The following is a 959649-nucleotide window of genomic DNA, read 5'->3' as shown; positions in this document are numbered from 1 at the left end:
AGACACTGGGAGAATGTTCAAACTTCACACAGAGAGTTGCCTGAGGCGGGAATTGAACCTAGGTCTCTGGCGCTGTGAGGCAGCAGTGCTAACCACTGTGCCACCCACCAATCAGCATTGATTTTCAGCCTTGCTCAGTGATGGTTTCTGTTTTGAGGCATTGACAATGTCACGGGTTGGGTTTCAAGACACACTATTGTGAGTATGTAAAATGGCTTTTACTGTTAACCTTTGAAATATTTGTATGCTGAAAAAGGTTTTCTATTCCCCTCCACTAAACCTCAACAACTTTTCCCAAGTTTCCCTTTAAACATTAAGCATGAGATCATTTTTTTTTTCCTTGTCTGTAACTAGAAATGTTTCTTAGCTTTGGTACATATTCCACAGGAGAAAGTGAGGTCTGCAGATGCTGGAGATCAGAGCTGGAAATGTGTTGCTGGAAACACGCAGCTGGTCAGGCAGCATCCAGGGAACAGGAGAATCGACGTTTCGGGCATAAGCCCGAAGAAGGACTTATGCCCGAAACGTCGATTCTCCTGTTCCCTGGATGCTGCCTGACCTGCTGCGCTTTTCCAGCAACACATTTCCAGCTACATATTCCACAATCTAGATTAGAGTGGTGCTGGAAAAGCACAGCAGGTCAAGCAGCATCCGAGGAATAAGAAATAGACGTTTCGGGCAAAAGCCCTTCATCTGGAATAGAGCCTCTATTCCTGATGAAGGGCTTTTGCCCGAAATGTCGATTTTCCTGTTTCTTTGATGCTGCCTGAACTGCTGTGCTTTTCCAGCACCACTCTAATCTAGACTCTGGTTTCCAGCATCTGCAGTCCTTGTTTTTACCTATATATTCCACAATGTTAAGCATTTGTTGAGCAAAGAGCCTAATGTTATAAATATTTTGAATAGGCTTTCTTTCATATTGTATAGACATAAAGATTCATGATGGGTATGTTTAAAAATTACTTCATGCAGATCATGTATGTTAGAAAATTTGGTGAAATTAGACTCAAGACCTCTCAGGCTCTGTGTCACATTTCATGTAACTTGATCCACTGGTTTTAGAAACCAGTCACAGAAGGATCACAACAGTAAGCACCCCACACATATGATATGAACACATTGCACAAGCTACTGAAACATTGCTGTGGAAGATATTCTAATTGAAACAAATCATAGGGTAAAGGTTGCAGAGGTTAAAGCAGGTCCAGAGTCCACAATCCAAGTTATTAGGATAGTACTAAAATTCTGAAAATATCAAACATCTTTCAAACTATTCATCAGACTGAGAGTCTGTAGCAAACCAGGGGGAAACAGATTTCTTGATAACTGTCTGATAAATAAATTGATAAATACACTAAAAAGATAAAAAGTTTTACTATTATAAACTGAAATTTCTGGAAGCACTCAGCAACTGTGATGAAAACAAATATGTTAGCTGGATTTTAAACTTTACAAGCTCCCTGCCTTCACACCTATTGCAAGCAAAGTCCAGGAGCTGTTTCATGGATGGGTAGGTAGGCTAGCGATAGGGAATGTTAGAGGCAATGGAGGCAGCTGGTGACCTGGCTGCACTTAGTCCAATTGAATTCCTTGATTGGACGAATTAAGAGTTACTCAATAACCACTTCCATATTATCCATGACAGGAGGCAGACTCTGCCAAATAGTAGGTGAGCAGCTTAGCTATACAGGCTGGTGTCAGGCAAGATCAGCAAGGAACTTCCTTTGCAATTCACTCTGCCCATCGAAGGCACAAAGCACCCCTTCATTTTATCCAGGAGATCATACTTACCCCACTTTCATCCCCCATCTCAGCTCTTAATTAAAGGGGAGGTTGATCCTACTGCCAGTATGGTGGCAGGTCTTGCCACCAGCATTTTGGCCAGGGGACCACTGATAAAATCCAGCCCAACATTTTAAGTATAGACCCATCATCAGAACTAGAAAATAATACCTGTTTGACAACACTTACAAAAGAACAAGGAAGAAACAAATTCACCTGTGAAGCACTTAATTGAGGATGATAAAATTGTGCAATAGTATAACATAATGAGAGAAATGTGTTTATTCCAGTTTCTGAATAGCTTAAAAAAGGTATTTCCAAGTGAAGGGTGTGAGGAACTATTTTATGGATGCAAACTTGGAGGTGGTTCAGATAAGGGTTGCTGGAATGAGTGAGTTTTTTTGAGGAAGAATTGTACTTGTTTTCACAAGAGTTTAGAAAAGTGAATGGTGATTGAAGAATGTGAAGAGTGATTGAAGTGCATAAGACCTTGAATGGCCTTTACAAGATGGATATGGGCAGGATGTTTACTTTCGTGCATTGCCCTTTTGGGGGGTGTGTGTTTTTATTTCTCAAAGTCTGGAACTATGGCTCAGAAGTGAGTGGCGTAGACTGTGAACACTAAGGTGTTCTTGTTAGGTAAGGAAATAAACATTCTTGGGGTAGATGCAGAAAATTGAATTCATGATCTTCTTGAGTAGGCTTACTAAACTGAATGGCTTTTTAAATCGGCAAAGCATTACAACCACTAATGGCTTTGGAACTTGGTGGAAAATAGTCAGTTGCATAAGTGCATCTTTGCCAGTGCCATAATTTCATACAGGGTCATCAATCTGTTCTCCCAGATTCCTATAAACTCTTCTCTTCACCATCCCTCCCCAAATCTTGTAAATATCAACATAGCCAAGAGAAACTCATGAACTATAGTTTGGGTTAATTTTAAATACCTGAGGGCTTGATAATGCATGAAAGAAAGTCTGTCATGCTCCTTTAATTTTACAATGAGATTCATTAGAATTGTCAGAACAAACACATCAGATTGTGTCTGAATTAATCTGGCAAGAAATAGGGACTACAGGGTTACACTTTCAGATAAGAGCAGTACCACTCAGGAAAGTAATCACTTTTTCTTTGCAAGTAGATTACACCATAAGTAGCAATTGTATACCAGGTCGAAATATGCTTACATAAGTTGCTGCAAGGCATGTAAAGGCTATTGTACCACAGTACGGGAAGTAAATGGATAGGCACTGCACCAGAAGTCTTCGTTTTAAATTCTATTTAATGTTTTATTTTAAGGATTCCTTCTTCCCGAAGGAATCTGCAGCTCCATGCATTGACTCGTTTTTGCCACTAGATGGTGCAGTCAGTCAATTAAAAAAATAATTTAATTGTTGCTGTCCATAAACACTTCAATCTGATGACTGCCTTTATTTCCAATTCTTCATTCTAGACAACTATGATTCATTAAAATTAAACAAAATCTACTTTCCATTACATTTTTAGCATACCAATATATACTTCCAATTATTTTAATTTTATGCCTTTGGTATATTTTTATTGCTCTTAAATGTGATGGAGTGTCACAGATGTAGTCTATTTCAGCTAGGTCTGTACGGTAATGTTTTTAATTTTCAGGGCAAAATAAAATGAAGGAATCTAACTTTGACTTTAGAACCTTTTGATTTACTTAAAAATGGACTTATTGGATTATATTTTGCTAGGGGCAAAGAGTATCTACTAGGTTTCTAGTCTATCAATCCTATCGAAGCAGAGAAGGGAAATATTTGGTCATGAACTGATGGTTGGTGCAATGGCAGATGAGGGGAAGGGGGGCATTTTTTGACAAAATAGTTTTAGGACTTGTTTTGAAAAATAATTTAATGATAAGCCATTTCACAACCACATAACCTTTCAATTTTGTTTTACATTTGCTTTCTTGTTTTAAAGACTTGAGGGCTCGAAGGCATTTCATGAAGGAACTGACAAGTCCTTTTCAAAAGTACCTTAATTGGACAGTTTTAACAGTATGGGTTTTTGTTTGATATGGAGGATCACCTTTGTACAGTAAGGGACTGCCTACTTAACACCAGTCTTGCAATATTAAACAGCATTTGCTAAAAAGGTTTGAAAGATGTTTTACACCTGACGTTATACTAAGAATAACGGTGACATCAATGAGCTTAGCTCTTAGACTACTTATATTATTCTAATATACAGACTGGATCCTACTTCTGATTTGTTGATGCAATCAGGATTTGGTGCAGAAACCTTTTATTGCTGCTTTTAATCTGAACTTGACGACATGCTGTGGAATTCTCCCAGCCAGTTTGTTACATTTCTATTTTTAAAACTAGAATTTGAAATCTTTGATAATGCAACATGCTCTCTTTAAAACAGATAAAAAGTCATGCCTAATTGACACAGTATGATCTTATGCTTTTTTACAAAAAATCTCAAATTCTAATGCTTCACATGGGATTTTTATTATGTGGTATGTGGGTTACAGTTGATGTGGATGAAATCATGCTGAGTACCAAGGGATTAGCCTCAGATGGAAAAAGGTAAGAGTGACTGAAATAAAGAAGTCAAAATTAAGGGTCAAACCCCCAAAAAGTGTAAAACATTTTTCACAAGGAATAGTGCCATATTATATGGCATAAATCAGCTATCACTGCATGGCTGTGTGCAAGAGAGGAAAAAAAAGTTAATGCTTCTACATTCCCCAACAAATCTTGATACATGTTTAACCATCTTACAAAATGACCTACATTTTAAAAGCACAAAGATCATTGTCCTAAGGATTCAGCCACAGAAACTCACGAACAAAATGTGAAAGCCAGATAATGTGTATACACATTAATACAGTGCACTGATCAGAATACGTAACTTTAGTACACAAGACTGAGCCTATGACCAAACTTGGGAAGTTAGCTGTTGATCATTGTCAACGACAACATCTCTATAAAGAGTTCATTATCAACTAGTGAGTACTTTCAGTATAATGTTACTTTCTGATTACATTGTTATTTTTTGCACATTATCCTGCTGAGTGCATGACAAAGCTTCAACAGAACATGTCTTTATTCAACATTACTGAAGTTTGATACCAGACCACAATTCCTTTAGGTGAAGTTTGGTGAAATTTACTCAATTTAGTGCAAAAACAGTTTTAAATTTGAACAGTTTGAAAATTTGTGCTCTTAATTTTCAAAACCAAAAGAATGGTTTATTCAAAAACTTTATATGTGCAACATGTACTATGGTACCTTGATTGTGTTGCTGCCACAAAATCAACTACCTCATTTAATTTATTAAAATCTAGATTCAGGTACCTCCAAATTACACCTGAAAATTTTGATATAGCTATAACTTCCATGAACAAGTGCAATTAAGAGGAAGCTACATTGCATTTGAACTATTCTTGAACACCCATTCAAATCAGAGTTCCATGGAAATATGTTTGACATTAGCACCGTAACTGATTTAAGGTGATTTTTCAAATAAACAGCTGGAATCCTAAAACAAATTTAAATTAGGGCAGGGATTTTTTTTTTTTTAAAAAAAAAGGATTTTTAGTACATAAAGTTTGAAAGGATAAAATAGTAAGAAAAACGGTCTGCTAATTTGGTGAAGGTCTGAGAAGAGCACTTACAATCTTAAAGTTATATATTTAAAATAATACACACAGCCCATAAAACAGTTCAAATATTTAATTTTCTAGATCATCTATTGTTTTAGGAATGTTAGCTACATAGCTTGTAACAAATTGGTTCTCACTCAGGTGCTCTTCAATCCTTCACTTGCATCCTAATACAATTTCACATTCAGTAAACCCTCAAGTTTACCAAGCATTTACAGCGTAGTACAATAAGTTATAGCAGAGGCAAACGTACATAAATTCTCAAGAGTTTTAAATGTCCCACTCTAATGCCTCTAATTGTAAGCTTTAGTTTAAATGGTTCCAAACAATATCTGTTTCTTTTATATAGTATATTCATCCAGGTATAAAAATTGTTATAAAAAGGTGATCATAAAACATTTAATTCAAAAGAAAAATGCATTAATTGGCAGGCTGTTCAATATATCCATGACTAGTTGAAATACTTGAGGCAAGATAATACTGCCTCTTTGCTTTCCTGGTCCCTTCCCTCCATGTCAAGTTTACCATGTTATTTCATAACTATGCTGCACTTCTAACCAGAACTTCATGATGAAAATGTGCAAATGCTGCAAAACAAAAAACTCCGGGGAAGCTCTAAAAAATACATATTTCCTATTATCCAAATTTTGAAATTGTTTTCTGCATATCAGGTTTGCACTTAACCAAAAAACTCACTTGGAATACACAACAAACATATTACATTCTGGGACAACAGTATTTACAGCTCAATGCAATTATAAGCAAATCCAAAAATGGTAGTTGTTACTAGTAAAACCCAGAAGTCATGCTTTAAGTTGTTCTAAGTAGCTACAGCTAACCATAAACATCCAAATTGTAATCGCTCTCCATCCCTCCCCATCCCACCCCACAAAACAACTACACAAATTACATCACTAAACTTGTTAAGCTGCAAAGAAAAAGATAAACTTTATAAACTGGACAAATTTGTTTTAGTGTATGGGCTCCATTCATTGGTTTCTGGATTGTACACTTCCACATTGTTCAGAAATACATTGCCATCGAAGCCTCCCACAGCATAAAGGAGCCCATTTACAGCAGCAACTCCAGCATTACTCCTTGCTGATGTCATGCTTCCCATCATCTTCCACTCATTTTTGGTTGGATCAAACATCTCAACGCAGCTGAGTGCATGGGTTCCATCAAATCCTCCCACAGCAAAGATTTTTCCTGTAAAATTAATTGCATTACTATAGTAGTCAATCGCTGAGACAAGACCTATTTACGCTTTAGAAACTGACAAAAAAAAAATTCTGATTCAATGTTGGCTGAAGAGTAAAGATCAACAGTTGGCAGTTGGCTCTCCTTTATAACTAGAGACACAGCAGAAAGGCAAAAGGTAATGGTAAAGTTCGTGGAATTGATTAGGGCACAATGTTAATTCTACTTATCATAAACAGGATAAAAGAATTAACAGTTTGCTTAGGTAGAAGCACGAGGAAGGGTTAATTTGTTGCAGATACAATTCAAGTGAAAATCCAAGTTGTTCAAATTAAGAATTGTGATGCTGTGCTAAATAAATTTATGTTTGCTGTTTAAAATTAAAGAGCTGTGCTTCTGTGGAGTTGGGGCATAAATCACAAGATCCAAGCATTAAACAGGGTACACTTTGCTAATGTTCCTAAGTACTACCATTAAAGCTTATTGTTCCTTCAAACTTTTGGCAATTTAAGTTGTAAGATTAGCAAGTCAACTTTGATTAGTCAAGACAATGCCATGGCAAATGTTTACACCCATCTCTGCTTGAAGTGGACAGATTTCTGCATTATAAATATCCAGCTTCCAGAAACTTAAGGTGTATTACAATAATGAATGAATCTTAAATTTGATTGTACCTGGTGTAGGATTAGAAGAGTTGGATTACAGAGGAAACTTGATTATCCGAATACCAATTATCTGAAAACCGGATTACCCGATGGAAACATATCAAAGACATGTTTCCAACAGTGATCGCATCTTTTTTATACAGTGATTAAACAGGCAGAGTCTCAAAATGTCTGTCTGCCCACCCTCTCTCTCTCCTCCTACACTTTCCCTGGAGCTTTACACAGGGGCGTACCCTAAACCAAACCTCCCAGATAATCTCTCCAACATTGTCCTGTACAGGGCAAAAGTGGAACCTGTCAAAAAGTTGTAGTAAAATGTGTGTGGGGCTGTGGCTGTGTGCATGCATATACGCTCTTTGGAGACTCACCCCACAAAGGCAGCAGCAATCTTGTTGGTGTCCAGTCCGACTGCCCCAGAGAGGGGGCAGGGATGTATTGGGGGGGGAAGCTCGCACGTGGTGTGCTGCTGCAGTCTCCGGGACGAGGAGCAGCCTTTAAAAGCTCCGAGCCCAGAGGAAAGGCATTTGATCAATTAACCAACTAAAATAGATTATCTGAACGAAATAGTGCCCGCCCATCACTTTCGGATAAATCAAGGTTCCCCTGTATGGACTAAATGAAACATGAAACTGAGTACATTAATGTACAGGTATTAATCTTTTTGTTCAACTGTAACTCAGATTTAAATATGTGAATTTTTTTAGCCTCAGTTGACAAAAACCCTGCACTGCGGGGTTTTCAACAGAATGAAGGTACACTAACTTAATGCAGGAAAAATGCTGAAAGTCTCCTTCCTGTCCACAGTTATTTATTTTTTGTTTTGTAGAGCTACACAGAACCTGAGCACTCATGATTGACAAAATCCTTATCAAAAAAGGACTTTGACAGTTTAACTGTAGGTGATAAGAAAACACTAACTATTCTACATCAGCTTTTTATTTGATTCAGAATAGAAGTAATTATTTAGTTAAATGTAATCTAACACCTACCAAAAAACAGATATTGATCCTATCAAAATCTGATGGTTGATACCCTGAACTCAATCTTTCTACCCTAATCAAGTAAGTCTGCCTCCTTACCTGTCTGACCTATCTGCGACTCCAAATTCAACTTAATGCTGTCTGAGCAATAAGGGCTGACCAAACCAATGATGCCCTCATTCCATGTAAGAATTTTTTTGGGCAAAGATGTGGCAAATGGAGTGAAAATTGTCCATTTTGGCAGAATGAATAAATAAGTATATTACCTAAAAAGATGAGAAGTTGCAGAGCTGAGAGATGTAGAGCAATTTGAATGTCTTTGTGTGAGAGTCACCAAAGGCTGTACATGCATACTAATAAGTAACATGAAAAATTATATGTTATGTTTTATTGAAAGGGGCAATGCTTGAGTTATACAGGGCATTGATGAAACAATATTTGGAGCCTGATGTAATTATTAGTCTCCATATTTCAGGAAGGGTGTAAATACATTGAAAGCAGTTCAGGGAAGGTTTGTAAGATTAATACCTAGAATTGACTTGTTGTTTTACGAGGTAACGTTGGATAGGCTGGTTGACTTGATTGAAATGTGTAAAATTCTGAAAGATCTTGACAGGGTAAATGTGGGAAGGATGTTTCCTTTTGTGGGAGAAGCCAGAATTTAGGGTCACTGTTTAAAATACAGGTATGCCCTGCCTTTTCAGCGGTCGCTTTATGTCACTTCGCTTTTATGAAAGACCTACGTTCGTACTGTTTTCACAAATCCAAAGAGGATTTTTGCTTTTGTGAATAATGGCGAAATTTCTCTCATAAATCATGAGTCTTCACTTTACGCCATTTTTAGCTTACGAAAGGTTTCTTGGGAACTCTCTACATTCAGATAGCATGGGATACCTGTAAGTGGTTACCCATTTAAGGAAGTGATGAGAAATTTATTTCTGAGGATTGTGAGCTAAAACTCTGTTCCTCAAGGTGGTAAAAGCAGTACTTTGAATATTTTAAAGGCAGAGGCAGACAGATATATTTGTTCAGCAAGGGAGGTGAAATGTTATTGGTGGTGCACAAGAATAGAGATTTGAATTTACAATCAGATCAGCCATGCACTTATTTAAAGAACTGGTTTGAAAGGTCAAGAACTTTTTAAAGCTGATTGGGTGCAGATGTTTGCAGGTAAAGGGACGGCTGGAAAATGGGAAGCCTTCAGAAATGAGATAACAAGAATCCAGAGAAAGTATATTCCTGTCAGGGTGAAAGGAAAGGCTGGTAAGTACAGGGATTGCTGGATGACTAAAGAAATTGAGGGGTTGGTTAAGAAAAAGAAGGAAGCATATATAAAGGTATAAACAGGATAGATCGAATCCTTAGAAGAGTATAAAGGAAGTAGGAGTATACTTAACAGGGAAATCAGGAGGGCAAAACGGGGACATGAGATATCTTTGGCAAATACAATTAAGGAGAATCCAAAAGGGTTTTTACAAATATATTAAGGACAAAGGGTAACTCGGGAGAGAATAGGGCCCCTCAAAGATCAGCAAGGCGGCCTTTGTGTGGAGCCACAGAAAATGGGTGAAATGCAAAATATCCATTTAGTATCAGTATTTACTGTGGAAAAGGATATGGAAGATATAGACTGTAGGGAAATAGATGGTGACATCTTGCACAATGTCCAAATTACAGAGGAGGAGGTGCTGGATGTCTTGAGTTGAAACTTTATTGCTGGAACAGCACAGCAGGTCAGGCAGCATCCAGGGAACAGGAGATACGACGTTTCAGGCACAGGCCCTTCTTCATTCCTGAAGAAGGGCCTGTGCCCGAAACGTCGAATCTCCTGTTCCCTGGATGCTGCCTGACCTGCTGTGCTGTTCCAGCAATAAAGTTTCAACTTTGATCTCCAGCATCTGCAGACCTCACTTTCTCCTGGATGTCTTGAAACTGGTAAAGGTGGATAAATCCCCAGGACCTGATCAGGTGTACCCAAGAACTCTGTGGGAAGCTAGAGAAGTGATTGCTGGGCCTCTTGCTGAGATATTTGTATCATCGATAGTCACGGGTGAGGTGCCAGAAGACTAGAGGTTGGCAAACATGGTGCCACTGTTTTAAGAAGGGTGGTAAGGACAAGCCAGGGAACTATAGACCAGTGAGCCTGACCTCAGTGGTGGGCAAGTTGTTGGAGGGAATCCTGAGGGACAGGATGTACATGTATTTGGAAAGGCAAGGACTGATTAGGGATAGTCAACATGGCTTTGTGCGTGGGAAATCATGTCTCTCAAACTTGACTGAGTTTTTTGATAAAGTAACAAAGAAGATTGATGAGGGCAGAGCAGTAGATGTGATCTATATGGACTTCAGTAAAGCGTTCGACAAGGTTCCCCATGGGAGACTGATTAGCAAGGTTAGATCTCATGGAATACAGGAAGAACGAGCCATTTGGATACAGAACTGGCTCAAAAGATAGAGAGCGGTGGTAGTGGAGGGTTGTTTTTCAGACTGGAGGCCTGTGACCAGTGGAGTGCCACAAGGATCTGGGCTAGGTCTTCTACTTTTTGTCATTTACATAAATGATTTGGATGCGAGCATAAGAGGTACAGTTAGTAAGTTTGCAGATGACACACAAATTGGAAGTGCAGTGGGCAGCAAAGAAGGTTACCTCTAAGGTTACCTCAGATTACAATAGGATCTTGACCAGATGGGCCAATGGGCTGAGAAGTGGCAGATGGAATTTAATTCAGATAAACGCAAGGTGCTGCATTTTGGGAAAGCAAATCTTAGCAGGTAATGGTAAGGTCCTAGGGAGTGTTGCTGAACAAAGAGACCTTGGAGTGCAGGTTCATAGCTCCTTGAAAGTGGAGTCGCAGGTAGATCGGATAGTGAAGGCGGCGTTTGGTATGCTTTCTTTTATTGGTCAGAGTATTGAGTACAGGAGTTGGGAGGTCATGTTGTGGCTGTACACTACATTGGTTAGGCCACTGTTGGAATATTGCATGCAATTCTGGTCTCCTTCCTATCAGAAAGATGTTGTGAAAGTTGAAAGGGTTCAGAAAAGATTTACAAGGATGTTGCCAAGGTTGAAGGATTTGAGCTATAGGGAGAGGCTGAACAGGCTGGAGCAGTTTTCCCTGGATCGTCGGAGGTGGAGAGGTGACCTTAGAGGTTTATAAAATTGAGGTGTATGGATAGGGTAAATAGGCAAAGTCTTTTCCCTGGGGTTGGGGAGTCCAGAACTAGAGGGCATAGGTTTAGGGTGAGGGGGAAAGATATAAAAGAGACCTAAGGGGCACCTTTTTCATACAGAGGGTAGTACGTGTATGGAATGAGCTACTAGAGGAAGTGGTGGAGGCTGGTACAAATGCAACATTTAAGAGGCATTTGGATAGGTATATGAATAGGAAGGGTTTGGAAGGATATGGGCCACTTGCTGGTAGGTGGGACTAGATTGGGTTGGGATATCTGGTCGGTGTGGACAGGTTGGACCGAAGGGTCTGTTTCCATGCTGTACATCTGACTCTAAGTGGGCAAAGAGGACATCAGAATATTTTTTATGTTAGGCTCTTTTAGTTAGAAATCATAATTTATGAGAAGAGTGCTCTTCCAAAACAAAACATGAATTGGTGGGAGGTGACATCAATGTCCAATCACATTCCTTAAACTGAGTTAGAAATGAATCTCACCTCACCAGGCTTATCTGTATGTAATAAAAATCATTGATCATGCTGCGAGTGGTGGCTTGGAAAGTCTAAGGTGTACAATTTGAAACTTAAGTTTGTGGAACAACTGTCCATTTGGAAGCAGAAAACTCCAGAGACAAAGGGTTAACCCTACACTCCAAGCTGAACTGGAAAATAAGAATCCAGTTTGTCCCCAAGATAAAGAATATTCTGATGTCCTCTTTGCCCATTTGTTTCCCAGAGTTGCATAAAATGGTTAAAGACTCAAAAGTGGAACTGGAGTTTAAAATTTTACTCAAAAAAAAACTTATATGTGGTACTAAATTTCATGTAATAATAAAGTTGTGCGCTGTTTGTGGTAAATATAACTTATGTAATGCAGAGTAGCTATGAAATGGCTGGTTTCACATAACTCAAACTATTTGGATACTTTATTGCAGCAGTTAAGACATAACCTGGGTGCTTTCAGCCTAGTGATGAAGCAGACTCAAGATCTGATAACACTCAATTTTCTTGTCTTCCCCCCCCCCCCATAACCCTCAATGCACTTGCCGATTAAAAATCTCTCAGCTTTGAATATACCCAATGACCCAGCCTTGACAGCCTTCTGTAGTAAAGAATTCCACAGATTCACTACCCTCAAGAAACTCCTCCTCATCTCAGTCATAAATAAAACAATCCCTTATGAGATTATGCCTATACACTCCCAAAAGAGGAAACAATCTTTACACATCTTTCCTGTGAAGTTCGAGAGAGAAAGGAAGAGGGAGAGAAAAACAGACACACACACACACACAAATCACTCAGGTCACTGCCCAGGCCCTGTCAGGATGGAACATGGGGATCAGTCAGAAAGCAACCACCGCTTGATCTCATGTGAACTGCGTTCCCATTCTCTGGGTTTTATGTCGGGGCAATGTCATCTCATTCTTTGGAATTCCAACAAGTACAGATCCAAACTATACACCCCTCCTCATAAAGAGAGAGTCCCTCCATACCTTGGTATTAACAGAGTGAAGCTTCTCTAGACAGCCTCCAATAGCAGTCCATCTTTTGTTTTAAAAAAACAAAAACTGTTCAGTATTCCAGCTGTGTCTTTAAGTTTTAGAAAAGCCCCATTTCTACTTTTATACCCCATTCAGAATAATACAACATGGAAAACAGACCCTTTGGTCCAAGTCAGCACCAACTATGTTCCCGAACTAAGCTCGTCCCACCTGCCTGTGCTTGGGCTGTATCCCTCCAAACCATTCCTATTCATGGACTTGTCCAAATGTCTTAAACATTTTAACCATACCTGCATCCACTACTTCCTCTGGCAGTTCATTCCACACACTAATCACTATAAACAAAGATGTCCTCTAAATCTACCCCCCCCCCACCCCACCTGGAAAAATATTTTCCCTAGTTTTGAACTTATCCACACTAGGGAAAAGAACCTGGTCAGTCACCTTATGTTCATTATGAGTCACCTTTCAACCTCAAATTCCAGTAAAAAAGTCAGTCTACCTCAAATTCTCCACTTTTGCCAACATCCTGGCCTAATCTTTTCTGAACCCTCTCCAGCTTAATATCCTTTCTATAACAGGGCAACCAGAAGTGGACAGTACTCCTGAAGAGGCCTCACCAACATCCTGTACAACCTCAACATGACATCCTAATTCCTATACTCAAAAGGTTTCAGCAAAGAATGCAAGTGTGCTAAACAGCCATCCTGTCTACCGGTGACGTAAATTTCAAAGAATTACGTACTTTAACCCATAGGTGTCTTTTCGACACTACTCAGGACCCTACCATTAATTGGTTAGTCCTGTCATTGTTTGCTTTACCAAACTGCAATATCTTATTTATCCAGATTAAACTCCATCTACCACTCCCTTGCCCACTGACCCAATTGATCAAGGTCCCTTTGTAATCTTAAGATAACCTCCTTCACTGTCTACTATATCACCAATTTTGGTATCATCTACAAACTTACTAACCAGGTTTCCTACGTAAGTGATTTGGATGAAAATAAGATGACAAACAAAATTGAACCCAGCACCAATCCGAAGGAACACCGCTGGTCACTGGCCTCCAGTCCAAAACAAAAAGCCCTCCACCACCATAAAGCCAATTTTGTATCCAATTTGCAAGCTCACCAAGCCCCACGTGATCTTTCTTTACTAATTAGTCTACCATGCAGAAACATGTCAAAGTCTTTACTGAAGTCCATTTAAACAACATCTACAACTCTGCCCTCAGTTGTCTTGGTCACTTCCTCAAAAATTCTCAAATCAAGTTTGTTTCCTAATCAATCCTTGCCTCTCCAAACGCATGCAAATCCTATCTTTAATTTACCTTCAATAAACTTACCCACCACTCAAGTTTAGTTTCCCAGACTTCTCTTGACAGTCTCAAACATTGAAGGATGGCTAGCATAGTGCCAGTCGTGTTTATAAGTGATAAAAATATTTGTTAGGGTCCCCTGCAATTTCATCCCTAAATTTTTCACAACGTTCTGGGATACACTTGATCAAGTCCTGGAGATTTATTATCTCAATTTCTTAAGACTTCCAGCACTTCCTCTTCTGTAATGTGATCGGTTTTCAAAACAAATCGATATTTCAGAGTTTCTAGCCTCCGTTCCAAACAGATTCAAAATATTCATTTAATGTCTCTCAACCTCAGGAGATGGGAACACAAAGACAACCTTGATTTTTAAAGGGGTCCAAATCTCTCTCGCTCTTAAATGTATTTGTCAAATATTTTGGATTATTCTAACCTTATCTGCTAAATGATATCTTATATCCCCTCTTTCCTTTGGAGGGAGAGGTCATTTCCCATTCCCTGCCAAACTCAGTTGCTAATTTTTTTTTGTGATTCATGGAGGATTCCCAAATTCCCTCTGTTGCACAGATTTCTGCAGTCTTTGTCAATTTAAATTTCCTGCCAGAAGTGCGTGACTTCACATTTTCCCCACATTATATTTCATCTGCCACATTTTTGCCCAATACAACCTGTCTAAATTCCTCTGCAGATCGTCAGCCTCAGCACTTTCCTTCCTATATGTGGCCAGCTGCACACTTGGATATAATATGTTCGCTTACCTCATCTAAGTCATTAATATATTCTCCCCATTTAATTTGTCCAGATGTTTCAGTTTTGAAAACTTATATCAAAGACCCTTGTAGCATTGCCCTTGGGGTAAAAATAATCCCAATTTAAACAAATCTTTCATAATTGAAGCTTCTAATTCCCGGCAATGACTCTTCTATACCACTTATCTGCGCTATATTGTTCTATACCACTTAAGTGTAATGCTCAAAACAGTATGTGGTACAGGTTATTCTAGTACAACATGCATTTCATTAATGCAAATTTGCTGTAACACAGTTAACAAATTGAGAACACTGTTTCCAAAACACGTTTTTCTATAATGTGGGGCTTCACAAGAATGCAGCCATTGCATTACAGAAGGAGAACTACCTGTACTGAAGTCTAATGTCTCATACAAGTTCAGCAAAACCTCTATTGATAAGGGTGCAGAGTACAAGAACAAAGCCTAGCATTTTGTATGTTTTATTAACTGCTCTCCACCTATCCTACCACCTACAATACACTTATGCAAATACATGCAGGTCTAATTCTACACACTGAAGCATAAGGGACAACAGATTTCAGGTATGTGCTCCATTAGAACATCTTATTCAATAAGAACTAATTTGGCTGACTGATCAATGCCTGTTTTTCATGCAATATAAAATGTGTTTCTCCCTTTGAGACTTGAGAATTCTTGCATTCCCACCTTTTATGCTCCACCTCAGAGGTACAAATTATGCACTTCAACCTGCTGATACAAAATTTTCAAGTGGCAAAATGTACTTGTTCTCACCATCATGCACAGCTACTCCAGCTCCACGGCGAGCCATATTCATGGATGAAACAAGAGTCCAGGTGTTATTTTCAGGATTATAGCGTTCTACAGTGTTCAGACAGTTCCAGGACTCTGCACCTCCTGCCACATATAGGTATCCATCCAGTTCACATACAGCAGCTTGATGTCTACCTAATGTTTAAACAGTAATTTGGAATTAATACTGCCTTTTACAGAAGTTTAGAAAAAACAGCAAAGGCGTAGAGTTTTAAAATAGTGACATCAAGATTTTATTCAATTGTGACTCTTATATACAAACTTGATTTACACATGTTGCAAGTCAACTTTAAGCAGCAACACCTTTTACAGATGACAGTTTATACAGAATTGACATACGTGTAATTAGAGGAGCACAATTTGTCCAGGTTTTTGAAAGTGGGTCAAAGGCATCGCAGTTTTTCAATCCTTTCTGTCCATACGGATCTGAACCACCAACGATATACAGCTTTCCATTTAAGGAACAGACACCTGCCAACCAACCAGAGATCAGTCATGAGCGACTTATCAAGAGGTCTGCCATCATTACATTACAACATTTGCCTACTTACCTGCATTACAACGATTGGTTCGGAGCTCTGGCACAGAGGTCCATTCATTGGTATTTGGATTATATGTCTCACCGCAGCAAAGCTCATCTGAGTGACCATTGGATCCACCAGTTACATACAGTTGACCCTACAGGATAAAACACCCCCACTAAGCAACACCAAAACAACAGGCAAGTCTTAAGCATTTGCAAAAAAGATTTAACCAAGCAGTAATGAGAGGATTACTAAACTGTAAATTCATTTCGACAGATGAAAATCAATACTAAAATGCCAGGTTATAAATCAAATATGCTCTAAAACAGCACGTTTAAAACACAGTATAATCAAACAAATGCTCAGCTATTATAAAAGATATGTTAATAAATGGTCATTTTTCTTCTACCCATTTACCATCAACACAGCCATCTGAAATCTTGCACGTGGAGTCTTCATTGGAGCAATGAAAATCCATCCATTAGTGGCAGGATCAAAACATTCTACTGTTCTTAAACACTCCTCGCGATTGTAGCCACCTAAACAAGCCACAAGAATCTTGATAAATTTCAGGCCTTAAAATATGTACAAGTATAAGATAAAAATGGCACAAAGCAACAATCTATGTGCAAGATTTTGCAATGTAGAAGAGGGTCTCAAAATAAAATTGGTTATAAAGTTTGTTCAAATTTATTTTATTCAAGTCCTAAAATCAATGAGGGAAAACAAAAATCAAAGAGAATGGGAAAAAAAAAAGATAGTACTTGTTTAATTATAAAACATGAACGAGAGAAGGGCTGCTGCCATAATCTAATGTTACTTCAAGATGATAGGAAACACTGTGGCAAGATACACCCAGAATAACGTTGCAATTAGAACTAATAGAAAAAGAGTAACAAAAAGGAGAGTCACCAACAAGGAGAGTACAAAAAAAGTCATTATTTGTTGGCGGATGAGAGAGAAAATGAGGAGTTAAGTTCTTTCCAAAGAGACGATGGAATATATTACCTCAATAATTGGTATTATTTCATTTATTGAAAAACAAAACAAAACTGGAAATGATATCTAGTGTCACTTGTTTATAGGGTAAGTGTCAGTTCTGGAGAACTTGTTTTATGAAGGCTGTGAAAGTAGTGTACCAAACAAATTCACAAGAATGGTTCCAGGGATGAGGAACTTCAGTAACTTAGGTGGATTGGAGGAAGTGAGACAGTTTTCCTCTGGAGAATAGTGGGAGGAAATTTTCCCAGAGACATTTAAAACCATTGAGGGGTCTAGACAGAATTTATACACCTGTCTCATTAACAGATTGCAAAACAGGTACAGATTTACACAAATTGCAAACAAAGCCACGGCAACAAGATTTTTACACAAACAGTAGATAGGATCTGAAATCACTATCTGGTGAAAGCAAATTAAGTAAAAAGCATTAGAAAGATAAAGAATGGGATTATTCTCAAAGTTGTTATCTGCAAGGCTATGAAAAGACGGGACTGAGTGTTGACAAAATTTCTTGCTGAGCCAGCACAGACAAATAGCTGAATGGACTTTCCCCATGCTGTAATCATTTTATAATCAAGAGATGTCTAGGTTTGTGCAGAGAAAGTAAAACTGCAATTGGTCAGCAGTGAGAGCACAACAGATAGCTTTAATGTTCCTAGGTAAAATACAAGAAACTGGCATTATTGTTGCTATTGCATTTCAAATTACCTGTGCCTTAACATGCAAGGGAAGATCAATTAGATTTAAAATTGATTCTAAATCAAGCTGTTTGATTTGCAATTTATTTGTAACCCATCAAAAAAAAACACCTGAAAATATATAGGCTCACCTATTGCTTTTGAATCTCTGCAGTTTGATTAGATTAGATTCCCTACAGTGTGAAAATAGGCCCTTCAGCCCAACAGGTCCACACCGACCCTCTGAAGAGTAACCCACCCAGACCCATTTCCCTCTGACTAACACACTTAACACTATGGGCAATTTAGCATAGCCAATTCACCCACACCTGCACATCTTTGAAATGTGGGAGGAAACCAGGAGTACCCGGTGGAAACCCAGGCAGAATGTGCAAACTCCACACAGACAGTTGCCCAAGGCTGGAATCGAATCTGGGACCCTCGCACTGTGAGGCAGCAGTGCTAACCACTGAGCCACCGTGCCAGCCACTTCAGATTCACTGGAAAAGCCAGTGCTGTTGTTTACAAGATTCCAGGTTTTTGACTCAATTACAGAAAATGGAAGAGCAATGCAGTTCCAAGTCTGATTTGTGTAGAGCTTAGAGGGAAAATTTGCAGGTAGGGCTACCAGCCCTTTGTTATCATCATAGATGGTAGCAGTGGCACACTGGAAGGTACTGGTAAAGCAGGATTAAAGTTGTTGCTGTTCATTTTTTAGATATGCAAATGGATGTCACTATGCGGTAGAGAGGTAGGAGATTAAAGTGGTGCTTCAGTGCTAATCAAGTGGGATACTGTTCAAACAAAAATGCTGCAGTTATACTCAACCAGGTAAAGTGAAAACAAAAGGAGTGAACATAAAAAAGTAAACTCTTCGGCTGTGAGCTACTCCACATTCATCAAGATCATAGGTTATCTATTGCAGCCTTAAGTCCATTTTCATATTTGCCCCTATAACCTCAGACTGCTTTGTAGATCAAAAATCAAATTCTGTTTTGAAGGTATTCAACGAAAGCCTTGACTCAACAACCTGCTGAAGAAATTCCTCTTCAGTCTTACATGGGAGATCTCTTATTTTTAAAAGCCAAATCCCATGAGTCTAAATCTAAAGAAATACCCTCTCAATAGAGTTTTACAGTGGTCAGAAGTAATATATTTTAGGATTTTGCATTAGCTATCTTAGTTTAGCTTGAAATTCTGCTGGCAAGAAAATTTAACAGTGAAGACAAAGAACTGGTCTTGTTTACTTAGACTGCCTCAAAAAGGAAAAAAGGTGTTGGCAACAGTCTAACTTCAAGCGATGGTGTCTTTGACTATACAGAGGAACCTCGATTATCCAAATGACAGGTGGAATTAATTTGTTCAGATAATCAAGTGCCGGATATCAGTTTAGCCAAGCATCGGACCTTGCAATCTTGCCAGATAATCCGAAATTCGGATAATCGAGGTTCTTCTGTACTAGATGCAATTCAAGGTTTGCTGGTCTGCTGTAAAAACAAAAAAAGTTTGAACTGAACAAGACATTTCATTAAAATAAAAACTATTAGATTGAGTTTACTAACTGCTTTGGACTAAGAAAGATTTGTGGAAAGCGTGTTGGAAGGATCATTATGTTCTACTGAGCAGTTATTTCTGCGTTAAATATTCATGGAAAAATTTGGGGGGAATGGGTTACAATAATTGGTATTATTGATGAGGATGCAAAACATTAGTAGTTTTTGTACAAACTTATATCCAAAAGAATACACAATTTGTTCACAATTGGACAGAGACAATTGATTAAGTTCAATATTATAATCAGGAATAGACAAACATTGCTGAGCACTTTCTCCAAGCATGAAGGGCCATTTAGAATATGAAGACTATTCCAAGTAAACTAACCTAAAAATGCAAGTTTGCAAAGCTGCATAACTTCCATAGCTTAGATTAAAAAGTATCAAGGTGATGAAAAGGAATCAAGTAGGAGACAGAATTAAGCTTATACTGATACAAAAAGATCAAAGAGTTAATGTGAATGTGAAAGGGACATCTACAGAACATGTACAGCACAGTTTATCAACAGGGATGTTAATTGAACTCATGCGAAGTGAACTGTAAAAACACATTTTAATAAAGTAAGAGAAAAAAACCTATAATTGTCATTGACTGTTTCATAAAGAATCTTCGTAAAATCCTGTCAGAGGGTCTGCCAGCTTGTCAGAATAAAGTCGATAACTGTACCAAATACCAAGTGAGTGTTTTAAGTGATCACGACATACAACATTAACTTCTGCAGCCTAGGAATAAACATTTGTATGAACATTTGTAATTTAGTCATAACAGGCCAAACAGAAGTATTATCTCACTTTTATAGTACTTTTTACCAGTCCACTTTAACCAATACTCTTGGCGGCATGGTGGCTCAGTGATCACCAGGGTGACCACAGCGCCAGGGACCTGGGTTCGAATCCAGCCTCGGGCAACTGTCTTTGCAGAGTTTGCACATTCTCCATGTCTGCATGGGTTTCCTCCCACAGTCCAAAGATGTGCAGGTAAATTGGCCACGCTATATTGCCCATGTTAAGTTCATTAGTCAGAAGGAAATGGATCTGGCTGGGTTACTCTTCAGAGAGTCGGTGTGGACTAGTTGGACTTCAGGGCCTGTTTCCACACCATAGGGAATCTAAGCTGATCTTTTAGTTTCCTTTTCAAGTTTACCAACACTAGTTATAGACCCATTATACTTCTAGAGTCATAGAGATGTGCAGCAGGGGAACAGACCCTTCGATCCAACTCATCCATGCCAACCAAATATCCTAACGTAATCCAGCCCCATTTGCCACCATTTGGCCCATATCCCTCTAAACCCTTCCTATTCATATACCCATCCAGCCTTTTAAATGCTGTAATTGTACCAGCCTCCACTACCTCCTCTGGCAACTCCTTCTATACACATACCACCTCCTGCATATAAAAGTTGTGACTTCTGCCCTGTAGGTGGCAGCTAGCAGGCAAGTTATTCGCTGCGCAGTTCCCAGTCTCGGACTTGTTCTTGTACCCACAGTACTTATACAACTGATCCAGTTCAGCTTCTGGTCAATGGCGATCCCCAGGATGTTGATGTGGATTCAGGGATGGTAAATCCATTAGCGGAGTTGGGGTTTTTTTTGGACATCTACTCAAGTGTTGAGTAGGATTTATTTATGAGCCCAAGCCTAAATTGTCTTGGTGTAGCCACTTATGGGCACAGATTTTCTTCAGTGGCTGCTAACAGTTCAAACAAAATAAAAACATTTCTCTTATCCACAGTTCTTACCTTAGTTGGTGGAAGATCATTAATGGAGCAACTAGATCTAGGTCACTTCGCTGAGTAGCTCCCACAGCAACTTCCTAGAACTAAGACACTTGGCCTCCAGCACCCACAACCTTCTCTCTGTGCTGGAAATTACTGTTTATGCTTATATACAAAGAATGACTGAGTAACAGGAACTGAAAACTGGAAAAAACTCTAGGGGATAAAAACAAAGACAAAAATGCCCTTCCACTTATTTCTATGGAAACTTGTTGGAACACTTTGAATTTGGACTCACCAGCAACAATGAGTTTGCCATTCAGCTCAGCTGTTCCTAGACCAGAGCGGGCATACTGCATGGGGGGCAAGAGCTTGCCATCTTCATCTTCAATTTCAACTTCAAAACTGATACTCTTGATTAGACATGGAGTGCTGATGGGTGAACTGTGGGGACTATTGCGGCCATGAATGAAAATGACACATAGTACACCATTTAAGACAGCCAAACAAAGATACGTAGTGCCTGAAGGACAAAGCAGAAGAAATGACTTGTCAGCAAGTAGGCAGAGGTCTACACACAAATGCAACCTAGCCATGCATCCAATGTGGTGAATAAAACCTTTCCAACATGCCTACATAGAATGGCAGGGCATATTCAAAATTTGACTCCCTCAGCAAGCTATCCAACCCATTGCAAGAAATTAAAGTAGAATTGCATACTTTCAGAGAAAAAGCTTCATGTAATTTCTTCTCCCTTAAAATTGATTAACAATGTTTCCAATAAGATTGCTATAGATAGGTAACTTACATGATGTTTTCTCCGATGCAATGATTTTCCACTCATCTTTGTTTGTTTGCACTTGAGTACTCTGAATTCCAGGAGAGATGCTATGCATCTGTCGGTGGCTGTTCTCCCGCGGAGATGTCTTCTGCAAAATCAAATGGGCAGCTAGAAAACCTAGCTAGGCTACACCTGCATTCATCTTCTACCTTCACACCCTATTCCTCCTTCATACCAAGGTTACTTAAATCATATGCAAGAAACTGTACTGCTATCAACTTCCAAAACAAATAACATCTATTCACTTCCCTCAAACAATATGCAATAAAATAGCCACCAAATTAATACCATTACTTACGTACATAATGCATGTAAAAAAATGGTGCTTAAAAAATCATTACAAGTACCAAAACTAAAGCACTCTAGATACAGGAGGCAGACTAAACACTGGACAGTTGATTCAACCATGTGGGTAAACAGCACTATACACACTTTATAGATTTGTCAAGTCTCCACAATGTCCCAGTAGGACCCTACAATTTGTGCTATTCAGGTTGGTGGCAACTGAATGTTTAGCATCTCCTCAAAAGCAGGAGGAAAATTACCCAATATGCACATCAGGCAATGCTAGAAACAACTTTAAGAATAGCTCCAGCCAAAGCTCAACAAGTTAGAAATCTCCTTCTATGCTAAGGAAGGATATGGTCAGCAAGGGAAAACACCTCAAAACAGGTTTACTGCATTACATTGGGTGGCACACCTGTGTAGTATCTCAAACCGACTTCTAAATCCTACATCCTTCCGCTTTACACTACGCAAGACAAACAGCTCAAAACCTGCATTACACTGACCATATAAGCAAAATGAAAGTTCTGTGCTAGCCTGATTAGTGGGAATTGAACATACCATCCCAACTAATATTCACATGTGCACCCCTTAGTATTCAGTACCTGTACAAACTGAATGTGGTCATCATCAATGCCAAACACTTCAGCCTGTCCATCTAGTACGCTCCCATCAAGCAGTTTGTGATCAGCAGAGTAGTACAAGGTTTGAACCTGCAAAACAGCAACAAATACCCATGTGGCTACTGTTCCATAGCAACAAGTTAGTTCACACAAGCTCTTGGTTACTTTTAGGTTCTTTAATCCTGGAAGGTCTCTGCTTTCTTGAAGAGGACTGCAGTTGGTTGACAGAAAATTTAAGTCATTGCACGATGGTAGAAACTTTAAGTAAACAGATGATGATCGATTCTTTGCACTCTCAGTTCCTTTCGATATCTGAAGTGTAGGAAATCCACTGACAAAATGAAACAGGAGTATTGTTTTGCACCGCATAAGTTTCTCTTATGCTGCTAGGGAGAACTGTGCAAGGTAAATACAGGAACTCCAGAAAACTATAACACAACTATTTCCTTATATAGAGATTACAAATATTTGGCCTTTGAAGGTGGAAAATTAATATTAACTGGGCAATTTTTAAGTCTGTCGTTTTCCTCCTTCCAAGAAGCCGATTTATAGCCTGGAGGTTATAAAAGACTATCTGGTGTTAAATTTCATATTTGCAATCTTTCTCCAAGTCACGTGAGAGTCAGTTGCTGCCACGATCTGCAGTCTAGGTGAATCTAGGATGCAAAGGACCACCTGATTTAACTCTGTACCTTCTAAGTAGTTAGACTGTCAACTTTCAGAATTTAATTGTTATGAAAGTCTACTCCACAAGATAAGCAAAGATTGGAAAATTGGCCTGGAAAAAGACAATCTCAAATCTTTAAATCTGGGTCAGGTTCTAAAGTAACATTTTACAATCGAGATATAAGGAGTAACTGGAAAACAGTAATGGTTCACCACTGGGACACTACTAGATGCGGAAATCTTGTCAGGTGTACTTGGAGACTAGAGGAACCTTGATTATCTGATTGTCAATTATCCGAATTTCAGATTATCCAAGGATTATGGGGTTGAGGAGGTTGGGAGGGGGCTCTCGCAGTGAGGTGCTGCCTAGTCTCCTGACCAGGGAGTGGACTTAGCAAGTGCACGCTATGACAATCCCATTGAGCTATATCTTTTGGGGGGGGTGGCTTCAGCAATGCTGCAAGTCCCTTAAACACAAGTGTGTGTCTACTCAGAAACAAAAACCTGAGACAGAGAGAGAGGGAGCAAGGCAAGCAGAGTGAGGAAAACAAAGAAAACTTCAGAAAACACAGCCCCAGCTGAATCAATTAACTGAATAATCAATCAATTATCCAAACGAAATAGTGCCCACCCATCTCGTTCAGATAATTGAGGTTCCTCTGTATTGTGCTGTGCTATTGTCAAACTGAAAAATACTACCTACCACAAATGTATTAATGTTCGAACCGGTACAGACTTGTTAGGTTCCACCTAACTTGGTTAGTAAAGTCACAAAAATAAGAAACATCCCCTTCAAATAAATTTTAGATTAGTGGTGCTGGAACAGCAGTTCAGGCAGCATCCGAGGAGCAGTAAAATCAATGTTTCGGGCAAAAGTCCTTCATCAGGAATAAAGGCAGAGAGCCTGAAGCGTGGAGAGATAAGCTAGAGGAGGGTGGGGGTGGGGAGAAAGTAGCATGGAGTACAATAGGTGAGTCGGGGAGGGGATGAAGGTGATAGGTCAGGGAGGAGGGTGGAGTGGATAGGTGGAAAAGAAGGTAGGCAGGTAGGACAAGTCATGGGGACAGTGCTAAGCTGGAAGTTCGGAACTAGGGTGAGGTGGGGGAAGGGGAAATGAGGAAACTGGTGAAGTCCACATTGATGCCCTGAGGTTGAAGTGTTCCGAGGCGGAAGAGGAGGCGTTCTTCCTCCAGGCGTCTGGTGGTGAGGGAGCGGCGGTGAAGGAGGCCCAGGACCTCCATGTCCTCGGCAGAGTGGGAGGGGGAGTTGAAATGTTGGGCCACAGGGTGGTGTGGTTTATTGGTGCGGGTGTCCCGCAGATGTTCCCTAAAGTGCTCTGCTAGGAGGCGTCCAGTCTCCCCAATGTAGAGGAGACCGCATCAGGAGCAACGGATACAATAAATGATATTGGTGGATGTGCAGGTAAAACTTTGATGGATGTGGAAGGTTCCTTTAGGGCTATGGATGGAGGTGAGGGAGGTGGTCTGGGCGCAGGTTTTGCAATTCCTGCGGTGGCAGGGGCAGGTGCCAGGATGGGTTGGGGGCGGGGGGGGCGTGGACCTGATCAGGTAGTCACGGAGGGAACAGTCTTTGCGGAAGGCAGAAAGGGGTGCGGAGGGAAATATATCCCTGGTGGTGGGGTCTTTTTGGAGGTGGCGGAAATGTCGGTGGATGATTTGGTTTATATGAAGGTTGGTAGGGTGGAATGTGAGCACCAGGGGCGTTCTGTCCTTGTTATAGTTGGAGGGATGGGGTCTGAGGGCGGAGGTGCAGGATGTGGACGAGATGCGTTGGAGGGCATCTTTAACCACGTGGGAAGGGAAATTGCAGTCTCTAAAAAAGGAGGCCATCTGGTGTGTCCTGTGGTGGAACTGGTCCTCCTGGGAGCAGATACGGTGGAGGCGGAGGAACTGGGAATACGGGTTGGCATTTTTGCAAGAGGTCAGGTGGGAAGAGGTGTAATCCAGGTAGCTGTGCGAGTCGGTGGGTTTGTAAAAAAAATGTCAGTGTCAAGTCCGTCGTCATTAATGGAGATGGAGAGGTCCAGGAAGGGGAGGGAGGTGTCAGGGATGGTTTACCCTTCAAATAAATGTCTAATAAAATCTCAAAATCTCCAAGTGGGTTTTGCTCAACTAGCTCTCTACTCTATTTAATTATGACTAGCAGTAATCACTGAACTAGTCCAAAATATCAATGCTATTTTGTACAGGTCACTGATGAAAAAAGATTTATTTTTGCATATCATATTGTTGTTTCTGTCAATACACAATACTATCAACAGCTTTGTCTAAAAAATACTAAAATCATAAAATTGCAAGAGATTTTGCTCAAATCTCTCTTCATTCAAGATTATAATCCCAATTCCAACTGGTCTTCAAATCATCAGTACCTAGTTATAGTGCAGCAATACCACTTGAGCAGACCATCAACCCAGAGACTGTCACAGAAATAGCAACTGCAACCACATTTTATTCAAAGATAGAGATCCACATGTTAATCCATTAGCAATATTTTGTTTTTCACTGTTAAGATATCAACTAGGAAGTTCACTTGTGATCTGCATTTAAAGGAAGTACAATATACAGATAACAAAAACTACAGAATGAGCCTGTGATGCATGCAGTGAACAGATGCACAATTGGAGCTCGTCTTAAAATTTCTAAGTTTTGTGCAATAACAAAATAAACTTGTTTGAACTGAATACTTCCATTTTTCCTCAAACATCATTCAATAATTTTTTCAGCCAGAAAAATACCTTAGAAACCCACTTTCTGAAAAAAGATAGTGAAAATCTGAAGTGTTGGAGTAGAAATAAAAAAAAAGGAAAATATAAAAGACGTAGTGTGCATATTATGCAAGCATTGGCACAAGTACATAAAGGGAGAAAAAGAACAAAGAAAAAGATAATATTGAGTGTGAGATGAAACAAGATAGGAGGCTCCTCACATGGAGCAAACACTATGTGCCAACGCGCCTGTTTACATGCTATGGAATTCCATACAACTGCCTGCCAACCAGATGCACAATATTTCTCCCAACAGAGTGCTGGTCCAATTAATCTCAAATTTATCATGACCCCTCCAAATAATGTAATGAATTGAATTCATGGCCTGTGCAACATTAAAATCGGAAGAACTGCAATTAGAAAACAACTTACCAGGTAAATATTCCCAGTTCTTACTTAAAAGTAAGCCTTTTTTTCTGCCCCTTTAGAGAATGTTAACATTTTCTAGAATTAAAATTTATTTCCAAAAACCACCCCAATAAGGCAATTTTAGTCAGATTCTGCTACAATGTTGTAACTTATAATGTAAGTAACCTTAATAATCCTGCAAAGGAGCAAACACCATTAAATCAACTCTTGCCCAAAGCAAAATTCTGCAGACTTTAGGGAAAGGCCGCTGCTTCCTTATGAGTCACTACCCTCGCAGCATCTTCCATTTTCTTCAGGCTTGTAGTATCCTACTTTTGTTAGATTAAACCTAAGGAAATAAAAATCAATTGGGAGGGACAGAAATTAGAATATTGTACTTACTCAAATGGATTAGCTGTGGAAGGAAGCAATTATACATAGAAAAGTACCTCGTCTCCCTTTGTCTAAAGCTTTTTCTCCCCCCTACACTGCAAGGCAGATATTCCAAAACAGATTTCCAAAAATAAAAAGCATCATAGCAGGGAAAAAAAAAAGACTAAACAATTTATACTGCTCACCTTCACACCCCACTTTCTCAGCTTAGGGGCACCTACAGCAAAATTTAAATTCTTTAGGATCATAGTTTATTAAATCATACTGTAATAGTGCAAACCTCCACATAACCATAAACATTCATTTTTGTTCATACTAACCTCTTCCATCAGTTCTTCCAGGTTTTTTCCGTTCTCCCAGACACTACGCTGCACCCAGTTGATTACCTTTGTGTAAACTTTACCATTGCTTGGCAAGGAGACATTTTTGTCCAATATCACCTCCAACTGAAAAAGAAATAAAAAAAGATTCAATGAAAAGTAGTATCTCAGTTTCAAGTATCCAAATGTAATAAGTATCTTTACAGCTAGGCTTAAAAAAAAAAGGTTAAAAGAAAATCCAAGCATTATAGCCAAAGAGTATTCTTCCATACAAGAAGAAATTTCAACAGGAAATAAAACAAACAGCAATTATGCTGCGCTTTGAAAATAGCAAGTTCAAACTATTCTAGATTTAAGAAAGGATGATGGCACGTTAGACCAAAGTGCTCAATTTCTCATTTGTTTACCTTTAGTCGTGGAAGTTTTAGAAATTCATCTTGCTCTGAAATCTCCAACAAGTTTTCCTGAATGCAACTGTCAATCTGGCCCAACAGCCGAGTATCTCCCATTTGGCTGGCAAAGTTTCGATAAGAAATGCAATTTTGGACATCCATCCTGGACAGTATATAATCACCACAAACCTAAATGTTACATTAGAACAAATTAGCAGTTTATTGAACAATTCAATGCAGTGAGGGGGTACTGGTACAGTAGGAATTAAACAAATACTAGCCACAATGAATGTAAACCAAAGGAATTTTAAAAACTCACTGAAAAGGCACACTACACGGTCACTTAGGGGTGCATAAAAGCACAGAGCCTGCTTTCGCCATTATATTCTCAATGTAAAAAAACATTCTAGTACACATTAAACAACTGCCAGAATAAGTGACATTCTACGTATGTAATTAAGTCAAAAAAATGAAAAGTTGTATGTTTGCATAAGTTTAACTTCTCAGCAAGTGCAGCATCGTTAACTAGGTGGAATAGTTAATATAACGTGTCATGGGAAAACAGTTTTATCTGCCCACCAATATCAATGTTATTACCCTGCAGAGTCTTACAAATACAAAGCAATATTCTTTGGTTTAAATGAAGTACACTTGCAGTAGCTTGTCTCACTACATAGTAATGTATATAATGAGTGCTATGACTGATTTCCGAATACCAGTTACATCCAGGTTTATCTAGTTTAGGGGAATAAAAAAAACCAAGATTTTGCACCGAAACAAAAATGGTTAAATAAGAGAAAGAAAAAAAAATAAAGCAAACTGGGAAATTGACAGGTGATAATGCCTTTCAACCACGTTCAGGGGGAAAAAAAAATCTGACTAAAGCTAAAATAAAAAGACTAGAGTTGACAATTTCATTTTAGTGAAGTCTCAAAACTCCTGTACCCAAATGCGAAGCATCTGGCCGATTACCACTTATACACAGACATACACACCTGTCTCACTCGATCCATCTTCAATTTTTTGGCTGCTGAATACACATCTGTTACCAGTTCTTTATCTGCTTTAAGCCTGCAAATTCAAATTTTAAAAAAGTCAAGTTCTAAAGTTCACTGAAGTCCACAAAGGAATTTTACAATTCTTTTGAAAAAGTATAAGAAATTCCTACTGAAGCAATTGGCCAAAATATTTTGACAAATCAAAGCAAGCAACTAATCCTGGCTATAAAAAAAAATTTACAACATTTGATTTACAAGTGGATCAATAAATACCAGCAAGAACAAACAACTTATTAAAGCTTATGTAGGTTAACAAGCAAACCAGATGGCTCAACTAAAAACAACTTGTCATTAACGAAGGTGAATAACTGTCAAAGGGGAAAAAAAAACAATTCTTGGATGCTTAGGTGAAATTTTTATTTTTTTTTCCCTCAAGGAACCTGTTCAGTGATGTTATTACATACCTCTGGAGGAGCATGGACTTGAATCCACACTTCCCAGTCCATGGGTAGGGGCACTACTACTACACCACAAAAAGGGCCCCCCGCCTCCTTGACTCTTAATAATTAGATGGAAAGGCCCGAAAACAGCTCCAATTTCCAAATTTCAAACAATTGTATCACTGAATACATGCTGTGCAGACTCAAGAGAATGTACCTTGCCAGATCAGGGTCTAGAGACAGCAAAGATTCAAATGTTGTTCTCACATTGCAGAAATATCCATTTATATTCCATCTGGTTTTATATTTGGATATAACTTGCCTTACAAACTGGAACTAAAGTTTTTACAGGTTATAATGTCAATGACAGTCATCTCAGTGCTTAACGCCAAAAAATAACTACATGTAATTTCATAAACACCACTTACTGTGCAGTGTAGGCATAATTCATCAGGATTTCAACTGCAGCTGGGTTTAAGTCATCAAACTTCACATGAGAAAACCCATGGGGATCACTATCATTGTTGAAAATTTCAAACAGGTAAGGACTGCAGCAAGCAAGAACAGCTCTATGAGCCAGCATTTCATGTCCACACACCTTAAACGAGAAAAATATTTCAAAGCGCGAGTTAAGAGTCACAGACGTGTATAGCACCAAAACAGACCCTTCGGTCCAATTCATCCATGCCGATCAAATATCCTAAATCAATTTAGTGCCAAGTGCTGGCATATGGACATATCCCTCTAAACCCTTCCGATTCATATATCCATCCAGATACAATTACATCAAAGGTATCAGCCTCCACCACTTCCTCTGGCAACTCATTCGATATACACACCACCCTCTGCATGGAAAAGCTGCCCCTTAGGTCCATCTTAAATCTTTCCCGTCACCCTAAACCTATGCCCTCTAGGTCTGGACTCCCCCATGTCAGGGAATAAACCTGGTCTATTTACTCTATCCATGCCCCTCATGATTTTATAAACTTCTATGGCGGTCACCCCTCAGCCTGACATTCTAGAGAAAAGAGCCCCAGCCTATTCAGCCTCTCCCCATAGCTCAAATCCTCCAACCCAAGCAACATCCTTGTAGATCCCTTTCAAACTTCACAACATCCTTCCAATAGGAGAGAGACCAGAATCGCTCACAATATTCCAAAAGTGGCCTAACCAATGTCCTATACAGCCGCACGTGACCTCCCAACTCTTATACTCAATGATTTGACCAATAAAAGGAAACCATACCACCTCTTCTTCACTATTTTATCTACCTGCAACTCCACTTTCAAGGAGCTTTGAACCTGCACTCCAAGGTCCCTTTGCTCAGCAACACTCCCCTGAACCTTACCATTAAGTGTGTAAGTGTTGCTCTGATTTGCCTTACCAAAAATGTAACTCCACACATCTATCTAAATTAAACTCTATCTGCCACTCCTCAGCTCACTGCCCATCTGAACAATATCACCAACATTCCATGAAATAGTATTCTGGAAAAAAAGTGCACAACTGGTTCCAAGATTGGCTGTATCAAAGTTAATGCTCATTTGATATTCAGAATTAGAGTCACAAACTGCCACAAGTCACTTCCCTAAACGGTAATCCCATTTCATTTGCAAACAGCTCAGAATGATCAATTTAAAATTTCAAAAAGAAAGTTGTCTTTTCCAATCTAAATCACGCAAGTCAGAAAGAATCGAAGTTATATCCCCAAATAACTAACTGCTAGGGCCAAACTATCCTGTTTGTATGAAGGGCAAATTTGAAAAAGAATTGGTTTCCAATCCGGGGCATGTTCAGACATTGGTTGGACAGATTCTGTTTCAACTTGCTAGACAGGTTGTAATTCAATGATCTGTATTCAAGACAAGAATGGTCACTTGAGATGCCAGAGGGTACCTGTGGAGTAACACTAAAATACAAGCCCCTTCTTTTAGAACAGTAAAAGAAAACAGAAAGGAAAAATGTAAAATGTAAATATAAACTAAACTAAACTAGAAAGAAACTCCTTTTTGTTAAATTGATTGTGTACCATTGTACATATTTTCCTTAAAACAGGAGGTTAAAGGAAGAGCAATTTGTAAATACCTGCAGTTTAACGTCACAGAACTGCCCACTTTTTCGCAGGGCATTGAGTTTGGCCACGGATGACTCAATGAAATTCTCATCTTCAAAAACTAAGTATCCGTTAGGAATCATTTTTCTTCCTTATGGGCAAAGAAGCCTGCTAAAATAAAATTTAACTTTCCAATAAATTGTAAAAATAGATTAAAGCATACCTAATCTGATCATATTTTGCACTGCTGTGTACCATGGGAAAGATCACAAAAGAACTGAACTGAGTGCAAAGAACTGGGTGCACGAAAAGAACAGAGCATAGCACAAAAAGTACTTAGATTTTCATGGCTCAAAAAGGAAACTCAGTTATGTAGTCACCCAATTATCTGAATTTGCAAGTTGCAAGGAGTACCATGGAATGCATCCGAATTGTTTAACAAACTGGTTTCTTGTTCAGCATTGAGAATGAAAAGGGGCAAGTAGTACAGTACTATAAGAAACACATTGTTTCAATTCAGGAGATTTTGCAAATTTTTTCCAAAAATCAAGCATTTGGGTCTAGCAATCGAAAGCAAAATTTCAGCTTTAATGAAGACAGATTAACCAATCACTAATACCAAAGATATATAGCAAAAGTACCAACTTTACACTGACTCAAATGGTTTTACTCACTCTAGAAATGTTATTTGAAACTGAAGAACCAAAGTTTAATACTTTCAATAATATCATATATAAACTAATATATTCAATTAGTTGGTATCAACACCCAAAAACGTTGAAAAGTGACAGACATTTCAATTGCCTAGCTTTCACCATCAACAAGCACATTCTATACAAAAGAAGAACATGATATATTGTATGTAACTGTTTTAAAACTTACGTAACACTGCTGTACTCCAAAAAAAATCTAAATAAACTTCAAAAACTGAAGGCACTTCGACAGGCTTTCGGCACTCTGGATCCAGCTTTTAAACAAATTGTGAAAAAGACAATTCCCGATGTTTCAATATAGGTAGATAGTGATGAGTCCAGTAATGATAAGCCTTAAAATGGTCCTGGTAGAAAGAGTCAGACTCGTAGCCAATGAAAAAGGAGTCCAAAAATACACCAAGGCTATAGACACGTATTTTGATTGTGATGTTCTTGCATATTATCCTGGAGGAAAAATACAGAATTGAGATTACATTTTTAAAAAATACACTAAGTTAATCATATCCACCAACCCTACCATTTTTTTGCCCACCATATCTCCAACCTTTCTTTTCACCACTGCACTACAATAACATGCTTGCCATATTTTTTTTTAAAAACTAAAAAACTCGAGTGGCTCTAGGATATGCTCCAAACCTCCATTCTGCACAATTAAACTCTATGTTCAGCCTATCTTCAGGTTATGGAGTTGAAACAAGGTGCTGGAAAATAGGCCACAGCTCCATTCCAATACAAACTGTTGCCTGAATCATCGAATGTGACTAAGTGACAAGTTCAAAAATAAATTAGTCTTACCTGTATAAGACGAAACAAGACATTTCAATGCAGTTGAATATTGCAATTGTGACCAAAGGGTTTATAATAGGGTGCTCATTTAGTGAGTTTCAGAAATGCATTAAAAAAAAACCAAGCCATTCTGCCCTTCAAACCTGCATAATGAAGACCTCCTGACCTGACTATGATCTCAACTACCCCATCTGACATGGCTCCCAACTCCTGTAAATTTGATGGTTTTTTTTTTAAAATATAAAGCCTATGATAATACCAAAGCACAAATGCCAAATGTCTTCAATTATTTCTTTCTTGAAAATATAAAGGGTGAGAAATTATGTAAAGGTTTATTTTCCTAGTTTAACACAGTGAAATTAAGGAACTTTGTATGACACTCCGCCACTAATTAAACAGTGATGAATCTTTCCCTTCTAATACTCAAGTATATTAAAAGAAAATTGCTACATGGTGCATGTACTTAAGGACACCACAAATGCAAATGACAAAATGAACAGATCCTGTGGCATCACTGTAGCACGGCCTGACCAAGAGATACTAATAAAAACCAACTTGTTTTTGACTGATCTATACAAAGCACTGGCATGCCACTACTATAATAATACACATGGTTGCGGTTATGCTAATGTGGGCAAGATTCTGCAGCATTAATTCACTTAAATACGAGGGCACCTTGATGGAGATCATCAACACACAAACCCCATCCACTAGAAAAGACAAGTCTAAAGATGTTGAAAGCAGAGTTCAACACCAGATCAATAATAAAATTTATTGCAAGAATAAGTGACTTTGATCATGTTGATGTGAATATAGCTTCAAAAACAGGTCCGATGGAGCAAGTGACCTGACTAAGAGGTTACTTGTTACTCCCTCCAGTGGAGGCAGATATGGGCTGGGAAAATGACACCTGGTAACACTCCACTAGGTAGTACATGGAGTCTGCATAAGTGGTATAAGGGCTGTCTTGTAGAAAAAGCCAAGATATGAAGGGAAACGCTAGATGAGATAGAAACAAGTTTAATACACAGGTACCAGTTTTTAAAAAGAGGGTTGGAGAATAGGATTTGCTGGATAGCTCTTTCGCGAACAACGACATACGTAACGGTTCAAATCGAAGGATAGGCCCTTCTGTACTGTAAATTTCTATGGATTCTAACAATTATTTTCACTTTCAAAAGAAGCTCAAATGCCGACAGCACCAAAACGCACACGACAGATTCTGGAGAGCCCATCAAGTGGACCTGTCATACAGTTGCACTGGCCACTATGGGTCGCTAAATGTATTCGATCTCAAGCGAGTTCTAGAATTCACCAAAAATACTACCCGACACCAGTTAATTTACAAATGTGGTTAGAGCTCCTCAACTGCAGTTCAAACGAATTTGATTTCTTAAACAAAACTGTGACACAGGAAACTTAATCCCTTCATTGAAGTAACAAAACAGTACTTTGATATTCCAGCTGTTAAATACCGACTGCAATTCTTCGAAGAATTTACAAGATATAGACAGATTAAAATTCTCAGACTAAACAGTGAATTACAAAATAGTTCGAGCAAGCAGGATGTGGCAAGACAAAACAAGATTTTTCTGACTCCTCCTCAAAGAAAGATGCTCAAATGCATAATCCGTCCTGAACGGCTATACAATAATTTTGGCAAGCACCGTCGCACTGCATTTTCCACCCCCAAAAAAAGTGTATTCGGGTGTTTACTAAAACACTGAGAATCAAATGGTAATTTTTCCATCTGTGTCAACTCCAACCACCGGGTTTACAGAATCTGCATCCTCCCTCATGCCAGCCCTTTGTGCCAAACCACAGCTCCGGAGAAAAAAAAAAGTCACTGAGCTGAAATGTTAACTTTGTCCATAAAATGCGGCCTGAACGACCAGCATGTTCTCTCTGGTTTCAGATTACCAGCACCCACATCAGGTCGTGCCTGTAAGCAGTTCACGGGCTCTTACTAAATCGGATCTTCACACTGGTCGGAATAGTCTTCCCTTCAGGCAGCCCCAACCCACCGCTCCTGCGAGCCCTTTTTTTTTCAGCGCACAAAAAAAAAACCCACCGGATCCGAGACTCGACTTTTCTCACGTTCTGCTGACCTGTCACTATCGCTTGGCTCCTTCGAGGACCCCCTCCCTCCCTTAACCCCCTCCGATCTCCAGTGTAAAAAAACAACCCCTAACGAAAGGCTGTGAAGGCCCACGGTTATTAAAGCCGAATGGCAGCGACTCCCACACGCGATCCCAAACAGACACAGGATGCCATGTGCGCGTTCCGCTCTCATACACCCCGTACCCATCAAAACGGAGTCAGGTCAGCGGCGGCGAACCAAGCGCACATGGAGGTCAGACTCCCTGGTGGACATAGCGCCCCGTTTCTTCCAGCAATCCCCCTCCCCACACACACACAGACAGACTGGGAAGTGGGGGGGTTTAAAAAAAACTAATTTTTTTTTTAAAAAGGTTGCGCTACGTGGCCATACCGCAGGTTGAATGGCTTTCAGGCTCATTTCTCTCGGATCGGCCGCTCTTCGGTCACTGGCGCCCGAGCCCGAGTCTCGCGGGACCCACACCGCGATCGTTAACGTCCAAAAAATATTACTCCCGCCCCCGGCAAAAAAAAATCGGTTCGTCTGTCCACAGCTCTACCAAACTTAATAGTCTTGGGAACGTGAGCCCATTTCTCCCCCACCCCCCTCCCTGATTGGCTATACTGCTCGCTCACAATGACCCCATTGATCAGTCGCCCTGTCAATCACTGTTGCCACGCAGCCGCAAAGTTAGGTTGTCATTGGAACCATGGTCTTCGCGCCTCAACAAAGAAAAGCCAGAATCAAAATACTGCAGGCGAGGAGATAAATTCTCCCATTCATTACCTTTCTAGGAAGAAAGCGGACGATGTGCACCATATTTGATGAAGTCAAATGTTCCCTTTGCACTGCTAAGTGTCCTCGCTGCGGTAAATAGCCGAGATAGTTTTGAATATCAACCTCACCCCACAGCTTCCAAGCCGCCTCTGTAAGCGCTAAAACTGCTCGCGCCCAGATAAAATAGTGACGTGATACTGGGTTGTTGCGTACACTGCGCATGCGTATGAGCTGAGCCTGCCCTCGCAGAACCGCACTTGAGCAATGGGGGCTACGCGCGGGGCGGGGGGAGGCGAGAGAGGTTTCCAGAAACACAGTCAACAGTAAGAACCCTGGTAACAGTGCAGTGATTGGAACATCGTCTTAACACGTGCCTGGCCACTCAGACTGGTTATCAAACAAAACCTTTGGGGCTCAAGGGGAAATCTTCGTGTACAGTCCTGTTTCTTGTTATCTCCGCAGTTATCCACACCCTTGTCCCGATGATGACCTTTGAATGTGGATGCCAGTGGACACTATATTTATGAGGTAAACGCAGAGAGTGCTAGAAACACTTGACAGGACAAGCATCCTCCGAAGGAAGCAGGCTTTACATTTCAGATCGACAACCTTCCTTCAGAACTGGAGAGGGATTGAGGACATCTGATTTTGCTGTTGACGCTGTGGAACAGTTTTTAAAAGTGCATTTGAAACCCATATTGCCTACAGTATAAACACGATTCCCACTCTGAAGCTTTAATCTAAAGCAAATACATTTATGTATCCACGAGTTCACAAACATTTCTAAACAACCAGCTCCAAAGAAAATCTCTTATTTCCTCTGAGGAAACTGATACGAGTAAAATATTGTCTCTTCACATGTTAAAACTTTCTTTGTAATATCACCTTACTTTCATCTTTAAACTCCATTTCTAATCTGTCTTTCACACTTCTCCCTGCTACGTGTGTTCTTGCTGATCTTTCATGTCAAGGCCACATTCATGCTGGAGTTGAAGACATAATTGATTAAATATTACTTGGCGTCTACAGTACAGAAATAGACCATTGGATCAACCGTGTAATACAAGTGTTTAAGCTACATACGAGTCTCATTCCACCCTTCTTCTAAATCCATTTAGCATACCTTTCTCATCCTTTCTTGCTTGTGTGTTTGTCTAGCTTTCTCTTATGTGTCTATGTGATTTGCCTCAATTACAAAGTTTCAGAATTAAAACCTCATTCTAACCTTTTATGGATAAGGAATTTTCGACAAATATATTAAATATAGTTCTCCTGAATTCACTGTTGGATTTAGATTTACCTGTCTTATATTTATCTAGGAGAAAGTGAGAACTGCAGATGCTTGAGATCAGAGTCAAAAGGTGTGGTGCTAGCAACTAGGAGAAAGTGAGGACTGCCATTGCTAGGGATCACTATCCTGATGAAGAGCTTATGCTTGAAACTTTGGCTCTCCTGCTCCTCGGATGCTGCCTGACCGGCTATGCTTTTCCAGCACCACACCTTTTTGACTCTTGTATTTATGGCTGCTATAGTAGCTTGTTCACATGAAACAACATTTTTTTGAAGTCTCAATCTTAAAAGACCTTTAATGAAGGTAATTTTCAGTCTTTTCTACATAAAAGAGCCCCAAACTATTAATACTATTAATACAGGTCGTCCAACTTCAACAGTACCTGAAATAGTTGAATTGGAAGCAGAATGCTTATTTCAATGATTTCAGCATTCAACCGGTGCTAAGTGTGCTCTTGCTGAGTTGAACCATCCGCAACAAACCATTTTAGCTAGTTTTGAGAAGATTTGTAGCTTGGGTTAAGGTTCTGGATGTAGGTTTGCTCACTGAGCTGGAAGGTTCATTTTCAGACGTTTCATCACCATACTAGGTAACCTCTTCAGTGAGCCTCTGGACGAAGCACTGCTGATGATTCCTGCTTTCTATTTAAATGTTAGGGTTTCTTTGGGACGTTTGTCACTAATGTCATTTACAAAATACCATGCAAGAACTGTAACAAACACTATGTTGGCAGAAAACTAGCCACCAGGATACATGAACATCAACTAGCCACAAAACAACATGACTCTCACGAGTATCCTTACATACAGATAAGGAAGGACACTTCTTCGACTGGGACAACACATCCATTCTAGGACAAGCCAAACAGAGATACACATGAGAATTCCTAGAAGCCTGGCATTTCAACCGGAACTCTATCAACCAACTCATTCCAAGTCAAAGAGAAAAATAACAGGAAATAACATCACCATAGGAAATGACATCATCGACCTAAAGAAACCCAAATATATAAATAGAAAGCAGGAATCTTCAACAGTGCTTCTTCCGGATGCTCACTGAAGATGTTACCTAGTATGGTGATGAAATGTCTGAAAATGAACCTTTCAACCACTTGCATGAATGGTTAGCATTACTCTTAAAAGGTAGTTGTATTGTGGGTGGAACTGGTGCTTGCAGTCAGAAGTATTGAAGAATGGTGCACTATGGAGGGACGTAGGCTCCAAGATTTAAAGATGTTGCCCTGCAGCCTTTGGCAGAAAGGAGGATGGTGTTCTAAATCCACAAGGCCCATGAGGATAAACGGGCCATCAAGATACATGCTCAGAGGCAGTATGGGCAGATCAAGAGAAAGTCAATGCTAGGACCTAGATACAGACCTGCAAGAAGGTTATTGAGCTGACACAAGTGATGCAGGTTAGTGATGCATATTCAGAAGCCATTTGTCACCAACTGCATTATAGCCTCTAATTCTGTTCAATTCAGTACCCTTTCATTTATCACCAACCAACAATTGGGACTCATAAGGAACACGCTCTAACTTGCATAGCTCATTGTGCTGCAAGTTTCACACTATTTCAGTTTGCCCGCACTGCCAGACAACCAACTATGACAACATGTCAGCAAAACAGATTATGTAATGCTTATTGAGACGCTTATTCTGTCACAGAAATGGAGGCAGCATACACCGGCTAGTGGGGAACTTGCTTACTTGCATATCCTAACCCTAAGGTGAAAATGCTGGACATTATTGAAATAGTAATTGCTGATGCTGAGAGCAAAGATGATCCACTAATCCCCCTCCTTACAATCCAACTTACTTTCCTCCCTTTTTTACAAGCTGAAGATGGTTTATGCATGGCCTCACCAATTTACTCTGGTGCCTTTCTCCTTTGCATGCCTAAGAAAGTTTTTCCCAGCCAGGAAAAAGGAACAGCAAGAAGGAACACAGAGCCAGTAAAGAAGCACATCACTTGATTTCATACTTACAGCGCAGCAGGTCAGGCAGCATCTAGGGAACAGGAGAATCGACGTTTCGGGCATTAGCCCTTCTTCAGGAATGAGGAAAGTTGGTCCAGCAGGCTAAGATAAAAGATAGGGAGGAGGGACTTGGGGAAGGGGTGTCGGAAATGTGATAGGTGGAAAGAGGTCAAGGTGAGGGTGATAGGTCAGACTGGGGTGGGGGCGGAGAGGTCGGGAAGAAGATTGCAGGTTAGGAAGGCGGTGCTGAATTTGATGGATTTGACTGAGACAGGCTGGGGGGAGGGGAAATGAGGAAACTGGTGAAATCCGAGTTCATCCCTTGTGGTTGGAGGGTTCCTAGCCGGAAGATGAGGCGTTCTTCCTCCAACCGTCGTTTCGCTGTGGTCTGACTATGGAGGAGTCCAAAGACCTGCATATCCTTGGTGGAGTGGGAGGGGGAATTGAAATGTTGAGCTACAGGGTGGTTGGGTTGGTTGGTCGACCAACCAACCCAACCACCCTGTAGCTCAACATTTCAATTCCCCCTCCCACTCCACCAAGGATATGCAGGTCTTTGGACTCCTCCATAGTCAGACCACAGCGAAACGACGGTTGGAGGAAGAACGCCTCATCTTCCGGCTAGGAACCCTCCAACCACAAGGGATGAACTCGGATTTCACCAGTTTCCTCATTTCCCCTCCCCCCAGCCTGTCTCAGTCAAATCCATCAAATTCAGCACCGCCTTCCTAACCTGCAATCTTCTTCCCGACCTCTCCGCCCCCACCCCAGTCTGACCTATCACCCTCACCTTGACCTCTTTCCACCTATCACATTTCCGACGCCCCTTCCCCAAGTCCCTCCTCCCTATCTTTTATCTTAGCCTGCTGGACCAACTTTCCTCATTCCTGAAGAAGGGCTAATGCCCGAAACGTCGATTCTCCTGTTCCCTAGATGCTGCCTGACCTGCTGCGCTTTTCCAGCAACACATTTCCATCTCTGATCTCCAGCATCTGCAGACCTCACTTTCTCTTCATACTTACAGCCTCCAGTTAAGATACTTGGAAGATAGCATACAGGTGAGACCTGCAGGAATGATTTGCAGCAAGAACAGAGGGCATGGAAATTCAGGTACTAGCTTGCTAGAGTGATGATGCACAGGAGTTCTACTGTAAGGACTCAGATGAACTGTAATGGGGCATTCTTCAGAAAACAATATATGGCATATATATGGGCCGGATGGGATTTATCCTAGGATCCTCTGGGAAGCCAGGGAGGAGATTGCCGAGTCTTTGGCATTGATCTTTAAATCATCATTGTCTACAGGAATAGTGCCAGAAGACTGGAGAATAGCAAATGTGGTTCCCCTGTTCAAGAAGGGGAGTAGAGATAATCCTGGTAATTATTGACCAGTGAGCCTCACTTCAGTTGTTGGTAAAGTGTTGGAAAAGGTTATAAGAGATAGGATTTATAATCATCTAGAAAAGAATAATTTGATTAGGGATAGTCAGCACGGTTTTGTGAAGGGTAGATCATGCCTCACAAACCTTATTGAGTTCTTTGAGAAGGTGACCAAACAGATGAGAGTAAACTGGTTGATGTGGTGTATATGGATTTCAGCAAGGCGTTCGATAAGGTTCCCCACAGTAGGCTATTGTACAAAATGCAGAGGAATGGGATTGTGGGAGATATAGCAGTTGGATCAGCAACTGGCTTGCTGAAAGAAGACAGAGGGTGGTGGTTGATGGGAAATGTTCATCCTGGAGTCCAGTTACCAGTGGTGTACCGCAAAGGTCGATGTTGGGTCCACTGCTGTTTGACATTTTTATAATCAACCTGGATGAGGGCGTAGAAGGGTGGGTTAGTAAATTTGCAGACGACACTAAGGTTGACGTAGAACTTTACATGAAGCTTGGAACCCCAACCTTTGCAAACAGAAGTCAATGCACAATTACAAGGGGGGAATGCGTGAATCTGTACCTGAAACGCCCCAAATTACTTGGGAAAATCCATGATGGGGTGATAAATCAGAAAGAAAATTCACTCCATGAATAAAATGAAAAGAAAAGATGAGTTGCTGTTTCAATCTAAGGCTGGTTTTCTCCCATGCTTGCTGTTTACAGGCTCACTGGAGAATCTATCATCAACAAATATGGGGGGAAGAAACAACCTGTGAATGGAGGACAATGAGCAGTTAGCTAAGTAAGTGAGAGCATTGAAAAAGTCACCAGGCACCACCTTTTGCCAATACCAGGATCGGGATCACATTTTGCTGAAGCCAAGATTGGAAGTCACCTTTTCCTGAGGTCAGGATTGGGAGCTGCCTTCAGCCAAGGCTAGGATCTGGGATTTCCTTTTGCCAGACACAGGAATTCTATTGCTGGTCTGCGATTGGGGCATCTACTATGAGTGGATGAGTATTGGGTGAGAGAAGGAACTGACTGCAAGAGGTTTGAGGGAGAGAAGGAGGCAAGATTGGTGTAGGGAGATGCAGGAAGAAGGGAGCTGGAAGAACATTATGGTCAGTGAGAAAAAGAGGCTGCAAGATGGGTGTGGTTGTGGATCCCACTGAAGTGAATGCTATGTCAATTGTTAAATTTAAATCTCAGATTATGTTCTGAGATGTAAAAAAAGCTTCCCTGCACGATGAAAATATTTCAATTTTATGCTTATGTGATGGAAATATATTAGTTATGACCTCATTACTTTATGGAAGGTATGTTTTAGGAGATGACTTTTTGTATCGAGAAGTATTTCTCAGCTACTTTGAAAGATTATTGTCGCTACTTTATGCCTGTTGACTTCTACCAATTTTAGATACTATGGTATCGAGGAAAATAATATGTTCCTTGTATGTTGATACTTTTAAATTTCATAGTGAGTGTATATTTATTGAGGATATTGATACTGTTTTGTAATTCTGGTTCTGAGTCCAAATATCCCATATATCAACACAAATGCAAAATGTATTGTTACTACATGACTGCATCACCTTGTAAAAGAGTTGGTGAGAATGATAAAGGAACCTTCAAAAACCAAAAGGTGACCCCTGAAAGTCAAAAACGAGCCCTCAAGAAAATCTCAGCAGAAGACTTTGAAAAAAAAGTTGACCCCGATAGAAATTATTTGGATTTCACATTTGTAAATTCAACCTTGATGCAGCATTTTATGGCTGTGTTTCAGCGTCCATGCAGTCCTAATAGAAGTCACTGAATGATACTGCTCTATGTTACAACTAGGCCCCAAGTGAGGTTCCCCAATTCATTACGGTTCCAATGGGATACCTCAAAATTATCAAACTCCCAGGTGAGAAGGGATGAACTTGCTCCTCTTCTTTATTCACCTGTCTCTTCAGTTGATAGTAACGAGGTTAATTAAAAAGGATCCATTCCCTTCTGGATGCCTTTCTCCCAGACCAAATGAATTTATGTTTTCAAAGGAGCCAATTTAATCAGGCCTTTTTGACGTAACAAAAGGAGGGGTTTTCTGGCCATTAAACTAGAGGAGAAAAATTATGCAGCAGACATGCACACAGACCATGAATAAGAATTGAGCACAAAAACAATTATAAAAGATATACAGACCAGTCTCAATTGTTTATGAATGGTAGATAGAAGAGATGATTTGGAGATGCCGGTGTTGGACTGGGGTGTACAAAGTTAAAAATCACACAACACCAGGTCATAGTCCAACAGGTTTAATTGTGTGCTTCCAATTAAACCTGTTGGACTATAACCTGGTGTGGTGTGATTTTTAACTAGATAGAAGAGAGTTTTGTTCATTACATGAGATGGTACTAGTGGTGTTGATATTGGGATTTGAGCAGTCAATTCTGAGATCCTTGGCGCTTTTCAAGTTTGTCTGACATTCTTTTGTCCTCGTTCTTTTCAATGGTGGCTGTCTGGTAATAATTAAAAAAAAAGAGTCTAATCCTTGTTTACCTTCAGTTCAGGGATGTTTAATGACTTCTTAAATTATAAATAAAGAAACACTAGAATGCACTAGTACATTAGGCTGCTAATACACAAAGTCCCAAGGTTGTAGTTGGTTTTAGAAGGGTCAAACACATGCCTACTGGAGATGGCTTTCTGATGAGTGGTAGGTAGAGTCATCAGCCTTTCATTATCTCTTTCTCTTTTGTCTTTCTATATTAAGTTTCCCTGACTCTGCACAGGTGTGACATTCTTTGGGTCCACATATGATCCTGTCAGATGGTCACTGAATTTACATCTGCAGTCATCTTTTGGCTGTAGCAGTACTCTTTTCAAATAAAAAACATAATTAAATGTTCAATTTGTCTAAAATTACCTCAGGATTCTAATCCACTGTCATGATACTATGGAATCTCAGATTGTTGTCATGCATGACTGTTTTGATGCCATACAAGCTATGATCACAACTGTGGATTACCATTTGCAAAACAGCTTGCAGAGTGTTACTTAGTTTACAAGGATTGCTGAAATTCTGCCTTGAGGGAGTGGCAGTGAAATCATGCAACAATCTTCTTTCAGGATTGTAGGGTCACTATTGCCACTCTACCATTGCACTTGCTATGGCCTGTCAGTTAAACTAGCCCAGATTGCTACCACTTATGCAGTTCTATGCAGTTACAGCCAGGACATCTAGGTCCAGAACCAAGAAAGATCATGTTCAAGGGCATATGCAGTCACTAAATCCCATGCTAACTTTGTGTCAATCCATGTTCTCCCCACTCATGACCATTTGAGTTTTATCCCTATATTAATTTAAGCAGAATCTAGATATAAGGAAACATACTGAGATTAAATAAAGTTCTGAGGTGTCTATTGATGAATTCAGTATTTTATAAAACTGTCTTTGATAAAGATCCATTCACAACATTTAACTTTATTTAATCCATTATGAAAACTGGAATTTGTGATCTCACTGCAAAAACTTTATAAACACTTGGAGCCAAGGCTGCCTCTGGTGATTGTTTTTGGTCTGCAGATCTCAGAGGTCCATGTAAGGTATCAACTTCCAAAACCAGACATCAATGCACCAAGTTGCCAGTCGTCCTAATCAGCATGCTCAGAACCTTAGTGGAGATGTGCAGAGATAATGTTGGGTAAAACTGTCAATCACACTGTGCTGATATGTTATTATGAAATCAGTCATGCAGCCCTGGTTGTACATTGATAACCCACAGGCTTATGTCACCAGACAAAGTGAAATAGAAGGTACTGTGTTTTTTTTAAAGAGACAACAGTTTTTTTTTCTCAAATACTTAAAGGACAAGAGATTTTTAAAACATTGACAGCTCATTTCACAGCTCCACTGAGCTTGATAATTCCCAGTGCGTTTTTCTACTTTTCGTGCATATTCATGTAAAGCTAAGGGCACCTTGGCTTCCGCCAGTGGGACTGTCCTGGGACAATCACCAAAAGGATATTTATCTCTTTGAAAAGGTACCTGTCTCTTAGAACTTGAGTAAATTTTGACCTTCTCCCATCAGGACTAAGATCCTGATATGAAAACAATGTTTCCTCTTATGGGAAAATCTAGAACTAGATAACCCATGCAAAATAGAAATTAGATGATTTCTTTTCTTTCAGAGGGTCACAAGTCTTTGGAATTCTCTTCCTGAAAATATGGTGGAAACAAAGTCTTTGAGTAGCTTTAAGCAGTATTTGATAAATTCTTGTTAAGAAAGGTGGTGATAGATTGTCAAGGGTAGGCAGGACTGCAGATTTGAGATTACAGTTAAGTGATTAAAAGGCAGAGCAAGCTTGAGAGGCTGAATTACCTATTTCAACTTCTAATTTGCCGGTTCATTGTATGTATTTCTAACTCTTTCCTTTCAAAACTCAGACAGACGGCAACTGCAGTTTTACATGAATGTTTTGATCTTTTACAATGATCAACCACAGATCTTTGAGGTGCGACCTGGCTCCAGATCTCCCCCACTCCCCTCCACCCATGTTTTGAAAATGTTGGCCAGGTTTAGGAGTGGGAATTCTGGATTTGGGCAGCTGATGCCATTTTTGCCAAGCTCAATAGCTGCTGCATCGGCACAAAAAAATTCAAGCTTTTAATTTTGAATGATGACAACCTATTTCACAATTTTGTTCTATATAGTTTCATTCTGTCCAAAGTTTCTGTTCTGTTGTCCTCTGTTGTAGCAGTAACTTCATTCCCTTTTATGAAAATTGATGAAATATACTCTTTGGGCCTTGGACATGCTGTCTGCTTCCACAAGACAACTTCATCATTCTCTTATCAACTCTTTTACTTTATATAAATTTATAATAGATTTTTATGGTTCCTGTTACTCTTTTTGCATACTCTCCCTTTGCCTTTTTCCACTCTTTTATAGTTTATCCTTCGATCATGTTGATTCCATTTGGTTTTATACTGTAATCTGTACTTGACATTAATCAAAAGTTTGTTTTCTGATTTTTATTTCTTTTTTGTGGTCCAAGGAATAATTCCCAAGCCTTTATCATATAAAATCACAGCAGGGAAAATAAACAATATTCTTGGACAGAAACAAAAAGAAACTTTTCAAATATGCTAATATAATATGATTGCAATAAGATGTCCACTCTGACGTATAGATCATTCAATTTAGCTAGATTTTGTTTTCATTGTTCAAGTTCTTTCTATGATTTCAAGCTTTCAGTTTAAACTGATTATCTTTTTTAGCCTTTTGTAATGCCATTTTCCATAAAAGGAAGCAATTGTCACCAATATTCTATTCAAGACAAGTATTCCCAAATAACATTGAAGAACTAACTAGTAAAGAGCATCTGCAGATGACTGAAAACTTCTTTGACCAGTGAACAATACAAAATATATAAAGTTATCATGTCTCATTTCAGGATATTCAATTGATATTTTATTAGTCTCTGTATTAGTTACAGTTGATCAATCCTTTCTTGTTATCTGTAGCATTACCACAGAATAGAATCCCCACAGTATGGAAACAGGCCATTTGGCCCAACAAGTCCACAATGAACCTCCGAAGAGAATCCCACCCAGACTCATACCCTATCCCTAAAACCCTGCATTTTCCCATGGTGAACTTACACATCCCTGAACATGATGAGCAATTTACCTTGGTCAATCCACCTAATTTGCATATCTTTGGACTGTGGGAGGAAACTGGGGCACCCAGCAGAAACCCATGCAGACCTGAGAGACCGTGCAAACTCCACACAGAGAATCGCCCAAGGCTGGAATCTAAGCTGCATCCCTATTGCTGTGAGGCAGTAGTACTATCCATTGAGCCACCGTGCCTTTTTCATTTTTCATGATGGCAGTCCCAGTCTTTGTTAGGAAAATTAAATCCCCTATATGACAACCCTATTGTTCCTGCAAATCTTCCCAGTGTCCCTGCATATTTGTTCCTCTGATTCCCATTGACTATTTGGGGTCTATAGTATAACCCTAAAAATGTTACCATCTCCTTTTTATTTCCACCCACAAAGCCTCATTGGACAATCATTCAGATATTTCATCTCTGATTACTGCTATGATAATCGCCTTAATCAAAAATGCAATTCCCCTTCCCCCCTTTCCACTACCTTTGTCCCATCTAAAGCACCTGCACCCTGGCACATTAAGTGTCAGTCCTGTCCTTCCCTTAGCCACATTTCTGAATTGGCTATAATATCCCACGTACTTATCCACAACCTGAGTTTACTGGTCTTACCATCAGCCCTCTTGCATTGAAATAGGTGCAATTTAATCAAATCATTTCTTAATGGAGAAACAGTGTTTTCTGCCCTGGCTTTTTCCAATGCATGAGTCATTGTTTAGTTTAAACAGACTCCTTAGAGTCATAGACATGTATTACATGGAAACAGACCGTTCGGTCCAACTCGTCCATGCCGATCAGGTATCCTAATCTAATCTAGTCCCATTTGCTAGCACTTGGCCCACATCCCTCTAAACCCTTCCTATTCATATACCCATCAGATGCCTTTTAAATGTTTTAATTGTGCCAGCCTCCACCACCTCCTTTGGGGGCTCATTCCGTACACCCTCTGTGTTAAAACGTTGCCCCTTAGTCCCCTTTTAAATTTTTCCCCTCTCACCTTAAATCTCATTCTGGACATCCCCCACCCCAGGGAAAAGATCTTGTGTATTTATCCTATCCATGCCCTTGATTTTACAACCCTCTATAGTGTCACCCCTCAGCCTCTGAAGCTCCAGGAAAACAGCCCCAACCAATTCAGCCTCCTCCCTATAGCTCAGATCCTCCAACCCCGGCAACATCCTTGTAAATCTTTTCCGAACCCTTTCAAGTTTCACAACATCCTTCCAATAGGAGGGAGACCAGAATTGCACACAATATTCCAAAAGTGGCCTAACCAATATCCTGTACAGCCGCAACATGACCTGTCAACTCCTACATTCAATGGACTGACCACTAAAGGAAAGCATAGGAAACACCTTCTTCACTATCCTATCCATCTGCAAGTTCACTTTCAATGAACTATGAACCTGCATTCCAAGGTCTTTTTGTTCTGCAACACTCCCCAGGACCTTACCGTTAAGTGTATTAGTCCTGCTAAGATTTGCCTTTCCAATATGCAGTACCTCACATTTATGTAAATTAAACTCTATCTGCCACTCCTCAGCCCATTGGCTCATCTGATCAAGATCCTATTTCTTACAATCCTTTTTTTATCCTCTAAAATTGCTCAGTACTGCACATTGTTTGAAAGTGAGATGCATACAGGTGCACAGATGAGTAACAATTAATTAAGAAATATGTGAAATAATGAGGCAGATAGAAAAGAATGAGTGCAGTGATGAGAAACATAATGACAGATAGATGACTGTAAGTCACTGAAATAACTGCACTATGGCCAGCTAGCTCAGACTCAGGCCCTGAAGTAAGGAGTTTCTGAGCTCCCTGTTTATATTTGTCAGCCAGGATACCCTGATTGACTCAGGTTAACAACCCCAATCAAGGATCTCATAAGTAAATAAGATCCAACTGGTTCCAATCACGACTTCCCTCCCCACTAAGTCTGGAGATGTGGGCCTGGTCTTTCTCAGGTAGCTTCTCCTACAAAGGTTTCACCTCAAGTCTTGTTCCTCTGACACAGTCTACATTTACCAGACTGTAGCCCACATCTTGTGTCCGGAGCGCCGAGGGAAAGTTTCCTCCTCCTCTTCTGGTGATAACAGTATTGAGGCTGCATCCATCTCACACTCTGAGGTTTGGATGGAGGGAGAGAACTCACTGTTTCTAACAGGTCTTCTGGCTGTTCTGAAGGGCTAGGTACATTTTGCTCCTGACCCTTTTGCCAAGGAACAGTTTTCAGGTGATCCACATTTGTTCAGGACTGCCTCACCAACCTGAACTCTGTAAGTCATTGGACCTGACTTCACCTCAGACCCATACAGGGCCGTTTCCCTGGTTCTGGTACCAATCTTGGTTCCTTGAAGTTAACTGTGTCATTCTCTTAAATGAAGCATGTGGCTGGCTTTCCTGCTGCCATTTCATCCCACCCCATATCCAGGAATATCTGGTTTAGCCTGCTGCGGAGTCTTCTTCCCATTAACAACTTTATTCCTGTAGTTGTTGGAGGGAGTGGTGGTTCTATAATTGAACAGGAACTGGGACAGTTTGGTATGGAGTGAAGCTGTAGGCTGTTTCTTTAAGCTTGCCATCAATGTTTGGACCACTCTTTCTGCCAGACCATTGGACAATGGATGGTATGGAGCTGTCTTTATATGCTAAATGCCATTCAACTTTAGAAAATTCTCAAATTCTCTGTAGGTAAATTATGTCCCATTGTCCTTGACCAATGCTTACAGGAGTCCATGTAGCACAAGGGATGTTCACAGCTTTTCAGTCATCATCACTGATGCATATCCAACCATTTTGAATGGGCATCCACAATGACCCCAGAAACATTGAGCCCATGAAAGGACCAGCACAATTCAGAAGTTATAGAGTCCAAGGTTTATCCAGCCATTCCCATGAATGCGGGGGCACCTCCAGCAACAATTTTAATCCCTTTTGGCACTCTGGTCACTGCCCTACCAATGCAGCTATGTCAGCATTCAATCCTGGCCACTAGACATAACTTCTCAAACAGTCAAATAAAACTGATAGCATCTTGGAATTAGAGGAGGTTTTCAAAAGCAGGAGCAAATGAGTCAAGCTTCCCAAATAAAGGGATGATGCCAGAAATGCTTACCCTACCTCAAAAGCAGTTCAGGCACATACTGTTTTCTCCCATAGCCACTGTAATAACTGCACAGAGGCTAGTATCCAGTCATCCATTATTTACATGTGCACAGGACCCTAGCTATGACCAGCAAACTCAGAGTCAATTCCTGAAGTAAGGAATTTCACTGAATCCCCTGTTTATTTTTTTTTCTTTTTTCTAATCCACGTTTTTTTATATTTTATTAAACAATTCACAGTTTACAAAACAATTAACATTTACAGCTGTATACAGAGAAACAACAATTTTACAAGGGAGAGGAATGGCAAAGCCAAGCCCCAAACCCTAACATTCAACCGGTTTTCAGGGAAATGAGGGCAAACCTCGAATCCCAATCCTCTGTTTATGTCTGTTAGCCAGGGCTCCCTGATTGGCCCAGGTTAACAACCCCAATCAAGGAACTCATAATCACAAGATCCACCTGGTTCCAATCACTGCAGTCACAATTCTCAAATGCCGAGAGTACATCTATTTAATGCAGGAGGAAGAGGAATGTTGTAATGAAGAAGTATAACTTGTGCCAGTCTGTTTCGGGATTGTTAACACTTTTTTTCAACATCTAAATATCTTGTTCAAAAAGTAGAACTACAAGGTTTCATTTTTGTTACATGAAACAAACTGATTGTATATTGTAGAATTAAGCTCACTAAATACTATTATTAATATGGCTTATAGTTGTATATTTTATGCGATGTTTTATTTCCCATTTCTCCAAGAATTCTGTTATAGTCACATCAATTTTTAAGGTTGGTTACTTATGTAGGAACCACTATAGTATGCCACCGTCCTCTGGAGAGATTTCCTCTGCTCCAGCTGTTCACATTGATAACATTTTAATTTATCATCTGCTGACTGTGGAGGCCTCACTCCCTTGTTCTGGTTACTTTTCCTAAACTTTCAAACTAATCTGTTGGTTATTTTCTTTCGCAATAAGAAACACTGAGACCTACTATTGAATCTCCTATTACCTTCAAACTATGTAGACTTGCAGCTTCTGTTCTGTTATTTTGACTAACTTTTTTTAGTGTTTAAAACCTCTCCTAACAAGTACTCTGCTGTATTGAGACCAGAGAGCCTTCCTAAGCTGCACCCATTTTCTACATTTGCATGGCTGGTTCTGGATTATCCTTCAAACAATCTTAAAGCTAATTATTTTTCATGGACAGTTTCCCTTGCTTTAAATCCACCTGCTGTTTTATAGCTTTTTTCAATTCTGGACATGTTAAACAAACATAGGCAACCTTCTGAATTTTGTTTTTAGATATTCTGGCAATCACCAAAGCCCAGCCTTATAATTATTTTGCTTTCAAAGCAATAATCTTCCTTGAGTAAAGTAGTAACTCTAAAATATTAATCTGAGTCATGAATTAGGTATTCACAAAGCTTTGGTCATTCTTTTCATTCTGAAGAAACCACAAATGATTTAACACCACAAACATGCTACCACCCAGTATTGGACAGACCAGAGAGAATATCAGGCTGATATGGCAATTATGGTTAGAGCACACCAAACGTGGGTTACCAAAGCATGAAAGTTGTTCAAGGATATACAGAAGCCTCAGCAAATAGCAGGATTCTGAAATCTTGGGAAATGATGAGTTGGTGTACAAAACTGCAATGACATTTTATTCTAATGTAGTGGTGAGATAAGGAGCAGGAAAGTTGTGGGGGATTCTTTTTGTTACCTGCAGATGCACGAAAGAAAGTTCAGAAGAGGGCAGACCCATAATATAAATAATACAGTACCATATATATGAAATAGGGAAAGGTTTAAACGTTGATTCTCCTGCTCCTCGGATGCTGCCTGACCTGCTGTACTTTTCCAGCACCACACTCTGGACTCTGATCTCCAGCATCTGCAGTCCTCACTTTCTCCAAGTTGATTTCAACCCTGCTGCGAAGCCTCTTCCAAGAATGCTTACCTTGAAGAAGTTCTCCTCCTCTCTCTGCAAGGACCCCACAAGCCTCATTCCTGATGAAGGGCTTATGCCCAAAACCTCTCTACCACATATCTGAAAGTTGCAATGGATTCCTCTGTACAGAACAAACCTTGCCTAGTGTTAGATTGTTCTTGGCTGCCTTAGAACTAGCGTGACTGCAGTCAAAGGTAATTTTACCCACCTTGAAGACAAGGAAAAGAAGCAAGTCAGGGATCAGTTGGAAACATGTTGTCACAAAATGGAGGAGGAGCATTTAGAGAGCATTTCTTTTCCCTTTGTACCATTGATTTTGCAGTACCAACAGTGATGTAGTACAAGGCCCCAAACCTCTCTACCACATATCTGAAAGTTGCAATGGATTCCCCTGCTCCTAGGATGCTGCCTGACCTGCTGTGCTTTTCCAGCACCACACTCTCGACTCTGACCTCCAGCACCTGCAGTCCTCACTTTCTCCAAAAGGCTTAAAACATGCATGATCAAGAAAAAACAGTGGCTATTCAGGATGAATAAAATTGCCTACTACATATTTTGCATACATGGTTTAGTGTCTGCATGTTAAATTAGTGGCCATAAATAGATGTTTTAAGAATGTTAGGAAATGTACATATAAACAAAATAGTAACATTATTAAGATCATGAAATATATCCTCCTAATGCAATTTGACATCTGAAAAAAAACATAAGTTTTAGAAAAAGTACTAAAATCATGCCTTTACATTTAAAACTATGAAATTTATATCATGACAATCTAATTGGAGTTAAATGAACAGAAATTTTTAGAATTATGTTATAAAAATTAGATAAATGTTAGCATTCTACATAAAAATACCATTATACATAAAATCATAGGATACAATTGTTATAATATTAAAATTATTTGAATTTACAATTATTCAATTTTCATTTGTAATTTTTGCCTTTCTTCCTCCTCCTTAATCTGAATATGCTAGACTTGCTGGAATTTAACAGGCACTGACATTATTGTGTTCAAGCCATCATAATTCACCTGTGTTGCTTGATATGTTGGACTTGTTTGGTGGTGTCAAGAGCAGATACCAGAAGAAATGAATAAGTTACTTTACTGAGGGTTCTGTGCAGGTCCTTTTTTTGTTGCAGTTTTTGTACTGCACAGCATCTGAATCAGTTGCTGAAATGAAATCACTCAGTGACACAGTGCTAACCAATAATGAGAATTCTTCACCTGCAATGTGTAAAACAATTGTGTACTACTTCTAAGTTTATCAATGCATAAAACTTCAAGCTTTTCATCTAACTCTGGATTTTTTTAATGAAGTTTGTTATTATGGGTGTTTCTTCATATATTTTATCACTCTGGAAAGTTCAATTTGCCTGTACAGAACAAACCTTGCCTAGTGTTAGATTGTTCTTGGCTGCCTTAGAACTAGCGTGACTGCAGTCAAAGGTAATTTTACCCACCTTGAAGACAAGGAAAAGAAGCAAGTCAGGGATCAGTTGGAAACATGTTGTCACAAAATGGAGGAGGAGCATTTAGAGAGCATTTCTTTTCCCTTTGTACCATTGATTTTGCAGTACCAACAGTGATGTAGTACAAGGCCCCAAACCTCTCTACCACATATCTGAAAGTTGCAATGGATTAAAAAGGTTTGCAACTTCAGAGAGAGAGTTGGGCCCCTTAAAGATGAATGAGGTCATCTTTGAACCTCAGGAGGTGGGAGAGATATTAAATTAATATTTTGTCAGTTTTTACTATGGCAAAATAAATAGAGGCTAGAGAATTCTGGGAGATAAATATTGATGTTTTGAAAATTGTTCACATTACAGAAGAAGTAGTGTTGGAGGTCCTAGAAAACATAAAGGTGGATAAATCTCTGATTAAACCTGATCAAGCGTGTCCTGGGACATTATGCGGAGTTAGAGAGGAGAATGCAGCACCCCTAGCAGTATATTTCTATATATAACTATGGGTGAAGTGCTGGAGGACTTGAGGGTGGTTAAAATCTGCGCCTTTATTTAAGAAAGGCTGTAAGGAGAGTCCTGGGAACTGTAGACCTGTGAATCTGCCATGAGTGGTGCCTAAGTTGTTGGAGGTGATTCTGAAAGACAGGATTTATATGTATTTGGAGAACCAAGGAATGATTAGAGATAGTCAGCATGGTTTTGTATGAGGGAACTCATGTCTGTCAAACTTGATTGAGGTTTTTGAGGAAGTAAAGTTCGATCACATGGGATTCAGGACGAGCTTGCCAAGTGGATAAAAAACTGGCTTTATGGTAGGAGACAGAGGATGATGGTGTTATTCAGATTGGAATCCTGTGAGCAGCGGTGTTCTATAAGGATTGGTGCTGGGTCCAGTTTTGTTTGTCATTTATATAAATGGTTTGGATGAGAATATAGGAGGCATGGTTCGTAAGTTTGTGGATGACACCAAAATTGGTGGTAAAGTTTTCAGTGAAGAAGGTTATCTAAGATTACAAAGAGACCTTGATCAGTTGGGTCAATCAGCTGAGGAGTGGTGGATGGAATTTAATTTGGATAAATGTAAGGTATTGCAAACAAGGGCAGGACATATCCAATTAATAATAAAGCCTTAGGTAGTGTTGTAAAACAGAGAGATACTTAATTCTTTGAAATCAGAGGTAGACAAAGTGGTGAAGAAGGCATTTAGCATGCTTGCCTTCATTGCTCAGACCTTTGAGTATAGGAGTTGGGACTTCATGTTGAGGTTCCACAGGACTTTGGTGAGGCCTCTTCTGGAGTACTGTGTCCAGTTCTGGTTGCCCTCTTATGATTAAATTGGAGAGGGTTCAGAAAAGATTATCAGGATATTGCCAGGACTGGAGGGCTAAGTTATAAAAATAAGCTGGAAAGGATGAGACTTCTTCCACTGGAGCAGAGGAGGTTGAGGGGTGACCTTACAGATGTTTATAAAATCATGAAGGGCATAGATAAGGTGAATAGCAAAGGTCTTTTTCTCAAGGTTGGGGAGTTCAGAACCAGGGGGAATATTTTTGAGGTGAGAGGAGAAAGATTTAAAAAGGACACAAGGGGCAACTTTTTGTTACACAAAGTGGCAGGTGTGTGGAATGAACTGCCACAGGAAAAGGTGGATGCAGGTACAATTTAAAACATTTTAGAGATGTTTGGATAAGTACATGAATCGGAAAGGTTTGAAGGGATATGGACCATACACAGGGAGGTGGGACTAGTTTAATTTGGGAACATGGGCAGCACAGACTTGTTGGACTGAAGGGTCTGTTTCAATGCTGTATTACTGTATGACAGTAAATGCCAAGTAAAGAACTAGATTGAATTTGGGCTGATTGTCCACTGATTACAGGTAAAATTTTATGCTCATATTTTCAAGTGTAAGTCACATACACTCAAATTGTAAGTGAGGAGGCCCATACCATTTTTAAAAGTTAAAATACGTTGATTTCTTCTCCACATTAAATCTTTTAAAAGTCAAATCAATCTTTTTCTAAAAGTAAAATCAACAACATTTTAATGTGATTTGTCAGATTTTATATGAGCTTGTGTGTGAGAGAGTGCGTGTGCGTGTGTGTGTATGCGCACGTGTGAGAAAGTGTATAGTGCAGTGGGGTCACCTGTGGGGTGACATGAACCAAAGGTCACGGTTGAGGCCATCCCCATGGGTACCGAACTTGGCTATCAGCCTCTGTTCGGCCACTTTGCATTGTTGCCTATCCCAAAGTTTTCCTTGGAGGACAGTCACCCGAAGTGTTGAGACTAAATGTCCCGGACCGCCGAAGTGTTCCCCAACTGGGAGGGAACACTCCTGCCTGGTGATCATTGCACAGTGTCCACTCACACTACAGGTGACCCCACTGCACTATACAGGGGAACCTCGATTATCCGAACGAGATGGGTGGACACTATTTCGTTCAGGTAATCAATTATTTGGTTAATTGATTAAATGCCTTTCCTCTAGGGCTCAGAGTTTTTAAAGTCTGGAGACTGCAGCAGCACACAGCGTGTGAGACCCAGTCCCCAACACCAGCCACTGCCCTGTCCAAACCCCTCCCCCCGTCCCCCAACCCCGTCCAACACCGCTGGCCCCTGCCCCCAAGCCTGTCCAATCCCTCCGCCCACCCCCAACCCCGTCCAACACCTCCCCTAAACCCGTCCAACCCCACACCCAACACCGTCGTCCGACCAACACTACCCCTCCTCCTGCCCCCCCCGTCCCCGCCCCCTCTCTGGGCCAGTCCAACTGGACACCAACAACAAGACTGCTGGTGCTGCAACTGCCTTTGTGGGGTAAGTCTCCAAACAGCACACACACACAGCCAAAGCCACAGCCACACACACAACTTTTTACTGCAACTTTTTGACAGGTTCCACCTCTGCCCTGTACAGTACAATGTTGGAGAGATTATCTGGGGATGCAGGGGGTGGGGAGAGTGGTTAGGGTACACCCCTCTGTAGATCTCCAGGGAAAGTGTGGGGAGAGAGAGAGGACGGGAGATCAGTCATTTGGAGACGGTGCCTGTTTAATCACTGTAAACAAAAGATACGATCACTGTTGGAAACACGTCATTGATGTAATGTTTCTATCGGGACCTTGGGATCTCCTTTGGATAATCCGATTTTCGGATAATTGGTATTCTGATAATCGAGGTTCCTCTGTACATCTGTCACACACAAGCTCTTTCGCATATGTTCATACATACACCCTCAACACTCACACTCACATATGCATCCTCTCACAGATCTCTACTCCATTACACTCTCACACACACACACTTGGTATCCCCTGCACGCACACTCACGTAAGTTTGTGGGGTGAATTTGTACTTGCAGAATTGCATTTTATTTTGATCAAAAACTGCATAAATCCATGTAAGATTCTGTAAATCCCACTTTAGAAATAGAATCAGTCTGACCTAACACAGGGACACAGACAGACTTTAACTAGACAAGGAAGGGTACCTGTTGGTTGCAGCATGTGTCTGTCTCCTGAGGAGGTCATTACGGTTCCTTGCTGTGGCACATCGAAACTGGCGGTCGATGAGTTGAGCATCGTACCCCATTCTTATGAGGGCATCCCTGAATACTTCCAGGTGCCCGTCACCTTCCTCATTATCTGAACATCCTTCGTTGTCCAGTACTTCCCAAGAGCTGAAAAAGTACGCCGTGTTCTTCGTGGCCTGCAACACATTTTCAGTGAGGATAAGCACCTCGTCAAGACCTTCCCCACACCTCCACTGCTCGTCTTTAAACAACCACCAAACCTCAAACAGATCATTGTTCGGAGCAAACTGCCCAGCTTTCAGGACAACTCCATACAACCTGGTCACGGTAGGCGCTGCAAGACGTGTTAGAGTGTGGACATGGATACCACCATTACACGTGGGAACACCTCCCACCATGTACGTGGTAGGTACTCATGTGTTGTTTATCTCATACGCTGTAGGCAAGAATACCCTGAGGCATGGTACATTGGTGAAATCGAGCAGAGGCTATGGCAACGGATGAATGGGCACCACACAACAATCAACAGACAGGAGAGTTCCCTCCCAGTTGGAGAACACTTCAGCTTTCCAGGACATTCAACCTCGGACCTTTGGGTGACCATTCTCCAAGGCGGACTTTGGGACAGGCAGCAGCGAAAAGTGGCTGAGCAGAAGCTGATAGCTAAGTTCGGTACCCATAGGGAGGGCCTCAACCGGGACCTTGGATTCATGTCACATTACAGATAACCACCATTGCACTATACACACACACACAGACACTCCTATACACACACACACACCCTCCCACAGACTTAGACCTCTTTACACACACACACACACACACACAAATACACTCTCTCTCACAGACACTCACAATGCCTCCCCCCCGCCCCCCACACACACACCCACACCCACATGCACACATACACATAAAGCTTCGTGGGGTGAATTTGTACTTGCAGAGTTACATTGTTCTTTGCTCAAAAACTGCATGAATCCATGAAAGATTCTGTTAATTATTTTTTTAGATGAGAATCAGTCTAAACATTATGGCACAGTCAGCAGCACACAGGGGGTTAACAACTTCAACACATTATCTGGACTGACACCAATTTTTAAAGTTAACCTGAAAATGTAATCTTTAAAACATGTTTTGTGATTTATATTAGAAATAAGTGAAATTAACATGGTCATTCTAACAGATGAGAGACTTAACAAACAACCAAGGTATTTTTCAATGTATAGTTTCAGTTACATCACACTGTAAAGTTTTGCTATAAACTCTGTGTCTTACAGTTGCATTCTCCACAACTACCTCATGAAGGAGCAGCGCTCTGAAAGCTATTGCTTCCAGTAAAACCTGTTGTACTATAACCTGGTGTGTGATTTTTAACTTTGTACACCCCAGTCCAACACCGGCATCCCCAAATCGAAACTAACATGATCATTCTGAAAGATGAAACACTTAAGCTAAATTTGTTTAATATTACATTCCATGACACTACAATCTTGTTGCCATAAATTCTGTGACTTATGATTCTGCTCCACAAACATCTGATGAAGAAGCAGTGCTTTGAAAGCTAGTGCTTCCGAATAAATATGTTGGACTATCACCGAGTGTTTTGTGATTTTCAAGTTTGTGGACATTATTGTTGATCCTTTAGATTGTTAATCCCCAACACTGATTACACTTTTGGAGACCTAAAATCTGTAGCTTGTCTCCTTATCAGAAGTATCTCCCCTGTTCCTTGTTACATTTGTTTTGAAAAAGCCTGTCTTTTGAAAAAGCCTGTCCTGCAATTTACTCCTTTACTTCAGGGCATAACTTCTGCAGGTAATCTTACCTCTGTCCCTGCTATAACTCCTTCTTCCCAGGGATGATTAATTAGCATGTTTCTTTTAATTCCTTTATAACACTTTTTCTCTATCCCTTTCATCTCAAGCAACAATTTATTCCAGAAAGAGTTATTTCTGATTCTTTCAATCCATGAAGTTGTTACAATTCTAAAGTTTACATTGTCAAAGCCTGCTGTTCTGATTTAAAACAAGGCAGAGAAAACATCCTGAAAGCACAGCTACAAGACATTCTTAAAAGAAATTACAGATTTAAAACGCCAATAAAGTTGTTTTCTACATTAATGTGTCTAGACCTCAGCCAGTTCCACCCCTTTCTTATTCTAAATTGACAAAAATAATTGGAAGCCATATTTGGCATCAATGCCAGCTATGGCAGAAACTGTAACTACACGCCTGCAATTTCCTGCAGGTCTTAAAGCAACAATTTTTAAAGTAGTAGAAGCAAGGGGGAGAAAAGGGAAATGGATGCGTCAAAGAAAAGATAAAAGGAGAGAGAAGAAAAGCCAATTAAATAAACAAATAAATAAGATGGTGTTATTTTCTGGGTCTGTAGATTGTGAAGGAGCAAAAGTGGCCTTTGCAGTGATATGTACTTCTTGTCAGATGTGGGAGTTTAAAGAGAGTTTAAGAGTCAATGCAGATTATATCTGCCATAAATGCTGTTGGATGCAAATCTTATCAGATCAAGTGGATCGGTTGGAGAGACAGATAGAAGCGATGAGGAATTTGCAACAGCAACAGTATGAGATGGATGGCAGTTATAGGAAGGGGGGGGAAGTCTCAGATACAGTAACATAGATGGGTTAACTCCAGGAAGGGTAAGGAGTTAACCCATCTATGGGCAGGAGTCTTTTGTGGATATACCCATTTCAAACAGGTATGCTGTTTTGGAAAATGTAGGGGGTGATGGATTCTCAGGGGAACGTAGCACGAACAGCCAAGTTTCTGGTATTGAGGCTGGCTCTAATGCAATGAGGGGTACGTCGGCTTCCAAGAGATCAATTGTCTTAGGGGACTCTCTAGTCTGAGGTACAGACAGACGTTTCTGTGGCCGGCAGAGAAAAAGCAGAATGGTGTGTTGTTTCCCTGGTTTTAGGATCAAGGATGTCTCAGAGAGGGTGCAGAATGTTCTCACGGGGGAGAGGGGCCTGCAAGAGGTCATTGTCCACATTGGAACCAACAATATAGGAAGGGAAAAGGTTGAGCTTCTGAAGGGAGATTACAGAGAGTTAGGCAGAAACTTAAAAAATAGGTCCTCAAGGGTAGTGATATTTGGATTACTCCCAGTGCTACGAGCTAGTGAGGGCAGGAATATAAGGATAGAGCAGATGAGTGCATGGCTGAGGAGCTGGGGTATGGGAGAAGGATTCACATTTTTGGATCACTGGAATCTCTTTTGGGGTAGAAGTGACCTGTAGAAGAAGGACGGATTGCACCTAAATTGGAAGGGGACTAATATACTGGCAGGGAAATTTGCAAGAACTGCTGGGGAGGATTTAAACTAGTAAGGTGGGGGGGGGTGGATGTGGGACCCAGGGAGATAGTGAGGAAAGAGATCAATCTGAGACTGGTACAGTTGAGAACAGCAGTGAATCAAACAGGCAGGGACAAGGTAGGACTAATAAATTAATCTGCATTTATTTCAATGCAAGGGGCCTAACAGGGAAGGCAGATGAACTCAGGGCATGGTTAGGAACATGGGACTGGGATATCATAGCAATTATAGAAACATGGCTCAGGGATAGGCAGGACTGGCAGCTTAATGTTCCAGGATACAAATGCTACAGGAAGGATAGAAAGGGAGGCAAGAGAGGAGTGGCATTTTTGATAAGGGATAGCAGATAAAGGGACGGCTGGAAAATGGGAAGCCTTCAGAAATGACATAACAAGAATCCAGAGAAAGTATATTCCTGTCAGGGTGAAAGGGAAGGCTGGTAGGTATAGGGAATGCTGGATTACTAAAGAAATTGAGGGGTTGGTTAAGAAAAAGAAGGAAGCATATGTCAAGTATAGACAGGATAGATCGAGTGAGTCCTTAGAAGAGTATAAAGGAAGTAGGAGTATACTTAAGAGGGAAATCAGGAGGGCAAAAAGGGGACATGAGATAGCATTGGCAAATAGAATTAAGGAGAATCCAAAGGGTTTTTACAAATATATTAAGGACAAAAGGGTAGCTAGGGAGAGAATAGGGTCCCTCAAAGATCAGCAAGGCAGCCTTTGTGTGGTACCACAGAAAATGGGGGAGATACTAAATGAATATTTTGCATCAGTATTTACTGTGGAAAAGGATATGGAAGATATAGACTGTAGTGAAATAGATGGTGACATCTTGCAAAATGTCCAGATTACAGAGGAGGAAGTGATGGATGTCTTGAAACGGTTAAAGGTGGAAAAATCCCTAGGACCTGATCAGGTGTACCCGAGAACTCTGTGGGAAGCTAGAGAAGTGATTGCTGGGAGCAGTAGATGTGATCTATGTGGACTTCAGTAAGGCATTCGACAAGGTTCCCCATGGGAGACTGATTAGCCAAGTTAGATCTCATGGAATACAGGGAGAACTAGCCATTTGGATACAGAACTGGCTCAAAGGTAGAAGACCGAGGTTGGTGGTGGAGGGTTGTTTTTCAGACTGGAGGCCTGTGACCAGTGGAGTGCCACAAGAATCGGTGCTGGGTCCTCTACTGGAGTGCCACAAGGATCGGTGCTGGCAGGTGGGACTAGATTGGGTTGGGATATCTGGTCGGCGTGGACAGGTTGGACTGAAGGGTCTGTTTCCATGCTGTACATCTCTATGACTCTATGATTCTAAACACAACACTACGCTTTACTTTGAGAAAAGCAAATAGCTTGCCATAAGAAATGGAACATGAACACCTAATTTGAATTGGGCATACAGATACAACTGGTCAAACAACTTTTGCGGTTCTACTTTACAGATCAAAGGGTAGATGATCATAAGAGAACCGCTGTGAAAATCTTGCCTGTCATTGGCAAGGAAGGGCTTTGCGAAATTTACAAATCCAGTCTTTCTATGGATTGTCTGAAAAATCCAGAAAAGAACTGGAAAGTTCTTGAAGACAAGCTTGAAGTCTGAATTAACTTCAGCATTAACAGACTCCAACTTAGGTCATAGCGACAACAAACTCAAGAGTCTACTGACCAATTTGTTGGAAGATGCTGCACTAAAAGGCTTTAATGTGGCATTCCCGAAGAGCTCAGTGAATTCGTAATAAGCTTGATGTCAATTAAAGCATTTTGGAAAGATCATCTGGTCAAGCAAAAGGGTTATACATGAGAGATCTCTCGGCCTGATGTAGTGATCTTTTGGTGGCCCAGCATGGTGGTCTCTGTGCCCTGCAGGGTGGTCATTTGAAGACATGTGGTGGTCTCTTGACCCAGCCTGACCTCAGTATGGACTTCCAGTCTTAAGCTGATTCATCAAAGTGCGATTCCACCATGGTAAGCACTTAAGACTGTAATGTTTGATTTTCAATTTATTCTTTATTTTCTACTTAAAACTTAAAAGGTCAGCAATGTATAACTTTTACCATAATGTTTAACTTTTGACTTTGTTCTTAAGATTCTGTACCTCAGTACTTGTACCTAAGATGGCACCTTGTGTGATGATATAATACACTTTTCACTGCAATCCTGTACTCTCGTACTTGAGTATTCATGACAATAACATCAGATCAAAACAATAACAGTTATGAAGCCATAGTGGCTGTACAATTACACGCTTTCAGTGTAGCCAACTCCCTGCTACAGTCAGCAAAGTGCATTAAAACCAACAATCTCTTTAACATATACAATTTCACACCAAACCAAAAGCTGTCCAGCATTTCTGGATATTTGCAAAGCATATGGCACCAAGGAAAATAAAAACAAAGTACTACGAATGCTGGAAATTAAAACAAAAAGTTCTGGCAGCATCTGTGGAATGAGAAACAGAGTTAACATTTCAAGTCCAGTGTGACTTTTCCTTATAACTGTTCATCTTTCCACAGATGCTGCCAGACGAGCTGAGTTTGTCCATCTATTATGGCACCAAGGAATATTTAACGAGCATATGTAGGAAGTAGAAAGTGAGGACTGCATATGCTGGAGATCAGAGCCAAGAGTATGGTGCTGAAAAAGCACAGCATGTCAGGCAGCATCCGAGAAGCAAAAGAATCGACGTTTTGAGCATAAGCCCTTCATCTTGATCACCTTTTCCAGCACTACACTTTCGACAAGCATGTGCAAGAAATCTGGTTAGAAAGATCAAACCAAACACCAAAACAAAATACAGGTGACCAACTAAATATTGTTAGACCGCAATACTGGCAGCAAGGAAAATGTTGGGAAGGTTCACAAATGCTAACACATCAATAACAATAGTCAACACATTCGGTATATAAATTATCATCATTTTAATGTGTCAGTAGAATCATGATGCAAGCTCATTCTGGCTTCCTGAAGTCTTCTGCCTGATAGATACCAATGGTCCAGCTGTGGCAGGACTACCAGCATGCACAGATATAAGTATAGTTATAATTCTTGTGATTTAAATGACATCATCAGTGGCAGAACAAATCCTGCATGATTCAATTGAATCAGCCAACAAACTCCAAGACTATGACGATGATGTGAGATCAGTATCAGTAAATCAGTATCAGAATAATTACATCTGACACATTAAACGGATTACCCAACCCACACCTAGACCATGATATTCCTCTTGATCTACAGATTGATGCTCTGATGCATGAAGTAGATGATGTTCTCCATATTAATCTGTTAGACCTTATGCAAGGGCCAGGGTGAACAGTAGTCATCAGCAAATACTGAAGATGAGAAACTACAAGAGTTGCAAAATATCATTACCCAAGGGATGATGATACAGCACCAAAGATATATCTTCGAAGATTTGTTCATTTATACTGAACAGAGATGAACTTGGAAAATGTGACAAGTCATTTTCAAGAGCAAATGAGTCTTAATAGTAAAAGCATTATGCCAAGATATCAAATCCATGTTATATCAGGGACAGGTGGGCACAGAATGCAGAAGACAGCTAGCATTTGAACCTATACTGACAAGTGATGTATCAAGATATTCAACAACTCGTGAAGGGAGACATGTTGAACGTATCACTGCTAATATTAAAGGGAACCCATATATCCACATGATATTTCAACAAATCCTTGAACAAAAGTAGCAACAGACCTATTCACAGTATCCAAAAAGATTACATCCTTGTGACAGATCACTTCTCCAAATTTTCCATTCTTCAACGACTTAGCAACACAATGAATGTTGACACAATGAGTGCTATTTTCAGATACTATTTTCACCAGATCAGGTCAAGTTGTCAAACCTCCACCGTATTACATTGAAGTTTGAAAGTTAGTCCTGTAAACTCTATCTTACTTGTTTATATAGTTATCAAATACACAACACATGCCTACATACAGCCATGTATATCTGTTTAGGATAATGTTTTATCTTTGGAAAAAGGGGAATGTTGTATATAGTCTTATAGACAATCTGCCAGTATATTTTTAAAAGATATACTCTGGCATCATTCATGTATCACTGTTTATGACATAAGGGTAGAAACACTATGCTTTTAGAAGTATGCTGTTCCTTGGGTTTAATAGTTTAATGTTAGCCCAGACACTGATGTGCCTGTCAATGTAATGTTTCTAGTAATTGTTAACTGTAATGCATGTTTGTTGGATTCTTTAATACCATTATATTCATGTCTAATTTCTTGTTATAGGGGATAAATTAAGCATTGCTGCATCAGATGAAATAACCTGCTAGCAAAAATCACATCAATAATGGGTTTATGCAGATGTTAATGCCAGTGGAAAGTACCACCACCATGCTGCTACTGTGAAATCCAGGCAGTTGTCTCAATTGCTTTCACTTCTCCCCAGGAGGTGTTCACTGAGCTAAGTCATTTGATGCAGCCATAGCTTACATCTTGCATCAGGACATCACAGCACTGTCTGTGTTGCTGAAGTCACTGAGGCCCTTAACTTATGTGACATGAGGTCTTTTTGTGTTGAAGTAGGTGACGTCAGCAACATATCAATTTTCAGTCCTTTGCTATTTTTGGGAGGTTGCGTTATGTTCAATATTACACTGATGTCTCCCTCTAACTAGTCTGGCAAATTTATGAAATGTAAGGAATTCCACTCCTCCCTGTATAACAGGCAGTATATCATGTAAGTGTCACACTGTCCTTGCAGAAACCACGATTCTTTCATCCTGCGCCAGTCCTTCGTACTGCTTGTATTTCAAACAATTGTCAACTTAAAGTTTCCTGCTTGACAATAGGGATGCCTCCAAATATGACCTAACATGCCTGTCAGGACTAAGGGCACATCTAGAGAGCAATTTCACCACAGGAAATATCATGCAGTCATGCTCAATCATTACTTCTATCACCTGGCCTCTGTGTTTTACCCAGAATGATTTTTCAAATTTGTAGTTACATTACATGCGTTGCATTGTTTCCATCCTGAGCAAGTGTCCAGGGGAAAAAGTCCAGCAGGAGGAAGAGCAGAGATAAATATTAACCGTCAGTGTTTCTAGATATCAAATCTGCTCATTGAAGAGTGCTTCATGCAACCTATTCCTCTAATTCTCAATATGAATTGCATGAACATTTTGATCACTTTCCCTACCATCACTAGTCATTCCTTTCCTTCATTTCATCCTTCTGTGTTTTGCAGTCACTTCATAAACAGTATCATCAAATTGTGAACAAAGATAAATTCAATCAAGCAACTTAATTACTTCTTGAGCTAACAGTTAACATAATTAAGAGTCTCCTTTGTCAGCTTTTAGTATCTACTATATTGTCTTATGTTGGCGCTCATGCAAAGTCTTTTCCCGGGTGACTACACCTTGTGAGGTAGAAAACTACTGTATTTCAATTGAGGACACATCAGACGGGTGTGGATCCAAAAGAGAAAATGTTGGAAAATCTCAGCAGGTTTGGCAGCATCTGTTAGGAGAGAAAAGAGCTGACATTTCGAGTCTAACTGACCCTTTGTCAAAGCTTTGACAAAGAGTCAGTTAGACTTGAAATGTCAGCTCTTTTCTCTCCTTACAGATGCTGCCAGACCTGCTGAGATTTTCCAGCATTTTCTCTTTTGGTTTCAGATTCCAGCATCCGCAATAATTTGCTTTTAGATGGGTGTGGATGATTACCTCAAGCAGCTCTGGATCAAGAGAGCCCATCGGCAGACTGTACCATTTCTTTATGGGTTCAGATAGTTTGTCCACCAGACATTGTTGCTCTGTTGCAGAAGTTTCAAATCATTGTTTCATATGGCCTAGCCATATGAAAGCCATGCAATATAAACTGCACAGTAACATCTTTCAGTGAGCTTGCAAGCAATAGTTCAGAACAGTGAAGAGCACAGCTCCAACTTGTGAGGGCTTTGTGCAGAACAGGAGACCATTCCAGCAGCTCCCATAATCGAAACAGTAGTTCCCTTCTTGATAGAGTTCACGCTGACAAGAATACTGACAAATTGGTTAGTAGCCAAGCAGGCTGCTGTTGTACTGGAAGGATAGGAGGGTCTTCAATGAAGCTCAGGTCAATTTCCTGTACATTCCTGTGGCTGTGCAGGAAAGCAGTATTCAGGGCTACTGTATCATCTGAAGGCACCTATCAATATTGGCCCTCAGAGTCTAAGCAGCAGCCAGCTGAGCTGTCACTTTGAAGCTGTCAGCGTGAACTCTATCAAGAAGGGAACTACTGTTTTGATTATGGGAGCTGCTGGAATGGTCTCCTGTTCTGCACAAAGCCCTCACAAGTTGGAGCTGTGCTCTTCACTGTTCTGAACTATTGCTTGCAAGCTCACTGAAAGATGTTACTGTGCAGTTTATATTGCATGGCTTTCATATGGCTAGGCCATATGAAACAATGATTTGAAACTTCTGCAACAGAGCAACAATGTGATCATATTGGTATAAGTATGTATCTGAGATATTCTATTCCATTGTTTAGCACATATGTCTCTACATATGATGATTCACTGCATGAAACCTTCCTAGCCTCAAAGTCATGCCTAGTTCCAAAATCTGAACTAATGCTTGCAAAAGTGTGATTTAATAACACTGCATCATCAGGAAGGCTGGTCTCATCTTCAATTCCTGAAAAGAATGAGAACAGCTGAGTGAGTTTAGATTAGATTACATTACAGTATGGAAACAGGCCCTTCGGCCCAACAAGTCCACACCGACCCGCCGAAGCGAAACCCACCCATACCCCTACATTTACCCCTTACCTAACACTACTGGCAATTTAGCATCGCCAATTCACCTGACCCTGCACATCTTTTGGACTGTGGGAGGAAACCGGAGCACCCGGAGGAAACCCACGCAGACACGGGGAGAACGTGCAAACTCCACACAGTCAGTCGCCTGAGGCGGGAATTGAACCCGGGTCTCAGGCGCTGTGAGGCAGCAGTGCTAACCACTGTGCCACCGTGCCGCCCACCAATTCTTTAATGTGAAACAAAAGGTACAAAAATAGAAATGGCTGCTGAAAACAGCTTTGAGAGTGTGGTGCTGGAAAAGCACAGCAGGTCAGGTAGCATCCAAGGAGCAGGAGAATCGATGTTTCAGGCTTAAGTCTTTCAGCAGCAATGAGAGGCTTCATTTTTGAAGAAGTGCTTATGCCCGAAATGTCGATTCTCCTGTTCCTCAGATGCTGCCTGACCTACCGTGCTTTTCCAGCACCACACTCTCAACTCTGATCTACTGCATCTCAGTACTCACTTTCTCCTTACTGAGAGTAGCTGCATTTGGTTGAGATGTTGGTATTACAAGAAAGAAAGGATAACTTGGTACAAAACCTTGCTTGATGCCTTCTCCAAGCTTTCTATTTCACTGTAACCCTGATTCTTCCCCAAACTATTTTGGCTGTTGCGTTTTATTTGTAGGGAAAAGAGCTGTAGATAGCCTCTGGACAAAGTCCAACCAGTCTCCTATCTCAAGTTTCATGTGACCTTTTGCAAGAAAGGAGTGAACATGTTAGTGAGTTTTGTAAGATGTTCCAAGAACTTGTCTATCATGTTAGAATGGCTGCTAAGACATGGGATATCAGATGGCGGGTTTGAAATAGTTGTGAATATAAAACGTGAGGAAAAAGAAGGATGTTGGAGTGATTGTAACAAGAGAGTAGTGAGCTTGTGGGTAATGTAGTGTAAGCAAGTAAGAAAAAAGAACTGCAACTTCTAATTATATAACCTTTTAATATTATGTAACATGCTAATGAATTTCATAGGAGTATTATCAAGCAAAATGTGATACCAAGATACATAAGCAGTTATTAGGGCAGATGACCTGAAACATGATTGATGGGCATCTTAAAGGAGGAAAGAAAGATAGAGTTGCAAGAAGATTGGAGGAGGGTTTTCAAGAGTCTAGGGCCTTAGCAGTCAATGGCACAATTAGTGGAGCAATTAAAGTAAATAATGTTCCAAAGGAATAGAATTGGAATGGTACAGATATCTCTGAAGGCTATGCCAATGCAGGGATAAAGAGAAAGGGAGCAGTGAAGTCCTAAAGAGATTTGAAGATAAGGAGTAGAAATATAAAATTGTATATTTCCCAATCGGGCCCAATTTATGTCAGCAAGGATGCTGCATGAATGGAATTTGCTACAAGTTAAGACAAGGTCAAATGGCTCAAGTATATGGAGTATACATGATGGAAGCCTAACCAGGTGTGCATTGGAATAGTGAAGTCTAGAGTTAACAAAAAAAAGTGTTTCTGCAGCAAAATTAGGGGAGTCAAAGTAGGTATGGAGCAGATATTGGTTCTGAAGCTTATCTCAAATCTGACACTAAGGTTATGAACAGTCTGGTTTAGCCTTAGACAGGAAGCTCAGACATTCAAGCATGCAGAGACTTGGCATTAATGTCACTGAAATATTAATCAAGGGGCCCAGGATAATGCTCTGGGGACTCATGTTCAAATGGTGAATAATAGGAAGTGAAATTTGAATTCAGTTAATATATCTAGAATTAAACACTGGTCTTGTGGGTGACTATAAAACTATAAAAACCCATCTGGTTCATAAGCGTTCTTTTGGGAAGGGAATTTCCTGACCTGATCTGGCTGCATATAACTCCAGGTCCATAGTAGTGTTGTTGACTTTTAAGTACTCTCTAAAATTGTCTAGCAAGCCACTCAAACCACTTTAAATCTGCTAAGAAAAGGAACCAAATCACAGAGATCATTTGGCATTGACCAAAACATTGGTAATGACAATGGCATACCAAGCCCTGTCAACCAATGCATGAACAGGATAGGAGAGAACAGAAAACCCTGTCTAACTATAGATTTGACTGGGAAGCCTTCTGATTGCACCCATTGATCAAAATTGGTGCTGCTGACTGCCTATCATGATGTTCTCTACCTCTCCATTCCTCTGCTGCTAACTGCCTATTTTGGGCTCTTCCTCTTATCCACTCCTCCAGGATCTATTGGCCTTGAGGTCTTCCATTTGCTTGCTGCTGGCAACCGGTCTAAAGGGCCTCTGATTGCTTGTGCCTATTACAGCCATGGTCTATCACAGTCCTCCTCCCAATTTCATAATCGGAATACACAGCAACTAACATTGAATGACTGTCTAAATATAGAAAGTCACATGAATACCAGTTAGGCACAGCTCTCTCCACTGATAAGCTCAAATGAATACAGGAACGTAATATTTTCTATGATTAGATTACCTGCTGACACTTGTCTGTCAAAATTCAATCACGTGCAGAAACACTGCATGGGTCATTTTGTGTGGAGTCAGGCAACATAATATTTGTGCTGTTTGCTGATTACCAACACCACCCTTGCCGACCAAGAATGGCATTCAGGAGCCCTAGCAAACTGCAGTAAATGAGAATCAGGGTGAATTGATTGGAGTAATACCTAGCACATAGCCAGATATTTGTGAGTTTTTGAGGTTAAACATCTTAGTTCTAGAATGTAACTGCAGAAATTCCTCTGTGTTAGACTCAATCATCTATAACTGCTGAATCATGATCTTTGCTCCATCCCAAGGTCAGAAAATGTTTGCTGATGATTGTACAATGTTCAGCACCATTCACAACTCTTCAAATACTAAATAAATCCATGTAAATATGCAGCAAGACCAAGGCAATGTGATAAATTAAGATGGAGTATTTTTATCTTAAAGTTTTGAAGGGCCACTAAACACTTTACAACATGACTGTTTTATCTTTTGCACTAATTTCCTGGCACTGTCCTTAAATTGCTTCAACCAGAACTTCTAAAACACAAATTAAATCTTCCAACCATTTTTCCTCTTCAGACCATTGCTTTGTTGTCTATAACCAGAATTCATCTTCCCTCTTTAAGAGGTGGTGATTTCCTGTAAGTGGCCTCAAATAGCCTTATATCTTGCTCTTAGAGAGATATGCAGTCAACGAATAGCAGTGCAGGTGATGCTGATTATGCTATTCGTGGTGTTGGTAATCAGCAAACAGCACAAATATTATGTTGCCTGACTCCACACAAAATGACCCATGCAGTGTTTCTGCACGTGATTGAATTTTGACAGACAAGTGTCAGCAGGTAATCTAATCATAGAAAATATTACGTTCCTGTATTCATTTGAGCTTATCAGTGGAGAGAGCTGTGCCTAACTGGTATTCATGTGACTTTCTATATTTAGACAGTCATTCAATGTTAGTTGCTGTGTATTCCGATTATGAAATTGGGAGGAGGACTCTTCTGGTTGTAGTGTGGCCTGCGGTTTAAGCCTCACTTGCAGAGGTGTATAATAACACCTCTGAACAGATTGATAAGAAAATATCAGTGAAATTGTGGACAGGGGAGGAGCTGATTTAATTCAGAGCATGTCCAAACATCCCGAATCATAATATTGCTATCATTGTGATGAATTACTGCAAGGATGGTAAATTTATTTTGCTGGCTGCTTCTCATATTTGCATTTGAAGTTTCTGCATTTTGACCTTACTCCTGATAATTGTGTGGTTGGTTCTTAAAAATATGATTATAAAATAACTTCCACACAATATAGTGTCTTTGATGCATTGGCCGAGCAAGCTTAAAAAGGAGGAAGGAGGAAAAAATGGATTCAATGGTACTAATACTTGTAGTGATTGGAACCAGGTGGACCTCTTTGATTATGAAGTGCTTGGCCCAGGTTAACCCCAATCAATCAGGAAAGTTTTAGCTGACCAATATTAACATGAGATTTACCAAGCCCTCGGTTCAGGGGACTAACTTTAAGTTGGTTGTCGCCAGTATATTATGAAGAAGTAAATGATGGGTGACTTGCTGCTGGTATGCGGACCTGGGACAGCAAAAACCTAATTTGACCTCTGTGCAGCTATTTCAGTGGTGATAGGAGAAAACAATATGTGCCTGAAGAATGTTTGCTTGTGATAGTTGTCTTGGAGTTGCAGTAAGCAGTTCTAGCATTATGCCTTCATTTGGGAAACTTGACTTGTTTGAACCTGCTATCAAAGACTAGGCCCAGTATGTGGAAAGAATGCAATACTTCTTCCAGGCTAATGACATTGGGGTAGATGAAAAGCAATGAGTAATCCTTTTGGACTGGTTGCAGACCTGCAGCATTTTTGGTTATAAGGGGCTTAACCTTCCCAGGGGCACCAGACACTAAAACCTTACAACAGTTGATGCAATTGGTTAAAGAATATTATGACCCCAAAAGTCCTCTAATTTTGAGATACTATCAGTTTTATTTGCTTTTAGAGAACTGGGGGAGTCTATATTGGGATTTTTTATGAGGTTAAGATGACTGGCAGAGGCATGTGATTTTGGAATAACTCTGAATGAGATACTTGTGTGACTGTTTGTTTGGTATGTGGGATTAACGATGTAACCATACAGAAGCAGCTACTAGCTGAAGCACAATTGGACTTCAAAGTGGCACTGTAATTGACTTTGTCATTAGAAAATGCAGCAAGTGGAGTATGGGAACTTCAGGGCATCCCAATGGAAGTGGGCATCCTCACCCGTCTGAGCTTGGGGAATACCACTTGAGTGGAGGCACTTGCAGACCCTCATGGAGGGCATATCCTGAGCAGAAGAACCTAGGCCAACCCATAACAGAACCCCATAACAAAGCTGAGTCTTGAACAAGTGTCTACAAAGTTCTTCAGGATTTGGGCTAGCAAGCCATTGTAGTTGCTGCTGGTATGTGGACCTGGGACAGCAAAAACCTAATTTGAATAAGAAAACTCATAGGCTGGTACCCAGGACAGTGCGCACCCTGCAAAGTCCCCTTACATGCAAGATTCAAATTGGTACTGGTTAAATGGTCACCCAGTTTCCACGGAGGTTGATACAGGTGTAGCTATATTCGTTGTTGCAGAACCTGTCTTTGATGAGATTTACTTGGGTCTCCAGCCCTTAAGTTTGCACAAGACCTCGGTCAGATCGAGAACATACACTGTGGAACTGTCGCAGATTAAGCGTACGACTTCGGATTCGGTCTCCTATAAGAACCAGTTACCGCTAATGGTAGTAAGAGGCTTAGGCCCAAGCCTTTTGGGGTGGAATTGCTGAGGAAAATTCATTTAGATTAGCTCAACATTTTTCAATTGGAAAATGGCTACCCCCATGAAGTCCTAGTGAATTATAGAAGCACTTCGACCTAACAAGTCCACACTGACCCTGTGATGAGTAACCCAGACAGTCACCCGAGGGTGGAACCAACCCTGGATCCCTGGCACTGATGCAGCAGTGATAACTACTGAGCCACCGTGCTACCCTATGAAGTACCTAGGAATTTTTCAAGAAGGGCTTAGGACTATCAAAGAGGTCAAAGCCACCTTGCATATTGACCAGGAAGCAATTTTGAGATTTTGCAAGGCCTACCCAGTGCCATTTGCCTTGCAGGCTAAAGTAGAGTGGTGGCTCAGTGGTTAGCACTGGTGCCTCACAACACCAGGAACCCAGGTTTGATTCCAGCCTGGGGTGACTGTCTCTGTGGAGAATGTGCAAACTCCCCATGTCTGCGTGGGTTTACTCCGGATGCTCCAGTTTGCTCCCACAATCTAAGGATGTGCAGGTTAGGTGAATTAGCCATGCTAAATTGCCCATAGTGTTCAGGGATGTGTAGGTTAGTTGCATTAGTCAGGGGTAAATGGAGAGCAACATGATAGGGTAGTGGGTTTGGGTGGGATACTCTTCGGAGGGTTGGTGCGGACTTGTTGGACCGAAGGGCCTGTTTCCACACTAGGGATTCTGTAATAGAAATGGAAATCAGGAGGCTGAAGAGCAAAGGAAACATCAAATGGTACAGTTTGCAGTTTGGGCAGCACTGCTCAATCAGATTGTGAAGTCTGATGGCTCAGTTTGCCTTTGTGGGGTTTTTAAACCTCATGGTAAACTGGTTTACCATTGATAAATACTCAATCTCTCACAGAGGACATGTACATGAAGTTGGTGGGGGAGCTGTCATTTACAAAGCTGGACATGAGCCATGTCCACCTGCAATTGGAATAACGTCAGCCTACACCCTTTTCGAGCAGGCCACGGAGAACATTTTACAAGGACTACCCCAGGTTGCCATTTATCTGGATGGCATACTAATAACAAGGAAGACCAAAAAAGAGCACTTGGAGAACTGTTATAGTTCTTAAACATTTCTTCCAGGTAGGTGTATGCCTTAGAAGGGAAGATAAATATTTTCCAGGCATCCTAAAACTGACAAAACTAGGTTACACCCATTGGAAGAGAAAGTGAGGGTGATCAAAGGAGCCCTGGCTCCCACATCTGTACTGGAGCTTACATCTTTCCTTGGGTTAGTAAATCATCACAGAAAATTCATACATAACCTGGCATCCATCTTGCCTCCTTATACCTGCTATTGAAAAAGGGTCAGCCTTGAAAATGGTCAGGAAGCCAAGAAATAGCCTTTAGAGAAGTGAAAAAGCAAATATTGTCATCTAAGCTGTTGGTCCAGTACACTCTGAAGCAAGAATACTGACATGCAATGCCTCCCCTTATGGTATTGGGGTAATATCAGCTCACCAGTGGCTAAGGGAAAGGAACACCTGATAACATATGCTTTCCAGACTTTGGCTGATGCCAAATGCAAATATCTCCAGATAGAGAAGGAAAGTTTGGTGGTCAGTTTTGGCATGAGGAAGTTCCACCAGTACCTTTACTAATGGGAATTTGTCTTAGTAACAGATCACAAATCCCTGCACCTTTACAAATGGACTGTGTCTTTGTGAATGGGCCAGGGCCTCTGTGGGTGGACCAGGTCTCTGTGGAGATGGAACACCTGCATGTGTACTGCAAAGTGCATGTTAGCTGCCTTTCAGGTGTGGACTCTGTTTTGGAAATGGATTCAGCCTTTTTGATGGTTGGTGGGTTTACTTGGACTGTCTCATGTGTCCCTGGGTCTGGCAGGCCTTCCCAGGAGCCAGATGGTGAGTAGATTGTTCCGAACACGTGAAGGTCATCCCAAAAACTGTCACCCCGTGAACCTAAGAGCCAGAGGACAAATGGGCAGACTGGAGAGCTGGAAACCAAGTAAGCCATCCTGAGTACTACTGTCCTGGGGAAGTATAGGGACAAGCTGTCCTAGAGATGGCTGTAAGGTGCATAGGGACGGGCTGAGAATGCCCATGGGGCAGGCTGCCTTTAGTGGCCGGAAGGTGGGTAGGGGTGAGCCATCTGCTGGTTTACCAGGGGTGTCTGGGTTGTATGCACTGCTTTTATTACTTGGGAGATTGGATTCGCTTCGTATGTATTTATGTCTAATGTTTTCTCTTGGGTAAATTATGATGGGATTTGGGGTTGAACCGCATTTCATTGTAAGGTGGCCATTTTGCCCACTTATTTGAAAATGAAGGGATATTTACAGCTGAACAAGATCTGCGCTACTTTCGTAATTTTATGGCCCAGTATCTCCTTCACTCAATCACTAGAATCAAGGCAACTCACCATTCTGGTTCCATGAAGCATGCAGAAGAACATGCTAGGAGCAATGTGAGGTGTACCTAAAAATGAGATGCCAACCTGAAGTTGCAATAGCATGCTATATGAAAAAAGCCATCAATTCCAAGACTAAACATTAAGATCAAACTTTTCAAGTACTATTGTAATTAGTCATGAATGGTGATTGGCAACTTAACAGGGAAAGGTGGCTTCACAAATATTCCCATTCCTGTTAGTGGAACCTAATGTGCTTGCACATGACAATATTAAAACAGTCTCAACTGGAATTTTTGGTGTGAGATTCCACTAAGCTTCCTCCTGAGTTTTGCACTCTCAGAAGCCAGTCTTCAGTCATTTTGATTCATTTCTAATGATATAAAAATTGGGCTCCTTGCACTGGATGTGTGTTTATAAAGGTTTTAAACCCAACAACATCCTGGTATGCCTTAAAGAATTATGGTCAAGTGCATATTGTTCCTCCTGCCAAGCACTTGCAACATTGAAATCTTCTGAAATAAATGAAAAATTGTTCAGATATATATGTATTTTCCAATCAACCTATCCAGGTTGCTATGACACATGTGGAGCTAGTGACAATTGAACCTACGCCTTATGGTCCAGAGTTAGGGACACTATCACTGCACTACAAGAGTCCAACTGTTCTCAAAAAGCAGGACAGTTACCACCCCATCAACTTATTCTCAATGAACAGCAAATTGATAGTATTTTCAATGATCAATTCTATCTAACAGCAATTAATTCCAGAGGTATCTGACCTGGACATCAAGGGAGCTATTATTCAAGAATTATAGCAGGAATCTTTAGTAATGTTAAACTCAATGGCAACAAGACTTCCATAGATGTAATCATACCTAACACCAAAAGAAAATGGTTGCAGTTGGTGGAGACAAATCATCCCAAACCCAGGACCTTCCTGTAGGAGTTTCCAAGAACTGTGTCCTGTGTTCAGTTATCTTCAGCTATTTAATCTATGACTTTACTTCCGATGCAAGGTCAGAATTGGAGATGCCTATTGATGACTGCACTGTGTTCTGCAGCATTTATAACTCTTCAGATAATGAAGGACTCAGTACCAGCATGCAGCACAACTTGAACAACATTTAGGCTTTGGCTGATAAATGACAAGGAAATATTTTCATCTCTCAATTGTCAGTCAACAACCAATGAATCTAAAGGGAGAAATAAATTACTGCAGAGGCTGGAATCTGATATGAAAGCAAAAATTACTGGAAATCAGAGCTCTGAAGAGCCATCTGGATTCAAAACATTAGCTTGCTGTCTCTCTACAGATGCTGCCTGACCTTTTTGTGATTTCCAGCTTTTTTTGTTTTTGGTTCACCAATGAATCTAATCTTTGTCTCTCTTTGCTCAACTCCTTTTGCCAAACTTAATTTCAGAAAGATGGTAAGAAAAGCCAGAGACCTATAAACCAGTGAACCTGATATCGGTGATGGGCAAGTTTTTAGAGGGAATCCTGAGGGACTGGACTTGCATGCGTTTGGAAAGGCAAGGACTGATTAGAGGTAGTCAACATGGCTTTGTGTGTGGGGGAAACCCTGTCTCATGACTTGATTGAGATTTTTGAGGAAGTAACGAAGAGGTTTGATGGGGGCAGAGCAGTGGATGGGATCTATATGGGCATCAGTAAGGTATCCAACAAGGTTCTTTTATGGTAGGCTGGTTAGTTCATGTGAAATACAGTGAGAACCAGCCATTTGGATACAGAACTGGCTCAAAGGTAGAAGACGGAGGGTGGTGGTGGAGGGATGCTTTTCAGTCTGGAGGTCTGTGACGAGCGGTGTGCCACAAGGATTGGTGCTGGGTCCACTGCTTTTAATCATTTATATAAATGATTTGGATGTGAACTTGGGAGGTATGGTTTAAGTTTTCAGATGACACCAAAATTAGTGAACAGCAAAGAGGTTTATCTGAGTACAATGGGATCTTGATCAGATGAGCCAATGGGCCTAAGAGTGGCAGATGGAGTTCAATTTAGATAAATGTGAGGTATGGCATTTTGGAAAGGCAAGACAGGGCAAGACTTCTCTACTTAACGGTAAGGTCCTGGGGAGTGTTGCTGAACAAAGGTCGTGGAGTGCAGGTTCATAGTTCCTTGAAAGTCGAGTCACAGGTAGATAGGATAGTAAGAAGGCATTTGCTATGCTTGCCTTTATCGGTCAATGCATGGAGTATAGGAATTGGGAGTTCATGTTGCAGCTGTACAGGACATTAGTTAGGCTACTATTGGAATATTGCATGCAGTTCTGGTCTCCTTGCTATTGGAAGGATGTTCTGAAACTTGCAAGGGTTCAGAAAAGATTTACAAGGATGTTGCCAGGGTTGGAGGATTTGAGCTATTGGGAGAAGCTGGATAGGCTGGCATTATTGTCCCTAGAACGTTGGAGGCTGAGGGGTGACCTTAGAGGTTTGAAAAATCATGAGGGGCACAGATGGGTGAATAGATAATAACTTTTCCCTGGGTGGGTGAGTCCGAAGCTAGAGGGCATAGGTTTAAGGTGAGGGGAAAGATTTAAAAGGAACCTAAAGGGGCAACCTTTTCAGTGTCGTGCATGTATGGAATGACTTGCCAGAGGAAGTGGTGGAGGCTGGTACAATGACAGCATTTAGAAGGCATTTGGATGGGTATATGAATGGGAAGCATTTAGAGGGGTATGGGCCAAATGCTGGCAAATGGTTCAAGATCAATTTAGGCTATCTGGTTTGGCATGGACAAGTTAGACCCAAAGGATCTGTTTTCATGCTCTGCAGCTCTATGACTCTGGGTTTGCGAGTCATGTCCATATCTTATGAATTGGGGGAAAAAAACTGAATAAAAGGAAAAAAAAGTGAAGAGAACTGAATGCTCAGCAGATCAGGCTGAATTGCATAAGCATCAATTTATTTCTGGGGAAAAAATGTTTATGCTGCCAAAGACTTCTGTGTACTCAAGACAGATGCAAGAATGTCAAATTTCAAAGGGAGAAATAAGTGATACTGCATGAACTAAAACTGCTGATTGGTTGCTAACTCGCACTTATTGTTCAAGGTATGAAGACTGCACCAGGGAACGACTTAATTCAAAGAAGGCTCAGTTCCTCGGCATGTTCTGTTTCTTTGCAGGGGCTAGCTTTACCTGTTGGCTAGTATAACCTTTTGTTTTATTCCTACAGCTCCATGCATTTAAGATTGACTTTATTAACAATCTCAGTCATTTGCATGAATTATACCAAAATAGGATGCATTAAAGCTATCTAGATCAGATTGCTTGCTGTATATGACGCAAATTCACTAATGCCACCACTCTTGCACCTGAAAAGTAGCCAGTCAAATTTCAAGTTATCCTGGAAGAATGAGATGTACAAATAGATGGAGCAACAAGAGTGTATTTTCTACAATCACTTTTGTCATCCAACCAAAATGACATTCTGCCTGACATACAAATGAGCGATGTATATGAATCTCAGTGCTGATGCAATACGAGATAGATGGATTGTGGTTCCCATGACTGGTGACTCAAAGAGAAAATCCCTACAACTCTCTGAATGGCATGGAGTGCTTACTGTACTTAAATAACCATGTTCTGCATTTTGCAAACAATATTTACTGGCAGATGTGATTCTGTAATTGGGCTGCTGAACAATCCCAAGTGTGCTATAATTGTACTAACAACCAATTTAAGATTACCTGTTGGGCTCATAATGTGGCTCACCTATGCCTGCTAGAAGCTATGTACATTCATTCATCGGGGCCTGTCTTCCACAAGCCAAAAAAGAACCTGTACAAACACTGGATCCTATTTTGAATTAGACAAATGAATGGGAACAGTTCCCCAGAATAATCTACTTGAAAATCTGCACCCTTTTCGCATGTAAAGTACACTATTATTCCATTTGAATTTTGCCATTCTTGCATTTATCCTGATGAGTGCATGCTAAAAAGCTTTGATCGCATTTTTTTAAGCAGTATTTAGGTACCGTACTATAAAATGTTATGATCACATGATTAGGGCTGATTATCTTTTTTGTAAGTTTCAAGAACTCTTGATTAAAAAGGTATATTGTGCTGCAGCAAGTTTTCAATTTTTCAAAAAAACTGAATAAAAGGAAAAAAAAGTGAAGAGAACTGAATGCTCAGCAGATCAGGCTGAATTGCATAAGCATCAATTTATTTCTGGGGAAAAAATGTTTATGATGCCAAAGACTTCTGTGTACTCAAGACAGATGCAAGAATGTCAAATTTCAAAGGGAGAAATAAGTGATACTGCATGAACTAAAACTGCTGATTGGTTGCTAACTCGCACTTATTGTTCAAGGTATGAAGACTGCACCAGGGAACGACTTAATTCAAAGAAGGCTCAGTTCCTCGGCATGTTCTGTTTCTTTGCAGGGGCTAGCTTTACCTGTTGGCTAGTATAACCTTTTGTTTTATTCCTACAGCTCCATGCATTTAAGATTGACTTTATTAACAATCTCAGTCATTTGCATGAATTATACCAAAATAGGATGCATTAAAGCTATCTAGATCAGATTGCTTGCTGTATATGACGCAAATTCACTAATGCCACCACTCTTGCACCTGAAGAGTAGCCAGTCAAATTTCAAGTTATCCTGGAAGAATGAGATGTACAAATAGATGGAGCAACAAGAGTGTATTTTCTACAATCACTTTTGTCATCCAACCAAAATGACATTCTGCCTGACATACAAATGAGCGATGTATATGAATCTCAGTGCTGATGCAATACGAGATAGATGGATTGTGGTTCCCATGACTGGTGACTCAAAGAGAAAATCCCTACAACTCTCTGAATGGCATGGAGTGCTTACTGTACTTAAATAACCATGTTCTGCATTTTGCAAACAATATTTACTGGCAGATGTGATTCTGTAATTGGGCTGCTGAACAATCCCAAGTGTGCTATAATTGTACTAACAACCAATTTAAGATTACCTGTTGGGCTCATAATGTGGCTCACCTATGCCTGCTAGAAGCTATGTACATTCATTCATCGGGGCCTGTCTTCCACAAGCCAAAAAAGAACCTGTACAAACACTGGATCCTATTTTGAATTAGACAAATGAATGGGAACAGTTCCCCAGAATAATCTACTTGAAAATCTGCACCCTTTTCGCATGTAAAGTACACTATTATTCCATTTGAATTTTGCCATTCTTGCATTTATCCTGATGAGTGCATGCTAAAAAGCTTTGATCGCATTTTTTTAAGCAGTATTTAGGTACCGTACTATAAAATGTTATGATCACATGATTAGGGCTGATTATCTTTTTTGTAAGTTTCAAGAACTCTTGATTAAAAAGGTATATTGTGCTGCAGCAAGTTTTCAATTTTCTATGTGGGTTGCCTGAGCTTGTCAAAAAATCAATTTTAGGTCAGTAGTTTCCTTTTTTTAAAAAAAACTCATTTTAATCCTTGAAAGTCTCAGGTATTGATACAAAATGATGGAAGTTGGATATTGATAGTCCATGTTTGTCATTATTATAACGAAGTACTATATATTGATCCCCTTAATAACCTGTTGCCTACACCTATTAATGGACACTTTGGTCAATCAAGAGATGAACGATAAAACTGCTGATTGCTGTTACCCAAACTCAATCCCTCTCTGTGCACTTGGTCACGAAACATCTGAAGCATGCAACTGAGCTGCAGCCTGAAACTGAGAAGAACTATTTCAAATAGTTAAAGATTGCATGCAGCTTCTCAAATTCCAAGTATACTCAAAATGCACACTCCAGGCCAGAACCACATTTCTCAGCATGTTTACATTTCCCATTTTGAATATGTCAGCAGCCCACTCAAATAGGAAACCATAGTAAAACACACAGACCTTTTTAGGAAGGGAGGAACATTTTTATCCAATAAATATGCAATCCCACAATGATATACTTGGAAAAACAATTCAAAAATATCTGTTTCAGAGCAGGACTCTACCTCCTTTTGCATAAAATTGTAGCATGTCTGATATTTAGGTGTATAACTGGAAAATTTATCTCCTTAACCTGATGAGCACTTCACTTAAAGAGTAAAGCAGATAGTGACATCTTCAAATAACTGGTATTGTTTAATTTTCAGTATTTTATATTCCATGTTGGACAATAGAGACAAACAATATTTTATCTCCTATGACTATCTTCCCCTTAAGGATCTGCCATTAACCTGAAAGATTATTTAGACATAATTGGCAAAATTTCTGAATTTGTGGGATTGTTACTGATGTGTATGGGAACAGCAGACACCTCCTGAGACAAGGTAGTTTGACAACACCTAGAAAGCCATATGGAGTGAATCTGCCAAAAACCATTAGGAAGTGTAGCTTTTAAAGAAAAATTAATCTGATCATATGTTGTTTCTATGGTAAATTTGCTTGTGAATATTCTTAAACAACAGATAACTTAGGCACTACTCTGATTAATCCATCAGATGAATAAAGTGTTTATGTAATTAACAGGGTTAGATAATTGGTTGGATAGTGAATGTGCATTTTGGAGTCTGGTTTCAATCAGGCCTATCAGGTCAACTGAAAATTCATATTTATTAGTGTCTAATATATTAGACTTCGGATAGTCGCAATCCACTTCTGAATGCTCATGGACCAACAACATAAAATTATCCATAATTCAATGCTAATTGTAACTAATTATTGACAATCAAACCTATTGACTTATACAGAAAATAAGAAACTTATTCATGCAGCAGAAGATTAAATATAAATATAGGATTAAGCAGGGCGTTAGTCCCATGAGCTCCTGAAGTGTAGGTCTCACTAGTTAGCTAGAGATAAAAAACAGTAAACCTAAACCCAATAAATTCAATAACAGCTTGAGTTTGGGGAAAGGAGCTTGGAGGCTTTGCTCTTATTGTACCTGATCCCTCCACTGATACTGAAAGCAGATTATCCAATCTGTTATTGCAGAACAAAAAAAGTTTTAGAAACTACACATTGGGTAGAATCTTCTCAGCACTGGAATGTCATGAGCATGAGCAAGAAAGGTAGAATGCCATGAGATTGGCAGTGAGGAGCTTTACATTGCTGACAGCAAAATTATGGCTCAAGCAGCACAAAGAAATATGGCACTCAGGTTTACGGCCACAGTTACCTTTGGTCTCTGTGCTGCCAGGGAAATATATGGAGCTGTATGTTGGAAATTAAGGTTGAAAAGCGGATTTACAAAATAACCAGTGACCCTCTACTTGTCACAATTGCCTCAATGTTACCAAAATGCAGTGATTTTCCATTTTGTTGCTTTAGTGTATATGATTTGCTGGTGTGATCCCTGCCTCTGAACCACAAATATTAATACATAAAGCTACATCACCAAATGATATATTGTTTGAATTGCCAATGTCTCAGTTGGGCACATGAATCAAAAAAGGGTTTAATTAAGGGATATAGAAGATTAAAACCTGTTGGAATAACCATTTTGAATCATTTCTTTTCTGCAGGCTTCGATAATTTTCTAGCAGCTTGGAGTTGTACATATTTCCTTCTTGCTACGTGAAGGTCTGAAGGAGCATCATAATATCACTATTCATTTGTTAATCACTGTTTAGTCCAGTATTTTCTCAACCACTGTAACCCTGACTACTGCTGCCCTTGATTTGTTAAATCTGTAGTGGATCCTTTACATGCATTTAGTGACTGCAGACGTGTCGTAGCAGTGTTTAATTCCCTTAATCCTCTTTACTGCATTTTTGTTAGGCTTCCAGGAGTGCTACCTGTACATTAGCTGTACAGACAAATAGCATATCTATGACAGCATTTGCTTCTTTCACATTGTGCTGAGTCACTCAGTGTGTACTATGATTTCAACAGAAACTGATCTTGCTTGAAAAGGCAAAACAGCACAGCACAGCACAATGACTAGCCTACTGCATTCTTATCTTTCCTACCAAATTTCTCTATTACATTTTTTTCAAATTGCTTTGGTGGGGATTTAGAACCCAACATTGGGGGTTCCAGGCCCACACATGCCAGGAGCAAATCAATTTCTGCAATCTTTCCAAAGAAGGCCTCTTGGTGAAGGTGACCACTGAAAGAAAATAGGTAGGATCCATATTTTGCTGGCCCAATCAGAGTTAGGTAGCACTGATGCCTTGGCAGCCTCACAAGGTGGGAGCTGTTGAGTCAGGAGGATTGGAATCCAGGAGGGAACCTCACCATGGAGATGCCTACTCTGCCCTGGGCAGCAGTAGTTAAATAAAAAAAGACTCCAGGTTTATTAGGGTGGAGGGGAAGCCTTTCAATTGAATTGGTCTAAGCTCCGATTTCTGTCTTTTGTTACTTCAGCCCCATTTTTTTTATGGCGTGGAGCCTTTCCTTCCAGCCTACCTCCATTCAGTTGGTGGAGTCTTAACATTCAGGGAGCTTGTGATTTCTCTGCTGCTGGCAAAACAGCAGAGAGTATATTGTGAGAATAGTATCATCTCAATTCTTCTTCTCCTAGTCACATTCTATGCTGACCTGTATAATCTTACAATTGCCTGCTTCATAATTCCAAAATTCCTTTCTCGCAGCTGCAGTTAGATAATGAGAAAACACTCAGTCTCAAAGTTTTTGGAGATGTCAGCTTTGGTTTGGTCAGGAGCACTCTTTGGCTATGAGTCAGGAGGTTGTGAGTTCAAGTTCCATTTCAGTTCTTGAGCTGAAAAGTTTAGTTTGACACAAAGGTACTAATGTTTAGCCATGGCCTCTGCCTTATGCAGTGTGCATGTACAAGATACCATTATGAAGACTAGTAGGGGAATCATCCCTGGTGTGTTGGCTAAAGCCATAGAGTCATAGATGTACAGCACAGAAAATCCAAGCCCTATAATCATTTCACTGGTCAGTGTTGGTGCCAGAGGAAAATTAGAAACTTGCAAATTTTATCTCTGACCAGGAGCCAACACAAGCTCCTTTGAGTCCCAGGATCTCCAAATACAAGTGGCGATCATGATCAGTTACCTCACCTGTGAGAGGACATTGACCTTTTTTTAAAAAAAAATTCTTAAGAATAACTTTTTTCACTTAGCACAATATTATGATTTAAGACTTCAACAAAGTGAAACATGCAGCTTCTTGAAAAATGCATGTTTTTATCTAACTTGGAATGAGGACAATTTTAGTACCTGCTTTGGAAACAAGAGGGGAGACTGCAGTGGGAACCATACTACCCAACACAAGCATTGTATCCAGCTGAGCTACCAGTTGCCTTTCAGCAGTTTACCACTTATCATTTTAACATTAATTAAAAACACCTTTATCATAAAACACCTTGGCATGCTTTATTAATTTTCGGTAAAGAAATTGATACTGAGCCAAAGTTGGAGATATTCGGACAAGTGAGGTCTAAGAGATTTTACTTTTTATCTTTAGAGGAGAAAGAGGTGGACAAGTTTAAGAAGAAAATTCCAGTGCTTCGGAGAATGTCTAGTACATTCAACCAAAGATGTTAGAAACAATCAAGGGATTTGGACATATGTCTTGCATTAAACTAAAGAGAGCTAGGGACTACAATTACCAAATCTAAATCCCTCTTGTAAGCCCTGTTACGTAGAGATTTCTTTTAAACCAATTGAAAATAAGCTTCAAGGTAAAAACAATGAACACAATTACCTATTGAGAATTGCATAGTGTTAAAACAAGTCTTGCTTGAATCAACTGCTGTCTACCAGCACTCAAACTGAAATGGACATAGCAATAGAAATAACACAAAACCATATTGATATCAAAATTGTTACTTCATTATAATACATTAGTGAAACTTGTGTCTGTTTCAAATTAGGGTGTTCATGGCTTTCCACAAGGCCCACTCGAATATCCAACTTACAGTTCAATAGATGGAAATTGAACAGAATTGATTTCCCCACAATTTTATCATTCTTGCTCCCCTAATCTCTCTGGTGTTAGTTGAAAATGAAACTTTTTTTGAAACTTTAGGCTTAACTTGATTGTTGTTCATTCATTCTTTTGTTGTCAAACTTAGAACTTTGTATGATTTTGAACAAAACTTGTACATTTTTATCCTATAAAACATTTTTGATTTAATTGCCTTTGGATATTTAAATATATCATTTCTATTATGTGCTTATTTGTATAATTTAAGTACAGTCAGTATCTAGTTTACTTTGGTATCTGTTAATTCATCTTCAAAATTAGAAGATCAATCCCTGTTAGATGTGATTGAAAGCCTCCACTAGTGGAATCTCCTACTGATACTTGGAAATAGATTTAAAAATGAGAATACAGTATACTGAGAACCAATTGTGGGGAAATGTAACTGAGTGTGAGTCATCCCTTCAGGAGAGAAGTCTAGAAAACAAATGTCAGGGGTTAATTTTTAAAGTTAAATAGAGATTATAGGATACTATTTGAGAATATGGGAAGATGAGCTGCTGTTTGATCTTTGACAGTTCTGCTGGACAACCTATCAATTGAAGATATTTGAAGATGTAGTCAAAGTGAGTCACTCTATTGTTCATGTGATGCCCTGGTCCCTAGTTTGCTCATCCTTTTTGTCTAAGGCCTATGACTCACCTTACATGTATTGTTGGCACAAGTCATCACGGCAAGGCACATAAGGAACTAAATTGGGTAACCTCAGAAAATAGGTACAGGGATTGCAATACATCATTAACCAATACACAGTCAACTTAATTCCAAGCACCAGGCCAACTTTGACCTGCCTTCTTATTTGCATGATTTCAACATGCAGATTATACTAACCACAATGTTCTTTGGCTCTATGCATGAACAAAAAAGCTGAAAATTGTAGTTTTGTAGTGCCACATGAAGCCTGTCTGGACTCCTTAGACTTGGCATGTGCCAAGTTGTCGTAGGAGTCAGTTCTGGCAGTTGTCGAGAAAGTGAATCACACCTGGAAAACTGAAGAATGACATAATTTTTTTTTCAAAAGCCAGCTTTCAAAATATTCCCTGGGGCTTTGTGGAGGAGGCAGAAAATAGGAGAAAGTTCCAATAACTCCAAGAGTCAAGGATTGGGAGTATATAGCCGTGGCGTTCAGTGCCAGGGGTCAAATTAACTACCCAAGTATTAACTGAGATAATTTGATTGTGCAAGGTGTGGATGGAGCAAAATTCTTAAATTGCATCCAGGAGAACTTTCTTAATCAGGACATCAGAAGTCCACCAAAGGAAGGGACGATTATCATAAATCAGTTATGAGCCTAAGAAGTGGAAGGTGTATTAGTAGGAGAGCATTTTGGAGATAGTAACAGTAACTCAGTTACATCTAGGATAGCCATGGATAAGGAACGGATGGAAATAAAAGGTCTAGACTGGGAAAGATGAATTTGACTAACATAAGATATAATTTGTCCCAAGTGGACTGGGACCAATGACTTGAAGGTAAAACTATGTCAGAGCAGTGGGTGGCATTCAATGAGAAAATAGCAAGAGTACAGGACAAATATGTTCCATACAGACAAATGGTGCAACCAAGACCACAGAACTCTGGATTTCAAGGGACCAAGATTTTGAATTTAGAAAATGTAAGAATCTTATGGCCGATACTTTGGGCTCAATAATGGCACAGTCTCTAGAAGGGCTGGGGAAATTAGGAGAGCTAAGGGAGTACACAAGAAAGCATTTGTGGGTAAAATAAAGGAAAATCCAAATTCCTACATATATATGACATAATCGGTCAAAACGTCATGGCCCTAACCTCATTAATCACCTTAGTCAGTTCCTCATAAAACTCAATCAAATTTATAAAAGCCATGCTAACTATCCCTAATAAGTTCATTCTTTTCCAAATATGAGTAAATCTCGTCCCTATGAATCTTCCCAAATAATGTCCTTACTGCTGATAATATTATTGTCATATAATCAGTCTTATTTTCATGGGCACAATGCACCCAGCCCTTGGACATCCTGGGTGAGTCAGTTGCTAAAATATGATAAGAAAAACAGTAGATCAAACAGTGGGGAAAAAAAAGACTGAATTTCCATTGAAACTTTTAACAGTGAGAATCTTACTACTAAGCAGTGAGAGGCCTATTTACGTTTATTCATATCTCATGATTACTTAATTTCACTTCATTTATATGCGGTTGGCTATTTTACTGGGCAATAAAGAGTAAAAATACAATAGCAACTTCTGAAATAAAAGCCTGAACAGTACCTGGTAGCTTCAGCATGCGCCTGCTCCCCTAGGCCTCAGTCTTGTTCAGCATTTCTCAACATCTCAGCAACCGTTTGCATCCTTCATCCAAGGAGGTTGCATTAGATATGCACCAGCCTCACCACATTATCATAGCGTATTGCTGACTCACTTATTATACAATTCAGTACTTCAATACTGCACTTCGGAATACACAAATACCATTTATTATAATGATGCTGCCAGGCCACTTTACATGCGGGGATGGTCTCTCATCTCAGGCCTCCCAGCATTCACTCTGTGCTAACTTGGATGCTTGCAACATCTCTGCCTTGCCTTACATTTTTGAACAATGCTATATTATTCAGAACTTGTGGACTCACAGTAGATTAGATTAGATTAGATTACAGTGTGGAAACAGGCCCTTCGGCCCAACAAGTCCACACCGACCCGCCGAAGCGCAACCCACCCATACCCCTACATTTACCCCTTACCTAACACTACGGGCAATTTAGCATGGCCAATTCACCTGACCTGCACATCTTTGGATTGTGGGAGGAAACCGGAGCACCTGGAGGAAACCCGCGCAGACACGGGGAGAATGTGCAAACTCCACACAGTCAGTCGCCTGAGGCGGGAATTGAACCCGGGTCTCCGGCGCTGTGAGGCAGCAGTGCTAACCACTGTGCCACCGTGCCGCCCACGTGCCGTCTCCTAGTACTTCTAGGAGAAAGTGAGGACTGCAGATGCTGGAGATCAGAGCTGAAAATGTGTTGCTGGAAAAGCGCAGCAGGTCAGGCAGCATCCAAGAAGCAGGAGAATCGACATTTCGGGCATAAGCCCTTCTTCAGGAATGAGGAAAGTGTGCCAAGCAGGCTAAGATAAAAGGTAGGGAGGAGGGACTTGGGGGAGGGGCGTTGGAAATGTGATAGGTGGAAGGAGGTTAAGGTGAGGGTTATAAGGTGAGGGTGATAGGCCAGAGTGGGGGTGGGGGCGGAGAGGTCAGGAAGAAGATTGCAGGTTAGAAATTTGGTGCTGAGTTCGAGGGTTGGGACTGAGACAAGGTGGGGGGAGCGGAAATGAGGAAACTGGAGAAATCTGAGTTCATCCCTTGTGGTTGGAGGGTTCCTAGGCGGAAGCATCCCTTGTGGTTGGAGGGTTCCTAGGCGGAAGCATCCCTTGTGGTTGGAGGGTTCCTAGGCGGAAGCATCCCTTGTGGTTGGAGGGTTCCGAGGCAGAAGCATCCCTTGTGGTTGGAGGGTTCCGAGGCAGAAGCATCCCTTGTGGTTGGAGGGTTCACCCTCCAACCACAAGGGATGAACTCAGATTTCTCCAGTTTCCTCCCCCCACCTTGTCTCAGTCCCAACCCTCGAACTCAGCACCACCTTCCTAATCTGCAATCTTCTTCCTGACCTCTCCGCCCCCACCCCCACTCCGGCCTATCACCCTCACCTTAACCTCCTTCCACCTATCACATTTCCAACGCCCCTCCCCCAAGTCCCTCCTCCCTATCTTTTACCTTAGCCTGCTTGGCACACTTCCCTCATTCCTGAAGAAGGGCTCATGCCCGAAACGTCGATTCTCCTGCTCCTTGGATGCTGCCTGACCTGCTGCGCTTTTCCAGCAACACATTTTCGACTCACACTACTTCTACATTTTAGTGTAATTACAAAGCCAGGAATGGATTTGTAATGAGTAAGATTGTCAGCTGGATATAGATCAGTTGGAAAGTTGGGTGGAAAAATGGCAGATCAAGTTTAATCTGGACATGTGAGGTGAAGCATTCTGGGGGGTCTAATGCAAGAGGAACGTATATAGTAAATGGCAGGACGCTTAGGAGCATTGATATACAAAGAAACCTTATGGTGCAAGTCGTATAGGCTTCTCACTGCTTAGTAGCAAGATTGTCACTTAAAAGCTTCAGTGGAAATTCAAGTCTTTTGTTTTCAATAGGTTTGCCAGCACTGATCAGTTAAGGGGACAGACATGTTGCAGCATGGCACTGCATTACGTCAATGTAACACCTGCAGTACATGCCAGTCGCATATGCAGCAAACATGCTGAACATACTTTAATCAAAAATCCATCAATCAAAATCCTCAGTCAGGTCAGGGGCATGCCAGCAATTGGGGGTATTGGCACAGTCAGTCAAGGACATCATCTGATCTTAGTCCAATGGCTTCAACATGATCAGTTGATCCCTTGCGGCATTCAGTATCAGGGGTTCTGTATCATGACAGTCTGAAGAGTGGGTTGTAGTCAGTTTGGAGATTAGCAATAAGTTAGGTAGCTACACAGGTATCAGTCATAGTTGTGGTCAGTTATTAATTGGGGATATACATCCAAGTCAATCGAGGAATAGGCCACAGTCAGTCCTGGGGGTAATCATTGACAAGTCACATCACTCTGGCTTTGGCAAGAGGACAGTGCATTGCAATTGTTGGCATTATTCAGCTATAGACCTAAGGCTCACTGGGTCAAGGCGGGAGATAAAAGTTTAATAGAGAGAATTATGTGGGGAAAATACTGATGGGGGTCAAAGAGAATGCAAGGAAGAACGAAGCATGAAGGTTGTTGGGATGGTGGTGAAAAGCTACCTGTGCTGGCTTCTATCCTCATTTGAATAGCAAATGTGCAATTGAAATGGAAAAACAGCTGTCACCGCACCCAGAGTGAATGGAAAAAGTGTTTGTTTTCTATCTGAGGAAATGGACTATACCGTGTATGATATGAGACCCTTCAAGGGGCAATTGCATTAAACAGACACTACCTAGTAGAGGTGTAAGATATCTGTATATCATAGAATTCTGCATGTTAAACACATGTAGTGACCAACAAGACTACAAATCCTGACAGAAAGCAATCTTGACCATGTCATTTGTCATTGTAAATTGATCATAATCCTCTCTGAAACGGAAGTAATCATACATGACCTTAAAAAATGTCACCCGTGGACACCATTTGCAAAAACAATACAAAGTTTCAGAGGTTAAACAAGGGGGTGGAGCTGATTTTCTCTCTCCTTGAACTGTAAGTATTTGACAACATGTTCTTACATGCCAAGCTGCATTTCTTTGGTGATATGGGGGTTTTGGCAAGGTTTCAGTAATTTCACCACATTTAGAATCTTCACAGTATTTACATGACATGACTTGATATACATCGGAATAAAATCTGCCATGTTAAAGGTCGATGTAGAGACACTCTACGACCCTTCTTATCAGGTCCTCCAATGTCCCACTGTACCAGGGACTATGCTAAACTGTCACTTGTGTGTGAGGTGAATGCTAACTGTTCACGTTACTAAGATCCTATTTTGATTCTGATATTCCTCACATAGGTTCTTTGGAGCCGTGACCAAAAGATCCACCCACAGGTGGGATTATTACTACTGTGGCTGCAGAACAATGAAGCTGCAGAGTAACTGAGGTGAGAACAAATGTGTCATCAAGACCAAGACCAGCAGCAACTTTCAGCAGCTGCCAAACAGCATCCACATGAAGCAGCCACAGCAGCAAGTCCCTCCAAGAATGTACAGGAGGCCCAGAGTCTATTATTCTCAATGTCATTTGCTCCAGATGAGTGAAATGCATTTTTACCAAGGACTGAGGATGTCCCAGCACACCTTTACAGAAATGTGTCATCTGTGGGAGCTGGAGTTGCAACTAAATGGATGGGTGGTCAGAAAATCCTAATGGTCAATGTGACAACTGCACTCCTTTGCTAAGGACCTGGCTGCTTCCAGGGATCACTGTGGGTCTGCATAGAACAAAGAACAAAGGAAATTTACAGTCCAGGAACAGGCCCTTCGGCCCTCCAAGCCTGAGCCGATCCAAATGTACTGTCTAAACCTGTTGGTCAATTCCTAAGCATCTGTATCCCTCTGCTCCCCACCTACTCCTGCATTTGTCCAGACGCATCTTAAATGAATCTACTGTGCCTGCCTCTACCACCTCTGCTGGCAACATGTTCCAAACGCCCACCACCCTCTGTCTGAAGTACTTACCATGTGTATCCCCCTTAAACCTTCCACCTCTCACCTTGAAAGCGTGACCTCTCGTTATTGAATTCTTTACCCTGGGAAAAAGCTTGTCTATACCCTTCATGATTTTGTAAACCTCAATCAGGTTCCCCCCTCAATCTCCTTTTTTCTACTGAAAATAAACCTAACCTACTCAGCCTTTCTTCATAGCTAGAACCTTCCATACCAGACAACATCCTCGTAAACCTTCTCTACACCGTCTCCAAAGCGTCCACATCCTTTTGGTAATGTGGCGACCAGAACTGTACACAGTATTCTAAATGCGGCCGAACCAATGTCTTGTACAATTTTAACATGACTTGCCAGCTCTTATACTCTACCCCGTCCAATGAAGACAAGCATACTATATGCCTTCTTGACCAGTCTATCCACCTGTGCAGCAACCTTCAGGGTACAATGGACCTGCACTCCCAGATCTCTCTGCCCATCAACTTTTCCTAAGGCTCTTCGTTCATTGTATAATTTGCTTTAAAATTAGTCTTGCCTAAATGCATCACCTCACATTTTTCTGGATTGAAAACCATCTGCCAATCCTCAATCCACAATTGTGTCAAGGCTGATGCAATTCATGTTGGTTCACACAATTTCATTTCATTTCCCTTTGAGATCAGATCTGCAGCTCAGCCGGTAGGCTTTGTCAACATAGCTGATTTTTCCCAGGTGCAGGGTACTATTGACAATATACACTTCACTTGGAAAGAGTCACATCATAATGCCAACTTCATCAATAGAAAAGAGCTCCATTCAGTCAATGTATAAGTCATTGGTAATCATTGGTACTACATTTTACAGATGTTCACAGGTACCTGGAACTGCCATGATGCCTGTATCCATTAGAATTCTAATGTTCCTGCTTCACTGCAAGGGCTGGATGCCTTACAAGTATAGCTGCTAAAAGACCAGAGCTACTGTCTGCAAATATGGCTGCTGACACTGTTTACTCAACTGAGGAAAAAACTTGAGTACAATACAGCCTATTCCGCTACCCGAAGAAGGGCTTATGCCCGAAACGTCGATTCTCCAGTTCCCTGGATGCTGCCTGGCCTGCTGTGCTTTTCCAGCAACACATTTTCAGCTCTGATCTCCAGCATCTGCAGACCTCACTTTCTCCTCAAAGATATTCCCCTACCAGGGCTATTGTGGAGTAGTCCTGCAGTCTGTGGATGATGGGCCTGCTAAAAATAAAATGATGCTTTTATTGAGTCTGGTGAGGCCTTGCAATACAGTCCAGGCAGAGTATGTTGCATTATTGTCAGGTGCGGTGGCTCGCACACTGCGTCATGGCTCACTAGGGTAGCACACTTTAAATTGAGCCCTGCAATTCTTGGAATTTTCTTTATGAGTAAATGATTTTATAGAAGTATACAAATGCCTCGGTTTATCAGTTTGACAGTAAACATAGACCAGGATTCTGTACTTAACAGGAATTATTATTTATTTCAAATAAATAGGTCTAGCTACAAATAAACAACTATGAACTGTCAATATCTAACCCTACTAATTAAAACTCTAACCCCCTTGTAAAAATCACCTTATAAACACATACAGAATGGACGCAGATAGACAAAAAAAATTGGTATTATGGTTGGAGGGAAAATCTGGGAAGGTCGTTCAATGGTTCTTATCCACAGGGTTTGTTGAAATGATCCTTTTGGCTTACCAGGATTTTTTGCTCTTTGATCTCTTCTCCAGTTACTTCCACTTGCTTGCACACAGTACAGAGTGACTGGTTCAGAACTTATAAAATAATTGGTTAAAAGCCAGTTTACAATAACTGCTGAGGCAAAATAAACCCTCTGTCTTCAGACCTTAGGTAGGTTTTGCTGCAGAGAAAAAGACACCGCTCCTCTTTCAGAGTTCCAAAGATTTCTGACTATATCATTCACACCCACAACTTGTTCAGCTACCAATCTCACAATTTTTCCCAGGCGGAAGACGATAGTCCTCACTCCATAGACCAATCAGCTACTTGTTGGTGGCTGAATCTCACCTTGTATGCACTTCCTAGTGCCATTTCATCTGTGACTAACTGCCCCCCACTGTTCAAACAAACAGCAGTGTAAATGGAATTTAAAGTAAGTGCTGGTAGCTTGCTTTTAAAAAGTGCAGCAATCCCCCTACTCAATCCTTGGTTTCCTAAACAGTCTTTTTCCCATTACAGTCCACAATCAAAAGTACAGAAAAATTAAAATGTAATTGGAGCAGGCATAGAAGGGATGTAATGGATAATGAAGCTGGGAGCAGTAGTCTTCCGAGGAGAAGATGACATATGGAGCGGAAGGAACATCACTTCCAGCATGATAGAGCGGTGCAGCATTGGGCACAACTAGCCAGACAGGACTAATTGACATCTAATTCTAATAGATATGAACTGAGTGCATTGATCATTCATTGACAGTACATTACGTGTTGTTCAAGAGGCAAGCAGCAAATGTAACTGCTTTGTTGTTTCTTTTATTTTCCTGTTGTTCAATAAAAGTTAACATGAACAACTGTTTGAAGGCTTTCCAACATGTGATGCTCCCATGTTTAACTAGGACAAATGGTATGATATGTTTGTCTTTAGCAAAAAAGTAACACTCTTTTAGACAGTTCTAACATGGTAAGATGCTCAGAACGGGTAATCTCTGTAGCTTCATCCTTTTAGCTGCAATTACTGTGATGTTCAACCAGACAGGTGATGATATAAAGTGGCATACATTTATGAATGCAAAATTCTATTTCCAATGACATTTCACGCTACCTATGTGCCCTCAAACCTTTGTTTCATTTCACTTCCAGTATGTGAATGATTAATCCTAGCTGTTGTTATTTGACCTTATGAACAACTGGTCTTTAAGAATTGCATCAGCTATGTGAATCCTGGAAGGTCCCAGCAACAGTGAGTACTTCTACAGCTAATGAGCAGAATGTTATAGGGGCATGTTGCTTATATAATGAGGTAAACAGTGGAGAATCACATTTAAATATCTCAGTAGATCTCAAGGAGAAAAACCCTCCATGAAATTTCCCAAAGTTTTTTTTTTGTAAAATTCAGTTCATGTCATCATTGCTGATTCTAGCTTTATATTCCAGATTTACTAATGGAATTTGAATTTCACCAACTAACATGGTGGGATTTAAACCATATCTTCAGACCTTTGTCTTTGGCCTAGAGTAAATCGGTTTAGTGACATTACCACTGCACCACCACTAAAGGTTTTTCTTCCGAGAGCCTTTCTATTCTCTTCTCTCTTGCTTGGATTAGGTTTTAGAAAACTGATGTGAATACCATCCATACTAGGTATACCACTATTATTTCGAAAGCATGGTGCAAACTTTGTTCCTCTGTCCCTGAATTGAACAAATTCTTTAAAGTCTAGATCTAAACCATATGGTTTTCCAACTTCAAATTGCTCCTTACCATAACCTGTTGGGTCAGGCAGTTCCTCAATGTAATGTTTTCTGCACACCTTGAACATATACTTATCAAATATTTCGCATGAGACTACAGGATCTTTTTTCACAAAGTTGTTATCTAAAATTTAACAATCAGGAAAATAGCTTAGTTTTCTTTACTGTAATTGTATAACCTTGTGGATAAACTCATTCCCCTGCCTCTTATTTATTTTAATGATGACCCCCCCAAACCCCACCTCTAAATGTCATAATGCAACACATCAGCTCTTGCAACAGCTCTTGGCAAGTCCAAAGAGGCTTTAACATACTTTGAAAGCCCCGTTAACCTTTAAAATTCTTATTTGCTTTGCAATTCACTTGATAAGACTCTAACACAACCAATCCTTATTGCTATACTTGCTTTATTTCAATCATGTCAATGGACTAGATTTGTGGAATTCTCAACAAGGAAGAATGCTCCAGTCAATGATAAAAACATTCCGATCTGGTAAGGTTCAAATGTAGGAGTCCTCAACTTGAATAACAGCAAGATGGAAATCTTCAATTTTAGCAGGAGAGGTGGCAACTTCCATGAGAAGGAGAAATAGCAACTCTGAAGCAGGGACCAGCTGCATCACCAATATATGGGAACATTCCCAATTCAATCAACAGAGTCTCCAAGAATAAAGCTTAAGATCCCTGGAGGGACAGGGTGGGATGCTTATCGGAGGTTTGGTGCAGACTCGATGGTTCAAATGACTGTATCTGCAGTGTAGGAATTCTATGATTCTATGAAGAGGTTAGTGAGGTAGAACAATCTCAAACAGAACAAAAACCTAATGTGTTCCTCAAGAAAATAGATACATTTGGTAAGCTGATATTTACACCAATGATCAGCTCACAAATCTCAGGTCAGAGACAATAAGACATAGGAGCAGAATTCAGGCCATTCAGCGCATCGAGATTGTTCCACCATTCTATCATGGCTGATAAGTTTCTCAACCCCATTCCTCCACTTTCTCTCTGTAACCTTTGATCCCGTTTATACTCAAGAACTTATCTACCTCAGTCTTAAATAGACTTAACTCTGCTCCAATGAATTCCGTAGATTCACCACTGTCTGGCTGAATAGTTTTCTCCTTATCTCTGTTCTAAAAGGCCTTCCCTTTAAGGCTGTGCCCTTGGGTCCTAGCCTCTCCCACTAATGAAAAAATCTTCCCAACATCCACTCTGTCCAGGCCATTCAATATTCTGTATGTTTCAATTAGATCATTCCTCATCCTTCTAAACTCTATCAAGTACAGACCCAGCGTCCTCAAGTGTTCCTCATATGTTAAGCTTTTCATTCCTGGGACCATTCTCGTGAACTTCCTCTAAACACGCTCCAGGACTAGTACATCCCTCCTGAGATATGGAGCCCAAAACTAGACACTATACTCCAAATGTGGTCTGATCAGTCTTATAGAGCCTCAGAAGTACATCTCTGCTTTTGTATTCAAGTCCTCTCGAAATAAATGCCATCATTGCATTTGACTTCCTAACTATTGATTCAACCTGCAAGTTTACCTTGAGAGAATCCTGGACTGGAACTCCCAAGTCTCTTTGCACTTCAGACTTCTGAATTTTCTCCCCATTTAGAAAATAGCGCATGCCTCTATTCTTCCTACCAAAGTGAATGACCTCACACTTTCCCACATTGTACACCATCTGCCACTTCTTTGCCCACTCTCCTAACCTGTCCAAATCCTTCTGCAGCCTCCCTGCCTTCTCAATGCTACCTGTCCCTCTATCTACTTTTGTCTGCAAACTTAGCCAGAATGCCCTCAGTTCCTTCATCTAAATCATTAATATACAAAGTGAAAACATTGAGCCTTGCGAAATGCTACTTGTCACCTCCTGAGAAGGGCTATTTTTTCTCCACTCTGCTTTCTGCCAGACAGTCAAGCTTCTATCTGTGCTAGTACTTTACCTTTAACACCATAGGCCCTTAGCTTACTCAGTAGCCTCCAATGCAGCACTTTGTCAAAGGCCTTCTTGAATTCCAGTTAGATAACATCCATTAGCTCGCCTTTGTCAAACCTGCTTGTTACTTCCTCAAAGAATTCTAGCAGATTTATCAGGCATGACCTCCCCTTGATGAAACCATGCTGACTTTGCCCAATTTTATCATACGCTTCCAAGTATTCATAAATCTCATCCTTCATGCTTACCCACAACTGAGGATAGGCCAATTGGTCTATAATTTTCCATCTTTTGCCTTACTGTCTTGTTAAACAGGGGTGTTATGTTAGCAATTTTCCAGTCTCTGAGATCCTTCCTGATTCTAGCAATTCCTGAAAAATCACCACTGATGCCTCCGCTATCTCTTCAGCTATCTCCCTTAGAACTCTGGGATGTGGTCCATCTGGTCCAAGTGATTTATCCACCTTCAGGCCATTCATATTTTCTAGCACCTTTTCCTTGGTGATGGCCACCATACTCAGCTCTGCCCCCTCACTCTCTTGAATTTTTAGTATATTAACCATGTCTTCTACTGTGAAGATTAATGCAAAGTAATTGTTCTGTTCCTCAGCCATTTCCTTTCTCCCCACGACTGTCTTTCCAGTGTCATTTTCCAGCAGCCCAATATCCATTTTTGTTTCTCTTATGCCCTTTATATATCTAAAGAAACTCTTACAGTCTTCCTTTATATTACTGGCTAGCTTACGCCCCTCATATTTAATCTTCTCCCTCCATTTATTTTTGCCCTCTGTTGGTCTTTGTAAACTTCCCGATACCCTGGTTTCCCACTGCCCTTTGCCACATTAAATGCTTTCTTTTTTACTTTAATGCTATTCCCGACTTCCCTCGTCAGCCATGGTTGCCTCATCCTCCCTGTACAATGCTGTTTTTTCCTCAGGATGAATCTCTGCTCTGTATCCTGAATTACTCCCGGAAGTTCCTGCTATTGCTGTTCCATAATCTTTCCTGCTATGCTCCTCTCCCAGTCAATTCTACCCAGTTCCCCTCTCATGCCTCTGCAGTTGCCTTTCCTCAGCTGTAATACCATTATCTGTAATTCTATTTTCTCCCTCAAGTGTCACTGTATTATCAAGTAGTGAGCCCTGAAGATTAAAGGTAAATTGCAGGCAACTTTCTAACACAGAGGACAAAAGAAATAGAAAACATATATGTACTTCACAATCAAGAATTCTCAGGCTCAAAGGGCTGAATGGCCTACTCCTGCACCTATTGTCTATTGTCTATTGTCTTTTGGAATGGGAAGGCATGTCTTGACCTCAATTTTCTTCAAATGGCAGAAGGATTTAAACTATGTAATGTGAAGGGACACTTGGTTGAGAAACGCTAGGTCAAAGGTTAGCTAGCAGGAAATTTCAATGGGCTTCCTAGACTCATAACAGTATGAAAATCCATTGTGAACTGGCAAAATAAATTTGTTTCATACAGTCAACTAGATGGGAATACGTGCTTGTATTGGAGTGGAATAAAAAAATTTCACTGCTATCAATACTGAAGAGTGTTAAGACTTCAAGAGCCAACCAGCACTAATATAACCAATGAATAGCATACACTACTTGAACCGACTGACAGATTTATAATTGAGATAACCCAGAGTGCAATTTCCTACCTAATTAATTCAGATGCCTTTTTATAAATAACCCATCATGGTCACTGTCACTGATATCATAACTTTTAATTCCAGATTTATCTAATGAACTAATTTAACCTCCCCATCTGCCCAAATGCAATTTAAACGCATGCCATTTTCACTCTTAATGAAAGCTTTACAGCCCATATCTGCAAACAGAGCAACACATTGGTTTATCTAGCTGGTGGGAAGGACTGTTCATTGGAACGTCAATGCATTGCTCTTTTTTGAATGAATAAATTATGATTGAAACAACTTACCAAAAAAAAGCACCAACTTCAAAATGCCTTCACCATATTATTTATGTAGTGTTAGTTTTACCTGCAATCTATATTATTGATGCAAACATAGAAAGGAAAGGAATATATTGCTATTGCCTTTGACTGGATGAAGCAATATCTTGGATTAGAAGATTAGTTTTCTTCATAGACGGACTTCTCACTGAGCATTACTCTCTTGTTAATGGTGTTTATATCAAAAGCAATCACACATAGTAAGAATCTAAGAAGTGAGTTTAGCCTAATCTATTGTCAGCTGCAATGTAATGCCTCTGCAGAAACATCACTCAAGGATTCAACCTGTGAACTACAAAGCTGAGCACCTTAAATAATTAGCAAGCTGTGATGTTAGCTGTAGATGTTGCAACATGTTCAATTTCTTCCATAGAACTATGTCCATTTCATCAGTTCCCTTCTATATTTTCTTAATGATAACATCACAATGAAGGAAACACATTATTATTTGAAAAGTGCATAAAATTTCAATCACTAAGCAAATATGAGTAGTCTTTGTATTTATATACAATGAAAAATTGAAATATCTTTGATCACCTTTCCCTGAACTTCCTCATGACTGAAGATTTATTGCTGCGATCATCAGCCTAGAAATCAGAAGCAAAGCTGGCAACAAAGCATCCAATATGGCAGACATAGTGTCATGTGAGTCTCAAGCGTACTATCTGCCACATTGATATAGGCATCAAAGGAGATGTCTAGAGCCCATGTTAGACACTTGCCTTAGGCAATGTGCATATGAAAATAAGGAGCTGGCATTTGTTTGATGTCATTTTTTAAAAATTGCATTTTCCTGAAGAGTCACACTTAAAGGGACAGCTGCAGTCTGTCAATAAAAAAGTAAATTTCTAAAAAAATGCTTAACTGAATTTTTGTTTTTAACGTATTCACTCTTGGCACTGATGAGAAGGACATCATGTCACCACATTATTGTATGATGTGATGCTTTGATTACTAACTACTTGTGGTTAGAATACAGTGCTGCCACCAGCCCATTTTCCTATGCAAGTTTTGGGACTTCCTAGTAATCTATGGTGAAGTATGAAACATGAGTAAGTCTCAGCAAAGAGGCTCTTGTCCTTGATAATAAGATGTAGTTTATTACAGTTCAGTAAGTATGCTTACAGGCATATTAAACATTACTTACAGTAGGTAGGTAAGAGGCATCAGTTTCCATGAAGAGACTGTGCCTGACCTGCTGTGTGCTTGAACTACCTCCAGTTGGACAATGCTTCACTCAGTGGCTGTGCTATATATTAAATTGAATAAAGAATCCTTTTAGCTCTTAGATTAACCTTTACATATCCACTACAGCAGAAATAACTTCCCATCCCTTCAAAATAGCACTGTGGACTTTTTTATTCCCACATTTGAGAGAAGTCAGGGCTTTGCTTTAACATCCAATTTGGTTAAAGATATTACCCCTGACATGGGACACTCCCACAGTGCAGCACTGAAATGTCAGCATTGATGTTTATACTGAGGTCCTGGAGTGCATCTTGAACCTGGAATCTTAAGATGCAGCGGTAAGAATATAACCAACTGAACTGCAGGGCAAAACTTTGCCAAGAACTCTGTGGCCTCGATGTTATGAGTAAATGGGGCTCCTAAGCCCATTCTTACTGGGTCTAGAGTTCACTGTTTTCCTAGAAATGGCATCTTAATTGGTCACCTTGGTGCTCAGTGTAATATTAAGGGTAGTTGCTGGGCTCTCATTGCTGTTAGGTCAATCACAGCTCTGTAGTTGTAGAACCTTGGCAGCCTGAGGCAGGCAGGATACATTGAGTATGCCTCAATATTGAAGTGCACTCAGACGCATAAATTTAAACTATTAATTTAGAGGGCTAAGCTGGTAAGCCTGTCGGAGTGGAAAGCAACCTTTTCAGTGGCAGCAATTGGGCCAGCCTTTGCTGCCAGCCTTTGCTGTCAGCAGTCTTCTCTTTAGAAGATGGAGTCTCTTGCTCTGATGGTCTCCCAATAGCCTCCAATACAACAGGGATTAAGTTGCTGCTATTTGGGGCTTTAATTATTTAATTTGGCTGTCTGCCTTAATCAAGTGAAACATCTCCAGTGGCTGATATGTGTTATGGATTCAACCAGGTCCACCACCCTGCCTCTAAGCCAACCATGCCAGGGTTGGGAAAATACTGTCCCCAGTGTTACTGCCTTAACCAAGATGTCACGAGAATTTTTAAATACACTTAGAACAGCATGTGACCCACTGATTTACATTTCTCATTAAACCAGGGTTGGTTGCCTGTCTTGATGATGATTCACATTGCCACATTAATGTTCAATTTTCAGTTGCTTGATGTCACTGGAATCTATCCTATTTTACACAGCAATGTGCTACAAAACATAATGGAGGAAATTAATGCTTGAAATCTCAGAATGTTTATAGCACAGAAGGAGGTCATTTGTCTGACTGTGACTGTGCTAAGCAACAAAAATCCAACTACACTAACTCTGTTTTCCAGCTTTTGGCCTATAGTCCCAGAGATGTTGGCAACACAAGTAAATATTTAATCACTGCTTAATGTTAAGAGAGTTTCTGACTCAATCACCCTTTCAGGCATTGAATTCCAAATTGCCACAACCTTCTGCATAAAATCAACATTCCCAATTCTCATCTTAGCCTTCTGCCTCTGATCTTAAGTCCATGCCTCCTGGTTATTGACCCATCTACTAATGGAAAAAGTGCCTTCCGATCCACCCTATCAATGCTATGCATTATCTTATATATTTCCATCAGGTACCCTCTTGACATTTGCTACTCCATGGAAAACAAAGATCCTCAGGCTGTGACAGCATCCTGATAAATCTCTTCTGCACCATCTCCAGTACATTTACATGCTTCCTATAATGTGATAACCAGAACTGCATGCAGTACTCCAGATGTGGCCTAACAATCATTTTATATAGCTCCAACATAACTTCCTTGTTCTTGTATTCTGTGCCTCAGCTAATAAAAACAAATATCCCATGTGCTTCTTAATCATCTTGTCTACTTTCAAACAAACAAATAACAATACAGCATACAACAGGTCCTTTGGCCCTCCAAGTCTGCACCCTTCCATACTAAAACTGTCTTCTCTTACAGGATCTGTATCCCTTTATTCCCTTTCTATTTATGTATTCGTCCAGGTACTTCTTGAATACCTATTGTGTCTGTTTCCACCACCTCTTCTGGCAGCACTTTTTAGACACTCATCACCCTTAATGTGGAAAAACACACCTTTCACACTCCCCCTGCCAAGCACCTTGAACCTGTGTCCCCTCGTAATTGCCTGTCCACCCTGGGAAAAATCTTCATACTTTCCACTCTATCCATGCCATTCACAATGTTATAAGCTTTTATCATGTCGCCCCTCAACCTCCTGTGCTCCAGTGAAAACAAACCCAATCTATCCACCCTTTTATCATAGCTAAAATCTCTCATACCAGGCAACATCCTGGTAAATCTTTTTTGTAGTCTCTCCAAAGCATTCACATCCTTCTGGTAGAGTGGTGACCAGAACTGTATGCAGTATTTCAAGTGTGGCCTAACGAAAGTTCTATAAAGCTGCAACATAACTTGTCTAGCCTTATACTCAATGCCCCTTCCAATGAAGGCAAGCATGTCATAGGTCTTTTTTACAACCATATCTACCTGCACTGCCACCTTCAGTTATCTGTGGACCTGCACACCCAGGTCCACTGCATATCAATACTCCTAAGAGTTTTGCCATTCACTATATAATTTCCACCTGTACTTGGTCTTCCAAAATGCATCACCTTGCATTTATCCGATTAAACTCCATCTGCCATTTTTCTGCCCATCCAACTGATCTATACCATGCTGTCTCCTCTGAAAATCCTCCTCACTATCTGTAATTCCATCAATCTTTGCATCATCTGCAAACTTATTAATTAGACCAGTCACATTTCCTTCCAAATCAGAGGTCCCAGCACTGATCCATGTGGAACATCACTAGTCACAACCGTCCATTCTGAAAAGCATCCTTCCACTGCTACCTTCTGTCTCCTATGACTAAGCCAGTTCTATATCCATTTTGCCAGCTCGCTCCTGGTACCATATGACTTCACCACTTTCCCTGCTACCTTCAAGGATCAGTGGATATGTACACCAAAATCCCTCTGATTCACAGTACTTTTCATAGTCCTACCTCTCACATTGCGGTACCTTGCCTTGTTATTCCTCATTAAGTGCATTACTTCACACTTTTCTGGATTGGATTTCATTTGACACTCTGCACACTTGACCAGTCCGTTGATATCTGCAGTTTATGGCTGTCTTCCTCACTATTTACCACCCTATCAATTTTTGTGTCATCCTCAAACTTCTTGACCATACACCCTCCATTTAAATCCAAATTATTAATATACACCGCAAAAGGCAAAGACCCCAGCACCGAGCTTTGCCAAACCCCACTAGAAATAGAAACATTTCTGCACCATCACCGTCTGTTTCCTGCCTCTCAGCCAATTTTGGATTTAATGTGCTTCTTTGCCTAAGATCCTACAGACTCCTACATTCTTACCCAGTCTATAAGAGACCATAACAAAAGCCTAATTAAATTTCATGTATACTACATCAAAAGTATTACCTTCAATAATAAGACTTCGTCTCATAAAAAATAAGGTAGTTTCTCCTGCCGAATACTCTCAAAGACTCATAGAAACTCATATACTTTCATATCTGAAACAGATGAATTGGTGTGGAAGTGGTCAAGAAGGTTTTCCCTCTAGTTGGTTCTTTCACTGCCTCATATAAGTCTTGTCAGACAGCTGTGACCTTCAGGGCCTGACTAGCTTAATGAGAAGTAAAACTATCAAACTAACCAGTGGAGTGCCACAAGGATCAGTGTTGGGTCCTCTACTTTTCATCATTTATATAAATGATTTGGATGTGAGCATAAGATGTATAGTTAGAAAGTTTGCTGATGATACCAAAATTGGAGGTGTAGTGGGCAGCAAAGAAGGTTACCTCAGATTACAATGGGATCTTGATCAGATGGGCCAATGGGCTGAGAGGAGTTTAATTTAGCTAAATGTGAGGTGCTGCATCTTGGGAAAGCAAATCTTAGCAGGACTTCTACACTTAATGGTTAAGTCCTAGGAAGTGTTGCTGAACAAAGAGACCTTGCAGTGCAGGTTCATAGCTCCTTGAAAGTGGAGTCGCAAGTAGATAGGATAGTGAAGAAGGTGTTTGGTATGCTTTCCTTTATTGGTCAGAGTATTGAGTACAGGAGTTGGGAGGTCATGTTGTGGCTGAACAGGATATTGGTTAGGCCACTGTTGGTATATTGCGTGCAATTCTGGTCTCCTTCCTATAGGAAAGATGTTGTGAAATTTGAAAGGGTTCAGAAAAGATTTACAAAGATGTTGCCAGGGTTGGAAGATTTGACCTATAGGGAGAGGCTGGACAGGCTGGGGCTGTTTTTCCTGGAGCGTCGGAGGGTGAGGGGTGACCTTATAGAGGTTTATAAACCCATGAGGGGCATGGATAGGATAAATAGACAAAGTCTTTTCCCTGGGGTGGTGAGTCCAGAATTAGAGGGCATAGGTTTAGGGTGAGAGGGGAAAGATATAAAAGAGACCTAAGGGACAACCTTTTCACACAGAGGATGGTATGTGTATGGAATGAGCTGCCAGAGGAAGTGGTGGACGCTGGTATAATCACAACATTTAAGAGGTATCTGGATGGGTATATGAATAGGAAGGGTTTGGAGGGATATGGGCCGGGTGCTGGCAGGTGGGACTAGATTGGGTTGGGATATCTGGTCGGCATGGACGGGTTGGACCGAAGGGTCTATTTCCATGTTCACATCTCTATGACTCTATGACTCTACTCTACTATAGGATGCATAATTACCCAACCCAAGTACATTCTATGTCCTTTCAATCTTCAGTGATAATTCCAAATGTTGTTCAACATGGAGAAGCACTGATTCTTCAGAAAGGGTAGAAATCTGCAGGAGATTTCCTTTCTCCTATTTGACCTGACGCCATGGGACTTAAATCTGGAATCAATGTTGAATCACTCATTACTCTGCTGACTGTGTGCTCCTGTACCACCATGCCCTGCTTGTGGAATAGGATATTCTTAGCAAAAGTGATGCAGTAGTCAGGAGTACTATGTAATGATACTAAATGTTCCTACATCCATTACATCCCCACCCACCCTCCACTCTCACTCATGGATCAACTGATCCTTCTTCAACATAGTTACCAGTTGGTTATTTACATAAGCTAGCCAATTTTTCTTCTTCTAAAAATGGTAATCTACAACAAGGTGCCACATCTGGTGTCCATTGTAAATGTAAACATGTAGGCACCATGGAAAAAGCACAAATTGTGCAAGCACTTTGAGCCAAAGTTAATAGTTACAACGATCAAACACAGTGCAATCGAGGCTAACTTCCACACAGTGTGAGACCACATTTATATGATTCATTTGGCTTCCTGTGAACTTGGCAAATTTATTATTCAATGGTTGTGATGTTAGGAGAAAATAGAAAATCTCACCAGCTCCCACTAACATTAAAAGCAAGCCACCAAGAAATAGAGCTCCTCTAATTTCTGCAAGCATAAATAAAAATAAATGTATTTATATAGCACCTTTAACATAATAAGATATGGCAAAACTTCACCATCTAGTGAATAATGGCATGACTAAATCTGTACCAAAGATTGGCTTCCCTGTTATTCAAGTATTTCTGAATGCTGTCATAAAATAAAGAAGAGTTTACCAGAGCAGAATGTAAATAAAGTGCTACAGAACAGTAGTTGAACAACGTTTTCTAATTTGTGCAATGCATGGCAGGATGCAGTTTAGCCTCAAAGCATATATTACAAATAAAATATCACCTACAACATATCCTGGAACTTTTTACCCCTTGGAATTCACTGTATTATTTTCATAGTAAATTCTGTCAAAAATCTCCTCTTTCTTTCCATAGTAATTTTGTTCTCTCTCCTTTCCTGACAGTGGGAATTTTCTGGTGTCCTCTCTATCTTTCTACCATAATGGCACTGAATCTTTAATCTCGTAGGCTCAGGTAATCTTTAGTGCCTTTCCCAGTATCTGAACCTTTACAAAAGTGTCAGTAAACTATTTAAGTGTGAAGGGTGTCAAAACAGAGTCCAATCCTACCCTCAAATATCTGCTAAACTCAACCAGGCAAAGAGTTTATGGCTAATTTCCACCACCATGATCTGAGACTAGTAAATCCATTCGATTTGAAACCAGTTTACTCAGCTCAGTCTAGGATTCAAACTTAGAGTTTTTCCAGGCTTTGTGAATTCTTTGAATTTCAGACAGTTTACCAAAGAGATTTGTAAGGGACAATTGGCTCAAGATTAATTTGCCCCCTATTTTCTGGGTGTTGCAATTCTTGATTTGCCGCTTCTCTTCAGGTTGAGGTGGACAACATGCAAATTTGCTGTGGCCACTCAATTTGAATGAATACATTGTTGGGCTGAGTGACTCTCTCATTGCTGTTCTTTCCTAAACACTGCCTAATGTCACTGTGGCAAGCAGGGTTACTGACAGTCTTTGGAAACTGTGTGGTGTATGCAGGCTTCCCTTCTTTTAGTTAGGATGCCTTCTTAAAAGTAAGGAAAATGTATGGAAGAAAATTGTTGCAATTTAAACATCAGAAAATTCATCACCAAGGTAGAGACAGGAATCCAGAGTGGCAGATGTGTTGCTGGAGGCATTAGTGGTGAAGATGGGTGGCTATGTTGTTGTCATGGTTCCAGAAGACCCTCAAGGACAATTCTCAGAAAAGAGCTTGAACAGGGAGATCAACTCTAGGACTCTGTACCACAAGAAATGATAACAATGCCACGAGAGATCTAACAATTCACACTGGTGATCAATGTTAGTGAATGGATCTTCACATAACATTTCCTTTTCACCACTACTCCAGTAACACACACTTTTCATAGTGCTACACTCCCTCACTCACTTATCAACAGTTCCTGACACTTGGGGCAGAATTTTACATCCACAACATCCTAACACATGTATCAATCATGCCAGCCTCACATTCATAATTTTTTGCTCTGTCCATAAGGGAAACTAATAATGTATAAATCCAGAAGTCCAGACTAACCTTCTAGGAACATTGTCTAGTCCTTCCTTAAACAAGTTAGACAGCTCAAACCAGAATGTTAGGAATTTGCACAGGTATCCCACAATACTGAAGCGGTCAAACCACTACAATACAAGCTGATACCAATGCAAACAGTCTCAATGTTATTAGGAAACAAGTTACATTAGCAAAACAACACTACCTTTCATCCTATTTGGCCCCTTAAGCTTACGATATTTCCCAACTCTCTTGTAGACTTACAGTTGCTTTTTCTCTCTGTCTGTTTCTGTCAGTGGGACTGTGAAGCTGCTTTCTCTTTCTCTCTTTCTTTCTTCTTTCTCTCTCCCGACGGTCAGCTGGTCTCTGTCTTTTACAATTCCGGTCTCCTCTGAAGGTCTCTTCCCAATCTACAGATATGTCTTATTTTTATATCTTTCCCAGAGCTTCTGGATCTTCCTATAGCTTTTGCTAGTCAAGAAATTCTGCTTAATTACTACTTATAGTTTGGATGGCTTTGTTAATTGCTAAATGTCCTTTTAATGTTTGTTCCATTGATTTGGGCTTGAGTGGTTGCTAACTGGTGGTGCTTGGTTGCTAATATGCGTCCCTTCTTTGTTTAGTCTGGAGTTAGAGAGTCATAGAGGTCTATAGCATGAAACTTGTCCATGCTGCCCAGTTTTCACAATTAAACTAGTCCCATTTGTTTGCATTTGATCTATATCCCTCCATACCTATCCCATCCATGCACCTATCTAGATATTTTTTAAATGACAAAACTGTACTCGTTTCCATCATTACCTCTGGCAGCCCATTCCAGATACTCTCTGCCTTCTGTGTGAAAAAATTGCCCTTCTGGAACCTTTTGTATCTCTCCCCTCTCATCTTAAATCTGCCCTCTAATTTTAAAACTTCCTGATCATGGGAAAAAGCTGTTGGCTATCTACCTTATCTATGCCTCTCATGATTTTATAGACATCAATAAGGTCACCCCTCAGTTTCCTGCACTGTAGAGAAAAAAAGTCCCAGTCTATCCAACCTTTCCTTATAACTCAAACCTACCAGTCCAGGTAGCATCCTAGTAAATCTTTTCTGCATTCTTTCTAGTTTAATAATATCCTTTCTATAGTACGGTGACCAACACTGCACACAGTACTCCAAAGGTCATCTACGTTTTGTACAGCTGTCACAAGATGTCCCAACTCCTATACTCAGTACTCTGACTGATGAAAGCAAGCATTCTGAAAACTTTCTTCATCACCCTGTCTATCTCTGACTCCACTTTCAAGGAGCTATGTGCCTGTACCCCTAGATCTCTTTATTCTATAACACTCCCCAGGGCTCTACCATTGACTGTGTAAGCCTTGCATTAATCTAAATTAAACTTCATCTGCTATTCCTCACCCTACTGGCCCAGTTAATCAAGATCCTGCTGCATTCCAATGTGGTCTCCTGTACTTGAGGAGACAGGACGCCAACTTGCAGAACATTTCAGAGAACATCTCTGGGACACACACACCAATCAACTCCACCGTCCCGTGGCTGAACACTTCAACTCCCCCACCCACACTGCCAGGGACACACAAGTCCTGGGCCGCCTCCACCACCAATTTCTAGCTACTCAATGCCTGAAGGAAGAACACCTCATCTTCTGCCTTGGGACCCTCCAATGACATGGGATCAATGTCGATTTCTCCAGTTTCCTAATCTCCCCTCCTCCTACCTTATCCCAGATCCAACCCTCCAACTCAGCACCACCCCCTTGAACTGCCCTACCTGTTCATCTTCCTCCCTATCTACTTCACCCTTTACTCCAACCTATCACCATCACCCCTCACATCCATCTACCAATTGCATTCCCAGCTACCTTGCCCCCAGCCCCACCCTGTCCCATTTATCTCTCCTCCCCCCACTCACATTCCCGATGAAAAGCTTATGTTCGAAATGTCGACCTGCCTGCTCCTCAGATGCTGCCTGACCGGCTGTGGTTTTCCCACCACAGTTTATGACTTTAACCTTCTTCACTGTTCACTATACAACTAACCTTGTTATTGTCTGCAAACTTGCTAATGATACATCCTAAATTCTTATCCAAATCATTTATAGAAATGATGAATAACAGTGGATCTAGCAGTGATCCCTGTGGCAGACTGCTAGTTAATGAGATATGTCTATCCAGGATGACTGTAGAAACGATAGACCTTTACACTATGCTAATATCTTTAGCACTTAGTTGCCATTTGTGTCTGGTGTCTGAGTTTTGTGACTTTTACTTGGCCAATGTACTCAGCATCTCTTGCTACTTTGCCAAGTTTAGTGAATTAGATTTTATTGTCATGTGTACTCAAGTACAGGGATATAGGAGCACAGTGATAAGTGTGCAAAGTCATCATTCCAAGCATCATCTTAGATACAAAGGTACCTAGGTACAAAATCTTAGAGATAAGATAGAAAAATAAAGAAATAAGTTAAAAGTTCAACATCATGGTCCTTCTAAAGTGCTTAGCCATGAACCTGGATCTAGGCTCTTCCAATACAAAGCAGAGACCAACACCAGCAGGATGCAGTCAGCCAACCTTGAGTTGATTTGCCACACCACCCTTGTCTACTCCTTCTGCTTTTACTTTTTTTTAGTCTTCTTTCGCTGCTTTTTTGTTCTTACTTATCTTCTGTGGAGAGCTCGGCGGCTTCAGGGTGTTCAGCAAGCCTGATGCAGATTTCTCCTCCACTTTGGTGGAAGGAGTTGAATTTGTGCTCTGGCAGCAGCAATGGAGTAGGTAGACAAGCCTGGGCCCAGTGCCTGGTATGGGACCCGACAGCTTCAGCAGTAGCTGATTGTTGAGATCAGCCCAGCTGGGACTCATGGCAGCAATGAATCTACCTGAAGACTGCTAAAATGGGATCAAATTCTATCATATCATCTCAATTAGTTCATTAAATTAGTAAAATAAGAAGCCAAAAATTATTCTCCATAATGGTGTCCACAAAAACATCATTGATTGTAGTAAAACCCATATGTTTCTCAATTCTCCGTGCTTACCTGGTCTGGTCTACATGTGGTTCAATGTAATGTTAAAAGATTAAATGGGAATATCTCCCTGGACATTAATGTAATATTAAAGAGTTAAACTGCACTGAGTGAACATTCTGGAAGTGGGAGGGGACAACGTTCATGCAGGAATGTGGATGACTTGCACTTCATTTGGGAGCCATTTACTGCTGTTCTACTGCTATTGTTAAGTGAAACTCTCATTCAATCTCTTCCATTCAGAAATGTTTTCTAGCCATGCCCTGAAACTAGGTATGTAGTGTCTGCATTATCTTTGGGAATTGTTGAGTCAGGCAATCGTCTGCATAATGATTCCCTAGGATTAGGGCATTAACATTTACATTATCTCTGAGGATGATCCCATTCTACCATTGTACTTGAGGTAACATGTGAGAGAGTGACTGAGGGTTGTCTTGAGTAGTATGTGACTATGGGGAAGTGGGCCAGAGTATCTGTAAGCATGGCCAACTGACCTGTATAAAGAATATGTGTTTTCTTTGTTCGGGTCCTCTTTGACTCGACTTCGCACGCCTGCAAAGGGGGTTAAAGGGGTCACCTAGCTTCTATAAGCTTGAATAAACTTTAACTGTATGCAGAAATTGGTGTGTGCAAATTGCATCTCGTGTGTGAAACCTCGGGAAAAGAACCTAATATCCAGGCCCTCAATAATGTGCTTAATTGCCCTCTGAAATGGCCTAGTAAGCCATTTAATTCAAGGGCAGTTAGAGACAGACAACAACCATTAGCCTTGCTAATGTTGCTCATACCTGTGTGAAATCTCCAGTTTTCAGCTAAGACAGAATCATCATCAAAACATAGTACTTCACAATCACTGCCATGCTCTTTCTTGAAGGACAATTTGGCACACAACAAAAAGGGGTAGAGAAGACCTTATGGGGGCTATTGGTATCTTCTAGATATTTCTGAAGAAAATGTCTCTCTATGCCATGGGGTTGGCTGCAAGAAGACCCTTGCATATGATGTCACTGAGAATATTCCTTCTCAACTCCTAGCACATCTTCATCCTCTTTGATATGATTATTAAATAGATACAGTCTGATCTGCCATAAGGATAGTTTCTTCAACACAAATTGGCTTTAATGCAATTGAAGAATTTCGACTGCTATTTGTAGAACATGAACTCTCCCTACCTGTATTGGCTATAATGTGATTCCAGCCCCATTGGTTTAAATGGTGTGGCTATTACATAATTTTCTTATACTGTGAGATTACACAAGAAGGGAACTATTGCATTAAAGCAGAACCAACTGTATTTGCTTTTACAACAGATTAACCACTTGGGGATGAAATAACTCTACAGAGGCTGGTACCTTGTCACCAAGTTATCCTTTATTTACATGTTGAACAGTCCTTGACTATAGTACCTCTTCATATACAGTCAGGCACCAGTGTGGCAGTATCCCTGACAACACAACCTTTTTATGTCAGTCAGGTTTTGCTGATTGGACCAGATTAATAGACCTAATTGAAGACACATTCTATGAGGTCCAACTGGATGATTTTATTACAATCAGTACAAGAGATTTAACCTTTTTTGGTATGACTTTTCTTGAGGGAGAGATTTTTTTCAGAATGGTTGGTTAGAATGAGATGGGATTATTCAAAGTTTATTTGTTTAAAGTAGGTTACAAATACACTCTGAGGTCTGTCTATATTGAATACAGAGTAAATGACGATGGAGGTTACATGGGAGACATGGGTGAAATGAAGGAGCGTGGAGGTATTAAGTGGTGTCACTAATTTCACGGAGTATGATGGGGCAGGGGGATAAGGTTGTATAAAGGGGTCATTTGAGAACTGAGGTGACATGAAGTCTATTGCAGTTGGGGAGTTCTTCTAAGAGAGATCAGTCTGCCAGGTCAGGAAGTTTCACAACTCAATGTTTCCCCTTAATGACAATCCAGCCTCGTCATTGGCTTTGCCACAGGAACCTCGAAACTGTTAGAAGTAAACAGTTGAAGCAAATAATCTAGAAGAGCATTTGCCAACTGATGTAGCCTTTAATAAAATGAATATAGAAGAGAGCAGTCAAACAAAGAGAAAAATGATTTTACTTTAAGCCTTTGTAATTGAATTGATCACTTAAAATTGGCACTGCTTATAAAAAAACTGATAATCTTTTATCGTGTTCAAAGAAGATGTATCTATATACTGCCTATATGTTCCAAAGTCAATATGGTATAAAGAATGGTTTGTGCTACATTGATATTTTGGATCTGAAATGGTAACAGAATGATTAACAGAGGCATGGGCCATACCTGATTTTTGTGGATTTTCATGCTGCTGCGAAATTCACCTGATCCATCTGTGGTGGAAACTTAAAAGAGGCATTAAGCTTCTCGCATATGTTAATGAGGGACCCATCTTTTGTTTAAAGATTGTGTCAGGAAATTGTTATCTGGTCTTCAGCAGTTACGATAACTTAACTTTTATTACAAAATATCTTTCAGAAACATTGCTATCATAGGCCAGGTGAAACAAGGTTACATTTGACCCTAAAATATTCCAGTCATACTTGGATTCGTTATTGTTTTTTCCCCTCTTCCTGGCCATACCTTTAGGCTGTTGCTATTGAAGCCAATAAATTAGTTATCTGTGGAGGTGCGACAAAGATCATCCAAATAATAGTAGTGATACCTGAGGTCTAATTTGGACTCTGTTGTTACATGCAATGCAGAGGAATCATGAGACCATAAAATGATAAAAAATAGGAACAGGATTGGACCATCTGGTCTCTTGAGCCTGCTCCGCCATTCAATAGGATCATGGCTGATGACATTCCTCACATCGACTTTCTTGTGTTTATGCTATAGCCCTTGATTTCTCTATTGATCAAGAATCTATCTATTGCAGCTTTTGTGCTCAAAATCAGTTATTGGTTCATTTCTGCCTTGCTTAACAGGTGTTGAAGTATAATCACTGAAGTTATTTAGGCAAATGTGGAAGTCAATTTGGTCAAGTCAGATGTCAAAAACAGAAATTGAGATAATAATCTCAGGTTTGAGGTTCTTTCAGATAGTCTGGATAACAATGAGAATTGCAATGTAGATGTGCTAGCTGACCATGGTACCATGGTACAGGAAACCCCACAAGATGGGAGATTAAGAAGTAACACAGCGGTAGAGAGGGGCAATATAGTGAATGTAGCTCTGAAAACAAAACAGAAGAACTGAAAGTGCAAATAGAAATGAATAAGTATGATTTGGTTGACACCACATAGACAGGGCTGTAGGATGAAGAGGCTTGAAACCTGAATCTTGAAGCTCACAGGACATTTTCAAATGATTAAAAAGTAGTCAAAAATGGAGGTGTTAACAAGAACCATACTGTAGGATTGGACATAAAAGAAGAAGTGATAAGGGCCTGTCAGAAAGGTGCAGCAATAATCCTGGGAGATATCAATCTACATTTTGACTGGAAACGTCAGATGGAGAGTTGATAGAATGTTTTCAGGATTGGTTCTAGAACATTTTAAAATTAGATTCTCCACAGTATGGAAACAGGCCCTTCAGCCCACCAAGTCCACACCGCCCCTCCGAAGAATAACCCATCCAGACCCAGTCCCCTACCCTATATTTACCCCTGATCAATGCACCTAACACTATGGGCAATTTAGCATGGTCAATTCACCTGACCTGCACATCTTTAGATTGTGGGAGGAAACTGGAGCACCCGGAGGAAACACACACAGACACAGGGAGAACGTGCAAACTCCATACAGACAGTCACCCGAGGCTGGAATCGAACCCAGGTCTCTGATACTGTAAGGCAGCAGTGCTAACCACTGAGCCACTGTGCCGCCCCAAAGATTTTGGTAAGAAACTATCAGAAAGCAGGCTATATTAGGCCTGATATTGTATAACAAGATAGGGTCATATAAACAAAGGAACAGGAGTAGACCATTCAATCTGCTAGACCTCTGCTGCCATTCAATATGATCATGGTTGATTGAACACTTCAATGCCTTTTACCCACCCCATCCCCATAACCTTATGTACAACTGAAGAGCTTTTGCCCAAAATGTCGATTTTCCTGCTCCTCGGATGCTGCCTGACCTGCTGTGCTTTTCCAGCACCACTCTAACCTAATCTAGAAATCTATCAATCTCTACCATAATTATACTCAAGGATTGAGCTTCCACAGCCCAAAGTGGTGGAGAATTCCAAAGGTCCACATCCCTTTGGGAGAAAAGAAAATTTCTTAATTTCAGACCTAAGTAACATGTCTCTTATTTTTAAATTATACTGCCTGATTCTAGACTCAATAATTGGGGGAGATCACCTTTCATACATTGAAACTCCAGAAGACACAGGCCCAGTTTGCCCCATCACAAAGATTGGTAGGAAGGCAAATTGGGAAGAGGACACAAGGAAGGTTCAAAGAGATGTGGATAGGTTAAGTGAGTGGGCAAATATCCGATAAAGGGAATATTATGTGGGAAACTGTGAAGTCCATTTTGGCAGTAAAAATTAAAAATGAAGCTTATTATCTAAGTGTTGAGAGATTGAGGAGATTTGAGATGCAGAAGGATCCAGTTGGCCTCATGCATGAGTCACAAAACATTAGTATGCAGGTACAGTAAGCAATTAGGGAAGCTAAGGCTATATGGAATAATGTGCACTATATTGGTCATTTTATTTAAGGAAGGATGTAAATGTGCGGAGGCAGTTCAGAGAATGTTTACTAGGTAATACCTGAATTGCGTGAGTTATCTTATTAAGAAAGGTTGGACAAGCTAATTTTATATCCACTGGAGTTTAGAAGAGTAAGAGGGAACTTGAATGAAATATAAAGGCCCTGAGGGGTCTTCACTGGTAGACATGAAGAAGATATTTCCTCATAATGGAGAATCTATAAATAGGGGTCACTATTTAAAAATCATTTATTGCCCATGTAAACAGATATTCGGACTTTTTTTTTCTCCTAGATGGTTGTGCTCTTTGGAACTCTCTTCCTGAAAAGGAGGAGGTAGCAAAGTCATTTAACATTTTAAGGCAGAGGTAGAAAGATTATTGTTAAGCAGCGTTACCAGTGATAGATGGGAGTGTGGAACTGAAGTTACAATCAGATCAGTTTTGACATTACTGAATGATGAAGCAACTTCGAGAGAATGAATGGCACTCCCATTCCTCATTCATCTGTTCATAATCACGTCATTTTTTTTTTAGCAGACACTGTTCTAAGGTCTTCAGGAAGATGGACAAACCATTCAATGGTGTCACAGAACTGTATATCATTGAAGATAAACAGGGCAGTGTTGGCAGAGTGAGTCCAAAGTATATCAAACCCAGTCTGCACAACTGCATACGGTGGAAGGCTCACATGAGCACAAGGACATAAATGCATGAAGAAGATAGTTTAGTTTTAATACTGTGACTATAAGATTACAGCCTTGTATGTCAATGAATACCATGTATAGCAGAATGTAATATTAATATGTATAAAACAATATAGCTTTTAAATTTGAGCTTGAAGGCAGCTCTTGAATTTACCTTTTGATTTTACCTTCTCATTGGCTAGTCTGTCTTGAATGCAAACTCATACTGTGACATCAAAGTAAAAAGTGACAGTTATGATAAAATCGGAGCAGTAGTGAAGATCAAGAAGCAACCCTGGGATTGTCTGGAGAAATTTTTAAAAAACTATGTTTTATTAAAATTTTGGTACTGCTTTTAGGCCTGTGAGCAGTTGGAAAAGTCACAGGTCTGATCAGCTGCTATGAAGGAAACACCTCTGAACAAGAGACTTCTCCAAAGTAACTACTGGAACATGATGAGTGTCAAAAAGCTTTTTTATAGCTGTAACAGGGGAAACAAGTTTTTTTTGAAGAGCAGTGAGAGCAGCAAAAGCCCACTAGCTGCTAAAGGAAGAAATCTGAATGAGTTCTTATGAGGAGAATTTGAGTACTAGCCATGCAGAGCAAACTTGATCCTTTAAGTCGGGGGAGAAAAAAGTTTAACTTCCATCTGACAAGATAGGCTGAGGAGCGCAATCAAGATTTCTAACAATAAGTTAAGAAATTTCTGAACTATTTACTTAATGCTAAAGTTAGCAACAAGATGTTAGGATAATTCTTCAGGTATGGGTTAAAAGAAATTTGATAAAGGAAGATAAGTATCAGGAATAATTGATCATTATTGCAGTTTGAAAAACCAGGGCCCTAATAGAGGTTAATTAAAACTATATTTTTTTGACAATTTTAACAGCAAATTAAAAGTTTTACATGGCAGTCAAGTCATTTTATTGTTTTTATTCATTTAAGTATAAAATAATTGGAAAAAGAGAAAGAAAATAAATTTGATTACAGTGTTAAATTCAGTGTGGAAATATCTCAAGCACAGAAAACCATTGGTGAAAGTGATGTCATAACAGGCATCTTTGATATAGTCAAAAAGTTAATGAATCTTAATTAAGTGAAGCCATTTTGACAAAAGCCTACCCACAGATCTTTGGGAAATTCTTCAGTGACCTTGGAAAATAAGTATATTTATCCATCCTGATGAAGATGCCATATTGGTAAAGGACAACAAAAGTCTATATTAAAATGAGTATTTAGAACAGCAGAAACTTAAACAACTTTCAGTCCTAGTTCTACAAAATCAATCTTTGCGACAACAATGATTCAACAATTTTAATCAACTAAGTGTACTGCAAGACAACAAAATAAGTGTGGTACAAAGAGGACAAAAGTCTAACTGCATTCTTAAAATGGTTCTTTACTTGAAATATCTATCAATTATCAAACAACATGATAAATTCACCAGTACCATTCTTTCTACCACAAAAATTGAAGCTTTCAGAACCATTTGATAGATCAACAAATTGGCAAACATGGTAAGTATATTCCTTACATTTTGAATAGCTACAGCATTGGACATGATATCAAATGAGATGGGAAGAACATCAGACCATGTATTAGATCCAGCCTAACAAGAAATAAATTGCATTTGACAACCTTATAACAGCTTTTGATCAATATTTCATTTCAAGTGCAAATAGGACACTGGCTAGATCATGTTTCAATAGCAGGTATCAACTTCCAGGAGAGTGTACATGTAGCTTCATTCATAAACTTTATGCAATATCCCTGAAGCTTGCAGCTATGAAAACTTACCACAAGAGCCCAATTGCAACTGATTTGTTGTTGGTCTCTTTGATAAATGAGTTAATGAATTTCTTAAATTAAAAGAGGATCTAACGTCAGAACAAACAATCCAGACAGAAGTGGATATACAGTCTCGAAAACTATCCAAGAAGCATTATACAACAAAATTTCCATTTAATGTTGAATATTCTAAACAGCATGTTGACTACTTAAAGCATAGTAAGAGGCAAATCTCCCATCTGGGAGGGATGCTGTTCAGAGGTTTGGTGCAGACAGATGGGTTGAATATCTTCTGTGCGCACTATAGGGATTCCGTGATTCTAAGTAACTGAACTAACCCATTTGGGAATGTTATAACAGTTAATCCATCTTTATGAAGAAGGTTAAATAGCTTGAGGAAGAATGTTTTGTAAGGGCTCCAGGAGCAAACTTGTGATAATGCCATGGATCTGGACAATATTAAGCATAAATATCAAATGATGTTCAGAGTGGGTGTAGTTAGACCAAACTAGACAACACTGTACTACAGGTGGAAGATTCACATGAGCATACAGTCATGAATGCATGAAGAAGAAAGTTTAGTTCTTAATAAGACCTGAACTATAGAATCAACAGCTGGTATTTCTACAATTACAACATCCTGCGATATTTAGTATTAGTGTGTATAATGAAGTGTGTTTTGGAATCCAAGCCCGAAGACAATTTACCTGTTCCTTGATCAGTCTGTCATGAACCCAACCTTATGCTGCAGCATCAAACCACAAGTGCTGCTTGTTCAAGGATGAAGCAGGGCACCAGTTGAACTCACTTCTCAGTAAGCAGTGACGTGTAATGTTTTGTACCTGCCTGCTTAGGAACCGAAAATTCATTTAATGCCTTTCTAAACTTCACAATCTCAAAAAATACGACACCTCCTCAGGCAGCAAGAAATGACAACCAAAATTATATGTTGAAATCCAAGATCATGACTTGATCTTGAACTGACACAGTTCTGATTCAGAGGCAGCTCTGATGTCAGCAAAGCAAACTGATGCATTGATAACTAAGCTAACACATTAGAAGGAGAAATTTGTGTAAAAGTAGAAGACACTATGTAATAGCCATAGCAATTAAAGTCTGCAGCCAAATAAATTTCCATAAAATTGTAGAATTGCAGATGCCAATTAGATATTGCAATACATTTTCCCAATCCAGACCTTAGAGGGTTCAGTCAGGAAAATGCAGGGCTGGCCAGCAAGTAAGTCTGGGGGTAGTGATGGTTGGAAGGGAAGTTGGGGAGAGTGGGCTTTTTTTATTATTTATTAAAACTACGTGGACTGCACTAGCTGAGCCAGGATCAATTTCCCATGTGAATGTAGTGGTAAGCTGCGTTTTTGAACTGCTGCAGTCCATTTGGTGTAGGTGCAACCATGATGCTGTTAGGGAGAGAGTTCTAGGACTTTTACCAAAGGAATGGCAATATATTTCCACATCAGAATGGTGAATGGGTTGGAGAAGAACTTGTAGTGGTGGCATTCCCATGTATCTGCTGCCCTTGTGTTTCTGGATGATAAGGCAGGGTACTAGGCTGGTAACAGCTAGTGATGTTTTTGTGCATTAAGGAAGATCAGCTATGAACCTGAAAAATCTGGTCATTCCATAAGCAATGAATGGAACACCAAACCAATGAATTTCAGCAAGGTCTTAAACAGTTGGCATGATAAATTAAGAATTTTTATTTAGTGCCGATGAAGGAATAATCATTGCATTGATAGGATGAATGAGCTGGAGGGGAATTTATATTTGAAGGTCATCAAATGGTCGCATTGGTTTGCTTCAGGTTGTGGGGCTGGAAAGTGTTGTTGAAATAAATAGAAAGCCTGAGGAAATTCAGGAAGTGAAGTTTACTTGGCTGCATTTGTGAAGCCAAGTAGCTTTGCAGTACAGGTGCTGTTAGTAAAATCTGAAATGAAAACAAATAAATGAGAGAAATACTAATTGGTGAGATAGTATCTGAGGAATACAGTTAAGATTTTAGGTTAATGTCCTTTGTTACTTATTTTTCAGCATTTTCCTTCGGGATATTAAAATCCATGGAAATTGTGTGATTAAAACAGATTGTATGGGTTCTTTGAAAGCAGCTGATTGGCCTATTGTAATTCCATGCTATCTCCTGCCACCAAGTCACCCTTTATTTACACGTGGAAAATCCTTGACTTTGGCACAATCTCATCAAAGACAGAATCTCTGACACTCCTCTTTTTATCTGTCAGCCAGGGCTCCCTGATTGGATCAGATTAAAAGCCCCAGTCAGGGAACTCCAGCTGATTGACCTCATTACAATCATTACATTCCTCCCCCCTGAGTCTGAAGACATAGGCCAGACATTTTCCTTGGATAGCCTCCTGGGGAATTCTGTTACTGGCTCATGTTCCTCCGATTTGACTTCCGATACAGGCGGTGTAATGTATGGGAGCTTGCCTATTGTGCTAGGAACGCCTTGGTAGAAATTCATTCATTCTTCCACTGGCAAAGGTGTTGATATGGCTACATTTGTCATATCCATCTCAGATTCAGGAGTCTTGTCAATGCTTGATGGAGTGGGTGAACCCATGGGAGCCAGGGCACCCTTAATCATCCTCATTTTATCTTCCAATGAGTGTAATCCATTCTTGTCAACTCAGTAGCCCAAGTAGGTCACTTGGGGGGCTTGGAACACACATTCTTCCCGTCTTAGGCATACACCCATTTCGGAAAAAACATTTAAGGACTATGTCCAACTTCTCGGTGCTCCTTATTGTTCTTCCCTGTTATTAGTATATCATCTAAATAAATGGCAACCTGATGTACACCTTGCAAAATTCTCTCCATCATCCAGTGGAAAATTGAACAGGCTGACAATACCCCAAATGGCAATCTTGTATATTAGTACAAACCGTTATGGGTATTAATTGAGAATCCTCAACAAAATGCAATGTAAATACAGCAAGCGTGGCTCATGTCCAGCTTTGTGAAGGACCTCCCCCCCGCCATCTTTGCATATAAATCCTCTATCCAAGGGATTGTGTACTTATCCAGCTGTGAAATGTGGTTTACTGTTTGTCTAAAATCCCCACAAAGGTGAACCGACCCACTGGGCTTCAAAATCAGTACAACCAGTGTGACCCAATCCCCAAATTGGATTGGTTTGATGATTTCTTCACTTTCCAGCCTTTTGATTTCTGCCTCTACTTTTGGAACTGGACAGGTCTTACAGAATTGTGGAATTGCTTCCTGGTCAACATGCAAGGTGGCCTTGGTTCCTCTGAAAGCCCTGAGACTTTTTTGGAAGACTTTTGGGTACTTCACTGAGGCAGCCATTTTATAATTGAAAAATGTTGAGCCAATCTAGGTGAACCGATTTCATTTCATCAAACTTGGACCTGACCCTTTTACGACAATCAGTGGTAACCAAATAAGCTGCTTTTCCTAAGGGATCAGAACCAAAGTTGTACCCTTAATCAGTAAAGGTTCTCCAGTATAGGTTATAATGCCTACCGAGGTCTTGCGTAAATCTAATGGTTGAAATCCAGAACGAATTTTGTTAAAAACTGGTTCTGTGCTGGTATTGACCTCCATTAGAACCGGATGACCATTTAAACAGATGTTTGTTTTGACTGGTTCTGATTTGGATGTTGCTAAGCAATTTAACTGTTCTAACCAAGATGCAGGTGGGCCCTCCATGGTATGCACTCTTGGATACCAGTTTGTGAGTTATCTTACTCAATTTAGGTCCAGTGGGACTCTTTCATCTCAAATCTGCATATTGGCAGCAACTATAATGACTAGCATGAGGAATTCAAACTAAGTGTATGGGGTTTGTCTACGCCAGGCCTACTTTTGGGCATAACGTATCTCTGTATTAAATTGTGTTTAGCTCAATGTGGAACAATATATGCTAAAGCCAAAGCAATGACTCATCCTGTGCTAAATAATGAGGCATTAGTGAGATGACAGGTACACATTAAAATGATTTATGTTAACTGAAATTTGGAAGAACATATGAAGAGAGGTGGGGAGTTTTGTATTGGTTAGAATCTTTTATTTTCAGAGTTGAGAATTTGCTTGTTTTTTTTGCCTGTTCCTTCATCACAAATGACACTGGCATCAATTTGTTCATTCAACCACATGTAGAAATGTAAAATAGAACATTGAATATTCTTGCATTCTCAATTATGCCATTGAACCAATAGAGTTTTGTCGAAGAACACCTGGAAAAAATATTAAAGAGAGTCTTAGGCTGTGTTAATTTAGCCAATCTACAATAGAACTTTGCACAGAACTGTACATGCATCAGAACTACAACAGAGAAGCAGACCACTTAACTTAACCACTTCATGTGGTCTGTATGCACTACACAAGTTTTTTTCCATTCCTCTTCATTTCATCCTATCAGGATATCCTTTTAATCCTCCACTTTCATGTACTCACCTATTGCATCCCCCGAAATGTATCTGATGTGGGGCCTAGATATTCCAATGGCCAGAGAATCATTGGAGAAGCGTTTAGATCAAATTGTCCAGGAAATTGAAATTTCCAATAAGCAATTCCCCGGGGTCTGGAACCCTTTGAAAGAGTCCATTATAGTCAGAGAAGTTTCAGGATTCTGAGTCCAATGTTTCCTCTACTACGCTGTGCTTCCATGCATGCCAACTGGTGTCCCAATTACTTCTGGTTTTGAAGGTTGATGCCAAGCACAGACCTCAGATGTCCACCTTCAGGAAAAGGTTTTAAGGGAGCGTTCATTCTGACTCACTTCACCTTAATGGTTCCAGGAAACATAGTTTAAGTCTTGGATAATTGAAAAACTGACTCCTCAACCCATCATCGACTTCCCCAATTCCTAGAGTACCCACTAAAGGGATATTCCTTTACCCAACTCCAGCCCCCTGCATGGCCCAACTGAAATTGAGATCCTTTTATTTCCCTGCTCGACCTGACCCAATTTGGTTCTGCATGAGACAATATCTCCCTGACGAACTTGACTGGCTCGACTGGATCAAGCATGCTATCACTCCTTTTGAGTCTTTCACCCTTGTCACAAACTGTCCTGAACATCAATGTTTACTGAGCAACTATACACACACTGCACCACTCACCCACCTGCCACCCTACCTTCTTAGAGTCATAGAGATGTATAGCATGGAAACAGACCCTTCGGTCCAACCTGTCCATACTGACCAGATATCCCAACCCAATCTAGTCCCACCGGCCAGCACCCGGCCCATATACTTCCAAACCCTTCCTATTCATTTACCCATCCAAATGCCTTTTAAATGTTGCAAATGTACCAGCCTCCACCACTTCCTCTCGCAGTTCATTCCATACATGTACCACCCTCTGCGTGAAAAAGTTGCCCCTTAGGTCTCTTTTATATCTTTTCCCTCTCACCCTAAACCTATGCCCTCTAGTTCTGGACTCCCCGACCCCAGGGAAAAGACTTTGCCTATTTATCCTATCCATGCCCCTCATAATTTGGTAAACCTCAATAAGGTCACTCCTCAGCCTCCGACACTCAAGGGAAAACAGCCCGAGTCTGTTCAGCCTCTCTCTGTAGCTCAAATCCTCCAACCCTGGCAACATCCTTGTAAATCTTTTCTGATCTCTTTCAAGTTTCACAACATCTTTCCGACAGAAAGGAGACCAGAATTGCATGCAATATTCCAACAGTGGCCTAACCAATGTCCTGTTGAGCTGCAACATGACCTCCCAACTCCTGTACTCAATATTCTGACCAATAAAGGAAAGCATACCAAACACCTTCTTCACTATCTTATCTACCTGCACTCCACTTTCAAGGCACAATGAACCTGCACTCCAAGGTCTCTTTGTTCAGCAACACTCCCTAGGACCTTACCATTAAGTGTGTAAGTCCTGCTAAGATTTGCTTTCCTAAAATGCAGCTCCTCATATTTATCTGAATTAAACTCCATCTGCCACTTCTCAGCCCATTGGCCCATCTGGTCAAGATCCTGTTGTAATCTGAGGTAACGCTCTTCACTGTCCACTACACCTCCAATTTTGGTGTCATCTGCAAACTTACTAACTGTACCTCTTATGCTCGCATCCAAATCATTTATGTAAATGACAAAAAGTAGAGGACCCAGCACCAATCCTTGTGGCACTCCACTGGTCACAAGCCTCCAGTCTGAAAAACAAACCTTCACCACCATCCTCTGTCTTCTACCTTTGAGCCAGTTCTGTATCCAAATGGCTAGTTCTCCCTGTATTCCGTGAGATCTAACCTTGCTAATCAGTCTCCCATGGGGAACCTTGTCAAACGCCTTACTGAAGTCCATATAGATCACATCTACTGCTCTGTCCTCATCAATCCTCTTTGAAACTTCTTCAAAAAACTCAATCAAGTTGGTGAGGCATGATTTCCCACACACAAAGCCATGGTGACTATCCCTAATCAGTCCTTGCCTTTCCAAATACATGTACATCCTGTCCCTCAGGATTCCCTCCAACAAATTGCCCACCACCGATGTCAGGCTCACTGGTCTATAGTTTCCTGGCTTGTCCTTACCACCCTTCTTAAACAGTGGCATCACGTTAGCCAACCTCCAGTCTTCCACCACCTCACCTGTGACTATCGATGCTACAAATATCTCAGCAAGAGGTCCAGCAATCACTTCTCTAGCTTCCCACAGAGTTCTCGGGTACACCTGATCAGGTCCTGGGGATTTATCCATCTTTACCCATTTCAAGACATCCAGCACTTCCTCCTCTGTAATCTGGACATTTTGCAAGATGTCACCATCTATTTCCCTACAGTCTATATCTTCCATATCCTTTTCCACAGTAAATACTGATGCAAAATACTCATTTAGTATCTCCCCCATTTTCTGCGTCTCCACACAAAGGCCGCCTTGCTGATCTTTGAGTGGCCCTATTCTTTCCCTAGTTAGCCTTTTTTCCTTAATGTATTTGTAAAAACACTTTGGATTCTCCTTAATTCTATTTGCCAACGCTATCTCATGTCCCCTTTTTGAACTCCTGATTTCCCTCTTAAGTATACTCCTACTTCCTTTATACTCTTCTAAGAATTCACTCGATCTATCCTGTTTATACCTTACATATGCTTCCTTCTTTTTCTTAATCAAACCCTCAATTTCTTCAGTCATCCAGCTTTCCCTATACCTACCAGCCTTTCCTTTCACCCTGACAGGAATATACTTTTTCTGGATTCTCGTTATCTCATTTCTGAAGGCTTCCCATTTTTCAGCTGTCCCTTTACCTGCGAACATCTGCCCCCAATCAGCTTTGCAAAGTTCTTGCCTAATTCCGTCAAAATTGGCCTTTCTCCAATTTAGAACTTCAACTTTTAGATCTGGTCTATCCTTTTCCATCACTATTTTAAAACGAATTATGGTTGCTGGCCCCAAAGTGCTCCCCCACTGACACCTCAGTCACCTGCCCTACCTTATTTCTCAAGAGTAGGTCAAGATTTGCACCTTCTCTCGTAGGTACATTCACATACTGAATCAGAAAATTGCCTTTATACTCTTAACAAATTCCTCTCCATCTAAACCCATAACACTATAGCAGTCCCAGTCTATGGTTGGAAAGTTAAAATCCTTTCCCATAACCACCCTTTAATTCTTACAGATAGCTGAGATCTCCTTACAAGTTTGTATCTCAAATTCCCACAGACTATTGGTGGGTCTATAATACAATCCCAATAAGTTGATCATCCCTTTCTTATTTCTCAGTTCCACCCAAATAACTTCCCTGGATGTATTTCTGGGAGTATCCTCCCTCAGCACAGCTGTACTTCTATCCCTTATCAAAAATGCCACTCCCACTCCTCTCTCGCCTCCCTTTCTATCCTTTCTGTACCATTTGTATCCTGGAACATTAAGCTGCCAGTCCTATCCATCTCTGAGCCTCGTTTCTGTAATTGCTATGATATCCCAGTCCCATGTTCCTTACCATGCCCTGAGTTCATCTGTCTTCCCCTTAGGGGTGCATAATAAATAAATGCAGTTTAATTTATTAGTCCTACCTTGTCCCTGCCTGCCCTGACTGTTTGACTTGCTTCTATTCTCAACTGTACCAGTCTAAGATTGACCTCTTTCCTCACTATCTCCCTGGATCCCACCACGCCCACCTTACTAGTTTAAATCTTCCTGAGCAGCTCTAGCACATTTCCCTGCCAGTATATTAGTCCCCTTCCAATTTAGGTGCAATCCGTCCTTCTTGTACAGGTCACTTCTACCCCAAAAGCGATTCCAATGATCCAAAGATGTGAATCCTTCCCCCATACATCAGCTCCTCAGCCATGCATTCATCTGTTCGATCCTGCTATTCCTACGCTCTCTAGCCCATAGCACCGGGAGTAATCCAAATATTACTACTCTCGAGGACGTCCTTTTTAAATTTATGCTTAACTCCCTGTAATCTCCCTTCAGAATCTCAACCTTTTCCCTTCCTATGTCATTGATTCCAATGTGGACAATGACCTCTTGCTGTCCCCTCTCCCCGGTGAGAACATTCTGCACCCTCTCTGAGACATCCTTGAACCTGGCACCAGGGAAGCAACACACCATTCTGCTTTTTCTCTGCTGGCCAGAGAAATGTCCATTTGTACCTTGGACTAGAGAATCCCCTAACGCAATTGATCTCTTGGAAGCCGACCTACCCCTCGTTGCATTAGAGCCAGTCTCGACAGCAGAAACTTCCCGGGAGAATCCATCACCCCCTACATTTTCCAAAACAGCATACCTGTTTGAAATGGGTATATCCACAAAAGACTCCTGCACCAGCTGCCTACCTCTCTTACCTTTCCCGGAGTTAATCCATCTATGTGACTGTATCTGAGACTTTCCCCCCTTCCTATAAGATCAGACCCAGTCTCAGTCCTGCCACATTCAGACATGAATGGCAATGAATGATTAAATAACTCTGTAGAGGAGAAGGCTGTTCAGTAACGGAGGAGCATAGCACATTAAAACAGAAGGTGAAGAATTTGGAACAACCTTTAGTCAGAGGTGCCGCATGGATGATCCATCTTGGCCTCCACTGGTGGTCCCCAGCACCATGGAAGTTAGTCTTCAGCCGATTTGATTCATCTACGTGAGATCAAGAAAAGGTTGGAGGCACAGGTACTTCCGATCTATGGACTTGATAACATTCCATCAATAATACTGAAGACTTCTACTCCAGAATTTGCCACAGCTGTTCCAGTACAGTTAGACCACTGGCATCTTCCCAATAATGTGCAAAATTGCACAGGTATATCCTGTACACAAAAAGCAGGACAAATCCAACCGCGCCAATTCATGGTCCATTTACTCTCAAAAATCAGTAAATAGATGGGAGATTTTGTCAACTGTTTTATATGCTGTTTCATGTTTTGGAACTTTGGGAAAAAAAAGTTCACAGCGCAGAATCGGATAAATTAATTGTTATTTTAAGTCTGTCGAAGAGAAAGGGTGCAGTAGTGAATATAGTGGATTCTTTCTTGATTATATGTTTTTGGAGATAAATCTCTTGATTAAACTTAAAATTAATCTAACCTGGGGCAGTGTTTGTAGAGGAATAAGACAGTGTTATTTTCTGGGTCTGTAGATTGTAAAGGAGCAAAAATGGCCTTTGCAGTGATATGTACTTCTTGTCAGATGTGGGAGTTTAAAGAGAATTTAACGGTTACTGCAGATTATATCTGCCATAAATGCTGTTGGATGCGAATCTTATCTGATCGAATGGATTGGTTGGAGACACAGATAGAAGCGATGAGGAATTTGCAACAGCAACAGTATGTGATGGATGGCAGTTATAGGAAGGGGGAAAGTCTCAGATACAGTCACATAGATGGGTTAACTCCAGGAAGGGTAAGAGAGGTAGTTGAAACTTTATTGCTGGAACAGCACAGCAGGTCAGGCAGCATCCAGGGAACAGGAGATTCGACGTTTCGGGCACAGGCCCTTCTTCAGGAATGAGCAGAGAGTGTTCAGCAGGAGAAGATAAAAGGTAGGGAGGAGGGACTTGGAGGAGGGGCGTTGGAAATGTGATAGGTGGAAAGAGGTCAAGGTGAGGGTGATAGGTCGGAGTAGGATGGAGGCGGAGAGGTCAAGAAGAAGACTGCAGGTCAGGAAGGCGGTGCCGGGCTGGAGGGATTCGGCTGAGACAAGGTGGGGGGAGGGGGGTGAAGAAACTGGTGAAGTCCAAGTTCATCCCCTGTGGTTGGAGGGTTCCCAGTCGGAAGATAAGACGCTCCTCCTCCGACCGTCGCGTTGTTGTGGTTTGGCGGTGGATGAGTCCAATGACCTGCATATCCTCGGTGGAGTGGGAGGGGGAGTTGAAATGCTGTGCTACAGGGTGGTTGGGTTGGTTCGTCCGGGTGGCCCAGAGGTGCTCTCTGAATCGCTCCGCAAGTAGGCGGCCTGTCTCCCCAATATAGAGGAGGCCACACCGGCTGCAGCGGATGCAGTAGATGATGTGGGTGGAGGAGCAGGTGAATCTGTGGCGGATATGGAAGTTTCCTTTGGGGCCTTGGAGAGAAGTGAGGGGGGAGGTGTGGGCGCAAGTGTTGCAAGTTCATCCCCTGCCTACCTCTCCCCTAAGAGAGGTAGGCAGCTAGTGCAGGCGACTTTTCTGGATATACCCATTTCAAACAGGTATGCTGTTTTGGAAAATGTAGAGAGTGATGGATTCTCAGGGGAAGTTTCTGGTATCGAGATTGGGCTCTAATGCAACGAGGGGTACGTCGGCTTCCAAGAGATCAATTGCATTAGAAGATTCTCTAGTCCAAGGTACAGACGGATGTTTCTCTGGCCAGCAGAGAAAAAGCAGAATGGTGTGTTGCTTCCCTGATGCCAGGTTCAAGGATGTCTCAGAGAGGGTGCAGAATATTCTCACGGGGGAGAGGGGACAGCAAGAGGTCATTGTCCACATTGGAACCAACGACATAGGAAGGGAAAAGGTTGAGATTCTGAAGGGAGATTACAGAGAGTTAGGCAGGAATTTAAAAAGGTCCTCGAGAGTAGTAATATTTGGATTACTCCCGGTGCTATGGGCTAGAGAGAGTAGGAATAGTAGGATCGAACAGATGAATGCATGGCTGAGGAGCTGATGTATGGGGGAAGGATTCACATCTTTGGATCATTGGAATCGCTTTTGGGGTAGAAGTGACCTGTACAAGAAGGACGGATTGCACCTAAATTGGAAGGGGACTAATATACTGGCAGGGAAATGTGCTAGAGCTGCTCGGGAGGATTTAAACTAGTAAGGTGGTGGAAGGGGGGGAGGGGTTTGGGAACCAGGGAGGTATTGAGGAAAGAGATCAATCTCAGACTAGTACAGTTGAAAATAGAAGCAAGGCAAACAGTCAGGGCAGGCAGGGACAAGGTAGGACTAATAAATTAAACTGCATTTATTTCAATGCAAGGGGCCTAAGAGGGAAGGCAGATGAACTCAGGGCATGGTTAGGAACATGGGACTGGGATATCATAGCAATTACAGAAACGAGGCTCAGGGATGGATAGGACTGGCAGCTTAATGTTCCAGGATACAAATGGTACAGAAAGGATAGAAAGGGAGGCGAGAGAGGAGAGGGAGTGGCATTTTTGATAAGGGATAGAAGTACAGCTGTGCTGAGGGAGGATACTCCCAGAAATACATCCAGGGAAGTTATTTGGTTGGAACTGAGAAATAAGAAAGGGATGATCACCTTATTGGAATTGTATTATAGACCCACCCAATAGTCTGTGGGAATTTTTGACACAAACTTGTAAGAAGATCTCAGCTATCTGTAAGAATAATAGGGTAGTTATGGGAGGGGATTTTAACTTTCCAAACATCGACTGGGACTGCCACAGTGTTAAAGGTTTAGATGGAGAGGAATTTCTGAAGTGTGTACAAGACTATTTTCTGATTCTGTATGTGAATGTACCTACGAGAGAAGGTGCAAAACTTGACCTACTCTTGGGAAATAAGCAGGGCAGGTGACTGAGATGTCAGTGGGGGAGCACTTTGGGCCCAGCGACAATAATTCTATTTGTTTTAAAATAGTGATGGAAAAGGATAGACCAGATCTAAAAGTTGAAGTTCTAAATTGGGGAAAGGCCAATTTTGACAGTATTAGGCAAGAATTTTCGAAAGCTGATTGGAGGCAGATGTTCGCAGGTAAAGGGATGGCTGGAAAATGGGAAGCCTTCAGAAATGAGATAACAAGAATCCAGAGAAAGTATATTCCTGTCAGGGTGAAAGGGAAGGCTGGTAGGTATAGGGAATGCTGGATGACTAAAGAAATTGAGGGTTTGATTAAGAGAAAAAAGGAAGCATATGTCAGGTACAGACAGGATAGAACGAGTGAATCCTTAGAAGAGTATAAAGGAAGTAGGAGTATATTTAAGAGGGAAATCAGGAGTACAAAACGGGGACATGAGAAAGCTTTGGCAAATAGAATTAAGGAGAATCCAAAGGGTTTTTACAAATATATTAAGGACAAAAGGGTAACTCAGGAAAGAATAGGGCCCCTCAAAGATCAGCAAGGCGGCCTTTGTGTGGAGCCACAGAAAATGGAGGAGATACTAAATGAATATTTTGCATCGGTATTTACTGTGGAAAAGGATATTGAAGATATAGACTATAGGGAAATAGATGGTGACATCTTGCAAAATGTCCAGATTACAGAGGAGGAAGTGCTGGATGTCTTGATAAATCCCCAGGACCTGAGAACTCTGTGGGGAGCTAGAGAAGTGATTGCTGGGCCTCTTGCTGAGATATTTGTATCATCGATAGTCACAGGTGAGGTGCCAGAAAACTGGAGATTGGCAAACGTGGTGCCACTGTTTAAGAAGGGCGGTAAGGACAAGCCAGGGACCTATAGACTAGTGAGCCTGACGTCTGTGGTGGGCAAGTTGTTGGGGGGAATCCTGAGGGACAGGATGTACATGTATTTGGAAAGGCAAGGACTGATTAGGGATAGTCAACATGGCTTTGTGTGTGGGAAATCATGTCTCACAAACTTGATTGAGTTTTTTGAAGAAGTAACAAAGAAGATTGATGAGGGCAGAGCAGTAGATGTGATCTATATGGACTTCAGTAAAGCGTTCGACAAGGTTCCCCATGGGAGACTGATTAGCAAGGTTAGATCTCATGGAATGCAGGGAGAACTAGCCATTTGGATACAGAACTGGCTCAAAGGTAGAAGACAAAGGGTGGTGGAGGAGGGTTGTTTTTCAGACTGGAGGCCTATGACCAGTGGAGTGCCACAAGGATTGGTGCTGGGTCCTCTACTTTTGTCATTTACATACATGATTTGGATGCGAGCACAAGAGGTACAGTTAGTAAGTTTGCAGATGACACCAAAATTGGAGGTTTAGTGGACAGTGAAGAGCGTTACCACAGATTACAATAGGATCTGGAACAGATGGGCCAATTGACTGAGAAGTGGCAGATAGAGTTTAATTCAGATAAATGTGAGGTGCTGCATTTGAGAAAGCAAATCCTAGCAGGACTTATACACTTAATGGTAAGGTCCTAGGGAGTGTTGCTGAACAAAGAGATCTTGGAGTGCAGGTTCATAGCTCCTTGAAAGTGGAGTCGCAGGTAGATAGGATAGTGAGGAAAGTGCTTGGTATGCTTTCCTTTATGGGTCAGTGAATTGAGTACAGCAGTTTGGAGGTCATGTTGCAGCTGTACAGGACATTGGTTAGGCCACTGTTGGAACATTGTGTGCAATTCTGGTCTCCCTCCTATCGGAAAGATGTTGTGAAACTTGAAAGGGTTCAGAAAAGATTTACAAGGATGTTGCCAGGGTTGGAGGATTTGAGCTAGAGGGCGAGGCTGAACAGGCTGGGGCTGTTTTCCCTGGAGCGTCGGAGGCGGAGGGGTGACCTTATAGAGGTTTACAAAATTATGAGGGGCATGGATAGGATAAATAGACATAGTCTTTTCCCGAGGGTCGGGGAGTCCAGAACTAGATAGCATAGGCTTAGGTTGAGATGAAAAAGATATAAAAGAGACCTAAGGGGCAACTTTTTCATGCAGAGGGTGGTACGTGTATGGAATGAGCTGCCAGATGATGTGGTGGAGGCTGGTACAATTGTAACAATTAAGAGGCATTTGGATGGGTATATGAATAGGAAGGGTTTGGAGGGATATGGGCCGGGTGCTGGCAGGTGGGACTAGATTGGGTTGGGATATCTAGTCGGCATGGACGGGTTGGACCGAAGGGTCTGTTTCCATGCTGTACATCTCTATGCACCTACGTAGCAACAACTTGTTCACTGATGCCAATTCGTGTTCTTTTTGGGCCATACAGCTCCTGATCTCATTACAGCCTTGGTTTAAAAATGGACAAAAGAGTTGAATTCCAGAGGTGAGGTGACAGCCCTTGACATCAAGCAGCATTTGATTGAATATAGCATCATGGGAATTAAGGGGCAAACTCTCTGCTGGTTGGAGTTATTCCTGGAACGTAGGAAGGTGGTTGTGGTTATTGGACGTCTGTCATCTCAGCTCCAGGATGGCTCTCCAGGAGTTCCTCAAAGTAGTGTTCTAAGCCCAACTATCTTCAGCTGCTTCATCAATGACTTTCCCTCCATCATATATCATAAATGGGGATGTTCGCTGATGTTTGTACATGCTCAGCAACATTCTTGACTCCTCAGAAACTGAAACAGTGCATGGTCAAACACGGAAAGACCTGTACAATATCCAGGCTTGGGCTGACAAGTGGCAAGTAACAAATGCCAGGTAATGACCATCTCTAATATGAGACAATCTAATCACCGCCCTTTGACATTCAATTATGTTACCATCACTGAATCCCCCATCCTTGGGGTTACCATTGATCAGAAACACAACTAGACTTGTCACGTAAACATAGTGGCTACAGAGCAGGTCAGAGGCTAGGAATACTGTAGTGGAAAACTCACTTCCAGACTCCTCAAAACCTCTCCACCAACAACAAGGCACAGGTTAAGAGCATGATGGATTACTCCCACTTACCTGGATGAGCACAGCTTCAAAAACACTGAAGAAACTTGATACCATCCAGAATAAAGCAACCTGCTTGACATCACATAGATGAACATCCACTACCTCCTCCACTGTCACTTGTAGATAGTACACCGCTGCTGCCTATAAGATACATTGCAGAAAATCACCAAAAATCCTCAGACATCACTTTCCAAACCCATAACCACTCACATCTAGAAGGCTAAAGGCAGCAGATCCATGGGAACACCACCACCTGCAAGTTCCCATCCAAGCCACTTACCATCCTGACTTGGAAATATATCACCGCTCCTTCACTGTCGCTGTGTCAAAATCCTAGAAATCCCTTCTTAAGGACACTATGGATCAACGTATAGCAGTACACGGACTGCAAGAGTTGAAGAAGGCAGCTCATCACCGAGGGGCGTTGCGGGTGTGCAATAAATTCTGGCCAGCCACTGACAATCATGTCCCATGAAAGAATAAACACGACTCAGGATTCTGGGGAAAAAACACCATCTTACCAAACAATTTATAAAAATTGTAAAATCCATTTTCTTAAGAAGAAATAAAAAGTAACAGTACATTTATTTTCATAAATTATAGTAATGTATAAATATCTTTACCTTTCATCTGTAATTTTATAGTTCTGTAAATTCATGGAAAACTGGTAAAACACTGACTGTGGGGAATTGGCTAACTGAAACCTCATTTGTATTATGCGTTCAGCTTGTATTAAAATTCGGATGTGCATTATTTTTAGCATATGATTAACATATCCAGGTCAAATTCCTGTATGAACTATTTTCATTAACTAAGTCATTAATCTGGTTTTCAAATATTGTATTAAATTCCCAAGTGCTCTGTCTTAACAAAATTATTGATAAAATAATGAAAATATATTTTGATTTTGGTGCATTGCTCATTACCCTGAATAATATCTTAATGAAAATGTTCAACTATTTGTGTGATCTTGGCTCACTGATAGCACCTCTTCCCTCAGTCAGAAATATACCAAGTTCAAACAAGATTCACACCAAAGCACATGATCTAGGCTATACATTGATGCAGTGCTGAAGGCGCAGATATTGCATTAATTGAGATATTGTCTTTTGCATGATGTTAAATCAAGGCTCCACCTGCCTGCTCAGCTGGATTTAAAATATGCCACAGTTTTTGTCAAACTTGGGAAAGAGGACAATCGTGATGGAGAGTGATGCCTGGATTCAGGCAATTAAACACATGCACTCAGGTGGTGAATCGAGGTCCATATTTGATGAAGTGAATCTTGAGACTACAGTGATGAGACAAAAAAAATGCTTGGTGCAGAAGGGTAAAGATTCTAATTTTGCTGATCATGGCTGTCAATGAGGTACACAGGATTGCTAATCCTCCCAGATGACTGAGAGACTCCCGGAGTTGGTAACAGTCTTCCAGTGTCAATTAATAGTATCCTAGGGATTTTTAATAGGATATGCAGAGTTAGAATGCCTACAGTGTGGAAACAGGCCAGTCTGAAGAGTAACCCACCCAGGCCCATTCCCCAATCCTATATTTACCCCTGACCAATGCACCAAACCTCCACATCCCTGAGCACTATGGGCAATTTAGCATGGCCAATTCACCTAACCTGCACATCTTTTGATTGTGGGAGGAAACCAGAGCACCCAGAGGAAACCCCATGAAGACACAGGGAGAATGTGCAAACTCCACACAGACAGTCACCCATGGCTGGAATTGAACCTGGGTCCCTGGCACTGTGAGGTAGCAGTGCTAACCATTGAACCACTACACCATCCCAAAACGTTAATGGATATAGAGTGAATGAGTGGATGGTTTTTGGCAGGCAATCATAAACTTTCAGACATTCAGAGTGCCAGTTCTATTTAGAGTTTAGATGGAAGGCCCCCAAAACTGGATTAAGGCGACCACACACTATGTGGAACTTGAAGACTATTTTGGATCTCCTTGCCAACCATAGCAAGGATGAAAAATGAAAGCCTAGTGCCTCTGTTCCTGATGATGACAGAGCCCTGCTGTGAGTGGATGATTGCTGAGGACCGGATCAAAGTTGGTTGTGATGTCTTGCACAGTTAGAAGCTGCCTGTCTTTGTCAAGTGACTTTCGGGGAGGAGTAATCAAAGGTCAAGTAGTCAGGATGAAATCATGGGCGAAAGACAGGCAAGTCAGGAAGAGGGAGAAAACAGAAAAAAGCTACAGAGCAAAGCTAATTTAAAAGATTAAAAAAAAATTCCCCAAAGGCAAATAATGGAATTTCCAAGCAGTCCCAAGCACCTTGGGAATAAATCATCATATTGATAAAAAAAATGCTACCTCTTCCTATCCAATCTACTCTATTTACATCTTCCATATTACTGAGCCATTCTGGCACTGTTCATTTCCTGGTCTGGATAAGAAACAGAGTGATTTATAATAAACCAAACAGAACCAAAGGTATCCTGTTAATGTTTATTTACATAGAGAAGGGTCCCTGATATTTACTTGCAGCCACTAGAGGAGAGGGTTCAAGGGGAGGTTTCTGGATTGGAAATATTGCTGTTAGGGCTTTCCAGAAATCTTACAAGATTTAATTACGGGATATCTTTTATCTTGTTCTCAGTAGATTTCCCACCTGACAGCCATGGCATTCTTTAGTGCAGGAAGCAACTGAGGAACTGATAACAGGTAACTTGTAGGGGGTGGTGGGAGATCCCAGGGAATTTGGAGGGCTAAAGTCACCATGATAGAATATTGTAGATCAGAATAATGTTGTAAATGCACTTATATTATGAACTGGACACTTCTTGCCTTCTTTAGCCTGGAATCATTTCTGAATACAGGAAATCCAGCTGACATTAGTTTAAAACAAAATGAAATCACACAGCTGCCTTAAAAGATTTCAGTGATGGACTCTCTTTTTGAATGTGGTCTGCCTGGCATCTCTCTATCAACCACACAAGAGGATGGAAGTGGGGTATGGCTGGGTTTGAAATTCAACTAAGTTTTACTTCCCAGCTGACCTGAACTCACCCATTTTTGATAATAAAATTAAATTAACATTACCCTCATGTACTACTAGAATCAAACACATGCACTGGGGGATTTCTGAACAAAGTGGATGTGCTGTTACAGGAAATTGGAAAAGGAAGTCTTACTCATAGCAAGCAAATTCAAATTTACTTTTTATTTTTCTGAGCTAATCTAGGGCGAATGTTCAGTGAAAATTTCAGTCCTGAAGCAAATTTAGCTAACTCGATGTTCTTATAACTGTTACAAGTTTTTTGAATCCTTTTTTCTTAACATTGCAGCTCTGGCCTCAGGAAAGAAAATGAATTTATTTATAATTCTTACTGTTGTCATCTCATCCCTCAGTCCTGATTTAATTCGAGTTCTCTATCTTGACAGCTTGCATCATTTGTGGTGATGTCACCACTGCTGAGATCTGTACTTAAACCAGGAAATGAAAGGAATAAAATATCATTTATGCAGTGTTTTGCAACTAAGACATTTAGTGGTAAAGGACTGAGATGTTTATTCTGCTAATTTGCTGCCAAGGAAAGAGAAATTGAGCAATATTTCTATTTGACTCCAGACATCATTATGGCCAAGGTAGGTTGCAAACCATGAAAAGGTTACAGTTCCATCCCTGTACAATAGTCTTGGTTGCTGGGATTTTTCTGGCACCCTGCCCCAGTGGTCAGGTGTGAACCTTAATTAGATGTGGTGCCCAGTCCTGACAGCTGAAAATCCTTCTTGTCTATGCCCAATATCTATACAAGCTCATTTTCAACAGGGATAGTTAAACAACAATTAGGAATGGGAATCCTCCATACTTGAAGATGTTTCTGAAGGCTTTATTTTATTAGTGCTACCATCAGACTGGCACAGTTAACCTATAGCAACTTAGGAATCGAGGTAGGCCCGTTGGACCCTTATGCTTCTTATTCTAGATTAGAATGGTGCTGGAAAAGTACAGCAGTTTAGGCAGCATCCGAGGAGCAGGAAAATCAACGTTTCGGGCAAAAGCCCTTCATCAGGTATTCCTGATGAAGGGCTTTTGCTCGAAACGTCAATTTTCCTGCTCCTCAGATGCTGCCTGGACTGCTGTGCTTTTCCAGCACCATTCTAATCTTGACTCTGATTTCCAGCAGCTGCAGTCCTTGTTTTTACCCTTATGCTTCTTACACCATTCATTATGGCTGATCTTAACACAAAATGGGGAACCAGAAGTTAGGGCTATAATTGCTTCTAGCAGGATCTGCAGGATCACTGATAACAGAGGTCTTCCCTAGAGTTAAGCCCTGAGAAACTGGATGCAGTGACATCAGATATTTAATGAGTGGACACGCTCACTGAATGCATCTTCAATACATGGGAAGAATCTTATGTCTTTTGGTTAAGTGCCAGTTGTGTCGAAGCTTTTGGAGGGTTTTTGCCACGGGGGTTTGCAAGATCTGTTACCAGGTCTTACCAAACTTGCCTCATTGATAACCTACCCACCACTATGGTGTTCTTTCTATCAGATCATACCACGTGCCTCTCCCAAAACAATTCAACCATTCAGTGGATATCCATCAAAAACACCATATTTAAAAGGGTGCTATGAATCCAGATGAGCACCGGCATTCCAAAGCTACCCAGCACACTAATAGACGATCAGTCAGTAGATGTCAGAGAAGGGGAAGTTAGTTCTTTTCCAACATAATTCTCCAATAGGTACCCAATAATAAGCATTACAGAGGGATCTGAATGTTCTTGTGCATGAAACACAAATTGTTATTATGCAACTGCAGCAAGTAATTACCCTCTTCTGGAGGGTAGTGAATGTCAAAAATTCTCCAACGTGTTGCGAGGGTTTAATCATTGAAATTATTTAAAGAGGATGTCAATACATAGAAGGTCTGGGAATTGTCGGCTCAGTGCTGGGTCTAATTTGTGAGAATAAAGTCAGAGAGGTGATCGAGGTAGCAGAAGGGGAGCATTTTATTGACAGTGACCACAGTACAGTATGATTTGTTTATTATGGAAAAGAGGTAGTTTGCACAAAAAGACTTTGAATTGAGGGAAGGCAGATTTTATTAAAATAAAGTAGGATATGACCAAAGTAGACTGGGAACGGTTACTCATGTGAAAACCTACAACAGAACAATGGTGGTGGTGGGTTGGGGGGTGGGTGGCATACAAAACACAAATGGGAACAATATACGCCTAATATGTTGCCTTGAAGGTGACATATAAGAGTAACAAGTCCAAGAGAACCCTAGATGTCTAGATTTTCAGGACTGAATAAGATGGAAAAGAAAGGCTCTTAGCAGGTACAAAGGGAACAAAGCTGAAAATGTGTTGCTGGAAAAGCGCAGCAGGTCAGGCAGCATCCAGGGAACAGGAGAATCGACGTTTCGGGCATAAGCCCTTCTTCAGGAATGAGGAAAGTGTGTCCAGCAGGCTAAGATAAAAGGTAGGGAGGAGGGACTTGGGGGAGGGGCGTCGGAAATGCAATAGGTGGAAAGAGGTCAAGGTGAGGGTGATAGGTCAGACTGGGGTGGGGGCGGAGAGGTCAGGAAGAAGATTGCAGGTTAGGAAGGCGGTGATGAACAAATCAATGGAAACCCCAGTGGAATATCAAAAGTATGGGTTGGGAGGTAGGGGGAGAGAAATCTTAAGAAAGCAATTAGGGGAGAAAAGAGAGGATATGAAAAGATACTGGCAGGCTTGAAGAATTCTTTTGAGAATCCCAAGAAATTCTGTAAATGTATTAAGGGGAAGAGCATAATCAGGGAAAGATAAAGGTCAATTAGGCACCAACGGGACAATATGTGTAAGGAGCCAGAGGATATTGTTCAGGTATTAAATAAGTGCTTCACTTCTGTCTTTATTTGGAGATGGAGGATGTAGTTACATAATTTGGGGAGAGATACTGTGGGGTTCTTGAGTAGAATGGCAGAGGGAGTGAGGACTTATGGAGGCTTTGGCAGGCTTAAAAGTGGACAGTTCTGAAGTGTGGATGAGTCATACCCAGGTTGTCACAAGAAGTGAGGGAGGAAATTACTGGAGCTCTGATTTTTAATATCTCTCTCATCATATGGGAGATGTCAGAGGACTGGAGGACAGTTATTGTGTTTTCACTTTTCAAGAAGAGTGGCAAGGATAAGCAAGGAATTATAGACCTGTGAGTCTCACATCAGTGGTAAGGAAGCTATTGGAGAAAATTCTGAAGGAAATAATTAATTTCCACTGGGAGAGGCAATGTTTGATTATGGATAATCAGCATATGTTTGTCAGAGGGAGGTCATCCCTAACAAATTTGATTGAATTTTTTGAGGAGATGATCAGATATGTAGATGAGGGTAGTGCTGATTATGGATTTCAGCGAAGCTTTAGATTTAGATTATTTACAGTATGGAAACAGGCCCTTCGGCCCAACAAGAGGAGGTCCCCACATTGAAGACTAATAGAGAAGTTAAATGAGATCCAGTGTAACTTGGCAAGATGGATTCAAAATTGGCTTAGTGATAGGAGGCAGAGGGTGGTGGTAATACACTGTTTGTGTGACTGGAGGCCGGTGTCTAGTAGTGTACCACAGAAATCAGAGCTGGGTCCCTTATTATTTGTGATAATATATATAAACTACATAGATGAGAATACTGGGGCGATGATAAGTAAATCTGCAGATGACATGAAGATTGACTCAGTGGCTGACAATGAGGAACATGTTTTAGGTTACAGGAAGATAAAGATGGATTGGTCAGAAAGACAGATCAGTGAAATATAAACCTGAAAAGTGCAAGGTGATGCACTTTGGAAAGAGCAATGAGACAAGCAAGAACTTAATGAATATCTGGACATTGGGAAATTCAGAGGAACAGAGGATCTCCAGGTGCTTGTCTGTAGATCACAGAGGGTGGCAGCATAGGTTTAGAGCATGGTTAAGGCATATGGAAGACTTGCCTTTACCAGTCATGGCTAAGATTATAACAGCAGCGAGGTCATAGAATCATAGAGAATCATAAAATTTTACAGTACAGAAGGAAGCCATTTGACCCATTGTGCCGGTACTGGCTCTCAAAAGAGTTACCCAGCCAGTGCCATTCTCCAGCCCTATCTCTGTAGCCCTCTAAATTAATCACTTTCAAATATATATCCGGCTCTCTTTTGAAATCCCGTATGGAATTTGCCTCCACCACTCTCCTAGGCAGTGCTTTGCACATCCTAAAAACTCTGAGAAAAGAAGTTTCTCCTCATTTTACTCCTAGCTCTTTTGCTGACAATCTTGAAATTGTGACGTCTAGTTACTGACATACCAACTTATGGAAACAAAATATTCTTTTTGACCCTGTCAAAATTGATCATAATCTTGGCACCTCAATAATGTCACCATTTAATCACTGTTCTAAGGAGAATAAGGCTAATTTCTCTCACCCTTCCTTGTATCTAAAATCCCTCATTCCTGGTATCATTCTAGTAAATTTCCTATGAACTCTCTTCAGAGCTTTAACATCCTTTCTTAAATAAGGTGCTCAGAAATGAACACAACACTCCAAATGTGGTCCGACCAATAATTTATAGAGGTGTAGCATCACTTCCTTGCTTTTATACTTTATGCCTCTAATTATAAACCCAAGGATCCTATAAGCCTTCTTAACAACTGTTCCAAATTGCCTGGCCACTTTCAGAGAATCATGCACATGAACCCCAAGGTCCCTCTATTCCTGTACTCTCTTTCCATATTTTTTACACTAAAATGCATTAGCTCACATTTCTCAACATTGCAATTCATCTACCGGGTGTCTGCCCATTTGGTCAACTGGTCAATGATCCTCTGAAGTCACTCTGAAACACCATGCTCACAATTCATTATTCTCCATAGCTTATTATCATCAGAAAGTTAAAAAAATTTAGAAACTTTTACCTCAACATCCATCTTTAAATTATTTAAATCAGAAAAAGCAAGGGTTCGAACATGGATCCTTGGGGAATACTACTTTCAACTTGCCTCCCATTTATATCGACCTTCTGTTTATTATCGTTTAGCTAACTGAAAATCCATGCTGCCAAGGATCAATTCCCAAACATTTCTGATTGGCTAACCAATGTGGCATATGGCATTATATCAAATGCTTTCTGAAAGTTCAATATGCAACATCCACAGCACTACTCTCATCCACTGCCAGTGTCACCGTTTCAAAGAACTCAATTAAATTTATTAAATATGACCAGCCCCTGACAAAGCCATGTTGATTGTCTAGTGTTTGTTTTCTCTGAGTGTATATTTACTTTATCCCATATTGTTGCCTCCATCAATTTTCTCACTATTGATGTCAAGCTGACCTGTCTGTAGTTTTCTGGTTTATCCTTTCTTAAACAACAATGTCACATTGCAATCCTCTTGTCCCCCCACACTAATCCTGTGTTCAGATAGGCCTAAAAATTCCTGCCAACAGCTCCGCAATTTTCTCTCTTACCCCCCTCAGCAAGCTGGGATACATTCCATCTGAGCCTGATTTCTCTGCCTGTGGTGCTGCCAGTCTTTTTTGCAGCTCTTCTTTGTCTCTTACTATACTGCTCAGTTGCTCAACATCCACGTTTTCAACTAGATCATTGGCACCAGCTTCTAATTAGGTAAAGACAGAAGCAAACTATTCAATTAGGATATCTGCCATACCCTTTGCTTCAGTGAGCAATTTACCCTGCCCAGTCCTTATGTGGCTCACATTATCTTTCACTAATCTTTGACTATTAATATGTTTGAAGAATATTTTACTATTTGTTTTAGTGTAGCCTGCCATCCTTTCCTCATGCTTCCTCTTAGCCTTCCTCATTCTAGCCTTAGCCTCCCTCCTGCATTTGAGATACTCTTCCTAATTTCTATTGCTATTATTGTTCCAGTATGCATCAAATGCCTCCTTTTTCTTCCTTATTTTCTCAGTAATATCCTTTCTTATCCAGAGTACTCAAGCTCTGGATGTTATATTTATTTCTCATGACTAATTAACTAGTTTGTACTCTATTCACCTCTCTTTTGAATGTCTCCCAATTTTCATTCACTGTTTTATCCCCATAATGTGTGTCCAATCAACATGCTCCAGTTAAAGTTTTAGATCCCTCAAATCTGCCCTTTTCCACTCTGGGATCTTAATCATTGACTGATTTTTATCCTTTTCCAACTTAATTTGAACTTTATTATATTATGATCACCATTTCCCAAATGCTGCCCCACTCTGATGTTCTATACTTGGTCTGTCTCATTTCCTCATTTCCTAGGATCAGATTAAGCACAGCCTCCTCCCTGGTAGGGCTGGAAGTGTACTGCTTCAGAGAGTTCTCCTGCACACGTTGCAGGAATTTCTCCCCTTCCATGCCCAACACTGTACCTTTTTCCCAGTCTACCTTACGGTAATTGAAACCACCAAATATCACATCTCTACTTGTCCTGCAGATTTCCATAATCTGTCCACAAATGCTCTCTTATACTTCTTTCACATTATTTGGAGGTCTGTAATGAATATCCAACACGTTTACCACTCCCTTCCTGTTTTGCACTTCCAACCATATAAATTCTAATTCAGGAACTGCATCTTGTTCAAGAGCAATAATACTATCTTTGACCAAGACTGCTACACCTCCTCCCTTTTCTCCTCCCTGGTCTACTAAAAGCCTTATGACCTTGGATGTAAGCACCCCGTCCTGTTTTGGCTTGAGCCACGTTTCTGTCAATGCTACTACATCATAGCCTACTTTCAGTTCCCCAATTTTGTCCACTATAATCTGTGCATTTGCATACGTACAATTTAACCCTGTCTCTTTCTTGTCCATGTAAATGACCATTGCTTTGTTTACTGTCAACACCTAAGCCTTCCCTCACTACTTTTTTCCTGTTCCCCATCTTCTCTCTATTGTTCTGTCTTGTACTTCCAAAATTGGGCCTTACATTCCTCTGCCTTATAATATATCCCTAAAACATTATCTACTTTCTCAGCCGGGAGATTAATTTCTTTTCTGCTCAGTTGAAGTCCTTCTCTTCTAACAGCTTACTCCTTTCCCAAAATGATATTAATGTGTCAAAAATCGAAACCACTCCCTTCTACATCATATGTAAAGCTATGCATTTACCTCCTTGATCTGCATTTGACCAAATGGTGAAGCTCGTGGTACAGGTAGTATTTCTGAGATTACTACCTTGGTAGTCTTATGTTTCAAATTAGTCCCTAGCTCCTGAAACTGATCCTGCAAGTCCGCCAAACTATCCCTCTCTGAGTTGTTGGTTCCCTCATGAACCACCATCACTGGCTGTTGACCCTCCCTTTTGAGAAGTTTATCCAGCTGTTTCATTACCTCCTGAATCCTTGCACCCAGGAGACAACAGACCACATGGAATTCATGATTTTGGCCGCAAGCTACAGTATCTCTTGCTCAAACTATGAAGTCACCTACTCGTACGACTTTACTAACTTGCCTATCAGTCTCTCTTTTCTCAGCATCACCTGGACACTGTAGTAGTGTGGTTTTCTCTTGAATCATCCACCCTAATTCAATCATGTCACTCACTAAATAGGCATCTAAAGTTTTGTACGGGTTAGTCAGATCTAAGCAGTCCTGGGTTTTCTGGACCCACTGTCTCTTTCCCTTTTGATGAATGGTCATCCACTCATCTGCTATTTTGACACTCCTCTTTGCGTGCTTATCACAATGTGGAGTAACCACTCTCGGGTATGACTGTTCCAGAAACTTCACTCTTTCTTGTATGGTGTGCAGTAAGGAGCGTTGCTGCTTTAAATCAGTCACATGTTGTTCAAAGTCTACTACTCTCTGGCATTTTATGCAGACGTGATCATTCTGGATATAGGCCCTCTCTCTCTCTCTCTCTCTCTCTCTCTGTCATGGTAACTGATTGGACTTGTCCAAGAATCCTCCATGATCACTTTTCATTATTGCCCTCTATCGTGCTGGACTGTACAAAACTTTGGTTAGCCACAGCTGGAGTACTGTGTACACCTGTTTGTTAGTTAATTGTTTCTGAAGTGTGGATGCAAGCTGCATTGGGATTCTGCAGAATCCTCATTATCGCACAATCTGAAGGAGCTGTCTAAGAAATCGACAATTCCCCTGAGCAATTATCCTACACAAATCCCCTACATTTAAATTGGATTATTTGGAAAATTCTCGCAGTTAAGTAAATAATTATTCAGAAAAGATTGGACTGTTAAATATCTGGTCTAGTTCCTGATTAACTGTTTAACTGACATCTCAACTCATCTTACATATCCTTTAATGGCACTTCCTCAAAAATTCTAACATGCTTTGGACCTGCCCTCTCCCCACAGGACCTGACGTGTCTCACCATCATCAGGACCTGACATCCCTGCCCCCTGGGGATATGATACCCTGTCCCTCCCACCCGCTGGGATTTGACACCTGTTGGCCTTTTCCTGGGAACTGATCACGCCTCCCATTCTGCTGGATCAATTCCCCCACCTTGCCTGTCCAGAACATGACCTCGTCTACTCTGGACCCCACCCCACTCTGGAAGTGAGAGCCCTACCTTCTCTGGAGCTAGAATATTTCTACCCCAACTTTGGGCCCAGCACCTTCTTCCCCTACTCTGAACTTGTTGCCATCTGCTTGCTCCAGACCTGATACTGCCAACATCCATTGCCCTAACACCCAACCCCGACCCCCACCCCCAACATCATAACCTCTGATCTTAAGGCCCCCGTTTCTCTGCACTGGAATTAGCACACCCTGCCCTTTTCAGGAGCCAACCACACCTTCTCCTGCCACAGGATCTGCCCATACTCCCCTCCCTCACCCGCCGCTGGACCTGATATTCGTTTCCTGCTCCTTCAGGATACTAACATTCCTCACTCTGGACCAAACACCTCAGCCAATGGACCTGAGCCCCACTTCCCCTGTCACTGGGCTTGACACGCCCTTCCAACACCCTGTCATCATTATCTGTTCAAGGTCCCAACATCACCCTATTAAATCCGGTAGCTCCCACCCAAATTGACCTACCCTAAATGGTCCATTGCTTATTTCACCCATTTGCCACCTTGCACCTTTACTGGCACCCTACCCCATAGCACTCTACATCCAGGCACCCTATTTGCTCGGCACATTACCCCTACCCACCTAGCTCTCTACCATCCTGGCATCCAAACCCCACACTTACCTCATGTACTTACCTTTCAGTTGTCACAGTGGCTGTCTTTAATGCTGGACACTTAAATTACAGAATATTACAGCTGATTGCTGAGACAAAAAAAGAGGTATGTGTGGTTTGCCTTTTCCCCCAGCTGTTCAATGCTGTTGGATCGTGCCAGAGGGGAAGTATAGAAACATGTTTTTGAAGAAGATCTGATCAGAACCTCCTGTCCTGTCAGAAATGTGGAGAGCTCTTTCACTTTCTAAAAAAGGAGCAAAATGGCAATCTATATGAAAATCCAGTGCATAAATTGTCAATTCTGTCCAAAACTGAATCTAAAGTCTCAAGAGCTGCTGATGTGGAAGTAATAGTTTTGAAGCCATAAGCAGCATATCTGGACATTAACATATGCAGCTATGATGAGAGACATGTACAGTCTGTTCTGCTGTAATGTGTGTTTCTTCAATTAAATTGGCTTTAACACAATTGAAGAATTTAGAATCTTATTTGTAGAATACCAATTTTTCCTTACCTGTATTGGCTATAACGTGATTCCAGCCACATTAGTTTAAATGGCATGGCTATTGCACAATTTTCTTATAGCATGAGATCAGATGAGAATGGAAGTATCGCGACTGTACCTAGTTAATTCCTTGCTCACATTAAGCCTATAGAAGAGGAAAGTTATTGTGATATAGTGGTAATGTCCCTACCTCTGAACCACAAGCCTGAATTCAGTTCTCAACTGTCCTAGGAGTATATATTAACATATTTGAACAGGTTGATTAAAAAACATCTACATCTACAGCCAGAGCTTCCAGCTTTATTTGTAGAAGGAACAAGGAAAGAGACATTTTCTCTTTGTTTTCCTTTTCTCTGTACTCTCATTGTGAGATATATTACTTGGTAAGTTGGATACTATGTTGGCAGGAATTGATAGAAAATGGGAAGGGGTGTCCTACTGCTATGCCCTTGCTTTTTTTTGTTACTGCCAGGGCCATCCAACTTCCTCCTCTCTGCCTCTTGATTATTTGTCTCTTGATTATCCAATGCACTTAATTCAAGTTTACAGGGTCAGGGAACTTGGCCCAAATTCCTGTCTTCCACTATTAATATTCAAACTCCAGCAACACTCAGGAGAGAGATGACAATACATACTCTAATCATCTAGGGACTGAATCTGTCAATAATTACCTTTCACTTTCATCAGTTTTATGTCCTGTACTCGTAGGTCTGTAGCTCACTCAGAGACATTTCACACTGTTTAATAACTCTTCACAGTGCTTTTCTTCTATTAATATCTCCATGTTCCTCCTGGAGATGCAGTACAGCTCCCGGAGTTTCCTCAATATGGTCAATATATTCCTCAGTACAGTCTTCCTTTGAGTTGTGTGGATGTCACTTATGACATAGTTAATGAACTCCCTGACCCAGAAAAAAGGGATCAAGTTCACTGCAGAATTTAACCAGCAGGCAGCAGTTCCAACTGTTCTGCCTCTGGTAGTAATCCTATGCTGGAGGAAAGGTCAGACTTCCTGCAGATATGTAAAATAAAAACCCACAAATTGCAATGCCTTGTGTAGTTAGTAGTTGCAGAATCTGTAGACAAGGTACACAATCTTAACAAAAAATTATCAGAAATATAATGAAGAGTTATGAACAAAAGCCAACTTTCTCTTTCAAATACTGATTGACCAGTTCTGTACTTTGAAAATTTTCTACTTTTGTTTTAGATTTCAAGTTTTTTTGACAGTTTCTGTTCTTTTAACATTATTGATATAAGTCACAAGAAAACTTTTCTCCATTAGTGGTCTGCTATAATTTATTCATATAATCCTGAATGCTCGCAATTAATTAGAGCCATAGAGCTATACAGCATGGAAACAGACCCTTCGGTCCAACTCATCCATACCAATCAAATATCCTAAATTAATCAAATCCCATTTGCCAGCATTTGGCTCATATCCCTCTTAACACTTCCTATTCATATAACCATCCAGATTTCTTTTAAATGTTACAATTGTACCAGCCTCCACCACTTCCTCAGGCAGCTCATTCCACACATACACCAGCCTGTGTGTGAAAACGTTGCCCCATCTATCCCTTTTAAATCTTTCCCCTCTCACCTTAAACCTATGACCTCTAATTTTGGACTCCCTCACGATGGGAAAAAGACGTTGGCTATTTACCCTATCTATGCCCCTCGTGATTTTATAAACTTCTACAATGAACTTCTATCGCTGAGCCTCTGACACTTCAGAGTGATTAGCCCCAGCATATATAGCCTCTCCCTATAGCTCAAGCCCTCCAACACTGGCAACATCATTGTAAACTTTTCTGAACCCTCTCAAATTTCATAATGTCCTTGTTGTAGCTGAGAGACCAGAATTGAATGCAGTATTCCAAAAGTGGCCTAACCAATATCCTATACAGCCACAACATGACCTCCCAATTCCTATACTCAGTGCACTGACCAATAAAGGCAAGCATACACCAAGCACCTTCTTCACTATCCTGTTTACCCGCGACTCTACTTTCAAGGAACTATGAACCAGAAATCCAAGCTCTCTTTGTTTAGCAACACACCCCAGGACCTTACCATTAAGTATATAAGCCTGGCCCTGATTGAAAAGAACATTTATTAATTACTTAAGTATCATTACTTAATAATATTGCAATAAGGAACTGCATGGTGTGCACACTTGCCTTGCTGTTAGCAAACTATTATCTCAGGGTTATATCTCTTGAATAGAAATGCTGTAACTACCTGAAGATCTCATAAATTTCTTGCAACTTGGAAGAGTATTTCATTTTGATATTTCTGACAGAGTAAGATAAAATCAAAACTAAAAGACCATTACATTTAATAACTGTAGTAGAGTTCTTTACTAATCTGGTTACACAGCTTAATTTATAGCAAAATAAGTCTGATATGGTCTTGTCAAGCATTAAACCCCCAATCCAGTTAATATATTCACATGTAAGTTTAATCCTTTGTTATGAGTTTCAATTTGGTGTAAAACCACGAGCAGACTATTAGTACAAGACAATCTATAAGTGTGATCTAACTTCAATACCTGAACAACTTTTTGAATTAATCAATTCTTCCTGGAGCAGCTGCCTGCAATGACCAAAACAAATATAACAGGTCAATGGGTCCTCTTGTGGTATAGTGGTCATTTCTGTACCCCTAGGCTGGGAGGCCAGGGTTCAAGTCCCACCTACTTCATCTGTGTATAATAATATCTCTGAACAGACTGGTGAGAAAAATAGGTTAAATTATTTTTTTAAATTAAAATTTTAATTGAACAATGGCTTCACTTGCAGTGCAGTGATAGTGTCCCTACTTCTGGACTGGCAGCCTGAGTTCAAGACCCACCTAGTCTGTAGGTGAATAATAACATCTCTGCAAAGGGTGATTAGAAAAATAGATTATTTTTTTTTAAAAAATCAAGTCAATAGGGGGCTCTTGTAGTGCAGTGGTAGTGTCCCAGTTTTGAAACCAGAAGACCTGGCTTTAAGTCTTACCTGCTCTAGAGCTGTGTTGTAACATCTTGGAACAGATTGATTTGGAAAAAAAGCTCAATGACAAAAAGAAGGACATTAATCGAATTGGCTTTCACTCCAAAGAGAACAGCAGGCACAGCCAATGTTAAATACTGGGTCTCACAAACAAACTGCTTGCAGCTAAGATGCAAGTTGAAAGCATCTGCCTTTCTTTTACAATCAGATGGCAAGACCCTGCCACTGGAATCTCAAAGAACAGACCCTGGCACAAGAGAAGTGGACGATCATGGCTTGACAACAGATGGAGTCTGGGTGTTGTGAAATACGTTACATAATTGGAAGCTTTTTCTTCACAATAATAAAATGCTTTACATTGGTACCTTGCATTTAATAACCTGCTTTACTGGCTGCAGCAGAAGCTTTCAGTTTAGAAAACTGTGATAAATAAATGGGTTCAAAGACATTTTCAGTCTTGTGCTTTGCTACATATAGATAGGATTCTTGCAGTTTTGCAATAGAATAATTTATGTGATAATTGAAACATTTTGTCACCATTCCATCGTGTAAATAGCTACCTAGCCTGGCAATGCTAATTAAGTTATCTGACTGCCACAGATTTGACACAGTTTTGACAATATGACTGTACTGGAATGAAAACGTTTGAGCATCATTGAGATCAGTGCCAAGCCTTACCTTGGGATATATCTTTGTTGCACTTTGAAGACTTTACATTTACACATATATTTTGTGCATCAAAAACACTTTTACTATACAATGGTTGTGCAAGTCATTTTTGCAGTGGTTCAGGTGTTTAGAATGGGCCTAAGTTGGTGTTAGAAAGTTCTTGGTTTCTTTGTGTTGCTAAAGAAATGGTGTAATAAGGAAAACATTACTTAAGAAAGATCCTCCTGTGGCTTTATCTTGCTGTAAGGCAGCAAGAGAGACAATATCATGAGACATTGCATCACTTCCTATTATGATATAAACTGTCTTGGTAGTGTCTTACACAGTCAGAAATAACATATATTGCAGGATCACGCAATTAGAAATAATATCTTATACTACAGATGGATAAAAATAATTGTTGCAAGTTGGAAACATTTAACTTATGGTGGCATTACATCAAATTAAAAATTCAATGAACATGTTGAAGCTGTTGCCAATTGTTAAGTCCTTGGTTCAGTTGGCTGACACCAATCCAATTTGTGCACTCTTAGTTCAAATTAGAATTAAAATGAAACAAGCTTGTAAGTACAGTACTTACATCTGCCAGTTGCTCTTCAGGGGGCCAAATCAGAGCTGGACTGCTGACTGTCTGCTGATCAACTATTGATAACAAAGAAAAGCTTTGCAAGGCCCCAAAACTGACAGTGCTGACTTTTCATGTTGAGCTTAGCTGCTGAGCTTTACCTAAAAACCAGCACTCATCACTTTTAAAGATTTAAGCATGCAAGTATTGCTAAGGGCTTAGCAGGCAATAATCATAGAAAAATTGCAGCATTACTGAATAGTTTATACATTTTTGTCCACCCAATGTTTGCGTATAATTAGCATAATATGAGCACATTATTTTCACATTAAATGTAAGTATATATAATAGATTTTATGTATACACATGTAATGTTTTGTGATGTTTATTTAATTTGATACCAATTTTGAAATATGGAAATGATAAAGTACCAAATGATTTTACAACCAAAATATTGATGTAAACATGAGGAAAATAATCACGGGTAGTTCTCCTACAACACGGTAGTTACGTTCCAGTGTGACACCGTGTTGTAGAAAATCGCACAATATAAATAACGAGGCCTATGAGAAAAAAAGGGTTGGGCCGAATCAACAAAATTATCAGTAAAAATCAAAGCAAAAATAGTAGTTAGTTTAAAACAAAAAATAACACAGTCTAAGTAAATCATTAAATCATATATTTTAATGAAATAATACAGTAAATTTAACACTTTAACACTAAAATTACTGACTACAACACTATACCTTTCACGAAGCTCTTCACCAGAAAGCGCACAAGCCAACTGACCACGTGATTCTGATGTGGAAGTCCAATCCTCCTCAGGTTTCTCCCCCAGTTTGAAATAATGTCCTTCTAAATGTAAACTACAATTTCCAGTTTCAAGATAAGTTCCAAGGTTCGCAGAGCTGATTACATTCCTGTTTTAGCTGAACAAACTGAATTTGCATTTTGCAGAAAGAGGATCCTGAGGCTGGGTTTTGCTGTTCAGCTGGTGCCTGGGATGGAATCTCATAACAGCGAACAAGAGTTTGCTTTATAAAAAAAAGTCTGCAATTCACCAATCACATTACAACCAAATCACATTTAATAAATGTGTGTTATAAGTGAACTACCTGAGTATCGGTGTCCAGGTGATTCAATGATGAAACATGCATATGTCAATGTTACTGCTATCTGCTTATATCGGCAATCGACTTTCAGTTCCTAAGACAGTTACTGTGAAAAGAATAAAACACCATTTTCATAAAAGTGACCTTGTGTTGAGAGATTCAATAATACTGCGATATAGGCGGCATTTTCCATTTCTTTTGAAACCTTTACATCAGTGTCAAATGTGGATCCTGACACCACACTGTGTCTGGAACAGTCACACAACAGTGATTTTGCCTGAATTGGTGAGTCAGTACCCGAGGGTATATCACATTCCAATGGAAATATTGCAAGGTCTTGAAGTACAGTGTCAATTGGAGGCCTTTCCAGAATTGAAAGTGCAGCATTCTGCCATTGTACATAAGAAAGAAGGAGAGTGCCTCTATTTTAGGAGGCTGTTGCCATGTCCCTGATGTCCCAGGAGCTGTACAAACTGACTGGAAAATTCCAGTAGCATTTGATAGTTATCCTTAATTGACTTTGAAATTATCATAACAAATAGCTGCTGCTTGAGGGCATTTCTACCCACTGGCAAAATAGCTCAGGGTAGAATGTCAGAGCACAAATCCTGTCCCAAATTGAGTGTCCTTCTGAGTGTTGTGACCAGCACTAAATGATTTTTACAGATCTCGTGATGTGATGACATCTGCAGTTTGAACCAATGTATAGAGTTCATAGAACATAGAACATAGAACATAGAACATAGAAGAATACAGCGCAGTACAGGCCCTTGGGCCCTCGATGTTGCGCCGATCCAAGCCCACCTAAACTACACTAACCCACTATCCTCCATATACCTATCCAATGCCCTCTTAAATGCCCATAAAGAGGGAGAGTCCACCACTGTTACTGGCAGGGCATTCCATGAACTAACGACTCGCTGAGTGAAGAACCTACCCCTAACATCAGTCCTATATCTACCCCCCCTTAATTTAAAGCTATGCCCCCTTGTAATACCCGACTCAATACGCGGGAAAAGGTTCATACTGTCGACCCTATCTAACCCCCTAATCATCTTGTACACCTCAATCAAGTCACCCCTAAACCTTCTTTTCTCTAGTGAAAACAGCCCCAAGTGCCTCAGTCTTTCCTCATACGATTTTCCTTCCATACCAGGCAACATCCTGGTAAACCTCCTCTGCACCCGTTCCAATGCCTCCACATCCTTCCTATAGTATGGCGACCAAAACTGCACACAATATTCCAGATGCGGCCGTACCAGAGTCTTATACAACTGCATCATGACCTCAGGACTCCGGAACTCAATTCCTCTACCAATAAAAGCCAGTACGCCATATGCCTTCCTCACCGCACTATTTACCTGGGTGGCAACTTTCAGAGATCTGTGTACATGGACACCAAGATCCCTCTGCTCATCCACACTACCAAGTATCCGACCATTAGCCCAGTACCCCATCTTTTTGTTATTCTTCCCAAAGTGAATCACCTCGCACTTAGCTACATTGAATTCCATCTGCCACCTTTCTGCCCAGCTCTGCAGCTTCTCTATATCCTGCTGTAACCTGCCACATGCTTCCTCACTGTCAACAACTCCTCCGACTTTCGTGTCATCCGCAAACTTGCTCACCCAACCTTCTAACCCCTCTTCCAGGTCATTTATAAAAATGACAAACAGCAATGGTCCCAAAACAGATCCTTGCGGAACACCGCTAGTGACGGCACTCCATGGAGAAACTTTGCCATCAACTACTACCCTCTGTCTTCTTCCATCCAGCCAATTCCTAATCCAAACCTCCAACTCACCCTCAATGCCATATCTCCGTATTTTCTGCAGTAGCCTACCATGGGGAACCTTATCAAACGCCTTACTAAAATCCATATATACCACATCTACCGCTTTCCCCTCATCAACCTCCTTCGTCACCTTTTCAAAGAATTCAATAAGGTTTGTGAGGCACGACTTGCCCTTCACAAAACCATGCTGACTATCCTTGATCACATTATTCCTATCTAGATGTGCATAAATCCTATCCCTTACAATTCTCTCTAAGACTTTGCCCACAACAGAAGTGAGACTCACCGGCCTATAGTTACTAGGGCTATCCCTACTCCCCTTTTTGAACAAGGGAACCACATTTGCTATCCTCCAGTCTTCTGGGACTACTCCTGTAGACAAAGAGGACATAAAAATCAAGGCCAATGGCTCTGCAATCTCCTCCCTTGCTTCCCAGAGAATCCTAGGATAAATGCCATCAGGCCCAGGGGACTTATCTATTTTCACCTTTTCCAGGATTTCCAACACCTCTTCTCTACATACCTCAAAGCCATCCATTCTACTTATTTGTGCCTCAGTATTCTCATCGACAACAATGCCCTGTTCCTGAGTGAATACTGAAGAAAAGTATTCATTCAGTGTCTCCCCAATCTCTTCCGCCTCCACACGCAACTTTCACTCTCCAGTTACTAAAATTGCGGAACAATCAACTTGAAAAACATGGAACTTGATTTCCTTCCTATGTGGAGTAAGCCTTAATTTGACATAGAAGAAAAAAAGGATATAAAACAGGAAAGCAGAGCATGGATTTTTGAGCACCAAACTCTGGGCCAACTTATGTTACAATAGGCAAACTGCACAACTAGCAGGTGCATATTCATATGACCTATTAGTGATTTAAATAAACCACAAACTCAATCTATGTTGGTTTCCGTCTGAAAAATACTCATGACTTTTTATTCCAAAATTTCAGTGAAATATCTTGTTTTTTTTTAAAAGTCACTTGCTGCTGAGGAGAGGGTGAGAAACATTTTGCAGAAGGGGATAAGAGGAGACCCTCAGGAGGAGGGATTGATTGGACCATCTCGAAGTGAATGATGAGAACCAGGGAGTCACAGTTTAAGGTTGAGGGATAGTTCACTGAGGGTTGAGATGGAGAGAAATGTCTTCACCCAGAGAGTGTGGGGAGCCTATCGAATTCTCTGCCACAGAAAGCGGCTGAAACATTGAGTGTTTGGAATGCTGCATTCAATTCCGATCTCCCTGCTATAGGAAAGTTTTCTGAAACTTGAAAGGGTTCAGAAAAGATCTACAAGAATGTTGCCAGGGTTGGAGGGTTTGAGCTACAGGGAGAGGCTGAACTTTTCCTTGGAGTTTTGGAGGGTGAGCAGTAACCTTATTGAGGTTTATGAAATCAAGAGGGGCATAAATAGGGTGAATAGACAAGCTCTTTTTTCCCCCAGGGTAGGGGAGTCCAAAACTAGAGGGCATAGGTTTACAGTGAAAGAAGAAAAAATTAAAAGGGATCTAAGGGGCAACATTTTCATGCAGAGGTGGTGCATGTATGGAATGAGCTGCCGGAGGAAGTGATGGAGATTGGTACAATTACAACATTTAAAAGCCACCTGAATGGGTATATAAATAGGAAGGGTTTAGAGGGATATGGGCCAAATGCTGGCAAATGGGACTAGATTAATTTAGAATATATGGTTGGCATGGATGAGTTGAACCAAAGGGTGTGTTTCTGTGCTGTCCATCTCTTTGACTCCATGACTCCATTTGTCTTTTGATTTATGAGACAGTGGGTTGGCCATAATGATTTGCAAAACCAATATGTTTTTAATTAAATGGTTTACAAATGAAAGTTGGATTGTAGCTCTGCCAATAGATTAAGTTAACTTTGGCTAGAAAAACATTAGTTAGGCCCAAATTTAACAGCAAACATGGCAGCAAATCTAATCCATATATTGATTTCCCAGTGTTTTAAGCAAATTCCTGATATATATAAATACAAGAAATCTGTTGCTTCAGAGTACACTAGCAAAGATCTGAGAGGAAAGATCTCCTAATAAATAAATAATTACTGAATCTTCCAGGTTTTTCCTTTGAAAAATGTGTAATTTAAAAGAAATATTTCAACTATGTCTGGAATTAAACTGTAAATTTAACAGTGGAAGGTGAAATACAAATGAGAGCTGTTTTTGTATTAACATAGGCCTTAAAATAGGATTTGCTCATGATGGAAATGATCTATATTTTAAGTCCAGTTTTCTCTTAATTAATTTTAGCTTTGTGGTGTAAGCGAGAGGAGGAGGTATAGATTTCAATTAGTTAGGTTTTGAAGAAAATTGTTTATGTGTAAAATGTTAACTTAATTATCTTTGCCTTTCTGTGAATTTCAATTAGTTAGGTTTTGAAGAAAATTGCTTATGTGTAAAATGTTAATTTAATTATCTTTGCCTCTCTGTGAATTGGCAACAACCTGAATGAATTTAGATAATACCTTTTTAATAAATGCCATATTTTAAAAAACACAGAACACTGTATCCCAGTGCCCTAATCAGAACCCTTTCTGATTTGATATTTTCCTAAACATGTGCACGTTCTGGAGATGTGAATGATTGTGACCAGCCTGTGTATTGTTAAATGTTTAAAACAGGAAGTAACACTGAGGACCTCTGGAACTATGAGTAAACAAAGCATTGAAAAGCAAGTGTGTGTAAAGTGTCCTTCATATTAATGCAAATTTATTTTTTTAAGAAGAACTTCAATTCTGCAGAAAGCATATTTATCAATTTCATGAAAAAAGAAGATAATCTTTAATGTAGCATGTTTAAAATTTGAAATTTCTTCCCTAATAAACATAGTAAAATTTATGGATGAATAATGTATGTTCTTCCATACGCAATTTTAATGGAAAGGGTAATGAATTTAAAGTAACCTGATTTGGCTAAAGTTTGCCTGGACCTTTGGATAAGTAAAGGGGTTTTCTCAATGTAGATGGTTAGAATTTACAGTGCAAATCAAATGCAGTAATTCCATATTTTTTCAAATATGAAAGTACAAAGAGTTCAAAATAGACAAGGCAAGCAAATGAGGACAGCATCTGATTATTCAAATATTGCTATTTAAGATATAATTGCATCTTCTTAAATAAAATTTGCAGAAAATACATGCTACTCATATGACTTCCCAAACCAGGTCTATAGTCTTTGATTTTCCATGAAATTTCTTTGTAATATAGGCTTTGATTAAAGCCATTTTTCACCAATATATGCTGGTACAAAAGGATTCTGTGCAGATGGCTTTCAGAAATTTCAGGCAGCAAAATCACGAGCTCTTAGCACGTTAAGCACTATGGAGATCTCTACATATGTTATTATGATCAAGGCAGCTTTGGGAGGAAGAGGAATGAGAGAACTAGCATAGATTAAGTTGCATTATAAGGGATGACCAGTCAGAAGGTAACTTTCCTTCAGAGACTACTGATACGCAACTTCATTGATGATGTATTATAAGGTGTCTGATTCCATTGACTTCATTGCTTCTTGTAGCAAAAACAACATCTAGATCCTGCTTCAGATACTCCAACAATAACCCTCCACCCTGTGTTCAACCTCTTCCAGTGGGAGAGGGGATCAGTTTAGCTCAGTTGGTTGGATGGTTGGTTTACAAAACAGTATGATGCCAATAGTGTGGGTTCAATCCCCACACTGGTTGAAGTTACCATGCAGGACTCTGCTTTTCAATCTCTCCTCTCACATAAGAAATGGTGACCCTCACTATGTAAATCACGACTGGTTATCTTTCTCTAATGAGAGAGCAGCCCTGTGGTCTGGTAAGACTATGGCAACTTGACTTGGCCAGTGGGAGAGGATATGGAACTATCCTCCTCACCGCAGCATAAGTTTGGCATTGTAACTAGATGTGAACAGCTTGCAGTTTCTTATTAAAAGTGCTGATTGTGGATATATGACAGGGTACCTTTGATTCTGCCAAATTGTGTTCAAATTACTACATTCCATATTTGTTATCTATTGAAATAACTGAGTAATCATTCTGTTCTAAATATTGTAATCCTCCAGAAAATGTTTTATTCCAAGGGGGCTGTTGCTTTTTCTAATAATCAGTTTCTCTTTTGATCTTTACTGAGGGACAATAAAACAGCCATCTCACTTGCATCCATGACTGTGAAAACTGCATACAACTGTCCAATTGTTGGTGAACATTAGGATATCAAACCATTCAAATTTTACAACACCAATGGAAGTGACTTTGTCGATTTTCTCTGTCCGGGTCTTCCTAGAGAAATCCAAAGAAACGTCCATTTCCCACATCTCTTTCTGAGTGGAATTTTTCCAGATCTTGAATGACATGGATAATGGGGAGTCAGGTGGGAAAATATGATGAGAATGGACAAATTAAAACAAATCAAGAAACAAAATCCGATTTTGCACACAAGGTTTTAATGGCTAGAATAGAATTTTGCTAGTGAGTGGCAAGGGGCCTATTTGCATGTCATAGAATCCTACAGTGTAGAAACAAGCCATTGGGTCCATCGAGTCCACACCACCCCTCCAAAGAGCATCCCACCCAGACCTGTCCTCTAACCCTGCACTTCCTATGGCCAATTAACGTAGCCTGCACATCCTGAACACAATAGCCAATTTAGCATGGCCAATCCACTTAATCTGCACATCTTTGGGCTGTGGAAGGAAACTGGAGCACCCCGGAGGAAACCTACACAGACATGGGGAGGATGTGCAAATTCCACACAGGCAGTCACCCAAGGGTGGAATTGAACCCGGGTCCCTGGCACTGAGAGCCTCTGTGCTACATGCATTAACAACTCATTGTGATTGTAATCTCTCCTAATTTATATGTAGTTTTCCATTTACACAGACAATGTTGAGAAACTAATGGTGACAATTTCCAACATGGAGGTCAGAAAAAGAAACTAACATACCTTGCCAGCCTCTTCTCTGGGTTTTCACGTTGTCTGGCATTCCCCAACTTCTCAGGTCTCACTCCACAGGCAATGACTGCCTGCATCCTTCATCCACAGACATTGGCATCAACAAGCACTAGCTTCATCACATCATCATTGCACATCTCTGACTCACTTATAACCAGTTCTATATTTCAGTATTGCTCTTTGGAGCATACAAACACATTTTGTTGCAATGTTGCTGCCAGATGATTTTGTGCACAGGAACAAGTATCCATCTCCTGCATCAGAACAGGATGCATCTCAGGCCCCTTTGCTTTTATGCTGAGCATTGGCTCACTTTGTGCCTATTTAAATACTCAATGCATCTCTGCCTTATCTTCTGTGCTATTTTGTTCATCGCCACTCTTTTAGAACTTAACAGGCTCACAGTATTTCTATCCTGTCTTACCTTTTAGGTGATCATCCCTTTCTTATTTCTCAGTTGCACTAGCAAACCTCACCCCACGCCCCCCAGGATACTGGTGACCCTCCAATTAACATGCAATCGATCTTTTTGTACAAGTTCCACTGCCTTGGAAGAGATGCTGATGATCCAAGAATCTGAAACTCTCTTCACTGCAGCAGCTGTTTAGCCACGTGATAAGAAGGGTTCTGTTGTGTCTGAACTTGGTTTCTCCTCCTACTCATTTGTACCCCCACCCTGTCCTCTTGTAAAGAAACTATACTTGGAGAGAGGTCAAAGTTTGTTCATCTCTCTGTCACCTTGGTGGAGAGCAGATCTGTTCAACAACTGTGGTGGACTTGGCTCTCCATAGCATCTGCCAACCTGTCCATGGAGACAGCAGCCATATACATATTAGTACCGTGGTGCAGATAGGTACATAGAACATAGAACATTACAGTGTAGTACAGCCCCTTCGGCCCTTAATGTTGCGTTGACCTGTGAAACCACAGGTGAACTCCTTCAACCTGTGATACAGTTTACTGATTGCCGACAACAAACTGCATGCTGCTCCTCTTCCAGCTTAGGCATTTTAATGAAGTTATTAATGGATAACATCATGGGATCCTCTCTTGCCTTCTGAGCATGTGATTAGTCTCCAGCTATCTTCGGAGTACTTGTGACTTGGAATGTTTCTTTCTCAGTCAGCTGAGGAGACATGGGAGCAATAGTGTGCTCACTAGAATGTGCTCCTTAGACTAATCTAGCTAAAATACCCACCAAGGTGTCATTATCTGAGCTGTTGGAGAGTGCAGGAGACAGTCTTGCTGGACCTCCTTCTGAGGGGTCTCTGTCTTCTTCCTCAGACAGAGAAGAGGAGAAGATGACTAAAAGAGCTACTATCATAATAAACAAAATAGTAAATGGTTGCTTCTAACATTTTTTGTGATTTACTTTGATCTGTGTTGCATACTGACAGTCTAACTTAATTCTGTGCTGAGGCTTTCCTGTCCTCTGATGCTAATTCAACCCGGACTCCTTTAGATTATCCCTTAACCTAACTCCTAGTCACTTTCAGCCTCTCCAACACCTGTCTACCCACTTCCTGTGATCACTGTGCTTTCAAGCCCATTGTACCATGTCATATGTAGAATTTTGAGCAGTACAGCAAGTTCTTGTATTTTCCCTTGAATTCGCGTCCTTTTGAATAATTTGCTTAAAGGGAAGAGAGCACTGCTACAGGATTTATTTACAAATTATCCTGAACCTTCCCGTCAGGTCATTTGTATTAATTTTTGCAGCTGAGCTATTTAATATGTATCAAAAGTAAAAAGAAAGAAGAAAATCTCACTCTTGCATTGCATGATGGGCTAAAGCACGATTTATAAGTACAGAACAATCTCGGTTATCTGATCATCAATTATCTGAATTTTGGATTATCTGAACAAGATCTCAAGGTCCTGTAAAAACGTTAACTGTTATCTGAATAATCAGTTACCCGAACAATCAGTTATCCAAACAAAATACTCCCCGCCTGTCTTGTTCAGATAATCGAGGTTGTTCTGCATTAGTAGTTGTCAAGGTCATTGCTGGTATGAAGAATCATGGCAACAGAAAACTGATTATGTTAAAGGAAAGTCAATTGTAAATGTGAAAACTATGTTGGATTTTAATAGCGGTCACAATATTTTGCACAGCAATTAATCCTTCTTGATTTGATATGCAGACTGTTACAGAGAGGCCACTTGAAGGACTACTTATCGCTTATGTATTCTGTGGTGACCTTTGTGTTTTTCCAGTAGTTTATTACAAGCTTAAAGCAGGTTCAGGAATTTTGCTCATAAACATGTTATAGCAGAGTTGCAACCAGCAATGGCATGATGAGGGTGAATTCATCAGTTCAGTGCAATTCATCTGGGTGCATACTCTTATCTGAGCATAGAGCTTTAATAAATCAATTTTCTTTTCTATCATTTTACAAATTGTCTTGCATCCTGTATGAAATGCAACAATTCTGACAATAAATCTGCATTGCAAACCCTTATGTTTAATCTTGCCAGAAGCACTGGGGTTCACAGGTCCAAGAACCAATTTCTAATGAATCAGAGTATGTCACTTTATTTAAGATGTAGTGGTGTCAGTTTGATAATTATTGCACAGGAAATTTGTTTATACTTGCAATCAAATGCTACTAAATTTTCAAGTCTTTAAAGAAGTTAAAATTAGTGTGATAAATTAATTTTCCATGCAGGATAAATACAAGATATTTACAGATTTCATTTTTAATTTAAATTTTTTTTTGTCTTTGCATGTGAAAACATGCAAGGCTAGGTATACAACATAAAATCATTTTGTATTTCATGTTGAAAATTTTGGGCTGTTTTCCCATTTTGACTTAAAGTGTATTGTTGAATGAGATTAATTGCGCCCTGTCTGCCATGGCTTTGAGCAACTTTTTTACACCATCTTCCACTCTACATCTCATTAATTTTGCAACTGGGCTTTTGGATGCCCTTCTTGGGGTATTATGTAGCCCAAGAGGTGGTAGTGTTGTACCTCAGCCAGAATCTTCCAGCCAAGAGTGTGGTGCTGGAAAAGCACAGCAGGTCAGGCAGCATCCGAGGAGCCGGAAAATTGACGTTTTGGGCATAAGGCAGAATCTTCCAGTGTTCATGCTGTTGATGCCTATGTTAAAGCTACACGACACTTCAGAAATTGAAAGACAGGCGCAGTCCCTCATACTATGGTGCTTCAGCTTCTACATTCACATTGTCCAGAGGAAAGGAAAGCTCACTCCCCACTTTCCCACTCCAGGAATCTGGAGGTCTTGGTGGATGGGATGATGGGGTGGAGACTGGACTTTTGTCCTGTGGTCCATCAATGGTTTACGCTCTACAAGGGTAAATTCCACCATTTTCTCCCTGCTACGTCACATTTACTGAGCCGCCGTTCACTCCAATTCTTCCTCTGCACATTCCTTTCACCAAGGTTCACTCTCACTATTGCATGCATCATTTACACTCAGCAGGTCACGCCCAATTCATCTTCCCAAACTATTAATCCTTCCTTCCCTCTGAGCTATAAAGCAATGCAAGGCACAGAGATTAGAGAAAGTGAGGACTGCAGAGACTGAACATAAACCCTGTTCATTAAGAAAGCAATATAAACCTCACAGAGATTGACAGCCTGTAGAACAGTGCTAAAGTCAATAGAATAAGCTAAAAAAGCAGTGTGAAGTGTACATAGCTTGGCAGCCTCCAAGACTGCTAAGAAAATAAGATTAATAAAATGGATCCTGTGTGTAGATGCTGAGTTGTGTATCAGTCTGTGCATAAAGTGAGCTGGCAGAAACTTGCAAGTCCTAGGTGTCATTGAGCTCTGAAGCAAATTGTTGAAGGGCTGAAGTGGTGTGTGACTTGGTCCAACAGCAGACATGATGTTGATGATATGAGGCTGGTGGTGTGACAATGCTAATTTGTGTGAAGGAAAGGTCAAGGAGAATTGGTGGCCATGGAGCATGCAGGGATTTGTTGTGAAGGAGCAATTGCATGGTGGCTGAACATAAAGCAAGCTGTCACCATCAGTTACCTGCTCTGATTTACATGTCAGGAATTTCAGCATTCTAGTTTCTCAGGAAGTAGGGAATTGGAAATAGCAAATAAATAAGGCTTTGATGATACACAGTTGCAAGGAGGTAAGGCAGATTTCAAGGCAGAGATTCTGAAATTGTCATTTATGGCTAGGAGAGAAAATCACAGAAATATGTCTAAACCTTAAGATTCTGATTTTTTTCATTCTATCCATATTTTAGCTACCTTTCTCACGATTGCTTATGCCGCACTAGGGCTAAGAAAATACCACTCTTTGTTTTAAAAGATGACTGCATTGCCTGTGGGTGTAATCATTGCTTTGTAACATGGACTCTCAAAATTACTACAATTAAGCCAGAGTAACTGTATAAACAAAATTAATATGCCAACTTGTAAGAACCAAGCCTGTATTGTGGATATTTTTAATTATTTGTTGTCTCAGATTCTTCATGGATTAGTCATTATTTATCATGTTCAAAATTTTTGAAAATGCCATTCCAACAAATTGATTTGTATTTCATGCTATTTTTAAGTAGTATCTTTTGAATCATTATTAAATGTGATTCTATAATCACGCTTAGTATTTTGTTTTCTTTCTCAGTCCCATAATATACAAAGTAAAATTGTCCTTTGTCATTCCAGTTTGATTGCTCTCCTTTCAAAGCCTTCTTATGTTGGACCTACCCTATATCTCCTATAGATACCAGTTTCTGCTCAAGTGAGCTTTAGATATTACTCATCTACTGGTACCTAGCCTCATGTTTGAGCATGGGCAATTAATGTAGGTGGGCTATTGGACCATACAGAGTCGAAGAGTTGGTGCTGTATAAGCACAGCCGGTCAGGTAGCATCTGAGGAGCAGGAGAATCAATGTTTTGAGCATAAGCTCTTCATCAAGAGTGAGGGAGTGGCCCAAGGCGGCTGAGAGATAAATGGGAAGGGGGTTGGGGTAGGGCTGGGGGAGAAGGTAGCTAAGAATGCAATGGGTAGATGAAGGTGGGGGTGAAGGTGACAGGTTGGAGAGGAGGGTGGAGCGGCTAGGTGGGAAGGAAGATGGACAGATAGGACAGGTCAAGAGGGCGGTGTCGAGTCGAAGGTTGGATCTGGGATAAGGTGGGAGAAGGGGAATTGAAGAAACTGGTGAAATACACATTGATCCCATGTAGTTGGAGGGTCCAAAGGCAGAAGATGAGGTGTTCTTCTTCCAGGCATCGGGTGGTAAGGGTTTGGCGGTGGAGGAGCTTAAGACCTGCATATCCTTGGCAGAGTCGGAGGGGGAGTTCAAGTGTTTGGCTATGGGGTGGTGGGATTGTTTTGTGCATGTGACCCAGAGAGGTCCTCTGAAGCGTTCTGCAAGTAGGCGTCCCATCTCCCCAGTGTAGAGGAGACCACATCAGGAGCAACAGATACAGTAGATGACGTGTGTGGAAGTGTAGGTAAATCTATAACAGATGTGGAAGGCTCCTTTTGGGTCTTGGATGGAAGTGAGAGTGAAGGTGTAGGCATAGGTTTTGCACTTCCTGCAGTAGCAGGGGAAGATGCTGAGAGTAGAGGGTGGGTTGGTTGGGGCGTGGACCTAACAAGGGAGTCATGGAGGGAATTGTCTTTATGGAACAAAGATAGGGGTGGGGAGGGGTGTATATCCCTGGTGGTGGGATCTGTTTGTAGGTGGCAGAAATGGCCGGGGATAGTGCGATGTATCTGGAGGTTGGTGGGGAGAAAGGTGCGGATCAGGGAGAATCTGTCCTTGTTGTGGTTGGAGGGATGGATTCGAGGACAATGGTGCGAGAAGTGGATGAGATGTACTGGAGGGCATTATAAACCATGTGGGAGGGGAAATTGCGATCTTTGAAGAAGGAGGACATCTGGTATGTTCTGTGGTGGAACTGGTCCTCCTGGGAGCAGATGCGGTGGAGACAGAGTAATTGGGAATATGGGATAGCGTTTTTACAGAATCATACAGTCAAGCCTCCTTCCAGATTTGTATACTGCTGTCCTCACCCAATATTCACACATTTCCTATGACCAGTTAATGAATCAGAGTCAGAAGTGTTTAATTCTGGCTGTTTTTATGTTCATTAATTATAATATGGAGGTGCTGGTGTGGGACTGTGGTGGACAAAGTTAAAAACCATGTTATAGTCCAACAAGTTTCATTGAAAGAACAAGCTTTCAGAGCGCTGCTCCTTCATCAGGTAGCTAGTGGGGCAGGATAGTAGGACAGGATCATAGACACAAAATTTATAGTAAAAGATCAAAGTGTCATATGACTGATGCAAAGTATTGAACAAACCTAGATTGCTGTTGAGTCTTTAGTCACATAGAATGGAGATGCAAGTTTTGATTCATTAATATGTAAGTACCAGAACTTCTTTCAAGTTACAGTCCTGAAGGTTTTATCAGTATAAAAAAAGGTGACAGCTCAGCTCAGGCAATGCATTAAAGGTGTGACTGTATCTCAACACTGAGTCAGACTGGTTCTATTTACCCAAAGTAGGAATTTATAAAATGTAACATTGACTGACTGCCTACAGATTATGTGCTTTTTGAACAAAATAGAATGTATCTGCAAATACAAATCTGCAAATGGAAATTCACTCCATAGACTTATACTTGTGTGTGTGGTGGGGTCACCTGTAATGTGATATGAATCCAATATCCCAGTTAAAGCCGTCCTCGTGGGTACTGAACTTGGCAATCAGCCTGTCCTCGGCAATTCTACATTGTTGCATATCCCGAAGTCTGCCTTGGAGGAGGGTCACCCAAAGGTCTAAGGCCGAACGTCCTTGACTGCTGATGTGTTTCCCCACTGGGGGCGAACATCCCTGTCTGGCAATTGTTGCGTGATGTCCAGTCAGCTGTTGTCGTAATGTCTGCTTGGTTTCACCAATATATCAAGCCTCATGGCATCCTTACCTGCAGCATATGAGATAGACAATGATGGCCATGTCACATGAGTACCTGCCACACACGTGTCCCCATGTGTAATGGTGGTATCCATGTTGACACTCTGACATGTGTTGCAGTGGTTGCCATGACAAGGTTGTATGGTGTTGTGGTTGATGTTGTCCTGCAGGCTTGACAATTTGCTGCAAACAATGGTCTGTTTAAGGTTTGATGGTGTTTAAAGGCAAGAAGTGGAAGTGTAGGAAAGATCATGATGAGGTTCTCATCCTCATCAATAATGTATTACAGGCTGCAAAGAATGTGGTGTAGCTTCTCTGTTCCCGGGAAGTACTAGACGACGAAGGGTATCCTATCGGTCATATCCTGTGTCTGTCTCCTTAGGAGGTCATTATGGCTTCTCCCTATGGCACATTGAAACTGGCGATTGATGAGTTGAGCATCGCATCCTGTTCTTTTGAGGATGTTCTTCAGCATCTTCAGGTGTCCGTCGGGTTCCTCCTCCTCTGAACAGATCCTGTGTATCCATAAGGCTTGTGCAGCATTGTGGGGATATCTGTGGGCTTGCAGTAGAGTGAGGTGCTGGGTGTCTGTCCTTGATAGAGATGCATGTGTCCAAGAATGGTACTGGTTCTAAAGAGTAGTCCATGCTAAGTCTGATGGTGGAATGAAACTTGTTGATATCACTGTGTAATTGTTTCAGTGACTCCTTGCCATGGTCCAGAGGAAGAAAATGTCGTCAATGTATCTGGTGTATAATATCGGTCTGAGAGTCTGCGCAACAAAGAAGACTTGTTTGAATTTGGGTATGAAAATGTTGGCATATTGGGGTACAAATTTGGCTGTTCTGTGTGTCTGAATGAAGAACTAGTTGTCACAGGTGAAGATGCTGGTGGGATGGTGCCTGGAGATTGGCAGTTGTTGGTACTGAGCACCGTGACTTGAAAGAAATTCTGGGATTTACATATTAATCAAACAAAACCTGCATTCCCATTCTGAGTGATCAAAGACTTAACAGCACTCTAGCTTTTTTCATTACATTGCACCAGCTGCATGACACTTTGATCTTTTACTATGAATTCTGTGTCCTAAGATCCTACCCCACGAGCTACCTAACAAAGGAGCAGCGCTCTGAAAGCTTGTTCTTTCAAATAAACCTGTTGGAATATAAACTGGTGTTGTGTGATTTTTAACATTGTCCACCCCAGTCCAATCAACACCTCTAAATCCTGATTAAAGGCAGCATTGTGGCAAATGTTTATTGTCCATACTAACTTATTCTGTGGAAGTTAATGGTAAACACTTTGTTGAACTGCTGCAGCTTACATGGTTGAAGACAATGATACAACTGGGAACTTGACTGAATCATGTTTGCTATTGGATAAATGTTTTGTATTGGTCAGACTGAGCAACTCTCACAAACATAAACAGAAATTGCTGGAGAATCTCAGCAGATCAGGCAGCATCTGTGTAGAGAAAGCAATATTGATGTTTCAGCTTTAGTGATACTTCTTTGGAACTGGACCTGAAATGTTAACTCTGCTTTCTGTTCACAGATGCTGCCAAATCTGCTGACTTTCTCTAACACTTCCTGTTTTTGTGTCAGATTTCCAGTATCTGTAGTTCTTTAGTTTTTCTGTTTAATGCAGCAACTTTCTTTCCACTTGTGTTAACTATGGCTGAGCATTAGCTTACTTGTTATGAACCATAAAATTTATGGGTTCAGATCCCTTTCCAGAGACTTGAGCAAAAATGAAATCTCAGTTCAGCAGTGAGGAAATATTATGATTTCAGATCACATGTGCCATCTAAATGTAAAGATCCTATTTTACTATTTGAAGAATAGCAGCCAAATCTTCCTTGGTTAGTAAATTTTTACCCCTCAAACAATATAATTGAAACAGAGTGTCTGATCAATGTAACATCACCATTTATAAGACCTAGTTGCTATGTTTCCTACATTTTAGCACTTGTTTAAAACTGCTTAAATATTCTACAATCATGAATGACACCATATACAGAAAATGTCAATTCTTTCTAAATGATGATTTGTAGATGTCAGTATTGGACTGGGGTGTACAAAGTTAAAAATCACACAACACCAGGTTATAGTCCAACAGGTTTATTTGGAAGCACTAGCTTTCGAAGCACTGCTCCTTCATCAGGTGTTTGTGGAGTGAGTTCTTTCTAAGTGAGTTAGGTGAATTTTAAGATGTCTTAAAAGTTCTTTATTATTCTAACATGATCTCATTGCCAGACTTTCTCCTTCTGCCCTGGTGGGACTTGTACTTATGAAATCTGGATTAGTCTAGTAAATGTAATCACTATACTATAGTGTCTACTGACACTTAAACTATGAGATAGCTCAGGACAGATCAGTTCAAACTTGGGACCTCCCTGATCTGTAAGTTTATGTTTTAAAAAGGGGAACAACCTGTAGTGATTGGAATGAGGTCAGCTAGGTAGACCTCATAGAATATGAGTTCATTGATTGGGGTTGTTAACCTGGCTGACAGATATAAACAGAAATGTCAGGGGTTCTGTTCATTCTAGGAGCCAGCTCAGAGCTAATTGGATCAGTGTCGTGCATGATGTACATGTAAATAAATGGTGATTTGGTGATAGGATGCCAGCTTCTTGGAGTTATTTCGCTACCTTGATGAAGTAGGGTTGCTTGTGTGCTCCGATGAATCTTTGAGTGGTCAGGATCATCTTGCCACCCCAGAGCAAGTAACATTCTCTCAAGGCTGCTTAGCTATTTGGCAGATTTACACATAGTGATCAGCTTGCTGATGCAATGCCTTGTGGTTTAGGAGGCTGCAAACAAAAATTACAGGGAATGTAGGCAACTAGACCAGGGGAATGTGCCAGATAAAGTGCGGTCCAAAAATTCCTCAATAGCACAACAGGCAGAAGAAGACTATTTGCCTCACTGGTTACAAAGGTGGAAGAAGATTGCAGTGGTAAAATGTCCCATTCTTCAAAGCTTAAAATCTGACCACTGACCTGTCTGGTCAGTCTCCCAAGTCCACCCATGTTAAGAGTAATATGCAAACTTCTACCAGAGTCCATAATCTAGTTGAGAATCTGCACACATATCACAGATGCATTAAGGTCATTGGACATGTGTATTGAGACACAGCTCTTGTTGGGCAGTGGCATCCTTAAATTAAGCAGTCCTCTTTAGGATTTCCTCTACTCACCCCAGTGGGACAAACATGAGTAAAAATCACTTGGGAATAGGCTCTCACAGTCTCTTTGCTCAAAAACCACAGCCTGCAGGCTCACCATCTTTGTGATCCATCAAGCTTCAGTTAGCTTTGAATATGACTGATGATAAATAAATAAGCCAAAGAACTGCAAATACTGGTGATCTGAAACAAACAAAAATAGAAATTGCTGGAGAAATTTAGCAAAGTTGGCAATATCGACGAAGAGAAGACAAACGTAATGTTTTGAGTTCAGTGACACTTCTTCAGAACTGATTTCACTGATGAGGCAGAGTAGCAGCAGGAGAAATGCAAAGAAAATGAAGACTAGAGAGCTGCGAATTCAGAATCACCCTATCAGTCCTATGAAGATCTAAGACAAAAGCTTATAACTCTGAACAGACATCATCCTTGAATCAAGGGATAGCCAAAACAACAAAGCAAACATTTAAATTATTAGTCCTGATGAAACTTTGTTGGACTAAGGCAGGCTATGCCTGAAGAAAACAGAAGAATCCAAAAGGCTAAGGGGAGAGTGTCGTTTCTGTAGCTGTAGGCCATGTTGGAGCACAATTTCAAAAGTTGATTGGGGACAGATATTTGCAGATAAAGGAATGGCTGGAAAATGGGAAGTTTTCAAAAATTATATAAAGAGAGTCCAAAGACAGTATGTTCCTGTTAGGATGAAAGGTATTAGGGTGAAGGGCAAGGCTGGTAGGTGTACAGAAAGCTGGATGACTAGAGAAATTGAGGTTTTGTTCAAGAAAGAAAAGGGAGCATATGTCAGGTATAGAGAGCAGAGATCGAGTGAATCGCCAGAAGAGTATAAAGGCAGCCAAAGTATACTTAAAAGGGAAATCAGGAGGTCATTAAGGGGACATAAGATAGATTTGATAAGTAGGATTAAGGAGAATCGAAAGGGATTCTATAAGTACATTAAGGACAAAAGAGTAACTAGAGAGACACCCTGGAGCTCTGTGGGCAGCTAGGGAAGTGATTTCTGGGCCCCATTCTGACATATTTATATCATCCATAGTCACAGGTGAAGTGCTGGAAGACTGGAGGTTGACTAACTATTTAAGAATGATGGTAAGGAAAAGCCAAGGAACTATAGATGGATGAGCCTGACATCAGTGGTGGGCAAGTTGTTGGAGAGGATCCTGTGGGACAGGATTTAGATGTACTTGGAAAGGCAAGGACTGATTAGGGATAGTCAACATGGCTTTGTGAAATGTTGTCTCACTAACCTGATTGAGTTTTTTGAAGAAGTAATGAATAATATTGATGAAGGCAGACTAGTGTACGTTGTCTATGTGGACTTCAGTAAGGCTATCGACAAGGTTCCACATAGTAGACTGGATAGATCACATTGAATGCAGGGAGAACTAGCCATTTGGATACAGAACTGGCTCAAAGGTGGTGGTGAAGGGTTGTTTTTAGACTGGAGCCCTGTGACCAGCAGTGTGCCACAAGGATCACTGCTGGCTCCGCTGCTTTTTGGTCATTTATGTAAATGATTTGTAAGTGAAGAAAGGAGATATAGTTAGTAAGTTTGCAGGTGACACCAAAATTAGTGATGAGGTGGACAACGAAGAAGGTTACCTCGGAGTACAACGAGACCTTGATCAGATGGGCTGAGGAATGGCAGATGGGGTTTAATTTAGAAAAATGTGAAGTGCTGCATTTTGGAAAGGCAAATCAGGGCAGAACTTACTGTCATCACATGGAAGTGTCAAATTGCTGGACAAACTGAACCTTTGCATTACTACAGTGCAGACAATTGAAAACAAGGGAATCAATATTATGGGTCTTGCGTCGGGCAAGAGGAAAGAACATTCATTCTCGAGACAAAAACAGAAGTTGCTGGAAAAGCTCAGCAGCATCTGTGAAGACAAATCAAAGTTAATGTTGTGGGTCTGGGGCACCTTCCTCAGAACTCCATTAACTCACCCTGGACAGCCTGATGTCACGAGTCGCCTTATTTCCACAGTATCCCTATACTGCTGGAGAATGTTAGGTTCCTGGACTATACCACTGTTATTGCTAAGCATCCCCAGCTCTTCCATGAATATAGATGCATAAATTCAAAAACTTCCATCTGTTCCCACTATAAAGAATGCTTTGCCTCCTGCATACACCAATATTGTATGGCCTGGAAATGGTGACCTAAGGAAATGATCTTTCCTTTTCACATCTGGCCCAGTAATATTTCACCATTATGGACACCACAAAAACAATTTAAATAAGTAATGTCACAATCCCAAGACCAGTGTCCTCGCTCTAATCTTTTGGATAAAGTCAATGCCCATGAGATAAATTTCTGGATCTTTGACTGCAATGCCCAAATACTGGGTCATGAGAACTACTTCAGGCTCACACATTGCTGATAATGTCAGACATGAAAAGGTGTCCTGATAGGACTTCAGCATCTCTTCTGATAAGGGAAGATGCTCTATTCCATAACTTGGTTAGAGACAAAGAAACTGTTGATTCTGGAATCCAAGGTAGACAAGCAGGACGGTGGAAGAACATAACAAGCTGTCTGGCCTGCTGTGTTCTTCCATTCCATAACCTAGCAACATAATGAAATTACAGCAAATGTTATGGTAATGAAATTAGTTATATATTTATAGAATTGCAGACAAAATATATGTAAGGAACAGCTGTGCCACCAATGTGCCCTGAAAATATCTTCTTCTTTCTTTCCATAACACTACATCTAGTACTGCCCTGAAACACTTCCCCAACTGAGATGGAGAGCCATGCTGAGTGATATGCCTAGTGACTGTGATGATGGCAGGTGTCATCTGGGGCTTGGGGCCTAGAATGTCATAACCTACTGAGTCACCTGTACAGGTACAGATGTATCTCTTTTGACCTGACCTGACCTGACTCAATAATGTGGTCATTGCCAGTGGAGAGGTACAGAGGCAGTGGACCACTGGTGTGTGAGGAATTGAAGCCCATTGTTTTCCTGGCTTTGTACTTCTCCACCTTTTGAGTACCTACTGGCATCTTCCAGTTTCCTTGAGATGAAGGGGCACCTGGAATTAGGTTGAGATGCTTCATTCTCTTCTCAATCCAGGCACCCACCACCCTCTGTGTGAAGAACTTTCCAAGTATATCATCCCTAAACTTTTCCCTTCTCACTTTGAACTCATGACCCCCTAGTAATTGAGTCCTCTACTCTGGAAAAAAATTTCTTGCTATCCACCTTGTCTACACCTCTCATGATTTTGTAGGTCTCAATCAAGTCCCCCCTCAACCTCTTTCTTTCCAATGAAAATAATCCTAATCTATTCAACCTCTCCTCATAGCTCACACCCTCCATACCAGGCAACACCCTGGTGAATTTCCTCTGCACCCTCTCAAAAGCATCCACATCCTTTTCGTAATGTGGCAACCAGAACTGTACACAGTATTCCAAATGTGGCCGAACCAAAGTTTTATACAATTGTAACATGACCTGCCAACTCTTATACTCAATAACCCATCCTATGAAGAAAAGCATGCTGTATGTCTTTTTGACCAGTTTAGGCAAAAGTAAAGACTGCAGATGCTGGAGATTAGAGTCAAGATTAGAGTGATGCTAGAAATGCACAGCAGGTCAGGCAGCATCAGAGGAGCAGGAAAATCAATGTTTCGGGCAGGAACCCTTCATCAGGAATGAGGCTGGAAGCTACAGGGGTGGAGAGATAAATGGGAGGGGGTGGGACTGGGCTTCAACCCCAGAGTATCAATGTGGACTTCACCAGTTTCCTCATTTCCCCTCCCCCCACCTTACCCCAGTTCCAAACTTCTAGCTCAGCACTGTCCTCATGACCTGTCCCACCTGTCAATCTTCCTTCCACCTATCCACTCAACTTTCCTTTCCAACCTATCACCTTTACCCCTTCCTCCCTCCATCTACTGCACTCCCAGCTACCTTCTCTCCAGCCCCACTCCATCTCATTTATCTCTCCACCCCCAAGGCTTCCAGCCTCATTCCTGTTGAAGGGCTACTGCCCGAAACATTGATTTTCCTGTTCCTCAGATGCTGCCTGACCTGCTGTGCATTTCCAGCACCACTCTAATTTTTGACCACTCTACTGACCTGCATTGTCACCTTTAGGGAACAATGGACCGAACACCCAGATCTCTCTGTAAATCAATTTTCTCTTGCTCTTGAATTGCATCTTCCAAAATGCATCACCTCACATTTGTCCAGATTTAACTCCATCTGCCACTTCTCTGCTCAGCTCTCCAAACTATCTATATTCTGCTGTATTCTCTGACAGTCCCCTTCACTATCTGCTACTCCACCAGTGAACTGAAGAGGAAGGGAGTATATCAATTTGGGGGTCGGAGAGGCATATCTCCATGGAGGGTTGAAACTAGTTCATTGATTGGATGCTGGAATGAGGTTTGAGAATAGGTAAGCAGCAGAGCTGAGTGCTAAAATGTCTGTGTTTATTTCCTGAATCACCCAACTAAGCAAAAGTGGAGTGCAGTAAATTGCTGAATACTCCTTAAAAGGAGTACAATCCTAGTGAACTCAGTGATTCCTACATCTGTGTGATATAAATGATATTTCTGGTATATGTGGATCATTACTTTGCAATAACCAAATAAAAGTCCACCATGAGAATTTACATGTGAGCCATAGAATGTAAGGCAACAATATTTCAGAGGATTCTACCTTCACTGTTCACCACCACCTGCAAGATCCATTCCAAACCACTAACTATCCTGACTTGGAAATATATTGCCATTCCCTCACTGGATTAGTGGTGCTGGAAAAGCACAGCAGTTCAGGCAGCATCCAAGGAGCTTTGAAATCGACGTTTCGGGCAAAAGCCCTTCATCAGGAATAAAGGCAGTGAACCTGAATTCCGTTACTATTAGCATTGTGGGTGTATCTGTACCGAATGGACTTCAGCAGTTCAAGAAGGCAGCTCACCACCATCTTCCCGAAAACAATTAAGTATGGCTATTAAACCCTGACTCAGCCAGCAAAGCATCATTGAATGAAGAAAAAGAAAGACATCCAAAGAAATGCATGTAGATACAGCAACACAGACTGCAAATGAACTGTAACATACTATCACACAGGCTCAAATGGGCAGAAGTGGGGAATTTTAATTTGCAGGGTGCATGCACTCAAACCCATAAACTTCCACTGGATAAACTTAATGTCGAAGATACCAAAGTGAAAATATACCTACATTAATATCTAAAGTTCTTTATATTGTGAAGCAATTTAAACATTTCACATTTATACAAAATAACTATTTTAGGTTATGTACAATATATGAAATCAAAATACTGCTGATTCTGGAAATCTGAAATAAGACAAAAATTTGTTGACATCAATCATGATAGCATGAATGGGCAGGGAGCAAAGGGATACAGATCCTTAGAAAATGGCAGCAGATTTAGATAGAGGATCTGGATCAGCACAGGCTTGGAGGGTGGAAGGGCCCGTTCCTGTGCTTTAAGATTCTTTGTTCTTTGTTCACCCATAGAATGTTAGATGAATTCCTGTAGGATACATGTACACAGTGCTGATTTAAATTCATGATTGTCAAGTTATGATAGGATTATTTTTCAGATTTTACCAGTGGTGTGATGGGCAAGTGCATTGCAAAACCAATCCAAACCCAGTCTCAAAGGTGCATTCCCATCACAACAATGTACATTGCAACTTGCCTAATGTCTAACAGTCTCGCTGTGTGTGTTTATCAGTGCAGTGTAAAGTACAAGTTGATCTAAGCAAATAGATCGAATCAGTGGTGGATATAGAGAAAATCAATTCAAAATAGCCAAAAAAGGCAATCTAAATATGTATCACCAATTAATAAGAACGTGAAGTCCATACCAATCTATATATGGAGCGCAAGTCAAATAATTCAATCTGAACGTGGTGCAAGTCAATATCAGTAGGAGAACATAGTAGAAATCCTATTACAATCATTCATATCAAAGAATATTGCTTTGTCTATGACCCAGAGGGCAAGGGACTACACCATGTATCTCTAAGTCATAAAGACCAGAAGGGTCAAGGTGAGATTACTCTGTGTTGAGTTAGTTGCCTCTTTCAAGGCAACATTGGGACACAAGTTGTGAAAGTTAAAGCTTGGCTTATATTTCTATTGCTTCTGAAATAAAATTACTGGAAAATGCACAAAATTGAGTCAAAACAGAATTATTTGAGTTTAAATGCTGCTCATAGACAAATAATTTCTGACATTTAATTTAAAGGATAATCTCATTCATATAGCACCTGCAAGAATCTCAGGACGTCCCAATGTATTTCACAATCAAAGGAATAGTTCTGAATGGTACTATCCATTATACTGTAGAGAAATATCGAGTGCACAGCATTCACTTCACAGAAAAATGTCAGTTCAGGTACATGTGCAAGAACTTAAGCTTATATACAACAAACAATTGTTTTAGTGAAGGTTGGCTTCAATCAGTTGGATATGACCGCTGGATCTTTTTATCCCAGTCCACCTAACTAGTATGTAGCAACTGTGGCAATAAAATTGGAAAGCTGCACTTACTACCCATTCGTATTCTAAATCTCCCTAAAGGGTGCCTTCAAAATCCCCACTTTCTTCCTCGACTAAGGGTTCCTCACCACCATGGTTGATAGGGCCCTCAGCCATGTCTGACACATTGCTCACACTTCGGCCCTCATCCCTCTCTTCCCTCACACAATAGTGATAAGGCCCCCCCTTGTCCTTACTTACCATCCCACCAGCATCCACATCCAAAGGATCATTAACCATAATTTCTGCCACTTCCAGCGAGATGCTACCACCAGACACATATTCCTCTCCCTTGTCAGGCTTCCGTACGGACCATTCCCTTAGGGACACCTTGGTCTACTTCTCCACTCTTAATACTTCCCCATATCCCCACGTCCTCTCGGCATCTTCCCATGCAATTACAGAAAGTTTAACACCTGTCCATTTTCTTCCTCCCTCCTTACTGGCCAATGCTCCAGACACACCTTCCAAATGTAGCAACAATTTACCTGCACTTCACTCAGTCCAGTCTACTGTATTTTCTGCTCACAATGTGGTCCCCTTTACATTGAGGAGAAAGTGAGGTCTGCAGATGCTGGAGATCAAAGTTGAAACTTTATTGCTGGAACAGCACAGCAGGTCAGGCAGCATCCAGGGAACAGGAGATTCGACGTTTCGGGCACAGGCCCTTCTTCAGGAAGAAGAAGGGCCTGTGCCCGAAACGTCGAATCTCCTGTTCCCTGGATGCTGCCTGACCTGCTGTGCTGTTCCAGCAATAAAGTTTCAACTCCCCTTTACATTGGGAAGATGAAGGTCAGACTACCATTTTTTCCCAAAGCAATTAAAGATGGGCAATAAATTCTGGCCCATTCGGCAAAACATCAATTGATTGAAGGAAAAGGCAAAACTGTTTCTAAAAAGTGCATGTGGCCACAGCAACTTAGACTGCAAGTGAACAATAATGCATGAGAATACAGACTCAAATAGATCGGGCTGGGGAATTGAAATTTGCATTTCCACGAGGTAAACTTGATGCTGAAGACACCAAAGATAAAATATAACTATATTATTAGCTAAAGTTTTTTGAGCCATGGAGCAATTTAAATATGTATATTTTTATTATTTATAATATATAAATAAAATACTGCTGATGACATCTGAAATAAAACAAAAATACCAGAAATACTCAGTAGCACTGGCAGCATCTGTACAGAGAAATAATGGGTGAGTTTTAATTGGAAGAAATTAAAATAAAAATGAAGAACTAATGGAATATAGTTGATGAATAACAGGAGTAAAAAGTAATTAAAATAAAATTTGAATGTAGAGAATAACAGCCAGAGATGTTCACAGCACAGAAAAAGACCATTTAGATAATCTTAACTAATAGATAATTTTTTTGGAAGTATTTAAATCTAATCTTAATGCTCAATTATCTTGCAATGTCTGTGCAATTTTTTTTCAAATACTTATTCAATTAGCCCTTAAAAGATGCTGTCATCTCCACCTCAACTGTTCTGTGCTCAGTAACAAGCTTCAAAAATAAAATGTTGCAACCTTTCTCCATATTCCTTTCATGACAGCTTCAATCAGCCAATTCTATTTCTCTGATGATATATTTCTGAAATCTAATGCAGTCAGCGACACTGTTTATCAAATCTCTTGTTATTGTATTGTCATTAAATATTATTCAAATTTTGCCCAAATCTGAAATATTTATATATAATGGAAATAACCGTTTCTTGGGCAAAATACAACCACTACAATGCTAACAACATCCATTAGCTTCACCATTTCTTCCAGTGTATTAATTAATTTTCTAGGTATTTCTGCATGTATCTACTGACATATTTTTATACATCAAAAATTTGAACATTTGTAACAATTCTTTTTGCAATACATCTTACTAAATATCTTCTGAAAAATTGAATATGCTATGTGTACTGTATTCCCTGTCTCAACTCAAGCAGCTGCTTTTTCAAACAAATGTCCGTTTAATTTGATGCAACTTGCCATTAACAATAATTCTAAATTTCTAAATGCTCACTAGCTTTACCTTGAGCTATAGATTTGATATGAGTATCCACAACTCAAATAATAATTTTATATAAAACTATAGGGGAGCTATTTTCCCTGAATATTTTATGTGTTGAAAAGATTCTAGAATGGACAAGAGATAGTTTTGACGTGGAATGCCTAGTTAGCCTGTCTTTAGCACAAGGAGGCAAGTGTGCACTAGAGACTGCCACACCACGATTGAGGCTCTAGTGACCATTAAATTTGGCTTTGAACACTCATTAAAGAGGCTGCACAATATATTTCTTACTAATATTGCAATTTTGGCCATTCTAGAATCCAAAATGTTTCCTGATCAAAGGTTTTCTTCAAACACTGAGCAGTCATTTAATTTACAGCAGCAAATGAACAATGAAAACTGGGTATACAATTTAAGTTGTGACCACAATTGCTATCAAGGATTTCCTATTATCCAGCTGACCTGGAATACATAAATCCTTGGTGGCAATTGTGGTCGCAACTTAAATTGTATACCGAGTTTTCATTGTTCACTTGCTGCTGTAAATTAACAGACTGCTCAGTATTTTAAGAAGACCTTTGATCAGAAAACATTTTTGAATGTTGTCCAGAATTCACCAAAACTCTATCAACATTTACTCTGCAAATTCACTAACCTAATAAAGTGTCTTTCTAATATAATAAGCCTTTGGAGACTATAAGATTTACCAGGAGAATGAGTGTGGTTGGTTACAGGATCTTTCTGCTCACCCCCTGACTCCTTGGTCTAGAGAAGCAGTGTGAAGAGGACAAGAGCCTAGCAGTTGAACAGGCGATGCTGTAATATAAATGTGTGGCTCTATTGAAACAAAAATCAATAGAGGTATTTACTGAGTAAACAAACCAGGATCACTTATTTAATTTATTGACCAAAGTCAAAATTACTTCCTAGATTTTTGGTTATAAAAATACATACTGTATAACGTAACCAAGGGACTGACGGTCTAATGGTACTATCAGGTAAATTTCCAGGAATTTGAATTATATTAGCAATTTTTGAGAAGATTTGTAGCTCAGGTTGAGGTTCTAGATGTATGTTTGCTCGCTGAGCTGGAAGGTTCATTTTCAGACATTTTGTCTCCATACTAGGTAACATCTTCAGTGAGCCTCTGGATGAAGCACTGCTGGTAAATTCTGCTTTCTATTTATATGTTTGGGCTTCCTTGGGTAGAAAGCAGGATATACCAGCAGTGTTTCATCTGGAGGCTCACTGAAGGTGTTACCTAGTATGGTGACGAAACGTCTGAAAATGAACCTTACAGCTCAGCGAGCAAACCTACATCCATTTGAATTCTATATGAATTTTAATTCCATAAAAATCTGCAATCACAAGTTGAAAGATGACCATGAAGCTATTGTTGATTGTTGGAAAAGCCCAAATGTCCTTTAGGTAATGAAACTGTTGTCCTTATTGAGTGTAGTCTAGTTTTGACTCCAGACCCACAGCAATGTGGATCACTCTGAACTGCTCTTTGAGTAATTAGGGATGGTCAATAAATACTGGCAAAGCTGTGACACCCACATTCCATGAATAATTTTTTTAAAAACCAAAAAGATCAACCAAGGGGAAGGCAATATCATAGTTGCAAAGTCACTAGGATAGTAATCTAGAACCCAAGGCTAATATTCTGGGAATAAGGGTTCAAATCCCACTATTGCAGATAGTGAAATTTAATTCATTAAAATAATAGACCAGCGTCAACAATGTAAACACTATTGATTGTTGTAAAACCCTATCTGGTTCATGAATGTCCTTTATCAGAGGGAATCTGCCATTCTTACCTGGTCCATATCCACAGCAAATGGTTGACGTTTAACTGCCCTTTGGGCTATTGGGAATGGTGAATAAACTCTGGCCTAGGCAGCAATGTATGCACCCTGCAAATGAACAATGAAAAGAAGATGGTTGTGCAAGTTGAAATTGTTATTGGCTTCTGAGTAGCTACTCATAAGATTGACAGTTTGACCAGTATTTAAATGTCAAACCAGCATTGTTCAAATCAAATCCCAACATACTCTGCACAAATATTAATATGATTTAGGCAGATTGAAACATTTGTCGATAACATGTTTTGTTTTGTTGTACTAAGACAGATCTTTGGATTGTTTCTTCAGATATGATATGGGTACTGTCAGAGAATGTGTATTCATTTTTTTTAAAGTAATCTTTGTGGTATAGAGGATGGTGAGAAGGTTATCTCAGAGTATTTTGGGACCTTGATCAGATGGGCCAATGGGCTGAGGAATGGCATATGGAGTTTTATTTCGATAACTGTAACCAGGACAGGACTAATTCAGTTGATGGTAGGGCCCTGGGGTGTGTTGCTGAACAAAGAGAGTGAGAGCTGCATAGTTCCTTGAAGTTGGAATTGCAGATAGACAGGGTGGTGAAGAAGGCATTTAGTACATTTGTCTTCATTGGTCACTGCAATGAGTGTTGGATTTGGGATTTCACGTTGCAGTTGTACATGGCATTGGTGAGGCCACTTTTAGAATACTGGAGTACAATTCTAGTCTCCCTGATATAGGAAAGATGATGTTAAACTTAAAAGGGTTCAGAGAAGATTTACAAGAATTCTGCTGGGTTTGGAGGATTTGAGCTTTAGGGAGAGGCTGAATAGGATGAGGTATTTTCTGCAGCTGAGGCTGAGGATTGACCTTGTAGGGTGAATAACCAAAGTCTTTTTTTTCCCAGAGTAGGGCAGTCCAAAACTAGAGAGGTTTAAGTTAAGAGGGGAAATATTTAAAAGGGATTTGAATTGCAACTTTTTCACAGAGAGGGTAGTGCATGTAATGGACGAACTGCAGAGGATGTCGTAGAGGTGGGACAATTACAACATTTAAAAGGCATCTGCATGAGTACATGAATAAGAAGGGTTTAGAGGGAAATGGAACTAGATAGTGTAGGTGTGGAAAGTTGGACCGAAGGGTTTGTTTACATGCTGTATAATTCTATGACTCTATGGTCACTGTTGGATTTCAAAACATTGCTTATTATGCTTTGGCTCAGGATGGAATATGAGTCTTCTGACATTTGATGAATATGAATGATTGCTCTTTATGCAATACAATTTACTGGCAAAATATAGATTAAAAACAACTGAAGTCATTTTTCATTTTGAATTTCTGCTGTAAAATATGTTAATTCCATCAGCATTAAGAGGCCTTAAAGAAAATGTTTTACAGGAAAGTGAGGTGTGATTGAGTTCAAACTTGTTATTCATTGCTTTTGTAGTGTGTAAACCATTTATAGGCAGTGATTACTTTGTTACTTGGCCCTTATGCCTGTCCTTGGAGTTAATAAATAAATGGTTATTGTACAATCCTGATAGTGCCAGTCTGTATCTGTGCAGCTAAATGGTCTGGTTGTGGCAGATTGCACGTTTCCCACACTGACCCTGGAAAAGAGCTTCAACCATGTTTGTGTGGGAATGCAGACTTGTGATCAAGAATGTTACATTTTTATCACTGAACCAGAAATACTAGATTTTTAAATTGCAGTTTAACAGTGGAAAATTGCTTAATATTTTGGACAGAGCCAACTTGATGAATACAAGATATACTGCAGTTCCCTATGAGTTCAAATTGTGTCACAGGACAAGAACAATTGGCTTTTAATGACTGGCTAATGACTGGCTATTTAATGAAGTGTTTATTATTTATATTGTACTGTTTTGTGCTACCTTGATTCTTCATCCTTTGTTTCACTTTCTGTTTTGTGCTATTATTCACTAGGTAGCACCTCCCCCGTGAGTTGAAAGGTTCTGGTTCAAGTTATTCTCTAGATTTCTATATAAAAATCAAGGTTGACACTTCAATACAGTAAGGGAGTGCTGTTCTGGTCAAAGTGTCACCTTTCAAAAGGGGGCATTAAGACTGATACTCTGTCTACCTTCTCTGATATATGCAATAGCTCACAGGCAACAGTCTGGAAAAGGAAAGATGAGTTATGCCAGATGCCCAAACAGTGGTTATTCCATGATCACCCTCTCGTATTAGCCACCTCTGGAGCAGGTGGACCTTGAACCAGGCCACCTCTCTCTGAGGTAAGGACTCTACCATTTCACGGCAAACGCCTTCACAATCTTTTATTTTGTTGCATAAATACTCCATAGGCTCTAAAGCACTTTGGAATGTCTAATGTTTTCAAAAGCATTACATAAAGTAAGTTTTTTTGTGTTTTAATTAGGTTATGAACATATGAGTTAGGAGCATGAACAAGGCAATGTCACTGCATGAGTGCAGTTGTTAGCCAAGATAGACTAAATTTTCATTTTGTCGGAATCTAATTTAGGTTGTAGTTTGTAGTTGGCATAAAACTGAAAGTTACAGTTTAAATTGTGTTGTCATCTCCATTAACCTGGGCTTTTTCAAGGGTTCCAGTGAAAGAACAACTAAATTAAGAACCAGCTGAAACTGGGTTTTTATTTAGTGAGTTGGAGCAATCTGTTGTTTTAGGAGCATGTAAAACTGGCCAACTGAGTGTGCTTTACAGAGTATGCTGAAGTTAAATGCTTCAGGGAGTTTTGCTTCTACCTAAAATTTTTAAGCTTGCTGGAATTGATTCTTTCTTTGCTACAGGAGAAGAAACTGGGTGAGTATCTGGGAAGTGATTAAGACTTTGTTTTCTTTTTTTAAGGCTCAAAATATGTAGGAGCTGGTGGTGAGATGAATAAAATATATAAAAACATGACCAAATATGAAATTAACTACAACAATTAAGTAGTTCCTTTGAAAACATTAACGATGGCAGAAGTGGTAATGTATCACTGTTGCATCATGTATATGTTTATGACACCATGGCTGAAATGATAGGTGAGAGGAAGTGCCAGTGAAAGAGAGGTGACAGAGTGAGAGGGAGGGGACGGTGTGCTGGGGATGGGTGGGAGTAAATGGGAGGTAAAGTTGAGTGAGAAAAGGAAGGACAGCAAGGTAGGAAATGGAGAAGGTTCTACACCATCAGTATCTGGAGCTAGGTGCCAAATTAAGGAACAGAATCTCAAAGGTTATAATCTCTGCCACATGTAAATTGGCATAGGGCAAATCAGATTAAAAAGATGAATGTGCATCTCAAAGACTGCTGTGGGAGAATTCGGATCCCATTTATGTTGTACTGGCGTCAGTAGCACATCAAAGATTATTGCTGAAAATAAAAGTTCATAGTGTAGGAGGCAGCATATTGGCATTGATAGTAGATTGATTAACAGTAAATAGAGACGAGGTGTAAATGGCCCTTTTTCAGGTTGGCAAGATGTACCAGGTGATGTGCCACAAGAATTTGTGCTGGGACCTCAACTATAAATGACTTAGAAGGGATGGATGGCATGTTTTTAACATTTGTTGACTACATAGATAGGTAGAATTGTAAGTTGTGAAGTGAACACAAGGAGTTACAAAATGAAATGGACAGGTTACGTAAACAGGCAAAGATCTGTCAAATTGAGCATAATGTGGGAAAGTGTGAAATTGTTCATTTTGGCGGAAACAATAACAAAGAAGCATATTATCTAAGTCGTAAGATTTCATAGAGCTCTGCCACGCAGAGTGATCTAGATGTCCTTGTGCATTAATTGTAAAACGTTAGTGTGCAGATACAACAAGTAATTATCAAAACTAATCGAATGTTATATTGTACTGAAGAGAATTGAATACAAAATGAGGGAGGTCATGCTTCAGTCATACAGGGCACTGGTGAGGCCACATGTAGTGTACTTACATAGAATTAATCATCTTAGTTAAGGAAGAATGTCAATGTGTCAGAAGCAGTCTAGGACCTTCCATTGCTCGTGGTCATTGAGTCAATTTTATATCCAAATGGCGAGTCCTCCCTGTATTCCATGTGCTCTAACCTCGCTAACCAGTCTTCTATGGGGAACTTTGTTGAACGCCTTACTGAAGTCCATATAGATCACGTCTACTGCTCTGCCCTCATCAATCCTCTTCTTAAAAAAACTCAGTCAAATTTGTGAGACATGATTTCCCATGGACAAAGCCATCTTGACTATCCCTAATCAGTCCTAGCCTTTCCAAATACATGTTCTTGAATATTTTTAAGGCAGTGATAGATAGGATCTTGTTGAAAAGTTATCAGGGATTGGTGGGAATGTGGATTTGAGGTTACAAACAGATCAACCATGCTCTTACTGAATGTCCTTCTTGTACTTTTGACTTGAATGTCTGTATTTGGCCTCTCAAACCCTCATGCCATTCAACAAGATCATGGTTGGTCCTGTTGTAGTCTCACCTCCATTTTCCTATCTATCCTCTTTGCCCTTTGACTCCCTTATCATTTCAGAATAATCTAACTGCCTCAGAAATATTCTATGATCCTGCCTCTACAGCTCTATGTGGAAGAGACTTTTTGGATTCGTGACCCTCTGAAAGAAAAGAATGTTTACTCTCCAATTAAAATAGAAGAAAAATAATTTTTAATCTCTGTTCCTTAGTTCTAGTTTCTCACACGGGGGAACATTCGCTTAGCATCTAACCTGTTAGATTTCTTTAGATCTTAATTGTGTCAAGAAGGTAATTTCTCATTCTTCCAAACTCTAATGGATTCAGGTCCAAATTGTAAAACTTTCTTCATAAGATAACCTCCGTATCCCATATATTAGCTGTGAGAATCTTCTCTTCACAGCTTCTAATGCAATTATCTCTTTTCTTAAACAAGTTGACCAAACCTGTACACAGTCCTGTAGGGCAACATCACCAACATCAAGAACACTGCAGAGTTCTGCAATTCCACTCTCACATGATATTCCATCTGCCAATTTTTGCCTACTCACTTAACCTGTCCATATAGCTAGATGGTTTCTTTCAGTCCTTTTCACAACTTACTGTCCTATCTATCTATGAGCCATCAACAAATTTAGCAAATCTAAACTCAATGTTCATCCAAGTCATTGATATAGATTGTAAAGAGTTAAGGCCCCATTGCTGCTTCCCATTTTAGTCCACCCATTACATCTTACTTAGTCTGTTTTCTATTAGTTAATCAATTCTGTATCCATGTGAATGTGTCATCTCTTATACTATGATCTCTTACTTTCTTTAATAACGTTTGACATGTCACCTCGTTAATTGCCTTCTGGAAATCCAAATCCACCACATCATTACTTCCGCAAAGAACTCTAATAAATTTGTCAAACATGATTTCTCTTTTACAAAGTGGAGGTAAGAATAACTGCCTTTAATATCAAGGCTATATTTGATAAAGTATGGCATCAATGAACTGGAGCAAAACAAGATTCAATTGGAATTAGAGGAAATCTCTGTACTTATTGGAGTTATACCAAATACAAAGGAGGATGATTGTGGTTATCAGAGGTCAGGCATCTCAGGTAAACGTTCCTCAGGGCAGTGGCCTAGACCCAACCATCTTCAGCTTACAAAATTACCAATGGGGATGTTCGCTGATGACTGCACAATATTCAGCACTGTTTGTGACTCCACTGACACTTAAGCAGTCCACATCCAAATGCAGCAAGGCCTGAACATTATCCAGACTTGGGTTGACAAATGTCAAATAACTTTTCATACCACACAAGTGCCAGGGAATGACCATTTCCAAAAGAGAGAATCTAACCATCGCACCTCAGAAACTGAATTGGTCTACCCATATAAATATGATGCCTACAAGAGCAGGTCAGAGGATTGGAATTCTGCAGTGAGTAACTCACCTTCTGAATCCTGATAACCTGTGTACTCTCAAAAGGCACAAGTCAGGAGTATAATGGAATACCTCCCACCTGCCTGAATGAGGGTAGCATCAACAACATTCAAGAAGGTTGATACCCTACAGAACAAAGCAGCCTGATTGATTTACATCATATCCACAAACATTTACTCCCTCCCAATCAATACACAGTACAGCATTGCGTACCAGCTAAAAGATACACTACAGAAATTCATCAAAGTTCCTTAGACAGTACCTTTCAACTCAATGACCACGAGCAATGGAAGGCCAAGGATAGAATGGAAACATCTCTACCTGCAAGCTCCCTTCCTAGCCACTCACCATCCTGACTTGGAAATATATCATTGTTCTTTAGTGTTGCTGAGCCAAATGCTAGCACTCCCTCCATAATAACATTGTAGGTGTGGGTATAGTTACACCACATAGAGGGCAGCCATTCAGCAAACCAGTATCACCTCAAGGGCAACTAGTGATGGGGCAATTAATTATGGTCCAGCCAGCGATGGCCAATCATTGGGTGATTATTTGGATAGCTATGGTGTTCAGGGATATGGGAAAAAAAGTAGGAGATTTGCACTAGGCAATAGAACTGGTGCAGGCACAATGAGCCGAATGGCCTCCCCTGCAGCATAAAAATCTGTAATTCCATGGATGAATAAAAAGGAGTTCTCTAAGTCTCTCATGGAGACTCTGGGAATTAAATTTTAATCTTTTGGACAGTACATGCAGCAACTTCAGAAAAATGTCAGAGGGGCATTAGCTTGCTGTTTTCCAATTGCTTGAATAGTTAAATTTGTTATAATTTTATTGAAATCAAGGAATTGAACAAGAACATTTAGACAGTCAAGGATCTTAAACTGAGTAAACAACTGATCTGGGAAGAAAATGTTACTTTTGGCTGGGAGTCTTGGGTGACGATGCCAAAAGGTCTCAATCTATTTAAATCACTTGTGTATTTTAACTCTAGATTTTTGATGAGATGACTTTTAAATTTAAATATGCATCACAGAAATGATGTGAAGATGGATGGTATTTTAACATGAATGAGTATGCACATTAGGTGCGGGTAGGGGGTTTAAATTTAGTGAAAATGTTTTCACATTCAGATGTCTGGGTTAAATTCAGCCACTTTTAGCTTCGTGCATGTAAAGTTTTCCAGTTGAAATATTAGACAATTGAATATTTAAGTCAGTGCATTTCAAGATTTATCTGGCATTTAAACATGTTTCCTGTGCTTCTTGAAACTCTATTGAAACTAGTGAAAGAATAGAACTCACAGGACTCGTTAAAAGTCAAGGAAACACAGCAATATGATCAATTTGACTGCACCCACTCAACCCAGGTCCTGTTATGAAATGGGTTACTTTCAGCAGAGCCAACCCGTTTTTAACTACTCATCATTTGTATTACAATCTATCCAGCTTCACTTCTTTCACAGCTTACTATCAACAATGACTTTGTATGCCTACACTTTTACTCTTTTTCTCTCTCTGGGCTGCATCTCCACCTATCTGCTTGGTCCTTCTCCCTCCACCTTCCTTCACCCTAACTGCTTCCAATTCTGAAGAGGGGTCATTGAACTCTGAATGTTAACTCAGTTTTCACAGGTGTTGCCAGATCTGCTGAGTGCAATTTTTCAATTGGTTTGTTACAAATCTTTACATCTGCAGTTTTTTGTTTCCAATTGCTTGAATAGTTAAATTTGTTACAATTTTATTGAAATCGAGGGAGTTAGCATACTGATATGAATAGAAGTTTAACTAGCAGTGAGAAAAGAATAGACATAAATAGGCCTTTTTCTGGTTGGCAATAATTAGCAAATTGTGTTCCACAAAGATCTGTGCTAGGGCCTGAACTATTTATGTTTTTTTATAAATGGTTTTGGTGAGACAAAAGGTATGGTTGCCAAGTTTGTGAATAACACAAAGCAAGTTGGAAAATAGGTTGTGAAGAGAAAATATGGAAGCTCCAAAAGGATTTAGATAGCTTAAGTTAGTGGGCTTATTTGTCAAATGGAACATAATGTGGGAAAGTGTGAAATTGTTCATTTGGAAGAAAGAGTCAAAAAAGAAATATATTATTCAAATGATGAGAGATTGCAGAACTCTGAGATCCAGAGGAATATGGATGAATTGCAAAATATTAGAATGCAGGCACAACAAATAATTGTAAGAGTTATAGAATTTTGCAATTTATCTCAAGCGGAATTTAATGCAAAGGTAAGGATGTTATGCTTCATTATACATGGCACTAGTGAGTACTGGAGTTACATCTGGCATACTCTGTACAATATCAGACACTTTATTTAAGGCATGATATAAAAGCATTGAAAGTAGTTCAAAGAAGGTTTATCAGACTAATAAGGAATGGGCAGGTTGATTTATAAGGAAAGATTGGATAGGCATTTTAAAAATTAATTCACAGGATGAGGGCATCACTGATTGGACCAGCATTTATTGCCCAAGTCTTATTATCGAGAGGGCAGTAAGAGTCAGCCACATTGCTGTGGGTCTGGAGTCATATGCAGGCCAGACTGGGTAAGGATGGCAGCTTCCTTCTCTAAATGACATGAGTGAGCTAGATGGGTTTTCTTGATGATTGACGATGGTTTCATGATCTTCATTAGACACTTAGTTCCAGATTTTATTGAATTCAAATTTCACCATTTATCATGGCTGGATTTGAACCTGTGTCCCCAGGACATCACGTGGAGTCTCTGGTTTAACAAGCCATTACTTCACCTGCAGGGATTATATTAACTGGAGTTTAAATGAGTAGGAGGTGACTGGATTGAAATATATAAGATCCTCGGGTATTCACAAGGTAAAAATAGAGAGAATGTTACCTCTTATGGAAGGACTTATAACTAATGATTGATGTTAAAAATATGAGGTCTCCCAGTGAAAACAGAGATAAGGTAAAGTCTTTCCTCACAAGAGGGTTGTGAGTCTTTGGAACTCTCTTCCCGAAAAGGCAGTGGAAGCAGAGTCCTTGAATATCTCTAAGGCGGGTTAAATAGATTCTTGGCAAAGAAGGGTTAAAAGTAACAATGTGGGTTTACAACCAAATCATCCATTATATTATTGAATAGAAGAGCAGTCTTGAGGAATCAAATGGTCACCTTCTGTTTCCTGTTCACATGTTTGTAACCAATGATTTGTGAAACGACTTGCTTTGATTCAGTAAATGATTAAGTTCTGGAATGCACCACCTGAGAATGAGGCAAGTTCACTTAAGAGGGAATTGGATTGTTACCAAAAGAAAAGAAACAATGTGCAGTGCTTTGGGAGAAGCCAAGGGATTGGCACTAAGTATTCTTATAGTGAGCCTAAGGTCAAATGATCTCCTCTGTACTGTAACCATGCCCTGATTCTCTAGGACAATTTAGTGTGGATTGGATACCAAATGTTGGAACTTTCTGGTCAGTGTAGTTCTGTGGTCATTACTTTATCTCATTGCTGCTGGGGATGCCCAAATATTTCCACTAACACAATGGCCATGAATCTGTTACTTGGGTGAGTTATTCTGTATACATGCAATACGTATAGATACACCATTGTATCACAAGTAAAGGTGAAATGTCTGTTTATATCTAAGTTACCTAAGCTACATTGAGTTAAACAAAAAAAAGATCATGTGTCCTCTCAAACCCTTTCTTTTATTTTGTTTAAAAGCTCTGTGGAAATGTTCTTACTAATTAGAAATCTAAGGTGCTTCCTTTGTTTAATTCTCTTGCTCATTCATAGCATTTTGTCAGTGAGGAGAGAGTAACGAGGAAGTAAATATAAGTAAACACTTAAGCAAACTCATAACTATAAATGAAGTGTAAATTTACCTCTCAAAAGTTGATAAATACCATACAAAGTTACAGAACACCTAATTTCTTTCCTATATTGCAAGTAACTGAGCTCGAAAATTAGACAATTTTTTTTTGCTTCAATAATGCTTTAAGGTTGGTTGCCAGATACAAGGTGATAATCTGTCAATAGCACGTTTGTGTTTACAATTCTTTGGTGCAGAAAGGAATCAAGATTTTATTTCTGGAGATCTGACAAGTGTAGGCTGAGAACATTCCCACTGAAAAACAATTTCCTGTTTAAGTTCTAAACTCCAGCTTAAGACATAATAATATTTGTAAACAGTATGCAAAGACTAATCTTTGCCAAGGCCTCCTTTCAAAATATTTCTGTAAGCCAACAGGGAAGGTTTATGAATTTTTTTAGGAGTGTGACTGAACTTTCATCACACTTTGTTTCCTTTCATCTCTGATGCTTCCTATGTCACATCTTTCATGGACACAGGAGAGACTATATGACAATAATGTATGGGGAAAGGAAGATCCCACTGGTCTAGCCAGCCTGTGCTATGTGTCTTTGATAGACAGATGGACAAATTGAAGACTTAGGAGTTGATTTGCAACATGATACTCTGGCATAAAACTAGCAGGGCAGAACAGTAGCCTGTTCTGCAAATCACCAAATTTTCATGTCCAATAATTTGATAAGAACCTGAACATAAGAACATAAGAAATAGGAGCAGGAGTAGATCTTCTGGCCTTTCGAGCCCACTCTGCAATTCAATAAGATGAGGTTTCTCCTTTCTTTGCCACAGCTTCATTCCATAACCCTTGTTCTTTTAGTGTTCAAAAAATCATCTATCTTAGCTTTAAAAACATTCAATGAGGAAGCCTCAATCACTCCACAGATTCACAACTCTTTGGGTGAAGAAGTTCCTTCTCAGTTCTGTTCTGAATTTGCTCCCTCTAATTTTGAGGCTATGTCCTCTTGTCCTAGTTTCACCTGCCAGTGGAAGCATCCTCTCTTCTTCTATCTTATCTCTTCCCTTCATAATTTTATGTCTCTATAAGATCCCTCATCATTCTTTTAAATTCCAATGAATATAATCCCAGTCTACTCAGTCTCTCCTCATAAGAATACAGATTCAAGTTTTCTCAGTGGGCAAGTTGGAAATGTATTCCTGACCTCTAATATCTACTCAATGAGATTTTAACTGACAGCTCTAAACAGTGTATATGAGACATTCCAACATAATGCTGAGCCAAAGTGGGCTACAATACATTTAACACTCCGGTTCATACCTGCAAATTTCATTCTCTCTCACACTGACTCACTGTGATGCTGCACTGCCATAATAAAGACAGGATAGCAATCAACCTATTTGGCCGCATTACAACAACATTTTCCATGACCATCAAGTCTTGGAGTGGGACTCAAATGGTGAGATTCTGACCATAATAATTCCCTTAATGACTAGAAATATAGGGAAGGTAATGTTTTTTTGGTCACTATGCAATAACAACATTGTAATTAGAATTTCTTCAGATTATCATTTCTTTGAGATCTTAAAAGATAGAACATTGTTAGAAGTTGTGTTTGTAAATATACCAACTAATTTCATCCAATGTTGTTGACAGAAATTATTTGATCCCACACTATTAAAGCACTCAAAGGGTTCTTATGATAGTCACAAATCCTCTCCTATGTGACTATAATCATGGTACACCATCTAATTTTGTTCTTTGCAATCAGTTGCAATCATTGACCAGTTAAACAGATAAACCACACTGTTTTCCGCTGATGTGTGTCTTCTCTTTTATGGTTTCGACACAAAACTTTACCCCCTGAAGTAAACTCTCTCTGTTGCTTAGAGGCACCTTGTATCCGGCATTGGCATTCCTAATGCTGTTCTACCGTCACCCCACTCAGGTCCAGGAAGTTCAGATTTAACCTGGTACGGAGTCCTCTCCCAATTAGTAACTCTGCTGGAGCTATCCCTGTCATTGCATGAGGAGTGGTCTGATAATCCAAAAAGAACTGGGACAGTTTTGTATCAAGTGAAACTGTAGCTATTTCTTTAAGACTGGACAGTTCTTTCTGCCACACCATTGGACAATGGATGGTAATGAGCTGTCCTTTTATGCCAAATGCCATTCAACTTTAGGAAGTACTAGAATTCTCTGCTGGTAAATGATGGTGAGCTGAATGTGACCAACACTTCCAGGAGCCTGTGTATTGCAAATGGTGCTCACAGCTTTTCTATTGCCATCCCCTTGTTTGATGAATGATCTCTATGAATGTCCAACCACTTTAGGTTGGTGTCCACAATAACTACGAACGTTGAACTTATTTAAAGATCCGACATTGTCAATGTGTAACCGAGACCCAGCCATTCCCACGAATGTAGGGGGGCTGCTGGCAGTTTTGCCAGGACCAGATCCTTTTGTGTTCACAGTCTGACATTGTCAATGGGGACTGGAATGGTGTCCAGAAAGTTTAAAACCAGAACGGATTCTTGTAGAGGCAGTGGTGTATCTGCCAGCGGGAAGTGGTTCAAGCCATCTGCATTTGCTACTTTGCTACCTGGATGGCATTCCAACTTGTAATTGTATGTACTTAGAATGAGAGTCCACTCTGAATTCAGCTTGAATCTATGGGCAGCACAGCATTGTCTTCCATCAGGTGTAACTTGATCTTGTCCCATCTGTAGCCCAAGTAAGCCACTTGGGGTGCCAGGGACACACATTTTTCCCATTTAAGGTGTATGCCCACCTTGAAATAACATCATAGATGATGTCAAAATTTTCTAAATGTTCTTTATTGGTCTTTCCTGTTATTAGCACATCATCAATTAAATGGTGACCTGGGGTAGACTTTGTAAAATGTTCTCCTTGTCCACTGAAAAATGGCACAGGCTGATGATACCCGAAATGGCAGTCTCATGCATTGGTACTACCTTTCATGGGTGTTAATTGTAGCATACTTCTGGGAATCCATATCTAAGTGCACTTGCAGATACGAGACTGGAACTGACGTTATACCCTTAATCTGTAAAGGTTCCCTGGTATAGGTTCTCAATCTAGAAAAGTCTTATGCAAATGTAAGGATTGGAGTCCAGTGTGAATTTTGTTTAAGACTTGTTCTGCAATCACTGATACAACTGCATCGGTATCAACCTCCATTTGAATTGGGTGAACCATTTAACCAGACATTTATTTTGATTGGTTCTGATTTTGATGTTGCTAAGTGATTTAACTGTTCCAAGCCTGGTGTAGGTAGGCTTTCCAGGGAATGCACTCTTCTGGATAGTGACCAAGGAGTTCTCCTACTCAATTCAAGCTTAGTGGGACCCTTTTGCTGTTTTTGAATCCGAATACCTAGAGCAACTATGATGGCCTGCTGGCCTGGATCCTGAAGAAAATGTTAACTGTTTGGCCAAGGCTTGGCTTTGGGGTTTTGCTGTGGGCTAACGTAGAGTCTTTTTGTTCATAATATGTCCTGAGTGAGGCTATACAATTTCCTTTATTCAAGTGATATTCCCCGCGCTCAGTCAGTCTGATGAGGGTGTCCACTTCCATTGGCATACCCTGTAACGCATATGATTTTCTATGATAAAGACAGTTGTAGTGCCTGCTTGAAATTAAGTTCGGCTTCAACTAGTAGATGCTTTGTATGGTTATATCATTAATCCCATTACCAAACTATCGCTCAGCATTTCATTAAGGGTTAAACTAAAGTCACATGCCTCTGCTAGTCGTCTTAATCTCATCAAAATCCCAATATTGATTCCCCTGGTTCTTGAATTGCCAGTAAAACCAACTGTATCTTAGAATTAGGCTTGGGGTCATAACATTCCTTAACTAAATCTGTCAACTCTTGAATGGCTTTAGTATTTGCCTCAGAAAATGTTAGGCTCCTAATAACCGAAGAAAGTGTGGGTCCACAAGCTGTCAGGAGAATTATTCGCTGCTTTTCATCCATGCCAATATCTTTTGTCCAGAAAGGTTGTGTATGGTGACCAACTCAACACGGACATCTTCCACAAACCCACTGACTCCCACAGCTACCTGGAGTACATCTCCTCCTACCCTGCCTCCTAGAAAAACGCTATCACTTATTCCCAATTCCTCCATCTCTGCTCCATCTGCTCCCAGGGGGATCTGTTCCACCACAGAACACACCAGATGGCCTCCTTCTTCAAAGACGGCAATTTCACTTCCCACATGGTTGATTATGTTCTCCAGCACATCTCATCGACTTCCTGCACCACCACCCTTGAACCCCACCCCTCCAACCGCAACAAGGACAGAACACCCCTGGTCCTCACCTTCCACCCCACCAACCTTTGGATACATTGCAACATCCTCTGCCATTTCTGCCACCTATAAATAGACCCCACCACCAAGGACATATTTCCCTCCCCACCCCCAGGAGGTTGACACTCTCCACTCGTTCCACCTCTGTGCTGTTAATGTGTAGTGAGGCATGAGTAATATCCCGCCGAAAGTCAATAATGAGTTCCTTGGTTTTGCCAGCATTGAGAGCTAGGTTGTTCTCAGTGCACCATTTTTCCAGATCTTCCACCTCCTGTCTGTAGTCTGTTTTGTCGCCATCAGAGATTCAACCGACTATGGTGGTGTCATCAGCGAACTTCTAAATGGCATTAGTCTGGTATTTGGTGATGCAGTCATGGGTATGTAGTGAGTACAGTAGGGGGCTGAGTATGCACCTCTGGTGGGCTCCAGTGTTGAGTGTTAGTGAGGATGAAATATTGTCCCGAATCTTCACTGGTTGTGGCCTGTGGGTCAGGAAACAGAGGATCCAGTTGCAGAGAGTGGGGCTTAGGCCAAGATCACTAAGTTTAATAATCAGTCTCAAGGGGATAATAGTGTTGATGGCTGAACTGTAGTCAATGAATAGGATTCCTACGTAGCTGTTCTTGGTATCAAGGTGTTCTAGAGAGGAGTGAAGGGCAAGTGAAGGGACCAACAGATCTGTTGGTCCCTTCACGTCTCATCCTAACATAAGCCTCCATTTTCCTCTGGACAAGAGATTCAACTTCTTTACTAAATCATAATTCCCTTGCTCGACTACTTCCTCCCTGCCTGACAGGTACATACTTATCAAGGACACGCAGTGTTGTGAATGAATTTCTTCAGAAGTGTTTTTTTTTTCTCTCATTGTCATAAAATAACTCCAGAGAGGCTGGTATCCCGTCAACAAGTTGCCTTTTATTTACACATGCATAGTAATTGGCACTGGTCCAGCTTCCTCAAAGCCAACCCTCAGAGTGAACAGAACCTCTGATATTCCTGTTTATATCTGTCAGCCAGGGCTTCCTAATTGGACTGTTAACAGCCTCACTTGGGGACCTCATATTCTATGGAGTCCACCTGGCTGACCTCATTATTATTACTACAGCTTCTGTTTTTATCTAAGTTGTGCAGCAAATAGTTGTCACCCATTTTATTGAGTTGAAGCAGGTGTACTGCTTGTACGTATTCTTTCTGCCTGCCACAAATAGGCCCTTTGTGTTATTATATGCAGCTTCCAGTACACACAAGTGCATCACATTGAGAGCCTAAATGACAATCCTAAATTGCTTGTTACTGTAATTCCTTGCACATTCAGAATTATCCAACAAAACTTGTGTTGAAAGTTTTTCATAAGCGGGCTAGTGGAGTACATTTTTTAATATATTCATTCATGGGATAAAGGCACTGCTGACAAGGCCAGCATTTACTGTACATGCCAAAAATCAAACACATTGCTGTGGATCTGGAGTCACAAGAATTCCAGACAAGTTAAAGATGGCAGTTTCCTTCCTTAAAGGATATTATTGAGCTAGATGTTTTATCCCTAACAATCAATTCATAGTCATCATTAGACTCTCAATACCAGATTTTAAACATTTATTGAATTCAAATTCTACCATCTGCCTTGGCGGGTTTCAAATCCAGGTCCTTGGAACTTTACCTGGGTGTCTGGATCAACAGTTCAGTGATAACACCACCAAGCCACCACCTCCTTGTACCTTTTTTGTTGCAAAAAGCCAAAATGACATTATCTTTGGTACAATTTACTGGTCTTTGATATGTACAGACTACATGCCTGTCATTATATTGGCATTGAAATTCATATACAATATCTCTGAATTTATGTGTTAGGCAGAACACTTTTTTTGATTACAGCAATCTCCTTCTTCAAAGGAGAATTTCACCTCCCGCATGGTTGATTATGTCCTCCAGCACATCTTATCGACTTCCTGCACCACCACCCTTGAACCCCACCCCTCCAACCGCAACAAGGACAGAACACCCCTGGTCCTCACCTTCCACCCCACCAACTTTGGATACATTGCAACATCCTCTGCCATTTCTGCCACCTATAAATAGACCCCACCACCAAGGACATATTTCCCTCCCCACCCCCAGGAGGTTGACACTCTCCACTCGTTCCACCTCTGTGCTGTTAATGTGTAGTGGGGCATGAGTAATATCCCGCCGAAAGTCAATAATGAGTTCCTTGGTTTTGCCAGCATTGAGAGCTAGGTTGTTCTCAGTGCACCATTTTTCCAGATCTTCCACCTCCTGTCTGTAGTCTGTTTTGTCGCCATCAGAGATTCGACCGACTATGGTGGCGTCATCAACGAACTTCTAAATGGCATTAGTCTGGTATTTGGTGATGTAGTCATGGGTATGTAGTGAGTACAGTAGGGGGCTGAGTATGGAACACCACCCATTTTGCTCCTGCATAGTAGTAGAGTGAAACAGCTTCACCTATTGCACAAACATTTAAATTACCTTAACTCTCCAAGGTAAACTGAGTTAGATTGAGTATTATTCAGGACAAAGAATGCAATCCTTAGGAACTTTCATCTGTCTGCCGTAATATACAGTGAGAAGTGATCAGGATAGACATTATATCCCACAGGATGGCTTTGATATGCCCAATACAGCAGTTAATCCTAATTTACCTATCATCCGTGATTAGCTAATCTGTTTACACTCGCTATTCAAATTTACACATGAAGAATAGTTAGTGCTGATGGAGTCACATACTTGTATTAGCCAATGCCTGCAGGATAGGAATATTACAGAAGAGTGGATGAGGAGAAAAAACATTTGTTTTTCTCCAGTTCACAAAGCCTACTGCAATGAGTAGACTGACTCAACTGATGCAATAAAATGTTCACCCTGGTTTGACATTTACGTATTGTTTGGTTCTATGAATGTGGAATCACAGCATTTTTATGGCTCTTTTATTGCGGCTCATTCATGCCTTAGTGATGAGCTACCAGTTAAACCCTGTTATATTTTCATGTGGTTTGACAAATTAAGTGCTTTTCAGGCCATAAGAGGAATAAAAGCACGCAGACATCAAAAGCACTCAATGCCACTGCTACCTTAGTTTTGATGTAAAGTGTTTACTATTCAACTCACAACAAAATGCCCACAAACCCTAGCATGCTGTTTAACCCACTGATATAGGATTTGTTAAACTCTATGATGCTGAGTTGTTCTAACACAATCATGTGTTTCACTTGTATTCAGTGAATGGAACTGTCACATCCTGTAATGAATGCTTGTATGGATCAGTTCAACTAAATTAAATAGAAATAGGGCATTTGGGATTGTGGCAAATTGCAGTTGGCAGACTGACAATCACAAAATCAACAACAAATTCTGAACCAAATTCAGCATGAAAGACATTTGATGTATGTATGTAGGATAGAGTGGGGGGAGTACTGGTCAAACTGATTGTACTAATTGATATACTACTGGATTCTAATGGAAGGACTATGCAGATTTAAAAATCAGTTGTTGATAAATATATTATAGACTATGTGGGTCTTTGTTTAAAATGATTCATTCTTTTTCATGGTGACCTGGGTATTGTTCCTCAACAACATCATTAAATGTATAGATTGGTGTTGTAGTACAACTGAAGCCCCAAGACTGGTAGCTGACAATCTCTGTACAATTGATAGATGAGAATTATACTGCAGACTGTATTAATGAATCTGGGACTAGCACAAGGCACAATTTAAAAAAAAAGCAGGCTGTTTAAGCCGCTAAATGTAAACGGCAAGGACACAGACTGAAAATAAATACTCCAATCAAGATCATAAAGGTTCCTGGAGGCTTCATAGATAGTTTGGGAAATTTTGAAGTAGTCTTTATATCACCTGGAGTTTTACAGCATTTAGTACTAACTCAAAGATTGAAATATTTGACTTCATAATGCAACTCCTGTAACTCCAATATTGTTGATCAAAGTGCTTCCTCCCTATTCCAGTACAAATAAAGCATTCCGATCTCAGTGTAAACATGGGCAGACAAAGTGGGCGTTTGTGATTCCAAACAATTTCTAACTCTGAACAAAAATTTTGAAAGAATTGCAGATGCTGGAAATCAGAAACAAAAACAAACAGAAATTGCTGGAAAACCTCACAGGTCTGCCAGCATCTGTGCACAGAAATCATAGTTGACACTTTGGGTCCAGTGATCTTTCTGAAAAAAAATTAACTCTGATTTCTCTCCACAGATACCAGAACAGCTGAGTTTTTCAGCAATTTCTGTTTTTGTTTTAATTTCTAACTCTGGCTTTCTACTGTCCTTTCAGGTCTTTTTTTTTAAACCCAATTTTCTAATCAACCTTTTCAGAGATGTTATTGCACACCGCTGGGAGCAAGTGGGACTTGAATCCATGTCTCTTGATCCAAGGATAGGGACACCTACCACCAAACCACAAGAGGGGCCCCGCTTACAGATTTTTAAAAAAATCTATTTTTCTTATCAACCTAGCGATGTTATTATATACCTTTGGAGCAGATAGATATTGAACCCAGGTCTCCCAGTCCAGTGGTAGGGACAATACCACCACAGTGCCACATAAGGGTCCTTACAGCATTGTAGATATTTTCTGATCAACTTGCTCAACAATGCTATTACACACCTCTGGAGCAAGTGGGACTTCGATCCAAGGCCTCCAGGTTCAGAGAAAAGGAAGCTACCATTGTAGCACAAGAGCTCACCATACAGGTCTTGTCAACATCCCAGCGGAGCATGAATTTAGCTGCACAAGGGGTGCTATTTGGCTCTAATGGGACTTCCAGATAAGGTGCTTTTGACATTCTTATGCTGCTCCAGTGTAACTGTAAGTATTGTGTTGACTGCTGTTGGAGGACTTAAGGGAATTTGTTGAGGAGTCCAGTGGAGTTGGAACACCTTTCACGAAAAAATATCCTTTCAGTGAAAGGATTTATAGTTGTAGTTCCCTTGAGCTGCAACATGACTTAAAGTTGTATCAGAGGCAGCAGAGTGGAAAAGCTATACAACAAGGAAGGAGAAGGAAGAACAAGGAAGAGGAGAAATCTGGAACTCTTTTGCTCCACGTATGTCATTCATGATTGACCACACAGACACTGGTTCACTTGAAGTTATCTCATAATCACTATTTCTTCAAAATTCCGACCTTTATTTTCCTCTGATGTAGATTTTCATAATATACATTTGACCAAAAAACTGAAATAAAAGATGACATAAAAAGATTGAAAACTTTGTTATGTAATGCTTCCAATAATGCATATAAATCTGAACTATTCACATTGCATGGTCCTTGTGTGTCTATCTTGCAGGTGCCATTGTTTACCTTTGTACTTCTAGTAATGCTACCACAATGGCTACAACATGGCAGGTGGACAGAAGTTGACATTGCTTGAAGAAAGTGGCATATAGTCTTGCAGCTCTTCAGAGCTGGCATAGCGGACTCTACTAATGTTGCACAGGTAGCAACAGCCATTATTGCTAGATAGGGGTGTAGCTTCATGCACCATGACACCATTGGCATTCCTCTAGGGCATGCATCAGCTATTTTCATAATCAATTTGAGGGCAGATTGTTGCGCTATCTAAGAATCTACAAGAACTGGTCTCCACAGCCACTGTTGGCTGGACAGTTGGTTTGTGATGCAGTTTGATGATTCAGTTTCCACATCAGCTGAGGTTACCATGAAGGGCTCTCCTTCTCAAGCTTTCCCTTCACTTGAGGCATGGTGACCCTGAGGTTAAACCACAACTGTTGTCTCTCTCTAATAGGAGAGCAGCCTATGGTTTGGTAGGTCTACGGCAACTTTACCTTTCCCCTGACACTCCAGTCTGGAAACAAATATATAGCCATGTCCACTGATATATTCTTCTCCTACAACATTCTACTTACTCATATATTTCAATGTATTCCTTTTATTTTAAAACATTGCATTCAACTTAAGCTGTATCTTAGAGGTAGTTCAGATATTGGCAGATGAACATTTTCATGATTTTACTGGCCACCATTACCTGATTTTGGTTAAAAACTCCATTAAAATAGTGGGTAAAACATGCAAAGTGGAAAGAATCAGGAGATTAAGTATATATGAAAATAAAAGTAGACTGGTGAATGGGTGCAAATGGCATGAGCAGTGTAGCAAAGAAAAATAATTTTTCTCTCTCTACACATTCTTTCAAACCTGCTGGGTTTCTCCAACACTTTCTGTTTTCAATATGTACACTAGCAGGGCTGTGATTCATTTGGCTGTAGCAAGTTTTTACATAGCCTGAATGAATAATGTTTCTAGAATTTGTGGGGGTGGTGCATCCAACCACATGATAAAAATAACAGAATAATAATAATAATGGTTTCCACAAGCGAATCATACCCTGGCAATTACTGCCTCAGTGGTTGTAAAGCCTGGTTCAGGAAACTGTGTACTGGTCCTTTTTAAAATCAAGCCATGTTCAGCCCACTCACAAACCAAAAACATCCTCACATTCATAAGGAAGTTTCCATATATTTATGCCAAATGCTTTTCCAGAACTTGCATTACTTTGCCAGCAGAAAAATAAGCTCGTTCCTTTGAAATTCAGTCAAGTTAAAAAAAATCAGAAACTTCTGAAACAGAGCTCTGGACTGCCAATGTAGAAGGTCAGCCATGATTACGATTGAATTTCTACGACCTGAAGGGGTTTCCCTGGACTGAATGCCAAGCAGAACCCTCCATGTTAGCAAAGGGACATCTGTCAAGATGGAGTCATTGAGATACACAGCACGGAAACAGACTCTTCAGTCTAACTCATTCCATGCTGACCAGAGATCCTAAATTAATCTAGTCCCATTTGCCAACATTTAGCCCATATCCCTTTAAACCCTTCCTATTCATGTACCTATCTAGATGCCTTTTAAATGTTGTCATCATACCAAACTCCACCATTTCCTCTCGGTCAAACCTTTTTGCAATGAAGGCCAATGTATCATTTGATCATAAAATGCGTTCCTAACTGCTTACTGCTCCTGTATGCTTGCTCTCAATGGCCAGTGTACAAAGACATAGAGGCCCCTTTGTACATCATTTCCAAATCTATCACTATTTAAATAAGCTGCCATTCTGTTTTTTTTGCCTGACTGAAAAAGGAAGGCTTCACAGTCATTCACAATACACTGCATCTGTAATGCTTTTGCCCATTTACTCATTCGACTAGTGTGTTAGTTGCCCAAATAATATTTCGTCTATATATGATCATATGCTGCAAAATTCATCCTGTAAGGCCATTGATGCTGACAACTTGGAAGTCCAAAACATGGTGATCAAAACACCTTTGGCATGCCCCATGCCGTACATCCTGAAGTCAGGGGTATTCATGGGTGTACTTTGTTTCCACTGGAATATTACAGAGAGGGTGGCATATTGTGGTATTAAACAGCTTCTAAGGTTAATTTGAGGAACATTCCATGATTTTGGACTGCAGTGGTCCTGATAACACCTATACATAACCATCCCCTAACTGAACGTACATTGATCTGAATGTCAGGAATTGTCTACTTTTGTTATTTATAGAGATAACCCTCCAACATTCAGTAAGTTACTTTCAATTTTCTTTTTCTAATGCTCATATACTACAAGAATTATGGTGAACGGTGATGGAGGAATTTTGTAAACCTTTAGGAATTCCAAGGAAGTGATGGTGAATTTTGTCAAGGTGGTATTCGAAGGCCTATCAGAGAAAGCCTGATTCAGTAATGTGATATATTTACACTCTCTACTGCACTTGAAATTGGAGCACAGTGCACAGAATATGGAAGCAATACTCAGGAAGGAGGTGGAGGGATTTCACTATCAGGCCCCATCATTAGCAGGGTGAAATAGGAGGAGCCACCTAATACTGCAGGATGACATCATCTGCATGCATCTTTGGGCTATCACCATAAACCAGAGACCAGCTACTGGATGAACAGAGATATCCATGTACATCTAACTTACGGCACACCTGTTCCACCTGAATCATCTACGCACATTGTGTTCAGAACAAGCAATCCATACGCCAGATATGACATGACATGGAGCAACCAATGTGATCTAACATAATAGTTTCACTATTTAGACTCCTCAAGTGGAGTCCTCCAATACGTGCTGGAGTTTGTCTCCCAGTTCTTGATGAACTATTGTTTGTTGTAGAGCAATTGCTATGATGAAGATGTAGCCCTTGCCCACTAAAAATCTGGAAACTTTTGGAAGAAGAGGAAGGATCCAAGATACTTTTGCTTAAGTCAGGCTGTTTTCAAATAGATCCTCTTGGCAGAATTTTCAGCTTCAAGATAGAGTATTAGGAGTTAGGAATTTTCCAGATTTCACAATCCTTTCTCTGTCGTGAAGGTGCCTGCCTTCTGTATTTTCATGCTTGGGAGGTGAGTTCATGATGGAGATGAGCCCACATTTTTGGAAATGAATGTTGGTGTGAACACAAGCAAGCAAGTAAAGTCTGCCTTAAGAATGATTGCCAAGAGGTGAATTTCTCTTTGCTAAAAGGATATGGGAATTTCTAATAATGCCATATGTATTGCCCATCTCTAATTGCCCTTAATACTGAGTGCCTTCTAGGCCATCTCACAAGCAGTTAAAAGTCACTCACATTGCTGTAGGTCTGGAGTTGCATGTAAGCCAGACCAAAGTTGAAACTTTATTGCTGGAACAGCACAGCAGGTCAGGCAGCATCTAGGGAACAGAAGATTCGACGTTTCGGGCACATGCCCTTCTTCAGGAATGAGCAGAGAGTGTTCAGCAGGAGAAGATAAAAGGTAGGGAGGAGGGACTTGGAGGAGGGGCGTTGGAAATGTGATAGGTGGAAAGAGGTCAAGGTGAGGGTGATAGGTCGGAGTAGGGTGGAGGCGGAGAGGTCAAGAAGAAGACTGCAGGTCAGGAGGGCGGTGCCGGGCTGGAGGGATTCGGCTGAGACAAGGTGGGGGGAGGGGGGATGAAGAAACTGGTGAAGTCCAAGTTCATCCCCTGTGGTTGGAGGGTTCCCAGTCGGAAGATAAGACGCTCCTCCTCCGACCGTCGCGTTGTTGTGGTTTGGCGGTGGATGAGTCCAATGACCTGCATATCCTCGGTGGAGTGGGAGGGGGAGTTGAAATGCTGTGCTACAGGGTGATTGGGTTGGTTCGTCCGGGTGGCCCAGAGGTGCTCTCTGAATCGCTCCGCAAGTAGGCGGCCTGTCTCCCCAATATAGAGGAGGCCACATCGGCTGCAGCGGATGCAGTAGATAATGTGGGTGGAGGTGCAGGTGAATCTGTGGCGGATATGGAAGTTTCCTTTGGGGCCTTGGAGAGAAGTGAGGGGGGAGGTGTGGGCGCAAGTGTTGCACCTCCTGCGGTTGCAAGGGAAGGTGTCGGGAGTGGAGGTTGGGTTGGTGGGGGGGATGGATCTGACAAGGGAGTCGCGGAGGGAGTGGTCTCTACGGAAAGCTGATAGAGGAGGGGAGGGAAATATATCCTTGGTGGTGGGGTCCGTTTGGAGGTGGCGGAAGTGACGGCGGATGATGCGCTGTACATGGAGATTGGTGGGGTGGTAGGTGAGGACCAGTGGGGTTCTGTCCTGGTGGCGGTTGGAGGGGCGGGGCTCAAGGGCGGAGGAGCGGGAAGTGGAGGAGATGCGGTGGAGGGCATCGTCGATCACGTCGGGGGGGAAATTGCGGTCCTTGAAGAAGGAGGCCGTCTGTGTTGTGCGTATTTTGAACTGGTCCTCCTGGGAGCAGATGCGGCGGAGACGAAGGAATTGGGAGAATGGGATGGCGTTTTTACAGGGGGCGGGGTGGGAGGAGGTGTAGTCCAGGTAGCTGTGGGAGTCGGTCGGTTTGTAGTAGATGTCCGTGTTGATTCGGTCGTCTGAGATAGAAACAGAAAGGTCTAGGAAGGGGAGGGAGGAGTCCGAGACTGTCCAGGTGAATTTGAGGTCAGGGTGGAAGGTGTTAGTGTAGTAGATGAACTGTTCAACCTCCTCGTGGGAGCACGAGGTAGCGCCGATACAGTCATCAATGTAGCGGAGGAAAAGATGGGGGGTGGGGCCAGTGTAGTTGCGGAAGATGGATTGTTCCACATACCCTACAAAGAGGCAGGCATAGCTGGGGCCCATGCGGGTGCCCATGGCTACTCCTTTTGTTTGGAGAAAGTGGGAGGATTGGAAAGAAAAGTTGTTCAGGGTGAGGACCAGTTCAGTCAGTCGAAGGAGGGTGTCGGTGGAAGGGTACTGGGTGGTACGGCGGGAAAGGAAGAAGCGGAGTGCTTTGAGTCCTTCGTGATGGGGGATGGAGGTGTACAGACCAGTTAAGCCAGACCAGTTAAGGACAGCAGCTATCCTTCCGTAAAGGACATTAGTGAAGCAAATGGATTTTTACAACAGTGGTTATATGGTCATTACTAGAATGGTTTTTAATTCTTGATTTTTATTGAAATCAAATATCATCATTTGCCATGGCAAGATTCAAACCCTTGTCCCCAGAATACTAGTCTGGGGTTCTGGATTTGTTTGGAATACTGTGAGCAGTTTTGAGCCCCATATCTAAGGAGGGGTCCAGAGGAACTCCACAAGAATGATCCAAAGAATGAAGGGCTTTGTCATATGAGGAGCAGTTGAGGACTCTGGGTTGTACTAGAAGAAGTTTAGAAGAATAAGGGCAGGGAATCTCATTGAAACTTACAGATATTGAGAGGCCTGGATGGGGTGGATGTGGAGAAAATGTTTCCACTCGTAGGAGACACTAGGATGCAAGGGCACAGCCTCAGAGTGAAGGGATGACCCTTTAGAACTGAGATGAAGAGGAATCTTTTCAGCCAAGCCATGGTGAATCTGTGGAACTGTGCCTAAGGATGATTTGGAGGCTAAGTAATTGAGTGTATTTAAGACCGAGACAGATGGATTCTTATTTATTAAGGGGATCAAGGGTTATGAGGGGATGACAGGAGATTGGGGGTACAGAAATATATCAGCTATAATCGAATGACAGAGCAGACCTGATGGGCGGAATTACCTCGTTCTGCTCCAATGTCTTATGGTCTAATAAAGAGTAGCTTCACACATCCTTCTGATTGTATGCTATGCCTGCACATTTTGTGACTTGTATTAGAACACCTAAATTCCTCTGCAGCTCAGATTTCCACAGTTGTTCTCTGTTTATGTAGTACTCTGCTTCTTCATTCTTCCTGCCAAAGTGAACAAATTTACAGTTTCCCATCTTATAGTCCAACCACCTTATTTTTGCTCACTGAATCAATCTATATTTTTCTGCAAACTCCATATGTTTTCTTCAGAACATGCTTTCCTACTGTCCACGTGTCATCTGAAAGTTTAGCTATGATGTCTTAGCTCCCTTCATCTATATCATTGATGTAAAAAGTTAAGGCTCCAACACAGACTCCACTATGATTCTACTCATCTTATCCTGCCAATCAAAGACGCATTTTTGTTTACTCTGTTTTTTGCGAACCAACCAATCTTCTATCCATAATGCATTATCTCCTACACCCCATCAGCTTCATGTTGCTTTAGAACCTTTTGTGGACCTTATCAAATGCCATTTGGAAATACAATTACAGTACATTTACTGACTCCCCTTTATTCACATGGTACTCCTTCAAAGATGTCTAATAAATTGGTTAAACATGATTTTCCTTTCACAAAATCTTGCTGACTTTAAGAAACTTTTTTAATGATCAATTCAAACACTTTCAAGATAACTGGTCCATAGTTTCCTGTTTTCTGCCTCTCTCCCTTCTTGAATAAAAGTGATTTATTAATTATGTCCAGGTTCACCTACTTTATGTCTGCAAGCTGCACAACACAAATCACTTAGTTTCCTGCAATGTCTGCTTTGTAACTTATGGTTTTACTGTTACAAGTAAACTAACCCACAGTGTTAATCAATCCCTGATAATTATCATTAGCATGACATTGTAAACAACAATGGAACGTACTGTGCTGATGAGGTCTATCAGGCCTGAACAATCAGTAAGCAAATTAATCTACAGATAGGACACATGGTCAACAATCTTAAATCGTGCTAAAGTGCTAAAGACAACACTGGGCGCCTTTGTTTGATACAATGAAAGAGTTGAAAAACACAACTTACTAGTGATCAAGTGTTGAGAGGTCAGTTTAGTTCACTTGAGAAAAGCAAGTGATCTGGTATTTGGCAGATTGATAGCAAACAAGGGAAGGTCAAAAGCATATTGGAAGAATGTCCACAAAATTCTGTAGTTTAACTTGGGAAATGGCAGATATCCTAATAGTATATAAAGTGTTTAAGCAGCATTCAAAGCTATGTTTTCTAAATTTGTTATTTGTTGGCCAGGATCTCTTTTAAGCTTACACAGACCATGTTACATGTGCTAGACCAGGATGAATCTATGTCATCAATGACATTTCTATGGTAAGAATAATAAAACAAGAAAATGACCACAGTTTGCACTTATTGAAAGAAGTGGTATGCAGTGGTGTTCTGAAGATGGAAATGTCACAATCAGCTTTTCCGGTTCTGTAAATTCCAGTGCAGGCACATCTCTTGATCCAAGTAAAATAAAAGACATCAAAGGGATGCCAACTCCTGAAGAGAAGGATGATCTTCAATTCTCTTGTTGCAATACATTTTCAATTTCACTTAAAAGTCATAGTACTGAGGAAATAATCAAGATTGGACCTTTCCTATGATAAAAGGACCACCAGTACCTCTTCAAAGCACTGAAATAGTGACTATCAGAACCATCAAACTTGCAATGTTACAACCCAAGGGTGACAATTACTCTGGAGATAAATGCCTCACAGAAAGGTGTGACAGCATGCATACTACAAAAGACAAACTGATTGCATTTGCTTCAAATGATCTGTCTATAGTGTAGTCCAATTACTCAAACATTAAGCAGACGATATTAGCTGAAAGATTTTCTAGTCATGCATTTTCCCGAAGAGGCACCTAAAAATGTGATGCAGGTCATCACATCAGAAGTGCTTCAACTTGATATTCTTCGACAACTTCATCACGCACGCATGGGCGTAAATCAGTTGAGACAACACACAAGAGAGTCAGCATATTTGTTGGGAATCAGCAGTCACTTCAAAATCCTTGTTAAGGGCTGCAAGGCATGTCAAGAGCACATGTTAAGTCTGTGCAAAGGTCCATTAATACTGCATGAATATCCTGCCCATCCTTGGTCCAAAATTCCAGCTGACCTTCCTCATGTGCCTGGAACTGACTGCATCATTATTGTTTTATCAAGTATCCTATCATTTGTCAATTGCATAATATTTCAAGTATAACCATTGCACACATTTTAAGCTATTTTTAATTTATTAGGCACTCCTACAGAGATAATTATTGATAATAGTCTGCAATAAATTGGTAAGCCATTCAAGGACATGTGTGAGAAATGGAGCATTGACTACTTCTCCATGTGCTTATCTAAGGTCCAATGGTCTATCTGAATGCTTGATTTGCACAGTCAAAAATCTAGTCCTTAAATGTAGACAGTTGATGCAAGATCCACGCAATACAATTTTATATTTGGGTGCATCACCTCTGAGTACAATCATTCCATCGCTGATGGAGCTTGTTTGCAGACTGCTGTTTATGAACTTACCCATTCATACCCAAATTATTCCTTGTAAACTGAGGTGCAGATTGTAAAATGGCAGGAGAACAACCTGCACAATAAAATAGAATGATCAAATTTATATAGAATTGTCAAAATTATAAATGGGACAATAAGTTCAGGTTTAGGATCCCCATAGAAGTAACGCAGCAACCAGCTGAGGTGGCAGAATATGGACCGAACCAAGTTCCTATGAGGTCCAAACACATGAAAGTGTAATTGTGTGATAACCGTTTGAACGTTTCAGATCTGTTCCACTTATCCAACTGCCTTTCATCCTGTTACATAAGTACAAGATCCGAAACATAAACAGGAGTAACAGACAATGTCATTGATGACTGTAGTCAATGAACACCACCAGACAATGTTGCCAACATGAGATCTGGACCATCAGCAAATTACCTATATAATTTAAAGAGACATAAGCTCACTTATTATTGTTAGTAGTTAAATTTTATTTTGGAAAGGAGGAGAACATTGCATGTGTAACTTGCCTTTAAAAGAGTTCACGTTTAAGGGTTGTATATGCTGTGGGTGTACAATGTTGGGACTTTGGCAATTATTCTGCTTTTTGACTTCAAGATAAACATACAGAGTTCAATTTATTTGTTGTAATGTCTACTTCATAACTTATGATATATTTTACTGTTTTTAAAAAAGAAACCTTACCCACTGAGTTAGTCAGTCCTTGATGAGTGGTTACTCATTAGACCATTGTCATTAATATGAGAGAGCCTACTCTACAAAGTTAGATGGTTATGTGTTTGAGTGATGCTACATGGCTTGAGCACAAATATTGAGGAAGACACTCCTTTATAGTACTGAGCGGGTTCTGCACTGTTGGAAATGTGTCTTTGAGATGAGTTATTAAACTTATGCACCTTCTGACTACATGGGTAAATATAAACGATCCGATGGCACTATTTCAGAAAAGCAGCAGAGTTATTTCTGTTGGCCTGGCCAATATTTAGCCCTCAGCAATATCCTAAACAGATTAACTGGTAAGTATCACATTGCTTATTGTGGAAGTTAGCTGGCCTATTTCCTATGTTACAACATTGACTACAGTACTCTTCAAAAGCACTTTATTGGCTGCAAAACACTTTGAGATTTCTGGTATGCATGACAAGTTTTGTGTAAATGCTTTTTTTTAGGCCCCACATTCCAACCTAATCTCCAGAGTTGAAAATGTCGGGCTTTACACTCTTCTCAATTAAAAGGGCTGGTCATTATTATTAAATTTTGTTTAAAAAATCAACCAGAACCAAGTTAATATGTTTCCATTATTAATTAGTGAAAAATGTAAAAAGTTAGCTGCTGCTGATTGGGTTTCTCTAACGCTACACACTGATACTACACTGACCTCTAGTGGAAAATTACAGTACACCTATTATTTATGGCACCAACTAGTGGTCTTTTGATTGACATTTAGCTGGCACTTTGAGCAGTGTCTATCCTTTTCTTGACCAAAACTAGTTGAACAGTTTAGAGTCCATTTGGATAGTGTTCAGTGGAGTAGGCCACAATTCTGTTTTACTGTGTCTTTTACATTTCAAGTGTTCTTTTTTAGCTTTTGAGCCCAACTGTTTATGAAAGAAATAACAGTCAAATTTCTTGTCAGAAAAACAAGAATTCTAGAGATGCAACTAAACACTGCATATTGGTGCTAGCAAGCTGGGTTTCACAGATTACTTCTCCTACATCTGCTGGCTGAGTGTTATCCTTTATCTGGTGTGAATTGAAATATGTAGCAATGTCAGGTGAGTGAGACTTCAGTGCAGATATTGAAGGTTCTAAGATTTTTTTTGTTTTCAGGCCCAACTAATTGCTTTTAAATTCATTCAGGAGATGTGAATTACCAACACCATATAGATTAATAATGCAAAAATATTAATTTTGTTCGTGTTGATATTTTTGACTAAATTACATAATAATGACCCGGCCTTTTGGGAGCACAATCCTGTTGCCCAAGTGGACCAGGGGAAAATGATCAGTCACTGGTTTTTACAATGTTCCCACTCTTACTGTCCACCAATTTTAACAGAAAGATAAATTTGGAAGAGTGTAAATATTGCTCATCAAAATTATTCTTGTTCAGTTGTGGGTGAGCTGTTGGTTAAAATTTACATGCTATCGGTACATCACAGTGCTACTATGGAAGGAACACCAGGATTTTGACTCAGCAATCTTGAAGGAACAATGATATATTTCCAAGTAAGGATAGAGTGTGACTTGGATTGGAAGTTACAGGTGTTGATACTCTCATGGACATGCTGTTCTTGTTTTCCCAGAGCTTGTGGGTTTGGCAGGAGATATAACAGTGAACTGAGTACATACTGCACAATAACCAACCATTGTCTAGTAGGTGGATGAGCAAGATGTCGGGCAAACTGCAGCTTCTGAAAGAAGCCTTTTATTTTCAATGGTGTATAGTGTAGTCCGGGTAGCAAGACTGCAACAATAACCTCTAGATTTTCTGATGCATCAGCGGACATGCTCATAGTGCATGCCAGCATCAAACACCAAGTTGTCCTTTCTCTCTAGGTTCATGGGCAAACCTTTCAGCAGTAATGCAGAGAGCCGACAGGGCAAATAAATACTACATATGTTGTTCCAGGATTTGATTTTTGTTTGAAGATCACAAGGAATACCAAGAGAAGACATCTATGTACAGCTGTTTAAACGTGGTACAAACCAATACACTCTATTGTAACCCCAATACTTTAGCTACATCCTCCTCAATCTAGAGGCTCTATGGAATTATTGCAAAAAATATGAGTAAAATGGATAGGGGAAATAGGTTTAGAGAGATGAATGTGTGGCTCAAAGATTAGTGAGGGAGAAATGGGATATGATTCCTGGAGCACTGAGATCAGCAGGGAAAATGAGCCAGTCTTTATCTGAACCACACTGGAATCAGTGTTCTGGTAAGTGAGAAAACCAGCACAGTGTAAAGGGCTTTGAACTAAATAGACGAGGCAAGGAATCAAGCTCATCACTTGTATCCAAATTAAGCAGAGAAGACAAGGCAAGACAGCAAGGTACCAGTAGGGAATTTGACCATGGCAGGAAGGGAAAATCTGAGATTGCACCTGCAGATAAGGCTAGAGGAGAGGTTACAAAAATGGTCAAAATAATACAGAATAAGACTATGTACCTGAATGCAATCAGTTTTTGTAACAAAATAAATTAGTACCTGTACACATAGAAATAGGTATATATGGTTTGGTAGCCATTTCAGAGATTTGGCCGCAAGGTGAAAATACTGCAACCTAAGCATTCAAAGGTACATACAGTGAACATACATATAAACATATGAATTAGGAGCAGACATAAGCTATTTAGCTTCTCAAGCTTGCCTTGCCACTCAGTAGGTCAGGGCTAATCTGATTGTAGCCTCAAATTTACATTTCTGTCTACCCCAAAAACCTTTCACCCCTCTGTATAATAAGAATCTACCTACCTATGCTTTAACAAGTAATCAAGGATCCTCCTTGTACCACCTTTTTTAGGAATAGTGTTCTGAAAACTCAAGACCTCTCGAGAAAATGTTTTGCCTTACCTCTGTGTTACCTAATTTTTAAACAGTGACCCATAGTTCTAGATTCTCCCATCAAAACAAACATCCACTCTGTGTCTATTCTGTTAGGACTCCTCAGGATATTATATGTTTCAATCTTACTCTTTTAAACTCCAGCCAATACAAGCTTAGCCTGTCCAATCTTTCCTTATAAGACAACACTCTTATTCCAGGTTATCAATGTTCACAATGTTTTCATAGAGCGTTTTCAGGATACTTTCACAGAGCAGCTCACTCTAATGCCAACCTGAGAGCAGACTTCACTAAATCTGATATTGTGTAATGAGATAGAACTAATTAATGACTTCATAATAAAGGTCCCCTAGTTTGCAGTGATCACATTCAGTCTGAGAGAAAGACGAAAAAGATTTTCTTTTCTGTCAGAGAGTTGTGGGTCCTTGGAACTTTCTTCCCCAGATACCAATGGAGAAGGAATCAGTGAATAATTGTACAGCAGAGATGGACAGATTCTGGGATTTCAGAGGTGATTGGGGTGGACGGAATGTTGAGTTGAGGCCACAATCAGATTAATCATGATATTATTCAATGGTGCAGTAGGCTGGAGAAGTCAAATGGCATATGTTTATGTGCATTATAGTGGGATACTTTGTTGCACTTCCTTCTGCTGTATTCATATCCACAAGACATCTCACTGCTCTCATAATTACATCTTCTGCTTGCCCAGGCTTTCTGCTTCTTTCCAGCATCATCCACACAATGCTGTAGGCTTATCAGAAAAGTCTCCAAGCTCTTACACCCCTATACTCATTCTACTTGCAGAAGTAGTTGGCATATACAATAAGGAAGAAAATAAAAATATAAAGCTGACCTGGCTTGACGCTGAGGAGATAATTAGTGGAGAGGCAGCCATCCACATAACAGACAGATAAAATTTACACAGCAATGATGAGAAGCTGGAATCCACATACAGCAGAACTGTTGGATATCTATCTTTCCTTCCTAACCTTAACTCTCTCACTCACTTATCCAACATGTCAATCTGGTGAAATCATTGATGTATTCAGGCAGTGGGCTATTTCATGGAGGATCTTGTCATTCACTTGATGAAGTTTTAGACAACCTGTGAATCTGATTGTGGTGTTGTTCAGCTGCTCGTGCGGGTTCCCTTGATGAACCATGAATCAAGTGTATAGGAAAGTAGCCTGTGATCCTAAGCTGTCAATCTCGTGTTCATTATGCAGGAAAAGATAGCGAGGGTATGGAGAATTGATGCAAACTAAAAGACATCATGGAAAATGCTAGAGATTGTCACACACCAGCTGCACAATAATGAGTCTTTGTTATTCACAAAAATAACATAATAAGCATCACAATAATAAAAGCTTTGGTATGAATCCTCAGCTTACTGCAAACATGAAATATAAGTTTTTTGCTGCTGCTGATAGACCCTGCTGCTTAATGCAAATACTTTCTGAGCTGCAGTGACCTTGACTACTTCCCAAGGGAGTGCAGTCTCCTTGGAATACAACTATGCTTCTCAGCAATTCAGCCTTCTTAATCTTTGTGATGGAATCTGTGGTTTCAAAGCTTATATTTTTTGAGAGAAACTCTAATTAAAAAGGGAGATGAAGGAGGGAAGCTGACCTTTCCAGTTTCTAAAGAAAATAAGGCTGAAACCGAGATGGGAAATCCAATCTCAAGGGAGACTTAACCATGTTGAAACCATCCAAAAGGATACAGAATTACCGCAACTCTGCTGGTGATTCCAGCAGCACATCTCAGACATGCTAAAAATGTCAAAGCTGGATCTAGAACTGAGAATAAGCGACCATATAGTTGTTGCAGCTGCTTTGTTACTTGATAGCAAATTTAGTATACAAATGACATCCAGATAATTTTAAACAGAGATAAGGTGGTTCTAATGATATATGCCATTTTTCATTAATTAATTAATCTATGAAACTCTGATTGGTTGTATGCTGCTGTTGACTGGAAATCAGGCTAAATCCTAAAAGAGGATTTTTATCTTGAAGAATGTCTTGACTGAGCTTGATCATATTTAGGCTGTGGACTAATGAACCAATTCATAAGATTGGACTTAGTTGTATTTGTCATTGCATAATTATAAGTATTTAAATGACCGCAATTTGCCTCTTAATTCATTTGTACTGATTTCTGAACTTTGGAATATGGGTGGTTACTGAATATAGTATTTAATGTTAACTTGTTTGATATATGTTTCGTAAAAATTCTTTTGGTTTATACCGTGGAATCTTGTGGCTTCATTTTTTTAGTAAATAATTGTAGCTACTTGAGTTACAAACATTTATTGCCGATGTGTTTGCCCTGAATCTCATTGGTATTAGGTAACGCAATTACAATCTGCTTAATTATTTTGTTCAATTATTTTTTAAAATATATATCCTATTCTCCTGTAGTATTTTAAATCTTAGTAATTGAACTGAACTTAACCATGTGGTTCAAAGTCCTATTCAGTTGATTAGATATTTAGGATTGTAAAGATGTTACTTTTTACAAATATCAGCTCCATAATTCTGAATGCACTTTACCAATGGAACTGAACTTAATTATAAAAATAAGATAAGATTATATTCAACAACCACTCACTTATTAATTTTTATAACTGCTTAATATTTTAATACTTATCCTGATTGAAATTCCCTACTTCAGGTCAGAGTGGGAAAAAAAATCCACCAAGTAAACACTTACCTTCTACTCTTTGATGTCACACCTCCAATTTTCTTCCTGATCACGTGCTCTGTAGTTGGAGATCTGTCTCTGCTATTGTGTCTGGCCTGCTCTCTGTTCAAATTGCTCTCTCCCAATGTGTTTCTGCCCTATATGTACATGTTTATACAGCATTCTTATCTTGAAGATACTTCAGTTTTATTTTATTCCATATTAATTTGCAAAAGTAAACACATTAGATTAGAACCCATAACATTTTTTTGAATGAAGTGCTACAGACAATGAGGTGAATCTTACCATTATTTTGCCAAAGTGTCATTTTTATCAATTTTCAGGAAGAGATACTCTCTACAATCTTCTCCTCTGTTGAAAGAAATTTATTTATTGGTTTTAATGATCAGCTTATTCAAGCTGTTCATATAAGTTGTTTCTTTGCAGCTTTTGTGTCCTCTAATCAACTGCATTATATTTACTCAGCATAGTGCAATCACAGTATGATCAACCATGCCTCATTTTGCTGACAAATGGTCAAACACACATTTGGTTTTTAACAGAACTCATCCTGACACAGTGGTGATGAGTTACAATACTTAATGTAAACACATATAACCCTTCAGAAACACATAAAACACTTAGGTCACCATACAGCTGATTAGCCTTTCAATAGGGCAAACTTTGGATGCTTTGTATCTCACTTTAGCTGTCCCAGCAAATTTAGGATTACTGTCCACATGTTGTTACTTTCATCTTGGTTTTCTGCCCTCTGCTGCCATCTATTCTTCACTCTGTGGGATATCAGTTAGATGACTTGAATGATAATGCACTGTTAAGAGAAATGACTAGTAGGTCTAATATTTCTATCGATTTGTACTACGTCTGGCTTGAAAGGTTAGAGCTATATTTGGTGTTAGACATGAAACCTGGAGTACTCTTGTTGAATAAAACAATGTGTAAGTGGTAGATCTGTGCAAGGTTGAAAACTCACTCTTAGAAATTTTTGCAGCTCTTTAAAATTAAGCCAGAGTTAGTTGTCGTCACATATTTAGCATTTCAGAATCTGAATCAGTTACAGTGTCAGGTACAGTTGCAACATTTAAAAGACATTTGGACACATACAGGAATGGAAAAGATTTAGAGGGATATGGGCCAAACGCAGGCAAATGGGATTAGTTTAGTTTGAGAAAATTGGTCGGCATGAGCAAGTTGGACCGAAGGGTCTGCTTCCGTGCTGTATGACTCATATGACTCTATGAATAGGCTTATACTCTATTGCCACTAATGCCAATCCCAACCAGTAGCAGGACTGGAGATGTTGCTGCAAGAGACAGACTTAAAATCATAACCAGACTTAATCAAAGCAGAATGATTAGAAGAGGCCAGTTGGTCCATCATGCACATGCTAGCTCTTTGTAGGATTTCAAAATTAATCCCACTTCCCTGCTTCTTTTCTGTAATTAAAGGTTGCAATGATGTCTGCTTTAAAATAACCCATGGCAAAGCATTTCATGCTCCAGCAAAACGATGTGTATTGTTTTGGTCTCCTTGTTTTAGGAGGGGGAAAGGAGCAGATTTTCTGTGACCACAAAGTCATTACGCCAGCAAAGTTAGGAATTGTTCATGAGGATCTTTTCAGAATCCCCATTGTAGCATGCATTGGAGGAATTGCCCAGGAAATTGACTGGGCAATTCCTATATGTTAAGATCCATTCAAGAGTTTTTATTTAAATTGAACACTTTGGATGATTGTGATGAAATTAAGTAACATAATTACTCAGGAAAGTTACGATTCGGAGATGCCGGTGTTGGACTGGGGTGTACAAAGTTAAAAATCACACAACACCAGGTTATAGTCCAACAGGTTTCATTGGAAGCACACTAGCTTCCAATTAGTGTGCTTCCAATTAAACCTGTTGGACTATAACCTGGTGTTGTGTGATTTTTAACTCAGGAAAGTTAGATTGTTAAGTACATCGTCTAACTTATGAATAACTATGAAACAGTCACAGTTCTTACCTCACACACCTGCACCTACTTCAGGCCAATTACATCTCTCAGACCCTGACAAACTCATTCCTCTCCCTATATCTCCATGACCCCACCAATCATTCCCCATCTTCTGATCCGTGCTGGACCTGACCTGTATCCCCAATCTCACCCCACCCTCCCCATTCCTCCAATGACCTAAACCGCCTTCCCCTGTCCCCAGATTCAATCCCCCTGCCACCAGACCTGACCACCCAGTCCTGTCCACTCAATAGACCTGACCCAAAATCCCACTGCTGGGAAAAAAAACCCTCCCAGACCTGGAACCCAACCTTTCCACCCCCAACCAGACTGAATTTCTGCTGCCCACTCCAACCTACTCTAAATCTATCTGCCTACTCCTTGCTACTTTGAACCTTGCACTTTATCCACTTGCCACCACTCCCCTTCCCACAGCACTCAGCTAGCATCATACCCTTACTCAGGAAACACACTATTAACTGGTACCTCCTCCCATTGCAACTGCCAGCCTCCCCAACTGGCACACTATTTGCACTCCCCATTGGCATCCTACCACCTAGGACTCTATCCCCTTCCCAGTTGCACTGTACTTCCCTAGCACCCTGCCCACTTGATACTCTACTTCCCTACCAATCTGGCACATTACACCTCCAGTACCCTAAGATCACTCTTACCAAATTGTTCCAACACAGGGATAGCAAGCAAAACCAAATCAGCCTCACTACCACTGGATTTGTATTGAGTAAACACAAACATTCAATGACTCCAAGTTGCTCAAATGTACCAGACCAGAGTTTGCAACTAAGAGATCTTGGACACCAAGTTTATAACGTCAAACAAAAATTAACAGTTTATTGTTAAGAATGTACTTTAACAGAATACAGATAATTAACTTGCCAGGTAATTTAACAACTATGATTTAAGCCCAATTTGCTTTGAATACAAACTCCCACTTACATACCAACAGAGTGAATGGATAAATTATAGGAAAGTAAAATAATTGTCATTTGCAAATGCAGTAACCATTTCAATAATGAATATCAGGCCTTCATGAAATCCTTGGACAATGTGTCGTAGAACAGGCATACAGAACTGTATATTTTGCTTGCAATCTGAAGTTACAGGTTAATGCAAACAGCTTCCATAGGCTTCTGGAGACGTTTTACTTATTTCTGAGACTGGGGTTCATTTCACAGTACTTTCAACATGTCAGTAATTTAAGAAAGCTAGACAGAGAGTGTAAACCTAAAACGAATGCTTACTCCAGCAATTTCCACAATAAAACCAAATCCTGCCCACAACCCAGTCTGAGCCAGTTCACTCTTTGTTTTCTCTTTCTTTATCAGCACTCTCTGTAGTTGGCTGGCCAGCATTAGTCCTTCCCGAATTGACCAATTCAACATCCAATCCCTGAGCATAACTGTAGCTTGGTATCGAATCATCTACAGTGTTCTTAGAGTAGTAATAAACCAGCATTATCTTCGACCAGTTCCCAATAGCAAACGTTTGTCTTTTGTTCTCATTTTTAAAAAATACTGCTACTGTTCAAAGAAAAAAATCTCAACTGCAACTCACAGTTTCAAACCAACAATGAGAAAAACAAAAGAAAAATAATGATGGTCTCAAAATTATGTACTTATGGCTTGATGGCTGTCAGGACTTCTAACTTTCAGACTATGGCAGTTGACCTGACTGGAAAAGGAATTTGGTTTTGTACTAAGCAAGAACTGGGAGACTGGAAGAACAGCTCCACATTTCTGAGGGATCACTGAGCGAAATTAGAAACATTGAGCCCTCTTCTTTCATAAAAGAGAAGAATCTGAGTGGAAATTTGTCACTTTGCAGAAAATCTGGACCATTATTTCCATTGAGCCAGCGTAACAAAGGCTCATCAGACTTATTTTCAGGATCACAGGATGGTAGAACTGGTCTATGAAGAGTGGTAGGAGAAAGTGAGGTCTGCAGATGCTGGAGATCAGAGCTGGAAATGTGTTGCTGGAAAAGCGCAGCAGGTCAGGCAGCATCCAGGGAACAGGAGAATCGACGTTTCGGGCATAAGCCCTGAAGAAGGGCTTATGCCCGAAATGTCGATTCTCCTGTTCCCTGGATGCTGCCTGACCTGCTGCGCTTTTCCAGCAACACATTTCCAGCTATGAAGAGTGGTAGGAGAATATGGTATAGATATGAGATACATAGATAGAGATATGAGCCTGAGGAATGTGAGGTGATCTCATTGAACCCTCCAAAATGCTGAAAGGGTCATACAGGATTGATGCAAGATAGCTGTTTCCTCTGCTTTAGGAGTCTGGAACCAGGGGACATAATTTCAAAATAAAGGATAATCCACTTAGTACTGAGATGACAAGAAGTATGTTTACTCAGAGGGTTGTGAATCTTTGCGATTCTCTATCCCAAAGAACTGTGGAAGTCCAGTCATTCAGTTTAAAATAGACATTGACAGATTTCTAAAGGACATAAAAAGATAATGTGGGAAAAAGGCATTGGAATGGATGACCAGCCAGGATTGTATTGAATAATGGAGCTGAATGGCCTAATCTGTCTCCTATGTTTCTATCTCTTTCTCTACTCCACTGAAAATAGTCCCAGAGTATCACTGTTCACCACGTAACTACTTTTCCCATTATACTGAGGGTGTGTACACTATCCTTCAGACATAAAACCAAAGCCTGATATGTCTGTGCAAGTGGATATAAAACATTCCATGACACTATTTCAAATTATCCCTTTATGACCTGGCAAACACATGTCCCTCAACCATCATCACAAAACCAGATTACCTGCTTAATATTACACTGTTGCTTGTGGGAGTTTTCTGTACACAAACTGCCTGTTATGTTTCCTACCCAACAGTGACTACACTTCAACAGAATTTACTTGATTGTAAGGCGGTTTGAGATGCCAATGGTCATAAAAGGCACTGTATAAATGCAAGCCTTTCAGTTCTTTACAATCTAGCATTATCACAGTGAATGTATGTAAGATACTCTTATGGCTTTAATGTTTGATAAATGGATTCCTAAAATTGTGGTGTAATGAATATATAGTATAACTTTATTAATGTTTGTTTACTCTTGCACTATATTTTCCTATTTATAAAGCAAAAAGTTCTGATTTTCCATATTTAATATGCACTATACCTCCAGAAATTAAGAACTAGAACAACCTGATCACACTGTATAATCACAATCTTCAATATTTTATGATTAAATATATGTTACCATCCTTTCTTTCTACTAAAATGCATTATCTCACACATTCACACTAAATTACAACAGGATCTTGACCAGCTGGGCCAATGGGCTGAGAAGTGGCAGATGGAGTTTAATTTAGATAAATGCGAGGTGCTGCATTTTGGGAAAGCAAATCTTAACAGGACTTATACACTTAATGGTAAGGTCCTAGGAAATGTTGCTGAACAAAGAGACCTTGGAGTGCAGGTTCATAGTTCCTTGAAAGTGGAGTTGCAGGTAGATGGGATGGTAAAGAAGGCGTTTGGTATGCTTTCCTTTATTGGTCAGAGTATTGAGTACAGGAGTTGGGAGGTCATGTTGTAACTGTATAGGACATTGGTTAGGCCACTTTTGGAATATTGCGTGCAATTCTGGTCTCCTTCCTATTGGAAAGATGTTGTGAAACTTGAAAGGGTTCAGAAAATATTTACAAGGATGTTGCCAGGGTTGGAAGATTTGAGCTATAGGGAGAGGCTGAATAGGCTGAGGCTGTTTTCCCTGAAGCGTCGGAGGCTGAGGGATGACCTTATAGAGGTTTATAAAATCATGAGGGGTATGGATAGGATAAATAGACAAAGTTTTTTCCCTGGGATCGGGGAGTCCAGAACTAGAGGGCATAGTTTTAGGGTGAGAGAGGAAAGATATAAAAGAGACCTAAGGGACAACTTTTTCACACAGAGAGTGGTACGTGTATGGAGTGAGCTGCTAGAGGAAGTGGTGGAGGCTGGTACAATTGCAACATTTGAAATGCATCTGGATGGGTATATGAATAGGAAGGGTTTGGAGGGATATGGGTCGGGTGCTGGCAGGTGGGACTAGATTGGGTTGGGATATCTGGTTGGCATGGACAGGTTGGACCAAAGTGTCTTTTTCTGTGCTGTACATCTCCATGACTCTGTGACTCTAAATTGCATCTGCCATCTGGTTTCCCATCCTGTTAACCTATTTTCTGTCCTCTATGGTTTTTTTACTGGCTTTCGCACAGTTTGTCAAGCTAGCACAACGAAAGCAATGGATAAAGGAATATCATGAAGAAAAACCTTGAAGCTTGAAACTTCAATTTTGTGTGTGTTATACTCAAATTCAATTAATTTGTACATACAAAGGTTAAAGATAGTCCAGGATTAGCCCTTGACCATTCCATTCTTTTGCTGTCACTGTGATATTCATTAATTCTAAAGTTCTTTTCTTTTGACCAGCTTTTGATCCAGGCTGCTGTATTTCTAATTATACAATACTCCTGACACTTTCTCATAAGCCCTTAGTGAGTTAGCTTATGCAGTGGCTTATGAAAATGCTATGGCCACAGTATTTCTTTTAAGCATCCAGTTTGGAACTTCTTAAAAAGAAACTTCATGAAATATGGCAAACAAGAGTTTGACAAATCTGTGTTGCCTGTCCTTGATTAAGGTGTGTGTTTCTAAAAACTGAATAAGAACATACTGATTTGTTGAAGTTAGTCATAGGAACTAAGAGAATTTTGCAATTTGTAAGTTAATATATGCTAAAACTACTGAGATACTATCACAGATTAAAGAGGCACTTGGACAAGCGAGGGATGTGCTGAGAAAGTGTGCAATTGGAGTTGGGGGTCAATGAGAACATGACATGTTGATTGGGTCATTGGACATTTCATTTATTCTAATGCAGCAATTGAAAGTGGAAAAGATGCTGACATGTTTTGATTTAAGTCTAATATGTTGGGGATCATTTTCAACTGCAGGAAGAAAGAAAAATGTAGATCAGTAGTCTATTACACATATTGCCTTTCTTTTGCAACTTTACTTTTGATTTCAATTTTGACACCTCCAGCACAACGAAAGCAATGGATAAAGGAATATCATGAAGAAAAACCTTGAAGCTGATTGTAACTGAGCTGTTTATTCTCATCAGTCACATTTCACTTAATTGAATGATTAAACTTCCAAAGCTGACAGCTATCGCAGATTACATTAGGAAACTGATTTTTTTTTTGCAAAGAAAATTAGTCATCATTTTGGATTCAGGATTATTGGATAGAATTTTAAGATTTTTGACCTGCAGCTCCACTTCATAGAATCATAGAATCCCTATAATGTGGAAACACGCCATTCGGCCCAACAAGTCCACATCGACCTTCCAAAGAGCATCCCACCTTATTCTTGCAACCCTACATCTCCCATGGCAAATTCGCCTAGCCTACACACCTCTGGACATTATGGGCAATTTAGCATGCTAATCCACCTAACCTCTCGGATGGTTTGTTGCCTCCCGGGTGCCAGGGTCTGAGACGTCTCGGACCGTGTCTTCAGAATCCTTAAGGGGGAGGGTGTGCAGCCAGAAGTCGTGGTGCACGTTGGCACCAACAACATAGGTAGGAAGAGAGGTGGGGAGGTCATTCAAGAGCTCAGGGAGTTAGGCTGGAAGCTGAAAGCTAGGACAGACAGAGTCGTCATCTCTGGGTTGTTGCCGGTGCCACGTGACAGTGAGGCAAGGAATAGGGAGAGAGTGCAGTTGAACACGTGGCTGCAAGGATGGTGTAGGAGGGAGGGCTTCAGGTATTTGGACAATTGGACTGCATTTTGGGGAAGGTGGGACCTGTACAAGCAGGACGGGGTTGCACCTGAACCAGAAGGGCACCAATATCCTGGGGGGTAGGTTTGCTAGCTATCTTCGGGGGGGTTTAAACTAATTTGGCAGGGGGATGGGATCCGGACTTGTAGTCCAGCAAGTAGGCTAGCTGTTTGTCAGGATGTCCAAGTGTGTGGGGAGGCTGTGAAGAAGGTAGCACTGACAGGGAATACTTGCGGACACAGAGATGGGTTCAAGTGCGTATACTTCAACGCAAGGAGTATCAGAAATAAGGTCGGTGAACTTAAGGCGTGGATATGTACCTGGGACTACGATGTTGTGGCCATCACGGAAACGTGGATAGAAGAGGGACAGGAATGATTGTTGGAGGTTCCTGGTTACAGATGTTTCAGCAGGATTAGGGAAGGTGGTAAAAAAGGAGGGGGGTGGCGTTGCTAATTAGAAATGATATAACAGCTGCAGAAAGGCAGTTCGAGGTAGTGCCTTTAGAGGTAGTATGGACTGAAGTCAGAAATAGGAAAGGTGCAGTCACCTTGTTGGGTGTTTACTATAGGCCCCCCAATAGCAGCAGAGATGTGGAGAAACAGATTAGGAAACAGATTTTGGAAAGGTGCAGAAGCCACAGGGTAGTAGTCATGGGCGATTTCAACTTCCCAAATATTGATTGGAAGCTCTTTAGATCTAGTAGATTGGATGGGGCGGTGTTTGTGCAGTGTGTCCAGGAAGCTTTTCTAACACAGTATGTAGATTGTCCGACCAGAGGGATTTGGTACTCGGTAATGAACCGGGACAAGTGATGGGCTTGTTAGTGGGTGAACATTTTGGTGATGGTGACCACAATTCTGTGACTTTCACCTTGGTTATGGAGAGAGATAGGTGCATGCAACAGGGTAGGTTTTACAATTGGGGGAAGGGTAATTACGATGCTGTAAGACAGGATCTGAGGAGCATAAGTTGGGAGCATAGGCTGTCGGGGAAGGATGTCGTGGAAATGTGGAACCTTTTCAAGGAACAGATAAGACGTGTCCTTGATATGTATGTACCGGTCAGGCAGGAAAGAAATGGTCGTGTGAGGGAACCTTGGTTGATGAGGGAGGTTGAATGTCTTGTAAAGAGGAAGAAGGAGGCTTACATAAGGTTGAGGAAACAGGGTTCAGACAGAGCAGTGGAGGGATACAGGATAGTCAGAAGGGACCTGAAGAAAGGGATTAGGAGAGCCAAGAGAGGGCATGAAAAATCTCTGGCGGATAGGATCAAGGATAACCCAAAGGCATTTTATGCGTATGTGAGAAACATGAGAATGACGAGAACAAGGGTAGGTCCGATCAAGGACAGTAGTGGGAGACTGTGTATTGAGTCGGAAGAGATAGGCGAGGTCTTGAATGAGTACTTTTCTTCAGTATTTACGAATGAGAGGAACCGTATTGTTGAAGAGGAGAGTGTGAAATGGACTGGTAAGCTAGAGGAGATACATGTCAGGAAGGAAGATGTGTTGGATATTTTGAACAACTTGAGGATAGACATGTCCCCCGGGCCTGATGGGATATATCCTAGGATTATGTGGGAAGCAAGAGAGGAAATTGCAGTACCGTTGGCAATGATCTTTTCATCTTCACTGTCAACGGGGGTGGTACCAGGGGACTGGAGAGTGGCGAATGTTGTGCCCCTGTTCAAAAAAGGGAATAGGGATAACCCCGGGAATTACAGGCCAGTTAGTCTTACTTCGGTGGTAGGTAAAGTAATGGGAAGGGTACTGAGGGATAGGATTTATGAGTATCTGGAAAGGCACTGCTTGATTAGGGACAGCCAGCACGGATTTGTGAAGGGTAGGTCTTGCCTTACAAGTCTGATTGAATTATTTGAGGAGGTGACCAAGCATGTGGATGAGGGTAGAGCAGTGGATGTAGTATACATGGATTATGCGGAAAGTCAGGAGGCATGGGATAGAGGGAAATTTGGCCAATTGGATAGAAAACTGGCTAACCGGTCGAAGTCAGAGAGTGGTGGTAGATGGTAAATATTCAGCCTGGAGCCCAGTTACAAGTGGAGTTCCGCAGGGATCAGTTCTGGGTCCTCTGCTTTTCGTAATTTTTATTAATGACTTGAATGAGGGAGTCGAAGGGTGGGTCAGTAAATTTGCAGATGATACGAAGATTGGTGGAGTTGTGGATAGTGAGGAGGGCTCTTGTCGGCTGCAAAGGGACTTGGATATGATGCAGAGCTGGGCTGAGGAGTGGCAGATGGAGTTCAACCCTGCCAAGTGTGAGGTTGTCCATTTTGGAAAGACAAATAAGAATGCTGAATACAGGGTTAACGGTAGGCTTCTTAGTGAGGTGGAGGAACAGAGGGATCTTGGGGTCTATGTTCATAGGTCTTTGAAAGTTGCCACTCAGGTGGTTAGAGCTTGTAAGAAGGCCTATGGTGTATTAGCGTTCATTAGCAGAGGGATTGAATTCAAGAGTCGTGAAGCGATGTTGCAACTGTACAGGACTTTGGTTAGGCCACATTTGGAGTACTGTGTGCAATTCTGGTCGCCTCACTTTAGGAAAGATGTGGAAGCTTTGGAGAGGGTGCAGAGAAGATTTACCAGGATGTTGCCTGGAATGGAGAATAGGTCGTACGAGAATAGGTTGAGAGTGCTAGGCCTTTTCTCGTTGGAACGGCGAAGGATGAGGGGTGACTTGATAGAGGTTTATAAGATGATCAGAGGAATAGATAGAGTAGACAGTCAGAAACTTTTTCCCCGGGTACAACAGAGTGTTACAAGGGGACATAAATTTAAGGTGAAGGGTGGAAGGTATAGGGGAGATGTCAGGGATGGGTTCTTTACCCAGAGAGTGGTGGGGGCATGGAATGCGCTGCCTGTGGGAGTGGTAGAGTCAGAATCTTTGGTGACCTTTAAGCGGCAATTGGATAGGTACATGGATGGGTGCTTAAGCTAGGACAAATGTTCGGCACAACATCATGGGCCGAAGGGCCTGTTCTGTGCTGTATTGTTCTATGTTCTATATTCTATGTTCTATGTTCTGCACACCTTTGGACTGTGAGAGGAAACCAGAGCACCCGGAGGAAACCCATGCAGACATGTGGAGAATGTGCAGACTCCACAGAGACAGCTGCCTGAGGATGGAATTGAAATCGGGTCCCAGAAACGACCATCTCCAACAATCGGAACTTTCACCATCATCCCTTGACATTCAGAGGCATTACCATCACTGAATCCCTCAGTACCAACATCCTGGGGATCAACATTGACTAGAAACTAAATTGGATCACTCATATAAATACTGTGGTCCAAAAAAGAAAATCATAGCAGTCTAAAGTGAGATGGAACATTCTCCACTTGCCTGGATGAATGCAACTCCAAAAACGTCAAAAGGTTTGACACCATCCAGGACAAAGCAATCCACTTCAAGTACATTCACTGATGCACAGTGGCAGCAGTCTGTACCATCTCGAGAAGCAAATCCAAATGCCCACTCATTTTGGTTATTGGCGCCACAGGAGAAGTTTATATTTCTCTCAGTCTTGGCAAGTAGTCCATCTGTCACCAGCTACGCACATTCATGCTGACTGGGAGATCCTTTTTGAGCTTCCATTAGTGCACCGAAAGGAACGAGAGAGGAAAGAAATTGAAGGTGGAATGGACTTTCCTAGTCACTGGATATTTGAGGCCATTTGGTCCAGCAGCACGCACTTCCTTCAGGAACTTGCAAGTGCCTATATTTACCTGGCTGACAACTTCAGCCTAGACTCTCCTATTAGTGGAAATATTTTCTCATGTCTGGTCTATCAGGCCTCTCAGTATTCTATAAATTTCAATCAGATTCGCCACATCCTTCTAAATTCCATCGAGTACAGACCAAGAGTCCTCAATCACTTCTCATATGACAATGTTTTCATTCCCAGGATCATTCTTGTAAACCTCCTCTGGACCCCTCCAATGCCAGCACATCCTTCCTTAGGGACCTAAAATTTTTCACAATATTCCAAATGTGATCTAACCAAAGCCTTATACAGCCTCAGTAGTATATTCCTGCTCCTTCATTTTAGCCCGCCTGAAATCAATGCTAACATTGCATTTGCCTTCCTAACTGTATGTTAACCTTAAGAGAATCCTGAGCTAGAACTCCCAAGCCCCTTTGTGCTTCAGTTTTCCTCATTTAGAAAATAGTTTATACCTCTATTTTACCTACCACAGTGCATAATCTTATACTTTTCCAGATTATATTCCATCTGCCATTTCTTTTCCCACTCTCCTAACCTGTCAAAGCCTCTCTGCTGTTTCTCTGCTTCCTCAACACTACCTGTCCATCCACCTACCATTGTGTCACATGCAAACTTAGCAAGAATAACCTAAGTTCCTTCGTCCAGATCGTTAATGTATAAAGTGAATAGTTGTGGTCCCAACATGCGGAACTCAATGAGGCATTGGCTGTCATCCTAAAAATGACCCCCTTATTCCTGCTGTATGTCTTCTGCCAGTCAACCAATTCTCCATTCATGCCAGTATCTGACCCCTTGCACCATGTTCTCTTCTCTTTAGTGGCATCCTTGTCATAGGCCTCTAGAAATCCAAATAGATCATGTCCACTGGCTGTCCTTTGTCTAACTTACTCATTAGCTCCTCAAAAAATTTGAACAGATTTGTCAGGCCTTATCTCCTCTTGACAAAGCCCTATTTTACCATGCACTTCCAAGTATTCTGCAATCTCATCCTTAGTGATGGATTCTAAAATCTTATCAACAATCGAGGTCAGGCTAATCAGCCTATAATTTCTTGTCTTCTGCCTCCTTCCCTTCTCAAACAGGGGTGTTACATTTGGCATCTTCCAGTCTTCTGGCACCCTCATTGACTCCAATGATTCCTGAAAGAACACCATTGGTGTCTCCACAATCTCCTGAGTTATCACCTTCAGAACTTTGGGATGTAGTCCACCCAGTCCATGTGATTTATCCACCTTCAGACATTTCAGATTTCCTAGCATCTTCTCCTTAGTGATGGTCACTACACTCAACTCTGACCCCTGACTCTCTTGAAGTTCTGGTATGCTACTCTGGTGTCTTCCACTGTGAAAACTGATGCAAAGTACTTAATCCGTTCCTCTGCTATTTCTTTGTTCATTATTATTACTTCTCCAGCCTCATTTTCCAGCAGTCCAATGTCCAACCTTGTCTCTCTCTTCCTTTTTACATATTTAATAACAGCTTGCAATCTTCTATTATATTATTATTAACTCGCTTACTCTCATAATTAATTTTCTTCCCCTTATTGCTTTTTCATTATTTTCAGCTGGTTTTCAAAGGCTTCTGAATCCTCTGGCTTTCCACTAATCTTCACCACATTCTATGCTTTCTGTTTTGTTTTTATGCTGTCCCTGAGTTCCCTTGTTAGCCACGATTGCCTCATTCTCTGCTTAGTATGTCTCTTCTTCCTTGTGATAAACTTCTGCTGTGCCTCCTGAATTACCTCCAGAAATTCCTGCCATTGCTGCTCGACTGTCTTGCTGCGGGGTTCCTTTCCTTCCAATCTACTCTGGCCAGCTTGTCTCTCATGTCTTTGTGGTTACCTTTATTCAATTATAATACTATGACATCTTGATTCCAGTGCCTCCTTCTCAAACTGGAGGGTGAATTCTATCATGTTATGGTCACTGCCCCCTCGAGGGGTTCCTTCACCTTAAGCTTCCTAATCAATCTGCCTCATTACTCATCACTAAATCCAGAATTGCCTGTTCCCTAGTGGGCTCTACCACAAGCTGCTCCAAAAAACCATCTTGTAAACATTCCACAAATTCCTTTTCTTGACATCTGTTACCAACCTGATTTTTCCCAGTCCACCTGCATATTGAATGATTATTGTAACAGTGCCTTTCTTACATGCCTTTTCTCTCTTCTGATTTATTTTCTTCCTCACATCCTGACTACTGCTAGGAGGCTTGTGCACAATTACAATCAGCTTCTTTTTACCTTTGCAGTTCCTCAACTCTACCCACTACATTACTTCTTGCTACTGGATAAGAACATAGCACAAAAAAGTGATTCCAAGGTAGACGATCATCTAAAACGTAAAATTTAGGGTTAGCAAAACATGCTAATGCATACATTGCCTTATTCTAATTTATTGTATTCTGTTCTCTTATATGAACTTCTCTTGTATTACTGTTCTCTTGTATGAACTCAAGATAGGATTCCTGAAGAAGGGCTTATGCCCGAAACATCGATTCTCCTGTTCCCTGGATGCTGCCTGACCTGCTGCGCTTTTCCAGCAACACATTTTCAGCTCTGAACTCAAGATAGTTCAGCCTAATAACGAATCTAAAATCAATGTCATGTTTTTTCTACAATTCATTTATTCTTTCACCACTTAACCATGTTTGGCACTGCTGTCTCACAGTGCCAAAGATCAAGGTTCAACGCCAGCCTTGGGTGACTGTGTGTGTGGCATTTGCACATTCTCCCAGTGTTTCCTGGATTTCCAACAAGTGGTCCCATTTTCTCCCACAGAAAGATGTGCTGGATGAGTGGGCTGGCCACGCTAAATTGCCCTATAGGGTGCTGGCTAGGTTGGTTAACTGCAGTAAATGTGAATTTACAGGGATAGGGTGGGATGCTCTTTGGAGGGTCGGTGCAGACTTGATAAGCCAAATGGCCTCTATTGTCACTGTGGGGATTCTATGATTATATAAATTAGTGAGTCTATTTGATAAAACTTTTCCAAGTCTGAAGTAATTTTATTCAAACCCCATTTAAAGGGAAGAAGGGTTTCCCTTGAAATGAATATGTCAAATAGTTAACTGAACACATTGTAAATATATTTACCCAACCAGGTAATTGAAAGCACCCTATAAGGGAAGGCACAGAGAGTAATGGCTAACATATGAATAATGATCATCATCTTGAACTTCACCCCAGTGTAGATTTTATTGTTTAGTGTTACAAGCAAACATCAAATGACACAAGGCTAAATCTATATTGCTTTGTCTAAGTGTGAGTGTGTTGAGTATTTTTGAAGGGTTTTCAATACAAGGCCAAGAACGTTTTCTTACTGAATCTTGTTAAGTGTGTTAACTACCTACCCAGCCACCAGCATTCCCCACCCCCCCCAAATCCCCCCATCATCTGATTCTAGCTCCACCTTACCATGGGCCATTCTGGAACCAAGAAGCACTAGGAGAAAGTGAGGACTGCAGTTGCTAGAGATCAGAGTTGAGAGTGTGACAGTTCCTCATTCCTGATGAAGGGGTTATGCCCAAAACATTGATTTTCCTGCTCCTCAAATGCTGCCTGACCTGCTGCGCTTTTCCAGCACCACACTCTCAAACCTGGATCAGTGTAGGCTCAGCCATTGAAGGAATACAGAGCATGACCGTCTCCACTCCACCAGTGAAATTGCCACCATCTTCTCTTCAATTCCTCACACTTAATCTTTCTCTGCTATTCTACTCACCACCCTTCCCCCTCCAAGGCTCATGGTTTACCACACTGAATATTGCTTGTAACATCTTCTCCACTTGCACTCATCTACCTCAAATCCCAACAGCACTAGCCCTGCCTGCTCTCTGTGCCCACTCACTTGCTTGGAACACCTCATATTATTATCTCCCATATTGTTTGCCTCGCTTTTATTCAAGGAGGAAGGCAGCCCACAATAAATCACAGAGTCAAGACAGGTGGTGGGCTGCATGACATTTGGTTCCTCACCTCTTATGTGGAAAGCATCTTCACTCTGACCACCCCAAGCAGCTAACTAACTGTGTCTAAGCTCCTGGACTTGTATTAGAGGCTGCCCTTGACTTCCAGTGTTGGCACCCTCTAAACGAAGGCTATCTCCGTTGACTTGACAGAAGTTTGCAGGCAATTAAGACAAGCTTTCTGGCTTTGTGTTTGTATTAAACAGCAAGGTAAGACAGATATAATATGAGCTTGGTAACTCTGGCTGCAGGGTAAAATACTAAAAAAATCAAAGATGCTGTAAGCATCCAAGTAAACTCAGAGTACATGAATACATGACAACAAGTGAAGAGACCAGAGATGCAGTCAGGTCCAGTTGGTGAGCTTGTTGCATATCCCTGAGCGCACAGTATCCTGCAGTAATATTACAGCCCAAGGTCCAGTGTTAAATTGCAGAATTGTCAAATGCCAATGATTGTGCATGTAACTGCTACAGGGAGCATGTCCTGCGATGCTGGTGCTCAGTGTCCAACAGTGAAGGTCCTTTGGAGCAATTGGCGAGCTGAAGTCACCAGATACCTACGATTATTCTCAACATCTAGCTTGTCCAATGCATTTCGTAAGATAGAAAGCTGAATATTAATGAAACAAGTTGTGCAATTAATAGGGTGTTTAACAGGCTATAATCCACATTAATTGGTGGATTATAATTTAACTGCTGCCTATTGAAAAACCTTTCTTGCTGCTTGGCAAACAATTTGAGTTATGACATTAAATAAAGAGCTTTCTAAAACTGGGCAGGCTCCTGTGTAGATGGATGTAAATTGAGATTGTGATGAGTCATGGATAATATCTGTACCTGGAGTTTGATTATTGCAGGATGCCAGATACTGATTTTCTGGATATTCATGACAAGGTCAGTAGTTTCTCTGTTTTTTACTACCTCCCAGAAGACAAATCTGCTAATGGATTAGTGGGAAGTGTGTAAAAGTATAATGGTAATTAGGTGGGAAAGGCTTCAGAATATTATTGGTCTTTACTTGCCCTTTTTATATATTCATGTGGGACGTAAGATGTATGATTTACATAAATATAGATATTATAATTATTTTTAAATTTGAACATATAGGTTTTCTATGTGTCTGAATGTTTTATCTGTAAGTATTTCTGTAGCTATGGAGATGTCTTTTAAAACATAGGTTGAGAGAGGTAGCTTTGGAGGCCATGATAAATTTCTTTACACTGGGAAAGTTACAAGTGAATAAAGTGCACTGTGAAGGCATTAAGCTCTCTGATAGAAGATTCTGAATTTTGGGGAGTTTAGGGGAAATAACTAGGACTTGGAAAATAGCTTTTTAGTTTCATTTTAAGGTTGTTCTGCAGGATACTTGGCTGAAGCTGAATGTGTAACAAAGTTGCAGCTGAAGAAGAGAGAGAAGATAATTTAGAATTGCTAAAAATAAATTACCTCAGCATAAGGCATTTAGTTTACATGTTCCAGACTGGAAGTCTTTCATTAAAACCTCAGAGGGTGTGGTTATTTGAAGTTGAGAAAGGCTAAGCCCATTGTAGGATGAATCAGGGTCAAGGTGATCAGATTTTCATGATTGGGAATTGAAGACACTGTGTGGGATAGAGAAGGATGATCTTTCTCTGTAATTCAACTTACAGGTATTTGAATTCTGTAATGGGAATGCTATTGGGATTAATGTGAATGAATTTTTACTGTCTACTATAAATTCTTTAAATATGTGTTATACATAAATAGTTTGGTTTATTCAATTTTATGTTAATTTCTTCTGCCAAGCAAACTTCTGTTCTTTTTCATGTGTTCATTTGGGATGTGGGTGTACAGAAGGCTTTCTCTTTGCCAGATTATCAAAACATTTATTGTCCATCCCTAATTGTCCAAAGGGCAGTTAAGAGTCACCCACATTGCTGTGCGGGTCTGGAGTCACATGTAAGCCAGACCAGGTAAGAATGGCAGTTGCTTTCCCTAAAAGACATCAGTAAACCAGATAAGTTTTTCTGGACAATCGATTCATGGTCTTCAATAGATTTTTATTTTGAGATTTTTATTGAATGCAAATTCCACCATCTGCCATGGCAGGATTCAAACTGGGTCCACTGAACATTACCGGGGTCTTTGGATTCACAGTCCAGCAATAATACCACTAGGCCATTGCCTCCCCTGAAGAACTCACCCACACAAAGGTTTGGCATGACAAGCCAGACCAGCACATGTGGATTCGAATCCACGTTCCCATAGACACTAGAGCCTAATCTAATGCCTTAGACCGCTCAGCTACCATGTTTATTATTAAACCTGTATCTGAAACACTGTGTATTAGTGTTTCAGTGAAAGACCACCTCATAAAAACTAAAGAAAAATCAAAATATGATCTATTAAGGCAGATTTCATTTTGGGATCTGAATCATCTAGTAATAATATCAGGTAGAATCCTGACATATAAAACATGGATCTTAAGGTTAGGAGTTTTGCACAGAAAGCGTTTTTTTTTTGCCAGGTCATCAAAGCTCTCTGAACTTGCAGATGAGACAGGTTGATGCTACATAGACTGAAAAACATTTCTAATCATGTATTATGTCAGCCTCCCAACTCCTACTCTAAGCAATCCCATTTGAAAGAGTTCCAGGAACACCAGTGAAAACATCTGGCCTTGAGAGTTATGAGAACTAGCTGAGAGATACTGGTTCATGGGCAGGTCTCTAACAAGTAAGAATAATTAAGCAATTTATTGTTGGAGGGAGGCTAATGTGGCAAGGCCTCTGATAAAAGATTCTGAATTTTGGGGAATGTAGGGGAAACAGCCAGTGCTTGGAAAATAGATTTTCAGTTTCAGTTTAAGGTAGTTCTGTAGGGTGTTTGGCTGAAACTGAATATATATTAAAGTTGCACCTGAAAAAGGGAGAAGATAATTTAGAATTGGTAAAAATAGGTTACCTTTGATTACAGATTCCAGGCCTGAAATCTTTCTGAGGGTGTTATTTGAAAGGTGGTAAGGAAAAGCCTGCAGACCGGTGAGCATGATGTCAGTGGTGGGTAAGTTATCATAGAATCCTTACAGTGTGAAAACAAGCCATTTGGCCCAACAAGTCCACACCGACCCTCTGAGGAGTAACCCATCCAGACCCATTCACCTACCCTACTACTCTACATTTCTCCTGACTAATGCACCTAACCTACACATCCTGGAACACTATGGGCAACTTAACATGGCTAATTCACCTAACCTGCACATTTTTGCATTGCGGGAGGAAATCGGAGCACCTGGAGGAAACCCAAGTTGTTGGAAAGGCAAACATTGATTGAGGATAGTCAACATGGCTTTGTACTTGGGAAATTGTGTATCACTAACTTGATTGAGTTTCATGAAGAAGTGACAAAGAAGATTAATAAAGGCAGTGTGGTAGAGGTTGTCTAAATGGACTTCAGTAAGGCATTTGACAAGGGTCCACAAGGTAGACTGGTTAGCAAGGTTAGATCATATGGAATCCAGGGAGAGCTAGCCAATTGGATACAAAATTGGCTTAAAGGTGGGAGTCAGAGGGTGGTGGGAGAGGATTGCTTTTAAGGCTGGAGGTCTCTGATCAGCAGTGTGCCACAAGGATTGGTGTTGGGTCCACTGCTTTTCATCATTTACATAAATGATTTACATGTTAGATGCATGAGGTATGGTTAGTAAGTTTGCAGATGACACCAAAACTGATGGTGTAGTGGACGGTGAAGAAGGCCATCTTAGAGTACAATGGGACCTCGATGAGATGAGCCAACTGACCAAGGTAGATGGGGTTTAATGTAGATAAATATGAAGTGTTGTCTTTTGGTAAAGCAACCATGGCAGGACTTATACAGTTAATGGTAGGACCCTAGCGAGTGTTGACAAAGAGACCTAGGGGTGCAGGTGCATAGTTCCTTGAAAGTGGAATCACAAGTAGATGAAGAAGGCATTTGGCATGCTTGTTTCAGTGGTCAGTGCATTGAGTGTAGGAGGTGGGACGTCATGTTGAGGCTGTACAGGACATTGAGGCCACTTTTAGAATACTGCATTTAATTCTGGACTCCCTGCTATAGGAAAGATGGTATTAAACTTGAAAGAGTTCAGATAAGACTTACAAGGATGTTGCTGGGATTGGAGGGTTTAAGCTCTAAGGAGAGGTTGAATAGGCTGGGGCATTTTCCCTGGAGTGCCAAAGGCTGAGAGGTAACGTCATAGAGGTTTATAAAATCATGATGGGCTTAGACAGGGTGAATAGTAAAAGTCTTTTTCCCAGAGTAGTCCAAAACTAGAGGACATATGTTCATGGTGAGAAGGGAATGATTTAAAAGGAACCTGATGGGTAACGTTTTCATACAGAGGGTGTTGCATGTATGGTACGAGCTGCCAGAGGAAGTATTGAAAGCGGATACAATTACAACATTCAAAAGGCATCTGGGTGGGTACATGATTAGGAATGGTTTAGGAGAATATGGGCCAAACGCTTGCAAATGGGACTAGATCAGTTTACAATATCTGGTTGGTGCAGATGAATTGAACCAAAGGGACTGTTTCCATGGTGTATAACTCTATGACTATGACTATGACTATGACTCTAACTCTAAGACTATGACTAACCCATTGAGATTTCAACCATTGTATAATTTCACAGGGAATTTCACTCACTTTCCTATTTTATTAGTATTGTTCTTTCAGAGCTATCTTCACAAAAAAAAATTTTGCACATGGAAACAAGCACAACTCAAAAGCACACTTGTGTGAAATCTCAAGGCTAAGCAAGGAGTGGAATAGTGGCTCTGTTAAGGGTGGATTCTCAAACCTGGGCTGCCTAAGCCTGTAATACTTTGCCTGAATTTGTTCTTTATTCAGTTTCAGTTTAGTCTGGGGCTCAACCACAAATTCCCAATGCTCTAATGGCTATAAACTTCAAAGCCCTTTGACTTTGTCAAATTAAAGACCTTAGATGCAGACATTGCAGAATCTGCTGAGTTTGCTTTTGCTGCTCTCCATTATTCTTAATTTGAGAACCAGGATTTGGAAATTATTCTGTCATATATTTTCAACAGAGCACAAGTTAAAAGCACAATGTGGGAACCAAAGCAGTCTTCTCCTTTTCTTGCTCATAAATTTATTCTGTCGACTTGCTTGAGGAATTTTCAATGTAGATTTTAGCAGCTGTTCTACTCCCTCAGGGGCATCACAGAGATCCTGTTGTGCACTTTACAACTTGCCAAATAGCTTTAACAGCTTTAAAGCCCTTTCCTCTATCCTGATCTTCTTTTCTGTTCAAATAAAATAATTTCTAATGCTAACTTGAAAACTAATTGAAATGGTAAATTGAAGATGTTTTTTCAGTGGAGCATGGGAGTTTGGGGGGTGACCTTTTAGAGGTTAATAGAATCATGAGGGGCATAGATAAAGTGAATAGCAAATGTCTTTTTCCTAAGGTGGGGAGTTCAAAACTAGGGGCATATTTTTAAGGTGAGAGGAGAAAGATTTAAACACTACATGTGGGCAACGTTTTTAACCAGTGTGTGGAATGAATGCCAGAGGAAGTGTTGAACGCAGATATAGTTACAATGTTTAAAAAGACATTTGGATAAATACGTGAATAGGAAAGATTTGGAGGGATATGGGCCAAACACAGGCATGTGGGATTAGTTTAGTTTGGGAACATGGTCAGTGTGGTTGTCTGTTTCCCTGCTGTATGACTGTATGTTTGGATCATGTAAGTATCATGTAAAGAGTCAATTCTTAAATTACTTCTCAATTTTTGTTTTGTTTTCAATTATTACTTCTCGATTTTGTAGTGTCAAATTCAAATTGGTAGCAGATCCAGCTGTTTGGGAATAGACAAAATATCCTAGAAAATCTTTGCAATTTCATAAAACTGAAAGATTGGATTGAGCAATTTCTTTTAGCAGCGTAATTTATTCTTATCTTTCCCATTGCCAAGTTTTTACTCTCGGTCCACTAATTGGTTCAGCCATCCTAATTGTTGTTTTGCTGGAATGATAGGCTCTCATTTGTTTCTATAAAAATTGCAATGGTCTAAATATATATATTCTTCACAGTATTCACAAAATGTTCAAATTCAAATATTATCCATTATTTTAAAAATCTTGCTGAGTAACATAAAGTTCCTAAATTTTTTGATTTGTTTAAACATTACACATCTTTATCAGTTTTGCAGGGACTTGTAATGTGTGTTGATAACTGGAAAGGCGCAACTGTTCAGTTCAGAATTTTGGATATTTAAGATCATAAGAAATAGGAGCAGAAGTGGCCATTTAGATTCATCCAATAAGATATTGACTAATCTGGTTGTGCATTCTCTCTACTTCTCCAGCTATTCTTGTAGATATTTTGTCTAGTTATGTAATGTAAAGAAAATAACACACTGAAGTGTATTTACAAAAGTATCCCAAAGCTGTTTCATACTGAAATTTCCCAATGCATACAAGAATCTCTACCGTTAAGTGAGCTCGAGCATGCATGTGCTGTGAGATAATTAGGATGCCCCCTAACAAGTCCCCTATTCAGTAGGATATGTAATGCCAATAATTGGATTATGTCAGAAGTAACACAATATCTGTTCTAATGAAGTTCAATGGAAGTTTGAGAAATAGCATCTTATCTTTTGATTAGGCACCTTTTGAATTCAGCATCAAATTCAATAAATTCAGATCATGACCAGTCCTCTCTCTTTATTTCGACTACACATTAATTATTTTGTCCATCACTTACAGTTCTGGTTAAATCTCTAATTTTTCTAGCTTCAATGAAATGTACATCTGAAATATTTCTGTTTCCCTCTCCACAGATGGGGTATGGCGTGCTGAGTATTTCCAGCATTTTCTGTTTTTAATTCAAATTATTAGCATCTGTAGTATTTTGATTTTATTACAGATTATATTGCCACTTGTGGACCATGCCGTGACAAATTGGCTACCTTGTTTCCTATGTTACAGCAGTGACTAAGCTTATAACACATTTCATCAGTTGAAAAAGTCCTTTAGTTTATCCTGAGGTTCTGAGAGATGCTACATAAATGCAAATTCTATCTTCCTTCATAAAAATAGAGCTGAACATCATTTTAGATGTTGATAGGTTACAGGATTGCATGTGGAAGGACTGATGCATTTTGAGTGTTGTGCTATTAGGGCTGGAATTTGTGCGGTTTTTGGGTGAGGGGAATCATGTTTTATGACTGCGCACATTGCCTTGGAGACAGACAGTACACAAACTTTGTGCTCAATCTTCTTTCCCCTGATTGTAATCTGGTCTAAATGGGGCTTGTATTGCTGGCTAGCTAAACACTCAACAGGGTGCAGAGCAATGTGTGCCGAAAGAACATTGTGCAGCTAGCCTGCTCTTATTAAAGACAGTACTGTATGTCCCTCTTAAAGGACGACTATACCGATTAATAGAATAATGCTACTGAATGTTAATGCTGCAATTCTGAATAAAGCAAAAGGAATGTAGGCCAATTACAGGAATCCCAGGTTCATGCACATTAGTTAAGGAGATGGACAGGAGGAGAAACACAAAAGTTTTCTTGGGGCCCAGGATGCCTTTAGATTCAGAGCAAATGATAAGGCAAGCTAATTCCTTGATGAGTGACTTCATGTTCAATGTCAACTAAGTCTTTTTACATGATTTCTCTAACCTGCTACAGGCTTTGCATATTTTGCCTGTCAATTTTGTCAAGTTGCATGGAGGATTTCTTTCTGCAGGTCCCAGTGACATTTCTTGCTATATCAGACCAAAATTGCCTCACTAACTAACTATCTTCTCCTGTCGTTCCTCTCTCATCCAATGCTAGCCCATTTCCATGAAGTGCAATACCTGTAAGAACTTCCCACTAGCTGTATATCCTGGGATTGATGCTGTATTGAAAAGCCTGGAAAAACGCTGGCATTCTGAAGCTGTCCTGCTCAGTAGCAGACTAATTTGAAGGATGTCTGGCAAAGGGAAATTCTCCAGTGGGGACTTGGAAGTCCTGGTAGATGGAATCATGCAGAGAGGAACTGTCTTCTTCCCACAACACTATATCTAGCCAGCCTGGGCTAAGCCCACCCCCCCCATTACGGTCACCTCTATAATCTAGATAGATACCCAGCAATGCAAGACGAAGGCAAATTACCTTTTTTGCACTGCCAAGTTAAATGTCACACTCTTCTCTCTGCTACCTGACACTCACTCTATCTCTGTTTCTGCAGTCACCTCGACCATTCCCACTGTTGCATGCAAGTGCTATGTTAGACAAAGGCCATTCACCACCTCTGAGGAGAAGAATTCTTAGGTCTCAGAGGTAACACCACAACTCAGCCTCCTGCAGCTGCCCCAGCTCAAATACAGGCACCTCAGTGGAAGCGTTAGCTAGAGTAGAATTGAGAGCACAGGCTGGTGAGTACATTCACAGCCACATCTCTGCAGCTAGTTGAGGATGAAATGCCCTAGGCTGCTGGCACTTGGAGGATGCCAGAGACAAGGCACCTGCTAATCTTCAGACAGGAGAGTACCCTATTGGACTGCCAATCAGGGACTTTGTGCATATGTACAAGGAGACGCAGGAGTACCAGGCAAGTATCCACAGGTATGTGGGAGACATTGGCCTTCATAGCCTAGAGACCGCATGACTGCTGGTATGTTATGTGGACTCAGTTGCCTCAAGCATGTAATCATCGAGCTACCTTCATAGACAGGTTTGCCGCTGGCATGGAGAACCACATCAAACCATCTCTGGATTTCCTGCGCTCCATTACCCTTACAATTGGTCCTCAGCAACAAACTGCAAATGAAGTTTCACTTGTGGTTTAAACTTGGTCAGAATGCCACTAACTCTGTTTCTATGTGTCTTTAGGTCACCCCTACTCTGACTGGCACTCGGTTGGGTCAGACATCAATTTACATGCAAAATGTTCCATGAAACAATGCCTGACTTGAGAAGCTGCTGCATCACTTTGGTGCAATGTGGACAGTCATTTGGGACAAACTCTGGCAACTAGGCATCATTGCTCCAGGTCCATTAATGTTGGTATGCTATCACTGATCCCAGTGCCAAAGGGTTAGTTTTGCATGAAATAGTCAGCAATATTTGGAACTGGAGGTGTACAGCATTGAGTGAGGCAATGCATAAGGGTCGCCAAGAGTTAAGGACTCACAGGTGTGTATCCTCTGCAGTAAATGGATCTATGTGTGTGTTGTTGACCCTTGAAGATCTTTATTTAGTTGGGTTCTGCAACCTCCCTTATAGTCAAGGAATTATCTTGTCTATTCCAGGTTGGTTGTGACCATTTTCTTTCCCATTTTGCAACTGCAATGTTCAGTAGCAAGCTGCTGAAGTCACCAGGTACCTGCTCTAACTTTCAATTCCAGAATTGTCAATGTTTACTGCAGGTGATCAGATGGGAAATGGCATAGTAATCAGGACATTAGCAAGCCATAATCTCCACTAACTGGCATCTCACTGCTGTCTAATAAGAATCTCATCCCAATGCATGAATTTTAATTGGAAAATGCAGTGAATTGCTTCCACTGTCAAGAAGGGTCCCAGGGAGTGTTGCTGAACAAAGAGACCTTGGAGTGCAGGTTCATAGCTCCTTGAGAGTGGAGTCGCAGGTAGATAGGATAGTGAAAAAGGCGTTTGGTATGCTTTCTTTTATTGGTCAGAGTATTGAATACAGGAGTTGGGAGGTCATGTTGCGGCTGTACAGGACATTGGTTAGGCCACGCATGCAATTCTGGTCTCCTTCCTGTCGGAAAGATGTTGTGAAACTTGAAAGGGTTCAGAAAAGATTTACAAGGATATTGTAAAGATTTGAGCTATAGGGAGAGGCTGAACAGACTGGGGCTGTTTTCCCTGGAGCGTCGGAGGCTGAGGGGTGACCTTATAGAGGTTTACAAAACTATGAGGGGCATGGATAGGGTAAATAGGGTCGGGGAGTCCAGAACTAGAGAGCATAGGCTTAGGTTGAGATGAGAAAGATATAAAAGAGACCTAAGGGGCAACTTTTTCATGCAGAGGATGGTACGTGTATGGAATGAGCTGCCAGAGGAAGTGGTGGAGGCTGGTACAATTGCAACATTTAAGAGGCATTTGGATGGGTATATGAATAGGAAGGGTTTGGAGGGATATAGGGCGGGTGCTGGCAGGTGGGACTAGATTGGGTTGGGATATCTGGTCGGCATGACCCGAAGGGTCTGTTTCCATGCTGTACATCTCTATAACTCTATAAATGTCTTGCCTGATTCCTCTCACAATTCTCCCTGATTTCTCACCATAGCCTATGACATTCAGGCACCTATTATATCCTGTTCTACATCACCAATGTCTCACCTTTGCTCAATGCACCACACCTTTATCAGCCACCTAGCAAAACTTCCTGGCATTTAGAACTCTAACTTAACATCTAAATACTTTATTTCCCATTATAGACATTCCAACAATATCAGCCTCGTTTCCTGATCCAATTATTCAAATGTGCAGTCAGGTAGTTCAAACATGGTGTATCAAAATACATTAACAATCCTGCCTGTCTCTTGCAGGCACACAATAGAAGGGAGCAGAATAGAACTGGAAGAATGAAGAAATCCTGCATCATCTGAGCCCTACAAAGAAAATGGTGCCAGTTACAACAGACACGGTGGCATCTAGTGTCACTAAAAATGTTGAGAATGATGGTATACTAGTGCCTTAAACCCCTCTCAATACCCAGTTGGTCTCATCCTGAGACCTGGTATAATAAAGTAATTGCTGGAAATGCCACCATAAATTTCTTGCTTTTATTCCATTGTATTTCCTCATTCCAACCTTTCCCTTCTAATTTCATGTTCTCAGACATCTGCTGCTGACCAGCCACATCCAAAAGGAGGACAGAAAGCAAAATTATGGCACTGATGATGAACTCCCATCAGTTGGTCATCAGTTCTCAAATTGTCAGTGCACATGAATCAGTAGGGACCGAGATGCTGAGTGTATTGGCTGGTTTGCCAGACAGCCTTCTGCTGCTGCCAAGAAGCATGGTGACTCCAATAATTCCAGCAGTCGGAATCTCTATTTCATAGAGCTTGCTGTTTCCTCAGTTTCTGTTCCATTTCTCAGACAAAGTTCTGACCCACAAACAGTGCAACTAGAGTTGAGCAACTGATTGCAGCCAAAGTGTGGAGAATCACAAAAATTCTGTTCTCACTGCTTGGATTCAGCAATAATCCCTGACAACAGTCCCTCCAAAAACATTCCAGACTCCTTTCAGATATTTAATGCAACAGAGGAACTTTCTCTAAATTACCAGTACTTGAAATGTGGAAGCCTGGCCTTTTAAAGAAAACTAGTACCGGGTCCATCTTGCAAATGAAAGCATACTTTTTGGTGAGTGACATGTGAATATGCCAAATGGACTTATGTTTACAAAGTTTGAAAATGGAACATCAAATCTACCAGTTAGCATTATGACAGCACCAGTTCTGAAGCTTGCAGTGCAACTGGGGTTGCTCAGTGTATTATGTGGCAACACACTGATCCTGCGGGAAGTAGCTGGATGTGCAGAATGTCCCTCTTAAAGGGTCTTCAGCTTCCATTGCTACAGATTCAGTAATGTTTATGTGAGCCTTTCATAAAAGTGCTTAAAAACTATCAGTCCTTCATAATATTTTATTGAGAATATCTGTTGTGTCTCAGCAATAATGAGTTCTAATAAACCTGGGAAATAGTAATTGTTTCTTCCAAGTGATCAGTGAAACGCTGCTCTGACAAACAGAACATAATTATAAAAGTAATTAGATGGTTTCCTGAAGAATATGTAGAAGAATATAAAAAATAATATGGATTATTTTTGAAGAGAAATTATTGCTTGAACAAGAGGAAAAAATCCATTAAAAGGTGCAAACAGTAAAGTGCAATTAGTTTAAGTGGTTTGTATGAAGAAAACTATCAGCACATATTTAATAATCTGTTGTGCTGTCACACTCTACAATTCTATTGATGTGAGGTTGGTCATGTACAATCTGCAGTTGACAAAATGGTTCAGCTGCAGTCCAAACTCTCTCTAATTGGCACCAATATATAGAAATACCAATGCTTTTCTCTGCATTTTTTCATGCATGTACATGCTGTACTCTTACTGAAGTTCCTTTGTAATGTTTCAAGCGTAGAGGTAAAAACACATTAGCTGAATTTAGAAGTTTCCATCTGGTTCAATAGGCTGAATAGGCACTTCTGAAGTCTGGCTTTCCACGGAACTGGAGACAGCCTCTTGGAGGGGGTCTCACATCATTTAACTTTACTGCATTTGCAAATGGCAATATAACTTTCCTATAAATCATGACATATTCAACTTCATAGCATTGTGATTTAGATAACTTATCCAAAGCAATATCTCTGATTGTGTCAATTGCAATTATTCTTTATTCAAATAATATTAATCAATACACATTTTTTAAAAAAACTACAGAACTACAGGCAAATCAATAGTTATTATAATAGTTTTTTTAATATATGGGCACATGTATTTTTCCCAGAAGAGAACCTCTATTTTGCATTCAAATGATAGAAATGGATTTCCAGTGTTTGAGTGCAGAGAGCAAGTGTGCACTTGTAATTATACTGGGCTATTTTAAAAAATACTTGAACTATGACTTGAATGATTTTGTTAGTTTGTGGAAAATAAGGGAAATCTTGTATTTAGCTAGCACATTTTCAGCAAGTGAAGTTTTTTGAATAATCACTGTTGTAATTTATTATAAGCAGCAGCCAATTTTGTGCATAGCAGTGATCTGCAAATGAAACATGGTAATGACCAGATAGTCAGTCAGTTTTTAATAATGTTAGTTGAGGAATATAAATTGGTCAGGACACCAAGGAAAACTCCTTTTCCCTTCTTCAGTTAGTGATTCAAGAATGTCCTACGCTCATTTGAAATGGCAGATGTGCCTTTGCTTTAGCATATCATCCAAAAGTATACTTTTTTAAAAGTAATATTCATTGCTTATATTTATGTAATATTCATTGGTTAATAATTATTTTATGTTCCTCAAATGCTTAACTTTGAAGACATGCTGCTAAATGTTCCTTCACCAACAAAACTTTATGTGTAGTAGTTCCTTGACCCAAATTTTGATGGAAAAAATAATGTAGACGTTATTTATGTATAATAGTATATATAATAACAGCCATTATTAATGTATAATCACCAAAGATACTTAGGCAACACTTTCCAAACCAAATACCACTTCCACCAAGGAGGACAATGGTAGCAGATACATATGAATACCACTACCTGCAAGTTCCCTTCCAAGCCACTCACCATCCTGATTTGGAAATATATTACCATTCTTTCAGTGTCACTAGGTCAAAATCCAGGAAGTTCCTCCCTAACGGCATTATGGGTCTACATATAGCACATGGACTGCAGTGGTTCAAGAAGACAACTCACCACTATCTTTCCAAGGGCAAATAGGTACAGGCAATGAATGCTGGGCAGGCAGCAATGCCCCTTAAATGAATTTTTAAACAAAGAGGTATCTTGTGAATTGTGAATAACCACAGTTAGTTCCAGTATTAGTTTTATGAAAATGGCATCTTATAAAGGGCCTTAGTGAAACCACACTTAAGCAATGTTTCTTCTAGTTACATGTATCTCTGAGATTCATGCATGGTAATGACTTCCAGAACGAATGCCAATTGCCATGCGTGGAACCTGGAGCAGCTACACTAATGTGCAGTTATGCAGCTTCAAGTGAACTTTGCACCTCAGTATTGTGTGCAATTTTGGTTTCCCCATTTGAGGAAAGATGTTCTGGCTATGGAGGGAGTGCAATGAAGGTTTACCAGTCTGATTCCTGGGGCTGCAGGACTGATGTATGAAAAGAGACAGGATTGATTAGGACAATATTCACTGGAGTTTAGAACAATAAGGAAAGATCTCACTGAAACCTATAAAATTCCAACAGGATGAGACAGACCCAATATAGGAAGGACTTCTAATGACCGAGGAGTCCAGAACTAGGGGTCACAATCTAAGATTGAGAGTAGGCCATTTAGGACTGAGATGAGAGAAAATTTCTTCACCCAGAGAAGTGAGCCTCTGGATTCTCTGCTACAGAAAGTGGTTGAGGCAAAAACATTGAATGTTTCAAGAAGGAGATAGGTATAGTTCTTAGGACTAAGGAGATTAAAGGGTATGGAGGAGAAAGTGGGAATAGGGTTCATTTGGATTATCAGCCATGATTGTATGAGAGCTACAGCATGCAGACTGGGGCAGTTGTGGGAGTGAGGTCGAGCCCGAAGTGAGGGAGGTCAAATCCTGTGAGGAGTGTGAGCCCAGCATGGCTAGGCACTTATGGATGGTGGTGTTGAACTGCTTACTGTGTTTTTTGATTTTTCCTAAGAAGGATTGTAATGTACCTAACACAGTGCCATAAATGGCAACTGGTAAACTTTTCACTACTCATTTGTGAACATGTGACAAGAAATCTAATTCCCTCCTTGTATGGAATGGTGGAGAAGACTTGAAAGGCTTACTCCTGTTCATATTTACTATGCACCTATATTAAGCTTCCTATGTTTTCCATGAAGTAATCGTATTTGCAAATTATTTCTCCATTAGTCTCTGAGAAAGGCAAGTCAAACAATTATCAGCATAATTACCATTTTTAATGTTCTGATAATTATTAATGATTTCACTCAAACTCTTTTGCTCATAAAGAAAACAATTATTAACATGGATTATTTAGGCTGTGAATTGGTTTTGGATATTTAAAAATGTTTTTTTAATTTGCCTTGCTGTCTCTTAGTTGTCTTCCTCTCTCTCCCTCTCCTAAACCAGTCTTTCTATCCCTCTCCTTATTTCTCTTCTTATACTCTGTTGGACATTGAATTCATGCACTCTAATTCACCCTGCTTCTCAATTATTTTTCAGTTAATTTTCCCAACGAATTGGTTAAAAAAAATACACAGGTTGTTTTGCATTTGGCACTACAGCATGTACTTTATGGTCAGAACATGTAAATACTAAAATGTGTAAACCCATGATATACAAAAAGAACAAAGAAAATTACAGGTCATTCAGCCCTCCAAGCCTGTGCCGATCCAGATCCTCTATCTAAAGCTGTCACCTATTTTCTAAGGATCTGTATCCCTCTGCTCCCTGCCCATTCATGTATCTGTCTGGATACATCTTAAATGACATTATCATGCCTGTCTCTACCACCTCTACTGACAATGTGTTCCAGGCACTCACAACCCTTTGTGTAAAGAACTTTTCACACATATCTCCCTTAAACTTTCCCCCTCTCACCTTGAACTCATGATGCCTAGTAATTGAGTCCCCCACTCTGGGAAAAAGCTTCTTGCTATCCACCCAGTCTATACTTCTCATGATTTTGTAGCCCTCAGTCTGGTCTCTCCTCAACCTCCATCCATGTTGTGATATGCCTCCTCTCCAGAAATAATCTGACTGTTTATCTTTACTGTACAATAATCCAAAGTTAACGGTATTTAACCTGGTGTATGTTACCACTAGATGGGGTTATATATCTTCAAATGCTTTTCATGGCACAGATACTTGAAAAATTCAATGTGCTCCATAATTTGAAATGATCAATCTCTGCCAGTACTTTACAGGGAAAACTAAAGACTCCAATCTTTATCAAAAGCATCAAACAATCCACAATTTTTCACTCTATACAATGCTTTCAGACTATTCCAGCAGCATAATCTTTACTTAAGAACTTCCTCTAAAAATAACACTCAAAATTCATGTGGATTGTCAACCTGCAGTAATCCAATATACCCAAGATTAAACATTTGTAGTGACATGGTTATGCTAATCTTTGGGTTGCTGTCCATATTATCATTGAATTTATATATATTTATATCTACGCAATGAAATCATTTGGAAAACACGCTAAAACATACAAAAATATTCTTTATATCAGGTTCAATGAAAATAACTCAGGCTGAATTTTGCAGTAGTTCCCTATGAAAACCATTGGTAACATCTAATGTCCATATTAATCCAGAGAATGAGTTGTTCAGGTTGCCCAGAATGTAATTAATTAGAATTTTATGAACTGACTCTTAGTCTATTAGACTTGATGTACAAACCCCTTAACAAGCTAAAGAGTAATTGGATTTTTAATGTCATCATAATTTCTCAATTAGTAATGAATATCCTCACTGGCCTTGTTTGTGGAATATCTAACTTTTCAATTATGATAAACAGATTCAAATATTTTTAATTTTTTTTCTTGTGTTTGTTTATCTGAACTATATCTTCTATCTTAATCCAATAATAATTTGCTATCTAAAATGCTGAATTTGAAATAAAGACATTCAGTGCTTCGAACATGACCTTTCCCACCTTTGCCAATACTCCTTTCTATGCAGTACACAAACAAGGCAGGAGATAGTGGGCAGCTCTGCCTGATTTCAGATCTTAATGGGAAACTTTATGATCACCACCCCTTGATTGAGACTGCATTAATAATGTCAGTGTAGAGCAATCTGACCCAATATGGATCCCCTTCACAAACTCCATTTTGGAGACCACATGCCTCATGTAGGTGTGTGAAATCCTGCCAAAGGCTTCTTATACAAGCTGATGAGACAGCTGTCTTGCGTGTATACAATCATTGAACTTCCTGACCGGTACAGTGCATGTTTGGTCTGGGCGAATCATTGATCCCAGAGCAGATCTAACCCAGTTTCTGATGACTTTTGATGGGATTTTATAATCCACATTCAACAGTGAAATTGGTCACCAATTTCTAATTTCCTCACTCTTCCTGTTCTGCTTGTAGATGAGGAGAAAGTGAGGACTGCAGATGCTGGAGATCAGAGTCGAGAGTGTAATGTTGGAAAAGCACAGCTGGTCAGGCAGCATCTAAGGAGCAGGAGAATCAAAGGGTTTTGGGCATAAACCCTTTCTGATGAAGGGCTTATGCCTGAAAAGTTGATTCTTCTGTTCCTCAGATGCTGCCTGACCAGCTGTGCTTTTCCAGCACCACACTCTCGACTCTGCTTGTAGATGAAGCTGATGATGCCCTTTCTCATGGATTCACAGATACTGTCACACACTTCCTGCAGGTCCCAGCCAATCAAATCCCACAGAGTTGATTACAACTTGGCCAGTAAGCCATCACTTCTGGGAGTTTAACTCTTCTCAAAGAACTGAAGGGCCTTGGCCAGCTCATTGAGGTTGTCCAGCCTCTCCCGTGTGCTGTTGACTAAAATCTCCATGATAGAGGACAGGAATGACTGGGAGGCTGTGCTGTCTGTGAGCTTCATGTCATACAGTTTGCCATAACAGTATTGGTTGATCCTCAAAATGTCATGATGAGATGACGTTACCAAGCCATCTTCTCCGTTCAGTCTGCTGCTCACATAGCTCTACCTGAAAGAAGAAATGCAAGCATGCCTCATCTTGCTCTAGAGTGGAAGATTATCTTGGAGGCTGCCTAAACAAAGAACAAGGCTTGCTGGCTCTTCATCTGTTGGAGACCCTTCTTGACATTGATCCCAAGTGTCTGCAACAGGAGTAGGTTCTTCATGCCTCTCTGGAACAGTTTTCCCCATCTCTCTCTTCACTCTGAACACTTTTGAGGATGAAAAACCTCTTGATGTACCCTTTGACTGTTTCCCACCAGTCCACTGGAGATTCAAAGGAAGCTTGGTTCTCCATGGTTCTCCAACCTGTGTAATCCCTTTTGAATTCCTCAATGTGTTCTGGGGTCAACATGTTCAGCTTCCATGTTCCCTTGTCATCCCACTGGTCATCCTGAAGATAAGAGTCAGCCATTAGGAGGCAGTGGTCAGAGAAGAACACTAGGAATCTATCTTTGAGTGGAGAGACCCGTCTGGCTGTAGAGATGCTGCAGCTGGGCACATTTTACCATTCCCATCACAACTTTACATGTGACATTCAATTTGCTGTCAGTCCCTCTGGATCTTCCAGCCGCATTGATAATGCAGTTTAAGCCACTGGCCAGAATGATTGGCCTGGTGGATAGCTGCATTCTTTATCATTGGGGCATATATGTTAATTAGTCTCAGGGGAGCTTTTCTGTACATAAAGTCTGCTATGAAGAGGCAACACCCATCCTCTCCTCAACTTCAGAGCTAGTGAAATTGCTTCCTTGCAGCAGAATACCCAGGCTGGCACAATGGCAGTCGTTACCCTCCTCCCCCCAATCACCAGACTGATGGCCCATGGACCCACAAGTTTGACCATTCCCTGTAGCTGCTGAGCTGTGGTATCCCACACTCCTGCAGAAACAGGAGGTCCGCTTTGATGTTGGCCAGGTAAGCCAAACTGGAGACACGTCATGTAGTGGCTTTTACGCTACACATGCTGGCAATTTCCAAATCCATTTTAAATACACCATCCTTAAAATGGTAGTCCAATAAATGTTCACGTGGTGAGCTCTTGCATCCCTCATAGGACTGAGCTGTCTGTCCTGTTTCTCCAACATTCCCTATATTTGTCACAGCTAATAAGTTGCTTTGAAGTCCAAAGGCGGACCTCGCAGCCAAGTTATACACTGGGTTGTGCTCACAGCAGTGAGATAAACGATAGTTCACACTATAATACAGGCAGTAGCGCTAATGCATTTAGAGGATCCCAGACAGGCAAATCAACAGATCCACACGTTGAATAGAAAACTGAAGTTTACGACTAAATTGTCAACACAATTTCCACCTTTTTCAGCATCTTTCAGATTAGATATATCCTGGTAAACGTTGGGTCTTGCTCTTTATACGAGTAAGATTTTAATGAGAATTTAATAATTACCATCTTAATTGCGCGTGTGTGAATCAATGTGTGGATTTCATACTCCAAATAGCACCGCATTGATTCGGTTGAATGGGATGAATTGCCGGAAAAGCTTTGTCTGAATATTACGTAGAATTGAAGCTCTGATTATAACTAACATATGCCACTAAGTTAATGATCCTCTTTTCACCATAGTTTACTATACTGAACGTACTTGAAAGTTAACAGGGAATATTTAAACCTATCAATTTACTGTACACAAGTAGTTTATGCATAATGGCTACTGAAGTAAAATGTCACTTCGTCCTTTATCTGACTGGCAGTAATTCTAAAACGACAGAAACGACTTTTGCTCAAAATCGAAGAAAATGCTAGGGAAACAAATCCCATTCCAAATGTTGAATTTGAATTTTCGATTTGTCTGATTTTAAAGGTGACTGTACATTAATAGTTTTCAGTTTCAAGAAAAAAAAGTGTCACTGGTCTTGAAAATGTTGTTATTCAACAAGATAACTGACTAACAAGCTAATTTCGAAAATTTCAACAGGCCAAGCAATGGTTGGCATCGCTCAGATTTCTGCAGTTGCATCATTGAATAAAAATCGTGGCTTTAACCCAGTTACTCCTATTTTCTCTGTATATCTCTAAGTAGAAGCTCTGTTTTTCTGTCTCATCAATTACCCAATGCTAATCTGTTTTCTTGTAATTACGTTGGTTCTGTAACTAGTGGTGTAATTAAATGTCGGCTTCTAGCACAACTCCATCAACTTTAATCACAAACATACTTGTAATTACCAAACTCCCTTTAGAAAAAATAAACTTTAAAAATGCTGAACTCGCGACGCATTTTCCATTGATCCCAAGAGTCAAAAAAGTAGTAAGAGCTGACCTTTAAACTTCTCACCCAAAAGGGGGCCCCTAAAATCCGAATGACTCTAGTGTAATGTGCTCCAATCGGCACACAGCACTCTCCAGGGTATCATCTTGCCTGCGTGAGGAGAGGGAAGAGCCTGACCGGAGCGGTGAAGCTGCAGTCTGAGTTAAATTCTCCAACAGCTAGGCTGCTTCAGAGAATTGGGGACATTAACCAGCCCAGCTGTTTAACAGAGGAAAGCGAAATCGAGCGAGGAGGAGACCTATTTGCAGTTCTAACTAACCCCATTCTGCTTTTGGAGGCCAGAACAGAAGAGATACAAATTTATTATTGATTCTCAGATCGAAGTTTTTTTTTGTTCTAAATGTATCGTTTACATTTGAACGTCTTTTGACTTTTGAAGCAGGTTTTTTTTAAAGTCTTGTTGTTATTTGAAATGACTGTGCCAATGAATTTTAAATGGTTATTTAAAATCTGCACAGCCTGCCTGGTCCTACTGTCCCAGTCGACAGCTCAAGATGCTCCTTCTCGTGCGAGCGAGGGGAGAGCGGAGGACATCCCAGAGGGAGCCTCGACCCTGGCCTTTGTGTTTGATGTGACTGGGTCCATGTACGATGATTTAGTTCAAGTTATTGAAGGAGCCTCGAAGATTTTAGAAACCTCTCTGAGTCGACCCAAGAAGCCTCTACACAATTTTGCTCTTGTGCCCTTTCATGATCCAGGTAAGAACATGAGCCGATTTCATTGCAATGTGGTAATGTTTTGGGCACTTTTTGTTTCGGTTATTCACGCGGCCCTTGTGTGAAACACGTCCACGTTGTAATCAAACTTCTTTGCATTGTCAGCTGTTTTCAATGTTGCATGAATCGGGAACCGTTTTCCCGATGTTTCGCCAGCTGTAGACGAAACATTTGTCCTTGTTCTTTGCAAACAATTAAAAGAACAAGGATGTGTCCTTTCCGGTGAGCACAAGAACCAGTTCTAGTTAGTTTGCTTGCACTTTTCCGGACACTGTTAGGAGTGAAGCTGAACTATCCCGCTGTTTTGAGAATCCCAATGATCTAATGGTGACTTTTCTGAAAAATAACCCGGTGATTCTATAGCGTTAACATATGTGAGAACTCTCAGACTGTTAGGGGCATAGGAACACAAGGCATAGACACTGGGGCAAATTAAATACTGCATCTCTCCAGGATGAAATCCAGTATGTGGTGAGCGCTAAGCAGAACCATCCAACTGCAGATGAAATCGGATCCACGCAATTCCCTATACACCAGGAAAAAATGGAATGGTAAATTATGCTTGGCAGAGAATAATACAGAGGTGGTCTGACTCTTGGCTGAATGAAACCATATTCGACAAGACCAGAATCCCATTTTAATTGAACGCGGGAGAGTGATTCTGCAATGAACGGCCTGCTGAGGAAGTCACATTTCTATCTCGCAAATTTGAAGCCACTCTCTTGTGGGAAAAGAGGGCGAGCCTCTCCCGTTTTATTGAAAAGATGAATTTTATTCCATTCGATAGAGGAACATGATCGTATCTATTTTGGACAGCAGTTGATTTCGGTAAATCGCCATGAATTGGAGAGCTTGGTGTATGACCATAGTCCCTGCCTATCAACAAAAAAAACCTCAAGGAAGCAAGCATGATGCAGGATGGAGATACCAAACTTCTAATATATTTAAATATAGATGTATGAGATTATGAGTGCAGGTACAGGACAGAAACATAGTCAACGGTAATAACTTGCACTTATGCAATCAAGCTGGCCATCTTCGTTAATACGTTTCAAGAGCCATCTCAGTCCACTTCCTGATGAAGGGTCTCGACCCGAGGCTCAACTTCTCCACTTCTTGGTGCTGCCTGGTTTGCCGTCTTCTTTCAGCCTCCTGCTTGTCTGCTTTGGATTCCAGCATCTGTTGGAACCTAACCTTAGTCCAGTTAACTGCATTGCGTGTAGCTAGTAGTCGTTACATACTTCTAAAGCTCCCAACACAACTCTTTACTAATGAGTTACTTTGAAGTCCAAAGGCAAACCCAGCAGCCAACAACTGTTACAGATTTTACTGAAGGATAGCAGTAAAACAGTATCCTGATTTAAATACAACTTTACTGATGAAATGGAACAACGGTTTTGGTTGATATATGAAGCCACAGTGTGGCTTTTGAATTTCTCTTGAGTACACTTGCACTGCTATTAGACACCACCACCAGAACAATCCTCCTGAAGCAGACAAAATGACAAAACAAATAGGATATGTCTCAACGTACAAATGTTGTGCCACAGTAAAGCATAAAAACCTTTTGATGCTGGAACATTTTAATGAATAAAATATACTATTATTTTGACATTGAAACAATTGTTTTGTGCAGAGGGATTTCATTCCTGCTGTTAGGCATTGCCTTGAGGTTGTTGCACTCAGCTGGGTTGCAACCTTGTGACTCCTTCGGGAAACTGTTCCATCAGTTTGACCATGAGGCATGAAAGCAGAAGGCTTAGGCCCATCAAGTATGTTCTGCCATTCAATGAGGTCATGGCTGGTCTGATAATTGTCAACTCTGTCTTACCTCAAACTCATTATTCCCATCATAATTAAAAATCTGTCTTACTCAGCCTTGAATATATATATTGAACCATCCTTGACAACCCTCTGTGGTAAAGAATTCCACAGATTCATTACCCTTTGAGAGAAGAAATTCCTCCTTACCTCCATCTTAACTGGGTGAGCCCTGATTCTGACATATGCCCTATGGTCCTAACTCTCTCGGAAGGGGAAACAAACTCTCTGCACATTCCCTGTCAAGTCCCTTAAAAATCTTTCATATTTCAATAAGATCGTGTCTCATTCTCCAAAACTCCATCGAGTACAAGTCCTATTCAACCTCTCCTCATAAGAAAATCCTTCCATACCCAGGATCAACATAGTGAACTTCTGTGAACTGTATCCAATGCCAGTCTCCCAACCTCTTGTGGTTAATTCAGATTGCAGACATTAACTGTTACCCCTTTTATTCAAACTATATTTGGAATGTCAGCACCACTAATTAGGCCAGCATTTGATGACCATGCAGAATTGCCCTTGGAAAAAGTGGTCGTGAGAACTGCTTCCTTCAACGAGATAGTGGTAGACCACTACCAGATAGATATCATCGAGAAGGGACACGACATTGAATTGAGTTACTTAACCCATGAACATAAAGAAGCATGGGAGACAGGCCATCTAGATTATCTTTTTGTAGGATGTGGGCATTGCTGGCTGGGCCATCATTGATTGCCCATTGTTAGTTGCTCTTAAGATGATGAGCTGCTTTCTTCAACTACTGCAGACCATTTGCCATAAGTAGACCTACAGGGAGGGAATTCAAGGAGGGAGGGAATTCAAGCATTTTGACCCAGTGACACTGATGGAACTGATACTTAGTCCAATCAAATGTTGTGTTAATACAAAGTTCAAAACTGTCAACACAAGCACTAGCATTAAAGGAGCTATCCCAATGAAGGGTTCAATGCAATGCCAGGCTGTAATTATTACAGCACTGTCAAGGTTGGGGAAAATTTGTATGTGGCATTCTGGTCTTTAAACTATCTCAGTGATTACATTTTCTCTCTTAACATGAAATACAAAAATGGACTCTGTCCTTCTGTTTGTCATTTTACAGTACCACAACATTTGAAAAGTAAATAAATTGGACAATCTAAGAGGAATGTCTAAAGTGGTGTCTTAAACCTGTCTTCAAAATAGTTAGTAGTCAGACTGAATGCTAAGGAAGGACTACTCTTGATTAAACTACAAAGAGAACATTATTCAACACTTATAGAAGATAAGTCAGTAAGACTGAGAGTCCAGTGATACGAACATACACCTGAATTTACAAATTAGGAACATAAATAGAACATTTGTTCCCTTGAGTCTGCTTCACCATCCAATAATTCATATTAGATTTGATTGTGAGCTCAACTCTTTATTGGTTTACCTCTGATAACCTTTGATCCCCTGGTTAGTCAATAATCTTCATCTTCGAAAATATTCAATAACTTGGAGGTAGTGAGAACTGCAGATATTGGAGAGCCAGAGTGGATAAAGAGTGAAGCTAGAAAAATCACAGCAGGTCAAGAAACAACAGAGGAGAAGTGGTGTCGATGTTTCAGGTTAAAATCTTTCATCAATAACTCCTGACTCCACTGCCCTTTGGGTAGATAATTCCCAAAGATTTTCAATCCTCTAAAAGGGGAAAAAATCTTTTTATTTTATCACTTCTGGTTGTTGATGGCTAGGTCACTATTTATTGCCAATTCCTAATTTCCATGGAGCAGTTAGTCAAAAGCAGTTGCATGGAATTGCTGCAGTTCTTGTGATGTAGAAATTCTCCTGGAGATGTTAGTAAGGGAGTTCCATGATTTTGATTCGGCAACAATAAAGGAGTGGTGATGTAGTTCCAAGTCAGGATTTAGAGGGGAAGTTTCAAGTAGTGGTGTTTCCCATGCATCAACTGCCATTTCATTCTAGTTGGTAGAATCATAGTTCTGGTAGATGGTGCTGGAGAAGCCTTGGTGTATTAATTCAGTGCACTTTGTAGATGATACTGTGTCATTGTGCATCAATGGGGAAGGATGGTAAAGTTGAAGGTCAATAAGGTGTCAGTTATGGATGGTGTCAAGCTTCTTGAATGTTGGAGCTGCCCCATCTAAGCGAGTGAAGAGAGTGCCACCTCACTCCTGGCTTGGGTCTTGTAGATGTGAACAGGCTTTGGGGAGACAGGAGGTGACTTGTCACAGAACACCCAGCCTCTGACCTGCTCTGTAGCCACTATCCTTGCTAGTGCAGTTCTGTTTCTGTGCATGGTGACCCACACGCACATACACACGTTACTAGTGTGGGGTTCAGAACTGGTAATGTAATTGAATATTGATGAGCAATGATTCTCTCCTGTTGGAGTTGATCATTGCCTGGCACTTGTGCAGCACAAACGTTACTTGCCACTTGACTACCCAAACCTGGATATTACCTTGCTGCATTTAAACGTGGACTGCTTCAGTATCTGAGGACTCACAATTGGTGCTGAACATTGTGCAATCATCAGCGAATATCCCCACTTCTGACCTTATGAAGGAGGAAAGGTCATTGATGAAGAAACTGAAAATGGTTTGGCTTAAGCTACTACCCTGAAGTACACCTGGAGTCATGTTCTGGAGTTGAGATGATTGATCTGCAACAACTGCAACCTTGTTCCTTTTGTGCTCAATCTACTGAGAGTTTCCTTTGATTGCATTCATTCTGTTTTTGCTAGGCTGCAAAGGTACATTATTCCTGGATGAGTAATCCAGAGATCTAGGTAACGCTGTGGTGATCTGAGTTCTGACTTGAGATTTGCCGGGACTTCTTGCAGCCACACTCAGTCAAATGTAATCTCTTTCACTTCACTTCTTGGGTCTTGGTCTGTTGTCTAAATTTTAGACCAAAGCTGTAATGAGGTCAGGAATTAAGTGGGCTGGGTGGAACCCAAACCTCACATCACTAAGTACATTATTATCACTTGCTAGGACTGTTGACCACACCCTCCCTTGCTGAAAATTAAGGGTAAATGGATGTGCAGTAATTGACTTGGTGGGATGTGTCCTGTTTTTTGTGGTCCTAGAGCCACATGCAGACCAAACCAAGAAAGCCTAGCAAATTTACTTCCCTAGAAGAGATTAATGAACCAGATGGATTTTTACATCAATTGACAGTTGTTGCCATGGTCACCATTGCTAAGGCTAGCTTTCAATTCCAGATTTTATTAATTTAAATGCCATCTGCTGCCATGTAGAATAGAATTCATATCCTCAAGGCATTTTCATAAGCCTCTGAATTATAAGTCTGGTGATATTATCACTATGCCACTGTCTCTTCCAACTGATTTTTCCTAGGTCTGACACATTAGAGGGTGGGTAAGTCTCCCAATTAATGAACAGAGCTAAGGCAGAATTAAAGCAATGGGGCAACTTGTAGTTCAACTCTTCACTCAACCCATTTCCCAAAACTGAAAGGTTCATGTTAAAAATGTTGGAAGGCTCAGAAATGGAAAGTAGACAAAAGGAGACATATTCCCATAGATAAAAATAAATCGTTACACCCTCCAGATCGTTACTTAAGATCATAAGTAACAGCTGTATTATTCATTTTATTCTTGAAAGCGTTCCTTTAATTTAGTCTGTGGAACAATATTAGATCTATCTTTAGGAATATAGCATGCAGTGGCAAATAACTAACAAAAAGAAACATCTGTCTGGAGTTTTACTATCAATTTTGGCATGTAGATCTTCGTAAATAACAGTGTCTGCAATATGTAACATTTAAACCTGTGATTTCTGATTAAAGGCTGCTGCCTTTTTTAGAAATTGTGAAGTACTCCAGAAATGTGTGTGTTTATGGGGATTAAATATTATTATTCCAGTGTATAGAATACTGATCACACTATGATGCACAGTATAAGTCATGGAAATATTTTAAATCAGTGGACCAAGGATATTACATTTTGGTACAACATAAAGACTGAATTTTATCAAAAGCCAGCTAAGTGTCAACTTGCCACTGTTGGCACTTTGCAGACATATTTAAAGCCCAGCTGTGCATCTGGTCAATCACTGTCAGCCACAAATAGCCTTTTAAGGTACATGAAATGGAATGGAAATGAAAAGGAAAAGCCTACATATAGGTGGCACAGATGACATTTCATTGAAGATAGAAGTTCACCTTTAAATATATGGCTACTTTACATTGTCATCTGTCTGCTCACTGTCGTAACTACATCTACGAGAATCAAGCTACACAGGCTACCTGTCTAAAGTGTCATACGGCTTTTAAACTGCTGCCTAAGAGACTGCTACTCTTTCCCTAATGCCCAGCAAAACATAACATCTTCTCATAGTTTAAGACTGACCATCACCTATTCCCTGAACAGAAGCTGCAAGACTGATTGCTTCAAGCGTCCTGCTGACCCTGTTCACAATTTTGGACTGATCCTTGGTGATGCCCTTTCACTATCTGTTCTGGTACTCCTTGATGACAGTTCCCCCTGACATGACTGAAGATTACTCCCATTAGACTCAGTAGTGGCCATTTTATGAGGCACATGTAGTGTTTCTTCCTTGTAACTTGCTGACACATGATGTAGTTGTGACATTGACATAGCACTGTGTGGTAAAACACTATATCTATTCCTTTGATCACAGCTGGCCAACATGATGAGCTTCTTGACTTTGCATTGTACTAAGAGGCAAAGTAAGACAGAAGTGCAGTGTGCCTGTAAGCTGTGGCAATGCATAAAAAGGCATGTTGGGGTACCATGAACATTTGAGTAGGTGCAGACTGAGTGAATGTTAAAAGAGCAAGCAAAGAGCCCTGAGTTGCAACAGGATGCCTGTCCCTCCATACAAAGCAGCACAGCAGGTCAGGCAGCATCCAGGGGAACAGGAGATTCGACGTTTCGGGCACAGGCCCCTCTTCATTCCTGAAGAGGGGCCTGTGCCCGAAACGTCGAATCTCCTGTTCCCTGGATGCTGCCTGACCTGCTGTGCTGTTCCAGCAATAAAGTTTCAACTTTGATCTCCAGCATCTGCAGACCTCACTTTCTCCTCCATACAAAGCAGCCTGGTGACAGCATTACAATGCAAAGTATAAGTTTGCTCCGAAGTACAGCTCTTGATGTGATGAGACAGGTGCATATCTGATGCCAGCCTCTCTTTCTGGGCATAGCAGGTGGTCATTAGGCATGAAATATGCCCTTGGGTTTTGGGGATTGGCCATGATGGAGGCTGGAGGCATCATTGGCAAGCTGCATCCGCCAGGCTTTCATGTTGTGAATTGTTACCATTGTGTGGGAAAATAGTAAGTTACATATAAATTTGGTGAGAATGGGTAATAATGAAATGTTAATAAATGCGAATAGATTTCTCGCCATTCCAGAGTGAGATTTCTCTCTTGCAGTTAAAACCTTGCCTGCAAACATGGACTCTTCCATAATGCTGTGAATCATATTTTTTCCAATCTCTCAATATTTACCCAACTGACTTGTTGCTCATAGCTTTCAGGGACGCTGAAAATTCAACCCCACGTTACCTGTCTAAAATTTGATGACATATAAGCAAAAACCATCTGCAGATTTTGAATTGTAGTTGGATTGTATCCAAATTGTGTTTAGCACTGAATAACTGTACGGAAATGTATACTTTTGTAAACACTTGTATGTGTGGTAATATTGGGTAGGTTAGTCAAAGTTGCTGTATAATGCTTTAAATGTCCTGGATCTTATTACTTCAAAATTGTCACTGTTCACTGTAAACATAGTTGAGGAGTTTGAGTAGAAAAGTAGGTTTGGAATACGAATTTAGAAACTGGAGAGTTGCTTTCGGCCGTTCAAATGCAGCTGTACAAATGTACAGAAACTGGAGTAGGCCAGTAAGTTCCACGAATCTGTTCTTGCATTCAAATAGATGATTTATTCCTCAACTCTTTCCCTTGATGCTCTGAAAAAATAGAAACCTCAGTTTTGAAAAAAAATTGAACTAATCCAGCAGGAAGTCCTAGATTTCTATGACAATAATCATGCTGGTAAAGTGCTTCCTGGTTTAGTTGAGATAGTGGGGGATATTCTTAACAAAGAGACATAAAATGGAGAGAAGAAATCATTTTCCTACATCAAACACCTTTATCATTTTATGTATCTTGGTTAGATCACTCCCAGATGTATAAACTCCAAGCTACAAAAGGGAAGTTTATGCAATCTTTTTCTTAAAGTTAATCTCTTAACTCAATATATCTTTTCTGAAGTCAGAGTCCATATGGGGTTTGACTAAGGCTCTGTACAACCAGATCATAACTCCCTCACCGTTTTGAACTCGCCTCTTTTGAGATAAAGGCCAATATTCTACTAGTCTTTTTGATTACTTTTGTTCTAGTTTTTATTGTTATTTTAATATGAATGCTTAAATCTCATGTATAGTTTGTGGTTTCTCACCTACTTGTCCCCATTGAACTCTATCTGCTATAGTTTCACTGTTTCACTTATCTGTCCATGGCACTTTGCAGCTTGCTTTGTTTCCTAATGTAGTGTCATCTACCATCTTGGATAAAGAAATCTTAATTTCTTATCCATATATTAATCTGTTTATGGATGTGCATATGTAACTTCCTATCAATACATTTTGTTGAGGTGCCAAAAACACCAATCTTCCATATTTCACAATGTGTTATAGTCTCATATCTGCTTGTCCTCATGAACAGTCAAAAACATTAGTAGTGTCCCTTCCAGCTCCTATCCCTTGGTGCCGTTGTTTTAAGTGGAATCAAATCTTGCTTTGGTTGGGAATCTTAATGATAATGCAACACCACGAATTACCATCTAATAAAGGTGGAGAAAGTGAGGACTGCAGATGCTGGAGATCAGAGTTGAAACTGGGGTGCTGGAAAAGCACAGCAGGTCAGGCAGCATCTGAGAGGCAGGAGAATAGACGTTTCCGGCAAGACCCCTTCATCAGGAATGAGGCTTGTGAGCCGGCGAGTGGAGAGATAAATGGGAGGGGGTGGGGCTGTGGGGAGTGTAGCTGAGCGTGCGATAGGTAGATGGTGGTGGGGGTAATGGTGATAGGTTGGAGAGGAGGGTGGAGCAAATAGATGGGAAGGAAGATGGACAGGTCATGAGGGCGGTGCTGAGTTAGAAGGTAGGAACTGGGATAAGGGGAGGGAGGGGAACTGAGGAAACTGGTGAAATCCACATTGATGCCGTGTGGTTGGAGCATCCCGAGGCAGACGATAAGGTGTTCTTCCTCCTGGTGGCGGCTGGTTAGGGTGAGGCAATGGAGGAGGCCCAGGACCTGCATGTCCTTGGCGGAGTGGGAGAAGGAGTTGAAGTGTTCGGCCATGGGGCGGTGGGGTTGGTTGGTGCGGGTGTCCTGGAAATGTTCTGCAAGTAGGTGTCCTGCCTGCCAATGTAGAGGAGACCACGTCGGGAGCAACGGATACAGTAACTGATGTGTGGAAGTGCAGGTGAAGCTTTAATGGACATGGAAGGCTCCTTTGGGGCCTTGGATGGAGGTGAGGGGGGGGTTGTGGGTGCAGGTTTTGCAATTCCTGCAGTGGCAGGGGAAGGTGACGGGGGGGAAGGGTAGGTTGGTGAGGGCCGTGAACCTGATGAGAGTCGCAGAGGGAACGGTCTTTACGGAAAGTGGATAGGGGAGGGGAGGGAAATATATCTCTGGTGACGGGGTCCATTTGTAGTTGGTGAAAAAGGCGGAGGATCATGAGATATATACAGAGTTTAGTGGGGTGAAAGGTGAGAAAGGTTCTGTCCATTTTGCAGTTGTAGGGGTGGGGTTCAAGGGCGGTGGTGCGGGAAGTGGATGAGTTGCGCTGGAGGGCATCATCAAACACATGGGAGGGGAAGTTGCAGACTTTGAAGAAGGGGGCCATCTGGTGTGTTCTGTGGTGGAACTGGTCCTCCTGGGAGCAGATGTGGCAAAGGTGGAGGAATTGGGAATAAGGGATAGCATTTTTACAGGAGGAGGTGTAGTCCAGTTAGCTGTGGAAGTTGGTGGGTTTGTAGAATATGTCTGTGTTGAGTCGGTCACCTTTGGAGATGGAGAGGTCCAGGAAAGGGAGGGACGTGTCTGAGATGGTCCAGGTGAATTTGAGGTCAGAGTGGAACGTGTTGGTGAAGTTGATGAACTGTTCAACCTCCTCATGGGAGCACGAGGTAGCACCAATACAATCATCAATGTAGTGGAGGAAAAGGTGGGGAATAGTGCCAGTGTAACTGTAGAAGATAGACTGTTCCACGTAACTGACAAGCAGACAAGCAAAGCTGAGGCCCATGCTATCCCTTTTGTCTGGAGGAAATGGAGGATTCAAATCAAAAATTATTGAGGGTGAGGACCAGTTCAGCCAATTGAATGAGTGTGTCAGTGGAGGGGTAACCACCCCGTGGCCCAACATTTCAACAGACCCTCCCACTCTGCCGAGGACATGGAGGTCCTGGGCCTCCTTCACCGCCGCTCCCTCACCACCAGATGCCTGGAGGAGGAATGCCTCATCTTCTGCCTCGGAACACTTCAACCCCAGGGTATCAATGTGGACTTCAACAGTTTCCTCATTTCCCCTTCCCTCACCTCACCCTAGTTCCAAACTTCCAGCTCAGCACTGTCCCCATGACTTGTCCGGACTTGTCCTACCTGCCTATCTCCTTTTCCACCTATCCATTCCACCCTCTCCTCCCTGACCTATCACCTTCATCCCCTCCCCCACTCACCCATTGTACTCTATGCTACTTTCTCCCCACCCCCGCCCTCCTCTAGCTTATCTCTCCACGCTTCAGGCTCACTGCCTTTATTCCTGATGAAGGGCTTTTGCTCGAAACATCGATTTCGCTGCTCCTTGGATGCTGCCTGAACTGCTGTGCTCTTCCAGCACCACTAATCCAGAATCTGGTTTCCAGCATCTGCAGTATTTGTTTTTACCTACCTAATGGTGGGGATGTCAGGAGAGGAAGAAACAGAGGGCTTGGAGGCCCTCATCATGGCGCACAGACGTGCCATAGTGATCTGGGAGAAGAGGACAATACCAACAATATAGTGGAAGGGAGGAGGAGAGCAACAGTTTGTTTGATCTGAGAAAGGAGCAAAATGAATGCTGCTCTTCAAGGGACTGTTGTAGGCTACTCAAAGCTAAGAGGCCAAAAAAAATTCAGCTAAATTATTCTGAGATTGAGAGAAAAGCATAAGTGTTAATTCTATACTAATGTACAAATTAAAATCTGGAGTGGACTATTCAACTGCTTAAACTTGGTCTGTCATCGAGTCATAGAGATGTACAGCATGGAAGTCTTTCAATCCAACTCGTCCAGGCCAACCAGGTATCCCAACCTAATCTCGTCCCACTTGCCAGCACCCGGCCCATATCTGTCTAAACCCTTCCTATTCATATACCCATCCAGATGCCTTTTAAATGTTGCAATTGTACTAGCCTTCACCATTTCCTCTGGCAGCTCATTCCATACAAGTACCATCCTCTGCATGAAAAAGTTGCCCCCTAGGTCTGTTTTATATCTTTCCCCTCTTATCCTAAATTATGCCCTCTAGTTCTGAACTCCCTGACCCCAGGGAAAAGACTTTGTCTATTTATCCTAATCATGCCGTTCATAATTTTATAAACCCCTCCGACGCTCCATAAAAAACAGCCTCAGCCTATTCAACCTCTCATTCAGCTAAACTGATTACTCCACATTTCTGACTATTCCCACAACCTTTCACCTCCTTGATTATCAAGAATCTATTCACCTCACCTCTGCCGTAAAAATATTCAAGAACTCTGTTTCTACCACCTTTCTCAGGAAGAGATTTCAAAGATTCTCTGAGAAACCCTCTGGGAAAACATTTCTCTTTATCTCTATTGTAAATGGATGGCCGTATACATTTCAACAGTGACCACTAGTGTTAGATTCTCCCATAAGAGAAAACATCCTCCCCATCTCCACTGTTAAGACCCTCAAGATTTTATTTATTTCAACCAAATCACCTTTTCTTCTTCTGAATTCAATCTTAACTTTCTCCTGTTCCTTGGATGCTGCCTGACCTGCTGCGCTTTTCCAGCAACACATTTTCAGCTCATAAGACAATCAACCCATTTCAGATATTAGTCTAGTAACTCTTCTCTGAACTGCTTCTAATGTATTTACATCCATCCTTAAATAAGGAGTCCAATACTGCAGACTGGTCTAGATGTGATCTCACCAATGTCCTGTGTAATGAAGCATTAAGTTCCTGGTTTTGTATTAAATTCCCCTCATGATCAATGATAATATTCTATTAGCTTTCCTAATTACTCAATCTTTCTATATACTAGCCTTTTGCAATTCATAAAATAGGTTACCCACACCGCCTATACAACTGAGTTCTGCAATCTCTCACCATTCAGATAAAAAAATTCTCCTACCAAAATGGATAATTTCACATTTTTCCACATTTGCTCCATTTGCCACATCCTTGCATTCTCACTTTTCAAACATAGTTATCATTGTAATATGGACAGTGATGACTAGGCCAGCATGTATTGAACATTTCTAATTGGCCTGCAAATGATGATGTGCTGCCTTCTAGAACAGTTTCAGTCCATGGGGATTAGTTATTTTGTTTTATAGCGTCTTTGTCCTCTTCAAAACTGACATTCTAACCTAACATTTTCTAGTAGGAATGTTTAATAATCAAACCTTGGTCCCTTCATCCAAGTCATTTTTAGAAATTGAAAATAGAAGTTGAGATCCCAGCACTGATTCCCTGTGACACACTACTCATTTCCATCTAAAAATGATTCATTTCTGCATACCCTCTGTCTCCAATGTTGTAATGTTACTAATATTCTAACCAAGCTAATATGTTACACCTTGAGCTCTCATTTTCAACAATAACCTTTGATGTAGCACCTTATCAAATGCCTTTTGGAAATCTACATACACTATATCAACCATCATGGTGACGCTCAGGTTGAACTCAACACCAGTTATCTCTCTCACTCCCTCATGAGAGAGCAGTCCTCTGGGATTGTAACAACTTTACTATTTCTCTCCACAGACTGTCATACTCACCTTTTTTTTTTAATATTTCCATCTATTTTTTGTTTTATTCACAGAATTGGCTATAGTCTATTCACTTTTCTCATCCAAATCATTAACACTTATTCTAAATAATTGTGGCCCCAGCACCATCCTTGTGGCACTCCATTATTTATAGATTGCCATCCTGAAAATGCCCCCCTTGTCCCAACTTTATCCATTCTAATATTACTACCTCCAACACCATGGACTCTTATCTTATTAAGTGGTTTAACATCCTAAGAACAGATGCTAACACTTTTTCATGCAGATGTTAAGCTAACTGGTCTATAGTTAACTTTTTTTTGTCTCCTTCCTTTTTTAAATACAAATGTTACACTAGCAGTTTTCCAAAATGAGGATTCTTGAAAGTTTACTACAATAGCATCCACTGTTTCACTTTAATACCCCAGAATGCATCTCAGGTCAAGGGACTTGGTGAGCATTACCCATAGGACCATTAAAAATAGGAACAAAAGTAGGCCATTCAATCCTCTGTGCTGACTTCTTTTGTAGAGAGCCCCATTAGATGCCCTTGTACTTATTCTCTGGTGATAGCTATTGTATTTATTTCCTTTCCTCTTTTTACCCCTTAATTATTTAGCATTTAAGGAATTATGATTAGATTAGATTACTTACAGTGTGGAAACAGGCCCAACAAGTCCACACCGACCCTCCGAAGCGCAACCCAACCAGATCCATTCCCCTACACCTAACACTACGAGCAATTTAGCATGGCCAATTCACCTAACCTGCACATTTTGGACTGTGGGAGGAAACCGAAACAGCCGGAGGAAACACCACGCAGACCCGGGGAGGATGTGCAAACTCCACACAGGCAGTTGCCTGAGGTGGGAATTGAACCTGGTCTCTGGTGCTGTGAGGCAGCAGTGCTAACCACTGTGCCACCGTGCTGCACCAATGTTAATGTCTTCTACCCTGAAGATTCATGCAAAATATTATTCAATTCCTCTGCCTTGTCCTAGTTCCCCATTTATTATTTCCCAGTCTCATTCTCCAAGGGACCTATGTTCCCTTTGGCCTCACTCTTTTTATATATTAAAAGAAGCTCTTGCGGTCTATTTTGGTATTATTTGCAAGTTTATCCTCAACATTTTTCCTTTTTTTGGGGGGGGGTCATCCTTTCCTGTTTTGTGAAACTTTCCCAATCCTGTGTACCACTAATCTTTTCCATGTTTGTATTTTTTTCTTTCAATTTGTTGTTGCCTCTAACTTCCCCAGTTAATAATGATAACTTCCTCTTCCTGAAATCCTTCTTCCTCACTGAACTATATCTTTGCATAAGAAGCATCATGAAAAGCAACAAGTTTTATGTTCCTGGTATCTTCCAATTATAGAAATTTCAAAACACCAGTGCTCCATTTTTAATTTTTTTCAGTGTTTTGTTTGCCTGTGATACGTTCCACATTGAGATTTTACATAGTTGTAATTGTAAGACCTCAACTGGCCTTTAAGGAGCCCAACCAGTTGAGCTATCCATTTAGATTTTGACATTCCTTCATTTCAGTTTTGGATCCCATTGCATATTTTGTGAGAACCTACTTTAACTAGGTTTACGTTTGCAATGGGGTTTACGTTTCCTAAATAATATTGTTGTTGCAAAGTAACGTTCAATCCATTCTGCCTGATTTCCTGTCCAATGAACTGAAAAGCCCCAGAAGCCTGACTTCCAAATTTTAAATCTGCTGTCTGCCCATTTATAAAAAAAATTTCAAATTCACTATTCTCACTGGACAAAAAAAGTCATTTACTTGCATCAGAAGGATGCATAAAGCTGTTTCCCACCGTGCCAGTAAAATATGACAGGGTCTGCTTTAAATTGGAGGGAGCCCAATTTTAATAATATGGACCTTACTAAGAAGTACCAAACCCTGCAGACACCATTTAGGCTACATACACATTAGTTACATGTGTGACCTGACTCTGTTTATTTGGTCCCTCTTTTCAGGAGCAAAGAAACTCTTCTGGTTAGAGCTGATTTCACATCCATTGATCTACATTATCAAACATCTGTTGCTAACAAAGTGAAGAATATCTTCAAAATTGCTTTTCTTCTCATAGCTGAAGACCATCTTGTAGCTTGGTTCCTCAGCTTTTCTTCAAAGCCTTGTGTGGCTACCTGACTTTAATTTTACAAGTCTCCTCAGGAGAGATCTTTTTCCATACATATCCTCATGTGACTGGGTTGGCTGCTCCGAATTGGCACCTCTATGTACACCCCAAGATCTCTCCAACTTTTTGGTATTTACTAACCTGACTTCTAATTTGTATGTGGCCACAAATACTTCCCAATGACATGGGTTTTTGTCCAGGAAGTGTTGCCCTTAGTACTATATTTATTGACATTATTAAACTGTGCCACTTTGACTTCTGTCTCCATCTGAATTATTACTGTTTGAACTCCTTCTGTTAAAAGGATCCCTTATAATGTATATGTGATCTCTTTCTGAGGACTTGTCCTCTCCCTGAGCTTCTGTCCAAGCTTAACCTTTTTTTTGACTTTTGTCTTCCAAATCTCTGGGTCTAATCTCTCACACTCATTTTGCATATTTACTCAGCTTTTATATTTTACAGTGCCTTCCCAGCTATTATATTTAATGATTGCAATTTTCCGTTAATTATTCTCTTCTGGAAAATATTTCACTTTAGTATTTTGATACTGATGGCCTCATTTTGATCATCAGAGTTGATCTGTCCTTAATTAGACAAACTATTGATTGTGGGTCAAAAAGTGTGGTGCTGGAAAAGCACAGCTGGTCAGGCAGCATCTAAGGAGCAGGCGAGTCAATGTTTCGAGCATAAGCTCTTCATCAGGAATGTGGTGGTGGTGGGGGGGGGGGGGGGGGGGCGGGAGCTGGGAGATAAATGGGAGAGGGGTGGAGTTGGGGGGAAGGTAGCTGGGAAAGTGAGAGGTAGATGAAGATGGGGGTGATGGTGATAGGGTGAAGTGGATAGGTGGGAAGAAAAATGGACAGGTAAGACAGTTCAAGAGAATGGTGTTGAATTGGAGGGTTGGATCTGGGATAAGGTTGGAAGAAGGGAGATGAGGAAACTAGTGAATTTGGTATTGATCTGTGTGGTTGGAGGGTCCCAAGGCGGAAGGTGAGGTGTTTTTCCTCCAGGCATCGGGTGGCTAGAATTTGGTGGTAAAGGAGTCCCAGGACTTGCATGTCTTTGGCGGAGTGGGAGGGGCAGTTGAAGTGTTCAGCCACAGGGTGGTGGGGTTGTTTAGTGCGTATCCCAGAGATGTTCTCCAAAATGTTCCGCAAGTTGGCATCCTGTGGGGGGGTGGCGGGGCACATGGTAGTTTGGCGCACCGACCTGGAAGTCGCTGAAGCCTGGTGCCAATTTGCGGACACCACCTTCTACTGCCCCCTCGACCATGACCTCACCTCCCCGCACTGAACTATCCAGACCATCCACAACCTGATCACCTCAGGGGATCTAGCATCCACAGCCTCTAACCTCATTGTCCGGGAACCCTGCACCATCCAGTCCTATCTCTTACCCAAAATTCACAAACCCGACTGCCCAGTTGACCTATTGTCTCCTCCTGCTCCTGCCTCACCAAACTTATCTCAGTATACCTTTACACCACCTGTCCCCTTTGGTCTGGATTTCCCAACATAGATTCGAGACACCATCCACGCCCTTCACCTTCTCCATGACTTGCAGTTCCCTTGTCCCCTACCACCTCATCTTCACCATGAACATCCAGTCCCTATACACATCCATCCGCCAAGACGAAGGCCTTCATGTCCTCAGTTTCTTCCTCTCCCGCCGACCTGACCAGAACCCTTCCACCGACACACACATTCAATTGGCTGATTAGCTCCTCACCCTCCATAGTTTCTCCTTCAAATCCTCCCACTTCCTCCAGACCAAAGGGGTACTATGAACACCTGCATGAGCCCCAGCTATGCCTGCCTCTTCCGGTACGTGGAACAGTTCATCTTACGTAGTTATACTGGAACCATTCCCCACCTTTCCCTCTGCTACATCGATGACTGACTGTATCGGCATCACATCATGCTCCCATGAGGAGGTTGAATAGTTCATTAACTTCACAAGCACCTTCCACCCTGACTTCAAGTACATCTGGACCATCTCGGACATCTCCCTCCCCTTCCTTGACCTCTCCATTTCCGGCAACTGAGTCAACACTAACATCTACTTCAAACCCATCGACTCCCACAGCGACATGGACTACACCTCTTCCCACCCTTCCTCCTGTAAAAATGCTATTCCTTATTCCCAAATCCTCTGCCTCTGCCATATCTATTCCCAGAAGGACTAATTCCACAGTAGAACATCCCAGATGGCCTCCTACTTCAAAGACTGAAATTTCCCCTCCCATGTGGTCACTGATGCCATCCAGCACATCTCCACTTTCCACACCTCTGCCTTTGAACCCCACCCCTACAATTACAACAAGGACAGAACGCCCCCGATCCTCACCTTCCAGCCCACCAACCTCTGTATATAAGGCGTCCTCCTCTGCCATTTCTGCCACCTACAAATAAACCCCACCATCAGAGATATATTTTCCTCCCCACCCATGGTTCTGCAGAGACCATTCGCTCCATGACTCCCTTGCTAGATCCATGCCCTTCCCCACCAACTTTCCCTCGACTCCCGGCATCTTCCCTTGCCACCGCAAGAGGTGTAAAACCTGTGCCCACACCTCCCTTCTCATCTCCATCTAAGGTCGCAAAGGATCCTTCCACATCTGACAGAGATTTTCCTGCACCTCCACACACGTCATCGACTGTGTCCATTGATCTTGATATGGTCTCGTCTGCATCAGGGAGACAGGACGCCAACTTGTGGAATGTTTCAGAGAACACCTCTGGGACACATGCATTAAACAACCCCACCGCCCCTTGACTGAACACTTCAATTCCCCCTCACACTCTGCCAAGGACATGCAAGTCCTGGGCCTCCTCCACCACAAAATTCTAGCTACCCGATGCCTGGAGGAAGAACGTCTCATCTTCTGGCTTGGGATGCTGCAACACACGGCATCAACATTGATCTCACCAGTTTCTTCATCTGCCCTACCCCCAAATTCATCCCAGATCCAACCCTCCAACTCAGCACTGCCCTCTTGAACTGTTCTACCTGTCCATCGTCCTTCCCACCTATTCGCTCCACCCTCTACTCTGACTAATCACCATCACCCCCCCCATCTTCTTCTACCTATTGCATTCCCAGCTCCCTTTCTCCACCCCCCTCACATTTATCTCTCAGCCCCCTTGCGTTCCCCCCCCCAACAATATTCCTGACAAAGAGCTTATTCTCAATGTCGACTCTCTCCTGCTCCTCGGATGCTGCCTGACTAGCTGTGCTTTTCCAGCACCACACCTATTGACACTGACCTTCACCATCTGCAGTCTTCACTTTCCCCAAAGTGTAAATTGTGACAGTCTGAACTTCATAGCTGTGTAAAAATATAGTTAAGAGAAGTACTTGTCTCCTCATTACTTGATACAACACCTTTTAGAATATGCAAATTTGTAATCTACAGCTAACAAACTTGAAGAGTGCACCTGAATGGTCTGGTTCCCATACTGTTCGATTTTATTTTGTCTTTACCAACAACATTTCCTGGTCTTATGATCTCTGCTGATGATGAAATTGGACAAATCAGATCCCAAACTGGTATGTGCTGGTATCTCTTCTTTCAAAGTGATCTCTCACTCGAACATTTCAGTTTAACAGTAAATAAAAGCTTTTTACACAAAACAAAATGTGAATAAAATAGAATAAACAAAACTATTTACAAGTAGTATAGAGAGTCATAGAGCTGTACAGCATGAAAACAGACTCTTGGGCCCATTTTGTCTCTGCTGACCAGATATCCTAAATTTATCTAGGCCCATTTGCCCGCATTTGGCCTATATCCCCCTAAACCCTTCCTATTCCTATATCCATCCAGATGCCTTTTAAATGTTGTAATTGTACCAGCCTTCACCACTTCCTCTGGTAGCTCATTCCATACATTCACCCTTTGCATAAAAATGCCCCTTAGGTCTCTTTGTAATGTGTCCCCTCTCACTTTAAACCTATACCCTCTAGTTTTGGACTCCCCTAAAGGATCTTGGCTACTTATCTTATCCATGCCGCTCATGATTTTATAAACCTCTATAAGGTCACCCCTCAGCCTCTGATACTCCAGGGAAAACAGCCCCAGCCTATTAAGCCTCTCCCTATAGCTCATACCCTCCAACGCTGGCAACATGTTTGTAAATCTCTTTTGAACCCGTTCAAGTTTCACAACATCCTTCCTCTAGCAGAGAGACCAGAATTGAATGCAGTATTCCAAAAGTGGCCTAGCTAACGTCCTGTACAGCTGCAACATGTCCGCCCAACTCCTAGACTCAATGCAATGACCAGTAAAGGCAAGCATACCAAATGCTGCCTTCATGTATACTCATTAGTCCACCTTGCCAAAGGTACACTGAAGACAGACTTGATCTTCCTTTGTAAACCATCATCCTTTCCACAACCCCAAAGACAAATCAAACTCCTTCCATTGAACATTAATTCAGCCCTTTCCCTTTACCTTCATAAAGATCAAATGCCCATCTTCAGATGAGCTTAAATTTGAACTGACCGTTGGATAAAAATGAGACCTTTATGCCCCATGAGCAGTAACTCATTCCATATCAAATAATTTAATGAACAAGCACATATTCTCGTGAATGCCTATACACGAAATGACGTTTCCAGCACTTCACCTGCATGGAGGTGGAATTGGTTCTTAGTGTAGCACAGCTGTCTCCTTTCACTAAAAGAAAGAAAGCCTTTCCCACTACCACTCAACCTTCCCTATTCCCTCTTTGCCATCCCCTGTATCTCTGTTCCTCCTTTTTATATATTTTTTCTCTATTTTGGAGCGGAGCTCCAACTAACCCTTGTCTCCTCTCAGAAGGAAGTGAACTTCAGCCCAATGTCATCCAACCTTTCAATGTCAGCTGTTATTCCAGCTACTGCTTAGACTGGCTATTCCTTGCCCTCCCCCACTCTGCCCTTTCTCATTCCCCTACTCTGCCCTTTTCTGGCCAATCCTTCCTTCGTACTGTCTTCTGCACGTGACCTTTCCATTGCCTTTTAATTCACTTATCCTGCATTCTTGATTACCCATGTGTTTATATTAATTAGTGTGTATTGGTATGCATTACATTAAAAATATTTACAATTCATGTTGTTCCTGTAGATGGAACAGTGATGAGTATTTTTCAATAGTAAGGGGACAGAGTGCAATTTCAATGTGAATGGACATTACTCTGCAATTGTACAGAACCCCATGAAATACTGAAATTTATTTGTAAAATATTTTTGTTTACTGCTTATTTTGCTTAGTCAGAAACAGTTCTAACATTCTAAATGAAGTTTTTATATATAATAATTGTATACCAACATTTTACAGTACTATAATTAACTACCCCATTAAATTGCCTTTTGAGTGCATCAGTGCTTTCATTAATGTTTTAATTTGAAGGTCTCAGATCTTCCAAGATGCCGAGCCATGGAGTAAATAACTTAGCTTTGGTGTGCTATTATAAACTGTAACTGTTCCTCAATCTGAGATTTACTGTACCTAATTTCCCAGGAGTATCAGTGCGTTTCCCTCAGCTTTATTGAGGAATATTTCCCTTTTCAAACCAACATTTATTCCAGTTTATCAAATGTGTTTGAAGAAATTTCTGAAACTTTACTAGTATGAGAATAACACTAAAAGTCTAAAATGAAACTCTGTGCATTTAATATAGCCTTTTTATATTTTAACCGTCAGGATTTTTAAAAAAAATGACTGGTGACAGGGAAAGTGAAGGGTTAAATGAGAGATGTGAGGAGAAATATAGGTTTATTTTGTCTGTATAGATGTTTTTTCAATCAAATCCTTCAGCAATGACATTGAGAGCAAGTGGGACCTGAAATCAGACCTCCTAGTTTCAAGTTAGAGAGTATCACTAAGCCCCCAGAATTCTTGATTCCTTCTGTCATTTTACTTCAGTTGTGAAAAGAAATCTGCAGTTAAGTATAAGTTTCCTAATGACCTCACCTGTGTATTATTGGTGATTAGCAAAGGCCAACTTCCCCCTGTGAACCAGAGCCTCCTGAGTTCCGGTATTTGTGTGGTAGTGAGGGGAGGGGGAAAGAGAAAGAAAATTGAACTTTTAAAATAAAGCTTCTTTGAGAAAAAAATGGGGAGACAGTAAATAGATTGAGAGTAAAGGGTTTTGTGGGGTTTTTTTTACCTCCTGTTCTTTGACAAGTGAATAGGGTTATATGAAGAAAACGATGATGAAATTAAGTAATAAGTCTAAAGAGGCAGTGGTAATTGTATTGGTGAGAATGAAGATGTGGTAGGAAGAGATGAAGGGGTTGCAGGAGGGAAAAAAATGTAGGGGTGATATGAGGGAGTGGACAGAAGAGATGAAGGAATAGTATTGGGAGTGCCAGGTTGGGTTTTATGGGTACTGATGGGAGTGAGGGGAAAGTAGGAAAATTCAGGCAGAAATCACAAATACTGAAAGCTGCTGGCCAGTCTGAAGCTGGAATTCTTCTGTATTCAACTGCACCATTCACTCCTCGTGGTTGTCAGTTACACCCACTAGAGGCTTTGGATCAAGGAGGCACAGGTGAGTGGTGACAGGAAAGGTTTACGGGGTTTGGGACAGGGTTGATGTCATGTGGAGCAGCGCTGAGTAATATTGGCAGCAAGAGGGGCGGTGGGCATCTCAGCAGGTGTCCCCTTTGAGGAACGTTGGATTCTCAATCAAATACTGTATATCCCATTTGTAAAAGGTACTCCACAGGCTTAAGAGTCCTGTTCTGGATGCTGACTTAATAACTGGTAGTAGAAAAAAGGTGCTTAATGTAGCCATTGTGTATTTTTGAAACATGAGATGAAAAAATAGAAGAGCAACAAGGGGAGAGGGAGCGAGGGAGAGAGAGAGAGAAGGGTTCAATGAGAGTTGTGAGGCAAAATAAAGTTTGATTTCTTTGTGTAACATTACTCCAATTGTTTAAAAAGAGTCTCCCAGTTCAGTATCAAGCCTTCTAATGACCTCACCTGTGTATTATTGGTGGTTAGCAAAGACCAACTTCCACCTGTGAACCAGAGCATCCTGAGTTCCAGCATTTGTGGTAACAAAGGGATGGGGGCAAGTAAAAGAAATGACTTCCATGTACTGTAAGGCTAGAAGCTTCACCATACCCCAGCCATAATTGAAGTGGAAGTGGGAAAGTGCCCATCTGCTAGATTAAATGCACCCTTTTTCACCAAATGAGCCAAGAAGAAAGAATACAGGTTTCTGGCTCATAATTACCACAACACCTGGAGCAATTCAACAACATAAAGGTAGCATTAATGAGGGCACCTGTTACTTTTTTGCAAGTGGTTCCATGTACAGTGTTTATATAAGGGGCCAATTACATTACCAGTGCCCAGTCAACCCTATTACAGCTGAGCTGAACTTAAATGAAGGAACCAGTTATCAGTTACAGAAAACAAGTCTTTTTTTTAATTCACAGTCAAGGTAGAGATGCTGCTTTTATTGAAAGAAAAAGGGGTAGCTGGTATGTCATTTTTGCATTCTGACCGTAATAATAGTAATGAACAATGGTGCAATGGGAATCCAGATGACTTGTAGCAAAAAGAAGTGATTAAAATTGATTTTCACAGAACAGAATGAGAAATGTTGCAAAGTATAAAATACCTCAATGCTTGAACTTACAAAGCAACATTGACTTGTCGTGCAGGATCTGAAATTCAAAGATGTTTGCAATGTAAATGCTTTCCACAATCATTTTTTCCTCTTGCTCTGCTGGTCATGAATGCAAGCACTAAAATAATTAACATAGCTAGTTAGCTCAGTACAGCTGTAGTGTTATTTTAAATGCTTTCGTGGATGTGGATATTGCTGGCACAATAAAGACATGAAGTGCTGGAGGAACAAAATGAGTCTGGCAACATCTATGGACAGAGCAAAGTTAACAATTTGTGTGCTATGATTTTTTTTCTTGGGAACCAGTTGAACACTTCTGAGGAAGTTAAATGAGAACTACAAAGTTAACTTTGTTTCCCTCTACACGGTTGCTACCAGATCTGCTGAATTTCTACTGCACTCTGTCATATTGCAGATCTCTGGGGGGATTCCTCTGCTTCTATTTGCCCACCTCTTATTCAACCTCATAGTCCCAGAGCCCCGCACTGCTTGGTTCTCCATCTTACCCAAAATTCACAGACCTGACTGCCCGGTTGTCCCATCGTCTGCGTCTGCTCCTGCCCCATCAAACATATCTCCACTTATCTTGACACTGTCCTGACCCCCTTGGTCCAAAAAATCCCCACATACATTCAGGACACCACCCACACTCTCCACCTCCTCCGTGACATATGTTTCCCTGGCCCCAACTACCGCATCTTCACCATGGGCATCCAGTCCCTGTACACGTCCATCCGCTATGGCAAAGGCCCCCAAGCCCTCCATTTCTTCTTCTCCCACCGACCCAACCAGTACCCCTCCATTGACACACTCATCTGCCTGGCTGAACTGGTTCTCACTGCTACTTCTACTTCGAATCCTCCCAGTTCCTTCAAACCAAAGGAGTAGCTATGGGCACCCACATGGGCCCCAGCTATGCCTGCCTGTTCATTAAATACATGGAACTATCCATCCTAATAGTTGCACTGGCACCGTTCACCACCTTTCCCTCTGCTACATCGATGACTGTATCGGCGCCACCTCGTGCTCCCATGAGGAGGCTGAACAGTTCGTCAACTTCAATGAGCGCCTTCCACCCTGGACTCAAGTTCACCTGGACCATCTCAGACACCTACCTCCCCTTCCTGGACTTCTCTGTTTTCATTTCCGGCAGCCAACTCAACCCAGACATCTACTTCAAACCCACTGACTCCCAAAGCTGCCTGGGACTACACCTCCTTCCACTCTGCCTCTTGTAAAAATGTTATCCCTTACTCCCAATTCTTCTGCTTCCACCACACCTGCTCCCAGGAAGATCAGTTCCACTCCAGAACATCCCAAATGGCCTCCTATTTCAAGGACCACAATTTCCCCTCCCATGCGGTCAACAATACCCTCCAGCGCATCTCCTCCACTTCCCACACCTCTGCCTTGAATCCCACCCCTCTAGTCACAGCAAAGCTAGACCCATCTGGTCCTCATCTTCCACCCTACCAATCTCCAGATACACTGTATCATCCTCCGCCGGTTCCACCACCTACAAATGGACCCCACCACCAGAGATATATTTCCATCCCCACCCCTTTCAGCATTCCACAGAGACCATTCCCTCCACAACTCCCTCATTAGGTCCACTCCCAGCACCTTCTCCTGCCACCAAAAGAGGTATAAAACCTGCGCCCACACTCCCGCAAGCCCCTGCCCCATCCACCACCTCCACTCAAGGTGCCAAAGGAGCTTTCCCTATCTGACAGAGATTTTCCTGCACATCCAAACACCTTGTCTACTGCATCCATTGCTCTTGATGTGGTCTCCTCTACACTGGAGAACCAGGGCGCCAACTTGTGGAATGTTTCAGAGAACATCTCTGGGACACACGCACTAAACCACCCCATCACCCTGTGGCCGATCACTTCAAATCTCCTCCCACTCTGCCAAGGACAGGCAAGTCCTGGGCTGCCTCCACTGCCACCTGATGCCTGGAGGAAAACACCTCATTTCCGCCTTGGGACCCTCCAACCACATGGCATCAACGCCGATTTCACCAGTTTCCTCACCTCCCCTCCTCCCCATCTCATCCCAGATCCAATCCTCCAACTCAGCACCGCCCTCTTGAACTGTCCTACCTGTCAATCTTCCTTTCCACCTCTCCACTCCACCCTCCACTCCAACCTATTACTGTCACCCCCCCCCCACCTGCACCTACCTATTGCCTTCCCACCTACCCCCCTCAGCCCCCATTTCTGATTAACTTGCTTATGCCTGAAATGTCGATACTCCTACACCTCGGATGCTGCCTAACCTGGTTTTCCAGTACCACATTTTTTGACAGCTCATCCCTCTCAATTGAGTGTGTTGCAAGGTAGAGCAAGAACAATGGTCAATTTCTGTCCCAATAGGACATCTGTGATTCAGAGTTTTTCCACATTCAATTGGGAGGTGCCAATGTTTGATTAGGGTGGACAAAGTCAAAAGTCACACAACACCAGGTTATAGTCCAACAGGTTTATTTGAAATCAGAGTTCGGAGTGCTGTAACATGGTGTCATGTGACTTCTGAATTTGTCCACATTGAATGACAGTTTCATAGCATCGTTACTAAGACCAGCTTTCAGTTCTAGAATAGTTAATTGAATATAATTCTAATTCTGCCTGCTGCTTTGTTAGGATTCAAATCAGTGTTATCTAGGATTGTTTCCTCGTGTTGAGGATTACAAATACAGCAATGTTACCACTGTCAGAATTTTCCCATATGTCCAAGGAGAATTTATTTTTGGGTGTGCTTAGTGTCTAGCAATGTTCACCTGTGAGCGTAAGCTATTGTGAAAATATCTTTTTGGCAAGATAGAAACTTTTTCACCCTTTGCTTGCTTGTGAAAAAGAAAACCAAAGGTTTCCAAAATTGATAACTCATTCAAGTCTTTAGGGGAAATATGGAAGGTGTTAAAATAAAACCAAGACAATTTTTAAACAAGACAGACAAGTTCAAAACAAGATACTTGTTGAGTAGCACTGACCACACTTGTTCCATGTAAAGGAAAGGTGTTGTACAGTTAGTCATGTAGCAAACTGCAACTTGCTCGAGTTTAAGCAAAGAGGAAGCTGTAAACCACATTTAACTCGTGTGGTGGGAGTCTAAGGCAAATGACTTCATTTTAAGTGAGGTGAAACTAAAAAGGGATGTGATTGGTCTATTGTTTTGCTAAGGATTGATAATCAATATGTAATTGGTCTATAAGAAGCAACTGATACATGATTGATGTGGGTTTGTATATAAAAATGTGACTGTAACCACCAAAAGCCAGACTCTCCGGAAATTCATTGAGGATAGTACTATTAAACATTGGGATGGATAAGATTCTTTCTTGTTGGAGATGGCCACTGCTTATCACTTGAACAGTGGAAATATTATTTGCTATTAACTATATTAAACAAGCCCCAGTAGTAATATGGTTAGTTGCAAGTCAGCACAAGTTGTTTCAGGGTCTGGGGAGTTTTGAATGTCATTGAACATTGTGCAATCATCAATGAAAATCCCTCTTTTAACCTTTATATGAGGGAGGGAAGGTCAGTTTGAAACAGCTGAGGACAGCTCTTCCTCGGTTTAGGGTCCTTGGCCTTCTGTTGGAAAAGGCATGGGACTGACATAATTTAATCTTTCTTTGTGCAAGGTATGATTTGAACCCAGTAAGAGTTATAACTTTTGATTCCTGTTTGCTTCAATCTTGTTAGGGTTCCCTAATGACATATTATTAGATTCTTGCTTGATGTCGATGATAGTCACTCTCACTTCATCACGGAATCCAACTTTTTTGTTCTTGTTCAGACCAGAGCAATAATAAGCATGAATTGGCTGACTGAAGTAGAACCATTTCTTCATCTCTTAAACCCAAATTCTGCAAGAATGCCAAGGACTCAAAATAGTTCTGTAAGGTTAGTTCTGTGAACTGATGCATTGGTCTTTATTGTTTTCAGTATTTTACATGTTTTATGGCAATATTATCAAAACTCCTTTATTGTCTATCATACATTCTAGACACTTGTGTCGACTGGGAATTAATGCTGCAGCTGCTGGAATATTTACAGTTGAACAGCACACAATTTTTATTAAAGACATCTGAAGAAAACTAATCAAATTCTGGCACACAGAATATTGACTAGACATTACTGGACTGAATTTTTTCCCACGTTTTATCTACATATTTATGGAAACTGCATCTGATCTGCAGCTTCAATGTTTTATATTGATTACAGTGAATGCAGTTTTGCATTAAAACAAAAGTAACATCAGTAAATACCTCTAATGAACAATAACTTTAGTCAGTTGGTGATTCTTTGATGTGAAAAGACCTCTCCAAGTGTTTTTCAGGGTGCTGTGGATAAACTAAAAGATAGAGAAGAACTTAAAAGAAAGTGGAAGAAACTTGGGGTATAAAAGCAAATCCAGTTTTAGAGAGCATCTTTTCCTTGAAGTAACAACAGGAATAATGACAAAGGAGATTGGGGAGGGAATCCCAGAAGGCTGTACACAGTGGCTGAAGAGACAATAATCAATGGAGGAATAAAAGGGCGACACGGAATGAACCAGTGTTGCGAGGATTATGAATTATGGAGGAGCACAGCCATTATTGGTTTGAAAGTGATTCTTAACTCAGTGTTTGCATTAGAAACAGTGAGGATTTTCATGTTAGATGAGAATTTGGAGGTGGGAGAAATTGTGATTCTGTCTCTTACTCAAGACTGAGAGGCTGGATCTTGTGGATTTGACGGGTGAATTTCCCCTAAAACTCTAAGTAAATGATCAAATTTCACTACTGCTATCTCAAATGATGTGTCTCAACTGAATACATTTAAACCAATGGGAAAAGGTCAAGCATTTATAAAATTATGTCCTGTTAGGTTGGTTGACCACTTGCAGAACTGTTTCCACTCCTTGGAAAACCTTTCTGCATTTACAAAGTTGATCTTTTACCTGGTTGACAGATTAACAAGCTGGCAAATACATAATTTCAGGGATAATTACATAATTAAATTGTAGCACTATCATAATTTGCTTTGCTGTGCACAAACGTACTGTGTGTTACAGCATTTGAGCATAACTGTGAAGACTGTGAAATCTTTAATTTTTAAAATTCTTCTTGCCTCTAATCCATGGTAACACCTCTATACTTCCACCCTGACCTCCAATTCACCTGGACAGTCTCAGATTCCTCCCTCCCCTTCCTCGACCTTTTCTATTTCTATCTCAGGCGACAGAATCAACACGGACATCTACTACAAACCGACCGACTCCCACAGCTACCTGGACTACACCTCCTCCCATCCTGTCCCCTGTAAAAACGCCATCCCATTCTCCCAATTCCTTCGACTCCGCCGCATCTGCTCCCAGGAGGACCAGTTCCAAAAATGCACAACCCAGATGGCCTCCTTCTTCAAGGACCGCAATTTCCCCCCCAACGTGGTCGACGATGCCCTCCACCGCATCTCTTCCACTTCCCGCTCCTCCACCCTTGAACCCCGCCCCTCCAACCGCCACCAGGACAGAACCCCACTGGTCCTCACCTACCACCCCACCAATCTCCATGTACAGCGCATCATCCGCCGTCATTTCCGCTACCTCCAAACGGACCCCACCACCAAGGATATATTTCCTTCCCCTCCCCTATCAGCATTCCGTAAAGACCACTCCCTCCGTGACTCCCTCGTCAGATCCACACCCCCCACCAACCCAACCTCCACTCCCGGCACCTTCCCCTGCAACCGCAGGAGGTGCAAGACTTGCGCCCACACCTCCCCCCTCACCTCCCTCCAAGGCCCCAAAGGAAACTTCCATATCCGCCACAGATTCACCTGCACCTCCACACATATCATCTATTGCATCCTCTGCACCCGATGTGGCCTCCTCTATATTGGGGAGACAGGCCGGCTACTTGCGGAGCGTTTCAGAGAACACCTCTGGGACACCCGGACCAACCAACCCAACCACCCTGTAGCTCAACATTTCAATTCCCCCTCCCACTCCACCAAGGATATGCAGGTCTTTGGACTCCTCCATCGTCAGACCACAACAAAACGACGGTTGGAGGAAGAACGCCTCATCTTCCGGCTAGGAACCCTCCAACCACAAGGGATGAACTCGGATTTCACCAGTTTCCTCATTTCCCCTCCCCCCACCCTGTCTCAGTCAAATCCATCAAATTCAGCACCGCCTTCCTAACCTGCAATCTTCTTCCCGACCTCTCCGCCCCCACTCCAGTCTGACCAATCACCCTCACCTTGACCTCTTTCCACCTATCACATTTCCGACGCCCCTCCCCCAAGTCCCTCCTCCCTACCTTTTATCTTAGCCTGCTGGACAAACTTTCCTCATTCCTGAAGAAGGGCTTATGCCCGAAACGTCGATTCTCCTGTTCCCTGGATGCTGCCTGACCTGCTGCGCTTTTCCAGCAATACATTTCCAGCTCTGATCTCCAGCATCTGCAGCCCTCACTTTCTCCTGGGGTAAAATACAACACTTGTTAAAATCCAACCAACTCCACGGACATTAAAAAAAACCTAACTCAAGTATCAGTTCACAATGCTGTCAGCTGCCTGAAGGACCAACCTCTTTCTCTGCCCATATGAAAATGACCAAGGAATGGAGCTGCAAATTCCACAGCCATTTTTCTTAATTTCACCTCATTTTGGGATCTCTCAGTTGAGATCATGAATATCCAACTTCACATCTGGATTTATCTCCCTTGTTCACTAGATGTCTAGGAATAAGGTATGTTCTTTCATTCAAATCAGATTGGGAAAGACGTAAAGCAGAAAAGGCTGGAAATATAAGTGGCATCTGTACGTAGAATTTCCTAATGGTGGATTGAGATGTAGAGAATGTCAGTAATGCATTTGTGACATGTTCGTGGTCTTGAGGCAGTTTTGTGTTTGTTGTACATTTTAATGCAAAACTTTGGGAGAAAAACAAATCCTCGTGTCCTATCTCCAATGTAAAGTCAGTGGCACATAAGATTCTTGAGACAATCAGTTCAAGTTTGTTTGAAAGCTGTTGTGCATCAGCCAGGTTTGTGCAGTTGACTGAGGTCAGTAATTTTCTTTTGTTTAAAAGCACACATTATGGTTCTTAAATGGCAAAAAAAATCTTTGAACTACTTGTGAAATTTATATAATGCTTATTGGAGAAATGATGTAAAAGTCTGAATCATTTCCTGTACCATAACAGTTCTGTGATTTAATCACTTTCTTAACCTGCCATCCATCTTCAACAATTTGGGCACTTATACCTTCAGGTCACTCTGTTCCTGCTTCCCCTTTTAGAATTGACATTTTTGTGTACTTCATGCTAAGGTGTATCACTTACAAGCGTCCCCCGCTATCCAAAAGTAGAGCGTTCCGATGAAACTGTTTGTAAGCTGAAATGGCATAAAGCAAAGAAGCAATTACCATTCATTTATATGGGAAAAGTTTTTGAGCATTCTCAGACCCCAAAAAAACCTACCAAATAACACACACAACCTAAACTATCATTAACATATAGTGAAGGCCGTCGGAGGTTGGGGTGGTAGGAGATATAGGATACCTTAGGACACCTATTGCTAGCGGATGCACAAAATAAATTGAGATAAAGATAATTCGAGATAAAGCACAGATGCTCACAGTCACAGTTCAAAGCTCTGGTGGCTTGATGCTGAGTGTAGTTCCCAGGGATGGCGCTTGGTGGCGCCACTCTCGCTGTGTGCACATTTTTGTAAAAGCGAAAATCCTCTTTCGGTTAGCGAAAACAGGTACTAAAGTAGGCCTTTCGTCAAAGAGAGTTGATGTAAAGCAAACATTCAAAAAATGGGGAATACCTGTATTTTTTGCATATTTAAATTGCATCAGTAATGTGCCATCCTTTCAACCACCTCTTGAATTCTTTCACTATCCTCGTCAATGTTCACAATACCTTTATGATATCTGCAAGTATTAAAATTGTTCTGTTTCCAGCCTTATGTCATTAATACATTTCAAGCAAAGCGATGATTTGCAACTGTCTCCATATAAACTCCACTGTATACCTTCCTCCATTCCCAAAAAAAAGCAACTATCACCACTATTTCTGTCATTCAGCTGACTTTGTATCAATTTTGCCACTGCCCCTTTTATTCCATGGGCTTCATTTTGCTGACAGACGATTATGCAACCCTTCATTGAATGATTTTTAGTAGTCTCCATACATGTCATCAACCACATTACCCTCCTCAACCCCTTCGATACATCCAAACCCTCAAGCACATTAGTTGAATATCCTTGGCTTTTCTTTAGTTTTCTTTCCTCGTCCTAGTAATTCTTGTGGTGTGTCATTTGCAATTCCTCTGGACTCCATTCTATTTTAAGGAGGATCAGAAAATTGTAGCTAGTATCTCTTGTATTTTTCAGCTTTACTTTCCTCAGTGTCCTTTATATGTATCTCACCATGATGAAATTAGCATCATATATTTATCAACCTTTCTTGAACATGCTTGATTACTGAATATGTGCAGCCTTTTGGATAGAAAATTCCAATCATTTGTCACCCTCTGAGTAAAGAAATTCTTCCTCATAGCTGGATTATTCCTTATTGTAAGACTGTGGCTGTCTCTTAGTTCCAGGCACCTCCATTAATGAAAATATTCTGTCTATCTCTTTTTAAAAATGTTATGCATTTAAATTTGATCACTTCTCATTTTTCTAATCTCTAGAGAATACAGACCCAATCTCCTCTATCATGCCTCATAGGGCAATCCTGTCATTGGAGGAATTGTTCTGGTGAACCTTTGTTGTACTTCACCATAGCAAGTATATGGAAGGCCTCTCCACTCCCTGAGCTTTTTTTTGTCTCACTGCTGACCCTCTGTCTTAAAGCCTCACCTGCTCACAAATCCATCATGCTAACTCTCTGACTTGAACCATCTGCTGCTCCCTATCTCTCTCTTTCACTGTTGACCCTCTGATTTGTGACTTTTCCTATTCCTTGACCCTCTCACCTTTCCTGCTAATCTTCCAAAATGGTTATAAACTTGTTGAACTGAAAAAAAGCTCAATTTTGTCAGATTACTTGGAGCAATGTTACTCAGTAGTTGATACTGTCGAAACTCATTTAACTGGAGGCACATACAGTCATGATCCTACTTGGTCTGATTACCATATAACAGTAGCAAAGCTTCAAATTCACAAATTAATCATTGAACATCAGCCAAAGAAAACATCAGAATGGGTAAACCAAGAATGTCTCATTTGTTAAAATAATAATGTAGTGCTTGCAATGAGATTAAAGTTGATTCAAATTGTGGAATTTGTGATACATTTGCAAAGTAACCAGAGTCCAGAGCTTAATTTTTGCTAGATATCTCCCTGTCAACTGTTAAGTTTTCCTTTTTGTATTAACTGTACGTCTGTTTGTTATTGAACAAATATTTTAACACATCAAGAAAAATGTGTGAAATGAGTCGCTGTTTAAACCCAAGAGAACTGATGAAGCATAGTACTATAAACAGATTGACCACATCATTCTTGTGGTAAATGTTTTTGAATTTTTTAACCATTAATGTAATTGCATATGATTTCTAAGTATTAATACACAAGGAGCTAATTACAGAATTGAGAACTGATTAGTTTGGCAACTTACAAAAATTTGCAGACAGTGAGGTGGGAAAAAGAACATCATAATAGTTTGCAAGATGAATCACATCAAAGTTTAACATCAATGGAAACGAGACAGTCCTGTAAAGCCATAAAATTGATTCCTTATTGTTTCTTACTCTTGAAATAAAACAATAATCTCCACTGCCAGAATGTATCTCTGAATCATATGTATTGAAAAGAAATTGAAGTATAATGGAACATAAGCTATTCCTCCTATATGAAGGGGATGGCCTCTTATATGAGTAGATAATGGAACTTGGTGGACAACCAAATCTGTGAAATCTCCACTCCGTTATTATGAACTTAAAAGCTGTTTGATTTCATTTTAAACTGAATAATTTCTAACTTTTTTTAAAATGAATTTTCAGTCCCACTCTGTGTAAGAGATCAGAATATAAATATTCTCTGGCACAATAGGCTGAGCTCAGGTAGGTGTTGAATGTGGATTGCTGTATTTTCCCAGATAACCATTGCTGGCACCTCATGGTATTTACACAACTATTAGAAACTGTTGGAAATGTGTTGCTGGAAAAGCGCAGCAGGTCAGGCAGCATCCAGGGAACAGGAGAATCGACGTTTCGGGCATAAGCCCTTCTTCAGGAATGGGGAAAGTTTGTCCAGCAGGCTAAGATAAAAGGTAGGGAGGAGGGACTTGGGGGAGGGGCGTCGGAAATGTGATAGGTGGAAAGAGGTCAAGGTGAGGGTGATAGGTCAGACTGGGGTGGGGGCGGAGAGGTCGGGAAGAAGATCTCAGGTTAGGAAGGCGGTGCTGAATTTGATGGATTTGACTGAGACAGGGTGGGGGGAGGGGAAATGAGGAAACTGGTGAAATCCGAGTTCATCCCTTGTGGTTGGAGGGTTCCTAGCCGGAAGATGAGGCGTACTTCCTCGTTTTGTTGTGGTCTGACGATGGAGGAGTCCAAAGACCTGCATATCCTTGGTGGAGTGGGAGGGAGAATTGAAATGTTGAGCTACAGGGTGGTTGGGTTGGTTGGTCCGGGTGTCCCAGAGGTGTTCTCTGAAACGCTCCGCAAGTAGCTGGCCTGTCTCCCCAATATAGAGGAGGCCACATCGGGTGCAGAGGATGCAATAGATGATATGTGTGGAGGTGCAGGTGAATCTGTGGCGGATATGGAAGTTTCCTTTGGGGCCTTGGAGGGAGGTGAGGGGGGAGGTGTGGGCGCAAGTCTTGCACCTCCTGCGGTTGCAGGGGAAGGTGCCGGGAGTGGAGGTTGGGTTGGTGGGGGGTGTGTATCTGACGAGGGAGTCACGGAGGGAGTGGTCTTTACGGAATGCTGATAGGGGAGGGGAGGGAAATATATCCTTGGTGGTGGGGTCCGTTTGGAGGTAGTGGAAATGACGGCAGATGATGCGCTGTACATGGAGATTTGTGGGGTGGTAGGTGAGGACCAGTGGGGTTCTGTCCTGGTGGCGGTTGGAGGGGTGGGGTTCAAGGGCGGAGGAGCGGGAAGTGGAAGAGATGCGGTGGAGGGTATCGTCGACCACGTCGGGGGGGAAATTGCGGTCCTTGAAGAAGGAGGCCATCTGGGTTGTGCGTTTTTGGAACTGGTCCTCCTGGGAGCAGATGCGGCGGAGTCGAAGGAATTGGGAGAATGGGATGGCGTTTTTACAGGGGGCAGGATGGGAGGAGGTGTAGTCCAGGTAGCTGTGGGAGTCGGTCGGTTTGTAGTAGATTATTAGAAACTGTTACTAGTTAAGGTTTGTTTGAGCTCCTTCACTGCCACCGATACCCCTTTTGGCTTTGCTTTGTCTTGCGTCTATCTAATGATGAGGTCAGATGATCCGCCACTGCAGAATATCTGCAAACAAAGGCACTTTTCTTTGATATCAAGAATGTTTATTGCATGATAACAATAAATATAAGTTTATTTGGAAGAAGCTGCATCTGTTCCCTGTATTTGGCTCCACTCATTCTACTGATGTCACACAGTCCCTGCATGGAGACAATGTAATGTGAATGTTAACCCCTGCAGAACCATTACATTAAAGTGTTTTTCATCACCCTGTTTTAGACAAGTTATGACACATGTCTGAAACAGGTTCTGACTGCACTGCTAGAGCCCTCCATTATGTTTTACAATGAGAACATTATAAACTAAACTATGATACTCAACCAGTGAATGTCAAACAGGCCATTTAAGGCTCTCTCAGTAAAGCACTGGAGCATACTAATGCCTGGGTAGGTCTACCAATAGTACGACAGCAAAAGAGGAGATTGGAGGACAATAAAGCTGAATGCGATTTTCCTGTTAAAAATTGTGAATAAACTTAGGAAGGAAATGTTTGCAATGAATAATAGGAAGGCAATAAAGGACATTTCCCCCTCTATGATCTTGCTGATGACCTTTTTTTGTTTTGGAAAAAGAAAAATAAATTTACAAATGCATTACTTGCCAACTGCAATTCTTTGACCAGTGCTTAGTCAGATTTATACATTGAATGACTTGAACATGTTCTGGTAAGGTAAACACAGTGTGCTGAGTTTATAGGTTTTGGTTTGGGCAGTAGAAAGCATGCCAGCACCTGAGTGTTAATATATTGAGCTAGTGAATAGAGACATGGTTCTTGAGGACACTGCGTGATGACCAAATTAGATTTAATTGTTATACCTTCCACACAGTGGTCCCTTTAAGTTTTCTGGGAGTTGTGCAGAACCCAGAGTGGTCTGTGTGGCAGATTGCATCCATTGAGTGAAAGTCATATTGCAAATTGCAATTTATTAACTGTTAAATGTGTGCATTTATTATTTTACAATTATATGCAATATACTTGCCACATTTTTTTCAGTGTTGACTGTTAATCATGTGCATTCATGTTAATTTACATACTATAGGTAGTCTATCTGCTCAAACAAACTTGTTTGCACAGAAGTCTCGGGACCAAATAGCAATCGTGCTATATATACTACATGACCAAAAGAGTATACAAGTAACTTATTCAAACTTTGCTAACTTTTCATACATATCTTTATTTGTGCTCAATGATTGTTAGCTATATTCAAGTTAATATCTTTTCCAGATGAAATGTACAGCTTAAATTCACATCAAGTTCACCAAGTGATTTGTATCTAACCTGTTTTTGGTTTTATGTTCAATCAAGATCGTGAGGCTAAATCCACATTTTCAGTCACTGTTTAATATCTGAAATGTTCCACAAATGTCCATAAGTATAGGCAATTCTTGAAACTGGTTTGAGCTATCAGGAGAGGCCAAATAGGCTAGGGCTATTTTCCCTAGGGTTGTCGGAGTCTGACCTGCTAGAAATTTATAAAACTGCAAAGGCCATAGATAGGGTGAACAGCCAAGATCTTTTTCCTAGGGTAGCAGAGTCCAAAACTAGAGGGCATAGGTTTACGATTAGAGGGGAAAGATTTAAAAGGGATGCAACGGACCACTTTATCACACAGAGGGTGGTGCATGTATGGAATGAGCTGCCAGAGGAGTGGTGGAGGCTTTATAAATACAACATTTAAAAGTTACTTGAATGGGTGTATGAATAGGAAAGGTTTAGAGGGATATGGGCTAAATACTGGCAAATGGACTAGACTAATTTAGGATATCTGGTCAGCATGGCCGAATTGGACCAAAGGGTCTGTGACTTTATGATCATCTTTTAGGCCACAATCCACCAAATCTCTCTCTGAATGGAATCTGTCTTTAAATTGACATTTGTAGAAAATGTTGGAATCTTAGTATTCACAAATCTGAGTGGATTGTTTGATATAGGTTCTCCTGTCAAGTTATGACCTGACTAAATGCATATCATTCTCATAATTCCTCTTCTGGAAATCTGCTCTCCAGGTGGTTACATCAAAGGTAAATAAGTCGAAGGATTGCAGCGGTGTCCGCATCACTGACAAGATCCGCTAGAGTTCATCACGCTGATAAAAATGTTCACCTAGACAATGAGTCTTCAGTTTATTGATCTTGGCCTTTGCAAATTACATAGCTTCAATTGTTGTCAAACAGCTTCTCTGCAAGAATTTGCAAACTGATGCCAGTTCACTGACAGCATTGTTTTAGAGCAGTCAATGCAACACATTATTGTGGCATTTTCAGGCGATATTTCATTATTAGATGGTTGCATTGTGCAGTAACCTATTTTTTATAAATATTTTTATTAAAAACTTTTTCAAATCTTTTACAAAACAACTATATATATAAAAAATACAAAAAGGTTGAGGTAGTACAACAATGTCATATCACAATACTATTAATGATGAACTACCTACTATTCTACCAGAACAAACATATCTACTTAAACTAAACTACAATCAAATTAAATAAAAATTAAACTAAGCTGAATTCAAATTATCTTAAATTCAATTATATCACATTACTTTATTCTATTTCACTCACCACACCTCCATGAAGCTCCCACCCCTGGAGCACCAGTCATTGTACCTGCATTTTTTTTCCCCAGCTTCCCCCTCCCAGGGCCCCATGGGTGCCCAAACTGATTCCCACGACTTTCTCATGGCCCTAATTAATATTCTTGATAAGTCTACGTCAATATAATTTAGAAAGGGCCGCCATGTCTTATAAAACTGCTCCGTTTAGTGGTGCACCATATTTGTGAAGTAGACTTGGGAGAGATGCTCCATCACCAGTCTGCACCATCCCATAAGACCTGGGGGTTTTTCCAACATCCAATTCCTTAAAATATTCTTCCCTGCACGGTGAGTAAGAATGTTACACAGTCTCTTCCTGTGTTACCCCAGAGAGGGCAAATTTGGCAACCCCAGAAGAAGAAATACCAGATCCACTTTAACTTCGATCTCCAGGATGTCCTTCAACTTCCTTATTCCAGCAGTATCTCCAGATCCTTATTCCAGTATCTCCAGATCTTGCAACACGAGAGTAGCAGTTTGTGAGAGTGCCTATATTAATTTTACATTTGGGACATCCTGGAGACGCTCCTCTCTTGAACGTGCTAGTTTGTCTGGCGCTATATGAGCCCTGTGTAAAATCTTCAATTGCATGGCCTGTACTTTGTTACATACTGAGATTTTCTTTACATTTTCCCATTTATCTTGCCACGTTTCCAGTGAAATATCCTCTCCTGGTTCCCGATTCCAAGTCCTACAGAGTCTCTCCACATCTCCAAAGGCACGTCCTTTCTGTAAATGATACAATGTACTAACTGAACGAGCGAGAAAGACATTAACTCTATGAAGTCTAAAAACTATTCCTATAAAAACTACTACAACTAAAAAAAAAACTAACTACTACAGTTAACTTAAACATGCACCCAAACAAACCCCAATTCACTGGAGATCTCCTCGCTTGTCCATAGGGGGCAATCCTTGCTACCATCCTGGCTTCATCCAGCTGAGGCTGCGCCCTAGTCGTAGGCAATGCAAAGATAAAGAAAACATGTTATTTACATTCTGAAAGTTAACAATGGACGCCCATCCTCCCCCCTCGACACCTCTTTTCTCCACACATCTTAGTCACAGGTATAGCCACACCCATACCAAAAAAAAAGACAGCAGTAAACAAGAATCCCCAGACAATAACCAACCAACCAACCAAAATGAAAAATAAATCCGATTTTACACCAAGGCAGTACAAAAGCTTTAAAACTGATAACCATAAAAAGGGGAGAGAGGAGAAAAAGAGGGGCAGAAAAAGTAAAGAAAAACTGTACCATTGTCTGTAACAGTGTCCCTTCCACTGCCCCCACTCCCACCCCCAACCCAAGTCAAAGAGTTCACAAAGTCCTTTGCCTTTTCTGCTGAATCAAAATTATATACCATCCCTCCATGAGTGAAATGCAACACCATCGGGTACCTCAAGGAATATTGAATGTTCAGATCCCTTAATTTTCTCTTAACTTCATCAGATGCTGTTCTGTTCTTAACTATGGCTCCTGAGAAGTCTTGAAGAAAACATTATTCTTGAACCTTTGTATGTTAAAGCCTGTGGATCTCTTCCCAGTCTTCTTGCTGATTCAATCACCAACTGTTTTTCTTTATAATGATGGAGCTGCACTAGAATGGGGCAGGGATGCGGATCCGGCCCAGACCTGCGCATTGAGATCCAGTGGGCCCGCTCCACACTCACCAGGCCCGACCTGAACTCCAGCCCAGGAACTTAGGGAACCACTTCTCCAGGAATCCAATGAGGTCCTTGCCTTCCTCGCGCTCCGAGACACCCACGAGCTCTCAGTTTTTTCTTCTACTTTTGTTTTCCAGGTCATCCACTTGTTCCTGAAGGACCTGAACCTGGTCTTCCAGTGTTTGGATCCTTCCTGCCGCGATCTCGGCCACAGTCTCCGATGCCGCAGTCCTCTCCTCCACTGCTTCTACTCTTTGGTCCAGAGTTTGAATCTCCTGCTCCTGCTTTTTCAACGTGGTAGATATCAGCTCCATCGCTGCTTCAATCTTTTCTCAGAGTTTGGCAAACTCCAAGATTAAATGTTGCTGCCCCATTAAATCCAAAGGGAGTTTGAGTAATGGCTATGGGCACCCTCGACACAGTAGGGGAGTGCCCTACCAGCTGTACTTCTTTCGTCCCTTTTATTTTATTCACCTTCATTCTTATCTTAGAGCTGTCAAACTACAATTTTAGCCGCTCCAGATGTTCAGTAGCTTTATATTATTGATCTTTCTCCTAGGGGTGGTTAAAAGTCCACCTTGCGAAGGGGTATGGCACAGAGCCCAGCACAGCAGACCACTCAGACCGCTGCTATCTTGGATCTCCCGTGTAGTACTCTATTTGGGCGTTGTAGGTTTTATTAGTGCACTCACTGAAAAGCATCTGGACAGCTAACCCACTCCAGAAGTCAAAAATGCCACTGTATCTCTGTGACTTTGGCTACGTCTTCAAATGATCCTTTCTTCAACATTTCACCTGCTGGACATTGCTTACACTGTTCTCAGTGGTATTTCAATATCCTACATTATTGACATCTGCTTCCAAGCATCTACTATTCCCAGATCTTTGTCAGCAACACAAGGTTGATCCAACAGATATTTGATTTGCACTGTAAGTTTGCGGCTACTCCATTCTTTCCCAGTATAACAGAAGCTCTGTCTGATGTAAACATTGCCATCATCATCTGTAAATCAAGGTCACTGTTAACATAATTGCTTGATTGCTTGTAACAGTGCCTTTTTGTCACAGCAGTCAGTTTCCAAATTCCTGCAGATGGTCTTGTAAGCAAATTCAAACTTGGTGTACAAAATCAACTTTTTTTGGATTCAAATGTCTGGACTTACATCCCCTATCAAATTTTGAAAATGCAATTTGTGCAATTCATCCAAGAACACTGTAGATGATGAAGCCAATAAACTATACAGATTCAAAGACAATTCTTGTTGCACTTGCTCTCAATGATTTCTGTGTACTTTGTACGCGATCATGAATGTCTTGCACTGAAAGCATGGATGGATGCATTCATCCTGATGAATGACGTTATCAATGAGGTTTTTCACCATAACGACATTGGTCTTTTTGAACTCTGTATGCTCCATCCTCATCTCTTGGTTTCCTGATGTTTCAGTGAGCATTTGGAAAATTCCATCTTTGCTTTGGTTTCGTAAACTAATAAAGACATCCACTACACTTATTGGCTCAAATGCCACTTTAAGTAATACCAATCTCCCCAAATGTTTCCAGTTCTGAAATTGCCTCCATTGTTTCCTTTAGAGCAAAGAATGTAAAGGACATCATGTTCAGTGAAATTGCCCTTCCATTCTGTTTCTGTATTGTAAATAGTATTTTGGTTTTGATGACCTCTCAAAGCTGTTCCTTTTCAAAACTTCTTTTTTAATGAGCTGGAAGATGTTTTTGCTTTCCTTTTGGACATAATTTAAGCTTATCAAGAAGTCAGAACTTCAACATATAAAAGGACTGCAACTTGCTACTTGTGTCGTGTGTAACTTATGGAATGTTTGCCTGATCTCCTAATTGCTGCTGAAAAAACCTGTGCATACTCCCAGGAGTCTCCGACCCTGCTGCAACAGACTCCAGTACCAGAGATGATGTGACCTGGTTTATTCTCCTTCTCAGAGCCTACTTTGATGATTATGTTTTTATAATTTGGAGCCATAGGCAGTTGTGTTGCTGAGTAGTGAGTTCAGATGGCCCTGCGCTTTGATCATGTGTAGAGGATCTGGAAACATGCTACATGATAATCTGGAACATGCTACATGAAAATCTGGAGAGAATTCTTCATTGCCCATCTCTGAACAGCTGTCCAGTGTGTGGACTATCATGGTGTGTGCAGGGGTTTTGATTTCCTGATGAGGAACAATGCACTTGAATAGTTTAGAGGAGGTGTTGCTTCTACAGTCTAATAGTCTACTGCCATTCACTGATGAGATTCTGAATATGCTGGAAAGAGGCTGAGTGCAGCTTATGAAATATATCTGTGAAATATTCTCAGGAGAGGGCCACATCCATGTTTACTGATGATATCAAGCTAGGTGGGAAAGTGAGGACGGTGCAAAGGGATATAGACAAATTAACTGCATGATTAAGAATGTGGCCGCTGGAATATAATATGAGGAAATGTGAAATTAAGGTTACCTAGAAATGTAGACGATTAAAAGCTGAAGGACTGGGGAAATATTGGTATTCAGAGGGATGTGGGCATGTTTGTATATGAATCCACTTAACATACATGTGTAACATGCATTTAAAAAAAATAGTATGTTGGCCATCATTACAAAGGGATTGAATTGGAGTAAAAGAGCAGACTCTGTAAAATCTTGGTGAGACCTGACTGAGAAAAAAAATCAATGTTTTGAAACATGTAATATTGAGACATATAAAATTCCTAATGAACTAGGGCACTCTCCATAGAATGAGCAGTCAACTATTTAGGACAGCAACTTTAGAGAAATTTCCTCACTCAGAGGTTTGTACATTTGATTCTCAGTCCCAGGTATGTGGGTGCTCAGTCATTGAGAATGTTCAAAATGGAGAATGCTGGATGTTTTGGATGCTGAGGAAATTCAAGAATTTGGAGCAAGGTAAAGTTGAAGTTTAAGCAGGCTCAGTGAGTTTGGAATGGCCTAAATATGCTGCAAATTTTTTTTAAATGCAAAACAGGGATCAAAAACTTGGCAGATGGTGAATACAACTTGTGTTTTATTACATAACATAGATTTCAGGTTAACACTAAAACACCAGATTACTGAGAGATTTAAGGCTACCATTTTGTGATAACATTCTTCTGCCAAACAGCTGTTTTCTATACAAATTCCTGCGAGCGTGATTTACACTCAGAAATGTAGCAATTTCCTCTGTATATCTTGTACAAACATATTAGTAATGTCTCGATTGTGTTTTTTTCCTATAAATGAGAAGATTTTGCTGACAATTGTTATTGAGGCTGTGCAAAACATATTTTATTGCAACAGTGCAGCAGACTGGCTGTCTGCCTGCCTGCCTGCCAACCACCCTCTTTGCAACAAGGACCTCCTGCCTTGAGTGTTGGTCAACAAAAAAATTATACTGTAGAAGCCAGGATCTCTTGTTACATAGTGATCTTTGGATGTGAGAATTTATTTAAACAGAGAGCACAGTATTCGCAGAGACTTGTCCACAATAAAACTCTGCTATATTGATTGCTGAGTGATCAGTCTCTCTCCTGTAGATTTAATGTTATTCCAAGTTTAGCAAAATGTTAGTTAATATACAACTTTATTTATTTCCTTCTCCCAAAGTATTATATTTGTGTTAGGAGCAAGAGTAGACCAATATTCTTATGTTCCACTCAGCCTACTCTGCCGTTCCCTTAAATCATGGCTGATCATCTACATCAATGCCACTTACTTGCATCACCTTTATACATTAGTATACGTAAATTTACTCCTGCAACTGAGCTTCCACAATGATCTCAGGTAGAAAATTTCAGGGGAGTAGATCCACAGATGATGGCATACTATGGACAAGTAGGTTGACTCGCCCAACTAAGTGGTGCTGGAAGCCACACTAGGTTAGGCAGTATCAGAGGAGCAGGAGAGTTGACGTTTTGGGCATAAGCCCTTCATTAGTAATGTGGGAGATCCCCATAGGTGATGAGGTTGTGGATGTTCTGGGAGCCGATGGGAGGTGAGTTTGTGGTCGAGGGGGCAGGAGGAGGAAGTGACCATAAATTGACACCTGGCTTCAGCGCTGTAGAGGTTGGTGTGGCAAACTACCCACTGCCACCATCCCCCCTCCCGTCTGCTGGTTTAATGGTGAGGTTGGGGTTGGAGTGGAGGGAGCGAAGGGCTGCACTGTGTGAGGGTGAGAGGTTGGAGTGAGATAAAGAGGATAAGGGTGAGTAACAGACTAGGACAGGGTGTCTAAGTGGATGGAGTATGTTGGAGGTGGGAGAAGGGTTCCTCTGAGGGTGTGTAGGAGTCGTGATTGGGAAAAAGTAAGCATGGAGGCAGTAGAAGAAAAGTTCAATGTCTAAAAGCTTATGGAATTCGTTGACCTGGGAGCGTAGTGGGATGAAAGTGAGACCTTTACTGAGGACTGATCATTCATCCTCAGTGAACCTACAAACTGCATTGCAGAAAATTACCGAAGGTGATTAGGCAGCACTTTCCAAACCCAAAACTGTATCCATCTAGAAGGACAAGGGCAGTAGATATGTGGGAACACCGCCATCTTCCAAGTTCCCCTCCAAGCCACTCCTCATCCTGACTTGGAAATATATTGTCGTTCCTTCACTGTCGCTATGTCAAAATCCTGGAAGTCCCTCCATAATGGCATTGTGGGTCATTTTGTAGATGACGTTGGTTTTGTCCATGGGTTGTCTTTTAGGTTTGTTAGTTTTTTTTGAGAGTGTTGGTGGGTTTGTGTGCTACTAGGATTCCGAGGGGTCATAGTAGTCTGGTTGTCATTTCTGAAACTTGTTTGATGTATGGTAAAGTGGTTAGGGTTTCTGGCTGTGTTTGGTCTGCTTGTCGTGGTTTGTTCTTGAGGAATCTGCGGACTGTAATTTTTTGAGTATCCGTTCTTCTTGAATACGTTGTATAGGTGGTTCTCCTCTGTTTTCCGAAGTTCGTCTGTGCTGCAGTGTGTGGTGGCTTGTAGGAATAGTGTTGGAAAAGATCCAGTACAATCCATGGACAAAACCAACGTCATCTACAAAATTCTATGCAAGGACTGCCACAAACACTACGTAGGACAAACAGGAAGAAAGTTAGCCTCCAGGGTACACGAACACCAGCTAGCCACAAAAAGACACGACCTCCTCTCCCTCGTAGCCCTACACACGGATGAAAAAAACACCAATTCGACTGGGCCAACACATCTATCCTGGGACAGGCTATGCAAAGACATGCCAGAGAATTCTTAGAGGCCTGACACTCCAACCACAATGCCATAAACAAACACATAGATTTAGATACCATCTATCAACCCCTCAGAAAACGAACAGGAAATGACATCACCACACACTCCAGGAACCCCATCCAGGACAAACATAGAAATAGAAAGCAGGAGACAACAGCTTTGCTTCACTTGGAGGGCGCCACTGATGATGTTACCTAGCCAGGTAATGAAACATCTGGATATTAAACCTACAGCTCAGCGAGCAAACCTACACCCTAAATCAGTTAAACTGTACATTATTGCCTATACTATTGTAGACTGTACATGCTAACATTTTGTTGCAGAATGTGGGAGGATATAGTCTATATCAACTAATCTTTGGTTTCAAAGAACATAGAACAATACAACACAGAACAGGCTCTCTGGTCCTCGATGTCGCGCTGACCTGTGAATTAATCTAAGCCCATCCCCCTAAACTATCCCATCGTCATCCATGTGCTTATCCAAGGACTGTTTAAATGCTCCTAATGTGGCTGCATTGACTACATTGGCAGGCAGGGCATTCTATGCCCTTACCATTCTGAGTAAAAGAACCTGCCTCTGACTTCTGTCTTAAATCTATCACCTCTCAATTTGTAGTTATGCCCCTCGTACAAGCCGATGTCATCATCCTCGGAAAAAGACTCTCACTGTCCACCCTATCTAATCCTCTGATAATTTTTTATGTCTCCATTAAATCCCCTCTTAGCCTTCTTCTCTCCAATGAGAACAGATCCAAGTCCTGCAGCCTTTCTTCATAAGACCTTTGCTCCAGACCAGGCAACATCCTGGAAAATCTCCTCTGCACCTTTTCCAATGCTTCCACATCCGTCCTGTAATGGGGTGACCAGAACTGTACACAATATTCCAAGTGTGGCCACATTAGCATATTCTACAGTTGCAGCATGACATCACAGCTCCAGATCTCAATCCCTCTACCAATAAAAATTAACACACTGTATGCCTTCTTAATAGCACTATCAACCTGGGTGGCAACTTTTAGGGATCTATGTACATAGACACCAAAATCCCTCAGCACATCCACACTACCAAGAATCTTTCCATTGACCCAGTATTCTGCCTTCTTCTTATTCCTCCCAAAGTGAATCACCTCAAGTTTATCTGCATTGAACTCCATTTGCCACCTCTCAGCCCAATTCTGCAGATTATCTAAGTCCCCCTGCAACATTCTTCCACACTGTCCACCATTCCGCCGACTTTCGTGTCATCTGCAAACTTACTAACTCATCCACCTATGCCTGCATCCAAGTCATTTATAAAAATGACAAACCGCAATGGTCCCAAAATAGATCACATCACTAATAACTGGACTCCAGGCTGAATATTTTCTATCAACCACCACTCACTATCCCCTTACAGAAAGTCAGTTCCTAATCTAAACTGCTAAATCACCCTCAAACCCACGCCTCCGCATTTTCTCCAAAAGCCTACCATGTGGAACCTTATCAAAGGCTTTACTGAAGTTCATGTACACCACGTCATCAGCTCTACCCTGATCCACATGCTTGGTCACCTTCTCAAAAACCTCAATGAGTTTTGTGAGACGTGACCTGCCCTTTACAAACCATGTTGACTATCTCCAATCAAATTGTTGCTTGCTAGATGATTATAAATCCGATCTCTTATAATCCTTTCCAAAATTTTTCCTGCAACAGATGTAAGGTTCACTGGTCTATAATTACCTGGGTCATCTCTACTGCCCTTCTTGAACAAGGGCACCACATTTGCAATCCTCCAGTGCTTTGGTACTAAACCTGGAGACAATGATGACTCAAAGATCAAGGCCAAAAGCTCCACCATCTCCCTAGCTTCCCAGAGAATCCTCAGATAAATCTCATCTGGCCCAGAGGACGAATCTACTTTCACACCTTCTGGAATTGATAACACCTCCTCCTTACTAACATCAATCCTTTCTCATCTAATAACCTGTTTCTCCATCTTCTCCTCTACAATATTCTCCTTTACCAGATGATAAATATTCATTTAGCACCTCTTCGATCTCCACAGGATCCACACACAATGTCCCACTTCTGTCTTTGCCAGGCCCTGTTCCTATATTAGTCATCCTTTTATTCCTCACATATCTGTAGAAAGCTTTTGGGTTTTCCTGCTAAAGACTGCTCATGTCCCCTCCTTGCTCTTCTTAACTCTCTCTTTAAAACCTTCCTAGCTAATCTGTAACTCTCCATTGCTTCATCTGAACCATCTCGTCTCAACGTCACATAAGTCTCCCTCTTCCGCTTAACAAGGGATACATTTTCTTTAGTAAACCACGGTTCCCTTACCTTATCACTTCCTCCCTGCCTGACAGGGACAGACCTATCAAGGACACGTAATATCTATTCTTTAAACCAGCTCCACATTTCAGTTGTCCCCATCCCCCTGTGTTTTGCTACCCCATTCTGTGCCTCCTAAGTGTTGCCTAATTGCATTATAATTGCCCTTCCCTCATTGATAACTCTTGATCTGTGGCATGCATCGCTAGACTAAATGTAACTAAATTATGGTCACTCTCTCCAAAGTGCTCACCTACCACTAAATCAAGCACCTGGCCTGGTTCATTACCAAGTACCAGATGCAGTGTAGCCTCCCCTCTTGTCAGCCCTTCGATATACTGTATCAGGAAACCCTCCTGCACATATTGGACAAAAACTGATCTATCCGACATACTAGAGTTCTAGCATTTCCAGTCAATGTTGGGGAAGTTAAAGTCTCCCATAATGACCACCTTGTTCCTTTCACTCCTGCCCAGAATTGATTTGCCAATCCTCACTTCCACATCCCTGGAACTTTGCAGAGGCCTATTAAAAAAACTCCCAGTAGTGTGATCTCTCCTCTCCTGTTTCTAACCTCAGCCCATACCACCTCAGTAGACGAGTCCTTGTCAAAAGTTCTTTCAGTCACTATTTCTTAAAGAAATCTTAAAGTTTCACTAGTAATGAGCCCCATTTTGGGAAGGGGCTACAATTGGATCTTCTACTTTAATTAATGTATGCTTGAAAAAAGGCTTACATTAAACCAATGTCTCTGAAAAAAAAATTGAGCATTAAGATATAAGGTGAAGCCATTGGAGACCAGTTTCAATCTGGAAGTTATGATCTACTGTAAGAGAGCGGATCTTATAAAATGGAAAGACCTGGGGGAAGATTATTGATAAAGATGGAAAATGAATAATGATGTAGCATGGAAACCAGACTGTTTGCATAATTTCTTAAAGGTTGCTTTCTATGGTTTTGAAAATTTCCAGATTATGAAGGAGTTACTTTAAAAAAGAATGAAGAGCAAGGTACTTCATGTACCCTCAAACCTGTTTCACCATTCAATGAGATCATGGCTGATAATGTGGCTTAACTCCATACACTTGTCTTTGGCCCATTTCCTATAGTATCTTTTTGCTTAACAAAGATTTATCTTTGTTATATTTAAAATTGACAACTGATCCTGCATCTGTTGTCCATTGTGGAAGAGAGTTCCAAACTTCTACCATTCTGTATAAAGTGCTTTTTCATATCTCTCTTGAATTGTCTGATCCTAATTCTCAGACTATTAGTCAGTTCATTTTAAATTCTTATATACTGAGAGAAGAGTTTCAGACAAACTCTTAATTATTTGTGTTAACATTTTAGTAAGACAGGAATCGGGTTTTCAAGATTGTATGTGCAGTAGTTGAGAGATGTGCGTTGCTGATCCCTCATTCAACCCCATTCTTTTTTCACTTTTTTTTTAAACTGGGATCAAAAGCACACTCAAAGATCCCACGTGCTACAAATGTCACAACCTGCTTCTCATTAAAGAAGTGAGTGTATTAGATTGTGTCTTAATCTGATTCTGTTATGAGAAAACAAAACTGAGTACACTATTCATCTGCTGTCAATTAGTGTTTTGGGGTGAGGGAAAGGAATTGCACAGCAGTGAATAAACATGCAGATTATCTCTAGGACTTGAAAGCTTTCAACTTTTTTTTAGCACATGTCATGTGCTGTGCCCAGTTCAAGCTTATTACCAATATTAACCGTCCAAAGGTACTGGGAATCTCCTGAAATCAATATTTGAGAAAATCAGACTGGCATAGAATGCACATTCTGATTATTCTTTATTTCAGTAAAAACAAGTTTGAAATCAAATTTATTTTTCTCAAAGTGTATGTTGGATTTGAACTGCTAAAGTTATTGAATATGATTTAACTGTTAAAGTAGGGAGGCAGCAACTTTGTGCAATACTTTTTTGCTGGCTATGAATAATAATAATTGTTCAACCTAAATATTTTTGAAATGTTCCTTGAAGTTTAAATGCTGTTAGCTGGGATCACTAGCCAACGTACCTGCATCCAGCCAAATAACACAAGTGTTGCAACAAATTTCAGAAAAAACCTATTGGGCCAGATTTTACTTGATGAGGCTAATGATGTCAATGTTATATGTGCACAAATAGTTCGGAAACTGTAATTGAGGAGTGATGCAATTATTTAAAAGTTTCTGTCTAACTGGTGCCATTACAGTGTTACATTGCAAATGTACCCCTTGCTCACCATCAGATCGTGTGAAACTCTGTATTTGTGTGGTCAGTACATTCCATATTTGCTACAAGTCTAGTCTTGGTGTTTTAAATCCAAGCCACCTTCATGGACAGTAAACAATAAAAAATTAAGAATTATGGGTGCTAGAAATTTGAAACTAAAACAGAAATTGCTGGAGAAAATCCGCAGATCTGGCAACAAGTGTGGAGAGAAAGCAGTTAATGTTTCAGGTCCAGTTACCCTTCTTCAGAACTTCACTTTCTTCATTCACAAGTGCTGCCAGACTTGTGTTTCTCCAACGGTTTCTGTTTTTTGTTTCATAAATAGTACCTCTGACTTGTCCGTTCTGGTGGGATATGAGGTGCCTTGTGTGTGTGTGATTGTGGACTCTGCTGCATGTTGGTAGGATGAAGGATTATTTGGAGGTTTATGTGCTTTCCTGATGCATTGACTTTGTGTTCCCAATGAAATCTTTTGATGACTTGCTGACTGAGCAGACCAGAGATTCCCTGGAGTTGATAGCGATGTTAGATGGTCTTCAGGAATGGTTTGTGGATATGCCTAAATCCATGTTGTTGTCCCCCTGAGATTCTCTTGCTGTTACTGAGTTCTGATGAACAGTTTCTTCTGGATTTTGGTGATTAGTACCTTTGATAGTGCTGTTTGATTGTGTCTTTCACAAGATTCTACACCAGATTTGGAAGATCTTGGGAAGGCATTGTCTTCGTGAAGTAGTGTGTAGTTCACGGCTGCTCAATAAACAATTACCTTAGTCTTGAGTTGAGTCCTCAAGTTTTTTCTCAGTGTGCACATTATAGGTAATGAATTTTGTTTTTGTTCTGCCCCTGGTTTGATATATGTTGTTCTGCTCCAACACTCATTTTGTTAATGTGAATTTGCTGTAATGAGATCGATGAATTGGGAACACTGTTTCAAAAGAATCATTACATCACCAACACTTTAAGTGCTGTTTCTAAAGACTGGTTTTTCTATAATGCGAGTATGCACAAGAATACAACCTTCGTATTATAGAAGAACTACCTGTTTTGAATTTTCAAATCCAAATCTGCACGTCCTTCTCAGTATTGCACTGTTAATGTCAAAGTCCTTCAGTCTGATTCGCTAAATTTTTTAAATGTTTGCCCTGTTTGCACAAGTCCCAGATGCCATGTTTGCTTCATTAAGATGCTAGAAATTGATATTTTCAGCAGGTTGCCACAGAAACATTATAAAACTGATAGGTGCCTCACTATGGCAAAGGTAGATGTTTCAATATGTAGCCTGATTGTTAGGATGACATTACGGATTCATCATGTCACCATTTGGCCATCGCCTGTATTGTTCTATGATTAGATAGCTATCCACTACAGAAGTGTTTGATTTTCATTGATTTTAATGGAAAATAATATTATGAGCAGCAAATCTACAATATTGATTCTGTGGCTCAACAGCAAGCGTAAACGTACACAATTCCTATTTTGTCAGACCAATATACAATCATAGAATCCCTACAGTGGAAGCAGGCCATTCAGTCCATCAAGTCCACACCAACATTCCACTTAGACCCACCTCCTACCCAATCCATGTAACACTGCATTTCCCATGGCCAGTTCACCTAACCTGCATGTCTTTGAACTGTGGGAGGAAGAAGCCAGAGAACCTGGAGGAAACCCACGCAGACCCTGAGAGAATGTGCAAACTCCACACAGACAATAACCTGAGGGTAGAACTGAACCTGGGTCCCTCGTGCTACGAGCCAGCAGTGCTAAGCACTGAAGTACCACCAATATAAACCTTATGGGTCAATTTTTCCTTTGCTATTAACTGATTAAAATGAATGAAAAACAATTCTCTTTTATAAACACACTGAGTCTGACCATTTTCTGCATTTTCAGGGACCTTGACCAAATTAATTAATTCTCCCGAATTAATGTAAAAGTGTAATGTTATACCCTTAAAACCTTAATGTGATTTACGATATCAAAGTTTATAACCCTGTTCTCTATTTCAAAGATGCAAGCTTGGCATTGTGCACAATCTATAGACAGATTTGATAGGTGACATGCTTCTCTTGTTTCAAGTTTTCTTGTGTGAATTTACATAGCTTCCTGACATGCAATAATAATAAAAAAGCTCAGCAGAATTGCATTCTGGCTTTCCACCTTAACATTAGATGCAAATTACTTGGTGCTTTCATAGGGGACTGATGATAATAACACCACTAAGTTGCTTGATGGCTGCAAACTTTACTGGAGAATTTCTTGATGTCTGTACACTTTTCCTTTTAAAAGCGTCTTTCCTTGTAGATGAGCATTGCTCATGGTTCAGCACTAACAGCTGCTGTGCAAAAAATTTGGTGAGGCCACCAGCAAATAGGAGATGAAGGTTAGGGAAGAGGAGAAACAAAACATAAGAAGGATTCACAGTGTAAAACATAGAACATAGAAAAGTACAGCACAGAACAGGCCCTTCGGTCCACGATGTTGTGCCGAGGGTTAATCCTATCGTAAAATAAAATAACTTAACCTACGCACCCCTCAACTCACTGCTATCCATGTGCATGTCCAGCAGTCACTTAAATGTCCCCAATGACTCTGCTTCCACCACCACAGCTGGCAACACATTCCATGCATTCACAACTCTCTGTGTAAAGAACCTTCCTCTGACGTCCCCTCTATACCTTTCTCCTAATATCTTAAAATTATGACCCCTCGTACTAGTCAATCCTGCCCTGGGGAAAAGTCTCTGGCTCTTGACTCTATCTATTCCTCTCATTATTTTGTACACCTCGATCAGGTCACCTCTCTTCCTCCTCTCCAAAGAGAAAAGTCCAAGCTTATTCAACCTCTCTTCATAAAGCTAGCCCTCCAGTCTAGGCAGCATCCTGGTAAACCTTCTTTGCACCCTCTCCAAAGCCTCTGTATCTTTCCTATGGTAGGGTGACCAGAACTGGACACAATATTCCAAGTGTGGTCTCACCAGGGACTTGTAGAGCTGCAGCAAAACCTCGCAGCTCTTAAACTCAATCTCCCTGTTAATGAAAGCCAAAACACCTATGCTTTTTTAACAACACTATCCACTTTGAGGAATCTGTGTACTTGCAAACCAAGATCCCTCTGTTCCTCCACACTGCCAAGAATCCTGTCTTTAATCCTATATTCAGCATTCGAGTTTGACCTTCCAAAATGCATCACTTCGCATTTATCCAGGTTGAACTCCATCTGCCATTTCTCAGCCCAGCTTTGCATCCTGTCTATGTCACGCTGCAGCCCTCGATACTACTGATGGCACGTCCAACCTTTGTGTCATCTACAAATTTACTAACCTACCCCATAACCTCCTCATCCAAGTCATTTATAAAAAACTATAAAGAGCAGAGGCCTAAGAACAGAGCCCTGTGGGACCCCACTCAACACTGACTTCCAGGCAGAATACTTTCCATCTACAATCACTCTCTGCCTTCTGTCAGCCAGCCAATTCTGAATCCAGATAGCCAAATCTCCCTGTATCCCATATTTCCTGACTTTATGAATGAGTCATAAAGTCATAGGTAAAACCAAAGTACAATCCAGGCTTTTAAAAGATGGCAAGGTTCAGGCTAAATTAATGATACTTTATTGTATAACAATAAAAAGACAATATGTGAGAAAGCCATTTTTGTCCTCAGTCCTTGTGCAGATGTTGACACTCTTTGCTACTTAGAATAGGACAGTAAAATATTTCCTTTACTCTCCTTTGGTAAATACTTGATACAGTTTGAAAGAAGTTGAAACTTTATTGCTGGAACAGCACAGCAGGTCAGGCAGCATCCAGGGAACAGGAGATTCGACGTTTCGGGCACAGGCCCTTCTTCAGTTTGAAAGAAAACATTGGCAGGAGGAGCACAAGACCTCGTGGCAATCCATGGACTGGCACCTAATAGGCTATGTCATGTGAGGGATGGCAAAGCTGTCTGCATCATTTTGACTACAGCCTGTAACTGCTGGACCAACGTGGCTCCAAACCAGCAGAGGCAGAAAAATGCTTTGCTGCAGTGATGGCACTTCACAGCCAACCTAGTGATGACCAACGTGCCAGAGCTGCAGACTGCCAACAGCACTTGGTCCACCCCAAAAGCTACCATTATCAGCACTTGTGTGGAGATGCTTGCCCTTTCAATCAGGAACCAAGGTTTGCCAAGATGTTCTGATCTGGCAATTTCACTAAAGTTCAAGCAAGAAGAAGCAAGTCTATAAGCAACTGGATCTGAGATGCAGTTAAAAAAAAACCTGTGACCTTAGGTGAGTGAAGAGAGTGCAAGTCAGCAACTTGCCAACAACCATGACATGCATAGCTTCTTCAGCTTAATCAAAGCCATCTATGTACAAGTATTCAGGACCTACTCCACTGAGAATCAAAAATGGAATTTCACTTGTCAAAGACAGAGAAGCAGTCAATGCCTGCACGAGAGAACACTTGGAGGACCTCCTCAACAGAGATGCAGCCTGTGACACACTGCTCTCACACTATCCTGCAAGATACAATGCATCACCATTTCAGCACACCTCTGTTCTACAATGAGCTCAATAGAGTCACCTGACAGCTGAGAAACAACATGGCTTCTGGCTCAGATGGAATCCCCTCTGAAGGTCTAAAATACGGTGGCAAGACACACTACATGATGCCATGAACATATAATCTTTGCCTGAAAGGGAGAGAGCATGCCAGGAGTTGTCAGAGATATCATAATTGTGAAACAAAATCATAAATTGCTGAAAAAATTCAACAGGTCTGGCAGCATCTGTGGAGAGAAAGCAGAGTTAATGTTTCGGGTCCAGTGACCCTTTCTCAGAACCAATTGTAGATTGGAAATTGTTTATAAATATGTGAGAGAATGGGTGGGGGGACAGGGAAGGAGTAAATAACAGGTGGAGGGAGAAAGGAATGGGGTAATGGTCAGCCTGGGGGAATGAGTAGCTGCTAATGGGGATCATTAGTGACTGAAAATGAATTGCTCATTGTACCTTTGTGTTTGGGGTAAGGACGTGGAAGAAGGTGCTCAGGCCTTAAAATTGTTGAACTCCATATTGAGTCCAGAAGGCTGCAGGATTCCCTAGTGGAAAATGAGGTTCTGTTTTTCCAGCTTTTGCTGAGCTTTGCTGGAGCACTGCAGCAAGCCCAAGACAAGTGTTGGTCAGGGAACATGGGTGTGTTGAAATGGCAGGCAACCAGAAGCTCCGGGTCACTTTTGTGGACAGAACATAGGTGTTCCGGAAAGTGGACTTCATCTCCCCAATGTAGAGGACACCACATTGTGAGCAGTGACTATGTTAGACTAGATTGATTGAAGTGCAGGTAAAGCACTGCTTCACCTGGAAGGAGTGTCTGGGGTCTTGAATCGTGAGGAGGGAGGAAATCATTGGGAAGTCAGTCATTGTGATTGCATGGGAAGGTGCCATGGGGGTGTGGGGAAATGTTGGGAATGGAGGAGGAGGGGACCAAAGAGTGCCGGAGGGAATGGTCCCTGTGGAAGGCTGACAAGGAATGGGAGGGGAATGTGTTTCTCTTGATGGAGGTGCTGGAAATGGTGGCTAATGATCTTTTGGATGTGAATGCTGGTAGAGTGTTAGGTAAGGATGAGGGGGACCCTGTTGCTGTTGGTGGTAGGGAAGAGGGTGAGGACTGTAACGTGGGAGAGGGATCATACATTGCTGAGAGCCCTGTCAACCACAGTGGTAGGGGAACCCTTTGTTGAGGATGAAGGTTGACATTTTGGAGGCCCCCTTGTGGAAGTTCGTGTCATTGGAACAGATGAGACAGAGAAACTTGGAGAATGGAAGAGAGTCTTTACAGGAAGCATGGTGTGAGGATTTATGGTCTAAGTAACTGTGGGAGTCAGTGGGTTTATTGTGGATATTGCTGGCCAGCCTATCCCCAGAAATGGAAACAGATGTTGAGGAAGGGAGAAGTAAGACGAACCGTGTGAAGGTGAGAGTGGGTGGAAATTGATTACTTTTTCTAATGCAAGAAGAGAGAGTAATGCAGCACCAATGATGTCCTTGATGTACCGGAGAAAGATGTACAGAGGAACCTTGATTATCCAAACGAGATGGGCGGGCACTATATCGTTCAGATAATTGACTATTCAGTTAATTAATTAAATGCCTTTCCTCTGGGCTCAGAGTTTGCTGTTAAGTCCACTCCCTGTTCAGGAGACGAGGCAGCAGCACACCGCAGACGAGCTTCCACCCCCTGCCCGCCCCCCCAACACTGTCCAACACTGCCGCCGGCCAACCCCATCCAACACCGCCCCCTGCCCGTCCCCCAACCATGTCCAACATCGCTTCCGCCACCTGCCCCCCAATGCTGTCCAACACTGTTCCCTTGTTACATCTTGTGTTCCTTAGTGACTGAAAGGAAAAGAAAAATGCTTGTTGTGAGAATGTCGAATGTTTATGGAGAGAAGTCAAGAATATGAATTTTGTAATACATGGAACTGAATGTGGATCGCAGAATGCGGCGAGAACAGCTGTACATCACTAATTGTGACTGCCTTCAGGAAAGGAGACCAGTCTGATTATGAAAATTAGAGACCTCCCTGCTGTGTATCATGAGAGAGGTCACTGCAAGAATCTTCCTCAACCACCACCTCCCAATAGCTAAGAGCTCTTCCCTGAGTCTCAGTGCTCCCATCAAGAGGCACATTTAGATCTGATTTTCAGTGTGTGACAAATCCAAGAAAAATGCATGGCCTTCCTCCATCACACAAAGGCCTACAAATCCCTCAACTGTGAGGATTTGTGGAATATATTCCTCAAACTTAGCTGCCTGCAGTAATTTGTCTCCATTCTCTATATGCTTCACAAAGACATGACCCTCACCACTGGATCCCCCACAGACCAAATATGAGTGTAAGCTAGGATCAAACTGGGCTGCACCAATGCTCTTTTCCATCTTCTCTGCTGTAATGCTGCATCTCATTTCCATGAAGCTCCATTTCAAAATAGAGGAAACCTACAGCATAAATGGGAAACTCTTCAAATTTTGACAGTTCCAGGCCAGAACTAAGACCACTCCAACTTCTGTCTTTGAACTGAGCTATCTAGACAATGCCTACATGTGTGCACACTCCGAGGCCAAGCTGCAAACCATCATTGATACAGAAACTGAAGCAAATAAGAGAATGAGTCTCAGTCTAAACATCTGAGAAAAAAATGATTCTCTACCAGCCTGTCCCTGCCACACAACTCTGCATCCCAAACAGCAAAATCCAGGAGAGCGCCCCTGGACAACATAGATCATTTCCCATATCTCTAATGCAAGCACACATTGATGAAATCCAACATCAACTCCAATGTGCCAGTGTAGCCTGAGGAACATGTTCAATGTTGGAGACCTCAAACCCAGCACCAAATTCGTGATCTACAGAATGATTGTGCTCCACACCCTCCTGTATGCATCAGAAAAATGGACTATGCACAATAGCCACCTCAGATCCCTGGGATTTATCATCAGTTCTCCCTCAGTTTACTCTCCCTCATGGGCATTTAAGCGGGCATTGGATAGGCATATGGAGGATAGTGGGCCAGTGTCGGTTTGGTGGGCTTGGATCGGCGCAACATTGAGGACCGAAGGACCTGTACTGCGCTGTATTCTTCTATGTTCTGGTTTCACAAAATTCTGCAAATCCACTGGCAGGATGGGAGTACCAATGTGGGTATCCTCTCCAGGCCTATCCCCAGTACTGCACAACCAGCTTTGATAAGTGGCCACATTATCCACATGCCTGACACAAGACTCCATAAACAAGTGCTTTACTCCAAGCTCCACAATGGTAAGCAATCACTAGAAGTGCAAAGAAAACACTACAAGGATACCCTGAAAGCCTTGCTAAACAAAATGCAACATTCCCACTGACACGTGGGAATTATTTGCTCTAGAATGCACAGACTGGAGAAGAAGCATTCACAAAAGCACCACCACTTTGAGCATCAGCAAGTGGAGCACATGGCGGCAAAGCACAAGCAGTAGAAAGAGCAGGTAGAATCCATGTCATCCCACCCTCTACCTCTGGTAGAGTCTGCAGCTCCAGCACTGGATTATGCAGCCACTGCAAAACAAATCAGAAACTATACTATGAGTGACCAATGTATTTGTACAACAAGTATATGAGTCCTTTCCTTTCTAGTATTGACAAATCATTGACCATCTAAGATAAAGAAGGATCAGAACAGTTGTGTGAAAGTAAGGTCAGCAATGAGTGCATAATGAATGCTGAAATTGCATGCATTACAGCAGCATACTGATGAAGAAAGGGAGTTGAAATCTGTTTCAAACCAAAGTACACAAATAACATGATTCAATTCATTAGATTGAGTACATCATGGCGAATCAGTGCAAGTTGGAAGAACAACATCTCCTTTTCAGATTAGGCAATTTACAACCTTCTGAACTTAATATTGAATTTAATACCTTCAGATTGTGAGCTCACTCCCATTTCTTCCCTTTTAGCTTTACTTGTTATATTCTCAGTCAACATTTCCTCTTTCCCCTGCCTCTTCCAGTGGGACCATCTGTTTTTTTCAGTTTGGCAGATAGACTCACTGTTATTCTGCCATGCTCCCATTCCGATCACTTAATCTGCACTATCAGCAGCCTTTCTTCCCCCACACTATTGCATAAATGCTATCTCCTTCGCATTTCACATCAAGTCTGAAGAGTTATCTAGACTCAATGTTAGCTTGCTCTCTCTCTCAACGAATGCTGCCTGACCCATTGTGATTTCCAGCATTTTTTATTTTCATTTCAAATTCCAGCTTTTGCAGTAATTTGCTTCTTCATAGTTCTTAGTTCACTCAGTACACCTACAGATAGTGTCATAATAAAAGAAAATAACGATTGAAATGTATAGTATCTGGAAGAGAAAGTTAGGTTAAATCTTCAGATGACGACATTTACCCAAGATATTAATTACCTTTCTCTTCTTAGATGTTGATGGGAGGTTTTACCATGGCTAATCACCATCTTGTGTATTTATTTCTATTCTTCATTAGAAAGTAGGTATTGTTAATTTTCCGGGAATATTAAAAAAAGGACAGTTCAAAAGAGAATTATCAGTTAATGTTTGGCAGGTGTCCCTCATTTATAACTGTTTATAGGCAACAGTTGAATTATTAATTTCAATCCTGGGTTCATTTTTTTCATCTCTAATACAAAGAACCAATGAATGTCATTTTTGTCAGTTTTTTGCATGAGGTCACAGAATCAGTACTAGCAGGATTTATCACCCAAATTAAAGTGAGTGTTTCCTGTGAGATAACCAATAGCCTACTGGAGGCACTATTAAGGAGTTGATGTCTATTACTGAGACCCAGGTAGTATGCCTTCAGCTAAATCCATGGATTTTCTTTTATGCTAGCTCTATTAGCAGCAGATTTTTAAGTTTTGTGTTTTTGAATATCATTTTACAATCTCCAATTATTTGTGGCATGAATAAATGAGGTTCCTTAAAAATTCTGCTGAAGCTATGAGAGAGCCTCTGGGGATTCCAAAAATGCTGCAATTTAAGTGTTTGCCACCTGGAGAAAACTTGATGGCTTGCTGATAATATAACAGGAGAATATGGGATATTTATGTAAAATGGAATGGGCAAAAACAGTCTCTGCAATTCAACAGTCTTACAACCCTCTCAGCAAAATTTTGTATTTCTTTCTCCTGTTTCTCTCCCCCCTTGAATGCATCTATGCCATTTGTCGTATACAAAACTGCTGCCATAGTGTTTGGTTATTGAAGTTTTTCTTGAATTCTTCACTGGTGTCATTTTTGGTTTATAGAATTACAATTATTCAAATGGCTGTTTGACCATCTCATAATGTAATTAGTAATGAATATAAATTATTTTTGTAATTTCGGGCTTTCATAGTTCTAGGTTGTTTTATAGAACTTCAGGCCTGTTTTTTTGTCATTTCTCTGAGTTAAATATTTAATCTTCACTTGAATTCCAACTTTAAATGATATTCAAATAACACTTGATGTTACTTTACATTGCAATTATAGGAAACTGCCTTGTTGGAATCAGATTTATTTACATCAGCACAGAGCTGAAAAAAACCATTGTTGAGAACTAGAGTAACCAACAACATAACAGAAAGAAACGTTGCTGGAAAAGCTTAGCAGATCTGGCAGCATCTGTGAACATAGAACATAGAACATTACAGCGCAGTACAGGCCCTTCGGCCCTCGATGTTGCGCCGCCCTGTCATACTAATCTGAAGCCCATCCCACCTACACTATTCCATGTATAGTTGGAATTCAAGTGAAGATTAAATATCCATTTGCCTGTCCGATGATGACTTAAATGCACTTAATCTTGGCGAATCTACTACCGATGCAGGCAAAGCATTCCATTAACCTTACTACTCTGAGTAAAGAAACTACCTCTGACATCTGTCTTATACCTATCTTCCCTCAGTTTAAAGTTGTGTCCCCTCATGTTTGCCGTCCCCATACTTGGAAAAAGGCTCTCCCTGTCCACCCTATCTAACCCTCTGATTATCTTGTATGTCTCTATTAGGTCACCTCTCAACCTTCTTCTCTCTAACGAGAACAGCTCAAGGCCCTCGGCCTTTCCTCGTAAGACCTTCCTTCCATACCAGGCAACATCCTAGTAAATCTCCTCTGCACCCTTTCCAAAGCTTCCACTTCCTTCTTATAATGCCGTGACCAGAACTGCAGACAATACTCCAAGAGTGGCCATACCAGAGCTTTGTACAGCTGCAGCATAACCTCCTGGTTCCGGAACTCAATCCCTCTATTAATAAAGGCCAAAACACTGTATGCCTTCTTAACAACCCTGTCAATCTGAGTGGCAACTTTCAGGTATCTGTGAAGAGAAATCAAAGTTAATGTTTCAGGTTCTGAGGCAGGTTTAGCAGACCTGAAATTTTAACTCTGATTTCTCTTCACAGATGTTACCAGACCTGCTGAGCTTTTCCAGCAACTTCTGTTTTTGTTTCTAATTTACAGCAATTGGTTTTTGTTAACCAACAATGTACACTGATTTATATCAGAACACAATCCAGTTAGCTGGCTTTAATTTTATATGAAGGGTAAGCGAGCATCTATCATGTTTCTTTCTATTTATAAGCTGTAAAAGACCCATTCTACAAATACAGTTGCAAACTGGTTCCATTCTTGAGTCCGTTCACAAGTCAGTTTATACACAAGTTGGAACACAATAAAATAGTCATTAGATTACTTACAGTGTGGAAACAGGCCCTTGGGCCCAACAAGTCCACACCAACCCTCCGAAGAGCAACCCATCCAGACCCATTCCCCTACATTTATCCCTTCATCTAACACTATGGGCAATTTAGTATGGCCAATTCACCTAACCTGCATATTTTTGGACTGTGGGAGGAAACCTGAGCAAACCCATACAGACACTGGGAGAACATGCAAACTCCACAAAGACAGTTGCCTGAGGCAGGAACTGAACCCAGGTCTCTGGTGCTGTGAGGCAGCACTGCTAACCACTGTGCCGCCCAAGGAAATGTTTGTATCGTCAGATCTGTATTGTTATTACACACCTGTATGAGATCACATTCAGATGGTGGATGTTTGTAAATTATGGACACATTGTGTAATGAACTGTATGTTATACAGGTAATAATCTTTCCAAAAACAAAATGTTGATTGGAATGGAATTAGGCCATTTGACCCACTGGATCTGCTCTGCCATTGAATCCTGCCTAATACGCTCCTCACCCCTATTTCCCTGCCTTCTCTCCATATCCCTTCAACCCATTACCAATTTAAAATCTGCCTAATTCCTCCTTCAATTTACTCACAATCCCAGCGTCCACTGCAGTTTGGGGTAGCGAATTCCACAGATTCGCAACCCTTTTGAGAGAAGTAGTTTCTCTTCAACTCTGTGTTACATTTGCTACCCCTTATCCTAAGAGTGTGACCTCTCATCATAGCATGTCCCACAAGAGGAACCATCCACTCCATGTCTATTTTATCCACACCTTTTATCATCTTGAATACCTCAATTTGACCTCCCCTCATTCTTCTACATTCCAGAGAGTATAGGCCTAAACTGTTCAATCACTTTTCATACGAGAAACTCCTCATCTCTGGGATCAATCTAGTGAACCTCCTCTGAACTGTCTCCAATGCCACTTCATCTTTCCTCAAATTAGGGGACCAAAACTGTGCACAGTACTTCAGGTACAGTCTCACCAATACCTTGTATAGTTTCAACAATACTGCCATAAATTTATATTCTGTTCCCTTAGTTAAAAAAAGCCAACATTCACTTTCTTTATCATTTGCTGTACCTGCATGCTAGTTTTCTGTGACTTGTGAACGAGTATACCTAGATCCCTCAGAACCAGAGCACCCTGAAGTCTCTCCCCATTAAGATAATAGGTCGCCTTCCCTTTTTTTTAAGACCCAAATGCATGACCTCGCACTTATCCATAATAAACTCCATTTGCCAGCTTTTGGCCCACTCTCCTGATGTTTCTATATCCATTTGTAAGGTCCTTAATTCCTCATTGCAATTTACCATCCCACCTATTTTTGTGTTGTCCACAAATTTGGCTATAGAGCCTTCTTGCCCTGTATCCAAGTTGTTAATGTTGAATGTAAATAGCTAGGGTCCAAGGACCAAATCCTGTGGCACCCCACTAGTTACATCTTATCATCCAGAAAAAAAGGTGATTTATCCTGACTCTTTGTTTTCTGTCCATCAGCCAGTCATCAATCCAGCCTAATAAATTACCCCAATCCAGTATGATCCAACCTTATGAATTAACCTTTTTTGCAGCACCTTATCAAACACCTTCTGGACGTCCAGATAAATTGCATCTGCAGCATCTCTATTATCTACTTTGCTTGTTAATGCTTCAAAGAACCTTAGCAAATTAATCTAACATGATTTGCCCTTCATAAAGCTATGTTGACTCTGATGGATTTCCAAATGTCCTTTATTCCTTCCTTGATAATTGATTCTAACACATGCCTAACAACAGATGCTAAACTAATTGGTCTGTAATTTCTCACATTTTGCCTCTCTCCCTTTTTGAATAAGGGCACCATATTAGCCATTTTCCAATCCACTGGAACCTTTTGCGTGTCCAGTAAACTTATTGCAACCAATGCATATACAATCTCTGCTGCCACTACCTTTAATACCCTAGAATGTATGCCATTAGGCCTAGGGGACATATTTGTCCCCATTCCTAATAGTTTGCTTTGTACCTTTTTCCTAAATTCTACCTTATCTAGTGCCTCTGACTTGCATGTTCCAGCAGGAAGGGTATTATTGTCCTCTGCTATGAAAATTAAAGCAAAGTGTTGATTCAGCATCTCTGCCATCCCAGTATTCCCCACTATTCATTCCCCAGTTGTATCTTCCAAGGGAGCAACATTCACATTAGCGTCTCTCTTTCCTTTTATATACCTATAAAAGCTCTTGCTATCCTTTTTGATATTTTGTATTAGTTTTTTATTGTAATTTACGTTTAGCTCTTTTTATTATTTTTAATAACCCTTTGTTATACTTGAAAGTTTCCTAATCTTCCATCCTGCCGCTGGCCTTTGCAATATGGTGTACCTTAGTTTTTGACTTCAAATTGTCCTTGACCACCTTGTTTGGCCATCCATTTCTTTTTAACCTCCTTTACCATCTTTCTTTCTCACTGGGATATATTTTAGTTGTGAGGAATTGAGGAGCTCCTTAAACACCTGCCACTGCTCATACCATTTTAGCCTTCCTACCCAATCTACTCAGGCTAAATCTGACCTCATGCCTATATAATTTCCTTTGTTTACTTCCAGAACACTCCTGTGGGACTCCACTTTCTTAACCCCAAACTGAGTTTTGAATTCTATCGTACTGTGGTCACTACTCCCTAGAAGATCCTTAACTATGATGTCATCAATTCATTTCTCCTCATTACACAATACCAAATCCAGTAGCCTGCCCTTTGGTTGGTTGCACAACGTACTGTTCCAAGAAACAATCTCTAATACATTCAATAATCTCTGCCTCCGGGCTACTTTTGCCAATTTGATTCTACGGAATGAGCTGCCAGAGGAAGTTATGAAGGCTGGTACCATTGCAACATTTGGAAAGCGTCTGGATGGGTATATGAATAGGAAGGGTTTAAAAGGAAATGAGCCAAGTGCTGGAAAATGGGACTAGATTATTTGGACGAATTGGACTGAAGGATCTGTTTCTCTATGACTCTGTATGTGCATGTTAAAATCACTTATGATTATTGCTGTACTTTTCTTGCAAGTCTCTAATATTTCCTTGTTGATACTGTGCAGAACTACTGTATGGGGACTTGTAGATTACTCCTACCTACTTTTCCTTCCCTTTGCTATTTCTAATTTATACTCAGACTGATTCCACATCTTGATCTCCCAAGCTTATGTCATTTCTCATTACAGCACTGATCCCTTCCTTCACCAGCAAGACCACACCACCTCCTTTTACTTTCAGTCTATCTTTGTGAAATGCTGAGTTACTCATAGATATTCAATTCTCAGACCTAGTCTCTTTGTAGCCATGTCACAGAAATTGCTACCAAATCATACCCTTTTGTTTCTATTTGCGCTATTAACTCATTTAATTTGTTTTGAATGTTTTGTGCATTTCTGTACAAAGCTTTTAAATTTGTTCCACTGTTAAATTTCCCTTTTTTGTAATTCTTTGCTGCATGAAGATTTCACCTATTCTGTCCCTCACCTTTACTGTCTAGTAACCATCCGCCACATTGCTAACATGCACTCTTACCTCCTCCTTTATGATGGGTTTTCTAATTTCCCCTGTAACCAAGCCCCTCCCGCCAAATTTAGTTTAGGCTCAGTCTACAGCCCTATTTATACAATTTACTAGGACTTTAGTACCAGCATGAGTCAGATGAAGACTGTCCTATTGGAACAGGTCCCTTCTTTTCCAGGAGAAAGTGAGGACTGGAGATGCTGGAGATCAGAGCTTAAAAATGTGTTGCTGGAAAAGCGCAGCAGTTCAGGCAGCATCAAAAGAGCAGGAGAATCGATGTTTCGGGCATAAGCACTTCAGGAATCCTGAAGAAGGGCTTATGCCCGAAACGTCGATTCTCCTGCTCCCTTCTTTTCCAGTACTGGTGCCAATGTCCCATGAATTCAAACCCATTTCTCCCACACCAGTCTTTGAGCCATGTGCAGTTACATATATTATCATTCTTTTTGCAAGTCTGATATGAATAATTGATTCTATCCCAAATTGTAGTGAGTAGCATTATTGTTGTTCAATCCCATTGTGTGATAAACAAGTCCACTTCCATTGCAACTGGTGTTGTTAGCTAAGATTTTACTCTGGCTTGCATGGATCTACATTTTCTGCAGATTCAATGTTCTTCCATCCATCATAAGGTCAGAACGGAATGCTTGCTGATAACTGCACAATGTTCAGCACCAATCTGACTACTCAAATACTGAAGCAGTCCATGTTCATATTCAGCAAGATCTGGATAATATCCAGACTTGGCCTGATGTGTGGCATGAACTTTACTTGCCAGTTAAGTGCAGTCAATGACTATCTCAAAACAAAGAAGTTCTAACTCTTGCTCCTTGACAATATTCAATGGCATTGCCATCGCTAAATCCCCTACTGTCAATATTCTGTGTGTTATTATTGACTAGAAATTGAAGTGCACTAGCCATATAAACTGTGGCTATGAGAGCAGGTCAGCACCTAGGAATTCTTATGATAGGTAACTGGCCTGTCTCCCCATTGCATGTTCACCATTTCAGGAGTATAATGGAATACTTTCCACTTGCCTGGCTGGGTGTAGCTCCAACAACACTCAAGAAGCTTAACACTATCCAGGTGGGCTACTCTTTGCCGAGTTCCCTTTATGAGCGTTCCAATCTGGATATGATGCTATTGTAACTCTCCCTGCCTCTTGATAATGCAGAATAATGTTCCCATCAAGAAAACACCTCCTTTCCTGAAGTTGATCCGAGTGAGAGTTCAATGGTGCTAGCTGTCAAAGCTGGTGGAGAAATAGGTGCTCCCTAAAAATTCTTTACTGGGGGAAAAGAGCAAAGTTCTGTAGAACACTGAAGTTCAGATGTACTCCAACCCATTCTGCCCTTTATTGCTCATAATAGTGGCCCTGATCTCTGGCTGAAGAGCAGGTGGTAACCCCTGACCATTCTAACCACAATTCTATTAGGTTTTGCGGTACTAGTCATTGTTAGGAGTATTCCTGTCTCTGAAAATATCTGGCCAGTTGGAAAGTGCAGCACTCTGCCAGTGCTACCTCAAGTGAACCCTTAAGAGCCATAGCTGATTTGTGACTGAGGTGATTGCCCTAATCCCTTCCACACCTGGTCTTCAATGAGGGAGTATTGGGAATTGGGGAAACACCTGCACTTTCCTGCCTGATTAGTTATATCACACTGTTTGGAGCAATAACTTCTGCCCCATTTGTCAGTCATTTATGAAATGTGAAGGAAGGAAGTTAGCAATGTTTGTCAGAAGCTTGAAATCTAAGATTCAGACTGGTGGCCAAGTAGCAGGACTGCGTGCGGGCTCCTGGCTGGGGCTCATCACTCCTCATGTTTACTTTCTTCTTTTTTCTTCCCTTTTACGTTTTGGAGCATTTTGAAGCAGGTTAGTTGGCAAAAGCAGCACGGCAGCTAGAGTGGCAGCTGCAGTGGCACGGAGGACGTGACTTCTCCCAGTGACTGGAGGTCGTGGCAGCAGTGGCAGGCATGTTCACCAGGTGTTGGGTGCTGGTAGTGGCAGCAGTGGCAAAGCTCCTCCAGCGATCGGAGGCAACAGCAGCTGCAAAGGATTTTAAAAAGATGGCTATGCTGGCAAGGCAACATCCTGGAGAAGGGCAGCTGGAGCGGGACTCTTGGAGTGAGACAACACAGTGGCCTGATCTAGTAGTGGAGCCAGGGACCTCTGGTTGCAGTAGGCCCAGAGCGGTGACTCCTGTCATTGGCAAGGCAGCTATACTGGCAACAGTGTCGGGGACTCCCATTTGCTGGGTGAGTGTGGGTTCAGCAAGGGACCTGGCAGCAGTGGGCCCAGCAGTGAAAAGATGGCATCTAAAGAGTCGTGACTCTTACGTTGGGGGGTTTGGTGCAGGTGATACAGGAGATTCCGTGGTGCAAGTGTTGTTGGTGAGCCGGGTCAGGGCACCTTTAAGTTATATCTTTTCACCTTTTTATTCTTAAACTGTTCAAAATGACGCTGAATTGTGGAGACAGTTGAAGCTTTTCACTGTATTTTACTTCTATTATTTACTGTAAAATGCAAGTGGCAATAAATAAATCACTCATAAATCATTCATCAAAATCAGTATGTCAGGTTGGCGCTTTCACTAACTCTTCATTTGTACTTTGTGAAGAGCTGAAGATAAAATTGGAGATCAATTGTTTTGTTTGGCCCTAAGGTTAAATGGATTGCAAGAATAGCTTTAACCAAATAAAATTGCTGTATTTAAACATAACATAATTAGCTGTAGTCCATGAAGGACTATGTGCATTTATCTATGTTAAATGGAATGAGAGAGATATGCAGTTCCATAACTTGAGGGAATCTGCGCTCTCTATCGAGCATTGAGAAAAACAAGGAGTCAGCCCTGAAGGAATTATGACCAGTACAGCGATCAAAATCAAATCACTGACATCATTTTGTACCACACTCTGGCCAGATAGCAATCTGAGTTCATTGTTGCCCCTCATTTAAGCAATGCAACATTGCAAATGACTTTGACAGACTCAAGATTTGCATTGTCAAGAAAGAGGAAATTTGTGCTTAGTCAAATTGCATTGTTTAGTGCAATGTACTCAAGTGCAAATTTCTTGGATCACTTCATTGCTATAATTATGTAACAACACAAATGTTGATGACAATGAAGAAACCAGGAACTAAATATTTATTGAATACTAATCACTAATTTCTTTTTTTAATGCTTTGATGAAGAATAACAGAAGAAACATCTTTTAACTCCTTTTTGCCAATCCTCAGAATTCCAAGGTTCAGCACCTCCCTGACTTCTGAGGTTCTATTCATGTTTATTGTGTAGTCAGTCCAAAGGGCAGAGACAATTCTTCCTCTTGAGAAGTGACACAACACTTTTTTTTTATTCCATTACTGGCAGTGGTGGAACTTTGGGATAAATGTTACTGCTCCACATGTTTTCTTCTTAACTGTATATTAAATATTTACGATTATCCATACAACTATCAAAGCTTCAACATCAAATCTTATGGGATGGAACCAGTTTAAAATTGAATGGAGAATTATGAACATATGCTTGATGTGTAGAAATTGAACTCAGATGTACATTAAAATTCTGTAAACTGTAATAGTGTGAACTATAATTGCAATAAGCTTAATGTAAAACATTTTAATTCCAAGCAGCTGTGATCATAATAGTAACCAAAGTACGACATCAGTGATTCATCTGAAAAGGAGACTCCAGAAATTAATGAGGGAGAGAGATACACACAACATAGATTGCAATTCCATCTATGAAGTAAAACAACACACTTGTAAACCTGATGTAAACTAATCTTGTTACTTTTTCAGTGTAAGCAGCATTGCTTAAATGCTTTTATGTGAACAGTAAATCCTCAAAAGATTTTCTTCAAGCAATTGAATTTGAGAGTAGTAAATATTGATCCATAGAATCCCTAAAATGTGGAAAGAGACCAATTATGCCTGTTGGCTCTGCAGCAACCCTGAAGACCCAGATGGATTTCCAGTCCTACATTATTCAACTTTATTTAGTCATATTTACTGAAATGAAAAGGTTCTTCTCTACTCAACTTTAATTCAAGGATAGAATGGTGACTCAGTGGTTAATACTAATGTACTACAGATCAATTGTAAGACATTTTGCCTGATGATTGGTCTTTTTGCTCCAATTTTCTGCCTTGGAAATAGGTGTTAGCAATATCAATTTCTATCCCATACAAAGTTTGCAAATTGCAGCAGCCATAGTATGTGACCATTTCTACCACTGAGTCTGATTTAATACACTAAAATTATCCACAAATTAATCCGAACCAAAAACATGAATTACTTAATTTTGCTGACAGGAACTTAGTGGGTAAACAACACATTCTTAATGATGCAATGTAATCTCCAGCACAATATCTTAGCTTTCAACAATGTTTAAAGGCTATCTAAATCTCATCCTTCACCTCATCCATCCACAAAACAAGCACATGGAACCTTGCATTGCTAAGCCTCTTCTATACCCTTCACTACTTGCCCATAATTTTCAGATTATATGCAGTATTAATGGAAAGTATGTAATGTTTCTGCAGTGGGAGGGAGGTGTGGAGGGGAAGTGAACCACTCTCTGTCTAATAAAAGTTTCCATTTCTTTGCAATTGAGAGAAAAAAACTGAAGTCTGGAGTGGGAAAACAAAAACCTTGTTTCAACACAAAAAAAATATCAAGTAAGTCATTAAACCAGAAATCACACGAAAGGCACAAATGTATGTTCCAGCTTCTTGAAACTGCCATTTATTCTCTGATGAAGGGAAACACTACTGTGCTGAAATGAAATAATTAGCTTAAATGTAAAGATGACTGTCAAAATAGCCATTTAAGCGTGCATGACCATGCTCTGATGTCAGTAAGTGACAACTGATATCCTTAAGCAGAATTCATCTGCATGGCTGATGTCACTATGTTTTATGTGCAAGTACATAAATGTTGACACATGTGCTGTCTGCCTGATCCTGCCCTTTTCCGGAACAGATTCAGCACAGTCTGAGAGATGAAGATTGTTAATATGGAATCCAGTTTATACCCATTTTTTCAGAGCTGAGGAAGCTTTCCATGCAGTTGTTGGTTGAAGTCTGATGCCCAGGCCCATTGAAACTATGACCAGTGAGTTAATTACTTCAACTTGAGTCCTGATTGGCAGATTTACTTTTTTTTATATAGATATTTTTATTAGAAATTTAACATTTTTACAAGTTTACAAAAATAAACAAAACTCTCAGATATAAACATTGATATACAATTAGCTCAAATATACAATAGCCAAAATTTGACAAAAAAAAACAAAACAAAACAAAAAAAAAAACCGAAAAAAAAAACAACAAAAAAGAACAAACAGACAAAACTCAACTATCTACTAATCTAACCTACAACTAACCAGGGTGTATATTTAAGTCTCTTACATGCTCAGGATGTGTTAACATCAGATATGATAAAACCCGTATTCGTGCGGGATTCCTCCCCCGAGGGGCCGCGGACCAGCCAGGTCTGTAGTCTCAATTAAATAAAAGCCCTTGTTAGGATAGCCGAAATATCTGTATTTATGTAATTCAAAAAGGGCTGCCATATTTTATAAAATAATTCGGTCTTTTGGTGCACCATGTTTGTAAGGAAGTCAAGGGGAATACATTCCATAATTAGTCTGTGCCAATTTGAAAGTCCAGGGGGGCCCTCCGCCACCCAGTTCATCAAAATATTTTTCCTTGCACAGAAAGAAAGAATAGAAAATAGTCTCTTCCCGTACGTGTCCAGGGAGGGAAAGTTCGAAAAGCCCAAGAGGAGAGATACAGGGTCCACTTTAATTTCCGTTCCTAAAATTTCTGTCAGGGTACTTGCTACTTTAGTCCAATATCTACGGATCTTATGACAGGTCCATAAGCAATGTACAAGAGTGCCCACCTCTATTTTGCATTTAGGACACATTGGAGATGCTCCTGCCTTAAATTTTGCCAATCGAACCGGTGCTATATGGGCCCTATGAAGTATCTTCAGCTGGATAGCCTGGGTTCTGTTACAAATAGTAATTCTTCTAGCATTTTCCCAGATATCATTCCACGTTTCTGTGGAGATTTCTAGTCCCAGATCCTGATCCCATGTTTTAAGCAGATTATCCATATCTCCCGATACTTCATCATGTAGCAAATGATAAATATTACTGACGGAAGATACCCCCACTGGTCGTAGGACACTACATTCTCTATCGGATTTATAAAGACTATCTAATAACGTAGTCTTCTTCTGTATAAAATCTCGAATTTGGAAGTATCGAAAGAGGTCTCCATTGGGTAATCCGAATTTCTGACGCAGCTGTCCGAAAGACATCAGGACCCCATCTTTAAATAAATCCCCGAGACATGAGATACCCCTGGCTCTCCAGAGTTTAAAAGTGGCATCTGTTAACCCCGGTTGGAATCCCCATGCTCCCACTATCGGTGCATAGGGGGATGTTTTATGTGAATTACCCTCATTTTGCCGCATTATATTCCAAGCCTTGATTGTATTCAGTATTATAGGGTTTTTACAGTGATCTGTAATGATTTTCCTCTTGTCTGAGAATAAAAGGTTAATAAGTGGGTATTTTACTTGAGAAGCCTCGATGTCCAACCAGATTGATTGTGGATCAGACAAGACCCAATCAGCTATATAACTTAATAGGGAACTTAATTGATATTTCCTAAAATCTGGGAAGTCCAATCCACCCCTTGCCTGTGGAAGCTGTAGCTTCTTCAGCTTAATGAGGGGCCGCCTATGGTTCCAGATAAAGGAACTCAGCCAGCCGTATAATTTACATAAAGCTGTCCTCGGCAGCATCACCGGAAGCATTCTCATAGGATATAGGAGACGGGGCAGGATATTCATTTTGATTAATGCTATTCTACCCAGCCAGGAAATTGGCAGGTCTCCCCATCGCTGGAGGTCCTGCCTTATCCTTTCCAATAAATTCACAAAATTAGCCTTATACAACTGACCAAATACTGGAGTAATAAAAATGCCTAAATATAAGAAACCCTCCAGGGACCAGCGAAAGGGAAAAAGGGAACCGTCCGCTAAGCGGGGTATCACAGCAAGGCCACCCATTGGCATAGCCTCCGATTTTGAAAAATTAATTTTATAGCCTGAGAATGCACTAAATGTATTAATAACTTGGATTAAGCGGGGTATGGACATCAAAGGGTTACTGAGGAATAGAAGAACATCATCTGCATAAAGGGTAATTTTATGTTTACCTGTACCAATCCTTGGGGCCACTATATTAGGATCAGCTCGTATAGCTTCTGCTAGTGGTTCAATTATTAGCGTGAATAACAATGGTGAGAGGGGACATCCCTGACGGCAGCCCCTACCCACACTGAAGCTATCCGAGCCTAATCCATTGGTAACCACAACTGCTTTGGGATCACTATACAATGTTGAGATCCATTTGGTAAACACCTGTCCAACACCAAACCTCTCCAATGTGTAAAACAAATATGACCATTCGACCCTATCAAATGCCTTTTCCGCGTCTAATGAAACCACTACTCCTGGTATCTTTCCCTGATGACAAGCTTGAATCATATTCAGAGCCCTTCTAACATTATTGGATGATCTACGGCCCTTAATAAACCCCATCTGATCCTCCTTTATAATATGTGGCAGTATCCTTTCTAATCTCAGTGCTAATGTTTTAGAGAGGATTTTAAAATCTACATTTAGCAAGGATATTGGTCTGTATGATGTACAATCTTCTGGGTCCTTTCCTTTTTTGAGGATAAGAGAGATATTTGCCTCTTTCAGCGAAGGCGGGAGACAGCCCTGACTATATGCATAGTTATACATGTCCATAAGTGGACCAACCAGTATTTCTGTAAATTCTTTATAGAATTCAGCTTGAAAGCCATCTGGGCCCGGCGTCTTACCATTTTGAAGGTGCCTAATTGCATCAACTATTTCTTGGGGTGTAAGAGGAGCATTTAGGACCGATACTTGTTCCGGAGTTAGGTCTGGAAAAGTCAAATTTTTAAAAAATGACTGCATCCTCTTCGCCCTATCTTCACAATCCTGTGATTTATATAACTCAGAATAGAATTTTCTAAAGGTCGCATTAATCTTTTTATGATCATGAGTCAAAATACCCGTACTTTCCTTGATAGACATAATAGTCTGAGGGGCCTTTTTTTTCTTTGCAAGAAATGCTAAGTATCTACCCGGTTTGTCGCCATATTCATATAATCTTTGCTTTGCAAATAATATTTCCCTCTTAGCCGTTTGAGTAAGTGTAGTATTTAGAGCTGTCCTAAGAGCTGTAATCCTTTGCAATTTAATAATAGAGGGTCTATCAATGTATGCTGTTTCAGCCGCTTTTAAGCGGGTTTCAAGCAAACGCTGTTGTTCTCCTTTTAATTTCTTCTGGGTCGCTGAGTAGGAGATGATCAAGCCTCGCGTGTAAGCTTTGATGGTCTCCCACATCATTGACGGGTTGCTAGCTGTACCTGAATTAATTTCTAAAAAAGTTTTAAATTCTTGAGAGAAGTACTTTACAAATTTACTATCTTTCATTAAGAAGGGGTCCATACGCCAATGCCGAGGGGATGTCCTACTGTTCTTCGCCTTAGTTTCCATATATACAGCAGCGTGGTCAGAAATTGCTATATTACCTATTTTACAGGATGATATGGAATTTAAAAAAATTGGGGGGGCAAAAAACATATCAATTCTGGTATGACATTTATGTGGATTAGAGTAGAAAGAAAAATCTCTACCCTGTGGATGAAGACATCTCCATACATCTACTAATCCTAATTTTTTGTTCAGATCCATCAATTGTCTAGATCTGGGAGATACTCCTGCAGTACTCTTGGGAATCCTGTCTATTTCCGGATCCATAATACAATTAAAGTCTCCCCCTATAATTATATGACGGGCATCAAAAGCCATCAATTTTGAGAAGGCTTCCGTTATAAATTTAAAGGGGTGTGCCGGGGGGCAGTACAAATTTAAAATCCCATATTCCTCTCCATTTATGAGAGCTTTAATCAAGATATATCGTCCAGATTCGTCTTTTATCTGCTTTAGGATTTTGAAAGGGAAATTCTTCCGAACAAGAATAACAACTCCCCTGCTTTTTGAGCTAAAAGAAGAAAAAAAGGCCTGATCAAATCCGCCCTGTCGTAATTTCAAGTGTTCTTTATCTGACAGATGCGTCTCCTGTAGGAGAGCTATATCAACTCTTTCCTTCTTAAGATTTGATAATATTTTCTTCCTTTTAAGTGGCGAATTACTCCCTTTGACATTCCAGGTGCACCACTTAACCGATTGATCAACCATAATCCTCTGGGCCAATTCGAGACCCCTCGGGAGGGGGAACCCCATCCAGAACATCCCGGGCATGGAACATGTAAAATTTACAAAAATAAACCCTCTTTAATACACCCACAACAATACAGTAAAAAACTATTTCTAAATAAAAAAAATATAAAACGTATCTAAGTGGAGACTTTCCCCCTTGTTCCCAGGGGGCATCACTTCCTCTCCAAAAATCCCTCATATCCTCTCCCAACCAATGCCCCACCCTTGACCCAGGCACTCCTCAATAAAGTGAGGAAAATTCAAATATAATACAAAGCTAGAGTTAACAGTGAACACCCCACCCCCACCCCTACCAACACCTGGGTATATTTGGTAATGTTAATACCACATATAAACATATAATTATAAAATTACCAGTTCAACAAATAATAATTAAATATGATAATACAAAATAACGAAGGGAAAAACAACCCCGCTCCTAAAGACAGAGGTAAAATCGAATAAGGTAACCACCTCCCCCCACCCACATTAACCAAATCCCCCAGCTTATATATACATATATATACATACACATACATATATATATATATATATACATACACACACATATATATATATATATATATATACATATATACACACATATACACATATACACATACATACACACACACACACATACATACACCCCTCATATATACATAAAATAATAACAGAAAACAACTCCGGGGGGGGGGGGAGAAAATCAAATCCCTCTCCCCACCCCCCATAATAATATTAAGCAATAAGGTAAGAAAAGAAAAAAAAAGGGAGGGGATATAAACCAAAACGGGGGGGGAAGGCAGACCAACATCCATTATGTCCTACAGTTTATCTAAGAGAGTCCAAGAATTCCTTAGCCTTTTCTGGTGATCCAAAGTTATATACAGATCCTTCATGGTTAAAGCGTAACATCGCTGGGTAGCGTAAGGAGTACTGTACATTTAAGTCCCTTAAACGCTTCTTCGCCTCGTCGAATGCCTTCCTCTTTCGAACCAGAGCCGGGGAAAAGTCCTGAAATAGCATGATCTTGGATCCTTTGTAGATCATAGCTTGGGGGTCTTTTCCGAGATTTCTAGAGGCTTCTAGGAGTATCTGCCTCTCCCTGTAGCTCTGCAGCCGGAACAGGACCGGGCGCGGGCGCTGGTTCGAGCCGGGCCCGCGTATTGCTACCCGGTAGGCCCATTCCACCCTTACCTGGCCTGATCCAGCTTGCAGATTTAAAAGTTGTGGCAGCCACTGCTCCAGGAATGCTGTAAGCTGGCCTTCCTCTTCCTGCTCGGGAAGGCCCAGCAAACGAATATTTTTTCGACGACCTCGATTATCGAGGTCGTCAATATGATTTTCCAAGGTCCGGACTCGCTGCTCGAGAGTCCGGACCTGATCCACGGCCGATTGAGCGGTTGTCTCCGAGGTCGCGGCCTTTAGCTCCGCCCCTCCGACTCGGCGTTGAATTTCATCAATTTCACGGTCGTGCTTCTTCAGCGCGGCCGAGAGCGACTCCCAACGGTTCCTGGATTCGACGATAAAGGCATCAATCTTCGAGTCAAGCTTGGAAAGCATTTCTGCAAGGCTTGTTACTGTAGGTAAGTCCCCCGGGGCGGCTGTGGACGCCTCTGCTGCAGCTGGAGAGTGTGAGGGAGGGGTTCCTGCTTGCTGAGAGCTGCGGGCTCCCTTCCTTTTAGTCATTTTAACTTAGGATAAAGTTGCTTAAATATAATATTACACCACTAATTCAGTTACTAAACTATTATAAATGATTTATAAATGATTTGGTAAGCTTGGTAGGGGGTAGGTGACCCACTGTGCCCAAGTCTTGGGAGGAGCACTATAGACTCAGTCTTACTGGGTCGCCGCCATCTTGGATCCCCCGGCAGATTTACTTTTAATTATCTATTTCATAAACACTGTCAATTTCTGTGCAGGAAATAGACTAATCTTCCAGTTGCAGAGCAGCTGCTTTTGTTTGGCAGTAATGTCACAGAGCCAGGTGAAGTTTCTGTGCCTGTGTGTTCCTTATGCAACCTAGTGTTACTTGCTATGATGCATAGCATGGCTGAAACCCAATAGCACTCCACTCAGTCATGTATTGATAATGTCCACAAGTGTCCAAAGACTAGTTCATTGTCTGCGAAGGAAATTGTTAAAGTACCTAATCGAGATGGCTCAGAGAATCCCTGATGGACTCGGCCTGTGACCCTCTCTTGGTTTGTCCCAGAGATCGTGCTCTGTGTTAGTCTGGAATATAAAACTCTTAGCGACAGTTTTTAGTTTAAATTATTACCATTATTTACCAATGGCATCAATGTTAAACTATAACATAGATACCAACAAGCCAGGCTTGAGCTAAGGTTCTAATACCATTAGCAGAGTAGTTCTTACCCCTAAGAGCTCTCTCAGGTTACTCTTCTTATTGATGCAAACAAGCTATCTTTATACAGAAATTGGTATTAAAATTATAAGAATGCTACATGTCCTTAATCAGATAAGCAGCAATAAAATGGCAAAAGTTTGCAGAGGAAGAGAAACTCATTGACAGGTCTGAATACGCTTTACTAATTAAGCTACTTGCACATCAAAGTGGGAAACCTTGATCCGGCCAGGACCGAAATGGCTGATTGTTTTGGCCAGATAACCTTCCCTTTTAACAGTACATCATAACAAGGGACGAGTCTAAACTATGTGAAAGGGTCATGAGGTAACCTTGCTCAGCTAACATGTTCAGTATCATTGTCCTACAAAATGGATTTTTCTTTTAATATCATCTTAGATTCCCAGAATGCAACTTAAATTCATAACATTCCCAGATCTTGAGCTCCAGGGAACAACACACAAACATTCAATTCATGACAAGCCAGTGCACACTCAAATCAGACCATAAAAGGTTAATTTTTCCACCAACTTCCATCCTATTTTTCTCTCTCTCTCTTCCACTCTCTCGTTCTGTGCGTGCGTGTGTCCCTTGAACCCTTCCGTCAGTGAATGTAATTTACAGAAGAATGTTTTCTCTCTCACTCAGCCATGAACATCTTCCAACTTTCAGCCTTCGTGTTTTCCTAGCCTGTAAGGGTCATGAGACATTCACTTTCCAGAACAGTCAAGATGAGAGAGCTGAGCTTCATAAATTCAAATTTGCTCGGTATGGTATACATGAAAATGTATCAGGATTGTTCTATTACCTGCAAATTCCACTCAGCTTATGAAATTACAAGTTCTTTTCCTATTGAGTATGAGTTTTGTTCAGAATCTTCAATACAACAGAATTTTTAGTTATCCAACATCCTAGTTTGAAATATGCATGCTTCCAGCCCCTGGCATGAGAAGGAAGTACTGCCACACATTCCACAAGTGAACAAATATTATCACCTTATTTCCACAGATCCATTGACACTAAGAACAGATATCCTTAATTCTTCTGAACAAATGGGCTTTCTCCCACCGTGGTCAAGTGCTTTCCCGCATTCTCTAACAGATGTGTCTCCTCTAAAACTACAAACTTTCTCAAAAGAATATGGGTTATTTCAGTTTCAAATCAGTACCTATCAATCAATGTAAGGAAATAGATCACTAGATTCTTTTTCCCCCAGGTGTCAAACTAATCTTTTTTAAAATATGTCATTTAAATCACAGAACAGGTGATGACACAGGCTGATGGGGCATTTAATTGCTGGATTATTATAGTGCAGGAAGAGACTGTTTGGCCTATTGTTTCTACACTGACTCTCCAAATGAGCAAACACTTAGTGCCATTCTCCTGCCTTATTATTCCAGTAAACTTACATATTCTTCCTTTTCAGACAAATGTTCCTTTCCCATTTCTAATATTTCAGTTGAACCTGCCTCCAACACGCTAACAGTGACATTATAGAACTTGCCCACTTGTGACATATAAAACTTTATCTTTACGTGACTTTTGTTTCTGTTACCAATTACAGAGGAACCTCAATTATTCAAACATTGATTATCCAAATTTTGGATTATCCGAACAAGATGGCAAGATCGTGCTGCTTGGCTAAACTGTGTTATTTAGACATTTGATTAACTGAACAAAACTCTCCCCGCCTGTGTCGTTTGGATAATCGAGGTTGCCTGACTAGACTACCAGCTATTTGTAGGCATTCCACCCACTCTTCTATCTGAGCAATATAGGCTGAAGATCAGAAACATGTTGCAAATTGGCACTTTGCTCTTTGCCAATTTTCTGGCCTCTCCATCTCCAACATAATTTGAAAAAACATTTTGTTTGTCATCTCTGCAGAACATAAAGAGAATTTAAAATTAATGTTGGTTAATAACATTTTCCTTTACTTTACTTATGATCAAGTGCAACAATTGAGAGAACAAGTTATTTATTCAGGATGGGTGCTTGGAACAGTGTTGATTTTTGACTTGGGTTGCCTGTATCAATAGACTCAAATATCTAAGTGACATGAGGTTGATGAGTATTGCCTCTTAAGAAAGGGTTGAGCTTTGAAGACTTAATCATAGGCCTTCAGAATAATTAATGCTTTGAATATGTAGGCTTTTGGATGGGCCAGAGCTAGAATGTTTGTTTTTTTGGGAAATGAGCAATCATTCAATCACCATGGCAACTTAAGAAATTAGATAAACGGTGGCCCTAAATGAAGAAAACAAAAACATTGACGAAACACATCAAAAGAATAAGCTTTCTGACGGTCTCTTAGAGTGCTAGAATTGAACAAATCTATTCTCAAATGGCTTTATGCAATTAATGAACAGACAAATTGGTTAAAAAATGTCTTTTTTGACATGCATTTATAGACTAAATAAAAATCCGAATATGGCCCCATTCAACATAATTTTGTTTGCTTTAATACTTCTCTTGTGTTTTCATCATACTGAAGGCTGACTCATGGACATTTCTAAAAGTTAAACTTAGCATCCTTTCAACTTGACTATTGATCTCATAGGCATTGGTTAATGAAGGTGTCAGTATTTGAAGGTGTTTTTCTGGAAGTGTCAGAGGTATTGTTGCTATTACCAGATGTGGTGAGGACAACATTTCTTCAAGGGATAGTGATAAGCCACATTTTAGAATTAGCAGTCAGTTAAATGGCTGGACTAGTAGCCGACCCTAACAGATCAATCAGGGGAATGATAGCCACTGGTGGAGCATGAACTGAAGGGAGAGAGCACAGCACCATTTCAAGAAGGTAAGTAGGATCGAGTGATACCAAAGCAAGTCAGAAATAAAGTGGAAGTTGTTGGTGGGGGAGGTCATTGAGAGCAGACAGCTCAATTATGCTCCAGGACCATGAGTGATCTGCCATATTTTCTGCAGTTGGCCAAATGGCATGGTGATGGAAGGAGTTGGGCATATACCGCCCCCCGCCCCCCCCAATCCATCTCCAAAGGATCCAAAAACGTCAGCCTGAAATAATGCACCTGAAATGTATGGGACCTGCTGGTATTTTGTAGGTAGAGTTTTTTAGATTAGATTACATTAGATTACATTACAGTGTGGAAACAGGCCCTTCGGCCCAACAAGTCCACACCGACCCGCCGAAGCGCAACCCACCCATACCCCTACATTTACCCCTTACCTGACACTACGGGCAATTTAGCATGGCCAATTCACCTAACATGCACATCTTTGGACTATGGGAGGAAACCAGAGCATCCGGAGGAAACCCACGCAGACACGGGGAGAATGTGCAAACTCCACACAGTCAGTCGCCTGAGGTGGGAATTGAACCCGGGTCTCTGGCGCTGTGAGGCAGCAGTGCTAACCACTGTGCCACCGTGCTGCCCACGGGTGGGGTAAGAAACTATATCCAGCAAAGAAAATTCCAGGAAACTGACTTCCCTTCAGTGACCTTAAATGGTATTTTGACTTATCATCTGGGCCCACTACCAATTTTACTTACCTTGACCTTGCGTGCCGAGTTTGATTTATACACAGAATTCACAAAGGTGTCCTGTTCAATAGAGCAATAAACAACCCATTAAAAAGACCCAGATGTGGTGATGATGAGCAGGATCTGAGTTGATAACTTATCTTTTCTCTGTTATTTGAACCGTGTGCCCATCTCCTTTCCACCAGTCAGCATAAATTTAAAATTCTCCTTAGTATATCAGAACCAGTCCAGCTGGCCAGATAAACAACGAAAGTTTTATTAATAAGTCTTTTCAGTCAGTAAGATTACTACTTTGGAAAGAATTTTGCAGTCAATGGTAGGAAGCTTAGTAGTGATTTACACTTTTATCCCTTGCTTAAATCCGGAGTGGAGTGGAAATCACATCGGATATGCAAGGTATAAAGTTGCCTTGTCTTTGACAGACTGACCCATGTGTGTGGAATTTTACACAAGGCTGAAGAATGCAGGCTGTGTGTTCTCTGCTAAGTACTGTAATTCAATCACTCTGACAAATTATCTCTTACAAAGCCCAGGGTGTCTTTGTTCAATAAATGTACCACATAAAATTGCAAACATGAACACTTCAATTTCCTGTCAAGTACATTGCCTGCTTAGTGTGAAACATGATGCACTTAGTCTCTGTTGGACAGAAGTGGGCTAAAGGGTCAGACAGCTCATTGATGTAGATGAATGTGCCTGTGGAAAAATGCTAACATTCGTTACTCCCTAATCCATACTTTTGTGCTGTGAAACAGCCAACATCAATTGGATTTAGAGAAAGGTGGTTTTCAAGAATTGAGCATTGGATGCCGTGGAGAGTTTGAGAACATCAGCAAATTTATTTTCTAGAGCTATTCCAGATTTCGTACATGGAAAATGTATCTGTAATGTCAGATGGTGGACTTGCATAAAATATATTAATGTTAAGTTTTTAGCACTGGCATTATAAAGTTTGCTGTTTAGGATTATGAAATAAAATGTGTGATTGATTGCCTTGCTCTTTTATTCATTCCTCATTACACAGTTAATTGCTTGCATAATGTACAGTCAGTTCTGCTGTAACGCATGTTTCTTCAACGTGAATTGGCTCTAATGCGATTGAAGAATTTAGACCGTTATTTGTACAGTGCAAACTTTCCTTATCTGTATTAGCTATAACATGATTCCAGCCCTATTAGTTTAAATGGTGCGGCTATTGTGCGATTTTCTTACGGTGCAACATCGTATAAGAATGGACCTATCGTGTTATATCAAAACTGACTATACAGGAATTTGTGTCTTTGAGAGCAGTGAAAATATTGATTATCGTTGGTATTAATCTATTTATGTGTAAATCTGAGTCCCTCTAAAAGAGAAACAAAAAGTAGTAATAATTTACAGTGTAGTATCTAATATTAAGTTCACCACAAGACATTGAAGCACAAAAACGCTCTTCAGTCCATCAAGTCTGCCATACTATTCATTGATCTGATAATATTCTGATAATATTCAACTCCACTTTCCTGAATTCTCCCATCAGCCTTGATCTCCTTACTGATGTAAAAATTGGTCTATTTCAGCATTGAATATACTTAGCAACTCCAAATTTTACAGCTCTCTGCAGTAAAGAATTCCAGATTCACTACCTGCTGAGAGAAAAATTCCTTTTTGTTTCTGTCTTAAAAATGGATGGTCCCTTACTTTGACATTTTACCCTCTGGTTGTATGCTGTCCCACCAGGAGAAATAAGCTCTCTATTTTTGCAAAGCCCCCTCAGTATTTCGCGTGTTTCGCAATGAAATATAAACGATTAGATTTCTTACAGTATGGAAACAGGCTCTTCGGCCCAACAAGTCCACACTGACCCTCCAAAGAGCAACTCACCCAGACCCATTCCCCTACATCTAACACTACGGGCAATTTAGCTAACCTGCACATCTTTGGACTGTGGGAGGAAACCAGAGCACCCGGAGGAAACCCACGCAGACACGGGGAGAATGTACAAACTCCACACAGACAGTTGCCTGAGGCGGGAATTGAACCCAGATCTCTGGTGCTGTGAGGCAATAGTGCTAACCATTGTGTCGCCCCCTATGAATTGGGGGTTTCATACAAGAGTAGAATGAATAATCTTTGTACACATGGATCACTATAGTTATCTCGGATTTTATTTAAATTTTAAAGCATTCTATTTTCTTTCCCTACAGAGGTTGGCCCAGTCACCATTACAACAGATCCAAAGAAATTTCAATATGAACTCAGGGAACTATATGTGCAGGTAAGGTAATAATTACAAAAACATGACAAAAACTAGACTTTGAATCTGATTTGCACTGCATCACTGTCTGTGCTGAAGTTTCAACAACTGAGCATTTTTTTCAATCAGAATCTTTTTGTAAATAGCTGTAGCACAGTGTGAAAATTGTTGCATGAAAGAAAAACTGTTTGGTAGATGTGTCCTCTGTTTGGCAACTTCTGCAACTCTATTCCATAGAAATAGAATTTCCACGTTGCAATAAAAATCTTGAGTTAGAGTTATCTAATGTGCTATATCTGGGCTAATTGTAACCTAAGAAAGAATCCAGCATTTCTGCTGCTGTTCACTGATTTGTAGCTTCTGATATAAAAACTATATCATTAGTTGAGGACTGGTCTGGTGTCGACTTATAATCCTTGTGAAATATTAATGCTGACTATCTGGTTCACAGATGAAGAATGGCCTCTCAAGCAAAATATTACAATGTGGTCTTCTGTAGAACTAAAACCTAATATGAAGTACAGCAAGAGCTGAAAAACTGGGAAAACATTTGCATCTAAAAGAATGACCAACAATTTATTTATATTCCAAAGGACTGTTTGTGATAGGACAAAGACAAAGGGTTTTTAATTTCAGGGCCTACATTCACTGGAGTACAAGAAACATTTCTTCCATATTTACTTGTTTTAAAATTACTGTATGGTGATTACACTAGTTACAACTTAGTTTATTCATGCTTTTGGAGGAAAATAATAGAAATACATTCCTAATTATTTGAAAGAATCATGAAAGTTAGATTTTATTTTCTTGTATATTTTCAGGATTTTTAGGCAGTGATGAGAGAAAACTATTTGACTCCTAAGCTTACTAAAATAAATTCAGAATTCTCTCTCTTATCCTTTTGAAAACGGGTTTAAATATCCTAATTGAGATAATTGTACTGATGGCACAGGTGCAATGTTCATGTGTCAAGAGATACAATTTTTGGCACAAAATATTATAATTCATATTTACTGCCTTTATATATGAAGTAATCGTCTTGGCAAAAGAAGTCTTTTCTGACACTATTTAATTTATGGTGCAATCTTGCACTGTGGTTTTATAAAGGGAGCTATACTAATTCTCTAAATATTAATAAAAAGCAATTTTTGGTCCCAAACTCTTTTCATTAATTACAATGAAATTTCAAATGAATGGCAATTTCAATTTTTTTTTCTTCAGATCACTTTTTCCTGTCTTCATTTTCAGGTTTGAAAAATAAAATGCTGTTGCAGTAAGCTATCCATTTTCACTTGTTAGGGCAAGGCACATCTCTTCCTATCAAAGATAAGTGTGTATGATCAGAGCTGGTGGTATTACTGGACAACTTGGATCCCAGATTGAAATCTGGCTTGATAGATTGTAGTTTGTTTCGTTCTGGGTAAAATGAGGTGATATCTCATTGAGGCAGAAGCATGCAGTGTTGCAGATTTTGTTTTAACAATTTGTTTTAAGCCAAAAAATGCAGATAAAATAGAATGAACTGATCTGTTTACTACCAGCACAAATATAAAGTATATTTGCATTTAATACTAAAATACTTTAACAAATTTCAAAACAAAAACATCTGTTCTACACCACTTAACAATCTGTGAAGTGTTCAGCTCTTGAAACAAAGCAGGAATGTGAAAGTTCTCAAGGATATGTAAGCATCTTTTACAGCTTCTAGGATATCTAGGGTAAATTTCCAAGAAGTGGTACTGTTATGATCCTAACTGATTTATTACTGGAAAAACCAGATCTCAGATTGATATCTGGCTTGATTGTTTTTTGATTTTAATGAGGCAGTGTCTCAGTGAATGATAATCACGCAATGTTGCAGATTTTGCTTTAAGAATAAACCAGATGTTTATTATGCAAAGAAACGATAAATAGAGTAAGCACACCTATTTACGCACAACACATTTACAGATTTCAAAATATTAATCTGAAAAATATTCCTTTTGCAGTACTTGTGCCAGAGATTCCCTTTTTCATCACCCTCATAGAGTTTAATTTATGTGTGGCTTCAAGTCCTGGTCTTTGGATTTTTATATCATCACCCGAGAGGATTTATAAAACTGAACCTAAACTTACTCCACTTCAAATAACTCCTTCAGAGTTTGAATCTTATAGTACTTCCAGTTCAAAACTTTTAAACTAAACCCTTTACAATGAAGTAACTTATTTTTAGCAATGCTAAAAGTAGCTCCTTTTAGGAGCATATACTTCACACCTTCTGCTTTAGCCAAGAACCCACCAAATCATCCCTCCCTCCAAAAAAATCCCTTACTTTCTAAATTAGATCTAACACACAACAATTTACTGTGTGCACTCGTTAACTCCTTGCAATGTAAGCAAAATCCCATTTCTCTCCAAGGAGACTTCCTTCCTGTGTTTGAAAATAAATCAACATGGCTGCAAAACTACTGAAAACTTAAAAATCACACAACACCAGGTTATAGTCCAACAGGTTTAATTGGAAGCACACTAGCTTTCGGAGCGACGCTCCTTCATCAGGTGATAGTGGAGGGCTCGATCGTAACAGAATTTTTAGCAAAAATTTGCAGTGTGATGTAACTGAAATTATACATTGAAAAATTGATTGTCTGTTAAGCCTTTCATATGTTAGAATACAGTGATAGTTTCACTTCTTTCATGTGTAAATCACAAAACCTTTTTTTTAAAGTTGCATTCTCGGGTTAGCTGTTAACAATGGTGATAGCTAGACAATATGTTGAAGGTGTTAGCCCCCTGTGTTTTCTGTCTATGCCATGATGTTTAGATTGATTCTAATCTAAAAAGTGAGATAACGGAGTTTTACATAAATTCATGCAGCTTTTGAGCTCAGAGTTCTACATGAATGCATGCAGCTTTTGAGCAAAGTACAATGTAACTCTGCAAGTACAAATTCACCCCACAAAATATATATGTGCACGTGGGTCTTTGTCTGTCTGTGTGTGTGTGTGTGTCTGTCTGGGGTGGGGGTTGTGAGTGTGAGAAAGTGTGTGTGTGTAGTGAGTGCAGAGTGTCTTAAGTCTGTGAGGGGGTGCATGTGGGAGTGTGTGTGTCTATAAGCGTGTGTATGGGTGTCTGTGTGCGCGTCTGTGTGTACCTGTGTCCGTGTGTATGTGAGAGTGTGTGTGTGTAGGACACAGGTGCACACAGACGCGCACACAGACACCCATACACACGCTTATAGACACACACACACTCCCACACTCACACATGCACCCCCTCACAGACTTAAGATACTCTGCACTCACTACACACACACACACACACACACACACACACACACACACACACACACACACACACACACACACACTTTCTCACACACACACACACACACACACACACTTTCTCACACTCACAACCCCCACCCCAGATAGACACACACACAGACAAAGTCCCACATGCACACATATATTTTGTGGGGTGAATTTGTACCTGCAGAGTTACATTGTACTTTGCTCAAAAACCCCAGTCCAACACCGGCATCTCCAAATCATGACTACTGAAAAATTGATCATTAAATACCTTCAGACGCAAATCACAAGCCACAAACTCAAATGGAAAATTGCAAACTCAAGTAATCCTAAGATATATACAGAAGAACCTCAATTATCCGAAGGACACAGGTGGGAGGAGTAGTTCGTTTGGTTAATCGAATTCCAGCCAATCATTGGGACCTTGCTATGTTGCCGGATAATCCGATATTCAGATAATTGAATGCCAGATAATCGAGGTTCCTCTGTATATGAATCCCATACATTGTTTCACAGTGCTTATGATCACAGATGACTTGCACATTATCAGAGTAGAGACTTTTCAGTTGAAGTCTGCTGGATATATGATATGGTGCTCTCAATGTAACGTGTATAAGAGGGGGAAGTCAGCTAACTTGGCAAAACCTACTACCAGCAGAACTGACCACCTCATTGGAAAATGAAATGAAGTGGTGTGATCTGGCACAAATTGCATCAGTAATAAGTTTAATATATCTGTGGGACATAGATTGAGAGGTCTTCTGCGTCCTTTGTGGTTCCTTGGAAGCAGCCGGTTACATAAAGGTTTTCAGCACAACTGTTAGCTTGACAGCTATCCCTTCATGTAGCAAGTCCTGTTACAGTGTAGGAAATGTTTGTATGATCCATCATGTCTGCAGTCTTTGGTGATAACTTTCCTCGTCTGGAGGACATGATGTCAATGATGATAGAGATTGGAAGGTGGGGTATGCGATGGCCTAGTGGTATTATACTAGACATTAATCCATAAACTCAGCTAATGTTCAGTGAACCTATGGCAGAATGTGGAATTAGAATTCAATCAAAAAGTTATAGAATTAAGAATCTTTTGAAGACCATGAAACCATATAGATGGTCATGGAAAATCCATCTAGCTCACTAATGTCCTTCAGGGAAGGAAATTTTGTTTGGCCTACATGTGTCTGCAGAGTCATAGTAATGTGGTTGACTCTCAACTTCATTCTGAATTGCCCCATCAAATCACTCAGTTATATAAATCACTATGAAGTCTCAATAAAGAAATGAAATGGATCTAGGCACCAGAAAAGATAAAGGCAGAAATAACTCTGTCAACAACTAAGTCCTCCTTACTACATCTGGGGGCCAATGCAAAAATTGGGCGAATTGTCTCACAGACTAGTCAAGCAAAAGTCTGACATAGTCATCTTTGTGGAATTGTACCTTCCAGGCCACTACCATCACCATCCCTGCGTATGTCCTGTCCCACCAGCAGGAAAGACTCAGTAGGGGTTGCGACACTGTGGTATATATTCGGGAGGGAGTTGCTTTCGGAGTCCTTAGTGTTGACTCCAGATGTCATGAGTCCCATGGCTTCTGGTTAAACATGGACAAGGAAGTTTCTGCTGATTATCATGCAATGTCCTCCCTAGGCCAATGAATCAGTACTCCTCCAAGTTGACCAACACTTAGGCAAGGGTGCAAAATGTACTCTGGGTGGGGATTTCAATGTTGTCAATGAAAATTAGCTCAGCAGCAGCACTATGGATCAATCTGGTTGGGTCCTAAAGGACATGTTGCTCGTCTGGGTCTTCACAGGTCATGAGGGAATCAACAAGAGGGGATAACATAATTGATCTCATCCTTACCAATCTGTCTGCCTCAAATGCATCTGTCCATGACAGTGTAGTAACAGTGTGGGCGGCACGGTGGCACAGTGGTTAGCACTGCTGCCTCACAGTGCCAGAGACCCGGGTTCAATTCCCACCTCAGGCGACTGACTGTGTGGAGTTTGCACGTTCTCCCCGTGTCTGCGTGGGTTTCCTCTGGGTGCTCCGGTTTCCTCCCACAGTCCAAAAATGTGCAGGTCAGGTGAATTGGCCATGCTAAATTGCCCGTAGTGTTAGGTTAGGGGTATGGGTGGGTTGCGCTTCGGCGGGTCGGTGTGGACTTGTTGGGCCGAAGGGCCTGTTTCCACACTGTAATGTAATGTAATCTAATCTAATCCATGTGAAGAAAATGTCCCGCCTTCACATTGAGAATAATCTCCATTACGTTGTGTGGCCCGAGCACCTTGCTTAATGCAACAGATTTCAAACAGGTCTAACAATGCAAGATTGGGCAGCCATGAGATGAATTGTACTCCAACACAATCTGCAACCATTACCCGCTTTATCCCCCACTGAACCATTACTGTAAAGCCAGGGGATTAGCCCTGGTTCAATGGAGAGCTCAGGAGGGCATGCCAGGAGCAGCAACTGACATGCCTAATAATGTGTCAACCTGGTGAAGCTACCAAATAGGACTATTTGTGTGCCAAACAGCATAAGCAGCAAGCGATAATTGGAGCTCAGCAATCCGACAACCAATAGATCAAATCTAAGCTCTGCAGTCCTGCCACATCCAGTCATGAAAAGTGGTGAACAATTAAGCAACTGGCCGGAGGAGGGGGCTCCACAAATATCCCCATCCTCGATGAAGAGCTCAGCATGTCAGTGCAAAAGATAAGACTGAATCTTCAACCAGAATTGCTGAGTCGATGATCCATATCTGCTTCCTCCAGGCGGTCTCAGCATCATCAATACCAGTTTTCAGCCAATTCGATTCACTGCACATGATATCAAGAAATGGTTGGAAGTATTAGATACTGAAAAGACAATGGGCTCTGACAGCATTCCAGCAATAGCACTCAAGACTTGTGCTCCAGAACATACCACTCTCCTAGCGAGAGTTCTTCCAATATAGTTACAACACTGGCATCTACCTGCAATGTGAAAAATTGACCAAGTATATATGTACATAAAAAGCAGGACAAACCCAAACCAGCAAAACACTGCCCCATCAGTCTACACTTGACTATCAGTAAAATGATGGAAAGTGTCATCAACAGTTCTATTAAATAGTACCTGCTTGGGAATAACTTGCTCGGTGATACCCACTTTAGGTTTCCATAGGCCCCACAATTTTCTGAAGTAGTCCACATTCAAATGCAACAAGTTCTGTATAGTTAGTATCCAGGTTTGAGCTAACAAGTGCCAATAACATTTGTACCACACAAATGCCAAGCAATGACCATCTTCAATAAGAGACAATCTGATTAGCACCCCTTGGACTTTGGGAGGAAACCGGAGTACCCAGAGCACCTACCAAACCCATGATCATTTCCATTAAGAATAGTAAGGGCAGTAGATAGATGGGGACACTATCGTCTGAAAGTTCCCCTCCAAGCTCCTAACCATCCTGACTTGGAAATATATCGCCATTCCTTGCTGGTCAGCCACTGATGCCTACATCACATGAGTGAATTTAAAAAAAAATTCTTGGCCTCCTACAGCACCTCTGTATCCTGAGGGAAACTTCAACTGTGGCCTCTTAGGGTAGAGGTTGTTCAGCAGCTGATGGCCCTGGGCTTGCTGACATATTTGCTACCCCTCTCTTTCTCCACACCTTCTCTATACTGATGATAACTCCTGCTTTTCCTGGATCAAGTGGTCATGGTTCGAGTGAACCTCTGTGGGGGATATTACAACAGGTTCTGAATGATGTGAGCAGTCTGCATTTACGTCATTGTAGATGACAGTTTATTGTTGTCCTTGATACAGTGGAATGTGGAGGATCTGACAATGAAGGCCATGGAGAGTCTGTACATGATCCTTTGTCATAGTGAATGTTATTCCAGTGTATACAGCACAAGCCATGCCATGCAAATACAGAAGGGCACTGCAGGTGTGGTAGGGTTACTGAAAGCACCTAAAGAAAGTAACACTACACTAAGAGCATGTTGGCAAATACGTAGTGAAGGTGAAAGGAAATGAGCTCCAAGCCTTTGTGCAGCCTATGAGATTTTGAATTATTTTTGTGAATGGTAACCTGCAGGTGAGTCATTTTAAGGTTGACTGTAACTATGTCTGCTTCACAGAGGTGACTGTGACCAAATTCTAATGATCGATGATGTGGTAAAATTGCTTGTGACTGATATTTACCTCTCACATTTGGATACTGTATGCACATTATATAAAGGACACTCTGTTTAGACTTGTCTTTAACTGTCAGTACCTGATTAATGCAATTTTTAAAAATTCATTTTTTGCACGTAGACATCACTGGCTGAGCAAGCATTTATTGCTGGCCACTAGTTATCCTTGAGAAGGTGATGGTGAGCTGCCACCTTGAGCTGCTGCAGTCCATATGTCAATTGTCCCTTGAAGGGTCTCATGTTACTCACAAGTCCAGCCTTCATGCTTAGATAGGAAGTAAAAGTTTCATCTCTGGATGTGGTGCCAGCCATTTTTGATTTCTATTGCATATTTGAGATTTGGATAAAGATGGAAGGTAACACAGGTCACACTTTGCAAAGTCACAGGCTCAGCTTCTTAATCTAGGTGACCTGCAATCCCCCCAAAATAATTTCATATTCCTTGCTTCCTTCTATTTCCTGTTTGACGCCATTAGTTCTGACTTTCCATACATTCCCATCTGACTTTTTTTAGTTTGTCATCATCTCCCAACATTAACCCCCTGACCCTGGCCCCATAGCTTAGCCCCACTGATACTCTATCCACTCATTAAAGCCAAGGCAGTTGTAAGCACTCTCTTCCCACAGTAATCTGTGTCCTCCAATGCACTATTGTCTCCCACTTTTGTATGCTCAGTTGCCTCAACACAATTCATGACCCTTCTGCATATCAGCATGTTACTTCTAATCCCCAAAATTGATTTCCTTGACTTGCCTACCTCTTTGGTCGGCCTACTAACCTACCTTAACTTTCTGTGAATAGACTCCCAGGACTTGCTGTGACCCAATGCCTGTTTAATTTGAAAAGACAGCCCTGACTGATCTTCGTGCAGTTCTGAACTGACTTATCACTGATGCTTAGATTGTTGCTTTCTGGACCTGCAGGATTGACTATGGCCCATTCTGTAAACATATAGTGCTATTGAACCCCTGACTCTGTCAGCCCCATGTGAAAAACTCACCATGTTCAAACCCTGGACTGAGATTGGATGCTACCCTTGACTGACTGTGGCAGAACCACGTGCCAGACGAATGACAGTCCCCCTTTATTTCACCAAGGATTGCTTCACTTGGATCTTGAGACGTGACTATTTAACTAAAGCACATATGGCATGTTTGCCATGAAAGCTGCTGGAACATGCTGTAACTGTGACATGGATGTAGGATGGTCTTGTACAGCAACATGTCCACCCCTTAGTTATTAACTCCTGGAAACTATGCGAAGCTACTTGGCTTTCTGTTGATGCCAAAAGGCCAAGCAATGTTGATCCACAGTGAGGCTGTAAATTCTAATGAGGTGGCAAAGCACAAAAAGAAAAGGCAATGCAAAGATGCTGTGAGCATGGTGTGAAATGTGATTGTTAAGAAACCAAGTGGAAAGCCCTGAGGTGCACCCTGGTCTGATACATGAAATAGATTCATGTGTACAAAACCGCTTGGTAGCAGCATTACAATGAATGGTGTTGGTGTGCTCCAACATGCAACGTTGAGGTGGATAACTCTATTCTGAGTGAGTTGGAGATGTGCCATAATGATGTGGTGAGGCTATTGTAATTCCAGTGCCAGCCTCTGTGGATAGGGTTTGCAGGCATTTGCTGCCCTGAGACACCGGGGACTGCTGGTCTAGATTGAGGAGCAAGAAGCAAGCTGGTATACATTCTGACTCTAATGGAATGAATTGGCACCATATAGTTTATCTCCACTGTGTAGGAGATTAGGAAACTGCATATAAATGAGACAAGATGAGGCATTGGAAATGGGCCTCTCAACACTTACTGGCAAAATTCTCTTTTTGCCTTTCAATCCTTGAGTATAATATCAGATGTTTCTTTTCCTCTGCATTAATTGTCCTATTTTCTCCAACTTCACTATATTTTTCCAACTATTCAATGGCTACAGTGATTCAGCCCATTGTTCATTCAATTTCCAAATCTAAACCTTGTTAAAACTACATATTCCTTTTTTTTTCAACTGTTGGGCCAGCTTTTGCTAATTCTCTAGGTTAATAAATATGGATGCTATCAGATGGACCAGGTTGGCCTGGAAGTAAAATGAAACCCTTGTCCCCTACACCATGGTTTTGATTTTCAGTTCTTGCAAAGATTGACTTCAAGCCTTCTAACATGTGATCTGTTTTATGGGTTAGTTCACTATGGAGGCAAGAGTGCAGTTTGGGATTGCTACTTCCTGTGGAGATCACAGAAGCTTATTCATTCTTGGAATAGTCCTTGTACTGGAAACAGCAAAGAAGACCTCAGCCTGTATCCTTGACAAGAGGAAGATTGATGGCAGTAAGCAGTTCAAAGTGGGAAGGAAAATGGAAAAATCCTTTTCTTAAAAAAAAATCAGTTTCCATTTTTTCTAACTAAACAGTTTTGGACTAGAACAGCGGGAACAAATTAATCAGTACAAGTAGGACTGATAGACCAGTATATGTGCACTGTTCTCTCTCTTCTCACCACCACAACCGCAACCCCCCCCCCCGCCCCCACCCTCGCCAATGATGTTTTTCTCTGCCAAGGATGAATGAGGACACAAGTGTATGTTTTCTATGTAATTGAAGTTACCTTCATAATTTTCTTTCTGTCTGCAGTCTGTTTTATATGCTCTTTCTGTGAAAGTCAAAGGCTGCATTTTTGTGTTGGCATCTGATTAAGGAGGGCAATCCAGCAACCCTCTAACTTTCACATGCTTAATGATTTCTGAACTGCCAGGAAACGTTACTTTTTAAAGAACTAGTAGACATTGGAATGATTTTCAAGTATTGCTTGAGGGCTTTTTTTTATTTTGTTCTTGCCAAATACTGTTGCTAATGGGGAAGAGGACAATTTGCAGCCAGCATTCCATTCATTTTGATATAACTATCTTGATTCCAGATGTGCTCTTCTGTTGAGCCTGAAAGCCATGTTGTGTGTCATTCATACATTATTACTGAAAATATATGTCTTATATTGACTCCAAAGCATTAATTGTCTCCTTCCTTGCATGTTACAGGAAATAATAAGGTATTCTCTATAATGTTATATATAAATTATTGTGTATTAATACATTAAAATTTAAATAAAACTTGTGTGAATGTGTTTTTTTTTAAGCAAACAGTAAAAGCACTCCTTCACCCAAAAAGTCATTAATGCCCTTGGGTAGAGTTGTGGAAGCAGGAAATTTGAAAAAAAATTGTAATTGTGTATCTCTCTCATTTGCATTTATCTTGCATTGGGGATCTTGAATAACATTAGTTAATATTAACTAAAGATAAATTTCACCATGTATAAAGCACCTCAAGGATGCTATCAGTAGCAAAATGTATATTCAATATTGTTTTAACAAAATAGTTTTCATATAGGTTTACCTTAACAAGGAGGCAAATTCTGTCTGAAATGTCTCCTATTCCAAGGTGCATTATTCAAGTTTAAAATATTAAGCAAAACAATGTTTATAGGTGTTAATGATATCGATAGAATCTGGACATGCATGACTGTGATAACAGTTTGGGACCACAAATTTGTGCTCATTTCAGTGGAAACCTAGTCAAACTTTGTCAATCTACCAGGCTGGTTAAAGTCTGGAGAAAGCATCTTTAAAATCTTCTTTGCCACTGATGTTGTTGGAAATGTGGCGCAGGAAAAGCACAGCAGGTCAGGTAGCATCTGAGAAGTAGCTGAATCAACGTTTTGGGCAGAAGCCCTTCATCAGCTCTTCATCCCCACTGTTGTTGTCTATTAAGGTTGCTGGCCACAGGATATATTCCTTCATTGCATTGAATTCTATTCAAAATAACTAGCAAGCTACCTTAAACCAGTTGTTTTAAAACAAGACTGACAGGAGCATATGCATCTGAGAATAATTGTAGCCTTACTAACTTTGTAACTTGACCTTTTTTCCAATTTATAAGAATATATTTTCTGTATAATTTACATTTAGTTATGTACGGGTTGCCAAGCAGGCAAAAGGAGGACAGACATTATTAGTAACTGCTCTGGTTCTGAAGGATGATTGCTTGTAGACCCTCAATTCTCAGCTGGGCTGGACACATGCTGTCTGTCTGTCTCTCTCACTCTCACACATTCTCACATGCACTTCTCTGTCTGCTTTCTTCTTCCCTTCCCTCTCTCTTTCCTTTACACTTGCTCTTGCTCACCCTCTGACTCTATCTGTAGTCTTTTCCACCCGTCTCATGCCCTTTCTTTTTATTACTTTAGTCCGGGCATTCTTGTCTGTACTGGATTCAGTGTTCTCTAATACTGAATTCTAATAGCAATTCTTAAACCTGTGATAATTCCTGATACTGGTTTCTTATGGAAACTCCTCATTACATAACAAACAACCATTGACTAGAAATATGTCCTGTGCAAATATAACTTTCCAGCAGCTGGCCTACTTTTAACTCACTCTCATGACCAATATCCTGCATCATGTCCTGTGGCAAATGCAAAGATCTTAGTAAAAGATCTCAGTAATCCACTTCTATTTTTTAAATCCTTTTTGCAGATAGTTTTGCAGCATGTAGCCCAAGTGTATGCATCTGTGTGAACACAACTAAGGGCTTCTAATAAAATATTCTCAACTCTTTACTAATGGGAAGAGCAGTCTTGGCCACCCCATAACAATGTAACCGTAATTTGTATCTCTTAATTGGAGATCCTCGGATCATTATTCTAACCCTTCAGCTTTGCAGTTTTGATTTCCCTTTGAATTAAATTTACGTTTTGACCAGAGATTCTTGAACATCTAACCTTCAGCCACCTTCCTGACCAGCGATTATTGTAGTTTTGACTTCTGTTTACTGCTAAGCTAGATTTGTTGGAGCCCAAATATGTTCTAGCTATAACTCCACTTTGCTCCATCTGTTCTTTCTTAAAACTATACTATCGTATTTGGTACTTAATGAGATGTGCACTTCAGAAATTTTCTTGACATCATATCCTAAAATTCATAAATCATCCCAATAATACATACAAATTAAGACTTCAGTACATATCAGTTTGATCATTTAAGACTCATTAATTGCCAAAAGGTGAAGTCTAACAAGAGGAAAGGGAGGTAGAGAGGAATAAGGTCTTAGGGAGGAAATTCCAGAACTTAAGGTTGAAGACGCAGCCATTAATGATGAAGCTATTAAAACTGTTGATGCTTGTGAGTGCAGAATTAGCAAATGCAGACATCTAAGTTGTGAAGAATGTGGAAGTTATAATAACAGGCAGAAGAAGCCAAAAGGATTAATTTGATTCTCATAGCTTTTGTAACAAATTAGGGATAATTTGGATCTCCATCTAATTGAAAAGGTTAGTGACATAGATGTTGGTCAAAATACTGTAATTCTGTTAGCAGTGAAATTAATGATTATTATACTAGCTGTTGTTTTGAACCATCCAGTTAACAGTGCATAGAATTTTCTGATTCTTTAATTGCTTTTAAATTATGATGTAAAGATGTATTGAATAGGACCAGCCTAAAGAATCCAATGAAATTCATTGTAATGAAATATTCAATGAATGTCACACATTCTTGTAAGGGATAATTTCTTGATGATACAATTTTAACAAAATTCTCTCTTTGGCAGTCCAAGTTACAAACTTGAAGAAAACGAAGAAGTAAAAAATACCTTACAAATATCTATTTTAATTTAATTATGATATCTGCTAATCTCATTCAAATATAACACTACTGGGATGTTTAATCAAGAGCTACATTATATTCTGAATGGCATAGTTAGCAGCTAGAGTGTGAAAATGAGCTTTATTGATTCAACATTTAGTCCCTGGTTTATGAGGATTTGGCTGAACTGAGATAGAGTGGCTTTTTTGGTGCCAGTTAAGTTATGGAAGGAAAAATCAATCAGGATTCCTTCATCTTGTCATTTGTAGTGAGCCTTTTCTGAAGGGCATGTGTTATATGCCTTGGGAGGGAACTGGCTCAAGCTCAGTTCTGATGCATTCTCTTCTGTTATAAAGGCAGCTGGCACATTGCCATGGCTCACAGTTCGAGTTACTCTTTCAGAAAAGTTGTCAGATGAGCTGGAGTGAGAATTGAGTAGGAAGAGATTTGGCATTGGACTTTAAGAAAAATATTTGTTGGAAATAGCTTCTGTGAAGAGTCATAGAGTCATACAGCATGGAACCAGACCCTTCAGCCCAACTCATCCATGCCAACCAAGTTTCCCCAAACTAAACTAGTCTCATTTGCCTCTGTTTGGCCCAAATTCCTCCAAAACTTTCCTAATCATATACCTTTCCAAATGTCTTTTAAATGTTGTAACTGTACCTGCCTCGACCACTTCCTCTAGCAGTTACATTTCATGTATGAACCACCCTCTGTGTGAAAACATTGCCTCTCAGGTCCTTTTTAAACCTTTCTCCTCTCACCTTAAAATTATGCTCTCCGGTCCCCCCCCCCCGGGGAAAAGACTTTTGCTATTCACCTTATCTATGTCCCTCATGACATTATACACCACTACAAGGTCACCCTCAACCTCCTATATTTCAATGAAAAAAGTCCGAGCTTGTCCAGCCTCTCCTTATAACTCAAACCCTCCAGTCCACTCAATATCCTGGTAAATCTTTTCTGAACCCTCTCCAGTTTAATAACATCCTCCTTGTAACAGGGTGATCAGAACAGCACACAGTACTTCAAAAATAGCTCACCAACAGCCTGTACAACTGCAACTTGAAGTACCAACTCCTATACTCAGGTTTGAGCAATAAAGGCAAGCGTGCTGAATGCCTTGTTTACCACTATCTACCTGTGATGTAACGTTCAAAGGTCTATGTACCTGACCCCCAGGTGTCTCTGTTTCACAACAGTTCCTAAGGCATTACAATTAATTATATAAATCCTGTCGTTGTTCGTCTTACCATAATGGAACATCTCGCTGTTATCTAAATTAAACTCCATTTGCCATTCCTTGGCCCATTGGCTCAATTGATCAAGATCCCTTTGTAAACTTAGAGAACCTTTCTCACTGTCTACTACACAACCACTTTTGGAGTCATCGACACAATAAATCTTTCATCAAAACTGGTAAAAGGTCATTCTCCTGAAAACTTGGCTCATTTTCTGTCTCACTGATGGAGCTTGACCTTCTGAGTATTTCTGGCATTTTCTGATTTTATTGCAGATTTCCAGCAGCTGCAGTATTTTATTTTCCAGAGATAATTAAGTCAGCTTCACTGATCCTTGTAGAAAGCTGGAGTCAATTTTGTTGATGTAACTTCTTTCTTGTTGATTCAAAACAGGGTGGTGGTGATTGCCCAGAAATGAGCATTGCTGCAATCAAGATTGCATTGGAAATTTCCCTTCCTGGATCGTTCATCTACGTCTTCACAGATGCACGGTCGAAGGACTACAGGCTCACTCATGATGTTCTGCAGCTTATCCAACAAAAGCAGTCTCAAGTGAGTCGTGAACACAATACACTACACTCTTGAGTTTTGTGGGAAATTTTGAGAACATTGAGGGATGATACAATATACAAATGATATACTTCCTATGGAACCACAGAACCTAGGAGCCGAATCAAACCATTCAGTCCATTGAGTCTGCTCCCCAATTCAATGAGATTTTGGTTATTCTAAATCCACAACTCAAATTGCCTGCTTTTTTCCTGAGAACTCTTGTTTATCTGACTGATTTAAAAAAAATCTGTCTGTCTCATTTCAATATGCTTAATGAATCAGACACTGTAGCCCACTGTGGGATAGAATTCCATAAATCAACTACATCTGAGAAGATTTTCCTCATCAACTCTCTTAAAAGAGTAACCCCTTGTTCTGTGATGATACCTTCTGGTCCTAGATGCTTCCATAAGGGGAAATAAACGTTTTTTGTATCTAACCCATCAAATCCAGAAAAAAATATTGAATGTTTCAATTAGCTTGTCTCTCATTCTTCTAAATTCCAATCAGTACAAGCTCAGCCTGCTCAACTTCTCGAAAGACAGTCCCTCCATACCCAGGATTAGCCTAATGATCCTTCTGTAGACTGTCTTCAATGTCAGCATTCCTTTCTAAGGGTCCCAAAAACTGTTCACAGTATTCTAACTTAGGTCTGTTGAATGCCTTGTATAGTTTTAGGAAAACCACCCCATTTTTATATTCTATTACCTTTGTCTTTGACCATCCTGAAAATTAATACTCCCCTACCTTAACCCAACTCTGTCCTGTATTGCTTTCCCAATCCTCTATCTCTGCTAATTTCCTACCTCCACCACCATGGGCTTTTATGGTACCTTATCAGTGCCCTCTGAAGAATCTTTTCTCTAAGTTGTTAATAAAAATTGAAAAGCACAGTTGTCCTACTCTCTTCTGTGTTTCACAACAACTGTTGTCCATTCTTATACATACGAACGACCATTGTCTGCCTTTCAATTGTGTATCAGTTTGGCCCTATTTATCCAACAAATGTATTTCATGAATCAACATACATGGAACAGTGGCAATGCATTTCTAAAATACATTGACTTAATGTAGAATGAGACAAGATGTGTACAAGAATATTTTCTGATTTAGTATGTGGATGTACCTACTAGAGAAGGAGCAAAACTTGACCTACTCTTGGAAAATAAGCCAGAGCAGGTGACTAAGGTGTCAATGGGGGGGGGCACTTTGGGGCTAGTGATCATATTCTATTAGTTTTAAAATAGTGATGGGAAAGGATAGATGGGATCAAAAAGTTAAAGTTCTAAATTGGAGGAAGGCCAATTTTGACAGATTGGGAGTGGATATTCACAGGTAAAGGGACAGCTGGAAAGTGCGAAGCCTTCAAAAATGAGATGAGAGTCCAGACATAGTATGTTCCTATTCAGTTGAAAAGCAAGGCTGTTAGGTGTAGGGAATGCGGGATGACTAGCGAAATTGAGGTTTTGGTCAAGAAAAAGAAGGAAGCATATGCCAGGTATAGACAACAGGGATTGGGTGAATCCCTAGAAGAATATAAAGACATTAGGAGCATACTTAAACGGGAAATCAGGAGGGCAAAAGGGGGCATGAGATAGCTTTAGCAAATAGGGTTAAGGAGAATCCAAAGGGACTTTATAAATACATTAAGGACAAAAGAGTAACTAGGGAGAGAATCGGGCCCCTCAAAGATCAGCAAGGTGGCCTTTGTGTGAAACTGCAGGAGATGGGTGAGATACTAAATGAGTATTTTGCATCAGTGATCATTGTGGAGAAAGGTATTGAAGCTTTGGAATATGGAAGATATTGAAGAAGTAACTTAGGGATATAAATAACAACATCTTGAAAAATGTCCATATCACAGAGGAGGAGGTGCTGGATGTCTTAAAAAGCATAAAGGTAGATCAGGTCCCAGGACTTGATCTTTGTGGGAAGCGAGGGAAGTGATTACTGGGCCCTTTGCTGAGATATTTATATAATCGATAGTCACAGGTGAGGTGCTGGAAGACTGGAGGTTGGCTAACGTGGTGCCACTATTTAGGGAAGGTGGTAAGGAAAAGCCAGGGAACTATAGACCAGTGAGCCTGATATCAGTGGTGAGCAAGTTGATTGAGCTTCTTGAAGAAGTAACAAAGAGGATTTATGAGGGCAGAGCAGTTGGTGTGATCTATATGGACTTCAGTAAGGTGTTTGACAAAGTTCTGCATTTCATACTGGTTAACAATGTTAGATCACATTGAGAACTAGCTATTTGGATAAAGAACTGCCTCGAAGGTAGGAGACAGAGGGTGGTGTTAGAGGATTGCTTTTAAGACTGGAGGTCTGTGACCAGCAGTGTGCCACAAGTCACAGGTGTTGGGTCCACTGCATTTAGTCTTTATGTAAATGATTTTGATGTGAACCTAAGAGATATGGTTAGTAAGTTTGCAGATGACACCAAAATTGGAGGTGTAGTGGACAGCAAAGAATGTTACCTCAGAGTACGATGGGATCATGATCAGATGGAGTTTAATTTAGACAATGTGAGGTGCTGCATTTTGGAAAGGCCAATCAGGGCAGGACTTAATGGTAAGGTCCTGGGGTGTGTTGCTGAACAAAGGGACCTTGGAGTGCAGGTTCATAGTTCCTTGAAAGTGGAGTTTCAGGTAGAAAGGACAGTGAATAAGACATTTGGTATGCTTGCCTTTATTGAGTGCATTGAGTATAGGAGTTGGGAGGTCATGCTGCTGCTGTACAGAACATTGATTAGGCCATTTTTAGAATACTGCGTGCAATTGTAGTTTCTGAGCTATCAGAAGGATGTTGTGAAACGCGAAAGGATTCAGAAAAGATTTACAAGGATGTTGCCAGGATTGGAGAGTTTGAGCTATAGAGAGAGGCTGTATAGGCTGGGGCTATTTTCCCTGGAGCGTTGGAGGGTGAGAGGTGACCTTATAAAGATTTATAAAATCATGAGGGGCATGGATAGAATGAATATCCAAGGTCCTTTCTCCAGGGTAGTGGAGACCAGAACGAGAGGGCATAGGTTTAGGACGAGAGGGAAAAGATTTAAAAGTGACCTAAGGGGCAATCTTTTCACATAAAGATATGGAATGAGGAAGTGGTGGAGTCATTCAGTTACAATACTTAAAAGGCATCTGGATGGGTATATGAATAGGAAGGGTTTAGATGGGCCAAATGCTGGCAAATAGGACTCAATTAATTTAGGATATCTTTTCAGCATAGACAAGTTGGAACAAAGGGTCTGTTTCCATGCTGTATATCTCTATGACCCTGTGCAGAAGGAGGAATACAGCGGTATTTTTTGTGAACAAGTAAGAAGTAGTGAAGGCTTTTATCACCCAATATTCTCAGATTTTGAATTGTACAATCCAAGTGTAGAATAAAACTGCCAGTGCATTGTCTAAAATGGTAAAAATTTGTTTCTTCACTAATATTGGTAAAAAGTGATGTGTAATGTGCCTTATTTTGATGAAGAGCCTGATCATACAAATATAAATATTCTCATTTTTTGTACAAAGCCTTTTAGAGATAAATTGTCCTTTTTGTGCCGGCAAGGCCAGTTTTGAGCTGTGGAAACTCTCCATCTAACAAGCAATCCAAGCTGTTGAAACTAATTTCAATTAGGATTTTTACAGTTAGGAGGAATAGGAAACTTTCATTCCATCAAATAGTCATCAGAATTTGAATCTTAATTTCTCATTAATTGAGTCATTTTTGTTTTAAGTTGCTTTACAATTATTTGTTTTTGGCTTATTCATAGCATTGCTGATACCCAAGAAACGTGATAATTTGGCAGCCATTGATTTTTTCCAATTGTCTGGATGAGTCAGTGCAGAGCTGTATTTGTTTACCCAGAAAGCCTCCAGTTAATCTGAGGAAGCAGGAGTGGTTAATGCAAAGACTGGGAACCTCTATTACTGAGGTACATCAGTTAAAACATTCAGATAGTGTTGAAATACAAAATTGTGTTGCAAACTTTGCACTTGGACCTAAATCAAGATTTCTGTGGATTATATTATATAAAAATTATTGGGCTATTGCTTCCTATACACCAAATACAAGATTTAGCTATTGTGCTGGGAGCAGAGGTCAGTAATAGACCTTGGGGGAATATATTTTGTTGTCACCTCATCTGAAGTTCAGACCCATGCAGATGGAAACAAAACATTTATATCAAAACTTGATTTGAAACAATTGTAATGTTGTAGTGGGACTGCTTTGGAAGTGATCTGCATGGGAGAATTCTGCTGAGCTAGTTTATATAATTTTCTGGAACTCTTTGAACAAATCAAATTCCCTAGCAATTTAAAAACAAAACATGTTTTCGGAAGTTGTCAGCCAGATAATTTGGTTGGTCATCTCGCCATGGAATAAATAATAACCGTGTATGTTTTCTCAGTGTCTCTTGTGCATTGTGCATTGGCAAACTAATCCAGAAAACGCAGAGTTGTCTAATGGCCCACACATTACTCAATCCGGAATAGCTTCACTGTTTCTGTATTAATTTATGGAGGCAAAAACAAAGGATCAGTTTGGTGCTCAAGTTTTGGCTTGTCAAGCATCATCTCTTATTTATACAGTCATATACAATCATATTGGCTCGTGGCTGCTAATAGTAGCATTCACCTTCAGTTAAAATGCAATTCAAGTATTAGGCATAGAAAATGCATGCGTAGTTTTCTTCTATATAATTTTCCTCTTCCAGTCTCTCTACTACATTATGCACCACTGCATTATCTCAGTATGGTTAGTGGTTGTGTGCTACATTTGCCTCTGTATCCTGTCCAAATGGAAGGTTAACCAAGGCTCTCCTTGTTGGTTTTAATCTAAGGACTTTGGTGGAAAATTTTCTAGCTTGATTCTGAGTTTTAATTTATCTATGGAGGTATACTATGATAATATTGCTTGTTAGAACTCATTGTTCACCCTTGCATAAAAAGGACTGTTGAACTGATCATGGCCGTTGAGAATTACTGGTGCCTACTAAACTATAACTTTGAAACTGAGTCATTGCTTTCAGTAAAGGAGAGTTAAAGGAAGAAAATGAAGAAACATTGGAAGGTGGAAGTAATTTCTATCCTTCAGAGGTAGATTCCATCACATTACAGATTCATTTTTAAGTATCAGAAGTATTATGAAAAATTTAATGTTGCTATTATATTTTAGTACCTAACGTCAGGTAGATAAAAATAAAAGAGAAGGATGCTTATAGGAAAGGGCCATAAAACTGATTTCTTCAAACACTCTTTTTACTTTAATACTAATTGAAGGATGAGATATATTCAGTCGTAATGGTGGAAAGGTCTGAAATTAATATAAACAACCCACTTGTATTCAGATTGTTTGTTTGTTTATTTTCCCTTTTCTACAGGTGGTATTTGTACTAACTGGGGACTGCGGTGATCGAAGCCATGTTGGTTACAAAGTATATGAGGAAATTGCTTCCACAAGTTCTGGTCAAGTATTTCATCTTGACAAGAAGCAAGTGAATGAGGTAAAGTAGGAAATAGAGATGCTTACAGTATGGGGGGATGTGTCACTTCAGTAAAGTAACACAGCTTTTGAGAAAACAGATTATCAATTAAACTTAAAAATTATCACCAGCATTTGTGTTTATTATATTATATTTGTGTTTATATTAAATAGATATTGTAACATTTATTTTGTCTTCTTTTTCCATCCTTGCTATGTTGAAACCAGACTCACCATACCATCTTCTAATCTAACTAATTTTTTTTCCATGTTCCTCAAAAGAGTTTCTCGGTGATTTTCCTAGCTATAAATTTGAAAATCTCAAGTTTGGATCATAGCATCATTATCTTGATTTTCCTTGCCTCTCTTTCAATTATTTCAATGCCGGTAGCATTGAGCACTATAGGCTCCTTGAGTAGCTTTCAAAACAAAAAAGAACATACTTCTGTGTCTTTTAGCAACGCATCAAAACCATCAGAATCTTTTCAGTTTTATCAGTCATTTTATGAAGTTTAGGTACCCAATTATATTATGTTCCAGTAATCAGTGTTGCAGTAACAATTAGGATGTACATGTTCCTAGTGCATAGGTTTGATTTGCCAGCTAATACAACTTGCTCATAGATGGTACTACGTCAGTGACCACAGAGCATGCTGGACATAAAAGTAGAAACGCTTTTGAGATTGACATTTAAAGCAGGAAGCCGACAGATCATATCATCAGATCAATGGAAGAATTGCAAGTGGTCTCCAGAAATGCACTGGAGTTTGAATAGGTCAAAATTCAAGGGGATCATGGTGACATACAGGTATGTCATGTAAGTCAGAGGCTCAAGAACTAACTTCCTTTTTGGGTTGTGATTCAAATAAGTTGTAGGTGCCATGCATGGAATGTATCTACCAGGTCTAACTAGTTTTATTTCTTGTACAAGGGTTCACAGTTATCTCGAGGAATTGAGATTTTGGTGTTTGGAGGTGAGATTTATAGTTAGGAGGGAAAAAAGCAATTGGGAACAGGATGAGATCAGATTAATCTGAGAAGTCACTAGTGGTCCTATGAACTTCATGTTAGGTACCCAATTAGGTACCCAAAAGATCTGGAAATACTTGTTGGAGTTTGCACTGAAGTAACTCCACAGAGGCCAGTAGCTATCACCAAGTCACCCTTTGTTTACACATGAACAGTCCATGACTGTATAGTCTCATTCAGAGTCGGCTCCCAGAGTGTTGTCACCTCTGACACTCTCTTTTCTTATATGTCAGCCAGGGCTCCCTAGTTATACCAGAATAACAGCCCCAATCAGGTAAGTCACACTCCAGCTGCCTGACCTTGTTGCAATCACTGCATCCCTGCCCCACTGAGTCTAAGGACATAGGGCATTTCTTTAACTTGGAGAACCTCCTGGGGCATTTTAGCACTAGATTAGGTCCCTCTGACTTTGCCTCCAATACAGGTGGTGTGTCATGCATGGGACCTTGTCCCTTGTGCCTGGAGCACTTTGGTAAAATTTCACACCCTTATGGCAGCAAAGGCGTTGAAGTGGCTACATCTGTCACGTCCATCTCTAATTCTGAGGATTCGTGTGGAATGAACTTCCGGAGGAAGTGGTGGATGTGGGTACAGGTAGAACGTTTAATAGATATTTAGATAACTACACAAATAGCAAATGTTTTGTGGGATATTGGCCAAGTGCAGGCAGGTGGGACTAGGTTATTTTGGGATTGTGATCATCATGGACTGTTTGGACTGAAGGGCCTGTTTCCATGATATATGACTCATCAACGCTTGACAGAGAAGGTGAACCCATGAGTTCTGGCAGCTTTTCTGACTGTTCCAAGGAGCAGGGCACATTTGCTCCAAACCGTTTGTGAATTCGCAGCCTTCATATGGCCCACCTCCTTGTTCAGGACTTCATAACTGCCCAAACTTTATATGTCACTAGTCCTGATTTCATGTTGGTCATGCAGGGCTATTTCTGTGATTGTTACACCAAATTTTGCCTCACTTGGTGGAGTCTTGTGTCTGGCACTGACATTCCTGATGCCGTATTACATTGCTCCCACCAGTCCAGGAAGTTCAGCCTTACCCTGGTGTGGAGCCTCCTTGGCGTCTAGCAAGGCCGTAGGCTGTTTCTTCAAGTCAGCCTTCAAAGTTTGGACTGCTCTTTCTGCCAGGCTGTTGGATGATGAGAGGCATGGAGCTGCCCTGGTGTGTTAAATACCATTCGAATTTAAGAAATAACCAAATTCCCTGCTGGTAAACCATGGCCTGTTTTCTGTGACCAACACTTCTGGGATTCCATGTATCAAAAAAGATGAGCGCAATTTTACTGTTGTTGTCCTTGTGTTTGACAAGCGCATGTCCAACCACTTTGGGTTGCATCTACAATGACCAAGAACAGTAAATCCATGAAAGCACCTGCATAATCGATGTGCAGCTGAGCCCAAGGTTTACTCTGCCATTCCCACGAAAGTGAAGGAGCTGCTGGTGATTATTTTTGCCTTGTTAGCACTTTGGGCGCTGCCCCACCAACACAGCTAACCCTGCATCCAATCTTGGCCACCAGAATTTGCTTCTCACCAACATTTTCATTTTAGACCCTGGTGGAGTTCAGTCAGTATTTGATGGTGACCTTTGCTCAGTACAATTACTCTAGCTCCCCATAACAGTGTGCCATCCTCTACTGTGAGTTTGTTTCTCCGGGTCCAAAAAGTTTTCAATTCTAGTTGTGACAGTTCTTTGTTTTCCCCCATCATCATCAGTTGTTTTGGGTTTTGAAAGGACTAGATCTTTGTGTCCAACTCTGATAAAGTCAGCTGTGACTGGGAATGTGTCCAGAAATTTAATACCATTACAGACTCTTCGATTGGGGGTGTCACCAGCGATGTATATGGTAATGGGAGGCAGCTCAATGCTTTTGCTTCTCGGCCTCCTGCGGTACTGAATATGAGAGCCCACTGCTGATGTTGGCCTGAAGCTATGGGTGGCATTGCCTTGTCCTTTTTCAACCGAACAAGTAAGGGTTTGTGGTCTGTGATTGTCACAAGTTTTTGTTCATAAAGGAATTGGTGGAACTTCCTGACTCCAAACCTGCCATTATATTTGAATTTTCTATAATAACTTACCAGCCCAAGAAATGACCTAAGGTATTGGACAGACATGGGAGCCAGGGCACCTTTGATTGCCTTCACTTTATCTTCCAGTGGGAGTAACCTCGTCTTGCCAGCTCTGTAGCCCAAGTAGGCTGCTTTGGGGGACTTAGTAAACACATTTTTCCTGTTTAGACATGTGCCTGGTTTGGAAAAATGCCGTAGGACTATATTCAAGTTCTCTAAGTGTTCTTTATTAGTTTTCCTTGTTATTACATCTGGATAAATGATGACCTAAGGTAGACCTTGCAAATTGTCTGCTGAAAAACTGAACAGGATGACGATATCCCAAATGGCAGTCTTATTTATTGGTAGAGCACCTATCAAACATCAGCCAATCTAAACAAACACAGGAGTGTGGATCTAAAATGAGCACATGAAATTCATTTCAGCAGGCACATTGATGTTGAATTTTAATTGCATAAAACCAGATTTAAATTATCTTCCAGTTTTGCTTGTTTTCTTTCTCTGAGGAATACAGTATATTATTCCACTTTTAAGGAAGACTGTGATTATTTTTCTTTGTCCACTGTAATCAAGCCGTCTAATCTTCCACACTGACATATATTTGTGTACAGAGAATTTAAAGATTTTGCATTATATTTTTGAGGTGAAGTCAAAGGCTGAGTTTTATCCGAATATTCAGGTTTTCATTTGCTGCCATAAATTATTGGGTTCTTGCACTGGAATTATTTTAAAGAAAAGTGACTGACACGATCAATGAAAGCAATATATCATTGGCAGCAGTGCTGAATCCAGATAAGTGGATTAAAGACTTGCCAAGTATTGTTTTCCTTAGTAATTATACATATCATGACCGAGCCAACTACTTCTTCAGCAATTGAGTATTCTGAAGATAACAACAGGCAAGCTTAAATTTAAGCTTCTTTTCATGCAATGAAAAACCTTGCGTGTTTGTTGTATGTCACACTTGAAATGTGAACAAAGTTATATTTTTTTAAGTGCCCCGACAGGATGTAGAAGCTTCCAATGGCCAAATTGCTTCTGCATTCAGCCTTTATGTTCCCCTGCAAATAATCCTTATAATGCAATAAACATAATCATGTGGAAAGGACATTGAAGGTTTGCCAGTACAATTGCCCATTTCATCCTATTCTGCACTGAACAGCCATCACCAAACTCAGCATTGTATCTCTGTCCAGCATTGTTTTGTGTCTGGAACTACTGTCTTCCTCAGCCTCACTCGATTGCTAACTCTCTCTGTGCTCCTTGCGAGTGCTGCGATAAATTTTGTGCTGCATAATTTTTCTTTATTACACATTCCCTTCCCCTCTAACAGTGTATTCTGATGCATGCCTTCACTATCACTAACTTGGAGATATTTTAATTTTTTCAAATGCAATTGTTTCGGTGATTTGTGCATATTCAGTGTGGACTGTACCTCTGGAAAGTACATCACATGGTTCCATTCTTAAATGTTGTACAGTTGCAGAATCCCACCATGTGTATTCCCAAAGTTACTGTCAAGATTAATGGAGAAATGTCAATGATGAGGGATGGTGAGCTCAGCTGATCAGAGCACAGAGCTTAAAAATGTCGATTGCATATGTTTCGTGTCATATTGGCTGAGGTAATGGTTTTTTTTGGCCTGCCTCTCCAATTTGACTTGTTGTAGTATCATGGCATAAATGAACCATAATCAGCAAGCCTTGAACAATAAGCGTGCTACATTGAGGGAGAGAGGAGAGCATGATGGTGAACAGAACTGACAGTTTTGCTGTCATTATTATATCAGTATTCAGCCTCATAAGCTAGAATTTGATGTGTAAGTGATGGTTAATCTGACAATATCCACTGTTACTTGTGTATTTTGTGGAAAATTCTAAATCCTCCTGTGGGAGATGTCCTGCTTCTCTGAGCTGTACCAAAATGGCATCTGCCTCACCAGAAATAATTTTTTTTTTCCTTTCTGCATGTGATTCACCATTAGCTTCGTTAATCTAATTGACATTTCCCGATTCAGGCTTTGCATTGCTCATGAAAATATTCATGTTGAAGAGATAATGGGTGAATTGTTTGTGGTTTCCAAAGCTCCTAGATTTAGAATTATTCCAATGAATTGGAAGTTAACAAAAGTATCACTACTAAGCAAGAAAGAAGGGAGAGAGCAAACCAGGAACTGGCAAGATAATGACTCAGAAGCAAAGAGATCAGTGACACACCTGTGTGGAGGTCAGGAGGATTAAAAGAATCAACAAGAGCAGAAAGGTCACATTTTCCTTGGATAATGGCAGGAATTATAGTTTTCTATGGAGCCAAGGCCACTGCAGTGTGGGAGGAAGAAATGTGGAAGCATAATAATGATTGGGGATTCATGGTATAGGGGACTAGACAAACATTCTGTGGCCATAGACATGACTGCCAGGGTCAAGGATGTCATAGAAGAGGCGCAGAATATTTTGAAGATGGGTGGGTGCTAGATGTCATGGTCCATGCTGGGACCAATGATGTAGGATGTCCTGCAAGCAGACTTCAAGGAATTAAGTCAGAAGTAGAAAAACACATCTTTCAAGGCAGTAATTTCTAGATTTCTCCAGATGTCATGCAGTAGTGACTATAGGAATAGAAGAATAGAACAGATGAAAATGTGGCTGGAGTGATGGTGAAGCAGGGAGGGATTTAGATTATGAGATCTACACAAGCTGGATGTATTATATTTGAATAGGAACAGAACTCCCAACATGCGTGCGGGGAGGTTTGATAATGCTATGGGGTTGGATTTAAAGTAGATTTGGAAGAATGATGTGATCCTGATAACAGTTTGGAACTGAGAAGCAGAGATAGAATTACAAGTTTAAATCCTACTAACAAAAAGGAAATACAAGTTACATGAGAAATGAGTTTAGCAAGGCTAAATGAAATGTATTTTACTACAAGGAGCATGACAAAACTGGAATTAAAAATCTACTGATGTCCATGAAATTATTGTTGATTGTTGGAAAAACTCATCTGGTTCACTTTCAGGGAAGGAAACAAAGCATCTCAACCTGGTCTGGCCTACGTGTGACTCCAGACCCACAGCAATGTGGTTGACTCTCAATTCCCCTCTGAAATGGCCTAGCAAACCACTCATTTGTATTAATTATTGCAAAGTTTCAAACAAATTAAACCTGGCATTGACCTAGGCTCTGGAAAAGCCTTGTGGACCCTGCAAAGTCCTCCTTGCTAACATCAGTGCATTGAGTATATGAGTGGGAAGTCATGTTGTAGCTGTACAGGATATTGGTTTGGCCACTATTGGAATATTGCATTCATTTCTAGTCTCCCTGTTATAGGAAGGACATTGTGAACCCTGAAAGGGTTCAGGAAAAAAAATGAAGATGTTGCCAAGGTTGGAGAGTTTAAGCTATAGGGAGAGGCTGAATAGGCTGGGGCTGTTTCCCTTGGAGTGTCAAAGGCTGAGGGGTGAACCTTAGAGGTTTATGAAATCATGAGGGCCATGGATAGGATAAATAGACAAGATCTTTTCCCTGGGGTGGGGGAGTCCAGAACTAGAGGGCATATGTTTAAGATAAGAGGGGAAAGATATAAAAGGGACCTAAGGGTCAACATTTTCATGCAGAGGTTAGTGCATTTATGGGATTAAGCTGCCAGACGAACAGATGGAGGCTGGTACAATTGCAACATTTAAAAGGCATCTGGATGGGTATATGAATAGGAAGGGTTTACAGGGATATGGGCCAAATGCTGGCAAATGGTGCTAGATTAATTTAGGATATCTGGTCAGCATGGACGAGTTGGACCAAAGGATCAGTTTCCATGCTGTATATGTCAATGATTCTATGACTCTATCTGGGGGCAAGTGCCAAAATGGGGAGAGCTGTCTCACAGACTAGCCAAGCAACAGCCTGACATAGTCAAACTCACGGAATCATATCTTACACACAATGTCCCAGGCACCACCATCATCATCCCTGGATATGCCCTGTGCCACTGGCAGGACGGCCCTGGCATCGGTAGCAGCACAGCGATATACAAAGGGGAGGGAGTTGTCCTGGGAGTCTTCAGCATTGACTCTGGATGCCAAACAGTTAAACATGGACAAGGAAACCTCCTGCTGATTACCATGTACCATTTACTCTCAGGTGATGAATCAGTACTCCTTCATGTTGAACAACACTTAGAGGAAGCATTGAGGATGGCAAGTGCAGAAGCTACACTCTGGGTGTGGGATTTAAATGAGAGTGGCTGTTAGACTGAGTCTGTGATAGATGGAAAGAGAAATCAAGGGGTAAAAACATACTTTACCTCATCCTTACCAATCTGCCAGCTGCATGACTGGTATCAGTAAGAGCAAGAGTACTTGTGGAGACAAAGTCTCATCTTCACAACAAGAATAACCTTTGTGTTGTGTGGTATGATTGCCACGCTAAACGGGACAGATTTTGAGCAGATCTAGCAATGCAAAACTAGGCATCCCTGAGGTTCTGTGGGCCATCAACAGCAGCAAAATTGTATTCCAGCACAATCCTGGAGTAAGCTCTTGGCCCAGCATATCCCCCACTCAACTATTATCATCAAGCCAAAGGACCAACCCTGGTTCAATGGAGAGTGCAGGAGGGCATGTTAGGAGCAGCACCTGAAGATGAGGTGTCAACCTAGTGAAGACACCAAACAGGACTCCTTGCATGCCAAAAAGCTTAAGCAGTAAGTGATAGACAGAGCTTAGTGATCGGATCTGATCTAAGCTGTGCAGTTCTGCCATATCCAGTCGTCAATGGTGGTGGATGATTAGACAACTCACTAGAGAAGGACACTCCACAATATCCCCATCCTCAATGATGGAAGAGCCCAGTGCATCAGTGCAAAAATTAAGGCTGAAGCATTCACAGTAATATTCATCCAGAAGTGCCAGGTGGATGATCCATCTCTGCCTACTCCAGTGGTCCTCAGCATGACAGATACCATTAGCCAATTCGATTCAGTCCACATGATATCAAGAAATGGTTGGAGACACTGAATACTACAAAGGCTACAGCCCTGTCAACAGTCTGGCAATAGTACTCCCGAACTTGCCCTTCCCCTCACCAAGCTGTTCTAGTAAAGTGACAACACTGGCATCTACCTGACAATGTGGAATATTGCACAGGTATGTCCTGTAAAAAAAAAGAAAAATACAGGACAAATCTAACCTGGCCAATTACCACCCCACAAGTCTACTCTTAATCATCAGTAAAATGATGAAAGGCATCATCAACAGTGCTATCAAGCAGCACCTACTCAGTGATGCCCAGTTTGGGTTCCGCCAAGATCCCTCAGCTCCTGACCTCATTACAACCTTGGTTCAAACACGGACAAAAGAGCTAAATTCCAGAGGGGAGGTGAGAGTGACAGCCTTTGACATCATGACTGCATTTGACAACATCAAGGAGCCCTAGCAAAACTGGAATCAATGGGTGCCGGGGGCAAGCTATCCAGGTAGCTGGATACAAAACTGACACAGATGAAGATGGTGGTTGTTGTTGGAGATCAGTTATCTCAGCATCAGGACAACTCTGCAGGCATTCCTCAGGGTAGTGTCCTGTGCCCAACCATCGTCAGCTGCTTCATCAATGATTGTCCCTCTGTCATAAGATCAGAAGTAGGGATATTCACTGATGATTGCACAATGTTCAGCACTATTTGCTACTCCTCACACTGAAGCAGTCTATGTACAAATGCAATAAAATTTGAACAATATTCAGGCTTGGGCTGACAAGTAGCAAGTAACATTTGTAATAGGCAAATGCCAGGCAATGGTAATCGCTAATAAGAGACCATCTAACCACCATTTTGACATTCAGTGGTGTTACTATCACTGAATCCCCCATTATCAACATCCTGGGGGGTTATCATTGACCAGAAACTCAACTGGACTCATCATATAAACTCAGTGGCTATAAGAGCAGGTCAGAGGCTAGGAATACTGTGATGAGTAACTCACCTGCTGTCTCCCTAAAGCCAGTCTTCTGTCTGCAGCACACAGTCAGGAGTGTGATTAAATATTCCCCACTTGCTTGGATGAGTGCACTCCCAACAACACTCAGGAAACTTGACACCATCTAAGACAAAGTAGCCTACCTGACTGGGACTACATTTACAAGCATCTACTCCCTCCACCACTGATGCTCAGTAGCAGCAGTGTGCACTATATACAATTTGCACTGCAGAAATTCGCCAAAGATCTTCAGACAGCATCTTCCACATTCACAACCACTTTAGAACATAGAACATAGAACAATACAGCACAGAATAGGCCCTTCGGCCCACGATGTTGTGCCGAACATTTGTCCTAGCTTAAGCACCCATCCATGTACCTATCCAATTGCCGCTTAAAGGTCACCAAAGACTTTATCTAGAAGTCAAAGGCAACAAATACGTGGGAAGGGCATCATCTTCAGGTTCCCCTCCCAGCCACTCACCATCCTGACTTGGAAATGTATTGCTGTTCCTTGAGTGTCGCTGGGTGAAAATCCTGGAATTCCTTCCCTAATGGCATTATGGTTCAATCCACAGCAGGTGCACTGCAGCAATTCAAGGCAGCTCACCGCCACCTTCTCAAAGGGCGGCATAGTAGCTCAGTAGTGAGTACTGCTGCCCCACAGCACCGGGGATTGAGGTTCGATTCCCATCTCTGGCGACTGTATGTGTGGAGTTTGCACATTCTCCCCAGGTGCTCCGGTTTCCTCCCACAGTCCAAAGATGTGCGGGCCAGGTGAATTGGCCATGCTAAATTGCCTATAGAGTTAGATGCATTAGTCAGGGGTAAATATAGGGGAATGGGTCTGGGTGGGTTACTCTTTGGAGGGTTGGTGTGTACTTGTTGGGCCAAATGGCTTGTTTCCACACTGTAGGGCATCTTAAACAAAAAGTAGGAGTAGGCAATAAGTACTGGCTAGCCAGCGATGCCCACGTCCCACAAATGAATAAATTTAAAAATAGAATAATACAGGCGTGTGGAAGTGTGATAGCATAGCCCAAGACATGACTGAAAGAGGGACAGGATTAACAGCTCAACATTCCTGATTATACGGTATTCCAAGATGATAGAAAGTGGATAGAAGAGGAGGTAGTGTTACAGTATTGATCAAGGAATCAACTATAACAGTGAGAAGAGATGATGTCCTCGAGGAATCATCAAATGGGACTATTGAAGTAAAAAATGCCACAGTGTGTGTAGGTCGCCAAACAGTTAAGAAGCAATAAAGGATTAAGTATATAATCAAAGAACTGTATGGATAATAAGGCAGTCAAGGGGGATTCTGTTTACGCAAATATTAACTAGGATAGTTTTAGTTTGCAAGATAAGGAGGGAGCAAGCTTCCTAAATTAGAAAGTTTCTCCTGAATTCAGCCAGTATGTAGAAAGTGCAACAAGGGAAGGGACAGTTTTGGACCTAATATTCTGAAGTAAGCCCAGGCAGTTGGAAGGCGAATCAGTAAGGGTAAACGTTTTGGTGATAGTAACTGTAACTCAGTTAGATTTAGGATAGATATGGAAAAAGATCAGGATGGGCCAGGAGTAAGAGTTATAAATTGAGGAAAGGTGAATTTTATTAAAATACAATTTGGCACAAGTGAGGTGCTTGGTCCAGATACATATCAAAGCAATGGGAGACTCTGAAGGAGAATACAGTGAAAATACATGGTAAGCATGTTCCTGTAAAGACAAAGGGTGGGGCCAAGACCAGAGAATCCTGATGTCAAGGAACTTAAAGGTTAGAATTAAGATAAAAGAGAAATTTATTGCAAATACTGAAGTCTCAATGTAACAGTAACCCAGAAGAGTTTAAAAACTACAGGGAGAATTTGGAAGGAAATCATGAAATCTAAGAGTGCCTGAAAATGCTTTGGCAAGTAAAGTAAATGAAAACTCAAAAATATTTTTAAAATATATAAAGGGCATGAGAATAACTAGGAGAAATGTACAGTCCATTAGGAACCATAGAGGAAATCCATGTGTGAACCCAGGGATGTCAATGAATACTTTGCATCAGTCTTTGGTCTGGAAAAAGATAGACATCAGGGTGGAGGACGGTGAAATATTAGAAAAAAATTGAGAGATAGAGAGAGAAGTACTAGCTGGGTTAGCAGGCTCCATAATGGTCAAATCCACAGACCTGGGTGAGATGTCTCCCAGGCTGATGAGGGAGGCAAGGAAGGGGTCATTAAATGGGTATAGATTTAAAGTAAGACATAGGAGGCTAAGAGGACAATTGAGAATTATTTTTACTCAGTATTTGGAGTCTAGAACTCATTGCCAAAAGGGTGGTTGCAGGAAGTCAGAAACTTCCATATCATTTGAGCAATATTGCCAATGCCAACAGCTGGTAAATAGGATTAGTATTGTCAGATCTTTGTCGAGATGGGCTGAATGGTCTCTTGTGCTTTAAAGTCTATGAAGTTACTGGAATACATTATACAATCACACATTCAAATTAGGAGCAAAATTAAACCATTCAGTCCTTCCAGAATGCTTTGCCATTTAACAAGACAATGACTGATCAGTTTATTTACCCAGTTCCATATTCCCATCTATGTCCGAATAACCTTTGATTCCCTTGACCAACAAGAATCTTTCTGACACTACTTTAAAAAAACTCAATAACTCTGTCTCCATTGCCTTCTCAGGCAGAATTCCAAAATTCTTCAACCCTGAGAGAAAAAGTTCCCTTATCTCAGTCCTAATAAGGCAACCTCTAATTTTAGAACTGTGTCCCTGAGTTTTGGACTTGTCCACAAGAGTAAGTGTCCTTTCTACACCCACCTTATCAAGACCATGTAAATGAGACTTTGCCAGATAGTGACTGAGATGGAGTAATGAAGAATTTGGTTCAATGTGGGAATTTAGGGTAGAGGGAGAAAGAATTATTGTAAGAGGTGAGTAGTAATAGAAAGAAGGTGCGGATCAGGTCTGCCTGTCCTGATTCGTGGCAACGAGACAATAGATATACATGGAAGGAAGCTGATTAAACAAAAAAGCCCCAAAAAACTACAGATGCTGGAAATCAGAAAAAACCTTCCTCTACTTCTGTTTCCATTTTCTGGGGATAGGCTGTCCACCAAATCCACTACAAATCCACTGGCTCCCACAGTTACTTTGACTATAAATCATCACATCCTGCTTTCTGTAAAGACTCTATTCCATTCACCCAATTCTTCTGTTTCCATCCCATCTGTTCTATGGCGCCAACGTCGACAAGGAGGCCTCCAAAACATTGTCCTCCTTCCTCAACTGAGGATTTCCCACACTGCGGTTGATAGGGCCTTCAGCCATGTCCTATTCATCTCCCGTACTTCAGCCCTCAACCCATCTCTTCTCTCCCTCAACAGTGATAAGCACCCCTATATCCCCACTTTCCATCCCACCAGCATCCACATCCAGAAGATTAGCCACTATTTCAGCCACCTCCAGTGAGATGCCACCACAAAACACACATTACCCTCCCCTACCTTGTCAGCTTTCCGTAGGGACCGCTCCCCCAGAGACACTTCATCCATTGCTCCTCCACGCAAACACCTCTCTACATCCCATAACACCCTCATGCAGTTGCAGAAGGCATAACACCTGCCCATTTACTTCTCCCCTCATCACTGTCCAATACCCCAGACACACTTTGCAGATGAAGCAGCAATTTACCTGCACTTCACTCAATCTAGTCTACTGTATTCACTGCACACAATGTTGTCTCCTCGGCATTGGAGAGATGAAGTACAGACTGGACAACTGCTTTGCAGGATCTCCATGTTCTGTCTGCAAAAATTACCCTGAGCTTCTGGTTGTCTGCCACTATATTCCTTGGCCAACATCTGTGTCGCAGGCTTGCTGCAGTGCTCCAGCTAAGCTCAGAACACAGCACTTCCTTTTCTACTTGGGTATGCTGTAGCCTTCAGGACTAAATAGCGAATTCAACAATTTTGGAGCTTGAGCACCATTTCCCATGTCCTTACTGCAATCCCCACATACCAGGCATGTGATCACATGAGCTGCTACAGCATACAATGCATTATCAGCTATTAATTGTCCCAATTAGCAGCTGTTCATTCTCCCAGGCTGGCTTTTACTCATTCCTTTGTTTGCCCAACTGTTTTTCCTCTCGAAGTTCCATTTCTGCCTATTGTTTACTCCTCACTGCTCTCCCCTTCCATACCCCATCTTTAACATATATACCAACCCTTTCCTTGCTACTATGCTGAAGAAGAGTCACCGGACCTGAAGCATTAACTTTACTTTCTCTTTACATGTGCTGACAGACCTGCTGAGTTTTTCCAGCATATGCCCATCCAGATGGCTTTTAAATATAGTAATTGTACCAGCCTCTTCCGCCTCCTCTGGCAGTTCATTCCATACGTGCACCATCCTCTGCATGAAAAAGTTGCCCCTTAGGTCCCTTTCATCCTTCACCCTAAACCTATGCCCTGTAATTTTGGACTACTCCACCTTGGGGAAAATATCTTGTCTATTTACCAAATCCATGCACCTCATAATTTTATAAATCTTTTATAAGGTCACCTCTCAGCCTGTTATGCTCCATGGAAAACAGCTCCAGCCTATTCAGCCTCTCCCTATAGCTCAAATCCCCCAAACCTGGCAACATCCTTGTAAATCTTTTCTGAACCCTTTCAAGGTTCACAACATCCTTCCTATAGCAGGGAGGCAGGAATTGCACAGCCTACACAATTATGAAAATTGGGATTGGTTAAAAGTCATTAAAGTACCTAATTAGCCATGATCATATTGAATGGCTGGGTAGGCTGAATAGGTTAATTGGCTTATTCCTGTTCCTATCTTATTAACTTGACTCATCTCTCATTCTTTCTAAACTCAAGAAAACAAGCCTAGCCTGTCCAATATTTCTTAAGTCATCTGCTCTGGCAAACCTTCTCTGAATCACCTCCAATACATTTCCTTCCTTAAATAATGAGACCAGAATTGCAGTTATTCAAGAACAAAAACAGAAATTGCTAGAAAAGCTCAGCAAGTCTGGCAGCATATGTGAAGAGAAAGTTAATGTTTTGTGTCAGCTCCATTTATACTTCTCCATTTATACTTTGCCAACATCATCAAAGACCTTGCCCATCCTGGTACTTCTCTCTTCCAACCTCTTCCATCAGAAGATACAGAAGCTTGGATGTGCACCACCAGGTTGGTGTCGTTCAAGAACAGCTTCTTTCCTGATGTTATTAGACTGGTAAATGAACTTCTCTAACTTCAAATAATGTTGACCTTGCTACTGTTGGTCCTGCTTTATGTACCTTCTGGAGAGCTATAACCTTGTATGCCTGTTTCTGTCCAAGCACTCTATGATCCATATTTTCTTGTTTGCTATGATCTGCCTGCATTGCTCACAAAACAAAGCTTTTCACTGTGCTTCGGTACATGTGACTATAATAAATCAAATCAGGAGAGACCCTTCCTCAGAACTGAGGTTATTCAAGACATGGTCTCAACAATGCCCTGCATATATGAAGCATAGCAAACCTACTGTTTGTTAAATCCATTTTGTAGTGAAGGATAGCTTTTCATTAACTTTAATCACTTGCTGTACCTACATACTTACTCTTTGTAAATCGTACACTTGAATACCCAGGATTCTCCAGTTTGTGCATACTGGTATGTTTACCTACTCTATCATGAATGCATACTTTGCAGAAAAGTCTTTTATGTGCCACCTTATCAAATGCCTTCTGAGAATTCCAAGTACGATTCTTTAACCAGCTCCCTTCTATCCAAAGCGTATATTACTACTTCAAAGAATTGCAATAATTTGGTTGAATGTGATTTCATTTCACAAATCCATACTGACTCTTCCTGATTACATTGAGTTTTTCCAAATGTCCATTTATATCTTCCTGAATGATCAATTCACTCCAGGGTGGGGTGGCACAGTGGCTCAGTGGTTAGCACTGCCGCCTCAAAGCACCGGGGACCCAGGTTCGATTCTGGCCTCGGGCCACAGTCTGTGTGGAGTTTGCACAGTCTCCCGATGTCTGCATGGGTTTCCTTGGGGTGTTCTGGTTTCCTCCCACAGTCCAAAGATATGCAGGTTAGGTGAATTGGCCAAGTTAAATTGCCCATAGTGTTAGGTGGATTAGTCAGGGGTAAATGTAGGGAAATAAGTCTGGGTGGGTTACTCTTCAGAGGGTTGGTGTGGACTTGTTGGGCTGAATGGCCTGTTTCCACACTGTAGGGAATCTAATCTAATTCTATACCTTCCCCACAATTAGCTAACTGGCCTGTAATTTCCTGTTTTCTGCCTCCCTCCTTTCTTGAATATATATTTGTTACTTCGCAATTTAAGGTAATGCTTCCAGATTTTGTAATAAAGTTTGGGAAATTAATGCCAATTCAACTGCAACCTCATTTAGTCACCTTTTTAAAGAATGTATGGTGAAATCTGTTAGGACTTGGTGACTTAACAGTTTGCAGATCCATCAGTTTGTAACTACTTTGTTCATGATTATAATCCCTTTGAAAGTGTACCACTGTGTTTCTACTGATCTCTCACTCTCTGTTTAATATTCTAGTTCACTTCAACTAGCTCAGTTTTCATGCTTGCTCTTTTTTAAGTTTAAAATAGTAGACTTAGATGCCCTCTCCTCTCTTTCAAACTGGATTCAACATTCAATTCTATTGGTGTTACTGCTACCTAGAGGTGCATTATACTGAGATCATTAATCCTGTCACGTTACACAGTACCAAGTTTAGTATAGTCTGCTCTGTAGTCAGTCCCAGAATGTGCTGCTGTAACAAAGTAACTGAAAAGCATTCTATGAGCTTCCCGGCAATGATATTATGAATCTGACTTTTGTTCAATTTTTGCTTTTGAAGATTAAAATCACATAAGGTTATTGCTGTCCATTTACCGAAGCATCCAATATGTCACCTTGCATACTTTCTACATTGTGGTGACTTCTTGGAACCTGTAGATGAAACTTAGTGTTTTCCACTACTACTCCAAATCTCCACCAAGATGATGCTGCCTTCTGAACTCTTGAATCAACATCATCTCTAACTATTGTACCAATGCCATCTTGATTAGGAGTCAACACATCTACCTGTATTTAGCTTCCTTTACTTAAAGAAAGTCTTACTCCTCTCAATAGTCAAATATAATCTTTGTCATCCTGCAGCCAGTCTCCACAATATTTATTCATTTTATGTGTGCTATCCATTCATGTTTACTTTTATTTAAAAAAAACCTAAATAATATATAATTCTTAATTGTGATTTGATCAGACAGAGTCATCATGTGTTTATAAAATGGCAATTGTGTATGATTTTGCTAGAGATTTTTGAGAATGAATCCAGGAGTTGGGTTGTAGATAAAATGGAACCAATATATGCAGTATGCTCAGACTTTCAAAAGATGTTCAATAAGATGCTACATAAAAAGTTGATACACAAAGTAAGGGCTCATGGAGTTGGTGGTAATAGTATAGAGGACTGATTAAAAGCCAGGAAGCAGGAACAGAATAAATATATTTTCAAGTTGGTAGGCTGTAACCATTAACTGTTGCAAGGATTATTGCTGGGACCTCAGCTGTTTATAATGCCTAGAATTGACTTTGAAGAAATTGAGGGGAATAAAATATCTAAATTACGTTATTTGCAGTTTCTTCTTTTATTTCATTGTGAGAAGAACACAAAGAGGTCATAAAGGGATTCTTAAGTGAGTGGGCAAAAGATGACAGATTGAATATAATGTGGAGAAGTGAGAGATCAGACATTTTGACAGAATCAAAAAATCTAATTGTTTAATAAATATTTTTAAATATAAATGTTGATCTTCAGAAAGACTTTAAGTATAAAGTTTTTATAAGTACAAAGTTTACATGCAGATACAACAATTTGGAAGCACAACAATAAGAAAGTCTTGTTGCAATTATATTAGATTTGATTGATACTACATCTGAAGCATTGTATACTGCATTGATCTCCAAATTTAAGGAGGGATATAGTTACCTTTGAAATGGTACAATGAAGGTTGACTAGGATGGTTCCTGTGATGATAGGATGACCTACAGTAAGAGGCTGAAGAAATTGGCTCTCAATATCCTGGAGTTTAGAAGAATGAGAGACAATCACATTCAAACAAACAAGGTTCTGGAGGAGCTTGAAGGTGTACACCCAAGTATTTTTCCTTTCTGGAGAATCTAGAACATGTGAAAGTCTTAGGATAGGGGGCTAATAATTTAGGATCAAGATGGAAGAACCTCTTTATTCAAATGGCTGTGAATGTTTGGAGTTGCCAAACTCAGGATTGTGAACACACCATCATTAAATGTATTAAGGTTGCATTTGATTGATTTTGTTTGAGCTTTCAGGGAATTGGGAAGATGGAGTGCAATTGAGGCAACCACTGAACCATGAATGCATTGAATGGCAAAGCAGGCTCAATAGAATGTGTGGCGTCCACCTGCTCCTACTTCTGTTTTACTACATTTGTTTGATTGGTTGGGGAGATGTAGAGTTTGCTTGCTCCATTCACACTAGCACTAGTTGAATTTCCAACTTCCAAAAACTTCCAGTGCAAAAGGTAATAGAAATTAAACATGCAAGGACAAGACCAACAAATGCTAGATACTTTTCTTTCGCCAGCATCAATATATTCTGGCCTGATCTCTTTATCCATTCGAACTAAGTTATAAAACTATAGATTGAAATGATTGTATCAAGAGTATTATAGGAAAAAACTTACAGTCAACTTGCATATGTTTTAACATTTTTCAGGTTGCTGCAGAAAGCAGACTTTTATTTTCTTTATTATTTAATTCGTTGCAGTTCTCTACCAGTAGATATTAAAATCTAACACTACATGGAATGTCTTGAATTATTGCACAGATGTGTATAATCTGCTGCAATGTTTGTAAGTTCAACATTTATTGACACATGAAGGCTTGCTGTTAAGGTTCTGTTTTAAAAAAAATACAAAGGTCCCTGAACAAAGCCTTTGAGAACACATGTTGGTATGCTTGATAGATATAATCTCTAATTGAAGAAATGTGTTGAATAAATGCAGAGAAAACATTATTCTTTCAGTGTTTGTGGTTTACTCGTTGTGACAAAGAATGCCACTTGGTTATATTGGCAGATGTATTCAGACTGAGGTATGTTACATACTTTATTGAAGAAATGTGAAGCATAAAAGTACTGCTTATCACGCAAAGCCACTTTATACTTTTTCAGTCTAAGTCATTTCTTCTGGCAAGTGAGTGAGGAAAAGTGAACATGATCAAGGACTTGGAACTAATTAACAATATCATATGAAAATATTCAGGTATTATTTCCAAAACATTAAGTTTTAGCAAGAGTCAACAATGTACAGGGCTATAATGATATATGAAACATGTCTGAGCCCCTAATTAGTTCACACCCCTGAAGTGATATTCTGCCATTTATTAAAGATGTTTTTGTTTGGCATAATTAATTTTTGTTTGTTCCACTTTTGTCCTATTTGTTCAATTTATGTGAGGTTTTAGATTTTTAAAGTACAGTAGCCACCAAATGATGTCCTTTGTTTCATCTTTATTTCAGATTTTCAGAGAAATAGTTTACTCTTGGTTGCAAGGCAATTTTATCTCCACCATATTATATTCATTAATTTCACAATAGTTCTCCTTAACTGTGAGGTTCAAAGTCCCAACTGGAGGAATTTGGATTTAGTTGGACATTCCCCAAGTTTCCACACTTCAGATCAATCTTGACTCTAAACACCACCACTGACCATTCTAGATAAACATATGATGAATTTTGTCAAATTTAAAAAGCTTACATTCCTTACAAATCTGATTAAAGCATTAATAGTTGCATATTTCTGAAAATGAGATTTAGATTTCTGGTTCAGATTTCCTTAAGTTCAATGTCTGTGACTGCAGGTCAGAAAGACCTTCTGGCTTTACCGCAGTCTGTACACATCATTTTCATGCAGCCATGTATGAAGAGTAGAAATGTCATGGGCATTTCCTAACTTAGTACTGTAGCAGAGAAGGGGGCCAAATACATACCAGACCAAAACATAATTTGCAGGGTGGGAAACATATTCCTCTCATTTGCCTTATGTGGTGTTAATACAATCATTTGGTACAGTCAGCAAGAATTGTTAAATGTGAAGTTTAAAAAATAGTTATTAGTCAGATGATCAATTGCTTTCAGTCTTGGGCAGGATATAATAATGACACAATCTTGATGTTGGTTTATCATATGCATGAACAGGACAGCATAACAATGAGCACTATCCTGTGCTTGTTAAGTTGGTTACATTTGCAATAGTGTAAATAGCAATGTGAGTTGTTGTAAATGGAGATCTGTGTGCAGGGCCTAATTTCAAAATTTGCACATGATAAAACTTGGATGTATTGTGAACTGTGAAGCGGTTAGTGATAGTGACAGTATTCAAGAGGACTAATTGAAGAGTACAATTCTAAAGGGAACACAAAACAGCATGGTAATTAAGTGCTTGCAAATCCAGTGCGGTCCCACACTGTAATCGACATAGCAGCCTTTTATCAACTTGGGGTAAAATGTGCACAGATCATTGACAAAGACAGGTTGCGAAAGTGAAACAATGACATTAGGGATTGTTGTCTTTATAAATTGAGGGATCATTTGTAGAAGCAAGAGAGTTATGGTGATTAAAATCATGAAGGGTCTAAACAGAATAGTTCGAGAGAAACTGTTCCTGTTGGTGGAAGAATCAAGAGTTTGAGCATACAGATTTAAGATGATTGGTTAAAGAATTAGAGGTGACATGAAAACTTATATTTCATACAGTAAGTGTCCAGGACTTGGAATGCACTTCCTATGTTTGTAGTGGAAGCAGACTTGTACTGCCTTTCAAAAGGGAACTGGATAAGCACCTGAAGATGGAGCCATTATGATAAGGTGGGGTCATGGAACGAGCTAAATTACATGGATATAGTGCATCTGTCTAACTGTTATTGAAATGATTTTGAGATTCTATATCTAAAATTGTAGAAATGCTGTTCAAATTGAGTAAAAGTTGATGAAAGATTGCTGTGAATTACTGTGTAGTAGAGTACCATTTCTCATTCATGTAATCTTACTGAAGAAATGTGAAGGAAGAGTTGGTATTTCTTAAAAGCTTTGGCCAGAATTGAATTGAACTGCTCAAGTAGGAATGATGATGGGGCCGCTCAGAGAAATTGATCAGGAGTACCACAACAGATTCCTGTTGTTAGGATAACTGTCTCTAGTTAGGCTGAATGGTCCTGGTGGAAGGAGATCAATTAGGCTCATTAATGAGCCAATTAATACCAATTCTCCCTGAACCCACCAGAATTAAATGGCTTAATAATTAACTGGAAGCTGAATGGCTCTCCCACAAATGAAGACTGCCAAGTAAACTTTATTGGGATTTGCCAACAGCATTCTTGGGTTGGGGTGTGGTAGTGGGGTGGTCTCTCATTGTTGGGCATTCAGTGCTTGGTCAAGGAACCTCGCACCAAGAAAGGGTGGCCGCTCAAAGTCATCACTGCCCTTCTGAACATCTTGCTCCCTTTCTACGATTGCCTTTCCAGACTCCCTCCCACCCTAGATCACCTTTTAGTGCTTGAGATCCTTCATTTGTTTGTGCCCTCTGTTCGATTCTTTCTTGTAGCTTCCTCTGCTTCAGGTTGCATTGTCAATATTGAGGAGCTGTCTGCCTCTATTGGCCAGCAGTTCTCTATGAATGGAATTTCTGTCTCTGAGGTGCTGAATCCTGGTCAAGGTCTGATGGTCGTGAATTAAGTTTCTGAGGAGCATTAATTTCCACAGGGGTTACCCTTACAGAACTGAGAGGGTTTTTTCCCCATACTACTTCAGTTGATGAGAAGGAACCCAGGTGAGCAGATTAAATCCTGCCCACTATCCTATTCCATGCATATCAGCTATAAAGTATGCTTTTGCCAATCAATTGTACTAATTCTGCAGTATAAAAGTGTATTATCTTTCTTATACACTGTATCATTGTTATCAGACAGGTATGAAACATATCTATCATATTAGAAAAAAAGACTTACATTTATATAGTGTATTTCATGACCTCAGTATGCCCCAAGTCTGGAATGCAGCACTGCATTCTGGATTTCTAATAAAGACCAACAGCTTGACCAGTTTGCCAACTTGAATGTGCGTGTTTTCTGTAATGATTTGGAATATTACCTCAACTTTAGGAATGTAAATGTTCTATTTACAAATATTTGTGGCTAAGTTATGGAACGTTGTGTCAGTTATATGAATGAAGTGAATTTGAGATTTTGCCAATTGTATTTAATTTTGTTCTTAGTTCTTCCAGAACACGACAATAGCACAAATGTACTTTTAGAAAGATTAGTTTTAAACTCTGTCCAATTATGGTTAGGATGCCATAGCAACTTAAGCTCAAGGTGATGAGAAGCAGCTTTTACCATGAATGTCATATGTTTTGTTTCATATTTTTCTTTAATTTTTGTGAAGTTCCACTTTTAAGAGCACATTGATAGAATCAAAATGATTTAGGGAGTGAAAAATCATAGAATCCCTACAATGTGGAAAGAAACCATTTGGCCCATTGAGCCTGCACCCACCCTCCAAAATGCATTCTATCCAGACACAGCCCCCCACCCTAACCCCATTATTCCACATTTCCCATGACCAACCCATCTAACCTGCACATTGTTGGACCGTGGGAGGAAACCGGAGCACCTGATGGAAACCCACATGGACACAGGGAGAACGTGCAGATTCCACACAAGGCTGGAATCGAAACCTGAACCCTGGTGCTATGAAGCAGCTATGATAACCACTGAGTCACCAGACCCGCCCATAGAGTTTCATTGTTTTGATGTCCTCTGAAAGAACAAGTTCCATTAGGTTCTAAAGCAATGAAATCTTCATGTTAAATGAACAAGGTATTGTTGTAAAAGATAATGACCCTGGAAGGGTTAATAGTAGAAACTTTAATCCCCATCCAATCTGATAATGAGGACTTTCATAAGGAAAGGCAGAACATTTAGGGTGTTATATAGTGAAGACCCATTGGGTTTCCCAGTAGACTAAGTAAGTGTCTAGCTTACTGTTGTAACTTTTATCTTATTACTTCCTGCAAAAAAAGGGAAATGGGTGAAATTGTCTCCTAAGTTCCTAAACTCACTGTTTTTAAAACAAAATCACTCTCAATCCAGCAATCTAAAGAAACATTGCTGTCCTATGTAGCAAAGGCAGAATATATGAGTAGCAAATAACTGCAGATTCTAGACTCTATACAGAAAACAACAAATACTGGAGATCACAGTGGGTCAGTTAGCATCCATGGAGACACAGCCAATTAATATTTCAAGTCTGGATGACTCTTCATCATGTTGAAGTGAAGTGTAGAGGGGGCAGCATTTATGCTATAGTTAGGGGTTGGGTGGAGTGTAGAATTCTGAGGGAGAAAGGATATTGATAGTGCAGATTAAGTAATTGAAATGTGAGAGTGGCAGAATAATGGTGTGTCTAACTGCCAGGCTGGAAAGTACAGTGCCACTAGGGTGGGGGAGTGGGGAGAGGACAGCGTGGCAGAGAATGTAATAAGTAAAGCTAAAGTAAATGGAAGGAATGAGAGTTGGTTCATAATTTGAAAGTGTTGCACTCAGTATTAAGTCCCGAAGGCTGTAAAGTGCCTAGTCTGAAGACGAGATGGTGTTCTACCAGTTTGCGCTGTGATTCACTGGAGCACTGTGGCATGCTGAGGTCAGACCAGTGGGCATGCGAGCAGGATGCTGTTTTCAAATGATTGGCTACAGGAAGGTCAGGGTCGTGCTTGCACACAGACTGGAGGTTACCCATCTGCATTTGGTTTTTCCAGTATAGAGTTTGCCATATTGGGTGCAGCAAATACAATGCACAGTATTGGAGGAGGTACAGGTGAAATGCTGCTTCACCTGGCAAGGCTGATTAGGCCCTTGGATGGTGAGCAGGGAGGAGGTGAACAGGCAGGTATTGGATCTTCTGCGGTTACATGGGAAGGTACTGTGGGAAGGAGTGGTGGTGTTAGTGGCTGATGAATGGATAGGGTGTCCCAGAGGGAACCTTCCCTGCGAAATGTGGACAGGAGGAGTAAGAGGAGGATGTGTTTGGTGGCATTCTGCTGGAGTTGTCTGAAATGGTGGAGAATGATCCTTTTGAATACAGAAGCTGTTGGGATGAAAAGTGAGAACAAGGGAGACCTGATCACACTGTTGTGAGTGATGGGAAGAGGCAAGGACAGAAGCATGTGTGATGGGTCAAATGTGCAGACATTGTCAACCACAGTGGGTGGGAAACCACGGTTATAGAAGAAGCTAGCCGTGTCAGTGCTGGTTTGGAAGGTGGCATCATCTGAATAGATACAACATAGGTGAAGGAACTGAAAGAATGGGATGGAATCCTTGCAGGACATGGGGCATGACGAGCTGTAGCGAAGCTAGCTGTGGGAGTCGGTGGCTTCGTAGTGAATGGCAGTGTACAGTTTATTCCCGAAATGGAGTCAGAGAGGTCAAGGAAAGGAAGGGAGGTGTAGAAACAGACAATATGAAAGATATAGAGGGGTGGCAAAGTAAAAATTGTTTTCATTGTACCAAGAAAAGAGTTGTGGGAAGTGGCCAGAATAGGACTGGAGCAAGGATTGTTCCACATAGCTCATAAAGAGGCAGGCATAACTGGGACCCATGTGGGTGCCCATAGCCACTCCTTTGACTTGACAGAAGTGAGATGAATTAAAGGAAAAATTGTTCAGTGAAAAAACAAGTTCAGCCAAACTGGGGAGAATGGTTGTGAATGGGAAGCATTCACACCTCTGGTCGAGGAAGAACCCAAGAGCTCTCAGACCATCCTGGTGAGGAATGGAGGTATAGAGGGATTGCCATGCATGGTTAATAGGAGGACTAGGCAGCTGGAAATTGTCAATATGGTGGAGGGCATTAGTGGAATCTTGGATCTGGCAGGCAGGGTCTGGACAAGTAGAGAGAGAATGGAGTCAAGTTCGGAGGAAATGAGCTTGGTTGCTCAGTAACAGGCTGATGCAATGGGCTTATTGGTTTTATTGGATTTTGGGGAGGAAGTAGATGCGGATTATCCTGGGTTGGGAGATTATAATGCTGGAGGTAGTGGGAGGAAGATATCGGTGACAGTCCTGGCAACAATGAGTTGATGTTTGGCTCTGCTGTCATGGTCCAGGGGAAAGTCAGAAGAAGAGTCCGAGAGTTGATGTTAAGCCTCCGCAAGATAAAGATCAGACTACAATGGCACTGCCTTGGTTGGCAGGTTTGATAACAAAGTTAGGGTTGGACCTGAGAGTGCAGAGTGCAGCAAATTTAGAGCTTATTATAGAGCTTAAAAACCATTAAGTTAAACAAAATAAAACTACATTGTTATATTGAAGAAATAACAAAAATAGTTAAAACAGCATTGTGATCCTGTAGAAATAAAAAAAAGTTTTCATATAAGAAGAAAAAATAAGTATATCAGGAAGAAGTTGCAGTTGAAATAACGCTGCTTAGCAGATTTAATTTCTCAGATGAACCAAATCAAGCACAGAATTAAATAGTTGGCAAACATAATTCTGAAGATAGAAAATTGCTTCCAAGCTGGGCAACAGATAACAAGATGAAAAATAAATACATTATTGTATTCAGTAGGATCTACAGTGGATGATATTATAGTTCATCAAGGCATTAAAGGAGGCACGGATAGTTTTAAAGCTGTACAAGTATTTGACAATTAGTTTAGTCTGAGAACAAATAAAATTGTTGAAAAAGCACAATTTAACAATTCAACATCCAGTGGAATCTGTAGATACGTTGATAAATAATCTCTGTAAATTAGTGGAAAACTGTGACTGTGGAAAACTGTGACAATGGAACTTTTGAAATCAGAATTCCTAAGAGACAAATCATTGTTGGAATTAATGATCTTTTTTGGATTTATTATAGTCCAAAGAAGATTTGACTTTGGAGTAATTAATTTATGTTATGCAGGAAAGATCCAAAAAATCCTCAGAGGAGAAGGACAGCTTTATCTTAAGGAAGAGAATCCATTCAACTAGTAAGCAGAAAAATCTGTAAAGACACACATGATGAGGAATATAAAGAATAGGTTAGACAACAGATACTAAAGATTCATGTCAATGCTGTGGAACAAGAAAATCTCAAGTACAAGCAGTTCTCAACTATTAAAAAAAACTGCTACATTGTTTTACTTTACTAGGGTATCATGCTGGTAATCAAGCTCACTAATCCTAGAATTGTTCAAAAAGTTAAAAAGATTTTTAAAAGTATGTAAAACTTACCCAGTCGATCCAGGTTGATAGAAAACATGGACTAGGATTTCTGTACTTGACAAGAATTATTATTTTATTACAAGTACATCAACTCTAGTTATAGGTAAACAATTATGAATAAATAGCATATAACTCAACTAATTAAAACTCTAATCCCCTTAACCTCTCTCACCCTCTCATACAAGACATGGATGTTATGGGCAGAGGGAAAAACAGACCAGTGGTTCCTGTTCACAGGGTCTGTGGAGCCTTTTGACTTGCAGGAGGCAAAGGAAGACTGGTTCACATTATAAAAGCTACCTCTGATTTTTGCTTATAGCTTCGTGGCTTTTATTGAAGAGGTCAGAGAGAGCTCCTGAGATAATGAAGATGGATGGCTTCTCCCATCTTGTTCACAGCCACAATCTGTTCAGCTGCCTGAGAACCAATCATGTAGTTGGCAGCTTGAATGCTTTTATCAATAACTCATCCAAGAACAAATGACCAATCAGCTTTTGCTGGCTGAATCTCTATTTTGTTCATACATATTGGCTCCAGCTTATCTGGAATCTGCACTTCAAATATTGCTTAATCAAGAAACTGTAAACAGTACTTGCAATGTGTGTCACATTACATTCTTTTTAAAAACTACCATAACCATTCAGCAATCCTTGGTTTTTGAAAGTATTTTCCCATTTCAGTCAAGTATCACAAAAACAAAGTCTTTATAATATGTATAAAACTACAGAACACTCCTAGAAAATGTGGAGAAGTAGGATGCTTACAGAGCAGAAATAAGCCCAATTGCTACTCATATAAAAACATGAATGCAATAGAGTCACTAGTATTATAAGATATACCTAGGTCATTCCTGGGGTCTTTGCTGATCCAAACACCTCGACTTTCATCTAATTAACTTTAAACTAACCCATGAGTGAGTATCCCTATCCTATCAGGTCATTTTCGGGGGTGAAGAAACAGCAGTTATAGCCTGCAGAGACAAAACTACATTGTCCAGGTGAAATTGCTCTCCAGATTGAAGATCTTCTACAAGCAACATTGGAACTCAAAATGGTGCAAAGATAATAGAGAATGTACATGTCATTCAAATCAAAGAACCTCACACCTGAGCATGCGGGCATACCTTGACCTCAACCTTCTTGATATGGCAGACAGAGATCAATTAGTTGCAATATACAGTGAAAAGGCCAAGAGACACCAAGTTATACCAAATCTGTCCAAAGACAAGCCCAATGGAGAACAAATAGTTGTTGAACAACCAGTCAAGTGGAAACCAGCAGACCCATGGAAGAACCCAAAAAGAACAAATCTGTTAAGCTGAGCAATGATGGTACATGAAATATTTTTCATATGGGCAAGCGTAACCTGTGGTCAGTGAACCAAAATACGCTCAAACATTTTGACAAGAATATAAAACTTACTGAGAAAGTGCTATCATTCATTGGTATTGTGTTGAAGGATAACCAGACCAAAAATATCGTGAGTCAAGATTAGAGTAGTGCTGGAAAAGTGAAGCAGGTCAGGCAGCATCCGAGGAGCAGGAAAATCGATGTTTTGGGGAAAAGCCCTTCATCACGTAGGAACTCCCAGAAGAGCCACTTCCGCCAAAAATACAGTGAGTTCACTGAGAACACACGTTGAGCACCAATACCATGGGCAGTCATAGGCAACTTACTACTATATGATACAAAACTAGTTATTCTGTCTTCCTTTTTACTGATCCAGGAGATTATGAGATTGTTTTTTCTGTAGCAGTTTGCCATCCCCCAGCTTTCTGACATCACTGGGCTGTAAGAGAAGCCCTTGATTTAGAATTGTCATTGTCAGGGAGCTGTAAAGACTTGAATGAGAATCTAGATTCAGGAAGGCTGGAGGAAAAAAAAACAACATTGTGAGAGTTCTTCTTATTCAGGGATATCCTCAGCCAGTATGATGTAAAAGGCACAAGTCATGAGTTTGACGAAGTGTTCTCTCCTTGCCTAAATGATTACAGCTTTAACAACAATCAAGAAACTCAAAATGGTGCAGCAGAGCAACTGACTTGATTGCTCCACCTCTACTATATTAAACACTCACTACCTCTGCAACTGATGTATAGGGGCAACACTCCAGAAACTTATTAAGCCTCCTTCAGCAGCACTTTTAAATCGATAATCTTTATCACCCTTGAAGGCCAAGAGCAGTAGCTACATGAGAATATGAAACCTATGAGTTCCTGTCTAAGTCACTCATCATCCTGATTGTAACTATATTGCAGCTCCTTCACCTTCACTGGATTGTAAATCCGTAACTTCCTTCCTAACAACAGTGTGGATAAATCTACACCCCACAATGTGCAGCAGTTCGAGATGACAGCTCCCTACCACCTTCAAGGACAGTTTGGGATGGGCAATAATTACAGGGCTTGCATCTGAGACTTCTATCTTAGGTGTATTTATTAAAAAGGTGATTTTGAAAAAGAACTAGCGGCCTCCTTGTTTCCCCAGGTTTGGAGTTTCCTCTTTATTCTCCTTTTCCCCTCTTCCACGTACATCAGTTTCCTTTCCCTTTGTTCATCCTGGTTTGAAGTATCTTGCTTTTTCTGAGGAATATATGTCAAAGGAGGGATGAGATACAGTCAAACTGAGAGAAATCTTATTGATCAAGGCACCATCATGTCACTGCCTATAAACGATACGGGACAGTCTCTCCAGAATGTGCAGAGGGTTATTTTAAGTCAGAAAGGCCAGCAAAAGAATTTATATTCACTCTTCACCTAACACATCAAGAACTCTGTGCTCCAGTGGCTGGGTAACTCAGTAATGTGATACAAGCAGCACATTGCTGTTGTTTCCATTTCATGTATTACTTCTTTGTACTTAATGCATCCCCAGCCATTTGATCCTTTTATCTATGTTTCAGGTACTGGATGATAACATGGAGCTTTGTGAAACTATTTCCTGTTGTTGTCAGGATTGGACTTTGTGAGGAAGCAAGCGTTTTGTATGCAAATGTTAATATTTCTTCCATTGTAATGGTCTGTAAGGTGCCTGGCTCTGCCAGTGTAACAGAATACTGAAACAAGAGCTCCTCAGGTGAGGGAAATGGAGCTGTGTGCAGATTGGTATGGTCCAGGTACTCATGAAGTTGGGGTAGGCTTGTTTTCGTTTAGGGATGTGGAATGAAGCCGATATTGCCTTGCTTTGTATAACTTGGAATTGAAAGGAGTACTGTAACATCTGGGAGATATTATTTAATTGCAGAAGAATAGGAAAATAAAATTCATAATCCAGAAGTTTATGATCGGGAGATGGATAGAGATAAACTTCAATTAACTTCAGATGTAACATTAACATACTAAGATATGATAGAAATAGAGTCATAGAGATGTACAGCATAGAAACCGACCCTTCGGTCCAACCCGTCCATGCCGACCAGATATCCCAACCCAATCTAGTCCCACCTGCCAGCGCCTGGCCCATATCCCTCCAAACCCTTCCTATTCATGTACCCATCCAAATGCCTCTTAAATGTTGCAATTGCGCCAGCCTTCACCACTTCATCTGGCAGCTCATTCCATACACGTACCACTCTCTGTGTGAAAATGTTGCCCCATAGGTCTCTTTTATATCTTTCCCCTCTCACCCTAAACTTATGCCCTCTAGTTCTGGAATCCCCCACCCCAGGGAAAAGACTTTGTCTATTTACCCTTTCCATGCCCCTCATAATTTTGTAAATCTCTATAAGGTCACCCCTCAGCCTCCGACACTTCAGGGAAAACAGCCCCAGCCTGTTCAGCCTCTCCCTGTAGCTCAAATCCTCCAACCTTGGCAACCTTCTTGTAAATCTTTTCTGAACCCTTTCAAGTTTCATAACATCTTTCCGATAGGAAGGAGACCAGAATTGCACGCAATATTCCAATAGTGGCTTAACCAATGTCCTGTACAGCTGCAACATGACCTCCCAGCTCCTGTACTCAATACTCTGACCAATAAAGGAAAGCATACCAAATGCCTTCTTCACTATTCTATCTACTTGCGACTCCATTTTCAAGGAGCTATGAACCTGCACTCCAAGGTCTCTGTTCAGCAACACTCCCTAGGACCTTACCATTAAGTGTACCCAAACCCCAGAGCCATGAATTCTCCAACACAAGTTCTGATTTTCAATTAAGCACAATAAATAGTAGATAAACTATAAATGGTTATTGAAATACTCTTATCCGTAATAATTCCCTTGTAAAAATGAATTAAAAATCTTCAATGACTCATGGAGGCTCAAGCTTGAAAGTTTCAAGAATTGTACTGATGAATATCTGACAATATCGTTATGCAAATATTCTGTGTACCTCAGTCTTCATGTGCACATTGTTATTAGCACCAGCGCAAGTGGAGTGGTGTCTTCTGAAGATGACATTGATCAGAAAAACTGCATTCACGGATAGTTGCAAAATGGTGTCTGCTCTTGCACAAATGTGTATGTGCATCGAATGACTTCCAATCTAGTTTCAGGAATTATAGTGGTTGTTAAAAAGACAACTGGACTTGAAATGTACAAAAATAAAGTAATTTTCTGTGGTGAGCTTAGTTTATAACTACTGTGTCAGCAATGTTGTGCCAGTCGATGCAATTCACTGATGAGCCATTTAGTAAAATGCCAATTTTGCAATATGAATAGTATACTGGATCACATCACAAAGCTACGTCTAGATTTCTGTTTTTAATTGTGTACGTGCCCCTTACCTGAGTTGTATCATTTGCACATAAGTAACAGCAAGCATCATTTGCCTCAACACTATTTTGACAGGAATGTCTGCTCCAGTAGTGTTTAATGTTTAATACTTGAGTTGGCACACTTTCTATCTGAGATAGAAAACTATCTTTTCATGCTATGCAAATAACCTGGACCAACTCGCCTATGGCAGTTTGAGATGCCATCTTTTGATTTCAAATATTAGATTGAGACCCTGTTTCATTGTTCAGATAACTATAAAATATATCGTGGCACTCATTAGAAATATTCAAGGAGTTCTCCTGGTGTCTTGATCAATATTTAGATCTAATCAATACACAATCAATAATTCAACCTTTAATCATTCATTCATATATGGGACCTTGCTGTGTGCATATTGTCTACAGTGTTGTTTACATAACAATGGTGACTGTAATAGATTACAAAGTGAAGGTGAGGCATTGTATAAAAACAAGATTTTTTTCTTTTTGTAAAATAACATGAAAACTTGATTTTTGACAGTAATTATTACTGCTGACTGTTGCATGAAATTTTATGTTTTTTGTTAAGGTGGAATACATCAGAGTTGCCTATTATCCAGTAAACGAACAGAACATTTTGAATGATGATGGGTCAGAGTAAGTTGAGGTCCAACCCTTCCAAAATTTGGTTTCATTTTATAGTTAGGGACCTATATATCACACAGCCAGTGTGTTGCCAAAGATTGTATTGACTTTACGTTTGGCCTAATTATTTGGTTCTGCCTAAACTTTGCCACGGATGCTAAATTCCTTTTAGATTTGACAAATGATTTAGTTTGCCGAAAATTATGGTCTAATTTACTGTTTTGTAAGGTCATTCAAGGCAATTTTCTCAAGGCTATAAGTAATTCATTGACACATTTGATGAATGTTTTCACAATGTTAGCAATTACGGCAATTTATCACTCTGAACCACCATTTGTGTTCTGGATTCCATGTTAATCACTGCAAGACGTTTTGCGATGAATGACATATCACCAAATTAAGAATACAGACATGAGGAAAACATATGTATAAATTTGACTTGCCCAGGCTAAATAATCAAAAGCAAACCAACAACTTATAAAAATAAGTTAGAAATTATGCATTTGATTTTCCTAATTATTTTAATAGCGCATGACATATTCTAAGAAGGAAAATATTTCAGCAGATTTTGTGAAACATCATTATACATAACCAAAACTAGGTGATTCTTTTAATAAAAACTAAATATGGTTTGGTAGATAATACTGCATTTATGAAAAATAATACCTGATATATTATCAAACTGATTGGTTTAATGGTTGTAGTTAATCACTTAAGTACCATTTACAACAGGACATATTTGATAAATTGATCTATGGCAATGATGTTCGATGTGAAAATAACCATAGATCACAGAACAGTACAGCACAGGAATAGACCCTTCAGCCCACTGTATCTGTACTGACCATGATGCCATTCTAAACTAATGCCATTCTAAACTAATCCCGTCTGCCTACGAATGGTCTGTATCCCTCTCTCTGTCTGTGTAAATGCCTTTTAAACACTGTTACCTATATCTACCATCTCTCCGGGCAACATGTTTCAAGCATCTATCACTCTCTATGTAAAGAAACTTCCCTTGCACATCTCTTTTAAACTTTTCCCCTCTTACCTTAAATCAATGCCCCCTAGTATTTGACATTTCCACCCTGGGAAAAGGTTCCTCTCTATCCATCCTGTCCACTCATTTCTCGTGAATTTATATACTTCTATCAGATTGCCCCTCAGCTTCCAATGCTGTGTTGAAAACATTCCAACCTCTCCTTTACAGCTAATGCACTCTAATCCAGGCAACATTCTGATTAAACCATTTAGAGAAAGTTTCTTTTTGTGGCTGTACTAAAATGGTTTGAATAAGAAGAACATTCATCAATTGGGATATTCCACACTTCATTTAAGAATGATAATAAATGGATAATCATCTTTTTTCTTTTGACCTTTGTCCAAATAAAAATTCATCCTCTGAATATCCTTGTAACCTCTAAATACTGTGTTAATTGTATATGGAGGAATTGCTATGATAGACAGTTTAAATGTTTATCTGTCTCATTATGAGATGAAACAGTAGGGCCTTCAATTAAGCATATAGTATCCCAGTGTATGCATCATGTATCCTACAAAAATGTGTTCTTTTGAACCTGCAATCTGCATCCTTATACTGGATCAAAAGCCATTTTAAAGACAGGAGAATTGAATATATTCAGGTAAGATACCAATTGTGGAGACAGATTAATCAATTATCCAGTTTACAGAATTCCTTTGCGTTCAGGCCTATAACAATTGCTTTGTTTCCACTGAGCACTTACTATCTCTGTGGCTATCCCTGATGGAATCACTTGGCTAAACTTTGCCAGCTGTGCAAAGCATCCAAAATGACTGGTCAAAGTGGAAAGGGATTTCCTCCAGTCTCGATTCTATGTATATCATGTGGCTAGTAAAACATTTAGCTCTTACTAAGGTTTCCTGCTTTCTTCTACTATCTAGTACTTCCACTGCCTGCTTAATGTTTCACATCAAACCTTACCTCCAATGAGTTTTTTTGAGGCTGCCTTCCACGGCCATAGATTAAGATAACCTGTATCTGATGCACCAGCCAAACTTTCCCACTGGCCTCTTCCAGCACCTCACAGGAATTTCTGTGGTCTGGAGGAGCGGTATGGGTTGAGGGAGGATGGAGAGCATACTATCAATTGGTCCAAAATTGGAATTAATGGTGACCAGTGAGATAAACACCAAGTCTGGAGGTGACAAGAAAATGCATAAGAGCTTCAGTGGCAGAGATAAACAAACTTGCTGACTTGATGGTGAATAGGTCCAAGGTTTGAAGCTCACCTGAAGTTTGAATAGTTTACAAGTGGTTGCCAATGTGCAGTTCGAGGAAGTTGTAATTCTTTCAAGATCTGATGTCAGATATAAATAGTCTGATAAAACAAAAATGTTTTAATCAATTGAGAGTTGTGATGAAAGGTTAAATTTGCTGTTGCTAGTTCTGCTGTAGGCACTTTCTGTGTGTCAACGTCACCACATTCATTTCATTCAGGTGCTTACCATTATTAACTAACATCTGGTCCTATAATAACGTAATCCTGGCATTGTAGCAGTAAAAGTTGCATATTACATGCCTGAATTCTGTAACCTCGTATAAGAAAGGCAGGCTGATAAACACTTTCGTGCGATGAAAATAAATGTGAATTATTTTGTTTTATAATTAGTAAACTTTTATGGTAAATTTCCCTTTGATTTGACTTGTGTTTAGTAAATCTCATTCACGTAGAAAACAAAGTATGTGTAGCTTAGGTGCATTAGTCTGGCGTAAATGTAGAGTAGTAGGGAAATGGGTCTGGGTGGGATACTCTTTAGAGAGTTAGTGTGGGCATATTGGGCTGATTGGCCTGTTTCCACACTGTAGGGATTCTATGATTAAATCTTGGTGCACATATAGTTCACTACTTATCATAATTTTCCTGAACAAACATTTTCTAGTTAGATATGATTTTCTTCCTAGGCTTTCTTGCCCTGATCCCAAGACCATATGAAAGGTTATGAAAAATATAAGAGCAAGAGGAGACCATTTAGCTTCTCGATTGTATTTCAACAATCAATGTGGCTAATCTGATCATAATATTAACTTTACTTTCCTGCCTCATTTCCTTTGAAAGTCCAAAATCTGTCTAGCTCAGTCCTGCGTATGTTCAGAGATGCAGTCTCCATTGCTGTCTGTAGAAGCAGCAATTGGATTGTAAAGACTAACAAGGCTCTTAGAGAAAAAAAAATCCCCCATTTCCATTTTAAAGGAAAGACCTCTTAGGAGGCCCATAGTTTTAAATTACTGTATTAGAAGGCATTCTCTTAGCATTTACCCTGACCAGGCCCCTCAGATTCTTGTACGTTTCAATAAGATCACCTCTCATTTTTTTAACCTACATGAATGTCAACCCAACCTGCTCAATCTTTCCTCATAATACATTCCCATCAGTCTAATGAACTTGAACTGCTTCAAATGTGAGTACAAGTTGTACCTACCTAATGGTGTAGACTTGTGGAATAAATTGCAGTTGTACTGAACATACTCTACCTCCCATAATTCAGCAAAGTTCAGTTCCCAAAAAACCTCATCTTGACTTTGTTAGAACCCTTGCTGATTTTGCTTTTTTCAAAATCATTTTTGGTTTGGAGCTGTGAACTGAACTAAGAGATGAAAGTGACCTTTGGATTGTGAGCAGCAACTTTTTTTTATAAAGAGACAAATATATTTACTTATAAAGCCAGGCCTGGATGTTAATTGCAGGTTGATTCTTGTCCTCAAATATCTGTCATCTGTTTGAATATACTGAATTTCGGTACTGAAAATGCATTCTGTTCAAACAGGTGACAGATATTTGAGAGTTAACAGGGGTCTCAGAGAGAGATATTGAGGCTAACATAGAGAAACCAAAATTTGAACTGGTGTTTGAATTGTGTTTAGGTCAGGAGGATTGTGGCTGCAAAAGCTACAAGACTAAGTTTTGATTGCTCACTGGCTATCCTTTCATTATCAATTATTGAAGAAAGTTCAAAGAATAACATCTCAGTGATATGAATTAAGTGAATATACCTTGAAGCCTGCTGGAAGCAAGTGCATGAATTGATGTTTTGAGAAACTAATAGATATAATCCCATCTCCCTGTGATGTTAAGGATCATGGACTCTGCATTAGTGAACTGGCCAGTTACATCTAACTCTCTTCTGATTTATCCCTTAACTGTGTCTGTTTCTGTCTGTCGTTGTGAGAGTGGGAACTAGAGTCAAAGGAGATTGGGCATAAATCATAGACATTATTGGATTATCTTAACTTTGCTAAAGCTACTGTATTATTAATAAATTGTTAATTGTTTTTTTTAAACTATAAACTTGGTGTCCAGTATTGATTATTCACGAAATCTGGTCCAGGTTATTCAAAATGTCTGGTTAGGAGTCATTGGGGTCAATTTTAACAGTCATTGGGGTCAGTTTTAAAAGTAATTGGATGTTTTACTGTGCTGGGAATACACGGTTAGGAGGGTGATTTGAGTTGGCTGTCTGTCTTTGTATCATAACTTATACCAATCATGATTCGGAGATGCCAGTGTTGGACTGGGGTGTACAAAGTTAAAAATCACACAACACCAGGTTATAGTCCAACAGGTTTAATTGGAAGCACACTAGCTTTCGGAGCGACGCTCCTTCACCTGACAATCACCTGATGAAGGAGCGTCGCTCCGAAAGCTAGTGTGCTTCCAATTAAACCTGTTGGACTATAACCTGGTGTTGTGTGATTTTTAACTTTGTACACCCCAGTCCAACACCGGCATCTCCGAATCATGACTACTATCGACACCACTAACTGCCGGCTTAAAGTGGAGAGGATCTCCAAGAAGATTGCACATATCGACACAGACATCAAATTTCTACAGGAATGCAGGCAAGCAGGAAAGATCCCGAAAGGATTACGGATCACGAACCCACTTAGGTCCACCAGACAATCACCTGATGAAGGAGTGTCGCTCCGAAAGCTAGTGTGCTTCCAATTAAACCTGTTGGACTATAACCTGGTGTTGTGTGATTTTTAACTTTATACCAATCATCACCTTGTTCTTGTATTCTATTGTTATTTGATAAAGCCTAGGATACAGTGTGCTTTAGCTGCTTAACCTGTCCTGCTACTATTAATGACTTATGTACATACACATGTTCCTCTGCTCCTGAAACTCCTTCAGAGTTCTACCCTTGATTTTATATTATCAACTCATCTTTTTACCAAAACAAATCACTTCTCATTGCTCTGTACTGAATTTCTTCTGCCCATTCTACCAACTTAACTTTTTTTTTGAAGTTCTCTACTCCTCTCCTAAGAACATAAGATGTAGAAGAAGTAATGCGCTATTCAGCCTCTCTGACCTGCCTCCCCATTTTATAAGATCACAGTTGAGCTGCCCCAGACCTCAACTACTTGACATTTCAAAAATCTAACTGCCTTCTCTTTAAATACTTGCAGAGATTTAGCCTCCACAACTCCAAGGTAGAGAATTCCAGGTATTCACTGTTCTCTTGGACTTGAGTTGCTCAAATGAGTAGGAGAAAGTGAGGTCTGCAGACGCTGGAGATCAAAGTTGAAACTTTATTGCTGGAACAGCACAGCAGGTCAGGCAGCATCTAGGGAACAGAAGATTCGACGTTTCGGGCACATGCCCTTCTTCAGGAATGAGCAGAGAGTGTTCAGCAGGAGAAGATAAAAGGTAGGGAGGAGGGACTTGGAGGAGGGGCGTTGGAAATGTGATAGGTGGAAAGAGGTCAAGGTGAGGGTGATAGGTCGGAGTAGGGCGGAGGCGGAGAGGTCAAGAAGAAGACTGCAGGTCAGGAAGGCAGTGCCGGGCTGGAGGGATTCGGCTGAGACAAGGTGGGGGGAGGGGGGATGAAGAAACTGGTGAAGTCCAAGTTCATCCCCTGTGGTTGGAGGGTTCCCAGTCGGAAGATAAGACGCTCCTCCTCCGACCGTCGCGTTGTTGTGGTTTGGCGGTGGATGAGTCCAATGACCTGCATATCCTCGGTGGAGTGGGAGGGGGAGTTGAAATGCTGTGCTACAGGGTGATTGGGTTGGTTCGTCCGGGTGGCCCAGAGGTGCTCTCTGAATCGCTCCGCAAGTAGGCGGTCTGTCTCCCCAATATAGAGGAGGCCACACCGGCTGCAGCGGATGCAGTAGATAATGTGGGTGGAGGTGCAGGTGAATCTGTGGTGGATATGGAAGTTTCCTTTGGGGCCTTGGAGAGAAGTGAGGGGGGAGGTGTGGGCGCAAGTGTTGCACCTCCTGCGGTTGCAAGGGAAGGTGCCGGGAGTGGAGGTTGGGTTGGTGGGGGGTATGGATCTGACAAGGGAGTCGCGGAGGGAGTGGTCTCTACGGAAAGCTGATAGAGGAGGGGAGGGAAATATATCCTTGGTGGTGGGGTCCGTTTGGAGGTGGCGGAAGTGACGGCGGATGATGCGCTGTACGTGGAGATTGGTGGGGTGGTAGGTGAGGACCAGTGGGGTTCTGTCCTGGTGGCGGTTGGAGGGGCGGGGCTCAAGGGCGGAGGAGCGGGAAGTGGAGGAGATGCGGTGGAGGGCATCGTCGATCACGTCGGGGGGGAAATTGAAGAAGGAGGTCCTTGAAGAACGGACCCCACCACCAAGGATATATTTCCCTCCCCTCCTCTATCAGCTTTCCGTAGAGACCACTCCCTCCGCGACTCCCTTATCAGATCCATACCCCCCACCAACCCAACCTCCACTCCCGGCACCTTCCCTTGCAACCGCAGGAGGTGCAACACTTGCGCCCACACCTCCCCCCTCACTTCTCTCCAAGGCCCCAAAGGAAACTTCCATATCCGCCACAGATTCACCTGCACCTCCACCCACATTATCTACTGCATCCGCTGCAGCCGGTGTGGCCTCCTCTATATTGGGGAGACAGGCCGCCTACTTGCGGAGCGATTCAGAGAGCACCTCTGGGCCACCCGGACGAACCAACCCAATCACCCTGTAGCACAGCATTTCAACTCCCCCTCCCACTCCACCGAGGATATGCAGGTCATTGGACTCATCCACCGCCAAACCACAACAACGCGACGGTCGGAGGAGGAGCGTCTTATCTTCCGACTGGGAACCCTCCAACCACAGGGGATGAACTTGGACTTCACCAGTTTCTTCATCCCCCCTCCCCCCACCTTGTCTCAGCCGAATCCCTCCAGCCCGGCACCGCCTTCCTGACCTGCAGTCTTCTTCTTGACCTCTCCGCCTCCACCCTACTCCGACCTATCACCCTCACCTTGACCTCTTTCCACCTATCACATTTCCAACGCCCCTCCTCCAAGTCCCTCCTCCCTACCTTTTATCTTCTCCTGCTGAACACTCTCTGCTCATTCCTGAAGAAGGGCATGAGCCCGAAACGTCGAATCTTCTGTTCCCTAGATGCTGCCTGACCTGCTGTGCTGTTCCAGCAATAAAGTTTCAACCTTGCTCAAATGAGTATCAATTTTTTTCTGTAACTGTGCCTGCTACTTGGCGATTTCCCCACTGGTGGAAACAACTGCTCAGCATCCATCCTGGCATGTCCCTGAGCATCTTGTATGTTTCAATAAGATCCCATCTCATTGTTCTAAACTCTAATGTATAAAGGCCTAACTTACTTTGCAGTTCTTGATAAGTCAACTCCTTCGTTCCAGGAATCAGCCTAGTGAATCTTTTCTGAACTGCCTCCAATGCCAGTTTATCCTTTGTTAAATATGGGGATCAATACTATACACAGTACTCCAGGTTATTTTTAGTTTACAACACATCCAAACTTTGCATTATATACAAATTTTGAAGTTGTACCCTGTACACCAAGGTCTTTGATGTTCAGGAAAAGTGAGGGTTTCCACACTGACCCTTGAGGAACTTCACACAACCTTCCCCCACTGACCAGAAACATCCAACAACTACTACTCTCTGTTCCATATCGTTCAGCTAACTTCTTCAATGTTGCTACTGTTCATTTTATTCCATGCTCACAATTGTGTGGGTTTTTTTATCAAGTAAGTTTTGGAAAAGAATATCAATGATCCAGAAATTATGAATCAATTATATGATAGTGAATTTTGAAGAAAGATTGGAAAATGACATACAAAAGAAAAACTAAATTACAACGCATTTTGATTTTTGTCATAACTTAAACCAATCACCTCCTCGTTCTTGTACTCTATTGCCATTTTAATAAAGCCTAGAATAGAAAATGCTTTATTAACTGCTTAACCTGTCTTGTCACTGTTAATGATTTATGTATTTGTACAGGTTCCTCTGCTTCTGAAACTTCTCTACAGTTCTACTCTTGATTTTGTATTGTCTTTGCATGTCCTTTCCACCAAAATAAATCACTTCACATGACTTTGTATTCAACTTAATTTGCTGTCCAGGCAACCATTAGGGAATGCTTCCTATTAGATGTCTTGACAGGTTTAATGGGAATTGGAAAAAACAATTACGTTGTTTAAGTAACTGAAGTATTTTGACCTGACTAAACCAATAGAAGTGAAACTGTGTGCCCTAAGGATTTTCCAGATTTTGCACACCAGAGCTTCACAAAGTAGGGATCAAGACCTCAAATGGATGCTGAACTAAAATTTTGGGTCATGAGTTCTGTGGCAGCCATAGCAGCTATGGAGCTCTGGTCAAGTTATATTAGTTGTGTTCCTACTGCAGCAGCTCTCTCAGCCTCCTACTCCCTGAGGCATTGTGATAATTTTCAAGCTCAAAAAGGAGTCACAGTGGAAAGATGTTTAAGAAACACTTATTTAGCAGATTTGAGTGGATAGCATGGGGAATGAAAAAATGCTGGCAAGGATATCCCCTCTCATATCCACTAAATGTACTCCCTGTCAAAATAACACAGAAAAATTGTGGAGGGATAAAGCTGAATGGTGAACTGCTCTGATTTAACATAGATGTAGACAGGTTGCAAATGCGAGAAAGAAATGGTTTTGGGGTGGCATGGTGGCTCAGTGATCAGCACTGCTGCTTCACAGTGCCAGGGACCTGGATTCAATTCCAGCTGTGGGTGACTGTGTGGAGTTTGCATGTTCTCCCCATGTCTGTGTGGGGGTTCTTCCGTGTGCTCCGGTTTCCTCTCGCAGTCCAATGATGTGCAAATTAGGTAGATTGGCCATCCTAAAATTGGCCATAGTGTCCAGAGGGTTGATTAGCCATGGTAATATGTGGAGTTGGAGATAGTGTGGGGAATTGGGGCAGGGTGGGATGCTATTTGGAGGGTTGGTGTGGACTCGATTGGCTGAACGACCCTTTTCCTCGCTGGGGATTCTATGATTCTAGACAGTTTGGTAACTCCTACTTAGACATTTTGTTAATAGAACCACAACCATGGGAGATTATTTATAAAGGCTCCATAATGTTTCACCCAGATGTTCAAATGTAAAGAGTATTTCTAGGATAGACTCTCATTAGCTGTACATAGATTTAAAAAAAAATGTCTAGAAACTGTAGAACCTTCAATGTGTGTACCATAAATTACCATTATTTAAAACCAGACTGAGCCACACGTGATGTGACAAAAAAAGACCATCACTTTGAGAGTCGGACTTAGACATTGCAACTTATGACAAATCTATACACAAACTTGTTTATTGTAGAATTTACAAGAGTAGTGCACCTATGGTGGTCCCGAAACGAATATCCATTGCTAATTAAGTTGATTATATCTCTGATTCAACACTAATATATAGTTCTACTATGCCATTAGCACAGTAAAACTTGTTAATGTGATTATCAGGCATATTGTAACATCGAATTTATCACTGAGCAACATAAAGTGATACTGAGGATGTTTGACTCAAGGTTTGGATGAAGTGTTAAGTTTGAATGAGTGCCTTAGATCAAGAAAGAAATAGAGAGGCATAGGGTTTAAATAAAATTCCAGAGCTCAGGGTCTTGATAATTCAAACCTGACCATCAATATTAGAACAATTAAAATCCAGGATGTTCAGGATGCCAGAATTATAGGGACACCAATAATGCCAAGAGTTGTGGAGCTGAGAGAGATTATAATGATAAAAAGTGACAGATTATGAAAGGAGGTGAAAACAAAGAAGATAATTTTAAGTTTTGCTGAACTGGGAGCCAATGTAATTCAGCCGGTATATGGCAGTCATGGGTGAATGGAATGTTTAAGGACCTAGGTACCAGAATATTACATTATTTTAAATTTACAGAGGAAGAGATTCTATTGTCTTCTACTGTCTAGTCTTCTGGTATGACTCTTTGTGCACCAGCTCAATTCTGAACCTGCCAAACCACTACCTCTCTGGGAGAAGCCATAACAACAATGGGTCTTGCTGCTGAAGAGGCATAAGTGAGAATGTTGAGTCTTAAATGATTGGCAGAATCATTGGATGTGGCACTTTCCTGCTCTCAATAAAACCACACGATGACTAAATTGATCCTGAGTTGGAATTACAACTTTACCTGAGCAAGGTTCATCAATTTTAAATCAATTTTGAGTTTTATCAATGGGGATTTTGGTTTGGAATGGTAAGGAAATTGAAATAACAACTCCCTTCAGACCTCCTGACTGATTCATATTGAGCATGAAGTTGTTTATAGTTAAATTTTCTACTTTGTAAAAGGCAGGAAGAAATCTCTCAATTGTCAACTGTATTATTTAAAGCAAATACCTGAGTGGATAATACTAGCCAGCTAATGAGGGATAATATTTAGCCCAAACAGACTGACTCAAAAATCTGACTTGCTAAATTGCCTCCAATCTCAGGTTCCTGTCTAAATAAATCAATTTGGACTTAAGGATGGAAATCCCTTAGTCAATTGCCATTTTGTCACTAGAACATGCCTTCAAGTCTATATGAGTAGCAAAACAAACTATCTGCACGGTGAGAATTTTAAACAGTGAGTTTGAGGAGCCTAAAATTAGTTCCCAATGCATATAGTTGTGGTACAATACTACCTATAATGTATGACTGTCACTGAGAGACCAGGCAGCTTGTATGAGATTTTGAGAGATGTTTTTATTTCTGAGGCTGGGTGTATCAGAAAAAAATTCACTTTTTACGTGGAGCTATGAAGTACCTGACCTGTGAGAACTTGATACAGATAAAGATGCACAAAGTGGAAAAGAATTCAGTTTTCCAGCATTATGATGGTTGCAGATTATATTCAGAAATGTTTGAATGCAGTCTGTACTGTCCAAAGTCAGGTGTTACTTCAGTTAGTAATAATATCCATATGAAATCAAAATGGCTCGTTGAAGACTATACTTTATCAATTCTGATAAAGATGCAAATAAAGTTGTTCCTGTAATTCCTGTGCCTTTTGGAAATTGGTGAATTTCAGAGACTCTTAGAAAACTCTGTTCTTGAAGGAGCTGTGTTTCAGTAGTTCAGCTCACTGGGTAATATGTACATATTAAACTTGTGATATCTGACTGAGATATGTTGCTCGAGGTAAACTTGAAGTGGGTGGTGTCCTGAATGTTGAAGTTCGCTAGCTGTGCGATTGAAAGTCACATCCACATCAAATCCATATCATGCAGAAAGAGGCCAGTTGGCCCATTGAATCTGCACTAACCCTCTATATAGTATCCCAACCCCAGTTGTATCCCCGTAACCCACTTTTGCCTTAGTTAACCAACCTAGCTTGCAGATCCCTGGACCCTATGCTGTAATTTAACTTGGCCAACCCAAGTAACCTGCACATTTTTGGATTGTGGAAGAAAACTGGAGCACCCGGTGGAAACCCACATATTCACTGAATGGATCAAAGGATATGGGGAAAATCAGGAACAAGCTATTGAAATGGATGATAAGCATGCTCATAATGAATCGCAGAATGGTAAGCTTAAAAGGCCGAATAGCCTGTTCTTATTTCCTATGTTTATATTTTTCTATTTTTTGAAACAGAAACAGTCTCAGTTCAAGTCCACAATAAATTGTTATTGTTTATATTTCATTTTCTAGTGCAAACTCCACACAGATAGTCACCCAAAGCTAAAATTAAACCTGGGTCCTGAGTGGTGTGAGGCAACAGTGCTAATTACTGAGCCACCATGCCGCCCATAATAAAAATAGTAATACCAAGCTTTAGCAGCTAAAATTCCTGCCCTCCATCTATCTCTCTCATATCAACATACAAACATCTAAAATTTGAACAGAAGTTAGCCATTCAACTCCTTAAGCATACGCTGCCATTCAAAAAGATCATCGCTGCTATGATTGTAACCTTAAATCCTGCATCATCATAATGTTCAGCAATAATCTATCTTTGTCTTAAAAATATTCAAGGACTCTGTTTCCATCACTTTTCCCAGACAGAGAGCTCCAAAGACTTCTGCCCCTCAATGAGTTTGAGTTTAATATCTATAAGGTGGCAAACTTCACAGACACAGAAATTAAATTTATATTAAATGATCCCTTTCTGATTTGACAGTGTTGCATTAATAATGAATTGATAATAAAAAATTTGTGGAATTGTTACTTTGGCATTCAAATTTCTAATGTGTTAAATCCTCCTAATAATAATTTTAGTGGAACAAGTTGTTAGAAGTATAGAAGAGGCTTAAAGAAACAGAAGGTCAATGATCTCAGGCATGAACCTTCTAACCATGGTTTGGAGCTGTAGGAGCAGCCATTTGCTGCCAGGTGGCTCCTCTGTGATGCATGGAACAGCTAGAAACCCCTCCTGCCAGAACCCATTCGGAGGACATCATCATTTATTTGGCCTCTTTCTGTAGTGGGGGTCATGCAGATGCTTTTAAAAATCCCAGTGTTGTAATAAATACCCATTAATTGATTATTTAATTGAATTAATTGGCTGTCTGGCTCCAACAGACATGTTGGCAAACCCACTGCCAATTCCTGTTTTTGAGAAATAGTCTATGATGGTCAGAGTAAAGCCTCTCAAGCCTTTTGGCACCAAGAACCCTCCCAGCTCCCAAGCTTTTGCCATAGAACTGGTAAAGTTCAGCCTAACATCTCTAATTTTGAGCACCAAGTTTCTTTATTTGTTTGTGAGATGGAAGTGTTTGAGGCATGTTTATGACCTTTTTCAGCCAAAGCAACTGGGAAAGGTGACTGTCAAAGTTACAGAATAGTTAGGTGGACAGGCAGGCTCCATTGACAGGCAGCACCTGAGATACATAGATGTGTGGGAGAATACTTGACCAGAGAATGTAATATGAACAATAACAATTTATTGTGGACTTAAACTGAGATTGTTTCTGTTTCAAAAAAATAGAAACATATAAACATAGGAAATAGGAGTAGGCCATTCAGACTTTCAAGCCGGCCCTTCTGCAATTCATTATGAGCATGCTTATCATCCATTTCAATAACTTGTTCCTGATTTTCCGCATATCCTTTGATCCATTTTGTCCCAAGTGCTATATTCAACTCCTCCATGAAATCATACAATAATTTGGCCTCGACTGTTTTCTGTAGTGGTAAACTCCATTGGCTCTATGTCTCTGGGCAAAGGCTCGTTTTCTCATTTCAGACCTAAATGGTTTACCCCATATCCTTAAGCTGTAACCTGTACTTCTGGACTCCCACATCATTGAGCACATCCTTCTGACATTACACCGACCATACCAGAAGAGAGCAGAACAGAGAAGACGATGAGGAAGGCAGAGAGGAGACAGGTGCAAGAGACCATGGGGGAAGTACCTGTTAGGAGCAAGTTGAATCTTTTGGAAACAGTAGAGACAGATGACACTGCCAGTCCCCAAGGCGGCCAGGTCTGTCAATCAAAAGTTGACATGGAGGCAGAGCCGAGGAGTCAGACATCACACAGAGCCGTGGTGATAGGGGACTCCATAGTGAGAGGAACTGAACGGGGTTTCTGTGGCAACAGGCGGGATTTAAGGATGGTGTGTTGCCTTCCTGGTGCCAGGATTAAGGACATCGTAGACAGAGTGCAGGAAATCCTCAAGGGCAAAGGTGAAGAGCCAGAGATGGTGGTACATGTCGGCACAAATGATGTCGGGAAGAAGAGGAGGAACATACTACAGCGGGACTTCGGAGATCTAGGAAGAAGGCTGAAAAGCAGGACGTCCAGAGTGGTTATCTCTGGTTTGCTTCCAGTTCCTCGGGCTGGAGAGGCCAGGAACAGGGAGATAATGGACTTGAATGTGTGGCTGGGGAACTGGTGCAGGAAGCAAGGATTTAAATTCTTGGATCACTGGGGTATGTTTTGTAGTAAGCATAAATTATACAAAAGAGACGGTTTGCATCTTAATAGGTTGGGGACCAGCATTCTGGCAGGCAGGTTTGCTACTGCAACACAGCTGCGTTTAAACTAAATAGCAGGGGGGAGGGGACAAAATAGAAGTTTAAGAAGGAAATTGAAGGGAAAGTTAGAACAAGGGAAGTCAAGAAAGACAACGGTATCAATGAAGCAGAAAACTCAAAAAGGGATCATACTGTGAGGTTGAGTGAAATAAGGGTTGATAGGAAGGGTGAGGGCAGTAACAAATTAAAAATACTGTATATGAATGCATGAAGTATTAGAAATAAGATGGATGAGTTTGAGGCTCTTTTGGAAATTGGCAGCTACGATATTGTGGGGATAACTGAGATGTGGCTTCAAGTGGACAGGGCCTGGGAAATGAATATTCAAGGCTATATGTGCTATCGTAAGGACAGACTGACGGGCACAGGGGGTGAGGTGGCCCTGTTGGTAAAGGATGATATTCAGTCCCTTGCGTGGGAGACCTAGAATCAGAGGATGTAGAGTCAGTATGGATAGAGCTGAGAAATTCTAAGGGTGGAAAGACCCTCTTGGCAGTTATCTATAGGCCCCCAAACAGTAGTGTGGATGTGGTGTGTAAGTTGAATAAGGAGCTGAAATTAGCCTGTCGCAAAGATGTTACTACAGTTGTTATGGGGGATTTTAACATGCAGGTAGACTGGGAGAATCAGGATGGTATTGGACCTCAAGAAAGAGACTTTGTGGAGTGCCTCCGAGATGGATTCTTAGAACAGCTGGTGCTGGAGTTTACCAGGGAGAAGGCAATTCTGGATCTGGTATTGTGCAATGAACCAGAATTGATCAGGGACCTCGAAGTGAAGGAGCCATTAGGAGGTAGTGACCATAATACAATAAGCTTCAATCTGCAATTTGAAAGGGAGAGGGTACAATTGGTAGTGACAATATTTCAGTTGAATAAAGGGAACTGTGGAGCTATGAGGGAGGAGCTGGCCAAAGATCAGTGGTGCAATACCTTAGCAGGAATGACAGTGGAGGAACAATGGCAGATATTTCTGTGTATAAAGCAGAAGATGCAGGATCAGTTCATTCCAAAAAGGAAGAAAGATCCTAGGAGAAGGCATGGGAGGCTGTGGCTGATGAGGCAAGTTAAGAAACATATAATGTCAAAAGAGAAAAAGTATAACATAGCAAAGATAAGTGGGAAAACGGAGGACTGGGAAGCTTTTAAAGAACAACAGAGGATTACTAAGAAGGAAATACGCAGAGAAAAAATGAGGTACAAAGGTAAACAGGCCAAAAATATAAAGGAGGATAGTAAAAGCGTTTTTAGGTATGTGAAAGGCAAAAAAATGGTTAAGACTAAAATTGGGCCCTTGAAGACAGAAACGGGAATATATTACGGGGAACAAAGAAATGAGAGAAGAGTTGAATTGGTACTTAAGATCTGTGTTCACTGGGGAAGACACAAGCAATCTCCCAGAGGTAACAGTGGCTGAAGGACCTGAACTGAAGGGAATTTATATTTGCCAGGAATTGGTGTTGGAGAGATTGTTAGGTCTGAAGACTGATAAGTCCCTGGGGCTTGATGGTCTACATCCCAGGGTACTAAAGGAGGTGGCTCTAGAAATTGTGGATGCGTTGGTGATTATTTTCCAGAGTTCGATAGATTCAGGATCAGTTCCTACAGATTGGAGGGTGGCTAATGCTGTACCACTTTTTAAGAAAGGAGCGAGAGAGAAAGCAGGAAATTATAGACCAGTTAGTCTGACCTCAGTGGTGGGAAAGATGCTGGAGTCAATTATAAAGGATGAAATTACGACACATCTGGATAGCAGTAACAGGATAGGTCAGAGTCGGCATGGATTTATGAAGGGGAAATCATGCTTGACTAATCTTCTGGAATTTTTTGAGGATGTAACTCTGAAGATGGACGAGGGAGATCCAGTAGATGTAGTGTACCTGGACTTTCAGAAAGCTTCTGATAAAGTACCACATAGGAAGTTAGTGAGCAAAATTAGGGTGCATGGTATTGGGGGAAAAGTACTGACTTGGATTGAAAATTGGTTGGCTGACAGGAAACAAAGAGTAGTGACAAACAGCTCCCTTTCGGAATGGCAGGCGGTGACCAGTGGGGTACCACAGGGATCAGTGCTGGGACCGCAGATTTTTACAATATATATTAATGATATAGAAGATGATATTAATAGTAACATTAGCAAATTTGCTGATGATACAAAACTGGGTGGCAGGGTGAAATGTGAGGAGGATGTTAGGAGATTACAGGGTGACCTGGACAGGTTAGGTGAGTGGACAGATGCATGGCAGATGTAGTTTAATGTGGATAAATGTATGGTTATCCACTTTGGTGGCAAGAACAGGAAGGCAGATTACTACCTAAATGGAGTCAAGTTAGGTAAAGGGACAGACAAAGTGATCTGGGTGTTCTTGTACACCAGTCAATGAAGGCAATCATGCAGGTACAGCAGGTGGTGAAGAAGGCTAATAGCATGCTGGCCTTCATAACAAGAGGGATTGAGTATAGAAGCAAAGAAGTTTTCTGCAGCTGTACAGAGCCCTGGTGAGACTGTACCTGGAATATTGTGTGCAGTTCTGGTTTCCAAATTTGAGGAAAGACACTCTGGCTATTGAGGGAGTGCAGCATAGGTTCACGAGGTCAATTCCTGGAATGGCGGGACTATCTTATGTTGAAAGATTGGAGCAACTGGGCATGTATACCCTTGAGTTTAAAAGACTGAGAGGGGATCTGATTGAGACGTATAAGATTATTAAAGGATTGGACACACTGGAGGCAGGAAACATGTTTCCGCTGAGGACACAGCTTAAAAATAAGGGGTAGGCCATTTAGGACAGCGATGAGGAGAAACATCTTCACCCAGAGAGTGGTGGGTGTGTTGAATGCTCTGCCCCAGAAGGCAGTGGAGGCCCAGTCTCTGGATTCGTTTAAGAAAGAGTTGGATAGAGCTCTCCAGGATAGTGGAATCAAGGGTTATGGAAATAAAGCAGGAAGAGGATACTGATTGAGGATGATCAGCCATGATCATAATGAATGGTGGTGCAGGCTCGAAGGCAGAATGGCCTACTCCTGCACCTATTGTCTATTGACATCTACCTTTTCTAGACCTGTTAGAATTTCTAGGTGACTGTGAGGTTCCTCCTCATTCCCCTGAACTCAAGCAAATATAATCCTAACTGATTCAACTTTCTCCATATGTCTGTTCTGCCATCACAGGAGCCAACTTGGTAAACCTTTGATGTACTGCCTGTATCGCAAGAACATCCTTCCTCAGATTAGAAGACCAAAACTGCACCCAGTATTCAAGTTGTGGTCTCACCAAGGCCTATATAATTGCAGCAAAACATGCCTGCTTCCTGTACTTCAATCCTCTTTCAATGAAGGCTGAATACCATTTGCCTGCTGCACACAAACACTTACCTTCAGTGATTGGTGTATGAGAACACTTGGTTTTGTTGCACACTGCTGCCCCAATTTAGATCAGTTCGATAATTCGTAATTTTATTTTTGCTCCTGAAGTGAAAACCTCCATTTATCTACGTTATACTTCATCTGCCATGCATTTGCCCACTCACCCAGCTTGTCCAATGATTTCCAGCAATGATCCCTAGCAGTAGTCCACTCATCACTTCTGCCATTTGGAAAAAGACCTTGTTTCCTGCCTGCCATCCAACTTTTAAAATCCATCTCAATATACTAGCCCCAGTGCCATTTGTTTTAATTTTACATGGTAATCTCTTATGTGGGACTTCACCATAAACCTTTTGAAAATCTATATAAACAACATCCACTGGCTCCCCTCTGACTCTACTGGTTACACCCTCATGAATTCTAGCAGATTTGTCAAGCATGATTTCCCTTTTGTAAATCCATGCTGACACTATCTGATCCTGCCATTGTTTTCCAAGTGTTCTGCTATCAAATCTTTTATATTAGATTCTAACATTTTCCCTACTATTGATGTCTGAATGACTGGTCTATGATTTCCAGTTCTCTCTTTACTTACCTTTTTATATGGAGGCATTACATTAGCAACTCTCTAATCTGTAGTAACTGTTCCAGAGACTGTAGAATCTTGGAAGATGACGACCAACACGTTTATTATTTCGAGGACCACTTCCTTAAGTACTCTAAGATGTAGACTATCACGCCTTAGGAATTTATTTGCCTTCAATCCCATCAATTTTCCCAACAGCTTTTTGTTACTAATGCTAATTTCCTTCTGTTCCTTCCTCTCACTTAAACCCTGTTTTCCTCAAGATTTCTGGTATGTTATTTCAGCCTTGCTTTGTGAACACAGATGCAAAGTATATATTTAGTTGATCAGCTTACTCTTCTTCCATGTTTATTCTCTATTATAACTTCACCTGTTTCTGACTGTATGGGATCTTTTGGAATTCACTTATCTGTAAAAATGGTTTATTTTCCTCAAGCTTACCCTTGGACTCATTTTGTTTGTTTATCAATGAACCCTTTGTCCTCCTTTGCTGAATTTCTAAACTGTTCCCACTTGTCAGGTCTCTTGTTTTTTTCTTGCAATTTGTAGTTGCTTGCATCTAACACTGTCTCTAATTTCCATCATAAGCCATGGTTTGGCCACCTTTCCTGTTTTGCTTTTGCACCAGGTAGAATAAGCGATTATTGTAGTTCACCCATGTGTTCTTTGAATGTTTGTCATTGCCTTTCCATTGTCACCCCTTTAAGAAATGTCCCCCAATCTATCATATCCAACTCGTACCTCATGCCACTGTAATTTCCTCTATTTAGACTCAGGACCCTAATCTCAATTGAGTCCAGTCTGAGGAATACAACAGTAATTCTCTACTAACCAAACAATAAGGTAACAACTACATCAGCTATTCCAACTCTTGTAACAGCACCAAGCTAAGCAAGTTTACGAGTGGTTTATCATACAAGATATCACAAATAGAACATGGATGATTCTTGGAGTAGACCTATTTATTCTTAGAGAAATGGATGATTTTTGTCACCATCAACTGCTATTCTGACTATTTAGAAGTTAGACCAGCAGACATTAGCAACTACCAGTGGGATGATATCATGCCTGAAAGTGCTCTTCAGTTATTATGCTTGGTATATGATGAGCTCTTTCTCAGTTGTAAGTGCCTTTTGTATGCAGTCTGTGACAGGTATGTTATACATCACTTGAAACATGCTGCATGACAGATGGGAATGTCTTCAATCTAAAAACATATATGCAAAACCATTTCTAACAAACATTGCTGTACAATGTGAAGTGGAAGTGAATATGTGATCATCAGATTTAAAAAAAAACATTATTTCAAATCAGAGAGTCATACAAAGAGACCTTAAGCCCACCATGTCTGTGCTGACCAACAAACACCAAACTACACTAATACCGTTTATTTGCATTTGGTCCACAGTCTACTGTGCCCTGACATTTTAAGTGCCCATCCAGATGCTTCTTAAATGTTGAAAGAATACCTGCCTCCACTATCCTCTCAGGCAATGTGTTTGATTTTTCTGTCATCTGGATGAAAAAACATTCCTCAGATCCCCTCTAAACCATTTACTCCTGACCTTAAACTTGTGCCCTCTGGTCTTAGACATAACTGCCATGAGGAAAAGATTCTCATGATCTATCCTATCTATGCTTCTTAGAATTTTGTATATATTAATCAGACCCCCCCCACCTCAACTTGCTCTGCTACAGGGAAGACAAACCCAGCTTATCCGGTCCCCTGTCATGACTGAGATTTTCCATCTTAGATAACATCTTAGTGAATCTTCTCTCCAGTGCAATCGTGTCTTTCTGATAGTGTAGCAACCAGAACTGAACACAGAACATAGAACAGTGCAGTACAGGCCCTTTGGCCCACGATATTGTGCCGACCTATGGAACCAATCTGAAGCCCATCTAACCTACACTATTCCATTTCATCCATATGTCTCTCCAATGACCCTTTCAATGCCCTTAAAGTTGGTGAGTTGCAGGCAGGGCCTTTCACGTCCCTTTTACTTTTTGAGTAAAGGAACTACCTATATCGATCAACCCTCAATTTAAAGCTATATCCCCTCATGCTAGCCATCACCATTCGAAGAGAAAAGCTCTCACTGTCCACCCTATCTAACCTTCCGTTTATCTTAAATGTCTCAATTAAGTCAGCCCTCAACTTGCTCCCTAACAAAAATAGTCTCAAGTCCCTCAGCCTTACCTCATAAGACCTTCTCTCCATACCAGGCAACATGCTAGTAAATCTCCTTTGAACTCTTTCCAAAATTTCCACATCCTTCCTATAATGCCGTGACCAGAACTGTATGCAATACTCCAAATGTGGCCGCTCCAGCTGCAACATGACTTCGTGGTTCCAAACCCAATCACGCTTCCAATAAAAGCTAACACATCATATGCCTTCTTACCAACCCTATCAACCTGGGTGGTAACTATTAGGGATCTATGTACATGGACACTGAGATCTCTCTGTTCATCTACACAGCCAAGAATCTTACCATTAGCCCAGTACTCTTTATTCCTGTTGCTCCTTCCAAAGTGAATGAACTCACATTTTTCTGTATTAAACTCCATTTGCTACCTCTCAGCCCAGCTCTGCAGCTTATCTATGTCCATCTGTAACCTGCAACATCCTTTGGCACGATCCACAACTCCATCGGCCTTTGTGTCATTCATAAATTTACCAACCCATCCTTCTACACCCTCATCTAGGTCATTTATAGAAATAACAAACAGCAGTGGATACAAAACAATGCTTGCGGTATCCCACTAGTAACTGAACTCCAGGGTGAACATTTCCCATCTGTCTTCTTTCAGCTAGCAAATTTCTGATCGAAACTGCTAAATCACTCTCAATTTCATGCCTCTGTATTTTGTGCAATTGCCTACCATGGAGAGCCTTATCAAATGTCTTATTGAAATCAATATACATGACTTCAACTGCTTTAACCTCATTCACCTGTTTGGTCACCTTCTCAAATAACTCAATAAGGTTTGTGAGGCATGACCTACTCTTCACAAAACCGTGTTGATTGTCCCTAATCAGCTTATTCCTCTCTAGATGATTATAAGTCCTATCTGTTATAAAATTTTCTAGCACTTTACCCACATCTGAAGTAAAAGTCACTCGTCTATAATTACCAAGGTTGTCTCTACTCCCCTTTTTGAACAAGGGAGCAACTTTTGCTATCCTCCAGTCTTCTGGCACTATTCCTATAGACAATGGCAACATAAAGATCAAAGCCAAAAGCTCTGTAATCTTCTCCCTGGCTTCACAGAGAATCCTATGATAAATCCCATCTGGCCCAGGGGACGTATCTATTTTCACACTTTTTCCAGAATTGCGAACATTTTCTCCTTGTGAACCTCGATCCCATCTTGTCTAGTAGCCTGTATTGCAGTATTTTCCTTGAAAAATTATCGTTTTCCAGTGTGAATACTGAGGAAAAATATTCATTTAGTGCTTCCCCTATCTCTTTTGATTCCACGCACAACTTCCTACTACTATCCTTGATTGGCCCTAATCTTTCTCTCATCATTCTTTTATTCCTGATATACCTATAGAAAGCCGTAGGGTTTTCCTTGATCCTACCGGCCAGTGACTTCTCATGTCCCCTCCTGGTACTTCTTATCTCACTCTTTAGATTTTTCCTGGCTTACTTGTAACTCTCAAGTACCGGAGGAGTTACAGGTTTGTTACAATATTCTAGCTGTGACCTAAACAATGCTTTATAAAGCTGTAACAGGAAAGGCAAGGACTGATTAGGGATAGGAGAAGGTGAGGTCTGCAGATGCTGGAGATCAGAGCTGAAAATGTGTTGCTAGTAAAGTGCAGCAGGTCAGGCAGCATCCAAGGAACAGGAGAATCGACGTTTCGGGCATAAGCTGAAACGTCGATTCCTGAAGAAGGGCTTATGCCCGAAACGTCGATTCTCCTGTTCCTTGGATGCTGCCTGACCTGCTGCGCTTTTCCAGCAACTGATTAGGGATAGTCAACATGGCTTGTTGCGTGGGAAATCATGTCTCACAAATTTGATTGAGTTTTTTGAAGAAGTAACAAAGAGGATTGATGAGGGCAGAGCCGTGGACAAGGCACTCCATGGGAGGCTGGTTATCAAGGTTAAATTTCATGGAATACAGAATGAACTAGCCATTTGGGTACAGAACTGGCTTGAAGGTAGAAGACAGAGGGTCGTGGAGGAGGGTTCTTTTTCAGACTGGAGGCCTGTGACCAGCGGAGTGCCACAAGGATTGGTGCTGGGTCCTCTACTTTTTGTCATTTACACAAATGATTTCGATGTGAGCATAAGAGGTACAGTTAGTAAGTTTGCAGATGTCTCCAAAATTGGAGGTGTAGTGACAACAAAGAAGGTTACCTCAGATTACAACAGGATCTTGATCAGATGGACTAATGGGCTGAGAAGTGGCAGATGGAGTTTAATTCAGATAAATGCAAAGTGCTGCATTTTAGGAAAGCACATCTTAGCAGGACTTAATGGTAAAGTTCTAGGGAGTGTTGCTGAACAAAAAGATCTTGGAGTGAAGTTTCATAGCTCCTTGAAAGTGGAGTCACAGGTAGATAGGATAGTGAAGAAGGCATTTGGTATGCTTTCCTTTATTGGTCAGAATATTGAGTTAAGGAGTTGAGAGGTCATGTTGTGGCCGTACAGGACATTGGTTAGGCCATTTTTGGAATATTGCGTGCAGTTCTGGTCTCCTTCCTACCGGAAAGAAGTTGTGAAACTTGAAAGGGTTCAGAAAAGATTTACAAGGATGTTGCCAGGATTGGAGGATTTGAGCTATAGGGAGAGGCTGAATAGTCTGGGGCTGTTTTCCCTGGAGAATCAGAGGCTGAGGGGTGACCTTACAGAAGTTTATAAAATCATGAGGGACGTGGATAAGATAAATAGATAAAGTCTTTTCCTTGGGGTGGGGGAGTCCAGAAGTGGAGGGCATAGGTTTAGGGTGAGAGGGGAAAGATATAAAAGAGACCTAAGGGGCAACATTTTCATGCAGATGGTGGTACGTGTATGGAATGAGCTGCGAGAGGAAGTGGTGGAGGCTAGAACAATTGCAACATTTAAAAGGCATCTGGATGGGTATATGAAAATGAAGGGTTTGGAGGAATATGAGCCAGGTGCTGACAGGTGGGACTAGATCGGGTTGGGGTATCTGATCAGCATGGACCGAAGGGTCTGTTTCTGTGCTGTACATCTCTATGACTATAACTTCCCTGCTCTTGTACTTTATGACCCAGCTAATGAAGGCAAGCATCCTGGCTGCTGGTTTCACCAGCCAACTTACATGTACTGAAATCTTCAGTGATCTATGGACTTGTGCATCAAGGTCCTTTTGTTCTTCAGTACTCCCTCTTTTACATCTTCCCTCATCATGCCTGAAATCTCTATAGCCTGGAATGTTAAGCTGCTAGTCTTACTCTTCCTTCAACCATATTTCAGTGATTGCAACAATACCTGATATCTACCTGCTAATCAGTGCTCTCAGTTCATCCACCTTAACAGTCAAGCTACTTGCATTAAAGTCGATACATTGTAGTTTTCTGGTTCTCCCATATGTCTTATGCCCGTGTCTTCTCTGTCTGCTGGACTGACCTAGCATTTCTTCTATATCTGATTGAATCTTTCTCCCGGCTTTACATCTACTCTGTGCCCCACTCCCCCTGCCAAATTAGTTTAAAACATCGCCAACAGCATGAGTAAACCATCCACCAAGGATTTTGGACCCATTCCAGTTCAGGTGCAGCCCATCTGGCTTGTACATATTCTGTCCACTCTGGAAACTGTCCCAGTGATCGTGGACATTCCATCGTGAGTCCACCCACAGCTCCATCTGCACCATGCAGCCACAGAATTCCAGCTTTCTGTGTAGGTGGTCAACATGGACACTAGAAGTGCCTCTGATTTCCCAGATATTGCAGGAGGAGCATTCCCCAGGGCCAAGTTATCCCTCACACCTACACTCTTGTGCACTTTCATTCTAACAAACTACTTGTGGGTGGCACGGTGGCCCAGTGGTTAGCACTGCTGCCTCACAGCGCCAGAGACGCAGGTTCAATTCGCGCCTCAGGCGACTGACTGTGTGGAGTTTGCACGTTCTCCCCGTGTCTGCGTGGGTTTCCTCCGGGTGCTCCGGTTTCCTCCCACAGTCCAAAGATGTGCGGGTCAGGTGAATTGGCCATGCTAAATTGCCCGTAGTGTTAGGTAAGGGGTAAATGTAGGGGTATGGGTGGGTTGCGCTTCGGCGGGTCGGTGTGGACTTGTTGGGCCGAAGGGCCTGTTTCCACACTTTAATGTAATCTAAAAAAAAATCACATAAATAAAGACTGTCCATTACTCTCTCTGTCCCTAACATTGGTTCCTCAGCATCCAAATGCCTCATTGCTTTCCTGTGACATCACCCTGATTTTTCTCCCTGTTCAGAATGAAGTTTTTTATTTTTTATCACTCACCACTCACTACAAGTTCCTCCCCGGCAGGCTCTGCTCCGAGACTCTGATTCCCAGTGAACGTCTCCACACTATGAAGTAATGACTTAACTAGACTCATCTAGATGAAAGAATTATCCCTGAACAGGAAACAAATTGTCAGCCTTGGAATCTTAAGATAAGCTAAGGATAAGAGAAAGCCATTCAGCTTGTCAAGGTTTGCTCCTCACTACACTGAGTTTCCCTTTACAGCAGTTTGATGCACTATACTTGGTGGAGTACCTGCTTGTAGAACTGCTGGATTTCTTCAACGACCAGTTATGAAAAACTCTAATAAACAGATCAATTACTAAAGTCAACAGTTGCTGATTCATTACTATTAGTTATGTATGTTACTGATGTCTCTTGTGCCTATATGATGTCTCTTGTGTTTAAATATGTTTTGCCCAAGTGCTGTACACTTTCTTACATTCCCTGGAGAGAATCAATTCTGACAGATAAACGATTTGGGAATAAATTTGTAAAAAAAAAGGTGAAAGGTGGTCATTCAGATCAGTTTATGTTGCCCTTACTGTCATGTACAAAATTGAGCTAATCTTCCCGTTGGATTATTTTTTTTTAAGTCAAAGGTCACAGCCAGTCCTTAGCGTTAATGTGTGTTCTGGTTTGTGTAAGGTTTATCTCCACAAAGTCAGTCCTGGGCTCATATATCATGCCAGCGAAGTTGAGTCGTATGGGAGTAATATGTTGTGAAAGCAGAACTATTTCATCTTGTCTGAGGCTTAATGAGAGGAATTGAGAAAATGCAACCACATTTATTTGGTAATTCAAGAGTTTGAGTAGTGGTTTTGCAGTTAATGAAGGTTACATGATGATGGATGACTTATGCTCATTTAGTGAGTGATGCTAGGTTACTGATGGGGATTTTAAATTCATAACAGAGGGTGAAGAGATATTAAGTTTCATATTCTAATCAGGATAAGTTGAAATGTTATAGAACATTGTTTAATGGACTGTTCAAAATTCTCATTTGGGGGTCGCATGCCATTCTTAACAAATCATTCTTACTACAGTGAGCTATTTTGTAAAGGAAGGCTTGTTCAATGTTGTTCAGTATAATTCGTAGCAGATGTAGTTCAAGCTTGATTTGAAGTATATTCATGGAATAACAGACATAAGTCAGACTACACCTGAAAGTGTTAAAAGTACGTGTCTGAGCTGAAATCAGTTTAGAATTTGCAAAAAGGAAATAAGTGTATTGATTTGTTAGCTGAAATTCCTTGTTGTGATCTTAACAGTTATGTAAGGATTACACCAACATGTATATTTCTATGCTTTATGTTAGAATTTTGGATTCAGTGAACGAACTGTCAATAAGCAAATGGGAGGCAAGCATACTGTTATTCAGTGCTATCCACTGGTAATGTGGCTTGGAGTGTGCAGGCTAATCCTGGCCATGCTTTCCTTGGCTCCTGATCAAACTGTCAACTTTAATTTTACAAAAAAAATCAAAAATTCCCACTAACCTCTGTTTTTGTTTTACATTTAATCCCATCTTTTCTTTTGTCTACCAATTCCAATAACATATCAGAATGATTGGTTTCTCTCTAACCAAACCCAATTACTTCTATAATAACATGTACAAATCCAGTGCCTGTCTCTCTTGTTAGTGAAACCCCCACTGACTAATTCAGGTTGGATTTAAAAATTCTAATTCAGTTTAATTCTTTAATTCATTTATGGGATGTACGCATCTCTGGCTCGGCCAGCATTCATTGCTTATTCCTAAATGCCCAGAGTCAACCACAGTGTTGTGGGCCTGGAGTGGCATGTAGGCCAGACCAGGTGAAGATGGCAGATTTCCTTCTCTGAAGGACATTAGTGAGCCAGATGGGGTTTTTCTGACAATCGACAGCTGGTTTGATGGCCAATTTTTATTGATTTCAAATTCCAGCATCTACCATGGTGTGATTCGAGCCCTTGTTCCCAGAATATTAGCTGAGTTTCTGGATAAATAATTTAGTGATAATACAACTAGGTATTGCCACCCCTTCACCCAAAAAAATCATCACACCAAAAACACTTTTCACAGATTAGAAAAGTCACAGCCGAATTGGTTGTATGTTATCTCTTGCAGTCACTGCATCTCAAGATTTAGTTTTTAATCAATTGAAATTCCACCATCTGCTGTGGCGGGATTTGAACCCAAGACCCCAGAACATTACCAGAGTCTCTGGATTAACAGTCCAGCAATAATAGCACTAGGCCAGTGCCTCCCCCAGTAGCATTAAAGTGGGAATGAATCTCATGAGGCAAAACAGATTAAATTTTTTTCCATTATAGTCAAACTTTGAATGAGATATAATTATCAACAGTCTTCAAGATGTCAACATTATGCGTGTCATTGACAAATAAGACTTTACATAACTTCTGTCCAATGTTGTGCTTATAGTACAGTTGCGTATTATGACCTTCCATGAATGAGCCACAGCTTTACCAAGTACTATATTTATTCTAATGTCACCAGTTTTCTGATGTCATTAAACTAAGGTTATATTTCTATGTAGTTGATGATCATGTTAAGTGCAAAGCTGTTCTGGAATTCAAAGGTTGTCCAAGTTTTAGAGATTATGCATTTTAATGATTGTGGCAAAAGCTAAGAAAATAATATTTGGATCACAGAACAAATGTTGTCTGAGTCCTTGAAATTCATTCAACCAGGTCACATTAGAAGTCATTAGAAATGAAAGCAGAAGTTTCATATCAGTTATGAGTAAGACAAGATAAAGTGTTAAATCTCAACATAAGTCCTGACAACTTCAAAATTTAAATGTCTATATAGGGTTGTGCAAATAAGCTGCTAAAATGGCAGTTATGAAATTGAATGAATCTCTAGAAACAATGAAGGCACTAGTTTCTGGGCAGAGCTGTATAACAAGTCACTTATACTTCTGTTCTACATTTGGTTAAAATGACTTAAAGTACTTTTTCTTCATATCTTTTGATTAATTGGTTAACAATGAACATTTTCACTGTCATTGAATTTTTATTTGCAAAATTTCATCTCTTTAAGAACAAGCTAGTACGGTAAATGAGTGATTTCACAGAATTGCTTGCGGAATATTGTATATTGCTTAAATTATTTGTTGTATTAATAGTGTAAAAGTACTTATACAGATTTATTTGTGATCTGTCTGTTTTATAACTTGTGAAGTACTTTTTAAGACTACACATTTTTGTAGAGCAAACCACTGCAGATAATTTGTACCCAAGGTTTCCTGGAGGGCAATGTTATAATGATGAGAAAATCTGTCTTAGACTCGTTTAGAGATTCCTATTGATAAAAGGTCCATTGCTGCTCTTCATATTTATCCATCTGAGAGGATGGGGATTATCCTAAAAACTGCAACTGTGATAGCACAGCACTCCCTTAGTGCTGCACCTGGCTGTCAGCCAAGATTTGATGCTTAAGTTTCTGCAATGGAGTTTGAGCTTATTGTCTTGTGATCCAGAAAGGAAAATCACAGATAATACTGCCGAGTGTTGCAATCTACTGAGCTGTGCACAGAGACTAACGATTGTGAATCCCTTTGATGAAATAGTCATCCTTAATATTTTGAAAATAGTCTTTGTATGTGCAGGAAGAAATGATCAATTTTGTTTAACATATACTGGTTCATTATCATGCAAATGACTTGACTAATGATGTCAATTATATCTATTTTTATTTTTATTGCTTTTCCTCTTTGTAGCATTTAATTGATTGACATAAACAGAGGGGCCAGTAAAGAATCTAATGTTGGAAAACATTGTTTTATTTCTTTCCCAGTAAATTTCATGTTGTCACTTCCTGTTGGAATGTCAATCTCACCATCTCATCCTTTCATTTGCAGGTCTTGAAATGGGTAAAAGAGGCAGTCCAGGCGTCCAAAGTCCACCTGCTTTCAACAGACCATGGTGCACAAGCTATAAACATCTGGAAAATCCCCTTTGATCCGAGTCTAAAAGAGGTCACAGTGTCTCTGAGTGGTCCTGCCCCTTCTATTGAAATTCGTGATCCTACAGGTATAGTTTTCAAGCATTATTGGTAATAATATGTAGTTACTGGTAAATCCTGGCAATTACTGGTAGTACTCCTCTTGTTAATGTTACAAGATCGTGGCATTCTTTTGTGAACATCATTGCACATCAGAAAGACTGCATAAATGCATTTGGGAAATGGACTAAAAAGCAGACCGTTGTCTGTTTGTTTTGCTCTTTTATTTTTCTATTTTACTTGAAAAGATAACTGTATTTAAACACATTGCAAGTCCATACAGTTATGAGTTTGATTGTCATTCACCACGTTCAATAAAACTCCTAATTTATAAATCCATTAGTTGATTTTTCATTTAGGTCTCACCTGCGATTGAGAGTTATAAGGTAGCCAGGAAGGACCTGAAGAGAGAGCTAAGAGCAGCAAGGAGGGGACATGAAAGGTCCTTAGTTGGTAGGATTAGGGAAAACCCTAAGGCTTTCTATAGGTATGTCAGGAATAAAAGAATGACTAGGGTAGGAATAGGTCCAGTCAAGGATAGTAGTGGGAAGTTGCGTGTGGAGGCTGAAGAGATTGGGGAGACACTGAATGAATACTTTTCGTCAGTATTCAATCAGGAACAGGACATTGTTGTCAATGTGAGTACTGAGTCACAATTAAGTAGAATGGATGGCTTTGAAGTATGTAGAGAAGAGGTGTTGGAAATTCTGGAAAGGGTGAAAATAGATAAGTCCCCTGGGCCTGATGGCATTTATCCTAGGATTCTCTGGGAAGCAAGGGAGGAGATTGCAGAGCCATTGGCCTTGATTTTTATGTCCTCGTTGTCTACAGGAGTAGTGCCAGAAGATTGGAGGCTAGCAAATGTGGTTCCCTTGTTCAAGAAGGGGAGTAGGGATAACCCTAGTAACTATAGGCCGGTGAGTCTCACTTCTGTTGTGGGCAAAATCTTAGAGAGAATTGTAAGGGATAGGATTTATGAACATCTGGATAGGAATAATGTGATCAAGGATAGTCAGCATGGTTTTGTGAAGGGCAGGTCGTGCCTCACAAACCTTATTGAATTCTTTGAGAAGGTGACTAAGGAGGTGGACGAGGGGAAAGCGGTAGATGTGGTGTATATGGATTTTAGTAAGGCGTTTGATAAGGTTCCCCATGGTAGACTACTGCAGAAAATACGGAGGTATGGCATTGAGGGTGAGTTGGAGGTTTGGATTAGGAGTTGGCTGGCTGGAAGAAGACAGTGGGTAGTAGTTGATGGCAAAGGTTTATCTTGGAGTGCCGTCACTAGCGGTGTTCCGCAAGGATCTGTTTTGGGACCATTGCTGTTTGTCATTTTTATAAATGACCTGGAGGAGGGGTTAGAAGGTTGGGTGAACAAGTTTGCGGATGATACGAAAGTCGGAGGAGTTGTAGACAGTGAGGAAGGATATGGCAGGTTACAGCGGGATATAGATAAGCTGCAGAACTGGGCAGAAAGGTGGCAAATGGAGTTCAATGTGGCTAAATGTGAGGTGATTCACTTTGGTAAGAGTAATAAAAAGATGGGGTACTGGGCTAATGGTTGGATACTTGGTAGTGTGGATGAGCAGAGGGATCTTGGTGTCCATGTACACAGATCTTTGAAAGTTGCCACCCAGGTAAATAGTGCGGTGAAGAAGGCATATGGCGTACTGGCTTTTATTGGTAGAGGAATTGAGTTCCGGAGTACTGAGGTCATGTTGCAGTTGTATAAGACTCTGGTGCGGCCGCATCTGGAGTATTGTGTGCAGTTTTGGTCGCCATATTATAGGAAGGATGTGGAGGCACTGGAACGGGTGCAGAGGTGGTTTACCAGGATGTTGCCTGGTATGGTAGAAAGATCGTATGAGGAAAGGCTGAGGCACTTGGGGTTGTTTTCATTGGAGAAAAGAAGGTTTAGGGGTGACTTGATAGAGGTGTACAAGATGATTAGGGGTTTAGATAGGGTCGACAGTGAGAATCTTTTTCCACGTATGGAGTCAGCTATTACAAGGGGGCATAGCTTTAAATTAAGGGGGGGTAGGTATAGGACAGATGTTAGGGGTAGGTTCTTTACTCAGCGTGTCGTGAGTTCATGGAATGCCCTGCCAGTAGCAGTGGTGGACTCTCCCTCATTATGGGCATTTAAGCGGGCATTGGATAGGCATATGGAGGATAGTGGGCTAGTGTAGGTTAGGTGGGCTTGGATCGGCGCAACATCGAGGGCCGAAGGGCCTGTACTGCACTGTATTCTTCTATGTTCTATGCTTTTTGGACCACAGTTCCATTAAGATAAGGAACTATCTTAGATAAGTCAATCTATAATTTAAAAAAAACTTATAAAATGACAACAGATTGTATTCCCAGGTTTTTTCTTTGCACATTGAAATATCCTTTTCCAGTAAGTCCAACAGTTCTGTAGAACTTGCTGCTTTCTTTGTAAGTAAATCACAGCTGGCTGCTGATATCCACCCTTTTCACTTGGGTATTTCTCTGTTTTAAAGCTGCAAATATGATTCTCAATATTTTTGAATTCACATTTCGATGAGTGTACATTATCTCATAATAACTTATTATCAATATAGCATTCAATGCTGAATCTGTTTTTAGAATTTCTTTCAACATTGTTACTAAGATCAACGCAGTATTTACTGTTACACCAAGAGTCTCTGCTCCTAAAGTAATTTTTATGACACTTCCAGTCATCTCAGCTTCCCAAGCTAAATGGCAATATTAATGTCCCTTTCCCACAAGAAAGAATGTATACTATCCTGCATTTGAGACCTCATCATATAAATTTGCATAAGACTATGAGATATCAGAGCAAAAACAGACCATCCAGTCTGTCAGGTCTGCTCCACTATGCAATGAGATCATGGCTGATCTGATAATCCTTAATTTCACTTTCCTGCCTTTTCCCCATTCCCTTGATTTCGTCACCGATTAAGTATTTGACTATCTCAGCCCTCAATGACCCAGCCTCTGCGGTAGTAAAAAACTCTACAAATTCACTACCCTGGAGAAAATAAATTCCTCCTCATGTCTGTCTTAAATGTGGACTCTTTACTCAGTGATTATGTTGTCTGGTTGTAGAATCTCCCAGAAAGTGAAACAATCTTTCTACATCTATCCAGTCGTCACCTAAAATCTTGCATATTTCAGTAAGGTGCCCTTTCATTCTTCTCCAAAGAGTACAAGCCCAATCTTTTTCCCCTCTCCTCATAAAAAGATCTCTCCATTTCAGCATTATAATAATCAACAAGTTTTTTTTGTAATTCATTTGTGGGAGGTGGGCGTCGCTGGCTGGCCAGCATTTATTGCGCATCCTTAGTTGCCCTTGAGCAAGTGGTGGTGAGCTGCCTTGAACCGCTGCAGTCCACCTGCTGTGGGTTGACCCACAATGCTATTAAGGAGGGAATTCCAGGATTTTGACCCAGCCACAGAGAATGGTAACATATTTCCAAGTCAGGATAGTGAATGGCTTGGGTGGGAACTTGCAGGTGGTGGTGTTCACATATATCGGCTGTTCTTGTCCTTCTAGATGGAAATGGTTGTGGATTTGCAAGGTGCTGTCTGAGGATCTTTGGTGAATTTCTGCAATGCAATTTGTAGATAGTACACACTGTTGCTACTTAGCATCAGTGGAGGAAGGAGTGGGTGCTTTTGGATGCAGTGCCAATCAAGCAAGCTGCTTTGTTCTGGATAGTGTCAAGCTTTTTGAGTGTTGTTGGGCCTGGACTCATCCAGGCAAGTGGGGAGTATTCCACTACACTTCTGACTTGTGCCCAGTAGGTTGTGGACAGACTTTGGGGAGTCAGGCAGTGAGTTAGTCACCACAGTATTCTTAGCCTCTGACCTGCTCTTGTAGCCACTGTGTTTATGTGGGAAGTCCAGTTACTTTTCTGACTGATGAAAACCCTAGGATGTTGACAGTGGAGGATTCGGTGATGATAACATCATTGAATGCCAAGGGGCGGTGGTTAGATTGTCTCTTATTGGTGATGGTCATAGCCTGGTATTTGTGTGGCATGAATGTGATATTGTCCAGATTTCATTGCATTTAAACATGGCCTGCTTTACTATTTGAGGAGTCATGAACAGTGCTTAACATTTTGCAATCATTGGCAAGCATCCCCACTTCTGACTTTAAAATGGAGGGAAGATCATTGATGAAGCAGTGGAAGATATTTGGGCCTAGGACATTACCCTGAGAAACGCCTGCAGAGATGTTCTGGAGCTGAGATGACTGACCTCCAACAAACACCTTCCTATGTGTCAGGTTTGACTGTGATCACTGGAGAGTTTGCCCCCCGGGTACGCACTGATTCCAGTTTTGCTAGGGCTCCTTGATGCCACACTTGGCCGACTACAGCCTTGATGAGAGGGGCTGCCACTTTCACCTCACCTCTGGAATTCAGCTCTTTTGTCCATGTTTGAATCAAGGCTATAGTGAGGTCAGGAGCTGAGTGGCCCTGACACAAGCCAAACTGGGCATCACTGAGCAAGTTATTGCTGAGCAGATGCTGCTTGATAGCACTGTTGATGACACTTTCCATCACTTTACTAATGATTGAGAGTAGACTGGGGCAATAATTAGCTATCTTGGATTTGTCCTGCTTTTTATGTAAAGGATATACACCATGGGCAATTTTCCACATTGTCATGTGGCTGTTAATGTTGTAACTGTACTAGAGCAGCTTGGGTAGGAGAGGGGAAAGTTCTGAGCACAAGTCTTAGTGCTATTGCAAGAATGTTGTCAGGGCCTGTAGCCTTTGCAGTATCCAGTGTCTCCAACTGTTTCTTGATATCACGTGGCGTGAATCAAACTGAAGACAAGTATCTGTCATGCTGAGGACTGCTGAAGAAGGCCAAGATGGATCTTCCACTTGGCATTTCTGGCTGAAGATTGCTGCAAAAGCTTCAGTCTTATCTTTTGCACTGATATGCTGAGCACTTCCATCATTGAGGATGGGGATATATGTGGAGCCTCCTCCTCCTCCAGTGAGTTGTCTAATTTTCCACCACTGCACTGCTTAGATCTGATCCGTTGATGGTGCAGTCATTTAGCTCGATCACTTGGTGCCTATGCTGTATGGCATGCAAGTAGTCTTGCTCGGTGGCTGCACCAGACTGACACCTTATCTTCAGGTATTCCTGGTTCTGCTCCTGACGTTCCATCCTGCACTCTCCATTGAACCACGGTTGATTCCTTGGCTTGATGGTAATAGTTGAATGCAGGATATGCTGGACCATGAAGTTACAAATTGTGCTGGAGTACAATTCTACTGCTGTTATTAGCCCACAGTGCCTCATGGATGTCCCTTCTTCAGTTGCTAGATCTGTTTGAAAATTGTCCCGTTTAGCACGGTGATAGTGCCACGCAACACGATGGATGTTATTCTGAATGAGAAGGCAATACTTCGTCTCCACAAGGATTGTGTGATGGTTGCTCTTATTAATACGATCATGGACAGATATATCTGCAGCTAGCAGTTTGGTAAGGTTGAAGGTTAGTTTGTTGACTCCCTCATCAACTGCCGTAGATCCAGTCTCGCAGCTACGTCCTTTAGGACCTGACCAGCTTGATCAGTAGTACTGCTCCCGAGCTACTCTTAATGGTGGACATTTAAATCCTCCACCCAGGATATATTTTGTGACCTTGCTATTCTCTGTGTTTCCTCTAAGTGTTGTTCAACTTGGAGGATTACCACCAAATCATCAGCTGAGGGAGCACGGTACATAGTACTCAGAAGGAGGTTTTCTTGCCCATGCTTAAACCAAAGCCAAGACACTTCATGTGGTACAAAGTCAATGAGCATTCCCAGGGTAATTCTTTCCTGACTGTATATCTCCATGCTGCCATCTCCTGCTGGGTCTGTCCTGCTGGTGGTTCATGACATGTCCAGGGGTGGTAATGGTAGTGTCTGGGACATTGTCTGTAAGATATGATTCTGTGAATATGACTATGTCAGGCTGTTGCTTGACTAATCTGTGTGTGAGATCTCCCAATTCAGGCACTTGCCCTCAGATGTTAGTGAGGAGAAATTTGCAGGGTTGACAGGGCTGTTTCTGCCATTGTCGATTCGGGTTCAGATGTCAATGCCTGGTGATCCGCCTGTTTTCATTTGTTTGAGACTTTGTAACGATTGGTACAATTGAATGGCTTGCTAGGCCATTTCAGAGGGCAACTGAGAGTCAACTACTTTGCTATGGATCTGGAGTCATACTTTGGCTAGACCAGGTTAGGATGTCATATTTCCTTCCCTGAAGAACATCAGTGAACCAGATGAGTTATTCCAATTTTCGACAATAATTTCATGGTCATCAGTAGATTTTTAACTCCAGTTTTGTCATGTCCGTTGCAGTAAAATACATTTCAGTTAGCCTTGTTAAACTCACTTCTTATGTAACTTATATTTCTTTTTCCTTAGTAGGATATTAACTTGTAATTCTATCTCTGCTTCTGTCAGTCCTGAACTGTTATCGGGATCACATCACTTTGCCAAATTTACTTTAAATCCACTCCACAGCATTGGTAAACCTCCCTGCATGTATGTTGGGAGCTGTGTTCCCATTGGGATGTAATACATCCAACTTGTGTAGGTCTTACCTCTCTCAGAGGTTGGGATACCCCAGCAATCTAAATCCCTCCCTACTTCACCATCTCTCCAGCCACACTTCCATCTGTTCTATCCGTCTACTGCATTACATTAGGCAAAATCCAGAAATTACTGCCTTGAAAGATGCGATTTTCAACTTCCTAATTAATTCCTTGAAGTCTGCTTGCAGGACTTTTTTTTTATTTCCTACATCATTCGTCCCAGCATGGACCATAACATCTAGGTATTCACTCATCCATCTTCAGAATGTCCTGCATCTCTTCCATGACATCCTTAACTCGGGCAGTCATAGCTATGGCTACATACATGACTGTCTATTCCTTAACCTATGAATCCCCAGTCATTAATACTCTTCCACACTTCTTCCTCCCGCAAAAGAAAATGGACCACCCAAACTGCAATGGCCTTGGCTCCACAGAAAAACTATAATTCCTGCTGTTTTCCAAGAAAAATGTGACCTTTCTGCTCTTGTTGATCCTTTTAATTCTCCTGGCCTCCACACAGGTGTGTCACTGATCTTTTTGCTTCTGAGTCATTATCCTGCCAACTCATTTCAGTGAGGCTGATTGCTTAATCTGGCATGGTCATCTTACCAGCTCTTCTGCAACAGTTTCATGACAAGTGATGCTCAGCAAACTGGACTATAGTTCCTGGTTTGCTCTTTTCCTTCTTTCTTGCGTAGTAGTGGTACATTTGCTAACTTCCAATTAATTGGAACAATTCTCGATCTAGGAAACCACAAACAATTCACCCATTATCTCTTCAACATGAATATTTTCATGAGCAATGCAAAGCCTGAATCAGGAAATGTCAATTAGATTAACGAAGCTAATGGTGAATCACATGCAGAAAGGAAAAAAAAATATTTCTGGTGAGGCAGATGCCATTTTGGTACAGCTCAGAGAAGCAGGACATCTCCCACAGGAGGATTTAGAATTTTCCACAAAATACACAAGTAACAGTGGATATTGTCAGATTAACCATCACTTACACATCAAATTCTAGCTTATGAGGCTGAATACTGATATAATAATGACAGCAAAACTGTCAGCTCTGTTCACCATCATGCTCTCCTCTCTCCCTCAGTGTAACACGCTTGTTGTTCAAGTCTTGTTGATTATGGTTAATTTATGCCATGATAATACAATAAGGTAAATCGGTGAGGAAGGCCAAAAGAAACTACCTCAGCCAATATGACATGAAACATGCAATCAGCATTTTTAAGTTCTGTGCTCTAATTGGCATTGACATTACTCTATTAAACCTGATAGTAACTTTGGGAGTACACGTGGTGGAATTCTGTAACTGTACAATATTTAAGAATGGAACCATGTGATGTACTTTCCCGAGGTAAAGTCCACACTGAATATGCACAAATCTTATTGAAATAATTGCATCTGAATAAATTAAAATATCTCCAGGTTGGTGATGGTAAGGTCATGCATCAGAACACACCATTAGATGGAGTCACATGTACGTAAAAGTCTCAAAAGCATAACTTGCAATTTCAATTTCAGCGCCAAACTCATAACTGTTTTTTAAATTCAGTGTTCCCATCACACCAAAAAATGTACATGCATTATAAATCTGCCTAAAAGCTACCCTTATGATGCCAGTAAAACAAGGCAGCCCAATTTTAACAAGACCGATCTTACTAAGAAGTACCAAACTATAGAGGCATCATTTTGACAACAAACACATTTATTTAACTCCCAGTATGCCCCCCCAGCCTCTGGAGCCTCCTTTGAAGGATGAAGAAACACTTCTGTCTGAAGCTGGTCTTGCTGCAAAAATACAGCTTCAATATCATTTGGCCTACACTCCCTCATTCAGTTTGTGATTGATACAACAGTAGCTTGCTAGGCCACTTCAGAGAGCAATTGACATTCAATACATTGCTGTGGCTCTCGAATCACAGACCAGTTGAAGATGGCAGAATTTCTTCTCCGAACAATAAGCTTCCACTATACAATTTTGGAACAGTATTACCACCTACAGTACTTGTAAAACTTGTATTTGAATTAAGATGTGGTAAATGTAGCTAATAAATTGTGATCAAACATGCTACTGTGCACATCAAATAGGAAATCCGATTAAGATAAATCCAAAGGATTTCTCAGTCATTCTCCCAAGACGTTAATGACATGTTGGTCATTGAACTTCACAAAGGTTACAGTTCTTTAGTTTTGCAGATCAGACAATCTGAGTTGTTTCTTCATGAACTGTGTCATAGACCCCTGATCAGAATCTGCTTTTAGAAATGCAGACCTCCCTCCCTTCATTAAGAAAAGACTGGAGTGGTTATTTGGCTGAGATTGCCACTCCTCAGAAAATCCAGGCCAAAGTGAATTCTGGCAGGTTCACAGAGGGTAAAGTTGCATCAATTCAGTGGACAGAAATTCCATTGGCTAATTCCCTAAGGCAGTGTGCATTGCATCTTTTCTAGTTTAGTAATAATCAAAGATAAATTCCTTAAAGGCAATTTTTAACTTCAGTGGGGTTAATTTGGTTGACAGGTGGAATGTATTCTGCATTTGCAAGGTTGTTCTTGGCAAGAAGCTTGGAATATAGTGGGGCCCAGACTTCATTTACATACCACTAGCAGATCGCAAATTGAGGTAGTCAACAAATTGGCACAGAGGGAGGAAGATGATTACTGGCTCGTTCTGGCACAGGTTTACATTGTGAGTTAGCATTCCATGGGTCCAAGTGAAGTATATTTTGTTTCTCATGGACAGTCAGCTGTTATGGTATACATTGGTGACACAAAAAAGGGTTTAGAAAAAAAGAAAGGAGGTTCTGCAACAGAACTTAGAGTGGTAGTAAATTGAAGAAGATGACAAAGGTTATAATCTCTGGATTACTTCCAGTGCCATGTGCTACTGAGTACGGGAACATGAAGGTAGGTCAGATGAATGCATGGCTAAAGGAATGGTGTATTAGATTTTTATTAGAGGATTAGAGGATATTAGATTTTTGGATCATTGGGACAGTTTCCAGGCTAGATGGAACCTGCACAAGCACCTGAACTGGAATGTGTCTAAGATCCTTTGTTCATGCTGTTGGTGAGGTTTTAAACTGATAGTGCTTGGATCGATGTAAAGCTGGGAGAAAGGTTCAGTCTGATATAGAATTAACACTAGGATAGTACAGCAGACAGAGAAGATATGGGCATGATAAGGCACGTGGGAGGTACAGAAAGCTAAATTGTATCTAATTTAATGCAAGTTGCTTGACTGCTAGGAAGGATGAACTGAGATCAGCAGATAGGAATGAGATATTGTTGCAATTACTGAGCCATGGTTGAAGGAAGGATGGGACTGGCAGCTCAACAATCCAGGGTATAGAAATGTTAGCTGCGACAGCTTGGAGTCTTGCATTATTGATAAAGAATAACATCAGTGCAGTAACGTAGGAGGATGTCTTAGAAGGATCTTCAAATGAGGCCATCTGGATGAAGCTTAGCAATAAAAAAGGAGTGATCCCTTTGCTGGGATTATACTACAGGCAGCCCAATAGTCAGAGGAACGTGGAGGAGCAGATATATAGGGAAATTGCGAGAGGTTTGAGAGGAATAGCATTATAGTAGTAGGCTACTTCATCTTTGCTGACATTAACTGGGATCACTAGTTGTGAAAGGATTAGGCAGGTCGGAATGTTTGAAGGTGAATCCATGAGAGCTTGCTGTGCTGGTACACAGTACTACCAAAGGTAGGGCCATGCTAGACCTAATCCTAAGGAATGAAACAAAATCAAATTTCTGGAAAAACTCAGCACATCTGGTAGCCCATCTAAGGAGCGAAAGCAGAATTAACTATTTGAGTCCAGTGACCCCTCTTCAAAACAGATGGGACAAGGATAGTGCAGATATTTAGTGTTTAAATTGGGGAGAAGGTCAAATTTTGAATATCATTAGCAACAACTTGCATTGAAGTCTACAAGCACACATTTGGAAACTGGGAGCCTTTTAAATGTAACGTGTTGAGAGTTCAGGGCCAGAGTGTTACCCGAAAAATGAAGGGCATGGGCAGCAAGTCCAGGGAACTCTGGAAGTCAAGGGAAATCAAGAGGTCGATAAACAAAAATAAGTATTTACTTATTTATCTGTTCACATTGGTATGTGGGCATCACTGGCTGGCCAGAATTCAATGCCCACATTAGTTCCCCTTGAGAAGGTAGTGGTGAGCTGGCACCTTGAACCGCTACAGTTCATGTTGTAGATTGACCTACAATGCCCCTATGGAGGGAATTATAGGATTTTGACCCAGTGAAGGAATAGCAATATATTTTCAAATCAGGATAATGAGTGGCGTGGAGGGAAACTTGCAGGTGGTGGTATCCATGTATCTGCTGCCCTTGGCCTTCTGAATGAAAGTGGTCGTAGTTTGAAAGAACCTGTCTGAAGATCTTTGGTGAATTTCTGCAATGCATCTTGCCAATTTTATGCTGTTGCTATCTAGTAAGTGAAGGGAATGTATGCTTATAGATGTAATGCCAATCAAAAGGTTGCTTTGTCCTGGATGGTGTCAATCTTCTTGAGTGTGTTGGAGGTGCACCCTTCCAGGCAGGTGGGTGGTATTCCATCACAATCCTGACTTGTGCCATTGTGAATAATGGATAGGCTTTGGAGTCAGGAGGTGAGTTACTCACAGCTTCTGACCTGCTCTTATAATCACCTGATTTATGTAGCATTTCCAGTTGAGTTTCTGGGCAATGTGAAACAACAGGATGTTGATAGTGGGGGAATTGGAGATAATAATGCCATTGAATCTAAAGGGGCAGTAATTAGATTGTCTGTCCCTGGGATGGATATTGCCTGGGTGTTATGTAGAGAGCATTAAAAAAGTCAGGCCCTTCAGGATTATAGGGAATATAGGAGAGTACTTAGAAAAGAAATTGGGAAGACAAATAGGGGCCATGAAATATCTTTAGTAGATAGGATTAAGGAAAACCCTAAGTATATTCAGTACAAAATGATTACAAGGGAAACATTAAATATGTGGGCCACTTTAGTTCACCATCAATGAAAGATGATCCAAAAAGACACGATCCTGAAAATGGATGTCACTGAAAATGTCTCTCTGTATATGAGAGACTAGAACTAATCAACACAGTTTAAAAATTAGGGGTCTTTTATTTAAGATAGAGGTGAGGAAAAGTTTTTTTTAATCTCATTGGGTCATAAATCTTTGGAATACTTTTCCTAAAGACTAATGGAGACAGGATCACTGAATATTTTTATGGTAAAGATTGATAGATTATTTACTTACAAGGGAGCTAAAAGTTAACAAGTGTAGGCAGAAATGTAGACTTGAGGCCACAATCTGATTAGCTGTGAACTTATTGATTGTCAGTTCAAGTGACCAAATGACCTACTCCTATTCCTGCTCTCAATTTGTACATACGTATGTTTGTATTCTCCTCCCTTCTTCCCAAACTCTTGATTGCCTCACACTTCTTCCCAAACTCCTGTTATAACATATTAGTCAATGTCTGAAGTCCTGGAACTTGTGTCTATAACAAGCTTGTGAGACTGGTCTCATTAGGAATGGGCAGCATGGCCGACTTTGAAATAATTTGGGTACAAATCAATGGATAGACTGTTGTATCTGAATACAATTTAAAGTCAATTGAAAATGTTTTAAATAAAAGAAACACAGTCTTAATTGAACTGAAAATTAATTAATTGCACATTTAATTTTGAATTTAAGATAAAACATGATCCTCCACCTTTATTTCCCTTGATGGCTTTCATCATTCTTTGATTGTTGCAATAATGCTACTCCATGTTTGGTAAATAAAATTTGTATGTCTGCTAAATGGAGTAGGTTTTAATTTTGAGCACAGAATCTGTGGGACCAGTCTAAGCTTTGTGAAGATCCAAAGAAGTGGCAGGGTAAAATCCCAGCCAGCAGACTCAAGAAATCATAATGACCTGATTGGCCTGGGGCTTTGTATGAATGTTGAGAGCTGGAATAATGTGAACTTGGCTTAACAATACGGCAACTGTCTGTGTTCGACATTATTAGGCCTGATTATAACACTATGCATTGGTTTTGTTTGAATAAAAATCTCCAGAATTTTTCCAGATTAGGAGTAAACATCCTGAATATGAAAAAAACATCTATTTTATTCACTTTTTTTAACATCTCGGCATTATCTTCAAAATTTTTAGTATAATTTTATTCATAATTTTAATTCAGTTTAACAGCAATGGTACATTATCAATGATTGAACATTTTTTATTTCCTCTTGACTTGTAGGAAAGTTGATTAAGAAAGGATCTGGTCTTAATGAGCTTTTACACATTACAAACTCTGCCAGGGTGGTTAATGTAAAGGATCCAGAACCAGGACTGTGGACCATTAAGGTAAAATTTTATGTCAATAATCTGTACAAATTTCTGTGAACGTGCACAAATTCTGTAGATTTGTACAAATCTCCAAGTCTAACATCAGTTATACACCAGTGAAATCTCCAAGGAAATAAGGGAGCACATATATCTTCTGGGTCTTTGTTGCTTCTGAGAATTTCCATATGGCCTCACAATGGATGAAAGTTCTAATAGCAAAGTCAGCTTTAGGTACACCCTCAGCTAGGAATTTCTATGTCTGACACTGGATGAGGATCCAATATATAAGAGAGAGACAATTTACCTCTTTTTTTTTTCTCTCAAAACTAAGTAATGGTGTTGCAGACCTCCCTTTTCCTAGATTGTCTCTGTTTTCCCAGGGTTAGTATTGGAGGGTACCAGCAGCTGCATTTTATTGCAATAGCCGTGCCCTCTGATTGAAATAATTTTACTCTTAAGGTAAAATATGGGATTTACAATTTAAAGATGCAACATCATCAAAGCTAATTTTAAGTACCAAACATAATATAACTTTGAAAAGGTCTAAATTAGTGGGAGAATTCAATGTTGATTACTGATTACACAAGTATTTATACCCTAGAGTGGGCTATATCAATTTTTCCAATTTATTGTTTAAATAAATGTTTCCTTGTACAGGTTCAATGTTTTTTATAAACATTTTAAGTTATGTGTTTCCTCTTCTATGACATAGTGATCAGGTGTGGGAACAGCATCCTGGGGATTACCAATTGACCAGAAACTGAACCAGGCTAGCAATTTAATATTGTGGCAACAAAAGCAGGTCAAAGGCTTGGAATCCTGCAATGGTTAACTCACCACCTAACTCCTCAAAGTTTGTCCATCATCTGCAAGGCACAGTCAGGAGTGTGTTGGAATACTCCCACTTGCTTGATGAGCACAGTTCCAACCACACTTTACAATCAGGATAAAGCGGCCTTCTTGATTTGGCACCATGCCCAAAAACATTCACTCTGTCCACTACTGACTGTAGCAGCAATTTGTACCATGTACAGACTTACTGCAGAATTTCACCAAGCCACCATCTTCCAAACCACAACCTCTTTAATCTAGAAGGACAAGAGCAGCTGATATGTGTAAGTGCCACCACCGCCAGATTCCCTTCCAAGCCTCTTGTCTCCTGACTCAGAAATCTATTGCCATTCCTTCAGTGTTGCTGCGTTGAAATCCTAGAATTCCTTCCCTAAAAGCAGTGTGGTTGTACTTATGCTAAATGGATCGCAGACATCCAATGAGGCAGTTTACCACCACCTTTTCAAGGGTAACAAAAGATGGGCAATAAGTGCTGGCTTAGGCAACAAAACTCCACATCCCCTGAATGAATAAAAGAAAAGATGTTCTGGGGCTGATTTTCTTGTAAACCTACTCTGATTCATGAGTTCAACTCCTGTAGGTGGAATGAAAGACTTTCTCTGCCAATCTCTCCCTCACCAAGGTGACATGGCATCTCCAATGTACCATTCAGCCCTGTAATATAGACTTTCATTTGCCATAACACTCTGTGATCCAAGGAATTCCATGAGCAGCGATGGTGCTCAACATTGGAAATTTCATGTACCATGACACTGTTGAGCCCTGGAAGTGATGCAAGATATATCATGTTGGATCCTTGCTGCAGCATTTATAATTGCAGCATTCAGTCCAAGAATACCATGCTATAACAACATTAGGCTCTAGGAATGTCAGAGGTTAATGACATAAGTTGTTACTATGCCAGGCAGAAAGCAACCAAGGTATTAAAATCAATTATTAGAGTTATATCTGTCCCAACCTATGAACAATTCTGCATGAATGATATGGTGCATGGAAAATACTTTGTTTGTATTTGTGCTCATTATTAGAATGTGCTACCAATCTAGTATGGTTGCCACTCATGCTGCTGGGCCATTAAGAAATTATTGTTGTATAAGGAAAAGATTCTATAACATACATGGACTATTATTTTTGAAAAAGTTATTACTTGCCTAAGAATTTATTGACTAGCCTCCTTTATTTGATTTGTTAGTAAACAGATAATACTGGTTACAGAATCACTCTAGAGAGTTGTCTTACTTGAGTCCTTGCTGCAATGAAAAATAGAACACAGTTGGAGCAAAATAACACACAGCGCGGTGCTGTTTCCTTACTTAAACCAAATGTTAAGCTCTTGTATTACTCTGAAGTCTTTGGCTTCTAATATATGAGTGTTGCACACACTGAAAGACTAAGCTAAGGTTACTTGTTAAGAAGAGTCATGTTTGACTCTGCTCCCAATACCAAACTTTGTCAGTTTGGCCAGTTTGCTTTTGTTTTGCTACCTCTGTGAGCAGGAATTGTATGCTAAGCGATACTGGAATTGTAATGCAATTTTATTTTAAAAAGAACAGACTTCATTTCGATAATCCTGCAGATCCTATTCTTTAACGTTTTGCTGAGCTGTCTGGATTTCCATAACTGGGTTACCCTGTGGAAGTTGGCTATTGAAGCTTAATGCTCTTATTCCTATTTTATAGCCTTGTAGTGATTTACCCAAGAATGCATCTCTGCCCAGTTCCCATACCTCTCAGTCCTTTGTCTGCTTCTTTACTTGTGGACAACATCATTCTATTTTCAACTTCAGTGAACAATGCACAATAAGTAGGGGAAAGAATACAAAAGATGATTAAGAAATACAGTTTCTGTAAGCAGCTGTTATCCCTTAAGGTTCTAGCTCACCACCACTGAAAATTTACTGGTTCCATTGATAACCATGGCTTACAACTGTGAGCACTGGAGCTTTACCTGTGCCTAAGACAACCTGTAAAATGGCAGGGGCAGCCATTTCCTGAAGTCTGAAATGATCCTACAATCTTACATTTTATAACCACAACAAATTAAAAGCTGCTGTAACTTGCTAGTTGAAATGTTGATGTCAGCATTTCATCAGAGGTCACCACCTGAACATGGAATTCAGACTCGTATCTCTTTGCAGTAAGAGATCAAATGGTACAGTAGATAAATTTGTTCATGATACAATGGTAGTAAGGAAAGTGAGTTCTGAAGGGGTCATACTGTGTACAGTACTGGTCACTGTATATACAGAAGGATGTTAATGTGTTGAAAGCAATTCAGAGATGCTTTACTAGACTAATACCCAGAATAAGTAAGTTGCCTTATGAACAATGGCTAGATGTTACGGCTGTATCCTCTGAAATTTAGAAAAGTAAAGAAGATAGAACAGTATAGCACAGGAACAGGGCCCTTGCCTATGATGTTGTGCTGAGCCTGATGCCACATTAAACTAATCCCTTCTGCTTGCCCTTGGTCCTCATCCCTCCATTTCTTGCATATTCGTGTACTTATCTAACAGCCCTTATAATGTCTCTATCATATCTGCCTCCACAACTACTCTTGGCAGCACATTCTACCTACCTACCACTCTCTGTGTAAATAAAAAACTTGCCCCAACATGTCTTTTGAACTACCCCCCCCCGCCCCCCCATCTTAAATGCATGCCCCTAGCATTTGACACTTCAACTCTGAGGAAAAAAGGTTGTGACTATCAATCCTATCTACACATTTCATAATTTTATAGACTTCTATCAAGTCTCCCCTCAGCATCTGCTGCTCCAGAGAAAACAATCATAGTTTTTCCAGCTTCTCCTTATAGCTCAGACCATCTAATCCAGGTGGCATCCTGGTAAACCTCTTCTGCACCCTCTCCAAAGCCTCCACATTCTTCCTATAATGTGGCGACCAGAATTGTACACAATACTCCAAGTGTGGTCTCACCAAAGTTATATAAAGCTGCAACATAACATCCTGACTCTTGTACTTAATTCCCCAACGAACAAAGGCAAGCATGCCATATGCTTTCTTTACCACCCTAGCTACTTGTGTGGTCACTTTCAGGGAGCTATGAACTTGAACCTTTGTACATCAATGCTGTTCTGGGTCCTGCCATTAATTGTGTACTTTTCGTTAATATTTAATCTCCCAAAGTGCAGACTTTACAGATGCCTGGATTAAACTCATTCCACTATTTCTCCACCCATATCTGCAAGGATCTATATCCTGCTGTATCCTTTGATAACCTTCTACTCGATTCACCGCTTCACCAACCTTTGTGTCATATGCAAACCCACCCATCTATATTTTCATCCAAATTATTTGAATATATCACAAACAGCAGAAGTTGCAGTACTGATCCCTGTGAAACACCATTAGGCATGGACCTCCAACCTGAAAAGCACTCTTTCACCACTACCCTCTGCAAATCCCACAGTTCAAAGATGTGCAGGTTAGGTGAATTGGCAATGCTAAATTGCCCATTTTGTTCATGGATGTGTTAGTCAAAGGAAATGTAGAGTAATAGGGATAGGGGAATGGGTCTGGGTGGGATACTCTTCAGAGGGTCGTTTTGGACTTGTTGGGCCAAATGGCCTGTTTGCACACTGTAGGGATTCTATGATTCTACTTCCTGAGCTTTTCCTTGCTCTCAATAGTGCCCCCTTTGCTAAAATCTTTTTATTTTAAGTGAAGCTGGCTTTTCTCTCTTTCGAGCTCATGCTTTTTTACCCCATGCTTCTCATCAGCCTCTTGCCTTTAAAATGCTAAGCCTGCCTTTTTGCTGCTTTCACAGCTAATGTTCTTGCTTTGTGAATGATTACATTTTACCTTGCTGACTGCCTCTAAGTTCTTATTGCAGTAATGCTGTTGTGGTAAAAACATTTGCCTGATATTTGTTTTCCTCTTTACTCTTGGTCTTCTGGGGGTATAGATGCATACAGTACTTAAAATAGAACGACAGTGTCCTATAGTAAAGACAACCAAGGCATTTGGTAGGGGAATTACTGATCACAAAAACATGGGATTCACAGAACTTGTTTATGCCATTCGATATTCTGTTGCATTTAAGCTTGATACAACTATCTAACAGACCTGTTACCATGGGTGAAGAACAAACAATTACAAACCACAGAGATGAGACAAGATGGCAAAGACAGAATGACTGTCAAGCACAGGAGTGTTACAGGTTGCTCTACAGCAGAAGGCGTGTAAAAAAGATGGTTAAAATGTTTGTCTGCAAAATTGAGCATTCTTCAGTTTTGAGCCAAAATGTATGTTTTGATCCTAACTTTCTTAAGAAGTCCAAAGGATGGTTGGTCTGAAAATAAACAATTGCTGAAACACTGGTCAAGAAACCAAATGTGGTTTACCAACCAATGGATTGGATTTCCTTGACTCGTGGCAAAACCCAAGAAGAAGACAGAATACTTTGAGATTACCTAAGATGCATAAAAGTAATGTTTTATATGGCCAAGAAGAAACAATGGCCAGCAAGCCAGAAGAGGCTCAACCAAATTTTACAAAGATAAAAGTGACCAAGTCTGTCTGACTGTTAAACAGTATTGAGTTGAAGGATTGCCAGGTCACAACTCCAGTGAGTTGGCCATGAATGCATACTTTGAGCGCTAGTTGCATTTCATAATCATGGGTGTGTGATGAAAGATTATTTAATCTGACATTCCTTTGGTAAGATGTATAGGAAGGTTATAATGGATAGTTGGTCATTACCAAGTGTACAACAAGTACTTAGTCAGTGGTGTGTTGGCCAAAAATGTCAAAAGAGATTGAACATTTGGCATCATTGTGAAAGTCTGCAATTATATAGGATTGTCAGATATGGAAAACACTTCTGTCATCATCTTGTTCAAAAAGGGGAGTAGGGATAGCCCTAGTAACTATAGGCCGGTGAGTCTCACTTCTGTTGTGGGCAAAGTCTTAGAGAGAATTGTAAGGGATAGGATTTATGCACATCTGGATAGGAATAATGTGATCAAGGATAGTCAGCATGGTTTTGTGAAGGGCAAGTCGTGCCTCACAAACCTTATTGAATTCTTTGAAAAGGTGACGAAGGAGGTTGATGAGGGGAAAGCGGTAGATGTGGTATATATGGATTTTAGTAAGGCGTTCGATAAGGTTCCCCATGGTAGGCTACTGCAGAAAATACGGAGATATGGCATTGAGGGTGAGTTGGAGGTTTGGATTAGGAATTGGCTGGATGGAAGAAGACAGAGGGTAGTAGTTGATGGCAAAGTTTCTTCATGGAGTGCCGTCACTAGCGGTGTTCCGCAAGGATCTGTTTTGGGACCATTGCTGTTTGTCATTTTTATAAATGACCTGGAAGAGGGGTTAGAAGGTTGGGTGAGCAAGTTTGCGGATGACACGAAAGTCGGAGGAGTTGTTGACAGTGAGGAAGCATGTGGCAGGTTACAGCAGGATATAGAGAAGCTGCAGAGCTGGGCAGAAAGGTGGCAGATGGAATTCAATGTAGCTAAGTGCGAGGTGATTCACTTTGGGAAGAATAACAAAAAGATGGGGTACTGGGCTAATGGTCGGATACTTGGTAGTGTGGATGAGCAGAGGGATCTTGGTGTCCATGTACACAGATCTCTGAAAGTTGCCACCCAGGTAAATAGTGCGGTGAGGAAGGCATATGGCGTACTGGCTTTTATTGGTAGAGGAATTGAGTTCCGGAGTCCTGAGGTCATGATGCAGTTGTATAAGACTCTGGTACGGCCGCATCTGGAATATTGTGTGCAGTTTTGGTCGCCATACTATAGGAAGGATGTGGAGGCATTGGAACGGGTGCAGAGGAGGTTTACCAGGATGTTGCCTGGTATGGAAGGAAAATCGTATGAGGAAAGACTGAGGCACTTGGGGCTGTTTTCACTAGAGAAAAGAAGGTTTAGGGGTGACTTGATTGAGGTGTACAAGATGATTAGGGGGTTAGATAGGGTCGACAGTATGAACCTTTTCCCGCGTATTGAGTCGGGTATTACAAGGGGGCATAGCTTTAGATTAAGGGGGGGTAGATATAGGACTGATGTTAGGGGTAGGTTCTTCACTCAGCGAGTCGTTAGTTCATGGAATGCCCTGCCAGTAACAGTGGTGGACTCTCCCTCTTTATGGGCATTTAAGAGGGCATTGGATAGGTATATGGAGGATAGTGGGTTAGTGTAGTTTAGGTGGGCTTGGATCGGCGCAACATCGAGGGCCCAAGGGCCTGTACTGCGCTGTATTCTTCTATGTTCTATGTTCTATGTTCTATCTCAGCCAGACCAAAAGCTACAAATCCACAAAACTTGCAATAATAAGAAAATTTAGAGAACAATAAAGCTGAGCAACAATCTGTCAGTACCACAATTGAGCACCTAAGGAAGTCAGCTTTACCAAATTATCATGGAGGAAACTGAAGATATCCAACCTCAAGGGAGATGAGCTACATACAACTCGATTGGAACCAGACTGTTGTCCATTGATCCATGCACAGTTAAGAAGAAGCAAACCTTCTGATACAAGCATTCAGAATATGGCAAAAGAGAGAGTGCTTCTTAAATTTGGAAGAAGCTTGCATGATCCAGAAACCCAGGATACTACAAAGAGGAAAGAATTTACCAGAACAGCTGGCTTCCAGGGAGGAAGTACAGGAGGTTAAGGTGTTTCCAGATAAGGTAATAGACTAATAACAGCATCTACAAAGTACAATGAAATGAAAGGTATACAAGAGATAAAAGATGCTGAGGCAATAAAAGGATTCAAGATCAAAACCAATGTCAATAGTCCACAAACAAGAGATCCAGCATTGTTTCAAATCTAAAGAGCGCGTTTTGAGAAAAATGTGAAATGTTCAGATGCTCCCACTCTGAATTTGTGATGTTAGAGACATGGTTGAGATGTAATAGTGATAAATGCTATTATTATATACTGGTTTGTACAAATGGTTGAGTCTAAGGAAAAGGATTGTAGGGGTGGGTGGTGGGGGATGTTGGGGAGAAGGGAGATGTGTAAGGTAATGGTTTTGAAGAGGGCTAATGTTCATAATATATTTTGCTCCATCTTTTCTACTGATGTTGCATATTCTATGGGTAGAGACAAGGTGTTCTACTCTTGCTTTTGGGGGGATTGGATGTGTCTGTACCAGCTTCCTATGTTACTATTAATTATGCCTGACCAAATGTCATTGTACCTTTTATCAGTTTTATTTTATCAATTTATGATCAATAATTTACACTTGCAAAATTATGAAATAATTAAGGGACCAAAAGGGGAGAGGAGATGAGGGGAATTATTTCTCTGAGGGTAGTGAATCTGTGTAATTATTTATTGAAGAGGTCTATTGAGGCTGTGTCATGAAGCATATACAAGGCTGAGATAGACAGGTTTTTAATCAGTAAGGGAATCAATAGTTGTGGGGAAAAGGTAGGAAAGTCACGTTCAGGATTAACAGATCAGCCATAATCACATTGAATGGTGCAGACTTGATGGACTGAATGGCGTATTTCTGCTCCTGTGACTCATCATAGTCCTGTCTCCAAAAAAAATGTTTGTGTTATGTAATAAAAGTACCTCTTCTGTAGATACTCCATGGTGGTTTATTTTCTCCCACTATGCATTAGGTAGGTTCAAGATAAAGCAAAGACAAAAGACAGTCGGTGGCAGTGAATTATCTTGAACAACCCTTGCCCGGATATCACATTCTAGAAGTAATGGCAAATATCACAAAGTGCCAGCAGTGGTCATCTGAGAAAATATGACCATATTCTGTTGACATGAAAATATTGCCAAAGTATTTACTTTCAAATCGTATAAAAGCAACAGGAAAACTAAGAAGCAATTCTTTTAAAAAACAGTTTGGTCTATTCTTCTATGAATTTTGGTGGACAGAAGATGGAGTGCAGAAAAATATTAGCTGCCACTCCACTACATTGCTTTGCGCTGGTCACAGACAAATTTCAGTCCTAATGTCTATGATATAGGAAACAACTCCAATTACAAGAAATTCTGTTTTGTTTGGATTTCAATGCTTTGTAATCAGTTGCCTACATTGTTGAGTAGGTGGTAGGATATGACACACAATGTTTGTTGTATAAAAATGGTGGTTTGGTCTTCTGGAATGTCCTCTCCTCCACCAAGATTAACAATTCCAATTTAAATGCCATGCTTACAAATTATAGCAACACACTTTGTAACTAAGTGTGGGAATAAGCAACATTTAATAAAGTTTCACTGAGACCATTTTGACATAACTTGACAAAGTTATAGAATAAGTATGATCTGCTTTTTATATTGAGACTGACATTTCTCATTCAGAATTAAGGGCAGAATCTTAGCAGCCTCTGCATAATGTGGCAGTAGTGAGTTTGTAAAATATGGCAAGATTGAAAAAATGCAATTCTCATTAGCAAGGAAAAATATGTCCAATTTTTCTAGTGACAGTTTTAACGGTGGGACGAGAATCCCACGGATGAAGCATGAGACCTATTTGCATGTGTTAGCATCTTGTTATTACCAAATCTCATCTGATTTATATCATATGGGCAATGGAGAGAAACTAGACAGTGACAATTCCTGACGTGCTTGTCTGATTGGGTACCTGGTGTCTCTAGTTTACAACTTGCTTCCATAGAACTCCATCTTGGCCAACATCCCTCAACATCCCAGAGCTCCATAAGTAGTGACTGCCTGAATCCTTTGTCAAAAATGCACCAGTCTGACCATGTCATCATGGCTCACCTCTGATTAACTTATAGTGGTTCACCACTTTGATACTGCATTTTGAAACACACTGATGTTTTTCATTTCTGCTGTCAGGCCGCTTTGCATGCAGGACCAGTTACCCATCTCATGCATTGGAACAGGATACATCTTCAGGCTCTTAGTTTGCTCCCCTAGCACTCACTGACTTTGTGCTCATTGGGTTCTCACAGTATCTCTGCTTTGCCTTGCCTTTTTGCATATTGCTGCCACGTTCAGAACTACCAGGTTCATAGTACCTCTGTTTCGCCTTGCCTTTTAATACAGACAAATAATGGATTATCTTGCCATAGTTGCCATTCGTGATCATCAAGGAAGTGGACATGTTGCAGTATTGCACCATGCTATGTCAGTGTCACATCAACAAAATGTGCAAGCAGCTTATGCGTCAAATGAGCTTCAACCAAATGTTTGTGTCTGAAAGTCTTAAGGTGAAGGATCATTTTGTCAGTCGGGGGTCTACGACATTCGGTTACAGCAATAGTCTAATTTCAGCATAGGGGCTTGGACACAGACAGTTGGTCACTTGAGGCATTCAGGATTAAAGGATCCATGTTGTTCATCTAGAGAGTGTACCACAGTCAGTCACGTAGGTTCACTGGAACCAGTCCAGGCATTAACAGCAAGTCAGTCACAAAGTTGTACAAAGAATAGTCAGGATTCTAATCACTCATCATATGGGGCTGCCATTTTAAGTTGTTTAATGGGTGGGCGACAGTCCAGCTTGGAGATTTGTTCACTGAAAGTCAAAGCATGTTATCAGGAGCTACTGCTGTGATGGCCTCATTTGAGAATTTTGGGGATTGGAGGTTACATGTGATGGGGCTGCGAAGTGGCAATTCATTGTAAACGTGTGGGAGAGGATAGTGTATAGGAGGATATGCATTACTGCAGCAAGTTGGGTCATGGACAATCACTGCCTTGGCGTGAATGGGATGGGGACAGTACACTATAAAAAGAGAATTTTGAGGGTAACCTGATAAAGGTCTTTAAAACTATGAAGACAATTAATAGGATAGACATGGAGAAAATACTTGTGTTGTTGAAGAATTCAAAACTAGGGATCATATATATAAGGAAGTTACTAATAAATCCAACAATGAATTTAGGAGGAACTTCTATATACAGACAATGCTTTGAATATGGACTTTGCTACTGCATGGACAAGTTTGGGCAAATAGCATAGATACATTTAAAGGTAAGTAAGCTGATTGGATAAGGGGATATAGAAATTAAAGGCTGTGTTGTTAGGGTAAAATGAGGCTCATTTGAAGCATAAATACAAGTCAGTTCAACTGAAGGTCTATTTATATGCATTACTTGCATTTAGAAATGGTTGATAAAGAAATATTTTGTGTACATCTTCTTACAAGCTTATTTTCCAAGTTGGATGGTTGTGAAATAAATAGTGGCTGTCAATTTTGATGGTCGCCTCATTACTAAAAATAGCTAACTTCTTTCTGTGACCATGCACCATGAAAAATATAAAAAGGACAAAAACTTTAAGAATTTAGTCATCTCAATTCTAGCCTTTTAAAATCAGAAGAAAATGGAATGTAATCATCTGTGGTAATGTCACATGTGTAAACACTTCCCTTAGATGACCTATAATTTGGGAGATTCTAGACATGCTTTTCTGAAAGACTTGGGAAAATTTGCATCCGGTACATTTAGGGACCAGTTTGCTATGACTATCTGTTAGTCTATCAAACACTGGTTTCAAAATATTATAATTACATACTGAAGTTCCCTAATTTTTTTTTGAACCAAGTTTTAATTGATAATTATTGGAGTTGGTGCAATGCTGATTTGTTCCGTTAGAATCTGTGGCTTGCAAATGACTAACCAGCTATCGTACATCTGTGAACCACATTTAATGTTTTTGCAATGTTGTAATGGGCAGTTTGGCAGAAATGCAACTCACACAGTTCATTTATTTTATTCCATCTAATTGTTTGGACTGTAGATGGTTATAATATAGAGGTAATCTCAAACAGCATGTGAAGTACTGTTTGAAACTTTATTTTAACAGTAATGAGGACTTTTCTGTACAGCTTTGGAAAATGATTTCATGCTGGCTTGACCTTCTATTGTGGCCTGGCATGTGCTGTAATATATGTTAGGTTGATTGATCTTCAGGTTTACAACACATTCCACCATTTCCCAGCCATTGTTCGCCAATCTATTTTGTATTTCCAACAACCATAAATAAGGTAGGATGTCATCCAGCTTTGCTTTTAAGCTTAGAAATTAACCAGCTTGATTTTTTTTTTAAGCTCTCAATTAATTATATTTCTCTTACAAGTCCTGTACCTGGCAAGACCCATTTGCATCACTGCTGTCTAAAGTGGATTTGGGCTTTAGAACTTTGAATGATAAATGTATTTGTGAAGGAATAAATAGAGACAAATGGCACATCTAAAGTATACCTAATTTTTGGTGAATCATTGGGTGGATTTTGAGTTTGTATTATCTGGAAAGAAGAGTTGTGTAGTTAACTATATTGTAAATTAAATTATATAGCTAAGTACCATGGTTGACATAAAATATCTCCTATTCCTATTAAAATGTTTGGATTTACAACATTTTAAAACAACAAATCTAGCTTAATAACATTTGTTGTAAGTTACCATTTCAGATGTGTTTTACCTTTTAAGGATTAAATCAATAATACTGCAAATTCAGGAAGAAGGTCGTCATTGGAATCATCATAAACACCCTACTGGCTGACAATTGAAGCAAGTGGGTACCTGGCTGTTCCATAATACCTTTTGACTGTATGATCTGAAAATGTTTATATGGGGTGAGAAAGAGGAGAAAGTTTATGTCCTCATTTTTAAGAGTTACTGTATTTGGAAGAGGTTGATGATACATCGAGAAACATAAGAGCAGTTTTTCCACATTTACGCCTGCTGATAATCTTCAATAAATTGGAGCTGAATTTTACTGAAATTGGCTAAAGCCCCAAAACTGCATTTACACCTAGGAATAAACAGGGGCTGCTTCCTTTTCGAGCACAAAAAAAATTGCAGTGAGAGTGATCACTGCACCCAGCTCACATCTATTGGAAGTGGGTGTCAAGTCCTATTTGGCTTATTACAGCTAAATCTGCATTGTTGTATCAGGCTGAAGGTGATATTCATCTTGTGCAATGTTCTCATCTTCCTTCTCAGAAGACTGCTAGCATTCTCCCAGCTGATCAGCATCTATCACATTCCCTTCTTTGTTGCTCTGGTTGTGTAGGGTACAGCAAACAGGAGTTATGTTCCACATTCTGTCTGGACCATACTAGAAGCCCATTGTCTGCCTCTCATTGGAACCTCATCATCAGGATACCTTTCTTCTTTCTGCAATGGCCCTGATAGAACGATTGACTGCATTCTGTCAATGCTTAGCCTCAATAAAGAGGTTGTATTTACAGAATCATCAGCCTTTCTCACCGAGTAGTCATCCTTGTGAGACATCCAGCCCTAAGAAAGAAGGCAGCACAGTAGAGTTCTCATGTAGGTCACTGGACCCAAAACATTAACTCTGATTTCTCTCCACAGATGCTGCCAGACCTGCTGAGCTTTCTAGAAATTTCTGTTTTTGTTTCTAAGTTATGGTCCTGATAGTTACAGATGACCCATACATTGATGGAGTGAAACACTGTTCTTACTGAAGTCAGCTTGATATGGTGATGATATGAAATGGTGCTCTTAAGGCAATGTCTGTAAAGTCTATAGTTCCCTGTCCCTGGGAGAAGCCAGCAATATTGGCAAAACTGTTTCATTCTGTTTCCCTCTGACAAATGTGATCTGGCACATATTGCATTGGTAACAGCCTTGATGAGTTTGATTGAGGATTGAGAGACTCACCACAGGTCCCCAGTGAATCCTTGGAAGTAGCCAGATTTAGTGATGCTCTCACCTTGATATCACTAGGATAGACTGGCTATCTGCCCCTTCAGTTCAGAAGACCTTCTGCAGAAATGACATCTGTTAAGGTTCTATTGCAATGTTCCAAGACATTCTCAGCTCATGACTTATCATTCATCTGGAGGAAAGGCCATTGAGTATGGTTGATTCTGGTCCTTCTGTATCTCATCGGCAGCTTCTTCATGTAGAAGCTCAACAGCAGCTTTTGGAGGTTGCAGTTAGCTCTGAGTTTGTTGACAAGTTTGTTCTCCTTCAATTTCTCTGAGCCTTCATATCTGCATGTCCACAGTGACAATAAACTCTACCATTAGAATGGGCCTATGTAGGGAATATCAGAAACAGAACAGTTTCTTCGTAATGTGAGCAGTATTCCCGCATTAGTTCCTAGGATATTTCTTAGTTATTTGTTTGCCACCATAAAGCTGATTTTCCCCATTTGAACAAAACTGAAACACAATGCAACAAGCTGACAAAGCTTGCCAACAGCATACACATTTCTCCCACCATGCAATTTCCAGAAATGCAAGTCATGCAATGGCATGACAATTGACGTGCGCGAGGTGAGGGAATGCCAGCTGGCAGTGAGATCAACCGTCAGAAATGGGCGTGGTGGGGGAAAGCAGGCAATCAGTGAGATCAACTGTCAGAGGCTCTGTGATCAACCAATCAATCTCAATTCTTGCATTGGAGATGGTTCTTAGTGACTTGGCATCACTGTGCAAATTCTTGCAGAGAAGTTGTTTGACAACAATTGAAGCTACGCAAATGGAAAAGTCCAAGATCAGTAACCTGAAGACTCCTTATCTAGGTAAAGGTCTTTATTGGAGTGATGAAGTTGAGAAGGTTCTCACTGCTCTAGACAGTGTTAGTGACATTGCTGCAATCCTTCAATTTATTCAACTGCTGTGTAACCATCTGGATAGCACACTTGCAGAAGAATAATTACTGAAGTGGCATGAATTTGTTCAGGCTGCAATCACCGAGACAACTAATTTGAATTTGGAAAAGACTGTCTGTCTGTGTGACTGATATCGAAATATTACACTCTTATACCTAATTATTGAAGAAAATCTGACCATAAATGTATGTGAAAATAATAAAACCACAAATTTATGGTTGTGAGACAAGTCAAGATGGGTTCTATTCAGACATTGTGACTTGGTGGATTATGCCCTGAAAGATGACCGGTTTTAAGACATAACCATACTTCTGGACACTTGCGCAACATTGCGCATCAAGTCCTGACTGCTAACATCGATCTAGTCAAATGAACTCAATTAAATCTAAATCTCAAAATAGATCACTTGGACAATTTGATATGAATTAAGTTGTGTTTTTCATCTGAACAAAATATCAACTTGGATGTGGCATACAATTATTGGACAGCAAATAAAGATAGTGACAAAAAGCTGTCAAAAAAGAGTAAAGAAATTATTAGTGTTGGCTTTTGATAGTGTACTGTACTTGGTCTATGTATTGACACCAGTAAAGGGATCTCAGGCATCTGAACTGAGCAAATAATGTTTGTCTTATGTAGAATACTTGTAACTGTAAAATAATAGAAATGTACACTTTTAATTGTTAGTAAACACTGCAAATAAATTGCTGCATGACTTCCACTCTGTGGTTCCCTGGTTTAATATACCACTCAGACTAATCAAAGCTATGCACCAGCACATGTGCAGTGGGATAATGAGCAGATAGTTCCTTGACTGTAATCATTACAGCATACTTATTCTTCCAAAACCCAGGATGTTTGGGATAGCTCACTGCATTAATCCTCCTTTCTCTTGTCTTGGGCCTTTTTTTTAAATAGAATCCCCACAGTGTGGAAACAGGCATTCAGCCCAACAAGTCCGTACCAACCCTCTGAAGAGGAGCATCCCACCCAAACCCATTTCCCTACCCCAATCCCTCCTGCATTTCCCATGGCTAACTCACCTAACCTAAAAATCCCTGTGAGCACTCTGGATAATTTAGCATGGCCAATCCACCTAACTTGCACATCTTTGAACTGTGGGAGGAAAACATAGCACCAGGTTAAAAACCCACGCTGACACGGAAAGAACATGCAAATTCTACACAGAGAGTCGCCCAAGGCTGGAATCAAAGCCGGATTCCTGGGCTGTGCGGCAGCAGTGCTAACCATCAAGCCACCGTGCCACCCTGCATTGATTAGTGCTGGAAGATACACTACAATAGAATATCTCCAGAAGAGAGAGTTTTCTTCGATAACAAGAAGATTTGTTGCATGAAAGCAGTAAGATTTGGTCAGGCATGATTACCAGGTCTTGAGAGCTGATACAGATATATCTGCTCCCTCTGACAGCTAGAGTCTAAACTCTGACTCCACCATTTGTTAGTGTGTGACATGAGAAGATTGGTGATTCCAATGGAACATGATCATTTATCCCTTAAGAACCATTACTGTATAAATTTAGCTGTTTATTCTACACTTGAGGAGTCTGTTGTAACAAATCAATTGTTTATCTGAAAAACACGTTTTTCAGGAATGAGCAAGAATTCACGGAAAAATCCTTTGTTTTTCTGAAGTGTGTTTTTATTTTGCATTTGTGGTGATCGAGGAATTTTGAATGTTTTAGGTCTGGTGGTTCTTATAATTAGCTTTTAATCTCTGGTATCATTTTGGCATATCTAATAACCTATCTGTAATTGGGTGATCTAAACTGCATACAATTGCCTAACTTTGGTCTAATTATTTAAAATGTATCAATTTATTGTAACCTCTTTGCTCATTATTTAGACTTGGTTTTTGAGACCTAAAATACGATCAGACATTTTATGACTTAATTGAGTTGCATTTAAAGTGAATCGTAAATAACTTCTGATCTCTGATGAAATGACCACTAAGAAGTTGGCCTTGTATTGGTTCAGCTTCTCTTGGTTCAGCAAAAATATTCTAATACACTCAAGCTTGCAGACATGCTTCTCTTAATAGTATGGTTAGCACAGTGTAAAGGCATTCAGTTGGCACTTGGTTAGGGATTTGTTTTAAATTTTAAGGAACCGTGAAATACATTTTCCAAGAGTCCTCTACTAACTAAATTATTTGTTGTTTCTCAAGTTCGTTCTTATAAGTAGGGACAACTAAGCAGAAACAGCTTCGAGAATGAAATCAAAGGAAACCTTGGGATTTTCTTTGGTCTGAGATCAGACAGAATCAGAACTGGTGCCGGTCAACCATAGCTCAATCCTAATAAATGCAAAACTGATTTATGAAGATATGTTCTGCTTTACCACACTTTTAATAGATTAAAAATAACTTTGAAAGATTTACCATAATCCATTCAACCATTCCTTTGGCAACGTGGTGTAAATAAACACAAAGCCACAAATTCATATCTAAAGGCCTGTAATACATTTTGTTTAATTAAAAATTGAATTAGAATATCACTGTCATAACAGGACTCCAGAATGAATACTGTACATTCACAAGGTTCATGACTACTAGGAGTGACATCACACCTGACTATAGAACCTATTGATTGTTCTGGAATGTACAGCAGCAGTGATAAAATATCAATGCACCAAGCAAAAAGTTCCTAAGTTTGGGATCTTTCACAGTTCAAATTGATCTGTGATGGTTAGAAATCCTTGGTCTAATGTATGTGTTGACAGCAGTGATAATGTAAAATAATTAAATTGGATTTTTTTTTGAAGAACACAATTGTCTGTAGGATCACTTTTTAAACTAACTGTCATGAACAGAGTTATGATGGTATTTGGGTAGGCACCTAAATTAATAAACAGGAAGAGAATAATGATACAAATAGGATATGACAGCATATTTCACACCATTTCCTGTACCAACGTGATACTTATATTGATGTTTGCACGCTGTGAATTATATACTGTAACTTTTTAACTTTCAACATGAAAAACAGCCAGTAGTTTCACAGTAAAAATACTGGAGCATTGTGAAATGGAAAAAATTAAATCTTAGTTTCCAACCTGTTTTACCAGCCATAAATTGTTATGCAGATTCGATGTGGTACAACTAAATGGCACATCACAGACAAAAATACATACAAAAGATGTTTAAAGATAACGGACGTGACAGTTGCTACTTGGAAGAAGACCAGGTGTTGGAAGGGAGGAAATTGGTGTAAGAACACAGTGAACTTACAACAAATTACTTGCCAACTATTGCAGGCACGGGGTGAAAAATACATTAGATGGGCTGCTTATGCTATTGCAACCACTTAGTATACGTAAATCCTGCAATTTATATGACATTCAAAATCTTTGTTGCTGTTTTGCAGCATTTCTGAAGTTGTCCTGATTGCCTAGGGTGTTAAATTAAATTGAAAATTTCCGTTGTGATTCAATTCAGAGCAAATTATAATTCATGCAGTGATCAATTCTAAGGAACTAAGAACATATATGTCCTGAAAGATATACATTAGAAGTGGATGTTTGTTCTGAGTCCTCTAATAAAGAAGCACAAGAGCCAGATAGGAGGAGTTGCATGATTGGTCGCAATGGTTATTTACCAAACCAGTTTCCTCTTGGCATCTTCCCCTCTGGTTGTATGGAACCAGAATCAAATAAGACTAAAAAGTAATTTATCCTTTTACATGGGAACAGTGCCTTTTGGAGTAATTTTAACCTAACCCACCCAGCGGGAAAGTGGCTGGATCAGATTGGCCACCTGCTTTACATTTGTTTTGGGATTCCAATTGGCTGAGATCAGGTACTGCGTATCTGAAATTGAGGGGACGTTGTCAATGTAACTTTAATCACTGCACCCCTCCCTCCAACTGTTTGGACTTCAGGAAGATGTTTGGGTACAGACTAATGTCTTCTAATTGTTGGAGTGCACTGCCTGGTTCTAACATATGACCTAGATATTTCTTTGCATTATTTTTTCTTCTAGACAACAAGTGGTGGAAGACACTCGGTGCGAGTCACAGGACTCAGTGCCATTGATTTTCGAGCTGGATTTGCCAGAAAACCAACAATGAATTTTAAAAAGATTGGTAACAGACCTGTTCAAGGTCAGTTTGTTACAAATCATTTTTAATTGTATGACAATGTGGACTAGTTTTAATGACTTTATCCAGAAAGGCTATAGGTATTGCAGATATCAAATATTATTTAATGATTTAAAATGTGGCCATGTAAATATTCAGATATTGAAGTATCAATCCATTGATATTGCTTTTTGTCAAAATCCATTTTTAAAATATGGGTCCCACCTCTTAATGAAAGAAGAAATGAGAGGCATTAGTGTTTGTGCTTTTTAAAATTTTATTTATTGTGTACTTCGTATAGTTTATTGTAATAAATTATTTAAAAATTGTACCTGACTGCTGAGGCATTGTATTACTGTTTTGATATAAGAGTGAATTGAAGACTGACAAATATAATTTGCACAAGAAATTTAGAATTTTCTGAGACATGTAATATATTTAATGCTAAACTAATTGCACTACAGATTCATTTTATCTAAAATTGTGACTTTTTGAACAGCAGTTTAACTCTGAAATATTTTATTTTTGGTTCCCCTTTGTATCCCATATTGCATGTACTTACAGGTATACCAACATATTTACTATTGAATACAACTGGACTTATTCCTCCTGCTAGAGTGGATCAAGTGGAACTTCTTGGCATCTCAGGCATTACATTGAAGACTATTCCCTTAAAGTATTATCCTGACCGCAAACCTTACAGCATCTTGAATGTAACTGAATTTATTCCACCAGATGAAGCATTCTTTTTGAAGATAACTGGTTATGACACAGAGGGTTACCTGTTCCAGAGGGTATCTGGTGTATCCTATTCCAACATTGTTCCAGGTCAGTTACCAAGAGGAGTTATACTGGACTTGAAGCATTAACCTTGGTTTTTCTCCCCACAGTTGATGCCAGACCCCCTGAGTTTCTCGAGCACTTTGATTTTATTTCAGATATCCGGTACCCGCTATTTTTAAAAATACTTTTATAGTTCCAAGTAAGATAAGGAGTCCTGCTGTAAAGAGCCTAAAATACATTAATTCTGTGGATTTTTTAAATCACTTTTTGCTGCATTGGGTATATTTGTATTGTGTAATCTTAGTAATAGACCAACTATTTGGATGCTGCTCCTTGGATGCTGCCTGAACTGCTGTGCTCTTCCAGCACCACTAATCCAGACAACTATTTATTATGATGTCTTAATAGACCATGTGAATACCCCCTCTGCTATTTAAATGAAGAATTATTCCTTAGGTAGAATATTGGAAAACTTTCACCCAAATGAGTTGAAATGTTTCACAGAAAGTAACTTCAATCCTCATTTACTATATGATTAGGGGTGATAGGATGGTGGCATAAATTCCCTCTCCTAAAGGTACCTTCCAGAAACTGGACCCAAACAGTAATTTTTACTTAATGTTCCATACAATAAGCATCAGCAGTCATGCGGACCATGGTCCTATCAATCATTTAATATCCAAGTACACCCACAATTTTCCAGTAGGGATCACCTGAAAGCAGTTAGGAGAAGGACACAGGCTGACCTTTCCTTTCCCTTTCCCCAGCCTGTGACATGGAGGTTACTTATGTGCCTTCCTATTCGTGATGTAACGTCTTCAAACAGAGCAGAATGAGAAAACGGTTTTACCTCTTTTTGGCACAATTTGCCAATGATTCTATCAACTGAATCTTCAGGGATCTACAGGTCACTTTGTTTTTAAATGAGTTACTTTAGATGTATCATTCAAACACTTTGAAGCTTGTTGCAAGTAATCTTTGCTGAAAGCATTAAATGCTAGATTGATTAAATGCTTCATGTCTAAACAAGTATTTCCAATTTACTTTCAGAGAATAGTTTGCACTCACATTTGTACTTGTTTAGGTAGAGGAAAGAAGTTCTGATTGAAGTAGCAAAGGAAATTCCAAGTGATTAATGTAGTGTAGTAATTATGGTCAATGATGGATCAATGTAAATAATTACTTTGTAACCAAACTGACATTCTAGTACACATCTGTGAGCACAGTGATACTTCACAATTCCAGCTGTATCAATAGAAAATGTTAATATCCATAAATTGTACTTTTCAATCAAAAAGACTGCTTTTCAATAAAAAGGACTGAATTTCTTTTGCGTTCTCAGGTTACCTGTAATTCTATAGGGACAATTTAACTCCCTCTGCCTGAGAGAAACAAGATGGTAGTGGAGTTAAAGGTTGAAATGATTGAATATCAATATATTAGATCTTTTATTCAATGAGAGTCTAAATCACTCGCAACTCATGCTATGTGTTGAAGTTTTATGTTTGCCCCCTTTCCCTACCCTGCCAGATTTGTGTTCCCAGCTAAATTGGGACTTAAGTTTCATGAAAGATGTCCTCCGCTTGTCTTCAGGAAAAAAAAGTGGTTTGTTCAATTGCCTGTTCTCATGATATTAAGATTGATAGTAACAAAGAGAAGCAGAAATCATAGTCCATGTAAAATGCAGACACAATTGTGAAACAAAAAGAAATGCAATAGGCCCATCAACATCTGAAAGGTAGAAGTTCTTTTTCCTTGTACATGCTTTCCATCAAGAATAACCATCTTTTCTGGATCAATTTAATTTTGGTTAAATACATTTTTGGATTTAGTTCAGAGTTGTTCTGACATAGAATTTGATTGAAAAGTTGTGTCATTTATGTATTTCTATTTTTTTCCATTTTTTTTCCACTTGTTTCATATTTAGAGTTTTTAAAACCTTTTTTACTTGTAAAAAATTAATAGTCATCCAACTTCTAGCATTTCTTATTAGAGAAAGATAGGAGCAGGATAATAGGACTAATAATTGCAACTGTTGTTAATATTGTTGCAATATTGCAGCATTAATTCTCCTGACCGTCCTAAGATCAGAAGTGGGGATATATGCTGGTGATTATACAATGTTTAGCACCATTCGCAACTCCTCAGATACAGGAGCAGAGCCCAAATGCAACAAAATCTAGACAATATTCAGGCTTGGGCTGACAAGTGACATGTAATGTACACATTAATCAGTTGCTGGATCATGACCATATCCCACAAGAGAGAGTCAAACCATTACCCCTTTGTGTGCAATGATTTGTTCAATGATAATGTCCAGGATGTTGATAGCAGGGATTTATGATATCATTGCATTATTATTGATGAAAATCTGAACTGGACAAGTTATGTTAATATACAAGAGCAAGTCAGCAGCAAGGAGTATTGCAGTGAGTAACTTACCCCCTGACTCCTCAAGGTCTGTCCATCAGCGACAAGGCACAAGTTAGGAGTTGATTTAAATAAAACCTCCCCACTTGCTTGGAGTATTGCAGCTCCAGCATTGAAGAAGTTTGACACCATCCAGCACAAGGCAGCACCTTGACTGGCATCTGATCAGAAAACATTCAGCCTCTCCACCATCAATATTCAATAGCAGTGTGCACCATCCACAAAATGTACAGAAAAACTTCACCAATGCTTCTTAGACAGTTCTTACCAAATCCATGATCACTCCCATCTAGAAGAACAAGGGCAAGAGATCACCACCTGTAAGATCCTCTCCAAGACATTCACCGAAATGTATCACTGTTCCTTCAATGTTGCTGAGTCAGAATTCTGGAACTACCTCCATAATGGGGTCAAGAAGGCAACTCGCCACCACTTTCCTGAGAGCAACTAGGAATAGGCAATGAATATTAGCCCAGCCAGTGACACCCAAATCCTATGAGTGAATTAAAAAATAAATAACTTTGCATAAATGTGGGCATTGCATATTTTCATTGATGTTAAATGGAGAGATACAGTTTTGCTTTCTATGGGCTTTTAATTCAATCAGAGCAGAGCTACAACACCAGATTCTGAGAAATATTATTGTCCATGCCTTGAAACTGACTCTTGTGCAATCAATGTTAGATCCAGACATTAACAGTAGCTTCTTGTTCCCCCAAATGTGTCCTACAAATCATATCAGTTTAGAACTCCTAGGTCATGTTGTGGCTGTACAGGCCACTGGTTAGGCCACTTTTGGAATACTGCATGCAATTCTGATGTCCTTCCTATTGGAAGGATGTTGTGAAACTTGAAAGGGTTCAGAAAAGATTTACAAGGACGTTGCCAGAGTTGGAGGATTTGAGATATAGGGAGAGATTGAATAGACTGGGGCTGTTTTCCCTGGAGTGTCAAAGGCTGAGGGGTGACCTTATAAAATCATGAGGGGCATGGATAGGATAAACAGACAAAGTATTTTCCCTGGGGTGGTGGGGGGAGGGGTGGGGGGGAAGGGGGGCTCCAGAACTAGAGGCCACAAGTTTTGGATGAGAGGGGAAAGATATAAAAGAGAGCTAAGGGGCAATGTTTTCACACAGCGGGTGGTATATGTCTGGAATGAACTGCCAGAGGACGTGGTGGAAGCTGGTACAATTGCAACATTTAAAAGGAATCTGAATGGGTGTATGAATAGGAAGGGTTTGGAGGGATATGGGCCGATTGCGGCAAGTTAGGTTGGGATATCTGGTTGGCATGGACGAATTAGACCGAAGGGTCTGTTTCTTTGCTGTACATCTCTATGACTTTGTGACACTGTGAATATTCTATCTGTTTATCTGATATGTTCCCCCCAATTTTAAAATATATCCATTCATGTTGTGCATCTACTTGTCGTAGTTCATGTTGGCTTTGTGTTCTGAATTTGCACTTTGCCAGAATGTTATCAGCAAAGTGTGCTTCATTGTGTGAATGCACATGCTTCAAGTCAGGTTTGCCAATTTTGCTCATAAGTTGCAGACCAGTCTTGGGTCTAGAGAAAGTATGGTTATTGGTTATTGACGAAATGGTATTTACTAGTTCATACCTAAAATACAGCAGTCATTTATATCTGCCAGTGATACCATTTTTCCCCTGAAGACAAAGTCAATGATTTGAAGTTGGTTTTAGCTGCCACCAGTGTCAAGTATGGTATATTCTTTCATTTTGCCCCAGACAATCTATTGTTGGAAGAAGCATTGAAACATTAAAAAGGGGTCTATACAGTTGGGAGATGCTGTATTATACATATTATCACTTTACAAGATTCTCCAAAAGTATGTCGCCAAGGTGGAGCAGCTGGGGATTAACAATTTGCTTTAATAAATGTAATGCAGTTGACAAGAAATCATTAAGAAAATATGTTGACTGCTTTTTGAAAAGTTACATTATAAAAGGCACAATATTTAACCTTTTTCATTAGGTCCACCAAAGGTCGTGATGCCGGCACAGACTCCAGGATACTATCTGCAGACAGGCTTTATCATATGTAATGTGGACAGCCTCATCCCCTTCACATTACGTTTCAGCAGAGCTGGTACAAAGCTAGGAACAGATCAGTTTTTCAAGTATGTATACTTGACCTGTTGTTGTCTTGTTGCATGCTGTGATCAGGATTATGACTTGTAACCATCCAAGCTTGTAGCGTGAAACATGACATATTATACAATATGCATTCTTTGTAATACATTTTGAGACTACCAGATGAACCTTATGTGGGAAAGTTATGTATTGAAGAATCCAAACGACATTTATTTTAACATTGCTATACACAAACATTGCATTCTTGCTTCATTGCCTGACAATTAATGATCATTGATGTGATTTCCAAGACTGTTTGTGGTTAGTGGGATGATGAAGTCATATGGGACATTCCTTTATAGCACACATGTCTGAAACAGTTTTTCTGAAACTACAGTCCATTGTAAGGCACTATCTGATCTGGGACACTGAGTAAACTGAAAATAATACTCATTGTGTTGTGTTCCTTGTGTTGCTAAGTTATTTAACAATGAAAAATTCAGATGTGATCCATCACAAGAATGTCATCTTTTCCATTTGCTGTGAATAGGTCTGTTCTTATTTTTGTTCAAGAAGTGAATCGAACATTTTGTGGATATTGAGATTCCCTTTCCTGCTGAGGTTGATGCATTTGACATGTCTCTAATGCATTCAAAGGTTGTTGAATATCCTGATTCAATGCTGGCCAGTACATTGACTCAAGCTCACCATCTTGAGTGCCCCTACTGTAATATAGACATGATACCTTGGCATAATGTCCTTGCTATTAGGAATTGTTTCCATTTTAAATGACTTGTGATATACTGAATTTATCCTTTCTAAATGGATTAATCTTCTCAGATTAATGCTATCAGACATCTTTGGATAATGATCATTTGCAACTTTTGTAGCTGAGCATCTTTGGCAGCTGCTGATTTGTAATTAATCTCACTGGCTCTGGCCAAAGTATAACTGGTCAACCTTAAGAATGTCTTCAACGTTTTAGTCTAGAACATCAATGTGTAGATCAAGAGGGATATTTTGCTCTTCATGTGGGTCGGGTAATCTGCTTAGCATATCAGACATAGTCACCCTGGTACCTAGCTTTTTCTAACTCAAAATTATGTCTTTGAAGATAATTGGCTGATGCATTATGTATACTCCGTTCGCTATTGGGGCTGTGATTTGAATCTCTCGAATTGTGACTGTAATAAGGTCTGTGCAAACAGTTAAATCTGCCATTGCTGGACCATTTGTATCTACCAGCTATAAGATTTTCAGAAGTCAGAATGAGCTTGCATAATGGCAGTCCAATGTGATTCTGTCAATGCGTGGAATTAATGATCTGTGATAAGTGATGATAAGTGGCATCTCATAAGCTGTAGAATAAGTTGTATGTAGAGGTACATGTGTTTCAGGATGCATGAGCTCCTGTGTCTATTTTTACGTTTAGTCTGTATTGTACTGACTTTTCAGGATATAAGATATTAATGATTCTGATCACCTTATACAATCAGTGTGGTGTGATAATATGAAATCCTGATCATCATCCAAATGTTCCTTATTCTTGATTGACACTGAATCTCACTGATGTGATTGTGCATCACCTTAACACTTTTTTTCCCCCCTTACTACCAGTGTTGCATCATCTCTTTGGTTTTTTTTGTTCTGGGGTCTGGTTTGATCTTTGAAACCAGATTTCCTGCATGTATGCCAATGTCCTTCATGCCACATGCTTTACAGATAGCTAAATAAAAAAGCTCAGCAAACGTTTGGTAGCTATGATGAACCACATCTGATTTGTTGGTTTGGTATGCTTCGCTGACCATAGCAATTGTGTTGGCTGTACCTAAGATATGTAATTGCTGTTGCCTGCCACTAAGGCTTTATACTTGGGTCCATCCTGAAATAATATTTTAATGGTATGGCCTATTTCCTGCCCAAAAGATCCTCCCAATTTATTTTTTTTAGTTAGTGTAAGGGCAACGACAAACTCAGTGGGCTGCTTTGACAGTTCCTCTATAAAAGTTACACTTGTGGCCTTTGCTACGCCATCTTCTGACAAACTCTTGGAGTTGCAGTCTGTATGGCATGAGTTGAAGTTTCTTATTTCTAAAGTTTATTCTTATCTTGGACTTCTGGCCACCTTCCAAATCTCTCTGGATCTTTCTAATCATCCACGGAAAGACCAGATCTAGATATCTTGTAAAGCCTCTTCTTGCCAATGACAAGCAAGATTTTGAGGTTTTTTTCTTGGGATAATCTACTGATTGATTTATAAAATAAAATCCTGATCATTGTTTAAAGAGTTGCAACTCAGTAAGGGTGTCAATGGATACCAAATTCATAATAAAGTTTTTGCTATCCATGATTCCTCTTTAAAATCTTTGCACTCTGACATGTTAATCCATTACCTGATTTTGTGACAGCGTAAAGTTAAAATTGTTCCTTTCTTCAAACCAAGAACTTTGTAGCTGTTAGTATGAGAAAATGTTACTTAAAGGGGGGACTTGAACCCAAACCTCTTGATCTAGCATTAAAGATGCTACCACTGCACTATAAGAAACTAAAAACTGTTACTTACATATCAACTTTAAAGAACAGAGTATTCTAGCTTCCCAATTCTGTATTGAAACTTAACTTGGTGTCAAATTATTTTACTTAGATTACTTACAGTGTGGAAACAGGCCCTTCAGCCCAACATATCCGCACCGACCGTCGAAGCACAACCCACCCAGACCCATTCCCCCCTTCACCTAACACTACGGGCAATTTACCATGGCCAATTCACCTAACCTGCACATTTTTGGATTGTGGGAGGAAACCGGAGCACCCGGAGAAAACCCACGCAGACACGGGGAGAATGTGCAAACTCCACACAGAGTCACCTGAGGCAGGAATTGAACCCGGGTCTCTGGCGCTGTGAGGCAGCAATGCTAACCACTGTGCCACCATGCTGCCCATACTTCATAATTTTCCTGAGAAACGACTTGAGACATTTTATTACCATTAATGGCATAAAATAAATACACATTATTGCAGTTAATTATTGAGATTCTATTAGGTTAACATTGTTTTCCTCTTTCAAGCAAGTTATTATGAGTATGATTGTGTACTTTATATTATAATTCACCGGATTTAACCTCCTGTGTTTCTCTTGAAGGGAGTCTGCCACTGCACATTTGGAGATCCCTCAAGTTTCTGCAGTGCATGAAGGGTTTTATGAATGCATTGCAGTTAGCAGTGCTGGCACCGGGCGTGCACAAACCTTCCTGGATGTGTCAGGTCAGAACCCTTTTTTATATACATGTCTCAGTTGTAACATGTGTAAGGGGCTCTATTTTAAATAAAAAATAAATGCAATATTATGTGGCTTTATGATCTAGAAGAGAATACAAAACTGCTTAATAGCTATTTTGGTTAACTCTGGAACCTGTGTTTGAACAGTAGGGAGTGACACAAAGAACCAACACTCCTGAGTTGTTTTACCAATGTATTTATCACTTTCAGCAAGTGACACTAAGCAGCATAAAATACCAACATAAAAAAACATAAAATAAAGAGTGTATTAACATCTTAAAACACATGGCTAAGCAAGAATGATACCAATGAAAGGCATTTTGGATACTTTGCTCCTAGTGCTCAGTATCAATCAGGAAACTAACCAAAAGTATGAGCACAGAGGTAGGATTTTTGGAGCATCTTAAAAGAGGATACAGAGGTTGAGAGGTTTAATTAGGGAACAGAGATCTTGGACATTTACACAAATTCCTTGTTGTGAAATGATGCAGCCATCCTAGTAAATCTGTAAAATAGTACTTTCACCACAGCTTTTGAAAGACATAAAATTAAAAGACACAGTCTTGCCAATAGTACAGGAAATAATTTTAATCTACATCATCCAGAGGGACTTGAAAATGGAGCATTCAAGATGGAACATATATTTTTCAATCTTGTTCACACTGGCCATCATTTTATGCACTGCAGTTTGATAATTGACTCAAAGAAATGCAAATCAGGAATATAAACAATAAGTGCTGGAAATGTTATGCAGGTCTGCCAACATCTGTAGAGAGACAAACAGGGTTGACCTTTTGAGTTGAAATGACTGTTTGTATTTAGAGTCATATTCAACTTGAGTCATTAACCATATTTCTCTCAGATGCTGGCAGACCTACTGATTACTTGCAGCACTTACTCATTATTTCACATTTCTAGCATTCGCAGTAGATATTTTTAATCAACCTGTTCAGCTATGTTATGACACGCCTGTGAAGTAGGTCGGACTCGAATCCAGGCTTTCTGTCTCTGAGGCAGGAACACTATCACTGTCACAAAACATCTGCAGTAATTTGCTTTTATTTAAATGCCATCAGGGTTGTAGTGATTGCAACAAGGACAGCCATGTGGACCTCATAGAATATTAGTTCCTTCACTGGACCAACTTAACAGCCCCAGCTGATAGAAATAAATATGAATGTCAGAGGTTCTGTTCATTTCTCAAAGCAGGTTGTGTCAAGTACTATGCATGTGTAAATAAAGGGTGGTTTGGTCATGGGATACCGGCCTCTGTGGAGTTATTTCAAGGGTCATGAGACCTTGATTGGATTTTAAACAAGGAAGCTGCAATGGTTTTTGTGTTGGCGAAGTCAGGAGGTCAAAAGTTTAAAATGTTCCTAAATTGCCATTTGGGGAATTTTAAAAAATTGTCTTCTTCTTGAATTGTCAGTAAATGAATGTTAAAAGAGCATTTTTGTTGTCCAGACACATTTATCGAAGTTTAGAATTATGCTTACAATTTTAAATCATCAACAGTGGCTGACTGAAGGGATCTGGAGGGAGAACTAACTTTAGATATAGATTTATAAACACAGAAGTGATCAGGGGAACAGACTACTTTCCCATCAGCTATTGCTTCCTCAAAGGGCATTTGCAGTCAACATAACAAATGAGATGGACCTTGTAGGACGTACCTTTGGGATGGCCCTTCACTATGTTTTCTGATTTGTTTGCCAAATCTGAGTTATGTAAACCCAATGAACAGTAAAATTGTGAGCACAAACATTTTTTATTATTTGTTTCCATGCTGAAACAATAGCATTTACTTTTAATAATCAAATTTGTGTCACTATGCTAGTTTTATCTGATCTTTAGGTGCAAATATTGGAGTAGTGCACTGTGATCAGGTTCGATAGTTAAATATAATAGGTAATCATATCTATTGATCAGGAATATCCATCACATCAGAACATTAAAATGTGAAGGTATAGGTATGTTGAACATTTCATCTTCATTTTTTGGCAAATTATGCTGATGCTTAATATCTGAGGAAAAATTAAAATTCAGGATGGTATTTAAAAACAGCTGCTTCAACTTTAGCTTTACTTAATTTATTAAAGCCCTGGAGTTATGCTCAATCATGCATTTCATATACCCATTTAAATGCCATTCTGCAAAATGTTAGACTGATCCATAGAAACATAAAATGATCCAAGTACGAAAGTTTCCAATTATGGTGGAAATGGCATTCATGATACCAGTTATCAATTTCATTGTCCCCAGTTTGTGATGGAACTTGAATTGTCCTAAAGTAATAAATCCAAGTTGAATAATGCAGAATGCGAGTGGAAACTGTAATGTTTAATTGTAAGTAAAACAGTATTGTAAACCTGATAACATTGCTGAAAGCAGAATTCAGGGAGCTAGGAGAGAAGTTAAAGAGGAGGACTCAAAGGTAGTCATCTCAGGATTGCTACCAGTGCCATGTGCTAGCCAGGGTAGAAATGAAAGAATAGGCAGAATGAACTAGGAGGGATGGTACAGGAGGGAGAGGTTCAGATTTGTGGGACATTGGGACTGGTTCTGGGGAAGGTGGGACTATTACAGATTGGATGGTCTACACCTGAGCCAGACTTGAGCTAATGTCCTTGGGAGAGGTTTTGCTACTGCTGTTGGGGAGGTTTTAAACTAATGTGGCAGGGGGCTGGGAACCAGAAGAGAAGACTAGTAGACAGTGAGGTGGAAACTAGAGACTGTAAAGATCATGAAGTTAGCATTACTAAGGCGAAGAGTAGGCAGAGAGCAAATTAACGCAAAAGAACTGGCAGCCTGAAGTGTGTATACTTTAATGCAAGAAGTGTCATGGGAATGACAGATGAACTTAGGGCTTGGATTGGTGCCTAAGAGTGTGATCTTATTGCAATCACAGAGACTTGGTTGAAGGAAGGGCATGATTGGCAACTAAATGTTCCAGGATATTGATGCTTCAAACAGGATAGGGAAGGAAGTAAAAGGGAGGGAGGAGTCGCATTGCTGGTCAGGGATGATATCACAGCTGTGCTAAAGGAGGACACAATGGAGGGCTTGAGCAGTGAGGCATTATGGGTAGAGCTGAGAAACAAGAAGGGTGCAATTACATTGCTGGGGCTGTATTACTGGCCTCCCAACAGTGAGCATGAGGTAGAAGAACAAATAGATAAACAGATTATGGAAAGATGTAGAGACAACAGGGTGGTGGTGATGGGAGATTTTAATTTTCCCAACATTGACTGGGATACACTTAGTGTCAGAGGTCTGGATGAGGCAGAATTTGTAAGGAGCATCCAGGAAAGTTTTCTAGAGCAGTATATGAATAGTCTGATGAGGGAAGGGGCCTTATTGGACCTGGTGTTGGGGAATAAGCCAGGCCAGGTGATAATAGTTGCAGCGGGGGATTTCTTTAGGAATAATGACCACAAGTCTGTAAGTTTTAGAATACTTGGAGACAAAAATGAGAGTGGTTCTAAGGGAAGTGTACTAAACTGGGCCAAGGCCAATTATGTCAACATTCCGCAGGAGCTGGGAAATGAGAGCAGCTATTTGAAGGGAAGTCCACATTTGATATGTGGGAGGCTTTCAAAGATAGATTGAAGACAGTGCAGGATAGGCATGTCCCTTTGAAAACAAGGGATAGGAAAGAAAGATTCGTGAACCAGGAGAAATCGTGTCACTAACCAAGAGGAAAAGGGAAGCGTACATAAGGTCCAGGCAGCTAAGAACAGAATGGGCCTTGGAGGAATATCGGGAGAGTAGAACCAATGTTAAGTGAGGAATCAAGCAGGCTAAAAGGGGTCATGAAATAACTTTAGCTAGCAGAATTAAGGAGAATACCAAGGCCTTTTATTCATATATAAGAAGCAAGAGGGTAACTAGAGAAAGGGTGTGTCCACTATAGGATAAGGAAGGAAGGTTGTATGTCGAACCTGAGAAAATGGGTGAAATTCTCAATGATTACTTTGCATCAGTGTTCACTGAGGAGAGGGACATGATGAATGTTGAGAATAGAGATAGATGTTCGTTTACTCTGCATCACGTTGACGTAAGGAGGGAAGATGTGTTGGGTAGGCTGAAGAATATTAAGGTGAACCAATTCCCCAGGACCGGATGGGATCTATCCCAGGTTGCTGAGTGAGGCGAGAGAGGAAATAGCTGGGGCCCTGACAGATATTTTTGTAGCATCCTTAAACACAGGTGAAGTGCCGGAGGACTGGAGGGTTGCTCATGTTGTCCCCCTGTACAAGAAGGGTGGTAGAATATTCCAGGTAGCTACAGACCAGTGAGCCTGACGTCAGTGGTGGGAAAGTTGCTGGAGAAGGGACTGACAGACAAAATATATTTATATTTGGAAAAGAATGGGCTTATCAGTGATAGGCAACATGGTTTTGTGTGGAGGAGATTGTGCTTTTCCAACTTAATAGAGTTCTTTGAGGAAGTGACCAAGTTGATTGATGAAGGAAGGGATGTAGATGCCATATACATTTGGCTTTAGTTAGGTGTTTGATAAGGTTCCCCATGGTAACCTAATGGAGAAAGTGAAGTCAAATGGTGTGCAGGATGTTCTGGCTAGGTGGATAAATAACTGGTTCGGCAACAGGAGACAGGGCGTAGTAGTTGAAGGGAGTTTCTCAAAATGGAGAAAGGTGACCAGGGTGTTCCACAGGGATTAGTGCTGGGGACACCATTGTTTGATCAGCAAGTTTGCAGATGACACAAAGATTGGTGGAGTAGCAGAAAGCATAGGGGACTGTCAAAGAATACAGGAGAATATAGATAGACTGGAGATTTGGGCGGAGAAGTAGCAGATGAAGTTCAATCCAGGCAAATGAGAGGTGATGCATTTTGGGAAGTCTAATTCTAGAACAAACTATACTTTAAATGGAAGAACCTTGGGAAAAGCTGATGAGCAGAGAGATCTGGGAGTTCAGGTCCATTGTACCCTGAAGGTGTCTGCACAGATAGATAGAATGGTCAAGAAGGCATATGGTTTGCTTGCCTTCATCGGACGGGGTATTGAGTATAAGAGCTAGCAGGTCATGCTAAAATTATACAAGACTTTGGTTTGGCCGCATTTAGAATACTGTGTATAATTCTGGTTGTCACATTACCAAAAGGATGTGGAATGCTTTGGAGAGGGTGCAGAGAAGACTTACAAGGGTGTTGCCTGGTATGGAAGGTGCTAGCTATAAAGAAAGGTTGAGTAGGTTAGGATTGTTTTCATTAGAAAAAAGGAGATTGAGGGAGGACCTGATTGAGGTATATAAAACCATAAAGGGTTCAGACAGGGTAGATAGAGATAAGGTTTTTCCCGGGTGAGGGATTCAATAACAAGAGACCTTGAGTTCAAGGTGAGAGGTGAAAAGTTTAAGGGGGATACACACAGAAAGTACTTTACAAAGAGGCTGGTAGGTGCCTGGAACGCATTGCCAGCAGAGGTAGTAGAGGCAGGCACGGTAGATTCATCTAAGGTGCATCTAGACAAATGCATGAGTAGGTGGGGAGCAGAGGGATACAGATGCTTAGGAATTGGACGAGAGGTTTAGACAGTGGATTTGGATCGGCTCAGGCATGGAGGGCTGTTCCTGAGCTGTAAATTTTCTTTGTTCTTTGTACTGTCTTCCCTAATATTCATCACTACTCGATGAGGCATTTTGACAACTAACATGTCGAATTAACTTAAAGGTTCAGAATAACTTTATAATTTTAGCTTTCAATTAGAAAAAAGCTTGAGTATCTGTATGGGCTTCTGGATTAAGGCCATCTAACTGCGTCGTTGTCAATTTCCATGCTGGACTAATCAACATATAAATGCCTAAAATTAAATTCACTAAATTGCCTCTTGTAAGCCACATGTGGTTTATGTTTTGTGATGAATGCGTCTCAATCTTCAGACACTCCGAAACACTGGCTACAGTTGCAAAAATGACCACTGCTCAAATTTGCTTTGGTTTTTAGATTGTGGCAGAAGTCTTGTTCTAAACAATTTAACTTCCTTTTGAGCAGAAAGTTGGCTGCAGGGAAACCGACATTTTCATCAGTGGGCTTATGACTGTGTCTCATTAGCTGGGGAGAGATGAGTCCCCATGAAAGCTGACCCCATTCTCTACTGTGGAATGCCAGTTACCTCAGTGACAGCAGATGACTGAATTTCCTTTTCTGAAAGTCTGTTCTGAGTAGGAAATGTTCCCATGACATGTTGGTAAGCCTGACAGTTAAAATTGCAGAATTCATATTGCTGTAAGTGGATGGGAATGTAACTGAAACCAGTGATGCTGAACCAGTTAATATTTCAGATGGTCTAATAACAAGAATTAAAAATACCCTAAGTAGTAAAATTAACCAGGCTGATTTCTTGGTTGAACAGAGTCGTACAGCATGGAAACAGACCCCTCTGTCCAACCAGTGCACGTTGACATGTTTCCATACTAAACTAGTCCCACCTGCCTGTGCTTAGCCCACATCCCTCCAAATCTTTCCTATTCATGGACTTGATGAGTGAGAGTGAGGCTTTAAAATTGACTTGACTATAGTCACTTGGATGAGTCCCTGCTAAATAAGCATCAGTCAGACAGAAATATAGCTCTCTAACTGTCCATGGAAACCTTTTAAACATTAATCAGTATGCACTATCATCGAAACACCACAACAGTTGGTAAATGTATTTTCAGATTTACACAGTAACCCCCTTACTGTCACTTTCTGTGTCATCTTTGATTTGTTCAGTCATTCTGCTTTGATTCATAATTGAAACATACTCAACTCTTATCATTTCTTTAGGTGAGGAAAAAACAGAACTTCCTTGACTGTGTAGATCTTACCAGCAATAACATAAATACACTTACAATCTTTACGACTCGCTGATTCTTTCAATTTATGTTGATTATCCATGGGCAACAGCATGTTTGATAGAAGTATATTCACTGCTGGCATTTATCAGTTGATTTAATAATGAGAAATAGACTTTCATTACAGTGCCAGGAACATTCCTGCTGGTCCAATAAATTTATGAGACAAAAGCTAAAATATTTAAGGCAAGCTGTTGGTTTCTGTTTTCATATGAGAAGTTGGCACAGACTACAGATAAAGGGCTTACTCATAAATAAATCTACCATAGAAATATTTCTTGGACGTTTGAAGAATATAGATGTACAACCTAAGTGTCAAAAGACTTTATGCAAATTACACAACAATCCCAAAACATAATAAATGACTGTGTATGTAAATTGATTGCTTTTTTCCTCCAGTGCACAAGACAATGGGGTAATGTTTAACTCCTTTTTACTCCCATCCTTTCCTGAGATAGGCCAAAGGATGTTTTGCAAACCCAAATTTTTGGATTCTGATTTTTGAACTTAATGCACAGCAACATTCTTTTAAGGTGATATCAAAAGAAGGGCTTATTAAAAATACATACAAAGTGTAGGGGAATTGCTTCACTACTTTATTCACACGCACAAGCATGCAAGGCAGAAAGAGGAGAAAGGGAGGGGAGCAAATTGCAACTTATGAATTTCTTTTCTAAGATAAAAAGCAAAAATATTGGTATTTGGTTCATGGGACATAAGAGTAAGTCACTTACCAATTGAAAGTCTCTTAGTTGCTAATCATGCAGCTATTAATTTCCTGGGAGCTAGGATGTAGATGGATGGCAAAGACACTGCAGTATTTTATTTACTTAGAGAATTTGAGAGACAAAATCTGAGATTCTTCTTGGGATGAGATTTTTGCAAGAGAGATGGAGAGAGAGTGCAGTTCTCATAATATTAAGACAATAACTAACTGAGAACACCAGAAATATATACTTAAGCAAATCAACAAGCTCAGATCTCAGTCATATGACAAAGACAGAAGTTTCAGGGATATTGGCCTATCTGTCAAGATAACGGAGAAGATTGTTAAGCTAACAGTATAGCTTTACCTCTCCCATCAGTTTCCATTGTGAAGGGACAGGTAAAATCATTAACAATGATTTTGGCATAACTAATCTTGATGTTTTCCTTTGTCCAATGCTGACTTGAAGTTGATTGCTTATCTCCAAGTCCTTTGTGTCAGCCTTAACTGGAATGCAGGGGGACTTGGAAGCCTCTTGAAATCTGATTGCGTGATTAACCTTGGCCATATTGAATACAACAAGCTTGTTCATTTTAAAAACAAAACAAAATTTAAACCCACAAATATAGAAAATAGTTTTCTTTGGGATTTTTTCTTCATGCCCCCGAGTCATGACATACCTTCATTTTTTGTGAAAAGGAGGAGGAATGAGTTTTGTTTAATGTTTTTTAAAACATGTTTGAGGAGAAGAGAAAAGAAATGTTGGAGGCATGCAGTCCTTCTGACAGTCCTTCCAAGGAACAGGATCAGGAAGAAAACAAACACACAGAATTGGAGAGTGCTGTACTTTGTTTCAAGGGTTTAGTGATATCATTCCAACTCCCCCCCCCCCCCCCCCCCCACCTCAGACTGAGCGTAATGAGCTCCTCGAGATTTTGATTTATTGATAGGGTTTCTTCATGTCCATGCCTTTGCATTGTCAGGTGCACATTTAATACTACTTAAATGTTGTGAGGGTTCCTCTCTTTACCACCCTTACAGGCAGATAGTTCCAGATTCTCACCACCCTCTGGGTGAAATAACTAAATATCCTCCTATCTTATCAAAACCACTTCTTGTACTCTTAGCTGTGAGAATTCTTTGTTTCTCAAATTGCATTCTCAGATTGGGGGTGTAAGCAATTTATAAATTCTTCCTGAAATGTCATCTTACAACATTCATTGTAGGTGGATTGTATTTTAACACAGTAGAACCACCAGGTTAAAGCGATTTGCTTTGCCTCTTGAACCCCAGATAGCTTTGCATGGGCCTCTTTAGCATGCTGTCAAATTTCAGGTGATATGCCTCTAGGACAATGTTTACCAAGGATGATGATAGCTTTTCTCTGCTCACAATCAAAAGACGTTTTTGGGGTCAGTATGCAATGAACTTTTTGAGCTTTACTCGGTTAATTGACTGAATCATGAGGGTCCACAGTTCTTGTGACCATCATAGCTTGTCTGGTTTTTGCTCTCCTGGTCGGCCTGCCACTCTCCCTGTTGGCCCCTCCCTCTGTCCTTGAGCTTGAACTGTATTCTCTGTTTTTGCTGCTGAAGCTGGGTGTCAAAGTGTTGCTTAATTTAGAGTTTTAACCCAACATTTGACTGTTTCAATTCAAGACTGAACTTAAGATGCTCAAAAAGCTTTGGCTTTGCTTGGAATTTTAACTGTTGCTTCCTAGTTACTGCTTTCAAATGATCTATGTGCAGGCATTAGTGTTTGACTAATTAAATTTCCTTATTTATACCTTCATGTATAAATTTGCCATTGCTCTAGTGTTAGATCAGAGAGGGTTTCCTGTCGCTTCTGTCTTCGTTTTACAAATACTTTCAGCCATTCATTTTTTCCTGTTACTTCCAATTGATTTCTTTGAACCTGGTTCAGGCTCATTTTTAAATTTTGGCCTATGGTTGAATTTTTGCACCTTAATCAATATTTTGACTCTTTTTAACGGAATGAAACCAGATGAACTCCTAGTTCTGTCATGGACAAATTGGGAATGGGATGAATTTAAATTGGGAATGGGGCAGCACAGTGGTTCAGTGGTTAACACTGCTGCCTTGCAGCGCCAGGGACCTGGGTTCAATTCCAGCTTTAGGTAACTGTGCAAACTCCACCCAGATGATGTGCAGGTTAGGTGGATTGGCCATGCTAAATTGCCTATAGTGTTTGGGGATGTGTAGGTTGGGTGCATTAGTCAGGGAAATGTAGAGCAATAGGGCAAGGGAATGGGTCTAGGTGGATTACTCTTTGGAGGGTGGGTGTGGACTTGGGCCAAATGGCATGTTTCCACGTTATAGGAATTCTATACATAAAAAATTATGATTGCTTTTCCCCACTTAAGCCCATAACTGTAAGACAGTTTGGTTAACTCATTTTTACCACCCTGTTCCTTATTGAGGTAGGCCAAAGAGTTTTTCCCCAAACTTTGATTTTCAGATTCCAATTTTTTAACTAAACACACAGCAAATCCTTTAAGATGATACCAAAGGCAGAGTAGATAAACAAATTATTCAAAATGTGGAAAAAAATTTCCATTTCTTCAATCACACAGAGATACAAGGTAGTAAGAGAAGGAAGCAAGTTGCAACTTATGAATTTCTACAAAACAATCAAACATATTCACATTAGGTTTTGGGACTTGGAGTTCAGTAAGATGATATTCAATTGGGAGTCTGTGAATGATAGCACTTCTTTCCCTGGGAGCTGGAATGCAGATGGATGGCATTCGAAGTTGCAACAATCTATGTTATAGTTGGAGAATTAATCTAGTTTGGTGACTGGAATGCGCAATTCATTCTGAAGGTGAGACTTTTGACTAGAGAGTATTCTATCCTAGATCTGGTATTGTGCAATGAGTTGGATTAATTTATTAATTACTTAATTACTTCAAGGTGACAGTGTGCCTAAATAACAGCAACCATAATATGATTGAATTTTATGTTCAGTTTGAGAGAGAACAGTGAGTCCAAGACTCTCTTTGAAATTTAAGTAACAAAATTTTTTGAGTTCTTGAAAGCCGAGCTGACTGAAGTGTATTGGCGCATTTTGTTAAAGCATAGATCACTAGAAAATGATGCCAGGTATTTAAGAAGATATTTCAGAACACATGCGTTCCAAAGAGTAAGAATAATTCCAAGGGACTTACTCGGCATCTGTGGCTAACTAGAAATGTTGAAGGTAGTATCAAAATAAAAGAAAAAAAAAGCAAAGACAGGAGGCATGACAGAAGCATTTGAGAAAATTAGTCAGCAATATAAAAATAGGCAGTAAGCATTTCCATAAATGTTTGAAGAAATGAGTTAACAAAATGAATGTTGGTCTGATAGATGGTGAGGCTGGAGAGTTAGTAACAGGAAACCAGGATTTAACAGATTATTTGAACAGGTATTTTGCATCAGTCTTCACTATAGAAAGAAGAAATATTTTCACAGAAGCTGGGTTTCAGGGGCCTCCCTGATAGCATCCCCTTTATTCAAAACAAGGAAGAGACAGCACATAATAAAAAAAAGCTAACAGAATTTTATAATTTGTCATAAAGGGAATAGAATACAATGTAAGGAGATCATGCCCTGGTTATAAAGGATATTGGTGGGATGATTTCTGGGTTACTGTGCATAATCTTGTTCAGCGTATTTAAGGGAGGTGGCAGTTCAGAGATAGTTTACCAGACTTAAAACTAGAATAGTTCATTTATCTTCTCAGAGAAAGTTGTGAAGGTTAGGTTTATACCAGCTGGACTGTAGAAGAGTAAGAAATTACTTAATTAAATAATATAAGATCTTGAGGGGTTTACATAGGGTAAACATAGAGTGGATGTTTCCTCTTACGGTAGAATCTAGAACACGAGGTTACTGTTTTACAATCGCTGTTTAAAATTGATGAGGCAGAAAAACTTATGGGGCGTAAGTCTTTGGAGCTCTCTGTCTGGGAAAAGTGGTGGAAGCAGAGTCCCTGAATGTTTTTAAGGCAAAGATAGATTCTTGTTAAGCAATATGGTGAAAGGTTATCAGGGATGCAGGATTTGAGGTTGCAATCACAACAGCCATGATCTTTTTGAATGGCAGAGTAGGCTTAAGGAGTTGAATGGCTGACTACTGTTCCTATTTTAGATGTGTGTATGCTGATATGAGAGAGATAGAAGGAGGGCAGGATTTTTAGCTGCTAAAGTCTGATATTACTATTTTTATTATGGATGGCACAGTGACTCAGTGGTTAGCACTGTTTCCCCTCAGTACTAGGGACCCAGCTTTGATTTTAGCCTTGGGTGACTATCTGTGTGGAGTTTTCAAGTTCACTCTGTGAATGTGTGGGTTTCCACTATACACTCCAGTTTCCTTCCATAATCCAAAAATGTGCAGGTTAGGTGGACTGGCCAAGTTAAATTGCCCCATAGGACGCCAGGGATCTGCAGGCGAGGTTGGTTAACTGAAGCAAATGTGGTTACGGGGATACAACTGGGGGTTGGGATACCCTTCAGAGTGTCGGTGCAGACACAATGAGCTAAATGGCCTTTTCTGCATGGTAGGGATTCTATGATCCTATGATGATATTAAGACCAGAACTGATTCGGAACCCCGAAGCCATATGCTTGAGGAATTCAATAAACTGATTTCAATCATGTGACAAAGACAGGCACCTAAGGTGCTGAGGGCTCATCTTGATGGGCAATGGGATTGTAGTCATGCTCGCAGTGTAGTTTTATTTCCCTCATCAGAATTTCTTTGCCAGATGGTGAGGTAATTGTAAAATCATGAGAGGCCATTTTAGCATAATTGTTGTTTTTCTTTGTTCAGAGCTGGCTGGAGACAGCTCATTTCCAAATCCTTTGTGCCAGCTTTACTAGAATGTCAACACAATGTTGGGGGGAGGGATGTTGGTGTTAAGAATCTAATGGACATAGGATCATATTATCAGCCTCAACCAAGGTTCAGCAAGATTGTCCATTTTTAAAAATAACAGAATTTAAACACAAAAATAAAGAGATTATAGTTTCCTTTGACATTTTTCTTCATGGCCTCTGGTGATGACAATAAGGTTTAAAAAAACATAAACTGAAAGAATTGCAGATGCTGGAAATCTGGAAATTTTATAAAAAACAATGTTTTATTAATATAATGTCTTCCAGTGTCCTCAATTCATAATACCTTAAACATGTGTTATGTGTTGTAGATTCACCACCTCTTATCTTGCTGAAGCATGTATCTGGTAGACTTACTGTCACTGTCCTCCTTACTGTTAGGGATCAACAGGGCCTGTAATGTGATAGGCTACAATGTGGTTTTACTCTAATGAGAGAGGCTCTTGTTTTAAATAAGATTAAGTTTTTGGCATGATGAGAATGAGGTACAAGTTGCACTATACAATAGACATATTACCAAGTTACAAGTTAGCAAGTCTGTAAGTGACACCTCAGTGTTTGATCTTATTCTTTTGATGTCGAAAGCTGATTTCCTGCCTTGCTCTGTATGAAGTCATTGTAATAGACTCTTGGTAAATGTGCAAGAAGAAACATAAATGGGGAGATAAGGAAAGCACAAAGGGAACATGCATGATACACTCTTGAGCATGAACTGGTTCAGACATTTGACCCTAATACAATAGTGTGAATGATTGGTACTGGTCTATAGGTAGGAGCAAATTACTGCACATGTTGGAAGCTGTACTAAAAACAACAAATAATGGAGATCACAGCGGGTCAGATGGCATCCAAGGAGAGAGAGTAAGCTAACGTTTCGAGTCTAGATTATTCTTTGTCAGCTCTGCAGAGTCATCTAAACTCTCTCTCCATGGATGCTATCTGACCTGCTGTGATCTATTTGTTGTTTTCAGTACTGATCCATCGGTACTGTTCAACAATCATCTTTTGCACTATTCCCCAGAATATCTATTTTTGGTGTGTTTGGATTCTACTGATGATATGCCAAGTAAATTCAAGTCACCAGATTATATATGTGATTAAATAAAAATTTGGAACCATGAGAGATTCTCTGTATGCGGCACTTCTTTGACTGGAATATTTCTATACAAAATGAAGTTGGACTGTTAGTGAAATGAACATACCACTGTAGAAGTTTCAAGTTACAATTCCTTCAAATGACATTAGAGTAGAAGTATTATCTATTGCGCAACTGCCTGTCTCTTTGCTGTTTGTGAAGTTGTCAGCACTTTACAAAAAAAGGTTTGTTTTCACTATTCCTAGTGCTTGTTCATATGTACCAATCCAATTATATGGGAAATTACTCAGAATTCAGAATCAGAACTGCACATTATGTCATTGTGAATTCCTTTAATCACTTTAACAGACTTCATCTTAGTAAATGATAGACATTGTGTGTCTCAATGGTTTGTTTCCAAATGTTTAAATAATTAACATGAGCATAACTTGAACATTCAACTTGACTAGGAACAAAAGTTATATATTCCTATCTTTTATTTATGTTAACAACACTCTCATATACAATGAAATGAAAGATTTACCCACACAACTGAAAAGTTTATTTCATAACATCATCTCTTATGCTTGGCAGACATTTTCTGTCACAAGTAGAATATCATTTAACATCAGGTAGTCTCATGTTTCTCATCTGAAATGTTGATGTTGGAGTTGGATTCAGTGCTTACAAATAATGTTTCTTGTACTTTGAAGAATTACATGTTTTAAGGGATAATTTGTGAACTGTATTTAGTGATAATTGATCCTTTTGTGTTGGTCACAACAAAAGGCTTGGTGTCAGAGGGGATTGTTTGCTTCCCAACATGACCACATGTCTTGCAGGCACTTGATCTTTCGCTTTAGCAGTATAGCTGTAAATTTCACTCTGCCTTTACTTTCATTTAATTCCTTTTTTTTCTTTGTCATACTTATGTACAAGATGAATATTAGCTCCATCAGAAGCTCAGAACAGCAAAAACATAAGATATGCAAAGATAATTATAGCAACAGACTTTCCATCAAATAAATGAGAAGTCACTCTGTAATTGTGAAGAAAGCAGTACAACTTTTCTTAATGCCAACAGTTGATACCTTTGTCTTTCTTGAGTGTTCTTTTGCTTAGGTTACTAAAGATAAACCTTTTGATGATTGGAATATCAAAATGCTAATAAATTTGTTCAACATCATTGAAGACACATTCGATTTGTTAGTTGTCTCAGTTGCATGTAATATGTAATAATGTCTTTTTTACTTGGTGCATAGAAGACAATGTTTTAAATATTATATTTTTCTTGCTATGAAATAAGTTTTTGGTACAGTTTATATGAGTTGTAGTCAATCTGTGCAGATGTAAATGTCTCAAAAATATCTTCCAGTTTTCCATTTCCATAGCGAGAAATAATACCTTTTCTCTTTTGTCATCTATGTTTTATATTTTTCATCATCATCATTGTCACTGGGGTATTATTGTAAATAAACATTAATATTCAGTATAATGAGATTCATGTAAATGATGATGTGACAGATGACATGACTCTGACACCAGTAAGAGGGAAGAAACCAATCTAGATTGATTAGTGAAGAAAGAGATTTTAGAATTACACGAGAGAACTATATCTGATAATGTCCCAGAGGAATATACCAGTAACATTGGCCCAACACAAGGCCAGTCTATTTGGTCTTGACAGAAGTAGCACTGGCCACCATATCAGTAGCATTGGTTATGGTGCAAGTCTGCAGCAGGAAGTGTTATTATGTCTGCTATGTTGTAGTTGCTGCCCTGACATATTCTCAGGGTGTTCTGCAAAGTTTACATGGTGAGTGCATGGCAATGGGTGTAACTGGCAATATTGATTGTGCCACTTATTTAAGAATCTATAAAGAATTTATACTTTACTGATAATGCATTATTATAGTATATTACCAAAGGAAACTGTACAGCCTAAAAAGACAATTAATGTAATAAATAAAGAAAACAACTACTGCTACTTCGTCTCCAACCCACATACCCACCACTAACATCGCTTGCAACTTGATTTTCTTTTTCTGGTTCAAGTACATTATTTTCTCAGAAATATAACTGTGTGAGCTGGGCTTGCTCCTTGCAGATCCCTTCATCTGGAGGGGTCCAGACCCCTGGAGTATAGGTGACTGACAAAGCAAACTACAGGAAGAAATAATTAGTGGCAGAGAGCATGACAAAGTCACAAGGTAGATGGAATATTCAGAGTTGAGATATTGTTCAAAGAATCCATTTAAAAAAATCAAAGGCTGGTGAATGCATTGTTTGAAATTATTGTCTGTGATTAACTCACCTTTGACAATAAACCCTCAGCTTAACTAGAGAAAGTACAGGTTTTGGCTTGAGAGGATTTTCCAATCTGGCAAAGAAGGTGCATAGGTTTCCGTGGATGGGCCTGTACTAAGTATCTAAGAGTTCTAAACGGCGACAGTCAAGTTCTTCACTAACATTGACTTGTCTTTGAAATAAAAACAGACTCCCATTGCTGCCCTGTTTTATGCATGCCATCCTTAAGTTGCACCTATTTTGGAAAAAAGACATCTGTTTTCTGCTCAGATCTGGAGATTATACAGACTGAATTTGTATAGTCAAATGCAATGGTTAAAAGGATGGCAGCTCCAGTAGAGACCTTGCTGTTACCTCAACCATTTGGTAACATGGAAAGTTCATAGTGGGGCCAGTTGCAGGAACTCTGGAAGCAGCAGTTACAGCACTTTAAAATGAATTCAGCCATACAAAGGAGTAATGCCATCAAATTAATACATCTTTATATGTCCAATAACTGATGTTCTAGTAAGTCGAAGCCTATTAGAAAGTGCTACGGAGTGTGACATTTATTCAATTATTCAACGCAGCCCCAAAAGAAATTGAGTGATTGAAGAGATAAGGTTTGATCAGTGATTTCAGCATTTGGAAAATAAATAGAAGCATTTTAATGGATTTGTATTATCTGGAGGAATATTAAGGATACAGAGCTTTTGAAGGATGAATTAATTAGAAAATCATAGATAGTATGAAGCATGAGATGCTACCAGACTTTCTTCAACCTAAGGATAATTTAATGTTGGAACAAATGCAGTTTGATACACAGACAGAAATCACAGCCCATAATTGGTCAGCATTGTGAAGGTACATCAGGAATTCTTCTGAAACAGTCATATCCCGATCTATCCCAGAATATTGAGGGAGGCAAGAGAACAGATTCATGGAGAATTAACAAACATTTTTGTATTCTCTTTGGCCACAGGTGAAGTCCCAAAGGACTGGAGAATGGCCAATGTTATCCATTGTTTAACAAGGGTAGTATGGGATACTCCTGGAAATTCACAGGCCTGTGAGTCCCTCATCAGTGGCAGAGAAGTTATTAGAAAAGAGTCTCAGGGACAAGATCTATACACGTTCAGAAGCAAATAGAACTATTAGTGATCGACAGCATAGCTTTGTGCTGGTCATACTTCACTAACTTGATCAAGTTTTTGAAGAGGTAACAAAATGATTGATGAGAGAACAGCAGTTGTAGATTTCTTCATGGTATTCAGTAAACCCTTTGACAAGGTCCCTTATGACAAACTGGTAAAAAAAAAGATGATGTCACATGGTATTGGGGTGAGCTGACAAGATGGATACAGAACTGGCTCAGTCATAGGAGATAGAGGGTAGTGGTGGTGTCACAAAGCTAGTCCTTTTTTCTCAAGGTAATAGATATTTTAGTAGGCATAAAGTAGTCATAGAGTCATATATAACCCCAGGACCTGATGAGATACATCTCTAGCTGCTGTGGGAGGCAAGGCAAGATATTTCTGGGGCTCTAGTGGATTTATTTAATTCTTTTCTCAAGGATACTGTGTCCTTGGTTTTTCTTCGTGGGGTCATAAACAGGCTGGGCTGTGACACAGCTGGTTTGTAACAGAGATGAAACGCCTTTTTGTTTATACGTAAACAGAAGTTTTTAGGCCAAAGCTTTTATGTTTTTAGAAGTAACCTGTATAAGTCAAGGGGGCGTGGCTATAAGTCTTTTTTACTACCTTATCTACCTACTCTGCCACCTTCAGTGATCTGTAGATCCCTCTGCTTATAAATGCTCCTAAAGGTTCTGCCATTCACTGCATAATTTCTACCTGTAGTTGACCTTCCAAAGTACATCACCTCTCATTTGTTTGAATTAGTCCAGAACTAGATTTTTTTGAGGGAGTTCAGTAGTGGACTGTGTGAAGAAAGGCTGCTAAACACTCTCTCCTTCTGCCCTTCTAACTTCGACCTGTAAGCCTTTGTTTCATTTTTAAGGGGTTTGCTTATTGGGACTGCTGTGTATATTTGGAACAGCATAATTAAGTCTAGTTTGGATAGACTGAGTTCTGTAGGGGTTCATTATTCCGTTCTTTGTGTTTCATTGTGTAATTTTGTGAAGAAATTTTTGTCTGTTTTAAAACCTGGTAGTCAACTTAGCTAACTTACTCTGGGTAATTTTCACTATACACTTACTGAAACAAATTGCAAAGTTATGTTTTGGGCTGCCTGTTTAAGAATGTTTTGAGTGGTCTGGCCTAGTCCAAATGAGAGGTGATGCATTTTGGAAGGTCAACTACAGGTGGAAATTATACAGTGAATGACAGAACCTTTAGGATTATTTATATGCAGAGGGATCTACAGATCACTGAAGGTGGCAGAGTAGGTAGATAATATAGTAAAAAAGACCTATGGCATGCTTGCCTTCATTGGAAGGGGCATTGAGTATGAAGATAGGCAAGTTATGCTGCAACTTTATAGAACTTTAGTTAGGCCATACTTGGAATACTGCATATAGTTCTGGTCACCACTCTACCAGAAGGATGTGGATGCTTTGGAGAGGGTACGGAAAAGATTTACCATGATGTTACCAGGCTTGGAGGATTTTAGCTATGATGTAAGGTTGGATAGACTGGGTTTGTTTTCACTAGAATACAGGAGATTGAGGGGTGACCTAATAGCAGTTTATCAAACTGTGAATGGCATGGATAGAATGGAAAATATGAGGCTTTTTCCTAGGATGGGAGGGGCCAATTACTAGGGGACACTGGTTCAAGGTGCGAGTGGGGAAGTTTAAAAGAGATGGTGAGTGTCTAGAACGCGTTGCCAGAGGAGGTGCTGGAAGTAGACATAATAGTATCATTCAAGAAGCATCTGGACGAATACATGAATAGGAAGTGAATCAAGGGATACAGATCCTGTAAGTGAAGACAGTTTTAGTATGGAAGGGCAAAATGTGTCGGTGCAGGCTTGGATGGCTGAAGGGCCTGTTCCTGTGCTGTGTTGTTCTTTGTTCTTTGTCAATAATAAATTGGCAAAATTGGCAACAAACAAGTTTTTCACCAAACTAATACCAATAATGGTGTCAAATCAGAGGTTAGAAATTCTTGGGTGAATTACTGTTCTCATGTTACCCAAAAACATATTAATTAACCACCAGCCTCGGGTCAGGAGTCTGATGTAATACCTTCTTGCTTGAGTGTAGCTCCAACAACAGTCAAAACGCTTGACACCATCAGGACAAAGTAGTCCACCTGGTAGGCAACAGATCCACAAAAACCCACTCCCTCCACCATCAACACTCTATAAGCACTGTGTACCACCTACAAAATACATTTCAAGAATTCACCAAGGTTCCTTAGAGTGCACCTACCAAATCTATGACCACTAGACTCTAGAAGGCAACAGATATGTTAAGAACACCAACACGTGCAAATTTCCATCCAAGCCACTCACCATCCTGACTCGAAAAGATATTGCCTTACCTTCAGTGTCGCTGCATCAAAATCTTAGAACGGCCTCCGTAATAGCATTGTGAGTGTATTTATACCAAACGGATTCCAATTGTTTAAGAAGACTTCTCACTGTCACCTTTTCAAGGGCAATTATGTATGGACATTAAGAGCTGTCCTAGCCTTTGCTCATGTCCCAAGAATGAATGAATACCTTTAGACCTAGGGGCAAGATTGCTGACTATATTTATTATACCATTTGGTTGCTCAACTGTGTCCCATTTGTGATCTCCTTTGTCCCAGAGACTTTCCAAAAGATAGTCCTGAAGGGAAATGGAGAACTATTCACTGTATGAGTTACATCCAAGGGTATGGTAAAATGAAGAAGGAACATGAGCAAAAGGTTAACGTTACATTAGATGTACAGTAGAAATCAGGTCATTAAATAAATTAGAAATGCCAGTGCTCCAGAATGATGATTACATTCCCAGGACATGTTGTCCAAGAACAGGGCTTCATGATAGGTCTAGGGGCAGGACAGAAATCACAGGACTATTTGCTACTGCTGGCTTGGGTCCCCAGCTCCTGACCTGGATAGGACCCTCGAGAGTCCTGGACCCCATATATTGTACCCACTCTGTCCCAGGAAGAGGAGACTCATCAGAGAATCTCCAGCACTAAAATGCACAAATGATGTACAGTGCTTCTTAGGGATAGTAAATCATCCAACTGAGGCAGTCTTTCTCAACTCATAGAGCCTTTTTCACAAGGCCAGTAATGATATTGGAGTCAGGAAGACTGCAGCTTTTGAAAATATTAAAGAAAAGCTGCTTTCTGCTGATGTTATAGCACGTTACAGTCCAGAGTCATTTACTATAGTACCCATGGAGGCATCATGCACCAGGAAAAGTTCTTATTCAAGCGCAAACTGACAGAACATGAAAGCCCATCTCTTTTATATTGAGAATTTTGACAGAGATTGAACTGTAGTTTGTGACCACGAAGAAGGAATCCATTACATGGGAATGTGAAAGATTTACAGATTATCCAATTAAGAAGGATCATAGCTTTTGATAACATTATTGGAACTGAAAGAAATTTCAAAAATACCTTTATACATACATAGATTCAAGATTGGGCTGACAAGATGTGATTGTGGAACAGTCTGTGTTCCAGACAAGGTGTAAGTAATGGCAGATACAGTCTTAAGGTCAGCAATAGATCAAGAAGAAAAAGAGTGCCTCATCCTTGTTGAAGTAGAGCCTTACTCGACACTATAACTAACATTTTATCACTAGTTGAGGGCAAACTCAGACAAATCTGTGCAGCTCAAATATCTGTCACGAAGTGCACAAATTCCAGCTAAATCTGTCGAAAAGAGTGGCCAAAATGTAGTGCAGAACAGCAAGTGCTAACGAGGTACTGTGAGCAAAAACAATACTTGACAACAGTGGAAGAGTTATTGGTGTCCATCAATAGAATGGTTATGCTAAAGTCAATACCAATAAATCCTACAGAAATCCAAAAGGAACATGTAGGTATAATGAAGTGCAGAGTGAAAGCATCATTGGTGTGGTGGCAGGTATTGCAAGGATTACATTTTGTAATTCTAGACGAGTGCCACACACATCCAAATGTTGAGCATATTATTTCATCAATATTTTTAGAAAGATCATAGGAAAGGCTAATAACAGATTTTTTGATTTGAGAGGGATGAGTTATTTAATCCTAGCTGACTATTATTCAAGATGATTGAAGTGGCAACACTTCATTCAAACATAGCTGACTCATTGATATAAGTATTGAAATGAAATGTAGTTTTCTGAAAAAAATTGTGCCAAACAATGGACCTCCCCTTGTGAAAAGGGATTTCAGGATTCCACTAGGGAGACCAGCATCAATCAGATGACAAATTCTCACTCTATCCTCAGTCAAGTGGAAAAGTAGACAGAACAGTCAAGTCTCATGAACTCACTATACTTAAGAATCCAGACTGAGAATTAACTGTACTCCATTATACTTGCTAGTAGAATTATTAATAGGGAGGAGGTTAAAAAACTGATATACCAGTTTTTAAATACAAAAACCAAAGCTATATTGAGCCCAACATAGCCTCTGAAGACCACAAGAAGATAAAACTGCAAGAGACAAGTCATCACAAAAAGCAGAGGTATTATGATTCTTGTCACAGACCGAAAACTACTGACATTTAAGCCAGAGATTGAAAGTCTGGTGAAGAAACAGGAAGTCAAAATCTATGCTCATCAGAAAAACTGGTCAACTGAGACCTTATATTGTCAGAATGCCTGAAGGCATGCACAGGAGGAACAAGAAGGTATTGACTAGGCTCGACCTAAGAAGTGAGATTGAGTATGACTATCACAGGAAGTAGGACAGTCTTACCTTTACTGCATCACAGATGGTACAACACCATCACTTTAGTGATGAAGAAAATTAGTTAGGATCATCTAGTCTAATTTCACTGAACTGTAAGATTCAAACTTCAATAGGGTAAGGGGAGCTGTTGATCATGTTAATAACAGCAGTAATGGTAATAATGATGCAAATGATTGCAAAGTGTAATTAAATAGTAGTAAATTGCTGGAATAATGTAGTCCAAGTAGAAAAATAACTGTGGGGGAATACGGTATAACAGGATTGATATAAATCATGGTTAAATTACCTGATGACATGACTCTGACAGAAAGACATCAGCCGAGAATGAGCATGTGAAATGAGTTTAGATGCAACACTAGTGTGCTGTATTTGATAACGTACCATCTAAAGATGCAGATAAGAGTGTTGCAGTATGTTAGGATTGAAGAGCCTTCTGTAGAGGTGTGGAGCAAGCAACCTCAGGGATAATGCAAGCGCAGGCATCCACAACCTGAGATTCTTCAGATCAGGATCTCAATATACAAATAGCTTACATATGAGATTAAATATGAATTATTTTAATCTATTTTCTACACTCTATGTGGGGGTACATATGTATACTAACCCTAATTGCCATAATGCACCATGTAATTTTCAATACACAATCACTCACCTACTCAGTTTCTGTTGAGTTGAGTGTCTTCTGTTAGAAAACTCGTGTACGTAGAGGGCAGATGAGAATAAGGTTAGGAGTGATTCTGATTCTTCCGTCGTGATGTGCTCACTAATTCCTATTGCCTGGTTTTAAACATTAAGAAGGGGCAACTAAGACAATGTGTTTGGAGGCCTGCCACGGAAATAACCCAAACGCTACTGGGTAGATAAAAGAATGAAAACTGAAGTTCTGTGTATGTGGCAGTGGAGTTATGCACCCATTTGGTTTGCTTTTCCACTATGACTAATCCACTGTCCCAATTTTCCACCCCTGCAGATACTGAATTTAAAATTCAGTACCTTAGTTTTGCAATATATTTCTAAAAAGAACGTTATCACGAGCTATAATTTAGACTGAATTGTTCAATCTTGGAGTATATCAGAAAATCTTATGTTTGATTTAATATTCTTTATGCATGTAAGTTAGCTTGCTGAGCTCGAGGGTTTGTTTTTCAGATGTTTTGTCACCATATTAGGTCACATCATCAGTGAGAGTTTCTGGTGAAGCGTTGGTCGTATGTCCTGCCTCTCTATTTATAGGTCTTGGTTTCTTAAGGTGGGTGAATTCGCACAAGAATTCTTAGAGGCATGGCATTCTAACCAGAACTCCATCAATAAACACATTGATTTCGACCAGATCTACCTTCCCTTGGAAAAAAACCTGGAAATGACATCACCAACCTTAAGAAACCAAGACCTATAAAAGGAGAGGCGGGACATACCACCAGCGCTTCACCGGAGACTCTCACTGAAGATATTACCTAGTATGGTGACGAAACATCTGAAAACAAACCTTCAAGCTCAGCAAGCTAACTTACATACTTATCATCAACCTGAGCTACAAATGTTCTCAAAAATCGCTAATAATCTTTGTTCTTTTGAAGTAGTTTAATTATGAGAAAACAATTACGCTGTTACTTCAAATGGAAACCTTCTGAACCATCTGGATTTGGAGTAAAGGTGTGAACATCAGTCACTCTTTCACCTGTCATATTTTACCATTTTTCTCTACAGAACCTCCTCCAACTATTCAAGTACCCAATAATGTCACGGTTATTCCCAGTGAGAGAGCCATATTGACGTGCTTGACACTGAGTACAGTCCGCTACAACCTCACTTGGCAGAAAAATGGTGCTGACCGAAGATTGGCAGAAAGGCACAGGGTCCAAGTAATGAGAAACCTGTCTCTGGAGATCAAGAATGTACGACCAAGTGATGCTGGGCAATACAACTGCATTGCTGCAAACGAAGGAGGTGCCACACTTGCTTCAGTGTTCCTGATAGTACAAGGTAAGCTTTACAGTTAATTGCAAGTTATAGATGTTCTGCCCGAGTTTGTATTGTGGGACTATTGACTCTTTGAAAAATAATCTGCCACTGAAATCCATTTCCAGTGTTTTAGTATGAAAATGCTAAGTAAAGTTTATAATTGAAACACACGCTTCAATTCACCAAACTTTGAATGATTGCTAAATAATGAACAACACGAAAAGATGCATGTGAGTGTGTAAAGCTGTGCAAACTGCTAATCCTGTAAAAATGGCCATATACTGTTAAAGCAAAGATTCATATCAAAATTGGATGTTGGACCCATTGTGACTGTACCCATTCGAGCTATCCAATTAGTTAACATCAAATGGAATGGGTAAAAGACCATTTAGCTCCAATTTTAGAGTTTATGCCTTGGCATAATTTGCTTTCAGCAAAATGGTTCATTTAATTACAGCAAAATGCTTTTGAAAGCCTTATGCCTGAAACATCAATTCTCCTGCCCCTTGGATGCTGCTGTGTTTTATAATGAGTTCCTGAGTGAAAACATCACAAGGCTAAATTATGATCATAGTGTTGAGAAGTGACTGAAGAGATTTTGAAAAGATTTTAAATCATTTTAAAAGCAAGGTGAAGTTCAAACTAAAGAGGTTTTCAAAAAAATGATTTGTCTAGGATTGGCTCGAGATGGTCAGCTGCTGTGTTATTAGTGATGGTTTGAAGAAATTGATCTGCATAGATCATAAAGATAAAAACTTAAGGATGATGTAAAGGTGGAATGAGATTGCAGAAGATTTTGAATTTAAACTCTTCACCTTTTTTAAGTGTTGGACACAAGGAGCTGGATTTTATGAGCTGTGGTCAATCTCTCATTCCACCCCCGCTAAAAGGTGAATGGGCAATCTGCCCAGTGGAAGAACAGCTGCCCTAGTAGAGTTGAGATTTCCACCCATTAGGAACCATAAGTCTGGCTTCAGAGAACTGTCACACAGCTGGATGGTATTTCTGTGGTCCCAGCAATATGTATTTGGGGGCAGTAACTACTGCTGGAACAATCCCCAATGGAAATTGGCGTTCTGCTCCAGTGACGATGTAAGTGAGGGGGATTTGGCTTGGGTCAGGCTGAGGCACTTTGGTGATGAATTTAAGTGGGTAGGAGACAGGGTTTGAGAGGTGAGGTTGTGGGATATGGTAGATAAACAGGGTAAGATCTTGGGACGATGGTACCTCTGAGGGATATAGGAGGCCTTTTATCTTCTTGTCTGAAGCCAGGCTGCAGAGCTTCCCACACCTTGTGGGCCCCTTGCCACAGTTAAAATATATAGCTGGAGTAGGACTCCTCCACCATCCCCTATAAAGCAGGCAGTGATGAAGCAGGAAGCTGGATTTTACAAGCCCCACCTCAAGCTGTCCACCAGCAGGAGAACCTAAATGCCAGCAAAGGAGCCAGAATAGCTCACCAACAATAATGGTTAGTTATAGGCAAATGTATCATGAGTGTTGAACAATGATATTTCTAGATTAATAAATTGCTTAATTGCCTTGTTCTGTACCATTGATTTTCTTTTAACCTCTTGCTTTGCCATTAAATGGTTCTGCAAGGTAGGGTATGTTTTTTGATTTTGCTGTTGTAAGACAATATATATATATTACACTTCAGAACAAAACCTCTGTCAGATCTTCTGATGCCTTCGGTTAAATAATATGAACTATTTTCAAAACAAATGTGCAACATTTTAATGTTGATGAAATAAATAAAGTTGAATGAAGGGTTATCGGTTCACTAGGATATTTAGCACCATACAAGATGGAGGAAAGTAAGCACAAATAAGTCCTGATTAGGTTTCTTACCCATTTCTTCGGCCAACAAAAAAAATTAAATGTTTTTACAGGACTGGCAGGTGATTTCAGTGTGAAGAACTAAAGACTACCATGTAGTTTAGTTTGGATTGACATCATTAAAATTTGAAAATGCTTCTTTTGTCACGTGTGATATTGAGTCCTCTTTATACAGTAAACCTTTGTTGTATTGCTTACCAGGTTACCCTGTTTTTGCAAACAGCTGTCAGGATGGCCTAAAGACAGTTAATTGCTACCTACTACAGGTTCAATCATAGTCATTAAATCTTCTTTGATGTGAGATCACTAAACAGGAAGCAGTAAAGTGCTTAAATTTGGGAGGTCATTGTAGTGCCAGAGTTAAATAGATGTAGTTTAATATTTTCACAAGGCTTAAAAGGAAACAAAAGATTTTTATTCCAAAAAAAAGAGACAATATCTATATTAAGAGAAAATACATTATAACCTTTTCTGTTTAACATAGCATTAGTTTCAACATATATATATAAAAGAAAATTACTTTTTAATTCTTTCCATTTCACCAGTTAGAAATACAGGGCTGTACGTGAATTTTTAAAATTTTGTGATCAAGTTGGCTTGCCCTTCTCGTAACTACTTAAATCCAGATTCAATCTCCTAAGCTTTTCTCTGTTTTTGATTACCAGTTTCTCTACCTTTTGAATTTAAATATCTCATCGACATTAAACACATCCATTTGCAAATGAGGAATGGAATGATGAGTTTGCAGGTGCCTTTATGATGTGATGTGATGTACTTCCTCATCTCTGCTGTCAGAAAACTCACTCAAATCTTAGTTGAAGAGAGATAGGGAGACAGAAAGGGAACAGTAATGTGGAAAAGTAGAGTTAGATTTTGCAATTTTCATATCTCCTGGAAAGTTCTGGATGAAGCAAAACAAAACAAGGCTTTTGTTTTTCAATCCCCAGAGGAACCTCGATTATCTGAACGACATGGATAATTAAATGTTTGGATAATCGAATGCCAGATAATCGAGGTTCCTTTGCATAAGGCTTGTCCTTTTTGCAGCCCTAGGAAATAGGGGCAGAAGTGGGCCATATTGACCTTTGAGCCTACATTCAAAGACAGAACATTTGTTTCAATCGATGTTATGATCCCAGCTGATGTTATTACCAAATAAGTCAGATTGCAGGCAGAAATCTGTCTTGATTGATTATATTTAGTCTTAGGTTTAACAATAAAAAAAGTTAATTACAGAGAGAAATAAAGATAAAATGGAATAAACCAAACTATTTACATATAATTTAAGGAACAGGAGAATTAATGTTTCGGGCATAAGCCAAACGTCGATTCTCCTGTTCCTTTGATGCTGCCTGACCTGCTGTGCTTTTTCAGCAACACATTTTTAAGCTCTGATCGCCAGCATCTGCAGTCCTCACTTTCTCCTATTTACATATAATGCAAATTTAAATGTTTTGAAACAGATGGTTAAATGTAATCCCATTTATCCCAATAAACACTCCTTCACATTACTAACACCAAAGATTATTTCCTTTTTCTTTCATTTCCATTGCACTTAATTTAACTGCAGCTTCAATTCACTATCTTAGAATCTGATAGCCTTTTCATAGAACTTTCATAAGACCATAGATCATAAGACATAGGAACAGAATTAGGCATTCAGCCCATTACATCCACTGTACCATTCAATGCGATCATAGCTGATTTGATAATCTTCAACTCCACTTCCCTGCTTTGTCCCTATAAATCCTGATTCCCATAGTGATTAGAAATCTGTCTATTGCAGGTTTTACACACAGCCTTGATAGCCCTCTGAAGTAATTCTATAGATTCATTGCCCTCTGAGAGAAAATTTCATCTTCTTCTCTGTCTCAGATAGGTGACTGCTTATTCTGAGAATATGCCCACTGGTCCTAGACTCTTCAACCAAGGAGAAACACCTCTCTGCATCTATTCAATCAAGCCACCTAAGAAGCTTTTATATTTCAATAAGGTTCCTCTCATTCTTTTGAAGTTCAATGAGTATGAGCCCAACTTACTCAATGTCGCCTCATAAGGAAATCTCTCTATGTGCAGGATTAACCCAGTGATGTTTTTTCTGTGTTTGACAAAGGGTCAGTTAGACTCGAAACATCAGCTCTTTTCTCTCCTTACAGATGCTGCCAGACCTGCTGAGATTTTCCAGCATTTTCTCTTTTGGTTTCAGATTCCAGCATCCGCAGTAATTTGCTTTTATCCTTTTTCTGGACTGCCTCTAATGCCAGTATTCTTTTCCTTGAGATAATGAAACTAAAACCGAGTTTGGACTTGTTCAATTCAAATAACCCCTTCAGGGTTTTATTAAAACACTTTTGGTTTGGAACTTCTAAATTAAATTCTTTAAATTGATGTAACCTTTTTCTTAACAGTCTTAAATTACTTCCCTTTCTCATGAACAAATGTTCTGCACATCTAGCTCCAGCCAACTACCAGCCTCTTGAACTTAGTTCAGTCATCAGTCTCTACACCAAAACCCATGCTTCAGGCACTGGGATATTGTGTTCTAATAGCTAGACTAACAGACTATTTATTTTATCACTGGACATCTCAATTTTTCATCAAATACACTTTGACTTGCAAATTCCTTCTCGCTTTGAAGCAACCTCATAAAAGTCCTCCTTTTTGACCCTCTCTTCGATCTACCCATACTGTGCCTTTTTCATGGATGCTTATCTTTTTCATCTCAAGTGTTCTGTGATGCTTCATCGCATGAGGAGTTCTAAGTAGAAGAAAATTGTTGTTCTTTTGGTCTTTAATAAATTTGTTATTCAATGTCATTGAGCTTAAAATTGTGCAGTTCGTTATGTTACCTTTTCATCCACTTTTAAAGTTCTCCAGAATTTTAGTGCTATTGTCTTTGTTTCAGTTTTCCCAACACTATTAGAATCATAGTCACGGTAAGCTTGTTCAGAAATTAAGGAGACATGGGATACAGGGAAATCTGGCTGTCTGGATACAGAATTGGCTGGCCCATAGAAGACAGACAATGGTGTTAGATGGAAAGTATTCAGCCTTGAGTTTGGTGACCAGTGGCATTCTGCAGGTATTGATTCTGGGACCTGTGCTCTATGTGGTTTTTACAAATGACTTGAACGAGGAAGTGGAAGGGTGGGTTAGTAAATTTGCTGATGACACAAAGGTTGGTGGAGTTGCAGACAGTGTGGAGGGCTGTTGTAGGTTGTAATGGGACATTGACAAGATGCAGAAATGGGCATTAAGTACAGCACATACACACTTACAGCACATACATTTGAAGTAATTCACTTTAGAAGGTCAAATTGGAATACAGAATACAGAGTTAAAGGCAGGATTTTTGGCAGTGTGGAGGAAAAGAGAGATCTTGGAGTCCATGTCCATAGATCCCTCAAAGTTGCCACCCAAGTTGATGGAGTTGTTAAGAAGGCTTATGGTGTGTTGGCTTTCATTAGCAGGGGGATTGAGTTCAAGAGTTGTGAGATTATGCTTCAGTTCTACAGAGCCCTGGTTAGATCACACTTTGAATATAGTGTTCAGTTCTGGTCACCTCATTATAGGAAAGAAGTGGAAACTTTAGAGAAGGTGCAGAGGAGATTTGCCAGGATGCTGCCTGAACTGGAGGGTATGTCTTCCGAAGAAAAGTTAAGAGAGGTAGGGCTTTTCTAATTGGAGCAAAGAAGGATGAGAGGTGACTTGATACAAGTGTACAAGATGATGAGAAGCATAAATAGGGTGGACAGTCTATGGTGGAAATGTCTATCACGAGGGGGCATAATTTTAAGGTAAATGGAGGAAGGTTTAGGGTAGATGTCAGAGGTAGGTTATTTACACAGAGAGTAGTAGGTGTGTGGAATCCACTGCCAGCAGTGGTAGTCGACTCTGATAAGTTAGGGACATGTAAGTGACTCTTGGATGGGCACCTGGAAGATAGTACAATGAAGGGTATGTTGGTTTGTCTGATCTTAGAGTGGAATAAAAGGCCAGCACAACATCAAGGACTGAAAATCCTGTGTACATGCTGTACTGTTCTATGTTCTATTTACGTGGCTACTTCGCCTTTCAATATGATCATAGCTGACCATCCAACTCAGTATCTCGTTCCCACTTACTCCCTTTATCCTTTGATCCCTCTAGTTCTAGGAACTATATCTAACTCCTTAAAAACATTGAATGTTTTAGCCTCAACCGCTTTTAGTGGCAGAGAATTCCACAGGCTCGCCACTCTCTGGGTGAAGAAATTTCTCCTCATCTCAGTGTTAAATGGCCAACTTTGACCTTAAATTTAGAAGCAAGATTAAACCATTTGGCCCATTGAGCCTGTTCCACGATTCAATATGAGTGTGGCTGATCTTATTCTGATCTTAACCTAGTTTTACTGCCTGATCCCTGTAACCCTTGACTCCCTTGTAGATCAAAACTCTCTCTAACTGAGCTTTGAATATACTCAATTCTCAATAAAGGAGACCCCTTATTTTTGAAATAGTCCCATAATTCTAGATTACCCCAGGAAGGGAAAACCTCTTCTCATAACCTAGCCTGCCGCGCCTGCTCATTACCTTGGTATATTTCACAAAGATCAGTTTTCATTATTCTAAAGTCCAGTGAGTGCAGACCCAACCTACTCAACCTTTTTGTTTTATAAAACAACCCCTTTATCACAGGAATCGGTCTCATGACCCTAGTCAGAACTGCTTTCAATGCAAATATATAAGTTCTTAAGTAAGGAGACCAAAATTGTGGAAAGTACTAAGTAGACTTCCCTATTTTTGTACTCTATCCACTTGCCATAAAAGTTAACAATCCAGTTACCTTGCTAAGAATTTGTTGTACCTGCATTTCACACAAATACACGGACACACATTTTTCTGTACTGCATTATTTTGCAGTCATTTTCCATTTAAATAATATTCTGTTTTCTATTCTTTCTGCCAAAGTGGAAAACCTCTTATTTTCCCACATTTTCTCTGCTATTTCTTTTCTCCACTAACTTAAACTATCCATATCATTTTTATAGTTTCTTTGTATCCTCATAATTTGCTTTCCTACTTACCGTTGTTATCAGCAAATCTGGTTACAATACAACAGTTCTTTCATTCAAGACCTTTACATAGAACATAAATAGTCGAGGCCCCAGCCCGGTTGCCATACTCATGACAATCAATACTTACAATATGCAACCTGACAATGGCATTTATCTCAGCTCTTCTCTTTCCTTTCTATCTAAGTTAATAATATATATATATATATACCTCCCACCACCCATCCCTATGCGTTCTTACTTGCAGAATACCCTTTTAGTTGGCAGCTTACCACATGCCTTTTGGGAATTCAAATATTCCACATCTGACATTCCTTTATCCACACTGTCTATAACATCCTCAAAGAACTCCTAATAAATTTGTCAAACACTGTTGTCCTTTTACAAAACTGTTTGACTTTGACTCCATATGATTTTCTAAATATCCTGTTAATTTTTCTTTAATTTTTCTATCATTTTCCTAATAGTCAAAGTTAGGATAATTGGCCTGTAGTTATTCATTCCTTTCTTGTTACATTTGTGGTCCACCAATCCACTGGGATATTCCCAGAATCTAGGTAATTTTAAGGAACATTCCCTATATAAAGAAAGCATTGTAGAATGATTAATTGCCAAGACATTGTTGTATGCACCAGGATTCCACAAGGCTACACTATTGAGATTGTAACTTTTTATAGATAAAGAGCAATTTACTGTAAAGTCCATATTTTAAATTTTTTCATTTTTGGATGGTGGACTTAAAACGGAAGATTCTCTTTCATACCAAGGAGACCGTGCAAAAAGATGGCTGCAGTTTTAGAAACATCTTTACTGGACCACATTGCAAACAATTCACGATGTTGCCTTTTTCCTGAAATGATGACAGCAAAAGCAGACACCATGGGTTGGGTTCGGAACTATGGAGGGAAGCTGCTTGAAAACAATTGATTGGCTTCTGACCAGGAGCGTATGCAGCAGAGAATCAACATTAAAGAGAGATATTTGGATAAAAGAGGAATAAAATGCCTTTAAAGTCAGTGAAAGGGTGAATTTCCAACCAATGAATGAAAGGCAGCATAGGGTGTGCAAACAGAAAATTAAAAAAGAATTGAAATGAAAAGAAAGGAAACAAATCATCAAATCCTATAGTCCAAACTGTATGTTACTGGCATTCTTTACTGCCCTTAATATTCATACCCTGTTTATCTTTGTGTATCTATCTGTTTATGAAGGGACAAATTTAAGAAAGATTGGAGTTTAAATTGTCGAGTTTGATTAAATTGCCTACAAAATGGAAACAGGCCCTTCGGCCCAAAAAGACCACATTGACCCTCCAAATAGTAATCCACTCACACCCATTCCCCTACCCTATATTTACCCCTGACTAATGCTCCTAACATTACGGGCAATTTATCGTGACCAATTCACCTGACCTGCACATCTCTGGATTGTGGGAGGAAACCGGAGCACCCGGAGGAAACCCAAGCAGACGCGGGGAGAATGTGCAAACTCTACACAGACAGCCGCCTGAGGTGGGAATCGCACCTGGGTCTCTGGCGCTGTGAAGCAGCAGTGCTAACCACTCAGCCACCATGCCACTTATAATTTGGCAATTAATATTTTCTAGTTATCAGTAACAAATACAATTTGTTTGCACAGAACAGTTATTTTCTAAAATACAGAAACACGGTGAATATGTTCTTTTAATTCAAGTTCATCAGTCAGGTAAATTGGTGAGTTTGTGAGCCTTTCAAATAGTTGCTTGGTTAGTAACATATGTTTTACAGTGGTTTGAAGTACAAGTGCATTCTGGTGTAATGCAACGGTTGCATTCTTCTGCAACCTCGCAATACAGAAAATTGCACTATGGAAAATCGCTATAGGAAATCACACAGTAGGAGATCGACATGGAAAATTGATATACCCGTTCACAAAGTTTGCGTTATCCAAACACTGATTTCATCAATTTGCGTCGATGAAATGCGCGTTATACCAGAATTACCTAGTAAGTCAAAAAGTGACGTTGGTGTGGTATTTGTCTGAATTTGTTGCACGAGCTTCATTTGTTATATTTCCCCTTCTCCAGCAATACCAAGGTATTGTTTACAGACACATCTTTGAAAATGGCCTTTATAAATATGTGCAGGTCAGGTGAATTGGCCATGCTAAATTGCCCATAGTGTTAGGTGCATTACGGAAATGGGTCTGGGTGGGTTACTCTTTGGACGGTTGGTGTGGACTGTTTGGGTCAAAGGGCCTGTTTCCACATTGTAGGGAATCTAATCTAATCTAAAGATAATTGATATTTTGGCTTGACAAACTTCTCAATTAAGCCCAAGGCTCAACATGTGAATGCACCACCTCATTTCGGTATTCAGTTGCAATTCTCAAATCGTCACCTTATATCCATTTTTCTGTCAAATCCTTGTACATCAAGTGATATAAGGGACATCTGGACCTGGATTTCAGCTCCCAAGTTTGGTAGCATGAATCATGTCTTGCCAGCTCACTGAATATGCTTTGGGGGAAAAGTGCCTGTGTGGCAGGATCTTCATTCAGATTGGGGGTCTTTTGTGTACGATTGAGTTTGGTCAGGCACCCCTTCAGCTGACTACGTTTCTGGCAAATACCAAGGTGAGCTGTTTAAAGGATTGCTTTGGTTCTCTGGCACTTTTCCCCAGTTACTTTCTTAAACATAAGAGGCCTTCTCGTCCTCGCTTGTCACACCCATTTCCCATACCATACATGGCGACTCATGCTAGCCTAAGAGCATTGTGGTTGTAGCTGCTCCCCCACGCTCCTCTCCACCAAACACTTCCCCTTGTACCCCCTCCCACCCCCAATGGATGGCAGCAGTTCAAGGAGACAGCTTACCATTATCTTCTCAAGAACATTGAGGGATGGGCAATAAAGGTTGACCCAGACTCCAAAACCCACATCACATGAATGAATAAGAAAAGGACAGGACATCGTGATCTGGATCCCTCTTGCCATCTGGAAGTCCCCAGAATATTTATGACTCCATGAAAACCTGATTTAATCTTTTTACATTTCCCAAATAAGGATTTACCTCCAGATATACAGTCAATTTTTAAAAATATATTTTTATTGAAAAATAGATTTTTAAATATTTCAACAAATACAAAACAATATAATTCAAAACAATACAAAGAAAGAACACCAAAAAAAATTTCAAATACCCAAACTGCCCTCATATACAAATGTATAAATATATATAAAATATATTTAAAAACCCCAACTAACTACTTAGCTAAATAAATAATAACGAACAACAAACTAATAAATAATAATTCAGCTCAGCAAAACAAAACACTAAGTCTCGAATGTCTCAAAGTAAAAAGGCAGGAGCAGAGTGTCAACCTGAACATGACTGACATATTCATACGTTCGCAGTTCCCCCTCTCTGGATATTAGACTCATAAAGGCAGTCAAATTTTTGATGGGCCCTTTAATAATAACCTCAGCATTTGGAACACTTGCACTGTTGAAGGCAAGCTGAAAACATAAATGTCTAAAATTTGTTAACGGTATTAATTTTGATTAATTAATATGTATACAAGATAATTCATAACTACAAATATTAGCCATGAAAGATTCCAAGAATTAATTAGAGTGATAGAGTCATAGAGATGTACAGCATGGAAAGAGACCCTTCGGTCCAACCTGTCCGTACCAACCAGATATCCCAACCCAACCTAATTCCACCTGCCAGCACCCGGCCCATATCCCACCAAACCCTTCCTCCTCATATACTCATCCAAATGCCTCTTAAATGTTGCAATTGTATCAGCTCCACCACTTCCTCTGGCAGCTCATTTCATACACATACCACCCTCTGCGTGAAAAGGTTGCCCCTTAGGTCTCTTTTATATCTTTCCCCTCTCACCCTAAACCTATGCCCTCTAGTTCTGGACTCCCCAGTCCCAGGGAAAAGACTTTGCCTATATATCCTACCCATGTCCCTCATAATTTTATAAACCTCTTAAAGGTCACCCCTCAGCCTCCGAAGCTCCAGGGAAAATAGCCCCAGCCTGTTCAGCCTCTCCCTATAGCTCAAATCCTCCAACCCTGGCAACATCCTTGTAAATCTTTTCTGAACCCTTTCAAGTTTCACAACATCTTTCCAATAGGAAGGAGACCAGAATTGCATGCAATATTACAACAGTGGCCTAACCAATATCCTTACAGCTGCAACATGACCTCCCAACACCTGTACTCAATATTCTGACCAATAAAATTAAGCATACCAAACGCCTTCTTCACTATCCTCTCTACCTGCGACCCCACTTTCAAGGAGCTATGAACCTGCACTCCAAGGTCTCTTTGTTCAGCAACACTACCTAGGACCTTACCATTAATTGATTATAATATTTCTGTAATTCTTCTGATATCAATGTACTGACTTGAATTAAAGGTTATTATTTGAGTGAAAGGTACAAGATGTATGAAGACAAGATAATATGACTGAAAATTATCACTTGATATATAATAGTTGAAATTAATCTAATTGTTTGGCATTGCTATCCAACTTGAATTACCAACAAAAACTTACACTTATTCAAAGCAAGAACTGTACAAGAACATTGCAAAGTCGATAATAAATTTAGTATGCACTGCTGAGTCCCAAGTGATAATTGTTAAGATATCACTTATGTTCACCTGAAGGTGATAGATTTGGCTGTGGTTGTTGCTCTTGATCTCATGGTAACATAAGTCCCATCTCTCCAAAAGATGAGAAGTAATTTACAAAAAAATGTATAAAACTAATTTACTCCTGCTTTCTCACTTCCAGGATGGCACTGTCATTTCACTTTAGCATTTAGCTGACATCTTAATTGCCTCATGACTCTACAAGAAGAAAGTTTTCCCCAAATCCAATATCCTCATCCCTGTCCCCAGATGCAAGGAGCATTTTACCCAACTGGAGTTCTAACCTCTCGTTCATGTAATTATCCTTTCACAGGATGTATGAACGATGCCTGTGATGCTGAACATTTAAATCACAGAATACAGTAACTGCTGCTGCGAAAAGGGAACAGGTTTTAAATTCCCTGCCTATCCTGCATTTCAATATATCTGTCACATTTAAAGTACATTCTGCATTTCTGAAGGAACCCCCATCAGAACATCTTTTCAGAAATACAGAACTCCTTAAAGTAAAAAGGCAGGAGCAGAGTGTCAACCTGAACATGACTGCCACTACTTTGAAAGTTCAGCCCGCTGTTTTTTGGGGACAGTGTATATTTGAATTGGTAAAATGGAGTATAGTTTCATGCAAAACGTTGGTCAGGATTTTACTTCTGGGATGGGAAACAGAGGTCAGGATTGTTTTCAGAGGTGGGGGTGGTGGGGTGGAGTAGGGTAACCTCAAAATCCAGCCCCTTGTTTTATGCATCAATGCAGTGTATCCTTTTGGGGTTTGGAGATCTGAAGCCTGCTGTATGGAGTAATAGTCAGTCACCTATAAGACCACAAGAAATAGAAGTGGGACCACTTGACTTTTTGAACCTATACTGCCATTTAATGAGATCATGATTGAACTGACTGTGGCTTGCACTCCATTTTTCTTGTCTGTTCTCTATAACTCTTGATTTTCTCTGAATTACTCAACTAGTGGTGAAGGGCAAGTTAACCATCTCTGGTAGGTAAATGACACTCTGGTAGGTAAATGACACTCCAGTTTCAAGTAATCTGAGAAACTCCATCTTGAAAATGTCTGCCACATTCCATGACAGAAGGTGCCCCATTTTCAAATGTAATGTTAATTAAGTCCTTAGCAATTAAGCCACCAATGTGGGATGGAGTTGCAAGAGGAGAAAGAGCAAATCCATTCACAGAGCAACCAAGTGCAGCAGCTGTACTCAGGATTTAGACCTGTCTTGCGTTCAGGCCCACTGATGTACTCCTGCGAGACAACCTCCAGGACAGCTATATTTTCCTGCTCAGTCTGAGGGAACAGCAAACAACTGGAAAATTCCAATCAGTTTCTGACCATGGACTCAACAGGCATTTAATTAGTTCAGTTTGTTGTTCTGGGCTGGTATCCCTGCTCCCAACCCAAAATCCCACAGATAAGAAATTGTCAGAGGGTCAGGGGGAGCCTGAGAGCTGGTATGCTGATTGGTGGCATTATTTTAATACATGCCTCAAAAGCTTTGAATTGTCACATCATCAGAAGGACCTATTATGTTGTCCATTGCTTAATTGACTCAACTCACCCACATTTTTACATCAGGGTTAAAAACAAGGACTGCAGATGCTGGAAATCAGAGTCTAGATCAGAGTGGTGCTGGAAAAGCACAGCAGGTCAGGCAGCATCCGAGGAGCAGGAAAATCAACGTTTCGGGCAAAAGCCCTTCATCAGGAATAGACATTTTTACATCAATCAAGAATGATATTCTTATCAAGGTTGTAATATTTTTAAGGAGTTGAATTTGATATTTATAGGATATGAGAGTATGGCGATTCTGTTCTGGACCAAAAATCCAAATGTCTAAACTGATAATCCAGAAAATATCCATAAATAGAACAATCCTTTTTTTCACAGACAAACTAGTGCTTGAGGTTATGTTTGACTACTTTCCTGAAAATTGATCTGTTTTGTTTGAATCATCAATTTCTGCGTGATTTGCTTTGGGAAACGAGAAATGCAATTGCTTCGCCACTTGCGAAGATCTTTGCATCCTCGCTCTCCTCTGGAGTCGTACCTGAGGACTACAGAGAGGCAAATGTAATTCCTCTCTTCAAGAAAGGAAATAGGGAAATCCCCGGCAATTACAGACCAGTAAGTCTCACATCTGTCATCTGCAAGGTGTTAGAAAGGATTCTGAGGGATAGGATTTATGACCATCTGGAAGACTTTGTGAGGGGCAGGTCATGCCTCACAAACCTTATCGAGTTCTTTGAGGATGTGACTAGAAAAGTTGATGAGGGTCGAGCTGTGGTGTATATGGACTTCAGCAAGGCATTTGATAAGGTTCCCCATGGTAGGCTTATTCAGAAGGTCAGGAGGAATGGGATACAGGGGAACTTAGCTGTCTGGATACAGAATTGGCTGGCCAACAGAAGACAGCGAGTGGTAGTAGAAGGAAAATATTCTGCCTAGAAGTCTGTGGTGAGTGGTGTTCCTTGGGCCTCAACTGTTTGTAATTTTTATTAATGACTTGGATGAGGGGATTGAAGGATGGGTCAGCAAGTTTGCAGACAACACAAAGGTTGGAGGTGTCGTTGACAGTATAGAGGGCTGTTGTAGGCTGCAGCGGGACATTGACAGGATGCAGAGATGGGCTGAGAGGTGGCAGATGGAGTTCAACCTGGATAAATGCGAGGTGATGCATTTTGGAAGGTCGAATTTGAAAGCTGAGTACAGGATTAAGGATAGGATTCTTGGCAGTGTGGAGGTACAGAGGGATCTTGGTGTGCAGGTACCTTAAAATGGCCACCCAAGTGGACAGGGTTGTTAAGAAAGCATTTGGTGTTTTGGCTTTCATTAACAGGAGGATTGAGTTTAAGAGTCATGAGATCTTGTTGCAGCTCTATAAAACTGGTTAGGCCGCACTTGGAATACTGCATCCAGTTCTGATCATCCTATTATAGGAAAGATGTGGATGCTTTGGAGAGGGTTCAGAGGAGGTTTACCAGGATGCTGCCTGGACTGGAGGGCTTATCTTATGAAGAGAGGTTGACTGAGTTCGGACTTTTTTCATGGGAGAAAAGGAGGAGGAGAGGGGACCTAATTGAGGTATACAAGATAATGAGAGGCACAGATAGAGTCAATAGCCAGAGACTATTTCCCAGGGCAGAAATGACTAACACGAGGGGTCATAGTTTTAAGCTGGTTGGAGGAAATAATAGAGGGGATGTCAGAGGCAGGTTCTTTACACAGAGAGTTGTGAGAGCATGGAATGCGTTGCCAACAGCAGTTGTGGAAGCAAGATCATTGGGGACATTTAAGAGACTACTGAACATGCATATGGTCACAGAAATTTGAGGATGCATACATGAGGATCAGTGGTCAGCACAACATCGTGGGCTGAAGGGCCTGTTCTGTGCTGTACTGTTCTATGTTCTATGTTCTATTTCATTTTAAGTGACTGCTGATATTATGTTTTAAAACAGAACCTCCAAAAGTGACAGTGTACCCCAAGAACCAGACCTTCACTGAAAGAAAAGAGGTGCGAATCAGTTGCTCCGTCACAGGCTACCCCCAACCACATGTAGTCTGGACTCACAATGATATGTTCATTATGGGAGCAAGCAGGTATACATTGTTGTTGCATATTTCATTTCATAATACTTCAAGATTTTGTTCTGCCTCAAATCAGTTCTTGAAATAATCTATGAATCAGCTCAGATGGTTCAGTAGTAAATATGCTACTCATTACACAGCTCAACCAGACTTCATCGTCATGATTACATCAAGTGTGTCTGCATAGTTGTAAATTTAGATAACTATATTTTAGTTTGTGTTTCAATTCAAATATAACCAGCAGCAAAACTTGTTGTCCTAGACAATGCAAAGACTATTGAAGGTTATGAAACTACTGCTGGAAGGTATTCAAATAAGTGATTTTTAAAAAGTTATCAACAAAGATAAAATGATTAAAAGTCGATACAATTAGAATATATTTATGAAGATGAATACTGTCCATTACCATTGCAGGCCGAGCTTGCTTCGAGTTTTCCCTTTCTAAAGTGTAGGGCTGAAAAGTTGATAGTAAAGGAGCTGTGATGACTTCGATTATCGGATAATTTCTCTCATGTGGTCTGAACAAAACAGATTCTGGGTGAGAATGAAGGCTCGTTTTAATTTTCTTTTATGACACTGCAGGTTAGACTGTAAGACAGTAAGTCATAGGAACAGAAGTAGGCCATTCGGTCCATTGATCAATGAGAGCAAGACTGATCTTATAATCTTCAACTCCATTTCCCTGCCTATTCCTTATAACATTTGATTAAAAATCTCTGTATCTCAGCCTTGAAAATATTTTACAACTCAGCCTTGAATATATTTTACAACTCCGCCTCAACAGCCCTGTTCAGTAGAGAATTCCACAGATTTATTACCCTTTGAGAAAAGAAATTCTTCCACATCTCTGTCTTTATGCGTGACCCTTGAGGTTATGCCGTCTGGTCCTAGATTCTTCCAAAAGTTGAAACAACCTTTCCACATTTACTCTGTCAAGTCTCCTAAGAATCTTGTATGTTTCAATAAAATCAGAAGTCAAATGACACCAGGTTATCGTCCAACAGGTTTATTTAAAATCAAAAGCTTTCAGAGCACTGATCCTTCGTCACTTCACCTGATGAAGGATCAGAGCTCCAAAAGCTTGAGAGTTGAAAGAAACCTGCTGGGCTCTAACCAGATGGCATGTGACTTCTGACTGTGTCCACCCCGGTCCAACACTGGCATCTCCACATTATGTTTCAATAAAGTCAACATTCATTTTTGTAAATTCCAACAGGAATAGGTCCAACTTACTCGACCTCCCCATATAAGATAGTTCCTCCATACCGAGGAGGAATGAATTCCTGATGAAGGGCTTTTGCCCAAAATGTTGATTATCCTACTCTTTGGATGCTGACTGACCTGCTGTGCTTTTCCAGCACCATTCTAATCTTGACTTTAATCTCCAACACCAACAGTACCCACTTCTGCCATACTGAGGATCAGCCGAGTGAATCCTCTCTGGACTACCTCCAATGACAGTATACCTGTCATTAGATAAGAGACCAAAGCTGTTCGCAGTATTCTAGTGGTGGTCTGATTCAAGGTGGCAGTGGAGAAGCAGGGCTGCATGTGGGCTGTTGCCCAGGGGCTCATCCAGTCCCACATGATTTCTTTGTTTTTTTTCTTTTTACTTCTGCTCTTTTTCTTTCGTTTTTCTTTACTTTGGAACCTTTTCTAGCAGGTTAGTTGGTGAAATCAGCTTGGAAGCTAGAGCAGGCTGTGTGGAGAATGGTGGCTCCCTATGGCAGTTGCAAGCAGCAGCAGATGCGGCTCCTCGCGGTGACTGAGGAGGTGGAGGCAGCAGCAACAAGGATATGCTCCCACCGTTCAGGGCTGATGGGAGCAGTGATGGCAAAGTTCCTCCAGCGATTGGAGGTGGCGGCAGTAGTGGACTTTTCAAGGTTGCGCCAAAGGCATGACAACATATCTGAGGAGGGCAGTCAGATAACATACTTGGCAAAACAGCAGCAATGGCCCGGTTTGTGGTGGAGCCAGGGACTCCTGGTTGCAGTGTGCATGGAGCTAAGACTGCTGACATGGCATGGTAGCAGCTACAGCAGCAGTTGCTTTGACACCAGGAGCCAGGACTCCTGGCATCATTGAGGTGGCAATGGAGCCGGGTACTCCTGGTAGTGGGGTGAGTATCGGTTCAGCACGGGACCCAGTATTGGCAGTGGTGTCAGCGAGGTGGCCCCAGTGGTGAAGAGATGGCACCTGAACAATGATGACATCTGCATTAGTGGGTGAGGTGGTGTGCAGTGCAGGAGTTACTGATGAGCTGGCTCAGGACACTCATAGAGTCATAGAGATGTACAGCATAGAAACAGACCCTTCGGTCCAACCTGTCCATGCCGACCAGATATCCCACTCCAATCTAGTCCCACCTGCCAGCACCCTGCCTATATCCCTCCAAACCCTTCCTATTCATATACCCATCCAAATGCCTCTTAAATGTTGCAATTGTACCAGCCTCCACCACTACCTCTGGCAGCTCATTCCATACACGTGGGAATGCAACTGCCGTGGGGAGCCACCATTCTCCACACAGCCTGCTCTCGCTTCCAGGCTGATTTCGCCGACTAACCTGCTAGAAAAGGCTCCGAAGAAAAGAAAAACGAAAGAAAAAGAGCAGAAGTAAAAAGAAAAAAAACAAAGAAATCATGTGGAACTGATGAGTCCCTGGGCAACAGCCCACATGCAGCCCTGCTTCTTCCACTGCCCTCTAGTCCCCAACCCCAAGGAAAATTCTTTGTCTATTTACCCTATCCATACCCCTCATAATTTTGTAAACCTCTATAAGGTACCCCTTAGCCTCCAACGCTTCAGGGAAAATAGCCCTAGCCTGTTCAACCTCTTTCTATAGCTCAAATCCTCCAACCCTGGCAACATCCTTGTAAATCTTTTCTGAACCCTTTCAAGTTTCACAATGTCTTTCCAAAAGGAAGGAGACCAGAATTGCACACAATATTCCAACAGTGGCCTAACCAAAGTCCTATACAGCCGCAACATGACCTCCCAACTCCTTTACTCAGTACTCTGACCGATAAAGGAAAGCATACCAAACGCCTTCTTCACTATCCTATCTACCTGCGACTCCACTTTCAAGAAGCTATGAACCTGCACTCCGAGGTCTTACCATTCCCTAGGACCTTACCATTAAGTGTATAACTCCTGCTAAGATTTGGTTTCCCAAAATGCAGCACCTCACATTTATCTGAATTAAAATCCATCTGTCACTTCACAACTCATTGGCCCATCTGGTCAAGATCCTGTTGTAATCTGAGGTAACCGTCTTCGCTGTCAACTTCACCTTCAATTTTGGTGTCATCTGCAAATTTACTAACTATACCTCTTATGTTTGCATCCAAATCATTTATGTAAATGACAAAAAGTAGAGGGCCCAGCACTGATCCTTGTGGCATTCCACTGGTCACAGGCCTCCAGTCTGAAAAACAACCCTCCACCACCACCCTCTATCTTCTACCTTTGAGCCAGTTCTGTATCCAAATGGCTAGTTCTCCCTGTATTCCGTGAGATCTAACCTTGCTAATCAGTCTACCATGGGGAACCTTGTTGAACGCCTTACTGAAGTCCATATAGATCACATCTACCACTCTGCCCTCATCAATCTTCTTTGTTATTTCTTAAAAAAACTCAATCAGGTTTGTGATACATGATTTCCCACACGCAAAGCCATGTTGACTATCCCAAATCAGTCCTTGCCTTTCCAAATACATGTACATCCTGTCCCTCAGGATTCCCTCCAACAACTTGCCCACCACTGAGGTCAGGCTCACTGGTCTATAGTTCCTGGCTTGTCCTTACCACCCTTCTTAAACAGTGGCACCACATTTGCACCTCACCTGTGACTATCGATGATACAAATATTTCAGCAAGAGGCCCAGCAATCACTTCTCTAGCTTCCCACAGAGTTCTCAGGTACACCTGATCAGGTCGTGGGATTTATCCACCTTTACCCATTTCAAGACATCCAGCACTTCCTCCACTGTAATCTGGACATTTTGCAAGATGTCACCATCAACTTCCCACAATCGATATCTTTCATATCCTATTCCACAGTAAATACTGATGCAAAATACTCATTTAGTATCTCCCCCATTTTCTGCGGCTCCACACAATGGCCTCCTTGCTGATCTTTCAAGGGCCGTATTCTTTCCCTCGTTACCCTTTTGTCCTGAATATATTGTAAAAACCCTTTGAATTCTCCCTAATTCTATTTGCCAAAGCTATCTCATGTCTACTTTTGGCCTCCTGATTACCCTCTGAAGTAGACTCTTACTGCCTTTATACTCTTCTAAGGATTCACTGTCTATACCTTACATATGCTTCCTTCTTTTTCTTAACCAAACCCTCAATTTCTTGAGTCATCCAGCATTCCCTATACCTACCAGCCTTTCCTTTCACCCTGATAGGAATACACTTTCTCTGGATTCTCGTTATCTCATTTCTGAAGGTCTCCCATTTTCCAGCCGTCCCTTTACCTGTGAACATCTGCCCCCAATCAGCTTTCAAAAGTTCTTGCCTAATACCATCAAAATTGGCCTTTCTCCAATTTAGAACTTCAACTTGTGGATCTGGCCTAACCTTTTCCATCACTGTTTTAAATCTAATAGAATTATGGTCGCTGGCCCCAAAGTGCTCCCCCACTGACACCTCAGTCACCTGCTTTGCCTTATTTCCCAAGAGTAGGTCAAGTTTTGCACCTTCTCTCGTAGGTACACCCACATACTGAATCAGAAAATTGTCTTGTATGCACTTAACAAATTTCTCTCCATCTAAGCCTTTAACATTATGGCAGTCCCAGTCTATGTTTGGAAAGTTAAAATCCCCTACCATTACCACCCTATTATTCTTACAGATTGCTGAGATCTCCTTACAAGTTTGTTTCTCAATTTCCATCTGACTATTGGAGGGTCTATAATACAATCCCAATAAGGTGATCATCCCTTTCTTATTTCTCAGTTCCACCCAAATAACTTCCCTGGATGTATTTCTGGGAATATACTCCCTCAGCTCAGCTGTAATGCTATCCCTTATCAAAAATGCCACTCCCCCTCCTCTCTTGCCTCTTTTTCTATCCTTCCTGCAACGTTTGTATCCTGGAACATTAAACTGCCAGTCCTGCCCATCCCTGAGCCATGTTTCTGTAATTGCTATGACATCCCAGTCCCATGTTCCTAACCATGCGCTGAGTTCATCTGTCTTCCCTGTTAGGCCCCTTGCATTGAAATAAATGCAGTTTAATTTATTAGTCCTACCTTGTCCCTGCTTGCCCTGATTGTTTGACTCGCTTCTGTTCTCAACTGTACCCGTCTCAGATCGATATCTTTCCTCACTATCTCCCTGGGTCCCATCTAAACCCCCCCCCCCCTCAACCTTACTAGTTTAAATCCTCCCGGGGAGCTGTAGCAAATTTCCCTGTAGCATATTAGTCCCCTTCCAATTTAGGTGCAATCCGTCCTTCTTGTACAGGTCATGTCTACCCCAAAAGAGATTCCAATGATCCCAAAAATGTGAATCCTTCTCTCATACACCAGCTCCTCAGCCATGCATTCATCTGCTCTATCCTCCTATTCCTGCCCTCACTAGCTCGTAGCACTGGGAGTAGTCCAGATATTACTACCCTCGAGGACTTCCTTTTTAAATTTCTGCCTAACTCTCTGTAATCTCCCTTCAGAATCTCAACCTTTTCCCTTCCAATGTCGTTGGTTCCAATGTGGACAATGACTTCTTGCTGGCCCCTACTCCCTGCCTCTTTCAGTTATATCTTTTATCCTTTTTATTCTTAAACTATTCAAAATGGTGTCAGATTGTGACGACAGTTGAACCTTTACACTGTGTTTACTGTGTTGAAACATAGAACAGTACAGCACAGTATAAGCCCTTCTGCCTTCAACGTTGTGCCAACCTTTTATCCTACTCTATCAGACTAATCTATCTTCTATGTGCCTATCCAAGAGTTGCTTAAATGTCCCTAATGTATCTGACTCTACTACCATTGCTGGCAGTGCATTCCACACACTTGCCACTCTGTGTAAAGGACCTACCTTTGGCATCTCCCCTCAACCTTCCACTAATCACCTTAAAATTATGTCCCCTATTGATAGCCATTTCCACCCTAGGAAAATGTCTCTGGCCATCAACTCTAGCTATGCCTCTCATCATCTTGTACATGTCTATCAAATCACCTCTCATCCTTCTTTGCTCCAATGAGAAAAGTCCAAGCTCCCTCAGACTTTGTTCGTAAGACATTCCCTCCAGTCCAGGCATGCTGGTAAATTTCCTCTGCACCCTCTCTAAAGCTTCTACATCCTTCCTTTCATGAGGCAACCACAACTGAAAACTATATTCCAGTGTAACCAGGGCTCTTCAGAACTGCACCTTAACCTCATGGCTCTTAAACTCAGTCCCCCGCTAATGAAAGCCGACACACCATATGCCTGCTTGACAACCCTATCAATTTGGGTGACAACTTTGAGAGATCTGTGGACCCCAAGATCCCTCTTTTCCTCCACACTGTCAAGAATCCTGCCTTTAACCTTCTATTTAAATTCAATCTTCCAAATTGAATCACTTCACACTTTTCCAGGTTGAACTCTATCAGCCACTTATCAGCCCAGTTCTGCATTCTGTCAGGCAGCATCCAAGGAGTAGGAGAATCAACATTTCAAGCATAAGTCATTCATCAGGAATGAGGCTTGTGGCCCAAGGGGGTTGAGAGATAAATGAGGAACCATGGGGAATCAAACATCTTGCTAAAATCCATGTATACCAAATCCATTGCTCTACCTTCATCAATGTTTTTTGTCAAATTATTCACTGTAAAATGTAAGTGGCAATAAATAAATCATTCATTCAAGTGCCTTGTATAGTTTTTGTGAAACCTCACTGTTTTCATACGCCATTTCTATCAAAAAAAAGGCCGACATACCATTTGTCCTCCCTATTACCCACTGAATTTGGATGCCAGGATTTTGTGATTCATGGACAAGGATTTTTGGTAAGGCAAATCAGGGCAGGACTGATACAATTAATGGTATGGGCTGGGGGAGTATTGCCAAACAAAGGCACCTTGGAGTTCAGGTTCATAGTTCCTTGAAAATGGAGTAGCAGGTAGTCAGGGTAGTGAAGAAAGTGTTTGGTACACTTTACTTTATTGGTCAGTGCATTGAGTTTGGGAATTGGGAGGTCATGTTACAGGACATTAGTTAGGCAACTTTTGGAATACTGCATGTAATTTTGATCTCCTTGCTATAGGAAGGATGTTGTTAAGCTTGAAAGAGTTCAGAAAAGATTCACAAGGATGTTTCAGGGTTGGAGGGTTTGAACTATGTGGAGAAGCTGAATAGGCTGGGGCTGTTTTTTCAGGAGTGTTGGAGGCTGAGGGGTGACCTTACAGAGGTCAAGCAGAAAGTGGTGCACGTATGGAATGAACTGTCAGAAGTTGTAGTGGAGGCTAGTACAATTGCAACATTTAGAAGGCATCTGGATGAGAATGTGAATAAGAACAGTTTGGACAGATATGGACCAAATGCTGGCCAATGGGACAATTTAGGATATCTGGTCGGCATGGACAAGTTGGATCGAAGGGTCTGTTTCTGTGAAGTACCTCTCTACACTCCCAAATCCCTCTGTTCTGTAGTTTTCTGGAATTGTTCTCAATTATAATATTCATGTCCTCTTCTTATTGTCAAGATGCATAACCTCTGAATTTCCACATTATACTCAAACCAGCAAACCTTTGCTATGAGGAGCTGGCATGAAAGAGAAGCTGAAGCCTGGGATAGACTAATCATTAGATAGTACTGGGGCTAACGGATGATAAGTCACCAGAATCAGTTGGCCTGCATCCATGGGTTTTAAATGATGTGGCTGCAGAGATAGTGGAAGCATTGGCCAAAATCTTCAAGAATTTACTACATTCTGGGTAGGTTCTAGTGGATTGAAAAACAGCTCATGTGACATACAAGGTATTACTGAGGCTGTGCCAAGAGTGCTGTGCACTCTGGCCACGTATTCCAGGCATTCACCATCCTTTGTGTGAAAAACATGCCTTGCACATCTCTTTTAAACTTCCTGCTTTCCAATGAAAACAAACCCAGTCTATCCAAGCTTTCTTCGTAGCTAAAATCCTCCATATGTGGCAACATCCTTGTCAGCCATTTCTGTACCTCTCCAAAGCATCCACATCCTTTTTGTAGTGTGGTGATCAGAACTGTATGCAATATTCCAAATATGGCCTAACTTAAGTTCTACAAAGCTGCAGCATAACTTGTCTATCCTTATACTCAATGCCCCTTCCAATGAAGGCAAGCATGTCATAGGTCTTTTTTATAACTATATCTACTTGCGTTGCTGCCTTTAGTGATCTGTGGATCTGCACATCAAGATCCTTTGCATATCAATACTCCTAAGGGTTCTGCGGTTCACTGTATAACTTACACCTGTACTTGACCTTCCAAAATGCATCACATCATATTTGTCTGGATTAAACTCCATCTGCCATATTTCTACTCATGCTTCCAACTGATTTATGTCCTGCTGTATCCTCTGAGAATCGGCTTCACTATCCGCAACTCTACCAATCTTTGCATCGTCTGCAAATTATTAATTAGACCAGCTATGTTTTCCTCCAAATCATTTATGTAGACCGCGAACAGCAGAGGTTCCAGCACTGATCCCTTTGTAATACTGTTAGTCACAACCCTCCATTCTGAAAAGCATCCTTCCACCACTACCCTCTGTTTCCTATGACTAAGATGTGGAGGTGCTGGTGTTGAACTGGGGTGGAGAAAGTTAAAAATCACAGAATACTAGGTTATAGTCAAACAGGAGCGCTGCTCCTTCAGGTAGCTGTGGAGCAAGATCATAAGACACAGAATTTGTAGCAAACGATTACAGTGTTATGCAACTGAAATGATATATTAGGTCTGTTCAATATATCGTTTTAGTTGCATGACATTGTAATCTTTTACTATAAATTTTGTGTCTTATGATCCTGCTCCACAGCTACCTGATGAAGGAGCAGTGCTCCAAAAGCTAGCAATTTCTTATCAATAAGCCAGTTCTGTGTTCATCTTGCCAACTCAATTCTGATACCATGTGATTTCACTTTTTTACCATTCTGTCATGTGGGACCTTGTCAAAGGTTTTACTGAAGTCCATGAAGACAATATCAACCACTTTTCCCTCATCAATCATCTTCGTTACCTCCTCAAAAAAACTCGATCAAGTTAGTGGATCTCCAGTACCTCCCCCAGATTTTATGAAATGCAATTGTATAGGTTATGTCATATTTATTAGATTTTTCAAGAATGATGGGTGATAATACTGAAACATAGAAAATGCAGGCACAAAAGAGGAGTTGAGACTTGGATCAAATTAGTCTTGATCTTTTTGAATGGTGGGATATGCTTGAGTTGCTAAATGGCCTATTTCAATATCATAACACACAAGATACCCAATCTCAGTTAAGGGATCTATTGAGATGTGTTATGGTGCAGGCGTATGGGGAAAAGGCAGGAGATCGACACTAGGTAATGGAACTGATGTGTGCCAAATGGCATTCTGCACATCCTGAGATTGAGATGTTATAGCAAGAATATTTTTCTTATAGTCTTATTTCCTATGATCCCTGCTGAAAAGTAATGGTGTGGATCGGATGATAAAATTTGTGGCCAGATGCCTTATAGCTTTTCACCAGATGGACTGCTGATTGGCTGAACGAACACAAAAGAAATGGACATTTGATGGGTCAGATCTGGAAGCTGAACCAGTGGAAAGTGGGGAAGATGATAAATAAACAATGGATTGTGGGTATAGATTTTATTATTTCTGACAGATGTGCACCCGAAAGGGAGCTTTACTCCAAGTGAGCCTTGCTAATTTACTACAATTGTTGCAACATGCATTCAGCCAAGGTCAATCTGTGGTTTGCGTTTTGGTACCCCAATAGTAATTCTCTAGTGGTCTACCAGGATCAGTTTCAAAACATGTTGATCTTGTTATAGTTGTCTTCAGCTTCACATATGTCACTTGTTAACAAAATGCTAAGTATTTATTCCGAAATGAATCCCAGATTTTAACTAATTATGCTATGTATATTAACATATGCCTACCTCTTGATTCATTAATCTTGGCTCCTAAATCTTGGAGTGGTTAGTCGGTGTTGACATCTCTCATTCAGGTTATCACACTGATGTCTCTGACGAGCAGATGTTCTCACTAAATCAGATAGGATACCAGTAAAACTGCTTCATCATTAGCAGCTCAGATGAATGAAGAGTGTATTTTGAATTTATTGGAATACAAAACTTTCCAAAATGACTGTAAAATGTAGGAGTAGAAGTAGGCCATTCAACCCACCAAGTCTGCTGCACCATAAAAGGAAGTCATAGCTAATCTGAGAATCCTTAACTCCACTTGCCTGTCTTATCCCATAACCCATGATTCTCTTACTGTTAACATTTATCTATCTCAGCTTTGAATACACTTAATGATCCAAGTCGAGAGCCGTCTGTGGTGAAGAATGCTATGAATGCAGTATCCATTGAGAGAAAGACATCCTTCTCATCTCACTCTTAGATTATGCCCTCTGGTCCTAGTCTCTCCCACAAGGGGAAACTACCTTTCGGTCAAACTCCCTTAAAATCCTGATGTATCAGGAAGACTTCCTTTCATTCATATAAATTTCAGCAGGTACAAGCCCAAACTAATCAACATCTATCTCCTCATAAGAAAATCCCTCCATGACCAGGGTCAACCTGGTGAACCTTCATTAGACTGCCGTCAATGTCAATATATCTATCTTTAGATAAGGTGATCAAAAATGTTCACCGTATTTGACATGTGGATTGTCTAGTGCTTTGGATATTTTCAGCTAGCCTTGCCTATTTTTGTACTCCATTTAAATACTATTCTGCTCCTCCATTCTACCTTCCAAAGTTCATAACCTCACATTCCCCCATTATATTCCATCTGCCAAAATTTAGTTTGTAAAACAGAAGTTAAATACATATTTTTTCTTAATGTTTTGAACTGAAATCATATTTCCTAAACAACTGTTATGTGTCCCCATGGTCCATTTATAAAGTTAGATGCCCTAAATGGAAATAAATCATAAAGAAGACAATATCCTACCTTCAATTCATGAAAATTCAACTAGTCTCAGCTGGGCATTTAATGTGTTACAACTCATGCTCATGGTTTTTGGACTTGAGAGGGAGGAAGTAAAATCTGTCAACATTCTTGGACCTGGCTGAATCAAGCAACTGCTTCTGGAAAGTCTGTGTGGATGTTGGGAAGAAAACAACAACATATTTAGATCCAAAAAGCAGCCAACTTTCAGTATCTAGGATTAATTGTAAAGAATGGACCCTTAGGAGAGCTTAAGAGTTCAACTGGTATCTGCAGAACTACTGTATCTTGAGACAAGGAGGAGTACATGGAAAGTGAAGCAATTTTTAATGAATGTATTCTGGCAAGCTGAGAGGAAACAGTTTCAGGCACCACGAATGTTAAGCTCTCCTACCAAAGGCTGTTGTTATTCACTGTGTGCTCTAGCAGCCTCTATTGGTCAAAGTCAGGGACTACAGTTCCGGTTGAGGTTGGATGTACAATCAAATTCTGTGTCTTTTAGATTTTCAATGTCTTCATATATTTTGCTTTTTATTGCTCGTCATTGAATAGACTAATGTAATGTGTCGAATTATAGATCTTTTAGGAATGGGTCTAAACTTTGTGGATTTATTCCATTGGCCTGGTTATCCATTTGAGAAGGATCGCAGGTGCCCTTGACAGAGAGGTCAGGTATCATTTGGGAAAGGTCAATTGTCATTTGAGACTGTTAAAACTTAGCATAAATGTGTGTTATAAATGTGCATGAATTCACTGAAACTGTGAAACACATTGGAACAGTCGAAGGGGAACTATCAGAAGTGTCAAGAGGACCCGCCAATAAACAATTGTCAAAACAATCAAAATAATGAAATCTTGCCCTTGATATTTCACTCTTTTTATATAAGCCTAAAGGCCAGCATTACCAGTTTTGTGCTGTATGTCTGACTTCCAAAATTATTACAGTAGGTTACCTGCCATTTTGCAGTTTAATTCATAGCTCTTACTGGTTATTCATTCTTAAAGTGCAATTTTCAAGCATATGAGCTTAGGTTTTTTTTGATCTACTAAGTTCTGACATTAAATGTATTATATTTGCACTATTTTTATGATTGTTTGTTAATACGATAATCTCTATATTATGGTTAAATATTCCACTCTTGATCAGTCAGTTGCACTTTTTTTGTACTCCTATTAGTGAATTGTATCTAATGCAATATGAAGAGAACTGAAAAAGATCATAAAAGATCCATCACTATTCCATTCGTACAGATTCTTTTGAGCTAGCCATTGGGAAACGTGGACAGACTGTTGGTTTGAGTTTGAGGAATACAAGAAAGGGGTGAAGAAAAAAAAACTCAATTTAAGGGACTCCTTGTGGTAGACAGATATAGAACACTAACTCAGTTGTGGGTCAGACAGAATGGTTCTGCCTGAAAAACTGACTAAGGAGGTAGGAGGAATTAATATTAGATATTTGAAGAATTATTGCCTTGGCAACAGAAATTTTAAACATTGTAAATCAAGGGGACCTGTTTTAAATGTTGTTTGCATTTATTTATACATGTTTAAAAACAAACTGTAATCCATGTGACTAGAACTGTCCATGTGAAAACTGAAATTATGCTGTAAAAACATCTAGTGACTAATTGTGAAAGTCAGAAAAACTGAATAATAGTTTTGCTTTCATAAGTGATAATATAAGAACAGAATAAAGGTGTTAGGACCCTTGAACCTGTTCTGTCATTCAGTATGATCACTGCAGATCCTTGATCTCAGTTCCACTTGCCCATCTGATCCCCATATGCCTTGATTCCCTTACATTGAAAATGCCATGAGGTCAGTTGATACCTTGAGTATCCAAACAACGGTTCATGAACTTGTCATTTGACCCTCAACACCAAGGAAACTTCATTCGACTTATGTACTATTTCTTTGTTGACTTTCCCTGTATGAGTTTTACAGACAGGCTGTTAAATAATAAATCTTTAAACAGGAAACCTGGATCTGTTAGTATTTGCAACTTGAAATAAAATAGAGTTTAGTAGGAGCATGAATCTTACTTGTTGAACCTCTTAGCTTCTGAAGTTTAATCTGATCAAATCATTAAAGTTAACATTTCTTTGCTAAATTCAGTTCGTGAACAGCACCTACTAAATGTAATATTAAGCCACACAGAAGGGAAGCCCCAAGTTCATTTTTAGTCTGCAATGAGGTAAACCATTCTATTTATGGCAGAAACACTGGTTCATCAACTAAACACAGCCTCCTTAAGGGTTTACGGGGGGGAAATGAGCCAGTGATGCTGTTCATGATTCATCACCACTCCGAAAAGCGCATATGTGAATGAAAATATCAGATAGCAACAGCATTGATCAGTTCTAATGATAAGACATCAAACCCCCTCAATCCCAAATGATTGAGCCACTGATGTTTAATAATTAAGAATATACCTGAATAGGACTGCTTGAATCACTTGTTAGCGACACAGCACCAATTGAACCATGCCAGATGTTGTGTTAGTCCTGTCAGAAGGTGAAAACAGAACTAAGAAAGGATCTTTCCATCTGTTCACTTGTTAATAAAATAATAATTTTGTTTTTGTAATTGGTCTATGTTTTTAAGTGTACAGTGTTCAATTATAAACATGTTTTAACCTAACAAATATGCATCTAAGGTATCTCACTATGCTTTGTATTTTAAAGGCATATGCTAAGTAAAGGTGGAAGTCTAATTATTAGACATGCTTCCCAGAAGGATTCTGGAGTTTATACCTGCCTGGCCAGTAATCCTGCAGGGACAGACCGAGAAGCATCCGTTCTCACGTACATAGGTTTGTGTAAAAGTCCTTGTATTTCTATGTGTAACTGTGTAAAGGTCTAAAAAGTAACCTCTCTGATCTCACTCCCAAAGTAATCGTACTTTAGCAGTGAATGGTTCAAAAACCTCGTCCTACAGAGCTGTGGATCAAATTTTGGATCTAAGTTTCTGCTGGAAGCGGCACCCCATTGGGAATGCAGCATTTATCATTATCTGTAGGCTTAAGATGGATGAGAGTGTGTTGCAGACTGTCAGGGAATTGAAGGCTCCAATTGTGCCACATAATTAAATACAAGAGGATTATGTCGTCATTAGCACAATTACAAAGCTGCTTTAGAAACCAGTACTATTTGTTATTTAAGAAATAATGTGGGAGTTAGGATTAAATTCCATATTGATGATCTGCTAAGCCATTCTGTTGCACCATGAACAGGATCCTTAATTCATCGTTGAATGGCTGAACTCATTGTGCCAGAACCAGGTTTGTAAATTTCAACATGACTGGACAGTGTAAATGTTGAATTAATGGTGCAAGTTATGCCCCTCAATGTTCTAACTAATTCTAGTTTATCAATGTTGCAATTTTCATAGTAGAAAGTTATATTTATTTCTACAGACATCTGAACTATTACCTCTTCTGAGACAAATCCTCAATGTGCCCCCAAAAAAGTGAAAAGTGGCAATTTCATCTCCTCTAATCTTATTCATTATGGTGTAAACTCTAATGCATACAAGCTGAACACTGGTTAGTTTGATGTAGAGTTTGAGAGGACAGGTTGTTAAGGAATTGAGGTGTGTCCTATAAACCATGAATGTGCCATACGCAATAATAGTGACATTTAATACCCTATAATAGTGATACTTGACACTTGGTAAATTAATCGCTTATCAGGAATTATTTACTACCTGACAGAATTAGCAGTTATTATTTTTTATTTACATATGTATAAATAAAATGAAAAATCATGGACTATTTCAGAGTAATTGAGCATTCCTGAAATGCCTTCTGGAGTTGAGTTTCAAATTACCGATACACCAGGTATATTACAGCAAAGCATATTTGGATAATGCAGTGCTTTTATTTTATTGAATGTTATAAGCAACTTGAATATTCTGTGCAATGGGCAGTTAGGTTTCTGATAATGTTTGTTCCTCATTCAGGAGTTCAAATACATGATTGACAAAGTATTCAGAATATGATACCAACGATTGTCCAACCAACTGTCATTACCACTCTATCAGTAAGGTATTCATGCAGTTCAGACTTCTGTCTAACCATGGAGATATCTAAACTGCATGAATATCTTGTTCCTTTGTAATGCAACAAAAGTCATAAAGACTACTTTGAACTTCGAGTTGTAAATTTGCTCACTGAGCTGGCAGGTTTGTTTTCAGATGTTTTGTTACCATGCTAGGTAACATCATCAGTGAGCCTCCGCTGAAGCGCTGGTATTCTGTCCTGCTTTCTATTTATGCGTCTTAGTGGGTCATGTCTTTTGGTGGCTAGTTGGTATTCAAGTATCTCGCCTAGTTTTCTGCCCGTCTGTCTGAAGAAGTGTTTGTTACAGTCCTTGCGTGGTATTTTGTAAATGATATTAGTTTTGCTGGTTGTTGGTATAGGATCCTTTAGGTTCATCAGTAGCTGTTTTAGTGTTTTGGTAGGTTTGTGGGCTACCATGATGCCAAGGGTAGGCCACAAACCTACCAACCTACCAACTAGCCACCAAAAGACATGGCTCACTATCACTAGTATCCTTCTATACAGATGAAGAAGGACACCACTTTGACTGGGATAACGCATTCAAACGAGGACAGGCTAAACAGAGAAATGCACGGGAATTCCGAGAGGCCTGACATTCAAACCAGAACTCCATCAATAAACACATCGATTTGGACCCCATTTACCAATCTTTAAAAAAAAAATCTGGAAATCATATCACGCACCTTAAGAGACCAAGACACATAAATAGAAAGTGGGAAAGAATACCAGTGCTTCAGTGGAGGCTCACTGATGTTGTTAAGATTAGAATGTTGCTGGCAAAGCACTGCAGGTCAGGCACCATCCCAGGAGCAGGAAAATTGACATTTCGGGCAAAAGCCCTTCATCAGGAATTTTGCCCGAAATGTCGATTTTCATGCTCGTCGGATGCTACCTGACCTGCTGTGCTTTTCCAGCACCACTTTAATCTTCTGCAGTACCCACTTCCGCCTCACTGATGATGTTACCTAGCATGGTGAGGAAATGCCTGTAAACAAACCTGCCAGCTCAGTGAGCAAACTTACAACCTGGAGCTCAACCTGAGCTACATATTTTCTCAAAATTTGCACTGCTTTGAGGTAAATTTGGAGCAGGTTGCAGTTGTCTTTTAAGGAATGTTGGTTAGGCCAGTTAATGCCTCGTCTCAGAATGCACTGAACTGTTCCAACCAACGGTGCCTCAAAATTATGATGTATCGCTCGCGATTTCATAGGATCTTAATTTGCATAGGCCAAAGAGGTGAAAGAAATATTGGGGAAATCCATTTAAAAGTAGGTAGTTAGGGTCTGAAAACCATTAAAAGTAGTTTAAGATTTGAATTTGAATGAGAATCTTGCCTTAAACTTTCTGGGCTGGATTTTATCAGGGAACAGCACTGGGTCCTGGCTAAATGTTCAGCATGGAACTCACCCCAGTGGCAGCCTTGCAGCAACTTATTGCTGGGAGTAGTGTTTAGATTAGATTCCCTACAGAGTGGAAACAGGCCATTTGGCCCAACAAATCTGCACTGACCCTCCAAAGAGTAACCCATCCAGACCCATTTCCCTCTGACTAATGCACCTAACACTATGGGTAATTTAGCATGGCCAATCCACCTGACCTGCACATCTTTGGATTGTGGGAGGAAACTGGAGCAAACCCATGCAGACACAGGGAGAATGCACAAACTCCACACAGACAGTCACCCAAGGCTGGAATTGAACCCAGGTCCTTGATGCTGTGAGGCTGCAGTGCTAACCACTGAGCCACTGTGTTAATTGCCTTATTGTAAGGCTGCTACCCTTCTCTTTGGCAAAGGGTCCTGGAGATTTACTGGATTATCTGGCAACTCTGCAGTCCCACCAAAGCCAGTGTCCAAAGACAGTTCCACTACACTACACTGAGGAGCCCATGTAAGTCTAGGGTTGGGGTCTTTAATTCTGCTACTTACTCAGAAATCTCAGACAAGTAAGTACTGAAATAATTATTTAAACTTTACCACATGTAGCAACCAAGCTAAGACCCCTCGAGTAATCAAGTTAAGCCTTACAACTCTAATTGGGGAACTTGGCCAGGAAACCAACCAACAGTGTCTTTCTCTGGAAGTGTTCAAAGTTCAATTCTTATGCAGTGTTGTTCTTCGAAGTTTTGCCACTGAATTGTTCTGGTGTTGGATTTTTATAAAACTTTCTCTCTTTTAAGTTTGTTGTGTAACATTATGGATGATTCAATAGATTATTTCACCCTCAACATTGGTTACTCTTTTGGAGACCTCAAGTTGTAGTTTGCCAAGCACCAAGGCTGGAAGAAGCCAGCAAGCCAGGCAGCATCAGGAGGTGGAGAAGTCAAAGTTTCAGGTGTGAACCTCCCTCAGGAGGTTCTCCACCTGCTGATGCTGCCTGGCTTGCTGTGTTCTTCCAGCTTCCTGCTTGTCTACCTTGTATTCCAGCATCTGCAGGTATTTTTGGCTCTAACCTTATCAGAAGCAGCTCCCCATTCCTTGTTACTTTCAAGGCTAACTATTTGTTTAGAAGACAGCTTTTCCTGCAATTAATCATTTTATTTCAGGACATTCCTTCTGCAGGCAATCTTAATTACCCATTTGTCATGAGGCAGCAAATGATCAAGCAGTGTTGTCTCCTGCCTCCCAGGAAACAGCCTGTCTTTGCTGTTTCACCTCCTCCTCCTGAGGGATGGTAAATTCACATGTTGCTTTTAATTCTTTTATTACAGCTTCTCCTTGCCCTTTCATCTCATGAACCATTTGTTCCAGACAGTTATTGCTGATTCTTTGTGTGTAACAGTTTATCTTTGTTCACCCATTCAATCCATGAAGTTATTGACGTTGTAAAGCTTACACTGTAACAAGGGGGTGCGGGAGCCAATTCAAAAGACCAGGAGGAAGGGTTAAAAGAGGGAATGACCTTAAAATAGGTTGTTTCTGCCAAACCCAGAGGGCCGACGAATGAAACTCCCCACCACCAACTTGCCTGAATCTGACCCACACAGCGAAAGTTGCCAAGGGTTCATGTATGATTAGGTGTTCCCTGCTATGCATAAAATATTGATGGCAGCAGGATAAGGTGTTTAAGGGACATTAATTGGGCACTTAAGGGCATCAATAGGCTGAAGAATTGGAGAGGGACCCTTCAGCTCCTTGTCCTTTATAACATTGCAGTTAGATTGTGGCATGCAGATAAGTAGCAGGAAGATCACCCATTGGATTATAGAATCATAGATTTCCACAGCATGGAAGCAGGCCATTTGGCTCATCGCATCCACACCAACTCTCCAAAGAGCATCCCATCTAGACCCACTGTATCCCTGTAATGCTGCATTTCCCATGGCTAATCTACCTAACTTACACATCCCTGGATGCTATGTGCAATCTAGCATGGCCAATCCACCTAACCTGCAAATTCGAATCATGTGAGGAGACCAAAGGATACCTACGCAGATACGGGGATAATAAACTCAACACCGGCAGTCACCTAGGGATGGAATCAAATCTGAGTTCCCTGGTATTATGAGGCAGCAGTTCTAACCACTGAACTACTGTGCCACCCTGAGATTTCTCCAGTCATTCAGTATCATAGCTTTTTTGACAAAAAATTTGCATTGATTTCTTATTTTACATCATATTTGAGTTTTATTCTCAAGATACCAAATGTATCTAACCCGTTATTGGGGAAAATTCAATTCTGGTAGTTTGTTTCTTTGTTCAGATTGTAAACTTGTGTGTCTATTTGTAAATTAAAAATAACTCGTTAATCTGAACTGTCAGTTGGGCTGAGATGTAAATAAAATTGCTTATGGACTACCTGAAGATGGTTTATGTACTATAATTTTGTCCTTGAGTTATATTATTCAAGGTCAGAAATCACATGACACCAGGTTATCATCCAACAGGTTTATTTGAAATCACAGGCTTTTGAAGCACTCGAGTTTCGTGTGACTTCTGACCTTGTCCACTCCAGTCCAACACAAACATCTCCACATTATATTATTCAGTAAAGAATGAGTAGATTTATGTCTCTAACAACAATTTGATAGAGGTTGAAAAGAGGTTGATTTTAATTTTATATTCAGAAAAATGTTCATGTAGGCATTATAATTTGTCATTTTCTTCTCAGAGGCTCCAAAGGTCACTGTTGTCCGAAAGGAAATCCTAATTGGCCTGGGTGACACTTCAGTTCTGGAATGCAAAACCACTGGTATTCCAGAGCCAGAGGTCAAATGGTTCAAAGGTGAGAGGAGCAACTGAATTGTAATATGCTATGGAGTCCTATGCTTTGGAGAAGCTAGTTAGAAGTGTGTCCTTCAGAGCTGCTTGCATTGCTGGTACAAATTTATTGTAATCAGAAAACAGCATGGAATAATTAATTATCCATCTGTAAATAAGAGGTTTGAGGATTTTGAAAAGTATTTTCAAGTGCTTTCAGTTATGTGTAGCTTGCTTCAGCCCTGTTTATAGTACTTTTGATTCAGTTCAATAGCTACTTATAATGATACATAAAATGCCCTTCACACTATCAATCTGTTGGATCAGTCTTGCCATAAAGAATTGTCCTTGCATTCAGTTTCCTGGGTATACTTGAAAATTTGCTTTTCATTTGTTTTTACTCTGTAAAATAATCTTCCCTTTCCTACTTGTTTATCCTGGAGCCCTGAAAGGATGAAGTTTCATAAACCTATCCACCTTTACTGCCATCAATCTGTCGTCAACTATTTTAGCAGAATACTAATCGGATTCCCCCTTAAAGTGTGTTAGAAGTGTCACAAATTGCACAATTTTTTTAAATTTTTCTAATCAACCTCTGGAGCAGATGAAACTTGAACCTGGGTTTCTTGGTCCAGGAACAGGGACATTACTGCCATGCCAAAAGAGGGTCTTTGTACAACATTCTTTTCTCCCTTTGCTGATTGTCTCCATGTGGTGATTGCCCAAATAGTCCAGGTGAAACCTTCCAAAAGATGTAATTAAGTTGAAGATGTTTAACTGAGATTTGGTTTCTTCTTTATTTCATTTTGAAAATTTCTGATGACATTTAGTTGATGGGAACAGGAAACCTGCTTTTTCAATTAAAGATAGTGATGGAGTCTGTCTGAGGGAGAATGGATTTAACTTATTCTCTGGGCCAAGATGAACAGCTGTCAGGGTTGCTACAGGGCAAAAGGAAGTTTGTTTCTATCTTTGCTTATTGTGAAATTTGAAGGGTCAACTAAAGCCAGGCCAAATGCTATACTTTGACTTGGCATCATGGCCACTTTTGTACCATCTTTAACCTCCTCATTTTCCGAAGCTTCTGCTTCTCTTAGGCAAAATTGCAGCAGCTCCCAACTCGCTTGCTGTCTCCTGGATGCAATGTGTCACTGGGCATTGATCTCACATCTTAATGGGGGCATTTACATTTAAAACATATACCGAGCACAAGGCAGTTCAGGTGTGGAGTTGGCCCAGAATTTACCTGGTAAGCATGTTTCTGATCCTGCTTTCAAAATCCACCATATCAATATTAGAAGTTGATTGATGGTAGATCTTATTTAAATAATTAAACATCTGCAAGTTATTATTCAGTTAAAAGCTTAAGAACTATTACAAAAGCAAAGATTCTGTGGACACTGGAAATTGGAACTAGAACTAGAAAATACTGCAGACTCTCAGCATGTCAAGCAAGATCTGCAGAGAGAAACAGAGTTCATGTTTCAGGTTGATAACTTTTCATCAGAACTAATAAAAAGTGTTCCACTTTTATGAAAATAAGACTTTTTTTAAAACAAGTGACAACGCTGGGTTGGTAACAGGATACTGTATACAGGAGTCTTTGTTATTTATATTTTAGACTAACTGGAAAGTGGATTGTATAACTAACATGTTTACAATCCTACTTTTAATTCGATCCAGCATTTCTACCAAACTAGGTTTGAAAAAGACAAATTTCAGCCTGGAGTCTGGTTACTAGTGGTGTGCCACAAGGATCTGTTTTGGGACCACTGCTGTTTGTCATTTCTATAAATGACTTGAATGCAGGCATAGGTGGATGGGTTAGTAAGTTTGCAGATAACACTAAAGTCATTCGAGTGGTGGCCATAGTGGAAGAATATTGCAGGTTGCAGGGGGACTTGGATAATCTGCAGCATTGGGCTGAGAGATTGCAAATGGAGTTCAATGCAGATGAATGTGAGGTGATTCATTTTAGGAAGAATAACAGGAAGGCAGAATACTGGGTCAATGGAAAGATTCTTGGTAGCATGGATGTGCACAGGGATCTTTATGTTCATGTACATAAATCCATGAAAGTTGCTACCAAGGTTGATAATGCTATGAAGAAGTAATATGGTGTGTTAGGTGTTGTTGGAAGAAGGATTGAGTTCCGGTGCCGTGATATCATGCTGCAGCTGTACAAGACGCTAGTATGGCCTCACTTGGAATATTTTGTACAGTTCTGGTCGTTCCATTACAGGACGGATGTGGAAGCATTGGGAAAGGTGCAGAGGAGATTTTCCCGATCTGGAGGGAAGATCGTACGAGGAAAGGCTGAGGGACTTGGGTCTGCTCTCATTGGAGAGAAGAAGGCTAAGGGGGGATTTAATAGAGACATACAAGATGATCAGAGGATTAGATAGGGTGGACAGTGAGAGTCTTTTCTGAGGATGATGACATCAGCTTCTACGAGGGGGCATATCTGCAAATTGAGGGGTGATAGATTTAAGACAGATGTCAGGGGTAAGTTCTTTACTCAGAGAGTGGTAAGGACATGGAATGACCTGCCTGCCAATGTAGTTGACTCAGCCACATTAAGGGCATTTAAACAATCCTTGGATAAGCACATGGATGATGATGGGATAGTTTAGGGGGATGGGCTTAGATTAATTTATAGGTCAGCATAACATCGAGGGCAGAAGGGCCTGTTCTGCGCTGTATTGTTCTGTGTTCTATGAATGATGCTGACAGTGGGGTAGTGAGAAATTTACAGTGTCATGTAGAGTGGTACTTTGTGGGACATGGCTATTTAGACTTTCCTGCAGAAGTCGTGCTAGTTTTCTCCTGCAAGGGGCAAGATTCTCTGCTTGTAGGAAGTGAGGAGCCTAATGCCAGGTACCCCTCTACTGTCCTGGCTCTTTCTGTGATATTATGCCTGCTTTTTCCAGTAATAGGTGAAGGGGAGAGGATTCAGTGAATGTATCTGACGCAGCAGTTACTCCTGATATCGGTGGTCAAAGGATGATGAGGTGTTTAGATGGAGTGTGGAGACAGTATAAAGGATTTGCAGGGCTGGTGTTGTTGGAGGGTGCGGGGCTGGGGTGGGAGTGGAATGAGAGCGAAAACGAGAAGAAGCTGCTTGCAATTGTGACAGTGGCAGTGCAGGGGGTGGGTGCAGTACCAGAGACAGTAAGTGTAAAGAAGCAGAGAGAAAAGTGTAGTACTTTGCCTGGCAGAATAGAAAAGATCATTGACCACCTATTAGCCATTAGACCATAGAAACAACACTGACACAGGTGGTCTTCTTGGACCGGCATGCTGGGGTCTTGAGGTGTGGACTACTCTGTGGTCTTCCAGGGAGAGGAATGCTCTCCTTTGGAACAGATCCCTAACAGAAAATCAGTTAACAGAGAATTTCCCCTTGTCTGACAGCTTTGGAGTGACTGCCCACCATTGAGCATGACAGCTTCGGAATGCTAGTCCAGGTACACATCGGCTTGGGCTTTGGGGTGCTGGTCTTTGTAGGATTCCTGGTGAGCAGCGTTCTGGGAATGGTGGTTGATAGACTCAGGCTAGAATTGGGCTAGAGAGGTGCCATAGTGGTGGAATAGCTGGTTTATGAAGTGGGTTTGTTAAGATGCAGTGAGAAAACCTGCTAGGCCTCACCGATAGAAGCCTTCAGTGAAGCTAGACAAAAAAAAACTTGAGATTCAGTCCAACATCTTTATTAAAACCTTTGAATTTTTGTCAGTCCACCGGCCCCACTTGTAAGCTCTGTCCCTTTTATGTCTTAGCCACTTCCAGCATTAAGAGAAAGTGAGTACTGCAGATGCTGAAGATCAGAGTCAAGAGTGTAGTGCTGGAAAAGAACAGGAGGTCAGGCAGCATTCAGGGAGCAGGAGAATCATTGTTTCAGACATAAGCCCTTTATCAAGAAGGGCTTCAGGCATGAGCCCATTATCAGGAAGGACTTCAGGCATAAGTCCTTCCTGATGAAGGGCTTATGCCTGAAACGTCAATTCTCCTGCTGCTCGGATGCTGCCTGACCTGCTGTGCTTTTCCAGCATCACACTCTCCACTTCCAGCATTTCTCTAGATGAGTCGACAAATGAGGTTTTGCTATATTTTTTAAAAAACAGAGATCAGCTGTGGCTAGGGGTGAATGAACTACTGACCATCCTGAAGCTCAATGGTACTTCAAATGATTTTCAAAACACTGGGATGAATATTACCAAATAAACCAGCAGCAAAAGTGCTTCCCACTGCCATGACCATTTTGGGATTTGCATCACAAAAGCTGAAGGCCTGGAGGAACAAAAGGCTTGCTGGAGCCACCAGGTACCTGTCAGACTTCCATGTTGGGGAATTGTTGCCAAATAGTTTCTCTCCATTGCCTGGTAAAATAACAAACTGCATATAAATTAGGTAATGATGAGATGTTAATGCATGTAAGTAGGCCTCTTGCCACTCTTTTTGTTTGGTGAGATTCTCAACTTGCTGTTAAATTGGACATTTTCTCTAGACATTTTTCTGATCTTGCCACGATTTTCCAACTGACTGGCCATTGCTCGCTCCATGTAGGAACTGGGTAGATTCTACCCACTGATTTATGTTGTCTTGGAAGCTAGCTCTAAGTTTGCCTTCGAAGTGTGATAATGCATTAGGTTTGCTATGGACCAGGCCAGACACCCTCAAAACATTTCAAGAAAGTAACACAGTTCCTAACTTTGCTAGTTGTTTTAAGCAGGTGTAACACAGATATTCCAGGAAAGATGCAGCTGATGAAACTCCTTAGTTTTAAAGAAAACTAAGTAGTTTTTTTCCTCAGATGGTGATGGCTAGCATGAGGGGACATAGTTTAAATTGAGGGATGATAGATATAGGACAGATGTCAGAGGTAGTTTCTTTACTCAGAGAGTAGTAGTGGCATGCAACAGTAGTTGACTCACCAACTTTAAGGACATTTAAATGGTCATTGGATAAACATATGGATGAAAATGGAATAGTGTAGGATATCTACCTATCCTACACTATTATTTCAACCAACTTCAGGTTGGTTCCACAAGTCGGTGCAGTGTCAAAGGCCGAAGGGCCTGTAATCGCACTGCCATGTTCTAAGTTCTAAAACAGAACTTATTTACAAGATTATCAAATGAAACACAAACAAAAGAGAGCAGAATACTGAATAACCTAACCTATCCGAAAACCCAACAGATTATCCCAATTTAATGATGCTGTTCCAATACTTGCAAGAATCTCCATAAACACTCCTTGGCACAAAACGTAAAATCAAACCCAGAGTCTTACAAGAGAGAAGGCAGTGAAAGAGTACTAGCATGGACCTGCTTCTTTGGGTCCAGCAGCTTCAAAAACACTATAGTTCTAAAACCAAACCAAAGCCGAGGTAGGCTCAGCTGAGAGAACTGGCTGCTCTCCTTTTCATTGTACAAGTGTTTTTTTTAAACGTAAAAGCCTTTTGCCTGAGGCAGTATCTATTAGCTATAATCAAACTGGCCCTAAAACCCATCCAAACACAGACTTCTCAGAGTCTGTGTCTTTTATGACCTCTCTGGAGAACAAACCAAGGACAACATAACCTTGTTAAAGGAGCAGCATTGTCACCAGTTCCAAAAAAAGAGTCATCTTCGACTCAAAACTTATCTCCTGCTTCTCATTGCAATTTTGCCAGGGCTGCTGGGTTTTTTTCTAGCACAATTTTATATCAGATTTTTGCCATCTGCAGTACATTTCATGATGCGTTCGGTTAATGCTTTAATGGACTTCTGCACTGCACTGTCTGCCTGTTTCTTTATAATCATGTGTGTCCAATAAAGTTACCCAGGAACAGTTTGATTGAAAAATATACACTGAAGATCAGATTTGCTCCCAGCTCAAAAACTACTGACAGCACCTCAAATAAATATAAGCCATTATTTCATTGTCATAAGATTACAACTTTTACGATTGATTTATATTGGTTTACAAGATAGAAATTTGCTGCAATTAATGTCTTTATTATCTCTTAGCATTTTGATAAATGTGAAGATTTTTATTATGATTCATGAAGCATTTTAAAATATTTTTAATTAGGCTTGTGAAAAATAAGACAGCTATGTGTCTTCTGTTAACAGGGACGGTTTTGACAGACTTACTAGTGGAAAGCAGGCAATTGACGGCCAAATATTTGTTGCCAAACTTTGTAATCATTTATCCACAAAGATTTGATGAAAGCAAATTAGAGTGAAAGTTTCAGGCTTCATGAGTCTAACTACAATGCTGGACTAACATGCTGCCAAAATTCCAATAACCTTGGTGCTGGTGTAACTAGTGAAACACATGCTAACTATATAATAGATGCACTATAATTCTTCCTTTAGACAAGAGTCTTCTCGCTTTTAGCCAGTTCGGATATGCCAAAACACTAATTGTACAATTACATCATTGTCTAACAGAAGTTGTAACTAATGTGTAATGATTCTCTGCCTGTTAACATATTTATTTGTTGACATTTTTATGACTTCAGGTGACCTTGAGCTGAGTCCTTCCAATTTTCTGAGCATTGATAGTCATCAAGGTATTCTGAAGATTCAGGGAACTCAGGATCTGGATGCAGGAGACTATACCTGTGTGGCCGAGAATGATGCAGGAAGAGCATCTGGTCAGGTCACATTGGATGTCGGTTGTAGGTTTCTATAACAAATTCATTGTTTGCTTTAATTGACATTTCAGTGCTGTCACAAGCTTTATAATTTTCTTTCCTTCCCCATTTCACTACTACTGGTGTTGATTTCAATTTTCAAAGATTATTTTTCTCAAGCCATTCATTCTCCTTGTGTCTGCCTGGGTTTCCTTCAGGTGCTCCGGTTTCCTCCCACAATCCAAAGATGTGCAGATTAGGTGAATTGGCTGTGCTAAGTTGCCCATAGTGTTCAGGGATGTGTGGGTTAGATGCATTAGTCTTGGGTAAATGTAGAGTAGTAGGGGAATGGGTCTGGGTGAGTTACTCTTTGGAGGGTTACTGTGGACTTGTTAGGCCTAAGGGCCTGTTTCCACACTGTTGGGATTCTAAAAAAAAATTACCCAAAATTCACTTGCCCATAGCTTGCTTCCAAAATGCTCCATTGAGATATTTAAATTAGTATGCACAATTTTATGAGTACAATGAAGTCATAAATCCTAAAACTTTGCAAAAATTCCACATTTCCAAGGAATATTTCACCACAGTATGTTTCCACAGAAGTTAGATTATATTGGATTATATTGTCCAATTTTGTTTTACATCACTTTAACTTTTGGATAGGTTAACTTCTGGAAGAAAACAACTCTAAGAATCAACTGGATTCTGAAAACACCACAGTATAGCAAATTGATATGCATCTTGAAGTCAAAGATTATTAGATATTTACATTAGAAAAGTATGCAGTGCTATTAACAGATGAAGGATAATAAGCATTTTATATTCATCGCATTTTAGAAAAGAAGCTTTGAAATTAAGAGATGCTAGAGAAGGCAGAAAAGCTCATTACTGAATTGAAGTCAATCTGATTTATGCAGGAATTGCCTATTTTGTTAAGTAACATTTAAGCAAGAGGCCAGGATAGCACCTAAAATTTATAACTGTACTCCAGAATTTCAAATCACTGAGAGCAAAACCATAGAGGAGCTACTAGTTCCAAAATGAGATAAAAGAATTAGAAAAGATCATTTGCTTCATCAAAGTTTATCCTTCCTATTACACCGCCCATCTTCATCCAAACACTCTGAATATTCTTTTCATGTATCAAACTGTGAACATTTGTCGTATCTTCTGCCTCGTCATTAACAATGACATTTTGAGACTCACTGGTCTTCACAAGTGCAATGTGAATTTAGGAGAATTATTGTCAATTATATTGGAAGTCTTTTTGTCTGATCAAAAGTTACATTTATCTCTGCGACTACTCTGTGCATGTGGGAATTAGAGAGAAATCTGACAAACTTTAGCAGTTCCTTTTGAATTTATTATTGATTTTCTTTTGTATGTAAACAGACCCACTCTAATGAAGTTCAACTATCTTTTTCCATAGCATCTCCTGTTTTCTCACAAACGCCCCTGGATATTTCAGCAGACATTGGTTCAAACCTGACTCTGCCTTGTCAGGCACAGGGTTACCCCAAACCACGAATCAGATGGCAACGGTTGGATAGGGAGTCACTCTTTTCCAGGCACACTGGAATCAGTTCAGTGACTCAGTTGAGAACAGGAAGCCTTTTCTTTCACAGTAAGTCACTTGAAACTATTGCATGCTGCCTTCAAATATTCCTCATACTCTTAAATTTGAATTTATAACCTGAAATATCATCTAAAAGTGAAGTCCTGAATAGACATGTAACTCTCCCTAATGAGCTTTGTGTGAAATTGAGGGGAGACTGTAGTGTAGTGGGAATATCACAGAATCAGTAATCCAGAGGAATTAAGGTTTATCACCCTTAATTCTTGGCAAAGTCTGGCTTTGGAAGAGACTATGGAGTTGCTGTGCTAATGGTTGCCTTGTAACCTTTCTAGATTTGGTTTCTGTTTCATAAACTAAGGGAGATCTGAAGAAAGGAAAGCTTGAAAGTTGCAATAAGGCAGGCTGCAAGTTTGTCTGTCTTTTGTCTTGATTAACGTTCTTGGGAATTTGATGAATTTTCCACATCTCGTATTTTATTTGCCTTGTAAATCTAGAAAGGCTGAACTGCTTGAAGATTCGGGTAAAGCTTGATTTCTGTCCGAACTGAAATCTTGTTTGAATGTTCTTTCGTCACTCTACAGCTATCAGCAATTTGATGTTGTCAAAAAGAAAACTGGTGGTTTATGAAAATACATTAAATCTTATCCATTGTTTTTCAGAACATTGACTAGTAAATGTATTTTCTTTTAGCCTTTTTAAAATAACATCTCTGCATAGTCTTTAATGTATTTTGTCTTGTGTCATGTCAACCACTCGTGGCTTTTGCTTTAGTAGTGTGTTACCATCAATTCTCCTTTTTACTATTTTAAATAAGTCAAACTGCCATTCAATCCTTTGATATAGACATTTTTAAAATCAACCTATTTAGAGATGTTATGACACTCCTCTGAAGCGGGTGGGACTTGAACCCAGGCCTCCTCGTCAAGATGTAGGGAGACTACCACGGCATCACAAGAGCCCTACATCCTATTTTCTATGTTTAATTTAAGGGCCTATCTAATTAGCAATGATAGAGGATAATCTGCTCCATATCTAATGAAGAGAGGCATTCATATTACAGAACAAAATGTAAATTGTTGCATGATAACAGATACAAATTATATTGACTAGTTCAGCATAATTACAAAGACTCCCAAAGATGATAAGGTCTGTCGCCATGACTGCATCATGCTGGACTCTTCCTTATTCACTCAAAACTGTGTACATTGTTAGAATAATTTTGATCTTCAGTAAATCATTACTGCACTGGAGGATGTTTTATCTCATGATGTCCTTTGTGGAGGATATCATTTAATGTTAGACCGAATAGTCGGTTCATTACATTGTCTAAAGGAATTTTCCTCCCTGCAAACACAAGCTGCTGCCCTCCAACATTATCTGGAGGACTTCTAATTTTGTAGAAATCCATCATGAAAGATGGGTGCTCTGTTGAAACAAGTTTCTTTTTCTTTGCCACATTCTTTAAATGAGGTAATTTCTTCATAACTATGTCCTGAATCTGTGGACATTGATTTGGCTGCCATGACATTTTATGCAGCTCATCTCCATTTTATTTAAGCAAATCTTACCTTTCAACCTGCTGGTATATCTGTGTTCAAGTATAAAACTCTTTCCTTCAACTTGTGGATTTTGTTCTGCATGTAGTTAAATATTTGAGTTTAAAGCAATTTTGTGAGCTAAGAACTGCTTTCACTAAGATGTCCAATTTTGTGTTCTGTTTGGTCTACCTTTGGCATTAACAATGATGACAATATTTCTGCTCTTCCTTCAACATGATTTTTAAAAATTATTTTAAAGCATTTTGAATCTACAGTAGTTGCATTTTCCTCAATGATTTAATAATTCTGTAATAAATGAAGATGGTTTCTAGTCAGCCTGTTCAGAGATGTTATTACTATGGAGCAGGTTTAACTTCAATGTGGCCATAGGTAAGAACCCTAGATAAATGCTGATACTTTTAAAGGATGCCATTTTGCATTAAATCTATTCTACTTGTTTTAAAATTCCTTCAAACATATAACAATGTATTATAGCAATGTTTCAATATTCTCTTTGGCTGCAAGCCTTTTCAACTATCTTACAGCAGTACTATATTCTTCTAATATTTAACTTCTGTATCATGGCAATACTGTACTGTTTTAATTCTTTTCAGCTTCTGTTAAATAATTACTAGAGATTTTAAATTATCAAAATGGGGGTATGCTGACTCCTGCAGACAAAATGAAAGTTTTACTGACTAGATTTCTGCCTAGATGGAGTCTTTCAATTCTTCACTGGTGAAATGAATATATTCTCTCTTTTCATCATCTAAAACATAATGCATATCACCTAGCACATTTTTAAAAATAAACTTTTGCCTTTGGCCTTTATTTTCCCACTGAAATAATGATTTTAAATTACGTATGTCCTGATCTTATCACAACTTTTAAGTTTTTCTATCTTCTTCATTTAGACTTTGTCTTCAGAAACTTTTAAATTTCTCTTTCATTGCCTTAAATGTACTCTGATGTTTCTGATATTGTGACCTTGGTATAAATTAATGTTCTGTCCCTTGTTGAGGCTGTTGTTGCTGTGTTTCATGAAGTATGTTCAGAATGCTGGTCATACTTGGTTTAAACAATAATTTATTCCCCTTCATTTCTATCCTCCTTAGTCTGTTTTCTGTGCTGTTATTTCAAAATTGTTGCCTGGTCCACAGTGATTTTCAACTTCACACATGGAGCACCAAATTGCTCCCACAGAACCTTATTCTTCAAAGATTGTCTCACTTTGTGGTAGGACTGGTTTTTACTCTCTTCATGTTAGTGAGTTTGAAGAAGATTTGTAACTACGGTTGAGAATCTGGATGTAAGTTTGCTCGCTGAACTGGAAGGCTTGTTTTCAGATATTTCATCACCATACTAGGTAACATCAACAGTGAGTCTCCAGTGAAGCACTGGTGTTATGGCATGCTTTCTATTTATGTGTTTAGGTTTCCTTGGGGTGGTGATGTCATTTCCTGTTCTTTTTCTCAGAGGGTGGTAAATGGGATCCAAGTGAATGCGTTTGTTGATAGAGTTCCAATTGGAATGCCATGCTTCTAGGAATTCTTGTGCATGTCATTTTGCATTAATTCAATGCTATTCTACTTGTTTTAAAATCTCTTCAAACTTATAACAATGTGTTATAGCAATGTTGCAATATTCTCTTTGGCTGCAAGTCTTTTCAACTGTATTATAGCGGTACTATATTTTGGCTTGTCCTAGGATGAATGTGTTGTCCCAGTTGAAGTGGTGTCCTTCCCCATCTGTATGTAAGGATATTAGTGATAGGGGTCATGTCTTTTTGTGACTAGTTGATATTTATTCCAAACCTTATTTTACTCGTTTTGAAGTGAAGATTATCTTTCAGAGTGCTGCATTTACCTGGCCGAGACTTCTTTGAGTGCTGCCAACTGTTTGTTTATTAATGCATTTTCAACTGCTGAGTTCTTATACAGTGGTAAACGTAATATTCTTCTGTAAATGTTCTCTTTGTGTTGAATAGATCAATATTATGCAGTACCTACCAATGGTGGCTATGGTTGGAGTAGCGTACTTTCACCAATTTCCCCTTTCTGTACAGCTTCCAAGGGCTTATCTAATTAGCATTGACACAGAAAAACTACTCCTGATTCTTAATGAGAAGACACACTCACGTTCCGGAACAAAATATACACTGATAGCAACAGATAGAAGTTATATTGACTAGTTAGGCATAATTATTAAGACCGTCAGGTACTAGAGATGATGTGTCTGGCTTTGTAGGACCATCTGCTATACTGCCAGTTCTCTATCGAAGATCTGTGAGATGGCATCAGCTTGGGTGGAGCTTAATGCATCTTCAAAATTAAGTGTTTCATTATCTTACATAACAAAACCTGCTCTCCTAATTGGTCACCTCCATGAGGTTTGTCTGCTGGTCTCAAAAAGTGCTTGCCTGGGAACACCCTTCAGTCCTGACCTTGGGATCCTAAAGCTTACAACAAAATCTAACCCAGACTTCAGAATCATAAATGTTAGAAGTAATTGTTGTTTTCGCCTCCATTTAGTACAATAAATTAATTAATAACAAGTAAATCTTAACATTTCAGATCTTTGGGTGGATGATGAAGGCACATACAGCTGTGAGGCCGAAAATCAGTTTGGAAAGATTCAGGCTGAAGTCACAGTGACAGTCACAGGACTAGGTAAGTGTTAAAGTCGTGGGAAAAATCTAGTTGTTGCTGGAACAGAGGTCCATCTTGTAAACAGTACATTAAATATTAGGCAATATAAGAAGCGATACCCATTCTGATTTTTCATAAATTTGGAGAGGAACTGTCTGAATATTTTTATACCATGAACTTAGGTTTTGTTTCTGGGTTTTCTTTGTCTTTCCTGGGAAATTATGCAACTGCTACTGAGTAGGCGGTATCTGTGATGCTTCACACATTATGGTGTATGAGCAGGTTTGATGATCCAGATGGTCTTTTCCACAAGTTTAAATGTTTGTAAAGGATAATTAGGAAACAACTCTCTGAATGTCTACTATTAAATGTCAGTAAACAAAAGTACTAATTTCCAGTGAGGTACAATGTTTTTCCATATAACGTATCAGAATATTCAAGGATCCTGATAGTGATGCTTATTTTAACAAATAGAAAATTATATATAACGTGTTAAGTGATGCCTAGTAATTGTCAAAGGAAGAATATATTGAAGGTGCTAAAGATTCTCCCTCCTCCCGTTATTGTCTGTACTTTCTATCCATTCCCTCTATTTTGTTAGCTTACAATAGCTTACAGCTACAATACCCTTTCTAAATCCCTCCATCTGTCTAACCTTCATGCTATAGTGCTATCCTTATAACTCAATTCTGATCAAGCTATTGTTGACCTAAATTGCCTTTATTTGATTTTGCACCTATTCTGTGCTCATGCCTCATTAAAACACCTTGAAATGTTTTCCGTGTTTCCTGTATGTTGTAGCATTAGTTTCAAATTTGTTAAATCTCTTTGAGTTATTCTATTCGGTTAAACTTCTTAATTACAAAAAAGTACCTGTAATAGTGCAGAAATTTTAAAAAATCATCTATTGGACATTTATTGGGGCCTTATTATCAAATGAACATCATGATAAAGCTCTCAATGTATGTAAAATGAATTTTAAAATAAGCTCTAGTACATCCCACATACATGAATATCAATGTTTTGTGAATTTGTAGTTAAATATTATGCATAATGTCAGTAGTTTAATAAAGTGTAAAAGTGGCAATGTGCAAAATCGCCTCATAGGGCATGCGGGAATATAAGAGAGTAAATATCATCTGTATCTACTAAACAGAAACGAAATTGCTTCTTGTATTGCAGACAAAACTTTGCGTGCATGCAGAATGTAAATATGATACTTTAACTTGGCACTATCAGTCTGGTTGGTGTTAATAGATGCACTACATTCATAACTTTCCTTCTTCCATATTCTGTCCAATTTTATTTTGTGCAAGATCACAAGGTTATGGTAATTACAAAAATAAAGTAAGGAAAGGTTAGAAATATGTATTTAAACAAAATGGTGTTTGAATGTGGATATTCTGTGCCACAAGCTGTTGCTGAAGAAAAATCCATAAATTATTTTAAAATAGGATGAGATAATTGCTTGAGAAAGAGAGTAATAGCAAATGAAAATGGATGGTGCCCAAGAGAGCAAAATTAAATTAGGTGGAGCAAAAGGAGAAACATGCCATTGTAGACCTGACAGACTGAATAGCTGTGTTTTTTTTGTGTGGCAATTTTTCTGTTCTGAACTGTGATTCTACAGAATCAATCTCAAGAAGGGAGGCTAGAGAAACCAAGAATAGCAAAGAAACTTGAATCTCCTCAAGAATAAATCAGCTTTTGTTCAAACAGTCTTAATGTATGAAAAAAATAGAGACAGAGGGGACTTGTACAGTGTTATAGTTTCCACAGAGCAAAGCTGTCTTAAGTTTTTGGAAGTGAATCAATTTAAAGCATATTAGGAATTCCATAAGCTTCTATTTAATAAGATTCCTTATTATAACCTCCAATTAAACAATTGTAAGAATTCCACATCCTTTTGTTCTACAAATTTGAATATGCTGGTTATCATTTCTAGGTTCAGTGAGTTAGATTTTTTTTTTCCCCCTCCTGACAGTCACACCACTAATTGGAATCAGTCCAGCAGTTGTCAATATCATTGAAGGACAAGCACTGACTTTACCATGTGTATTATTGGCTGGAAATCCACTCCCAGAACGACGTTGGATAAAAAATAACTTCAAGGTGAGTAGAGGGGAAAAAGTACAATTGTCAAATGGGGCAGTGGCCATTACCACATTGTCTTTTAGTTACACTTGGGGTTTGGTTGTTATTCTTTTGTAGAAATGTAATGAAATTATGGTAAATATTGGCCAAATAGGTGAATTGAGACTAAGAAATGAGGAAACTTGCATGTTTGTTTGCTTTGGACAGTTTTTTTGTTGGGTCAGCTGAAAATTGGTATGGGTGACATTCTTAAAGATTTAAAGTTGAAATATGCTGCACTCTCAATCAAAAAAAAACATTGCATGGAAGCAGAGACTTTAGCTAACACATGATGCTTTGTGCAAAACTTCCTCCATTTCTCGTATGCTAGAGGTTAATAAAGGTTGTTAGGCTGCTACTACAATTGTGCGCCATGAGAAGCCTTCCTTCAGGAAAAGAACTTGAAGAAAGTACAGGTTTGCTGCGATGACACTTGGGGTGAGAACCCGAGTAATGACAGGAAACTAGTTTTGATAACAGAGAAGACCAAAAGAAATATGTTAGATGACAGGTATCAATGGGCAATGGAATTAAAAGCAATTTCATTGGCCAGTGATTTGATACTTTGTGAATATAAAGATGAGTTCATTAATATAGGTACGTTTTCATGCAGATTGTTTATGATGTACAAAGCAGTAAACAAAATTTATGTAAGGATTCAAAATCCTCATGAAAAGACAAGTGGATAAACAGTTGAAAAATAAAAGGTTAAAAAGGTACGGGAAAAGTACAGGGAAGTGGGACTAAGTGGACTGCACTTTCATAGAGGCAAAAGTGAGGACTGCAGATGCTGGAAATCAGAGTCTAGATTAGAGTGGTGGTGGAAAAGCACAGCAGGTCAGGCAGCATCAGAGGAGCAGGAAAATCGACATTTCGGGCAAAAGCCCTTCAACAGAAATTATTGGGGTTAAAGGTTGCGTGATTGGTACCATATTTTAAAATAGTTTCTTCAAACTACAGACAATTTTTAATAAGTAGAAATCAATGTTACCTAGTGTAGACTACTTTAGGTAAATTTTTAATCCAATTAAAACGTACAAAGGTAAAAATGGTAATGTAACAACACCTAAAATATTTTAAAATGTCTGTTCCTCTTCCTGCTTCCTAATTCCACAAATAATCTAGTCCATGATCTCTCCATCATTAATATTTGGTCAAGGTTTAGGAGTAGGAAGTGTGCATTTCAACAGGGGGACAGTTGCCAGATGGTGCATCTCCTAGTCCAAGATCTGTGTGATTGAACTAATGAGAGTAATTAAAGGGTATGCGTCTCTGTACTATGGGACAAGCTTAGCTCCTGAAGAGTCCCACTCCAAAAATTCCACAGCAGAACAACAACATATCCAATATATTGTTTGGTAATTTCAGAAAATTCTGCAGATTGATTTTCCTCCTGTCCCTTAACCCAGCTGAATTTGAGTTCACATAATTTGAATGTACTATTCTAGAATTGAACATTAACCTCTTAACCTCCTTTTCTTTACTGGCAATGCTGCTCTTGAGTATTTGCCCACTAAACTCAGGAAATATAATGTTTCCACCTATTTAAGGTAGGAAATGCCTGTGAACTCCAGGGATCATGCTAGAAATGTATATTAAATGCAGAGCAGGTGGAGAGCTGGCTAAGTAGATCTCTACTCCAATTTCCTTTTCCAGTGTTGCAGAGACAAAGCTGGCTCATTAGGCAATAGTAAATTAGTTTCCATTTCAGAATCAATTGACTGAATGGTTAAGCAGCATGGTGAAAAGTGTTTTGTTTCCCTTACAACCTTTCCACATGAAACTCAAAATTACCCAATATTTGGCACACACCAAGAACACTCCGTGGCTATCAAACTGCATAGCATAGAGAATTATCTAATTCAAGTTGGTGTGAACATGATTGAGAATGGAAGTATATCATTATGTAATATACAAGGTTGTGCAGAGTCTAGCCTTAGAGTACAAAATTTTGAAGTAATGAAGCAATAAAGCTTGATTATATAGAATTGATATTCTATTAGAAATATACATATAATTGGGAAAAAATGCTACTTTAGTGATTCCAGATGGAAATGGATGTTGCACGTTCATGTATACTGTAAAATGTTTTAAAGACAATGCAATCATTACTACCTGTTTCCCCTCCACACCTTAATGAACCTAAACAAGAGTAAGCTGTGGACATGGGTGTAGACAAAATTTAAATTTCCAAAGAAAAAGTCAAAAAGGGAAAGGCTAGAAATCTGAAATAAAGGTAGAACAAAAGACAATTCACAGCTGCTGCGCAAAAGCAGGTCAGCAGTTAGTATCCTTGATACATCCGTGATCATCAGTGGTCCCAAGAGAAACATTCTGAAGAAAATCAGCTGGAACAAGCGGCAGTGCTGGGAGAAGAGCAATTTGTTCTGGGAATAAGGTTTGACAAATGTATACTTAAATATTAGAAGGGAAATGAACATCAGTGAAAGATCTTCCAAAGAAAACTTATTCCCACATCTTTCTCCCTCAGACTCATTAGTTTTCTATGCATTTCCATAGTTTTCACGTCATAATTAAACTTTTGTACCTAATTCCCATAACTGAATTAGGAATTTGAAGTCTTACACATTGACATTAATAGTTTAATTGTATGAGCCAGTTAAACACTATTGCTGAAAAGTTCACCATCTCTTCTCTAGGTGACAACAGATGGGTATGTGACTATACGTAGGGATGGGAGTCTTCATATTGAAAGGATTCGCCTTCGTGACAGTGGGAAGTACACATGCCTGGCTAGTAATGTGGCTGGAACAAAGAATAGAACGACTACTGTGAATATATTTGGTAAGTGCTATTCGATGGTCACTCAGGAGATTATATGGTGAGGGAACATTGAAATCTCAGTGGTTTGTGACATTGAGACTGTGGGATAGGCTGAATAGAGTAATCAGTTTTTTCCCCCAGTCTGTGTACTTGTATACTTTGAAACTGTTGGTTTTTATTGTGCAGTCATTACCTAATTATTACAGAAAATTATTTACATCATTTGTAAAGATTTGTTCAGTGTAATTAACTTGCCAGATATGTAATGATGGGCAAGACAAGAAAATAATTACATCTTATAGAAAATTCTTTCTGGCTAGCTTTCCTTGCATCCCTTAAATATCAGATTTATTCCTTTATAACTTTCCTTTCACTAATTATATATACTTTAGAAATGCCTGAACATACTTGTCTTACTTTCTACTGTCATATTTGTACATAGAACCACAGAAAATGGAGTTGGCTGTTCAGCATCCTGTTCTGCAATTTGACTCCACTTATCTAACTTACTTTCACATCCCTGTGACCTTTACCAAACAAAATTTCATCTGTCTCAGCTGTGAAGTTTTCAATTCTTTTTGAAGAATGTATTATTTTCAGCATTTTTATGCATACTGAGTTCACTTATGTGGTTTTGCTCCACATATAATATTTTGCCCTTGATCTGCATTCCACTATCAGTTAAAATAGTTTCTCCATATCAATTCTACCAAGCCCCTTTACCATTTAAAAAATTTTGATTCAGTCACTCCATTAAAACCAAATTTATGTAACATGCCCTTGTAATATCACCACTTAAAGGTTGGGATTGTGCTGTTGAATCATTGTTGTGACCATTCCAAGGTCAATAGATTCTTCTTCAGGATCAGTACTCCAAACCGGATGAAGTATTCCAGATGGAATCTGACAAAGGTTCTGTATAATGTATAAAGTTTTTTTTTTCACTAACTTTGTCTTCTGGAGCATACATTCCTAATGTTTAGAATAGGGCCAACATAAATTAGAAAAATAACATATGCTTTTAATTTTGGAGTTCCATGTTTGTTTGCTTTCAAACTTCTTGTAACAAGTATATAGATTGAATCATTTATAATTCATTTCATAGACATAACATTCAAATTGCACACAATGTAACATCCTATATATTTGTGATTCATTAAATTGCAACTGTAGGTGGAACCAAGAATTTGGATGTGCAAAGGGAAAGCCAACATCTTTGGTTAGTGGTGAAAAGCAGCAGCAGTGTAAAAGATGGCTGTGCAGGGAATGTGCATTTAGAAAAGTTCTTCAGGTATTTTAATAATTTTCTTTTATAAAAACAAGTCACAAAATAGTCAAATGAAAGCTGGGTCTCCTGGCTACCACTCCAAGTGCAGGCCACTGTGTGCTCTCCAATTCACAAGAGTCTCTTAGGCAGCACCTACCAATCTCATGATCACTACTGTCAAGAGGAACAAGGACAGCAGAGACATGGGACACCATCACTCTTAAGTTCTCCTTCAAGCCACACACCATTCTGACTTAGAAGTACATTGCCACTCCTCTAGTATCACTGGATCAAAATCCCAGAACTTGTCTCCATAACACCACTGTCAGTATACTGACACCATATGGACTGCAGCAATCCAAGAACGCTACTCAGCAGCACCTTCTCAAGGACAACTAGAGATGGACAATAAATACTTAAATGTAAAGCTTACATCCCCTGCATGAATAAAGAAACCTGCTGTTCTTGGTGCATGTAATTCCAACAGCCACTCAATTCTGTTCCCAGTACAGACTTCATTTTCCCAGCCACCCAGCTCCTATTTCAGGTAGTAATGCATAAGCAGAAGGTAATGCCTCTGTGCATGGAACACCGTGATGTAGTTAGTGTCTGTGCAAATGCTTCATGTGGCTTGTCTTGTTGCACTCAGCTGAAGTCAAATGATGCATCCGTAGATGATTGGTCACTATTTTGTTGTTTAGGATAATCAGTCCCAAATCTTTTAGAGACCATCCTGTCTGAGTTCAAAAAAACACTTTTAGCAAAGTACAAGTATATATTTAATCAAGTTATTAGGTTAATAAATACAAATCAGAGACTTAGCGCATTGAGCCTTTTTAATAAAAGGAACTAATAACTAATTATTTATGAATTTAGATTTAAGTTTATTGTCATATTTTAAGCACATTCCTCTTATCGAGTTTGTCAATGAAGACTACAGTTAAAGCCCAGATTAGCATCTGCTCAATGAAAACGGTGGTGTATTTTTGACAGACATAAAATAATTTCTATATCTTAATGGCTTCAGTAGGTAAATATTGAGTTCTCATCAAGAAGTTAATTGCTCAGCCAGCATCTCCTTGACTTAATAGCTTTTACAGGTTGAAAAGCTGTACTTAGAGTAGAGGGTTAATTGACAGATCCTCTTTGAGAGAAAGACAAGTTTCTGTGTCAGCTTCTCCATAAAAATATATTAGTATGCGCTTTATCTAAATACAAATTAAAATTTACTACTCCACATTTAAAAGAGTTTAATTTTAATGTTATTTCAAAATATAATTTATTTTTAAAGCCAACTTTATCAACACTTAATACTATATTGAGAAGTACATTTTTTCGAATAAGGTTTGTCCTGCCACAACAGTTGAGTTCCCTAGAACATTTTAAGTTCCTCTTAGAAAGATTTGGCCAGGCATATCAAAGTTTTGATTATCCAAACCAAGGCTAGAAGGGTGAGAATGTCAAAACTGATGTAGAAGTGAGCAGAGGCCAGCTTTTCACCAAAATATATTACTATCTTATTAACATAAAGGGACATCTCTCTTCCCCTCTGCATTTGCAAATAAAGGGTTCCTTGGGAAGTTTCATTTAACATTCCCCACCATATTTGCACCAGTTCCAAAATACTGTTCACAGCATTAAGTATGAGACTACTTCCACTCTATATTCAAACCTTTCAAAGATGATTTAACTGTACGTAAATTCATCCCATTTTTGAATGCAAATCATAAAAAAAATCAAGATTCTCAATTAAGACATTGTATTGCTAGTAAAATTACATAACTTTGTAAAAATTGAAAAACTGCAGAGGGTTATTGATAGGTTAAGGTAATAGGCTTTACGTTTGAAGTATAGTATGGAAAATTGAGATTATCCACTTTGGTGATGATAGAAAAGCAAACTTTTGTTGAAATGGAGGGTGACTGGCAAATCACATGGCACATGAGGTTCTGGGTGTCCTTGTACATGTAACACCAAACATTAGAATGTAGGTTCAGCAAGTAATCAGGATGACAAAAGGAATTGTTTTTTTCTTTGTTCATGGATGAGTGTGTCACTGGTCAGGCCAGCATTTATTGCTGACATCGTATTGCCCTTGAGATATTTACTGCCAAGGAGATGGAATATAAAAGTACAAAAGCCCTTGGTAACTTCCCAGCAAACAGTGAACTGCCTCTGTAGGCACAAATTACACTCTCCAGTCCTTTATTCATTAGGCTAGGAGACCAATTTGCCATTGTTCTGCATCCAGCCCATAAAATGCACCACGATTGATCAGAGCACAATTCAACTTCTAAGCCAGTGTTTCCCCCTCACAATAACAACACAGGAGATCAGTAGTTCCTTTGAAACCAGCAAGGAATTTTGAGTGTTCCATAGTGAACATTCCAATGGGAGAAGGTCTCTAATGCATCTTAGCACTTGCACAATGTGAGTGAATATACTGATTAACTTACCTTTGCAGATATTATGATTCTAGTTACTAGAATATAGGACAAGCATAATCTTTGTTGTCGAGCTTGATAGATCATAATCTTTTCAAGAATAACATGCATGGAAGAAACATGTCTAAGAAAATAAGTGGCAGGATTCCAGGGTTGAAATGAGAGGTGATAAAAGTTATTCAAACTTGAACAAAATGGCCATGCAATAATCTTTAATAGACGTACCAAATAGGGAAGTTAATGATACGAAACCACCTATACAATATACAGTATACACAACTTACACTCTCGCACCCATATTTACAAGGTGACAAACATGGATTAACACAGGCTATGGTTGAATACTCAGCAGAATGCAATTTAAATGGTTAATGAGGTCAAGATAGATCACACCCAGTGGTTACTGATAGTTTTAATAAGATTTCTTGTCCTGCACTTTGCTTCTTTTATAAGGGATTCGAATTTTTAACTTCTGAAGACTGGCTACAGAACTTGCTCAAATGCCTCTCTTAGATTATCTCAGTGACTGCTCATGTCTTGGGTATCTCCATCTATTTTCCGAAGACCAAATGCTCCAGGATTCCTGAGGCAGCACCCTATTGTCTAATTACTGCTAGGACTTCATCTTTTATAAAATATTGAGCTTCTCCAAGTTGCTGATGAATTTCTCTAAGCTCTAATTTTGCTCACCTATAGCAAGCAAACATTTCTTGTGGGCTTTCTTCATACTTTCTCAGCAGCAATGAACTAGCTAACTATCAATGGCTTCCAGAAAAATAATGCTCCCTCAGCTGCCTAGAGTCTACTAACAGCAACACTGATGCTACCTGAAGTCACTTATTTTCTGGAGCATTCTCCAAATCCAAACTGTAACTAATTTCTTTCAGGAAAAGAAAACCCAGATAGGTTGAAACCGAGGAACCTTCTTATGATCTACCCGTTGCCTTGACAATTTGCATACTCTAAGCTTTTTAAACTAACCTTTAGGATTTACTGAATACATTACTGAATACCCCTAAGGTTAATTTAATTCTGCTTCCCTCTGGATGGCAATGCAAGTAAGCTTCACAGTACCATGTCTTCAGTAAAATAGATCATCTGTTTTATTATTACATCTCTTCCATTCATTGGGGGAAGAGAGAGCAGAAAGAGTGACTTCAGTCTTCTTGTACACTGAAACAATCATGTTGTCAAAGCTCATTTGGAAGATAAGTTTGGAAAATGCTTTTGTGACAATACATTTTGGAACCAACTAGAGATAAAACATTTTAGTTTTAGTGATGTGCAATGATGCAAAGTTAACAAATAATCTCATGACAGGCTGCAAAAAAGTTATGGTAATATAGTTGAATTCCACATTAATTTTGAAAGTGCCCTACTCCACTCCTGAACAATATTCTTAGATTTAAAGTCAATTCTGTAGGTATGAGGGGAGAACTGTTAATGTTAATTGTGTAAATGGAAAATATTTAAGGAAACAATTCAAAGTGTTCAATAAAATACATTCTATTGAAAACAGAAGTTCAACAGAAAAGATCTATCTATGGCTTATTCTGGAAGTTCAGAATAGTATTAGATTAAAATAAGAGGCTTATAACATGGCAAAGAATCTAAATAAATCTGAGGAATGGGACAGTTTTAGATACTAATAAAAGGGCACTAAAAATGATCAAAAAGGGACAAGATAGAATGAGAGTGAGCTAACTAGAAATATAAAAACAGAGTGTAAGAGATTTCCCAAGCATACGGAAAGGAGAGTTGCTGAAGTAAGTTTTGATTCCTTGTAGGGAGAAACAATTGAAATCGTCATGAGGAATGTAAAACGTAAGAGAGATTGAGCAAATATTTTGGCCAATATGTTTCCTTTGTAGACAGGATTTAGGAGTTGGGGCTTATGCTAATGTGCATCTTCTCAATGCCAACTTGTGGGATCTTTATGTCTTGGATAACACGATAGGCTAATCACTTTCACTGGAAATGTAGGTGAGCTAATAAATGGAGGCCAACGTTCATTCCTATGAATGTCAGCCCAGTTCTTCAACAATATCAGTAGTTCATTCATATAATGTTCAACCCACAGAGCAATGTAAAGCCTTTCCTCACCTAGAATGATATCATAAACAACACCAACAAGCCCAATAATAAGATATAGAAATCATTGGAAAGCTCATATCTAACAACAACAAATAAACATCATTTAAAATCCATTAATCTTTTCAGAATCTCTAAACATCAATCTAATTAAACACCTTTTGTACAGATTGTAAAGAAAATTAGTGTCTTCAGAATTCTGTTATCTATCAAAATAAACATGACTTAAACATTTTTAAAAATCATTTGGCTTCCACAGAAGCATGTAAATTGTCAAAGCCATCAAACCTGCTTCCTTAGGACAGCCTAATAAACACACAGCTCTTCATTACCCATTAGTGCCTTTGAAGAAAGCCAAAAGTTCATATTTGTCCAAGTTTTCATATAGGCAGACAAATGGGGGAGACAGTGAGAAAAGAGATCAGTATGAGATCGGTGCAGTTGCGAAAAGGAGAGAATCAGGGCAGGGAGAAATAAAACCGAGAATCAGGTAGGACTGATAAATTAAACTGCATTTATTTCAGTGTAAAAGGCCTAACAGGTAAAGGATAATGAACTCAGGGCATGGTTAGGGACATGGGACTGGAATATCACTGGAATATCAAGGCAATTACAGAGACGTGGCTCAAGGATGGACAGGACTGGCATCTTAGTATTATTCGGAAGGATAGAAAGGGGGACAGGAAAGGAGTGGAGGTTTTGATGAGGGATTTGATCACGGCTGTACTTAGGGAGGACATTCCAGAGAGTACATCCAGGGAAATTATTTGGATGGAACTGTGAAATAAGGAAGGGATGATCACCTTAATGGGATTGTACTATAGACCCTCTAATAGTTAGCAGGAAATTGAGAAACAAATTTGTAAGGAGATCTCAGTTATCTGTAAAAATAATAGGGTGGTTATGGTAAGGGATTTTACCTTTCCAAATATAGACTGGGACCACCATAGTGTTAAGGGCTTATATGGAGAGGAATTTGTTAAGAGTGTACACAAAACATTTCTGAGTCAGTATGTGGATGTACCTACTGGATGAGGTACAAACCTCTCCTACTCTTATAAAATAAGGCAGGACAGGTGACTGAGGTGTCAGTGGGAGAGCATATTGGAGCCAGTGACCATAATTTTATTAGTTTTAAAATAGTGATAGAAGAGGACAGATCAGATGTCTAAGTTAAAATTCAAAATTGGAAGAAGCCCAATTTTGATGATATAAGGCAAGAACTTTCAAAAGTTGATTGGGGGAGGAGGGGAGGAGGTGGCTATTTACAGGTAAAGGGATGGCTGGAAAATGGGAAGCCTTCAGAAAGACAATATGTTCCTGTTCGGGTGAAGGGCAAGGCTGACAGGTGTAGGGAATGCTGGATGATTTGAGAAACTGAGGTTTTGATCAAGAATAAGAAGGAAGCATATGTCAGGTACAGACAACAGGGATCGAGTGAATCCCTAGAAGAGTATAAAGGCTGTAGGAATATACTAAAGAGGGAAATCAGGAAAGCAAAAAGGGGACATGAAATAGCTTTGGGAAATAGGGTTAAGGAGAATCCAGAGGGATTCTACAAATACGTTAAGGACAAAAGAGTAACTAGGGAAAACATAGGGCCCCTTAAAGATCTGCAAGGTCGCCTATGTGTGGAATTACAGGAGATAGGAAGATACTAACTGAGTATTTTGCATCAGTGTTTACTGGGAGAAGGCTATAGAAGATAGAGAGCTTGGGGTAAAAATAGCGACCACTTGAAATATGTCCATATTACAGAGGAGGAGGTGCTGGATGTCTTAAAATGCATAAAGGTGAATAAATCCCTGAGACCTGATTAGGTGCACCCTAGAAATCTGGGAAGCTAGGGAAATGATTGCAGGCCCTCTTGCTGAGATATTTGGATCATTGGTATCTGCAGGTGATGTGCCGAAAGATTTGGGGAGCTAATGTGGCGCCACTATTTAAGAAAGGTGGTAAGGAAAAGCCAGGGGCTGGTGAGCCTGACATCAGTGGTGGGCAAGTCGTTGAAGGGGATCCTGAGGGACAGGATTTTCATGTATTTGGAAAGGCAAGGACTGATTAGGGATAGTCAACATGGCTTTGTGTGTGGGAAATCATGTCTCACTACCTTGATTGAGTTTTTTGAAGAAGTAATAAAGAGGATTGATGAGGGCAGGGCGGTGGACATGATCTACATTGACTTCAGTAAGAAGTTTGACTAGGTTCATCATGGTAGACTGGTTTGCAAGGTTAGATTGCATGGAATACAGAGAGAACCCAACTATTTGGATACAGAACTGGCTCAAAGGAAGAAGACAGAGGGTGGTGGTGGAGGGTTGTTTTTCAGACTGGAGGCCAGTACTACGAGTATCAGTGGCTGGATCCACTGGTTTTCACCATTTGCATAAATGATTTGGATGTGAATATAGGAGATGTGGTTAGTAAGTTTGCAGATGACACCAAAATTGGAGGTGTAGTGGACAGTGAAGAACATTACCTCTGAGTACAATAGGAAGTGGATCAGATGGGCAGATGGGCCGATGGGCCAAGGAATGGCAGATGGAGTTTAATTTAGATAAATGTGAGGTGCTGCATTTTGGAAAGGCAAATTCGGGCAGAACTTATATATTTAATATTAGAGTCCTGGGGAGTGTTGCTGAAATAAGAGACCTTGGAGTGCAAGTTCATAGTTCCTTGAAAGTGGAGTCACAGGTAGATAGGATATTGAAGAAGGTGTTTGGTATGCTTTCCTTTATAAGTCAATGCATTCAGTACAGGAATTGAGAGGTCATGTTGCGACTGTACAGGACATTGGTTAGGCCACTTTTGGAATATAGCATGCAATTCTGGTTTCCCTGCTACAGCAAGGATATTGTGAAACATGGAAGGGTTCAGAAAAGATTTCCAAGGATGTTGCCAGGGTTGGACAGTTTGAGTTATAGAGAAATGCTTAATAGGCTTGAACTGTTTTCTCTGGAGCATTGGAGGCTAAGGGGTGACCTTATAGAGGTTTATAGAATCATGAAGGGTATGGAAAGGGTGAATAGCCAAATTTGTTTCTCCTAGAGTGTGGGTGGGAGAGTGGGAAGAGTCCAAAACCAGAGGGCATAGGTTTGAGGTGAGAGGGAAAAGATTTCAAAGGGACCTAAAGGGCAACTTTTTCACAGAAAGGATGGTACATGTATGAAATGGGCTGCCAGAAGAAGTGGTGGAGGCTGGTACAATTACAACATTTTAAAGAGCATCTGGATGAATATATGAATAAGTAGGGTTGAGAGGGCCAAATGCTGGCAAATGGGACTAGATTAATTTAGGGTATCTGTTCAGCATCGACAAGTTGGACCAAAGGGTATGTTTCCACATTGTACAACTTTGTGACTCTATTTAAATAATTAACAATTAAACTGAACTATGCTTTAAAAGCATACTATGTTCTATAGCAATTTTCCATCCAATGAATGTTCTATTCTAACGTATCAGAAGATTTTACTGCATTTACATTTGAAATCAGTTGTTGAGAAAAATTTGGAATCTATTATTTAAAGACTTCCAATAAAGCTCTTAGAAATTCATCGTATGTCAAAGTCAGCATGGTTTTATGAATGCAAACTTGTGTTTGATAATTTTAATAAAATGTTGTGATGATGAAATTAGTAGAGTGGATGAAAGGAAACCAGTAGATGTAACATCTTTGGATTTCTAAGAGGTTTGCCATTAGTGCCCTAATAAAAGTCCACTATATAAGCAGGGATAACACATGACCCTGGACATTTTCAAGTTAGCAGGGTGCAAATGATGGAGTGCCACAATAATTAATACCATTCAATTTTTTTTGATGACTTGGATGAAGAGACTACGAATAATATACCTAGGTTGGCTGACTATACAAAGGTTAAATCTGATCTAAGTTTGAAGAGAACACAAGGCTGCAAAGAGATGTAGACAGGTTAATTGAGTGACAGATGGACTTCAATGACGTTACTTTATCATTTACTTAACGTTAAGAAAAGGTCACTTTTCCATGAATAACAAATAAAATTATTCCAATCCTGCACTAATGACATTTCTAAACTTGAACAATGTACTTTTTCTCTTTCAGTTCTTCCTACCATCCAACATGGACCTCAAGTATTCAGTACGATTGAGGGAGTCTCAGTCAAGCTACCTTGCAAAGCACATGGTGTTCCCAAGCCTTCTATAGTCTGGTCTAAGGTACTTATCTATTATGTAAGCAAGTTGGGACACATTCATTTGAAATGATATCTAAAGCTGCTATCATCTGGAAATTGGAGAAGTATAAAGACACTGTCTTGTTATTCTGTTCTTGTTTAGTCACATAAATCAGTGATACTGAAGGAATGACCACATATATTTTCAAGTCAGGATGATGAGTGGCTTGGAGGAGAACTTCTAGGTGGTAGTGTCCCCATGTACTTGTTGCTCTTGTCCTTCTAGATATAGTGCTGTTGGATTTGGAAAGTATTGTCTAAGGAGCCTTGGTGAATTTATGCAGCGCATCTTGTAGATACTACATACTGCTGTTACTGAATTTCAGGCTGGAGGGAGTGGGTGCTGCACAAATGGTGCCAATCAAACAGGCTGTTTTGTTCTGGATGGCATGAAGCTTCTTGAGTGTTGTTGGACATTCACTCTATCTCGGCATGTCAGAAGTATTCTATCGCACTGGTGACTTGGGTGTTGTAGGCAGTGTACAGACTTTGGGAATCAGGTGGTGAGTTACTCATTGCAGTATTCCTAGCCTCCAATCTGCTCTTACAGTCGTTGTTTTTATGTGCTAAATCCAGTTGAGCTTCTGGTTAAGGTCAGTTTTTTTTATTTCAGAAATATACTTTATTCATAAAAAATAATTGTATATATACATTGTCACAATTGCAGTTCAGTTCTGTGTGGTAGCATATCAAGCAAATGAACAAACATTTGAGTTAGACTCTATACCAACAAATCAAAGACATGTCTTACCTGTACAAGAGTATATTTACATTCATTGAGGCACAGGGAGGGCCCAAAAACTGAACAGACCCCTAATTAATTCAGCCGGAAGATCTCAAAGACAGCGGACTTTCCCAACTGCGCCTTGGCAGCTGCCCCGAGCTTTAGTGCATCCCTAAGTATATAGTCCTGGACCTTGGAATGTGTCCGTCAGCAACACGTAGTCGAGGTCAACTCCTTGTTTGGGGAGACGAAAGAGTGTCTTTCACTGAGTTGATAATCACCCAGGTGCCGTCAACGTTTGTTTCAGTGTGCATCCCAAGGAACAGAGGTCAATGGTAACCCCTAGGATATTGGTAATGGGGGATTTTCTGACAATGACATCATTGAATGTCAAGAGACAATGATTAGATTTTCTCTTGTTGGCGATGGTTATTGCCTGGCATTTGTTTGGCATGTATGTTACTTGCCATTTGTCAGCCCAAGCCTGGATATTGATCAGGTCTTGCTGCATTTGGAGATGGACTGCTTCAGGATCCGTGAAGTTGCAAATGGTGCTGAACTTTGTGCAGTCATCAGTGAACATCCTCACTTCTGACCTTTATTCAGGAGGAAAGGTCATTGATGAAGCAGCTAAAAATGGTTGGGTCTAGGACACTACCCTGAGGAACTCCTGCAGGGATATCCTGGAACTGAGAAGACTCACTTCCATTAACCATGACCAAGATAGTCTTACCATTGTGCCAGGTATGACTCCAATCAGCAGAGAGTTATTCCTTCATTCCCATTGACTCCAGCTAGCTTGGGCTTTTCTATGCCACACTTGGTCAAAAGTGGCCTTGATTTCAAGGGGTGCCATTCTGTCACCTCACCTCTCGAATTCAGCTATTTTGTCCAAGGATTTTAAGAGATCAGGAGCTACTTGGCCCTGGCATAACTCAAACTGGACATTGCTAAGCATGTTATTGCTGAGCAGGTGCTGGTTGATGACACTCTTCATAGAGTCATAGAGATATACAGCATGAAAACAGACTCTTCGGTCCAACTTATCCATGTCAACCAGATATCCCAGTCTAATTAATTTTATTCTGGAATAAAGACATTATGTGTATAATTTAATACATTTAACAGTGATTATAGACCAAGATGCCACATCCAGTTGCAAATTATGGTGGGCAATTTAAAAAGATTTGGAGGAGGAACCACAAGTAACCTCATCCTAAATAATGGGAGAGTCCAGCACATCAATGCAAAAGATAAGGCTGAAACATTTACACCAGCTTTCGAGTTGGATGATCCGTGTCAGCTCCTCTGGAGAGTCCTAGCATCAGAGGTGCTGGTCTTCAGCCAATTTAATTCATTCCATGTGATGTCAAAAACTGGCAGACAGCACCGGATACTGCAAAGACTCTGGGCCCTGACGACATTCTGGCAATAGTACTAACTATTTGGGCTCCAGAACTTGCCACACCTTGAGTCAGCTGTTCCTGCACAGTAAAACATTAGCATCTACCCAGCAATGTGGAAAATTTCCCAGGCCTCTCTTGTTCACAAAAAGCAGGACAAATTTAACCTGGTCAATTATCACCCCATCAATCTCCTCTCAATCATCAGTAAAGTAGTGGAAGCTGTCATCAACAATGAATTCTTCACTTTGACATTCAGAGCACTGGGCAGAAATCACATTGCGTCAACACCAACCTGCAGCCTTCACGATGCTTTAATTTTATTAAACAGTCAGATTCCCCTGGTCCTCACCAGTTCTAAGTCAGCTGCTAGCTGCCGACCGAGACCACCTGCCTGCCATGGTCCTGCTTTTGTGAACAAGACATGCCTGGGCAATCTTCCACATTGCTGGGTAGATGCTAATGTTTTACTGTGCAGGAACAGCTTGACTCAGGGTGTGGCAAGTTCTGGAGCCCAAATAGTACTATTGCCAGAATGTCGTCAGGGCCCAGAGTCTTTGCAGTATCCGGTGCTGTCTGCCAGTTTTTGATATCACATGGAATGAATTAAATTGGCTGAAGACCAGCACCTCTGATGCTAGGACCCTCCAGAGGAGCTAACACGGATCATCCAACTTGAAAGTTGGTGTAAATGTTTCAGCCTTATCTTTTGCATTGATGTGCTGGACTCTCCCATTATTTAGGATGGGGTTACTTGTGGTTCCTCCTTCAAATCTTTTTAAATTGTCCACCAAAATTCACAACTGGATGTGGCATCTTGGTCTATATTCACTGTTAAATGTATTAAAATATACACATAATGTCTTTATAGCAGAATAACATTTATTAGATTTATTCAAAAGAGTATCTATTTCAGCTTAATCTTGTTAAGTACAGTAATTGACATGCATAAGATAACAACCACATTCAGAGCAATCAAACTAAATGTTATGAGTATTGATAAAAACCTTGAGTTCCCAAAATGATATTTGCAATTTTTGGATATCTGCCATGCTTTATATCAGCTTAACTAAGTCCTAGTCACAAAGATTTGAATTGTCACAATGAACGTGCTAAATGATGTTCTGTAAATTAAGATTTTCTACAAGCAAGCTTAAAGTTAACTTGAGGGGATCCAAGATGGCGGCGACCCAGTAAGACTGAGTCTATAGTGCTCCTCCCAAGACTTGGGCACAGTGGGTCACCTACCCCCTACCAAGCTCACCAAATCATTTATAAATCATTTATAATAGTTTAGTAACTGAATTAGTTGTGTAATATTACATTTAAGCAACTTTATCCTAAGTTAAAATGACTAAAGGGAAGGGAGCCCGCAGCTCTCAGCAAGCAGGAACCCCTCCCCCACACTCTCCAGCTGCAGCAGAGGCGTCCACAGCCGCCCCGGGGGACTTACCTACAGTAGCAAGTCTTGCAGAAATGCTTTCCAAGCTTGACTCGAAGATTGATGCCTTTATCGTCGAATCCAGGAATCGTTGGGAGTCGCTCTCGGCCGCGCTGCAGAAGCACGACCGTGAAATTGAAGAAATTCAACGCCGAGTCGGAGGGGCGGAGCTAAAGGCCGTGACCTCGGAGACAACCGCTCAATCGGCCGTGGATCAGGTCCGGACTCTCGAGCAGCGAGTCCGGACCTTGGAAAATCATATTGACAACCTCGATAATCGAGGTCGTCGAAAAAATATTCGTTTGCTGGTCCTTCCCGAACGGGAAGAGGAAGGCCAGCTTACAGCATTCCTGGAGCAGTGGCTGCCACAACTTTTAAATCTGCAAGCTGGATCAGGCCAGGTAAGGGTGGAATGGGCCTACCGGGTAGCAATACGCGGGCCCGGCTCGAACCAGCGCCCACGCCCGGTCCTGTTCCGGCTGCAGAGCTACAGGGAGAGGCAGATACTCCTAGAAGCCTCTAGAAATCTCGGAAAAGACCCCCAAGCTATGATTTACAAAGGATCCAAGATCATGCTATTTCAGGACTTTTCCCCGGCTCTGGTTCGAAAGAGGAAGGCATTCGACGAGGCGAAGAAGCGTTTAAGGGACTTAAATGTACAGTACTCCTTACGCTACCCAGCGTTGTTACGCTTTAACCATGAAGGATCTGTATATAACTTTGGATCACCAGAAAAGGCTAAGGAATTCTTGGACTCTCTTAGATAAACTGTAGGACATAATGGATGTTGGTCTGCCTTCCCCCCCCCCCCGTTTTGGTTTATATCCCCCCCCCTTTTTTTTTCTTACCTTATTGCTTAATATTATTATGGGGGCTGGGGAGAGGGATTTGATTTTCTCCCCCCCCCCCCCCCCCTTGGAGTTGTTTTCTGTTATTATTTTATATATATATGAGGGGTGTATGTATGTGTGTGTGTGTGTGTATGTATGTATATATATATATATATGTATGTGTATGTATATATATGTATATATAAGCTGGGGGATTTGGTTAATGTTGGTGGGGGGAGGTGGTTACCTTATTCGATTTTACCTCTGTCTTTAGGAGCGGGGTTGTTTTTCCCTTCGTTATTTTGTATTATCATATTTAATTATTATTTGTTGAACTGGTAATTTTATAGTTATATGTTTATATATGGTATTAACATTACCAAATATACCCAGGTGTTGGTAGGGGTGGGGGTGGGGTGCTCACTGTTAACTCTAGCTTTGTATTATATTTGAATTTTCCTCACTTTATTGAGGAGTGCCTGGGTCAAGGGTGGGGCATTGGTTGGGAGAGGATATGAGGGATTTTTGGAGAGGAAGTGATGCCCCCTGGGAACAAGGGGGAAAGTCTCCACTTAGATACGTTTTATATTTTTTTTATTTAGAAATAGTTTTTTACTGTATTGTTGTGGGTGTATTAAAGAGGGTTTATTTTTGTAAATTTTACATGTTCCATGCTCGGGATGTTCTGGATAGGGTTCCCCCTCCCGAGGGGTCTCAGATTGGCCCAGAGGATTATGGTTGATCAATCGGTTAAGTGGTGCACCTGGAATGTCAAAGGGAGTAATTCGCCACTTAAAAGGAAGAAAATATTATCAAATCTTAAGAAGGAAAGAGTTGATATAGCTCTCCTACAGGAGACACATCTGTCAGATAAAGAACACTTGAAATTACGACAGGGCGGATTTGATCAGGCCTTTTTTTCTTCTTTTAGCTCAAAAAGCAGGGGAGTTGTTATTCTTGTTCGGAAGAATTTCCCTTTCAAAATCCTAAAGCAGATAAAAGACGAATCTGGACGATATATCTTGATTAAAGCTCTCATAAATGGAGAGGAATATGGGATTTTAAATTTGTACTGCCCCCCGGCACACCCCTTTAAATTTATAACAGAAGCCTTCTCAAAATTGATGGCTTTTGATGCCCGTCATATAATTATAGGGGGAGACTTTAATTGTATTATGGATCCGGAAATAGACAGGATTCCCAAGAGTACTGCAGGAGTATCTCCCAGATCTAGACAATTGATGGATCTGAACAAAGAATTAGGATTAGTAGATGTATGGAGATGTCTTCATCCACAGGGTAGAGATTTTTCTTTCTACTCTAATCCACATAAATGTCATACCAGAATTGATATGTTTTTTGCCCCCTCAATTTTTTTAAATTCCATATCATCCTGTAAAATAGGTAATATAGCAATTTCTGACCACGCTGCTGTATATATGGAAACTAAGGCGAGGAACAGTGGGACATCCCCTCGGCATTGGCGTATGGACCCCTTCTTAATGAAAGATAGTAAATTTGTAAAGTACTTCTCTCAAGAATTTAAAACTTTTTTTAGAAATTAATTCAGGTACAGCTAGCAACCCGTCAATGATGTGGGAGACCATCAAAGCTTACATGCGAGGCTTGATCATCTCCTACTCAGCGACCCAGAAGAAATTAAAAGGAGAACAACAGCGTTTGCTTGAAGCCCGCTTAAAAGCGGCTGAAACAGCATACACTGATAGACCCTCTATTATTAAATTGCAAAGGATTACAGCTCTTAGGACAGCTCTAAATACTACACTTACTCAAACGGCTAAGAGGGAAATATTATTTGCAAAGCAAAGGTTATATGAATATGGCGACAAACCGGGTAGATACTTAGCATTTCTTGCAAAGAAAAAAAAGGCCCCTCAGACTATTATGTCTATCAAGGAAAGTACGGGTATTTTGACTCATGATCATAAAAAGATTAATGCGACCTTTAGAAAATTCTATTCTGAGTTATATAAATCACAGGATTGTGAAGATAGGGCGAAGAGGATGCAGTCATTTTTTAAAAATTTGACTTTTCCAGACCTAACTCCGGAACAAGTTAGGTCTGGAAAATCGGTCCTAAATGCTCCTCTTACACCCCAAGAAATAGTTGATGCAATTAGGCACCTTCAAAATGGTAAGACGCCGGGCCCAGATGGCTTTCAAGCTGAATTCTATAAAGAATTTACAGAAATACTGGTTGGTCCACTTATGGACATGTATAACTATGCATATAGTCAGGGCTGTCTCCCGCCTTCGCTGAAAGAGGCAAATATCTCTCTTATCCTCAAAAAAGGAAAGGACCCAGAAGATTGTACATCATACAGACCAATATCCTTGCTAAATGTAGATTTTAAAATCCTCTCTAAAACGTTAGCACTGAGATTAGAAAGGATACTGCCACATATTATAAAGGAGGATCAGACGGGGTTTATTAAGGGCCGTAGATCATCCAATAATGTTAGAAGGGCTCTGAATATGATTCAAGCTTGTCATCAGGGAAAGATACCAGGAGTAGTGGTTGCATTAGACGCGGAAAAGGCATTTGATAGGGTCGAATGGTCATATTTGTTTTACACATTGGAGAGGTTTGGTGTTGGACAGGTGTTTACCAAATGGATCTCAACATTGTATAGTGATCCCAAAGCAGTTGTGGTCACCAATGGATTAGGCTCGGATAGCTTCAGTGTGGGTAGGGGCTGCCGTCAGGGATGTCCCCTCTCGCCATTGTTATTCACGCTAATAATTGAACCACTAGCAGAAGCTATACGAGCTGATCCTAATATAGTGGCCCCAAGGATTGGTACAGGTAAACATAAAATTACCTTTTATGCAGATGATGTTCTTCTATTCCTCAGTAACCCTTTGATGTCCATACCTCGCTTAATCCAAGTTATTAATACATTTAGTGCATTCTCAGGCTATAAAATTAATTTTTCAAAATCGGAAGCTATGCCAATGGGTGGCCTTGCTGTGATACCCCGCTTAGCGGACGGTTCCCTTTTTCCCTTTCGTTGGTCCCTGGAGGGTTTCTTATATTTAGGCATTTTTATTACTCCAGTATTTGGTCAGTTGTATAAGGCTAATTTTGTGTATTTATTGGAAAGGATAAGGCAGGACCTCCAGCGATGGGGAGACCTGCCAATTTCCTGGCTGGGTAGAATAGCATTAATCAAAATGAATATCCTGCCCCGTCTCCTATATCCTATGAGAATGCTTCCGGTGATGCTGCCGAGGACAGCTTTATGTAAATTATACGGCTGGCTGAGTTCCTTTATCTGGAACCATAGGCGGCCCCTCATTAAGCTGAAGAAGCTACAGCTTCCACAGGCAAGGGGTGGATTGGACTTCCCAGATTTTAGGAAATATCAATTAAGTTCCCTATTAAGTTATATAGCTGATTGGGTCTTGTCTGATCCACAATCAATCTGGTTGGACATCGAGGCTTCTCAAGTAAAATACCCACTTATTAACCTTTTATTCTCAGACAAGAGGAAAATCATTACAGATCACTGTAAAAACCCTATAATACTGAATACAATCAAGGCTTGGAATATAATGCGGCAAAATGAGGGTAATTCACATAAAACATCCCCCTATGCACCGATAGTGGGAGCATGGGGATTCCAACCGGGGTTAACAGATGCCACTTTTAAACTCTGGAGAGCCAGGGGTATCTCATGTCTCGGGGATTTATTTTAAGATGGGGTCCTGATGTCTTTCGGACAGCTGCGTCAGAAATTCGGATTACCCAATGGAGACCTCTTTCGATACTTCCAAATTCGAGATTTTATACAGAAGAAGACTACGTTATTAGATAGTCTTTATAAATCCGATAGAGAATGTAGTGTCCTACGACCAGTGGGGGTATCTTCCGTCAGTAATATTTGTCATTTGCTACATGATGAAGTATCGGGAGATATGGATAATCTGCTTAAAACATGGGATCAGGATCTGGGACTAGAAATCTCCACAGAAACGTGGAATGATATCTGGGAAAATGCTAGAAGAATTACTATTTGTAACAGAACCCAGGCTATCCAGCTGAAGATACTTCATAGGGCCCATATAGCACCGGTTCGATTGGCAAAATTTAAGGCAGGAGCATCTCCAATGTGTCCTAAATGCAAAATAGAGGTGGGCACTCTTGTACATTGCTTATGGACCTGTCATAAGATCCGTAGATATTGGACTAAAGTAGCAAGTACCCTGACAGAAATTTTAGGAACGGAAATAAAAGTGGACCCCGTATCTCTCCTCTTGGGCTTTTCGAACTTTCCCTCCCTGGACACGTACGGGAAGAGACTATTTTCTATTCTTTCTTTCTGTGCAAGGAAAAATATTTTGATGAACTGGGTGGCGGAGGGCCCCCCTGGACTTTCAAATTGGCACAGACTAATTATGGAATGTATTCCCCTTGACTTCCTTACAAATATGGTGCACCGAAAGACCGAATTATTTTATAAAATATGGCAGCCCTTTTTGAATTACATAAATACAGATATTTCGGCTATCCTAACAAGGGCTTTTATTTAATTGAGACTACAAACCTGGCTGGTCCGCGGCCCCTCGGGGGAGGAATCCCGCACGAATACGGGTTTTATCATATCTGATGTTAACACATCCCGAGCATGTAAGAGACTTAAATATACACCCTGGTTAGTTGTAGGTTAGATTAGTAGATAGTTGAGTTTTGTCTGTTTGTTTTTTTTTGTTGTTTTGTTTTTTTTTGTCAAATTTTGGCTATTGTATATTTGAGCTAATTGTATATCAATGTTTATATCTGAGAGTTTTGTTTATTTTTGTAAACTTGTAAAAATGTTAAATTTCTAATAAAAATATCTATAAAAAAAAAGTTAACTTGAAGTAGGTCAGCAAGTTTCATTTGGGTCATTACTAATGACCACAATGCAGAGTTTTCAGAAACACGAGATACTGTCAAATAATGATTATAAATTGTAGTTAGCGAGTTTTGAGAAGATTTATAGCTCAAGTTGAGGTTTTGGATGTAGGTTTGCTCGCTGAGCTAGAAGGTTTGTTTTCAGATATTTCATTACCATACTAAGTAACATCATCGGTGAGCCTCCGGATGAAGCACTGGTGATATGGCCCCCTTTCCATTTAATTAAATAGAAAGGGGACCATACCACCAGTGCTCCAACTGGAGGCTTACTGATGATGTTATCTAGTATGGTAATGAAATGTCTGAAAACGAACCTTCCAGCTCAGCAAGCAAACCTACATCCATAAATTGTAGTTTTGAAAGTCGTTGAAAATAATTTCTATTTTCTTTTGCAGAATGGTGAACTCATAAGCCAGCACTTGGGGAAAATCAGCACAGAGCCAGATGGTGGTTTGTTGATATCTTCACCAACTGGTAAAGAAACTGGGGAATTTGTGTGTACAGCAACAAATGCAGCAGGCTACGCCTCACGTAAAGTTCAGCTGACAGTTTATGGTATGAGTTTATGTGAAACCACATAGTTGTGTTGTGCATTTTCAATTTATATGCTTGTTGCTCTGGCATATCCCTGAATCAGCTGCACTTATTCATAGCACAACAATGACTGACAAGATAATGAGGTAATTCTTTTGCCATTGTCCAGTTTACAGATCATGAATGAGGCAGGCCACAATACACAGCTGTATTTTTCCCTAACTGTCCCTGTTACAATGATAGTACTAACACCACAGCATTTTAGATTAACAGTATTCATGTTAAAATGTCAGTAATTGAGATCCAATGCCAATAAAGTAAAGAAAAATGTACAAATCTGGGATATTCGTGGAAAAACAAATGTACAATGCGCATCCTTGGCTGGAGCACCAGAGTCACTTTTTGCATTTGCAACGATGTGAGCTCCATGAATAGTATGTTTTGTCATGTGGACTCTTTGCAGATTGTGGGAGTGCAGGCAGGAAGGGAATAGATGGTCATTGGGCACTCACGGAGAACAGGCAAGCAATACAGGGGTCCCTGAGTGCATACTGCTCTCTAACAGATATTCAGTTTTAGGTGCCAGTTAAAGGGAAGATTCCTCTGAAGAATATATCCAGTTATCAGATACATTCTCACAAGGGCAAAGCGAGGGCAAACAAAATCAGATCTCTCTAGACAATAGATGAGATGGAAATTTAGTTGAAGCAGAAAAGGGGGCTGATCAATATCAAGTAGTAACACAAGGCGGGGGGCAAGGCTGAATATCAAATTTCTGAGGGCATGTGAAAATTAAAGCCGACGATTGCTGTAAAAATTGGGAATACAAGTTTTCTATAATTACATAAATAGGAGAAGGGGTGGATACCAAAAAGGGGGATCTATGTGGGACAGAGGCATGGCTGAAGTATTAAATTAGTACTGTGCATCTGCCTTTACCAAGGAATAAGATGCTGCTAGAGATGTAGTAAGTGAGAAGGTGATTGAGATGCTGGATCAATTTAAATATTGGTAGGGAAATGGCATTAGAATGGCTGCTGCTTGCAAAATTGATACATTTCAAGGATAAACTGGGATGAATCCAAGAATGCTGAGGGAAATAAGGGAAAAGATTTTGGAGAAGCTGACCATAATCTTTCAATCCTACTTAAATAAAGAGGCGATGTTAGACACCTGAACATCTGTAGGGAGTTAGACCACCTGAGTTGCACTTATAGGGAACCACTGTCAACATGGTAGATCAGGTGGTCTCTTTCTGCATTGAAATCTTACAAAATAAAATCAAGTGCCATTTAAGTGAATTGAAAGTAATTAATATAGAAATATGTGGTGTAAAGTTTAGGTTACAATTTAAACTCAAAACCCAATGTTTATTTATACATTTGAGACTTCAATCAACAAGGCACCAGGAAACAGCTGAGTGAGGTAACTCAGGAAACTTCACTTAAGTTATAAAATAAGACTTATCAAAGCAGAGTTTTGAATTTATGGCCATATCATGGCTTATGCTTTCCCATTCAGCTTAAAGTGTGTAGTTGACACTCCATCTCTGGGGTTTTCTGTTTCCAATTTAACAGCAGGGTTCAAACTAATTTCAGTTTCAAACTTGGTATGTGTCTTGATCACTTAAAAGTTGCTGTTTATCAACTTTTCAAGTCTCACCCCACTGTCTCAACTGTTGTCCAACACTGACTCTACAGCACTATGTCATTACATTCATTTTTAATTTTAAAAAGTTTTAAAGTTTTTTTAACAAAATTACAAAACTAATACAAAATAGTGTAACCACTTTACAATATAAATAAAGAAAATGGGCTACTGATCTACTCTGCAAACTACCAAAACACAAATGAGGATGTATATAAAAAAAGAAAGCTCTATATATAAAATAGAAGCTACAGTACATTAAATAGCTAACAAAAAAATAAATAAATAAACATTCAAAATAGAATTATACCAAGTCATAACAAGGTAGCTTAATTTATGTTCAATAAAGTTACAACACTCAACACACTCTCATTGCAGTTCCCATCAATGGGAGCAATAGTGAATATACCCATATTTATACAGGATTCTTCCTCCAGGGGTCCCCGAACCGATAGACATCGTCCTCACGGCTGGAAAAGGCCCTAGATAATATGGCCGATACATCTACATCGATACAACTCAAGAAGGGCCGCTATGTTCTATAAAACAATTCCGTTTTTTGGTGCAACATATTTGTAAGGACGTCCAGGGGAATATGTTCTATAACTATTCTATGCCGGTTCAAGAGTCTTGGGGGATTTTCCAATATCCAGCTCACTAAAATATTTTTCCTCACACAAAAAGAGAGGATAGTAAACAGTTTCTTCCCACGTATGTCTAGAGAGGGAAATTTTGGAAAACCCATAAAGAGAGACATGGGATCCAACCCATGGTTCCCAAGATCTTTGTCAAGGCATTTGCTACACTATCCAAGTACTTGCTGATCCTGTGGCATGTCCACAAACAATGCACTTAGGGCACATTAGGGACACTCCTATCTTAAACTTTGCAAGCCGTTCTGGCATTATATGGGACCTATAAAGTATCTTCAATTGAATAGTTTGAGTCCTATTACAAATAGAGATCTTTCTAGCATTTTCCCAGATGTCCTCCCACATCTCTGAGGAGGTTTCCACCCCTAATTCTTAAGCCCAGATTTTACATAGTCATTGCATGTCCTTCGACACATTAGTACCTAGCAAGTGATAGAGACTACTGACCGAGGGTGCACCCACTGGCTGAAGCACTCTCCTCTCCATATCCGATTTATAGGGATTAACCATCAGTGTGGTTTTTTTTTTTGGACAAAGACTTGTACTTGAAAATATCGGAAGAGGTCCTTGCTAGGTAGCCCGAACTTCAGACGCAACTGTTCAAAGGACATCATGACGTCCTCATCAAATAAATCTCCCAAGCAGGAGTCTCCTCTAGACTCCCAAAGTTTAAAACCGACGTCTATCAAACCTGTCTGAAATCCCAACATTCCCATTAAAGGAGTGAAGGGGGAGGTTTTTTGTAAATTACACTCACCCTGTCGCATCAACCTCCAAGCTTTGACTGTGTTTAGGACAATCAGGTTTTTACAATGATCCGTGACTGTTCTCATCTTGTCCATAAACAACAGGTTAATGAGGGGACATTTTGCCTGGGAAGCCTCGATGTCCAACCAACTTGATCGTCGATCATGAGAGGCACAATCAGCCATGTATGACAGCAAGGAGGTCAGTTAGTACTTCCTAATGTCCAGGAAATCTAGCCCCCCCCCCCCCCCTTTCTTGTGAGAGCTGCAGTTTATCTAATTTGATAAGGGGCCATCTATGATGCCAAATAAAAGATCCAAGCCAGGCATAAGGCCTTCGCAGCACTTGCCTCTGCAATATCAAAGGAAGCATACTCATGGGGTATAGTAGGTGAGGGAGGACATTTATTTTGACCAGAGGCATTCTTCCCAACCAGGATATCAGAAGGTCTTCCCTGTCTTATTTTCTCTCTAACAACTGCACACATAGTTAGCTTTATATAGCTGATCGAAAGCCAGGGTGATAAAGATACCTAAGTACAGAAAACCTCCCTGTGACCACTGAAAGGGGAAATGAGTTCCATCCCCAAAGTTGGATATGCTGCTAAGACCTCCCACTGGCATGGCTTCTGATTTCATGAAATTAATTTTGTACCCGGAAAACACACCAAATAAATTAACCACTTGTATTAAGTGGGGCACAGATGTCAGTGGATCAGTTAAGAAAAGAAGTATGTCATCCGCATAAAAAGTAATTTTATGCTTGCTTGATCCTAATTCCGGGGCCGTTATGCTGAGGTCCTTCCAAATGGCTTCCGCCAGCGGTTCGAATAGTGTGAATAATAGGACACTCTTGGCGACAACCTCGGCCAACACTAAAACTATCTGATCTCATACCAATAGTAAGTACCACTGCTTTTGGGTCACTATATAGCACTGCAACCCATTTGGTAAAAACTTCTCCAAGATCAAACCGTTCCATAATATAAAAAAGGTATGGCCGTTCTAGCTGATTGAATGCTTTCTCTGCATCTAGGACAATGATCAAGGCCGGTATTGCTCTTTGTTGGCATACTTGCACCATATTTAGTACTCTTCTAATATTATTAGTAGACCTACGACCCTTAATAAACCCCGTCTGGTCCTCTTTTATGATAAACGGCAGTACCCTCTCCAGTCTTAATGCCAGCGTTTTCGACAGGATTTTAAAGTCCACATTCAATAAGGATATAGGCCTGTATGAAGTACAATCTTCTGGGGCTTTCCCTTTCTTGAAAATGAGACAGATATTTGCTTCTCTCAAAGAGGATGGGAGACTACCCTGACTGAATGAATAGGTGTACATGTCCATAAGCGGTCCAGCCAGTTAATCTATAAATACCTTATAGAACTCAATTTGAAATCCATCTGGCCTGGGCGCTTTACCAATCTGGAGCAGCCTCACCGCCTCCTGCACTTCCTGAATTGTCAAGGGGGAACTCAAAAAGGACACCTACTCCGAGGTTACACCCGAGAGGTCCAAGTTCTAAAAAAAGGACTTCACCTTTCTCGTTCTATCCTCACAGTCCTCCAATTGATACAGTTCAAAATAGGACTTTCTAAATGCTGCATTGATCGTTTTAGTATCACAGGTCAAAGTTCCAGCACTCTCTCTAATATATATAATAGATTAGGGAGCCTTCTTCTTTTGGGCAAGGTATGCTAAGTACCTGCCTGGCTTATCACCGTACTCAAATAGTCCCTGCTTCGCAAATAACATCTCCCTCTTTGCTGTTTGAGTAAGTGCAGCATTCAACGTAGCCCTGAGGTCTATAATCCACAGCAATTTGGTTATGGACCGTCCATCAACATACGCTGACACAGTTGCCTTCAGGCGAGCCTCGAGCAGAAATTGTTGTTCTCCCCTCTGTCGTTTCCAGGTTGAAGAATACAAGATATTCAAGCTCCGTACATAGGCCTTGGCAGTCTCCCACATCATCGATGGGTTGCTGGCCGTCCTAAGTTAATATCCCAGAAAGCTTTAAATTCCTGAAAAAAGTATTTTATAAACTTACTATCTTTCAGTAGAAAAGGGTCCATACGGCAGTGGGGAGAAAGTGAGGTCTGCAGATGCTGGAGATCAGAGCTGAAAATGTGTTGCTGGAAAAATGCAGCAGGTCAGGCAGCATCCAGGGAACAGGAGAATCGACGTTTCGGCATAAGCCCTTCTTCAGAAATTCCTGAAGAAGGGCTTATGCCCGAAATGTTGATTCTCCTATTCCCTGGATGCTGCCTGACCTGCTGCGCTTTTCCAGCAACACATTTTCAGTCCATATGGCAGTGCCAAGAGACCATCTCATCACCACTAGCCTTAACCTCCATATACACTGCCACGTGGTCTGAAACAGCTATATTCCCTTTTTTGCAGGACAGTATCGAGCTCAAAAAGGCCAAAGGGACAAACAACATATGAATTCTGGTTTGGCACTTACGTGGGTTAGAATAAAAGGTAAAATCTCTACCCTCAGGGTGAAGACATCTCCACATGTCTACCAGTCTCAACTTCCTATTCAAATCCATCAACTGCCTAGATTGTAGAGATAAACCCACAGAGCCCCTAGGCATCCTGTCCTATAATTGTATGACACCCCAAGGCCCATCAGTCTAGTGAGTGCATTAGTTGCGAATTTAAAAGGATGTACATTCAGGATCCCGTACTTTTTGCCATGTATTAGAGCTTTAAATATTATAAACCGCACAGACTCATCCTTTATTTGGCTTAACATTTGAAACGGAAGTTTCTTCTGAATGAGAATGGCCACTCCTCTACTTTTCGAGTTAAAAGATGAGAAGAACACTTGGCCAAATCCTCCCCGCTGCAGCTTCAAATGCTCCTCGTCAGTTAAGTGTGTTTCCTGTAATAGGGCTATATCGACCTTCTCTTTTTTAAGACTTGACAATATCCTTTTCCTTTTAATTGGTGAGTAACTCCCTTTAATATTCCAGGTGCACCATTTAAACAAATGCCAAGCCATGATTGTCCAAGAGAGTCCTAGAGCCCCCAGGAGGAAGAACCCCACTCATAGAGTACTGAGTAAAGACTATAAACAATTCACATAAATTTAAAAATACAACCTTTAAAACTACTAAATCAAAACTGCTAAAAACTACTCTGAAGATGTAACAACACAAAACATAACTAAAAGGAGACTTTCCCCCTTGTCCACACGGGGCACTCCTACCATCCAATAATCCCACCATGACTCCTTCCAGCTGGAGCCATGCCCTCGCCGCAGACCTCACAAAGCAAGATAACAAATACTAATATCTTATAACAAGGGAGTTAAAGGTGGGTACACAACCCATCCCTCCCATACTACTATCCCTAGGCATTCTTGGCAAAACAGCAACATGAGATCAAACATATAAAATTATAGTCCCAACATATATTAAAGGAAAAATTTTAAAAAACCAACAAAGGCAAACCAAGCAGATTACAAATAAAATTAAGAAAAATAATGAAAAAAAGGGAGGAAAGAAGGGTAAAATAGAATAATTGTCCATATAATTCAGGCCATTCAGTCTGTTTTATAGTGTCCAAAAATTATTTTGCCGTTTCCGGCGATCCAAAGTTAAACACAGACCCTCCGTGGCTGAAGCGCAGTGTTGCCGGATATCTCGTTGAGTATTGAATATTCAGATTCCTCATACGCTTCTTTACCTCATCAAATGCCTTCCTCTTGTGGATCATGACTGGGGAGAAGTCCTGAAAGAGTAGTATTCTTGATCCCTTGTACACCATAGTCTGGGGATCCTTTCCCAGTGCTCTGGAGGCCTCCAGCAGCATTTGTTTGTTTCTGTAGTTCTAGAATCGCACTAGGACTGGGCTGGGGTGCTGGTCCGATCCGGGCCTGAGCACTGCGACCTGGTGGTCTCGCTTGACACGCACCCGGCCTACCTCAGACTCCAGCCTCAGCAGTTGTGGGAGCCATTGCTCCAGGAAGTTAGCGAGCTGGCCTTCTTCCTCCTGTTCGGGAAGGCCCAGCAATCGGATATTCTTCCAACGACCTGGAGCTCTCGGCGCTCCAGGGTCTGACCTGACCCACGGAAGATTCAGCCTCGGTCTCGGAGACGCGGCCTTTTGCTCTGCCCCTCCAACACACAGACTGAGAGTCTGGATCTCCAGATCGTGCTTTTACAGCATGACTAAGATCAACTCCCACCTTGCCCGGGTCTCTTCCATTGATGCTTCGATCCTTGTGCCTCTGGAGGTAAATACTCCGGGGCGGCTGTGTATGCATCTGTTGCTGCAGGTGGGGCGACCCTGTCTATTGTGAGTTCCATGCTCTGTTGCCTTTAGTCATGTTAGAGTGCACCTGGCTATAACAGTCAGGGAAAATAAAACTATTTTTAGCAATTTAAAAGATGAAGGGAGGGTAGGTGCTCCACTTTGTCTGGGTTCTGGATGGAGCTCAGCAGACTCAGACCTACTGGGTCGCTGCCATCTTGAATCCGCGTCATTACATTCTTATTGGCTCTTATCAAAATGATTTAGCTTTAAAAGGTGATGGATGTCATCTTCTGCAATCTCATGACTGGTTCCTTAGAGTGTCAGTTTTCTGGGGCCCATCTCTTAATTATGGTTAGTTATTACTATTTTTGACTTTTTGTATGATAGAACGATATTTTCTTTGCTTATTTATTTAAGATTGAGAGATATATGCTGTTAGGGCCCTATTAATGATACCCAGCTTATTGTCTTAGTTTTCATTTAATTCATAAGAGTCCCTCATTAGTTAGTAAGTTTGCAGATGATACCAAAATTAGTGGTGTAGTTGACAGTGAAGATGGTTATCTCAGAGTACAACAGGACCTTGATCAGAATAGTTGATGGGCCAAGGAGTGGCAGATAGAATTTCATTCAGATAAATGTGAGGTGTTGCGTTTTGGAGAGGCAAATCAGGGCAGTACTTGTATACTTACTGATAGGGTACTGGGGAATGTTGCTGAACAAAGAGATCTTGGGTGCAGGTTCATAGTTCCTTGAAAGTGGTGTTGCAGGTAGACAGGATAATGAAGAAAGCATTTGCTAGGCTTGCCATACAGTTGTCTTTATTGGTCAGTGCATTGAGTATAGGATTTGGGAGGTCATTGTTGCAGCTGTACACGACATTGGCTAGGCCATTTACGGAATACGGTGTTCACTTCTGGTCTCCCTGGAAAGATGTTGTTAAACTTGAAAGAGTTCAGAAAAGATTTACAAGCATGTTGCCAGGGTTGGGGGTTTGAGCTACAGGGAGAGGCTGAATAGACTGGAGCTGTTTTCCCTGGAGCATTGGAGGCTGCAGGGTGACCTCATAGACATTTATAAAGTCATGAAGGGGATGGATAGGGTAAATAGACAAGATCTTTTCCCTGGGGTAGGTCAGTCCAAAATTAGAGGGCATAGATTTAAGGTGAGGGGGAAAGATTTAAAAGGGATCTAAGGGGCAACCTTTACATGCAGAGGATGTATGGAATGAGCTGCCAGAGGAAGTGGTGGAAGCTGGTACACTTACAACATTTAATAGGCATCTAGATGGGTATATGAATCAGAGGGGTTTGGAGGGATATTGGCCAAATGCTGGCAAATGGGACTAGATTTACTTAGTTCGACTGAAGGATCTAATTCTGTGTGGTACACCTCTATGTCTCTATAACTATAAATTAAAAGAAAATATTGTGAAATGCAGCTGTTATTATGATTTTATTTCATTGGTTAATTCCCTCTCTACCGTACCCGGTTGTCCAATAAGTATTTAACAAGGTGGGAAGTTGTTAATCTGCCTTATTCAACCTTGAAGGCTGCATGTTCGCTCAATCTGGTTCTGTGAAATGGAAATTAACTAAACAGGAGCCAAAATCCTGTTTTATTTTTTGTTGTCAAGTGAGGCTAAGCAGACTTGGTATTAAAGTACTAAAATTGACATTTGTTAATGTTAAGCAGAATAATAGATTAATCAATCAATCAATATACTTTGTCTCTCATAAATAAACCAGTTAATCGGGAAAAGTGAATTTTCCTATTAGTCTTACTTTCTTCTTCTTTCTTTTAAAGAAAAACAACCTGCACCTCTTTCAAATGTAATTAGGATTACAAATTGTATCAGATTTCCTTAAACCTTGTTCTTCCAAACACATGTAACTTTAAATGATGTGTTCATTCTATACCACATGGTACGCATAAAATATTTTTGTATAATAAGTAAAGAAAGAGTTCATTCTTTACATCCATTCTGATAAAATGTGTGACAAAGTTGCTCCTTTAACAAGATTATGCTGTCCTTGTTTTTTTTCAGATAGGTTGTAAATGACACAGACTCTGAAAAGTCTAGGGTTGAAGGGCCTTAGGGCCAATTTGTTTATAGCCAACAGATACTGCCTCAGGCAGAAGACTTTCAAGTTTTAAAAAACACTTATACAATGAAAGGGGAGTGACCCCAGTTCTCTCAGCTCAGCCTTTCTCTGGTTTGGTTTGATTTTTAGAAGTAGTGTGGAAAAAGCTGTTGGTCCTGATACTCTCTGATTTCTTTCCTGTAAGAACCTACGTTTGATTATACCTTTTGTGGCAAGGGGTGTTTATGTACTGTTGCAAGTATTTGGAACAGCCATCATTCAGTTGGGATGATCTGTCAGGTTTTCGGATAGGTTAAGTTATTTGGTATTCTGTTTTATTTTGTTTGTGTTTCATTCAGTTATTTTGTAAATAAATTCTGTTTTGTTTAAAACTAAGTAGTTTGACCAGCAGCATCTCTCCTGGAATATCCACTATCCACCTGCTTAAAACAACTAGCAAAGTTAGGGTCTAGGCTGCCTTCTCGAAATGTTTTGAGGGGTCTGGCCTGTCCATAACAAATGTTTCTGTTAAAGTTTGCTGTTGAAATTTTGTAAATAGTAAATTATTCCAGTTCAATTCATGTGAAATTCCTGTGTTTGCTAAATTCGGATCAAACGTAAACTTGAATTGAAATTCACAACTCATGGAACTAGTAAAGAGAATTCCGTTTTTCAATAAGTAAATGCTTGAAATGGGAATGTATTAATGCAGATTATGCTTTATATGTATCTTAGTATAAATGTCTTGCAGAAGTTATTCAAAATGATTTTAAATTCCAGTTAAACCAAGAATCATTACTGAGTCAAAAGGATCTGAGAGAGGAAGTCCAAAGGAAGTATCAGTGATAGAAGGAGAGGATGTCACATTGTCTTGCGAAGTGCAAAGCTTTCCGCCTCCCATCATCAATTGGGCCAAAAATATGCAACTTATCTCTCCTTTTTCACCAAGGTAACTCAAGTTTGAAAACAAATTTCTCACAGTTCACTATTTTGCATGCTGTACATCACTGATCCAGCTGATATTTAATCTTGGGATTGATTGTGGGTTCTGATTAATTGCCCTTTCGATTGGCCAGTCATGTTTCACATTTTTTCTCATGCTGCTTAAAATTGACACCACATTAATATAATTTAAATGAGAATACTCAAGTTTAGATTTAGATTACTTACAGTGTGGAAACAGGCCCTTCGGCCCAACAAGTCCACACTGACAAAGAGCAACCCACCCAGATCCACTCTCCTACACTTACCCCTTCACCTAGCACTACAAGCAATTTAGCATGGCCAATTCATCTAACCTGCACACTTTTGGACTGTGGAAGGAAACTGCAGCACACCCACGCAGACACGGGGTGGGGGGGGGGGGGGAGCGGGGGTGAGGGGGTGCAGATTGTGCACACAGACAGTTGCCTGAAGCTGGAATTGAACCCGGGTCTCTGGCACTGTGAGGCAGCAGTGTTAACCACTGTGCCACCATGCCGCCCTAAACTTTCAACCCTAAACTACAAAAATAAGATTTTTCTATACATTTTGCATAATTTAAATGGTTAACAGTTCGACTATATCACTTACAGTATGCCTCTGCTGTTGTGAAAATCATAAAAATTAATGATCTATGTTTGACTTCCATCATTTGATTAAATCATGAGATGTTTTGTGGACTAAAACTGCTTCTAAAAAGAAAAGACACTGACTTACCATGGCCATAGTGATCATCTGACCACAGATTTAGCTAGTTCATGAAATCATCAATAAAGAGACCCAGTCTGAACTGAAACTGACATCGTCAAAATGACTGAAACCAGCTACTCAGACTTTTCTAATACTATTGATGTGCTCAGTTGTCTTTGAGTTTTCAATTGTTAAGTGGTGGCAGCACTAAAATTTTAATCTTCTTTTCTGTAGGCACTGAATCATGTGGAGTTGTCTTCAGAATGTTCTAGGTTTGCATTTGCAATTTGTAGCTTTAAAAGAATCCATCACTTTAAATTTAATTTTTAAACGATTAATTAATGGAATTTTTTTCCAAAAGGATGGAAAAAATTTCCAAATCTTCTGTTTTTAAACAAATCCATCTAAATATTCCACATGTGGTTAATCAAAGTAAAAAACAAAAGTGAAGATATTCTAGAGAGGACTGGACCTTTATAAAGGGAGATTACCTCAGTGTTGGTAGTCTTTTTCATTCCAGTGACCAGGTCTATGAACCTGTACTTGGCTACCTTTAGTGGAATGCTCAGTTTGCTTGAGGATTAGGACTCCAGTGAGTGACTCCTGCTCTTCATGACATGGATCAAAGATGGAAGCTGACAGACAGTTATTTGGTAAAATTTACTTCAACAGGCCATGTAAATTTGAATACAGGAGTGGTTTCCACATTTGCCTTTTGTCATGCATGGTACCTTGAACATGGGATATAGAATTTTATTCCAGCAATTCATTTTATCACCAGCCTTGACAAATGGATTATGCTATCAATTTTTTTTTGCATTGGAAGAAACTTCAAGCAAAGCTACAACCACTGGAAACTTCAATGATTCATTTATCATGAAATCTCTCTCATGTTTTCCAAATGAAGAGGCATTGCCAGCCCGAAACCTCAACTCATTCTGATACCACAAATGTCACCAGACTTGCTGAGGATTTCCAACTTTAAGTTTTAATTTCAGGTTTCCAACACCCATATTTCTTGTTTGTGTATAATTTGCTTTATGTAAATCTACATTGCAAACGTTGTTCTCCTGATTCGAGAACCTTGTGCTGAAGTTACGAGGCTGTCTCACAGTCATTTCATTTATCTGTTTCTAAAGTACTGGAGATGGTAAAACAAAATACTGAACGGGTCAGACAGTATAAGTGGAAAGTAAAACAGTCAATATTTCGAACTGGTGAACTTAGAGTTAAAAAGTAAAAACAGGCTAAGTGAGAACAAGAGATAAGTGGTGGCAGTTCGGGTCAAAGGGGGAGGCAAGGGAAAAAAAAGGAAGGTATGTGTTAGGGTTGATGGTGCATGCAGAAGAGATTATGGGACAAGTGAATAAACAAAATATGGGTCCAGAGGAGCTACAACAGAATAATTATCTGCATGTACTGTACAAAATTATAGCCATAGTTATGATCTGAAATTAATAAAGTCAATGTTGAGTCAATGTTTACGTTGTTATCTTAAACCAGAAAGCATTATATAATTTCCAGGTACCCTTTAAGATGTTAGCATTTGTTAATTCAAAATGTATTTTATATTTTATATTTCAGACATACTCAACTATCCTCTGGATTAATGAAAATTATTGAAACCAGACTGTCTGATAGTGGGCTCTACTTATGTATTGCAACAAACATTGCTGGGAATGTTACACAGTATACTAAACTGACTGTAAATGGTATGTTTCCATTTATGTTTAGATCAGTGATGTCAGTTCTTTTTTTTTGGTGTCAAAGATTAGAGATGCTTGGGGTGAGTTCTTTGAGGATCGTTACTGCTTATTGTTCAGCTTGTGATGTTTAATTGCTCATAGGATCATGCCATGTACTTTAACTCTCCAGAGAGAAAAACATATGTTTTTGAAATTTGTTTGAGTTGAACCATCTATTCACTTGTGACTCATGACAGTTTGTGTTGAGGTCAGTACTCCAGTCTCATTTCTATCAGTATTTAATTCTGTTGAATATATTGAAGGGGATTTCAGAACTTGATTACAAGCAGATATTTCATTTATAGCCTCTACACTAACACCCATTAGCAAAAATACAAGAATATTTTATAGAAAAATGGTGCAGATGTAGGATATTTAAAGTGTCACCTGCATGTTGAAAAGCTATAGATAATGCTACTTTCTTAAACTAATATTTCATGAATCAGTGCAATACACTGTTTAAATCATAGAACCTTACAGCATTGAAGCAGGCCCATGTGCCTGTCCTCATTGTTGAAAAAGCTAATATTTCTTCTTCACTGTTGTTTACCCATAGTCCTGTGTTTCTTTTTCCCGCTTTTCAATATGAACTCTGTTCACTTTTCCACTGAATCAACTTCCAAACAGTACACATCGGGCAAAATGGCTCATCTTATCACATTGTGTCTTTGTGATACGTGATTCCAAGTGAATGAAAATAATAAGTGCACTTTTCCAGAATCCACACCACTACAGAGGTTATTAAATGTGGTTTACTTTCAAGGGGAATATGTACAGGAATTGCATTATTAATTTTTTATTTGTTCCCACAAAAGCTATTTTTGGTGTTACCAAAACAGTGATTTCCAAGTGTTCTTCACCAGATTTTAAAGATTATAGCTTGGACTTTATGAACAGTGACAAAGGAACAAACTCTATTGGTGAAGACTGTTACACCCTGTGCAGAAGCAGGGTATCACTGACAGCAGCTTGCAGATTTGTACACTTAATTGTGTATCTGCACATGCTGCAAGTTACCTAATTGCCTAATTACAGCCTTCCTGTTATTTCTATTGCAAAGGCATATGTTTTCACTCATTCAGGATTAGCCACTTCATGCAAACCGGAACCTCTTTATAATAAGCCCTTATGTAACAAACTTTCCATTTATTTATTTCTTATGTGACTGATAAACTACTCAAATCAGAAAGAAGAGATGAGAGGTGCTTGAAAATTAGAGAAAGGTACCAAGGTTTGTTTCAGCACAAGGAACCACAGAGCCACTGCGTTGGTGTGAGCAGAGCAGAGCAGACAGAAGGGAATGGTGGGCTAAAGAGCTGAGGAGAAAGTGAGGACTGCAGATTCTGGTGATCAGAGTCAAACAGTATAGTGCTGGATTAGCACAGCCACTCGGGCAGCATCCAAGGAGCAGGAGAGTTGACATTTTGAGCACATGCTTTTCATCAGAAATAAGGGAGGTGGCCCAAAGGGGCTGAGAGGTAAATGGGAGGGCTGAGTGAACAGCTGAGACCAGGATGTCATTGCAATCATTATAAGATTATTAATGGCAGTTAATACATTAACATTGAAAAATGTACAGCCTGGTAAAGTACAGTCTGGTACACCTGTAGTTAGGACTTTTCTGTCTGCCTGTCTGATGGGATGAGCATCACTTTCAGTTCAAATAGTATAATGTAGGCAAAGCTTTGCAATAGTTTAAGGTAGATGTATGAAACATTTGTTAATGTCAATTAGTTTTCATTTGAAAGAATGGACAGCTTACATTGTTACCAAGGTGGCTAAATAGCATAACAGGTTGTTTTTTTTCTGTCTGTACTATCTGAACTTTAAGTTTAATGTGTTTAATATTTGGATTCAAATGTGTTCCACTGAAGAAATCCTATCATAAATCTTACATTGATTACTATCTCTTTAGTTCCTCCACGAATTCAACCTGGACCCCGTGTTATAAAAGTCCAAGCAGGTCACAGGGTTGACATTCCCTGCAATGCATGGGGTGTGCCAAAACCCACTATAACATGGTATAGAGGAAGTAACAACATTTGGCCAGATAACAAACAGTACAATGTGGATGCTGAAGGCACACTGACTATTGAGAAGGTCCAAATCACTGATGAAGGAGTTTATAGTTGTGTTGTCAAAAATGTGGCAGGTCAGCATGAAGTAAATACAACTGTCCAGGTTCATGGTGAGTATTAATTGAGATGTAAATAAGAATATATTTTTGACATTATGTTGAAGAATAAGAGTTTGAATGCAGTACTGGTTTCTAATGCATAGTGTTTGTAAAGCTGGCATGCTAAAGTCACATTTTAATAGTTTGATATCTCTGCATCATTAGCAAATATTCTCATATATGATGAACATAAAATATGGAGTATAGAATATCCTTTTACTATAATGTACTCCATGCAGGATTATAGTGAAAAGCTTTTTCAATATCTGCACCTTACGGCAACATCTTAGGTGCAAGTACCTAGCTATAGTTCTTGAATACAGCAGAGGAATAAAAGTTGTTGCATTACTTTGCAGAGTTGAAAAATAAGTTTTAAAATAGCACATCATTAAAGGGTTGACATTACAGTAAGATGGGAAATTTCAAATTAAACATTACATTGTATCAGCTCAGCACAAGGCCTCCGCACATGGTCTGATTGCCCGCGCCAGACCCCAGTCCAACAGCCGTCCCCAATCCACTCCAAGCCCCAGTCCACTCTGTACCAGCACTCAGCTATTCAGAGTAAGTTCCAGGACTGTCTCCCCCATGCCAGTCTCTACCCAGGACTGGCTACCTGCATGCTGCTCCCGGGCTGCTTCCCAACGCTGTTCCAGGGCTTGCAGCCCACCCTGTTCCGGGACTCGCATATTTATATAGATAAATATGATGAGTCTCCTTAACATAAATGGGAAATGTTAACACTATTTACGTAGGGACAGGAGCAGGCCATTCAGCCCCTCAAACCTGTTTCACCATTCATAGAGTCATAGAGATGTACAGCATGGAAACAGACCCCTCTATCCAACCTGTCCATGCCGACCAGATATCCCAACCCAATCTAGTCCCACCTGCCAGCACCCTCCAAACCCTTCCTAATCATATACCCATCCAAATGCCTCTTAAATGTTGCAATTGTACCAGCCTCCACCATATCCTCTGGCAGCTCATTTCATACACGTACCACCATCTGCGTGAAAAAGTTGCCTCTTAGGTCTCTATTATATCTTTCCCCTCTCACCCTAAACCTATGCCCTCTACTTCTGGACTCCCCGACCCCAGGGAAAAGACTTTGTCTATCTATCCTATCCATGCCCTTCATAATTTTGTAAACCTCTGTATGGTCACCCCTCAGCCTCCGACACTCCAGGGAAAACAGCCCCAGCCTGTTCAGCCTCTCATGTAGCTCAAATTCTCCAACCCTGGCAACATCCTTGTAAATCTTTTCTGAACCCTTTTAAGTTTCACAACATCTTTCCAATAGGAAGGAGACCAGAATTGCACGCAATATTCTAACAGTGGCCTAACCAATTTCCTGTACAGCCACAACATGACCTCCCAACTCCTCTACTCAATATTCTGACCAATAAAGGAAAACATACCAAACGACGTCTTCACTATCCTAACTACCTGCGACTCCGCTTTCAAGGAGCTATGAACCTGCACTCCAAGGTCTCTTTGTTCAGCAACACTCCCTAGGACCTTACCATTCAGGTGTATAAGTCCTGCTAAGATTTCTTTCCCAAAATGCAACACCTCGCATTTATCTGAATTAAACTCCATCTGTCACTTCTCGGCCCATTGGCCCATCTGGTCCAGATCCTGTTATAATCTGAACTCATGGTTGATTTGTGGTCTAACTCCACATACCTGCCTTTGACCCATCTGCCACAGTTTTGCCCATTCACTTAGCCTATCAATATCCTTTTGTAATTTTATGCTATCACCTATACCGTCTACAAAGCTGCCTAACTTTGTGTCATCAGCAAATCTGGATATATGACTTTCTATGCCAGTGTCCAAGTTGTTAATAAATAATATTAATAATTGAGGTGCTAACATGGATCTTTGTTTGACACCACTGGCCAAATCTTGCTAATTTGAATAACTACCCACTACCTCTACTTTCTGTCACTTGTTACTCAACCAATTTTCCAGCCATATTGGTAATTTGCCCTCAATTCTATCAGCTTCTACCTTAGCTAACAGTGTCTTATGTAGGACTTTTATCTGATGCCTTCTGGAACTCAATATAAACAACATCCACAGACATTCCACTGTACACTACCATAGGGGTGGAGCTAATTCTTCCCAGTATCTTTGTGAAGGTCAGCACCATGTCTCTGGTGATCCTAGTAAAACAAAGATGGAGAGGAGGTGGTCAACACACAGATTCATGAGGTAACTATTGGGTGGGGATGGATAGAATTGAAAAATGGAGTTGTTCTGGATACAGTTGAATTGATAAGTATGGGACCAGTCAAGGTCGGTTTTACTTAGATCGTGTAGGAAATTGACTAAAGAATGATGATATAATCATGAAAATTAGGCGTTGATTTGAGAGGTAACAATGTTCACCAATTTTGGAAAGGAAAGAGTAGTTGCAGATAATGTGGCATTTTTCAGAGAGACATACCAAACTATTTTTTTGAGGAAGTAGGTGACAATGTTGAATTTGAATAGGATAGGAGGGGATATCCAAAGAGATGCAGCGAATTGCAATATGAGCTAAAGGAGATCCTGGAAGGGAAGTTAGTTGCTCAAGTGATTAATGGGAATAATGTCAAGGGAGCAGGCAGTGGAACTCAGGGTCAAGATAAATTTCATAAAGTTTGAGAGGGAGAATGAATTTAAACTGCAGTAAAGCTTGAGTTCAGAACTCGAGCAAAGTGGAGCAATGGGGGAGATGTTTGCCAAAGTTTAAATGTGGGGAAGTAAGAGAAGAAATTGCTTGTGATCTTAGTAAGGAAGTCTACAAATGTCTCATAGTTATTGTTGGAGATGAGAGCACAGCAGAGAGGATACAGTTAATGAAAAGGGTTTTCGTTGCCAGTTGTTTTAAAAGTAGTGGGCTTCTTTTTCCATTGAAGAGTCAGGTCCTATAACACTTGATACAGTGGTGGTTGGCTTAACCAATTACAATTAGACATGCTTAAATTAGCACCTTTTTAACTTGATGAATTGAGTTGATTGTTACTATTTCTATAATTTTTACAGAACCTCCTACAGTTGAAGACCCAGGGCCTCCATACAATAATCCTTTTCAAGAGAGAGTGGCAAACCAGCGTATTGCTTTCCCCTGTCCAGCCAAGGGTGAGTCTGAAAAATTCATATATTATCCACTTTAGAACCCTTAGGAACATATTATATTCTAGGTCACACAATGGTAGATGGTTAGTTTTCATATTGCAGCAGAACTTCCCAATACCTGGAATGATAGAGAGCATACCTCATGGATAGTGGGAATTTGACAATAATTGGGCACCAAAAAGAGGGTGGTGTAACCTGTAGTACACTGTTTGGTAGGAAACCTCACAAGCTTTTGAAACAATACTTGCATGAGCACTTGAAAAGTCATAACATTCAAAACTATTGGCCAACTGCTGGAAAGTGGGACCAGATTTAGAGTAGACACAGTGGGCAGAAGGACCTCTTCTGTACTGTATAATTCTATGGTTATGTAACTACCCCTCGTAGGATTTGAGACACAGCTATTTGGTTGATCTATAAACAGTGTGTTTGCCATGTAAACTGCAGACTTGACAGCAACATGTCCACATCTTTAACAGATACTATTGACAATCATGACAAGCTGTCTGGCTTTATATTTTCAGTAAAAAGGGAAAACAGAACTACTGTGAGCAGGTAAGTTCTGAATGAAGTGGCATAGTGCAAAAGGCAAGGGAAGGCAGAGATGCTGCGCCTAGCCAAGTAAGTGCAAAGTGAGTGAGTGAAGACCGCTAAGCTGCACTTCCTGATGCATGAGCTAGTTGTCTATCCAATTCTCCAAAGTCTGCTGACAACAGTATTACAGTGAAAGGTACTGATGCACTTCAAAGTGCAGGATTGAAATGGTTGAAGTGTATTGTAAGTGAGTCGGAGATGTGTTATGATGATGCGATGAGGTTGGTGCACATCTGATGCCAAAATAAGTGGATGTGGGCATGGAGATGGTCACTGGACATGGACATGCACTGAGATTTTGGGGAATACTGTCTAGGATGGAAGTCTGGAGGAACAAATGGAGAGCTGAAACCACCAGATACGTGCTCTGACTTTTATGTTTGTAATTATCACTGTCCAGTTTTTGTCTAGCATGTGGGAGAAAGGAAATTGCATATGAATGAAGTGAAACTTATGAGATGTAAATGCATGCAAATAGGCCTCTTGCTGATTGATAATGTATATTAGTGAAATTCTTATCTCGCCATTCAAACCATGGCCTTAAAATTGGACTGCATTTTCACAATTTTCCCGATATCAAAGATTGAAGTTTGACTTTTCCAACTGGAGTGAAGACTGAGAGGAGATTTGACAGATATTTTCAACATCATAACTAGGCTGGACAGAGTAGATAGGAAGATGTTGTTCCTGCTCATAAAAAAGAAAAAGAATGAGAGGGCATAGATTTAAACTAATGTACAAATGAAGCAAAAATGATATGGTTAGAATATGGAAATGTGGTGAATGCTTACTTATTGAGGCATTCAAGGTGGGATTTTGGATAAGTATAGTTTTGCAAATATACAAGGGGACAAAACAGGAGATTGGCACTCGGTAGTAGGACCAGATAATTAAAATTTATTATCAAAAAGATTTGCCCTGGAAAAACATTGGGAATTTCTTCAGGAAAAAAGTTGTCAGCTCAGTTTCAAGGATTTATTTTTCCAAAGTAAGTGTTGTTTATAATGACCTAACAGTCATATTTTGCAAGACCAGTACACATTAGTTATACATGAAACATTATAGCTTTTAATGGGCTGAAATCTGTGGTTCCTGAACATACGCTGAGCATTTGACTATCAGCTCAAACAATATTTCCAAGAATTGAGAGCAATAACTGCTCTCTTTGGCAGATGATAATCTGTGAAAATATCACTACCAGCAGGGAACACCACATAAATCAGCTGTGAGAGAGTTTTATATGCAAAGGAAATCAAAACATTTCAAAATAAGACCATGGCTTAGTTACTCTGATCAATGATATCCATTTTTACTAAATGAATGATCAACAGACCTGATATCGAGTCATGTTTGTAAGCAGACAAACAGCATAGACAAACACTTTTGATACAATTTCAAACCCAAATCTCCTGCCAATTCATAAGACAGGAGTTAGAAGAATTTGGTATGATGCCATAATATGGCACTATTCTTTTCAAAGGAATCAAAGGTACTTGATTCATCATAATCCATCTATGCAAATTCCAGCAGCCTTTAATGCCTTGCCCTCTGAAAAGAAGCATGACAAACCAGCAATCAGGTTCCATCCATGAGTATTCTGCTCGAAGACAAGTCCTTAATTAATTGTCTGCTGATGTTTTAACCTGAGCCATTTTCTAGGACTGTTTTCTTAAAGGATGGTTTGCTATTGCTTTCCACTTTCATAGGAGAGGACAAGGTATCAGAGCACCTTGTGTCAGCACAGCGTGTCAACTAGAATGGGAATTGAACCTGTATTGTAGGCATTATTCTGAAATGCATACTGGCTACCTGAGGAAACCAGATAATGGCCTGGCTTTTCCAATGGCCATATAATTCTTTCTGCAGTGTAAATGGAAGATGCGCAAGGTGACACTGTGGAATCCTCTACAGAGCAGACTCTGAGTGAATTGCCAGGGAAATTGAAGATTGCATTGGGCAACCCTCTGAAAGTATCCATTTAAGTCGTAAACTCATAGTGGCACTGCAATTAAGTCAACAGTAACTCTGGAAAAGTTAAGCTATTAAAAATCTAGTATTACTTCTGAGTAACTGTTAAACTGAAATCCAACTTGCCACGTTCAGCCCCATCTAAACAGCCCTCAGACCCTGACCCAACACTACCCCTGTCCTACCCAACACCCTGTCTAAACATGGGACATGAAAGGCTCCGACAACCCCATTCTCTCCCTGGGACCTGACAAAGTCTTGCCACTGAGCCCAACAGACCCCTTCCCCTCCAAGGCCTGAATGTCCATGCCATTCCATCTGACTACCCCCTCTCCTACTGGGACCCAGCACCACTCACCCCCCAGCCACCTTGGGGCCCAACATTCTTTTCCCTACCACCAGATCTGATACCACCACTACCAACACCACACAACCTCCATGTCACAGAATCTGACATGTCTCTCCTGTCCCTTGACACCCAATGCCTCCTTACTCCATGAACCCAACATCTTCCCTGCCCTTGCACGCCCTACCCATTCCAACTTATCCTGAATGCTGCATCGCTTATCTGGCTGCCTTGCCATCTTATGCCTTGATGACCTACCTACTTGACTCCAAGGCATCCTATGTTACTTACAAGGCACCCTATTACAACCCACCTAACATCCCATGCACCTGGCACCCTGCCCTGCTAGCGCAGTAGCCTCCCACTTGTTTTACATATATACATATTTTCACAGGAGCTAAGGAAGTGGCTGCCAATGATGCAGCACCTTTAAATCCCAGAATATGGCACCTAACTGCTTTGAAAAGGTATAACAGTATAGCACAAAAATAGGCTCTTTGGCCGACCAAGACTACGCCAACACATGATGCCTTTCTGAACTAAAAAAAGTTTTGTCACGATGCAGTCTGTATCCCTCTACTCCCTGCCTACTCATATACCTTTACATAATATTCCAAATGTGGCCTAACGAAAGTTCTTGATTCTTCCAAATCAGAAACTAACTATTTCCTTTCAATATTTGCTCTCTCTGATCATCGAACCTTCACAATACAAACTAATTTGCATTATCATTCCATGAATACTCCGGTCATCTGCTCTCTGGCATGTACTGCTTTAAAATCATGCCTTCATAAATCCTGTCAAATTAATTATTAAACCTCTACATACACACATAGCTACATGCCACTAGTTCAAAATCTGATTATAAAATAAATGATGTTTTATATAGATATAAACAAACATATACCTTACATTACAGGCTGCCCACAGCCTATGGCCAACTTTCAGTAAATCTACAGTTCCAATTTCATTGCTTACTGTATCCAAGAATACCAAGAAATCCTTCAGTGGTTAACATTGCAAACATACTGAACTTGGTCAGACTCTGAATGTATATATTAAGTGGTGCTGTGCTTTGAACTAAGTAATTTGAACTACAATAATTTTAAAAACCCGATGATGCTGCATCACAATTTTAAGATGATCAAAATATAACAACTGAAATATTTAAAGTTGAAATACTGCTGTCTTTTAGACAATACACTTTAAAATCTTATGATAATTATCATGAATGCATATTTGACTATCATTTAAGTAATCTGTAAAATGTTAGAAAGTGGCCTCCATGAGAAACCTTTGAGGATTATGGAATTTCTGTGCTGCAAAGGCATTAGTGTTACTTTCTGTCCTGTACCAACTTGACATTAATTAGCTGCCTTTTACATGATGCGGGCATAATCAATCTGCCCATAAAGATTATTCCAGGAAATCTGCCAAGTTCTTTTTAAATTTGTGCTCTTGGCCATTCATACAATGATTTATAAAGAAAGTATTTTTAATTGAGTAGTTTACAATTTTCTGTTATTAGGTATCCCAAAACCTGTAATTAAGTGGCTACGTAATGGAAGAGAGCTGACTGGGACTGAGCCAGATGTTTCCATTTTGGATGATGGGACCTTGCTTATTGACACTGTATCACCGCATGACAATGGAGAGTATGTCTGTGTAGCAGTCAATGAGGCTGGAACATCAGAAAGAAAATATCAGCTGAAAGTCCATGGTAGGTACCTATAAGATTACAACTTTGCCCCAAAATTCTATACAACCCAAATATTTTAAAACCTTCCCTGTAAAGTGCACAGATAAAAAAAGAAGCCACTCATACTTGTTATTGGAAACTGAAACTTATTTAATTTTAGTTTAGTTTTCTTCTCACCCATTCTTTCTAGTCTTTAACATTAAAATCTTAGGGTATGAAATTCAATAACATGGCATTGAATGTAGCATTGCTACAAAGCCCTACCCCTGGGTTTTGCAGCGACTGGCTGCAACAATGGCCACAACTTGTACAGTCCACGGTGTATTCTCCAGGACTATGAGTCCATGCAATTGTTTTATCTGTGTACACTGAGATGTTGAATTAATTCTATCATGATGTCACACAGCTCAGCCCTGAGTTGGACAGTGCAGATAGTGATGCTGCATCATTGTCCACTCTTGCCCACTCTATTTGTCTCCAAGTTAAGTGGCAGGGTCAAAACTGGTAGCTGCAAATATCAAATCAAGTGATGGGTCTTTTCTGTCACTGTCATGCTGTAGTTCTCTTCTTCTTCCTCCTGGGTCTTCCATGGATACTAGTTGGCAGTCATTATGTGTCTGAAACTCAGAAGGGGGAGGATTCTGTGAGCAATGTGTTCAGTGGGTTGGAAGGCAGGAGGTCAATGGTCATACCATCAGCTGCTTGCTTATCATGTCAGATAACAGGATGCAGATATATTGGGGTTTGAAAATATGCTATTGTCACCACTGCTGATGTCACAGGGGATTGTTGGAATAGTGATAACATGGAGCAAGCTGTGAGAACTTTGAAAATAAGGTTTAGAATTTTAAGGTAAAGATGTTACCTTAACAAAACCTTGTGGGGTTCAGCAAGCACAGAGTGATAAGAGAACTTCTTGCAATTTCAGAAATGGAGACATAGTCTTGGGGGACCAAGAGACCCTAACTAATCAGTTCCAGAGGGGTTGGGAGCAGGTGCTCAACGAAAGGAGGTCAACTTACATAGTTTGGACCTGAGAACCTGAGATTCGAACAGGTTCAAGTTTCTGGAGGGTAAAATGCGAGAGACCAGTTGAATATATTGCAATAGTCAAGTCGAAGGGTAACAAAGGCATGGATGAGGGTCTCAGTAACAGATGAGCTGGCACTATACAAAGTCAAACAATAATACAGATGAAGAAAAATATAGCTTAGAATTGGCACAGTGTGAGGTTGTGATCAAATTTTCACAAATATTGCAAAGATACTGGTTTAATCTCAGATAGTTACCAGAGGGAGAGATGGAGACAGTAGCTAGGGAAGAGAGTTTTGAGTAGAGACAGCAAGGAATAGATGTAAAGACTCCACTGCAGGCCACAAGAAATGCAGGCATGCTTCTCCCCTGCCAGCTGTGCTCTCTTATTTTGTCATCCTGTCTTGAATGAGAGAGGTTGTGTAGCATTTGTGAAGTAAAGCCATTGTTAAATACTGAATGTTGATGGAGGCAGCAAGAGCTGAGTGTAAGTATGACAGAATTGGTATGTATATAAGGGTGATGTGGAGTTACTGGATGTTCAATATCATTAGAGAATTCCAGAGGTTGCTAATAAAGCTCAGTCGGTCTGGCAGCATCTGTGAAGAGAAATCAAAGTTAATGTTTCGGGTCCAGTGGACCTTTTGGACCCAAAACATTAACTTTGATTTCTCTTCACAGATGCTGCCAGACCTGCTGAGCTTTTCCATTGCAGTAATCTTATGCAGCTTTCCTTTAAAAGACTGCCCTTAACACCTGTCTGAACTCTGGATCTCTTCCTACTTCTGACATGATGTGCAGACCATCCCCCCCCATCACTAAATACTTTCACTTCCATATGGTAAATAGAAGTGATGAGGAATTTGCAACAGCAACAGTATGTGATGGATGGCAGTTATAGAAAGGGGGGAAAGTCTCAGATACAGTCACATAGATGGGTTAACTCCAGGAAGGGTAAGAGAGGTAGGCAACTAGAGCAGGAGTCTTTTGTGGATATACCCATTTCAAATAGGTATGCTGTTTTGGAAAATGTTGGGGGTGATGGATTCTCAGGGGAGCATAGCACAAACAGCCAAGTTTCTGGTATTGAGACTGGCTCTGATGTAACGAGGGGTACGTCGGCTTCCAAGAGATCAATTGTGTTAGGGGGATTCTGTAGTCAGAGGTACAGACAGACATTTCTGTGGCCAGCAGAGAAAAAGCAGAATGGTGTGTTGTTTCCCTGGTGCCAGGATCAAGGATGTCTCAGAGAGGGTGCAGAATGTTCTCGCGGGGGAGAGGGGCCAGCAGGTGGTCATTGTCCACATTGGAACCAACGACATTGGAAGGGAAAAGGTTGAGACTCTGAAGGGAGATTACAGAGGGTTAGGTAGAAATTTAAAAAGGAGGTCCACAAGGGTAGAAATATCTGGATTACCCCCCGTTGCTATGAGCTAGTGAGGGCAGGAATAGGAGGATAGAACAGATGAATGCGTGGCTGAGAGCTGGTGTATGGGAGAAGGATTCACATTTTTGGATCATTGGAATCTCTTCTGGGGTAGAAGTGACCTGTACAAGGAGGACGGATTGCACCTAAATTGGAAGGGGACCAATATACTGGCAGGGAGATTTGCTAGAACTGCTTTGGAGTATTTAAACTAGTAAGGGGGGGGGGGGGGAGACCCAAGGAGATAGTGAGGAAAGAGATCGATCTGAGACAGGTACAGCTGAGAACAGAAGTGAGTCAAACAGTCAGGGCAGGCAGGGACAAGGTAGGACTAATAAATTAAACTGCATTTATTTCAATGCAAGGGGCCTAACAGGGAAGGCAGATGAACTCGGGGTATGGTTAGGAACATGGGACTGGGATATCATAGCAATTACGGAAAGATGGCTCAGGGATGGATAGGACCGGCAGCTGAATGTTCCTGGATACAAATGCTACAGGTAGGATAGAAAGGGAGGCAAAAGAGGAGGGGATGTGGCATTTTTGATAAGGGATAGCATTACAGCTGTGCTAAGGGAGGATATTCCTGGAAATACATCGAGGGAAGTTATTTGGGTGGAACTGAGAAATAAGAAAGGGATGATCACCTTATTGGGATTGTATTATAGACCCCCCCCCCCCAATAGTCAGAGGGAAATTGAGAAACAAACTTGTAAGGAGATCTCAGCTATCTGTAAGAATAATATGATGTTTATGATAGGGGATTTTAACTTTCCAAGCATCGACTGGGACTGCCATAGTGTTAAAGGTTTAGATGGAGAGGAATTTCAGTACAAGACAATTTTCTGATTCAGTATGTGGATGTACCTACTTGAGAAGGTGCAAAACTTGACCTACTCTTGGGAAATAAGGCAGGGCAGGTGACTGAGGTGTCAGTGGGGGAGCACTTTGGGGCCAGCGACCATAATTCTAGTCGTTTTAAAATAGTGATGGAAAAGGATAGACCAGATCTAAAAGTTGAAGTTCTAAATTGGAGAAAGGCCAATTTTTGATGGTATTAGGCAAGAACTTTCAAAAGCTGACTGGAGGCAGATGTTCGCAGGTAAAGGGACGGCTGGAAAATGGGAAGCCTTCAGAAATGAGATAGCAAGAATCCAGAGAAAGTATATTCCTGTCAGGGTGAAAGGGAAGGCTGGATGACTAAAGAAATTGAGGGTTTGGTTAAGAAAAAGAAGGAAGCATATGTCAGGTACAGACAGGATAGATCGAGTGAATCCTTAGAAGAGTATAAAGAAAGTAGGAGTATACTTAAGAGGGAAATCAGGAGGGCAAAACGGGGACATGAGATAGCTTTGGCAAATAGAATTAAAGAGAATCCAAAGGGGTTTTACAAATATATTAAGGACAAAAGGGTAACTAGGGAGAGAATAGGGACCCTCAAAGATCAGCAAGGCGGCCTTTGTGTGGAGCCACAGGAAATGGGGGAGATGCTAAATGAATATTTTGTATCAGTATTTACTGTGGAAAAGGATATGGAAGATATAGACTGTAGGGAAAGAGATGTTGACATCTTTCAAAATGTCCAGATTATAGAGGAGGAAATGCTGGATGTCTTGAAATGGTTAAAGGTTGATAAATCCCCAGGACCTGATCAGGTGTACCTGAGAACTCTGTGGGAAGCTAGAGAAGTGATTGCTGAGCCTCTTGCTGAGATATTTGTATCATCGATAGTCACAGGTGAGGTGCCGGAAGACTGGAGGTTGGCAAATGTGGTGCCACTGTTTAAGAAGGGTGGTAAGAACAAGCCAGGGAACTATAGACCAGTGAGCCTGATCTCGGTGGTGGGCAAGTTGTTGGAGGGAATCCTGAGGGACAGGATATACATGTATTTGGAAAGGCAAGGACTGATTCGGGATAGTCAACATGTCTTTGTGCTTGGGAAATCATGTCTCACAAACTTGATTGAGTTTTTTGATGAAGTAACAAAGAAGATTGATGAGGGCAGAGCAGTAGATGTGATCTGTATGGACTTCAGTAAGGCATTCGACAAGGTTTCCCATGGGAGACTGATTAGCAAGGTTAGATCTCATGGAATACAGGGAGAACTAGCCATTTGGATACAGAACTGGCTCAAAGGTAGAAGACAGAGAGTGGTGGTGGAGTGTTGTTTTTCAGACTGGAGGCCTGTGACCAGTGGAATTCCACAAGGATCGGTGCTGGGCCCTCTACTTTTTGTCATTTACATAAATGATTTGGATACGAGCATAAGAGGTACAGTTAGTAAGTTTGCAGATGACACCAAAATTGGACGTGTAGTGGACAGCAAAGAGGGTTACCTCAGATTATAACAGGATCTTGACCAGATGGACCAATGGGCTGAGAAGTGGCAGATGGAGTTTAATTCAGATAAATGCGAGGTGCTGCATTTTGGGAAAGCAAATCTTAGCAGGACTTATACACTTAATGGTAAGGTCCTAGGGAGTGTTGCTGAACAAAGAGACCTTGGAGTGCAGGTTCATAGCTCCTTGAAAGCGGAGTTGCAGGTAGATAGGATAGTGAAGAAGGCATTTGGTATGCTTTCCTTTATTGGTCAGAGTCTTGAGTAGAGGAATTGGGAGGTCATGTTGCGGCTGTACAGGAAATTGGTTAGGGCACTGTTGGAATATTGCGTGCAATTCTGGTCTCCTTCCTATCAGAAAGATGTTGTGAAACTTAAAAGGGTTCAGAAAAGATTTACAAGGATGTTGCCAAGGTTGTAGGATCTGAGCTTAAGGGAGAGGCTGAACAGGCTGGGGCTGTTTTCCCTGGAGCATCGGAGGCTGAGGGGTGACCTTATAGACATTTTCAAAATTATGAAGGGCATGGATAGGATAAATAGACAAAGTCTTTTCCCTGGGGTCGGGGAGTCCAGAAGTAGAGGGCATAGGTTTAGGGTGAGAGGGGAAGGATATAAAAGAGACCTAAGGGGCAACTTTTTCACACAGGGTGGTATGTGTATGGAATGAGCTGCCAGAGGATGTGGTGGAGGCTGGTACAATTGCAACATTTAAAAGTCATTTGGATGGGTATATGAATAGGAAGGGTTTGGAGGGATATGGGCCGGGTGCTAGCAGGTGGGACTAGATTGGGTTGGGATATCTGGTCGGCATGGACGGGTTAGACCGAAGGGTCTGTTTCCATGCTGTACATCTCTATGACTCTATGACTCAATGGTCGTAATCATTCATAACAATTGGTAGATTAATTTTGTGTCTCATCCTCCTCAGTGGTACCCTGTAGTGTGCAAACATTGGGTGGATGAATTGACTCAATGTCTTGCTTTTGAGTCAGTTTAGCATTCAAATACTTGAGCACAGAACTTGAGGAATACTGTACTGTCAGAGTTATTCAGAGAGTTTAATCTACTTGTTTTGATAGGTGTAAAAGATCCCTTGACACTATTTGAGGAATAACAGGGAGTTCTCTGTTTGACCATGTTTAACCTCCATTCAAAACTAGTAAAACAAACCATAAATTAATTTCTCTCAATACTGATTTTGGGACCCTAATGTCTGCAATATGTTGTCAAGCTTATCAACTGCTTTAGAAGGTATTTACTTGGCTGTGAAGCACTTTGAGACATCCAGAGGGGCAGGAAGAACAGGTTTGCTCTTAGTTTCCTTGGTTAATTTAACACTTTGATATCAATATTTGGTTATCTAGTGATATATAATTTATTGACATTTATTAATGTTTTATTAGAAAGAATGTGCTTAGTTTGTGCAATTTCTTTCTTTCTTTCTTCCAGTTCCTCCTGAAATCAGAGAAAATGAAACACCAGCCAACATCTCAGTGGTCACGAACCAGCCTTTTAGCCTCTTCTGTGATGTGTCTGGTCATCCTATTCCCATCATCACTTGGTATAAAGATGGGGTATCTGTAAGTAATATCATTGCCTTAGAGTCAAAATATTCAAAAATTAAAGGCATTTGTGGAGATTTCTAAGGAAATTAGAATTCCTGTATTAATATTAGAATTATGGCATAATTGGTAATATTGCCCACCAGTACATGATCAAGGGAAACTATGGATTCGAAATAATTACTGTCCTAGCCAGTGATGCCCTTATCCTGACAATAATTGATTACTTTCTATCTATTGATGGAATGTAGGCTTTCCTGATTGAGCCTGCATTTATTGCCCATCCATGGGTGCCCTTGAAAAGGTGGTAGCAAGCTGTCTTCTTTAAACAGTGCAATTAGTGATGGTGATCCAAGATTTTGACCCAGTGATACTGAAAGAATGGCAATCTGTTTCCTGAAGAAGGGTTTATGCCTAAAACGTCGATTCTCCTGCTCCATGGATGCTGCCTGACCTGCTTCGCTTTTGCAGCAACACATTTTTCAATCTGTTTCCAAGTCAGAATGGTGAGTAGTTTGAAGGGGAACTTGCAGGTGGTGGTGTTCCCCTATATCTGTTGCTCTTGTCTTCCTAACTATTAGTGGTTGTGGGTTTGAAAGATGCTGTCTAAGGAGACTTGGGGAATTTCTGCAGTGCATCTTGTAGATAGTACACACTGCTGCAACTGTGTGTCGGTGATGGCAGGAGTGAAAGTTTATAGATGTGGTGCCAATCAAGTGGGCTGCTTTTTCCTGGATGGTGTTAAACTACTTGTGTTGTTAGAGCAACACTCATCCAGGTGCCTTGCAGATGGACAGACTCATGGGAGTTGGGAGTGTCAGTTTCCTATCCTCTGACCTGCTCTTGTCGTCACAGTATTTATAATCCAGTTCAGTTTCTGATCAATGGTAACATCCAAGATGGTAATGGTGGAGGATTAAGCAATAGTTATCCCTTTGAATGACAAGGGACAGAATTAACTCCTCTCTTATTGGAAATGGTCATTGCCTGGCACTTGTATGGTGCTAATGTTACTCACCACCTAACAGCCTAACCCTGGATATTGTCCAGGTCCTGCTGTAATTAGACATGGACTGCTTTAGTTTCTGAGGAGTCATGCTGAATATTGTCCAATCGTCAGCCCACATCCTCACTTCTGACTTCATGATGGAGAGAAGGTCGTTGATGAAGGAGCTGAAGATGGTTAAAGCCTAGGAGTCGATCCTGAAGAGTTCCTGCAAAGACATCCTACATCTGAGATGACTGACCTCCAACAACTATAACCATTTTCCTATATGCCAGATATGACTCCAACCAGCCTAAAACTAACTCCGCATTCCCATTTGGAGGCTGAGATAAATTATCCACTTGGCACTTCTGGCTGAAGATAGCTGTAAATGTTTCAGGCTTATCTGTCAGCACTGCTACATTGGGCTGCCTCATCCTAGGGGATGGACATGTTTGTGGAGCCTCTTCATCCAGCAAGCTGTTTAATTGTCTCCACCACTTGTGACCTTTTTTTGTTGGACTGGAGAGTACAGTTTTAATCTATAGGTTGTGGAATCACTCATACCTCTATAAGGTACTGTTTAGGCTGAGTGACATCTAGCTCCATCAGGTCAACACCTTAATTTAGGTATGCCTGATGCAGCTCGTGGCATGCTTTCATGGACTCTTTATTAAACCAGTGTTGATCCTCTGGCTTGACGGTAGAGTGGAGGATATACCAGGCCATTAAGTTGTAGACTTTATTGGAGCACAATTTGGCTGCTGTGGTGGCCTAAAGCTCATCATAGATATCCAGTTCTGAATTGTTAGATTTTTTTCAAAATCTATCACATTTCATGCAGTGATATTGCTACACAACATAACAGAGGGCATCCTCAATGTGAAGACAGGACTTCATCTCCACAAGGAATGTGTCCTGGTTTCTCTGACTGATTCTATCTTGGACACATGCATTTGGAGCAGGCTGATTGATGAGAATGTTTGTTTTTTTTTTGTTATTCCCTCATCACCAGTCTAATCAGCTATGTCCTTCAGGACTCAACCAGTTTGGTCAGTAGTTGTGCTCTAAGCAATCCTGGTGATGGACATTGAAGATCCCACCCGGAGTAGATTCAGTGCCCTTGCTGCTTGTGGTTTTCAAAATGCAGAGATACTAATTCATCTGCCAAAAAGGAGGGGGTAGTAATGGCACTGTATGTGATAATCAGCAGGAGCTTCTTTGAGACATCATGAGGTTCAGAGTCAATGTTGAGGACTCTATCCTGACCATATATCATTGTGCCATCACCACTGCTGGATTTATCTTGCTGTTGCAACAGGACAAAGCTAGTGATGGAGGTAATATTGTCTGAGATATTGTCAGTAAGGTACATTTCTGTGAGTATTGCAAGCTATTGCTTAAGTAGACAGTGAGGCAGCCCTCCCAATTTGAGCACTTGTCCCCAGATGTTATTAAGAAGTCTTTGCAGGGTCAATAGGGCTGAGTTTGCCATTGTCATTTATGATGCCTAGGTCATTATCAGATGCTCTATCTAGCTTCAGTCAGTGTGGTTGCAGATTGCATCTATACCTGTGGCCTTCACCTCACATGGTATATTCTTTATGGATAGATTTCAATACAAAATCTGGCATTTTCCTGGTGTTGAGATTTTGTGGAGAAGGTCAGGTGTTGAAAATAATATTATTTTAAATAAACAAATATGTTTTTTGTAATTGCTTTCAGTCAAGTTACTTCTCGGGATCTCTAGCTTTTAGCAACAAAGTTTGTGCATACATCCAGATTAAAGTGTAAATGTACAGGACTTTGTAACAGTTTGAATAAGTTATGGCATTTTACCAATTGAGTAATATGAACACATAAAGGTAGAGTTGGACTGAGGCACTTTGATACTTCAAATTTTGCAGCCCCAAATTAGCTTGATATATGTATATTGTTCACTATTAATCCAGCGAATAAATTAGCCTAACGTTGAAAATACAAAATGCCAGAAACAAGTTTGAGGAAGTTGACTTTTGTTACTGCTTGGCGAAGTGAGGTCTGGAGATTAGAGTCAAGATTAGAGTGGTGCTGGAAAAGCACAGCAGGTCAGACAGCATCCGAAATGCAGGAAAATCGATGTTTCAGACAGGAGCCCTTCATCAGGGACTTTTTGTTACTGTTTGCCTGTTGTATAGAATAGGTGGATATTTATGTCTATATGAGGTTTGAAAATTATTTCGTGATAATGATATCTGAAAAAGTATCAAAGTGTCAAATGTTTCAGGTAAATTACCTATCAAAATATTTCTTTCAGATTGGGAACAGAAGCATCGTACAGGTATTGAATGCCGGTAAAACATTAAAAGTGCACAAGGCTGCAACTGGTGACACAGGACGATACACTTGTCAAACTATCAATATTGCTGGAACTGCAGAGAAGATCTTCAATGTAGAAGTACTAGGTGAGCTGAAGTTGGTTTTAAAACAGAAGAAAATAATTACGTTATTGAACTTCTCCATCTGCAAGTGATATATATTAAGTACTTCAGATAGAATATACATATTCTATCTGAAATTAATGGATAATTTAGTTTTCAAATTGAACTCTACAAAGCTTTAAACTTTTTCAGTAAAAGAACAACAAGAAATTACTTAAACTATGCTATATTCACATGACAATTTAGATAGATACGTATTTTGAGGACATCATATCATCACACAGATCGATGCGTACATTATGGGTGAAGTTGCATGTTTGGAGTTTAAGCTCATGTTTTAATGAGGAACTTAAATTATGTCAAGGATAAAAGGAGGATTACATTGAATAACTAGATTGAATCAATTGAGGGAGGCTATAGATGGTAAATGTGCCTTTGGTCAATAATTTATTTACACTACCTCTTTCTTTTTAATTCTCCCTCAATTTTAGTGCTTTGCAATCCTTGATACCTCCTTGATCAATCCAGATCATTAGTCCTTCTTTTTCCCTGTAAAACTATTGATAATAATAAATAAAATGCACTGCATCCCCACACCAATTTTCCTATCCCTAAGACCCATAAACTACGGAAATTCCCTCAAATGTCTCTTCCTCCTCCACACTGATAAATGGTCCTGAACTTCATCTTACCTAATCATGTTTTTGCTTTCTTTTTCCATCTTCTATTCATGTTAATTTCAACAATGTCATGTTGTCTCCATTCACATAGATTTCTCTAATTACATTTTTTTAAAAAAAACATCTTTCAATCTGTGTTCATACCATTTAACTGTATTCGAAGTTGTTGTTTCTTCATTTTTCCTCACTCCACAAGTCCCCCCAAGTATTATGGACGCTGGTAAACCAAATGAAGTGTCGGTGATTTTGAATCGGGAAACAATCCTGGAGTGCAAAGTCAAAGGCATCCCCTTCCCTAACATTCAGTGGTACAAAGATAACAGGTAAGCACCTTTTCTTGCAATGTCCACAAACAACATCCAAAGAGCCTTTAATCCCAGTAGTCTTAGTGCTCATTCTGGGAGAAAAAAAACTTACCTTCATCAAACATACGGCTTTGCTTCCTGCATATCTCAGCTCCTTCAGTCTGAGAGGACTAGACTCCTCTCCTTGTGTCCTTGTGGCTGTCACTTTGCTTAAACTTTCGCAAAACAGTGTTTCAGAACATTATTCCTGTCTTGTTTGCATAGTCTGTCGATTTTTATGCTCACTCCAGAAGGAAATTATCTTCCTCCAATGATACGTTAGAGCAGAGAAAGATAAGAAGAATTTTGATAGAGTTAATCAAAACCATGAATGGTATGTAGGTAAAAAGCATGTGCTGGTAACAACATGATACAGAATCAACTGGGAAGAGAACCAGAGCTAACATGAGGAAACATTCTTCCTTCCATAAAATGTCATGGCAATTTAAATTCAGCGCTTAAAGTAATGGTGGCAGATTCAATAGTAACATGCAAGAAGAAATTCTGAATAAATACTTGAAGAAATGCTTACATTGAATATTTACAAGCTTATGGGAAAATAGCAGTGCCATAGAATTAAATTTATAATTCGACCAAAAATATGCACAGACTCAGTGAGATGAATTACCTGTCCTGTGCTGTGTCATTTTATGATTCAGCGATCTGGATTTTACATACCACTGTGGAATGTGTTTTCAGTGGAGGCATATAACGTACAAAGGGTGCCCTCTCCATCCCTCTATACCAAGGATCAGCAGCCCACCTACCATTTTTAAATTAATAATGAACGCTCATAGAGTCAAGCATGGAAACAGATCCTATGGTGAAATTAGTCCATGCCGACTAGTTATTCTAGTCTAACTATTCCAAAACTAGACTAGTCCAACCTTCTTATGTTAGGTCCATAACCCTCCAAACCTTTCCTATTTATGTACTAATCCAAATGTCTCTTAAATGTTGTAACTGTACCTGCATCTGCCACTTCCTCTGGCAGTTCATTCCACATACTCTGTCTAAAAGTGTTGTCCCTCATGTCCTTTTTAAAACCTTTCTCCTCTCTCCTGAAAGATATGCCCCCTAGTTTTGAACTCCCCCATCCTAGGTTAAAAAAGCCTTGCTATTCACTTTATCTGTGCCCCTTGTGATTTTTTAAACCTCAATAAACTCATCCCTCAACCTCCTATGCACCAATGAAAAAGGTCCCAGCTTATCCAGCCTATATTTAGAACTCAAACTTTCCATTCCCAGCAATATCCTGGTAAATCTTTTCTGAACCCGCTCCAGTTTAATAATATTCTTCCTATAATAGGGCAACCAGATCTGCACATAGTACTCCAGATAGGCCTCACCAATGTCCCATATAACCACTACATGATGCACCAACTCCTATACTCGATGATCTGAGTACTGAAGGCAAGTGCTGAACATGTTCTTAACCACCTTGTCAACCTGTGATGCGAATTTCCAAGAAATATGTATTCAAACCCCTAGGTCTCTCTGTTCTACAGCACTATCCAGGGCCTTATGATTAATTGTATAAGTCCTGAGCATGTCACCAAACCAATTGATCAATATATTTCACAGTCTACACCATAATGTAATTGACATGGGTAGTGAATAGGAGTTGGCTGTTAGTTTATTGAATCCTAGTTGAAAATAGGCAGAAAGGAAGGGACAACACATTTTTCAACATGGTACAGCCTGCGAATTGGAGCTGTTCAGCCACCAACATATCTCATCCCTGTCCCTTCACACTTGCCCTTCACAACAGAGCCCCCATCCTCCATCCTTAGGCTGCCTGAAGACCCCAACCCCCACTCCCCCCCGCTGAAAAAGGACTAAGTTACCTAGCCTTGGCAATCGTCAACTCCTGTTTGTAGGCCTTTTTGCAGTATCCACTATGTGGCTCTGTAGCTGCTAGGACATCTAGAGCTGTATATTGGCTGGCCACTCTTGAGGTTGATGTTTTCGCCCAGCTATACGTTATGGCTGCTGGTGGGGTTCTTTCACTTGTGATGGCTGCTAGTTAACTTCCCTCTGAGGGGACAAACAGCTTGCACTCCCCATCTCTGCCAGTAAACACCAGCCCTATGAAACCATGGGCACATGAAGGCAGCACACAAGGGGCTGAGTTTAATGCTCTCCGTCTCTTTTCAAATGGTAAGGAACATATGTTCTCTGGACAAATGGTAGGGCAAAATTGATTCTTGGATTTTCGGTCATAGTTCTATCCCTTGACCTACTCATATTACTATTGAACATGGACATGGCAAAATTTCCTTGATATAGTTCTACTCCAAAACCATATACCACCAGATTCTAAGAATTATAGCATGAATCTTGATTGTAAAATTTGAACATCATTTTTTTCAGACATCTTGGTGCCTGATAATTTGCTGGCAGAAATAATCATGTTTGTGAGAGCAAGAATAATGAAATAAAAATATAAATAACATCCAACAGAATTTGGCTTTGTCTTCACAATTCATGACCGAGCCTTTCTGGAGATGATTTTTATACACCTCTGCAGTTCACAATAGTGCTTAGAAGAAGAGTTAATGTCATAGCAATGTGTATAATTGGGAACTTTGAAAGATCTACCACTAATTGCTACAATTTTAATAATGATTCTAATTGGAATTGCCTAGATTTTGAGTAGCTCATTTCTAGAGACAGGACAGATTTTGTGACAAATCCTCACCCTTTACCACCTGAGTCAGGAAAATAATTACTTAAAACTTCAAATCATTAAAATGGTTTGGATTATGAATTGCATACCTGTCAGATCAAAATGTTGCTTTCTTAAAGTATATATATATATATAGGGTATATGAACTGTTATAAATTTCAACAAACTGAACAGAAGAGCAAATACAGTTACCGAATTGCTTCAAGAATATGACCACCAGCACAGTCTTTTTGATAGATTCAGTCCTGACTTTGACTATTGGATTGCATTGCAATATGTGGATTAGTGAATGCAGAGTGCTTTACTATCCAAAATAATTCAGCATTAGAATCTCACGTTTGTTGCCTTTAAAGGACAACAACCAGAAGCACTGCCTTATCCTCACTGCAACGCTGCCATAAAAACTAGGACTGTAATCTGCAGTATTTTTGCAATTCAAATGGAATACAATTTCAGCAAATATGTCACACACTATGATTACTATCCCCACCTCCATCATGTCGGTGACACATATAACCAAATTAGGATTTGTCTTCAGTTTCTGCAAAGTACAGTAATAATGAAAAACAGTTGCATTATTTGCACAACAGGCTTCTGTTCCCAGGTGACACCAGCATGGAGATAAAAAATAAAGGGCAGGTACTACATATAAAGAGTGTACAGCTATCTGACCAGGGTCACTACCAGTGCAGTGCAGTGAATGCTGCAGGAAAACGATTCAAAGAATTCAAGCTCAATGTCTATGGTAAGTAACAACTTTTCTCAGATGACAAACTGTTGTTGCTCCTGATTCACATGATAGCATCTTGTGTCATAATTAAAATCTGGGAATATCTGTCACTTCTTTCTGTTCTTTACGGTGGCTAACTGAACTGCACGGTTGACATTATCAATTTTCTCTGCAACAGTTTAGAGATAAATCACAAGAATGTGGGAACCTAAATCCAGTTATCTAGCTGGATATTACAAATCTAAAGTACTGTGTTAAGTAGTCAGAACTTTGGCCAAATATCATCATTTCATGACCTGTTCTGCTCTTTTTGCTTTGAAGGAAATCTGACATAACTATTTACAATAACTAACATCATATGATGTCACTTGTAGTAGATCAGGTGATGTGTGATGGCAGACTGAAGAAAACATGGTGACAAACCACTGTGTATACTTTTGCTGCCACAATGGATTTATGTTTAATTAGCCTTTTCCTCTTGAGGTTACAAAGACACAGGCTAGGATGGGACAGTAAATGCTGCACTGATTTTCATTCTGACACCTTCTCTGAAACTCTCGTCCACCTCCTCCCAACACCACCCACATCCCACACCCCCCACCCTGGGCACCTTCCCCTACAATCACAGTAGGTGTAACACCTGTCCATTTACCTCCTCCCTCCTTACCATCCAAGGCACCAGATATACCTCTAGGTGAATCAACTTCCTCTTCCGTCTCCTTTAAACATACCTCCATTATACCTTAAACCTATATCCCTAGTAATTGACATTTCTACCCTGGGAAAAAGACTCTGACTATCTACTGTATTCATGCCTCTCATAATTTTTGCAAACTTCTATCAGATCGCCCCCTCATCCTTCGACATTCAAGTGAAAACAAACCAAGTTTATCCAATCTCTCCCCTTAAATACTTGCAAATCAGACAATATCCTGGTAAACTGTTTTTGTACCCTTTCCATAGCCTCCACATCCTCCTTGTGGTGTGATGACCAGAACTGTACACAGCATTCTAAATGTGGCCTAACTAAAGTTATATGCAGCTGCAATGAGTCTTGCCAATTTTTATATTCTGTGTCCTGACTAATAAAGGCATGCATACCATATGCTTTCTTGACCATCTTATCTGCCTGTGTTGCCACTTTCAGGGAGCTATTCATTTGTGTACCAAGATCCCTCTTTATGTTGATGCTGTTGAGGGTTCTGCCGTTTACTGTATTCTTCCCTCCTGCATTAGATCTTTCAAAATGCAGCATCTCACATTTGTGTATATTAAATTCTATTTGCCATTTCTTTGCCCAAGTCACTGCTGTATCCTCCTCACCATCCGCAGTTCCCTCAGTCTTTGTGTCATCTGCAAATTTGCTAATCAGGCCATCTTCATTCTACTCCAAACCATATGTATATTATGGGAATACTAGAACCAAACCCTGTGAAACACCAGATCTTGAGTCAGAAAAGTATCCTTCCTCTGTTATTCTCTGTGTTCTATGACTTATCCAATTCTGTATCTTTCTTACTAGCTCACCACAGATCCCACGTGACTTCACCTTTTGTATCAGCCTGCCACTGGGGACCTTGCCAAGGACTTTGCACTCAATCTGTACAACCCTACCTCATGATTCACCTTTGTCACTTGCTCAAAAAAACTCAATCAAGTTTATGTGACATGAACTTCCCGGCACAAAGCCCTTCCGCAATAAGTTCATATTTTTCAAAATGTGGGTAAATCCTATTCCTAAAGAATCTTCTCCACTAATTTCTTTACCATTGACGTAAGGCTCACTGGCCTGTAATTTCCAGGAATCTCCTTATTGCCCTCATTAAACAAAGGAATAACATTGGCTATTCTCCAGCCCTTTGGGACTCTCATGTTATTAAAGAGGATACAAAGATTTCATACAATGCACGAGCAATTTCCTCAACTGCCTTCCTCAGCATTCTAGGATAGGTTCCATTTGGTCCTGTGGACTTGTCTATCTTAATGCCCTTCACAACAGAGCCCCCATCCTCCATCCTTAGGCTGCCTGAAGACCCCAACCCCCACTCCCCCCCGCTGAAAAAGGACTAAGTTACCTAGCCTTGGCAATCGTCAACTCCTGTTTGTAGGCCTTTTTGCAGTATCCACTATGTGGCTCTGTAGCTGCTAGGACATCTAGAGCTGTATATTGGCTGGCCACTCTTGAGGTTGATGTTTTCGCCCAGCTATACGTTATGGCTGCTGGTGGGGTTCTTTCACTTGTGATGGCTGCTAGTTAACTTCCCTCTGAGGGGACAAACAGCTTGCACTCCCCATCTCTGCCAGTAAACACCAGCCCTATGAAACCATGGGCACATGAAGGCAGCACACAAGGGGCTGAGTTTAATGCTCTCCGTCTCTTTTCAAATGGTAAGGAACATATGTTCTCTGGACAAATGGTAGGGCAAAATTGATTCTTGGATTTTCGGTCATAGTTCTATCCCTTGACCTACTCATATTACTATTGAACATGGACATGGCAAAATTTCCTTGATATAGTTCTACTCCAAAACCATATACCACCAGATTCTAAGAATTATAGCATGAATCTTGATTGTAAAATTTGAACATCCTCCTTGTGGTGTGATGACCAGAACTGTACACAGCATTCTAAATGTGGCCTAACTAAAGTTATATGCAGCTGCAATGAGTCTTGCCAATTTTTATATTCTGTGTCCTGACTAATAAAGGCATGCATACCATATGCTTTCTTGACCATCTTATCTGCCTGTGTTGCCACTTTCAGGGAGCTATTCATTTGTGTACCAAGATCCCTCTTTATGTTGATGCTGTTGAGGGTTCTGCCGTTTACTGTATTCTTCCCTCCTGCATTAGATCTTTCAAAATGCAGCATCTCACATTTGTGTATATTAAATTCTATTTGCCATTTCTTTGCCCAAGTCACTGCTGTATCCTCCTCACCATCCGCAGTTCCCTCAGTCTTTGTGTCATCTGCAAATTTGCTAATCAGGCCATCTTCATTCTACTCCAAACCATATGTATATTATGGGAATACTAGAACCAAACCCTGTGAAACACCAGATCTTGAGTCAGAAAAGTATCCTTCCTCTGTTATTCTCTGTGTTCTATGACTTATCCAATTCTGTATCTTTCTTACTAGCTCACCACAGATCCCACGTGACTTCACCTTTTGTATCAGCCTGCCACTGGGGACCTTGCCAAGGACTTTGCACTCAATCTGTACAACCCTACCTCATGATTCACCTTTGTCACTTGCTCAAAAAAACTCAATCAAGTTTATGTGACATGAACTTCCCGGCACAAAGCCCTTCCGCAATAAGTTCATATTTTTCAAAATGTGGGTAAATCCTATTCCTAAAGAATCTTCTCCACTAATTTCTTTACCATTGACGTAAGGCTCACTGGCCTGTAATTTCCAGGAATCTCCTTATTGCCCTCATTAAACAAAGGAATAACATTGGCTATTCTCCAGCCCTTTGGGACTCTCATGTTATTAAAGAGGATACAAAGATTTCATACAATGCACGAGCAATTTCCTCAACTGCCTTCCTCAGCATTCTAGGATAGGTTCCATTTGGTCCTGTGGACTTGTCTATCTTAATGCATTTCAAAACACACACCTTTTTTTATATTGCCATGCCCAGAATATCAACAAGCACAATCCAGTGTGTCTTTCTCCTTTGCAAATCCCAACACAAAGTATTTGCTAAGGACCTCACCCACTTTCTCTACCTCCACGCATAAATTCCCTCCTTTGTCCTTGAGTGAATGTATAATTTCCCTTTTGCTCCTTATAAATGTATAAAATGCCTTGGGATTTTCCTTAATTCTGTTTGTCAAGGACATTTCATGGCCCCTTTTAGCCCTTATAATTCCTTGTGAGTTCCTTCCTGCTAATTTTGTATTCTTCAGGGTCCTGTCTGTCTTCAGTTTCCTAAACCTTATATACACCTCCTTGTTCATTTTGACCAAGCTTTCATTTTTTCTTGTCATCCAAAGTTCCCAAATCTTGCGATTGTTATCCTTCATTTTCACAGGAATATGTTGGTTCTGAACTCTAATTACCTGACCTATAAAACATTCCCACATGCCAGATGTGGATTTATCCTCAAACAGCCACCCTCTTCTACATTTCCTAGTTCCTGCTTAATATTGTGGCAGGTAGCTTTCCCTCAATTTCATATTTTCACCTGAGGACTACTTTTGTCGTTTTCCATAAGTAACTTAAAACTTATATAATTGTGATCACTGTTCCCAAAATGATCCCCCACTGAAACTTCGATCACCTGACTGGGCTTGTTTCCCAATACCAGGTCTAGTATGGCCCCTTTCCTAGTTGGACTATTTACATATTATTTCAAAAAACTGTTCTGGACACACCTAACAATCCCCCCACCACCATCAATGCCCCGGCACGAAACAAGTCGCAGTCAATATAGCGGAAATTTAAAATCTCCCACCCCAATAACTTTGTTGTTTTGACATTTTTTCACAATCTGTCCATACATCTGTTTTTCTCTCACCCATTGGCTGTTGGGAGGCCTTAACAATCCAAATTTAAATGATTTCACCCTGATTCCATCTTTCCATGCTTTTTATGCATGTCACATCCAGTCCTGTTATGTTCTGGTTTTCATTGAGCAGGCACCCATTCTCATCTACACCTAGGTCTATTATTACATCTTATAAGTTGCTTTTGGTGCAGCTCACCAATTTGCCCCACTCTTAATATCATTCATTCAGCTTTGCCTTTGTCCTACCTACTATCTGTATTTTCCTTGTTTACCTCCCCCTTCCATATCTCCCTTTCTCTCTTTCTGCACTCCAGAATCACCTATCTGCTCATCTCACTCCTTTCCTGCCCTCCACCTCCCCAACATCATCTTCAGCATATATACCACTTTTTCCAAGTTGCAGACAATTCTGAAGAGTCACCAGACTCAAAACATTTACTTTGCTTTCTTCCCATAAATATGGGAACATTGCCAGAAAACACACAACACCAGGTTATAATCCAATAAGCTTTTTTGAAATCACAAGCTTTCAGAGCGCTGCCCCTTATCAGGTGAAGTGAAGAAAAGCATACAGGCACCGATTTATAGACAGCGAGACCAAATGGTATAAGTGGAATGTCGATAGGCTGAATAATAAGTCTCTGCAAGTGATCAAGAGTGTTAGACAGTGTGAGTAAACAAGGACCGAAAAGTAACTGATGGGATAACCTATAATCCGAATAATTGAGGCAGAGAGATGATTAAAAAATTAAAAATAAGGTGGTGCTGGAGACAAACCAAATGGCTGGAATAACATGGTAGGTAAGAGTTGCCTGCTGAGGGTCTAACCAAAGTAACAAGTAATCCAAAACTGTACAAGCTAATTAAGAGAGATCACAACAAGTTATCAAGGTGATGGTGTCAACAGGACAGTAAGGAAGATTGTACAAATACAGAACAGTATGATGGGGTCACATGTAGCACGACATGAACTCAAGATCACGGTTGAGGCCATCTTCGTGGTATTGAACTTTGCTATCAGTATCTGCTCAGAGATTCTGCATTATCATATATCTCGAAGGCAGTCTTGGAGGACACTCACCCGAAGATAGGATGCTGAATGTCCTTGACCGCTGAAGTGTTCTCTGACTGGGAGGGAACATTCCTGTCTGGTGATTGTTGCATGGTGTCCATTCATCCATTGTCTTAACATCTGCGTAGTCTCACCAATATACCATGCCTTGGGTTATCCTTGCGCACAGCATATGAGGTCGACAACATTGGCCTAGTATGAATATCGACCGTATATGTAGTTCAATGTCAATTCCATTCTGATCAAGTAATATTCATGATACAGAGAAGGCAAAGAAACTAATGATTTCATCCATAGCTTTTTACAAAGTATGTGCAGGAAGACTAGCATCTGTTATGCCTGTAGAAAGCTGGATTCTTGCACTTCAGCAAAAAAAAACAGATGTTGGTTATGAAAAATGGTAGTTACAATATAGATAGCCAAATTTTAGATGAAAAACAGCTGGATAAATTTACAACGTGCTAACTGATAAAAACAAAAATGCTTTAGATCATTGTGCTCCTTGGACATCAGAGACCAAGTCCTATGACTGTTTGAAAATTAATGTTTTAACTACAGTACCATGCTCAGCTGTTGCTAAGATCTCATTTAATTGTTTTCATTTCTCATTGTAGATTAGATGCTCAAAATTATTCAATTTGATAAGACCTAATAGAGAAAAATGACCCTTTGAAAAATTGTGACACACAACTGACATCCCTTTATCTAAATGTGGTGTGGTGTAGGCATGTGTATGGATTAGAATGCCAATCACTGCAGTTCAATACTCAGCTATATAGCCGATCTAGTCATCATAAGTACTGGACAAGTAATTTTTAAAAATGAGAAATCTTCAGTAAATCATTTAAATTTGCTGCTGTATTTGCGATGCATACAAAGGATGTGATTTCTGATGAAAAATGACCATGCATTGCATTCCACTGCAACCCCAAACATGTTCATATTTCTTTCATTTTGTATCCGAGCAAAAGACTGCTATTCAAAAAATCTTTCCAAACATGGTGAAATAATATGCAAATAATAGAGATATGTCTGTGAAGGTTTCTTTTACTGTATCTATACAGTAATGGACACCAGGAACTCCTGATAGTCCGTGACATATAATTCCTCAAACATGGGATAAAAATATTAAATGTCAGGAACCCTACAAGTAATTGCAAGGGCTACAGCATTTATAAAAAGTATTTAAAATGCAAAATACAGTGGCAGGGAGGAGATGAGAATTTTTTGCATACCAACTTGCCTGCCAGAAGAGTGTGATGAAGAGGAGTGAATTGCAACTTTGAATTGGATAAATACTTAAAAATAAAATATTTTCAGAGCAGTGGAAAAGAACAATGGATAAGGACTAATTGTTCTTTCAAAGAATTGAAAGAATTCAAAGAATTTTGTGCTCTAAGATTCTGTAATTTTTGTTGTAGTTCGACCAACAGCCCAGAGGCTGCTGTCAAAGCTAACTGCAACATGTCCAAACCTGCTGCAATCTCTGCAAATTGGCACTGCTGGACTCTTTAGTAGAGATCATGGAATATTTCATAAATATGCACATGGTTGTGAAACTAGAATTTCGACAACAGCAAAATGTCTTAGTTCTGCGGAAACTATATATTTGAACTAATACAGTTAACGCTTGCATTGCTTATCTCTGTTATTTTATTAGATAATTTACAGATGATGTTGATTAAGAATATTTAAATATCAAATTGAAATACAATGCTATAAATTTGAAAAAAAATCAAAAATGTTGGAAATAATAAGTGGGTAATTAGTACCTTTAACATAGCAAATAGTATCCTTCATCAGCATTCATTTGTGTACATTTCCACAATTTTCAGTTTTTATTACCCATAAAAGTCAAATCAATTTAAAAGTGATTGGTATATCTGAAGGATATGTATAGAGATGAATTATCTAAGATATAGTAGCTGGCTGATTTAATAAATATGTCCTACTTTCAGGGAGTATTTCCCAAAGCTCCTAAATATGGGACAGCCATTGTTGCTTTACTTGATAGAAAATTTTTAGATTAGATTCCCTACAGTGTGGAAACAGGCCCTTCAGCCCAACAAGTCCACACCGACCCTCTGAAGAGCAACCCACCCAAACCCATTCCCCGACATTCACCCCTAACTAATGCACCTAACACTATGGGCAATTTCGTATGGCCAATTCACCTAACCTGCATATCTTTGGACTGAGGGAGGAAACCGGAACACCCAGAGGAAACCCACGCAGAATGCGCAAACTCCACACAGACAGTTGCCTGAGGCGGGAATTGAACCCGAGTCCCTGGCGCGGTGAGGTAGCAGTGCTAACCACTGAGCCACTGTGCCACCCTCAAAATTGAACAATATGCAAGCCAAGTATCCCAGTAAACAATGCCAGTGGGTGGTACTTCTCACTATTAATGTACATTTGCAAAATTAGTCCTGCTGGCTTCAGTCCTGTTATGACTGTGAACATGACATTTGTGAAACATATCTAGTAAATGTTGAACAATGAATGTTCTTTGTGATAGGTTAAATGATGTTACTTATTTTTGTCAGTTGTGATATATTGGTTGTAAGTTATTAGATTAATATCAATGAATACATGCTCAGTTGCATTTCAGAATCAAGGAAAAATCACTTTGAACACTTGCATTAATTCAACTCCTTTGTGTAATTTAGATAGATTTCATATTAAGAAAGTCTTGATGTTTCACTGAGTGGGATATTTAGATACTGTGTAGACCAAATGTTTATATAGAACTGAGTATCTTTTGACACAGAATCACTGCATTATAACCTACATTTTCATATCCAGACCTGGGTTACAATTGGGTCTACAGAAGTGGACTGAAAATTTCCTCTCTCTCGTAGTTGTGGAAGGCCTAATTGCAATACGTTTCTATGTTCTGTCCCCAGTTTCTAATTGTAGAAAGCTCTAGCTTAATATTTAGTATAGCAGTAAATACAATTGGACTGAAACTGGCACTGTACTGATGTTCTCTGGATAAAGCAAATTGAAATTCCATTTTAATGGATTGGAGGGCACTACTCTGACGTCAAGTACAATGTTGGTGTAATGGAGAGAATTCTTTGTCCAACAATTAAGAAAAACTCCTATTTAAACTTGTTTTATCACACCTTTAAAGGCAATAATAAAGCTTCTTGTGATGCTATTAACAAAAGAGATAAATTATTAATCTGCTCTTGGAGGTGTTTAAGAGAGGAAAATCAAAAGGACTAATTATTGATCTTAAAAGGTACCATTCAATTTGTAACTTTAATATGAACCTCTGGAACAGTCAGATATGAACTAACGTCTAATCCAACATACAAGTAATCTTAAAAGTACTTGATGCAGATGCAAGATTTTAAAATGTGAGAAGCGTTGATTCCCCAATGCTCAAGCCTCTCTTTTAAATACAAAAGAATGGGGAAAATTTATTAAAGAAACAAAAATAACAGCATTATCATTGTAGACCACTGTTAGCCATTACCCAATGATTAGTTGATAGTGATGTGAATTCATCTGTCAAAACAGTAACTATCTCATCATGCAGTATGCTTCAGTTCATGATGATCTGGACCACATGGATCACAGACAATAACAGCTATTAACAATCGCTGAACACTGTTGTTAACAGTGGTTAACAGTGCATGGAATTTGACCCATTCAATCATTATCCAGTTTCTCCTACCTTACGCTGGAGCACTGAAGCTAAATAGCTCTACCTCACCTGAGACCAACCAACTCAGGAGAAATGAGGAATTCAACTTGAGGCTTTCCTAGTCTTTATGAATCAGAATTATACCATGTGGAGTGGTGGTCCTCACCCTCAATAATTTCTCCTTTGAATCCTCCCACTTCCTCCAGATGAAAGAGGTAGCCATGGGCACCTGCATGGGCCCTAGCTGTTTGTCGGTTATGTGGAACAGTCCATCTTCTGCATTTTCCTCCCTACATTGATGACTGTATCGGTGCCACCTCATGCTCCCACAAGGAGGTTGAACAGTTCATCAACTTCACCAACACATTCCACTCCGACCTCAAGTTCATGGACCATCTCAGACACCTCCCTCCCCTTCCTGGACCTCTCCATTTCCAACAATGGTGACCGATTCAACAGTTACACCTTCTACAAACCCATTAGCTCCCACAGCTACCTGGACTACACCCCCTCCCACCCTGCATCCTGTAAAAATGCTATCTATTATTCACACTTGTTTCCAGGAGGACCAGTTCCATCACAGAACACACCAGATGGCCACCTTCTTTATAGACCACAATTTCTCCTCCCATGTGATTGATGATGCCCTCCAGTGCATCTCATCCACTTGCCGCACCTCCGCTCTCGAACCCCACACCTCCAACCGCACCAAGGACAGAACCCCCGATCCTCATTTTTCACCCCACCAACCTCCGTATACATCGCATCGTCCTCTGCCATTTTCGCCACCTGCAAACGGACCCCACCACCAGAGATATATTTCTCCTCTCCACACCTATCCGCTTTCCTTAAAGACCATTCCTTCCACGACTGCCTTGTCAGGTTCACGTCCCCCAACAACCCACCCATCCCACCCGGCACCTTCCCCGACCACCGCAGGAATTCCAAAACCTGTGCCCACACTTCCCCCCTCACCTCAGTCCAAGGCCCCTAAGAAGCCTTCCATATCCATCAAAGTTTTACCTGCACTTCCACAAGTGTCATTTACTGTATCCGTTGCTCCCGTTGTGGTCTTCTCTACATTGGGGAGACAGGGCACCTACTCGCAGAGCACTTCAGAGAACATCTCCAGGATACCCACACCAACCAACCCTACCGCCCCGTAGCCGAACACTTCAACTGTCCCTCCCACTCTACCAAGGACATGCAAGTCCTGGGCCTCCTCCATTGCCACTCCCTAACCACTCGATGCTTGGAGGAAGAATTCCTCAACTTCCACCTCAGGACCTTCCAACCCCACAGCGTCAATGTGGATTTCACAAGTTTCGTCATTTCCCCTCCCCCCACCTTTTCCCAGTTCCAACCTTCCAACTTGGGACTGCTCTCATGACCTGTCTTACCTGTTCATCTTCCTTCCCACCTATCTGTTCCACCCTCCTTCTGACCTATCGCCATTAACCACATCTCCATCTACCTATCGCACTCCCAGCTACCAGTCTCCCCCCCCAGTCCCACCCCACTCACATTTATCTCACCACCCTCTTGGCTCACAGCCTCATTCTCAATGAAGGACTTTTGCCCGTAATGTTGATTCTCCCACTTCTCGGGTGCTGCCTGACCTGCTGTGCTTTTCCAGCACCACTCTTTTGACTCTCATCTCCAACATCTGCATTTTGCCAGGTGGAATAACTGCTGAATTGTCAGGCCAGATCACCATATGTGCCAAAGTTTCTCTCCTTTGACTGAAAGCGTGGTTTCAGTATCATTTGGCTGATAAAGACAAGCTAAAACTCACTCAGCAAAGTCTGATCATTTTAAATCTAAGTAAAAGTTGAAATACGTCACTATGTTCTTTAAAACTGAAAGTATATGTTCTATTGCTGGGTTGCTGAATAATCAAACTGTAGAATATTTATTTCAATTTATTTAGCGTTGCATTGACACTGCTTTCTTCTATTTTTCCAAAAGTTCCACCAAGTATCAAAGGTGGTAACATCACAACTGACCTGACAGTTTTGCTGAATCACCCTATGACCCTGGAATGTGAAGCCCGTGGTATTCCCCTGCCTGCTATAACATGGTACAAAGCTGATCGACCAATCATATCTAGTCCCCATGCTACATATATTAACAGAGGGCAATTACTTCAGATCTCCCAGGCCCATGTATCGGACGCAGGCCAGTATATTTGTCGTGTCACCAGCATCTCCGGAATTGCTGAAAGATACTATGTGTTGGATGTGTATGGTAAGAATTTGTTTTGTGTATTTCTTTTTCTTTTATCCTTCTCCTTTATTTTGTAAGCTTGTGTTTCCAACCAAGCAAGCCAATAAATATTGATTCAATTTTGTTGCATCACTTAAGGTTTAGCCTACATAAAAGAAGTTTCTTGCAGATTTAGGAATAGATTAATATATCGGGTATCTGTACTCTCATTTCCAAGTGAGATGAGGCATATGTCCCCTAGAAGAGTTGGGGAGAAGAGTTTAGACTTCACCAACAGTGATACCACTGAGTGCAGAATTTCACCGGTCTAATTTACTATGGGCAATTTTTTTTTTTGCTTTACTCCTCAATCTACAGCTCCGTGTTTCCAACTATACCACATTCCGTTTTCACCAGAGAATGTGACACAGAGAAGGTGACAGGGTGAAAAATATTCTTGGTATTTACAAAGATATTGAAGTTTTGATCACAGAAATTGTACATTGCCATATTGATAAATTTATTGTTCAAGATAAATAAAAGATTCAATTGTAATAAATTAGCAGTGTAAACACATTTGAGGAACATGTGTTGCATCTAAGTGAAATTCACAGTTTCGAATATTACTGATCGGTGCTATTTTCTATTCCTGCCATTTTTTTTCATTATTTCCTAAAGGCAATGGACTCATTGTAATATAGCTCCATGGGTATTGGGTATCATGTAACAACTCAACAAAATAGCTATTTTTTTCTATCTATGAGTAGCAGCAAAAGCCTCAGAGTCTGGGTTCTCAGTACAGGCAGAATTTTAATTCCTATAGTACTTCTCCCACTCCCAACACGGTCAGAAGCAAAATAAATGGATATTCGTTTTATTGCTATTTTTAGGATCTCATGCTCGAATAGACAGCTGTATTTATCTACAACCAACAATAAGTGCAATTCAAAGGTTATTGGCTGCAAACCATTTGGATCAATGACAACATGAGAACAGCTATAAAAATGGTGCAAGATTTTTTTTCTTTTAAGATGTTTCTCCGTGCCTTAAAGTCAGTTAAATATTTGAGTCGAGTTATATAGACCAATTTGTAAACAGTGCCAATTTGTATACTGCAAATCATATGAATGACCAATCTTTTTTAGTTGAGGAATGAGTATTTGTAATGGCACTAGGAGAACTCTCAGTTCTTGTCAAGTTAGTTTCTGGAAAGGGAATATCTGAAAAGGAAATTTGGATAATTTTTACCTCTCTCCATAGCCAGAAAATACGAAGGTTAATTGCAACATTCCAGCTGGTTTCAGTTTTTTCAGCATAGCTATTTTAGTATGACTTAGAACTCAGTACCATGATTCCCATCTTAAGATCTCTCCCCACCGACTCTGGGAACCAACACAATGGATCAGATTTTTGCTAAGGTCACCATTATACCCAACTTTCACTGGGATGGCACGGAGGGATGAAATCAGACTGGCTCACCCCATAAACAGCATATAAGCAGCTACAGTGCTGACATATGACAAAGTGGTCTCTTTCAAGGCCACCCTAATTCCTTTTGTCTGACCATATGTTTTAGAAGCATTAAGGCTCTCTAGCCCTCACCTTTGACAGCTCCATTCCTGCAGCCCTCTTATAGCCCCATTCCACTGCTATGCAACTCATGTACTCACATCAAATTTTGAGAATCTTTTAATAACCTCTTTAAACTGCCAATCAAATTGTGAACGCAGAATCGGTTACTGTGATAATGGTGCTTTTGAAACTCAGCCAACTATTGATGATAAACAGTCTGTCATGAAATGTCAATAAAAGTGCTCTGTTGAAAATGCAGTACCAAAGGGTAATTTTCTTTGTAAACTACACAAAATGGCTTGTCAACCAAAGCAGAATAGCAGAGGTTTTTTTTAAAAAAACTGTCAGATTCAGTATTTTTATTTCATGTTGAAAGTGGAGTGATTTTTTTTAAAAATGCCAAACCTGTTAGAAATGGAAGTCTTGTCAATGCATCTGGCTCCTGCCCACCATTTCTAAGGGTAATTTGGCCCAATGTCTTAAATAAGTCTGTAGTATTAAAAATGTAGTTAAAGTGATATATTTATTCTGATATTTAAATTTATTTTACAGTTCCTCCTCACATTGAAGGTGGAGGTCCCAATGGTCCTCTGCATAAGAAGGTGTCTGCCAGTAGCTCGGTGGTTCTGCAATGTGAAGCATCTGGTTATCCCTCTCCTGTTCTCACTTGGTTGAAGGACGGAGTACCAGTGAAACCTAGTGATAACACCCGTGTCCTTCAGGGAGGCAGAAAGTTAGAAATCCTTAATGCAGCTGTACCTAATGCAGGTGGATACGTTTGCGTGGCGAGCAGTATTTCTGGAGAAAGCAAAATAGAGTACACCGTTGATGTTTTGGGTAAGAAGTTAAAAGAATTTATGGACTAATTCTACAGTTCCCACTACTATCAAAATGCCATCATGAAAGTAGTCAGAGATAGGGATTGAACTCTAGCCTGATACACTCTGCAAGCATGAAATTAGTCAAACCACTTAGGGTGAACATCTGTCTCATCATTGCAGGAAACCTTTTGTTGGAAGATTTTGGTCCTACTCAGCCAGCTTAGTATTTAAAGGTGCTTTGATCTATCCTTCACGCAGTTAAAATTCTCACAAATATTAATATTGGCATATAAATTAAGCGAAATATTTTTCATTTGATCTTCCTTTGAATGTATATTAAGATATCTCCACATTTGTGCAATAACATTTTCAGTGTTATTTATACTGTGGACCTAATTTCTGTTAAGGAAAAAGTTATTCTTTTGCACACCCTTTGAGGCCTATAGTAGGAAATTGTGCAAACATTTGGCCAAATCAAATTCTTCCTTATTGTACAAAGCGTATTTTGAACATGAACTGTTATGTTTTTACATTTACTCTCCTTTATAATCCTGATAGATTGATTGCAAAGAATGATGTCAGCTGTTTTTTATGGGTAAGAAAATATCAACAGTTTAAAAATAGAAATGGATACATAATATTAGCAGAAGGTAAAATGGATGGTAATGTTTATTTATGGAGTGTATAGATGGAATTGCAGAATGAACAAAGAACAGTATGCTGTATTATTCTGCTGCATTCAATGGAATGTAGACAGCATTTCAAAAATGAGTTTTAGTTGACTGTTTATTTTGCATGGCACTCTCTATGTGACTTAGTTGCACAAAGTTCTTTTTTCTCCATTTGTACAGTGCCACCAAATATAGAAGGAAATGATGCCACAGACACCACCGTGGTTATCCAAAATCCACTGAAACTGAAGTGTGATGCAACAGGAAATCCTCCTCCAAATATCATGTAAGACTTTAGCAATAGCAAGGAATGCAAAAACAGACACAGCTTCTTTCAGTACAGAAAAAGGTCCGAAGTGAATGTAGGTCTCTTCGAGAATGAGGTTGGGGAAATAATCATCGGGAGCAGGTAATGGTAGAGAAGTTGAATTCATACTTTCCATCGGTCTTCACAGTAGAGGATATTAATAGCATTCTAAAAATACAAAATAATCAAGGGATAAAATCAAGGGAGGAAATGAATACAACCGTTATTACAAGGAAAAAATGTTCTAGAGAGACTAATGGGCCTAAATACTGAAACGATCCCTGGACCTGATGTATGGAACCTTAAGATAGTATAGGAAGTAGCTACAGAGATGATGGATGCACTGATGATAATCTTCCAAAAATTATGGAAAAGTCCCAGACAATCGGAAAACTGCCAATGTAACACTCTTATTCAGAAAGTGATGGAGTTAACTTAATGGTTTTTAATCCAGCTGGCTAGAGGGCAGTTAAGAGTCAACCATGTTGTTGTGGGTCTGGAGTCACTGTAAGCCAGACCAGGTAAGGATGACAGTTTCCTTCCCTAAAAGGCATTAGTGAACCAGATGAGTTTTTCCTGATAATCAATAATGGAATCATGGTTATCATTAGACTCCTAATTCCAGATTTCTCTGTTATTGAATTCAAATTCCACCATCTGCCACAGTGGGATTTGAACCAATGTCCCTGGAATATTGCTGGGTCTCTGGATTAACAGAGTGGAAAAGTATGGTGCTGGAAAAACACAGCTGGTCAGGCAGCATCCAAGGAGAAGGAAAGTTGATGTTTCGAGCATAAGCATCATGAAGAGCTGGTGAAGAACTTATGCTTGAAACATCGTCTCTCCTGCTCATCGGATGCTGCCTGACTGGCTGTGCTTTTCCAGCACCACACTTTTCGACTCTGATCTCCAGCATCTGCAGTCTTCACTCTGTCTCTAGATTAACAGTCCAGTGATTATACTACTAAGCCATCCCTTCCCCAACATCGGTCATTGGGAAGATGTTCAAGTCTATTGTAAAGGATACAACAGCAAAGCATATAGAAATGCATAACATAATTGAGCAGAATCAGCATGGTCTTGTGAAGGGGCTATCAGAGCTGACAAATTTGTTACAATTCTTTAGGGAGGTAAAAATCAGAATAGATAAAGTGGGACCAGTAGAATATATTGGTTTTCCAAAAGGTTTTGATAAGTTACTGTGTATAAGGCTACTTAATAAGATACAACCTCATGGGTTGAGGTTGATCTATTATTATGGATAAAGGATTGGCTAACTAATATAAGACCAACATTCAGTATAAGGGAGTGTTTCAGGATGGCAACCTGTAACTAACAGAATAGAAATATAGATATGTTGATATTGGAGGCAGTCCAAAGAACATTGACCAAATTGATCCTGGATATGGAGGGATTTTCTTACAAGGGAAGGTTGAGTAAATTGGGTCTTTACTCATCAAGGTAGAGAAAAACAATAGATGACCTTTTAGAAACATATACAATTCTTAGGCTTGATAGGAAATGTTTTTTTCCACTTGTGGGAGAGTTGAGGATCTGAGAGAATAATCTCAATTAAGGGATAGCCCTTTTAAGACAGAGATAATGATTTTTGTTTTTCTCTGACAGTAGTTTATATGTAGATTTTTTTACTGCATAGACTGTCCAGACTGGGTTGTTCTGATAGATTTTTAATCAGTAAAGGTGTCAAGAGGTTTGGGGAAAAGGCAGGAAAGTGAAATTGAGAATTATCAGATCAGCCATAATTTCAGTGAGTAGCAAAGCAGACTCAAATGGTCTGCTGGTCTTATGATCTTATTTGCAAATACTTGATCACAAAATAGACCATTAGTGATGGTGGTGATAAAAACCATAAAAGTGGAATCTCACCATTAGAAAATTAAACAGTAACAAAGACATGGCCATCCTTTTGTTATGTTATACTAAATATATTTACATATTGGTTAAAATGTAAAGTGGTCATGGCTCTACTGGACCATAGGGCTGCTCTCTCATTAGACAGAGGTGACTAGTGATGGTTTAACCTTAGGGTCACCACACTTCAGGTGAGGAACAAGGCTGAGAAGGAGACTGCTTCAGGGTAACCTCAGCTGGTACAGGAACTGAACCCATGTTGTTGGCATTACTCTGTATTGCAAGCCAGCCATCAGAGCTTACTGACACCCAAACAGCCATTGGGCACAGTTGACATCAATAGAGATGGTGGTTGGCGACTTACTGGAACTGATGATTCTCGAGTACATTATCCACATTAGCTCCCAAGATGGTGGGTGTCATGTTCGCAGAATAAACCAGTGACAACTTGTGTTTGGGTTAGTGTGTTGGCACCCATTCTCCTTTCTATACTGGATTTACGAGCCTGTTGATGAGCACTTATAGAGGATGAACCACTGGTGATTCATGAAAAGAGAGGTACTTTTAACAACAAAAGCTAATTTATTATATGGTAAGCAATAGGTGCAGGTTAAATTTGTCTTAGTGGTAATGTTTAACCATGCAATCAGGAGCAAGAAATTATACGTCTGATCGCATTGAGATCTAGAGATGGATTCCTCAGTTCTCCATCCAGGATTGTGTGACATTATTTGACCAGGTTTGGTCCTCGAGGGCAGTAGGGCTGTATTATAGAGGATTGGTGGTCATTTGACTGTTGATAGCTGTCACCTGATGCCTTGGATCATCATAGGATCCCTACATCGTGGAAGCAGGCCATCCAGCCTATCAAATCTACACTGACGCTCTCACCCAGACCCACCCTCCCTACCCTACATTTCCCAAGGCTAGTCCACCTAGCTTGCACATCCTTGGACACTTTGGTCAATGTAGCATGGCCAAACCACGTAACCTGAACATCTTTAGCCTGTGGGAGGAAACAGAAGTACCCGGAGGAAGACCACTCAGACACTGGGATAACATGCAAACTCCACACAGACAGTCACCTGAGGATGGAATCATAGCGTCCTTGGCGCTATGAGGCAGCAGTGCTAACTGATGAGCCACCATGCTACCATCATGGGAGGTGCTTAACTGCTTCTGACTTAGTGAGCTGCTGTAATCTACAATAGGCACATTGGATTAAAGTTGCCATATTCTTAGCAAACTGCATTTCCAAAACATGTTCCTCAGTAACCTAGAATCTTGCCTGTGTCTCCTATCTGCTGTTGAAAAATGGATGCTGAGCTATAAAAACTGCATTGATGCTTCCAACAATGAAACTTATGACTGTTATACACCAATTCCACACAAATGGGAATACAAATGAGTAGTTTAAGAAAACATGTGAATGCCACTGTCATATCTTTTTTCCAAAGGGAAGTATTTTGAGGATATTTCAGACGTTTTTTGAAAATAAATTGTCCAGTTTACATTTTGGAATTATCTAACCCAGAGAGCTTCAAATGCTGATTTAATGTGTTTTTTTCAACATTGAGACTGAGTGTTTTACCAAGTAAGGGAAATGGAAAGCTTAAGGGATAGTGGGGATAAGTTGAAATTGATGTAGAAGTTTGTTTATTCCTAGTCCTATGTCTTATGTCCTTATATTTGTAGAAGTTCAATTCTGATGAAAGTATATATGCAAAATTCAAATGCAGGTAACATATGTTTTTTGAGTAAGTTGTATGGTTTTGTACATTACAATTTTAAAGGTAGTTTGTTATTACATGCACTGAAAATAAATATTTGGACATTATATAGTTAATTTTTAAAAATCATGTTTTTATTATAGGTGGCTAAAGGATGGACAACCTATTAAAACAATGGCTGGTGTTCAAATTTTAGCTAATGGCCAGAAGTTAATCATCTCTCAAACTCAAGTCTCTGACACAGGCAGATACCAATGTGTAGCTACAAATGAAGCTGGCAGTCAACGGCGGGAATTCAATGTCATAGTACAGGGTAACTTGCAAATCCAGATCTGATTGTTAAAATGCTTTTGTTCTGTTTTTCTTTAATTTTAATTTACTCTACACTCAGTGTAATGCTTAAAGGACAGAACTGAGCTGGTGGATGATTGGAGCTATCTCCCTGGCCTCTGGTAGTGTTGCAAATTGTTCAATTAATGATATGAAGGAACTGAGCTCAGATTCAACATGAAGCTGTACAATAGGGTGAGCGGGGAAAGATATAAAAGAGACCTAAGGGGCAACCTTTTCACACAGAGGGTGGTATGTGTGTGGAGTGAGCTGCCAGAGGTTGTGGTGGAGGCTGGTACAATTGCAACATTTAAGAGGCATTTGGATGGGTATATGAATTGGAAGGGTTTGGAGGGATATGAGCCAGGTGCTGGCAGGTGGGACTAGATTGGGTTGGGATATCTGGTCAGCATGGACAGGTTGGACCGAAGGGTCTGTTTCCATGCTATACATCTCTATCATTCTATGACCAAGTACTCAACATCTGTTGAGTGTAGAACAAATGACCTAGCCACAGTGAACAATCTGTTGTCTGCATAATTCTGAATCTGCATTTGATAAACTATATCTTCTTTAATAAAGTTAAATCAGAAGCCTTTTATAAAAAAATAAATTCCTAATGATTATCAGTTGGCATTCTTTCTAAAAAAAAATTGACCTCAAGTTTTTTTTGCATTACAGTGCTCCATTTCCCACCAACTGCCTTTTACTTTCTGTGACTGTTAATGTGGCATGACAAGGTCTTCCTGAGAATTAATTGTACTGAGTTAGCTAGTTTTCTATCAGATTTTGGCAGCTGAAAGTTCATTTACATTTCAATGAAAATTGATTTTTTTTTCACACATCAATGCAGTTTCACCAACAATTAGATCAACAGGACCTTCTGAACGAACAGTAGTTGTCCACAAAACTATAAACTTGCAGTGTGTAGCCAATGGCATTCCATATCCTGCCATTACCTGGCTCAAAGATGGACGTCCAATAAACACAGCAGGAGGAAACATTAAGGTATGTTCACTGAAATGCATGTTACACATTACATACATTAAAATCTTTCAACTATTCTCTAGAATCATGCCTGAAGAATAGTCAGTTGGCAAGGAATTTGAAGTTCCAACAGTACCATAGTGGAGGGATAACAAAACTTTATCCTAAGTTTTAGCAAAACAAGTATAGAAATAAAAAAATTTAATGTTTTTGTGCATATTTCATCTTAAATTCATCACGTCCAATAGAACAACACTTCCTCAAAGTCGCACTGGAGATGTAGGTTCATGCTCATATCTCTGAGTGGGTATGAAATCAGCATTATCCCTGCCTGTCCCTACCTGCAGCCTCTTCAACAATCAAACCCTATCTACCCCTGCCCTGACCATCTAGACTGCAAAATAATCCCTGATTGAACCCCTCATGATGTTAATTGGCTGCCTGACTTCATGAGGTGTGCAGTCAATTCTGTTCCCAACTAGCTCCTGGGATGGCACAACAACAGCTGGATTGCCTTGGAAAGCCATCTCTACATAGCATCCACCCTTCCCACAATTTTCCTGATAACACAACTACCAAGCCAGCCACAACAAATCCAAGAAAAATTAGCCTGTCAATTCCATTACCTGTAGTAGTTTGCTAAATATTTTGCTAAAATTAAATTTTAGATAATTTTCTGTTATCTTCAACAAAACTACTGGAAAATCCATAGTTTTGGATTTTCTAGCTGTTATACTTTCATTGTTCTCTCTCCATCTCCTTGACAATTTCAGTTCTAGTTTGTATTTGCTAATAGAATGCCTGACTAATCTCAGAATAGTGAAGTATTTACATTAGTCCGAAATCAAACAAATTAATTTACAATATTTTAAAAACCTCAGGTCTCAGTTTTTTTTCTACAAACATCAACTCAGCTTGAGCCTCTGGTTGTTTCTGGAACCTTTGATTTCTCAGTTCTTGAGCTACACATGATCACTCTGTTGAATGGAAAGCCTCAGTTACTCAGTTAATTAATAAACAAATTAATTGTTTCCATTTTTTTTCAAGATGATTTCTGTGTGTAATTCAGTACTGACCAGATCCTAAAATCCATAGAGGGGCACAAAACCATAGCCACTTTGGATTAATTTTAGCTGGTTTGCACTGCATTAAAGTAGGTAAATTTTAAGTCTGTTAAAAGGGGATGTGCGTTATGGTTAGGGCAGGTAGCTGAATTGATCACAAGATAAAGATGTAATAAACATTAGGAACATTTTAACCTATTCAAGATCATCCATCCAATCTCTTTTTTTCAGTTAGTCTACCCAAAATTTGTTTCCTTTGTTGAGTTCTTTATTCTTATGTTACGTCTGATACCAATCACCAGATTGTATCAAGACCAACTTTACTTCATGCAGAACTACTCTTCTGGATTTAACATTATGCCATTTTAACCACTCTTTAAGACATCCTTTCTTCTTTCAATGTAAAGAAGCCAATTAATAAGCAATTTTAACCTAACCCATAAGTATAGGGGCACTGGCTAGCCTGAGTGCAGTGCTGGTTTTTTACTCCACCTGCTTTTACTTTCTGTTAAAGTCAACCAAGACTAATGAAGGGTGTTCAACCCTATTCCATGTGCTTCCAAGTTGAAATGGCTTTTCAATCTCCTCTATATATTCTTGTAAAACTTACAGATTTAAGATTCATCCTATCCACCTGCAGGAATTTTACAGAACCAGATTGACCACCTGTTTTATACCTGACTTTACATTTCATTGATATCAATGGATTTCACTTTGTTGAAGTCAATGGGAATGCAAACATTTATTGTGGTAAAACCTAACTCATTAGCTCCTCTCAACTGAGATAGATTGATATCACTCCATAATTTTAGTTATTCCTATTTTTGACATAATCATTTTTGAAAGTTTCCTTAAAATTCAAAATGGTCATAAAAACACTTATTCTCTCCTTACAAAATTTCAAACATCATGCCTTCCGGGGCTTTGCAGTTCAAACTGGGAGTGAATTATCTTTTGTTTCCATAGCTGAGGAAAGATGGATTAAGTTTGGGTGATTTGACCTAAGGGAAGGGCTAAAATATGGAAGTGGTTTAAAACCAGGGATTTTTAAAATATATAAATATGCTTTATAAACCAAACTTGCAGTAAGTGTAGCTTGTTCACAATGTTTCAGCATATCACTGTATCTTTGTAGCTGGAGTCTGCGGGTCGCATGCTGCAGATTGTGAATGCCTTGCTGGAGGATGCAGGCCAATATTCCTGTGTCGCAACTAATTCAGCTGGAGAAGCACAGCAACACATTAGACTCTATGTACATGGTAAGATTATTTGATGACAATAAACACTAAGACCGTATCTATTTTAAAGAAGTACACCAAAAAATCTATTTGAAAAGTATTATTTTAATTATACTGTACTACCTGCATAAACAGTGCACCAGTATAATTCTGCCTCCTAATTAGAATGATTTCTGTGTGTAACTCAGTACTGACCAGATCCTAAAATCCATAGAGGGGCGCAGAGTCATAACCACTATGGATTAATTTTAGCTGGTTTGCACTGCATTAAAGCAGTTAAAGCATTAAATCTGTCAAAAGGAATGTGCATTATAGTTGGGGCAGGTACCTGAATAATGCAAAAAGTACATCTGTCCTTGGAAAAATTGAGGAATGGCATAAAATGAGAGAGACGGTTGCAGTTTTCCAACACTCCACTGGAGGTGTCTTATATCTATTTGTAACCTCCTGCAGCACTATAAGATCTCCACTCCTCCAAAGTTAAAAATCACACAACACCAGGTTATAGTCCAACAGGTTTAATTGGAAGCACACTAGCTTTCGGAATGGCGCTCCTTCATCAGGTGATGAAGGAGCAGCGCTCCGAAAGCTAATGTGCTTCCAATTAAACATGTTGGACTATAATCTGGTGTTGTGTGATTTTTAACTTTGTACACCCCAGTCCAACACCAGCATCTCCATATCACATCCACTCCTCTAAGTCTGGCTTTTTGTGCATTTCCAGCTTTAATCACTGGCAGCTTGGATGTTAAGTCTCTCCAGTGCTCTGTCCTTCTTTAAGGAACTCAGTGTTTAATTCTATTCCTGTGAAGCATCTTGAAAGAATTTACCGCATTAAATTTCTTTATAAATGCAAGTTGTTATTTAATGGAATTTGAAGTACAGAGGTAAATTAAGTTTTGTTACAAATATGTTTCATCTTACAAAACCTCAGCAGGTAATGAAATACTCGGTACTAGAAGTGTATCTAGTGGAGATTTAACCATATTTCTCAAGTGTAACAGTTTATTTACTGACATTTGGCCTCAAGCAATATATTTTATGATTCATATTTAATCCTTGGAACATTTTGTGATTTTTGACATTAACCCCCAAATAAGACCTTAGTTCACTTACCTTTGAGTAACACTCTTAAAATAAAGGCCGGTTCCAAAGGAATTAAGTTTATTTCAAAATCCAGCAGACATATAAAAACTTCACAGAGTAGGAAGTTTGTAGGAAGTTGCTGCTCATATATCCCTTCGACTAAGATAATTAATTAAATTTAAACCTGGAGAATGAATAAGGTAAATGGGAGTCAAATCAAATGGAAAACTTAGTTTGTGAGGCCAGAAGGTTAAAAAGACAATGGGCATAAGAGGTTATCTGCTGATTACCTGTCCAGGAGGATGTGAAAAAATGGTAAATATGGATTATGTGGAATGACTTGTTGAAAGGAAGGCAAGAAAGGCCTTTATAATGTCTGGTATCTCGTCTGAAAGACCATTTAAACATTGGTGCTCTTCCATTATAAAATGGACAAAAATCAAATATAGTTCACTCTCAGTTATGAGCTCTCAAAACATGAATCTCACATATACTGTGATTTTACTGAAACTGTCTGCAAGGTGGATGTTCCCAGTCAGTGCTTCATTGTAAAGTTCACATGACCATGGCAAATTACCAGGCATATTGGTAATGCATTTTATTCCAAATATTCCCTTTTCATGTAAAAAAAGTTGTATACGTTTACAAAATTATGAGGGGCATGGATAGGGTAAATAGGCAAAGTCTTTTCCCTGGGGTCAGGGAGTCCAGAACTAGAGGGCATAGGTTTAGGGTGAGAGGGGAAAGATGTAAGAGACCTACGAGGCAACTTTTTCACGCAGAGGGTGGGACGTGTGTGGAATGAGCTGCCAGAGGAAGTGGTGGAGGCTGGTACAATTGCAACATTTAAGAGGCAGTTGGATGGGTATATGAATAGGAAGTGTTCGGAGGGATATGGGCCGGGTGCTGGCAGGTGGGACTAGATTGTGTTGGGATATCTGGTCGGCATGGACGAGTTGGACCAAAGGGTCTGTTTCCATGCTGTACATCTCTATGACTCTATAACTTACATTGAGAATTAATCAAGTTACACAGTATGTATACAACTATTCTCATTCAACTTTGTGTAAATATTGTATAATCTTTTAATTATACTGATCTCTTATGTATATGTGTGTGCACATTATTGTTAGCTATTCATCTGATTAATGTTCCTTTCCTTGGGAATGTAGTTTGTTGCTACCTTTTTGTTTCTTTTCCATTTCCTTCCTTGGAATACTGTGGACCACTGGGATTGATGGTTGTTCTGTGGCCTGTGCACATGCTGTATTTGCCTCTTCCTTATCAATGCCCCCTGCAGTTGAGGAACAGCTTCTCCTATCTGTGACTATGGTTGTGAAAGTATGTTATTCACTTCTACCACATATAATTGAGGTTTCAACTGTTGTATGCGAGATCCTGAGTGTTGCCCTTAGGCTGACTCTTTTTGAGAACATCCAAGTTTTGCACCCTGACTGTTTCTCCAGTGATGAATTCTGCCATTTTGCTTTGATTCTGTTACTCATGCCTGTCAGTGATTCTAGCTTGGAAATGACGTCAGTTGTTGTACTGGGCTCCTTTCCATGCCTTCAACAGCTGTTTCTCCATTCCAGGATTTCATTGCATACATCTGTGCTTTGCTACATTTGTTGGGTTTTTTTATTATTCTTTTGGCAAGTATCACAGTCACTTCAGCCTTTCCCAATCCATCATGAAGTGCCTGAATTCTTCACTTGCGAACCAAGAGTCATTTTCATTGATCACATTGTTGGGAGTTCCGTAATTGTGCCTTCATCATTGTGTCTCACCGGTAGTGGTTCAAGTCAGCTATTCCACCTTCCAGTCATCAGAATTGTAGTCATCAGTGACAAGATAATCAGTTCCTGTGGGAGTGAAGAGGTCCACTCCTACCTTCATCCTGTCTGTCTGGATGTTATATGTCATCACTGGTTCTCTAACTTACTTAGCTTGGTTCTCATTACAAGCATTCCACTGGATGATGTGCTCCTTGATCTCATTGCTCATGTTTAGCCAGTAGATCCCATCTCCTTCTTACTCAGACTTGACTCAATTCCTTGGTGCTTGCATGGATGTACTTTAACACTACTCCTCTCAACTCCTTGGGGATAATAACTCTAATTTCTCTGTACAATGTGCTTGTCTTGAGCTGTCAGTTCATTTCCACATGTCCAATACTCTCTTTTCATACAATTGTGTCCTTGATGGTTTCAGGTCGCCATTTCATCACTACTTCTTGCAACACTTGGATCATTGTATATCGTTGAGCAGTTTACTTGATTTAAGCAAGCTACCTGCCTGTTAGATTTTGAATGTCTCTGTTGGGTTAATTAATTCTTGTGCATGTTGAGTTGCTGCCTCTCACTGGATTTCATAGCATCTTTACTTTCTTCAGTCACCACTGCTATTGACAATATGGCAGCAAATTACATCTGTTTCCCTTGCTTGTATTGCATGCCTTGATGGTACCTCTGTAATTGGAGCAATATTCTTTGCAAGCAGTTTGGAGCACTTGGTAGTGTCTTGAGGGAATGGCTTTGACAATCTTCCAGTTGGCTTTGACTGTAACTTTAATAAGAACATAAGAAGTTGGAGAAGAAGTAGGCTTTGAGCTTGCTCTGCCATTCATAGCTGATATTTTTGTGGACTCAGCTCCAATTACCCACTTTATCTCTTCCAAGTTGATATTGATGAAAATGTTCACAGGCAAAGACAATGGACAGGTACACTTTCTCAATGTGAACAGGTATTATTTGTGTTAACACCCTAGACGCAAACTAGTAACTAGTTCTTCTTGTTACGTTAAGGTTCCTCCAAGTCCTTTCTTGCTGATGACATGCTGCAAGGTGACCATCATTTCAACACTAGTGCAGCTTTCACAAGTTCTGTGCTTCTTGTTCTGTGCTCTAATATCATTACATGTTCTGATCAGTGAGTTGACATATTAGATCACATTCCAAAGACAAATTATCCAAGAATTTGGCTAAGTAGTTAATGAATTCAGCATTGCTTTTATATCTGTTAGCTATAACTCTAATCTTTTTAGGATTTGGATATCAGAGATTTTCAATTGCAAATTTTCCTTGTTCACCTTCAGATGACTTCTGTCCAACACTCACACTAGAGTGTGATCATAGTCAGCAATGGCTTCTTCTGTTGTGTCTCCACATCCATAGACAAGAAAATCACCCACTATAGTTTCTACTCCCAGGAAGATCACTATTTATCTCATGCTGGCTGCATTTGTATTTCTCTAGTGTCTTGGAAATATCAAACGACTAGCTGTACCTCATGTAAGGCATCCAGAATGTAATTAGAAAACTATTGCTTTCATCCATTAACATCCTTCGTATCAAGTGTAATGAGGATTATGTTTACAAGTTGTTGCAAAATTCCATTAATGTTTGGCTTCATTGCTTTAATTAGACCCTTTGGACTGATACAAAATCTTGATTTTCCAGGTTGTTTCACAGCTACCACGCTGCTAATCCATTCTATTGGATTCATCACTTTCTTGATTAGTCCCTACTCCTCTACCTATCTTCTAGGCTGAGCTTGACGGAAACTGGAACTTCCCTCGTCATATGCTAATATCCTTAACCTGTAAACACATTCAGGCAGAATTTTACAGTTTTATAGCCAAGTGCAAGTTGCATTGAACTTGTGGCAGGGATTCTAACCATGAGGCTGAGTAAATTTCCACGCCAAATCTTAGCAAACTTGCCATTCCCAACCCTATGGCAGGAGGAGTGCTGACAGCTGTCATACTTAGTATTGAGGATTGAGGAGAGATGGCTGAAAAAAGGAAATTGATGCTGAAGCTCCTTGTTGGACATGGTGCTCACATGGGTCATCGTCTTCCCCTAAGACCAGTAATTGAGGCAGTGATACCAGACAATGCTAGCTTGGTTAGAGGTCACCACCTGTGGTGGTAACATTAAAAGCTGTATGGAGGAGTGCACAGCATTGTATAAAGGAAGTTAATGAAATGCTCCACTCCACTAGCATAAGGGCATCATCTTCTCTCCCTTACCTCACACTTATCAAACCTCTGGTCAAGTAGAAGGAGTTAAGACAGGTGTTGTACAATCTGCCATTCGACTCCTCACCTCTTAAGTGCTTAATATTGGAGACTGCTCTTGAATTACTGTGCCAGCATTCTGTGAGAAAAGGCCATCCCCCTTGACTTGAGTCAGGCCTGCTGACCTTCTGCTTTGTAACAGGGTTAAGTGACATGGCAGAACAGTAGTAACATGAACACAGTATCTCTGGGTGAAGGGACAAAGCACAAAAAGGCACAGCAAGGATGCTGTCACCACCAAGCTAGGCTTGCTGTGTGAATGCTCTGATACTGATCTGCCACACAGTGTGTTTAAGTTCTTATATTCAGCAAAAGAACTGTGAGCCGACTCTTATAAAAAATAATATTCCTTTATTGAACATAATTAATATTAGAATAATAAATTATATTATAACCTATCTTACGCTAAACTTTGTATGATCATATACCACCACACTAGAACTTGGCCTGGCTCCATGTGGTGATGTTGTCGTCTTCTTCTAATGGTCTTGGAGATGTCTTCTCTTTTGGTGGTTATTCTCGAATTACCACACTGAGTAGGGTTTTGAGGCAATTCTTATCCTTATCAGTCCTCTCCTTTTGGGAGGATCTTGAGGATCTGCCAATGAATTGAGCAGGTTCAATTACCCTGATCCGTCGGATCCAACCAGGTGTTGGGACATTGATGGCAGGGTGGCCCTTAGGTATCCATTATGGTAGGTGCTGGGGGCACATAGCTTCCTCCAAATCAGGGTGCAAGGCGCCTCCCTCTCTAGCAAGTGACTTGATGCTCCTGATTGTCCTGATGGTGACATTCCATTGTCCTATTCACATCCAAATTCAGGTGTGTATTGCAGGTTCTGCTGCTGTCAAGTTTGTTTACAAACCATCTGTGGAAGCTGTAGCCTGTCTGGATTCTGCAGCATGTGGATTAGCACAGTCACTTTGGTCAAGGCTGCGTTCTATTTCCCAGCATGCTGTAATCATTATCCATCTTTTGTAACTCCACGGTAAGTTTATTACTTTCCATCATAAATTCATTATTTCGGGTGGCCCGCCTGTCCACAGAGTGAAGAGTCTGGAGATGCAGTCTGGTCTGGTCTATGAACTGGGTCCATATCCTGAGCGCAGTGACCTTGCAGCAACGTCACAAATTACTGTTGCCCATTTATTCCAATGTGAAGCCTTGAAGTACAGAAGCATTCTGTAAGTGAACTGGAAATGTAGTATGCATGTTTTTTCAAGGCTGGAACATATGAGATGCCAAAGTCTGTAGAGGTGAGGTGTGTATGGCTGATGCTCATGGAGTGTGCCCCAAGAGTTTGGTGCTCGGTGTCCAACATGCAGTCATTGGACCATGCGGTGAATTCAGCCTGCCACACAACTGCTCAAGTTTCCATGTTGGATTTTCACAATGAATAGAATTTTGGGAATGTGGTAAGATTGCAACCAGAGTATTAATGAAGCATTTTGAGCCATCAACAAGAATTAACCAATGTCAATCGGCAACATGCACCAACCAGCGAGAATCTCACCACACTACTTGTGAAATGAATAAACGATGGAGTGAAATGGTCTCCATTACGAGATACACCTTGCTGGACTTCTCACCCAATTCTGCCTCTTCTCTTACTTCAGACCATGTCTCCCAATCCTCTATGAGATTGCATCCATAATTTCACTTCTCCAGCAATGCTTCTATAGTCAATAGTTTAATGTGCTGTAATGAGCATTACCAGTTCAAGCTTTAGACTTGCTCCAACTGAAATGATTGGCTTTTGCTTGCTGTCTATGATCTGGAGCTCCTGGTCTTTTTTTATGACTGGTGCGTTGGATTCTGATTAATCTGTCCTCTCGATACAAGTATGGTACTATCATATAGCCTCAACTTTAATTTCAAGAGCTTCATTTTTCAATCGCCATGTTGAGTTCTGTTGTACAAGGTTGTGATGTTACATGACACATTGGTGTTAATCTGACATTGACTTGATATTCTCTTTCTGCAGTCATCATCCGATAGTCACAAACCATTCACCTCATACTAACCTGATTGAACCAACCTGCTGCATGATGTAGAATGATTTGTCAAAATTATCGGCTGACTCTCTGTGGTGGCCATTTACACATGTTTTCTGTGCTTTCATCTAGGCAAACACTTGTGATCAGGCTTCTTTAAGTGAAAATATGTTTTCTGCACACTGGACATGTCTTCTTTTCCTTTTGTTGTGTCCCCAGCAGTCTATGATTGTCCACAATCATGAAAAGATTTTTCAGTTCTGCTTCAAATCAGCTTTCATTTCAACCAGTACTAGGAAAGGAAAAGTATTTGTCTTGCTGTTGTCTTGCCAATTTTTTTAGCAGTGGCTTGTTTCTTTGTTGTGCTTCAATTTCTTTCAGTTATTTGAAGCATCCTTCATAGCTCTGAACATTCTTGTGTTCGCTCATCTTATGAGCCCTCAAGACAACATTCAGGCTTATACTGTGATTTTTTTGAAATTGGCTCCAAGATGGATGTCCCTGGTAAGTGCCATATGGTATAGGTAATATGACTACAGCAAATGGGAAGCACATTGGTACAATATTGCATTTTATCCCAAACACACTCTACCCAGAGCATGATTGCATGCTTTTTAAAATATACTTATGGGGTGTGAAAAGTAGGTATGAAAGTAGGTGAAGTAATTTGAATTTTGTCTGTAAAAAAACTTTTACACATTCACTTGCAATTTACAAACTGAAGCAACTTAACAATTTACAGTTGATCTTGTTTTGACTGTATTTGGACTATCTGCAAACATGAACAAATATGGTAGCAGCCTAGAATTTGCTGGAGTAGAGAAAGCCACACCATGACCCGTTCATTAGATTCTTTCCTCTCTCTCCAGTTCAAAGCTGTTTGTACCATAAATTGCCGGAGTTTCACTGTACTGGCAGTGTATCACTTCCTTGCCAAAGGTTGTTATCTTTTTCCATTTTAATAGCAGCATCCATGTTAGATCTGCTGTTACCTCCCCAGCAAATTCAGGGTCCATGTCTAACTCAGATCTCAAGGGATGTTCCCATATCAGGATATAACATATCAAAATACATAGAATGAATGAACACCAAACAAAGGATGCAGGGATCACTTATGGGAGTGTCCAGTATCACTAAACCCCAGAAAATATCTAAGAAGACTTTAAGTTTTTTTGTATAATTCCATTAAAAAGAAAATTAGCTATGAAAAACATTAGATTTGGTAAGTCTTTTGAAGGAAAAATACCAGATAATTTAATATCCTCGCATAAAATTTTGTATGAACAACAACTCAGAATTAGGTCATTCCTGATCTAGATCTGGTCAAGTTGGTGTTTATATTCCACACTAGCTTCATCCCATTATATGTTACTTCTTCCCTGTTATTGCCCTTTTCCCTTCTTGTTCGGTTGTGCAACAAGCCTCCCTTTAACTGCACTAATGCTTCAACCACCTCATGCACTAGTGAGTTCTTCTGAGTCATCTACATTATTTGTCTTTGCAGAACCTCCAAGCATTGAAGATGGAGGCCTAACTCTAAATGAAACAGTGATTGTTAGGAATCCAGTAGAATTGAAATGCAAAGCATCAGGAAATCCAATACCAGGTAGGCCTGAGAAACTCTCTGCAGCTATTTGCTGACTACCTTTTGGTAAGTGGAATGAATGGTATATGATTTAATTGTTGTGTTCATATCTTACTGCATGCCTTTATTTTAATATTTGCTTTATGGGAAAATAGATAATTTCTAAGAAAGGTCTTTTTGAATTTTTTTTTATTTGTTCACGAGATTTGGGTGCCACTGGCTAGGCTGCCATATAGTAGTTATTCCTAATCACCCAGAAAGTAGTTAAGAGTAATTATATTACCTTGAATCTAGAATAGGGATGGTAGGTTTCCTTCCCACATTAATGATCAATACCATTTCATGAAAATTGCTGTCCATCACTATGACGCTACTTATTCCACAATTTTGTTGAATTCAGATTTCACTAACTCCTATGGTAGGATTTGAACCCATGTCCCCAGAAAATTATCCTGGGGTCCTGGATAACTGTCCAGTGACTATGCCACCACCTTCCCACATATATAATTTAGCTTTGGACCTTCCCTCTCCAAAAACAATTATGACAAATAAATGCAAATTTACTGTGCGCCATGCTCATTATTTAACAGGGATGATCTCAAGCTTAGTACGTGTGTATAAAGAGGATTTTTTTCAGGTTGCTATTTGTGCCACCACTGTAAATGCACACAAAATAATTTACTTGTGCGATATCCCAGGTGATGAATAGGTCACGGTCAGTTTTGGTGGATGCTTAGTTAAAGGGTCCGATCAATACTGGTCTCTTTGTCTTATAAATGAGTTGCCAACGAGCACTATTGCCCATAGAAATGCATCCTAGCACCTTCAGAAGAGGAGGGTTAAGGGGGAGAAAATTGAGGTTGATGGGAATACAGATTAACAAAGTTGGTTGGTATTGCGAAACATTGATGAATTTGAGCACCACACATAGAGGTAGTTAAGGTAACTGAATATTAGGGAGCTTAAATATAGAATGTGAAAGGTATATAGTTAATTGGCGTATATGATGTGATGATGAAGGGCTTAGGCCCGAAACATTGACTCTCCTACTCCTCGGATGCTGCCTGATCTGCTATGCTTTATCCAGCACCACACTTTTCAACTCTGACTCTCCAGCATCTATAGCCCTCACTTTCTCCATACATGATGTGAAAGAAATTACTAAGAATGAGTAAAACTGGAAGGAGGAGTTTTATACCTTGTCAGAACTTTACAGTTTGGTAGTCCTACACCATTTGGAAATTTGGGGATAACCCTGCCTCAGCAGGTTCTGGGAGACCCAACTGCATTTTTGATACAGCAGATATTTAACTGCCAGTAGTTTAGAGTCATACCATTTTAAGCAATTGTATCAAACCCCAAGGCCTGCTGGCCTATCAGATGGCTGACAGCTCTTCAGTCACCAGGAGCACTTTTGCGGTTACTCCCAGGCATCAATTACCTCATGCTGTGATGTAGCCACAATTGATGAAGGCTGGAAATTGAGCTCAACAAAACTCTTCGGCAAGCCCCATAAAGAAGACTATTGTTTGAGGACAGAGGAGTTCTTTCCAAGGAGGGCCTTGGCCACACAGTATCAGAGAGAAAGGTCCCTCCACTAAATCGCTGAGGTCAGAATATACCAGACCATCTCACCACATGGCTGTGCCCACCTACCACTGGTAAAACGCAAGAAGCATTGGACAGAGCCCTGAAATGTGCAGAATTGGATACTTAACTGCCTCAACTGCCCTGGGGAGCTAGAGGGCCAACTATCAATTGTCCCTCTGGTGGTAAAATTCCAGCAGTGATGGGAAGGTGATACACATATCACCCTACTGCGTGCCCACCAGACCTTTGCCCTCCACTTTGCAACATAATCCTATGGAGCCACAAAAAATCCCATGAATGGAAATTTTGTTCCATCCTTTTGAGATATTGAATCAGTCATGATTTTAGGCTGTAAAGTAACAGAGTTAATTCTAAAAATGTCTTTATTTTTCTGAACACTAGCTGTGACTTGGTACAAAGACAATCAGCCAATCAGCATAAGCATGGCAGCTTCCATACTGAATCGGGGTCAGCTTCTGCAGATTGCCAGTGCTCAGGTAGCAGACAGGGGCATGTACAAATGTGCAGCTGTCAATTTAGCAGGTTCTGCTGAGATATTCTACGATTTGAAGGTTTATGGTGAGTAATGTTGTAAGTTAGACTTTATGAATTCATGAAGTGAAGCTGCAAATGTAATTGATCTGAGAGTAATAATTGTACTATATCCTTCTGTGTTAAAATATATAAGATGCATTATACCTATTAACATAATAAAAACTTTATAACTTGCATATCTATCATAAGTAATGAAGTAAACAGAAGTTTTTCAGTGAAGCAAGAAGCAATTTGAATTTAAATTGTAAATGTTTAAATCCCAATTTTACATTCGATTGAAAAACTGCTCACTGAATACCTCATGTACACATAGACAGAGTTTTAGCATGCTGTAATTTAGTCATTTTACATTGAATTCAAATGGGTAGATTAGAAGTTGGATATTAATTAAGGACAGGACCATTTAATTTTTATGTCATGGTGATTATGGTAATATCATCAACTAGAGCTGAATAGCCTCCCTCTGCGAAATAAGTTTTGAACACGCCAAGGGTATAATTTTTCTGTCTTTAAAGTTGTACCTGAAAAGTCAAGTACCTTATTTCAAAATATTTCAATGCATTTTATATACAGTGATGGTAATTTTAATGCTGTGATACAGGATGCCAATTCACTATAACACAATCATAAATACTCCCAATTAATTTCAAAAATTTATTCAAAGCAAACAACAGTCATTCAGCACCACAAACCCCAGAAATAAGATAAGCTTTTGGGAATATTATTGAAAGATATCTGCTTGACAATACAAATAAACCAAATAATTCAAAGTGTTTTAAAGTTAATTGCAGTGCATTTGTCGGCAGATTTAGCCAGTTCTCTTACAGCTTTAAATGGATATTGACCCACTCTGTAATAAGAATAGACAAAGAAAATTGTACAGATCAACTATGTGCAGCAAAGTTAACTCGTAGAATATCATAATTAATATGAAACAATTTACATTTCAAAAGTTTGAATGTACTTTTGTTTTCACATTGATCATTTTACTTTGTAGTTCCTCCAACAATCATTGGCAGCAATGACATGGTGACAGTGGTGGTCAATAACCCTGTTAGACTTGAATGTGAGGCCAGTGGCATCCCAGTACCAAGCTTAACGTGGCTGAAAGATGGCAGCCCTGTCTCCAGTTTTTCCGATGCTATTCAGGTACTACTAATTCATTGTTTTAAACTAGTCATTACCTTGAAGATTTTCATGATAGTATCAAGCTTAACAGCCAACCTTGTAATGATAGAAACATATTACATTTATATAGCATCTTCTTGTGCTTAAACTACATTAAATTGCTTCTCAGCCAATAAATTGCTTTTGGAACGTGGTCACACTTGCAGGCAATTGCAACAACCAATTTGCAAAATGCAAGACCATGTAAAGAGCAAAAACGATGAATAGTCACCGAATCTACATTTTTTGAAATTGGTAAGGAATGTTATAACTCTGAAAACTTTTCTTTGAAAATGTCTCATGGTACTTTTTTATAAATGGGCAAACACATCATCAAAGTTGGTATCATCAACAATATAGCTTTTTCTTGGTGTCACATCATTGGACTGAACTTTCCTCAGGGCATTGGGGTCACAACATCAAAACCAAAAGTGGGTCCCAAATCTTATCAAGAGGTCAAGTGCATTGGTCACAGAAACCTTACATGAGGTGGCCTCCCAGTTGTCGGCCTCAGTGTTTGCCATCCAAATATGGATGGTAATAGGTCAGGAATCATGAGGCCCAATAGGCAGTCTCTCACAATGTAAGGATGGCAGCATCGCCCAAAGAGGTGAGTGCTAATGAAGAACTCAGAGATAGGAGACATCTCAAAGTGAAGGCATTTATGAATGCCTCCTTGTTCATAGGAACAGGAATAGGCCATTCAGCCTGCCCCACCAACCAATCAGACTGTGGCTGATTGAACACTTCAATTACTTTTGAATACCCCATCCTTATCTGCTACTCCATCCTTATACGGGAGCTGGTAGTAAGAAATCTATCAATCGTTATCTACAACATACTCAAAGACTGAGCCTCTATAACCTTCTGTAGGGAATTCCAAAAGTTCACAACCCTCTGATTAGAATAATTTCCCCTTATCTCAGATCTAAGTCGCATCTCCCTTCTTTTTAACCTGAGTCCCCGGTTCTAGATTCCCACACCAGAGAAAGCATCTTACCTTCATCTACTCTGTCCATCCTATTTTGTAAGCTTCAATAGATCACTTCTCATTCTTCAAAACCCTAGAGGATATTAAACCCCATTTGTCCATTCTCTCTTCGTGTGACAGTCCAGCCATCCCGGGAACAAGTCTGGAGGAGTGATCCTTCAAGTAAGGGGCCTATAGCCATTCACAGACCTGTGAGAGCATTATGGCCTCCTGATCCTGCAAAACAAGTTGCTAGTTCCAGTAGTGGCCCAGACCTGGATGTTTTGACTCTGATCTCCAGCAGCTGCAGTCTTCTCTTTCTCACAGACTTGGGTATGTTGTCTGGAAGCAGGACAACATTGGAGAGCTGTCAGTCAGTCACCCAGCCCACCATCTCCATGGAGCTGGGAAAATTCAAACTAAAATAAAGTATAGATTGATGTATTCAAGGCCTAGAGCGGAATTTCATCATTCTGAGTACAAACAAATGACTAAGGAGCCAAAGAAAATTACTATTATCTTCTCCACATTGTTATTGCTGTCAATGTTTTATTATTAGATACTTTTTTTGTAAGAAGTTTCTCAGCTTGTATGTGATTATGGAGTACCATTCCTTACGCTCTTGAGTTCCCAATCCCACAGTGTTACAGTTGGAGACTAAATTGCGAAAATCAGAGAATTTAATATTTTGCAGCTAGGTTTAGAAGTGTTAAGGCCAACCATACCTTCCTCCATGGTGCTATTCAACAGAGATTAAGCATTCAATAGGACATTGGAAATTAATTGAAAAGTAATGTGCCAGGGTATGGGGAGAAAGCAGAAGATTGTCATGAGTTAATGATATTCATTTTAAGAGCTGGTGCAGGCACAAATAGCCCATAAATCTTCTGTGATTCTGTGATTAACTGTGATTCTAAGACCTCTTATATCTGTTTAGTCAGAAAGTAATTAAATCTACCACCATAAAAATTTACAAGAACAGCAACAAGATAAATAAACCTAGCTGCAAAATATTAAATTCTCTGAAAGTTTTAATTGATTTTCCACCACAATCATTTTGCATTATTAAACAGCCTCCCAACCAATTTCAAGTGGATAAGCTGTTCTCTCATTTGCAGGCACCCTGATGTTGGTATCACTCAGGTCTTAGCCCCAGCAGACACAATGAGGTACCCCAATGATTTTAAATCACTGGCCACCCATTTTGCCTTTTAACTGCCTGTGTGGATGGCAGACAAAAGTTGCTTTTGTTCTAACTACTCTCAAAGGGTCACTTAGACATCTTACTTGTAGCATTACTGACATAAGCTTGGCGTTTACTGGTGCCTGCTGGTGCAGACAAAATGATGGGTGGGCTGGGAGACTGCAAAACAGACTAATATCCAACTACCTAGTTGGTGAGCAGTATGTCAGGAAGTGGCTGATGGGAGGAAACCTTCTTTTGGCAGAAAAACACTCTGGCTTGTTAAACATCCACTTAAAGCCAATTATCCCTGAGCCCACTGGGATTTAATAGGACTCTCACCAAGTCTCCTGTGCCTTTTGAAAGGCAACAAAGATATCTGTCAGGTTTGCCAGCAACCTATAAGGATTCCTCATTCATAGATTGTTCATGTCCAATTAAAATCATCATAGAATCCCTACAAGCTGCAAACAGGCTATTTGGCACAACAAATCCATAACGACTCTCCAAAGAGCCTCCCATCCAGACTCACCCCACCTTCCCTATGACTCTGCATTCCCAACCGCAGGAGGTGCAAGACTTGCGCCCACACCTCCCCTCTCACCTCCCTCCAAGGCCCCAAAGGAAACTTCCATATCCGCCACAGATTCACCTGTACCTCCACACATATCATCTATTGCATCCTCTGTACCCGATGTGGCCTCCTCTATATTGGGGAGACAGGCCGCCTACTTGCGGAGCGTTTCAGAGAACACCTCTGGGACACCCGGACCAACCAACCCAACCACCCTGTAGCTCAACATTTCAATTCCCCCTCCCACTCCACCAAGGATATGCAGGTCTTTGGACTCCTCCATCGTCAGACCACAGCGAAACGACGGTTGGAGGAAGAACGCCTCATCTTCCGGCTAGGAACCCTCCAACCACAAGGGATGAACTCGGATTTCACCAGTTTCCTCATTTCCCCTCCCCCCTGCCTGTCTCAGTCAAATCCATCAAATTCAGCACCGCCTCCCTAACCTGCAATCTTCTTCCCGACCTCTCCGCCTCCACCCCAATCTGTCCTATCACCCTCACCTTGACCTTTTTCCACCTATCACATTTCCGACGCCCCTCCCCCAAGTCCCTCCTCCCTATCTTTTATCTTAGCCTGCTGGACAAACTTTCCTCATTCCTGAAGAAGGGCTAATGCCCGAAACGTCGATTCTCCTGTTCCCTAGATGCTGCCTGACCTGCTGCGCTTCTCCAGCAACACATTTCCATCTCTGCATTCCCAATGACTAATCCACTTAACCAACACATTCCTGGACACCACTGGCAACTTAGCATGGCCAATCCACCTCACCTGCCCATCTTTGGATTGTGGGAGGAAACTGGAGCTTCCAGAGGAATCCCATGCAGACACTGGGAGAATGTGAACACTCCACAGACAGTCTCCCAAAACTGGGATCGAACCCGGGTTCCTGGCATTGTGAGACAACAGTGCTAACCACTGAGCCACAATCCTTCAGATTGAAAGGATTTCCTGCTGGGAACTATTTACCTCTCCTTACATTTAGCCTCTCTTGTCTGTCTCATCTCATCAGCAACCCACTGCCCTCAACTTCCATTCCATCTTGTTTACCTTGCTCAAGGGATTCCAGGTGTGTTACCAGAAGTGCCCTTTAAACCTAATTGCAGGGTCTGTAATGGAGAATTGCTAGTTTCTGATTGACAACTCTAATAGGGCACTTCAGCTTACACAAGGTCCTGATGAGAGTTTTTTTTTAACTCTATTGTCACGTCAGGCCTCCCAAAGAGAGAGAGAATTCCCACTGGTTCTCCAATCAGACAGGAAGACACAAGTTACCAGCACTGAATCCTACCAAAAGCCAATGAGTAAGGAAGGGATCAATGAAACAAAAATAGTCATAACATCGTGATTTAATTGGTGGACAAGAGCAACAAATTAAAATAAATTCCCATGTAAAAACAGAATATTGATATAAATATGTATTTTACAATCTCACAGCTTTAGATGACAGAATTTGTGTGACTTACAGTCTTAAACATGAAAAATTATCACTGCAAATAGTGTATCTCTTGGCTTCCTGTCATTTCTATTGTCAGCTTTCTCTAACAGCAGTCTATCCTCTTGGCTAATTGTCATTCTTTTTTCAGATGCCTGACAGACTGTTCTTTTGACCCTTTTATAGTTCCGAAGGATAGGTGGGCCATTCCATGAAGCTAGTCTATATCCTGCCAGTGAACATTTTTAACTAGCTAATTTTTGATCAACTGGGGTCCATAGCTGGCAAGCTTCACGTAGATAGTGAGCTGGTTACAGTCCATGACTGCAGAGGTGCTTATAACTTTCTCTTATAACTTTCCTCTCACTTAAAAGGGGAAGTGCATTCTTTAGAATTGCCCACAAAATGTAAACCTTGCTTTACGTACGATATCCATAGAAAGATTGGAGGCATTATTTTGTACATGATCCCCTCTAATGTAACAGTGCAGATCTGTTTGTGTGATGTCAAGAGATTGGGGACGGATGATTCTACATAGGAAAAGAAGACTGCCTCTTCCCCCCTCCTATTTCCACCCTCTCCTCCCCAATGAACTACCAGCTCACAGAACACCTCCCCAAAAGATTCTAATGAGGTCTGAAGCTGAAATGTCTTTGGCTTCCACAAAATCTATTAGAGCAAGTATCTTGGACACACTGCTACCAGTTGCAACTTCAAAATATTTCCAAAGAGGCCAACCCCAGCCCACTGCTCATTATCATTATTTGAACTGCATGCAAAGTTTCTGACCAAAATGTTTACTACTTTAATTTTAAAATATAAAGCTTAGAAACAAGGTGCAAAGATACCAGCAGGTTTACATTTAGCATTTCATTATGTACAAAGTCTTTGCTTTGTCACAATGACTTGTGAACTAAATCCTCTTCTACATGTTCTCTAAAGCACTGTTGATATTCTTCCATGCAGGTTCAATCTAGAGGTCGAGTCCTTTCCATCACCAGCGCTCAGATCAGTGATACTGGCAAATATACATGTGTAGCACTAAATGCTGCAGGAGAACAACAACAGCACATTGACCTCAGAGTTCATGGTAATATTATCACAAATCTTTCCCCTGTTTCTCTAATACTTTTTGCATGTGTTTTCTGGGAGAAAATGTTTAATCTAATTCAATAATCTGTACACAAGAAAGTAGTACCCAACTGAAAATGTTTCATGCTTTCCAACAATAATGCCATCATATGATCACAACTGATAGGTAACTATTCCCTGTTAATTTGAGTAGTTCACATCAGTATGCACCATGTGCATTTTCCGGTGATTAAAAAAGCAGTTCTTGATCCTTTTCATTGTATTAAAACAAAGTATGACACTGGGGACTGCATATGGACTTCTAAGGTCAAATAATCAAAACCTTCATCAAAAAAGTTTATTTTAAAGTGTCTTAAAGGATGAAAGCAAGGTAAAGAGACAGAGAGGTAAGTACTTGAAGGTAATGCCACTAATGGTGGCGCAATTATCACACAATTAAGGCATGGATGGATTTGTAAATGAGGATGAGAATTTTAATTTTAAAATTTTAAAATCAAAGCATTGCATAATGGGGAATGAATGTTGGTTAGCAGGCACGGGCGTCTATACTACAAACCTAAATTGGACCAAAATTCAAATATTCATGTACAGTGTTCTCCTGACATTTGAACATCCAATTTACAAATGCAACTCCATATAATGTAATTTTAAATATTCAATATCTGAAAATTTCCTGTACTTACGAATGGTCCTTTATAATGTACTGCATTGCATTCTGACTTGCATCCAAATCAACTTATGTACAGATTTGGGAATTGAATCGATTTGCAACCCAGGGACAATAAATGCAGTGTGTTCAAATGTCTCCTTCAAATCTGATATCTCTTGTCTCTATCTTGGAATTTCCTCTCCAGAGTTCTTTTTTTCAAAACTTGCTGCCCAACCTGAGGGCTTTGGAATAAATGAGAAAAAGCACTCTGAAGCAATTATCTAAATCTTCAAGCATAGAAAACAAATTATGGCAAGATTACTGGGTGTTCCAATAGGTTATACCATATTAGAGGTGGAATCATCTTGAATTATTGTGAGAACATAGTCACAAAAATAGAAAGAACTAGAAACACTCAACATGACATTTCTGAACAAAATGCAGTAATTTATAGAAGATTACCTGGGAAGCCCTTACACCAGGTGGTTCAAAAGGACAACCTGCCATCACCATCAATGTAATTAGGGATTGCCAATAAATGCTGGTCCAGCTGTAATGCACAAATCCCACAAACAAATTTTAAAAACTTATATGTGACAGATTGTTGACATGTTTTGACCCAGGACTGATGATAACAATTGCTCCTGATGCAAGTCCTTTCAGAGTAGGAACATCTCTTTCAATTGTCTTTCCCAAAGGGGTTGAGAGGCCAATACCATGTGGGTAAAGAGTGCTATCAAAGATATAGGAAATATCTTCAGAATGAATGTGAAATGTTAGTCATTGGGTTTGCACTGAACAAATTTTAGTTGCAACAATACGACCACAAGTTTCTACTCAGTATGGATAGTAAATTGTTAACAACTTTACTGGGCCCACCCAAAAACGTATGAGCACTTATAATCAAGAGAATGCAAAGATGGGCAATGTACCTGGCAGATTTTGATTATGGCTTTAAATATAGAAGTTCAAAGGTAAACACTAACCTGTGTTGTCAGTCAAGGTTGCCTGAGAACAAATGCAGATCCAATAGAACACGAATCATATTGGCAGTACACCATATTAATGATTGCTCGGTAGTAGGGAAGAAATTTGTATTCAAACTTGCAAAAGCATGTCCTGTCTAAAGTGATGAAATATGCCTTGGATGACTGGCTAGGTAATTTCTTGGAACAAGTTTTCTTATCCTATTAGGTCTTCTCAGCCTCTCAGGAGACTTGGGGATGGGTGAGTCTTGTTTCATCTCAACTCTAGCCTTTTCCTCCAGATTTCTTAACAACTCTATTTTGCCTTTAAGTTGATTCTAAACGCTTATAAAGTATGGAAGTCTGTATAAGAACAATCTAACACTATCTTTTCTTTTCACTATTGATGGTATGTTGTTAGAAATTAAGTAGGCAAAAAGGAGGGAGACGCAGTACTATAGAAAACAGTGACGATTAACTCATTTTTAAGTTCAAGTGCAAACAGGATTCTGGAAGTGCCATGTAGAGCAGATCTTACCCAGGCTATGTGCAATGTTGAAATGTCAGACAAGTCACAGCTCTTCCTAAAACGTAAACCTTCTTAGACTAATGACGTGCCCGTCAGTATTTTGAGTACTCACCCCATCATCCTGTTTACATTCCAGCTGCAAATTCACATGTTACTGCTTATACTGAAACATTTTGTGCAAATGGTGCATTTGATAACATTAAGGATTATGAGCACTTCTACCCCTGGATAGGGAATTGAAGTTTGTTCTGCATTTGCCTGTTATAAATGTCAACAGGAAATTGGATTTAAGTAGCAAATAAAAAGCAATGCATCCAGTGGTAGCCTAATGCTTCAAACTGCGTAGACTGAATGAAGGCATGTGTAAGGATGAATTGAGCATTTGGGACCCTCCTGATTTAAACTGAATAACAGCTGGAGTGTGAACAAGTTTTTTTTTTGTCAGCTGTTCCCAACATGAGCTGAAACTCCATTGAACTTGTTTGAACCTGCTCCATATTCCATGGAAGCAATTGGAGGTAAAGACATATAATCTGAGAATATATTTCACACAGAAAGCCTTTTTAAAATATGCAGTTTCATACTGTACTTAAAGTACAGAATTTACACAGTTCATTTTTCATACATCAGTGTTATGCAAACCTTTACATTAACTCAAATAGTGCCATGCAATATCAATCTACTTGTATCCTACAAAACTCTTAACACTGGAAATGACATAGTAGAACTGATGGGATTGTTTTGGAGAACTTCGTATGAATAAACCAAAAGTTTGCCATTGGGAAAATAAATATCTTGGGTATTTTGTATGAGCCTGTTTGAGATAAAGCTAACCAGTTTGCCAAACTAATGAATGGGAAGGAGGGAGGCAGTTGAATGTCCATAATTGAATCCTTGATCTCAGCTGATTGAAATCAGTTCATACCATAAAAATGTAGTACCGGAGATGTCACAGAGACTTGGTGACTAAATATAGATGTAATATATATTGAAGATATTCAGATCTCCAGCATTTGCAGTTCTTTGTTTTATGTTACGTACATGCCCTCTTAGAACATAGAAAAGTACAGCGCAGTACAGGCCCTTTGGCCCTCGATGTTGCGCCGATCCAAGCCCACCTAACCTACACTAGCCCACTATCCTCCATATGCCTATCCAATGCCCGTTTAAATGCCCATAAAGAGGGAGAGTCTACCACTGCTACTGGCAGGGCATTCCATGAACTCACGACTCGCTGAGTAAAGAATCTACCCCTAACACCTGTCCTATACCTACCACCCCTTAATTTAAAGCTATGCCCCCTCGTAATAGCTGACTCCATACGTGGAAAAAGGTTCTCCCTTGTTGCTCCTGATATCAGACTGACCTGTTTAAATCATCCACTTTATGTAATGTGGTTATGATCTAATGTGTGCTGCTGCCTGCTAATATGTTAATTGAACAATTGAAATATAATTTTTGTTTGAAATGGTATATAAGAAAATAGCAGATTTAAGCTATTTGGCTCCCTGAGCCTTTTCCATCATTTATCTAGATCATGGTTGACCTTTTATGTCAATGCTATTTTCCTGTGCTGTTTCCATATCCTTGATATCTTTGTTATCTAGTTACCTATCAATCTCAGTCTTGAACATAGCTGAATAATGCCTGAACCTCCATAGCCCTATTTGGGAGAGAATACCAAAGATTCCCCATCCCCAAAGTGAAGAAATACCCCTTCTTCTCATTCTAAATGGGCTGCTCCTTATTCTGAGACTGTCAGTTGAGTCTAGACCCCAGCAGGGGTGAACACCCTTCCTGCATTTACCCTGTTGAGCCCCTCTAAGTACTATTTATGATTTGGTGAAGTTAGAGCTAAACAGACACATTTTAGATTAGATTAGATTCTCTACAGTGTGGAAACAGGCCCTTCGGCCCAGCAAGTCCACACTGACCCTCCGAAGAGTAACCCACCCAGACCCATTTCCCTCTGACTAATGCACCTAACACTATGGGCAATTTAACACGGCCAATTCACCTCACCTGCACATCTTTGGACTGTGGGAGGAAACCGGAGCACCAGGAGGAAACCCACGCAGACACGGGGAGGATGTGCAAACTCCACACAAACAGTCGCCCGAGGCTGGAATCGAACCTGAGACCCTGGTGTTGTGAGACAGCAGTGCTAACCACTGTGCCATGCCCTATTTATGACAGCCAATTTCATTTTAAAATGTTTGCTCTCATTTGCAGTATGATTTTACTCTAAAAAGAAAATAATTGAGACAAAGACTTTGATCTTTTTATAATCTGGTATGTGTTTTGTGAAAAATATTTCACTGCTTCAACTCGTACTTAAGGCACCGTGTAAAGGTTGGTGATGCTTTTGCTATTCTGATTGAGCATTTCAGGCCTCAAAGGGTGAAGGTCTTTGGGATTACTAATAAACATGACTGGCCATTGTCATTGTATATATATTTTGAAATCTAAAGAAAAGTTATTTTTCACACAGCTGTAGTTTAGATGCCTAGCAAGCTCATTCAGTGCAACCAGAGATTGCTTGTTCAGTTCTGCTTAATACTGAGCAGAACATGCACCAACTCAGTATTGATTAATGTGGCCAACAGCATTGCCAGCTGTTAGAACTCTTGAGTCAATAGCTCTGTTTATTTTTGCTAACAAGTCCAGAACGCTGTTATCTCTTGAGCCTTCTAATACTTCGTTTTATTTCATTTAAGTTGCTGGCAGTGCACAAAGAAGCATTGATTTACTTTAGGAAGTATTTTCTTACCAAAACCTGGAATATGTTTCACAGATTTATTTGCAGTTTCTTTCAATATCTGTTGGTTGAATCCATTATTTGAATGCTTTAAGAATGTTTTGAACCTTCACCATGAAAAGATAATCTAATCAATAGACTGAATATTGTCACCTAATCAATACTAGGCTGTAGCAACTGTGACAGTTGTTAATATAACTGCAGGAGCAGTTACTATTGCAGATCCATTTTAATTTTTCATGTTAGTTTCATGAAAGACTGCCCAAACCATGAAATGATAAAACACATAGCACTGAAAGTGAGAAGGAATTGCCTACATCGGCAGATCCTACTCAAATCATCCTTTTGGATCTTTGAGTACAGACATTCACCGGCACCAGTTGTGGAGGAATCTACAATTTTGGTCTCAATGATTGGCAGGCTGAATGGCTTCCTTTGTGCCAGAAATGCTCTATCATTCTGTTCTGATAATTATTAACCTCAGATATGTGAAAACATGGGGAAAAACATGAGGAAAAACAAAAATGAAGATTAACAGGAAGGATTGTTGACTTTGAAAACATATTTGTAAACTATCAATGCAAAACTTGAATTGGTCTTTAATATGAATCTGAAGCAGTACTAGCTCAAGCATTTCTTGGAGAGTGTGGATGATTTATATAAGTGAACAGCCCCTTCAATTTGTTTCCATTGACAAGCAGTCACATTGATTTAAAGAGGCTGACTTATATATGGCCTTCTTTCAGATTGTTGCTTGGCCATTAGGTCTTAGGGAATATTAATTTGAATCACCTTGTCTCATATCTATTCTCAACAACAAAAGCTTACATTTATGTAGCAAGTTTGGTTTACTAAACCGTTTCAAAGCATTTTGCCTAATGGTCATCAAGTAAAATTTGACGTAGAAAAACATAGACCTTTTAGGTCTGGTGATCATTTTATTTGGTGCAACCTACAGCTCAATAACAAGCAACCTGAACCTTAACCAGTGAATTACCATGTCTCCAAATTATATGAGATAGACTATATATAAGGTTGTTTTTGTGTTTTATCCAATGATTCAAACTAAGTAATTTTAAATTCAGAGAAATTGAATGAATCTAACAAATTCAGCTCTGAAAAGCATCAAGCTCTAATTTTGCACTCCTATAAATGAAGCATATCAGGCAGTGAGGTGAATGCTGCTTTCCAGATCTGTAACAATGTTAGTTTTCTCCAAGACTGCTATAAATATTCAGTTATTCCAAAAATGACTATGCATTTTATTTCTATTTAATTAATTTGGTTTTATTTTATTCTTCAAAATGATGCATCTTGAGAAATTAATTCCAATGAAGGTGAGGAGAAACAGCTTTAATCTTTGCTGATCAATGATTGTCCTCATGTGACTAATAGGAAACAGACATGCTGTTGGATCCAGAAACAAATGCCACTTTTTCTGGTCTCTCACACCCCACTCAAATCAATGTTTCTCATGTTTATTTAGTAATGATGTTTTATATTATATGAAGTAGTATTTGAGGGAGTAAACATTTCTTACTCATATCCTATATGCAAACATGCATAATATAAATTAGAAACATGCTGTTCAGGCCTGTATTCAGAAATGCATCAGCATAGAGTACATTGAAGCTTGTTTCTAGAACTGATTCTGGTGCCTTTAAATTTGGTTTCATTAAGCACAAAATAAATGTGTGTCACTTTATTCAAGACTATACAGCAAGAGTATGAATGCAATGCAATGAGTAATGTAATTTTTTTTCAGTTCCACCAAATATTATGGGAGAAGAACAAAATGCCTCTGTCATCATCAACCAAGGTATAGTGCTGAAGTGTCAAAGTAATGCAATCCCTCCTCCAACTCTCAGCTGGCTAAAAGATGGAAAACCTCTGTTCAAGAAGCAGGGACTTACAGTTTCTGATGATGGAAGTACTTTAAAGGTAAATCATAAGATTAACATCCACTGCAGACATCCTTTCTAAGCATATTTTTTCCCTTTTCTGTGAGTATGCTCTTGCAATCATTCTTTGTGAATAGCCTAGTGTTGATTGTAGAATCCTGAATAAACAAAATAGCTAATGGAAAGGTTTCTTTGAAGTGTTGCCATTTTACATTGATAATCTCATTTTCTCTTATTCTGATACCTGCCCCCATTAGGTTGAGACTATTCATTATGTTCATGTGAATGCTGTAAAATCAATGACAAAATCAAATCAAGTAGACATAAGAATGCTGTGGCAACTTGGAGAGTGTTAAATGAATTGCAATCCTTGTACGGTACCACAAATGAAACTTACAGGCATCTTAATATTTCTGAATCATGCTTGAGCATACTCAGAGAAAAAATGATAGTAATGTTAGAAGAGTATCTAAAGTAAATCGATTTTTTAAAAATAACCTATAATTGTATTTCTGCAGTTGTCATTTTGATTTCATTGATTGTAATCTCATTCCCTTTAACCTAATTATCAGAAATCTTACCTGAAATGGTGAGTAAGAAGATTTGGTCAAAGAATCAGTTAAGAAAATTCATGTATTAAATATCTTTATACTGAACTCTGGCAATAATATTAAATGTTAGCTACTTCTATTTGCAAGCTGTGGATGGTTTGGTTTGCAAACATTTAGTTTCAAAGTATTAAGATATGATTTATTGTAGTAGAATGTCTAACAATGTTTGTTGCTAATTAGGATTACTCCTGTACATTTAGGTTTTTAGACATTGAAGATATATGTTTATCATGCTAAGTGAGGAAAAGTGGACTCAAGGACCTAAGTAAGCAGTGCAAGCAGTGTGTTTCCTCTTAACCAATCAGATTGAAATAATGTACAATTAAAGGATTGAGAAGGAAATGCACATTAGAGCAGATGAATTCAATGGCATAGACAATAGACAATAGGTGCAGGAGTAGGCCATTCTGCCCTTCGAGCCAGCACCACCATTCATTATGATCATGGCTGATCATCCCTAATCAGTATCCTGTTCCTGCCTTATCCCCATAACCCTTGATTCCACTATCCTTAAGAGCTCTATCCAACTCTTTCTTGAAAGTATCCAGAGACTTGGCCTCCACAGCCTTCTGGGGCAGAGCATTCCATACACCACCACTCTCTGGGTGAAGACGTTTCTCCTCAACTCTGTTCTAAGTGGCCTCCCCTTATTTTTAAACTGTGTCCTCTGGTTCGGGACTCACCCAAAGCGGAAACATGCCTCCAGAGTGTCCAATCCTTTAATAATCTTATATGCCTCAATCAGATCACCTCTCAACCTTCTAAACTCAAGCATATTCAAGTCCAGTCACTCCAATCTTTCAACATAAGATAGTCCCACCATTCCAGGAATTAACCTCATGAACCTACGCTGCACTCCCTCAATAGTCAGAATGTCTTTCCTCAAATTTGGAGACCAAACCTGCGCACAATATTCCAGGTGCAGTCTCACCAGGGCCCTGTACAGCTGCAGAAGGACCTCTTTGCTTCTATACTCAATTCATCTTGTTATGAAGACCAGCGTGCTATTAGCTTTCTTCACTGCCTGCTGTACCTGCATGCTTGCTTTCATTGACTGATGTACAAGAACATCTAGATTTCGTTGTACTGCCCCTTTACCTAACTTGACTCCATTTAGGTAGTAATCTGCCTTCCTATTCTTGCCACCAAAGTGGATAACCACACATTTACCCACATTAAACTGCATCTGTCATGCACCCATCCACTCACCAAGCCTGTCCAGGTCACCCCTGTATTCTCCTAACATCCTCCTCACATTTCACCCTGCCACCCAGCTTTGTGTCATCAGCAAATTTGCTAACATTACTTTTAATACTTTCATCTATATCATTAATGTACATTGTAAAAAGCTGCGGTACCAGCACTGATCCCTGCGGCACACCATTGGTCACCGCCTGCCATCCCGAAAGGGAGCCGTTTATCACTACTCTTTGTTTCTTGTCAGCCAACCAATTTTCAATCCATGTCAGTACTTTGCCCCTAATACCATGTACCCTAATTTTGCTCACTAACCTCCTATGTGGGACTTTATCAAAGGCTTTCTGAAAGTCCAGGTACACTACATCCACTGGATCTCCCTTGTCCATCTTCAGAGTTATATCCTCAAAAAATTCCAAAAGATTAGTCAAGCATGATTTCCCCTTCATAGATCCATGCTGACCCTAACCTATCCTGTTACTGCTATCCAGCTGTGTCGTAATTTCGTCCTTTATAATTGACTCCAGCATTTTTCCCAGCACTGAGGTCAGACTAACTGGTCTATAATTCTCTGTTTTCTCTCTCCCTCCTTTCTTAAAAAGTTGTACAACATTAGCCACCCTCCAATCCTGAGGGAACTTATCCTGAATTTATAGAACATTGGAAAATGGTCACCAATGCATCCACGATTTCTAGAGCCACCTCCTTCAGTACCCTGGGATGCAGACCATCAGGTCCCGGGGACTTATCAACCTTCAGACCTAACAGTCTCTCCAACACCATTTCCTGCCTAATATAAATTCCCTTCAGTTCATGTCCTTCAGTCGCTATTACATCTGGGAGATTGTTCGTGTCTTCCCCAGTGAAGACAGATTGAAAGTACCAATTCAACTCTTCTGCCATTTCTTTGTTCCCCGTAATAAATTCACCTGTTTCTGTCTTCAAGGACCCAATTTTAGTCTTAACCTTTTTTTTCTTTTCACATACCTAAAAAAGCCTTTACTATCCTCCTTTATGTTTTTGGCCAGTTTACCTTCGTACCTTATTTTTTCTTTGTATATTTCCTTTTTAGTTATCCTCTGGCATGTGAAGTATAGAAAGAGTAATAGAGGGAAAGAAAGAGTGAATTGAATAAGAGAGAGAAAACAGACTAAAAAATAATATTGCAAAATAAAATTACTTTTTTTATAAATCCAATAACAATTAAAACAAAAAGAAACAAACTCTGCTCTGTTTTCAATGCCAAAGAAGTTAGCTGTCTATAATTATCAGTTAGCATGTCTCCAAAAAGCTTCTTAAACTGGCAAGAGTTACATATTGTATCTATCCACAAATACAGCAAAACAAGATTAACAGGGAACCTGTTCACAGAAGGCTAAATGTGAAGCAGTGCAATTCAGTACAAAAAGCCTTTAGATTACTGGAGATTTTGTACTCAGCATGTTCAGAGATGTTAATACACACCTCTGGAGCAAGTAGGGCTTGAACTCAGGTCATTTCTTGATCTGGAATCTGGGACACTACCACTGTGCCAAAGGATCAAAATCGACAAACTTTAGATATCTGTGTTCAACCATAAAATTGCTCAGACTATTAGTTGTTACAACATTTGAGTATGAAATAACAGCAAGCACTATGGACAGCACGGTGGCACAGTGGTTAGCACTGCTGCCTCACAGCGCCAGAGACCCGGGTTTAGTTTCCACCTCAGGCAACTATCTGTGTGGAGTTTGCACATTCTCCCAGTGTCTGCGTGGGCTTCCTCCGGGTGCTCCGGTTTCCTCTCACAGTCCAAAAAAATGTGCAGGTTAGGTGAATTGGCCATGCTAAATTTCCCGTAGTGTTAGGTATAGGGGAATGGGTCTGGGTGGGTTGCTCTTCAGAGGGTCGGTGTGGACTTGTTGGGCCAAAGGGCCTATTTCCACACTGTAATTAATCTAATCTAATCATTAGGATGGGTGGCACAGTGGTTAGCACTGCTGACTCACAGTGTCAGAGACCTGGGTTCAATTTCCGCTTCAGGCGACTGTCTGTGTGGAGTTTGCACATTCTCCCAGTGCCTGCGTGGGTTTCCACCGGGTGCTCCGGTTTCCTCCCACAGTCCAAAAATGTGCAAGTTAGGTGAATTGGCTATGCTAAATTGCCTGTAGTGTTAGATGTAGGGGAATGGGTCTGGGTGGGTTGTGCTTCGGCAGGTCGGTGTGGACTTGTTGGGCCGAAGGGCCTGTTTCCACACTGTAAGTAATCTAATCACTATTAGTTTTACTACTAATCTGACAGACGTCTATGGGCTAATATTGTTTACAATTGTTGGTGCCACATTATAGGAAGGATGTGATTCATTGGAGAGTGTAGAGGCAATTTACAAGAATGATTCCAGGATTGAAAAACTTTAATTGTAAAGATGGATTGAAGAAATTGAGACTGTTCTTCTTTGAAAGAAGGTGTAACGGAGATTTGATAGAGGTTTTCAAAATCATGAGCTGGCTGGATAGAGAGAAACTGTTCTCCCTTGTGAAACAAAAAAAAACAAGAGGGCATGGATTTTAAAGTGGCGTGCAAATGAAGCAAGAACGATTTACGAAAAAAATGTTTTCAAGCATTGAGTAGTTAGGGTATGGCAAGCACTGCTTGGAAATGTCATGGGAGCAGTTTTAATTGAAGCACACAAGATAGAAGTGGAGATATGGGGAAAAGGTAGGAGATTGGCACTAAGTAGTGGAAGCGATGCAGGCAGAATGGGCCAAAGGCACCCTTCTGCACTGTAACAATTCTGTGATTGTGAATGTTACTCAGAAGCATTTTGTGATACCATTTGCTTTGGTGGTATTCTTAACTTGATTAGTACCTAAGAAATGTGTTAGGTGTGGGGACATAAGTTGCAAGCTATCTTGTGCAAGTAGCTAGTGCTGTTAATAGGATGCTAAATATCTAGGAGTTAAAGGTAATAAGGAAGACGAGTGTTGTGAGCTAATTAGTTAATTGAATTACAGAATCGCAGATGTCTTACAGTAGGGAAGGGGGAAATTCGGTCCTTCATGCCTGCACTGGCTCTTCAAATGAGCATGATAACCTAATGCCAATTTTCTGCTTTATCCACATACACTTGTATGTTATTTCTACTGAAATAATCTCTAGTGCTGTTGAATGCCGCAATTGAACCTGCCTCTGCCACACTTTCAGGCAATGCATATGCTAACTACTTGCTGAGTGCAAGTGATCTTTTGCACACCACTTTTTCATTCTATGACCTTTCGTTCTTGTACCTTTTACAAACGCAAACAACTTCTTCCTGTCTGCTCTATCCAGCTTGTGCGTGATTTTGCTACTGTACTCTCCACAATGCATTTAAATGTACTCTCTACAATGCATTCAAATCCTTCTTATAATGTGCTGCACAGAATTGTACACAATGCTCCAATTGAGGTCTAATGAATATCTTGTACAATTTCAATATCATCTCATTCTATTGTACTTTTTCCCATATTAATAATACTGTATGCTTTATTTATTACTCTCTCCAGCTGTCTTGTCATCTTCAATATCTATGCACGTATACAGTAAGGTCCTTCTGCTCCAACAGCCCCTTTAGAACTGTATTTTGTATTGGCTTCCAGTGTTGTTCTGACCAAAATGCATCACCTCTTGTTTCTCTGCATTGAAAGTCTGCAACCTATCTGCTGACTCCACCACCTATTTATCCTTCTGGAGTTCAACAATGTCCTTCTCACATTTTACAATTCTTCCAAGCTTTATGTCATCTGGAAACATTTAAATTGTCCCCTTTATACCATGATCTACATCATTAATATATATCTGGAAAAGCAAGGATTCCAATACTACCTCTGCAGAACTGCACTACAAACCTTCCCCAATCCCAAAAATATCCATTGACTTTTACTCTGTTTCCTTTCACTCAACCCTTTTATTCCATGGCCTATAATTTTCCCCACAAGTCTACTGTGTGGCACTATATCAGACACTTCGTGAAAGTCCATATACGCCACATCAACAGTTTGTCTCACACCAAGCCTTTCCACTAACTCTTCCAAAAAAAACCTCCAAATTCTAAACCATTTCTGCTACAGAAAACCATGCCGACTTTTCGTAATCAATCCACCTTTTTCCATGTGGCTACTAATCCTATCTCGAATAATTGTCTCTAGAATCTTCCCCAGCTGTTAAACTAACCTTGATTTATAATTGCTGGGCTTTCTTGATCAGGCCATTTGTTTACAATTTTCCAGTCTTCTGGTACTTTCTAAGTCTAGGGAAGACTTAAAATTATGACCACTGCCCATGCAATTTCCTCTGTCACTTCCTTCAAAATCCTTCGGGTCATCTCATTTAGTCTCAGTGCCTTGTCAACTTTAATTGGGTTCAAGTACTGTATATATAAAGAAAAGTTTTCCAGATAGATTTATGGTATGTAGTTGGTTGAAATATAGCTCTAACTAAGAAATGTATGCCTGGATTTTGTCTGAAACCCAGAGGATGGTTGAATCAAAATGTAATGTTTTGGAGTATGATTATCCAATCCTGTTTTCTGAATGTGAAGCACATGAGTTACTTCTTTACTAAAGAAGTAATATGGTATGGCCTTGGCACTTAAACTACAAAACAGAAGCACAAGTCATAGAGTTGTACAGCACCTAAACAGACCCTTTGGTCCAACTCATTAATGTCAACCAAGTTTCCCAAGTTAAACTGGTACACTTGCCTGCCTTTAGCTCATATCCCTCAAAACCTTTCCTCTTCATGTACCTGTCCAAATGTCTTTTAAATGTTATAACTGTATCTGCATCTACCACTTCCTCTGGATGTTCATTCCGCATACAAACCACCCTCTGTGTGGAAAAGGTTGTCCATGGGGTCCCTTTTAAATGTTTTTCCTCTCACCTTAAAAATATGCCCTGTAATTTTGAACTCTTCTAAGCTATAAGACCATAAGATATTGGAGTAGAAATTAGGCCTATTGAGTCTGCTCCGCATTTCAATCATGGTTGATAACTTTCTCAATCCCATTCTCCCGTTTTCTCCCCATAACCTTTGATCTCCTTGACAATCAAGAAGCTATCTATCTCTGTCTTAAATATACTCAGTGACCTGGCCTCCTCAGCCTTCTGTGGCAATGACATCATAGATTCATTACTCTTTGGCTGAAGAACTTTCTCCTCATCTTTGTTCTAAAGGGTCTTCCCTTTACTCTGAAGCTGTGCCCTTGGGTCCCAGTCTCTCCTGCTAATGGAAACATCTTCCAAATGTGCAGTCTGTCCAGATCATTCAGTATTCTAAGTTCCAATTAAATCCCCCCATATCCTCTAAATTCCACTGAGTATTGACCCAGAGTCCTCAAACGCTCCTTATATGTAATGCCTTTCATTCCTGGGATCATTCTCGTGAACCTCCTCTGGACCTGCTCCAGAAGCAGTACATTCTTCCTGAGGTATAGGGCCCAAAATTGCTCCCAATACTCTAAATGTGGTCTGATCAGAGCTTTTTACAGCTTCAAAAGTGCATCCCTGCTTTCATATGCTAGTCGCCAACATTGTATTTGCCTTCCTAACTACTGACCCAACCTGCACGTTTACCTTAAGAGGAACTCCCAAGTCCCTTTGCACCTCAGATTTCTGAATTTTCTTCCCATTTAGAAAATAACGTATGCCTCTATTCTTCTGACTAAAGAGCACGATCCCACACTTTCCCAAGTTGTATTCTATCTGCGACTTTTTTTGCCCACCCTCTCAACTCATCTCAATCCTTCTGTAGCCTCCCCACCTCCTCAATGCTACCTGTCCCTCCACCTATCTTTGTATACATTCCTTCATCTAGATCAGTAATGTATAGGGAAAAGACCTTTGGTAGTTACCTTATTTATGCCCTTGATGATTTTATAAACCTCCAAAAGGTCACCCCTCAACCTCCCATGCTCCAGTGAAAAAAGTCTCAGCCTATCCAGCCTCTCCTGATGACTCAAATCCTCTAGTCCTGCCCACATCCTTATAAATCTTTTCTGACTTAATAATATCCAATTTAACAATATCCTTCCTATAGCTGGGTGACCAGAACTGTACACAATGCTCTAAAAGTGGTCTATGCGCTGTACAACTGCAACATGAATAAGAAACAAAACAATGTTTTGGGAATCAAAGCCTGATGGAAGTTTAGACAGATTGTTAACGTTCATGAATAAATTTTATATCGAGGTTATTACTGACAACTTATAGATATGTTTGGACTTTAACAAATTCAGGAAACATGCAGATTGTTCCATTTTCAGCTTTGGGGGTAATAATACGTTAACACCTTTGAAAAGAGGGATTATTCCTTGTACAATAGCCAGAATTATTTTATGATGAATGTAGAATCCAGTGAAATGCTGTTGTTATTAAGTAGGCCATCATTGGTGTAAAGATAAAACTGCCTTAGCCTGACTGGACCATAGGGCTACTGTCTCATTAGACAGAGATGACAGATACTGGTTTAACATGCTTCAGACAAGGGGAGAGGATGAGAAGGAAAGTCCTTTATGATGACCTCAGCTGGTTCTGGAATTGAACCCACATTGTTAGCATCACTCTACGTTGTAAACTGGCTGACCAGCCAACTGAGCTAATTGACCCCCCTTAACCTAGAAACAAAAACAGAAGTTGCTGGAAAAGCTCTGAGGTCTGGCAGCATCTGTGAAGAGAAATAGTTAACATTTCGGGCCCTGTGACTTTCCTCAGAACAGTTCAGTACCTTGGGAAGGGTACTGTAATTAGCTCTACTTTTTCAGAACATTTGAATGTATTGCATATAGACAGCAAAGCTTTCATTAAAGCCAAAATCATGATGAGAATGTGGTGAACTTAAGGTAAGGTGTAAGGCCATTAGAAACTTGTTTCAAACAGGGAATATGGTTTATTGTAAGAGGGGTGGAGAGGCTTATAAAGTGGAGAAAAGCTTTGGGCAGAGATAGAAAATGAATAATTGTACAGCATGGGAACCAGATTGTTTGAATACATTTTTCAAGGTTATTTTGTACAGATTACAAATTTGCAGGTTCTATAAAGTGAAGAGGAGCTAAATACTTCTCACACCAATTATATTTTGAGGATCAAAATATCACAGTGCCTGATGGACAAGGCTATTGGTCCCAAAGCACAAGCGCAAAAATGGATACTAAAATTAAATACTTATTAGAAGCAGTGAGTGAACGAAGAAAAGTAACTATTATAAATAGAGCAGGGGATGCTGGTGGTTGCTTGCAATAGGATGATGGGCAAAATGGTTAAGCCCATGAATTGGAAACATTACATTTTTAAAAAATGTAAAATATAATGCAATGCAAGCTTAACCAATGGGTCTGGGAGTGAACATGTCCCTAGAAAGAGATTGTTAGCAGTTGAAAGATATGCTGTAAGTAGGAAGGGGCAGGTAGCATAAGGCTAGAGAGCATAGTTTAACTCAGACCATAAGTATAATACACCAGGAACAGAACCCCACATGATTGTAACCACTAAGACTTTCCAAACAAGTTAGAAGACAAGTTAATTAAAGATGTCAAACAGGAAGAATTACAAACGTGGGTGATTTGGGATGTACAGGGAGGTGCCAAAAAGGGGGCAGCCAGCCCTATCATATAGATTGATGTACACCAAAATGCTTTTCCTGACGGAATGATTAAGCCTAAAACCAGGCTAGTGGCACATCATTTAGAATAAAACCTGAAGGACCAAGGTATGTTTGGATTCACCTGCAGCAGGAAAAACAGTTTTGAAAATATTCCCAGCTTTAGTTCACAACAAATACTTGGAAATATAGATCAATTGTGTTTTTGTGAATTTTATAAACAACTTGGATGAGAAAGTAGAAGGCTGGTTAGTAAGTTTGCTGATGACACAAAAGTTGGTGGAGTGGTAGATAGTGTGGAGGGCTGTCGTAGGGTGCAACAGGACAGTGACAGGATGCAGAACTAGACTGATAAGTGACAGATGGAGTTCAACCTGGAAAAGTGTGAAGTGATTCATTTTGAAAAGTTAAATCTGAATACAGGGTTAAAGGCAGGATTCCTGGCTATGTGGAGGAATAAAGAGATCTTGGGGTCCATGTCCAGAAATCCATCAAAGTTGCCACCCAAGTTCATAGGGTTAAGAAGGTGTTTGGTGTGTTAGATTTTTATTAGCAGGGGGATTGAATTTAAGAGCTGCGAGGTTATGCTGCAGCTCTTTAAAGCCCTGGTTCGACCACACATGGAATATAGCATTTAGTTCTGGTCACCTCATGAAAGGAAGAATGTGGAAGCTTTAGAGAGGGTGCAGAGGAGATTTACTAGGATGCTACCTGGACTGGAGGGCATGTCTTATGAGAAAGGCTGAGGGAGCTAGGGCTTTTCTCATTAGAGCAAAAAAGGATGAGAGATGACTTGATAGAGGTGTATAAGATGATGAGAGGCGTGGATAGAGTGAATAGTCAGAGACTTTTTCCCAGCACAGAAATGACTATCACTTGGCTATAATTTTAAGGTGACTGGGGGAAGGTTTAGGGGAGATGTCAGAAATCGGTTCTTTACACAGAGAGTGGTGGGTGCGTGGAGTGCACTGCCAGCGGTGGTAATAGAGTCAGATACATTAAGGACATTAGTACGTGGATGATAGTAAAACGAAGGGTATGTACGTTAGTGTGATCTTAGAATAGGATAAAAGGTCAGCACAATATCGAGGGCTGAAGAGCTGTTCTATATCCAATATTCAATTGAAATTAAAGCTGCTTTTTGCAAGGTGCTCAGCTCAAAAGTGTTGTTTATTTGCCCTTTTAAAAGAGGCATCAAGTATGTTGGGACACACTGCAAGTTAAATAAATATATATATGGCCTAAATTATGCCTCAAGATATTGGTACTTCTCAGTAAGTTCTGTCTATTAAAGTTGTCTTGTCTGTTAAAAGTAGACATTGCCATGTTTTATTGATGTATGCAAAATTTCACGCATTTTTGAGATGCATGTGAATGATTTTGTTTGTGTGTGGAATGAGAGTAGGGAATTTGAAAACATTGTCAAAGCAGAAATCAAAATTGGAAGTCAGGCTTCATGAGCCTTTAAAGTATATAGGTTTGGCTATCAGACAGATTAAGCTTGGGGGATATTTCTGAATCAACAGCCTTACATGGACAATGTAAATAGAATCCTGATAGATTGGACCATTTCCACACAAAAAGAAGACTCTGCAACTAAAGAAGAAACAGACCAGTCATGAGAAATTTAATTGGGCAAGTAAACTGATTAAGCACATAATCGGCACAGATGCGGCACTGTATTCATTTAATATTTTAAAGGAATTCCTATATAAGGGCCATTCAGGAAAGAAAAATCTAAATAAACAAAACCAAAGAACTGTAGATGCAGGAAATCAGAAACACAAGCAGAAATTACTGGAAAAACTCAGCAGGTCTGGCAGCATCCATGGAGAAAAAGAAGTTTAAAGATATTGGGTCCAGTCATGGGTGGCACGGTGGCACAGTGGTTAGTACTGCTGCCTCACAGCACAGAGACCTGGGTTCAATTCCCGCCTCGGGCAACTGTCTGTGTGGAGTTTGCACATTCTCCCCGTGTCTGCGTGGGTTTCCTCTGGGTGCTCTGGTTTCCTCCCACAGTCCAAATATGTGCAGGTTAGGTGAATTGGCCATGGTAAATTGCCTGTAGTGTGAGGTGAAAGGGGGAATGGGTCTAGGTGGGTTTCTGTTCGGAGGGTCGGTGTGGACTTGTTGGGCCGAAGAACTGAAAAAAATCTGCTTTTTGAATGCTGTTTTGATAATTATTCACTCTGGAGTAATATCAACATCAGTGAAGAGTGTTATAGAAAAGAGATTAAGGATCGCCTCATTACTAATAAAGAAATGCTAGAAAGAACGGGAAGTTTTTTTTTAAAAAAAGCAAATAATCAGGTATTGGATTACTTTACAAAAATAAATGTTCGGTAAATTTGATGTCATTGAACAGATATACCTCATTACCTTAACCATACCTACAATCTCCAATCTGTGGGTGCTAAGCTGAGGAGGTAAAGGTAGTGAGATAAGGGTAAAAGAAAACCTTCTGATGGCACATAAGCGGCATGGCTGAAACTATGTTGTCATTACAATATCACATGTGTAAATATATGTTCACTGCTCATCATAAGCTGTGTGAGTGACTGTTATTTTAACTGCAACTATAAGAATAAAGATAGAGAAGCTAACCATCCGTAGCACTAGATAATATTCTAACTCAGAATGATAACTATGTTTTGCATAATAGGTCAATCTGTAGTTCATATCCAGAATTATATGGTGGCAGATGTCTTTATCCTGAACTCTGTGAATGTGTGTTTAATGCTATTGCCTCTTGCAGGACCTCCTATCACTCAAAAATAGAGCCTGCTTCTTTGGAGATTGAAAAATTATTCTGCACAGTTTGGGTGTGGTGGTAGCCATTTTTCATTTAAATTGTGCACTTGAGATTTTGTCGATGGAAAGTAACACAGGTCATGATTCAAGCAGCGAGCCACAGGCTCAGCCAATCAATCCAAGTGTCCCCCAAAATTTCATGTTTCTTTCTGTCTTGTCCTCCCTGTCATAACCATCAGCTTTGAACATCTCCATATTCTCAGCCAACTTTTATTTAACTGTTCTCCCAAAGTTACCTGTTGTGCACAGGGCTACAGCTTAGACTTGTTAGACTTGTTAAACACTTCACTAACATCAAAGTCAGGGTAGTAGCAACAATTGATGTTTCCCGTACCTGCAGTATTCCTTGCCCTTTCATGCTCTGTCATCTCCCAACCTTGCATGTTGAATTGCTCCCCACTTCACAATTATTATCCCAAATTAATCCAAGCATACTGCCTCCAATCCCAACAATTGATTTCTCCAGTGTCCCTACCATGGCACTGTCTTCACATAAACCCCACAACCCCACTCTGGACTGAGCTTGGCCTACCCACCTAACAGACTTAGAAAGACAGTGCCTGAACCATGATTTAAAGCAGGCGAGAAAACCCCAGTCACAATAGAGGAGGAATTAGATTTTGTAGCATTGAATAGAAATGTCAAAATTTTAAAAATCAACTAACTACATTGTACATAATCTACCAGAACTCTAATTTACTTTTCCTAACTCATAGATTGAGGCTGCTCAAGTCCTGGATGCTGGTCGTTATACATGTGAAGCCACAAACGTGGCTGGTAAAACAGAGAAGAATTACAACTTAAATGTTTGGGGTATGTTGACTTTGTTGCATAAAAATAGATTAGAGGTTTTCATAATTTCATTTTGTATAACTTGCCAGTAAATATTACAGTGAGATCACTTTTTTAAAATTGTAGTTTTTGAATTTTGCTTAGTTTCTGTATAATACTTTCATGATTACAAAACTTTCCTTCCCCTGTCTGCAGATTAGCCCCCCTCACACCTTGTGGTTTGATGTACCTTCAACAACAGGCTTCCATTTATCCTTGCCAGCAAATGGAATGGCTTACAGTGAAAAAGAGTGGAGTTTATTTGTTTGCAAGAAGAAGCTCTTACCCTTGAAATGCCTGGTTATTCAAAGAGTTACTGTGTGTGAAAGTGGTTTAGGGCTGGGAGGGAGGAGCATCTCCAAGGAAAAGGTTAAATTGAGTTGGAAATACTGAAAGCTGTGTTTAAAGCTTCAAGCTGAGAAAATTCTAGTTCTATGAGGAAAGCTGATAATCTATTACAGGTTGGTTAATTGGCATAGTCTTTCCCAGTTAATTGGTACATTTGCATGGGTCTCCATTCATCTACCAGACACAAAATTGCTGATGTTTAATTCTTACTCGATTGTAATGGTCAGGCAAGGAAGGATATGAATCACCTCTCTTCTTTAACCCCTTTGGTTGGTTGCCACAAATATTTTACTACTTTAGTATGCAAACTATATCACACTTCAATTAAACGTAGCCCCGATCAAAATTAAGGAGGCAATTACAAGGTTTTCCTGAGTGAAAAAAGAATTTTATTAATTAGTAAACCTGAGAAAAACATCCAGTAGACAGTCCTATGAACCTTTAAACCAAGGATGTACCAAGGAAGAATAAAAATAAGTCCTTGAGTTGTTATAGTGAATATGAGAAGACAATTGTTGAGTTGATGCCTTGTTTCGTCAACTGTAGTAAAATTTATAGAATCCTTGAGTTCTTGGTGAATGGATATCTCCAATTTCTGCTGCTGGCTTTCATAATGATGAGGAAACTGGGAAAGAGAGAGAGAGAGAGAGAGAGAGCAGGATTTCCAAGTTTTACTGTTATGCATCAACTCCTTCCTCTGTCCAAAAACTGAAGGCAACTTTCATCCAAATATGTGAAGAAATTTCGGGAAAGTTATAAATCAAAAGTAATAGACAAAGGTTTCTTCATACCTGACTGAGCTTCTTTGCCTTTTGGTAAAATGTTAATTTTGGCTTGGATTGTCTTTATTTATCTCACTTTGGTTTCAAAAACGTAGCTCAACCTGGTCAGGTGACCATTGTGACCACCTTAATTCAGTGTTCTCAGTCTCCCTGCCTCTGGGCCAGAAAGTCTGCACTCAGATCCGACTTGATCCTGATATGTATCATAACATGCCTGAACAGTCGGATTGATTAAGAATATCTAAGTTGGCGTTTTTTTTCATTTTCTTAAAGAAAACATTTTCAGTCTATGAATAATCTCCAGTATTAAAATCAAATGGTAGAAGTTGAATATTGGTAGATCATATTTTACCACTATTGTATTGCCACAATGTGGAGCCAGAAATGTATTACTTCATGTGTATGCCAACTTGTACTCACCCCATCTCCCCCATCCCTACTCCAGGAATTATCTGTGACCAGGTTCACCATCCGAATCAGCTGATCTTGTTAAGGCCCAAAGTAGCAAGCTGCGTCAGGTTGCTTGACGGTGTCTACAGCTCGCTGGCTTTATGAAAATGAAGTTCAGGGTCTAGTTACTTGTAAGCCTCAAGTCACTGTCTTCAGCTTCATATTCTGGAAAGACTGTCCATTTTGTTGCAATTTCTGCCTCAAAATCAATTCCAATGTTGCCTTGATGCCACGGACAATGTAGTGATTTACATAGAAAATGTGGGTCATGTAGGAGATGATTAGTTAAGAATGCGAGAGGTCAGGAGCTGAATGACCCATATATTAGAATATAAAATCTTATCAACAATAAGGAAATAAGATCCAGCCTAATGGAATAAAAATCCAATTTAAAATCCCAAATAAAATGGATTAGAGAACATTTTTTCTGACATCTTGAAGTTATTACTCAAACCACAAAGATAATAAGTTTGGGGATTTAAAATTTTAATTATCTTGTGAAGTATCGGCTTACATCTCTTAGCTTAGATTTCAAGCACGTTGTCAATGTGATGTAACAAGGGACTCATACTCTTGCATCTAGCTGGACAAAAACCTACTCAGGATTGCTTGATCCTGATATTGGTGACATAAGTGAAGGACCATTCCATTTTCTGGCATCGGATTTCTTGGAGTCTGCATTTACCATACTAGTTTAAGAATAAATGTAAATCCTAGTTGGGGAAGTAACTTGACAGCCTCTTCAAGCACACATTTCTGTGCTTTCCCATTTTTAATTTCCTGTTTTCTGTACCTAATGATATTTAAGGATGCAGGACATAAATGGCATCATTGAGATGACATGACTAATGACTGGATTAAAATGCCAGACTTCATTTGCAGCTGACCAGTGCTGCTTTTCTTGAAGCTTAATGTGAGCTAGGCAATAATAGATTTTTAAAAAGGAAACAAAGATTAGTCCCGTAGTTATTTAGCGTCATTGCTGTTATTTTTGGAAATCCATATCCAAAGTTATTGTTCTTAAACTTTCAGTCACTGAAGAAATGTTGGCCACATGCCTTCAGAAAATTGCAGTTTCTGTCAGTTTAGTCTAATACAATTATTGAATATATTCCAACTGCTCTGGGTTGGGGCCAATTGAAGCTATTTTTTATAGAAGGCCTTAGCTTTAGAATGGCAGTTGAAATTAGATTTTCGTTAAACTTTTCAAATAAGTTGAAGTAGAACTAATACAAAATTTGCTCGAATTTCAATAAATCTACCTAAATTTTCCAGACTTTCATTCTTTTATTTTCTTGTATTAACATTTAATGTGCGTTATTCATACAGAGGACTGGAATTGTTCACAAATAATTTATTTTTTTCCACTTGTATTATATCCCCTCAAAAAATGTGGCTTAATTATAACTCAGAACATCTGTCCATATGCTGTTGTCATGTTATGTAAGCAAACTTATATCTTGTTATTTAGTTCCACCCAGTATTCAAGGATTAAATGAACTATCCAAGCTGACAGTCATAGAAGGAAGTCTAATCAGCTTGATTTGTGAATCCAGTGGTATTCCACCACCAAGTCTAATGTGGATGAAAAATGGTGAGTAATTAACATCTACAGAAAAAAATGGTTAAAAGATGTACACTATTAGTTATTACATCAGCCAATATAAAGAATCAGATCATGTTTATGATCCTTGAAATGAAAAAAATCCTCTATACTTGTAGAATGTTTAAAAAGTTACATCATGTTGAAAACCTTTTCCCTTTTAAATTACTGTGTCTCACACATCGAAGGTTTTGCTTATATTATGACTAGGCGGGGAGGAGTGAATTAGCTGCCACTTTTTAACAATTCTAATTGTTAGGTCAATAATTGAAGAGAATAATTAATAAAATTGTCCATTAAAAAGTGCCATACAGCATAGCTAACTAATTGTTCTGCTTTTTCGGTTAAGGTAGAAAAGAGAGAGACAAGGCTTGAAATTTTGATCACCAGTGAGTTAAGATGAGAGAACCAGGGACCAGCTAAGGAATTGAGTTTTTGCAAGATGGTGTGACACATTCTGAGCTGGCATTAGTGGAATTCACATCAAAGTGGAAGTAAGAAGAAGATGGCCCTTCAGGCTGGGTTTTTCTACCCTGTAGTGATTATAACAGGGCCAGCCAGGTAGACCTCATAGAATACGAATTCCTTGATTGGACCTGGTTAGCAGCCCCAATCAGGCCATCTCAGCTGACAAATGTAAACAGGCGTATCAGAGGTTCTGTTCACTCTGATGAAGCCGGTTCAGTGTCAAGGACTTTTCCATGTATAAATAATGGGTGATTTGGTAATGAGATATTGGCTTCTGTGGAGTTATTTTACCAACTTGCTTTGTGATTGGGCTCATTGAAGTGTGTATAGATCATTGCCAGGATTAACACACACATTGATTGTCCTGCTCCTACACTCTTCCTTCTCCCTCCTCTTATCTCCCTGCATAATCTCTCCTTGTGCCTCTCTCTATTACTCTTTCCCTCTCTCTCAATCTTCTTTCCCTCTCCAGTCTCCCCCATCCCCCCAATTCTCTTCTTTCTCCTTCATTTTCCTCTTCTCTCACTCTCTCCTTCCTTCTTTCAAACACTTTCCCCTCCATCTCTCTCAGCTTCAATGTCTGTCTCTGCCTCCTCATTCCACCTACCTCATACACTTCCCTTCCTCACAAATCCCCCATCTATCCTTCCTCATGTTGTACCCATCTCTCTGCCCTTCATTGTCTCCTTCTGACCCAACTTTGCCCACCTCCTGGCCATCCATCTTTGCCCACCTCCCTGCCATCCACCTTACCCCATCTCCTTCCTCTCTAACTTCCCTCTCGCTCACTAGCAGTTACACATGAAAATGGCAAGAGGGAAGAAGGTCACAAATTAGAGAATTGGTGAGTAGAAGGGACAAAATTAACAAGAGGATTGACTTTTGAAGGATCAGAGAGGGAAATGGAAAGTTGACAAGAGGTAGCAAGCAGGAGGGATGCAATGAGTAGAAGGGAGCCAATAAGTGGAACAGAGCTGTGAGTGGGATGGAGTAAGTAGGTGTAGGCAGCAAGCTGAAAGATCTACGAGCATGGGGAATGGTGAACAGTAAATAAGTAGAAAGAGTTAGTACATTGTACAGAGTTAATAGGTATTAGCAATTGGAACATGGTATATAGTTATGAGTAGGATTATCATCTTTTTTGTGCTTCACCTACCAAGATAGCTTATTTGATTAACTAAATCACAATCAATCCAGAAGTTTTTTTTTGTATTGTACATGCAACTTGATAAAATATTTCACCATGCCAGTTGGCCCTCGCAACATTTTTCTAATAAATACCCTTGCTTTGATCAGAATGCTTAATGCTTAGCTTGCTTTTTTATCCCTTGTGAACCTGTGATATGACTATTAATAAATTGGCAATGATTTATTTGTACTCCAAGAACCCATTGTTTTTCTCTCCCACCTAGACTTGCACCTTCCAAGTATTAACCTATCTATTCTTTCTGCCACAACATACTACCTCATATTATCTGTGTTGAATTTTATTCACCATATTTTTGCCCATTTTGTAAGGTTATTAATAATGTCCTCCTGCAATTCTGTTGCAATCCACTTCAGTATTGACTAACACCACTGCCCCTTATTTGGTGTCATTATCAAATTTAGAAATGTGGTCTTTGTTGTTGATGCAAGTTGTGAACAGTAGTAGTTCCAGCACTGTTTGTTAATCACACACTATTGCTGCTCCTTGTCTTGAAGCCAATTACCACTTTTTCTGCTAATTGTCCCTGAGTTCACATACTCTAACTTTATTCTTAGTCTGTCATATAGTGATTTATCAAAAAGCCTTTTGAACATCTAGCTAAATTACATCTACTACATTGTCAATGTCTACTATTTCTGCTGCCATCTCAAAAAATTCAATAAGGTTGACAAAGCAAGGGTTTCGTTTTTGAAATCCATGCAGACTATTCAGTCTGGAATCCCTCATTTCAAAATGTTCTGCTTCTCACCTTTTAAAGATTCCATTATTTTTCCCATAATTGTTACTAAGCTCTCTAGTCTATAATTTGCTGACATGTTCTGTCCCTGTCCTTAAATATAGGAGTTACATTAGCAATAGTTTTTGAGATCTAGTTTTCAGGAACAAGAGTGTATGAAAGGTTTAGTTGGGCAACAGTTGTAGTTTAGAAATGAGGACATCCACACCTGAGAAGAGGAAACCACTTGCAATGTAACCCTACATGTTCAAGTTCCATCTGCTCCAGAGGTAACAGGTTTATTTGAAATATCTGTAAGCTAGCATGTGGTCCAGCAAGAGAAGTTGAATGGTCATCAGTTTAATGTGAATGGGGTCCATAGAAGCAAGCTGAGTACATGCATTGATAAAGATTCATACATTGGTCTGGCTTCAACGTGTGCAAAATAAAGTGGCAAACTGGAAGCTGCTGTCAGTGAACCCACACTTGTCCATTGGGGGCACTGTAGTGCATCTGACAGGTTGTGATCTCCCTTGTAATTGGCAACTGGTGAGAACGTCCACTTTAATGCTATCTGTAAGAACGTAAAATATACATTTCAGTTGTAGGTGTAATTATTTTGTATCTCCATTTTTAATGATGTACTAACTTCATCATCATTGCCTAACCCTGAAAATCCAAATTCACATTTGAGTAATATCACATTTTTTCTTAACTGGAATTCACTGTCTAGAAATATGGTGGAGGCTGGTTCAGTTGAGACATTCAGAAGACATTAGATGTTTCTATTCAGATAAACAATGTACTTTGTTCACAATGAAAAGCAAGAGAGTGACACTAATTCATGATGCTCTTTCAGACAATGGGTGCAGATTGGTTGGGCAAATGGCCTCCATACACACCATAAAAATTCTGTGATTCTCTGATTAAAAAGTCCACATATTTGACTAAGTAGATTTTTTAAAAGTAATTGCTTACTTACCTTGCTGGTATCATTGTTGTTGCATGTCACAATATCCTCTTGATGCCAGCTTTAAATTGATGTCTAGGAAAAGGAAATCCCTGCCACAGAGATGACTAAATCTTTGCAAACAGCATCTTTTGAGTTCAGTAGTAAAATACCTTCATTGTTGACTGCAAAATCTTGTATATGTCCCTATTTGTTGAGGCTTGGCATTTGGACACAGCATGATATCTCTTTGCCGACAGGTTTAAATCCATGAGGAGGCCAACATCCTTCCAAGTTTAAGAAATTAATGCCTTCACTTCTCAGCTGCAGCCCCAAACAGGGTTTTCCAACATTGCTATAGTTAGTATTCTGACAAAAGAGTTTCCTTCATATGACACAGTTTTAATGCAATACTTATGAAATACTTCGATGTTAACTGATATTACTGCACTCAGCTTTGTAATTTATAATTTCGATAACTGGCATTTAATTTCACATTTTTGATCCTTTCTGTTCTGCCTAATTCAAATGTTAGATAAAGAAAGGATATACTGTTAGACGTTTGTGTTTCCACTTTGTTCCTTAATTCAAGAAGATACACTTCAAAGGGTGAGGGATAAAAAGATACAAATGAACTGTGTAGATATTTGTAATTTCTTCGCATTTGTCTGTGTAAACCGGTAACTGTCAGGGAAGTACTTGACTGCTAATTTGGAGTTACAAAGTCATTATGTATTATGGCATCATTTCTTCACAAACTTGCTACAGAATTTGTTTTGTACTTATTACTTCTCAGGATCTCCATTGCTAAATGACCATATTGGACAAGTCCGTATTGTCTCTGGAGGGCGACAGCTCCAAATCTCAAATGCTAAAATATCTGACGGTGCATCCTACACTTGTGTGGCATCTAATATCGCTGGAAATAGCATAAAAGAATACACATTGGAGGTTTATGGTATTTACAGAACTTTGTCTTAACTTTATATTCACAAAAAAATCAGCTATCTTTGCCTTGTTACTAACCCTGCACCGGTTAATACATAAGAATATTTCATCATTGTTCTTGATATTTATTAAAATATACTGCGAAACAGCAAACCAACAATAACAACATTGTGTGTGCGTGAATAGGATCTTTAATAGAAAGTTGCTTCACAAGACCACTATATTAAAAAAAAATGACACTGAGCAACAACCAAGATGAAAATCTTGGTCAAAGAGCTTGATCTAAGAAGTATTTTAAAGGATGAAAATGAAGCAGGGAGACCAAGAGGTATAGGGAAGATATTACCGAATTTGGAGCCAAGGCTATTGATGACCCTGTCACCAATGATAAAGTAATTAACATTGGCATTGCTCAAGAAGTCAAAATTAGAAGAGCACAGATATCTCGGAGATTATAGAGATACAGAAGGGTGAGGACCTTAAATAATTAGAAAAAAGGATGAGCTTTTTTTAAATCCAAATGGGTTTTCTGGGAGTCAACATACAACAGTGAGCTCAGGAGTGAAAGGTGAATGGGACTTGGTTTGAGCTCAGACAGGTGACAGGGTTTGAACGACCCTAAAGTTCACAGAGTAAGATGTAACAGACCAACTACATAAACTGATATATTTAATAATACTGGAAAATGAGCAAGACAATCTGTGATACTGACATAATTAGCAGTGCATCCACTTATTTTCACTTATTGATACATTTGAGGCTCTTGTTACAAGAATATGACCTTTTAAAAGTGTGGTTCTTAAAATTTTCTATTCACATTTTATAAATCTTCTTTTGATGTGTAACTAAGAAAAGTATAAAAGTATGAAAAATTTGGTACAAACATAAACATGTGAATGAAACTAGAACTTGTTCTCATTCACAAATATTAACTAAGTGAAGATATTTAATATGCTTTGAATCTTTTGACAATAAGCAAGTGACTTAGGTAGATTATTTCTACAATTCAACTTCCTGACTTTGATACAATTATGCCTTTGTGATTCTTGATAAACATACCTTTTTTTCAGCTGGACGTCAGAATAGATTTTAATTTCTTGGAGCTCTTGAGGAGCCTGCACTGTAGGGGAAACTTATAACTGTGAGATTGGCCAATTTGGGCAATCTCAATCAATGGCAACAAGATGAGATCACTATCGAATTAAAGACTAATTCTTTAGATATGAGCCAAGATCTGCAGCTGTTGCTGAATTCAGACTGGTGGGGAGGACATTTCAGCCTGCTTGAAGCACTCGTTCCCCTAGTCTGCCTCCAAAAGGACACCTCCAGGCCTGAAATCCATCTCCTAGTTCCTGCAGGGCCCAGCACAATTGGACAACCCACATTAGCTTCAGTAATAGGCCTGAATGATCCTTTTAATTCCTTTACCTATCTCTTATGGATGTAAGAGAGGAACCTTGATTATTTGAAGGACACGGGTGGGAAGTATTTCATTCAGTTAGTCAAACTCTGGATAATCGAATGCCAGATAACATAGTGTAGCCGAGCATCGGGACCTTACGATCTTGCCGGATATTCTGATATTTGGATGATCAAATGTCGGATAATTGAGCTTCCTGTCTATAGCCCTGTTTCATCCTGGCTACACCATCCCAAATCTTGCTTCCAGGAAAATGGACCATGGCCAGATTGAGCCAAAGAACTGCCACACTGGCTAGCATCAGCCTGTGTTCCAAGCCCCAACAGAGCGTAAAAACCCTACATTTGATGCTGTTCAGGGAAAGAAATGGTGCAACACTGTCATTATGAAGTTTCGATCCAAATGGGCACATTAAAGTTTATTTCATCAGACAAATATCCGTTCCTCTCTATTGCACTTGTGCAGCACATTTGTACCTTTTTAAAAACAAAAAGTGCTATCTGTTTCTTATATTCTTAGTATTTTGGGGAACTGAAGTGAAATGAGTTTGCATAGTCAATATCCAGTTGGCATCAATTAGAAAGCAAATAACTAAAATTTTGCATTAATTTGTGGAGGACCCTTAATAGCCAGGTGGGTATTGATACCACCTAATGTTATACTAAGCTCCTAAAGCCCGCGGTTCAATCCTTGGTCTATGCTAAGTCACCTGACTTCTGCGAGGACAACAATACAGACCCAAGAATCAACTTCAGTGCACTAGGAAAGAAATAGTTACATTTCCCATTAATGATCATTGCATAATAACTTGTATTGTAACTTGAAAAATGGAGAAAAGATGCCAAGTCATACTTAACTCACAGGATTCATAATCTTTCAATAAGAATGGCTTTTAGTTAGTGAGGCAGCGAGAAAAGAAGAGCTCTTTATGGTTTCTATAGTTGTTTAGAGGAGAAATATTCAGATTATCAACTTGATCTTCATTATGTGCAGGCATCCAAATAATAGCAAATAACATTGGCCATCTTTCCAATAAATGATGGGTAAATATGGTGTGTGGCTGTACTGAAGTGAGAAATGATTTAAGCAATCTCTTCTAATTGCAGTACAGTAAAGAACTCTCTCTCTCTCTGAGTTTATCACAATTTGCAAAAGTATCTAATGGAAATTTGCTATGTGAATTACAAACATTTTCCATGTGAATCAATTAAAGAAATACAAATCAAGGGATTCATAAGTGAATTATAATTTGGATGACAAGTTGTCCCATTCACTCTTCAGCAATTAAGATATTCAGAATGAAAAATTGACTTGCAATATGCCATTGAAACATTGATAAAATTTTCTTCTCCAGTGTAATTTTATTTAGATGTTGAACTTTTTATTGCTTGACAGTCCGGCCAACTATTAGTAATAGTGGAAGTCACCTGAATGAAGTCAGTGTTATTCGGGGGAATGACATTACCTTAGAGTGCAAAACCCAGGGGATTCCTCGTCCTGCACTGACATGGATGAAAGATGGCCGCCCTCTTGTGAATAGCAGAAGAGTGAGCATCCTGAATGATGGACAGCTATTACGGGTTCAGAACACACAGATTTTTGACGCTGGCCGCTATGTGTGTGTGGCTGAGAGTGTAGCAGGACAGGTTGATAAGAGATATAACCTTAACGTACATGGTAAGTTGAAATTTAATGCATCCAGTAGTTAAATTGAAATGATCCTATCGTCAATAAATTTATAATAAGATGTATCAAAGTTTTTCAACATTGTGGGATGCAACAACCTGGATACTTGTTCTGTTATAACGCGCATTTCGTTGACGCAAATTCACTGTAATGTGATTATGAATTGGGGATGCTGTTTCTACAGCATGAACTTTTAAAATGTGTGTTGGTAGTAATGTGATTACAGGACCAACACTAAGCGCTATTTCTAAATCGCATTTTTTCTATAACGTGGGGTTACACAAGAACCCAATATTCGCATTATAGGAGAACTGACTGTACCTAATTGCCACTATATTTTAGCTGTTTTCCACAATCACTGGTAATGAAATTTAGCAACACAATAATTATTTCTCATTATTTTTCAAACAAAATTCCCACTTTTTTAACAAGACCTAAAGTTTGTACGTACATTTAGTTAGTCAGTTCTTAATCTGAACCAGTGAACGGATAAATGGAAGCAATTTATTTTGACCTTTTGAGTCTGGAATTTAGAGTCCTGAAAGATCTAAATACTCCCCTCTTTTGCCAATATTTGCAAACAAAATTCAATATTACCTAAATGATGAGGAGCAAAGTTTGCATTTTCTATCTGGAAGTAGGACCAATTTCAGGATAGGTGGAAGTAACTTAATTTTTTGACAATATAGAGTCAAACTGTGAATTCAGAATAAAAGGCCTGACTTGCTACATTGTCAATTGAAGCATTTAAATTGGAACTAGTGGAAGATATGCATCTGGTTATGATTTATCCAAGTATTAGATTAGCGGGTTTTGAAATGATTTGTAGCTCAGGTTGAGATTCTGGATGTGAGTTTGCTCGCTGAGCTGGTAGGTTCGGTTTCATCACCATGCTAGGTAACATTGTCAGTGAGCAGCCGGTGAAGCGCTGGTGCTAATACCCCGCTTTCTATTGATGCGTTTAGTTTTCTTTGGTTTGGTGATGTCATTTCCGGTTCTTTTCCTCAGGGGATGGTAAATGGAGTCCAAGCCAATGTGTTTGTTGATAGAGTTCTGGTTGGAATGCCATGCTTCCAGGAGTTCTCGTGCGCCTCTCTGTTTGGCTTATCCTAGGATGGATGTGTTGTCCTAGTCAAAGTGGTGTCCTTCCTCGTCTGTATGTAAGGATATTAGTGATATTGGATCATGTCTTTTTGCAGCTAGTTGATGTTCATGTGTCTTGGTGGCTAGTTTTCTGTCTGTAGTACTTATTACAGTCCATGCAAGGTATTTTGTAAATGACGTTTGTTTTGTTTGTTGTCTATATAGGATATTTTAAGTTCATTAGCTGCTGTTTAAGTGTGTTGGTTGGTTTGTAGGCTACCATGATGCCAAGAGGTCTGAATAGTCTGGCATTCATTTCAGAGATATTTTTGATGTAGGGGAGAGTGACTAGGGTTTCTGTGCATGTTTTGTCTGCTTGTTTAGGTTTGTTGTTGAGAAATTGGGGGACTGTGTTCATTGGGTACCTGTTCTTCTTGAATATGCCAAACCTAAACACAAATAGAAAGTGACCCATAACATCAGTGCTTCACCGGATGCTCATTGATGATGTTGCCCAGTACGGTGACGAAACGTGTGAAAATGAACCTTCCAGCTCAGCGAGCAAACTCACATCCAGAAGTATTAGATTAATAGGGACAAATATTCTGGTTGGAGTTCAGGGAACTTTGCAAAATGTGATGAGAAGAATCCAATGCAAGCCTTTTAATTTTGGACATTTATTTACATGTCTACATGTGTGGCAGTTGACCACATTCTAAAATTTCTCTGGCTAGAATGTGCTCATTTTATGATGTTATGATCCCAACTGATGTTACGAGCCAAGTCAGATTCCAGATTGTAACCTGAGTTCATAGATCTTTTCATTTTCATTTTCCTTTTCCTTTTCATTAATGTTGCAGTAACACAGGCCTGCGGATTGTCTTCAGGTTTATGACCCAAAAGGTGAAAACAAAACCAAAGCCAAGTTATCTAGGTATAGAACACAAATAGAAAAATATTAAAACATCTGGCTAGACAATATTTCAACTTATTTTCCAACACCATTACTTTACACTGATTCAAACCCAGAGAACTGACACCTTAACACAAATATTTAGTCATGATTTGGAGATGCCAGTGTTGGACTGAGATGTACAAAGTTAAAAATCACACAACACCAGGTTATAGTCCAACAGGTTTAATTGGAAGCACACTAGCTTTCGGAACGACGCTCCTTCATCAGGTGATAGTGGAGGGCTCGATCGTAACACAGAATTTATAGCAAAAATTTACAGTGTGATGTAACTGAAATTATACATTGAAAAACTGATTGTCTGTTAAGCCTTTCATCTGTTAGAATACAGTGATAGTTTCACTTCTTTCATGTGTAAATCACAAAACCTTTTTTTAAAAGTTGCATTCTTGGGTTAGCTGTTAACAATGGTAATAGCTAGACAATATGTTGAAGGTGTTGGCCCCCTGTGTTCTCTGTTTATGCCATGATGTTTAGATTGATTCTAATCTAAAAATTGAGATAACGGAGTTTTACATAAATTCATGCAATTTTTGAGCAAAGTACAATGTAACTCTGCAAGTACAAATTCACCCCACAGAATATATGTGTGCATGTGGGTCTTTGTCTGTCTGTGTGTGTGACTGTCTGTCTGGGGTGGGGGTTGTGAGTGTGAGAAAGTGTGCGTGTGTGTGTGTAGCAGAGTGTCTTAAGTCTGTGAGGAGGTGCATGTGGAAGTGTGTGTGTGTGGGTTTCTGTGTGCGCGTCTGTGTGTACCTGTGTGAGAGTGTGTGTGTGTGTGTGTGTAGTGCAATGGTGATCACCTGTAATGTGACATGAACCCAAGGTCCCGGTTGAGGCCCTCCCTATGGGTACTGAACTTAGCTATCAGCCTCTGCTCAGCCACTTTTCTCTGCTGCCTGTTCCGAAGTCCACCTTGGAGGATGGTCACCCGAAGGTCTGAGGCTGAATGTCCTGGACCACTGAAGTGTTCCCCAACTGGGAGGGAACCCTCCTGTCCGTTGATTGTTGTGCAGTGCCCATTCATCCGTTGTTGTAGCCTTTGCTCGATTTCCCCAATGTACCATGCCTCCGGGCATCCTTGCCTGCAACGCATAAGATAGACAATGTTGGCTGACTCACATGAGTACCTACCATATACAAGGTGGGAGGTGTCCCCATGCGTAATAGTGGTATCTATGTCCACAATTTGACACGTCTTGCAGCGTCCACGATGACAGGGTTGTATGGAGTTGTCCTGAGAGCCGGGCAGTTTGCTACAAACAATGACCTGTTTGAGGTTTGGCAGTTGTTTAAAGGCAAGTAGTGGAGGTGTGGGGAAGGTCTTGGTGAGGTGTTCATCCTCATTGATAATGAGTTGCAGGTCACGAAGAACATGGCATAATTTTTCAGTTCCTGGGAAGTACTGAAAAACGAAGGGTACCCTGTCAGTTGCAGCATGTGTCTGTCTCCTGAGGAGGTCATTATGGTTCCTTGCTGTGGCACATCGGAACTGGCCGTCGATGAGTTGAGCATTGTACCCTGTTCTTGTGAGGGCATCCTTGAGTACTTCCAGGTGTCCGTCACGTTCCTCCTCATCTGAGCAGATCCGGTGTATGGTAGGGCTTGTCCATAGGGAATGGCTGTTTCAATATGTTTTGGGTGGAAGCTGGAGAAGTGTAGCATTGTGAGGTTGTCTGTGGGTTTGCGGTAGAGTGTGGTGCTGAGGTGTCCATTCTTGATGGAGACGCATGTGTCCAAGAATGAGACAGATAGTCGAGAGTAGTCCATGGAGAGTTTGATGGTGGGATGAAACTTGTTGATGTCACTGTGTAGTTTTATCAGTGACTCCTCACCATGGGTCCAGAGGAAGAAAATGTCATCAATGTACCTGGTGTACAATGTTGATTGGCGATCCTGCATAGAGAAGAAGTCTTGTTCGAACCTGTGCATAAACATGTTGGCATATTGGGGTGCAAATTTGGTCCCCATGGCTGTTCCATGTGTCTGGATGAAGAACTGGTTGTCAAAGGTGAAGACGTTGTGATCGAGAATAAAGCGGATGAGTTGTGGGATGGTGTTTGGAGACTGGCAGTTGTTGGTGTTGAGTGTTGAAGCTGTTGCTGCAATGCCATCCTTGTGGGGGATGCTGGTGTAGAGTGCGGAAACGTCCATTGTGACGAGGAATGTTCCCGGTTCAACTGGTCCGTGGGTGCTGAGTTTCTGTAAGAAATCCATAGTGTCGTGACAGAAGCTGGAGATCCCCTGTACAATAGGTTTCAAGATGCCTTCCACATAGCTGGAGAGATTCTCACATAGGGTCCCATTGCCCGACATGATGGGACGTCCCGGTGGGCCTCAACCAGGACCTTGGGTTCATGTCACATTACAGGTGATCACCATTGCACTACACACACACACACACATACATACATTCCTACACACACACTCTCACATGCACATGGACACAGGTACACACAGACGTGCAGACAGACACCCACACACACCCTTATAGACACACACACATGCACCCCCTCACAGACTTAAGACACTCTGCACTCACTACACACACACACACACACACACACACACACACACACACACACACACACACACACACACACACACACACACACACACACACACACACACACACACACACACACACACACACACAAATCCCCCACCCCAGACAGACACACACAAAGACAGACAAAGACCCACATGCACACATATATTTTGTGGGGTGAATTTGTACTTGCAGAGTTACATTGTACTTTGCTGAAAAGCTGCATGCATTCATGTAGAACTCTGAGCTCAAAAACTGCATGAATTTATGTAAAACTCTGTTATCTCTCTTTTTAGATTAGAATCAATCTAAACATCATGGCATAAACAGAGAACACAGGGGGCCAACACCTTCAACATATTGTCGAGCTATCACCATTGTTAACAGCTAACCCAAGAATGCAACTTTTAAAAAAAAGGTTTTGTGATTTACACATGAAAGAAGTGAAACTATCACTGTATTCTAACAGATGAAAGGCTTAACAGACAATCAGTTTTTCAATGTATAATTTCAGTTGCATCACACTGTAAATTTTTGCTATAAATTCTGTGTTACGATCGAGCCCTCCACTATCACCTGATGAAGGAGCGTCGCTCTGAAAGCTAGTGTGCTTCCAATTAAACCTGTTGGACTATAACCTGGTGTTGTGTGATTTTTTAACAAATATTTAGGTTTGATTTGATTGATTCTGCCCACTTTTAATCTGTGAACTGTGGAGTTGTTTCATGTGAATATTCACTTTCTCAGCTTCTAGTAACCTACAGATTTCTAATCAAAGACTCCTGCTCTAGAAGTTACACAAACAAAAATTTTCTACTAAGGCAACTCATTCCCTTAATTACTCAGGGAGGGGTGGGGGTGTTATTTCTAGCAGAGAGATTATCCTTAACTTCCAGTCAGGTCTCTTCTGACCTGTTCTAAAAACATTTGATGTCTTGAGTTTTCTAAATTAAAAATCAATCCTTCATTATTCTAAATTGAAACAAGCTAATGGCCTTCAATGTTTGTCTGTCATAAAACATCCAAGTATGAGCAATTTTCCATTAATACTGCAGGGGTCTGAAATCACTTGCTCTCTGACACATGCTGAATTCGGTCACCGTTCCAAAAGGATTGTAAACACTTCAAAAAAGTAACTGGTACCACTATTTTTGAAACACAAACCCTAAAAAAGATTTTATAATGTGTGTGTACAGTCAATTCTGATATAACGTGATATTTCCTTTCTTGCATGATCTTGTATTATAAGAAAATTACACAATAGCCGCGCCATTTAAATGAATGGGACCGGAATCACATTATAGAGAGAAAGTGAGGGCTGCAGATGCTGGAGATCAGAGCTGAAAATGTGTTGCTGGAAAAGCGCAGCAGGTCAGGCAGCATCCAAGGAACAGGAGAATCGACGTTTCCTGAAGAAGGGCTTGTGCCCGAAACGTCGATTCTCCTGTTCCTTGGATGCTGCCTGACCTGCTGCGCTTTTCCAGCAACACATTTTCAGCCGGAATCACATTATACCCAGTACAAATAAGAAAAGTTCACATTCTGTAAATAACGGTCTAAATTTTTCAATTGCATTAAAGTCAATTTGCATTGAAGAAACACACGTTATAGCAAAACCGACTGTATATCTATTACATACCTTTGATACCGTTTGTGAATTCCCAATCTTTATCTTTCTCTTTCTCTCTCTCTCTCTCTCTCTCTCTGTTAGCAGCACAATAGAAAGAGAGACACATACAATTAAACACATTCCAAAATTCAAGGCAAAAATTTTTGAGTGTCATCCTAACTGCTCTTATCCAATACATAGTCATTAGTTTTAGAGCAATCTTTAAAGTATAAAGATGTGTGCCAATGATGGTCATATGACTCTGACATCAGCAAGAGAGGTTAAGGTAAGACATCAGACTGAAAATTGCACGTGAAGAGATCTGTCTTTGACACTAGCCCAGAGTGCTGTATTTAGTCATTTGCAATGTACAGATGAAAATAAGACAGTATTACAGTATATCAGGGATGGAAAACCTTACTTAACGAACGAGTTGCCTCAAGCAGAATATATACATCGACACCTACAGCATGGAGATATACCTATGCAAGCTAGCAGCATTAGCATAAAATAAAACAACATTGATCATTTTCAGATGAAATGTCTTTATGATGCAAAGAAATCCGAAGAAAAGAAAACACTAAAGTTAGGGTATAAAAATTGAGAAATCCTTTTGACTCAGTAGTGTCAGAATAATGAGTTATCACCAACCACAGTTCTTTGAGTTATTAGCATAATAATGTGTAATGTATTCAATCTTTTAGGTTATCTGACAAAGCATTGGAGCATTTATTGTTGATCATTATTATTCACACCGAAACTTGTTTTTAGAGATAGAGTTTTAGTTTCATTTGGATTGATGGTCTTTTAATTGTAAAAATGTGATTGATTATCAATTTATTTACATCAATTGATTTTCAAATTAAATCTTTTCTCTTAGTGCCACCGAGTATTAATGGAGCCCAGGGAGTGCCAGAGAACATCAGTGTTGTGGTTAACAATCCTGTGGTGTTGGCCTGCGAAGCCTCAGGCATCCCTCTTCCATCAATCACTTGGTTGAAAAATGGACAGCCAATCAGCCTGAACAGTGCTTTCAGAATTCTCTCCGGTACGCATGATACAAATGATCTTTTACATTTGTATACTTGTACAAAATAATAACTAAGTTATTCAAGAATCTATTATTATAAGTACATCTAACAGAGGATAATTACCAGGGAACAGAGCTATTTTGATTATGGTTCGTAAGCATATAATAGCTTTGTGCTGTTTTTGGAGAACTCTAAATTTAACCCGTTTCTAATTTATTTCCCAATTGGACTGTTGACATAACTGCAACTCTAGTTTATTTTTTCCTCTGTGGCATATTTTCTCCTCAGTGTAAAGCCACATTGTTCCTATATAATTGTCCATTTATTGGAAGTATTTTAACATTCAAATTTTAAGTTCAAATAAAAAGGATGCATTTGACAGATGCCAGGTTCACAATAGAAATAAGAATCAAAATTTTAAATGAAGTGAAAAATTTAAAAGAAAGAATAAGTGGAAGAAAGAATTGACTGCTAACGTAAAAGAAAGTCTTCTAAGGACATATTAAAAAGGAAAAGGGTGGTAAAAGAAGAGAAATCTGACTAATTTAGGACCCAAAAGGGGCATTTGGCATGGCAGCAAGATACATGCCTGAGCTTTTACAGGAGGATTTTACATCTGTCTTTACCATCGAAGATGATGCTACCAAGGTCATAGTGAAAGAGAGATTGGAGCAAATTACTATAGATACTGATGAAGAGTCATCTAAACTTGAAACATTAGCTTGCTCTTTCTCCACGGATGCTGCCTGACCCACTGTGATTTCCAGCATTTCTTGTTTTCAGTGAAAGAGAAGTTAGTTGACACATTGGATAAACTAAAAATTGATAGAGGTACATTAAATAGGCTGAACGTACTGAAGGAAGTAAGAGTGGGAATTATGGAGGCAATGACATGATCTTCCATTCCTCCTTAGATAAAAGAGTGGTCCATAAGAATGGACAATTTCAGTTGTTCAAAAAGTGGATGTGAAGGTTAACCCAGCAACTATACAGGTTTAAGCTCAGTGGTAGGAAAGCTTGATAAAATAAAATAAAATTAGGAGTTGTTTTGTCAACTATGAATTAATTTAGGAGAAACAAGTTTAGATTTGCTCAGGGAAAATAGTGTTTAACTAACTTAATGGAGTTTAACTTGACTTGAATTTGCATGTGTAAGATATAATTTCAAAGTTTGCAGATGATACAGAAATTGGAAGTATAAAGAAAATGCAGAGATTAGTGATGGACTTCAAGAGGATGTCAACAGGCTGGTGAAATGGGCAGATACGTGACAGATAAAAGTTAACGCAGAGAAGTGTGGTAGGAAGAATGAGGAGAACTAATATAAAATGAAGTGTTCAACTCTAAAGGAGTTGCAAAAGCTGATGCACCTAGGGATATATGTGCAGAAGGAAGGGCTTATTCCCAAAACATTGATGCTCCTGCTTCTCAGATGCTGCCTGACCCGCTGTGCTTTTCCAGCACCAGACTTTTTGACTCTGTATATGTGCAGAAGTTATTAAAGCTAGCAGAGCTGCACTCAATTAGCAAGCCTGTAAGATCTGCAATGTTCAATTGTAAGACTTACAACTACAATTATGCATATACTTTGAGGAAGTCAATCTAAAAGAACCTTTGGTCTTGATGAGTTACAAGATCACTTCAGGTTCAAATTTGTTTTACAGGTTTCACAGAATTATTACATTTATTACAATAAGCACAAAAGAATGATACTTAATAAGACAGTCCTTCCAGTGGTTCAGTACACCAGCTGGCTGGGTGCATGTCTCTTGTTCTATTGAATGCATTTGATGTTTTTGCACATCTAACCACAAGAAGTTACTGATTGCTAGCTTTTTTTTTCCTGTAAGGCATCCTGAACTCTGGCTTACCAATGAATGAGAATATATGGTCAATCTTATTCGGTAAAGCAGTGTGTGCCTAATCAATGATTGGTTTCTTAAAAGTGATGGCCATCCCACTGCTATCACTTCCAACTAACTTCTGATTGGTTCCCTAAGATGTCAGTAATTGAAGAAGTGTATTTTTCCTTACAGCTTATCTCTACAGTACAATCATAAACTTTGTAACCTAAGAAAAGGGGGCAGCACTGAAATACTTTGTCTGCTTGGAGGATATGTAGTGCAACATCCTACCAATTAATATCATGCCAAATGTCTAATAGATTTGTCTGAAGAATTCCAAAGCTTATCAATACCTTTTAGTTAAAGAACCATTTGTTCATGTGTAACTTCACAATAACTGCTGCTGCTTTTGACAGACACAACCAGCAATATTCATTACAGAATAAACTTACACCCTGCTCTCCATCCTGAAACTGTTGGATACCATCACAGCTTACTTTTCTAATTATCTTTGTGCCATTAATAAATTTGGCAGCTGTACCTTCATCCATCATTTATATAAATTGTAAACAGTTGAGGTTCCAGCATTAATCTCTGTGGCACACAACTCATTAAATCTCGTCAACCTGGGAAAGTCCCATTTCAGCTTACTCTTTGCTCACTGTTAGCCAGCCAATCTTCTATCCATGCTGAAATGCTACTGTGTACACTACATGCATTTATTTTCTGCAATAACCTTTGATATGGCACCTTATCGAATACTTCCAGTGTACAGAGTAGCATTGGCCAATTTATTGAAGTTTTTGAGGAGGTAACATGCTGTGGATAAGGGGAAATCCAGGTACTTGTCAGTCTCTAGCTTCAACAACTTACTCAGCACTACTTCTCTGGTAATTCTTCCCTTTCACTCCCAAACTTATTGTTACTTCTGTAAAGTTACTTGCTTCATCTTCATTACAGAGAATACAAAATACTCATTTGCCATCTCCTTACTTTCCATTATTAAACTTTCCAGTCTAACTTTCCATGGGGCCAACTATTTTTATGTTCCTGGCTAACTTTGTAGAACCCCAATCCAAAGAAAAAGCAATTATACGTCAATCTTTCATCAACATGTTGAATTTTGAAACAGTACCAAGGAAATACCCTTTTTTATCTACATTATTGTACTAATTTTCATATTTTGAAGTAATGGGCCGCTTTAATCAACTAAAACATTAATTGTATATTTTCCTTCATTCCTTCATGTTAGCAACACACACTTTACAACCTGCATAGCTTTGTTACTATTACTTCTGTCTAAAGCAAAGAATACATCCAGAAAATATTTACATTTAACTGGATTACTTTAAGTGCACTAACGAACATATGGCTAGATGTAACTTGTGTGTAAAATCAATTCCCTCCTCTAGTTGAGGTTCCAGCATTAATCTCTGTGGCACACAACTCATTAAATCTCGTCAACCTGGGAAAGTCCCATTTCAGCTTACTCTTTGCTCACTGTTAGCCAGCCAATCTTCTATCCATGCTGAAATGCTACTCTGTACACTACTCTAGTTAATGTAAAAATGCATTTCACTTATTCTAAGAGACCATCGATTTTGCTTGCTGGGGACTTGACTGTACTATGAGGGCTGTCCTCATTATGTGTTAACTGGCTCAATTTCCATTCAATAAGCCTCCACCTAACCAACTATTCTCCAATCTATAGGCTCACTGCACATGGGAAAAGAGTTATGGATGGTATTGTGCAGATGATCCCACTTTGACACCACATTCTGGCCTTGAAGGTTATTCTCCAAAAGAACCTAATTGAGGGTGTTGAGGATATCCTAGGACCTTTCTGGGTCAATGGTACAGCAAGGGTTAATCTGAGAGCGATCTTTCTTCTTGAAGCAGTATTGTTTCATTTGTCATTGGTAAGGAATGGTCCCTGTGTTCCAGCTTGCAAGGCAAAAGACTGGTGCCTTCTTTGTTGAGTTGGTCTTGCGTAGATTACTGACCCAGCTATGGATGTTGAAGCAAGCAGGCAGTGACGGGCCAGCATCAAACAAATTGGGAATGCCCAACTTAGGTGGGTGGATCTCCTGCCTTATGTTTGTGCCTTATGCCAATCATAAGTGGTAACTGTTTCTTCCTGTGTTGTGCCATTGGAAATCACCATGCTTGTGTGTCCTCTCCAGGACATAGGCCTGGACAAGTATTGTGGAGATCCTGAGTTGTTGGGAAAGGATAAAACCTGCAATTTTAATATCAGCTCTGTTGCAGGAATTGCTACAAAGTGGCACAACTGATGACAGATTATTGTCTATAGGACTGCACTCCTAGGAGTTCTTTCCTTTCAGCTTCTTCTTCCCTGTGATACCCATAGGGCAGTGAAGCTATTTACCCACAGATTGGGAATCTGGTTTGTGAGCACAAGGACATAATAATATACTAATGTGCCTGTATGCTACACAGCTGGGAGCCAGGTGTTTTCTCCAAGTGCTCTGCCATAACTTCTTTAATAATTCCTTCTAAAATTTTCCCTATAATGAATGTTAAGGTGGCTGGCCTGTATTTTCCTGTTGTTTCCTTTTTTGAATTAAAGAGTTATATTGTCCACTCCAATGTCTGTATGCTGCACAACTGGGAGCCAGATATCTTCCCCGTCTCCTGTGTTTAACTTGAGTTACCCAGTTAATGTATATTGCCACAGGGAGGCTCTACATAGGACTTGCTGTTGAAGAGTCTATATACTGGTGGGACTGGTTATGCACGCAATTTCTTTTCACATTAGCTATAAGGCTACTCCTGTTCTTATTTTCTGTTTCTATGTGTCTTGCTCCTTGAATGTTGAAAGTTGATACCAAGCCATGAACATAATAGATTCTTTTTAGATGAACAAGAAGGCTGATGATAACAGTGCAGCATAACTTTTCCTTTGCCTATATTACTAGGTTTTCTATTGCTCCAGCATAAACAAACCATTTGATTGGTGTGTGTAGTTAAGTATTATTTGCACAGAGTCCATCTCTGATGAGGTACTCCCCTGGACCAGAATATCTCCGCTGTGGTCAGTCTATCACTACAATTTACTATTAGCCTTGCTTTTAAAATTAACCTCTTCTGGATAACTTATAGCAGTAATTCAGTGCAAAATGAGCTCATCAGGTTTTTGTGAAATGTTCAAGCTCATAAAATATTACAGCTAATTCACTGACATGGCGAACGCCACTTGTTGATACAGACAACTATATAAACAAGTACAGATATGGCTATGTTAAATGGTGGTGACTTTGTGTCTGCATTATATATAACATAAGTGGTTCATTGTTTGCGCAAAGTGAATTATTTAAATGTTATATTGCTTTGTGGCTATATGGCAAAGAATTTAACTGCACTTTGGGATTTACATTCCTAAATAACAGTGTAATTGTTTGTTACTCTGACCCCAATTGAATTTTTCTAGAAGCTGTACAAACATTATGCTGTATTGCAATTATTTTTATATCCTTTTTTAATTATCAACCTCATGTAACATTTGAACTTTTATTTTCCCGCAGGAGGTTGGATACTGCGCTTGATGCACCCTGCAGTGGAAGATTCAGGGAGATACTCCTGTGTGGTTACAAATGCTGCAGGAGAAGACAGCAAGAACTTTAACCTTAATGTCTTAGGTATAGAATGATACGCAGTGTTTTGCAATGAGAGCAAAAGCATTCCCAACATATTTCTTTCTATTTCTATAGCACAGTGATGGAACAAAATCACTGTCAAATTGTCATAATTTTCTGTGACTGTAAAAACTATGCAGTTATTCATTTCTTGTAGTCTTTCTTGTTTAGATTTAAAAACATAAATTTCTTCCTTTCTGAATACTTTTTCAAAAGACTCAGTTTTTCATTCCCACTTGTTGATAGTTATAAGTAAGCTGAACAATTAAGATGAAAATAATATAATCAAAAGGAGAGCAATTCAAGGATTCCTCTCCAGACAAGAAAAGGGACACTTTCAGCTGGATTTTGTAACAATAGCAAAAGAGTGGTACTCCCTGCTTATTACATTTTGTGGATTACCCAGTGTGACCTATGTGAGACTCCTAACTGCTTTCTGTCCTAACAACTCACTTGATTCAAAGCATAATTAGACATTAGCAACAAATATTGACCTTGCCCACATCTTGTAAGAGAATAAAGAATCACTGAACTTAGATACATGTGATACAATAAATCAAATCAAAATCAGAAAATAATGATTTACAGAGAGATCTTGTACTTTGAGCTGAAATTTGGGACTATTGGGTATTTTGATCCAATACATTGACCTTTATAGGGAAACTATGATGGGTGATCAGGACAAGAAAATAAGGAGGTAATTCAAGCAGTCAAATTTGGCATTCATTACTGAGACAGAGAGTCTTAACCATGAATTATTATTTGGATTTAAATCATGTGCAATGGAAAACTAAGATTGGCAGAGACAAGTCGGAATTAGAGGGATGAATAAAAGGGATAGCAAAAGTAATACAAAAAGAATTTTTGAATGTCCAAAAATTATTAAATTCTGAAAGTATAAGACGTATTTGTAAAATTAAATATTCAAGGTCAGTAAGTTGTTTGACAGTAATGTTGACTGACAATACCACTAAAACAAAAGAGTACTCCTGAATGCACTAACTTTAATCTTTTCTGCTGCACTTAGTGGGTAAATACTATATTTCTAAATTCTGCACTGAAGTATGTGTAAGCCTATCACTGAGGTTCTATTAGAGTGCAGCCTGCAAAATCTGGAATAAAAAAAGAAACTAGCCAACTGGCAACCATGTAACTGCTGCTGGCTGTCATAAAAACCTTTAGGGAAGGAAATCTGCTGTCTTTATCTGGTCTGGCCGAGATGTGACTCCAGACCCACAGCAATTTGGTTGAATTTTAACTACCCTGTGGGCAATTAAGGCTGAGCAAAAATGTTTATCTAGCCAACGACGTCCTCATCCTGTGAATGAATTTAAAGAAAAGTCTGCAGAGGAACAAAATAGTTTGTGCTTCTGCTTCTAGATTTCCATGTTTAATTACATAAGTTTATTCTCTAGAAGTTGTTTGTCTGAATTTATTCAATAATGGCAATTGTTCTTAGTCTCACGGTGACTTTCTATGCAAAATCCAGAATAAAGTATCATTAACTGTCATATCATTCTGTTTTTTTACCCACCCCACCATTCTTCCCCTTCCACACATCATCCCATCAATCCACCCTTCACATGACCATATTCTACTCCCTGCAGCATTCCAGCACTCTCCCTCCTCAGCTCCCTCCTACACTCTTCTCCATCTCAGCCTATCACTCCCATATTATTTACTACCAATAACACTCCTCACAACCACTCTATCCACAATTGCACCCCAGTACTGTTATTGGAACTTTGTGATCTGACAGAAAAAAATAAATGAATACATTATAATGTGAAAGAAGGTAATCTAATTGCTTAAAATGATGAACTACCAGCCAGCATTTTTTAATTTTCATAATTGATTACTGGAGCAAAGGTTGAATCATTTAGAATGATTGCTGTTTTGACATTCTCCAAGTCAGCTCTCTCTAAGGGATCATTATCACTGTATAAACTGTGTTGAGTTAATAGCACACTCACGTCTCAGTAAAAACATTCTGCAAATCCCACTCCAGGATATGCGCACAAAAATCAATCCTGCCACTCCAATGCAGTAATGAGGGAGTGCGGCACTGTGGGAGGAGCAATAATTTGGATTACATGTTAAACTGAAGTTCCATCTGCCCTCTTAAATAAGCATACAAAATCTCTGCTGACCTGACTGATATTTGTTAATGAGCATCACAAAACACAGTTTTTCGTTATTTCATTTGAAATCCTGCAAATTTGCTGCATACATTTGCTATACCACTACAGTTTACTGCACTTTACAAATACCTCATTGACTTTGGGATGTCATGTAATCATGAAAAGTACTGTACAAATGCAAATTATTTGAAAAAACATCATGGTTATAATGTGCTTTGAAATACTAAATTAATAGAGTGGACAACTGAAAATAAGATCTAATTAGCTTGAAACATTCTCAAGAACATCCTGGGTGCATCATTGGTCTGCAAGATTGAATTTTTAGGTGAAGTGTTGTTGGAGGTTGGAATATATTCTATTTTTAGGCTTTATCTGTAATAGAGGCAAAGTGTTTTGGATTGTGTACATGGTCATATTTAAATATACATGTTTTTATTAAATAGTACCACCAAGCATCGTTAATGAAGATAAAATAGAAGATCTGAAAATCAAGGAGAAACAAAGCATTACCTTTACCTGTGAGGCTTCAGGTAAAAGCATAGTAATAAATATTATGTCATTGTGAAATAGCTTACACTTCCTTCTTAAAATGTTATTAGCAGTTGAGTGCTGTAATCTGTTGTGGAAAAGATGATTGATTGACAGCATATCAATACTAACAAAGATAAGCACTGAAGACAGCATTGCACCAACACACACATCAACATTGTGATATTGTTATCCTGAACATTAGATTTGACTATCAATTTCCATTTGTAAATTGATAAAGTGATGAATATTTGTGCTGTAGGGAACTCAACGTTAAATTGTAATATTTCCTATCATAGCCACTCAGACTGGAGATCTAAATTCGAAGGTATCCTAATCAAGTCCTATTTAGCTTTTCTTATTAGTTCAACATGTAGTTGACCAGTGAATATGGTATTACCCCCTGGTATGGTACATGGACTATGCTGAATTAATCATTCCTAGACAGGATGCTGATAAAGTGTTGGTCTAGGCTCTCTTGGATGTTGGAGAGTGAAAATGAACATTTGGGTAGAATATCAGAGGGAAGACGGCAAGTTGCACAGAGCCAACTAGGAGTCTGGTCACTCATGGTTCAGGTCTATCCAGCTAAGTCATTCATGGAAGTCACAGGCTGTCCTGGAAGTCCATCCGTTAAAAGTACAGGGGACGTTAGCAGGAGCCACTTTTGTAGAGTGGAAGCTCCAATTGTGGCGATCGGAGGCAGCAAACTGGAATTCATAGATATTTACTGTTGTGAATAGGAGAGACAACAGAACATTGAAGTGAAAGTAGTAATGTGGGAGGGCAGTCATCGACAGCACTATCCTGGCCTGCAGTGTGGAAGTCAAAGGACCACTGTATTTGGCATGTTTACTCAATAGTTCTGGGGCGCAAGGTGTAAAGTGGGGAGATGAAGATTTAGACAGATGTGTTGAGTGAAGATTTGTGAAAGTACAAAGCATATGAGGGATGGTGAGTGATAGCAAGTGAGGTAATGTGTTGCCTGCAATTGTGAAAGTGGTTCAGCATGAGTCTTGGTGAAAGATGGGTGGAGTAGCAGAGAGAGAGTGTGTAAGGTAGCAGAGAAAAGATTTAGCATGTAACACTGGTGGACCAGAAATGGTCATTTGCCATCATACACTGCTGGACATCTGTCTCGATAGTTGAGATCATGTTGATCCAGATGGCATCCTCACACCAGGTTGGCAGGCTCTGGTGTCATACTCACCTCTGCTAGCCTTGGAGGAAATGGAAGGTTCTCCCTCTATTACCCGATCCAATAGACCATCAGGTCCCTTTTGTGCCATGTCTGAGGCAAACATTACTGTATGTGTAGGGCAGTTCCAGATAAATGGTGCCTGATCAGGTGCACAATAGCTTTAAGGATTCCCAAGATATCCCAGCAGTGGTGAGGTTTTCTACCTACAGTGAGTCAGAGAATTGAATTAGCATAGCTGAAAATGTGTTGCTGGAAAAGCGCAGCAGGTCAGGCAGCATCCAAGGAACAGGAGAAGTGACGTTTCGGGCATAAGCCCTTCTTCAGGAATGAGAAAAGTGTGTCCAGCAGGCTATGATAAAAGGCAGGGAGGAGGGACTTGGGGGAGGGGCGTTGGAATTGCGATAGGTAGAGGGAGGTCAAGGTGAGGGTGATAGGCCGGAGTGGGGTGGGGGCGGAGAGGTCAGGAAGAAGATTGCAGGTTAGGAAAGCAGTGCTGAGTTCGAGGGATTTGACTGAGACAAGGTGGGGGGAGGGGAAATGAGGAAACTGGAGAAATCTGAGTTCATCCCTTGTGGTTGGAGGGTTCCCAGGCAGAAGATGAGGCGCTCTTCCTCCAACCGTCGTGTTGCCATGGTCTGGCGATGGAGGAGTCCAAGGACCTGCATGTCCTTGGTGGAGTGGGAGAGGGAGTTAAAGTGTTGGGCTACGGGGTGGTTGGGTTGGTTGGTCCGGGTGTCCCAGAGATGTTCTCTGAAACGTTCCGCAAGTAGGCAGCCTGTCTCCCCAATATAGAGGAGGCCACATCGGGTGCAGCGGATGCAATAGATGATGTGTGTGGAGGTGCAGGTGAATTTGTGGCAGATATGGAAGTGTCCCTTGGGGCCTTGGAGGGAAGTAAGGGGGGAGGTGTGGGCGCAAGTTTTGCATTTCTTGCAGTTGCAGGGAAAGGTGCCGGGAGTGGAGGTTGGGTTGGTAGGGGGTGTGGACCTGACGAAGGAGTCACGAGGGAATGGTCTTTTCGGAACGCTGATAGGGGAGGGGAGGGAAATATATCCCTGGTGGTGGGGTCCATTTGGAGGTGGCGGAAATGACGGCGGATGATACGTTGTACATGGAGGTTGGTGGGGTGGTAGGTGAGGACCAGTGGGGTTCTGTCCTGGTGGCGGTTGGAGGGGCGGGGCTCAAGGGCGGAGGTGCGGGAAGTGGAAGAGATGTGGTGGAGAGCAACGTCGACTACGTCTGGCGGGAAATTGCGGTCCTTGAAGAAGGAGGCCATCTGGGTTGTACGGTTTTGGAACTGGTCCTCCTGGGAGCAGATGCGGCGGAGACGAAGGAATTGGGAATATGGGATGGCATTTTTACAGGGGGCAGGGTGGGAGGAGGTGTAGTCTAGGTATTGAATTAGCATAGTTGATGAGATAGGCTTAATATGATTGCATGGGGAAACTTGCTCAGCATTGTGGAGAAAATCTCTCCATGAAACTCAATGAAAATGACACCCAGCTGATTTCTGGTAATATTCAGCCTAATTATTAGATTTTTTAAAAATGTAACTAATTCATTCAGTTTTACAGAAAATTACCTTAATGTGTTTCTAATCAACATAGTAATAGTTTTCCAGTAAGAGTAATTGTTCCAGTTAGGGCAAAGAATCAAAGGTTTTAATTATGTCCTACACTAAGCAAAGGATTTCATAGAATTTGTTTTCTCCTTTGTGAAAAGGCAATCCTGTTCCACAAATAAAATGGATGAAAGATGGTCAACCTCTGACTGAAGACCAGCAGCATCAGATTCTGTCCAGCGGGCGCTTTCTCCAGATTGAGCGTGCCCATGTGTCTGATGCAGGTCGATACACCTGCATTGCTTCAAACACAGCTGGAGATAAGAACAAAAACTTTAACCTACATGTTTTAGGTAGGTGTTCTAGGCTGACATTTTAAATCTACTAGGCTGAATAATACAATTCTAGGTTTGGAGTACGAGAAAACTGGAAATGATAACCTCCCAAAAGCATAAGGTTTTCATATGTGAGCGTCTTGTTTTCATCAGTTTTGCATATGTGCCAGAAGATGTGGCCAGTCAAGCAATCTTAAACCACTATGACCTGAATTCTCCATTCGAAAGAAAAAGTAAGTGACGGACATCAGGCATGTACATCATTCTGATATGAAACATTTGTTTTTTTGATCAAAGGAATATTAGGACTAAAGGACTTGGAAACTTTATTTTGAACTGAACATTGATGTGAATGACCAATAAAACTATCTTACACACTGGGAAACCAAAAGGTTGAAACCCCTTAGTATTAGTACAGAGTAGGGTTGTCAATTGGCTTGAGATAAGAAAAGGATCTCCTAGATACTACTATTAGAAGCTTGGGACCACCTTTTTATTTTGCACCAATAGTGGCCTCTCTTCAACTATGTACTTCCTACCACCTTCAGCAGTAGAAAAGTTATGCATTGCCTTTTTCACTTGATCTTAGGTGGTCTCCTGGTTCCCAAAACTACTTGTATAGTAGTTACTGGCTCAGAGGTATTCAACTGTAGGAGAAGTGTCATATGATGAAATCTCCAGCAATCTATTTAATCAATTCTAACAGAGGGCATGGAGTATCTGTTGTGCTGAGGGAAAGAAGCCTGTATGTTAACTGTGGGTGAAGAACATCAAATTTTCATTTGAATGTATTAGTCATTAGACTAGTGATTATGAAAGCATTGCCAGACATTGTGTCCATTGAAAGTGATTGCTATGTGAGCAATGATTTCTTTAGTCTGTGCTAATTTTTCATTACAACTGTTCTGCTTACCTGCAGCAGCAAATTTGAGACTCAAAATGATCATCCTTAAAAGCCTTGCATGTCCTTGTAGCTGTTCACTAGCTGCTGCCAGTGGAAAACCCAACCTTGTGACCTCAGAGTTCTTTCAATATCTCATGCCCAAAATGCTGGGAATAATACTCAAATGAGTTGATTTTACATAAAAGATCCACAGAACTAAAGAGTAGCTGTCAGAAACCACTGTTCTGAGACCTTTATTTATTTAATTGTGCATTTTGGGTGTCACTGGCTAGACCAAATATCATTACCTTGGTGACCCTTGAAAAGGTGATAGTGAATTGCCTTCTTGAACCACAACAGTCCATTTGGCATAGGTTTGACCACAACGCACAACCTCCCCATAATGAAGGTAATTCAAGGATTTTGGGCCAGTGACACTGAAAGAATGGCAATATATTTCAAACTCTGAATGGTGTATATCTTGGAAGGGAAGTTGCAAGTGGTGAGTCTCATGTATCTACTGACCTTGTTCTGCTAAATGGTCGTGTTCATGCATTTGGGAGGTTTTGTCTAAGGAGCCTTGGTGAATTTCTGCAGTACATTTTACATGTGCGCTGCTATTATTGTTGGTGGCGGAGGGAGTGATTGCTTGTTGATGTGGTACCAACCAAGCAGGCTACTTTTTCCTGGATGATATCAAGCTACTTGAATGTCATTGAGGTTGCACTTATCCAGCAAATGGGGTTTTCCATCACACTCCTGACTTGTGCCTTGTCAATGGTGAACAGACATTGTGGAGTCAGGAAGTGAGTTACTCACTGCAGGATTCCCGTTTATTGACATGCCCTAATAGCTACAGCATTTAGTTCAGTACAGCTTATGATCAATGATAATCCCTAGGATGTTGATAGTGGGGTATTCAGCATTGATAATGCCATTGAATGTCAAGGAGAATTCTTAGATTCTTTCTGTTGAAGATGGTAATTGCCTGGCACTTGTGTAGTATGAATATTACTTGCCATTTGTCAATCCAAACTGAGATATTGTGGAGGTCTTAGTCCCTGCAATATTACTATTTGTTGTAAGACATATTTCAAACTTATCCTAAATTTATAGCTAAAGTAACAATACTTTAAATCAGCTTTATGACATATTTGCACTTTTTGTTTACTATCCAGTTTCTCCAAAGATTCCAGGTGTTGATGCACAGGGCACGCCAGAGGACATTATTGTTGTTCTGAATAGCCCCACCTCCCTTGTGTGTGAGGCACAATCATACCCTCCAGCAACCATTACTTGGCTCAAGGATGGAGCACCTTTTGACTCTAACAAAAATGTCCAGATTCTTCCAGGTAAATACAAATTATACTGTAACATCATAACCAATAAATTACTCAAATATGGAAAAAATATGCTAAGGCACTTAATCATGCACAAATTATTACAGACATAAGAAAAAAGATATCAGGACGAATGACAAAAGGTTAAAGAGAGGGATAGGTTGCAAGAAGGATCATTAAAGAGACAAGAAATGTGGAGAGGTTTATGGAGGAAATTCCTAAAAATACCTGAATAGCCCTACACAGTTGAAGGCACGGTAGCCACTAGTGGGACAAAGAAAGAAGGCAGTGTACAAAATGCCAGAGTCAGACATCTGACGATCTCGGTGAGAATTATGGACTGTAGGAGATGACCAAGATGGGGAAGGGTAAGACACTGAAGGGATTTAAACATGATTGACATTATTAAATTTTTGAAGTATTTGGGAATTGGGAGACATTGTAGACATTTATATTGCTGCACAAGGGGCAGCCACACAATGGCCATAGTCTTACATTCCTCTGGAGGCACATAAGCAAGAGGTATACAATTAGATGCAGTTCCACCAACATTGTTCTTGGAGCCTAGCAACCTGTCCCTACTCCACCACAATTTCATTTCTAGCATTGGACAGTGGGACAATTGATAAGTAGCCAATTAACCAACACATGGGCGCCTTGTTCCACTCCTATCACAATTTTTTTCCCCACAGTCAATCGAGGTTCACATAAAGTCTGAAGTTTTCAAATCTCACTTTTCTAGCTATAATGAGAAAAAGAGGAGGAATACATCCCTTACGTTTTCCTTGGCCTATCAAAGGTCACTTCTGAAGTCTTTCGCTTCAATGGGGTCAGTGTAACCTAGACCCTATTCCCTCTTGTGCCTTGCCCCCTGTGTCTCTTAGCCTGGCACCGCCAAACCTCTCTGAATGTATCTCTCCATCTAGTTCCAGCAAGATTACCTTCGTGGACTGGATGCACGATTTGAGCCAGAGAACTGCTAGCCTGCTGTAGCTCTGAGGTGACAGCTTTGTTTGTTACAGGTGGCAAATGTTAACAAATATTTTCTTGATGAAGCAGATGCCTGATGTATTGCTCTTCACTCAGCGCGAGTTAGGAGAATTGCTTCTGAACTTCCTGAGAAGATAGGATTTCCTCCTAAACCTCTTCTAAATCTCCCTCTCCATCCTTAATTAGTAGCTTGTCTTGCTCGACATGACCTCTGTTCATTCTCAATTTTGTTATTCAAAGAGGAATATCTATTAGTTATACTCATGTCACAGATCAACTGATTTGTAGATAAATCTTGAAGTCAGCAAGAACTTTTTAAGTATCCTCCTTGGAGATTTATAAAACCTTTATAAGAATTTACACAAAGCACTAAATGTTTATCTTGAAGCAATAACTGAAAGAAATCAATGAGCAAACAACATTTTAAGTATTTTCTCATTTTAAAAATCACTGGTGTAGGTGGGTCTTTCCTGTTGGTGAACACATGTTCATCTTTGTAAATATAAGATTTGAACAGTTGAGCTCAAAATTGAACAGCTGGTGTCAAAACAGTGTTGCATTCTGAAGCTGGAGAAAATGGATTCAATCTCTTACTCATATATCGTTTCAAGTATGGCGATGAATTTAATGTTGGCAACAAATTTGTCTGTCTTCTGCCAGACCTTAGAGACTGAGAATCAGGGGAGCTTTTTGAATTATGAGTTTGGCAAATTGGAAGATTTGTGTGAATGCCAATGTCAATTTTTTAACTCCTTGGATGAAATGTGCCATTTTACAACACCAAATTTAATTTGTTTGGCCAGAGCTCAGAAAGTCTGAATATTTGAACGTGGTGGAAATATTTTGCTTAAAAACTATCATACAGCCAAACTGTACACATGGCATTCCTTCCAGGATACCAATAACTAATCATTTAGATTGAAGTCAAATGATAGAGAGATATGCTAAATGGTCCTTTATTTAATTAATTCTAGTGATTAAGAAAGTTAGTAACTTGGTAACTGAACTGGTGCATTCAGTGAGACCATTAAAAATTCTGTAAGATAGCATGATCGTTTATTTATTTGCATTTTAATCAATGCATGTTTCAATATACAAGCATTTAGGAGAATGGTATATTTAGATTTAAATGATTAGATTATTTTGTCTTTGCCGATAATTAGATTGTTTTGCCTTTGTAATACTATTCATTTTATTGTGATCATAAATTCTGTTACTATAATAATTAATATGTGACAAGTAACACAGCCACTGTGTAATTCTTAGCTAAAGCATATGACAATTTGCTTAAAAATGTAAGTGGAATGAAATTTCTAAACTAATAGAAAATTTGATGTACAACAAGAAAACATGATTGATTTATTATGAAGTATCGAATGCCATACTAGTATTATGTTAAATAAAAACAAAGTGCTGAGAAAATGCAACAAGTCTGGCAGCATCAGTGGAGAGAGAAAAACAGAAGCCAGCACTTTCTGCTTTATTTCAGATTTTCAATATCTGCTATATTTTGCTTTTATTTCAGTATTACTTTAGATAGATTTGGAGCAGAATAGAATTTTTAAAGCTTAAGAACATGATCAGCTTTTGACTATTGTCCATTAGATTTCTATCTTGTGCTATAATTAAAGTGGTTAAGAAGATTCAAAGTACCAATTTCTTCTTGACCTAAGCAAATATGTAAGGTATAGACAGGATAGATCAAATGAATCCTTAGAAGAGTATAAAGGAAGTAGGAGTATACTTAAGAGGGAAATCAGGAGGGCACAAAGGGGACATGAGATAGCTTTGGCACATAGAATTAAGGAGAATCGAAACGGTTTTCACAAATACATTAAGGACAAATGGGTAACTAAGGAGAGAATAGGGCCCCTCAAAGATCAGCAAGGCGGCCTTTGTGTGGAGCCACAGAACATGGGAAAGATATTAAATGAATATTTTGCATCAGTATTTACTGTGGAAAAGGATATGGAAGATGTAGACTGTAGGGAAATAGATGGTGACATCTTGCAAAATGTCCAGATTACAGAGGAGGAAGTGTTGGATGTCTTGAAACGGGTAAAGGTGGATAAATCCCCAGGACCTGATCAGGTATACCCGAGAACTCTGTGGGAAGCTGGAGAAGTGATTGCTGAGCCTCTTGCTGAGATATTTGTATCATCGATAGTCACAGGTGAGGTGCCGGGAGACTGGAAGTTGGCAAATGTGGTGCCACTGTCTGAGAAGGGTGGTAAGGACAAGGCAGGGAACTATAGACCAGTGAGCCTGACGTCTGTGGTGGGCAAGTTGTTGGAGGGAATCCTGAGGGACAGGATGTACATGTATTTGGAAAGGCAAGGACTGATTAGGGATAGTCAACATGTCTTTGTGCGTGGGAAATCATGTCTCACAAACTTGATTGAATTTTTTGAAGAAGAAACAAAGAGGATTGATGAGAGCAGAGTGGTAGATGTAATCTATATGGACTTCAGAAATGCGTTCGACAAGGTTCCCCATGGAGACTGATTGATTAGCAAGGTTAGATCTCATGAAATACAGGGAGAACTAGCCATTTGGATACAGAACTGGCTCAAAGGGAGAAGACAGAGGGTGGTGGTGGTGGAGGGTTGTTTTTCAGACTGGAGGCCTGTGACCAGTGGAGTGCCACAAGGATCGGTGCTGAGTTCTCTACTTTTTGTCATTTACATAAATGATTTGGGTGCGAGCATAAGAGGTACAATTAGTAAGTTTGCAGATGACACCAAAATTGGAGGTGTAGTGGTCAGCGAAGAGAGTTACCTCAGATTACAACAGGATTTGGACCAGTTGGGCCAATGGGCTAAGAAGTGGCAGATGGAGTTTAGTTCAGATAAATGCGAAGTGCTGCATTTTTGGAAAGCAAATCTTAGCAGGACTTATACACTTAATGGTAAGGTCCTAGGGAGTGTTGCTGAACAAAGTGACCTTGAGTGCAGGTTCGTAGCTCCTTGAAAGTGAAGTCGCAGGTAGATAGTGAAGAAGGCATTTGGTATGCTTTCTTTTATTGGTCAGAGTATTGAGTACAGGAGTTGGGAGGTCATGTTGTGGCTGTACAGGACATTGGTTAGGCTGCTGTTGGAATATTTCATGCAATTCTGGTCTCCTTCCTATCGGAAAGATGTTGTGAAACTTGAAAGGGTTCAGAGAAGATTTACAAGGATGTTGCCAGGGTTGGAGGATTTGAGCTATAGGGAGAGGCTGAACAGGCTGGGGTTGTTTTCCCTGGAGTGTCGGAGGCTGAGGGGTGACCTTATAGAGGTTTACAAAATTATGAGGGGCATGGATAGGATAAATAGACAAAGTCTTTTCCCTGGGGTCGGGGAGTCCAGAACTAGAGGGCAGAGGTTTAGGGTGCGAGGGGAAAGATATAAAAGAGACCTAAGGGGCAATTATTTCACACATAGGGTGGTACATGTATGGAATGAGCTGCCAGAGGAAGTGGTAGAGGCTGGTACAATTGCAACATTTAAGAGGCATTTGGATGGGTATATGAATAGGAAGGGTTTGGAGGGATATGGGCCGGGTACTGGCAGGTAGGACTAGATTGGGTTGGGATATCTGGTCGGCATGGACAGGTTGGACTGAAGCGTCTGTTTCCATGCTGTACATTGACTCTATGACTAATTGTAATGATTATGTTGAGAGGCAGGGTTGGAAAGAGTGTGTAAGTAAGGAACTGAGCCAAGGAGAAGCCATGGAGCAGCAGTCTTTTGGACTCCTTGGAGCTTTGGGCACAGACCTAGTATCAAGAGGAGAGGTAAGCACTGGGGAAATTGAGCTCAGCAATAACATCTTTTCACAATGGTGACCAGAGGTATCGATAAACTGCGGGAAAGGAGGGCTCTGTGATGATTTAGTTTTTGGTGACAAGTGCAAGAAGATGAAGGAGGAAATATGGAATATGTCCTGTTCACGCCACACAAAATACGTCCATCCAAAGTTAGTGATGCTCTTGTGCAGATCAATTAAAGATGTCATAAGCAATAGAATCGTTATCAAAGACATAATGTCAATTCCCTTGGAGATATCAAAGAAAGGTTGAAGTTTGGATGCAGATATGCTGATGACAATGCAATCCGGAGAATGTTTACATGGAAAGAATGACTTTTCTTGCAGAATTTCTCCGTGCTTACATTTTCCTCATATGAAAAGAAGTTGGAAGCAAGGATATTTCAGCTCTTTTTAGGAAATTGCCAGGATGTCGGTACTTTAATGAGAATCAAGTATGGCTGACCACTCTACAGTACAACCTCAGGAAGCTGAAGCAAAGTACCGTCAGCCATAGCTATTCATTGGCCAACTATTTCAAGGGTCTACCTCTGGAGTAGCCTCTTTGTTTACACAATCAACTTAATAAAATTCTGAAAGCCTGTTGTTGGTCAATCCTATTTCTGTGTTTTTTTTTCTGCAGTGCCCGCTGTCTATAGCCTAGTACCTTTTGTACTTCACTGTATTCATCAGGTTCCCAAGGTAGTGATGAGCAGCACTGTTAAGATAGAGAGGTTCGGTAATAGGGTTGGTCAACACGTAGCAGAGGCCACAAGTTGAAGGGTCAGCAACAACAGGATGGATCAGGGAGAATGGAGCCCAATCCAAAATGGTACTGAGCTGGTCATGCAGCCATGGCCATCACTAAACAACATTTGAAAAGAAACTTGGAATACTAAATGAGAATACTATCCCCATTAACTGACAGGCTTGAAAGTAAAACAACATTAATCAGACATTACTATTCTGCTGTCTGGCAAAAAATCCATATTTCTTCACTCTTCCTATATCTAATTGGTGCAGCAATGTTGTCAGTAGGCCCCATGATCAAAAATAAACAACGAAATTGCTTCTTGGAAGAATCTGACAAAACCATTTAAATAGGCTCAACTGCCATTATCGTAAACAGTTAAATTTAAAAGCAAATGTAACTTTTTTCCAATACATTTTGCAATAAAGAGCTGAAGTATGAGACTTCTCTCACTATACCTGAGTTAATATCATCAGAAACTGCCAACGCATTCAGAATAAAATTATATATGGAACACCAATCCAGTCATGAAGTTTCTAACATCTCCATTTATACTTACGCATTAATCCTCTGATTGTATGGGTATTAATCTAGATTTATATACAGTAGTGTGGTGATAGGTATTTTTGACAGAATAACAGAATAGTGCTGCAGAACGTCCAGTTGGAGTAGTGACAAACATTCAGCTGTTTTCACTCAAGCTTTGGAACCAGAGAAAATCCCAATGTACACCCATTAAAACTTCCAGGAAGCAAAGGTCCAAAGTCTAGTCCCCTTCATTGATACCTCTAACAATATAATTCTTTTTATTTAATTGACTCCGCCATGGAGACTTGAGATAATTACACTCACTTTGTCTGATTGTCCCCAGACCTTTTAATCATAGGTGAAGGACTTGGACTTGAACTAATTTACAGCAAATGTTGTCATAAGATTTTTTTCATATAAATACAGCATGTGTTTAAAGGTAAGTTTCTGGACAATACCTACTTCACTGCCACACCCATTTTGCATTCCAAAGTTTATCACCCTAGGTTACACTGGGAGTTTTATTTGCTAATTCAATTCTGTTATTATGTTTCATTGCAGTATGGCAAACATTCAGTTTACATTAAAAGTAGGGTTTAATAAATTATGCGGATGTCGAGATGAAGTACACAATTTTAGTATTTCATCTTTTGAAGTGGGTAGATGTTTGAGTTGCAAATTTATTCATTTAGAATATTCTTCAGGACTAACATTGAATGTGCTTTTTGGATCTTTGTGAAAATTAATATTTTGTGAAAATTAATTTGTTGTGATAAGAGTGTTAATGCTATGAAATATTTATGATCAATTGTCAAAGGACTTCAAGATATGTGATTGATAATGGAATAGTCTATTCATTTCATTGATTAACTTATTATTCATTTTAAATTCATTCCAAAGCTTAGCACATATCAGAGATCTTTCCAGTTATAATATGGAAAATACGTTTTCTGTTTTATCACAATTAAACAGTTCTTTGTGGCTTTTTTTGTTGTTTAATATGATCCCTGCTAACCTGCCAAACATGTTAACAAGCATCAGTTGTAAAAGAGGTATAACGATAAGTAGGCAATGTATGAGGGCAGGGATCATGAATTGGGGAAGACTTTGAAGATTAAGATGAGGAATGACCTTGGACCTTTCATCTGGCATCATAGGCGGCCTCTTATTAAGCTGGACAAATTGCAGCTTCCGCAGGAGATGGGAGGTTTAGATTTCCCAGACTTTAAGAAATATGAATTGAGTTCCTTACTATCCTATGTGGCTGATTGGCCTGCCAGGACCGCAGTCAATTTGGTTGGACATCAAGGCCTCCTAGGCAAAATGCCCCCTCATCAATTTGTTGTTTATGGACAAGATGAGGACTGTTATGGACCATTGCAGAAACCTGATTGTCCTTAACACGGTTAAAGCATGGAGAATGATGCGGCAAGGTGAGGGCAACTTACAAAAAACTTCCCCTTTCACTCCCATAGTGGGAATGTTAGGATTCTGGCCAGGGTTGATGGACTCTGGTTTTAAGCTCTGGGAGTCTAGAGGAGTCTCCTGTTGGGAGATGTATTTGACAGGGAGGTCATGATGTCTTTCGAGCAGCTGATTCAGAAATATGAGATATGTAGGAGGGTTCTCTTTTGTTACTTTCAGGTTAGGGATTTTATACAGAAAAAGACTACATTGACGGTTGGTCCCTCTAAGTCGGATATGGAGAGGAGATTGGTCTGGTCTATGGGCGCTGTTAGGGAGTAATGTTTCGAAGGACATTGAGTGGCTATGCGGAATCTGGACTCGGGAATTGGGGGTGAAAATCTCGTCAGAGGTGTGGGAGGATATTTGGGAGAACGCAAGGAAGATTTCGATTTGTAACAGGACACAGGCTATGCAAATGAAGGTACTCCACAGAGGTCATTTGGCAGTGGAGAGGCTTGCAAAGTTTAAGACAAGAGTGTCCCCAATGTGCCCCATATGTAAAATAGATGTTGGCACTCTTATTCACTGATTGTGGTCATGCCACAAGCTTCGTAGGTAATAGGGTGCCATAGTGAGTGTTTTGGAAGGAGTCTTGGGAACTGAGGTTAAGTTGGATCCGGTGTCCCTCGTCTTGAGTTTGCCAAATCTCCCGTCTTTGGATGTGCATGGGAAGAAACTGTTTAATATTCTTTCATTTTGTGCTAGGAAGAATAGTTTAATGAGCTGGGTGTCGGAGAATCCCCTGGGACGTCCGGGCTGGCGTAGATTAGTTTTGGAGCACAGCCCCGGACTTCCTTACAAGTATGGTGCACCAGTAAACTGAACTGTTTTATAGAACATGGCGGCCCTTTCTGAATTATACAGATGCAGACTTGTCGAATATATTGGTTAGGGCCTTTGTGTAGTCATGAAGGCTATGTCTGGCGGTCCAGGGACACCTGCGGGGAAGAATCCTGAACAAATAGGAGATTGCTTATTAATGCTCCCGGTGGTGGGGAGCTTTGGTGGGATTGCGCTGAGTGCAGTAACTTAACTGAATATAACTTAATTTACCTTGGTTTAACTTGGTTTAATTTAACTATTTTTTTTCTTCATTATTTATTGAATTGTAGTTTTTGTAGGTTTTTTTCTCTCTCTCCTCAGTGGTTTATGGAGTAGAGTAGCAGTTTGTTTTCTGTTATTGTCGTTATATTGTAAGGTTGTTATACTATTTTGTAGTGATTTTGTAATTGTGTGAAAAGTTTTAAATCTTTTTTCTCAATAAAAATATTTACAAAAAAGATGAGGAATGATAGACATTGGATCAAAGCACTCACTACGCACCTTTTCTCTTGATGTTTTTTGAACTGGACTGATACTGGAACTGACAGGAACAGTTAGCAAAGAAATCCCACACCTGACTTGGACATAAGCTAAGTCAAACATTGTGGTTAATTAAATACTCACTTATAAAATCTGTTCCAAAAGTTCTGATCTAAATCAGAATTGCAGATACTAAGAAGTCTGGCATGGGCAAAGCTTGTGTGCCATTGTTCTTGGAAGATAATGGAATATTAACAAACTACCAGGATTTCCCTTTTATCACCTTGAGTGTTGGGACAGGTGTCTTTAAATGTGAGACACTTGCCCTCTCCCACCAATGAGAGAGTCTACATCATATGACAAACAGGCACTTCCAGTCAACAATTTTTGGAGTGATATCCCAGTCTATCTGAGAGCTGACCGTTCTGAAGCCAGCAGCCACTGCAAGTAGCTTTGCTGCTTTGGAGGCCCAGGCTGCTGGCTACACAGCAGAACAGAAACCAGGAGCAGTGGGAAGGGAATTAAATTTTAGAGTGAGGATTATGGAACTGTTGGCACAAGGAGAAAGAATGCAGCAAAGTCAGAGGTAAAGGACAGAGGATGGCAATCAGCGTCCGCCTTCCTCTCATCCAAGTCCCTGATCACCCAAATTTACCTCACCACTATTACCACAGCACACAGACTGTCACATTGTAGTAGTCAGAGGGGCCTCCTGTCAGGAACAAAGTTAATCGAGCCCGTGACAAGCAGAGGCTTTTTATTAATGACAGATCTGGAAGGTTGACCGTGGGCTTTGCCAACCAGAAATAATTTCTGAAGTGACAGGAGGAGAAAAGTATCTCCCTATTGCTAACTTTGCTGATTATCTGCCTTTCATATCACCTTTCCTGCCATTTCCTAAGAGGGTAAAATCCTAATCTCTGTGTGTTATCAAATCTAAGATGTTGAGGTAGTGTCTCGGAAGCATAAAATGAAAAAGTTGCAAATGTTATACAGTTGGGAGAGTTGACAAAAGGAAGAGAAGCATCATATGTTTTGTGGCACAAGTAACATCCTTAACTATACTCAGTTGGTTGGAGAGAGCTACCAACCAATTAATAGTATTATCATTTTAAACCACACTTATTTAACCTGCTTATGTTTGCATTATATTGCATAACAGTGTGATTAACTTGCAGGATTTAAAATTAATTTACACTTCAAATATAGAAAATGAGGGTTCAGACCCCACTTTGACTCGTGTTAAGATTTTTCATATCTCAGTTCAAAAGTTTCAATAATGGTACTGCCTCTGCGTTTCATTTTCATGTTCAGGAGGCCGAACACTTCAAATTCTGAATGCTAAAGAGAAGGATGCAGGAAGATATACCTGTATAGCTACTAATGAAGCTGGAGAAACACTTAAGCATTATGAAGTAAAAGTATACAGTAAGTGCTTTCAGTTTACTTTAGTTATTATGAGATTCTGTGAAACAGTCTCTTTTAGTAAGTCTAGTAATGGAGAATGTTGCTGTGATTTTGTCTGGAAGTTTGGAATGTAATTTTATTTTATTTCCCAGTCCCGCCTACCATCAATAAAGATGATGTACCAGGTTTTGGTTTGTCACCTAAAGAAATTAAGATCAAAGTAAACAGCAGCCTGACTCTACAATGTGAATCTCATGCAATTCCAGCAGCTACCCTTCACTGGTACAAAGACGGACAGGTCTGTTGATTCCTTCATGTACATTATCGAATGGACATTTGAAGTTGCACTGTTGTGTTGTGTGAAATTATGATTCTGATTTACTGCCAAAGTTTTAGTGTTCATATGTCACAATGAAAGCTAACAGATAATAAAAACCATACCAATTTAACAAATTCCAACAGAAGATAAGCAGATTTGCTCTTATCAACTAACATCAAATTAAAAAAGAATCCTTATGATTGCATCTAATGTCCAAATAAATGTATTGCTGTCACTTTCTGAATAATTTCACAAAGCTCTGAGAAATTAGACCAGCTGGTTCGGAACTGTTCTATGACTTTTGAGACATTATGGGATAGCTCTCTAAATAGCAACTTAAAAGTGATAGAGAGCCAATGAATACTAATAATTCTCTGATAATATGAAATTGGGCGTCTAGCTATTTTTACAACACTGTTGTTTAGCCATGGGTCATCACTGCATGGTGAGTTCCAAGCAGAAATCCAACTGTCAAGATTCCCAAAATCCTTTCCCAAATATTAAATTGTAGAAGTATTGCAGAACAGGTGTCCAAGCAATTAAAAGAGCTTACTGTCACCTTCCTCATAATGCTTTCGGAGGACAATTAGGGAAACAGAATGTAAATTCACTGGAAATCTGGTCTTGGATAGCTGTACTAGAAGATCATGAGAGAGAGTCAGCTGTAATCCCAGTGAAATCATGGCTAACAATTGACCAGTTGTCCAGATTGTTCGTCATTAACCACCACAATCTCAACAGATTTTGGGTAGGATTACAAAGGGATATCCAAGTCAGGAAGTAACAAAATATGTAGATGAGTGCAAGGGAAATCCGATAAATATTAAAAGCAGGTAAAGATATAATGCTATATCTGGGTTGAAAACAAATCAATGGTATAAGTTTTAGATTCAACTGGCAGACTCCATGAAATGAGTTTAGCCACCTGTGTTGTAAATATCTATAATCATCAACACATAATAATGTTGATTACGTTATGTTATTGCCAGGGATCTATTGTTCTTTAAACTTAAACTACAATTTCTTACGATGAATAATGAAGATCGAAATTGTTGTATTTTCATGAGAAGAAAATAATTCTTTATATTTCTAGCCTCTCAAAAAAGATGATCATATTACTATCACAGCAAATGGACATATCATTCAGATCAAGAATGCTCAGCTTTCAGATACAGGACGATATACCTGTGTTGCCACCAATGTCGCTGGAGAGGATGAAAAAGACTATGATGTGAATGTTCAAGGTTGGATTGCATTATCTTTTTTCTGTAACTTTTTTAACAATACAATTTAGGATAATCAAGTTATACCAATTGGCCCTCTCAAATCTCCACCAATATGAGTCATATCTGTAAACAGTAGGTAAGAAGGTAATGTTCAATTAACAAAATAGTGCTGTAGTTTAGCCTAGCTATAGATAGGTGAAAGGACTGGCTGTCTTACAGGATGTGGACTTTACTGGTTTGACTTGACTTTATAGCATATCCCTAAATCCCCTTGAAAGGTTGGTGGTGAGCTACCTCCTTGAACCACTGGAGTCAATGTCATTAAGGCACATCCACATTGATGTTAGAAAAGGAATTTTAGATTATGATGAAGCCGACTATGAAGCAGAAGTGATACAGAATACAAATCAGCATTATGTCTATTTTGGAGGGGAATTTGCAATGTTTCAGCCTGGAGCCCAGTTACAAGTGGAGTTCCGCAGGGATCAGTTCTGGGTCCTCTGCTGTTTGTAATTTTTATTAATGACTTAGATGAGGGAGTCAAAGGGTGGGTCAGTAAATTTGCAGATGATACGAAGATAGGTGGAGTTGTGGACAGTGAGGAGGGCTGTTGTCGGCTGCAGAGGGACTTAGATATGATGCAGAGCTGGGCTGAGGAGTGGCAGATGGAGTTCAACCCTGCCAAGTGTGAGGTTGTCCATTTTGGAAGAACAAATAAGAATGCGGAATACAGGGTTAATGGTAGGGTTCTTAGTCAGGTGGAGGAACAGAGGGATTTTGGGGTCTATGTACATAGATCTTTGAAGGTTGCCACTCAGGTGGATAGAGTTTGTAAGAAGGCCTATGGAGTATTATCGTTCATTAGCAGAGGGATTGAATTCAAGAGTCGTGAAGTGATGTTGCAGCTGTACAGGACTTTGGTTAGGCCACAGTTGGAGTACTGTGTGCAGTTCTGGTCGCCTCACTTTAGGAAAGATGTGGAAGCTTTGGAGAGGGTGCAGAGAAGATTTACCAGGATGTTGCCTGGAATGGAGAGGAAGTCATACGAGGATAGGTTGAGAGTTCTCGGCCTTTTCTCGTTGGAACGGCGAAGGATGAGGGGTGACTTGATAGAGGTTTATAAGATGATCAGAGGAATAGATAGAGTAGACAGTCAGAAACTTTTTCCCCGGGTACAACAGAGTGTTACAAGGGGACATATATTTAAGGTGAAGGGTGGAAGGTATAGGGGAGATGTCAGGGGTGGGTTCTTTACCCAGAGAGTGGTGGGGGCATGGAATGCGCTGCACGTGGGAGTGGTAGAGTCGGAATCATTGGCGACCTTTAAGCGGCATTTGGATAGGTAAATGGATGGGTACTTAATCTAGGTTAGAAGTTCGGCACAACATCGTGGGCCGAAGGGCCTGTTCTGTGCTGTATTGTTCTATGTTCTATGTTTGTTTTCCCATGTATCTGTTGTGTTTGTCCTTCGAAGTAATAAAGGTCACACTTCTAGAAAGTGATTTTGAAAAAGACTGAAGAGTTTCTGCAGTACATCCTGTCAATAGTACACACTATGTATGAGTGATTGAGGGGGTGAACATTGTAGGTAGTTGATGGGGCATCAAACAAGCAGATTGCGTTGTCTGAATAGTGTCCACCTCCTTGAGCATTTCCGAATTTCACTCATCCTGGCAAATGTAGTGTATTCCTTTACATTTCTGCCTTGTAGATGATGGATAGATTTTGGGGAGAAAAGAGGTAAGTTATTCACTACAGAATTCCTCGCAAATAGTCTGCTGTTGTATTTCTACAGCTGCTTCAATTCAGTTTTTAGTAATGGTAACCCCAGGATGCTGATGGTGGGGTATTCAGCAATGCTAATACCATTCAATGCCAAGGGGAGGTAGTTGACTTCTCGCCTGATGGAGATGGTCAATTTCTGGAGCTTGTGTGATGTGATGTGGAAGTTATTCACCACAAATTTGTGTAGGCCTGGATACCATTCAGGTCGCGCTGTGTGCGGACTTGATCTGCTTCAGTACCTGATCTGTAGCAAATAGTGCAGGGCATCATGCAATGATCAGCACATATTCCCACTTCTGATGATATGATGGAGGAAGTTGTTGAAGCTGTATGAGACAAGGACATTACTCTCAGGAACTTCTGCAGGTATCTAGTTTTCACTGACGTCATTTGCTTTTACTATTGCACAAAACATAAAAATACGGATTTAATTTACTATATTGTGTTTCCTATAGATTAAAATTGTTTTATGTCTATCTAATTATTTTCTGCATATTTTCAGACAGCAGATACTAGCATTACTTTGCATCTATTAGATGCTGGATTTATCTTATATTTATTCTTATGGTATACATTTTATCATACAATAATTGCATTCTTGTAATGTGAAAGATCTAAAAAAACTGTTTGCATCCCCTGACTATCCTTTTAATCCTTCATTTAGTTCCACCAAGCTTTGTGAAGCCAGTACATGTTCGTGATACAAAGGGCAGTGCACTGGAAGGGAGCAGAAGTGTTGACTTTAAGGATGTAGTCATGAATAACCCAATCTCCCTGTACTGTGAGACCAATGCTGTTCCACCTCCATCTCTCACTTGGTATAAAGATAGAAAATTGTTGACATCCAATGACAAAGTGTTGATTTTGCCAGGTATGAACAAGTTTTGCTATCACATATGAAAGATAATTGTTTGTCATGTGAAGTGACTAATAGCTACAGTCATTTCAACTCTGCAGGGCTACCTGTTGTAAAATAGATTATTGGATTACATTTTATTCATGTTGAAAGTTGATTTTTTGATATCCAGTGATATAAAATTGTGTTACTGCATAGTTTAATGGGTAGACTGTACAGCTTTCCATCTGTACAGAAACGTTAGCATTGATTTTTGTGCTCAAATCCTGGAGTAGGTCTTGATTGCAAGTCTTTTGGTTCAGAGGGCAAAGTGCTACCAATAGAGCCATGGCTGATGTAAAAAGAAGCTAATGAAAGAATTTGCCTTTACATTAGCTCTTTTTATGACCTCAGTGTTCATTGAAGTACTTTTGGAATGTAAGTTACTGCTGTAACGAAATAGCACAGTGGCATGGTGGCTCAGTGGTTAGCACTGCTTCCTCACAGTACCAGGAACCTGGGTTTGATTCCAACCTTGGTGCCTGCCTGTGTGGAGTTTGTACATTCTGCCCGTGTCTGTGTGGCTTTCTCCTGGTGCCTCAATATTTAAATATCTGAAATAATAAAAAAAAGTGAGACACCTACAAAAGAAAAGTATTTAAAGTTTGTGCGAAGATTTGTAGCTCGGGTGCTCGTTGTTGTGGTTCTGTTCGCCAAGCTGGAAGTTTTTGTTGCAAACGTTTCGTCCCCTGGCTAGGCGACATCATCAGTGCTTGGGAGCCTCCTGCGAAGCGCTTCTTTGATGTTTCCTCTGGTGTTTATAGTGGTCTGTCCCTGCCGCTTCCGGTTGTCAGTTTCAGCTGTCCGCTGTAGTGGTTGGTATATTGGGTCCAGGTCGATGTGTTTGTTGATGGAGTTTGTGGATGAATGCCATACAGGGACAGACCACTATAAACACCGGAGGAAACATCAAAGAAGCGCTTCGCAGGAGGCACCCAAGCACTGATGATGTCGCCTAGCCAGGGGACGTAACGTTTGCAACAAAAACTTCCAGCTCGGCGAACAGAACCACAACAGAAAAGTATTTTTTTTAAAATAGGAAAGAAAAGAAGTTGCAGCTGAGGACACCCTGAAATGAAGAGAGACAATTGCTGAAATGAGAGGTAAGTTTGTTGACTGGAGAGAGAATACGCAAGCAAACTCACTGGGAGGGCCTATTCACAAGTGCTCAAAGCATAGTTCTACCACGCACATTTTCCTTCTCTGTTTTCTCTGTGCATTGCTCCTTATTTGTTCGGTACTGCTATCTCTAACTTTGCTGCATCAATCCAAGCCATCGTTTCAGTTCGGAAATTCATGGGTCTGCTCCTCTGTCAATTTGGAGTTCATCCAGTGACGGTCCAGTACTTTCCCCCATCACTTCAACTGGTTATATTGTGATAATTTACGAACTTTATGCCATAACAGACTGGACACAAAGGTTACAATAACGTCACTGGTCCCCACATTAATAAAGTAGTGAGTGGTTCCTGAAGAAAGCATCCTATGAATCACTGCTGATTTCACTTAACTTGCGCCATGAATTCTGTTTTATTTCAGAAACTATTTAGACTAATTTGGGCGGCTCAGTGGTTAGCACTGCTGTCTTACAGCATCAAGGTCTCAGGTTTGATTCCAACCTCGGATGACGGTCTGTGTGGAGTTTGCACATTCTCCCCATGTCTGCGTAGGTTTCCTCTGGGTGCTCTGGTTTCCTCCTACAATCCAAAGATGTGCGGGTCAGGTGAATTGACTGTGCTAAATTGCCCATCGTGTTAGGTGCATTAGTCGGAGGGAAATGAGTCTGGGTGGGTTACTGTTCGGAGGGTCGGTGTGGACTGGTTGGGCTGAAGGGCCTGTTTCCACACTGTAGGGAATCTAATCTAATCTAATTGCCCAAATACAGCACCCAAACAGTGACCTTAAACGAATCAACGATCAGTCTGTTTATGGCATAAAGTATGTAAATTATCACAATATAACCAGTTGAAGTGATGGGGGAAAGTACTGGACCGTCACTGGATGAACTCCAAATTGACAGAGGAGCAGACCCATGAATTTCCGAACTGAAACGATGGCTTGGATTGATGCAGCAAAGTTAGAGATAGCAGTGCAGAACCAATAAGGAGCAATGCACAGAGAAAACAGAGAAGGAAAATGTGCTTTGAGCACTTGTGAATAGGTAGGACATTAATGACTAAATATCTGAAAGGTGCTCCTGAACCCAGAAAACATGAGCAGGAGATCCACTAATAGTTATACAACATGCCCCAGTTATAACATACAAATTCCTTTCAGTGTTCATGTATTAGATTGCAAACATGATGTACTTAAAGCCTAAGCATCAAATTGTATTAATTTGCATTAATTATCTATTAGGAGGACGTGTGTTACAAATACCCAGAGCACAAATAGAGGATGCTGGGAGATATACTTGTGTGGCTACGAATGAAGCAGGCGAGGATTCCATTCAGTATGAATTGAGAGTTATGAGTGAGTATCAAAGGCTCAACTAGGTAATGGATTTTGTGGCACAAAAATGCAGAGGTATATGAATTACAGATCTTAAGAATTGTTGAATCTTTGCTTTTTGACAACTCCCCACCCCAAAACCACAACTTAAAAATCAGTCCCCAGTTCTGTAGCTGAATAAATTATACAGTCGGTTATGATATAACGCGATGGTTCTGTTATAGTCTCACGTTAGAAGGGAATTGCACACTGGCCGTGCCTATTCAACTAATGGGGCTGGAATCACATTATAGCCAATATAGGCAAGGAATTTGCCTATATTTGCGTTCTGCGAATAATGGTCTAAATTTTTCAATGGTGTTAAAGCCAATTCATGTTGAAGAAACGAGCGTTATGGCAGAACATACTGTACAGCATGTTAAATAAAGCTTACTGCTACCAACTAAAATGCTACTCTTCTACTTATTATTTAAACTTCAAACTGAATACCGAGAATTTGGTCAACCCTGCTCTTCTCCCATTATTATATCAACTGAACTCCTGCCTTAGGAACTGAAAGCAACTTATTTGTTATGCAAAGTATGACAAAGTGGTGATTTTTCATTGCTGTAGCTTAATATTACTGACAAAAAAAAAGTTCAAAAAGATATTGTTAAGAAATTCCTCACATTATTGTACTTTTCCACCTAGCTCCTCCTACCATTAAAGGAGCTGATAGTGATTTACCAGAAGAAGTTATTGTGCTGATAAACAAGACTACCATGTTGGACTGTATGGTTAGTGGAACTCCCAATCCCAAAATCACCTGGCTAAAGGATGGTCAGCCATTGAAAGCAGACAACACACACAAAATCCTGTCCAATGGACGAACTCTGCAGGTGTGGACCCCAAGATTATCAATGCTTATATTTATAGAGAGTCTTTGTTAATGCTTATGTTTATAGGGGCTGCATTATCAAGAGTTCATCTAACATTTCTCCTATCAAAATATTTCACTTTTTTAAATACTTTGGAAAAACAGCTTATTAAAGAGATTGTATTGGCACATGGAGTATTTTCAACATGTTCAGTTACTTGGTCTGATGATTAGGCAATAAAATGGATTGCAATATTTGTTTGTAAAGCAGTACAGCAATAGTCTGAATTATTTATACTCCCTTGGGAGGAACTGAGTCTTACAGGTCAGCATAGACTAATTCGGCTGGCTTGACCTTTTTTAAACCTAGAGCAATAGTAGAGTTTCATATTTAGACTGCATGTTCCTGGGCTGGAACAAATAAGCCAAGTTTATGGAAAGGGAATGGATGCCAGGCCATAGAAAGAACAGACTTAGCCAAAGTATGATCAATTTGTTCACTGTCCACAGTGCCTTGTAAAGTTACTTTAGTATGAGCCAACTGTTTCCCATCAGGAATGGGAAACATGAAGGAGAAAAATGTTAGAAAGTATCAAATGTCAAATTTTAACATCACATGCAAATTGCTGAAATTTATTTTATATTGCAGGGAATAACATTAACTTGTGAAACAAAACCATGTTAAAATTGCATGATGGGACATTCCTGAGTTATTGTTAAAGTTATTAAGATTCAATTGTTAATCTCCCAACAGATCCTCAGCGCTCATGTTTCAGATACAGGCAGATATGTTTGTGTTGCAGAAAATGTAGCTGGAAACACAGAAAAATATTTCAACTTGAATGTCCATGGTGAGTGACAACAATTTTATGTAACACATTGGGAAAACCAGAAACTCCAAGAAATACACCTTGAAAATACTCTATAGTACAAATGCTTGATCTCTAAGAGTGTACTAAATTTGCTCTGACTGTTATATTCTTCTGACATGTATTATTTTTTGTTGTCATTGTGAAAAATACTTTTCAAGAAAAATAAACGTTGTGTTTTACAGTGCCTCCCATTATCATGGGCACCAGCCCAGAGAACATGACCGTTGTTATAAACAACTTCATATCTTTGATGTGTGAAGCCACAGCATTTCCACCACCCAGTCTTAGTTGGCTTAAGGATGGGAAACCTCTGCAGTCCAACACCAACGTTATTATTTTGCCAGGTAAGAAATTGGTTTATTTTATGTAATTTAATTCAAATCTTCGCTTGAGACGCGTGATTGATCCTAATGGGTGAGTATTAGAAAAATGAACTTACTGATGTTTTTTATTGTCTACTACTCAAATCAATATATTACATGTTCATGGAAATTATGTTCAGTTGATCTTTAGGCTGGATTTTCTGTTGCTTCTTGAGTAAAAATGGACATGAGGAATTTAAGTGGCGTGTCTAGAACAGAGTGGGATTTTCGATCTATTTTCCAGAGAAGACCGAACTGTCTGGTGTATGTTAATGCATACACTCGTAAGGACTACCACAGAGAAAAAGGAGACTTGTTTCTACTTGTGTTTTTTTTGTTAAGTTGGAGGAATCCATTTATAGCTTCTGGTCACAGCTTACTTCAATTTGGCATTGGAGGTCACGTTGCATTGTCTTTATCTCTCTAGTCTTCTGTCTGTTCTCCACAGCAAAGCAGTGACAGTTCCCAGTATGGCTGCTGCTTGCCTTTGCAGCTGGTGCCAAGCAGGTTTTTTTCTGCCCCATGAAGGCACTTGATACTTCTAGTTGGGAACTGAGTTCACGTCCTGCAAACATGATGCAATTCAAGTGTGGAATCAGAACCTGGATTTCATCTCAATGTCAGGTTCCTGACCCTGCTTCGAAAAACAGCCTTTAGACATTTGTATAAACTCAGCCCTACTTGAAAATGGTAAAATGCACACACTTATTCTTCAGGGTCAAGTCAGTATTGTCTGCATGACACTTGGGTGTTCACATATTTGGCAGGTTAGTAAGGCTAAAATGTAATCTATAAGGTACATCATTGTTGATACCTAATAGGTTTGATGGATGTTACAACACTTGGGATCATTTCCATTCTATTTTATTTTCATTCCTGGCATGTGAATATCTCTGGCTGGGCCAGCTTTTAATATCGATCTTAGATGCCCTTGATAGGATGATGGTGAGCTGTCTTTTTGATGTACTTAGTCTGTTTGGTGTTGGTAGAACCATGATGCCATCAGGGAGGAATTGCCATGATTGTGACACACCAACAATGAAGGACCAGTGTTCTATTCCAAGTCAATATGGTAAGGGGTTTAGAGAGGAACTTGTCCTCAAATGGTAGTGTTCCCATGTGTATGCTGCCCTTGCCTTCCAGATGGTAATGATTGTGGATTTGGAAGAAGTTACCTAAGGACCTTTGGTGAACTTCTGTAATGCCTCTTGTAGAAGCTACTGAGCAATGGCGCCAGTCAAGAGAGCTGCTTTGTCCTGAATGGTGTCAAGTTTCTTGAGGATTATAGAGTTGCACTTTCCCAGGCAAGTGAAAAGTCATCCAGCACATTCCTGTCTTGTACCTTGTAGATGGTGGTGAGTTGATTGCAGCGTGCCTAACCTCTGCGCACTTGTGCTCAGTCAGTTCAGTTTCTGGTCAATGGTAGCCCTCAGCTTATTGATAATGGGGGTTTCAGTAATGGTGGAGAGAAGATCATTGATGAAGCAGCTGAAGATGATTGGGCCACAGACATTCCTGGAGCTGAGATGACAATTTCATCAACTACACAATCAGCTTACTTTTATAATGTTAAGAATCCAACCAGTGAATAGTTTTGCCCCCATGCCCATTGAATCTACTTTTGCTAGAGTTCCTTGAGGCCATATGGTCAAATACAGCCTTGCAGAGGAAACACAGTCACACTCACCCTATCTCGAGAATTCAGTTCCTTACAGACTTGGTTCAAATGTGGACTAATGAGGTCAAGATTTGAGTGGCCTGGGCAGAACCCAAACACATGTCAATGAGTAGGTTATTTGAAACAAAGTGCTATTTCATAATAATATTGATAATATCTTGTATCACTTTATTGATGATTGAGAGGAGACTGATGGGGTGGTAATTTCCCACATTGGATGTATTCTGCTTTTTGTGTACAGGAAATTCCTGGGTAGTTTTCTGCATTGTCAGATAAATGCTACTGTTGTAGCTCAACCAGAACTGCTTGGCTAGGTCTTGGCAAGTTCTGGAGCAGAAGTCTTTCAGTACTATTGCCATAATGCTGTCAGGGCCATGACCGTATGTCCACCTTGAGGTATTTTTAATATCTTGTGGACTGAATCAAATCGGTTGAAGACTGGCCTCAATGATGCGGGAACCTCTGAAGGAAGCTGAGATGAATCATCCACATGGTACTCCTGGCTGAAAATTATTGTGAATACTTCAGGCTTATCTTTTGCACGGAGCACTGGCCTTTCCTATCAATGAGGAAGGTGCCAGGATCCCCACTTACCTTAAGTTGGCATTCCCTACTCTCTTTCCCTTTATATTCCAAAACCTTCGCTGGGAGTAATTCATTAACTCTGGTGATGGCCTAAGGTATTCTGTCCATACTTTGTATGGAAATGGCAATCTTATATGTTTAATTACAGTGGGAGGAGGACTCCTTTTTCGTTTGTTGCCCATTTAATTAATTGCAAAAGCCATTATAAACAGATGTCCCAGTAAATATAACAATTTATTGATACAGTGTAAACAGCCTGAGTCATGAGAAGTTAAACTGTTTTGCTCCTCTCTATTCAGAAGTAAAATCCAGACAAGTTATATTATGTTCCAACATGAAGAATGTACATTGATAAGAAGCTGGTGGGAGAAAGTGGAAAAGAAACAATAGCAGACAAAAGGGTGCAGAACAAAACGGCAAACAATATAGAAAGTTACTGGTGGAGTCTAATTATGTTGTTTCACAGAAACTATGAGCTGGATTTTATGGGGTGACAGTCAGGCTCCCCGCGCTTGCCCTGCTAAAATGTCAATGGAGTAACAGACAGACTTCACTTGAGAAGAATGACTGCCCGCTGCCATGTAACACTAATTGGATGTTAATGCACTAGAAGCAGGATTCCCACTCCTTAGAGATAACTCCTACCTCAGAATGAACAGCAGCCAATTTGTAATTCCAGAAGCACCCTGCAGGAGAAAGGGTTAAGGCAGGGACTATGACAATCTCCATTTAGGCAGACTGTCTAAAGAGCTGGAAAATGAGGTGAGCAGGGTGGTGGGATGGATCTTGCTAGGTTCACACTAGCAGGTCTCAGTAAAGAGGTCCGAATGGGTAGTAGTCAAAAGAAGAATGGGGTGGAGGTACTTCTGATAGGTACAAGGGAGCTACAAAGGAGGATTGTTTCTCACCCACTCCTCACCTCATCCTTCCATAATTCTCCCCCCCCCACTCTAACAGGTCGAATTACTGCATTACCAGCTTGGTGTGCCCTTCCATACCCCAAACACTGAGTGAAGTATCATCAAAAGTGGTATGAAGACTGTAAGTCACTGTCAATTGATTACTTAAGGAGAAGGCCAAAGAATGAATTGTTTGAATCATCACTTTCTGCAGTGAGGGATCATAAAATCCAGCTTTAGTTAAGTTCGGTGAGGCTGTGGTATGGAGCAGATTACTGCTAAAAAAAAAATCAGACATAGTGGACGACTATAAAAGATCATGTGTCACGTATCCTTGATCTTAAAATACCCTTGGTATTCTGGCAGTTAAATTATAGTGCTCCTGCCAGCTTTGTCTCATTCGTATAAATGTTCACAGCTGTATTTCTGTATTCAGTAGCAGAAGAGTAAACCAGCTGTAATCATAATACCGGACAACTAATGGCTGGACTGATAATAGCAAGTTTAGAATCAACGCTATGGTTCAAAGCCAAATCACCTCTCTTCAATTGAGATTAATCATTTGCATATTTTGCTCACAAATGGGAATTTTCAATCGAATGCAGTTATGGTATTATTTGTCTCATGAGTTCATAGTTGAGTTTGTCCTTCTGGTAGCAGGAGTCTAGAGAAATAGGCAGAACTTTTACACTCAACTTTGACCTAGTTTCCAGTACCCGTGTATGGTAGATTCCCAATAGATTTGCAGTCACCATTGCATTCCAGCTTGTGTTGGCAGCTGAAATTACACATATCTAGAATTGAGATTTCTTTCCTCTAGACATATTTCCATTTATGGTGTTACATTAGATCCCTCACTAGGCAGTGTTGGAGTGACAGTGATTAGTTGCAGACCATACACTTATATATTTCAGTGGAATGGGGAACAGAGGGGGAGTGGAGATGTAATGGACAACATATAGTGTTTTCACCATCCCCCCAGACCTCCCCCTCACTGAGAACGAATGATCAGTCCTCAGCAAAGGCCTTACCTTTATCCCCCTCCGCCCACGCATCAATGAAATTAATACGTGTCGTGACATCAAACACTTCTTCCGCTGCCTCCGAGCTTACATTTTCAATCAAGACTCCCGCCCACCTTCCGAGGACCCCTTCGCCCGCCTCCAACACACTCCATCTACCTGGATACCCCGTGCTGGCCTATTACCCACCCTCGATCTCTTCATTTCCAACTGTCACCGAGACATTAACTGCCTCAACCTGTCTACCCCCCTCCCCCACTCCAACCTCTCACCCTCACAACGTGCAGCCCTCCACTCCCTCTGCTCCAATCCCAACCTCACCATCAAGCCAGCGGATAAAGGGGGTACATTGGTAGTCTGGCGCACTGACCTCTACACTGCTCAAGCCAGATGCCATCTTGAAGACACCTCCTCCTACCGCCCCTTCGACCATGACCCCACCCCCATCACCAAACCATCATCTCCCAGACCATACAGAACCTCATCATCTCAGGAGATCTCCCACCCACAGCTTCCAACCTCAGAATCGGGCAAAGCGGGGTTCCCGGACTATCTCCTTCCCAAGATCCACAAGCCTGACCACCCCGGCAGAACCATTGTCTCAGCATGCTCCTGCCCCACCGACTCATCTCCACCTACCCTGATACTGTCCTATCCCACCTAGTCCAGAAACACCCCAGATACATTCGAGACACCACTCACACCCTCCACCAAGAGTCATAGAGATGTACAGAATGGAAACAGACCCTTCAGTTCAACCCGTCCATGCCGAGATTATATCCCAACCCAATCTAGTCCCACCTGCCAGCATCCGGCCCATATCCCTCCAAACTTTTCCTATTCATATACCCATCCAAATGCCTCTTAAATGTTGCAATTGTACCAGCCTCCACCACATCCTCTGGCAGCTCACCTCCTTCAAAACTTCCATTTCCCCAGCTCCCAATGCCTCATCTTCACCATGGACATCCAATCCCTCTACACCTCCATCCGCAATGACCAAGGCTTCCAAGCCCTCAGTTTCATCCTTTCCCAACGTTCCCAACAGTACCCTTCTACTGACACTCTCATTCGTTTGGCTGAACTGGTCCTCGCCCTTAATTTCTCCTTCAAATCCTCCCACTTCCTCCAGACCAAAGAGGTAGCCATGGGCACCCGCATGGGCCCCAGCTATGCTTGTTTCCTTGTCAGCTACGTAGAACAGCCCATCTTCCGTAGTTACACCGGCACCACTCCCCACCTCTTCCTCCGTTACATTGATGACTGCATTGACACCACCTCGTGCTCCCACAAGGAGGTTGAGCAGTTCATCAAATTCACTAATACATTCCACCCCAACCTTAAATTCACCAGGACCATCTCTGTCACGTCCCTCGCCTTCCTGGACCTCGCCATCTCCGTTAATGACGACCGACTTGACACTGACATCTTTTACAAATCCATCGACTCCCACAGCTACCTAGATTACACCTCTTCCCACCCTACCTCCTGCAAAAATGCCATCCCGTATTCCCAATTCCTCCACGTTATCTGCTCCCAGGAGGACCAGTTCCACCACAGAACACACCAGATGACCTCCTTCTTAAGAGGCTGCACTTTCCCTTCCCACATGGTTGTGGGCGGCACGGTGGCACAGTGGTTAGCACTGCTGCCTCACAGCGCCAGAGACCCGGGTTCAATTCCCGACTCAGGCGACTGACTGTGTGGAGTTTGCACATTCTCCCCGTGTCTGCGTGGGTTTCCTCCGGGTGCTCCGGTTTCCTCCCACAATCCAAAAAATGTGCGGGTCAGGTGAATTGGCCAAGCTAAATTGCCCGTAGTGTTAGGTTAAAGGGGTAAATGTAGGGGTATGGGTGGGTTGCGCTTCGGCGGGTCGGTGTGGACTTGTTGGGCCGAAGGGCCTGTTTCCACACTGTAATGTAATCTAATCTAATCTAATCTAAGATGCCCTCCAACGCATCTCATCTATATCCTGCACCTCGGCCCCAAACCCCACCCCTCCAACCGTAACAAGGACAGAACCCCCCGGTCCTCACCTTCCACCCTACCAACCTTCGCATAACCCGCATCATCCATCGACATTTCCACCATCTCCAAATGCACCACACAAGAGATATATTTCCCTCCCCACACCTCCATCCAAGGCCCCAAAGGAGCATTCTACATCCATCAAAGTTTCACCTGCACATCCACCAATGTTATTTATTGTATCTGTTGCTCCTGATGCAGTCTCCTCTACATTGGGGAGACTGGACACCTCCTCACAGAGCGCTTTAGGGAACATCTCCAGGGCACCCGCACCAATCAACCCCACTGCCCCGTGGCCCAACATTTCAACTCCCCCTCCCACTATGCCGAGGACATGCAGGAACTGGACCTCCTCCACCGCCGCTCCCTCACCAACGGACGCCTGGAGGAAGAACGTCTCATCTTCTGCCTCGGAACACTTCAACTCGAGGGCATCAATGTGGACTTCACCAGATTCCTCATTTCCCCTCCCCCCACCTTACCCCAGTTCCAACCTTCCAGCTCAGCACCGTTCCCATGACCTGTCCTACCTGCTAATCTCCCTTCCCACCTATCTGCTCCACCCTCCTCTCTGACCTATCACCTCCATCCCCACTCCCATTCACCTATTGTGCTCTATGCTACTTTCTCCCCACCCCCACACCCCTCTCATTTATCTCTCCACTCTGCAGGCACCTTGCCTCTATTCCTGATGATGGGCTTTTACCTGAAACGTCGATTTTCCTGCTCCTCGGATGCTGCCTGACCTGCTGTGCTTTTCCAGAACCACTCTGATCTAGACTCTGGTTTGCAGCATCTGCAGTCCTCACTTTTGCCAACGTATAATGATGCTGACTGCGAAGATTTTTTTGTTAAAAAATGGTTTGACCTACAGACTTTTCCATCCATCACTTCAGAGTAACACATGGAATTCATGCACATCTGAACATTTGTAAAGTAATGTCAGATTCTTAAAGACATTATGTAACTCATTTTGCTTTAAAATGGTTCATATCGTAAGGTTTTCATTTAGATTCTACTTTTATATAAAAATAACTCTGATCTTAAATACTTTCATTAAAGTTGAGGTCAGATATAGGTAGGCACTTTCAAAAGTCTGAAAATAACAGATGCACAGTATAGCTTGGAAAGAGGGCACATTTAAAGTACAAAATTTTTTTAAAAAACAGTACAACTTGCATATCCACTCATCTTTCAGTCAAAATAAAATGTAAGATCAGCAGATGAGATGTAATTTATATCAGAGTACAGTCAGTTCTGCTATAACATGGGTTTCTTCAACATGAATTGGCTATAGTGTGATTGAAGAATTTAGACTATTATTTCCAGAAAGTGAACTTTCCTTATCTGTATTGGTTATAACATGATTCTAGTCCCATTAATTTAAATGGCGCTGCGATTACGCAATTCTCGTATCCTGCGGGATCACAGGGGACTGGAACTATCGCGTTACATCAGAACATACTGTTTAGAAATAAAATAAGTGAGAAAAGACCATTCTGCTCATCCAGCCAATTTCTTTCACATACCTTATGCAATACATTCTTCTATCTCCATTCGTTCCATTGAATATCAAAGAAAAATTCTTCAAGTTTCTCCCTTCTCAATATTAAATAAAACAAACTTAGGTAATTTTATACCTTAAGTTATACATCCTGGCCAGCTGGATATATCTGCTTGATCTTAGGAGCTCAAGAAACATGTATATGGTAAATGAAATTGACAATTTGCATAACTAATACTCAAAAAAGTAAAGAAATTGAATATAGCAACTAAACAAAGATGAAACAGATATAATATGATAGCATAGATCTTGATGCAAAGGTACTGAGTAGAGGATAGTGTCAATGTCTAAACACATACTCTATTGAAGAATTAACAATATTCTGCACTTTGCTTCTATAAATTCTAAAAAGTTAATCTATTGAAAGTGATTTTTGATGCAACTACAGATCTTTTCACTTGGATCAATATTGCAATATGTTTTTGATTCTGAAATCAAGCTTTCTTTCTCACAGGAGGTCGAACTGTCCAGTTGCCTCGAGCTAAGCAGTCAGATGGAGGAAAATATGCATGCTTAGCCATGAATCAAGCAGGAGAAGCTGAAAAGCAGATTTACCTCACTGTTTATGGTTGGTATATATGATTTCAGATTTTAGTGTATTGGGACTGAGGAGATAAAAGTTAACACAGCAGTAATTTATAAAGTTTTCATTAGAAACATACGAAAACTGTTTCTACTGCTTTTACTTCTACTTTGCAAAAACTTCTATAGGTATGTGAAGAGAAAAATTATTAGTGACAAATGTATGTCCCTTACAGTCAGAAACAGGGTATGTTATAATGGGAACAAATAGATAGCAGATCAATTAAATACATATTTCGATCTGCCTTCACAAAGGGCACAAATAATGTCGCAAATATTTTGGGGATTGCAGTCTAGTGAGAGAAATAAACTAAGAAAAATCAGTATTGGTAGAGAATTGGTGTGGGAAACTTGGGATTAAAGGCTGACAAGGGCCTGATAATCAACATCTCCACGGAATTTAAGGAAGTGACCCTCGAAATAGTAGATGAAGTGGTGGTCAGCTTTAAAGATTTTACAGATTTGGGAATAGTTCCTATGGATTGGAGCATAGCTAATGTAAACTCGTTATTTAAAAAAAAGAAGGTAAAGAGAAAACAGGGAATTATGGACTGGTTAGACTGACATCAGTAATGGAGAAATTGCTAGAGTCCACTTTTAAAAACTCAGAACACTTAGAAAACAGCGACAGGATTAGTCAGAGTTAACATGGATCTTGCAAGCAGGAAGTCATGCTCGACAAATCTACCAGAATTGTGTGTGGTTGTAATGCATAGAGTTGATAAGGGGAAGCCAATGATGTGATTTACGTGGACTGTCAGAATGTAAAATTAAAACATATGACATTGAGAATAATGAACAGACATGAATTCCAAGCTAGCTGGCAAATAGGAAACAAGAAGTAGGAATAAACGGTTCTTTTTCAAGTGGCAGACAGTGACTAGTTGAGTATCACAAGGATCAGTACTTGGACCCTAGCTATTCACAATATATATCAATAATTTAGATAAGGGAACTAAACATAAAGTTGGCATAGTAACAGAGAACCACTGGGCTGTTCTCTCATTTAGAAAGAGGTGACTGGTGGTAGTTCAATAAGGTGGGACCTTCATAGTGAACTCAGCTGGTAGAAAAATTGAACCTGCGATGCTGGCATCACACTGCATTGCAAACTAGCTGTCAAGCTAACTAACCCCCAAACTAACTACACTTACCTCCATGTTTGTAGACAACTTAAAGCTGGTCTGGAGAGTGTGCTGTGAGGATGATGCAGAAATGCTTCAGTGTGATTGGGACAAGTTGAAAGAGTGGGCAAATGCATGGCAGATGAAGTATGATGTAGATAAATGTGAGGTCATCCACTTTGGTAGCAAAAAGTTAAAGGAATCTCATATGGTACAGATACTTTGGCAATGTGGTCAATCAGGTTATTCAACACCTTTATACAAGCTGACATTGAGTATCGTGCACTTGAAAAAAAACACTTAAATAAGAGTGCCTCCTTATGTAAATAGTTCTATTGGCTGCACTTAATGTCATGATCTTTCCTTGCCGCTCTCAACACCCCCATCAAACTTAAATTCACCAGTAAAGGCACACAGTTGGTGGCCAGCTTATTGCCTGACTACTTGACAACAAACCAATATGGTTGGGGGAGGGCAGGAAAGTGGAGGTCAGCAGACTGTTTTCTAACTACTTTGTTAAATAGGCAAGAAGGAAGAGGGGCACATCATTTGAGGGGCCATGCCTTGTGTGCATCAGGGACACTCACGCTCATCCATGGGGGAACCAGCAGACCTTCTGTGCAAAATTCGGCTCTATGGCTCTCATTTATAACAGTCCAACAAATTTGAATTGTCAATGAAACTGACAACTATATTTTTCAAGGCTGTCAGATTTAAAATCTTGCCTCTTATTGCGCTGTCTTCCCACTTTGCAAACTTTGGAACCTAGGTTTATCATCACCTCATCATCATTCTTGATTTATCATAGCCTTTCTACAATTCTTTTCAATCTTTTTACCCTGTCAATGACTTAAAATCCTCATTAGAAATAATTGTTGAACTACATGTTTATCTGCAATGACATGTTTGTTAATTGCATCTGAATTGGTAACGAATACGTTTCAAATAGAGTTATAGAGTTGTATAGCACAGAAACAGACCCATCAGTTCAACTCATTCAGGTTGACCAGATATTCTAAATAAATCCAATCCCCATTTTCCCACATCCCACTGAACCCTTCCTATTCATATACCATCCAGATGACTGTTAAATGTTGTAATTGTACCAGCCTCCACGACTCATTCCATCCACGTGCCACCCTCTGAGTGAAAAAGTTGCCCCTTGGGTCCCTTTGAAATTTTGCTGCTCTCCCCTTAAACCTATGCCCTCTAGTTTTGGACTCTGCTATCCTGAGGGAAAAGACCTCATTTGTTCAGCCTATTCATGCCTCTCATGATTTTATAAATTTCTATAAGGTCACCCCTCAGCATCCGATGCTCCAGGGAAGACAGCCCCAGCCTATTCAGCCTTTCCCTACAGCTCAAACCCTCCAACCCTGACAACATCCTTGTAAATCTTTTCTGAACCCCTTCAAGTTTCACAACATCCTTCCTATTGGACGGAGAACAAAATTGCATGCGGTATTCCATTAATGGCCTAACCAATCTCCAGTACAGCTGCAACATGACCTCCTAATTCCTATACTCAATGCAGTGACCAATAAAGGCAAGCATACCAAATGCCTTCTTCACTACCTGTAACTCTACTTTCAATGAACTATGAACCCTCACTCTAAGGTCTTTTTGTTCAGGACCACTCTCCAGGACCTTACCATTAAGCATACAAGTCCTGCCTTGATTTGCCTTTCTAAAATGCCGCACCTCACATTTATCTAAATTAAACTCGATCTGCCACTCCTTGGCCCATTGGCCCATCTGAGCAAGATCCTGTTGTACTCTGAGGTAACCTCTGCTGTCCACTACACCTCCAATTTTGGTGTCGTTTACAAACTTACTCACCATTCCATTGGTGTTCATATCCAAGTCATTCATATAAATGATGAAAAGCAGTGGACCCAGCACCATTCCTTGTGGCACACCACTGGTCACAGGCCTTGAGTCTGAAATATAATAACCAGTTTCAATTGCCAGTCAACTGTAGTAGTTATGAAGACAGAACCCCTAAATAATGAATATTTGTCACAAAATCTAGAAATTTAATTAACATTTTGTTAATCATGTTCAAAAAGTGACATTCTGCTGACATGTTTGCCCATTTCTGATGGTCTGAAGAAGTCATACCAGACTCAAAATATTCACCTTGTTTCCCTCTCTTCAGATGTTGCCAGAGCTGTTGAGTTTCTCCAGCATTCTGATTCAGATTTTCAGCAGCCACAAGTATTTTGTCTTTTTAGAGTCATAGAGATGTACAGCATGGAAACAGACCCTTCAATCCAACTCATCCATGCCGACCAAATATCCCAACCCAATCTAGTCCCACCTGCCAGCACCTGGCCCATATCCCTCCAAACCCTTCCTATTCATATGTCCCTCCAGATGCCTTTTAACTGTTGCAAACATACTAGCCTCCACCACCTCCTCTAGCAGACCATTCCATACATGTACCACCTTCTGTGTGAAAAATTTGCCCCTTAGGTCTCTTTCATATCTTTCCCCTCATCCTAAACTTATGCCCTCTAGTTCTGGACTTACCCTCCCCAGGGAAGAGACTTTGTCTATTTATTCTATCCATGTTCCTCATGATTTTATAAACCTCTATAAAGGTCACCCTTCAGCCTCCAACACTCCAGGGAAAACAATCCCAGCCTATTCAACTTCTCTCTATAACTCAAATCTTCGGTCTTCTGCTTTACAAATTTCACATGAAAAGGTACCTTTCAGAAAGGGGCTTTGCAGGCCATATTCTCATTGGTGCTCTTTGCTGCTCTGGCTAACTGTTCAAAATAGCCAATTTTATATACTCCAAAACATTGGACCATCCCATTGGTTTGATGTCATCAAAACATTAACATTCAAATTTGATTGGATTTTGATGTCTTGTGACATAATTTAAATTGATTGGTCAAATTTGAATTTGTTGTGTATCATGGTAATGCAGCTCCAGCTATTTGTTTCACAACCAAATCTTACATTCTTTAATTTTTCAGCACACTGCGCCTATCTAGATCCATGTAGATAGGCACACGGACTCTCTTAAAAGTACAGTACACACCTATACCTTCATAACATTATCTATATCAATGATTTGGATGAGAATGTACAAGGCATGATTAATAAGTTTGCTGATGACAGTAAAATAGGCAGCATCGTGGACAGCAAGGAAGGTTATCAGAAATTGCAGCAGGACATTGATCAGCTGGGAAAGTGAGCCGAGAATTGGCAAATGAAATTTAATATAGATAAGTGAGAGGTCTTGCATTTTGGAAAGTCAAATCAAGGTAGGAGTTTCAAGGTGAAAGGTTGGGCCCTAAGGAGTGTGTTGGAACAGAAGTACTTTGGTATTCAGGTACACTGTTCTCTCAAAGTGGAGTCACAGGTAGACAGGGCAGTGAAGGAGGCTTTTGGCATACTGGCCTTCATCAGTTAGGGGACTAGTACAGAAGTTGGAAAGTTATGTTACAGTTGTACAGGACATTGATGAGGCCACATTTGGAATATTGTGTTCAGTTTTGGTCACCTTGCTGTAGGAAGGTTATTACTAAACTGGAAAGAGTGCAGAAAAAAGTTTACAAGGATGCTGCCAAGGCTTATTCATACCTCATATAAATAAACATGCACTCAGTTTGTATTCAGAGTGGGAATTTGAATGAGTTCAAATTTATATTTTTCTGATTAATAACTGGATGCAGAAAAGTAATTTTTGAAACATTGAACAAAGTAATTGAGTCATTAGATTTTAGATGATATGTTAATTTCCACACATTTGGCCTCTTACAAGCATTGTAATGAGAAATATCCAACAAACCAGGTTTAGCAGAGAGAGCAGCTTATAGTTTTTATATCAATCTCTAACGTAATATAAATATTTTGGCTGTGGGACCCAGGATAATGAAGCAAAGTGAAAGCTGCTCTTTTGTACAAACTGTTGACAATCTGCTTGCGATTGGCTCAACTCCGACTTTGATCAGAAATCCAATTCCAATTTAAATAAGCAAATACAGATTGTTGATTAAATAATTCAGGTTGAAATGTTTATTCAAAATAAGAAAAACTAGATGGATGCTGGAGGTGATTTTCTCATATCTCTGGTCAAAAATGACAGTCATGAAAACCACATTTTAGGAAATTGTATCTGTATATATTATGATTTTCAATTTTCATGCTTGCATCTTCAACAGGAACATAAAATGTGGACTGGCTTAAAAAGTGTCACAATGAACAATCTTTTAATAACTTTGAAATGGGTAAACAGAAGAACTACATTAATATTCACTTAGATTGCTTTGTGCTTTTAAAGAGCCCCTTTCTCCGACTTTATTAGAGAAATATACTCAAGTATAGTATGCCAGTCAGCCTACCAGCATTATTATATAATTGTGCCTGTCATTTGTTTTCAAGATGTATAATTGACTTGTTTAATCAGAGTACAGCAACAACCATAATATTTGGCCCTCTGCAAAGCCATGTAGTTCATCAATATATCTTGCATAAAATATCTTAAATCATTCTGCTTTGGAAAATGAAAACTCTTGGTACTATAATCTGTAAATTCCATTCTGACTATCTAGCCAGTCCTGCCCTCTCCACCTAAATTATAACCCCAAAGAAGTCAAGTAACCAAGTGAGGAACAGATTTTTAAAAATTCCTGTTTCATTAATCCATTCTTCAATCGCAATCAATAAATTAAAATTTTCTCGATGTAATGTTTTCCCCTTTACACAAAAACTAAAATTTTTCACCTTCCTATATCTATTTATTGTTCCTACAGTCTTGATTTCTAATGAGTAAATTTTCCTACTTGCTTTTTCCTTCCCCTGTGCACAAGCCCAGCTTTGTTTCTTTCAAAACGTGCTTCTTTCTGTAACTGCAGCAAGATAATTAGCAATGCATGCTCTATATTTTTACAATCATAGTTTTGATTCTTAATTTGAAAACAAAATTGTTTTTTATCTGTCAAATTTCTCAATCATCCCCACACCTTTTACCTTTATCCTTTTGCCCAGCAACATGAACCTTGCCAACATCAGTACTTCTCTTGTTGTATCACTCTCCCTCCAAATCCAAAATTAGCAAACATCAATGCATCCTGTTTTCAAACAACTGAGCCATCTGTCATCAAGTCTGATTTCTGATAAATGTTCCACCCAACCTCACTGTCTCCTACCAAAGCTATCTACTACTGTAGGATCATCCTCGAGTGCAAAGACAACCAGAGGCTCCTTCTCTACACAACTAACTATTCTCCTTTCTCTCTCCACTTTTACCACTAACAACAACTGAAATCCAATTATGGATTTCTTTGTTGCCAGTGAAGATAAAGACCACTAAATTAGCCCACTCTGTTGCCTTTCATCATCCTTGTTCACTAAGTCAAATCATCTCCAATTTTCCTATATTCCTAGACTTGAATTTCTGTTAGTTTATATGTCTGCTATCTATTCTCAATCCATCTTCATAAAAAGGACGGCAGTGAAACGTGATCCTAGGAGGTGGAAGCACAGATGATCTTCATGATGGAGAGAATTTAAGGCACTCTCATTGTTATCTTCAGTCTGTTTGTGGCTAATGCTAGAGTCACCATTATCTAGATTCTAATTTCCTCTGAATCAAGCCTCTTATGCACACTGACCCCCATTCACCCTATTCTTTGTGGTTAAATTTTCAGCCTGTGAACCCCACATTTTATAATGTCTTCCATAGACTTGATTGTCTTTATTCCTCTGTGACCTGCCTTAGGACATTTTTTCTGCTAATAATCATAAACTGGTGGTTTCGGTTGTGTTCCTATCCAACATACAGGTTTTTAAAACCAAAATTTGGAATTGTTTAATTAGCCCTTTTCGGCTTATTATTGCTTTGCTCCTATTGTTTTGCAAATATGTTGTGACCTCCACTATGATGTTCAATAGACGAGTGAAACATGTTGCTATTATTCCTTTGAGAAGACTGCTCAAAATTGATTCCCTCCAAATGTTTTAAATCTGCTTTAAGCAATGAAATGATTGACAGTAATTTGAAATTCTTTACATTTTATTTTCCTTTTGGAGTAAAGTAGTAAAATGGCTTGAGTCACATTTACAGTTTTCAATACCGTGGTTTTCACACAGTTCCTCCAACCATTAAGGATCGTGCAGGGGATTCTCCTCAAGTAATCAGTATCCGCACTGGAAACACAGTCACGTTGGAATGTGAATCAAATGCTGTACCACCACCTGTCATCACCTGGTTTAAGAATGGGCGGCCAATCACAGAATCCAACAATATTCGTACTCTTGCCAATGGGCAAAGGCTGGAGATCACAGGTGCAGAGGTAAGACTTTACAAAGCTAAAAGTACAAAGTGAAAGCAGATGACACAATAATTTTACGATTATGTTATAGATATAATGGTCCCAAAATTAGGATATATATAACTCGCATTATTTTGTCACTTTAGTTGTTCTTTTCTTATCAAATTGCTATTCCACAGTGCATTTGCAGAATTTTGCTCCTGTCTATGCTGTAAGACACATTTTGGTGAATGTGTTAATATACCCACAGGGACTGTTTGCCTGAAGTATGCAGAGCAGTTTAATCATGACGTCAGTTGACGTACAAATGCTCCCTCCCCTGCCTTCTCAAACATCATTTAAAATGATAATCGATTAATTTCACATTAGATGCTGATTAAAATCTACAGGCTGGTACTGTGATTAGTTTTCAAAGTTACTTGAGATTACTAATGTTAACAGGATAATGGTGTGGCAGGCACTGAAAGAATGTCCTGATTTTGAGGATTTTTCACACACCATTAACCTAAGCCCTGGGACCAAACGTTGACAAAGAAAATGAGCAGAAACTGTTCAGTGCAGAACAAGCTCCTAAAAGGAGAAGGATGAGGGGGTTTGAGTAATTATTCTACGTTGGCTTAGCACAGAACAATGTAGTTGATGTCTCTGCTTTAGTCAGTTTGGTTAGGATAATAATGCCGGTGTCTTTGTAGATGACCATGATGAAGAGCTTTTATAATATCTGGCTAATTTCTTTGTTTCAGTGGTAATTTCTCATCTTCACATTTTTAGATAGACCAGGCATGTTTAAACATTCATATTACAGCATTAAATTACCCGTTTCAATTCAGTCCAGCTTCAGTCAAGACACAATCATTTCAAATTGATTTAAGGACAAGTTTTTTTTTAATTCTGTGTAATTAATAAACTGCTACAGAAACAACATTTGACTAGGGAACAAGAGTAATCCACTCAACCCTTTGAGCCTGCTCTGCCATTTAATAACATCAATCTGATTTTAGCCTCAACTCTCTATTCTTGCATAGCCCTGATAGTCTTTCATCTGCTTGGTAATCAAGAATCTATCTACCTCTGCCTTAAATATACCTAAAGATCCACTGACTTTTGAGGAAGGGAATTCCAAAGAGACTCAAACCTCAGAAAAAATGTTTTCTCAGCTCTGTCTTAAATGGTTGACCCCTTAATTTTAAACTACAACTTCAACTTCTCCCACAAAAGAAAGCATCCTTGAGACATTCCACTCAGGATCCTGTAAGTTTCAATTATTTTCTTACTCTTCTAAAAATCCAGAGGATCCAGGTTTAGCCTACCTAGCCTTTGCTCATAAGGCAATCCCCTCATTCCAGGTATGAGTCTAGTAAATGTTCTCTGAACTGCTTCCAAGCCATTAATATCTTCTGTAAGTATGGTGACCAGTACTGTAAAAAGTACTCCAACTCTCGTCTCACCAATGCCATGTATAACTGAAGCTATTGCAAGATTTAGTAAAAGATTCACTTTTACAGACAAACATTTCACCAGCGAGCCATTAATGCCAGTGGGAATCGAATACTCTTGTCACTCAACTGAAATGATAACTCTAATTTCTTTCCACAGATGCTGCCAGAACCGCTGAGCTTTTCCAGCTATTTCCGCTTTTGTTTCTGATTTACAGCATTTGCATTTTTTGGTTTTTAAATTAGGAGTGAATTCAGATTAGATACGAAAATAGTAGTACTGATATTGAAAAGAGGTGAATTCAAATTATGAATTTCACAGGACAGATACAGAGCAAGCAAAAACATTTAGCCTCCTTTGTTTATCCATCTGCAAAACTAAAAGCCCTCATCATAATATCCAGCATTTTTGCAAATGGAAATAGAAAATGCTGATGATACTCAGCTAGCCAGGCAGCAACTGCGGAGAGAGAGAAAAAGTTTTAATGTTTCAGATTGATGAACTAATAAAGGATTATTCACTTGAAACATTAATTATGTCTCGTTCTTCCACAGATGTTGCCAAATTGATTGAGTATTTCCAGCATTTTCTCTTTTTACTTCAGATTTCCAGCATCTATTGTACTTTGTCTTAGAACGGTTCTGGCACTTTCTACCCAATCCTTTCCTAATGAGTTGCACATGTTGGTGATGCTGTGTGAGGAAGAATTTCTTGATGTTAGCTCTAAAATGTCTTTTCACCAGATTGAACCTATTAACCAAGTTCTGAATTTGCAAATTCTGCCTTCAATTTGTGTTCTGTTTAATATCTTAACATACTCCTAAAGGATCTCTTGGTTGCTTATTTTCAAACGTAAGTAGTTCATTTTTTCTGTTGCGAATTGCTAGATTTAAGTAATATCAATAAGCCTTAAAAATATTCAGTTTATATTTTCTGGAATGGAAAATTGAACAACTGAAAATAAGGGATGAAGTATGCTCAGTAATATTTACTTAGCTTTATATCGCAAAGGCGTAAATTGATAACTGATGCAAACATGATCAATAATAAAATATTAAATATCATAAAATTGCATCATCTCCATTTTATTTTTGAAGGTTTACAAAATAGTTTTTTCTGTTTTTTTTTTCCACTGTAGGTTTCAGACACAGGGCAATATGTTTGTAAAGCAATAAACATTGCTGGACAAGTGGATAAGAACTTCCACCTCAATGTACACGGTAAGCTGAATTTTTATCACAGACATTAATTGTGGGGAGATGTTTTTGTTTCTTCAATTGGACTAACCAATTAAGTACAATCTTTTTAAAGATGAAAATATTACAAACTGGTGACAATGAGCAGAATTTAATACCTTTCTTTGAGTAGAGTTTGAAGTCCAAAGTATGCTTTAATTAGATTAAAGAGTACAGGGTGGGGATCGTACCATCTTCCCAACTCTGCCTTGATCATGTCTGCCATAATGTGTAGGTAACCATATTGAACTAGGGTGGACAAGGTCAGAAGTCACACAACACCAGGTTATGTTCCAACAAGTTTATTTGAAATCACAAGCATTCGTAGCACTGCCCCTTTGTCAGGTGTAGTCACCTGATAAAGGGCAGCACTCTGAAAGCTTGTGATTTCAAATAAACCTGTTGGTTATAACCTGGTGTTATGTGACTTCTGACCCTCATTAGCACAGGAAATTTCAGGGGTGACCTTCCCTCTTGATGATGATATTTGAGACTCTAGTGACTCACTTAAGGGCTTCATCCCACAATACCTGGTATTCAACCAGTAGCAGATGGGGCAGTCTCCATTTGTGGAGCCCAAAAAAGCAAACCCTGTCATATTTGATTGTACACTTCCGGGAAGAAAATTCAAAGGCACTCTGTGTCTGATCAAAGGATCTAACATTGTAAAAGGCACATGTTCACTGAGAGCAGCTAGCTGCCTTTTGTTCTAACCCCATTCCTTCCCATGGTACCCTTTGATCCCTCCCTGTGATTCCCCATTCTGCCCTCATTCACCTATTCAGGGTCATTGACTGAAGATGGCTCTTGGTCAGTGCAATCCTGTCCTGGTAGAGCTACCTCTAGTTGAGAACTGCTGGCCTCTGATTGACCAACAGCTTGGCATTTAATATGGCCAGACTTCGCAAAGCTGAACTCTTGCTGCCCAAAGACAACCTCCTTTTTGGACTAAATTCTACCCAATGTGTGCATTTTCTGTCTTATCAGATATAGACATTAAGACTTTTTTTTGTCACCAGTTTAAAATTTGTGTTTAATTTCCAAATCTAATTTCATTTCTTGGCACCTAGAATGTTAATGTACTTGCAGAAAAAGATGTGGACAAATTTGTGTAGGTATTTAGATTTGCTCAGTTTCCAATGCATTTCTCACTGGTCTTCCCACCTCCATGTTAAAAATCCACCAGTAATCAGAATAGCTTGAGATCCTTATCCACTCCAACTCATAAGTACTCTGCCCTTGCTAAATTCCCACTCCCGCACAAACATTTATAATTTGGGACTCCCTGTTTACGTTGATTATGTACCACCACCTCCTTGTCTTTGAAAGGCTATTAAATACTCTCCCATTGTGTTTTGACTGCCTTCTATAAAGAATGAATTGACAGGGCAAGTCAAAGTGCTTCACACCTAATTAAGTACTTTTGAAGTATTGTCATTTTTGTAATCCATGTAAATGCAAACAATGAGGTTCCACAAACAGCAATTAGCTAACTAAACTAATAGTAAGTTAGGCATTGGAGGTGATGAAACTGTTGAATAAAGTTTCAGGGAGGGAACAGCCTCTTTGAAATTCTGAGGGGGAGAGGAAAATATGCTTGATGGTGATATCATGCGAGAGGTGGTGGAAATAGATGATGGTTATTGAACTGGGATGCAGATGCGACCCTAATGTGGTTCTGTGACAGAGGGAGAAATGAGAAGTGAATTGGTGGAAATACAATGGGTGCAGTCAAGAGCTTTGTCAGCCAAAGTGGAGGGACATTTTCAGTTGTGGGGTAAGGCGGGGGGGGGGGGGGGGGGGGGGGCTTGTCAGGAGCAATGGTATGGAATTAAATCAGAACAGATTTAACCAAAACAAAGAAACTGGGAGGATGGAGTAGAGCCCTTACAGGAAGAAGAGTGGGAGGAGGGTTAGTCATGGTGTGAGAGTTGGTAGACTGAGAGCAAATAGCAATTGAAAGAAGTGGGACGTAGAGTTACAAAAAAGTTGGAGAGGGGAAGAGTTAAAATTGGAAGCAAAGAAGTTGAAACTCTGGCAACAATACAAAAAGAACGGAGTGAGGCAACCTGTGTGGACTAGAACAAAGAATATTGCACATCTCCTGTGGAACAAGTTGGACTTCTGTTCAAGGATGATGTGACAGACCCTCAGAATTTCCTGGTGAGGGGTAGAGAACAGGAAGCGAGAAGGGAGACAGGTTCGCTAAACTTAAGATTATAGAAGTAGTTATGGAGGGTAACAGAGCGTGCATTTTGGGAAGAAACTGGACAGAAGGTGAAAACAAAGTACAGATAGGAATGAGTGACTATGTGGAGTCACCTATAATTGTCACCTCTAGGTGGCACAAAGCACAGAAAGAAAATCACGTATTTCTGAAGCAACATCTAAAGATGACGCTGCAGGATGTAAAATAACGTTCCCTGTACGACAAATGAATAATAATTTATTTGATTCTGTACTAGCAGCCTCCCTCTCTTTCCCTCTCCCTGACAAAAGGAAGGCCGGCTCTGATGCAGGCCTCTCCATTCACCCCTGATGCAGGCATTCCTTCCACATTCTCAGTGTAGGTCCTCCACTGGCTCTTGTCTCTCACTTGCTGGGGGTCCAGCCTCTACTTTGCCCCTCCTAACCACTTGTCAGTGGTGCATGCACTGATGGTATAATTGTGCACAGAATGTGGTGTTGTCATGGATGCATATGCAAACAATTCCTGTGATGTGCTCTGTCACAGCCAGGTGATGTCACTTGTCGTGTCTGCATATGCATGATGGAATATACGACGAACAATGCATACTTTTCAGTATGAATGGCAGTGTAACAGCTCCACAGCAGCAAATGGCAATGGTGAAGGAGGTCATTGAGCAGGGTGGCTTGAGTAGTCAAGTGGGCCATCTCTTGAGAAAAGGGCATCTTCAGTAGAATGAAGCCTCGGAGAAAGAGGGAGAGGAAGATAAATAATTCCTCAATCCGATGTGAACTTCAGGCTTAGTTCCATGTAAGCATCCTGCTTTCTAGTCTAATTTCAATTTCCCTTTATGTTTACAAATACCTGATGAGATCTTGATCAGATGGGCCAAAGGTTGATTAGTGGCAGATGGAGTTTTATTTAGATAAATGTGAGGTGCTGTATTTTGGAAAAGCAAATCAGAGATGCACTTATACACTTAATGATAAGGTCCTGGGGAGTGTTGCTGAACAAAAAGATCTAGGGGTGCAGGTTCCCAGTTCCTTGAAAGTAGCATCGCAGGTAGTTAGGATACTGAAGGAGGCTTTTGGTATGCTTTCCTTTATGGTTCAGAACATTGAGTATAGGAGTTGGGAGGTCATGTTGTGGCTGTACAGGACATTGGTTAGGCCACTGTTAGAATATTATGTGCAGTTCTAGCCTCCTTCCTATGGGAAGGATGTTGTGAAACTTGAACAGGTTCAGAAAAGATATACAAGGATGTTGCCAGGGTTGGTGGATTTCAGCTATAGGGAGAGGCTGAATAGACTGGGGTTGTTTTCCCTGGGGCGTCTGAGGCTGAGGGGTGACCATATAGAGGTTTATAAACTCATGAGGGGCATGGATAGGATAAATAGACAAAGTCTTTTCCCTGGGGTCGGGAAGTCCAGAACTAGAGAGCATAGGTTTGGGTGTGAGGGGAAAGATATAAAAGGGATTGAAGGGCAAATTTTTCACAGAGAGGGTGGTGCTTGTAAGGAATGAGCTGCCAGATGAAGTGGTGGAGGCTGGTACAATTACAGCATTTAAAAGACATCTGGATGGGTATATGAATAGGAAGGGTTTAGAGGACTAAGGGTCAAGTGCTGGCAAATGGGACTAGATTAAGTTAGGATATCTGATCGGCATGGAATAGTTGGACTGAAGGGTCTGTTTCCATGCTGTATATTTCTGACTCTGTGACCCTATGACCAATAAAATAAGGAATTCTGCCTCATGATCTTTAGTCTACCTGAGCACTTAGCTTTCATGCTACATCAGCGTGCAATGAAAATAAGGGTTCAAAAATCGTCTCAAAGAAATTTTCAATCATGGGTGGATTGGCAACACAGTGGCATTTTCCTTGGGCTCCAGTGGAATAAGTTGGAGCTAGGGACAGTAGGGATTGGAGAAGTGGCTGTTAAAGTAAATGAAACACGAGAAGGGCATAACGTCTTAAAGGTGAGTATTCCTGGAAGAGTAGTATTAGTGAATTAGACACATGTGGATGAAGTTTGAAACAAGGATAATGTAGAAACTAGTTTGCACACAGTAAGGGTCCACAGTCAAACTGTAAGAGTAATGTTGCTTTTTGGTCAGAGCACCAGATGAACTCTCCTCCTCCTCCTCCTCTTCAAAGTGTCATGGAATCTTGTATATTTACCTGAAAGGGTAGCTTTACTGTCTCATGCAAAAGACATCTGCAATGATTTAACGTTCCTTCAGTGAAATGTCAGCCTGAATTACACATTCACATTTCTGAAGTGAGGCTAGAACTTTCTGATTTAGCAGTCAATGTGTTACCATTGAGTTAAAGCTGGCACTTAATCCCTCTTTCCCTCCTGCTTAGTATTTGCTCATTATCCAGTGGTTCTGATATAGTCAAGAGTTATTTCTGTGAATGTAAGGTGAACTTAAGTTGCTGTCAAGATGGTCACATTTTTAGTTACATTTACCTTGAATATAATAAATGTCTTCCGTAAGTAATGTTCAAAATATTCTAGTAAAATTATGAAACAAGCTGTAAAAAAATTTTAAAAGTCCAGACCTAACTTCTGGAATTTGTAGGGGTTGTTTGAAAGCATCTCGAAGAGCAGTAAAAAAAAGTGGCTCAGTGTCAAGACAGGGGAATGGAAACATTATGCTGTTTGCAAAAGTGTAGCAATTCATAGCCCTTATTGCATTTTAACAATGTTTTAATCTACATCTTGGACTTCATGCACTTCTATTTAAAATTAATAAATTGTGATTATGTGGCATTTTAAAGGACATTGTTGTTGATGGAGCATTTTTGGCATTCTTTCCTTCTGCATTTTGACAGCACATATCATCAGTCCTGCTGAAACACATCAGAGCAGAAAATGACACACTTCTGTTTTGCTTCCTTCCCTAAAATATTTGAGATGACTTAATGTCTTAGTAAGTGCATGCACTGATTCTTATAGATTAGAAAGTCTGGGTTTAAGCCTTTAGACCGAGTTAGCTGATCTCTAATCTTTCTAGCCTGAAGAGATTAATAAAACAAACCAGCTTATGCTATCCTGTTAAGTATCTGTGTGACTGAGGAAGAGCTTGGTTACGTACCAAGCGAGAATTGCATTTGATTTTTATGGCCCCACAGCTGAATATTCTGCTGGTAACCACTGTATGGACTTAAAAAGTATTTGCACTTGGTAAAATATATGGAAAAATGTTGAAGAACCAGCAACCTGCGGTGAGCAAGAGATAGAATTGTGCAACATACTGATGGACATAAGGGACATTGGGTCAAATCTCCTGATCCCTTCATCATCAGAAATTCAGACATTTGACTGAGAATACACAATGGGGCCTTGTGAAAGCTAAAACATGTGGATCCATGTGGGAATTTACTGAGGGGTTTTGGCTCTCGATGGGCAATTCCCTTCCTTCCCAGTACCCTATGTGACTGTGGATAGTTCTGCTGTACTTATCTAACATTTCCTGTGTAGCTACTCCATAACTCCAAAATTGACCAATACCCCTCAACTAATGATCGACACCAGCCAATTATCCCCAACCACCTGACTAATCCCTCGAATAACCCTCACGAGGACGATTTTGATCCGTCTCACCAAAGCTCCCAATCTGAACTGCCAACTTCTCCAATTCACCTACTTAACCATCTCATTCACCTTGCTGGTCACACATTCACTGACTTTTAAGCTGGACTTTCAAATTTACCATCGGCAGTTAATGCTGTAAAAATGGCCATCCCAGTTTAAATAACTGCACAGTATCCCATCACCCAATCATCCTTTATTTACACGTGCACAGTACATGGACTCTGACCAGCCATCTCAAAGCCAATCCCTAGAATGACTGGAAACTGCCACTCCTGTTTATAGCTGTCGCCCAGAACACCCTGAATGGAGGTGTTAAACTCGGCCAATCAGGGAATTCATACTCCACGAGATGCACTACACACGACAGCCACATTCCAATCACTACACCAGTCTTTCCCTCGACTCTAACCATTTCAATAAAATTCCTGAGGTGGGGGGCACTGTGTATTTTTTTCAATCCACTGCTGTTGGTGGGAATATACAGACCACTGATTTTGTTGCTATGTACATTTTCACTGTGATGTCATTCATGAACGAACGGATAATGTTTCTGCGGTGACATATCTAAATATTGACTGCATTCGCAGGAAATGCATCGCTGGCCACATTTTATTTGGGTATCTCTTTTAAATGTGTACAAGCTAAGAAGCCCTAATACAGGAAGAAGCATTGCAAATCTTGGCCACTTTCTCATGCAGTCAGACAAAACAGCCAGTTTCATCTTAGCCGAAAGTGTCTGCCAGGAAAAACATGAAGTTATAATTTACACCACTCAATTGTTCTATTTCTCATGCAGTCCCACCCAGTATTGAAGGCTTGGCAGAAGAAAAAATCAGTGAGATCATTAGCAATCCTGTCACTTTTGCATGTGATGCTACTGGCATTCCTCCACCAACATTAACTTGGCTGAAGAACGGGAGGACTTTTGGTAAGCTACTGCTACTGTTATATTGGCTTCAATATAAGAAGGTTACTTTTGCTTCTATAAGGCTGGGTAGGTGATGCCCCCTAGTGGTATAAGTGGAAATACCAACACAAATGTCATTTTCTGAATAAAAACAATTCTTGCTTTTGGTAATCATCTTTCCCTTAGGAGAGGGTCTTAGTTAATTTCACTTAATCAAAATCATAGCATCTTCAGGTTCTATTTCATTGACTCTTTTCCATTCTTTTTAAAATCATATCTGCAAAGTAAATAGTAAAATGCATGTAATGATCAATTCTGAAAGTTAGTTATAATGCTGTAATAATTATTGAGGTTGCCCATAGCTGTACAGATGGCTGTTTGTTATTCAAGTGGTACAACTGAGGCTAGAGTCTTAATTTTCTCATTGGTGTCCAAAATATCGCCTTTTCTAAGTCATACTGCAACAGTGAAGAAAAAAGGTTGTTCTGCTCTTTTGCCACAGCTTTGGGTGTATTCCTATTGCCTAGCATCATAGAATCCCTGCAGTGTGGAAGCAGGGTATAGGGCCTATCAAGCCTCTGAAGAGAGCCACCTAGAACCATCCTCCTTCCCAATCTCTGTAACCCTGCATTTTCCCAAGGTTAATCCATCTACCCTGCTCATCCCTGGACACTACAGGGCAATTTTAGAATGCCCAATCCACCTAACCTGCATATTTTTGGACTGTGGGAGGAAACCGGGGCACCCGGAGGAAGCACATGCAGACACGAGGTGAATGTGCAAAGTCCACACACAGTTGCCCAAGGGTGGAATTGAACCTGGGTCCGTGTTGCTGTGATGCAGCAGTACTAAGCACTGAGCTACCGTGCCGCATATGGCTACCAATTCTGAGCAGACACATTCCTGAGGGGTCAGTTGTGTGACTTGATACTAACTGAAGTTTGTAAATAATACACAAATTTATCTTATGAAAGTTGAATACTCTCTAAATGCCTTTTCACGGTTTTGTATAGAGTACTTAAAGAATTCGACAAGGTAGACTAGTTAGCAAAGTTAGATCACATGGAATACGGGAAGAACTAGCCATTTGCTTAGATAACTGGCACGAAGGTAGAAGACAGAGGGTGGTGATAGAGGGTTGCTTTTCAGACTGGAGGCCTGTGACCAGTGGTGTGCCAAAAGGGTCGGTGCTGGATCAACTGCTTTTCGTCAATTATATAAATGATTTGGATGTGAACATAGAAGGTTTAGTAAGTAATTTTGCAGATGACACCAAAATTAGAGGTGTAGTGGACAACAAAGAAGGTTACCTCGGATTACAACAGAATGTTGATCATTAGGATAAATAGACAAAGTATTTTCCCTGGGGTCAGGGAGTCCAGAACTAGAGGGCATAGGTTTAGGGTGAGAGGGGAAAGATATAAAAGAGATCTAAGGGGCAACTTTTTCACGCAGAGGGTGGTACGTGTATGGAATGAGCTGCCAGAGGATGTGGTGGAGGCTAATACAATCGCAACATTTAAGAGGCATTTGGATGGGTATGTGAATAGGAAGGGTTTGGAGGAATATAGGCCGGGTGCTGGCAGGTGGGACTAGATTGGGTTGGGATATCTGGTCGGCATGGACGGGTTGGACCGAAGGGTTTGTTTCCATGCTGTACATCTCTATGGCTCTTTGACTCTAAATGGGCCAATGAGCAGAGGAATGGCAAATGGAGTTTAATTTAGATAATTGTGAAGTGCTGCACTTTGGAAAGGCAAATCAGGGCAGAATTTATACACTTAATTGTAAAGTCCTGGGGAGTGTTACTGAACAAAAGGACCTTGGAGTACAAGTTCATGTTCCCTGAAAGTGGATTCGCAGGTAGATAAGATAGTGAAGAAGGCATTTAGTATGCTTTCCTTTATTGGTCAGTGCGTTGAGTACAGGAGTTGGGTGGTCATGTTGCAGCTGTACAGAACAATAGAATATAGTGTGCAGTTTTGGTCCCCCTCCTGTCGGAAGGATGTTGTGAAATTTGAAAGGGTTCAGAAAAGATTTAGAAGGATGTTGCCGGGGTTGGAGGATTTGAGCTATAGGGAGAGGCTGAATAAGCTGGGGCTGTTTTCCCTAGAGCATCAGAGGCTGAGGGGTGACCTTATAGAGGTTATAAAATCATGAAGGGCATGAATAGGGTTAATAGACAAGGTCTTTGCCGTGGGATGGGGAAATCCAGAACTAGAGGGCATAGATTTCTGGTCAGAGGGGAAAGATTGAAAAGGGACCGAAGGAGCAATTTTTTCACATGAAGGGTGGTGCATGTATGGAATGAACTGCCAGAAGAAGAGGTGGAGGCTAATACAATTACAACATTTCAAAAGCATCTGGTGGGTATATGAATAGGAAGGCTTTGGAGGGATATGGATCAGGTGCTGGCAAATGGGACGAGATGAATTTATCTGGTCAGCATGGACAATTTGGACTGAAGGGTCTGTTTCCGTGCTGCACATCTGTGACTCTAATTGTGAAGCTGTCATATGCAGGTAAAAGGAATTCTGTGGTGCAAAGCTCTGCTTCATTTTTAGATCAGTAACAATACTGCTTTGGAGATTTATAACTCCTGGAGAGTCTCAGACAATCCTTGTGTGGATTTTTTTTTGGAATTTTTGCATACCATATTTTGAGTAAACAAAAATAAATACATTGGATTTTTATGGAAAAATAATAGCTAGTTAAATTGTAAGTAAGATTCTAATTATATGTTTATGAAAGGCTTAAAAACGGCTATGGGTGTTCATCTTTTACTGTAATCAGTCTCAGGAACAAAAATCATAACGTAAATATGCAATAAACAAACTGTAGAATATTCATTTTACAAATTAACCTTTTTTCCAAGAGCAATATAAATAAATAACAGACTTTATGAAAATAACCCAAGAGAGAATTTTCTATTGTGATTTTCTTTTACTTCAGCAAATGCCGAGTCCTTGGAGATGCACATCCTCTCTGGAGGAAACAAACTCCAAATTGCTCGTTCACAGCTGTCAGACAGTGGAACTTACACCTGTGTGGCATCAAATGTGGAGGGAACAGCACGGAAAAACTATATCCTGACAATTCAAAGTGCGTATATACTTCATGCTTAAAGAATATCATGAGGCCATTGCAAACTTTCCCTCCAGGCTGCTTTCAATCTGCAATGTATTGCGCAGCAAATCAAAAAAAAGCAGTTATACCAACTTTCTATTTGATATCAGTGCAAGTGCAGATAGACACCAGTCTAAAAGACTCCACAGGTTGCAACAATTGGGCTGTGCACCACAATAGAAAATTAAAGTGAATATTGGTTGTTGCACAGGTCTGCTTGCTATAACATTTTATAATTTATATTGCATAGCAATAATGAGGCAGTCAATGCTAGCTGATTGTAGTCCAAAAATCCAATCTTCATTACTTACAGCCTCTAAATGAATTATTTATACATGATAGTTATAATGAAATATTAAAGTCAGTACTATTACAATCTCAGCAGATGTTATTATTGGATAAATTCAATCCCAGACCAAAAATTAACTTGTAGATTAACATTTAATATTAAAATGGAAGTTTGTTATGCAGAAGAAATGAGGATAAAATAGAATAAAATGAGCTATTACATAAAACAATTTTAAAGATTTTGAAACACATAATAAAATATAATATTCCATCTATCCCAACAGCACCCAAAATTCCCTTCTCTCTCACATCCATAAGCTTAACTTCACTGTCACTTTCAGTTCTTGATCCAGAAAGTATGATAGTGTCTTCCTTGAGTATTTGCACAACAGAACTAAGACTTTTCCAGCTCCAAATAACACCTTCAGGATTCTAACAAAATGCTTCTGTTTTGAAGTATTCAAACTAAATTCCTACACTGAGATAGGAGAAAGTGAGGACTGCAGATGCTGGAGATCAGAGCTGAAAATGTGTTGCTGGAAAAGTGCAGCAGGTCGGGCAGCATCCAGGGAGCAGGAGAATCGATGTTTCGGGCATGAGCCCTTCTTCAGGAGGGCTTCCTGAAGAAGGGCTCATGCCCGAGACGTCGATTCTCCTGCTCCCTGGATGCTGCCTGACCTGCTCCGCTTTTCCAGCAACACATTTTCAGCTCCTACACTGAGATAACCTATTTCCTAATAGTTCTCATCCATCTCCTTTCTTCAATCAAAATAGTTTTATACATCTGACTTCAACAAGAATTTCTGCGAACTGAAACCAAAAGATTTTCTAAATTATTGTGGTTTCCACCAAGCAATTCCAAATCCTTCTAACTAAAAGCAGCTTAGTGTTGTTCAGTGTTTATTCTTTCCACTCATAAAACTCTTCTGACACAAACACATTGCCATTACAACTGCAGGAAATCTCTCTCATAACAGCATTAAAAATAAGGCTTCAAAAATACTGACAAATTAGTCTTTAAATCCCATCATAAACACACACAAGCCCACATACCCCTAGTTCAAAATTCAAACCCTACAATGAATTACATTGAAATTTATATAAACCTTACACTTACATCTTAGAGGAGAAAGTGAGGTCTGCAGATGCTGGAGATCAGAGATGGAAATGTGTTGCTGGAAAAGCGCAGCAGGTCAGGCAGCATCCAGGGAACAGGAGAATCGACGTTCGGGCATTAGCCCTTCTTCATCTTAGAAGTAACCATGGCATTTTCTACTGTAATATCTATCAAAAGGCAATAGATTGCTGCTGCACTTTTCCGGTTTCAGAAACCATCCTAAATTTTATACAAAATCAAAATTCTGTGAATGCTAAAAATCTGAAATAAAAACTGCAAATACTTAGTATATCTGGGAGCATCTGTGGAAAGAAACAAATGTAATTATTAATGTAAATGATCTGTTGTCAAAAGAAACAGTTATAAGTTGAAACTTTATTTTCATACATTTAGCTTTAAAGAGTTATCAAGATCAGTGTATTTTAAAATTCATTTATTGAGTGTGGGCATCATGAGCTGTACCAGCATTTATTGCTCATCCCTAATTGCTGTTAAAAGTGTTGGTGAGCTGACTTAATTGAACCACTGCCTTCCACTGTAAGTTGATCCACAATACTGTTCGAGAGGGAGTTCTAAAATTTTGACCCAATGTCATTGAAAGAATGGTTTATGAGCATACAGTTCTTTTTAGAGTGGCTGATTAAGAATGATGGTTATTCTGGACAATGCTGTTACAGTTCCTCCTAACATATTCGGTGCGGAGATGCCCAGCGATGTCAGTGTTCTAGTGGGTGAAAATGTGAAGCTGATTTGTGCTGCAGATGGTAATCCCAGACCTTCTATTCAGTGGCTCAAAGATGGAAAACCCCTTACTGCTGATGATGATGAACGATTGAGGTAAATTTGGATCAGAAGTATTATCTTTGTGACTTTCAAAGTTGTGGGAAGGAAATTGTTTAAATCTTTCACAGGCAACTCTTGTCTGAATGTGTAATATAATCTCTTAATTCCCACAAGGCTTCAACTGTCTCACACACAATCAAGGATTCATGTGCTTTTTTTTATTGATTTCTATTATTTCAGACCCCTTTCCCATTCTGAAACAACAATCCTGAAAAATGGAGGGACCTCCAAAGTCCCTCTGGTTCTCTATGCTTTGTAGAATCCTACCATTCATTGTATATTCCTTTGCTTTTATTCCCTCCCTAAATGTAATACCTCATGCCTCTCATTATTGAATTCAATTTGACAACTCTGTCCATCTGAGTAGTCTACTAATATTTCTCTATAGTCTGCAACTTTCCTTAATATGAATCACATGGTCAATTTCTCTCTTACTACATGCTTCTTAAACAGGCCCTTCACATTTAAGCCTAAATCACAAAAAGCAAGGGAATCCTGTGAGAACTTTTGGAAACAGTCTTCCAGTCACAAAAACCTATCATTTCTTATCCTTTGCTTCCGCTGCTGAGTCACTTTTATATTTAATGTGTCACCTTCCCTTAGTTCCCACATTTTTCTGACAAGTTGGACCTTGTCAAAAGCCTCCCTAAACTCCATGTAAACAATAGCAAAAGCACTGGCATCATTGCCCTCCTTGTTATCTGCTCAAAAAAAATTAAATTGATTCACACAGATACGACCATCCCCTAGTAAATCTATGCTGTCTTTGATTCATCGGTACCTTTAAATGACAATTCATACTGTCCATTAGAAACTTACAGCAATAGTTTGCTCACTACTGAGGTTAGGCTGACTAGCCTGTACTTACTCAGTCTGTCTCTTCTTGGATTTTCAAACAACTATACAATATGATAGTTCTCCTGTCCACACATCTAGAATGATCAGAGACTCTACTGTTTCCTCCCTTGCTGCTTTTGGCATACTGGAATAAATTTAAACTCAACCTGGTGAATTATCCACTTTCCAAGATGCTAATCCCTTTAATATTTCCCTTCTCACTTTATGCCATCTAATGTTTCAATATCCTCAGCAACAGTGTCATCCTGTTCTTCACATAAATGTGAAATATTCATTCAGTGCAATGTATCTATTTTCTGCCTCCAAACAGGAATTATCTTTTTGGTCTCTGATCTTTCCTTACATGTAACACAATACTGGTGTGCAGTTCAGTCACACAAAGCACCTGTATTGTCTCAGTATGCCTGTCAATTTGGTGTCAACTTTCACTTAATTAGTGCTATGAATTGATGGTGATTAGGAAATAATTATACAACCTAAACTCTTCTCACGTAGGGTGACTTTCATCTGGATGCTGGAGTAGTTTTTACATACAGTGTCAAGATGTATTAGTGCTAACGCACCCATTTAATTTGAAAAAATATTTTGTTTATTTCTATTAATGTTGTATAAAGTAAAATAAGTTTAGCTACTACTCCTGATTAATATTTAAAATTATGTCATAGATGTTCACATAATCGTTAAGGACCTGAATACATTTGCTTTTCAGTGGATTTTAGCGAAGACAGATTTCTGTAAAATTTTGTGGGCAAGAATTTCTTCTGGTTTACTCTACCAATACCTTGTTTTAAATCCAGAAACCCCAGCTAAAAGATGTAAACTGCTGGTGATGTTAATTCCTCAGGTGTTTCTACCATAGTTATGCTAGGAGAGAGCAGGAAACCCCCAAGACATATTCGGGTATCTCTTGTTTGCCTCATTGAAAAAAAATATATTGAGTTTTATGTGTTTGTTGTGGCTCTCAGAGTGAGTCCAGACGGTAGCGCCTTCCACATTAATGGTACAGTGACTACGGACATTGGTAAATACACTTGTGTGGCCACCAATTCTGCTGGTGAGGAAGATCGGATTTTCAATCTCAACGTTTATGGTGAGTAAAATGTCATAGTTCTATCAATTCAAAACTTTCTTACAGCTCTATTATTTCTTGCTTTAACTTAAGAACAAAAAGGACAATAACAGGGGTGAAAGGATTGCAGATATAAATGTACATACAAATATATGCATGAGGAGTAGAAATAAACCTCTTGGCCTCTGGATCCTGCTTTCATTCAATAGGTCGTGGCTGAACTGAATACTTAATAATCCTGTCTACCCCTCATCAAGTTTCACCACTTGAATGTTTTGAATAGAGAGAGGCTATAGATTGCTTCTTGATAAGCAAAGATTCTGCCTCCACTATTTTTTGAGATAGAAAGTTCTCTAGAAACTCTGAAAAGGATTTTTCCTCACCTCTGTCTTAAGTGTGTGACCCCTTATTTTTAATGATTATATCTACTTGGCTATTTGTTTATATGTTATTGAAACAAAGCAACTTAAAATCCCAAGTTCAGTGCCTTCCTGAGTTGCTGTGCCTAAACTCAGTCAGGGCTGTAGTTGCAGTTAGAAAGTATTGCCATTTATATAATATCTTGTCACATTATCATGACATCCCCAAATGCTTTACATGATGCATTACCTGTTATTTGTGAGTTAAACCAGCTGCCATTTTATATGCAGCAAGATCTTAGCTGATAATTTTGGTTGAGGGGAGCATTCTTGCCTGAACCTTGAAAAAACTCTCTGCTGTTCTTCGACTAACACAAAGGGATATGCAGACAAGATCAAGCAGATAAGATTGTTTAAAGAACCATCTGAAAAGCAACATCTCGGAGTATTGTAACATTTGACTGCCTAGTTTATGTGCCCAAGTCCTGAAGTGATGTTTGAATCCTCACTGTTAGGTGAGAAATCCCTAACGCAACCATATTGACATTTTACTCAAGATTTTAAAGGAAATGTCTAATTACCATCTAGTGACCTCTGCTGGAAAATGTATATGTTTACAGGATTGTATTTGACCACGCCTCAACCCTCCTTTCGCTATGACCCCCCTAGCCTCTTGATTCTGCTGTGTAGTTCAATAGGTCGTGACTGATCTGAATACTTAATAGTCCTGTCTATCCCTCATCAAGTTTCATCACTTGAATATTTTGAATAGAGAGACTCTACACTTGCACATGGTGAAATAGCCTGTCAAAATTCACTGACAAAACTGATCTGCGTAACTCACACCAAGAATTTTCATGAAGCACCAGAGTGCTACCAGTATCCACATGGGCTAAAGTTAGGCATATGTATAAACCTTTAGGAGAGGAGGGTCAGCAACTGGAACATAGGAATGTAACATTTAAGATTAATCTTCTGTCCTTTTTGTCTTTGCATAATAATATTGATGTAACCTTAGAATATGTCATCATAAAGTATTTCATTTGATTCCTACTTCAGTTTTGTAACATTTGTACATATTAAGGATTTCAAAGTTCTGGAAAGGAGCTTTTCAGATTGCAAGAATCTTATGTCATTATTCTTTCTAATTCACCCGCTATGCATAAAATGATGAGTCACAAATATTTGCAACTATATAATTGTTTATTATTTGTATTTTAGTTCCACCAACCATTTATAGTGATCTGAATGGGAACCAGGAAGTCACAACTATACTGGACAACTCTGTTAACATTGAGTGTATGGCTTCAGGTTCCCCTCCTCCACAACTGAACTGGTTAAAGAATGGACTACCTCTGCCCATTTCCTCTCAGATCAGACTTCTATCTGCTGGGAAAGTTTTGAGGTGAGTTTTCCAAATTACATTTAATTAGGAAACTTGACTGAAGGGCCAATATCTAGAAGGTATGAGATATCATTGCTGCTGAGAAAAGGAGATGATAAATTAAGAATTAGTGATTATTCACTCCTGAATCACACAATTGTTATGGCTGAGCCTGAATTGTCAGCATCAATAAGAAATCTTAGAATCCTGACTGTATGGAAACAGGCCCTTTGATCCAACAAGTCAACACTGACCTTCCGAAGAGTAACCCACACAGACCCATTCCCCTACCCTATTATCCTATATTCACCCCTGACCAATGCACTTAACCTACACATTCCTGAACACTATGGGCAATTTAGCATGGTCAATTCACCCATCGTGCACATTTTTGGACTGTGGGTGGAAACCGGAGCACCCGGAGGAAACCCACGCAGACACCAGGAGAACCCGGATCCCTGGTGCTGTGAGACAGCAGTGTTAAGCACTGAGCCACCATGCCGCAGATATTTGAAGAGTAGCAAAGATCATTTCCACCAATAAGTAAGGTTACAAAAATAGAAATCTCTGGATTAAACTCAGCAGGTTTGGCAGCATCTGTAGAGAGAAAGAGATAACGTTTTGGGTCCAGTTACCCTTTTTCAGAACAAGTATGGTTAACTAGCAATGTCTTCCACTAACCTAACCCCAATCAGTTTGGATAAAATTGGATACTTCTGGACTTACTTGTTACTTTCTTACAGAATTGTGCGAACACAAGTGTCGGATGCTGGTACATATACTTGTGTGGCCTCTAATCGAGCTGGTGTCGATAACAAACATTACAACCTAATAGTGTACGGTGAGTTCTTGGTAAAGATTCTGCATTACTTTACAAATTGTACACAGTGGTATGTGATATTTATTGTTATGGGCCAGACCAAACCCCCTCAAAATATGTGAAGGAGATAGTCTCGACCCTAACTTTTATCTTATTAAAAGGCAAGTGTCAGACACTGCTTTCCAGATGTGATTTGATTGGTCAAACTACTAGGCTTTCAGAAAAATATATTGTATTCTTACACCATAGTTAAAATACAAACAAAAAAAATGAATTGGCATAACTTTAAATCTATCAAAATAGTTCACAAAATAGTATGTATTTTAACTACTATTCACCAACTATTCCAATGTAGCAGCACCTTTGGCAAGCGAAAATTCAATGAAGCAGATTTTCCTTGCTTGCTATCTCCTTCAGTCCAGGAGAAGAAATACGGACAGAATGAATCTAGCAGCAGAGTAAGAATGGAAGCTTTTTGCAGCAGCAGAGAGAGAGAGAGAGAGAGAGAGCCGTATCTAGCAAATTCTTTGTATGATCCCAAGGCTGCTGGCTTCTGGCATTTTGGGTTATTTTGATGATAATGGAAGGTCTCTGTTTGCAGTCAGCAGATCTGAGTATCTCCTGCCTATCCTTTACAACTGTTGGAGGACTCGCAAGGGGGCATTATTGAACCTTGGGATCATCGTTCTTCCCATCACCTAAATCTCTTGGCTGTCAATGGAGAAGCAAATATGGGAATGAGTAACCTTACCCATGTATCCCTGGTTTCAACATTGATCTGCCTTTGATCTATTCCATGTTCCTGTCATTGCTGCAAAATAGTCTTGAATCCTTGCTTTCAATTAAAAAATTAAGAACGTTTGTTTTAAATCACTCTCAACACTTTGAGTCATCCAATTATTTATAAACAGCAAAGATCTCTCTTCCTGCCAGAGAGCCTTTAACTTGGTTGCACTTGACACAGATCCACTGTAGATGCCCCTTTAAATCAGTGACCAGTCTTCTTCCCAGATTATGGCCAGTGAATTCTATGCCAGGGTATGCTGTTTTCTAAGCTCCATTAGGAAGCAGCCCAGATTCCAATATCTTCTTGGGCAGCAACTCACCAGTGGCCAACATTTGCACCATTGTTGTGTTACGAAATGCGGTAACCCCTCTGCTAATTTAAACCAGACATACAGAAAAGCTCACCTCACGCAGTAATCTGTTAAGTTTAAAGTGGCAAAGAACTATCCTAAATGTCACTATTTGAAGAAAAATTTAACAATTTTATCCTTTAAGTCCAAAAGAGAACATTAGACAACAATTATTTACAACTCCTTTCTCTTAAACCTATCTTTTACCTCCCACTCTACAATACTGTTCGGATTTAAAAATCCTGATTAAGGTTTATTTAAAAAATGCTGTTTCAAAACCAGCCAGCTGTATCAATTCTCCTTTGTAGATTTTCCTGAGTTGTCTTCAGTCTTCTGCTGCACAAATTTCATGTGGACGGGTACTTTTATGAGAGCTATTCTGCTAGCAGTCTGTTGGTGCTTGGTTGCTCTTTGCTGTTCTCCTCAACTGTTCAAAATACCCAATTTTATATATCCCAAAACATTGGACAATCTCATTGGTTTGACATCATCAAAACATTAAAATTAAAATTCTATTGGAGTTTGGTATCTTGGGGCATAATTTAAGCTGGCCAAATTTGAATTTATTGTATACCATGGCAACACAGCTCCAGCTATTTGTTTCCCAACCAAATGTTACACTTTTAAATTATTCAGCAGACTCTGTGCTTTCAGTCAGTCCTTGCCAGCTTTCAGTCTCTCTCAAATGTACAGTACACAACCACACCTTCATAACAGCTGTTTTATTCATCCTATTGGTGGAGGTCACATGTGTTATTCAGGCATGAAGTGACATGGTGTGGGATAGATAAATGAAGATTAAATGTGTATTGAGGGGGAATGTTTCCCCAATTGTTATGAATTTGCGAATGTATATTTACTATTTTATTGTAAAAAGAAAGAGGAGAATTTGATCAAATGAGACTTCACAGCTCTTTAACTGGGCTTTCTTTGTCCCTTATAGTCCCTCCAAGGTTGGATGATGCTGGCAGCACAGAAGAGCTCACTGTAATAAAGGGAAATTCAGCTTCCCTAACCTGCATTACTGATGGAACTCCAACTCCAACACTAGCCTGGCTTAAAGAAGCATTACCTCTCAAATTAGGCCCTCATATGACAGTTAGAAACCAGGGGATGTTGTTGCAGATTTCCATGACTGATGTGAAAGACACTGGAAGGTACACCTGTGTGGCAGCCAATGAAGCTGGTGAGGTGAACAAACACTTCAATTTGAAGGTGCTGGGTAAGTGAAAAGATTCCTCATCAAGGATAGAAAAATAACTAATAAATTCTCTCTATGGATTCACATTTTCTGAGAAAGATGCACAAGGTTGAAATATATAAGACCTTGATGCATCTTGAAAGGGTAGATGTGGAAAGGATGATTCCTTTTATGGGAGAATCTAGAATTAGAAGTCACTGTTTAAAAATTAGGGGTCGCCATATAAAACAGAGATAAGGAAAATTTTTCATCTCAGAAGGTCTGAGTCTTTAGAACTCTCTTCCTGAAAAATGTGGAAGCAGAGACCTTGAATATTTTTAAGGAAGAGTTGGATAGATTCTTATTAAGAAAAGCAGTGAAAGGTTATAGGAGATGGTGAAAAATTATCAAGGTAGGCAGGAATATTCATTTAAGGACCAGCCATAATATTATAGGATGACAGAACAGGCTCAGGGGGCTGAATAGCCTACTCCTGCTCCCTAAAATAAAACAAAGAACTAGGGAAGTTGGAGATCTTAAACAAAAACAGAAATTGCTGACGAAACTCAGCAGATCTGGCAGCATCTGTTGGAAGAAAGCAGAGTTAATGTATTGAGTCCTGTAATCCTTCATCAGCCCTGAGGAAGAGTCACAACTCAAAATGCTAACTCTGCTTTCTTTCCACCAATGCTACTAGACCTCCTGAGTTTCACCAGCAATTTCTATTTTTACTCCTGTTCCATGTTTGGCAGTTTGAGTTTGCAACGTAAGATAGAACATAGGAGAGGAAACTTTAGAAATCTAATTTAAGACAGGAAGGAATGAAAAATTAGGGAACAGAGAGACTTGTAAAGACAACATTAGTTGCAGGCAAAATTCTATAATAAAAGGTGCAATAACACAATGCTTAGAAAATAACACAGATTTACACTGAGTCAACATGAATTTATGAAAGAGAACTTATATTTGAAGACCTGATGGAGTTCTTGGAGGTAAATAATAGAATAGATCAGTGGAAACAAGTGGATGTGCTATTTTAGATTTCTAGAAGGTTTTCAATAAGATTCTATACAAGGCATTGGTATACACAATTACAGCATGTGGGATTAGGGAGGCTACAGACACTGGTTAACAAACAGTGCAATAGGAGTAAATGTGTCATTTCAGGTTTGCAGATTGTGGATTGGTGGTTACTGCAAGAATCAGTGCTTTGGCCCAAGCTATTCACAATTTGTATCAACAATTTAGATATGGTGTGTAAGAATAATATTTCTCAGTCTGTAGATGACATGAACTAGGTGGAATTCAAAGCTGTGAGGTTATGCAAGGATGCTTTCCAGGGATTTAGAGAAATTAAGGGCATCGGTAAAAATTTGACAGATGGAATACAATTTGGAAAAATGTGAGGTTAACCATTTTGATTGGAAAACAGAAATATGAAACCTTTCTTAAATGCTGAGAGATTGGGAAGTGATGAACTTCCGAGGAACTTTGTGTACTTGATCATGAGTCAAAGAAATTTAACATGCAGACACAGAAACCATTAGGGCGACAAATGGTTTGTTAGACTTGCTTTTAAGAGGATCTGAGTATAGGAGTAACAATATCATGTTGCAGTTAGATGGAACCTTAGAGAGCCCACATCTGGAGAATTTTATACTGTATTGGTCTCTTTATCCATACAAAGATGTACTTGCTGCGAGTCGTGGAAACAAAGGTTCATACTTTCGCGGGATGGAGGTATTGTGCTGTGATTAAAATTGAGTGGGTCAGTATTCTCTGAAATTTAGAAGAATGAAAGGTATCTCATTTTAACAAGATTGACAGGGTGCATGCAGGAATAATGTTTCCTCTGGCCGGGATTGTCAGAATCTCAGAAAATGGAGCTGGCCATTAACAATGAAGATGAGAAGTAATTTCGTAGAGAGTGGTGACTCTTTGAAAACATCAGCCCAGTGCGTTGGAGAATCGTAGAGATGTACAGCATGGAAACAGACCCTTCAGTCCAACCTGTCCATGCTGACCAGATATTCCAACCCAATCTAGTCCCATCTGCCAGTACCCGGCCCATATCCCTCCAAACCCTTCCTATTCATATACCCATCAAAATGCCTCTTAAATGTTGCAATCGTACCAGCCTCCACCACATCCTCTGGCAGTTCATTCCATACACGTACCACCCTCTGCGTGAAAAAGTTGCCCCTAAGGTCTCTTTTATATCTTTCCCCTTTCACCCTAAACCTATGCCGTCTAGTTCTGGACTCCCTGATCCCAGGGAAAAGACTTTGTCCATTTACCCTATCCATGCCCCTCATGATTTTATAAACCTCTATAAGGTCACCCCTCAGCCTCCGACGCTCCAGGGAAAACAGCCCCAGCCTGTTCAACCTCTCCCTATAGATCAAATCCTCCAACCCTGGCAACATCCTTGTAAATCTTGGCCTAACCAATGTCCTGTACAGCCGCAACATGACCTCCCAAATCCTGTACTCAATACTCTGACCAATAAAGGAAAGCATACCAAATGCCTTCTTCACTATCCTATCTACCTGCGACTCCACTTTCAAGGAGCTATGAACCTGCACTCCAAGATCTCCTTGTTCAGCAACAGTCCCTAGGACCTTACTATTAAGTGTATAAGTCCTGCTAAGATTTGCTTTCCCAAAATGCAGCACCTCGCATTTATCTGAACTAAACTCCATCTGCCACTTCTCAGCCCATTGGCCCATCTGGTCTAGATCCTATTGTAATCTGAGGTAACCCTCTTCACTGTCCACTACACCTCCAATTTTGGTGTCATCTGCAAACTTACTAACTGTACATCTTAAGCTCGCATCCAACTCATTTATGTAAATGACAAAAAGTAAAGGACCCAGCACCGATCCTTGTGGCACTCCAGTTGTCACAGGCCTCCACCACCACCCTCTCTCTTCTACCTTTGAGCCAGTTCTGTATCCAAATGGCTAGTTCTCCCTGTATTCCATGAGATTAAACCTTGCTAATCAGTCTCCCATGGGGAACCTTGTCAAACGCCTTACTGAAGTCCATATAGATCACTGTTACTGGCAGGGCATTCCATGAACTAACGACTCGCTGAGTGAAGAACCTACCCCTAACATCAGTCCTATATCTACCCCCCCTTAATTTAAAGCTATGCCCCCTTGTAATACCCGACTCAATACGCGGGAAAAGGTTCATACTGTCGACCCTATCTAACCCCCTAATCATCTTGTACACCTCAATCAAGTCACCCCTAAACCTTCTTTTCTCTAGTGAAAACAGCCCCAAGTGCCTCAGTCTTTCCTCATACGATTTTCCTTCCATACCAGGATGTTGCCTGGTATGGAAGGAAAATCGTATGAGGAAAGACTGAGGCACTTGGGGCTGTTTTCACTAGAGAAAAGAAGGTTTAGGGGTGACTTGATTGAGGTGTACAAGATGATTAGGGGGTTAGATAGGGTCGACAGTATGAACCTTTTCCCGCGTATTGAGTCGGGTATTACAAGGGGGCATAGCTTTAAATTAAGGGGGGGTAGATATAGGACTGATGTTAGGGGTAGGTTCTTCACTCAGCGAGTCGTTAGTTCATGGAATGCCCTGCCAGTAACAGTGGTGGACTCTCCCTCTTTATGGGCATTTAAGAGGGCATTGGATAGGTATATGGAGGATAGTGGGTTAGTGTAGTTTAGGTGGGCTTGGATCGGCGCAACATCGAGGGCCCAAGGGCCTGTACTGCGCTGTATTCTTCTATGTTCTATGTTCTATGTTCTATGTACATCTACTGCTCTACCCTCATCAATCTTCTTTGTTACTTCTTCAAAAAACCTAGTCAAGTTTGTGAGACATGATTTACCACACACAAAGCCATGTTGACTATCCCTAATCAGTCCTTGCCTTTCCAAACACATGTACATCCTGTCCCTCAGGATTCCCTCCAACAACTTGCCCACCACTGAGATCAGGCTCACTGGTCTATAGTTCCCTGGCTTGTCTTTACCGCCCTTCTTAAACAGTGGCACCACATTTGCCAACCTCCACCTCCAGTTCAGTCTTCTTCAAGACTATGATCAATAGATTTCTGCAAATGAAAACATAAGGGATATAGGAATGTGCAGGAAGATAGTGTCGAATGTAAGATCGATCAGCCATGATGTTATTCAATGATGGTATATGTTTCTTCTTCTAGTTTTGTTGTTGCAGAGATTAATCTTAATGCAGGTCCATTATGGCAAATAATATAGAATGAAAATGGTGATATTGAAATATTGAATAGTAAGCAGAACAAAAATGCTGATAACTGTTTACAGCTCCACTCAATGGAATTAGTTTATTTTCAGGTCCTATGCCCGTAATTCAACTGCTTTATTTATTTTAAGTTTGAACCCAGTCAGGTTTGGTCTCCTGGTTTTCATTCTTCAGTTCATTTAATTCAAATAACTTGGCAAGAAGAGTTAAAAATATGAAGTTAAGATTTTTTAAAATCTTTTCATTATAGATCCCCCTCGTATAAATAACTCCAATTTCACAGAGGAAGCCTCTGTAGTTGTGAACAATCCTCTCGAACTTCACTGTGTTGCCAGTGGTATCCCAACTCCCACACTGACTTGGATTAAGGATGGAAGGCCACTGCCACACACAGATTCCGTTCATATCCTTCGTGGTGGTCAAGTGTTGAGAATATTAAATGCCCAGGTACACTAAATCATTGTTGGTTCCCAGAGAAAAAATATTAATTCAGATTATATTCTCCTTTTATTTCTACAAATAACTGGAAATTAAGGTTGTGTAAATGCTCTCCATAAGGACTCTTGATACTTTTACATTGTTGGTATTCATACTGCCCCAGACTGAGTCAGTAAATGTGGGTTAAACTGACATCTCCACACCATTCTGTAATTATAGAGAGTGTTGTCAAAACTTTTATTTTAAGAAAGAACTAACTAGTCTGTCTGCTCTTCAGTGATATTATAAACTGAAAGATTATTGGGAGCTCTTGGGATTTGTTAAAGTTTAAAATGTGAAGTTTGTGTAGGTTAAATGCACAAGTGCTTCCTCAAACTGGTCTCATGCTTGATCAACACAATGGGCAGCACGGTGGCACAGTGGTTAGCACTGCTGCCTCACAGCACCAGAGACCCGGGTCCAAATCCCAACTCAGGCGACTGACTGTGTTGAGTTTGCACCTTCTCCTCGTGTCTGCGTAGGTTTCCTCCAAATGCTCCGGTTTCCTCCCACAGTCCAAAGATGTGCAGGTTAGGTGAATTGGCCATGCTAAATTGCCCATAGTGTTAGATAAAGGGGTAAATGTAGGGGAATGGGTGGGTTGCGCTTCGGCGGGTCGGTGTGGACTTGTTGGGCCAAATGGCCTGTTTCCACACTGTAAGTAATCTAATCTAATCTAATTCATATCTGTCCTTACTATTTCAAACCACTATCATTTTGTACTTTGTGTTAATGCAGTGTGACTAAAATGTTTTGACAAGATAACTCATTTAATTGCTGTATATACACTCTACATTGAATTGTTTGATATAAGGGGTAAATAAAGAGAAAAAAAGTTCAGAATATCAGAAATTCAGACCTAGAGCTCAGTTTGCCCATGTGATTTTCCAACCATTGAATCTAACAGATGGAAAATCTTGTACATTTATAATGCATAACCTCTGATACTCAAGTTTCCAATGCATAAGATTTGAGTCTCAGAATGCTGAGTCATTTAATTTATTGCATAAATGTTATAATGTGACCTCACCAAATCTGATTGGAGGGTTTACATTTTAGTAAAGAACAATAATGAAAAGATCAATTCAGACACATAAGGACTATTATACCAGAGGTGTTATTTTAAGACCACTGCTACTTTGAAGCATAGCCTACGTGGCACATCTGGTGAGCTAACACAGATCTGAAGGCTCGGCAAGATTCTCTCAAGAGGTTCCCTCATGTTTAATCGTGTATTTGTTTCTTCAGCAAAATGAAATCTTATCAATGTTTGAAGAATTTACCTCAGTCAGAATGTTACTGAGGTGATATGAGACTATTTCTTCAGGTGTTTCCATGTCATTTCAGCAATCTCCCTCCTCATTCAGTATGGGTATTGATACAGTGTAAATATGCAAAAATAAACCATTAAAAAGTACAGTTTTGTTTAACACATTTGTATACTTGGCAGGTTCAAGATACAGGTCGGTATACTTGTCTGGCTTCCAGTACAGCAGGAGACGATGACAGAGAGTATTTGGTAAGAGTACATGGTAAGTGAACAAAACACTCAGACTCAACATCAGTTTTAGGTACAATTGATGCTTGTGTTTCAATTGAATTCTAAAATCCCTGAGCAGCTTAATTGTTTTTTTCGTGTAGCACAGGCATTTTTGATTTAATTTTAGTGTGCATCTGCCATGTATAATTCCAGTGTCATCTTGGCATTAATGTTGGCTGCAAGTTTCGTAAAAACAAGAGATTTCACAGCCTCCTTTACATTACACAGCCTCCTTTATATTACACAGCCAAGAGATGTACTGTCGAAGCAGTTTGTTTGCACTCATGGGACAGAATTGCAGGAATGTCAAATTTCAAAAATGGCTTCAATTTATACTATATTGGAATGGCAATGTCTCAAGCAATCAGAGTCCACTTGCCAACCAATCAGTATCTTCTTCGCATGCAGTATAAATTATGTTCTCTTTGAAATTTGATAATCTAACAATTTGTCTTGATTTAAAACTTTAGTGGAAGAATGCCGATTCATAGTTACAATATGACGCTGCCAAGTCTAATTGAACTTATGAAGTTAATTCAGATTTATCAAGATATGAAAACTATTAACAGCATATCCCTTTATGTAGTAATACTGAGGTTCTGTACGCTCAAGTGACTATGAGAAACCCTTCAAGTACAGGGGAACCTTGATTATCTGAACGAGATGGGCAGGCACTATTTCGCTCGGATAATCGATTATTTGGTTAAATAAATGCCTTTCATCTGGGGCTCTGAGTTTTAAAAATCTGCTCCCCGTTCAGGAGACTGCAACAGCACACCGTGCGTGAGCCCCCCCTCCCAACACTGCCGCTGGCCAACCCCGTGCCCCAAACCCCATCCAACACCGCCCCCCACCCCCCCAACCCCGTCCAACACTGCCCCCACTCCCCAACCCCATTCAACACCACACCCCCGCCCCCAACCCCAATCCCTTCCAACACCACCTCCATGTCCAACACTGCCCCGCTCGCTGTGCCCGCCCCCCAACCCCGTCCAACACTGTCACCCGCCCCCCCTTCCCCCCCCCCCCCCCCCCCCCCCATCCCCGTCCAGCACTGCCTCACCCCCTCTCCTGGGCAGCCAGACTGGACACCAACAATAAGACTGCTGCTACTACTGCCGCCTTTGTAAGGGTAAGTCTCCAAATAGTGTGTGCGCGTGCACACACACACACACACACACACACACACACACACACACACACACACACACACACACACACACACACACACACACACACACACACACACACACACACACACACACAAAAACTTTTTACTGCAACTTTTTGACAGGTTCCACCTCTGCCCTGTACAGGACAATGTTGGTCAGATTATCTGGGGAAAGGGAGTTTAGGGTACACCCCTCTGTAGAACTCCAGGGAAAGTGTGGGGAGAGAAAGAGGGCAGGTGGTCAGTCTTTTGGAGACGGTGCCTGTTTAATCACTGTAAACAAAAAACGCGATCACTGTTGGAAACAAGTCTTTGATGTAATGTTTCTATCGGGACCTCAAAATCTCCTTCGGATAATCCGATTTTCAGATAATTGGTATTCGGATGATCGAGGTTCCTCTGTAGATGCAATTTTATCATCTATTATAGCATGTAATACTGTGAAATGAGTCAAACTTGTACTGTGGAGTTTATTTCTCAAATGGAATTTAATGGAGCTCCAGAGGGTGCACAGAAAGGCAGGTGCTTGATAACATGAGACAGCTTTCCTGCTACAGGGTAAGTATGCAGATAGAAGGGACGTTCACTGAAAAGCTATCCACTAACAGGCAGGAAGTCAAGAAGCTTGTTAAGAAGCTATCTAAATCCAATTATACTTGGACATAGGATTTAATGGTGTTGTCAGAATTAAACAATAATAAGATGGATCTCCTGTGACTCCAGAAACTGGTACAGCAACCCTCTGGAGGCCCCCTGGGTATTCCTTAATTACAAGCAGTGGCTGAATGAGGAATCAAACATCGGGAAGAGGAAGCCCTCCTATCCTAGCTTCTGATCACCCTCCTCTGTCCCTCACTGGTATGCTTGCAACTCCCCCACAATCCACTCACCTCTCTTCAGGGCCTATTGATGCAATGGAGCAGGCATGGAGAATCAAAAGGGAGGGAAATTTCTGGTGTCTTATCTCTACAGGTGATCTCACTTAATTGGGGAACTGCCCTTTATGATTAAGTTGCCTGTTGAGCTCTACCTACTTCTCAGTGGAACTGTGTGGTTTGTAAACTTAGATGTCTGTTGAATAGGCCAGAAAAGCCAATCATAAATATTACCTAGTTTGTGAGTGACACTAATACCCCTCTAACATTTTCCAAAAATCAAACAGACTCTGTTTTAAGAAGTAGGGAATATTTATTGAATTCTAATGTGAATGGCTAGTTTATTTTGATTACTCATGTTTTTGTTCCAGTGCCACCAAACATTGCTGGTCAAAGTGGGCCTCAGGTCTTGGCTGTGCTGCGGAATGGACAGGTAATCCTGGAGTGCAAGTCTGATGCTGTACCACCTCCAACATTAACCTGGTTAAAAGACGGAAAGCCACTCCAGGTAAATAGTTACTTTGTGTAAATATAAGTTAATGGGTTTTCGGGAGTATTGCAAGACCTTTAAACGTTCCTTGTGGCTGGATTAATAGATTGAAGTCTATCCTAATATTCAAAGTGACTACAAAATTGTTGCTAGCATTACAAATGAAAATTTAGGTAATTACAATAAAAGAAAATAAATTATATTTTTGTAAGACTTTATCATATTGTTGAAATATTTAGCGCATAATTAATTATTTTTGGAATTCTGAGTAATAAAACCATGTATCTATAGAAAATGTGTAGCAAACTAAGCAATCAGACTAATGACTGACTAATCTGTTTTCAAAATAGTGATGAATGAAGCCTTCAATAGCAAACTTAAATTGAACCCGTCTTGATAGTGGGTTTCTAAAGGCCTGCAACAGAATCAGCAGCTTACCTCTACAACAACAATATTTTTAAATATAGCACCATTAAATGCCACAAGGTGCTTCACAAGAGTGTCATGAAACAAAATGTGACATCAATACTAAGGCAGTTGGCCAAAGGTTTGATCGGGTAAATTTTAAGATAAGTTGGAACAAAGAGTGGTAAGGAGGCAGAATGATTCAATGAAATATTTCCGGAGCTATTGGTCACCAAAAGTGGAAAATCGGTTGAATTGAATTGAATTTATTGTCACGTGTAGTGAGGCACAGTGAAAAGTTTTGTAAACTCAAGAGAACAGAATATGAGGTATGCATGTATCATGAAGGGTTCTAGAATCATAGAAATAAGAAGTGATGATGCAATGGAGGAATTAGAAAACAAAGATAAGAACTTTTAATTCAAAGCATTGGTTTAGCAAGAATCAATGTTGCTTAACAAATGCAGGTGTGATGAGTGAACAGGATTTGGAGCAAGTTGATACACAGGCAGCGAGTTTGCTGCTTCATGTTGTGATTAGAATTCAGAATAACCAAAACATTTGGTCACCGCTGGTTCATCACAAAGCCTCTCCCTCCTATTCATGAACCAACAAGATTTAGAAGCATCAGCTGTGACTTCATGCTTCTTTTTGAATTGAATCTGTAGGCCACCCCTCGTTTACGCATCCTATCCAGTGGGCGATACCTTCAGATTAATAATGTTGAGCTTGCGGATTCGGCTCAATATACTTGCGTTGCAAGCAATGTTGCGGGAAACATGACAAGGGAATTTACCTTAGCAGTGAATGGTAAGTATACATGCAAAATCTCTAGCTAAGAGAAATGATCATTATCACAGTCACTGTTTTCAGTTATCATGACAAAAAAAGGATATTATTCTGAAATATTGATGACTATTTGGATTTTGAGATTGCTGCCATAATCACAGAAGGATTGTTGAAGCCAAACAATAAGTAAGAGGATGACACTCAAAATTTAACAAATTATTGGTACCTGTTAGATGTTTGGGACTCAAAGGTCATTGAACAGAATTTAACAGATGGTAGGAGGGGCGTGTGGTTTCACTGGCCAACTGAAGAACTGGTGGCAGACCATGGTAGCCTCCATTGAAGAAAGCTCACTGGAATTAAATGCCTATCAGGTACTGAAGTAGCCAGTGCTAGGCTTCTCTATGATTAAAGACCCTGGTGCAAAAATTGCACTTTCTGTGAGAATTTCTAGCCAATCAGAAACCTGCATCTCCTATTGCCATCAGTGCCAAGTGTGTTAGCTGCTAATATTGTACCAGCTAGTGATAGCACCTTTTAGAAATGGCCAGGAGACGCAGAGAATTCCTCAAGATGATAAGCCTTTATTTGCAAACAAACACTATGGCCATCAGAGAAGGCAACCCTAAAAGCCCAAGAACAGCGAGAGTACTTTAATGTTTATGTTGTTCTAAAAACTGCGCCCTATCCCTGTTATATTAGCATAACCAATCATGCTAAACCTACATTATATCCCCTTGACCAATCAAACTCTACCACAATTGTCTTCTGGATTGCTGCAGACCATCACGTTGTGCCGTGGTCATCGTTCTTCACCTTTTGTCACCTGACAGGCTGCAGTCCTGCAAGGTTGACTTGAGCACGCAACCCAGACCTTACACTTATGCATATTTACCATGCTGGTAGGCTGGGATCGGTGAGGCACCCAGCAAAAGGATGAATAAGTCTCTTTCAAGTAGTCATTAATTCTCCATTTAAGACCTATCTATGAGCTTTCCTGATTAGAGTTAATCAGGCAGAGATGGGAAGGAGCTGTATCACAATCCCACACACTCCCATTTAATTAAATGTCTCCCCACCTCTAAACTTGCCACTAATCGATCATTAATTTCCACGCATTATCTCAAGCTTGTATTGTCACTGGACAGTATTATTTAAAGAGTTCAAATGAATTTAAAAATGAGAGGACTCTGTCAGTCATCCTTACAATTTATGCAATATGGCTTTGAAGGTTTTCATTGTTAACTATAGAAACTCCTTGTTTGTTCAAAGAGGTTATTTATTTATGACTAACATTGCAACTATAACTAAAATAAATTAGCACTAATCATCTGCCTTCAACTTGCAGTTGCTCCAACAATAAAAGAAGGTTCACAGACAGTGATCGTCCACAGGAACCAGCTAGCAGTACTGAAATGTGTGGTAGATGGGGTACCAACTCCTCAGGTCACCTGGAGAAAGGATGGTACTATTCTTTCAACAAGCAACCTGCGGTCAGAAATCACTTTTGTTTTTTACACACTTTGATTTATTTTTGGGTGTGGGATTTCAGAAAGAGTATCTGGGGAAAAGCTGATAAGCCTTTAATTTAAAGAAAAAGATATTAGCAACAGGATTTGAAATTTCATTCAGTGGACAAAACAGATCATAATCAAGAGTGTGGTGCTGGAAAAACGGAGCAGGTTAGGCAGCATCCGAGGAGCAGGAAAATTGACATTTTGGCCAAGAGCCCGAAGAGCCATTTCTGATGAAGGGCTCTTGCTTGAAACATCTATTTCGTCTGCTCCTCGGATGCTGCCTGACCTGCTGTGTTTTTCCAGCACCACATTCTCAACTCTGATCGGCAGCAGCTGCAGTCCTCACTTTCTCCAAACAGATCATAAATCATCCCAGAGATCATTGGCAGTCTGTCTCATTGCGGACCATATTGGAGCCTAAGGAATATTTATAACCTATCTACATTTGATCTATGATAAATTTGCTATTATTGCATCTCATGGCTTCTACTTTTTACTTGCCTGGGAAATATTGACTAACCAAAACTTAATTTTTATTCCTTATACTTGCTCTCCAAAGAAAGGATCATTGTTGAGAGGCAAAATCATTTGAACAAATAAAAGACAGCATTAAAATAGAACTTTTTTTGCAAGGAAAATAATATCTCACAAACCTGATTAAGTATTTTGAGGAAGCAACGAAAAAGATTGAGAGCAGAAAGGTAGATGTTGTTTACTTGGACTTTAGTAAAGCCTTTGATAAAGTTCTGCATGGTAGACTAATCAATAAAGTTAGATCACGTGGGGTTCTGGGTGAGCTTGACAATTGGATACAAAATTGACTTTATGGTAGGAGACAGGGTGGTGGTGGAGGGTTGTTTTTCAGACTGGAGGCCTGTGACCAGTGGGATTCCACAAGGATTGGTACTGGATCCACTTTTGTTTGTCATTTTTGTATAAGTGATTTGGATGAAAATATAGGAGGGATAGTTAGTAAGTTTGCAGGTGATTGGTGGTTTAGTGGACAGTGAAGAAGGTTACCTAATATTACATAAAGATCTTGATCAATTCGGTCAATGAGCTGAGGAGTGACAGATGGAGTTGAATTTGAATGAATGCAAGGTATTGCATTTTGGTAAATCAAACATACAAATAATGGTAGGGCTCCTGGTACTGTTGTTGAACAGCAAGACCCAGAAGTTTAGATACATAATTGTTTGAAATTTATGTCAGAAGTAGACAGGGTGATTAAGAAGGCATTTAGCAAACTTGCCTTCATTGCTCAGAATTCCGAGTGTAGGAGTTAGGACTTCATGTTGAGGTTTTACAGGACGTTGGTGAGGCCTCTTCTGGAGTTGTGTGCAGTTCTGGACATGCTGTTATAGGAAGGATATTATTAAATTGGAGGGACTTCAAAAAGGATTTACCAGGATGTTGCCGTGAATGGACTGTTTGAGTTATAAAGATAGGCTGGGACTTCTTTCACTTGAACGTAGGAGGTTGGGGAGTGACCTTAGAGAGATCTATAAAATCATGAGGCATAGATAAGGTGAATAGCAAAGGTCTTTTCCCTAGGATGGGGAAACTAGTGGACATATTTTTAAGGTGAGAGGAGAAAGATTCAAAAAGGGCACAAGGACCAACTTTTTTTACACAGTGGTTAGTGTGAGGAATGAACTGCCAGAGGAAATGGTGGATGCAGATACAGTTACAATGTTTAAAAATCATTTGGATGAGTACATGAATAGGGAAGATTTGAAGGGATATGGGCCAAATGCAGACAAGTTGGGCTAGTTTAGTTTGGGAACATGGTTGGCGTGGACTAATTGGACCGAAGGGTCTGTTTCCATCCTCTATGACTCTACAACTGTTAATCATGTGAGGGCAGAAATCACAATCAATGATGCCAAATAACTATTTGATGTCTTTTTCTAGTATTTTAACAGAATATTTTAAATGAAGTAATTTTTAAAATGTTTTCTCAATTTGATGCATTGCTTGGTAAGGTTAACGTTTATTCCCAGTTCCTAATTGCCCTAAGAAAGTCATGCTGGAGAATCTTAGCAGGTATGGCCACATCTGTGCAGAGAAGAAAAACAGCTAATGTTTTCAGTCCAATATAACTTTCCTTCAGAACTGAAGAGAGAGGCAGAAAGTACTGGGTCTGTACAGAATAAAAATGTGGAAAGGGACAGGTGGAATAGAAAAGAAGTCAAGGGAAGGTTAAATGAGGAGGAAGATCGGAGATCTCAGGTGTATCAGAGCAAAAGCCAAAGAGATTATATAGTTTATTCTTGGTTACTGTTATTCCATGAAGCTTAGTGCAAGCTCAAGGAGCAGCACATCATCTTTTGATAAGGCACTTTACAGCTTTGGAACTAACCATGAAGTCCAACAGTGTCAGACTGTGAACTCCCCTAATTGTTTGTTCATGATCCTTCGCACACAGCTGATCATCATTCTTCCCTTCACATCCACATCAGACATTGTTTTTCAAACTAGAAGCAATACCACACCCTTTGTGTTTTGTACTGTGAAATATTTTTGGCATTTCATTTCTCCCATCCTCCATGTTATCATTGATCTTCCCTTTTGTTCTTCCTCACCCTCCTCCTTTTCAATTAGTTAAAATTTGTTACATTCCCATCTCCCTTCAAGTCTGTTAATAATTACTGTACTACCTTGCCTATTACTATGACTCTGCTAAAACTAGAAAGTAGAATTTGATGCCATAAGCTCTTTTGAGAAATATGTAACACAACTTTCTCTTCATCTTTTATAAAACCATTTACTTTCACCAGTGCTCTTCATATCATTTAATTGTACGTGGGAAATTAGGAGAACATTTCAGCAGCTATCAGTTTGGCTACAGCATTTTGAGAGTAGGCATTGGACAAGACAAACATAAATGCCTCTGGACCTTTCTGGCCAATGCTTAATTATTTTCTTACCATAGGATTATGGGCCTCTACAAAATGTTTCTGAGTATTTGATGAAAATAGTGCTGCAACCCAAATTGTTTGTGAAGCACTTTGAGACTTTTCTGAAATATTGCCACATTAAAGTAATACAGATACTTTTATTCTCATTAGGTATTCATTCCTTGGTGATGGCTCTTTGCGTATTGGCTCAACTCAAGTAACAGATACAGGTCGTTATCTGTGTATGGCAACCAATGCAGCTGGAACAGCTCGTAAGCGAATTGATGTGCAAGTCTATGGTAAATATTCTTCAAATCGTAGCCAAAATTACCAATAACAGGATCATTTGAGATCTTGGGCTAGCTATCTTTCCTTTTGAAAGTTACAGACTAAGATAAGGGTCCCGTGCTCAGGGTTTTGAACCATGGACAAAGGGGAACCTGCAAATTTTCTGCATTGATTGTGGAAGAGCTGGAATCTTGAGAGAAAACGCTGCTTAGGGGCAGAGGATCCTTCAACGTGAAGACTTCTGTTTGCTTTAGTCAAATGACAGTGGTGATGAGAAACACCTCATGCATTCTCGTCATATTGCTCATGACTTATTGAAATTGGAATGGGAAGCTCCTATGAGCAACTGAAGAGAAAAGAACCATGAAGTGTGAAGAACTTAGGAATGAAACTTCAGTTCAGCAAATCATCATTACTGATATATCCAGGAATCTTTTTCTAATGGATTTGTCATCTAATTGCTTTTCAGTGATTGATTTTAAAACCTCTAAATTCTTGAATTCTGAAGAAGAGCCATTGGATTCTGAACATTAACTGTTTCACCACGTTACACAGATGCTGCCAGACCTGCTGAGCTTCTCCAGCACCTTCTGCTTTTATTCAGAAATCTCCAGCATCCACAGTACTCCGCTTTTCTTTTTTGTCAGAAACTTTTAAACCCGGAAACAGGAAATTATGGATTCCAAACAGAAGACCATATTTTTGTCTCCATTATTTCTGAGCAGAGACTTCAATTAAGATTTTCAATTAATTTTTCATCAACAAAGTAAACTTTACAACGCGAGCTAAAATAATACCTCCAACACATCTATTTTCACTTTGTCTGGTTTTGGACCTAAGGAAATATGGCAAACAGGCTTAGAAATGCTATGCTTTTCTTACCAGTTTCTAGCTAACTGTAAGTGCAGCATGCAAAATATTAGTTCTTGGGGGTTGGGAGGGGTTAGTGAATAAATCCTTACTTCTTTGAATGAAGTGGCTTTTGCAAGCATTGCCTCAAGTGCCCCAATCCTTGCTTTATTTGTATTTCTTGTTAAGTTTGCTCTTTTTCTGTTTTTGACCTATACTCCACATTCCTGGTATATATCATTTATGGTGAAAAGTGGGTACTGCAAATGCTAGAAATCAGAGTCTAGATTAGAGTGGTGCTGGATAAGCCACAGCAGGTCAGGCAGCATCCGAGGAGCAGGAAAATCGATGTTCCTGATGAAGGGCTTTTGCTTGAAACGTAGATTTTCCTGCTCCTCGGATACTGCCTGACCTGCTGTGCTTTTCCAGTACCACTCTAATCTAGACATATGTCATTTATAATATGTCTCTTGTTAATTACCTTTTTGCAGTACAGTTACATGGAGATCTATTCTAATATAAGTATGGTAAATCATTACAATGCTCAATTAAAAGAGAATTCTATTTCTAAATGATAGATAAGTAAGGATGTACAATTCATGTTTAACTTTGATATCATTAATCATTGAGGAGTGGATACCATTTCCCCACACATTTATTGTCAGCTATTTGTGTAGAACCTCTAACTTCAGCTGAGCTATCTATCTCTATAAGCAGATGTTGCTTATTTCTACTTTTAGGTTTCTGAAATCATTTTTTTGCCCATGTACAACAATGTTTTCTCTGATCCTCATAGTTCCTCCATCTATTGCTGCTGACCTCAACAATATCACCGTTCTTGTCAATGTTCAGACTACTCTGACTTGTGAAGCTACAGGTATCCCAAAGCCTACGGTCAGCTGGAAGAAGAATGGACGCATACTCAACACTGATCAGAATCAGAATATGTACAGGTGAGTAAATCTGATCATCTGGAAAAACAATTCCTACATTCCCTATAGCAAATATTTGAGTCGATTTGCTGTTATATGTTTGAATGGCATGGGCTGTTTTATTATCAAAGAAAATATAACATGATGTCAAGTTTTACTGGATGTGCTTAAAGCATCTACCAAAAAATACAGAGAGCACATCACAGGCAGCCACCAACTTCTTGATTCATCTACTCGAAATTAAACTGTGGGGAGCAAACTGAGCTGGCTGTGTTTTGCAAGAGCATAAACTACAGGACACAGCAAGTAATATTGCAGGATTACAATGTTTGGTCAAATAAGTGGTTAAATTCGTCATTATGCTTTAGGGTCTCCAGACCAATCTAGTGAGTAAACTATACAAATACAGACTTTTTAAACTAAATTCTTTAAAAAGAATCCAATCATTTTGATTTTCTAGTAATAACAAATAATGTTAATTTTAGACTTCAGTGTAACTCAGTGGGACATTGCAAAATATCTTCTATTACAATATAAAAGTTCTAGCTTGAATCTTTGCCTCATACCATACAATAGAACAAAGGTAATGATAAGTCTCTGTAGTGGCTGTTATGCTACCTGCCACCCTCAGATGAGGTAGCCTGTTTTCACAAAGGTGTTAGATATAATGCTTGGGGCATCAAAGATGGGGAGAGAGCCAGAACTGAGCACTGGGTTACATGATCAGCCATGATCATATTGAATGGCAGAATAGGCGCGAACAATTGAATGACACACTCCTCCTATTTTCTATGTTTCTGTTGTAATCACTCACTGACAAGATTTGGAGATGCCGGTGTTGAACTGGGGTGTACAAAGTTAAAAATCACATAATACCAGGTTATAGTCCAACAGGTTTAATTAGAAGCTCTAGCTTTCGGAGCACTGCTCCTTCGTCAGGTGGTTGTGGAGGGCACAATTGTAAGACACAGAATTTATAGCAAAACTTTACAGTGTGATGTAACTGAAATTATACATTGAAAAATACCTTGATTGTTTCTTGAGTCTCTCATCTGTTTGAATACCATGATAGTTTCACTTCTTTTATATGTAAATCACAAAACCTTTTTAAAAAGTTACATTCTCAGATTAACTGTAACAATTGGTGTCAGCCAGATAAGATGTTAAGATGTTGAACGTGTTAGGCCCCTGTGTTCCCTGTCTGTACTATAATGTTTAGACTGATTCTAATTTAAAAAGTGAGTTAACAGAGTCTTACATGGATTCATGCAGTTTTTGAGCAAAGTACAATGTAACTCTGCAAGTACAAATTCACCCCACAAACGGATATGTGTATGTGTGCACGTGGGTTTTTTGTTACAGATCATCAATTACTAAAGTCAGGAAGCACCCCCCATCAGCTTGTGTTATGGTGTGCTGGGGCAGTACTAAGTGGGGTTTGAGCAAGGTTGTGGGCCTATTACAAAGATAACATTAGCCAAGAGAAGACACCTTTCTGTTTGAATGAGGATACGCTTTATTAAGGTGTTATTATTATTGTGTGAGGTAGAAAATTAAATGTTTAAAAACATAAGGCTTCATTTTTGTCATTAGCTACTTGCTACAGAAGTAAGGATAAAAATAACAATGAGACATTATAAAAGGTGCACATCTCGAACAATTAGCTATTTTATTCCTCTCTACAGACTGCTTTCATCTGGTTCTCTTGTAATCATCTCACCCACTGTGGAAGACAGTGGAAACTATGAGTGTAAAGTCTCAAATTATGCTGGGGAAGATCAGAGATTTGTCAGACTTACAGTACAAGGTAGGTACTGACAACTTAACATGGGCCTGATTTTTGATTTTGTAAAGCTGAGTACTTTAATTTCGCCCAAAAGGTGTTAATTGTTGTTGTGGTTCTGTTTGCCAAGCTGGGAATTTGTGTTGCAGACGTTTCGTCCCCTGTCTAGGTGACATCCTCAGTGCTTGGGAGCCTCCTGTGAAGCGCTTCTGTGATCTTTCCTCCGGCATTTGTAGTGGTTTGAATCTGCCGCTTCCGGTTGTCAGTTCCAGCTGTCCGCTGCAGTGGTTGGTATATTGGGTCCAGGTCGATGTGCTTATTGATTGAATCTGTGGATGAGTGCCATGCCTCTAGGAATTCACTGGCTGTTCTCTGTTTGGCTTGTTCTATAATAGTAGTGTTGTCCCAGTCGAATTCATGTTGCTTGTCATCTGTGTGTGTGGCTACTAAGGATAGCTGGTCGTGTCGTCCATCGACCTAGACCCAATATACCGACCACTGCAGCGGACAGCTGGAACTGACAACCGGAAGCAGCAGATTCAAACCACTATAAATGCCGGAGGAAAGATCACAGAAGCGCTTCACAGGAGTCTCCCAAGCACTGAGGATGTCACCTAGACAGGGGACGAAACGTCTGCAACACAAATTCCCAGCTCGGCGAACAGAACCACAACAACGAGCACCCGAGCTACAAATCTTCTCACAGACTTTGAGGTGTTAATTGTGTTTAGGAGCAGGCTGAAACTGATATTGTTGAGTTTGCAGGTATAAGTTTGTAAGATGTGTCTCTGCAAATAAAAACTTATAATTGTGTAAAAATTAGACTCAAATTCTTTTTTGCACATCTGGCTCTCTATATTATGATAGCAGACACCTGATGAATGTCCTTTTGTGCAATTCTTAATGTCATATTAATTCATTTTAGATGGGGTTAATGGTGTGTGACAATGGTGTGCACAACAGCTAAGTGTATTGGTAAGGGAAATTAAAACCTTTGCGTATTTTGATGTTTTGACAAATGTAGGTTGTTAAAGAAAATCAATGGATTTTATTCCATAAAGTACTAATGAAAGTGATTTGAATGTTTCCCCCTATCAGCCGAATATTGTGTGAAATATCATTTGATTTGAAATGTATGCTTCATAGAGCAATGCAGAACTGAAAGACTTGAAAGAAAAAGAAATTGGTTCTATATTGTTCTGTCTTCAAGGAAGACTTGAGTTCTTATGCCCTTAGTGTTATCAGATTATCCAAGTTGCTAAATTTTGTTCCTGACATCTTTAAGAAAATTTAACATGAATTTTATGTCCAATGATTTCATGTTTTAAGATGTCAGTTCAGATTCAGTGCAATGTATTGTAGTCTGTATGATAGTTACCTCTTAAGTCTCATTTCCCCTTTCAGTATGGTGAACAATTAACTGTAAATGTATACCTACATTTGAAAATAATAGTTAATTGGTTAAAGATTTAAATTGGAATAACCAAATTTACATGGCACAGAGAATGCTGGAGAAACTCATGTTTGACAGCAACTGTGGACAGAGAAGCAGTGTTACTGTTTCAAGCCTGGTTTGACTCGTCTTCAGAAGTTCTGCCTCCACAGATGTTGTCAGACCTGCTGAGTTTCTCTCATTCTCTGTGTTTGTTTCGGATTTCCAGAATTCACAATATTTTGCCTTTTACTGTTTGTTTCTGGCTATGTCTCAAGATTTAGTTCTGCTCTATTATAGCGCACTACCCTGAATAATTGAATAAACTTGCCAATACTCACTGCCTAATTACAAGTATTAAGGAGAGGCATAAGAGTCATTGCAATATCAAAGAGCATATGAAGAGTAAATCTGTGTTAAAAAAGGAAGCAGTGATAGGAGATTAAAACTGGTGACAAAGCAGGTAACCCAACACAAAGAGAAGGATCCTCCATGAGTAGGGCAAAGGTGGTGGGGGGGGGGGGGGGGGAACGGTGAGATAAAAATCAACAACAGAGATGGACAGCCAGCACTTGGAGTGTGTACCAGCTTGAGAAGGGCACCAGTGGGGGGGGGGGGGGGGGGATGATAAAAACCAGCTACGGAAAGAGAGGCTCAGCACATGGAGTGTGGAGCTGTGTGAGAAGGGCAGCAAATGGTGGGAGATAAAAGCAGGTGGCAGAGAGCCCCTTTCACCTTTTTATACCTGTCAGACCCACTGTATGACATCATAGGAGAACAAGGATGTGATTAGTGGGCATTTCTTCTCCACCTCTTTTGATTGGCCAAGTGGTATGAATCAGGGATATTATTAGAGCAGAAGAAATTTAATAAATACCATTTAAAAATATTTAGCATACAAATTAAGTAAATTATATAGAATAGAGACAACTGGACATGCAATGTGTTGCAGCCATAATATTGGGTGCTGGTAGATCCTGGTGTGATCTACAGTGACTACATCTACAGCAAGTATTGGCCACTCAAGGAACTTCACCTTAGCGTTAATGAGTTGGAATTCAACACATCAGGGAGAGGGGCAGTTACCCTTATAAAATGTGTTTCAAGATGCAGTCACACCCCTTAAGATTAAACACATCAAATATGGTCCATGGTCAGAGACAGGAGAGTGTGACTGCAAATCAGGCTGGTAGAAAATTAAAATTATAATGCAGGACCACAAAAGTAGTAATCTCCACATTACTACCTGAGCTACGTGTAAATTGGTATAATGAAATATAGTTAGAAAAGTAAATGTATGGCTCATACTTTGTGGGAGAAATGGATTCTCATTTGTGAAGTGCTGGCACCAGTAAGCTTCCAGAATTTAGCTTTGGAAGAGCCTTGGCCAGTACTCTTGTTCAAAAGGTACTAGGTCTTTGTTTCCAGTGTAGATAAGGGCACAAAGCTTAATTCAACTTTTGGTGGGGAGTGGGGGTTGGTGGGAGTGGAGAGGAATTGAAATATACTCATAGCAGAAAGCATAGTTAGGGGATTAGATACTGTTCTCTACAGCAAAGAGAGTCCTGAAGATTGTGTTACCTACAGTGTGCCAAGGGTTCTCAAAGCACAAATGTTAAACAACTTTGAGGTGTGAAAAGCTGAAGCCACAATGGAAGAAGGGATTGTAAGTGCCTTATTTGGAAAATGACTATGCATTTGTTACAGGGTCATATGATGCCTTAGCCATCTTTGTTCCCTGTTAACAAACTGCAATAAGCAGACAAGTTTTCTAGGCAGAGAAACTGCTTGAATGATGAAGAGAAAGAAACTCAGCAAACAGCCATTAAACTGCTGAAATTTACCAGGCCATAAGATAGGCCAGACCATAACTCCTTTAAAGGATAACATAGGACTTTCTCTCTCCGCTACCTCATTCCATCTACAAGTTTACCCATTAAAACAACCAATGACAAATCTACTTTGGAAGCCCTACTTGCAACTGAAGTGTTTCTGCAATTCCAAATCCTTCGTAACAGTGTACTATCTTAACATTGTAGGCTAGGGTTGAAATGGAGACTGAATTCTGTTCATTTTTTTCTAGGTATTCTTCTAGGTTTGGTGTGGGGGGTGGGGGGGGGGGGAAGAAAGTGAGATGTAGTTTTCTTCAGCAAGATTCACAGCAAGGAAGGGAAGCAAACAAATATCTTCCATTATAAAACACAAAACGCTTACTTTACTGCTGGGTTATTTAAAATAGATTAACTCAGTCGGAGCATAAGAAATGCATACATCCAAAACCATTTATCATTAGCAAATTTGAAGAAATGCTTTTAAACTGTGCTGACAAAGTGTAAAGAACAGAAGAGAGTGTTCAGTGGAGATTACAGGGATGTTGCTGGACTAGGAATTTTAGATATGAGGAAAGATTAGGTAAACGGAGCTTGTTTTCTTTGGAACAGAGGAGGCTCCAGGAAAATTAGCTCTTCATAACTTATTCATGTCAATTTAAAAGTGTTGAGTGAGGATGTATTTTGCTTAGCAGCATGGTGGCACAGTGGTTAGCACTGCTGCCTCACAGTGCCAGAGACCTGGGTTTAATTCCTGCCTCAGGCGACTGACTGTGTGGAGTTTGCACATTCTCCCCGTGTCTGCGTGGGTTTCCTCCAGGTGCTCTGGTTTCCTCCCACAGTCCAAAAAGTGCAGGTTAGGTGAATTGGCCATGCTAAATTGCCCGTAGTGTTAGGTGAAGGGGTAAATGTAGGGGAATGGGTCTGAGTGGGTGCGCTTTGGCGGGTCGTTGTGGAGTTGTTGGGCCGAAGAGCCTGTTTTCACACTGTAAGTAATCTAATCTAATCTTAGCAGAGAGGTCAACAACCAGGGGACATAAATTTATGTTAATTCTTTGGGTCTGGAATCTGCACAAAAGAGTGATAGAGGCAGAAACTCTCATCTCATTTAAAAAGTACATGGATGGTGTTAGAAGTACTATAACCTGCACAGCTATGCAGCAAGAACTGAAAAACTAAAAGGCAAGTTAAACATTTTTTTGGCACCACATACCTGGTGTCCTAAATGGCAGCCTCCTGTGTATTTATAAAATTCTATGAATACATTGACCCTGCAGACTAGTACCTGACTCTAATCCATTTCTTCTATGTTATTTAGCTGGAGCAAATTGAACCACTGGTCCATTTTAATTTTCTTCCCATTTAGTTCCCCCTTCAATTGCCGATGAAGCTACAGATTTGTTGGTAACAAAGTTGTCACCAGCTGTTATTACATGCACAGCATCTGGTGTTCCAGCACCAAAAATCCATTGGACCAAAGATGGGGTCAAGTTGCCACGTCAAGGAGAAGGCTACCTTATTCTATCCACAGGTAAGAGCAGCTCAGTTTATAAGTTGCTAATGTTGCAGGAGGTTTTGGAGATGCACAAGTTGAGCAGTATCTAAAGAGAAGAATATTTTCCCAATTATCAAAACAGATCCAAAATATTAGTTTTTTTTTTCATATGCTATTAAGTTTGTATTTAGTATATTTATTTTTCAAATTTCCATTTTTTTTTGTTACTTGCTTCAACACATCCCTATATTTTTACAATTTGACGTCTCAGTTACACTGATATACCTGTCACGAAACAAAACTCGAATTTACTTATGCAAACCTTTCTATACAGATCTTATCTAATAGTGAGTGCATCAATATCTCAATTAGTGTTGTTTAACTATGCTAATGCTAATCAGCAAGAATGGTAATCTATATGACCATAGATTGAAAGCAAAGTAGATATGGGTTTGAATTGGGAGTTCAGTGAAGTGAAGTGAGGGGTTGGGGTAGAGGATAGATCCATGTTCCTTTTTTTTCTCAGTCCAATAATTGCTTCCTACTTCTGTCCAGCTAAATAAATTAATGATAATTGGTAAGCTATTCCACTTATAATAAATAGTCCACAGAGATAAGGCATTGCAGCACAGCTTGGCTGAGTGGAATATCCAAGCCTGTGGCACATGTGAAGTCATGGAGAGAAAAATTTGCAGGAAGTGTTGCTGGCTGCACAAGCTGGAATTCCAGGTTTCTGAACTTGAGCGACAATTGGAATCACTGTGCATTTGCAAGGCAGAGAACTAAATAGATAATGCATTTACAGAGGTGATAACACTGCAGGGTTGGAGCAGACAGCCTAAGAGAATTGGACATATAATGCTGGAATTCCCTGCAATAATCCCTTATGGACACTGGAGAAAGTGATCAATCCTCAGCAAATAGAGCCAGCCAGGTCTGTGGTACAGATTACTCAGCTGTGTAGGAGATGAGTAAGATGAGTGAAAGAGGTAGTGTGCTTATTAGTTCAGAAAATAGACAGGCGTTTCTGTAGCTATAGACATGACTTCAGGATGGTATGTCAGATCCTGGCTCCAAGGAGTCAAGAATGTCATAGAGTATCTGCAGGACATTCTGCTGAGAGAGGATGAACAGCCAGTGATGATCGCATTTGTACCAACAATATAGGTAGGAAGGGGAGTGAGGCTGTGAAAGTAGATTTTAGAAAGCTAGGAAGGAAATTTTTAAAAAACGACTGCAAAAGCAGTAATCTCAGGATTACTCCCAGTCCCACATGCTAGTGAGAATAGAAATAAGAGAACTGAGCAATTGAAAATGTGAATGGAGGATGGAAGGCATCAGATTAAAGCATGAAGACCAGTTCTAGGGCAGATGTGACCTTGACAAGATGAATAGCTTGCATCTGAGCAGGCCGAGGACTAATACTTGTCAATGAGGTTTGCCACTGTTTTTAGTGTGGGTTTAAACTAGATTGGCAGGGGAATGGGATTGTGACCGCGAGCTCAGATTCACGGAACTCAAATTGTTAACAGGAAATTGAAACCCAGTAAATGAAATTAGAATACAGATGAAACAAAGAACAGCATTAAATAGGATCATAATGCAGAACAGGATCAGAATGCAGAATAATGTTAAAAAGGAAGAATTAAAGATGACATAACAAGGTTGATGATTTGCTAAATAGGAATGATTTAATGAGTATGATTAAATCATAATTACAGAGGATGATACAGATTATCTCCCAGCTATGTTAAGTAACCAAGTGACTTGCGAAACTGAGGAAAAGCAAGAAATTAGTATTAATGCCACGTAATACTTCAAAAGCATCCATGGAATTTTCTTCCTCCTTAATGTGACACAATGTCTGAAGCTCAGATTCCAGCTCCCCAGTTGCAGATGTGTTCACTTTTAATCATCTTGGTGTCCAGCAGCTCCTGCATGCTGGAACAACACATTATCCATCCTCATATCACTGTAGTATTTTATTTAATGTATTAATTAATTAATCTAGAACCCCTGCTCTTTACATTTGAATAAATAATTTGCATTTTTACAGTATTAGTCTTGTACTTGACAAGATATTCTTAGGAAAAATAGAGGAAAAAGAAATTGGCGACCAAATACAAACTGGAGATCTATTACTTTAAAGACTAGAAAGACTCACCATTCCTACTCAACAATCTACTGCTTTCCCTACACATGCATCCCATTGTGAGTTGTGACTTCACTCGGCTGCTGGTCTCATTGGTCACCTCTTAACCTGTCGAATCTTAATGGTTCCCCCACAATTCCACAAACCCACACCTTTTATCATTTCCCATCCACCTCTCATTCTTGAAAATTCATTTGTTGCAGTAAGACTGAGTGAAAGCACCTCTTCACCCCTCTACGAGAAATTCCCATTCTGATATACTCACTCGGGCTTTGTTTCACTCAGACCAACTCTCCATTCACGCTGACTGTGCTCCTTTCTAACCATATTTTCCATATGCTGATGACACAAAACAAGGTGGAATTTTGAATTGTGCGAATATTCCTAGAAGGCTTCAACCAGATTTGACAGACTAAATGAATGGGCAAGAACATGGCAAATGTAAATAAGTGTGATGTTATCCACTTTAATGGAAAATATAGAAATACAAGACATTTCTTAAAGGTTGAGAAGTTGGGAAGAGCAGGTGTCTAACAGGACCTGGATGTCCTTGTTCTTGAATCAATAGAAAATAGCATGCACATGCAAAAATCAATAAGGAAGGCAAATGGCATATATTAGCCTTCATCACAAGGAGTTTTGAGAACACAGATAAAGATGTCTTACTACTGTTGAATTAAGCGTGGGTGATACCACACATGAAGTATTATGCATTATTTGGATCACCTAATCTAAAAAAGGGTATACCTATCACAGGGGTTCACCAGATTAATTCCTGAGATGTCAGGTTTGATTTATGAGGAGACATTGAGAAAACTAGCCCATTATTATATTGAGTTTCAAAGAATAAGAGCTGATCTCATTGAAACTTACACAATTCTTAAAGGATATGACAGGGTGGATATGGATAGAATCTTTCCCCTGGTTGTGAACTCCAGAACCAGGCAATGTCATCTCAAAATAAGGGGAAGGCTACTTAAGACTGAGAAGAGGAGAAATTTCATCATTGAGAGGGTGATGAATCTTTGGAATTCTGTACCCCAGAGAGGTAGGGAATATTAATCACTGAGCCTGATCATGTCAGAAGTTGAGATAGCTCAGCGAAGTGGCATTGAGGCAGATGATTTGCCTTGATCTAATTGAATGACAGCAGGTTTGATGGGCTGAATAAGCTACCTTGTTTTTATGTTCCTCTCTTCCTAAGAATGTGAACAACATTTTCACTGGTAAGCAGACCCCAACAGTTCATGAACATGAACAGTCACAAGTAAGAATCCAGATCAGCCTGCGGGAAGATATTTTTCATATTTCAACAATTAACAAAAGATGTTTATGTATCTTAATTACTCTGTTACATTTACTTTCCCATATGTTGATGCCCTATGTTGCACATTTGAAAGAATAAATACAAAAACTAGTTGCAGTTATTCCCTCGTCAATATTTTCCTTCAACTTCTTGTTAATTCAGGAACTATTGATATCAGTACTGCCCAGCTCAGCCATACAGGAAAATACACGTGTGTTGCAAAGAATGCTGCTGGTACTGCCCACCGGCAAGTCAACCTCAGAGTACAAGGTAAGCACTCACTAATTATATATAGAATTAATAATTCTATTTCAATCTTTAGGAATAATTTATCATTTCTGGCAAGTGATAAATCACACTTGCTCATAGTTCCTTCTTTCTCAGTATCACTATTATTCCGAATTATTTAATTAAGGAGCAGGACAGCATGCGAGTGGCTTAGAAAACAGCAACAAGAAGCATGTAGTATACTGCTTTAAGAAGAAAAGGTTTCCTCCTCTGAAGTGAATACTTTTAACATCATCAGACTCATTAATGGAGAAAATTACCTATGTATTCATTTGAACATTGTACCCAAATGTACGATTACCATATCTGTTCCAATGATGATCTCTAAGCACATCCCTGAAACCTAAGGTGAGCAATCAACTTACCTTGAACTTTGAGATTTTGGAGAAGATTTGTAGCTCCCGTTATGGATCAGGTTGTCGGTTTGCTCGATGAACTGCTGGGTTTGTTTTCTGACATTTTGTCACTGTGCTAGGTACCATCATCAACGAGCCTTTGGTGAAGAGCTGGTGTTCTGTCCCACTTGCTTTTTTTGTGACTTGGTTTGTTGTGTGGGTGGTGTAATTTCCGGTTCTGTTTCTGAGAGTTTGGTAAATGGGGTCCAAGATTATATGTTTGTTAATGGAGTTCCGGTTTGAACGCCAGGCCTCTAGGAATTCCAGCACATGTCTTTGTTTGGTCTGTCCCAGGATGAATGCATTTTCCCAGTCGAACTGGTGTCCCTCTTCATCTGTGTGTACGGAACTAGTGATAGTTGGTCATGTCTTTTGGTGGCTAATTGGTGCTCATGTATCCTGGTGATTAGTTTCCTGCCAGTTTGTCCAATGTAATGTTTGTTGCAGTCCTTGCAGGGTATTTTGTATATGAAATTCATTCTGCTCACTATGGGTATGGGGTCCTTTAAATTCATCAGTAGTTGTTTTACCTACACAATGTATTCAGGAACAACGGTTACCCAAAAAGTGCAGTCTGCCGATTACCACACAACAGACCTAAACAGAAAGACACAGCATGTCCAGGGACTGTAGTCACCCCTACCATACATCAAAGACATTTCAGAGATGAACACCAAACTACTCCTGCCCTTAGGCATCATGGTCACCCACAAACCAATGACCACACTAAAATAATTAAACCAACAATTTACCTTGAACACTCGGGCCTGGCACTATATGCATCTAAATCTTCATATCGGGCATGATTTGCCCCTCCTTGACATGGCAGAAATCTAACATCTGGTGATGAGAAGCCTATTTTTAAACCTTTGCATCTCCTAATTAAACAGTAGTATTAATTTCACTTTTCCAATTAACTTGCCCCCAATCAAGAAAATTGACACTTCAAAACCCAACTGTAAATACCAAGTGATTTCTGTTGAATTGGGTCCTCTACCTTGATCTGAGTGAGTTTGTGGCTTTGCCAGCCATCCTCCTCCTCTTTACTTTGGATGGAACCATTACCACTGCAGCAGGTGTCTCCATAGTCCCCCTCTCCACACAACTCTGCAACATATCAGCCCGCAATCTTCAGGTTGCTTGCTTTTGAGCAGACTCATGCAGCACTTGTTCTCTCACAGGTGGTTTTCCTGGATAGATTCCAGAAGCAGTCCCAGAATCAGAAGTAGTTTCTTTGCAGGTAAGGACAACCAGGAGCCTTTGGCACAGAAGTAGAACTTCACAGAGGGAGAGGCAGGCAGTTTGTAGCAGGGGGAAAAAATGAAGGGGACTAAAAGGTTGGCATCCTGTCACCAAGTTACCCTTTATTTTCATGTGCATGTATGTGACACTGATCCACTTAGCTCCGAGCTGAGTCCGAAAGTGAGCTGACCCCCTGACAGTCCTGTTTATATCAGCCAGCCAGGACTCCCTGATTGACTAGGTTAACTGTCCCAGTCAGGGAACTCATTCTGTGATATCCACCTGGCTAATCACTACAGGAACAAGTATCAGTCAGCGCATCAACTAGGGTCCTGCAATAAGGATGTGCTTTGCCTTCCACATTTTGTATTTCAAAAGGGGAATGCATTGGCTGAGAAAAAAATACAGGAGGAAAAGGAATCCTCTTAAGGAGAAAGACGTAGGTCAGGATCCTATGATGAGCCAGGAGGAACATCAAAAAGAAAATGACAGAGCAATGGTGTGGAGAGCTAGAGATAAACTTTTAGCCACTTGCTTCTAGGATTGCTGTGCTGAGTGGAGACCTTCTATTTCCCAATTTAATTTGCTTGGTTACCGAACAGCATTCTCCTTGGTTTATTAGGCATGGGGTGACACAGTAGCACAGTGGTTAGCACTACTGCCTCACAGCGCAAGGGATCCAGGTTTAATTCCAGCCTTGGGTGTCTGGAATAGCATTCTCTAGTTATCTGCATGGGTTTGCCCCAGGTGCTCCAGTTTCCTCCCATAGTCCAAAGATGTGCAGGTTAGGTGGAATTGCCATGGCAAATTGCTGTACAGAGTTCAGGGATGTCCCGCATGGGGGGCTAACTATGGTAAATATGGGGTTAAGGGGATAAGGTGGAATGCCTTCAGAAGATTGGTGCAGACTCAGTGGGCCAAATGGCCTCTATCTGTAGGCATTCTATGATTCAACATCTGTAAACATTTGACTTGCTGCTCTTCGTCGTTGCTCTATTGAATAAAACATTCAGTGCTTTCAAATATCCTAATGAAAGCCAAGTGCCTGCATTAGTGTTAGAGATAAAATAGCTATGATACCATGGGCACTTTGATTACATTGCACTGTTGAGTATTTGCACTTCTTTGGTCCCTACAGCAAAGATAGGAGTCTATGTTAAGAGGTCACTCCCTTATGAGGACTCCAAAGTCTTCAGTCATCATGAGAATGTATCTCCTGAGGTCCATAACTATTCCCTCAGTATTTCAGAGTGTTGAGATGTTACTGAACCCTTGAGATGCCTGAGCATCCTCTGACAGAATTTAAATTGCAATGAGTTGCAATTTGTGAACCTGTTCTCTTAAGAGTTTTGCAAAATGAGGTAAACTGGACATATGATTGCCCATATACCATCTGGCAGCTTTCAATGTTACTGCATTCCTTTATAAACGCCCAGACATAGAACAAACTTTTCCCTCCTGAAATGATGGATTCCACCATGTCTCACATAAGGTATTATAAATGATGAATAATTTGACTCCTACCTGATACATTTTAGTTTAGCCTCAAAGTCTTTCTGAGAGAGGAGCCAATGTTTGTCCATTACAATGCAGCACATCCTTATGCTGTTTGAAAATGCTTCACCATCTTTTACATCATTTCACTTGAGTGACAATAAGACTAAAGCTATGTCGTACTGAATACTTGTTTAACAAAGGAGCTGCTTTTACAAAATTGAAGGGAAAGTTAGAACAAGAGAAGTCAAGAAAGACAACAGTATCAATGAGGCAGAAAACTCGGAAAGGAATCATGCTGTAAGGTTGAGTGAAATACGGGTTGATGGGAAGGGTGAGAGCAGTAACAAATTAAAAATACTACACATGAATACACAAAGCATTAGACATAAGATGGATGAGCTTGAGGCTCTTTTGGAAATTGGCAGATACGATATTGTGGGGATAACTGAGACATGGCTTCAAGTGGATAGGGCCTGGGAAATGAATATTCAAGGCTACACGTGCTATCGTAAGGATAGACTGACGGGCAGAGGGGGTGGGGTGGTCTTGTTGGTAAGGGAGGATATTCATTCCCTTGCACGGGGGGACCTAGAGTCAGGGGATGTAGAGTCAGTGTGGGTAGAGCTGCGAAATACTAAGGGTAAAAAGACCCTCTTGGGAGTCATCTACAGGCCCCCAAACAGTAGTCTGGATGTCGGATGTAAGTTGAATCAGGAGCTGAAATTGGCCTGTCGTAAAGATGTTACTACAGTTGTTATGGGGTATTTTAACATGCAGGTAGACTGGGAGAATCAGGATGGTATTGGACCTCAAGAAAGAATCTTTGTGGAGTGCCTCAGAGATGGATTCTTAGAGCAGCTGGTGCTGGAGCCGACCAGGGAGAAGGCAATTCTGGATCTGGTATTGTGTAACGAACCAGAATTGGTCAGAGACCTCGAAGTGATGGAGCCATTGGGAAGTAGTGACCATAATACATTAAGCTTCAATCTGCAATTTGAGAGGGAGAGGGTACAGTCGGAAGTGACAGTACTTCTGTTGAATAAAGGGAACTATGGAGCTATGAGGGAGGAGCTGGCCAAAGTTCAATGGTGCAATACCTTAGCAGGGATGACCGTAGAGGAACAATGGCGGATATTTCTGTGTATAATGCAGAAGATGCAGGATCAGTTCATTCGTAAAAGAAAGAAAGATCCCAGGAGGAGGCATAGGCGGCCGTGACTGACGAGGGAAGTTAAGAAACATATAAAGTTAAAAGAGAAAAAGTATAACATAGCAAAGATAAGTGGGAAAACTGAGGACTGGGAAGCTTTTAAAGAGCAACAGAGGATTACTAAGAAGGAAATATGCAGAGGAAAATGAGGTACAAAGGTAAATTGGCCAATAATATGAAGGAGGATAGTAAAAGCTTTTTTAGGTATGTGCAAGGCAAAAGAATGGTTAGGACTAAAATTGGGCCCTTGAAGACAGAAACAGGGGAATATATTACGGGGAACAAAGAAATGGCAGAGGAATTAAATGGGTACTTCAGATCTGTGTTCACTGGGGAAGACACAAGCAATCTCCCTGAGGTAACAGTGGTGGGAAAGATGCTGGAGTCTATTATAAAGGATGAAATTACGGCACATCTGGATAGTAGTAACAGGATAGGACAGAGTCAGCATGGAATTATGAAGGGGAAATCATGCTTGACTAATCTTCTTGAATTTTTTGAGGATGTAACTCTGAAGATGGACGAGGGAGATCCAGTAGATGTAGTGTACCTGGACTTTCAGAAAGCTTTTGATAAAGTCCCACACAGGAGGTTAGTGAGTAAAATTAGGACGCATGGTATTGGGGGCAAAGTACTAGATTGGATTGAAAATTGGTTGGCTGATAGGAAACAAAGGGTAGTGATAAACGGCTCCATTTCGGAATGGCAGGCAGTGACCAGTGGGGTACCGCAGGGATCCGTGCTGGGATCGCAGCTTTTTACAATATATGTTAATGATATAGAAGATGGTATCAGCAATAACATTAGCAAATTTGCTGATGATACAAAACTGGGTGGCAGGGTGAAATGTGATGAGGATGTTAGGAGATTACAGGGTGACCTGGACAAGTTAGGTGAGTGGGCAGATGCAGTTTAATGTGGATAAATGTATGGTTATCCACTTTGGTGGCAAGAACAGGAAGGCAGATTACTACCTAAATTGATTCCATTTAGGTAAAGGGGCAGTACAGAGAGATCTGGGTGTTCTTGTACACCAGTCAATGAAGGCAAGCATGCAGGTACAGCAGGTAGTGAAGAAGGCTAATAGCATGCTGGCCTTCATAACAAGAGGAATTGAGTATAGAAGCAAAGAGGTGCTTCTGCAGCTGTACAGGGCCCTGGTGAGACCACACCTGGAGTACTGCGTGCAGTTCTGGTCTCCAAATTTGAGGCTATTGAAGGAGTGCAGCGTAGGTTCACGAGGTCAATTCCTGGAATGGCGGGATTACCTTCCACTGAAAGGCTGAAGCGACTGGGCTTGTATACCCTTGAGTTTAGAAGACTGAGAGGAGATCTGATTGAGACGTATAAGATTACGAAAGGATTGGACACTCTGGCAGCAGGAAACATGTTTCTGCTGATGGGTGAGTGCCAAACCAGAGGACATAGCTTAAAAATACAGGGTAGACCATTTAGGACAGAGATGAGGAGAAACCTCTTCACCCAGAGAGTGGTGGCTGTGTGGAATGCTCTGCCCCAGAGGGCAGTGGAGGCCCAGTCTCTGGATTCATTTAAGAAAGAGTTGGATAGAGCTCTCAAAGATAGTGGAATCAAGGGTTATGGAGATAAGGCAGGAAGAGGATATTGATTAGGAATGATCAGCCATGATCATGTTGAATGGCGGTGCAGGCTCAAAGGGCTGAATGGCCTACTCCTGCACCTATTGTCTAAAATAATTGAACACATGACATTAATGTGTCCTCAGACTGTTTTCTTGTTTCTATGCTCCCCCCCCCACAGTGGAAGGTAATCCCGCCATTCCAGGAATTGATCTCGTGAACCTACGCTGCACTCCTTCAATAGCCAGAATGTCTTTCCTCAAATTTGGAGACCAGAACTGCACGAAGTACTCCAGGTGTGGTCTCACCAGGGCCCTGTACAGCTGCAGAAGCACCTCTTTGCTTCTATACTTAATTCCTCTTGTTATGAAGGCCAGCATGCTATTAGCCTTCTTCACTACCTGCTGTACCTGCATGCTTGCCTTCATTGACTGGTGTACAAGAACACCCGGATCTCTTTGTACTGCCCCTTTACCTATGCTCCCCCTCCCCCTCCCCCCCACAACCCAATTTAGGTGCAGGCCTGACATCCACAGCTGGGATGGAACAAGCCTGCTATGTGGAACCCTTTGTTGACTTTGAAGACTTAGATGGTTGTTCCCAGGTGGCATTGGGCCTTAGGAGCCTGGCTTGTTTAGACACTCCTGCTCTGATGCAGCCTCACCCATCTCAGCTTGACCTGCTATAGGTATTCTGGTCACAGGTATCAAGAAGACGAAGGGGTAGGGTACCTCTGCTGTATCTTGAGAAGAAGCTGCCAGGGTACTTGTCTGCACTTGCCTCCTGGTTGGGGGTGGAGAGTGGGGAGAGCTAATGGCACTACCCTGTCTCTGAGGAAGGGCCACCTGCAGTGAGAATGAAGGCCCCCCCATTCACTGTCACGTGGACATTGATGCCGAGTACCCATGATCATGGATCAAAGCAATAAAGTGCAGATCTGTGTGCATATATAAAAAGCAGCCACTGAGTGTTCTGCTAAGCATGGGTCTCCAACATAGCTGCCATTCTTTACATGGAGACAGCCATCGCAGTAGTGAAATTGTGAAGAAGTCCTCTCTCTTTAGGTCCAGCCTATCATGGGTCTCTGGCACACCTGTTTGGTGTTCCTATCCCTCTCTCTGCAGGTTGACCATGTAATTTAATGGCCAAGTATAGTGGCACATCTCTTCATGTGATTGAGCAGGTGCCTAGTCTCCAACAATCGTAGATGTATCACAAGGATCAAAGAGTTAGAGTTAGCTCTATTGTCATGTATTCAAATGAGTAAATTGGAACATTTACTAGTTGCCTCTTATGGCGCTATCTTGGGTATGAGGTTCTTAGGGAAGAAAAATGAGAAAAAGAAAGAAATAAAAAGTCCAGCATTACAGGTTATAGGAATAAATCAGAAAATAGATAAGTAAAATGTTCAGAAAAACACTCCTCCCAACCTAGTCTCCACCAGGCTTTGACAACGGACTGCCAGGCTCCACCTCAGACGTCCACGCTGAGGTCTACTGGGCCAAAAGACTGTCAACCAGGAGAATAAAAGATGTTTATTCCATGAGTGTTTGATGGATAACCATACACACACTTCGTAATTTTCAAAACGTAGTTTTGGAAAACAGCTTTGGGTCATTCTAGCTCTATATGTTCTTTTGAAAGACCTTTGGAAATAAGTTGACTGCAATTTCCAGTTTTTGTACTTTTACATCATGCAGCACAAGGATCTTCAATTACGACAGGTTACTGCAGGATTGGAGTTTAACAATGAACATTAGAACAAGAACGTGCTTTTTGTGTAAACTTTGTACTTAAAATATACCATTGTTTTGATTGGATTGCAGTTTATGACTTTTAAAATTGTGATTCCATTTTTCATCCAGAACTTCCTGTCATTCAAACTCAGCCAAGCAAACTAGATGTGATTCTGAACAATTCCATTATTCTTCCATGTGAGGCCACTGGCACGCCAACCCCCACTATTACCTGGCAGAAGGAAGGCATCAGCATTAACACAGAAGGTAAAATAGTTAGAACTGTTGAATTCCAAAAATGTATACCAGTTCACTGAATTCTGGCAATATTCAAGAGTTTGGCAGTTATGGATAAACACTAGTCAGGTTGGTCTCATTCCTCTTGCATCAGATAATAGTTCCAGAATCAGTGAAGTCAGGGATTTTTAGAATTTCTCCAGAAACCTGATGTTATTATTTACCCAGTATGTTGTGAATCAGTGCTTTCCAAGATAAAGCCTTAAAGCTTTTACTTGTACAGGAGGTGATTACACCGTTCTTCCCAATGGAAGTCTTCAGATTACTCAAGCTGCAATAAAAGATATTGGAACGTACATATGTGTTGCACAGAACCCAACAGGCACAGCTCTGGGAAAGATAAAACTGAGGGTACAAGGTAAGTTGCAAAAAAATGTAATTATTAAGGTGGATTATTTGAGAAAAGGCATGTTACCTCAATAGGCAACTGCATTTTTTAATGTATTGGATGAAGTTTCATGTTTCTATTAATTTCCTTCAGTTAATATTTGTGTAATGATTATTTCTGAAGTCCTCTCTTTGTGATGACAATTGACAGCTAGTGATAAGGTGTATCATTTGACCTTACAAAGCCTGTGAGTGAAATGAGAGAAAACCAAAGTCATGAGCCACATAGAGTTGACCATGACTTACTTATGCAAATCACCGGTTTGTGCATTTGTAATTCCAAGGTGTGCATGAGTCGATGGAGAAGCTTGAGTTCTCCTTAAAGAGGGTGGTTACAAAGACTGACATTCCAATAGCAGCTGTGCACATTATTCTTTCTGGAAGTGATCTATGTTGGGAACATGAGCAAAACAGGTCCTTTACTCTGAGAACAGTCACGAGTGGCATGCCCTGCAGATAAGGACTGCACAAATCTATCTCTGTAGTACAGGATAACTAGAGCCATGTCTCTATAATTCATTGAGCATCACCCTCAACATTTGCACCAACCTGGTGAAGATGCTGCACTGGCTGGGTGACCACTGCATGAGATCATAAAAGGAGTACCTGCAACATGCTTCCTATTCCAGACTCCCATTAACCATGAAACTTACAATGCACTCCATTCAGTGCATAATAATACTTATGTGCATAATAATACTTATGTGACAGATCATGAAATGATGGTCAGCCTCCCACACACCTTTATCTCTTCCATCTTAAAATATTTTATAGGATATTGTATTACGTATTGTATTAAATCATTTTGTAATCTAACCGAAGACTTAATTTTAGTTCCTCCAGTGATAATGGCCCATCCTAAGAACTATATTGTTGCTTTGGATAAATCAGTCACCATGCTCTGTGAGGCTAAGGGCTACCCAATGCCTGAAGTCACCTGGAACAAAGATGGACAACCAGTTACAGAGAGCATTCGCCAGAGGATCCTCAGTACTGGAGCTCTGCAGATTGCATTTGTCCAACCAAGAGACACTGGACGATACACTTGTACAGCATCCAATCTTGCAGGTTCTCGCAGCTCTGTCATGGTTTTGACTGTTCACAGTAAGTATTATGTTTAGGTCTGCTATCTTTATTTTTCGATCGGTTGGAGTTCTTACTAAAATAGTGTGAATAGAGGAATATCTCGACAGATTTGCTGTGGCAATTTTCAGGCATGAATGAGGCACTGTGCAAGTAAGATGGAAAAGGAGAATCTTAAACACCTTGTTCCCACCTACAACAAGTCGTTGTTGCCTTTGTGGAATCTTTGAAACACGGGGATCCTATGACTTCAATAGGTTATCACTATAATTTTTATGTGAGTGTACAAATCATTCTCCATGCAGGTCCTGTTCGTTGTTGTAACCAGTTGCCCTTAAAAGCATCACTATTTATAGGCTTACTAAAAGCAAATATTTATGAAACAACTTTTGTTTTTTCATCCGAAATATTAATTCTCCAATTGCTCACACAAAAGAACCCAACTAAGGCCAATCTTTCTGTACAGTTCTCCTAAAGATTCCCTCATTTTCACCTTACCTGCAGAGGTTGGACCCTGCACTAAAGCTATTAGAGGTTTGTCTCTCTCAAAATGTGCCAGCAGCTTCTATGGAAATAAACATGCAAGGGTAAAGTTAGTTGAGTTTTGCAGTGATTCCATGGTGTGGTCTTGTGCTTACAACTTCCTATCTAATGACTTGGATACCTGAGAAATTCCAGCCTTTCACAAAGTACAAGTTCAAATGGTTTCATGTTACAGTTTGATAAGGACATGGGCCTGCACCATAAGATGAACTAGACATCTCAACTATGATGTCAGTCCATCTAGTGAATTTATGATTAACAATAGGCTGTTCTGTGAAAGCAATAATTTGTATTTGTTTATTCACTCTGCCTTTTACAGTCCCACCAACTATTCATACAACAGACATTGAATATACTGTAGTTAAAGAATCGCAGGCAACATTACCATGCATTGCTGATGGTGTTCCTGAGCCAGTGATTACCTGGAAGAAAGATGGCAAAGTCTTGCACAATATACCAAGAAAATACAGGTTGATGCTGTCAGGAGAACTCATCGTGGAAAACACCATGGTAAGATTAGAGATAAGCTTCAAATGTCATTAACTGTCATTTGCAGGTTGAAATGTTTAGTTACACCAGTGCATTTCAGAGATTATTTTCATTAAATTCTTAGAAAACTATGAAATTAATTAAAGACAGCTGGACTGCAAAACATCATGAACCTCAGGACTTGAACTCAGCCTTGGCTCAGTTGGTAGCATTCCCATCTTGGGATAAGAAAGTTGCTGCTTTATGTCCCACTCTAGGATATCAGCAGAATAATCATGTCTGATACTTCAGTGATGCATTGTTGGAGGTGCTGCCTGTCAACTGAGACATTGAACATAGCTCCCAACTGCTAGGTCAGATGAATGTAAAAGATTCCATATTACACTCAAATACCGGCAGAGAGTTATCGCTGGACTTTTGCCTAAAATCACTTAAAAATGATCTCATCATTATGAACTGGTTGTGTGCAAATTAACTGCTGTGGTTACTATTTACAATAATGACGAGCTTTCAGAAAAATTTGTTACAATCATGGTTTCCTCCCAATAGCTGACTCATTTCAACAAATTTGCAAAATTAGAATTTTTATGCAATAGCTTTATTAATCCTACTAGATCAGATAAATTAAAGTTACAAGGAGCCTTAAAAATGGTGATTTTGTTTTTAAAGTTGCAAATAAGATGACAATTTCAAAATTTCTGATTCCTATTTCTGTAGAATCATAGAATCCCGACAGCCCAACAAGTCCACACTGACCCTCTGAAGTGTAACCCACGCAGACCCATTCCCCTACCCTATGTTATCCCTAGGCAAAAGTGAGGACTGCAGATGCTGGAAATTAGAATTGCCTGTGTGGTGCTGATGAAGGGCTTTTGCCCGAAACCTCAGTTCTCCTGCTCCTCAGATGCTGCCTAACCCGCTGTGCTTTTCCAGCACCACACTCTCAACTGTATATTTACACCTGACTAATGCATCTAACCTCCTTGAACACTCTGGGCAATTTAGCATGGCCAATTCACCTAACCCACACATGTTTAGATTGTGGGAGGAAACCGACACAGACATGGGGAGAATGTGCAAACTCCACACAGACAGTCCACCAAGGCTGGAATCGAACCTGGGTCCCTGACACTGTGAGGCAGCAGTGCTAACTGCTGAGCCACCATGTTGCCCATATCTTTCTCTTTTTTTCAGACCCTGGCACTCTGTCTCTCACTTCACTAAAATGTCTCAAAACATTATGAAATATGTAAATTTTAAAACAAATGATTAAATAGTCAGTCAGTCTTTGATATGTAACTAATTTATATAAAACTCATCTTTGAAACTAATAGTAATTAAATATGATTTGTTTTAATCTTCGTATTGAACCAATAAAAAAAGCGTACTAATCAAATATGTCTAACTGAACCAATGAATATAGAATTCCACTTGGCTTCCTCATTGGCCTGTGCTAACAATGCACCATTACTTATAACTTGCTTTGCATGAACCAATCAAATTCCAAGTCAATTAGACAGACTAAACTTTTTAACGTAGCCTCATTCCATGAGCCTCACCAAAATGCTTGCAGCACAGGACCACAAGACAGACTATTTTAAAAATAACCATTATTCTCTGCTAAGGGAATTAAATAATTATAAGATTTAACTGGGAGATATCACTAAAGCATGCACCAGAAGCTGCCTAGCAATTGAACAATTAAACCAGGGCACTTTAAAGAACTTACTGCTCTAACTCTGGGAATTCAGTTACTTCACAAAATTTATCTCCTCCCAGCTTGGTTCCACTTAGACCAAAAGTAAAACTTTGATTCCGTCAACAGTGATAGATCTTTGGGTTCATTTTTATGTTACGAGAAATGCAATTTTGTAATACAAAATGTATTGTATTTTACACATTTTACGAACTATGTAACATTCCAACCAGCCACAAGGCAGATTTTACCACAGTGGTATAAAATGAACTTAATACATTCTTTTGTTTTATACAGTGGAGGAAAGAGGATGCAATTGAAATAAAATCATAGGTGGGGATCATCATACATTTAAGGGGAAAATTTGCCTGGCCTCAGAGCACTCTCTTGGAAAAGAATAGTGAACCTCCTGTTATGTGGATTATCAATTAACATCAACAGTACCTGTGGGGATATTGTTATCTCAGATTGTTTTATTTCCTTGACTAGAGGGGATGACAGGGAGCATAAGTAAGGAGAAACCAAGATTTTCTGTTTGTGTTGACTTTATATTGCATCTGCCAAATGCATGTTTGTAATTTTATTTTGTTCCCTTCAGCCCGATGACACTGGTAACTACACTTGTGTAGCTACCAATATGGCTGGCCAGGACACCAAGACCTTCAGCCTGACAGTTTATGTTCATCCAGCATTTACCGAATTGCCAGGAGATGCATCTTTAAACAAAGGGGAACGTCTATCATTGAACTGTGCAGCAAATGGTATTCCTACTCCCAAAATCATCTGGACATTCAACAACAGCATTAAGTCAGGTAAGAACTTGCTTTGATGATAGCACAAACTGAGTGTTAGCAACTAGATATCCACTCTGGCAGATTTGATTTTCCATTGACATTCATTTCACGTTACAGTATAAGATCAATTTCATCCTCATAATCTCAAAATTGTACTTCCTCAGCATACTATATTGAAAGAATAACTAGATGTAAGTTTCGGATGAGAGGTGAAAAATTTAAAAGGGACAACTTCCGGAGAGTATGATGCATGTATGGAACGAGCTGCCAGAGGAAGTAGTGGAGGCTGGTAAAATTACAACATTTAAAAGGCATCAGGATGGGTATGTGAATAGGAAGGGTTTAGAGGGATATGGGCCAAGTGCTGGCAAATGGGACTAGATTAGATTAGGATATCTGGTCAGCATGGACGATTTGGACCAAAGGGTCTGTTTCCATGCTGTAGATCTCTATGACTCTGTACTTGATCTTGTTGATTCCATTGCTGCGGCTGCTTCCCTCTGAGGTAGACCAATTGGATAATGCTGTGAACCACCCAATGAATGTGAAGTTTGGGGAACCAGGAAAAAATATCCAGTCATTTTAAAAAAAGATGTACAGTACTTAGATTAGATTTTTTTTAGATTAGATTAGATTACAGTGTGGAAACAGGCCCTTCGGCCCAACAAGTCCACACCGACCCGCCGAAGCGCAACCCACCCATACCCCTACATTTACCCCTTACCTAACGCTACGGGCAATTTAGCATAGCCAATTCACCTGACCTGCACATCTTTGGAATGTGGGAGGAAACCGGAGCACCCGGAGGAAACCCACGCAGACACGGGGAGAACGTGCAAACTCCACACAGTCAGTCGCCTGAGGCGGGAATTGAACCCAGGTCTCAGGCGCTGTGAGGCAGCAGTGCTAACCACTGTGCCACCGTGTCGCCCACTGGCGTAAGTAAGTAAGTAGATTACTTTAAGTAATCTAAAGTAATCTACTTACTGAAACTGAATTGGAGAAATTGTTCAAACTAAAGATGCTATTAGTCTGCTGGTGCATCAAAACCATCACCCTTTGCTTTTATATATTCATTCATGGGATGGAAAGGTCAGCATTTATTGTTCCTCACTAATCAGCACTTAGAAGGTGGTGGTTACTTAGATCTCAGACAGAATTAAGTCCTCTTTATGGGCATTTAAACAGGCATTGGATGGGCATATGGAGGATAGTGGGCTAGTGTAGTTTAGGTGGGCTTGGATCGGCGCAACATCGAAGGCCAAAGGGCCTGTACTGCGCTGTATTTTTCTATATTCTATGTTCTATAATGGGAGATTAATGGCTGCTATCATTAACTGGGATATTCCTGTACTTGGAATGGAGAAGTGGGAGAAAAGTCCCAATTACTGACATGATACTGGTGTTACAGATAGGAAAGTCAATGAACAGCTTTGCACTCCCCCTTATTTGAGGAGAAAGTGAGGTCTGCAGATGCTGGAGATCAAAGTTGAAACTTTATTGCTGGAACAGCACAGCAGGTCAGGCAGCATCCAGGGAACAGGAGATTCGACGTTTCGGGCACAGGCCCTTCCTGAAGAAGGGCCTGTGCCCGAAACGTCGAATCTCCTGTTCCCTGGATGCTGCCTGACCTGCTGTGCTGTTCCAGCAATAAAGTTTCAACTCCCCCTTATTTTGCAACTTAATTATTCAAAATGATTCATTAAGTGATTTTTCTGGAAACCAATTCCAATTGTTGATCACATTTTTGTAAAATTTATCATTGAGTAGTTTGAGTTTGTGTTTTCTTCTTCTGTTGAAACAGCATTTCAAATTACTTGTTCTCAAGTGGCAATGGTGAAAATAAGTTTGATTTTTAAATTATTAAATATATTTTGAGGCACTCGCTGGCATCCTCACCTTTTGGTTTTCTTGTTAAATTTCACTTCATTACGAAACATTACATGTTGAACAGCAAGCATTGGTTTGCACCAAGGATTATGACTGGAGTTTGTGTGAAATTTTCAGACAAGAACAAGATAGGGGTCTGCTATGTCAAAAAAAGTTATGACTTCTTTCTGCATAGGCAGACACAAAAAATAACAGTCTAAGTGAAGAACCACAATTTTGCAGACACCTGCAGAAGAACGTTCAACCGGGAGTCACTATGCTCACAAAAAGAGGGGAAGAGGTTGGGTGGCTTGGAAAAGAATAGTTTTGAATGGTTATGTCTCAGCTGGAAAATCCTGGGGAGCTTACCTCAGGAAAAATATCAAATTCTTTTAAAAGGTGCAGAGTAAGTCCCCTAAGAGTCCCCTAACTTTAATTTGGAGGAGAAGATGGAACAGATATACTAAGCTGTCACCTGGTAGAGGTTTTCAAGATGATGGGCTTTGATGAAATAAATAGAGAAAAACCGTTCTCTCTGGTGAGTGGCTTAATAACCAGACATCATGGATTTTAAATTGCTAACAAAAGTTATAGAGAACAAAAGTTCTTTTGTCACCAAGGAAATTTTCTAGGGCTAGAGTTGTCAGGAATTGCAATATTCTAACAGAAAAGTTTGAGCAAACTGACTCCATAGGTAACTTTTGAAAAGACTTTGACAGATAGTTAAAAGATGAGGAACTTCCAGGGTCCCAGACAATGGACCTTTGAAAGTGCCAATCCACCTTCTCCAAAAGGCTGGTTTGATTCTGTGAAAACACAAAGTTAACTCATTCAGTAAATCAAATTTCACAAGTTATAATTTTTACAAATCAGTCTGAAACAATGTATTATTCAGAAGTGAGAAACCAATCAAATATTTTTCTGAAAAACAAAGATCTTTTATTTTTGCAGCCCAATACAATAATGCCAGTGGACAGAGCAAACTGGTAATTGAAAAGGTGTCAAAGGATGACTCGGGTACATATGTTTGCACAGCAGAAAATAAGGTGGGATCTATCAAAGCCATTGGATCTGTATATGTCAAAGGTAAGCTAGGGAGGAATGCTTTTGAATTGTACTGACTCCCTTTAATTTTGCACAAGTCAACCTTTTAAGCGTTTTTCATTCCAATTTAATTTGTTTGAATTATATTTATAGAATATGAAGATTAATTGCAAATGAGTTGGCTTAAATATTGCAATGAATACAGGAGATGCTGAAGTTATGCAGCAGAAAGCAATTAGCATTTTTAAAGAGAAGGCTGATTTGAGGTTTCAGGTGCACATCAGCTTCTCAAAAATGGTCCATCTAAGTGACTGGGTGCCTGCCAAGAGAAAGACATGAGGCAAAAAAACTGCAGATGCTGGAATCCAAAGTAAACAGGCAGGAGGCTGGAGGAACACAGTGAGCCGGGCAGCATCAGGAGGTGCAGAAGTCAATGTTTCGGGTGTAACCCTTTTTCAGTTCCTGAAGAAGGGTTACACCCGGAACATTGACGTCTGCACCTCCTGATGCTGCCTGGCTTGCTGAGTCCTTCCATCCTCCTGCCTGTCTAAGATGAAGGCATGAACAGTCTTCTGAATCTTGCATTCGTAAGTTTTGTTCTCTTTCCATATAATCACAGGATACAGACATTTCTGGAAAGTTAATAGAATGGCTAGTTTCGTAATGGATGTAGAAGAAAGTCTAACTGGTTCATCCAGTCTATCCCCAAACAGCATATCGATCAAAGAATGGCAGATTTCTTTCCTTGAGAGACATTAATGAATCAGCTGAGTTTTTACAACGATCAATGGTAGTTTCATCGTCATCATTACTGAGATTAGCTTTCAATTCCCAATTATTTTATTGTTTGAATTTAAACACCAGGTTCTGCAATGATGAGATTTGAACCTGTGGCCCCATTAGCCTGGGCCTCTGGTTTGGTAAGTCTGTGACATTACCGTTGTACCACCATCGTCTCAGTACAACTGATGCAGTATAACTCCATTACAACAAAATTAAAAAGGGCCACAATTGAACAGTCACTAATTCTTGTGCAAACAGTTCAGGTTGAGTTGAAGGGAGAGTTTTATTGATATTCTTAGCACTGGCTCTTCAATTGTTTTGTAAACAGCTTGTATATTTTAGAGGTAAATTCCCAATATAAATGTCTAACAAGAACCCTTGGCCACCACAAATGCATCCTATGCATGAAAGACCTACAAAATTTAGTAAAATTACAAATATTGTTTTTAAGGAGAACTATAAATAAAAGTACAATCTCTCACTCAATTTGTTTTATCAATTCTTCACATGATGCTTTAATCTCATGGTCTGTCATTCATCCATGAATTCTATCATATATTTGTTGAATGTAAATACCATCTACTATCTTCTCAGAACCTCCAATCTTTGGTGACTTCAATCCAAACCGCATTGAGCCTCTTGGAGGCAATGCTATCCTAAACTGTGAGGTCCGAGGAGATCCGCCTCCTACAATCCAGTGGAGTAAGAAGGGAATTCACATTCAAATCACCAATAGGATCCGGCAGCTCCACAATGGCTCACTGGCAATCTACGGCACAGTGGTAAGTCAAGCATTAGATAGTAGAATCAACTGGATAGTCAGTATAAAATAAGTGATATCATCTTAAAACTAATAATCAAGCTAAATATTATGGCACTGATTAAAAACGATGGCTCAGATTTTCCAGTGGATAGGAAAGAGTTAGAAAATTGTTTGGCTATAGCGTCCTTACTTTCATTTTTGTAGCTACAGCTAAAGTGACAGTCACCCATAGAGCAGATGATGAAAAGTAAACATATGTTTTAAAATGCTGAGCATTGATGGCTAGAGCACTTGAGTGTGTTTATTTAGCAAACACTGACTGTGCTCAACTTGGCTTTTCATGGCAGCTGCAAACCTATCCATGGAGGAGCCAGATGCTCTCTTGCCAGAGACACCACAGTACAGGTAGCATTGGTGGATTCCTCCAAACTTCAGTTGTTTTCAAATGTTTCCAATAAATTGGCCTGTTGCTCCTGTTTGTTGGCCTGTTTGTATATTTGAATGAGGTTTTTAATGACACCGTGGAGTTGTCTCATGCCTGGGCTTGGTGGGGTCAAAGTGGTGAGCTTTCCAGGCGAGTGAGTACAAAGTGCAATGGCATGTAGTTTTAGAAGTCTAGGAGTTCTGGGGGTGGTGAGAGAAATTCAGGAAAGTGGCTGCATGCAATTGTGAGAGTGGTGCGTCATGAGCCTTGGTGAGAGGTGTCCTTGTGGAGTGCATGGGCAGAGAGAAATCCTACAGGAAACTCCTGGAATTGACAGTTCATCAAACTTTGGTAAAATTCAGCCCATGGTTACATAAGAATAATTGAACAGAATAAAAATGTCTGTCTTGGAGTCCACTTAAATGTTCCTCTCTCCAGAAGTGTTCTAGTAATCTTACTTATGGAGGGGTGTCCAGTGCATTAGCTCTGGTAATTTCATTAGGATCTGTAAAACAAGCTGTTGTGCTGTCTGATTTGGGACCACACACTCCCAGGAAAATATTTAATAGGAAAAATGTGAAACATATGGAGCGATGGTACATTTTCACAATGTTTACCAATACCAGAGTAGTCCTCACCAAAACGAACGAAGCTGTTTATGATGAAGGAGCATCTTTCCCATCTGTAGGCACTCCAGAAACCTCTCACAAAGGAAGGTGATATAGAAGCATAGAAAATTGTAGTGTGCCTTTCAATCCTGCTTCACCATTCAATATGATCATGACTGATCATCCAACTCAGTGCCCTGTTCCCATTTTTATCCTATACCTTTTGATCTGTTTAGCCCTAAAAGAAAATCTAACCCCTTCGTGGAAACATTCAATGTTTTGGCCTCAACTGCTTTCTGCAGTGGAGAATTCCACAGGCTCACCACTCTCTGTGGAGAAGAAGTTTCTTTTAAATGGCTTATTCCTTATCCTTAGATTGTGATTCTGGTTCTAGACTCCCCAGTCATCAGGAACATCTTCCCTGCATTTACCCTGTCTAGTCCTAAAACAATTTGTACATTTCTGAGATTGCTCCCATAATTCTCAAAACTCGAGTGAATATAATCCTAACAAATCCAGTCACTCTTCATACTGCCATCCCAGTAATCAGTCTGGTAAACCATTGTTGGACTTTCTCCATATTCAGAACATTCTTCATTAGCTAAGAAGACCGAAACTGCACACAATACTTAAGTGTAGTCTCACCAAAGCGCTATACACTTGCAGTAAGACATCGCTGCTCTTGTACTCAAATCTCAATTAATGTACATGGACATCAAGGTCTTGTTGTACAATTTCTCTAATCTATGATGATTATATTGAATGGTGAAGCAGGGTTGAAAGGCACACTACTATTTTCTATGCTTCTATATCACCTTCCTTTGTGAAAGGTTTCTGGGGTGTCTACAGATGGGAAAGATGCTCCTTCATCATAAGCAGCTTTATTCAATTTGGTGAGGACTACTCTGGTATTGGTAAACATTGTGAAAATGTACCTTTTCACCAATCTATCACCATTCGGATGATAAACTGACTTCCTGTTTTTGTTACCAAACTGGACAATCTCTCATCCATTCACATTATGCTTCACTTGCCATGTTTTGGCATTCACTCGACTTGTCCAAATCTCACTAAAGCAACTCTGCATTCTCCTTACACTTTACCCTTCCACTCAGCTTTGTGTTGTCTGCAAACTTGGGGATAATGCATTTAGTTCTCTTGTCTGTATCATTAATAAATATATTGTGAATAGCTGTGGGCCAAATACTGATCCTTGTGGTACACCACGAGTTACTGCCTCCCACTCCAAACAAGATCTGTTTATTCCTGTTCTTTATTTCCTGTCTGCCAACCAATTCTCTATATACATCAGTACACTACCCCTTATCCCATGTACTTTAATTTGAAATGCTAATCTTATTTTTGGGACTTTATCAAAGGCCTTCTAAAAGTCTAAGTAAACCATATCCACTGACACCATCCCTCTCAATTCCACTAGATACATTGTCTCAAAATTCCCATAGATTTGTCAAACCTGAAAATGGTTGGTTTCCATCAGGACAGTAATTTAGATACTTTACAAACAAAAATTATTCCAAGCATTTGAAAATTACTATGGGATGCCATTTAATCAGAACATTTTTTCTCCTAAACACTTTGTTTAGCCAGAAAATTAAATTGTTGATTGGCATTGAATTCTTTCCAAAGATCTTTCCAAAGATGTTAATCTGATGTGCTTGGTACAATTGCTACAAGATTCACTTTGAGATCTAAAGGGCAATATTTATGTAGGACATTTAAACACTGCAAACCTGAATGTGTATTTGAAATTCTTAAATCTGGACTTACTCTGTTTTGTATCTTTCTATTCCATCTTAGAATGAAGATGCAGGGGACTATAAGTGTATTGCTACCAATGATGCTGGTGTGGTTGAACGCAGTGTAACCCTAACTCTGCAAAGTAAGTCTACATTATTGCATTTACATAAAAGCAATTTGTAATGAAAACACTAATAAATGCAAAATAAACTATAGTGTTTTAACCACAATGAGGGAATTTTCTTAAATGGACATTGCAATATTTTAATTACAGTACTTCACTAAATCAGGTGATTAATCTTAAATCAGTCTGAGCCACAATGGATATCATGTGTAGGATATACTTCATTCATGAATGGTCTTTGAAGGTTGACTCATATTTATTTATGTCCAACAGATTATATTGTTTTCTTGTGGATCTTTTCAGGCATATCCAAATGATTCCATAAGACTTTCACAATCCTGTTACAGAAAATTCAAATTATTATCATGGATTGCAAGCAAACCTCTAATCTCCCTGTATATTGAACTAATGCTCAAGTCTCCTATTGCTTCATCAATAACTATGGATCCAAGGTGGCACTGAATCAGTATTCAACACTGTGCTCTGCAGTCACAAACTGACCAGTCAATTTATATAGGGCCTTTCTATTTAGTCCAAGTCCAACCATGTTCAGCCGCATCATCAATTACCTTTCCTCTACCATACAGTCTAAAGTGGGAATGTTGACCAGTTCCTGTAGTGTTCAGCATCTTGATTCCTCAGATACTGAAGCAGTCCACATCCAAATGTAGCAACACCTGGACAACATTCAGGCTTGGATTGAAAAGTGGCAAGTAACATTCATGCCACACAACTGCCAGGTAATGACCATCTCCAACAAAAGGCAAGCTTACCATTGCACCTTGATATTCAATGGCACTCCCATCGCTGAATCCCCATTATCAGCATCCTGAGGGATACCAACGAGCAGAAACTGACTGGACTAGTCATGTATGTACAGTGGTTACAAGAGCAGGTCAGAAGTTTGGAATGCTGCAGTGAGTAACTCAGCTCCTGACCATCCTCCCAAAGCCTTGTCCACTGTCTAAAAGGTACAAGTTAAGAATGTGATGGAATATTCCACATGCCTGGATGAGTCAATTCCAACAGCAATCATGAAGCTTGGCAGCATCCAGGAGAAAAATGCACCACATCTATAAACATCCACTCCCTAAACAATCAATGCTCAGTACCAGCTCTATATACCATACATAAGATGCACTGTAGAAATTCACCAAGGCCCTTTAGACTGCATCTTCCAAACCCTCGACCACTTCAATCTAGAAGGACAAGGGCAGCAAAGTCATGGGAACACCACCATTTGAGAGTTCACCTCCAAACCACTCACCATCCAGATTTGGAAATGAAACACCATTCCTTCAGTGTGGTCAAGTCAAAATCCTGGAATTCCCTACTTCGAGTATTGTGGATCTACCTACAGCACTTGGACTGCAGCAGTTTAAGAAGACAGCTCACCACTACCTTCTTGAGGGCAACTGGGCATTGGCAATAAATACCGGCCTAGCCTGTGATGGCCATGTCCCATGAGTGAATAAAAATAAATATAAATGTGAACATATGCTGTGATAGTTCATGATAAGGAAAGGCAAAGTGCAAGGCTTGGTGATTAGGTAATTGGGATTGAAATCACTGGTATTTTATAATGATAAAGGTACCACAGAAGACAAGACACCAGGCACTAAGTTTTGCATCTGAAATCAAGTTTTAAATGTGGATCTGTGTGTGCTACAGTAATGTGTATTTGTTGCAAGATAGGTGTAAATTTTCTGATTGCTAGCTGTTGCTTAACATAAATTATTTTCATTTCCCAATCTATCTTAGCCAACTCAGCCCTCAGCTTTCTTCACTTCAATTTAAAACAGTAGATTCAGGATTAACTAAATCGCTTTCAGACTCCATATAAAATTTTATCATCCTATGGTGACGTGGCAAACCTTATTCTGAAACTTGGCAGTCAGCCTTCAAGCTTGTCATCCCTTTTCTTGTAAAAGGTCTTGTTATGTCATAAATTGGTCTTGAATTGTGTAAGGCTGAAGCATTTTGACAAGTTTCCATCCAAGTGGCTGATGTTTCCTGTTAACTGCTGCTGCAAATACCTAGCTGGTGGTGATTTCCACTCTGGCCCCAGACTGGCGGGATGCCCATGCTAAAGTAAAGCATTGCCTGAAGGTATCTACACTCCTAGCACCACCTGGTTCCTTTAAAGAGAAAAGGCTTTGTGCCGTAACATTTTTCTGGCTCTCTTTTCTGTTGTTTCCTCTGCTCCATATTTCTTCCAGTAATTTTCACAACCTCCATCCCACAAGGACTAGCAGTTTTTCTTCACTTTATATTACTTTGTAAAGACATCTTTCACTGTTGTGGCTGAAAGCCCAGTAATCTTTGTTAATCTTATTGGCAATTTATCATCAAGATCTTTTCATTGTTTAGGATGTATACTGAGCCTGGAACAGAGTCTTTAAAGACCAATAGGAGGAGTGGAAATATAGGAGGCAGCAAAAATGATGGGCAGGCTGTCAGTGGAGTGAATGATGGGGAACCTGAGAGCGCTGGAGGTCTGATGCAACCTAGGCTCAAATTAAAACTAAAGTCCCATTCGTCCAGCCAAATGCAGTCTGTAACAATTTGTTCACATGAAATATAATATAAAGGTAACAATTAAAATATTTTTCTCGCGTCAAATATATTGAGATGGTAGACACTCCAGCAGCAAAAGGACAGAGGAAGGGATTGCAAGGGAATTACCTGATGGTCAATCCTTGCAATGACCTAGAGATTCAAAGCAGTTTCTTTCAAAATGTTTGTTTATGACAGGTCCATGTATTGTGCCTCTACTGAAGCATTGTTTGTTCTATAAGAAGTAGGAGCAGCAATAAGCAGTTCAGCCCCTGGAACCTACTCTGCTATTTTATAATTATATTTATATATTTATTTTATATTTATCTTTATATATTTATTTTATATTGTATATTCTATTTTCATATTTTATATTTTATTTATTTTCCAGCCTCCTGCTCATTCTCTATAACCCTTTAACCCATTACGAACATAAGATTTGTCTCTATCCTTAAACTTATTCAGTGTCCCACACACTCTGGTAGTGAATTCCACAGGTTCAGGACACTTTGAGAGGTAATTCTCCTTATCTCTGTTTTGAATATGCCATTACTTACCCAAAAACTATGATCTCTCATTCTAGATTGCCCACAACTGGAAACTCTATGTCCACATTGTCAAGCCCCTTTAGCATCTTATATACTTCAAATAGCTGTCCCCTCGCTCTTATAAACTCTTAAGAACTAAGGCCTAAACTGCTCAATTAATCCACATAAGAGAAGCCTTTCTTCAGTGGAATTAATCTAATGGACCTTCTATGAACTGCCTTTGGTGTAATAACATCAAGTAAGGAGAGCAAAACAGGATGCTTAAATGCTTCTGCTACCTGATCACTGTGGAGAAGCCCTACAGTACTTCTCAGATGTGTCAAAAATTATATCATCTTCTACATATTGCACAACCTTACCGTGTTGAAGGACAAGCCCTTGTCACTAATTACATGGTAAGCAGCTCAGAAGGAGGAGCACAAAAAGGAGAAGGTCCTTTTCCACCCAGGCTGTCAGTGGAAATTTCAAACTACTTCAATACCAGTGATTTCAATCCCAATTACCTACTCACCAAGTCTTGCACTTTGCCTTTCCTTATCATGAACTATCACAGCATTTGCTTGACCACAATGCAAAATTAAAAGCATACATTTTTCAACCTAATTGATCATTGAATTTATAAATGAAATCATGAAATCAAAGAAGTCCACTAATCATCGTTGTGCACTTGCTTAGTTATTGTTCTTCATGTCACAGAAAAAGGCCCTTTGGTCCATTGATTCTGTGCCTGTTGAAAACAACTGTCTAACTATTCCAATCCCACTTTCCAGCATTTGGCCTATAGCCTTGTGTATCTTAGCATCACAAGTATACATCTAAATATTACTTAAATGTTGAGGGTTTCTGCCTGTTACACCCTTACAGGTAGTGAGTTGCAGACAGTTACCATCTTCTGAGTGAGAATAGTTTTCCTTGCATCCCTTTTATTCCTCCTACCTTTTACCTTGCATTATCTATGCATTACACTCCCCCCAAACAATCATTATACCCCCTCCACAAAAGAGAAAAGCTCATTCCTTTCCAAGTCCCTCTTAATTTTATATATCTCAGTCATGTTCTCCCTCAGGCGCCTCTGCTCTAAGGAAAACAACCCCAGTCTATCCAATCTCTCTTCATAATTAAAACTCTCCAGCCCAGGCAACATTCTAGTAAATCTCCTCTGCACCTTCTCCAGTGCTATCTTTTCGCTCCTATAATGTGGATTCTGTTTGTGGCTCACGCAACTTTTGATGCAGCTTCAGCATATTCTCTCTGGCTCTTAAACTCTGTGCCACTGCTTAAAGACAGATATCCCACATGTCTTCTTAACCACTTCATCCACCTGCCCCACTACCTGAATGGATTGGTGGATTTGCAGACCAAGGTCCCTCTGATCCTCGGTGCTTCCCAGGTTCCCACCATTCATCATATATTCCCTTCCCTTATTTGTCCTGCCCAAGTATATCATCTTGCACTTATCCCAATTGAATTCCACTTGTCATTCTCAACCTATCTGACCAGTCTTCCTCCTGTACGTTCTAATACTCTTCTACGTTATCAATCTATTTCACTTTTTATTTTCTCTTTTTGGGTTTTGTTTCTGCTCAGAAGCTTTATTTACTTTCAATTTCAGCTTTTAAAATGAAAAAGGGTTCTGTTTTTCCACTTTGTTTTGCTCCTTCACCTAGGTGTTAACAGCTTTATGATCTCTCAATTACAGTTGAAACCAGTTTGCTAACCAAACAATAATTTTATGAAATTTTAAAAAAGATACTGAGATAAAGTTTTGTAGTCAGGGCATGCATGAGTCACAAGCTTAATAGTAATATATGGTTAGATTATAAGAACAGCTGGGTGAATGGATGGAAGATTGCTCAAATTATAATATGCTAATTATCTTTAGAGCCAGTCATGTTAACCATTGCTGGGATTCCTATTTTATCATTGCCATTACTTTGTGAGATCCTGGGAAACATTTTCTAAAGCTTCCTTTAATGAAGGTAGACATAGACAACAAAATTCATCATTACCTCCAAAGTTCCAGCACAACATTCATCTGTGGAAAAGGATCTTTGAAGCCTAGGATCTCAAACCTCACCCTAAGGTCGTGGTTACCAGCCACCAGTGATTCCCATGCTCCTATATGCTTTGGAGACTTGGATAATGTAAAGCAGGTCCCTGCAAGCAATGGAACAATACCACATGTGGTATCTTCACAAGATTCTCTGAATCTAGTGCAAGAAAGAAGGTCCAGCAGCAGTGTTCTCTCCCCAGCCAACATGCCTAGTTATCAAGTACTAATCACTCAAAGACAGCTCTGCTAGGTAGGCCATGTCATCTGTATAGCTAACACCAGACTCTCACAGTAACTGCTTTAGTCAGAACTAGATTGCTGTTGGTGATTTCCAGAAAGACAACAGAAATTTTCTTGATGTTCTCAAAGCATCCCCAAAGAGGTCAAACATCCCAGCAAACCCATGGAAGACCCTGGCCTGTGATTAATCAAAATGGAAAAGATTCATTCAGGAAGGATATTGAGAGATACCATCAGGAACACACAATGTAAAAATGGCCAAATCAACATGTCTAACTCATTAAGCATATTGCAGAGACTACAGATCACACATTGGATTTACTGGTCATCTCAGAAGCCATTGAACTGCAGTGTAAGAAATCAACCTCAATCCAACGGGACTGCTGAGGAAGATGACTTCATAATATTGTAAAGAATGCATTCCTTGAAATCGTATCCATAGGTTGTGACTTCACATTTATTTGATGACCACTGTCCAGCATTGCCATCAGTTGTGACATGCCAAATATTCTATATGAATACAGAAAGCATGTAACAGAGCTCATTTGGAACTGGCACAATAACTCTGAATCATAATTTTTTTTAACACATCCTGTTTCATGAATCATTTTGGTTTTGAAATGTTGCAATGTGATTATCAGCAATACCGATTTAAAACAAATACTCCCCTCTATGATATAATATCTGTGCTTTTGTCTTCAAAGTGCATTAATTGGAACATCTCCATACCTACTCTCTTTAGTGTCTGCTCTACAACATTCTTCATCTTGGACAATTTGCTGAGATTCACTATATCAACTCCCCTAACAACTGTGTCTTTAACTCTATACTCAGAAGTTGTGTTAATGCATAACTTGAAGGTATCTTGTATTAAAAAATGTTAAGCTCATTCCCACAAGTCTTTTTAAAACTTGAAGGTATCTTGTATTAAAAAATGTTAAGCTCATTCCCACAGGCTTCTCAATTTCTTTTAAATGAGAAATCATTGTGATCTTTCTTTCTATTTTTATATTATTGCTCTTCTCACTAGGTTCACCAGTGTTTACAGTCGAACCCATGGATACTGTCATTGATGCTGGCGCCATAGTGATGCTAAACTGTCAAGCAGTTGGAGAGCCACTACCAACTGTTGAGTGGTCCCGTCAAGGACAGCCACTGATAGAAAATGAAAGGATCGCAATCTTATCTAACAACTCACTGCGGCTTACTGCTGTGAAGAAGGAGGACACGTCAGAGTATGAGTGTGTGACCAGGAATCTCATGGGTTCAGCGCTTGTCAAAATCACCCTGACAGTACAAGGTGTGTACAGATTCTCATCCATGCTTCCACTAATATCAAGAATTTTTTTACTGGCTTATATAAAAATTATCAGATGACTCCGTATACCAACATACTAGAAAGTAGAAGGTACAAAAATTACTATGTTCCACCATCTGAGTCAAAGAAATGGGATCAAACACTGTCTAATGTATTTTCTGTAAAGATATAGAGAAGGATGAAAAACCTGAATCTGTTCTAAAACTGGGTCCTGAGCTTTAATTTATCTATTTAAATTGAGTAAGCTACAAAGTCTTTGAGTTGCGTCCAAAAATGCATTTTGGTCACTATTAACTCATAAGGTAGAAAAAGGGAAGCCAGAAAATGTAATATACTTGGCGATCTAAAAGACATTCAATAAGTTACAAAGTTAAAAATCACCTCACACCAGGTTATAGTCCAACAGTTTAATTGGAAGCACTGGCGTTTGGAACACTGCTCCTTCCTCAAGTGGTTGTGAAGTGTAAGATTGTAAGACACAGAATTTATAGCAGAAGTTTACAGTGTCATGTGACTGAATTATATATTGAAAAAGACCTGAATTGTTTGTTAAGTCTCTCATCTGTTAGAATGATCATGTTGGTTTCAGTTCTTTCATATGTAAATCACAGAACTTTTTTTAAATGTTACATTCTCAAGTGAACTTGAAGTCATTCTAAGTTCCTTTGTGCATCTACATTATCCAACCTATTACCATTTAAGAGATACTCTGCATCTTTGTTCCTCCTACCAAAGTGGATAACCTCACATTTTCCACATTGTATTACATCTGCTATGTTCTTGCCTGTCTGTCTGAATCCTCCAGAAGCCATTTTATATCTTTCTCACAACCTACATTTCCCCCTTAGCTTTGTATCATCTGCAAATTTGGAAATATTACATTTTGTCCCCACCCCCATCACTGATATTTATTTTCAACAGCTGGGCCCAAAGTACTGGTCTTATTAGTACCCACTGGCCAGTACTTATCAACACAAGAATGATCTATTTATTCCAACTCTTTTGTTAGCCGATCATTAATCCATGCACATTGCCTCTCATCCCTTCTGCTTCAATTTTCCTTACCAGCCTCCTATTTTATCAAAAACCTTGTGAAGTTCTAACAGTACTCTTCCATGACGCTCCTTTATTAATTTTGTGAGTAACATCTCAAGAGAACACCACCAACTTGTCCAAAAGTTTTCCATTCACTATGCATGTTGACTGCTCAATCAGATCATTATGATTGAAGTGTCTATTTATCAGATCCTTTATAATAGAAAAAAGCAAGAATCTATCTCTGGTATAAGACTAACGAATCTGAAGTCCTCTGTTTTCTCTCTCGCTGCTTCTTAAATAGTGGGATATTATTTGCAACCTTTGAATCTGTGAGAATCATTCCATTACTTTGTGTTGAGTAGCTGAGTCAATTGGACCCATACTATTCAGATGATTGAAAGATGATCTCATTGAAACACAAATGATTCTGATGAAGCTTGACGAGGGTCAATTATTTAGGATAGAAATTGGGAGAAAGTTTATCACTTAGTGGATTATGAATATTTGGAATTCCTTATCCCAGAGAGGTATGTGAATTTTACTGAAGATATTCCGTGTTGGAATAAATAAGTATTTGATCTCTCAGGCAATTGAAGAGCAGTTGTAAAAGTGGAGCTGAGACAGAAGGTGCTCTGATTAGCTGGGCAAATAGCAGATCAGGCTCAAGGGGCTGTATAATCTACTCCTATTCCTTATATTCTTATCACAAGCCAAGAATTGAACTCATTCACCAGTTTAAAAAAATAATTATTTTAGCTACAATTGCTATAAATCTTTATGGCAGCTTTTTCAATTTGATGTTGCAGATTATAGGTAGAGGAATTGATTATGTATATTATTACTCATGTTTCTTTTAGTGCATGGTGGATTTTCTGAATGGTTACAGTGGGATCCATGTAGTGTTACCTGTGGACAAGGAATGCAGAAACGATTGCGACTTTGTAATAATCCAATGCCTGCAAATGGAGGACGCCATTGTGAAGGCACTGATTCAGAAACACGCAGGTGTCAATCTAAACCTTGCCCAGGTAAATTTCTACTTTACAATCTAATGTTACTTAATGCCTCAAAGTTTTTAGCAGGTTATGTTTTAGGTTATGTTTAAGGTTCATTGACTGCACACCGAAAATGCAATTGAAATGACATATAAGAACAATGGAGTTACTGTGTTGAATACAGAAACATAGAAAATTGGTGGAATAGGCTATTTGGCCCTTTTGAGTCTGCTCTGCAATTCAGTGTGATCTTGGCTGATCATCCAACTCCATATCCTCCTTCCACTTTCTCCCAATTCCCTTTGAACCCTCCAGCCCTAAGAACTGTATCTAATTCCTTGAAAGCATTCAATGTTTTGGCTTCAACCATTTTTGGGACCGAGAATCCCACAGGCTCACCACTCTGGGTGAAGACATTTCTCCTCACCTCAGTCTCAAATAGCCAACCCCATATTCTTAAATGGTGACTCCATGACTGTGTTACTATTACTGAATTTGTAATTCAGAATCCAGGGTTTTGTTCTGAAGACAAGTCCTAACTCCCATGGCAGATGGTGAAATATGAATTCAACAAAAATCTGGAATAAAAACTAGCCTAACAGCAACCATGTAACCGGTGTCAATTGTCGCTTAAAACCCTTCTGGTTGACTTATGTACTTTCAGAAAGGAAATCTGTTCTGCTGTACATGTGACACCAGACCCACAGCAAGGTGGTTGACTCTCAATTGGCCTCTGGGCAATTAAGGATTAGTAACAGATACAGCCTAGCCACTGATACCCACATCCTATGAACAAATCAAAATAATAAAAAAAGAATATCACCACACAATAAAATATTTGCATTTTAGAATACAATTACAGCAAACATGTGACAGTTCCCCAATAGAATTAAATGCAGTAACAGTATGCACATTCAGTAAAAAACTGGATAAAAGCAAATTACTGCGGATGCTGGAATCTGAAACCAAAAGAGAAAATGCTGGAAAATCTCAGCAGGTCTGACAGCTTTGACAAAGGGTCAATTAGCTGTTTTCTGTCCTTACAGATGCTGCCAGACCTGCTGAGATTTTCCAACATTTTCTCTTTTGGATGCACATTTAGTAGTTTTAATGACTAAGTATAACAATTGGAATACGTCAATCATCATTGACAGAGTCTCAGAAAGCTTCTGTCTCAGCTTTCAAAAGACAACCTCATTGAAAAGAAACAGTGCTACTGAGGAATACAGTATTCCCTATCAATATATAGAGGTACAACATAGATGTGACAATGTCAACAAGTCATAGAGTCATAGAGATGTACAGCATTGAAACAGACCCTTCGGTCCAACCTGTCCATGCCGACCAGATATCCCAACCCAATCTAGTCACATCTGCCAGCACCCGGCCCATATCCTTCCAAACCCTTCCTATTCACACACCCATCCAAATGCCTCTTAAATGTTGCAGTTGTACCAGCCTCCACCACATCCTCTGGCAGCTCATTCCATACACGTACCATGCTCTGCGTGAAAAAGTTGCCCCTTAGGTCTCTTTTATATCTTTCCCCTCTCACCCTAAACCTATGCCCTCTAGTTCTGGACTCCCCGACCCCAGGGAAAAGACTTTGTCTATTTATCCTATCCATGCCCCTCATAATTTTGTAAACTTCTATAAGGTCACTCCTCAGCCTCCGATGCTACAGGGAAAACAGATATCCGAACTCCTGTACTCAATATTCTGACCAGTAAAGGAAAGCATATCAAACGCCTTCTTCACTATCCTATCTACCTGCGATTCCACTTTCAAGGAGCTATGAACCTGCACTCCGAGGTCTCTTTGTTCAGCAACACTCCCTAGGACCTTACCATTAAGTGTATAAGTCTTGCTAAGATTTGCTTTCCCAAAATGCAGCACCTCGCATTTATCTGAATTAAACTCCATCTGCCACTCCTCAGCCCATTGGCCCATCTGGTCCAGATTCTGTTATAATCTGAGGTAACCCTCTTCACTGTCCACTACACCTTCAATTTTGGTGTCATCTGCAAACTTAGTAACTGTACATCTTAAGCTCGCATCCAACTCATTTATGTAAATGACAAAAAGTAGAGGGCCCAGCATCGATCCTTGTGGCACTCCACTGGTCACAGGCCTCCCGTCTGAAAAACAACCCTCCACCAACACTCTGTCTTCTACCTTTGAGCCAGTTCTGTATCCAAATGGCTAGTTCTCCCTGTATTCCATGAGATCTAACCTTGCTAATCAGTCTCCCATGGGGAACCTTGTCAAACGCCTTACTGAACTCCATATAGATCTCATCTACTGCTCTGCCCTCATCAATCTTCTTTGTTACTTCTTCAAAAAACGCAATCAAGTTGGTGAGGCATGATTTCCCATGCACAAAGCCATGTTGACTATCCCTAATCAGTCCTCGCCTTTCCAAATACATGTACATCCTGTCCCTCAGGATTCCCTCCAATAACTTGCCCACCACTGAGGTCAGGCTCGCCGGTCTATAGTTCCCTGGCTTGTCTTTACCGCCCTTCTTAAACAATGAAAAATACAACAGTCTAATGACTTTGTCATCTCCTAATGACTGAATTACTACTTTTAAAATTTAAAATATATCCATGTACCATCTGGTTGTTATGTAATATTTGAAAAAATTGTAGTCAGGACAAGTTGAAAACATCTTATTGGCCTGAGTAATAATATTTCAAGTTAGGTTGCCACTATACTCCCATGTTCACAATACAAAATACTATCTTGTGGTCACTGGCATTAAAAAGGGCAACATAACTTAAATGTGGTGTCAGTGTTGGACTGAGGTGGACAAGATCAGAAGTCACATGACAACAGGTTATAGTCCAACTGGTTTGTTTGAAATCATAAGCTTTCAGACCACTGCTCCTTCATCAGGTGAAGTACAAACTGAGGTGCACAGCCAGTGGTTTTGATCTGTGAAGGTAAAGTTGTCATAGTGCCAGAGGACCATACAAACTGCATAATCTCTTCCAACCTCTAGCATCGGACAGAGATATGTCAGCTTAAACACACGTAGTAACAGATTCAAGAACAGGCTTTTCCCTGCTGTTATCAGACTTTTGAATGAATCCATCTAAGATCTCCAAACATAGACTGGAACTGCCATAGTGTTAAGGGTTTAGATGGAGAGGAATTTAAGTGTGTACAAAAAAAAATTCTGATTCAGTATGTGGATGTACCTACTAGAAAAGGTGCAAAACTTGACCTACTCTTGGGAAATAAGGAAGGGCAGGTGACTGAGGTGTCAGTAGGAGAGCACTTTGGGGCCAGTTACCATAATTCTATTAGTTTGAAAATCGTGATGGAAAAGGATCGACCGGATCTAAAAGTTGAAGTTCTAAATTGTAGAAAGGCCAATTTTGACAGTATTAGGCAAGAACTTTCAAAAGCTGATTGGGGGCAGATGTTTGCAGGTAAAGGGACGGCTGGAAAATACGAAACCTTCAGAAATGAGATCATGAGTGTGCAGAAGCAGTATATTTCTGTTAGGGTGAAAAGAAATGCTGGTAGGTATAGGGAATGCTGGATGACTAAAGACATTGAGGGTTTGGTTAAGAAAAAGAAGGAAGCATATGTCAAGTATAGACAGGATAGATCAAGTGAATCCTTAGAAGAGTATAAAGGCAGTAGGAGTATACTTAAGAGGGAAATCAGGAGGGCAAAAAGGGGACATGAGATAGCTTTGGCAAATAGAATTAAGGAGAATCCAAAGGGTTTTTACAAATGCATTAAGGCCAAAGGGGTAACTAGGGAGAGGATAGGGTCCCTCAAAGGTTAGCAAGGCGGCCTTTGTGTGGAGCCGCAGTAGATGGGAGAGATATTAAGCGAGTATTTTGCATCAATGTTTACTGTGGAAAAGGGCATGGAAGATATAGAATGCAGAGAAATAAATGGTGACGTCTTGAAAAATGTCCACATTACAGTGGAGGAAGTGCTGAAACTCATAAAGGTGAATAAATCCCCAGGACCTGATCAGGTGCGCCCTAGAACACTGTGGCAAGATAGGGAAGTCTGGGCCTCTTGCTGAGATATTTGTATCATCGATAGTTACAGGTGAGGTGCCGGAAGACTGGCGGTTGGCTAACGTGGTGCCACTATTTAAGTAAGGTGGTAACTATAGACCAGAGAGCCTGACGTCGGTGGTGGGCAAGTTGTTGGAGAGAATCCTGAGAGATAGGATATACATGTCTTTGGAAAAACAAGGACTGATTAGGGATAGTCAACATGGCTTTGTGCGTCGGAAATCATGTTTCGCAAACTTGATCAAGTTTTTTGAAGAAGTAACAAAGAGGATTGATAACGGTAGAGTGTTAGACGTGATCTATATGGACTTCAGTAAAGCGTTCGACAAGGTTACCCATGGGAGACTGGTTAGCAAGGTTAGATCTCATTGAATACAGGGAGAACTAGCCATTTGGATACAAAACTGGCTCAAAGGTAGAAGACAAAAGGGTGGTGGTGGAGGGTTGTTTTTCAAACTGGAAGCCTGTGACCAGTGGAGTGCCACAAGGATCGGTTCTGGGTCCACTACTTTACATCCAATTCATTTATATAAATGATGAAAATGTAGGAGGTATAGTTAGTAAGTTTGCAGATGACACCAAAATTGGAGGTATAGTGGACAGCGAAGAAGGTTACCTCGGACTACGAAAGAATCTTGATCAGATGGGCCAATCGGCTGAGAAGTGGCAGATGGATTTTAATTTATATGAATGCAAGGTGCTGCATTTTGGGAAAGCAAATCTTAGCAGGACTTATACATTTAATGGTAAGGTCCTTGGGAGTGTTGCTGAACAGAGAGACTTTGGAGTGCAGGTTCTTAGCTCCTTGAAAATGGAATTGCAGGTAGATAGGATAGTGAAGAAGGCATTTGGTAAGCTTTCTTTTATTGGTCAGAGTATTAAGTAGAGGAGTTGGGAGGTCATGTTTGGGCTGCACAGGACATTGGTTAGGCCACTATTGGAATATTGCATGCACTTCTGGACTCCTTCCTATGGGTAGGATGTTGTGAAACTTGAAAGGGTTCAGAAAAGAATTACAAGGATGTTGCCAGGGTTGGAGGATTTGAGCTATAGGGAGAGGCTGAACAGGCTGGGGCTGTTTTCCCTGGAGTGTCAGAGGCTGAGGGGTGACCTCATAGAGGTTTATAAAATCATGAGAGACATGGATAGGATAAGTAAACAAAGTCTCATCCCTTGGGTGGGGGAGTCCAGAACTAGAGGGCATAGGTTTAGGGTGAGAGGGAAAGATATAAAAGATACCTAAGGTGCAACGCTTTCATGCAGAGGGTGGTGCGTGTGTGGAATGGGCTGCCAGAGAAAGTGGTGAAGGCTGGTGCAATTGCAACATTTAGGCATCTGTATGGGTATATGAATAGGAAGGGTTTGGAGGGATATGGGCTGGGTGCTAGCAGATGTGACCAAATTGGATTGGGATATCTGGTCGGCATGGACAAGTTGGATTAAATTTAAATGTTAATTTTGCTTTTTGAGCACCTTCTCTGTAGCCATAACATGTATTCTTGGTTCTGTATGATATGATCTGCCTGTACTGTACACAAAACTAAACATTTTCCTATCCTAGGTACATGAGACAAAAATAAATCAAATCAAATTATTTAAGGATACTGATTGGTTTTGAATGTATAAATTGGGAAGATACTGGCCATAATTTTTCCATCCTCCTTAGGTACAGGAGTGGTGCCAAAGGACTGGGGAATTGAATATTATATGCTTCTTTGAAAAAAAATCTGTATAATAAATCCAGGAACTATTGCGAACCAATGGTGGTGGGGAAGCATTTAAAAAGTGATAATTTGGGACAAAATTAGCAGTAACTTCAGCAAATGAAGGAAGAATGAAGTGTTTCATTTTGTTGGGAGGACTAAGGAGGGGCAAAATAAATGGTATAATTTAAAATGGGATGCAGAAGCAGAGGGAATGGTAAATGTGCATAAATCATTGAAAGTGGCAAGGGCAGTTAAATAAGAAAATAAGATCCTGGGCCTTATAACTACAAGCATGAATTACAAAACAAAAACAGAAATTGCTGGAGAAACTCAGCAAGTCTGGCAACATCAGTGGAAAGAAGGAAAGCAGAGCCAACATTTCTACTCCAGTAAGCCTATAATGCCTCAAATTTGTCAATTTCACTTCCAACTTTCACCCAGTTCTCACATCACTTGGTCCATCTAGGACTCCTCCCTTTTCATTACTGAGGTTGGGCTGGCCACCGATATCCACCACAGACCCACCAACTCCCACAGTTACTTGGAATATTCATCCTAACACCCTATTTCCATTAAAGCCTCCATTCCATTCTCCCAGTTTCTCCATCTCCACTGCATCTGTTCAAGTGATACCACCTTCCATGAAGTGGGGGCCTTAGAAACGTCCACCATTTTTCACAACACCGGTTTCCACACCACAATGGTTGATAGGGCCTCAGACTTGTCTGACCCATCTCCTTGACTTCTGCCCTCATCCCTTCTCTTTCCTGCCATAACATTTCCTACCAGGTATCTGCCGTATCTGCTCCCAGGAGGACCAGTTCCACCATAGAACACACCAGATGGCCTCCTTCTTTAGAGACCGCAATTTCCCTTCCCACGTGGTTAAAGATGCCCTCCAACGCATCTCGTCCACATCCCGCACCTCCGCCCTCAGACCCAACCCCTCCAACCGCAACAAGGACAGAACGCCCCTGGTGCTCACCTTCCACCCTACCAACCTTCGCATAAACCAAATCATCCGCCGACATTTCCGCCACCTCCAAACAGACCCCACCACCAGGGATATATTTCCCTCCCCACCCCTCTCCGCCTTCCGCAAAGACTGTTCCCTCCGTGACTACCTGGTCAGGTCCACGCCCCCCTACAACCCACCCTCCCATCCTGGCACTTTCCCCTGCCACCGCAGGAACTGTAAAACCTGTGCCCACACCTCTTCCCTCACCTCCATCCAAGGCCCTAAAGGAGCCTTCCACATCCATCAAAGTTTTACCTGCACATCCACTAATATCATTTATTGTATCCGTTGCTCCCGATGCGGTCTCCTCTACATTGGGGAGACTGGGCACCTCCTAGCAGAGCGTTTTAGGGAACATCTCCGAGACACCCGCACCAATCAACCAAACCGCCCCGTGGCTCAACATTTCAACTCCCCCTCCCACTCTGCCGAGGATATGGAGGTCCTGGGCCTCCTCCACCGCCGCTCCCTCACCACCAGACGCATGGAAGAAGAACGCCTCATCTTCCGCCTCGGAACACTTCAACCCCAGGGCATCAATGTGGATTTCAACAGCTTCCTCATTTCCCCTTCCCCCACCTCATCCTAGTTTCTAACCTCCAGCAACACGATCCCCTTGACTTGTCCGGACTTGTCCGACCTGCCCAGCTCCTTTTCCACCTATCCACTCCACCCTCTCCTCCCTGACCTATCACCTTCATCTCCTCCCCCACTGACCTATTGTACTCTATGCTACTCTATCCCCACCCCCACCCTCCTCTAGCTTATCTCTCCACGCTTAAGGCTCTCTGCCTTTATTCCTGATGAAGGGCTTTTGCCCAAAATGTTGATTTCGAAGCTTTTCGGATGCTGCCTGAATTGCTGTGCTCTTCCAGCACCACTGATCCAGAATAACATTTCCTACCCCCAATCCTCACTTTTCATCCAACCAGCATTTACATCCAAAAGGATCATAAGACACCATTGCTGCCACCTCCAGCAGAGTGCCACCGCCAGACACACATTCCCCTCCCCTCCTCTCCCTCATCAGCATTTTTCAGGGACTCTTCTCTCCAGAACACCCTGGTCCACTCCTCCTCCACTCCCAACATCTCCTCACACTCCCATGGCACCTTCGCAGTCCAAAGATGTGCAGGTCCGGTGAATTGGCCATGCTAAATTGCCCATAATGTTAGGTGCATTAGTCAGAGGGAAATGGTTCTGGGTGGGTTACTCTTCGGAGGGTCAGTGCGGACTGGTTGGGTCGAAGGGCCTGTTTCCACACTGTAGGGAATCTAATCTAATCTCTATTACAGAAGGTATAATACCAGTCTGTTTACTTCCTCTCTTCTCACTATCCAAGGCCCCAGCATCAGGTGAAGCAGCAATACACTCAATCTAGACTACAGTATTCGTTGATCACAATATGGTGGTCTCTTTGTTGGGGAGACAAAACACAGAGTGGGCAACCACTTTGTGGAAAACCTACATTCTGACCACAAAAATGAACCTTAACTTTCAGTTGCTTACCACTTCAACACACCATCCTATTTCCTGGCCAACATTTCTGTTTCAGGCTTGCTGCATTGCTCCAGCAAAGCTTAGTGCCAGCTGAAAGAACAGCGTCTCATTTTACACTTGGGGATCCTGCAGTCTTCTGGACTCAATGTCAGGTTCAAAGTTTTTAAGGCTTGAGCCCCTTCTTCCAAGTCCCTCCCCCAACCCCAACACCCCTGGCTTGAACATCAAATCAGCTGCTTTCGCAAGAACTAAACCATTTTTGCCCATTAATGGTCCCCATCAGCACCTTTTTCTTTTTCCCTGGTTCACCATTGTCCATATCTTTGTCTGTCCAACTGCTGTTATCTCACTCTCTCTCTCTCTGGGCTCCATCTTCACCTATCACTTATTTCTTCCTTCTACCTGCTCCATCTTTGGTATATAGTAATCTTTTCTGATTGAGATCAGTTCTGAAGAGTCACTGAACCCAAAATGTTGACACTGTTTTCTCTCCACAGATTCTGCCAGACATTGAGTTTCTCCAGCAATTTCTGTTTTGTTTCAGATATGTAACATCCACAATTCTTTATTGTTCATAAATTACAAAAGCAAAGCAGTTATGGTAAACTGCTTTGAGGTCTCAGCTGGAATTTTGCATGCAATTTGAGACACCACACTTAATGATGTGGAAGCATTGGAGAGGTCACAGAAAGTATTCACAGGGATGACTTAAAAGGATGAGGAGTTTCAGCTATACAGATAGCGTCTCCAATCTAGGACTATTCTTCTTGGAGAGGGTGGAGATTTAACTCAAAATCATAAGTACATGGCTGGAAAAGTAGGTGACAGGAAACTTTTCCTAATGGTGAAACAATCAAGAGCCACAAGACAGTGATCTAAGTTAAATGGTGACATGAAGAATTTTTTTTACGCTGAATATTCAGGATTTGGAAACCACTGTCTGAGAGTATGTAGGAGGAAGATTCCATCATAGCCTTCAAGCGAGACTTGCATAATTATCTCAATGGGGAAAAGTCAGGAAATGGCATAGACGTGTCAGATTAAATGGCAATCTTTAATGCTGTAACCATTTTGTGGTTTCAGAAGTCAAATTGTGTGACACCACTACTGCTCCTTCCCCCTCCCCCCAATCAAACCTCCTCACACCACTTCAACTTGGCACTGCGTGAACTATGTATTTGCTGAGGTGATTCAGTAAAACTCCCAAATAGCTCATCTACTTAATTGGAACTTTCTTAATTTTTTTGAATGATAAATATGAAATTGTCTTTAGAAGGAGACTGTGAACACTATAATTACTTCAATGGCCCAGGCAAGGAAAGTGGAAAATAACGAGTGAAAACTTTGACTTTTGACCTTTTCCCAGTCACTCCTATGAGAAAACCAGTGCCTGTGAAATTTAAACAATAGGTTTGGGCTGAACTGGTAGAGCTGTGCAATTAATTCACTACAAAAGTTTCCAAAGGATTTTGGGTGAGTGACGTTCAGCAATTATTGACTGATATGCAGTCAGGGTACCCTGGAAATATTGACCAACCCACTCGAGGAATCTCTCCTATAATTGACTAAAATTCTCGAGGCCACCCTCGAGCACACACATGGCAGGACACTAACCTTCTAAATAAAGTAACACTGACCTAAAAAGAGAAACATTACTAATAGTGTTAAAATATTTATTAGTATAAAGCAACAGGAAAATGTGCTGGTTTGTCTGTAAGTGCTGAAAAACAAAGAAACACCACATCACGGGCCTATCATGTCTAGAGAGACAAGTTTCCCTCAATCAATTAAGTGTCATCCCAAACTCTTTGTGTGTACCAAAAAGCAAGCAGTGTTTATAGGATTATATAAGTCAATACTTTGGGGAGAACAGAGTAACATATCAAAGATTAGAAATTAATTTTATTGACAGATTTTCCAGCTTTACGTAACTACTTACTTAAGAGAATTCCTCAGTTCAGGTTTTTATAGCATCAGTTATGATCTCCAGAAAACGTTGCTTGTATATAGAGCTTTTTCATTTTTTTTAACATTTGATGAAATGTTGTTAAAAGAACAGATTAATATTAAATACTGGAAAAGTATTGTTTGAGTAAATGCTTTTGCCTTCAGTGGATGGCAGTTGGTCAGAGTGGAGCCAGTGGGAGGAATGTTCTCGTACCTGTGGCCAGGGCAACAGGACACGGACCAGGACGTGTACTAATCCACCAGTGCAATATGGAGGGAAACGGTGTGATGGCAATGCTGTGGAGGCTATCATGTGTAATATCCGGCCTTGTCCAGGTATCTGAGACAATTCTAATAGTTCAATCTGTACACTTACTCAGTGTAACTCTCTTTCTAAACAAAGGCTTCTAATATTTCAGTCATTGTTTCAGATTCCTTATCAAAGAGAAATGAATAAGACTATAACATACTTGTTTTATGACTTTAAAAACATTTCATAGGTTGTATTGAGTTGTATTACAGGTTCTTTGTACTTCCTTTTGCCTCCTCATGTAAGAGAATAATATGAACAATTTTTTAAATGTTCTCATGTATATGGGATTAGGTTACTTCCCTCTTCGAGACAAGGATTACTTGTGTCTTCTGCTGGATTTCCAAACCCTGCTTCCCCAATCCATAGTTCCTACTTGAACATTTGCCATGGATCATGCTCCCCATCACCTCATCAACATTGATCCTCACCCACTGGCAATGACATAATTTCTACTGATTTTGAGCAAGAATCAGGGATGTGCAAATGATGGGTAAAAAAAATGACTGCAGATGCTGGAAACCAGATTCTGGATCAATGGTGCTGGAAGAGCACAGCAGTTCAGGCAGCATCCGAGTTGCCAAGGAGTTAAATTTTCGAGTCTTATACTTCAGTGTTTTTGGAAGGAGGAAAATGTTCAGCACCCTTTCAATCTTGCTCAGCTTTTAATGACCTTCTTAACACCATAACCCTAATGTATCTGTAAGCTAAAAAAGCAATGTCAACAAGCTAGCTACAACAATAACCAATAAATAATGCAACATTCAAATCAACATGAATGCTAACACTCACCCATCCCATTCCCCAAACTGATAGAATCTCAAGCAAGAAATATAAATTGTTTCAATGTTTAAGTGATCCTAATGAAAGCACATACCTGCAAGAAACCTTTATGCATCAGAGCATCCCTCCCATAAATGTAGCCAAACTGTGCTCATAAATATATATATATGCATATGTACATTCCTAAGAATTTATTCTATTTTTGCATTCTCTAATTTTTGCATTCTTCAGTTCTGTTCTGTTCCTTGCTGCCATACTCTAGCTATTGTAACCCAAATTACTGCACTGTTCCACTGCCTCGTCGTTTCATTCTGATTTAGAATATAGAACATGACATTGCAATACAGGCCTTTCAGCCCTCAATGTTGTGCCGACCTGTGAAACCATTCTGAAGCCCATCTAACCTACACTATTCCATTTTCATCCATTTGTCTATCCAATGACCTTTTAAATGCCTGTAAAGTTGGTGAGACTACTACTGTTGCAGGAAGGCCATTCCACGCCCATACTACTCTGAGTAAAGAAACTACCTCTGACATCTGCCCTATATCTATTACCCCTCAATTTAAAGCTATGTCCCCTCATGCTAGCCATCACCATCCAAGGAAAAAGGCTCTCACTGTCCACCCTATCTAACCCTCTGATTACATTATATGTCTCAATTAAGTCATCTCTCAACCTTTTTTCTCTCGAACGAAAACAGCCTGAAGTCTCTCAGCCTTTCCTCATAAGACTTTCCCTCCATACTAAGGAACATCTAGTAAATCTCCTTCCTTCCAAAGCTTCCACATCCTTCCTATGATGCGGTGACCAGAACTGTACACAATGCTCCAAATGTGGCTGCACTACAGTTTGTACAGCTGCAGCATGACCTCATGGCTCTGAAACTCATTCCCTCTACGAATAAAAGCTAAGACACCATATGCCTTTTTAACAATCTTATCATCCTGGATGGCAACTTTCAGGGATCTATGTACATGGACATCGCGATCTCTCTGCTCATCTACACTACCAGGAATCTTACCATTAGCCCAGTACTCTGCAATCCTGTTACTCCTCCACCTCACGCTTTTCTGCATTTAACTCCACTTGCCACTTCTCAACACAGCTCTGCAACTTATCTTTGTCCTTCTGTAACCTACAACATCTTTTGGCACTATCCACAACTCCATCAACCATGGTGCCATCTGCAAATTTACTAACCCATCCTTCTACACCCTCATCCAGGTCATTTATAAAAATGACAAACAACAGTGGCCCCAAAACAGATCCTTGTGGTACACCACTGGTAACTGAACTCCAAGATGAACATTTCCCATCAACCACCACTCTTTCTTCTTTTAGCCAATTTCTTATCCAAACAGCTAAATCACCTTCAATCCCATGCTTCTGTATTTTGTGCAATAGCCTATCATGGGGAACCTTATCAAATGCCTTACTGACATCCATATATACCAGATCAACCACTTTACCCTCATCCACCTATTTGGTCTCCTTCTCAAAGAACTCAATAAGGTTTGCAAGGCATGATCTACCTTTCACAAAACCGTGTTGACTATCCCTAATCAACTTATTCCTTTCTAGATGATTATAAATCCTATTTCTTATAACCTTTTCCAAAATATTGCCCACAACTGAAGTAAGGCTCACTAATCTGTAATTACCAGGGTTGACGCTACTCCCCTTCTTGAACAAGGGAACACCATTTGCTATCCTCCAGTCTACTGGCACTATTCCTGTAGACAATTACAACATAAAGATCAAAGCTAAAGGCTGTGCAATCTCATCAATGGCTTCCCAGAGCATCTTTGGACAAATCCCATCCAGCCCAGGGGACTTATCTATTTTCACACTTTTTAGAATTACCAGCACCACCTCCTTGTGAGCCTCAATCCTATCTAGTCTAGTAGCCTGTATCTCAGAATTCTCCTTGACAACATTATCTTTTTCCAGTGTGAATACTGACAGAAAATATTCATTTAGTGCTTCCCCTATCTCTTATGACTCCATGCATAACTTCCCACTGCTATCCTTGATTGACTCGAGTAAGATTAGAGCCATTCTTTTATTCCTGATATACTGTATAAGCCTTAGAGTTGCCCTTGATCCTATTCACCAACAACTTTTCATGTCCCCTCCTGGCTCTTTTTAGCTCTCTCTTTAGATCTTTCCTGGCTAACTTGTAGCTCTCAAGCACTGTAACTGAACTTTCATGGCTCATCCTCACCTAAGCCGCCACCTTCTGCTTGACAAGAGCTTCAACTTCTTTCGTAAATCATGGCTCCTTCACTCGACAACTTCCTCCCTACCTGACAAGTACATACTTATCAAGGACTTGTGGGCGGCACGGTGGCCCAGTGGTTAGCACTGCTGCCTCACAGCGCCTGTAGACCCGGGTTCAATTCCCGACTCAGGCGACTGACTGTGTGGAGTTTGCACATTCTCCCCGTGTCTGCGTGGGTTTCCTCCGGGTGCTCCGGTTTCCTCCCACAGTCCAAAAGATGTGCGGGTCAGGTGAATTGGCCATGCTAAATTGCCCGTAGTGTTAGGTTAAAGGGGTAAAGGTAGGGGTATGGGTGGGTTGCGCTTCGGCGGGTCGGTGTGGACTTGTTGGGCCGAAGGGCCTGTTTCCACACTGTAAGTAATCTAATCTAATCTAATCTAGACATGCAGTAGCTCTACCTTGAATAAGCTCCACATTTCAATTGTGCCCATCCCCTGCAGTTTCCTTCCCCATCCTATGCATCCTAAATCCTGCCTAATCGCATCATAATTGCCTTTCCCCAGTTATAACTCTTGCCCTGCAGTGTACACCTATCCCCTTACATCGCTAAAGTAAACATAACCGAATTGTGGTCACTATCATCAAAGTGCTCACCTACCTCCAAATCTAACTCATGGCCAGGTTCATTACCCAGTAGCATTAGCAAATCCCTCCCTCATAGGATATTGGTACCCCTCTGGTTCAGATGAAGACCATCCTGTTTGTAGAGGTCCCATCCACCCCAGAAAGAGCCCCAGTTATCCAGGAATCCAAAACCCTCCCTCCTGCACCATCCCTGTAGCCATATGTTCAATTCCTCTCTCTCCCTAATCCTTGCTTTGCTAATACATATTACAGGCAACAAACCAGAGATAACAACTCTGGTTTGCCTCATCACCTTTCTTTTAATCCTTTTCCTCCATTATTTAGTTTAAAGCCCCATCTACCATCCTAGTTATACAAATTGCCAGAATATTGTTCCTAGCATGTTTAAAGTGAAGATTATTCAAACAGTACTACTCCTATATTTCCAAGTACTGGTGCCCGATCCCTATGAATCAAAGCCCATTTCTCCCGCACCAGTTTTTGAGCCATGCATTCATCTCTTTCATCAAATTTACTCTCCCCCAATTTGCTTATGCTTTGGGTGATAATCTGAAACGTATTAGCTTTGAGATTCTGTTTTTCAATTTACCGCTTAGCTGCTCCTAATACTAAACAGAACCCCTTTCAGAAACCTGTCCATGTTGTTGGTATCCACATGGACCATGACATCTGGATCCTCACTTTCCCACTTCATGTTTCACTCTAGTAAAGAGTAGATATCCTGAACTCTGGTATCAGATAGGCAATAAGCCTTCTGGATGCTCTCTGTTCGCTATAGAGAATCGTACTATTCTTCTGTCTATATTGACACGTACTGCCACAACATTTCTATTTACTGCCCCAGCTTGAAGGTCTTCCTGTACTGCATTGCTGTAGTCAGTTTGCTTATCCACGCGACAAGTCCCCACATTCATTTTTACAAGTTGCAAGAATCTGAAACGTGTTGAACAATTACAAGGACTAGGTATCCTCCACTTCTCCCTTCTCAATCCCCTTACCTGCCTCACCTAAATAAGACCCTCCTGTCCCTAACTAGTGACCGAATTAGAAAATGCTATTTTAGGGCATGTGCTGCCTTCTAGAACAAATCCTTTTCCCACCCTGATAGGTTGCAGTTTCTATGGTCTGGCTCTCAAATCATTGACTGAGCCAAAACTCCTTGACTAAGATGTGTTTGCCATGGATCTCACTGGCTTGTAAATACCACCCATATGCTGCAGCTGCAAAATAACACCTGCCTTGCCACCTTTATTGTGTGGTAATGACTTTATTCTTCTTAATTAACTAGCATTAATAAACCCACTGCTTCATGTAAACATACCAGCAATAAAACTTTATAAATAAATTATCTGCATTTTGGATGGTTCGTTTTAGTTCAATTAACTTTGTACTTATGAGATTTAAAAATTGCTGGTTTAGATGGAAAATGTTCAGAAACCAATCAATCATTGATCTTTGCTGTTATGTCACATTTCAATTTTCTTTGAAATGCTCCAAACCAACAAACTTACTCTCTTAGCTCTTCAAATTATTCCCACTTCCTCTCCATTAACTTCTGATCTCTGGGAAACAACTATGGGCTGAAGTGGATAGAAAAAGATGGCCTTCTTTCGCCCCCTGTATTCAATTCTTATGTGAACCAAATTCACAACAACACACTTGAACCACATCTCAATTAGAGATAGTTGCCTCTTCTTGCTCCTCTCCTTACTCCATTACAGACAAATATATTGCTGTTAAAGCAAGAAGCAATTTAATTACCTGATTAATCATCCCTTACCTACCATAAGAACAAGAGTACGCCACTCAGCCGCTCTGGTCTGTTCTGTCATTTAATTAGATCATGGCTGATCAGACATTTCTCACATCCACTTTCTTGCACTTTCCCCTTAACTCTTGATTCCCCTACTGATTAAGAATCTATTTATCTAAGCCTTAAATATACACAAGGACTTTGCTTCATAGCTCGTTGTGGCAAGAAGTTCCACTCTAAACCCTTGGAGAGAAGAATTTTCTCCTCATCTTAGTCTTAAATTGATACCCCTTTATTCTGAGACTAACCGCTGTAGAAGATCACGCTGTGGAAAACCCAATCTACCCATTCAGCAGAAAGTTTGCATTATGCAAACAACGTCCACAATTCATCAATTGCGTTATAGCCAACTCGTGCTGATGAAACTCACATTATGGAAGATCTACCTGTACTTGTGCACGAAACACTGAAAGGAACACATTGGTGTAGCAGATCATCAGGAGGGCCTAATTCTCTCATGAGGCAAAACATCCTCTCAGTATTTACCCTGGCAACTCCTTAAGAATCCTATATATTTGGATGAAATTACCTCTCTCTTCTAAATTCCAATGAGTAGAGTCCTAACCTGTTTTACCCTTGCTCTGAGACAATCCCTTCATGCAAAGAACATTCTAGTTAACCTTCTCTGCCTCCAATGAAATTATATCATTCCTTAAATAAGGGGACCAAAACTGCTCATACTACTCCAAATGCGATCTCACCAGCACCTTGTACAGTTGCAGCAAGACTTCCCTACCCCAACTTCACTTCCAACATTCCATTCGCCCTCCTGATGATCTACACCAATGTGTACCTTTCTGTGTTTCGTGCACTAGTACAGATAGTTCTTCCATAACATGAGTTTCATCAGCACAAGTTGGCTATAACGCAATTGATGAATTGTGGACTTTGTTTGCATAATGTAAACTTTCTGCTGAATGGTTAGATCCACAGTGTGATCTTCTACAGCAGTTTCCCATAATGTGATTTTCGATAGCGTGAGGTTGCAGAAGAACAGAACTGTCGCGTTGTAACAAAACGATCTGTATACCCAAATCCTTTTCGTGTGTAGCTTTCTACAGTTCTCTCCATTTAAATTACATTGTGTTCTTCTGTTCTCCCTTCCAAAATGAACAATTCACATTTACCCATTTTATACTGCATCTGCAAATGTTTTGCCCATTTACTTAACTTATCAATATCTCTCTGTATCCCCCTCTCAATCTACTTTTCAACCTGTTTTCGCGTTTGCAAATTTGGCTACAGTACATTCACTTCCTTCCTCCAAGCACTTTTATATATTTTGTGAACAGTTGTGGTCCCAGCACTGGTCATCAATCTGAGTAATCCAGATATTACTACCCTCTACGACCTCCTTTTTAAATTACTGCCTAATTTTCTATATTCTCTTTTCAGACTCTCATCCTTTTCCCTTTTTATGTTGTTGGTGCCAATTTATGTTGTTGGTTGTACGATGACCTCCTGCTAGTCCCTCTACCCTTTGAGAACATTCTGCACCCTCTCTGAGACATCCATGGTCCTGGCACCATTTTGATTTTTCGCTGCTGGCTGCAGGAATGTCTGTCTGTGCCCCTGACTAGATCTGTCCCCTAACACAATCAATCACCTGGAACCCGATGTACCCCTCATTACATTAGAGCCAGTTTGGATACCAGAAACTTGGCTGTTCATGCTACATTCCCCTGATAGTCCATCATGCCCTACATTTTCCAAAACAGCATACTTGTTTGAAATGGGGATAGCCACACAAGACTCCTGCACTAACCACCTACCTCTCCTACCTTTCTTGGAGTTAACCCATGTACGTGACTGTATCTGCAGCTTTTCTCTCTTCCTGTAACTGCCATCCACCACACCCTCTAGCTGTTGTAAATTCCTCATTGCCTCTAACTGTCGCTCCAACTGATCCATTCGATCTGACAGAACTTGTAACCAATGACAATTTTTGCAGAGATAATCCTCAGTAACCCTTAAACTCCCCTGAAACTCTCACATCTGACAAGAAGAGCATATCACTCTACTAAAGGTCATTTTGCTCCTTCCAATCCACAGACCCAGAAAATAGCACCGTCTTATTGCTCTACAAAACATTGCTCTAAGATAACTTAATATTTATGGCTTATATTTTTAAAATTTAATCAAGAGATAGATCCCAATAAAAACATGTAATCAAGAAAGAATCCACTCTTCTCACTATTGAGATTTGCAGTAAGGCTATACTTAACACTATTTACTTATCTGCTTCTGTGCTGTGACCTCTCCCAAATAGGTTCCTCCAAGATCATTTTTGAATTTCACTGTTTAAGTTTTCCTAGACACACTCCAATATCCAGCATACATGAATTCAAACAGAAAAGGCAGTTCTCTCTCAATGCCAGTATACTACCTCCAATAACATGGACTCTTATGACTTAACCTTTTATGAGGTAGCTTGTCAAATGTCATCTGGAAATCCAAATTTCAACACGCCTGCAGTTTTCCCTCTATCAACTCCAGTCAAAACGTCCTCAAAATCTCTAATAAGTTAAAAACATGATTGCCCTTTCAGAAAACCTGCTTGATGGGTGACTGAAAGCAGAAAAAACATAATTGCATATTGTATATCTCTTTACATGGTGTAGCATTTTTTGTAGTTTATGCGCATCATTTTCACAAGAGAGGAGTGAATTACTTTTCTGTTTGTCACAAGCCATTCAAGAAATATCCGAAGTCTCCCAACACCTGTGTTCCTCTAGCTTTCTAGGTATTTTCCTGCTACAATTCTATCCTTTTAACCAACCTAAACCTTCTTTTTACAAATGTGAACCTGTGTCCTTTTGTCTTACTTTCATTCAATGAAGTAATGTTTAGAGATTTGCCTTTTTCAATCTTGTTTACTGTTTTAAGCTTTTTGATAAGTCTGCCTTTTCCTATGTTGCTATAAACTGAAATATTCCTATACCATTTTATTAATTTCCTGCCAGTTGTTGGTGGCTGGGGTTCCTGGTTGCCATGGGGACCATGCAGTGAAACCTGTGGTAAAGGGATTCAGACGAGACTGAGACTTTGCAACAATCCTCCTCCATCATTTGATGGGGCCAACTGTGAGGGGCAAGATGCACAGACACGTGTTTGTAAGAACAGGCTCTGTCCAGGTAAGCAATCAAAGTATGGGTTGGAGTTTCACCACAGAGGTGGGAAGTGGGAACTGGGTCTGTTTTGTTTCCAAGATTTGCCTCTGCTGGGAAACTGACAGAAGTTCAGATTTTCATAAGGGCGGACCTTTAATTGATACGGAAACGATGAAGTTAATCTTGGAGGCAGATATGGGTATGGCTTTCAGGCACCTAAAGCAGCCATCTTTGAGGCTGTGTGTAGTCCTGAAGGAGGGAGTTGTGCCAAAGCTTCCACTACACTATAGAGAATCTTGATCTCACAGTAAAGCTGGAAGTCTGTGTGGGACTGTATTCAAGTAACGATAGGAATCGATGAGTGGCAAAAGTAGCCTTTTTTATTCAGCAATCATAGCACAAGTTCGAGGCAGCAGTAGAATCCTGAAAACAGTTCTTGCAAGAGCCCCTGTATACATAGTTCTTACATGTATTAAAATCTCAATACTATAATGTTACATTTTTTTAATCTATAGTACACGATGGTTTGAAGGGCTTCTGGCCTGGGCGACAAGCATTGGGTTGAAACATGCTAAATGTTGTCTGCTTTTCTGATGGGAGAAAGTGAGGACTGCAGATGCTGAAGATCAGAGTCAAAAAGTGAGGCACTGGCAAATCACAACAGATCAGGCAACATCTGAAGAGCAGGAGACTAGATGTTTCGGTCATAAGCTCTTCTTCAGGAATGTGGTGGGGGGTGCCAATGGGGCTGAGATATAAATAGGAGGAGGTGGGGGCTGGGAGGAAAGTAGCTTGGAAGGGGAAAGGTAGATGAAGATGGGGTGATGGTGACCTTTCAGAACAGATAAGTGGGAAGGAAGATGGACAGTTCAAGAGAGCGGTGCTAAGTTGGAGAGTTGGGTGTGGAATAAGGTGGGGGGAGGGGAGATGGGGAAACTGGTGAAATTGACATTGATCCAATGTGGTTGGGGGGGTCCCACGCACCAAACAACCCCACCGCTCTGTGGCCAACCACTTCAACACTGCCTCCCACTCCGCCAACTCATGCAAGTCCTGAGTCTCCTCCACCACCAAATCCAAGCCACCTGATGCCTGGAGGAAGAACACCTCATCTTCTGCCTAGGGACCCTCTAACCACACAGGGTCAATGTCAATTTCACCAGTTTCTCCATCCCCCCCTCCCCCCACCTTATCCCCGATCCAACCCTCCAACTCAGCACTGCTCTCTTGAACCATCCTACCCGTCCCATCTTCCTTCCCATCTATCCACTCCACCCTCCGCTCTGACCTATCATCACCATCCCTCCTTCATCTTGCAAGCTACCTTCATCCAGCCCCACCTCCCTCCTATTTATCTCTCAGTTCCCTTGCTCCCTCCACCCCCATAGTCCTGCTGAAGGGCTTATGCCTAACACATTGACTCTCCTGCTCCTCGGATGCTGCCTGGCCTACTGTGCTTTTCTAGCCCCACACTTCTTGATTTCTGATGGGATGTCTGTCCAGTATCCTTGCAAAATTAGGAGATATTAGCCCTTTCGTCTTTTAAATTAGTAAATGTTAGTAAAAAATACTAGGCTTATATGCTCTAAGTAAGTTAGAAATCGTAATAAAAGAGTAAAGGATTAAACTGATTACTGCAGCTGTGTGGTGAGATTTATTTACTATTTGTTGGTATGAGCTCCATTCATTCAGGCAATTTCATGCAAACACTGTTATGTCAGTAGTTTCTTAAAGGGCATGATTTGGAGATGCCGGTGTTGGACTGGAGTGTACAAAGTTAAAAACCACACAACACCAGGTTATAGTCCAACAGGTTTAATTGGAAGCACTAGATTTCGGAGTGCTGCTTCTTCATCCTTCACCACCTAATTTAAAAGATATTTTAAAAGATATTTATCAGGGACTTAATCTATTCAGGTCCAGGAGCTGGTTGGTAAGGGCTGATTAATATTATAATGTTTTGTGGAGACTTTATGGGGATGGTATTGTTTGTATGCTGATAAGGTGTGAAATGCAGTAATGGGTTTGAAAAGGTTGTTTTTTAATTTTGATAATACAGGTAAATGAAAAAAATGAAACCATGTTATAGTAAATAATGGATTTGTAAAGAGTTATAAATGAATGAATGAACGGGAACCCAGTATTAATGAATATAGCAAGCTGGTGAGTGAGTTAATAAAGATAGTCTATAACACAATATAAGTAAAAACAATGACTGCAGATGCTGGAAACCAGAGTCTAGATTAGAGTGGTGCTGGAAAAGCACAGTAGTTCAGGCAGCATCCGAGGAGCAGTAAAATCGACGTTTTGGGCAAAAGCTCTTCATCAGGAATACAGGCAGAGTGCCTGAAGGTTGGAGAAAAAACTCCACCCTTATCTCTCCACCCTTCAGGCACTCTGCCTGTATTCCTAATAAAGGGCTTTTGCCCGAAACGTCGATTTTACTGCTACTCGGATGCTGCCTGAACTGCTGTGCTTTTCCAGCACCACTCTAATCTATAACACAATATCTCAAAATACAATATCTCACACCTAGCACTCATGAAAGAAAGGAGTGTGGTTCCAGGAGGCTGCCACCACACCATGCTGTAGGGATACATCTGTGTTCAGAGTCATCTCCCTGTACCTTCACATCCTTCTCCCTCACTTCCAGCTCCTCCCTCCAATGAGCTGTCCCTTTCCAAGATCTCACCATTCTCATGGGCCACATCTCTCCAGCTGGCCATTTATAGAGAATGCAGTAGACCATCACAATAACCAAGGCCTCAGCAGGAAGGTTTTGCAGGTCCTCATAGAATGGTCCAGACACTAGATCTAGTATTCTCAAAATCTGATGTGTCCAGTCTCATTGAAGGGGAATTATGTTACCTGGGTGATGAATTAATGTACAATGCCTGTAAGATCCTGCAGTGGCTAAAACTGGCAAGAATGCAGATGTCTGTGACCATCTACTTTAGGGTTACATCCTCATTCATATACAGGTCATTTCAAAACTTTATTGTGTCCTTCCTATTTGATGTAAAGTATGTAAAAATGGTTCAGTAGCTGAAGTATGTTGCACCAAGTGATGGCCAAATAACCTAAACATAGATACATGTCATCTGTATGAGCTGACTGTTGGACTGGAGTCTGTTACAGGCAGTCAGACCACGTGTAGAGACCCTGCAGCATTCAGCTGCTCCACTGTAATGTTTAATTTGGAATTTCCTACCTTACTGTAATGTCAACCCTTTAATGATGTCATATTTCTAAACTTACTTTTAAACTCTGTAAAGTGATCCAACTACTTTTATTCCTCTGTTGTATCCAAGATTTGTACCTTGGTGTTGCCATAAGAGGCAGACATTGTAAAGGCTTTTCACTGTAATCCTAAAATGGAGTCCACATGACAACAAAGGATATTCTGTATTCTAAATACTTACCTGAGTGCTAGGAATAAAGATAGAAGTATTCTCACCTCTGGGGTGGCAGATGTATGATCAGGTTCCACTTGAGACTTGAATACACAATCTAGACAGATACTGTGTGCAGAGATGGAAATGTGTTGCTGGAGAAGCGCAGCAGGTCAGGCAGCATCTAGGGAACAGGAGAATCGACGTTTCGGGCATTAGCCCTTCTTCAGGAAACGTCGATTCTCCTGTTCCCTAGATGCTGCCTGACCTGCTGCGCTTCTCCAGCAACACATTTCCATCTCTGATCTCCAGCATCTGCAGACCTCATTTTCTCTTCAAAGATACTGTGTGCAGTATGGAGTAAGTGCTGCACTGACGGAAGTGTCAGGTAAGTGTTAAAGATTCAGAGAAGTGAATAAGAATGGGAAGTTTTCCTGGCTCCTTATCAAATTCTTCCCACTCACTACAATAAATTTGCTAAGTGTAAATTACCATAGCTATGTAGCAACAGTTAACGTGTCTACAAAAGTGATTTGTTGGTTTCGAAGCACTTTGGGCCATTATGGAGGCATGGAAAGTTTCTATAAATAGAAGCATTTGCTTTCTGAACTCCAATCTAAAGAGAATTGAAGTACATAACTTTTTGAAATTCATCAGAAAAGCAGTCATTGTTCACTATATATAGCCCATGGCATTAACAAGTTTGAGAAATCTAAAAGGAATTCAGCTAATTTCTTGCCCTTTTTGATAAGTGAAGAGCCCCTGCATGTGAGTATTTTGAGTATCATGAGTATTTTGAGCAAACAAACTACAAATCTAATTTTCTAATTATCTGGTGTTTCACCGTTTTAGTGGATGGAAAATGGACATCATGGGTCAGTTGGACAGCATGTAGTGTGTCCTGTGGAGGAGGCACTCGCCAAAGGGCCAGAACATGTTCAGATCCAGTGCCACAATATGGGGGACACTATTGTGAAGGCAGTGATGTACAAATTGACTTCTGTAACAGTGATCCGTGTCCAAGTGAGTATAAAAAGTTGGTTACAAATCTTCATGAAATGCTAACCGGATGGTTTTTCAATTGTTCTGTGCAACCAAAACCAGAATTTCTGAAGTTTTGTTACCACTATGTTATCAGGATGATGAAGGATATTTTGAAGCTGAAGCATTTTGCATGGGAGGAATAACAATCCAATTGGTTTATGTAAAAACTGGGTAGGAATTAGGTTCTGATGGATCGACTTGACTTACTGGTTTAAAATGTAAATTCAAAACTTCAGGTAATTACATAATTGTTATCTATGCAAATTAAAAAGAGCAGAGGGAAGGTTATATGAATGGATGGTGATGTGTCAGGTGGTGGGGGTACGCAGGGGGTGCCTGTTAGAGCAGAAGTACACTTGGGGTCCCAACTCCCAATTTGAGAAGCTCTGTTTCAAATGGTGAAAAGTCCTCATAGCAGCACAGTGGCACACAGTTAGCACTCCAGCCTTGGTAGGTGTGTGGAATTTGCATGTTCTCCCATGTCTGCATGGACTGCCACTAGGTGCTCTAGTTTACTCCCACAAGCCAAAGATATGCAGGTTAGGTCAATTGGCCATACTAATTTGTCCACACTTTCAAAGGGCGTGTAGATTAGGTGGATTAGCCATGGTAAATGAGGGATTTTGAGGATTGGGTGGGCGCCTGGGTTCGGACGAATGCCCTTCAAGGGTTGGTGTAGACTCAAGTGCCAAATGGCCTTATTCTGCACTGTAGGGATTCTATGATTCAATGATTCTATACTGACATTCATTAATTGACCAAACTATTGCAGTGTGCACATTATTTGAATAAAATTAAATCATTCAATAGATTAATATTATACAATAGAAATTAAATCAGAATCTTGTAGAAACATAAGGAAGGACTATGTGCACCCAAAAAGACAAATTAATATCTTGAAATATTAAGTAAGATGTTAAGACCATAGTCTTCTCCTGAAATGTGAACCTGCCTTTTGCCTGTTTGGATGCTGAATCTCATCTGTAAGATTGTCTTGATATAGTGTTAATCTCCAATCTTGTGCTTCGTAGGCAATAATGATAGTAATATTGTTCAATATTTAAACATAGCACACTTATAGCTAACTAAACTCTAGCCGCACCACAATATAAATGTAAGAATCTTTTGATATTATCGACTTGTGTCTGAACTCTTTGAATTTAGGAAAATGGGTTATGTTCCTCCAGAAGAGGCAGTATTTACACCAGACTGGGCAAATTTACAGTGGTGACTCAGTTTACTGTTTTTGAACTGTTATGAAGAAGAGTCCCTGGACCTGAAATGCTAACTCTGCTTTCAGTCCAGACCAGACCTGCTGAGTTTTTCCAGCAATTTCTGATGTTGGACCTTATAAACAATGTTCCTTGATTTTAGCTCCAGTAGTAAAGCTACTTAACAGTTATTTTATCATTCATTTCCAAATGTACAAGATAAATATAAATGAAGGCCCAATTTTCTTTTAATCACCTCATGCAGAAAAGGACTCATCACATCATTTATTTATCTGTCAAATTAATCTGATGTTTTCATTTTCATTCTCCAACATGAGAAATGAATTCAAGTTGTTAATAACTTGATACATGAAGAAATTCTTCCTGACATTTGTCCACCTCTGGATTTTATGACTAGTTCACAGAAAGGATTTTAAGTAGTATATTCATGGGAGTGTTTTTTTTTAATGAATTGATGCAATAATTGGATAATATGCTAAGAAAATACATTAAAGCACAAATAGGTTGGTGTTATGATTTTATTGATTGGTGGAGCAAGCTTGAGAGACCAAATGACCTACTTTTGCATCTAATTAATATTTGCATATATAAAAGTGTACTTGCCTGACAGCTGTAAAGACCAAGTGAGTGGTTAGCTCATCTGGTAATTGATGAACTCCTTATACATGTATGATGAAGAGCCAGTGATCTTGGATGCTCAACAAGGCATTTGTTTGCTCTATTTGCATATCTATTTGTATATCTCACAAGTTAAAACATAGCTAATAATGCTAAAATTGATTTTTTTAGTCCATGGTAATTGGGGTCCATGGAGCAGTTGGGGAACCTGCAGCCGAACATGCAATGGAGGGCAAATGCGACGATATCGTACCTGTGACAATCCCCACCCAACAAGTGGAGGAAGGGCTTGTGCTGGAGCTGACACTCAGATTCACCGGTGCAGCATTGACATTTGCCCAGGTTAGTTGGTTGATTTTATATTTTGAAGCATTGAGAGACAATGTCATCAGGACTTTCAAGTAACCCTAATTAAACAGCAGACTGATCAACATATGTCTTTGTTAGTTTGCTCGCATGGACCAGGATTCCCAAACAGTAGGCTACATCTCCCAGTAAGATCAAGGGACAAGATTTTGGGGTTGTGACTTCCAAGGTGACAATGGCAGCTGTGGAACCTGGACTGAATCTTGAAAGCTGCAATACTCCTTATAAATGTTGGGTTGGCAGGGAGAGGTTGATATTTCTGTCCGAAGGTATGGCTTAACTGTCTGTCCTTTAACATCCAATTGCACAGCATCCACAAAGGCAGCTTTTCACTTTCTTTAGTGCAAATCAAGTAAGTTTTAAGCCCAAAGACAACCAACCATTACTCTCCTTGCTCAATGACTCTCAGCCGAGCTCAACAACAGTCCTTCCTTTTGAACGTTTCCTCTTCCTGTCTCAGCAATAACTTTCTAATCCTTCAGTTTCTCTCCAACCATCTCAGTCTCCCAGTTTTTGCTATAAAGTCACAAAGCCTGAGGCATTTCAGTTGAGTCATATGGGGAAAAAGTTTGAAAAACACTGGCAGAGACATTCTCAGATACATTTTATAACTGTGAATAAGCAAAAAAACCATTCTAGCGGAACATCTCAAAATTTACATGTCAAAGAAATAAACTAGGAGAGAGTGAGGACTGCAGATGCTGGAGATCAGATTCGAGAGCGTGGTGCTGGAAAAGCGCAGCAGGTCAGACAGCATCTGAGGAGCAGAAGAATCGACATTTCTGGCATAGCTTTTGCCCGAAACATCAATTCTCCTGCTCCTCGGATGCTGCCTTTCAGGGCAACTACCTGGACAGGCATTAGTTGAATCACCAAACAAATATAACTGTCATGCAGAGGTAGTGACTCTACTTCTGGGCCAGAAGATCCAGGTTCCGGAAGTGTATCATAACATGATTTTAAAGTATCTATGTCAGTCAAATACATCCACGATGAGACAAAATCCCCCAGTAACACAATGAAAAGTGTAGCTATTACTACTATGTACTGACAGCCCATCCCCCACTATGATGGAATCTTATCTTCCTCAGCACAGGATCTAACTGTACATTTCACCTCTAAACAGTGCACTGTTCCCAATATACCAACAATGTTGTAGAGTATTCTTCTGTCGATACCATGCCATGGGTAATATATAGAGACTTAATTATACGTACATATTACTTGTTATAGTGATTTCACTTTTTAATGAAAATGAAAAGAACAAAGAAGAAAAATACATTACCACATCTCCTTTACAGAGTCACTGGAACAAGGGTGAAACTTCACAGTCTGCTACTTATTTCTGCTCTTAGCAAGTTTTTAAACAAATCTTTTTATGAATATAATACTCATTTGAACCATAGATTACAGGTAGTTATGTTTCCATCTGAAGACTTCAAAAGAATTAAATATAGATAAGATATTGCAAACATTGCTGATTTCATTTTCCATTGAAAATAATTGGACATTTAAAATAGACTACCCAAGTTGTGCTACCAAAAGTCAAATATCACTCCTGATGAAGGGCCTTTGCCTGAAACGTCGACCCTCCTATTCCTCGGATGCTGCCTGACCTACTGTGCTTTTCCAGCACCACACTCTCTCAACTCTGATCTTAAGCATCTGCAGTCCTCACTTTCTCCTATCACTTGAGAAGTCAGGATGAATCACGGTGCACTGACAAGGGCACAGCAAGTTCATAGATTTTAAAAAGTATACACTAAAAGAAATAAAGCAACTAATGATTTGAAGTCCTCAGAAATATTAAATATTTCAACATATATTGATTTTAATAAGCATGGATGCAACGAGACTCTTAATAAAGAGCATTTGGAATTTACAAGGGACAAGAGAGGAATATTTGTAAAGTTATAATTCTGCATTTGGAAAAACAATTAGATTTACGTAATACTTAATGAATTAATATGTTATTTAATATGCTATGGTAAAGCTCTAATGTTTTCTCTGAAATAAATAATGCCATTACTAATTTTTCTTATTTAATTGCTTATAACCTTATGTCCAGTGAATGGAAACTGGGGACCTTGGCAAGCCTGGAATGATTGTTCAGTATCTTGTGGAGGTGGTGAAAAGAGGCGACTTCGAATGTGTAACAACCCAGTGCCTTCCAATGGAGGCCGCTCCTGCCCAGGCGATGGCTCTCAGGTGTCCAGGTGTAAAGTCCAACCCTGTCCAGGTTTGACAGTTGTTTTTGCTGAATGCTCGAAGACCCTTTGACATTGAATTTGGCACAATCTTCATAACTCAACAAGAACCAATTTTGAGCAAACCATCACCTGAAATAATATTTTGCAAGATGTTATCTTTATCCCGATACACCAGTTCTTACATTATTATTTTTGTTATCATTAGTACAGGCCTGATGATGCAAATGGCCTCCTTCTGATCTGCAATTTCAGATATAATTAATGAAAAATGATGCATTTAGGTTCATTCTGGTTGAGTAATGAAGATTAATTTAAATGTTGCATCAGTCAATATTGTACAAAATCAATTATTTTCTCTGTGCTTTCCTTTCTATGTTCCATCTGCTGTCTTGAAGACATTAATTCCTTGCTGCATTCCTGATGAAGGGCTTTTGCCCGAAACATCGATTTTCTTGCTCCTTGAATGCTGCCTGATCTGCTGTGCTTTTCCAGCACCACTCTAATCTAGACTCTAGTTCCTTGCTGCAGTCTAGTTTGCAACTCCAGCATTTTTTTAGAAATTCACTTGTGGGACATGAATATTCATGGCTGGCCAGCATTTTTATTGCCCTTCCCTAGTTGCCCTTGAGAACGTGATGGTGTGCCTTCTTGAACCACTGCAGTCCACATGCTGTGGGTTGACTCTCAATACTATTAGGGAGGGAATTCCATGACTTTGAACCAGTGGCAATGATGGAATTGCGAATATAAGTCCAAGTCAGAATGGTGGGGTCTTGGAGGAGAAGCCTCAGTAGTGGTGTTCCCATGCATCTGCTGCCCTTGTCCTTCTAATTGGAAGTAGTGCCACCTGAGGATCTTTGGTGAATTTCTGCAATGCATCTTGTAGATAGTACATACTCCTGCTACTGAGTGTTGGTAGTGCAGAGAGTGGATGCTTGGGGATGTGCTGCCAATCAAGTGACTGCTTTGTCCTGGATGGTGTCAAGCTTCCTGAGTGTTCTTAGAGCTGTACCTATCCAGGGAAGTGAGGAGATTCCCATCAAACCGCTGGCTTGTGTCTTGTGGATGATGGACAAGCTTTGGGGAGTTAGGAGGTGAGTTACTTGCTGAAGTATTTCTAGCTTCTGACCTGCTTTTGTAGTCAATGTGTTTATGTGGTGAGTCCATTTGAGTTTCTGGTTGCCCCAACAATGTTGTTAGTGGGAGATTCAGTGATGAGAACACCATTGAATATCAAGGGGTAGTGGCTAGATTGTCTCTTATTGGAATATATCATAACCTGGCATTTGTGTGGTGCAAATGTTACTTGCCATTTATCACCTCTACATTAAGAGACAGGGAGTGAGTGATTATTGAACTGTTGCTGGAGCAGTACATCAGAAACACATGGGTGATATCATGGTGTGAGTTAGAATATGGATGCCAGAATTTTGGATGAATTCCAATTTTCAAAGGATGCAGTGTAAAAGATTAGCCTGGAGACCACTGGAATTGGCAAATTATCGGTAGGCGACAAGGGTTTGTATGAGGGTTTGAACAGCAGGTGTATTGTAGCAGGATCAGAGATTATCATTGTTGTGGTGCGAGTAGACATTTCTGGGTATATAAGGAATATGGGGTTGAAAGCTCAAATAGATGCCACAATTCTGAACCCACCATATAAAATGAAACTAAGTCTGGAACGTCCCTGCTGTTTGAAGCCCGGATGCATATTGGATAAAGTCACTGAATCAATCAGGCAAAACCAAAATTCTACTTCAAATCTTTTTAAAATTAGTCACACAAATTTCATTGAGAACATTCTTTGTATACTAAAAGGCCTTTATAAGTTTGAAACTTTAATTTAAAAGATTGTTTTAGTCAAGGAAAATAATTATGCACTGTATCTAACATTGAATATGTTTCAGCCAAGAAAGTACTTTACATCTTAAGTCTATGAAAGCATATGTCTCTCCTGGAGAACATTGTACTATTTTCTTGTTCTAAATTGGTTTGTGACTTCAAAAGCTGGAATCCAAATTTGTCACTCGTAACAATAAATGGTCTTTTTTGAGACATCATTATATGACCTAGCCTCTGGTCTCAAGTATATCACCCTTCACAATTCAAGTACTTGTGCAAAGATCTTTATGGAGCTCACATTACTTGATCCATTTTGAGTACTCAGTCTCTCAATTCACAAATTTATCATGAATATCAGTACACCACAATCCCTATGCCAGTAAAAGTGCATTATACTCTCAATGCTTATATTTATTGTACTTAATAAAACACACATGTTCCTAAGTGGAGTTTACAGGATTGATAAGGAAAGGATGATTCTTCTTATAGTAGGGACTAGAACTAGGGAAAACAGTGTTAAAATTAAAGGATCACCCATTTAAGATGGAACAAAGATGTTTTTCCTCTGAGGGTTGAGAGTTGTTAGAACTCTTGCACAGATAGTACTGGAGGCAAGATCTTTCAATATTTTAAAACAGGGATAATTATATTCTTCACCAACAAGGAAGTCACATGTTATCAGGAGTAGGTCAGACTGAGGAATTGTGGCCACAATCTAATCAATCATGATCTTATTGAATGAGAAGCAGGGTCAAAGGTCTGAATGGCTAAATCCTCTTAGTTTGTATGTTAGTACCTTTGATCTCCATAATTCATACATACTACCATTGAATCATAATGCCTCAAAGATACATAAAAGTGACATCAGAAAACATCGTGGACCCAGAATAGTATAATGAGCTCCTTTCAATTTATTGTAATTGTTCTAATTTGGCCCACTTAAATTCTATGGGTCCGATCACTTTAAAGCCTTTCAGAAACATTTAATTACTGTCAACACAAATGATTAATATCATCCAGATTACCAGGGCCATGCTAAATGAATTTTTCATATCTCATCATAAGAAGACACCTTTTACTTTGATTCACATACACAATGCATCCCATTCTCCACAGAAACCTATTTTATTTCATTGGGTGCTGATGCCACTAACAGCTCAGGATGTCAAGTTACACTGGCAGTGAGAACTTGTATTGCCACAGAAAAATGACTTTTGGACAGCACTTGTGATTTTGTTCATTATCATAGCCCCAAATAGCAGTTTATAATCTATGCTCTAAATCCTTTTTAAAGTAGCATGAAATGTGCAGTATCTGTGTTTCTTTCCTTCAGGTGGTCCTCAGCACGCCAGAGGAAGTATTATAGGGAATATTAACAATGTGGAATTTGGTGTTGCTTTACTGAATGCTACAGTGTTTGCCAGTCCAGAAACTGGTACTCATATTATACAAGCACAAATCTCAAATGTGCCAAGAAGCATTGGTAAGTGTCTAGTGCCTGATTCGTCAACTCAGTCTATTTTTAATCCACGTGCAAGTGTGGGCTATTTAGTGGGTTTCATTTGAGAATCTGTGATGGAATCTAACACAGCTGACATTCACTTCAACAAAAATGAAATTTCATCAAAAACAGACAAAAAGACACTTTTGAAATAAAGGAAAATAGAAAATTAAGATTTTCATCAGTAGCCATGAGATTAGCTCACCTTGTTTACATTTTCTTATCCTACTTCATGCAAGTAATCACGTCAATATCCTCATGATCTCAGAGAAAAATTCAATTCTTTAGACACGGCAGCAAGAAACATAGCCTCTTTGTAATTCTCTGGTGAGTCATATTAACTGTATCTTTCATTGATTTGTAAACCAAAGGCTTGCAGTATGCCCCCCCAATATTGAATTATCTGGATTTTTTTTTTAGTGAGCTCACCTTTTGGTTGTCAAGTTATATACTGTATACATATTATAAAATTATTGATATGGTTGTTTATAACTTTCAAGCTTGTTCTCTTTGTGTTAAGCATTCCATTGTTTTTTTTAAGGTCCTGCCATGAGGAAGCTTATCTCAATCTTAAATCCTATTTATTGGACAACAGCAAAGGAAATTGGGGAAGCAGTTAATGGATATTCTCTTACAGAAGGCATATTCAAACGGGAAACGCAAGTTGAGTTTGCCACTGGTTAGTTGATAAATGTTATTTTAGATCTTTTTATAGTACATGACAATTGAAGAAGGAGGTTACTCATTTTGAACTTGCTAGTTCACAAACAGAGCTTTATTACAAATGGAAAATATTTTCTGTGAAATACTTGAAGAAACTATTTTACCACCGCCCTTCTCTGGTGTTTCCTCTCAAACATGCTGCATACTTGGTTAATGTATGATATTCGTCTGCCCCTTTGAGCATTGATATAATTAAATGTAAATGTATTGGCGTCACATTTTGAAATCCATTTGAACAAAATACCTATCTTTGCTTTTGTATTACACGAATTTATTAATAATTAATATTCACATTCATTTAAAATAATAATGAATTGACACCTTTAAGATGGTTACCTTACTAAGAGAGCTATTGTATTCTAAGCAGCTTGACTTACTTTGTTGTTAAAGTGAAAAATTCTTCTTGGATCAAGTGGCATTGAGTTTGTTGCATTTGCTCGCTATCAAGTATGCGTGTTATATGTGCTGTTTAAATTAAAAATGTAAACCTCATCAATCTTTCAATAATTTTCCCCTAGCTGTTTTCATTGGAAACTGCAAACAGTCAGAAATAGTAAATTAATACAACTAAAAATTTAACGTCCAATGCAATTTTTTGTGCAAAAGTTAACACATTAAATTCCTGCCTCTACCATCTTAAACAGACTAGTTAATCTATTTTGTTTGAAGAGGCCAATGGCTGAACTTAAAAATATTACAGCCAAAGATTGATATCGACATATTACTTTAAAAAATTAAATTCCAGGCATTTAATGTTGCATTTAAGATAAATTAAATTAACTTTAAGACTAATATTCATAATTATCTTACATTGTCCAATAAACATTTAACAATGAGCACTTAATTACTTTCACACAAAAGCTAGGTTCTGATTTGCAGTCCAAACTGTGCTTGTTCTGAGCATTCATTTCAAGAAGGCAGATCAGTTGAACCTTATAGCCTTGAAAGGGCATGTTTCTACATTTCTGTAACAGCAGTTTACTTAGACTGAAATTCCACTGGGTGTGTCTCAGTGAAGGTGGCAAAATCCCAAGAGAAATGCTGAAAACAGCATGGAACCGGGAGAACACCATGGCACCGGGAGAACACCATGGCAGAGTTTCAGGCCCATAGCATTTCATTATCCTTTATTTCTATCCTTTCAAAGTTGCGCATTCTCTGATCTGCCCAAGTGTTGTCTCTTGTGGGTCCAAATATATATATATAGTGGAGCATAAAGGATCACTTATAAAGTCAAGTTTTGTTCCCATTAATATGAATCTATCATACTTTGCTAATAGGGCAGATTAAATATTTATCCATCATTGTTGTAATGTTTCTGAGAAGCTATTGCAAAAGCTATGGACTCTCAGACTTCAGACAAGATGAATAATCTAATAAATGATAAGTGCAAATAGGACCTAGCTAGGTTTGGAGGGTCCTCCCAGTCTTAAGACCCTCAGGTTGGAAGTCATTGTCCTGGTAGATGTGAACCTCTTAAGGTAAGATCAATTGGTTATTAAGTTTTGATAATCACTAGAGTGGCTGTTAACTTAGATTTTAAAATGTAGCTGTTGTACTGAATTAATTATAATAACATTAAAAATGACAATAGACAATACTTTCTATGAAAATTTGAGCAAAATCTCCTTGCCAAATGTATCCAGAATATTTTACATATTTATGTCCTGTAATCTCTTAGCACTGAATTCAATGCCACACAGTGGAACATTGATAACAGCATGGGCTGCATGAGTGAGAATTCTTTTTGGTTTGGTCGCTGTGGTTTCTAGGAGAGATACTACGAATGACGCACATTGCTAGAGGCCTGGACTCAGATGGGGCACTATTACTGGACATTGTGGTGAATGGATATGTGCTGCAACTACCCTCATCTGTAAACCTTAATGTTAAGGTACTATAGGAAATGTACTCTGATTCACAATAACCAAGAAATAATGCATATTTAGGGTGAGCTGCATGCAAATTTACACCCAAATTTAAGATGCTCTTAAAGATATTGAGGTCTATCGTGCACGTATACTTTATGCTGCATGTCCCAATTTTATGAAGTCAAAAGTCTGAATGGAATCAAAACTTAATTTCACACTGTTCAGATAGTAAGTGCTAATTGAGATCCAAGAAATAGCATGCTATCTGTGATTAATGGATTCTGCATGTTCAGTTCCTATAAGATCTGAATGCATGCATATCACCTCTGCTGCTTTAAATACAGCTGTAATCTCTGGTGATCTATATATGTATTACATAGAAAAAAGTCAATTACATACTATTCCTCCCCTAACCTCATATTATCACTTCCTAATATTTAAATATTCTAACATTAACTTTGATTTTTTTTCTGGAATGGAACAACTCATAAGGTACTTTCTAGGTTTGTTGCTCTTAGATTAGTTTTAACATATTTACTCAAAGTTACTGGAAGTGTGAGCTGGTAATGGCATGGCAATTGGTGGACTCAGGTGAGCAACTGCACAAAATGTGAAGTTCCTTGACCAAATAAAAGATCGAGGAAAGAACCGAGGAAGTAGAAAATGAATTTAAAACTGGTAAATTCAGTGTCAAGTCAGGTGCACAAACAGCAATAGAGAGAAAGAAAGATTAAATTAGGAGAGGGGGCAAATAAAGAGATGGAAAGGAAAAAGAAGAATTTTTTTGGTTACAATTTAACTTTTTTTGATCTCCAAAATACTTCAAATATTGACATTATGTTCTTAATTTTTTTTTATTTTGTGCCAATAAGGTCGATTGTCCATCATGAACAATTGTCACTTTACTGCAAGGTACTAAGACTACTCGACTTAACTTTTGGACTTAGGTTTAATGAGCAATTAATGTGTAAATGCATCAACTTTATGTAAATAAAGAAAGTTAATGGTCAGTGATATTTTTACTCAATGGTGGAATGCACAAGTTAATCATCTGCAGCAACTCACAATTCACAGGATGTTCCTTCACATGTTCTTGCTGAATTTAAACACTAATGATGGCTTATAGCATTCATATTCTGTCATTTTTTTCAATAACATCTAAGCCACAATGTAGCATATCACTGATAGTAAGGTCAATTAATAACTTGGTCACCCATCACCACCCATTATGAAAATCATTGCTGTTTTTATGCAACAAAAATATGAAACATATTAATTGGATGTAATTTTATGATGTGTTCAGGACTACACTGAGGACTACATTCAGATTGGACCAGGTCAGATTTATGCCCATTCTACCCGAATGTTTACAGTAGATGATGCCAGTGTACCATACTCTTGGAATCATACCATTACTTATGGACATAATCGAGGACGAATGCCATTCTTAGTAGAGACACTCCATGCTACAGCCATTGCAGCAGAGTACAGCCCATTGGATGAAATGTTAGAGTACAAGATTCATGCAATCATCACAAAAGGTAAGGAAAAAAAATCTAATTCTTTCTCACTTTAAATTAAGTAAGAAATTTGTTGCCATTTTAAGAGCTGAGGCTTATACTCAATGCTATATATAAAACAATACTGATCAGTTAATAGTAATCAAAGTTTCTAAGTTCAGAGTAGCCTAGTGTCCCGGTGCTTCAGAAATCATTTATTATCTTAAGTTATAATGCACTTCTATCCAAACTCAAGACCAAGGCTCCTTCTGGAGTACCTTCGAGACCCACAACCTTTATCACCCAACAAGATACATGGGATCATCACCACCTGCCAATCCCCTGTTAAGTCATACACCATCCTTACTGTTGCTTGATAAAAATCCTGGAACTCCCTCCCTAACAGTATTTCCGGATGAGGTTGAAGAAGGTTGCTCTCAATATCTTCATCAAGCTGAATTTGGAATGGGTGATAAATGCTGGCTTTGTCAGTAATCCCCAAATCCTATATATAAAAGAAAATAGTCACATATATAATGTAGCCATTTGTGATTCTTGCACTAAAGCAAAATACTATAGATGGTAGAAACCTGAAATAAAACAGAAAATATTGGAAATAATCAGCAGCTCTGGCAGCATTTGTGGAGAGGAACTGTTAATGTTTAAGGTTTGTGAGTACATGATTTTTGATTCGCCTCCAAAGCTACAACTTTTGTACAAATCTGTTAACACCTGAAAGGGTTAACTAATATAATGAGATCAGCTTTGCTCACCCGGATATAAAGAACTGTTCCTGGGAGAAACTGGCCTGTTGTTGTCCTAAGTTGCAAGACCGATTCTAACACTATGTCCAATGAAACGTCTTCACTTCACAAAGCTGACAGACTGGATGATTATTTACAGCATTTTCTGGTTTTCTTTTACTTATATACTATTTATTCAGAATTATCATCATAAAACGTTCTCTTGCATCTCTGTGCCAAAATGTGTTAGGTTGGTTAAAGTGACATTTTTAGCAAGAAGAAAGTTTTTTGTTTTATACAGGTGACCGGAGTAACCAGTGTCCGAATGGTTTTGTTTTGGACTCAGTTGGACCCTATTGTTCAGGTGAGCAGAGTACAGTGATTCAAAACTAAGCTTTGTTCTGATATAATGATTGAGGAAACCCTGTCTAAAATCTTGTATAATTCCCTACAGATGAAGACGAATGTGCTATCCGGAACCCTTGCTCACATATATGCCACAATGCAATGGGAACGTATTATTGTTCGTGCCCCAAAGGTCTCACCATATCTGCTGATGGAAGAACCTGCCAAGGTGCTCCAGTTTTCTATGGAATAAAATTTAAATCAACATCCAGTAGTGGACAGAAGTTTATTTCAAAACAAACTTTTCTGAAAATTTCTGGGCAAAATTATTTGAATAAATTAAGATCTCACAGGAAATATGAAATCAAATGATTCTTAAATATACTTTTAATAATCCAAGTAGACTAATTTATTTTGGTTTTGTTTAAAGTTAATGTTTAATGATCTACAAGATTATAATCCCAAATTTCTGACCTACATTGACCATTATACTGTACCAATTAAATTACTCTTAATTTAAGGGTATAGGCTGGATCCTCATTTGTACTGGCAACATAAATTAATTGCAAAGAATCACCATATTTGCACAGAAAGGGCTTCTGCCACAATAAATTCTTAAACTGAACTTCCCTTCCTTTGTGAAAAAGAAGTCTGTTGGCTCCTCTTTTCACATTTGTCACACAAAAATGGAGGCAGAGGACAAGTCTTGGGTCATCAGAAGATTTTCTCTCAATTCCCAAAATCACGGGGCTTGCAAAAGCAAAGATAAAAGGAGGTGATAAACCCTAAAGTTGATAGTAAAAGCTCAGAGTCCAGCATTGAAGGGTGAGAAGAAATTGGTTACAGCTTCCTGTCTTTTCAGTTCAAGCCAAGCATTCACTACTAAAAAGTCAGGCTGAGACTTTCATTGGGAAGTTCTTTTTGATGCACTTACGACCCCTAAAAGATTCTACCTAGCATATCTTCCCCACTGTAGCACCATTTGAACTGTTCTCTGTACCCTGGCTTCCCGTAATGGCAATAGGAATTAAGCGAGGAATTATTTGTGCATCACAAATTACTTCTATTCCAGGGTAAATGAGTGTTTGGGTGGATATTGAATGGTGAATGGAAGGCAGTCTCTGCTCTGTTCTAATTCTGCCCTTGAAAGCAGAATCCCAGCCAATGAATTAGCAATTAAAAAAGAATATATTGGAAGCATCAGCAGGTTAGGAAATATCCGTGGAAAAGGAAAGGTCAAATTAACATTTCAGATCAATGAAATTTTGTCAGATCCCGTTTCTGAGTTGGGTTGGGAAAATGCCCGGGATGATGAGATCAAGTCTCAAATTTGCCTTTCTGTCTCAATTCTTGTAACAGCTATTGCCTGTGTCTGTCACAGAATAGCTCAGTGTGAAAATGGAGAATGGTTTTTATTAAAGACTTGGAATTAAGCTATATTTCTGACGTGGATTAGAGAGCACATTGCTCTATTTTAATTATTAACCCTAGCTTAGTTTCTACTGGTAATTTTTGGTGTGTGGGTACTCCATGCTGATTGGCAGGACAAAAAGTGGGAAATCATTCCATTCCCCAGCATCTTCTAGGTTTTATTCAGAGTAACTTCAGGGTTTGGTTTGAAATGTAAAGACCAATGTTAAAAGTTTCAGAGACATGGCTAAATAAAAATACTGATTTGAATAATGTAGTGTACATAGAAAAACTAGTTGTATATGATCTTTGAAATTCTAAGTGTTCTAAAGCCTGAGTGGCCTAAACAGGCAATCTGAACCCTTTGTACAAGATTATTAATGTCTGAAGTGCTGTTTTGACCATTGTTCCTTCAGATGTCGATGAGTGTGCTTTAGGTGGCCATACCTGTCATACTGGTCAAGACTGTGAAAACACTGTTGGCTCATATCAATGTGTGGTCAGGTGTGGCATTGGTTTTAGACGGACACTCGAGGGATTAAGTTGTCAAGGTAAAGTCACTATCCCTTGAAACAAATTACATATTGTCACCTTATGTTATTTGTTCACATTGCATGAAGATCAAAGAGGCAAGGCTGATGGTCAAAATAAACATTCTATACTATTAGTTCATTTAGTTCTCGATAAATCATTTAAGATAACTTCTCAATTAAAACAAAATGGAAGGAGCAGGTTCCAGCCCATGGCTTTCTGTCCCATCATGTCAGTCATTAATGAATACAGTGAATAGTTTAGAGCCTTGCACAGATTTTTGAGGGAAATCAATAGGCACACCTCTTAGACCATAAAACATTGGACCAGAAATTGAGCCATTCAGCCCATCGAGTCTGTTCTGCTATTCAATCATGGCTCATAAGTTTCTCAACCCCATTCTCCCACTTTCTCCCCATAATCCTTGATCCCCTTGATAATCAAGAACCTATCTGTCTCAGTCTTAAATATACTCAATGACCTGGCCTCCACAGCCTTCTGTGGCAGTGAATTCCATAGATTCACCACACTCTGGCTGACGAGGTTTCTCCTTATCTCTGATCTAAAAGGTCTTCCCTTTACTCTAACGCTGTGCCCTCAGGTCCTAGTCTCTCCTACCAATGGAAACATCTTCCCAACATCCGCTCTGTCCAGGCCAAACAGTATTCTGTAAGTTTCAATTAGATCCCCCCTCATCCTTCTGAACTCCATTGAGTACACCAAAAGTGCTCAAATGTTAACCTTTTCACTCCTGGGACCTTTCTCGTGAACCTCCTCTGAACCCACTCCAGGGCCAATATATCCTTCCTGAGATATGGGGCCAAACTGCACACAAAATTCAAAATGTGGTCTTACCAGAGCCTTATACAGCTTCAGAAGTACGCCCTGTTTTTATATTCAAGTCCTCTCAAAATAAATGCCAATATTGCATTTGCCTTTCTAACTACTGACTCAACTGACAAGTTTACCTTGAGTGTGTCCTGGACTAGAACTCCCAAGTCTCTTTGCACTTCAGACTTCTGAATGTTTTCCCCATTCAGAAAATAGTCCATGCGTCTATTCTTCTTATCAAAGTTCTGTTATCCCCATTCCTTATCTCCTTTTGCTCAGTCAATTTCCCAACTAGGTCAGCAATTTGTTTTCAATTCCTTGAGCTTCAACTGAGAACTATTTTGTTTTTCTATTTATAATATGTGTTGGCTACACCTAATTGTGAGTTCAGCTTTCTTAAAGGGCAAACTTTGCAAGCTTGATGATACAAATTACAGTTAGTATTTTGTTTTCCACCTGCAAGACATAAATGAATGCCAAGAAACTCATCCATGTCAACATCGCTGTCTGAATGCCATCGGGAGCTTCCGGTGTGTATGCAATCGAGGTTATCAGCTACGAGGTAGAAGGTGTCTGGGTAGGTACAATAGGTGGGATGAGGAGACCTCACATTAAACATAATGTAAACACTACTGCTTCACAATTAGGTGCGAAGTAATTTTTGACTGTGCATTTAATAATAATTTGACGTGAATAATGATTTTTACAATTTGCCAATAAGTTGAGAAAGAAATGAACATCAGTTTTATGTAAGTAGGTCAAATTTTCAAATTAGAAACATGTTGTGAATCACTGAATATGAATCCCATGTAATGGTTCAAATGAAGCTTTAGATTAGATTAGATTACTTACAGTGTGGAAACAGGCCCTTCGGCCCAACAAGTCCACACCACCCTGCCGAAGCGCAACCCACCCATACCCCTACATTTACCCCTTACCTAACACTACGGGCAATTTAGCATGGCCAATTCACCTGACCTGCACATCTTTGTGACTGCGGGAGGAAACCGGAGCACCCGGAGGAAACCCACGCAGACACGGGGAGAACGTGCAAACTCCACACAGTCAGTCGTCTGAGGCGGGAATTGAACCCGGGTCTCTGGCGCTGTGAGGCAGCAGTGCTAACCACTGTACCACCGTGCCGCCCACCACCGTGATAGAAGTTATTGAAGTTCATCAACTATGACACTACTGAATACTTCACATTTTGTTGTTTAGATATCAATGAGTGCAGACAGAGTGTATGCCAGCCTGATCAACAATGTAAAAACACAAAAGGGGGTTTCCGCTGTATTGATCTGTGTCCCAGTGGAATGACCAAAGCTGAAAATGGAAGCTGTGTTGGTAGGTTGAAAACAATACAGTTCATTCTCATTTCTATGTTAGTAGATTATTTATCGTGAGGTTATTGTTGTTAAGGACTATAGTAAAACACTTATATCAGCTTTATATCAGCTTCAGAACTTTAATACCCCAAATTAAGTCACAATATTCAGTTAATACAGAACTAGAATACAAAACAGAAAAATGATGTTTTCCTAGTGGGAATTTTTAAATCAAGAGATGCCCCATGGCTTACCTTATTTGGCAAGTCCACCAGATCAAATACCAATCAGGCCGCTGGTTGACTGCCAGCCAGCTTTCTTCTAGAATAATAAAGTTGGACCAGGGAAGTCTCAACCACATGGAGCTTCTGGGCAATCAAAGGCCAAAATCTCTAGAATTTGGCTGCAGCTTTTACAGAGATCGTACCCCGAAGATGCAGAATCAGAAGAGACAAAGTCAAGTGTTGCTTGGGGAAGGGTTTGTGTGGCTAGGGATTGTTATACTTAGTAAAGATCAGTTATAGAGGTAACAAAAGCAAGCATGAATCAGGGGTGGAGTCGAGTGATGTTATGGAGGTGACAATAGATGGTCTTGGAGTTGACACGAAATGGTTAGACACCAGTTGAAAGTCACACTCGAACAGTTATAGAGCTTATGACACAATTGATAGTATTTTAATTCTAATGGATTGGCATTCAAATGTTATCCAAATCAAATTCAGTTCAAAAATTGCAATTTTTGAATGGTCCAGTTACAGAACATGAAGAACTAAATGGACTGGGCCTCATAGCTTGTGACCTGTGATTGCTGTATAATAACTTTTGCGTATGTGAAAGAAGTTGTATTTTAGACAATAGACAATAGGTGCAGGAGTAGGCCATTCAGCCCTTCGAGCCTGCACCGCCATTCAATATGATCATGGCTGATCATTCTCATCAGTATCCTCTTCCTGCCTTATCTCCATAACCCTTGATTCCACTATCTTTGAGAGCTCTAAGCAACTCTTAAATGAATCCAGAGACTGGGCCTCCACTGCCCTCTGGGGCAGAGCATTCCACACAGCCACCACTCTCTGGGTGAAGAAGTTTCTCCTCATCTCTGTTTTCTCTAAGTTATCTTAGGAGATGATGCTGGGACTAGAAGGTTTGGGAAAATAGTTGTTGTTTCTTACTCATTGCTCAAATATTTATATTTTTTAAATGCTTTTAATGTGTTCACGTCAGATCAAGTCATAGATAATGCTGTCATAATCATTACATCATATGATTGCCTTTTGCAAGTTGCATTACAATGCAAAGTTTGTCATTTTTTTAAAAAAGGTATGTTTATCAAAGAGGGTATTAAAGGGTTATTTCAAATTTTTTGTATATTTTCTATAACTAAGCCTGAATTATTTCTCTGGTATGAAATTGAACATGTGACACACTTTTCATTCCCAATTCAAGTCAAATGATGTACCCTTCTCAATGAACCAAATTAATGAGATCTTAACTTGATATGTTTTACATTTGGATGGTTTTGATAAATGTTTCTCTGTAGATATCAATGAATGCAAAGATGGCACCCATCAGTGTCGTTACAACCAGATCTGTGAGAATACACAAGGGAGCTACCGCTGTGTTTGTCCACGAGGTTACAGATCTCAGGGAGTTGGAAGGCCTTGTATCGGTAAGTAATAGCTCCTATTTTGAGTCCTTTTCTAGATGAAGTTGATGTGACCATTAAAATTAAATTTGGATTAAGGAAAAGCTAGCTGAATACTAGAGGGGAGATGAATAGTGATTATACCAATATAAGCCTTGAAGTGGAGAAGGAGAGATCTTGAAATGCATGAACACTATCACGGAACACTTGGATCAAATGTCCTGTTTCTGTTTTGTCCATTAAACAACAGGCTTAAACTTCATGAAAATAAATTATATTTAATGATATGATACCTGCTTAGGGTCTTCAATAATAGTATTCCTATGGTTTTTAAAATTATAAATGAGCCTAAAACTTGTGTTTAAACAGACACCTAACATTTCTTTAAATACCTTACTAGATGGCAAGGATTCCTGAGCACTGTAATTGACAGGGCCCTCAGCTGAGTCTGGCCCATCTCCTGCACTGCAGCCCTCACCCTCTCTTCCCTCCCACAACAGGGATATGGTCCCCGTTTTCATCACCTATCATCCGACCAGCATTCACATCCAGACGATCATTAGCCGCCATTTCCACCACTTTCGGTAGGATGCCACTACCAGTTACACATTCCATTCCCTTCTCTTGTCAGCCTTCTGCAGGGACCATTCCCTCTGGGACACCCTAGTCTACTCCTCCTCCCCTCCCAACACCGTCCCCACAGCCCCTTCCCCTGCAACTGCAGAAGGTGTAGCACCTGTCCATTTCCTTCCTCCCTCCTCACCATCCAAGGCCCCAAACACACATTCCACATGCAGCATGCTTTACCTAAACTTCACTCAGTCTAGTGTTCTGCATTTGCTGCTTACAATGTGGTCTCCTCTACATTTAGAAACCGAAGAATAGACTGAGTGACCGCTTCACACAACACCTACCTTCTGTCCATAAAAATGACCCTGATCTTCCAGTTGCCTGATACTTCAACACACCACTATGTTGTTCCTGACCAACATCTCTGACTCAGGCTTGCTGCACAGTGCTCCAGCAAAGCTCAGCACAGCTGCTTGGGAACTATGCAGCCTTTTGGACTCAATAAGGAGTTCAACATTTTTAGGGCTTGAGCATCTTCCTCCATGTCCTTATCCCAATCGCCACACATCAGGCCTTGTCATTACATGGGCTGCTACCACAAACAGCCCATTGATAGTTACTCATAGTCCCCATTAGCAACCATTTTCCCAGGCTGACCTTACCCAGTCCTTTGTCTGACCAACTGTTTTTCTCTCTCTTTGGGCTCTAGTTCCACCTATCATTTACTCTTATTCTCTTCCTCCCACCCCATCTTCTGCATAAATGCAAGTCTTTCCCTAGCTACCATCAGTTCTGAAGAAGGGTCACTGGACCCAAAATATTAATTGTGCTTTCTCTCCACAGGTGCTACCAGACCTGCTGAGTTTTTCCAGCAATTTCTGTTTTTGTTTGATTTCCAGCATCTGCAGTTCTTTCAGTTTTTTTGGTTAGTTTATTTCTGTTTACATACTGTGCAAAACACACAAAAACGTTTAAAAATATGCTATTGCTTTTACAAAAGAAATGCTATGACATACTCTTTAACTGTTATTAAAAAATCTAAATTTCTAAAAGTATTATTGATTAGTCAATTAATTTATAAAGATTTTTTCCATGCAGATTTTTTAAAGTGGTAGCTGGAAGTCAAGCAATTATTAAAAGGTAATACCTGTTTCTGTTAGAGGATAGACAGTCCTCAAGACAAAGTATAATCCAAGATAGACACTAACTTAGTTTAATTTAATTACATGTTTGTGTTGCTTACTGAAAATTAATAATTTGTGTAGGAATCAAGTGAAGAGCTGAAGAGTTGTAAGCCTATTATAGCATAGGTTGTAAGTAGAGATGACTTTAATCTGCATAAAGACTTGGCAAATCTAATAAGCACTCGTGCTGTGGAGAATAAGATTCTGGAGAGTGTTAGAGTTGATTTTCCAGAACAATATGTTCAGGAACCAACTAAACAGCAGGCTATTTTAGAACGGTAATCATGTAACAAAAGTAACTAATCAATAACCTTATTATAAGAGACCCTTTGGATATGAATGACCATAAAATAAAGTGAGCTCATTTGAAAGTTTGAAAGTGAGCCAGTTCAATCTGAAGCCAGGGTTGTTAAATCTGAACAAAGAAAATTATGAAGATTTGACAGGCAAATTGGCTGAGATGGATTGGGAAAATATGTTTGACAGTATGATTGTAATAAGGCAACAGATGGTTTTCATTGAATTACTAGATAGTTTAAAAGAAATATACAACACTTCAGGCATACAAAAAAATGGTCAGTCAACCATGACAAACAAAGGAAATTGAGGATTGGATAAGATTGTATTACTGCTGTACTTCAGGAGGATATTCCTGGGAAGACATCCAGGAAAGTTATTTGGATGGAACTGAGAAATAAGAAAGGGATGATCACCTTATTGGGATTGTATTATAGACCCCCTAATAGTCAGTGGGAAATTGAGAAACAAATTTGTAAGATTTCAGTTATCTGTAAGAATAATAGGGTAGTTCTGAGAGGGGATTTTAACTTTTCAAACATAGACTGGGACTGCCGTAGTGTAAAGGGTTTACATGGAGCGGAATTTGTTAACCATGTACAAGAAAATTCTCTGATTCAGAATTTCTGATGTACCTACTAAAGAAGGTGGAAAACCTGACCTACTCTTAGGAAATATGGCAGGGCAAGTGATGGAGCTGTCAGTGAGGATGCACATTGGGACCAGCGACTATAATTCTATTAGTTTTAAAATAGTGACGGGTCTAAAAGTTGAAGTTCTAAATTGGAGGAAGGCTAATTTTGACGGTATTAGGCAAGAACTTTCAAACACTGGGGGCAGATGTTCACAGGTAAAGAGATGGCGGGAAAATGAGAAGCCTTCAGAAATGTGATAACAAAAGTCCAGAAACCATATACTCTGTTAGGGTGAAAGGAAAGACTGGTAGGTGTAGGGAATACTGGATGCCCAAAGAATTTGAGGTTTTGGTTAAGAAGGAGGAAGAATGTGTCAGGTATAGACAGGAGAGATCTAGAGAATCCTGAGAAGAGTATACAGGTAGTAGGAGTATATTTAAGAGGGAAATCAGGAGAGCAAAAAGGGGACATGATATAGCTTTGGCAAATAAGGTTTAGGAGAATCCAAAGGGATTTTATAAATACATTAAGGACAAAAGGGTATCTAGGGAGAAAATAAGGCCCCTCAAAGATCAGCAAGGAAGCCTATGTATGGAGGTGCAGGAGATGGGGGAGATACTAAATGAGTATTTTGCATCAATGTTTACGGTGGAGAAGGACATGGAAGATATAGAATATAGGAAAATAGATGGTGACATCTTGAAAAATGTCCATATTACAGAGGAGGTGGTGCTGCATGTTTTGAAACGCATAAAATTGGATAAATCCCCAGGACCTAGAACTCTGTGGGAAGCTAGGGAAGTGATTGCTGGGCCCCTTCCTCAGATATTTTTATCATCGACAATCATAGGTGATGTTACAGAAGACTCAAAGTTGGCTGACATAGTGCCACTATTTAAGAAAGGTGATAAAGAAAAGCCAGGGAACTATAGACATGTGAGCCTAACATCGGTGGTGGGCAAGTTGTTGCAGGGAATCCTGAGGGTCAGGATTAATGAAGGCAAAGCGGTGAATGTGATCTGTATGGATTTCAGTAAGGCATTCAACAAGGTTCCCCATGGAACACTGGTTAGCAAGTTTAGATCTCATGAAATACAGGGATACTCACTCAAAGGTAGAAGACAAAGGGTGGTAGTGGAGGGTTGTTCTTTTCAGACCAGAGGCCTGTGATCAGTAGAGTACATAAGGATCAGTGCTGGCTCCACTACTTTTCATCATTTTTAAAATTTTGTTTGGATGAGAACACAGGAGTTTGGTTGGTAAGTTTGCAGATAACACCTAAAATTGGAGGTGTAGGGGTCAGCAAAGAAGGTTACCTTTGAGTACTACTCTGAGATCTTGATCAGATGGGCCACTGAGCTGAGGAATAACAGATGAAGTTTAATTTAGATAAATGCGAGGTGCTGCAATTTGAAAAAGCAAATCAGAGCAGGACTTATACACTTAATGATAAGTTCCCAGGGAGTGTTGCTGAAAAAAAAGAGACCTTAGAGTGCAAGTTTGTAGTTCCTTAAAAGTAGAGTTACAGGTAGATAGGATAGAGAATAAGGTGTTTGGTATGCTTTCCTTTATGGGTCAAAACATTGAGTATAGTAGTTGGGAGGTCATGTTGCGGCTGTACAGGACATTGGTTAAGCCACTGTTGGTGTATTGCGTGCAATTCTGGTCTCCTTCCTATCGGAAGGATGTTGTGAAACTTGAAAGGGTTCAGAAAAGATTTACAAGGATGTTGCCAGGGTTGGAGGACTTGAGCAATAGGGGGAGGCTGAATAGACTGGACCTGTTTTCTCTGGACCGTCAGAGGCTGAGGGGTGACCTTATAGAGGTTTATAAAATCATGAGGGACATGTAGGATAAATAGACAAAGTCTTTTTCTGGGTTGGGGAAGTCCATAGAAGGCATAGGTTTAGGGTGAGAGGGGCAAGCTACAAAAGGGGCCTAAGGACAACTTTTTCACACAGAGGGTGGTGTGTGTATGGAATAAGCTGCCAGAGGAAATGGTGGAGGCTGATACAATTACAGCACTTAAAAGGCATCTGGATGGGGAAATGACTAGGAAGGGTTTAGAGGGATATGGGCCAGGTGCTGGCAAATGGGACTAGATTAGGTTAGGATATCTGGTGTGCATGGACCAAAGGATCTGTTTCTGTGCTGTACATCTCTAAGATTCCATGAAAGTAAAGGCCTGTAAATTTGTCAGAAATAATTATGAACCTGAGGATTGGGAGTGTTTTAGGATACAGAAAAAGAGGACCTAATAACTGATAAAGGAAGAATAGAATATGAATGTAAATATAAAGCATAAAAATGAACTGCAAAAGCATGAAACATTTAGCAAAGACTAATGTGGGTCCATTACAGACAGAGTCCGGAGTATATATAATGGGAAACAGAGAAATTACAGAAACACTAAATGTGAGAAACTTTCCTGAACTAAAAGATCCAATGGATTAAGGGAGTGCGAAATTGTAATAAATTAGCATTAGTAAGGAGGAAGCATTGGAGAAGTCAATGAGACTGAATGTTCACAATTCGTCCGAACTTGAAATTCTACACCCCAGAGAAAGAAATATCTTTGGACATAGTGGATGCATTGGTGATCATCTCCCAAAACTTAAAGACTTTGAAATGGTTCTTGCAGATTGGAATATAGCAAATGTCACCCCATTATATTGTGAGCAATATATCTCTCAATATATTTCCAATTCACAGTTGACACAATGTTTAGTGGGGATGTGTATTCTGAGGAAGATGCAAAGCAGGTTCAAGAGGATTTGGACAGACTTAGTGAGTGGGCAAGAACATGGCAGATGGAATATAATCTGAAAAAACATAATGTTATTCACTTTGACAGGAAGAAAGATGTGCAGACTATTTCTTAAATGGTAAGATGATTATAAATTATAGTTGTACAAATGGACCTGGTTGCCCTTCAAGGATAATGGTATGTTAGCCTTTACTGTAAGAAGATTTGAGTACAACAGTAGTGAAGTCTTGCTTTAATCACATCGAACCTTGGTTAAACCACAGCTAAGCTACCACATGTAGGTTGGTCCCCTTTCCTTAAGATAGATATTGTTGCATCAAAGGGAGTATAATGTAGCTTCATCAGACTTGTTCCCAGAAAGGTGGGATTGACCCATCAGAGAGGCTGGGCAAGTTTTGTTCTCTAGAACTTTGAGAAGCAAGAGGTGATACATTGAAACCTGCAAAATACTTGGAGATTGACAGTCCCAGAGGACTGGAAAATGGCTCATGTAACACCCTGTTTAAGAAGTGGAGGAAGAGGTAGAAGATGGGAAATTATATGCCAGTTTGCCTGACTTCAATCTATGGTAAGATTTTAGAGTCCATTCTTAAGAATGAAATTGCAGAGTACTTGGAAGTGCACAGTAAAATAGGGCTGAGTCAGTAGGCTTTGTCAAGGGCAAGTCATGTCTGACAAATCTGTAGGATTCTTTGAGGAGTAACGAGCACGTAAGACAAAGTATTGCAAATGGATGTGATCTATTTGGATTTCCAGAGGGCCTTTGACATTGTGCCTCTCAAGAGGCTGCTAAATAAGCTAAGACCCCACTGTGTTCAGGTCAAGGTACTGGTTTGGATAGAGAAATGGCTGACTGGCAAAAAGCAGAGAGTGGGGATAAAATGACTTTTTCAGGATGGCAACCTGTGACTTGTGGAGATCCGCAGGGATCCATGTTGGGACAACTGTTCAGATTATATATTATTGATCTGGATAAAGGAACTGAGGGCATTGTTGCAGATGACATAGATAGGTGGAGGTTTAAGTAGTGTTAAGGAAGTGGGGAAGTGTAAGGACTTGAATAGTGGCTAGTGTTGTAGCTGTACTGGATCAGCTTAGATTAGATTAGATTATTTACAGCATGGAAACAGGTTCTTTGGCCCAACAAGTCCACACCAACCCACCAAAGCGCAACTCACCCAGACCAATTCCCCTACATTTACCCCTTCACCTAACACTACGGACAATTCGGCATGGCCAGTTCACCTAACCTGCACATTTTTGGATTGTGGGAGGAAACTGGAGCATCCAGAGGAAACCCACACAGACACTGAAAGAATGTGCAATCTCCACACAGAGAGTCGCCTGAGGCAGGAATTGAACCCGGGTCTCTGGTGCTGTGAGGCAACAGTGCTAACCACTGTGCCACCGTGCTGTTCACAAAGTTCTGGAACATCTGTCTTCAGTACTATTGCTGGAATGTTGTCAGGGCCCATAATCTTTGCAGTATCCAGTGCCTTCAGCGATGTCTTGATATCAAGTGGAGTGAATCAAATTAGCCAAAAGTGGCTATGGTGCTAGGTCCTTTGAATGAGGCCAAGATGGATGATCCAGTCAGCACCTATTCCTGAAGACTGTTGCAAATGCTTCAGCCCTAACTTTTATACAGATGTACTGAGTTTCCCATTATTGAATTTGACGATATTTGTGGGGCCATCTCCTCCGGGGAGTTCCTTTAATTTAAGATTGGATTCACTGCAAATGTGCTTCATAAACAAGCAACACGTGTTGAGCAGCTCCTTTCTTTCAGAAGACTTCCTAAACTGAAGGTACAAGCCATCTCCAAACTGACAAACATCAAACAGAACAGCCACAGAAACAATAGTAATAGACACAATAATCTTTTCCATGGATTGAATTTAAGTTCAGCATTTACCTGAAACCATCTGTTTAAAAAAAAATGCCCTTTTGTCCTTTCATGGACCATGTAACAAAAATCTCCACAATCCTTCAAATTCAAGTACAGAAGAATGATTCATTACAGAACCATCAGAACACTGAAATCAGAGACGATTTGTTGTTTTGCAGTAGTTCTGTAATTCACTGTTGGAAAGGAATATCTTTCTATACAGCCTCCATAACATGCCATCCACAGCATGCAGATATAACTCACTTTCAATTCTGCTCTAAGCATCATTATACAATGTTTTGGGCTGATGTTAGGACACAATGCACATGTAGATGATCCATGGAGGTTGCAAAAAAGCTTTTGGTAGATTTTAGAATTAAACTGGAGACAATCTGTGAGACTGTTTTGATGCCGAGTTGCTGGGAACTAAATCTTAATGACAATCATAATACAACTGAATTTTTAATTCAAAGTGAGGGCCTTCTATCTGGGGTTAACCACACAAGTTAAATTAGCATCAAACATCATGACAAAGTACACAATTAATGAAGAAAGTTGGTAGATCAAATAATTGGACAGAAAAAAAACACAGCAAAAAATGACTAAAATATTAATAAGAGGGAAAAAATAAACGATGAGAGAAAGCTAGTTAGTAACATAAAAACAGTACAAGTTTCTGTAGGTTTTTTTTGGAAGTTAAAGTGAGCAAGGTCTTACAGAAAATGAGTCTGGGGATTCAAGGATTATCACTAAGGGAACATTCCTGGATGTGATAGTAGAAAGAACACAAAACAATGTATGCACCACAAAGGTGTACAGGAAAGCCACACACACTGACCAGGTCCTGCACTACAATATCAACCACCCGAACACCTACAAGAGAAACTGCATTAGGACCCTATTCAAAAGAGCTACAACACCCTGCAGACTCCCAGCCAACGAAGGGAAGAAGATGAATACCTCTACAGAGTACTCACCAAGAATGAATATCTCCACAACTTCATTCGCAGATGCCTAACTGACAAACAACGCAACAAGGACAGCCACGCTCAGGCAACAACTCAGGACAAAAGACCCTATGCCCAACATGTGAAAGAACAACATAATTTAAAAGATTCCATATAAAGACTGCATGAAACATCGTATAGGACCAACAGGCAGACAACTAGTAATTTGCATTCACGAACACCAATCAGCCACTAAACGCCATGACCAGCTGTCCCTTGTAGCTACATACACACAGATGACAAGGACCACAAATTCGACTGGGACAACACAACGATCTTAACAGAAGCCAAAGAGACCACAGCCAGAGAATTTCTAGAAGTATGGCACTCATCCATGGACTCTATCAACAAGCACATAGACCTGGACCCAAATACCGGCTACTGCAATGAACGACCGGAAGCAGCAGGAATGGAACCAAATAAATTTCAAAAGACACAGTACAGCTGTACTCCACAGGAGGCTTCAAAGCACTGAAGATGTCCCCTAAACAGGGGACAAAATGTCTGCAAATCAACGTCCCAGCTCGGCAAACATGCCCACAACTACGACACCTAGTCTGGGGAATTAATAATGAGATGACAAATTAGTTGAACAGATATTTTGCATCAGTCTGTACAATAAAGGATGCAAATAACATCCCGGAAATAGCTGTAAATCAGGAAATGGAAGAGATTAACAAACTCAACAAAATTATAATCATAAGGAACTGACTAAATTGTTGGAAATGTGGACTGACAACTCCTTGAAGCCTAACTGATTTCATCGTAGGGTCTTAAAAGAAGTGATAGTTGAATCTTCAATTTTAACTTTCCAAATACCCCAGATTCAAGGAAAGTTCCATTAGATGTGAAAGTTGTGAATATACTAAAAAGGACAGAGACAAAACAGAGTAATCTACAGGACAGTTAGCTTAATGTCTGTCATGGGGAGAGGTTAGAACTTTTATTAAAAACATTATAGAAGGCACTTAGAGAAATCCAAGGTAGTCAGGCAGAGTCAACATGGTTTTATGAAATAAACATTTTGTAGTTCTTTGAAGAAGTAATATATGCTGTGGATAAAGGAACTGGTGGATGTATGTCCTTCGATTTTACAGAAGGCACTTGATTGAATGCCACATCAAAGATTTTCTGCAGAAAATAATAAGAACTTACTGTGAAAGGGCTACCATATTGACATGGATAGAACATTAGCTTACTAACTGAGAACAGTAGTCACAGTCATTTGTGGTTGGAATAAATCATTAGATAAAGTGACCAAAGTATGATTGCTAAATTTACCAATAGCACAAAGATAGATAGGAAAATAAATTGTAAAAAGGATAAAAGGTGGCTGCAAAAGGATTAAGTGAATGGGCAAAGAACATCCAAATGGAATATAATGTGGGAAATTGTCGGTTTTGGTAGCAAGAATAATAATAGAGACATTAATAGAGTGTCTCAGGCTTTGAGATATAAAAAAGGATCTGGATGTTCTAATGTATGAATCACAAAAAGTTAGTTTTCAGCTACAGAAGTAACCAGGAAAGTTAATACAGTGTTGTTGTTTAATGTAAAGGTAACTGAATATAAACATCTGAATTTAGAGTAGAAGTAAGCATTCGACTCCTCATGCCTGCACCTCTATTCAATATGTTGATGTGTTTGTGCTTTGAATTCCACATTCCAGCTATTCCCAATAATCTTTGATTCCCTTGCCTAACAAGAATCTATCTACCCCTGCCTGAAAACTTTTCAGCAGCTCTGCCTCTCCTGTCTAAGGCAGTGAGTTTAAACGTTGCCCAACTCAGAAAAGAAATCTCCTAAATGGGCCCTAAAAGCCCCCCCCCCCCCCCCCTAATTTTAAAATACTGCTCCCTGACTCTGGACTTACCCACAAGAAGGGTAATCATTTCCACATGCACCATTCAAGTATGCCTCTGTACTTCAATCGTCACCCCTCACTCTTCCAAATCCCAGTGGAAACAAGCCCAGTCTGTCCAATCTTTTTTCATTAAACAATCCACTTATTCCATGCATCAATCTCATAAACCTTTACTGTATCACCTCCAATGTATTTACATCATACCTTAAAGAGATCCAAACTGCACACAGTATTTGAGATGTGGCTTCCCCATTGTCCTGCACCAGTGAAGGAGAACAACGTTTATGACCAATGTTGAGGATAGTATTCCATTAGTCTCCTTGAATATTCACTGTCCCTGCGTATTAATCTTTTGTGACTAGAACAAGCACTAGAACACCTAGATCTCTCCACAACACAAAAGTAGGGAAATTATACAATATTGATGAGACCACATCTTGAGTACTGTTTACAGTATTGGTCTCCTTATTTTAAGGAAGATGTTAATGCTTTGGAAGCAGTTTGGAGAAGGTTTATTAGAGTACTATTTGGAATGGACATGTTGTATTATGAGAAATGGTTGGACAGGCAAGACTTGTATTCAAAGGTGTTCAGAAGTGTAAGAGTTGACAAACTAGAAATATGATATCCTGGAAGTCTTCACATGGTTTATGTGGAAAGAATGTTTTCTCCTGTTGAGGTTCAAAAACTAGGGGCCTCTGTTTAAAAATACTGTTTTCTTTCTCTCAGAGGATTGAGAGTCTTTGGAAATCTCTTCCTCAAAAGGCCGTGAAAGCAAAGTCTTTGACCATTTTTAAGGCAGAGGTAAATAGTCCTTGACAAACAAGGATTGAAGCGTTACCCTGTGTTAGCAGGAGTGTGGAATAATCAGATTAGCCATCATTTTATTTAATGGGAAAGCAGTTTGAAAGGGGTCAAATGGTCTACCTCTGAAAGTTGTGAGCCTTTGGAACTCTCTCAGAAGATGAGAGAGACAGGGCCATTGAGAACTTATCAGGCAGAGGTAGATTGATTCCATTGTCTACCAGGAATCTAAGGTTATCAGGAATAGCTGGAATGTGGAATTCATAATGCAAATAGATCAGCTTTTATCTTGTTGAATGATGATACAGACACAAGGGATAATCAGCCGACTTCTACTCCGAATTTGTTTGTTGCATGTATGCTACCAACAAGAAATACTTATGCCTTTAAAATTGGAAAAAGAGGTGTGATTTAAGTAAATATCATCTCACTACTTTCTCATTTCTCCCAAATAATGGTGATGACAGGACAAAAGGTGGCATTCCTGTTTTCTTGGCAGAATTAGATAATAGGGTATTTGGAAGAATCAAGTGCTCATAATTATTAACAAAAAAAAGAATCAGGAAGAATGTTTTTGAATAAATCTCTGGATAAATATGCTAGCATTGAATGATCCATTTGGATTCCTCTTTTTAAAGAATTCAAACAGTAGAGGCATAAAAAAAATCACATATTTTATGAGCCTTGTATGCAGTGTACACTTCCTATTCATGTGGCCCGACTTGGTCTTTAATTTCCCATCACACATCTCTTTTTGGAGATGGGCATTGCCTGGCATTTGTGTGGCACAAATGTTACTTGCAACTTCTCGGCGAAAGCTTGGATATTGTACCTGGTCTTGCTGCATTTGTACGTGGACTGTTTTAGTATCTGAGGAGTTGTGACTGGTGCTGAACACTGTGCCATCATCAGCAAGCATCCCACCCTGGCCTTCTGGTGGTGGGAAGATCATGGATGAAATAAATGAAGGTGGTTGCCCTTAGAACACAACCCTAAAGAACTCCTCAAAAGAAGTCCTGGAACTGAGATGACTGACCTTTAACAACCACAACCATCTTCCTTTGTGCCAGGTATGACTCCTACAAGTGGAGAAATATCCCCTGATTTCCACTGACTCCAGTTTTGCTAGGATTTCTAGACACACTCAAGTCAAATATGACCTTGATATGAAGGGCAGTCACTCTCACCCCAGCATTGGAATTCAGCTGTTTTGTCCATGTTTGAACCAAATTTGTAATGAGGTCAAGAACTGAGTGGCCCTAGTTGAACCCAGACCAGACAGCAATGAGCAGTTTATTGCTAAACAAGTGATACTTGATAACACTGTTGATGACACTTTCTATCATTTTACTAATGATAGAGAGTAAAATGACAGGATGGACTTCTCCTGGTTGTGTTTACAGAAGATACCTGGGCAATTTTCACATGTTTGAGTATGTACCCATGTTATAGCTGTACTAGAACAGCTTAGCTGGGAGTGCTGCAAGGTCTGGAGCACTTATCTTCATTATTGCCAGAGAGTGTTGTTAGGGTCCATAGCCTTTCCAGTTTGCATTACATCCAGTTGTTCTTGCTATCACATGGAGTGAATTGAAACAGCTGAAAACTGGCACCTATGATGCTGAGGACATCTGGGGATGCTAAGGTGGCTATCTTCCCGTCTCTTTTATTTCTCTCAAGTTTTTATTCCCTCTATTTTGCGTTCTATACCTGATTGGACTTTGCATTAACTGTTCTCAATTACACTAATTGGTTCAAACTCTGCATTCCTCATTAACAATGCTTTAACCTAACTGGTTAAGAATATACAGCTTGTTGTAAAACACTTTAGAAAATCTTTGGGCAGGGGCCACTTGTTCACAATTCGCAACCAAATTCTGGCCCTGTGTTTCTTAGATACATATTGTGTAATCTTTTATTTTGCAGTTTCACCTGGGAGAGTTTTTTAAAAACCTACATAATAAACTTAGAATTAAAATTCAGAAAGTATTAAAGGGTGTCAGTAGTTTGAGTGACTTCACATTTGATTCCTGGTCCAGGAGTTGGAACGTTATGCTTCACTGAAGTGAACTTTGCCCAGGTTCAAAATATAAATGTAAATATTAAAAATGTTTCCATTATTTCTACCCTGAATAAAATGGATAGTTAGACTTCCGTCATGTGATTGTAATGGAAAATGGAAGAACATTTGCTTATCGAATACCAAAGATAATGTTTACTCTTGGCAGTTCAAAATGCTTCAAACATAACAATGACAAAACAAAGCTTCTACTTGTTTGGATATATGCATCCCAACCAATGTAATCTTCACCATAAAATGTATCATTAACTGTCATAGCAAAATATTTAACTGAACAAAATAATCTGAGCTAATCAACAGCAATGTGATTATTCATACTAGTGTTTGTACACAATGTTCTAAAATGCTAAATGCTAAACTTGGAATAATAATGTGATAAAACTTGCTATCCACTTATAAATCTATTTGCTAATTTTTACAGCTTGGCTCATGCTTTGCAAACATTGCTGATTTTTTCACCATATTTGCTTATTCATTTCTGAAGCTGTTATCAGATCCTTTCAAAGTAACATTGAGTCAAACTACAAGGCTATTGTAAAAAAAACCTGCCACATTTTAATGTTGTCTATACATATTTAATTATACTAGAACTATTTTAGCTAATTATAATCAACAAACCTGACACATTCGCTGCCATCTCAACAAAATGCAATAGATTCAATTGAATTGTATTACTATGTTTAAGTTTAATGCTAGCAGCAATAATAAATAAAAATTCCAATCCAGCTCTTAGTGGATCACTTGTATAAAACTCATTTTTTTTTAAAAATGGAGCAGTTCCTTACTCAGAATACCTACTTTAGGAAATGAACATAACGCTGGTGTTTGAGGTTCAGAATAGATGGAGACTTTGGCTAATCATGGAACTTTTAATACTGATGTCAGAAATAGGAAGTGCTTCATACCTCACCTTAATGAACAATAATTATACATAAATTCTCGATGATTGAGCCAAAATAATCCCAACATTGCCAAAAGGTAGCATTCACAATTTTTCACTCAGGTTGCACTAGCGAGGTAAAGAAGAACTCTATTATTGATATCAATTTCCTCTTCCCTATTTAAAATCACTCCCATTATTAGTTACAACCAAGATTAACTGTTAGTCATACAGCTGATCATAATCCCAAACTAAACTAATTCCACCTGCCTGCATTTGGCCCATATTCCTCCAAACATTTCTTATTCATGTATTTATCCAAATGTCTTTTAAATGTTGTAACTGTACACACATCCATCATCTTCTCTGGAAGTTCATTCCACACATGGACCACTATGTTTAAAAAAAATTGCCCCCATGTCATCTTATAAATCGCTCTCCTCTTATCTTAAAAATGTGCCCCTTGTCTTGAAATCCTCCACCGAGGCAAAAGACACCTGCCATTCACCTTATCTATACCCCTCATGATTTTATAAATATCTATAAGATCACCCTCAACCTCCTTCACTCCAGTGAAAAAGTCCCAGCATATCCAGCCTCTCCTTATAACTCAAACTCTCTATTCCCAGCAATATTCTGGTAAATCTTTCCTGAACCCTCTCCAGCTTAATAATATCCTTCCCATATCAGGGTGACCAGAACTGGACACAGTATTTGAGAACAGGCCTCATCAATGTCTTTTACAACCTCAACATGACGTCCCAATTCTTATAATCATAGAACTGAACAATGAAGGCAAGCATACTGAATGCCTTCTTAACCAGCCTGTCCACATGTGACACAAACATCAAAGAAGTATGTACCTGAACCCCTGGGTTTCTCTGTTCTACTAACTACTCAAAGCTCTACTTTTAATTGTATAAGTCCTGCCTTTGTTTATTTTACCAAAATGCAATATCTTGCATCTATCCAAATTAAACTCCATCTGTCACTCTTCAGCCTATTGACCCAATTGATTAAGATCTCTTTGTTATCTTAGATAACCTTTCTTGCTGTCCACTATACCAGCAATTTTGATTGTGATCCACAAACTTACTAACCATGTCATCTACATTTTCATCCAAATCATTTATATAAATGACAAACTGCTCTGGACTCTGTACTGATGGTTACAGAACACCACTCTCAACAGGCCTCCACCACCACTTTGTGTCTCCTGTCACCATTCTGGAATTACATTGGTAGCAAACTTCAGTCAAACAGATGTTGCATTGTGAAGGTTGCCATCAAAAAAATTCAATGAAAGCTTGCAAATATGCTTAACTATCTTGATGCAAAATCCAGTCGAGTAAAGTCAGCAAAACTGTATTTCTCCGCAGTGGCAGGTTTACTGTACGATGAGATTCTCATTGTATTATCCAAACTGATCCTCTTTTTGTGTTCTCTTTTCTTTCCCTTTCATGTTATATTATGCTGCGACCCATGTCATATGAGCAGACATTGACGAATGTGAACGGGTGCCTAAACCTTGTGCATACCAGTGCATCAACACCCCTGGCAGCTTCAAGTGTCTCTGTCCACCTGGACAACATTTGTTAGGTGATGGGAAATCTTGTGCTGGATTAGAGAGGTTGCCAAATTATGAGAGAATTTATAACTTTGCCCAGTTCCCTAATGGGGGTTACCACAACCAACAACAGCCACGGCATCAGCAGCAGTTTAGTCAGTCCTCTAAGTATAGATCGCATACGGGCTACAGAAGCATTTACCGTGCAGCTTTCTCCAGGACTGGGAGGAGCATTAGAGAAACATGCCCTCAAGGCTATGAGGCAAAGAATAACAATTGCATAGGTAAACATCAGTCTTTATAAATGGAATCTTTTTTTTTATTGTAATATATCTAACAAAGTATTGATTTAAATGTCTTGTCCTGTAGGATGTGAAGCTGGAGTACGATTGCACAGAAATTTGTTTATGGATTATGTTCATTGGCATAAATCACTTTACAGTTTCAACAGTTACTAGTGATAATCGCTGAAAACTTCAGTTTTTATTTATTTGTGTCTTTGGATTCTTATAAAGCCAGACTATGTCCTGCTTAGTTTGAATATTGATTTCAGTTCAATTTAATCTCCACACCAGTATGGTCAATAAAGAGTCTTTTGATCAGATTAAAGTGTGGCTTCAAGCCAACATGGAAACTTTCAGTCTTGGTACGCAAGTCTTCTGACATTTGACCACACCCTCTGTCAGGAAAACACAAAAGCCCAAACTGATTGTTTTTTTAAGATGGAATATATTAATGTGACAACTGGTAGAGCTTAACATCTGGGTTAATCATTATTAAAAGAGAGGCAATTTATTAACAAAGTAAAAACCAGAGGTTCAAAACTGGCTTTTCTTTTTCATGTATTAACCCTTAAGTACAAAAAAAATTGTATCTTGCTTCATAATTGGAAAAAGCGGCAGGGGATTGTTGGCTGCTTTGGAATCATACCCCAGCCAAGCACCTTCAGGAGGGGAAAGGGAAGCAAATGGCGGGAAGGGGAAAGAAACAAATTACAATGAAGATGTAAATTCTCTGATCGCTGAGAGAAACCTTCATGTTTCCTCATAAAAAAAGTATAAGCAACTTGCTTTATTCTCTTACGCATCTTAAAATTTGAGTTTGAACAGTGTTTCAATAAAGTTGGTCAGACTAAAACCTTTTAGCTTACTGTATCAACCTTAGGTGCAATAAATCTTTTACTTTTTCTAAAATGTAGATATTTTGCAATAATCAACATCATGTTAATTTGTCAAAGTCAAGATAAATCACTACAAGTTATTGTCAGTAAGTAAAATACATTTTAACGTTTTCTGATTGTAAACTTCTGTGTTGACAGATATTAATGAGTGTGAAAACAAGGAACCATGTCAGCATGACTGCAAAAACACACCAGGGAGCTACCAATGCCTCTGCCCCAGTGGATACCGACTCATGCCGAATGGAAAAGCTTGCCATGGTAGGACAGAGATTTATGAATTCTGAATAATATTTCTAGAATTGCATTTTCCAGATTAATCATTGATTACCGTATATCCACCAAAATAGGGGCAGTCATTAAACTTTTTATGTTAAAATATCACAAAGAAGATCTGACAGGAATATATTAACCAGTGTCTCCTGTTTAGTATAATTAATTTTGGAGGATGTTGGCAGCTGTTCAAAATAGATTTTCTATTAGAGCTGCACCTTTATGATATAATGGAGAAACAAAGCTGGACATGTAAATAAAGAGTAATCAGAAGAGATTCCAGAAGAGTTCGTTATACTTGGGCGTTCTTATTATTTGAAGCTGTATGAGAAAATAAAGGTGATGAATCCATTTGAATTTCCAAAAGTTCTTAATAAGTAACTTATTGAAAGCAAGCAACTTGCTCTTATAACTGAGGTCAGAAAATTTAAGGCATGAAAATTCAGGTCTATGTTCATCCCCATTTCCCCCTACCCCACCCCAACCTGCCAGCTATCTTCCTAGAAGTGGGATCATAGGTAGAAGGGCTACCAACCCATATGCCAATTCAGGCAAGTTAATGGCCAGTTTAAACAGGAATGTCCAAGTCAGCCTGCTGGCCTCTGTGATAGGAGTCTAGAGTATGGTGCTGGAAAAGCGCAGCAGGTCAGGCAGCATCCAAGGAGCAGGAACATCAACCCTTCATCAGGGCAAAAACCCTTCATCAGGAATAGGCTGGGAGCCTCAGGGGTGAAGAGATAAATGGGAGAGGGGGCGGGGACTGGGGCTGGGGCTGGGGGAAGGTAATTGAGAGTGCAGTGGGTGGATGGAGGTGGAGGTAAAGGTGATAGGTCGGAGGGGAGGGTGGAGCAGTTAGGTGGGGAGGAAGATGGACAGATGAGACGGGGCATGAGGAGTGTGCTGAGCTGGAAGGTTGGAACTGGGGTAAGGTAGGGGGAGGGGAAATGAGGAAACTGGTGAAATCCACATGGAGTTAATAGGCTAACTACCAGGAGGCAAACTCTTCAAGCAGACCAGGGACTGGCCCTCCAGGAATTCTTTGAGACTTTCCCAACTAAAATATACTTGTAGAGAGGCAGAAATAGTTTGAGAAAGGGGAAAAAGCAACAATAACTAAGCAAAGAAATTAAAATAACAAAGACACAAACGAAACATTCCATATCGCAAAAGCAGGCTGGAAGATTGGCAAAAGATTAACAAGGAATTACTAAAAAATTTATGAAAAGGGAAATTAAATAATGACAAAAAAACAAGATATAATTTAAATTTGAATTTATGAATTTATTGTCACATGTACCGAGGCACAGTGAAAAGCTTTGTCTTGTGAGCAATACAGGCAGATCACAGTTAAATATCATAGACAAGTAAATAATAGGTAAAAAGCAGCAAAACAAATACACAGGTACAAGCAAATGCAAAGAGTTTGTGAAGCCATTCAGTATTCTACAACAGTAGGGTAGAAACTGTTTCGAAACTGGTCGGTGCGTGTGTTCAGACTTCTGTACCTTCTCCCTGATGATAGAGGTTGTAGAAAAGCATTGCCAGGGTGGGTGGATCTTTGAGAATGCTGGTGGCCTTTCCTTGACAGCGGGCCTGGTGGATGGATTTTATAGGTAGGAGGTTGGCCTTTGTGATTGTCGGGCCGAGTTCACCACTCTCTGTAATCATTGATCTTGAATGGTACAGTTGCCATACCAAGTAGTCATACATTCAGACAGATTGCTGTCGATGGCGCACCTATAAAAGTTGGCAAGGGTGTTCGCCATCATGCCAAATTTTCCCGGCTGCCTGAGGAAGAAGAGACATTGTTGAGACTTTGTAACCAGTGTGTTACAAAGGGAATCCTGTAGATGTAAGACGTCTGAACTTCCAGAAGGCATTCGATAAGAAGCAATACAAAATGTTAATACACAAGGTAAGATCACATAGTATAAGGGTAATTTATTAGCTTGAATAGAGGATTGGCTAAAAATAAAAAAAGTGACCACTTTACACCAGTCTCTTAAATGCGGTAGTACAGATTCAGGATTCAGTTTACCCACAGAGTGAAATAACAGGGCTTTTAACTCCAAGTTTGAAATCATAGATTATAGAATCCCTACAGTGTGGAAACAGGCCCTTTGGCCCAACAAGTCCACACCGACTCTCCAAAGAGTAACCCACCCAGACACATCGCCCTACCCTATGTTTACCCCTGACCAATACACATAAACTGCGCATCCCTGAATACTATGGGTAATTTAGCATGGCCAATTCACCTAACCTGCACATCTTTGGATTGTGGGAGGAGACCTGCACACACGCATTGAGAATGTGCAAACTCCACACAGTTGTCAGAGGCTGGAAGCGAACCTGGATTCCTGGCGCTGTGAGGCAGCATTGTTAACTACTGAGCCACCGTGCAGGAACGATGGAGTGATTATCTCAGGCCCTCCGAATCCTGAATAACACACAATTTTCACCTGAAACAATTTTCTGAGAACTCCCAGCCCTGCCATCTTTGAGACTGACTGCTGCTTTTGGTCATTTCAGAATGATGTGGATTACCTCTTCACACGTGCATGCTCTTTGTGCCACCTAGTGGTATCATTTGCAATGTACACAGCCAAGTCTAAAAAGTGGTATGAATTAAAACCAAGTACTCAAAGTGACAGTGCTGGAAAGCGGTGCTTATTGGAGTGCAGGAACCACCATTTTTCACCATTTACATTAACGGATTGGACCCAGAAATTTAAAATTCACTATGATAGCTAAGTGCAAGGCAAGGTTTATACAGAGGAGGATTGCAACAAAATACGGTAAGATATTAAAACATCAAAATAGAAATACAATAGTCAATAAACTTTGTCATAGATAAGTGTGTAGTACTACATTTTAGTTGGAAGAATACAAAGGCCACACATACTGCTTCAAAAATAAGAAGGTGAAATTGCTCTATGCCAGTTCATTACAGAAATGAAATGAATCGACAGATGATTGTTTCAGCATACCTAATCTTAACTCCATTCAAGTTCTCAACTGTATTCCAAACTCTTTCTGGGTAACTGAATTCTCAGTGCCTTTGTTGTGCTTGCTCAGCTTAAATTTAAAAGCTTTGGAAATACTTTCTATGTCAACAAACAATAAAAACTGATGCAGCGTATAAGTATCTGCTGATTCACTCATTACTCATGGGATAAGAAACAGTGGGATCTCAGAGAAAAATTACACAAATTGTTAAACATAGTGACACAGATTAATAAAGGCGATTAAAAGAGCAAAGAAAGGACAGGGATTTATTTATAGAATTAAGCTATGTTAAACCTGTAAAAACCTTGGTTGGACCATATTTGGAAAAGTGTGAACAGTTATAAAAAGAATATGGAGATGGTAAAGAAGGTTATTTTAAAATATATCAGAATTGAGAAGCTATACCTATTTAACAAAAATGAAATGGCTGGGAATCTTGGCTTACATGATATAACAGGTTACAAAGCAAAATCCAATGCTGATCACAATGCATTCCTCCATAGTGAGCTCAATTCATTCAATGCGTGTTTTGAACAGAAGGTCAGTGAAATGATGTCGCCTTCCCTGGCAGCCTTGGGTGCACCTGTATCCACAATCACCACCACAGACATCAAATTGGCCTTCTTCAGGATAAACCCATGGAAAGCAACTGGGCCCAGCTAGAGACCGTCGCCATGTACTCAGATCCTGTGCAGACCAGTTGGCAGGAGTATTTGTTGACATCTTTAACCTCTCCTTACTACAATGTGATGACAAGAAGACCACCATTATCCCAGTGCCAAAGAAAAGTCAGGCAACATGACTCAATAATTACCGCCCGGGGCTGTAACATAATCATGAAATGCTTCGAGAGATTAGTCATGGTTCACATCAACTCCAGCCTCCCAGATTGCCTTGATCTGCTACAATTCACCTACTATCACAAAAGGTCTCTAGCAGATGCCATATCCCTGGCGCTACACTCATCCCTGGAAAATCTTGGGGCGGCACGATAGCTCAATACCAGGGCCCAGAGTTCGATTCCTGCCTTGGGTGACTGTCTGTGTGGAGTTTGCACATTCTCCCATCTCTGTGTGGATTTCCACTGGTGCTCTGGTTTCCTCATCCAAAATTGTGCTGGTCAGGTTAAGTGGCCATGATAAATAGCCCATAGTGTTAGGTGAATTAGTCAGGAGTAAATACAGGGTAGGGGAATGGGTCTGGGTGGGTTAATCTTCAGAGGGTTGGTATGGAATTGTTGGGCTGAAGAGCCTGTTTCCATACTGTAGGAATCTAATCTGGATAACAAGGACACCTACTCCTGTTTATTGACTTTATCTCTGCCTTCAACACCATCAGCCCAACAAAACCCATCTCCAGACTCCAGGACCCAAGACTCTGCTACTGCCTCTGCAACTAGAACCTCAACTTCTTGACCCACAGATCGCTTTCAGTAAACACCGGTGACAAAATATCCTATCAATAATCCTCAACACTGGTGCCCAGCAATTTCAGGTCACTCAGCTATAATGCGATTGCCGAAGTGGGGACACGGTTTCTAAAGTGCAAACTTTTTAAATGTTTGGTAGCTGTAACGTGATTGCATTGTCGACGTTTTAAGGGCTGTTTCTAAAGCACAATTTTTCCATAATATGAGGTTGCATAAGAACACAACCATCACATTATAGAAGAACTACCTGTTGCTGATGACATCACCGTATTGGGTTGGATCTAAACGATGACAAGACCAAGCACAGAAAGGAGATAGACAGCTTAGTGGTTTAAAGACAACAATCTCTCTCTCTCAATGTCATGAAAATTAAGGACCTGGTCATCGACTTCAGGAAGTGGAGTGGAGGACATGCCCCTGTCTGTGTCAGTGGTGCTGAGGTGGAAGTGGTAAAGAGCGTCAAGTTATTGAGAGTAAATACCGCCAATTTATCCTGGTCCACTCATGCTGATACTACAGTCAAGAAAGCACACTAACTCCTCTACATCCTCAGGAGGCTAAGGAAATTTGGCATGTTCACAATGACACTTACCAATTTTTATAGATGCATCACAGCTTGGTATAGCAACTGCCATGCTGAAGAACACAAGATATTACAGAGTTGTGAATGTAACCCAGTGCATCAGGAAAACCAGCCTTCCTTCCATTGACTCCATCTACATTTCCTGCTGCCTTGCAAAAGCAGACAACATAATCAAAGACCACTACCAGCCCGGTTATATTCTCCCTCACCCTCTCCCATCAGGCAGCAAATACAAAAGTTTAAAAACATATACCAACAGATTTAAGAACAGTTTCTTCCCCACAGTTATCAAACTTATGAATGAAAAGTTGATCTTTCTCTGTACTTTCTCTGAAGCTGTAACACTATATTCTGCACTGTGTACTTGTGTAAGGTATGATTTGTCTGATTGGTACCAAAACAATACTTTTCTCTTAATCTTGGTATACGTGACAATAATAAATCAAAACAAATCTATGTTTATTGAAGAGAGAAGTCTGAGAAGTGACCAAATAGATCTTCTAAAATTAAAGAAGGTTTTAGAGTAAAAGTAGACAAGATTTTTTCCACTTGCAAGTGAGAACAGAACTAGGAACTTTTGATGCAAAAGAGCCTGTAAAAATCCAATAAAGGTAAACCTCAATCCAGAATGCAATTAAAACATGAAACTCAATGAAAGAATAGTACTTTTTTGTGGCGCAGAGGTATTGTCCTTACCCCTGGGCCAGGAGGGTTGGGTTCAAGTTCACCTATTCTGGAGGTCACTGAGTCATAGAGATGTACAGCATGAAAGCAGACCCTTCGGTCCAACTCGGCCCCGCTGACCAGATATCACAACCCAATCTAGTTTGGCCCCTATCTCTCTAAACCCCTCCTATTCGTATACCCATTCAGCCTCCACCACTTTCTCTGGCAGCTCATTCCATTCACGCACCACCTTCTGTGTGAAAATGTTGCCCCTTAGGTCCCTCTTAAATCTTTCGCCTCTCACCGTAAACCTATGCCCTCTAGTTCTGGACTTCCCACCTTGTCTATTTACCCTGTCCATGCCCCTCATGATTTTATAAACCTCTATAAGGTCACCCCTCAGCCTCTGACACTCCAGGGAAAACAGCCCCAGTCTATTCAGCCCCTCCCTATAGCTCAACCCTCCAACCCTTGCAACATCCTTGTAAATCTTTTCTGAACCCTTTCAAGTTTCAGTGGTGTCATTAATGGGCAGTGTGTGTAACTATTCATATGTATAGTTAGCTGTTGCAGAAAACATTGATGTGATGGTAGTGTCAACAAATAAAGAAAGTATATAAGGCAAATGGCATAGATCCACATGGGCAAACGAGAGAGAAGAATAGTGTGGGAAGAAGCTCATCTAGATCATAAACATTTGAATGGACTTGTTCAAATATGTAGCCTACTTCTGTGCTATTAATGAATATTTGCAGAAATTTAAATAAACAATATTCAATTAGGCTTGCATCCAAGGCACATCTCAAGTAATTGGTGAGAATTGCAAATTAGTCAAATGACTTAGAATTTGAAGGTTTCAAAATTTCAGCTCTCTGATTGACCTCAGGATTTTAAATGTAGCCACAATTACGTGAATTTATTTACTTCATACAGTGAATTTTAGAACATAGACTTGCATTTTTCCCTTTTTTTTTTACAAATTATTTTAATCTTTTTCTGCGATAATACTACGGGACACAGGTTCAGGGTGGGGGCAAAATTGAAGAGATATGCAAGGCAGGTTTTTCATACAATAGGTGTGTCTGGAATGTGCTGCCAGAGAAGGTGATGGAAGCAGACACAATAGCAGAATTTAAGAAACACCTGGATAAAAACATGAATAGCAAGGGAATAGAAGGATCTGGATCCTGTAAGTAAAGACAGTTTTAGTATGAAAGGACAAAATATGTCAGCATAGGCTTGAAGGGATGAAGGACATGTTCCTGTATTGTATTGTTCTTTGTTCTGATTCTTCCATGGGTAGTACAGTCCAGGGGAAGTGGTCACCCCCCCCCCCCCCCCCCCCCTGTGGATAAGGGGGAGATCATTGATACACTATTCTTGGATTGCCAGAAGGCATTTGACAAGGTGCAACAGGAAAGGTAATTGTGTAAAGTAGGAACTCAAGTGTGCAGTAATATATGAGCATGAATAGAAAATTGCTGACTGTCAGTAAACAGAGTATGCATAAATGGGTATTTTTTTAATAAGATTGGCAGGATGTGAGACAAGGAGATCCATCGGGTGCTAACTTTTATGCCTCATGTCAACTACTTAGATGAGGGAACAAAAGCGTTGTGACTTTGCACATGACACAAAGCTAGGTGGGAAAGAATATTGTGAAGATGACATAACAAGGATAAAGACAGATATAGATGGATTATGTGAATGGTCAAAATTCTGACAGATGGAATGTAATACGAGACAATGTGAAGTTTCTCACTTTGGCAGAAAGAATAAGACAGCAAAGTATTATCTAAATACAGAACTCCAAGGTGCAGAGGAATCCAGATATTCTGGTGAATGAATCACAAAGTTCATCTGTGAGCATTAGTGATTAAGATTAACAACGCTATCCTTTATAATGGGAGGAATTGAACATAAAAGTAAGGAGGTAATACTTCAATTATACCAGGTGTTGGTGAACCTCATCTTGAATACAGTGTACAATTTTAGTCTCCTTATTTAATGAAGGATGTGAATGTGCTGACGACAGATCAGACAAGGTTTACTAGATTGATAGCTGGAATGAGTAGGTTGTCTCATGAGGAAAGTTTGGACAACCCGGGTTTGTTTTCAGTGGAGCTTTGAAGAGTGAGGGAGGATCGGATTTAAGTTTGTAACATCCTGATTAGTCTTGACAAAGTGGATAGAGAAAGGATGTGTGACAACCCAGAACCGGGGAACATTGCTTTAAAATTAGCAGTCACCCTTTTAAAACAGAGGGGAAATTCTCTGAGGGTTGTGTGACTTTAAACTCTCTGTCTCAGAAGGTGGTGGCAGTAGGGGCAGTGCTACTTGAATATTTTAAAGTGAGAGGTAGATGGACTCTGATTTGTCAAGGAAATCAACAATTACTAGGGAAGATGGGAATGGGGAATTTGGAATACAAACAGATCAGCCACAACTTTTTAAACAGCAGAAGAGGCTTAAAGGGTCAAATGTACTGTATTTACTGTTCATTCACATGTATTACAGTGATTTGGACTGACTTGATGTGTAAACCTGCACTTGACAGCAAGCATCCCAGTTCAACTACAAAGATGATATCAAACATTAGCTCACAACTATCCTTGATTTATTGAATACAAGCATGTCCTTTTGTACTGGAACATAGCTGTGACCAGGTTTTACCAGTATCTGCTCAGATGAACTGAAGCATCTCAAATTAAAACAGAAAACGTTAGAAATAGTGAGCAGTAAGTCCTGATAAGAAAATGTTGATCATTTTCTTTAGTCACAAATTCAATCCAACCTGCTGAGCATTTCCAGTATTTTTGTTTTTTATTTCAGTTTCTAGTATCTGCAGTATTTTGCTTTTTTGCAGCATTCCAACTTTTGTGTTGGTGGGACTTGTTAATCAAACGTTGGTCACTTGTGATTTGCCCACTCAAATGCTTTACCAGGTAGTTCTATTGGACAATCACTCTTTGAAATAACCAAAGCAAAATTAATGTTTCTTTAAATCTTAGGCAGGTCAATCTTGTTGGTTATGTAAGTGAATTATGCACCCAAGTGCTGCATAGCAATAACATGATTCTCATACCCATCATTAAAAGACTGTTAGAGATATATCCATTTGAGTGCATTGGTAAAAACCTATTCCAATAGAGTACTGCACTGTGAATAAGTAGAACATCTTGGTTATCAATTTAAAATAAACTTGCTTTTGCAATACTTTATTTTTATTATAGAATAATATTTATTTTGTCTTTGTATGTACTGTCTAGATATTGATGAGTGTCTGGAGCAAAACATCCACTGTGGAGCAAACCACATGTGCTTTAACATGAGAGGCAGCTACCAGTGCATAGACACTCCTTGTCCACCCAAATACCAACGGGATCCAGTCACTGGGTAAGTTTTACCAATACCACTAACTCAGTTCTAATTCTAAGGTTATTTTTCAGTTTCCCTGTTTAATGCACAGATTTCTCCCTGATCCAGAGATTGCCAGTTCACAACATTATTTCCCACTGTATTCCTTATTTGATTTATGACACTTAGAGTAACAAGTTTCTAAATTATTAAAGCAGTGCTTGCGCAATGACATTTATTACAAATAATTATTTTGCAGTAGTATTTTTCTGTCTACATTTAACGCTGCTAATCTGATTAAATGAGAGTAAGTAAAAACACTATACCATATATACTTGAGTAAAAGTCAATCTCTTGTCAAAGTCGATCCCTATTTTTAGCCAAAAAATCTGGAATTTTCCACATATATCTTATGTAAAGGTCGACCCTAGTTCTTCACAGATAACAGATCAACATTGGAGAGTAAAGATATTATTCCTGTACGTAAATGTTACGATGAGGAAATGATTTTTTTTCTCGTGCTATTGTGTTTTAATGTACAATTCACACTAATTAGGGTACGGATTTAAGTTCATTATCAAATGAGCATTCTAATTATAATTAGTGTGATACAAAGTTTATCACACTATCATTTCCTATATAAGGTAGACCTATGTGCATTTACTTCACTATAATTACCATGCAGCTGTTGATTATTTCCCACAGCTACAATAATTAATGAGACTACAATAATGTATGACAGCCAAATGTCTGATAAGCTTTTATTTCTGATTAAAAAAGTTATAATATTAGTTTAATAAACTAAAACAACAGTAGATGAGAGAAAATGGAAGGAAATTGAAGAATTTAGTGCAAAAGTTTAAGATGCATCAGGTCAGAGTCAGCTGACAACCTCCCTTTGTGTGCAGCTCAGTTCCCCTGTAGCACTCATGGAATTATTGTAATTCATTGTGCATGAATTTCAGACTCTCAAAAGTAGTATTCATGTGATAGCTGACACCATAAATTTAACCTTTAAAAATAGTTCAAAACTTTTGACTTTTACACGATTATATACAGTATTCAGAAATCCAAATAGGTTCAATTCTTCAGCAAAATCCTGCATTAAGCAGAAAATACTATCCAGTTTTGCTCCTTGAATTGAAGGAATAAAGATAGAGCTGTCTACAAATGGACAGTAATTTATAATTTTAGAAGCTACGTAGGTGAGTTGTATTTTATTTCCTTTGATTTACTATTTTTATAATTGGCTTATCCATCTGGGTGGTGTTAAAACAATATTTTAAGTGTTTACATGATGTGAGCTAAAAATTTGTAAAACAAGTTAATCCAGAGATAAAGGATCACATTCTGGATCTATTGCAGGTTTGGTGTTAATGTTCCTTACGGTACTCCATTCTACCTTAAAAAATTACAAGTACTGTCCCCTGTAGGTTATGTTACATCTTAAGTTCAAAGACCAAGAGTTACGATTGACACAATTTCACATTAAACACGGCACCATTACTGAGAATGTTAAACCAAACTATTTCAATTAACTCGTGGTTACTCGTGGTTCAAGGATGGTCACTCTGAGGTGACTGCAGATTGTTTAAGTGTGATCATTAATTAAAATCTTCCTGCTTGATTTCATGGGGACTCTCCTTGTCAATGCACATTCTTCAATCTTCTCCCTTGAGCCCTGATATGTAAGAATTTTCATTTTAAGAGCTGTGAACAATCATATTCAAGTTGCAGATTGGTTTTTAATTTATGGTTAACTGGCTGATTCATGTATTTCCATGAATCTCATTGGTTTAGCAATAATAGGACTTCTTCCTGTCCTGCTGAATGACTGCCTGGTTTCAATCAGCTTCCCTTAATTTCAACATGTTTTCTCTGATTAACACTGCAATGAACAAATATCAATTAGCAAGTATTGCCCTCATCGGATCTCCACATAAACAATATTCTAAACTTGTAGCCAGTCTGTTAAAGTAAATATTTTGGGATTTAAATATATGCAAACATTCAGATATGAGGAAGTTATTTTCACAAAGAGAGATCAACATGTGTAATGGGGAGGGTGGTCAATGCAAGATCCTTGCAATAATTTGAGAAAATGTATGGTCTTTCTGATTGGATATAGTAGAATGAGTCAAAAATCTTCCTTTATCCTGTACCTACTTTGAGCTTTTGAATTGAAATTGATTTTTGTTTTGTAGATTTTGTCTGAAGGATTGTCCACCCAATGACCTGGAATGTGCTCTAAGTCCATATGCCTTGGAGTATAAGCTTGTTGCTCTTCCATTTGGTATTTCTGCAAACCAGGATCTTATCCGCCTTGTGGCTTACACTCATGATGGAGTGATGCATCCCAGAACAATCTTCTACATGGTTGATGAGGATCCACTGATACCCTTCGCCATTCGTGATGAGAACTTGAAAGGAGTTGTATTTACAATCAGACCATTACGAGAACCACAGACATATAGGATGAAAGTACGAGCATCATCCTACAGTGTGGATGGAACTATTGAATATCAGACTACTTTCATAGTTTATATAGCAGTGTCTGCATACCCATACTAAAAGCACTTCAAGTATTTTTTTAATCCACCCAAGTATAGGTCAGGACCACCGGGATGCAAATGTTTGAAATCTGCCATTGTCTAATACAGTTTTGTGAAAATGGTGCTATGTTTTGGCAGTATGCATATCTGAAGCCTGTGAACAGCAGGCACCAATCTGGCATGCTGTTTGAACAAGGCAGACAAATTATCATTCTTACCAATGCTTAACCAAAGACCAAATAGCCACCAGTCATTTAAAGTCAATACACTGTATAAGAAGATGACAAGTTCTTGGAGTTAGATATGAAGATGTATTCTATTTTTTTTTAAGTGTATATATGAGTAATTCTCTGTATTTTCTACACAGTTACCTATGGTTCATTTATTTTGTTTTCTCCAAAAGGCTAAAGTGTGACATCAGATAACAAAATAAAGATCACACTCTTCTAACTTTTATATAAGTCAATCCTCCATTTTTTAAAAACATCTTAAGGTAACATTTCTCAAATCTGATGTGGCAGCCTAATGTTAAGATAGTCATTGGATTACTATCCTTTGAGCATTAGCATCCTGATTTTCATAGAAAATGCTTACTTCATGTTTCATGTTTATTAAAAAATCAAATAGCTATTAAAAATGAGCAGGGTCTCTATCACTAAAGCTATGAGAATTAAGTGGTAAATGAATGCACAGATGATGTGACCTTGGTAAAACGTCAGTGCCAATAATGATAATTGTCTGAGAACTAACCCTTGTAATTTATACGACAAAGACCTTTCTTTTTGAGTTTAATTAGTGTGTTAATGTTTACACCATTGGAAGATTTGAGATCTACATAGTCTGTGTTGTGCTTACTGATTACATACTGCAAAGATACAGTAATTGCAAGCAGGCTACTACTATTACTAATACTGCTGAAGGTGAGGTGGATAACTTTATACTGGAGCATCAACATTATGATGCTATCTAACTATCTTATAGGTTAATTGTTTGTCTGGTCCAGGATCTGTGTGAAAATAATAAAATATTTTTTCCTTTACATAATAGAACCCATTCTGATGCATATAGGTATATTGTCTTTACACATCAAGACAACATTTTGGTGTGCATATAACATTAGGGCTAGATTTGGTTATGTAGTTAAGGCTTGGCAGTGTAGCTTCGATCTGCAGTGTGTTATCTGTTGCCACAGATGGATGCGTATTGAGTCTTGGATTAGTGGTTGTTGTCTAGTATTAACGCAATACTTTCAGTATCTAATTTGTCATCCTGTGTGACAGATGTTTGATTATATGTAGCTTGAATCTGTTGTTTATTTCTTTGTAGGACTCGAACAAAGCTTGTCACAATGTCACATGATTTCGGCTGGACATAACATTGTGGATTCATTTCATGAAGCAGTGTGCTTGTGTGACAAACTCAAACTCTTAAACTTTGTCCTGGTTTGAGTTGGGATAACTTTTTGCATTTTCGTTAGTCATGCTGTTTCTCCTCTTACCAACAATGTGTCATGACGTGGTTGGGTGGTGAGAGTATGAGAGGGAAGAACTATGTGGATTTGTCTTCCAAACAAGACAGTTGTTGGCAAGGGTAAGCCAGTGATTGAACATAGCTACCCAAAAATCTTGGTAAATCACTTTAAACTTGACTAGCTTGGATTTTGTGGCCATGTCTTGGAAAGGACACTAGTATACTGTGGACACAGTTTGTTGAGAAACACCAAATGTACTGAGTACGGTGGTCAGTGTGTCAGAGACAGCATCTTTGATTTGTCATACACAATGGAATTTGATAAAGATGTCTGTATTCAGTATTTAATCATGTAGAAGACCAATCATAATCTTGGACCACAACTTGGAAAGAATCTGTAAGAGAGATTCTCTCAACTGTTGAGGTTAATGGAGTTGACATGTCTCTTGCAACCTGATCAATTCATAATTAAAAATCACACAGCACCAGGTTATAGTTCAACAGGTTTAATTGGAAGCACTTCCTCTCAGAGCGCTGCTCCTTCATCAGGCATCTCCAAATCATGATCAGTTCATAGATGTTTTCATTGATGCCAGACCAATATGGATTCAAATACCCATCTCTGGGTTTTAATCTGCAACCATGTGACCTTTATGGTCTAGCATGTCCTGATCTGGAGGTTGTGGGATTATTACTTCTTTGTCTTCAAAAATTACATTTCTGCAAAGTAATTCTTCTCTGCATAAGCGAAAAGAACATGCTTGCTTAGGGACCTGTTGAATGCAATTGGCCCACCTGCTAATGATCTTTTTTGAACTGTTGCAACTGGTCATTAACTATGCAGCTTGTTAAATCTGTTCTGCTTGGCTATGACCAAACTTTGAGATTGATGTTGAGAGTACCTTCTAATTCAGATTCAGTAACATCCACTTGTAATTTTAAAATAATTTCTTTGTACTTTGTGGAATTTGAAATTCAGCCAATAAGATCAATGAAAATCATCATTTGGGAAACTGGTTTGTACTGTACTTTTAAATCATACTTTTGAATCTTCACAAGTAATCATGGAGGTATACTTGTGAATGACTTTCAACAGGTTATACCTAACAGTTTGTGATTGGTATGAACAGTTAAATGCTTGCCAATAAGTATGTGTAAAACCCTCGTGTTCCAAAAATCAGAGCAAGAGTTTTTCCTTCAAAGTTGGAGTAGTTTGCCTGAGCTATTGTAAAGAAATACCTTGCTACCAAATACTCTCATGCTCCAACGCCTTTCTGGGATGCATCTATTTCCAGAGTTGTAGGCTTGAGGAATCATAACATTGAGTACTATACATACTTGCTGAATGATCAAGCATTTTTGAGAGATTATAAAAGTACACCATATATATGACAGGAAGATCACCAGTGTATTTTTCAGAGAAGATCTTGAACAGGAGAGACTTTGGATGCAGAATTTAGAGATAAAAAGACTGAAGAAAACAATGCATGTTTTTAAAGGACCTTTGTCTTATGGTATAGATATCTTCTGTATATCTTCTATTTGGCAGGACCCATCTAGTAACATTTCATGAGTAGATCTGGTTCATGTCGATTTGATATTTTTTGTTGTTGAAAACAAGACAATGTTTCCTTCCCCCTGTTATAAGCTGGCGTTTAGATCCTCTAAGGATTACAATGTCATGTGTGATGAGAGACAACCTGGTAGATTCTAGATGATAAGATCCATATCTTGTTGGAACACATCCTGGTTGAGGGTTAACCCAAATAGCAATCTGAGGAAAATATCAACTGAAAGTTTTTCTGAAGTTATCAGTTTTTGTGACTTTGTGAAATAACAGATCGACTAATATTCATTCTTGGCATCAAGTTTGGAAAAGTGTTTAACTCCTAAAACTCTGGGATTAAGCCCTTCCAGGATAAAAATCTTTTGTAAATATCTCTTTAATTCAATATTCAGTGTCCTAGGATGTAAATATATACTGTGCCTTTTCTTTGAAATGCAAGTAATGGAGTATGATGTTCATCTTTGTGGATGATGCTATTTTGCACCATACAATCCAATTTCTGTTTGAGCTTGGCTTGAATGTGAATGTTGCAGTTAATGTTCTGGGTCAGTCCGGTAATAGTTAACACCACATTGCCTTTAAAGTTGCCAATATCATAAAACACCTCTTGGTAAAGTTCATGTAGGTCATGGACAGACCTAGGGTTACAGTCTAGAATCTTATTGTTACAACGTTTTTTTTTAAAGTTAATGAATCATGAATCATTGTGCATGCTGGTGGGCCAATAAAGGGAGTCCAGCTGCTTCAACAATGTAAAATATTTCAGATTCCATCCTGAGGAGCTTTAATGATTTTCAAACTGGAATAATGCCAAGGCATAAGATGTTAAACTCATTGTAAACAATTAGTATAATGCAATCCATACACAGTATGCTATGTCAGTTTCCAGAGTACATCTTATTTAAGATGCTTAAAGGGATAATTTGTGCACTTGCATCAATGAAGGGCTAATCCCAAAACGTCGATTCTCCTGCTCCTTGGATGCTGCCTGACCTGCTGCGCTTTTCCAGCAACACATTTTCAGCACTTGCATCAATGTCAATCTTGGCGTACAGTCCATGTTGCCTCTTCCTTTCAAGGTATATCACTTGGATGGAAGTAAATGTATAAACATTTCTGATGGTGTCCATGTGGTATTGCAAATTGACCATGTGGCAATTGTAAGCTTCTTCGATGTGCTTGTGTATTATGGATGGAACTTTGGAAATGTTCTTGATGTTTCTTGTTTGACCTTTCTTCATGTGTTGGTCTGAAGAATTCTACAACACTTTGGGTTTCTCTGGACAAAGGGTAAAGGATGTGCAGGATGTCCCAATGTCCTGTTGTAGACTGTAGCTTTTGTATGTCATGAAATGTTGGACTCTGCTTTGGTGTTTGAGACAGGCCAGGTCTCATGTAGAATTTGGATGTTTTATTGACCCTGTTGACAGCTGCAATAGTTGGTGCAGAGTTAATCACCTGAAGATGTTGTTAGCCCACAACAATGGCTTCAAACTTGATTCCATTTTATATCCTTTTGATAACTTTTAACCAAACCCAAAAGCTTTAATGGATGAGGAAACAGATTAGCTCCAATAGCCTTTTGGCTAAGTCACTTTCACCTTTGTAAATGAATGAATGTACCTGGCTATGAATTGGTTGTTTATTTTCATTTTGCTTTTGGCAGTATGACATTAATTCAAGTCAAACGTTAACCTAGTCTTCTGTAAACTGAAAGGTTTTGACAGAATCTTTGCATCATCATTAGAAATACCTCAGACATTGACTCCTTCACAAAGCAAAGTGGAGTTTGATTACCTGCATTTCCAGCTACTTGTTCATCCATGAAGTAAAGTCCTTGATTTGGACTAACCAGAAACTGCCAAAGGAGTTAAACAAAATATGACCAAACTAAAGAATGACAACTAAAAACTAATGCAGTTGAATAAAAAGTATTCTACATAGGAAGGAAAACTGGACAAAAGTATGTGAATTGTGTTGAAATAGCTGGGAAACTCATTGTTCAACATGATCATCAAATGCAAGAGCAACAAAGTGAAGGGAATGAGAAGTCAATGATCAAACTGTACAAGTCTCTGGCCAGATCAAAATTTGTGCTAAGTTCTAGCCATTGAAAATCCAGTAGGACATTTAAAGCACTAGTGTTACAGGCTGATCCCCAGCATCAGGTGATTAAAATGAGGAAACCTGGAAAGGAAGCACTTCATCATCGAGGTGATCATATTAGAGTAATGAGAGAGGATAAATGATATAGACATCCAAATACAGCTTTAGTTTAAATGGTGAAAGTCATGTAATGAGCACACGTTTAAAGTATTAAAAGACAATCAGAAGGTTGACATCCAGGAGATGAACTTTCACAAGTGAACAAGCATACAACTGGTATTACAATGAACCTATCAGTAAGCATACAACTGGTATTACAATAAACCCATCAGTAAATAAAGTCCAATTGTTTGTCTGCCAATTGAGCAGCCCAAATACCCAAAGATAATAACCTATCATTAACAGCAAATACATGCAGAAGAAGCACAAATCAAGATATGCAAATGTTAGTTCTCAATGCTTTGCAATAGAATCTAAATTACTATAATTTACAATGTCAAGATTAAAAATCCTTTCTCCGGTTTCAGCAGGACATAGGGCGAAAGGTTGTAATAGCACCAGGAATGGATCTTCCAAAGCAGGATTTCAGTCTGTGGGTAATAGTCTAACTTGGATGGCTATAATCATAGTTTGAGTCTTGTACCTTCTTAATATTACGAGGAATTCTACTCTACCACCCCTTTGAGCACCATTTGTATGAAAACATTTCCCCTTCCATCCCCTCTAAACATCCCTAGATCTCTGTACCCCTGATGTGGACACCTCAACATTCCTATCCAATCTACTTAATCTATTAAATTTTATCCCCTCTCAGGCCTCCCACTGTAACTTCCTCCATCTGAAGAAATCAACTTTATCCTATCCAATTTTCCTCATACCCGGAATTCTTCAGACCAGGCAAAATTATTGTATCTTCTCTGTACCCTCTCTAGTGCAAACCCATCTTTCCTGTAATGCTGTAATCATAACTGTAAGTAATACTCCAGCTGCGGTCTAGTGTTTTTTAATTCCAGAATAATATTCTACGTCTCATTTCATTGAAGGCAAGTGCCCCACATGTGTCCCTTCTTGACCACATTATCTGCATTCAGAGATTGCAGGCAATAGTCCAGGTCTTTCAGGAGAATAAATCCTATATAACAATGAGCTCAGGGTGGATTGTGCCAACTCGTTCACTCCAATCTGAAGCCTCAAACCAGGGTATGGAAGACCCTTTCAGTGGCCATCACTATTGCCTTTGCATTTTATGCCACAGGATCTTACCAGACAACAGTAAACAGAGGCATCATGTTGCGGCTCATTGTTACGTTAGGAAAGTTACAAATATAGTCCACAACAAGTGAGAACAACTTTATATTCTTTTTCTCAGAGGATGATACAATAGCATGAAAGGGCACATGGATTTTCTAGGATAGTGAACTTCTCAATGGTACAGGGCAACATTGATGTCAGATGTATGGTGCTGCATATAGCTTTACATCAATGGGGAGCTATTTGTCAACAATAAATTCAAAATAGTCTTTGAACATGCAAGATATTTAGCATTGTAAATATTCCCCCACACTGGCAACATCAATGCACTATTTTTGAAATATTAAGTGTCTTTGAGCCTCCAAAGTGCAATGTTAGACAGCTACTCAAAGAAACTGGTGACCCCTTTCACATGAAACTCATTGCTCCTTTTTGGATCACACTACACAAGATTAGAGAGCTTTTGAATAAAACCATGAAACAATGCCACAGCACCAGAGTATGCCATTGTTTTAGATGACCGAAGTTTTGCCACTTGGATCACTAAAAGCAATCTCTGCAGTATTTGTCTAACAGGATGTCCAACTCTGTTAGCGTGGACAATGTCCTTCACAAATTTACAATGCTTGGAGTCCAGAAATCAGCTTCTGTATTCTAGAGTCTGCTGTTCAGGAGGAGGTATGAAAGAAACAACATCTACAATATGTAAAATTCAATAGAGCACGAGGGACTGCATTATGGGCTCTGTTTCATTTAAAATGAGCTTCCCCATCTTTTCCTTACAGTGCATTCACATCAGAAATCCCTCCGCAAAGTCCTCAAATAATAGCATACAATAAACTCCAGCAGCAAAAACATACAACTTCATCAATAACACAAATAGAACTAATCACCCCTGTACATCCGCTATGGATTGTCAATGATGACACCCTTATAATAAATGCAATATACTGTAGATGCGAAATATCCAAAAGAAACAAAAATTGCTAGAGGGGCTCAGAAGTCTGGCAACATCTGGGAAGAGAGAAACAATTGATATATCATGTCTGATGTAACTTGTTAAGAGCTAAAAGGAGTTGGAAAATGATTATGCTTTAACAGAGGCAGAGGAGGAATAAACTGTATGAAGGCCCAGTGCAAAAGACAAAAGGATTGCTAATTGTGATGAAAGAGAAATAAAAATGTAAAATGAAGGTGATAAAATAGGTCCACTCTGCTAAGAACAAAGAAAATAAGACTCAAACAAGATTATGCCTTGGGGGCAAGTTGCGGAGCCTTGGGATGAGAATGTAAAATAAATGAAAGAGAGACATGGTGCCTTTGCCTGCTTTACTGTTTCTAGCAAGTGTTTGTCCAGTGACTTTAGTATGGCTGGCAGAAAATACAACTATAGGTGGCTTTGGAGCAGCCCTGAAGCTTGAGGGCTTGGCTTCAATTTGTACCACCTCTGGTGGTCAGTTTGGACTATCCAGTTGAGAGGCTAATGATGGACTGACAGTGGTGGAAGCATGAACAGCACGTTTATTCTCCATGGTGCCACTGCCACACTGACTATAATATAAGAGTGCATTTCCAGGATTACTGAAAGACCTTTCATGTTCTATTCAGCATGGGAATTCACACCCACAAAAGCACTTTCTAAATCTGCAACCTTAATCATCTAGATAAGGACTGCAGATGCATAGGTACATGAGCTGCAAGTTCACCTCCTAACCACACATTGTACTGTCTTGTTACTATATTATTGTGCCCTCACTGTTGCTAGGCCAAAATCCTGGAATTCCCTTCCTAACAGTACTGTAGGTATACCAACTCCTCAAGAATTGTAGCAGTTCAAGGTGGCAACTGATCAATATCTTCAAGGTTAATTATGGATGGCAAATAAATGCTGGCCGAGCCAGCGATAACCACATCCCATGGACACACAGGAACAAAATGGGAGGAGAGGAGCAAGAGAAGAGTGAGTGGGAGGGATAGCGACAGGTCCATGATCACACCATGTGCAGCTTCTATTTCATGGTTAAAGTGAATAGACAAGGTGCATAAAGCATATACCATTGTCTTCATTGGCCTCAGCAATATTGGTGCCACAATTCCTACGGCAATGGCTTAGAGAGTTCTATTGATCACCTCCTTGGAGCTGTGGAGGTGACATCAGCTTGCTTTCTGCCTGTGCTTTGGCTCTCCCTCTGATTATATGCTACCTTCTTTTACAAGAAACATGACTGAATTCCACAGAATGCATCATTTGCTTGGGAATATGCCTGCCATTGATGAAAGCTGTTGGTTTACAGATGCCTGGAAAAGTATGCGCTACTGGCATGACTGGCAGTTGTGTGTAGAGAGGTACAATGTAAATATTTAAGGAGTTAATGCTGAGTGCCAGGATAGCCATTGGATAAGTTGTAAGGATTATGATACACTGAGCAGATTGAGAAGTATGCAAATGGTCTAAAATTTATAGATTCATTCACTCACCTTGACCACACAGACAAGGTTAAGAAACTTCCTTTGCCACTCCACATTTGAAACGGTAACTCTGCTGTCTTCCCACCAACGCTGCCAGATTGACTGAGTTTTCTCCAGAAATTTCCATTTTTGTTTCAGATCTGTGGGTGGCACAGTGGTTAGCACTGCTGCCTCTCAGGACCAGAGACCTGGATTCAACTCCCGCCTCAGGCGACTGACTGTGTGGAGTTTGCACATTCTCCCCATGTCTGCGTGGGTTTCCTCCAGGTGCTCTGGTTTCCTCCCACAGTCCAAAAATGTGCACATTAGGTGAATTGGCCATGCTAAATTGCCCGTAGTGTTAGGTGAAGGGGTAATGTAGGGGAATGGGTCTGGGTGGGTTGCGCTTCGGCAGGTCGGTGTGGACTTGTTGGGCCGAAGGGCCTGTTTCCACACTGTAAGTAATCTAATCTAATCTCCAGCATCCACAGTTCTTTGTTTTATTCCTTTGGTACTGCTGCCAGCTCTTGGGATATACACCATGAGAATTTGCCACTCCTTAAATTATCTAAGGAGTATTTTCACTGACCTAAATATTCCACTTCATAACTACATATGGAAATTAAATGGCTACTTAAATATACATTTTGGAATTCTATAAAATGATTTCCTGTAATTTTCCAAGGTCTTCTTCCATATTAACTTTCATCCACAAAATTTTGACTTTGTTTTTGGTTCCCAAATGAAAATCACTGCCGAAGCGCAACCCACCCAGACCCATTCCCCTACATTACCCCTTCACCTAACACTACGGGCAATTTAGCGTGGCCAATTCACCTAATGTGCACATTTTTGGACTGTGGGAGGAAACCAGAGCACCTGGAGGAAACCCACGCAGACATGGGGAGAATGTGCAAACTCCACACAGTCAGTCGCCTGAGGCGGGAGTTGAACAACAATGGTCTAAGCATCAATGTTTCAGATACAATTGATCAGCATTTATAGTATTTGCTTCAATTTTATTTCAAGTTTGTGACATTTACTTTTACCTAATTGATAGTCTATTAGTGTACATATGAAAATCGCCAGCAATGGTTTTTCTTCTTGCTCCCATACAGTTTCTTTTGAAGTCCCCCAAGGATCTATCCTCATATTTTTCTCATATTCTGCCTCTCAGTCATCTGATTCAAAAGCATATTATGTTCCAGATAAAAGCTACCGACACCTAGCTCTACCTCATCATAACCTCTCTCTGCACAGTTCACACTGTTCATTTGACATCAGATACAGCACGTACCAAAACTTGCACTAGCATGGAGTCCAGTTTAAATTCATTGTCAATTCTGTTTCAACTTATCTCATCCTTCGTGCAGATGCAGGTCAGTTTGTTCATTTGGCTAAACAGCCGGATCTGCAACACAGTGAGATATCAACAGGCCCCTGTTCAGTTCTGATATCTGATGAGGAAATCATTAAGCCAGGTTTTCTGAACCTCATGCCTCACCTGAGACTATGGGTGACTTTGACTTCCAATTGGGTCCAATCCTCCTGAACTGCACAGACCCAAACATGATTATGATTTATAATCATATAGGGTGGCACGGTGGCTCAGTGGTTAGCACTGTTGCCTCATAGCACCAGGGACCCGGGTTCGATTCTGGCCTCGAGCGACTGTCTGTGTGGAACTTGCACGTTCTCCTCGTGTCTATGTGGGTGTCCTCCGGTTTCCTCCACAATCCAAAGATGTGCAGGTCAGGTGAATTGGCCATGCTAAATTGCCCAAAGTGTTAGGTGCATTAGTCAGGGATAAATGTAGGGAAATAAGTCTGGGTGGGTTCGCCTTCGGAGAATTGCTGTGGACTTGTTGGGCCGATGGACCTGTTTCTATGCTGTAGGGAATCTAATCTCAACCCCTGCTGCGAGCACTTATGTGTCTGTTTATCATGGAGTATATGTGAGCACCAGATAAATACAAGATTGAGCTGAATTACCATAACAGCAAAATGCTGTGGATGCTTTAGATTGGAAATAAAAACAGAGCCTTGGAGAAACTCAGCAGATCCAGCAGCATCTGTGGAGAAAGAAATAGAGTTAACATTTTGTATTGGACCCAAACATTAACTCTGTTTCTCTCTCCACAGATGGTGCCAACCTGAGTTTCTTCAGTACTGTTTTTTATTTGAATATTCCTTCTCATGATTCAATAGACCTCTGCACTTTTCATGCAACAACTTTTGTGTCTCATTTGAATATCTGTTTCTTTCTGAGATACTTGTAAGAATTGCGAATTACTAGAAGAATTTTTAGAATTTCTGTGTACAAATAAAGAGGCTTTTAAAATGCAAAATCTGACTCAATATAGGTAGTGATGCATTCTCACTGTTTCATCATAAACACAATATCCTAATTTGCTTCCTACGCTCACCCACTACGATATGAAACCCTCACAGCTTCCACAAACTCAGGTGTTCGATTCTCCCAGTACCTGTGCTAAACAAGTTGTCAGTTTTCTCCATCGGACATTACACAGAGAAAAATAATTTAGAGATGCAGGTCTAAGATAATTTCACCTCTTTGTAAGCACAATGCCTTTAAGCTTAGGTGTTCCCAAAGTCATTTCTTTCACTGACTGTAAAAATATGTGAGTCATTGGGGATGGAATGTTCCTTATTTATTTTGTTGTTCATTGAGGAGCTTTATTAAAAAAAAGGTTGGGCAGGATACCCTGCAGAAAACCAATTTCATGATTTTGCAAATGGATATTACTGGAAGGGTAGTGTGTCAAAATTTGCTGTTGGAATACTTTGAACAGCATTTTCTATTAATTACACTTCCCTATACATTTTAACATTTGTTCTGTTACATTGCTGAAAATTTGAGCTGCTAATGCCGCAACAAGAGAAACCAGGCAAATGGGAGCTGAGAAAACAGCAAGCAGCTGTAAAATTCCAACATGTTGGAGAATAGAGAAATTAACATTGCAAAGGCTAGGTATAAAGTGCAATTTAGGAGTGATGAATTCAATGTCAAATCAGGCACAAAAAAAGAACAAAAAAGAAAGGAAAATTGCAAAAAGAGACAAACAAAAAGTTAAGAAAAATGTTGAGCAGTTTTAAAATCTCCAGCAACAATGAAAACCAGAAGGAATGTGACTCCACAATTACCAAACTGTGTATCATGACAGCTGACCTGGCATACAAAATGATCCCATTTTCCAGACCGCAAAAAAATGCATGTTTTACTTATTGTTACCTTGTAACTAATGGCTTTCAAAATGTTGATCACCCACACCAGTGGTTCATTTCTATACTCGATTGCTTCAGCCAATGGCCTCTTCTATAGCTTCCCATCCCTGCCAATTTTGGGAAGAATTTTCCTGAGCTTAAAAGATGGACTTAAGAGCTGACATCTATGGGGTAATTAATTTTCAGCACCACCTACTTTGAAAATGAAGTTTGTAAAGGAAGGTGAAGGTGACGTCTTCCCAATATTCAATTGAAATAAAATGCAAGTCAAATAGAAAACATGGTATTACAATGGAACGAGCAAAAGAGTACATTGGATAAGCAGTGTAATTACTTAGTTTGCTATTCTCTTCCCGTAGTCTGTTTAAAGAGAATTGCACAAGATTCCACACAAATAACATCAAAATTATGCAAAACACAAAAGATCTCTAATAGTGCCCTTGACTATGCACTTACCTTACTTGGATGCAAAATTAAATTTTTGTATGGACAAACATCAAAGGGAGAAGGAAGGGAGGAAATAACAGCAAATAATGTGCGCATAGTTTAAGAAGCAGGTATGGTTTCAGTGGTGTTCATCCTTTCCCAGTTGCCTACATATAATTGTAGAGAATATTACTTCTTGAGACAGTAATAAATGAACTGGATTCATAGAGTACTGAAATGGAGAAGCACCACGGACACAAAATACAACATTGTCAACAACCCAAACAACAAAGAAAATCCTCTGCAAGAGAAGCTTGTCATTGAATATCTTGATTAGCCCGATAGCTATCAAACACCTATTTTATAACTTTACAAATTTAATATTGTCACAGAACAAAAGATCATCACATATTCTGTCCAGAGAACAAAGTTTGCTGAAATCAATTTTGCAATTATTTTTCTTAAAGATGGGACTTCTTTTTGTTACATTCCTGAGTCAGTAAATGACGAATTGTAGTTCGACCAGTTTGAAATTTGATAATTGGGTAACAATGTTTCAATACTGTGCTTGGAAAAAAGTCATTATATTCCCCGAAGGGCATTCCTCATAAGAAATAGGATTATGTGGAGGCAGTTCAGCCCCATGAGTTTGCTGTGCTCTTTAAAATCATAGCTGATCAAATTTCAGCCTCAACTCTCTACTTTTCTGCCTGCTCTCCATAACCAATCACTAATTAAAAATCTATGTCCTCAGATTTATTCAATGTCTCGGCAACAACGCTTCTGGTTAGTGAATTCCATAGATTACTGACCCTTTGAGAGAAATAATGCTTTCTCATCTCTGATTGACATTCATCACCCCTTAGCCTAAAATTATGACCTCTCATTCTGGATTGTCCCACTTTGTCAATCCCCTTTAGCTTCTTATATTCCTTAGATCTCCTGTCATCCTTCTAAACTCGAGCAAGTATAGGCTTAATCTGCTCCATCTCTCTTCATAAGACATGCCTTTCATCTCTGGAATGAATATAATGAACCTTCACTGAAACGCCTCTAGTGCAATTACATAATGACCCCCCTGCAGTGAGACACAGAAACTGGTATTCTGTTTCTTACCAATTTACACAGGAATGATTCCTGATGAAGGGCTTTTGCCCAAAACGTCGATTTCGAAGCTCCTTGGATGCTGCCTGAACTGCTGTGCTCTTCCAGCACCACTAATCCAGAATCTGGTTTCCAGCATCTGCAGTCATTGTTTTTACCTCTAACATTTTTACAGTTGAACAGATTCTAAAATGACAGTAAAATTCTCCAGACACTGGAAATTTGAAATAAGCCTGAAAATGCTCCAAACATTCAGCAAGTCTGGTGGCATCTGTAGAGAGAAATAGGGAAATGGGCCAAATCATCTGGGAGCAGCAATCACTATCACTACCATTCTTGCTCCTACTTTATTCCATCAGGAACTACTGATGTAGTTCCTCATTTTTGCCTCTGATGAAATTATTTCAGTCTTTTCAGAAATGCAGAACATACCTGAAGTTGGTATCCTTCTACACAGCACGAGGTCACCAGGAGAGGCCAAGCAATATCTGTTTTAATGGCACTAACTGCCAGATTCTGGTAAGTGTACACCACTAAAACACAAAACTTTGAGATATACAAACAGCTTTTTTTAGTGTTAGTTCTAAAAGGGCATACAGCAGCAAACAGCAAGAGGGAGGGAGAGCATCAGACAGAGAAGCATGTGCAAATCCTCTCTGGAGGAAAGTATTTTTGTCAAAAATGGCATCATGGAAGGAAAGGCTAAGTATTTCACATCTAATTGAGAAAATCCAGTCTTAATTTCATGTAAGTACCCTCTACTTAATTTAATCTTCATTTTCCATCGTAAGATAAGATGTTGGAGTATATGCCTATGGAGACCACTTCACCATTCAATGAGATCATGGTTGATCGATGATACTCAACACCACTTCCCTGCCTTTTCCTCATAACTCTTGATTCCCTTAATGATTAAAAATCTATGTCAGCTTTGAACATACTTAACTCAACCTTGACTGCTCTCTTCAATAAAGAATTCCATAAACTCATCATTCTCCGGTAAGATATTCCTCCTCACCTCTGTCTTAAGTATTTGTAAACACTTGATGCCAGTGGAATAAAGAATCACTATTTCATGATTTGCACTGTCTGCTGATCACAAAGTAAATTATTATGAATGAGGTAAGTGGATAAGGTGCAATTAGGTAAGTTTGATAAAAGGTGGGTAGAGAGAGTAGTAAGGGTATAGAATGCTTTGCCTGCAACGGTAGTAGGTTCACCAATTTTAAGTGCATTTAAGTTGTCATTGGACAAACATATGGACGTACATGGAATAGTGAAGGTTAGATGGGCTTCAGATTGGTATGACTGGTTGGTGCAACATCGAGGGCCAAAGGGCCTGTACTGCACTGTAATGTTCTATGTGTGACATGATGACAGGTAGGTAAGCTGGAAGGTGGGTAAAATTTGCATCTGGGTCATGAGGGCTGTCGGCCAAGTGGACTTGTCAGGTCAGGGGGTAATAGGGTCAGGTTGAGAGGCTGGGAGGGGTTGAGTGGTCTGGTTAAGTCAAAGAGCAATCCAAGTCAGGGGTTAGTTGGGAAGGACTCTACTCCAGTTTGGTTAGGGGGAAATGCGTTTTTTGAAGGGGAATTGGGGGCTTCAGGTAATTGGTAAGAGAAGTTACATGGTTTTAATCACAGTCTAACATTTACTAGGCAACTGTCCAGGTAAATAAATTGGAACTATCCAAATTTTCTTAATCTGAGTGGGAATTGTTTACGTGCAGCAGGTGAATTGCCTGGCAGAAGTTTAAACTTGTTAGGCAATTTGCACAGAATCATTGCATCAGGACCTCTGAAGATTCCCAATTTACATCTCCAGCTATATGTCTGATCTCTGAATATCTGGAGGCTAGAAAATCTATGCCTATGTCTGTGACCTTCCATCAGAATAGGGAGGAATCAGAAACTTTTTTTTGAGCAAATATGGATATGGTGGATGGGGGAGTGGAATGAACAACAAAAGACAACTTGTGACAGTGGGGGGGCAGGAAAGAAAATATTAAAAGGTTTCATGCAGCAAGACCAAAGGAAGGGTTGTATTGCTTAGCTAATTATTCAATCACAATAAAAGATTATTTGGCCCTGTGCTTGTAGTGGTTTATGGCATAGGAAGACAAAAGATAATAATGTACCTTTAATGTAAAGAAAAGCCCCATGGCCCAAAGTTAAAAATCACACAACACCAGGTTATAGTCCAGCAGGTTTAATTGGAAGCACACTAGCTTTCGGAGCATCGCTCCTTCATCAGGTGGTAGTGGCCCATGTAGCAAAGGCAGAGGAAAATTCTGGCTAGAAATTTAAACTAAAAAGGGAAAAAGTGAAAAAATGGAATTAACCTCATTTTTTAGTAGCAAGACTCTCTTTCACAATCTCAATCTTTGTGAGTCTCTTGTTCTGTCTATGTCCATGTCCCCCTGCTTTAATTACTGACAATGCTATGGTTGGTGATGTTCTGCTTTGGTCTCTTGTTCCATGATGCTCCAGACATCCTGATGCAATATTGTAGTTTTCATAAAAAGATATGTCACAGGTGAACTAGTGAAGTTTGTAAATCAACTATCAATCTACAATTAAACATTTAAACATTATTTGAAGTAATTAGCAAAAACATGGAAAGGGATTTTTTTAAACCAAGTTATGACCTGGAATGTGGTTGGTGAGTAGTAGATTCAAAGTTGACTTTCAAAAGTGAATTGGATAAGTACTTGGGGGAGGGGGAAGGGAAAAACATGACAGGAATACTAATTGAGTAGCTTCTGCACAAGACCCTGCACAGTGAATGTGCTGACTGCTTTACATTGTGTCATTCCGGGAAAAGGTGGTGCTCGTGGTTTCCATACCTGCCCCAGAGGTGAGTAATAATATCTCAATACAGGTTGATGACAACTTCCAGGAGGAGCGGTCAAATACTCACATGACGTATTGTGCTTCAGTCCACAGCTACCTGTCCAGGTGAAACAACTACAGGATGAAATCCAAAACCAACTGACTCGATTGTTTTTTTTCCGAACTCTGAATATTGTTTGTAAATCAGATGCTGGGTTTTCTGGTTGTAAACGGCGGTTCCTCTGTGCAACTTACAAAGAGATTAGAAACTCAAGTTTCCAAAAATTGCTAAGGAAGCGAAAACCCAACAGGATAATACAGGGTTGAATGATAGCATCGTCGGTCTGCGCGCTGTATTGATCCCTCGTCCAGATCAACTACAAATCAAGTATAAAGCAAATAACGAACTGAACTAAGCTTTTAACGACTTGAAACAGATCATAATCGGGCCACTTTGACAACTGAGAATGTGCCGATAAGGTGGTAGACTCTGCGTCTCGTGCTGAAAGAATGGGTACGGAAGCTGAAAAGTTACAGCAATTCAAGAAAATTGTGTCTGTCTTCAGTCGACTTGCAGATAATATTCATAAGTAGTTCTTAGACTTTAGCATCTTTACTCACTAGGATAACCAGCTCTCGGCAGCCGTGAATTTTTCACAAGAAGAACAGTTTTGGTAATTCTGCAGCTAAATGTAATACGTTAAGTATTTCTCATGCGGCTAAGGGGAAAGCAGGGTGAGCTCAGTTTCAGGGAGAAAAGTGGAAGAAACTTCATGTTAAAAGAGACAGAAAGAAGCAGAGAACTACAGGTGAGGAAAGAACACGACCTTTAAGGCACTATCTGAAAACATACAGATAATTTTCAATGCCGAGAGTGTGTTGCTGGAAAAGCACAGTAGGTCAGGCAGCATTCCAAGGAGCAGGAGAATCGATGTTTCGTGCATAAGCCCTTCATCAGGAATGAGGCAGGTGTTGAAAGACAACTTTCAATAACGAATATCAAAACGGGAAATGAATATAACTGAAAAGGAGAAACTTGCGGGGCTGAGGGAAAGGAGCAAGGACAAATTAGCATTTTCACTGAGCTGGCACCAATATGATGGGCCAATGACCTCCTTCACTGCTTTAGGGATTTCGTGGTTCTAAATGGAAAACAGGAAACACATAAATGAAATAATACCCTGACTTGAGGCAATGGGAAGAATAATGATAGAAACTGTAAAAATATTTGTGAAGTGCAGAGAATGGGTGAAAAGGGGAGGGAAGGTCAAGCAGAAATATAGTAGAGACACAAATTGTTAACAGAAACAGATCAAACCTGTGCACTGACAACATTCAATTTCTTTCCAGTGCGAAGGGGATGAAACTATGAAATATTATGAGTTTGAGCATCAACCTCTCTACACTTTTTGCTAATTACAACCACAAAAAAAGTAGAATCTATTAGAAGTCAAAAGATAGTGTGTACAGACAGAAGACATGGCATAGTTCTTAACCTGGGAGTAGTGGGAAGCCCATGAAAAAGGAAACAACAGTGTGCTGGGTGATAGAACTAGGCAGGAGCTGAAATTCAGATTCTTCAGTGATGGATTGGAATCCAGTGATTAAGTCAGTGGTGTGTTTGTAATATGTTAGGCGTTATGGTGATTTTTCATCAGAAATTGCAGGAGAAACTCAGCCAGTCTGGAGAAAATTAATGTTTTGGCTCCAGTGACCTTTCTTCATTTACTTTTGGAAGGTTCTGTCTGAAGCTTGATTTAACATTTTTTTTAAAGGAATAACAAGGATGGTTGATACAGGTAAAATATTTGACCAGAGTCTATATGGATATTACTAAGGAGAAACTGAGGACTGCAGATGCTAGAGATCAGAGTCGAAAAGTGTGGCGCTGGAAAAGCACAGCAGGTCAGGCAGCATCGCAAGGGCAGGAGAGTCGACATTTCGGGCATAAGCCCTTCATCAGGAATGTGGGGGAGGGGGCCAAGGGGGTTGATAGATGAAAGGGAGGGTCCCAAGGCAAAAGATGTAGTGCTCTTCCCCTAGGTGTTGGGTGGCTTGGATTTGGTTGTAGAGGAGCCCCAAGACTTGCATATCCTTGGTGGGGAGTTGAAGTGGTCCACTGCAGGGTGGTGGGGTTGTTTGGTGCATGTGTCCCAGAGATGTTCCCCAAATGGGATTGAGGGAGGCATAGTAGTTTGGATCAGTAATTGGCTTGCTGAAAGAAAACAGAGGGTTGTAGTTGATGAAACATGTTCATCTTGGTGTCCAGTTACTAGTGGCGTACCGCAAGGGTCGGTGTTGGGTCCACTGCTGTTCGTCATTTTTATAAATGACCTGGATGAGGGCTGAGAAGGGTGGATTAGTAAATTTGCAGACGACACTAAGGTCGGTGGAGTTGTGGATAGTGACAAAAGACGTAGTAAGTTGCAGAGAGACATAGATAGGATGCAGAACTGGGCTGAGAGGTGGCAAATGGAGTTTAATGTGGACAAGTGTGAGGTGATACACTTTGGAGCTGAAAATGTGTTGCTGGAAAAGCGCAGCAGGTCAGGCAGCATCCAGGGAACAGGAGAATCGACGTTTCGGGCATAAGCCCTTCTTCAGGAATGATACACTTTGGCCAGAGTAATTGGTATGCAAAGTACTGAGCTAATGGTAGGATTCTTGGGAGTGCAAATGAGCAGAGAGATCTCAGTGTCCATGTACACAGATCCCTGAAAGTTACCACCCAGATTGACAGGGTTGTTAAGAAGGCATACAGTGTTTTGGCCTTTATTAATAGAGGGATTGAGTTCCAGAAGCAGGAGGTTATGCTGCAGTTGGTACGGCCACACTTGGAGTATTGTCTACAGTTCCGGTCACCGCATTATAAGGAGGATGTGGAAGCTTTGGAAAGGGTGCAGAGGAGATTTACTAGGATGATGCCTGGTATGGAAGGAATGCCGAAAGAGGAAAGGCTGAGGGCCTTGAGTCTGTTCTCGTTAGAGAGAAGAAGGTTGAGAGGTGACCTAATAGAGACATACAAGATAATCAGAGGGTTAGATAGGGTGGACAGGGAGAGCCTTTTTCCAAGTATGGGGGCGGCAAACACGAGGGGACACAACTTTAAAGTGAGGGAAGATAGGTATAAGACAGATGTCAGAGATAGTTTCTTTACTCAGAGAGTAGTAAGGGTATGGAATGCTTTGCCTGCATCGGTCATAGATTTGCCAAGTTTAAGTGCATTTAAGTCGTCAATGGACAGGCACATGGACCTACATGGAATAGTGTAGGTGGGATGGGCTTCAGATTAGTATGACAGGGTGGCGCAACATCGAGGGCCCAAGGGCCTGTACTGCGCTGTAATGTTCTATGTTCTATGTAAAACAATCTGTGAGTTGGTGTGCCGTCTCCCCAACGTTGAGGAGACCACATCAAGAGCAATGAATACAGTATCCTTTCGCCCTATGGAATCTACTTCAAACCCACCAACTCCCTCAGCTACCTGGACTACACCCTGTCCTGTAAAAACTCTATCCCTTACTCCCAGTTCCTCTGCCTCTGCCATATCTGCTCCCAGGAGGAACAATTACACTCCAGAACATCCCAGATTGCCTCCTATTTCAAGGACTGTAATTTCCCCTCCCACACGGTCAACAATACTCATCAACGCAGCTTCCCCACACCTCTGCCCTCAAACCCCACCCTTCCAAATATAAGGATAGAACCCCCAATCCTCACCTTCCACCCCACCAATCTCCAGATACAGCACATTATCCTCCACCATTTCTGCCACCTACAATCAGACTCCACTCCTATAAGCCTTCCACAAAGACCATTCCCTCTGCGACTCCCTTGTTAGGTCTATGCTCCCCACCAAACCTCCCTCCACTCTTGGCATCTTCCCTTGCCACCGCAGGTGGTGTAAAACCTGTGCCACACCACCCCCCCACCCCTCCCAACACTTCTATCCAAGGCCCCAAAGTATCTTTCCACATCCAACAGTGACTTTCCTGCACCTCCACACACATCATCGACTATGTCCGTTGCTCTTGATGTGGTCTCCTCTACATCAGGGAAGCAGGATGTCAACTTGTAGAACGCTTCAGAGAACATCTCTGGGACACACTCACTAAACAACCCCACCACACTGTGGCTAACCACTTCAACTCCCCCTCCCACGTCGCCAAGGACAGGCAAGTCCTCGGTCTCCTCCACCACCCAATCCAAGCTACCTGACAACTGGAGGAAGAACACCTCATTTTCTGCCTTTGGACCCTCCAATCACATGGCATCAATGTCAATTTCACCAGTTTCTTTCCTCATCTCCCCTCCCCATCATCCCAGATCCAATCCTCCAACACAGCCCCGCCTGCTTCACCTCTCCCACCTGTCCATCTTCCTTCTCACCCAATGAAGGGCTTTTGCCCGAAACCTCAATTTTCCTGCTCCTCGATGCTGCCTGACTGCTGTGCTTTTCCAGCACCACTGTAATCTCCAGCATCTGCAGTACCCACTTCTGCCTTCTCACCTATCAGCTCCCCCTCCCCTCTGACCCATCACCATCACTCTCCACCTGCATTTATCTATCACCTTCCCAGCTACCTTATCCCCAGCCCCACCCTATTGATCTCTCAAACCCCTTCCTCCCCCCACATTCCTGATGAAGGGCTTATGCCTGAAACGTTGATTCTCCTGCTGCATGGATGCTGCCTGATCTGCTGTGCTTTTCCAGCACCATACTTTTTGACATAGATATTATCAAGGTTAATAAAGTTGATCTTTTGACAATGTCTTACATAGTAAACCAGTCAAAAGACTAAAGCCCTTGGAATCCAAAAGAAAGTGGAACATTGGATCTAAAATAGGCATGTTTTTGCAGCCTCTCATCTATTTGTAAAGATTCTATGATTTCTATGAATTGCAATGTGGAAACAGGCCATTCGGCCCAACAAGTCCACACCAACTAACCAAAGAGTAACCCCTGGGAGGGGGCGGCACCTCGTCCAGCCGCGGCACGTGCCCATTCTCCTACCCTATTAGTCTACATTTACCCCTAACTAATGCACCTAACCTACACACCCCTGAATACTATGGGCAATTTAGCATGGCCAATTTACCTAACCTGACTATTAAGGCATCTGATTCATTGCCACCTAGCATCATAGATTTTTGAAATCAAAAAGACATGATTTATAGTACTTTCGGTGATTTGAAGAGAAACAAGATTGTAATGAATCGTTTTAATATCTTTTTTGTGACCAAGGTTGTATTTTCATGATTCATTTTTGTTCTTTTAACAGAATGTGTTTGAAGATTGTTAGTGTGTGAATAGAGGAGCTTTTATTTGGAAGTTGAATTTTCTTCAGCCATCAAGGCCAAGATGACACTCCTACGAGTTATTGTTATATTGAGAAGTGTTCTATTTATGCCTATTTACGCATTACCAGAGATGATAGATACTGTTTTGGTGAACTGTTCAGGAATTGGATATCCACATTCTTTTTGTATCCTGACACCAGATGTAGAGGTATTGGATCTGTCTTATAACAACATCACAATGATTCAACAGCAGAGTTTCCATAATCTTAACAAGCTGAGGAAACTACTTCTTCAGTTCAATCATATCACTGCGATAGAAGCTGGTTCATTTGCAAAAAATTCAGAACTAAGGTATCTTGACCTTTCAAATAATCTTTTGTATGATATTTCAGTCTTGCCATTTAACCATCTCCAGTCACTGACACACCTTGATATTACAAATAATATGTTTGGTACAGCTGACTTTGGAGCAGAGATCAACAAACTGCAGAAACTACATTCTTTACGTTTTGGAAACACTCATATTACTTCCTTAAATTCCAGCTCCATATCTGCACTTCAAGGAATCCCACTCAAGGATGTTTATTTAATTACTGGAGACCTACAGGCATTTGAACCTGGAACATTTAGTGCCTTGCAGAATGTAGAAAAGCTGTCTCTTGATTTGCAGTTTGAGCAGGAAGGACAAATACTCATCAATATTTTGCAGGATGTTCCAATGACTACCACTACATTGAAAATTCTAAATTCTGATTTTGTTAAAAAAGCAAAGAATATTGATTTCTTTTTCCCTCTGAAAAAGTTAAATATCTCAATACTAGTTGTGCGTAATATTACCATTGATGATTCTTTGACCACACATTTACTTAACAGTGTTCTTGGTTCAAACATAAAAGAATTATTTTTAGACACAATTTTAATGGATGGCATTGGCAAGTGGAACATAATACCCATACCATCTGACCAGATTAGTTTGCGCAAGCTTCACATAATGAATATAGAAAATCCAAATTTCTACCATTTTTACTCACTTGCGTATCTTGTTGATATGTTTGCACAACTGACAGAGTTAATGATACGAGATGGAAATTTGTTTTACATTCCATGTCAGGTATCAGAAGTTATGACATACTTAAGATTTTTGGATATATCTTTTAACTTGCTTGAAGAATTCAGCTTTATTCCTGGAAAATGCTTCGCCCCTTTTCCCAATCTTAATACTCTCATAGCAAACAACAACAAGTTTTTAAATCTACAAAAATTTAGCACATTGCTATCTAAAATGGAGAACTTGTCTTGTATAAATGCTAGTCATAATGACCTTGTACTACAGAAGGGACTGACCTGCATATGGCCTCAGACTCTAAAGCATATAAATTTTTCACACAATAACCTGGAAGGCAATGTGTTTGGCTGCTTGCCAGCATCATTAGAATCACTAGATCTGAGTTTCAATTCCATCACTGCAGTTCCAAACCTTAAAAGGCTCAGAAATCTCCGTGAGGTTTTTTTAACAGAAAACTTCATAGCATCTTTACCTGAAATTCCAGTGGGTTACTCACTGAAAATCTTGCACATTGACCACAATAAAATTCATAACATAAACATACACTCTTTGCAGTCATTAGATCTAACTGAACTCAAATTCAGCAACAATCCTTTGGAATGCTTCTGTGCAATTCAATCAATCTCTAATTATGTTCAAAAAACACATGTAGTGATTCTTGATTGGCCAGACCAGTATCGATGTGCAAGTCCAAGAAAATTTAAGGGTCGAGTTATCCAAGCCCTGAAATTTTCCCCAATTGAATGCAAAATTCCTTTGTTTGTTGGGGTTCTTTTGGCATGTTTTGGACTTTTGGTAGGTGTCTGTATTGTGCTGTGTATAAAGTATAACATCACCTGGTATTGCCGCACACTCTGGCTTTGGCTTAAAGCTAAAAGAAGTCTAGATGCCAACCTGGCTGAAACAAATTTTGAGTACAATGCTTTTGTTTCATACAGTGAGCATGATTCGGCATGGGTGAAGAACAAACTGCTTGTACAATTAGAAAATAATGACCCACCTTACCACATCTGTATCCATGAAAGAGATTTCAAACCTGGAAAATCAATAATTAATAATATAATTGATTGCATATCAAAAAGTTATAAAACCATATTTATCCTATCAAAACACTTTGTGGAAAGTGAGTGGTGCCATTATGAATTCTTCTTTGCACACCAACAGGTGTTTGATGACAAAAAGGATGGTCTTATCTTACTCCTGTTAGAACCTATTCCAAAGAATTCCATCCCAGATCGATTTTGCAAACTAAGGAAACTGATGAACAGGAACACTTATTTGGAATGGCCTCAGAATGAGTTTCAGCAGGCCTTCTTTTGGAAAAGATTGAAAGCTGTCCTGAATTTGGATTTCCATTCGTACAGTTCAAAAATAACTCTGCAAGAGGTTATCCAAGAACCTGATGAGATCCCTAATCGTATTTAGATAAACATATACAAAACTGGGTATTGATGACATAAAATTTGAGCTTTAGAAAATAAAGTTACTAACTTGCCTTTACATCTGTATGAATTTGGTGTGAAATTTGTTGCCATTTGGATTTCACCCAGCAATGGTGTTACCAAAATTGAAATAATATCTAAATATCTGAAGAGAGAAATTTTGCATATATTGCTCTGCTACCCTCATCAAAAACACAGGTAATGTACACCACTTTTCATAGGATCCTCCTGGGTAACTAAAATATGTTTTTACAGAAGATAATGGGTTTGAATGTTGAGTTGCCAATGTAAAATTCTGTCACTTTTGAACCAAATTATGCGTTCTCTCAATGTGGGATTGTGCTCATACTGACAAGTAGTTGGTGGCATTCTGTCATCCAGTAGCATAACTTCATTCGGCTACCTCCTCAAGTTAACAACATAACACACAAACCATCCCTGTTGCATTGAACAAACTAGATCAATTATTTCTCTAAGTGTGTGTATTAGCACTAATCCTTTTTCAAAATTACCAATATAGGTATTAACACATTAAATGTTATTGTTTGGTTGTTGTTAACACTGTGTTGTCTAAGCCTGGGAATGCTTGTCCCTTGCATGTTTGGGAAAAGCAATGTCTGAACCATGGGAGTGTTAGCACTCTATACCATTTAAACTGTGGGGAGTAACAGCTATAATGCCACTGTATGTTAATAACCATTTCTGCAGAGTATGAATGTTCTCTGCCAGCCTTATTGTCATTGACTGAACAAAGTTACACATTCTAGATACAGAAAAAAATGAAGGTATTTGAAACAAGATATCATAAACTTTGAAGCCGGTCTGGGCATTGTCATGGCTGATCAGACACTTCATTGCCCCCCCCCCCCCACTATCCCTATATTGCTTTATTTCATTCATATTTAGAAATATGTCAATCTCTAAGCACATTAAATGATGAGTTTCCATAGCTTTCCAGAGTAGAGTATTCCAAAGATTCACAACGCTTTCCGTAATATAATTTCTCCTCACCTTAGTCCTCAGTGGCTTCCCCCTTATGCTGAAATTGTGGCTTCTGGTTCTAGATTACTTAACTGGGGAAACATCTTATCTGCATCTGCCCTATGTATCCCTTTTGTAGCTTTTAGTGAAATTCCCTCTCATTCTTTGAAACTATAGCATAGAGGCCCAGTTGCCATGAAATTAGAAAATAGGTAAAGGGATAGGCACCAGTGCTGGCCTTGCCATGCAGCAATGCCCAAATTTCATGAATGAATTAAAACAAAAAAAATATAAATTCTGAAGGGTCACTGGACTCAAAATTAACTGTTTTCTCTTCACAGATCCTGCCAGACCTGCTGAGTTTCGCCAGCAATTTCTGCTCATCACACATCTGCAGCATTTGTTTTAAAAAGTGTTAGTAAATTAGATTAGTGGCATTAATTTTCAGCTTAGTTTTTCAGACCAATAGAAAACCAAATTGAACTTTCTCAACTGTGTAACTGGTCTATTCATTTCTGCCCTAATCCTTTCTATACTGTCTCATTAATACATTCCTCCTTCCTCCAGTATGACTTTACAACTCAACTGCACAAGTTCACACAAATAGAAAATGCAAAAAAAAATGACACTGGTTTTCCTCACAAGAAGCACTTGAACAGATATCACAAAGGCTGATGTAAGACAGATAGCTGGTAGTCAGGACTGCGGTAAATATGCCTTGCTCTTGGCTTGGTAACAGCCCTGGAGCATTTTTCATTCTTAAAAGAATTCAAAATGTGTCTAATCTAAATTTCATAATCTGGCTCAGTACAGGAAAGGGTGGAATCATAAATTAACAGTGTTAATAAAATGCAAAAATGCATAGACTCGGATTATTCAAAACAAAACTTCTGGACCATACAGGGTTCCAAAACTAGAGGGAATAGGTTTAAAGTTAAAAAGGGGACAGATTTAAAAGGGACTTAAGGGGCAACTTTTTCATGCAGGTGATGAGTCAATGGAATGAGCTGCCAGAGGAAGTGGAGGAGAACAATATAATTACAACATTAAAAGGCATTTGAATGGGTATATATATAGGAAGGGTTTAGAGGGATATGGCAAATGGGACTTGATTTATCTAAGCTATCTGGTCGTCGTGGATGAGTTGGACTGAAAGGTCTGTTTCTGTACTGTATAACTCATCATTCTGTAACTACATTTCTGGAGTATTTTATATTGAGCTTTAATACAAGGGTCTCATTTATATCTTTGCAATTGCTATAAATAACAGTCTTGTTCTTTTATGAATAAATAATACATTTTACACAACCACCGTATGAAGGAGCAGCGCTCTGAAAGCCAGTACTTCCAAATAAAACTGTTGAACTATAACCTGGTGTGTGATTTTTAACTTTGTCCACATAAGTCCAACACCAGGTCCTGCAAGTCATAATAAATTTATGTAATGGTTGATCACATGGCTAGGGTATATTGTTTTGCCTACCAACTCCAAGATTATCACACATGAACATACTAAACAGGAGTAGCCTGTTTGGCGCCTGCAGTCATAGAGTTGTACAGCGTAGAAACTGACCCTTCAGTCCAACTCACCTGTGCCAACCAGATATCCTAAATTAATGTCATCCCACTTACTAGCACTTAGCACATATCCCTCTAAGCCATTCTTATTCACATGCCTTTTAAATATTATAATTTTACCAGCCTCCTCTGGCAGCCCATTCCATACATGGGCAACCCACTGCATGAAAAAGTTGCCCCTTTGGTTCCTTTAAAACTTTTCCCCTCTACCCTAAACCTATGCCCTCTAGTTTTGGACTCCCCCACCGCAGGGAAAAGACCTTGTCTATTTACCCTATCCATGCCCCTTTTGAGTTTATAAACCTCTATAACGTCACCCCCTCAGCCGCCAACGCTCCAAGGAAAATGGCCCCAGCCAATCAGCCTCTCCCCGTAGCACAAATTCTCCAACCCTGGCAACTTCCTTGTAAAACTTTTCTGAACCCTTTCAAGTTTCACAACATCCTTCCAATATGAGGGAGACCAGAATTGCACGCAATATTTCAAAAGTGGCTAACCAATGTCCTGTACAACTTTAATATGACCCCCTAACTCCTGTACTCAATACTCTGACCAATAATGGAGAATATATCAAAAATGGCTAATCTGCTACAGGTCTCAATTCCTCTTTCATGCCAGCTCCTTATAGCCCTCAGCTCCTTGAAATGCCAAAAATATATCTACCTAGTCTTTAAATATATTCAGTGATAATAGCCACCATTTCCCATCATTCATTGCCCATAATTAATAAAGGGTTTGATAGCTAAAGTGAACAGATATTTTGCATCCACCTGCACTGTTGAGGTTAGAAGTAACATGCCAGAATAATTCTGAATCAAAAGGCAAAAAGGGATAAGCAGCTTTAAAGAAAATTACAATCACTGAGGGGCATGGATAGGATAAATAGACAAAGTCTTTTCCCTGGGGTTGGGGAGTCCAGAACTAGAGGGCATTGGTTTAGGGTGAGAGGGGCAAGATATAAAAGAGATCTAAAGGGCAACGTTTTCAAGCAAAGGATAGTACGTGCATGGAATGAGCTGCCAGAGGATGTGGTGGAGGCTAGTACAATTTCAACATTTAAGAGGCATTTGGATGGGTATATAAATAGGAAGGGTTTGGAGGGATATGGGCTGGGTGCTGGCAGGTGGGGCTAGATTGCGTTGGGATATCTGGTCGGTATGGACGGGGTGAACCAAAGGGTCTGTTTCCATGCTGTACATCTCTATGACTATGACTCTAAAGGAAACAAACAAAATCCATATATTTTATATTATATATATATTTATATTTATATTTGCAATGCAGAGTGATGTCAATTCCTGCTCTAGCTGAGGCTTACTATGAAGGCCCTGCTTTCTCAATGTTGCCTGAGGCATGGTGACCCCTCAGGTTAAACCACCACCCAGACCTTCTTTATAGACAATATTTGCAATAAAAATTCACCAAGGCTCCTCAGTCAGCATCTTTCAAATCCACAACCACTAATACCTAGGAATACAAGAGCAGCAGATATATGGGAACACCACCACCACCTGCTAGTTCCCTTCCAAGCCACTCACCATTCTGGCTTGAAAATATTTCATTGTGCTTCCACTGTCACTGGGTTGAAATCCTGGAATTCCATCCCCAAGGGCAACGTCAGTCTATCTACAGTACAGGGACTGCAGCGATTCAAGAAAACAGCTCACCACCACCTTTTGAAGGAGAACTGGAGATGGGCAATAAATGCTGACCAGCTGGTGAATTTCTACAGTTCAAAGATCCAACCAAGTGTTGATATTCTGGAGTTGCCTGTCACTGGCAATGTAATAACATAGCAGTCCCAAATATAACTCAATGCCTTCATCCTCCTCTTGCTTCCATTCCCCCAGTTCTTTAGCATCCAGCACATCACCTCGTCATCTGCTCTCACTTTGCAGAGTACAGCACTCCAGAATGATATGGCACACTTTGTCTGGACTACACTGGAGGGCACTCCCAGACTGGTCCAACAGCAGAACTACTTCTTCAGCAACCCACTATTCTGCTCCACCATAGCCCTGGTCAAAGCATGGGCAGCACTGTATCGGCATTCTGCATTAGTCAGGAAGTTCCAAAGAAGTGTCATCAGCAATGATCGTAATAAGTGGCCCTCATCCCCAGTATGCAGCTTCGTAAGATTCTTGGGCCCTTAAGCACAGCAGGTACATGAGAATGCTCCAGGACACAGGTGTGCCAGTTGCCACAAGGACAGCAGAGGCACACCTTCAGCATGCAGAACTAGTGATTAAGATTCGCTTAAACATTAATGGAGAAACTCCACTGTGTTGTGATATAGCTCCCTCAGGATAAAATGCATACTGTCAATGTCACCTGCACTTGGGGGAAGCCAGCTTTATTTCCAAATTGTACTCTCTATTTGCAGCACTGATCTCATTGGAGAAGCAAAATAACAGGTGTGATCTTGTACAGAAAGCATTGATCACTGTCCTGATGCATTGTTAGGCAGATGACTGAGAAATCCCACACAGTCCATCCGTCACTCCCTGGAAGGAACCAGTCACATAGAAATTCAAAACAGCTGTAACCTTCAGAGCCACAGGGAGAGGATGATCTCCCATTCCTGTAGGTCTCAGGTCCCCATCCAGCAACTAGCACAACTCCTTCACTGCATCCAGGACATACAGAGTTTGCATTAACACTGCACTTCACTCAACCGGAGGAAATAGATTTAAGAGTGAAGGATTCTGGCCCTCCTACAGCCCTGAGAGACCTCGAAGGACACTGCAGCTGAGACCTGTGCTGAACTTTGGACCCCACACAGCTTGCAGCTGCTCCTGCATTTCCTGTTGACCCTTGTCCTCCTGCACGTCTTCATTTTCTTTGTAAGGCAGTCATTGTAACCAGCATTCTACTTATGGCTTGATCTATGACTCCTGCTGGCAGTGACTTATGTTGAGAACATAAGGAAAAGAATAGGGTCTAAGCTCAGAGAAGGATCTGTGCTGGTATACCCTGAAAATGACAGCTGTAGAGAATCCTCCATACAGTGAGACATGCAGTGTCTCTACAATAAAGGGCTACAAATCAGGTTGTCCTTGCTCATTGGGATGGACACTATTTGGTAGAGATGCTGCATCAGGTAAATGATCAACCCATAACATACCGTAAACATTCCATATATTCTGAATCCTAGCCCACATCACCCACAGAAGTTATCATTGCATACAATATCTACCATTATAGTCTCAGTACAGGAATTGAGAGGATTTGTTCAATGTCCCACTATGCCCTTGGAAATCTTACAAATATTGTGTCAACTGTGACCGATATCCTCTTTTAAATTGGTGATAATGGTATGCTTCATCGTGCTCTCTATGTGCAATTTGCAAAGGCCAATGAGATCATTCATGGTGATGAGCATTTCAACCCCAAATACTTTTACACTGCAAGCATTTCACATGTTCAATGATATGATTTCAAATGAAGTGTGTATGCATCTTGCAAGTGTTTGATTGATACATTTCAGTCGCCTCCCATCCAGCATTGTTGGAGTCCACGCTTGCTTTCGCCCATCTTTCACTGATTCACCCACCCTGGGCACAGGGCATCAAAAAAAGCCTCACTCAACTTCTCACACAATGCTCCCAAATGTTTATCCATGCCCCATGCTGTTCAGGGCTTGAGAAGATTCTGCCCAAGCAGTTAGTGAGCATTGGAATAATGATTGACCTAGATCATGCTACAAAAGCATTCCATCACTTAAACATTTTGCAAATGCATGTCTGCAGCAAGGTATATTTAAGAATTACTAAAAGATGTGAAGGCTGTTTTGCGTTTGTACAGGAATGTATTAACAAAAGAGCTCTTTTTATACAATTTCAGCTCTGCAGAATTTAAAGCTAAGTTCCAGTAATGATAAAGAATAAAAGAAACAGATTTTTAACTATATGGTTTGAAATAAATACTTATACCTCAAATTCTTTCAGTTAATCGTGAGGCAGATGCGTTTTAGAAATAATCACTTTGATACAAAACTTAAGTAGGAAAATGTAGCTAGTAATGGTTAGTATCCCACCCACACAAATTCACTCTTTACACTTTGGGGAATTTCACCAAATTTAGGATTTTCTATCGGTATCTCGTGAGCAGTGTCAACCTGTTCATTTAAATGCAGTTGACTTGATGTAGAAGATTTAGAGATTTAGAGATTATTAATGGAGAAAAGGAAACCAAACAGCCTTGTTTCAGTTTCCCAGTTTAAGATGACAAGTCCTAATGATCAACCCCTTTTAGGTACCTTCTAATAACAGCCAGTTAAAAAGTGTGGAAAATAACCTTAAACATAGGTTTGCCAAAATGAAATGAGTGGATTCAAGTGTTGTGTAACATCAATAAATTTGTCTGTCTGGATGTATCACATGATGTAAGCAAGTCTGTAATGTCTGAACAGTTGTTATTTGTAGATGTTCAAAAGATACCAATAAAAATAACTTCTGCATTTCTGTCTGACTAATGGACAGAAGATGCCATGAGACGTCTCAGTATTTTGTACACTGTGCTCCACACTGAAAAATACTGAGAAGTATAATGGTTCATCTATCATGCATTTCCTGTCTCCCACACAGTAGGCTGTGAATGTCCTTTCCTAAAAAGTTACAATTCCCTCCTACAATTTTTATTAAGTTGCCTTTGTTAACTTGCTTCTATCTATTTCTAAGTTACTATCACTGAATGTTAAGATTTAGTTTGCTATATCTAAGCTTTACTTTTGCTATGTCATTCTTCACAAAGATGTTTTTCAGAATCAGTTTGGAAGTGGGAGGTCATATGATGAAACCTCCAGGAATAGAGTCAGAGTCATCGAGAATTGGTAATCTACTGACTTAATTAATGTTTGTAGAGAAGGCAACTTATGGGTCATATTTTGACTGCACAGGAAGGAGGCTGAGCAGCCTAAGACTTAACAGCTATTTGCAAGAAGTCATTTGGTAGAAATGTCAGAACTTTGGAATTTCTGAATACAGGGAAATTTCATTGACAAGTGCTGAGTGACTGAACAACTCAAAAATTTACTACCATAGCAATATTGTTATGAGCTTCTGGGAGGAAGAGATATATATGGACTGAACACAAGGCTAAAGCCTATAACCTATAGTAAGAACAGAAGAACAAGGCTTCACAGGTGCTTTCTTCTATCAGTTCTCCTTTCCATGTGATGTGAAGAACCAATCATGAGACTATGAGTACATTTAACTCATTACTCCATAAATGCCACACAGGAGAACATAGTCAAATTTTGTAAACATATTTGAACATTTTTGGTGATACACAAATGCAGAGCAAACACTAACCATTCATGTAATTGCAATGCCAACTGTTGTTACAAGGGGAAAACAAAACATAATCAGAAAAAAAATCTTTGAAACTGCAAACAATATTGTAAAAAACAGTATTGAAAAAAACAGCTGTTGGGTGCACACCAATAAAATCAGTGCTCAGGACGTACAGGCAAATATATAAATTCATAGACAACAGTTCTTGATAGCTGGCTAATTAACTTCAGAAGTTGCAGTTCTTTTAAACTAAAATATTTTAAAATGTTTTTATAAGTAAATAATGACTAGATGAACAGTGCAATTAATAAATGCAAAAAGGGTACAACATAAAAGATTTACAAGGTTGTTGCCAGAGTTGGATGATTTGAGCAATAGGGAGAGGCTGAATAGACTGGGGCTTTTGTTCCTGAAGCTAGGGGTGACCTAATCGAGGTTTATAAAATCATTAGGGGCATGGATAGGGTAAATAGACAAGGTTTTTAGCCTGGGGCGGGAGAGTCCAGAACTAGAGGGCATAGGCTTAGGGTAAGGGGGCATAATTTAAAAGGGACCTAAGGGGCAACTTTTTCATGCAGAGGGTGGTGCATGTTTGAATGGGCTGCCAGAGGAAGTGGTGGGGGCTGGTACAATTACACCCATCCAGATGCCTATTAAATGTTGTATGAGGAGGAAGGGTTTCAAGGGATATGGGCCAAGTGCTGGCAAATGGAATTAGATCAGGTTAGGATATCCATTTGACACGGATACGTTGGACCAAAGGGTCTGTTTTCGTGCTGCATGTCTCTGACTCTAATGGTTCTATAAATGATTAGGAGGTTTAAGTTTGCAAAAATGAAACAGTTGACTTCTTGTCTGGGCTAATCGGGATACAATTGGGCTGTCTTGGAGATGGTTAATATGAAGCAATCAATCAGTAACTTTACAGGGCTCCATTGTTATGTATTTTCATACTACCAGAATATAACTGTGTATTCATATGGACCAGTAGTTACACTTTCACTTTGTTATGCAACATTATACTTTGATGTTACACTAAACGACTTTAATAAGAATATTTCTATACATAGGAATATTTAGATTCATTTTCATCAGGATGTGCATTACCAAAATTCCAGTTTGAGGAGAGAAAAATATTGAGAAGTGCTGATCTGTTATAATCAATTGTATCTAAGCAAATTTTAATTTACTATTACTTTTTACATTATCATTAGTATTGCTGTAAAAGGATTTTGTCAAAGCTTTTCATTTTGCAGTCATTAAGATGATTCACAGGTTACCCAAATTAAGAGAAAACAATATTTATACTGTATGAGGGGAATGACAGTTCACAAGGGTTACCAAAGTATCAGTAAAATAATATTCAGTGTATGAGGACAGTGCAGAGTGTTGGCAAATTGACCCGGATTTGCAGAGCCATTAGAATGAAAACTTTTCCAAAGTTATTTCCAAAATAATCAGAATGCAATAATCACAATGTTGTGCCAGTTTTCATTTCCAAATGTTTTGATAATACTAAAGCAAGACACAGTTCAATGATTGAATGCAAATTTATATATAAGATTGGTAATATGATTAATATTTCATGTCCTATGATGCGCTTCACTTACAGCAGAAAGGTTTGCTTCATTTTTCAATTTGATCAGCTTATGCCACGATATTTCATCAATATTTAATTCCATCAATATTTAATTCCATCAAAACTTTACCCACAATTTCACCGTCAATTCATTTAAGTAGAAAATATAAATGAACAGCACCAGTAAATCAGTTTCATTCCAATACATCAGTTAATGATTTAACTGCTAAGTTGTGTTTAACTTAAAACCAGGCTGGTTGACCGATTGGTCAAGGTATTACCCTGAGAAACAAAGCAGAGAATGATTGTCACCCATTTTGTTGAATTAGAATAGGTGCAGAATGACTACATTTTGTTTCCACCTACAAAGTGTTATGAACCAGACCAAAGCCCCTGCAAATATATCAAGGAGATGGCCTAGACCCTAACTTTTGTCTTATTTTTAGACAAGTGTAAGGTGCTGTGATGTAATTTAATTGGTCTTACTACTCAGCTTTTAACAAAAACACACTTTAATCTTACCCCCAGTTAAAATACAAACAAAATAAAGAAGAATTAAATATCAACTCTATTGAAAAACAACGGAATAATGGATTATTTAACTTGGAAGTCTGTAGATCATCTCTCATGCAATTCTGGCAGGAGAGAGAACCTAAGCTTCCTATCTGTAGCAGAAGAGACACACACAGAGTGACAGCTTCCACAACCAACTTCTAAACCCTAAAAGCGAAACTAAAACCCTGGTTCTGCAGGAGCCTGACTCCACTCAATCATGCTCCTTCTATTGCTCCAACCTTTTTTTTTAGAAAAATAAGAACCCATGGCCTTTCGAGGTGTTTACTTTATTGGCTTGGAACAGACTGCCTGTTACCTCTGTCTCAACCTCTCTTCATAACAAAAAGGACAAAATACACCTCTTGAAGCCACAATATCATTACAACAGGGCCCTGTATATTAATAAACATAGCTTCCAGCACTCACAGATGTGCTACATTGTGACCCTGATAAACAATTGTAAATTAGTTGTCAGTGTAAATCTTTGCATAAACAGGATTATTCAGCAAATGATGTCCAATTGTAGAATAATATCTAATGCTGTACACTATATTGTGAGTTTAGCAAGCTTATGCTGGTTGGATATGATCAACATGTTGCTTGCTTCAAATACTAAAAAGGATATGCTGATTGATAAGACCCACCAATTTTAGGGACATATTCCCTAGCATCACACCAGCACAGAAATTTATAAACCACTTTTTTTGTGTGTGTGTGATAAGCAGAACTTTTATTTGGATTGAACAAAACTTTTGAAGTACTTGATATAGTCATAGAGTCTTAGAGATGTACAGCACAGAAACAGACCTTCACCCATCCATGCCAATCAGATATCCCAATCCATCTAGTCCTAACTGCCAGCACCCAGCCCATATCCCACCAAACCCTTCCTATTCATATACCCATCTAGATGTCTTTTAATTGTTGCAATTGTACTTGCCTCTACTTCCTCTGGCAGCTCATTCCATACTCGTACCACCCTCTGCGTGAAAAAGTTGCCCCTTAGGTCTCTTTTATACCTTTCCCCTCCACCCCTAAACCTATGCCCTCTAGTTCTAGACTCCCCCACCCCAGGGAAAAGACCTTGTCTATTTACCCTATCCATGCCCCTCAATTTTATAATCATCTATAAGGAAACCCCGCATCCTCTGACACACCAGGGAAAACAGCCCCAGATTGTTCAATCTCTCCCTATAGCTCAAATCCTCCAATCCTGGCAATATCCTTGTAAATCTTTTCTGAACCATTTCAAGTATCACAACATCTTTCCGAAAGGAAGGAGACCAGAACTGCAAGCAAAATTCCAACAGTGGCCTAACCAATGTCCTGTACAGCTGCAACCCACGTACAACGAAACCCACGTTGATGAGTTCAAATTTTCAATGAGTCTTGATTCACACAGTAGTGTGGATCCAGATGCCATATAACAGTGCTTCAGTTCAAAGTCTACAGCTTCCTTGAATGGTACATTGGTGAATAGGTCCACATATATCTGTTTATGTGGAGTTTGCACATTCTACTTGTGTCTGCATGGGTTTCCTCTGGGTGATTTGGTTTTGTCCCACAATCCAAAGATGTGTAGGCTCGGTAGATTAGCCATGGGAAATGCAGGGATAGGGTAGAAGGGAAACTCTGAGTGGGATGATCTTTGGAGGATTGGTGTGGAGTTGTTGGGCTGAATGGCCTGTTTCCACACTAGGGATTTTATGATTCTATTATACATGGATGTGGTAAGCCCAGAAGACAAACCATTTCATATTTATGACCTGGCTCCACATCATTATTAATAAAGTGCAGAAAACAGTTTTAGCTTGCTTTTGAGTAAGGCCATCCAATCATGCTGAGTGACTGTTCCAATGGATACAAGTTTGGACTCATTGTTAAGAATGGCATATATGACATAGGTATAGCCATATTTGTTACAATTAAAGTTAAAAATCACACAACACTAGGTTATAGTGCAATAGGTTTATTTGGAAACACTAGCTTTCGGAGCACTGCTCCTTCATCAAGTGGTTGTGCAGTATAAGATCGTAAGACAGAATTTATAGCAAACGTTAACAGTGTGATGTTACTGAAATTATACATTGAAAAAGAAGCAGCAGTTCTCTGAAAGCTAGTGCTTCCAAATAAACCTGTGGGACTATAACCTGGTGTTGTGATTCTTAAGTTTGTACACCCCCATCCAACACCGGCAACCCCAAATCATTTTGCAGTTAACTACTCCAGTCCCTTTGTCAGGTTCACTGATATGTATGCCCAAGTGGGCCTTGAGATTTCATGGAGAAAGTGAAGTCTGCAGATGCTTTCCGTAGAGACCACTCCCTCCGCGACTCCCTTGTCAGATCCACACCCCCCACCGACCCAACCTCCACTCCCGGCACCTTCCCTTGCAACCGCAGGAGGTGCAACACTTGCGCCCACACCTCCCCCCTCACTTCTCTCCAAGGCCCCAAAGGAAACTTCCATATCCGCCACAGATTCACCTGCACCTCCACCCACATCATCTACTGCATCCGCTGCAGCCGGTGTGGCCTCCTCTATATTGGGGAAACAGGCCGCCTACTTGCGGAGCGATTCAGAGAGCACCTCTGGGCCACCCGGACGAACCAACCCAACCAACCTGTAGCACAGCATTTCAACTCCCCCTCCCACTCCACCGAGGATATGCAGGTCATTGGACTCATCCACCGCCAAACCACAACAACCCGACGGTCGGAGGAGGAGCGTCTTATCTTCCGACTGGGAACCCTCCAACCGCAGGGGATGAACTTGGACTTCACCAGTTTCTTCATCCCCCCTCCCCCCACCTTGTCTCAGCCGGATCCCTCCAGCCCGGCACCGCCTTCCTGACCTGCAGTCTTCTTCTTGACCTCTCCGCCTCCATCCTACTCCGACCTATCACCCTCACCTTGACCTCTTTCCACCTATCACATTTCCAACGCCCCTCCTCCAAGTCCCTCCTCCCTACCTTTTATCTTCTCCTGCTGAACACTCTCTGCTCATTCCTGAAGAAGGGCCTGTGCCCGAAACGTCGAATCTCCTGTTCCCTGGATGCTGCCTGACCTGCTTTGCTGTTCCAGCAATAAAGTTTCAACCTTGAGATTTCATGACATTGCATGAGAAAACTGGACGAGAATTCGTACTCGTCCCTGGACATTAGTCTGTGACTGTACTGATGGAAGCAAAGGAGTCCAAATTCAGCAACTATTTCTTCCATTTGGATTGGCGGACAAAGGCACAGCAAGTCTTCACATTCAGAGTATGTATGCAATAATTTACTGGCGCTGTTTTTCATTTTCTACTTAAATGATTTTATGGTGCAGTCAAATATTGAGGCAATGTATGCCATAAACAGATCAAATTGAAAAATGAAACTAACTTGCATGCTTCACTTGAAGCACATCTTAGGACGTCAAATTAATTGTACTATCAATCTAATGTTAAGATTTCCAATAAGTGCACATTCAATCAAGGGACCGTGCCTTATTTGAGTATTATCAATACGTTTGGAAACGAAAACTGGCACAATCTTGCAATTAATGCACTCTTGTTTTGGAAATAAGCTTTTACAAAAAAGTTTCCAAAATCAAGTGTTTTGATGGCTTCATATTAATTTATTTTCAGGGAATTGAGTCAGAAGAATTATGGATATACCTGGATTTCCTTTTCAGATGGTGAATGAAAGGTCGCGTGGATTTTCTTTAAAGCAAGGCATTTCTTGGAATGCACATAGTTCTATAAAATTGCTGGACATGGTTGTTTAAGCTCTCATCAGAGAAAACATGTGACTGTTTTTACAACTGAGTTTTATAGCTATTTGGTTTAAATATTGTTTTGTAAGCATAGAGATGGACTTGGACTTTCAATTTGGATTCATCTGAAGACCAACCTGCTCAGCTTGTTCTCCTGTTTCTGAAGTGTCTTTGTGATAAATTCAGTATGAAAGCTGATTTTTCTCTTGAAATGTGACTTGAAAGTTTCTGAATACTGTGATTTCTGAGCAAACTTTTATGTCAAGATCTCAGAGGCACCGACATGTGTTTGGTAACACCCATCTACACATACTGAAATGACTAAACAACAACAAATGTCTTGAATATCTCAAATCTTTAAAAAGACTTATTGATTGGAAATGACACTTTTTCCCCAAAACTGAATCTCTGCAGATATCAACTTTCTCCGCTTCACCAAGCATTTGTGTTTTGGGTTATTTAAAAAGGGATAAACATTTATATTTTAAACTATAAGGTAGATGTGTTAAATGGTTTTGCACTTTTATTGAATAGATTTTGTTTTACAATAAATCATAATATTCCAGTTACTAAAGAAACATGGTTGATGAATCTTTTCATTTTAGGTCTAATGTGGAGAAAGCATAGAATTGCTCATATTGAGGACAGAGTGAAACAAATCAAGTTTATGTTGTGACCCACAGAGTCAGGAGAAGAGAAAAAGAAAATGCATTTCTCCTATCTTGGTCATAATATAAAGAGTCTTGACTTTACTGGAGTGGTGATTATTGCATTATTAAAAAGCTGGTGGGAGACTGCTGAAAGCCAATCCAGCATAATTTTAAAATTTTAGAACTTTGTCCATTTTAAAATGAAGTAAAAAAAGCAATAAAGAAAATATCTTCATAAATCATTGCTTTTTCTCAATGTGTCAAATATGTCAAATTTTCATTTTGCATTCATAGGGCAATTTACAAGAATACTAATTGAAGAATGAGCCAACATTTATTATTGCATGAGAGAAGAGTGCTCAGTGGTTGGTACAGGCATTGCCATGAAAAATACACCCATAAATGCTGACTTACTGTTAACTACCAGGCTTTGTTTATATTTTAAACCAGGCAGATTAACTCTGATCAGGATATTGCTCTGGGAAATGAACCAGTATACGGCCATCATCTAACAAGTGGCAAGTCTACATATATGCTTAGCTCCATTATGGAATACTGAACTTGGATAATACTGATAAATAAGGCGTGTTGCCAACAAACCTGCACTTTTATTCCCTGGATATAAATTGACATGATTGTTTGAAATTTGACACTCTTGAGTTTGCCTTGCTGAATGCAAGATGAAATGTTTTGGCAACTTGTCTCACTTTTCAGCAAGATTTAGCATTATAGCTCAAGTAATGATCCAAGGTCTGGTCGTTGCATCTTCTCTTCTCATTCAATCATTTGTAGATGCAAGAAGAGAACAAGTTCTTTCGTCAATTGGAATGACACTGCATTCAATTGGAGGTTTTACTTTATCTGGCATAATGTTTTGAATCTGTGCACGGTTACCAGTAGGTGTCATGCTCACAATAGAAATGAATTGTGTTCCACTCTTATTGGCGCAATATTGAAATTGAACAAAGAATCTCACAACAGTGGTGGTGAAATATGGTTCCACCTTTTTAAAATATCTTTGTGAAGTAAAAGATCAGAATTAAGAAAGGAAAGGTATTGCAAAACTAAATAGATAAAACGATTTAAAACAGTATTTCCTGAATCACGTTAAAAATCACACAACACCAGTTATAATCCAACAGGTTTAATTGGAAGCACTAGCCTTCGGAGTGCTGCTCCTTCATCAGGTGGTTGTGGAGTACATAATTGTATATCACAGAATTTATAGCAAAAGTTTCATTGTGATGAAACTGAAATTATGCATTGAAAAATACCTTGATTGTTTGTTAAGTCTCTCACCTGTTAGAATGACCATGTTTGTTTCACTTCTTTCATATGTAAATCACAAAACCTTTTTAAAAAGTTGCATTCTCAGGTAAACTTTAACAGTTGGTAAAAACAATGACTGCAGATGCTGGAAACCAGATTTTGGATTAGTGGTGCTGGAAGAGCACAGCAGTTTAGACAGCATCCAAGGAGCAGCGAAATCGCGTTTCGGGCAAAAGCCCTTCATCAGGAATAAAGGCAGAGAGCCTGAAGCCTGAAGTGGAGAGAAAAGCTAGAGGAGGGTGGGGGTGGGGAGAAAGTAGCATAGGGTACAATAGGTGAGTGGGGGAGGGGATGAAGGTGATAGGTCAGGGAGGAGAGGGTGGAGTGGATAGGTGGAAAAGGAGATAGGCAGGTAGGACAAGTCCGGACAAGTCATGGGGACAGTGCTGAGCTGGAAGTTTGGAACGAGGGTGAGGTGGGGAAAGGGGAAATGAGGAAACTGTTGAAGTCCACATTGATGCCCTGGGGTTGAAGTGTTCCGAGGCGGAAAATGAGGCATTCTTCCTCCAGGGGTCTGGTGGTGAGGGGGCAGCGGCGAAGGAGGCCCAGGACCTCCATGTCCTCGGCAGAGTGTGAGGGAGAGTTGAAATGTTGGGCCACGGGGCGGTGTGGTTGATCGGTGATGGTGTCCCAGAGATGTTCCCTAAAGCGCTCTGCTAGGAGGTGCCCAGTCTCCCCCATGTAGAGGAGACCGCATCGGGAGCAATGGATATAATAAATGATATTAGTTTAACAATTGGTGTCAACCCAGATAATGTGTTGAAGGGTGTTAGCCCCGCGTGCTGCTGTCTGTGCCATAATGTTTAGACTGATTCTAATCTAAGAAATGAATTAACAGAATCTTACACATTATCTGGGCTGACACCAATTGTTAAAGTTCACCTGAGAATGCAACTTTTTAAAAAAAGTTTTGCAATTTACATTTGAAAGAAGTGAAACTATCATGGTCATTCTAATAGATGGGAGACTTAACAAACAATCAAGGTATTTTTCAATGGATAATTTCAGTTACATCACACTGTAAACTTTTGCTACAAATTCTGTGTCTTACAATTGTGTACTCCACAATCACCTGATGAAGGAGCAGCACTCTGAAAGCTAGTGCTTCCAATTAAACCTGTTGGACTATAACCTGGCATTGGTGTGATTTTAAACTTTGTATACTCCAGTCCAACACCGGCATCTCCAAATTCCTGAATCACAGCTGCCTAGATCATTAAGTACTTTCCATTCTTGCATCAAAGGAGACAGGGGTAGACTAAATAACTACATTCCTGTCAGCCTATCCTTGAGGGTAGATACATTTTTGGAAATAAGTTATCAAGATAATGAATTACCAGATCCAGCATGGATTAATAAAATAAAATTAAACATTGAATTTTATGAGGAGGAAATGATGATTTAATGAGGATATCACATTTAATGTTGGTTTCACAGATTTTAAGTAAGTCTATTGACAAGTTTCTACATATCAAGCTAGTCATACCTGACATTGAGGGGTTCAGCTGTGCCACCCTTTGAGGCAATGAACTATAGATCCCCTTTACTCCTAAGGGAAAATATTTCGTAACTCTCCTTAATCCTTCTAACAAATGCTTAAAGTCTATCCCCTTCATTAAAATGATATATCTGAGAATGGAAATAGGTTCTTCCTATTCAGTTTATCTCAGCTCTTCAGCATTTTATGCACCTCATTTAAATCTCCCATCAGTTTCCTCTGATCCAAGGAAAACCACCCTCATACATATAAAGAGATCAAAGAAAAGTGGCAGGTTAGATATAAAATTGGCTTAACAGTAGGAAACAAATGGTAATTATTGGCAGTGTTTTGGACTGGAAGGGTAGGGTTCCACAAAGCAAACTACTAAATTCTTGCATTTCATATATACTAATGGCATATATATTCATAATTTGGATTTAAATACAGGATAATTAAGAAATTTGCAGATGGTACAAAATTAGTTGTGTGTTTGGTAGTCAGGAAGAATGCAAGAATATATAAACAAACTAGTCAAGGTTCTAATACAGAGTCAAAAAGAATACAATCCAACAGAAGTGGGAGATAATTTGAGGGATAACAAACCAAGCAAGGTAATACACAAATTATAGAAGAATATATGTCCACAGATCCAAAAAGATAGCTGGATGTTACTTGTCTATATTGGTTGAGGCATGGAATATAAGATCAGGGTGATTAGCTAGAATTAAATTGAACTAGTTCCACTAGTTAGACCACAGCTGGAGCGCTGTATTTAATTCTGATCAAAAAATTACAGGAAGAATATAATCAAATTAGAGGGGTATGGAGGAGTTTTGCAAGTATTTTCCAGGGCTGGTAAATTCTTGTTGAGAAAGGTTTAGACTATCTGGGTTGTATTCCTTGGGGACTTGAAGAAAATAATGGGAGATTTGAATGAAGTGCATAAAATGAAGAAGGGCTGAGATAGAATGAATGAGGACCAATTTCCATTAGCAGAGAGTCATTTAACTAAGGGCATAGACTTTAAAGAACTTATTAAAAGGTTGAAAAGGGTGTAATAAATATTTTCCCTTAGGAGTGTAGGACATCTGGAACTCTCTGCCTCAAAAGTGAAACCCTCAACACACTTACAAAATAAAAGTGTGTTTGGAAAGTGTTAGGAATATAACTTCAAACACGTTGGGTAAAGGGATTACAATGAGAAAAGGGATGGTAAATATAGGACTGAAGGTATTGTATCTGAATGCACGGAGTATATGAAATAAGGTAAATGAGCTTGTGGCGCAGATCGAAAGTAGCAGTCATGATTTAGTGGGCATCACGGAGACGTGGCTGTAAGGGGATTGGGAGCGAAATATCCAAGGGTATACATCCTATCGAAAAGACAGGCAGATGGTTAGAGGGGGGTGAGATTACCTTATTAGTAGGAAATGAAATTAAATCAATTCTAAGAAACGACATAGGGTCAGATGATGTAGAATTTGTGTGTGGAACCACAAAAAGTTAAAAAAAAAACTTAATGAGAGTTATACACAGGCCTCCAAACAGTAGTCAGGATATGCTAAGAGATAGAAAAGGTGTGTAGAAAAGGCAAAGTTACAGTGATCATGGGGAATTTCCATATACAGGTGGATGGGAAAATCGGGTTGGTAGTGGATTGCAAGAAAAGGAATTTGTGGAAGATCTATGAGATGGCTTTTTGGAGCAGGTTATGGTGGAGCCCATTAGGGAACAGGCAATACTGGTGGCTCCTTCTTTAGAGCCACCACAGAACACACCAGATGGCCTCCTTCCTTAGAGACCACAATTTCCCTTCCCACGTGGTTAAGGATGCCCTTCAACGCATCTCGTCTACATCCCTCACTTCCGCCCTCAGACTGCATCCCTCCAACCGTAACAAGGACAGACCCACCCCCCCCGGTGCTCACCTTCCACCCTACCAACCTTCGCATAAACCAACTCATCCGCCGACATTTCTGCCACCTCCAAACGGACCCAACCACCAGGATATATTTCCCTCCCCACCCCTTTCTGTCTTCCGCAAAAACTGTTCCCTCCATGACTACCTGGTCAGGTCCACACCCCCCTACAACCCACCCTCCCCTCCTGGCACCTTCCCCTGCCACCACAGGGGAAATCCCACACCTCCTCCCTCACATCCATCCAAGGCCCTAAAGGAGCCTTCCACATCCAAAGTTTTACCTGCACATCCACCAATATCATTTATTGTATCCGTTGCTCCCGATGCGGTCTCCTCTACATTGGGGAGACTGGACGCCTCCTAGCAGAGCACTTTTGGGAACATCTCTGGGACACCCACACCAATCAACCACACCGCCCTGTGGCCCTACATTTCAACTCCCCCTCCCACTCTGCCAAGGACATGGAGGTCCTGGGCCTCCTTCACCGCTGCTCCCTACCACCCGACACCTGTAGGAAGAACGCCTCATCTTCCACCTCGGAACACTTGAACCCTAGGGCATCAATGTGGACTTCAACAGTTTCCTCATTTCCCCTTCCCCCACCTCACCTCAGTTCCAAAACTTCCAGCTCAGCACTGTCCCCATGACTTATCCTACCTGCCTATCATCTTTTCCACCTATCCATTCCATCCTCCTCCCTAACCTATCACCTTCATCCCCTCCCCCACTTACCTATTGTAATCTATGCAACTTTCTCCCACCCCCACCCTCCTCTCATTTATCTCTCCACCCTGCAGGCACTCTGCCTGTATTCCTGATGAAGGGCTTTTGCCCGAAATGTCGATTTTCCTGCTCCTCGGATGCTGCCTGAACTGCTGTGCTTTTCCAGCATACTGGACTTAATGTTGCGCAATGAGGCAGAATTGATAAGGGAGCTTAAAGTGAGGAATGCTTAGGAGGCAGAGACCATGAATGTTAGAATTTACACTGCAATTTTAGAGAGAAGCTGGAATCAGATGCAACGGCATTACAGCTGAATAAAGTCAACTACAGAGGCATGGGGGAGGAGCTGACCAGAATTGACTGGGAGAGGAGCCGAGCTGGAAAGAGAGTGAACAGCAGTGGCAAGAGGTTCTGGGAGCAATGTGGGAGACACAAGGAGAATTCATCCAGAGGAAAATGAAGCATACTAAAGGGAGTACAGGGCAGCCATGGCTGACTAGGGAAGAAGGGGCAGAATCAAAGCAAAACAGAAAGCTTATGATGCAGCAAAGGAAAGTGGGAAGCTTACAAAGATCAATAGAGTACAACTAAAAAGAAATAAAAGGATTAAATATGGAGGGTAAGCTAACCAGTAATATAAAAGAAATTGCAAGAGTTTCTTCAGGTACATAAAAGGCAAAAGAGAGGCAAAATTGGACATTGGCCACTGGAAAATGATGCTGAAGCAGCAGTAATGTGGAACAAAGAAATGGCAGAGGAACTGAAGAAATATTTTGCATCAAACTTGGCAGTAGAAAACACAAGTAACATCCCAAAAATTTAAGAGTCAGGGCAGAGGAGAGTATGGTGGCCATCACCAAGGATGCTAGAAAAACTGAAAAGGTCTGAAGATCTATAAAATCACCTGGACCCGATGGACTACACCCCAGATTTCAGAAGGAGATAGCTGTGGAAGTATTAGTGGTTATCCTTCAGGAATCACTGGAGTCAGGGAGGGTCCCAGAGGATTGGAAAATCCCTAATGGAACTTCCCTGTTGAAGGGAGTAAAGCAAAAGACAGGAAAATACAAATCAATTAGTCTGGCCTCAGTCGTTGGTAAGATTTTGGAGTCCATTGTGAAGGATTGAGATTTCCGAATGCTTGGAACTTTTTGATATAATAGGACAAAGTCAGCATGGTTTCATCAAGGGAGGTAATACCTGACAAATCTGTTAGAATTCTTTGAGGTGGTAATGAGAAAATTAGACCAAGGAGAGCCAATGGATGTTATCTACTTGACAAAGGCCTTTGAAGGCCTTTGACAAAGTGCGGACAGGTGGCTGCTGAGCAAAATAAGAGCCCATGGTGTGAGAGGCAAGGTACTAGCATGGATAGATGATTGATCATCTGGCAAAAAGCAGCCAGTGGAGATAAAAGGGTCCTTCTCAGGATGGCAGCTGGTGAATAGTGGTGTTCCGCAAGGGTCAATGTTGGGACCACAACTTTTCACTTTATACATTAATTATCTAGATGGAGGAACTGAGCTCAGTCTGGCTAAGTTTGCACACGATACAAGAGATAAGTGAAGGGACAGGTAGCACTGAGATGATGGGGAGGCTGCAGAAGGATTTAGACAGGCTAGGAAATTGGGCAAAGAAGTGGCAGATGGAACACAATGTGGGAAAATGTGAGGTCATGCACTTTGAAAGGGAGAATACAAGCATAGACTATTTTCTAAATGGGAATAAAATTCAGCAATCTGAAATACAAAGGGACTTAGGAGTCTTGGTTCAGGATTCTCTTAAGGTTAACTTGCAGATTGATTCAGTAGTTAGGAAGGTAAATACAATATTGGCATTTATTTCGAGAGAACGAGGATATAAAATTAGGGATGCATTTCTGAGGCTTTATAAGGCTCTGGGCAGACATTTAGAATATTGTGGAGAAAGTGAGGTCTGCAGATGCTGGAGATCAGAGCTGAAAATGTGTTGCTGGAAAAGTGCAGCAGGTCAGGCAGCATCCAGGGAACAGGAGAATCGACTTATCGGGCATAAGCCCTTCTTCAGGAATATTGATTTAGAATATTGTGAGCAATTTTGGGTTGCATATCTCAGGAAGGGTGCGTTGGTCCTGGAGAAGGTCCAGAGGGGGGTTCATGAGAAGGATCCCATGAATGAAATGTTTAACATGAGGAATGTTTGAGGACTCTAGGCCTATACTCAATGGGAGTTTAGAAGGATGAAGATCTAATTGAAACTTACAGAATACTGAATGGCCTGGATAGGTTGGATGTTGGGAAGATGTTTTCATTGGGTCCATGAGCACAGCTTTAGATTAAAGGGAAGTCCCTTTAGAATGGAGCTGAGGCAAAACATCTTCAGTTAGATAGTAGAACTCATTGCCACTGAGACTGAAGAGGCAGGTCATTGAGTATATTTAAGACAGAGATAGATAGGTTCTTGATTGTCAAGGGGATCAAAGATTTCAGGGAGAAAGCAGGAGAATGGGGTTGAGAAACTGGCTTGATGGGTTGAATTACCTAATTTCTGTTCCTACGTCATGTGCTCTTATAAAACATTTGGATATACACTTAATGTGCCATAACATATGGGCCAAAGACCAAAAGTTAGAAAGCATTATTCAGGTTGATGGCTCTTTCATATCCTGCTTGGATGCAACAGATCAATTGATCATATCATTAAGAACTGCTATTGACACAATCCCACACTGCCAGACCACTCAGGAATGTTAAAGCTCGTGGAATCAAAGAAAAAGTGGCAAATGGATAAATAATTAGTCCAGTGGTAGAAAGCAAAAGCGAACGATTGATAGGGGACAGAAATTTCTGATGGTGTGCTTACAATTAGTGGACTTCACCAGTTTCCTCGTTTCCCCTTCCCCCACCTCACCCCAGTTCCAACCTTCCAGCTCAGCACCTATCCTACCTGCCTATCTTCCTTTCCACTCCACCCTCCTCTCTAACCTATCACCTTCATCCCCACCCCCATTCACCCATTGTACTCTTTGCTACCTTCCTCCACCCTCCTCTCTTACCTATCACCTCCATCCCCTATTGTGCTCAATGCTGCTTTCTCCCCACCCCCACTCTCATTTATCTCTCCACTCTGCAGGCACCCTGCCTCTATTCCTGATGAAGGGCTTTTGCCTGAAACATCGATATTCCTGCTCCTCGGATGCTGCCTGACATGCTGTGCTTTTTCAGCACCACTCTAATCTAGACTCTGCTTACAATTGATCACAACTGATGTTACTGGAAAGTCTGAAATACAAATCTAGCTTGATAAATCATGCGTAATTTTTGTTTGGCCTTGAAACATAAACAATGCTGCAGATTCAGATTTAACAATAAAACTAATTTAATACAGAAAAAGAATGAAAATAAAACAAGCCAAATGATTTACCTAACACATATTTAAAGATTTCATTAACTCAGTAAAAAAAAAAATCCCATTAATCCCATTAAGGCAGATTACTACCTCAATGGAATCAATTTAGGTAAAGGGGCAGTACAGAGAGATCTGGGTGTTCTTGTACACCAGTCAATGAAGGTAAGCATGCAGGTACAGCAGGTAGTGAAGAAGGCTAATAGCATGCTGGCCTTCATAACAAGAGGAATTGAGTATAGAAGCAAAGAGGTGCTTCTGCAGCTGTACAGGGCCCTGGTGAGACCACACCTGGAGTACTGTGTGCAGTTCTGGTCTCCAAATTTGAGGAAAGACATTCTGGCTATTGAGGGAGTGCAGCATAGGTTCACGAGGTCAATTCCTGGAATGGCGGGATTACCTTACACTGAAAGACTGAAGCGACTGGGCTTGTATGCCCTTGAGTTTAGAAGACTGAGAGGGGATCTGATTGAGACGTATAAGATTATGAAAGGATTGGATACTCTGGCAGCAGGAAACATGTTTCCGCTGATGGGTGAGTGCCGAACCAGAGGACACAGCTTAAAAATACGGGGTAGACCATTTAGAACAGAGATGAGGAGAAACTTCTTCACCCAGAGAGTGGTGGCTGTGTGGAATGCTCTGCCCCAGAGGGCAGTGGAGGTCCAGTCTCTGGATTCATTTAAGAAAGAGTTGGATAGAGCTCTCAAAGATAGTGGAATCAAGGGTTATGGAGATAAGGCAGGAAGAGGATACTGATTAGGAATGATCAGCCATGATCATATTGAATGGCGATGCAGGCTCGAAGGGCTGAATGGCCTACTCCTGCATCTATTGTCTATAATCCCAACAGCATTCCTTTATAGTACTCAAACTCCAGAGTGAATGCCCTTCTCTATCCCATATAGGATTTGACTTAACCAGGGCTTTAATTCTCAGTTATAGAGATGCACAGCATGAAAACATAACCTTCAGTCCAACTTGTCCATGCCTACCAGATATCCTAAATTACTCTAGTCCCATTTACCAGCAGTTGGCCCACATCCCTCTAATTCCTTCTATTCACACATACCCATCCAGATGCCTTTTAAATGTTGTAATTGGACCAGGCTCCGCTACTTCATCTGGTAGCTCATTCCATACACGCACCGCCCTCTGAAAATGTTCCCCTTAAGTCCCTTTTATATCTGTCGCCTCTTACTTTAAACCTATGCCCTCTATTTTAGGGCTCCCCTACCCTGGGGAAAAGACTTTGCCTATTTATTCTATCCATGCACTTCATGCTTTTATAAGCCTCTTTAAGGTCACCCCTCAGCCTCTGACGCTGCAGGAAAAGTTGTAAATAGTTGTTGGTTTTAATATTCTTTTTTGGACTTAAAGAATAAAATTGTTAATTTTTACTTTAAATAGTGAACTCTGAGATGGCTCTTTGTCTCTCAAAATTTAAGAGATTACAGCATGAGGTGAATTTCTCTGTGTGTTGCATTTAAATTAGCAGAGAGGTTTACCCAGTGTTGTAACATTATTCAGCGTCTCCCTATAGCTCAAACCCTCACAACATCCTTATAAATCTTTTCTGAAGCCTTTCAAATTGGGAAAATCTGTTAGTCTCTTTCTAGAGCCTTCATAGAACTGCATTTAAATTTTCTCAACTTCAAATAATCTCTTCAGTGTTTTGTTTGAACCAAACACTTCTGGTCTGGACTTTTTAATTCTTTGTACTTAAATAAATTAGCTTAGAATTACTGAAAGTATCTTCTGTCTTTCCATGGAGCAACTATTTTACACATCCAGCTTCAGCTAAAAACCTTGCAGAACTACCCAAATTAAAAATAAAAATTCTAAGCTATGGTGTGTTTCCTAACCAAACAAAAAAATCAATCCTTCAGCTTCTAAACTGAAGCCTAATAAGGTAATGAAAACCCATTAACCCAGGAAATCTTTCTCCCACTACTTTAAAAGAAATCACCACAACTACAGAAATACAATGTTAAACATTAAATCCCTTCAGACACATAGAAGACCCACAGGTCAATGATTGAAATTCAAAAGTCCACACTCAGAAATAAATGATATTAAAATCCAAGAGGTTGACAACCCTCCAGTGTAGAATTTGTTTTCCTTATCTCAGCCCTAAATGGCAGACTTCCTCAGCCTGAGTCTATTTCTACAGTTCTAGACCCTCCAACTAGAGAAAATAGCCTCAGTGTTTACTATCATTTCCTCTGAGAAAGTTTTGTTTCAAAAAGATCACCTTTCATTTTTCTGAGAATATAAGCACATTCTGTTCAATATCGTGTCTTTGGATAGTCCTGTTATCCCAGGAACAATTCAAATAAGATGAAAAGAAACAAACATAGAACTCACTGTAGGGTCTCATTAATGCTGTATATAACTGCAACAATTCCCTTACTCTTATACTCCTATCTACTTGCAATAAAGACTGATATACCCCTTATTTTCCCAATCGTTTGTTGTACCTGTAGGTTAACTTTCTGGGTTTCATCTTTATAAGTATCTTTTATTCATAATACTCTTAATCTGTGTCTGTATTTAGCTAATAATTCTGATATGTTTTTACTTCAAAACTTTTTGGAATAGCTGTAAAATAAACTAACCTTTGGTCTTGTTTAAAAATAACGATTTATTACTTTTAAAAATTGAATGACTAAAAACAAAACCAGTCCTCACTTTCTTCTATAGGAGTAGGAAGTTCATGTTGCAGCTATACAGAGCACTGGTTAGGCCACTTTTGAAATATTATGTGCACTTCTGGTCTCCCTCCTGTTGGAAGGATGTTGTGAAACTTGAAATGGTTCAGAAAAGATTTATAAGGATGTTGCCAGGGTTGAAGGGTTTGAGCTATCGGGAGAGACTGAATAGGCTGGGGCTGTTTTCCCTGGAGTGTCAGAGGCTGAGGGGTAACTTTATGATTTTATAAACCTTATAAAGGGCATGGATATGGTAAATAGACAAGGTCTTTTCCCTGGGGTGGGGGAGTCCAGAACTAGAGGGCGTAGGTTTAAGGTGAGAGGGGAAAGATTTAAAGGGAACTTAAGGGGTAACCTTTCCATGCAGAGGGCAATGCGTGTACGAATTGAGCTGCCAGAGGAAGTGGTGGATACTGGTACAATTACAATATTTAAAAGGCATCTAGATGCATATACGAATAAGAAGGGTTTAGAGGGACATGGACCAAGGGCTGGCAAATGGGACTAGATTAGATTGGGATATCTGGTCAGCATGGATGAGTTGGACTGAAGGGTCGGTTTCCATGCTGTACATCTCTATGACTCTAAAAGGGAGCTAATTGAGCTATATTAATTCACAGTTCATTAACCATGCTGAAAAATATAGTGTGTAAAATGTAAGCTTCAGATCCATATTAAAAGACTTCTAAAGTCTGCAAAGAGTAAAACACTAATTGAATACCTCAAAACAACACACGTATACAACGTTTCATTGACAATAATGACACCTCATCTGAGTCATTGATAGAGTGTGAATAGTTCATGTCCAAGGACTGGTGCCTCAGTTTTTCCTCATTTGTTACATCCTGCCATCTTGAAAATGATCCATTTATTCCTACTGTCTGGTTTCTGTGCATTAGCCAATCCTGAATATATACTAATGTATTATCACAAATCTACAAATTGTAATTCTGTGATAAAGATCTTGCGACACTTTACAAAATGGGTTCTGAAAATCCAAATATACTGCACCCTCCCTCTTATCTACCTCAGTTACATCCTCTCAAAAATGCTAAAACAGTTTTCCTTTCATAAAACCACATTGATTCTGCCCAGTCATAAAGTGGTATTTTTAATTACATTATAAATTGTACCTTGTTGATCTGGTGAACTTCGGTGAGTCAGGCAGATGATTTTCCTGATTACTTTCCCCACAGTGGCCAAGAGACATTATGTTATTTGACAATTTTTTTTTAAGACAAGCTGGTTAACCACATATAAATTATTTACTTAAATCAGCCTGATTCATTGGCATTTAAAATTTTGCTGGCACGGTTTCACCGAGGAACATTTTTTGTATCAAAATTCAGATCAAACATCAATTATCTTTAGATATCTACATTTTGCTATTTAAAAGGATTAAGCCGGGAATGATGTGCAAAACAAATTTAGGTTTTATGGTGATCAAAAAATAAATGTTTATGTAACCACGTATACCATTTGGGAATATTGCCCTGCCCTTCAGTAGTAGTAGATCATTCCCAAGACAGGAAAACTAGAAGACAAGGATACATAACAGTCATGTTTAAAATGCATAAAAATCTGGAAACTTATCTACATGCTTTGGAATGATGACCAATTTCTCCCCATGAACGTTTAATGGAAAAAGCACTAAAGAACACAAATACCAGCTTCAGATCTATAATCTGAAATATATTCAAAGACTTCAAAGAATTTAAATTTTATAATAGAAATCTAATAAAACTGGGAATTGAATGCAAAGTACCTTGGAGGCAAGAGATACCAATAAAATTAAACTGATTGGGTTACTTATGTGAAATAATGGGAGACAGTAAAGTATCAGAGTCCCAAAGAATAAACATATAGAACATTAAAGGCAACAACTATCAAATTCAAATAAATTGACAGACAATTGGAAGGACAGTTGACAAATGTTGCATATACATCTGGACCATGTGGGAGATCAGGACATTTTATGTTCCCTGGGCAACCATGTAAAAAGTAATTCCAGTTGCAGGCTTCACTTGATGTTCCTGAACTTGTGAAATGAGTTATGCCTTACAAGGCAAATCAGCAAGGTCTTGGTGTCACACATTACAGCCGTGGTACCACACAAAGTTTAAGTGAGTCAATATCAGCATGATAGAAAAAAGAGGCGACACTGCTGAATTCCTGTATAGACATTGGATTATCAAAGACAAATCAGTGAAACTAAAACCATCTTAGCAAAGTGCAATTTAGAGCACATCCTCAGTATCTCTGAGCAAATGGCTGCATAGGCTACAGGAAAGTGTGCTGTAATGAGGCATGTATGATGTGTATTATTTCTGGGAGTTCAATTTTACAACAGAAGCAGAGAGATTTTGATCAGGTCTGTGAAAATTTTGTTTGCAAAAGAGTCAGAAACTCATTCTGGAATTCATTTGTCTGGGGAAAGGCAACTTCAGTGAAGCATTAGAGAGGAGGAAAAAAAAAGGTCCATGCATTTTGGGGGACAAGCAGCATTAGAATAAAAAGAGGAACTATGTAGCAAAGTTTTGATTGCAATGCATGTGTAAATTGGATCATTACAAAAGGTTGGCGAGCTGTAAGCATAAGTTGTTACATATTGTTACTGAAATACAATTCTAACAAAGGCCTGGCTTAAAGAAGGGCAAGAACTGAAAGTAAACATTTCTGGCTAGGGTGTATTCAAGAGGAGAGTAGGGAAGGATTTATTTTACAACATAGCAACATTATTGAGGGTGTCAACATTTATTATCCATCACTAACTCTCTTTGAGAACATGCTTGAAAGCCACACCTTTGAACTGTTAAAGGCAAATGTGCTTAAGAACTTCTGTTAGGGAGGAACTTTCAGTATTTTGACCAAAAGGAGTGACACATTTCAAACTCAATAGTGAATGACTTTAACGGAGACTCAGGGAAATTGGTTTCCGTATGCCCTTCTAGGTGGTAGAGTGCAATTTGGGAGGTGCTGTTATTGAAGGCTTTATAAGTTGCTGCAGTATGCTACAAACTACAATTTGGTGGTAAAAGGTAGTAGTGGATGGTATATTGATCAAGAATTTTGTTTTATCCTGGATGGTGTCAAGCCTTTTACCCTCAAAAGTAATATTGGATCTCCACTGACATGTCTCAGATGGTTCACTAGCTTTGGAGAGTCATGATGCAAGTAACTCACTGTAGAACACCTAGCCTTTGACTCTGCTTTTACAACCAAAGCATTTGGATGTTTGTTAAGTTTCAGGTCAAAGATGATCGCAAAGATATTAAAAGTTGTTAACTTGATGATTGTAATGCCAACTAACTCAAAGAAAGATGGTTAGACTCTCTTGCTAATGATGGACGTAGCTGGCATTTGTGTGGCCTGGATTTTGATGTGGATTTTGCCTTCGACAGGATATTTCACGTGATGCAGCAATGTTTACATTATCCCTTATAGCATAAGAAACTAGATGCAGGTAACATGGTTTCAAAAGATCCAGATGTTTATCATAGCTCATTAATATATATTAATGTTACATTCATTGACACATCAGCATCCAGGCTAGTATTAGTCTATTTGGTTACCAAGGTACAGAATGCTTCCAGTGTCATGCCTCATGATGCAAAAATGGTGTCTATAATCTTTGTAATATCACGTCTCATGCTGTGATGCAGTGATGATATTATGAGTACGACACAAAGATATACTTGCACGTGAATTGAGAGATGCAACAGAACAAATGTTACTTGCCATTTATCAGTCCAAGTGCAAGCTTAAAGCTGTGTTACTTTCATGAATCCTGGTGAACAATTTAAATGTGAACAGGAGGAAGAGGGTCCATGTGTTGAGGCTATTACTATTTTTCTTTCACTTTTCTCATAGTAGCCGTTACTGAGACATGGCAGCAGGATAGTCAGGATTGGGAATTAACTATACGTGGTTATAAGGTTTACAGGATAGACAGATAGACAGGTTAGAGGTGGTGGAGTAGTCCTTATTAGTTAGACACAGAATTACTTCAATGGTGAGACAGGATACAAGAGAAAAGCATTCAGTGCAGATTGTATAAGTGGAAATGAGGAGCAGATAAGAAACTGGAACGGTCATTGGTATTGTGTATAGAACCCTGGTAGCAGCTCTGAAGTTCTAGATTGTACAAATGCAGAAATTAGGCAAGTGTGTAGCAGAGTCAGGGTAGTATTAATGGTGATTTTAACGTTTTTAAATAAATTATCTGGATTTGGACATAGGAGGCACAATTACTAAGTAAGTTTGCAGATGACACCAAAATTGGAGGTGTGGTGGACAGCAAAGAAGGTTACCTCAGATTACAATGGGATCTTGATCAGATGGGCCAATAGGCTGGGTGAGTGACAGATGGAGTTTAATTTTGATAAATGAGAGGTGCTGCATTTTGGAAAGTCAAATCAGGGCAGGACGTATATACTTAATGGTAAGGTCCAAAAGAGTGTTGCTGAACTAAGAGATTTAAGAGGCATTTGGATGGGTGTAGAGCGGTATGGGCCGGGTGCTGGCAGGTGGAACTAGATTGGGTTGGGATATCTGGTCGGTATGGACGGGTTGGACCGAAGGGTCTGTTTCTATGCTGTACATCTCTATGACTCCATGACACTGCCGGAACCCCATTGTCATTAGTACAGTCAAGGCATGGAGGGCGATGCGTCAGAGTGTTGCTTATCCAAGACTTCATCACTTACGTCTATAGTTGGCATGCCAGGGTTCCGACCAGGGATGATGGACTCAGGGTTCAAACTATGGGCAATGAGAGGAGTTCCTCGTTTAGGAGACTTGTTTGAGGGTGAGGTTATGATGCCTTTTGGGCAACTGAGCCGCGGAGGATTTTTCCTTTTTTTTTTCAGGTTAGGGATTTCATCCAGAAGAAGACGACACTTCTCACTAAGCCGTATAAGCCCGAATCAGAGAGGATGTTGCTATGTTCCACAAGCACCCTTTCGGTTAGTGCCCTCTATAGCCTGCTGGGTGGCAGGGTCAGACAGGATATTGACCAGCTATGTGAGGTCTGGGAGCAAGAGCTAGGAGTGGAGATCTCTTCTGAAATATGGGAGAACATATGGGAGAATGCTTGAAAGATCTCAATCTGTAATAGGACATGCGCTACGCAGTTAGAAGTTCTGCACAGGGCTCATCTGGCACCAGACCGTCTGGCGAAGTTTTAAAAAGGGGAATCTTCAGTGTGCCCCAAATGTAAAATAAGTATAGGTACTCTTACACATTGCTTCTGGACATGCCACGGGCTCCATGTTTATTAGAGCGCCGTGGCGAGAGAGATAGGGAGGGTATTGAGGACTGAAGTCAAAGTAGATCCGATATCTCTCCTCTTCGGTCGACCGAATTTACCATCTTTAGACGGGCATGGGAAGAAACGATTTAATATTCGTGCACACTATGCATGGAAGAATATTCTGATGAACTAGGTGTCTGAGAACCCATTGGGCTTGCTGGGATGGCAGAAATTAAGTATGGAGCACATTCCCTTGGATCTTATAACAAACATGATGCACCACACAACAGACCATTTTTTTATAAGACATGGCAGCCCTACTTAAGTTATTTAGGTATAGATTTGTCAGTTATCTTAACTAGGGCATTTGTTTAACCAGGATGGCTAGGTTTGTCAAACCCTGGACACCGGTGGGGGGGGGCCCTGAGTTAATACGGGTATATATACACAATGCTCCCGTTCCTTTGTTTGGGAGCTTTGCGCAGAGCATAGCTGTTCTGTATTTTGTGTTTTGTTTTTGTTTTTTATTGCTTTTCTTTCATTCTTTTATTTGATCTATTAGTTATTTACTTATTTATTGGTGGTGCTTTACAGAGAGTTAGGGCTTGTTTTGTATTATAGGGTAGGTTAGTAAACAGTAGTTGTATTGTAATTTGTGAATATTTTTTTCATTATACTGATATTTGTTATAAAATTATCGAAAAATACAATCAATATGTTTGTAAAGTTAAAAACAATTTGCTAATAAACATATTTACAAAAAAAAAGTACCAAGTGCTGGCAAATGGGACTGCATTAATTCAGGATATCTGGTCAGCATGAACGAGTTGGTTACCATGCTTTACATCTCTGACAGATTGGAAGAAGAAAACAAGCCCCTGTCAGAAATGTAATGAATTTCTGGATTTTTTCCAAGGTAGTTTCCTGCAGCAACAGGTCCTGGGTGCAACAAGGGATAAGCAATGTTGGATTTAGTAATGGGCAATTTAATTAGTAACCTAATTTTCATCAACATCAAACACAATCATATAATGATTGCAATTTGATAAATTTAGTATTTAAAAGTGAAAGGCTTTTAAAACAAAAGTTTTAGATTTAGGTAAGGCCAATTTTAAGAAGATGAGACCCAGACTGTGCAGAGTAAATTGGGGAAATCTGCTAATGGGTAAAACAACTGAAAAACAGTGATAGATGTTGAAAGAAACATTTAACAATACAAAACTAATTTTAAACCCAAGAGGAAAAAGTTCCACTTCACAGAAAAAGCAACCATGGAAACTAAAGAGGTATGGGACAGCATAACACTAAAAGGGCTTACTCAAATGCAGACAAATAAAGCACAGATTTTGCTGAATGGGAAAGATACAAAGACCAGCAAAGCAACTTATAAGAGCTATTAAAAGGAATTATGGAAAGAAACTTGCCACGGACATCAAAATCAATAAGAAGAAATTTTAGAGTTACATAAAGAGAAAACGGATGGTCAGGAGCATTGTTGGTCCATTAAAGACTGAAAGTGCGATTACTGTTATTGACTCTGGGGAAATTACTTTGTCTCAGTATTTATAGTAGAAAAGGATGATAGCTTGCTGGACGCCAGAGGAAAGAAATAGGAAATTGGAAACAAGGACAGAATAAAATTGAGAGAGAAAGTGGGGGCTGCAGATGCTGGAGATCAGAGCTGAAAATGTGTTGCTGGAAAAGCGCAGCAGGTCAGGCAGCATCCAAGGAACAGGAGAATCGACTTATCGGGCATAAGCCCTTCCTCATTCCTGAAGAAGGGCTGATGCCCGAAACGTCGATTCCCCTGTTCCTTGGATGCTGCCTGACCTGCTGCGCTTTTCCAGAATAAAATTAACCCAAGTAAAACAAACAAGTAAAAATTAATGGAATAAAAAAGTCACAAACCCCCAGGACTTGATCATTTCCATCTGAATGTATTAAAACAAATTTGGGATCACATTGCAGATGCCCTAACTATAATCTTTGAGTTCCCGAGATATGGGAGCTGCTCCTCTGATTGAAAAATTGCATGTCAGCCCATTTTTAAAAAGGGAAAAGAAAAGAGGAAAAAAATCTAGAAATTACAAGTCTGCTAGCCTAACATCTGTTGTAGGGAAGTTGTTGGAATCTACAAGCAAGGGTTAGGTAGCTTAACACCTTGAAATTTTTAGTTAATCAGGGAGAGCCAGCATGTATTCATGACAGGAAGGTGATATCTGCCAAACCTCATTGACTTGCTCAAAGTGGCTAAGGTAGTGGATCGAGGATTGCTATGGATGCTGTTTATGTGGACTTCCAAAAGACATTTGATAAATTTCAACATAAGAGATAGTTAGCTAAGGCAGAGGTCCATGGGATTGTGTGTAAATTACTGATGTTGCTTGGAAATTAATTGAGTGGCAGGTGACAAAGTAGGGATAATGTGCAGGATGTGACCAGTGGTGTCCTACAAAAGGATCTATGTTAGGGCCTCAATTATTTACATTAGTTATTAATGACTTAGATAATGACATAGAAAGTGATTTATCCACATTTGCAGATGTCCCAAAGTTAGGCAGCATTGTAGACCTTGCAGAAAATAACATAAAATTACAAAGGGATATTAATAGACAAAGTGAATGGGCAAAACTGTGGCAAATGGAATTCATTGTAGGCAAGCTCAAGGATATCCATTTTGGACCTAAGGAGGTCAGATTAGGGTAATTTGTAGATGGTATGAAGTTAAATACAGTAGATGTACAAAGTGACTTGGGGGTTTAGGTGCACAGATCTTTAAAATGTCACAACCAGGTAAAGAAATTAATTAAGGAAGTGAATGAAATGTTGGTCTTTATATCTAGAGGACTGGAGTACAGGGAAACAGAAGCTATGCTGCAGTTATACCTTGGTTAGACCCCACACTTTAGGAAGGATATTATTGGCTTTGCAGGGAGTACAATGTAGGTTTACAAGGAGGATACCTGGACTTCAAGGGTTAAGTTTGAGGACAGCCTATACAAATTATGCCAGCTCCCTCTAGAATTTAGAAAGTTTGGGGCTGATGTGATGGAAGCTTTCAAAGTTAACAGGAAAATATAGCGTAGACAAAGAAAGTCTTTTCCACTGGTTAGAGGGGTTTCTAGAACTAGGGAATGTATTCTGAGAATTAGAGTTAGACTGCTCGGGAGAAAGTTTAGGAAAAATACATGCAATGGGTGCTAGATGTTTGGAATTCTCTTTCACATTGAGCAGTGGATGCAAGATCAGTTGTTACTTTTAAAGCTGAGATATGTACATTAAGCAAAGGTATTAAGGGATATGGGTCAAAGGACAGTATATGGAGTTAGGTCACAGATGAGTCATGATCTCATTGAATGGTGCACAGGCTCGAGGGACTGAATGGTCTACTTCTGTTCCTCTGTTCATTTTTGATTTGGAACTGGGAGTTGCAGTTTACAACTCTGAACGAATAGTCAGAGCCTTTGTAGTATCCAGTCCTTTCTGGATATCATGTGGATAGAATAAAGTTTGCCAAAAACTAGTATCTGCAATGGCAGGGATCTCCGAAGGAGACCAAGATGAATCATCCATTTGGCACTTCTGGGCTGAAGATTGTTGCAAATACATTAGTTTTATCTTTTGCACTGGTGAGCTGGGCTCACCCATCATGGACGACGGGGATATTTATGGAACCTCCTCATCTAGTGAGTGTTTAATTGTCTATAGCTATACACAACTATGTGGCAGGACTGCAGAGCTTAGATCTGATCTGTTGGTTGTGGGATTGCTTAGCTCTATCACTTTCTGCTTATGTTGTTTTACAAACAACTAGTCCTATAATGCAGCTTCACCAAGTTGGCTCCTCATTTTTTAGTTATGCCTGGTGCTGTTCCTAGCATGTGCACCTGCACTATTTATAAAACCAAGGTTGATCTCTGGTTTCTTGATAATGGCAGAGTGGAAGATATACCAGGGCATGAGGTTGCAAGTTGTGTTGAAGTACAATTTTGCTGTAGCTGATAACACTACAGCCATTAAGACAGGATGCGGATTTTACTGGCTCATCTCTCCAATTGCCCTGTAGTAGGTGCTGGTGAGCCACTTTCTTGCATGGCTGCAGTATGTGGGAAGTTGGAATGCCAATACAGTTGTTGGAAGGGACGTCTTCAACCTTGACCCAGTGACAGTGAAGGAATGGCAATATAGTTCCAAGTCAGAATGGTGATGACTTAGACAACTTGCAGATGTTATTGTTCCCATGATCTGCTGTTTTTGTCCTTCTAGGTTATAGAAGTAACAGTTTTGTTGTTGAAAGAGCCTTGATGAGTTACAGTGTGTACCATCTACAAGAGACACTGCTGTGTCGGTGGTGAATGGAGAGAATGTTAAAAGTAATGGAAATTGCAGTGCCACAGTGTTAAGCTTGAGGGTTGTTAGAACTGCACCATTCCAGTAGATAGAGATCATTGTATCACATTCCTGATTTGTACTTTGAGATGATGGGCAAGCATAGGGGATACTGAAGCTGAGTTACTGATCACAAGATTCTGAGCCTCTGACCTGCTCTTGTTGCAACAGTAGTTTTTTTTATGGTTTCTGATTAATGGTAACACACAGGACATTTATAGTTGAGGATTCAATGATAATGCCATGATTAAGAAGAGAAAATGAGTAAATTGTCTCTTGTTGGAGATTTTCACTGCCTGGCACTTGTGACACAAATGTTACTTGCCACTTATCAGGCCAAGCCTTGATATTGTCCAGGGTTTGCTGCATTTGGACGTGGACTGTTTCAAACATTACAATTGGCAAATGGTGTCAAACATTGTGCAATCATCTCTACTTCTGAGCTTATGATAGACAAACAAACAAAGTCATTGACAAAACTGTTGAAAATGGTTGTGCCCACTTCGCTTCCTTGAGGACTTCCTGCAGTGATTGTCTTGGCCTGGAAACAGTTATTACACTGCAGGTGGCGGCCATTTGGTCTATTACATTCGCATTAACTCTCCAAATAAGCATCATGACTTAATGCCATTTTCCAGCCCATTAATCATCACCTTGCCCATTGTTTCTACAGGTAATCATCTGCTGTTCTCTTGAATGCCTTAATCAACCACTTTCACTACACTTGCAGGAAAATCATTTCAGACCTGAACCACTGAAAGCTTTTCTCCACATTGCATTTACTTCTATAAGTCACTTTAAAAGAAAGTGGAAACATTTTCTTGGTCTACTTTGTCCAAACTGCTCAAGAGTTAGAAAAATTCAATCAAATCTCCTTTCCAAGGAAATTAGCCCCAACATCTCCAATCAATCCTAATAACAATTCTTCAGTTTCACATTCCTGGAAAGATGCTCAGAAACTTCCTTGCTATAGTGGGGTGCCCTGAACTGTACCCAATACTCAAAAGTGAGGTCCAAATAGTGTCTTATACAGGTTCAGCATAACCTCCTTGCTGTTGTACTCTATGCTCCTACTAAAACAGTGCTATTTATGAACTGCTCTATCCATTTGTGCTGTCACCTTTAATGATGTATGAACATATGCACTCAGGTCTATCTGTTCCTGCAGCCTTTAGAGTACCCTTTATTTTATACTGTCTCTTCATGCGTTCTTCTAACAAATGTCCATCACCTCATGCTTCTCCACATTTAACTTCACCTACCAGCTATCCATCCAATTTTTAAAAAATGTCCTTTGAAGTTCACCTTACAGTTTACAATGCTTTGCACAAACTGCACATTTTGAACTTCTCCCATGCACTTAGATTATTAATGCCACATCAGGAAACACAAGGGCCCCAATTCCATCCCCTGGGGAACTACACTATAAACCTTCCTCCAGCCTGAAAAATTATCAATAGACTACCATCCTTATCACTCAGCCAATTCTGTACCCACATTTCTACTGTCCCTTTTATTCTAATGATAACGTTTCTTTCAATATAGTGCCACGTAACAGACTTGAATGCTTTTTGTGGAAGCCCATGGGCATTACATTAAAAGCATTGCCTTTATCACCCCTCTGTTACTTTTCCAAAGAACTCAAACAAGCTGGTTAAGCATGACTTTCCCTTACAAAATCCATTCTTGCTTCACCTAATTAACATTTGCTCTTCTGTCTTAATTCTATCTCAAATTATTGTTCTAGACATTTCCCATAATGGAAGTTAACTGACTGACCTGCAATTGCTGAGCTTATCTTTACAACTATTTTTGAAGAAGAGCAATAATGTTTGCAACTCTCCAGTCATCATCATCTCATTCACACCCAAAGTGGGATTTGATAGATTAACCAAGACACTCAAATTAGAACATAATAACAAACCAGTTGGTGAAATGAAGAGAAGAATACAGTGGTGTCCATAAGACATAGGAGCAGAAATTAAGCCATTCAGCTCATTCAATGGCAGAGCAGATTCTATCATGGCTGATATGTTTCTCAACCCCATCCTCCTGCAACTCTTGATCCCCATGATACTCAAGAATCTCTCAGTCTTAAATAGCCTCAATGACCTGGCCCCCACAGCCTTCTGTGAGAATGAATTCCATAGACACACCACTCTCTGGCTGAAGAAGTTTATCCTTATCTCCATTCTAAAAGGTCTTCCTCATACTCTAAGGCCATGCCCTCGGGTCCTAGTATCTCCCACCAATGGAAACACCTTCCCAACATCTACTCTGTTCAGGCCATTCAGTATTTTGTATGTTTCAATTAAATCCCCTCTCACCCTCCTAAACACCAAGTATAAACCAGAGTCCTCAAACGTTTCTTATATGCTAAGCTTTTCATTCCTGGGACTATTCTTGTGAACCTACTCTGAACACAATTCAGAGCCAATGGGGCCAATACATCCTTCTGCAAATGTGGGGCCCAAAACTGCACACAATACTTCAAATATGGTCTAACCGGAACCTTATTGAGCCTCAGAAGTACAACCTTGCTTTTATATTCAAGTCCTCTCAATAAATGCCATCATTGCATTTACCTTCTTAACTAGAGACACAACCTGCAAGTTTACTTAGAGTGAATCCTGGACTAGAATTCCTAAGTCTCTTTGCACTTCAGGCTTCTAAATTTTCTCCCCATTTGGAAAGAAGTGCATACCTCTATTCTTCCTACCAAAGTGCATGCCCTTACACTTTCCCACATTGTACTCCACCTGCCACTTCTTTGCCCACTCTCCTAAACTGCCGAAATCCTTCTGCAGCCTCCCCACCTCCTCAATGCTACCTGTCCCTCTATCTTTCTTTGTATCATCTGCAAACCTAGCCAGAATGCCCTCCATTCCATCTAGATCGTTAGTGTATAGTGAAAAGTTATGGTCCCAACACGGACCCTTGCAGAATACCACTGGTCACCTGCTGCCAGCCTGAGAAGGACCCCTTTAACTCCACTCTCTGCTTTCCGCCAGACAGCCAAGCTTCTATCCATGCTAGCACCTTGCCTCTGACACCATGGGCCCTTATCTTACTCATAAGCTTCCTGTGCAGCACCTTGTCAAAGGCTATCTTGAACTCCAGGTAGATAACATTCATTGGCTCTCCATGTTTTAACCTGCTCATTACTTCCTTAAAAGATTTCCAGTAGATTTATCAGGTATGACCTCCCTTTGTTGAAACCATGCTGACTTTATCCTGTTTTACCATGCACTTCCAAGTATTCAGAAATCTCAACCTTCACAATGGATTCCAGGATCTTATCAAAAACCAAAGTTAAGTTAATTAGTCTGTAATTTTCCAGCTTTTGCCTTACTCCCTTTTTAAACGGGTGTCACATTAGCACTTTTCAAGACTTCTGGGGCCCTCCCACTAGTAGTTACTGAAAGATCACCATTAATGCTTCCACTATCTCCCTTAGAACTCTGGGGTACAGTACATGTGGACCAGATGACTTATCAGGCCATTCAGTTTTTCTAGTACCTTCTCCTTGGTGATGGCCACCATACACCATAGAGGCATAGACTACAAAAAGCAAAGAAATGATGCTAAATCATTGTTAAGCCTTAGTTGGTGTAGAATTATATTCAGAGCACTGTTAGATGGTCATCCCAATTCACTATGCTGTATGAACTGTGGCACTATCCTCTAGTTTATTGCATGGTAACAATTAGAGGTCACATCTAAATGATGGACATTGCTAAAGAGACTTCAAAGATGTTTAAATGTTAGGTCTCATTCCTACAAAATGCTAAGATCACATGATATTAGAGTGGGTGGCATTTACAGCAAGTCTTCACATTAACCCTTTCAGACCCACGTACAACAGGCACAGTATTTTAAAGAACAATGTCAAGTGCACAGAGAAGTATATAGAGATTAGATTATTTTAAATGAGGAATGAAATGCATTATTGCCAAATTCGCAAATGACAAAGTTTGGTGAAAGAATGAGCTGTGTGGAGGATGCTTAAGTGTGATTTGGATAAGCTGCATGAGAAAATATAAAAACTACAATATAATCTGCATGAAATGAGAGGTTATCCACTTTGGGAATAAATTCAAGGCGGCTGATTATCTGAATGGTTAAAAATTGAAAAAAGGAATAGTAATGAAACCTGGGTATCTTCATACTACAGTCACTGAAGGTAAGCATGCAGGTAGTCAAGAAGGCAAATGGTACATTGAGTGAGGGGTTGGAATATAGAATCTGGGATGTCTTGCTGCAATAGTTCAGGGCCTTGGTGAGACCACAGCTAGACTACTGTGTGCAGTTTTGGTCTCCTTACCTGATCAAAGATGTTCTTGCTATAGAGGGAATGCAGTGAAGTTTAACCGATTGATTCCTGGAGAGGCAAGACTGATGTATCCAGAGAGGTGGAATTGGTTAGGATTACATTTGCTGGAGTTCAGCAGAATGAGGGGGAATGTCATTGAAACCAATAAAATTCTAAAAGGGTAGATGCAGGAATAATGTTCTCAATGGAGTACAGAACCAGGTGTCATAGCCTCAGTCCTAGGACTGAGATGGGAAGAAGTCTTTCACCCAGACTATTGTGAACCAATGGAATTTGCTACAGAAAGCAGTAGAGGAAAAAACATTGTATGATTTAAAGGAAGAGTTGGTCATAGCACCTGGGCTAAAGGAATTAGGGGGAAAAGCAGGCACAGGTTTTTGAGTTGGATGATGAACCTCAATCATAATGAATGGCAGAATGGGGCCAAGTGGCCTACTCCTGCTCCTGTTCACTATGTCTTATGTTTCTGTTTATGGAGAACCCATGGAACAGGGTTTAAAATGGTGGAGATTTAACATGACAGTTAAAAGTAAAAAGGGTTGTGATAGAATAACTAAAGTAAGTTTCCACTGGCTGAAAGTTTTCTAATAAGTGGGCACAGATTTAAGTGATTAACCAACAACAATGGGAGGGGAGAAGGTTGAGGAAGGGGGTGCAAAGAGAACTGCTTATTGTGCAAGTGATAGAGTCATAGAGATGTACGGCATGGAAACAAACTCTTCGGTCCAACCTGTCCATGCCGACCAGATATCCCAACCCAATCTAGTCCCACCTGCCAGCACTTGGCCCATATCCCCCCAGTGATCCAACAAATTGTCTGAAACGATAATAGCAGATTTATTAGTAACTTTTAAAGTGAAATAGGATCTGTGTTTGAAGAGGAAATATTTTTAGGACTTTGGAGAAAAGAGTATTGAAGTGGCTTTGATGGTATACTTTGTTCAAATAGCTGGAGCATGTACCATGTGCTGCATAGCTTCCTTTTGTGCTGCATGATTTTAGTTTATGGAAAAAACCTCTCATTCAATCTCTTTTTCTTGACTTTAAGGAACCACCACAAAAATATCTTGACCGGTTTCACCTCTCAAATTGCATAATGTGGAGGTGATGGTGCTGGACTGGGGTGGACAAAGTTAAAAATTATACAACACCAGGTTATAGTCCAACAGGTTTATTTGGAAGTACTAGCTTTCAGACCATTGCTCCTTCATTAGGTAACTAGTGGGGCAGGATCATAAGACACAGAATATGAACAAATTACCATTTTAATTGCATGACACTATGATCTTTTGCTATAAATTCTGTGCCTTATGATCCTGCACCACTAGTTACCTGATGAAGGAGCAGCATTCTGAAAGTTAGTACTTCCAAATAAACCTGACGATGTGATTTTTAACTTAATTTGCATAGCTTTCTTTAGCGAATGATTTCTAGAGAATTTGTACATTCCCTTCAAAATTACATGAATATGTAAACAGGTCAGGTGGATTGGCAATGCTAAATTGTCGATAGTGACTAAGGATGCGCAGGCTATATTGATTAGCCATGGGAAATGTAGGGTGGTGGGGGTGGGGAGAGTGGGTCTTGTGGGATTTCATTTGAGGGTCAGTGTGGATTCAATGGGCTGAATGGCCTCTTTCTGCAGTGTAGGGATTCTATAATCCTAACTCTATGAAAAATTTGAAAGAAACAAAACATCGAAAGAAAATCCTCATTAATAGCAATCTAATTCTAGCTACTCAATACGGTTGGAGGATTTGATAGGAGAGAAAAGATATAAAGGAATATCTCATTGCTTAATAAAAATTTTAGTTGTAATTTGTCGGGCAACTTAATTGGTTCAATATTCAGAATACAAATGAGTTGAGTACCTTATTAGCTGAAGAGCAAACAACAGAAGTTGCTGAATGTTGAGGTTCAGTACCACAGACACTTTACAGGAAATGAATAATTTTTTGTCTGTTGTGTAATGGTACCATCTGCAGTTGAGATTTAAGCCCATTTACTTTAAAACTTGCCAGCTAATATTTCAAATTAATCAGAATGACAACTTGGAATGCTCACTTAACAAATGGAACTTTGATTTAAATTTCTACATATTACTTGTATTACCAAATGCATCTGACTGACTCTTATGCCTGGTCAGTTAATGAATGGAACTTTCTTTTTAAGTTCAACGCCTAGTTTATTATGATTCATTTGGACCTTGAACTGAAGTCATGTCTGAATGGTGAATGGGTAGAAGTCCAATTTTCAAACTTTATATTAGTCTTGAACTTTTCAGTATCCAAGGAATTTGCAAAGTATTTAATATTCTAAAAAAGCTGACAAAATTAGAATTGAACATGCAGCATGTCTATCATTCTGCTTAGTTACAATGATAACAACAGATTTTGGTGACAGTTGTGATAAATTCATTCAAACTTACCTTTTCCAGATGGATCTCTATTATTCATCATAATCAATCTATGCACTTTGTTTCATGAATATTTTGGTATTTAAAGCACAACTCAGAATAGCTAAAAGATCAATACCTCTCCAAAATATCTGAAAGATGTGTTCTCCTACACGCCCTGTCAAACCGGAGTTGTTCCCTTACTGGTAAATGGAGTATGCCTAACCACAAGATTGCTTGTACTTTAGCTCGTGTAACTATAATAATTCAACATGCTGGAATGAAATTTGTTAGTTAGCAATATTAATAGAAGTTCTATTTACTTATTGTCAATTAAGTAGTAATTTGTTTTCTTCAGAACTAAAATTTCTACCTGGATGTCAACAGTAACCTTTTAGAACTGGCAATCTTTCTTCAGAATAAGCAAATCAGTGCATTTCTTAATCTTAGCTTCTCAGATACAGGACATTTAAACTTAAATAGACAATAAAATGCATGTTTGAAAATAGATACCATTTAATAAAAATGTCTCTTAAATATTCTAATAATTGTGATTTAGAACTTCAACTTCTACTTTGTTGATAATTCCTAAATCATGAATGTTTATATACAATAGAATCTTCTCCAGTTAATCATATGACTAACAGATTGGAAAAGCAGAAGTACGGTTAATGAATTGAGTTTGTCTAGATCAGACAATCTTGCATTGTGATGAGCAAGTCTTCAGGCATTGTGAAGGTTAACTTGATTAAATCAAGTAGATGTTAATTTTAAAAAGTAGCAACTTATTTTTTGCATGAAACTCAGTCATAATAGCATTTCAGCTTAGAATATATTTTCAGACTAAATGAAACCATGCTTTTGATTCACAGTCAACAAGCTTTCTTGAACACAAGATTTCCCAGTGCATCCTTGCCTTCCAGATAATCAAGTATTATATTCATACAAAGATGCTAACAGGATGGACAAGAAATATCCCCTGGTGCATCCAATACAGCCCACACAGCTTTATCTTGAAAGTGAGAAATCTTACTCAAACTGAGAGCCCAAGCTCTCGTCTCTCCTACAAGCTCAAAATCCACTTTGTTTAATCCCCTGAAGATCTTGTGTTTCATTATGAAAAAGTGAGGGGAGATCTTAAAAACCACCCCAGTGGATTGCTTTTTTAGTTTGCATTCCTTCAAACCTGAAGTGGTTGAACATGAGTGAGGATAGCCACAATTCTTGCACAACAAGACTCCTGCAGTTGTGCAAGTTAAACATATTACTGCAACAAAGTACAGATGACTTAACATTTTCTGTAGTAGTGCAGGTACTGTTCGGAGCACTCACCAGGTCTGTCCCCTATCAATTCCCATTTTTCTCTCCTCCAATTTCTGGGATATCAGACACTAAGGGATGCTTCCTGCAATCAGTCGATCAAGTATTAACCCTTTCAGACCCAAAAACATCAAGTACTTTTCTTAATTATTGTTATGTATTTGTTTACATATTTACTTTTACCACTAACTAATTTCCCATTCATAAAAAGTGTTTGACTTTACAAATTCAGATGATCGGGAGATATCAATAAGCTCCACAAATGTGTTATGTTCTCTTTAGATGGGTAGGAGGGCATATTTTTGGGTAGAAGGTATTTTATCTGGACTGTTTTCCGGACAGTTTGGGTTTGTAAAGTCTTTCCACTTCGAGTGAATTAATTTCCATTTCTTTCACAAAGAACTTTGACAGCATTAAAGAATAGCTGTGCCTCACCCATATAGTCCCAGCCATAGCAGGTGGTTTTCTTGCCATTTTATTGGATCTTTGGACAATAGTTTTCTCCTCTTTTTGATATCTTCCATGGAGTTGGATGCAACATATCTTCAACTTGTGTCAGTGGAAATGGGTTCTCCTTTTGCATGTAAATCTAAGTAGACCTTTTATTTCATCTTGAAAATTTGGGGCTTTATCCTTCCCCGGGTGACTGAATAATCATGAAACAAACTTGTTCACTTCCTCAACAGAGTCACCTAAGATGAAATCTTAAACATAAAAAAAATAGAAAAGGGGGTAGGCCACTTGGCCTTTCAAACCTGATCTGTATTCGATATAATTATGACTGATAGTCCAACTCAATACACTGTTCCACTTTCTGCCTGTACTCTTTGATTCCTTTAGGCCCAAGAACTATATCTAACTCCTCCTTTGAGTCAGAGATGTACAGCATGGAAACAGACCCTTCGATCCAACCCGTTCATGCCGACCAGATATCTCAACCCAATCTCATCCCACCTGGCCCATATCCCTCCAAACACTTCCTATTCATATACCCATCCAAATGCCTCTTAAATGTTGCAATTGTACCAGCCTCCATCACGTGGCAGCTCATTCCATACACGTACCAACCTCTGCGTGAAAAAGTTGCCCCTGAGATCTCTTTTATATCTTTCCCCTCTCACCCTAAACCTATGCCCTTTAGTTCTGGACTCCCTGATCCCAGGGAGAAGACTTTGCCTATTTATCCTATCCAAGCCCCTCTTAATTTTGTAAACCTCCATAAGGTCACCCCTGAGCCTCCGACTCTCCAGGGAAAACAGCCCCAGCCTGTTCAGCCTCTCCCTGTAGCTCAGATCCTCCAACCCAGACAACATCCTTGGAAAGAACAGATTCAAATGTTTTCTTGATTGATGCAATATCCTTCACTGGTGGTGGGGATTCTTTGACGAGTTGGACATTTTGCTCGAATTGTCTGAATAGATTAGTTGCTCACTATGCTGTGTAGTAGTCTGACTCAGCTCAATTGCAAATGCTTTCATTGTCTATTGCGACACCTCCTTTCAGGTGATAAGGAGATGCCAGTTGCTGTCTCCTTAGTTGTTTGATGAATGGTTATAAACTATTACTACTGTTTGGAAAGTCAGGTCTTGAAAACCCTGAAATGAAAACGATAGCTTGGGTCGGTCACTGGGTCTCCAGCCTGCCAAAAGATCCCAAATGCTTTAACACTATTTTAATCAACATTTCAGCTATGCACTAGCCATTGATTTATAATGACTCAATATGACATGTTTTTAGATTCACTCCCTAAATTTACTAAGCTCATTATCAAACGTGTTTTCTTGTTTACCTTGGCAATGTCAATTTCAAACATTTGTGAAAATGCACTATTACTCTTCTTTTGAAACTCAATATTGCCATTAAAATGTAACTGTTTTTGCATATTGTTCCTTTCAAAAGTACATCACATCATCTACATTGGCATAAAATTGCATCGACATGGTATTTACCCATTCCACTGACTTATGTCCTTCTAAAGTATATTAACCTCAATACTTCCTAGATTGCCAATTTTATATCATCCACAAAATTGAAAATTGAACTCAACATATCATCAGAGCAGGCTTGAGGGGCTAATAGGACTACTCCTGCTCCAACATTCCCTCTTTCTACTTTCCAAGTCAGTCTGTTGCACAGTGCTTCAATTTCTTTTTGAAAGTGCTTGTACACAACCTCCCTCCCCCCCCATTACATTTAAAGTACCAGAGAGATTTGAAGAAAATTCAATAAGGTTAGTCAGACATGATTAACCACGCTGACTGTACCTTATTATCCAATGATTTTCTAAGTGAAAATTAATTTATATCCTCAACATGGTTTTTAATAATTTTCCCCAACTCGGGCATTAAACTGATTGATCATAGCCGCTTGCTTTCTTCACCTCTCATCTTTTTTGGATTGGGCTGTTACAGGTACAATCGTCCAGTCATTCAAAATTTGGAAATTAAGAGACTATGGTCAAAGCTTCTATTATATACCTTTCTTCTCTCAGAAATCTAGAGTTCACCCCTTCCAGACCATTAGTTATGAACTTTTAGTCAAGACAAACCATTTAATAAAAGGACAAACTGTCCCTTCTACCTACTTCAGGGAATCAAATTGGTATCACTAACCTATTCCATCTCAAATATATACATTTCTCAAAATCCACATAACCCACTTTCACATCAGACATCAAAATTTCAACTGAGTCATTAAAGAGCATGATACTCATTCTACCTTAACATAAATCTTTGTTGAATACTGAGCTTCCTACATTTAACAACAAAACAAATTGTTTATCATTTCTATAACTTTGCTCCTTTTTAAGTAGATATTCTTCTCAGTTAGAAAATTAACTGGAACATTTCTGGCATATAAGTGGAACTTGGTGAGTAATGCTCAAATCAAATCATTTCCAATATTATTCGATATCAAGGCTCACTAGAAACCACAATTTCTGAAGAAATACTAATTTCACGATGTTTATGGAGAACATTTGCTTGCATTGGCAGGATGTTGCCTTTTGCCTGCTCAGACTGAGTTTGGTAAGAAACTTCAACAAATCAGATCTTGCTGGGTCACTCCCATCAACTTCACAAACACTATAAAAAGGGCTAATGATTTGATATTGACATTTATAAAACGGTTGAAATTTGACTTCATGTATGGTGAGTATTTAAACTAACAAAAATATTAATTAATATTATTGTTTCAAACATTCTACCTTATTTAGTAATGCAACCTTTTGAAGTTAGTGTATTAGCTGTGTAAGAGAAAAAACTAAGATTTATGTAAGAAAGGTATGTAAATTGTGTACTTTATCAGGAAATGTTTTCTGTGACAAATAAAGGGGTTCATCCAAATGAGCCAGACTTTACAAATGTTAGTTTGCAATTAGTAACATCAATACATTAATAAATATACCTACTCGTCATTCTTTTTAGCACAATCATGCACAAACTGTATGATTTCATTACAAAAGACGAAGAGGAAATTCTTCAGTATATCAGTTCTTATAACACTGCTGCACAATTCACAGAAATTAGTGTTATCAAAACTAAAATGATAGAAAATGTTTTCATTTTAAAAGTATAATAATCAATTCACCTATAGTTAAATTCAAACAAAGATTTTTTTTTATTCTTTGACTGAACAGTTGTTTTCATTTAAATCTTTTCTCACAATTGTTCCCATTATTGCAAATTGCAGGACATAATGTTGAACCCACAAAACAATAATAGATTCATTTAGGTGCTTTGAAGCCAATTGACTTTTACATCTGGCTACAAAGATGAACATCCACATTTTCATAGATTAGTGTTGATAAATGTTTTAAGCTTATAAATATATATTAGGGATTGGATAGGTGTTAATTCTAATGATGACAGCAAATATTTATTAGCATTATGAATGTCATTCAGTGCAATCCTTTCACAACAGAGATACATTTCAAGGAATAGTGAAGCAAGATTGTAAGCAGCTTAAGATAATCACCAAAATAATAAAATTTTGGAAGTGTACTGATTGGAATGGAATAAACCTTTCTGCAATGTGTTTCAAAATTAAGTCAATACAGGAGATGACAAAATTAACCTCTTCAATGCCGGGTAAGGGATTAAATTAAGTGAAATTGGGTTTTTCCGAATGAATATGCAGAAAACATGACCTCAGACTTAAAATAGTCAGTTTTATTTGGCAATTTGTTTTAAGTTAATATGTCCTGATGTATAGCCAACATGCCAATACCATTAAGGTTGTAAAGGAGGGGAAATATGGAAGGAATGAAGCAGTGGTCATTAGGTGACACAGACTAGCAAAATCTTGTACAGCATGGGAGGAAAAATGGACTGAAGGAGGTAAGAAGTTTCAATTTTGATGGCTTGGAATCAATAGACAATGAAGTCTTGCGATTAATCTTGTGTACAAAACTAAAAACAAGCAAAACTTTCAATGAAAATGGTTGTTTTAAAAGGGGGGACTATCAAGCTGAATTCACTGGCAATGTTTACTTGGTGTAAGCTATGGCACATTCAGATGCATTTATTGCCTAGGTCAGAGATTGCAGCTTCCAAGTCCAGCAAGTTGAACGTGTATTCTCAGCTCACATTTTAGTGATATTGATGGAGTGATTCACTATCAATGCTGTAATCTCCTGAATGAGACATTAAACTGAGGCCCAACATGCTCTCTCAAGTGGATGTACAAAACCTATGGTTTCTATTGAAAAGAACAAGGAATTCTCCCTGCTTTCATAATCTATATATATCTTTCCGCAATATTATTATAACTGATCATCTCACTGTTGTTTGTGGGAATTTACTCTATGTTAACTGCCATCCTTCAAAAAGATATTTAATTGGCTGTAAAGCATTATAAGTTTCTGGAAGTTCTGAAACTCAATATAAATACATGTTGCTTCTTATAACTGATTCATTTTAAGTACAGCATAACAGGAAATCTGAACTGAACTTACACAATTGTTGAAAAGGGAAGACTTATTGTTGATACAGCATGTAGAAAGACAGCAGTTTCATTTAGCTCAGCAATGTTGGCCTGATTCCCAAGCTTTAAATAAACAACTGCATTCATTAAAATATCAATAAGTTATGCTTTCGATAAATCTTTCCAAATTACTGACAGACATCTGACAAAGTGTTGGATTGGACAATATTTAATTACTACGGCAAACAAGTGGACTATAATCTCCTTAAAAATAATTGTGTTTCCTTTTCATTGATTTATTCTGTTAAAACATCCATATTAAAAACCCACACCCAAGTTCCGTGATAGGTCCCATGCTAACTCATGGCCCTTTCATGCCCAGACATCCATGAAATACAGAGCCAATGAGCTACATCGTAAAAAAAGACAAGTTTAGAATAGCTCAGGGAAAACAGTAATCACTTTTAAGATACTTCACCTCTTAAAAAGTGTCAGACAGATAACCCTATCAATGACAGAGGCTTTAAACACTCCATACCTTACTCCTGTGCAAATAAATAGACACTGACAAAAAGTCACAGAACGATTCATTATAACCAATTAAATATATCAATCAAGCAAAGTCAACAGCTCTCTCCCAGTTATCAAAACAACAGCTGGAATAATCCTTCTATGAGTTTGGGTTCTCAGCATGCATTATGAGACCATCCATTTCTACCAACTAAATGCTTTTCCCTGATCAAAATAGATGCTCTCTTTTTAAACAGTTCTGCATTTGTTATTGCCACCTATGATTAATTGGTTCAGCACATCATGTATTCTGGTGAATTGAGGTGGAAATCCATAAGGAGGACACGATGGATACGGGTAAGACCTTAAGAGAAGGGTCATAAAATTCATGTTGAATTTATCAAAAATCATTGAGTTTCAATTTTGGAGAGTTTCTTGGAGTGTTGCTCTCAGTTTTTTAGATTAGATTACTTAGATTACTTACAGTGTGGAAACAGGCCCTTTGGCCCAACAAGTCCACACCGACCCGCCGAAGCGCAACCCACCCATACCCCTACATTTACCCCTTTAACCTAACACTACGGGCAATTTAGCATGGCCAATTCATCTGACCTGCACATCTTTGGACTGTGGGAGGAAACTGGAGCACCCGGAGGAAACCCACGCAGACACGGCCAATTCACCTGACCTACACATCTTTGGACTGTGGGAGGAAACTGGAGCACCCGGAGGAAACCCACGCAGACACGGGGAGAATGTGCAAACTCCACACAGTCAGTCGCCTGAGTCGGGAATTGAACCCGGGACTCTGGCGCTGTGAGGCAGCAGTGCTAACCACTGTGCCACTGTGCCGCCCGCAATTCTCTGCTATTTAACTTATTATTTATGCACCATACCCTCATTACCCCGCACTCATCATATTGCATACACCAGTAACAAATGGACTCATCACTGCCTGATCCTTCCAGCATTTACACCACCATTTCCATGTTTAAAACTCAGCTGTGCATCAAGTCAAACACTGCCAGTTAAAAATGACCATTCATGGAGCAGGAGACAAAATGAGAAAGCTTCCCATAACACAGAGTGAAACTTCAGTGGAAATAGAATCTCAAATTAAAAACGTTTTGCCTTTTTAACCTCATTACCTGTCTGATAGAATATTTCCAGATAATAGTGGTAAACATTCTATCAAAATTTATGATTGTCTTTTGATAGTTTAGACATCAGTGTGACGCAAATAACTTTGGACTGCCTCTATTTGAAGCTGTTTACCATTTAACTAAACTATATCATAACTATTTTAATAAATTCAGGTCGTTATAAGCAGACAATGGCCAGCTGTCAAATGGGTTGGAGATGGAGCTCAATTCTTGTAATTTTCACATATTTTACCCTGCCTAGAGAAAGCTCAGCACAAGGTAAGTGAAGCTATTTTATTAAACATTGTTTGCTACATATGGTTTGCATTTCCCTCAGTAAGTAGGTTAATCAGTTACAATTCGTACTCCCCAATTATTAGTTAGGTGACCTCTGCTGGAACATATGCATCTTCTGAAAACTGATTGTGATGCCTGTACTATTAAAATGGTCTGACAGATGTGTCACATACAGACCCTTGGAGAAGGCACGGGAAAATTGCTAGGTCTATGAAAATGCAGTAAAGTTCCAAGCTGTAGGGGTCCCTGCACTCAAACCTAATTACACATGCACAGTTAACCATTTGTCTAAGGTCCATCAAGCCTTCCCTTTCCAAAGAGCACGTTCAATATAGTCTGATATTTTACCTAACTCATTAAATGAGCAGAGACAGACATTGGACCACAGCTACAACCTGTGACCACTTAATAGAGAAATTGCATCTGCACAAGAATGGCTTTACAAGTGTGGCCTATTTAAATGTTCAAATTATTTTTAAAGTCTCATCAGGGGAGCCTCTATCTTGATGCACCCTCTTGATCTCCTCCCTCCCTCCCCCCCCCAATGGGTGGCACTGCCAATATGTCATTCTGGGAGGCCTCTTGTTGCATAACTAGCCTCAAGAGCCTGCTGCTTAATTGTCAATGAATGCTTATCCTAGACACTAGTTCATTTGTTATTTTGAAAAAAATTGCACTGGATATAGGAGCTCTCATCACATAGTGGCAGTACCTTCACTTTGAATTCAGAAAGCCAGAATTCAGGTCAAAATCGACTCCAATGTCCTATCATAACATTCCTGAATGAGCTGAGTAAACATACTCAAAAAATTGAACTTGGTGGCTCTTGCAGTGCAGTGGTAATTTCCCTCTGAGCGAAGAGGCCTGAGTTGAAGTCCTGCCTGCTGCAAAGATATGCAGCAACAATTCTGAACAGGTTGATTAGAAACTATCTAAAAATCACCTGCCTCTTTGTTCTAACCAAGGTGAAGAAATGGTACATTGGATCAAACCGGTCTTCAGTTGGATAGCTTAAGAACTGCCAATAATGGACCAGCCATATATCATAGTGGTAAATTTAAAACAGAAAGGTTGTGGGGGGGGGCATGCAGGAAGAAACAGACAGAGCCTCTGAACCAGAAACTCAGGCTTGAACTCCTAAACTCCTAATTGATGGTCAAGGGAGGAGGTTGAATCAATTTACAAATACTTTCAAAGAACTCCTGACTCTGGAAATGAAACAAAAAATGTTGGAAAACCTCAGCAGGTCCAGCAGTACTTGTGCAGAGAAAGCAGAGTTCACCTTTGGGATCTAGTGACTCTTCAGAACCTTGGCATCAAAACAAAGTAGAAGCTTTCACCATCAGAATCTGCCATCCTTACCTGGTCTGGCCTACACAACACTCCAGATTCGCAGTAATGTGGTTAACTCTTAACTGTCCTTTGGGCAATAAATGTTGGCCCAGCCAGTGTAGCAGTGTACATATCCCATGAACAAATAAAAAATAAATTCTGCTACGATATGAGCCAAAAACAGAACTCAAAACCACCACATTTAAGAAACAAATGTAAACAACAAAATAACACCTCAAATGCAATCTCCCACATCAGAACCGACAGCCTCTAGCTCACAGGTGGAAGGTGTTATTATTAGTATTTGCTAATCACAACAAGGCACAGGTGAGGCAATTAGAAGGCTTCCAAATTTAATTGGAGAACCTTTTCAAATGAAGTAACATTACAAAAAAAGTGAAACATCATCTTCCCTCAAATCTCTCTCATACCCTACTGGCAGTCTCTTTTTAATCTTTGTTCATTGACTTTATATTGGGTTGCCCCAGTAACAACACATTTTTAAAAACTTGGAATCATAGGAATTTGCAGCATAAAGGAGACTGGCTCATTGTAGTTGTGCTTAGGCCCCATACCTCAAATTTTGTCTGTGACACTGTAATTTCCTCATCTTCAAGTATCTGCTGGACTGGTTTTCAAAATTATTTCAGGAATCAGTTTCTGCCCCATTTTCAGGGAAACCCTTCCAAATTCTAACAACTCCCAGTGAAAATTCTCATCTTCCAATTATTTTGTTTCTACAACCTCTGTTATTGATCCATTCACCCAAGAGTAATATATACTACTTTTGTTTTCTTCTTTCAAAACCTTTCAACATCCAAACACATTCTGGTCGGGTCTGTACAACAATAATTCAAAATCTCGGTACAGGAAGTGGTGAACTGAGATTTAAAAGGCACCTGGATGGGTATATATGATTGGAAGGATTTAGAGGCATATAGGCTAAGTACTAGCAAATGGGACTAGATTAGATTAGGATATCTGGTCAACATGGATGAGTTGGACTAAAGGGTCTGTTTTCGAGCTGTATATCTCTATGACTCTGCCTTGAAAGTATAGCAAGCGATTAAGACAAAGGGTATGTTTTGTTACAAAAGGAATAGAGTATGAGTAAGGAAACAGTGAGGTCTGCAAATGCTGGAGATCAGAGTTGGGAGTGCGTTGCTGGAAAAGAACAGCAGGTCAGGCAGCATCTGAGGAGCAGGAAAATTGATGTTTCGGCCCAGAGCCCTTCATCAGGAAGAATAAGGAAGTCTAACTACAATTAGTCAGAGGGAATTGATCAGAGTAGCCGTTGAGCTTTCTTCTCCATACCTGAAGAAAGGCACACTTGGCCTCAGGGAAGTGCAGCAAATTTCACTATGTTGGTTTCTAAGATGAGAAAAGACTGAGTACACTAGACCAATGACTAGAGGAATGAAAGGCCATTTAATTCAAATATATTAAATTCTTAAGGGAATTCTGAGGAAGAGTCATTGGACTTAAAATAATAACTCCGTTTGTGGATGTTGCCAGACCAGAGGTTCTCCAGCACTTCCTACTTTCAGTTCAAAACTTAATGGGCTTGACAGGGTAGTTTCCGAGGAAAGGTTTCCTCTGGTTGAAGAATCCAGCATGCAGCATCACTGCCTCAGAATAAGAGGCTAATCTTGCAAGACTGAGATGAGAAGACATGTTATTACTCAGAATTTTAAGTTGTCAAAATCCTCTACTTCACAGGGTGGCAGATGCTCAGAAGCATGTATATTCATGATGGACCTCATTATATGGGTGGCACAGTAGTTAGCACTACTGCCTCATAGCACCAGGGACCCGGGTTCCATTCCAGCCTCGGGCAACTGCCTGTGTAGAGTTTGCACATTCTCCCAGTGTCTGTGTGGGTTTCCTGGTGCTCTAGTTTCCTCCTGGTGCTCTAGTTTCCTCCCAAAGATGGGAAGGTGAGGTGAATTGGCCATGCTAAATTGCCCGTAGCATTCAGGGATGTGTAGGTCAGCTGCATTAGTCAGGGGTAAATATATGTTAGAGGAATGGGTCTGGGTGGGTTGGTTAGATTAGATTACATTACATTACAGTGTGGAAACAGGCCCTTCGGCCCAACAAGTCCACACTGACCCGCCGAAGCGCAACCCACCCATACCCCTACATTTACCCCTTGCCTAACACTACGGGCAATTTAGCATGGCCAATTCACCTTACCTGCACATCTTTGGACTGTGGGAGGAAACCGGAGCACCCGGAGGAAACCCACGCAGACACAGGGAGAATGTGCAAACTCCACATAGTCAGTCGCCCGAGGCAGGGATTGAACCCGGGTCTCTGGCGCTGTGAGGCAGCAGTGCTAACCACTGTGACACCCATATAATGAGGTCCATCATGAATATACATACTTCTGAGCATCTGCCACCCTGTGAAGTAGAGAATTTTGATAACTTAAAATTCTGAGTAATAACATGTCTTCTCATCTCAGTCTTGCAAGATTGGCCTCTTATTCTGAGGCAGTGATGCTGCATGCTGGATTCTCCAACCAGAGGAAACCTTTCCTCGGAAACTACCCTGTCAAGCCCATTAAGTTTTGAACTAAAAGTAGGAAGTGCTGAAGAACCTCTGGTCTGGCAGCATCCGCAAACTGAGTTATTATTTTAAGTCCAATGACTGTGTGAACTGTTTCCACAGTGTTGGGATTCTATGATATGTTTGGATGTTAAGAGATGTAGAGATAATACAGAAAGGAGTTGAGGTAGAAGTTTTTTTATTTTTGAGTAAATGGTTTGGATTTTACAAATCTTCGGAAATCATTTTCAGACTTACAGGACAAATTGTGCAATATACCAATGATATGCATCAACTATTCTATGACACAACTTTAATAGTGACAAGTGAAATACACTTTGGCAACAGCATGAGACGGTCTCACAGCTATTTGGCTGCTAACTTTTACCCGCCTAGTTTATATTTTCCACTGACTTGGAAACTATTGCGAAGTTTTTTTTTATTTCAGACCAAGTTAGAGTGACAGTGAGAGAGTGGGAACTCAGCAAAGAAGAGAAATTGAATTCTTCTTCTTTGAAATTCTGTAAACTATACAAGGACAATTAAAGCTCTCCATTGTAATCATCCTTAATTTTGTAATCCTTTTTAAGCTGCGTACAAATTGGTTTCTCCATATTATTCCCAGAAATTGATAGCCTCTTGCATCCAGTAAGTAATATGATGGCAACTCTTTTCTCAGGCCTAATCAAATACATTCTCAGATCCCTCAAGGATATTGTCACTCTCTCTTCAGCACTGCAGTCTTCTCCTTGATCAAAATTGTTTCTTCTCTCTTTTCTTTCCTCAAAACCTCTATGTAAGAATATTTAACACCCTGTCCTGTCTTTTATTTGAGTCAGGTCCCCACTATGAATACTGCACTTTATTCCCACATGGCTGTCTGTGCTTGGAGCTCACCAACATGAACTCAATCCTTACATTCATACACATGTAATGATTTAGATATTTTGTCTTCCATCTTAGTCTGAGCTCACCTAACATCTTATTATTTATTATGCTAATGTTACAGTTTCTTCCAATGCTTGGCACTTCAGAAACTTAGTTAAATAATGAGTGTAAAACCTATTAAAAGTCAGAATTGCTAACAGAGATGTCTTGATTACACCAAAATCTATTTAGCACCTGAATGTTTGTTAACTTTTGTTTGTTTTACATTGATAAAATGAAGACAGCTGTAGAGGAAGATGTGGTAACGAGTACAAGCGAGGCGATAAGTGCCAGTGTGACTTTGACTGCCTTCATTATGGTGAATGCTGTAAAGATTATAGAGCTCTCTGTACATCAGGTAAACATAAGATATGAGCCACTATCCAGTTTTTTTTAAAGTTATTAATTTGTCAGGAAGATCTATTTACCAATAGATTGACAAATCATTTGCTTGCTCATAAAGATAAATCTTTGCTAGGACTTAAAACTTGGTGACTTCAAACATTGAATAGAATTTTTAAACTTAAATTTCTCATTTTCTTCCCTCGAAATGCAAGCATTTTAATAAACTGCAGAATGATGATCAGTTATGGTCTTAGTAATGCTGTAATTAATTCATCTTTAATTGACATCTGAAATAAATAATTCTACAAACAAATTTACCCTCCATTTTACAATATACAGTGACTCACACCAAATTCTCATTCTGAGTTTCAATCTTCAGCCAAGTAACCATTATTTACATAAGCCTACAATGTCAGAAGAGTTGCAGATTATCAGATAATTTCATTACTACACATGATCAATTCTTAATTGGAATAATGATATTCACAATTATCAGCAGTGGCCTTCGAATTGTGGGCTCAACTCAATGAAATTATGAACTCACCAATTTCCAAGACTATTCCAGCAAAGATCATTGCTGCAGCAAAGTGAGATCTGTGTTTATCAATAGTATATTGTACAGTACAATTTTTCAAAAATTCATTAATAGGATGTGCACGTCGCTGGCTGTCCAGCGCATTTTATTACCCATCCCTAGTAGCCCTTTAGAATGTGAGCTGCCTTCTTGAACCACAGCAATCCATGAAGACCCCACAATGCCATTTGAAAAGGAATTCTAGAATTTGATCACCCTGCAGGTATATACTTCGTTCACAAGCCATTGTAAAGTCTGTTTTGATTTTATACAGATGTCTCATGTTCAGGACGTTGTTACGAAGTGCACGAGCGTGGTCGGAAATGTCAGTGTGATTCCAAGTGCATGGAGTTTAATGAATGCTGTTCTGATTTTATTGCAAATTGTAAAGGTTAGTAGCTAGCATACTTCATTTGTTTTTTTTTACTGTGTGCTAAATGGGCAAGATGTTTCAGCCAGAGATAACAATAACAAGGATATGTAACAAAGTGTAAAATCTATAAAAAGCTATATACAAGAAAAGTCTAGTAAGTTTTGTTGTGATCCTTGTAAAGTTCACTCTTTATTTTCTTAACTGCATACAAGGAAGTGCAAAAAAAATCACTGGTTTTCAGGAAAAGAATTTTTGCTCATTGAGTGGAGTATAGTAATTGTATTTTGGAGGTACTGATGTTGGACTGGCGTGGACAAAGTTAACTCCACTCCAGGTTATAGTCCAACAGGTTTATTTGGAAACACTAGCTTTCAAGGCAGCACAGCAAGAGCTAGTGCTTCCAAATAAACCTGTCGAACTATAACCTGGTGTTGTGCAATTTTTTTTAATGTAGTTATATACAACTTTATCTTAATCCTTAACAGGAGTGACATGATCTGTCAGACTTCTTGAGTATCTCCTGCACTTTGTTTTTATTTCAGACTCCAGCATTTGCAGTATTTTGCTTTTACTTGTCTTAATTTTTTTTGTTGTAAAACAGGTAGTCAGTTAGTATTGAAAGGACTAATTTATCTTCTATCAAATAACCTAATTCTATAAATTTCAAGCGACTTCAGAGTAGTCTTGCAAACATTGTTATGAAAACAGCCATCTGGCCCTTCCTGTATCTAATGCATTCAAAAAAGTCTCATTAGAGCATTCAAATGTTTCCTACTGGATTCCAAAAACTTGGCTCCTGTTTTAACAGCATTTACTTACTTTGAAGTAATTTAATCAATTTTACACTGACATTGGCATGCTAGGATCAAACATCACTTGGAATTGAAAAATCATTCGTTCCTTTTATTATTCTTATATTGGACAGTAATTTGTTTAAAAAGCCTTCAAAATAAAATTTGAGGACTAAGATGTGAAGCTTCACTCAATAACATTGTTCACAAACACAGATCCACGGAAAGATCCAACAACGTTCATGCCAACCACCCGATCAACTTCAGTATTCACTCGGAAACCATTAACCACAAAAAGACCGGAACTTATCAGCAATATTATGATTGAACAAGACTCTGCCAGCTATTTGGACAAAGAAATAAAAAGCATGCATGAACCTACAAAGTCAGGTACGAAGCCATACTGAAAGCAAAACACAAGCAACTTTGACATGTCGATATACTGCAATTTTCTCAATGTTAATGTTTGTTTTATAGATATGTAAATTAAATAGAATAATATGATATCCATTATCTAGCAGACCAAGGCAGTCGATGCATGGAAACATCACCTGAACGTTCCTCTTCAAGCGTGTACCATTCTGACTTGGAATGATATAAAAGTTCCTTCACTGCTACTGGATGAGAATCCTCAAAGTTCCTACCAAACAGTGCTATGGGTCTACATGCCCCATACCCAGCCACACAGTGGTTTTCAAGTGCAATTAATGCTGTCCTCAACAGCAATGTGAAAACAATTAAAACAGATGAACACGTTCAAAATGTTTCAAGAAATCTTTAGATTAATTATATATTTCTTAGTCAAGGGGATAAACTGTATTGGACTGTTTCATTGTAAGTAACACATAATAACATTTTCATTTTGTTCAGACTCTAACTTCCAAAGCAAATATTTTAGATTATATTAGATTAGATTCCCTACAGTGTGGAAACAGGCCCTTTGGCCCAACAAGTCCACACCGACTCTCTGAAGAGTAACCCATCCAGACCCATTTCCCTCTGACTAATGCACCTAACACTATGGGCAATTTAGCATGGCCAATTCACCTAACCTGCACATCTTTGGATTGTGGGAGGAAATGGAGCACCCAGAGGAAACTCACACAGACACTGGAAGAACATGCAAACTCCACACAGACAGTCACCGGAGGCCGAAATTGAACCTGGGTCCCTGGCGCTGTGAGGCAGCAGTGCTAACCACTGAGCCACCGTACCGGCTAATGAAGAGGACTAATATCCTGGGCAGATAATTGCATTTATTTATCATAAACTTCTTCCTGAATTGTTGAGACCCACCTCTATGAAGCACTAAAAGAGGAGGAATGATTTATAATGTTGTATTAACAAAGAATGTTGAGATGAAGGAAGGAAATGGGGATAACACGTAATGATTAAACATGGACCAGAAAAAAAAACACAAGCTATGAATGGAAAATAGTTGCCTGTTTGTGAAAGGGTCACTTTGTAAGAGACCAGATTAGAAAATTCCTGAGAAATGAGAAAGTTTATTAGAAAAGTCAGAAAAGATTATGAACAGGCAGACCAAAGGCAATCAATGTTATATCTGAACATTTTGTCCAGAATCAAAATACAATATATGTCAATTGTCAAGTGTTTCTGTAGGTGGTGCAGATGAAATTATTGCAAGAAAATATAATGGTATGATTAGAGTAGTGAATTTTCACTTTTTCCTGACTTGTCACATCTTTCTTCTTCAGGAAATGAAATTATAAATCTAAGTAAAGGATCTACCATCATGAATCCTACCAATTTCAGACTTCTGGAAAATATTATGGAGGAAAACACTGTCGTGACTGAAGTATCAAGTACCATGGATCCAAATTTAAAAACAGACACCAGTGAAAAATCTACTGTTGCAAAAAAACTGATTTCTAGCAGAGTAAAAGATAGACCTCCACAAGCTACCTTCTATGATCAATCAGTTAGGACAAACCCAAACAGTTTAAACAAAGAAGGCACAGTACCTGCCATTCCTAAAATCTCTCAATCCTTTGCTCCAAGCAATGTTATTACTATGGATCCTGACAACTCAGATAATGCAGCAACAGTAAAATCCCTTACTCCTGAAGAAGTTGAAACAATGCTCCCAAACTTGAACAAGGCAGGCAGGACTGCATCCACTCCAGACATAGATCCTGATGTCGCAAACAAAGATACAGCCTGGACCACAATTCCTAGCATCTTTGTAACTATGTATTCTGAACTTGTGCAGTCCTTTGCTCCGAATAGAAGTATCACTGTGAATCCTGACAACTCGGAAGATGGAGAAACAATAAAACCTATGGCTGAAGAAGTTGCAACAAACATTCCAAAGTTGGATAAAGAAGGAACAAGGTCCACTGTTCCTGAAGGTAAAACATCAGGTTTTAAAATCTTGGATAAAGAAGGAACAACAAAACCCTTTACACCGGAGGAGGACATCATGGATTCTAAATCATTGAATGAAGTAACAATAGCACAACCCACTGTTACTGAAGTTAAGATTAAAGATTCTAAAATGTTTTCCAAAGAAAAAGTGACAATGTCCCCAGTTGATGAAGATGGTACCAAGGGTTCTCAGCCTGTGGAGAAAGAGGGAATGACAAAGGCTGCAGTCCCTGAAGATAGTAGCATAGATTCTAAACTCTTGCATATAGAAGTAACAACAAAATCAACAATTGCTGAGGATGATACTATGACCTTTGAACCCTTGGACAATGGAAGTACAAAGGACATGACTTCTGAAGGATCGGTAACCATATTTCATAAAACTACACAATTCTTTGATTCAAATAGAGCTATTCATGTGCATTCTGACAATGCAACAAAAATACAACTCATTCCTCCTGAAGATATTACAGTTATCACTCCATACCTAAACAGAGAAGGAACAACAAAACAACTTGCTCCAGAAGGATCTGGAACCATGGATTCGAATAAATCAGATGAAGAAATACCTACCACTGTTCCTGAAAAGTATCAAACCACATTTACTGAAATTGCACAGACAGTATCTCTAAGTACAGCATCAATATTTGAGCCTGAAAACTTGGAAATTGCACCCACACTACTTCCTATTCCTCCGGAGGAAGTTTTAACTGAGCTCCCAAACAAGGAAAAAGGAACAACAAAGCACCCAGTGACCGATGATGGTGCTGAAGTTTCCAAAGTCTTCGATAAAGAAGGAACAGTAAAGGCTACAGTAAAGGATAATGCCTTGAACTCAGAATCCTCAGACAGCGAAGAAATGGAGGCCACTGTTCCTGCAGGACGTACAACCATGCATCCTGAAATCACATGGTCCTTTGCTGCAAACACAGCTACTTCTGTGGATCCTCATAAATTAGACAATTTAGCAACAATACAACCTACTCCAGAGGAAGCTGCACCAATTCTCCTAGACTTGAGCAAAGTTAGAAAAACACAGCCTTCTGATGAAAGTGCATCGTCATTGAAATCCAATACTCTTATAGAAGCTGAAACAACATTCCCAAAGATGGAGGAGGGGGGAACAATAAAATCTACTGTGCCTGAAGATACCACAGATTCCAAAATCCTTGACCAAGATAATAAGACGAAGTCCAATGTTCCAGAAAAGGAGCATATCATAGATTCTAATGTCTTCGATAAAGAAGCAAAAACAACTTTTACTATTACGGAACATGGTGCTTTGAACTCTGAATCCTTGGACCATGAAGAAACAACTATTGTTCCTAAGGAAAGTACCATGGAGTTCAAAATTTTAGATGGTGAAGAATCGACAAAAGTCCCTGTTCCTGAACATGCTCCTATGGATTCAAAACCTTTTGGCAAAGAAGGAACAACAAAACCAACTTCTGAAGGATCTTCAAGCATGGATTCAGATAAGGTAGGCATAAAAGAAATACAGACCACTTTTACTGAAAAACATACAGCTACATTCCCTGAAATTTCTGAGACCCTTGCTCCAATCAGAGCAACTGCTCTGGCTAAATTGGAGAATGCAACAACAGTAAAACCCATAAGTTCCAAAGAATCTGTAACAATTCTTCCAAACTTGCCCAAAGAAGAAACAGCAAAGCTGTCTTCATCTGAAGAGCATATTATGGATTCTAGATCTTCAGACAAAGAAGTAATAATAAAACCTACCTCTTCTGTAGATAATAACACTGACTCTAAAAGCTTGGATGAAGAAAAATTAACAATGGCCACTGTTAAAACAGACAGTATGATTGAATCAAAATTTGTAGAGCAAGATAGGACAACAAAATACACTGTACCAAAAGAAGTCAGTTCCACAAATTCCAAAGTCTTTGACACAGATGGGATAACAAACTCTCCAACTGATAAAGATGACACTATTCACTTTGAGAGTTTGGATAATGAAGGATTGACAAAGGCCTATGACCCTGATTACAGTTCAATGGACTCAAAATCATTGGAGAAAGAAGGAATCACTAAGCCACATGTTATTGAAGATGGTTCAATGGTGAAAGAAGCCACAACACTGCCATCTACCCCTGATGAAGGTACAACGAAGACTAAATCACTATACAAAGAGGTTACGACAAAATTCACATTTCCAGAAGACGATGTTCCAACAGATTCTTATTTCTCAGATAAAGAAGGACCAACAAAGCCCACTGTTACTGAGCATGGTACCATGATCTCTGAATCCTTGGAAAACGAGGAAATACACACCACAGCTTCTGTACAATTCATAGCCACACAACCTAAAATTCCACAGTCATTGGCTCCACATACAGCTGTTACTGTAGATCCTGACAACTTAAACTATGCAGGAACAATACAAACTGAAAATGTTGCAACAATGTTCTCACACAAAAAGGGAACATCAAAAGTTCCTGAAGAATCTGAAACCACATTATCAGATAATTCAGATAGAGAAAAGATGCAGACCTCAGTTCCTGAAGAACATGCAACAATGAATTTTGAAGTTTCACAGTCTGTTGCTCCAACATCACTGGGCCCTGATAATTTGGAGAACACAACAACAATACAACCCATTAGTTCTGTGCAACCTGTAACAATCCTTTCAAAATTAACCAAAGAAGCAACAGCAAACTTCTTTACTCCTGAAGATGATACGCTGGATTCGAAATCATCAGACGAAGAAGTAACCACAAAACCCATTATTCCTTCTGATGGTACGATTGAATCTAAATCTATACACAGCGATAGGACAACAAACCACCCTGTACAAGATGATGATTCCACCGATTCTAATGTCTTGGTCAGAGACAGGACAACAAACTCTCCTCCTGATGAAGATGGTACTACTAACTCTGAGACCTTGGACAATGAAGAAACAAAGCCTGCTGTTCCAGAGGATACCAGCGCTGATTCAAAAATCTCCGACAATGAAGGGTTAACAAACGCCTATGAAGTGCAGTACAGTTCAATGGACTTTACATCATTGGAGAAAGAAGGAATCACTAAGCCACATGTTATTGAAGATGGTTCAATGGTGAAAGAAGCCACAACACTGCCACCTACCCCTGATGAAGGTACAACGAAGACTAAATCACTATACAAAGAGGTTACGACAAAATTCACATTTCCAGAAGACGATGTTCCAACAGATTCTTATTTCTCAGATAAAGAAGGACCAACAAAGCCCACTGTTACTGAGCATGGTACCATGATCTCTGAATCCTTGGATAATGAGGAAATACACACCACAGCTTCTGTACAATTCATAGCCACACAACCTAAAATTCCACAGTCATTGGCTCCACATACAGCTGTTACTGTAGATCCTGACAACTTAAACTATGCAGGAACAATACAAACTGAAAATGTTGCAACAATGTTCTCACACAAAAAGGGAACATCAAAAGTTCCTGAAGAATCTGAAACCACATTATCAGATAATTCAGATAGAGAAAAGATGCAGACCTCAGTTCCTGAAGAACATGCAACAATGAATTTTGAAGTTTCACAGTCTGTTGCTCCAACATCACTGGGCCCTGATAATTTGGAGAACACAACAACAATACAACCCATTAGTTCTGTGCAACCTGTAACAATCCTTTCAAAATTAACCAAAGAAGCAACAGCAAACTTCTTTACTCCTGAAGATGATACGCTGGATTCGAAATCATCAGACGAAGAAGTAACCACAAAACCCATTATTCCTTCTGATGGTACGATTGAATCTAAATCTATACACAGCGATAGGACAACAAACCACCCTGTACAAGATGATGATTCCACCGATTCTAATGTCTTGGTCAGAGACAGGACAACAAACTCTCCTCCTGATGAAGATGGTACTACTAACTCTGAGACCTTGGACAATGAAGAAACAAAGCCTGCTGTTCCAGAGGATACCAGCGCTGATTCAAAAATCTCCGACAATGAAGGGTTAACAAACGCCTATGAAGTGCAGTACAGTTCAATGGACTTTACATCATTGGAGAAAGAAGGAATCACTAAGCCACATGTTATTGAAGATGGTTCAATGGTGAAAGAAGCCACAACACTGCCACCTACCCCTGATGAAGGTACAACGAAGACTAAATCACTATACAAAGAGGTTACGACAAAATTCACATTTCCAGAAGACGATGTTCCAACAGATTCTTATTTCTCAGATAAAGAAGGACCAACAAAGCCCACTGTTACTGAGCATGGTACCATGATCTCTGAATCCTTGGATAATGAGGAAATACACACCACAGCTTCTGTACAATTCATAGCCACACAACCTAAAATTCCACAGTCATTGGCCCCACATACAGCTGTTACTGTAGATCCTGACAACTTAAACTATGCAGGAACAATACAAACTGAAAATGTTGCAACAATGTTCTCACACAAAAAGGGAACATCAAAAGTTCCTGAAGAATCTGAAACCACATTATCAGATAATTCAGATAGAGAAAAGATGCAGACCTCAGTTCCTGAAGAACATGCAACAATGAATTTTGAAGTTTCACAGTCTGTTGCTCCAACATCACTGGGCCCTGATAAGTTGGAGAACACAACAACAATACAACCCATTAGTTCTGTGCAACCTGTAACAATCCTTTCAAAATTAACCAAAGAAGCAACAGCAAACTTCTTTACTCCTGAAGATGATACGCTGGATTCGAAATCATCAGACAAAGAAGTAACCACAAAACCCATTATTCCTTCTGATGGTACGATTGAATCTAAATCTATACACAGCGATAGGACAACAAACCACCCTGTACAAGATGATGATTCCACCGATTCTAATGTCTTGGTCAGAGACAGGACAACAAACTCTCCTCCTGATGAAGATGGTACTACTAACTCTGAGACCTTGGACAATGAAGAAACAAAGCCTGCTGTTTCAGAGGACACCAGCGCTGATTCAAAAATCTCTGACAATGAAGGATTAACAAAGGCCTACGATGTGCAGTTCAGTTCGACAGACTTTATATCATTGGAGAAAGAAGGAATTACAAAGCCACATGTTATTGAAGATGGCTCAATGATGAAAACAACAACACAGCCATCTACCCCTGATGAAAGTACAACAAAGTCTAAAGCACAATACAAAGAGGTTACAACAAAATACACTGTTGCAGAAAAGGACGGTACCACAGATTCTTATTTCTCAGATAAAGGAGGACCAACAAAGCCCACTGTTACTGAGAATGGTACCATGATCTCTGAATCCTTGGAAAACGAGGAAATACACACCACAGCTTCTGGACAATTCATAGCCACACATCCTGAAATTCCACAGTCATTGGCCCCACATAGTGCTTTTACCGTAGATCCTGACAACTTAAACTATGCAGAAACAATACAAACTATTGCTTCTGAAAATGCTGTGACAATAGTCACACACAAAGATAAAAAGAAAACAACAAAAGTTCATGGAGTTTCTGAAGCCACATTAACAGATAACTCAGACAAAGAGGAGATGCAGGCTTCAGTTCCTGAAGAACATGCCACAATGTATTTTGAAGTTTCACAGTTTGTTGCTCCATCACTGGGCCCGGATAATTTGGAGAACACAACAGCAATACAACCCATTAGTTCTGTGCAACCTGTAACAATCCTTTCAAAATTAACCAAAGAAGCAACAGCAAACCTCTTTAATCTTGAAGATGATACGCTGGATTCGAAACCATCAGACAAAGAAGTAACCACAAAACCCATTATTCCTTCTGATGGTACGATTGAGTCTAAATCTATACACGGCGATAGGTCAACAAACCATCCTGTACATGATGATGATTCCACCGATTCCAATGTCTTGGTCAGAGACAGGACAACAAACTCTCCTCCTGATGAAGATGGTACTACTAACTCTGAGACCTTGGACAATGAAGAAACAAAGCCTGCTGTTTCAGAGGACACCAGCGCTGATTCAAAAATCTCTGACAATGAAGGATTAACAAAGGCCTACGATGTGCAGTTCAGTTCGACAGACTTTATATCATTGGAGAAAGAAGGAATTACAAAGCCACATGTTATTGAAAATGGCTCAATGATGAAAACAACAACACAGCCATCTACCCCTGATGAAAGTACAACAAAGTCTAAAGCACAATACAAAGAGGTTACAACAAAATACACTGTTGCAGAAAAGGACGGTACCACAGATTCTTATTTCTCAGATAAAGGAGGACCAACAAAGCCCACTGTTACTGAGGATGGTACCATGATCTCTGAATCCTTGGAAAACGAGGAAATACACACCACAGCTTCTGGACAATTCATAGCCACACATCCTGAAATTCCACAGTCATTGGCCCCACATAGTGCTTTTACCGTAGATCCTGACAACTTAAACTATGCAGAAACAATACAAACTATTGCTTCTGAAAATGCTGTGACAATAGTCACACACAAAGATAAAAAGAAAACAACAAAAGTTCATGGAGTTTCTGAAGCCACATTAACAGATAACTCAGACAAAAAGGAGATGCAGGCTTCAGTTCCTGAAGAACATGCCACAATGTATTTTGAAGTTTCACAGTTTGTTGCTCCATCACTGGGCCCGGATAATTTGGAGAACACAACAGCAATACAACCCATTAGTTCTGTGCAACCTGTAACAATCCTTTCAAAATTAACCAAAGAAGCAACAGCAAACCTCTTTAATCTTGAAGATGATACGCTGGATTCGAAACCATCAGACAAAGAAGTAACCACAAAACCCATTATTCCTTCTGATGGTACGATTGAGTCTAAATCTATACACGGCGATAGGTCAACAAACCATCCTGTACATGATGATGATTCCACCGATTCCAATGTCTTGGTCAGAGACAGGACAACAAACTCTCCTCCTGATGAAGATGGTACTACTAACTCTGAGACCTTGGACAATGAAGAAACAAAGCTTGCTGTTCCAGAGGATACCAGCGCTGATTCAAAAATCTCCGACAATGAAGGGTTAACAAACGCCTACGAAATGCAGTACAGTTCAATGGACTTTACATCATTGGAGAAAGAAGGAATCACTAAGCCACATGTTATTGAAGATGGTTCAATGGTGAAAGAAGCCACAACACTGCCATCTACCCCTGATGAAGGTACAACGAAGACTAAATCACTATACAAAGAGGTTACGACAAAATTCACATTTCCAGAAGACGATGTTCCAACAGATTCTTATTTCTCAGATAAAGAAGGACCAACAAAGCCCACTGTTACTGAGCATGGTACCATGATCTCTGAATCCTTGGATAATGAGGAAATACACACCACAGCTTCTGTACAATTCATAGCCACACATCCTAAAATTCCACAGTCATTGGCTCCACATACAGCTGTTACTGTAGATCCTGACAACTTAAACTATGCAGGAACAATACAAACTGAAAATGTTGCAACAATGTTCTCACACAAAAAGGGAACATCAAAAGTTCCTGAAGAATCTGAAACCACATTATCAGATAATTCAGATAGAGAAAAGATGCAGACCTCAGTTCCTGAAGAACATGCAACAATGAATTTTGAAGTTTCACAGTCTGTTGCTCCAACATCACTGGGCCCTGATAAGTTGGAGAACACAACAACAATACAACCCATTAGTTCTGTGCAACCTGTAACAATCCTTTCAAAATTAACCAAAGCAGCAATAGCAAACCTCTTTACTCCTGAAGATGATACACTGGATTCTAAGTCATCAGACAAAGAAGCAACAACGAAACCCATTATTACTTCTGATGGTACGATTAAATCTAAATCTTTGGATAAAGATAGGACAACAAAACATACTGTACAAGATGATGATTCCACAGATTCCAACATCTTGGACAAAGATGGGACAACAAATTCCCCTCCTGATGAAGATGGCACTACTAACTCTGAGACCTTGGACAATGAAGAAACAAAGCCTGGTGTTCCAGCGGATACCAGTTCTGATTCAAAGATCTCCGACAATGAAGGATTGACAAAGGCCTATGATCGAGACTACAGTTTGATGGACTTTACGTCATTGGAGAAAGAAGGAATTACAAAGCCCCATGTTACTGAAGATGGTTCAATGATGAAAAAAGCAACAACACAGCTATCTACTCCTGATGAAGGTACAACTAAGTCTAAATCATTATTCAAAGAAGTGACAATGAAATTCACTGTTCAAGAAGATGGTACCATAGATCCTTATTTTTCAGATAAAGAAAGACCAACAAAGCCCATTGTTACTCAGCACAATACAAAGATCTCAGAATCATTTGATAATGAGGAAATACACACCACTGCTTATGGACAATTCCCAGCCATACATCCTGAAATACAACATTTGTTGGATCCAAATAGAGCTGTTACTTTAGATTCTGACAACTTAAACAATGCAGAAACAGCAACAACAAATCCCACTATTCCTGAAAATAACAACACTGACCCTAAAAGCTTGGACAAAGAGGAATCCATGAAATCCACCGTTACTGACAATGATACAATTCAATCTAAATCTGTGGATGAAGATAGGTCAACAAAACACACTGTACTAGAAGATGATTTCACAGATTCCAACATCTTGGACAGAGATGGGACAATTAACTCCCTTACTGCTGAGGATGGTACTATTAACTCTGAAATTTTGGACCATGAAGGAGCAAAGACCACTGTTACAGAAGATACCATCTCATCAAAAATCTTCGGCAATGAAGGATTAACAAAGGCCTACAATCCTGAATATAGTTTGTTGGATTCTAAATCATTGGACAAAGAAGAAATTACAAAGCCAGGCATTATTGAAGATGGTTCAATGGGAAAAGAAGCAACAACACAGCCATCTACCCCTGATAAAGGTACAACAAAATCAATATCACTATACAAAGAAGTTACAACAAAATCCACTGTTCCAGAAGAGGATGGTACCACAGATTCTTCTTTCTCAGATCAAGACAGACCAACAAAGTCCACTGTTCCTGAGCATGATACCATGATCTCTGAATCCTTGGATAATAAGGAAATACACACCACTGCTTCTGGACGATTCATAGCCACACATCCTGAAATTCAACAGTCGTTGGATTCAAATAGAGCTGTTACTGTAGATTCTGACAACTTAAACAATGCAGGAATAATACAAACTGAAAATGCTGCAACCATTTTCCCACACAAAGAGGGAACAACAAAAGTTCCTGAAAGATCTGAAACCACTGTATCAGATAACTTAGACAAAGAGATGCAAACTTCAGTTCCTAAAAAATATCTAACCACTTACTTTGAAACCTCAACGTCTTATGCTCTGATCAGAACAACTTTTCTGAGCTCTGGTAACTTGGAGAATGCAACAATAAAATCTTATGGTCTTATTACTTCTGTGGAGCCTCCAATCATACCAAACTTGACTGAAGAAACAACACACCTCTTTACTCCTGCAGAAGATATACTGGATTCTAAATCACCAGACAAAGAAGGAACAACAAAACCTTCCACATCTGAAGAAGATAACAACATTGACTCTAAAAGCTTGAACAAAGGAGAAATAACAAAGGCCTCTGGGGCCACGACTGAATCAGCCACTGTGGCTCAATATAGAATAGCAAAACCTACTATTCCAGAAGAAGGTGATAACAAAGAATGTACAGTTCTAGACAATGAAGAAGTATCAAAACCTGTTGTCATTGAGTATGATACCATGATCTCTGAAACCTTGGACAATGAAGAAACAAAGTGCACTGTTCATGAAGATACTACTGCCGATTCCAAAATCTTGAACTCTGAAGGATCCACAAAAGACTTTGGCCTTGAAAATAGCATAATGGTTTCCAAATCATTCCAAAAAGGAGGAATGACAGATCTACCTATTACTGAAGATGGCATGATGGACTTTGAAGTAACAACAGAGCCTTCTATACTTCAAAGTGATCCAGCAGATTCTAAAACACTGTTCAGAGAAGCCAATACAAAACCCATTGTTCACAATGATAATATAACTGATTTGAAGATTTTGGACAGAGCAAAAATGACAATGGACCCTGCTACAATTAATTCGAAACCTTTAGAGAAAAAATGGACAACAAAATCCATTGGTCTTGAAGAAGATGACACCACAGATTCTCAATTCTTTGATAAAGCAGGAAAAACAAAGCCCTCTTTTGCTAAGGATAGTACCATGATCACTGAATCTTTGTATAATGAAGAAATACAAACCATTACTTCTTTAGGATTTACAGCCAAATATCCTGGAGTTTCACAGACTTTTGTTCCAAATAGAGCTGCTATTGTTAATCCTGTCAACTTAGACAATGCAGAAACAATGCAGCTTATTGTTCCTGAAGATGCTGCAACAATTCTTCCACATAAAGACATAGAAGGAACAACAAAACCCACCTTGCCTGAAGGATCTGCAACCATGTCTTCACTAGACATCGATAAAGGGGAGAAGCAGACTACTTTTCCTGAAAAACATGCAACCATGCATCATGAAGTTTCACGGTCTTTTGCTCTGATCAGAGCAACTTCTCTGGGTTTAGATAATTTGGACAAAATAACAACAATAAAACCCAATACTTTCGAAAAAGCTCAAACAATGCTCCAACAGCCGCACAAAGATGGAATGACAAATCCCACTCTTTTGGAAGAACATTATAGCACAGAATCTAAAGTCTTGGATAAAGAAAGCACTACAAAGACCACTACTGCTGAGGATGGTGCCTTGAACTCTGAATCCTTGGGCAATGAAGAAGCAAAGCCTGAAGAAAGTACCACAGATTTCAAAACCTTGGACAACAGACAATTGACAAAGGTCTCTCTTCCCGAATGTGGTACCATGGAGTCAAAATCTTTCAATAAAGAAGGAACAACAAAGCCAACGGTTTCTGAAGGATCTATAATCATGGATTCAGATAAAGCAGGCAAAGAAGAAATACAGACCACTGTTCCTAAAAAATGTGCTACTGTGCATCCTGCAATTTCACAGACCTTTGCTCCAAACAGAGCAATGTCTCTGAGTCCTAGTAACTTGGACGATGCAATAATACAATTAATTAGTCACAAGGAAGGTGTAACAATCCTTCCAAACTTAAATAAAGAAGGAACAACAAAGCTCTCTACCCCTGGAATACATACCATGCATTCCAACACATCAAACAAATATAACAATACGGACTCTAAAATATTACACAAAGAAGAAACAACCATGACAACTTCAAATGATGTTGGTATGAATGAATCTAAATCTGTGGAGCAAGATGGAACAACCAAGTCCACTATTTCTGAACGAACTGCATCCTTGAATTCAGATGGAGAGGACAAAAAAATAATGCAGACTGCAGCTCCTGAAAAATCTGCAACCACATTTCTTGAGATTTCACAGACATTTTCTCCAAATGGAGGAATTACTCTGGGTCCTGATATGTTGGGCAATACAGCAACAAAGCAACCCATTACTCGAGAAGAAGCTGTAACAACACTCCCAAACCCAGACCAAGAAAAAATAACAAAGCTAATTGTTTCTGAAGATTTTACTGAATTTTCTGAAAATCTGAATATAGGAGGATCAACAAAGCCCACGATTGTTGAGGATGGCACTTTGAAATCTGAATCCTCGGTCAATGTGGAAACAAAGACCATTTCTCCTGAAGAATTTGCAAATGTACACCTCAATTTTACAGAGTCCTTTGTTCCAAATAGAACTGTTACAGTACAACCTGACAACTTAGATAATGCAGTAACAGTACAATCTATTCCTACTGAGAAGTCTGTCATAATCCTCCCATACTTAGGCAAAATCGGAACATCAAGGTCTGCTGCTCCTGAAGAAGGCTCCCTCAATTCTACATCTTTGGAAAGAGAAGGAACAACAAAGTCAACTGTCCTGTCAAGAAGCACTATCTATCTCAGCAGCTTACAAGACAAAGAACAATCACAACCTACTCTTCAAGATGCTCACTCCATTAAGTCAGACACAGGCATAGTCAAAGATGGAATAATACGGTTCACTGAAGCTGCAGAACCTGCCAGAGCACCAACATTGAACAAAACAAGTACAACACAGATCAATGTTTTGGAAGGAATCATAACTTTTCAGCCTGCCAACTTGGACATTGAAGGAACAACTAAGACTAAAAAATCTATCACTATAGGTTTAAACTTGAAAACTGAAACAGAAAAGATGATTGATCTTGATAAATACACAGGAAAAGATTCTAATGTAAGTTAAAACCAGAGATTACAGCACTAGCTTCTCAATAAAAATCTTTCTCCAAAATGCAGTTGGGTTTACTGTAATACATTAGCATGGATAGAGGAGTATTCAGCAGACAAGCACAGAGAAATGGATAAATCAGGTGTTTTCAATTGGGCAATCTGTAACTCGTGAAACGTAACACGATCGGTTCTGGAGCCTTAACTTTTTACAGTCTATATTCATGATTTTGATGAGAAGACAGAGAATAATTAATATATTTAAGTTTACTGACTTTACAAGGTTGTAAGATAGTATAAATTGTGAGGTCACAAAATGACTGAAGAGATATGGACACGTTAAGTCGTGTGAACTTTAAGCTGGCAGTTGGCCACAATGCAGGGAATGATGAATTTTATTTTGGAGGTTAGATTAGAAAAGCTGAATTTTTTTTTAAGAAAAGACATGAAGCTTGTAATAGCTGATGTTCATGAACCAATCAGGTAGCCCTTTGCTGTAATGCACCCAAAGCAGCTATATCTGTTCTTAAACATAGCAATCAAAACTACAATTTATATTCCAGCTATGGTCTCACCAATGTCCTGTATAATTATAGCCTAACTTTCTTGCTTTTGTATTCCAGTTCCCTTGAAATAAAGACTAATATGCTATTTGCTCTCCTAATTGCCTGTATACCTGCATACTAACCTTCTATTTTCCTTCTGCAAATATATCAACATACCTCTAAATGTCAAGAAACAAAACTTCTGTATTCTTTACTTCTTATTCCAATTCCTTTACAATAAATGACAAGCTATTGTTTTTTGAACTGCTTCCTGTGCCTGAACAACAACTTTATGGCGGGTGGGGAACATCAAAGCAATGCTTGTCAGATTGTTACTTCTGTCAACAGGCAAGTTTCACATTGTAAACATGGAAACATCTTCAAATGAGTTAAAAAATGCTCATTTACTTGATAGAAGCTACAGTAAATTTCCCATTAGATTGCATTTGAGGCGCTGAGCCAAGATTCTTCAGGAATGGCCGTGGGAATAATAAACTGCCTGTTCTGGACTCAACCCACTGTGGTTTGTGTCTTGGGTCTACCCCTCTAAGCAATGGGTCAATCTCTAGGCTGCTTAAGGAAGAGTCTTACAACTAGCAGTCTTGAACCAGAAATGGGATGAGTCCTTTTTTTTTAATTCTAGCTTTCAACATGACTCAAAGTTAGCTTGCAAGCATTGCAAGCAATTAGAGTGGCCAATGTATTCTGATGAGGAGTCACTGGACTTGAAACGTTAATGTTCTCGAAGCATATGACTGTATAGACACAAAAAGATGGTTTCTCCTAATTAGGAGCCCTAGGCCATTGGAGAACAATCTCTGGATCAAGTGCTGATGAGTTGGACTGAGATGAGGGAGGTTGTGAATCTTTGGACATCTCTACTCCAGAAGATTGTGGTTGACTATTTTTAACACTGAGAAAAACAGATGTTGATCACTTGGGAAATTGAGGGATATTGTCATGAAAACAGATTTGGGACAAGCTTTAGTATTGAAAGTCACAGCAGACTCAAGGGATGGTGAAGTTACTTCTATTCCTAATTCTTATGTTCTTAATATTTAATTATTACAATCTTCAACAAGTCAGCCTGGACATCTGTGAAATATCCATCTCAGTTTGCAACCAGGGTGTCCACCGTGAAGTTGAATTTAATTCATTTTCCATTTATCTACTGTAGGAGTAGCTCATTCAAAAAATTGTTCTACTTCAAAACAGATTGTTCCTGCTCCCAACACAAACCCAAAAGGGGTAAGACAAGTACTGATGTTGAAAATGTTCCACCTCTTTGAAAGTGAACACTTGACTTTCCAGTAAAGAATACAAACAAAAATCAACTCTGCTGACTTCCGACAAAAGAATTTGTATCCGCCTAACACTCTCATCTTCTCTCTCTTCAACCTGGACCTACTTGAGGAATCAGTAAGATGTTGCAAATTCCTAATGGTGGAAAAGAAGTGCTGGTAGTGTCATGCCCAATCCATTGATGAGTTACAAAGAGTTTGTTTTAGTCCCAACAAAAGGATTGTGCTTTTCATAAAGAGTGCTCATTTCCACCACCTGAGATATTTTCAGGACTGGGGAAGGAGGTTACTATCAGTGATCACCATCTTGGGATTAGCTGAATAGCCTTAGTCAGTTGTGGAAAGGTTTCAAAGGACAATGCTTAGCAGAATATCATCAAATTCTGCCTAATTAAAAACATTATCAACATAACATTGCTCCAAAGGGTAACATACTCTGATCTCCATAACTTAATGCCTCATCTGGTGACTATGATGAGAATTTATTTACACAGCAGGACGTATATTAAAGCCACTCTTCTAAGCACTAAAATGCATTTCATTTCATAGGTGACCACTCCTGCTTACTTGCCCCAAAGCAGACATGATAGTAAAGTAACAATGGTGACCAAGTTATCAGAAGCATTCAGAAATCAAACAACTACCAAAGCTCCATCATATGCAGGTAAGACGGATGATTTAGTGGCTGCTTCCATTGTACGTTAAGAAAATTCATACATCAAAAAGTAATCTGATTAGTGATTGCTCATTATTAAGTAATACTATACTTTAAAAATATAATCTTGAGCTTATGATTCAAAGAATAGCAGTGATGTTTAATGCACCCAAGATAAAAATTGAATCGTATAATTGTAAAGATATTGCAAGAGCAGAGAATAGAAGTGCAGAAATTTTTAAAGGTGGCATGGCAAGTTGAGAAAGCAGTTAATAAAAGATACAGGAACATGAAGTATATAAAAGAAAGGCTCAAAGAGGATATGATAAATATATATAAAACATTATCTTAGTCTAAATTGAAATGTTTAATCTAGTTCTGGTACCATCTAGCGGAAGGGCATGAAGGTATTAGAGACGTGCAGAAAAGATTAATAGGAATGATCCAGGAATGAAGAACTTCAAGTTAAATGGATAAATTGGAGAAGGAGTGTTTTTCTTCTAGAATATATTTCACAGACGTGTTCAAAATCCTGAGATGTCTCCAGTAGTTTGGGAGAAAAGGCTTCCATTGGCAAGAAGATTGAGAACCAAAGGATACCATGTTAAATGATTCACAAAAGAAGCAATGTGACATTAGGAAAATTCTTTTCAAGTAGGGGATAGTTAGGATCTGAAATACTCTGCCACAGAATATGTTGGAATGGTGGTTTCCAAAAGAGAAATTTGGCAGGCTACAGGGAGAAAGCAGGGAGTGGAATTTGCTGACTTGTTCTTGCAGAGAAGTAGCATTGACCAATGGACACTTTCTATACTGCAGTTATTGTGATATGGAGCATTAAAATAAATATTTTGATTTCAAGTTGTTCCATGACATGTAGGAAAATTGATTTTATGGATTAGCACCAGAAAAATAACTTTAAAAACACTTCGTCCTTGTAGAAACTCAAGCAATTTATTAGCATACATCAAAAGGGATGTACTAACCTGATATACCCTGGTCTAGACGAGAATTCACGCCCACATATGTGGTTTAGTGCCTTCAAGTTGTTCAAGGTGATCACCATTACCATATTTTTATGTAAACTTGAAATGGGAATGTGGCCAGTGCCTCCCGCTTGCCAACAACGGTTATTTTGAACAATTAGCTACCAAGACTGAACCAATAAATATGTAAAATAGTAACTGTTGTATATACTCTGCACATCTGATTGGAACTTTGGAAAGACAAGCAAGAGTTGAAGTTTTAAGTCAAATATGACTCTTCCTCAGAACCCAGCTTCCAAAGTAGTAATATTGGACTTGGAACATTAACTCTGTTTCTCTATTATTGATGTGCGAAGATTTGCAGAATATTCCCATTTTGTTTTTATTTAAGATTTCCACAGTATTTTGGTTTCCATTGAAACAAAGATTTGTTTTAAAAGTTACTAATAAGTAATTAGAAATGAAAATTGATAAAAACCTGAATAAACTATGGTGGGTTGAGATGAGAAAAGGTGTTCTATATTTAATTTAAAAAGAAAAACTTTGGAAATTGTAATTGTACTGAAAAACTGGAAGGTGGTAGCGTTACCCTTAAGAATATGAAAATTGTGGGCAGGAATTTTGACCTTTTTTTGTAACAAATTCAAGTTCACACACTGGAAGAAATTTTCAGGGACAATCAGCATTTCTAAAAGCATAAGTTATTGATTAACTTCAGATTTTTTTCAAAGATATCAGTGAGAATAAGTGGAAAAGTGATGAATGTTGTATATACGACATTTCAGAAAACAGTTAAGACAGTGTAACGAAAATTCAAACATGTGACATTAAAGGAAATATAGTAGACTACAGAGTAGGTTTAAAATAAAAAGGTAGAGCTAAATTTGGTAAGATTTGAGTAGCAGGATGCTGGTGTTAGGAAACAAAACAGTTTCTAGCCTTATTGACAAATTATTTAGACATAACAGAAGAATCCTTTGGAATTTGGCAGTTACTAAATCAAGATACCTAGGAACCTGTGAAGAAATTGTCACAGAGCTCAGCTGATATATTCTACTGCAAAGAAATGTGAAGCAGTGCATTTTGGTAAAAAAACCAACGTACTCTAAGCGTATTAACAAAGAGAAACTGAAAAATGCAGGAGGCATCAAGACCTTAAAGTAATGGGGCACAGTTAGGAAAAACCGGAGAAAGACAAATTTTTGGATTTAAATAAAAGCATTCTGTTTTCAATGATTTATATATCAATAAAATGTGGGTAAGTTTAGAAATCTGATTCTCACATTAATTCATAATATGTATAATTTTAGACCATCTTAATGATCCCAATTTGTGTGATAAGAGACCTTCAGATGCTTTGACAACTATACAGAATGGAACTACATATATTTTTAGAGGTAAGTTGTTAAAATGTTTCAGAAATGAAATTGCAACTTGTAACAAAACACATTTCCGACAAAGGGCTCACATTAATTGAATATTTCTCTTTGGATTCTGACAAGGCCAGATATTTGCAAATGTTTATGCTTTAGTTTGAAATAACTTGCATTTGCAGCTGCTAGTGGTCTGCTGATATAATATTGAACTAGCAATTGAGTTAATTCATTCCAATTCCATCATACAGGTTCTGGAATTGAGCTCAATAAATCTGATCTCAGCCAGCACACAAAAGTAACTCTGAAAACTGATCTTTGACCTCATTTACACCTTCATGTTCTATCCCCCATGTCTTGCAATCCTCTTAGTATGCAAAAAAAAAGATCTTTGATTTGAACATATTTCATGAATTTGTACTAGCAGCAAATCTGGATATTTACACTCTGCCTTCTCTTCTAAACTATTTACATGTGGACATATGGAGGAGTAGCCACTCAACCTGTTCAGCGTACTGTCACTCAATGTGGTTATACTCCTACCTCTGGTAACCTTGAATCCCCTTGCTCATTGAGGATCTGTCCACCTCTATGCAAGGACTCTGCTTCCACATCTTTTCAGGAACAATGCTCCAAAGACACTCAAACCTCTTCAGACAAAAAAAATCCTGTCTAAGGTATTAAATGGATGACCCTTCTTATTTTGAAACAGCAACACCAAGTTTGAAATTCTCCCACAAGAAGAAACATCCTTTCCACATCCGTGTTAAGACCCTTCAGGATTGTACATTCTAATCAAATCACCTCTTACTTTTCTGAACTGCAAAACCCTGTCCAACTTTTCTCCATTAATACCTTGCTAGATATTAGTCTAATAAATCTCTGAACTGATTTCCATGGCATTTGTAACCCTTTTAAAATAAGGTAGTGCTTACCATACAGTATTCCAATATCGTCCCTCCAATACTCTGCACAATTTAAGTATGATCTTGCTACTCTTTTTGATTCAATTTCCCTCACAATAAACAATAACATTCTATTAGTTTTGCTAATAACTTGCTTTCTAACGATTTGTAATTCATACACTTGGATAGACAAATCCCTCTGCATCTTCTCACCATTTAGATTTTTAATTCTTCTTACCAAAATAGATAATTGCAGATTATACTTCAATAGTTAGATCTTTGCCCACTCAAACTACCTTTATCCTTTTACAGCTTCCTTACACGCTCTTCACAACTTATTTGTGATATCAACAAACTTAGCAACCATACATTTGGTCCCGTCACTCAACTTATCTGGAAATTTTGAAGTATTGTTTTTGACCCCAAAGTCCAAATCGTTAATCAATAGTGGTCCCAGCACTGAACATTCCACCTTCTGAACAGGCACCCATTACACCCACTCTGCCACCCATGCAAGCAGCTAGCAATGTAATCTGGTTAACTAGCACTATCAGTCTACTCTTGGTCATCAGCAAGGTGACAGTGTTGTAAACTGTACTATCAAATGACACTTGCTCAGCGAATAACTTGCTCACTAATGCTCAGTTCAGGTTCGGCTAGGGCCAATTACCCCCAACATGATATAACCTTGGCCTGAACCATGGACAAATAAGCTGAATTTTTGTGATATAAATGTGACTACCTTACAGATTTACACAGCATTTAAGAGATGCCTGAGCAAAATGTATGTCAATGGGAACCAGAGGTAAAATGCTACACTGATTGGGGTTATATCTAGCATAAAGGAAGACGGTTGGAGTTGCTAGAGACAATTCATCACAGGAATTGCCAGGAATTGGTGTTGGAGAAACTGTTAGTCTGAAGGCTGATAAGTCCCCGGGGCCTAATTGTCTACATCCCAGGGTACTGAAGAAGGTGGCTCTAGAAATCATGGATGCGTTGGTGATTATTTTCCAGAGTTCGATAGATTCAGAATCAGTTCTTGCGGATTGGTAGGTGGCTAATGTTGTACCACTTTTTAAGAAAGGAGCGAGAGAGAAAGCAGAAAATTATAGACCAGTTAAGTCTGACCTCAGTGGTGGGAAAGATGCTGGAGTCAATTATAAAGGATGAAATTACGACACATCTGGATAGCAGTAACAGGATAGGTCAGAGTCAGCATGGATTTATGAAGGGGAAATCATGCTTGACTAATCTTCTGGAATGTTTTGAGGATGTAACTCTGAAGATGGACAAGGGAGATCCAGTGGATGTAGTATACCTGGACTTTCAGAAAGCCTTTGATAAAGTCCCACATAGGAGGTTAGTGAGCAAAATTAGGGTGCATGGTATTGGGGGCAAAGTACTGACTTGGATTGAAAATTGGTTGGCTGACAGGAAACAAAGAGTAGTGGTAAACGGCTCCCTTTCGGAATGGCAGGCGGTGACCAGTGGGGTACCACAGGGATCAGTGCTGGGACCGCAGCTTTTTACAATATATATTAATGATATAGAAGATGGCATTAACAGTAACATTAGCAAATTTGCTGATGATACAAAACTGGGTGGCAGGGTGAAATGTGAGGAGGATGTTAGGAGATTACAGGGTGACCTGGACAGGTTAGGTGAGTGGGCAGATGCTTGGCAGATGCAGTTTAATGTGGATAATTGTATGGTTATCCACTTTGGTGGCAAGAACAAGAAGACAGATTACTACCTAAATGGAGTCAAGTTAGATAAAGGGGCAGTACAAAGAGATCTGAGTGTTCTTGTACACCAGTCAATGAAGGCAAGCATGCAGGTACTGCAGGTAGTGAAGAAAGCTAATAGCATGCTGGCCTTCATAACAAGAGAGATTGAGTATAGAAGCAAAGAGATTCTTCTGCAGCTGTACAGGGCCCTGGTGAGACCGCACCTGGAATATTGTGTGCAGTTCTGGTCTCCAAATTTGAAGACAGACATTCTGGCTATTGAGGGAGTGCAGCGTAGGTTCACGAGGTCAATTCCTGGAATGGCGGGACTATCTTATGTTGAAAGATTGGAGCAACTGGGCTTGTATACCCTTGAGTTTAGAAGACTGAGAGGGGATCTGATTGAGACGTATAAGATTATTAAAGGATTGGACACTCTGGAGGCAGGAAACATGTTTCCACTGATGGGTGAATCCCGAACCAGAGGACACAGCTTAAAAATAAGCGGTAGGCCATTTAGGACAGAGATGAGGAGAAACTTCTTCACCCAGAGAGTGGTGGGTGTGTGGAATGCTCTGCCCCAGAAGGCAGTGGACGCCCAGTCTCTGGATTCGTTTAAGAAAGAGTTGGATAGAGCTCTCAAGGATAGTGGAATCAAGGGTTATGGAGATAAGGCAGAAACAGGATACTGATTGAGGATGATCAGCCATGATCATAATGAATGGTGGTGCAGGCTCGAAAGGCAGAATGGCCTACTACTGCACCTATTGTCTATTTATCCAGGACATCAATGAACAAGAATCTTAGCATATATATTTTTAAAGCAACCTATTCCGATGTGTCACGACACTGGTCTGAAACAGATGGGACTTGAACCCAGGTCTCATGGCTCAGCACTGCCACTGCACCAGAACAGCCTACGTATCACAAGATAGGTATTTTTCTTGTTAATGACAATAGCTTGGTGTGCTTTAAAAAAATATCAATTTGTTCAGAGATAAGATTACACTCCTCTGGAGCAGATGGGACTTGAACCTTGGGCTTCCCGATCGAGAGGTAGGGACACTACCACTGTGCTATAAGAGGGCCAGTACCACAGGATTTTGTTAAACCTATTTTTCTAATCAACCTGTTCAGAGATGTTATTACACCCCTCTGGAGCAGGTAGCATTTGAACCCAGGCCTCTGTGGTCCAGAGCTGAAAATGTGTTGCTGGAAAAGCGCAGCTGGTCAGGCAGCATCCAAGGAGCAGAAGAATCGACGTTTCGGGCATGAGCCCTTCTTCAGGAACCTGATTCCTGAAGACGGGCTCATGCCCGAAACGTCGATGATTTCTGAAGAAGGGCTCATGCCCGAAACGTCGATTCTCCTGCTCCTTGGAGGCTGCCTGACTTGCTGCGCTTTTCCAGCTACACATTTTCAGCTCTGATCTCCAGCATCTGCAGCCCTCACTTTCTCCTCTGTGGTCCAGAGGCAGGTACACTACCATTGCACCACAAGAGGTACAGTAGCGTAGGACAATGTCCTCAGTCTTATTTGCAGCTGCTTCATCAACAACCTCTTTATTACAAAGGGTCAGAATTGGAAATGGTCACTCATGAATGCAATGCTTGAGATCATTCAAAAACTATGTTTAAATGTAGCAAGACCTTGACAACGTTCAGTGACAAGTGACATTCATGCCATATATATATGCTAGGTAACCACTTCCTCTTGACATTCAATGGCACTGTCACTGAATATGGATGATACCATTGACCAGAAACTCAACTGAACCAACCATATACATATTGATGTTTACAACAGCAGCACGGAGGATTGGCTAATAAATCACTACCTGCCACACCAAAATATGTCCACTATCTACAAAGCACAAGTCACAGTGTTATGGAATATTCAACTTTTGCTTGGTTATAGATGATTCCAACACTCAAGAAGCTCAACACCATCCAGGACATAGAATGCCAGTTAAGCAGGCTACCATCTTTTACCTTAAAAGTTCAAAGCTCCGATTACAGTTGCAGAGTGTCTGCACCATTTCCAAGATGCCACTGCTGCATCTGTCAAGCTTTTTTAGAGGAACATTTAACACTGGAGACCTCTTACCACAGAGAAGGATACAAACAAGAGTTATATGGGAATAAAGCAATCTCTGAGCCAGACTAACCTGACCTATATGGCGTTAGGTCAAAATCCCTTTCTAGCAATGCTGTACGTGCACCTATATCAAACAGATTTCAATGGTTGAATGCCATGGCTCACAATCAACTAAGATCAATTGGAATGAGCAACAATTGATGGCTTTGTCTGTGATGCCAACATCCCATGAAAGAAGGAAAAAAAAAGTATTAATTCTGCATGGTCTGTCATCAACTTACATATAGGATTTGCATTCTACCTGCCAATTCACTGGCACTAGTCTTTTTCTAACTACTTTTGCAGGTCATTTGTTTTGGACAATTGATCCAAATGGACCATCATTAGGACACCCGCGGAGGATTTCTGAAGTGTGGGGAATCCCATCTCCAATTGATACGGTCTTCACAAGGTGTAATTGTAATGGGAAAACGTTTTTCTTTAAGGTAAAACATCTCTAACATTTGTTTGAAGTTCTCCTCCATTGCTCACTTGCTCAAAAATACAGATCAGACAGCAAAATAATGGTCTATTTAATATAGTTAAACGCCAGTTAAGGTCAGAAAAGACAACTGTCATTGTGGATCTTCAGACAGGAGAATTTTCTGCTTTACATACATACCAGGAAATCCCAACCTCATCATTAAGCCAGCGGATAAAGGGGGCGCAGTGGTAATCTGGCATACTGACCTCTACACCGCTGAAGCCAAACGCCAACTCGAGGACACCTCTTCCTACTGCCCCCTCGACCATGACCCCACCCCCCATCACCAAACCATCATCTTCCAGACCATTCAGAACCTCATCACCTCATGAGATCTCCCACCCACAGCTTCCAACCTCAGTCCGGGAACCCCGCACCTCCCGGTTCTACCTCCTTCCCAAGATCCACAAGCCTGATCATCCTGGCCGACCCATTGTCTCAGCATGCTCCTGCCCCACTGAACTCATCTCTACCTACCTCGACACTGTCCTATCCCTAGTCCAGGAACTCCCCACATATGTTCGAGACACCACCCACGCCCTCCACCTCCTCCAAGACTTCCGTTTCCCCGACCCCCAACGCCTCATCTTCACCATGGATATCCAATCCCTCCACACCTCCATCCGCCATGACCAGGGCCTCCAAGCCCTCCGTTTTTTCCTCTCCAGACATCCCCAACAATACCCTTCCACCGACACACTCATTCGTTTGGCCAAACTGGTCCTCACCCTTAACAATTTCTCCTTTGAATCCTCCCACTTCCTCCAGACCAAAGGGGTAGCCATGGGCACACATATAGGCCCCAGCTATGCCTGTCTCTTTGTTGGCTACGTAGAACAGTTGATCTTCCGTAATTACACCGGCACCACTCCCCGGGTGGCACGGTGGTTAGCACTGCTGCCTCACAGCGCCAGAGACCCGGGTTCAATTCCCGCTTCAGGCAACTGACTGTGTGGAGTTTGCACATTCTCCCCGTGTCTGTGTGGGTTTCCTCCGGTTTCCTCCCACAGTCCAAAGATGTGCAGGTCAGGTGAATTGGCCATGCTAAAAATTGCCCGTAGTGTTAGATGCAGGGGTAAATGTAGGGGAATGGGTCTGGGTGGGTGCGCTTCGGCGGGTCGGTGTGGACTTGTTGAGCCGAAGGGCCTGTTTCCACACTATAAGTAATCTAATCTAATCTAATCAAACCTCTTCCTCTGCTACATTGATGACTGCATTGGCGCCACCTCGTGCTCCCGCGAGGAGGTTGAGCAATTCATCAACTTCACCAACACATTCCACCCTGACCTTAAATTTACCTGGACCATCTCTGATACCTCCCTCCCCTTCCTGGA

General features: G+C 40.0%; 4 protein-coding genes and 1 long non-coding RNA gene across 15 annotated transcripts in view; 3 read left to right on the top strand and 2 right to left on the bottom strand.

The window, feature by feature from the left end:
* Positions 1-5480: 5480 nt before the first annotated feature.
* Positions 5481-36006, bottom strand: LOC122547130 (influenza virus NS1A-binding protein-like). 5 transcript variants are annotated; one of them, XM_087990751.1, is made up of 15 exons: positions 35850-36006; positions 32349-32623; positions 31499-31637; positions 29842-30011; positions 28971-29046; positions 27991-28164; positions 27584-27709; positions 23054-23161; positions 22131-22251; positions 21621-21845; positions 16790-16911; positions 16400-16526; positions 16188-16319; positions 15810-15983; positions 5481-6634 (listed from the first exon to the last, which is right to left on the bottom strand). In XM_087990751.1, exons 3-15 carry the CDS (start codon positions 31607-31609, stop codon positions 6375-6377), a joined length of 1926 nt encoding a protein of 641 aa, XP_087846877.1. In that variant the 5' UTR covers positions 31610-31637; positions 32349-32623; positions 35850-36006; the 3' UTR covers positions 5481-6374. The 5 variants fall into 5 exon arrangements, with proteins under 5 accessions (XP_087846877.1, XP_087846878.1, XP_087846879.1 ...); XM_087990752.1 differs by having other exon boundaries at positions 31499-31634; XM_087990753.1 differs by lacking the exon at positions 35850-36006 and adding an exon at positions 35457-35600.
* Positions 36007-115321: 79315 nt separating this feature from the next.
* LOC122554783 (uncharacterized) lies at positions 115322-149357 on the bottom strand. Of its 2 annotated transcripts, XR_015758171.1 has the most exons (6): positions 148403-149357; positions 147672-147733; positions 131042-131259; positions 130771-130902; positions 124791-124883; positions 115322-120020 (listed from the first exon to the last, which is right to left on the bottom strand). It is a non-coding gene; the product is annotated as an uncharacterized LOC122554783 (long non-coding RNA). The 2 variants fall into 2 exon arrangements; XR_006313079.2 differs by lacking the exon at positions 147672-147733 and having other exon boundaries at positions 148403-149354.
* A 95964-nt stretch (positions 149358-245321) lies between these two features.
* On the top strand, positions 245322-852419 carry hmcn1 (hemicentin 1). 3 transcript variants are annotated; one of them, XM_043699541.2, is made up of 107 exons: positions 245322-245813; positions 326176-326246; positions 340979-341137; positions 346512-346634; positions 405945-406116; positions 418968-419074; positions 437468-437588; positions 438129-438392; positions 442774-442918; positions 446014-446135; positions 469555-469830; positions 484820-484961; positions 498773-498900; positions 504258-504371; positions 510852-511010; positions 512395-512589; positions 516653-516748; positions 518712-518839; positions 521521-521665; positions 531528-531640; positions 541372-541531; positions 551691-551859; positions 554166-554293; positions 556242-556514; positions 559539-559634; positions 564068-564259; positions 570484-570614; positions 573878-574025; positions 574878-575004; positions 578305-578459; positions 589654-589932; positions 592015-592299; positions 593135-593240; positions 597007-597176; positions 598047-598201; positions 600380-600503; positions 609146-609247; positions 611219-611395; positions 612369-612520; positions 617667-617790; positions 624459-624634; positions 637544-637640; positions 640710-640832; positions 644980-645141; positions 647947-648228; positions 655331-655498; positions 660871-660984; positions 663566-663652; positions 666574-666765; positions 668809-668982; positions 679109-679222; positions 679354-679499; positions 680614-680764; positions 683196-683402; positions 685785-685898; positions 686568-686755; positions 687488-687584; positions 687788-687949; positions 696198-696311; positions 703558-703760; positions 706315-706396; positions 712998-713129; positions 716061-716210; positions 718317-718476; positions 720306-720430; positions 721990-722173; positions 722896-722993; positions 725052-725330; positions 729784-729980; positions 731461-731542; positions 733968-734104; positions 735160-735301; positions 736629-736773; positions 739869-739996; positions 741631-741787; positions 743452-743573; positions 748177-748341; positions 751926-752033; positions 759859-759996; positions 760250-760384; positions 761248-761517; positions 762359-762549; positions 764823-765036; positions 767839-767973; positions 769309-769496; positions 772328-772409; positions 778819-779088; positions 781002-781172; positions 791522-791692; positions 800095-800265; positions 804486-804656; positions 806699-806869; positions 808962-809132; positions 812279-812428; positions 812988-813125; positions 814942-815063; positions 816344-816581; positions 817584-817646; positions 817737-817856; positions 819454-819588; positions 820863-820976; positions 821618-821743; positions 823265-823393; positions 838843-839196; positions 840231-840350; positions 849319-849445; positions 851611-852419. In XM_043699541.2, the coding sequence occupies exons 1-107, from the start codon at positions 245528-245530 to the stop codon at positions 851975-851977; spliced, it is 16935 nt and encodes a 5644-aa protein (XP_043555476.2). In that variant the 5' UTR covers positions 245322-245527; the 3' UTR covers positions 851978-852419. The 3 variants fall into 3 exon arrangements, with proteins under 3 accessions (XP_043555476.2, XP_087846873.1, XP_087846874.1); XM_087990747.1 differs by lacking the exon at positions 838843-839196; XM_087990748.1 differs by lacking the exons at positions 816344-816581; positions 817584-817646; positions 817737-817856; ... (6 more) ...; positions 849319-849445; positions 851611-852419 and having other exon boundaries at positions 814851-814984.
* Positions 852420-868525: 16106 nt separating this feature from the next.
* LOC122554467 (toll-like receptor 2 type-2) lies at positions 868526-878581 on the top strand. Of its 4 annotated transcripts, none has more exons than XM_087990750.1 (2): positions 868526-868920; positions 873689-878581. In XM_087990750.1, the coding sequence occupies exon 2, from the start codon at positions 873769-873771 to the stop codon at positions 876196-876198; it is 2430 nt and encodes an 809-aa protein (XP_087846876.1). In that variant the 5' UTR covers positions 868526-868920; positions 873689-873768; the 3' UTR covers positions 876199-878581. The 4 variants fall into 4 exon arrangements, with proteins under 4 accessions (XP_087846876.1, XP_087846875.1, XP_043555475.2 ...); XM_087990749.1 differs by having other exon boundaries at positions 868526-869080; XM_043699540.2 differs by having other exon boundaries at positions 868526-869098.
* A 57953-nt stretch (positions 878582-936534) lies between these two features.
* Positions 936535-959649, top strand: part of LOC148149159 (uncharacterized) — a 29651-nt gene continuing 6536 nt past the window's right edge. Inside the window, exons 1-4 of the mRNA XM_087990234.1 lie at positions 936535-948207; positions 950596-950710; positions 952998-953084; positions 958138-958277. Coding sequence (XP_087846360.1) covers positions 936535-948207; positions 950596-950710; positions 952998-953084; positions 958138-958277 — 12015 coding nt within the window. The remainder of the gene's footprint in view (positions 948208-950595; positions 950711-952997; positions 953085-958137; positions 958278-959649) is intronic.

Source organism: Chiloscyllium plagiosum, unplaced genomic scaffold (assembly GCF_037043375.1).
Source record: "Chiloscyllium plagiosum isolate Xiang-an unplaced genomic scaffold, Cpla_swu_hap1 HiC_scaffold_9, whole genome shotgun sequence".
Classification (NCBI taxonomy): domain Eukaryota; kingdom Metazoa; phylum Chordata; class Chondrichthyes; order Orectolobiformes; family Hemiscylliidae; genus Chiloscyllium; species Chiloscyllium plagiosum.
Note: the sequence above shows the minus strand (reverse complement) of the source record. Positions and strands in the feature narration are given on the sequence as shown.

Bases quoted from the DNA above. Each gene is read 5' to 3' on its own strand.
- LOC122547130 (XM_087990751.1), bottom strand. From the start codon at position 31,609: ATGATTCCTAACGGATACTTAGTTTTTGAAGATGAGAATTTCATTGAG. The intron at 16,527-16,789 runs GTAAATGGGTAG...TTTATCCTGTAG, and splicing joins TTCAGATGGCTGTGTTGATG to GGTCAACTGTATGTAACTGG. The intron at 16,320-16,399 runs GTAAGTAGGCAA...GTTGGTTGGCAG, and splicing joins AACCAATCGTTGTAATGCAG to GTGTCTGTTCCTTAAATGGA.
- hmcn1 (XM_043699541.2), top strand. From the start codon at position 245,528: ATGACTGTGCCAATGAATTTTAAATGGTTATTTAAAATCTGCACAGCC. The intron at 640,833-644,979 runs GTGAGTAATTAA...ATTACTTCTCAG, and splicing joins TCTAATGTGGATGAAAAATG to GATCTCCATTGCTAAATGAC. The intron at 820,977-821,617 runs GTAGGTACAATA...TTTGTTGTTTAG, and splicing joins ACGAGGTAGAAGGTGTCTGG to ATATCAATGAGTGCAGACAG.
- LOC122554467 (XM_087990750.1), top strand. From the start codon at position 873,769: ATGACACTCCTACGAGTTATTGTTATATTGAGAAGTGTTCTATTTATG.